Genomic DNA, 1,153,433 nt, shown 5'->3' with positions numbered 1-1,153,433 from the left:
ACCCAGGTATCTTCAAAACCCAGTGTTTTCCCTACAATTACTACTATAATAATTTTATGAGAGTTACAGAGAAATGAAAGTACATGGGGAAGTTCTCTGTGGACAGGGTGGGGCATTTCAGGTTCAAATCCTCTATCAGAGCTCAGAAAGTCGTCATCTGAGCTGCCAGGAGGACCAGGAAAAGAGGATCCTCCTAGCTAGAAATAAAAGTGGAAACGGAGGCAACCAGGAACTGAGACCAACTTAGTTAAACTGAGACCAACTAGCGGAGAAAGGGCTAGGGTCATATGAAGTAGGATTTGAAATCCTCAGAAAAAAAATTATTGAAGATGTGAAATCACTACTTCTGACTGGACCATGACACTGGGGCAATCTGAGTTCATAAACCATAAGTTGCACACCTCTTCTGAGGAATATGCTAGACTGCTCACCTGTTGGGGAGGAGTTCCCTAGCCTGAGACCTGAAAACGTGCATATTGCTGATGCCTGGTTATGCAGCGCTTAGAGGAAATGAAGGAGAGAACATGGTACAAAGAAGTCTCTCACTCCCGCCCAGTGATAGGTGAAGACAATGTAGGTGAATAAAGGCGAGGAAATTCTCTGATAAAGTCATACATAATCTTCTAAGGGGAACAGTAAGTCAGCATCCCAACATGGAAACAGCAAAGAGTGAACCAATGTTTTCTTCCCCCTTCACTGGGCTGTCTTTTACTCTCATCTCTCCTGTGCCTTTTTTCATTTGGGTTCTATACGAGAAAGGAATATATAGCAAGTTAATGTGAGGTACATTTTGGCTAGGGGTGGGTGGGAATCAAGAGAGAAATACCTTTCTAACCAAATGTTGGAAGTCGATTTTATCCATTTTTCTTCTATTGTACATTTTTTCCCTTGTTCTTCTTCCTTAGCCAGAATAAACAAAATCTGGACGCTAAAGATCTACGTGAGGCAGCATTTGAAAGAAACCCATTTATCATACACTATGAAAGCAAACAGGAAGAGGGCTCAAATGCAAGGCCTCAGCAGCTGTGAGTTACCCTGTCTCGCGATTTCCCTCCCAAAAAGAGTAGCTGCAGTGGTTCTCATCTCTCCTTTCCCTTGTGGCTGAGTAGCTCAATTCACCTGCCATCTTCCTTGACCTGTAAATGACCCAAATTCTCAACTGCAGAGCGCGGAGAGACTCTAAATAGGTAAAACACATGGAAAGCACTAAGCACAGGGCATGCAGTAAGCACTCAATAAATGCTCCCTGCTGCCACAGCCATGCTTGTCATCATCTCTGTTCTCCTCCTCATCATCCTCATCATCACCTCCAAACTGCAAGTGGACTGCTGGATCACAGTTTGTGTTTCAGTCTCGTTTTCAAAAATGAGTGAATAAATGTTAAATCTGGTAGGTCTTTCAAATATCTCTAGGGCCTGTGGTGAGTAGAATGAATTTGGGGAGTAGCTCATGGTTTACATCTAGAGTTCTCTCTGTTTTTCCCTATCTCTGTCTCCCTCTCCAACTTAACTAATGTTCTAGCAAGATAGAATGCACTGAATATTTTGAACCAATATATGACTATACAAAATTATACTTTTTTTTTGAGATGTAGTCTTGCTCTATCACCCAGGCTGGAGTGCAGTGGTGCAATCTCAGCTCACTGCAACTTTCACCTCCTGGGTTCAAGTGATTCTCCTGCCTCAGCCTCCTGAGTAGCTGGGATTACAGGTGTGTGTCACCATGCCCGGCTAATTTTTGTATTTTTAGTAGAGAGGGGGTTTCACCATGTTGGTCAGGTCGTGATCCGCCCACCTCAGCCTCCTAAAGTGCTGAGATTACAGGTATGGGCCACCGTGCCTGGCCAAAATTACCTATTTTTTTAGAGATAAATGTACAGTCTAATTTTATACACATATATTGTAATTATATATAATTGTATTATATATTTATATTATATATAATGAGAAATTATATTTATAATTTTACATATATAAATATATATGTAAAAGTTCTGCCAATTCTTTCTATATAAATATATATATTTGTTTTTCAATTATATATATAATTGAAAATGTATGTTTGGGTGACCTATTTTGACAAATAAATGTATTAATTTCCTTGCATTTAATACCTTTTGATATTATTATAACATTTTAATATTATACAGGTAATATGTAACTGCATTCTCCATTGCTTCTTGCAATTCCTTTCTCTCTTGTTGGAGTGTATTTCCTTATAATTTTTTTAGAGATCTATGAAGGGTTAAACTTTCTGTATTTGTTTTCTAAAAATATGTTTATTTTACTGCCCCTCTTGAAAGATAATTTAGCTAGGTAGAGACATCTAACTTTTATAAGTTAGGGATTGCATCTGGCTAAAGAATAGCAACCTGACCAAAGAGACTAGTGTGTGGGGCTAGTGTGATGCTTGACAAAAGAGAGGTTTTTTAAATTATTATTATTTAGTAAGAGGCTGGAGATTGGAATTCTTAGGCTGGTGCAATTGCTCAGAGAAGTAGTCAAAAACTCCTTCTATCTTACTATAGGCAAACCTTAAGATGTGGCTTTAGTTCTCGTTGTCACAAAGTGGTTTATGTATCTGTAATTACTAAGTCCACGTTCCAGAGAGGAAGAAGATAGGACGACGAGAAGGATAGTACACACAGGTCAGCTGTCTGTTCCTTTTTATTAGAAAAACAGAATTCCAGAGATCTCCACCCTGTAACTTTCTGCTTACATGTCTATGTCAGATGGAGAGTTCTAGTTACAAGGGAGTCTGGAGAAGTATTTTTAAGCAGATGTGTTACTACTTTAAGTAATACTGGAGTATTGTTAATTAGCGAGAAGCAAGAAAAAAAAGATAAAACTAGCAGTGTTGTCACTTAGATTCATAATTACTTCATTTCTGTATTCAAAATTACTCCATACTTTTACCTAGTATATTCTAGATGGGAAAACTGATGTTGGTCTCTTTCTTTAAATCCTATTCCAATTGTCCTACTCACTCTGAAGTCTTTGGGTAAGTTCTTCCATTTGCCGATGTTACTACTTCTCTTTCATAGTGTTGACTCCTCAAATAGTGGAGGCATCTCACTTGAGTGCCTGTTTCTGTAGTTGAGATTCGATTCCCTGTTATCTTTTTTTTGAGACAGCGTCTCGCTCTGTCACCCAGGCTGGAGTGCAGTGGTGTGATCACACCTCACTGCAGCCTCAACCTCCTGGGCCACCACATCCAGCTAGACAGGGTTTTACTGCTATTCTGTTGGCTACCTCTGTTGTGAGGCTAGTTTACTTACAGTTTCCAACATAATTCAGGGAGCAGCTGAGCCTGCTATAGTGCAGGACACCATAGCATTTAATGCTCCACGTGGTGCAATCCTTTACTTTCTGGGAGTGGCAAGCCAGCCAAAGCTCTTCAAATTCTCTTTCCTGAGGTCTCCTGGTCACTTTTCTTTCCTGAGTCAGAAGCATCTGCTACTGTTGCTTAGGGAGCAGGGAAAGCCAAGTGCAAGGATAAACCCACCTGGACCCTCCTCCTGTGGCATCACAACTAACCAGTCTCCTGGTGGTTCTTGCTCACCTTTTAGTCCCAGCTTCTACCATCTTCAGACAGGAGTTTGCTCAGGGCTTCTCCTGCCTTTATGTTGCAGCTGTCTCCTGGGCTTGTCCTGGCCTCCAGCTTCTGTTCCTGGCTGATGTTCCCTCTGTAGTTTTCAATTTGCATTCTTTTAAGATTTTTCATAGTTTCTGGTACCCTGATAGTTCTCTTCTTTCCAACTAAAATAATGCATATGCATTTATTTCCATGGATTTGATGTGAGAAGGGGGAGTCCACAGCCTGTGATTTTCCATCAACTAAATACTTTTTCAAATGTACTGTGAAACACATGTGCATCTCTTGGTTTCTGATATTATCTTTGTTATCCTAGAAAGTTGATTGTGCAGTTACTATGAGACTCAGTTAACTGATGGAGAAACTAAGAGAGTACAGTTAATTATGATAATTCCCTACGTTTAACATTTGGATTTGTTTGCTTTGTGTTTTTTTGGTGTTGTTTGTTTGTTTGTTGTTTGTTTTGAGATGGAGTCTCACTCTGTCACCCTGGCTGGAATGCAGTGGTACGATCTCGGCTCACTGCAACCTCTGCCTCCCGGGTTCAAGTGATTCTCCTGCCTCAGCCTCCTGAGTAGCTGGGATTACAGGCATGTGCCACCATGACCAGCTAATTATTTGTATTTTTTTGTAGAGACAGGGTTTCTCCATGTTGCCCAGGCTGGTCTTGAACTCCTGTACTCAAGTAATCCACCTGCCTTGGCCTTCCAAAGTGCTAGAATTACAGCCGTGAGCCACCATGCCTGGCCTAACATTTGGTATATATCCTTCTGATTATACTTTCACTCCTGAACTCTTCTTGTTACACCATTAAGGAAATTTGAAGGGCAGAGAATCAGTCCTCACTCTTGTGAGTTACAAAGCCTAGATGCCTACACACCATGCTAGAACATATGGTATACCAGCTCTAGTCTGTCTTTGAACTCTTCTCATGGGCCTGGTGTCTTCGTTTTTGCCTGGATATTTCTGCTTGTTCTTTGCAATGCCCTCCAAATCTTCTCAGTTCGTCTCTGCTGTGTAAAAGGCCAGGAAAATAAGCAGTCTTTGGACTTAGTGCTGGGAACTGGAGCTATAATAGCATGAATTCATATCCCTAATAGTCAGGGTAGGAGGAGTCAAGAGCAAATCGAATCCTGCCTTTCAGAAAGTTAGAAGGAAGAAATTCAGAGAAATAAATGTTTGTTGTTAATTCCAAGGGGAAAAAATATGGTGCTGGAAAATTAGAGTCAAAGAGTAAAAATCTGGTAGAATAAGAATTAGTATACCAAAGGTAAAAAGAAGAAGAGGAGGAGAAGGAGGAGAAAACCACCATGACCACGGTCAGCAAGGAAGGGTGATTTTTCTCAAATTGGGTTGAAGTTCATGGGGCTCTAACTTGTTGACTCCTGGTAGTCTGGTCTATGCAGATGTGAAGATGCAAGATAGGGTAAGCACCCCTCATCTTTTCTCTCAAGTTCATTCTCTCCATTAGGACAAAATGAGCTATTCTGATAAATTAAGGAGAGGATGAATATGCTATCATCTTTTAGGTAATATATTTAGAGCTAATTTGGAGTTCCTGTCCATACCTTCCTTAATTCACTAATGGAATTTGGAAGGCCTTATGAGAATGCTGGAGTAGGTCATTTGGAAGAGGTCATAAACAGACCATATTCTTTAGAAACTTGGAACTGTCTAATTGTGCAAGGTAAACCTTGCCAAGAACACAGCAATTATTTTCAACTACCCTAAGTCCCCCAAAATTGAGAAAAGATGAGGTGTGTTTTTGCCCACTTGATCATAAATACCTGTTTTAAAAATAGGGCAGCCAATACAGATGTGAAAATGATTAGTGGAGAGAGAAATGTTACCCCTTGTGCAGCCCTGATGCTCCTATGAAGTAGATATTGATAAGCAGAGTGTATTTTTCCAAGTTTCACTTTTCAGAGCTGTTTCATCTTAAATATTATAGACAAAAGTTTAATGAAGCTGAAGGGTCAAAGGCTGAACATAACATGCTGTGTTTACAGCATATTCTCTGCTCACAGTGCCCTACTTAAAAACCTTGCCATCTTTCTTGGTGCTCTTTTTCTTTCTACTAGACCCAGCAAGAAAGTTGACAACCTAAAAGCTTCCTTTTGCAGCTCCCAGATCTTGATATTTCTGTGGCATACTGAGCTGCTGAGAAAGCAAATGGAAATTAAGGTGACAAAAACAAACTCTAAACTAGAAAACTCTGCTCTCTGGATCCCTGCAAAATCTCCCAGCTGTGACCCAGAGAGATGCCCATTTTGCATATTTCTTCAGTAAACCCCCGCAGGTGTACCCTAGCACTACCAGCTTTAGTAATGAAATGATTCCCCCCTGCTCTTTTTTTTTCCTATGAGTTCCAGAGAAGAGAGCCTGAAATGACTCCAGGGATAGAATAATGGTTCCAGAAAGAACATTTAAAGGGATTACAGTTGCTCTGAGCTTATTTAAATTTTATCTTCTTTATAATGATTTCTCTGACTACCTACCTGAGGATGCTTTTCTAGTTCTCTGGACTGCCAACACCGTTGGAATATATTGCATATTCTGATTTTTAGCTTATATTCCTAAGTACCATTTTATGGTTGCTGTCTGTTTAGAACCTTGTCTTCCCCAGTGCAGCATCAGCTTTGCATGCTCAGAGATGGTTGCTCCAAGTTCTTGGAGGTACAGAGTATCTGGGACACTGGACACAGGGCAGGCAGAGACTTTGTAAGTACTGCTTCACTTAGCCTGAAATAAATGATCTAATTATTGTCCTCAAGCCAACACGTTTTTATTTAAAGAAAACGGCGCCATTTTTACTGTCCACAGAGTAATAATCGAAAGGAGTTTGGCATAAATTTAAGCAGGAGAGATTGTTTCAATCAGACCCAGAATATATGAAAAAACCTTCTACAGCTGTGGATAGTGTGATAGGTACACATCATTCCACAAGAGGGCTGGTGACAAATGGGATATTAGCTGAAAGTATCTGGGGTAGGTGGGGGCTGCTTTCTGACTCTGTTTGATATATACCTACATAATCACAAGGTAGTGGTAGGAGGTGGGCAATAAAATGTTTACCAGATACATCCAGTGCAAGAAAATATGTTTATAAAGCAATGTTGATAATGTTGCTTTTAAAATGAAATGGACATACAATAAAATGTGCCCATTTAAAGTGTATTCAATACTTTCAATAAGATTGGGCAAATATATACATTCATGTACCAAAGACCCCAATTAAGAAACAGAATATTTTTCAAAATTCCAGTAAGTTCCTATTGTTCCTTTGCCATCAGTCCCAACCCATTCCTGCCCCCAGCTCCAAGTAACAACTGATATGTTTTCTTACAGTATAGATTAGTCTGCCTTTTCTGGAGTTTCCTAGAAATTGAATCATATAGTATGTGTTTTGGGGCTGTGTGCCAGGCTTTTCTTATTCTCCATAATGTTTCTGAGATTCATCTGTATGAAACCAGCCCCATTGTCCTATAGAACTGATGCTTATGATTTCATTTAAATAAGCACAGAAAATGACCCTCCCAGTTTTAAAACTTGAGACAGTTACAATTGTCTTATCTGAGTTCCTTTCTTAGGAAACCAACTATTCGGCCTCCCAGACAGTATAGAGGAGCTGAAACTCACCAGATCACTGCATCTGGGCAATGAGATGCCACCAGACCTCTTACCCATCATGATGCCTAACCAACCACCTGCTTCCCATTGACAAACTTCTTTTCCTTACCTCTCCCTGATTCCTGTTTTTTACACATGGTTACATTCTTCCCTGCTATGTAAACTATAAATTTTAGTCAGCGAGATGGATTTGAAAGTGATCTCCATTTCCACAACTGCAGTAACCAATTAAAGCCTTCTTCCCTGGCAATACTCATTGTCTCAGTGATTGGCTTACTGTTTTGGTGAGCAGCAGGACCTAGACTGAATCCTTTAGTAACACATATTGTTGTATGTTACCAGTAGCTGGTTCCTTTTTAGAGCTGGGTAGTATACTACAGTATGAAAGTACTATATTTTGTCTCTCTATTCACAAATGGTGAGCATTTGAGCAGCTTAGTTTTTGTCTGTTAGGAATAAAGTTATAATGAACATTGTGTTCAAGTCTTTGTTTCATTTCCCCTGGATAAATACTGTACTCAGGAATGCAGTTGCTGGATATGTGAAAAGTATGCTGGTAAGTTTATAAGAAACTGTCAAACTGTTCTTCAAAAGTGTTAGACAATTTTAGATCCCCATCATCAATACAGGAGCATTCTAGTTGCTCTACATCCTTGCCAACATTTGGAATTGTCAGTCTAATTTTAGCCATTCTAGTGGGTCTATAGTGGTATCTCATTGTGCTTTTAATTTTTATTTACTGGTGACTAATAATATTGAGCATCTTTCATGAGTTTCTTGGCTATTCATTTATCTTATTTTGTGAAGTATCTGTTAAATCTTTGTTCATTTTTAAATTTGATAGTTTGTCTTGTTATTATTACATTAAACAAGTACTTTATATATTCTGAATATAAGATTTTTGTTGGATATAGGAACTGCAGATATCTTCTCTCAGTCTCTTGGTTCCATTCTCCCTGTCACTTTCAGGTACAGCAATCAAATGTAAATTTGATCTTTTCACATAGTCCCATATTTCTTGGAGGCTTTGTTCGTTCCTTTTCGTTTTTTTTTTTTCTCTAATCTTGTCTTCACGCTTTATTTCATTACGTTGATCTTCAATCTCTGATATCCTTTCTTCTGCTTGATTGATTTGGCTATTGATACTTGTGTATGCTTCACGAAGTTCCTGTATGCTCTATCAGGTTATTTATGTTCCTCTCTAAACTGGTTATTCTAGTTAGCATTTCCTCTAACTTTTTATCAAGGTTCTTAGCTTCCTCACATTGCATTAGAACATGCTCCTTTAGCTCAGAGGAGTTTGCTGTTACCCCCCTTCTGAAGCCTATTTCTGTCAATTCGTCAAACTCCTTCTTTGTCCAGTTTTGTTCGTTTGCTGGTGAGGAGTTGTGATCCTTTGAAGAAGAGGCATCCTGGTTTTTTGAATTTTCAGCCTTTTTGTGCTGGTTTTTCCTCATCTTTGTGGATTTATTTACCTTTAGTCTTTGCTGTTGGTGACCTTTGGATTGAGTTTTTGCATGGTTGTCCTTTTTGTTGATGTTGATGCTGCTGGTTCCTGTTTGTTAGTTTTCCTTCTAACAGTCAGGCTCCTTTTCGGCAGGTCTGCTGGAGTTTGCCAGGGTCCACTCCAGACCCTGTTTTCCTGGGTATTACCAGCAGAGGCTGCAGAACAGCAAAGAGTGCTGCCTGCTCCCTCCTCTGGAAGCTTCGTCCCAGAGGAGTACCCACCAGATGCCAGCCGGAGCTCTCCTGCATGAGGTGTCTGTCGACCCCTGCTGGGAGGTATCTCCCAGTCAGGAGGTACAGGGGTCAGGGACCCACTTGAGGAGGCAATTTGTCCCTTAGCAGAGCTTGAGTGCTCTGCTGGGAGATCCACTGCTCTCTTCAGAGCCAGCAGGCAGGAACATTTAAGTCTGCTGAAGCTGTGCCCACAACTGCCCCTTTCCCCATTTGCTCTGTCCCAGGGAGATGGGAGTTTTATCTATAAGCCCCTGACTGGGGCCGCTGCCTTTCTTTCAGAGATGTACCGCCCAGAGAGGAGGAATCTAGGGAGGCAGTCTGGCTACAGCATTTTTGCAAAGCTGCAGCGGGCTTCACCGAGTTCGAACTTCCTGGTGGTTTTGTGTACACTGTGAGGGGAAAACTGCCTACTCAAGCCTCAGTAATGGCAGACACCCCTACCCCAACCAAGCTCGAGTGTCCCAGGTTGACTTCAGAATGCTGTGCTGGCAGTGAAAGTTTCAGGCCAGTGGATCTTAGCTTGCTGGGCTCCATGGGGGTGGGATCCACTGAGCAAGACCACTTGGCTCCCTGGCTTCAGTCCCCTTTCCAGGGGAGTCAACGGTTCTATCTCGCTGATGTTCCAGTTGCCACTGGGGTATGAAAAAAAAACTTCTGTAGCTAGCTCGGTGTCTGCCCAAACAGTCGCCCAGTTTTGTGCTTGAAACCGAGGGTCCTTGTGGTATAGGCACCTGAGGGAATCTCTTGGTCTGTGGGTTGCGAAGACTGTGGGAAAAGCGTAGTATCTGGGCTGGAGTGCACCATTCCTCACGGCAGGGTCCCTATGGCTTCCCTTGGCTAGGGGAGCGAGTTCCCTGACCCCGTGCACGTTCCCGGTGAGGCGATGCCCCACCCTGCTTCAACTTGTCCTCCATGTGCCACACCCACTGTCTAACCAGTCTCAATGAGATGAGCTGGGTACCTCAGTTGGAAATGCAGAAATCACCCACTTTCTGCATTGGTCTCTCTAGGAGCTGCAGACTGGAGCCATTCCTATTTGACCATCTTGCTCAGGAATCTTTTTTTTTTTTTTTTGAGATGGAGTTTCACTTTTGTTCCCCAAGCTGGAGTACAATGGTGTGGTCCTGGCTCACTGCAACCTCTGCCTCCGAGGTTCAAGTGATTCTCCTTCCTAAGCCCCCTGAGTAGCTGGGATGACAGGCACCTGCCACCACACCTGGCTAATTTTTGTATTTTTAGTAGAGACGGTGTTTTGCCTTGTTGGCCAGGCTGGTCGCGAACTCCTGACTTTGTTACCCACCTGCCTCAGCCTCACAAAGTGCTGGGATTACAGGCGTGAGCCACCGTGTCTGGCCGATAATCAATGTTTTTGACTTTATGGGTCATATGGTCATTGTCATAGTATTCAACTCTGCTGTTGTAGCACAAATGCATCGCTGATAATACACAAACAAATCAGCATGGCCAAATCTGGCCAGTGGACCAGTTTGCCAATGCCTGTTTTTGCCTTATAGCTAGGTCTGTGAGTCACCTCCAGTTAGTTTTGAGTCTATGAGTCACCTACCCTTAGTTTTGGGGTATGGTGTCAGTAAAGGATTGAGATTCATCTTTTCACATTTTACCATGTAAAAATCCAGACTTTCCAGCAGCATTTGTTCAAAAGACTATTCTTTCCCTATTTAATGACCTCGGCATCTTTTACAAAATCAATTAACCATAAAAGGTGATTATTAGTTACTGTGGGTTTAAAGTCATTCTTGAACTCTAGAAGTGTGTGTTCTTCAACTTTGTTCTTTGTATTTTTTCAATATTATTCTATCTTATATAGATTCTTTGGTTTTCTAATATAAATATTAGAGCTTTTCAGCTGGGGTTTTTTAATTGATTACATTGAGTCTACTGGTTAAAATGGGGAGAACTGTCATCTTAAGAACATTAAATCTTCCAATTCATGAACATGGTATATATCATTTATTTAGGTTTTTTCTACTTTCTTTCAGTATTTGATCTGCAGGTCTTAAGCATATTTTATTAAATTTGTTTTCAAGTATTTCATTTTGGATACCATTATAATGGCATGTTTTTCATTTAAATTTCTAATTTTTCAATTCAATTGCTATTATATAGATATAAGTTAAATTTTTTAAATATCAAACTTATATTCTGTGAACATGCTAAATACACCTTATAATTCTACCATTTTTCGGTATATTTCTTCAGGTATTTCATACACAAAATCATGTTTTATATGAATTAAAACAGTCTGCTTATTCCATTTCATCCGGTCAAGTTTGTTTTTCCTCTTGCTTTATATTACTGGCTAGAATTTTTACTATAGTAAATATTCTATAGTTACTATAAAATATAGTAAATGTTCTATAGTTACTATAAAATACAGTAAATGTTCTATAGTTACTATAAAATCTAGTAAATATTCTACAAAAGTGGTGTGAGTAGTCATTCTTATCTTGCTCCTGATCTCGGGTGGAAAGCATTTAGGTTTTTCCATTAAGTATTATGTTAACTCTAGATTTTTCACAGAAGACTTTTATCAGTTTTGGAATTTGATTTCTATTTCTAATTTGCTGCAATGTTTTGCTCTTTTTAATCATGAATTGTTGTTAAGCTTTGTTAAATGCATCTTGCACATCTATTGAGATGCTAACATGGACTTCTTTTTTTTTTAAAAAAGCTTTACATGTGGTAAACTACTTCAATTGATTTTCAAATGTTAAATAAGCTTATATTCCTGGTGTAAATCCCACATAGTCATGGCATATTATCCTTTTAATATTGCTGGATTCTAGTTACTAATATTTCTTAAGGATTTTTGCATCTACATTTATTAGGGATATTGATCCATAGTTTTCATGTAATGTCATTGTTTATTTTTGATATTAGGGTAATTCTGTGCTCATGAAATAAGCTTTGAAAGGTTCCCTCCTCTGTTTTCTGAAGAATTTCTGTAGGATTGATATTATTTCTCTCTTAAATATTTCATCTGGGTCTGGATTTTATTTTGTGAAAAACTTTTCATTTTGATTTTAATTTATTTAATAGATATAAGGACATTCAGACTTTTCTATTTTATTACTTTTGGTCATTTGTATCATTCAAGGAACGTTTTTGTTTCACCTTGGTCAAGGGTTAGCAAACTTTTTCTATAATGGGACAGATATTAAATATTTTAGACTTTCTGGAACATCCAGTCTCTGTGACAATTAATCAACTCTGCCACTCAAACATGAAAGCAACCATAGACAATACAGTGAGCCCTCTGTATTGATAGATTCTGCACCCATGGATTCAACCAACTTGGATGAAAAATATTTGGGAAAAAATGGAATCTGTACTGAACATATACAGACTTTTGTCATTATTCCCTAAACGAAACAGTGTAACATCCATTTACATAGCATTTACATTGTATTAGCTATTATAAATAATCGAGAGATAATTTAAAGTACACAGGAAGATACGCATGAATTATATGCAAAATACCACATTTTATATCATAAATTTGAGCATCTGCAGATTTTGATATTTGTGGGAGGTCCTGGAACCAATCCCCACAAATACTAAAGGATGATTGTGCATGAACGAATCGTTATGGCTGTGTTCCAGCAAAACTTTTTAACTAGAACAGGCGGCAGGCCAGATTTGACACACTGCCATAGTTTTCCTGCCCAGGTCAAATTTTTGGGAAGAGCTGTTTGTAGTATTTCTTAGTTGTTATTTTAATGCCTGTAATATCTCGAGTGATATCCCCTTTTTCACTTATAATAATGATAATTTTCCTTTTGTCTTGATGAGTCGATATAGTGATTTTTTTTTTTTTTTCTAAGAACTATCTTTGGGTCTTATTTATTTTCTCCATTTTTGTTTTTGTTTTGCATTTTATTGACATATGCTCTTATCTTTAACATGTTATTCTTCATTTGCTTTGCATTTAATTTCCTCTTCTTTTTTCAGCATGTTATGATGGAAGCTTTAATAATAAATAACAATTGTTATTATTATTTTCTTTTGACAGGGTCTGATCTGTCACCCAAGCTGGAGTGTGGTGGTGAGATCTTGGCTCACTTGCAACCTCCATCTCCCAGGCTCAAGCCATCCTCTCACCTCAGTCTCCCAAGTGGCTAGGACTACAGGGGCACACCACCATGCCCAGCTAATTTTTTAGTTTTAGCAGAGATGGGGTTTCGCCACATGGCCCAGCCTGGTCTTGAACTCCTGAGCTCAAGCAGTCTGCCTGCCTTGGCCTCCCAAAGTGCTAGGATTATAGGCATAAGCCACCGTGCCTGGCACCTCCCACCCTTTTTTTAATACCAGCATTTAGAACTTTAAATCTTCTTCTAAATGTGGATTTAGTTGTATCTCACAATTATCTTATATTGTGTTTTTATTTTAAGCTCAATTAAAAATATTTTCTATCTTTCTTTGTAATTTCTTCAACTCATGAATTATTTAGAGTTTATTATTTAATTTCTAAATATTTGGAAATTTTTTAAGATTTTAAAAAAGATTCTTAATTTAATTCCAGTGAGGTCAAGAACATTCTCTACACGGTTTCAATTCTTTGAAATTTGACACATTTTATGGCCCAGACTTTAGCCAGTCATGGTCCATGTTCCACATGCACTTGAAAAAAAATGTGTATTATGCTGTCAGTGGGTGAAATGTGCTATATACATCAACTAGGTCAAGTTGGTTGGCAATGTTGTTTGAGTCTTCTATATCCTAACTTATTTTTTGTTTACTTGTTCTTGTACTTATTATTATTCTTTTTTATTATTAATTTTTGAGACAGAGTCTCACTCTGTTGCCGAGACTGGAGTGTGGTGCGATCTCGGCTCACTGCAACACCTGCCTCCCAGGTTCAACCAATCCTCCTTCCTCAGCCTCCTAAGTAGCTGGGATTACAGGTGCCCACCACCATGCCCAGCTGATATTTGCATTTTTAGTAGAGATGGGATTTCATAATGTTGGCCAGGCTGGTCTCAAACTCCTGAGCTCAGGTGATCTGCCCGCCTCGGCCTCCCAAAGTGGTAGGATTATAGGCATGAGCCACCGTGCCTGGCATTCTTGTACTTTTAATAGCAAAAACTCAATTACTTCTGCACCAGCCTAATATAAAGCAAGAACAGTAAAATCTTCAACTATACTTCTCAATTTGTTTTTCTTTTCAGTTCTGTTAGAATTTGCTTTATCTGTTTCAAAGCTCTATCATTAGATACATACAGAATTAAGAAGGCTATCTTTAAAAAACTTTTTATCATTATGAAATGTTACTCTTTATAACTGACAATATTCTTGGCTTTGAAGTTCATTTTGTCTAATATTAATGTATCTACTCCAGTTTTCTTTTGATTATTGTTTGCATAGGCTACCATTTTCTATGATTTCACATTTATCCACTTTAAAGTGAGTTTCTTGTAGACAGATTATATCTGTGCTTTGTTTTTTAATCCAGGCCAACAATCTCTGCCCTTTAATTCAAACTTGTAATACCATTTACCATTACACCATTTATAATTAATGTAATTTAATGTAAACAACTCTAGCCAGGTTGAAATCTACCATATTGCTACATAGTTTCTATTTATTATATTTGTTTTATTGTCCTTTTTCCTCTCTTCCTTAAATTTTTCATTACATCTCTACTATTAGCTTTTTAGCAATGTTTCATTTTATTTTTGTAATTCTTCTATATAACTGTATTCTCAGTCTACCTCGTGATAATATATCAGTTCACCTATTTTCTAAGAAACTTACAGTGTACTTCTATTTTTTACTTCCCTCCTTATGGTATTATTTCCTTACATTTTACTTCAACATATTTTATAAACCCTGTAATACATTGTGGCTTTTTAAAATTATTTTTAACTGATCAATCACCTTTTTGAATGACAGACCAGCATTGCATTCCTAGAATAAAATTCATCTCCTTGTAATATACTATGTTTTTCATATTATGTTACATTTAACTTTCTAAAATGATTAACACATCACTAGAAATTATCTTAAGTACAAGAGCATAATCAGAGTGTAATGACAGCATATCTAGGGGACGTGGATGAAATTAGTTGGTCAGGATATTACTCTCGGAGAAGATAACATATAAGCTGCAACCTACAAGATAAGAATGAAGCAGTTACAAATAAATTTGTTTCAACTCTATCATTCAATAATTCTGTGACACTAGTAGAAGGAGAAAACAGTCTAATTGAAATTTTAGAAATTTTAGGCCAAAATTTTTATTTTATAGGTGAGGATATAAAGCCCAGAGGGAGTGAAGGAGTGACGTGATTTGCCTGAAGTTTCTCAGTAACCTATCTGCAGATCTGGGACCAGTCTGCTACTCGTAACTATAGGCCAAGTGGTAGATCCGATACACATGTGCTCATATCACAAAAGCTGCTTTCAACTTACAGTGTCTGTGGTTTTAAGAAGGATATTGCACGAACACTTGGAATGGTCCAGGCTAGTTTGCCTCTAGACTCCAGAGATGACTTTAGCATTGAGGGGAGTTTTTAAAAACGTTAAAACTAGCGGCCAGGTGCAGTGGCTCACTGTAATCCCAGTACATTGGGAGGCAGAAGCAGGCGGATCACTTAAGGTCAGGAGTTCGAGACCAGCCTGGCAATATGGTGAAATCCCATCTCTACCAAAAATACAAAAATTAGCTGAGTGTGGTGGCTTGCGCCTGTAGTACCAGCTACCTGAAAGACTGAAGCAGGAGAAGCATTTGAACCTGGGAGGTGGAGGGTTGCAGTGAACTGAGATTGCACCACAGCACTACAGCCTGGATGACAGAGCAAGACTCTGTCTCAGAAGAAAAAGAAAAAAAAAAAAAAGAAATAGTGAGTTTGCAAAGCCTCTGAGTCCACAAAAAGGTGCAATTGCTACCGTCTCAACACTTGCTCTGAAAGCTGTCTCACAAATTTGGCCCTCATGCCAGCTTCTTCATATTCCTTACAGAGAAGTTGCCACATCCTACCATCTTATCATCAAGGACCCTTTGTTTCTCCTTGCTTGACCTTGAATCAGTCTTTTCTCTCAGAATAACCCTACCAGATTAGAATTTTCAAAGTCAATTATCAAAAGGACATTTAAAAGGAAGTTCAAAACCTTGAAATGTTCTCCAGGTGAGAAAGATCCTTCCCTAAACTGACCTCAAGATTCCTTCTTTAGGTCTTACCAACCTCTCCCACCCTTGTGAGAAGCTCTGCAAGTCCCGCCCTCTTCTGATCCCTAGCTTATTCTCCCTTCCCTATTGGTCGCTGGCCTGCACGTGGTGAAGTTAGGTTTCACTACGCCTGATTTCATTATTTCATAGGTTTCCCTACACCTGATTTTAGTGCTGCATTAGTATCAGCTCTTGGTGTCTATAATTTGGTCAACAAGATGCCAGATAAAGATATACCTTAAGAAACCCAGATGCCTGGCCATCTGCCCCAACTCAAACATTGATCCACAGGCTCTTTCCTCTGCCTTCCTCCTTCCTCTTTTTTTTTTTTTAGAGATGAGGTCTCACTCTGTTGCCCAGGCTGGAGTACAGTGGTGCAGTCATAGCTCACTGTAGCCTCCAACACCTGAGCTCATGTGATCCTTCTGCCTGAGCTTCCAGAGTAGCTGGGACTACAGGTGCAAGCCACTACACTTGCCTGACTTTTAACATTTTTGTAGAGACAGGGTCTTGCTGTGTTGCTCAGGCTGGTCTCAAACTCAGCCTCAAGCCATTCTCCTGCCTCTGCCTCCCGAAGTGATGAGATTACAGACATGACCCAGCATGCCTGGCCTGCCTAAGGTTTTCACTTGCTCAGACAATTAAGAAGATATTTGTTAAAGAAATCTGCAGTGTCTAGATTCAATTAAGAAGATATTTATTAAAGAGGTCTGCGGTATCTAGATTCAAGTTGCTTTCTAAACAATGGCTACTAAAATGAGTAGTTGTACTTGCTTGGATCTGATTGCACCACACATCTTCCATTCTTTTCATTCAGGGGTGGATCGTGTGTTTATTAAGGGAAGCACACCCCCTGCAGTGTGTTCATTTCATTAGTCCCATCTGAGAGTAAAGGAAACTGACAGTTTAAGTGGAAGGACATCACAGAAATCCCTACTACTTGCACTGCATCTTACCTTCTCACTGGCATGACCTCATTTGGTTTTCACAGAGACCCTGCTTGCTAGGTAAGTTACCTGCTATTCCCTCTTTCACAGCAGATTAGGAGACAGGGAAGGGTTCTGGGCTAAATGATTCACCCAAGGTCCCATGGAAGGTCAGTCATAGAACAGAAACCCAAATGCTGGCCTCTTGCCTCCTGGCTCAGCCCTCTCTCCACCCCTACATGCTCTTAAACTACAGTGAGTCAGTGGGATGGCAAAAGAGTTTGGACTGAAGACAAGGAGGCACTGACATCAGTGGAATGAAAAGAAGCCAAATTAAAGACACTTCTAATTGCCCAGAAGGGGATGAGGACAATCCTGAAGCCCTTCCTGACTGAAGGCACGTCTCTCACTGCAGAGGCACGGCTCGGGCTGCAGAAACGCAGATGGATCAGGGCCTAGAGCCTCAGCCTCAGGCTCCCCATTCACCAGAAGCCTAGGAGCTTCTCCGGCAGTAAAGCTGCTGTCTGTGACCGAACATCCTCCCTCCTGCTTCTCTCCTTCCTGCCTATTGAGTACACCTAGTGGAGCCCATCGTGAGAAGAACTCACTAGAATACAAAATAGCTTTGGACGAGTTGTTCCCTTTGGGAAAGAAATGCCTCTCTTGTTGCCTTTGTCCTGGGCTAGGTTTTTAGGCAGTGGTTGGTATCATTTGCTCAAAAGAAGAGAATAGAAGAAACAGCTGGATATTTATTTTTTGTTGTTTTTGGTGGGTTCTTATTTGTTTGTTAATGCATTTTTCAATCATTTACAGAAAACTATCTCTCTAGAGAGGGAGAAGGGTGATTATTAGTAGGAAAAAAGAGGTAATAGAGGGACAAGTTCAAACATGTCCTACAGGAATGTGGCTCAGTGTTTCCCCTTATTTGCACGAGTGAAAAGAGAATCCCGAAGATGGTTCTGAGGTCAGCAGCTGATCGCCCCCTTCTCCCCTGCTTTGAATGAGATTTTTGCAGTTCCACTTGTTTTTGGATCACAGCAAAATGAACGTTGACATTTAAAATGAACACGAAAGGAATAACATTGTGGGAGAGGCTCAGTTGATATTACAGTTTTAAGAATTAAGATACAAACAGCAAGAGGGTCCCAAAAGTAATAATAATATCTGTAAGGATAATTATTGTTAAAGTAGCCACTATGTACTAGGTTCCGTCATGTTGAAATACACATATATGTATATTGTTCACTACTCCTATTAAGACACAAATTGTAGATGTGAGTATTCCTCTTTTATAGATTAAAACAAAACCCCAAGACAATTTTTCAAGCTCAGCACAGTAAAATGACTTACCCATGCCTAAAGCAGAGGAACTACAGCTTGGGATTAAGTCCATCTAGCTCACCAAACCATAGTCTTTGGTAAATGTTTACATCCTTATTGCTGTGATGAAGTTGCTTATACCTCTAGTGTTGTAAGATCAGGGGACTGGTGTCCTGGACTGAAGCTCAGGTGGCTATTGTATTTCTAATGAGGTCTCCATATATTTCAAACTTTGAGAGTTCAAAAACCCAGCTTCATCCATTCACCCAAGGGTGACAAAGTGCTGGCAATTTGATTTGCAAAAGTCAGATTATTAAAAGCTTGTTTTTCATACCAGGATGCTGACTGCTTAGTTTTAGCAAGGTGACTTTCCCTTTCTGATCATTTTTAGATCAATTCGTTAGAAAATATTGATCTAGCTGTTGGAGGTAGGTAGGATTGGAACAAATAGGAGGGAAAGGTGCAGAGAGCAGTTTGGAATACAAGTAATGAGTACAAGAATTAGGATAACGGAGGTGGAAGTAGGAAAGACGTAGTGATACGAGACAGACCCTGCCAGCAAATCATCCACCTGACTCAGCAGCTGTCTGACCTCAGGGAGCGAAAGAAAGAGGAATCGAAAAGTTGAGATTTCCAGTTTGGTGATGAAGAGATGGGCGACTTCATTTTAGGGAAGTAACTACAACACAAGGTGAGTTGAGATTTGAGCATAGGGACTTTAAATTTCAAGTCCAAAAGCAACTGTCAATTTAGCACCTAAAGTTGTAGGACTGAGTAGGATAAACATATATTTGGGGGATTTTAAAGGACCATTGCAAATACACAGGGCATCTAGATTGAAATTTATTGAGGGCAGGAATGATGTCTCTTAGTTATTTGTATCCACCTATGACATATATCCCTCCTACTGTCCAGCCCCAGTGCCAACCCTATTCTCGGCATCTCAGATTCCTTGGTAACTTCATGTCGTGGAATTCTAACAAGTTTTGGCTGATGGATATAGCAAAACATAAGTACTGGGGGCCTTTTCTTCGCAGCTCTAGAGAAGCATTACTTGTCGCATTTAGGAACGTTGTCTTTCTTTTTGACAGGATGTTTCCTACTCAGTTTAGACACTGGGTTTTGCTGTGGAGCTCACCCATAGGTTTTTCTTTACCCCTGTGTGACCAAGAAAAGAAAACCTAGAAGAGGAAGATACAGCCAACTGATGTATTTATTTGATATTCAAAGGGATATAAATTTAGGCATAGCTGGGAGGAGAAAAGAGTTTCTAAATACCGTGGGAAGGGGTTCTGACTTCATTCTCACACAGGAGCTTCCAAACAACCTGAAAGTGTCCATAGTTCAGGCATTTTGCCATAGATAGCGTGACTCAGGTTCCCTGAGGCTCACAAGCCTTGTTTGGCCCATTATCCTTGCCAATCCACTTGAGATTCCTAAGAGTAAAATCTCACCACAGTGGGAAACAATCAGAACCCAGTAGGTGTTTCTAACTAGATGAAAACCAAGAAATCTTCATTCTTATGGTTGTAATTTTTAAAGACTATCACTTGGTCAGAAATGCTCCCTGGACCTCCAAGCCTATTCTTCTTCTTTGTAAAAGATTATGGTAATAATTAACAATAATGTCATTATCATATCTTACGTATAATAGTTATCTAAGAACAGCAACAGTTCACATTTATGATTGTGTATTAAATGCCAGACAGCGCCTCACACTCATCACATTCAACTTTCACAACACTTTTCCATAATTATTTTAATTTAGTATTTTTTATCCCCTTTTTGTTTGTTGTTTCACAATCCTAGACTCTCAGAAGAGAATATTTGGAGGTGATCCAGGCTAGACTCAGTCATGAAGTTGGCTGGCAATGTTATTGAAGAATAAGCCTGTCTGATTTCCACTTTTTCTAGCCTCCTAAACACTGACCTATTAGTACTATCTTGGATTCTTTACATCGTGGAGTGTCTGCCACAATTTTTACTTCCTCAACTGCTCAACAACACCTCATCCTGCATCCCAGAGTCCACACAAGACTCTGGGAGTCCTTTTTGCCCATGCAGAAAGCATTAAACCCATTTACCCCTTCTCTTATCCAGGGTGTACCAGGAACCATTTCTTTAATGTTTCTCAAGGAGCCAATGATTCTCCAAGATTGTTTTGAATTAAAAGCAACCTTGCATACCCATATGTGCACCCTCTTTTTCTCTACAACCCATGACAACACCAAAATTTCAGAAAAAGTGTATCTCTTACTCCATTAATCTCTCCCCAAAAAGAATCAATAGTAATCTAATCACTTGACAAATAGCAAATGATGACATTGAAAAGTATACCTACCACATAAAAGTAAAGCACTTGAACTCTACATTCAGAATCTCTTTCAAATTTCTGAGTATGCCATTAACATAAGAAAAAAAGAATTTGAAAATTTACATCACAAATGTGTGCTTAGAACAGATCTATGAATTTCGTAACACATATGGAGTTGGCAATTCTAGATTATAAGAGTGTATGTGATCCAGGTGCACTTCTACCTACAAACTCTTTGTCCATTGGCATCTTAGCTTATGAAACATGAAGAGGCAACCTGTGAAAATTGACTAATTCTCAGGTGACATTTTCAGCTGGCATGTCAGTTGGCCTCCCACCTCCACAGTGGGTGCCATTAAGGAAATACTCAAGATAGGACGCAATGAACAACCTCCATGAGCAGGAGCTATGTGCCTTCCCTTGCAAGTCAACACACAAAGAGGCTGTCGTGTCATGCTTTTGCTCCTCTCCTGAATCAAGAATGGCCATAACTCACACTGTCAGTGAATTTTCCTTTCTTGAGCACTAAATTCAAAGAATCCAATAGGCACTTCGTTTACCTCCCAAATTTCCTGCAATATTGGTCTGTTGAACCAAATTTTTTCTATTTAATATTCAGTTCTTTGTCTTCTTGACTGCTGAAACCTAGGGGAGAGGTAACTAAAGAATGCTGTGACTAATTTTATGTTGGTTTCTGGTGTATTTTAATTGAAGAAATATGAAGTCTTATTATAGATGGCATATTCTCTGCTCAGAAATCACAAAGGAATACACTAATATGCAAATCACAATGGCTAACTTTTGTGTCAAAAGCTCTGCAAACTGCAGGATGAGAAATGGCCAAGGGCCCAAGCCTGATTCCCCAAAAGGCACTAAGTCTTACTTCCCCAAAGACACAAAGGTTGGGAATCATGTTAAGAGCATCCAGCTTTCCAGAAAAACTAGTCCCCGTATTGAAACAAGATCCACCCACTCTTAGACTATTTACATCTGAGTTTTATTTTTTTCAAGAATCCCAGATTAAACCACTTTTAAGGGCATTATTCAAATATTTTTCAATCTACCGTGGTTTCCATGTTTTTAATCTCTACTTTGCCCATATTTTCCACTGCAGAACAAAGACAGGCTTGAAGGAAGACAGATGGGGCAAACGTGGAAGGTGGGGGCCACTTTAAACGACAGCTCCGCAACAGACAAAAACGGGCTCTCCTATTATGCTCATGAAACACCAAATATGAAGAAATCAAGCTGCTTTAGGACTGAGACCCTTATGGTAGCTCATATTGCATTGGGAAAAAATGTTAACATTAATAAGTTACATAAGAAAAGTGTCCAAGATCAACACGTTCAAAGCCATTATAAATACTAGTATATACATTCAGATATGCAATTACACCATCAGCATGAACACGTAGGAAAAGAAAATTCCAATTTGCATGGCTGTGAGGTTTCTTCTGCTTGCCAGCAATTTCCAGAGTGTATTGAAATTTTCAAATTAACTGAGGACATTTTACTCAATTTTATCTCTCAATGCTTTTGTGTCACGTTTTCTTCAAGGTCTGTGCATTTTGCTGATTGAAATGCTCAAACATTTATTCATTTCAAAGGCACAGATCATCATTATGACTTTTTTTTTTTTAAAGAATAGTGTCAGAACTTTCTAATGTTCTTTCCTGTCTTTTTTCTCCAAATACTTTCCCTCTTCATAACCCTATTTCTCCCCAGGGTACTTTCTATTACTTCTATAGGGAATTTTTTCAATGTCTGTTTTTTAAAAAGAATTCCTTTTTAATCCTAAAGCATTCTATGGAGAAATCAGTTTCCAGAAGTTAGAATAAAATTCCGTGTGCATGCCTGGGTCTGGGACAGGGTGCAGAAAAGAAGAAATGTTGGTATATAATCTTAAAATTCAAATGCTGTGCAGTAGTGCCATACCATCTGAACTAGCTGCAAACGGTAAATAAACCCAGCTTGTAACTCAATGATCCTTGTGTTTGTGTGTCTGTGAATACATTAAGAATTCTCAAATAAAAAAAATGTGGAACCATAAATAAAAGACAGCAGTGAATCACAGGCAGTCACACAGAAACAAGACACTATCCTCCCAATATGCCTGTGTGGATATTGATGTGGGTTCTTACCCTTTTGGTTTGCTGCGGCAGCATGAGACCCACTCTAGATGCTGTGGCACAGGGAGAGGTTTGATGGTCTTCATTACATATTGTCTGCCCTGCAAAAATCATCTGCTTTGCTTGGAATTGATTTCAAAACCAGATTCACGCGGTGCCTGCTATACCACGATAAACAAATACATTAGCTGCTGCGATATGGAAATTTACATGATTCAGTGTACTTAAAAACTGTTAACTGTGAACTTATTAATTGAAAACCACAGGACAATAATCAGCATGTCCTTCAGTAGAAAAACGAATCTCTTGTTAAAACGAATTTGTAAGGCAATAAAGATGTATTTTTTCAAATAAAGGTATGCCTCAAGCCGTTTGATGTGATATTTTTAACTTCAACTTTCAGTGGCTCGTGCTTTGTTTGTGGACTACATATTGATTTGTTTCCTGAAAACTTGTAGTATAACTCTACATTCCCACATGGGTTTTTTTCCACTGCACCATGCAGGTTATATTCATTCCAGTCAATCTTGTTTTTCTGCCTCCTGTCTAGAGAACTTTAATTAAAATGGTCTGCTAACACTTGAATCTCTTAAAGGGAGCACTTGGAATCCTAAACTGCGTTTCCATCACAGAACTTCCAGGGAACATACGCCTTCCCCTTCAAACATATGTTCTGAGGGGAATGTTTGTCTAGAAGCTACTAGGTTGCAGTGAGGACTGAAACATAAACTCTGAGAGGAAAATGACAATGAGTTTTATATTCAGGCAATGAACCAAGCACATTTCTGAAGTTTGGCCAGTTAGAGCTGGCCAATCCATAATCCGTTACCACCCATTTGATCTCAGAGAATAATTCAGTATGCAGTGAGGTTGTCTGTTCACTGCACCAACACACAGACCCCAGGCCCTCTGGAAGCTCGTCTTCTAAAACTGTCACACCAGCACCGACACTGCTATTAGACGTGGTGACTGTGCCCACTGTTTCCCTTGAGAGCAAGAATGCTAAATGGCGGTATCATGTGATGATTTTAAAAAAAAAAGTGAGCCCAGGCACCGTGGCTCATACCTGTAATCCCAGCACTTTGGGAAGCTGATGCAGGAGAATTGCTTGAGGACAGGAGTTCAAGACCAGCCTGGACAACATAGCAAGACCTTGTCTCTACAAATAAATAAAAAATTAGCGAGGCATGGTTGTGGCACACCTGTAGTCCCAGCTACTCTGGAAGCTGAGGAAGAAGGATTGCTTGAGCCCAGAGTTCGAGGCTGCAGTGAGCTATGATCTCACCACTGCACTTCAGCCTGGGCAACAGAGTAAGATCATGTCTCAAAAAAAAAAAAAAAAAAAAAAAAAAAAAACCTTTTTAATATGAAACCTGGCTAAAATTATTTAGATAAAAATTTAGTTTTAAGATTTGAAAACTGCCGTTGTTTTGTCAGGTAACCTTGCCAGTGCTACGGTTTCTTTTAAGTACGATATGGAAATCTCCCTGAGTCTTCCCCTGGATTTTGCTTTTCGAGTTCACTCACTGCTACCCCTGACGTGCGGAGGCTGCCTGTTGCTCTTGCTGTCTTACTTCCCACGAATCAATCCAGAGAGCTTGTGTGTCTTCGAGAGGCCTTAGGGCCATGAGCCCTCTGCAGTCTCGGGGCAGAGCAGGACATTTCCTCCACCTGGGGCAGCGCCTCCATTAACAGGAGCTTCTTCAACCTCAACAGCAACTGCACACAGGAGCAGATAAGGGCAGGATGTTCCAGGTTGAGAATATCACACGGTACTAGAGAATACTCAAACCATCCAGTACGATGCTTTTAAAAAATATCCTATTGATTGGCTGGGTATGGTGGCTCACACCTGTAATCCCAGCACTTTGGGAGGCTGAGGTGGGCAAATCACTTGAGGTCAGGAGTTTAAGACCAGCCCGGTCAACAAGGCCAAACCCTGTCTCTACTAAAAATACAAATACAAGAGCTAGACTGGAGTGGTGGCCTGCACATAATCCCAGCTACTCAGGAGGCTGAGGCAGGAGGATCACTTGAACCTCAGAGGCAGAGGTTGCAGTGAGCCTAGATCTCACCACTGCACTTCAGCCTGGTCAACAGTGAGACTCCATCTCAAAAAAACAAAAAACAAAAAACAAAAAAAACAAAAAACCAAACTAGCGATTTTCTTGCATGTGTGAAAGTATATTTATCTTTTTATGAGTTCTTTTTTAGCAGATTCTAATATTTGGTTTTTTTAGTTACTTGTAATGGCTATAATAAATTTAAAATATTATCATGTTACCAAATATTTATATTGTCTCACTGATCAAAGTGTCTAGTTCATAGAAATGCAAGTTACTTCCTTAAAGCCAGACTGAGTTTCTATATCACAGCCTTTTATTTAAAGACATTTAATTGAGATATAATTTTTTTTAAAACTGGACATGTTTTTTGTGTGAAATCTGATAAATTTGACATACGTGTACATCTGTGAAATCCTCACTGCAATGAAATTATGAGTTAATTAATCTGAAATGATTTTTTGGCCGTGTGCAGTGGCTCACACCTGTAATCCCAAAATTTTGGGAGGCTGAGGCGGGCAGATCACTTGAGTAGAGAATTCGAGACCAGCCTGGCCAACATGGTGAAACCCTGTCTTTACTAAAAATACAAAAATTAGCCAGATGTGGTGGTGATTCCTGTAATCCCAGCTACTCGGGAGGTTGAGGCATACGAATTGCTTAAACTCAGGAGGCAGATGTTGCAGTGGGTTGAGATTGCATCCTGCGCTCCAGCTTGGGTGACAGAGTGAGATTGTCTCAAAAAAATATATAAAATAATGTTTAATGTCCCTTAACAATCCCTCCCTCCTCCTCTCTCCAACTCTCCTTTTTCACCACTCTGAAATACGCTACTAATCTTTAATTGCATCTCCGAAATTGGCGCACTAAAAGAACAGCAACAAAAAAACTATATCTGGGTTGACATTACAAATATATAGCTCATACATGTGTTTCCTGTTGCTTTCCCTCCCTGAAAAAAACCTTGACAAAAATGTCTTCTCATGAGATTGAATAGAATTGGAAAGTTGTCAATCGCACATCAGCCAGATGTGATGTTTAAAAAATAAGGACCCCCAAATCCTTAGACACTACCTCCATGGAGAAGTGGGGTTCTGTTCCCCTTCCCCTTGTATCTGGGCAGGTTTGTATCGACTTCAACCAATAGAAGAAAACAATGCTTTGTAATTTCTGAGGCTAGGTCAGAAAAGGCTGTGCAGCTTCCCCCTTGGTTCTCTCGAAATATTCTCCTCTGGATGCTTCTTCGCAGACCCAGCTCCATGCTGCGGGAAGCCTGAGCTCCATGGAGATGCCACGTGTCAGGGCTCAGGTTGACAGCCCCAGCTGAGCCCAGCCTTTGAGTGATCCAGCCCGGGCGCCAGACATGCAAGTGAGGAAGCCTCCAGATGATTTCAGCCCCCAGCTTTTTGAGTCACCCTTGGCCATTCACATCTTCCCAGCTGAGACCCCAGACACTGTGGAGCAGACGCCAGCCACCCTGCTGCGCCCTGTCCAAATTCCTGACTCATCATCAGTGAGCATAAATAAAATGGTGGTTGTTTTCGGTCACTGCATTTACAGAAAACGAGAATATAAGAAATAATGGAGAGGAGGAAGGTGAGTTTCTAAAGAAAATAAAGGTGGCTTCATATATTCCAGCCAAAATGATTCAAAAGAATAAAAGATATTCAAAAGCCATTGCCACATCCTGGCTTTGTCCGATTCAATGGTAGGCACAGCCACTTAGAGGATGACAGAAAAGGTGGCTTTATAGGATCTGCAGCACACAGAAAATTTAGAAGGACAGAAAAATGTAGGATTATGGCACTAGCTCTATATAAGTTCTCATCAGAATGAAATCATGACAACATATAATCAGAATACATGTGCAATCTTTCATCCTGTTAAAAAAAATAAACTGAACAACGTGGTATGGGGAAAATGTAATTTAGTACCAGCAAAAGAGATAAAGGGTGTGTGTGTTGAGAATAAGCTTCATGTGGACCAGGAGCACAGGGAGGTTGCCTCGAAAAATAATATGGTACCAAACTGCATGAACAGAAAGGGAGAGCCCGGGTGTGGTGGCTCACGCCTGCAATCCCAGCACTCTGGGAGGCCGAGGCAGGTAGATCTCCTGAGGTCAGGAGTTCGAGACCAGCCTAGACAATATAGTGAAACCCCATCTCTACTAAAAAATACAAAAATTAGCCAGACATGGTGGCATGTGGCTGTTAACCCCAGCTACTCGGGAGGCTGAGGTAGGAGAATTGCTTGAACCCAGGAGGCAGAGGTTGCGGTGAGCCAAGATCGCGCCACTGCACTCCAGCCTGGGTGACAGAGCGAGACTCTGTCTAAAAAACAGTGAAGGGTGAGTAGCCAGAATAAGGAATTGGATGGGCCACCCAGTGATTCTCTTCTGCTCCCTGGAGTTGAGAGAGTATTCTTTTTCATTCTGCCCATTTCTCTGACACTACACACCATGGTAAAATGAGGATATGTGTGAAAACATCTCATGTGCGAAATGAATGGAAAACCTGGGGGATTACCTTAGAAAAGAGAAAGCACGTAAGTTTCATAACTCTTCGAAGGAGGCAAGTAAAGTGATAGAGGATGAGAACCCTTCTGAATAGCCTGAAGGAAAAGACTATGACCACTACGAGTAGACCCTGTACTCAATGTAGAGGAGCTACATTGTATCAACAGAAAAAAAGAACTTTACAGAGTCAAAGTCATCCAAATTTGGAACCAAGTGCCAAGCCCCATAGTGAATGTCTCAAAATGAAAGTTACTTGGCAGAGATGGCATCAAGAGGCATTAAAGAACAAAATAACTTCAATGGTCATTTAACCACTGGGATTCTCTGATTCTTTTGGAGATCATTTACAGTTCGATTGCTTGACTAGCATTTCATATATTTCCTTATTTGTCTATTTGTCTGCTAAATAATTATTGAGTGCCTATGCCTATGTAGGGGATTGGATGACTAAAACCTCAATCCTCTCCTTCAGAACCTTGTAGCATAGTGAATGGCTTGCTATTGAAGTTAAATATTGAAGTTAAAAGTAGAAGAGAAAAACCTGCAAAGGAAGGAGAGCCGAGTTGCTTTGAGTCACATGTAGAGTGCAGCGCAATGTTATTGAAATTTTTCACAGCTGCATTTTAATGGTTCGCTGAGATCGACACCGAGACGCACAGTCTAAATCTGAATTTCACATCACTATCTCATTTGCATCAGCTTCAAGCTCAATATTTGGATTCTGTTTGAGAAATATATAAAACCTATATTGACATTTTGTTTTAGAAGCATTCATTCAGAGCTCTCCCATTCCCATATTTTCTGATTTTGATTCTCAGAATAAAAAAATTAAAACCCTTTAGAAATAGGAGGTAGTAATGAATTGGGAAGGTTATTTACTGTGGTTAAGGAGAAATGAATAGAAAAGTAGGACAGTCCCCAGGGTGTTCCAACTAAACACAATGATTGCAATATTTACCACTAAACTAAAAATATGCCATTAATTTTAACTATCATCTTAACGATCATTATATTGGCTTGCTCAGGAGAACTCTCAATCTCATATAAATTTAAGGGACTTACTTAAGGTTAGTTTAGTTTCGAGCATATTGTCTGTTGTCTTATTGCAGCAGTGAAATTTTCTCTCTCCTGCTCGAAAGTGCAGGCTATGGGGTGTTCTGACAGTTGCCATCAGGGCCGTTCCCTGGCCAGCTGTCAGAGGTGTCTCTCCCCTGGAGGCGGCATGCGTCAAGAAGTGACACGACGTGCTGCTCCTGGCAGCGCAGCCACCAGGGTGGGCAGAGCGACGAGGCAGCAGCCCTGGCATCTCAGGCAACCAGCTTCAGACAGCACCTCAGCTCCACCTGGGAAAGCAGCACAAGGACAGAGAGGAACCGAGGTCCATCTTGGCTTCTGGTTTGAGAGAGTTTAGCGGTTGTCTAGTTCCTCTTCTCGTCCACAGCTGCAACCACACACTGCTGTCACGTGGCCGTTCCGACCAGAGGGAGGTCACTACTTTTTGAAGACTCCTCATTCTTTTTCTGAACATGCTGTCTGTATATCGAAATGAGACTGGACCCTGTAATAGCTCATCCCTGATGGCATCACAGCCCTGCCCTCTGCAGTTTGTCCCCCTGGCAGTGTTTAAACCATGTGGAAAGTAGCTAGCACGTCTACTTCTCTGCATCCAGTCCTCTCTATCCAGGCTAAACAACCCAGTTTCTTTGTTCATCCCTTTTTTTTTTTGAGACGCCATCTAAGAGGAAAGGAAATTTGAACACCATAGTCGCACATAATTTCACCAAGGAAGAAAAAGGAGGGAGGCAGTGTACAGAGAAATCTTTGCGGCTGCTTACATATTCTGTGATAAAATGGGATGTACAAACCATTCCCTCCAAAATAAGCCATATTCACATTCATAGTCTGTAACCTGAAGGAGATAACTATCTATGTTTTGAAGTCTTTGAAATCCAATGTCTATGCCTAACTGTGTTAAATATTAGCACAGTTTTAATGATACTTTTGCTTAATTCCAATGTCTCAGTCATATCTTGATCCTCAGTACAACCAAAATGTCTTAAATGGATTATTTTCTGAACCAGGAAATTGTCAGGAAGGAAAATCAAGAATTTATCAGGCCACATCATAATCATGACAGTGGTGAGATAATTTAATTTAATCATAATCACCTCCTGATGATGTAGGTATAATTATTCCCACTTAACAGATGAGTAAACTGAAGTCAGAAGGATAAATAGAAGTATAAGTTACTTGCATGAAGTCAGAGAGTTAGTCTGATGGAAATGTGTTCACCAAACCCACTTCCTCTTCTTTCTGGGATCAACCACATTTTCCAGGCTTCCTTGAAGTTCAAGCCAATGGAATAGGAATGGAAGCAATGCATGCCATTTTTAGGTCTGACCCATGTTTTAGAATGCCTCTCACCCAAACCCCTTCCTCTTTCTTCTTCCCCTTGTGCAATACAGATGAGCGCCTGACCCCGCAGGACAACTGTGGAATATGGCAGAGTTACAAGAATAAAAGATGTGACTTACTAAGCTGGAAGAAGGGCCTCCCAGTAATCAGAAACATACTTTTTGAACTTAACGTGTGTCAGAATGAACTTCTTTTTCTTAAACCACTGAAACTGAGATTTTTGTCTATTACGGCCACCAATGTTACTCTGATTAAGACACATAGGAATAGCAAACCCAGGTCTGTCTGAAATGAAAGTGCATGTTGAGTAACTGAACCATCCAAGCCTCAGGCTCCTCCTCTATAAAGTAGGAATAATGGTAATATCTGTTAATACCTCATAGGGTTGCCTTGACTGTTATATGAGATAATGCTGGTAAAGTGCATAGCAGGATGCCCAACAGTTATTGACTGAATAAACACACTGCAATGATCAACATTATTACTACATTGTGCTTCCACAAAACCATATCTGCCTCCAGAACTGCTTTATAATCGCTTTATACAATAGTGGCATTATCTGTGCTGCTTCCTTGGTTGAGCAGTCTATATTTTAACTGGCAAATTCTTTCTTATAATCTTTCCTTTACCTAGATGTTCTTCTCTGTAATTCCATCCTTAGGTTAATACAATGCTATGTAAAAGAATGAAAACTTTAAAAATTGATTACTAGTACATAATCCACTTTTTTCAGATAAAAAATACTCTTCCTTCTTTGTCATGATCTTGAAGCTCATATTACCAAATACAATGATATATTACCTAGGAGATAAAATTTGACTGATTAGCTGAAATTTTCAAGTAACTTTTTTTCAAATTCTGAAACAATCATTCCATTTAAGGTCTGAAATATTCTTCTAGAGCAATGTATCTCAAACTTTAATCTGCAGATTAATCACCTGGAGAGCTTGTTAAAGTGTAGATTCAGAATGAAAGCTGTGGCTCACGCCCGTAATCCCAGCACTTTGGGAAGCTGAGGCGGGTGGATCACTTGAGGTCATGAGTCCAGACCAACCTGGCCAATGTGGTGAAATCCCATCTCTACTAAAAACACGAAAAATTATCTGGACCTGGTGGTGCATGTCTGTAATCTCAGCTGCTCGGGGGGCTAAGGCAGGAGAATCTTTTGAACCAGGGAGGCAGAAGTTGGAGTGAGCAGAGATTGCACCACTGCGCCACTGCACTTGAACCTGGGTGACAAACCTGTCTCAAAAAACAACAACAACAACAAAATGCAGATTCAGTGGCGCCAGGGTGGAGACAGAGATTTTGCAGTCCCAGCCAGCTTCAAGTGATGCTGATGTTGCGGGCCTAGGACCACTTTTGGAGCAGGAAGACTCTAGAGTTGTAGAAAAAATATTCATCAGCCGCCTGTATGATTGTGTTTCATTTAATTCATGCCAGGTAATAAACTCATTCTATGCGAAAGCCAGCAAAAGAGAAAACTAAGCCATTCAACAAATAAGAAGAGAAATTAATAGGTCTTTTAGGGTACGAATAAGAAAAGTCACAAGAGAAAATAGAACTCCATTTTCAAAAGATTTAAAGAGAAATAATCTCATAGTCTTTTAACATATTAATAAGGAAATAAAGAAATACATTAGGAATGAGAAGGGTGAGAAGAAATGTTGTCTTTTATTAGAGCAGTAGTTCTCAAATTCTCAAATTTAGCATGCATCAGAATCATCTTAAAACACAGACAACGGGCCAGGCTTGGTGACTACGCCTGTAATCCCAGCACTTTGGGAGGCTGAGGCAGGCTGATCACCTGAGGTTGGGAGTTCGACATCAGCCTGACCAACATGGAGAAATCCCATCTCTACTAAAAATACAAAATTACCTGGGCGTGGTGGCACATGCCTGTAATCCCAGCTACTCAGGAGGTTAAGGCAGAAGAATCGCTTGAACCCGGGAGGCGGAGGTTGCAGTGAGCCAAGATCGTGCCATTGCACTCTAGCCTGGGCAACAAGAGTGAAATTCCGGCTAAAAAAAAAAAACACCACTGACAATGATTCTGTGGTCTGGGACAGCCTGATGATTTGCATTTCTTACAAGTTCCTAGGTAATGCTGTTGCCCCTGGGCAGGGAACAGAGCTTCTAGAAACTGCATTAAGAGATTGGGGAAACTGCATTCAGTTACTGACAGATGACACGAAAAAAATCACTACATTCTATCTCAGTATCTATATAAGACTGTGGGGCAGCCCTGTAATAGAAGAAAGAAAAATGAACCAAAATAAGAGAAACAGTTAAAATCCATTTGAGGTCCCAGCAACTTGAACTACATACATTTAAGAACATGTTCAGAGTAATTTCAGGATCATCAGCTATCATTTTCTAGATTTTTTGAAGGGTAAATGATTTGACCGAAGCAGGAATGGAACAACTTGGTTTCTTTTTCTAAATGGAAAAAGGAGTGACCCTGAAAAACCCTGGGCTTCTAAGTTTAACTTCGCTACATAGGAAGTTAGGGGGAAAAGACCGAGGAAATAATCACAAAATCTATTGTCAAGCCTTGAAAAGAACGGGGCACTGAGTAATAACAAGGATGGCTTTCCAAAGAAAACGTGCCTTCCTACCGTTTTAGATTTGAAAAGGATCTTAGAATCACATGATCCAGGCAGCTTATTTTAAAGATAAGAAAACTGATGTACAAAGAGATTTTTGTCCTCAAGGTCATACAGCTCGTTGGCAGCAAATATAGGCAAAGATCCAGTCTCTTGGGCCATTCACTGTCCTCACCATCCTGAAGCAGCTGTGGGTTCTGACGACTTCCACTGGTAGCCTCAGCTGCACCTAGGTCTTGAGCTAGTCTGATGAGGACAGGCCACATATTGGGAGTCCCTGGGTGCATCATGGCGAGGTCAGCTGAGGCCTGGCATCCAAAGAACTCATCACTAGCCTTATGCCATATGCCACAACAGCCATCCAGACTCTTTTGGTTATCTGGGACAGAGGTGGCAGAGAGGCAGCTGGCTGTCCTGGGAAAGGCGGCATCTAACTGTGCTGACTTTAACAAGACTGTTCACTCTGTTTGTATAATTGGCTCATCAGTACCCCAGGGAAAAATCACCTAAAGTGTACGTTCATTCAGCCCAAAAAAGTAAGTGCTTACTATGCCCAAGGAGGCACTGTAGTGAACAATGTGGAGCTTCAATTGGAAATAGATTTTTTTATCCCCAAATGCTCAGTGGGTACATGGCTTATCAGACTGAGGCAGGAGAATAGGGTCTGGAGCCAGGGAAACTAAGACCATTTCCCACTGACTTCCTGGAACTAAATTGAAAGGAAAACCCTAATTTTCCATGTCTAAGTAACATAAGGACCAGAGGCCACTCCCTTTGCAAACCCCCACCTTTTCTGTGTGGCAGATGGGAAATTGAAAGTACTTCTGATTGGTTGCTTTTTGCAAGCAATCAGATGTTTGCATAGGAGTGTAACTTTATAACTTTACTTCTGCCTCTGATTGGTTGGGGAAAGCAACCAATTGTGAGCCAAGTCTTCCTTTGCATAGAAGTGCAACTTTGTAACTTCACTTTAGCCTCTGATTGTTTGCTTTCCACAACTAATAAGACTGCTTGGCACCACTTCATTTACATGGGGTGAACATCAAATGGCCAATGGAAGACGTCTAAGAGGGTATTTAGACCTGAGAAGATTCTGTATCCTGGACCCTTGAATGACTGCTCGGCCCGCTCCCACCCTGTGGAGTGTACTTTCGTTTTCAATCTCTGCTTTTGTTGCTTCATTCTTTCCCTGCTTTGTTTATGCATTTTGTTCAAAACACCAAGAACCTGGACACCCTCTATGGGTAACAAGATGATTGTACATTGTTGTGTCATCAAATGGGCACTCCAGATTCATGGAACAGCATGAGTGTGTTCCATGCTTAGCATAGCACTTAGCATAGCCTTGGTAAACAGTGTACAACACAAAGAAAGTTACAGCCCTTCAAGGCTCATACCTTCAGTTTTCAGGTGTGGAAATTATAGTGCAGAGAGGCGAAACAGCTTGCATAAAGTAACAGCTCTTTGGTGAAGAGCTTGGACTGCACTCTGATGTTCTGGCTCATAACTCAGATTTTTCTACTTGACTGCATACTATGAAGACAGATCATATTAATATAAATTAAAGGCCTTCATATTACTTTCAAAGGGAAAGGAGAAAACGTTTGGAATATGTGTGTTGGTCTCTCTGTTCTGTGAATAACAGGAGTTCTTCATAGCAAACACAGTTTCTCAACCAGCACATTGGAATCACCCAGGAACCCTAAGATAACACCGATGCAAGGAATCCACCAAACAGATTTGAATTCAATTATTTTGGGGACAGCCTGAGCACCAGGGGTTTTAAAAGATTCCAGATGATTCTCATGTACAGTCAAAGTCGAGAGCCACTACTCTGCAGGAATTACCTTGAGTGCGTTTTGGCTTAATAGTGCCAGAGAGCTTCAGAGATTCTGGCAATGAGGCATCTTGCAAGGACAGCATAGATTGCGATAAGAAATGAAATTCCAAATCCTCTGGTTTCTCTCTCTCAAAGAATTTCTGGGCAAGGAGAAGGGAAGGCCGACCAAGGGGCCTCTATTTCCTTCCCTGCTTCTGTGTGTCGCTACCTCCTTAAGGGTCTTTTTTTTTTCTCTCTCTCAAGGCTCAGATCAAATTGTAGCCCTAAACCCCATTCCTTGGTTCCTGTTTGTGAGGCTGATAAAAGCTCTGACTTCCTCACATGCATTGTAAATATTACTGAAAATAAGAGGCTAGAAGCACAGAGAGTATCTGGTATATGATATCCTGGCTTGCAAAGTACAATATTCAGAGTCTACCATAGCTAGCTTGCTCTCTGAGATGTACAGACTCGGTTCCAGCTGTGAGTCTAGGAAAGAGGCCTCTTCCAAGGAAGCCTCCTCTCCATTCCCTTTTAATGTTTTGTCACTTCTTCCCAATTGAGGTCGAGCTCTATGTGCGGCTCTCCAGTAGAGCTTTCTGAGATGACAGAAATGTGCTATATCTGCTCTGTCCGATGCGGTAGTCGCCGGTCAATGCCAGCTGCATGTGGTGACTGAGCACTTGAAGTATGACTGGTGCAACTGATGAACTCAATTCTTATTTTATTTTAATTAAATTTAAATAGCCACATGTGGCTAGTGGTCAACATGTTGGGCAACAACACGACCATGCTGTCTAAAACATGCAATTATGTACTAGCTTACAAGAGCAGTCATGTAGAAATAAATTTTGCAGTACAGAAATGAGAAAAAAGATAGGGCTCTTTAGTGGAGTTTTATCAGAAAGAAGGGCAGCGAAATATAGTTGTGACCTCAATACAAGCTAGATAAAAGCCAGGTAAAAGTTAAAATGCAATGCTAGCTTCATCATTGACAAAAACCTCTCACAAATCAACAATTTAATTGAACCTAGGGAGCAAATTCAAGGAGAAATGCTGCAACAACCATCTTTTTCAACTGTTCCCAGGACTTCCTGATTTCTTTTGTATCAAATTACTCTGACCATCACATTCCTCTTATATTAGCACTTCCTGGTTCCGTAAGGACTAGAAATGGACATTCGGGATCCCCAAAAACAAACAAAGCAAAACACCAAGATTTTGTTTTTAGTAACTTAACCTTCTGAACCTCCTGTAGTGTTCATTCAAATGTGTGACAAGGGATGGAGTTAAATTCTCTGATAATCTGAAAGACAAGGGAAGCAGTATTTAATTCAGAGAGTTACAAAGAAAAAGATTATTTTAGATCTGCAATTAGCATCTGAACCTATTTAAGCCTCTAACAGTTGCCTTGGCCTGAATTGACTTGTTCCCAGTATTCCATTGCCTTCCCTATGTTTCCCTGCTGATAATCCTCAGAGAGTTTTGCCTGCCTTCTTCTCAGACTGGACCCTAGGCAGTGTGCAAAGTTCACAGCCTCTGGACTCAGATTGCCTGAAGCTGAAAACTCACTCCACCAATAACTGTGCCATCTTAGGCAAAGTACTTAACTTCTCTGGCTGCATTTGCCTCACATACTAATGGGGTTGTTAATAATTTCACGCATAAAGTTGTTTGGTAAAGAAATGAATTAGCCATGTGCAGTGGTACGTGCCTGCAGTCCTAGCTACTCTGGAGGCTGAGGTGAGAGGATTGCTTGAACCCATGAGTTCAAGGCTGCAGTGAGCCATGATCAGCCACTGCACTCCAGCCTGGGTGACAGAGCAAGACCCTGTCTCTAAAAAAAATAAATAAGAAAGAAATGAATTAAAGTTTGTTAAATGTGTAGTACATACGCGTTTTTTAATACACATGTACACTATTGCTATTAGTGAAATTAAATTTTTAGTCAGAGAGCCTGAATTCCTGTTCGGCAACCTACTAGTTGTATGCTCTTGGTCTAGTTACTTCTCTTCCCTGACTTGCAGTTTATACTCATTAAAAAATAAGACTATCATAATCATTCTCGAAGAGTTGCTGTGGAGATTGAATGAGAGTATCTGCAAAAGTGACATTAGATGAAATTCTATCTGCAGAACCAACCCAATCTGGTTCAACTTCGTGTAATAAAAGTGGTGAGTTGTATTTCAGTTGCCATGAACCTCAGGTTGCAAGTTACATGATATGAGCATGCCCAGACAAACCAAGTGTGCAACCACAGACAGAATCTAAGTGCTTGGACTGAGGAACAGGGACAGAATTAAGAAGGATCCAATCAGATCAAGCTCTGAAGTCACCCCATAGCAGGATCCAGTCAGATCATGACTCCCAGCATCACCTCATTGCAAGATCCAGTCAAATCATGCCTCATTACCCTCTGACTATAAAGTGCCCCAAACCCAGCTTGGGGAGACAGATTTGATCCTGATTCCTGTCTCTTTGCCTGGCTGCCTAGTGATAAACCTTTCTTGTTGCAAAAATCTGGTTCTTTGGTATTTGGCTTTCTGTTGCATGAGGGTAAATGGACCCAGTTTGGTTCAGAAACAAAAGTTCCTACCGTAAAAAGTTATGCTCCTGTATCCCCAGGGAAATGTCTACTGGGCGCTCAAGGAGCTTCAGGAGTATCAAGGCCTATGGTCTAACCCTCCACTTTGCAGACTCAGAAATCTGAGTTGTCAGCATGTGCATTAGTTTGTTCTCATGCTGCTAATAAAGACATACCTGACACTGGGTAATTTATAAAGGAAAGAGGCTTCACTGACTCACAGTTCAGCATGGCTGCGGAGGCCTCAAGAAACTTACAATCATGGCAGAAGAGGCAGCAAACACGTCCTTCTTCACATGGCAGCAGCAATGAGAAGTGCAGAGCAAAGGATGAGAAGCCCCTTATAAAACCATCAGATCTCTTGAGAACTCACTCACTATCATGAGAACAGTAGCATGGGGGTAACCACCTGCATGATTCTATTACCTCCCACTGGGTCCCTCCCATGACATGTAGGGATTATGGGAACTACAACTCAAGATGAGATTTGGGTGGTGATGCAGCCAGACCATATCAGCATGTGAGAATACACCCATCATGCAGGAGTGGACAGGCTTCAACGAAGCCATGAGACTGAAGAATGCAAGCTAAATGCCCATTTGCTCATTTTTCATGAGAAATATGCCACTATCTCAGGCAAAGGAGGTCAACCAGCAGAGTCTCGCTTTGTAGCCATTACAAATCATGTCAGATGTGAATCAGAGGCTTCTTTAAGAATGAGTACAAAGACAAAGGGGTTGGTTATGTAGTCCTGACATTTCATGGAACTGGGAGATAATCCCTGATGTGTCCCTCTGCAAAGAATGCCAAGCAAGGGGATCAAATTGGTTCCATTCTCAGGCCTGAGCATTGTCTCTCTTGTTCAGTGTATAAATAGTGCTATCAAAAATCTTGCACCATCCCTTTTCTGTTTCTGGAGTCCTGCACCAATTGCTGACCAGGGTATTCCTTCCATAGACACACAAATGCCCTTTTGGCATTTTTCTGGTCCTGCTGACCAGGAAGTCTTTTAGTGCCTTTTCACTTACCTCCATGAGCATCCATTAGATGTCGAAGTCATCATTTGAAGCTCAAAGAGTAATCTTTTGTTCTGGTTCCTAAGTCCATGTAACAAAAGGCAAAATATATATGTTATTGCTTTTATGTAACTAGTGATTTAAGGTTATAGTTACCTAATAAAATAGTTTAAAACAGTTTCTCCCCCAGGTTGCATTTGTTTGTTCACTTTGTGTGCTGGATGTCTTCTCTTTGACCCTCTGAATCCACCCTCACCACTCTCTATCCTCCCTCCTGCCTCAGAAGGTGGATGTCTATGGATTCCATCAATGAACTCCCCTACTCTTGGCTTCCAGTTGGGTTTATCCAGGTAATAGACTTGGCAGCAGATAAACGGGAGAGGAGACAGTACCTTCAGGTTATTTATTCTCTTTGGATCCCTTTCTGAGAGATTGCCTTGGGCTATTTGTGCTGCTCAACCAAATGTCACTGCTCGTCTTCAGAAGGTCCCCTTTATGAGACTCTAAAGAACTCCAGACACCACTCCCTTGTCCCTTCAGCCTTAGTCATGGTGACTATTCCACTGCTATTAACCTCAGATTACTGTAGCATCCTTTGTGCTTCCCACATTTTCATAAACAGTCTCTTTGTAAATAGCCCTTCCTCGATACCTCCTAAATTGTGTGAGCCATCTGCCCCTTGTTGGTATCCTTGATGAAACATTTTGTTTTGGGTTTTAATGTTTGTGATCATCTATGTAGATATATGTACTGTTAACATTTTGAATGAATGAATGCTGTGTGAATGAGCTCATGGCAGAAATACTGATGGCATGGGAAGCATGAACTCTGGGCTCCCTAGATCAACTCAGATGACACCATCCACTACCCAGAATCTCTACCCACAGCCTAGTGCCCCTGTCTTCTGCATGACCCAGCAGTGGCTGCCTGGTGAGGAAGTAGCAGGGATGTTGGGGGAAAGGTTCATCAATGTGTGAGGCCCTTTTACTGTCCAGAAAAAAACCAGTCAGGTCCATGAACAACAGCAGCAGTAGGAGAAATCACATCCAGTGCATTTTCACAAATTATTCACCGACCATTTTTAGACCTAGAAAGTTCTTTAAAGACCTGAACCCTTCATTTTCCATGTGAGGAAACAAGTGCAATGCTGTGAAGTCATGGAGATAAAACGTTTCAGAGAGTCTGATCAGGGATTTTCAGCGGATTCATTTCCAGTCCAGTGACTTCCAGAAGGCAGCTGCTGCACCGGAAGATTTAAGCAGCAAGAATTCCATCAGAGGTTTTTAAACATTTAAGACATTTTATTTGCTTAAGGCAAAGAACAATTTTCTTTCTTTTTCTTTTTCTCTTTTTTTTTTTTTTTTTTTTGAGACAAGGTCTCACTCTGTCACCCAGACTGCAGTGCAGTGCCGTGATCATAGCTCACTGCAGCCTCGACCTCCCAGGCTTGAGCAATCCTCCCACCTCAGCCTCCCGAGTAGCTAGAACTACAGGCACATATCACCATGCCCGACTAATTATTGTAATTTTTGTAGGACAAGGTTTCACCATGTTGCCCAGGTTGGTCTCAAATTTCTGGGCTCCAGTGATCCACCTGTCTGGGCTTCCCAAAGTTCTGGGATTGCAGGCATGAGCCACAATGCATGGCCTTAATGTAGAAATTGCATCAACTTGCTTCCCACTTAGACTTTCATTAAAATGCATTAAAAAAGCATAGAAATAAAAAACCTTTTTGTCTAGACCTCTGATCACTGAAAAAAAAATTTTTTTTTAAGTATGTATTCATTCAGGCCAGGTACAGTGGCTCACACCTATAATCCCAGCATTTTGGGAGGTCAAAGTGGCTGGATCACCTGAGGTTAGAAGTTCAAGACCAGTCTGGCCAACATAGCAAAACCCCATCTCTACTAAAAATACAAAAATTAGCCAGATGTGGTACCACATGCCTATAATCCCAACTTCCTTGAAGGCGGAGGCAGGAGAATCTCTTGAACCCAGGAGATGGAGGTTGCGTGAGCAGAGATTTTACCACTGCACTCCAGCCTAAGCAACAGAGCAAGACTGTGTCTCAAAAATATATATATATGTATATATTCATTTTTATTTATACATATGTATATGTATCATGTGTATACATAAGCATGTGTATATACATATGTGTGCATGTATGTGTGTATATATCTATGTGTGTATACATACACACACACACACACACACACAGTTTTTGCCTTACACTTCACTCTCATTAGTTTAGCTTGCTTGCTCTAACTCTGAGCATGTGCTTCTTTTCATGGGTGGTTTAGCATTAATACTTTGGGAATTTGGGAATTGTGACAGACTCTTTCAGACTGTGAGGAGGGAGCTCGATATTCAATAGAAAAATAACCTATCAAATCACATTTTTCCTGATGTGCATTAACTTACAAAAATGTAAGTAGAGTTATTTCTCAAACTTGCTATCTGAGGGTAAAAAGGAACCCAAGGCAATGCCAGAATACTGACATTTAGGCACAACAGAGAGGTTGGGGTTCACCAAAGCCTTGTTACATGCACTTTGACGTTTTAATCCAAATTCTAAATGGAGTGACTTTTATGCATTTGGAGTCCCTTCTTGTCACTTGAGAATATCACAAACTAACATTTTCTGTTTTGATATAGTTTTCCTATTTAGATAAAATCAAGTTTATTTTCTTATTTATTTTATTTTTTGTTTTTTTAGGCAGAGTTTTACTCTGTTGACCAGGTTGGAGTGCAATGACATGATCTCAGCTCACTGCAACCTCTGCCTCCTGGGCTCTAGCTATCCTCCCTCCTCAGCCTCCCTCCTCAGCCTCCCCAGTAGAGCAACTACAGGTGCATACCACCATGCCCAGCTAATTTTTGTGTTTGTCAAAACAGGCTTTGCCATGTGTGCCCAGGGTGGTCTCAAACTCCTAGTTTCAAGTGGTCTACCAACCTGGGGCTCCCAAAGTGCTGGGATTACAGGTATGAGCCACTGTGCATAGCCAAAATGAATATAGTCATAAAGCACATATGTCAAAATTAATATTGTCAGAAAGCATATTGTTTCTGCAAAAGATTTCTCTGCAAAAGCATATTTCGCTTAACAATCCAGGACTTTAGCTGACCCTAAGTCCAACCACCTAGGGACCCAAACCCTGGAAGCCAGGGAGTGGGAATTCCTTCTCAACTGTCTTTCCTCTCTGTTGACCTGGGAGACACAGTGCTGCAAGAAGATGACTGGCTCTTGGCTCAACAACACACATACAAAAGTAGCTCTTAAAGAAAAAATGGTGGAGGAGAACTCACTGGAAGGATGCTGAAGGCTCCCTGACCAGAGGGAGGCTGAAGGAGCCAAGTTGGAAGGAACCCAGTTAGCTGGAAAGGTCCAAGCAGTACCTCTGAGCAGAGACAGTCTAGAAAGCTGCCACCAGCACTGCACACCCTCTTGTTCTCACTATAGTTTCTATCCACCTTTTGTCATGAAACAGCCTTTGCAAAATTATGACTGAGACAGTGAAAGAGATCTAACTTAATCAACTCCATCTTGCTTCTAATCTTCAAGCTATCTTTGTTCATTCCTGGGCGTAGGCTGAACTAACTCTGGGAGAAACTTGGTTTATAGTTTAAAACAAAGACAATAACAGCCCTTTCCCAAAGCAGACCTCCTTCTTGCATGGGAACTAGATTGCCTTTGTAGGACTAATATTAGCCATAATGTTAGAAATTATGGCTTAGGAGTCATGCAGCTGAAAGCTATAAGATTCTGACCCTCTCTAAACTGCTCCTAAGATCAATGCTTGAGATATTTTGCAGACCCTGCGCTTGATGGATCAGCTGGCTCCGCCCAGATCAATAAACTGGCTCATCTGATCTTGTGGCCCCCACCCGGGAACTGACTCAGTGCAGGAAGACAGCTTCTAGTCCCTATGATTTCATCCCTAAACAATCAGCACTCCTGGCTCACTGACCTGGCTTCCCCCTACCCACCAAATTGTTCTTCAAAACTCTGCTCCCCAAATGCTCAGGGAAACTAATTTGAGTAATAATAAAATTCCAGTCTCCCACACAGCGGGCTCTGTATGAATTATTCTTTCTCTATTGCAGTGCCCGTGTGTTGATTACTCAGCTCTGTTGAGGCAATGGGCAAGGTGAACCCGCTGGGCAGTTAGTCATATGACACATAGACATAAGACACAAGCCTTATGTCAAGAACCCAGGCAGGAAATTCTAATGGCCAGACGAAGGCCACATGTTTAAGGCTTGGACTTCAGGGACAGGGAGCGAGAAGGTATACCATACCCACCTTCTTTTACTTTTTGGAGTACGAAAGGCACACTATCCCACCAAAAGTACAAAGAATGAAAGAGGCACCACAAATAGGCAGCATAGCTGGATACTGACCAACCAAAAAGCCTGAAAACATAAAACAAAACAACTGTCACTCGACTTTCTAAGGGAGTGGCACCAGGTTAAAGTGTCCTCCACCTGAGGCACAAGGGTATTCTTTTGTCTCTAAACTCAGGCGAGAACTCCCAACCCCTTCACACGCAGAACTGGAATCGGAGTGTGAGTAGATCTCCAACCCACATGGGAGACAGTCCTGAGAGTATGGGCTTTGAGCAAGCGGAATAGGGTTAGTCTGCTGGACTTGCAATGTATCAACCACATCACCATAAACAAGTCCTTTTACCTAACTGAACCCAGCTTCCTCCTCTGTTAAATGGAGCTGATAAATATTGTTCCCCTCTTGCACTGTTGTGAAGAGTCAATGAGATAATACATACCAAACGCTGTCCTTGGGACAGAGTTCACCTCAATCACTGCAGCTCTTTTCATTAACATGAGTCTCTCTGGTAGGGTATAAATGCAGTTCAGAATTCCCCCAAACACACTTTCATTTGGTTCATATTACCACTTCCCTAGAATTATGAGTTAAAAATTTCTGTGTTGTCATCCTGACGTGCTCACAGACATCACCCACTGATGCCACAATCAGCCTATCTCCTGTTCATTCGTCTCTCACTGTGCTACCCAAATAATTCCCCAGGAGAATACCTGGATATCACCTTCTTACAATGACCTCAGAATGGGTCCCAGGCTCCAATATATTTTATGCACTTTGCCTGAAACATATTTGAAACCAACATTTAAAATATCATCAGTTTATACAACAGGAATGTTTTTACTGATCTCTTTAATTCTAGAAAAGTTCTTCCCTTTCGGTTGAACATTAGCATGGTTTTGAGGCCTGGGAAAGAGCACTGCGGGGTATCTCAGTTGCTATCTGCTATTGCTGATATGCTGATGTGTATAAGGAGGAAAGCTCAAGTGTCTGGCTAAATGGAATGTGTAACTGCTGCCTGAAGAGGGGGAAAAATCAAGAAATCACCCAGTGACAGGGGCTGTCCAGTGAGCAAGTCAGCAAAGGGCAGAGACTGCAGAAAGTCAAGAGAGAGATCTATTATAATACCTAGGGCTTGTATCAATGATTCCAGAGCTGTTTCCAGCAGCTATTTCCTATGGATAAGCACTGGTGTCTTGGTTCATGGAAAGAAAGTGAAGCCTGACCCTGATGTGCAGTTTTCCAGCTTCCCTCCCAAAGCAGCAGTTGCTGGGCTGGAATCTCCAGGCCTGATTTCAGTGGGTAGAACGGCTCTAGAAGGGGACACCAAGACTCAGGCAGATGCAGTATCTGGGACATAGCTGCGACAGAAAGCGAGCTGGGCCATCCCAAAGGGGCATCTGTCTGCAGTGGCTGTTAGAGGCAGGTCCAGGTGCAAAGCTACAGGAAATTAAGGACACCCAAAGCATGAGTGAAAGATATTGTAATGAGGGCTGGGGTGGCATCTGGAGAGGCCACCTGAGCCACTGGGGCCCAGCAACAAGGATGTTTTATGAAGTGCTTAGGATGGGTTTGCTAAAACACCTTGCTGTGCAGAGACATAGAGGGCTTCGTGTTATAAAGCAGTTTTTCTTTGTCTGGCAAATTGTTCCTCCCTCAGCTGGACTTGGAAATCTACCTACTTAGAAAGCCAAACTAGGATCAAACAAATGCACAAAGGAGAGTCTGATGTCCTCTAGTACAACTGGTTGGCACAAGTTCAGGTGGCATCTGGAACACAAGAGTGACTTGAAGTCAGACCCTGGAGCAGCATCCGGGATGTGCCCTCAGCTTGTCCTGTGGAGCTCATACTCACTGAAAACTCCATCATCTTCTTGTGGGTTCAGGGACAGCCTGTCTCAACTGCAGAGGCCTCCAAATGCCGTAAAGAGTTAATATAAGCCAGATACACTCAAGCCTGTAATCCTAGCATTTTGGGAGGCTGAGGCAGGAGGGTCACTTGAGTCCAAGAGTTCAAGACCAGCCTGGGCAACATAGTGAGATCCTATATCTACAAAAAAATTTCTTTTTTAAGCCAGACATGGTGGTGGACACATGTAGTTCCAGCTAATCAGGAGGCTGAGTGGGAGTATGGCATGAGCCCAGGAGTTCAAGGCTGCCTTGAGCTGTGACTGTGCCACTGTACTCCCACCTGGACCAGAGAACAAATCCCTGTCTCTAAAATAAGTAAATGATAAAATAGAATTAATATGATTGTTAATTCTTAAAAATCCAGAGGGATCCTCCAGCTATGCTGGTAAGATCCTCCAGAATATACATCTGTGGGGGGTTTGGCAAAGAGACTCAGCATTGCAAACCACAGTGGAGAATCTCATGGCTCTGAGACAGTCACTGAGGGTCAAGGCTGTATTCTGCAGGTGCATTGGGGTATAGAAATGGATGCAAACACAGCTTTCATCAGTTGCATTCCTGACCTCATAGTTCCCTGACCTTTATCTCCCCTCCAGTCACATCCCCACATGGAACACTGAGACACCAACTGACCCTGAGGCACTGGGGACCGTCACACACATCAACACGTATAGACTCAGGTACCTATTCTTCAAAGCTGATCACGACCTGCTGTTGCTCATCTTCCTCTTCCCATTTTTATGTGTATTTATTTTGCAGCTGCCATAGTGTTTTGTTTACAATGCAGATAAACAAAGGGTCTATCTGTTTGAGAAGTGTGCTTCCTCTAAAATTATAAATTTTGAAAGAAGGCAAAAAAATAACAAGAGAATCAATTCAAGTAGAGCCACTCAAAGGCTAAGACCTGTGCCCTGGCTCTCAGGATGCCAGTTCTGTGATTGCACTCCATGTCTGTGCTAGAACCCTCTTGCATTCCAGGAAATTATGAGTTAGAAAACCAAACAGGCATGGAATAAAGGCAATGTCCCCCCTAACACTGGGAAGGCCCTCAGGAGGCACATTTAGCTTGAAAAACTTGCCCAACCACTCAACCAATGCATGCCAGAGACTTCAAAACCAGTCCTGATCATGTTTAGGGCTCAGCACCTCGACTAGGAAACAGTCCTCTCAATTTCCTAAGAAAACTGGTTGAGTATCAACGCCTCCTCCTCACTTACGTGCTGACATTTTTCCTTAAGACGTTGAACCCCTCATTGAACAGACCGGCAAGTAATCACCAAGAATTAGTTCAGGAACCCGTGTTTATTCATACACCTTCCTCTTTAGTTCGGAATGTTTTTAATCTTGTAAATCAGTAACCAACCAAGGTGATTGCTGCTGATTTTAAATACTTACGTTGTTTTTAATGCGTTTTACAGAGCTGGGATCTGATGAGTATACATGTAATAAAAACACATACTCTTATCTTTTTTTTTTTCTTAAACACATTTTCCTTGTACGATTTGGCAAAAAGACAGATAACTTATAGAGTAAGTTCTTTTGCTTTTTATATTTCTCCTGGCAGATTGCCAAACAGCATTTAGCAGCGTATTAATCAGGTAGAATGTGAGCTCCACAGACTACTGCATTTTCCTACTGCACCTGAGAACTCCAGTGGAAGTCTCAGAAACTCTTGTTGAGTCAGAAATCTATTTTCAATGGATAATGAATTCATGGATTGTATATTTTCACCTTCCACATCCAGGTAAAGGCTGAGACCACTAGCAGGACCTCCTAACCCTGGAAATGTGGCAAACAGAGAGCCATCGTGACTCTCTGGACACATTAGTGGGGAAATGTTGAATTCTCTCTTACTCATATTACATCTTAGAAACATCCACCAGCATTGCCTGTAGATTTGTAAGATGAGCAGAGTAATGAAAATGACATAATGTGATTCGTTATGTTCTCATTGGTGGTGACTTCTCACAGAGGTGGCAGGGCAAGTGAGGCAAATGAAGCTAAGCTGTTCAGGAAGGAAGGAAAAAAGGAAGGAAGGAAGGAAGGAAGGAAGGAAGGAAGGAAGGAAGGAAGGAAGGAAGCAAGGGGGAAGCAGGAAGGGAAGGAAGGAAGGAGGAAGGAAGGAAAAGAAGAAGGAAGGAAGGAAGGAAGGAAGGAAGGAAGGAAGGAAGGAAGGAAGGAAGGAAAGAAGAAAGGAAAGAAGGAAGGAAGGAAGGAAGGAAGGAAGGAAGGAAGGAAGGAAGGAAGGAAGGAAGGAAGGAAAATGGAATAAAATAATGACATGAATTTAGGATATTTCTGTGCAAGAAAATCCAAAAGGTCAATTTATTACATCTTTCATTATTAGATTTGATGCAGATCGGGAAATGCTATAAATTTAAAATAATCTTGCAGCTTTTCTCACTATGAGTATGTTAAGCTTTTAGGTCTTTCGAGGAGAGGGCTTATTCCTGCCTTGCCTGTTCTTCTTGGAGACTTTCTGTGTAATAAGCTAAACTTGTGAGTTACCAGACCTCAGTTACTCAAAAGGAAGGGAATGCTGATCCCCAAGGCACTGGGACCTGAAGCAATTGCTTCAAGGGCTGTGAAGTCATCAGCCTCACCTTCATGTAGGCACTAGTCTAGCACAACCTATGATATGCCCAGTTCGGGCAGGAATAACTCCAAAGAATATCCATCTTTTGATGGTCTTAAGACATCAGGAGAATTAGACTTCTCCACATGAGCAGTTTTTTTGTTTTTTGTTTTTTGGGTTTTTTTTTTTTGAGACGGAATCTCTGTCTCCCAGGTGGGAGTACAGTGGCGCAATCTCAGCTCACTGCAAGCTCCGCCTCCCGGGTTCATGCCATTCTCCTGCCTCAGCCTCCCAAGTAGCTGGGACTACAGGCGCCCGCCACCACGCCCGGCTAATTTTTTGTATTTTTAGTAGAGACAGGGTTTCACCGTGTTAGCCAGGATGGTCTCGATCTCCTGACCTCGTGATCCGCCCGCCTCGGCCTCCCAAAGTGCTGGGATTACAGGCATGAGCCACTGCACCCGACCCACATGAGCATTTTTAAAAATTGGACTCAGGGGCCCTACTTGCAAATTATGTGCATGTGTATGTGTGCATGCACAAGAATATGTTTCGAGGACATTTGAATGCAAACAAAACTATGCAATGAAAACTTGATTTGGGGCCCAGAGCGGTGGCTCATGCCCGTAAACCCAACACTTTGGGAAGCCAAGGCGGGCAGATCACTTGAAGCCGGGAGTTCGAGACCAGCCTGGCCAACACGGTGAAATCCTGTCTGTACTAAAAATACAGAAATTATCAGGTCACGGTGGTGCGCGCCTGTAGTCTCAGATACCTAGGGGGTTGGGGCAGGAGAATCACTTGAACCCAGAAGGCAGAGTTGCAGTGAACCAAGATCACACCACTGTACTCCAGCCTGGGTGACAGAGCAAGACTCTGTCTCAAAAAACAAACAAACAAAAAACCCAAAAACCTGGTTTGGTTTACAAACTGCCCCAAAACAAACTTCTGAGCATAATCTTCTCTTAAAGATATGTCTTGCATATAAGAAAGGCTCGTATATTTGTATATTTTTTCTGACTTTGTTTTATTCTCAGCAATCTGAGGAGTTTGTTCCCTGGAGCCTATTTATAATGATGCTTCAGGTTCTGCTGCGTGTCCCCTTTGGCTTTCCTCCTGAAGCAGAGAAGCATTTGCACAGAGCACACCAGGTGTTACTTTCATATTCTCAGACATACTAGAATATATTAACACAAACACTAAATCAAAACACAGCAAAATTAGTGATCATTGCCAGAGTATGTAGCCCAAACTCTTTATGACAGCTCAGAATCTTAGTGCCCTGAGTCTCTGTTCTCACTGTCTACATGATTGTACAATTTGATACTGATAGTAATTGACATTTTAACTATTAGTTGGTGTTCACATAAATTATAGACCAAAATTCATCTCACTTAGTCAGCATCATGTCGACCATTTCCTTTGGCTTGGTAGATAATGACATATCCAAAGACCAGGTTCTTGGGGTTTCATGTTGCTGGCTTGGACCCAAAGAAAACTCACTCCTCTGGCCTGAGACCCAATTTCATGCTTGGGAGCTAAAGCACATGACAGCCATTCATCATTTCCATTTCTTTTTCTTTTCCTTTTTTTCTTCCTATGATCTGGAAACCATTTCACCAAAGGAAACTGGTAGAAACTCTGGTAAAGCATTAAAGAAACTGAAATGTATGGGTGTAACTTTCCCAAAGAGGACAAAACTTCCGAAGGATACAGGGTTCCTGCACATTCTGTATGCCTTTTTAACTGGATCTAACCAACCTAGATATGGGCACAGTCCTCTCAGGGGTCAGCTACCATCCCATGCGCCAAAAGCAAAAGCATTCATCGCCTGTTACTTTTTGTTTCTTTTGTGAGACAGGATCTCACTCTGCCTCCCAGGCTGGAGTGCAGTGGCACAATCTTGGCTCACTGCAACCTCCACCTCCCAGGTTCAAGCAATTCTCTCACCTCAGCCTCCAGAGTAGCTGGGACTACAGGTGCATGCCACCACGCCTGGCTAATTTTTGTATTTTTAGTAGAGATGGGGTTTCACCATGTTGGCCAGGCTGTTCTTGAACTCCTGACCTCAAGTGATCTGCCCACTTCAGCCTCCCAAAGTGCTGGGATTATAGGCATGGGCCACCATGCCCGGCCCACCTGTTGCTTTTCTATCCTTTCATTAACTGTAGCATTCTCTCACAAGACACTAATGCAAATGTTTCAATGTAAAATACCATCTTGTTAATTATACTTTCTGAATTCAGGCATGGTAGCCAAGCAAAAGAGAATGTACACTTTTCTAAAATCTAGAGATCAGGAAAACAAAACTAAGACACCTTGACTCATCCAGCTCACAAATATCACAGAAGTAAACAGGGTTGGTTGCTATGAAGAGAAGAATACGAACTAATGAATCTCATTCAAAAATGTCACTAACAATGTTTTTCCTCCCTCGCAAAGGGATAGTCAGTTTTTCTCTTACAATGGCAGTTCAGGAGTGAGGAAGATTCTTCTGTTTATCCATTAGAAAAAATACTGTGAAAGAATTTGATCTATAGGATCCTTGGGAGACCACCTTTCTGAAATCCAGGTGCAGCTCTCTGTCCAAGATAAATCCAAATAACATTCCTAAGAAAGTCCCTGAAAGAACAGAAGCATGTATTGAATGATAGGTGAGCAAAGGAGATGGGGGGTTCCCAAAAGAAAACAGAAAGATTTATTTATCAACGGAGGAGGTGGATATTGCTAAAATTATTGAGTTAAAAGTTTGCCCTTTAGTTCACAAAGGAAGCTGGGGAGAGATATCAGAAACAGATGGCAATTTCCCAACTGGAAATGGAAGAAACCCTGGAAGAAATGGAAGAACAAATGCTCCAGTCTCACAGTCAGTCAAGGACTTAGACTTCTTAGGAGATGGTGCAAGTTCATTGACCTACAGAGCTCTAAATTCTAAAGTAGAAGGAGGATAAAATGAATATAATTAACCTATTTAAGCTTTAATATGTAACTAGAATTATTTTTTTGAGACTAGATCTTGCTCTGTCACCCAGGATGGAGTGCAGTGGTGTGATCATGGCTCGCTGCAGCCTCAACCACCACCCCCACCAAGGGGTTCAAGCAATCCTCCCACCTCAGCCTCCAGAGTAGATGGGACTACAGGCGTGTGCCACTACACACAGCTAATTTTTGATGTTTTGTAGAGACGAGGTCTCACTATGTTGTCTGAGCTGGTCTTGAACTCCTGGCCTCAAGTGATCCTCCCACGTTGGCCTCCCAAAGTGCTGGGATTACAGGCGTGAGCCACCACACTTAGCCTAATTATTATTATTAGATTGCAAAAACGTTTTGATGATCTGAATGGCAAGAATACATATAAACGAAAACAAAGCATTGATTACTCCTAGGTCAGTTAGTGGTGCTCATGTAGCAGTGCTGCCTCAACCTCCCAAATTCTCTTCCTCTGTTCAAGACCTACTTCCAGACACTACCCTGCAAAGGAGTTAATGTTTGGTTCTTTTTCTGGGTTCCTAGGATCAAACCCAAAGAGAGGATGCCTACAACAAACCTGCCTGCATCAGAAATTGCTGCAGGTGTTTCATTCTTACTCTTTTTCCATTGGATTCGCTTCCATTAAACCCACAAAGCATCTGGCAGGCACTCGGTGTGTGCTAAGCCCAGTGCAGGACACTGGACAGAAAAAGATGGACAGGACCAAGTTCTGTCCACAACATGCTCAGCATGTAGTTAGGGAGAGAGACAAAGAGACAATCCTAAGACAAGGTGATTGGTGCAGTTAGGTGATTAAAAGGAAGAGCAGAGAAAAGGTAGACTCTGGTTTTGTATGAGGGAATCAGGGAAGGCTTCCCAGAAGACACAAAAGATGTGACTCAGGCCAGGCACAGTGGCTCAGGCCTGTAATCCTAGCACTTTGGGAAGCTGAGGCAGGCAGATTGCTTGAGCCCAGGAGTTCAAGACCAGCCTGGGTAACATGGCAAATACCCTGTCTCTATAAAAAATACAAAAATTAGGCGGATGTGGTGGTGCACACCTGTGGTCCCAGCTACTTAGGAGGCTGAGGTGGGAGGATTGCTTGAGCCTGCGAGGCAAAGGTTGCAGTGAGCCGAGATCATGCCACTGCACTCCAGCCTGGGTGACAGAGCCAGATCTTGTTTCCCAAAAAAAAAAAAAAAGATGTGACTCAAAAAAGGTGCAGGAAGAACAAGGTAGAGAATGCAATCGAGAGAGAGGACAGCAGCATTGAAGGCACCAAAGAGGTATTAGCATGTGTCACGTTCTGGACACTAAGGCAGTTTGATGTGGGTAGATTTTTATATCTATGGAAGATGAGGGGAAAGATGAGATGACGGAGGCAGGCAGGGCCCAGATGGAGCCAGTCCTTCCATGGTGGACTGAGAAGTCTACATGTATCTATAGATGATAGGGCCATTAAGTGATGGTGAGCAGAGAAGCAGCACCGACAACTCTGACTTGAGGAAAGTACATCCCTGGTGCCATTGTAGTATCTGAAGGGGAATGAGGCAAAACCGGGGGTGGAGTGGATATATAGTTACTGTGATACTCCAGGTGCGACAGCAAAGCTTGAAGGTGGCAGATCACCAAGAGTCCTTCTGACGCCTCAAACACAACAGGCAGACATGAAGGAGTGGCCTGATGCCAGAGCCTGCTTTCCTTCTTCATGGGATGGTGCTGTGGTCCTCAGAACTGATAGGTGAGGTGAGCAGGTAAGGAACACCTGGCAACGTGGAAAGAGAATGATCTTATCTGGGCTGCAAATGATCCTTAAGAAAACCATGGAATCGGGTCTGTATTCATGGCACCTGCCACAAAGTTCCACTGTTGACAGCCCTGCTGGTGACCAGAGGTCTCCGCAGTCCTCCCCCAGAGATGGGCACTTTCGTGGCTCAGGTGCCTGGCTCCACATCCTGCAACAGCACCAGCCAGGGCAAAAGCCCCCAGGGCCACCTTCACAAGGGCAATATTTTGAGCACTGGCCAATTTAAATATATAATTCAACTAAAAAAGTGACAACAAAAATGTCGTAAAATTTTTCTTTTAATGTGATTTTCCCAAGGTTTAGAACCTCCTTACTTATCAACCCTACCACCTAAGTCAGGAAGTAAAACAACATAAACATCGTTGTTTTCCTGACTGCTTAAATAATGAGCAGTGGGATTTTCCCCCATCAGAATATTCTGCCTCTCCTATTCAACACTCAGAGCTTGAGTTCACTGATGTGACATAAATTAAGGCAGGTTTCATCAGTCAGTAAGTTCACAAATATTTATGGCATGCCTCCTGAGTCAAGATGCTTTCAGTGGCAGAAAATGAAGACCCAATAAAAAGTGGCTCAAACAATCATGGGAATGTATTATCTCACGTAAGAAGTTTGCAGATACAGTGGTTCCAAAATCGGTTCAGCGGCAGTTGCTCAGTGATGATGTCGAGGCCCCAGAGTCCCACCCGCTCCTACTCTGCCATCATTGTGGTGTTAACTTGTGCTTTTGAGCTGGCTCTCCTCATGATGCCAAGGTGGCTGCCACAGATACAGCTATCACATTGCTCTTTTCTAGGAGCAAAGACAAGTAAGTGTTACAAAAGCACAGAATATGCCCACTCTTAAACTAATCACTGGCAACAAGAATAGAAAAACCCAGAATTAATTTAGGTGGATTTCAATACACACGCTGGGCACAGAGGGGGCCCAGCCATGTGAAGTACATGGTTAAAAGATGCCAGACAAAATCAGGGTTATGCTGGCAAAGAAACAAGAGCAGCAGCTGATAGGCAACCAATATTGTCTACCAGCCACTATTCTGAGTACCAAGGACATGTCAGCACACAAGCCCCACAAGGTTCTGCTCTCAAGGAGCTTACCTTCTAGGACAGGCATGGGAATGTGGGTGGATAATGTAGGAGAGCAGAACTTACAAGGCAATCGGACTGGAGAAGCAAAGCAACATGACCTACACATCTTTCTGTGGGTGGGTTTTAGTGTCACCAGGTGTATCTTTAAGTACATTAAGTGGGAGTAGAATTGACTTGGCAATTGTGGGAGGTTATAACACTTTAGATGTGGGAATGAAATAAAGAGGATGTGAACCAATCAATTCCCATGTAATTTCTGAATTTTTACTGCATGCAAAGCGTTGTGCAGGACTTGGAAAAGCTATCAAATAGAGGCCTTGGCCCTGCGAACATCAGTATAGCTGGGTGATGATGCATTTGTGATAGACATGAAGCACAATGAGCCTTCAGAAGAGGATGAGAGGAGAGGCAACTAGGTTGTCCTGGAATGAATCTTGCCAACTTTATATTTTGAAAATAATTTAAAAGGAAAGAATATAAGGGTAGTATTTTTTAATTTTTTAAAATTGTTTAAATCTGAGGAGTAGCTAAGAAAGAAGACAACAAAATTAAAACTGGAGGAACTAAGAATAAAAGAGTAAGATTAAAAGTAATCCCAACCTCCCCCAAATAAATATGCCTTGGAAAAATAATAATGGTAATAATCCCAATGCATTTATAGTCCATCGATTTTTTTTTTTTTTTTTTTTTTTTTCCCGAGACGGAGTTTCGCTCTTGTTGCCCAAACTGGAGTGAGCGCAATGGTGTGATCTCAGCTCAACACAACCTCTGCCTCCTGATTCAAGCGATTCTCCTGCCTCAGCTTCCCCGAGTAGCTGGGATTACAGGTGCATACCACCATGCCTGGCTGATTTTTTTGTACTTTTAGTAGAGACTGGGTTTCACCATGTTAGCCAGGCTGGTCTCAAACTCCTGACCTCAGGTGATCTACCCGCCTCGGCCTCCCAAAGTGCTGGGATTACAGGCACAGCCACCATGCCTGGCCAGTCAATTGATTTTTTGACAAAGATTCCAAGAACACACATACAGAAGAATGAAATTTGACCCTCAACTTACACCATATACAGAAATCAACTCACAATAGATTAAACACTTAAATGTAAGACCTGAAACTGTCAAACTCCTTGATGAAAACATCTAGTTCTATGACACTAACCTGAAAAATGATTTTTTAAATGTGGTATCAAAAGCAGAGGCAACAAAGGCAAAAATAGACAAATGGGTTACAAGAAACTAAAAAGCTTCTGCACAGGAAAGAAAACAATCAACAGGGTAAAGAGACAACTTATGGGATGGAAGAATATATTTGCAAATCATACATCTGACAATGGGTTAATATCCAAAATATTAAATGTATAAGGAACTTAATAGCAAGAGAACAACCCAATTGAAAAATGGGCAAAGAACCTAAATAGACATTTCTCAAAAGAAGACATGCAGTTGGCCAACAGGTATATGAAAAAATGTTCAACATCACTAATTATCAGGCAAATGCAAAATAAAACCACAATGAGATATCACTCACGCTTGTTAGAATGGCTATTATCAAAAGACAAAAGATGAGGGTTGGTCAGGATGTGCAGAAGAGGGAACACTTGTGTGCCATTGGTGGAAAGGTAAACTATTGTAGACATTTTGGAAAAACAGCTTAGAGATTACTCAAAAAATTAAAAATAGAACTACTATATGAAATCAGCCTAAGTGTCCATCGACAGATAAATGAATAAGGAAAATGTGAGATAGATGAAAGATAGAATAGCTAGATAATAAATAGATAGATAGATAGACAGATAGATACATATATATAATGGAATACTATTCAGCCTTTAAAAGGAAGAAAATTCTGTCATTTACAATAACATACATGAACCTTGAGAACACTGTGCTAAGTGAAATAAGACAGGCACAGAAAGACAACAGTGTTTTGATTTTACTTATATGTGGAATTCAAAATAGTCACGTCCCATAGAAACAGAGGATAAAATGGTGGTTACCAGAGGCTAGGGGGTTGGGGGTAAAGAGATGTTGATCAAAAGAAAAAAATTTCTGTTAGTGGGAATAAGCCAAGAGATCTATTGTACATCACAGTGACTATAGTTAATAGCAATATATTGTATACTCGGAAATTGCAAAGAGAGTAAATTTTAAGTGTTCTCACCACAATGAAAACACAAGTATGTGAGGCAATACATATACTAAATACCTTGATTTAGCCTTTCCACAAGGTATGCATATATTATATCAAAACATCATGTCATACACCATAAATATATACAATTTCTGTCTATCTAAAAACTAAATAAAATAGTCCCAATGCATATTATTAACGAATGCAGCTAGGAAAATTAACTGTATAAAAATGTTTTGTGGACCACATGCAGTGGCTCACGCCTGTAATGTCCGCATTTTGGGAGGCCGAGTTGGGTGGATCACCTGAGGTCAGGAGTTCGAGACCAACCGGGCCAACATGGTGAAAACCTGCCTCTACTAAAAATACAAAAATTAGCCAGGTATGGTGGTGCACTCCTGTAGTCCCAGCTACTTGGGAGGCTGAGGTAAGAGAACCACTTGAATCCGGGAGGTGGAGGTTGCAGTGAGCCGAGATCACGCCATTGCACTCCAGCCTGAAAATGTCTTATGTATATCAAGCAACATTCATTTGAGAGGTAACTACTGGATAAGAAATACTGATGTAATACTATTAATAATAGCTTACATTGTATTCCACTTACCATGTAGCAGGGGCTATTCTAAGCACTTTACATATTAGCCCATGTAATCATTACTTCAATCCCAAGAAGACGGGTGCTTTTATCCTTATTTAATGGTGAGGAAAATTCAGGATTAGAGAGATTAAGTAATTAGCTCAAGGTCACACAAGCAACCCAGGCAGTTGGGCTCCCAGGTCTCCAGTTTTAACCACCATATTAGACAGAATGAAAACAAGGCACGAAACAGCATGGTTATTAAAGGAGGCAGAAAGCTCACCCGGCGGTTTCCTTCTCAAGATGGAGAGAGGTCGAAGTGAATTTGGAATATGATTCTTTGTATCTCTGGCCATCTATGTAAAAGCTGTTTTGGAAATGAGGTGCTCACAGAGGTGCTCCACTGCTGTCAGGGACTCGGGGAGAAAAATCCCTCTGAGTTATCCCACAGATTTAGCTAGACTAAGAGAAACAGCCCACTCAAGGCAGTCGCCACTGGGAGTTTCTGAATAAGGGTAAAAAGAACACCCACTTCCTAATAGAACATCAAGCCTGAAAGGATGTTACCTCCAACTCCCTCCTACAGAGAATCACAGAATGAAAAGCTAAATGATAATAGGGACCTGCAGTGTAGACAGCTTCAAGAGCGATCTAACTCAGACAGCGGGATGGGGCGGAGGCTGCGCAGTGGCTGACAACAGAGGCTCAGCCACCCCTCTCGTTGGGCTCACTCTCCGCTGGGTTGCCCCAGGCCTATTTTTTTGGCAACACTGTTGCCTATTTCCTGCTGTGATCATCTTGTCCTACATATCATGAAATGATTCCACTGAGCTCTTTCATAGAGGCTCTGCAGCTACTCTGTGAATGGGAATTGGGACACATTGGCCATCACACAGATGCTAAAAACACAAAAAAGAATGGATGCTTTCTCCAGCTGCACGTAGGTCCTTTATCCTAATCCACTTACAGATACCCTTGCAGAGTGAAAAGAATCCTGGATTAGGCTTCAGTAGGCCTGGTGCACAAACTCTCAAGGTGATTTCAGACCAATTACATAAATTACATAGCCTTTTTATGCCTCAGTTTCATCAACTGTAAAATGGCAATAAAATGCCCTAACTCCTGCAAAGGGCCATAAAGGTATTATGAGAACCAAATGAAATAACATGCATGAAAGCCATTTGGAAGGGACAGATGACTGTACAAGGGCAAGGGGTTATTATTTCTCTACACCTGTTACTACAGTGCCGCTGTAAGAAAACCCACATGCCTGCACAGGGGCCCAGCTTTGCAAACTAAGGATTGGAACAGTGAATTAGTCAGCTCTGGCTGCCACATGAGGTACCACAGATCTCACAGACTGTGTGGCTGAAAGAATAGGAATTTAATTTCTCACAGTTCTGAGGCTCGAAGTACAAGGTCAAGGTGCTATTAAGATTGGTTTCTGGTGAGGCCTCTCATCCTGGTTGGCAAACAGCCACCTTCTCACTGTGTCCTCACATGGCCTTTCCTCTGTGCTCATGCATCCTTCGTGTCTCTGCCTCTTTTTTACTTTTTTTTTGAGACAAGATCCCACTCTGTCACCCAGGCTGAAGTTCAGTGCAGGCTCAGTCACAGCTCACTGCAGCCTCGGCCACCTGGACTCAAACAATCCTCCTGCCTCAGCCTCCTGAGTAGCTGGGACTGCAGTTGCATGCCACCACACCCTGCTAATTATTTTTTGTTTTTTGTAGAAATGGGATCTCACTCTGCTGCCCAGGCTGATGTCGAACTCCTGGGCTCAGGTGATTCTCCTATCTTGGCCTCCCAAAGTGCTGGGATTAGAAATGTGAGCTACCAGATCCAGCCTCTGCCTCTTCTTATAAGAACAGCAGTCCCATGGAATTAGAGCCCCACCCACATAACCCCATTTAACTTTAATTACCTTTTTAAAGGCTCTGTCTCTAAATACAGTCACATTGGGTGTTAGGGCTTCAGCAGATGAAGTTTAGGGGGACACAACTTTGTCCCTACACAACAAACACCCAGAGGGAGGAGCCGTTCGGCTGCGTCTTTGCACAGTCAGATCGTCTCTGCCCTATAGGGTCTTCTGTTGTCTGTAACAAAGTGTCCTAGCCAAGTGCCAGGCTGAGATTTTTTTTAATTTTATTTTTTATTTTTATTTTTCTTAGGGACAGGGTCTCAATCTTGTCCCAGATTGGAGTACAATGGCGCCCTCAGAGCTCACTGCAGCCTCAAATTCCTGGGCTCAAGAAATCCTCCTGGTCAGCGTCCCACGTAGCTGGGACTACTAATGTGTGCCACCAAGGTCTGGCTAGTTTTTTTTATTTTTCATAGAGACAGGATCTCACTGTGTTGCCTAAGATAATCCTGAACTCCTGGGCTCAAGCAATCCTCCTGTCTCAGTCTCCCAAAGTGCTGGGATTACAGGCATGAGCCACCATGCTGGGCTGGGATTCTATTTTGACTGTTTCTGGAACTGGAGAACTGACTGTCACTTCAGGTCTCCATTTACATTAATTAACATGCAGGAGGGTGCTGTGCTTTAAAATTTTTTTTTTTTAATTTCTGTAGGTTTTGGGGGAACAGGTGGTATTTGGTTACATGAATAGGTTCTTTAGCGGTGATTTGTGAGATTTTGGTGCACCCATCACCCAAGCAGTATACACTTAACCCAATTTGTAGTCTTTTATCCCTCACCCCTTGCCCACCATTTCCACCTGAGTCCTCAAGGTCCACTGTGTCATTCTTAGGCCTTTGTGTCCTCATAGCTTAACTCCCACTTATGAGTGAGAACATACAATGTTTGGTTTTCCATTCCTGAGTTACTTCACATAGAATAATAGTCTCCAGTTCCATTCAGGTTGCTGCAAATACCATTAATTAATTCCTTTTTATGGCTGAGTAGTATTCCATCATATATATATATATATATATGTGTGTGTATATATGTGTGTATATATATGTGCATATATATGTGTGTGTATATATACACACACTATCATATACTGTATCATATATCATTATATGTTTTATATATATATATATAGAGAGAGAGAGAGAGGGAAAGAGAGGGCTTTTTTGGTTATCGTTGTTTCTTATTTGATTCGTACAGAACTGAGAACATGGTAGGATGTTATCTCCCCCAGGATAAACTTCATGGTTGGCTTGGAGCCTTGTGCAGGGAATGGTTAAAGGAGCAATCTACAGGTGGGTTTGGAACCCATTACTCCTGGTACTTCCTGGATCAGAAGTGTGGGCACCCTCAAAGATCAGCACCTCCAGCATGGGAAACTTTTAAGCATGAAGGCTTCTTACAGTGGGTTCATGACCACAGGATACAATCAAAGAAGAGATGAACAGAACAGGTATAGAGAAGTAACTGTTTAGATAGGTGAATGTCCCAGATTTCAAGGGATAAATGGGAGAGGAGGAGGAGGGACAGAGATCATCTTTACAAGGGCATGAGCAAGAATACTTAAATATCAATATTTATATGACTTGTCCCCACAAGCTGGTGAGGCATGGGGCAATCGGGTTGTTAAATGCTCATAATGTTAGATCTCAGGAAACAGATGGAAGAGGGGAAGGAAAAGAAGCAGAGAGGAGAAATTTCTGAAGGTGACTGGGGCTTATCTCCCCGGTCTAGGTAAAGATGAATCTTGCCCATATTGACAGACAGATTTGCGGTGGACTTTACTGGCCCCGTATATCCTGGGACCGGACACCTTAATCAACGGGCACTAAGGAATCTGCCAGTTCAAGGGTTGTAGCCCAATAAAGGATCCAGGATTTCAGGGCTCTCATCTCCCCTTAAACAAGGTCAACAGAGTCAGAACGCCTATTCTGATCTTGACCTTTTAAATCTGACCAGAGCAGTATATACTTGGTCTATGTCCTATACCAAGGGTGTACAGCACAAGCTGCCGTGCCTATGGCCCAAATAGACACCACAGGGTAGAGATACCCTTGAACTTTGCTAATGCCTTAATGAGGGTAATGGTTTCCTTGGATAACTCACCTGTTCATGCAAACACCACCTGAACAAAGCCCATAGGCTCAGCACAGAGGCTGAGTGGCAATAGCTGAGGAATCTAGGTGTTCACGACAGAGCCTCAGGAACACAACTGTCATAGGCTCAGCATCTCCCTGGGCATGGCTCTGTCACCAAAGGAGACAGCCTGAATGTGCAATGACTTAATTAGAATCCCGCACTCCAGCCAACAGGGGCAGGTGGGCGACACGTTTGGAAACTGGCCTTGGGAAATGCCAAGGAGAATAGCATCCATCTCCAGTCGGCTAGAAGATCTCAGGCAGGCAGGGAGGTTGGACCCTGAAGGAAGCTCATAATTTCAAAAGAAAAGAATCTTCATTAAGATCTCATGCTCACAATCTCTGAATGAGCTGAGTTTTATTTCAAGAACACATTTTCCCCCAGCCCTGAAATAAGTGTGAACCGAACTGTGAAAAACAGACCTTGACCATATTGTTGTCACTACCAATTCACAGCAACAGTCTTCAGTTGTGAATTATCACCCTCTATTTCTCTTTTGCATTGAAGGATTTGGAGATTACAAAAAAAAAAAAAAAAAAAAACTCTAGCCAAGATGACTCAAAAAATTTCCATTTAAAAAATCTTGATCATTCTCATCCCCGCCTGCGGATCTGCGGTGTGTCACATTCTCCCATCAGCAGTGCTCACCGGTACATGCCTAATGAGAGGAGGCCCTCCCCTGGGCTTCTGGAGAGGTCTCTACAACATAGCCGTGCCCTACATAATGAGAGAGAACTACCTGGGGAATTCCAGTCCTTAGCAAACCTCAAATACAAACCACGCTTGTTCTTTTCCATCATGTTCTAAGTCAATCTGAATGCATTACAAACCACAGAGTTGCAAATTGTATTTGATTATTTATAACCATAAAATAAATGGAATAATGTAGGTCTTGTGAATTTTTTTCAATGACGGATAAGGCAAGGAACAGAAAATTCCCCAGTGGGGCTAAATGATTAATGCATGATGAATTCATAACATCCTTGCATTTGACAATCTTTCTTGAAGGAGTTGAAACCAGTTTCCAAGGTACAATACGTACAATTTTCCAAAACTTTTAAGTTTTTCTAGCCCTGAGCTCTCACATAAACCACAGTAGTTCAGAGAAAGATATAAATTTTGAAGAAGAAGACATATTTCTTTACTCTGAACAGCTCATCTTCTCATGGCAAAGGTCACAAAATAGCATCCTTTCACCTGCTTCTAATTTGGTATAAAGGCAAAAAAAAAAAAAAATAATATGCCTAGGTATTTACTTCGAAAATCACGCTATAAGAATATTTTGAGATGAAAGCGAGTCTTATGAGTTACTATCTGTCATTGGCTTCCCATGATTAAAGGTAGGGTACCTATGCAACTGGACAGACCACATCAAAGACTTCATTAGGCCTGCAGGTACAGTGTCATGTGGTGCTCTGAAGTTAATATACTTTCATTTGATTAAAGTCCAGACTCCTGCCAAAATAGCAATATGGAGACGGCAATGCTGTTCTCTGTTCCCTCCCCTTGGATAGCTCTCTTTTTTGTGAAGCTTCTGATAACTGGACAACAAACTCTTTGTGGTGGTGGTGGTGGTGTCATTGTTATGGCCAGCTTGTGTTAACTATATGCTCCCCACTGTGCCCAAACTTTCATATATTTTATCTCATTTACTCATCACATTGAGACTATGAAATGGATTTTAATGAGAAGGAAGTAGGTGCATGTACCACTGAAAGGAAGGGACACAGCCAGGGGGTGGAGCATGGACTGTGGAGCCCAAGCTAGAAAGAAAGGCTAGAAAGAAAGGCTAGGCTGCCTCTTTTTTTTTTTTTTTTTTTAAGATGGAGTCTCACTCTTGTCACCCAGCCTAGAGTGCAATGGCACAATCTCGGCTCACTGCAACCTCCGCCTCCCAGGTTCAGGAGATTATCCTGCCTCAGCCTCCTGAGTAGCTGGGATTACAGGCGCCCACCACCACACTTGGTTAATTTTTGTATTTTTAGTAGAGACAGGATTTCACCATGTTTCCAGGCTGGTCTTGAACTCCTGACCTCAGGTGATCTGCCTGCCTCAGTCTCCCAAAGTGCTGGGATTACCAGCATAAGCCACTGCGCCCAGCCTAGACTGTCTTTCTATACCAACTTCCTACTGTCCACTTCAGCAAGCGGGGAAGAAACCCAGATCAGATTTGCCAGTAAGGTCATTCAAGTCCATGGCCTCAAAGGCCCTCTCCTCAGCACAGAGATATGCAAAATATATGTTGATCTGAGAAATGGTAGTTGCTATCATTTAGAGCGAAATCTAAGGGGAAAAAAATAGCTGGCTTGTTTCTTTCTGTTCCTAAACCTCAACATCCTGACAAAGCAGTCTAAAGGAGTTCAAGCCCTGCCCTACCCTGCTAAAGCATTCATAATCCTATCCTATTCCCCTAAGGGTTATGACAACCAAGATCTTACATTCTAGCAGAGGGGAAGAGGGAAACAGTACATACGAGAAGCCTCCTCCCCCACAGTGCAAGAACCCTTTTCAAGAACACCTGCACTTCCATGGGCGGACATGGAAGCTGTAAGTAATTGCCTATAAAGCAAACATTAAGGCTGTGAGCCCTGCCAACACTTCCCTCTCACATGTGCAAATGGGTTACACATAGGATGCACAAAGCTATTCCATCGAGAGAAATCTGTTCCATCAGCCATACGTGCAGAGCCCTGCACATCTTCTCCCCTGAGCAGGGTAAATGACAGTAACGACCCTCACCTCCAAACGAGAATGTGTTAGAAATCTAGGACCTCTATTATACCTAGAATTAGGAACAGAATATCCAATGGGCCTACACGAGCAGCTGTGCATTCTGAACTCAGACAGCAAATTGACATGAAGTTGCCGCTGAAACAAGCACGTTTGCCACAGTGCTGTGTGTACAATACCCTTTCTAAGTGGCAGCAAAACTCTGTGGTTTCACAATCAGATCAGCACCATTTGTACCCCATCTGTACGCTCCTGTTTTATGGCATTCTCTGACATTATCCAAAGTAAACTGTCCACATTTTAATGTATTTTCATATGCTTTATTTTCCAGAGTTGGGACAAGAAGAAGTAACTTTTGCCTAATCCAAAATTCAGTTGGCAGGTATCCAAACACCCAAGTACTTTCCTCTGGCGACATTTTGTGTGGTAGGAAGACAGAAAGGTATACAAAAAGCAGCCAGGAGGCTGCAGGGATGCTGATGTCTCTGAAATTTAGACTTTTTTTCTCCTTTATTGCTAACTTTCAGAAGTAATTAGGGCACTCATTTCTAAGCTAATGCCTTCTAATGGTCACTTAATTCTGGACAAACTGCAGAGTAGAATGCTTTTAAAACTAGAATTAATTGTTTAAAAGACATTATTGGGATTAGTCTGGTAAATGTAGAAAGAAAAAAAAACCTTTTACTGAGACATTAAAAATAATGAAGTTCCCTCCAGTCCCAAACCTAATACATTTTGTGGGTTTCTTTTTTTCTTTTTCTGTTCTTATTTTTTTCTTCCTGGAAGTAATGGGCCAGGGAATGAAGCAATACCGGAGATCTCTCCACCTGTGTATGGGCGTTCAGTGATGTTTCCTACCGTCATATCAGATCAGTCCTACTAAGAAAGAGAAGACACATAGCTAAGAGTGGCATGCTGCAATTATTTTTCTCTTTTATTTCAAAAACATCCATCTAATCACTGCTGTGCTGAGAGTTCTTGAGAAAGGTGTACAAGGTACAAAGGGCAGGAAGTGACTGTCCCCTGAGGCTCACAGTCTGTTGAAGGACAAAGGCATATAAATAGCAAGGAACTCCAAGGCATATGCTATAATAGAAGCATGGCTAAGATTCTATAAGAGTCAATAAAGTGAGGGAATTTTGAATGGAAAAAAAAAATTACAAAGGCTTAAAACCTTTAAGTGCATTTAGGCCCCCAGTAGTTCAGTAAAGAAAGGAAGGGACTATGCCAGGCACAAGGACAGCGAGAGCGACACCACAAACCTAGAAAAGTCAGCATGGAGCACAGGGTGTGGGAATGAGAGAGGGGCAGCATCGTGGAATACAAGGTTAGACTGTGGCCCTGCCAAAGAAAGTTTCAAATGCTACATAAAGAGTTGGGACATGCGACATGGGACTTGGGACATTGGTATATAGACAATGGTGAATGGTTTTGAGTAGGAAACTACCATGAAGTCATGAGTTGAAGTTGGTGTGTTGAGTTTCTTTCTTTGCCCTGGGAGTGACAAGGCAGATATAATTGAAGCGTGATGAGGAAAAGGGAGGAAGAACCACTGGGAGAAAAAGACAGAAAGGCAGAGCTAGGATCACCATTCACACACATTTCTCCTTTGCCATCTTGGTTGGAGCAAGCCTGTTCATTCTCCTTTATCTCTTTTCTTGTGTCCTCTTTACTGTTAAGTGTTGACTTTCTTGTCTCTTTAACATCGTTATAATATTTAAACATCACTTCAAAATTGAGTCACCAGACCTGACTTCCAACGTGAGCTTTCATCCCAAACTTTTGCATGCCTGCTTGACATGTGAAGAGGGATATTCTGTTGATCCTCAAACTCGACAACCAAATTGAATTGATCTTCAACTAGATCCCTGATTTTCTTCCATCTTCTCATCATTTAACACCACTTCAATCCCCCAAACCACCCAGAGTACAATTACAAAGTTATTTTAGACTGTGCCTTCTCTCAACTCATCAACATACAACATGTTGTCTAATCCTATTACAAAACCTCTTTTATTATCTATACACCTTCTGGCTCAATTCATCTCCTCTAGCATAGATTGATTTCAAGTCTACCTGCTTTATTTACCCCCTAGACTCTCAGAATAGTTTCTTACTTGGTTTCCTTGTCTCCAGTCTCTTCCCTCACCAATCTCTCTCGCGCGCTACACAGCCTGAAACACAGATCAGATGGTGTAAGGCTCTTCCTCACAAGCCTCGGATGTCTTCCCACAATGAAATCAACCACCTGAGTGAATAGCATCCAAGTCTTGAATGATTGGCCAAAGCCTCCAACCAATCTCTCCATGCTTTCTGTACCCCCATTCCCCAAACACACTGTTCAACTCAATGTCTTGCCTCCACCTACGTCTTTCACTCCAAGTCTGCCTACTGAAATTCTGTGTTTTTCAAGCCCTAGTTCAGATATTGCCTCTTCCACAAAACCTTTCTGTCTTCCCCAGTCCCAGATCAATCAATCACTACTTCCTCTTTGCATATACACAATTATCCAATAGTATTATTTCTGTCTGTTATTTACCATTTTATACGTGTTTTCTCTCCTCAATTATAAATTCCTTGAGTGCGGAAGACATGTCACATTCCTCAATATATTCCGTGCTAACTGGCAGAGCATTTTGCAAGTAATAGGCTCAAAAGAATAAATGCCAATTTGTTTATTTTTAAATTTGTTCCCAGGCCTTAAAATTTCTAGGATTGTAGGTTTCCTGATGGAGATTCAGATCATCTATCAAAAGGGAAAGTGTTTGCTAGTAATTTAAGCCTTAAATTTCCAATAGTTAATCAAATATATATGAGGTCCTAACTATTCGTTTCATTAATAGTTTATTTAGTTACTCACTAAAAATATTCACTAAACATTTACTTTGCTCCTAGTACTGTTCTAGATGCTACAGATAAGGTGATGAATAAGACTAGTGTGGTTCAACTTCCTCTAGTTTGCATTCTAATGAGAAAATTGATTTTTTAAAGTAATACCTTAAAACAAGTTTATATAGAAATACAAGGTGGAGGCTGGGCATGGTGGCTCATGCCTGTAATCCCAGCACTTTGGGAAGCCGAGGCAGGTGGATCACCTGAGGTCAGGAGTTCGAGACCAGCCTGGCCAACATGGTGAAAACGCGTCTCTACTAAAAATACAAAACTTTGCTGAGCATGGTAGTACACACCTGTAATCCTAGCTACTTGGAAGGCTGAGGCACGAGAATCGCCTAAACCCAGGAGGCGGAGGTTGCAGTAAGCTGAGATCACACCATCTTACTCCAGCCTGGGTGACAAGAGTCAAACTCCATCTCAAAAAAAAAAAAAAAAAAAGAAAGAAAGAAAGATAAAGAAAAGAAATACAATGTGGACAAAGAAGATAAAACAGAGTAATTGTACAGAGAGTTACTTGGGTGGTCAGGGAAAGGCTCTATAAGGAGATGACATTTCAACTGATTGATAGGTTATTCCATCATTCTATAAAGCCAGGTGCTTTTGAGTAATGCGGATATTGCATGATAGAACTAGTGACTCCCTAGTGATGGGCAACATGGGTCACATGGTCACCTGCTGTTTGTGATCAAGCTTTCAATGTGTACCAGATCCCAGGGATATCAGTCTTCTCCTCTTCCACCTCCTCTTCTTCTTTCTCTTCTTCATCCCCTTCTTCTTTGTCTCTAAGTGAGTACCTGGGTCACAAGCAGTGGTGTATGGTAGGCTATGATGATGCGACCCGCCCTTCTTCAAGATGGAAAGCCTGCCACCAGATTATTACTGTCTGCTCACATCCGCCCCAGGGATATAATACCATATCAAAATTTCAAGACTGCTCACTGCTGCTGATTAGGCTCTTGAGATGGCAGCATCCAGATAAACTTTACTGACTAAAAGTCCAAGTTGTTGAAGCTTTCCTCAGTCTCCATCTTTACCGTCATGCTTCCTTTGGTCAAGAGCTCATGAAGGACCCTGAAATATTTGGACAATGAGGTTAACTAATAACCACAGTGATGCTCTTCTCAACAACCTAACAACTGAGGCTATTTCTGTCATGGAAGCATTTTGGCAAGCATTCATATCAGGAGCAAATATCTCACTCTGGACCCGTTCCAATAAATCCATCTACACGTTTCCCTTCAAATTTCATTGTCAACAGTCCTCTAATATTTTTCCTTCCACATCTCCAACTATAGAGCCACACCATGAACCACTGCACATGCCCTGAAATAGATTCTTATCTCAGGCTCTCTCTTCTTCCTGACGGTGCAGTTACGAGATCTTCTACCCAAAGTTATTTGTACTGGAAAGATGTTCTTTTTCCACTCCCCTCAGGACCACCTGTGATAAATGCAGCTGTAATAACACAGCAGTCCATTTCCAGGGGGACCAGCACACTCATACTAAGCAGAGCATCTGTAGACCAGGCTTTAAAATTGTTCCTCTATAGCCATCTTTTCACAGGGACCTCCAGTGAGGTATTAAGGCAGATTAAAGAGGGGGTTGCAGTGAGACAGGAATAGCCATACTGCAAATGTGAGCTGTGTGCTTATGGAACTGACTTGTGCTTTCACAACCTGCTTGGTCTCTGTCTCATAAACCCTATTTTTGTATGATGAAGACACACTGGGCATATCAGATTTTATGGCAATGGCAATCCGACAATCCTTATTCATGTTGGACAACATGAGTCACATGGTCTCCTACTGTTTGCGATCAGGCATTCAATCTATACCAGATCCCAGCATTCAAAAAACAAAACAAAACAACAACAACAAAAAACAACTGTTTCTTAAAAGGAGCATGAGTCCTTCAGGCCATTATTAAGTAAAATAAGGATAAATATTTGTTAAAGAAGGTAAGATTTCCCTCCAAAATTCTTGTGATTTCCCTTTTGATGGTACCAGAATTTCATGTAGTATTCCCATTTTCCAAGACACTTAAAGCACCAGAATTCTGCTCAGCCATGAGGACTAAGTAATAAAATGGCTTGTGACCCAGATTCCATTGGCCAACCTCCTGCTCTAGTCCCTGCTCAAGACTTTCAGTTCACCTTGTAAGTGGGTAAGACTGGAACACACAAATGTTTCATGTACAGTAGACCCGCACTTATTTATGGTTTTGCTTTCTGTGGTTTCAGTTACTCACGGTCAACTATGGTCAGAAAATATTAAATGAAAAATTCCAGAAATAAGTAATTCGTGAGTTGTAGATTGTGTGCCATTCTAAGAGGCATGATGACATCTTGGGCTGTCCCGCTCCACCCAACCCAGGACACGAATCCTCCCTTCTCCCAGCATCTCCACGCTGTCTACACTACCCACCCGTGAGTCACTTAGAAGTCTTCTCGATTATCATATCAATTGTCGTGGTATCGCAGTGCTGTGTTCAAGTAATCCTTATTTTACTTAATAATGGCCCAAAGCACAAGAGTAGTAATGCTGGAAATTCAGATATGCCAAAGAGAAGCTATAAAGTGCTTCCCTTAAATGAAAACATGAAAGTTCTTGACTTGAGGAGGAAAGAAAGAAAATCGCACGCTGAGGTAGCTAAGATCTATAGTAAGAACAAGTCTTCTATCTGTGAAATTGTGAAGAAGGAAATAGAAATTTGTACTAGTTTTGCTGTCACACCTCGAACTGCAAAAGTTACAGTCACAGTGCATGAAAAGTGCTTAGTTAAGATGGAAAAGGTGTAAAATTTGTGGGTGGAAGACACGAACAGAAAGGCGTTCCACCTGATGGCAATCTGGTTCGGTACTATCCAGGGCTTCAGGCATCCACTGAGGGTCTTGGAATATATTTTTTATGGACAAGGGGAGACTGCTAAAATACCTCCAAAATCTGGAGAGACCACCTCTTAGTGGTATGGAGTGCAAAGGTATGCTGTTTTGTCAGGTGCAATCCCCATAATGTTACTAAGGTAGTTGTGCCCTATATTTTCATGGAATTTATGGTAGAGCCTCTGGCTTGTACGTGTCTTCTTGATGCATCTAGATCTGCTACTTTCACTGCAGCAAAACACGGCAAACTTACTGAACCAGCATGATGCTGTGTGGGGTGGAGAGAAGATCAATGTCACTGTCCCATATTGTGGCCCACAGTTAGAGGTAAAGTAATAACTTCTGACAAATCTGTAATCCTTTCCAGGTGAAAACAAATGAATTCTAGTATTCTTTGTTTAATGAGACTAAGAAAAAGTATTTTTTTTACTTCATACTGTACACCAGGTGCCAGGGATGCACTAATTTGCTTTAGTAAGGAAATCACATCTGAAACAGCTACTAAAATGAAAGTCACTATTTGATTAATCAAACAGTAATATATTACGCTCCAAGACCCATCAACAAGTCACAGTGGAACATGAAACTAGAATGTTATAAAAATCACCATGCCTGTGCATTTTCAAGTCTCTAATGATGCAAAGTCGCTTTTGTAATATTATTTTGGTAAAGTAAAGAGGTAAAGAGGGAGATATCCAGAGACATTCACTTGGTCTTGGTCTTCCCTTCACAGATCTGGGAGCTGGTGTGCATGGATTCTGTCCATTGTCAATGTTACCTATGTTTAGACTGGGGAAAACACAATGGGATAGGTCTAAGATTCCACTGGGTATAACAAGGCAGACTTGGGTCAAAACTCAATTTACACTCTCACCTGACTTACTGCTTTTTATCATCCTTTGATAGCTTCTTATTTTCCTTCAGCATCTCTGATTGTCAGAGTATGGAATCTATCAGGATTTTGGTTGGTGTTCATCCCCCCCCTTCTCTTTTCTTTTCTTTTTTGTTTTTTGTTTTGTTTTGTTTTTTTGACACAGAGTCTCATTCTGTCACCCAGGCTGGAGTGCAGGGGTGCAATCTTGGCTTACTGTAACCTCTGCCTCCTGGGTTCAAGCAATTCTCATGCCTCAGCCTCCTAAATAGCTGGGACTATAGGCGCATGCCACCACACCTGGCTAATTTTTGTATTTTTAGTAGAGACAGGATTTCACCATGTTGGCCAGCCTGGTCTCAAACTCCTGACCTCAGGTGATCTGCCCACCTCAGCCTCCCAAAGTCCTGGGATTACAGGCATGAGTCACTGTACCTGGCCCCCTCTTCTCTTTTCTATGTATACTTTCTTGTTAGGTTATCTTACCCAATCCATGACTCTCAGTAACATACATATATATATAAAATATACATATATAAAACATATATATAAATGTATATATCTCACATACACACCTGTATGTGGATATGTGTATATACCTACATACCTACATGCACATACACGCCTGAACTTCTCCTTGAGCTCATATATTCTCCTCGCTACTAATTATCTCAATTTGGATGTTAATAAGCATCTTAAACTAATAAAAGACAGCAGTTCATTTTTGTTCTCCACTCAGCAAACCTGTTCTTTCCCAAGCAAGACTTCCACCATCTACCTAGTATCTCAGACTAGAAATCTTGATTTTATCCTTTATTCCACTCCTGTGTTCACATTTAATTCATCTATAAGTTCTACAAATTCTACTACAAAGTGTACCCCAAATTTGATTACATTCCACAATCACCACTCCTGTGACATTTATCTATACCACCATCATCTCTTCTTCGACTAGCATCATAGGCTCATAAACAGTTTTCAGTTTTCACCAATTTTTGCATTACTCTACCCAGAATCAAAGGTAATTTTTCTAAACATAAATCAAATCATGTCACTCCTGTGCATAAAATTCTCAAATGACTTTTTACTTCAACCAGAATGAAATCCAAACTCTTTACTCTAGCTTATAAGATTCTCCTGGCTCCTGTATGATTCTGATATCAATTATTTCTGTTTCCACCATCTTCAATATACTGCAACCTACACTGGCCTCATTTTTCTCCCTGAAGACTAAGACACGTTTGTTTCATCTCAGGGTCCTGTTTTCTTTGTTTGGAACTCTCTTCCATGACTGTCTCTTCTTCATAATTTGGGCCACTGGATTCAGGACTCAGCAGCTGCCTTTAAGTCACTCTTCACTATGTTCCTTCTTTTGTCCGTTTTAGAGCATCTATTTGTCCTGAAAATAATTTGTTTGTTTATTTATTAACTCTCTACCCTACTATAAGCTTCACAAGTACTCCGTCTTGCTCACCAGTATATTTTCTGCATTTAGAACAATGCTTATCAGACAGTAGTTGGTCAATAAATATTCATCGGCTGAATTATTGACCCTCTACAATTTTTCCTTTTGCTTGGTGGACTGCAGTATTACTTGAAGCACCAGAAGTTAATGTTAGCTCAATCCAAGGTCTAATGACCAGTAGAATAGTTGGGTATTTCCATTGCTTCAGTGGATGGTTGCTCTAATGTAAAGTCTTGTGTTTCCTTGAGGAAAGCGAGAAGGATGTTTTATTGTCCCTACTTGTGATTGTATTGCAGGGTCTTCAAGGATTCTGCCTTTTCCCTTCACTTAAAGGTTTCCAGAATGAGCACAGTTCTGGGAATAGGATGAGGAGCTTTTACATCTCTCAATGTGGTTCAACAGGCCTCTTTCCATGAATCCTAAAGTTCTGTTTTCTACTTAACAGAAAGAGAATTTCTAATACAAAAGAGGACTTAAAGGAATCTCTGTCTTTCTCCTCTCCCACCTCAGTCTTAAGATCCATCCTCAATTAACGATGTTGCACATCCCAGGCAGGACCTATAGCCTATCATGCTCACCCTCCCCTCTTCGCCTCTGACCATTATCCATTGCTGGTTGGTCTCTTCCACTCTAGAATCCTTCTAGCCACACTGAAATGAGGGATGGTATTTTCACTTCAGGGCTCACAGAAGAGAGGCACTAGTATGTTTTTCAAAGATGATAGTACCATTTCAACAGCGTGTTTCTCAAGTCCTTAATGAATGAAGACTTTCTAGACACTCACAGAGGAGAAGAAAAGAATAAGACAAATCACAAGAATAAATTTACTCCAGCATTTCTAACTCTGAAGAATTTGAACTCCCCACTTTTTATTTTACCAATGTATATCCCTCTCAACTTCATTTAACATAGTCCCCTGTGGAATCTAATTGAGAAAGCAATTAAGTCACCACCAGTGCTTAAATTAACTCACTACAGAAAGCACAGTCTTACCTCTCACTAAGCTCATACAGTGGTGAGTGCTTACCCAAGTAGAAAGGGAGATTCAGATTCTAGGCAGGTACAAAATGACAAATATAAACTATGCAATTTTCGGATTTTATGTGAATTGCAATGAAAAGCTAATGGTATATTTTAAACAGCAATGAGGGAGAAAATATATACTATGTGGAAGATGGATTATTGAGGGAAAAGGGTAAAAGCAGGAAGCTAGTTGTGGGGGAAATGGCAGCTGTCGAGGTGAGAAAGGATGGTGGCTTGTCTAGGTGAGAAAGGATGGTGGCTTGGTCTAAGAAGATAGCCAATGAGGTAGTGAAAAGAGGTAAGACTATCAATGTATTTTGGTCATAGAGCTACCTGGACTTGTTCCCTTTGAAGAGAGGTAGGTAATAAAGAGAGAAAGATCAAGAATGATGCCTCAATTTTTGGCATAGTGCCAGGAATCAAGGCGGCAAACACTTGTGCATTATGGGAAGTGAAAAGAGCATTCCAACTTTGCCTTGAAGCTTCCAATCACCTCGTATCATATCTCTCAACAGACACACGTACACAGCTAACAAAACATGGTCAATTCCAAGTAGTGACTGAGGTCACCACAGATACAAAAGAAGAGTTATGGCTACGATCTGTTAGAGTGCGGAAGGGCTTCACAGAAGAGCTGGAACCAGGAGCGGAAAGGGCAGGACTTCAACGAGGAACGAAGGTGAGTATGTATCCAGCCTCAGGGAGGAGGCGACCTACACAGGGACAGTGCACCCAGCTGTGTACTGCACAACTCCACAGGGTGCCATTCCCATGAGCTGTGTGTGAGTTCAGGCCTGGAAAAAGCCAGGCACAATGTTGGGATGGTAAATAAACCAGAGTCGTCAAATCAAAAACAGAGTTAAAGAAGTTTGGCAGTGTTAGAAAGATCAATAATTCCAGAATACAACCATTACAGCATTCATTTTTAGGCATATTTGAAAGATCCTTACCCCACAGAATCCAACAAGCATGGGAAAGAGCAGGCGTTCTACGTTTCCCAATTGCCCTGTTAACTAATTATCAAATATTAGCTCATCCAAGCTCCAGTGGCAGAGGAGCCATAACATCTTTTATGAGAAACTTTTCTTTCATCCGTTAAGGTGAGACAGATGAACCCTCTAGTTCTTGTTCCAAGAAAGCACTTTAACTGCTGAGACTAGACTTGGTTTCATCAATAAATGAGCTGTTAAAATTGATTTCTCCTCATTGACAGGCACTTCATTCACAAATATACTCTGCCACATGGAGACCATTTTAGCCCACAATCTGGATTGTTCCAAACGGAGCTCTTTCATTGCAAGCATGCCTTTCAGAACGCTTATTGGTGTTGTCACTGTGTAAAATCCTATTTTTCCACATATTCACAGTACCTCCAACTTGAATGTCAGTCAGGATTTCAGGGCTTTTTCATCTTTAGAAACAATACTTTTGTATATAGACAGCATTTTATTCCTGTCACGCCCCCCAGTGAACTATTTGGAAAGGATAAATACTACTTAAGGAAAGCTGGCTTGTGATTGCCTTCTCTGAGTCTCACAGTAAAATTATTCCACGTGGTACATGGGCAAGGGAACATTTACTGTATCACTGCCATTTTCAGAGAAATTAAAACAACAACAACAACAAAACTCAACCAGAATACTGTTGGTCATATTTTTGGAAATCAGGAAATTGTACAAAAACATTGCTTTAGAAAAATATGTTGTGTGGAGAATTATATCTTCCTTGTTTGACAGACAAGCTATAACAAAAAATTAACAAGCTAGCATGGGGCTGGGAGACCTCTAGAGTGGGAGATGCCTTGTGGACAGTGCTTCTATGTCTCCATTTTTTCCTATTTATTTTGTTTCATTCAGAGGTTCAAAGAGGGAATATGTAACAATGCAGAAATTCAGTGGTGAGCACATTTAAAAAGATATCTGGGATCAATGCATTTTGAAATAAATATAATTGTGAATAGTGTTCTGAAACTCCCTGACAAGAATGACTTAAATTATGCAGTCAAGATCGTTAAAGCTTTTCCATGAGGGCAGGACCTCAGACTCTGCAAACTCCCTCCTGCCATAGCAAACAGTTCGAGCTGATGGTTCCCCTGAGAGTCAGAGGTGGTCACTCCCTTTGCTCTACTTCCACACGTGGAAAGCGTTCCCTATTTGTCTGTGGCGAGTTCCATATGTTTCTTGTGGCATCTGCTAGCATTTCCACTTAAAATAAAAAAGATTGTTTTAATTTCCAGCCATATCTGTTCCCATTTGGGGATGTAAGCCATTTTGCAATGCTTTGTCCTTGAAGATTGTGATTTGTTTTGGTTCCCTGTGCAATATCTTGTGTTTTTCTTTAATGCCTTTTTTGAAGAAATATTTGAAAACAATCAGGGGAGGAGGAGCAGCTGCAGCTCAAACACTGCGGTAGATGTTAGACAATGCAAGGCGCTTTTATTCTTCACCTTTTGCTTTCTGTCAAACTTTGCAATAAGGAAGGAAGGGCAGCTTTTGTTCCTTAGACAATCAGAAGAAAAGAAAAAATTGATTATTCCTTGCAGATTATGGGTGGTCAGCAATTATGTAGAAATAGGACAAACATTCAGATGGGCCAAACTATTCTATGAGCGCAGCTGCACAATGACAACCACGTGGTGTGGCCTGAGGGGTTAACTATCACATTGAAACTGACTCGCGTAGTTTATCTTCCTGGAAAACAACTCCATTTAGACTGATCAAGACCAGCATTAGGTGAACACCAATGGGTTAAGATTTTGCTTTACATCCCTCCAACTGCTTTTAGAACAATATCGTGGTTAAAACAATTAACGATTCAATCAGACCTAAATTCACATAGTAACCTTGTGCAAGTATCTTAATATCATGAGTTCTAGGTGGCTGTAAGGGATCAGAGAAAGTTTCAAGGCAGGAAACTGTCCATGAAAGGTTTCCATCTCCCTGCTGCACGGTGGTAGAGACACAGAGTCCTTGGTACATTAGACTAATGGTTCTCAATGGATGCAGGAGATTAACAGTTATCTAGACAGCTTTTTCAGATAACTACCAGGCTCCTGTACTTGCTGTCTTCAATGTCAATATGTCTTTTTGTATGATGAAGCTAATATATATGTGTGTGTCCAGACCAGCTTTATTTTTTTTCTCCAGAATTACAAAATACGTGGGTGGGCCCCCCAAAAAAGCAGCTTTTTTTCTCATCGATTGATTAACTGACTCATCCATTCATTGCATGATATAACTTCAGACATTGTTTTAGGTATTGGGATATAGTGGTAAGCAAGATATATAAAGGCACTAAATAAATGACATGTAGGTAGGTTTATCTTGAACCTAAGCTAGGACATCAAGAAGAATGGTAGCAATCTCTAAAATAATCAGTGTCATATGGAAATGGTAAAATGATGATCATGTTTATCATTAATAATAACACCTTATGCTTGGGTAGCAATTTAATGTTTATAAGATTTCAATTGTTTTGAACTATGATCATGGTATAGGCCGCCTGCCTACATTATGTGCGGGAGCATATAATGACTCACATGGCTAGTTCCTATATGTGTTTATGTGTGATATTCCTGTGGAAATTACCAATCTCATGAAGGCAGGTACTGTGCCCTTCAGTTTTTCATCTCTCCTAGTGATGTTCTCAGTTCAAAGCAAGTACTAAAATACTGCCCCTGGATATTGTTTGGTTATTTGTTCCCTCCAAATTGCATGTTGAAATTTGATCCCTCGTGTCGGAAGTGGGGCCTGGTGGGAGGTGTTTATGTCATGGGGTGGGTCACTCATGAATGGCTTGTTGCCATCTCTGCTTTATGAGTTCCCATGAGAATGTTAAAAAGGGCCTGGCACCTCCTCCTTTTTCTTTTTCTCCTCTCTTGCTGTGTGACACCTGCTCCCCCTTCACCTTCCACCATGATTAGAAGATCCGTGAGGCCCTCACCAGTAGCAGATGCTGGCACCATGCTTCTTGTACAGCCTGCAGAACTGTGAGCCAAACAAACCTCTTTTCTTTATAAGTTACCCAGCCTGAGATACTCTTTTATAGCAAGCTTATCTCACCCACAGCCACAGGCGGCCCAGAATGGCTTTGAATATGGCCCAACACAAATTTGTAAATTTTCTTAAAACATTATGAGATTTTTTTGTGATTTTGTTTTAAGCTCATCAGCTATTATTAATTTTAGTGTATTTTATGTATGGCCAAAGACAATTGTTCTTCCAGTGTAGCCCAGGGAAACCAAAAGATTGAACACCCCTGTTTTATACCAACACAAAACAGACTAAGACAGTCCCCATTTATATAGGACTTGATAGTTTTCAAATACTTTTTACAGACTATCTATTTTTATTTTTATATCTTGTTTGTGGATTTTTAGTTTTTTTCTTCTTTTTTATTTTTGTCTTTTCACATTTTTGTTTATGAATTTTAAAGATGAGAAACGAGAAACGCAAAGAAGATACATTATTTATTTACTTAAGATCATATAATTAGCTAGGAACAAAGCCCTATCTCTTTTTTATTTTTATTTATTTATTTTTGGTCTAATGTTTATTTTCATTGTTGTACACGTATATCAGATTTTTCAGGCATATGATATGTCAGATATATATAAAATATCTACTTATATACTGTGAGGAATAAACTCATTTTGGGGAATTAGGCATGAAAACAGAGAAAATGAGTTGGCTTGATGCATATATCAAGCTGTTTCTCATTGGGCAACCAAGATGGTTGACAATTACGGGAGAAGTGGCAGAGATCCGACTGCACAAGAGCTGCAAACACAACGCACTCAGGGTATCCTTAGAATAAGTCATAGGCACATGGAATTTAAATGGCAAGCAAGTTCCACCATCAAAGAATGCATTTTAGGGTGTGGCAGCAAATGGTGCTGTGGAAAATGATAACAGAGCCCAGGTGAAGAAGCTACCCCAGCCTGCAATCCAGCCATGCTCCTTATGCCTTCTCTGGTTTTTCCAAAAATGAAATGTCAATACCACTCTAGGGTTTTCCTCTTAATTCATGCTAGAAGCCCTCAAGGCTTGTCATAGAATATGTCAGTATATCTGCAGAACATGCAGTCTGGGTCTGATTATCAAGCAAGAGATGTAAAAACAGTTTAAGCTTCTACCAACTCAAGAACTCGCGATGGAAGATAGAACACAAACTGATTATGTTTCTACCATTTCTGAACAACCCAAAGTTCCAACTAGACTCAGCCTTAATTGTTGGCAAATGCACACATAGGAAATTACTCTGGGATTCATGTCTTGCTCTTCTACAATTTGACTGCAAGCATCAAACAGCAGCAACATCAGCCATGGGACATAACTTTTATGCCAATTTCAGCTATGCCCTATAAAGTTTTCTTTTTCTTTCAAATCCATAAGGTCACAAAGACCTTTTCAACTTCAATCGCATAGCTTAAATGTACAAATTAAAATTCCATTTCCTATATCCCTTCCATTCATAAGAAGCAATTAACATAGAGTATCTAATACACTCTATGATCCTGGCAAGGGCATTACTCTTCATATGCCTCAATGGGCTATGCCAAAATATCTTTTTCATTTATTAAAGCCATTTGTGATTGCCACTGACTTTGAGCTGAATGGCATCCCAAGGCCAAATTTGTTTATCCATCCACTTGTTTTTAAAAATGAAAACCACTAAAGGAGCCATTGATTGATTAACCTGTAGCGGTTCCCTACGTTAAGCATCTTTGTGTGTTGAAATAAACTATACAGCAAGCCTCTGTAGAATACACAAAGCTGTGCCAACAGTCACAGGGACATGATTCTGTGGTTTCAGCCTTCTGTTCAGATACCCAGGGTTTGACTGCCTATGGCCATGCAGCCTCAGAAATCATTGGATACTATCAAGCTGGGCTGCCTTGGAAGGAATAGGAACCCACTGCCCATCCTCCATGAGCTGCTTGTCTTTGCAGGCTAGGACACAGAGGACGCATCTATAATGAGATGGAGGCCCAGGGAAGGAGATTCATGGTTTTACTGTGCTGGAGGCAAGAAAATGTATACTGATTTTTCTATTTTGCAGGTCCTTTCTCTATCTCTCTCTCTCTCTCTCTCTCTCTCTCTCTCTCTCTCTCTCTCACACACACATACACACACACACACATATTTGGCAGGCCCTTTCATATATATATACACACACACACATATATATATACACACACATATATGTGTGTATATATATATATATATATATTTTTTAGACAAGGTCTCTCTTCACTGCCTGGGCTGGTGTACCATGGCACAATCTCGGCTCACTACAACCTCTGCCTCCCAAGTTCAAGCAATTTTCATGCCCCCGCCTCCAACGTAGCTGGGACTACAGGAACGTGCCACTACTCACAACTAATTTTTGTATTTTTAGTAGAGACAGGGTTTCACCATGTTGGCCAGGCTGGTCTCCAACTCCTGACCTCAGGTGATCCATCCGCCTCGGCCTCCCAAAGTGCTGGGATTACAGATGTGAGCCACCGCGCCTGGCTCCTTTCACATATATTATCGTACTATTTCCCATAACAACTGTGTAAAATATGTATTATTATTATTCTACTTTTCTGATGAAGAAACCAAGTCTCAGAAAGTAACTCGGCCTAAGTCATAAAGCTAGTAAGTTGTAAAATTGAAAAGACTGAAACCCAAGTCTAGCTTACTCCAGTCTCTTTCTACTCTAACAAGTTTCATTTAAATGCAATAGAACTCCTGAGTCATAGAAAGCATTTATATACATAGTACAAGAGCAACATCATACCTCTAAGATAGCACCTGCAAGCACAATGTAAAACATCAATAAAGTGGAGACATGTGTGTGGTCTTCCAATGTTGTCTAGGATAGTTAAGAGGAAAAAAAAATCATGTCATTGTATATTTCCTTAAGCTCTAAATGTCAGGAGATAATAAAAAACACTATATTTGAGAGATGTGTCACTCAGAGTCCTCTACTTTACAATGAGTCCCCAAAAACTTGCCTAAAGTGAAGGCCACTTGATAACTCAAGCAGAAACTGCCCAGCTTCTGAGAATCTTCAAAATGGGTCTAATGATAACTTTTTGAAAGTATTTTTTAATCAAAAATCCTTAAAATATTATTCATATAGGTTGGGTGCATGGGCTCACTATTGTAATCCTAGCACTTTGGGAAGCCAAGGCAGAAACATTGCTTAAGGCCAGAAGATCAAGATCTGCCTGGGCAACATGTAAGACCCTGCCTCTACAAAAAAAAAAAAAAAAAGCGTTTAAAATTAACTGGGCATGGTGACATGTGCCTGTGGTCATAGCTACTTGGAAGGCAGGGGCAGGAGGATTGTTTGAGCTCGGGAGTTGAGGTTGCAGTGACTGAGCTATGATTGTGCCACTATATTCCAGCCTGGGTGATAGAGTGAGACCTTGTCTCTAAAAATGAAAATTAAAAAATATTCATTATATAGGAAATCTACTAGATTTTATGTCTTAAGAAAAGTGATCACGTCTAATTTACCTTTAAATTTTCAATGTATCTTGGCGTATAGTGGGTGTTTTTTAAGTTGAGAGAAGGAATATTAGCCAAGAGAAACTTACCTTTGGAAAATTAATGTGGTATCAGCTGGCTTGACTGGCTCAGCCTCTACTGGAGGCCCACCAGCTAGGTAAATTGAGCACAAAATCACATAGCCCCACTCCACTATGGAAGAGGTTAACATTGTATCCTGGAAAGAGACATGTTTCTTAAAATGCACACTACATACCAAATACTCAGATTTCAAAAATGTGTAACTGAGTTCATTATACTTGAGGTATCTTCTTGGCTCACAATGATTCCTCCTTCTCAGGGAAATGATCAGGAAATGCCGAGATCTTTTCTTTGGAGAAAGCAGGCATGTCCCTATAATACACCCTGTCCCCTTGGCTGGAAATAATTCATGTAAGATTGAGCAATTGGGCAACTAAAACTAAATTGGGTCAATCAGATTCTTCTCTGCAGGAAATCAGAATTTTCAATCAAGTTTCTCATGGGGTAGGGGCTCTTGCAGCTGAATAATATTAGTAGCTATGCTCTAGAAAGATTTATGTTGTCTTGTTGCTGAACTCACTGGAGCTGCCCTTTTTCTTCCCTCTGAAATTCTGTTTGTTCAATTCTTTTTGGATCTTATGATGTATCCCACTGTCCTTCCAATATATTCCAGTTCTTGCTTGAGTTACTCAGAGTGGGTTTCCATTACTTGCAACGAAACAAAACTTAAATGATTCAGAAGTACAGATGAATGGCTCTAGGAATTGATGGAGCGAGAACTAAGCAAGTTGAATCGAGAAAGAAGACAAATGTGCGAAGCTGAGTGCATGAAAGAAGAAACATTTTTAAAGTACGACAGAGGAAAAGCATCCCAAAGTGGAGTAATGACCCAAGTAAAATGTAGAAAATTGGGACTCAGTGGGTCCATCAAGGATGGGGAGCAGAGCTCCCTGGCTGGAGAAACATAGGATCCATGCCAACACTCAGGAGAAGTTTCAATGATGGAGGAGGCTGGTCAGATGTTCTGGTTAAATTTAAGGGTGTCGTTTCAGAGTTTTGGGGTTTCTTTTTTGGCCTAGGGCTTTATGAAGTGACATTCCATTTCTATGGGTGGAGACCGCAGTAACTTTGTGCTGCAGTTTCACATCTCAGAACATGGCTGATCTTGCTATATGAAAGGGTATTTAACATAGAAAGTCTTGAGTAGAACTTTAAGTTCAACAGACTTTTAGGGATGAGTGTTCCCGGTGGTTGTCACTGGGCACCAGAACCCCACCTGCAGCACAATATGACCTGGTGCTCTGACAAGGTCTTCCATGACATAGCCTCGAATCTCCAGATCCTCTCTGGTGGCTGGGATGAGCCGAGGATTGGGTGGGGCTGTCATGGTCAAACTCAACACCTTCCTCAACAGGAGAAGAAGACTTAAGCCACACACAAGCAAAATTCTGAGAAATGACTCGATTTTTAGTTTTCTTCTGAAAGATGCAGACCATGCATTTTGTTTGTCCTGGGTGACAGATGGGTCCAGCCCATCTTGGTGTCAGGATGATGGTGTGACATCATGGTTACAGGAACCTTGACTCCAAGCCCATCAGGGATCTCATTTCTTCAGATCATCATCCATCCACTGCTGCAGCTTCTGGGTTCAGTTCTAGTGCCATCAGCTGGGAAGGCAGTAACAGGATTTTATTAATTGTACTGTTAAACTTAGTGGAAGCAAAGTTAGATATATTTCACATAAGAAAGCCTTAGTTTCAAGACCCAATTTTCACGAACCAGGTTAGTAAATATCACAAGCCCCACAAATTAGAATCCAGCATAGTTTTTATGCCATTTCCGATCACATCTTTTATTCCATAAAGTCTTCCAATGCATCCTTTGAACCCTCCCAGTAAACTTTCTTAAACTAAAGGGCTTGAAGTCAGAAGGTAATTTCAATTGTGGTGGCTGCATTTGGCCAGCTGAATTTTATGAAATTAAAAGTTGGGATTTTATGAAATTAAAAGTTTAGACTGATATAAAATATTGCACTCCACATTAAAAGAACTTAAATAAAAGGATAATGCATATTTTTAAGGTGATAAACAACCATTTTTTCCAGTGGGTTTCTAGGAATGTAACTTTCACCAAAGATTAAAATTTTGTTTTATAAATTTAAGGGCTAAATAAAACATATACCCCAAACTCCAGTGCAGTCTCCATTCTGGCCTGAAAGGATTTAACTAACACCTTTTTAATTGCATAACTTTATATTTTTTTCTTTTTGTTAGAGGCAGAAGTGGAGCACAGAAGCAGCCCCGGAAAGTCTACTCTCCTGATATTTACAAAATTTCTGACAGTCTCCCAACAGGGCATCAGATAAGTTCTATGAAATGTCCAGTGTACTGTGGGATACTTATCCTCACCCAAAACTTACTTTTTTAAAAAGGTTTATCTATTCCTAGTCTCAAGTTTTACACTGGATTTTTCCAATGACTGCAGAAATGTAGCAATAATCTTTGCCTAAACCTCTGAAGAAAATATTAAGCATCTAAAGCAGAATTATGAATAATAACAGCTCTTACACAACCAGTACATCTTAATAACACATCTTCCTTGCCGCCGGCTTTCCAAAACCACTCGTATTTGGAGTTTGTCTTTTGATATTACTGCTTTGAGAACCAAACTTTCTCTGAGCTCCCCTTGTAAGATTAATTAAAATATACATATCATCAAAGCACAGATAAGACTAGAATTTCTTTAATATAAATGCTTGTCATGGCAACATTTTCTATAATGTAACTGTGACACCTTGCTTTATTTCTTTAAATATTAAACAAACAAATAAGGGAAGCAAGCAGACTCTTACTGAAGAAAAGAAATGGTACCAGCTCCATTTTTTATGGCTAAGATATTAAGTGACCACTCTGTGGTGATATAAAAATGACACTAAATAGAAAAGACAATGGCCAGGCACAGTAGCTCATGCCTGTAATCCCAACACTGTGGGAGGCCAAGGTGGATGGATCGCTGGAGTCCAGGAGTTCAAGACCAGCCTGGGCAAATGGTGAAACCCCATCTCTACTAAAAATACAAAAGAATTAGCCAGGTATGGTAGTGCACACCTGTAGTTCCAGCTACTAGAGAGTTGAGGTGAGGGGATGGCTTGAGCCCAGGAGGCTGCAGTGAGCTGAGTTCGCACCACTGCACTCCAACTGGGGTGACAGAGTGAGACCTGTCTTAAATAAAAATTATAGGCAGCAGAGCAAGATGGCGGAATAGGAACAGCTCCAGTCTCCAACTCCCAGCGCGAGCAACACAGAAGACCGGTGATTTCTGCATTTTTAACTGAGGTACTGGGTTCATCTCGCTAGGGAGTGCCAGACAATTGGTGCTGGTCAGCTGCTGCAGCCCGACCAGCGAGAGCTGAAGCAGGGCGAGGCATCGCCTCACCTGGGAAGCGCAAGGGGAAAGGGAATCCCTTTTCCTAGCCAGGGGAACTGAGACACACAACACTTGGAAAATCGGGTAACTCCCACCCCAATACTGCGCTTTAAGCAAACAGGCACACCAGGAGATTATATCCCACACCTGGCCGGGAGGGTCCCACGCCCACGGAGCCTCCCTCATTGCTAACACAGCAGTCTGCGATCTAACCGCAAGGCAACAGCGAGGCTGGGGGAGGGGCGCCCGCCATTGCTGAGGCTTAAGTAGGTAAACAAAGCCGCTGGGAAGCTCGAACTGGGTGGAGCTCACAGCAGCTCAAGGAAACCTGCCTCTCTCTGTAGACTCCATCTCTGGGGACAAGGTACAGATAAACAAAAGCAGCAGAAATCTCTGCAGATGCAAACGACTCTGTCTGACAGCTTTGAAGAGAGCAGTGGATCTCCCAACACAGAGGTTGAGATCCGAGAAGGGGCAGACTGCCTGCTCAAGTGGGTCCCTGACCCCTGAGTAGCCTAACTGGGAGACATCCCCCACTAGGGGCAGTCTGACACCCCACACCTCAAAGGGTGGAGTACACCCCTGAGAGGAAGACTCTAAAGCAAGAATCAGACAGGTACACTCACTGTTCAGCAATATTCTATTGTCTGCAGCCTCTGCTGCTGACACCCAGGCAAACAGGGTCTGGAGTGGACCTCAAGCAATCTCCAACAGACCTACAGCTGAGAGTCCTGACTGTTAGAAGGAAAACTATCAAACAGGAAGGACACCTACACCAAAACCCCATCAGTACGTCACCATCATTATCAAAGACCAGAGGCAGATAAAACCACAAAGATGGGGAAAAAGCAGGGCAGAAAAGCTGGAAATTCAAAAAATAAGAGCACATCTCCCCCGGCAAAGGAGCGCAGCTCATTGCCAGTGATGGATCAAAGCTTGACGGAGAATGATTTTGACGAAATGAGAGAAGAAGGCTTCAGTCCATCAAACTTCTCAGAGCTAAAGGAGGAATTACGTACCCAGCACAAAGAAACTAAAAATCTTGAAAAAAAAGTGGAAGAATTGATGGCTAGAGTAATTAATGCAGAGAAGGTCATAAACGAAATGAAAGAGATGAAAACCATAACATGAGAAATACGTGACAAATGCACAAGCTTCAGTAACCGACTTGATCAACTGGAAGAAAGAGTATCAGCAATTGAGGATCAAATGAATGAAATGAAGCGAGAAGAGAAACCAAAAGAAAAAAGAAGAAAAAGAAATGAACAAAGCCTGCAAGAAGTATGGGATTATGTAAAAAGACCAAATCTACGTTTGATTGGGGTGCCTGAAAGTGAGGGGGAAAATGGAACCAAGTTGGAAAACACTCTTCAGGATATCATCCAGGAGAACTTCCCCAACCTAGTAGGGCAGGCCAACATTCAAATCCAGGAAATACAGAGAACGCCACAAAGATACTCCTCAAGAAGAGCAACTCCAAGACACATAATTGCCAGATTCACCAAAGTTGAAATGAAGGAAAAAATCTTAAGGGCAGCCAGAGAGAAAGGTCGGGTTACCCACAAAGGGAAGCCCATCAGACTAACAGCAGATCTCTCAGCAGAAACTCTACAAGCCAGAAGAGAGTGGGGGCCAATATTCAACATTCTTAAAGAAAAGAATTTTAAACCCAGAATTTTATATCCAGCCAAACTAAGTTTCATAAGTGAAGGAGAAATAAAATCCTTTACAGATAAGCAAATGCTTAGAGATTTTGTCACCACTAGGCCTGCCTTACAAGAGACCCTGAAGGAAGCACTAAACATGGAAAGGAACAACCGGTACCAGCCATTGCAAAAACATGCCAAAATGTAAAGACCATCGAGGCTAGGAAGAAACTGCATCAACTAACGAGCAAAATAACCAGTTAATATCAAAATGGCAGGATCAAGTTCACACATAACAATATTAACCTTAAATGTAAATGGACTAAATGCTCCAATTAAAAGACACAGACTGGCAAACTGGATAAAGAGTCAAGACCCTTCAGTCTGCTGTATTCAGGAGACCCATCTCACACGAAGAGACATACATAGGCTCAAAATAAAGGGATGGAGGAAGATTTACCAAGCAAATGGAGAACAAAAGAAGCAGGGGTTGCAATACTACTCTCTGATAAAACAGACTTTAAACCATCAAAGATCAAAAGAGACAAACAAGGCCATTACATAATGGTAAAGGGATCAATTCAACAGGAAGAGCTAACTATCCTAAATATATATGCACCCAATACAGGAGCACCCAGATTCATAAAGCAAGTCCTTAGAGACTTACAAAGAGACTTAGACTCCCATACAATAATAACAGGAGACTTCAACACTCCACTGTCAACATTAGACAGATCAACGAGACAGAAAGTTAACAAGGATATCCAGGAATTGAACTCATCTCTGCAGCAAGCAGACCTAATAGACATCTATAGAACTCTCCACCCCAAATCAACAGAATATACATTCTTCACAGCACCACATCGCACTTACTCCAAAATTGACCACATAATTGGAAGTAAAGCACTCCTCAGCAAATGTACAAGAACAGAAATTATAACAAACTGTCTCTCAGACCACAGTGCAATCAAACTAGAACTCAGGACTAAGAAACTCAATCAAAACCGCTCAACTACATGGAAACTGAACAACCTGCTCCTGAATGACTACTGGGTACATAACGAAATGAAGGCAGAAATAAAGATGTTCTTTGAAACCAATGAGAACAAAGATACAACATACCAGAATCTCTGGGACACATTTAAAGCAGTGTGTAGAGGGAAATTTATAGCACTAAATGCCCACAAGAGAAAGCAGGAAAGATCTAAAATTGACACTCTAACATCACAATTAAAAGAACTAGAGAAGCAAGAGCAAACACATTCAAAAGCTAGCAGAAGGCAAGAAATAACTAAGATCAGAGCAGAACTGAAGGAGATAGAGACACAAAAAACCCTCCAAAAAAATCAATGAATCCAGGAGTTGGTTTTTTGAAAAGATCAACAAAATTGACAGACCGCTAGCAAGACTAATAAAGAAGAAAAGAGAGAAGAATCAAATAGACGCAATAAAAAATGACAAAGGGGATATCACCACCGACCCCACAGAAATACAAACTATCATCAGCGAATACTACGCAAATAAACTAGAAAATCTAGAAGAAATGGATAATTTCCTGGACACTTACACTCTTCCAAGACTAAACCAGGAAGAAGTTGAATCCCTGAATAGACCAATAGCAGGCTCTGAAATTGAGGCAATAATTAATAGCCTACCAACCAAAAAAAGTCCAGGACCAGATGGATTCACAGCTGAATTCTACCAGAGGTACAAGGAGGAGCTAGTACCATTCCTTCTGAAACTATTCCAATCAATAGAAAAAGAGGGAATCCTCCCTAACTCATTTGATGAGGCCAACATCATCCTGATACCAAAGCCTGGCAGAGACACAACAAAAAAAGAGAATTTTAGACCAATATCCCTGACGAACATCGATGCAAAAATCCTCAATAAAATACTGGCAAACCGGATTCAGCAGCACATCAAAAAGCTTATCCACCATGATCAAGTGGGCTTCATCCCTGGGATGCAAGGCTGGTTCAACATTCGCAAATCAATAAACATAATCCAGCATATAAACAGAACCAAAGACAAGAACCACATCATTATCTCAATAGATGCAGAAAAGGCTTTTGACAAAATTCAACAGCCCTTCATGCTAAAAATGCTCAATAAATTCCGTATTGATGGAATGTACCTCAAAATAATAAGAGCTATTTATGACAAACCCACAGCCAATATCATACTGAATGGGCAAAAACTGAAAATATTCCCTTTGAAAACTGGCACAAGACAGGGATGCCCTCTCTCACCACTCCTATTCAACATAGTGTTGGAAGTTCTGGCTAGGGCAATCAGGCAAGAGAAAGAAATCAAGGGTATTCAATTAGGAAAAGAAGAAGTCAAATTGTCCCTCTTTGCAGATGACATGATTGTATATTTAGAAAACCCTATTGTCTCAGCCCAAAATCTCCTTAAGCTGATAAGCAACTTCAGCAAAATCTCAGATACAAAATTAATGTGCAAAAATCACAAGCATTCGTATACACCAGTAACAGACAAACAGAGAACCAAATCATGAATGAACTTCCATTTACAATTGCTTCAAAGAGAATAAAATATCTAGGAATCCAACTTCCAAGGGATGTAAAGGACCTCTTCAAGGAGAACTACAAACCACTGCTCAGTGAAATCAAAGAGGACACAAACAAATGGAAGAACATACCATGCTCATGGATAGGAAGAACCAATATCGTGAAAATGGCCATATTGCCCAAGGTAATTTGTAGATTCAATGCCATCCCCATCAAGCTACCAATGAGTTTCTTCACAGAATTGGAAAAAACTGCTTTAAAGTTCATATGGAACCAAAAAAGAGCCCGCATCTCCAAGACAATCCTAAGTCAAAAGAACAAAGCTGGAGGCATCACGCTACCTGACTTCAAACTATACTACAAGGCCACAGTAACCAAAACAGCATGGTACTGGTACCAAAACAGAGATATAGACCAATGGAACAGAACAGAGACCTCAGAAATAATACCACACATCTACAGCCATCTGATCTTTGACAAACCTGAGAGAAACAAGAAATGGGGAAAGGATTCCCTATTTAATAAATGGTGCTGGGAAAATTGGCTAGCCATAAGTAGAAAACTGAAACAGCATCCTTTCCTTACTCCTTAAATGAAAATTAATTCAAGATGGATTAGAGACTTAAATGTTAGACCTAATACCATAAAAACCCTAGAGGAAAACCTAGGTAGTACCATTCAGGACATAGGCATGGGCAAAGACTTCATGTCTAAAACACCAAAAGCAACGGCAGCAAAAGCCAAAATTGACAAATGGGATCTAATTAAACTAAAAAGTTCTGCACAGCAAAAGAAACTACCATCAGAGTGAACAGGCAACCTACAGAATGGGAGAACATTTTTGCAATCTACTCATCTGACAAAGGGCTAATATCCAGAACCTACAAAGAACTCAAACAAATTTACAAGAAAAAAACAAACAACCCCATCAAAAAGTGGGCAAAGGATATGAACAGACATTTCTCAAAAGAAGACATTCATACAGCCAACAGATACATGAAAAAATGCTCATCATCACTGGCCATCGGAGAAATGCAAATCAAAACCACAATGAGATACCATCTCACACCAGTTAGAATGGTGATCATTAAAAAGTCAGGAAACAACAGGTGCTGGAGAGGATGTGGAGAAATAGGAACACTTTTACACTGTTGGTGGGATTGTAAACTAGTTCAACCATTATGGAAAACAGTATGGCGATTCCTCAAGGATCTAGAACTAGAAGTACCATATGACCCAGCCATCCCATTACTGGGTATATACCCAAAGGATTATAAATCATGCTGCTATAAAGACACATGCACACGTATGTTTATTGCGGCACTATTCACAATAGCAAAGACTTGGAATCAACCCAAATGTCCATCAGTGACAGACTGGATTAAGAAAATGTGGCACATATACACCATGGAATACTATGCAGCCATAAAAAAGGATGAGTTTGTGTCCTTTGTAGGGACATGGATGCGGCTGGAAAACCATCATTCTTAGCAAACTATCACAAGAACAGAAAACCAAACACCGCATGTTCTCACTCATAGGTGGGAACTGAACAATGAGATCACTTAGACTCGGGAAGGGGGACATCACACACCGGGGCCTATCATGGGGAGGGGGGAGGGGGGAGGGATTGCACTGGGAGTTATACCTGATGTAAATTACCAGTTGATGGGTGCTGACGAGTTGATGGGTGCAGCACACCAACATGGCACAAGTATACATATGTAACAAACCTGCACATTATGCACATGTACCCTAGAACTTAAAGTATAATAATAATAAAAAATAAATTTAAAAAAATAAAATAAATAAAAATTATAAAAATAAAAGAAAAATATATATATACAAAATCGTTAAGTAAATGGTTGAATCTGTATGGTTTACTTATTCACTCTGATAAATGGGTCTTGCATTTTTCTTGAATGACTTCTCTATTTCTCTCTGACTTTCCATGTAATGTTTAAATTTGAATATCTCATTCTTTCCTTGTCTAAGCCTTTTCCAACTATCCTAATCTAAAGAAATAACTTCATCTTCAGAAATAACTTATTATATATCATGTATTTAATAATTAATATTGCCCATGTCAGTTCCTACTCCCCAGGTAAGGTATTCAAAGTGTTAACTTTGTCTTGCCCACAATGATTTGGCAATCATGGTCTTCAGAAAGTACCTCTTTCTGTATTGATTATTATTGGTGTACCTGGTTTACTAATGCCAGTCTTGTCATGTCTTTTTTTTTTTAAGACAGGGTCTCACTCTGTCACCCCAGTTGGAGTGCAGTGGTGCAACCATAGCTCACTGTAGCCTTGACCTTCCAGGCTCAAGCAACTCTCCCACCACAGCCTCCTGAATAGCTGAAACAGGTACATGCCATCTCACCCAGCTAATTTTGAAAATTTTTTTGTAGAGACAAGGTCTCACTATGTTGCCCAAGCTGGTCTTGAATTCCTGGGCTCAAACGACCCTCCCGCCTTGGGCTCCCAAAGTGCTGGGATTACAGGCATGAACCATCACACTTAGCCTTCAACAATTATATAAATGTCAGTTTCCTTCCACTAGTGAGCTAAGTGTGCAAAAATGAGGGCAGTCCTAGACCTCAAGTAGCTTTCAATCCAATAGTGGGAAACACACACACACAGAAAAAAAAATACAACAGAAAACAGAGGCACAGCTAGAGCATTAGAGAAGCACAGAGGAGTAGAAGGGTAAGTAAGGTTATTTTAGGCAGAGGGGGCCACATTGAAAAGGTATAGAGGTGTTAGAGAGCATGGTCCCGTCATGAACTCAAAGTAATGCCATCTTCCTGGTGCACAGGGCAGATCAAGAGAAATGAGGAACAGCTCCAATCACAAAGGCCTTGTACATCATGCTCAGGATATCAGACTTCACCCAATGGGCTATGTCGAAACACAAACAGATTTCGGAAAAGAAAAGGCTTGGTCATACTTCATGTTATACAGATGGCACTGGCAGCAGAATGAAGGCCTCAGGGTGGTTGCTCATTCTAAAGGTAGAGAAACTAGCTAGGAGACCTGAAGAGCAGTCAGGTCTCTACAAGGGTATTGACAGTGGGGTTGGAGAAGAAACGACAGACTCATGAGATATTTAATTGAAATAAAAAATGGCCAGACTTTAATGACTCACCTGAGAATATCTGTTGGAGGTTAGGGAAAGGTAGCATTCTAATATGACTGCGAAGTCTGTGGTTTGTATGATACACTAAACCAAATGTGGGAGTAAAGTATGGTGAACAACCAGTTTGAGGAGAAAAATCATGAGTTCAGGCTTGGAAACCCTGGGATGGGAGTGCCTGAGACGCCCCAATGGAGAAGTCTGGTGGAGTTGGAGCATGTCACTGGAATTCAGTGGGGCCTTCTCAGATGGAGATGTAGATTACAGAAATGGGCTCTGGGGCATTACATAGAGTTGTTATTATGGCTGAGATCATCCAGGAAATTGAAAGAGAGGATTGCTGAAGACAGGTTTTGTCAATATTAATCCTGGAACAGAGGATGCATTACATGAGAAACAAACTAAAAAGAAGCATTAGAGAAGTAGAAAGAAAACCAAGAGAGAACAATATCGTGAAATACAAGAGAAGAAAGCTTCTGAAATGACAGGATGGTCAACAGCCTAAAACCCTTTGGAGAAGCCAGGGTCTAAACGTGTGACATCTTAGAAAGTACCTGGTCTCACTCCTCCAATGCATTTATTAGGAAACGAAGACCAAGAGACGTGAAGGCGCCTGCCCACAATCACACCGTCAATCAAGAGGGAGCTGACTAGCAGGCAGATGCCCTGACGCCCTGCTGTGCAGCTTCAGCTTTATCCAGCTGCACTTTTGGTTTGATTGAACCCAGACTTCACAGAGGGAAGTAGTGGGAGATAAGCCTTAAAAAGGTAGGTTAGGGCCAGGCAGCAAAATTGCTAAACTAGGGGGTTAAATGTTATTCTGAGGAATGGGGTACTCACTAAAGAGCTTTGAGCAGGAAAGTTATTCTAATCACAGAGATATTTGGGGAAATTTTAGGTGGGAGTTTTCAAGGGTATTGTTAATATTTTGCTAAGATAAATCACAAATTAAGCAATTATGAGAACTCCTCCCCCCAAATAATTGTGCGTTGTAGTGAATAAAACTCCTTTATTATAAATTAATAAACAATAAATAAGAAAAACAATTAAAAATGAAGTCATCTATTGCTTAGGTGCATGAGACTATCTTAAAATGATCTAGAAATAAAAGGAAAAGTCCTGTGAGGTTTGGAACCATCCTAGGTATCATGTCCAGCTCTGGGGAGGGGGTGGGGGTGGACCTGAGTACACTGTAGCCTCGTGTATCCATGCTTTCATAACTCTATTAGGACCAATGATTAAGGCCATATGAGGATGTATTATTTTATGTGATTTATCCTTCTTCTCCTTTTTCCCCTGTACATATGCATTTGTCAAAAAGGTGACTAAAAAATGATCCCTGTACCTTTGGAAGAATGCCTTGGGAGAGATGCCCATGCCAGGGACCAGCTTTCTCTAACTGAGTTGCCAATCCTATTGCCAAAGGCCTTCGAACCAGAGTGACTCTATCTTGAGCAGGGCGCTAAATGAGGCTGAGATCTATTGAGGTGCATTCCGAGGAGGTTAGGCATTCTAAGTCATGGGAAGAGACAGAAGGTCGGCACAAGATACAGGTCACAAAGACCTTGCTGTAAAACAGGTTGCAATAAAGAAGTTGGTCAAAATCCACCAAAAACAAGATGGTGATGAAAGTGACCTCGGGTCGTCCTCATTGCTCATTATATGCTAATTATAATGTATTAGCTGCTAAAAGACACTCCCACCAGCACCATGACAGTTTACAAATGCCATAGCAACATCAAGAAGTTACCCTATACGGTCTGAAAACCGGAGGATCCCTCAGTTTCAAGGAAATCCCCACCCCTTTCTCAGAAATCTCATGAATGACCCACCCCTTGTTTAGCATATAATCAAGAAATAACCATAAAAATAGGCAACCAGTAGCCCTCAGGGTTACTCTGTTTATGGAGTAGCCATTCTTTTGTTTCTTTACTTCTCTAACAAACTTGCTTTCACTTTATTCTATAGACTCACCCCAAATTTTTCTTGCACAAGGTCCAAGAACCCTCTCTTGGGGTCTGGATCAGGATCCCCTTCCGGTAACACTATGACCTGGCTGCACACAGTCCCCCTGAAGCCACAGGTTGAGCTATGGCAGGACCCAAAGACACAGGGGCCCCAGCAACTTCATCCTCTCTCTCTCCCCTCGGAGTTTCACGACTTTGAGGTTCTCAGACGCCTAGATAATGGTTTGCTTCATAGGTGGCAGTACACTGGTAGGTAAAAATTGACCTGACCCCACTGAAACCCCAAGGTCCCATGATCCCTGAAGTCTGATTTGGTGGTTCATTGCAAAGACTAACATCAAGCGAGGGAACACAGAAAAATGTCACAAACAGTGCTTGAAATTGATTTGAGGGTCAGAGCAACCTGAACTTCTGACCCTGACTTTTAACCTCCTCACTTCTTGCTCTCCATCTCTGCTGTTACGTTGATAGTGCACACTCTGTGCAGAAAAGACGACTCCACTTTATATGTACCCAGGCAGAGTACTACAGTGGGACTGTTGCCGGGCAACCACAGCTAGAACACTTTGTTTGGGGATCATTTTGAGAATGATTACACTTGCAGGATTGGGTTGGGTTGGTTGGGTTTTATTATTATTATTATTATTATTATTATTATTATTATTATTATTTCTTTCTTTCCTGTGGTACCTATTCCTGGATGTTGTAAATATTCATCTGAGTTTTGCATAGATGAGGAGAAGACGTTATTTAAATGAGTTTGGGAGGGTAATTTGCTCGGGTGCCTCACTACCCTCTTTTATGTTTTGCAGGCAGTCTGCTGCAGAAGGAGAGAAAGCGCTTTTGTGACCATTATTGACTTAGATGACAATGCTATGCTCGCTTGTTTCAGTTACATAGAACAATGGGAGCAGAAAAAAGACAATTTAGCAAAGGCATTTAGCAAATTATTAGTAGATGGGGAAGATACAAAAGCCCCAGCTAAGTCATCAGGCACATTTCCTTGTAACGTGGCTGCAGTTACTCTCCTGGTCCCCTCTAAACCCCACTCAGAGAGGAATGCTTCCTCTTCCTCTTGTTAAGTGACATCAACACACTGAAATACAGCTCTTGGCTAAACTCCGGAGAGCTGACTTTGAAAGGTAATGGGAGGAAACATTTCCTTTCAAAGGGAATCTGGCAGCCTTTGAGCCTTTGAAACACACCCATTTCAGATGCGTCTGAGTTGGACAGGAATTGCAAATACTTCAAAAATCATCGGTGTCAATATTTCCCCAACCCCTGGAATATTAATATGTACACACACCCACGCACTCCCCTGGAGATGTGTTTATTTCACAATTCACAAATGGTGATGAGACCTTTTCTGAATTTTTTTCTTAAGGACTTGGGAAGCCAGCATGAAAATTGTGATTCTTCCAAATGCTTTCCCATATGCCTTAAATGCCCCATTAAAGTTAATTTTCTCAGTCCACACGTGTTCTCTGTGTCTTGGTGACCACCTCCCTGCCTCCCATAAGAGACCCTTTTCTTGAGGATTGCTATGTCCTGTCTTGGTTATGACTTGGTCAGGAGCCTGGGCACCATATGGCATAATTCAGGGCCCCAGCCAAATACAGCAGTTGTTTACAGGGCACAGTCAGTGAGGGACTTGATCTCTTCACTCTCAGGGAGATGTCTATGGATAGTAAATTCGCCTCTGGGCCATGGACACTTTGGGCCCCAAAGCTGTTGGGCTTTCAGTCCAGAGTGCATTTACGAAGGTCCCCTGTCTGAAGGATCCCCATCCTGGTGATACAGAAGTTCTGGGAAGAGAAGAGCGTGGTCCCTTTAAATGATACCGAAGTGGAAAGGGAAGTGCTGGGTAGCGGAGGGCGTGGTCCCTGGTTAGGGCTCCACCCCCAGGGATCTAGACCAGGACAGGAACTCCTGTCTTCCTGCCCAAATGTTGCATTTTCCAGGGCCACCCTGGCCCGTCATGCTCCCATCCTGGGCCTATAAAAACCTGATACCCTAGTGAGAGGTGACAATGTGCTAGCAGCCCTCACTCTCAGCGCCTCTTCCGCCTCGGAGTCCACTCTAGCAGGCTTGAGGAGCCCTTCAGCCCACCAAGCCACCGTGGGAGCCCCTCTCTGGGCTGGCTGAGGTTAGAGCTGCCTCCCTCTGCTTTGGGGGAGGTGAGGAGGGAGAGGCACCAGCAGCAACCAGGGGGCACTGGCTGGCCAGTGCGAGTTGCAACAGGTGCTGTCGCAGACTAGGCAGGCCTACACATGGAGGGGCCTGCAGGTGCTGCCGGCCTAGGGCAGTGAGGGGCTTAGCACCTGGGCCAGCAGCTACAGAGGTTGCACCGGGTCCCCCAACAGTGCCTGCCCACCAGCACTGGCGCTGCACTCAAATTCTTGTCAGGTTTAGCTGCCTCCCCATGAGGCAGGGCTTGGAACCTGCAGCCCACTATGTCTGAGCTCCCCAACTGCGGTGGGCTCCTGCGCTTGACCCAAGCCTCCCCAAGGGGCACCGCCCCTGCTCCGTGGAGCCTGGTCCCATCTACCACCCAAGGGCTAAGCAGTGCAGGCACGGCTGGGGACTGGCAGTCAGCTCTGCCTGCAGCCCTGGTGCAGGATCCACTAGGTGAAGCCAGCTGGGCTCCTGAGCCAGATGGGGACTTGGAGAACTTTTATATCCAGCCAGAGGATTGTATGTGCACCAATCAGCACTCTGTATCTAGCTAATCTGGGGGGGACTTGGAGAACTTTTATGTCTAGCTAGAGTATTGTAAATACACCAATCAGCACTCTGTGTCTAGCTCAAGATTTGTAAATACACCAATCAGTACTCCTGTGTCTAGCTCAAGGGTTGTAAACGCACCAATCAGCACTCTGTCAAAATGGACCAATCAGCTCTCTGTAAAATGGACCAATCAGTAGGATGTGGGTGGAGTCAGATAAGGAATAAAAGCAGGCTGCCCAAGCCAACCAGCGGCAACCTGGGTCACTTCCCACACTGTCTCTGTTTTTTTTGCTCTTTGAGTCCACACTGTCTTTCTGAGCTGTAACCCTCACCACGAAGGTCTGCAGTTTCACTCCTGAAACCAACGAGACTACGAACCCAGAAAGAACAAACAGCTCCAGACGAGCTGCCTTTAAGAGCTGTAACACCACGAAGGTCTGCAGCTTAACTTCTCACAGCGAGACCACTAACCCCCCAGAAGGAAAAAGCTCCAGACACATCTGAACGTCTGAACGACCAAACTGCGGACACACCATCTTTAAGAACTGTAACACTCACCGTGAGGGTCCACGGCTTCATTCTTGAAGTCAGTGAGACCAACCCACCAATTCCGGACACACTAGCAGGCAAACAAAAGCAGCTAGACATCGTGAGGAACACATCAGTGGAAGAAGACACAAGTGGCTGGACTTTGAGGGGGCATGTTGGCAGAAGAGCATATGCACAGACACCGGCAGGCCACTGACCAGCACAATTGAGAGGTGACAATGTGCCAACAGCTCTTGGCACCTCGTCGGCCTCAGCATTCTCTCTGGCCGCACTTGAGGAGCCCTTCAACCTGCCACTGCACTGTGGGAGCCCCTCTCTGGGCTGGCCGAGGCTGGAGCCGACTCCCTCTACTTGCAGGGAGGTGTGGAGGGAGAGGCCTGGGTGGGAACTGGGGCTGAATGTGGTGCTCGGGGGCCAGTGCGAGTTCTGGGTGGGCGTGGGCCCGGGCCCAGCAGGCCCCACACTCAGAGTGACAGGCCAGTGCTGCAGGCCCCAGGCAGTGAGGGGCTTAGCACCTGGGTCAGCAGCTGTGGAGGGTGTGCCGGGTCCCCCAGTAGTGCCAGCGCCAGGCGTGGGACTGACGAGCAGCTCTGCCCACGGCCCAGGCATGGTATCCACTAGGCAAAGCCAGCTGGGCTCCTGAGTTGAGTGAGAACTTGCAGAACTTATATGTCTAGCTGGAGGATGGTAAAGGCACCAATCAGCACCCTGTGTCTAGCTCAAGGTTTGTAAACACACCAATCAGTGCTCTGTGTCTAGCTAATCTAGTGGGGACTTGGAGAACTTTTGTGTCTAGCTAAAGGATTGTAAATGCAACAGTCAGCACTCTGTGTCTAGCTCAAGGTTTGCAAATGCACCAGTCAGCACACTGTGTCTAGCTCAAGGTTTGTAAATGCACCAATTAGTGCTCTGTATCTAGCTAATCTGGTGGGGACTTGGAGAACTTTTATGTCGAGCTAAAGGATTGTAAATGCACCAGTCAGCACTCTGTGTCTAGCTCAAGGTTTGTAAATGCACCAGTCAGCACCCTGTCAAAAAGGAACAATCAGCTCTCTGTAGAATGGACCAATCAGCTCTCTGTGAAATGGACCAATCATCAGGACGTGGGTGGGGTCAGATAAGGGAATAAAAGCAAGCTGCCCAAACCAGCAGCAGCAACCTGCTCTGGTAACCTTCCATGCTGTAGAAACTTCATTCTTTCACTCTGCAATAAATCTTGCCGCTGCTCATTCTTTGGGTCCGCACCACCTTTATGAGCTGTAACACTCACCGCAAAGGTCTGCAGCTTCACTCCTGAAGCCAGCGAGACTATGAACCCACCAGAAAGAATAAACTCCATACACATCTGCACAGCTGAAGGAATAAACTCCGGACACACCATCTTTAAGAACTGTAACACTGACGGCGAGGGTCTGCGGCTTCATTCTTGAAGTCAGTGAAACCAAGAACCCACAAATTCCAGACACACGATGCAGAGTTTGGCCTGAGTGGTTGGAGGAGAGTTAGGCTGTGGAGCAGCCCAACTCCAAGGAAAAAGCCATCTCCCTTCTGGCTTTCCCATCTGCAGAGAGCCACTTCCACTCAATAAAACCTTGCACTAATTCTCCAAGCCCAGGTGTGATCTGATTCTTCTGGTATACAAAGGCAAGAACCTGCAATACAGAAAGCCCTCTGTCTTTGCGACAAGGGAGAGGGTGTAATTGAGTTGGTTAACACAAGCCTATAAATGGAAAACTAAAAGTGCAAAATTAAAAGAGCACTCTGTATGTAACGCATGCCCACTGGGGCTTCAGGAGCTGTAAATATTCTCCCCAGAAGCTGTCATGGGGTCGGAGCCCCACAACCTGCCAACCTTATATGCTCCCCTAGAGGTTTGAGCAGCTGGGCATGGAAGAAGTGAGCTACTCCCCCTGTTGCACACTCTGTGCGGGGGACAAGGGGAGTTTTCCTGCTTCACTGGTCTTTCAAGATCCCCTGGTGAATGGTATAAGGCCCTCTGGCACATGAGGCAGCGTGTGGCACAGGATTCAGTAAAACTCTTCCCGGCTCCTGGTTTTACTCAGGAATATGAGTTAGATGTGCAGTTGCATTCTGCGGGGAAGACCACTTAATAATCCAGCTGGATAATTGGGATAGACCAGTAGAGAGAAGGAGGAGCAAAGACATACTGGAGAAGGAAGTCAGAAGGGAACTTAGTATCTTTCATCTTTGGAACTGGGACAAGCAGCAGTTCACTCAACTGAATACACCCTTCAAGATGGAATGGAAGGCCCAAACCTTCCATATTTCCATCAAACACCCTTCTGTTTATGGAGAACCAGTTGTATACAAGGCACTCTTATGCTACTGGAAAGGGGTCCAGATCCAGACCCATGAGAGGGTTCTTGGACCTCACCCAAGAAAGAATTCAAGGCAAGTCCGCAGAGTGAACTGAAAGCAAGTTTGTTAAGTAAATGAATAAAGAATGTCTACTCCATAGGCAGAGCAGCAGTGTGGACTGCTCGACTAATTATACTTTCACTTATTTTTTTATTGTATGCTAAACAAGGGGCGGATTATTAGTGTATTTTCTGAGAAGGGGTGGGCAATTCCCGGCAAAGGGTTCCTCCACTTTTCAAACCATATAGCGTAACTTCTTGATGTTGCCATGGCATTTGTAAACTGTCATGGTGCTGGGGGGAGTGTCTCTTATCATGTTACTGTATTACAATTAGCGTACAATGAGCAGTGAGGATGACCAGAGGTCACTTTCATGGCAATCTCAGTTTGGGTGGGTTTTGGCCAGCTTCTTTACCACAGTTGTTCTATCAGCAAGGTCTTTGTGACCTCTGCCTTGTGCCAACTTCCTATCTCATCCTGTGACTTAGAATGCTTAACCTCCTGAGACTACAGCCCAGTAGGTCTCACCCTTATTTTACCCAGCCCCTATTCAAGATGGGCTCGCTCTGGTTCAAACACCTCTGACACTAACAGGCCATAAAAAGGGTAAAATGGGCCAGGCGCAGTGGCTCACGCCTGTAATCCCAGCACTTTGGGAGGCCGAGGTGGGTGGATCACCTGTGGTCAGGAGTTCGAGACCAGCCCGGCCAACAAGGCGAAAGCCCGTCTCTACTAAGAATATAAAAATTAGCTGGGTGCAGTGTCATATGCCTGTGATCCCAGCTACTTAGGAGGCTGAGGTAGGAGAATCGCTTGAAACTGGGAGGTGAAGGTTGCAGTGAGCCATGACTGCGCCATTGCTCTCCAACCTCTCCAACCTGGGCGACAAGAGTGAAACTCCGTCTCAAAATAAAATAAAATAAAATAAAATAAAAAAATAAAAGGTGGAGGGCTGGTAAAAATGCAGGCTCTTTCCTCAAGATTGCATTTTGCAGGGATTCTCTTGGGTTAGAGAAAGAAAGTTGGCCTCAGGTGATTGTACCTGCACTCAGCCAAATACCGCAACGGTAACATCCCAGCCTCCATGATGAGAAAAGTCACTTCAACTCAGAGATCATCTGACTTCACTGAAAATACCCAGCCTCATTGGTGTCTGCGTTTTTTTGAAAAGTGCCCTATGTCTTTTGATTCAAGGTCTACATCCAGGAGCAACCCCTTTCTTTTGCTATACCTCTAGGCAAGGAGGCAATTACTCATGAAATCTGAACACTCCTGCAAATTAGTGTTAGGTTGCTTTCATTTCCCAATTAACTGCCCACCTGCCATTATAAGATTCAGGTTAGTCATCATCAGCCTTTTCCCACTTCAGCCTTTAGGAAGGCGGGGGGGAAAAGTACCCAACTTCTTTATGCAGAGAATAATTAAGGTGTGAAATGGTCTACCAAAGGCAGCAATTAAACAATGCAACTGTGAGGATATTCAAAGAAGAGCTAGACAAGGAAGAAAAAAATTCCACGATACCAACATTAGACAGACAGGTGGATGAGTTTGGATAGACCATATGGCCCCCTTCTGTCTTGAAATGTACCGTAAGATTTTATCTTGCAAAGTCCCATTAAGAACCACGTTGATTTCTAAACAGTAAATGATGGCAAAGAAAATGCTGATGACACCTCAGCTATGTCCATTATTCCAATGGCACGTTTGTATTTCTGGGGAGATGTTTTCAAGACCAAACTAACACACTCATCACACAGTAAATGAGATGGCAGAGGGCAAGGAGGAAATACAGGAGAGAAAAGTTTATTCTCATTCTCTTTTCTCAAGGAAAATAGATATGTACTTTCCAAATTCATAGCAGAGAAAAGTGCTGATTCCCCTCTGCAGCCTGTGGAAACAGCCAGGAGGATGTGAATCTAATGTATTGAGCTGAACAGCAGACATGAGATGCACCCGATCATGAAAAACAGTCTCATTTCTGCAAAACATTAAAGAATATTTTTCTCCCCCTTAGGAAGACAGAGCATATGATTCCCATTCTCACATTGTGACAGAAACGCTGCATGCACTATATGTGGAGGATTGCCACTTGAAATTCCAAGACACAAGGCGTGGTGGGGACCTCTGAACATGCTTCTTCAAGCCCGGTTTAATTGACAACCTGGTTGACAAGATAACGCAGTTTTGACAGCAATTCTGCACTAAAAGAGTTTCTCTCTGAATTTTCAAAGAGGAATTTTTGCTTTTAGCTTGAGAGACAAGAAATTCACAGTCTTTCGGGCCCATATATTCTGTGATACCATTCCAGCCTGGGAATAACAGTAGGCTCACTCTGCCATGACAAAATGCTATTGCTGTGTCCTGGCTCTCCTCTGACCCCCCATTACTGCAGAATGGCCAGTCCCCTCAAATTCTCATGTTCCACAAAGGAACATGAGAGATTATTTCTGAGGTGCTCGAGCTCTGTAAGTTACCGCGTGGCATCTCCCACTGTCTTTTTCTCTGGTTTTTGGTCAAGATGCCATCGGTGGCTGTGGACATGAAGGCTACAGTGATACCTGCCAGTGGGACTGCTCCTTCCACCAATGTCTAAAGGTGCTACTGCAACCACGATGCTTCTGAGAAGGTCTCAAAGATAGCAGTGGTCAGTGGAAATGCAGCTAAAGGAAAGCCCTCACAATGTGCTACTCATTGATGTAGCAAAGGTACCACAAGGGCACTTTTGCTGGAGCAGTTTCATATCCCAGTGATAAAGGGAGAAAGTGCCCACTGTCCACACCAGTGGCTGAGCTATCACCTAGGCAATGGCCACAATTCCTGGCATGTGATATAGTGGTGTTAGGAAAACAGCTCTTTCCTTTGTCACTCAGATCTTTACTATAGCTTCTTCCTTGGACTGCTGTGTGAGCCCTTGGGAACTTGGGTGAATGAAATTAGAGTGGCAGATATTATGGTGTCCTTGGAAATGTGCCCCCATGAGCTTCAAGCATGCTTTACTGAGACTGAGACCTAGCCTCTGCCTATCATATAAACAGACACCTACCGGGGTCACTTCAGGAACTCTTGGGATGTTGGGATGTGATCACCTCCAAGGCCAATTGAGATCTCATGTCACAGCTTTAAGAATTGAACAGAAGCCAGGTGCAGTGGCTCACACCTGCAATCCTAGCACTTTGGGAGGCCAAGGCAGGAGGAACACTTGAGCCCGTGAGTTTAAGAAATTAAAAAAAGAATAGTATTTTCATATTCCCTTGAGTTTTAGTTTTGTATAAGCCTATATTAAACATCCAATGAGAAAGTTAAGTAGGTGTTTTAGATGATCACACCACAAGCAAAAGCAGAATTCATGAATCTATAAAGTGGGATTATTTCACTTTTTCATCCTGTTGTGGATGAGACTATGGGAGAGAGTAGGGAGGTAACTCTTTCCTCCTGCACTTGGGAAAATCACTTTCTCTTCATTTGAGAGAAAAGAAAGTAAAATAACACTAAAAATAGAAAAAAAAAAACAGAAGGATAATCATCTAGTTTTCTCAATCTTTTGACTACTCTGGCCCTAAGACTAATTTGGACTATAGCTACAAGACATCATGAGAACCTGTTGACCAGCAAAATTTAGGTCATTTGACCAATCACTTTAGCTATATAAGGCCAAGCAATTGGTTTGATCCACTTTTTCCCCTATTAAAATGGCTGATTCATAGATTTGCTTGGTTGATTGGCATATAATAAACACACACTAACAGTAGACTCCAGAAGGAAGTCATCACTAGTCTCCGTTTAAAAATACCCTTTTGCTTTTTTAATGCATCAAATAACAATAAAAATAATTTTGTAGGTACTGTTATATGTTTTCTGTTTATTTAATCATACATTCCATATGGCTTAAGAAGTAGAAATGATGTTTATAACTTTCCAATGAAAATGATATTCTTCTAAGCTTATAAAATGGTAATGACTTAAAATCTGGGTGAAATACAATGCTTTTAAACTATCTTCCATTAAGAAAATGCAAACGTTAGGGACTTTGTTCTATTTTAGAGCTTAGAGTTAAACTGAAGCTACACGAGATGATTGCAATCAGTATTTGTTAGAATACCAACATAAGGAAGTTATCTTTCAGACCCTGAAAACCAAAAAGAGGTGCTTTCAAAAAGACTTATCTTTCAGACCCTAAAACCCACTTTTCAAAAAATCAAAACCTAAAGTATTACAGGGCAGGATACGTCTCAAGGCTAGAATCTGCCAATTTCAGAAGGAATAAGCACCTCTACTGAAGTATTGATAGACTCTTCAACATTTCCTTGTATCACTTTCAAAACAAAAACTATCAACCAATACAACCCCAGAAAGAATATCAATGTATTGCTTTCTTAGCTTCTTGTGACTTCTAGGCCATTAAAGATATAATTAGAACATTTTCATGCAAAGAAAGCCCAAACTGATGCAGCTTCCATCCATATGGCCTGTTACCTCGGAACCTATAATTACTCTGTTTAGCTCTGTGTATTAAATAACAATCACCTGTTATTTGGGGGCCATACTGTTTGGTGTATGTATAAAGAAGCACCTGGGTTAAACAATGCCTAGTTTTACAGAGTGGCAGCTCATCCTACACTAGAAAAAGATGACAGATCAGTACATTGCCATCTTGATGTTGTCCCAGGATGGGAGAGGTCCAGTGATTATAAAAACAGAAAACTCACACATTTTTATAAACTGCCTCAAGAGATCACAATAATTTAAATTCTCTTGACATACTAGCTCGTGGTCTAAAATATAAGCTCTTAGAAAACAGGGAGAGTTGAGAATAGCACAACTCTAAAAATAAGAGTATGGCAAGTCCCAAAAGATTGGGAATTTCTAGAATAAATCATTCATTAAAAAGTAAGAGTTTGGCTGGGTGCAGTGGCTCACACTTGTAATCCTAGCACTTTGGGAGGCCGAGGTGGGAGGATCACCTGAAGTCAGGAGTTCGAGGTCAGTCTGGCCAACATGGCAAAACCTCATCTCTACTAAAAATACAAAAATTAAGCTGGTGTGGTGCCACACACCTGTGATCCCAACTACTCAAGAGGCTGAGGCAGGAGAATCACTTGAACCCGGGAGGTGGAGGTTGCCATAAGCCGAGATTGCATTACTCTACTCCAACCTGGGCCACAGAGTGAGACTCCATCCCAAAAAAATCAAAACAAAACAAAAAAAGTAATAGCTTGATTTGGGAGGCCTGTACCAAACAGTGGCTTCTCAAATTTTCCATCATTGACAATTTCCTCTGAGATTTGGGGTACAGTGGGGTAGGAAACCTAGTTCTACTGTCTCAGCCTGGTGTCTGATGAAGTACAAAGCTTGTGGGGACGGATTTCAGATAAAGAGATCCCTCTGTATGCATCCGAAAAAAGCAAAGAAGGTGGAGAAGAAAGAAACTGTACAGGAATGCAAGCATTTACGTCCATCCACGCCCCTTAAAAACATTCAAAGTGCCAACCAAAGTGTTCATTTGTGCTAAAAACTGTGATCAACACTTGAGATGAAAAGCCTTCAAATGTGCATTACATCCACGGGCTGGCACGTATCCATTATTGGTTGAATCTTTCATTTCTCAGCTACTCTCTGATGCCTAAGTGTGAAAAAAGTCAGTATGCCTGAATTGAATTTTTAGATCGCTTTACGTCAATGCACATTTGTTTGTTTTCAAAATCAACAACAAATGCAACACTAAATACTTTTGGCTGCTCAGTTGTGCAGCCTTGTGCTGTAACAGCGTTCGCCCCCTTGTGCTCAGGCAGCTTCGGAATGAAGCCAATGGTACACGTAGAATCATAATTCAATGAAGCAAATAAAATGATGAACTATGCCTGCCCTCCATTTTCCCTGTAGGAAGAAGCACCGATGTTTGTGTGTGCTTCTGTGTGTTTAAATGTGTGTGCGTGTGTGTGCACATGTAGACAAGCATTTCCACATAGCTCAGAAACAGGTAACAAGACAATCATAAAGAAGGCTGGAAACAAAAGCAGTGTACACATTTTGTCCAGAGTGGCCAGATCAAATTGTAATCCAAAGTTTAGTCGTGATTTTGAGGTGAGATTGCAGTGTGTACTGTCCACCCACTGGAGAAAGCTCTAATCCCTCTGAAAAGCAGCATGTGAATTGATTGGATTAAATGTCAGAAATTTTGTTTCCAATGAGTTCCACAAATCCCATGGATATAGCCTGGAGTGGGAAAAAAAAAGAAGAAGAAAAAACTAGAAATATGCAAAAGCGAAAAAAATCCTTAACTTAATACATGTAAAATCCTTCATGACTTCTAAAAAGAATTTCTGCCTAACCAGTGAAAGAAGCAGCAGCTGTTCTTACGGAATGAGTGAGAGTTACTCTTCCTCTTCATATCCCTGACCGTGCAACCCACCAGGCACTTTCTCTTCCTGCTCTGTTGCCCTGAGAAGGACGTCAGCTTGAAAAGCTTCAGCAAATCAATTTAGAGTTTTATAGCCTCCATTCTCTTACTAACTTATTCGTTCATTCAACTCTATTTTAGCTCTCTCTTTCTTTTTTAATTAATTAATTAAATTTTTTTGTAGAGACCGGATTTCGCTGTGTTATCCAAGCTGGTCTCAAACTCCTGACCTCAAGCAATCCTCCCACCTCAGCCTCCCAAAGTGCTGGGATTATAGGCATAAGCCACCATGCCCAGCAGTTCTTTCTTTCTATATAGATGCCTCATAAGTACCATTTGCCCTACAAGTATGTGTAAAGAAAAAGACTTAAGAAACTTTATAGCATTTCCTTGAACTCAAGTCAAGGAACATGACTGTCTATGAATAGTGGAAGATGGCAAAAATTGAAAAACTAAAAGCAGAAATGGAAATGTATCCCAATTTCCTCCAGCTTCATTATGGCCAGAAAAATCTGACCCATAAGATTGAAGCCCTAATGTTTGACCATGGACTCCATCAGAGTACACAATGGTAGAACTGTGAGTGTATACTTAATGTGTTCCCTATGGGCTGGATGCCAGAAATTCCACTCTTGGCCAGGAGCGGTGGCTCACACCTGTAATCCCAGCACTTTGGGAGGCCGAGGTGGGTGGATCACCTGAGGTCGGGAGTTCGAGACCAGCTTGACCAACATGGAGAAACCCTGTCTCTACTAAAAATACAAAAATTACCCAGGTGTGGTGGCGTGCTACTGTTATCCCAGCTACTCGGAAGGCTGAAGCAGGAGAATCACTTGAATCCAGGAGGTGGAGATTGCAGTGAGCCGAGGTCATGCCACTGCACTCCAGCCTGGGACAGAGCGAGAGTCCATCTCAAAAAAAAAGAAAAAGAAAAGAAAAAAGAAAAATGTTCCACTCTTAGATAATCCAACCAGATAGGCTGCTTCTGACTACACACTGCTTCTGAGGCACTAGACTTTGTTGCATTTGTGTTACCTACACAATGGGTAGGTTCAGTCGTTTGGTGGGTGTCAGCCCAATGACCACAACCAAGGAGGATTTAGCCAGGGGATTTTATTACTTGAAACAAGTAAGGAGACTCCCAGGGATAATTCCCAAAGCAGTGCCTCCCTGAGCTGGGGGCTGGGTCAGGTTTTACAAGCATGGGGTAATGATGTGTGATCTGATTGGATATTGCGATGAGGTGATGCCAAGTGGCGTGATCTGACTGGATTTTGCTGTGAGGTGACACCAGGACTCCATCTGATTGGATCCTGGATCCTACCATGCTGTGTCCGCTTCTTAATTCAGTTCCCCACGCTCTCTCTGAGCACTTGGGTTCCCCCTGTGGTTGCACACTTGATTTATCTGGGCATGCTCAGGTTACGTGACTTGAGGGTCCATGGTAACTGAAAAACAGCTCACAACTTTGTTACGTAAAAGTTGAACCAGACAGGTTTCATGCAGCTACCCTCATATCCCAGTTTCTCCTGGGTTCAATATTGACCACCGCATTTAAGTTCTATGGGAAAAGACCACACTACACAGGTGTCATGATAGATAATCTGCCCTTGTCTATTTTATTATTACACGTAACTTCAATTTATATTGTAAGTTTTTCCACTGACCAGCTAAGGTTCTTCACCTGGGGAGCAAATGCCTCATTACTCAGAGGTCATTATGGTCTGAGAAAACCCGATTGCCTTTTTTTCTGAGCTTATTTTATCTGTGGTTCCCAGTGCTGGACCCTGAAGATACAGAAACTTGTGAGTTACAAGTAACTGAGGTGTGTGAACAGGACAGCAGATCACCTGCTGTAGATGGGTTCAGGATGTGGAAGGAGGTAAAGTTGTTGCTTGGATGGTGTGTTAGTTTCTGAAGGCTGCTGTAACAGATTACCATGAACTGGGTGGCTTACGTTAAGAGAAATTTATCGTATCACAATTCTGGAGTCTCAAAGTCCAAAATCAAAGTGTCAGCAGGACTGATTCCTTCTGGAGCCTATGCAGGAGAATCTGTCCCTTCTATCATCCCTTGGCTCATAGCTGCTTCACTCCAAACACTGTCTCTATAGCCACATGACAACTTCCCTCTGAGCAAGTGTCTTGGTATCTCTTCTAGTTTCTTACAAGGACACCAGCCATGTTGGATTAAAGGCCACCTGATGCCAGCATGACCTCATTTTAACTAATTGCATCTGCAAAGAACCAATTTCCCAATAAGGTCACTTACATGGGTATGGGGATTAGGACTTGAACATATATTTTTGGAGGATATATTTCTATCCACAAGAGGTGGCAAGTCAGACTGTCATAAAAGGATCTCTACATACCAAAATTAGGTACAGGCAGACCTCATTTTATTGCACTTCACCTTATTGCACTTTGCAGATATTTCTTTTTCCACAAATGGAAGGTTTATGGCAATTCCACATCAAGCAAGTCCGTAGGCACCATTTTTCCAACAGCATATGTTCACTTTGTTTCTCTGTGTCACATTTTGGTAATTTTTGCAACTCTTGAAATGCTTTTGTTATTAATATATCTGTTAGGGTAGTCTGTGATCAGTGATCTTTGATGTTACTATTGTAATTGTTTGGGGACAGCACAAATCATGCCCGTATAAGAACAGTCAATAAACAGCCTGAAGATGTGACAGAACACTTAATAAATGTTGTGTGTGTTCTGAATGCTCCACCAATTGGCCATTTTCCAGTCTCTCTCTCTCTCCTAGGGTCTTCCTACTCCACAAGACACAAAAATGCAGAAATTAGGCCAATTAATAACCTTGCAACAACTTCTAAGTATTCAGGTAAAAGAAAGAGTTGCATGTCTATCACTTTAAATAAATAAGAAATGATTAAGCTTAGTGAGGAAGGCACATCAAAAGCTGAGATAGGATGAAAGCTAGGCCTCTTGATCCAGTTAGCCAAGTTGTGAGTGTCAAGGAAAAGTTACTGAAGGAAATAAAAAACACTACTCCAGTGAACAGATAAGTGATAAAACAGCCTTACTACCAACACGGAGAAAGTTGTTTGAATGGTCTAGGTAGGAGATCAAACCAGCCATAACATTCCCTTAAGCCAATGCCTAATCCATAGCAAGGCTCTGCCTCATGCCATTCTATGAAGGCTGAGACAGATGAGGAAGCTGCAGAAGAAAAGTCAGAAGCTAGCAGAGGTTGGTGCATGAGGTTTAAGAAAAGAAACCATCTCCGCAATATGAAAGTGCAAGGTGAAGCAGCAAATGCTGGTGGAGAAGCTGCAGCAAGTTATCCAGAAGATCTAGCTAAGATCATGGATGAAGATAGCTTCACTAAACAACAGAATTTCAGTGTAGATGAAACAGCCTTCTGTGGGAGAATATGCCACCTAAGATTTTCATACCTAGAGAGAAGTCACTGCCTAGTGTCAAAGCTTCAAAGGACAGGTTGACTGTCTTAAGGGCTAATGCAACTGGTGACTTTAAGTTAAAGCCAATGTTTATTGACTGTTCTGAAAATCCTAGAGCCCTTAAGAATTATTCTGAATGTATTCAACCTGAGCTCTATACATGGAACCACAAAGCCTAGGTGACAGCACATCTGTTTACAGCATAACTTACTGAATATTTTAAGCCCACTGTTGAGACCTGCTGCTTAGACAAGAAAAGATTCCTTTGAAAATACTACCATTCATCGACAACGCACCTGGTGGTTACCCAAGAGCTCTGATGGAGATGTACAAGAAGATTAATGTTGTTTTCATGCCTGTTAACATCCATTCTGCAGCCCATGAATCAAGAAGAAATTTCGACTTTCAAGTCTTACTATTTAAGGAATATATTTTGTAAGGCTATAGCTTACATTGAAACCCTTCAGGAAACAATTCACCTTTCTAGATGCCATTAAGAACATTCATGATTCATAGGAGGAGGTCAAAATATCCATATTAACAGAAGTTTGGAAGAAGTTCATTCCAGCCCTCATGGATGACATTTTGGGGTCCAAGACATCAGTGGAGGGAGGAACTGCAGATGTAGTGGAAATGGCAAGGGAACTAGAATTAGAAATGGAGCCTGAAGATGTGACTGAATTGCTGCAATCTTATGATAAAACTTGAACAGTTGAGGAGTTGCTTCTTATGGATGAGCAAAGAAATTGCTTTCTGAAGATATGGAACCTACTTCTGGTGAAGGTGCTGTGAACATTGTTGTAATGACAACAAAAGATTTAGAATATTCCATAAACTTAGTTGATAACACAGTGGCAGGGTTTGAGAGGATTAACTTCAATTGTGAAAGGAGTTCTACTGTGGGTAAAATGCTATCAAATAGCATTGCATGCTACAGAGAAATCTTTCATGAAAGGAAGAGTCAATCAGTGCAACAAATTGCATTACTCTCTTATTCTAAAAAACGACCACTGCCACCCCAGTCTTCAGCAACCACCACCTTGATTAGTCAGCAGTCATCAATACTGAGACAAAACCCTCTACCAACAAAAGACGACAATTTATTAATTGAAGGCTCAGATAATCGTTAACGTTTTTAGCAATATTTTTACTTATTTATTTATACTATTTATTTATTTATTTATTTTTTGAGATGGAATCCCACTCTGTGGCCCGGGCTGGAGTGCTGTGATACAATCTTGGCTCAGTGCAACCCCCACCTCCCGGGTTCAAGCAATCCTCATGTATCTGCCTCTGGAGTAGCTGGGATTATGTGCATGCTACTCTGCCTGGCTAAGTTTTGTATTTTTAGTAGAGATGAGGTTTCGCCATGTTGGCCAGGCTGGTCTCGAACTCCTGGCCTCAAACAATCTGCCTGCCTTGGCCTCCCAAAGTGCTGGGATTATAGGCATGAGTCACCATGCCTGGCTGCAATATTTTTAAATTAAGGTGTTTACATAGGTTTTTAGACATAATGCCATTGCACACTTAAAAAACTACAGTGTCATGTGAATATAACTTATATGCACTGGAAAACAAAGACAATTGTGTTACTAACTTTATTGTGATAACTGTTTTATTGTGGTGGTCTGGAACCAAACCTGCAATATATTGGAAGTATGCCCGTATAATTTTAATATTATTTGATATTCAACGCAAGGGAGCTGGTAAAAGATGTGTGTGAGATAGAAAGAGAGAAGCAGGGGAACCTAGAGGCCCTTAGACAGGTATAGCGTGTGTGCTGGGGAACAGAGGCCACAGCTAGGATGCAGAATCTGATTCAGCCACAACTCCACTCCTGTTTGCCGCTCTGCAGACAAGAATTCTGTACAGAGCAAACATCAGTGGTGTGGGCCTCATAGCCTGCTCATCACACTTCCAAGACGTGCAAAGTTTGGACATTCTCAACTCTCCTCTCAGACATATAGTTTCACAGTCTGAGACACATGGAACTTAAAATCAGCTACATTTCTATAATGCACCACCTTAAAAGACACAGAAAAATAATAGAAATATTTTCAACTGATGAGGCAGGAACTTGATCCAACAAGTAATTCTAGAGTCTTAAAAAAAATGGACAGGAGTCCCCAGAGTTCAGAGGACCCTGCCTTGGGAAGAGGTGGGTGTGTGACTTCTCCAGGCCATCTTGGGCCATAGAAGGGTCTGGGGAGAGAGAGGGCCTATCCCACTGGGGAATCTTGTCATCTGGATCTGAAAGAGCAGTTACACCGGCAGACCTCAGCCTGGAGGGGACCTTGGCTTTTGCAGTAGGCAAGAGGGAATGGTATCCAGCCAGGGCCCTGGGAGGGTGGAGCTTCCACTGAAAATGAATGGACTTGCAGCTGGTGGCGAGGCCGGCGCACGGGATGCAGAGGTCTAGCAAGGCTGAAGCAGAAAAATTGGGAGAGTGGGCATTTTCTTCTCAAGGCCTCCTGTCTCCTCTGCTCTTCTCTGGGGCTGCATTTTATTTAGCATATGCTTCTCATCAATTTGCATGGATGGAAACCACCTAAGAAAGACATTTTTTAAAGTCAGGAAATTGCCCAAGACGGGAAAACTTCTAGAACTTGGTACTGGCTATCATTGTAGCATCCTGCTGGGGTCCGATTCAAGGGGTAGGGGCTGAGACTAACATCATTATTTGATAGAAGGAACCAAACAGGGCCAAGTGGCGAAATTTAAAACTGGGGCATGCTCTCTTCCCTGCAAATAATTTCCAGTAGATTCATTCTGCTCTCGCCTGGCCTCTCCCCACCAGCCAGAGATGGGATTCTCTGTTTCTATTTGTCTCTCATCATAAAGCTCATCTATTTGAATTTAAATTGTGTTAAATTTGACTCAGGTAATAGAATTCTGCAGGCCACTGACTTGTGAGAAAAGTAAGACAGCTGTTTTCATGTGTTAAAAAGAACTTGGATCAACAGTTAACATAATCTACTGTGAACACTTTATCCCACTGTGGGTAGATAAGTGTGTTTGGCTGGAGTTGTTAAATCTCTGAGTTTGCAGATATGTATTGATATGCAACAACCCACAGGGAACTAATTGTCCACAGAATAGCTTAACAGCTCAAGTTTGGTGTGGACATTTTTTCCCTGGGTCAATCACTTTTACAAGGAAAAATGAATCTTTATTTTTTCCCCCTAAGCCAGCAGGGACCACTCCTATGTTCTGTCGAGAAGATGTGGACAGACCCTGTCTGTAAGTGCTCACGTTAACCGAGCAGGGAGCTGATGTGCTTGTTCACCAGCGAGTACCACCATGATCTGGGGCAGCCAGATCCAGAGCTGAGAACTTTCTCCCCGCCAAGGGAGCCAGGTAAGCAGGCAGAATGTCAAACAGGCCTGTCAGAAGGAAACGCCTTCTGACAAGAGTAGGAAACGCTGGACGTGTTCTTTGAATTTTCAAAATGCCCAACGGGAGGGCAGAAACAGGAAAAATAAGCACAAGCTCAAGCCAAGATGAGAAGGATTTCAGCCTGATTCAGTCTATAATCAAGGACACAACAAACATTGGAACCACATGCCCTTGGAGCAACATTCCTGACAGCATGTATTGAGTACTTGCTGCGTGCCTCACTCTAGAGAGCTTTACTTTTCCCTTTTTAGATTGTATAAGTAATCAATAAATTCATAAGCAATCAATAATAACTATTATTTTAATGAAGTAATAAGTGAACTAATATAAAAAGTAATAAGACTGACTGGGCACAGTGGCTCATGCCTCTAGTCCCAGTACTTTGGGAGGCCAAGGAGGGTGGATCGCTTTGCTCAGGAGTTTGCCACCAGCCTGGGTAACATAGTGAGACCCTAGCTCTACAAAAATAAAATACAAAAATTAACCAGCTGCGGTGGCCTGCGCCTGTGGTCTCAGCTACTTGGGAGGCTGAGGTGAGAGGATTACTTGAGCCCAGGAGTTCAAGCCTGCAGTGAGATATGATGGCGCCATTGCACTCCAGCCTGGGTGACAGAATGAGACCTTGTCTCAGAAAAAAACAACAAGTAAATTAAAAGTAACAAATAGAATATATAAAAAATGGATAAATGCCAGTTATCTTCATTTTAAACATTACAAATACAGTTGAAGTACCTCAGACCACACTCTCTCCCACCACACCTAATTTTCCTTTCAAAAAGTGCACAACACACTAATCAATTTGCCGTGTGTTTTTCCAGATATTTTTCTTACATCCACACATGCACACACTTCCCCCATGAGTACATGTATCTGGTGGATAGCATTCTATTTATATATGATAGATGCTATCACACTATACATAATATTCTATACTTATTCTTTCATTCCAAAAATATTCATCTTGGTGATCTTTCTGTATCAGTGTATATTGATCTACTTTTTGTAAAGTATTCCATAATATGGCACAAAATAATTTATTCAACTATTCCCTTTTTGTTGATTCTTAGACTGTTTTAAATTTTTCCTATTACAGATAATGCTGAAAGTAGCAACTAATACCTACAGTGCCTTAGAGAATCCATTTCTTCCCATGCTTGCCAATACCTGATATTATCATGGGGATCTTTAAGAACAAGGGAGACAGCCTCATCTGTCCTGGGTGATTTGATCGTTTACTTACTGAAAGGCAAAAGAGAAAAGATCTCTCATGGTCCATAGCAATTCAATGACAATGGGTAAGAGGATTCTATGGGAGGTTTTACAGAAAGATTACCTGAAATGGAGTTTTATTTTATTTTAGTTTAGTTTAGTTTAGTTTAGTTTAGTTTAGTTTAGTTTAGTTTAGTTTAGTTTAGTTTAGTTTATTTTGAGATGGAATTTCACTCTTGTTACCAGGCTGGGTTTATAGGGTGTGTGCTTGGGAACAGTGGCTGATCTCAGCTCACTGCAGCCTCCACTTCCTGGGTTCAAGCAATTCTCCTGCCTCAGACTCCTGTGTAGCTGGGATTATAGGCATGCCACCACGCCCAGCAAATTTTTCTATTTTTACTAGAGACAGGGTTTCACCATGTTGGCCAAGCTGGTCTTGAACTCCTGATGACCTCAGGTGATCCACCCGTCTCGGCCTCCCAGAGTGGGATTACAGGCGTGAGCCACCACGCCCAGCCTGAAATGTACTTATTTTTTAAAATTATGTTCTTGCTTTAATTTTGACACCCATATTCACTGGAGGGAGCAGAACTGGCTGCAGGGATGAGTGACTTGGTTCATTTGTAAGTTAATCAAAATTAGTCGATGCAGGCCTCTTTCCAGGTTATTTTTTCCTAGTACAAATCTGAGTGTGATGAAAAAGATTTGTTATTTAAGGCCATTTCCCATGAGTTCACAATCACAGAGTGAGCGGGCCAAGTGCTGAGCTCTGAGGCTAGAGATAAAGGAGACACCGGGGATCCCTTCAGGGAGTCCACAGTCAGAATCCATTACCTTCCAACATAAACCACCGAGGAATGCACCGTGCATAGTGTCTGACTTGCTGCGGTGAAACAGTGCCTTCCATTGCAAGCTTTGAGTGCAACTGTAATTAACAAATGCCTGCATTTCTTATTACCATGGACGTTATGAATCACTTCACCCCCAAACGCATCTTTCTCCCAGTCTGCAGCTCTCTGGACCCTGTCCACCCGGATCCCGCATCAGATGCCATTTCAGAGCTGCTGTTTGGGAACAGACTGACAGCTGCTGGAGCAGGGACTCCCACCAGCCCTGAGAATGAGAATAATATAATAATTGAAAACAGAGAGGCTACATTGACTTGTGACCCACAGGAAACAGATGTATGCACAAAGTGACCAATGACCCTGGGTCACTGCCCTCCTTTAAACTTTAAACTAGCCTCAAGTAAGATAACCATTTTTTTTTCAACTTTGAAAAATCAAAAGAAAACCAACTCCCCCTCGTTATGGGGATAAATCACAGGCACCAACTTTATAAATAAGTAGATTACCTAAATTGCTACTTGCGTATGCCTCAATTAAATTCACAGGTGGTCAAATCTGGATGTGCTGGAAACAGAGCAATTTACCTATAGATGTTCGCATTTGGCCAAAAATAGAATACGGTGTCTTCTCCAGACGCACTTTCCACATTCATTCTTATTTTCCTAGAGATGAATTGCTTTATCCAGTAGACATTTGTTATCCTTCTCCCAGTCCTCCCCCTCATCCCGTTAAGAAGGACATTTGAGGGGTGAGTAGTTCACTGGGATATTCAGGAGCAGCTGGTGAACTGAATAAGAGAGACACAGTTGTCTGCATAAAGTTGACATCTCCAGCCAGCATCTCAATAGCTGCCATTGTTTCCTCTGCCCACTAGGAGCTCATTGTGGATGGATGGGCCTTCCTCCAGGGTCCATAATGAACTCTGGGCAGGTGGAGGTAAAATAAGCCCTGGATGGAACCTATTGCTGCCAAACTCACAGAGCCTTGTATCTGCCAATTGGGACGATACCCATTATAAATTGGAATTGTCCGTTATGGCAGTCTACCTTCGCCAAAGGAGACTGGCTACAAATCAGTAGCTCCTGGCATGGATGACTTTGAAAAACTGACCTAGGATCCAAATGTGGATTGTGAAAATGCTCATAATCTTTAACCTAGGCATTCTCCTACTAGACATCGTCCTAAGAAAGCGAGCTACTTAACTATCTATACAAAAACACATACAAACCTAAAGATAAATAAATATAAGATTGTCCATTAGGGTTATTTATTTATGCTAAATAAATTCTAAGTGGCATACCAATGGAATACTGTTAATATTAACTTTTGGATATCCAAAAGATAGTAATTCATTCAGTCCTCGAAAATGATATTTTGAGGCATAGTTAATATTATGGAAAATGCTTAAGATAAAAAATGTTGAATGGTAAAAGGTAGTTGTATAATTGTATATTTAATATATTTATGTAATTACTTTGTGTAGATGAATATGTATTCTCATGGCACTCCCCCAAAAATTGCGGTAGTAGAATTGTGAATACTTCTCTTAAAATATTTTTCTTGGCCGGGTGCAGTGGCTCACACCTGTAATCCCAGCAGTTTGGGAGGCCGAGGTGAGTAGATCACTTAAGGTCAGGAGTTTGAGACCAGCCTGGCCAACACGGTGAAACCCCGCCTCTACTAAAAATGCAAAAATTAGCCGGGTGTGTTGGCAGGTACTTGTAGTCCCAGCTACTCAGGAGGCTGAAGCAGGAGAACTGCTTGAACCTGGGAGGCAGAGGTTGCAGTGAGCCGAGATCGTACCATTGCACTCCAGCCTGGGCAACAGAGCAAGACTCTGTCTCAAAAAAAAAAAAAAAAAAGAAATTATTTATATTCTGTATTTTCCATTTTCCCAATGAACATATGTGACAATTAAAAAATAAATGTGGCCAGGCACGGTGGCTCATGCCTGTAATCACAGCACTTTGGGAGACTGAGGCAGGCAGATCACGAGGTCAACAGATCGAGACCGTCCTGGCTAACACCGTGAAACCCTGTCTCCACTGAAAATACAAAAATATTAGCAGGGCATGGTGGCAGGCGCCTGTAGTCCCAGCTACTCAAGGAGGCTGAGGCAAGAGAATGGCGTGAACCTGGGGGGCGGAGCCAGAGATTGTGCCACTGCACTCCAGCCTGGGCTAGAGAGAGACTCCATCTCAAAAAATAAATACATAAATAAATTAAAAATAAAATAAATAAATAAATATATGTGACCAGTTGCAGTGGCTGATGCCTGTAATCCCAGCACTTTGGGAGTGGATCACTTGAGGTCAGGAGTTTGAGACCAGCCTGGCCAATATGGTGAAATCTCCTGTCTACTAAAATACAAAAAATTAGCCAGGAGTGGTGGTGCATGCCTGTAATCCCAGCTACTTGGGAGACTGAGGCAGGAGAATCACTTGAACCTGGGAAGCAGAAGTTGCAGTGAGCCGAGATTGTGTACCTGCACTCCAGCCTAAGCGACAGACTCCATCTTAAAAGAATAAAATGAAGTAAAATAAAATAAATAAAGAGCATTTGAAAATAATTTAGTCTTACAGGTGAAGATTTGCTTTCATCACTCAGCATGCCCTGAAGACATTTACTCAACTCTTCATTGCATTATTTTAAAAGGTGCAAACCCTGATTGTCTCAAACTAGCCTAAGACTTTCATGACTCTATCTATAGATAATTCTAGATCTATGGAAGTTAAAATTTCAGTTTACTAGTCCCTTAATACTACCTTCAAAACATTTAGCAGTTTCAAATATTCCTCTACCTAGAAAGCTAGCAAATAAAAGCAATCTGGTTTCCCCAAGTTCAGATATTAAGTATAGCAATCTGGATGGGTAATAGTTTTTAAATGTTTTATTTATGTCCACTTATTTGTATTTCTCACAAAAATACATGCAAAGCCAGCAAGAGGCGCATTTCAAAGCATGAAGAGTTGCTTTAACACAAAATTTGTGGGAATTCCTCTGCAGATTTCTGCAAGAATACCCATGGACTGCAGATTTTATTTGCAACTATTAGGTGATGTTCAATTTAATAAATTAATGCATACTTTAAAACTGCCTCTTTCATGTATACCAGTAATTAATTATTTAATGAATACATAAATTGCAGGCCAATACAGGAAGAAAAATGTAAAAGAAAAAAAAATGCCTGCAATTTTGGAAAGAGAAAGCAAAGTTTTTAAATATATTACCCAAATATTACGTGGTTTCTGTTCCTTTTTCGTCTTCCAGTTTTTACCCCTTAAACCTCAGTGTTAAGTTCAGTACAGGGCCTAGGAGACAACATCTTCTGGATCAGGAAGCAAAGCTGGCCTCAATAGAATTAGGAAGAACACAAATTTCCTTCAGAATCCCTGGTCTATACTATCATTTTTCTGTCACTAATGCCTCTGACTCTGCTTCCTTCAGGCTTCTAGTGTCTCCACCACCTCTTTCTCTCAAACCCCATCAAAACACTGTTTTCAAAAACAGAAATAAAAGCAAACAAAGTCATGCAACAAATTCACTTCAAACACAATGGAGGAGAGTAAATTAAGTTCAAGAACCGAGAGACAACCAATGAATAGGAAAGTTTCAAGAGCCACGGGGAAGGGGAAGGATAGAAGGGATCAGGTGGGCAATGGCTGCCCTACCACTGCAATGCATGGGTAATTGCCAGTGGGTCCTTCCTGCCCACTGCACAGGCAAAATCAACTCACTGAGACCCCGGCATTGCAGTAGAGAAAGAGTTTAATTGATGCAAGTATGGCCCCTGTGAGAGAATTGGGGTTATCTCTCAAAACAGTCTTCCTAAAGGCTCAGAGGTCAGGGGTTTTCTGGACGATTTGGTGAGCAGGGGACTAGGAAATGGGTGCTGTTGATTGGTTGTGAATTAAATCACAGGGGTGTGGGGCTACAGGACCAGTTGAGTCATGAGTCATGAGCCTGGGTAGGGTCAGTCTGAGAAATATCTCCAAAAACCTGTCTTCAGTTTTACAACGGCAATGTTATCTATAGGCACAACTGGGGAAATCACAAACCTTGTGACTGCTGGCTATATGACTTCTGAGCAGTAAGGGATTATAGAAACTACGTTACATTTTAGCAGAGTTCATGCCCTTCCCATAATCCTATTCTCATGCTCTCTTATTAGACTCATGAAGGTGGTTTTCAATCCCTAAACAAGGAGAGCGTTAATTTTAGGGAGAGACTATTATCATCTTTGCCTTCAAGTTAAACTATAAACTAAACTTCTCCCAAAGTTAGCTTGGCCTATGCCCAGGAATGATCAAGGACAACTTGGAGGTCAGAAGCAAGATGGCGTCAGTTATGTCAGATTTCTCTTACTATCATAATCTGGCAAAGGTGGTTTCATGTGTGGACTGAGGGAGTACCAGTCCCAAGCAGTGAAATGAAACTGAAGGTGCTTGGGCTTCCACACCAGACAGCCCTGGTTTAAGTCTGTTGGGACCTTGGACCAATTAAGCAATTTGAGCCTCTGTTTCCTCATCTGTAAAATGGGAAGATTAAGTAGGATCCTGTCACTAAAGGCCCAGCCCAGGGTCTGACACATAAGTGATCAAAAAGGCCAGTGTCATGACAGACATGACAGTTATGTTCAAATTTGCAATAACAAAAGGAATAAAGGGTGATTTTCTCTATTCCACTTTCATGATGGAAAGTGAATTCCAAACCTGAGGCAAGTACTTTGAAAATGAAGAGAAAATAAATACTTCTGTGTCTGTAAATAATCCTTTCTTGCTACAAGAAAGCTGTATCTATCTATAAAATAAAAAGGGTGCATATCCTTTACTTTTTAAGGGAATGGCTCAAACGCCACCAATACTCAAAACAAAAATGCAAAATTAAAACAACAGGATCACGTTTGCTCAGTATCTGACACTCCTATCTAACCTTAGGTTTTTGAACACTTTGAACCACAACCATTGGTTTTCTATTACCATTTTTTTTTTTTTTTTAATCTCACAGGATGTGGACTTACTGTCTTCTGAAGACCCACAGCTTTCTTTGTGCATGAGTTATGACAATTGTCACATTCTGCCTTGACTTGAGAATAATATATCTTTGCATTTCTGCTTCTGACCCCTCATGCTGGCCACTTTTTTAAAAATTTTTAATTTTTGAGATGAGGTCTTGCTCTGTGGCCCAGGCTGGAGTGCAGTGGTGCAATCATGGCTCATTGCAGCCTCAAACTCCAGGGCTAAAGTGATCCTCCTGCCTCAGCCTCTTGAGTAGCTGGGACTACAGGTGTGTGCCACCATGACTGGCTATTTCTTTTTTTATTTGTATCTTATAGAGATGGGAGTATCATTCTGTTACCCAGGCTGGAATGCAGTGGTATGATCATGACTCACTGCACCCTCGACCTCCTGGGCTCAAGTGATCCTCTCACTTCAGTCTCCCAAGTAGTTGGGACTACAGGTCCACACCACCATGCCTTTTGGCTAATTTTTTTTTTTTTTTTAATTTTTGTAGAAACAAAGTCTTGCTATGTTACTGAGGCTGGTCTTAAACTCCTGGGCTCAAGTGATCCCCACCTGGCCACAGCCACCTTTCTGAGTAACATCCTCATCCACAACACCCCACCAGAGTCGGATTGCTTTTGTCCTTGGTCTATGACTTTAACCAGGTTTCAGTCCTAAAATCTTCCTTACCTGGGAGGGGTTTGATGCTCATTGAGAAGGGAAGGGAAGACAAAAGAAGTGTGAAGAGTGGATACCTGAGATCTAACATCTTTCCCAGTTATAAGTTTTTTAAATGTAAAAATAAAACACATTTAAGCTTTCTGATTGTTAGAGCTTTAAAAGATGACTTTGTTACTGACTGCCCTGAATTTCATTTACACCAGGTGATACTAGAACCTTCTGTTTCATTCCATTCCTTCCTTTACTCAGAACCTTTATGTAAAGGAAAAATCAAACTGTTTTTTCTCTCTGCTTTCACACTCAACATATAACACTTCTGCAACCAGATACGTGGTTTTGGTTTTTGTGTTTTTTTTTTTCAAATACACCAAGCAATTCTCCAGCAGACACCAACTAGGTGTCCTATAATTCAATTCAATTCTGTCACTGGGTCTGACACTACCTGGAACTACTGTCAGACCCGCAGATTGAGGGCTCAGCCCCACAAGGCTGCCCCCACTTCAGACACCAATGGCGAATCATGGGTTGCAGCTTGTGCTTTTGATTAACTGGCTATAAATCAGGGTCTTATGATTCCACCCCTTTGGATTGGATAATTTGCAGTGAGACGGAGCAGGGACCCCTCTTAGGCCTTCCAGGAGAAGTCTTGAGTCTCTATAAGGGAATTTCCAGGCACCTAGGCCCAGTGGTTAACACCTGTAATCTCAGCACTTTGGGAGGCCAAGGTGGGTGGATCACTTGAACCCAAGAGTTTACAGTCAGCCTGACCAACACGGTGGAACCCCATCTCTACAAAAAATACAAAAATTAATCACCGGGAGGCGGAGCTTGCAGTGAGCCGAGATCCGGCCACTGCACTCCAGCCTGGGCGACAGAGCGAGACTCCGTCTCAAAAAAAAAAAAAAAAAAAAATTAATCAGGCATGGTGGCATGTGCTTGTAATCCTGGCTACCAGCTACTCAGGAGGGTGAGCAGGGAGGATCACTTGAGCCCAGGAGTTGGAGGCTGCAGTGAGCTATGATTGCACCACTGCACTCTAGCCTGGCCAATGGAAAAAGACCCTGCGTCAAAAAAAAAAAAAAAAGGTAAATGAGCAGCCTGATAAGCAAGAAGATAGCAGCAGTAAACTCCCAAGCAAGCCAGAGCCACAAGGTGTTTGGGTTCCCTATAGAAATGGAAGGGTAACATCTTGACTTATGTACTTGCATTGTTTTTTTGGAAGCAACTCACATGATGTCACATGGATGTCACCTGAAGGGAAACTGAGGACTGACCTCTGACTGCCATTTGTTCTCTAAATTTCTTCCTGAGGGACCTGGAAGGAGTCACACCTCCACGCCAGACTAACGTTTAACCTCTATGTGTTGGTTTAAGATTTGACCTGCAACTTGTTTTCCTGAAACGTACCCCAGCCTTTAAAAAACCCTTGCCTGGCCAGATGCAGTGGCTCATGCCTGTAATCCCAACATTTTGGGAGGCCAAGGTGGTTGGATTTCCTGAGGTCAGGAGTTCAAGACCAGCCTGACCAACATGGTGAAGCCCTGTCTCTACTAAAAATACAAAAAATTAGCCAGGAGTGGTGGTGCATGCCTGTAATCCCAGCTACTTGGGAGGCTGAGGCAGGATAACTGCTTGAATCCAAGAGGCGGAGGTTACAGTGAGCTGAGATCACACCACTGCACTCCAGCCTGGGCAACAAGAGCAAAATTCCATCTCAAAAAACAAGCAAACAAATAAATATTAAAAACTCTTGCCTGTAAGTTATTGGGGAATTTGGATCTATTATCTGCCCATTCTCCTTGCAGGGTGCCATCCAATAAATGCTGTTTTTTCTCCAGCTGCAAACCTGGTTCTCAGTGTCTGACTTTACCGCATCAGGCGAGCACACCCCAGTTCAGTTCAGTAACACACTGATGGCTCACAGAACTCAAGGGAGCAGTTCCCTTACATTTACTGGTCTATTATAAAGGGTAGCTATGAACATCCAGATGGAAAGATGGAGAGGGTAAGGTACTGTTACCAGGGGGTCCTTGCTCCCAGAGCTCCCAAGATGGTGGCAGGCCACTTCCAAGATGGTGGCGAGCCTCGTGTTCTCTGACCTGGGGTTCTTGGCCTCACAGATTTCAAGGAATGGAATCTTAGGCCATGCGGTGAGTACTATAGCTCTATTAGAAGCCGTGGGTCTCGGAAGAGAATCGTGGAACCCAGTGACTAGTATTCAGCTCGATTAGGATGAACCCAGGCACTTAGCCGTGCAGGAACAATGGCAAGCCTTTAGCCCGATGGGGAAGGGCAATGGGCGCCTCACTGGATCAGGAGCACAGTGGACACCCTGCTGGATCCGGAGGGATGGAAGTCAGCGGCGGGTCTGCGAAGGCAGTAAACAGCACTGATGGATGGCCAGCGAAAGCTTAGCTTGAGCCATAACAAAACATAGACCATAAGGGTGCAGTTGCAAAATTTAGAGTGAAATAGAGTGAAAACAGAGCTCCCATATAAGGGGAGGGGACCCAAAGGGGGTTGCCATTGTCAGCTCAAATGCCTGGGTTTATATCCTGATCCTTGTCCCTCCTGCCATGCTCTCAGGCAATAGATGGTTGGCTATTTCTTTACCTCCTGTTTTTGCCTAATTAGCACTGTAGTGAGCTCTCTGATTGGTCGGGTGTGAGCTAAGTTGCAAGCCCATGTTTAAAGGTGGATGCGGTCACCTTCCCAGCTAGGCTTAGGGATTCTTAGTCGGCCTAGGAAATCCAGCTAGTACTCTCTCTCAGTATGGGGGTCGTGGAGCCTCCATGCCCTCTCCCACATACCACCCTCCTATTACCAGAAAGGGGTCCCTATCCAGACCCCAAGAGAGGGTTCTTGGATCTCATGCAAGAAAGAATTCAGGGCAAGTCCACAGAGTAAAGTGAATGTAAGTTTATTAGGAAAGTAAAGGAATAAAAGAATGGTTACTCCATAGGTCCACTGTCATGGACTGCTCAGCTGATTATACTTATAGTTATTTCTTGTTTATATGCCAAGCAAAGGGTGGATTATTCATGAGTTTTCCGGGAAAGGGGTGGGCAATTCCCATAACCAAGGGTTCTTCCCCTTTATAGACCATATAGGGTAACTTGTAGACTTTGCCATGGCATTTGTAAACTGTCATGGCACTGGTGGGAATGTTTGAGCATGCTAATGCATTATAATTAGCATATAATGAGCAGTGAGAGCCACCAGAGGTTATTCTTGTTGCCATCTTGGTTTTTGTGGGTTCTGGCCGGCTTCTTTACCACATGCTGTTTTATCACCAAGGTCTTTGTGACCTGTATCTTTTGCCAACCACCTATCTATCTTATCCTGTGACTTAGAATTCCCTAACCTCCCGGGAATGCAGCCCCGTAGGTCTCTGCCTTATTTCACCCAGCCCCTATTCAAGATGGAATGGCTCTGGCTCAAAAGCCTTTGACACTCCCAGCATCTCCACATGTTCAGCCACCCAGAAGCTCATCAAATCTTGACGGAGAGTTTCTATAGAAGTTGACCTCCAAGTTCCCCCAGCCTTTCAGAGGTTAGTGCGTGGGGCTGAAAATTCCAAACTTCTAGTGGCTTGGTCTTTCCTCAGCCCCAACCTGAGGCTATTTAGGGACCCCACCCTAAGTCACCTCATTAACATAAACTTAGGTGTGATCAAAAGGGGTTCATTATGAATAACAAAAGACATTCCTATCACTCAGGAAATTCCCAGGGTTTTAGGAACTCAGTATCAGGAACCAGGGACAAAGGCCAAATATATTTCACATTAAACCACTTTGGAAGCAAAGGAGAGATGTGTCCCTCCTGAAGGGAGGCCACCTTCCACTTATCTTTTATACAGGCTGAGAGGGTCTCAGCTCAAACAGTGCTTCCCAGAGTCAAGGACTCCTGAGCTCATGCCCTACAAGCAGTTTTCTCTGGGGTTAATACAGCATTAGTAGTCACTCAGGACATTACAATGGGCTGGAGGTCTTTGTATAAAACACCTTGTCATTTTTATTGTCTCTCTTTAAAGAAATATTTGCACAACAATTTTTATTTTATTAATAGGTATTTTTTCTTGCGGCAAGAAAGGATTATTTGCAGACACTAAAGTATTTACTTTTCCCATAACCTTGAAAGTATTGGCCTGGGGTTTGGAATTCACTTTCCCTATCAGGAAAGTGGAATAGTGAAAATTCCTCAAACGTGACCAGTGAAGATTAACAGGCCAATTTGGGAGCTTGCTTTTTAGCACCGCCAGTCACATTAACATTTTTGGCTTGCCAGAGCAAAAAGGGCACATTCTGACCTTTATACGTTATCGTCTCTCATTACCATGCTTCCCTTCGAAAGGAGCCAGGGAAGCCCACAGATGTGGAGAACCAGAGAGGAGGCAGAAAAGATTGCAGCTGAAAACATCTTGATGCAAAAAATAATGATAATAAGGCAAATCAAAAAGCATCAAAAGCCAAGCATGTTACTGTTAAATTAGACATTTGTTTGTTTATTTATTTATTTATTTATTTTGAGACAGAGTCTTGGTCTGTAGCCTAGGCTGGAGTGCAGTGGCGCAATCTTGGCTCTCTGCAACCTCCTCCTCTCAGGTTCAAGTGATTCTGTCTCAGCCTCCTGAGTAGCTGATATTACAGGCATCCACCACCACACCCGGCTAATTTTTGTATTTTTAGTGGAGATGAGGTTTCACCATGTTGGCCAGGCTGGTCTCGAACTTGTGACCTCAAGTGATTCACTACTTCCCACTCCTAAAGTGCTAGGATTACAGGCGTGAGCCACTACACCCGGCCTAAATGAGACTTTTAAATATGCTGTGGATATCAGAGGAATTTTAGTGCAATTGTCTCCTTAAATTTGTCAGGGAAATCATTAATCATTGGATGTTAAATTTATACAGATTGTTGAATAAATGAGCGGCACACGAAGACCACATGACGATAATCCAAAAGGCAAAAAGAGAAAGAGATGCGAGAAAGGAGAGAGGAGAGAAGGGGAAATTTCCTCTTTTTGTAGGCCAGTCAAAACACAAAGCCAGCCTCTGTGATTATTTCCAGTTTAATTCTTTGGAACCTTGCCTACCTAAATGGCAAGTCATTTTAAGAGCTTAAAAAAATCTTGCCAGGCACAAAGATAGAAACATACTATGGGTATGCAGCAGCTTTTAATAGAACAGATATGAACATTGCATAACTTCAGGCTTATGGTATCCACTTGGTTGTCATTTGCCTAGCTGTCAGGGTCCCCTTGTCATCACTGGGTACCTGCATGCACAGTCCGGCTGCAGAATCACATTCAGGACAAAGGGCAGTCCTGCCTTAATGGGGTTTCATGAGTATGACTTTACCATTTTCAATGCCAGGTAAAATCATTTTCCTCCTGCCTCCTGACAGCCATACCAGTCCAGGTTTAGAGATACCAAACTCCACTTTCTCTTGCTGTTCGCATAACGGTAGGGTAAGGAAAAGTCAGCCACCCAGAGACAACCAATCAGATCAAGTAACCCAGAGAGAGAGAAATCTGTCAGAGAAGAACATCCTTTGGAACATGCTGTTTTTACATATCTTTTACTCACTGGCCATCTTACGTAGTTAAAATTGTCAGTCATGTAAAACTTCAATACCAAAACCTGACTCAGCCATCCTGGACCTGCTTTGTCTTCTAATCCTATTGTTCAGATGTTCCCATGTCACTTAGTCAATTATCCACCAAATATCTGATTGAACATCTATGCACTCAGGTCAAAACACTGTATAAAAAAACTACAGGATGCTAGGCACAGTGGCTCATGCCTGTAATCCCAGCACTTTTGGAGGTGGAGGCAGACAGGCTGATCACTTGAGCCCAGGAGTTCAAGACCAGCTTGGGCAACATGGCAAGACCTCATCTCTACTAAAAATACAAAAAATTAGCTGGGCTTGGTGGCATGTGCCTGTGGTCCCAGCTACTCAGGAGGCTCTGATGGGAGGATTGCCTGAGCCCAGGAAGTCAAGGCTGCAGTGAACTGAGATCACACCACTGCACTCCAGCCTGGGCAAGAGAGAGAGATCCTATCTCAAAATAATAATAATAATAGAAATGAATGAGGTGTGGTCCCCTCCATCAAAGCCCATGTCTTTACCAAGCTTAATGTCTTTACACAAGAACACTTAAATCACTTCTCCCTCCAGTCAAAACAACCCATATTTTCTTAGGCAGTTTGAGACTCTTAGAGTCATCTCAGTCAACCTGAGTATGACCAACTTTCTTGAGGAACAAGTCCTTTTCTTACCCACCTACGACGCACTAGATGTGCTGCCCTTCCAGATCTCCAGGACATGTTCAAGCCAATACCCATTGCTTCAGTGGTGATGGCCTCCTCATGTGTCTCAGTCAATCATTCATTGTGTAAACATTCCAGCAGCATCACATCACCCTTCTGAAGAACTCACTGAGCTCACCACTGCCTGTAAAGTCAAATCTAGATTCATCTGTGGGCAAATTAGATTAGGGCCACATCAAGGAACTAACATAAAATTAAGAGATGTGGCATAACTTAAATAATTTAGCCAGTGAAGTTCCCAGCCAGGTCTGAACGTGTTAAGTAAGAATCACATAAGAACTGGCCTCACCTGCAGTATTTGGGGCTGCATTAATTTTTGTGAGTGGCAGCCCACCTTTGTGTATATAAATTGGGTAATTACACGAGTAAATTGGAATTTTTGCATTGAGAATCAGCACCTGTAAATAACAGAAGGACAGAGAAAGCAGGCCAATTGAAACTTTGGCCCTTCATATTTGAAAACAGCACTTTCTAGACAACTTGAAGACTGAGGTTTGAAGAGACCTAACAGGAAAGAAGGGGGGAAGAGCACCTAACCATTCTGTTTGTACATCATTTTCTATTTAAAGATAATAACGTGGTGTAGAAAAGTTGAAACACGAAAATTATATATTTGGTCGTCTCATCTCAACTTCCAGCACAGTAACAAATGTCACAAAATTACCATACTTGTGTTGGACATAATTTGTTAGAAGTTGACGGCCTGAAAGCTCACATCTACCCTGAGACCTGAGAAGCACTTGTCCCAGAGCGAATCATGCCCTCTGTGTTTCTGGAAAGGACATCGATGGCAAATAGGCTTTACTGAAGATTAACTTTGTCAATCAGTTACAATTTGTAAAATCCTGGCCACCGATATGTAGAAATATCTGATGTGTGCTGATCTGGAGCAACTCACTTAACGGCCAGAGGCCTCATTTCGGCCACGAGGGAATTGACTATGCAGGTAATGAAACTAACATTTTGGGATTGTCTACAATGTGCAAGGCAATTGACTTATGTTATCTCATTCGATCTTAACCATACTGCGAGCTATATATTATTGTCCCCATTTTACAAATGAGGAAACTAAGAGAGGCTTAATAACCTATCAAACTCCCTTAGCTGATGACTGGCATAACTAGGACTTAGAGCCTGTAGGTCTAGGTAGGTGATTCTTCTTTGTGCATGTGTGTGTGTATTTTTGAGATGGAGTCTCACTCTGTTGCCCAGACTGGAGTGCAGTGGCACGATCTTGGCTCACTGCAACCTTTGCCTCCCAGGTTCAAGCGATTCTCCTGCCTCAGCCTCCCCAGTAGCTGGGATTACAAACACTCGTCGCCACACCCGGCTAATTTTTCTATTTTTAGTAGAGAGGGGGTTTCACCATGTTGGCCAGGCTGGTCTCCAACTCCCGACCTCAAGTGATCCACCCACCTCGGCCTCCCAGAGTGCTGGAATTACAGGCGTGAGCCACTGTGCCAAGCCAGATAGGTGATTCCTAACTAGAGATGGAGGAGATTGAAGGAAGCTTGTTATCTCTTCAAACTACTCTCCCAGGTTGGATGCTTGCGGAGGGGCACGACAGCACAGTCACTGTTTCTATTAGAAACATGTCACCTTCCTCAACGATACTAACACACAAGCCAAGACTGGAAACCCTGGTCTACCCTCAAAACTCTGGCACTACTTCACACTGTCTCCCAGCCATATTTACAGTCTCTTCCAACAAGAAACCATTTCAAAATAATCAATGGCCACAAAGCTTCAGTCAACCCAGGACCTTTGGACTTGGTGTATGCAGCATTTGATCTCTAATGCTGTTTTCAAGGCCAACATAACATTTGAAGTTGTCATAGAGATGTCACAGGACTTGAGAGAGAGTAGAAATGACTTCCTCCAACAAGTCTCTCCTACTGATCTTGAAACCGGGTCTCTCTATGTTATTCTGTCTTTTATTTGAAGGCATCATGGACATTTGTTAAAATGTGACTTAAATCTGGGAACTTAACAGACTCAACCATTAGTGTTTTTCAAGACGATTTCTGCACTTATGCTGTTTTACACATACACATCATGCACACACACACACAGTCTACAGCAACTAGATTCAGTTTATCAGATTATTCCTAGCAGAGTGTAGAGGGACAGGCTGGAAAGTAGTCGGTTTTGATGGGAAAATGAAGTCAGAACAAATGCAGAGCACTTGTGCTTCCTGAGGGGGTCCTCAGAATGAGAGGAGGGGAGCCTGGAGTCAGGGGTCCTGCGAGGAGAGGGCAAACCTCTGAGGAAGCTCTGCCCCAACGTTCTGACTGAGGGATTTGGTGTTTGGAATCCACATACTACATACTACGTACTAGGTTGCTGCAAAAGTAATTGCGGTTTTCGCTATTGAAAGTTATGGCGGCTGGGCACGGTGGTTCATGCCTGTAATCCTAACACTTTGGGAGGCCAAGGCGGGCAGATCACCTGAGGTCAGGAGCTTCAGACCAGGCTGGCCAACATGGTGAAACCCTGTCTGTAACTACAAATACAAAAATTAGCTGGGTGTGGTGGCACGCGCCTATAATCCCACAGGAGGTGGAGATTGTAGTGAGCCAAGATAGCGCCACTGCACTCCAGCCTGGGCGACAGAGCAAGGCTCTGTCTCAAAAAACAAAAGTATGGCAAAAACTGCAATTACTTTTGCACCAACCTTTAGCTGTTCTTTCCCCCAGAAAGAAAGAAATGTGATCACTGCAGCGCCTGTGTGGGGTTATGATTCCTGCTGGCTTGCAATCCAGTCGCTCAAGAACGTTTACTTGGAGGCTCTCAAAGGAGCCTCCCACGTGTGATTGCGGCTAAGTGTGTTTATTCAAATATCAAAGTTTGACTTAACCACGGTTTATCAGTGAAATCCTCGTTAATAATATTGAAGAGCAAAATTTGGCTCAGACAAGGGACCCTTGACCAATTATTTGTTGGAACTGCCGATGCTATATATTAGACAAACAAGCAGCTGTTTGTAGCCTTTGAAGTTCTGTTTTATTTCAATAGCACCAGTTATGTTCTGTACAACACACACTCCCAAGGAAAATAAAGAGAGCCATAGGCCAGAGAGGGACTCCAGAGCTTCAGAAAATTACCAAAAGAGATGCCATAAATATAAATTGGTAGCCAAGTGAGACACTAACAAAAATTATAGTGATGACAGTGATAGCAGCAAACTCAGCCACAAATGTTCTATGCTGTGCACTCATTAGCTTTTTGAATCTTCCCAGCAGCAACGGGAGACAGGCACTAATATCATCCTCATCTTATTTATTTATTTATTTGTTTAGACCAAGTCTTGCTCTGCTGCCCAGGCTGGAGTTCAGTGACGCGATCTCAGCTCACTGCAGCCTCCGCCTCCCAGGTTCAAGTGATGCTCCTCCTTCAGCCTCCCAAGTAGCTGGGATTACAGGTGCCTGCCACCGCACCTAGCTAATTTTTGTATTTTTAGTAAAGATGGGGTTTTGTCACGTTGGCCAGGCTGGTCTTGAAGTCCTGACCTCAGGTGATCTGCCTGCCTCGGCCTCCCAAAGTGCTGGGATTACAGGCGTAAGCCACCGTGCCCAGCCCATCCTCATCTCATGAATGAAGAATCGCAGGTGCAGAAAGACTAACTTGGTTATCTCTGGTTGCACATGGAGGCAGAGGTGGAGCTTAGAGTTAAACCCCGGCAGCTAGCTCCACGTCCTTCCTGCCTTAGCATCAGAACAAGTATCACACACCTGGGTGCCATCATCTCTCTTAGGTACTTCACAATCCTACTATTCCACAGAGGTATTAAATGAGAAGACAATGCCAACACTCCCACGTCTGTGTGATTACATGCCCACTCTTCAACAAAGGTGTTGAAAATTTCTGGAAGATTGCCCACTTATTTGGTATTTTACAGTAAAGAGCTCTTAAATGCTGGGCTTATACATGATGGAAGCTCTATTTTTTCCTAAACAGCCTAAATAAATAAGAAAAAGCAACAAAAAATATAAAGACAAAAACTAATGACTAGTTTTAAGACCCTTCTCTGGGAACTAAATTTCAATAGACACAAGATTTCTGTTATCTCTGGCATAGTTTTGTAATAGTCAACAAGAGATCACCTTCTCCTTAGAAACTAAATGAGGACTGAAAATACCAGCTATTTCAGGAGATTTCGTAAGCTTCTATTTTCCTATAAAAATGAGCTTACCGTCACCTTAGAGAAGTAGTATTTTGATCCCTTAATGTCTATGAGAGGTTTTTGGAGTTGGATCACGTAGGTAGCCTCTCAATATGGATCTCAAAACACATTCATATAGAATAATGATAGGATATGAGTGTGGGAAGATAAAAAGAAGCTATTTGAAGACACAGGCCTAAATAGTATCTGAAAATGAATTTTAAATAATAAAAATACTATCTCCCTTTTCAATCATGTGGTAATGTTTTCTAAAGAGGTGTTGGGATAATGACCTTGCCTTTGAATCTGTCTATCTATCTATTATCTATCTATCTCTATATCTATCTATATCCACCTATGTGTTATCTCTATGTATATATTTATATCTATCAATATATATCCATATATATCTATATATATCTATATCCATCTATATATCTATGTCTATCTATATCTATGTATATCTCTATATCTATGTATATATCTATATCTATATATATCTCTCTATCTATCTATCTATCTATATTAAAGTTTATGCTAAAAATGACCATAGCATTTAGTAACTGTGCTACCACTAAATCAAATCCAGTTTTGACTATATCCATTACTGGCATAGTGGCGTTTCCACAAACCATTAATGTTGCCCCAGGCTCTGTGGCCTAAAAGGCATCATTTGTTCTCCGAAGTGTTGGCCCTTTGCCATTTTGCCTCTCTTCAGACTCCACATTCACATGTCTGTCTGGCGATGGTCTTTTCCATTTCCTTCCCATGGCTCTACATGGCTGTGTCTGTCCTATGGCAAAGTTTTTCTGTTTCACTCCCCACTGACTTTTAAGGTAGCACATGAAATGAGATCCTGAGGCTCTGTGTGTGACTCCTAACTCTTATAGCTCTATAAGCTTTTAAACAATCTGAGGCAGGGTGTGTGTGTGTGCGTGTGTGTGCACATGTGCGTTTGTGTGTGAAAACTGATTCAAGCATCACCCAGAGACCTTGTATTCCCCAGGCCCCCAGCAGCCTCAGGATATGTTTCCTATTAAGGATTAATTTTCCTCTAAGAAGTGATCTTTCTGGCCCTCGAAAGAGGTTCTATTCCCATTTAATGCCTGTTAGAAGCTCCCTGAGATTGGATTGAGCAGGTGGTCTCCGAATACAGGTTTCAATGCACATTATTCACAGGAAATAAGATCAGGGTTGAGAAAATCCACTTTTTGAGAGAGGTGAGAAGGAGTCCAGTTGTCATTCTTGTTTGATCTTGGGTAATTCACTTAACCCATGTCTCCACTTTCCATAGATAATACAGGGAAGCAGCTCCTTCTCCCTTCCTACCTCATTAGAGCATCCTGCGGGCAATTACATGATGCTTTTAGAGTCCTCTCTGTAGAGCACTTGCCTTGGAAATATAATAATTATTGGTATTGTCACGACTTGACACTCACCTAGTGGCCCTGTGTGCGATGGGCATTCTCTGGCTGCCACACACATAATAATGCATGCAATTTGTTGCAGCTGCACCAAGTCACAGCCTGTTGATAAATAGAAATCCGGAAGCCACATACAAACTGGTCTAAGCAAGGCATAGATCTCATCCCTATTTTTAGTGACTAGAGCTCTGCTGGAATGTGTCACTGAGTGTAGATCTCTCATAAACTTTCTCACCTGTGGCTCAGTCTTGATCGCATGAAGTACACATGCAGAGGTAGAAGGTCACATGGAGCCATGATAAGTTATAAAAGAGAGAGAGAGAGTCGGTGTGCTGTATCCGACGGCCATACAAATCCAAAAGGCATTGTCTCCCTCTGGGCAGTAATCTATCCAACTGTCTCCCTGGTGTTCCCACCAGGAGGCCTCAGCAGCTGCTCAAAGTTAACACAAAGGAGACTGAGCTCCCCCTTCTTTCTGCTAAGCACCCCACGTGCCCCCCTACCCTACACACTCAGTTTGAGGCAATTATTGGCAATTTCACTTTCTTCAGCAAATTGTCTCAATGTGGTTGTTTCGTCCTTCCTGCCACAGCCACGCTCCTGCCTATTGACTCTGATGTGCCTTTCACAGAATCTCATTTTCATCCCTGTCACCAGAGTCCAAATGCCAACATACTGATTATTCTTGCTGTGACAATACAGTGTCTCTCCAGCAGTCTCTTCAGGTCTCAGTCTCGTGACAATACAACTCCCTCCCTCTCCCAGCCTTTTCATAACATTGCACGCTAAGATCACCACCATCCCCGCTTTCAATTCCTTCACAAGCTCATCCTGGATATTTTTCATATCAGTTCTGAAACGGCATCTCCTCCGCAGTTCTGCTTCACCTGTTTCCTGCCTATCTGTGTGTCTCTGGAAGCCCCAGGTCACCAGGACAAATTCTTCTGCCCCTGTAAGCTATTGCCAAGCTTAATTTTAGCACCCGGCAAATTACAGGTAGGTCCTGCTCATCAGATCAAAGCGTTCATCCCTACATGCTAGCCAGACTTGTGGGACATAGAAAACAACCTCGAACATTTCGTATGAGTCAGCTAAGGAGCATTCAGGCATGCAAAATCATAGGACACGTCCACACATTCAGATATAACGACTTTCAGGCAGGATCATTTAACATGAAAGTGATGCTCATTCTCTGGCTGCCACATTGGGCCAGGCCGAAGGACAGGATTCTGCAGGAATATATTAAGGCAGAGTCAAGTATCTGGGAAGGACACCCACATAGTGGCATGTGGGAGAGCTGTAAAATCTCCTTGGGGAGTGCCATATTTAGGACATCCTAATGCACACCCATTGGGGAATGGTGGCCTTTGTTGTATTAGCCAATTTGATGTCAGTTTGATAACCAGCATCTCCAAAGCCCAGAAGTCAGTCCTGATGCCAATGATTACAGAAATTTCATTCTCAAGCTTCCAGATTGAAAAATAGACCATTGAATTTCTCCATAAATATTAGAACTCTTGCTGCTTTTTGTTTCATTCATTTATTTTTTAATTTTAATTTTTTTTTTTTAGAAGTAGTCTTACTTTGTCATCCAGGATAGAGTGCAGTGGTGCCATCATAGTTCTCTGCATCTTGGAATTCCTGGACTGAAGCGATTTTCCCACCTCAGTCTCTCGAGCAGATGAGACTACAGATGCACAAAACCACACCCAGCTAATTTTTTATTTTTTGAATTTTCCCCTCTGGTCTTTGATTCAGGATTTAAAAATTTTTGTAGAGACTGGGTCTTGCTATGATGCCCAGGCTGGTCTTGTGTTCCTGGCCTCGAGTGATCTTCCCACCTTGGCCTCCCAAAGCTTTGGTGTTACAAGCCTGAGCTACCAAGGCCAGCTGCTCTTTTCTATCTTAACTATGCCCACTAACCGGGCGTGATGGCTCATGCCTGTAATCCCAGCATTTTGAGAGGCTGAGGCTGGTGGATTGCTTGAGTTTAGGATTTTGAGGCCAGCCTGGGCATACACAGCAAAACTCCTTCTCAAAAAAAAAAAAAAAAAAAAATTAGCCAGGCGTGGTGGTGTACGCCTGTGGTCCCAGCTACTTGGGAGGCTGAGGTGGGAGCTCAGAAGGTGGAGGTTGCAGTGAGCTGTGATTGCACCACTGCACTCTAGCCTGGATAACAAAGCAAGACTGTCTCAAAAAGTAAAAAAATTAAATATGCCCACTGAACCCTTTAGCAAAGAAATGATTCCTGATTTATATCATCATTTTACTGATATGGCCTACTTTACCATAATAAGTGGTTGAGAAGAGCTCCCTTTGCCTCTTCCCAGTGTCCTTGGGGACAGTGGTGCAGACACACAGTCAATTCCAGTTTGCTTAGAGCATCTGCGCTATCCCAAGAATTTCAGTGCTAGCGATGTTGACAAGAAGGCTGACATTTCCCATCTGAAGTCTGGAAGGAGATCAGTCCTGTGAAATAGACAGGCTGATCTTGAAATAAAGTTCACTGGAGTACGATGAACAACTATTTTCAGAAGCCAACTGTTATCAGGTAACAGAGGTAATGGAAAGGCCCACTATGGACCATTAAAACATCAGAGAAGTTGGTTTTAGCTCTTTTTTTCCACCTTCTCTTGCTTCATGTGAAAATGTGAGAAAACAAATGATTTTCTCCTTATCTTTCCACCTTACCCCTTACTTATTTTATTTATTACCTCCCTGTATATTAATTTTTTTTGAGACACAGTTTCACTCTGTCACCCGAGCTGGAGTGCAGTGGCATGATCTCAGCTCACTGCAACCTCTGCCTCCCAGTTCAAGTGATTCTCATGCCTCAGCCTCCCGAGTAGCTGGGATTACAGGAAGGTGCCGTCATGCCCGGCTAATTTTTGTATTTTTAGTAGAGACGGGGTTTCATTATGTTGGCCAGGCTGCTCCCAAACTCTTGACCCCAAGTGATCTGCCCGCCTTAGCCTCCCAAGTGCTGGAATTATAGGTGTGAGCTACTGCACCCGGCTATATCTTCCTGTATATTAATTTTATGGCAGAAATATCATAAGGCTCCAAATTAATGAAAATTTGGTTAAAGTAATAACAATGATGAAATGCACAAGACTATAAAGTCCAAAAAGGCAAGGACCTCTGAGTTCCCAGCACTTTGACCCATGCTTGGCACACAGTAGGGCCTCACAAGATATTTGTTTAACAAAGAAATTGAAGAAATCTACTTCATTTAAGAATTAAATAAGGTAACTGTTTCTGGCACAGACTAGTTATTCAATACTTTCTCCTTCCTTTCCACACAAAACAGCTGGAGAAATCACCCTCTATTCCAGGCTTCCAGTAAGTGTTCACAGGTAGCAGGTCAAGAATTCTCCCAATTCATTATACCACCAGTTCACCCAAAACACCCAGGTCAGCAAGCCAGGCCCAAAATGTTCAGGAGTAGAGGCAGAACTCAGATTACAAAATCAAATATTGCTCCACATTGCCTTCGCTCAAGAACCCCACCCCCCACCCCTGTGAATGGTCTTAGTAATAACCTCCCTATAGAAAGGATATCTTCAAAAGAAGTCTCCCTCCTGAATAGCGAGTGGCCAAAGCTAACCCCAGCTTAGTGCCCCTGACCTTGACTGTCCTTGGTGGCCTTCACTGCCTCATGTTTCAGAAAAGAGTCTGAAGCAGAAGTCCAGTTCTGGTTTACGATGTCAGCAATGAAAGCCGAGCAAAAGAGAGATATTGGATCATTCCAGATTTCACTGTGCTTTTTATTTTAAGTGTAAAACAGCATCTTCATTTGAGTCTAACTTTTCCCAAAGACATGGCAACAAACTTCAGACTTCTGGAGTTCTTTCCATCCCTATAAATCTTTGAATAACTTTATTATTATTATTATTATTGTTGTTGTTGTTGTTATCATTTTGAGATAGAGTCTCTCTCTGTCGCCCAGGCTGGAGTGCAGTGGCGCCATCTCGGCTCACTGCAACCTCTGCCTCCCGGATTCAAGAGATTCTTCTGCCTCAGCCTCCTGAGTAGCTGGGATTACAGGCACCTGCCACCATGCCCAGCTAAATTTTGTACTTTTAGTAGACATGGTTTCACCATGTTGGCCAGCCTGGTCTTGAACTACTGACCTCAAGTGATCCGCCAGCCTCAGTCTCCCACAGTGCTGGGATTATGTGCATGAGCCACTGCACCCAGTGAACAACTTTTTTAAATGCTCACATATTGATCTAAAAGAAAAATGATACATGTGTGGAAGGGTCTACTTTATGCTTCCAGTGAGAAGCTTTCTCATTTGGTAGGACACAAAGTATTATCTAACATAGACTCTGACGAAAGGAAACCACAGTTGAATAAACTTTCCATATCGAACACAGAACAATTCCTACCAATCGTACTTAGAACATACCAATCATACTTAGACCAATTCCTACCAACCACTCATCATTTTCCTCAAATAAAATGGCGAAGCCAAACGTGAGTTTTATTTAAGAAAATATTTGGCAGCTCATTACAAAGTAAAAATGGAAGATCCTAATTTTCTAATGTAGCTTTGGATCAGTATTTGGGCTAAAGAATTAAAGAGAATGAAAGTATTGTGAAACTATTATGTAATGATATTTTTTCAGTTAAAGTTTCATTGACAGATTGTATGTATAATTCATACTTACACATTTTTTAATTTTTAATTTTTTTTATTTTTTGAGATGGAGTCTTGCTCTGTTGCCAGGCTGGAGTGCAGTGGTGCAATCTCAGCTCACTGCAACCTCTGCCTCCTGGTTTCAAGTGATCCTCATGTCTCAGCCTCCTGAGTAGCTGGGATTACAAGCATGTGCCACCGTGCCTGACTGATTTTTTTATATGTTTAGCAGAGACAGGGTTTTGCTATGTTGGCCAGATTGGTCTCGAACTCCTGGCCTCAAGTGATCTGCCCACCTCTGCCTCCCAAAGTGCTGGGATTACAGGTGTGAGCCACTGCGCTCAGCCATATTTACACATTTACATATGTAAATGGTGTATATACATATATATGTGCACATTATTTGAAATCAAAACTTTATCAAGTTCAAATATTATTATAAACTATTTTTTTTTGTTTGTTTTGTTTTTGTTTTGACATAGAGTGTGGCTATGTTGCCCAGGCTGGAGTGCAGTGGCACGATCTTGGCTCACTGCAACCTCTGCCTCCTGGATTCAAGTGCTTCAGCCTCCCAAAGTGCTGGGATTACAGGCATGAGCCACCTCACCCAGCCTATAAACTATTTGTAATGTTCCTCTGTAAGAGCCTGTTCTGACACCAATTGCTGTTATTGTAATTTAATTCTGGCACTAACTACTTGGAGTTAAGTGCAGATCCAAATGTTAAAGAGCATGGTACGCAGACTGCCCTTACTTCAGATGCCAGCCACAAACAGTGTCCCCAGGTCACCCAAACTTTTGTTTAACTGGCAACAAATCCAGGGAGTTCTCATGACCCCTCAAGTTTAATAATTCACTGGAACAACTCATAGAATTCAGGAAAGTGCTAGTTTTATGGTCAGTTTTATTGCAAAAAAGTACAAATCAGAATGAGCCACATGAAGAGACACATCAGACAAAGCCTAAAAGGGTCTTGAATACAGAACTTCCATGTTCTTTCCCTATGTTAGCCTGTTCTCATGCTGCTAATAAGAGATACCTGAGACTGGGTAATTTATAAAGGAAAGAAGTTTGATGGACTCACAGTTCCACATGGCTGGGGAGGCCTTATGATCATGGTGGAAGGCAAAGGAGGAGCAAAGCCACGTCTTACATGGTGGTAGGCAAGAGAGCTTGTGCAGCGGAACTCCCATCTATGAAACTATCAGATCTTATGAGACTTATTCACTATCATGAGAACAGCATGGAAAAAACCTGCCCCATGATTCAATTACCTCCCACTGGGTCCCTCCCACAACATATGGGAATTATAGGAGCTACAATTCAAGATGAGATTTGGGTGACACAGCCAAACCATATCACTCCCTGTGGAATTAGAGCTTGTCACTCTCTTGGCATATCCACGTATTCACTGACCAGGAGGCTCTACTGAATTTTGCCAGTGGTGTCCAGAGTTTTTTCTGGCATTTCATTACACAAGTATGATTGATAACTCAATCTCCAGCCTTCCTTCCTCCCTGGAGGTCAGGCTGTCTCAAAGCCCCAAACCTCTGATCACAAGATTGGTCTTTCTGGTAACCAACCCAGTTTCTGGGCCATCTCATTAGCAAAAACTCAGGCATTCAAATAACAACAATACTCCCTATTACTTTGTAAATTCCAAGGGTTTCAGAAGCTCCATGCCAGGAACCCTAGACAAAGACCAGTAAAATTCTTTATTATGCAATAGAGCCAATGGCAGAAAACCAAATGCAGTCAGGTAAAGCAATTCTAAATGGCCCACCTATCTTGGTCCAGGTCCATGGATTATCTTATGGTCTGGCTTAAAACAAGAGTCAATTTTAAAGTTAAAAGGATGAAATGGCCTACTTATCTTCCAAGCAGTCCTTCATAATCATTGATTCCCTCAGCTATATCTTCAAAATGTGTATTATCTAATTAAGACCCCTGAAAAACTGCATGCAAGGAGAAACCTGGCAGCTATTACCTTAACCAAGTAATTCGAGTTAACATCATCAATAATGGAACAAGAGACATCACCTGCTCCATTACACAATGCACTGAGAAGGATACAGCATTACTTCTGCAGTTTTATCACTAAAAATTTACAACTTGAACCTCCTCACAAGGAAACATCAGATAAACATACATCCAGGGATGTTTTACAAAGCAACTGGCCCACACGCTTCAAAAATGGCAAAGTCACAAAAAACAAATACAGATTAAGGAAGGGGTCTGGATGACAACAACTAAAGGAACAGGACAACTAAATGAATCTCATCACCCTACACTGGATCTGGGCTAGGAAAAAAAAAAGTCCTATAAAGGATATTACTGGGCAAATTGATGTAATTTGTATATGGACTGTGGATCAAATGATATTATTATGCCTATGTTTTGTTTCCTGGGTTTTTAAATTTTATTTTTATTTTATTTTCTATGTCACAAGTCATCAAGCAAGTTTTCTGGTTTTGATCATTGTTTTGTGTACAGAGATATACAAACGTAAGAGAATTTCCTTATTTTTTTTTAAAAACACCCTTATGTATTTAGGGTCACCATAATGTGACTGTATGTCACTCTCAACTAATACCCCTTAGAAGAGATAGAAGGGAAATAGTGGTAAATGATAAAACAGATTGGGTTAAAATGTAAGCAATAAGTAATGTTCTTGGAAAAGTGTATACAAAACTTATTGGAACCATATTTACAACTTTTCATTATGTTTAAAATTACATTAAATAGGCCAGGCATGGTGGTTCAATGCCTGTAATCCCAGCACTTTGGAAGGCTGAAGCAGGAGGATCACTTAAGGTCAGGAGTTTTTAAGACCAGCCTGGGCGACATAGTGAGACCATGTCTGAACAAAATTAAAATGAAAAAATTAGCTAGGCATGGTGGTGCATACCTGTAGTCCCAGCTACTCAGGAGGCTGAGACAGGGGGATTGCATGAACCCCAGAGGTCGAGGCTGTAGTGAGCCGAGATCATGACACTGTACTCCAGTCTGGGTGACAAACGGAGATCTCATCTCAAAAAAAAATTATATCAAATAAAAATCTAAAAACAAAGTCATACAAGCACATAAAATGTGTAATGTTGCAAGGAAAATCCATAACTGATCTAGAAGAAACACAGACAGAAGTGCTGTGATTTTGGTCGTCTGCTCCTTGTTCTAACTTTCGACACCTTGACAAAAGTGCTCTCATATATTATTTTCATTCTTAATATCTGTCTTCCTCATTCTCAATGAATGGAGGAACTTTTTATTTTTTTGCACTTAGCATGTACAGGGTCCTCTGCTGTGCATACAGAAAACAGCACTGACCAAAGCACATTTCCTACTCCATGAGCTTATAGCTTTGTGGAGCAGATAGGCTCTCTTCTCATATTTAACTTTTTACATGTGATGAAAACAGAAAACCTAAAAGTGACACAAGGTGCTATGAAAGCACATACGTCTGAGGTCCTACTGAATTTTGAAATGACAGGAATTGGCAAGGGGAGAAGAAAGTAGAAAGCCATCCAAAAGTGTTACTGGTGGAGGGTGTCCAGCATCTTGGCATTTTGAACAAAGAATTGGACAAGCACAAAGCAAAGAATGAAGTCACAAAAGCAGAGATTTATTGAATACTAAAGTACACTCTACAACTTGGAAGACAGTCGACCATAGGGGTTCAAGAGCCCAGTTCCAGTATTTTCTGGGGTTTAAATACCCTCCAGAGGTTTCCCATTGGCCACTCAGTGTACACCCTATGCAGAGGAAGTAGTGGCCCACAATCAATCTGATTGGTTGCGGGAAGCAACCAATCAGAGGCTGAAGTAAAGTTGCCCTATGCAATCTGATTGGCTATGGAAAGCAGCCAATCAGAGACACTTTCAATTTTCCATCTGCCTTGCAGAAAAAGGGGTGGGGGTTTGCAAAAGGAGTAGCCTCTGGTCTTTTTTTACTTTGGTGTGGAAAGTTGGGGTTTTCCTTTTGATTTAGTTCTAGAAAGTCAATCGGCCTTAGGTTCCCTGCCTCTAGGCCCTGTTCTTCTGCCTCAGAGGTATCTGTTCTTCCCTGTCCCACAGGCAAGGGGTGCCTGAGACAGCCTTAACACACCTTATCATTGCCCTTTACTACAAAGGAGTGTTCCACATCTTTTTCCTCAATCTTTATTTCAGAATCAGATGCTGGCAACCTGAAGTTGGAAAGAAGTTTCACTGTCCCCTGTGCCTTGGCAAGGGTAAATTCATGCCTAATGATTCAATCAATATTCAGTGGCAGGAATTAGAATTTAAGTTGGGCCTCTGATATACCTAGGCAACCCAATCCAGGTTTTGGTTTCACCAGAATCATAAGCAAAGATGAGTAAATCCTGGTGCAGGTAAGAATGAAGTGTTGTCAACAGTCTTTTGACATAATTGACAGAAGGCAATACTTGACTGGTTTGGTTGCAGAAATTTTCACACACTGAAAGTGGAATACCACCACCTGCTCTCTTTACTGTATCACAAAACAGAGACATTGGAAATAAACTGAGACATTAGAGACGGTCAAAATAATTCTTGATCCATAAGTTAATGCTACCAAAATCTGATCCATAGAAAAATGTTGCACTAATTATACCAAGTTTAGATAGAAGACTTCAAATGAATTCCTTCTAATTTGTAGCTCACAAATCCTAATCCTCACCCTTCCTCTCTTTTAGAAACTATAGATAAGCAATAAATGTCTGTTATACATCGTCCAATTCTAAAAACTTAAGAGCCCATATATTTTTCAATAGTAGGTGTGACTATTAGAAAGCATGGCTCCTGTATACGATTTTCCTACACCCATTGAACTACCACTGACCACCTGAAATTGATTACTTCAAAAACATGAAAGAGGCAACACCTCTATTTTGTCAACATGGACGAAATGAGGCTCCTTCTTGCTTTTGGTAACAAGACACAAAAGGAACCATTATAGCCTCACCATACATACTGTAGAAGGGTTTATGTCTGGAAATCATTCTTCTCTCCCTTGGGCAGGAACATTCGGCATTATTAACAAAAATGCTGTGACCAACTATTTCTTGGCCAGAATTCCTTATAATGCAATTGGTCTGGTCCAAAGAAGAAAAAGAAACTAATCTGGTTTCATTTTATATATACATATGTGTGTGTGTGTATGAATGTTTTGTATAGATGTATACACACAGAGAAAGAGAGAGAAAGAATATTTTTGTAATTTACCTCATGCATTTTGGCCTTTACATGTGCATTATTATATATTGTATTATCATATGCTTTGAGTAATTAAAAACAACAATTTCTCATCATAAATATTTGAAAAGGTCCCATTTAGTTCAGGGCACTTGTAAATTGTGTGATTATAACCACCAGAGAAAGACCTCTAAAGTTAATATCAGTGGTATGACTGTGTTTATTTGTAGTTAAGATGACCAGGAAAATTGAGGGGAGATATTAATCGCGTTGCTTTCAAGGCAAGGCAAATTCAGTTATGGCATGCTCAGACATTCATGAGATTAAGCCAGCTAGCTGTTAAGGCTAAGTATGTTCTATTTTGTGAAGGGCTTCCAAGGCTATTAATTACCTGTACTCTTCACTGGTTTGTGAGCACCCTTTGTACTGTCTTTACTTCCCCTTTCTTTCTCCATCTAAAGCCAAATTGAAAAGGGAGATAAAGAAAGCTAAGCACATGAACCAGAGTAGAGGCCCTGCAGACAGTGAAAGAAATGAAGCAAAAAATTCAGTGTATTTGGGCAAACTGGGGGAGCCCTCTAAATATATAAATTGAACTAAGAACTTGTACTTCTGGGCTTCTGTCCTTGCTTAAGGAATACCCACGCCACCATCAATTCCCTGTTCCCACTGGCCTTGAACTACATGGTTCATGTATCTCCCTAAGGTTGTCTCACCATCCCCCCAGCACTGAGGCCCCTCTTCCCATCACACTCAGTCTGATGAGTATTTCTCATTATTCCAGGCATTATCAGTTGATTTATTTGGGCTATCTTTCCTTCTGATTTAAGCGTTCTCTCTATCTCTCTTTTTGTATTTTCACCTCTTAATGCTTGACCTTCCCAAGACCCTGTATAAAAAGACGTATCACCTCTAATACATGAACCTTTTTAGGCTACTCCCCACAAGTCTCAATTTTCTTTTCTTGTCTTTTCCACTCTGCTTCCGCTGTAATTATTTACGTCAGTGTTGTCCTTCTCTGATATCTATTTTCCATTTCCTTTTTTTCTCCTCTGCTGTGACCTTTAATTCTGCAACTACATTGAACTATATATAACTACAATAAAAACCATGACACATTTGGGAAACAAATGTGTTGTATAAAAAGTATTGCATAAAAGAAAACTGTCTCACTGCGTTGTGAGATCTTCAGCTTTCATTTGTGTTTCTCAATGGGCAGGCTTGAAAGAGGCAACTCGTTTCTACCATTTTTTACCTGATGTGGTTAGCTTATTGTCAGTGCAAACCACACAGTAGGCTAGACACACAACAGAGGAAAGGAGCGACTTTATAAATTATTAGAGGGAAGCAAAAGCCAAGCATGGTGGCTCACACCTATAATCCCAGCACTTTGAGATGTTGAGACGAGAAGATTGCTTGAGGCCAGGAGTTCAAGACTAGCCTGGGCAGCATAGCAAGATCTTGTTACCACAAAAAATAAAAATAAATGATCCAGGCATGGTGGTGCACACCTGTAGTCCTAGCTACTCAGGAGGCTGAGTGAGGAGAATCCCTTGAGCCCAGGAGGTTCGAGTCTACAGTGAGTGTGCCACTACACTCCAGCCTGGGGGATACAGCAAGATCCTGCCTCAAAGAAAGAAAAAGAAAAAACATTTTAAGTGTGTGTGCTTTTTTTTAAAAAAAATCTTTTAAGAAACCTTTTTTATGGGTTTTTTTGGTTTTTCTTAACTACAAAGTTGTGAAAAACATAAATATGACTATAACAAACCTTAAACAAAAGAAGGGTAAAAATATGACTTCTTAAATTAGGCAAATTCGTGTAGCTTTTCCTGTTAAAATAACTCTTTGGGAGAAGGAACAGCAAAATGGAAAATAACTTTCTTTCTCTCACTCAGGCTGAGAACATCAAGAATGCATTTTTATTAGTGAGACGTGCTGCACGTCACTGCCAAAGGGAGAAAGTTTTTGGAAGTTTGTCATGGTAAATCAATGTGTTTGTCATGGGTTAAAGAATGGCAGAAGATACATGAAAACCTGATGCTGATCGCTTGGTTACAAATGACTTGCAGATGTTAAAATGTGTTTCCCAATAAAAAATAAGACAAAACGCCAGGCTGCCTGGCAAGAAGGGGCCAAGCACCTGCCTGAAAACAATGAGAACCAAAATCAGCAGCAACCACCCAGATACTCCTGCAACTTCCTTCCTAAAAGCTCACAAGAGCCTCCTCTAGGTTCTTTTTATTTCACACAAAGTACACATTCTTAGACTGAACCCATATGAGGTGGATCCTAGTAATTTCTTCTCAGTATATATGAGATGTGCCCACTTTTGCGACTTTGGTGACATTATGATTGCTTTCTTTTTTGATTGTTTGTTTATTTGAGACAGAGTCTTGCACTGTCACCTAGGCTGGAGTGCAGTGGTGTGATCTCAGCTCACTCCAAACTCTGCTTCCCAGGTTCACGCCGTTCTCCTGCCTCAGCCTCCCTAGTAGCTGGGACTACAGGCACCCACCACCACACCTGGCTAATTTTTTGTATTTTTAGTAGAGACCAAGTTTCACTGTGTTAGCCAGGCTGGTCTGGATCTCCTGACCTCGTGATCTGCCCACCTCGGCCTCCCGAAGTGCTGGGATTATAGGCATGAGCCACCTCGCCTGGCTGACATTGTGATTTCTATAAGGGCCTAGTTCTAATTCTTTTTTTTTTTTTTTTTTTGAGTTGGAGTCTCACCCTGTCGCCCAGGCTGGAGTGCAATTCACTGCAACCTCCACCTCCTGGGTTCAAATGATTCTCCTGCCTCAGTCACCCGAGTAGCTGGGATTACAGGTGCCCACCACCACACCCAGCTAATTTTTTTGTTGTTGTTGTATTTTTAGTAGAGATGCAGTTTCACCATGTTGTCCAGGCTGGTCTCGAACTCCTGACCTCATGATCCACCTGCCTTGGCCTCCCAAAGTGCTAGGATTACAGGTATAAGCCACGGCGCCCAGCTGCAGAACACGCCTTCAGAGAGGCTTCACAGGGCCTGGCACGGGGCTCCAAATGGCTTGCAGCTGCCGGCTTGCTCTTCAAGTTCATCATAGAGATTCAAGCAAATTAGCGTGATGTAACAAATGATATGAAAGAGACCCCCTGATTCTCTGACCAGTTCTAGCTAGAGATCAACCCTTAAGTAGGATCATTTCTCAAAAACAGACCAAGTGAATTCCTAGGAGGCCTCCAGCCAAGATGGAAGAGCTATAAGGTCACACACTGGAAAAAGCAAGTTTATTTCAGGTCAAGAGGCAAATGCCCAATTACCTTCTGGGATAATGAGACCTCACTGAGACCCAAGTTTCCTATTTAAGGCAACCTAGTGAATGGATTAGTCAAAAGATTTTCAGGCCCTGGGAGCCGATGCAAGAGAGAAAACGGGTTACAAAAGCCCATGAGGATTAATCAAACATCCTGAATTCTTACTTTACTGTGAATGTTGTAAGGACAGCATTGTGACCTGGTTCAGTATGCATGGCAGTTAGCCTGTGTAAATACATAGTTTTGACTTAAAGACAAAAACATGCAATCTCCTTAAAAGTGTAAACATAGGAAAATAATCAATGTCACTAAACCAACCAGAAGACAATAGTTAGGCATTACTGTTAAAAGAAATAGTCAACCCCCAAACCACCATCATCACCTTAAATAATGAGAATGTTTCTTTATTCATATGCATATATTTCATTTGTGCTTTGGGAGGATTTTAATTTCTAGTAGCAGTTGGTGTGGGGACTTTTGGAGTCTGGGTTTGTGTTTATTCTTGAAAGTTGTGTTTTGGTTAAATGTGAGTTAACTGCATTTAAACCTATTTAAAAGGTATAATTAAAATAGTTAAGATGTTAAGGCCAAACATTTTTAGTGTCTGTTGCTTTGTATTGCTTTGGCCGTTTAATTTTATGCAAACACACACACACACACACACACACACACACAATAAAGCTCACTTAAATGAACACCTGCTCAAAGAATAGCTTTGCAGAAAAGATCATATTTGAAATTAAATATAAGTTAAAAACCACTCCATAAAATGACACTCCATTATCCCTGGTCTTCTCATAATGAAATAATAAATATTTATACAATATAATGATGAAACTGAATATAGAGAACTACATGGTCATTTTTAACTTCCAGTCTCAATCGCAATCATTCTCATCAATTTCATTTGAAAATAAGCAGATACACAAACTGTTAAAATGAAGATATTCCTTATAAAGATATCAATAAATTTATTCATATTTTCACAGGGTACACAATACATTATTAAACTGCACCTACAGAAATCAAACCAGCAACTGAGAATTTTCTAGTTTTACCTTATTCAAATAATCTTCATTTACAATGAGAGGCTATTTTTTGTATGTCATGTCTGTGGAATGTTATCAATGTCACTTATAAATTCAAAAATTCAGATAAGATATGGCTTATCTGAGGTGTTAATTAGACACAGTTCCTCAAATCCCGTTCTCTAATAGCTAATCAAAACATTTTCACTTTAAGATTACCCTTTCTTTTTTTTTTTTTTTTTTTTTGCATAACAGAAGGCTATCATTATATCTAGCATTGTAGAATAAGGTAAAATTTCCCCTTCTCCTTATGATTAGACCACACTTAAAGATTTCTCAAAATAGCATCAAAATTCTTTACGCAGAGTCCATGCATGAAAATTGGTACCTATTTTGTTACAGAAATTTTTTTTTGATACAAAACATGAAAGTAAAACCACTGTTTTGTGACATTTGATTCTCTCTTCTGTTTTTAATTATTAGTAAAAGATTCCTGAGTTGGCATCTGATGATTAGATAATCCATCTACATCACACAAAAAATATGGAAGCATTCTGATCTCCATGTTTAGGAGTCCTATCAACTACGGTCTTTCTACAAGGAAACATTATTGGAAAATGTGCTCTTGGGACATGTTTACACTCTTAAAAAGCTGGCATGACTCCTAAGGTGGTTTAAACAGTTCATATCCCAATCTTACAAAAGAGGAAGTTTTGATAATATTTTTATATTAGAGAAATAAAGAGAAAAACAGACCATTCCTGTGATTAGTGCCATGAAAACATCTGACAATCTTATTTTTATTTATTTCATTTTATTAACAAAGACTTCATATACTTTCATTCCCCCTAGAAAAACCATGAGATTGATAAAACTTTCCATAGGTTTTATAAATATTGAAATTAAAGGGAATGTCTGGCCTAGGGAGTCCACTCACATTTAAAATATCCCCATAAACTAGAACTGCAACCCCAGAGATTCAAGCTGAACTAGCGTCACATTTTCACAGGCACATGCGAAGCAGAAGCCATGCTGTCTTCACAGGCTTAACAAGAATTCTGGACAGAAATGTAGTTACAATTAAGCATTAATCAGACTGCACTTTGACCCACTTCCAAAACCAAGTGGGTTAGTGGGTTTTGACCTACTAACCAAAAGTCACATAGCACTAGATACTGACCACTCACATGTCCATTGTTCTTATAGATGGAGTTTCTGAGGTTAGAATCGTAAGACCTTTGTTCAAGAACTGCTTAAGATGTTTTTCAGATCAGGAATTCCAGTGAAACATCTGACACCAACCAGTTTGAAGACTACCACAAAAGAATGGGATCAGCATGAGAACACAGTTTTTTGTTGTTGTTGTTGTTTTGTTTGTTTGTTTGTTTTTGAGACAGTCTTGCTTTGTTGCCCAGGCTGGAGTGCAGTGACACAATCTCAGCTCACTACAACCTCCGCCTCCCAGGTTCAAGTGATTTTCCTGTCTCAACCTCCCGAGTAGCTGGGATAACTAGCATGCATCACCACACCCGGCTAATTTTTGTATTTTTAGTAGAGACGGGGTTTCATCATGTTGGCCAGGCTGGTCTCGAACTCCCGACCTCAGGTGATCTGCCCGCCTCAGCCTCCAAAAGTGTTAGGATTACAGGTGCGAGCCATCGCGCCCGGCCAAGAACACAGTTTCTTCATCTCCCTGTCCCATGACTTCACCCTGCACTCTTTGACTAATCAACAATCTCCACACTTTGGCCCACTCCAAAATCCTTAAAAGCCATAGCCCCAGATTCCTGGGGGAAATGGATTTGAAGTCTCTCCCATCTCCTCCAGGAACCCTAATATGAAACCTCTTTCTTTGCTGCAACCTGGTGTCTCAGGCATATTGACTTACTGTGCGTGTGTGATCTGGGCAAGGGATCTGTTATGGTTATAGAAGTGTACTTTGATAGCCACAGGCAGCAGCTTCTGTAGTCCATGCAATTCCTTGCTGCCTGGAAGGAAGTAAATGCATTTAGAGAAGGGGCTGGTTCCTGCAAAGTGGAAGAGAAATAGGAGAAATCCAGAATCAGCAAACAGAAATGTCTTGCTTGGCTCTTGCTCCCGACTCTTGGTTCCATGATGCTGACATCTTCCAGCTGGTGAAGGTATTAACTGAGGCCCAAACATTGACATCTCTCAGACCCTTTAATAGAGGTCTCTGTGGACCCAATTGTAATCATAGCACAATGAATAAATTAATAATAGCAGTAACAATATGTGTTGAGTTGCTATCACCAGTCAGGCCCTTCACATACCATCTTGCTTAAACTTCGTAATAACTCTACTAAATAGAAATTGTCTTCAGATATTTGAATTAAGGTTCAGAGAGGTAAGGAATTTGCTCAAAGTCACACGAGTTCCTGGCTAATCTGGGATTTGGGATTAAGTAAATTGGAGGCCAAATCCAATGCTTATTCCACCTCACCACTCTGCTTAATGAGCTTTCAGATGATACCACAGAAGATGGAAGACACATTTTTAATAAAGGGGTCCTCTTAGTACATTTCTAATCCAATCACATAAGTCGCTTACTCTAAGGCCAAATATCTTATGTGTTGCTGAACCTGTTTTAGCATTGTTTTATCAAACCCAAGTACAATATATCAAACCATATGCAACCTAGATCATATTCTTGGATAAAACCAACTTTACAAATCACCACTAAATTAGGGTAGCAGTAAGTACTAGGCATAATTTTAGGCACCAGGGACAAAGAGAATGATGAAGATGACCTGGTCCTGCCCTGTGGCGTATTGTCTCCTATTCCTGACCGTTGGATGGTCCAGTTCTGCTACAGAGCATATGACCTACAACCCAGCATGATCAGTTCCCACTTGTCATAGGCATGGATGTGGGTTTAGATGCTGTGTACATTGATAAAAGGTTGACGGTTATTTCCAAACCTGCAAACTGCTATAGGAAGTAATTGTGGCCTGGCTATTCAGAAGGCACACTGTCTCATGAAGAATGCGGTTTCTCCTCGACATCTGTGCTTAGATGATTAAAGAACTTTCCTAATCTTGACAAATTGCCCTTTGGTCCAGGATATTCTTTCCATGGATTTGATAACATCTTTTTATCTGACAGTAGGGGGTCTTCTGACCCAGAATGGCTTCCATTCACATGGTGGACGATTGTCTCTGGAAAATGAAGAAAGGTGATCTGGTTGGTTTCCTTTGATGCTTTTGAACAAGATAAATGATTATCCAGGGTCCACTGACTTACATGTGTGGGAGGCCCTCTTTTGTAGTAAGTAGTTTCTTTCTTCCATGGTCTTCCCCTAAGGGATGTTTTATCATCTAGCTCCATCTCTGATTTGAAATCCCTTGTTAATGAATTGAATAAACCCATGCCTCTTGAACCGTATGATCCTCTTGGCTTCTTCAACATAGAAATTAATTCTTGGGTAAGATCTGTAAGATGACAATCTGCATTAATTCTGATCACATCTGAAATTCTTGTCTTGACTGTTCCTTAATCTAATTATTCTCATTTTTTCTTATTCCACCAAATACAAAGAGAAATGATATAGTGGATACAAAAGTTTGGATAGTAAGGATTTAGACTAGGTAAGTGATTTTGAAATGTCATCTCCCTTTTTCACAGCAAAATCCTTTCTTCCAATAATGTTATAAAGTGATATATAAAACATAACAGGATTGTTCTTACTGAGACAGAGGACAGAGGCTTTTTCCATTTTGTTCCTGCTCTCTTTTCCCCATCTAAGTTCCTTCCCATCGTGTAGAGCACCTAGAAGTAGACTTTGAAGATGACAAAACAGATTATTTGCTTCTGCAATCACTTCTAGCTCTAAAACCAACATCATGATTCTGAGGTCAGTTTTATTATAATCGTGCCTTTCCAATACTGATATTTCAAGATATGTATAATCTGAATTTTTGTGCAGATTATAATTACCATTCCCTTGGCAATGTTAGTTGTCACTAAATTGTGTAAGAGGTCCTATTCCCTGACCTTCCCCAGTAAGACTGAATCTTTCACAGAACCAAGCATAGAATTAGGCACAACATGCATTCCTCAGTTTGGAGATACTTGGCACCCTTCAGTTGAAATCCTTATAATGTGTACGAGGGCAGGAAGCATGTGTGTCTTCCTCATCTTTGAAGTCCTAATGGGACATAATAGGTGCTCAACAAATGTTCATTGAATGTATAAAGTTAATTTATATTAATTTACTAAAACTGTTCATTTCGTCTAGCTTTTCTAATTGGTGTTATTTATGCTTCATCTGCAAAATAATACCTATCCCACTGGGAGTATTGCACAGGTTAAATGAAGTAGAAACATAGTGTTTGGCATAAAGTAGGCATTTAGTAAATATTCACCAATAACTAAAGAACGTTACCCCCCCTCCTTTTTTTAAAAAAAAAAAAGGCTAAGCATTTGATTTTACTGAATTTGTCATTTGCTTTATTAATGAAATAGGGTTGTTTTGTTTTCTTCACCTAGAAACCAAAACTGTCAGAATGTAGTCATAAATTTGCCTTTTACATAACTCAGTGTTATGAGGATTTCTGTTTGGATAACTTTTATTCATTGAGTTTTACAGAGATTATAAAATAAAGTATTTTACAATGGTAAGAGCCTTTTTGAGTTAATTCACCAATAACTCAGAGGCAGCTGCAGGCAATCTTTTTCTTATGTTCCAAAAAGAAAAAAAAAATATGGCCTCAGAAGAAGCAAAGTTTAACTCCAGAGAATAATGTTTTGGAAAGTTCTAATTGAGTGAAACTTGGGGTTACAATAGAAATGTCTTACAAGCCTAAGTACGGCTTACACTACAGTGGATAACATAATAATATTGTGGTACCCAACTTAATTTACTCTGTAATTGTACCAGACAACAAACAGGATACAAACAAAAGGAACATTGACGCCTTCTAAAATGAAGAGCTGGTAAGAGAATATTGACAAAGGGTATTTTTCAGCAAAAAATTGAAGTAGGACCTATACATATCTAGTTCTTCCCTCTTTGCCTTTACAAGGTATTCATTTACAAGGAATTCACTATTCTCTCATGTAGTTTACTTGTCAGATGGTACAATGATAGTTATTTTGCAGAGTCAATTTTCTGTTACATAATCACATAGACTTGTATCTAATGCAACAGAAAATTGCCTGGGTGGAATAACTTTCAGGTGTTGGTTTGACTCTGGGGATTTCATGTTTGCTTTTTGGTCACAAAGTTTTATTTTTGTTCACGTCTCTCTGAGAATTCTTAGTCCCAACACCTCCTAGGAGAAACACTGTAGGTAGTTTTAAGAAAGAAGGTGCTAGAAGGCTGCGGAGAAACAGGAATGCTTTTACACTGTTGATGGGAATGTAAATTAGTTCAACCACCATGGAAGACAGCATGGAGATTCCTAAAGGATCTAGAACCGGAAATACCATTTGACCCAGCAACCCCATTTCTGGGTATGTACCCAAAGGAATATAAATCATTCTATTGTAAAGACACATGCACTTATATGTTTATTGCAGCACTATTCACAATAGCAAAGACTTCCATTGTGTAGAGCACCTAGAAGTAGACTTTGAAGATGACAAAACTAGATTATATGCTTCTGCAATCACTTCTAGCTCTAAAACCAATATCATGATTCTGAGGTCAGCCACAGTTTTATTATAATCATGTCTTTCCGAACTGATATTTCAAGATATGTATAATCTGAATTTTTGTGCAGATTATAATTACCAATTTGGGAACCAACCCAAATGCCCATCAATGATAGACTAGATAAAGAAAATGTGACACATATATTCCATGGAATACTAGGCAGCCATAAAAAGGAATGAGATCATGTCCTTTGCAGGGACATGGATGAAACTGGAAGCCGTCATCCTCAACAAAATAACACAGGGACAGAAAACCAAGCACCACATGTTCTCACTGGTAAGTGGGAGATGAACGATGAGAACACATGGACACAGGGAGGGGAACAACACACACTGGGGCCTGTTGGTGCGGCAGGGGGACGGAGAGCATCAGGACTAATAGCTAATGCATCTGTGGCTTAATACCTAGGTGATGGGTTGATAGGTGCAGCAAACCACCATGGCACGCATTTACCTATGTAATGAACCTGCTCATTCTCCACATGTATCCCTGAACTTAAAATAAAATTAGAAAAAGAAGGTGCTAGAATCAAGCAAAGCTGGTGTTGAATCCCAGCTCCGACACTTACCTATCATGTATTTGTGGATATCTCTTGTGTTGTGTAACCTGACCTCTTGGTGAGACAAAGCCGAGTTTATTGCTTACCACAGTGAAGAGGACTACTGCCACAGAGTTCAGATGGGGTCTTAGAGGAAAGAGGCAAAGCTGGTTCTTATGGAGAATTTTAAGTTTGACTTTAGGCAGGTTTTTCAAAGTTGATTTAGATTGCATAAGGATCATAACACAACAGTCTAGGGATTGTGGAAAGAGAGAGATGAGAATTTTAAGACCAAGGATTCCAAGAATTTTAGAACACAAATGTAACTGTAACAGGCCCTTTGCCTCATGCTCACAGCAAATCAATATGCCAAGACACCAGGTTGCAGCAAAGAAAGAAATTTAATCGCCAAATGAGGAGATGGGAGGAAAACTCAAATCCATCTCACCAAGGAGCTTGGGGCTATAGTTTTTAAAGGGTTTTGGAGTGGGCTGAGGTGTGGAGATTGTTGATAAGTTGGAGAGCGCAGGGCGAAGAAGTCATGGGGGATAAGATGTAATAGTCTAGAATTGGTGGAAACAGCTAGCAGAGGGTTTGAAGTGAAGAGTTTGAATGTTAATGTGAAGAAGCTGTGTTCTCAGGCTGATCCCATTCCTCTGTGGGGGTGTTCAAACTGGTAGCTGGAATTCAGGGTCTGAAAAACATCTTATGCAATCCTTAAGCAAAAGCTTTATGATTCTAAAGTCAGAGATCCTGTCTATAGGAACAAGGGGGATACAAATAGTCAGGATCTGGTGCTACCTGACTTTTAGCAACAAGGAAGTGGGCTGTAGCACAGCCTGATGAATGCTTAATTATAACTATGTTTCTGTCCAGAACCCGAAAGGCAATTCTTGTCAACCCTGTGGCAACGGTTTCACAAACTGTCCATACTTTTTCATTGAAGAGTTGATGGGTCTTTTGGTAAATTCCTGTAATGAACAAACTAACCATCTGCCTTGCAAGAGACTCTGGAAAAGTCGAGTATGCTAATAAAGACAGTGGAATAGCAAAGTCATACTAATGCAGACAGGAAGGTGTGGCTTCCAGTTCTCAGCATCTGAGCTGAGTGTGGTAGCAAAGGCCACAGGGAGCCTGTTTTCTCAACTGTGCCATGTTCTTGGAAGAACTAAAGGAATCAATAAAACATCATGGGTGCATAACAAGTAGCAAATGTGATTTTTTTTTTTTTTTTTTTTTTTTTTTTTTTTTTTTTTTTTTGAGAAGGAGTCTCGCTCTGCCGCCCAGGCTGGAGTGCAGTGGCCGGATCTCAGCTCACTGCAAGCTCCGCCTCCCGGGTTCACGCCATTCTCCTGCCTCAGCCTCCCGAGTAGCTGGGACTACAGGCGCCCACCACCGCGCCTGGCTAATTTTTTGTATTTTTAGTAGAGACGGGGTTTCACCGTGATAGCCAGGATGGTCTCGATCTCCTGACCTTGTAATCCGCCCGTCTCGGCCTCCCAAAGTGCTGGGATTACAGGCTTGAGCCACCGCGCCCAGCCTTTTTTTTTTTTTTTTTTTTTTGAGACGGAGTCTCGCTCTGTGGCCCAGGCTGGAGCACAGTGGTGCAATCTCGGCACACTGCAAGCTCCGCCTCCCGGGTTCAGGCCTTTCTCCTGCCTCACCCTCCCCAGTAGCTGAGACTACTGACGCCCGCCACCAAGCCTGGCTAATTTTTTTTATTTTTAGTAGAGACAGGGTTTCACTGTGTTAGCCAGGATGGTCTCAATCTCCTGACCCCGTGATCTGGCTGCCTCGGCCTCCCAAAGTGCTGGAATTACAGGCCTGAGACACCGCGCCTGGCCACAACTATGATTATTTTAATAGTGCATTTCAGGGTGAAGTAGTGTAAAAATAGTGTCGGGGGAATGAGGCGATGGAGAGACTGTGTATGTGTGGGCTAGCAGGTCAGATCATTCCGCAGTCCTGAGAGGATGTTCACCGGAATCCCTGGCATCTCCTATAGTGCTATTCCCGGAGGCAACCTGAGACCCCAAACCATGTTTCTTTACCCAGTTTGGGCACTGATGACCAAAACTACCTGCCCACCCACCCAGGTTACTGTCTATGTAAACACGACCTTGCAATTCCACTGTCTTCATGAGCATTACTTTACTATTCCTAGAAACTCTTGCTCAGGCAAATAATGTGATTGTTCATTAGCTAGACTTTCTGAAACATCAGCAACCCTTCAACAGGAAGCAGCAACCTGCCTTTTGTACCCTAAGACTCTTCATGCTACCAGCTGTGTTGGCTTTTCCCAAAAGATGGAATTCTTTCCTGTCTGGTGCCACAGAGTCAATCCACAGAACCAAAAGTGAGCATCAGGCAGTGGAGACTTCACTCAATGGCCAAGGAATGGAGAAGCAGGAGCACGGCTCACTTCAGCTTCCCATTCTGTGGGGGAAAATATACAGTTTTCCAGAAATACCATTTGACCCAGCAATCCAATTACTGGATATATACACAAAGGACTATAAATCATGCTATTATAAAGACACATGCACACATATGTTTATTGCAGCACTATTTACAATAGCAAAGACTTGGAAGCAACTCAAATGCCCATCAGTGATAGACTGGATAAAGAAAATGTGGTACATATACACCATGGAATACTATGCAGCCATAAAAAAGAATGAGTTCCTGTCCTTTGCAAGAACATGGATGAAGCTGGAAATCATCATTCTTGGCAAACTAACACAGGAACAGAAAAACCAACACCGCATGTTCTCACTCATAAGCGGAAGTTGAACAATGAGAACACATGGACACAGGGAGGGGAACATCACACACTGAGGCCTGTCAGGGAGTCGGGGGAAAGGGGAAGGAAAGCATTAGGACAAATGCTTAATGCATGCGGGCTTGAAACCTAGATGACAGGTTGATAGGTGCAGCAAACCACCGTGGCACGTGCGTACCTATGTTACAAACCTGCACATTCAGCGCATGTATCCAAAACTTAAAGTAAAATAAAGAAATGCTAAAAAAAAAAAAAAAAAAAAAAAAGAAAATATGTACAGTTTTCACTAATGAAGGGGTTGAGCATTAAAAGTGAGAGGAGAAATATTTGTGTCCTTTCTGGGAATGGGCAGTGAACTTCTCAGAACCAGAGTACCACATTCTTTTTGTCCCTTTAAGGTTTCTTCCTGTTGCTGTCATGGTGATTGTCAACTGTCATGGCACTGGTGGGAATGTCATTTAGCATGGAAATTAGATTATAATGAAGTCTGAGGTCTATTTGAGGTTGTTCAGTCAGTCATCTTGGTTCTAAATGGCTTTAGCTTGTTCTTTCTCTGAGGAAGAACTTCTGTCCACGTGCCTTCCTGTTCCTTAAAGACAAGCAGAGTTAGGGAGAGCTAGACATTCAGCTATGTCACGTAGGCATTATACTGGGTGACATTCAGATTCTTCACTTCAAAACCTCTGCTGGCTGTTTCCACCAATTCTAGACTATTGTATCCTGATCCTTACTCAATTCTAATCTAGCCCCTGCTTTGAAAGACCTACCTTATACCTGAAACCTCAATAAGATCCAACTTTGCCTTTCCTGCTCCAGGGCATGACCAGAGCTCCCTTATGGGTGTCCTTCCTTACTGTGATAAACACAGAACACAGCTTTGTTTTTTCAACAGACTGTATTGGTGATTGTGGGGGAACAAGCATTTGCAGGCTACAGAATTATACTGCATGCTGCTGTCACTCCTAAAATCTAATAGGTAACATTTGGAGGTCTGGGCGTATTTTGTTTGGAATCGATTTATAAACTCTAAGAAAACAGATACACACTTATCCCGCCCACAAGGGGTTTAAACCCCCCAAACTATGCCTCTTCATGTATTCAAGTTCAAAAATCATTTCCTTATCACTCTAGTTTGTCCTGAGTTTTATCTTCTGGCTTCCTCATTATTTCACTTCTTATAATGAATACTCTTCCATTGTTCCTTTCTCAAACATTTTAATGCCCAGTCTGGAAGTGGACTGCCCGAAGATGAGCCCAGCACGGCCACTTGCCATTAAGGAGTTCTTAATCTAACACGTGAAGGAGAATAAATGTTTCCACACTGTTATAAACTTCTTGAAAATAGGCATCACGCCTTTATAATGTTCTGTGTCATGGAACCAAACGCATGGCTTGAGCTCAAGCAGTAGCTGTGGATTAGAATGGGCTCCCCTCACCCCCACCAACCCCCCTTTCTTGCAGGCAGAGGGTGGAGCAGCAGCTTAGAAGATGCTGTGTTTCCAAGGACACAGTAGAGCTGTATCTGCTTGACATTTAAACAATTTAGTCAAATTCAATCTAAAATCAAGTCAGTCCAGATGTATTTAATTGGGAGACAATGCCTAAGCCTTCTACCAATATGGCTTTTGGGAAAAATGCCTTCAAGACTTGCTTTTCTGCCTTCAGTTTTCTGAAACAGTAGAAGGGTAGGGTGGGGGAATTCATTAACATTAGCATGGCACACAGGAGGCTTAGGTTTTCCTGCTCAGAAACAGACCTTACTATGGATCTTGGGAATTTCAGCAGGAGTGAAATTGACTGCCCATTAGACTCATTCACAAGAGACTTCTGTCATTGCCCATCCTTCCTGAAAGTCACATTTTTGACTTGGCTGTAGTATGAGCAGGATGGAGTCGTTCTCTTCATTAGAATCTCAAATGTCCTAGGAAAAGAAAAGAACTGTTGTGTCAGGCGCACACACCTTGGCACTATCTAGTCTGTTTATTTCTGCCTATTTGTTTCTCATGCTTTCTCTTTCTTTTTCTTTTTCTTTTTTCGTGTTAGTTCCCTTGGTATTATTCCAGCTCTTAAAAGCCTCCCTTCTGATGTTTTCTCAAACAAAGCATCCTTTGTGTCAACTGTCAAATACGTTGGATTTTTGCCATGTCATCTCCTCTTACATTGTGTTTTTTGGACAAATATGAAGAGGCTGTTTGAATTTTTTAAAATTCTCTTCATTATCTTAAAACAGCAATTAAGACAGCAACCAGAACTCTCTTGTGCTCTATTGGAAACAAACCCATCATACTCAGCCTTCCCTATAATTGAATTATTGAAGCTTGAGGTCATTTTGGTTTCTGTGCAGTACAACCCCTTAAGAGCAATTTCATCCTTTCTCAGGCCTGATAACCAGTCCTACTGCCAATTCTCTAAGGTACCTGAGATCGAATCTTACAAGGCCATAATTTCATTTTCTTTATCTGTGTTATATCATTTCTTGCCACGTAACTGCCCTTAACATTGTTTGTATTGTCTTTATTATATTTGTGAATGAAGTTACTAAAACTTTAGCCATTTAAAATACCTGGAAGATTTAAAAATCATTTGGGTAAAATAATTTTAGTGGAGTGGGCTTGACTCTTCCAAATAACATACTCTAATCATGCCATTCTAAGCATAATATCAATTTCTTTGTATTTTTCTTATCAGCTTAATTCTTATGATCAATTTTATTAATTGCTTTATATCATCCTGCCAAATCTAGGACTGTTGACAACTGTGTTCTTCGCATGTTTTCTGTTCTAATCCCATGTAATATCTTTCCGAGTTGAAAAATCAGTCTTTGTTTTCTTCTAGGTAGCCAATTTTCATTATAATGGCAAAATAATAATTATTTAAATTGTACTGTGCCTCTGGTGGAAGCACCAATCAGCAGCTCTGAAACTAGGCTGACCTTCTTGGCCGCACATTGAAATAACAGCCTTATTATTATGGGGAATAACAGAGTCCAGGCTATCATTTTAACTCAATGTAAAAGGCAGAAAAATGTTCTACAAATGATTGTCGCCGAATTGAAGATTGTCCTAGCCTGTCGCTAGTTTCCAGGAAGCCAGGATGCCCATCTCTTCCTCAAGGTTTGCTCTTCCACTGTTGCTGGGCACTGGTGAGTCCCTGGGAAGAGGACAGGGGCAGAGTCCTGTCATTATGCACAGGTCTTTCCTTCATCATCTGCCACACGATTAGAATTCAGAGGAGCAGATGGAGCAGCCAGTGGAGCTGTGGCAAATTATTTAATGAACTCTGCTAAACCCACAAGTGTTTCATGAATGCAATTCAGCCAATCTGTTGTGATCTGAGTTTGTGAGGGATGAGCTATATTCAGTCTTCAAACTAATTGTTTAATAGTAGAATTAATATCTTACAGAGCATTTCGTGCTTTACAAATCAAAGCACAGTAACTCCATCTCTATTTGGGATCTAATGAGGAGTTCTATGGCTTTCCATCAATACAGTCAACCTCCAATAGTTTTCAGTTATCACAAATTAACCTCCTTTACTTCAGGAAGAAATCTGTTTCAAGTATTTTCCAGAATTGTCTCTTGACCACAGGGAGTTTTTCTGTGATTTCCAGTAGGACAGTGCTATTCCAACTGAGTGGAAGCCTTTTATTATATAAGAAGAGGTTTCCTATCACTTTTTGAAATGCAGTGTCAGGTGCTGGCTCTCCAAATATCACCAGCACCATGTTGCTAAGACATTTTTAATGCTCCCACAGTGAAGTGGGGACACTATCTTCACAGACTTTTGGTAGCGTCTTGGATTGGGAAAGGCACATTTCGATTTTCTCAAGATTTTGAAGTTTGGTTTGCCAGGAAGGAAAAACTTTTCCTCCTTTCTCTTAGATTGATGACTGTGGAACTGCAAATTAAACTAACAAAAACCAGGCTGGGCACAGTGGCTCACACCTGTCATCCCAGCACTTTGGGAGGCTGAGGCGGGCAGATTGAGGTCAGGAGTTCAAGACCAGCCTGGCCAACAAGGTGAAACCCCATCTCTACTAAAAGTACAAAAATTAGCCAGGCATGATGGTGCATGCCTGTAATCCCAGCTACTCAGGAGGGTGAGGCATGAGAATCACTTGAACCCGGGATGCAGAGGTTGCAGTCAGCCAAGATTGCACCACTGCACCCCAGCCTGGGCAACAGAGGGAGACTCATCTTAAAAAAAAAAAAAAAAAAGATAAATAAATAAATGCACTCCGGGAGGCCAAGGCAGGCAGATTCCCTGAGGTCAGGAGTTTGAGACCAGACTGATCAACATGGAGAAACCCCATCTCTACTAAAAATACAAAATTAACCGGTCATGGTGGCACATGCCTGTAATCCAAGCTACTTGGGAGACTGAGGCAGGAGAATTGCTTGGACCCTGGAGGCTGAGGTTGTGGTGAGCTGAGATGGCACCAATGCACTCCAGTCTGGGCAACAAGAGCAAAACTCCATCTCAAAAAAAAAAAAATACATAAAGAAATAAAATAAAAAATAAATAAACTAACAAAAATCGGAATAGCAAGAGAAAAAGATTTTTATTAATCTACATATGCAAGAGTTCACACTGACTCAAAAAATGTGGTTAGCATTGGGGGTTTATATACAATCTTTTTTTTTTTTTTTTCTTTGAGACAGAGTTTCACTCTGTCACCCAGGCTAGAGTGCAGTGGTGTGATCTTGGCTCACTGCAAGCTCTGCCTCCTGGGATCACGCCATTCTCCTGCCTCAGCCTCCCAAGTAGCTGGGACTACAGGCACCCGTCACCACGCCCAGCTAATTTTTTGTATTTTTAGTAGAGATGGAGTTTCACTGTGTCAGCCAGAATGGTCTTGATCTCCTGACCTCGTGATCCACCTGCCTCGGCCTCCCAAAGTGCTGGGATTACAGGCATGAGCCACCGCGCCCGGCCTTATATACAATCTTAACAGGGGAGGGGGAAGGGAAGGAGGGGCACATATGGGAAAACAATTGAGTTTTAGGAAAGATACACAGGCCCTTAGGAGAAAAGATACGATCGTTTTGTGACAATGTCTTATCCCAGTGCTAACTTCTAGTCTCCACTGACAGGTGTCACTGTCTTCTGGTTGTGAAACTCCCAGGGAGGGGATTTATGGCGGTTGAAGTCTTTTGGGGAGGGAGGTTTTACTTTCACAGAGAAAAAGGAAGTTCAGGAAAAAAGACTTCACACAGTAGTATATTCTACATCCATTTGGGCTTAAGGTGGGTCTTTCAATGAGGGACAGTAGCAGGAGAGGCTGAGTTAGAAATGAGTAATGATCATGATGCAGTAGTTTAGGAATGGTGAAAAAAAAAGAGGAGGAATTTTAGGCAAAGGGGTTAAGTAGTCTCAATGTAAAAACTGTTTATGCTTCTACTGAAGAGCTGATAGCTCCTGTCCATTGTTCCCATAGTGAACAAACAAGTCGCTCACCGGGACAAGAGTCTCTTGAAATAGTAAAGTTATGCTACTGAAAACAATGGGACGAATATTAAACTCAAGCTAATGTGGACCACAGACTGCATGGGGGTAGGTGGTCTTTGTTCTCACCAGTCGGCACACTGAACTCCTGCTCTTTCTTTGGTTTATATATCCTTTACATCTGTCTGCCTTTAGCCAGAACGTTACAATCAGTAATTTCTTCTCAAAAAAAAAAAAAAAGGCAAACATTCCAGGCCATATAAAATGCCAGAGGAGTTAAAATAATCCAGATAAAGAATCAGCTCCCCTAATATAGTATACACCGGCCAGGAGCCTCAGCACAGAGACAGGCCTGTGTCTACCCTCACCCTGGGTTTCTTGTGGACCAGCCAATTGTTTGCAATCACAGTCTCTGGTGAACCCCAGAACTGTTCCACTCAGGAGAGGCCATACCCCACAGGAGTGCATAAAGGTGCCTGGCTGCCTCAGTGTGAGTTACAGAGAAGGAACCCCAAGCCCATCCCTGATACTTACACATGGTAATGATTAAGAGAATGGACTGGGCCGGACGTGGTGGCTTACACCTGTAATCCCAGAACTTTGGGAGGCTAAGGCAGGCAGATCACCTGAGGTCAGGAGTTTGAGACCAGACTGGCCAACATGAAGAAACCCTGTCTCTACTAAAAAATACAAAATTAGCCGAGTGTGGTGGTGCATGCCTGTGATCCCAGCTATTTAGAAGGCTGAGGCAGAAGAATTGCTTGAACCCAGGAGGCGGAGGTTGTGAGCCAAGATCATGCCATTGCACTCCAGCCTGGGCAACAAGAGTGAAACTCCATCTCAAAATAAAAAAGAATGGACTGTGCTGGCATTGATGGAAGCTGTCAAGGACCTGTAAAGGTCTCCCAAAGATACGAACACTGTCATTTTTAGTTATGTCTCCCCAACCTGTCTCATAGTAGGTACCCCAGAAAGAGTTTAATAATCTCCACTTCATAGACGTTTAAAGCCCAGGAGCTTTTCTCTTTCCTGTTTTTGGAACTTCTCACCTCTCCATATCAGCATGCCATCAAAAGAGCTCTAACGTAATGCAGTCCTTTAGATGGAGCTGAGGAGAACAAGCAGGGCGTGGCTGACTCACAGGGAGCCCAGCCGAATTCTGAAGGAAGAAAGTTTTATTCTGGCAAGTAAATATGTTCTTCGTCCTCCTTCTGATATGGACAGGAGGCAGGGAAATACTGGGTAGAAGAGGGTGGTTCCCTGGGAAAGGCCTCCCCGTCAAGCCTGGACATCAAAGTCCTAAATGAGAACAGTCATCCCTGTTTTCCAACCCAAATGTTACTTTTTTGGTCTGCTCCGCCCCTTCATCCTATGCCCATATAAACCCCAGACCTCAGCTGGCTGAGAGACAAGCAGTTGAACACCAAGAGGAGAAGAAGCAACTGAACACTGGAGACTATAGCTTGACAAGGCTGAACTTCAGCCGGCAAAACTTCAGAGAGGAGCCCACTGGAGATGTCCAGGCTTCAGGGAAAGATCACCTTCTTCCCACACTATCCCCTTTCCAGCTCCCCTTCTGCTGAGAGCCACTTCCACTGCTTAATAAAATTTTCCGCATTCATCATCTTTCAAACCATTTGTGTGGCCTGATTTTTCCTGGATGCCGAACAAGAACCCAGGTACCAAGAGGGCAGGGTGTAAAAGGCTGTCACCCTGACTCTCCACTGAGCTGGTTAACACTTATACATCCATGGACGGCAACTGCTACAAAAGCATTGATTGTAACACACCTGTAGACGCTGCTGTGGGGCCGGAGCGCCAAACCACTGGCCCAGCCGTGGCACTTGATCATCTGTATGTTCCGCCTCCCACAAGGAGTTTGAGTGTGGTGGCAGCTGAGTGAGTGAGCCACACCCCTGTCACTAGTCCCGCAAAAGGGTCAAGGGAACATAAATGGGTGTGCTGCCCCCTAGAGCTGTACAGCAACTGTGTCCCCTGCCACCTCTGGGTGGTCCCTCAAGCTGCAGAGTACAGATACCTCCAAGTAGGGCCAGCCTTAAATTCACTGTAAAGAGAACACATGCTTTGCTTTTCTGGTAATGATGCTAGATGCAAACTCATGAATCTCCATTTTCTTTATCACTTTAAAATTTAGCTGACTGGCTTTCAAGGTTCAGATTCGAAATCCTTGGCTGGCTTTCAAGGTTCAGATTTGAAATCCTCTGTAAGCAATGCTAGTGTGAGGGAGAAGAAAACTTTTTACCAATAATGGGTCCAGTGCAGTGGTTCATGCCTATAATTTCAGAACTTTGAGAAGCCGAGGTGGGCGGATCACTTGAGACCAGAAGTTCAAGACCAGCCTGGGTGACACAGTGAAACCACCATCCCCACAAACAAAATCAACAACAACAACAAATAGCAGAATGTGGTGGTACATGGCAATAGTCCCAGCTACTTAGGAGGCTGAGATGGGAGGATCACTTGAGCCCAGGAGTTGGAGGCTGCAGTGAGCCAAGATAATGCTACTACACTCTAGCCTGGGTAACAGAGCAAGACCCTGTCTCTGAAAAAAAATTTTTGTTAAGAAATCATAACATTTATCATGTTAATGTAAACCATTGTATCTTGAGCAATATAAATTGTGGGTTTGTAGGGATAAGATCCCTTAATTCAGGAGAGCTTTATCAGAATTCTAGGTAGGATGGGATATTCTAGGTAGGATGTAATTTCAAAGGGCTATAAAATAATTTGATATTTTGGAACAATTGTTTTTTGGTAATTGGAAAAGAACAAAGGTCAATAAAACCTTCTGATGGAAATGATTCTCAGGCAGGTGGGATACATTCCTTCAGTGAATGTGTTGGAAACCCCCACAGGAGAAGGGGGCAACTTCCCCTGCTTTTTGTTAGCAAAGCGGAGACGGTTACAAAGGAAGCACTCTAAACTACCCTATGTAAATTCACCTCCGGGAGGACTACAGTTCATATTTGCAAATGTGTCAGGATTCCATCAGAACACAGTAGTAAATAATAGTAACTCAAGTGGACTTGTAATCTGACAGATCCTAGTGTATATCTTTGACTCTGCCATTCTTTTGCTGTGTAATCCTAGACAAATTATTTAATCTCTTTGAGTCTCAGTTTTATCATTTATGAAATGTGATTCATTTGTTGTCGTTTCGCATATGAAAAACTAGTCCCAGAAAGCACTCAATAGATGGCAGCTATTATTGTTAATAACCATCCTGAACATTTAGAACCATCTTTTGATTTCATCAGTTACCCAAAATTTCTCTCCCATTCTTTTTTTTTTTTTTTTTTGAGATGGAGTCTCGCTCGGTTGCCTAGACTGGAGTGCAGTGGCAGGATCTCAGCTCACTGTAAGCTCCGCCTCCCAGGTTTACACCATTCTCCTGCCTCAGCCTCCCAAGTAGCTGGGACTACAGGTGCCTGCCACCTCGCCCGGCTAGTTTTTTGTATTTTTTAGTAGAGACAGGGTTTCACCGTGTTAGCCAGGATGGTTTTGATCTCCTGACCTCATGATCCGCCTCCCAAAGTGCTGAGACTACAGGCTTGAGCCACCACGCCCAGCCTCTCTCCCATTCTTAAAGAAATCAGAGATTCTGAATCTGTGTGTGTGTGTGTGTATGTGTGTGTGTGTGTTTTAAGTATTTTGGTTTGAAATGCAGGTGACATTTGCCTACATCCATTGTGAGAGAAAAGTCTCCAGTAGTTTTGCTTACCACCAAACTGGCCACAAGAGACAAATGGGAATTCCTGTGCCTCCAGGAAGTCCTCACAGTCTCTGGAAAGCAAGAGAGTCAATTTCCCTGAAAGACAAATTATGGAGAACTGTGTAATAACAGAGAACAATCACTGGGCAGAAAAACCAACAGGGCACAGATATGTTCATATTCAAGGCTGTTGCTTGCAGAACATAGGTTTGGCTCATTTTCCAAATTCAGATAAGGAAAATACTCAGTTACTCAGTCAGCTCAGGCTCCATCTATGTGACTCTAAACACCCCCCATATTCAAAGACAGACAAAAATCTGGGTGTTTTGACATCTGTATTAGTCTGTTCTCATGCTGCTAATAAAGATATACCTGAGACTGGGTAATTTATAAAGGAAAGAGGTTTAATGGACTTGCAGGTCCACATGGCTGGGGAATCATGCCTTCCATCATATCATGGTGGAAGGCAAATGTGGAGCAAAGTCACATCTTACATGGCGGCAGTCAAGAGAGCTTGTGCAAGGAAACTCTCCTTTATAAAACCATCAGATCTCATAACACTTCTTTACTACCACAAGAACAGTATGGGGGAAACTGCCCCCATGATTTGAATATCTCTACCTGCCCCCACCCTTGACACATGGGGATTATTACAATTCAAGGTGAGAGTTGGGTGGGGACACAGCCAAACCATATCAGCATCATATAGATAAAATACTCATTTATTTTTTTTATTTTATTTTATTATTTTATTTTTTGAGACAGGGTCTCACTTTGTCGCCCAGGCTGTAGTGCAGTGGTGAGATCCCCGTTCACCGCAATCTCCGCCTCCCAGATTCAAGTAATTTTCCTGTCTCAGCCTCCCAAGTAGCTGGAACTACAGGCACACACCATGTCACCTGGCTAATTTTTGTATTTTTTGGTAGAGATGGGGTTTCACTGTGTTGGCCAGACTGGTCTTGAACTCCTGGCTTCAAGTGATCCACCTGCCTCAATCTCCCAAAGTGCTGAGATTACAGGCATGAGCCATCACTCCTGGCCTATTTTTATTTTTTACAATGTAATGTAATTTATTTTTTGAGACAGGGTTTTGCTCTGTTGCCCAGGCTGGAGTGCAGTGGCAGGATCACAGTTCACTACAGCCTCAATTTGCTGGGCTCAAGTGATCTTCCTGCCTCAGTCTCCTGAGTTGCTGGGACTACAGGTATGCACCACCATGCCTGATTACTTTTTTATTTTTATTTTTTATAGAGATAGAGTCTCACTTTGTTGCCCAGGCTAGTCTTGAACTCCTGGACATATATATATATATATGTATTTGTGTGTGTGTGTGTGTGTGTGTGTATGTATATATATTTTTTTTTTTTTTTGAGAAGGAGTTTTGTTCTTGTCGCCCAGGCTGGAGTGCAATGGTACGATCTCGGCTCACTGCAACCTCTGCCTCCTGGTTTCAAGTGATTCTCCTGCCTCAGCCTCCCAAGTAGCTAGGACAATTACAGGCACCCACCACCAAGTCCAGCTAATTTTTGTATTTTTAGTAGAGATGGGGTTTTGCCATGTTGGCCTGGATGGTCTTGAACTCCTGACCTCAGGGGACCAACCAACTTGGCCTCATAAAGTGCTGGGATTACAGGAGTGAGCTGCCATGGCTGGCCTCAAGCCACCTTCTTACCTCAGGCTCCCAAGTAGCTAGGATCACAGGTGTGAACCACCACACCTGGCTAATTTTTGCATTTTGGGTAGAGATAGGGTTTTACCATGTTGCTGAGGCTCATCTTGAATTCATGGTCTCAAGAGATCCTCCCACCTCAGTCTCCTAAACTGCTGGGATTATTGGTGTGAGCCACCATGCCAAAATATTATTTTATTTAGATTCAGGGGGCACAGGTTTGTTACTTGGGTATGTTGTGTGATGCTGAGATTTGGGTTTCTAATGATCCTGTCTCCCAAGTAGGGAACGTGGAACCCAATAGGTAGTTTTTCAACTCTTGCCCTCTCCTCCCTCCCTTTTGGAATCCCCAGTATCAATTGTTCCCATCTTTGTGTCTGTGTACAGAACTTTTAGCTCCCACTTATAAGGGAGAACATGCAGAAAATACCCGTTTTAAAACTGAACATTTTACTTTTATTTGGATATTTAACAGCATGTATTTATTTATTTATGTATGCCCCCCTACTTCCCCAAAGGATTTGAGATGGCAACATCATAAAGACAGCCTTAAGTTATAATTTGCTCTAGAAAACCTCTAGCATAATGCCTTACAAAAACAGTGTTTGAAGGGGAGGAGTTACAGGCTTAAGTAAACACAGCACCATTAATTTAAGTAGTAAACTGAAATAACAAACAATATACTAGGCATAAAATTGAATCAGCAATTGTATCTTAAAGTACCAGTGTGAAAACATAATCATTTTAACTAGATGAGAGCACTCTTTATTATAACAAAATTAATCTGCAAAATCCATTTGCATTTGTCTATGTGCTTGACACCAACACAATTTCAGAAGCAAGCTTCCTAAAGGACTGAAGTTATTACCATAGCACTCTGGTCAAATTCGCCCAGAACAAAAAAATCACTTAGTCTTTAAGTGAGAAAAGAAAAAACACATTTTATGTCATAACAAGACTAAAGTTTTATTTCTTCACATCATTCATATAATATAGTCATAAAAGGAAATCATCAAATTCTAAATAGCAGCTACAACTGTAACAGCTACAATCCCTTGAGCAATTCCTATATGCTGAATGCTTTAAACACAAGAAATAGAATGGTATGGAATGAGGACCTGCCCCCTAGTTTGGGTTGGGTGTGTACCATCATTAGATCTTTATTGTCATCATTATATTTTATTAACAATAAAAACTAAGTGGTAAGGTGAATTTACCAATTATATAAGCATTAACATTTGGTTTGTAATCTAAGCAGGACTTTGCAAAGCCTGTGTTTTCTCAAGTTAAAATATAAAAATATGGGCTGGGCATGGTGACTCACACCTGTAATCCCAGCACTTTGGGAGGCCAAGGCAGGCAGATTGGTTGAGGTCAGGAGTTCAAGACCAGCCTTACCAACATGGTGAAACTCTGTCTCTACTAAAAATACAAAACTTAGCTGGGCATGGTGGCGCACACCTGTAGTCTCAGCTACTCAAGAGGCTGAGGCACAAGAATCACTTGAACCTGGGAGGCAGAGATTGCAGTGAGCCAAGATTTCACCACTGCACTCCAGCATGGGCAACACAGCAAGATTTTGTCTTTAAAAAAAAAAAGAAAAGAAAAGAAAAGAAAAACAACTACATATATATATATATATATATATATATATATATATATATATATACACACACACACACACACACTCTGAGTATGTATTTGTACACGGGGCAAACTAAGTGCAATTCCACCAGACACTATCCAGTCTCATGTATTTGTAGCTGCCTTTGTTGAATACTTTTCACTACACTCCAGGCACAAGTTGACCCCTTTTGGTCCTTACCACAAGCCTGGGAAGACAGCATTAGTGTGTTTGCCCACACTTGGAGAAACTGAGGCTAGGAAGGCACAGACCATAAGTAGTAGACTCTGAGTCCTATCTGCTTGGCAACAAAGATTATCATGACTGTTATCACCACATTCTCCCAAGTTTTCTTAACATTTTGTCTCACCTTTAATTTGTGTTATTTCTCCATGTGGCTTTTCTCTTAGTATCAGGAGTGCACAATTAAATAAAGCTCACTGACAGAGTTTATCTTCATTATTTGTCTTGTAAATAAAATTAAAACACCAACATCCTAGGTCTGCAGTTCAAATTCTCTGGTATACATTCCTTCCTGGAAGCGTGACCACATCTGAAGGAGGCTGATCTGGTCAGTACCCAAGCAACTGGGGAAAACGGTCTGATGGCTGCCATGCTGGCTTTAGATGCTGAATGTATTAGTTGGTTTTCATGCTGCTGATAAACACATATCTGAGACTGGGAAGAAAAGGAGGTTTAATAGACTGACAGTTCCACGTGGCTGAGGAGGCCTCACAATCATGGCAGAAGGCAAGGAGGAGCAAGCCACGTCTTACATGGATGGCAGAGGCAAAGAGAGAGCTTGTGCAGGAAAACTCCCATTTCTAAAACTGTCAGATCTCATGAGACTCATTCACTATCATGGGAAGAGCACAGGAAAGACTTGCCCCCGTAATTCAATCACCTCCCACCAAGTTCCTCCCACAGCATATGGGAATCATAGACATTACAATTTAAGATGAGATTTGGGTGGGGACAGAGCTGAACCATATATTCCCACCACTGGCCCCTCCAAAATCTTATGTTCTCACATTTCAAAACCAATCATGCCTTCCCAATAGTCCTCCAAAGTCTTAACTCATTTCAACATTAACTCAAAAGTCCACAGTTCAATGTTTCATCTGAGACAAGGTAGGTCCCTTCCACCTAAAAGCCTGTAAAATCAAAAGCAAGTTAGTTATTTCCTAGATACAATGTGGGTACAGGCATTGGGTAAATACAGCCATTCCAAATGAAAGAAATTGGCCAAAACAAAAGGCTACAGGCCCCATGCAAGTCCAAAATCAAGCAGAGCAGTCAAATCTTGAAGTTCCAAAATGATCTCCTTTGACTCCATGTCTCACATTCTGGTCACACTGTTATGAGAGGTGGGTTACCATGGTCTTGGGCAGCTCTGCCCCTGTGGCTTTGCAGGGTACAGCCTTCCTCCTGGCTACCTTCATGGGCTAGCATTGAGTGTCTGTGGCTTTTCCAGGCTCATGGTGCAAGCTGTTGGTGGATCTACCATTCTGGGGTCTCGAGGACAGTGGCCCTCTTCTCACAGTTCCACTAGATGGTGCCCCACTAGAGACTCTGTGTGGGGGCTCCAACCCCACATTTCCCTCCACACAGCCCTAGCAGAGGTTCTCCATGAGAGCCTTGCCCCTGCAGCAAACTTCTACCTGGACATCCAGGCATTTCCATATATTCTCTGAAATCTAGGTAGAGGTTCCCAAACCTCAGTTCTTGACTTCTGTGCACCAGAAAGCTCAACACCACATGGAAGTTGCCAAGGCTTGGGGCTTTTGCCCTCTGAAACCACAGCATGAGCTGTGCTTTGGCCCCTTTTAGCTATGACTGGAGTGGCTTGGACACAGGACACCAATTCCCTGGGCTACACACAGCACGGGGACCCTGGGCCTGACCCATGAAACCAATTTTTCCTCCTAAACCTCTGGGCCTGTGATGGGAGAGACTGCCACAAAGGTCTCTGACATGCCCTGGAGACATTTTCCTCATTGTCTTGGGGATTAACATTTGGCTCCTCAGTACTTAATGCAAGTTTCTGCAGCCATCTTGAATTTTTCCTCAGAAAAAATATGATTTTATTTTCTATTGCATTGTCATCCTGCAAATTTTCCAAACTTTTATGCTCTGCTTCCCTTTTAAAACTGAATGTCTTTAACAGCACCCAAGTCACTTCTTGAATGCTTTGCTGCTTAGAAATTTCTTCCACCAGATACGCTAAATCATCTCCCTCAAGTTCAAAGTTCCACAAATCTCTAGGCAGGGGCAAAATGCTGCCAGTCTCTTTGCTAAAACGTAACAAGAGTCACCTTTGCTCCAGTTACCAACAATTTCCTCATCTCCATCTGAGACCACCGCAGCCTGGATTTTATTGTGCATATCATTATCAGCATTTTGGTTAAAGCCATTCAACAAGTCTCTAGGAAGTTCCAAACTTTCCCACATTTTCCTGTCTTCTTCTGAGCCCTCCAAACTGTTCCATCCTCTGCCTCTTACCCAGTTCCAAAATCACTTCCATATTTTTGGGTATCTTTTCAGCAACGCCTCACTCTACTGGTACCAATTTACTGTGTTAGTCCATTTTCACACTGCTGATAAAGACCTACCTGAGACTGGGAAGACAAGGGGGTCTAACGAACTTACAGTTCCATGTGGCTGGGGAGGCCTCACAATTATGGTGGAAGGCAAGGAGGAGCAAGTCACATCTTATGTGGATGGTGGCAGGCAAAGAGAGAGCTTGTTCCTGGAAACTCCTGTTTTTAAAACCATCAGATCTTGTGAGACTCATTTGCTATCATGAGGACAGCACAGGAAACACTCACCCACCCCCCAATTCAATCACCTCCCACTGGGTTCCTCCCACAATACGTGGGAATTCTGGGAGTTATAATTCAAGATAAGATTTTGGTGGAGACACAACCAAACCATATCACCGAGAGCATAAATCTCCGTTTTACTCATAGGAACGGCATGTTTGGCTTCTCAAAGAGATTGTAAGTTAACACCGACAACAAGAACCGTGTCTTACATTGTAATTCTCCTGGCAGATGCTAAAATGTGCAGCACAGCCTTGTGCTTTGATATAGTAAGTGTATATTATTAGATAATAAATGTTCAATAAATGTGAGCTGAACTGACTCTAACTTGATTATACCAAAAACCGAGGGAATCTGCTTCCCATTCTGCCTCTCCATCTCAAGTCTGTTTAGTGCCTCATGAGATGGTGAGAGGAGAACAACAGACACAAGCCACATTGTGGTTATCCAAATTTAACCTCTACTCTGAAGTCCATTGTCATGATCAAACCCCATCTTTTTTAGTAATCACATAGAACTGCTTTAGCGCTAATCCACCTCCTAATCTTCCTATTATTTCTCTAAGTTCTCCCATCATAATGTAGTCAATCATTCAATGAAACTTTAAGGATTAGCTAACACTGGGCAAAGCAGCAGAGGGACAGGTGTGGAGGTGAAATATTACTGGGCCCACCTTCAGGGATTATGCCATCTAGTAGAGGAAGAGATTAGAATATCAATCACAAGGGACCAGTTGTCATGGGGGAAAGAAAGGCGTGCCTTCCTGAGAAAGTCAGTGTACCCCTTCTCCACCAGCCCCACTCTGGATCAGCTTAACCATTTTCCTCCTCCCCTCCCCATCCCATGATCTGTTAGTAAAGCCAAGGGGATTGGTGCCTCTCCACACTTAGAGCATCTCCATTGCCATCTGTCCACAGCTTTCCCAATGGCACTCCCAACCGTTGGTTCGACCTTCCCAATGACAGAAAAGAGAGGCCACCAGACACAAATACTTAAATTTCTTATATCCTGAAAATGTATCTGTCACCATATGCATTCTTCTTACTTCCTTCTTTAGAGTCTTCCTTTCACAAGCTAATTCCTCCAGTGAGCTTTGTGATAACATTCTCTCCTGCCTCCTCAGGGCACTGGCTGTATTAATAATCCTCCCTCCCAGTTACCCAAGCCAGAAATCAGTCTTTCAAAATCCTTGCTTTTACATCCTCCCATTGAATCAATTATAATATTTAATTTAACTAATCTCTTCCAACGACTTATCTTGACTACCCTTTGGAACCGTCCCTTCATCTCCAAAAGAACAATAGCATAAGTAACAGAAATCAGATTGTGTGACTTATCCTTAGCATATTCCAGTGACTCTCCATTGCTTTTGTAGATTGGCATTCAAGGTTTTTCATCATTTGACTCCTGCCTACCTACGTGGCCTTCTCTCTTGTCACTTCCTTTTTCAAAAACGAAGTTCCCCAAACCTCAAAACCAGTCATACCTACTTAGATACACCATGCTTATTTACATCCTCAAGGCTTTATTAAAAGTTTATCTTCTTAATTTATGCAAACCCCTCCCTCTTCTTTACTCTCATATACTCCTGGGCACCAAATTCTACTTATCTGATCTCTTAAATGGCTCTTCCCTATGACGCTTCTTGCCCAACAGCAGCAGAATGCAAATTCTTCTTAAGTGCACATGAAACATTCTCCAAGACAGATCATATGTTAGGCCACTGCAATGGTTTGAATGTGTCCCCTAGAAAGCATGCTTTGGAAACTTAACCCCCAATGCCATAGTGTTGGGAGGCAGAGCCTAATGAAAGTAATTAGGCCATGAGAACAGAGTGAATGGATTAATGTCCTTATCACAGGAGTGGGTTCTTTATAAAAGGGAGCGTTTGGTCCCCATTTACTCTCTGTCTCTCACCCTCTCTTGCCCTTCTGCCTTCCACCACAGGATGAAAAAAAGGCCTTCACCAGATGCCAGTACCTCTGTCTTGGACTTCCCAGCCTCCAGTATCATGAGCCAACAAATTTCTTTCCATTATAAATTACTCTGTCTCAGGTATTCTATCACAGCAGCACAAAATGAACCCAGACAGCTGCAAAATAAGTCTTGTTAAATTTCAGAAGATTAAAATCATATTAAGTATCTTTTCTGACCACATTAATATGAAACTAGAAATCAATAACAGGGAGAAAACTGGAACATTCACAAATTCATGAAAATTAAAAAATATGTTCCTGAACAACCAGTAGGAAAAACAATAAATGTAAAGGGAAATTTTAAAAAATATATTGAGATATACCAATATGGAAACACAATACACCAACATTTATGGGATGGAGCAAAACTCTTCTAAGAGAAAAGTTTATAGCAATAAATGCCAACATTAAAAAAGAAAAAAGATCTCAAATAAACAACCTAAAATTACACCTCAAGGAACTTGAAAAAGAACAAACTAAGCCCAAAGAAGAAAGGAAATAACAAAGAGCAGACATAAATAAAATAGAGGCTAGAAAAAAACAAAATGAAGTGTCAAGAAAACTAAGAATCTGTTTTTTGAAAAAGTAAACAAAATTGACACCCTTAAGCTAGACTAAGAAAGAGAGAATACTCAAATAAATAAAATTATAAGTGAAAGAAAAGACACTACAACTGATACCAGAGTAATACAAAGGATGATAAGAGTCTCCTATGAACAATTACATACCAACAAATTGGATAGCCTAGAAGAAATGGATAAATTCCTAGCAACATACAACCTACCAAGACTGAACCATGAAGAAACAGAAAATCTGAACAAACCATTAGCAAGCAAGGAGATTGAATCTATAATTTTAAAACTCTCCCATCAAAGAAAGCCCAGGAATTCTACCAAACATTTTTTAAATTAATACCAATCTTCTAAACATTATTTCAAAAAAAAAAAAAAGAAGAAGAAGAGAAACAGAGAACAGCAGTTGCCAGGAGCTAGGATGGGGAAGGGAGTCGGGAGATGTTTGTCAATAGGTACAGAGTTTCAGTTAGACAGGATGAATGAGTTCTGGAGATATATTGTACAACATGGTGACTAAAGTTAATTATATCATATCTTTGAAAATTGCTAAGAAGGAAGATCTTAAATGCTCTCACCACGTTAAAAAATGGTAAATATGTGAGATAAAATGATAAAAATAAATAAATATTGGTTAAATTGATTCTATCATTTATAATGTATCCATATATCTGCACATCATATTGTATGTCATGAATATATTCATCTTGTATTTGTCAAAGATATATATATATCTTTTATATATATATTATATATATATCTTTTATATATATATTATATATATATCTTTTATATATATATTATATATATCTTTTATATATATATTATATATATATCTTTTATATATATCTTTTATATATATATCTTTTATATATAAATATAAATATTTATATATTATATATAATATATATCTTTTAATAAAACTGAAAAGAATTCACCCCCCCACCAAAAGATATGGCATTTCTCTACCAGTGTAAATTCTTTTCACCTGCAAAATTTCTCTTTAAACATCTCCTCTCCTAGAACTCTTCCCTGGTACCCTCTCTTATAAAAGCTGACTTGGGTGCCTCCCCTTGGTGCTCCCTTTATTTCACAAGGGATATTTTCAGCATGGTCTTCTTGCAACCTTGTCAGGCTTCATGGTGGGGGTGGCCTTTCTTCTGTGCAATTTCAGTGCCTACTATGGTGTCTGGAACATAATAAACATTCAAATGGTTGCAGAGCAGGTGAGCAAGGTAGAATTCAGGAGAAACAATGGAAGAAAATGGGGAAGATTTTGTCCTTCTTACTTTCCACTACTGACTCACATTTGAGTTCTTATCTTCTATTCTCACTTAAGAGGTATAAAGGGTTTATATTTGCCTTGGGTTCCACCCAATCTTCTTTTGGCTTCTATAACAGTTTTTTCTGGCCCATCCAACCATTGCAATACTTCTTACCTCAAAGATATGAGTTGGGGGGCAGAAGGCAAACTATATATGATTGACAGATATTTAACACAGTTTCATGGATTTGGTGTGATAGTGGAAAAATAACTAAGCCATTTTGACCACCCAATGCCACTTGTCTAATATCCTCTAAGTCCTGGAGATTTTATCTGGCTCCTGACAAAATCTCTCCATTCAGGTAGAATTCTCCACCCCCTGTTTCCTCCACCCTGCAAACACGGTTACTCCAACTTTTATTTATTCTGCTCTCCTTTTGAGATTTTTATCACCTCCTGCCTTAACCTTACCCGGCTTTCATTTTGTGATTCCTTAAATTCCAACATCTTTCTACCATTTTTCTCACAGGCCCTGTAACTCAAGCCATACTCCTCTGCATTTTCCATTTGAGATCTTCCAAACACACATCTCCTTTTTGTGTGTGTATGTATGTATGTATGTATGTACGTATGTATTTGTTCATTTTTAAGACAGAGTCTCTCTCTGCTGCCCAGGCTGGAGCGCAGTGGTGTGAGCTCAGCTCACTGCAACCTCCACCTCCCGGGTTCAAGTGATTCTCCTGACTCAGCTAGATTAGCTGAGGATCCAGTAGCTGGGATTACAGGTGTGCATCACCATGCCCAGTTAATTTTTGTATTTTTAGTAGAGAGAGAGTTTCACCATGTTGGCCAGGCTGGTCTCGAATCCCTGACCTCAAGTGATCACCGCCCACCTCAGTCTTCCAAAGTACTGGGATTACAGGCATGAACCACTGCACCTGGCCTCATGTCTCCTTTTTAAACACAACTCAGAGTAATATTAGCTTCTTCTTTAAAAATGTTCATGCTCTACTATTTACATTTTAATTAAGATAATGATGTCTCAAGGAATACGGTACCACTTCTCATTTCAACCTACCTTTTAAGGAGTTGTTTTCATCACCTCCTCTTCACCCCATTGATGGAGGGGTTTTCCTGCACTACAGTTACAGTCACGGCCAAACACATGCCACCTGACACAGAAGAGGTGAGACTGATACAAGTTTCTCAGTCACGTATAAGCACAGCCTGGCTAGAAGGATGCAGCATGCCAACGGCAGCACAGGGAGGTTGCCCTGGGGACACGTGAAGAAGCAGGGGTCTGTGAGAGGCAGGCTTTGTGGTAGCAAGAGGGTGGGGTGACCCCTGTTCCCGGTGAGAGGATGGGATTGGCTTGTTTGGCTAATTTCTCAGGTTAGCAGAGAACTGAAACCCATTACTCAGGGATAAACAGGAGCTGTACATGGCCCCCTGACAAGGAGATTTATTTGGCCAGAGCCATTTGAGACCCCTCTGGTTTTCTGAGATGTCAACATACACATCATATTGGGCCTCAAATTTAGGCCTTGAACCGTAGGAATGACCATGTTACCTAAAGAGAACCAGAAGGTCTATTTTACCTGGACACAGTAGAATGTAATTATATATGAAGCATGAAAAGATAATTGAGGTCATTGTTCATAACGCACCAGGGGTGGAGGGTGGGTGCAGGGGATAGCTGCCTGGCCTGGAGAATTGAATCCAAGCATGCGAGGGCAGAGGCTCCGTCTCTCCAAGTCTGTTAAGATCTGGTGTTATCGGGGCCTGTTCTTCCTGACACGTGTGGGGCTGGCAATGCAATGGCCATGCTGACTGCCCGCCCCTGAGAGTGACAGGACGCTGTGAAACCATTGCCTGATGACACCCACATCTTTATGTCCAGAAGTACTATGAGAGTATGACCTGAGTGGCTCCTATGTGGGTCAAGCTGAAACATCTCACTGTGGCCAGTAATAACTATCACACCCTGTACAAGAGTGTATGCATTTAGGGAGACAATTTTTATCAAAATAGCCAAACAGAAATGGAAAGTTTGCAATATCTCATTCTATACCAAGCTTGTCCAACCCACAGCCTTAAGATGGCTTTTAATGCAGCCCAACATGAATTAATAAACTTTCTTAAAACGTTATGAGATTTCTTTGTGATATTTTTTGTTTATTGTTTGTTTGTTTGTTTTTGAAAGGGAGTCTTGCTCTGTCACCCAGGCTGGTGTGCAGTGGTACGATCTTGACTCATCGCAACCTCCACCTCCCAGGTTCAGGTGATTCTTCTGCCTCAGCCTCCTGAATAGCTCTACAGGTGTGTGCCACCACACCCAGCTAGTTTTTGCATTTTTAGTAGAGAAGGGGTTTCATCATGTTGCTCAGGCTTGTCTTGAACTCCTGACCTCAGGTGGTCCACCCACCTCAGCCTCCCAAAGTGCTGGGATTACAGGCATGAGCCACTGCGTCCAGCCCTTTGCGACTGTTTTTTAGCTCATCAGCTATCGTTAGTATTAGTGTATCTATGTCTGACCCAATACAATTCTTCTTTCTCTGATGTGGCCCAGGGAAGCCAAGAGATTGAACACCCCTGCTCTACACAGTTCATGTTGTTCCTCAAAGTATTCTGGAATTTAGAATTATTCTGCAATTTAGAATTATTCCAGAATTTAGAATTATTTTAGAATATGTTTTTCAGATATTTTTACTCCCTAGAAAACCCAAGGTCTTTAATATTAAGAGTGATTGGCCTCTTGGCATTTTGCCTTCTTGATATGCCAGTTTCACCCTTGCAACCAGAATATATAAATGTGAGCCACAGGCTACTGTATAAATGAGGAAGGAACAGTTGGTTCCACTTAAATGGGCTGATTTATGTTATTCTGTATGATAATACATACTTATTTTGCATTCAGGGACTTTTTTCCAGGCATTTGTTTTTTCCGCGAATTTTTATTTGAGACTCCTGAAAAGACAATGCAAGGCTGTTGCTAAACTGTGGGAACATGATAGATTATCCCATACAAACATATGCTATTTCCTTCCTCCCATTTTCTCCCCCTTCTAAAGAATGGGGATTTTTTTTTATTGTTGTTTTTGAACATGGTCTAAAGGGTTGCCCTGAAGTCACATTATGGTGGCCTCACAGCTGAAAGCTTACAGTAACCACTATTCTTATAGGCCATATCCTGCCATTGATTTTTACATAGAACTCCCCATTGACGGCCAAAGGGAGTTTTTGCCTGAGATCGATGGCAGGATATAGCCAGTGACATTAAGCATAGATAAAAGACCCTTGAGTTAACTGTCAACAGAACTAAAATTTAGATGTAAACTCATTTAACAAAAATTGGCTTTCAAAGGTTCATCAAAAAAGAAATCATTTCAAAATGACTTTCTTCTCCCTTAAGGTCAATGTAAATAAGATTTCTTCTTTCCAAATCACTGTTTTCTTAGATTTGTCTTTTTGTGTTGCATGTTTATTAAAATCATATTTTCATTAGTACTGCTAACAGATTTAAAGATTTGTTTAAAAGATGTGAGTTTTGCCCTCAAACAATATATAAAATCTAGTGGGGAGGAAAAATGGATACATGATATATCTAATGCAAAGTGAAAGGGAAAAAGGAAAGAGAACAGAAAAGGGAGACACTCTTTCAAACTCTGGGGTGTTAAAAAGAAATCTTTCTGCAGTACATATACAGGATCTCAAGTAAAGAAGTAAAAAATTAAAAATTTTACCATCCAAAATTTTTAATAGTATATAATGCCACACATCTAATGGCCCTATGCATGCAGATGTTGGCATTATGTATATTTCAAGCCAAGTTACCTGCTCACAGAATGGACTATTCATAGGGTTCTCTATTTTCCAGTATTCCTGGGAAATCCTAGTTTGTACCTGATGTCCTCCACGAGTTTACACTCTCAAAAATGATCCCATTTAGCTGATGAATTTCACAAACACACTATTAGTGATGCTGATGTCAAAATCTGCCTTAGTTGTGGCAAGTTAATGAGAAATGGGAAAGCAGAGTGTGGAGAACTCTGATGCACCAGTCCAGGGCCCAGAGCATTGGAGTGGCCAGGGCTCTAACTCCAATGCTAGGCTGGTGGGCAGCACTTGGCAGGGTGACGCCCAAGGCCATCTGAGTCTGTACAGATACATACTCTGCTACCCTCTAAGATATTTCATTCTTTCCTTTCCTTGATTTTTTCCCCCTTTTATCCAGCTCTCTCATTTTTTTCCCTTCTTCCTTCCATCCTAGAGTCACCAGTTACTGGGTAGTTTATTCCTAAGCAGCTGCTCTGTTGACCTACCCAAGAGCAACCCGAATGTCTTCCTGATGGTTAGAAAGTCATCCTTTCCAATCTACCAGCCAGTGAGTCAACAAATGTTTGTTGAACAACCACTTGAACCAGATGGAGCATACCTGGTTCAAGTATACTTAGTGGGGATTGCATACACCACTAGGTAGCAGGGATGCAATGATGAAAATAGAGCTGCAATCCTTTCTATATTTGGATATTTACATGGGTTCACCATGCAGAACAAATGCCACGTAACTGTGATTTCAAATTTGCTGACAAATTTGTGAATGTAATCACGTAAAATTGTCTTGAACTTTTCATTAGTGTGAACAGCTTAGGTTATTCAAACATTTTTCAAATTAGCAGGACATCAGTTGGGGTTGATTCATGTATATTTGAAACTGACATTCATCACATTGAAACATGTTGAATGATCAACCATTAAAATTTGATATAAGCAGTCTTTGCAAATATGTTCCTTTATTTTTTTTTTTTAGATGGAGTCTCGCTCTGTCACCCAGGCTGGAGTCCAGTGACACAATCTCGACTCACTGCAGCCTCTGCCTCCCGGGTTCGAGCAATTCCCCTGCTTCAGCCTCCCAAGTAGCTGGGACTACCGGCGTGTGCCACCACACCCAGCTAATTTTTGTACTTTTAGTAGAAACGTGGTTTCACCATGTTGGCCAGGATGGTCTTGATCTCTTAACCTCGTGATCTGCCCACCTTGACCTCCCAAAGTGCTGGGATTACAGGTGTGAACCACCACACCCAGCCAATGTTCCCTTTTTAACCAAAGAATTGTGTGGGTAAATGATACGTGCACTCAACTAGTTTCTGTTCATGGGTCATAGAAACATTTGACTGACAGATTAAAAAAAAAAGATTCTGGTGTTTCAAAATGATTTTTTAGTTTTATGCTGCTTCTTTATTTTTCCCCATCTTCATCAACCTAAGTAAGGAATCTCAGATTTTGCACAAGATAAGCTGCTCTTGTTGACATTCTGAAAGTAAAAGTTTGAATTTGAGGAAATGGCTAGGAACACAGGCAAATTCAGAGTTAATCCATTTCAGACATTTAACTTCCAGAACCTTCAGTTAGCAAAGGTAAGCTGATATAGCTTTTGAAGTTATTTTATAGGAAACTGAATTGTAGACGTCTTCCATTTCATTACTCTTGCCGTCTCTGCCCACGAATTCTCTTTCACTGCAGCCAGCAATTAAAAATAGGCCTGGATTTGGACAGTCAGATGTAAGCATGGCATTTAGATTTAGCATTATTTGTAAACAGCATGATTCACAAAAATCCATGTGAATACCCAAAGGAAGAGGACTGTTCTGTGTGAAGCCTTAATTAATAGGAAGCTAACCCGAGGAAGTGCAGACTGTCAATTTCTTCCTGGCTGCATGGGAGGCAGCGGCTGACGTGTCTGCCCTGATGCAAGAACAGTTTGCAATCTCAATAAAGCAATCATCATGCAAAAGATGGGTAGATCTGGGAAGATGTATTAAAAATGATCACTCTCTTCTTAAGGATTACCCTCTGGGTGAAGAGCGAAGAAATACACTCATTTCCCTGAAGTCCTCCCACGACAGATAAAATCATTACATAATATTAGAGTCCCAGAGGGTGGGAATTGCTTTCCTACCAGAAAACCCTTCTGTTTCTCACCACGCCACCATGCTTCCTGCTGGTGTCCTAAGCGGACAGCTGCCTTCCAGCCTCCTGGAGTAAGACAGTTCAATTCTGCTCGCCATCTCTCTAGCTTAGAAAGCTCTGCAGTGATGTCTAGAAGCTGTCCACAGCTCATTTTCAGGCCGACAGTGGGGTTCTTAGAACATAAATTAAACAGTTCTATTGTGGTTAAGTGCCTGGATACATAAGAGGTTTATTGGAGGGATGGGGATGGAGAAGGGCGTTGCTTTTTTGCTGTCCTTGGAGTTACCTGTTTCAACCTTAGCTCTTTACTGGTGTGTGCACACAGGCACCACTCACTCACTCACTTAGGAGAAATTAGAAAAGGCTGTCTGGAGTTCTGCCATCACCTCCACTGAATGTCCAGAGTTGCCGATCTGCATTATTTATACCTGTGAAAGTCATTAGTGCTATCTGGATTTTTCTTCTAAGGACTGTAGGATTGCAATAGCTTGCCCTCCTAAAGTGGGGTATGGCTCTGGGCAGTGAAGGAAGGGGTGTGCTGATGTACCCCTTTCAGGTGGAAGTGGCAAGAGTCAGAGTGAAACTTGTCACCCTCTCTTCTTTCCTTTGCCTCAATAACTGGCAATTTTTTATTTTTATTTTTATTTGTTTTTTTTTTTTTTTTTTTAGCTGGTGGTTGTTCTTTTATACTGGGTCCTGGAGAGAGGAAAATGCAGAAAAGAAAATTATCAAGGGCATGGACAGGAAATATGCCTTGTTTTTTTAAAGCTGACAGGCAGGAACTGCTCACCACTATTTTTTAACCTAGCCTTACGGCCGATAGGCTAACCTTGAATATCTAACGGACTTTTAAGAAATTCTTAGGTTTACGCAGACTATCACAGCCCCATAACACATAACACAGCTCCATAGGCCAACATGTCACCTACGTTCTGCTCATCAAATAACACTGATGGAGCTATCGGTCATGCTGGAGCCAGCGTGGACTCCTGCTGGCTTCCATATCAGCAAAATGCTTTGCAAAAGCTACCCAGTGCTTTGACATCAGACCTGGGTTGTGCACCTCTGCAAAGAAAAAAAAAAAAAAAAAAAAGAAGGTCACTTTAAAAGTCTATGCCTTTCGTTTCTGAAACCAGCTCTCGTTCTTTATCCGCTCCCTACCTGAACTTACTCTCTCATAAATCCAAACAAGATAACCAGCCCATCAGACATTAATAGAGATGTAGGGCAGCCTGTCCACTTAGGAAACACACACTTAGTCATCCATTTCTCCACCTAGCCATTCATCTGCCCCCACTTCCAGGAATGATTTCTGTTGAGAACAGCAGTTATTCATTCTCCGTCCCCCAATCTGCCTTGGCGGAACCATCTCTGAATTCATAACAGGCAATTTGAAATACAAACCGACTCAGGGAAGTGGGCTGTCTCTGATCACCAGTGTTGCTGCCTTGGTTTCTCCCACGTGTCCCTTGACTGGGGCCGCCCTGTCAGCAGCAGCAGCTGCTGGCTTAGGTTTCTCGCCTTCCATCAGCACACACACATAATAAGAATCAAATCTCAAAAGGCAGCTTTCTGCAAACTTTCAGTTTATTAACCTAAAGTTCCAGAAAAAGGTTCAGTTGGTGATATCAGAACCTACTGTCTCCCGGAGGCCTGAAAGAAAAGATATTTAAAATGTGGGGGTGGGGGGAACTAGTGACATTGAAATATTCAAATACGGGATTTACATGATAATGGGGAATAGAGTACTTTTCTCACCATTCTACCTGCAATGATTATAGAGCAGTACAATCATTTGCACAGCAAAAGCAAATCATATTTCGATTAAACCCAGAAGTTCAAAAGATTGAGGGAAATCTTCTGCTCATTTCCAAAACAAAGGCATCAAAGGATACTAGAATATACCCTAGATAACTGGTCTCTCTTTCCGACCTAAATGAGGGAGCTTTTCAGTCCATGTCAAAGGCCTCTCTTTGGAGACAATCTGTAGAGTGGATTGGAAGATGCCACGCTGTTCTGAAGACATTTCTGTTTAGGAAAAGCGATGCCTCCCTGCTGGCGAGGTGCCCATTTTACAAGCTTCCCAAAACATTCACTGAAACTATGTCTGTCTCTTGTCTACTGTTCACACCTCATGGGGACTTGTCTGACATTGTGCATTCCTTGAGGGCAGGGACTATGTCTGATTTTAACCATTGCACTCTTGGCAGCAAGCATCATGTCCGGCACAGAGCAGATACTCAATAAATATTGAATACTTAAGGCTTTTTCATGATGCCACTTTTGAGTATCTCAGACTCTTCTCATAGCCAAGACAGGAGTAGGGAGAGGCCTGGAGTCTTGGTACCCGAGCTCTCCTTACAGGAAGGAATTCATCCCAAAGAGGGGAAGTCGTTCCCATTGCTTGGGGTTCTCTCCTTTAGGGAAAAGTCAAGGGATGGCCTATCTGCTAATCATCCTAAAAGTCTGGAATTATATTTTAGATTTTCACGCCTTTGTCTTAAAACATTGAACTCCTTTCTCTTTTTTTATTTTCTCCAAGACCAAGTCTCACTCTGTCGCCCGGGCTGGAGTGCAGTGGTGCCATCTCGGCTCACTGCAACCTCTGCCTCAGCCTCCTGAGTAGCTGAGATTACAGGTGCGCACCACAACGCCTGGCTAATTTCTGTATTTTTAGTGGCAATGAGGTTTCACCATATTGGCCAGGCTGGTCTCAAACTCCTGGCCTCAAGTGATCTGCTCCCACGTCGGCCTCCCAAAGTGCTGGGATTTACCAGTGTGAGCTACCGCACCTGGCCTGAACTCCTTTTCTGTCTCTTTCCAGCACTCAAGACATCACAGCGAAGACACAGTGGCTCCTCCAGTGCAAAATTCTGGATTGCCCTAGGTCTTCTGATAGGAGCTGTGATCACCTGTGCTGACCACACAGGAGTCAAAAGTCTGTAGATCATTGCCATGAAGGGGCTCGCAGCTGGACAGACTTCCCGCTGCTAGTGTGAGTGACGTGGTGATGGTCACAGCCAAGAAAGGCAAAGCAGAGATCAGAAAGAAGGTATGTGTGGCATTGGTCATTTGACAACAAAAGTCACACCGGAGAAAACATAATATTTAAAAAAAATGTGAAGACAATGCAGGGTCATAGTTAAAAAAATAAAGGCAAGGGGAAAGATTCTGCCATTACAGGACCAGTTGCAAAGGAGTGTGCAGATCTGTGGCCCGGGTTGGTGTCCAATGCTGGCAGCGTTGCATGATTCTCCAGTATATTCGTAAAAAAGAAAAAAAAAAACATTGAAATGTTTTTACCCTCCCACAAAAGAAGGCTTGAACTCTTTATAAAAATATGTAAACAATTGATTCTGCATTTGACAGATTTGAATCTTAAATTCTCTCTCTCTCACGCACACACACACACCACTTACCTAAGTCTTCCCATCAGACTTTTAAAGACCTGAACTCTTCAGTTTAACCAACAAGGCCTTGGTAATCTGAGCCTTAGGGCCCACCTCTCTGAACTCCTCCCATCTTCTCCTTTCGTTACAGCCAGCCTTCTTTCTACTCTTGGCTCACACAAAGTAACTTCCCAACCCAAGGCCTTTACAATGTGATGTCACCTCTACCCTAGCATGCTTTCCCACTAGAACTTTGCGCGGCTCACTCCTTCACCAAATTTTTAGTGCTTTCTCAGACAGTCCTTTCCAAATCACCTGATCATTTCCCACTTTGTTTTTTGTTCATTTGTTTGTTTGCTTTTAGTTTGTTACTTTGTTTTTTTTTTTTGTTTTTTTGTTTTTTTGTTTTTTTTGAGACAGAATCTTGCTCTGTCACCCAGGCTGGAGTGCACTGGTGTGATCTCAGCTCACTGCAACCTCCTGCCTCAGCCTCCTGAGTAGCTGGGATTACAGGCATGCACCACTACGCCTGGTTAATTTTTATATTTTTAGTAGAGACAGGGTTTCACCATGTTGACCAGGCTGGTCTTGAACTCCTAACCACCCGCATCGGCCTCCCAATCCGCCTGCCTCGGCCTCCCAAAGTGCTGAGATTACAGTCGTGAGCTACCACACCTGGCAACACTTTGTTATTTTTCATCCCCTGTTAACTTTATTTTCTCCCTGATACAGAACACTATCTGCAACGACTCTCTCTTTCTTCCTTCCTTTCTTTCCTTCCTTCTCTTTTCTCTTTCCTTCCTTCCTTTCTTTTCCCTGTGTATTGTCTGTGTCTCCTACTATGAAACCCAGTAGGGGCCGGGACTCAATCTGAGCACTCAGGCATACTCAATGGACACCTGTTTTGTGAGTCAACACACTTGGGGCTCACAGGGTGAGTGACTAGCTCAGAGCCACAGCACCGGGATATTTTGACAGTTCTTCCCAGCGTCTGTCTCTAACACAAGGATGTAGGCAAATAGGAGGTTCAAATCACTTCCTCTTTAGTCCAAGAGAACCAATAGCCCTTTGTGAACCCTGTGCTACTTTTCTAGGACCGCCATAACGAAGTACCACAACTTGGTGACTTAAAACAACAGAAATGTACTCACAGTTCTGGAGGCCAGAAGTTCAAACGAAAGTGGCCACCATGCTGTGCTCCATCTGAATGCTCTAGGCGAGAATCCTTCCTTTCCCCTGCTAGCTTCTGGCAGTGTCCAGCAATCCTAGGTGCCCTTAGCTTGTATTCATGACTCTCATTCTGCCTCTGCCTTCACTTGGCCTTCTCTCCATGAGTGTCTGTGTTTCTCTTTTCCTCTTCATGTAAGGACACCAGTTATTCAGGTGCCCTCCCCAGCATAACCTCATACTAGCTACATTACATCTGCAAAGACTCTACTTCCAAGGAAGGTCACGTTCACAGACACTGAGGTTAAAAGTTCAACGTATCTTTTGGGCAAGACGATTCAACCCACAAGAGCTGACTGAGTTGGTCCCATGGAGAATATGCGAGCCGCTGTAAGAATAAACCAATTTTTCCAGACTGATCTTGAAGCCAGGCCACGCAGTGGCTCCTGGGACACAGGCACAGGAGTAGTGGCTCTCATCTGTAATCCCAGCTACTCAGGAGGCCAAGGTGGGAGAATCACCTGAGGCCAGGAGTTCAAGACTAGCCCAGGCAACATAGCAAGACTCCATCTCTAAAAAAAAGCTTTGAAGATTAGCTGGGTGTGGTGGTGCACTTGTAGTCCCAGCTACTTGGGAGGCTGAGGCTGGAGGGTCGCTTGTGCCCAGGAGTTTGAGGCTACAGTGAACTATGATCACACCACTGTACTCCAGCCTGGGTGACAGAGTGAGACCCTGTCTCTACAAAAAACAACAAAAAACAAAAAGAAGAAGGAAGCTCATCAACCTGAAACACATGGAATTTTGGAAGAAACTGCAGTAGAAAGAACCTCTAAAATATTTATTATATGCCAGGGACAGGGCTGGACAGAATACAAAGTAAGCATTTGATGATAAGATGTTGTCAACATTAGTAAGAAGGCAGAAACTCACCAGCATTTTTGAGAAAACTAGGATTTTAGAAAAGATATGGGTCCACATTAAGAAAGCAAGCAAATTTAGACTTTGCAGTAAAAATATATTTGCTGAATGCACGCATTTCTGGAGCAGAAATGTGAGAAATGACCCCAGAAACCCAAACAACAAGTGGCTATTCTCTGCACACAAAAAAACTAAAATTGCATCCCACTAATGCCAAAACCACCAGATGATAGCATAAAAATTCAGTAAACAGATACTCGTTCTATAGGATACCAAATGTCCAACTGTCATTTTTATTTCCCGCAGAACTAGCTGTCTGACCTAGTGTCATGTCGCTGCTATGAGAAGGTAGGGTTATAGCCATGACCTCCAGGCTATTCCACAGGGTGAACAGGGCCATCTTCTCCAGTACAGCTGGTCTTTGAAGTCCTACTTTGACCCAGCTGAGGACTGCAGAACCTTTCTGCTTTCCTTTCCTGCCATGACTGTCATAGGCGAGTCATACGAATAGTGCCGTGAAAACTGCTCCTTTACTAGGAGAACGGTAGGTTTCCTGAAAAATCAAACTCAGCAGAGGGCATTAAGTCAGTGATTGCTAACTATGAATGCATTCCATTCCTAAGCAAATTGACAGTGTGATTTGGAGCTCATGAGAAGTTCCCAAGGGAAGGCATGGTATCTAGCTCCAAGATTGTATAACTGGGAGACCTTAAAAAGAGAAATGCCTTTCATTTGGCTCAATAGTGCACTCTCCAAAAATAAAATACTTTCATGCATGGTAACTGGTGCCTGATTTTTGAAAATATACAAGCAGCAACTAACTAGGATACCATAAAATGAATTCCTACAAAATTGAGGGAGATAATCTCCCATGTTCCTTCCAGCTCTAAAAATTGTATAACTTTGAAGTTTTATTTCAGTCCCAGAAGATTTCAGATACACAGATATTTCAAGTTCATTGAAAGAGAGATCAGAAAAGTAGAACTTTATAAAAGATAGAGAAGGAATTTAATAATGAACACAGCATGCAAACAAGCAGCTGATCTTCCCAAGCAAATGTCTTAGGAGACAAAGAGCAGTTGTCTTCACTTTCAGAGGCTGACGGAAGGTTATGGAGCAAGGTCAGAGGGTGGCTCTAGGACCGCGTATCTGGCAAATCAAGTCTTCTTCCCTAAAAGACCCATAAGAAGCTGTACTTCCTTCAAAAGTTTATATTTGGGTGGGCATCGTTGCTCATGCCTGTAATCCCAAGGAAACCAAGGGAGGAGGATAACTTGAGCCCAGGAGTTTGAGACTAGACTGTACAACGTAGTGAGACCCCTATGTATACACAATTTAAAAATTAGCTGGGTGTAGTGGCATTCACCTGTAGTCCCAGCTACTCAGGAGGCTGAGGCAGGAGGATCGCTTGAGCTCAGGAGTTTGAGGCTGCAGTGAGCTATGACTGCACTACTGCACTCCAGCCTGGGTAACAGAGCAGGACCTTGTCTCTTAAAAAATAAATAAATAAAAATAAAAAAGAGTTTATAGTTTATAGCACTAGTTCTAAAATTGAGAAAGGGAGTGCCTGGGTGGGGTGGAGAGAGCATATTGGAACCAACCAGGAGTCTTTTCAGATAACATCCGCCCACTCTTGGAAGCTCAGATCTTTTGGTACAGTATGGGAAGGAGGGGGAAAAGATGGAGAGGGATGACTAGGAGGAGAGTTTGAAAAGACTTTTCAGGCAATTCTAATAGTCTTAGAATCACTTCACATGAAATAGAATAAAAAAGAATTTTCCTTCTTTCTATCTACCATTGTGAATGATTTTTCCTCCGAAGTTGGTTTTGCTTTTCATCCAGCCTGACTTTACTTATGCATCGTAGGCCGTTTCAGAAATTGCTGTAACAATTTGCTTAGTAAAATTGTCTTAGCCAAGAAAAAAGGATTTTTGTCCTCCAATTTCAAAAACTATTAATTTGTGGTGATAACAATCTTTTACATCTTGGGAGTTTGGAGAAAAAATTTAAAGTGATACAATTGCCAAAAATGTGGTAAATTCCCTTTTGGGTTGCTGCGCAAGTATTAGTTTATCCCAACCAGACCTCCCATGTTAAGGGACTTTCCTGAAACCCCCTGACTTTTCAAGATTATGAAACGTGCTCCGGGTACAGCTCCCTCAAGTCTCCACACCCTCCCACTCCATGAAAGAGACAGAACATCTGCTCCTCATCTCTGGGAAAGTATATTTAATTATTGGATGCTTTCCTTTTCAAAATGATGCTGGCTTATTGTGGGTTCTTTCTTTCTTTTTTTTTTTTTTAGCCTCCAGGGCACAAACAAAATAAAATCATCCCTTCGATGTTTAAATCAGATAATAGCATCTGCATCAACAAAAATAACAGCTAATAGCATAAAATTGTTTCTTTTATACTTACTGAGAAGCAAGAGTCAATAATAGGCAATGGTACTCTCAGCATCCATGCAATGAATTTACTAGAGGAAACTTCTAGAAGCAAGGCTGTGCCAAGTACAGGACAGGTAGGAGCAAAGGAAGATTACATCATCTCACAGGTTTAAGGACCCCACAAGGATCAGCTATTGTTTCTTGGTCCTAACAGAATCTATCGGAAAATTGTGTTTGTGCATAAGAGAAAGAGAGAAAAGAAAAAAAAAAAAAAAAAAAAAACCATTGGGGGAAGACAGGGAAATAAACCAAGCATGTGAGTCTTCTTACTGAGAAAATACAATGCCTTCCACATCTTGATATAAAAGATGGTTAAAATGAGAAGCAGAGATTTCACTGCAGTAAATATTTACAGAAAAACCCACAAAAGTTTAAGCAAGTGTGGTCCTGGTATCATTCACATTTGAGCACCAACCAAAGACCAATATGACCCATTTCTGTAAGAATTTTGGAGGAACAGCTTTGTCATTTTTCTAGTGTCTTATTTGTTTTAAATCCTGTTCTAAAAGCAAACAAGAACTAGCCAAAAGAAAATGTGTTGTTGTTTTAGAGCAGGAGAGGGAGAAAAAGATAGGAAACATTCACTAGTTTCAATTCAGTATAACTCAATGAATATTTCCTGAACCACTGCTAAGCCGGACAGAGTCTCTGTTCTCCAGGAGTGGATATCTACCCGGGAGACCTGCAATTAAAGACGTGTGTAGTGCAGTTTGGAGGCGAACTTAACTAAGACTTTGAGGGAGGGGCAGACCAAGGAAGGTTCCCAGAGAAGGGATATCTACACACGGTTCCCAAGCTTAGCTGCTTTTCAGAATTTCCAGGGAAGCCTTTGAAACTACATATTCCAGGATCTCTCTCTGCATCTTTTGAAATCAGAATCTCTAAGAGAGGACTGCACAATTATGAGTTTCCCCAGGCAGAACAAAAGTGGTGGTCTGATCCGGGCTGTGGGAGGAGAAGAAATATCAAGGATTCATAGGAGCCTGCAGGTGAGGACAGGCGCATCGGAGGAAGAACTGGAAGACAGTTGGATGTGACTGTGCCTGAGAGAGCAGTGCGGGGACAGTCAGCTGTGGAGAGAAGGGTAGCCACGTCATGAGGGCCTGCGCACAGTGGAGAGGAACTTGGCCTTCCTCTAAGGACAATGTTATTGGGTGAATGGGAGATGGCAGCCAGAAGGAACTGCTATCATGGGGGCTGCGTGAGAATACAGGGGAGCCACACCAAAACCAAGTCCTTCTCCAGGGGTTTTAAACAGCCAGGGGCCGGGCATGGTGGCTCATGCCTATAATCCCAGCACTTTGGAAGGCAGAGGTGGGAGGATCGCTTGAGCCCAGGAGGTGGAGGCTGGAGTGCAGCCATGATCACACAGCTGCGCTCCAGCCTGGGAGGGAGACCCTGTCTCAAAAAATAAAATAAAATAAATAAACAAACAAACAAACAAACAAACAAGAATCAGTTCCTTTGCCTTTGTTCTATTATTTACCACCCTGCCCCCTTCCCTTTTATCTATATGCCTTCCCATGGGGAAAGCAGATGAGGTGGAAATATACATGTTGATGAGGTGTAAATATACATGTTGTTTACAACCAGCTGGTATACCTTTGCTCTTTCACTTGAATTAGCAGATATGTACACAACTTCATGAAAGGAGAAAGGATGCAGCCCTAAGCCCTTTCCACCACCCCTCTGACAGGCTGCCTTGTATCACTTCTTCCTCTACCAACACTGCTTTTGATGCTCATTTTAGCTGATTTTGTTTGTCAGCCACTATCATGGTTTGTTTGCGCCCTCTCCCTCTGATGATGGGGCTGGACCCATGCCCCTGAGACACATGGTAGGATGGTATGCACACTGTCCACCCTGTCATATGACCGTATCCTCAGATTACAAATCTCCTTCCTGGCTTCATTAGGGAGTCCTAATGTTGTAATGTAAGAATCGGAGTGGACTGGGTACAACAATAAAGAACGGGTACATAACAGAGGAAAGGTAATCTTTCATCTTCATGATCCAGGCAGCCCTACCTCTCCTGCTAAGGTGCACTGATGCTAGCTTGACTTGTGAAACTGGAAATCAGGAAGATATGTCAGTGGGAAGATTTAGTAAAAACATTCAGCAGTAAGGGCAAGAGATAGATCTTTGAAAACCACAAATTTCTCCCCAAGCCTCTGTTTAAGTGAATACACTTGCACTAATAAGAAGTGAGGTTTCCTGAAGCAGAGGAAGTAGATAAGCAAGAGAAAACCAACTCCTTGATAACAACAGTTAATACCTTTACCAGTAACCACATATAAAATAAACTGTGCCGGGGGACAAATTAAAGACATCCCCTTCGTCCACCAGGTTTTCAAACAGGGACTGTTACTGAAAGAATCACCCAGCCTGGAGAATGTCAAGTTAAATGTAACTACAGATATTGGCCAACAGGTCACTCCAATCCTTACACAGCTTCTTGTAGCTCCATTTCTGGGGTTTCTAAGGATGAGGGGGAAAGTAATTAAAGAATGGCTAAGCTTGGCCGGGTGTGGTGGCTCACACCTGTAATCCCAGCATTTTGGGAGGCCGAGACAGGTGGATCATCTGAGGTCAGGAATTTGAGACCAGCTAGGCCAACATGGTCAAACTCTGTCTCTACTAAAAAATACAAAACATTAGCTGGGCATGGTGGTGGGCACCTACAATCCCAGCTACTCTGGGAGGCTGAGGCAGAAGAATAGCTTGAACCCGGGAGGCAAAGGTTGCAGTGAGCTGAGATCACACCACTGCACTCCAGCCTGGGCAATAAAGACAAAATTCCATTTCAAAGAAAAAAAAAAAAAAAAAAAGAAAGAAAGAAAGAAAGAAAGAAAGAAAGAAAGAAAGAAAGAAAGAAAGAAAGAAAGAAGGAAGGAAGGAAGGAAGGAAGGAAGGAAGGAAGGAAGGAAGGAAGGAAGGAAGGAAGGAAGGAAAGAAAAGAAAGAAAGAAAGAAAGAAAGAAAGAAAGAAAGAAAGAAAGAAAGAAAGAAAGAAAGAAAGAAAGAAAGAAAGAAAAAGAAAGAAAAGAAAGAAAGAAAGAAGAAAGAACGGCTAAGCTAAAACTTTGTTTTCTACTTTGGATTCAGTCCTAACTATTTGAACCCCAAGACGGAGAGTCTAGGGATTTTGGTTTCCCCTACTCAAAAGTATTTTCTCTTAAAGCTAGGCTAATAGGTTGGAAAGAGGACTCACAGCTTGAAAACACCTAATAAAGGTCATTTTGAAATGCAGACATTAATTTTGGTGAAAGAGAGCTTTCATACAACAAATCATACTGGGGAGTGTATAGCAGTGTCTTTCCATTGGATTCTTGTTTTAGGGGAAAAAAATCCTTCCATATGAATCGAGTTGTTATTCTAATGTTATAGTTTAAATTTGTTGAATAAAGCCAAGATTCAGATCAAAGGTAAAGTAATTTAAAATAAAAACCTAAGAGCTGAGCTCATAACTGAGCTCTGCTAAAACAGAGAAAACTTAACACAGTAAGAGTATCACAGTCTTGAGCTATTCTTCCCAGGAGATGGAAAGAAAAATGGAGCAATAAGCAGAAGCAGAGAAATGCAGGGGAGATAAGGAAGCCAGAATATTCTGTTATCCATGGGCAGGTAGCTTGTCTGTGTCTCGCTCTTCAACTGAACCCAAATTCTGAATGTATAAGTGAGGTGGAATAATAAGTCTTTCCTTTGGTGTTTGATATAGTCTGAAGCTTGTGAATATGGATTCAGAAACATCTGTCTTCCACATCATCTGACTATAGCTTGCCTTAGACTAAAATCTTGGGTGGAACTAATAGCTCCAGTCATGCGAGTTGATGTCTCCCGGGAAAGGAGGTGAGAACACAGAAATATTAATACAGCCATCAGAGAAATGACTTGAAGCCAGCAGCTGACGTTATTTAGTCTCATTGACTTCCAAGGACTGGGTAGTTTTGAAAGGGAGTTATGAACATGGTTAAGGGCTTGCTTGAAGAAAATGTTGGCAGGTATCAAAACCAGACCGTTTGTGACCACTTCTAAGATTTCAGTTGACGTGAATATGTGGTTGAGAAGTCAGGAGGATTTCTCTGGATCTAGAGTTCAGTGCCTCCTAGTCCAATGCCAAATCCAAACCGGGCTTGAAAGCCAATCTTTATAATAGAGTCAAAGACACCGACAGGATATAAACTTTCATAATCTGATTTCTACAACATGATTCTGGTTGGTTAAATTTCCATCGTGTTGAGGAAGCCGAATGGAAGGCACCAAAGGCAGGGGGCGAGTCTAGGCCTGCTTGGGGTCCAGGGATTAAAAAGTTTATACTGAGCAATTCCTTAGCCTTTAAGCATGAAAAATGCAATAATGAAATCAGGTTTGATCCTGAAGAGATAACCTGGGCACTGCGACATCAAGTCAAGAATCTTCCATTTTTCTGTTTCGGCTCTAAAAGCAAATTAAGTAAATGTGGCCAAAATCAAACATTTCAACTTTACTAGTGATCATCCCCAAAATAATATTTATGTTTGTATAAATGAACAAGGTATTATTTCTGAATCTGCATTTAAGACACGCTTAGAATTTGTACAATACTTTACATTTATTTTATTCTTAATTATTTAAAATCATTCAGAAAGGCACAGGATGATTTTTATGGCAATTTCATGGTCCTGACTTCAAAAGAAGTCACATTATTTTCCTAGGTGGGCGCAGTAGCACAGATCCCAAAGTCACAAGACTGCTTATTTTCAGTGCTCTGCTTGGCAGGTCATGTCTAGTCTCCAGATGGGTGGTTTAGTGACATAGAACTTCATTTTGAGATATGAGACCTAAGTAGAGGCCCAAGCTACTACCCCTGGGTCCAATGGTATTGGGCCAATTTGCAGTGATCTACATTTTTGACTTGGCTTCTATCTAGCACCTTTAAAACTGTATTCCCGACTGGGTGCAGTGGCTCACGCCTGTAATCCTAGCACTTTTGGAGGGTGAGGCAGGCAGATCACCTGAGGTCATGAGTTCAAGACCAACCTGGCCAACATAGCAAAACTCCATCTCTACTAAAACTACAAAAATTAGCTGGGCGTGATGGCAGGCACCTGTAATCCCAGCTACCAGGAGGCTGAGGCAGGAGAATTGCTTGAACCCAGGAGCCGGAGGAGGTTGCAGGGAGCCAAGATCTGGCCATTACACTCCAGCCTGGGCAACAAGTGCAAGACTCTGTCTCTCAAAACAACAACAACAACAACAACAAACTATATTCTCAAGTTCTGTTCCTAAGTTCTTTAACTTTTGTTATTAAATATTTTTATTGCATCTACTATAAAAATGCTTTTATGAAATACTGATATACTAAAGCATATAATTTCAAGCCATCTAACCATTGCATAAACATGACATGTGAAGTAGAATACTGTGTTTATTAACAACGTAGCCCTTGGGGTCAACTTCCTAGCTTTGTATCCCTAGCTTTAATGATACCTATTAGCTACGCAACCTTGAGCAAGTTTCTTAACTTGTCAGTATCTGAGGTTTTATAAGGTATCTACCTTTTAACTTTTTTTCTTCTCCATTCTTTTTTCATACTTAATTTTTAAAAAATTCACACATAGAAATCATACATCTTTATGAGATACATAGGGATATTTTGACGCATATATGTGTAGTGATCAGATCAGGGTAATTAGCATATCCATCATCTCAAACAATCAGCATTTCTTTACTGAGGAAAACAAGGCGCATACCTCGTACAATAATTATGTGAGAATTAAAAGCAATAATATATGTAAAGTTATTAAAAAGAGTGCCTAATGCATAGTATAGTGCTAGATGGTCTGTTTTATCAAATCAATACTTGTACATAATTTAAAAAGTAAAATAATACTGAGTGGGAGGAAGGCAGAGAGGGACTCTAACCACTCCATAAATGGAATTTCCAGCCTTTAGAGATAGCTTTTTGGCCAGTTCTTGAGCCTACCCCAGGTCCAGAGTCTGCGAAATACTAAAAGGCCTTTTCATTGTCATTTCTTGCTGAAGGCACATAGATTTCCAATGTCTAGTCCCCCTGTCTTACATCTTCTGAAACTTCTCGTTCACCATGTGTTCCCTCTTGTCCTTTGATCTTTGATCTTCAACCTTTTGAAATCATTTATCATCAGCTTTGAAGCAACTGGGATGGTGCAAGGCCGATGGTGTATGTTCAGTGCACCACAGTGTTTAATTATGTTAAATATTGTACTATTTAATATAATAATGTTCATATGGCTAAATACTTTATGTTAATTAAATAAATAATGTATTTTGTTATATGTTGTCATAATAATGTTAAATATTTTATTATTCTTGTTATTAACACACAATAACAGTATCAGCTGATATCACTATCATAATCATCACTGAGCATGTCTGTTCACTATGAATCTAAAAAGTTCAAACAAGGGGCTAGGCACGGTGGCTCAAGCCTGTAATCCCAGCACTTTGGGAGGCCGAGGTGGGCAGATTACCTGAGGTCAGGAGTTTGAGACCAGCCTGGCCAACAAGGCAAAACCCCCTCTCTACTAAAAACACAAAAATTTAGCCAGTCCTGGTGGTGCACACCTGTAGTCCCAGCTACTTGGGAGGCTGAGGCAGGAGAATCATTTGAACCCAGTAGGCAGAGGTTGCAGTGAGTTGAGATCGCGCCACCACTTTCCAGCCTTGGAGACACAGTAAGACTCCGTCTAAAAAAAAAAAAAAAATTCAAACAAGGAAGAGTTGGTGAAGACTCGGAGCCTGGGCAGGTTCTGTGTATCTCAGCCTGGCTCTGAATAGTTCAGCAGTGGAAAATCCTTTCTCCTCCCTCTCAACTAAATGACACCCCAATAGTGGCTTTGCTGAAACTTTCTGGTTTTCTCTCCTCCTGTAACATTTTAATAGGCCCCCTGACTAACCCTTGACCTCGCAGAGACCCTCGGTTCCCTGCAAGTCAGTCTCTCACAAACCCATCTTAGCATTTCCTTCACTTCTCCCTGTTTCCAGTTGCCCCTGGTTGGCTTTCTCCTTGTCGGGTCACCAGCAGGTCTCATTAATTCGGCTCACAGATCACTGACCCAGCAAGGCATAATTGAGTGTCAGATTAAGTCCTTTAATTGTGGCATGGGGTCCCGAGCTCCTCAGAGAAAAGGATTTTATGTGGGGGTGAAATAATAAGGGAAATAAGACCAAACGATTGCATCCCAGAATGTTTCCAACAATTTCACAAGCAGATAGTGAAGGGAAAATCAGTATATCAGAAAGAGGGGAGTGGGACTCCATTGTGTTCTATGACCTGGGATTGTAGAAAAGTTGGCAGCAGGGCTGACTGGCGATCAGCAGAGACCTCACATCTGCTCTGGATTGTGCACGTGGAGAGAAGCAAAGATGACCTTTCTTCCTTCTTCACTTGGAGTTGCGCGATGGAATGAGGCAAGAGGCTTTGTTTGCCTAGAATGTGAATTATTGGCCATCTTCCCTCAGGCCTTTAGATACAAGGACTCAAATTTGTGAAGCAAGCTTGAGTTTCCACTCCTGTCTCTTCCCGCCTTTCTGAGTACTGCGTAATCATTGTGCAGAGAGAATTGAGATTCTGGTTGCAACTGAAATCTCTGTTTTTCTGGAAGTTTCCCTTGACTTTGGGATTCTCCAATTAATTTTAGGTGAAGATGCTGTCCTGGGCTGAAAACTCCTGCGTTGTAATTGGTGGATAGAAAAGAAACATTGGCAAAATCTCAAGTGAGAAATCCTTGGTGTATTTAACTCTCCATTCCCACCATCCCTTAGCAAACCTCCCAGCAAGTTGAGGAGTCGTGCCAGTGGCATACAATGTTTTGGTTTAATAGAAGATTGTTTATCTTGGCTGCTCAAATTCCACATGTCATCTCCTACCTTCTCATGGGTTGAACGATACTGAATTCACAGAAGAGATAAGAAAACTTGCCCTTTGGAATAAAACAAAGGAAATACATTTTGATTTATCAGATAGTTCATAGAATAAATGAAGGCATACCTATTCTTTAAATATCCCTCCACCATCCATTATTTTCCCCACTTTTACTTTCCCAGGAATAGATATTAGCAAGACTGAACAATGATAATTTACACTAGCCTCAGACCATTCAGGATGTGACTTATTTTTTTAAATTAATTTTACATTTTTTAAAAAGACAATTTTTTAGCAACTTTAGGTTCACAGCAAAATTGTGCAGAAGGTATAAAGATTTCCCATATACTTCCCAACTCCATATGCATAACTTTCCTTATTATCAACCTTCCCCACGAGAGTGGTCTGAGACCTTTTTCAAACGAAAGCAGCCTCTCTGTCCAATCACAACACTGATTTAATTATAATACCCACCTTCATTCTCCAGCTTTAAATCAAGTAATTAAAAAAACAGAGTATCTTATCATAGAAGTGGCTTTTAAATAATCATTTCATCCAGATTCTTTTTGGTAAATACAGGATTTAATTTTCCTACAGTCTCTTCTGTAGGAAAATTAAAGTAGTTTATGGAAAAGAAAATGTGAGAGGTTTATTAAATTAGGGAAAACCATGGCCAACAGAGCAAAAAAGTGACAGGGGTGAGGGTGGTATTTAACCAACTAGCCCTACTGAAAAATACTAAGATGGCATAATGTTCTCTATCTTTCCGTAAGTGGTGATTTTAAATCAATATCATAATATGTGAAAGCTTGCACCTCACTCCCAAAGATGCAGCTGCTGTGCTGTTTTCTTTGGCACATTTAAGGATCCTCCATGGGTACTGAAGAAACCTGAGCCTTGAAACTCAGCAACTCTAGAACCAGACTGCTGAATGGTTCTCCGGAGAGTTCAAATATTTGAGTGAAAAGATGTCAAAAACTCACTTCTTGTTTGGATGCAAGGAAATATGGACATGAGACCAGGTGTGAAAACATGACGGAGCTTCTGTGAATGTGTTGGGTATGGCTGGTCTCACGGGAAGGTTGGAAACGATCCTTCCCAAGCTGTAGAATCTTGGCAGAAAATCTCAGCTTCCCTATTTGTACTAAAGAGACGTGTCCACCTCAGCTTTGTTGACCTGGTTTTCTTGGGGCTTTCAATTAGGAGCACATTCCTTTTCTCCCTTTACTGTTTTCAAGTTTAGTTCAGGTCAATAAGCACCTGAAGCTTTTTGGACAGCAAATAATAAGCTTAATCAGCCTCCTGATGAGTGAAAATGCTCTGAGAGTCTTACAGCACTTGAGCTCTTGGCATTTTCCTATTCAAGATAAGCCTAGCTAATATCTAAGATCAAATGTGGTTGATGAAGTTTGAAGTGCCCAAGCGCTTACTCCTTTTTTTTTTTTTTTTTTTTTAAAGAGAACTTAGCCCTATTCCACTCATAAAAGTAGACTATTAAGTGCCTGGTTTTCTCACCCCAAATCTTCCCTCTTTTGAAAAGTTTACTTTAAAGCCCAAATTTAAATGTGTCAAGAAATTTCTGCAACAAAGTTAGCTGCACATGGGATTCAAAGAGGCCAGGGAAGAGCTTGTTTCAAACTTGGAATACAGCTGAAATACACAATAGTCATGTCTGTAGAAGTTACTCAAGTCTGTTGAATTTGAGGAGGGTTGGTAGAAATGTAAATAGTGGCTTTATGGAAATCAATAATCCATAAGCAATTCATGGTGGCTTTTTCAGAAGCACACCTTTGGCTCGCTCTTTCTTTCTTTCTTTCTTTCTTTCTTTCTTTCTTTCTTTCTTTCTTTCTTTCTTTCTTTCACTCTTTCTTTCTTTCTTTCTTCTTTCTTTCTTCTTTCTCTTTCTTTCTTTTTCTTTCTTTGCCTCTTCCTCTTTCTTTCTTTCCTTCCTTCCTTCCTTCCTTCCTTTCTTTACTTTCTTTTTGTGTGTGTGTGTGTGTAGTGATGGGGATCTCACTATGTTGCCCAAGTTGGTCTTGAACTCTGAGCCTTAAGTGATCCTCCCACATTGGCCTCCCAAAGTGCTGAGATTACAGGCATGAACCAACACCCCTTCCCACCCCTGTGACTTTCTTTGGTAAATTAACTTAAATACTATTCATAAATGAAAGAATCAAGAAGGAATATCTGAGTCATCCTGTTAACAGGGGGAATTTGTTTCAGTAAACTTGGCACAGAGCTCATCTGCCCTAGGAAAAGCCCTCTCTGTGGCACCTGAGCTGCATGGTCCTTGCCTAGTTGCCCTTTTAATTTCTTCTTAACAGTTGAAAGCATGGCTTCCTTCCCTGTCAGTCTCCTCTGCTGCCTCTGATCTCCCAGGACCCCAGACCCAGACCCAAGGCCTGCTCTACACAAGACCAAGGCTTACCTGGCAGTATGCCGGAGAATGGCCACCTCATCACTACATCGTGATGATAATGAAAAGGCATGGCCATCTGTAGTGTATACTCACCCCAAAGTGAGCATCGTCTCTGCAATACAGCATGGGGAACCGAGGAATGACTCGTATTCTTGTCAAACTTCACCTACAGTGGACCTTGCAGGTAAATGTGAAGTGAGTTTTGGTTTTGGACAAAGCTAGGCAGTGCTAGTTTGAGATACAATGCAGGCTTTTTAGGTCTTGACCAAATACTCAAGTTTCAATTGAAATAAATTCAGCTTATTTAATTTCATGGTGTATTAGGCCATTCTTGCATTGCTATAATGAAATATCTAAGACCATGTAATTAATAAAGAAAAGAGGTTTCATTGGCTCACAGTTCTTCAGGCTGTCCAGGGAGCATGGCCCCAGCGTCTGTTCGGCTTCTGGTGAGGGCCTCAGGAAGCCTACAGTCATGGCGGAAGGTGAAGAAGGAGCAAGCTTGTCCCATGGCTACAGTGGGAGCAAGAGAAAGAAGGGGGAAGCTGCCACACCGTGTTAAACTACCAGATCTATTGAGAAATAATTCACTATCCTGAGGTCAGCACCAAGGGGATGACACTAAACCATTCATGAGGAATCTGCCCCCCGATCCAATCGCTCTCCCACAAGGCTCCACTTCTAACACTGGTATGAAAGGAAAATAAATCTTGGCACCCCCAAAATCACTAAGCTAAAGAGAAGGTCGAGCTGGGACCCGCTTAAGGCAAACCTGCCTCCCATTCTAGTCAGTTATCCCTCTGCTCACTGAGATAAATGCATATCTGATTGCCTCCTTTGGAGAGGCTAATCAGAATGCAACCATTTGTCTCTTATCTACCTATGACCTGGAAGCCCCTTCCCAGCTTCGAGTTGTCTCATATTTGCTTCCAGTTGTCCCGACCGAATCATTATTCATCTTACACATATTGATTGATGTCTCATGTCTTCCTACAATGTATAAAACCAAGCTGTGCCCCAACCACCTTGAGCACATGTCATCAGGACCTCCTGAGGCTGTGTCATGGGTGTGCATCCTTAACCTTGGCAAAATAAGCTTTCTAAATTTACCCTGTCTCAGATATTCAGGGTTCACACTGAGAATTACATTTCAACATGAGTTTTAGAGGGGACAATATTCAAACCATAGCATTTGTGTTATAGGAACCCAGAGGGAAACACTCACTCCTGATTAGAAACTTCAGAAGACAGCAATTATGAAGAAGATAGCACTTGAGAGAGACTGTGCAGAGGAAGCAGAAAGTGGATCCATCATGTGGAGGAGTGGGGAGAGGGAGTGTGCAATGGAAGCAGAGGTGGTGGGGCAAAAATGGGAGTTGACAGCAGGAGGAGAGGTAGGAGAGAAGCTGAAAAAGCAGCTTGAGGGTCCTACCCCAGTGAACTCTGACTTCTATGCCAAGATGTATTAGTCTGTTCTCACGCTGCTAATAAAGACATAACCAAGACTGGGTAATTTGTAAAAGAAAGAGGTTTAATTTACTCATACAGCATGGCTGGGCAGGTGTCAGGAAACATACAATCATGGCAGAAGGAATCTCTTCACAGGGTGGCAGGAGAGAGAATGGGAGCCAAGCAAAGGGGGAAAAGCCCCTTATAAAACCATCACTCCCATGGTTCAATTACCTCCCACTGGGTCCCTCTCATGACATGTGGGGATTATGGGAATTACAATTGAAAATGAGATTTGGGTGGAGATACACGCAAACCATATCACAAGGGATGTAGATTATTCTCTGGACAAAGGGGAGCCATTGAAGGTTCCTGAGAAGGAGAGTATCATAATCAGAGCAGATTTTTAGAAGGATGAATTTTACTGTACTAGTGGATTGGATTGGAGACAGGAAGGACAAGAAGCAGATATCAACTAGGAGGCCATTGAGTGATTCTCAAGTGAAATGAGGGTCTGGGTCACAGGTCACAGTGATACAGGAAGTCAGACACAGAAGGGAGACATGTAAGAAAGGAGGGATCAATGTGAGTTGGACCTGAAGGGAGATGGAAAAGGGAACTACAAGACTACCATTAGTTTCCAAACCAAAGTGACAATGGCCTCTAAGTTACCGAGGACTGGCAAAGGGAATCAATCTTAGATATGTATCCAAGTCTAGCCATAAAGTTCGAGGACAGCAGGACCGAAAAGAGCTAACAGCCAGAAATGCAGATTGGTGGTGCGGAAGGGTCTGCACAAAGTAGGACCCTGCTTAGTTAATTTTCTGCAGCCATAATGGAATAACTGGGACTGGGTAATTTATAAAGAATAGAAATTTATTTCTTACAGTTCTGGAAGCTGGGAAGTCCAAGGTCGAGGGGCCCATATCTGGTGAGGGCCTTCTTGCTGCATCATCCCATGGCAGGAGGTGGAAGGGCAAAAGAGCATGTGTATGCAAGAAAGGGAGGAAGCCATTGTTATTCTCCTTTCATCAGGAACCCATTCCCACAATAACTAACCTTCTCCTGCAGTAACTAACCCACTTCCAAGATAATGGCATTAATGCGTGCGTGAGGACTAAGCCCTCATGACCTAACCACCTTTTAAAAGTGCCATCTCTCAACACTGTTGCATGGGGGATTAAATTTCCAACACATGCTTTATGGGGAACATATCCAAACCATAAAAGACCCAAAGGCAGCTCGCACAGTGCTGCTTACTTAATACCTTTTCAATAAATGCAGGTGCTTCTCAACTTGCAATGGGGTCATGTCCCAATTTCAACCCATCCTAAGTTGAAAATAGCATAAGTTGAAGACACATTTAATACCCCAATAAACCCAGCACAAAGCCAAAAAATTGTAAGTTGAACCATTGTAAGTCCAGATGATCTTCAACTTATGATGGGGTTATGTCCTAATAAGCCCATTGTAAAACTGAAAAATTGTTTAGTCAAACCATCATAAGTCAGGGACAGTCTGAACTAATTAAATGAATAAGAGTGAAAAGGGGGAGGAAAATATGCATATATACACATTCATTAGACCCGCTTACAACAAAGATTGAATGCAATGAAATTCAGATACAAATAAAGGCTGGAAAGTATAAAAGACCTGATGAAGCAGGTGCTCTAAAAAGCTTAGTTAAATTGAAACCATTCCTGCCATCTAGAATTGACTTAATAAAATAGGCATAGCATGATGTAATTATGGCACAGCACATAACTTGCATTAATGAAGTATAACAACCACTCACAAAATCCAATAATATTTTTAAAGTATCAAGAGTACTGCTTTGCTCAGTAAATTATGTAATCAAAATGAATCTATGGCATCCTTCTAAAGTAATGGAATTTCTGAATCCAAGAATTCAGGCACTATACTGCCAGAAGTGGCTCGTTACATGGGATGTCAAGCATCTTGAATCTGAGTACATTCCATTCATCAACTGTTGTAAACAGTTTTGTTTTATTCTACTTTGTTTACCCTCCTGAAATTAGCAGCATATAATAACAGTAAAGTTATAGACAATGGTCACTTCTCCAAGCACCTGATTTTTTTCTCTCTCATTTTTTGGGAGTTTGGGTGCTAGTGGAAGATAAATGTGAACACTTGTCCAAGAAACTGTCAGTGGTGGGAAAGAAATGTGGTACGGTAATAATATTACCAATCTGTATTTATATAGCATCCTCACTTGAAAGAGCTTAGAATGGTTTTAGAAGTATTTCATTACATCAGTGTACGTGGAAAATATGATGGTATTCATATTATAGATTTTTTTAGCTTGGTCAATAAAACTTTCTGTACTCCACCAATAAAGAGTATTATTAAGATGTCAACTCTTAAATCCGAGTCCTCTTTTCATGAATGGCCAGTTCTTTCTAAATCTCCGTAGTGAATATATCATCTGAAATGGTTTTCACTAAAATTCCCTTAGCTGCAGAGCTAAGCAGGATTACTAATTTGAAGAATCATGGGCCTTCAATTTTCAAAGGAAATAATGTTACCACCTAAGTAATGGTGCAGGATGGAGGTAGAAAGAAAAGAGAGAGCTGGAAAAGTGGAGAAGAGAGCTGTGTAGGGAAACCTTCCGATGCAACGTGCACCTTTTAACTACCAATAAATAAGTAAATGATTAAAAGGATATTCCAACTCTGTCAATGGAGTCCAGAAATTTCCAAGTTACTTCTCACCTTCTTTCAAGCCAGCTGCCAAGGATAAGGTAAAATGAGTTCTAGCTAATGGAATTCATAAATCGTTTGTAAGCACCTGGGCAACTTTACACTTTAGCATTCTTTTGTGTGGTCCTCAAATGAATTGGCAGGTAAGGCATTTAAAATACCTCTCAGCCACTGTCCTTCTCTCACTGCCACAAACCCTCAAAGAAAGGCAGAGATGGTGAACTAGCAATTCTGCCTTCCAGCCCCACCAGTGATTTCCCCTCAGGCAGCTAGGAGCAGAGATTGTATCCATTCTGATTATGAAAACAGAGTCAGCAAAAATGGAAAAACATGGCTCGGCTGCCCTTCCATTTAGCCCTCAAATATTCGTGGAGGGGCTGCTGGGAGCTAGCCTTGTGAAGGATCCCAAAATAAACAAAACCCAGCTCCTGGTCTCAAAATCACTTATCAAGGGAGGAGCTAGGAAACTCCCCCTTGGTGCCACTGTTGGCGGGGGCTGGGCCAGCAAACCTTTGCACCCAGCCTCCTTGGGCTATTTGCAAACCCTTCTAATATGTCCTCTTTTAGCCTAGAGGAAGTGGCAGGGCAAAACTATGAATTATTTAACTTGTTGTGGCTCCCTCTGGTTCTATCCATCCACTTCTCTTTTCTCCACGATGCTGCTTCCTGTCCTCCATCCCTGGCCCATCTCAGAAACATCATTTGGTTCACATCTTCCTCACTCTCTCAGGAAAGGGTCTGAAGTCTGTTATTGAAAAGGAACTGGTGTATATTTTCTCTTGTGATTAGAACACAGCAAAGCATCTTGAACAAGAGACAGTTACTAAAGTAAGGAGGTAGATTTTTCTTGCACAGCTTATGGAATGTTTATCTCCATCTTCGCAGGAATGTCTCTTGGACAGTGCTGCTCCAAACCAATATTCAAACCATAGCTGAGGATCACTTTTAGATGGGAAGATCATACAACAGCAATTTAACCATTTATATAAAAAAATCAGGCACAATTGAAAAAAATGAAAGCTATAGTTAGCTGTGCAAAACAATTTATTGTCTTGCAACATAATACGATCAGAGACATTTTTTATTATATACCTAAGAAAGAACACAACAAAAACTTCCCAGGCTCCAGTGATCCTCCCACCTCAGCCTCCCAAGTAGCTGGGACTACAGACACGTGCCACTACACCCAGCTATTTTTTTTTTTTTGCAGGGGGCAGGGGGGTGGGTCTCTAGTATGTTGCCCAAGCTGTTCTCGAACTCCTGGGCTCAAGTTATCCTCCTGCCTTGGCACCCCAAAGCACTGAGATTATAGGCATGAGCCACCGCACCCAGCAGTGTTCTTTTTCTTGATGGCAGCAGAAGTATTGGCTTTTCCAGACCTGGCTCTCTCTTGGCCCATTGCTGCCACTCTGTGGGCCTGGTCTGCAGCGTGCCAGTGGCTTCATCAGTGTGGGACAGTAGAGCAGTGAAGGTGACACAGCCAGACAGAGCTGTGAACTGCATGCTGGTAAGATTTTAAGAATGGCCATTTTGGTGGCTGAACTTCAGGGAAGAAACAGGTTTCCATCCTCGAGTCCCTTCACAACAAGATCAGACTGGGTCTCTGGGTCTCTACTCCCCGCCACGCCCCCATCACTTAATAGAATGACAAAATACAGAAGGACATAAAGGGGGACAGAGAGCTTGAGGTCTGCAGGTCTTCCCTGCCTCCTTCCACCTGCACAAAATTCGGTCTTCACCCGATTGTGAAAAGCGAATTCCCCATCCCCAGGGTGGCTTACCCGGAGGGCAGCTTATCACACACAGACTCACAGAATCAGCTTCTCTCTTCTGAATATGAGCCAACATACATCTCGAAGGTCCCTGTTCTGCACCACCTGCATTCCCACATCGTGCTGGCTCTCCTGGTGGCCTGAGACCTGAAGAGCAGCCATTCAAAATCCTATTATCAATCGACACATACTTAGCGGTACCCACTATGGATCTGAGCGCCTTGCCTTCATGGAGTTTCCAGATGGAAGCATTCTCCTCTGTTGACATGCAAATAACTGAGACTGGAGAGTGACACAGAGTCACAGAAAGCCCAAGCCACTGACAACTAACTAAAGCCTGTCAACTGCTGGGGGATGGGGAATGGAGGGGGAGTGGGTGGGGCTGGAGAAGCACATGGCGGCCATACTTGAGTGTGAACCTCCAACAGTATCAGAAAAATGAAGAGGAGAGAAGGAAGGACCTGGAAGCACAGCCATGGGCTCCAGCCTTCATTTCACCATCAGGAAGTTTTGGGGGATTAACTAGAAGGACTTTTTCCTTCCTTTGTCTAATGCCTAGTTTTGTTCATTTTTTTACCCCTAAACAATTATGCGTGTTTCTACCAAAAGAGTAACACTTGGAATATCTGTTAATTATCTGAAATTCACATTAAAAAAATATTATTTTTTTTCTTTGTAGAGAAACGTCTTGCTATGTTGCCCAGGCTGGTTGCAAATACCTGGCCTTGCCAGGCATGGTGGCTCACACCTGTATTCACAGAATTTTAGGAGACCAAGGTGGGAGGATCACTTGATTCCAGGAGCTTAAGAGCAGCCTGGGCAAAATAGTGTGATCCTGTCTCTACAAAAATATATATATATATATATATATATATATATATATATATATATTTTTTTTTTTTTTTTTTTTTTTTTTTTGAGACGGAGTTTTGCTCTTGTTGCCCAGGCTGGAGTGCAATGGCGCGACCTTGGCTCACTGCAACCTCTGCCTCCCAGGTTCAAACGATTCTCCTGCCTCAGCCTCCAGAGTAGCTGGGATTACAGGCATGTGCAACCATGCCCGGCTAATTTTGTATTTATTAGTAGAGACAGGATTTCTCCATGTTGGTCAGGCTGGTTTCGAATTCCCGACTTCAGGTGATCCACCCACCTCGGCCTCCCAAAGTGCTGGGATTACAGGTGTGAGCCACTGCTCCCGGTACTCCTCCCCCCAACCAAAAAAAAATTAATTAGCTGGGTGTGTGTGCTCTAGTCCCAGCTACTCAGGAGACTGAGGCAGGAGGATCACTTGTGCCCAGGAGGTTGGTCAAGGCTTCAGTGTGCCACGATCACACCACTGCACTCCAACCTGGGTAACAGAACAAGAACCTGTCTCAGAAAAAAAAAAAAAAGAAGAAGAAGAAGAAGAAGAAGAAGAACTCCTGGCCTTAAGCAGTCCTCCCTCCTCAGCCTCCCAAAGCACTGGGATTACAGGCATGAGACACCACAGCTGACCTGATATTCACACATTAACATGCAATCCTAAAACAATAAATCTTCCTCTTTCTCGTACTCTCCTCTTGAATGTAAACAATGCATCCTCGGTGACAGTGGTGTTCTCATGCTCTTTGGGAGAGGTGTCAGGGCAAAGTCAAAAGGCTGGGAGTTAACAAGCAAGCACTCCCTCGTCTCCTGGGCTAGGTGGTAACAGTGCATTGAAAGAGATAAACAGGATGGAGCATGTTTCAAAGCTTGCAAGGAAAAGTAGGTAGGCTCAGCTACTGAGCTGCCCTGTGACTCCACCAGGATGACAGTTTTAATTGCACTCACTGGACGAGCTAATTACAGTCAGGGAAAGTTAACACTGGGGTTGCAATGAGGGACACATTTTTTCTGGGAAATGCAGCACACAGGTGACATCCTTATGCAATTCAAGTGCTTCTTCAAAGGTTTGGAAAGACATTTAAACCAAACGAGATCAAGATAAAGGGGAGGGAAAAAAGTATCTCTGTGGAACTCTGAAGGTTGAGTGGTGAGCAGGAAGTGGAGTTCAAAAGAGGTAGAATAATAGCTCGCAAAAGGCAGCAATAAGTAGGAAAGAGCAATTAATTGGATCAGTCTGTTAAGGCTCAAAACAGTCCGATGGAAAGACGACGTAATATCCTGATCCCTGAGTGAGGATCCCAAATATTCCATATGACTAATAATTAAAGCCAGCTCTTGGAAAATGCATTCTTTAATTTGTGTATTTGAGAGGGGGAGTGCAGTTAGCCCTTTGACCTTACTCCAAATTTTCTTTTGGAAGGTAAATTCCTTAAGATCCTCAGAAGAAAAATAAATAAATAAATATTTGGAAGCATTCAATTTAACCATGACAAATTTGAGGTCCTAATGAAAGAACCAGGAAACAACCTTCACTTCCAAATGCTCAACCACATCTCACACAATCCTCAAAGTTTGCTTTTAACACTCAATCACTCGCTCCTGCAAGTCCTTCATTCAGGGAGTTTTATTAAGGATGTTGTGTTTTACTATTTCTTTCTCCATATTCTCATATATATATATATATATATATATATATATATATATATATTTTTTTTTTTTTTTTGAGACAGAGTCTCGCTCTGTTGCCCAGGCTGGAGTGCAGTGGCATGATCTCGGCTCACTACAACCTCCATCTCCTGGGTTCAAGCGATTCTCCTGTCTCAGCCTCCTGAGTAGCTGGGACTGCAGGTGTGCACCACCACACCTGGCTCAGTTTTGTATTTTTAGTAGATATGGGGTTTTGCCATGTTAGCCAGGCTGGTCTCAAACTCCTGACCTCAGACAATCCACCTGCCTCGGCCTCCCAAAGTGCTGGGATTATAGGCGTGAGCCACTGCGCCTGGCCATTACCCAACTTTTATACTCACAGGCACACACACACACACACACACACACACACACACACACACACACACACAAAATCTCCACCAGGAATTTTGGCAGAAGCAGAACAGCTAGTAACACTACAGTGAGCAGAGGTTGAAAACAGACCAGTTACTTAGAATCTCAGAATAGAAAACAGAGACATGCATTCAGCCAGTTGCCCCCCAACGGCTGTCATTCCAGGAGAACCCCAGACTACCATCTGGCCTTTGTCTGTAGTTAGAAAAGGCAAGGCGCAGTGACTCATGCTTGTAATCCAAGCACTTTGGGAGGCTGAGGTGAGAGGGAGGATCATTTAAGCCCAGAAGTTCGAGACCAGCCTGGGGAACATAGTGAGACCCCACTTTCTACCAAAAAAATTTGAAAATTAGCCAGGTCTGGTGGCATGTGCCTGTGCTCCTAGCAACTTGTGAGGCCGAGGTGGGAGGATCATTTGGTCCCAGTATGTCAAGGCTGCAGTGAGCCATGATCACACCAGTGTACTCCAGACTGGGTGATAGAGTAAGACCCTGTCTCAAGAAAAAAAAGAAAAAGAAAAGACAAGCGTGGGTAACAGAGTGAGATCCCATCTCTAAAATAATAAAATAGTTACTAGACCAACCATGTTGAATATTGAAGGTTGCTTGATTTTTGTTTCATGCAGGTTTTAGATTAGATAATAGATCCATCTTCACCTCTGGGAAGGTGAGTAATTCAAGTTTTGAGACTAAGAATAAAATGAGTGAGAAATAGCCAAGGAAGTTCATGGTATCGGCTGTTGAGAAATGAAAAGATTATAAAAGGTGTTTTTTTCCTTTTTTGAAGGAGGACTTTAGTCTCCACTTCCAGCAATAATCACCAGTTCTTCTCCCCCTTCAACAGGAAGAAAGGAAACGTAAAATGGCCCTGACGTTAGGAAGAAACAATGGAAGATGCGTTGTACTGTTGATGGGTTAAGGAAAATGCAGCAGCTGAAGGGAAACAGCTGACTGCATCTCCAGGGACAATAACCAAGGACAGCTGAGAGCAAGGCACCTGGCAGAGGCCAACAACAAACCCCTGAAGAGCCCAGGGGGCAGAAGAAAGCCTCAGGTCACTGCTTCACACCCATCCCGATCGTCGTTACCATGCATGGGGGTCAGGGGCCAGGCCTCACACTCCAGAGACTGATTCGGTAGATCCGGTGGGGCCGAAGGGACTTATTCACTATCACGCGAACAGCACGGGAAGGACCCACCCCCATGAATCAATGACCTCCCACTGGGTCCCTCACACGACAGGTGGAAATTGTGGGAGCTTCAATTCAAGATGAGATTTCGGTGGGGACACAGCCAAACCATATTGCTCCTGCTACTGGTACTGTGGGTGACACATTTCACATTTCTCCAAGAGCCCCTGGTTAATATTCAAGAGAATGGACTTTTACGGGGAATTTAGTCTCCATTTTCCTTCACTGGCAGTACAATCGCATCATCTGTCAGGCCTCTTAGTAGAAGATGGGGCTGGCCCCCTTGCAGGTGAGGAGAATGTGACTGTCCCATGGGGCCTATGTTCTCAAGAATCAGGAGAGGAGACCCATTTGCTGAGTGTTGGTTCTTTGTGACAGAATCATCTCTGCCAAGGGGCACATTAGGAAAATTTGGGGACATGCTACATATATATATATATATAGCCCTTTGAACCCTTCTCTACAGTAAGAAAAACGTTTGTTATTCTGTTATTCCACTTTTTCATATTCTCAGTCGGTAAGACACAACTCCAGATACCCCTTATTAGTCTCTTATCACGCTGCTAATAAAGACATATCTGAGACTGGGTGATTAATAAAGGAAAGAGGTGTAATGGATTCACAGTTCCACATGGCGGGGGAGGCCTCACAATCATGGTAGAAGGCAAGGAGGAACAAGTCACATCTTACATGGATGATGGCAGGCAAAGAGAGAGAGCTTGTGCAGGGAAACTCCTCCTTATAAAACCATCAGGTCTTCTGAGACTTATTCACTGTCATGAGAAAAGCACGGGAAAGACCTGAACCCATGATTCAGTGAACTCCTACTTGGTCCCTCCCATGACACGTGGAAATTGTGGAAGCTACAATTCAGGATGAGATTTGGGTGAGGACACAGCCAAACCGTATCACTCCTGCATATTATACGAGGACTTTATTCCTCCTCTTCTTCACAAGCAGTGGTTTATCTCCAGGCTTATTAAAAGTCCTTACAGACTTTTGAACACCTGTTCAGAGAACTGAGAATCACACCAGTCTGGAAGGAAAACTGAGATTGTCAGACACAATGGCTTTTTTTGGTGTTGAACTTGATTTGGTGATGATAGGCTCAGGTGCTCCCAAAGGGAAATTGCAAGGATATACACAATGCTTTTAACTGAAAAACTCAGTGACTCTCAGGCAGGTTTATGGTGTTCAGCCACCTTAAAGTTGTGTCCCCAGGTGATCTGAGCAAGGCAACCACTTTAACCATTGGTTGAAAAGCCTCGCTTCCACTGCGAAATCATTTCAGCACTTGTTCATTAAATTTGAAACATCAAAGAGGATTTGCAAATCTGGAAAACATTTATGAAAAATTTAAGTGGGGTGTCACTTTGGCAGTGTAAGTGCCATGAACTGTTTGATTTTCAACTATTTACAGATGTTTCTGACTCTGGAATTAACACGTATATTTTCCAGGAGAAATTTTGTATGCAAAGTTTTGACCAAATTTGCCTGAGAGAGGAAAATTAGTTTAAGTCTATATAATGTGGAACCATTCCCCTGTGCATCGTACATTTGTCTGTCTGGGTGCATATGAGAAAAGAGAAACTTTTCTTTTTCCCTAAATGTGTATTGTATTATATAGCTCTTGATATCAGAATTTCTGCATGAGAAGATTTTAAAACTTAATGTTCTATCCTCATTTTTGTTTGGAATTCATGAGTTCCAAATTTAACAAATCCTTTCTTTCCTGGTTCAAATTTATGCCTGGGAACTTTCTTTAAATATCTGTTTGGAAACTGGTCACATAAGACAATGTGAACTGAGAACATATTTGGCCCTCTGCAAGTCTAGAAGTTTTCTCAAATATTGTTTTCCTGCCTTGGAGTCCAGTAAATGAAACTTTCCGTGACTCGGAGCTTCAACCCTTGGGAAAAGAAGGGAGAAAGTTCAGGGTTTTGCCTGGAATATTTTGAAATATCAAGCATTTTCTGTAGTTCACATTTTAGTTATTATTTATGTCACTTTTTACTCCTAAAATGACTTGATGTGATTTACAAAAGTGCATACAATACTTTAAAAAGCAAGCCAAAAAATGGGGGAAAAGAAAAAATAATTGCCATATGTATATTTCACTACAGGTTGGCTGCATTTTGGGACCTGAATTTTCTTACAGCCAACCCAGAAAAGAAAATACTCTTTTTGAAACTATTAGAAATGAAGAAAATCAATCGTTCAAGAGAAGTGAGACTAGTCCTGGGACTAATACCTAAGTAAAATTTTTTACACGGGTCAACTTACTCTACAATATTCTCAACAACTTTCTTACATAGTATAATAATGAGTCTTAATTTCTATTTATCAATATATATTTTAGAGATATAGATATATATTTTAGAACCTCTAATATATATGTAATAGATATCTATTACATATATAAATCTATATTATATACAACATATATAATATTATATATTACATATAATATATAAAATATAGATCTATATATAATAGTTAATCTATATATAGTTGTATTATAAGTTATATATAGATTTATATATTATATATAATATGTCATATATAATTATAGTATATATAATTATATATAGATTATTGCCTATATAGATCTATATTTTAAATATAATATAGAGCTATATTAGATATAGATCTATATTAGATATACATCTATGTTAGATATACATCTATAATATATAATAGATATCTGTTACATATAGATATATATTATAAATAAATAGATAATAGATATCTATCACATACATAGTGTTACATATACACACAGATATATATTACATATATATGTATATGTATCTCTAAGATATATATATTTTAGAAACCCATCTCTACTAGAGATATATATGTATACATATTTCACCGTATTGCCCAGGCTGGTCTTGATTGGATCACAGGGGTAGACTCATTAGAGATATATATCTAGAGATATATTTTGTATATATAAAAATATATATTAGAGATATATTTCATATATAAAAGATATCTATATCTAGAGATATATATATTAAAGATGGGGTTTCTAAAATATATGCTATACATATATATACACACTGAATATACACACACGTATTTCACCATGTTGCCCAGGCTAGTCTTGATTGGATCACAGGAGCAGATTTATTAGAGATATATATCTAGAGATATTATATATATATGATATATATATACACACATATATATATATTAGAGATAGCATTTCTAAAATATATACTATATATACATATTTCACCATGTTGCCAAGGCTGGTCTTGACTGGATCACAGGGGCAGATTTATCATGACTGGTTTAGCGCCATCCCCTTGGTGCTGTCCTCATGATGGTGAATGATTTTTTGCATTCTCAATCCTCCAACCTCAACCTCCCAAGATGCTGAGATTACAGGCATGAGCCATCCAGCATGCCTGGTCAATAATGAATTTTAAAAGACTGAGTTCTATACACCTCTCAACAAAGCCCAGTGTCTCAACCCCCAAAAAGAGCTCTGTCGAACATTGCAATGAAGGGGCAGAATGGTACATTCCAGGAAATCAGCTGTACCCTAAGTTGATCTAACCCAAGAAGAAAATTTTGTGTATGTAGCAAAATAGATAGACTGCATATCCTTCAGGCAATCCTTCGTACATATTATTATTTTGAAACCAAGCCTTTGAAAAATGTTGAACAATGTCCCACAGTCCTCCTCCTGCATATCGCTTGGGGACCTGTTTAAAAATGCATCACCCCAGGTCTAACATATCAGAATTTCTGAGTGAACATCCTAGTATCTGTAAAGTCCCTTTGGGCAGCTAGAGTTGGTTACCATCGTTGTTAAGCATTTGACCTGTTAGTTTATCATTTATGTGCTTCCTCCCCTGCCTTCTGTGACTCTGACCCCTCTTGGCTTGTTTCTTTACTTCTCTCAAAGGTACTTCTCAGATTCTGCCCCTTATTCTTATGCCCTAAATAGTTGTGACATTTTCTTAGATTTTCTCTTCATTTTCACACTCAGTGACATAAACAGGTATATACAGTTGATAGAGTTTGGATATTTGTCCTCGCCCAAATCTCCTGTTGAAATGTGATTCTCAGTGTTGGAGGTAGAGCCTGGTGGGAGGTGATTGGATCACTTGGGCAGATTTATCATGAATGGTTTAGCGCCGTCCCCTTGGTGCTGTTTCTGTGATAGTGAATGGTTTCTCACAAGATCTACTTGCTTAAAATTGTGTGGCACCTTCTCCCTTTCTCCTGCTCTGGCTGTGGGACAATCCCGTTCCACCTTTGCTTTCCACCATGATTGTAAATTTCCTACCAGAAGCCAAGCAGATGCTGGAGCCACGCTTCCTATACAGCCTGCAGAACCATGAAAGCCAATGAAACCTCTTTTCTTTATCAATTACCCAGTCTCAGGTATTTCTTTTCTCTTCTTTCTTTCTTTCTTTTTTTTTTTTTTTTTTTTTTTGAGGGGGAATCTCACTGTCACCCAGGCTGGAGTGCAGTGGCATGATCATGGCTCACTGCAACCTCTGCCTCCCGGGTTCCAGTGATTCTCTTGCCTCAGCCTCCCAAGTAGCTGGAATTACAGGCATGCACCACCACACCTGGCTAATTTTTCTATTTTTAGTAGAGACATGGTTTTGCCATGTTGACCAGGCTGGTCTTGAACTCCAAACCTCAGATGATCTACCAACCTCAGCCTCCCAAAGTGCTGGGGTTACAGGCATGAGCCACTGTACCCAGCCCAGGTATTTCTTTATAGCAAAGCAAGAGCAGTCTAATACAACATTTAACCAGCCCACCAAAAATTTTTATCTTTAAAGCTGCCTTTCCCTAGCCCCAGTATATTTTCACTTGCCTGGCAGACATCATCACATGAATCTCCTATGAGTCTTTTAAACCCATACCCATGGGTCTACCCATGTCTCTTTAAAAGAAGTTCTCTTTTCTAGTTAATCAGCTTCATAATCACCAATATCCTTCCAGTTATGCAAATTTGTTCTTGTTTTTGGTTTTTAGAGACAGAGCCTCTCTCTGTTGCCCAAGCTGCAGTGCAGTGGTGCCATCACAGCTCACTGCAGCCTTGAATTCCTGGGCTCAAGCGATCTTCCCACCTCAGCCTCCAGAGTAGTTCTGCAAATTTGAAACCTCAGAGTCAGTGTTCTCACTCTCTTGGCCTTACCACTGTTTTCAGTCAACTGCCAAGTGCTCCTAATGGCATTGTTTTTTTGTTTTTTTTTTTGAGACGAAGTCTTGCTCTGTCGCCCAGGCTAGAGTGCAGTGGTGTAATCTCGGCTCACTGCAAGTGCCGCCTCCTGGGTTCACACCATTCTCGTGCCTCAGCCTCCCGAGTAACTGGGACTACAGGTGGCTGCCACCACGCCTGGCTAATTTTTTTGTATTTTTAGTAGAGATGGGGTTTCACCGTGTTAGCCAGGAAAGTCTCAATCTCCTGACCTCGTGATCTGCCTGCCTTGGCCTCCCAAAGTGCTGGGATTACAGGCTTGAGCCACCGCGCCCGGCCTCCTAATGGCATTTCTAAAATCAATTTCATATCTTGGTCTTCACTGTCTTCTCTCAGCTACTGGCCTATGTTGGGTCATCAGCATGTCACCTGGAATTATTGGACTCTGTAATATCCTCTTGGTCTAGACAAATTGAAAAGAGTTGGAATAGTTTGGATAGAATTAAGTTCTAGATTCCTGAGGCACACCTCTAACCTTAAAATTCTTCTTTTCTTTTACTTGTCAGAATAAGTGCTATACCTTTGGAGCTCTCTATGGCTTCACAAACATCCTTGCCCCCTACAGTTTCTGAACTTTCCCATCTCTTTGCCAATGTGCATATTGTCTCCTCCTGTGGAAATATCTCTCTGCTCCCCCACAAAATGAAGTCCAAATCCCACCTATTCTTCAGGGCCAGTCAAATATGTATTCCATACACTAATTAAAATAATGTCATTTCCAAAGTTGGAATTCAATTAGTGTTGAATGAATGAGTGAAAAGATGAATGAATATTTATTTCAGAATTTTCTCTTGGCTGCAACCTCCAGAGAAGTAAGACTTTTTTTTTTTTTTTTTTGTTAGTTCTCATGTATTTGACTCAGTCTTTTTTGGCGGGGTCAGGGAAGTCTTTTTGGCCTGATTTGGCACTTCTTTATCACCAAAGAGAAAAAGCAACCCTTCTCAGGAAGCAGAAAACCTTTCAAGTGAGCCCCATGTCGTGTCCTCTTAACGAGACCTTGTTTCACACCATGAATTAGAGTCTCTGTGAGGGGCAAGCCGAGGCATGACACGGGGAAATGCACAGCATAGGAATTTGCTCAGGATCATGGGCTGCACGAGAGCAATAGCTCAGTTAGGAAAGAAGCACCAGGACTTGGGAACGTGCCTTGCTCTTCACCTGCCTGCTATTATGGGTGCAATGACACCATGGACACTGTGATTTATCAGAGAAAAATCACCTGGCAATAGGAGTAGAACTAGCCCTCATTAAGATGAAACAGTGTCTGATATCCTTGAGTCAGACAAAAGAGAATATGAAATTGATGTGGTCAGCATTACTGCAAGGCTGCATTTGAAAAGAATCAAACCAAGTGGCAATTGACAGCACTTCAGGAGGAAAAAGACACACAAATGAAACAGAAGCATGTTGAATGTAAACTTCTAGTTTTAAATGCATTAAAATACAACTTTACATTTTATTTCCTTCCACTGTGAGATTATTCAGAACCAATCTATAAAAGGAACAAGGTGTATACATATAATATGCTCTTGCCGAAGCCCTACAGCAAAGGCTGGTGGTAAGATTAATTTAATTACCAAACTGTCAACCTCTTGAAATAAGTATGGACATGTTTCTAGTGCTGGAAAGACCAAAAGTGCTTCATGAAAGGGGTCTAGGCATGGAGAGTGGGATCAGCTGGTGACAATTGACTTGGAGAATATCACTGTCCCTGGTCAAAGCCCTCCAAGGTTTTTAACTATTAAATAAAGGAGTTCTGAGTGCTCTGATGTTAATTTGCTTCTTGCTAACTCCTAAAACTGTAGGTAAGGTGAAGACAATTGTTTAGAATGCCTCTTAGCTAGTGAGCCAGGCTGTCTGTAAATAGGAAAGTTTCCATGCACAGGGAAGTCTGCTTTATCAAGTTGCTTTTAAGAACAGGGTCAACACGCTTGTGTTGGAAAAGCAAGTGGTAGCCTTTTGAAACCAGCCCAATTGTCCCACAGAACTGATGTTTCAGTCTTATTAAATGAATATAGAAATTGACCCTCCTGGTCTTAAAGCTTGAAACTTGCACTCATCTTATGTGTGCCTGCCACCACACCTGGCTAATTTTTGTATTTTTAGTAGAGATGAGTTTTTGCCATGTTGGCCAAGCTGGTCTCCAACTCCTGGCCTCAAGTTATCTGCCCACCTTGGCTTTCCAAAGTGCTGGGACTGCACCGGGTCCCTCACGATTTTCTTATCCCTCTGTAATTCCTGTTTACCTGTATATCGTTACATTTCATCCCTGCTATATAAACTCCTACTTGTAGTTGGTCAAGGAGATGGACTTGAGACTGAGCTCCCAGCTCCTCAGCTGCAGCAGCTGATTAAAGCCTTATTCCCTGGCAGTCCTCATTGTCTCAGTGATTGGCTTCCTGTGCAACCAGCAGCAAGACCTAGACCAAACTCCTGGTGTGTCAGTAACACTTTCACTCCATGTCAGATTTGGCATTGCTTGTTATGGTTTATGTATTGTTTAACAGAAGAAAACTTGGTGATCACTTATTTTATTCAACAAAAAAATCTCTATTCATGCCTTCCATTCACATCCTCCAAAGGCACTATCCCTCTTCTCCTACCCAGAAGTCCATCTCCAACCTTTCATCCCTCAGTCTTTGATCTCCTTCCCCGCCCTCATCACATTCTCAAAACAACCAAAGGGAAGCTTTGAGCTAAGGAAGAAGCTTCTAAGGCCTTGGAAATGCAGCAGAGGTCAAATCTATTCTGGGGCCCTTACCTTGAGGGCCTGGCATGGGAGAGAGGAAGTTTCCACTGCTTCCTCCTGGCTGCGATGCCCTTTCTCCCTTCTCTTAGGGGTTAATCACTTTTAAAGTGAGAAACTTCTAGAATTGAAATAATATGGGGCCATATTTTAAAAAGCATTAGCACAGTCAATGTCTTAATTTTAAAAACTTCAAGCAAGATACACGTATATGTGGTAGAGATGACATTGTTTAAATATAAACTTCTTGTTGGACGATTTTGCTAGAGCGGAATGCTGTATGGAACAAATCTTTGGAGAGCATCCTCTAATTGGACAGACAGCTCTTCTTCAGCCAACTATGACAGTAATAATAAAGGGTGCAGTTCTGTGCTGTGGGAAAAGGCAAAGTAAATAAAAAAGTGCAATATGTTCTTTACAGAGCTTTGCTTTGAAACATGACCCATCATCATTGCAAAGGAGGGCAATAATTTCCCACCCTTCTTCAGAAACCTCCCTCATTTGAACTTAAAACTAGGAAACAATGAGCTTTTCTCATTTTAATTTTACTTTTCCAAGTACATACATTCATCCAACAGGGCAAAGGGACGACGTGATTACAAACAAAACTACATTGAACTGGCCATGCCAAGTCTCAGGACTCCATGAGTCAGCTCTTAAAGTTTTATGATCCAGCTTTCCTTACCTGCAAGCTGAGATTCCAAAAGCTGACGTCCCATACATTGAGAAAAACTCTCCAATAACAACCAAAAGAAAGTTTCTGAACTTTGTGAATACATAGTTCAAATTACGTTTGTACTACTTTGAGGAACTTTCTTAAGAGACTCATGTTTTTAGCTTTGGCCCTTCTGCTAAATTTTTTCTAAGAAGAATTGCAACAAAAGACAACAGGATTAAAAAACAAAACATTTTCCAGATCCTGGAGCCAACATAAATATGGTGTGTGTGATGTGTGGCAGGATGAGAGGACAAAAAGAAGGTCATTTGGACCTGCTCCAGACCCCTTGGCCAACCTAGAAGGCTATTTTACCATTTGAGGGGAAATGGCAGAGTTTACCCCAGAATCGATACTGGGGTCAGAAACAAAAAGCACTGCAAAAAAATAATAATAATAACCCTTTAATTTTTGCTGTGAAAAATGAACATTTTTTCTCTATATTTAGCATACAGCAAAAAGTAATTTGTTAATGAATTATATGTTTATGAATTAAAAGGAGTTTTTGTATGTGATTTAGGAAAAAAGATGTGAAAAATCACAAACAGAAGAACCATCATTTCACTTAATGTAATTCCCTTTCCCACCCATTTCTCACAATCATGTACTCTTGATATATTTAATCTTTTGCAATGGTTCCCATGGCAACTCCTCCTGGTAGTGGCAGAGCTGAAGGCTACTGTGGTCTTGAAACCCGGCCCTGCCCTGAGCGGGTTTTTTTTTCTTTTCTCTCTCTTTTCACTTATTTGTTTATATTAAACCTTGGGTATCTTAGAACTCTCCTTGCATTGACCATCAGAATCATTCCAGAGATGAGAACATGAGAATTTTTTAAGGACAAAAGATGTGTTGCTTTTGTTTTGTTTTTGTTTTTTACGGTTTTCAAAGCAGAGGCCCTGATTCATTTAAATCTGTCCTCTCCATCACCACTTAAAACCTCCTGAACAGCGTGTATGAACATGAGGAGGTGCACTTTAAGGAGTATTAATTAAAATGTGTCCCTAAAGACTGAAAACATCACCTCAGGAACACAAGATACTGGAAATCCCCCGTGTAAAAATTCGTGGGTGGCACATGCGGGGTCTGCCATGGCAGCTTTGAGGTGGTGTAATGCTTAAGAATTCGAATGGTAGGACATACTTCTCATTTCCTTCCTGCAATTTGTTTCTCTGCCCCCAGATAATACCAGCCCTGAGAAGTGGGCTCAGGGACTAGAAAATCAAATATTATTATTAATCACCGTAATTACTTTTCTTGGCCCAACTGTGGAGCTGGGAAGCAAACCAAATTCTCTTGAGTGCAGTCTTAACTAAAACATGTTGCTGGGTCACTATTACCTCATTCTTAGTCATCTTAAACTGGGAAGCATATTACTGCAAATTATTTTTTCTGAAATATAATTGTGGTTGTTTATTTACGTACATTCCACTCTTAAAAGACAAGGTTTAAGGCATTTCTCCCTAAAGACCAAGAAAAACCTCATCTTTAATTCTCAAACGTACAAAAAACTTCAACATAAACAAAATTACTTCAGAAGTTATCCCTAGACCCAGGCATGGTGGCAGTGTGCCTGTAATACCAGCTACTCAGGAGGCTGAGACAGGAGGATCTCTTCAGCCCAGTAGTTTGACACTATAATGTCCTATGATGGTGACTGTGATAGCTGCTCCCCGGGCAAGATAGCCAGATCCTGTCTCTGAAATTTAAAAGAAAAAAAATCCTCAAGAAACTAAAAATAGAGCTACCATGTGATCCAGCAATCCCATTGCTGGGTATATACCCAAAAGAAAGGAAATTAGTCTATCAAAGAGATACCTGCACTCCCACGTTTGTTGCAGCACTGTTCACAACAGCCAAGATTTGGAAGCAACCTAATTGTTTACGGACATTTAGAAACAACAATTAGAAAGGCAGTTTGAATTTGAAGTGTGGATGGACTCTTAGGTTGCTTCCAAATCTCAGCTATTATGAATGGATAAAGAAAATGTGGTACATATACACAATGGAGTACTATTCAGCCATAAAAAAGAATGAGAGCCTGTCATTTGCAACAACAGGGATGGAACTGGAGATCGTTACGTGAAGTGAAATAAGCCAGACACAGAAAGACAAACATTCCATGTTCTCACTTATTAGTGGGATCTAAAAATCAAACAATTGAACTCATGGACATAGAGAATAGAAGGCTGGTTATCAAAGGCTGGGAAGGGTAGTGGGGATGAGGGCGGGGGGGTGGGTGATGGTTAATGGGTACAAAAATAATTAGAAAGAATGAATAACACCTACTACTTGATAGCACAACAGGGTAACTATAGTCAATAATAATTAAATTGTACATTTTAAAACAACTAAAAGAATGTAATTGGATTGTTTGTTACACAAAGGATAAATGCTTGAGGGGACAGATAGAGACCCCATTCTCCATGATGTGACTATTTCACATTGCACGCCTGTATCAAAATATCTCATGTACTCCACAAATATATACACCTACTATTTACCCACAAAAATTAAAAATAAAAAAAGTTTTAAAAGGAAAAACACAAACTTAGTTACATACATTGGTATGAGAATACACTTCTGTTTACCAGTTGAAGAAGATTAAAGTTTCAAAGTTAAAGATACTTAAGCGTCGCATTTGAAATCATTTAGAGCAATTATACTTCTAATAAATTGATGGCACATTTTATTTTCTAATAAATGTACGTCTAAGATCTTTAGCACTGTAAAACTCCATAGGGTGCCATTTGCATTGATGAAATCATAGATTTGTGTATTTATTAAGACCATTCTGCAGCAGATAGAATTAAAGTGGTTTTATCTTAAACAAACCAAAAACATCATATTATGAGATTTTTCTGAGAGCTTGGAAAGTAAAGTATCCTGAGCAATTTGTGCCATTTTTTATTAAATAAATTAAATGCATTTCATTTAAAGCCATCAGTATGGACTATAGAATATACCAAAACATTCTCACTAGCATTTATAGTCAGATAGAAAATGTGGATTATTTTGTGCTACACTCAACAACAATTAGAAAGCCTGTTGGAATTTTTTAACCAATGAATTTACTGTCAGGCAGTAAACTTTGAGACTACAGGGACTCGACATTATTGACCATTTATTAAAATGTCACTGTGACTTAGCTTAATGGGTGGCAGAAAACCAAAGCTTTCATTTTCATGAGCTAGTTTAGACACACGGCATTCCTATATGGTTTGGGGCACATCGGTTTACCCCCATCCAGTCCATTTTCTTCACCTAAAAAAATTGTAGAATCCCTACGATCTCTTTGATTGTATATTTCATCACATGACAAATTTTATCCACCTATACTTTCAGGAATATATCATTGCATTGCATTCAAAGACACACATCCTGAAAAATTCTTGATATTTTGTGGGTTAAATGACAGCAATTGAAATAGTTGTAGTCCTCTTTTCTTTTTTAAAATGTGACATACAATAAGCAACACATAAAATGTGTAATTTGGTAAGTTTGATTTATATAAATGCTCATCACCATAATCAAGATAATGAACATTTCCATCACCCAGATAAATTCCTCATGTCCCTCAGTAGTCCTTCTTTCTTGCCTCTCCCCTCCCCAAATCCCACTCGCCAGGAAACCACTGATATGTTTTGTTTTGCCATAGATTATTTGTATTTCCTAGAATGTTATATAAACAGAAGCATATATATAATTTTTTTTTGTCTGGCTCCATTCACCCAGTATAGTTACTTTGAGATTCATCCATGCTATTGTGAATATTGATCACTTATTCCTTTTGATTGTTGAATGGTATTCCCCTTTATGAAGATCCCAGAGTTTTTTTATCCAGTCACCTGTTGATGGACATCAAGATGGTTTCCAGTTGGGTGTTGTTACAAATAAAGCCGCTACAAATGTTTGTGTATAAATCTTTGTAGAGACATAGGTTTGTGTTCTAGGAGTATAGAAACTGGGTCATACTGTAGGTATATCTTTACATTGAGAACCCGACAGACTCTTCTCCAAAGAAGTTGCAGCCTTGTACATTACCTCCAGCAGGGTATGAGAGTTCCAGTTGCTTTACATCCTTGCCAACATTGGTATCACAAGTGTGTGTGTGTGTTTGTTTGTTTAGATGTTGTAACCAATGTATAGTGATATGTCATTGTATTTGTCTGTTTTCACACTGCTGACAAAGACCTTCCCCAGACTGGGTAATTTATAAAGAAAAAGAGGTTTAATGGACTCACAGTTCCACGTGACTGAAGAGGCCTCACAATCATGGTGGAAAGCGAAAGGAACGTCTTACATGGTGACAAACAAGAGAGAATAAGAATCAAGCAAAACGGAATTCCCCTTATAAAACCATCAGATCTCATGAGACTTATTCACTACCACAAGAAGAGTATGGGGGAAACTGTCCCTATGATTCGGTTATTTCCCACCAGGTTGCTCCCACAACACATGGGAATTATGGGAGCTAGAATTCAGTATGAGAATCGGCGGGGCACACAGTCAAATTGTGTTAGTCATTGTGGGTTCAGTTTGCATTTCCTTAGTGGTTAATGATGTTCAGCATTTTTTCATGTGCTTATCTGCCATGCATATATATCCTTCAGAGAAATGTGTATTCAAGTCTTTTGCCCATTTTGGTTTTGGCTGTTTGTCTTCTTATAAGTGAGCCTTGGAAATATCTTTATATATTCTGAATACAAGTTCCTTAGCTGATATGTGATTTGTAAACATTTTCTCCCTGTCGGTGGCTGTCTTTTCATTCTCTTTACAGTGTCTTTCAAAGAGCACAGTTCTTCATCATAATGAAATCTAATTTGTCAGACTTTTTTCTTCTATGGATCGATCATGCTTTTGGTGCTTATGTAAAAAATCTTAGCCCAATCAAACATTGCAAAGATTTGCTCCTATGTTTTCTTTGACAAGTTGTACAGTTTTATGTTTTCTATTTAAGTCTATAATTCACTGTGAGTTCATATTTGTATGTGGTGCAAGGTGGGGGTCGGTGTTCATTTTTGCATCTGTAGTTATCCAATTGTTCCAGTACAATTTATTGAAAAAAACTACTCTTTTCCCACAAAACTGCCTTTGCAACTTTGTCAAAAATTCACTTACATATGTGTGTGAATCCATTTATGGACACTGTATTCTAGGTTTGTCTATTTATCCTTGAAATTCTACCAGTTTCTGCTGCCTGTATTTTGGACTCTGTTATTTAGGTATATTAACATTTACAGTGGTTGTTTTCTATAATGAATTGACCCTTTTATCATTACGAAATGACCTTCTTTATCACTGCTAATATCCTTTGCTCTGAAAACTGCTTTGTATGATATTAATATAACCACTGTAGCTTACTTATGATTAGTGTTAGCGTGATGTATCATTTTCCATACTTTTAACCTAATTGTGTCTTTACAGTTAAATTGTATTTCTTGCAGGCAACAGAGAGTGGCTCTTGATTTTATTTTCTTCTGACAACTTCTGCCTTTGAATTTGGGTGTTCGGCCATTGTGATTTAATGTAATTACATAAATGATTAAATTATATCTCCTATTCCCTTTTTCCATTTTCTTTGCCTTTTTGGGGTTGGGTATTTTAAAAATTCATTCAGTTATTTAAGAAGTATTTGTCAGGCATGGTGGTAGACACTGGAAATACAACAGTGGGTAAAACAGGTAAGATACCTGCCTTGTAAGATTTAAATTCTAGTTGAAGAGATTAATAAGGGGGCCAGTAACACTGGAGTAAGGTGCTCAAGGAGAAGAACGGACAAAACTCAAGTAAGAAGTTCAGTTGAGGGACTCACCTGGCAAATTTTTTGTTTCTTACTGCCTTTTCTATTTCTGTAATTTCTATTTGGTTCTTTTTGATTACCTATGTCTTTGTTGAGATTTACTATTCTTTTCATTCCTTTTATGAGAATTAGTAATACCTTGTTGAGTCATTTTTATGATGGCTGCTTTAAAATCTTGGTTCTTGATGTGCAGGTGATGTCCTGGACGTTTTGGCTTTGGTATTAGGAGATCTTGGGCCCTATTTAGATCTATGATGACAGCAGACAGTCAGCCTATTTAGATTTAGCACAGCCGTTCTGACCTAATGTTGTGGGCTGTGGTTCTAGTGACAACTTCATTTTCAGAGCCATTTTCAGAGCTGTTTTGACTGCTTGCTTTCTCTAGTGCCACCGGGGCTCCCACTAGCCCCTGCTAGTACTGCTTGCCGTGGTGGAGGATAGTTTCTCTAAGCCAGGCTGTGTCGTGCCTCCTAGGAGGAGAAAGGAAATCTCTGACCCAAGGGGACAAATAGGCTTCCTGGACCAGGTCCTTGTAGTTGGGGGATCCCCCTACTTAGTGCTGCCTGGCCACGCGGTGTCTCTGGGTGGAGGATGGGAGTCTCAAGCCTGGCAAGAAATCATAGTGCTTTCTGGGCTAGGGGCTTACTGCAGTGGGTCTCCCTTCCCAGTGCCTGTTGGTGCTTGGGTTGGGGATGAGCGTCTTAGCCCTAGTGGGGAAGGAGAGCACTTAACCTAGACGCTTACTCTTAGCAGGGCCCTCAATCAATCTGTCTTGCGGGAGCTGCCGAACTTGTTTGTCCTTGCTGGTAGAGTTTGTTTGTTTGTTTGTTTGTTTGTTTGTTTATCTCCATTGCTGCTGCACAAGTTAATGGCAGGGTTGTTGTTCACTCCAAGGAAGAAATGAGCTGATCTGAGCCCCTTTTAGTGGATAGGCCCAGAATCAGAAAATGCCAGGCCTAAGTCCCTTTCTTGTGTTGGATGGGGGGAATGTAAGACACAATGCTGCTGGACCCCCCCGCGTCCGCCTTCCTCTTTCCATCATGTATAGTTCTCCTTCGATTGCCTCTCACATTATTTCCAGGGTTTATAGTTGTACTTAACAGGGAGTTAAGTGCAATTTAACTGGAAATGGACTTATACCCCATTTCATCTGGATCAGAAATCCCTGGATTGAGTGTATTTTTAATGATTCATTGACCACTGTGTTTTCTTATTAGCGTTAACTCTGTGTGACATTGTTTCAATAATTGTTTTAGGGTTTATATTGTACATCTTTACCTTATTAGAAACTACCTTCAAATATTATTTTATATATATATTTTTTTTTTTTTTCTTTTTTTTTTTTCTTGAGGCAGACTTCTGCTCGTCGCCCAGGCTGGAGTGCAATAGTGCGATCTTGGCTCACCACAACCTCCGCCTCCTGGGTTCAAGCGATTCTGCTGCCTCAGCCTCCCAAGTAGCTGGGATTACAGGCATATGCCACCATGCCCAGTTAATTTTGTATTTTTTTTAGTAGAGACAGGGTTTCTCCATGTTGGTCAGGCTGGTCTTGAAATCCCAACCTCAGGCAATCCACCCGCCTCAGCCCCCCAAAATGCTGGGATTACAGGCGTGAGCCACTGTGCCTGGTCAAATGTTATTATATTTCATATATAGTACAAGGACCTTACAACGGTATACTTCCATTTCCCCTCCCAGCCCTCTGCTATTTTTGCCATATATTTTATTTCATATATAGTACAAATAATATATACTCTACAATGCATTGTTATTGCTTTAAGCAGTTAATTATCTTTTCAAGGGATTTAAATAAGAAAAAACTCTTAAATTATCCACATAGTTATCATTTCCTAGGCTCCTTGTCACTCTGTGTAGATATACTTTTCCATCTGGAATTATTTTCTTCTGCCTGAAGGACTTTTTTTTTTTAACATTTCTTATAGCGCAGATGTGTTATCTATAAATTTTTTCAGTTTTGTTTGTCTAAGACTTTATTTTGTCTTCGTCTTTGAAAGGTGATGTTTTTCCTGATAAAGAATCCAAGTTGACAGCTTTTGTGTTTGAGAACTTTCTCACTTGCCTTAATTCTGAGGAGAAAGCTACTCTACTTTTGTTCCACTGTATCCTTTGACACATGTGTCCTTTGCCTCTGACTGTTTTCAATATTCTCTGTATTGCTGGTTTTAAACGATTTGATTATGATGTGTCTTGATGCAGTTTTCTTCATGATACTTCTCTTGGATTTGTTTAAGCTTTTTAGATCTGTTGGTTTCAGATTTCATAAATTTTGGAAATACTTCAGCCATTATTTCTTCAAACCATTTTTCTATCCTACCCAAATTATGTATATACTAGGCCTCTTAAAAGTTGCTTCATAGCTTACAGATGCTCTTCTTTTTTTTTGGTCTGTTTTCTTTCTGTTTCATTTTGGATAGTTTCTATTGCTATGTCTTCAAGCTCACTAATCTTTTCTTCTGCAACGTCTAATCTGCTATTAACCACAGAGATTTTTCATCTTAGACATCGTAGGCTTCATCTCTCGAAATTTGACTTTCTTTTTTTATATTTTCTATGTCTCTACTTAGGCCATTTTATCTTTCATCTAGCTTTTTGATCTGCAAAAACAGTTATAATGACTATTTTAATGTCTTTACCTATTAATTTTTTCAACTGCATCAATTCTGAGTCAGTTTTGATTAATTGATGTTTATCCTTATTCTGTATTGTACTTTTCTGCCTTTTTTTTTCATGAACTAGACATTGTGATTCTTACATTGCTGACTGCTGAATATTTTTGTATTCCTGTCCACTTTGTTTTTTGTTTTGTTTTCTGGTATATGATCAAATTACTTCAAAATACTTCTATTCTCTTTGATCTTGCTCTTAAGCATTGTTAGACAGGACCAGCGGAGCATTAAGTTCAGGGAAAATTTTCTTCCCTACTGAGGCAAAACCCTTCTGAGTATCCTACTTGATAAACCATAAATTGTGAGGTTTCCCACTGTGACTGCTGAGAAAATGGGCATTATTGTAGATCCTGATTGAGGTTTGGGTTTATTTCCCACTAATTCCTTTGAGTGGTTATTTCTAAAGCATGAGTAGTCTCCTCACCAACATTCATTAACCAGTATTCAGCCAAATACTTGCAGAGGACACCTAGCAGATTTCCCAAGTTTTCTCTCTTTGCAGCTCTCTCCTTTCAGGTATTTCACCATATGAAATCTAACTACTTTGATCTCCCTGCTCCCCTTTCCTTAATTCAAAGAGACTCCCAGACTCCATGCGGCTTCTTCTCCCTGCATCATGGCCTGGAAACTGTCCACATGATAGTCAATCATAGGACTCACCTGATTTGTTTCCTTGTCTCAGTTATCCTTACTCTTCATGACCCAGTGGCCTTATATCCAATATCTTGTGAACTTTTTTTTCCCATTTATTTTAGATTCAGTGAGTACATGTGCAGGTTCATGCGTATATTGTGTGATGCTGAGATTTGGAGTACAAATGGTCTCATCACCCAGGTACTGAAAATATACCCAATAGGTCATTTTCAACCCTTGCTCCCTCCCCTCTGGTAGTTGCCAGTGTCTATTGTTGCCATCTTTATGTCCACGAGTACTCAATGTTTAGTTCACACTTATAAGTGAGAACATGTGGTTTTCTGTTTCTGTGTTAATTTGCTTGGGATAATAATCTCCAGCTGCATCCATGTTGCTGCAAAGAACATGATTTCAGGCTGGGCTCAGTGATTGACACCTGTAATCCTAGCACTTTGGGAGGCCTAGGAGGACAGATCACTTGAGGTCCGGAGTTCAAAACCAGCCTTGCCAACACAGTGAAATCCTGTCTCTACTGAAAATACAAAAGTTAGCCAGGTGTGGTGGCAGGTGCCTGTAATCCCAGCTACTCAGGAGGCTGAGGCAGGAGATTTGCTTGAACCCGGGAGGCAGTGGTTACAGTGAGCAGAGATCACAAACTGCCCTCCCGAGCGAAACTCTGTCTCAAAAAGGAAAACAAAAGCATGACTTCATTCCTTTCTATTCCTTTTCATGACTGCATAGCATTTCCTGGTGTACATATTCCACATTTTCTTTATCCAATCTACCATTGATGAGCACGTAGATTGGTGCCATGTCTTTGCTATTATGAATAGTGCTGTAATGAATATGTGAGTCCAGTTTTCTTTTTGATAGAAAGATTTATTTTCTTTTCTTTTAGATACATACCCAGTAATGGGATTGCTGGGTAAACCAGTAGTTCTGTTTTAAGTTCTTTTTTTTTTTTTTTTTTTTTTTTTTTTTTTTTTTTTTTTTTGAGACAGGGTCTTGCTCTATCACCTAGCCTGGAGTGCAAAGGTGTGATCCGCTCACAGCAACCTCCGCCTCCTGGGTTCAAGCAAGTCTTCTGCCTCAGCCTCTCGAGTAGCTGGGATTACAGGCACACACCACCACACCCGGTTAATTTTTTGTGTTTTTAGTAGAGACAGGGTTTCCACCATTTTGGCCAGGCTGGTCTCAAACTCCTGACCTCATGATGATCTGCCCACCTCAGCCTCTCAAAGTGCTGGGATTACAGGCTTGAACCACCACACCCGGCCTTCTGTTTTAAGTTCTTTGAGGAATCTTCAAACTGCTTTCCACAGTTGCTGAACGAATTTACATTCCCGTCAGTGGTGTATAAGCATTCCCTTTTCTCACCAGCGTCCATTGTTTTTACTTTTTAATAATAGTCATCCTGACTAGTGTGAGATGGTATCTCATTGTGGTTTTGATGATCATTTCTCTGACAATTACTGGTGGTGAGCATTTTTTCATACGTGTGTTGGCTGCTTGCATGTCTTCTTTTGAGAAGTGTCTGTTCATGTCTTTTACCTGTATGTTGTTGTTGTTTTTTGTTTTATTTAATTTTATTTTTATTTTAAGTTCTAGGTCCGTGTGCAGGATGTGCAGTTTTGTTACATAGGTAAACATGTGCCATGGTGGTTTGCTGCACCTTTCAACCTATCGCCTAGGTATTAAGCCCAGCATGTATTCGCTACTTTTCCTAATGCTCTCCTTTCCCTGACCCACCAAAAGGCCCTAGTGTGTGTTATTCTCCTCACTGTGTCCATGTGTTCTCATTGTTCAGTTCCCACTTGTAAGTGAGAACATGTGGTGTTTGGTTTTCTGTTCCTGCATTAGTTTGCTGAGGATAATGGCTTCCAGCTCCATCCATGTCCCTGCAAATGACATGATCTCATTCCTTTTTATGGCTTCATAGTATTCCATGGTGTATCTGTATCACCACAATTTCTTTATCTAGTCTATCATTGAGAAACTATTAACAGAGTAAAGAGACAACCTACAGAATGGGAGAAAAAATTCACAAACTCTGCAGCCGACAAAGGTCTAATATCCAGCATCTTTAAGAAACTTAAACAATTGAACAAGCAAAAGACAAATACTCCCTTTTGTAATTAATGCATTTGCATCCAGGTAAGACTAAGAAGGAGCAATAGAGATGGACAGAACTGGATAGATTTTAGAGATATTTGGGAGGTAGGATCAACAGCAGTTGGTGACCGAAGGATTGTGCAGGAGGAGGGGCAGAGGAGGGGGAAAGAGGGGTTGACATGTGCTGCCGGATCATGCTGACACTACTCCCTGACATGGCAAACCTCATTGTTTAAGTTTCTTAAAGATTATGAATATTAGACCTTTGTCAGATACCTAGTTTGTGAATATATTCCCCCCTTCTGTAGGTTATCTGTTTACCCCATTGATAGTTTCTTTTGCTGTGCAGAAGCCCTTTAGTTTATGTCCCACTTGACAGTTTTTGTTTTTGTTGCAACTGCTTTTGAGGACATAGTCATGAACTCTTTCCCAAGGCCAATGTCTGGAATGACGTTTCCTAGGTTTCTTTTAGGATTCGTATAGTTTGAAGTCTTACATTTAAATCTTTAATCCATCTTAAATTAATTTTTGTATATAGTGAAAGTTAGAGGTCTAATTTCATTCTTCTGCATATGGCCAGTCAGCTATCCCAGCACCATATATTGAACAGGAAGTCCTTTTCCCATTGCTTATTTTTGTTGACTTTGTCAAAGATCAGATGGGTGTAGGTGTGTGATTTTTATTTATTTCTGGGTTCTCTATTCTGTTCCATTGGTCTATGTGTCTGTTTTTGTACTAGTACCATGCTGTTTTAGTTACTGTAGCCTTATAGTATAATATGAAGTCAGGGAATGTGATGCCTCCAACTGTTCTTTTTGGTTAGAATTGCTTTGACCATTAGGAATCTTTTTTGATTCCATATGAATTTAGGAATGCATTTTTTCTAGTTCTGCAAAAAATGACATTGGTAGTTTGATAGGAATAGTATTAAATCTGTATGTTGCTTTGGGCAGTATGATCATTTTAATGATATTGTTTCTTCCAATCCTTGAGCATAGAATGTTTTCCCATTTGTTTGTGCCATCTATGATTCTTTCAGCAGTGGTTTGTAGTTGCAGAGATCTTTCACCTCTGTGGTTTGTAGTTGTAGAGATCTTTCACCTCTGTGGCTAGATGTGTTCCTAGGTTATTGTGGGGGATTTTTTGGTAGCTATTGTAAATGGGATTGCATTCTTGATTTGGCTCTCAGCTTGAATCCTACTGGTGTAGAGAAATGCTACTGATTCTTCTGCATTGATTTTTGTATCCTGAAAATTTACTGATGTTGTTTATCAGTTCCAGGAGCCTTTTGGCAGAAGAGAACTCTTGTTTTATATATATTTTTCTAGTCTTTCAGTTTTACAAGTGAGAGGATGTATCTAGTACCTGTTAATTTCTTTTGGCCTGAAATGGAAATTTGACTCTTATATCCTTTTTATAGAAAAGTGACCTGGAAAGACAGGTGTAAACATGGAGGATCCAGTTGGGCTTTGCATTTGCATCCCGGTAAGAGGAGGAAGGAGCAGTAGAGATGGAGAGAAGTGGATAGATTTAATAGGTATTTGGGAGGTAGGATCAATAGTAGCTAGTGACCAGTGGATTGTGCAGGAGAAGGGGCAAGGGAGGGAGAAAAAAAGTTTTGCTGGGTGCATGGTGACATTACTCCCTGACATAGCAAATTCTGAAAGGGAAGCTGCTGTGCGGTGAGATGAGATCAAGTTGGGATATGTCCACCTTGATTTTGAAGGATCAAGTGTTTACGGAGTGACAGAGACTTATTAAAAGGTAATCTTGAAGATGAAATAGTAAGAAAAAACATAGGTTGTAAAGAATAGAAAAAGAAAAAAGCTGTGATCACGCTTTTTTATGGTAGTTAGGGATCATTGCTGCTCTCTTTTGTTAGAGATATTTATTTTATTTGACACTTAGAAACGTGAATGTTTCACTGAACACTACTGACTGCTTTTGATATGTCAATAAAAAATTAAAATGGCCTCAACATCTGACTTAGAATTAGGAATGTTCAAGATTTTTATTACTGGGGGAAATGTTTCATAATGAATATCCTATGAGTCACCATCTTTACGCATTTAAAAATTCTTGATTTGCACCGTCAGGCTTTTATGTCACAAGCTGTCACATCTTATCAAGAAGACACTACTGCTAATGTAGATGGCAGAACTGTATCAGTGGTCTTCAGCCTTTTTGGCATCAGGGACTGCTTTACTAGAAGATGGTTTTGCCGTGGATTGGGGTGGGGTGATGGTATCAGGATGATTCAAGCTTATTACATTTATTGTGCACTTTATTTCTGTTATTATTATATTGTAATATATCATGAATCAATTATACAACTCATCATAACGTAGAACCAGTGGAAGCCTTGAGCTTGTTTCCCTGCAACTAGACTGTCCCGTCTGGGGGTGATGGAAGACAATGACAGATCCTCAGACGTTAGATTCTCATAAGGAGCAGGGAACCTAGCTCCCTCGCATGCACAGTTCACAATAGGGTTTGCACTCCGATGAGAATCTAATGCCTCTGCTGGTCTGACAGGAGGTGGAGCTCAGATGGTAATACTAGTGACAGGGAGTGGCTGTAACTACAGATGAAGTTTCACTTGCTCACAGGCTACTCACCTCCTGCTGTGCTACCCAGTTCCTAACAGGCCACGGACAGCTACCAATTCGTGGCTGAGGGCTGGGGACCCCTGAAGTATATTCAGAGAAGTCAAAGCATTCAGCCAGATTAACAAAGCAAGGTATAAGAATTCACTTTTGGGGCTGAGCATGGTGGCTCACGTCTGTAATCCCAGCACTTTGGGAGGTTGAGGCAGGTGGATCACTTGAGGTCAGGAGTTTCAGACCAGCCTGGCCAACATGGTGAAACCCCATCTCTACTAAAAATACAAAAATTAGCTGGGTATGGTGGTGGCCGCCTGTAATCCCGCTACTCGAGAAGCTGAGCCAGAAGAATAGCTTGAAGCAGGGAGGCAGAGGTTGCAGTGAGCCTAGATCATGCCACTGCACTCCAGCCTGGGCGACAGAGCCAGACTCCATCTCAAAAAAATAAATAAATAAATAAATAAAATAAATAAATAAAAATAAAAATAAAAAATAAAAAAATAAAGAATTTACTTCAGCATTCAGAGAAGATGGTGAGCTTGGACATAACACAATCAAAGAGAAAATAAAAGCCTCATGGCATAAACTGAGAATTTTTAAATATGAAAAATAACTATGTGCAAGAAAGTTATTATAAAATATTTATTCCATTAGTAATCATAATAATAACTTTGAAATTCCTAATTCTAAATACAGCGGTTGAAACCATTTTTATTTTCTATTGACATGTTAAAAGCAGACGAAATTGTTTCAGGCTGAGTCTAAATGATCTGATTATGAGCCAACATCAAAAGTGTAGACAGTGTTAAGCAGGAATGGCAGACACCTGCTGAACTCACCGTCATGTTTAATCCTGTGCTGAATTTTGAGATACAAGATCACAGTTTAAATATTTGTCTAACAAAAGAGCATCAGGTTTATGACATTGACCTTTATTTGTCTAAAACACACAGAACGCTCTCTCCTGTCAATAAGCATAGCTGTCAGATGCTCTGTGCACAGCTACTAAACACTCTCAAGATTGCAAGTTGAAGCATGGGCATCAAGTATACTTTTAATCAGCTACGGAAGGTGAGAAGGTGCATTACACTAACTAATTTCACTAGTAACTCTAACGTGCTCTTATTTATATTTGGTGTCTGGTAGATTCATTTAGTCACTGATTGCAAGGCATAGTGGCAAATATGGAGCAGGTTTGCCTCTCTTTAAAGATAGTGCACATTTTAAAAATAAATCTATATTTCCAAAGTATGTTGTTGAGAGTGTTAATTGGGGGAACGTCTTTGGAGGACAATTTGGCAATACCTATTAAAATGGAAATGTATATTTCCTTGAACCCAGAAATTGAGTCTAATATTTTATCCTATAGAAAGTCTTACATGTGTGCACAAAAACATATGGACAGAGATAGTCATCACAGAATGGAGGATCAGAGTAAAATATTGAAAATGACTTAAATATTTATCAATAAGGAACTGGTTGAATAAATTTTGATATCCCCACACAATTGAATAAGGTACAGCTATGAAAATAAGAAAACACCACTTCTACATATACTGATGTGGAATATTTTCTGAGATGTGTAGATATAGGGAGAAAACAAAACACAGAACATTGTATATTATTTTACTATTTGTGTAAAAGATGAAGGATGAGTGTAGATGCTATATGTATATGTTTTTCTCTGAAAGGGTATAAAATAAATGCATAATCGGATGGTTGCAGTGACTCATGCCTATCATCTCAACACTTTGGGAGGCCAAGGTGGGAGAATCACTAGAGGCCAGGAGTTTGAGGCCAGCCTGGGCAACATAGCAAGACCCTGTCTAAAAAAAAAAAAAAAGGAAAAAAAAAAAAACCCAGGCATGGTAGCATGCACTGTGCACCGGTAGTCCCAGCTATTCAGGAGGCTAAGGCAGGAGGATCGCTTGAGCCTGGGAGCTGAAGGCTGCAATGATCTATGATCATGCCACTGCACTCCAGCCTGGGTGACACGCTGACACCCCGTGTCAAAAAAAAAAAAATTCATAATCATGGTCATCTCTGGAAAGGAGAATTAGAAATGGAAAACCAAGGGGTAAAGGATGGGGGAAAGGTTTACTTTTCATATATATCCTTTATTTCCTTTGAATATTTTACTATGCAATATATAATCTATTCAAAAATTAAAAATTCATCAAATATTAAAATTATATCAAACTCTATTATAAATTTTGACATCGCTTCAAGAAAAAATATTTGACTAGAAGACAGAATAGAGGTACTTAAGAATGTACCAAACCATGTTAAAATTCCATATTTAAAGGAAATTAGAAGTTTCTGATAAAACTAACGATCATCAGAAAGAAGTCAGAAATATAGAAATAAAGGCGTTAGGATGCTTTCCTTGCTTGGCACATTATTTCACATTCTAAGAGAAAAATAATGACAGCTTTCCTGAACAGAACACAAGCCTGAAAAGTCACTTAGTTCCTAGCAGTCCCTCCTCTTTCTCTTTGGTTGTTCAGAAGCTGCAGTTACCCAGCACTTACTAGGCTTTTATAAATAAACAGGTTGGTCTGGCCAACGGGGGAGGAAGAATCAGGAAAATGGGAAAAGAAACCTTTTCAAATGAAATTGTACATGAACAAAGGAGCATGTTTATGGGGATTTGCATCTAAAACCACTTCCTTTTAACATTCTGGAACAAAAATATTTTGGCAAACTTTTATATAATGAATTGTAAATATCTATCAAGAATGACCTTCATTGTACATTCCTTGCAAGTTTATAGAAGAACATAGAGCATAAACAAGTGCATACAATAACGTAGATCACAGGTAGTCACCACCTGAGCCTCCCTGCAATGCTTGGTAACCCAGGGAAAGAACATCTAGGTCATAGTGAATATCTCTTCGTAAATTGTGTTTGAAGATATAAAATCTAAAATTATAGCCAGTGTTTTGCATCTATAAATGTCAGCAACTTTGTTAACACTTCATTTTCTATCCTAAGAAGTACTTTTTAATGGTCCTGGTTCAAAACCTTCATGTATACAGGCAGAATTTCTTTTTTTATTAGACACAAAGAACTCATGTTTTGTTTTCCCTTTCTGGCTTAAAAATGTTTTAACATCCCAGCCCTTTGGGTGGCTGAAGTTGGGGAAATAGCTCAAAGCCAGGAGTTTGAGACCAGCCTGGGCAACATAGTGAGAATTTTATCTGTACAAAGAATTTAAACATTACCAAGGGTACCTGTAGTACCAGCTACTCAGGAAGCTAAGGCAGGAGAATCACTTGAGCCCAGGAGGTCAAGGCTGCAGTGAGCCGTGACAGTGCCACTGCACTCCAGCCTGAGCAACAAAGCAAGACCCTGTCTCAAAAAAAAAAAGAAAGAAAGAAAGAAAAATTGTTTTAACAACAATAAGCTGGTAGGTTAAAGGGCACTCATGAAGACAGTAGCCTTCAGTTAAAGAAGCAAATCACCAGGTTGAGGATATACTTCAAATATCAAATTAGCCTGGTTATGAATTGTCTATGAGAAAAGTCACTTTTTAGGTGAATGATTGGGTTCATCAAAGTTTAATCATATTCCACAAGTTGTTCAATGTTTTCTTGGGCAGATTCCACTCTTGCAGAACTGTACTGACTCTAAATACAACTTATGAGAAGATTAAAAGCATATGCTCTCTCACACTCACAGGTGGTCGCATTTTAAAGAACTGAACCGATGCCACATACAGACAGCAATTTTTATGGGAGAGACAAAAAGAGAGAAGAAAAGGAAAACCAGAAGACAATAAAAAGACGGGATACATCAGAGGATAAAAGGAGCTCATTTCCTGTAGAGGCACAAACTCCTTTCCTGTCTTCCTATCTTACTCCCCCAACTAGGACAGCTCCTCTATCTACAGCAGACCCTAAGTCACACCTCCATTGACCTAATAAAAACTGGTTCCTATCACTTATCTCTCCATTTGACTGCATCTCTGGCATTTGACCCTATCTTGAACAATTTTTTCATCCACCTTGTAATCATTTATTGAATGCCTCCATAGGCTGTAAGACAGAAGATGAGTCAAGGATGGTTTATCATCAAGGTCACAATTGATTTAATGTTTTATACCTCTTGACTTTGAAGCTTGAGCCTAACAAGGCATACCAGACTTCAACATCTTCCACCTTCACACAAACTTCCTACTGAAACAGGGCATTTACCTTGACCGCTTTGTGGGACTTGTGAAGTGGGTGGCTTGTTTACTTATCCCGCAGCTCTCAACCCCTCACGGGAAGGGGACCATGCAGGTGCCTGGGTGCAGGGGCCAGGATGAGTGCTTCTGGGTGCCAGCAAGAGCAGAACTCTGTGCGGCCCTGCAGCAGCATCTGGGGGGTACCTGTGACCCCTGGACCCCCAAAGGGTGTGTGTTACAGTGTGCTCTTTTAGCTTTGCCATCCGTGGACAGCTTAAGTGTTTAGTAGCTCAGTGTGACTACCCTCTGTATCCTGAGCTCTTGTTCGGGGTCCAGGAAGAATCGGGTCACACAAATGAGATGAAGATGGTAAATTCAGGAGATTTTATTGCTGATGAAAGTGGCTCTTAGTGGGATGGAGAGCTGGAAAGGGAATGGAGTGGGAAGGTGGTCTTCCCCTGGAGTCTGGTTGTCCCCAGTTGAACTCTCTCCGAGGTTCCGCCGTCAAGCTGTCCCTCTGAAGTCAAGCCACTTCTCAATGATGTTAAGCTGCTGCTTCTCTTCTCTCCTTCTCTGCTGCTCTGCTTCCAGTGGAGCCTGGGATTTCTATGGGTACAGAATGGGGAGTGGGGTGGGCCAGGATCATTTTGGAAAAGACAACATTCGAGCAGGAAAACAGGAATGCATATTCTTGCTTTGGGCCACTGGTCCAGGCTTGAGGGTGAGGCTCTGCCAGGGACCCCTCCCTCTTCCACCCAGTATCTCCCTGCCTCCTGCCCATATCACCATCTATTTAATAACTAGATATTAGACTGATCGTTGAACTGAACTATTTCCTCCAACTGTGGTTATTATTATTTCTGTTCACAAGATTTTCTGCACTGGACATCAAGTATTTGTATTGCTTCCTAGCATTCAATGAGGAAATGGTTTGTCTGCGACATGGAGAGTTAGAAATATTCTCTCAAAACTGTGTCAGCCCTTGGGTAATATGAATCTGTGGATCAGGTCACCAAAATTCAGAATGGGGCCTTAGTGACTTAATCATTTGTTGATTCTATGCCTTTTTTTTTTTTCTTTCACTATTGCTGATTTATTAGAAAGGATACCAGAAAGGAGGCAAATGAAGAGCCAAATGAAGAGATGCATAGGACAAGCTATAGGAGAAGGCATCCAGTGCTTCCATGTGCTCTATGGTGCAATGCCCTCCCATCACCTCCTTGTGTTCAGCAACCTGGAAACTCTCCCAGCCCAGTCCTTTGGGGTATTATGGAGGCTTTATTACATAGGCATGATGGATTAAGTCATTGGCCATTGGTGATCAACTCAGCCTTCAGCCTCTTTCTATTCCCAGAAATACAGGGGAGGGAACTGAATACTCCAGCCCTCTCATCACAAGGTTGGTTTCCAGGCAACCAGATGCCTATCCTGAGGCTACCCGGGATCCCCCAGCCATCAGTCATCTTATTAGCATACAAAATGGCACTTGTCACCTTGGAGAGGCCAAGTGTTTTAGGAGCTATGTGGGAGGAAACAGGAATTAAGACCAAATGTATTCTTTCTTATTATAAATCCCAATAACACAGTTGACCTCTGGTCTTAGAACAGGATCCCTTACAGCAAAAGGATCATAAAAGTCAACAGACACTGGCACATTCTAGAATCCCATTCAGTCATTAATCATTAGTCTAGTCCATTTTATGTTATATGAAAATGTTTCCCAGGGAAAGGCCATTCAGGTTTGCAGGCTTTCATTCTCAGTAAACATAGCTTCACGGTTTTGGGCACCTGGTGTAATGGAGCTAGGAGACAGTATCATGTCTTGCTCTGAATCTCTCTTGAGACATTAGCATAAAGGATGCTGATAGAAAACACAAGATTCCTGGGTCAGAGACAAAGGACTTTGTTACTCACAGCACAGTGTGTCTGTTCATTACCGCACCCACACTTAATTCCTATGGGTATGAAGCAATGTGGGCCCAAGTGGAGACTGTGCACACAGTGGGATTGAGGAGAGGAGGTTCTTCACAGCTGAGGAACACTATGCTTGGAGAACCCACTCCTTTTACACAATAGGCAAGCCTGTTCATTGTGTGGTGAGAGATGTGACCTGAGGTCTAAAGATTGCTGGCTTCAAACACAACCCTGAGAACTGGCCTAGATAAAGAGTCACCTGGGCCTTGCACCCCGCATACACCCTGCAAGATTCATAGAAGCATGACTGACAGTCTTTCTCATAGAAGGCACATATTTCACATCTGGGGAAGGGGAACATGAAAATAATTTTATGGCCGGGCGCAGTGGCTCAAGCCTGTAATCCCAGCACTTTGGGAGGCCAAGGCGGGTGGATCATGAGGTCAGGAGATTGAGACTATCCTGGCTAACATGGTGAAACCCCATCTCTACTAAAAATACAAAAAACTAGCCGGGCGTGGTGGCGGGCGCCTGTAGTCCCAGCTACTCGGAGGCTGAGGCAGGAGAATGGCATGAACCCGGGAAGCAGAGCTTGCAGTGAGCTAAGATCGCGCCACTGCACTCCAGCCTGAGTGATACAGCGAGACTCCGTCTCAAAAAAAAAAAAAAAAGAAGAAAAAGAAAATAATTTTATAACCGTAATATGTTTGTTGCCCAAAACATATGGCAAGTTAATACACAGAGACACTGGGTTGCAGCAGAGAAAGAGATTTAATCATAGTGTCACCAAATGAGGAAATGGGAAAAAACCTCAAATCTGTTCTACTCACAGAGTTTGGGGCTAAGGTTTTTAAGGGTTTTGGAGTGAGCCAAAGTGTGGACATTATTGATTGACCAAAGAGTGCAGGGTGAAGTCATGGGACAGGGAGATAAACAAGCTGTACTCTCATGTTGATTTGCTTTCTCTGGAGAGAATCTTCAAATTGGTTGGTGTCAGCTGTTCCACTAGAATTCAGGATCTGAAAAACATCATAACCAATTCTTAAACAAACGCCTTGTGATTCTAAGGCCAGAAATCCTATCTATAAGAACAATGGGGGTTGGGCACAGTGACTCATGCCTGTAATCCCAGCACTTTGGGAGGCTGAGGCAGGTGGATCACTTGACATCAGGAGTTTGAGACCAGCCTGGCCAACATGGTGAAGCCCCTTTTCTACTAAAAATACAAAAAAATTAGCCAGGTATGGTGGCACACACCTGTAATCCCAGCTACTCAGGAGACTGAGGCAGGAGAATCACTCAAACCTGGGAGGCAGAGATTGCAGTGATCTGACATCGTGCTATTGCATTCCAGCCTGGGCAACAAGAGTAAAAGTCCATCTCAAAACATAACAGAAAAAACAAACAAAAAAACAAACAATCGGGATGTGAATGTATCCAGTGCAGCACGACTTTGTGTTACAAGGAATGCAACCTGATTTATGCTTCATTCTAACTATATTTCCATCCAGAATTCTCATTAACCCTGTGAGGATAGCTTCAATTAAATTAATCTTAGTATTTTGGAATTTTGTTATGCATTTCCTTATGTACCTAGTATCCTCCTCTCCTCAATGACAAGCTACATTAGAGACTGAGGCTGCATCAAGCTCTTACTATTCCCAGCACTGTGCTAGAGCTTTACATGAAACATCCATTTAATCTTTGCAACTCCATGAGGTAGGTACTATTTATTAGTATCAGCATTTTGTGGATGTTGTAAATGAGATACAGAAAAGTTAAAACTAAAGTCACTCACATGGCAAAACTGGATTTTTAATGCAGATCTGATTGACTTTAGAGTCCATTCATTGTTAGGAAACTTCTCAAATACCAAATTACTAATCAAGCCTTGCAAGCATATGTTTATGGCCCTATCAATTTAAACACATTTCATGCTCTAAATAACATCTCCTTTCTTGGGTAGCCAAGATAGTCCTGGAAATATCCCTGGGTTTGCCACACAAGAATGCAAGCCACATTGTCATGTCGAGAGCTCTGGGGAAGTAAAATGGGTAAAGATTCTTGGAATGAAGAGGTGAGAGCCAAGAGCAGGTAGGAAAAGAGCAGGGAGGGTTCTGCCTCATCGTCCCCTCAGTTAAGAATGAACATTGTTAGGTTCCTCAAAAAACTAAAAATAGAGCTACCATGTGATCCAGCAATCCCACTTCTGGGTATATACCCAGAAGACAAGAAATCAGTCTATCAAAGAGATATCTGCACTCCCATGTTTGTTGCAGCATTGTCTACAATATCCAAAATTTGGAAGCAACCTATGTGTCCATAAACAGATGAATGTGATATGGTTTGGCTGTGTCTCCCCCTAAATCTTATCTTGAATTGTAACTCCCATAATTCCCATGTGTTGTGGGAGGGACCCGAGAGGAGATAATTGAATCATGGGGGTGGTTTCCCGCATACTGTGCTCGTGGTAGAGAATAAGTCTCGTGAGATCTGATGGCTTTATAACGGGAAACCCCTTTTACTTGGCTCTCATTCTCTCTTGCCTGCCACCATGTACTTGCTTCTGCCATGCTTCTGCCATGACTGTGAGGTCTCCCTAGCCATGTGAAACTGCGAGTCCATTAAACCTCTTTTTCTTTATAAATTACCCAGTCTCAGGTATGTCTTTATCGGCAGCATGAAAATGGACTAATACAGAACGGATAAAGAAAACGTGGTACATACACATGATGGAGTACTATTCGGCCTGAGACCTTGTCATCTGCAGCAACATGGATGAAACTGGAGATCATTATGTCTAGTGAAATAAGCCAGGCACAGAAAGACAGACATTGCATGTTCTCACTTATCTGTGGGATCTAAGTTAAAACAATTGAACTCATGGAGATAGACAGTAGAAAAATGGTTACTAGAGGTTAGGACGGGTAGTGGGGGAGGGGCACAATGGTGAAGCGGAGGTGGGGATAGTTAATGAGTACCAAAAAATCAGTTAGAAAAAAATGACTAAAACCTAGTATTTGATATTGGCTATAGTCAACCATAATTTAATTATACATTTTAAAATAACTGAAAGTATAATTGGATTGTTTTTAACACAAAGGATAAGTGCTTGAGGGGAGGGACACCCATAATGTGACTATTTCACATTGCATGCCTGTATCAAAACATCTCATGTACTCCAAAAACATATACATCTACTATGTACTCACAAACAAATTTTTTTTAATGAACGTTGTTAGAGTCTAAATTCAAAAAAGTAATTGAGTACCTAGATATCTCACAGTAAGGATGTGTGGAGACCAGAGCATGACTCAGCTGTTCAGGTCTACCTGTGAGTGGGGCCTGCCTGAGACTCTGGGCTTCTCATCAGGACAGTTCACAGATAAGGGTGTTTCTACCACTGTGAGACAGATGGCGTTCCTCGAAGGATTGTCCATAGAATCACCTAGGATGGGAATTAGAATTGTTATCAGAAAATGGGATTGGTGTTAAAATAGGAAAGGAACAGCTTGGTGCTTGACACTGGGAAGGTAAAGTGGGGCATTGTAACAGGAGCTCGGGGGCACCAACGAAGAGTGGGACAGGGTCAGATGTGTCAGGATGGGGGAAGGGTGATGTCCTGAAGTGCTGGGCGTCTATCCATGGAGTCCTTCAAGGGCCAAGGTCCCCTCTCTCCATGCCCAATCTACAGACTTGTCATTACAAATATCTTGGTTTAATAAAATTCAGTACTCCTACATATTTTTAGGGGGATATACAGGTATGTGGGGTAGAGGGGATGACAAATGCTGCCCATATACCTCGAAGTGTTTCGAGAGGCTACACTCAGCAATAAGTGATAGGGACAGGAGGCTGGGAAATTCTAGGCAAAGAGGGCAGGTCTCCAGTGAGGCCCAAGCCTCAAGCCTGGAACCATGGCTTAAAGTGAGAACATACATTCCTGTTTTCCTACTCCAATGTTGCCTTTTTCAAAACCACCCATGGCCCACCCCACCCTGCATCCTGTGCCCATAAAAACCCAAAGCTCTGGCAGCAGAAAAGCGAAGAGGAGAAGCAGCTGGATGTCAGAGACTACAGTCCAGGAGAAGCGGCTTGACTTCAGAAGGACAGCTTGATGGTGTAGCTCCGGGGGTAGAATACCTTCCCGCTCCATCCCCTTTCCAGTTCTTCTTCCCACTGAGAGTCACTATTATCAGCAAAAAAATCCTCCACATTCACCACCTTTCAATTGATTCATGTGACTTGATTTTTCCTGGACACTGAACAAGAGCTCAGGTACCACAGGTGCGGGTGCAAAAGGCTGTCACACCGAGCTGTTAATACTTAAACCATCTGCGGATGGAAGAGCTAAAAGAGCTCTGTAATACATGCCCTCAGGGACTTGAGGCATTGTGGGAACCCCCTTAGATGCTGTTGCAGGGGTGGTATGAAGTCCATTTCTGCCATTATCCAAAAGCACTTGCCCTGGCTCCTGCACCCACTCACTTGTGTGCTCCCTCCCAGGAGGGTTGAGCACAGTGGGTTCGAGGGAATGAAGTTTGCCCCTGAAGGCGCCAAAGTGGCTGGCTAGTACAGCACCTACACTGCAGTTCCTGCCCAAGAAGGGGTCAGGGAAAATTTCCTGCTTCACAAGGATATTGTTCAAACTAAAGATTTGGCTTCTCAAGGAAGAGTGCAACTAAAACAAAGCTTACTTGAGTATGCACACACCTGTTAAGCATTGAGACACACAAAGGTAAAAAATGACACACACATATCAATTCAGTTCCAATCATGTGAAGTATCTAGAAAGAACTTCCCGCTCTCAGGTGAACTCACCATGCTGTCCTATCCCTTGTTCATCATTCCACTATAATTGTGGGACACTTCTTGTGTGGATGCTTGCTCCAATCTGCTTTCTAGATTTCTGATTTCCTAGGCAGAGGACATTGACAATATACAATCACTTTATTTTATTTTTATTTTTATTTTTATTGTACTGTATTTTAGAGACAGGGTTTCACTGTGTTGCCCAGGCAAGAGTGCAGTGGTGTGATCGTAGCTTACTGCAATCTCAAACTCCTGGGCTCAAGTGATCCTCCCACCTCAGCCCTGCCCCTCACCATCACCCCCCAGTAGCTGAGACTACAGGTGTGCAGCATCATGTCCAGCTATTTATTTATTTATTTATTTATTTATTTATTTATTTTTAGAGATGGAATGTTGCTATATTGCCCAGGCTGGTCTTGAACTCCTAGCCTCCAGCCATCCTCCCACCTCAGTCTCCTAAAGTGTTGGGATTACAGATGTGAGCCACCACACTCAGCCTTACAATCACTTTAGAAGTTGTATTTTAATGTCACAGCAAGTAAAGCTGGAATATAAAGCCATATAGATCTTTGGGGACATTTTTAGTTGCTTTCCATTCTTTCTTTTTACATTGTATGACATGAGAAACAGATTCAGTTCTTAGTTTCAAGTGCTCAGGACCAAAATAGAAGATACGTACCTTTCCCCACCTTTATTTGGACTCACTGACATTAGTGGATAGCACTTTAGGGTTAATAATTGATAAATTACATCATTAATCATGAGAAAAGCTCATTTATGTTTGAGAGGAGTCTCCATATCCGGAACACTAAATTTTTTTAGATGGAGTCTTGCTCTGTCACCCAGACTGGAGTACAGTGGTGCAATCTCAGCTCACTGCAGCCTCCACCTCCTGTGTTCAAGCAATTCTCCTGCCTCAGCCCCCTTAGTACCTGGGATTACAGGTACCGCCACCACACCCGGCTAATTTTTGTATTTTTTAGTAGAGATGGGGTTTCACCATGTTGCCCAGGCTGGCCTTGAACTCCTGACCTCAGGTGATCCGCCCACCTTGGCTTCCCAGAGTGCTGGGATTACAGGCATGAACCACTGCACCCAGCCCAGAACACCAAATTTTTTTAGCACTCTATTCACACATGCACATGTCAATGAAAAAAAAAAATGAGTCAGTAACATACCACAGGACAGCTCAAGGGCAGATTGTAAACACTAACAGAAGCACAGGAATTTACAACCAGAGGCTATCACCTTATTACTAGTCATACCCATTGCCTGCCATAGGATCTGCTTAAAATACTTTATTGCAAATTCCAAATTATAATTACAAATTATTTATTGCCTCATTCAGGGATTATAGATTTTAAAAAACTTTGAATGATTAAATAATGCCTAGAAAACCTGTCTCAAAATTTTACTCTTTATTATTTAAAAAAAGAAAGAGAAGCACCTTAATTTATGAAGGGAGAAAACCCAAAAGATGTAGATGACTGTAGCTTCCAAGTCAAATCACTTAATTTGGTGTTATGTGCTATGTTAATTTCAGTTTTCCTACAGAAGAGTAAGTCTAATTGAAGGTTTATCTGACATTTCTTCTCTCAGTGCTGTGAATTCTATCCCTTGCCATTTTTCTCTGGCAAATTGATGCACACCATTACTCTCGGAGCACACATGGAGGCAGCTGCTACAGCAGAAGTTACCTTTTCCCGAATTCCACAGATTGAACCAGCTATCCATTAGAGAAGACAGCTTTGGCCTGGAATCCAGTAGATGGGCGTCTAGTCTCAGCATCTCCACCAGCCTGCTGTGTGACCTTGAAGAAGTCATCACCCCTCTGGGACCAGATTCTTCCCATCTAATTTTAGAGGGTTGCAGGAGATGGTCTCTGGGGTACCCTCCAGCCCTAATCTGATGGTCTGTGGTTATGGGAGAGAAATGTAGCCATGGTGAGAATAGAAAAAAAAAAAAAATGAGTTGCCTGAAAGGAAACTGGTTCAAGCTAAAAATTCAGGCCAGCAGTGGGATCCAAAAAAATGGCAGGTGGCAGGATTTCCAGTGCCTGCCTTTTGGTTTCATAGTTCTCATCTCAAGTCTTGGAAAACCAACATCTCCAGACAGTCTCTTCTCTATTTTGGCATCCTCTGACTCCCAGTCAGCCCTGAGACCAAACATTTGCTCCTAGTGCCCTAGTAAGGGGCTCCCCATAGTCCGCACCTCCTCTTTCTTCCCATTTCCCTCTCTCTCATGTTGACATACCCATAGCATGAAGAATGAAAAGGCTAAAGGCACAGAAACACTAACTTCACATTTTCTCACTCATTCATGAAATCTAAACATTAAAACAATTGAACTCATGGAGATAGAGAATAGAATGATGATTACCAGAGGCTGAGAAAGGTAAGGGGTGCAAGGGGAGTGGGGATGGTTAATAGGTACTAAAATATAGTTAAGAGAATGAATAAGATCCAGTATTTTATAGCACAAACAGGGTGACTGCAGCCAACAATAATTTATTGTACACTTTAAAACAAGTAAAAGAGTATAAGTGGAATGTTTGTAACACAGAGAAATGATAAATGCTTGAGGTGATGGATAGCCCATTTACCCTGATGTGATTATTATGCATTGGGTGCCTGTATCAAAATATCTCATGTACCCCATAAATAGATACACCTACTGTGTACTTATAATAAACTAAAAATTAAAAGAATGACGAGGCAGAGGAAAAGTAAAGAGAATTTATGAATATGTAGCAACAAAATAAGGAAGACGAAGGACAACTCACTTCACAAAGGAATCCTAAGCAGAACTTACCAAAAGGATGACTGAAGAGAGATTTAAGATGCCCCACATCTAGCTGATGAATAATCTTGGAAAATACGGAAAGCGGAAGTTAGGGTCCCATAAGCAGAGGGCTGGCTTGGCCATTCTCAGGAAGGATTGAATAAATCAAGAAATGGGGGTAAAAAAAAAAAATGCTGAAACCAGGAAGACACTATGTTATCAACTCTCACAGGAAGAAGCCACAGACCTGTGCTGGCATCATTCAAATCCGACGAGTTGGGGCATCAGAAAGCCATTCCAGAGGGAACACCCCCCAGGCTCAGATGACTGGGCCCGCCCGCATGACTTAACACATCCTTCCTTCCTAGTCTATTTTGGTGTGTGGGTGGAAGCCGCAGCAGCTACGGCCCAAGGACTCCAAGAACAGGAATCATATGGGTGAAATTACTCCAGTTGATAGTAGTTGGACATCAGTTTACAGGAATAGCATCATAAATTGCTAATTTTGGCAAACAGTGTAGTGGGATACGGTGCGTTTTCCACATGGACACCCAAGGTTTTCATTGCCGTGAAAGCAAAAGCCACTTTGCAGTAAGCACACATTTCATAACGTAGGGCTCCTCGTGGGATTTTCAGGTGTGTGAAGAGGCAGGTGTGGGGAAGGGGGCATTTTGTATTCCATCCATCAAGCTAAACAGAAGAATGTAACAGAAATGTTCTGACCTAGCTAGCATGAGGAGTATATTCCAACCAAGACCCCAGCTGCTTCCACAGGCCTCTCCAGTCCAACTGGAGGGGGTGACAGACTGCAGTTGGAGCAGCCTGGTCCCCTTCATGGCAAACAGTTCCTGGGAGTGTCCTGCTGAGAAGAGGACACTGGTAGGTACCAAAGAACAACGATGCTTACTGGAGCCCCTCCAAATGTATTCCTGTTTCTTCCAGCGGACAGTACCCTGTCACCCAGGATAGTCACTTCTTTTAGAGGAGAAGACCTCCCATTGTGATGTAAAACAGATTTGCAAGCGATTTCTGCTCCAAAACTGCAGCACCAAAGAAAATAGCGACCAAAGTTAAACTATGCAGGCAGCAATGCGGTTTCAGGTCGCCCACTCAGGTCAATCCACTTCATTGGACTCCTGAAATGGATTCCTCATTCCTGAAATGAATTTTTCTATTGCTGCTGTGAAGCAAGTCAGTGCCTAGCTAACAAGAATTCAGGATTCATTTTCTCTGCAGTTTCTAAGCAAGCTCTACCTGATGGAGTTCCGAAATTCCAACAACCTTTTCTACAAGAATAGGGTGTCCTCCAGGATAAAACTTGACCTCCTTCTTAAACAGCTTAGATCCTAATCAAAGATTATATAGAGGCTATAAAAGAATAAGGTTCCCTCCCTAAAAATCCAAACTTGTGGCCCGGTAATAACATTTTTTAAAAAATCAGTGACTATTTAAAGTTAGTCCTGGGTTCATTAGAGTTTCAATACCATACCTACTACTGAGCTGATGACAGGCAGGGATTTTACAGAAATCAGTGGATTCAATTAGCACCAGGGGTCCACAAGTCAAGCACTTCCAGGCTACAAATTATTGGTGACATTTCTAAGCACAGATTGACAGCTGAATCCAGGACAGCTTTCTCTATACCTTTGAAGCATTATTAGGGAGCAAATACCCTACCCAAGTTTTCTAATCTACTATATTAAAAAGAGAACTTCCTAAGAATTTTATTGTCACACCAGTCCATATTGCTCAGGTGACTGGTATATGCTTACTTTAATGAAACCAAAACAGGCTTGTTAGTGATGTTTACATTTTATACTTTTAGGAACAGATATCTGCAGGCAACTAGATTGTGTAAAATTCATTATTGTGATAAGATTATAAAGTTGTTGGTTAGTAATTGAGTAGATTCTCCTGTCCCCATAAAATTTCAGAGCCCTGTCTTGCAATAAAGGAGCTAGAGTCCATTTCTGTTTTAAACTTGTTATTCTCAAACTGTTCCCATAAAACAATAGTGCTCCATAAGCCGTGTCAAAATATCCTGCAAATAAAATCCAAGGATGTCAGACACAAACAAGTCCTAGGAAGAATATTGAGTTAATGACCGTCAAGCTGGTTTTCCAACATATATTTTTCTTACACCCTTGGTGTTTGCTCCCACGTGTCTGTTAGAATACCACTGGAAGATGACAAAATAAAAGAACAAATAGCAAATGATCAGATGAAAACTCAGTAACTGAGGATCCCGCTGGTTCACCAGCCTGTTTCTTTTCTCATGTATATGTGTGTTCATGGCTGTGGTTTTATATCATAAATATAGAGCATGCTCCCATTAAGTTTTGCAATTTTTAGAAGAGGAGGGGTGTCTCGCGCACAGCTCAGCTGACTCTTTAAAAATATGTGTCTACCTCAAGAGAGGAAAAATAGCACATGCGTATTCTAAACACTGTTCAGGGACTTTTAACTCATTGCCTTTTAACTCATTGCCTTTAACTCATTGCCTCTTAACTCATTGCCTCTCAGTAGTAAGTGAAGGTCAGTTGAGAAAAACAAGGCTGAACGATATGTAGTTTATCCCCTTCTCAGTCATCTAAAGCAGGAGTAAATTTTATCTGTAAAGACCAGATAGTAAAAACTTTAGCCTTTGTGGACCACGTGGTTTCTGCCTCACCTGTTTAACTCTGCTGTTGTAGCAAAAATGCAGGCGTAGACATTAAAATAAAAGAATGTGATGTATGCCAACAAAACTTTACTTACAGACAACAGAAATTTGAATTTTATATAATTCTCATACATCATGAAATATTCTTTTTTTACACCACTTATTTTTTAAAAAATGATATTTAACTCACAGGCTATAGTTTGCCAGCCCCTATCCTAAATTCTAGATGCTTTAAAATGCATCCTTGGTGTCTCAGTTTTCTGTTGCTTATAAGAGAATATCTGAAACTGGTAACTTATTTTAAAAAGGAATTTATTTCTTATAGTTATGAAGATTGAGAAGTCTGGTGTTGAGGGACTGAGTCTGGTGGGGGCCTTCTTGCTGATGCAGACTCTCTGCAGAGTCTCCAAGCAGCACAGGTGAGGGTGTTGGCTCACGTTCCTCTTCCTTCTTTTTATGAAGCCACCAGTTCCCCTCCCTTGAAAACCCATTAATCTATTAACCCATTAATCCATTAATCAATTAATCAGAACCTTCATGACCCAATCACCTGTTAAAGTCTCCACCTCTCTACTGCCATACTGGGGACTAAATTTCAACATGAGTTTGGGAGGGGACAAACATTCAAACCATAACATGACTTTTGGAGAACTGAGCACCTGGACTTTCTCATTTTGGCCCTTCACCAAGTTACAGTTGCTGAATTGGCTTTGCCACAGTACCATCAAATTGCACAAAGGGAGGTATATGAAGCAGCAAATGAACCTCATGATTGGGTTTACTGTGAAGATGCCACCAGAGCATCATACGATGTGTTTCAGGGTGGACAATTTCTCTCAGGTCGTGATCACAGGAATGGTTGTTCTCCTGGGAAAATGGCTTATCGAAAAGAATCAAAACACTGATCACTCTCCCTCTTTTCACCTGCTAGAAAGTTCACAGGCCAATTCACTCAGGTCTAGCAAGCATATGGAATTGCATGTGTTCTGTGTAAATATAGCCCACCTTTAACTTAGTTTTCCAGCCTAATTTTTTCTTTTATAGTGCATTCTTCACTTTTTAAATATTATTGTATTGCATGAATTTCAGTAATTAGCTTAATAAGGTAGGATACAAATAAAAGAATACAAGTAAGATATATACATTATGCTCATGTTTCTGTACTTAAGACTGTTGGCAACTTTTTAATGAAAGGTGATTTGCCATAGTGTTCCCAAACAGAGCATGACGACTCCCAGGTGTGGAAAGAATAAGACCAGTGGATTGAATTTTTCTTTCTTTCTTTTCTTTCTTTCCTTCCTTCCTTCCTTCCTTCCTTCCTTCCTTCCTTCCTTCCTTCCTTCCTTCCTTTCCTTCCTTCCTTCCTTCCTTCCTTCCTTCCTTCCTTCCTTCCTTCCTTCCTTCCTTCCTTCCTTCCTTCTTTCCTTTCTTCCTTTCGTCCTTTCTTTCTTTCTGACAGAGTTTCACCGTTGTTGCCCAGGCTGGAGTGCAGTGGCACAATCTCAGCTCACTACAACCTCTGCCTCCTAGATTCAAGCGACTCTCCTGCCTCAGCCTCCCAAGTTGCTGGGATTACAGGCATGTGCCACCATTAGCACAGGCATGTGCTAATTTTGTATATTTTCAGTAAAGACAGAGTTTCACCATGTTGGTCAGGCTATTCTCAGACTCCTGACCTCAAGTGATCCACCCACTTCGGCCTCCCAAAGTGCTGGGGTTACAGGCATGAGCCACCGTGCCCAGCCAGACCAGTGGATTTCTGACTCATGGAGGCTGAATAGCCTTCTCCTTAAAGGGAATCTTGGGCAGAAACCTAACAACGCAACACACAAAATGGAGTGGCTCTGAGTGAAGTGGAACTGAGAAGTGGGTACAAAGGCCACCTGAAGACACTGAAGACCACTGGGAGTGCTCATTAAAATGACAGGTTTCCAGGCTCTGTATCTACTTCTCTCTAGCATTGAGCATGGGAATCTGCATTTTAAATGAAATCCTTGGGGTATTCTTTGAAACTGTATTCAAGAGCCCTGCTAAGGAACAATTTGATAAACACTGCTTCAGGCAATAGCACTCAGTACTGGGGAATTTGGAGAGGGTGGGGCTTTGTTGGGTTCTTGGTGTAAAGGCAGAGGCACATGGTGATGAACACAGGCTCCCTGGATTCCTGGGTTTGAATCCTGGTTCCATTGGTTAGTAGCTATGGAAACGAGCAAGTCACTGAAGCTTCCTCTAAGTACCTTTGTCAGAGGCATGTGAACCAGAGCAACTCCATCTGGAGTAGGGGCTGGGTAAAATGAGGCTGAGACCTACTGGGCTGCATCCCCAGATGGTTAAGGCGTTCTAAGTCACAGGATGAGATAGGAGGTCAGAACAAGATAGAGGTCACAAAGACCTTGCTGATAAAATAGGCTGCAGTAATGGTCATGAGAGTGACCTCTGGTCATCCTCACTGCTACACTCCCATCAGTGCGATGACAGTTTATAGATGCCATGGCAACATCAGGAAGTTACCCAAATGGTTTAAAAAGGGGAGGCATGAATAATACACTCCTTGTTTAGCATATCATCAAGAAGTAACCATAAAAATGGGCAACCAGCAGCCCTCAGGGCTGCTCTGTCTATGGAGTAGCCATTCTTTTATTCTTTTACTTTCTTAATAAACTTGCTTTCACTTACTGTATGGACTCACCCTGAATTCTTTCTTGCATGAGATCCAAGAACCCTCTCTTGGGGTCTGAATTTGGGTGCCTTTCCTGTAACACCTTCTTCATTATCTCTGTCCCCCATTGTAAAAGGAGGATGTTGATCAGCAAAGGTTTTGGGGAAAGATGTTGTGAATCATAGAACAATCCCCAGACCACAGTGAAACTCTTCTTCCTCTTCCCATCCACCCACCTCTCATCAGACACTTCATGATGCCTTTCCTAGTGTCTCCTCCTATTTTTTCTTCTCTTTTTCCTCACTTTCTCTATCACCTTTTTTATTCCTTTTTTTTTTTTTTGTATTTGCCCTCTTTGATAACAAAACTCAAAGTTGCAGAAGTGAAGTGGAAAAAGAGAAACTGCATCTTTATAGTTGAAGGTGTCGGGATCAAGCTGAAAAGTTTAGGTGGAGGGTAGAGAAGGAGAAAAATCTTTTTACCTTGAAGCCATGGTGAAAACCCTACAAAATAGAGTACAGTGTGCACATTACACTTAGCTGAAGTCACTTTCACTTCCACAGTGGATACAGTTAAATTCTGATGATTCACTGTAGGCCAAGAACTGATGTCCAGCTTGGGTCCAACTATATCCTCACTCCCTCATCAGCCCAGCAGCTGCAGGGTTGACATTACCAGCAGGAGATGCACATACAACATGTGAACCTTAATCGCAACTTATTTTCATGCAAAACATTGAAAGTATATTGCAATCACATTGTGGTTTTGATTTGCATTTCCCTGATCATTAGTGATGTTGAGCATTTTTTCATGTTTGTTGGCCATTTGTAAACCACAATGAGACACCCCCTTACTCTTGCAAAAATGATCATAATCAAAAAATTTTTAAAAAATCGATGTTGCTGTGGATATGCTGAAAAGGGAACACTTCTACACTGCTGGTGGGAATGTAAACTAGTACAACCACTCTGGAAAACAGTGTGGAGGTTCCTTAAAGAACTAAAAGTAGAACAACCACTTTATCTGGCAATCCTACTACTGGGTATCTACCCAGAGGAAAAGAAGTCATTATATGGAAAAGATAATTGCACACGCATGTTTATAGCAGCACAATTCACAATTGCAAAAATATGGAACCAGCCCAAATACCCGTCAATCAACAAGTGGATAAAGAAATTGTGAGATACACACACACACACACACACACACACACAATGGACCACTCAGCCATAAAAAGGAACAAATTAATGGCATTCACAGCAACCTGGTTGGAACTGGAGACTATTATTCTAAGTGAAGTAACTCAGGAATGGAAAACCAAATAGCGTATGTTCTCACTCATAAGTGGGAGTTGAACTATGAGGACACAAAGGCTTAAGAATGATATAATGGACTTTGGGGACATGCGGGAAAGGGTGGGAGTGGGGTGACAAATAAAAGACTACAAATTAGGTTCGGTGTATACTGCTCGGGTGATGGGTGCACCAAAATCTCACAACTCATTGAACTAAAGATCTTACTCATGTAACCAAATACGGTTTGTTCCCCAAAGACCTATAGAAATAAATTTTTTTTAAAAAAGTACATTGCAATCAGTAGCCAATTATTTCAAAAGGCTTCAGTCACATGTAGTGTATTAAGGAAATAAAATGTAATATTTACTTGGTAGTAGAGTGTTTCATATGCATATTTTAGTGCATGCATTTAAAGTTGGGGTGCACTATCACCCCAGAGGAATGAAAAATGGTTCCTGGGAGGCAAAAAAAAAAAATCTTGGCTATTATGATTTGTGGCTACATGGAGCACCACGTCACACAAACAGATACACAGTATGTCTGTGGTATTAAAATTTCATGGAAAGGGGAACAGTTGGGGTAAAAAAGTAATTTAAAAAGGTACCAATGGGGTGGAGGATTAATAATGAAAAAAAGATTGAGAAATAACATTTTAGTGGAATACATTGGTGCAAATATGGTGGTAGAAAAATTCTAGAATGATCAGAATAATCAGATTTTAAGCTCTAGCCATTAAAATAATTCTGATGCCCTGTAAGGATTTCAGAGGGGCCTCAGAGCTGCTGGAAGACATCATGATTGGCAGAAGTGTTAAGATTTCCTGTAGGACGGGTTTACATTAAATCAATGTATAGTAAAGGATACTACCTTGTGTTCTTAGATCATGGTCTGATTCTAAAAAGCCTTATTGGAAACTGAGAAATCATTTGTTAGAGAGAGAAATCTATTCTGTATTCTTGAATTAAAAATTATGCCCCAGGAATTCTAAACTGTGACAATAGCTACTATAAAATGATTGAGATGCTCAGATTCATCTCATCTCACATTCTGTCTGGCCCGTTCAAGCACACACACTGCACAAAATAATGAGCTGCGGCCTTTCTTCTCTCTGCTCTCTGTACATAGGAAGGGACGTAGGAAAGATTGTGATCAAGTTCTCTCATAAACACTCACATAGACACAAAATGAAGATTGTGTTCTAGAGAGAAGATCAGTTTAAAATTTGGTTTATTAAGACAAGGTAAAACCCCAAAGTTGAAAAGAGCAGTATTAATATTCTGTTCAAATCATCCCTTAATTTCTGTTTCAAAGGGGACCGTAAGACAGCTTGATTTTTATTACAGTGAAGAAAAAGAAAATGACTCCTTTCCATTAATCAGAAAGAACCATAAAAATAGGTTTCACTAAAAGCTAACACTGCCAATTCCAAATGGAAAGTTTGATTTTGTCAAAAGATAAAGAATATCTTTAGAAATATTGTAATCAATTCTGAAAAACCTAATTTTTTTTCTTCCTTAGCTTTTCAGCTATTGTGATCTTCAATCCCAAGTGCTTCTTTGAGCAATTTTATTCTATCCCACGGAAGAAAATGAACTATTTAGCTCCACACTTAATGGTAAACTCCATTTCAGCATACACATTAAGCCCAGACTCCAGCAGGCTCTGATCAATACATTTGGTTATGAACCAGAGCCCCTTCACACAGTCAAAGATCCTCACTGGTGATAAAAGACTGGGAGCTGTCAATGATTGATGCCCTCTCAGCAGTGCACTGACAAGCCAGGCCCCAGGAAACAGAGAAGAAAACCATATGAAAGTCCTTAGGGAGACGCTGACCGGCATGGACCAGAGATCACATCTAAAAGTCAACAGAACTGAGATCTGGTGTAGCACAGGGTAGTTAAGGTGAAATCTGGACTCTGTCTACAAATTCTGCACCAAAGAGGTTCTATGAACACAGGGACTCTCCTGGACTCAGACTGGGGAACCTGCTTCAAGGAGAGGGTCATGGAAATGCTAATTGAGTAGAGTGCTGTCACCACACCTCTGCCATCACACTCTGTGGCTGGCTGTGACTAGTGGCTGTGATTGGACTGGTTACTACAACTACGTTCTCCCTAGTATTTGCACTTAGCCTAACATAGCCTACAGATCAGACGTCTAGAAAGGCAAGTGGTGATAGAGAATTGGTGGTGGCTAAGTTCTTATCACAGACAGGTCTCCAATGTGACAGCTCTCCTGATTAAGATTCGGATTTATTTCACTAGACAGGTATGTAGCAATATAGACAGCATTCTTTTTTCTGAATGACCTGCCAAATACTATGCAATTTTGCTGGAGAACTTTGAAGCACATTAAAAGTTTTGAGGGCTGGGTGCAGTGGCTCACGCTTATAATCCCAGCATTTTGGGAGGCCGAGGCAGGCAGATCACAAGGTCAGGAGTTTGAGACCTGCCTGGCCAACATAGTGAAATCCCGTCTCCACTGAAAATATACAAAAAGTTAGCTGGGAATGGTCGTGGGCCCCTATAATCCCAGCTACTTGGGAGGCTGAGGCAGGAGAATACCTTGAACCTAGGAGGCGGAGGTTGCAGTGAGTTGAGATTGTGGCACTGCACTCCAGCCCAGGCAACAGAGTGATACTCTCTCAAAAGAAAAAAAAAAGAAGTTTTAAGAGTAGCGATGGTAATTCAACCAGACACACAGCAAGCGGTAGTAAAATGTTAGAGAAAAGCAGCCACCACAGACATTTTAGCAGCTAGCCATGGATGGCTCACACAGTGAGAGGAGTGACAGGAACCTGGGTTCCTGAACTCTACACCTCATCTGAAGTGAAACCACCAATAGTCAAAAAAAAAAAAAAAAAAAAATTCTGCCAATATGTGCACTACTTCATAGAGAGGATTGGAAGAGAAAAGTCAAACAGTCAAAAATGTTTAAATTAATGCCTGGCTGTTAAACTGAAAAAAATAAATAAGTAAAGAGGGAAAACGTGTTTCAAGAAAGAGCTGACATGAAAGCTGACATTTGATTTCCAAAGGTTATCGGGGTAAGCATGCCCTTGGAGCCTAGGAGATGAAATGATTATTCCCCGCTCTCTAACGCGTCTGCCCGTCAGTTACTAATGGAAGAACAGAATACCCCTATGTTTCACTCAGCAACTTCATACAGTTTGAATTCCCAGAAAAAATAATTACTGTTGAAATCAGATAACCCAAATGAGAGTGTCTTGCACACAGTAGGCCTCTGATAAGAGCTAGTTTTCTTCCTAATGTTTGATAGGTCAAGTTGCTTTTTTTTTTTTTTTTAGCACAGACACAGGCACGGCTATAGGAAAAGATGGCCAATAGTAAATATGCACAAATTCTCTCTCAGAAGACCTGAATATATTCCAGCACAGTGGCCTACACAGCACTCCTCCAGTTTTGAGGTGAATTTTGATGCACATTATTCATTTGTTGCTATTCCAGGAAATCCATTTGAGATGATATTTCGCTGTGATTTTTTTCCCCTGCTCTTCTTTCTTTTTGATTTTGTTTTTAAATAACAACAGCTGTGCTCTGAATTTGCTTCTTTTTGTTCCTTTTAAAGTGGCTGGAATCTGGGAGGTTTGAAAGCTGCTTCTCCATACCATTGATCAAAGATTCTTTTCCCTGAGAACTGGTTCACTCCCTAGCTATACATTAATCAAATCCTCCCCTTTTTCTCAAGCTCCCAAAGTGTTTTCTTTCCCTCCCTCTAGCTGTGAGTCTGATTCCACATTAGGAAAGTTGATGAAGTAGCTCTGTTATGAGAGAGACCCAGAGGGGCTTTCATCTCAAAGGCCACGGGTTCCATCTCGTTCAGTCAGACCTGTTTGCTAAACCATCAGGCCACATCTTATCTGACCCCTCGCAGCCCCCTTCGTCGTGGGGTTTGAAGGCAGCACCTGAGAACTGGCACTGACCAATCTTGCGTGTTTGTGAAGTGCCGACCTACAAGGACAGCCTCCTGTGGGCCATGACCCTGGAGCACACATCCCAGATCCTCTTCCAAAGGACAACTCTTTCCTTTCTTCCCTGTCAGCCTCTCTGCCATTCATCTCGGGTCATTCATTTTTCTTTTCACAGTAAATTTTTGTTGATCATCTATAATTCCATTAGAACTGAAGCTCTCTAATTAGGAATCATCTTGGTCACACCCAGTCCCCTTTTGTCTGAGTAGCATTGGGGAACCATCATTTCATCCCACAGAGTAAATGCCTTATGGCGTGCCCAACTTTTGACTTCCTAATCATATTCTAATTGACTGCATTTGTGCTTTTTCTGGCTTAGCCAGTCTTATTCTGAGACCAGTCATTCTAATTCACAATGAATAAGTCAATAAATAGATAGTATTTGCAAAACCAAAACATTGCACCAGGCCTTTAAGAAATGAGGAGAACAGGGCTTAGAAATCTGTTGCCTAGCAACATGGTACTAACTTTGCCTTCCATTTTCCAAACCAGTTGATAGCCTCCTGTTGGTTTGTCAGCATTCCAATGCAAAACTTTTCCCCCTTTTAAATTAGAAATGAAATTTTGTTTTTTGCTTTTGGGTTTGTTTTAGTTTTCAGGGAATTGACTTCAGCCATCATCACGTTTTTCTGCATTTCACAGTAATCCTGTTTCCCTGGTTCCCAGTCAATCCCGGTTTGTCTTCCTTCCCTGATAAAAACTACTTCTATCTTCCAATTAAGTACTATATTCTAAGAACGATTTGCATATTTCTCAGAAAAGGACACAAGCCTCACATGGAAGTTTAATTGATTTTAATTAATAATAATAACACCAGGCAATTAAATGGCAGTTTATCCTTTGTACCATCCTTTCATATCTGCTTATTCATTTAATTAAAATTTTAGATGCTTCTCCAAACTTCTTTGGTTTATGATACCATTTTCCAAGGTTTTCTGAACCGTGGTAAAGGGTGGCACTTTTTCTTGCTTTGCTTTAAATTAGAAGACAGTACCCTGCCACTGGGTTTTCACATGGTAATTTGGCATTTCAACCCAAGTCTCGTCAGAAATCTAGGAGAATATCAAAATCAAATCTTTTCATCTGCTTCTTTTTCTTTTCTTCAATGCTGAACTCCTCTGTATAGGTGATAAGCCATGGTGGTGGTAGGGGCGGAGGTTAAACAGTGCCAAGTCCCATTTCCATCTCTTCCTGCAGCACCAGCCCCTGTGGGTCTTTGACTGACAGTGTCACTGAGACACAAGGAGAGCTGTGTATCTGCAGAGGCTCCTGTGTTCACAGTTATCTTGATGCCATTTTCTTGCTATTCAAGGTCTTTGAAAACTTCTCCAGACAGAAGATGAAGAGTCTCTGACAAAGCATTTCCTTATATTTCAGAACACGATTGCTTTCAAGGTCACTACATGAACACATCAGCTGTGTCAAATTGGTTCACAAGGGTTACTTTTGACGCTGGCCTTCCTCACTGAACATTGGCTTCCATGTTGACTCAAATCATGGACTTGCATTAGATGTCGCCAACGTGGCAAGCACAGTGATTTCTATTCTTTGCAAATTCATGTCAGGAAGCAATTTCCTGGTAAAACAAAATAAATCACCAAGTTGATTAAAATCACCCACATCTTTTCTCTTCAGTGAAAATCCTCGACAGGGGTCTTGATCTTTGCTTTTGGAGGTTGGAAACAAAGCTTCAGCATAAGTCGTCATAAAAATCAACCAGATAGTCAATGTAAAGATGTGAATAAATTAAGTTAGGCGAGGGAATTTTCACTTCAAAGGTCTGTGTTTAGACATCAACAAAATGTAAGAGAAACAAATGTGTCCTAAAATATCCAAATCCTTTGGCAGCTGTATTATTTGGTTTGTGTTTCAGGATATGTGAATATGTATATTTTAAGGCTCCAAACATGTAAAGTAGAGAAGGAATATAGTTAAATAGTCATGCCGACTTCCCACAATGCTTTCATTGACCAAGTAAACCTTAGTGAAAGGATGTTTCTTTCATTGTTTTTTTATTCTTTCACACCAGAAAAAGGATTTCGCAAGAGTCTCTTCCATTTTACCCCCTCATCCTCCCCACAGCAGGCAGCTGGCCTAGCCATCCCCTTCAAGTGGTTCATCTCTTTGAAAAGCAGGGGGAAAACATGCCTGCACTTGTATGTAGAACAGGAATATGCCACTGAATGAATGCCCTCTGGTCTGGACCAGTTACATAATTTTTGAATCCAAACCAAAATGAAAATGCCGGCCCCTACTTCAAAACTTACTAAGAATAGTTAGGTGTATTTAGGTGACAATAGGAGAGGATTCAACCAAGCCCAGACTCTTTGAAGCAGGTCTCATGTCCTGGAAACCTGCACAAGTCTCATGCCCTGGAAACCCGCACAGGTGTCATATGCCATGCCTCTGGCACAGGGAGCCCCTCCCAAATGGGGCTGGACCCTCCAGAAACACACAAACAAAACAGCCAAGGAGAGGATCTTCAGCAGGAGCAGGACAGAGAAAAGTGACATCATTGGTGTTTTCCCTCAGCCTCCATGTGTTCTCTTCTTTGTTACTAGGAGAGGCAGCTTGGGGTGAAAAGGAAAAAAAAAGAGCATTGATCAGTGTCAGTCATTACACAGATGGTCGTATTTAATACCTAGGATTGCATTTGAACCCTAGAACAACATTCTGAGGAAGATATGCCAATTTAACAAATGAAAGAAACTCAAAGAATGTTAGCAATGAACGTTCCCAAATTTTACAATTTTCCAGTGAGAGAGGTTGTATTTGAATATTTGAATATTTGGTCAGGCTTCTGTCAAAGCTTGCCCCACTGTCTGTAAATGCAGGAAAGTTTATCCATTTTTAATTTTTTTTTAATTTTATTGATACAAATATCTGTAGGTGCTTACGGGTAGATGTGATATTTTGTTGCATGCATGGACTGTGAATGATGAAGTGGGGGCATTTGGAACATTCATCACCTTGAGTATCTATCATTTCTCTGTGTTGGAAATATTTCATGTCTTCTCTTCTAGCTGTTTTGAAATATACAATGTATTATTGTTAACTATGTTCACTCTACTCTGTAATTGAATAGTAGAACTTATTCCTTAGGCCCAGAAGGGTGGCTCATGCCTATAATCTCAGCACTTTGGGATACCAAGGCAAGAGGATCACTTGAGGCCAGGAGTTTGAGACCACTCTGGGCAACACAGCAAGATCCCATCTCTACAAAAATTTTAAAAATTAGCTGAGTTTGGTGGTGAGCACCTGTAGTCCCAGCTATTCCAGAGGCCAGGATGGGAGGATCGTTTGAGCCCAGGAGTCTGATGCTGCGGTGAGTGAGCTCTGATCATGCCACTGCACTCCAGTCTGGGTGACAGAGTGAGATCCTGTCTCTATTTTTCAAAAAAGACAAACTTATTCCTTTATCTAACTGTACATTTGTAACCATTAACCTACCTGCCATCATTTCCCTCCCTACATCCCCTTCCCAGCCTCTGGTATCTTTCATTCCACTCCCTACCTCCATGAGATCAACTTTCTTAGCTCCCATATATAAAAGGGAATGTGGCATTTTTTTTCTGTGCCCAAGGAAAAGGTTATTCTTAGCAATTCTTCTTTGCCATGGGACAAGCCTATTACATACAGTGAAAGAGGAAAACCAATGAGGCGGTAAAGATGTTCTTCAAACAGCATCACTGTGCTCCCCTAACCTGGTGCCTGCTCCCTCCAATTGCACCACACCCTTTGCCTGATCGCTCACAGCTTTCCCAGCCAAACCCTGGGCCTTTCCCAAACTTTCCTCCCATCAAAATGTTCCTATCTTCTGACCCTTTCATGCAAAGAGTAAAAAGAAAGTAAAAAGAGAGTAAAACTTTAGGACTTTCTAGATTTATTATGCCAAGGGGAAAAGTCAAGCCCTGGAAACTGAGTCACATAATATAGTTGTTTTTCTTCTTTGGGGTATGACTGTGGCTTCCTGACCGTTGTGTTGAGTGAGATGTTATACAGCAGGGGTGTCCAATCTTTTGGCTTCCCTGGGCCACATTGGAAGAAGAAGAATTGTCTTGGGCCACACATAAAATACACTAATACTAACAATAGTTGATAAGCTGAAAAAAAAAAAAAGCAAAATAAAATCTCACAATGTTTTAAGAAAGTTTACAAATTTGTTTTGGGCTGCACTGAAAGTCGTCCTGGGCCACAAGGTTGAACAAACTTGTTACAGATGAACCAGGCTCTCTGTTCCTCATTCAAACCTAGCCTCAATAATGTTGGCGATAGAGACCCTTGTGACTGGTACCTCTCTATAACAGAGGGTTAAGCAACTCCCTTAGAGTGTAATCAATTGTAGCCAATCACATCCTGTATCTATATGTTAGCCTTTGTATGGAAAATGTTGTAATTCTGTCAGCACCTCAATTTTTGTCTATATAAACGATCTTCATTTTCCCCACATGAGTAGCACTAGTCCATTCTTTAATGTCAATGTGTCTGGGACAGCTGCCCTCACATTTTGAGCGTGAATATACCCTTTTAAGTGGATCCTGGGCCTTTTGATTATTTTAGGTTGACAAAGGGAAGGCTATCACCAGCGTTAACTGATCAGATTAATATGATCATGAGTCAACGCCTTAACTCGACCCCAAAACGTGAATAATGTGTGACTTTTAAGGCTTTATAGGGAGACCAATGAAGTGAGCCTTCTTTTTTCCTCTGAGGGATGCTTTTCCGTATCCCTCAAATTATACCTCCTGGTTACCTTAGGCCTCTTGTGTCAACAACATTTTTATCCATATAAAACAAAATAAGTGATTTAGCCATGATGATCAGATTTATAGGTGAGGTTGCAGGAAATAGCTTCGGGTAACACCGAGCTTTCCTAGCGAGCAGCAATAAAATCCTTTCCTTCTGATCTGTAATATCCTGTACCCTGTTAGTGCCAGCCCTGCAGTGGACAAAATTGTCACTTCTGCCAAATTTCATGGTCAGTGATTCTGCGATTATGGAGAGATGTCCAGGATGGATTAAAATGAAATCATCAACAACCTTACATTGATGACCTGTGACAGACTTGGACCCACTCTCCCAAAAGCACATTCATACGTCAAACCACTACACTATGGAGTCCACTAAAACAATGTGAAAATATGTGGTGAAGCATTTGTATAAAAGCGGACTGAGAATACTCATTGCCTTGGCTGGGCATGATGGCTCATGCCTGTAATCCCACCACTTTGGGAGGCCGAGGCAGGAGAATTTCTTGAGATCAGGAGTTTGAGACTAGCCTGGGCAATATGGCAAAACCCGGTCTCTACTAAAATTACAAAAATTAGCTGGGTGTGGTGGCCCACGCCTTTAATCTCAGCTACTTGGGAGCTGAGGCACAAGAATCACTTGAACCCAGGAGGCAGAGGTTGCAGTGAGCTGAGATCATGCCACTGCACTCCAGCCTGGGCATAAGAATGAGATTCTGTCTCAAAAAAGGAAAAAAAAAGAATGATACTCATCATGTCAATATTGCTGTTACTAGAGATAATAGACTTTTATCTCTCAAGGTTCCCTGATTTTAATATTCAAATATTTGTATTTGATGAGAAGTCATATTGTTATCAAGCCTGGTACATGCACAAGTTTCAAACACACAGAAAAGAATACTCCATTTATATCTGGCTTTGGAATTTGATCTGACCTTTGAGTGTGTACATGGTTATGTGTGATATTCTAAGAAATGACTTCTAATGAGATTAATAAGTCACACTATGCAGATCTGATCCAGAAGAATTTCCTAATCTTGTTCCTTCTGCTCATTCTCTGCAACAATTGCCATTATTTGACTTCTTTTGTAACTCTTTTCTTGACTTCCTGAACAATGATTAATCTTTTCCTCTCTTAGTCTCTTTCTTCTTTGAGGTTCCTTCTCCTTTCCTCTGTCCTCCAAAGGCGATTGTGGTTCTCTCCTCATTCCTTCTTTCTCACTACATCAGCTATTTATCATAGCTACTTGTCACAATGTCAACTCATCACCTCGACTCCAAACCCCTGTCTCCAACTCTCTACCGACATGAAATCCTGCATTTCCAATCATCTGTATTGCCTCTTTTCACCATGAGTTCTAGAAATCTCAAACAAAACTCTGAAGGCTGAACACTGTTTAAGGAGAAAAAAACATCCCTTTCGTGGTTTTATCTAAGCTTGGGCTAAATGCTCCCTTGGCAAGGTGAGGTAAAGAGGATCTCAACACTGGAAGTGAGATTGGACTGAGGAGCTTTGGTTAAGGTCCCATAAATAAGGAAACAGGGAGAGAGGGAGAGGGGAGAAGGGAGAAGAGGTAGAGATTGGTTCACCTGGAGAGAGCACAGAGCTGGGTCTCAGAAAGTGAATAGGATTTTTTTCAAATGAAAGGAAGGCTGTTACAGGTAGAGTGGCTGACACATCTAAGGCCTGAGAGAACAAGAGAATGTTTTAATATGTACCTTCTAAATCACCCAAGATTAAATAATGCTTAATGTAATTGTAACATTGAATATGTTGCATTTTAATTATTTAGAATTTTTAAATATTATAAGGAGTGGTATTCCCAGAAAACAAAGGGGGGGTACATTTTTCACTGTTTTATTTTTTGAACCAGAAAGTGCTGGCAGTTTTCTATGAAGACATCAATTCAGCAATGAAGCGTATCTTCTTTGACCTGGCAAGTCACCAGAATGACCCCTGCTTACTCAGATTTAGAGAAGGGCTAAGATTGGTGGAAAGATGTCCTTGTGCCCCAGAGAAGAGACATTGTGTATGAGTTAGCTGAAAGATCACTGACAGTGGGGATGTTAGGGGGCGATGCTGACTTTGCATGGAGAACCCTGGCTGCGCTTGAGACTGGGAAGAAACAATGACTGTGGCGTTAGTCACTCTGAATACTGCTGCAAAGAACATACTTTGGTTCAATATACCAAGTCCAATCAATTCAGTGGTCCAATCCATTCAGTGCTCCCAAAGACTGAATATGTAAAAGATGGAAGCAAATCTTTCCAGGAAAGAAATCTGGCAACGTGTATCAGAAACTTTAAAAAAAAAAAAGATTTATTTCCTTTGGCCCAATAATCCAACTTCTAGATCCAAAATGATTCAAAATGTGGCCAAAGAAGGCAACAGAAATATTATTAATGAATTCATTATCATAACAAAGCAATCTAAAAACAATGGGAAGCAACCGTATGGCCTGACATTTTGGTTATGGTTGTGTAAATTATGAAACATCCCTAAAATAAAGCATTCTGATGCAGTCATCTGAAGTAGTGCTTATGAAGAGCTTGTTGAAACGATAGAAGATTTTCATGATATTATGTTAAATTAAGAAAAAAATCTGTTCATGACTGTGTATACAGTATGATCTCAATTAGCCTGTGATGCCTCCTGTTGCCTTTGCTATCTCTTCCTCCTCTCCCTGTATATCAAACCACTTGACAGCAACTTCTACCTGTGCAGAAATCTTGTCTGTGTGTTGGTGATGAACACAGTGACTCACACAGAGGAAGCACTAGATAAGTACCTTTTGATGAATAAATTAACTTTGTAAACAATACATACTTACTCTTTGCTAAGCCCTTAATATTTGGATAAACTGAAGGTCTAGCCCATTAAAAGAAAAGCCTGATTATTAGTTTTTCAGGCACATAGTAGAGCTCAAAGAATGCCAGAGAATCACCACTTCCAAGTTTTTATGGAGAATTCCTAGAGGCAAAGAATATGAACACAAGCCAGGCCTCCTCCTCTTCTCTCATATGCCCCGTTACTCCCTAGATCACTCACCTCTTCACTATTTCCCAGATTCCGTTTTCCACTTGGGTTTTCTCTTTCCTAATCAAATCGTGGGGTGAGACATTTACAAGAAAAAAAAAGACTTCTGTTACAAAGTGGAGTTATGCTAAAAGATAATCATCTTTTAGCATAACTCTACTATACTAAAGGAGTCACTACTTTATTTTCCTCGCCTTACCAAACACCTCTTTTTGTTCTGTAACGTGTCACTTGTTTGGGTCAGCATTTTCATCAGTGCTAGCAAGGACTGAATATGTAAAAGAAAGAAAGAAACCCTTCATTGTCATGAATTTAAATGCCTTGTGAAACTGGGAGGAGATTTATATACCAAAATAGCAGGAGTGCTTTCCTCTGGGCAGTAAGATTCCAAATAATTGTTAATTGTATTTATACATACACACTTTTGTTTCCATTTCCTACAATTGGTATATAAAAATATTTTTTAAAAAATAAACATCCTACAGCTATTGACAACATTTGCCAACAACGTTCAACATCGTTCTCTGTTAGCCCACAAATGCATTAGAAGAAACCATAATATAGAGAACAAAATTAAGTGGCCGTTAAGACTCCCCTACAGAACAGTGTTTTCTTTGAACCAAACCTGAACGGAATCTCACATCACCTTCTTTACGTGCTCCAATTAGATCATACCTCCTAAATTATTTTAAGGCAACACACAACTTGTACAGTGTATTAGTCTGTTCTCATGCTGCTAATAAAGACATACCCAAGACTGGGTAATTTATAAAGAAAAGAGGTTTAATGGACTCACAGTTCCATATGGCTGGGGAGGCCTCACGATCATGGCAGAAGATGAAGGAAGAACAAACAGACGTCTTACATGGTGCAAGCAAGGGAACATGTGCAAGGGAACTCCCCTTTATAAAACCATCAGATCTGGTGAGGGTTATTTACTATCACGAGAAGAGCATGGGAAAGACCCACTCCCATGATTCAATTACCTCCCACCAGGTCCCTCCCATGACATGTGGGAATTATGGGAGCTACAATTCAAGATGAGTTTTGGGTAGGGACACAGACAAAGCATATCACACAGTTTCTCAAAAGTTTGCTTTGCAAAGATTCTTCCCAATCTCCTTTGATGTCCTGCAATTCAAATGCAGTGGAGCAGTGGGTCTGAAGCACTCTATACCCCTTCTCCTTAAGACTCTAGTTCAGTATTTATTAGGAGATTTGCACCCCTACACAAGGCAGGGAAATCTGAATCTCAGCCTTGTTGATGAAAGTGATAATTACTATGGGAAGCCAGTCTAGATTTTATGCATTTTGCTGGCCTTACTAGTCATTGAATATACACCACTTTGGAAAAGAGCAAACCTTAGGAGGCATTCATGACAGTTATCATTGATATGTAATTTATTTTGTTAAATACAAGTCAGTTAAGTTTCAACCATGTTGTTGATCATTATGAGAGAACCAACAAATAAATGCAAAAAGAGTGAATGTATATTTTGTCAGCATGTGGCTCTTTTTTTTATCCCATGTGCAGCCATGGTACATTGTCTGTCAATTGCAACCATCTTCCTTAGAGACTCCCACATCTTCAAAATGTGCACTTTGCCACAATACCCACATTCTCTGGCCTCTGAAAACAGACTAATTGAGAGGGCGTGCTGTATCACAAAGCATGATTTGCCTAAAAAAAAAAGATTGCCATCTCGCTCATTAATTTTACATTACCATACTGTGCTTCTATTGATGTTATCACAATGCTTTCTACAGCTACTTACTGCGATTGCAAAAATACACAGATTGTTCTGTCATTAAGAAGAGTAAATGATTTTTCGAGTGATGCAAGGAAAGGAAAAAGTTTTATGATCATTCTCTCTGGCTATGGTAAGCTGTTCTTTGATTACAGTATGTGTTTATGTGTAAATAGTTGTGTGTAATATACATCGTGGTAGAACTACTTCACTGCTCTGGTGTAATTGAACCATTTTAAGATGTCTTGCTCGCCTGCAGAATGTTAGTTTTATGGCACATAAACGAAAGAGGGTATTGACATTGTTATAAAGATGTGACTCCATCACAATTTTTCCTGTTACTCCTAAATCATTGAAAAATGAATGAGAAAGGATGGCCACAGGGGAACTACCAGAGTAGCTGTCATCATGCAGGCAAGTCAATAGACCAAAAACACCACCACCATTGAAAACACTTTGGAAACAAAAATAGTATTTTGTTATGGTTAAAATTAAAAAAAAAAAAAGCACTGGACTGGGAATCAGAAAATGGATTTGAGATCCCAATCTGTCACTTACTTATGGAACACTATGGATAAGTGCAGCATGTCCCTTCCCTGAGAGCCTGGGCTTTATAAGTAAGACAGAGCTCCATCACTTACATCAATGGGTGACTTGAGCAAAGAACTCCATGCGCCTCAGTTTTCTTCATCTAGGAAAGTGGGATAATAATAATACCCAAACCATGAAGTTGTAAATATTACATGCAATAATGCATGCAAAGTGCTTAGCACAGCATCTGCTAGACAACGAACAGCCAATAAATAATAGATATCATTATTGCTATTAAGACATGATATCTGGGCTTTAAATTCTTCAGCTCTGTAAGATAACTAGATGAGACAAGATCTAAGGGCTCATCCAGGTATAGTAGTCTGTGACTGAACTAGAGAATGATTATATTTTATTCATTTACTTATGCATGTATTTATTTGTTTGAGATAGGGTCTTGCTCTGTCCCCCATGCTGGAGTACAGTGGTGTGATTGTAGCTCACTACAGCCTTTCTCTTGGACTTAAAGGGCCTCCCACCTCAGCCTCCAGAGCAGCTATGACTATAGGTGCATGCCACCACACCTGGCTAATTTTTATTTTTATTTATTTATTTAATTATTTTTTCCAGAGACAAGATCTTGCTATGTTGCCCAGGCTGGTCTCAAACTCCTGGCCTCAAGCAATCTTCTTGCTTCAACCTCTCAAAGTGATGGGATTACAGGCGTGAGCCACTGCATCTGGCCCTGATTATACTTTACAAAAGAATTTCTCGCAAAAAGATTCAAATAAAAATCATATGTCATTTTATTCATAAAACATATTAATCAGGCCAGGTACAGAGGCTCACCTGTAATCCCAGCACTTTGGGAGGCTGAGGTGGGCAGATCACTTGGGGTCCGAAGTTTGAGACCAGCCTGGCCAACATGGCAAAACCCCATCTCTACTAAAAAAAAAAATACAAAAATTAGCCAGGAATCATGGTACACACCTGTAATTCCAGCTACTAGGGAGACTGAGGCAGGAAAATTGCTTGAACCCGGGAGGCAGAGGTTGCAGTGAGCCAAGATTGCATCATTGCATGCCAACCTGGGTAACAGAGCAAGGCCCTGTCTCAAAAAATAATAATAATAATCTATATTTTCGAAAATGTATGTGTGGTAAAGACCTAAAACTAGCGAAAGTGTGGGGATTGAGATTGTGTTTCTCTGTGTTTGTTTATCTTTCAGAGTAGACAAAGTTTTTGCAGACAGGGATTATGTCTTATTTGTCTTGAGAATCCTAATGTTCAGCTCATTGAAGGATTTTTTTAAAAAATGTAAATGAATAAATGATTTAGGGTTAGAAACAAGAAGCCTAAAATCTCTGCCTTTACAGAGAATACTGTTGAGTAATAGGTACTTTAAAGAAAAATAAAGACATTTTAAAAATCCTTCATGAGTTGTGAAGTTTTCAATAGCGTGTTTTAGAGTTAGGGGAGGAGAGCAGAGGCCCTCAAGAACTCGTAAGACCAGGAATTCTGTTGAAGTTTCAGCCTCAATCCCACATTCTCATTTCAAAGTAAAGACTAGAATTAATGTATCTCAAATGTATATGCCTTTGAGAGTTGAAGCTCCATCCATTCATCCAACCACCTGTCCACCATATTCTCCCTGTTCCTTTTGGCTTCATTTGAAGAAGGGAGCTGAGAAGAGTTTAGCTTACATCTATGCGACATAACTAGGCCACGATTCCTAGTAGTCTATAACTTAAGATTTCTTAAAGGACTGTGACCAAAAATCTGTCTCTCTTGCTATCTGCCATTTCCGAAGGCTAATATTATGCCAATCACATGCGATTCTGCTGGGTCAAGCCACTGTTCCCTGCTATTAAGTAAGTTTTCCTATCATGAAAAAGATAAGTATAAAAGGGACTAAAAAAAAAAAAAAAATCCTTGGACTGAAATTTGCAATTTAGTGAGAACGGCCAAAGAAGGCCTCACTGAAGATGCAACATTTGAGTACAGACAGGAATGTGAGGGAGTGAACCACTTTGATATCTGGAGGAAGAACATTCCAGATGGAGGGGGAACACCAGATGTAGGGGAAGCAGGTGCAAAGGCTCTGATGGGAGAGTCTGATTCACGTGCTGAAGAAACAGGAAGAAACTGGTGTGGCTGAGATGGAGGGAGCACAGCAGCAGATGCAGTCAGAGAAGGAAAGGGGAGGAGGCCCAGGTCCTACAGGGCCTTTCAAAGGATTGCCTTTTACTTTGACTGAAAAGAAACTTCTTGCTTGAGGCCAAGAGTTCAAGACCATCCTGCACAACATAGCAAGATCTTGACTCTACAAAAAAATTTCAAAATTTTCGGCCAGACACGGTGGCCTATGAGTGTAATCCCAGCACTTTGGGAGGCCAAGGTGGGTGGATCACAAGGTCAGGAGATCAAGACCATCCTGGCCAACATGGTCAAACCCCATCTCTGCTAAAAATACAAAAATTAGCTGGGCGTGGTGGCGCGTGCCTGTTATCCCAGCTACTCGGGAGACGGAGGCAGGAGAATCGTTGAACCGAGATCACGCCACTGTACTCCAGCCTGGCAACACAGTGAGACCCTGTCTCAAAAAAAAAAAAAAAAAAAAAAAATTACAGGTGTGGTAGCATGCACTTGTAGTCCTAGCTGCTCCAGATACTGAGGTGGGAGGATCTTTGAGCCCAGGGGAGAGGCTGCAGTGAGCTAGGATCACATCACTGTACTCCAGCATGGAGGGCAGAGCAAAACCCTATCTCAGTGAAAACTGTTTTACTTTGAATGAACAGAAAACTCTGTCGCCCAGGCTGGAGTGCAGTAGCATGATCATACCTCACTAAAATGTTGAACTCATAGGTTCAAGCGCTCCTTCTGTCTCAGCCTCCCAAGTGACTGGGAGTGTGAGTGGAGTCTTACTATGTTGCCCAAGCTGGTCTCAAACTCCTGGCCTCAAGTGGCCCTCCTGCCTCAACCTCCCAAAGCACTAGGATTACAGGTGTAAGCCAACAAGCCTGGCCAGATTTTGGAGTCTGAAGAGAGAGGCAACATGACTTGAGCTGTTCAAAGTGGATTCCTTTGGCTGCTGCACTAAAGATGGTCGGAGAAAGGGGAAGAGGAATAAATGACATCACTTAGGAAGCTGTTGCTTCTTGGATAGAGAAGCGATCATGGTGACTTGGAGCATCATAGTAGAACTGATGACAACGAGTTACATCCAGGATAAATGGTGAAAGTAGAGCTATAGGATTTTCTCACAGATGAAATTTAGGATAAGAGACAAGGAGAGGAATCAAAGACAAGCAACTAGAAGGAAACCAGTTCCATTGGCTTAGATGCTAAGACTGTGGGAAAAACAGGTTTAAAGGGAAATATTAGAAGCTCAGCCTTTTACTTGTTTGGTTTGAGGTATGCAGGAGCAGGCATCTGAGCAGAAAGCTAAATAGACAGAGAGTCTGAAGCTCAGGGTCTGAAGTTATAGCTGAAGGCTTAAGTCAGCAAATACCAGTGAGTAGATGGTATTTAAAGCTATCAAACTGAATGAGATGACACAGGCAAAGTGGATAGATAGAAGAGGATGGTCCAAACATTCAGCGTGAGAATACTGTTTTGAATGGGTACCTCAAGAAAAACCAGCAAGAGTCCAAGGACTGGCTAGTGAGGAAGGAGGAAAACCAGGAACATGTGGATCTTGGAAGTCAAGTCAAGAGTATACCAAGGAAGATCCTGGGGACCAGTGGGTCTAATGCCGTTTGTAGGTCCAGTCAGAAGACGAAAGAGAATTGACCATTTGCAACATGCAGGTCAACCTATGAAGTGATCATGGAAGTTCTAGTGGTGTCAGCAAAAGCCTGATGGAGAGAATGTAGCAGAGAATGGGTGGAGGAAAATTGTAGAGAACATGTATGGTAAAATCCCAATTTGTTTCTATTAAAAAGAAAAGGAGAGAATTGGGGTGATAGCAATAGGGAAGTGGTCTCTAGAGATGGGTTTTTTGGTTTGTTTTGTTTCTTCTAAGATGAGAGAAATAGTCACATATTTGAGTGCTGATGGGAAAAACCCACTGGAGCGAAAAATGTGACAATGTAGGACAAAGAGGAAAATTGTGAGGAAAATTGCCTGGTTTGAGAGAGGAAACTATCTACTGAACAAGTTGGGCAGTTGGTTTTAGCTAAAGATCAGGGACAGTTCCTTCATAATCTTCAGCAATGAAGATGAAGAAGAAATGGGCAAGTTTATGTGGTTCTTTATTTTCATTCTTTTCTAAAGATGAAAATAGATGGACTTTTTTCTTAAGTTCGCATCTGATTAACAGAACAGCCCTGGAGTTATTATTCTAACATTGCAGATGTTATGGAAATCATTTTAATTCAGCAAACAGCACTTTAACTTGACTTTTCAGGAATGCATCTGTTGCCTGACATAAATTACTCCTAAACAATCTAGCTCATTTCTGGCATCAGCCATGGCACACTGGTTTTTGGGAATAGACTTTTAAATATAAGTTTACCATACAGCATATGCTCTCTTTATAACAGAAATATGTAATAATATCTCATGTCTGAATTATCTTTCTATAGTATGATGCAATAACCTTTAAAATTCCCTTTGATTACTCCCCATCTTCTCAGTATAACAATAGCCCCTATCACGTATGTCATTTGTTCAACACTTCATCAACTAGAACCTTGTATTGTTGTCTATTTCCTGTGTGTATGATATAGGCATGTGTACATACCTATCCATGAATACATTATGACTAACTATAGAATATGTTCCACTTTTGCTTGTATTTCTGCATTACTGATGATGACTGAAGCAGCGACCTAAAAAACAAGCAAAACCAGGAAATTCCTGGAGAAGCAGTCACTGTCATACAGTCATAAATGTAGAGGTAGAAAACAAATAGAAGCATGAGTTCATGGGGAAATAAGTCTCCTGAACTACAGGGCTTGACACAAATGTAGAGCCTAAATGCATTCCTAAAAAGATGAGATAACTTCCCAAGACTAACATCAGATCATTTTTATTTTTATTTTATTTTATTATTTTTTTTTTTGAGACAGAGTCTTGCTCTGTTGGCCAGGCTGGAGTGCAGTGGTGCAGTCTTGGTTCATTGCAACCTCCGCCTCCCAGGTTCAAGTGATTCTCCTACTTCAGCCTCTCAAGTAGCTGGGATTACAGGTACCCTCCACCACATCTGGGTAATTTTTGTATTTTTAGTGGAGATGGGGTTTCACCATGTTGGCCAGGCTAGTCTCAAACTCCTGACCTCAGATGATCTACCCATCTCAGCCTCCCAAAGTGCTGGGATCACAGGCATGAGACACCATGCCCGGTCATCAGATCTTTTTTTAAAACAATTTTTTTCTTTTAAAAATTAGGTTAAAAAATGTATCCTAAGGAAGAGATCGCCTGAAAATAAAATTCTTAGGACATAGATCTTCCAGTATCAACCTCATATAGGGAAGTTGAATGACATATATGCAGAATATGAAAAGTCAAATGTCCTCCTTCATTGCGATTTGAAATCATAAGGATTTTCACCCTTGTACCATGTCAGGTATAACTTGTACCAGCTCTTCTTTCCCACATAAGATTGGTTCTCCTCTAGGCCTCACAGTAGGACTTGTCTTCTCACTGTAGGTTTCTTGAAGAAAAGTCTTATATTATGGTAGCAGGCACATAATAGCACAGGAAATATATTTGTTAAATTAAATGTTCACAGAGGGATCTTCCAGTGATAACAAACATTTTTATGGATTGCAATTTTTAGTTACTGGGTAGTACATGTTAAACCAAAATTGTGGCAAACATTATTTGCAGTAATGAACTAGAAAGTGCAAATTACTATGCTAATCAATAGCTTCTTACTGAAAATGATACATTTTAACATTTATTAGACTTAAGTGTTGACAAAAGTTACAATCATTATATTTTCTGCATTTTCTGAGAAATGCAAAAAAACACAAAAAAGAAACTTAAATCATCCGAATTCATTGTTAACAGTTTATTATTCACTGGGATAAATATTTTTCTGTATAGTTGGCATTTTATAATACCTGTTTTATAACATCATTTTTGACATAACTAATAATATGTGAATAGTTTTCTATGTCATTAGTTTTCTAAAACATCTTTTCTGATGGCTGCGTTAATATATAGATACACTATAATTTATTTAACAAATTATTTATTGTGGTCATTAATATTATTCCTAATTTTTTTTAGTATCATAAATGATACTAAAATAAATTTTTCAATGAATCAATTGCCTAAAATTTATATCTATTTCTTTAGGTTAAATTCATCAAAGTGCAATTATTTAATCAAAGAGTGAGCATTATCAGGGTTTTGAATGCTTGCTGCCAAATGGTTTTACAGAGAAACTAAGTTACGTTCATTACAGAGAAAAATACTATTTTCTCTATGATTTGATACTAGTCTGGGCAAGTTTCCTCCTTCTTTAAAAAGAGAGTATTATCAATTTTGAAAAATCTGACTGATGAAAAAATATCTCATTTTAATTTGCATTCCTTTGAATGCTGGTAAGTTGGATTATTTTCAAATTTTCGGATTGTTTATAGTTCATATTTTGCAAATTCTATTTATGTTTTTGCTTTGGTACGGTTCTCTTACATTGGTGTGCTCTTCTGCTTTCCATTTGTATATTTGTATATCAAGAACATTAGCTATTTGCTCTCACACATCATAAATATGTTTGTTTTTAATTGTTTTTAATTTAATTTTAATTGTTGTTTTTGACCTACAGAATTTTCTTAATGGTCAAATCTATTGATTTTTAGGTAGCAAGTATTTGTATTTTGGCTTCCTGCATCCATTTCCAGTTTCCTTTCTCCACTCTCTTTTAGGCACAGCCTAGGGGAACAGTAATTAGAAGCCCCACCCTGCTTTGGCCACAGGGTGAATATGTGATCAAAATTAGGCCCACAGGACATTTAAATTTTAACTGAGGAACAAAGAAAATGAAAAAGGTTAGAATTCACCTAATTCCTGCGGAAGTGTGCTGACCAGACTGTTTCCTGCTGTAGAATTATTTCTACAGTTTCAATTTCCTAGACTGCCAGGTTTTTATGGGAACCACCATTCCCATTCCCCCAAGCCTTCCCATTTCTAAGCATTTCCATCCATTCTGTGAGCTCTTGATATTAGTCCGAAGACTACCTTTTTCTTTAATGAATCAGTTGGTATAAGCAAGACTATGCCAAGGTAACAACAACAACAACAAAAATCCAGAAACCTCAGCCAAGTTCATTTCTCACTCAAGTTCTGTGTTGGCAGGAAGGTTTTCTTCCTTATGGTCACTGAGGACTCTAGCCAACGGAACTTTAATATTAATACATGCTGCCATGATTACAGGGACAGGGAAAAAAGCAGGTTAAATGTCTGAAGTGTTCCGCTCAAAAATGAAACACCATCACTTTTGCTTACTTTTCATCAGTCAAAACATGTCACATGGCCCAGCAGGATGCTACAGAGGAAGAAAAGTATAACCCTTCTCTGAAGAGAGGCAGTAAATATTTGGACATATTATTGGCATCTACTATCCTTTTTTTAAATTTTATTTTTCCATAGGTTATTGGGGTACAGGTGGTGTTTGCTTACATGAGTAAGTTCTTTAGTAGTGGATTTGTGAGATCCTGATGCACCCATCACCTGAGCAATATACACTGCACCCTATTTGTAGCCTTTTATCCCTCACCCCTTCCATCCTTCCCCACAAGTCCCCAAAGTCTATTGTGTCATTCTTATGCCTTTGTGTCCTCACAGCTTAGTGCCCACATATCAGTGAGAACATACAATGTTTGGTTTTCCATTCCTGAGTTACTTCACTTAGAATAATAACCTCCAGTCTCATCCAGGTCACTGCAAATGCTGTTAATTCATTCCTTTTTATAGCTGAGTAGTATTCCATTGCATACATACACCACAGTTTCTTTATCCATTCGTTGATTGATGGGCATTTGGGTTGGCTCCACGATTTTGTGATTGTGATTGTGCTGCTATAAACATGCATGTGTAAGTATCTTTTTCGTATAATGACTTCTTTTCCTCTGCGTAGATACCCAATAGTGGGATTGCTGGATCAAATGGTAGTTCTACTTTTAGTTCTTTAATGAATCTCTACACTGCTTTCCATAGTGGTTGTACTAGTTTACATTCCCACCAGCAGTGTAGAAGTGTCCCCTGATCACCGCATCTACGCCAACATCTACTGTTTTTTTTTTATTTTTTATTTTTTTAATGTTCATTCTTGCAGGAGTAAGGTGGTATTGCATTGTTGTTTTGATTTGCACTTCCCTAATTATTAGTGATGTTGAGCATTTCTTCATATGTCTATTGGCCATTTGTATGTCTTCTTTTGAGAACTGTCTATTCATATCGTTAGCCCACTTTTTGATGGGATTGGTTTTTTTTTGTTTTTTTCCTTGCTGATTTGTTTGAGTTCGTTGTGGAGAATCTACTATCCTTAATCAGAGGGTTTTCCAGTTTGCTTATAACCAAAGAACCTTAACGGTACAATTTTTCTTTTGGAGTTCTTTCTTTGATATGTTTAGAAAGATCTTCCCAAGAAGAATTATAAAAATATTTCTTGAAATTGTCCTCTAGCTTGTTTAGAGCTTTTAATCTAAACTTCCCAAATTGGTGTTATACTTTGATTGCATTATAATAGTTTGTGAATTCACAAGGCACATTACCATTATTTTTAGAATTTTTGCAGTGAAGAAACCAGTATAGTATAATTTGGAATTTCACAGACTTCGCCATAGAACTATTTTTTCATGTTAACCCTATTAATAGATCACATGTTAGTGTTCCTTCAAACACATTTAGAAAATGCTATTTTCTCAATTGGAATTTATTTTGTTTGCCAAGAGGTAGAGGTCTACATTTTTAATCCAAAGAGGGAACCAATTGTCCTGACACCATAGATTAAATAAATTTTACTTTACCTAGTAGTTTGATATGTGATTTTTATCAGAAGCCAAATTTTTATCTGTACTCAGGGTTGATTCTGATATTTATGTTTCATTGCTCTTTCTTTCAGTTCTGGCGTAAGCAATACATTGTTTTAATCATTATGGTTTATCATGTTTATTTATCCATTACTGCAGGTCTTTTGCTCCTTATTTATTATTATTATTATTATTATTATTATTATTTTGAGACGGAGTTTCACTCTCACCAGGCTGGAATAAGGTGGTGCCATCTCAGCTCACTGGAACCTCCATCCCCCGCCCAGTTGAAGGGATTCTCCTGCCTCAGCCTTCCAAGTAGCTGGGATTACAGGCATGCACCACCATGCCCAGCTAATTTTTGTATTTTTAGTAGAGACAGGGTTTCGCCATGTTGGCCAGGCTTGACCTCGAACTCCTGATCTCAGATGATTCACCCGCCATAGCCTCCCAAAGTGCTGGGATTACAGGCATGAGCCACCACGCCCGGCCTTTAGCAACTCTTTACCTGTTTATTCATTTCTGTATTTCCATTCAATATTTTACAAAACTAGGGTACCTACTAATGCAGGGATTTGTGATAGGCAAATCACCTGAGAGGCATTAGTAAGACAAGAGTCTCTGCATACATGCAACTTACATTCCAGTGCATGTATAGTTATTAAACAGTTAATTACACAAGTTTATTACCATTTTTATACATTATATCTTCATACAATGTGGGGCCATAAACTTAAGAGGAAATATAGTTAAGTCCTCCTTGATATATGTGACCTTGAACTAGTTCTTAAAGGACAGGAAAGAAGTAACCAGGACAAAAGGAAGAGAAAGAGAAATTAAAGCATGAAAAATAGTAAAGGTCTTGAGATGCAAACATACTAAGCATTCAGGAAACTGAAGTCATCGTGCCCAGGGCATGGAACAGGTCAGGAAAAGAAGCCCAGGATGTGCCAGGTGAGGGCAGGGGGAGCCATGTGATCCAGAACCTTGGAAACTGTAAGGAGAATTTAGCTTTGATTTTAACAATAAGAGGAAGCTATGAAAGGACTTTAAGCAGTGGGGTTACAAGATCAGATATTCCCCTTATTATTGTTGTTTAAAAAAAACTAAATAAATTGAGGCTGCCGTGGACAGGAGTTGAAAAAGAAGAAAGCAGTTAGGGCAGCGGTCCCCAACCTGTTTGGCAGTAAGGACTGGTTTGGTAAAAGATAATTTTTTCATGGACTGAGTAGGGGAGATGGTTTCAGAATGACTCCAGCTCATTACATTTATTGTGCACTTTGTTTCTATTATTATTACATTGTAATATATAATGAAGTAATTATACAACTCACTATAATGTAGAATCAGTGGGAGCCCTGAGCTTGTTTTCCTGCAACTAGATGGTCCCATCAATATTTGAGTGTCTTCTCCATATATTTCCTGTAAGGCTAAATTTTAGGAGTTGTGTTTTCTTGTTGCTATTTTGAATTATAATCTTTTTGTTTTTCTTTTGAGACAGTCTTTCTCTATTGCCCAGGCTAGAATGCAGTGACATGATCCCAGCTCACTGCAACTTCCACCTCCCGGGTTCAAGTAATTCTCCTGCCTCAGCTCTCCAAGTAGCTGGGATTATAGGCATGTGCCACCATGCCTGACTAAGTTTTGTATTTTTAGTAGAGATTGGGTTTCACCATGTTGAATTATAATTTTTTTAATGTATTTTTCCCCTTTGCCACTTTCTCTGATATGAAAGAAAGCTTTTGGCTTTGGTAATAATAATAACATTCATTATTATGTCTAAATTTTTTGCAGTTTATTCTTTTGGGTTTTCAGCAAATAATAATCACTTAATTTCTCTCTCTCTCTCTTTTTTTTTTTTTTTTTTTTTTTTGAGACACAGTCTTGCTCTCTTGTCCAGCCTGAAGTGCAGTGGCCCAGTTTTGGCTCACCACAACCTCTGCCTCCCAGGTCCAAGCAATTCTCATGCCTCAGCCTCCCGAGTAGCTGGGACTACAGGCGTGTGCCACGATGTCTGGCTAATTTTTTATATTTTTAGTAGAGGCAGGGTTTCACCATGTTGGCCAAGCTGATCTCAAAATCCTGACCTCAGGTGATCTGCCCACCTCCACCTCCCAAAGTGCTGGGATTACAGGCGTGAGCCACCACACCCAGCCACTTAATTTCTCTTTTCAAGGGGCTCTACCTCCATCCATCAACTTCCTTTGCCACCTTACTGCATTAGCAGTAAGTTCTAGAGATGATAGCAAGTATTCTTGTCTTATTCCTGGTTTTAAGTAGAACATCAAAGTGCAGTACTTTCAAAGTACGTTTTATACCCATCTAACAGAGTTACACAAACAAAAGATTCCAGGGTCTAATGAGTTTGGGAAACACCAGCTTGATTAAGGCAAAACCGATTTCTTCAATACATTTGCTCTCTCAGAATCCTTCTTCATCTGTTTGTCCTGAATATCCAAAAAATAATCTAGTATACACCATTTGCCAAATTTATTTGAACATACAAGTATACCACAGAGCTATTGTAGGTTCAGTTCCAGATCACCATGATAAAGTAAATACAGCAATAACGCAAGTTACACACAATTTTTGGTTTCCCAGTGCATATAAAAATTTATGTTTCCATCATACTACAGTCTATTAAGTATGCAATAGCATTATGTCTAATAAGCAATGTACATACCATAATTGAAAAAATTTTATTGCTAAAAACATGCCAATGATCATCTGAGCCTCTATGTTGATGGCTACTGACTGATCAGGGTGGTGGTTGCTGAAGGCTGGAGTGGCTGTTGCAATTTCTTAAAATAAGACAGTAATGAAGTTGGCTGCATCCATTGGCTCTTCCTTTCACAAAAGATTTCTCTGTAGTAGGTGATGCTGTTTGACAGCATTTCGCCCACAGTAGAACTGCTTTCACAACTGGAGTCAGTCCTCTCAAACCCTGCTGCTAAGTTTGTGGAATATTCTAAATCTTTTGTTGTCATTTCAACAATGTACACAGCATTTTCACCAGGAGTAAGTTCTATCTTGAGAAAGCAATTTCTTTACTCATCCATAAGAAGCAACTCCTCATCCATTCAAGTTTTCTCATGAGATGGAGGTAATTCCATCCCATCTTCAGGCTCCGTTTCTACTTCCAGTTCTCTTGCTGTTTCTACCACATCTGCAGGTACTTCTTCCACTGAAGTATTGAACTCCTCAAAGTCATCCGTGAGGGCTGGGATCAACTTCTTCCAAACTCCTGTTAATATGGGTATTTTGACCTCCTCCCGTGAATTACAAATATTCTTAATGGTATCTAGAATGGCGAATTGTTTCCAGAAAGTTTTCAATTTACTTTGCCTAAATCCATCAGAGGAATCACCCCCTATGGTTACTATAGCCTCACAAAATCTATTTCTTAAATAGCAAGACTTGAATGTTGACATTTCCTTGATCCATGGGCTGCAGAATGCATGTTGTGTTGACAGGCATGAAAACAACATTAATCTCCCTGTTCATCTTCATCAGAGCTCTTGGGTGACCAGGTGTACTGTCTATAAGCAGTGATATTTTGAAAGGAATCATTTTTTACTGAGAAGTAGGAATCTTTTTGTATCAACAATGGGCTTAAATATTCAGTAAGCCATGCTGTAAACAGATGTGCTTTCATCCAGACTTTGTTATTCCATTTCTAGAGCACAGGCAAAGTCGATTTAACATAACTCTTAAGGACCCTAAGATTTTTGAAATAGTCAATGAGCATTGGCTTCAACTTAAAGTCATCAGCTGCATTAACCCCTAACAAGAGAGTCAGCCTGTCCTTTGAAGCTTTGAAGCCAGACATTGACTTCTCCCTAGCTATGAAAGACGTGGATGGCATTTTCTTCCAACAGAAAGCTGTTTCATCTACATTGAAAATCTTCTGTTTGGGGTAGCCACCTTCATCAGTGATATTAGCGAGGTCTGGGTAACTTATTGCAGCTTCTCCATCAGCACTTGCTGCTTCACTTTGCACTTTTTTGGTAAGGAAAGATGGCTTCTTTCCTTAAACATCATGATCCAACTTCTGCTAGCTTCCAACTTTCCTTCTGCGGCTTCCTCACCTCTCTCAACCCTCATAAAATTGAAGAGAGTTAGGAATTTACTCCAGATTAGGTTTTGGCTTACGGAAATGTGGTGTGGCTGATCTGATATCAGCAAAAAGGCTGTTTCACTTTCTCATCACTGTTCACTGGAGTAGCACCTTTTTTTTTTTTTTTTTTTTTCAAGATGGAATCTCGCTCTGTTGCCCAGGCTGGAGTGCAGTGGTGCGATCTCTGCTCACTGCAAGCTCCACCTCCCAGGTTCACGTCATTCTCCTGCCTCAGCTAGGACAACAGGCACCCGCCACCACGCCCAGCTAATTCTTTGTATTTTTAGTAGAGACGAGGTTTCACTGTGTTAGCTAGGATGGTCTTGATCTCCTGATCTCGTGATCCACCTGCCTCGGCCTCCCAAAGTGCTAGGATTACAGGCGTGAGCCACCGCGCCCCGCCTGGAGTAGCACTTTTGATTTCCTTAAAGAAACTTTTCTTTTGCCTTCAGAACTTGGCTGTTTGGCCCAAGAGGCCTAGTGTCCTGTCTTTGCTTTCCAAATGCTTTCCTCACTAAAGCTTAATCATTTCCAGCTCTTGATTTTAACCAAAGGATGTGTGACTCTTCCTTTCACTTGAACACTTGGGGGCCATTGTAGGGTTATTAATCGGCCTAATTTCAATACCGTTGTGTCCCTGGGAATAGAGAGACCTATTCTCCAAAGAGAAAAGAGGGAGAGAGACCGAAGATTGGCCCGTCAGTGGAGCAGTCAGAACACAGGCAAAATTCGGTGGGGTATGGTGGCTCATGCCTGCAATCCCAGCACTTTGGAGGCCAAGGCGGACAGATTACTTGAAGTCAGAAGTTCCAGACCAGCTGGCCAACATGGTGGAACCACATCTCTACTAAAACTACAAAAATTAGCCAGGCATGGTGGCTTGTGCCTATAATCCCAGCTACTCAGGAGGCTGAGGCAGGATAATGGCTTGAACCTGGGAGTCGGAGGTTCCAGTGAGCTGAGATCGCGCTGTTGCACTCCAGCCTGGGTGACAGAGTGAGACTCTGTCTCAGAAACAAAAGAACACATGCACAATTTCTCAATTAACTTGACAATTAAAATAGTAACGTCTACTCTCACTGATCACAGATCACCATCGCAGGTATAATGATAATGAAAATGTTTGAACGAATTACCAAACTGTGATCCAGAGACACAACGTGAGCACACATTATTGGAAAAAATGGCACTGACAGATGTGCTCCAGACAGAGTGGTCACAAACCTTCAAGTCGTGAAATAAACAAAGTGCAGTAAAATGAGGTATGCCCATCTTTACCCCCACTTTTCTGTCCTCCTCAGTATCTTTTAGGTTTCATATTTTGTGAGCCAAAAATTGGACAATGCTGCCCACCTGTTCCACCATTGTTCTTCTCTTTGGTTGTAAGAAAAGATAGATCATCTAATTTTCCTAGTCTCAGTCCTACAGTCCTGGGAGAGGGAACCTACTTGCCCAGCTAGGGCCAGGGATTCTCCCCACCCTCAGGACTGAACAAATTCTACACTCAGGTTCCCTAAGGGCTCACCCCAAGGGTAAGAAGAAACAATTCTCAGTTCTGTAAATTCTACAAAGTCAGGCCACCAGGCAAAACCAGCCCCAGCCTCCCACTGTGATTTTATGAGTTACTCAAAAGATGCCTAGAAAGATCTCTAATGAATTGCCTCATTTGTGTCTGGATAACGCCAAACAACTGGACTCAATTTAAAACGAAGGATTAAGGCCAGGTGTGGAGGCCCATAATCCCAGCACTTTGGGAGGCTGCGATGGGAGGAGCACTTGAGGCCAAGAGTTCAAGACCAGCCTGGGCAACATAGCGAGAGCTCATCTCCACAAAATAGTTCTTTTTTTAATTAGCCAGGTGTGGTGGTGCACACCTGTTATTCCAGTTATTTGGGAGGCTGGGAGGCTGAGGTGGGAGGATCACTTCAGCCCAGGAGTTTAAGGCTGAAGTGAGCTGAGATCATGTGTTTACACTCCAGTCTAGGAGATAGAGCAAGATCCTACCTCTGGGAACGAAAAACAACAACAACAACAACAACAACAAAGAACACTAAGGATTAAGTGATTTATCCTCCATTTTACCCACTGAGCTATGCCTCTGGCACTGTCTGGCCACCTGATATAAGACTAGGGCCTAGTGAAGATTGCAAAGGTGAGAATAACTGATATTATTCTTCCTAGCGATGACCTAGTTCCAGTGACCTCCTTGTTTATATATGACAATTCCTCCCAAATTCAACCTACTCTTTCAGAATTAAATAAAAATACATTATCCTTCTTCATTTAACTTTTTCTAAATCACACATCAGAGTAATCAGTTCACAGTACAAAGTGTAACATAAGATGAATGGATGTGTTAGGAGCAAAATACGCACCTCCACCTTTGCCTGATGAGGAAGCCTACAGGTGCGTTGTCTGGACTGGCACCCCAGTGCCTCAAAAATATAACCTTAATGCACAGAGGAGTGCGCCTCCTAAGGCATTAACCATCTGTAGCAGTGGTGTAACAGCAGCCCCAATCTTCTTTTCCCAGTGACTTCTTCATGGCACGTGGTCCTGCAATAATACTCAGAACTCAAATTGTTTCACATCCAGAAAACCACAAACTATAATATATATATAAGCTATACCAATAAACGGAGCCATTGCTTGAATAAAGATATTTTTATTGCCACTCATTAAATTACTATGTTTGAAATGTCTTAAACAAATGCTTTGGAACAGTATCATGCCAAACATACACACACATACAGAAAGGCAATTCGCCTTCAAAAACAACGTGCTCACAGCCACCATGCTCTGATTGGAGCCACATGGTGCTCTGGGCTTCCATGTGTCGGCTTTTCCACCAAAACTAACTCGGAACATTTCCTCCAAGGACCTCCTTTCCCATTTCCTCCCCTCTTCTGATTTCGGACACATTTGAAGAAACTTGAATGTTCTTTATCCTTTACCCAAGGATAAAAGAAAACACAAAATGATCGTGATCAAATGTTTATTTAACATCCATGGAGAGCCCAGATATATATGGTTGATACCTTTCCACTCTGGCACAGTAAGGGATTTATTCATCCACTCAAAGGTGCGTTCAAACACATAGATATGTTTCAAACATGTATCTATGTTTTTTAATCCCTGAGCTATCAAGACTACATTTTACCCGTTCAAATAAAGACTAACCCACCTCCCAGCCATAATCAGTCTCCAGTTAATTTTTAGGAGGATGATAAGAGGATGATGTACCCACCTGAGTGGCTGCCTGGAGCCTGGGGCATGGAGTTGCAGTGCTTGGTGTGATTACCTGGGCAGAGCCAAGGTGCTTCATGAAGCTGTGGAGGGGGAGAAACCCTGGGATTCTTCTCACCTGAAACACAGATTGGTAAAGCACAGCCCCAGCTCGTGGGAGAAGAGATGAAATGATGAAAGTTCACTTTACATAGGAAGAAGCTGAGATGTGAAGTTGATTCTGCTTGTCCAAGATCCCACAGTTCCTGAGAAGTGGAAGAAAGAGTAAGATTGAGGTCTAACAGGCTTCAAAACCCAAACCGTTCCTGCCCCATCATTTAGAATCCAAAGAAATCTGATTTCACTTTAGCATAAGAAAAGAGTACATTTCAACCACAAAACAATAAAATATTCATTTCATTGAATGTCAGATGTTCAATAGTTAGTACTGTTTAAAAGCAGAATTTGGTCAGATGTGGTGGCTCATGCCTGTAATCCCAGCATTTTGGGAGGCTGAGGCCGGTGCAGCACCTGAGGTCAGAGGTTCAAGAGCAGCCTGGGCAACATGGTGAAACCTTGTCTCTACTAAAAATACAAAACATTAGCTGGGCGTGGTGGCACACATCTGTAGTCCCAGCTACTCAGGAGGCTGAGGCAGGGGAATCACTTAAACCTGGGAGGAGGAGGTTGCAGTGAGCAGAGATTACACCACTGCACTACAGTCTAGACTACAGAGCGAGATTCCATCTCAAAAAAAGAAAAAGAAAAAAAAAGCAGAGTTTTACTAAAATAACAAGAAAAACCTTTGCCTTTAACTTGACTTGAACAGAGCATCAGTGTTTGTTTCATTACAGTAGTGCTTCCTATTGTGGACCATGTAATAGATGTAATAAATGAAAATGCTATCTGATGATGAGCAGGACACTCATTTAAATGACCAGTGGCTTGGCAATATTTGCTGCAAATGAGCATCCTGTAAAGATGGCGCCCTGCTCCAGCTGCACAAGAATGTAGACAAAAAGCTCTGAGATGCAATAAACTAGAGCCATATACTGAGCATTCTCACAGGAGCAAGAATTACATTTGCACCTCAATTCTCACCATATTGCCTCTTTGCCCCTTGGCCTACCGTAAATGCCTGTACCTTTCTTGAACTTCAAGAGAAGTTAGAACTTGATCATCTGCTACAAAAGAGAACTCAAGGATAACTACTCTATGCCAAGAAAACAGATGGTTTAATTTCCTGGAAGAAAGGATGGAAGGAAAGGGTTCAAAGGGTGCTCGATTTATTTTTGGAGAGAAAAGGTATTGAACAAGGGAGTGAGTTGACTAAACTGTTTTAAAGAATAATTTAAAAAGACAGGTGTGCTAGACCAGGTGTACTGTTTCCTGAAATCAGATCACATAAAAAAAAAAAAAATCTTAGAAAGGAAATGTGTGTCAATGTGTCATCCCCTTGACATTGGAAGCAATAAGGTTAACCATTCACCCCACCACCCTGTTTTCACCACCTGTCTCTAGGTCCCACTGCTACAGCCAGGCAGAATGCAAGACAGTGGTCTACAGAATGAATGATGCCTCTTTCCATTGGTTGATACCTTTCTGCTCTGACCCAATAAAGGATTTATTCATCCACTCAAAGGTGCTTTCAAAGCTCCCCTATACCGAAGCATAATGTAAAACCACAGAAGTTGTGGGCAAATACCTACAGAGTGCTCACAGAGAACGTGAAAGCCGCAGGACCTAGCAAATAAGGAAGTTGTTCCCAGGCCATAGTCACTGATGGTAGGGGACACGCAGAGTGCATAGGGAAACAAAGCCTCCCTGAGTGTCTTTTTGCAGATTCGGTCCTCACTGTGAACTAGGAGCAAGAGCAGAAGTGGAGGATGAGGATTTCCCCCAGCTGCTTTGTAGGGCCTGGCTCTATGGACTCAAAGGACACATGCCAGGGCCAAGGGCAGAATTGCACAAGACCCACAGAAGAACAAAGAGGTGGTCTCATAGAAGGAGAAATATGGCCCAGATTTTAACAGAACCTCTTCTACTCAAACTAAGCTCAACATTCTCACCAATTCCAACTAAGAAGAGATTGAATCAATCTTTCTTTTTTCTCTTTCTTCTTTCTTTCTTTTTCTTCCTCTTCTTCTTTCTTTCTCCCTTTCTTTCTTTCCTTCTCTTTCTTTCTTTCTTTCTTTCTTTCTTTCTTTCTTTCTTTCTTTCTTTCTTTCTCTCTCTCTCTCTCTCTCCCCCCCCCCCCCCCCCTCCCTCCCTTCCTTCCTTTCACCAAAATCCTGATAAATAGTGGTACCAGGATTGGAACACAGATAAATTCATTTGTTGCCTAGATGAAATTTTAACTGTATGGAAACGACATGCAATTCTCATTGTATTCGTGGGTTCCATCTTTTGTTCATTGCTGGCTGCAGTTAAGATGGTTTCCTTATTTGTAGGGGTTGACTCTCACTATCAAAGTTCTATGACCCCCAGAGGGAGAGCAGGTGGGTAGCCCTGCTGATGAACAGCCCAAGTTGAGCTCAATCTGCATGCCCCATGCCTCACATCCAGGCACATGGGAAATGTGCACTGTTGATAGCTCAGTTATACTTCTACTGCATTCCAAAACACGGCCTGAGTGCATGGCCTTTCAGCCATGGCTGTGACACCACAAGGGCCTAAAGTCCTTTCCTTGTGACTATCACCTTCCAAGCATAGCCCTTCTTGGAGAAAGACCTCACTGGATTCAGGAACCATGACTTACTCGTCTTCATAGTTCACACCCTTCTGCCAAGTCACTCCCCCAATTCCCAGAACAGTGGCTTCTACACAACCCGCACTCGATAAATATTTATTGAAGTCAATCTGCTGTAGCCTTCTTCATGCTAGCACTTCGATGGTGCTGAACATCCACGCCAGTCATCTTGAGAATAACAAAGACTGCTTTCCTAAGTAGAAAGCATATTTTCCAATGACACTTGTGAGTTCTTTCTGATTACAAAAGTAATGCATTTTTATTATAGAAATTTGGAAAATTCAGAAAAGCATAAATAAAAAATACAATAATTAATAATCCCATATTCTACAAGAGAACCGCCATTAACTTTTTGCTGCTTATTCTTCCTGGTTTCTATGTGTTCCTCTACATATGTAAATTATAAAATTGGGATCACAGTGATTACTATTTTTAATCTTTTTAAACATAACTGATTAGCTTTGTCATACAAGCCCTTAAATATTCTTGAAGTACATGATTTCTAATGGTTGCAATGTGTTCTACCATATGGATGTTCTAGTATCCTGTAATTTAACCAATTTCCTTTGTTGGGCATTTTGGTTATTTTCAATTTTCTACTGTTACAAATAAGGATTCAGTGAACATCCTAGTCCATAAATCTTTGCACCCATTTTAATTATTTCCATACGCAAAATTCCTAGAAATGGAATTACGCAAAGACTAAAAAGCAAGTCTATTTTGAAGATGAAAAATGGTGTGCAGGCCAGAATCTAACTTTATCTATTTGAGGAGATAAAAACCAGATAATGATCTGTTGACTCCAAGGCATAACCTTTTGAACTCTGACTTTCAGTTCATGGACCTGTCATCTGCCCAGTCTAGGAGAAGACCATCCTCTGTTGAGAGTCAATGCCTCATGAAGAACAGAGACTTGGGCCAGGTGCAGTGGCTCACACTTGTAATCTCAACACTTTGGGAGGCCGAGGTGGGAGGATCACCTGAGGTCAGGAGTTCAAGACCAGCCTGGGCAACATGGCAAAAAGCCATCTCTAGTAAAAATACAAAAATTAGCTGTGTGTGGTGGTGCACATCTGTAGTCTCAGCTACTTGGGAGGCGGAGGCATGAGACTGGCTTGAACCCAGGAGGCAGAGGCTGCAGCGAGTTGTGACTATACAACTGCCCTCCAACCTGGGCGAAAGGGTGAGACTCTGTCAAAAAAAAAAAAAAAAAAAAAAAAGAACAGCAACTTGGCTCTAAAGTCTTACAGGTTTGTGTTCTAATCCTGACATGTCCACTTAATGCCCATGTGCCCTGAGCTAATGTATAATGTATTAAGCCCTACTATCTACAAATATCGAATTGAAAGTAAGACTATTGTGTAGAGAATGACAACTACCCAAAATTAGTTCTCCCTTCTTCTTTACTACCATATAGGAAGGTACTATACCTGGTCAATTCATGACAAAGCTTGTTTCCCTTGCAGCTGGAAGTGGCCTTCTGTATTAGAACTTAATCATAAGATGTCAGGAAAGATTGTTATGGAACTTCTGGAAAGACTTAAAAGCAGGGATAGTTGGAGAAAATCCCTCTTGTACTCCCTCCTGACATGGTTTGGACCTGTCACACCATGGTGTCCCCACCAGATCTCATGTCAAATTGGAATCCCCAGTGTTGGAAGTGGGGCCTGGTGGGAGGTGACTGGATCATGGGGCGGGTTTCTCATGAATGGTTTAGCACCAACCCCCTTGGTACTGCCCTCACGATTAGTGAGTGCATTCTCATGAGATCTGGTCATTTCGAAGCGTGTGGCACCTCCCCCCTCACTCTCTCTTGCTCCTGCTTGCCCTATATGAATTTCCTGCTCCCACTTTGCCTTCCGTCATGAGTAAAAGTTCCCTGAGGCACCCTCAGAAGCAGGTGCCACCGTGCTTCCTACACAGTCTGCAGAACCATGAGCCAACCCCTTTTCTTTTACATTACCCAGTCTCAGGTATTTCTTTATACCAATGTGAGAATGGCTTAATACATCTCCTTCCTGATGTTTGGAATGCAGATGTGATGGCTGGAGCTCCAGCAGTCATCTTGGGATCTTGAAATGAAGTCATACTCTGAAAATATCAGTAAAGAAAGGCTGGTACCTGGGACCCTTGTGATAGCATGGAACTGTCACATCTGCCTGGGACTGACTCATTCACACTGCTTTAGCTGACAGAATAAACCCTGTGTAATGAAGTCAGCATTATTTTGAGTTTTCTCTTATAGGCAGTCAAACCTAATCCTAACTGATGAGAATACACATACATACATACATACATACATATATAGTCATTGTAAGGATGAAACAATCTATTAATATGCCTGGAACATAGCAGGTTAGCAGTACAGATTGGGTCTTTTTTTAATGTAATTGTATCTTTTTTTATTACCAGAGCATGCCAACCTTCTGCTGATTCTGTCTCTCTTTTCCAGCAATATGAAGCCACAAAGGACCTCCTGCTCTGATGCCCAGTTAAGGATTTCTTCCTAAAAATCTCAGCAGTTTTTCTTCCAACACAAATTTCTCCTTCTCTCACTACTTTCTGCTTCCACCTTGAAACCTGGGTTTTCGTTGATTTCCTAAGATTTCTGGACCCACGCACCTCTCTTAGGGACACCAAAACCAAATCTAATTTTTTTCAATAATGAACTTAAAAATTTACTCCTAATATTTATCATCAATACATAATCATTAATCACACATTACTCCAGATAGCTATTACATACTCAGACGTATTTGTGCCTTAAGTTCTAATTTACAGCTTAGATTACCTCACTGACCAGATCTGGCAGATTTCCTGGACTTCAGCAGGAAAAAAAAAAAAAAAAAAAAAACCTTTTATTGTCAATTTGGAAATAAGAAAAATACCTAATTGCTCCTTCTGAAGTACTGAGGACATGTCAGTCAGATATATCTCTGTACCACTTTCTCTTAGTGGACCGAGAATCTGTAACTAGGGCAGATTCTAATTCTTGAATGCTTGAAATTAAATTAATAACTGGTCACAAAATAATTAGACTCAATTTGATCAGTTGTTAAATAAAAAAAACAAAGCTATTGTTTGAATTCAAAAAGTGCCTTCAAATTTGTTTGCAAATACGCATGCAATTATAAATGAGAGTAAATTACATTTAACAGTAAAAAATTGGAAGCAACTTAAATGTGGCAGAGGGTACACACACATTATGTTGCAAACATATATATAACTATCAGTTATAAAAGTAATGTTTATAAAATAGATAATAATGAAAACATTTCTTTTTTTTTTTTTTTTTTTTTTTTTTTTGAGACGGAGTCTTGCTCTGTGCCCCAGGCTGGAGTGCGGTGGCGCGATCTCGGCTCACTGCAAGCTCCGCCCCCCCCCCCCCCCCACCCCGGGTTCACGCCATTCTCCTGCCTCAGCCTCCTGAGTAGCTGGGACTACAGGCGCCCGCCACCGCGCCCGGCTAATTTTCTTGTATTTTTAGTAGAGACGGGGTTTCACCGTGTTGGCCAGGATGGTCTCGATCTCCTGACCTCGTGATCCGCCTGTCTCGGCCTCCCAAAGTGCTGGGATTACAGGCTTGAGCCTTTTATTATATTATTATTATTATTATTTTGGAGATGGAATTTTGCTCTTGTCCCCCAGGCTGGAGTACAGTGGCACGATCTTGGCTCACTGCAACCTCCACCTCCTGGGTTGAAGAAATTCTCCTGTCTCAGCCTCCTTAGTAGCTGGGATTGCAGGTATCTGCCACCATGCCTGGCTAATTTTTGTATTTTTAGTAGAGATGGGGTTTTACCACGTTGGCCAGATCTCGAACTCCTGACCTCAAGTGATCCACCCACCCCAGCCTCCCAGAGTGCTGGGGTCACAGGTGTGAGCCACCGTGCCCGGCCAAGGAAAACATCTGTCATATTAGGAGAAATTAAATAGATAAATGGCATAAACAACATGACTATTCTATCCTTTCTAGTCTTCGTTATCTGCTAATTTTTTCAGTGATTCCCACACATTAGTGGAGCATTTTGGCACTTGAGTGAACACATTTCTCTCCACCCTACTTCTACTCAGTGTTCCTGGGTGGGATAATTGTCCTAAGGCAAGACGCGTCTGCTAACCTGGTCTGTGGATCTCTGCTTTCGGGAATGCCGATGATACGCCTTTCTATGTAGCAGCCTACTTCTAAAATCGCTCTGGTTCTTACTAATCAGGATTTTTCTCTCTTATAAACCTTAAAATCCAGTATCCCATTTGCTAAGTGAATTATTATGGTTCTCCTCCATTCTTACACCCCATACACCATTCTTTAAACTTATTTCAACCACCAGTCCCTTAATCACTCCCTGTTACCCCCTAACCAATTCCTTTCCTTCCTCACGTTTTCCCTCTTCAAGCAGTACACTCTGCATTCTCCATGCTCCTTTGGTTTTCTCTTGACCTCCTTCCCTCCTGTTCTGTGAAACATCACCCTTGCACTGACCCAAACACCAGAGTTCTCTGATTCTACTTTTGGGCTGCTGAAGAGATGGACCCAGCCACACACACTGGTATCAAGTCATGATTTCCAGTCTCAGCTGAGCCCAGTGCTCCCTACTCACATTCTGAGATGTTCCAATTCCTAACTATTTCAGGAAAAAAAAAAAAAAAGGCCACACCCTTCTATTTATCAATATTCTCCTTCTTGCTTCCTTGCTGACTGATCATAAGCAGAGTCCTTCTTCTGTCTCAAATTCATCCCTCATTTTTGAGGCCCTCATGTCCCACTCCCCAGGATGCTTCTCCATCAATCACTATGAACCCATGTACCTTCAATCTTTTTTGTCAGCATCAGAACCACTCAATTGCTCTCATCTCAAAAAGGATGTGTTTGCCTCATGTCCATTCCAGCTGCCAGTCTTTACTTTTCCTTCCAGAGTCAAGCTACCTAAAATAATAACCAACACGTGGTCCCAGTTTTTAACCTCTTTTTCATTCATCAATGTATCAAGTCCAAACTTTCTCCCCCAAAACTGCTATCCAAGATTACCAAGTGAACACTTTGTTACTCAGCTCAATGGATAAACTTCAGTCTTCATTGCATTAACTATTCCGTAGACGTGGATATACTTTCTTTTGTTGGGTTGGGGTTTTTGTTTTTGTTTTGGGAAACAGATTTATTGAGATAAAATTTACATACCACAAACTGATCCATTGAAAGTGTCCAATTCAGTGTTTGTTTTAGTATACTCAGAGTTACGCAATCATCACCACAGTCAATTTTAGAACATTTTCATCCCTCCCAAAAAAAGCCTAAACCCTTTAGCATTCACCCTCATTCCCTTCATGTCCCTCTTCAGCCCTAAGCAATTATGAATCTACTTTCTATCTGTACAGTTTTACCTATTCATGTTTCATATAAATGGAATAATAAATCATACAATGTGTGTGTTTTCTGCGACTTCTTTTTACTTAGCACAATGTTTTCAAGGTTCATCCATATTGTGCTAAGGCTCACCACTTCATTTTTTTCACAGACAAATAACATTCTGTTGTATGAATATACCACATATTATTTCTCCATTCTTCAATTGAACAATATTTGGATTATTTCCACCTTTTGGCTATTATGAATAATGCTGCTGTAAACATTTGTCACAGAGATTTTTCTGTGGACACACGTTTTATTTTATGTTGAGTATATACCTAGTAGTGGAATTGCTGGGTCACATAGTAACTCAATATTCAAACTTTTTAAAGAACCGCCAGACTATTTTCCAAAGGGATTGCACCATTACATGTTCTGACCAGCAACATATGAGGTTTCCAATTTCTCTACGTCTTCATCAACACTTGTTATTATTTTTTATTATGGCCAGGTGAGAATAACGTAGTATCTCATAGTGGTTTTAATTTTCATTTTCCTGATGACTAATGATATTGAACAACTTTTTAAGTCTTTTTAAATTAATTTATGAGATCCTTTATGTATTTTTGATGTAATTTATTGTCAAATAAAGAATTTGCGAATTTTCCCTCCTATTCTATGGGTTCTAGTTTCACTTCCTCAATGATGACCTTTTAAGAACAAAAATGTTTGATTTTGATTAGTCTAATTTATCTATTTTCTCTTTTATTATTTGTGCTTTGGTATTATAGCTAAAAAACACCATCTAATCTGAGGTTATGAAGATTTTCCTCTAATTTTTCTCATAAGAGTGTTATATTTAAAAAACTATAGTTTTAGTTATAGTTATAACACCTTCATAAGTCTTATAGTTATAAAACAATAACACTTTCATAAGAAAAAGTAGGGGAAATTTTTCACTACCTCAAATTACATTGCTCTTACATTTAAGGCAATAATCCATTATGAGCTAAATTTTGCATATGGTGTGAGGTAAAGGTTGACCTTAATATTCTTGATACTTGAAACTCTGCTTTCTTGGTCTTCAAGACTAGATTTCCCTAGTTTTCATCCTGTCTCACTTTACAGCCATTTAGTTTCTATAAAAAGTGCTTGTTTCTTCTGCAATGTCATTGGACCCCAGGTTTCTACAGTAATTATAGATTCAATTTTAACTTCCTCATTTAATTGTAAGATTGAGAACAGAAACTTCCTTATTTGACTTTGTGTTCACCCAAGCCTCTGACAAAGACTGAAATTCTGTGGGTGTGATAGATATTTATATTAAAAACAAAACTGGCATCAGAACAAACACCTAAAGGTAAAATAGAGAAAGTGTATGTATGTGTGTATATGCATTATACATACACACAGATATATAGGTATAAGTCTTGCCTTTTTTCTATTCCTCATGCTTTCTATAATAAAAATACTTGAAAATAAAACAATTATATGTTTTAAAATAATTAAAATAGTGTAATTGGATTATTTGTAACATAAAGGATAAATGCTTGAGGGGATGGATACCCCATTCTCCATTATGTGCTTATTTCACATTGTATGCCTGTATCAAAACATCTCAGGAACCCCATAAATATATGCACCTACTATGTACTCACAAAATACGTTAAAAATACATTTTTTTAATTGAAAAAAAGATACTTGGAAACAATAAGGAAAACATCTGTATTTAAGGAAAAGAAACTAAAACTTTTAACAAGAAGAATAAATTACTGCACTAACCACCCCACTGGATTGTGAGATTAAATGAAATCATGTAACTGAAAGCACCTTTTAATAGAAGCACTACACAAATATAAGGTAAAGCTCTAAACAAACCCCAGATATTGACACCCTTGTCATCACCTGGTAAATTCCTTTAGAGCAGGACCCATTTTATGTATTCCCGGCACAATGCCTGGTCATAGCACATCATAATTCTTTTATCTAGTCAACCAATGTGTCTGGAGGGGCTACCGTGTGCCAGAAACCACGCAACATGCTGGAGAATCCAGAAGCCAGAAGAACATTGTTCTTGACATCATGCTCTACTATGCAGTTGAAATAGGAATAAATATTTACTGAGAAACATTAAATCAGCCTGTGTTCCTGACATGTTATCTTTTTAGAAATGCAATTATAATGACAATATTATATATTTCCAACAATTTTTTAGAAAGCTGTGGGAAAAAAATTAAGAAAGTATTAGCAAAATGAAAACCTGTTCAGCATTTACAGAGTGGCTGCTCCACATGAAACACTGTCCTAGAATCTCTGAGGAATGAAGAGATGAGTGAGACCTGGCTCCCACCCTATGAAAGTGCAAAGGCTCAGGGAAAGGACAGGTAGACAGACATCTACAAATACAACTCTAATCCAAAGCAAGTTATGCGAAATGCTATAATGAAGGTTTAAACAAAATGTGGAGAGAGTTCAGGGGCAGGCAGGATTCTGAGAAGAGCCTAGTGTTATCTTAGGGAGGTTTCTGCTCATGCCTGTCTATCTGGCAACTTAGACAGTAATAGCTTTACAAGCAGATTCAAGTATCCGTGCTCCCATGAAGCATTTCCACCTCCCTGCCCACACAGATAGGATGATGGTGGCTCTAAGAGTAATAGGGAATGCTGGGCTTCTGTGAATGTCCAGGACAAGACCTAGGTATGGATGAGTTTTCCATTTCTCCTGAAATATATGGGATCAGCACCGTAGGACAGGAAGGGAACCCAGAGATAATCTATTCCAACCTCCCACGTGGTATATTACTGTTTATTTGAGGCTATGTCCGTTTTCGAGAACGAATATCCTTTAGCGTTCACCCTCCAGCAGACTATTGGATTTTTGGAGTTACCCACACTTAAAGAAAAAGTAGAAGAAATGAACATTCAGTTAAATATAATTCAAACAATCTGTTTTATCAAAGCAAGTTGACCATAAATCAGAAGAAAAGGTGGGGTTTACATCACATAAATGAGGCAGGAACTTGGCAATGTCCCATCTTGGCAAGCTGTCATGCCAGGTCTACACAAGGTCAATATGGTCATTCATTTCCCGAAATTACTTAATTTTGCTGTCTGTAACCAAACAGTTATTTATCTTCTCATACAGGAGCATGTCACTTCAAGGTAAAATTGATATTTGGCAATCCAAGTTTACAGGCGAGTAAATTGTTACTATACCACAGGACTTGACTCTTTTACAGAGGAACACTTATTAAACACACTAAAACAGGATTCTGTTACAGATTTTTAAAAAATCTTTTTACACTATCTTTTCTGTCACATAGTAATTGCATAGAACTGAATGTTTTTCTACAAAAAAGACTTCCCACTACGGTCAGCAGATAATGTTGGTGCTAAGGCAAGTTCCAAAATGTTGAGTGGTAAATGTCTTTCTCCTGCCAAGCCAGATTGCGAGAGATCAATTTTAACTTCTTTTCAAATTATAGTAATTAATAACAGCTTTTTTTTCCTGTTACTGACCCAAGCATAAATGTAGGCTTGAAAAATAGCCAAAACAGATCTACACGATGCTCTAAAAGAAAGTTCTCTCTACGGCATCAGTGCAAGCCTTATTCCAGATTTCTGGCAAAGCTCTTCTCAGTTGCCTTTCTCCAGCAAAGTGGGCCTACGCACACTGTAAAATAAACTCGGAGAATGTTCAGCAATCTGCTGGTGGAGGTGCTTGCTAAGTGAGCATCTCTCCCCTCCGTAAGCTGAAGTGTGATCATTTCTCTGTTCACCTCATTTGCATGATCTAATGAAAAATGCACAACCTTGGATTCTATCTGAAGCTATGAATTTATTAGATCTTTACAATGAGAAGTCAGGCTCATGTGGATAGCTTCACTGCATATATGTGTATGTTTTGTTTTATTTTTCCCAAGACAGAGTCTTACTGTCACCCAGACTGGAGTGCAGTGGCACAGTCATAGCTCACTGAATGAAACCTCAAATTCCCAGGCTGAAGGAACCCCTCCCTCCTCAGCCTGGGTAAGACCACAGGCACACACCACCATGCCTAGCTACTTTTTATTATTTATTTGTTATTATTATTATTTTGTAGAGATACGGTCTTCCTATGCTTCCCAGGTGCACCTTGAACTCCTGGCCTCAAGTGATCCTCCCACTTCTGCCTCCCAAAACGCTGGGATTACAGATGGGACCCACCACTCCTGGCCTCACTGCATACATACTAAATCAAATAGGATGGCATATGCATTATTTGAAGATGTTGCTGAAATGCTTTACCTCTTTATAAAAGTCCAAGCATTTATTCAATAAACATTTCACAATCTATAAAAAAGCAGGGTAAGAAGCTTACAGTTCAGTAGAAAGAGATAAACATGAGGTAGAATGGAAGGCTGGATATGTTCTAAGAGAAATGGGTGGGTCCCTGGGAGAGAAGTTGATTCTATCTTGGGCCAGAGGATGCAAACGCAGTATATTTCATGTAAAAAGTTGGGAGAAGAATCAAACCAGGTGATTCTACAAGCATCGTGCCTTCCTTACTCCAACATGAAAGCTTTCAAGTAATGATATCTTTAGCAGAGATACAAATATGTTTTTATTTTCCTAAAGTTGAAAGTGTATTTGGAATAAGTCAGGGGATGATGGCAATGAAAACTCTTTCTTCCAGAAAAAATTGTTATTTTATGCAGATGCGACTGCATCAGCTAGACTTTCTTACTGTCTGCACAATGCTCACCTTTCTAAGTTAGATGCTGCAGGTAAGCTGATGATACTTTCCCTCCTTTCTTTTGAAGATGAAAATGACAGCTGTGCCTAACACAAGGCTTTGCCATCTGTATGCATTAGACAAGCCAATTTAACTTTTAGGGTAATAGGACTTTCCAAGCCTTCAAAGCTAAAGGCAAAGGAAAAAAATAAAGGACAGCTTAGGCTTACTCAGATTCTGGAAGTGATTTTTCTCTCTTCGGTAAACTGAGATAATGGAAACTAGCAATACCGCCACATTTACTCCATGAGATCCTGTTCAGTAACTGTACTTGAATACATATTACAACAAAGGAATAACAAAAGGTCAAGTGGGATGATGTGTCCGTGTTGGAGCTTGAGAGAACATACACATCGGTGCAGATGGGGTTCTGTGTGGAGCGCTTGTGAATGTCAGAACACATCAGGGGCATCAGAAGGAGTCAGCGATTTCAACATGTTGCGAATCTGGGACATCGTTCTGTGTTTCCTATAGAAAGGCACAAGCAGAATCAATCAAATTGGGTTTTAATTAGAACACGAGTCAATCAGGAGACTAAATTCCAAGGCTAATTCTAACACTGTCCAAAAACCAAAACAACAACAAAAAAAGAGCTCAATTAGACATTGTCTTCTCGTTCCCAGCTAAAACGGAAGCATCTGCCTAATTAGAAAAAGACATCATTCATCCAACACAAATTAGGAGGCTCTTCCATGAAGGTTGCATGCAAAATTATATGAGGATGGGTAAGAATTTCTATAACTCCCAAGAACATGTTTACAGAATTATACAGCCTTTGATGAAATTCTCGCTGCATCCTGCTCTCAGGGTTGCGTGAAGGGAGTTATCCTTATCTTTAAATGAACAAATGCCAAGAATATCCTACCCAATAGCCTCTCTCAGCAGAGCAAGAAAAACGTGTAAGTTTTTTTTTTGACTGAATGCACATTAGCTTCCCTTTTTCTGTACTGATTATATTTTCCAAACTCATTTCTATTGAATTGGCCTAGCTGAAAATTTAATTGACTTCTTTTAAGACAAAAATAGGTTTTATAACAGTTGTACTGATTTTTTAATGCAAAATAGAAAAATAAAATAATGCAAGTGTGTTATTTATTCAAGGGTGCCAATCTCATCCCACATTCCCATGTGAGTGATTCAATCCAGACCCCACACCAGTCATCTTATGATGCTCAGAAAATTATTATACTTGTGACCACATAAAGCAACTTATCACTTGATTGAGAGGGAGTAAAAATTACACATATTACAACTCTGCATTTTAATATAGAGAAAGTAAGTCCATTCAGTCACACATTTAGTGAGAGCTCCTCACCAAAGAACACCTATTAACAATCCGCCTGCACATATGGCTCTATAGAGTACAAAACAAAGCTCACCTGTTTCTGAGGAAACCGAAATGTCAGTGCCTGCAAATAATATACTGTGCAAAGATCATATTTTGTTCATGTGGAATTCAGTTTTCATGTGCAGAGTAAATTTTTAATGAAATATTTTTCTTCTCTCTACCTAAATATCATTCCCGGAATATTCTTCAGAGACAAAAAGACATATAATCTTCAAACTCAAATCCTTGTTTTTTCTAGTTCAAGTTACACTCAGATTAAGATCTACGGGTTTTATATATTAATAAACTGACTGTGTATGTAATAATGCCTCTAGTTCCCTGTGGCAAGTTGGTTAATGCTTTAGTACTTCTTCATTAGGAAAGATTTTTCCTGATTTCGGAGCAAGTCAGGGAGCCAGGGTGAAACACAGCTCCAATCTAGAGAAAGACCCACCAGGTAAAAGGTCATGGAGATGACTCAAGTCTCAGTACCAAGGAAAAGGATTAAAATGGTCCACCTGTGAAAATCCCTTCCATCCCTTTCTCAATCTCCTGCAGAGAATGCAGCCTCAAGCCTTGAGATACTGAGAGGGAAACATACTCTCTCTCCAATATTTTTATGGAAGACTGTTGTAAGGCAAGAAAAAACCACCGGCTCTTATGGGAATTCATGGCAAAGAATTCAGTATATACCAAATTATCCATGTGCACTGCAAAAAAGAAGTGGACAAAAATGTACATCCCTTTGCTCCTGGTCTCCAAGCCCCTTTCTTGCTCCAAATACATCTCCTTTCTTGACCTCTAAAACGTGCCTTAAGTACTCAGGCAACTTTCCAACATTTGCTCCTTTCATAACAATATTCTAAGGCCTGTGTTCTCTCAGTTCTTTGTTTTGTTGAATACATCACGCATCCACACAGAACTGAACAGGGTGGAGGTATCATTGGAGCCCATCACAGCTAACTCCTACGTGCAGCTCCCTTCCGGCCTCCACTCCCACTCAGTAGCACAGCTCTCAAGCTGTGCTTTGCCTGGGAACAGCCATTGTTAGGACAGACAGAGACGTACCACAGGCAGTCCAGCCAGGGCCCAGGTTTGTGCCATGTGTAGCACTGACCAACCGGGTCAGTAGTAAATTGCTAACCGAAGTGGCTTTCTCGGAATTCAAAATGGGCATACAGAGAATGGTCAGTTTGTATCCACAGTAGAATAGAGCAAAACAAGGAGATACATCATAACAAAGAAACTGCATTGATCTGAAGAGGGCAGAGAGAGTCATCAGATCCTTAATCTATCTCCAAGTTCAGGGCTCCAATTCTAGTCGGCATCTGTCTTGAGTGAGTCTTTAGGTTAAAACAGAAAATGCCTAAATAAGTACTAAACCATCCATTTTCTCTCCAATTTTACCTCCTTTTCCCCTCCCTCCAACACCCAAGGATCCCAACACCATTCTTCACGACTCTAGAATCTTCTGCCTCCCTCTACCCCTGCTCCTTTGGCAAATGTATCTCCCCCATCCCAATCATGGAGGTTGTTAGAGACAGCTAAGGCAATAGTCTTATACCGTCTGTTGAATGCAGAAGAAATGTTCTAAAACCACTTTAGTTAAAAAGCATTGGCTAGTATGTAAGAACAGTTGGAAGAAAAATGTCTGAAATGTAGAGGGGAAGCAAATTTTTGGAGACTATATCCAGGAAGGCAACAGAGACCAGAACAAGTGAACATGTGTTAGCATCACCAGTTTCAGAAAGCAGTTTAAGCAAACGACGAAGACTGGGGGTAAGAACCAACAATTAAAATATGGTTCAAAGCTGTTTTTGGAGGCCTGTGGAAAATGGGAATGAGAATCCAAGTAGCCTTTTTGGAAATGTGATATGTAAGTGAAGATGGCTTTAAATGATGACAATTTTCGCATCACTGAGGGTAACTGGCAGATTTTTTTTCCTCTGTGAAACTTTATTTTTATGTTTATTCCTGGTTCCTGACATCTGATAAAGAGCAATGAAATCAACCCATCTTAGATCACGTAAGTAGCATTTAGCATTTTGCTAGTCTGCAATTTGGGATGGGGGCCATCTTTACCACACCAGTGACAGAAATCCAGCTTGCTTTGCCATACCACTGCAGTGTAGTCCATTTTGTAAAGGGTAGAGCCAGTAATTACCTCAAAGAGGGAATGAAACTTGTGTTTTATAGTAAAATAAATGCCTTTTAAGCTTTTTAAGCCAAAAAGGGTCATTCTCAAAACCCATTTAATTTGATTTCAACTCTGAAAAATCATCCCATAATCACCGCATTTTCTCCTTGCCCCTGGAAGATGGTACTTTTATCTAAAAGTCAAAGTAGGCACTTTGATTCCTCAACCCAAGTGCTTATACCCTGTGTTTCAGCCAGCACACAGTCCATGCACCATGCGATGAGGGTGTCTCTTCATCGCTTTCCCAGCCACAGTATATGTCATCGTCAGCAAAATTCCTGGATACCAGGAAGATCCCACAGATTAAAATTTTATTCTCTATAGAATGCAAGTATTTGAATTAAAGGGAACTACACAAAGTGGGTTTGGCATTAAAATCATCACGAAGGAGAAAAACATCTCCTGATGTTTACTTTGTGGTAGAAAATGGTCCTTAAAAATCAAACAACAAAAACTTCTTGATGAAGCACGAACTAAAAAAAAGATATCATTGGCTCCACTTTAGTTTTCTAATAGTCTCAGATTTCTCAGGACAAATTTAATTTTAATTTGTGTGTGTGTGTGTGTGTGTGTGTGTGTACATGTACAGGTTTCAAAAAGCACCTACAGAAAAACAGATCCATGAAAAACATGATGAAGCCAAATAATATTAGACACAAAATGATTGGAAACACTGGACTAGACAATGTACACAAAATTTTCCTTTACTTTTTAAACAAAATGCCACTCTATCCACATAATACCCAGTTCTCGTCTTTCTCCAGTTCTCACACAACCACCTCATGCTTAGCAGAGTACAGCGCCAATATGAACTAGAGAAAAACCAGATATGGACCATTCATCCTGGGTCTCTTTGAAGATGTCCAAAAGCCACAGGACTTGGGGGGAAGTGCCTGGCCAAGAGGGACAGGTCTTCTCAGGCTCAGACATCAGGTCACAGCGGGTGGCCCTGCTGCCTTCCTGGCCACTTGACAATCCCTCTGAAATAGAGTTATCCTGGAGAGTGACAAATTACCAACCCTGGAGGCTACAGCCCAGTGCTGCCAAGGCCAGAACTGTGCAAAAGGAAGAAAAGCCACAGCACCTAATCCATGACCCAGAGATGGCCCTTCAGGGAAATGGAGCTGCCAAATTTCAATTGGGTCAATATTTGGTCTTTGTTCTCAAAGTTGCCCTCGAGCTACAACTGTTTTCCTTTTGTGTGGGTTTTGGTGGAATAAGAAGCAGTCTGTTTCCTGCAAAGGTGTTTAAAATGAGAGACAGTTTCCGACCATCTCAGTTAATGTCAATTGAATAAATATTTCTCTGGTAAGAAACTTTTGTCTTCCTGTTTGTACCATGAGTTGTATTTGTCACTTTAGGACGTCATCTCTTCTAAGGAATACAGTCTCTGTTCTTGGCCCTAATTACCAGGCAGAAACAGAAGATGTTAGTAAGAGTATTTTGTCCTTCTCAGAACTCATGTTTCTGAGTTTCTTAAGTATGAAATGTTCTGATATCTGATACCTTATAAAGATGATTTATAAGGAGGTCCCAATCTGGCCCCTGGATACAGGTAATGAGACAAGAGAGTTACCTGGCCTCCCTCACAGGGTATGTGACAGGGGTCCAGCTCTCTGTTCAACTGCTGGGAGCCCAAACCCCTTGCGGGAGGGGGAGTGCAGGAGCTGGGGTGAGCACTTTAGGCTCCACCCCTACAGTAGTGTCTAGGGGTGGGTGCCTGCAACCCCAGTGTTACGATGCTCTTTGAGCTCTGCCATCCACAGATGACTTAAGTGTTAACCAGCTCAGTGCCCCCTCTGCCTTTGCAGAATCAGGTCACACACAAACTTGAAGGATGAATGTGGGGTTTTATTGAGTGGTGGAAGTGGCTCTCAATGGGATAGATGGGGAGCTGGAAGGCAGGATGGAGTGGGAAGATGATCTTCCCCTGGAGTTTGGCTGATGCTTGGTCAAGCTCCTCTCCAACTATCCCCAGCCAAACTCCTTTCTGCATTTAGAAGTTCCTTCTCTTCTCTCTTTCTCTGCCACATTGTTTGCCTGCTTGTCTCCTCATCTGCTCGTCCGCTTCTGAAGCCTGGGGTTCAGGGTTATATGGGTACAGGATTGGGGCATGGCAGGCTAAAAGGCAACTTTTTGGGTGTGAAAACAGGAATGCCTGTCCCCATTTAGGGCTGTGGGCCTCCAGGCTTGAGGGTGGGGCCTTTGCCAGGGAACCACCCTCTTCCACCCAGTATTTTTCTGTCTCCTCTCCGTATCAGTAACATGTACAAAATTAGGTGACTTTATCAGCTATTTTCATCAAAGATGAACAGCTCTCCCAGTGGGCCTTCCTCTCTGGTCTGGTTATCTGGCAACTGACTTACGAACACTCCCAACATTAACATCTTGCCTTCAACATAAAAGACAAAGCAAGCCTGTCTCTTCTAATTCTCATGATGAAAATGTCTAAGTGTCTAAAAATGCCTTTCAAAATACCCACATAAAGAATCTTCCCACTTAGACCCTATTACGTTAAAAAACAAAAATCAAATTTTGGCAGCGAATGTTTACCTGCGCTTAGCTATGTGAATCACTAAGGCATGACATCATACATTATTCATCCATTTCATGCAACTTGGGAAGGGCCTAAGTGACACAAAGACAGATTGTTAATGTTGTTTAGAAGAAAAAAAGTGGTACACTACCTAAATATTTAGGACATAAATACTTTACAAAATGGTGCTTTGTAACTTATTTCTGTCCTGATTTTACCAGGTAAACTTGATTTACTAAGTACGGAATACCCCCTAGTTCCTTCCACTACAATGGGTACACAGGTCTAGAGACAATTAAGTATTTTGTGGTTTTCAAGTCTTACACATTTTGGCAAATGGATCACTAAAAAAACCTGATTCATGCCATTTCGCAAAAAGCTAATAGGCTTTCTATATTCAATATAGATTGATTTGTGGTTCTTTAAACATGCAGTGTATGGCAAAATAATACTGGTTATTTTATTCTTGATATTAATCAATCTACATTTTTTAAAACCTTTGGGAATGTATTATATGTTAGGCTTTTGAGAATTAGATTATCAGATTAATTGTTTGTTTTATAAATATGAAGGACCTACCACCTTATCACCTTACCACTAAGCACTAAGTGAGAATAAAAGAAGAAAGGCTATAGTCTTGGCATAGTAGAGTTTCCATACTGCAAACGGCTAAGGACTAACACTTCACTTTTCCAAAGTTCGGGTGGCTAAGCTGGGGTCCTATTAGGAAAGGAAATTTTAAAAGTGACAGAACATGGGCACTGCCAGGGAGAGTATTTGACCACCTACTATTTCATGCACTATCACTGAACTAAAAAGAGAAGAAGAGAGGGGAAAAAAAGAAATCAACACCTTTGAATGAAATGAGTCACTTTCAATATGTCAGACAAACATAATGCATTTTGTTCACACCTTTCCTCGTAACAGGTTTCTTTCAAATGCAAGGTACATTTTTACACTAGCAATTCTTTTAAGATCAGCAAATGCTGAGTTAAAAAAAAATCTGCAAAGTGCCTAATTCACATATGGACATTTTAGGAGGCGATAGAGCTGGTTAGACCTAGAAGATATTCAGCATTTTCTAAATGCATACCAGTTCATCACTTTCCTCAGGAGGAAAGGCAAAAGCTGGCTTGCATTTTCCCTCGCTGTAAACATCGGTGTATTCATTTTCTGATCATAAAATAATAATGATTTATAATAGCAGCCCCTCCTGGTCTAAAATCTATTGGCTAGAATCATGTTACTAATGGAATTTAAGCTATTTTCACTTATTATTCATGGTAATACTCAGGTTCAGCTCTGGGCAAAATTGATCTTTGGTGTCTTATTTCTCAGTACAAATTTCCCCTCATGGAGAAATCTAGACCTAGACTCCTACTTACTAAGGTGTTTATAGTTAATGCAGCAAAAGATTCAGTATTAACTCTTCCAGGGGTATTTGCACATTAATAAGGGATGCTTAACATCCCAGGAAAAGAAAAGAGATTCTCTGATTTTCAGATGCCTGGTCCTGACGGCCATCTAGAATGGTGTGAGGGCCACGAGAACTCTGCGCAGCACCTTCACTGTCTTCCATGTGTATCTCCACCGACTCTGCTAATGTGGAAGCTGACTCTTAGAAAATCAGGAAACCACTAAATGTTAAGCAGAAATGTATCTACTAGTTAGAAGTATATATTAAAATAAGCACTTCAATTTAACGTAGAATTGCACTTTATAATCTATGATGTAGAATTTCTGTTTCCTGTGCTTTTTCAAAGTACAGAGAGCAAGACAAGATACATTTTGTTTTTTGTTTACCTAAAGGAAATTTCCATGAACTAAGGGAAAGAGGAAACTGCAGACTGTAGGCGAGCTCATTGGTCTCCATCTCTCCATCTCTACCTCATCTACAGACATTTTTCTTTTTTTTTCTTTTTTCTTTTCTTTTTCTTTTTTTTTTTTTTGAGATAGAGCCTTGCTCTGTTGCCCAGGCAGGAGTGTAATGGCACGATCTCAGCTCACTGCAACCTCTGCCTCCCAGGTTCAAGCAATTCCCCTGCCTCAGCCTCCCAAGTCACTGGGATTACAGGCATGCGCCACCACACCGGCTAATTTTTGTATTTTTAGTAGAGACGGGGTTTCACCATGTTGTTCAGGCTGGTCTCAAACTCTTGACCTCGTGATCTGCCTGCCTAGGCCTCCCAATTTTTTTCTTTTTTCTTTTCTTTTCTTCTTTTTTTTTCTTTCTTTCTTTTTTTTTTTTTTTTTTTTTTTTTTTTGAGACTGGGTCTCATTCTGTTGCCCCAGCTGGAGTACTGTGATGCCATCATAACTCACTGCAGCCTTGACCTCCCAGGCTCAGGCAATCCTCCCACCTCAGCCTCCTGAGTGGCTGGGACTTTAAGTACATGCCGCCATGCCTGGGTAATTTTATTATTATTATTATTTGTAGAGATGGAGTCTTGCTATGTTGCCCAGGCTGGTCTTGAACTCCTGGGCTCAAGCAGTCCTCCCATCTTCGCCTCTCAAAGTGCTGGGATTACAGGTGTGAGTCACCAAACCCAGCCTATATCTTATTGATGAGAAAGAACAACAGAATTTCCATGAACCTCATTGCCGTAGCAACACTCTGTTTTCAGAATCATTCCTGGGTAAAGAGAAGAGCAGAATGGAACGAATTTTGGACAGAGAACCAAAGTTCAAGTCGTGGACTTGCCATTGTGAGACCTTGAGCAAATTGCATCTTCCTGAACTGCAGATTCTTCTCTATTTTGAGAACTAGTCGTCAAAAGTCCCTGCCGGCATAAAAAACGTCTTGAATTTAACAACACAGTAATAGGCAAACATGAATAATGGTCCAGCTGAAGCCCCAACTAGGAGTGATAAAGTATCATTTTAAATATTTGAATTACTAGAAATAATGAATGCCATTCTTATTTCCTCTTCCACATCCATTTTCACACTTGCACCTATTACAGCCTTCCAATTATGATTCATTAAGAAGGAAGAAATCTTTCTTCCTGATTTAGTGAAAGGCCCATTTTTAATGTAATTCAGGTCAAAGTTGCCTTTTCTGTTTCGAGTAAAATTACGTAACTACAGAAATAGGATTACAGAATTGGTAAGATAATAGCATTTCCAATAACTAATGAGTCTGATTGTCTGGTCTACGCAGCTGATGTTTCATACGGATCTGTATTTATCCTCTAGTCAATCACAGGCCAAAATGAGAGGGGTAGCTGAATGCCAGTTTTTGGTTTGTGCAATCATTGTAAAGGGAAAGCCCTGTCGATTGCCCTGCTTCACCGTATTTTGAGAAATTGAATTTTCCTTACCTCTCCTCAGGCAGGAACCAAACACAGGAGAAGGTCTAAATATGGTAAACAGAACTTTCTTCCATACGATTTCCTGAAGCTGAATGAGGATCATAGGCTGGATCGGTGCCTTTATTTTCATTCAATGCCATTGTCAGATGAACATTTTTTAATAATAGACTACTCTCGGAGTCTCTGATTTAAGTAGTGACTATTGATTGACTAGTTAGAACTTCCGCGCTTTATGAATTGTTCTCTAGAGGTGATGAAATGAGGAAATCAATGCTCTTATTTGCGTTTATAGTCAGTCTACAGAGTGAATTGGATTTTCAAACAGCAGAGACAAAGGGATATTTTAGAATGCCATTAGTTAAGGGATAAAATTAAAGAGGGCTAATCATATCAAGGCAAATATTGCTAAAGATATTGCTAAACACTCTGAAATCAGTGATTCATATAAAAGAGTCACACGACATATGGCGTTCCTTTTTTTTTTTTTTTTTGAGATGGAGTCTCACTCTGTCACCCAGGCTGGAATACAGTGGCACGATCTCGACTCACTGCAACCTCCGCCTCTCGAGTTCAAGCGATTCTCCGGCCTCAACCTCCTGCATAACTGGGATTACAGGCATGCATCACCACACCCAACTGATTTTTGTATTTTTAGTAGAGACAGGGTTTCACCACGTTGGTCAGGCTGGTCTTGAACTCCTGACCTCATGATCCACCACCTCAGCCTCCCAAAATGGTGGGATTACAGGTATGAGCCACTGCGTCCTGACAGGCTTTCTTTAAAAGAGACATTGTTGGCCAGGCACGGTGGCTCGTGCCTGTAATCCCAGCACTATGGGAGGCCAAGGCGGGTGGATCACGAGGTCAGGAGATGAAGACCATCCTGGCTAACACAGTGAATACTAAAAATACAAAAATTAGCTGGCCGTGCTGATGGGCGCCTGTAGTCCCAGCTACTCGGGAGGCTGAGGCAGGAGAATGGTAGGAACCCGGAAGGCAGAGCTTGCAGTGAACCAAAGTCGTGCCACTGCACTCCAGCCCGGGCGACAGAGCGAGACTCTATCTCAAAAAAAAAAAAAAAAAAAAAGACATTGTCGCATTCATCACCATTTCCTTGCTACCTAGTACATACAAAGCCATCTGATGAGCTTGGAGTCAGGGTTCCCTCTGGCTGCATGGTCTTTAGCAGGGTGCTTAGTTTACATCTGAATCTGAGTTCCTTTTCCTATAAAATGGGCTAACAATAGTTCTTCCTCCTAGGATTGTAAGAAAGAATAAATGAGAAAAACTTGATATGGTGTCTGGCTTATGAAAAGCAAATGGTAAGCATCATTTTACTCATATTATTGCTATTATTATCACTAGTACATGTTGATGGAGTAAACTTTGGAAACAAGTTTTCAGAAGTCTGTCACTCCTTGACCTGCCCCGTGTCCCATCCTCACTCCCACTATTTTAGCTTCAAGTGTCCTAAAACGTAGTAGTCCAAACCAAGACCTGTGACTACCATTTGGACCTTTGCCTTTGGGTGTTAGTTAACTGAGTATGCTCCTGTACTGACAAGATGCAGCCTCCTGAGCCCTTCTCCATCCCCATCCCGTATAACTAACACTTCTCAGCTGGTCTCATTTCTGTAATCATTGACCCCCTCTGTGTAAACTTTACTGTGATGGGACTCCTTTTGTGCTTATTATCCTAACTGTGCTCAGCCTGCAGCCTCTGTAGGCCCACTACTTTGCCCACACCGGCTGAGACCTGGGACCCTCTTCCGTATTTGGCCATCCAGCTCATGTTCCTTTCTTCTGTTCCTCCACCAAGGCCAGTGACAACTCCTTGCAGTTCTTCAACATTTTCAACCCTGGAAATATTTATCTGTACTTCATTATTCCGATTAGAACCACGTCAACACTCTGAACCACTCTGGTTTCTGTAAGTCCCAAGTCACGGAACTCCTGTGCCTTCCTGTCCTCCCATTCACTTCACTTCTAAAGGGACACTACAGCCATTCTTTACTGACGGACACTAGTGTCCAGGTTCTTCCTCTTTTCTTCCAGACCAGATGCCTCTCCTAACCTCGCTTTCCCACATCTCGTTTTCCCACCTCCCTCGTGTGTTTTATAGAATCGTCCACTCCGTCATTCACTCACCTTTCTGTCTACTTATGTTCTGCATTCCTAACCCTAGGCAGGCCCCGTAAATGCTGACTGCTATTGGAGATCAGAGGAATCTTCTGTGTGATTCATTGAAAATGCATATAATTACCCCTTATTTGGTACTATTGCTTTGCTTGGCAATGTCTTTATTCATCTTTACTATTTTAAATTTTACTTTAAATTCTGGGATACATGTGCTGAATGTGCAGGTTTGTTACATAAGTATACATGTGCCATGGTGGTTTGCTGCATCTATCAACCCATCATCTAGGTTTCAAACCCGTTATGCATTAGGTATTTGTCCCCCACCCTTCCTTCCCCTTACCCCTTGCCCCCCACCTTCCCCTTCCCCTTGCCCCCCACCCTCCAACAAGCCCCAGTGTGTGATGTTCCCTTCCCTGTGTTCATGTGTTCTCATTGTTCACCTCCTACTTACGAGTGAGAACATGCGGTGTTTGGTTTTCTGTCCCTGTGTTAGTTTGCTGAGAATGAGTTTCTAGTTTCATCCATGCCCCTGCAAAGGACATGAACTCATTCTTTTTTATGACTGCATAGTATTCCATAGTGTATACATGCCACATTTTCTTTATCCAGTCTATCATTGATGGGCATTTGGGTTGGTTCCAAGTCTTTGCTATTGTAAATAGTGCTGCACTAAACACACGTGTGCATGTGTCTTCATGGTAGAATGATTTATAATCCTTTTTATTTTTTATAACCTTTCCCAAAGTCACTATTCAACTCCCTTTTCTTGGCCTCAAGCCATGGCCCTGGTCCTAACTTCCTTAGAAATGCTTAGGCCTCCACTTTACACACACACACACACACACACACATGCACACACACATATGCACACACAAACACACAATCGTGCCCCCTCCATCCCATATCCTCTCTCCTTTACCCACATTTTCTTCAATACTTATAATTTCAAAAGAAGTATCTCTTCTCTTTATAGAACTAATCCCAATTCTCATATCCCTAACCAATCTTTTCTGCTTTTTTTACCTTCTACCTAAACTCATTATTTTCTTTCCTTTTTCTATAATTTATTTCCCTTGCCTGAATCAATTTCCCCACTATCCAGTAAACATTCTCAAATCTGCCTGCTCATTGATTTAAAAAACTTGTATTTCTTAAGGGGAAGGAGAAATGAAGGGAGAAAAAAGAATATAATGTATTTATTACCACTGAACTGTACACTTAAAATGATAAAGATAATAAATTATATACATATATTTTATCTCAATAAAAATAAAATCTGTGTGTCTTCATTTGACTACTTTATTTATCTACCACCATTCCCAACAAAATTTGTGAAAGAGTAATCTCCATCTGCCAATCACTCATTCCTCTGCTCTTTCTAAACTGACTATACCTACCCCTGTTACTGAACCGAACATAGATCCACCTGCCCAAAGCACCAAAGTCAAACACTGACTTTGGGATTGCAGAGAGACAAGGTGAGGCATTGATTGCAGGACTCCAAGCAAGGAGAATCAGGCAGCTCACGCTCCAGACCCGAATTCCCTGATGGCTCACAGGTAAGGGTTTGTAAAGGCGGATGTATGTATGTATGTTGGTTTGACCTAAAACGGTAAGACATCTCAAAAACAGGTTCACAGGTTATGGGAGATGCAAAGGCAGAAAATTTCTGACTTGTGATTGGTTAAGGAGATGAAGCTTTGCCTAAATATTTGGGGTCAGCAGAAAAAAAAATGTTATGTCTGGTTTGTGGGCATGACATCCTCCAGGCCCCTCAGGAAAAATTTAGAAAAACAAAACCGGTGGTCAGAGTTCAAGTCCTCAGTCCCCACTTATCTGAAGTCTATGTACCAGCAGATCCATTTAGTGAGGTTTTGGGGTCCTGAAAAACAACTTATGAACATATGCTAAGATGTTATCTTTAGTTTCTCTAGAGAACAAAACATCTCCTGACTCTAACTTCCTTTGCTATTGTTTTCAGCTAGTATCACTTTCTTGCTTATCAAGTTGCCTATTTATTTCTCAGGACTAGGGAGGTGCCTGAAATTTTTCTTGAAGGAACTCAAGCTTTTCCTTAATTTCATAGGGGGAAAGGGAATGTTGTCCCTTAAGAGAGGTCCCTGCTCCATCTCACATCCTCCCAAAAGCATCTCTTGACTCAAAGATAACCAATGACCCATGAGTACTCTAGTTTTCTAATTCCTGTCCCCTTGATTTTTCTGCATCATTATAAAATAGTTACCCCTCCACCATGAAACATGCTCTGTCCCTTCTTTTCTCTCTACATTCTTCTCTGGGCACATTTAAGTTACTTTTATTCTCTGGCAAGCTCCCAAAATTTTCATCTTGCTTATCTTATCTCCCTTATACTTCCCTTTTGGCCATTTTATCTACTTCCATGGCATATATGAGGATAATTACTAAATATATGTCTCGACATCAAACCCAAGCTTCTGACCATAGGGTATATCCATGAGTGTTCCAAAGCCTTCTCATCCACAACATGTCAAACAGCTTTATCGTTACATCTATACATCTGTCTATATCTATCCGTTTATCCATCTATTCATCCATTCATCTATCTATTCATCCATCCATCCATCTATCCATCCATCTATCCAATCTATCTATCCATCCATCTATCCAATCTATCTATCCACCCATCTATCCATCTGTCATTCATGCATCTTTCAATCTATCTATCCATTTATCTATTCAATTATCTATCCTTCCATCCATCTGTCCTTTTCTCCATCTATCTATTCATCCATCTAACTATCTATCCATTTATCTGTCTATCCATCCATCCATCCATTCATCTATCTATCCATCCATCTATCTATGAAATCTATCTATGAAAGCTGCCCAAAAAAGCCCAGGTGCTCTTCTTTTGGTCCTGGAGGGAAGTTCAAACCATAGGTAAACAACCCTTTCTCTTGCTCAACTCCCTAACCACCATAAAAACTCCAAGCCACTCTTCTTCCCTGTTCTCTCAAGCCAATTTTAGACTTGCTTGGGAGCCACTCTACTCTCCCCTAGAAAGCCTCATTATGTGAGTAAAAAAACTTTCTCATACCTTCTTAGTGTATGTGTGGCATCATCAGTCTCAACATCCAAGTCAAATTTTGGCTAAGATTCATCCTGGTTCTGTAGGGTGATTACAACATGTACTTTGTTAATAGTCTATGCCTTACTGCAAATGTCAAAATACTCTGCCCAGCCTAGTTGCCTCATTAAATCCATTTGCCAATTTTCATGAAGCTTAGATTCATTTATTTTACTCTGAAGAATAACATTCCACAATAAAGAAGAATATTCCACTCTTCTCTCTCAAATAAACGTTTGACCTAGCATTCAAAATTTTCCATGACCAAAATCTCAACCAAAATTTCTATACTTGTTTTCTATTCTCATTCATGTACCCTAAAATTTCACTAAATTGTTGCTATCCACCTACCCTCAGCAGGCCTTGCATTTTCTTCTCTCTCTCTCTCTCTCTCTCTCTTTAAGGAGGGTGGCTGTTGCCAGGGCAACCAGCTAGGCTTGGATTTTGTTGAGAATTCCGCCCTGCATTTTCTACACTTGGCACTTTAGGTTATGGTCTATTGCCTTAGATTGAACTGTCTTTGCCCCATTGCTTGCTGTCCAAACCACACCTGAATGGATCATCTAGGATTTGTGGTTGGAAGAGATGTAAAATTCATCCCAGATTAGAAAAATAATAAAAGATATCTCATTGACTCATATAATTTAAAAAGTCAAGAGTAGTTCAGGCTTCAGCTGAGGCTTGATACAGGGGCTCATATAATGTCCTCAGGATCTAGTTTCTCTCTTCAACTTGAAGTTCTGCAAGATTTCCACTCACCTCTCTTCATAGTTCCAAAGCCAGTGGAGAGGTGGAGGTTCTTTTTCTATGATTCCTGAAAAACTCCTGTATTAACTCTGAGTCATCCTAGGTGATACGTTACCCTGAAGCCAATCATAGCTAAGAGGATGCAAAGCAATGAATGACTTGGGCTCCAAAGGAAAATGGAGTAATTTTAATGTGTATATTACTAACAAAGGAGTTTTGCTGAAGGTTTTCAAATGACAGCGGCTACAAATATACTTTTAAACATTTTCCAGGTTAGCTGGGCATGCTGGCATGTGCCTGTAGTCCCAGCTGCTCAAGAGATTGAGACAGGAGGATCACTTGATCCAAGGAGTTCAAGGCCAGCCTGGGCAGCATAGTGAGACCTCATCTCAAAAAAAAAGAAATGCTCCAAGTCATCTTCCGGTCTTAGAGTAAAAAACAACAGAGTGTCAAAGAGAAGTTACCTATGTAATGCTCTTGTAGAAAAAATTTCTTCCTGGGAACAAAGTCTCTCCCATACTCCAGGACTACTCGCAAGCCAAGGAAAGAAGTTCCAAAGGCAAGGCTGCAGGAAAAGACTCAGGGATCACCTAGTAACTGAGGCTACATGTGCTGGCTCCCAAATTTGCTATTGCTCCTTCTTCAGTCAATGGACAATGTGTTCCAAATGGGTAGGACAATGGGAATTACAATGGAGAACATGCCGGGGGTGTGGAAGAGAGAAGGCCGGAGGAGACAAGCTTGCATAACTAAAGTTGTCTTCTTGAGTTATAACTAAAGGTGTAAAACATGCCAAATTAAATTGCAAAATTTCTAAAAGTTCTGGGAAATAATCGGCCTAGCTCCCCAAAATCCAATGCCAGTGACTTTTAATTTTTCTCTTTAAAATAAACATCATTACTTGAATTGGGAAGTCATTATGTTAAGTGAAATATGCCCAGCACAGAAAAACAAATATCACGTGCTCTCACTTGCATATGGGAGCTACAAATGTTGATTCTCATGGAGGTAGAGAGTAGAATGATAAATACCAGAGGTTGGGAAGGATGGGAGGTAGGGGGGATAAAGAGAGGTTGATTAATGGGTGCAAACAAAAATTTAGAAGGAATAAGATTTGTTTGTTTTTTGTTTTTGTTTTTTTGAGACAGAGTCTCACTCTGTCACTCAGGCTAAAATGCAATGGCACGATCTTGGGTCACTGCAGCCTCTGCCTCCTGAGTTCAAGTGGTTCTCCTGCCTCAGCCTCCCCAGTAGCTGGGATTACAGGAGTGCGCCACCATGCCTGGCTAATTTTTGTATTTTTAGTAGAGATGGGGTTTCACCACGTTGGCCAGGCTGGTCTCAAACTCCTGACCTCAGGTGATCCACTAACCTCAGCCTCCCAAAGTGCTGGGATTACAGGCGTGGGCCACCGTGCCTGACCAGGAATAAGTTACAATGTTTGGTAGTAGAGTCGAGTGACTACAGTTAACAACAATATATTGTATATTTTAAAATAGTTAGAAAAGAGGACTTGAAATATTCCTGATATATAGAAATGATAGATAAACACCCTGATTTGATCATTACACATTCTACGCATATAACAAAATGCCACATGTACCCTATAAATCTGTACAAACATTATGTAGCAATAAAAAATATAAATGAATAACCTTTTTGACCGGGCACAGTGGCTCTCCTACTGTAATCCCAGCACTTTGGGAGGTGGCAGTGAGAGGATTGCTTGAGCCCTGTAGGTCTAGACCAGCCTAGGCAACGTAGTAAGACCTCATTTCTACAAGAAATAAACAAAATTAGCCAGGTGTGGTGGTGTTATACACCTGTAGTCCCAGGTACTTGAGAAGCTGAGGTGGTGGGAGGATCATTTGAGTCCCAGTTACTTGAGAGGCTGAGGTGGGAGGATCATTTGAGTCCCAGTTATTTGAGAGGCTGAGGTGGGAGGATCACTTGAGCCTGGGAGGTTGAAGTTGCAGGGAGCTGTGATCATGCCACTGTGCTTCAGCCTTGATGACATAGCAAGACCCTGTCTCAAAAATATATTTTTAAAAAATCATTACTATGTTCATTGATAGCATCTTTTGAATGGTTAAATTTTGCTCTTGGGGGTACCTGTTTTTTCATTCCATCTTGCCTTACAATAATTTGAGTAGAGTAACAATCACTCTAAAGAAAAGTTTGAGTTGACTTATTCGGCCATTAACACACTCTAACACATTTCCTAAGCTTCATGATGAATCATTGCAAAAATTGTGAATAACTTCCCTCCATAAGTGAAATTTCTGTACTTGGTTTCTTCAGTCCTTTCCTTACAGTTGCTGGCCTGGGAGCTAGCTATGAGCAGTGTGCACAATAAATAAATCAAAATGTAGAAGTTACTGTTTGGGCATCATCATGACAATTTGTGTTAATGTAGGTTACCACAATGTGTCTTGCACATCTCTGAAATGATATTTTTATCCTCTATTAACTTTTTCAGCATTGTAAATGCTATCAGGCCAAATGACTAAATAAGTTCCAGTGAAGAGAGGAGAGAATGAGAATTTTGTGGTGTTATTTTTAAAAATTATATTCAAGGCTAGCAAAATATATGCTCAATGTTTTGATTTCAATCAGAAATGGAAGTTTCCTCCCGTCACTGCACGTCAATATTTCTTAGTGCAGCCAGTTTTACAGAATTTCATTCCATTTAAAATCATCTTATCTTACAAGTAAAAGTGACAGCTCTGAGTGAAATAAAGACACTCTCTTGAGTCGAAGCAGTAATTATTTCCATTTTTCATTAAAGCAACCCATTCAGTAGTTAGGATCAGAGAATAATTTAAATGAAGAAATAAAATTGCCATTAAAACAGAAATGAGCTAATGGGAAAAATAGGTAAACAAGATGAACATGAATACTTTTAAAAATTTAAAAAAAAAAACAAGTAATGATCAACACTAATAACAAAGACTTTGCATTTCTAAACCTTATATCTAAAAACCCTAAGAATCAAAGGCAAACAAACAAATAATTATAATGCGTAAAAAGAAAGGCAAAGAAGGTAGCATTCCCTGTAACCCAAGCAAAGGAAAATAGAAATCCAAAAGGAAAATAAAAATGCAAGAACTTTTTTTCTGCCTCACTCTTCACTCTTTAACATTCTTCTGAGAACTGACTTTTCTTTGAAGATATTTTTCTCTCAGTGGGTTTTGTAGACTCTGGGAGCTTCCTTGGATCACAGAGCAAGATATGCTTGGTGTGCGGGGGCCAGGAGGGTCATGTGTATTTTGGAAGGATACACTCCTTTCCCCCTCTGCTTCATTTTTCCCCCTGCTATGGTGTTCTGAGTTAAAGGCAAAAACAGAATGGCAAGGCAGGGACTAAAATCCCTCCGATTCAGTGATGTGTCTTCTAGAAACCTCCTGGGACTTACACTCATGCCAAGCTCATCTGAATATATATATCCAGGAGACCCGGAACCCACAGCGTTCATTGGTAGCACTCATTGTGCCACGTGGTAGCTCTACAAGAACTCAGTCTGTGTATTTTCTCTGCCTAAACCAAGACATACCTTCTGTGACTGTATGTGTCCCTACACACTAGAAATTCCAGAAGAATCTTAATTCCAGCTTAATTAAAAGAAATGTGGGGTTTCTTGTAAATCTCAAAATCCTCACCAAGATTGTAGAAATTTTATCTGTTCTTCCGGGTGCCTACACTTTCAAAGAAAAATATTGCATTAGTCTGTTTTCAGGCTGCTGATAAAGACATACCCTAAGCTGGGTAATTTATAAAGAAAAAGGTTTAATGGACTCACAGTTCCACGTGGCTGGGGAAGCCTTACAATCATGCAGAAGGTGAAAGGCACGTCTTACATGGCAGCAGGCAAAGAGAGAATGAGAACCAAGTGAAAGGGGATTCCCCTTGTAAAACCATCAGCTCTTGTGAGACTTACTCGCTACTGCGAGAACAGTCTGGGGAACCCGCGCCCAAGATTGCATTATCTCCCACTGGGTCCCTCCCACAACACATGGGAATTATGGAAGGCACAATTTAAGATGAGATTTGCATGGGGACACAGCCAAACCATATCAAATATATTAAGGAAAACAGGTATGAGAACCAAAGGAATGCTGTATTTGACATTCTGCCCACATCAATGCATGTATGCTGTCACCATCACAGTAGTGTCTGCTCCCTCAGCCCAGTGGGACAGACCTGATGCTGTCTCCGACGCAAGAGTCAGATTTCTGATAGCCAGGACTGGAAGTCACTTAACTTCTACAGGCCTCAGTTTCCTCATCTGTAAAATGGGAATTCAGTTAGATCGTGTGGCCTGCCACATAATCTGTGCTCAATAGCCATTCCATATTAATTATTAATTTTAGCCAGTGATGATTAAGAAACATGGGGGGTGGCCAGGTGCGGTGGCTCACACCTGTAATCCCAGCACTTTGGGAGGCTGAGGTGGGCAGATCACAAGGTCAGGAAATTGAGACCATCCGGCTAACATGGTGAAACCCTGTCTCTACTAAAAATACGAAAAAATTAGCCAGGCATGGTGTCGGGCACCTGTAGTCCCAGCTACTCAGGAGACTGAGGCAGGAGGATGGCATGAACCCAGGAGGCGGAGGCGGAGCTTGCAGTCAGCCAAGATCGCGCCACTGCACTCCAGCCTGGGTGACACAGTGAGACTCTGAGACAGACGGACGGACGGACGGAAGGAAGGAAGGAAGGAAGGAAGGAAGGAAGGAAGGAAGGGAAAGAAAGGAAGAAAGGAAGAAAGAAAGAAAAGGAAAGAAGGAAGGAAGGAAGGAAGGAAGGAAGGAAGGAAGGAAGGAAGGAAGGAAGGAAGGAAGGAAGGAAGGAAAGGGAAGGGGAAAAGAAAAGGAAGGAAAGAAACATGGAGGGAAAAGAGGTATATTAGTAACAAAGAGGCAAGTCTGTTTTAGAAACAATTTTTACCGTGTTTAAATTTTATAATGAGCAGGTAATATACCTCAGCTGATGGGGGATGAAGGTAATCATTCTACTGCAGTATCTGGTAGAGGGATATGGGGATAAGGAACAGGCTAGAATACTTTCCTGACTTCACTATACGTATTTCCCAGATTCTCATAAACCTATTAGCCGATCCCTTGTATTCCTCCAAAACCTATGAAAGGTTATGTTGAGAAGGAACATTAGTGCTTCCATACAAAAAAGATACCTGTGATGGTTAATTTTATGTGTCAATTTGACTGGACTAAGAGATGCCCAGATTGCTGGTAGAATATTATTTCTGAGCGTGTCTGTGAGGGTGTTTCTGGAAGAAATTAGCACTGGAATTGGTAGACTGAGTGAAAATCACCCTGACCGCTGTGAGCAGCCATCATGGGATCCATGGAGAGCCTGAACAGAGCGAAAAAGCGGAGGAATGACGGATGCATGCTCTCTGCTTAGGCTGGGATGACCATCTTCTGATACCAGTGCTCCTGGCTCTCAGTCCTTCACACTCAGGACGGGATCTACACCACTAGCTCCCAGTTCTTGGGCCACAGGGTTTGGACAGAAACCACACCCCCGCTTTTCCTTGGCTGCTGGCTTTCGGACCGCAGACTGTGGGACTTCTCAGCCTCCATCATTGCATGTGCTAATCTCTCCTAATAAATCCCTTTCTATCTATCTCTATACATCTGCTGGGGTCTGAATGTTTGTGACCTCCAGAAGTCATACGTTGAAATCCTATTCCCCAAGATGACAGCACTAGAAGGAGGGAGCTTTGGGAGGTGATTAGGTCATGAGGTGCAGCCATTGTGAATGGGATTAGTGATTGTATAATAGAGACCCCAGAGAGCTCTCTTGCCCCTTCCATCATGTGAGTGTTACCGCAGGTGGTTCCTTATGGGTCTGCAGCAACCTCAGTTCTTGCCTCCACAGAAGAAAGAATTTGACTGAGGGGCATAAGGCAGAAGGAGATACTGAGGCAAGTTTTAGAGCAGGAGAGAAAGTTTATTAAAACGCTATAGAGCAGGCCTGGCACAGTGGTACGCACCTGTAATCCCAGCACTTTGGGAGACCAAGGCAGGTGAATCGCTTGAGTTCAGGAGTTTGAGACCAGCCTGGGCAACATGGCGAAACTCTGTCTCTATTAAAAAATAAAATAAAATAAATATTGGTCACGTGTATGTGGTGGGGCATGCCTGTAGTCCCAGCTACTCCTGAAGCTGAGGTGGGAGGATAGCTTGAGCCTCGGAGGAAGAGGTTGCAGTGAGCAGATATTGTGCCACTGCACTTTAGCCTAGATGACAGGACAAGACTCTGTCAAAGAATTAAAAAAAAAAAAAAAAAAAAAAAGCTTTAGAGCAGGAATGAAAGGGAGTAAAACACACTTGGAAAAGGGCCAAGCAGGCGACTTGGGAGATCAAGTGCGCTGTTCGACCTTTGACTTGGAGTTTTATCCATTGGCATGCTTGGGCGGAATGGGCGGATGGGGTGGCCGCGGTCGTGTTTGTGTCCCTTTTTCTCTGATTCTTCCCTTGGGGTGGGCTGTCCACATGCGCAGTGGCCTGCCAGCATTTGGGAGAGGCTGCATGCGGAGCATGTTTTCCAAAACCGTGCACATGTGGACTTGAGACGTTCTTCCCTTACCAGGCTGCCATTTTGCCTCTTAGTGCGCATGCTTGAGCCCACTCGCCCAACTCCTGAGATCCTATTGGGAAGCCAATCACCAGTTTCAGGGGTTTCTATCTATTGGGAGGCTGCCTTTTCCTGGCATCAGCTGTGACCAATTACTATTTTAGAGAGACGTCTTAACAACTGCCTGACGGTTGCCTGACATCCCTGGTGGTGGGGTGGCGGGGGCGGGGTGGGGGGTCCCTCTGGCCTTGCTCATGTCTCAATCTCTACTGTAACAGGAGGACCCAGGGAAATGAGGCCATCAGCGAACTAGGAAGTGGGCCCTTACTAGACACCAAATCTGTCAGTACCACGATCTTGAACTTCCCAGGCTCCAGAACCGCGGGAAACAAATGTTTGTTGCTTATAAGTCACCCAGCTGGCAATAGTTTTGTTTTAGCAGCCCAAATGGACTAAGGCAATAGCCTCTTGGTTCTGTTTCTCTGGAGAATCCTGACTAATACAGTGCTGTAAGAGAAACCTACTGAGAAAAAAAACAAGGACTACGTGGCCTCAACCACTCCTGCCTCCCACAGAGCTGTGTGACCTTGAGCATATCACTTTGTTTTTTTGAAACTCTCACTCTGTCACCCAGGCTACAGTACAGTGGCGCCATCTCGGTTCACTGCAACCTCTGCTGCCTGGGTTCAAGTGATTCTCCTGCCCCAGCTTCCCCAGTAGCTGGGATTACAGGCACCTATCACCATGCCATGCTAATTTTTGTGGTTTTAGTAGAGCCAGGGTTTCACCATCTTGGTCAGGCTGGTCTTGAACTCCTGACCTCGTGATCCACCCGCCTCGGCCTCCCAAAGTGCTGGGATCACAGGCGTGAGCCACTGCACCTGGCCGGGTATATCACTTAATCCTTTTAAGCAAGGCTCTGCTTCATCATCTGTAAATGGTAATTTTATTTTTTATTTATTTTTTATTTTTATTTTTTGAGACAGAGACTTGCTTGTTGCCCAGGCTGGAATGCAGTGGCTCAATCTTGGCTCACTGCAACCTCTGTCTCTCAGGTTCAAGAGATTCTACTGCCTCAGCCTCCTGAGTAGCTGGAATTACAGGCGCCTGCCAACACGCCCAGCTAATTTTTTGTATTTTTAGTAGAGACAGGGTTTCACCATGTTGGCCACGCTGGTCTCCAACTCCTGACCTCAAGTGATCTACCTGCTGCGACCTCCCAAAGTGCTGAAATTACAGGCGTGAGCCACTGCGCCCAGCCTAAATGGTGATTTTAGCAGGATCTTCTTCACCGGTTGAATGGTTCACTCCTCTAATGCTTGGCCAATGATGGACTTTCAGTAAATGTTACCTTTTATTTATTAATATTATTGCTTCTCTCCCAAATTCCAAAAGTTAGATAGTAAGCATTTAGATGATATTTCCATAATGAGGTCAGTTTAAAGATGTTACTCTTGGCCTCGTGCCTACCTAGTCCAGTACCTACAATAGCAAGTTCCCAACAGTGGAGCAACTATAGTTCAATGAAAGAGATTAATTGCCTGCTCTGAAATCCAAACAGGAAGTAAGTGCCTAGTGTTTGGTTATGAAAACAGAACTACCCTGTTCATCTGAATCCCCCTCTCACCCCCCCCAGCCGATCCTTCCCCTCTCTTGTTTGCAGTGACTGGGATGTCCTGGTGACTGGTAATATCTAGACTCACCATCACTTCAAAGTGCTGAGACAGGAGCTGCATCTGGAAGCTACATTATCTTTTAGCAGATGACTATACAGTCCAGAGGCAGTAATCATTTCAAACTAGCCAGGAGAGGGAGAAGCAGAGAACTATAATAATGTGAGTCAGGTAGCATTTTCTACCTTATCAGCTCCAGCAGATGCAAACATGCACTGACAAATACTACACCAGAGGGCAGGATAAAAGTGGAATTAGAAAATAACTACCTTCAGGAGATACTGGGCGTCCAAATTCGATATGCAATTGTAATATAGATAACATGGAGAAACAGATAATAAATACAGCTTTTAATTCAAACATGACCTTCAAAGAGCTTTTTCTTTAGAAACACAATTGAAAAGCCCCAATCTTTTGAAAGGAAAGATCCAAACAATGAGCTTTCTTCCTCATCCCCCTAGCCCTGATTACAGGGCACATCGGAGACCATTCTCCTCAATAATGGCCTTGCAGCATGTTTTTATCACATTTTATCGCATATTCTAAAGTTCTTTATCACATTGGAAAGATATGCTTCCCTTACCACGGTTTATCTGATCTGAGAAAGTATCTTATCAATATTCCCTGGGCAAGCGTATGAGTATTTCTAAATGACAGTACAGAATAGTATATGATAAACGGGAACATTGCTGCCTCCCTGATCAGTGGGTGAGATAAAGAGAATGTAGCCAGCTGGAAAAATCAACTGGGCTTGGCTGAAATGTCAGGATCATCTAGAATGTGACAGGGAATGATTCATCACTGAGCACAGGGACCCTCCTAAAGTTGTAGGGACCCAAGTAGCACAAGGTCGGAATGCCCAAAGTTCCTTGCGGAAGTCGCTCCCAACACAGCCAAGTGAATGCCATCCATTGTCCTTGAGAGGCAAGGGCGGCTTTGCATTAAACTGTTCTCTCCTGGAGCCATATTTTATGGATGCCAGAACCAAAGCACTTTAATTGAGCTCAACTACGTGCATGGGCCTCTTAAGGACCAAGCAGGCTCCTTTCCACGGTGACATTGAGACAGGGACTGGTTCTGCTGCTTAACAGTTTGTAAATCACATAGAACATCTTGCAAGGTCAGAGACCCCTGTCCTTGCTCCCTTTTCCACTTCCCATATCTTTGGTCTCCTTTCTGACGTGGGCCATTTGTGTCATGTATAGAAAGACTGTTTTCATGGGATAAGAGGGTGTAGGAGCCGAGGGAAAACTTCCACTTTACCTTCCGAAGGTTCACGGAAAATTAACTGTAAAAGGCAGATTAATAGGAGAAAAGGCATGCAAATTTATTCATGTGCATGGAGGGGAAAATCATGGAGTGATCACCACATCATGCAATGGGGTACCGATGGTTCTATACCCTTTTTCTTAGGAGAAAGGGAGATGGGGAAGAGTGGGTGATTTTTGAGGGATAATAAAGGATTTTTAGGGAATTAAATGGGCTTGAAGAACACACAGTGGCCTGGGACAAAGACTATTGGGCCCACAGAGCAGATAATGATTGTGACAAAAGTCTGTCCAGGTGTGTTGTTAGACTTTCGTCTTTCTTCCTGCCATGAGTTCAGTTCATGAAAACTCAGGGAAGGGACTAGAGGTGATTGTTTTCTTCCTTGGAAGTCCGGACTTCAAGCAGATAAGAGAACTTCCGAGAACAGCTTCATCCTGTGCTTTCAGAGAGACAGAGAAATGAGAGGCCGGAGGAGGAGGAAGGTCTGAGAAACCACAAGCCTTCTTCAGTTCATCACATCAAAGGGCCACATTTTGGGGTATCAGTTTCTGAGCCCCAACAGGGGTAAACATAAAGCTTCCTCTCTCAAACAAGCATTCCAACATCCAACAGCTCTATTATTTTCCAAGAGTACTATAAAATATATCTTTTCAACAAAATTATGTAAAAGGTCTAGTTAAGAAAGACTGTTTAAAATAAGCACATAATATGCTTATAGTACTATTTACACAAAGGAGTTAAATTCTACCAAATGTAACAAGATGCACACACTCTCATTTCTAAGGTAAGATCTGAAAGTATTCTCTGATTAATGAAATTAAAAAGGCACAAATTCTATCCATAATAAGTAATAGGAATGCAATCCTAACAATTAATATATTAACTAATTCCAAAAGTAGATCAAAAGATACAGTTCAGAAATCATCCTAATCTTATCAGTCATGTGCCTGTCAACCAGGTGCAAAACCAGCCAAAAAGTTATGATGTTACAGATGACCTCTGAGGCAGGTCAGTGACCCCAATAGACACCACGATCCCTTTTGCTGGACAGAGGAACTGCAATTCACAGGCAATTGGGCGGAAATTATTTCCTCTCTGGGGCAGTTGAACTAGCATAACAAAATCACGAATGCTGTGACTGGGTTAGCTTAGCTGTTTCAAAAACAATGCTAATGATGTCAGGGTTGCCGGGTCAACCCCCATATGGGCTCATTGTCTTTGGAGAGGGACACATAGTATTCTCTGGCCTGGGTCACTTTAGGAGCAAATGTCTCTGGTCAAACAGGGACCTGGCACCAGGACTTCACCAAAACCCATCAGCAGTTTAGGACAAGTTATCTCCATCTAATTATACCCAATAAGTATGATCCTTGAAAGAAAGACACAGGTTATAATAGAATCTTGTCAGCCCAGAGTACAAACAGATAGGGAAATGGTCTGACTTTTATCTTATGTCGCCAAGCAGTCACAGAAGAGACAGCTAGGAAATCAGGAACGGAAGCATAATTGCTTTAGGGAGAGAAGGTCTCTCAAAAATAAAGATTGATCGAACAATTGCAAATGACTTCAATGGGAAGAACAAGGAGAACAAGGTAAGAAGGCATAGAGAGCTCCAAAGATAAGAGGGTCTCTCATGGCAGCTCCCAACCTCTAACACTCCCACCCTTCCTCCAACTCCAAAACCTTAACACAGTCTCCCCACTGTACCCTGGAACCGTGCCCCGCTGTTGCAGGGGAAAGCAGTTGTAGGAGACATGGCTCTTTCCTCTCTGCTGCTCTGCATTCTAAGTATAAGGCACATTCAACACACGACTGGACATTCATGAATAAGCACTAAGTTTTATTTTGTTTTGTTTTGTTTTTTGTTGAGATGGAGTCTCGCTCTGTTGTCCAGGCTGGAGTGCAGTGGCGCGATCTTGGCTCACTGTAACCCCCACCTCCCAGGTTCAAGAGATCCTCTCACTTCAGCCTCTTGAGTAGCTGGGATTACAGGTGAGTGCTACCATGCCAGGCTAATTTTTGTATTTTTAGTACAGCTGGGGTTTCACCGTGTTGGTCAGACTGGTCACCAACTCCTGGCCTCAAGGGATCTGCCTGCCTCAGCTTCCCAAAGTGCCAGGATTATAGGTGTGAGCCACCACACCAAGTCACACTAAGTTTTGAAGTAACTTATTTATCATATTTTTCGCTTTTTTTTTTTTTTTCCAGACAGGGTCTGGCTCTGTCGCGCAGGCTGGACTGCAGTGGCACAGTAACGGCTCACTGCAGCCTCACCCTCCCAGGAACAAGCAACCCTCCCACCACAGCCTCCCAAGTAGCTGGGACTACAGACATGCACCACCACACCTGGCTAATATTTTTTAATTTTTGGTAGAGGCAGGATCTCTCTATGTTGCCCAGGCTGGTCTTGAACTCCTGGGCTCAAGTGGTATCCTCCTGCCTTGGTCTCCCAAAATATTGGGATTGCAGGCATGAGCCACAGCAGCTGGCCATAGTTTTCACATTTTTGTTTTTGTATTACTACCAATTAAAGATTCCAATGGAACACAACAGAGGCCTCAGAAATAATGCCACACATCTACAACCATCTGATCTTTGACAAACCTGACAAAAACAAACAATGGGGAAAGGATTCCCTATTTAATAAATGGTGTTGGGAAAACTGGCTAGCCATATGCAGAAAACTGAAACTGGACCCCTTCCTTACACCTTTTTCAAAAATTAACTCAAGATGGGTTAAAGCTTTAAATGTAAAGCCTAAAACCATAAAAACCCTAAAAGAAAACCTAGGCAATACCATTCAGGACATAGGCATGGGCAAAGACTTCATAACTAAAACACCCAAAGCAATGGCAACAGAAGCCAAAATTGACAAATGGGATCTAATTAAACTAAAGAGCTTCTGCACAGCAAAAGAAACTACCATCAGAGTGAACAGGCAACCTACAGTATGGGAGAAAATTTTTGCAATCTAGCCATCTGACAAAGGGCTAATATTCAGAATCTACAAAGAACTTAAACAAATTTACAAGAAAAAAACAAACAATTCCATTGAAAAGTGAGCGAAGGATATGAACAGACACTTCTTAAAAGAAGACATTTATGTGGCCAACAACCATATGAAAAAAAGCTCATCATCACTGGTCATTAGAGAAATGCAAATCAAAACCACAATGAGATACCATCTCACACCAGTTAGAATGACAATCATTAAAAAGTCAGGAAACAACAGATGCTGGAGAGGATGTGGAGAAACAGGAAGGCTTTTACACTGTTGGTGGGAATGCAAATTAGTTCAACCATTGTGCAAGACAGTGTGGTGATTCCTCAAGGATCTAAAACTAGAAATACCATTTGACCCAGCAATCCCATTACTGGGTATTTACCTAAAGGATTATAAATCATTCTACTATAAAGACACATGCACACATATGTTTATTGCAGCACTGTTCACAATAGCAAAGACTTGGAACCAACCCAAATGTCCATCAATGTTAGACGGGATAAAGAAAATGTGGCACATATACAACATGTATACAACATGTACAGCCATAAAATGTGGCGCATATATGCCACGTATACACCATGTACAGCCATAAAAAAGGGTGAGTTGATGTCCTTTGCAGGGACATGGATGAAGCTGGAAACCATCATTCTCAGTAAACTAACACAGGAACAGAAAACCAAACACTGCATGTTCTCACTCATAAGTGGGAGTTGAACAATGAGAACACACGAACACAGGGAGGGGAACATCACACACCAGGGCCTGTCAGGGGATGGGGGGCTAGGGAAGGGATAGCATTAGGAGAAATACCTAATATAGATGACAGATTGATGGGTGCCGCAAACCACCATGGCACGTGTATACCTATGTAACAAAGCTGCACGTTCTGCACATGTACCCCAGAACTTAAAGTATAATAAAATAATAATTACCACTTAAAGTATAATAAAAGATTAACTACCACTTCTAAAGAGGAATTTGGTAAGTCAGCACCTGGAAAACAAATTATTTAGACGGCAGCAGCATCAAAGAGCTGGCCAATAAGAGTTGTTCACCAGTTCAGACTCCAGCCCTTTCCTACAAATGTGTTTAGATCCTGCCTTTCTGCCAGGCTGCCGTATGTGCTGAATACAATTCTCAATTTCATTTTTAAAAAGAGAAGATGGAAAAGGGTGAGTTGATTGATTAACATAGCTGACCCATCATTAAAAGAAAAAAAAAAGATTGGATCCTGAATTCTAGCATTTCTCTAATCCAACACTTACCAACAGATGGCATTCCTGAAAATGTAAGATACAACTGGTAGAGATGTCAGAAAAAGAGGCAGTGACTACAAAGGATTTGATGGCTGAGCCTGAGAAATATGTTCATCATGTCTATGAAGGAGTCAATAATTAAAACCTCAATTTCCCTAAAGGATTACCCTTATCTTCAGACCTCCAGATAAATGCTCTGGTATTTTTCATAGCTTTTTTAATCAAGGTATATGACCTTGGGAAACAAACACAATTGCTTCTCTTAATCCCAGACCATTTAACTCATCACAGTCAGAAACAGGCTTAGGGGAACACTGCTTCCAAGTTATGCAAACTTTTAAGTCGTTGTCCTGGAAAGAAAAATCAACAGGAAAGTCCAGGCACGTCTATACTCTTGTAAATTAAAACTATGATTTGAGGAAGACTCTTTAAATGGTTTTCCTTGAGAAATATATTTCTAGCTCTAACTAACTGATGAGGGGAAAGTAGGAGAGAAAAGGTCAACAGCCAAGAAGATAGTATCAACATGTTAGAGGATTCAAATAATCAGCTTAAAAAAAAAAAAAACTAGAGTTAATAAAAAAATGAGAAATGTAATAAGCTTTTTTGCTCCATTATAAACAGAAGAGTGATTTACTTTCTTAGCATCTTAATGGCTACCTGCTGCACACATTGACAGAGTGGAGCTTTTCACAAAGGAATCAACCTGTGAAACCTGGTTGTGCCTTCTGAACCATCTTTTCCATCAATCCTTTCTTCTGATGCATTGTGTCACATCTGAATTCTATCTCAGCATTACTCCACCCCTTCCTGGGAATTTGTGATTGTTTAATTGATGTTCAGGGAAAACAGATAAGAAGAAGGAGGGTTGATTCTATTACTGACATCCTACACAATGAAGTCTTGTAATAATGTTCAAGCCTTTTGCATGCCAAACCCAGAGTAACTGCTCTCTTCACTTCCTCCCTATATGCTCCCATCTCTAACATCCACTTAGTGAAATCACCTTTGCAAAAATTACAACAGTAGGAAAATTATGGCAGTGAAAGAGATCTGATTTAACCCACCCCACCATCTTGCCTTTCCCTCAATCGCTCCTGGGCTTAGGCTAGGCTAACTTTGAAAGACATTTAGATTATACCTATTTTTTTTTTTTTTTTTTTTTTTTTTGAGACAGAGTTTCACTCTCACCCAGGCTGGAGTGCAGTGGTGCAATCTCGGATCACTGCAACCTCTACCCCCTGGGTTCAAGTGATTCTCTTGCCTCAGCTTCCCAAGTAGCTGGGATTACAGGTACACACCACCACACCTGCTGATTTTTGCATTTTTAGTAGAGACAGCGTTTTTGATATGTTAGCCAGGCTGGTCTTGAACTCCTGACCTCAAGTGATCCATCCACCTCAGCCTCCCAAAGTGCTGGGATTACAGGTGTGAGTCACTGCACCCAGACTTGGTTTATACCTTTTTTTTTTTTTTTTTTTTTTTTGAGTCAGAGTTTTGCCCTTGTTGCCCAGGCTGGAGTGCAATGATGCGATCTCAGCTCGCTGCAACCTCCACCTCCCAGATTCAAGCGATTGTCTTCCTCAGCCTCTCAAGTAGCTGGGACTACAGGCGCATGCCCCCACACTTGGCTAATTTTTTTTTTATATTTTTGGTAGAGATGGGGTTTCACCATGTTGGCCAAGCTGGTCTCTAACTCTTTACCTCAGGTGATCCACCCACCTTGGCCTCCCAAAATGCTGGAATTACAGACATGAGCTACTGCGCCCAGCCTTTAGTTTATACTTTAAATGATCATAGCCCTTCTCCTAAATTCAACCTCCTGTGTGAAGCTAATGAAAGGCAATCAGGCTAGGGTGATGGAGAGGAATGGGAAAATATGCAACACCACCATTGCAGGTTGGAATTTGAGGTATCTTTTCAGGCTTTTTGCATATCTGACACCCATGGCTCCACCTGGCCCCAAGGACCCCCTCACATCCTATGGCCCCACCCAGAAGCAACTCAGCTTTAGAGGACAGCATTGACCCCTATGATTTCATCTCTGCCCCAACCAATCAGCATCAAGCACCCATTACTTGGCCATCCCCAGCCCTTCCCCCAAACTGCCTTTGAAAAATCCCTACCTAAGATCCTTGAATGAGATTGACTTGAATACTAACTCCATCTCCTATGTGGCATGGTTAATGTCATGTCTATTCAGTTCTTTCTTTACTGCAATGCCATGGTCTTCCTTTGTGCAGCAGGCAGGAAGAACCACTCAGGCAGTTACATTAGTACTTACCCTACACCGTAGTTAGTTGTCTGTTTATGTGTACTATTCATGCTTTCAGAGTAGATGGTCATGTAAATGACACAGGAGCCATTAAGTGAGATAATGAAAGTGATTAATGTCATATATTTCTATAAATTTCTCACACCATATAGCACAATAGATTGTATAGTCATCAATTAATATTTGTTAAATACATGTATGTTTTTAGAAGTATTTTGTTAAATAGGCTGAACTTCATTACTCAACTGCAAAATGAGAGATTAAGATTAGGTGACCTTTAAATTTCTTTTGAGTTTTACTAGTCTATGATTCTCATCATCAATTTGCAATCAAATGTTACATTGACAATTATCTTTGCACAATCTATAAGAAAAAAGTTCTGACAGACTAACAAAAAATGTTTTAATGAAGGCTTTTTGTTATTGTTTTTGCACTTCAGGTGCAGATAGTTGATTCAGATTGGTAATTATAAATCCTTTCTATGCATTCATTTTGATAACATTTTTTCTTTGGTACTTGTTTTCTTCTTCTTTTTTTTTTTTTTTGAGACAGAATCTTGCTCTGTTGCCAGGCTGGAGTGCAGCGGCATGATCTCAGCTCACTGAAACCTCTGCTTCTGGGGTTCAAGCAATTCTCCTGCCTCAGCCTCCCAAGTAGCTGGGATTACAGGCGCCCACGACCACGCCTGGCTAATTTTTGTATTTTTTTAGTAGAGACAAGGTTTTGCCATGTTAGCCAGGCTTGTCTTAAACTCCTGATGTCACGTGATCCACCCACCTTGGCCTCCCAAAGTGCTGAGATTACAGGCGTGAGCCACCGTGCCTGGCCCTACATTATTTTCTTTTCCTTTTTTTTCTTTTTTTGAGACAGTCTCACTCTGTCACACAGGCTGGAGTGCAGTGGTGTGATCTCAGCTCACTGCAATCTCTGCCTCCCAGGTTCAAGCAATTCTCCTGCCTCAACCTCCCAAGTAGCTGGGATTCCAAGTAGCTGGGATTACAGGGGCACGCCACCACACTCACCTAATTTTTGTATTCTTAGTAGAGATGGGGTTTCACCACATTGGCCAGGTTGGTCTCGAACTCCTGACCTCACGTGATCTGTCCACCTTGGCCTCCCAAAGTGCTTGGATTACAGACATGAGCCACTGGGCCCAGCCCCTACATTGTTTTCTTTGATACTAGAAAACACTAAAACTGTATTTCTTTCAAGTATCATCTATGATCTATGATTCTGTGTCTTGATTTTCCTGAAACTAATTTCACCCCACCTAATTAGTGCCTGACTTTGGCACTGATTTGTTTCTCCAAGATCCACAACATTTGAAAAACTTTGCAAGGTATAAAATGTCTAAACTGTTCTATTGCATTGGCTTTTCAAGTCACCATCTACCTAAGACTTGCCAAATATAATAGCTAATTTATAATCAATTCAATAAATGTTTACTAAGAGACTATTATATTTCGGGCAATAAAAAGTTATAAACTAGATTTTTTAAAATTATAAATTAGATTATAGTTCATGAGAGGTAGACAGGAGCAACTATAACTACAGCAACGGTGGCACAATGGAGAAGAGCAGAAGGCTTTCTGGGCCTCAGGAAGATTTCCCAAAAGAAGAGCTGACCCAGAGGAAAGCTGAAGGAGTAGTAGTATCTACATCTTTCAAGAAATGAGACAGCTATGTCAAGGAACACATTCTAGGCAGAAGGAACTGGCCATATAGAAATGAGAAGGCAGCCTGGCACAGTGGTTCATGCCTATAATCCCAGGACTTTGGGAGGCCAAGGCAGGTGGATCACTTGAGATCAGGCGTTCGAGACCAGCCTGACCAACATGGTGAAACCCTGTCTCTAAGAAAAATACAAAATTTAGCCAGGTGTTGTGGTGGGTGCCTATAATCCCAGCTACTCGGGAGGCTGAGGCAGGAGAACCGCTTGAAACCAGGAGGCAGAGGTTGCAGTGAGCTGAGATCACATCACTGCGCTCTAGCCTGGGCGACAAAGGGAGACTCCGCCTCAAAAACAAAAATGAGAAGGCAGAAAGAACATGTCAGAGGAGCAATTTTAAGCTGATCTAGACTGCAAGGATATGGAGTAGGGAGATAGATGGGGAGAGAGAGAGAGAGAGAAAGAAAAAGAAAAAAAGAAAGAGAAAGAGAAAGAAAGAAAGAAAGAAAAGAAAGAAAAGAAAGAAAGAAAGAAAGAAAGAAAGAAAGAAAGAAAGAAAGAAAGAAAGAAAGAAAGAGAAAGAGAGAGAGAAGAAAGAAAGAAAGAAAGAAAGAAAGAAAGAAAGAAAGAAAGAAAGAAAGAAAGAAAGAAAGGAAGGAAGGAAGGAAGGAAGGAAGGAAGGAAGGAAGGAAGGAAGGAAGGAAGGAAGGAAGGAAGGAAAGAAAGAGAGAGAGAGAAGGTAGGGAGGGAGGAAGGGACGGGAAAGGAAGGAAGGAAGGAAGGAAGGAAGGAAGGAAGGAAGGAAGGAAGGAAGGAAGGAAGGAAGGAGAAAGGAAGGAAGGGGAAGGAAGAGAGGCAGAGGGATGAGTTGGCAAGATCTTGTGTGAAATACTAAGTTTAGGGCTGGATTTGGTGGCTCACACCTATAATCCCAACATTTTGGGAGGCTGAGCTGGGAGTATCACTTGAGACCAGGAGTTCAAGACCAGCCTGGGTAAAACAGTGAGACCCTGTCTCTAGAAAAAAATCAAAAAAATTATCCAGGCATGGTGGCACACTCCTGTAGTCTCAGTTCCTTGGGAGACTGAGGCAGGAGGATTGCTTGAATCAGGGAGGTAGAGGTTGCAGTGAGCCGAGATTGCATCACTGAACTTCAGACTAGGTGACAGAGCAAGACCCTGTTTCAAAAAAAAAAAAAAAAATTGAACTTTATCTTCTGAGTGATGAGACAACTCATTGATGTTTTCTAAGATATAGGAGTAAAATAACAAGATGGTATGAAGCTGTAGTGCAAAGAATAAATGGAAAGTGGCCCAGACTTGGCATGAAGATAGCAGTTAGGAGGATGAGGAGATGGTGACCTGTGTCAGGGCAGTTACTAGGTCAATAGAGAAGTGCTCAGTCATCCCAGACACTGAGGAAGCATCTGCAGGAATCTGTGGCTGGCTGATTACAGGAGTGTGCAGTGGAGAAGTCGAGGATGCTGCCCAGGGTTCTGCCTGAGTCACATCATTCACTGCAACCGAGAACAGACTGTCAGTAGTTTTATGGGTGCAGTAACAGGGAGAGTGGGGAGGGCAAGGAGGTGTGAAGTCGAGTTTGTGTGGTGTTGAATGCCTTGTGAAATATCCACTTGGAGATGTCTGAATGACTACATGGGTCTACAGGTCAGACAAGAGCTCTAACTTGGAGATAGGATCCCATCAATAAACACATAGCGATTGATGTCATTGGAAGACAGAAACAGAAAATTAAGAGGAAAAGAGAACAGGGACAAAAAAACTAATTAGTACTAATATTTAACAGTGGTTAGAGGCAGAAGCTTGAGAAGTAGAAAAACTAGCTGAGTGTGGACTCATAAAAGGCAAAGGAAGAGGGTGTTTGAAGAAGGAAGAAGAGATAAATGGTGCCAAGTCCTACTAAACCAACTTTTTCATCAATCCCTTCTTCTGACACACTGTGCCACATCTGAATTCTATCTCAGCATTGAAATAGAAGTGGAGGTGAAGACACAGCCATTGGAGTTAGGGACAAATTAGTCATTGGTGGTATACACCAAAAATAAAATTCTAAGCCCTCCACCTGACCAAATGGACCCCTCTTCTTGGCTAAGGGCACTCCAAAACAAACCCAAAAAACTAGTTCAGGCCATCATGGGAAGTGGGGGTTGGACAGGTCTCCTTACACCCTCCTTCCTTTGAAGTTCAGGCCCAACTGACCAACATGAACATTAAAACAGAGATCTGGAGACTGACAAAACAGACTCTTTGTAGCAATAAGATACCAAATTCCAATCAGACTGTAGTATAGCATCACGTGGCAGAGGAGCAGGCCCTGAAAAAAATCAAAGTATTTTACCCTGAAATATATTTCTTTGACATATTTTTAAATGGCCTTGCAAAGCTGTCTCTTGTGGGGAAAATATACATTCTTTAGAGAATCCTCTTGCATTTCCAGGTCTTTGCCTGGTCCATGAGAGATTAACTAAGAGTCTGGCATTTTTAGGGTCTGATAAGAGACATTTGCGGTCTACTCTCTCTGAAGCTTGCTACCTGGAGACTTCATCTACATAATAAGAAACTCGGCTTCCATAACCTCCCTTATCTTAACTACAAACATTTCTTTCTGCTGACTTCAACTCTTCAGGCATAGCTTAACTCTTATTGACCAGTTGCAATCAGGAAATCTTTGAATTCACCTTTGAACCCACAGGTTCATAACCTGGAAGCTCCCACTTTGATGTGTCCTGCCTTTCTGGACAGAACCCATGTACATCTTATGTGTATTGATTTATGCCTCTGCCTATAAAATAAAATGTCCCCATAAAATGTATAAAATCAAGCTGTAATTGGGCACATGTTCTCAGTGCCTCCTGAGGCTGCATCACAGGTCATGGTCCTAATATTTGGCTCAGAATAAGCCTCTTCAAATATTTTACAGTTCGACTCTTTTTCATTGACAAAGGCCTGGTTGAGAAAAATTTAGTAAAGTGATTATTAAAAGCCACATTAGGCAGGACGTGGTGGCTCATGCCTGTAATCCCAATACTTTGTGGGGGCTGAGGAGGGTGGATCACCAGAGGTCAGGAGTTCAAGACCAGCTTGTCCAAAATGGCAAAACCCCATCTCTACTAAAAATACAAAAATTAGCTGGATGTGATGGTGGGCATCTGTAATCCCAGCTACTCAGGAAGCTGAGGCAGGAGAATCACTTGAACCTGGGAGGCGGAGGTTGCAGTGAACTGAGATCATGCCATTGCACTCCAGACTGGGTGACAAGAGCTGAACTCTGTCTCAAAAAAAAAAAGGCCACATTGTAGAACTCACCTCACAGACCTCTCAGCAATACTGGACACAGGTGCCCACTGTCCCTTCCCTTCAACTCCACTGACCTCTGGGTTCCTGCACTCTAGGTTCTCTCTTGTCCATCCTTGACGTGTTTCTTCCTGTTGGTATCCACTGAGCATAAACGCACTCTAAGGCTTACCCCAGACTCCCTGCTCCTCTCCCCACACTCCCCTCACCTCCCAACCTTGAGAACCATCTTCCGGCCTACATCACTTCCCTGGCCAGAGCCCTGCTCCTACAGCGGCCTCCTAAGAGTACATCTGCCTCTGCCTCCCTCTTTCTATGTGTCTCTCCCTCTGCCTCCGTCTCTTTCTCTCCCTCTCTCTGCCTTTTTGCTCTCTCTCTCTCTCTGTCTCTCTGTTTTTATCTCTCTCTGTCTCTGTGTCTCTCTGGATCTCTGCCGCTCTCTTCCTTCTATTCCTTTGTCCTCTCTCTCTTTCCCTTCTTTCTTCTCCTTCTGTCTTCCTCTCTCTTTCTTTGTCTCTCTCCCTCCTTTCCTCCTTTTCTCTCTCCCTCTCTGTTTCTTTCTGTCTCTCTCTATCTCTGCTTCTCTGTTTCTCTGCCTTTGTTTCTCTTTTCCTCTTTCTCTCTCTCTCTCTCCTTCTCTGTTCTCTCTCTCTGTCTCTCTCTCCCTCCCTTCCTTCCTCTCCTTCTTTCTCTTCCTCTGATAGTGACTTCTGTCCCTTGCACCAGAACTATTCTGTTACCTGTGCACTTTGCTTCTGTAATCCCTTCAACTAAAAGCATCTTAAACTCAGGATAACCCAACTGAATACTTTACCACCTCTCCCTTTCCACCTCCCAGTCCCGTTTCCCCATTCTAAAACAAGGGGAGAATTTTTCTCTTCTCTTTTGGTCCCTGCATCCAATCTGTTGAGAAGTCACATTCACCCTATCTCCCCAATATTACTCACATTTTCCCTGCCTTCTGTTATGCATTTGCCATTCTAGTCTAGGCCAGCCGTACTCTTTCTCAACATGAAACCCAGTTCCTCATCAGTCTTTTTACATCCAGCCCTTGCTGATATAAAAAGACCCAGCCCCAATCACCTGCTTAGAAGTTTCAAGCCTTCTGCTGCCAATTGAATTAAGTGCAAACCTCTCCAGTGTGCCTTCAGAGCCCTCCATAACCTGACATGTTATATCCTACCTTCTCAGGGCATTGTTCCTCTACTTGCACACCATGTCCCAAGCAAACCAGACCACTCACCCTTCAACAAATTCAGCTGCTTTTCTTTTAAGAGATGAGGCCTTGCTTGGTTGCTTAGGCTGGATTACAATGGCACAGTCATAACTCACCACAGCCTTGACCTTCTGGGCTCAATGGATCCTCCCATCTCAGCTTCCCAAGTAGCTAGGACTACAGGTGTGGTCCACCCTGCCTGGCTAATTTTTTTATTTTGAGAGACAGGGTCTCACTTTGTTGTCCAGGCTGGTCTCAAACTCCTGGCCTCAAGTGATCCTCCTGCCTCAGCCTCCCAAAATGCTAGGATTGCAGGTGTGAGCCACTGTGCCTGGCCTCAACCCCCATTTTGCATCTGGTTTCTGCCTATTGTGTTTGATCTCTAGAAATCCTTCCATCCCATAATGCCCATCTCCAATGCAATTCTTACGAACTACCAACCCCTCCCCACCAACAACGGTCTCCCTGCCCCGCCCCCCCAAAAATCCTCAAGCATTTTTATGATACTTCTCTTGTGGCACTTAATGTTTCTACTTAATTACAATCATTTGTGTCCTGGAATTATCACCCTCTGCTACAACCCAGGATCCTGTAGACCATACGTGTGTCTGCTCACCTGGGGCTTTTGGTGGGCAGTAATTGTCTGTCGGACTGAAGTCATGTGATTCCACTACACCAATGTGAGCATTTGTTCATAAGAGTTAATTTTCCCTTTACTAATGGCACCTAGAACAGCGGTTCCAAATTGGCAGCTGGAGGCTGAATCTGGCCCACAGATGTGTTTTGTTGAATCCACAGTTATTTTTCTAATTGAGTCAACATTTTTAAATGGAATATTTTACACAATATGTCAGATTTTCAGCTTCTCTATAAAAGTAGACTGTTCTGGCAACACTCAAGCCCATACTCGCTTCTGGCAGAAAATGCTTGAAGCTGGGGCCGCCCAACCCCTGTGGATGAGACGTGTGTGCCTCAGTTCCCCTCTCTGCAGCCTCGGGGTACCTTTGCATTCCTGGTCCCCTTCCTCACTGATGTTAAGGATGGGTCTCCCGTAGGTGTTAGAGTTTGTAGCCTCTGGTCTAGGGTCCTCATAAGGGCAGTCTGTAGATCCTATGTCGACCCCTGTTTCTACCTGGGTCTGCTCCTGGAATCAAATTTGAGGGGTATGCTGGGCATGGTGGCTCATGTCTGTAATCCCAGCACTCTAGGAGGCCAAGGTGGAGAACTGCTTGAGTTCAAGAGTTTGAGACCAGCCTGGGCAACACAATGAGACCCTATCTCTACAAGAAAGAAAGAAAGAAAGAAAGAAAGAAAGAAAGAAAGAAAGAAAGAAAGAAAGAAAGAAAGAAAGAAAGAAAGAAAGAAAGAAAGAAAGAAAGAAAGAGAGAGAGAGGAAGGAAGGAAGGAAGGAAGGAAGGAAGGAAGGAAGGAAGGAAGGAAGGAAGGAAGGAAGGAAGGAAATTAGCCAGGCATGGTGGTACATATCTGTGGTCCCAGCTACTTGGGAGGCAGAGGTTGCAGTGAGCCAAGATCAAATCACTATACTCCAGTCTGGGCAACAGAGCAAGACCCTATCTCAAAAAAAAAATGTGAGGGTTGAATGAATTGGATCGTGGCCTTCCTTGTCTTCCTTTCATAACAGCCCTCACCCTCACTTTTACCCTACAATGCCCTCATGGCTCTGCTGAAAAATCCTTTCATGTGATGTGCCCTGCTCTTGTCTCACCAAAATGCACCTGCCTTCTAATGCAAGCTGGGTGATTAATATGTGTTCAAATGTTAATGAATTAATAATGATAATATTTCCTGCATGGGTGTAGTATAACAAATCTGTGTCAAGAAAGATGCTGTGTGCACACACATACACTCACACATCACAGCAGACATCACAAATTAGTCACCATTCTCTTTCCAGCTAGGTCCAAATAGATGTCAATACAGCACTTCAGGAAGCCACAGCCAGTGGCTTGGAGCTGGCATTGCAGCAGGTGCCCACACCCTCCACAGTGCACCGGTGGCACCCAGATCTCACCTCTGGAGTCTCGCTGCCAGAAAGGGTGGTGGACAGAAGCGGGATGACCATTACCATTTTGAAGATGAGAAAACAGATTCTGAAATATTTGTCCCTAGCGAACGTCAAGGAAGATAAAGGTATTTGAGGTACATTTAAAATCCTGCCCTGGGTAGTAGCAGGGGAGGGTGTCAGTAGTAGCTGCTCCCCTACGAGGAGGGAGAGGGGTGACTTAAATAACAGCTCACCAGGAAAGGACTTACGGCTTTAGTTGATCTTAACTAAAAAGGAATAAAAATATGACGTGCCTCTTGTGTCTATCTGGAGGTGTGAGGCTGCCGCTCTCCTCTGTGCCTCTCAGGGCATCTATGGTGGGAACTGGGAACATTCCAGTTGCTTCCATTTAAAAGAAATAAACACATGGGGGAACCAGTAGCAAAGCGCGAGAAGGAAAGTTGAAGGGATCGAGGGGGCCTCCGTTAGAAAAGAGAAGAGGTGGGAATCTCATGGAAGACACCAGAAAGCTGACTTGGGTTCAAGAAAGCAAGGACGTTAAAATGAATATGGTGCTCACTTTGCAAGCCCTGTTATTGCAAACATTCCTCTGGGTAAGGAGAATCACAATGTGGGTCTAAGATTCTTTTCATCTCTAATATTCTAGGCTTTCATAGAAGGGCCGCTTAGCTGGGAAGGCCTGAAGCCAAATTTGCTGACACCTGCTCTGACACATGGCCCCGTTCTCTAAGTCCTCTCAGATGATGTATTTGCATTTTAACACAGAACATCAATGCCTTAGAGCAAAGGAATGCATAATGTGGTGAATTTCAGCAACCTGACTGCTGGAGCCATTCCGTTTCTATTTTTATTGTATAGGGTGAATTATCCCCAACACTCATATTATTCCGCAGAGCATTGCCTTCTTAACCTATATATAAGCTCAATCCTACCAACAAAACTCTATAAAATGTCCAGGGATATTTTCTTCTGGAAAAAAAAGAAAGAGTCTGGGTGCAGTGGCTCATGCCTGTAATCTCAGCACTTTGGGAGGCCAAGGAAGGTGAATCATCTGAAGTCAGGAGTTTAAGACCAGCCTGATGAAGATGGTGAAACCCAATCTCTACTGAAAACACAAAAATTAGCCAGTCGTGGTGGTGGGCGCCTGTAATTCCAGCTACTTGGGAGGCTGAGGCAGGAGAATCGCTTGAACACAGGAGGTGGAGGTTGCAGTGAGCTAAGATCATGCCATTGCACTTCAGCCTGGGCAACAAGAATAAATATATATATATATGTGTGTGTGTATATATATATATATGTGTGTGTGTGTGTGTATATATATATATATATATAGGCAAATCTATGTAACCATCTGCATGAACTGTACCTTTTTGGATCTTGAGTTATTTGCTGAGTTTTGTGTCAATAAATAACCCACCTGCAGGAGCTCTGCTCTTCCTCTGTGGCACCTGGAGCTTGGAGGAGTGGAATCCAGTAACTAGGGGGTGCTGTGTATGGGGAGGAGTGAATCAGAAAATAGACAGTTACAGAGAAGGGGTCCTCTAGACTGTGAAGCCAGCCAAGGCCTCTCACCAGACAGACAGCAAGACCTGGGTCTAATAAGAGGTGACCCAGAAGGCACGCAAGAAGCAGGTGACCAAAGGTACCAACAACAGCGCACAACGGCTTGAGGGGTTAAGATACAGTGGCCAGGGATGGTTAATGAGGACAAAAGAAAGGAGTTAGAAAGAATGAATGAGACCCACGCTTTGAGAGGACAGCAGGATAACTGTTGTCAATAATAGCTTAATTGTACAGTTTAAAATAACTTGGCAGGGGTGTTCAATCGTTTGGCTTCCCTGGGCCACATTGGAAGAGGAATTGTCTTGGACCACACATAAAATCCATGAACACTAATGATCACTGATGAGCTAAAAAAAAAAAAAATCCTAAAACAATCTCATAATGTTTTAAGACACTTTATGAATTTGTGTTGGGCAGCATTCAAAGCCATTCCGGGCCACGTGTGGCCCTGGGTCGGACAAGCTTGACTTGAGTGTGATTGGATTGTTTGTAACTCAAAGGATAAATGCTTGAGAGGATGGATACTCCATTCTCCATGACGTGCTTATTTCACACTGCGTGCTTGTATCAAAACATCTCATGTACCTCAGAAATGTCTACGTCTACTATGTACCCATAAAAATTAAACATAATGAAATAATAAAAATTTTTTTAAGATATAGCAGTGAGTCCAGACAGCAGACAGACCTGACCGCCACCGTGAGGCCCAGCGCCCAGAGGATGCAGAGATGATCTGCATCTGGAGGAAAGTCCTGAGTCATCCAGGAACTTCAGCTATGCTTCCTGCTAGGTCACAGGCCCAACCCACAGCAGTGGTAGCCCAAAGTTCAAAACTGGGAACGGTTAGAGAAGAGAATATACCTACAGGGAAAGGAGAGGACGTGGACATTCAAGAACAAGCGTGATCCATCGTAATGGAAACCATCCCCCAGATTCAGAGACCTGCTTTGCAGATTCATGGCCACGCGTCATGTTGTCTAAAATCTGCAGAGCTTAATGAGGAGTATGGCAGATAATCACTTGGTAAATTTCCAGAGCTGAGAAGTAATAAGTACATCATGGCTGGTGTATACGCACAGGCTCAGGTAAGTTGCCATGCACACACACACACAGACACATATCCATATACACACATTTTTACTTACTGGTATCCTAAGTCAAAATATGACTCAGTTATGTAGCTTGACAAGAACACAAATGGGGAACATGGAAACAGAATATTCCTGCATGTCACTATCTGGCAATGCTAATCTTACTCCAGTCTACCTTTCCAGTGGAGTATAAGCTTCACCTTCTGCTAGATTTTCAAAAGTAGTAAAACAAAATATACATTCCCAGAGAGCAAATACTTCTCTGCCTCCTAAGTGGCTGTGTTGTACAAAGCACTGTTCACAGGTGGCTGCCCATTAAATGCCTTTTAATGATTCTGGTGCAATATCAGGGCTCACCCAACCAATGCAGAGAGAGCAGGTTTCTTAGCCTGTGTTCTAAGATGCGCTGAATTCCCTTAGCACCCTAGGCTACATCTGTGGGAGAGAGAGGGCTAATAGCATCTCCTTTCACTCAAATAGTTTTTCACACCAAATAGCTTTGCTCCAAGGCAAACTATAAAAAAAAAATGTTTCCTGTTGAAAACATTCTAAAAATAATGATTAATGGGTATACTTAACAGGGTACTGCTGGCATTCATCTCTGTCGTGACGTTGTCTTGAAAGCTTTTGGAGACCTTTATCAGTGTTAATTTCGAAAGAGATGATCGTGAGAAGTGGGTTTCTGGACATCACCTTTTATTTCTTAGGACTGGGTGGTAGACTCTCCAGCCTGGGCAATATAGTGAGACCCCATGCTTAATGAGGGTTCAGTGCCATTGAGATACAAGGGACTGGAAAACATTGCCTGCCTTTCTCTAAACAGAAAATGCCACTATTTTTCCAAGTGCCATGTTCAGGGGCAGGATCAATGTCTATTTCTAAGAGTCAGGCTTGGGTAATAACTCAATATTAAATGCTTAACTGAACAGGGTTCTTTCTAATCAATTGTAGTATACAATCTAAATCCCATTTCTAGGAGTGCAGAGGTAGGAAAAAAAAGAACAAGGTCTCAAATAATCATACGCTGTTTAAGGAAACAATATGAGATCTCTGTCAATAAATAGGATTGGATAGCTCAGTATGATCCCACAACCATGTAACTCTAAGGAAACTCTGTCAGAACTTGGGGGAACTGCTACTAGGTGACAGAGAGTCTTACTTACGGAAGCTGGAAATCTTGATTTTTCTTTCCAAATGCCTTCTAAAGTAATGGAGAGTTTTCTAAACCACAATTCAATTTCTCATATATAAGTGATTTTATCGAATAAAATGTTTAATTAATTGGCCCACTTACCATCTATAAGAAAGTTACACCAAATAAGATGCAATTTATTTATTTATAAATTTATTTATTTATTTATTTATTTATCTATTTATTTATTTATTTTAGTGCTGGGGTTTCATTATATTGCCCAGGCTGGAGTGCAGTGGGACAAGCATTGCTCCCTGCAGCTTTGAAATTCTGGGCTCAAGCAGTCCTGCCACCTCAGCCTCCCAAGTAGCTGGGACTACAAGCAAGTGCAACCACACCCAGCCAATTTTATCTATTTATTTGTTTGTTTTTGGAGACAGGGTCTCGCTGTGTTGCCCAGGCTGGTCTCCAACTCTTGGCATCAGCAATCCTCCTGTCTCAGCCTCCCAAGTAGTTGGGATTACAGGTGCAAGCCACCATGCCCAAGATACCATTGTAAAAAGAAAAGAAACAGCTAAGCATGCCTGATACCTTCCTAATACTTGGCTTTAGCATCTGCTTCCATTGCACTCTGTGCCTCATTGATGGGACTTCCGGGCCTTGAAAAATGGCTCCCCATCCACACCCACCACATTGGTCCTACAGTGACATTCACCAGGCTGCTCAAGCCAGATTCCTGGGTCATAATCTAAGGGTGGCTTTAGAGAAACAGAAACAGATTCTCTCCACGAATGGGACATTCAGACAACGGTGGCACTTTCCATCTGAACTGCAATAGCCATTATACAAATCTTGATTTTACTTGGATAACATGAGTTATCTTTTTACTGTTGATTTGCAGATTCGGGCCTCTTAGGACATTTTCTCAATGAGTGATCTAATCTGCTTTTAGTGGTTCATTTTAGATGTCAACTTGACTGGGCTATGGGGGTCCCCAGATATTTGGGTGGACATTATTCTGGGTGTGTCTGTGAGGGAGTTTCTGGATGAGATTGACATTTGAATCAATAGACTAAGTAAAGCATCTAATATGGATGGGCCTCATCCAGTCAGTTGAAGGCCTGAATAGAACAAAATGCTGAACAAGAGAGAATTCACTGTCTCTGCCTGAAGATCTTAAGCTGAGTCGTTGGTCTTCTCCTGCCCTCAAGCTTGGACTAGAACCTACATCATTGACTCTCCTGGTTCTCAAGCCTTCATACTTGGACTAGAATTTATACCACCAGCTCTCCTCTTGCAAGCCTTTGGACTCACACTGAAATTCCCACCCTGGTTCTCAGGACTTCAGATTGCTGGTCTTGGGACTTCTCAGCCTTCATAACTACATGAGGCAACTCCTTATAATAAATCTGTCTATCTATCTACCTATCTACCTATCCATCCATCCGTCCCTCTATCCTATTGGTTCTGTTTCTCTGGGGAACCCTGACTTATACACACCTGATGCTCAGGTATGGCTGTATGTTGTTCCCCTCATCACAAGCAAGTAGCACTATGAAATGATTTCTTTCTTTAAATTTTAAGTTCAGGGGTACATGTGCAGACTGTGCAGGTTTATTCTGTAGGTTTGAAAAAAGAAAAGTGTGCCATAGTGCTTTGCTGCATAGATCAACCCATCACCTAGGTATTAAGCCCAGCATCCCCTAGCTATTCTTCCTGATGTGCTCCCTCTCCACAATACCCCACTGACAGGCCCCAGTGTGTGATGTTCCCCACCATGTGTCCATGTGTCCTCATCATTCAGCTCCCACTTATGAGTGAGAACATGTGGTGTTTGGTTTTCTGTTCCCATGTTAGTTTGCTGAAGAGAATGGCTTCCAGCTCCACTCATGTCCTGGCAAAGGACATGATCTTGTGCCTTTTTATGGCTTCATAGTATTCCATGATGTATATGTACCACGTTTTCTCGATCTAGTCTATCATTGATGGGCATTTGGGTTGATTCCATGTCTTTGCATAGCTTTACCTATGAAAAAACTAGGCTCAGAAGTATTAAAGTAACGTATCTAATGCCCGGGGACGAGTAAGTGGCTGCACTGGAATTCAAACTCAGGTCTACAGAACTACAAAGCTCAGGGTCCTTCCATACGATACTCATGACATTTCACCTGGTTCACCCCAACTTGTTCTCTCTGAATGAAGAAAGGGCTGACAAAAGAGAACTACGCAGCAATAGGTTCCGAAACTAAACAAGCCAGTAACATTCAAGATGGAAGTAACAAAATTCAGGTCAAGGCAAGAAACTCAGAGTCTAAGTGAAGGCTGTCAGGGATTGCAGCAGCAGAGCAAAGAAGGCCAGAAAGAAGCTGATGGTGTCAGCAGCCGGCACCCTAGAAGGGAGGGCAAGGACGAGGCTGGCAGCATAGGGAGTGACATCACTCTGATGTCGAGACAAGGGACTTTCCCAAGACCAGAGGCTTTTATTCTCTTCTCACCTTGGTTGCGCCAGTCCTTGGTGAGCCTGGCCTAAAGCCCTGCAGGTGAGGAAAATGAGAAACAGATGATGGGCCAGTGTGTGTGTGGAAGCAGGGAGCAGACCCTCTTCTCTGGCAAAGGCATTCCCCTGACAGGTGGCATGAGGAGAGACTGTTCCCGATCAAACAGAGTTGGATGGGAATAGCTAAGATGAAACAAACTCTATGCCATCTCTTCACAATCCCCATATGCGGTGGGACGGTTGCAGATCTGGACCTCGGTAGGAGACAGAGAGGGGTCTTCCTGGCTGAGAATTGACATAGAAAGGTCTGTGGCCAGATCCCTGAAGGCAGCAGAGTCCTGAATCCAGATGCAATTCTAACTCACAGGAGTCATGGTAACAAGAACAAGAACACTTAAGAAAACTCTTCACAGCCAAAGACTTGTCACGCATGTCCTCATCTTATCTTACCAAGAAGCCTGGAATTCTCCCATTTTACAGGTGAGGAGAGGGTGTTCAGAATGGCTAAGTGACTCACTCCCCTTAAGGAAGAGCATGCACTCTTGTCAAAGAATGTCCCAAAGTTGAACAGAAGGTCAGAGTCAAAAGCTTGTGCTCCTCCTACTGCAGCCTGTGGAGGTCTTTTTCCCTAGTCAAGACATTGGAATGTGGGGGACAAGGGAGAGGAAATGGACTCGGCATGCTGTCTATTCCTTGGGAAAGGTTGTATAACACATATATGTATAACACATATGCACGTGCACACACACACACACACGCATTCACACGCTCTCTCTCTCTCTCTCTCTCTTCTTATATCAAACTTTGCAGGCTTCAAAGTCATTCCAAAATCTTTCTTATTCTTTTTTAATTCAAGCCTGCATGCCCAGGCTTGAATGCAGTGGTGCAATCTCGGCTCACTGCAACCTCCCTTTCCCAAGTTCAGTGATTCTCCTGCCTCAGCCTCCTGAGTAGCTGGGATTATAGGTGCCTCCCAACACGCCTGGCTAATTTTTGTATTTTAAGTAGAGACAGGGTTTCACCATGTTGGCCAGGGTGGTCTCAAACTCTTGACCTCAAGTGATCCACTGGCCTTGGTCTCCCAAAGTGCTGAGATTACAGGTGTGAGCCACCCAGTCCAGCCCTGGATCTTTCTATTTTAAATGTGTGTGTTTAAAATGACCACACACATCGCTTTTTCTCCCAGAAGACATATCTTAAAACCCATTTAAATGGGCTTATGGTTTTTAAACAGGAATATGAAGTCATTTCTTCACATTTTTCTTAAAGGCAGGTTGCTTCATGATCATTGCCCAGAACTAAACTTTTTTTCAAGATGGATTTTGTTTTACTTAAAAGAATTATAACTCCATTTTTAAAATTTAGACAATATGATATAAATTAGTTATATCACATAAGTTATGCAACGCAGTCTTCATCCAGTATTCCTTAGTGATCTAGCTGAATTCTACCATAGTTAAGGGACTTGGATGAATTCCATAGAAATAGTCTCAGCTAGCATATTTAATCCTCTGATTTTAGGTAGGGAATTGTGGAATCTACCTGTCAAAATGTAAGTTATTTCTGCACACACACACTCACAAAAACGTAAAGACTTTTTCCCCACACCGTTAAGTAAAATGTAGACTATTTAGCATTTTTGCCTATCAGTGGGACAAGAATTAGAGGGTGTCACACACACACACACACACACACACACACACACACACAGAAAATGTATTTCACTAGTTCATCTCAAAGCTTCATGTTTAATCTTAAACAGACTTCATCTTTTAAAAATCAGTGCAGTGAAGCTGGTTTTAGGGCCCATACACATTACTAGTCAGTTGTTCTTATCTGCAATTTTACTAATAATACCAGACAGACCCTTCAAAGAAACTCCCAGGGCCTGTCACTCCTAGAAGTTCATCTATTCAACTGCACTGTTCTTGTTCCCAAATGGGTTCTCCCTAACAAGCACAGAAGCTGAAAACACAACCGGAAAAAATACCCTGGAAAATGGTTCCCAGCATTCTAATGGGTTACAGATGGGCTGCGAATCTTCCTGCCATTTTTTATTGTTAGCTAGCTTCCTTTCTTCTGTCTCAGGTTTTATTGCTTGTTTTCCTGGTTAGCCTCCTGGATGCTTGAATTAACCCACTGATTCTTTCCTTTGCCATGAAGGTCTCCAGATCACTGAGAGGGTTCTGAGGCTTTCGATTATGTTAATATTTCTACACTGTCTGTGACAGGAGCTGTTCCTCTTAGCCAAGCCCGGCGAGATGGTTCAAAAGTATATTTCTGGAAAGATATTAAACTTACTTTAACAGAATTTTTTTTTGAAGTCCCCACAGTTAAAATGATGTCCTTAGAGACCAGGGAAGCTTATCCAGATCAGCCTTATTAGGTCGACTATCAATCAGTGAAGTCAGGCTGCCAAAGGATTATGTTGTTGGGAAAGAAAGTCAGCATGTTAATGGCTCTGCCTGTTTGCAGTGTTAACTGGTTCACAAGACGGAGAAGGATTATGCACTGACACTTGTGTATCCTTGCTGAACTTGGAATGCGACAGCTCAGATCCAACCAAAATTAACTGCATCAGATGTCACTGATGTGAAAATAAAAATCAACTAAGCCAAACAGCAGAAGAAAAGCTGGATGGAGGAAGGGTATTGTGTTGGGAAGCGAAAGTCTTAAATTCAGTCCTCAGTGGCGCCCCCTTCCCCCAGGTCCCTAAGAGAAACTTCCCTGGGTGTTTGTCCAGCCTTCCTTCTCCTGCTGCTTCTGGGAAATGCTCTTCCTTCTCACTCCGCTGCATGCTTCTAGTGGCTGCTGTCAATCACAGTGCTCAGCCTGCATGTGACCCAAGCCAACCAATCAGAGCCCTGCCCTGGGAATTTTTGACTTTGAGCTAAGAAATGAATCACTATGGTGTGTACTGCAGTCTGAGAGCTGCTGACAAGCATGTTCCTGCCACTTTTAGAAGAAGCAGGCCTATAGTACCAAAAAGGATGCTAGCCCTGAGAACCACAGAAATAAGCAAACCAGAAAATCCCATGATTGCCCAGGTCCAATTCCATCATTCCTGAGACCCAGATCCAAATTTGCCCTTCCATAGTTTGGGAATCACTACATTCCCCTCGACTTGAGTTTCTCTCACTTGCAACAGAAAAGCGCTGGTGGGTGAAAATGCTATAAATTAATCTCTCTAAGTAACCGTGTCTTTGAAGAAACTTTTAAAAGCCTTGTATTACTTGGGATGTCAGTTTCTCTGCTGTCAAAGAAACCTGAAATAACACTGCCTGAGAGTAAGGCATGTAACATTTCAAAGCGAGTTTGCCTCTGCTCTGTGAATGTGTCAAGGACTCAAGCCCCTTCAGGAACTACCAGAGTGCTTTCCAAAGAAATAACTGCATGACCAGGTACCTGTTGCCATTTCTTCCTGGCAGAATTTTATCATTGTTGTGCATCAATTGCTATTGTATGTTTCCCATTCTTCCCTTTTTTGAATGGGAGTGTTTATTGGTCATTAACCTAACCCTGCACTACCTTTATGTGTTTAGTATAAGGAGGAAACAGATGACTTGTTTATACTGTGTAGAGGAAACTCATGTAGACATGACGGAGATGACTGTACATCACCCAGAGGTCCTAGGCTTGGAGCTGGGTGCAGTAACTCCCTGGGACTTCAGGATGGTCTCCCTTGGGGAGGGGCTGGCTGTGGTCTATAAAGGAAGAAGAATATGCATGTGGATGTTTGAGCAGCCAAAATGGGGTACTGTGATGGAGACCGCCAATTGTCCCCCGGTATCTCCTCCTTTACCTAAGAGAATGCCCATTTTTTGACTGCATGGACCATTGTAGAATGAAGAGTACATTTCCCAGCCTCCTGGCAGCTCGGAGTGACCATGTGACTAAGTCCTGTTTAATGTGATATGACAGAAGTGACTAATTCTCCTACAGGATCATGCCATAAAAGGGACAGGCATGCCCTCCTCTTTCTCTTTCCACCCCTCCTGAGAGCTGATATGCAGACTGGGTGGTCAACCATCTTGGACAGTACAAATAAGAATGATGCGGGGGCGGAGCAAGATGGCCGAATAGGAACAGCTCCAGTCTCCAACTCCCAGCGTGAGCGACACAGAAGACCGGTGATTTCTGCATTTTCAACTGAGGTACTGGGTTCATCTCACTGGGGAGTGCCAGATGATCGGTGCTGGTCAGCTGCTGCAGCCCGACCAGCGAGAGCTGAAGCAGGGCGAGGCATTGCCTCACCTGGGAAGCGCAAGGGGGAAGGGAATCCCTTTTCCTAGACAGGGGAACTGAGACACACAACACCTGGAAAATCGGGTAACTCCCACCCCAATACAGCGCTTTAAGCAAACAGGCACACCAGGAGATCATATCCCACACCTGGCCGGGAGGGTCCCACACCCACGGAGCCTCCCTCATTGCTAGCACAGCAGTCTGTGATCTACCGGCAAGGCAGCAGCCAGGCTGGGGGAGGGGCGCCCGCCATTGCTGAGGCTTAAGTAGGTAAACAAAGCTGCTGGGAAGCTCGAACTGGGTGGAGCTCACAGCAGCTCAAGGAAACCTGCCTGTCTCTGTAGACTCCACCTCTGGGGACAGGGCACAGTAAACAATAACAAAGGAAGCAGAAAGCTCTGCAGACGCAAAGGACTCTGTCTGACAGCTTTGAAGAGAGCAGTGGATCTCCCAACACGGAGGTTGAGATCTGAGAAGGGACAGACTCCCTGCTCAAGTGGGTCCCTGACCCCTGAGTAGCCTAACTGGGAGACATCCCCCACTAGGGGCAGTCTGACACCCCACACCTCACAGGGTGGAGTACACCCCTGAGAGGAAGACTCTAAAGCAAGAATCAGACAGGTACACTCACTGTTCAGCAATATTCTATCTTCTGCAGCCTCTGCTGCTGATACCCAGGCAAACAGGGTCTGGAGTGGACCTCAAGCAATCTCCAACAGACCTACAGCTGAGGGTCCTGACTGTTAGAAGGAAAACTATCAAACAGGAAGGACACCTACACCAAAACCCCATCAGTACATCACCAGCATCAAAGACCAGAGGCAGATAAAACCACAAAGATGGGGAAAAACCAGGGCAGAAAAGCTGGAAATTCAAAAAATAAGAGCGCATCTCCCCTGGCAAAGGAGCGCAGCTCATCACCAGCAACGGATCAAAGCTGGACGGAGAATGACTTCGACGAGATGAGAGAAGAAGGCTTCAGTCCATCAAATTTCTTAGAGCTAAAGGAGGAATTATGTACCCAGCGCAAAGAAACTAAAAATCTTGAAAAAAAAGTGGAAGAATTGATGGCTAGAGTAATTAATGCAGAGAAGGTCATAAACGAAATGAAAGAGACGAAAACCATGACACGAGAAATACGTGACAGATGCACAAGCTTCAGTAACCGACTCGATCAACTGGAAGAAAGAATGTCAGCGATGGAGGATCAAATGAATGAAATGAAGCGAGAAGAGAAACCAAAAGAAAAAAGAAGAAAAAGAAATGAACAAAGCCTGCAAGAAGTATGGGATTATGTAAAAAGACCAAATCTACGTCTGATTGGGGTGCCTGAAAGTCAGGGGGAAAATGGAACCAAGTTGGAAAACACTCTTCAGGATATCATCCAGGAGAACTTCCCCAACCTAGTAGGGCAGGCCAACATTCAAATCCAGGAAATACAGAGAATGCCACAAAGATACTCCTCGAGAAGAGCAACTCCAAGACACATAATTGCCAGATTCACCAAAGTTGAAATGAAGGAAAAAATCTTAAGGGCAGCCAGAGAGAAAGGTCGGGTTACCCACAAAGGGAAGTCCATCAGACTAACAGCAGATCTCTCGGCAGAAACTCTTCAAGCCAGAAGAGAGTGGGGGCCAATATTCAACATTCTTAAAGAAAAGAATTTTAAACCCAGAATTTTATATCCAGCCAAACTAAGTTTCATAAGTGAAGGAGAAATAAAATCCTTTACAGATAAGCAAATGCTTAGAGATTTTGTCACCACTAGGCCTGCCTTACAAGAGACCCTGAAGGAAGCACTAAACATGGAAAGGAACAACCGGTACCAGCCATTGCAAAAACATGCCAAAATGTAAAGACCATCAAGGCTAGGAAGAAACTGCATCAACTAACGAGCAAAATAACCAGTTAATATCATAATGGCAGGATCAAGTTCACACATAACAATCTTAACCTTAAATGTAAATAGACTAAATGCTCCAATTAAAAGACACAGACTGGCAAACTGGATAAAGAGTCAAGACCTATCAGTCTGCTGTATTCAGGAGACCCATCTCACACACAGAGACATACATAGGCTCAAAATAAAGGGATGGAGGAAGATTTACCAAGCAAATGGAGAACAAAAAAAAGTGGGGGTTGCAATCCTAGTCTCTGATAAAACAGACTTTAAACCATCAAAGATCAAAAGAGAAAAAGAAGGCCATTACATAATGGTAAAGGGATCAATTCAACAGGAAGAGCTAACTATCCTAAATATATATGCACCCAATACAGGAGCACCCAGATTCATAAAGCAAGTCCTTAGAGACTTACAAAGAGACTTAGACTCCCATACAATAATAATGGGAGACTTCAACACTCCACTGTCAACATTAGACAGATCAACGAGACAGAAAGTTAACAAGGATATCCAGGAATTGAACTCATCTCTGCAGCAAGCAGACCTAATAGACATCTATAGAACTCTCCACCCCAAATCAACAGAATATACATTCTTCTCAGCACCACATCGTACTTACTCCAAAATTGACCACGTAATCGGAAGTAAAGCACTCCTCAGCAAATGTACAAGAACAGAAATTATAACAAACTGTCTTTCAGACCACAGTGCAATCAAACTAGAACTCAGGACTAAGAAACTCAATCAAAACCGCTCAACTACATGGAAACTGAACAACCTACTCCTGAATGACTACTGGGTACATAACGAAATGAAGGCAGAAATAAAGATGTTCTTTGAAACCAATGAGAACAAAGATACAACATACCAGAATCTCTGGGACACATTTAAAGCAGTGTGTAGAGGGAAATTTATAGCACTAAATGCCCACAAGAGAAAGCAGGAAAGATCTAAAATTGACACTCTAACATCGCAATTAAAAGAACTAGAGAAGCAAGAGCAAACACATTAGAAAGCTAGCAGAAGGCAAGAAATAACTAAGATCAGAGCAGAACTGAAGGAGATAGAGACACAAAAAACCCTCCAAAAAATCAATGAATCCAGGAGTTGGTTTTTTTGAAAAGATCAACAAAATTGACAGACCACTAGCAAGACTAATAAAGAAGAAAAGAGAGAAGAATCAAATTGACACAATTAAAAATGATAAAGGGGATATCACCACTGACCCCACAGAAATACAAACTACCATCAGAGAATACTATAAACACCTCTATGCAAATAAACTGGAAAATCTAGAAGAAATGGATAATTTCCTGGACACTTACACTCTTCCAAGACTAAACCAGGAAGAAGTTGAATCCCTGAATAGACCAATAGCAGGCTCTGAAATTGAGGCAATAATTAATAGCCTACCAACCAAAAAAAGTCCAGGACCAGATGGATTCACAGCTGAATTCTACCAGAGGTACAAGGAGGAGTTGGTACCATTCCTTCTGAAACTATTCCAATCAATAGAAAAAGAGGGAATCCTCCCTAACTCATTTTATGAGGCCAACATCATCCTGATACCAAAGCCTGGCAGAGACACAACAAAAAAAGAGAATTTTAGACCAATATCCCTGATGAACATCGATGCAAAAATCCTCAATAAAATACTGGCAAACTGGATTCAGCAACACATCAAAAAGCTTATCCACCATGATCAAGTGGGCTTCATCCCTGGGATGCAAGGCTGGTTCAACATTCGCAAATCAATAAACATAATCCAGCATATAAACAGAACCAAAGACAAGAACCACATGATTATCTCAATAGATGCAGAAAAGGCTTTTGACAAAATTCAACAGCCCTTCATGCTAAAAACGCTCAATAAATTCGGTATTGATGGAACGTACCTCAAAATAATAAGAGCTATTTATGACAAACCCACAGCCAATATCATACTGAATGGGCAAAAACTGGAAAAATTCCCTTTGAAAACTGGCACAAGACAGGGATGCCCTCTCTCACCACTCCTATTCAACATAGTGTTGGAAGTTCTGGCTAGGGCAATCAGGCAAGAGAAAGAAATCAAGGGGATTCAGTTAGGAAAAGAAGAAGTCAAATTGTCCCTGTTTGCAGATGACATGATTGTATATTTAGAAAACCCCATTGTCTCAGCCCAAAATCTCCTTAAGCTGATAAGCAACTTCAGCAAAGTCTCAGGATACAAAATTAATGTGCAAAAATCACAAGCATTCTTATACACCAGTAACAGACAAACAGAGAGCCAAATCAGGAATGAACTTCCATTCACAATTGCTTCAAAGAGAATAAAATACCTAGGAATCCAACTTACAAGGGATGTAAAGGACCTCTTCAAGGAGAACTACAAACCACTGCTCAGTGAAATAAAAGAGGACACAAACAAATGGAAGAACATACCATGCTCATGGATAGGAAGAATCAATATCGTGAAAATGGCCATACTGCCCAAGGTAATTTATAGATTCAATGCCATCCCCATCAAGCTACCAACGAGCTTCTTCACAGAATTGAAAAAAACTGCTTTAAAGTTCATATGGAACCAAAAAAGAGCCCGCATCTCCAAGACAATCCTAAGTCAAAAGAACAAAGCTGGAGGCATCACGCTACCTGACTTCAAACTATACTACAAGGCTACAGTAACCAAAACAGCATGGTACTGGTACCAAAACAGAGATATAGACCAATGGAACAGAACAGAGTCCTCAGAAATAATACCACACATCTACAGCCATCTGATCTTTGACAAACCTGAGAGAAACCAGAAATGGGGAAAGGATTCCCTATTTAATAAATGGTGCTGGGAAAATTGGCTAGCCATAAGTAGAAAGCTGAAACTGGATCCTTTCCTTACTCCTTATACGAAAATTAATTCAAGATGGATTAGAGACTTAAATGTTAGACCTAATACCATAAAAATCCTAGAGGAAAACCTAGGTAGTACCATTCAGGACATAGGCATGGGCAAAGACTTCATGTCTAAAACACCAAAAGCAACGGCAGCAAAAGCCAAAATTGACAAATGGGATCTCATTAAACTAAAGAGCTTCTGAACAGCAAAAGAAACTACCATCAGAGTGAACAGGCAACCTACAGAATGGGAGAACATTTTTGCAATCTACTCATCTGACAAAGGGCTAATATCCAGAACCTACAAAGAACTCAAACAAATTTACAAGAAAAAAACAAACAACCCCATCCAAAAGTGGGCAAAGGATATGAACAGACATTTCTCAAAAGAAGACATTCATACAGCCAACAGACACATGAAAAAATGCTCATCATCACTGGCCATCAGAGAAATGCAAATCAAAACCACAATGAGATACCATCTCACACCAGTTAGAATGGCGATCATTCAAAAGTCAGGAAACAACAGGTGCTGGAGAGGATGTGGAGAAATAGGAACACTTTTACACTGTTGGTGGGATTGTAAACTACTAGTTCAACCATTATGGAAAACAGTATGGCGATTCCTCAAGGATCTAGAACTAGATGTAACATATGACCCAGCCATCCCATTACTGGGTATATACCCAAAGGATTATAAATTATACTGCTATAAAGACACATGCACACATATGTTTATTGCAGCACTATTCACAATAGCAAAGACTTGGAATCAACCCAAATGTCCATCAGTGACAGATTGGATTAAGCAAATGTGGCACATATACACCATGGAATACTATGCAGCCATAAAAAAGGATGAGTTTGTGTCCTTTGTAGGGACATGGATGCAGCTGGAAACCATCATTCTTAGCAAACTATCACAAGAACAGAAAACCAAACACCGCATGTTCTCACTCATAGGTGGGAACTGAACAATGAGATCACTTGGACTCGGGAAGGGGAACATCACACACCGGGGCCTATCATGGGGAGGGGGGAGAGGGGAGGGATTGCATTGGGAGTTATACCTGATGTAAATGACGAGTTGATGGGTGCAGCACACCAACATGGCACAAGTGTACATATGTAACAAACCTGCACGTTGTGCACATGTACCCTACAACTTAAAGTATAATAATAATAAATAAATTTAAAAAAAAAAAAAAAAAGAATGATGCATACTTTAGGGATGGCAGAGTCCCTAGACAGGAAGATCCTGGGTCCTCAATGTGGCCACCCTATCAGCCCTGGACATGACATGGAGAAATAAACTTCTCTCTTATTTAATCTACTATTTATTTATTTATTTATTTATTTATTTATTTATTTATTTTAGATAAAGGGTCTTGCTCTGTGACCCAGGCTGGAGTACAGGGACACTACCATGGCTCATCACAGCCTTCAACTCCTAGGCTCAAGTGATCTTCCTACCTCAGCCTCCCAAGTACCTGGGATTATGAGCGTGAACCACAGCACCCCACTCTAGTCTACTTTATATTGGTGGCAGTTAGGGCAGCTGGATATTATTTCCTACTATTGCAAGCACTATGTAAATGCATACCCTGGTAGGTACTCGACTCAGAACTGAAGTTCCTAGAAGTCAAAGACTAGAAGCACTCAGTTTCTGGCGTGAATGTGAAAAGTGTAGTAAACACTGGAGAAAGAGTTGAAGGTGTTTCTGGCAACTGGCAGTGCCTCTGTCCGGCCCTCCTTCCCCACCTCATGGGGCAGCTGGTACCTGCCTTCCTCCTGGAAGCAGGCCTCTGCCCAGGGCCACCTCATTTTTGCCAGGGGATAAAAGGCACTGGCTGCCTTGGTATCACCAAGGCTGTGCTCAATCGAAATGAGCTTCCTCTTGGAGAGCTTATTTTTTTTACTTTTTTATTTTTTTGAGATGGATTCTCACTCTGTTGCACAGACTGGAGTGCAGTGGTGCAATCTCGGCTCACTGCAACCTCCACTTCCTGGGTTCAAGTGATTCTCCTGACTTAGCCTCCCAGGTAGCTGGGGTTACAGGCACGCACCACCACACCCTGTTAAATTTTTTTGTACTTTTAGTGAAAATGGGATTTCACCAGGTTGGCCAGGCTGGTCTCAAACTCCTGACCTCAAATGATCCACCCACCTCCACCTCCCAAAGTGCTGGGATTACAGGCATGAGCCACCGTGCCTGGCTGAGAGCTGGTATTATTATATAAGGCACAGGTGCGGCTGCTAGGACACAGCAGAATTATCAGGCCTTCGTGCCACTCGTGCCAGGCATGAGTGTGGGCAGTCCTAACAGCAGGACTAACACTTATACCCCAGTACCCCTCACCTTGCCCCTTACCCCCAGTGTCCAGCAATTAAAAGGTTAGCATATAACTTCTGGCTAGCAAAGCTCCCTGGGAATTTGATTTGAGGCTAAATCTAGTGTCCATTCTTATGTATTGGGCTGTAAGTATGTGAATAATGAAATATTCCAAGTCATCTTTGGCTGTAGGTGCCGGACGATATTTTCCCACCCACCTTCAAAATCAGGCCACCTGAATTGTTACAACCATGTGTCCTCTCTGTTTCCTGCCTGTTATTCTGTGTTTCTATTGGAACTGGAGCCCCGTCCAATCTGGCCTGACATCCTATACCACATTCTTGCAAACTATCTTTCTTGCTCATTGGGCCCTGCCACAAATGAAAACAATTCCTAATTCCATTCCCCTACCTGCCGACTTGACACATACAGCCATGCACAGCCCATCCAATGAGAGAGCCTTGACTGACACCTGCCATAACCGCACTCAGGCATGCTCTGTGGATTGCAGTTTGAGCTGTGGATTGCAATTTGAGTCAGAAGACTTGGGCTCAAATCCTACTTCCATCAGGTAAAGTAATGAATGTGACCTTGGGAAAATTAACTTTTTTTTTTTTTTTTTTTTTTTTTTTTGAGACAGAGTCTCGCTCTATCACCCAGGCAGGAATGCAATGGCGTGATCTTGACTCACTGCGACCTCCAGCTCCCAGGTTCAAGCAATTGTTCCACCTCAGCTTCTTGAGGAGCTGGGATTACAGGCACCTGCCATGAGACCCAGCTAAATCTTGTATTTTTATAATTTGGTATGTTTCACCACATTGACCAGGCTGGTCTTGAACTCCTGACCTCAGGTGATCCACCTGCCTTGGCCTCCCAAAGTGCTGGGATTACAGGCGTAAGCCACCGTGCCCGGCCGGGAAAATTAACCTTTCTAAGGCTCAGTAGCTTCATCTTCAAAATGAAGAGAATAACAATCACCTTATAGAGTTGTTCTGAGAGTTGAATGGCATGTAGTAAGTATGTAAGAAATTATGGCTGCGTGCAGCGGTGCATGCCTGTAATCTCAGCTCCCCGGGAGGCTGAGGTGGGTGGATCACTTAAGAACAGGAGTTTGAAGCCAGCCAGGCAACGTAATGAAATCCAGTCTCAAAAAAAAGAAAAAAAAGAAAGGCCAGGTGTGGTGTGCATATGTGTAGTCTCACTATGGAAGCTGAGATGAGAGGATCACTTGAGCCTGGGAGGTTGAGGCTGCAGTGAGCTGTGATCACGCCACCACACACCAGCCTGGGCAACAGAGTGAGGCCCTGTCTCTAGGAAAAAGAGAAAGAAGAAATTATTTGTTTTGTGGAGCATATATTCAAATGGGGGAAAGATACACATTTTAAAGTGTTTTTTCAAGATACTGGCAAAGAAAAAACTTTTTTTTTTTTTTTAAAGAAAGTGTATCTGACCTGAACCCCCCTCCACCTGGCCACCACTCCATAGTCACCGAGCTGCTTCTCAGCAGTCAGGCAACCTCCACGACTGACATCTCCTTCTCCTCCAGCCATCTGGTCCTGGCCTCTGTCCCTGGTCTACCTGACAGTGATGCCAACCCCCCACGTGAGTGTGCCCAGTGCCACCCACACCACGATGACCTTATTCATGGAAGACCTTCAGTATGTGTTTAAGGAAACAGTGAACGAGAGAATGAATCAAGTGCAGGGCTGGTATCCAGCATTTTCAAAGATGCACCAAATATCATTTCAAAGCAAAAACCCATCCTGATTGCTGCAGGGAGGGCGCAAAGCTGGTAAGCATGGTGGCCTTCACCAAGGGGTTCTCCATCCTCTGTCCCTCAGTGTCATTGTCAGAAAGGACAGTGTGAGTCAGTGGGCGCATCATCTCTTCCTCACCGCACTCCCAGTCACATCCCGGGCCTACCAGGAGGGAAGGTCACGTTTGCTTCTGAGTTCCTGGGGTTGACCTGATGCTAACACTCTGGTGGCCTCTGCAGTAGGCGTGAGTCAGTCGAAGCAATCTGTGCTCTGCTCCCCAGGTAGGACTGCCTCCCTCCATCACCCTATGGTGGCCTGTCCCGCCCAGGGGCCAGCCAGCAGGAGAGGAAGGAGGGAACAAGGATGTGCGTGCCACCGTGAGTCCCCTGCTAGGAAGGAATTCCCAGGCCCTGGCGCAGAAGCTGGCAGCAGCTGTTCCTGCCCTGGAAGCAGCCTGGCCTCTGAGAGCAGAGAAAACTGAGAAAATAGCAGGAGTGGGAAACTTACAACATAGCACCTGCTCCATGGAATGAGACAGGGCCCCACTCGGCCACCACAGTCTGTCAGCCCTCCACACCGCCCTATGGTTTAGAACAAAGACAGGTGTTCAGGTGGCTTTGCTCCAATTATCATCTCAACCTTGCCTTGGGGAGCTGTATAAATAGCTGAAAACATTTCTTCTCTCTTTTAATTTTTTTAGAGAGAGAGGGTCTCGCTCTGTTGCCCACACAGGAGTGCAGTGGTGCAATCACGGCTCACTGCAGCCTTGACCTCCCAGGCTCAAGTGATCCTCCCCTCTCAGCCTCCCAAGTAGCTGGGACCACAGGTGAGTGCAACCATGCCCGGTTAATATTTTTTACTTTTCTGTAGAGACAAGATCTCATTAGAGCAGGCCAGGCTGATCTCGAACTCCTGGGCTCAAGTAATCCTCCTGCCTTGGCCTCCCAAAGTGCTGAGATCACAGGTGTGACCACTGTGCCTGGCCTGTTTTCCCCTTGCTGTTCTATATTCTCAAGTGTAAATGTCAAGTCCTGAAAAGAATTCTCATCATTTTACAAAGAGATGATAGCTGGGTGTGCTTATAGTCCCAGCTACTTGGGAGGCTGAGGTGGGAGGATCACGTGAGCTCAGGAGCTCAAAGCTGCAGTGAGCTATGATGGCACCACTGCACTCCAGCCTGCACAACAGAGCAAGACCCTGTCTCTAAAAAAAATTAAAAATTAAAAAAAAATTTTTAACATATTACAAAAGAAAGGGGGGTAGGAATGAAAATGATGTTAGCAAGGTGCAGAGACCCAGGAAAAGTACGCAACGTGGTGAGAGAAGGCTGAAGATCGAGATAGATGGAGCAAAGGGAAGAATTAATTCTGGAAGAACAGTTGATGGTTTTACATAACCAGACACACACAGACCAACAACACCCTGTAGGGCTCACGGGTGCCATAACCCGTCGGCATCTAGCCCTGCTTGTGGCGTCTACAAGAGACACAGATGATTGAACTTAAAGTCTGAGTGCATCATGGCAGGGTCAGAAATGTTGTCAGAATAGTTCACAATGATTTTTCTCCCATCGTCTTTCCTAGTTCATCCGTGGCTCTAAGGACAAGCAAGTGTCCCTGGAGAGGTTCAGACCCATCAGGTGTGTGTCCCTGAGCTGCAGGATTCCCCCATGGATGCTTACTCTCTTCTTGTTACATCTCCATCTGCCCAGCTTTGCTCCTAGCAGAGGGAATGTTCCTGTAGGACTGTGTCCAGCAACCAGGCCCTGGCAATCTGGCCTAGAGGGCAGGCATGGCTGGAGGGCAAACAGGAGATTAGTGTGGCTCTGGAATTGGGGTCTCCCGTGGGCTCTGCTCCCCTTAAGCCCAGCCTGCATTGCAGAATATTCCACAGGCCACACAAGTGATAGACCAGAGAAGAAAGGGCCATTTATTTCAGTACTTAACTTTCTTCACAGGAGCAGTTGATTAATTGCTAGTGCATATTAGTCTTTTTCTCTGCATTGTGTTACACAGACTCTTTAAGGATAAGGTGCTCATCCAAGTCATGGTGACTTTTGCACAGTGCAGAGCAGGGTGCCAGGGATATACTGGGATTTAGAGTTTGAGGGTGGATGCATGGGCTTTGAGTCTCTGTTTTTGAGCCTCGTTCCCCATCCTAACCATCCTCTATCTATGAAAATGCGACTTCCATCTGTGGCAAAGGAGCATGAAAGTTTGCCAAAATTTTCCCTGCTGCAGAGCTTCTCTCTGGCCAAATATGACTCAATCAGGTCTTAAGCAAAAGGCCTGGAACGTCTGTCACTTCCAGAGGCCTCATGCCAAGCACAGGATGTGAAAGCTCACTTCTTCCTTCTACTGCCCACTTACACTGCACAAGAGAGATCTCGCCTCCACTCTCGGCTGACCTTCCTCTCAGAAGCACAAAGGCATTAGCTCACTTTGGGCTCAACATTGCCAGCAGTCACAGATTTCTGCACCATGGTGTCTCCTCTCTTTCCCTGGAGGGAATCCCAAACTTGCTCTCACCTTGGAATATTTTTGGGGCCCTGTGAACTGGATAGGAATGGCAAAAGGACTCAAAGTAGCTGGGCTTCCTGCATTTCCTTCTGAACCTCCTTGCTACCTCTAACTTACACTGGAACGGTAGACATAGAGCCAGGGCAGTGTCTAGCACGTAGAAGATGCATAAATGGTTGTTGAAAGTTTTGGTGCAAAGACATAAACTGTCATGGATTATCAAGTGCTCATGAAAGATTGTTAGAGAGCCTTCCCTGCAGGATACCTCCTGGAATCCTGTTAATTGGATTATTCTTGAAGCATGGATAACAACACAGTAAGTATCTTATACTTATTACTTATACTTATATATCCGTATAGACAAACAACCATTAAAGAATTACTATCTCATCATTTCCATTAAACTCAACTAATGTCAATTATATGACTTCTCTACGCAAACCTCTATGCCAGCTGCAAGACCAGAATGAGAAGGACAGAGCATCTGTTTTCAGGAAGCACAACTGTATGCAAGGATGAGTTTACCAGGCCAACAGCTTCCTGCTTAGTTAACAGGTCTCAATGCATCTTCATTATGATGAAGATGATGAAGATCACTGGCTCCAAAGTATGGCACCAGCCTCAGTGTTGGCCTGAGGCTGGCTCTATACTTTGAGTTTCAAGGTAACAAACTGTAACCTAACTTAGTAAGTAAACAAACAAAAACCTAGTTTAGGAATATCTTTCTGTTACAAACAGCCAAGCTTCAGCCAATCGTAAGCAGCCAACTGATCACCCCATGCCCAAACATGGTAAATGCCTAGCTGTAGCCAATTAGATGATTTCTCTACTTTGCTTCTATGTTCACCCTACAAAAGCTTGCTGGTCATGCTGCTGAGTGGAGCTCTCTTCTGGTTCTGAATGCTGCCTGATTCCTGAATTGTTCTTCACTCTGTTAAATTTAATTGTCTACACTGAGCACAGTGGCTCATGCCCACAACTGCAGTGCTTTGGGAGGTTGAGGCAGGAGGATGACTTGAGACCAGAAGTTCAAGACCAGCCTGGGCAACATATCAAGATCCTGTCTCTACAAAATAAATACATAAAAATAAAGACATTTAATTGTCTAATTTTTGTTTAACAGACCTAAGTCCTATAACACCCACTAGCATGATTGCTCCTGGAAGTGGGGATGGTGGAGGGAGGCAGGGGCAAGGTTGATTTAGGAAGTGATGTTGCCCTGGGTTCTGAGTGAGGGCTAAGGTTTTCCTAGATACCAGGTATGTATGGTGGGGGTGGGGGTTGCGGGAAGCAGGGCTAAGTGAGAGTGCAGAAGAACAGAACTTTCTAGCAGGGGAGATCGTGAGCACAGCCACAGAAGAGTGAAGACATGTGAGTTCTTTAGGAGCAGTGACTAACCTCACGTGCCTGCCTTCAGTGAGAGGTGTGTAGGGGATGAGGAGTGGCCACAGGGGTTGGAATGACGCAATGGGCCTCATTAGAAATGGCATTACGTGCCATGCTTGGGAGGTGTCCTAGAAGCAGGTAGGGTTCCCCACCCAACAATTTTATTTTATTTCATTTGTTTGTTTGTTTTTGATTTTTGAAATAAGGTCTCACTCTATCGCCCAGGCTGGAGTGCAGTGGTGTGATTATAGCTCACTGCAGCCCCCAACTCCTGGGCTCAAGGGATTCTCCTGTCCAAGCCTCTGGAGTAGCTGGGACTGCAGGTGTGCACCCTATGCCTGGCTAATTTATTTTTTGCTATATTGCCCAGGCTGGTCTCAAACTCCTGGCCTCAAGCAATCCTCTTGCCTTGGCCTTCCAAATTTCTGGGATTATTAGGTGTGAGCCAGCAGGTCTGACCAAGATTTCATTTTAGAAATTATGTGATTGTATCTGTGTTTCAGAAAAGCCAGCTCTAGCAGAGGCATTTATTTCACCCATTTTAAAACTACAAGAGATTAAGTATCTGCTCTCTTACCTCCTGTGCCAATATATTGATATTGATACAAAAATGGCATCATTACAAGGAAAAATAAGATGCCATCAAGGTTATCAGGTTTTATTAACATGTCTACTTCTTACACACATAAAATACAAAATTCTTGAGATTCATCAAACACTTTCCTATGGGCTTTTAAACGTATCAAAGTCACCAGAGCACAGATATTGATAGAGTAGGAGCTATTAGTAAATCCATCCAAATCTGAATGAATGCAGTTGTATTTCACCCAGATACAGCTTCACAGTCCTTATTATGGTCATTGAGCCACCTGGCTAGTTCCTCCCCCATGGTGTCACTAAGTAATTATGCTCAGAAAATATTTTAGATCACCTTTCTAAAATAGGAACTCAGGATAGATAATTTACTTCACCCCTCATCTCTAAATCTTAATCCAGTCTAAGTATATTCATATCTCTTTTAAATAGTCTCTTTAGTCTCCTTAAGTTTTCTTTTTTTTTTTTTTTTTTTTTTTTTTTGAGACAGAGTCTCACTCTGTCGCCCAGGCTAGAGTCTAGTGGCGCGATCTCGGCTCACTGCAAGCTCCGCCTCCCAGGTTCACGCCATTCTCCTGCCTCAGCCTCCCGAGTACCTGGGGCTACAGGCGCCCGCCACCATGCCTGGCTAATTTTTTGTATTTTTAGTAGAGATGGGGTTTCACTGTGTTGGCCAGGATGGTCTTGATCTCCTGACCTCATGATCCACCTGCCTCAGCCTCCCAAAGTGCTGGGATTACAGGCATGAGCCACTATACCCGGCCTTGTCTCCTTAAGCTTTCTGATCTCTTTTTTCAAAAAAAATTGCTCAGCTCTGAAAAATGTCTCTCCTGGCAGCATACCTGGTCTTGTGAATTCTGTCCTGGATTCCTTCCAACTGTGGAGGTTCCACCACCTGGAAACCACAGGATAAGGTAACGCCACCAGGAGCTTGACGTCTTCCATGTCCCTGAGATACCGAGCCTGTTGGCAGAATCTCCAGGGTGCCGTAACACTGGTCTCGCATTCTATTTTACCCACTGGTGTAAGGGTGTCGGAAGGTTTTATTTCTGTCGTACTACCTGACATGGTCTAAAATGTTTGAACAGGATCACCGTAAGTGTGGTCCACCCAGAGATTCCCAATGACACAAAAACTGTGCTATTTCAAGATGCACTCACAGCATGATTGGGACAACTTTTTCTTCATTTTTAGCCAAATCTTAACCTTGGATCTTCACTAAGTCCAGAAAGGACTTTTCTAGGAGTCATCAGAAGCCGGTGAAAGAGGCTATTGGAGATTCTTGCCCTGCATTTATTTTCCTAGACCTAATATGTGTATTTTTGAAGACATATTATTCCACCCAGTCATCCAATCTAGGTTTTTTTTCTGGTGGTCAGAAGATAATGGTTTGGGAAAGATGCCCTTGACTTGGGTTCCATTCATTTCTCTCAAATCTCAAAGGATTATTATTATTATTATTATTATTATTATTTTAGTATGCTTGTCACCTTACAGTGGTTTTTGCAAAATTATACATAAGTGGAATCATGGTAACAGGTAGCAGGTCCCTTAATCCCTTCAAAACACTATATATGCCAGAGTGAGTGGGTGCCTGTGTGTGTATGTGTGTGTGTGCATATTTACAATTTCTTTTTAATTTCTTTTTTTTTTTTTTTTTTTGAGACACAGTCTTACTTTATCACCCAGGCTGGAGTGCAGTGGTACAATCTCAGCTCACTGCAACCTCTGTCTCCAAGGTTCAAGCGATTCTCCTGCCTCAGCCTCCTAAGTAGCTGGGACTACAGGTGTGCACCACCATACCTGTGTAATTTTTGTATTTTTAATAAAGACAGGGTTTTGCCATGTTGGCCAGGCTGGTCTTGAACTTCTGACCTCAGGTGATCTATCCACCTCAGCCTCCCAAAGTGCTGGGATTACAGACGTGAGCCACGGCACCCAGTCACAATTTTTTTTTTTTTGATACAAGGTCTCACTCTGTGGCCCAGGCTGGAATAATGTAACCACAGCTCATGGAAGCCTTGACCTCCCAACTCAAGGGATGCTCTCACCTCAGCCTCCCAAGTAGCTGGGACTACAGGTGCACACCACCATGCCCAGCTAAATTTTTTAATTTGTTTTGTAGAGACAAGATCTCACTATGTTGCCAGGCTAGTCTCAAACCCCTAGGCTCAAGTGATCCTCCTACCTGAGCCTCCTAAAGTGCTGGCATTATAGACATGAAACACCATGCTCAGCTGCAATTTTTTTTTTTTTTTTTTTTTTTTTGAGATGCAGTTTCGCTCTTGTTGCCCAAGCCGGGGTGCAATGGCGTGATCTCGGCTCACTGCAACCTCCACCTCGCAGGTTCAAGTGATTCTCCTGTCTCAGCCTCCTAAGTAGCTGGGACTACAAGCACATGCCACCACGCCCAGCTAATTTTGTATTTTTAATAGAGAAGGGGTTCCACAATGTTGGCCAGGCTGGTCTAGAACTCCTGACCTCAGGTGATCCACCAGCCTCAGCCTCCCAAAGTGCTGGGGTTACAGGTGTGAGTCACTGCACCAAACCTGCAATTTTTTAAACCTAAAATCTTGCCATTAATAAATCACCCACTTGGAATTAAATGTGTGTGTGTCTGTGTGTGTGTGTCTGTGTGTGTGTGTGTCTGTGTGTGTGTGTGTCTGTGTGTGTGTGATTTTTGAAGAGTTTTATTTTTAGGTATACCTGTAATAGGCCTACCTGATTAAGTCATTCTTTCTCCAAGTATCAGAACCTCCTGGACTATTCTTTAAAACTGCAGCTTTCTGGGCCTTTCCCCAAGTCTCCTAAATCAGAAGCTTTGGTGGCAAAGGCCAAACATCTGTGTTTTTAATAAATGCTCTAAGTGATTCTTAAGAACCCTAAAGTCTGACAACCACTGGATTAAATAGTAAGAGTGGCTATCATTATTCTAGCATATGAAGTCTCTCCACAAAATAAATTAATTAATTAAAAAAAAAACTAAAAAGAAAACCAAAAAACACCATGATCTATCAAGACTTGGTCTTTCTGTCAACTTGAATTCAAAGAAATAGTCTGTTTCCAGAATCATCCACGAAGAAATTATTTTAGAATAGATTCCATGACAATGACAGGGCGTGATTTTTAAAGAATAATTTATACCAAAAAGATTCCTAATAATCTTTTACAAGCATCTCTCCTGCTTCTCCAATCAATTTCTGTTTTTTGTTTGTTTGTTTGTTTGTTTGTTTTTTAGACAGAGTCTCTTTCTGTCACCAGGCTGGAGTTCAGTGGCATGATCTCGGCTCACTGCAACTTCTACCTCTCAGGTTCAAGTGATTCTCCTGCCTCAGCCTCCCGAGTAGCTGGGACTACAGGCACGCACCACCACACCCAGCTAATTTTTGTATTTTTAGTAGAGGCGGGGTTTCACCATTTTGGCCAGGCTGGTCCCCAACTCCTGACCTCAAGTAGTCTGCCTGCCTTGGCCTCCCAAAGTGCTGGGATTACAGGCACGAGCCACCACGACCAGCCCCAGTTTTTCTACTTTCAAGGAAAGAAAAAAAGCTATTACAAATCTTTCCTTCTTATGCACTGAAAAACAAAAGTAAAAAAAAAAAACAAAAAACTTTGGGTATTTGAAGCAATGTGAATGGAGCTATATATTAAATATTATAGCTAGGTGCAATCATAATGGTGTGGTGATATACGTGAATGTCCTTGGTCTTAGGAACTACATGAGCCAAAGTATTTAGGCGTGAAGTGTCATGACATCTTCAACTTACTTTCAAATAGCTCAGCAAAAAAGCATATATATGTGTACGTTTTTACAGATATGCATATATAGACACATATACATATAAGTATATGTATACATGCATATGTATGTGTGTGAGAGAGAGAGAAAGCAAACCTGGCTATGGCCAGGTATGCTGGCTCGTGCCTGTAGTCCCAAGACATTGGGAGGCTGAGTGAGGAGGATCGCTTGAGGCCAGGAGTTTGAGACCAGCCTGGGCAACATAGCAAGACCCTGTTTCTACCAAAAAAAAAAAAAAAAAATAGCAGGGTGTGGTGGAGTACACCTATATAGTCCCAGCTACTCAGGAGGCTGATGTGGAAGAATCACCTTAAGCCCAGGAGTTCCACTGCACTCCAGCCTGGGCAACACAGCAAGACCCCATCTTACAAAAAAAAAAATTAGCAGGGTGTGGTGGTACATGCCTGTAGTCCCAGCTACTTGGGAAGCTGAGGTGGGAGGATTCCTTGAGCCCAGGAGTTCAAGGCTGCAGTGAGCTATGGTCACACCACTGCACTCCAGCCTGTGCGACAGAGTGAGACCCTATCTCTAAAAAAAATAATAATAATAACTAAATGATGATTGGTAACACTAGGGTATTTGCTCTGCTTTTTCATCTTTTCTGTAGATTAAATTTTTTTCAATAAAAAGTTGGGGAAAAACAAATCTCTCTGTTTTCCTTGCTGCTCTCTCCCCTACCTCCCTGTCCATTCCCACATCCCCCACCTTCCACCTGGGGGTGACCACTGCCTGCTTGACTATGTCAGACTCTTTGCCACCACTGGGGGACCCAAGGGTGATGTACTTCCCAGGTTTCCCTTGCAAGCCACAGAAGCAAGCAGATGTCTCCCCTGCCGCATCTCCTCCCGGAATCTAATTTTCTTTTTTCTTTTTTTCTTTTTTTTTGAGACGGAGTCTTGCTCTGTCACCCAGGCTGGAGTGCAGAGGTACTCTCTCGGCCCACTGCAACCTCCACTTCCCAGGTTCCAAGGATTCTCCTGCTTCAGCCTCCCAAATAGCTGGGATTACAGTCATGCACCACCACACCCGGCTAATTTTTGTATTTTTAGTGGAGACGGCGTTTGGACATGTTGGCCAGGCTGTTTTGGTCTCAAATTCCTGACCTCGTGATCCACTCGCCTCGGCTTCCCAAAGTGCTGGGATGACAGGCGTGAGCCACCACGCCTGGCCTGACTAATTTTCTTTCAAGAAATCCTAGCAACTCTGACATTCTCCACCTTGCAAAACATGGGGTGTGCTACTCCATGAGTTTCCAACTCACAGTTGACTGAAAAACTCCAGAGTGTTTAGCAATCTCAAGGGCCTAGAGACATGTAATTCTTCAGACAGCCCAGGACACGCTCGGATCCAATTCCATTTTTAGGTGAAGGGAGCATTGGTATGGTATTTTTGGCCTCCAAGGGCCATGAGAATGTGCAAGAACAAATATCTTTTATTTGCCACTAAGCCTCCTCATCACTGAAATTCCTTCTCCTCCAACCGCTGTTCTATAGTCAAGTATTAGTTCTGGATTCGTTCACACCATCCTCAGCATGAGACTGTTATACAAAAACATGCTTGATCAGCCAGAGAGGAGAGCTTTGACGATGTTCTGGTAAGCGTCTTGGCGCTGGCATCTGCCAAGAGGAGTCCCCAGTCTCCTTCCATTTGCAGCTCTTCAGAGAGCTCATGTGCAATAGGCCCTGAGCCCTCAAAGTCAAGTAGGAAGGTAAGATGCAGCATCCAGCAGCCATTCTGGGGTATGAAGTAAAGCAGGCAGCTGGAATTTTGTAGAGTTTATTTATGCTAAGCAAAGCCTCATTAGCAATTCCATGATAAATGTCACTGGAGTTAAATGCCCTCTGATTATGTGTGAAGTATCAAAAAGCAACACCTCAACACAGAACCATGTTGAAGGAGGTGGGTAAGGGGAGGAGGAGGAGGGTGGGAATCCCCCAACAAAGAGAGGAAGCAATCGATGAAACACAGAACTTAGAATAGTCACTGGATCTGAAAAAGACAGACACTCATCTCTTAGCCATACTTTGCAGACAGCATTTCCTATTCCTTAGTTGAAGTGAGAAATCAGAAACTAACCACGGCAAGTCAAATAACTGCCACCCAAAGGTGCGCAGTCTTACTCCGCAGAAGCTGGGACTATTACCTGGCAAAAAGGACTTTGAAGATGTGATCGAATGAAGGCTCTTGAAATGGGGAGATGATCCTACACTGTCGGATGGACTCTGGAATCACAAGCATCCTTTAAGAGGGAGGTAAGGAAGTCAAAAGAGAAAGAAAACCATGTGGTGATAGAAGTGGATTAGAGTGATGCAGCCACGCAGCAGGGAATGCCGGGAGTCTTTAAAACCCGGAAATAGGCCAGGCACGGTGGCTCACACCTGTAATCCCAGCACTTTGGGAAGCCAAAGAGGGCGGATCACCTGAGGGCAGGAGTTTGAGATCAGCCTGGCCAACATGGTGAAACCCTATCTCTACTAAAAATACAAAAATGAGGCCAGTGTGTGGCAGGCGCCTATAATCCCAGCTACTTGGAAGGCTGAGGCAGAGAATTGCTTGAACCTGGGAGACAGAGGTTGCAATGAGCCGAGATCATGCCACTGCACTCCAGCCGGGACAAGAGCAAAACTCCATCAAAGAAGGAAGGAAGGAAGGGAGGAAGGAAGGAAGGAAGGAAGGAAGGAGGGAAGGAGGGAAGGAGGGAAGGAGGGAAGGAGGGAAGGAGGGAAGGAGGGAAGGAGGGAAGGAGGGAAGGAAGGAAGGAAGGAAGGAAGGAAGGAAGGAAGGAAGGAAGGAAGAGGGTTCTCTCCTGGAATTTTCAGAAGGCAATAGCCCTGCAGACACCTGGATTTTAGAAGTCTGACCTCCAGATCTGTAAGAGAAAGGATTTGTGTTGTTGTGAGCCACTAAATTTGTGGTCATTTGTCCTAGCAGCAACAGGAAGCTAAGCCAGCAACCATGTCCATGTCTATTGCATATGGTCTATTGCATAAGGGCTATGCTAAAGTTAGCTGGCTGGGCGTGGGGATTCATGCTTGTAATCCCAGGGCTCTGAGGGGCTGAAGCAGGATCATCCCTTGAGCCCAGGAGGTTGAGATCAGCCTGGGCAACACAGTGAGACCCTGTTTCTACAAAAACATTTTTAAAAATTAGGCTGGAGTAGTGGCACACACCTCTAGTCCCAGCTACTTGGGAAGCTGAGGTGGAAGGATTGCTTGAGCCTAGGTAGTTGAGGCTGCAGTGAGCCGTGATTGTGCCGCTACACTCCAGCCGGGGCAACAGAGTGAGACCTCATCTTAAAAAAAAAAAAAAAAAAAAGGCAACTTATAGCAAACTGCAGCTCTCATTTCTCAGTGTAAGTTCAGTATTTCTCATTAAGCCCCATATTTTGTGTCTTCATAAAATTTTGCATTAATGGATTCTTTCAAGAATTGATGTCAGCTATAGAAGGGTTATCTGGAGGTTGTCAGCCCTGCCCACCATAGCAATCCAGGCAGGCTCCAATGGTGAGAACAGGGGAGGACTACGTCAGTGATCTCTAATGCAGGCATCGCCATCTTGACTGCAGAGCCCAGTCTTGGGATCTAAGAACTGGGGGGAAACTTGGAGGTGGCTTAATGGGGTGCCAAGGAGGCCAGTAGAAGGCAGTCTGATGTAGCAGAAACACAGCACTCATGCATTTACATCTCAGCTCTGCAATTACCAAGTATAAATTCTGAGCTTCTGTTTAATCTAAAAATCAGAAATAGGCTGGGGGTGGTGGCTCACACCTGTAATCCCAGCACTTTGAGAGGCCAAAGTGGGCAGATCACTTGAGGCCAGGAGTTCAAGACCAGACTGGCCAACATGGCAAAACCCTGTCTCTACTAAAAATACAAAAATTAGCTAGGCATGGTGGTGGGCACCTGTAATCCCAGCTACTCGGGAGGCTGAGACATGAGAATCACTTGAACCAGGGAGGCGGAGGTTGCAGTGAGCCGAGATCGTACCACTGCACTCCAGCCTGGGTGACAGAGCAAGACTCAGTCTCAAAAAAATAAAATAATAAAACAAGAAAATAAAAATCAGAAATAATAATACTTACTGACCAAGCGCAGTGCCTCACACCTGTAATCTCAGTACTTTGGGAGGCCAAGGTGGGCAGATTGCTTGAGTTCAGGAGTTCAAGACCAGCTTGGGCAACATGGCAAAATCCTGTCTCTACAAAGAAATACAAAAATCAAGCAGACATGGTGGTGTGTGCCTGTGGTCCCAGCTACTTGGGAGGCTGAGGTAGGAGGATCACCTGGGCCTGGCGAGGTTGAGGCTGCAGTGAGCCATGATCACACCACTGCCCTCCAGCCTGGGTTACAGAGTGAGAACCTATGTCAAAAATAATAACAATAGTAATAATAATACTGACCACCTTTCTTGAGTGGATGAAATTAGATTATGGAAGCAAAATTCCTAACATGGTAACTATCACAGTTATTGTTTGTCAGTAATGGTAAATGGCTTTCCGAAGTCCATACAGAGTGTTTTTGTCCAGAAGAGGATGTTGTCTCTGGTGTTCCTCCACAACACAGTGCATTCTAGGACGCCAAACATGACACCATTTCAGGGTTCTCCAGGCTGCCTTCGACTACCTCAGAGCTCCTGTTCCCCTGGCTTTCTGTCGATTCCATCCTTTCTCTGGCCGCCCACGGCTGCTGCCTCCACTGCCCTTAGTTCATTGAGTCAAACATTTGCATGATGCATGCTGAGAGATCTGTGCTGAGAGATTCGAGGGGGTCGGGAGGGACTTGGATGAACAAAACAATGCCCCTCCCTCAAGGAAATGATATTTTAGTGGGTCTAGAGAAGAACAAAACAGACATTTGTGATGTAGAATGAGTGAGGAGCCATCCGGGGCAGAGTGAGGTGTCATGACCATGCACTGGCAGATGAAAGGCTCCCCAAAGAGAGTGCTGAATGAAGTAGAGACCCCCGAGACCCCCAGGACCATGACAGATGGTAGAAGGACAAGGAGTGTGTTATATGAGCAAGGAGCAGCGACATCTGGGGCCTGCCTGGACAAGGGCATGCTGTCTGCGTGGGTGGAATTTAGGGAGACTCTGGACACACTTCCATCCACTCCACTGGGAGTGTGAACAACCCGTCTCAGTCACAACAGTTCTGCTCCATTCTTTATGGCCAAAACAGAGCACTGAGAAGGGCGGGGTTTACCTGATGCTCAGACACTTCTCTCTTCCTCGACATAGCCAACAAGTAAATACAGAGCTGATTTTCTTTTTTCTTTGTTTTAAAATTGTTGTTAGAAATGGAGTCTTGTGCTGTTGCCCTGGCTGGAGTGCAGTGGCACCATCACAGCTCACTGCAGCCTTGAACTCCTGGGTGCAAGTAGTGATTCTCCTGCCTTCACCTTCCAAGTAGCCAGGACTACAGGTGCACACCACCACGCCCAGCTAATTGTGTTTTTGATTTTTTGTAGAGACGGGGTCTCACTATGTTGCCCAGGCTGGTTTCAAACTCCTGGTCTCAAGCGATCCTCCTGCCTCAGCCTCCCAAAGTGCTGAGGTTACAGGTGTGAGTCACCGCACCCTGCCCAGAGTTGACTTTCACTCTTAGGAAAAGAATAGCTTGAGCTGCTTCTCTTAGTGAAATGATGTAGAGCCAGCAGGTTCCCACTGGTGTGAGGAAAACGCAGAAGAGACATGTTGGTGGCTGGAGGAAGATCCCCAGAAGCCCCTTGGCATATAGAGTTCTGCAGAGCGGGTGTTCCAGTGGCCAGGGGGAGCCTAGCCCCTTGCCGTCCAATTCAGAAAATCTGATAAACTGGCTGGCACAAGCCAGGGGAGGGACCCTGACTGTGGTCTGTGGCTGGAAAAGACCCCGAGGATCCCAACAGGATATTTACAAGAGAGAAAAGGGAGCCAAGCACAGTGGCTCATGTAATCCCAGCACTCTGGGAGGCCGAAGCAGAAGGATTGCCTGAGGTCAGGAGTTTGAGACCAGCCTGGCCAACACGGCGAAACCCCGTCTCTACTAAAATACAAAAAATTAATCAGATATGGTGGCGGGCGCCTGTAATCCCAGCTATTCAAGAGGCTGAGGTGCGAGAATTGCTTGAACCCATGAGGCAGGAGTTATAGTGAGAAGAGATCGCGCCACTGCACTGCAGCCTGGGCAACAGAGTGGGACTCCATCCCAAAAACAAAACAAAACAAGACAAAAAAAGAGGGAAAGGGGAAGGTCTGTGCTGAGAACTGGTTCTCAGCGGGGGCCAGGCCAGCACGGAGCAGCATTTTGGAGCAAATGCCTGGGAATGTGGGCATGAACGAAAGGGGTGGGATTCCTGAAGCCCAGTAAACATGGGACATACAACCGAGACACACTCAGGGGATCCAGGCCAGGCTGTCAAGCAGAAGAGAGCTGTCTGCCAGGCATCATTGCAGGATCACTCTGCCCAGCAACAACTACCTCATTCTGGGCACAGAAGCATCTGTGCTAAACAACCAATCAGGCTCTCAGTTCTTTCTCTGCCTGCTGTTTGGAAGCAGAGCCAAACTTTTTAAAATTTTCATTTTATTTTAAGTTTACATACGTGCAGGACATGCAGGTTCGTTACATAGGTAAACCTGTGCCATGGTGGTTTGCCGCACCCATCACCTAGGTATTAAGCCCCACATGCATTAGCTATTTATCTTGATGCTCTCCCTCCTCACCCTGCCAACAGGACCCAGTGTCTGTTATTCCCCCTGGGTCCATGTGTTCTCATTGTTCAGCTCCCACTTATAAGTGAGAACATGCGGTGTTTGGTTTTCTGTTGCTGTGTTAGTTTGCTGAGGATAATGGCTCCCAGCTTCATCCATGTCCCTGCAAAGGACATAATCTCGTTCCTTTTTATAGCTGTGTAGTACTTTTTGTAGCTGCATAGTATTCCATGGTGTATATGTACCACATTTTCTTTATCCAGTCTATCATTGATGGGCATTTGTGTTGATTCATGTCTTTGCTATTGTGAATAGTGCTGCAATGAACATACATGTGCATGTATCTTTATAACAGAATGATTTATATTCCTTTGGGTATACACCTAATAATGAGATTGCTGGGTAAAATGGCATTTCTGGTTTTAGATCTTTGAGGAATCACCACACTGTATTCCACAGTGGTTGAACTAATTTACACTCCCACCAACAGTGTAAAAAGCATTCCAATTTCTCCACAGCCTTACCAGCATCTGCTGTTTCTTGACTTTTTAATCATCTCCATTCTGACTGGTGTGAGATGGTATCTCATTGTGGTTATCTCATTTTGATTTGCATTTCTCTAACGATCAGTGATATTGAGCCTTTTTCATATGTTTGTTGAGCCAGACTCTTAAGACTCCCAGAACCCCCAAGATCCCTCAACGTTGAAGGTGATGGGAGTGTCTCAAGGAGAAAAACTTAGGCTAAAAGTAGTGGTGAGTTACGCAACTATATGGAGAAATAGAAGAGTGTTTATCACACAAGTATCAGCTGACCAGAAAGATCCTGCCATTCCCATAGGTACTGGTTATGTGAGTGGAGGTTGCAGCCAGGCTGACATTTACATGTACACCTGCACTGGTGTCATCACTGTGACATGGTGACTTCCTAAGGGACTCTGGGTGTCAAGCATGCATGTTCAGCACGAAAGTGACAGCCACCCCAGCTCCGAAATGCTTTCAGAGGAGAATATTGGCGAACAAGCACTTGTTAAACATCTTCAGAATCTTTCCTATAACAGGATCTACGTGGATTCTATTAAATGCCCGGGTAACACCCTCGTCCATTTGTCTCATTTGTATTCAGTCCTAGATAGAGATCTCCTTCTTCCACGGCTTGTCACATATTATTTTTTAATCAGATACTTTAACATCCAAAACTTCACTGGTGTGGAAGAAAGCAGAGAAATTAAAGGAGACCAGACTAATACCAGTTGGTCTTCTAAAGTTCAAGCCTGAGCGCTGAACTGAGCATCTGGCTACATTCTTTGGTGTCTCAAATTCACTGAGGTCAATAACTATCCTTTCTCATGAGCACTCCTCATTTCCAATCTGTCTCCCCAACTGCACAACTTGATGGCTCCTCAGACCGACCCTCAGAGAAAGATAAGATCAGGCCCACAGGGAGGCCAGCCCTGTGTTCCTTCCACCTTGATGGTCACTGTCAGAGGATGTACAGGGAGTGTGGTGACAATGGCCCAAGGCTACTGACCTAGGGGTCCATGTCTTCCATTTTGCGAGGGAGACACAGGCAGACAGCTGCTCCCGGCGTGTTTGTGTGTATGTAAATATCCACACACTCACTCTGAACTCTGAGAGCTGTCTGGCCATCTGCCACAAATGCAGCATGCGTCCCGATGATGCAGCCCTGTGTCACAGATGGAGATGGGGCAAGCACCATGCACCTCCACCCGGGTCTTAGACCTGGGCACACAGACAATCCCAGAACTGAATTTCAGAGTCTTTGAGGTTTTCCCTTCACATTATTACAATAAATCAAAACCACAATTCGAATTAAGTCTTGTCTTATGGTTCCATTGTTCTAAATAAGCAGGGAGACCCCAAAGCGTTATTAACAAGACAAGGTTGAAAATGCCCAGACAATAGGGTGTCCAGACACCCTTTCTCTCCCTTATCCAAAGCTGTTCTCCAAACACAACCAATAACTCTCGCTCTCACATCCAAATCAACAGTCCATTGAAAAAGTTCCTACTTCAGATCCCAGAGACAAAAGTGAATAGCCAAGAAGAGTCCCAAATAAATCCTATTCTTCTTTCTCCCACCCTCCCTCTCTTCTTTCGACCTCAAAGCTTTGCAGTATTAGCTTTTCCATCTTTCACTGGATTCTCAGCACTGCTGCCTTGTTTCCATAGAATCACAGAAGTCAAAGCTAAAAAAGACTTTGCGCATTTCCCTTCACACAAACCCCCAAGGGCAAAATGTTACCAAACTCCTACTCTTAGATCCACAACAGACTTTTCTGCTGGGAGCCAGGCGTAAACATGGAGTCACGCGTGATTATTGAGTACTGTCATCCACACGAGAAAACAGCAGTGGCAGGAGAAGGCGGCTGCGGGAACACTTTCTCCTTCCAAAAGAGCTTTCATCACTCTACTTAACTTTCCTTTCTGGCTCAAGCTTAGAAGCCTGCAGTTCAGTGTATTTCTAGGCAGTCTTGTGGTCCACTCTATCACCAATAATGCAGCACCTACACAAAGCCAAGGAACACTCAGAGACACAGCTGGGGCAGAAGACAGAGAGACAGGAAATCTCCATGCAACTCAGTCTTGTCTGTGCCACCATGGGACCTTGGGCTCGAGTTGAAGTGCTCACACCCATGGCAAGTAAGCAGGAAGGCGGTTGTTCAGGAGGTGGCGGCGATCATTCAGAGCATCTACCTTGGAACATCATTTAGTTTTGTTCAGCACCATTCACAGTCCCGCTACGTACATGAAGAGATGTAAAGCCACATAATGTTCCATGAAGTGCTTTTGTTGAATGCCTATGTTATCACCCACCTTTCAGGGTGTGGCTTCTACCCACCTGAACAGCTGGGAGGTCTGAGTGGCCCCAAAGTCCAAGTTTCTCTGTGTTAGTTTCAAATGCCTTACAAGCCATACCCCCAGCTATCACCAAGAATAAGCCCACAGAAACCTCACTGAGAAAAGGGAGGCTTTTCTCAGTGGAAAGTAGCTTATCTTTGTCTATTTCAAAGTTGGTGCTAATTGTAATTGTTGACTGTTTTTGTCCTCTTATCGGGGGAAGACAAAGTGCAGTTACCAGCTCTCCCTTCCCTCTCCCAGACCAAAGCGTGCTTACCTCCTGTGCCATTTTGGGAGGGTCTGCTTGGCTAGTTAAGGTGACCAATTAACTGATAAAGCAGTAGTAATAAAGTATGAAGATTTTTGATGTGCCCCACTGTCAATTTAACACCTTCAGTATCTTGATATTAAAAGTGCTGCCTAATGATAGAAACATAGGGCATTGAAAGCTAACCAGTGAGATAAATATTGAAGAACCCAGTATAATGATGGTAGATGACCATCGACTACTCGGTGGGGTCCTGTGTTTAGCCTTAAACAATAGAATTGCAATATCAAGTTGATTTTCCCCAAGTCATCACATGACATCAGTTTCACGTCACAAATGGGAATGGTAGGGCTCTAGGTGGTGCACCAGATAGACAGAAAATAGGGACATGATAATGGCCCCAGACCTTTCAACCTATCAGTCAGGCAATGGTGGGCATGTCACATGGCCAAGGACAAATCTTTTCTGTTGGACCAGCTCACTGGGGCAGCTTGATCCATTGCCCCTGTCAATCAACAGAGTGCGGGTTCACACACAAAGAACAGGTAGTTCATCATGAGCTGTCCAATTTCAAAACGATAGTCATTTTCTCTCCACACCAGTCTGAAAACCAGCCCCATTAAGGATCATGATCAGACCATATTGATCACTTCTCTAAGCATCTCTTCAAGGGATTCTCTAGACACACTTGACTGAGCTGGATTTAATTTAAGCACTTTGCTGTCTGCAAATTCTATCAGTTTAGCCTTGTGAAAATTAGGACATTACGGCTCCAGCTTCCCTAAGGAACTCTGAGCACTGATGTTCTCGATGCCCTGCACTTCCCTTGCTTGGGAATGACCACCCCTCCTTGCAAGGAGACTCTGAGTTGCTGGCACCTTCTCATCCATCAAGCACACTGTCTTGCTACCCAGATTTCTCTCCTGAAAAGCAATGGCCTACAGAGTGAAAACTAAGGCCACATGCCCAACACTCTTAACACATCCCGTCCAACTCTGAGAAGCAAATTTGCCATTTACAAGGGGAGAAGAATGAAGCCACTTGAAAGAGCCATATCCCCTTCTCATCTAGTTTTTAAAAAATCATTTTGCACAAAGAAATGACAAATGCTTGAAGTGATAGATACCCCAATTACTCTGATGTGATTATTATGCATTCTATGCCTGTCTCAAAATATCACATGTACTCCATAAATATATCCATCTGCTATGTACCCATAAAAATTAAAAATTAAAAAAAAAATCATCTTTGATGCCTCCAGAGAAGGTCATTCTGGCCATGTCTGCTGGCCTGATTCTGTGAATCATTGACAGCGGGGCAGATGGGAACTAGGGATATGCAGAGGATATAGATTTTCAGTCCCTTTACTTTCTTGAAACTATTTCCTCTCGTCGTGTGAATGGAATTTTTAAAACGATATCTAAAGCACAGTAGGAAAATAATGTAAATCAAGTGCTAGGAAATTCTTCCCTCCAGGCACCATTCAAAAACCAAATTCATTTGAGAGAGGTGCCAGGGGTTCGGAACAGTTGAGAGGCGGATTGCTTTAGCCTTGCTGGATGACATCAAGGCAAGAGATGAGAGTGTGTGGGGGATCAGCACGGAGGTCCTGAGCTCAGAGCAGGAACTGTGAGTCAGGCTTGGAGATGCCCACTGCAAACAAGCATTCAGGCTTGAGATGATTTCTGGAGGCGTGTGTAGGTGGATCTCGTGTTTCAGATGCTTTCAGCGTATTTTGTCATCTCATTTGTTCCATTAAGGTTTGTTTAAAAGAAAAAAATCCAGGAAGCTAACGTCAACAACTAAGAGAATTTTGTAAATATCATTCCTCCCACTTCAAGCGACATTGCCCACATCAACGCTCACCCATACGTTAGTAATGCTTTTGAAAGGAATTATGTGAAGAGAACAGTCTAAAGTTCCTATTATTGCAGAAAGCTTTTACCAAATATCTACTTTCATTTTACACTTCTGAACACAAGCAACCAGGACCATGCTTTTAGGTGTAAGCCCTGTTCTGAAATGGATGAGTAACGTTGCCAAGAAACCAAGAAGCTGGTGGGCAGCAAAGCAGAAACGTGATGTGGAATAATGACTTCTGTGCAGTTCCTCACACTTACATAACATATGTCCCTGCATCTATGGGGGGCAAGCATGGATGCTTAAATAGTCCACCCAAAAGGGGTAGAAAACTCTTAAACAACAATAAGAGCAGAGCGTTCCTCTAAGGAAGGTATAGTTGTAGTGAGACATCAAGGAACAGTCAGAGGCTGGGCATGGTGGCTTACGCCTGTAATCCCAGCATTTTGGGAGTCCGAGGCAGGTGGATCATGAGGTCAAGAGTTCGAGACCAGCCTGGCCAAAATGGTGAAACCCTGTCTCTACTAAAAATACAGAAAATGAAAATAAAAATTAGCTTGGCATGGTGGCAGACACCTGTAATCCCTGCTACTTGGGTGGCTGAAGCAGGAGAATTGCTTAAACTCAGGAGGTGGAGTTTACAGTGAGCTAAGATCTCACCATTGCACTCTAGCCTGGGTGACAAGAGTGAAACTCCATCTCAAAAAAAAAAAAAAAAAAAAAGAAAGAAAGAAAGAAAGAAAAGAAAGAAACAGCCAGAGAAAATGAAGAGGCTGAGTGAAATGGTAGTCTTTTAGGCAACACTTGGATTGAAAAGGAGCTATGGTTTTTGTGTGTTTCTCACTTAAAACCAGGGTGTTCTTATTCTTCACCATTGCATCAGCAGGAAGCATTGAAGGTTGTGAAAGTTCTTTTGGTTGGTTGATTGGTTGGTGGTTGAGTGGTTGGTTGGTTGGTTGCTTGGTTGTTGGATTTGGGATACAGAAGCAAAGAAAAGGGAGGAGTAAAAAGAGCAGTCAAAATGCAGTTGCTGAACAGTATGCAGCTAGGAAGGAAACCTCGGCTCCTGGTGCTCCATTCAGAGAAAATAGAGGGTGCTATTTCACCAGGACCACAGCAAGAGCATCACAATGTGGTACAGAAGTTTCTGTCCCATCCTAAGGATGAGGTTGCAGCCAGCTCAAGTTTGGGACTGATTCAAACTAACTGAGATAATCTTTCCAACTAAGAAAAGACTTGTACTCCAAATTATAAAATGTGATGTGGCCCTTCCTCTTCCTTCCCTTACCTGAACTATACAGTCTTAGAGCTATCAGGTGGGGTAGGGAAAGGGTTGGAGTGAGGGAGCTGCAGCAGTCCAGAGTGATGAAGAGGCCCAAAAGGATGAGGAGGACATCTGCTCAGAAGGGTCACCTGCAAAGAGCATTAGAGCCCAAGCAGGGAAGGAGGGTGTCCTCCCTTGGGGGGCAGCAGTAGGGGAATCAGTAGGGGATCGCTGTGTTCAGAAGTGTAAAATCAAAGTAGATGTTTGGTAAAAGGCTTTCTGCAATAGGAACTGTTGACTGTTGTATTCACGTAATTCCTTTCAAAAGCATTACTAATGTATGGGTGAGCATTGATGTAGGGGTGAGCCTGGGTAGGGTGAGGGGATCTCTGTGTGAGGATGGCTTCAGTAAGCACTGGAAACATATGGAAGAAATGAGCAAATAAGCAAACAGGAAAACCAAGAACAAGAACAATTGAGCAAATAAGCAAACAAGCAAACAAAAAATAAGAACAATGGGATTCAGGTTTTTCGCTGTCAAAAGAAGGAAGTTATAAATATGTAAAGAGAGGAATTGGAACTGAAAGTATTAATATGATTCCTTGGGATTTTCAAAATAGATGGATAGGTAAATTAAATAGACTCTGATATAGATGTAGACTTGAATATAAAGGTAAATGTATATATATATGCACATGTGTTTATATGTACATACACTGATCCCCTACAAACATATATACCCTGTCACTCTTTGTCCACTGACCGCGTAACATTGCAATAGTAATGGGCACATCCAGCACCCAGAAGTTGGCCTCTAAATACCCTCCTCTACTGAAAGGAACCAGGGCTCCTTGGGGAAATAGATGATTCCATGGCCAAGGTAGGAAAAGTAAGAATGAGTTGAAACATCTGATTGTTCCAGAAAAGAAGGAAGTGTTCAAATAATAACTAGGGACAATGAGTCACAGAAGCCAAACCTAGGGCATTTAGAGAATCAAAATAATGTTAAAAATGGGTCATAACTGATATGGTTTGGATCTGTGTCCCACCCACATCTCATCTTCAATTATAATCCCCAGTGTTGGAGGTGGGGCCTGGTGGGAGGCAACTGAATTTTAGGGGCAGATTCTCATGAATGGTTTAGCACCATCCTCTTGTTGCTGTTCTTGCCATAGTGAGTGAGTTCTCATGAGATCTGGTTGTTTAACAGTGTGTAGCACCTCCCCACTCTCTTGCTCCTTCTCCTGCCACGTAAGATGCTTACTCCTGCTCTGGCTTCTGCCGTGATTGGAAGCTTCCTGAGGCTTCCCCAGAAGCAGAAGCCACTATGCTTCCTGTACAGCCTGTGGAACCATGAGCCAATTCAACATCTTTTCTTTGTAAATTTCTCAGTCTCAGGTATTTTTTATAGCAGTGCAAGAACAGACTAAACAGACTGATACAATAACTTAATAAGTAAAAAAAGAAAAACAGGAATCCATATTGATATAAATAGGAATGGATTGAAAGTTTATGGAGCAACAGGATACTGACATAATTCCTAATTCCTCTACTCAAAATGCATATTAATTATAAAGGGTAAAAGAATAAATGTAATGTGGAGGAGTCTGATAGATGCCATAACCAAGTATCGAAGTCAGCCTCACCATTAACAGGACAAATTGGCTGAAGTTGTGTACCTCCTGGTAGGATGCATTGAGAAGAACACAGTATCATCTCGGTGATATTTCTGCCAAAAATACATGATCAAAATCAAATCATGAAAATGCATCAGACAAGGGTCATTCTACATTCGTCTGGCCTGTAGTCTTCAAAAATGTCAAGGTCCTAAAGTCAAGCTAAAACTGAAAAACTGCTCCAGACTGCAAGACTACAGTGACCTGACAACTGAACACAATGCCTGACTCAAGATTCTGTCCTTTTGCTGTCCACACTCTTATTGGGACGACTGGTAAAACTGGAATGAGGTCAGAGGATTCGATTGTAGAAATGTATCTTTTTAAATTTATTTTATTTTGTTTAATCATACTTTAAGTTCTAGGGTACATGTGAACAACGTGCAGGCTTGTTACATATGTATACATGTGCCATGTTGGTGTGCTATACCCATTAACTCATCATTTACATTAGGTATTTCTCCTAATGCTATCCCTCCCCCTTCCCCCAACCCCAGGATAGGCCCTGGTGTGTGATGTTCCCTGCCCTGTGTCCAAGTGTTCTCATTGTTCAATTCCCACCTATGAGTGAGAACATGGGGTGTCTGGTTTTCTGTCCTTGCGATAGTTTGCTCAGAATGATGGTTTCCAGCTTCATCCATGTCGCTACAAAGGACATGATCTCATCCTTTTTTATGGCTGTATAGTATTCCATGGTGTATATGTGCCACATTTTCTTAATCCAGTCTATCATTGATGGACATTTGGGTTGGTTCCAAGTCTTTGCTATTGTGAATAGTGCCACAATAAACATACGTGTGCGTGTGTCTTTATAGTAGCATGATTTATAATCCTTTGGGTATATACACAGTAATGGGATCGCTGAGTCAAATAGTAAGAAATGTATCATTTTTAACATCACTACTTTGATGGTTGCATTATGATTATATAGTAGAATGCCCCTGTTTGTAGAAAATACATACTCAAGAATTCAGAAATCAGGTGGGCATGGTGGCTCACGTCTATAATCCCAACACTTTGGGAGGCTAAGGAGGGAGGATTGTTGGAGCCCAGGAGTTTGAGAACACCCTAGGCAACATTGGGAGGCCCCAGCTCTACACAAAAATTAAAAATTAGCCAGGCTTGGTGATGGGTGCCTGTAGTCCCAGGTACTTGGGAGGCTGAGGCAAAAGGATCGCTTGAACCCAGGAGGTCGAAGCTGCAGTGAACTATGATCGCACCATTGCACTCCAGCCTGGGTGACAGAGCAAGACCCTGTCTCTAACAATAATAATAATAATAGAGAAATCATGGGGCCTTTGGTCAACAACTTAATCTCAAATGGTTCCAGAAAAAAAAAAGTACTGTGTTTGCAACTTTTCTGTAATTTCGAGATTGTTTCAAAATTTCTTTTAAAAGAACATTGTAAGGAAAGTGAACTCTACAGGGATTTTGCATAAATCAACACAGCAGTGGGGCTTTCTGGATAGTGATTGTAACCCAACAAGCCTAACAGAATTGTCTTGGGAATTTTTTAAAACACCTGATACACAGGAAGAATCATCCGAGTTTAACTGCTTTACTAGCTGAGTGTGCTCTAGTAAGGAAGCTTTGGCGCGGGGTCACAGTGCTGGCCCATGGCTATGTGTGCCTCTTGTTACAAGGCAAGGGAAGTTTCTAAAGAAAGCTGGGTGAATGCCAAGAAACATTTGCCATCTCTCCTCCTATTGATATGGTACCACATAAAGCTGATAACTCCCTTTGTAACCTACATGGTTAACTCTAAAAGTTTCGGTCAGAGTAACAGCAGGTACTCAGTCAATAGCAGCCATTGTCATCACTGCAGGCCAGAAGCCCTAACAGTGCTGTCCCAAATCCTCACAATGACACTGCAAGCTATGTATGAAGGGAGTTCTAATGACCCACTAAGTGATGAGAACCTGCCCACCTGAGACTCAGAGAGGCTGAGGCTCTTGCTCAAGATCACACAGCCAGGGGGACAGGTTCAGTGGTCCATGCCTGTAATCTCAACACTTTGGGAGGCCAAAACAGGAGAGTCACTTGAGGCCAGGAGTTCAAGACCAGCCTGGGCAACATAGTGAGACTCCCTCTCTACAAAAAAAAATTAGCCAAGTATGGTGGCATGACTGGGGAGGCGGAGGTGAGAGGATCGCTTGGGCCCAGGAGTTTGAGATTGCAGTGAGCTGTAACTGTGCCACTGCACTCCAGACTTGGTGACAGAGTAAGACCCGATCTCGATCAAGATTAAAAATAAAAAAAGTAACAGCTAGGAATGTTGTTACTCCTTTCTCTTCCTGACTCTGTATGGAGGCTGCATCTCCCTCCCCCCAGGCACTCTTCACTCAACTGAACAAGACCCCTCACCCCTTTGATGGTAAAGACCTAGAGGGAAAAAATGGAAAGATTTTTAGTGTTTCAAGGATCAGGAAAAAAAATCCCTTCTCTCACCACAGCACCTCTGAATAGGGCAAAGCGACTGCAGTGTCAACACTGTGTCACTCTCCCAACCTGGGAAGGAGACTGGGGGTTGACCCTTCCCTTCCCTGCTAAAGGGATCACCCACTTTCTCTGTTAAGGATGTGACTGGTAAGAGCAGCTCAACAAAGAAGACTCCAGCACACTGGGAACAAGAGTCCTCCTGCTGTCCCGACCATGTGCAGTGGGAAGAGATGCACGCACCCGTCCCCACCCACCGGTGCCAGATGTCCTCTACCTTCTCCCTAACTCTCATAACCACCCTCATCATCACAGCAAACGAGATTAGGTAACTTTTGTTTGGTTGGTTTTTAGAGAGAGGATCTCACTCCATGGCTCAGGCTGGAGTGCAGTGGCACAGTCAGAGCTCACTACAGCCTTGAATGCCTGGGCTCAAACAATTCTCCCACCTCAGCCTCCCAAGTAGCTGTGACCACAGGCATGCACCACCTGCCCTGGCTAATTTTTTAAATCTTTTTATAGAGATAGGGCCTTGCCTTGCTGCCCAGGCTGGTCTTGCACTTTTGGCCTCAAGCAATCCTCCCATCTTGGCCTCCCAAAGTGCTGAGATTACAGGTGTGAGCCACCACACCCAGCCTATCCTAGAAATTCTAATGCCTGGACATGCAAGGTCTTTATATAGCCCCTGAGCAGTGCAGAACAGCTATGTTAAATTGTTTGCAATTTTGTGAGATACACTACATTTATATGAACTCTTAGCAAATTTTCATATGAAAATGTTTATAATTCCTACTGAAATGTATATGAACTGAACGCAACTGGATTTCAACCTCTGTCCTCGTGTCTTAATTTGATAAACAAGCAATTACTCTTAGCACAAACAATAGCACTTTGATCAGCTTGAGTGTGGGAAAACTTCCTCAAGTTAGTAAGGGAAACTGATATATGGACATTGTAGGCGATATAAAATGGGCAGAAACGCACAGATTAAGTGGTGGAAAATAGATTCTATTTCAACAGTTACCTCCAAGAGGTGAATGGACCTCCAGTCCATTCACACATTTCACAATTATTTAGCAAGAATCTGCTACGTATTGGGCACTGGCCTTTCCTCTGAGTATACAGAGATGAACATGACAAGTTGGGGACCGGTGGAGTCCCTTCCTCAAAGAAGACCAGCTTGGATGAGGAGTCAGGGAAGTCCAGCCAGTTTGTACCAGCGGAGACTCAATTGCTCAGTCAGTCACTCTGAAAACAGTTATGGCTCACACAGTGTTCAAAGCTGGGGTAGATGGCTCATTTCTGGCTCTTCCAGCCCCAGTGCCATTCAGCTACTTAGGTTTTTAGGCGACGTGGCCACACACGAGCACGTCCTTTGGCATATGTAAAAGAGAAGGGTGTGAAACTCTCATCTTTCTTTCAGTCAACAATACAGAAGTCAGGAGCTGACGATTACAAATTCTATCTCAAAGAAGGGCATGGTGTTGCCAGACACCAGCCATGGAAGCTTTGGAGCTGTACAGGGTCACTAATTGAAAATCAGGCAGTCTCGTTTACTCTATAGCAAGCTTGTCCAACCCGTGGCCCACGGGCCGCATGCAGCCCAGGATGGCTTTGTCTGCTGCCCAACACAAATTCATAAACTTTCTTAAAACATTATGAGACTTTTTTTGCAATTTTTCTTTAGCTCATCAGCTATCGCTAGTGTTAGTATATTTTATGTGTGGCCCAAGACACTTTTTCTTCTTCCAATGTGGCCCAGGGAATCCAAATGATTGGACACTCCTCCTCTATAGGAAAATGCACATCGCCTAAACAGACAGCTTTAAAAAATAGCCTGGAAAGGAAAACTAAGAGTGACCCCCCTTCCGCAGTCTGAAGAGAGTGAAAACCCGCCACCAGCTGGTTCCCAGGGCCAATTAGCTGGCCAGCTTGTACCCTGTCTGAGTGCAATGAGGCAGCCTTCAATGAATTCCACTATTTTTATGGCAAAGACAAACTTCTGGAGTTGTCTGGGATTTATTTCAGGCCCTCTTTATGATGGGAAAGTAAAGCCTCCCTATTTGTACAAGCCACTGCGTGTTTACAGAGAGATTCTAAACAGACTGCCAACCGGAGAGCACAGGGCTGGCCTAGTTTTAAAGAGAATCTTAATTAGTAACACCAGCAAAAATCCCATTTGGACCAAAATTTCATGTTCTAAAAGTTTTCATCTCAACTCCCCTAAGGCTTATGGCTGACTCTTTATTTCTGGAACAGTCTAGTGAAGAGGGAGGAAGAGAATCCAAGATCATATATTTATCTCATTATATCAAAGGAAAAATTTCAGAAGACTCCAAAGTCACAAGTTGGAACATGAGAATGCAACCGTATAAACACTGTTAAGGCCGGGCCTTCCATTTCCTTGAGAAATCTGTCTGTGTTAGGAACAAGTTCACCAAGAGCCTTTCTCCGCTTTCCTGGCCAGGCCACAGTCGGGCCTTCAAATTTGGTGCAGGGAAGAGTATTTTCATTTAGAAAACACATGTGTTGGCCAGGCATAGTGGCTCATGCCTGTAATCCCCTCACTTTGGAAGGCTGAGGCAGGTGGATCACTTGAGGTCAGGAGTTCAAGACCAGCCTGGCCAACATGGTGAAACCCCAACTCTACTAAAAATACAAAAATTAGCAGGGTGCGGTGGTGCATGCCTGTAATCCCAGCTATTCGGGAGGTTGAGGTGGGAGAATCACTTGAACCCAGGAGGTAAGCATTGCAGTGAGCTGAGATCACGCCACCGCACTCCAGCCTGGGTGACAGAACAAGACTCCATCTAAAAAAAAGAAAGAAAGAAAAAAGAAAATGCATCTGTTTTCTTGGTCAGCTTTTCTCTAACATGAGGGTGTATGAAGCACCAGGGGATCTTGTTAAAACTCAGGTTTTGATTCAGGAGATCTGGGGTGTATTCTGAGAAGTTGCACTCTTAAGAAGCCCCAAGGTGATGGCTGATAGTCTGGTCCACGGACCACACTTTGAGTAGCGAGGTTCCAGATGATGATTGTGAGGGTGAAAACTCAACCACATTGCTCAGAAGTGATTCCCAAATAAAATCAGGAGGAGAATGCGATGCTGGAGAACAGTGATTGGGCTGAGCCGCCTGGAGAGGAAGGCACTCTGGCTCCCAGAGACCTCAGCCTATGCACGGCCTCTGTCAGCCTCTCGTGGGAGACGAGACCCAACAAGATGCCACCTGATGCCCAGCAGAACCACTTCCAAAGGCTTGTCCCTATACTTGTTCAGTGTTGCCCAAATCTTATGCTGCCAAAGGACACAGAATCCCAGGTGCACTTTAGATTTACTAGTTAGAGTCTTGTTTTTGGGACTTTCCTCACTCTTACAAGTTGGCAGACTTGCCTGACCCCCTTTCTGAGCTGAGCTTTTTTTTTTTTTTTTTTTTTTTTTTGAGGCAGGGTCTCACTTTGTTGCCCAGGCTGGAGTGCAGTGGTGCAATCTCGGCTCACTGCTTCCCCTGCCTCCCAAGTTCAAGCATTTCTCCTACCTCAATCTCCCGAGTAGTTGGGACTACAGGTGCCTGCCACCATACTCTGCTAATTTTTGTGTTTTTAGTAGAAACAGGGTTTCACCATGTTGGTCAGGCTGGACTCAAACTCCTGACCTCAGGTGATCCACTTGTCTTGGCCTTCCAAAGTGCTGGGATGACAGGCGTGAGTCACTAAGCCCACCACTGAGCTGATCTTGGACAAAGGGACTCAGCCTGTCACCAGTTTAGCAGGGCTTGTTATGAAGAGTCCTCACCTAGGACTTGGGGCTGCTGGGCTCTGTGGTTCTGAGAAGACTTCTGGTATCTTCTTTGTCCCCCACACATCAGTGATTAGTGGGTTGCTACCTGATGAAGCTTTTTGAACAAATATGTTTTCTTAGAGGAAGCAAGCAGTAAGATGGAGGAGGTTAATTAAAATATAACCTGGGGACGGGAGGAACAAGAAAAATGACAACAACCATTCATGAGTATGGTTTTTTGTTTGTTTGTTTGGTTTTGTTTTCAAAGAAACAGGGTCTTGCTATGTGGCCCAGGCTGGCCTCTAACTCCTGGGCTCAAGTGATCCTCTCGCCTCAGCCTTCCAAAGTGCTAGGATCACGGGTATGAGCCACTGCACCTGGCCATCATCAGTATGTTTGATGAAAGAGTAGAGTGTGAAACTGCCAGCTGAGATTGGCTTGGTGTCCTGTTTCTACAGGGTGCCATGCAGCCTTCTGCTCTTCTCATACTTTTGGGCTCCCAAAAGATAATCCCAGTTGTGAGAGGGTGGGCCTGCCGTGCAGCTGAAGCTCTTCATTGCCTTGCCAATGCAGATGGCTCCTCTCTTGACATCCCAGTTCTTACTTAAATCCAAAAACATTCTCCATGTGTGGGAAGGCTTGGTGTGGGGACAAAGGCAGATCCAGGTTTAATGTGAAATGTTCTGAGCACTACAGAACCTGGCTTCTCAAAGTGTGGTCTGAGGACCAGCAGCATTGGAATCACTTGAGAACTTGCTGGAAAAGCAGAATCTCTGGCCCCACCTCCAATCTACTGAATCAGAACCTGCATTTTAGCAAATCATCACGAGACTTTCAAGGGCATTCATCTTTGAGAAACATTGCTGTAGAGTTCCAACGTTTATGGAATCTAACATTTTGGCAACTCTCATTTGAGGCCAATTTGTTTGCTCAAGGAACCAGTCCTGAAATTAAAATGAACTGGCCACATCGCTTGCAATTCCATCCCATAATCTCTAGTCTGGAAAATAAAACTCAAGTGCCCTTCTTTCAGATAGATTCTTCTAAAGAAAATGAGGGGGATATGTTTGAACATGAATGGAATTCTCAGTTGTCTTTAAAACATTTTCTAGGACAGACTGAAAAAGGTCCACAAATTCTGCTACATGGACCATAGCTGATGGATTGTATTTTACACCACCTCGTGTTACATTTGTGGTATTATACCCAAGTCGCTTAAAGAGTCAAAGCATGGACTTCGTTCTGTGTCACGAGTAACAAGAGTAAGTAGACTTCCTCTTCTGCATGGCCGTCTCTAGTCTCTTACTACAATGATCTTTCTTTCCTGCTAACCGTTACAGAAGTATTTCTTCTATTAGTCATTATCCTGCTCCAAATTATAAATAGAAGCGATTTTCTATTTAGGGGAATGATAAGACAGTTATTTTAAACCAATCATTCTGCTGATAACAATAAAAATTTTCTGACTAAAATAAACAAACTACCTTCTTAAGGATATAAGATGTAAAGGAATCCATAGCCCTGGGAGGTACACAGGGACAGAGCACTTTTGCCTTGAGAACACTAGCTAATTTGGGGAAATAGGAATTTCATTCTGATCAGTTTGTGATGAAAGAGGGCACAGATCATAGTCCAGAGTTCACAAAGGGTAAAGTGGCTCCAAATAAACTGGCACACAAAAGAGGTATACTCTTAGAATAAGAGCAAACCAAAAGTAACAAATCCTTCTTAAAGATTTGCATCCAGACTCATGTTATCTCAAGTTTTACACTTGGTTTAAGTGCCTGAGACTGGAAGTAACCCCAAGCACTTTGCAGAAGCAAACATAAACCCTCTGCAGAGGAAGGGACTTTCTAGACCTCAAATTATTCCTAAACATAATTTTCAAGTACAATGACCGGCACTCAGTCAAAGATAATGAGGCAAACAGAGAGGCCAGACACCATAAGCAGGAACTAACAGAAGCAAGAGCTTTTGATATTAGAGTTGTCAGACAATAATTATGAGCACAGGTGTTCATTATATTAAAAATGGGAAAATGTTATCTAGAATGCAACCTGGGGAGACAAAAAGATAGAAAATATAGAAATAAGATTAAGAGGTATAGAAAACAAACTGAAATATCTGATATACATTTTATTTGATGTCCCAAAAGGAGAAGGAAAAGAAGAGGGCAGAACAAGTATTAGAAGAAATAATAATTTTAAAATGTTAAGAATAATTAAAGATACTAAACTACAGATTTAAGGGGTACAGTAAATCTCAAGTAGAGTAAATAAAAAGATTCACACATCCAAAATAGGAATGCTTTTAGACTGTTGGTGGGAGTGTAAATTAGTTCAACCATTGTGGAAGACAGTGTGGCGATTCCTCAAAGGTCTAGAACCACAAATACAATTTGACCCAGCAACCCCATTACTGGGTATATACCCAAGGATTATAAATCTTTCTATGATAAAGACACATGCACACTTATGTTTACTGTGGCACTATTCACAATAGCAAAGACTTGGAACCAACCCAAATGCCCATCAACGACAGGGTGGATAAAGAAAACGTGGCACATATACACCATGGAATACTATGCAGACATAAAAAAGGATGAGTTCACATCCTTTGCAGGGACATGGATGAAGTTGGAAACCATCATTCTTAGCAAACTAACACAAGAATAGAAAACCAAACACCACATGTTCTTACTCATAAGTGGGAGGTGGACAATGAGAACACATGGACACAGGGAGGGGAACATCACACACTGGGGCCTGTTGGGGGGTGGTGGGCTAGGGGAGGGATAGCATTAAGAGAAATACCTAATGTAGATGACGGGTTGAAGAGCGTAGCAAACCACCATGGGACGTGTATACCTATGTAACAAACCTGCACATTCTACACATGTACCCCAGAACTTGAAGTATTAAAAAAAAAAAAAAAACTCACACATCCATACATCATAGTGAAACTATGGAAAACTAAAGGCAAAGAGAAAAATCTAAAACAATAAGAGAACAAAAGACTGACTGCTGATTTCTCAAAAGTAACACTAAAAGCTGAAAGCCAATGGAAAAACATCTTTCACGTACTGAAAAAAATTACCTTTGATGTAGAATTCTACAGCTACTACAATAATCTTCCAAAAATATGGGTAAAGGAAAAAATAAAAATGTGTCAACAGCATACTAGGAGAAGGACTAGGTTTTGTGGGATTTATATTTTTTTGAATTTCTGATCTGTTATAGACTTGAATTTTTAGTTTATACCTTGTTCAGCAAGTCAAGTAAACTGATTGTGCACCTGAATATTGCAGCAATGTTAAATTGGTATGCAAATTAGACTCTCATTTTCTGCACTTGTGGTGAACTGGTAACAGTTTGCAAACTGACGACCATTCCATGGACCACACTTTCAGTAAAAAATTTTAAAGGATGCCCTTTAGACAAAAGGAAAGTGATCCCATATGAGTGAGCTGAGATACAAGAAAGAATAAAGAGCCAAGGAAGTGATTGATCTTGTTGAGTTCACACAGGGACAATATCACAGTTCCTTTTAAATAAAGTAAAGCTTGGTTAGCTGAGGTGCCTCATTATAGAAGTTTTATAACCCACCTTTTTACTTGTGGAAGAAAAGAGTTAATCTCATTGCAAAGAGAGAGAGAGAGAGAGAGAAGTTTCCTACTCATTTTAATATTAATACATTGTGTAATGATACACACACAAACCATTAGGGCTTATTACATTTCCATGATGATATAGGTAACTGTAAAAAACCGCTTAAGAAAATTGCCCCAGAAAAACCTGCTAAAACAAATTTTTAGATCAACTATATTTTCTCTTCGACATGATCATGAATAGCAAGCTGAAACAAACTATGGCTAGAGTGACATAAGTTATAGAGTTCTCAGGATGAGATCCAATAGAATATGGCAGGATCAGGAGCAGTGCTTCTATTTTGATTGCTTTCATAAACAATAATGGGACAGTATAAAAGAAACATTTACTACCCAAGTCTAGTATTCTTCAAAACAAGGAGGGCTTAAAAATAAGGTTCTCACTGCTGACTGCAGAGGAACTGATCCTACCAACTAAATCAGAAACTGGCACTCCACTATTTCATGTTCATTATATAAGAGTAACAAAAACATATGTATTTGAATCTTGTCATTTCCTCTCCCTGTCTGAACTTATTAATTTATTTTCTTTTATCCTCATACATCATTTTCATTCCCTATTCCTCATTAAAACGCATGATATTGTGTGTAATGTGTATACAGTCTCACAAAATACATATTGTTGTTTGGTGCACTGGTATTTTTATGATATATAAATGGTGTTGTATTGTACATTTTACAAGTCCAGTGGCACCTTATTTTATCAACTCAAAGTTTCACAGAAGTTAAATTGACTTTTGAAGTCAAATCCATCCCTCCTCCCAGGATGGCTTTTCCCTACATCATGTATGATGTCTAGGCTGGATACCTGGTCTGGCTTTAACACTTGAGTAGTAGGAATCACAGCTTTGTAAGGGGACCAATTCCATAATGAAAAAGTCAAAACTATGAGAGGTCTGATATAGTTTGGCTGTGTCCCCACCCAAACCACATCTTGACTTGTAGCTCCCACAATTCCCACGTGTTGTGGGAGGGACTCCATAGGAAGTAATTGAATCATGGGGGTGGTTCTATCATACTGTTCTCATCATAGCAAATTAGTGTCACACAATCTGATGGTTTGTATAAGGGGTTTCCCTTTCTGCTTGGCTGTCATTCTCTCTTGCCCTCCACCATGTAAGATGTGGCTTTCACCTTCTGCCATGATTGTGAGGCCTCCCCAGCCACATGGAGTTGTGAGTCCATGAAACCCTATTTCTTTAAGGTTTCTCATGAAACCTTTCTTTTCTTTATAAGTTACCAAGTCTTGAGTATGTCTTTATCAGCAGCATGAAAACAGACTAATATATGGTCTCTTCCTTCCCTGGGGGCGAATGGGCTACCCAAAATGCCACCCATGGTGATGATTCTGCACCAGGACCTGCTGCAGCATTGTGGCACAGCAGACATCTCACCAGGTGTCATTCTGCCACCTAGTTTTCTGGGCTGAGATTTAGGATTGGGTTTTTCAAGACTTACTACCTGGCCTGATCGTTATCAGAGACCAGGATTGCAACCCCTGCTTTATTTTTTGCTTTCCGTTTGCTTGGTAGATCTTCCTCCATCCCTTTAGTTTGAGCCTATGTGCGTCTTTGAACGTGAGATGGATCTCCTGAATACAGCACACTGATGGGTCTTGATTCTTCATCCAATTTCCCAGTCTGTGTCTTTTAATTGGGGCATTTAGCCTATTTACATTTAAGGCTAATATTGTTATATGTGAATTTGATCCTGTCATTATGATGCTAGCTGGTTATTTTGCCTGTTAATTGATGCAGTTTCTTCATAGGATCAATGGTCTTTACAATTTGGCATGTTTTTGCAGTGGTTGGTACTGGTTTTCGTTTCCATGTTTAGTGCTTACTTCAGGAGCTCTTGTAAGGCAGGCCTGGTGGTGACAAAATCCCTCAGCATTTGCTTGTCTGTAAAGGATTTCATTTCTCCTTCATTTATGAAGCTTAGTTTGGCTGGATATGAAATGCTTATAAATAAATAAAATAAAGGGACGGAGGAAGATCTACCAAGAAAATGGAAAGCAAAAAAAAAAAAAAAAAAAAAAAAAAGCAGGGGTTGCAATCCTGGTCTCTGATAAAACAGACTTTAAACCAACAAAGATCAAAAGAGATAAGGCCATTACATAATGGCAAAGGGATCAATTCAACAAGAAGAGTTAACTATCCTAAGTATATATGCACCCAACATAAGAGCACCCAGATTCATAAAGCAAGTTCTTAGAGACCTACAAAGAGACTTACACTCACACACAATAATAATGGAAGACTTTAACACCCCACTGTCAATATTAGAAAGATGAATGAGATAGAATATTAACAAGGATACCCAGGACTAGAACTCAGATCTGGACCAAGCGACCTAATAGACATCTACAGAACTCTCCACCCCAAATCAGCAGAATATACATTCTTCTCAGCACCACATCACACTTATCCTAAAATTGACTCCATAATTGGAAGTAAAACACTCCTCAGCACATGTAAAAGAACAAAAATCAAAACAAACAGTCTCTCAGACCACAGTGCAATCAAATTAGAACTCAGGATTAAGAAACTCACTCAAAACCACACAACTACATGGAAACTAAACAACCTGCTCCTGAATGACTACTGGGTAAATAACAAAAAGAAGGAAGAAATAAAGGTGTTCTTCGAAACCAATGAGAAAAAAGACAAAATGTACCAGAATCTCTGGGACACATTTAAAGCATTGTGCAGAGGGAAATTTATAGCACCAAATGCCCACAAGAGAAAACAGGAAAGATCCAAAATCGACACCCTAACATCACAATTAAAAGAACTAGAGAAACAAGAGCAAACAAATTTAAAAGCTAGCATAAGGCAAGAAAAAAGTAAGATCAGAGCAGAACTGAAGGAGATAGAGACATAAAAAAACCCTTCAAAAAATCAATGAATCCAGGAGCTGGATTTTTGAAGAGATCAACAAAATAGACCACTAACAAGACTAATACAGAAGAAAAGAGAGAAGAATCAAATAGAAACAATAAAAAATAATAAAGGGGATATCACCACCGATCCCACAGAAATACAAACTACCATCAGAGAATACTATAAACACCTCTATGCAAATAAACTAGAAAATCCAGAAGAAATGGATAAATTCCTGGACACATACACCCTCCCAAGACTAAACCAGCAAGAAGCTGAATCTCTGAATAGACCAATAACAGGTTCTGAAATTGAGGCAATAATTAACAGCCTACCAACCAAAAAGAGTCCAGGACCAGACAGATTCACAGTCGAATTCTACCAGAGGTACAAAGAGAAGCTGGTACCATTCCTTCTGAAATTATTCCAATAATAGAAAAAGAGGGACTCCTCCCTAACTCATTTTATCAGGCCAGCGTCATCCTGATACCAAAGCCTGGCAGACACAACAAAAAAAGAGAATTTTAGGCCAATATCCCTGATGAACATCAAGGTGAAAATCCTCAATAAAATACTGGCAAACTGAATCCAGCAGCACATCAAAAAGTTTATCCACCACAATCAAGTCAGCTTCATCTCTGGGATGCAAGACTGGTTCAACATACACAAATCAATAAGTGTAATCCATCACATAACAGAACCAATGACAAAAACCACTTGATTATCTCAATAGATGCAGAAAAGGCCTTCAACAAAATTCAGCAGCCTTTCATGCTAAAAATTCTCAATAAACTAGGTATCGATGGAATGGATCTCAAAACAATAAGAGCTATTTGTGACAAACCCATAGCCAATATAATACTGAATGGGCAAAAACTGGAAGCATTCCCTTTGAAAATTGGCAGAAGACAAGGATGCCCTCTCTCACCACTCCTATTCAACATAGTATTGGAAGTTCTGGCCAGGGCAATCCGGCAAGAGAAAATAATAAAGGTATTCAAATAGGAAGATAGGAAGTCAAATTGTCTCTGTTTGCAGATGACATGATTGTATATTTAGAAAACCCCATCATCTCAGTCAAAAATCTCCTTAAGCTGATAAGCAACTTCAGCAAAGTCTCGGGATACAAAATCAATGTGCAAAAATCGCAAGCATTCCTATACACCAATAACAGACAGAGAGCCAAGTCATGAGTGAACTCCTATTCACAATTGCTACAAAGAGGATAAAATACCTAGGAATACAATTTACAAGGGATGTGAAGGACCTCTTGAAGGAGAACTACAAACCACTGCTCAAGGAAATAAGACAGGACACAAACAAATGAAAAAACATTCCATGCTCATGGATAGGAAGAATCAATATCATGAAAATGGCCTTACTGCCCAAAGTAATTTATAGATTCACTGACTTTCTTCACAGAATTGGAAAAAATTACTTTAAACTTCATATAGAACCAAAAAAGAGCCCACATATCCAAGACAATCCTGGGTAAGAAGAACAAAGCTGGAGGCATCATGCTACATGATTTCAAACTTTACTACAAGGCTACAGTTAACCAAAATAGAATGGTACTCGTATCAAACAGATATATAGACCAATGGAATAGAACAGAGGACTCAGAAGTAACACCACACATCTACCACCATCTGATCTTTGACAAACCTGACACACACAAGCAATGGGGACAAAATTCCCTATTTAATAAATGGTGTTGGGAAAACTGGCTAGCCATATGCAGAAAACTGAAACTGGACCCCTTCCTTACACCTTATACAAAAATCAACTGAAGATCAATCAAAGACTGAAATGTAAGACCTAGGACCATAAAAATCCTAGAAGAAAACCTGGGTAATACCATTCAGGACATAGGCATGGCCAAAGACTTCATGTCCAAAACACCAAAAGCAATGGCAACAAAAGCCAAAATTGACAAATGGGATCTAATTAAACTAAAGAGCTTCTGCACAGTAAAAGAAACTATCATCAGAGTGAACAGGCAACCTACAGAACGGGAGAAAATTTTTGCAATCTATCCATCTGACAAAGGGCTAATATCCAGAATCTACAAAGAACTTAAATTTACAAAAAAAAACCAAAAAAACAAAAAAACATCAAAAAATGGGCAAAGGATATGAACAGATACTTCTCAAAAGAAGACATTTACACAGCCAACAGATATACGAAAAAATGCCCATCATCACTGGTCATCGAATGCAAAGCAAAACCACAATGAGATACCATCTCACGCCAGTTAGAATGGCGATCATTTAAAAAGTCAGGAAACAACAGATGTTGGAGAAGTTGTGGAGAAATAGTAATGCTTTTACACTGTTGGTGGGAGTGCAAATTAGTTCAACCATTGTGGAAGACAGTATGACGATTCCTCAAGGATGTAGAACTGGAAATACCATTTGACCCAGCAATCTCATTACTGGGCATATACCCAAAGGATTATAAATCATTCTATGATAAAGACACATGCACATGTATGTTTATTGTGGCACTATTCACAATAGCAAAGACTTGGAACCAACCCAAATGTCCATCAATGATAGACTGAATAAAGAAAATGTGGCACATATACACCATGGAATACTATGCAGTCAAAAAAAGGATGAAGGGACATGGATGAAGCTGGAAACCATCATTCTCAACAAACTATCACAAGATCAGAAAACCAAACACTGCATATTCTCATTCATAAGTGGGAGTTGAACAATAAGAACACATGAACACAGGGAGGGGAACATCACACACTGGGGCCTGTGGGAGGTAGGGAGCTAGGGGAGGGATAACATTAGGAGAAATACCTAATGTAGGTGACGGGTTGATGGGTGCAGCAAACCACCACGGCACGTGTATACCTATGTAACAAAACTGCACGTTCTACACATGTAACCCAGAATTTAAAGTATAATAATAATAATAATAAAATTAACTTATTCTCAGCTGGCTCATTGCTGCAATCCCAGTACTTTTGGGAGGCTTAGGCAGGTAGATCACTTGAGCCCGGGAGTTCAAGACCAGCCTGGGCATCATGGGGAAACTCTGTCTCTACAAAAAAATACCAAAATTATCCAGCTATGGTGGCATGCACCTGTAGTCACAGCTACTCAGGAGGCTGAGGTAGGAGGATCACCTGAGCCTGGAAAGTTAAGGCTGCAGTGAGCCATGATTGTGTCACAGCACCCCAGCCTAGGTGACAGAATAAGATGAAAGAAAAAAAGATGAAAGAAAGAAAAGGAAAGAAGGAAGGAAGGAAGGAAGGAAGGAAGGAAGGAAGGAAGGAAGGAAGGAAGGAAGGAAGGAAGGAGAGAAACAAAGAGAGAAAGAAAGAAAAAGAAAGAAGAAGAAAAGAAAGAAAGAAAGAGAAAGAAAGAAAGAAAGAAAGAAAGAAAGAAGCAAAGAAAAAAGAAAGAAGAAAGAAGAAAGAAAGAAAGAAAGAAAGAAAGAAAGAAAGAAAGAAAGAAAGAAAGAAAGAAGAAGAAGAAGAAGAAGGAAGGAAGGAAGGAAGGAAGGAAGGAAGGAAGGAAGGAAGGAAGGAAGGAAGGAAGGAAGGAAGGAAGGAAGGAAGGAGGGAGGGAGGGAGGGAGGGAAGGAAGGAAGGAAGGAAGGAGGGAAAGAAAGAAAAAAGAAAATTAATTCATTCTTTTTGAGGCAGGGCCATATTTCCCAGCCCAATGATGTAATACACGACTTGGCAAACTTGTAAAAACAATCTCAATTCTCTCAAAAAAGGAAGGCAAAATATTATAAATATGTGATGAATCTTAAAGGAGAAATATCTGCAGCTTGGTGGAAACAGGGCTGCAGCTCCTGCTTCTCTCGTGGTGAAAGATACAAGGTCAGGTTGTGAAAGGTGTCAAGAAACACGGAGAGATGTGATCACAAAGATGTTTCTTTCATCAGTTTTCTTTCCTAGCTTTACTGTGTGAAGATCTTTTTTCATTTCCGAACCCTTGCATGATTCTTTCCAAGGGCCTAAACAGTGACGACCCACTTGCCGTTTCTAATGAGGTCAAGCAAGGCCATCCTGTGTGGAGTTAAATGTCACTCTCACAAGTATAACCAGAAATATATCCCACCGCTGTCTGTACATTGTTGTCATCAGAGATGCTTCCAGCTCTGTCTTGGTCAAACAGCTTGGGGGGCAGCCCAGTGAGCTATTGTTGGAGAGGTAGCTTAGGAGGGGAGCAGGCCCTGGAACTAGGTCTTTTCACACAAGTGGAGCAGGCTCAGGGACACCTCACCAGCTGGACAGGTGGGGAGGAAGGAAGGCAGGCTAGCGCAAGGCTGAGTTCACAGCAAGGTGGCTCTCCAGCCAGCCACCAGCATCATTCTCAGCAGATGAGAAGAGCAAGATGTCACAGAGACTGCTGGGTACTTAGCCAGTATCCAGTCTTCCCTGCTTCCTCCGTGACTGCAACATGCCATTCAGTGTGGCCATGCGCCCAGGAGAAAGCCTGCACTTCTCCCTGCTCCTGCAAATAGGAGTGGGCAATGAGATGTATGTGCAAATCGTTGAATGGGATGTCTAAGAAAGCTCCTCTACGGCTACTATTCCCTTTTTTCTTGTGTGGAATATGGACCTCATAGCTGCAGTTCCTGCAGCCATCATACTGAAGATACCAGAAACATCCTAGAGATAAGAGGAGCTGGGGTCCTCAATGACTCTGTGAAATCAACATGGCTATACTGGACGGCTCACCTTCAAGCTTTCTTTAATGGGAGCAAATGAACACTTCCTCTGTTTATGCCATGTATTTGGGTCTCTGTGAGCCCAGCAATCCTCACTCACACTATGGACAAAAAGAGGCACAGGAACAGGATATTCAGAGGCCCAGGCAGGGAAGCAGCTGCAGATGCTGGAGAGGAAGGCCAGTAAAGAGTGAGGTTTGAACCACCACCCCACGTGCAAGTCAGGGCTCTCCCTCCAGCCTCCCAGGGACCTGGGCTGCTGGTCATGTTGTCCAGATGGAACTTTGTCCAGGGAAATGATGACATCCAGGTTCCAAAGTGTGTACACAAAACCAGGACCGAGTTCCAGGAACAAATAAAAGCACAATTATGAGGACCAGCTAGGGCCTGATGGCAAAGCTGCATGAGCAGCAAAAGGGATTTGGTGCCAAGTTCTTAAACCCCTCCAGCCTGGAGTCAGGACGGGTGTAGAGAGCCGGGTGGGGGTCAGCATATGGGCGGATGTCTCTTGGCTTCAGTTGTGGCCAAGGGTGAGGAAAATGCTGAGGAATGGCAAGGCCACAAGAGTAGGCTCCCTCCCTCCCCTCTGGGATGGTGAGGAGCCAGGTCCTCCCAGAGGGGTGAGCCCACAGTGTCTCCTCCCATGAGAAGCTCCATCAACCTCTGTCCCCATCAGATTCCATGCCTCAAACAGGGCTGAGACAAAGGAGGGAGACAGCAAGGAGCTCCCTATTGCTCAGGAAGAGTCAGAAGGAGGTCCTGGGGTCAGGAAAGCTGCTGACTATACCAGCTCCTGCTCTTGGGGGCACCCATGGAGAATTCTCCATCAGTGGCCCTCCTGTAGTTGACTGTTGTGGGGATGGGTCCTCCTGAGGGCAGCTGAACGTTTCCTCTGTGTGTGAATTGAGAAGCTGCAGCTGCTCATGATACTAGTCTCTATTAAAATGGTACTAGAGACCTAGCTCAGTGGATCCTGCCTGTAGTTCCCAACCCTTTGGGAGGCCAAGGTAGGAGGATCCCTTGAGGCTAGGAGTTCGAGACCAGCCTGGGCAATGTAGTGAGACCCCCATCTGTACAAAAATGTTTTTAAAAATTAGCCAGATGCAGTGGTGTGCACGTATATAGTCCCAGCTACTCAAGAGGCTGAGGTGGGAGGATTGCTTAAGCCCAGGAAGTCAAGGCTGCAGTGAGCCATGATTGCACCACTGCACTCTAGCCTGGGCGACAGAGCAAGACTCTGTCTCTAAAAATAAATAAATAATAAAATAAAATGGTGCTATAAACTGTGCTTGTTCCCCCTAAAATTCATACGTTAAATCCTAATCCCCAATATCATGGTATTAGAGGTGGAGGCTTGGGAGGTGATTAGGTCATGAGGGTGGAGCCTTTGTGAATGGGATTAGTGGCCTTATAACAGAGGCCTCAGAGAGCTCCCTTACCCCTCACACCACTTGAGGACACAGAAATGGCCATCTATGAACCAGGAAGCCTGCCCTCACCAGACGCCACATCTGCAGGCGCCTTGATCTTGGACTTCCCAGTTTCCAGAACTGTGAGAACTAAATTTCTGTGTGTTGTATAAGCCACCTAGTCCATGGTATTTTTGTTATATCAACCTAGACTTAGAATAGACAAAGACAAACAGCTTAAAGGTGAAGGACATTTATTATTTCCCTTAGCAAGAGGCCTAGAGATAGTTTATTTCAGGTTTGGTTAATTTAACAGGACAATAAGTCATCCATCGCATCCATGCTTAGTTTACTGACCTCACCCTTCTGCTTTCTCCAAACTGTCCCAAATGGCTGCCACAGTCTATAGTGCCATATCTATATTAAAGAGGAAAGCCTTTCTTGTACTTTCTCTTGTATCTAATTGGCCCAAATTGAGTCATATGACCACTGCAGGAGGGAATGCCAAAATAAATAGGCAGGGCATGTTTTCAAGTCTTTGTGAGAAGTGGCTTCTGCCAGCAAAGAAGCAGGTTGGAAATGGATGTTAACAGACAATGAGGGGTGCCTACCATTGGGGTTGGCAGGCATTGTTCTGCAAGAGCAGCCTACACTGAGGTCTTGGGAACTGCCTAGAGCCTTATGTCACGAGAATTTATCTACATACTTAACAAAGATGGCATCGAAATAATTGTTTTTCTTCACCCAATCTTGAAGGAACTTCCAGTCGAGGTGTGCTAAACTATCATCAGCCAAGGGGTGGGCCTGTGGTCTTGGCACTAAGAAGGGATGTCAAGTGTCACAAGCCACTCAAAACTCTTGCATCTGGTTGGGCGCGGTGGCTCATGTCTGTAATCCCAGCACTTTGGGAGGCCAAGGCGGGCAGATTGCTCAAGTTCAGGAGTTTAAGACCAGCCTGGATGACATAGCAAAACCCTGTCTCTACTAAAAACACAAAAATTAGCTGGGCATGGTGGCACACACCTGTAGTCCCAGCTACTTGGGAGGCTGAGGTGGGAGGATCACTTGAGCCCGGGAGGCAGAGGTTGCAGTGAGCCAAGATCATGCCACTGCACTCCAGCCTGGGTGACACAGTGAGACCCTGTCTTTAAAAAAAAAAAAAAGAAAGAAAAAATTTCCATCATCCCCCTTCCACGTTTTGCCATTGCCCATTCTGACCAAATTGCTTCCATAAGTCCCTTTTACATAAAAATCGTAGAGCTGCAATTATAGTAATTGAATGAATTCCTTTCTCCTGATATTTGAATCTCAAAGTAATAAAAATAGAGGAAATGATGAAAGATACAGTATTCAGACTCAGCTGTCCTTTAGGATCCCTTGTACACATCCTTCCAGATCCCTGGTTGTGCAATTTTTTTTTCTTTCTTTTTTAGATACGTGAGCCACCCAATATCATTTAAATAACTCCTTTCAAATTAGGGGAAGCAGTGTGGCTGTTGCTTGCAATCAAAGAGCCCTGGCCACTGCAGGTGGAATACAACCTGTGGCACGTGTTTGCAAGGAGGCAGAGGGGGGTATAACTCCCGTCTTGTAAAAACACAACTGTAATTCTATCCACTAAAAGATTTTTAAAAGCCAATTTTTGAACTGCTTTTCTTTTACTCAGGCCACACTTTTAACACTGAAATCAGCCCCTCAAGGTGAAAAACAAAACATCTACTTGAGGTCTTATACTAATCGACAGCAGCCTCAACTCAACCTATGCTTACATCTGATTCCTCAGCAAATAGATATGAACCCAATCTTGCAGCTACATGCTAGAAAATTGCCTAGCAAACAATGCATGAACCTTCTCTGTCTCTAAAGTAAAAGAACACATTAATTTTATCAGGGCATTCGGAGCTGGGATTATGTGCCTGCCTCTCTCAATCGCCCCCTAGAGATTTAGCCAAACAATGTCTCTTAGTTGTGAAAAGCAAAATAGAAAGCAATTACTATTAGGAATATTAAACTTTACTCTTAGCTTTTAAAATGACACTATAGTCCTTTCTCCAAAGAGTTCTTCAATCAGGTATTCGCTCTGTACTGCAAAAGAAACCAAGGATGCCTCTGTTAAACAGGGATTATGAGATAAGATCCGTAATAGACATCCAGCCCTATTGAAGTAACAATATTTCATTACCCTGCATCAAACTAATGCACCATTATAATGATCTGATCATTAGAATAGTGGTTCATTCAGACTAATAGCCCACAAAATATCAGCCTATAAAACAAAGCTGAGCTTGGTTATAGGCACAGATAACCCACTGTAGGGCCATATCACAGACTGGGGAGAGAGAATCTTGTGTCTGCAACCACAAATCAATGCCTCCACACCCTGTGAGGAAAATCTGGAAAGACACTTGTGTATTATGACTTGCCTGTTGTGAGAAGTGGCCTGATTGTCACTTGGGCGCTGTGCTATTCTCTTGACATCTGCATGGTATATTATCGTACTATAGCCACTCGACCCAATGTTCAATTAAAAGAGGGTTTCTTAGCAACCAAAACAATATTATTGTGCTGTCAGAGGAAAAACACCAGATTAGCAGAAAATCCCGATTCCAAGTTCTGAATCAGAACTTCCGGCCAAACACATGCTCTGCCCTTGACTCAAAGAGGCCTCCACAGCCAACACTCCCACGGGGTTCTCCTCCTCAGCCACAACAGCATCGCTGGCACCGCGTGGTGCGTGGGTGCCAAGTGAGGCCCCAGCCCCAGTGCTGGGCCTATAAGTGACCAGGTGGGGGTGTGGGAGGCCCAGAAGGAGCCATCCCAGAAGCACCCGCGGTACATTCACTGCTGCGGTGCAATCTGCGAGGCCCAACTTGTCCCGGCACCAACCCCGGCCACCCTGTACGCTCCCTCTTTTGGAGGCACCTCCCTCCTGTGCTGCTCCACATCATTTCAGGGGGTATCACAGGATGTCCTTGGAGCTCTGCTCTTTAAATAGCTTGGATTCCTCCCGTAAGAGCTGGCAGCCTTCCTTAACCCAGGAGAAAGTTGCTGGAGCTACATTTGGGAATGACTCTGTCTGGAAGGACAGACATTGCAGAACCGGGTTCTGTGCACGAGGGGCCTGTGGAAGCTCGGGGTGGCCTCTGAGGGGAGGGAACGACTGAGTTGAGTCCCCATTTCCCTTCCCCCATCTGCCACTCTTAGCTCAGGGTGTGGGGTGCAGAATGAGACAGATGCCTTCGCTCTAGGACTCTTCCCTGAACCCCAAGTTTGGTAAGACGTCCCTCCCAAATGCTGTCACAACCTGTGTGTATTCTTGTGACTTTCATTCACTGTAGTAGTAGTAGCACAGACCATGTTATATATTAAAAATGCCCAGAATTTCTGCTTTGTGGGGACGAGACTTTGCTTTATTCACTGCTTAACTCTTACGTGTAACACAATGCCTAACGGGGGTGGAGGGAACATTCAATTCGCTTCACACACAGCACAGGAAGAGTGTGCTGCAGGGGCCACAGTGGTGCCCTTGGCCTCTGAGAGTTTAGAATCTAGGAGAAAATGAGGATGAAAGTGCGGAATCTAGGGCTGCAGGGGCTGTCGGAGAAGTTCAGCAGGCGGTTGCATGAGCTCACAAGCTGGGGAAGGGACCAAAGCCTCCAAGTGAGGACCCCTTCCCAGGCAGCGCCTCTCCCACCCACCAAGCCCCAGTGTCGGATGTTGGAGGAAACAAAATGTCTTGCTCTCTTCCCTTAAGAGGAGCCCTATAAATGCTGGCTGCTTACATTTTCACCTCTGATGTTTTACATCTCTCTCTGTTAGACTGCCTTTTAAAATCCCAACTCAAAACGTAAAACTTAGCCAGACCTGATGGCACATGCCTATAATCCCAGCTACTTGGGAGGCAGAGGCAGGAGAATCATTTGAACCAGGGAAGCAGAGGTTGCAGTGAGCAGACCTTGCAGTGAAGGGAAGTCCTTAAATGATCACATTTTAAGTAACACAGTCCCTCTTCTCAGCCAGGTCACATTGGACTATATGTGGACAACTGATTCACAGGCAAGCCAGTCTCTCTACTGATCAATGGCACCGGCACGGAAAAATATAAGATGTGCTAATCAGATTCTCTTTGTGAGAAATCTGAACTGTGAAACTGAATCAAGTGAGCATCAAGAATTGCATCTGAAAGGGTGTAAAGAAAATGCTCCCAGAACACAGAAAGCGCTGCATGTTTATCGAAGGGATGAAAGGCGCTCTGAGGTAGAGTCATGACCAGCCCATGTTCCAAAGAAGCAGGAACTAAAAGGTACAGACCAGGTGGACAACATGGCGGCCCCCTTCCAAACAGCAGCTTGAAACACGCCATATTCTTGATACATGATGCTGCCATTGCCAAGGCTAGTCTTCAAGGTCTTGCTTCCACGCAAGCAGTGGGTTTCGTTAGGAAGACCCACATGTGGCCTATTTTCCTTCAAGGGTGGATTTGCTTTTATCCTGGAGTTATTTATAGCCAAGTCTTAAGCTTCCTGTTTGTGAAACAACCAGCTAAAGAATATAAGGAAGCCTGTCCCTGGGATTGAGCATGCAGATCTGGAGATCAGGGGTTTGGACAAGGACATCACTGTGGTCTTCTCAAGAGCCACCATGGGACATTCTGCCACTGTGATTCCCACCAATCCCTTCCCTTCCGCACCGTGTCTAGATATGAAGAAATACAGGAAAATTTCCCAGGAGGATGAGACCCCATAGAAGGCAGATGTTGGGAAACTTGATGAAAAGCTTAATAAAATTTAGAAAATGATGCTTATTGGCAGCAACATCAGCAGGACTATGTCATCCCTTGACATCCCTGCACCCACCTCCATGTTCTGGTCTTGACCCCTGGATTGCAGGCCGTCTTTCTGTTACAGTCCTGATTCTTCCTCCAAGGGATGGTTGAGTTACTTTCCCAAACATCTCCAACCTGGGCTTGGGAACCACATGCCAAATTTCAAAAGGAACCCTCACCCTGGGAATATGTGATTGCAAACATCGACTTTCCATTTTCTGATTTTTCTGATTTTCTCTGTTAGCAGATTTCCCACTAAGCCTCATCTCTGGAGACACATAGGTGCAAACACAAGAGCACAAATTGAACCGTAATTCCCCTAGAAGAAGAAAGCCAGGGAACTGTGGACAGAATACCAAAGACAGCAATACAAGCTGCTTTGGGTGGTTGTGAATAGAGGAAGTGGAACACAGTTTGAGGTTCAGCGCCTGAAAAACTGCAGCCCTGCCAAGTGGCAAACCCAGCCACTGTCTCTTCTGGACAGATGCATCCGGCACTGCAGCGTTTCTTCATCTTCCCTGGTGTTCGCTGCTCCTGATATTTGGGTCTGAGGCTGAGGGTTGGGATTCAACAGAATAAACACCCCTGTTTTGCAGGCATGTCATGGATACACGGTTACTCTCTCCATCACCACATTTTCAGATGCCTATAGAGAGTGTCAGGAAACATTAGGTGGAAAAGGTTCTGAAGTGAAGGCTGGTCAAAGGGAAATGGCAGGAGAGAGGCTTTATTTGCCTGTCTGGTCTCCTGGCCACTGAAGTCTGATGGTACCGTTGGATTCAGGACAAAGCGAGGGTCTGGCGAGGCTAAAGGAGAAAATGCATGCCAGGCAGGCTCTGGGACATCGTGTGAGCTGTTTTCTGCAATCCTCCTCCCTGCCAGATGCACGCATTTGAGAAGGATTTGGGTCCCGTGAGGTGGATGGAATTCAAATCTCTCGTGGGAAAAAATGATAAAGGAGCAATGTCTATAGTTCACCGCCTTCCCAGGAAGAATTGTTCAACAAAAGCTGCAATCTGGGCTCCACGCTAGAAGACCGTATCGTCACCAGAGGTCTCAGTGTGGCCTCACAGCACAAGCTACCACTGAGGCTGCTCTTATTCTAAACTTGTCCAAATGGAGCTGAAAGAAAAGCAGGTGACCTGGTGGCCCCAGAAGTGGAGGATGTTGGGAGCTTCTGTAACTGAATGACCAAGTCTCTGAGCTCTCAGAACCTTGACTTCCTTCACTCTCAGTGTCAGATTTAAAAGATACACCTTCTATGAGGATGTGGAACTGGAACTCTCATACACTGCTGGTGGTGATGTAAAGTGGCACAACTGCTTTGGAAACAGCTTGGCAGTTTCTTAAAAAGGTAAACATACACCGACTGTGAGACTCAGCTGTTCTACTCCTAGATATTTACCCAAAGGAAAGAAAGTTCCTTCCATACAAAGGCTTGTACATGAATGTTCGTAGCAGCTTTATTTGTAATAGCCCAAACCTGGAAATCTCCCAGAGGTCCACCAACAGTAGATAAAAATAAATTACGGGGCTGGGCGGGGTGGCTTATGCCTGCAATCCCAGCACTTTGGGAGGCCAACGTGGGCCAATCACCTGACGTCAGAAGTTCAAGACCAGCCTGGCCGACATGATGAATAACCCTGTCTTTATTAAAAATAGAAAAATTAGCCAGGTGTGGTGGCATGTGCCTGTAATCCCAGCTACTTGGGAGGCTGAGGTAGGAAAATCGCTTGGACCAGGGAGGAGGAGGTTGCAGCGAGCCAATATTGAGCCACTGCACTCCAGCCTGGGTGACAGAGTGAGACTCTGTCTCAAAAAAATAATGAATAAATAAATTATGGTATATCCATGCAGCGGAATAACAGTTAAGGAAGGAAAGAGCCATTGATATGATATGGAAGAATCTCAAAATAATTATGCTGAATGGAAAAAGCCAGATCCCCCAAAAAAGAGCATACTATATACTTTTGCTTATGTAAAGTACTAGGAATTGGGCTGGGCGTGGTGGCTCATGCCTACAATGCCAGCACTTTAGGGGACTGAGGCTGGAGGATTGCTTGAGGCCAGGAGTTCAAGACCAGCCTGGGCAATAGCAAGATCCCATCTCTTTAAACAAAAATACTTAATTAAATTTAAAAATAAAGTTCTTAACATGGACACAGGGAAGGGAACATCATACACTGGAGGCCTGTTGGGGGTTGGGAGGCAAGGGGAGGGAAAGCATTAGGACAAATGCCTAATGCATGTGGGGTTTAAAACCTAGATGATGAGTTGATGGGTGCAGCAAACCACCATGGCACATGTATACCTATGTAACAAAGCTGCATGTTCTGCACATGTACCCCAGAACTTAAAGCATAACAAAAAATAAAAAATAAAATAAAATACAAGTTGAAATTAAAAAAAAAAAAAAGTTCTAGAAGGTGAAGGCTAATCTATATTGACAGAGCGCTTACCAGTGGATGCCTGGGGATGGAGTGAATGTCAAAGAAGCGTTACAAAGGAGCACAAGGAAACTCTGGTGGTGAGGGGTGTGTTCATTTTCTTTACTGTGATGGTGATTTCACAGGTGCATACATGTCACAACTTACCAATTACAGCCTTCAAACCTGTGCAGTTTATTATACGTTAGTTGTACCTCAGTAAAGCTGTTTTTAAACATATGCGTCTTTCACACTCTTCCTGGAACTGCCTCCTGTTTATCCTTAAGACTCAACTTCAGCATCTGTCACCTTCCCAAGGAAGGGTTCTTGGCCACGGCTCCTTCTCTCTCTCACGTGTTCACTCTGCTTAGGCCTCCTCTACGCTTGCCTGTTTCTCTGTAATAACATTTACTAGAGTGTTCTCTAATGATTGATTGGCGTGATAAAGATGAAGGACAGGGCTTCATCTTTTAGATGCATCCTTGGAACCACCATGGGGCGAGGCATATAGATGCTCAGCGAGTATTTGTTGAATGAATGAATAAATAAAACAATTTTATAATGCAAGAACAGAAAACCAAACACTGCATGTTCTCACATATTAGTGGGAGTTAAATGGTATGAACTTATGAACACAAAGAAGGAAAGAACAGACACTAGGGTCCACTGGAGGCAGGGGGTTGGGAGGAGGGAGAGGAGCAGAAAAGATAACTATTCCATACTGGGCTTAATACCTGGGTGACAAAATAATCTGTATAACAAATCCCCGTGACACAAGTTTGCCTGCATAACAAACCTTCACATGTACCCCCAAACTTAAAATAAAAGTTAAAAAGAAGAATTTCAAAGTATTTAGTTTGAATCTTCTAAAACACTAGACACTTCCTTTGGGATAAAATATATGCTTAACATTCAATAAACAATGGATGGATGGATGGATGGATGGATGGATGGATGGATGGATGGATGGATAAATGGATGGTTAAAAGGATGGAATGATGGATGGATGGATGGATGGATGGATGGATGGATGGATGCATGAATAGTTGGGGATCTAACAGCCTAACCATACCTCAGCCTGAACCATCTGAGGCCAGGAGTTCAAGACCAGGCTCTATTTCCCTATGACCTAGAGTTAGCTTCTGAAATCTCCTCTTGAACCCTTCCCAATAACCACAGTGCCCCCAGGCCAGCAACCCAGATGCCCTGCTTCCTCCACATCAGGCATCCCTAGGCTCAGTCCACTCCAGAGTCCTGGCTCAACCTGTTGTGACATCAGGACTTTTGACAGGCCTTTCCACATCAATATTTCACCTTTAGGATGTTCTACTTTGTCATGGTGCTGAGTGGGGGAAAATGGAATAATTTATTCCAGTCGGATGCTTTCTTTTCTTTCTAATAAACCCCAATTTCCCAAATTATAATTAAAAGAAAAATATTAGAGCACAAATAGCATTATGACATTGAATTGTTGTATTTGGTGGACTTTTCTCTCTAAATCCACATCAATAGGCAATTTAACAATAGGAGAAATCTCAATGGGAGTTCAGCAGATGAAATTAACACAGTGCACAGCTCTGGACTGAAATATTTCTTTGCCCATGTAATTGCTTGCAGCCACCCTTGTGTAAAAGCCCCCATCAGATTACAGGATTTGTTGTATGTAAATTGAAGACTAAATGGTTGGTAGCACCTTTCAGCTCTGCAATGCTGGAAATGAGTTTTTTAATAGGAAATTAGATTAGTAATATTTTAGTCAACAAAAATGTGGAAAAATTCTGCATAAAGATGAGAAAATTATTCATGCAAAGAGACTTTTAGAATCGAGAGTGAACAACTGTTGAAATTCACGAATGGTTACTCAAAAGAATTTCTCTACCCTTCTCCTGGTCAAAGTCCAGAGCAAGAAAAAGAATGATTTTCTTCATACCTTTATCACAGGATTCCACCACAATTAATAGTGCGGATAATGACAGCACAGTCCCTTTTTCTACAGCTCCCTACGGTTTGTGTTTAATCTGGAAGTTTAAATCAGTTGCAGGGTAATTACTTTGCCTTCTGCAGCCTAATGCACTGGTGTGGGCAGGGATGCTTCCTTAGAAAGTTGGTATGTTCTGGAAGCCTGGAAGGTGGGAGGTGGAGGCTATGGGGAGGGCATGGGTTGGGGCAGACAGAGTAGAATCTGGGTGTCTGACCTTCCTTTTTCTAGCCAATGCACCTGGCTGGGTTCTAGGAACCAGGGCTAGGCAGGCCTTACTGTGATTCTAGGCCAAAAGTAACATAGAACTGGATCTTTCTCTCTCACCCCAGGAAAGCTAGGCTTGGGAACCCAGTACAGGGCACAGTCCCAGACAGAGCAGTACTTACGGGCCAGGTCACAGAGGCCTCACGTGCCATACTAAGGGGGCTCACCGGAGGGTTCTTTTTCAGGGACAGCACTCAGAAGAATCCCTTGAGTAAGGATCATGGTTAATGGAGTGTGAAACTTGTACAGTTAGGGGATGGCTCTTTAGGAAAGGAGTATAAAATTATGAATACATGGCCAGGCACAGTGGCTCACGCCTGTAATCCCAGCACTTTGGGAGGCGGAGGCAGGCGGATCACTTGAGGTCAGGAGTTTGAGACCAGCCTGGCCAACATAGTAAAACCCTGTCTCTACTAAAAATACAAAATTAGCCAGATGTGGTGGCGCACGCCTGTAGTCCCAGCTACTTGGGAGGCTGGGACGGGAGAATCACTTGAACCCAGGAGGCAGAGGTTGCAGTGAGCTGAGATTGTGCCATTGCACTCCAGCCTGGGCAACAAAGTGAGACTCTGAAAAATACAAAAAAGAAAAGAAAAGGAAATGAAAAGAAAAGAAAAGAAAAAAGAAAATTATGAATACTCCATTAGGCACAAGGTCTTGGAAGGGGCTCTGGAACTTAAGCTTCCTGAGTTACCCTGTGAATCCACCTCTGCCCACGAGACAAACTGCAAAGAGGCCGGGAACATTGTATAAAGCTGCGACCCAGGCCTGGGGAGAAAATTACGCCAAGAGGTGGGTGGTTTTGCTTCCCCGAGGTTGGATAATGTGGAGAAAGCAGGCAGTGCGCCGGTGTCTGGGGCTGGTCCCCGGAAAGGAACCTAAAACGGGCTGGAGATGGCCCATTAAGCCCTCCTCCACCAGAAGCAGGGACGATGTTGTGTGCACCGCCCATAGGTGCGGGCCTTCTAAGAACCGAGCTGCTCCTTCAAAATGGACACTCAGAGACCTGTGATGGCTGGAATCAAGTGCCCAGGGAACTCCGACACGGGGCTTCTGGCTCCCTCCTGCTTCACTGGGGCAGCTCTCCAGGGATGGCTCTGTCCTGTGCCTAAGGCTGGAGTGCCTGAAAGAGAGGGAGAAGGGCCTGGGGAAGCAGCTCAGGTGAGAGGGAAATTTAGCAACCAGAGCCATTGAGAAGTTGTGGCAGCCACTCCACACAGCCAGTCGTCAGATTGCCCCGGTTCTGTGTCTTTCTTGTCACAGTGGAGAGTATTGACTCTAGGAAGAGCCAGGCTGCCTAGGCTGGAATCCTGGCTCAACCACTCATTGGCTGTGTGACTTCGGACAAATAACAGGCCTCTCTGTGCTTGGTTTTCACATCTGTAACCTGGGTACTGTATTAGCATCTACCTCCTAGGGTTGTTGTGCATTAATGTCCATAAAGCATTTAGGACAGGGTCATCATAAATAGAAGCAATTACTGTTCTTATCTGTTCCCTTTTAAATGACGATTATGCAGACCAGTGGATCTCCAGTGTGGTGTATCGTAGCATCACCCGGCAACACTTTTTAAAGTAAACCTTTTTTGAAAGAGCAAATGGGAAAAAAAATATACAAATCATAACTTTGCAGCTTAACACATTTTCTCAAAGGTACCTACCATCCATGACCAGAACACGGCTGCACATGAAGTGCTTTCATAAACGCAGATTATCCTGCCTCTTTCTAGAATTTCTGATGATGGAAAATGGTCTTAGAATTCCCAGCACCAGGCCGAGCATGGTGGCTCATGCCTGTAATCCCAGCACTTTGGGAGGCCAAGGTGGGTGGATCACTTGAGGTCAGGAGTTCAAGACCAGCCTGGCCAACATGGAGAAACTCCATCTCTACCAAAAATGCAAACAATTAGCCAGGTGTGGTGGTATGTGCCGGTGGTCCCAGCTACTTGGGAGGCTGAGGTGGGAGGATTGCTTGAGCCTGGGAGGTGGAGGTTGCAGTGAGCTGAGATCGTGCCACTGCACTCCAGCCTGGGCGACAGATTGAGGCTCCATCTCAAAAAAAAACAACAACAAAAAAAGAATTCCTTGCACCAGGAGGCATGATGGGGAGGCATTTAGAAGCAGCCTAGAGCAGGTGTCTTTCCTAAGTTGAACACTTCTTCCCTTCTAAGCCACATTCTAGAGGAAGAGAGGGGTGAGTCCTGGGTACCTGGAGACTGCACCAGGTCAGGTGCCCTCCCTCCCAGCTCAGTCTGCCACCTGGGGGTCCTGCTGGCCAGGTGATGGACAAAGCACAGTGCTAGGCACTGCCTTTGCAGTGGGCAATTTACTTAACCTGTCTTAGAGACTCAGCCTCTGCCATATGAAGATAAAGTACACCTTGCAGGTGCTGTGAGTAGCAAGTGCGTTGGCATCTGCATCACACCTAGTCAATAACTAGTACTCAATTTCATTTCCATCACCCCATGATTTGAGATATCTCTTGACCCTCTGCAAGAAAGCATCATCCATCCTGGCCTCTTCCCTAAAAATTTCTGGCTCTTCCAGGTCCCCGTCACCCCCTGAGACTTCTTCTTTTTTTTTTTTTTCTTGAGAGGGAGTCTCGCTCTGCCGCCCAGGCTGGAGTGCAGTGGCACGATCTCAGCTCACTGCAAGCTCCACCTCCCGGGTTTACGCCATTCTCCTGCCTCAGCCTCCTGAGTAGCTGGGACTACAGGCGCCGGCCACCACGCCTGGCTAATTTTTCGTGTTTTTAGTAGAGACGGGGTTTCACCATGTTAGCCAGGATGGTCTTGATATCCTGACCTCATGATCTTCCTGCCTCGGCCTCCCAAAGTGCTGGGATTACAGGCGTGAGCCACAGCACCCGGCCTGAGACTCTTCTTTGTGGCTTTCCTCTCTGATCTCTCTTTCATCTTGGAACCCACTACTCACTACCTTTCCCCATCTAACTCTGGAGTCCAGTCAATTTAGCACTTTAATGAATATGGTCTTTTATTTTTGGCTAACTTTTTCCTAATTCTTTCATGTTGCAAATGAATTCTCCTCCTAAACAGTTGGCTGTTTGAAGGTAGGGGCTGTGCCCAATATTTTTTTTTCTTTTTCATATTTGGCACTGTGTTTATCCCATGGTACCTGCTCAACACTTGCTGAGTTGATTTTAATTAGTTCTCATCCCTTGATCAGAAGGAAATTGATTGGATCATGTTGTCTTTCTGTGCCACTGTTAGGCAGGACTTGCGGGATTGACAAGTTGACAGGTTCCCAAAGACTCTGGACTGGCTTTAAATTAATTCGTGAGTCAAGAACATTTCAAGGAAGCCTGCATGTGGGAAGCACTGAGGGGTAGATGAAGAAAGAAAGTGCGGTCTTCGTCCCTCAGAAGTTGACATTTATTAGTGAGCCCAATAAAGCATGAACACACAAAAGAGTTTCCAATGAAGAACCAAACACGAGTGCTCCATGGGAAGCTGGACATGTCACCAAAGAGCCCTGTGTGTCAAGAAACCATGATCCTGGAGCAGCCAGGGAGAGTTTTATAGAAAGGAAATAGAAATTTAGGATGGCATGGTGTCTCATGCCTATAATCCCAGCACTTGGGGAGGCCGAGGCAGGCAGATCACCTGAGGTCAGTTGTTTAAGAAATTGGGTTGGGGTCAGGCGCGGTGGTTCACGCCTGTAATCCCAGCACTTTGGGAAGCTGAGGCAGGTGGATCACGAGGTCAGGAGATCGAAACCATCTTAGCTAACACAGTGAAACCCCTCTCTACTAAAAATACAAAAAATTAGCCAGGTATGGTGGCACGCCCCTGAAGTCCCGGCTACTTGGGAGGCTGAGGCAGGAGAATCGCTTGAACATGGGAGGCGGAGGTTGCAGTGAGCCTGAGCCGAGATTGCACCACTGCACTCCAGCCTGGGCGACAGAGAGAGACTCCGTCGCAAAAAAAAAAAAAGAAAGAAAGAAAGAAAAAAGAAATTGGGTTGGACATTGAGGGGTGAGTAGCATTCAGGCAAGCAAAATGGCTAGAGATGGGGAGACATTTCAGTCCGGAGTAATAACGTGGACCCAGGAATCAGGCAGAAACGCAGGATGTGATTTGACAGATGGGGAAATTCAGGAACGAGACACGATGAGAGAAAAGGCTGGGATGGTTAAGTCTGGCTCATAGAGAGCCTTAAAGCCAAGCTAAGGAAGTTGGATATTTCACCATAGACCATGAAAATCAATGAGACTCTGGGGCTGCAGAATGACTTGATAATGTCAATTCTGAGAAAGGTGGGTCTGGCTTCAGGGTATAGCCCAAACTGGAAACTCCAAGTATAGCTGGCCCCGAATCATTTAGAAAGTTATCCCATGGCCACAGGACAGCCTGGTCCTGCCCACTAGGGACTTTTCAGTGCTGTGTCCTTCATTTTTCCTGTGTCCACCCACACATGGACACTTGTCACTCACTCACGTCTGGATATTCCTTCTACCTGCTGGCCTGTCTTTCAGGAAGGCAGCCCCTCTTATTGCAAAATAAACAAAAACAAAGCAACAAAGAGCCATTTGAGAATTCTTGCAACATCTGTGCAAGCTGGGTAATCAACAAATATTCTCTTATCTGGGACTGTATCCTCACTGAGCTGCAAAACCAGGAAAATTAAACAACGAATTGATTTAATAGGTTTTTTTTAGTATGTACCCCCAGACAGTACCCAAGTGTTCCCCACAGTGTAGAATTAAGTTATTCCAAAGTACAATGGCTTCCTGAGAAATCCGATAATCTTAATAATTTAAGGAATTTAGGAAAAATAATAAGCTTAAAAAACAAATTATGATTTTGAAGTTATTTATGTAACTTCCATAGAAACACGTTGGGGAATTCGCTCCGAAGCACAATGAACCTAAAAAGCTATCAAAGTAAACATCCCGAATGCATCTGCCTCATCCTCAGGAAGCAATGGCGTTATCACACACAGCAGGCCACAGGATGACCTGTTCTCTTGGGAACAGGAATGGTGGTCTCTGCTCATGGAGGAAGAGTCAAATCCATAAATCTGGAAAAATTGTTGGGAAGGGGGTCCCAGCCTTGGAGTAGGAGGCTCTGATCGAGTGACGAGAAAGCAAAGCATCCCATGGTTAGTTTATACAAAAGGCTTCAAGCGGAGGAGATGAGGGAACGAGGAAAAGGGGACCGTGGATGGGCAAGGGACAATATAGCGATGGTCTGTCTGGGACATAGATTTTTGTACATCCCTGTAAACTCCCTAAACTCCCTTCTAAGCCCCACGGACAGAGAGTGAATGCCAACAAAAACTTAGGGAATACTTTCCCAAAGGAATCTGTGAAGAGTGTACGAATCTACGTTCTTTTTTTTTTTTTTTTTTTTTGAGACAGAGTCTCGCTCTGTTGCCCAGGCTAGAGTGCACTTGTGCAATCTCGGCTCACTGCAAGCTCCACCTCCTGGATTCAAGCGATTCTCCCGTCTCAGCCTCCCAAATAGCTGGGATTACAGACACCTGCCACCACACCCTGCTAATTTTTATATTTTTAGTAGAGACGGGGTTTCGTCATGTTGGCCAAGCTGGTTTGGAACCCCTGACCTCAGGTGATCCACCCACCTTGGCCTCCCAAAATGCTGGGATAACGGGCGTGAGCCACTGCACTCGGCCAGAATCTACATTCTGAGGATGGAACTAGGCAGTTGCATTACCAGTTAATCCTCCTAACAACCCCATGAGGTAGGAATTATTACTGTCCCCACTTGATGGTTGCAGACACTGAGGCTTGGAGGAGTTAAATGACTCGCCCAAGATTAGCTGGTAAGTGGCAAAACTGGGATTCAAAGCCCGGTCAGCCGACTGTGAAGCCCACGCCCTTAGACTCTGCACTAAATTGTGTCACAAGCAAGGCTGAGAACAATACTACGCACAATGGAGGAGATGAGAGGGAGATGGGGTGCCCCTATTGGGGCAACCTGGGCTCCAGGACACCAGGGCCTTGAGCAGAGGCATTGCTGAATCCACAGAGGGCACCTGCAGTGGAGGCAGTGGCTTCTTGGGTGGCAGATGGGAGCAAGGCAGGCCAGAGTGAACACCATGAGAGAACCAAGGGGCTCCAGAGACACTGCAGGCTGAACATCTTCAACATGCAGATGGTATGGAAGAGACTGGTCGGGAAAGGGACAGAAGAGAAGAGGCCATGGCACTGATCCTAGAGGAACACCAATACTTCAGAGATGAATGAAGGGGAGGGATCTCAAAATCAAACCCAGGAAGGAGAGGGTCAGGATTCCATCAACTCGACTTTATTAAAAGATGTGGAATTTCATCAGGGGTAACTAACTCCCCAATGCTCTCAAGAGCACAGGAGTATTTGCCTTCTTAAGTTTCTCTACTTCAGATTCACACCAACATCTCTTTCCCCATAAGATCTCCTCCTCTATTATCATTTACAGGAACATTCCATATTTGCCTTAAGCACAAAAAGGAAAATGAGGAAGACTCTACAGCAAAAGAAAGAAAAGTATTCCTTTAAAGCTTCATGAAAAGAATTCATTCCACAAATATTTATTGAGTGCCTACTATGAGAAAAAACCCAGGAGGTGCCAGATTAATTTCACAGTCAATTAATTTTATGAAGTTAACCTATCAGAAGTGATGGATGTTAGTGCCCCAGGTGCCATCTGGGGATGGCAGAGTGTGATCCAAAACTGGAGTGCACTTGAAGAGATACAGCTGAGCTGTTTGGTCAAACCAAAGAATACTGGAGCACTGGTAACCAAAGAAAGACTTGCTTAGGGTAGAAGTAAAACCAAAGCCAGAAATAAACCTAAACCACAAGACTGGGATTAGATGAATCCTTGAGGTTAGCTGAGTGAAAAGATCCATATGGGGGGATGCAGGCAGTGGAATCCTGCCTGCCAGCTAGGCTGAGAGGAAGGACACAGGGTACACGGGGGATATCAAAGGGCTCCAGCTATTTTAAAAAACAATAATCCAAAGTTTTATCTGGATTTAAATGGATCTGAGCCCTATGGCATGTAGGAAAATCACTTTATAAGGTTTTGCAATACCCCTTTGGAAATCTTACCTTCAGATTCACCAAAATAGAATGTAACGTGTGTCTCTAAAAATCCTGGTAGCAGTGGGGCTGTTTTCCCCCCAGCTGATGATTCCATTTTCACAGGAAGACCATAGATCTTAGCAAAGAAAACTCTATAAAGAAAATTGTCTCAGAGAAGATGCACAACGATTAAGTCAGGGTAGAGGAGAGGAGACAACATCTGAAAGGAAAAGAGAACAATAAAGGATCCATTAAAGTTACGCTGTGGCAACGATCAGAAAGTACATTCTGGCAACAGATACTCCTTAATGTAGAGATTTCTTTAATGTAGGCTATTAACCATGCCGCCCACCTTAGGCCTTTGTTCTCCTTTGTAAGAGACTTTTAATCAGAGAGGGAATAGCATTTCCTCCCCTTCAAGGGTGATCAATACTCACACCTGTGCCAAGAGGCCATCTGCCGATGCCAGCCTTTTTGCCAGTCTCTCCTGGACTCAAAAGGAAAGTTGGCTGTCCTGAGCAGAACATGAATCTTAGGTGGTCTCCTAATGGCCAACATTATTAAATAGTAACCATGTGGCTCTAGACGCCTCAGCCTCCTGTCGGCTCAGGATTCAAAGGGAAGCATAAGCCCCAGGCTCCCATCCCTTGTCCCATCTCCTCATCCTTCCAAGAATAAGCTGAAAAACTTGCTTCCTCAATTCCCAGGATGTGATATGAATTCTCTGTATGTCTGGCTCACTGTCAATTTGAGCTCCAGGGAAAAAATAATCATCTCAGGAACACATTCTGGAAAAGTGGCGGTTTGGCCACAAATGAGAGGAGAGAACTCTCAGGAGGTCCACCCTGTCGAGAATGTCTGCATTCCACAGAAAGCTTGGGTCCTCTTCCTCCACTAGAGTCTCGCTCTCCATCCTGGATATCAATCAGCAGACATTGTGAAGGTCCTTATTTCTGGTATTTGTAAAAATTGAGCTCTTAAGCAATTCTTTTTCTGATTAAACTTTAAAATCTTTCAACAAAGGCCAGTCAGAAAAGATCAGACCAAGAGTTCATCAATGCAAGAGAACTCTCACTTGGTCTAGCCACTGAATTATGCAGAAGAAAGGGGGTGATCAGAATGTAAGGCTGTGGTTTGAGAGCAGTCCTGTCCACCTAGGGACCTAGAGAGAGACACGCCCATCTGTGCTTCCACAGGCAGGCTAGCCAAATTTGGCACTACAGCCATAGAATTCAGTTCCAGCCCCTCTCAGCTGTGGTCTGAGGGCAGTCCTGCCTGCCCAGGGACTCGCCAGGAAACATACCTGTCCATGACTCAGAGGCAGGCCTGCAGACCTTGGTCTCAGCTGTAGACCCCAAAGCAGCCTGTGACTCAAGCCCAGTCCCTCTCAGCCATGGTCCAAAGCAAGTACTTTCTGCCTAGGGGCCCACCCAGTGGCTCAGAGAAAGCCCTCCTAGAGACCCAGAGGAAGCCACACCTGTCTGTGCAACTGGTAGGAGGCCCACTTTCTGCAGAAGCAGACTGTCATTCCAGCACTAGCCTTACTAACCAAGGAACTGGAGGTAGTCCAGTCTACCCAGAAACCAGATAGAATCCACACCCACTAGAGCCCCTGGTAAGAGGCCCACCAGCCTTGGACCTCACTGAAGACTCAACAGCAGCCCCATGACCAGGCTCCAGGCCCACTTGACTGCAAACCTGGAGGCAATCTTCTCATCCTGGGTACACAAGACAAAGACTTTACCTATCAAAACCAGACTGTAAAGACTTGAAAAGGTGTGGCTCCTTCAGATTCACAGAAACCAATGTAAGGCTACACAGATAACAATCAAGTTAACATAATACCACCAATGGAAACTAATAAAGCTCTAATATCTGACACCAAAGAAATGGATATCACTAAATTGCCTGAAAAATAATTCAAAATAATCATATTAAAGAAGCACAGTGAGATCCAAGAAAATGCAGATAGATTGTTAAATGAAATTAGAAAAACAATGAGTGAACAAAATGAAAAGTTTAATAAGGAAATAGAAACCATAAAAAGGAATCAAACAAATCCTGGAGCTGAAGAATATAGTGACAGATCTGAGAACTTCAACAGAGAGCTTCAAGAGCAGATACAATCATGCAAAAGAAAAAATTAGCAAACTCGAATATAGGTCACTTGAAATTAGCCAATTAGAGGAATGAAAAAGACAAATATGGAAAAAGAGCAAAAAAAAAAAAAAAAGAGAAAGCATAAGGGACCTGTGGGACACTATCAAGCATATGAATATATAAATTATGGCAGTCCTAGGAGGAGAAGAGAGATAGAAAGGAAAAGAAATCTTATTTTAAAGTATACTGTCTGAAAACAAATGAAATTTTAAGAAAGATATGGACATTCAGATGCATGAATCTCAAAGGATCCCAAATAAGATAAACCCAAAAAAGAACACTCTGAAACACATTATAATCAAATTGTCAAAAGCCAAAGACAAATAGGAAATCTTGAAAACAACAAGAGAAAAAACTCATCATGCATACAGGAACCCCCATAAGGTAGACTTCTTGCCAGAAACCTTGAAAGTCAGAAGGGAATGGGATGAGATATTTAAAGTATTGAAAGAAAAAAAATGCCACCTAAGAATCATATGCCCAGCAAAACTGTCCTTCAGAAAAAACATAAGGATATTCCCAGACAAATAAAAGCTGAGGGAGCTCATTACCATGAGACCTGCTTTACAAGAAACGCTAAAGGTAGTTCTTCAAGTTGAAATGAAAGAATGATCAGTCACAATATGAAAACATATGAAAGTATAAAACTACTAGAAAAGATAAACACATAGTCACATTCAGAATAATACTGTAATGGTGGTGTGTAAATCACTTTTCACGTTAGTATAAAAGTTAAAAGACAAAAGTATTACAAATAATTATAGCTAGAATAATTTGTTAATAGATACACAACATAAAAAGATGTAAAATGTGACATCAGTGGCATAAAATGTAGTGGGGAGTAATCAATGTGTAGAGTTTTTGTATGTAATTGAAATTAAGTTGTTAGCAGCCTTAATTAGAATGTTATAAGATGTTTTATACAAGCCCCATGGTAACCATAGAGGAAAAAAACCTCTAGTAGATATGCAAAACATAAAGACAAAGTAACCAAAGTATGCCATATAAAGATTTAACAAATCACAAAGGAAGACAGCAAATAGGAAGAAAGAAACAATGGAACTAAAGAACAGTCAGTAAACAATAACAAAATGGCAATAGTATTTTCTTACCTCTTAATAATTACATTAACTAGAAATGGATTAAATTTTCTAACCAAAAGTAACAGAATAGCTAAATTGATTTAAAAAACAAGATCCAACAATATACTGCTTACCAGAGACTTACATTAGCCTTTAAGACACACACAGGCTGAAAGTGAGAAATAAAAAAACATATTCCATGTAAAGGGAAACCAAAATAGAGCAGGAGTGGCTATCCTTATATCAGACAAAATATACTGTCAATCAAAATCTGTCTAAAGAGACAAAGAGAGTCACCATATGATGATAAAGAGGTCAATTCATCAAGAGAATATAACAATTAGAAATATATATGTATCCAACATTAGATCACTTAAATATATAAAGCAATTTTTAACAGAAGTGAAGAAAGAGACAACAACACAGTAATAAGGGACTTCAATATCCTACTTTCAACAATGGCTAGATCATCCAGACAGAGAAACCATAAGGAAACAGCTACTTGAATAACACTATGGACCAAGAGGATCTAATTAATGTATACAGAACATTCCATCCATTAGTAGTATAATACACATTCTTTTCAAGTGCACATGCAACATTCTCCAGGTTGGATCTTTTATTGAGCCATAAAACAAGTCTTAACAAATTTAAGGAGATTAAAAATCATCCCAATCATTTTTTTTTCTCACCACAATAATATAAATGAGAAGTCAAGAACTGGAAAAATTTTGGAAAATTCACAAGTATGTGGAAATTAAACAACACAGTCCTGAACAACAAATGGGTCAAACAAAAAAATCAAAGAGGAAATAAAAAATTATCTTGAGACCAAGAAAAACAGAGACACAAAATACCAAAACTTATGGGAGGCAGCAAAAGCAATGGTAAGAAAGTTTTAGCAATTAATGTCTACTTTAAGAAAAAAGAAAACAAAGAAACAACCTAACTTCACACCTCAAGAAAACAAAGACCAAGTCAGCAGAAGAAAGAAAAAAGATTAGAACAGAAATAAATGAAAGAGAATAGAAAGACAAAAGATCAGCAAAACCAAGAGTTGTTTTTTGAAAAGATAGACAAAATCAATACAACTAGCTAGACTACCAAGAAAAAAAGAGAAGACTCAAATAAATAAAATTATAAATTAAAAAGAAGACATTGTAACAATAGCAAATAAATACAAAGAATCATGAGAGACTAATAAGAAGAGGTATATGCTATATATATATATATATGGGGATATATTCAGAGAAATGTGTTAGGCAATTTTGTCATTGTGTAAGCATCATAGAGTGTATTTACACAATCCTGGATGGAAGAGCCTGCTATACACCAAGGCTATATAATATAGACTAAAACCTGTACATCTTATTACCATACTGAATACTATAGGCCGGTGTAGCATAATGGTATTTGCATACTTAAAGAAAAGGCGATAAATTGCACTACAGTGTCACAATGGCTATGAGGTCACTAGGCAATAGGAGTTTTTCAGCTCCATTATAATCTTATGGGATTACAGTCATATATGGAGTTCATCATTGATTACTACATTGTTACGTGGCACACAACTGTCTTGAATAACTTAGAAGAAATTGAAACATTCCTAAAAACAGACAACCAATCAAGACGAAATTACAAAAAATAGAATATCTGAACAGATCAGTAACAACTAAGGAGATAGAATCAATAATCAAAAGCTTTCCAACAAAGTAAAGCCCAGAACCAGATGGCTTCATTGGTGAATTTTACCAAGAGTTTAAAGAAGAATTGATGCCAATCCTTCTCAAACTCTTCCAAAAAACCTAAGGAAGAGGAACACTTCCAAACTCATTTTACAAGGCCAGTATGATCCTCATACCAAAACTAAGTAAGAATGCTACAAGAAAACAAAATTACAGGCTAATATTCCTGATGAACCTAGATGCAAAAAATCCTCAATAAAATACTAGCAAACCAAATTCAACCGCACATGAAAAGGATCATACACCACGTTCATGCATGATTTATCCTTGAGATGCAAGGATGGTTTAACATACACAAATCAATAAATCATATACACCATATTGACAGAAGAAAAAGATAAAAATCATATGATCATCTCAATGCATGCAGAAAAAGCTTTTGCCAAAATGAAATGCATTTTCAAGAGTAAAAACTCTCAACAAAATAGACATAGAAGGGATGTAACTCAACATAATAAAAGCCACATATGACAAGTCTGCTGCTAACAGCTCTTCCTCTAAGACTGTTATCAGGAAGTGAGGGAATCCTCGGTTCTTGCCTAACCTGGAAGAAAACATTCAGCCAAGAGATGCACAGCAAGGGTTAAGCAGCAGAGTTTATTGAAGGAAGATAAAGTACATGCCTAGAGACCAGTGGAAAAAGTTCCAGGCTGGTCCAGCTGGAAAAGTCATAGTAGCATAGTAGCATAGTAGCATAGTAGCAGTGTTTATTTAAAGAGGCAGTAAGCTCTGAAAGATGAGAGAGCAGGCAGCACAAAAGAATGAGCCAGCAGCCACTAGTGCTGGGGAAATGCCCTTCATGAAACTCTTACACGATTATTCAAAAAGGGGCATGAGGGGGTGTCACTTACAATCCTGTTTCAGGAGGTCCTTTGGACGCACATGCTCTGTGGTTGTACATTCCAGTACACACATCGTGTGTCTCAGTAGCATTTAAAATCTCCATCCAGGGGTGTGCTTTTTACTATTACAATGAGCATATTCTAGAGTGAGTTTTTGGAGGAGTGCACATGCTCGTCAATGGAGAGTCCCTAGCATGGTTATCTCCGGCTAGGGCTTCATAAATCCCCTTCAGGTCTGAAGGAGCCCCAACGACAAGACCAGATGTGATCTTGTCCTTTTTGCTGACTGCCAGTGGGCAGCATCTCCAGGACTTCTTTTACCAGGGGCTCCCCTGCTGCTCATTTCTGGCTATCTGCTACTCTAACAAGATCAGGAACAAGACACAGGTGCCCACTCTTGACACTTGTATCCAGCATAGTACTAGAAGACCTAGCCAGAGCAATTAGGCAAGAAAAAATAAAAGCATCCATATAGGAAATGAGGAAATTAAATTGCCTCTGATTTGTAGATGACATGATTGGATCCTGGCTCCTGCCACGTGGTGTTTGCATCTTAATTCAGTCCCCACTCCTCCATCTGAACACTTAAGTTCTGCGTGAGGTTGCGTGCTAGGGTCGTTGGGCCATGCTCAGGTTCTATGACCTTTAACCTGAGGGTGTCCATGGCAGCTGAAAAACAATTCAGCTTTGCTACATAATCCAAACACTCGGTGATAAGTTGTTAATATTGGGGTTATTTCTTCCTTTTCTGTACACACACACACATATGCACACATATGTATCTATGCACACATATTTACACATATACATACATATATATGTGGCCATGATGAAGGCACAATTTGATATTCTAGTATCTTTTATTGAACATTATATTGTGATTATATTTCTATATTGGTGGAATTTATTCATAAACATTCATTTTAATAGATATAACATACTACTACATTCTATGCCATAATTTCCTTAGCCATTTCCCTAGTTTGGGATGTTTACATCCAATTTTTCTGGCCTATAAACAATATTTTTTAACAGCTTTGGGCATAAATCTCTGTCTACCTTTTGAGTTTCATCAGTTATATTCTAGAAAATGAAACCTCGGGGTCACAGGGGATCGAGTTTTTGGGATCTTGATATATTGCCAAATTCTTGTTAGATGTTCAAATCCTTCAGGACTCAGTTTACAAATCACTCCTCACAAACTTTCACTGCCTCTCTTTTTTTTTTTCTTTCGAGACAGGGTCTTGTCTGCCACACTGGCTGGAGTGCAGTGGCACAATCATGGCTTGCTGCAGCCTCAACTTCCTGGGCTCAAGGGATTCTCTTGCCTCAGCCCCCTAAATAGCTAAGACTACAGGCACACATGACCACACCTAACTAATTTTTGAATTTTTTGTAGAGATGAGGTCTCCCTATGTTGCCCAGGCTAAGTAATCCTCTGGCCTTGGCCTCCCAGAATGCTAGGATTATAGGCGTGAGCCACGGCACCTGGCCCCCATCTTAATTATGACTCCTTTCCCTATTATTCCACCACAGCAACTCTGTTTTCACTGCTCTTGTCACAACTTAGTGCACTCTATCTAGTAGTGTGTTTACTTAATTAATGTTTGCCCCTGCCTCTGGACTGTCATTTTAATGAGAACATCAAGGTCTCTTCATTGTTGCTATAGTTGTGGAGATGGGGTTTTGCCGTGTTGCCCAGGCTGGTCTCAAACTCTGAGCTCAAGTGATCCACCCACCTCAGCCTCCAAAGTGCTAGAATGAAAGGTGTCAGCCACTGCGCCCAGCCCAGGGTGGCTTTAGTTCACCACTGAATGCCCAGTGATGGAGACATTGTCTGGTATATTGTAGGCCCTGAATGAATGAATAAATGAATGAATGCATGAATGAGTGGTGTCTATCATCAAGACACAGACACACAGCAGGGAAGCGGGATTGGGAACTGGGACTGCTGTGATGGGTGGAGCTATGACACCCGCCTCTAGGCACAACGCCCACATGCTCCCAGTGAATCCTGCCTCAGTTCCTAGGGCTGGGCAGTGTTTAGAGCTGAGCGTCTGCCTCCCTCAGAGACCCCACAACACACCCTGCTCCACACCCCTTTCTGCTTCAGATGTCAGAAGGAAGCCCAAGACCTCTAGGTCCCATCTTTAGGTGGTCTCACCTCCCTCAGGGATTGTGCAGCCCCACCCTATTCTTGCCCTCACTGGTGCCACCTTCCCAGTGGTGGCTTCTGGAGGCTCCCCCCGCACATATTTGGGGGTTGGAAATGGGACATGTGTCTTTCTTACTCCCATTGACACTTCCAGGTAGTTGTTCTTCCTTTCTCAGGAATGCCTCCCCTCCTCCCTCGAAGCTTATAATTAGACCATGCGTTATTTCACTCCTTCTCACTATCTCCCATGGGCTTACACTCTATGAAGTTTCGGGAATGCCTCCCCTCCTCCCTCGAACCTTGTAATTAGACCATGCGTTATTTAACTCCTTCTCACCGTCTCCCATAGGCTTGCACTCTGTGAAGGTTTTAGCATTGGACTCGCTGTCTTGTAACCGTATTTGTTGTTGATGATGATTTTGGTGTCCTCCAGCACACTGGTCTCCCTGCTCCTTGACTGCCTCACTCCCTATCTCGCCTTCTGCCTTGTGTCCACCACCGTGTCCCGGGTCACTCTTACCAATGTCACTTCTGCCAGTATTCCCTCCAGAGTCTCTACTGAAAGCACCCTAGTCTCATACAACACAGATCCCCCAACTCCAACCCGTCTGCTCCTTCTCACTTCCTAGTCCTGAATCCTGCTTTATTTTCTCTGTGCCAAGCATCACTCTCTGAATGTTACACAGCCTGGCTATTCCCCGTTCGCGTAAGACTGGGTTATTCCCTAGTGAGTTTCCAGCGTCTACATGGCACCTGGCCTACAGCAGGAGCCATGAATGAATGAATGAATGAATGAGTAAATGAATATGAGATAATTATTTTCCCTAAACTGACTGCATATTCTATGTAGTAAATTTCAGGCCACATAAAGTGGCATCTTAAAAAAAATCAATATTGGCTTCTTTGTGGCCTTACAATTACCTTGAACAAATCACACACACAGGATATCTCTGAGTTTCAATTAGTCCAGAGGGAACCACTAAAAGGACTTAGGATACAGAGCAGAAGATATCAGCGTAGTCTGCAGAGTAACCAGTCCGAGATTAGAAGTCCCTGATGAGCCATCCCCGAATGAATGGAGAGAACATTTCCTGGCTTACGGGAAGGAGAACCGAAGCCAAGGGAAGTGCCTCGTTCAGCTGGATTAGTTATTGGAAACTCGTTTCCCTAGGCCAGCCAGTCCTTCCAGACGCTGAGAGTCTGTGGCTGTCTAGTCTCTTCTCCAGGGGCGTGGGATCACGGGAGATGGGCCTGCTGCATCAGCTCCTGGCTCCTGCCTCCCGGCCCCCGCAGTCCATTTGAAGGCGCAATGGAAGAGAAGCGCCCGTGCTCTCAGGGCCAAAGCCGCAAGCCAGTCCTAGAGAGCTTCCAGAGAGAGGCCCTCCAGTCCTAGCCGGCTTCCCCAACTCTGCCTCCATGCTCTGAAACTGACCCAGAAAAGCAGGCACGTTAGCAACTGGCAGTGTTTCTCTCTCAGATACGGGAACTGTGTGTGCTTGATTAGGATCTTGAGTGAAATAAGCCATCGTTTCATTGGGAATGTCTCAGAGCTCAAAGTTTCTTTCTATGTATGCATAATTAATATTCTACCTCTTTGAAGATAAATGTTATCTATCCAACTCTGTAAATGGATCATTTCCTCTTGGCTATTACTATGTCGTCTCCTTTCCCAAAATAAAATAAAATACAAAGACAAAATGGTATGTTAAAAAAAAAATCCTCGCTAAAAATGATTTACATTTTTATTCCCAACATGAAAAGCTCAAGAATGTTTTTAATGCCTGTCCAGCTTGAAACCCGCTGCAAATGTCTTACAACATTTTGTAACAGGCTTTTCCCATCTGTGCTGAAAGCAGCTGATGATTTAATGCAAATTGTTATTGTTTCGCAATCTCCCAGCGATCTTTGCTATTTTGGATTAGCATCCGAGGCCTTTTTTTTGCATCTGCTACAGAAGCCTGACTGTGAGGAACTGGCGTTTCGTCGAGGCCCTTCTGTGTTCTGCTGCGCCCTGCTTTCCTCGTGTTTCAGATCCTCCTCAGTTTCCAACATTATCACTTAACTCTTCCTTTTCTCAACCTTGAAACCTGGCTTAGAAATGAACCCCTTCTGGTCTGAGGGTCTTAAACACTGAAGCAGACAAGGCAGAGCATGAAACCGTGGTCACCAGCAAGGGAGCCTAGGAGGCTCTGCACATCCACATGGAAGCCTGGCTAAAACATCTATTTCAGTAGACTTTTCAAATTTATGACACCCAGTGCCTGAAGTGTAAATGAACCATTATATGTATATGTGTATAATGCATTTGCATACATATATATGTAATTTTATAATATAAATAGGATTATGATTCACAAAATATTTTAAATTAAAAAAAAATTTTTTAGATGGATTCTCATTCTGTTGCCCAGGCTGGAATGCAGGGGCGTGATCTTGGGTCACTGCAACCTCTACCTCCTGGGTTCAGGCGATTCTCTTGCCTCAGCCTCCCTAGTAGGTGGGATTACAGGTATGCACCACCACACCCAGCTAATTTGTTTTTGTTTTTTGTATTTTTAGTAGCGACGGGGTTTCATCGTGTTAACCAGGCTGGTTTCAAACTCCTGACCTCAAGTGATCCACCTGCCTCGGCCTCCCAAAGTGCTGGGATTACAGGTGTGAACCACCGTGCCTGGCTTTAAATTAAAAAAAAAAAAATGTTAAAGACGTGGTCTTGCTCTGTTGCCCAGGCTAGAGTGCAATGGTGTGATCATAGCTCACTGCGGCCTTGAACTCCAGGGCTCAACCAAACCTCCCATCTCATCCTCCCAAGTAGTTAGGCCTATAGGTGCATGCTGCCATGCCCGGCTAATGTTTTTTTTTTAACTTTATAAAGAGATGGGGGTCTTGCTATGTTGCCCAGGCTGGTCTCAAACTCTTGGCCTCCCGCTTGACCTCCCAAAGTGCTGGGATTAAAGGCTTGAACCTTTCATCATACCCATAAAATTTATTTTCAAAGGATTACTAATTTTGCAATTGTTTATACTTTATGTTGTGCTTATTTTCCTCATCAACGAAAAGTACAATGACCATCAAGTAAGGAATTTAAAATTGCCTAAAGTAAAATATTTTTATTTGATAAAAATGTTGCATCACAAATAGGGGTCACAGTTGGGACAATACATTTTGGGTTCTCATTGAGCCACTCATCACCTGGCAAGTCTCAAATTCTCAGTTTCTCAGTCTCCTCATGTGTAAAATTGAACTATCATTTCTCTAGCCTGCTTCCCAGGGTTTGGGGACTCAAGAAGAAAAGATGGGAATGTTTTGCAAATTGTAAAGTGCTACGCAAATAAATCCACCAAAACAAGTGAGAAGCCAGGAGTGGACTTTGCAGGTTCATGTTTTGCGGGAATGCTTTGGTTGTTGGGACCGGAATGGGAGCCCCTTGGGCCTGGATAGAAGTCAAGCCAAGCAGATAAAATTAAAGCAAGTTTGGAAATGGAGCTCCAAGTCAGGGCATGTGCATAGCAAATTCACTTTGAGGCTTTATGAGTTCAAAGGTTTGCTGTATTCCAAAACATCCCACGTTCTTTGGCGAGCCCTAATTTGACCCATCTCAGTGTTGTCAGCCAACGTTTTTACCTATTTCATCCCACCGTAAACAACTGCAATGCATACGTTGCTGCTGACAACTCGAGCTGGGTAAACTCAAGTCAGATACGAACTGAACCCTGAAACCAAATCATTAGCCCGGGTCACGACTGGTTTAGAAGTTTGTGTTGTTTTCCTTCCGTCACTTGCCAGCAATCTATGGCACTTTCCCCCTCATAGTTTGCAGTCAGCTGGGCCCAGAGCCATGCGAAGCTGTTTTTAATGGCAAAACCTTCAAAGTTGTACTTAAAATATTTGCATCATAAAATCCCTCATGGAAGCCAAACCTCGGTTTCAGAAGGAACCTTCTCGCAAGAGGGGAGACTGCCTCCAGCGAGCGAAGAAGGGCCCCTGCTCACGCTCCCTCCTCCCGCAGACGATCTGCTGAGGCTGCCGACACCCTGTGGGATCAGATCATCGAGAGGCATCCACAGCGTCTAGGAACAAACTCGAAATGGCTTTTCTAAGCCAGCAACGGTGTGAGGTGACTCAGCAGTTCACCGTGCAATTCACAAAAAAAGGTGTTTTCACACATTTAATTGATCCTGTGAGCAAGTAAGTGCTAAGCAGGAAAGATGAGGAATTGTTCAGCTTCACAGTAGGAGGACTCAGTTCCTTGCCTCCCGCCCTCTTCTCCCGTGTCCAGCGTTAAACAGACCCATCCGGAGTGGGGCAGGCCAGCACAGATACAATGTGCTTAAAAAACATACAAATCAGGAAATAAAAACTGATGATTTAAATCGGAGCTCAGAAAGGGGAAAAAAAATAATGAGAAAAAGCGGTTATCTTCTTCAGGAAAGGATTTTTGATCTTAGGGGATCCATAATGGAATTCTTTTTTTTTTTTTTTTTTTTGAGACGGAGTCTTGCTCTGTTGCCCGGGCTGGAGTGCAGTGGCCGGATCTCAGCTCACTGCAAGCTCCGCCTCCCGGGTTTACGCCATTCTCCTGCCTCAGCCTCGCGAGTAGCGGGGACTACAGGCGCCGGCCACCTCGCCCGGCTAGTTTTTTGTGTTTTTAGTAGAGACGGGGTTTCACTGTGTTAGCCAGGATGGTCTCGATCTCCTGACCTCGTGATCTGCCCGTCTCGGCCTCCCAAAGTGCTGGGATTACAGGCTTGAGCCACCGCGCCCGGCCCATAATGGAATTCTTTAAAGGTGAAATTCCCTATCACGTCTCAGCCTTTTTTGGCTAAGATCAAGTGTGAAAGTGAAATTCCCTGTGATGGGGCTTATGATGGGACTTAACTGAAGGCAACTAAATTTATGGACAGAGGACATCCATAGGCTTTTACTTTGCTGAATGGAATATGAAAGCTTAGGAGAGGAGAGGGATGCCTGCTGGCGAGAAAGATGCTAAATTCTGGAGACAAGAACCCATCTAGCTGGGTGTGATGGCTCACCCCTGTAATCTCAGCACTTTGGGAGGCTGAGGCAGGGGGATTGCCTGGGGTCAGGAGTTCGAGACCAGTCTGGCCAACATGGTGAAACCCCGTCTCTACTAAAAATAACAAAAATCAGCCAGGCGTGGTGGTTCACACATAATCCCAGCTACTTGGGAGGCTGAGGCAGGAGAATCACTTGATCCTAAGAGGCTGAGGTTGCAGTGAGCTGAGATTGCACCACTGCACTCCAGCCTGGGCAAGAAAGCAAGACTCTGTCTCAAGGGGGAAAAAAATCCTTCTATATGGGATGCAATGAGAATCTTCCCTTTTCCCCATAAGCACCAAAGCAGAATATCAGTTTCTTGTTTTAAAAAAAAATTCTTTAAAGCTTATGTTCAGAATTACAACTCTCATCCCTGACACATTAAAAAAAAGTCAATTTTATTCCACCAGCTTTTGTGATCTAATCATTACTCAGAACTGAAGGTGGTTTTCCATTAAAGCATCTCCGTCACTCTCACTTTCTGACCTGTGAATGTTCTTATTAGCTGCCTTATTAAGATGATATCCTGTCTCTGAAGAAAAGATTATCTCCTTACCTGACATGTCATTATCCAAGTAATCTTTGTTCCCTCCTCCCCACCCCAGAAGAAGAAAAAAGCTGACTGTTAACTAGACATTTAAATGTATGGTACACTGTGCTATTGGAAGGAAGACGTTTCTAATGGAATGTACCTGGAGGTGGGTAGTTGAACCTCATGACTTACTCTTCCATGACTAGCAAACAAAGCCAGAAAGTAAGAAGTACCTGCCTCATCCTAGATTGGTTTCAGAAACACCCGAGCTTTAAGGACTCATCATATGAAATAAGAAACCCATTAAAATACCAAAGATAGAATGACATATGCAAAACTACATATACCTGTTACGTAAATATGCAAATGTGTGCACTTTCTAATAAAAATACTGGAGCCGGGCAGCATTCTTGACGACTGCCGTATGTGGGTGAAACAAGGGTAATGGCGTGGACAGAGAAGTCACTGGGATGCCTGGTCTCCCACTCGCTGTCTCCTCATTGTGATACTTCTTGTGGCCAATGATCACAAAGAAGATACCCGACAAAGTGGTTTGCTTATTTTCCACCACTTTTCAAAATGGGTTTGAAATAAAACTAACTATCCCAACTCCATGAAACAGAAAATTCATTGGGTTTACCCTCTCTCATTGGATCTATTGGACTTCATTGGTAGAAACACAGAGAAGTTGGGGTCCTACTCTCCGCCCTGTTCTGGGATAGCCCTGTTAATTGTGGGGTGCTTTTGTAACCCAGGGTCCTCGGGTTTTCTGGGAACCTGTGGAAAAGTGCCCACTGGTAACTGTTGCACCCTGAGTTCTCCTTATTTCACAAAAGTCCCAGGAAGCAGCCCAGACCCAGCAAAATAAAAACTAGTTGGATCCAGAGGTGCCTGAGTTGGAGGGAACTTTGGTGAACTCTTCTCCTTACTGCACTAAACACCCCACCCAGGAAGGAACTTATTTGCCATTTTCTACCCATGCGAAGGATGTAGAGCATGATCAATGACTGTCCCTGCACCATCCTTACTCCACCTCACAGGGGTGTCCAATCTTTTGGCTTCCCTGGGCCATGTTGGAAGAAGAATTGTCTTGGACCACACATAAAATACACTAACATTAACTAACAATAGCTGATGAGCTAAAAAAAAATTTTTTTAAATCGCGAAAAAAATCTCCTAACATTTTCAGAAGGTTTATAAATTTGTGTTGGGCTGCATTCAAAGCCATCTTGAGCCACATGTGGCCCTTGGGCTGCGGATTGGACAAGCTTGACATACGATGACTCAGCTCACCAGCCCAATAAAAGCTGTTTTCACCTCCATTCAGGGAGGTACTGCTTTTGGGAACTATCTCTTGTGTCCTCCTCACGTATTGCCAGTAATAAAACCCTTGGTGAAATCCTCCCTGGCTGTGGTCATTGGACCATGAACCGCCAAGTGATTGAACCCTAACACTTTGACCTTTGAGCTGTCCTCGGTCTAACCACAGAAAGAGAAGGTGGATGGCAGGGCTTCAATTACATATAATATAGATATGCTATGCAGTATTTTTATAATTTCTAATACAAATGACTATATACTGTCTTCATGGACTAATGGTGGAAATGATGCCATAGTGGAGACCATCTTTTCCAAAGGACAGGTGAGTTCCCCCACCTCCATCCTCATCCGAGAGTCGGCTCCAGGGTCTCCCTTGCTTTCCTTTCATGCAATTGCGGCTTCTGAGGGAACTGGGCAGATCCCAGTGCCCATCTCGACAGCACCTGGGCCGGCTCCTCCTTGGGACACGCCCTCCCAGGGGATACCCTTGAGTCTTAGCAAAAGGTCCTGAGGCCAGGAGCCTGGTCGACTGAGTCAAGATTGCTTCCTAGAGCCTATTTTGACTTCTCTGTGGACCATTCCTACTTCTCTTCCCAGTGCTGCTCAAACTGTCAGTTTCAACCCACAGGTCCCTTTGTGCCTTGGGTCCCCACCGTGTGATTATTGCCTCTCCTACTCTGCTGTCCACTGTCAGTTGAGACAAATAAGCCATGTGTTTTGGTATTGGCAATGGGCCTCCTGCTCAGGGAGGAAATGAACAAACCTGTCCATCTTCCCTTTTCACTCCACACCTGGAATGCTTGAAAGAACCAAGGAGGTGGTATTGCCTTGGCTTGCCATGTACCCCTCATTCCTAATCTTGAGGTGACAGAATTTGGATGTAGTGACAGGATGAGGGTTGCTATGACAACCCACTGAGGCTAGGTGCTCCGTAAGAGGGCATTTTTGACAGGTCCTCGCAAAGCCTGCCATTTGCGTGGGGACCAAATCTCCTATATTTGTGCACAAGACATACCTAGGGACATAGCACCCTTTATGCCTTCGAAACACCACATGCGTATTTGTGGGCATCCCTCTCAAAGAAATAGCAAAACCTTACTTTGTAATTTGGGAAATAAGAACTAGGTTTGTACTGGAAGTGGACTCAAATCTGGACCTTTCTCTGGGCTCACACGACTCAAGGCCAGGACTCAATCAAAACATCTGGCTTGCTAGGATGATTCCAAGGGTGCAAAGGGCAATCATGGGAATATCATGTCACTTTCTGCATAATTTTTCGATTTAGTTCGAGCTGTACTGGCTCCTTCAATTCAGAACTCCTCAGGCTTCTTTAGGCAGCCTGGGCCTTGCAGTGGACTCTTGAAGGTTCTTCTGTCTCCCCTTCCCCTCTCTCCTCAGGTGCTCAAATATGCAATCAACCACCAGTTCCTGTGTTTGCAAACTTCCCAGTTTGAGACTTCCAACTGTAAGGCTGTATATTGTCTTAATGGACTAAGAGTGAGAATGATGTCACAATGGGGACCATCTTTTCCAAGGGACAGGTGAGTCCCCCCTCTCCATCCTCATCCAAGAGTTCGCCCCAGGGTTCTCCTGCCCCGTTTCATGCACATTTTCCTCAGATGTGAGGAAACTTCCAACTTTCTCTAAATATATTTTTAAAAAATCACATCTGTTAATATACCTTTTAAAAAACCCCAGCTAGGCAAGGTTGCCCAGGAACATCAGAGACACCAAAAGAACAGGAAGAAATATGCCTTTTATTAGGAGTCGCGTATGTACAGAGAAAGCTGTTTCTCACAGCTCAGGGGAGGCTGTGAGAAAGAGCCACTGTCATCCAAGGTCACTGCGCGTACACTGGTAACACCACTTAGACACCGCCGCACATTATTAAGAAACAGAACCATGACACAGAAGTGCAGAAGAGACACAGGTATGTGTGTGGACACATCATTTCTAAAAACAAGTCAACACAAAAATACAATGTGCCAATAAAAAAAAAATAGGCATATCCATACATGTCTTTTTTTCTGTTTTTAAAGTGAATACATGGTATACTGAGCTTTCACCTCCAGCTTTTTCCACATCGGAATTCACAGGCACTTTGGCAACCCAGCCACGGTTTACAATACAGGATGTTCAGAACGATGAAGGACGATGGGAGCCACCGAGGTCCCTGAGACCCACACACACACTCAAACACTGACGCGAGAGTGAGCTTCCTGCCACCGCCGCTGTGGGACCCGAAAATGTTCTCTGTGTGATGTGTAACGGCTTTTCCTTTGTCTTTCATGTTTCATGGCAGAATTACTTAGGAGCGTGGCATCGCCAGTCAGATATGCAGTGTGTGGATGCATTAGACAAGCATCAATTGCCTCTGACTTGAAAAACCGTAGAGAGCAGATCAAAATGACCGTCTGGTTTATCTCTGTCCCATTCTGTGCCCTTCCTGACAAGCTGTCAGAACGAAAACTAATGAAAATAATTACTGGGATGTACTGGGCCATGAGCTCTTCCTAGGAGAATTTCTTTCTTAGCTCTCTCCTCCTGATAGACACATGGCCAATGGCATGCCCAGCTTCTCCCGGCAGGAGCCACTCCCGTCTCCCACGTTCCCCACACAGAGCTGTGGTGGCTCAACCCACGCGTCAGGAACAGGACCGAACAAGCCTATGTATAAACGCAGACTATGATCATCGCTTTATTGGTAATGTTGAGTTATAAGGCAGTTACAAAAGGACCCCCATGGTAACCAAACAATGTTGGACTATGGCTTAGCTTCTGTAATAGGATGACCGACTCTCCCGTCACAAGGAGCTGAGAAAGGAAAGAGAAAACCACACTGATGACAAAGTATGACAAATGGCTGTGCTGTGAAGTACCAGAAAGCCCCAATTTTTGGTGTATGTCGCCCACTTTTCCTCCTCCAGAGACTGAGATGTCATCTCACAGCTCAGAGAACTTAGAGGGAGAAACAGGGCCGCGCGTCATCCTCCGCGTCAGGTGAATTTGTCTCGCACGTGGTGCAGGGACGCTATAACCAAGCTGCGGACAGCGCATGAGTCGGACCGAGACTCCCGGCACTGTGGAGAGGCGCACAGCATGTGAACGCCTCGAACAGATGATTGTCACGGGTGGGAAATCCTTCCATGAAACAGACATTTGAGACATCGTGGCAAAGACATTAAGGCCTTCCATTTCTTTGCCTATACCGCTTAAAGGCACTGATACCAACAACAGAAATACTCCATAGTACCATCGAGGTTTTAAAAAAACTCCCAAAATACAAGTCTTCATAGGAAAATGTCTTTTATTGCGTGACATGAAGCATCCGTTCTTTGCGCGCTCAGGAGTAGAAGGGCCTCCCTTTCTCAGGAGTCTGAAGTCTGTTCAGCCTCGCAACCTGAGAAGGGGAGGGCGGCACATCTTGCCGGAAGGGCCCCTTGGGAGGGGCGTAACTAGGGTCCTGGACTTTCTTATAGGAGTCATAGTTGCTCGGCCCCTCGGAAGGAGGCTGCTTCTTCATCTGCTGCTCCTTCCGCCTCTGCTCCTGGCGAAGGAGCTCCTGAGTTTCCAGCATGACCCTGGCGTTGAAGCCGTGTCCTCCCAGGTAGCCGTTCCTGGAGCCTTGGTAGCTGGAGTACCTGGGGTTCTCTTTGGCACTCTGGAAGCCTTCCCCGGGGGAGTAGTTCTGCTCCCAAGAGTCCTGGGAGACCGAGCTGGCGTTTTTCCTGCTTTGCCTAGAAAGCAAAACCAAAGGTTAGTGTGAGGGTAGGAAGGAGGAGGGAGAGGGAGGAAAGGGGGCAGGATGGGATGGAATATGCATTTTCATGTTTCAATAAATATTCCTGTTCTCTCATCACATGCCAGACACTGTGATAGGGGCGGCTGGAGAATTCAAAAGTGACTGTCCTCAGCAAGCGCATAGTCTTAGACAACTAAACTAACAACGAGTAAACAGGAGAGAGAACTCGACTGTGCAGCTACTTAAAAAGAGAGTCATCTTCCTGTGTCTGAGCAGGTTGTGTCTGTTCCGCTTAGGGTACCAATATCTCCTGCAGTTTAGACACACTGGCAAAGCAGAGAAGTATTAGAGGTTTGGCAGCTTCCATGGTAGGAATAACTGCTCGCTTTAGAACATTACAATTCAATTCTAAACAAGCACAGCAAATATTTTACACAGCTGCCACCATAATGCCAGAAGCGCTAGCTAATATGAAGTACATGTAATGGATTACAATGTGGGTTTGGTTATGAAAGATTTAAGTCTAGACTCCTTTATGATAAAAAATGCAACAGGCAGTCCCTTAAAGCTCTGGCTTTCGAGTTGTGTATGTCAGCAACTTACACTCTCCGGGATACCTGCTCATCAAGACTGGAGGGAGAGTCCGGAAGTCTGTAGAGTAAGCACTATTTTCTTATACATTTACCTTCACCAAAGGCCAGGGTAACCTACTTAACTTGCTTTCTGTCGCCCCAGGATAGGGAAGTAAATCAGAGTCATATGGAAATTTCAAATTCTTACCACTTCTGCAACAGGGTTGCGCATGATTTCCAGGAAACTTTATTGTTTTGAAACATCTTTAATTTACTATCAAGTCTCTAGATGGTTTTATGAATTTACAGTAAGATTGGCTATGATGAAGTAAAACAATTCTGTGCCAGAAAGGAAGACATGCCCTAATTTTTTTGCCTTGAAAATGGAAGAGGGGAAGAGACAATTGAGTAATAAAACAAAATATATTGCTCCATTTATCAATAAGAAAATCATTTGGCGACAGTATGTATTGCTCAGCCCTTTCCATCAACATACACAACACGGCTGAATGTTCACAAAGACACTCATGGAAGGAAAAGAAGGTCCGGGAAGTCACTGCATCTCCCGCAGGAATGATGCAATTTGCATTTTTGAACATTCAGAATTGCATCAATATGGTTTGGAGGGAAATCCACCCATTTTCCATATGGCCTAAAATGTAGTCGGAAACATTTTCAGTAAGGAAAATGACTGTAATGTCCAGCATCGCCTCTGGCTATGATGATGACTGCATGAGCATTCCATAGCACGTCTGTCTGGGTCTCTTTTAAGGGAAGACTGAACCATTTGTACAGTCAGCCCAGGCAAGAATCCTTAGATGTGATGGAATAGTTTATTTGCCTAAAGCACTGATTACCTTCACTTAAAAAGTCATAAATTAATCTGCCCAGAGACAAGGCTGTTGGAAAATGCTGGTATGAAACCAGGGATTTGACATTAATCATGAAACTTTAATTAAAACAAGGAACTTGTGACTGATATTACAGCAACAAAAATGGGATTCCTTTATGAGTTATCAGTTTGAAGATAATCAGAAATAGGCTGCAGACATTTCACCTCTTTTTCATCCCTGGCCTGCTAAGATCCATCAACCCCCTTCCTCCCCAGCTCCATGGAGCCCCAGGTTTCGCGCTATGGCGGTTGTGCACCCTAAGTGGATTCTCTATCATCCCCGGAAGACAGTCTTTCTAGATTTAAACAGGGAGAATTCACTAAAGGTTTGTTAGGGATGGAAATTACAACAATGTGGGAAAATGGTTTTTTTGCAGCTAAAATTTTCTTCAAATTAATCAGTAAAGAGAGAAGGAAGCAGACTGCCCTGAGGTCTGAAGTAAGATATGTGGGTAAAATGCACGTAAGACACACACACACACACACTCTTCTTTGGTAAGGAAGTTAGCAGTATCTATATGCTCTTGATTAAGGGTAGAATGAGAAATGGGCCAATTGTAGAGACCAAGGGAAGGAAACGGACAATAAGAGTTTCCTGCACTAGGAAACCAGGCATCCAGGCAGCAGGGCGAGGTGGGAGAGTGACTTAGGCTCAGAGCAACGTAGATTCAAATCCTGAGCCTGCCTCTGTCTGGCTGTGTGACACTGGGAGACTTATGCTCACTGGGCTCAAGTTACCTTACCTGTGAAACAGGCATAGTCTCTAACCTTGAAAGGCTGTGGGGAGAAAGAAATGAAATAACACATGTAAAGTGCTTAGAAAAGTGACTTGCACTCAGTAACTGATTGACTAACAGGTCCCAGAGGAGTAGTTTGAAGACAAAGTCACACTGCCTTCAAAGATTAGGCTCTGAGCCTGGGTGTGGTGGCTCAGGCCTGTAATCTCAGAACTTTAGGAGGATAAGGTGGGAGGACTGTTTGAGGCCAGGAGTTTGAGATCAGCCTGGGTAACATAGCAAGACCCCACCACTACAAAAAATGTTTTGAAAAAATCAGCCAGGTGTGGTGGTGGGTGCCTGTACCCAGCTACTTGGGAGGCTGAGGTGGGAGAAGTGCTTGAGCCCAGGAGGTTGAGGCTGCAGTGAGCCATGATTGCTCCACTGCACTGCAGCCTGGGTGACAAAGTGAGACCCCATCTCTAAAATAGGAAAAAAAGAAAAAAAGGCTCTGGATTTAGAGAGGCATCTTTTTGAGCAAAGAAGAAAATTGTTTTTATTTTAATTATTTTGTTTTTGAGACAGAGCCTCACTCTTTTGCCCAGGGTGGAGTATAGTGGTGCAATCTTGGCTCACTGCAACTTCTACCTCCTGGGTTCAAGGGATTCACCTGCCTCAGCCTCCTGGGTATCTGGGATTACAGGAGCGCACCACCACACCTGGCTAATTTTTGTATTAGTAGAGATGGGATTTCACCACGTTGGACCAGGCTGGTCTTGAACTCCTGAACGCAAGGGATCCGCCCACCTCAGCCTCCCATAGTCCTCGGATTACAGGCATGAGCCACTCTGCCTGGACAAAAATTGTTTTTTAAAGTTAGCTTTCCCTTCCTTGGTTGGAGGGATTGAGTAGAGATGCCAAGACACAGAAACACAGCAGAAGAGAAAGGAGCCCTTGCTAATTGAGGGCAACTCAGCAACTGCTGCAGACATCAGAGGGAAGCCCGCGTTCTTCCCACTGTACTGTGAGCCCTTGGCTAAGGTCATGGATAACAACAGCAACAAAACATCAATCTCCTTTCGCTGCATTTCTTTATAACCAGCACATAGGACTGTCTGGTCCCGCATGCAATGAGCCCCCTGGACATTCTGAATCCACTCAAAGCACACAGCGCAGTTTGGCAATAACTATCACCTAAAGATTACAACCACCTCCAACATGGCCTGGAGACCATCAGCACGGAGAGGACTCAAACCAAAAATCTGATGCCTAAGGAAAGCCATTAAGCCACCAGGGTGACAGGGACACAGACAGATGGAGGAAGACAGAAGGAGCGAGGCTAAGAAGTTGGGAAGTAGATTGGAGACATAATAAATGGGGCTCGTGGAGAGAACGCAGGAGGGTGCAGAGACACACACAGCTTGGAGGGTGAGGTATACAAGGCTTTCGAGGAAGTCAGACCATGGCAGACAGGGAGCCGAGGGAGGGGAGAACAAGAAATGGAGAGGCAGGAAAAGAAAATGAAGGGAAACACCAAACCAAGAACCTTACGTCTCTCTACCAGTGCCTGTGACTGCGCACGCCTCTATTCCATTTGGGGGCTGCCTTTTGGATACTAAGGAAAGAAACTGATTTAGGAATTAAAGAAAGATGATGTCACAGGGTACAGATCAGTGACAGAGGAGCAATTTTTCTGTTTGTTCTACTGCACAGCATGGTAGGTATAGTTAATAACAGAGTATTGTACATTTCACAATGCTGAGAGAGTAAATATTGGAGGTGATGGATATGTTAGCTAACTTGGTTAAGCTTAATCAATTATTTTATGTTGTATACATAAATCATAACATCATTTTGTGCCCCACAAATTATACAAACTGTCAATTTATAATTTTTTTTTTTTTAGATGGAGTCTTGCTCTGTTGCCCAGGCTGGAGTGCAGTGGCACGATCTCGGCTCACTGCAAGCTCCGCCTCCCGGGTTCACGCCATTCTCCTGCCTCAGCCTCCCAAGTAGCTGGGACTACAGGCGCCCGCCACCACGCCCAGCTAATGTTTTGTATTTTTAGTAGAGACGGGGTTTCACCGGGTTAGCCAGGATGGTCTCGATCTCCTGACCTCGTGATCCACCCGTCTCGGCCTCCCAAAGTGCTGGGATTACAGGCGTGAGCCACTGCGCCCGGCCTATAATTTATAATAAAAAATACATTATTTTAGAAAAATAAAAAAACAAACAAAAATCCTACTCTGATTGAGAACTGAGTGTGGGGCCACCACACGGGTCCTTTTTCCTGCCAACTAGTGTTACCACCTGGCCAGTGTTTCTCACTGATATTCCAAAATGTAACTTGAATTCTGTCTGTAGTTTCTTACTTACAGTTACAATTTACAAACCACTGTTTCTCATATACGTCTCTAATTCAAACCACCTTATCTAACGCAACTGATACAAAGCCCAGACCATTTGTTTTATTTTATGCTCTACTTTGTAACTATACTTTTTTTATGTGTGTAATCTTTTTGGTTTCTAATGCCATACCAACTTGTTTAGACAAAACTCTGTTAATTGTCAACATCTGAAAAGCAGAGGTCAAGTGTCTTTGAAGAATATCACATGTCAGAAACTTGGACTGGACTCAAGCTCATGGAGGTGGCTGCAGTCCCCTCGACCTCCTGTTTGCTTTCTTTCCCTTGCTTCAGATCTCTGCACACAGCCTGCCGCAGAGTGCGGCTGCTTTTCGAGGCATCAAGCTGGGCGCAGGGTTCTACGTTCCTAATCTCCCCCACAAACAGGAAGATTCCCATTGATAAATTATTCTCTAAAGGAAGACAAGAAGATACTGCAGAAGCCTACCAGCCTCTGCTGCCCAAACTTACATAACTCTTTGAGGATGTCTGCTTTTCTCATATCTAAATAGGATAAAATGACTAAAAATAGGGAGCTACAATTAACCCAGAGGGAAAGCTGTAGTTATTTAGGGCAACACTAAATAACAGCGGAGGCACTAGCGGTAGCGGCTGCAACCCTCCTCTGCGTGTAAATATAGATACTTCTACCAGGCGCTTCCGCAGGGAGAGGCGGAGAAGGGAAGAGATGTCAGGGCTGAGAGTAAAGAAGGGAGAGGAATGGGAAGGCAAGGACGAAAGGTTCGGCTGGGAATGCATGAGCTACTTTGGAATGCAACCAGGAGAAATTCAGTGGAAGCACCTGCCTCTCTCTTTTGCCTCTTCTGAGGACTGGGACCCAAGCGCCCCTTCTCCCTCCCAATTGCCCTGCCTTCCCGGCCGCCCACCGCTGTCTCTCTCACCTCCCTTTCTCAGCCCTTGGCAGCTCCCACGTCACTGCTTTCATTATACACACTTTGCTATGTTTCTCCTTCAATCCTCAGAGACACTCTCAGGCATGGCCAAAATTTATGAAGCCAAACAATTGACCAATAAAAATAAGAACACAGCCCCTGCCCTGACAACACCATCCACACAAGCTATGAAGTGCCCTGGCCCACCCGTGTGGTCGTGCAGGCAGGGCCGTGCCAGGTGGGCCAATGGGTCCACGCTGTCAGTTCACCCTTCCGATGGAATGCAGCCACACAGACTGGCTGGGCCGCGGCGGGTGAGGGGGCCAGTGTGGCGGGGAGGGTGGGTTTTACACAGACAAACCTTCATGTCTAATTCAAGTGCCTAGGCATTTGATTCACTGGGTTGATTCACACAGTGACCTCCTTCTAAATGCTAAGGGCAGGAGAGCATTGAGGGGAACTTTGTACCTGTTAATATCCCAAATTTGGGGCCAGGCATGGTGGCTCACACCTGTAATCCCAGCACTTTGAGGGGCTAAGGTGAGCAGATCACTTGAGGCCAGAGGTTCGAAACCAGCCTGGACAACATGGCAAACCCCTTCTCTACTAAAGATACAAAAATTAGCCAGGTGAGGTGGCGCACGCCTGTAATCCCAGCTACTTGGGAGGCTAAGGCATGAGAATTGCTTGAGTCTGGGAGGCGGAGGTTGAAGTGAGCCAAGGTCATGCCACTGCACTCCTGCCTGGCCAACAGAACAAGACTCTGTCCCAAAAAAATTGGGAACAGAAGCCCTTGATAGCAATAGGCCTTATCAAATCATAGCTTAGGACATGGGCAGGTTCAGGTTTGAATGCTGGCAAAATGACTTACGAGCTGTGTGAGCTGGGGGAAATTTACCTACTCTGAGCTCTTTCCTTACAAGATAAGATTATATCAAAGGTCCTATAAAGACCAAAACTCTAATGACTCTTACCTAGAGCAGGCTAAAGAAACTGGCAATTTTCCTTTGTAAAGGAAAAAATAATTTAGTACTCAAAGGGGTTATACATAGCCTTATGGATTGAAACAGAACAACTGAATGAATAAATTGCTTCAACAGATGGCACACATGCCCATGGAGACTCATCCACTCCATGTCCCCTTGGCTGACCTGTGTCCATGTGGTGAAGTCCCTTGTGGTTGTTACAGTGGTTATTAACATATAAAGAAATTCGTCTTTTTGAGACAGGGTCTTGCTCTGTCACCCACGCTGGAGTGCAGTGGTGTGATCTCGACTCACTGTAACCTCCGCTTCCCAGGCTCAAGTGATCCTCCCATCTCAGCCTCTCACGGAACTGAGAGTACAGGCATGTGCCACCATGCCTGGCTAATTTTTGTATTTTTTATGGAGACAGCATTTTGCCATATTGCCCAGGCTGGTCTCGAACTCCTGGGCTCAAATGATCTGCCTGCCTTAGCCTCCCAAAGTGCTGGGATTACAGACCAGAGCCACCATGCCTGGCCAGGACTCATCTTTATTAGAAACTGATCAAGATCAATCTACATTGGTCAGTCAAAATAAGCATTTGTCTCCTAACTCCCCAAAACTGTTTTGCTCAAAGTCAAAAGTCTACCTGATACCAACATGGCAAATGAATCTTTTCCTACTTAAAATATTTTTGTCCTTGGTTTTGAAATACAGCAACAAATGCCTATAAGAATTGTGGCTACTGGAGTCACTTGTTTTGGGAAGTTTAAAAAGCTGAATGTTTTTCAATATTTTTATTCTTCACTATGCCTGGAAGAAATACTTTGATGGAAAAATAGTTACTATTTCAATGTACTGGCACTCAGTCACCTGAGATCCTTTGTCGGAGAACTGGGTCAAGGCCTCTCCCCTGGGGAGCAGGCAGGTACGGGTTGCTTGCTTGGTTCCCAGCTAACAAGCTCAGCATCTCTGAGACCCTCTAAAGTTAAACACGGGTGACAACAGTGATGATGGGACAGTAAGAGAGTGAGGTTTGGATCCCACACAACCACGGCATATCCCAATCCTTTTATGGAGCTCTGGATTTATGAAGTATCATTGATTCTAATTACCCTATGTGCTAAGCCAAATAAGGGTTATCTTCTCATTTTTCAGATGAAGATACTGTCTTGTCCACACGGGAAGCAGGAGAGCCAATACTAAGAAGCCAGTACACCAGTTGCTTCACTTTTTTAGGGAGCTTGTGGTTCAATACTGGCATCTCCTGCAATAGGCATTTCCGCTGGCCTCGCAGTAAGACAGCCCCCCACGCTAAGGAACAGTAGCCACCAGACATTTATTGGTTCCTCTGTTGCTACCAGGGGCAAGCTGGAGAGGCCCCAGCGATTTGGGAAGGAGCGCGTTCCTAAAGGGCCGGGGGATCTTAAAGGGCCGAGGCAGGGGCGTGGATCTGGAGGCTCGGCCAGGCGTCCTCATACCGAGGCAGAGAGCTGTACTGGCGCTGGGCCTGCTGGGAGCTTTCGCGCTCCTCCTGCCGCTGCCGCTGCATCTGCACCTCCACGGACACCGAGTGCCGCCCGCTCTGCGCCGCTGGCCGTGCGTTCGGCTGGAAGAGGAAAATGCAAGCACATCGTTAACCAGAAAGATTCGCACAGATCACACAACTGGTTGACTCCGTTTCGATTCTTACCAATTGACTTTGAAAATTTTGAAAATTCTGTGATTTGTTTTTCAAAATCGTTTCTTTGAGAAAAGTGGCATATATATAATTTTTCTTATGAGCCCACAAACACTCAATTTTCTTAAACTGTGATTTTGGCTTTGGCATATGCTTTAAATTAAAGAGATCAAACTTTCTACTCTTCTTTAACTTTTTTTAGAGATGGGATCTCACTCTGTCACCCAAGCAGGAGTGCACAGTAGTACAATCATGGCTCACTGCAGCCTTGAACTCCTGTCCTCCCATCTCAGTCTCTGGGGTAACTAGGACTACAGGCACAGGCCATCATGCCTGGCTAATTTTTTTTTTGGTAGAGATGGGGTCTCCCTATGTTGTCCTGGCCTCAAGCAATCCTGCCTCAGCTTCCTGAAGTGCTGAGATTACAGGCTTAAGCCACTATACCCAGCATCTAGTCTTTTTAATGAGACTTGGTAAATGCTGACATAAGATGCCATTTACCTCTCTTGAGAATACACAGAGCAGATACAATGAGAGGGAGGCTCTTCCAAAAACTAGAAGATGTTAATACTAAAAAATAAATAAATAAATAAATAAAGAAAGAAAGATAAAAATTTGCTACAACTCTCAAAAGTGGGAAAGTCCAGGAGTGCACACTTGCGAGTTGGCCATGCTGAATTTTGGGGGGTAGGTATATATTTTAGTTTTAAAGCAGGAAACAGTATAGCTGATTCCCCTTTTACTACAGGATGACAGTGAAATTTTAAGCCAAGATTAGTTTAAACTAGGTACTGACAGGCCTCCTGCAATCCACAGATGGCAGCCAAACAGGGAACAGAAATGCCTATCAAAAGAACAAATCCAAAAGCTAATCGCTACTTAAATTGGTTATTAGGTAATGCATTTTACCTTAGTTATTAGGAAATGGCAATTTAACCCAGGTTGATCATCCCCTATAGAGAAAGCTTCAACCCTCCTAACGAAATACTTTGGTTAGCACTCCATTTCAGGAGTTCAAGACCAGCCTGGGCACCACAGTGAGACTCTGTCTCTACGAAAAAATTTTAAAAATTAGTCAGGTGCAGTGGCACATGTCTGTGATCCCAGCTACTTGGGAAATTGAGACAGGAGGACCACTTGAGCCTAGGAGATTGAGGCTGCAGTGAGCCATGACCATGCCACTGCACTCCAGCCTGGGTGATGGTGCAAGACACTGTCTCAAAAAAAGAAAAGAAAAAAAGGAAAAACGAAAAGAAAGAAAAGAAAACCATACTTTGGTCAGCAAGTCATCTGGTGATTGGCGCTTCTCACTGAAATCAGATTACTGAACGTGTATACTGCACTGTATAGATCAGGTTTCTGGGATGCTTCAACTTCTCACTGATGATGGTTAGCTTACCTTCTAGATCTGGCCTTCTGAAATAAAAGCAGCTGTGCTCAAAATAGACAATGATGCCTCTACATTTACAAAACATCTCAATGGTTTGTCACAGCATCAGCAGGAGGCCCCTTAAGTGATCCTTTTCAGTACTGGCCACCCTGAGTTCCCCCTCTGTTATGCGATGTTGTGTATCAGGCATAGTCTGAGAGGAATGTCTGTTAGAAACAAGTTATTGATTTTCTTTTAGAGTTGAAAGCTAATGGTAGACTTTGCCCTGATAATGATTTTCTAGAACAACAGAGTCTTAGCATTGATTTGGCGAGCTGTAAGATAACAGGTAGCCTTGTTACCAAAAGAATGGCCTCTATGGTTGGCTTTGGCCAGGACAGAAAGAAATCAAGCATCATCTATTGTTCTCTTTCTGCAAAGCCAGCACAACCTTACTTGTTGATAAGCAGTAATGAAGCAATATACAGGACAAACATTTCAAAGCATATGGGCTTAGTTAGTGAGCATATTAAAAATATCCCGATACAAAAATAATGTGTGAGGAGATTAGGCTTTACAATACCCCAGTCTCTACTAGGGGATGTTTATAACCACACTCACTGGAACAAATGTGTGTTCAGAGACCCGCTTCACGACACCGTTCAAATAACACATCAGTGAGGCTTTCGGCAAGAAAAACACTTCTCTGAGCGAGTTCTGCTTATGCAAACAATTGTTCATCAGCTGCATTAAAAGAGACAGACATTTTCTTCCATTACACTTGATGAGGCTGGCCAAAAAGGAAACTGAGCTGTTTTCTTGTCACGGTGAGCAATGGGAAGCTTGAGATAAACCACTGGACAGAGAGAAAACACTACACCATTTCCTTTACACCCTCAAAAGAACCACATTTTCCTTTCCTTTTCACTCAGTGTAAGCTCTATGCATGTGTCAAACAGTCTTGAAAGATCTGGCATTCTGCAGCAGGATTTAGTAACCAGCTTTTTAAGCTCGTGCTGTTCTATGACAAGCTGCTTGTGGAGATGTGAAGGGAAATTGCAAGGTCTTGTAGAAGTTTCAGGTATGTTTTTAAGTTGTTTCTCCCATAGGCCTGAAAATGTGTTTCTGACAGAGAAAAAAGAAGTTGAAGGACTTGTTTTCTCTGCTATGTGTTTTCTGACACTGTTCACCTCAGACTTTATCAGCTACAAGTATCTAGTTGGATCTGGATACATTCCAATGATGACATTATCAGCATATGGGCTCTGAAAACTTAAAAGGAAGGAATGAGTTTGGGATCAGCAAACTGACATATTTCATACTATCATAATCACCAGGAGGAAACATAAACATTGGCTTCACCATTAATATTTTACTCCATTTCTCTTTTCAGAGCTTGCAAAAGGGTGAGTTACTAAAGAGAATCACTCTTATTTTTTTTTTTTTTTTTTTTTTGGAGACGGAGTCTCGCTTTGTCGCCCAGGCTGGAGTGCAGTGGCCAGATCTCAGCTCACTGCAAGCTCCGCCTCCCAGGTTCACGCCATTCTCCTGCCTCAGCCTCCCAAGTAGCTGGGACTACAGGCGCCCGCCACCTCGCCCGGCTAATTTTTTGTATTTTTTAGTAAAGACGGGGTTTCACCATGTTAGCCAGGATGGTCTCGATCTCCTGACCTCGCGATCCGCCCGTCTCGGCCTCCCAAAGTGCTGGGATCACTCTTATTTTTAAGATAAAACTCTAACAGGCCACATATTTCAAGGAAGATTGTATACATGACCGGCTCAGAGCAACAACTAATTAAGTTCATCCTGGCAAGTTTGACACTTGGCCTGAATAAAAAATTACCCCTCTAATTCACAATTTAAATGAAGACCTCTTAAAAACAAAAACTGGATGAACAGTATTACAATGGCAATCTCGAATTTTACACACTGTGGCTTCAATCCCTATGGCAGGAAAAAATAATGTATCCGAGTCCAAGCACAAAATTAAAGTGAAGAAAAGAGGTAATTTGTAACCTCACAGAGAAGTGTATGTTTTCAAATAAAATATCATCAACAACTGCAATGACAAAGTAACACCCATATAGGGAAATACCTGCGTAGGCATAATTGTAATAACTCTGGAGATTCACCAGAGAACAAGGCGAAGCTCTGTTTTAACAGTGCTAATTACAAATAACCCTGTGATGAAATTGGTTACAAGCAATGACCTTTTAAATAAAAAAGCCACCACGGTTGCCAGGGCCATAATAACAATAGAGACTGTAAGATGGAAATAAACACACGAGTATATATGACACAGGACGCTGGAGAGCCACGATATGTGAATCTCTTCATGGCCTATGTTTAAAACCACTAGTGAAAAATATGTATGCTGTTTTTGTAAGTGGACTACGAAGTACATGTCTTTCTCATAGATTATAAAGGGATAATAGTTCAAGCTTGAGGAAGCAATACAATGTTGGTATCACTTAGTAAGGTAAAATATAAAAAATATTTTCCACATTTTTTAAAAACGTTTTTTGTTTTTCTTTTAGAGTCAGAATCTTGCTCTGTTGCCAAGACTGGAGTGCAGTGGCGCAAGCATAGCTCACCACAGCCTCAAACTCCGGGGCTCAAACTGTCCTCCTAGGTAGCCAGGACTACAGGTATGCAGCACCATGCCTGGTTAATTGTTTTTCTTTTTAATTTTTGTAGAGGCAGGGTCTTGCTATGTTGCCCAGGCTGATCTTGAACTCCTGATCTCAAGTGATCCTCCCACCTTCGCCTCCCAAAGTGCTGGAGATTACATGCTTGTAATGGTCTCATACGGTGTTTTATGAATGAAGTCGTTAAGCATTTCTCTTAATTAAATAAAATCATTGCTTCAAAATAAAAATAGAAAAAAATGAAAATACCAAACAAAATATTTAATAGACAGTTTAGAGTAAAGAACAAACATGAATATCCACAGTACGAAGTTTCAGTACTAATTAGAACTAGGTAATACTGTAAGACTTTGACAGCTTAATATGCAAGTGTGCTACCACTTATAAAATAAAATCATTGTTATATTAACATTTATATAGAATATTCAATAATTTCAAATAATCTATCATTTTTCTTCCTATAGATAAGGAAAATAGTGTGTATGTGTGGGTGTGCACGTGTGTGTGTATATATATCCACACACGTAATATTTTTATAAAGGATCATTTTGAGATTTTCTCCTTAAATTATGAATGATAAAAATCTGCAAAATTTCATATGTCCAAGGGCACATACAGAAAACAAAAAATAAAATACAAAACATTCAAGCACTTCGGATGAAAACCTGTGATGAAGATGATGGTGAGAATGATGCTGATGACAAAAAGACCAATGGCATTCCCTTGAGATTCACAATGCTTACTTTAGCAATTCATATGAGCTGTGACCCTAATATGAATTCCATATTCTGATAAGAGTAGCAATTTAAAGATTAAACAGAAATCATTTTTATGCCATGAAATCATGTAAAGAGTGTCAACTGTTGACTCTGTTGAAAAGTGGCCAGTGCTAATATTAGTAATTATTTTCTTCAGTAGACTTATGTACAGCTTTTAATCAAAACAAAGTTAACTTTTATCTATCCATCTTGCCTTCCCAGCCTTCTGCACCCACCTGCACCCCCCATAATTAATATAACTATTGACTGAACTCTTGTGGGTCTTGAATGCTGAAAAGCTTAATTGCTACTAAGGATGTGAGTAATGGCTGAAAAGACTGCAAAGCACACCCATTTCCCTCATGAAGTTTTTGGAAATGAACGTTTTGGTCTTAATTGTATTTGTCTTCACCTCACCTTTCCCACCAGTGCTTAGATCTTTTATCCTCGCCCCCATCTTAAGCAATAGGAACACGGAAAATAAAAAGCTTGCTCTACAAAACAAGCCAGGCACTTTAGTATCTGGGCTAATGGCAACCTAAGGTGGCTTCAGGAGTTTCCACCACCCAAAGCTTCTGAGCATAGCACGGCCATGAGTCACAGAGCCTTTGGCTCAGGGACAGGTCACAGGGCAGAAGAAAGCGCTGACTTTGTGACAGTACAGAGGCTCTCTCTATGTGCGACGGGCACCTCTCTACAGATGGCTTTCTCCAGGTCTATTTCTTTCCTTTTCTTTTTTTTTTTTTGAGACGGAGTCTTGCTCTTGTCGCCAGGTTAGACTGCAATGGAGCAATCTCGGCTCACTGCAACCTTTGCCTCCCGGGTTCAAGCGATTCTCCTGCCTCAGCCACCTGAGTAGCTGGGATTACAGGCGCCTGCCACCATGCCCAGCTAATTTTTGTATTTTTAATAGAGATGGGGTTTCACCATGTTGGCCAGGCTGGTCTCGAACTCCTGACCTTGTGATCCACCTACCTTGGCCTCCCAAAGTGCTGGGATTATAGGCATGAGCCACTGTGCCTGGCCCTCCAGGTCTATTTCTATGGGAGGTGATTTCGACCCAACTAGAGCTAGGGTTATACTCATTTCAAGGCTGTCAACTAAGGCAACATTTTTTGAGTCAAGGCATGGAGGCTGCTATGAGAAAATGACAGCAGATACTTTTTAAGTCTTAAAAAAGATGGAAACAAAAGGAAAACCACCATTTTCTGAAATTCCCCAGGCACAGGGAGGCAATCTAGTGGTGCAGAGTGGCAGAGTGGCTGTGTGCTGTGATTGCCTTGCCAATTAAAGCAGGCAGAGCCCTAAGAGGGCAGGGAGAGCTATTAAAGTCTGAAACAGGAAAAGGGAGAAAAGGACAGATTTTGTTATTCGTTGAAAGATGGACAGCTAGGAAACAAGCAAGCTTGAGGGAGAAGAGGATATTCACACTGCAGAGTATCAATTTTCTACCTGAAGGACTAAAACTACTTTCAGTCACTCCCAACCTTGGATGGAAAGGATTTAGCAATACAGCTATTATTAAAGGCTCCATTATCCCATCTATCAATCGTCTCAGCCAGCAAGTCTCCTTGTGGGCAGCACTCAGGTATCTGCAAAGTTTTTACGGCATACTGTACTTATGTCTGCAGCCTGCAATTTAGTTCTTTTAAAAGCAGCACTAAGTCCTGTCCATATCGAAGCTCTGTGATAATAACCCTAACCTCACCTATTGTTCCATTATCCTAAGAAAGATTTAAAGCAACTTGCGGCTTTATTTATGTTGCACCTGGCACTACGTGAGGAAGAAGTTGCTTTTTCTTCTTCTCTTGCTCAACTTGGGAGAGAATTCACTTCAATTATGTAGCTAAGGAAATTTTCTGGGCCTCTGCTCATCTAAAGACCTTTTGTGCCACAAATCAGCTCCCTCAGGCCCAGACATTATTTTGAACAAAGGCCCAGGAACAGGTGCATTTCGTACTGCTAGAGCTTACAGAGAACATTTTCAAAATAGGTGGATTGAAAGGGCTACTTGGATGAGTTTTCTGCAGCATCCTGCTCTGTATGTAAAGTAATTGGCTTACATATGTTTCTATATGACACATCTGGCTGCACTTTGTGTGTGGCATTTCTAACAAGCATGACAATTTCAACTAATACGGGCTCAGTTGTACACACAGCTTGAAGGTGAGTCTGTGGTTCCTTAAAACTAAAATGATTATAAACCATTCCAATGAATGAGATCATGGTTCTATCCCTTCCAAATACAGTGACCCTTCAAGGTCAGAATACATAAGAGAAGAGAAGGATTCCAAGATGCAAAAAGCTCATTTTGTAAAACAGATAATTAAAACCATAGACCAAGCTACATTTTAAACAACTGAGCAGCTCTTCCTAAGGTAACCATAAGCATTGGTATGAAAATTAATGCACTAAGTAGAATTACAGTCACTTTAAGCTCATTTACATGATCAGTAAAATGGAGCAAGATCTTAGTTGCTTGAAAATGAAAAAATAAAAAATAAAAAGAAAAGAAAAGGTCAACTTGTGACCCATAATTTAGGAAATTATTCCATTTCTAAGGTAATCAGCCTGTCATCCAAATAATTCCCTGCTCACTCATTACAGGAAACGTTAATACAAGCCAAGTTGTCTATCTGAAGTTGCTATGGCATTTTGATATACAATAATTTGGCCCATGACCTTCAGTAGTTGAGTTTCCAAATGTACAAGATTTTTTCAAACATTTTCCCTAACATGATTGTTCATATTAAATAGATCACATAGAAATGCATTCCAGCCTATTCACTGTTCCCAAAGTTAAAATCTTATAAAGAAACCAAAATAAATTTCAAATCATTTTCACTTTTCCAAATGAAAAACATCTAGAACTAACAAGTAGGAAACACTCATTTAGCCTCAAAGAAACCTGGAGGTCTCGCATGTGGATACAATGTCAGAAACCAGAAATAAACTCATCAATCTGAGTTCTCAAAGACATATGTCTGCTTCTCTGTTATATATTTAAAATATATTCCAGCTTCAAAGAGGGGTTCTTTCAAGCCTTTCCTCACCACTGCGCACTGATGTGGTCCTCACCGCTCCATGGTTCTCACCCCATGCACACCCCTAGCCTACCTCTGCTATATGGTACCAAGTATTCCTTTATTATGATTATTTTTTATCAGTTCCACTGGAGAGTTCTGAGGGCATTTTTTCTTTTCGATCTTTGTTCTCCTGTACCAACCACAATGCCTGGGACATGGTAAGAACTCATTGAATTTGATGAATTAAATAATTAGTTAAAGAGTAAATGTCAAGATGCTAGTTTGGAATCCACATTCCCAGGCAAAGTCAAATGGCAAACACTGCTCCTAATGGCATGGTATGGAGAATGATAGGCTCAGGCAGGGCTGTGCCAGGTTGGAACTGTGTGCATGTGTGTTAACTATTTCCATATTCAGCTGCTATTTTCTTCTTCAGCTTGACACCATGCTCATTACTCTTTTCAGCCCTTTTGTGTAAATATACATAGTTAAGAATGTATTTATCACACATCACAAAAGAATTCTGCTTCAAGAAATGTAGTAGGAATGGATTGAGTCAATTATGCCAGACAATATAAGCAGATTAACATAATTCTGTCATGTTGCTACATGGGAATGACCCAATTTACGTGATCATCTAGGAAAATGAACTAAATACCTTAGAAAATGTCATTAATAGTAATATTGTTGCAGAAGACAATTAGAGATTTTCTAGGGAACTTGTTTTATAACCTCCCAGAGTTAGGCAAGAATTGATTTCCTGAGGAGCTTTTACACCTGTATGCTGATCCCCCGGTGCCAGTTGCCCCATCTTCCTCACCTGAACTAAGTTAAAGCCCTTCAAACTACACTTGACCCCTGAACACCACGAGTTTGAACTTTGAGAGTCCACTGATACACAGAGTTTCTTCCACCTCTGCCACCCTGAGACAAGACTTACCCCCGCTCCTTTCTCCTCCTCCCCTGCCTACTCAATCTGAAGACAATGGAGAAGATCTTTATGATGATCCACTTCTATTTAATGAAAGGGAAATGTATGTTCTCTTCTTTACGATTTTCTTAATAACATTTTCCTTCTAGTTTATATTACTGCAAGAACAGAGCCTATAATACATATAATGTACAGAGTATGTGTTAACCAACTGTCTATGTTATTGGTAAGGTTTCTGTTCAACAGTGGGATATTAGTGCAGAAGTTCTGGGGCATTCAGAAGCTGCATGGGGATTTCTGATTGAGTGTGTAAGGAGGAAGGGGGATGGTCCTCCAACCCCCATGTGGTTTAAGGGCCAACGGTAGTACTGCTTCTTCCATTTCTTCCTCTTTGCCTTTCCTCCACAAAATTAGTCTTCCTCAAACTCTAATTTGGTTACTAAATCCCTTAATGAGCAGCATTTATAGGTTTCTTGCTTTATGTAGAATAATATACTGTGAGTATTGGGTTTCAGGACCAAACAGGACCTCAGAGATTGTCTAGACTTTAGAACAGTGATTCTCAAAGTTGAACTTGTTTCAGAATGAATTGGAAGGCTTGTTAAAATACAGATTCCTAGGCCCCACCCATAGAGGTTTAGATCTAGTAGGGTTAACGCAGGGCCCAAGAATATGTATTTCTAACAAGTTTCTAGGTGATGCTAAAGGTGCTCTTCTGTGATCTTTGAGAAGCTCTGATCTTCAGCAGTAGCTAACAGGATCCAGCCTCTATAGTTAACCAGAGAGGTTCTACTTGCATCTGCTTTACATTTAGCTTCTTCTTAAACTTCCATTTCATCAAATGGTAACTGACATCCAATGATTTATTCCTTTTTTTTTTTTTGATGTAGAGTCTCATTCTGTCGCCCAGGCTGGAGGGCAGTGGTGCGATCTCGGCTCACTGCAACCTCTGCCTCCTGGGTTCAAGCAATTCTCCTGCCTCAGTCTCCCGAGTAGCCTGGATTACAGGCATGTGCCACCAGGACTGGATAATTTTTGTATTTTTAGTAGAGATGGGGTTTCATCATGTTGCCCAGGCTGGTCTCAAACACCTGGCCTCAAGTGATTCACCAACCTTGGCCTCCCAAAGTGCTGGGATTACAGGCGTAAGCCATTGTGCCTGGCCTGCAATCATTTATTCTAATCTTGGTTGAGACATAAGAAAACTGAGGCCAGGAGAGCCGGGCCACCTGGCTACTGGGCCAGTGTTCTTTCCTAGCACAATTTCTCTTCAAACTTTCGATCTAGCATTGAAGCCTCTTCCTACATTTCTACCTTTAATCTCCTCTTCCCTTCAACATAACCAACCTCTCAGTTCCACATCAGCTGGGTAGTTTACTTTTCCTCAAATAAAATGTTCCTTTTTTTTTTTTTTTTTTTTGAGACAGAGTCTCACTGCAGTCCTAACCTCCCAGGTTCAAGCAATCCTCTCAACTCAGCCTCCTGAGTAGCTGAGACCACAGGCATGTGCCACCATATCTGGGTAATTAAAGACAATTTTTTTTTTTTTTTTTTTTTTTTTTTTTTTTTTTTTTGGTAGAGATGGGGTCTTCCTACGTTGCCCAGCTGGTCTCAAACTCCTGGGCTCAAGCAATGCTCCTGCCTTCGCCTCCCAAAGTGTTGGGGTGATGGTATGAGCCACCATGCCTGGCCTCCAGCCTTTTATAACACCATTCTTCCTTCTGTCCTACTCTTCCAAGTATCTAGTAAATTATATTCCCAACACTTTGTCTGAACTGAACTCGTCAACTTTATGGACACTAATCTCTGCTTTACTTCTGTAACTTACATGCAAAGATGGTGTGCCTTAGACCTCAACATCGTCTGAACTATCACCTCTACTTCCAAGATCCTAGAGTCCAAAACATATACTGTTTTGACCACAACCTCTTAGGCTTGAGAACCCCTAGATCCTGAGCCCTCTTGCACACTGCTAGGCTGTGAGGCTAATCTTTCCTTGAGCTATACTTGCTACCCCACCTGGACCACACGATGCTTCCCCAGTGTCCTTGCTAGGACTCCGACACCTGCCCTGGCTTTCTGCCATGTCTATCTTCCAACCCCCACTATAGAATGAATCCACAAATTTATTCCTTCTATTCCCAGTCCTCTAAGCATTGCTGGTTAGCTCAAATTACCATGCTAACTGGACTTCCTAATAACCCATGCTAGAGTGTCCTAACTTAAGCAGCTTATTTATTCACCTCTAACAGACTCACTCTCAACTCTCCCAAAGAGATTCTTCAAACTCCCCTTCATCTCAAAAAATCTGCCCCGACACCTCCACTCTCAGAAGTGCTGTCATCTCTAGGGTGAAACACAGGATCAGAACACAGTTCTGGCATTGGGAAAGCCATTTGAAGTTGTTTCACTCTGGTGGCTATGTGGAGGATGAACTGGAATAAGATGGATTCAACAAATACACAAGGGGGATGCAAGAGATTAGAGTACTAGATCTGGCAGAGTGGCTCACACCTGTAATCCTGACACTTTGGGAGGCTGAGGAACCAGGATCACTTGAGCCTAGGAGTTGAGACCAGCCTGGGCAACATAGTGAGACCTGGTCTCTACAAAAAGCTAAAAAATTAACCAAGTGTGGTGGCACTTGCCTGTAGTCCAGCTACTCTGGTGGCTGAGGTAGGAGGACTGCCTAAGCCTAGGAGTTCGGGGCTGCAGTGAGCTATGATCACACCACTGCACTCCAGCCTGTGTGACAAAGCAAGACCTCATCTCTTAAAAAAAAAAAATGACTCAACACTGTACTTTGTACATTATAGGCACAATGGAGAAGTGTTGAACAAATTAATTTTGGCTCTGATTCTGAGAATATGTATCTATAGAAAAATAGTTACTAAATTTTAAAAAATGCTCAGTTGAGAGTGAGAATACTTTTGTTATGTCTTGTCATAAGGCTAGTGAAACCTATTATGCAACGGACAGATGGTGGAACAAGATATAAAATGAAATTAGCAATGATGAAACCCATATGGAAATGAGGAAAAGGTCAATATGTTAAAGGCCAAAGGAATTTGACTCCATCTTGTCTCATTTCATAGAGCATTGAGGTCATAGTTTACTGGCCTTTGCTGTAGGGAAGTTGTAGGATCATTCACTGTGCTGAAAAACCAATTACTTACCCAGGGTTGCTCAAAGCTGTAGGTCCGTCGACGATCTTCTACATCTTCATCCTGCTTTGCTTGCTGAAATTCTTGCCTCAGACGCTGTATCCGATCATGATTGCTAGGAGTTGATCTGTTACTGAAAGAAAGATGAGGCAGCAGTGAATACCCTTCAGAAATATTATCTGTGAACTGCAGTTGCTAGCAAAACATGGCAACTTGCTATGAAATAATGCCATTTAAGAGAAAGTGAATTTTTAAAACAATATGTGGGCATTTAAAATATGTTTTCATTTTGGTTTTAGGATTAAGGCTTATTGAGGTATTTTAGATATTCAAGAGGGTAAGCAGTATTTTTAGATATTCTTTTTTTTCACTGTTCTTTAAAAGCTTCATTTCCTTTCTGTAATCTAGCAAGGTGTTGGCAGGGAAGTTTTTTTTGGAAAGGACGTTGCATTAAAAGTCAGAAACAACAGGGTCTGGTCCTAGTTTCTGTACCTTCTTAGACTAACGTACTTAATGTTTCTAAGCTGAAGTTTTTTAAATATATGAAGTACAGATAATAATTTTACTCTAAATATCTGAGTTGTAATAATCAAGTGATAGGACACCATGAAATATAGCTGCAGAAATGTACAGCAATATTTTCATAATATGAGGTTCCTATTTACAAGTTATCAGAGATCTATAAATAAATGCAATCCTCACAGCAAAAATGAACAGCATTTTATTTTATTTATTTTATTTTTTTATTTTTGGATAGCTTTCTATTTTTTTTTCTTTTATTATACTTTAAGTTCTAGGGTACATGTGGATAACGTGCAGGTTTGTTACATATGTATACTTGTGCCATGTTGGTGTGCTGCACCCATCGACTTGTCAGCACCCATCAACTCGTCATTTACATCAGGTATAACTCCCAATGCAATCCCTCCCCCCTCCCCCCTCCCCATGATAGGCCCCAGTGTATGATGTTCCCCTTCCCGAGTCCAAGTGATCTCATTGATGAACAGCATTTTAAAAATAAGTTCAAGTGGTAGTTTGATTTAACCAGTTAGTTAATAACAATATGGGCTTCTTTTTGTATAGTATTGAATTTTGTTTTATTCTCAGAAAGACCTTAAAAGATCGGTGCAGAAGGTAGTATTTCATACACCTACCCACCCACCCACCTACACACACATTTACAAATGTAGTAACTGACATTTAAAGAAGATAAGTGGTTTGTTTGGGGATCTCCCAGCTGGCCAGTGGGGAAAGTGAGACCAAATTCCAGATTTTCTGGCTCTCAGTCCAACACTCATTTCACTATGCCATGCATATCACTTTTTAAAACATGTATCAGGCTCCAAAGCTCTTCATGTGTAAAATACAAATTTTAAAAAGAGTGTTTTCACAAGAGTAACAGAGATTGATGACCAAAATTAAATCCATCATAAATCTCACAGCACTTTTGGTCTATGCCATTCACTAAAGCAGTAAGTTTCATCCTATCAGTGATATGAACGGGAGACAGGGAAGTACTGGGTGGGAGAGGGTGGTTCCTTGGCAAAGGTCCCACCCTCAAAAGTCTGGAAACCCATAACCCTAAATGGGAACAGGTATTCCTGTTTTTGCACCCAAAAGTTGCCTTTTTGGCCCACCATGCCCCCCTATCCTGTACCCATATCCTGTACCTGCAAAGCCCAGGCTCCATGAACAGACAAACAGAAGGGTAGAAGAGTGGCAGAACGGTGCAAGGAGAAGGAGAGATGAGAAGGAACATCTAAACGTCAAGAGGAGTTTGGCTGGGGATGGCTGGAAAGGAGATTGGGCCACTGGATGGCCAAACTCCAGTTGAAGATCATCTTCCCACCCCATCCCCTTTCCAGCTTCCCATCCATCCCACTGAGAGCCACCTCCATCACCCAATAAAATCCCCACATTTGCCATCTTTCAAGACCGTGTGTGACCTGATTCTTCCTAGATGCCGGACAAGGGCCTGGCTACCAAGGGGGGCACTGAGCTGGTTAACACTTAAGCCATCTGCAGATGGGGGAGCTAAATGAGCACTGTAACACGCCCACTGGAGCTTCAGGAGTTGCAGGCACCCACACCTAGACATTACCGTGGGGATGGAGCCCCAGCTCCGGTACCTGCGCATCTGCGTGCTCCCCCTCCCCTAAGGGGTCTGGGCACGCACAGCAGTCGAATAGACGAGCCTCTGTTGCATGTCCTGTGAGGGGAATCAGGGAACTCTCTTGTTTCATCAGGAAAACTATTCAAGCCCATCAGGCATCTATGTCTCCACAACAGAACGTCAGACTTCTTGAGGACAAGAACCACATCTTCTCCTTATCATATATACCCTCCAAGCTGCTAGCAGAATGGAAAGCTGCAAAGCTATTAGGAAGACCAGGTCTCTTCACAAAAGCATGTTGCCCTGGTTACTCAGTGTGTGCCAGGGTTCTGTTGGCTGCACCCCTCCTGGATGATATGATTTGCGAGAGGTAGCTTGGAAAGAGAAATTCTGTCACAGTAGACTACATAAAATTCTCAAACGGACGTAAGTCTACGTGTAATACCACATATTTTGAAGAATCTCAGAGGTTCAAGAATTTCAGATTGAACATGTTCATGTACAGGCTCATCATGTTAACATCTCCTAAAAATATGGAATAGCCTTGCATCATTTAACATATCGGGAGGGGTCCCTGTACCTTCATGTATCAATTTCACTAGCGTGTCTAGAATATACTGTCAATACATTCAATGTGATTATTTTCTCAGTCAATAAAAGCTTGTCTTTCTTTGCTTTTCTTCTAACAAATCTGAACTGATTGGCCTGGAACATTAAAGGTGAACAGGTCTGTAAATTGGGCTGTCTGATGATATGAGGCTTCAGTCCACGTCACTTCAAAATGTCCCTCCGCACTTTTGAGACAGGCAGGTTGTTATTCCCACTGGCTTAAAAAAATATATATATATCCTATATTGTTGAACTGTCTAATCTAAAAAACACTCTGCTCTCTATGTGAAACCACAATAGTGTAGGCATGAATGAGGATGGTTACCTTCATAACACAAAAGAGATAGGAAAGTGGGCATTCCTGAATCTCACTGCCATTTTTCCACCTGTGCTTTTTTGTTTCTGGCATACTTTATAGCTTTTATGGGAGGATTATAGAAGGTTTGACTGACAAAGTATTTTACAAATCTAACCAGAAGTATTCTTCTATTATTTTCATGCAGCATAGAGAGTTTTAAGTCCATAATTATTAGGATCATGAAGTCCAAACCATTGATAAAAACTGATCTCCTACTATTTGCAATTAACTGAAAGTCTGTTTTCCCGACAAAGGGAGTTGACCCAATATCCTCAATGTTAAATTCTGCTGACACTGGTGTTTTTCACAGCAAAAGATAAGTTCTGGAAGTCACCTCTGCCTTTGTTTCCAAATCTGGGGAGCTAGGCAGACCTTTGGTTTCACCCTCTTTTCCTCTGCTCTTTCTCTTCCAATACTCTAGAGAAAGCTGGCTGACTTGTCTAAGACTAGCAAAACCACTTTAATGTCTGAAGTTGGAAAACAGGCTGCGATGGTTTTCATGACTGATGATGATTTCCAAAGACTGGAAGACCGTCAAGCCCCCTTGGGGAACAACAATTGGCAGTCTGAAGGTGAAATTCTGGCTTTGAGAGATGAAACCACTGCAACTGCTCAGTTCTGTCTCTCAGGCCAGTCTATAATGAGCCAATAATTCCAATTTGGACTTTTAAAGTTCTTGGTGAGCTCTTCTGCCAAGAAAGCTAAAGGAAATTTGAAATATTCATTAGCAATAGTGACTCATCGCTACACATCCTAATCAACTTATATTTAGGTTCAGTGCCAACTTAAAGTTGGTCATTATTTTTTTGTGTGAGAAATATAATAAAAATACTATCCGAGTTGATCAGATGGGTGAGACAATAAAACCCTTAATGAAGAGTCAGAAATCATAGTTTACAGATAGTCCACATGAGTGGCATCTACACCGGGATGCTGAGAGGAACAGAGAGATACTTTCTGTATAAAACATCCACACAGACAGCTATAAGACAGTTTTAGTCCAATACCAACACTCAGCCTCCGCCAACACATTGGCTTTGTACCTAACTGGAACTTACTTTCATGTTTTAACTAAATGAAGAGGGTTTGCTTTTGGTTCAGTAATGATCTGGGCTTTGGTTTTTGTTGTTTTTTCCTGACAGGTTTAAGGAAGGTACGGTACCTGGGATCACACACTACAGAGATTCCTAGCCCAGCGTGCACAGAACAATGTGACCCTGAATTATATGCAAGATCCATAATTACTATGGGGATTGCAGTCTTTGATGTCAGAGGCAGACCATGCGGCATACAAGGCTTTTACATCTTCAGATTGGATACTACCATGTGCTTCCTGAATGTGGCTAAGGATACCCATTCAGGCTAAAAGGAGCAATGAGCCTATCTGCAGGGAAGCACTGAAGCCTGCCCTGCACCTGTGCCCCACAGGCATGCCAACTCAACCATTTCCTTAGGTACGATGAGAGGGAACAGAAACCTCACAACAGCGGTTCTCATCTACATGCACTGTGTAGATGAGAACCATTCAGAGAGCCGGTTAAAAAATACTGATGGCCAAGGCTTGCCTTGAGAAATTCTGAGTCAGTCTAGTGCAGGGTCCAATCATTTATACGTATACAAATTCAGAACGTACTATAGGTATACAGACAGCACTCTGAAGATAATGCCCACAGTTAGTAGACTGCTGCCATGAAGGGATGCTGGCCTGGTGTTGCTTCTTTAAGAGAAGCTGGAAAGACAGTTTTCTCTCCCAAATTTAAAATGTTCACTTACTTTACTTTTTAAATTCTAGGTAAGCCAAATAACGATTTTGTCCATTGGTGGCTAGCCTGTAACCACTGGTTCACATTCTGCAGACATTGCCTGTTTTATGTGTTGCTTCTGCAGGCTATTTACTTTCATTGCACCAAAATAATAAGGCAGGTGGTCCTCTAGTAACAGTCCCCCAAAATACTGATAACCAGGCACTGTCCAGATAGTCTTGTTTCTCCTAAACTGTCCCCACTTTCTGAGCTGCCTAAGCCTGAACCTGGATATCCTTCCTTGCAGGCCTGAAGTCTCACCTATCTATTCAGAGGAGTATACGCTGAGAGAGAGGAGTTTGTGATGTGACTGATTAATTCTTTATGGATTAAAAATACTTTAACATTTGCATTTTTAATTATGCAAAAGAAATCTGAAAACCTGGGAGAGAGATTAGTTTTAAGATCCAGAATTCAATGGAAGGGAGAAGTAACCACTCTTTTTTTTAAAGTAAGGTAGTCTCGGTATACACTATCCTTCCCATAGCAGGGGGGAAAAAAAGGAAGAGAGAAGGTAGACAGGAGGAGGAAATAAATTGTGGCAGGCTCTCCACATTGTTCAGAAGGCAGAGATGATTATAAACTCTGGTACAGGAGAAGAAAAGCTGCCAAAGAAGAGAGGAAGATACAGTTGCTCATGTTTTTCTTTCTTTAATACCGTCTTCTTTCCCTTCCATCTTTCCAAATTCTACCAGTAAGTCTAAGACATCAATCCACTTCCTTGCAGCCTTTCCTCACTACTCCAGCCCACATTCATCTCTTCCTTTCAGTTCACCTGTAATTGTCCCTCTGACCCAAATACTGACTTAGAGTTTATCAGAATGGGCATGTGTATGGGATTGTCTCTCTTAGGTTTGTGCCTTCATCACAGCCATTCAACATGTACATATCTTGTACGTCACTTCCCTGTGGCAGAACAAATTGATCAGCAAATATTTGTGATGGATGGATTTAAGGTGGCCCTAATGGCCACACCTTCTGGGGTTCACACCTTTATGCACTCCTCTACCCTTAAATGTGAACAGAACCCACACTTGCTTTTTTTAAGATTTAATTTGATTTTAAGTGCCAGGATACATGTGCAGGATGTGCAGGTTTGTTACAGAGGTAAACGTGTGCCATGGTGGTTTGCTGTGCACTTGCTTCTAACCAATGCGAAATGCAGCAGTGATCATGCCATGTTTGTGGTTACAACTGTGGTGTCCCTCTTGCTTGCCTCTGTCTCTCTCCTTGCTGGTACTGAAGCCGCAAGGAGCCAAGAATCCCACAGCTGCACAGAACAGAATGCTGTCAACAATGATGGAAGCAGGGAAGCTGGTATTTCCCAAGTAGAAGCCTCTATGTGAGAACCCAGTCTGGCTGACTCCTTGATTGCACCCTGAGGGAGACGCTGGGCAGAGGATCCAGCTCAGTCATGCTGGAACTCCAGGCCCACAGACACTGTGATATAATCAATGTGTGTTGTTTTAAGCTGCAAAGTTTGTGTTACATTGTTTTGTAGCAAAAGAAAACGAATACCCCATTGATGTTGGCCTTGGCCATGTGACTTGTTTTGACCAACAGGATGTCTGTGGATGTGACACAAAAGGAGTTTGAAACTGATTGTATGCTGGGTGTACTCTTTGTGCTCCTGACTTCTACTGTAACAAGAACATGCCCACAGTCTAAGAGACATGGAGTGAATATGAATCTAACCTGCAGCTTAAAGTCAAGCCCAGTAGCCTCTCCGTAGATGTCTGAGCAAAAGGTAAATGCTTGTTATTAGAGGCCAGCCACTATGTTAGGAAATTTGCTATGTGACAGCACTGCAGCAATAAACTCTCTAGACCTCCCTCCTCGGACCGCCCCCACACAAATACTGCCACCCCATCACTTTAAACAGCAATATGGGGGCTGTACATTCTTGTTAAATTCAAGGAAATAAAGTATGGACGGATTTAAGGTGGCCCTAATGTCCTAGAAACACATAGGCCCTCCCCACAAGTGGAACCAAACAAATGCTGCTTGTTGCAAAAGTATGTTGCTAGAAGAGTGGAATAAAAGACAGGCATCACATTTTACAAGTGAGTTTTACCATGATCATTCATAGAATAAGTCACTGAAAAGTTCTGGTCTCTGGGAAAAATTACACAAAGTAAACACTACTGCAGAAGATGTAACTGAAAAATGCTCACTGCCAGATCTTAATACATGAAACCAATCAAATGTGCTTTCCAGTGAATACCAGTCTATAGTCAAGAATGTCCCATGGAAATCTATTCAATTGCTTAGGGTGATATCTTTTGTCAACCTCCCCACTACTGCACGCAAAACACCTCGCTAGGGCTCTGTGATCTCTGAAAGTCAGCCTCCTGAGAGACCAAGGCAAGAATGTGAGTGCTTTCCTGGAGTCCGGGGAAATATACCTGCCAACCAGGTGATTCGGTAAAACTGAACTCAGGGGCTCATTGCTGGTTTCTCTTTCTGGCAGAGATTGATGACCTGCTGGGATCTGGGTCAAACACACAACTCACAAAGAGATAATCCCCGTTAGCATTTGATTTACTTAGTTTGCCAAGAGCTCAGGACTTAAAAGATGCCCTTCAAATCCACTACTTACAAAAGCATAGGTACATGGTACAGATTTTTTGTTAACCATATCAGCTTATATCATTTGGCCATTTTCTTTTTGCTATCTACTTCTCAGCCCTAGCAATTTACTTTTTGGCCTATGTACAAAATTCTATTCCAAATGCTAGCGAATTTCACACCTGCACTTGGCATCCAATTACTGCAGATGAAAAAGGGACATTATTCTTTTCCCAATTAAAAATAATTTAAAAATTCAAGAAGTTAATTTCCAAATTGTGTCAGCAATCCTGGAAATAATGCAATACCACACTCAAAAAAAAGCTTTTTCCTACTGATACATTTCTATCACTCTGACAGTTTTCCCAGGTACACATCACAGGGGAAAACATATTCTATAGTTCTGCTAACTGCCAAGCTCTCCACTTAAGAAAATCTTTTCTCTTTCACCAGCCAGCATTCAAAGTCCTGCAACTTAAGAAACATCATCATGGTCTGCTTCTCAGCACACACAGAAGGGAGAAGATAGTAGGTTAAAGCTTCTAAGACTCAATTCATTTATACTTGAAGGTCCTGTTTGATTGAACCCTGACTTTTCCAAGCCTTGACGATGTCTTTGGGTAACAACTCAATCTTCACAGGAGGTTCTTGCATTGTAGTCTCCTCACTTAAGAAAAATGTATCGCTTTACTGACTTCCTTCATAGTTCCACAAATGGAAGGACTCAAGATCCAGCACATTAGTAAAATACCCACTTTCTAAGAATATTGTTTCATCTTCACTGGAGAAAAATGAGAGCACTTTTTCCTTCCTTGCCCAATAACTAATTCTTCTCGTATCCTGGGAAAGAAAATACTCTGGGTTATTTTACTCGTACTAATGGTTAGGTCCAAACTTCAGCTATTTCACGGATGTCATTTAAAGCAGACACCAGGACCAGAGTAGGCAAAAAGTGACTCTGGGAGAAGCAGATGTAGGGCAGACCTGTCACGAAGCCTTAGTAACAGGCAGCCAGCAGTGACCACCAGCGTCTCAGATCATTAAGCGATGTCTTACTGTGATGTCATGCATGGATGTACAGAGTTGTAATCTTTTCAAAACAGACAGACTGTCAGCATGACAAAGTGGATACAAACAAGTTCTTGAACTGGGATGACTAAAGCATTGGGGGGATAAATGTCACTGAACTAAAAAGGGATCCTATGAAACAGAACTACCAGATAATGACACTATGCAGAGAGGCAGGCAAACAACCTGCTTCCCACTTAGATATTTTTCTATACTGATGAGCAATTCCATAAAATATTCCTCATCTCTAGGTAAATAGTTCTAATCTGCAGATGTCAGAACTGAGTTCTTAATTGCTGTAAATTAGTGAGCAAACACAGGTTTCTCATTAAACCCATTACGCCCTGTATGTTAAAATGGAACACTTGTCATTTGCTTTTGTTTTTTGTTATTTTAGAATATTTTTCTCCTGGTTCTCAAATCAGGAGCATTCTTGGTAAAATCCTAGGTATAAACAGTGAAGCAGAGAGACATGGTCAGGAGACGTGCAGCAGGTTCCTGCCCCTTGAAGTGTTTATTCTTGGAGAGAAAACTTTAAATGGCCATGGATTTGTCTAAATTTTAACAATGAGCAGTATTGTGCCTTTATCTTTGCTTTCTTAAGAAAGAGTAAACTGATGTCACCCCCTGTGAAAGCGTTTGCACTTTCTCCCACAGTACGTGTTCAAAGCACACGGTGGGCCTCCTGTCGCCTGTATCACCTGTACAGTTTGTGAAGAAGTATTAATTGCTAAATTAAGAGAGAAGGGAAAGAACAGACTAAAATGCCACAGAAAAGCAAACTGTGAATTTTCAAATTAGTTAAGCATGAGACCAAGCTGGCTGAGAAGACTGGGGCTTTTCACTATGGCTCTGTCTCAGGCTGGAAGACTTATGAGGAATGGAGGAAGGGTGGGAGGGTTAAACCAAGAAATGTATCAATTATTAAACTACAAATAAAAATAGCTCCTCTGCACAAGCTTCATTAAGTTTTATCAGCAAGTATCTTGGGGTTTTACACTCAAATCACAGGTCATAAATTCACAGTAAATCCCCCATATGTTCACCAAACACCTGAATTCAATTTCTCTTCTGGTTGTGAAGTAGGAATGTGGTGCCCACATTAATTATGCATGCAAAGTTAGTTTCTAACAAGGGCTGCTTCTTTTGTGATGCTTAAGGGTATTTATAACATCTGAAATTTTGGGATAGATCCTTCTTTAATCTTACCACTTGTATACTAGTATGTAAGTCTAAACTCTCTTCTCCAAATTTGAACATTGAAAAAAATCATAGTTCGTAAATATCTTGTTATAGTCTTTGCATTTTTCTATGATAATCCCAGACATTTACGATATTGCACAAATGGTCTTGATACTGACTTTGAGGTTTTTAGACAAATATTTCTGTGGTTATGTACAAATCACCCTGAATTACAGAGAAAGTCTAAACTGAGGCTAAGTGGCTATATTTATATGTGTCTATGTATACATGTGAAATTAACTACTTAGGAAATATCATGTCAGTTTCAGTTTATTTTCACAGTTTTACTCATCATCTGTAATATAAAAAGAATTATGAGAAACTCATGCAAATCCCAAAGGTACTCACTTTGCTCAGCTGATAAAATTCATTTCCAGATTCTGACACCCATGATTTGTTGTCCATTTCACACCAATTTCGGTGTAATAAATCACAACAAATTAAAAACATACAGCTATGTTCTCTGGGTTAAAAAGGTGGTCTTCAAAGCTGTTAATCCTGCATTTGCTTCTGATGTGATAGTTCCAGTTCTCCGGATGCTTTATGGATCACAGGGAGGTCGTCTCTCCATTGGAGAGCCTCAGGACTAGATCTTACTCCAAGTCCCTCTGTGGTCTCTGGGTAACAGGGCTATCATTTCATAAGCAACAAAACCTCAGGAATGTACCCCTCGCCCTATTTTATTACTTTCATCACTCTTCCTTATTAGCTTGTCATTGGTCTCAGGCAGGAGTGAGAAAAATTTAGTTTTACTTTTTGAGGGGAAGTCCTGCAGCAACAAAGCACACACACACACATGCACAGACATCCATAACTTCAGGACCCAACAATAAATACCCACAAGAAAGCCCTCGGTAGCTGATCTTACCCAGTGTCACAAAAATGATTCAAGCTGGTTTCTACTCAAAAGGACAGCTGAATCTATCACAGCCATACCTCCAATGGGGCATCTGCTGAAAACTCAGCACGAAAGTAACACTGCTTAGCAAGGTTTTAGAAACTATCATTGTCAAACTAATTATCAAGATTTTGGTTTAAGAAACCATATTCGAATGAGAGTGACTATTGTGAGAGTGTGTGTTAGAGCATTAAAGGTTGGCTTCCTCAGGACCCTGTGAGGTATGTGGACAAAGGGCACGGGCTGAGGTCTGGGCCTCTCAAGTCTCTTGACTCTCTAGCAGGCAATCTTAACATAGATTTAGGCAAGTAATGAATGAGAGAAAATTTTTCAGGGTATACCTATGAATTTAAATGCATTTTAGAAAATAAAATGTTGGCTGGGTGGGCGGGCTTATCCCTGTAATCCCAACACTTTGGGTGGCCAAGATGGGAGCGTTGCTCTAGCTAGTAGTTTGAGACAAGCCTGGACAACATCATAAGACTCCATCTCTAAAAAAAAATTAGCTGGGTGTGGTGGTACGTGTAGGCCCTGCTATTTGGAAGGCTGAAGCAGGAGAACTGCTTGAGCCCAGTAGTCTGAGGCTGCAGTGAGCCATGACTGCACCACTGCACTCTAGCCTGGGTGAAAGAGCGAGACTCTGTCAAAGAAAAAGAAAGAAACAAAGAAAAGAAACAAGGGAAAGGAAAGACAGCGGGGTGGGGGTGGGGAGGAAGGGAGGGAGGAAAGAAGGAAAGATGGATGGATGGAAGGAAGGAAGGCAGGCAAGCAGGCAGGCATCAATTTTCTTCACACAATGCAAGAAAGCAGTTATGATGGTTAATGCCCAAAGTGCACTTACTTTTCATTGTGTGATTTTCTTCAATTCTCTAATAAATGGCAAGGATGTGTAAGGGATTCTAACAGGTTAGAGAACTGAAGAAATTTTATGGATTATATTATTCATTCAATAAAACCACTGGGGATACAAAGTTTAGCCAGTTGTGACCCACAGTTGAAGTCTGTGCCTCAAACTAAAATATACATTTAGGTGTCTGATTATAGAGCAAATGAAATTCAATGTTACAGGTGAAAAATCTTGACAAACTAAAAAGAGTGAAAAACAGGATTATAAAAATTTGAAATAAAGCCTGGGTGCAGTGGCTCACGCCTGTAATCCCAGCACTTTGGGAGGTTGAGGCAGGTGGATTCCGAGGTCAAGAGATCGAGACCATCCTGGCCAACATGGTGAAACCCTGTCTCTACTAAAAATACAAAAATTAGCTGGGTGTGGTGGTGCATGCCTGTAGTTCCAGCTACTTTGGAGGCTGAGGCAGGAAAATCGCTTGAACCCTGGAGGCGGAGGTTGCAGTGAGCTGCAACTGCGCCACCGCACCCCAGTCTGGCAACAGAGCAAGACTTTGTCTCAAAACAACAACAACAACAACAACAACAACAACAACAACAACACTGAAATAAAAAGGCAATGGAAATTAAATTACAAAACCCTGATGGGTTTTGATGACACAATAAAATGATTATCATGTTCTCCTTCATATTAGAAAGGTTTTATCATACAGGCATGGAAACTAATTATAGAACCATTATTTTAATTCTTTAATCGTGAAATGATTACAAAGAATTCAAGGCGAACATTTTCTTTGTTTTTGCTTTCTGTCTTTAATGATAGCATAATTGCAAAACAGTATACGAAACTAAACTATCTTTTTCTAAAAGAAAAAATTCCAGTGCAATGCAGTACTTAATTCTAAATCATGTCATAATTCTAAATCATGGCTAAATTCTACAGGCTTTCTTGAAATGACTCAGAATATTAAATAATGTAACAGGAGATATATCACCTGTAAGTTTCATAAGAGGCTAACTCTGAAACTTCTTTGAGAATCAGAATAAAATTAGTGAAACATACATCTAATAACCAGTTTTCTAAAAAGAAACCATTAATGAAGAGTTTGTATTACTGTTTTTTAAACATTTTAAAGATCATTAAAATATTCTTCTTGATTGATTTTTTGACTTCTATTTATGCCCTTGAACTTCATAATTATTCATTAATAATTTTCTGAGCTTTTTTTCTATTTACAACTTGGCCATTATTTATCTGGAGAGAGGGAATAAATGACATAGAAATGTTAATTAATTTAACTTCTCATGTCGGATTTAGTTAAATTATTATATTAGGAAAACAAAAATAGTCTGACCATATTGGTTTGGAGTTACTGATAGATTTTGAAAACTGGAGTTATTGACAGATTTTGGAGTTATTGATAGATTGTGAAATGGCCTGCAACATTCTTTTGTTGATTACATTTTTTTCAAAGTAATACTACATGAGTATAGTTTATATTTTAAAATGCTAAAAGCCTTAAAAGAAACTTATCCTTCATCACATCTTGTCTCTGACCACCCAATCCCATGAAAGACTTTTAAAAGCTTTCAGCTGTTTTCTACGATATTTCTTTTTTAACTCAACCTGAGATACTCAGAATGAATCAATCATAATTCCTGGTTTGTGATACACTGTTGCTAGTGATGGTTTCATTGCTTACTTTCATTTAGTTATGATTTTCAGTGCCATGCTCAATATTATTAAATGTAAGTTGTCAATATGAATCTATCACACAAAGCAAAAGCTAGGGATTTAATAATAATCCACGTCTAACCAAATTCCTCTGGTATTTAGATATTTCTGAGTAATATATTTATATCAGTATCTCCTGATTTATTAGTTAAACACACCTATTGACTTCCTATGAAGGTAGATGAAGTATTAGCTCTCCTAAACTCAAATCCAAATTCTAACTCCAAATTCCCATCTTTCACATCTTCTCAATATAATTATAGCAACATTTATATGAAAATGATTTTTCAAACTAATTTTTCAGATTTCCAGGAGAACACATCTATCATGGCTTATTAAGCCCAATTTTTTTTTTTCCTGGAGCCCTCTAACCTTGAAAGCTTCCACAGCATACTCCAATCTGGGCTGCCTGCTCCCTGGTTTTCTGCACCACAGAAGTCCTGGGGCTTGTTAAAGCACACATTCTGTAGCTGCCTAAAAAGGTATCAGAAGTAAAATATTTTGTGTTTGTATCCTTTAAATATATGTATTCTATATTTCTACCACTCACTGACAGTTTGGCTAGGTAAGGAATTTCAGGTAATAAAACATTACCCTTCAATATTTGACTGTGTTGCTCTACCATCTTCTAGCTTACAAGGCTGATGTGAAGAAATCTGATTGTATTCTGATTCCCAACTCTTTACTCTGTGTGTGTGTGTGTGTGTGTGTGTGTGTGTGTGTGTGTGTATTTTTTTTTACAGGATCTTCTCTTTCCGGTATTCCAAAACTTCACAATGCTACCCTTTTTGGAAAAATGCATTTTACTTAGCACTAGGTGATTCTTTAATCTGGACTCTTACGTTCTCCCGTTCTGGAAAAGATTCTTGTGTTATTTCTCTAATAATCTCTCATTATCTCTATTCTCTCTTTCTAGAAATTGTTTTCTTTAAACGCTGGACCTCCCAGAATGAACTTTTGACTTCCTTTCTTTCTCACTATGCTGCTCTTTGTCCTACATCTCATGTTTTCCTTTATGGGAAACTTCTCAACCTCATCTATCAAGCCTTCTATGGTGTTTCTTAATACTGATATTGTATTTATTATTTTCTAAGAGTTCTTTCACGTTTACTCAATAATCCTTTCCATAGCCTCCCGTTCATCTTTGATGGTTTTAATATCATTTCTATTTCACACAATTACTGTTTATAATTCTCTAATATTTTTCTTTTCTCTTAATTTTATGTTTCCTCCAAGTTCTCAAAAAATAAAAAAAGCAAAACAAAACCAAACTTTGTTGTTTTGGACTCTGTCTTCCACAATTAAGCCTTTTCTGAAATGTTTCACATGTTTTTCTGCCCTTTTACATTTAAGAGTGAAGCACTGAAAAGCAGATTAGTCACTGTGTGCTTCAGGGGGGTTTATGAAGTGGTGGACGGGAAGGCTGGGCAGAACATTACTTTTTTGGTTGGGAATTCTCATGACAGTGTATGCGGACTCCGTTTCCAGGGCAATTCCATGTCTTCTGAAGAGAAACTAACAATCTTTGGTGCAGGGTGCGTAAGCTTGATTCTTGACATTCCAGTGTGATTCTGTCATTCTATATTATAATAACTATGCCCATTTTCACAAAAATAGAGTTACTATTTCTATATCTCATTCTGTTTGTTGTCTTGGAGTGATTTCCAAAAGGAAAAGAGGAAGAAATAGCTTTACTCTCTAATGTTAGACTTTCTAATTTCTGTTATTCTTAATTCTCAATTATTTTCAAATAGCTCAAATATCTTTTCAAGAATAAAACTGGTATATGGATGCTTATATATTTTTTTAAGTAGATGAAAGGCATGGATGTAAATGTTCCAAAATGGTAACAGCTATTGGTTATAATTACAGGATTATGTCCACCACTTCCTAACACATTTTACGAATAATTTCTGTATTACTTATTTACAATATTTATGGTTAACTTAGGGAGTAAATTTTTAAAACATTGAATTTGTAATCTACAAAGCTCCAAATACAAATACTCTCTTAAAGATTTAATCAAGTCCTTCAAACTTTTTCTCCCAAGCACATGATCTGGTGCTATACTCAAGCTATTTTTCCTTTCTTTGACATGTGATGAAAATCAGTTTGGCTTTAGTTTTTGCCCACATTTACTCCTGCTGGTCAATGTGGTGACTGTGACATACAATTTTTAATCCTCCGTTTCAATCTTTGCTGGTCTTCATTCTTCAATCTCCTGCTAAAGAGTGACCAGCTCCTATTCTGATCTCTCAAGAGTATCCCACTGATGCTGGTGATAAAGAACGCTTCCCACTTTTCCCACTGCATGCTCCTGTCACCAGTATGGAAGCGCATGCCTCGAGAATTCAATTTCAGGCTCCAGCACATCCGCGCCGGTAGATATTGTAGTTTTGTGGCTAAGACATGCAAATTGAACCTGATATAAGTTCCTGAAAATCACAGTCTTAGAAGAACCAAGTGGTAAGCTGATTAGCCAAAGATTTACTGAAAGCCTTTTTTGTTTGTTTCAATCCTTGTGTTTGAAAGTGCTTCTAGAAAGCAATAAAGGTCTCGTCCATCTTGAAAAGAAGGAATAATGGATATTTAACTTAAAAAAAACACTTTTGAGATTTTCACGACTGATCGTTGAGTACTTTGTAGAAAATAAGGAGGAAGTTGAGTTCTTTTGCTTTCTCACTATTTTTCTGACAGACCCCCACCTCGCCCCAATAACAGCACTTTTATAGGTATCAACCTCTTGCTTCTAAAAGTGTAATTTGCAAACATATTGGCTAACTGTGGGTTTGCTTGGTTTCTAGCTAATTGAGACTTCATTGTGTTGTTGCTTAATACATGATTTTAAAATTATACTGCAGCTGATTAAAATGAGAAAAATACATCTTTACTATTGTGGAAGTTTTTGCTTTTTTTTCTCTAGTTCGACTTTTTTTTTTCTCTCAATTTCAGGGATTTTCAAATTTCTAAAACAAAAACAAATCAATATTTAATTCCTGACTCAAATGCTTAATATGTGGATAAAAAATCTTTTGATCTTCATAAGTTTATTTATATAGTAAAATTTTCCCTTTACAATGTCTAAATTTATCTCCACATAATAAAATTTGTCTCACAATGATATCTACTTTAATTTGATACTTTACTAACTTTGTTTTGGAAAAAAATCCCAACTTAATATGATTATAGATTTAAAAAATATTTTTCTGTTTATATATAAATATAATATTTTCTTTAATCTTTCAGCTCCTATGAAAGGGCTGGGAAAACAGAGTACCAGTATTACCCAGCCGAGGTGCTACCAGAACATGAGCACAAGGGCCAAAGGTCACAGGAATTCAGGTGCACATTTCAAAACCACCTGGTGCCTCAAGGCTCAGTAAGGAAGGGGCAGTGCCAGCTTCTACCTGAGGACAGAGGAGAAAAGAATGGAGCAAAGCATCTGTTAGAACTCAGCATGATCCTTCCCAAGCAGACTGGAACACTGCCTTGCCTGTATTTTATACTTCCGACTGATATCCAAGTACTGGTGTGTAGGGAAACTAAGCCAAGACCAAATGGGACTAATGATGTGTTTGGAAGCATTAGAAGCCCAGAATGAATAGACAGAGATACTGACAAACACACTGATATACATACGGACACAGGCATAGATTTAGATATCAATATCAGCAATTGTCTAACCCAGCCACTTATACTAAAGAACCCCTTTGGGATTTCTTCTCTTGAGTTGGAAAAGAAAAGACTTAGAAAATACATACTGAAATATTAGCCACGTTTGACATGAAGCTAGGTTAAGCCTCAGAAGTCACAGGCCTCCACAGACACCGTTTTGTTTTGTCTTTTCTCATATTGTAATGTCTCTGCAGACTGGCGCTGATATGGTTTCATTTTGATATCATAATAGTGTCTCCATGGATTTTGGCTGACATTTTGTTTTGACATTATGTTACAACAGACCTCCACTGACATTTCATTTTGTCACCACAACATTGTTTCTATAGGTTTCTGCTACATTATTTGCTTTGACATTAAAATGCCATCTCTGTGGTCTCAGTGCAACATTGTCTAGAGAACTTTTGGAGAAGGTATAGGGGTGCATGAAATAGGTAAGTAAAATGGCACCATGCAGAAATTTAATGAAGTTGAAGATGTTTTCCCTAGAGATAAATTTATCTGATACCTAATATTTGCAATATTGTTTCCAAGTCCTAGGGTTTATTACAATATAGATTCACTTAAGGTGTTAATTCTGTCTTTCCAATAAAAGGAGATCCCACAATCTCTTTTACATGTCAAAACCTTCAAAGAATTAATCCTCTATCCCTCTGTTGCCAGAACCAAGTTTTTTTTTTTTTTAATGAATATGGCCTGAATTTTGTGCTGCAGAACTGTAGGAAGTATTTATGAAGTAAACAACTATAACCCTTTTAATTGTTGAGTTTAAGAAACCATTGATCATGACACATTTTATAAATGTCTAAGAAGACAGAAAATGCTGTCAATTAAAATGCCATGGATTATAATAAAGTATCTTGATATCAGGGATTTTAAATTGTGAAAAGCTGAATCTTATAATTGATTAAAAATGGTGATGGTATGTATTAATAAAATTAGCATTACCAGAAACAGCAATAGAAAAATTGATGACCATTTGAGTATTTTTAAATAAACAATAGGATAAAAACATGAGTCTTAAGCTGATTTTGCAGTTTTACGTAGAAATCATCTAGTGATTATCCTGAGAGAGGTTTGAAACAGACTTCCCCCTTTCCTGGTAGTCTCCTCTTTCTTCTTGTATTCACAAAATTCTCTATGAACATTTTACTATTTGTAATAAGACCAAGCATACTGACCTCTAAAGCTGCATATTTCTAAATTCTATTAACTTAAATCCCAGGAAAACATCTTTACAATGTAATGATATATCTTCAGCTTTGACCAAAAGCCAATATGACAAATGGTCATAACGGGAACATTTCTGTGTCTTTGCAAGCCTATATTAAAAAAAAAGTTATTTGATTTGTTATATATTTTTTCTTCTATAATAAATATAGACTTCACAGTGAAATTATATAGTACAGTTTAATGCCAGAGAAGGTGTTGCTACAGATGATCTCACATTTATCAAAGAATTGAGCACAAAAAAATTCATGAATCTCAAACAAGTCTTCATTTGAAAATGCTTATTCTGTTTCACAATTTCTCTATTACAAGTATGTATGTTAAAAATACTCCTAGAATTCAGCACTAGTGAAATTATTCTCTACATGAACTAATATATTTCCTCTGATTGCAGATTAAGGAGTTGATGTTGTTCTTTCTGCCTTGGCTGCCAGGAAACTCTGAGATAAAATTGATGTACAATTATAATTAGTCATTCATTCCAATTAGGTAGTCATATCAATTTTGTAATGTTCTTTTTATCACTTTTGTGTCCCTGTAAACTTCATTTGAATAGCTATTTTAAGAAGCTGCTTCAAATAATTTTTTGGAAATAAGGTGGTCTTAACTCATAGAGGGTCACAATGACCAATTTGTTAAGTATGAAATATAAAGCACAGAGTTTCTTGTCCTATTTTGAATAATTTCTTCTGATACTCCTTATAGAAATAATAGTATTGGCTTCAAGTATATGTGAATAATATGAGATGAGATACAAGTAAACATCTAATCCAGTGTTGAACACAGAAAAGGCACTTCATAAATATTCAATACAATGAAGAAAAATGACATCTAGGCAGAGACATAGAGTGGGTCATTAGAAATCCACGCCTGCAGCTCAGGAGAGAAGTGAAACTGAAGATTTAGCTTTGGCAGTCATCGACATATACACAACTGTAATGTAAGTCATGGAAGTGGACGAAATCACAGTGACAGAGTATGGAGAAGAGGGCCGGAGAGATATGATAAACCCAATCAACAACATTCTTAGAAAATAACAATTTTTACTTTCCGTAGTAGTTGAGTCACAGCAAGAGAGAAGCAAAAAAGAAGCCTGGCTTGCTCATGAAGTCGGGATGTCGTGGGATGTTACAATGTGCTGGCTTTGAGAGCAGAGTGTGAGGGGATGTGCAGGACTCCGCTGCAAAACACTCATTGTAGGGAGCAGGTGGGAGACTTGACTCTCGCTGCTCCCTGCTGCTGGGCCTCAGGCTTGGGGATACTTGGGCTGCAGCAGGTGAATCTGCTTTGCTGGTGAAAAGAAGAGTTTTCTCGGGGGCTGCCAATCCAATTACTTCCATGAGTGCTAAGGTTTCCCTAGTTACAAAAAACTCTAAAGTAAATTAAAAATTTGTTTAAATTAATAAAATATGGCAGCTCTAATGTATTGTTATCTTATTATCCTCTCCAAGTCCATCTCTAAGATTTGACCTTCCTACTTCCTCGATGTGAGATGAATACCTGTTTTCAAATACATGTTTTGTCCCTTCTATAGTTTGGCTAGATCTTCTCATGAAAAGAGGAAAAGAAATCGTACACATTGAATCCTTCTCTTGAGCAAGTTCACCATATCTTCAGGATTTCTTTGCAGATGAACTATTTAGGTAATGCAGTTTCCAAGGCCCAGTGAATAGTATTGTGAAAGAGATCTTTCAAAGAAAGCTGATTGGACATCTTCGATATACACCAATACTTTCCAAACGAGCAAACAAAAACTTTATAAGTTTCTTTTCTTTTTTTTTTTTTTCCCTTATAACTTAGGGACGATGATTCTGTCCAGGATTTAGAAGTAATTATTAAGTTAAAGATTTAAAGATTTCACCAAGAAATGTAGTCTGATTAATGACAAAAAGGACCCAAAAGGACAATAAGCTTTCTGACGTTTTGAGAGAAAAGCCAGGATTTGTTATCAATAACTGTGGCTTTAGTCGATGTTTGGAAGTTCAAGATGTTTGACCCTGCAGAGAAGACAGTTTTTTTTTTTAATGACAATTGTAATAAAATCCTTATTCTAAAAACATGAGTGTATATATGTACAGTTCCAAATTTTCCAATTAAAGCTTCAGTTTGATGTATACATTTTTTTGTCCATTTTGTATGCATTAGGGAAAAGGCCGTGAGACCACACTCAAATTCAATCCATAAACGACACATTGTTCACATCTTGCCAAGTCATAACTGATGTTATAAAGGTTGAAAAGCTTCAATTTTAAAAAATACAGGCATCCTCTCCTTTTCACCACAATATGTTCTTAGAAACCACATCATAAAGTGGATCAGATTGTCCCATAGGAGCAATGATATAATTGGAGGTTATGTTTCTGACCAAGGAGTTGGCTCCATGATATAGTAACAATGGATCACACAGGCAAAGATATAATATCTCTAAATCTTTATAGTAATTTTAATAGTAAAAGTAGATTGCAAGTACCATAAGACAGCTTTAAATATATTCTGTTACTTATTCAAGAGACCTCAAGATTCTATAAAATATACATATACAGTATTAAGGAATTTTTAGAACTTTGGCAAAGGAACATGCTAATAACTAAATATTATAATACTTTTGCCTTTTCTTAAAAGACCTAAAATGGCTCTGCAGAGGACTTAGATCCGAGTTCTTGAAGAGGAATAAGGATGTCTTCTGGTTAAATCCTTTAATTTTACCCCAGAGACCCAATGTGTTTCTTATGTGATTTTTCACAAGATCTTTCTCTTACTTTGGAAAAATTTCCCTGTAGCTAGCAGAGACTTAAAAAAAAAAAAAATTCCATCAACCGTAGAACTACAGTCATCCATTTACAACGCAGCTCCATTCTGAGAAAGGGTTGTTAGGCAATACCGTCGTGTGAATATGGTAGAGTTACTCACATGAACACAGATGATGTGGTCTACTACACAGCTAGGCTGTGTGGTGGAGCCTATTGCTCCTAGGCTGTCAACCTGTACAGCATGTGACTGCACTGAAGACTGCAGTCAACTGGAACACAATGGTATTTGTATATCTAAATATATGTACATTCGAAAAGGTACAGTACCAATGTGGTATTATAATCTTATGGAACCACTGTGATATGTGCAGTCTGTCATTGACTGACATGTGGTTATATGGCACAGAATCGTATTCCAAAATGCCAGAGCCAGGAGGTCACACATTGCTCCATTAAGTACTTCAGTGTGTGCTGATCTCTATTATGGCATCTGATACTTTACGTTTTTTTCAAAAGGACTATTCAATCATATCCAAGATAACTGATAGAACTGGCATAGAACAATATCCAGTCTGTACTTGGATTGTTTGCTTTCCTGTTTTTCCGTTCAGACATTGGCTATACACAGCACTGAGTGGAAGGTTAAAGGCAGAGAAAAGTAAGATGTAGGTGTTAATTACATGTTGTGGAATGAGTGACAGAATTAAAGAGCATTCTGATGACAAGATAGCTTTGTGATTATCAGGACCAACCTTTTCACTTTACTGATGAGGAAACTGAGGCCCAGAGAGACCCAGTGACATGACAAAGCTAATAAACTAGGCAGATGGCTGACTTGGAGCAATGCAGAGATGTAGATCCCTGCCCAGGGCTACTTCAGCTTGGCTAATATTCTAACACTCAACTGCTAAAGTCTTCCTGATTCATAGAAATTTGGAGAAAACTTTTTTTTTGAAACAGAGTTTCCCTCTATCACCCTGGCTGAAGTACACTGATGCAATCAAAGCTCATTGCAGCCTTAAACTCCTGGGATCAGGCAATCCCACCTCAGCCTCCTGAGAGGCCTCAAGTGATCCTCCCAACTTGGTCTCTTAAAGTGCTGGAATTACAGGTGTGAGATACTGCACCTGTCCAGGAGCCATTTTAATCTGTGTTGTATTTGAATTAGGGGAGAGCTCTCCCTCACACACACACATACATACTCGTGTGCGCGCGCGCACACACACACACACACACATAATAACAGACTTTTAATCCATAATATGATATAAAGTAAACCTGATACCACTTCTTATTTCACATGGGACCAGCCAACTGAGGTCCTTAATGTACAGTATTACTAGATTAGTACATTGAGTTATAATAAACAACAACAACAACAAAAAAAACCCATCCTTTGGTCATTTAAATTCAGATCCCCTCAGAGCAAGCCAAATTTACATAATTCCATTGTCCACACTGTATCTTTTATCAGTAGTCAGTTTAATTCAAAAGTCTTGTAGAAAAGATGAATTAAATATTCATCAAAGTCCAGAGAATTTTAAGCATCTCTTCCATTATCTTAAATGGAACTGCAGACAAACCACCAAAGCAAACCTCTTTTTTCCCCCCTTACCCTTCAACATAAATCAGCCTCTTAGTGTTTCCCCTTATGTGTAACTCATACCAAATGATGACACTATTTACAGTATCTTCTTTAAAAGGGCATAGCTCCTATGCTTATTTCAACTAAAGCTCTTGTGCAATTATGCTTTCAAGAAACAATTAACAGAGGAAAAAACCATTTCCCTCACTCCAGCCTTTTTAGAATTGGGAAGTGAGGACCCTTTCTTACCACTGGTGGCATTGAAGTAATTATTTAATGTTAAGGTTCAATTCCTTGGGTGTAAATTTTGGTTTTAGTTGACACTAAAAAGAAACATCAATTTATTAGGAGATAAAACTCGTTCTCCAGTAATGGAGCAGCTGCATCCATAAATTTATTGCAGTTTAATGTTCTCACACATAAAGCAATTAGAGTTTTCTGACGAACAGACTTTGCCACTAAACGATCATGTGTATCGTGGTGAGGACGGCCTGTGAGATGGGAAAGTAGAGTGTGAGGCTTCCATGAAAAAAACTGCAGAAATGTAAAACAACACTACTACTAATAATACATGTTGGGCAAATACAAGTGAGACCCGCTCCTGTATCCATGAGTTTGAATGAAAAGCAATGCTGCAAATTTAGTGGTCATGGTGAACCCCCACACTGCAGCTTTCCGGGCAACAGACTCACTTAAGGATGTCTGGAATGAAGCCTGCTTGGATCCTGAGGCTTCAGGGGAGGATACAAACACCTTATCTTTAAGATAAGCATCACCTGATTTTCCTCACAACAAGGCACAACAGTAAACAGGTGAGCAGTCAAAAGTAATTCCAATTGTTGAATATCTAGGTCATACTTGCCCTGTGGAAGACTAAAGTGCATTCACAGAAGATTCTGTTTCTCCCCAGACAATGCCCTCATCTTTCACATACCACCTCTCATGTTTTGAGACAGAGACAGAGAGAGAGAGAGGGAGAGAGAGAAAGAGATTTATTTCTTTGCATCCATCCCTTCCCCTCCCCTGCAACACTATTCTGCCAATGTAGTAACTACCTCCAGGTGTTGAAACTCATGGGTTGTGCCTGAGCATGTTTCTTTCTCGGTTAATTTGGGAAGACTGATTGAGACTTAGAACTACTATAAACATATTTTTGTAATTTGTAGTGACAATTACTATCGTTATTTACTAAGCACCCATTAAATACAGGCATTATGTAAATTGTTGAGAATACAGAGGTGTGACAATGGCTCCTATACTCAACGGTCAGGTAACAATAATAGACAAGACATTAAGTGATAAAGTTAACGTATGTTTTTGGGGAAAATAATAGAAGGGAGTGATCATTTCTTAAGGAAATGGTAGGGACCAGGCCAGATGCATTTCCATAGGTTCCCTAAATTTGGGCTGGGTTTGGAGTGAGGAATAGAAGTCAGGTTAAGTGATCAGCCCATGTGAAGGGAAGGCAAGTTTAAGAAGTACCAAGTGGTCCCAGGGGTCTCTGGACCAGGGACTGATTATTCTTTAAAAAGAGGCTGCTGAGATGTCCAAATAAACAAGACAGATCAAACACATCTATGCAGCCTCGACGCTCTTCTAAAACCCTACCAAAATGCCAATGAACATACGAAAAGTCTTTAAATCACTCAGATAACAAGAATAACAACAGAGGAGACTATAGCAAATGAAAGATAACATTTTAGGAGCTGTAAGGCTAATGGATGGGGCTGAGCATAATGGAAAATGTAGAACCCTAAGCTTACATGAAGGGATACAGTAAACAGCTAAGTGTTGGCTCAGCAGAACCCAAGAAAGGCTTGGGAATTGGAGGTACTGGGTACCTCTGAAGACGGGTGATGGGTCAGGGCAGAAGATGAACCTTTGGATATTTTTGCTTTTCACAGCTGTGTTTTTTTTTCCTTTTGTCATCTTCAGAAACCACAAGTCCTCTAAAAATGTGTGTGTGTGTGTGTGCGCGTGTGTTTGTGTAGTATATATATTTACATGAATTCTATTTTGCTCTCGTGGCAGCAACAACAGGATCAATGAAAGGAGCACAGTGGAGCAGTGCTGACCATGGGGGTCATGCAGATGCTCTGTGAATGGAGCATCTAATGCTGGGACCACCGTATTCAGAGGCAGGAGGCAGATGCAATATGGTTCACTCACAATGTACATCCTGTGGCTTGAGTTGACTTACAAAAGCAGTACAACAAACACAGCTATTTAGCAAAGTCCGAGGGCCCACAGCTCCCACCTGATCTGGAGGCTGCTCCCACTCTGATAATTTTAAGATAGTACTTTCAGCAGGAAGTGGGAAGCCTATGCAAGGCACGTGACCTCAAGGCTACAGATAAGTATTACATTGGATGACTGATTCTCACATTTTTCTGATTATTATTGTTTTTAGAGACAGAATCTCACTGTCACCCAGGGTGGAGTGCAGTGGTGCAATCATAGCTCACGGTAACCTCCAACTCCTGCACTCAAGCAATCGTCCTGCCTCGGCCTCCCAAGTAGCTCGGACTACAGGTATAAGCCACTAATTTTTTCATATTTTTAGACATGGAGGTCTTGTTATGTTGTCCAAGCAGGTCTCAGACTCCAGGGCTCCAGTGATCCTCCTTCCTTGGCCTCCCAAAGTGCTAGAATTATAGGTGTGAGTCACCATGCCTGGCCATGAATCTCATATTTTTATAAAGCAGCCATGTGTTCTACATTTTGCTGAACATCACAATTTCCAATATTCTAATGCTCATAAAGAGACTGCTCATGGTCAAACTATAGGTATAATTTTTAAGTTTTTTTAGTTGGAATAAAATGATCAATAGGAGGCAAGAACTTAAAAGGAAAGGGTTTGTTTGCAAACGCTCCCACAAGAAAACTCAGAAGCAATGAACAAGAGTCACCATTTCACTTGCATGAGAAAGTTCCTCGTTGTACCCCCAAGTCAAGCCCTCACTAGCAGCGCGGCTGCTGGCACTGGCCGGCCCCACTTTGAGGAGCAGCCTCCCAGAGGCCACCCAGGCCCCTGCAGCTTCCACGCTGTTCTCATTAGACCAAATCACTGCCCAGACACTTAGTAAATTCCTTGTATCTTTGGTTTATATGAAAGGAAAGAACTTCTGCACATTTCATCTTACTATAAATACCCAAGTGAAGATAAAAGGTAACTATGAGGGCTCATCCCACTCAATTTATTCCTGTTGGCATTCTTTCAGTGGAAAAAAGGAGGGAAAAAAAACCCAGCCCTTGAGTAGGAATGCAACATGTAAAAACCTAGGCTGAATCATGAACATGATAATTGTATGAGAAGATTCAAACTCAATTATAAAAACTTCATTTTATAGTTGCTTAAAAACCCTGAGAATAGTTGTACATTGATCTCAGCAAACGTACAAAAGAAAACGCATTATCAAGGTCAGAGATTTGCAAGGTTGGTAGGGAAGACAAGGGTGATGCGGAGGCAGAAGATCCTGGCTTGGACAAGGCAAGGTTCCAAGGATGAAAATATCCTTCTGCTGGCTGAGTCAGATGCATCCACACATCTGAGTGCCCTCTGTGCTCAGCTGTCTTAGATTCCTGCTGCGTTGTAGCTGTTTGTTTACTGGACTTGCCTCTCTCTGGAATTAAGAAGTCAGATTTTGAGGGCAGGGAGCCAGTCATACTCATCTTTGTTTCCTTAGCCCTGATGCCAGCGTCAGATGAGTAAGCGCCCCATGAACTCGAATAAATAAGGACCTCTGATCTGCACTCTCCAGCCATGTGTACCTTTTTCTCCCATTTTTTCTTCTTTTACAAGTATTTATATTCTCTGTCTGCACCTAACACAGATCATTATGAGTCCATGTACAATAATTTTCCCCATAAAACTAACCAGAAAGGATTCCCTATTCCCAAATCTACAAATTTCACAATAAAACTGTTTTGTGTGTGATTCTTCTACTAAACTTGTGGCTCATATTTAAAATCTGAAACCATCGTCTGCTTCCTACAGAGGGTTCCCTATTCCTAATGACACACACCCAAATGAAGCACTTGTTTTTCATGGTTCTGATACACATAAAAGGGTGACATAAAACATATGACAAAGCAAGTATAACACTGTTATGGAAAGAGATGTTAGGAAATTAGAAAAAGAATTCTGTTTATTGTGTTAACTACAATTCTAACCCAGTATTTTTCAAACTTTGACCACAACCTACAATAAAAGTGACATTTCATGTAGCAACCAGTATAAATGTACATAAATACAAAAGTGAAACAGACTATGAAATAAAACCATTTATATTTCCAACATACTCAAACATTTTCTACTCCTTCTACCTCATTCTCTTTAAACATTGCTGATGTCAGCCTACTCAGACAATTTCAAAGCCTGACAATGCAAGGTAACTCATGCCTGTAATCCCAGCACTTTGGGAGGCTGAGGCAGGAGGATCTCTTGAAGCCCAGAGTTTGAAACCAGCCTGGACAATGAAGCAAGACTTCATCTCTCCAAATAAAAAACAAACAAACAAAAAAACACAAAAGAGAGAGAGAGAGAAAAGACCAACTAGAGTCATCAAGACCCATGAGGTAGGAGACAACTTTTATGGGAGGCACTAAAGAACCTAGAATCTTCTGAAGTCATCTCTCTCCATTTCTTGTCTCTTTGGCATCTCCACTCCTGTGGTTTTCTTGGATAGCTTCTGTGTGTTTGATTCATGATTCTTTTCCATTTCATGTTACCCATGTGGTTAAGGCCAGGGTGAAAGCTAAGCAAGACACAGGGTGGTACCCATGGAGACCTAAAGAAGCGATTGCTGCCCGGGCCTGACTCGGTTAGTGCAGCTTCATTCCGAAAGGCAAGAGGAAGATTTCCAGCCCACCTGTAAGAAACCGGGTCCCAAGCCCTAGCTAATGAGAAAGAGTGTGTATGTGGCAACTGCCTCTGTGATGATCCTCCTAGAACGCTGTCCAACACAATGTCTGCCATGACGGAGGTGTTCCACATCACTAGTTACTATGGTTGCCACTAGCTACAAGTGGCTATTAAGCACTTGATGTGTGACTAATTCAACAAAGGAATGAATTCTTAAATTTATTTAATTTTAATTAATTGAAAGGTAAAGAGCCATATGTGGCTGTGGCTTCCATAGTGGACAGACATAGCCCTTGAACCTATCAAAGATGGGTAAGAGAAGTGAGGTTGAAAGGCTTTGGGACAAGTGAGAATTTGAAGACATTGATGCTGGCCATATCTTTCCATCAGATATTTCCAAGGATGAAGACTGAATTGCAGCATTTTGCATTCTCAAATCTTGAAAAAGAAACAAGAAGTTATAGAACCAAACAACCACAGAGATTCAACTATGAAATGTGTTCACTGGTAATAAACAATTCCTTTCAACTAGAACTGTAGTGAGAGGTGCTGTACAAACAGTTGCATGGTCTTTTAAGAGGAGGGGAGGCAAGAATCTAGTTCATTCTGAAGTTTTGGAAAGACCTAGGTTTTAGATTCTGCATTGTCACTAATTTGCTGAAGACTTGGAGGAGGTTATACGTGTTCTTTTTAGCTTCTACAGCTACTCATGGGCTGTTGAGTAGTAGATGAGTTGGTGTAAGCAGGGAAAGCACTGAACGCTGTGGTTTATGGTGGTTATTCACAACAGTCAATAGTGTGTGCACTCAGGCGGATGTGCAAATAACTCACTCTGCCCTAGAATAACTACCCATTAAATCACATAGGTAGAAAGAAGGCTAAGTTTATTCATTTCACATCCCTGTAACTCCCAGGAAATGATGAGGTAATCAGAAAATTGCGGGAGATAGGATAATCTGAATAGCAAATGTTCCAACTTCTTACATCTAGGTAACCAGTCAGTCCTGAAAGCTGGAATATGGCTGGTCAAAATCAGAAGTTCTCTGAACTGAAAGACAGTTTCAACAGGATCCTTATCCATTAGTGTATCTACAACAAACAAAGCTAATGTAGCTATTTAGCACTTTCTATATACGAGGCTCTGTTCTAGGCACTTGGGCCTTACAACAATTCTAGTAGGTGAGTACTATTATGCCCATTTTATAGATGAGATTAAGAGAGAGAAATTGAAAGCTTAAGTAACTTGCCCAAGATAAACAGCTAGTAGGAAGCAGAGCTGGAATTAAATAGAGTGCATACTTTTCATTGCTGCACAAATCTGCTTTGATATGAGGAGTGGACTCTATGAGGAGGGCAGTTATCTTAGGAACTTGTGTTTAAAATAAACATGTTAATAGCATCAAGGGTGCATTGGTAGAACTGAAAAATCATAGAGGACTAGAGAGAAAGTAGATAGAATATTATCAAAAGAGACTAAAGTATTTCAACACTTTGGAGTTATTTAATATAGGGGCAATCAGTTCCTTATGTCTTATTAACTCAACAAAATAATCAATGCAACAATGCAAATAGATGGCCTAGAACCATAACATAAGGTTCAGTTATTATTTGAATGCGCTGTTAAGAAGGCAGGAAATCATAAAATCGTACATATAATATAGGGAAAAACTTTGATTCGTAAAATTAGTAAGTTTTGGTTATTTGGATGATTCACTGTATTGAGCACATTGCACACTCTTGCAGAACTAATAAGGCTTCAGTTAATGAAGCAGATTGATCTCAATGTTCTCTAAGCACTTATACTCAAGAGACAGTATACAGCTTTGTACAATCAGTAGGCACCAACACATCAGCCTTCAAGAGAACTTCAGTTTCAACACTGCTGTTGATTACATTTTTAAAAAATGTGCTAAAATAATGGGCAATTGAAACATTCTGAAATTAGATCTAACACAGTGAATAATTGCTGTGCAAGTCACACTACATTTTACAGACTGTGTTCTTGCACTAAACAAGATGCAGAGATTGCCTTTAAAAGGTATAATCTTCTATAATTTTTTTTTTTTTTTTTGGTGTTCAAAGCAATTGCTTTCCAATGGAAAAATAAAGCAAGAGAACAACGGCACACATCCCCAGACTTCTTACCAACATGTAAACTTTGACTGTTTACAGTATGCAGTTATTGACAGCTGGACTAAAGGACAGTGCTGCCATTAACTTACCACAATCTCATTTCGAAAGGAGTGAAGTGCCTTTGGAACCTGTTTCTAGTACCTAGGTCTAACTGAGGGAGCATGTAGAGGAAGATTTAATCATCCCATGTGAGGTTAAGTTGTAGACTAGTGCCAACTAGGAAGAAGTAATATAGTTAGAAGAGAGACTCAAGGCCAGGTGTGGTGGCTCATGCCTGTAATCCCAGCACTTTGAGGGACTGCTTGAGCCCAGAAGTTTGAGACCAGCCTGGGCAATATAGTGAGATCTCATCTTTACAAAAAAAAAAAAATTTAAAAATTAGCCAGGCATGGTGGTGCACACCTATAGTTCCAGCTACTTGGGAGGCTGAGATGGGAGGATAACTTGAGCCCAGGAGGCTGAGACTGCAGTGAGCCAAGACTGCCACTCCACTCCAGGCTGGGCAACAGAGTAAGACCCTGTCAAAAAAAAAAAAAAAAAAAAAAGAGAGAGAGAATCAAGTTAGAATCAGTATGAAATGGGGAGGAGAGTGAGTGGGGAGGGAGTGCTCAACTGAAATTCAATGCCAAGAGAGTAAAGAATGGATTAATTCAGCTGTTTTAACAGTGTACAGTAAATATTACACTGTCACCCAGTGTAATGCCTACATGACCTAGCTAAATTTCTACCTGCTTTACTTTAGGAAACAGGATGCCTGAAGTCAAATCTCCTGCATAACCAAACTGGCTAAGACTGGTGGAAATCCAAAGATGCTGGCTCACTTGACCTCTGAAGAACCTCTAACTTCATTATAATCTAATTTCCATGCTAAATGACACTTCCACCAGCACCATGACAGTTGATAATCACTATGACAATAACTGGAAAAAAACATAAAAGAACAAAAAGGAAAGTGGCAACTCTGGTTTCAAGATGTTTGTCATTCATTTCAAGACATGAATATTCCTCCCTTTGCTTTTAATGCCCAACCCATTCATTAAAGATGCCCTATATCTGTGACTTCCTGGCTCTCATAGGCTGGTAAGCTGATCTGTGATCCAAGCTCCCGCTCAATTCCATGGCCATCAAATTAAAGCCTGCACTGCTTGACACTCACTTTCAGTTTTGTGTACTAGCTTTGAAGCACCAAACAGGGAAAGAGCCCATTTTGGTGGGACCAGCTTTGTCAGTAATATTAGTGTTATGCCTACAGGAAATACAAATATGAATGAAATATAATCATTGTAGTTGCAAATGCATGACATATATGTACATTATGATAGAGGCAGGAGGCAGAGAACTCTTCTAGGCAGATAGGGGAGGGTCCCAGAAGAATCTCTGACCCACCCCACCAGTGTTTATACCACATGTTTTGTGCAGATAAGGCAACCTGCACAGGGAGTTTGCCTGAACAAGCGCAGAACAGACTAAGGGACCATACGCACACTGGGGGGAAGGGGTGGAGCCACAAGGAATTCACACCTTTTACAAATAGGGAACCCAGCGCCATCAGCTTGGATATACAAAAGCCCTCATATTCAACTGGGAAGGGGGGCAACTGGCAACCTGCTTTCAGGACCCCTCTTTTTGCTAAGAGCTTTCCTTTTCATTTAATAAATTCTATTCCACTCACTCTTCGATGTCCACATACCTAATTTTTCCTGGTCATGAGACAAGAACCTGGATCTAGCTGAGTGAAAGAGTTTTAAAAAATCCTGCATCACATACACATGTGAGTATGTATATACACACACTCATGTTACTATATGCATTTTGGCAGTGCCTACTATGCTATGTGTTATGCATAAGGTGATCACTAGAAGAGGTATGTTTCCTGTCCTTACAGAACAACTGTGCTAATAATAAATCAACTAGAATTGTCTTATATGCTGGGAAGGAGAAGAAGAGAGTGTAACTTGATTGAGCTAAGCTTGCTACATTCACCTGAATTCTGATTTTGTGAACTCAATGGAAATGACTAGTAAGGAAACTCCACAAAAATCTGACCTGATAGGCTAGAAGGGCCCCAGAAGGAAGGAAAGTGTCCTCTAATGGGCAGTTAAAGGAACCAGCCTGGCCACACACTTCCAATAGGACTGTGAGAATTCAGACCCACTCCCTCAACTCCTGGAGGAGCTGCCCAGATAGATGCCACCACCACACAGGAATCTGACACCACATCATTTCAGGGCTGGGCATAGTTCAAAAATCAGCAAGTAGGGTTCTGAGTGAATGCTCTACACACATAGGTAGATTATTACATTATATTACATGATTACATAAAAAGTGATTACCTAATTACACTAGGTAATTATTTTTGACTTCAGAAACAAACGACTTGTCACCACTACACGAAAGATAATGGCATTTAAGTCCAATATCCTTGGCAGGCCTTAGAGTGGCCACCACTCCGGGGAGGGAGTTGAGTCTCCACCTAGGAAGTTAAGTCTTGGGGAGGAGGCTTATGTTCCTGGCCACTCCACAGCCTGGGAGAGGAAACACCCACAAGATGTGGGAGAAAACAATTAGACTATGATTAGAGCCATCCATGCTGGAGGAACCAGATACAGCTTCTTGGGTGAGGCAGCATATATGCTGGTTCTTAAAAGAGAAGCAGAATTTGAAAAGATGAAGAAAGGGCATGAGATGAAAAGATAGCATAGGCAAGATGCTGTAGTTAAATAGAAAGGAATGTCGGTTTGGCTGGGACACAGAATACTCAACCACGGAAAAAGTTAGAAAAGAGTGGAGATCACACTAGAAAGACACAGGGACAAAATCCTTTACAGCGGAACTGGGAACAACTAGCAAACTACTTCCATAAGGCCCTAATAATAAATATTTTTGGCCTTGTGGGCCAGTCTGTTGCAACTACTCAACTCTGCCATTATACTGCAAAAGTCGCCACAGGCAATGCATAAACAAATAGCCCTGAGGATCTGGTCTGTGGGCATAGTTTGCAAACCCTTCTGTCAGAGAGATGTGATCTGCTCACATGAGAATCCAGGATGTTTTGCAGCAAGGATCTACTGGAGGAAGGAAGGAGTCCAATGAGTAACATTAATACACTGAAATAATGAATTCTTGTTATTCACATCAAATGGCTACAGGAACAATAAACACCTGAGGGAATGAGGTAACAAGGAGTAAAGTAACTAAACTGGATTAATATTCCATTTGTTAGTTTAAGCAATTGTTATTATTTTCTTAATATGTCAAAAGTAAACATGCACAAAATATGGTTAATTAAAACACCACACTCATAGGTCTTGTGAAAGACAGCGAGTAGTAAATCACTAATACAGACATTGCGCAAAGCAGAAAAATAAACAGCTACTATGGGAATTCAAAACAAAGAGCCACTAACTAAGGAAGAAAAGGCCATTAAAAAAAACCTTCTTCTGTTTTTGCATCAACTTTGAAAGATGAATAGGAAAGTTTCTGTTTATTTCCAAGGTGAACATTAATCAATGAACTGTTAACATCATTAAATACACTGAAGCATGCGCATCTACTTCTGCAAAGGGCAACCATGTGCAACTTCTGAATGCAACTGCTCTCATCATTCTTGTAATCTCCAGGAATTAATCAAAAATGGCAAATTTCAGGTCATTTGATATGATAAGAACATATTTATAACAAATACATTTTGTCGCATCTCTAAATATTCCAGAAAGGAAAATTCTAAAGCTTTCAATGAAGAGTAGTATTTGTTGAACTATTCTCAGCAGAATATGACAATGTAAGACAACAGAATTGTGATCACAAGTAGCGGTCTGAATGAACCAGAGACCAGTCATTTCTTTTTCTGCTTTGAGAAACATTTAAGCAAATTCCAGTGGCAACTTTTGCGAATGTGTTTTACAGTTACAGCAGAAGATGACACGCAGTTTTCCTGTGCAGAAACAATCTAAAACTGAATTGTAAGTAAACTTGTTCTTTTTTCAAAAATCAGAACGTACTACTTGTAGTTTCCCTCCTAGCTGGACACACACACACACACAATGATTTTCAGTCATTTTTGGGGATTAGCGAAAACAAGCAATAGCATATTTGCTTGTCTGAAGCGCACTGACTAAATGTATTCACGATAGTAATCAAGTCATTTACTGAAAAGGTTCTCAAGAAATCACCTGGCCTTGACCCGTCACTTCAGCCAACTGCATGTAAGATAATTTAACATGGATACTAGACTCTCCTTTTTTTTCTCTTAAAGACGCTTTGTGGCCCCTGTTAGAGGACCACCCTAACATTTCATTATCTTCTAAGATACAGAACAAAAAAAAAAAAAAAAAAAAAAAGGTTCCTTTAATTTCAACTCATTTCTCTTTATTTGGGTCTCTAGAGAAACGGGGAAACTTGTTGGACTCATCCTTATAAAACCCTCTGCATCTCTGAGAATATGAACCAAGTCTCACCCAGTTTTCTCTTTTCTGAGCTGAACTGATCTCAATTTTAACTTACATGGAGCCCTACATCCGTCCCTTCAGTAGTGTTTGCTGAGCTGGTCAGCTTCTTCACTTCCCTTTTGAATGAGGAGATTAAAATTTTTACTGTGGCCTGCCATCACTATCTCTAGCATGCCAGAACATTCTTATATTAAAATCAGGAAACTTCGGAATTTTAAGAGCCAGAACCATGTGTTTACTGGAATTTTCCTTAATGTCTAGCATTTTGCAAGGTGCCATTGGGAGACAAACCTCCTCGTGCCCCAAGAGGAAAAACCACTTTGTTCTTGTACAAGGCTAATGTACAGAGCCAGTTCCACCCCTCTCTGCCTTCTCGACACCCAACAATTTGGCCTTAAGCTCTCACTGCATTCTCAAATGATGTTCTAACAGCTTAATAGAGTGGCCTGGTTTTGGTTTTCATATTTCTTGCAAAACTTAACCCTGCTGGCTCTCCTCTATTGACTAAAACGTTAATTCTCCATATTTGTTGAGGAGTTACCCAAATTACTGCTCATCTTTTACATCCCTTTGTTTGGTCCATTCTCATTCATCGGCTGGTATACCCCATATCAATCGCCATTTTCATGCAGTGAAATCTACCTCATCTAAAAAACACATCCATTATTCTAATTGCCTGGTGAGTGTTTCACCTGAATATGCTGACAGCATTTGGAAATATATATATACAAGAAAGAACTACCTTTCTCTCTAACCTTCCTCTATTTCTATTATCCCTTTATCAGTTAATGCTATCACTATTCTGTTTTAACATCAGTCACTTGTTTCTTTCCCTAAAGCTTCCCTCAAATCCACTGAGCTGGACTTACAGATATGAAGTACTTTATTGCTGATAAAACATGAAGCTTTGAAAAAGTTGTTCTATTGGAAAAAAAATTAATTAGAAAACAAAATTAAATTTAGCAATAGGGCTTGGTGTGTTCCAAAGCATAGACTGTGCTTTCTTAAGTCTTGATGGATGTTAATTCTTTCCCTGAGTCTGAAGGCAAAATTCCATTTGACCCTGACATAAGCAAACACCAAAAATCTCACTTGCATTGAAAAGAGCTCAGGCCTTTGGCCAGGCGCGGTGGCTCACGCCTGTAATCCCAGCACTTTGGGAGGCTGAGGTGGGCGGATCACCTGAGGTTGGGAGTTTGAGACCAGCCTGGCCAACATGGAGAAATCCCGTCTCTATTAAAAATACAAAATTAGCCGGGCACGGTGGCACATGCCTGTAATCCCAGCTACTCAGGTGGCTGAGGCAGGAGAACTGCTTGAGCCCGGGAGGCGGAGGTTGCGGTGAGCCAAGTTTGTGCCATTGCACTCCAGCCTGGGCAACAAGAGTGAAACTCCGACTCAGAAAAACAAAACAAAAAAAACCTCAGGCCTGGGCGATGTGGCTCACACTTGTAATCCGAGCTCTATGGGAAGCCAAGGTAAGGAGACTGCTTGACACCAGGAGTTCAAGACTAGCCTGGGTAACACAGTGAGATCATGTCTCTACAAAAAATATGTACTTTTTAATTAGCCAGGGGATGGTGGTGCGCCTATAGTCCCAACTACTCAGGAGGCTAAGGTGGTGGAGCGCAATTGCTTGAGTCCAGGAGTTTGAGCCTACAGTGAACTATGACCATGCCGCTTCACTCCAGCCTGGGTAACAGAGTAAGATCCTGTCTAAACAAAAACAAACAAACAAACAAACAAAAAAGAGCTCAGAAAGGACTCTACATCCACGTACCCTGGCTGGGACTGCCCGAGGCCCCTTCCTTCCTCCAGGATGAGTGTACACTCACAAAACACCAAGCAAGCACCCCCACCACACACACAATAGCCAACCTATAATTCTCCTCAAATCCTTCTTTTTTAAGAACACCAACCAAATGTGAACCTTAAAGATTGTTGTAAGGTGTGTTTTTTCCTCCATTCCTCCTTAAGGAAAGGTGGCTGGCACGATTCAGCATCAACATTCCGAATATTCTATCTGAATCTATACACTCTGTTGGAGTCACTATTTGCAAAACAAAACTATCACACTAGTGAAGGGAGTGATTTGTGAGAACAAATTAAAGACGCATGACCAATTTGTCTGGGCAGTCATGACGTCAACCTGCTGTACCACTAAAGATTTACACCTGCTGCAGCGTCGGGCTTGGATTTTCTGCTGTCTAAATCTGCTGCTTATGGGCCTGGGTCTGTGTGTCTGAGGCAATAACCCGTCAAGGAAATCTCCCAATTATCCACAATGACCAATTATATGTTTTTCACTAATAAGTATTCATATAGACCTTACCTCCAAAAAGTTGGACTATAATAAAGTATCCTTAGCTCAAAATGACACAGAACCACCTCAGGGTCACTGTGAACACCAACCATCGTCGCACAAGTCTGCCAGCACGTGCGTTTTGTTGTGTGATGGGTTACTGTGCTAGACTGCAAGCTACGTCATGCACAATGAGCCTGCCAGTAATGCTTTTTCACTTTAACGGTCTACACTAGGAACAGCACTGCGTGGTTTTCGTGAAAAGGTGCTCCACAAATGACAAGACTTTTTCCTTCTCTGAAGAAATATGAAACATAAAAAAAAACCCAAAAGCCCCAAGAACCCTCAAGTCCTGAAGTTACTTCCGTGGTTAGCAGTAGAAAATGGCAAAAGGTAATATTTAGGTATATGTAAGGAAGAACACCTGAAATGAAAAAAACAATGAGAAAGCATATGAAAAGCAGAACCGAATAAAATAGAAAAATGTTTTGCTTAAGGGTAGTTTCTTCTTTGATATATGCTAAGCTTATTCTACCAACTTCAGGCAGAATAACTTGCTTATGTTTCAACATGTCTCTACTCTAGGAATGGAAGGTCATTTTATAAGATGTAATTTGTAATTTGTTTTCTAATTTAATTATTTTGATAGCTCCTTAATTGTGTCCTTTGATACAATAATTACCTCTTGATACTAACTGAAATATCCACTGACCCTATGTCCCCAAATCATGTACTACCATGAACAAAACGAAGGGTGACCTCTGACCTTCATGTTCCCAGGGGTGCAAGAGTGTTATGTTGAAACACGGGTTTTTTTTGAGCAAAGGTCGTGTCACTAGTAATGGCTTGATATGGTTTTTTTTCTTTTTTCCTTAACGAAAAGGCTGAATATTTGATAGAACTGTAACATTCATTTTATAGCTTTGGTATCTGTTGCTGAAATAGTGTTCTGAGATGTGAAGCTTAAATATTTTATGAAAAATACCTCCTCCAACAGAAATGTTAATAATATATGATAAACTACACATGAAGTTTCAGAAAGTTATTTAGTGGTAGTTTTATATTTGATATGAAAGCCTAGTAGATCACTCCCTTGCTGCATACTTTGATTTAAAATGGCAGTTTTTCTGCAAAATTATCTTAGTATAGAACATGTCATAGTAAACACTAATTTTAAAATGACTTTCTGATTCTTTATTTTATTTTTTGCCTTTAATCCAGAGAACTGAGAGCTTGTTGATGAGCGATGCCAACATGTCTTGCCAAAGCATGATTTTGATGTTAAATATTCAAGGCCACACATTGCTATGTGGTTCCATTTAGCCAATACTTCCTAAGACACTGGTGGGCCTCTCTAGGGCAGGCGTGTGATTCGGTAAGTCATCGGGAGGGCGAGGAGCTGCGCTCTGATGTGTCCTGACAGGCTCTCCCCACACAGGATTCACTGGCTCCGAGGTAGTTACTGAAAGGAGCAGCTATAATCAACAGCTGTGTCCTGATGTTTTGCCAATCTGTGCTCATAAAACATGATGTTTGGTAACATATTTCCAACACAGTTTTCCTTTGTCTTTTCAACACGAAAATTCCCACTTCTGTATTTTCTTTCATCTAAGAATTTCTAAATAGTTTGAGGGCATTAATTATGCCATACAAAATCCTCTCACAGTAATTATTGATGTTCCTGTTTCCTAATTATGTGTAATACCAACAAATCCACTTTCTATACTGGATTGCACTAACACTACCTAGAAATATCTGCTGCCTTGTTGACAAATAAAGGGCTCTCAAATGTAGAGTAGAGAATCTGCTCTGCTCTGCATCTTGCTTTTGCACATTAGATTTTGGTGCTGAGCTTCTCTATGTAAAATGCCTCTTCTGTATATAGTACACACTTTCCCCTTTGAGTAGGAACTAAGTTTGCCAGCTACATTTCTTGATCAATTTCAGACAAACTAGGGCTAGGTATGTCAAACACAGGAACAGCTATTAGGAAATTCAATTTCTATGTGCTGTGCATTGCAGGAAATACAAAGATCTGTGCAATTTTCACTCTCAAGATGCTTACAATTGCACAAGAAGATAAAATATAAAGCACAGTGAACGAATAAGTTCCTTATTCCATGATGGTGACAAAAGGAAACAGAAAATAGCCTGGGAGAAGACACGCAGGAGCGCAGGAGATGACAAAAGAAGCTGGATATTCTGGTGATAAACTTGGAGTTGAAAGTTCATACCTTAGTTTTACTGACAAATATAATGAGAAACTTGAAAACCCTAAGGGGATGATACATGAGCCAGGGGATGGACAGAGAAGAAAACTTTGAGGTGGTCAGCTGTTCCTCCTCACTACTAGGGACCAAATAGAGAAAAATGGGCATGTGGGGATTTAGACGAGAGAAAAAGAATACCTTTCTGACAGAAAGACTTATTAAACACCCAATGGAACAGGTTAGAGAAGGAAACGATGAAGATGTCATCTGTGAAAGTCTTTAAAACTGGGATATAGTTTCAACAACCTAAAGAACAGAGTGAAGGATGGCACGTATAGACTCGTGGAAACCACAGTTAAGGCATTACGGCATTAAGTTCTGACAACTGAATGAAGGTTCCCTGGATACCTCTGCCTGGGGTTCTCTAAGAAAGATGGCCATAGTGGGCCACCAGCTTCTTTTACACAGCCTCCCCTGCCCTGCAGGATGTATCTGCAGGGTGCCCAGCAAAGAGGAACCCGGACTGTAACCAGAGAAGCAAGGCTCAGCTTCTGCGTGACATGAACTGACAACACTAGGTTCACTTACAGAATCCTCAACATATACTCAATCCACAAACTCAATTTTGACATTATTAGACGTTTATAGCTTTTCAGAGCTAATTTAGGATACTTTTATTGTTGCTATTTTTAAAGACAGGGTCTGTTGCCCAGGTTGGAGTCCAGTGGTACCATCATAGTCCACTGCAGCCTCCAACCTCTGGGCTCAAGAGATCCTCCTACCTCAGCCTCCCAAGTAGCTGGGACTGCAGTTGCACACCACCACGCCCAGCTAATTTTAAAATTTCTTGTAGAGACTGGTCTTGCTATGCTGCCCAGGCTGGTCTAGAACTCTGGTATCAAGCAATCCTCCCACCTCAGTCTCCCAAAGTATTGGTATTACAGGTGTAAGCCACCATGCCTGGCCCTTAGGATACTTTTTCAGTCATGGGTCTATCAATTCAATAACTTCATTGAGTGCGAGTTAGGTGGTAGACACAGAGAAGCACAGGACAGTGACTACCCTGGGGAAGACTGGCATGTAAACAGTTATTTATATACCACTGTGACAAACATTAGGATAGAGGTAAGCACAGAGTGTGTGGGAAGCTCAGATTGTAGACACCAACCCTACACAGAGAGGCCCAGGGAAGGACCACAGACAGACACTGGGCTGATCCTAGAAGGAAAGAGGCAGCTGATGGAGGAGGAGAAAAGCCTTCTTTCTAGATAAAGGGCATGGCATGCTTAAAGACATTCCATGTCACAACAAAAGAGGAGTATGAGAAAGCCTACAGCAAGAGGGAAACTGGCAAAAACACCATCTAGACTAGAGTTCTATTTGCCTTCTACTGCCAAGGTTGCTTTTTAAAATATTTAAGTAAGACCTTCAGCCTTGATTAGTGCATCTGTCATATGAATATGTATTTGCTGGCTCCCTGGAATAATGTGCTAGACGCAGAATTCAAATGCTCTTTCATTTACCAATGGCTACTCAGAGCTGTAATCAAGCCAGGTTGTCTTATCTAAACAAACTCACTAAATTTAGGGATAGATGTCTAAATAGAAAACATGATTAATTTGATCATTGTTTTCCTCCACCATAAACACTCACTCTTTATTCATGACGTATATTCTCATATGTAAACACACGTTAATACACGCTATCCATCCATCAAAAAAAGACAGTATCCATACAATCATTTAATGTATAATTTGACAAGCTAAAACTCAAGCTTTACTGAAAGGCAAAAAGAAGGTTAATAGATCTTTTACATTCCCTGGTTATACATCAGCTCAAACTGAAACACTCAAAAAAGATAATGAAGGTTGCCTTTTTCAGTTCATCACACACTGAGACTTTTGCAGCATCATGTTCAGCAATTTTTCCTCTCACCTTTTGTCAACATTGCTAAGAGGTTGGCTAAGACTAAATATGGACAAGATTTCTGCAGGAGCCCAAAACCAAAAATTCCATAAAGTGATATTAATTTAACTGGTAGAAGTAAGGGAAAGAAATATTAATGTATGTTTAGTAAAAATATGGATTTTGACAATGTTGCAGGAACTGTGTGTCCACTGTTTCAACACATGAGACTACATGGCCCTCCTACCCCTCCTGTCCTCCCTCAGATGTATAGAAAAGAAGTTATTCACAAATACAATCTGCACAGTCCTGCATCAAGATTCAGAGTCCTCAGGCCGGGTGTGGTGGCTCACACCTGTAATCCTAGCACTTTGGGAGGCCGAGGCAGGGTGGATCACCTGAGGTCAGGAGTTCAAGACCAGCCCGGCCAACATGGTGTAAGCCCGTTTCTATTAAAAAGATAAAAATAAGCCAGGTATGGTGGCGCATGCCTGTAATCCCAGCTACTCAGGAGGCTGAGGCAAGAGAATCACTTGAACCTAGGAGGTGGAGGTTGCAGTGAGCCAAGACTGAGCCACTGCATACCAGCCTGGGTGACAGAGATGAGACTCCATCTCACAAAAAAAAAAAAAAAAAAAGTTCAGAGTTCTAAACCCAACCCCCAACTTCTCAGGGTCTCTTCAGTGACTTCTTCCCATTTCTCTTTTACCCAATCTCTCTACACTTATGAAAGATTTACTAAAAAGAGATTTTTTTGGACAGGCAATTGCTGTTGTAACACAACCTTCTCAAGGGTTAAGTGTAAATGAATCAGAAACATGTGGCTTAAATGTCCCACAAAATTGAATTCATATGGGCTTAGATATAAAAGGGAAAAATAAGTGTTTTCCAAAACATGACTGAGTTTTGAAAAACTCCAAGTGCTGGGAAAAGTTTAGGTATTCACCAAACTTTTAACTATGGTCAGAATCACTCATCCATAGTACTATAAAACTTCATTCTACTAAATAATGTGTCATGCTCAGAGAAAATTGCATCTGTAGAGATTAAACACCCACCTTCACAATTCTGTAAAAAGCTCCAACATAACAGGATGAGAATGGAATACTAAATGCTTAATGCAAATACCTGAGACGAGTGATTTCTACCATGTAATGTGCACGTGTGCTATTTAGGGATCTTTTAAAAATGCAAATTCTGATTCAGCAGGTCTGGGGTGGGGTGTGAGAGTCTGTGATGCCGAGACTGCTGTGCATGGACCACATTTTGAGTAGCAAGGACTCAGATCCCCCATGCTGTAAGTCACAACTCACTGCGCAAGCCAGTTTATGTTCTGTTACAAATCTTCTGAGATTCATCATTTGGTGACCAAAAAAAATAAAAAAAGACCAACCAAGCAAAATGACATAAATGGGAATTAAAATATCCTGCTAAAAAGGTACAGATAATTGCTGTGAAATTTACATAACAATATTCACTGATTAGAAGTAATGAGTAATGTATTCATTATTACATATGAACAATGAGAAAACAAATAAGAAACAGTAAATATTCATCACTACCAGCTCTGCTACTACTTTATATCCTACTCCATCGGGAAATCCTTTTATGAAATCTTCCAAATCACTTCAGACATCAGAGATACTGCCTGTTTTGAATTCAAGCACTTCTTTGTTTACCACATGACTAATTAGTCAGGAATCGGCTAGCCCTGTTGCAGGCACTAATTTTGCACATATGGATGTCTTATTTTCACAACTACATCTGAATCTCTGTGCGGGTGTGGGCTGTGTCTTCCTCCTTCCTAAAAACCCCGAAGTCTTGCAACATGGCCTCCTGGTTGACTGTGAAAGAAACTGTATATCCTGTATAACCAGACAGAGTACTGGCAAACCTCAGCTCATAATATTTCAAGGCCATGCAATAAGCAAACCCATGTCCACAGTACCAGGATTTGTGGTGCTCAGGTTGTAATAAATGCAGTTCTGTTTGTCAATGGGGATCAAGGGTTGAGGGCAGGAATGAACTTTGGGAGGTGCATACAGAAACATCCAATGATCTGAGAACACATTTAATACGTATCCACAGGCTCGATGTAAATATTGTAACTTTTTCCTCCCCTTGGCCCGTTTTTCATGCATGCAACTTTACAGGGATCTTGTTAAGATGAAGAATGCTATAATTTTCCTCTTGAGTAAATTGAAGTATAGAAGAAACTAACTTTTACATATCCCACACCTGTATACCACAATGGCAAAGCTGGGAAAAGTGTTTGTCAAAAGCTCCAACACTCCAGTCATCACTCACACTTTTCTAAGAGGAAGACACTGATTTGACTGCCTCTCCAAGGGCAGGTCATCACCAGCTTCTAGAAAACCAGATTAAACACTCTGCTACTGAATGAGCCACCCAGCCACTGCCCTTAATTTCCACATCAGAGCACCTGGGCGAGCCAAACACCCAAGGCAAATGAAGTTTAACTGGTGAATGTGGACCCAGGAATTCTAGCTATCATCTCCTATCTCTGTTTTGAGTTTTTCTGCAGTCAAATCCCAAGGCCCTAGGTCCCTATCATCAAGGAAGCTGTACCTAGACACTGCTGCACCCCCAAGGCAATAACTGATACGATTTCCTCATATCAGCATGTTACATGGTTGGTCATGAAAGCCATATGTGCTGGCTGATGGATGGACCATTAGACCTCCGTGTCAGGGATGTCACCAAGCATAACGATGCTTCATTAGGAAAATGTACTTCAGCATACACGCGGCCAACTAGAAACAAACTTAAGTGCCCTATTCTAGTGGGGCTGCTCAAAACAGATTTTTGGAAAAATACTAACATTGTAAATTCATCTGTCGAGAATTAACAACTATATGCATGAGTACTGTGCTAGGTTGAGCTTGAGAAGAGTGCAAATTTTTTTCCCTTACTGACACTTGCAATCTAGATGGGAAGATAAGATGTACACACATAAGCAGGTAAGTAGTTTACAGAGCCAGGGATCCTAATGCAAGAGATATTATGAAACTGTATTCACTACAGAAAAGAAATGCTTGTGTTACACCTTGAAGGTCAGGAAAAATGTGTAAGAAAGAGGGGACGAGCATTCAAGGTTGGGGGCATGGAGTTCTGAAACCCTGGTACTTAGAGCACAGTGAGGCCACCTGTCTGGCTGGCATAAAAGGGACAGTTATCAGGCAAAAATTTAGGTTGTGGATGAAGTGAGGAAGTCATCAAAGAGCTTGGGTTCTATGCAGAAGATGACAATTTTTCAAATAGCATTTCTCAGAATTCTATGAGTCTACAGAGGTGCCTCAACATTCTCAAAGATTGATATTAAGAATAAACAAATGTGGTGACTTTGACCTTAAAATAAATTTATACTAGTAAAATAAAATTGTTTTGATTGTTCTTCCATATTATGGTTCCACATATGATTTTACTGGAAAAAAAAGAATGACACTGATAATGGGAAAGTATCTTTTTAGTTATCACAGGAAAAACAGTATCTGTTAAAGTATTTTATTTATAATACAATTCACTTCAAAATTAATTTAAGATTCATTGTTTTTTTTTCTTCTCAAGGCCAATTCATTGTATTTTAAAAATGATATACATGCTTATTTTGACATCTGGAATTCCGGGTATCTAGAATGGGGAAGTTTTTACTAACATCATTATTAATTATATCAATCTGGCTGCATCCCGTTATGAGAACTAATTAAATCGGAGCATGTACCATTATGGGATTTAACCACACATGGTAAAAAAGAATCATTTGCCTTTGTATGCACAAAACCCACATGAACTTCATGGAGAGCTAAGCATCGAGCAGGGCTGGCAGATGATGTGCTTTTGTCCTTGAAGACTCTAAAGATAGATATTAATTTCAGTTCTGCAACTCATTCAGAAAATTGTCTGGATAAGTTGGGAAAGCCCTGTTTATGCTCTCTGCTAGTGTGTGTGTATGTGTTTGTGCTTATGCCTGTGTCAGAACCCAAAGAAACCCTGCCAGCCATAAAGGAAATTAAAAATAAACTTAGATATGCTTCCATATGCCAATGCAGGGGCCCCAGAGACTGGATCATAAACTTCCACATTTAAATTGTCTACATGAATTTTTGATTCAAAAAGTATACTAAGCAATTTTATCATCACAGTCACATAAAGTAAAATACATTTTCACCTGGGGAAAAATATTCCTTAGGCAAGCAATGGGATATTTTATTTAGACATTCAAGTATCAGACAATTTATAATAAATGAATGTTCTGGATTTTAAAGAGGCTAATAAAGCCACTACTTTCCCCTGTATTAGAAGAAAATACAAAGTGAATATTATAGGATATAGGAAAGGGAGTTTAAAACAATCAGTTTTATGGGATGTCTGAGAATTTTGAAGTAAAATTATATGAACAATTTAAGTGTTAAATCCCCACATGTCAGTTTATTCAAACCCCCTTTTATTGCTAAACAGAACAGGTGTTTACGTTCCTAAGCTACCTGTATCATACTCATAACAATCTCTTCTCTTCTTACTGAATTAAGACAATTTTCAAATGGTGACTTCAGTCACTGAGCATTCTTCACACACTGAGAACAATCCACAAATAGATAAATTAGTAGGTAATTAGTTTAGGAAATATGTTTCTCTAAAACTTTATTTCATATTTTTCAACTAAAAGTGATCTAATTTGATATGATTTTACCATAAGGTGTCATTATAAAAAAAGGAGGCTATGATCATGTTGCTAAAATTACTAGGTTTTGCATGCATTTGGGCTCCCTTCTTTGACATATTAGAGCCAAGGAAATGAAGAGTTAAATCAATTTAATTTTAATTTCAATTTCAAAAATTGTCCTACAATAAAATGGCAGTCACCAACTTCTAAGCCAAGAGGATGCAAAAGGAGAGACTTTAAGTCTAATATGTAACATTATTAAGAAAAACTGGAACGAGTATAAATAAAACAGGGACAGGGCAGAAAAGCACAGGAGATTAAAGTTGTAGACAGATGTGCTTGTTAGCAGAAAATCTACTTGTTTATTGAGAGACAACCTCAATTAGCTGATGGTGGAAGTAGATAATGTGTTTATTGTTTCCACTTTGAGGAATGGTTTTCTTACGCATTTCCAACCAAAATAATGGCCCCAGTGGTGCTGACTTTCTCTCTGGGGCAACTCCTGCCACCTGTACCATTCCCCATAATCTCCACTCCCAGATCTCAGGCTTGCCAATCATTCTCTCCAGCACCATTACAAAGAGGCCTGGACTTCTGGGGTAAGAGACTTAGGTTTTGGAAAGGCTGGTGCAATCAGATCAGAAAATGACTAACACTTAAAAACAAACAAAAATGACAGCTTGCAAAGGAGTAAGCAAGGCTGCGCTGTGGAGATGAAAGTCAGACAATGGTAAAACCCTAAATGACAAAGCCACTGAATTCCCAGGGCTTTCCTTGGTTATAAAATTGTCAATGGAAAGTGATTTGTAATTGTGCACAATCAAGAGTGTTTTTCTCTTTAAATTCCTTCCTTAGGAGAAGCCGGTGTGTGTGTGTGTGTGTGTGTGTGTGTGTTGGGGTGTGGTGTGGTGTACATGTGTGTGTGTTTGTCGGTGTGGGGTCTGTTTTTGTGTTGGTTTGGATGGGATGATTTACCCTCTCATTTCATGAAGGAACCTATACTATTATTTTGCTTTTATTATAAATGTCTTGGTCTTACAATTTAAGGCTAACGTATACAGGTATGCTGAAGGCAAGAAAGAGCAAAAGGATATATAATATTCAAAAAATATGAAATATTTCAAATTTCACCATAGCCCAGCAGATGTGGAAGATAGTAGCAAAAGATAACCCATGTGCTATGTACCGCTTTGACCCCATGACTTTTCCAGCCCCTCCTCGTCTCCCTGTGCAGCTCCTGTGCTATTATTTTTTTCCATTGGGAGCAAACCTCTTTCAGAGCTTTGATTTTCATTCATGATCTGATGGAATAAGATAAAAGATTTGACAAATACCGCCCAAATCAGTTTGACAAGTATTCATCAACCAGATTTCAAAATGTTTAAGAAGGAAACCCTCTACCTTAGACAAAGTAATTAAGAAGAAGAAGAAAAAAAGTCATTCTTCGTTCTCTCTGATTTGGTCTGCTCACTGGGTTGCCAGCTTTCAAGTCTGACCTTTCCTTGATATCCACTTATTGTCCCCAAACCTCAACCCACTGGGCAATTAGGACGCAAGACTCGCTTCCCAGGGCTGCCTCGTTTTAGTAGAATGAATGATCAAGGAGTTCCCTTGAAAGGGCAGGAAGCCCACGCCAGTCAAGAGAACATCACAGGCGCTTTAAAGACTGGTGCCTGCGAACCGCTCATATCCGCCCTTCCAGTTACCAGAGAGACACCAGAAAGTGGGGGTCCTCGCTTTCCTTGGCCCTTTCCCCTTAATCTGTTGCACTTGTGTTTCTCTTCCCTGCTGAGGACTTCTGGCCCTCAGCCGTTCTAATTTCTTCAAGTGCTTCTCGCCTTACAAAGTTATTGACACAAATTACTATCACTTGTCCTGAGACATTATTGTACGAAAACATAACCTAAAATATACATATCAATATCTGCATAAGTATTTTCTACTAACTTAGCTGTAAAAAAATAACATATATATAGGAAAGGTTTATGTTTGACAAAAGTGACTTAATTGGAATAACACACTTTTGGCTGCAAATCTCTGAAAATCATGCATTTATTAGAGACAAGGGGATAAAAGATGCATTGTGAATAAGCTAAGCCTTCTCTAATAAAATGAACACTGACATTGATGATCTTGCCTCTGACACAATTACCTAAAGCAAAGTTGGGTTCTTTTATTCATAAATCCCACTTCAGCAAACGGAAATCCTAAAATTTCAGCAACAAAAGAAAAGATGAATTTAGGTCAAGACATTCCAGGGATCAAGTCAGCTTGGTCAACAGTCCACAGACCACTTTGCACCAGACCACAAAGACGGGGGCACCAACATTTTTTTAATCTTTTCAAGGCAAGATAATGACTTTTAATGTCCCCAGGCAAAAAAGAAATGCAGGAGGGATAGCATGTTTCACAAACATTGACACTTAGCATAAGAATTTCTCCCAAGGAAAAACAGGGATAAGAAAGTAAACCTCCAGGATCCACCTCAAAGTCTGCAATCACCACGGAGAACAGACTGGTCCTGCCTCCATTAAATTTGTCACAGAGATGCTAAACCTTTAGGCACAGGGTTTGGGACCTACAAAGGAGTAGACATTTGCCAACTCCAAGAAAGCAAGCAAGCTCTGTGGTAGAATGAAAATACAATTTGGTGATAATGGATATAATAATTTTAACTTCCCATAATTTGCATAGTGGTCACCTAACAGAATGCTTTCATAACTTTAACAAGGACCCAGTATATTATCATAACTGCCTTACCAGTGATGGAATTGAGGTTCCAAGAAGATAAATGTCTTGGTTAGGATGTGACAGGAAACAAGAATTAGTGTCAGGACTTGATGCTGAGTCATGACTGATGGCCTCTGCAAGTTCACCCAGACCACCAAGAAAACACACTGACCCTGCCCCAAATGCCTCACCTCCCAGGGGACCTGAGGAAGGGAGAGAAGCAAGGGAAAATACCAAAATAGGGAGAAAAGATGTCAGTATTTCTCCCTGTCCTTCTAACACAGAAATAGCAAATAGGGAATTTGTTTATATCGCGCGCGCGCGCGCGCACACACACACACACACACACACACACACAAAGTTTAGAGACTGTATTTTTTAATTTATTGCCAGTCACAGAGGCCCTAAGTGGAGGTATCTATAACTAGCAAGGGGCTCTGGAAGGATAGCCCTCTAGTGGAACATTTCTGCTGTGTGAATGCTGCTCCTTCTCCAAATACCCGTGGATAAACTGCCAGTCTTCAATTGGGAAAGCAAGAAGCAGAGAATGGTTTCTGTCATCATGGTAATATGAGATACCTGAGTGTTTCAAGTGGAGGAAAAGCAAAACTTCATATAAATCAACTCAAAATGTAAACACACCACTTAAGTATTAATCAAGGTAATTATAGAAAAATAGTCCAGAAAATCACTGTAACAATCCAAGATAAATAAATGTCCCTTCGCTAAAAAGAAACTCAGAACTCAGTTGTTCATAACCTAACTTGACTTTCCTCGCATAACTCATACCAAATACCATATGCTTGGCTGTATCTGTTTGAAATGAAATTATCCAATTTGAATCCAGCAAAGCTACACAACATGCATATTCAGGTTTATGAAAGTAGAAGACTGAGTCCAAGGTAAAAAGCAAATAAAATAATCACAATATATACCAAACTGAACCACATTATATTTTAATAGAGCAGGTTTCTCAACTATGTCCTTTAGGAAAAAGCAAAAGAGGAGAAAGGGCACATGTGCAGGTAGCAGGCATGCTTTAGGTGGGACTGTGGTTAAAATGCCTTATTTTTTTAATTTTTAATTTTTGTGGGAGTATAGTAGGGGTATATATTTATGGGGTACATGAGCTGTTTTGATACAGGTATGCAATGTGACATAAGCACATCATGAAGAGTGGGTTATCCATCCCTTCAAGCATTTTTTTCGTTTTTGAGATGGAGTCTCACTCTGTCACCAGGCTAGAGTGCAGTGGCACCATCTTGACTCACTGCAACCTCCACCTCCTCCTCCCAGGTTCAAGCGATTCTCCTGCCTCAGCCACCTGAGAGGTGGGATTATAGGTACCAGCCACCACACCCGGCTAATTTTGTGTTTTTCAGTAGAGATAGGGTTTCACCACGTTGGCCAAGATGGTCTCGGTCTCCTCACCTCATGATCCGCCTGCCTTGGCCTCCCAAAGTGTTGGGATTACAGGCATGAGCCAATGTGCCTGGACCCCTTCAAGCATTTTCCATTGAGTTGTAAACAATCCAAATTATACTCTTTATAAAACTCCTTATTAATACAGAATAGCAATAATGGAGGCAGAGAGATTACAGAGGTTGGTTCTAGGTAACTGCAGGAAGGAGAGTCTCTCTTGAGTGGTTTGAGGCATCATTTAGCTGAGACAGCGTGGTCATAACTGGAGAAGAATGTAAAAATGATTTAACACATGAAAAATTATTTAACCACTTCATTTGACTTATACTGTTGTAGAAACATAAATGTGTGAACATAAAAACCTCAAAAATTCACATACCATTAATTCCTACAACTTGGAAAGAGCTGGACTACTGAAATTGGCTTTTCTACTAATTTATAAAGTTTTGTGCAAATTTGTAGAAAATCTAAATCAATGGGAATCAAAGGAAACAACTGCCCTCGTATCTTGCTGGGAGGAGGAGTCTAAGTGCTGGCCTGCTTGAGCTCTCTAAAGAGAGGGGAGTTCTGAAAGAGAGGGGAGTTCTGAGAGTGTTCTGAGGTGAGCTACTTTACCTCTCTGAGCCTTAATGTAACATGGGGCTAATTACTACCATCTTGATAGACTGTTGTGCTCACATACAACTGACATACTATACCTGTGCAACATTATTGCTAACACAATACAAATACTCATGGCTTATACCCGTATCTTTTAAGGAGAACATTCTGTAGTGGATTTTGTTTTAACAGGTCATTAACTTCTTGAGGTACTTCAAACTAAAGTGCAAAGACCAATAACAACACCAGACCAATTATAAACACTGATCAGCCAGCTCTGAAGCCTTAACTCAGTGGGAAGCTATGATCCAGTTAACAAAAGTTGGATTTGTAAATCACTGTTCAAAAATACGTATCTATATAATGACCAGTTTGCAAGTTGAAAAACATTCACATGTAAAAACTCAGAGGGATGATGGTATTGATTTTTAGTCTCAGAATTTCCCCGCTAAGCCATGTAAAGTGCTGTCGAAGAAATGAGTGAGAAAACATAAAGGATGCTTTCAGAAGACAGATACGACCCAAAGTACCACATCACCACAATCTGTCATTGTTTCCCAATATGTGTTTAGTAGATACATACAGTTTTCTACTCTTAATATTTACAAATTTCCTCTATTTCCTCTGAAATTAGTTAACACTAGAAGTCTCCTGCTTGTAACAGCAACAGGTAGCCAGTGATCTTTATGGAACCTGCTGACATCTGGTGACATGAGATTCCTCTGAAACTTCATCATTCAGGAAGTTCCTGCAGGAAACATTGTGTTTGACCTCTATGCAAATGACTCTCTGGACTTTCAGAAATCACTACCAACAGTGCATCTGACGCCTCCAATAAAGACATACTTCCAAATTTTAACATCAAGATTCTTCCAAGGACAGGGCAAGGATAGAGGGAAAAGGTGCACAGTTGGAAACAGGACTCATCCTCAGAGACTGGCCCAGTTTATCACATTAGGGTAAACTGAATGTGTCAGATAAGAATTTGTTGAATTTACTTTGGCTAACACTGCTCTCTTTCTGAGTCTATACGGCTGATGAAAAGCCAGATGTTTTCAATCTGGAAAGCTTAACACTACCATACAACAAAACCAGCTGGCAGCAGCCCGAGAGAAAGTGCATGTCTTTCTGGGAGGAAGAGTCCAAGCGCTGGCTTGATTGTCCACAGAGCAGACAGAGCTCCCCTGCCCCAGGCCACGCCTACCTTGCTGCTCTGACAGGCAGCTCCAGCAAGGACTGGCCTCGTTAGCATCATCTCTCCTAAAGTTCAAAATACTTGAAGAAAAATATTGACACTTCTTTACATATAGATTGCTCTATGTATACTAGTTAACTTGAAAGTAACATAAAAATGATTTAACAAAAAATGATGCATTTCATCTGACTTACACTGTAGTAGAGATGTATGTGCGTGAACATAAAAACATCTCAAGAATTCATATGCCATTCATTCCTACTATTTAGAAAGAGCTAGAGTAAACTTGGCTTTTCTACTAATTTATAAAGGGATATTGTGCAAATTTCTTGAATTTTTGGGACATCTAAAAGAATGGGAATCAATTTTGGAAAACACCTGCTATATCCAACTTCTGAGGATCCGAAAAGTAGCCTATCTGTTCCACTGTGATATCAGTCAAAAGATCACGAACAAATTTTATCTATTCAGTAAATGCAAACTCCCTCAGTACCACCAATAAGTGGCACTTTGTTGGTTTAGCTTCAAACTACATTTCTTTAAAAAAAAAAAAAAAGTCATGAATACCAACAGTCCTTTAATCTAACAGGCCCAATTTAGTGAGATGTAACTATTGGTGTAAATGGGTTCTCTTATGCCAGGTCATTACTCTCCTCTGTGCATAGTGTCTTTCTCATCAGAAATTCAAATATATACAGCAATGTTTACTCATAAATTACATCAACATTGCAAAAACATTTCAATAATCCTAACATCTATGTCAGATGAGCAGACTGAGGAAACAAAAATACATGATAGAGAATAAAGAAAGTATTACTGAGCCACTAGACCAAGAGCAGGGAATTGCTTTTCTCATTATATATGAGCCTTTGGGGGGATAACTCCCATGTCTAACAGGGAGCAAGAACTCAAAAACTCCTATCTGCCAAATTTAGTAGTGACTGAGTGAATAAGTCAATGCATGAATGAATCTCTGAACTATTAAAACAGCAACAGAAATACTGATTTCTAGTATGGTCCAGCTGCTGCATATCTTTCTGAGACAGGGTCTTGCTCTGTCGCCCAGGCTAGAGTGCAGTGGTGTGATCACAGCTCACCACAGCCTCTACCTCCCCAGGCTCAGGTGATCCTCCTAATACAGCAGTTATTAAGAAACAATTTTTAGGCAGATAGAGAGGGTAAAAGGACTTCATAGTAAGGGTTTTTATTTCAATAAAAGCAACCTCCAAACCATTTCTTTTCTAACAGAAAGGTAGCTTGAAGAGCCAGGCTGGCAAGCTTTAATACGCAAATGCGGGCGAGTAGAAACTGGGTCTACCCAACATGGCCAACATGGTGATTCCTTCCCTCTTCTCCTCACCAGGTGTACCAAGTGTCATGGTCACCTGCAGATAATACTATGTGTTCAAAACATCATGGCGCTCTGCATTTGCATATTAAAAGTCTAAGGTGGGAGGGCCAGGTTTTTGTGAGGCTACGTAAATAACACATCTGGTCAAACCAATCCCCTGGGCCCTATGCAAATCAGACACCATCTCCTCCAGCATCCCAATATAAGCAACCACTTTTCTGCCGCACACTGAGTTTCTCTTTGTTCCAAGCCCCCTTCCTTGTCTCTGTATGGGGGAGCTGTTCTCTTCTTTCTTGCTTGCCTATTAAATTTTTCACTCCTTAAAACCACTCCATATATGTACGTGTCAGTAATCCTACCGGCACGAAACCAAGAACCCTGGTGTTCCTCTAGTCATCGGAGCCGTATCACTCCAACCTCAGCCTCCTGGGTAGCTGAGACTATAGGTGTGCGCCGCCACAGCTGGCTAATTTTTGTATTTTTTTGTACAGACAGGGTTTCTGCTGTGTTGCCCAGGCTAGTCTCTAACCCCTAGGCTCAAGCAATCCACATGCCTCGGCCTCCCAAAGTGCTAGGATTACAGGTGTGAGCCACTATGCTCAGTCTGCACATCCTTTTATACTGGGAATAGTGAACTGAATCCAGACCTTCACGCTGAGGTTTCCGACCAAGCATAAGCTGAGCTTTGAAAACGAAGAGGCGAGGCCGGGCGCAGTGGCTCAAGCCTGTAATCCCAGCACTTTGGGAGGCCGAGATGGGCGGATCACGAGGTCAGGAGATCGAGACCATCTTGGCTAACACGTTGAAACCCTGTCTCTACTAAAAAAAAATACAAAAAAACTAGCCAGGTGACGTGGCGGGCGCCTGTAGTCCCAGCTACTCAGGAGGCTGAGGCAGGAGAATGGCCTAAGCCCGGGAGGTGGAGCTTGCAGTGAGCTGAGATCCGGCCACTGCACTCCAGCAGGGGTGACAGAGCGAGACTCCGTTTCAAAAAAAAAAAAAAAAGAAAATGAAGAGGCGGCGAACAACAGGAGAGAAACTGAATTGTTAGTTGATAGCCTTCACCCATGGTTATAATATCAAGGTTTGTTTCCCACACAGTCTGATCAACATTCCACCTTGGTTGTTTCTCATAAAAATTCCACTCAACGTCTTCACCTCCCAAGCTCGCAGTGTTCTCTAACTTGCATATCCACTCTGTCAAGAATCACTGGCCCTCCTTCATGATTACTTACTGATGGCACCCCCTGGCTCATACAGGGTTTAGAGAATTAATTAATGTTTGCAAAGTGCTTGTAGATCCACAAGCGGGGGGCGGGGGGGAGGAGTATTATATAAATGCAAATTATTAGCATTATTCTGTTTTCCAATGGGGCAGACTGCCCAGAGCATTTATTCATGCCTTATAAGAAGACTAAAGTCTCTTTAACTAGGTCTTCCTCTGTTCAAGGGATTGTCAATTTACAACCCCAGCTCACCAACGCCTGCACACCATCCTGTGTTCCAGGCCTTTGGGGCTTTTTTTTTTTTTCCCTCAAGGAGCTATTTTTATGCCCTTGGTTCTTATGCTCAAAGCCTGCAAAAGAGATCAGAATCTACCATGAAAAACACATCCCATCTCCAGAAAGGAGCTTCACATCTCACTTTCTCATCTTTTGGAGGAGATAAGACAGAGGTCTTGACTTTTAGAAAGTTCACTGTATCCCTTGGTGGGACCCTGGGAGGCCCTGGCCAAATTCTACTTTGAGTGATGACATTCTGCTCACCCCAAGCTCTGTGCTGCTTCAGTTGCACAGAGGAGTATTTATTGCTACTTCCTGCCCTTGAATGTTTTGCAGACTTTCTCTATTCTGTTTAAACAAATGCTGTGTTTCACCTGTCAGAGCCCCATCCCCTGGAATAAAGGAGGCCCAGAAATCTAACACCACAGCTATCACTTTTAGGGTAGACCCCTGGTTTATTTTGTTACGTAGATTGGATGAGCTATTAATGTATCAGGTTTACATGTGTAGTTTCTGTATTTATCTCTGTTATTTGCACTTCAAACCTGGGAAAACAGTTGAGAGGTTATGTAAGCATTGTCCTGGGTCCTGATCTGCAAATTTCTTTGCCAATTTTTATTGGTCTTTGAAAATTGCATTCCTTTGTCCTAAAGAATGTTGTCTTTCATATCCTGTCATTAGTATTACACAATGTTAGGAGTCAATTTGTCATATAGATCTCCAAACATACTTAAAAAGAGAAAAGGGTTTAAATTAGTCTTCACGTATATTAAAAACAGAAAAACACAAAAGGAAAAGACTGAAATCTTTTAAAGTAATTCCTTCATTTACTGGATTTTTTTTCCTTTTTTCTATTCATGGGCTCATATCTGAACAGTTACTGGATATTTACTGAATTACTGTATGCAACACAGACACGGCATTTAAGATATTTTTTGCCTCTCATGTTTTAGCTCCAAGACATCTAAGTCACTTCAGTAGAAAGAAGCCAGGGCAGGCAGTGCCCACATCTCCTACTCGAGGCTTCATCTCTAAACTAGAGCAGTTACAGAGAACATCGCAGGACCCTGAGCAGGCAGCCAGGTACGATAATAAAACTGAACAAAATAACATCTTCTATATTATATTAGTATATGAATATCCATATTACACATTATATTGCAGAGTTGTACAGTTTAAAAAGTGTTTTAAAATGTGCATCCTTTAATTCTCACAACCCCAGGGGTTATGTATCATCTTCAACTTACAGAGAGAAAACCTTTGCTTCCAAGGAGTTGAGTGGCATGTGTAAGATTGCAGGGCCAGTCAAGGTGCTCGGCCTGAACTTGGGCCCAGGGAGCAGTTAGGACTTGGAGAAGGTTCTCTCTCTCTATCACCCTGTAACCCAAACAATAAGCAGGGGGGAGGCATTGCATGGGGGAGGAGATGCAGGAGGAACAGGAAGAAAAGAAAAGTTCAGGCCACGATGACACAACTTCCTCAAAACCCAGCCCTAAGGCTGGGTGCGGTGGCTCACGACTGCAATCTCAGCGCTCTGGAAGGCCGAGGTGGAGAGATGGCTTGAGTCCAGGAGTTCAAGGCTGTAGTGGGCTATGATAGCACCACTGCACTCCAGCCTGGGTGACAGAATGAGACTCTCTAAAAAAAAAAAAAAAAACCAAAACCAAAACAAAACAAAAAAAAACCCAGCCTGCCTCCAGGATGCTCCCCAGTGAGAGTCCCAAACACTGGGATTTTCAGGTGCAGGCTGGAACACTGTCCCCTAATGGTTCTGACCCTCAATCTCACCTCACTGTTGGACTAACAGAGCCATTCTGGCAGAAGTCATCACCAGGACCACAATCAGTTACAGACTTTATGTCTCACAGTTTCTTGGTTTCCTTCTGATGAGCCCAGAGTGAGCTACTGTTCCCAGGGAAGAATGAGGGGAGCAGTTGGGGAACAGAAGGAGGAGGACATAAGCAGTGGCAACCTCAAAGGGCCATGTCAGATGCCATTCTGTGACCCATCAGCCTCTCTTTCCTCTTCCCTGGGCACCAAGGGCTCAGCCATCTGTCTCTGCCCACAGACCTTCTGGTGTCAGCCCCTCTCTCCTGTATTCCTAACGGCTGAGGTCTCCCCTCTCCACTTCAACCCTTCCCAACAGGACTGTGACTTCCTAAAGGCAAAAGCAGGGCTTCATGTTTCTTGGTCTTCCCTGTAGAGCTAGCTTCAAGCCAGGCATTCCAAAAATGCCTACTGAATTAGCTCCTGAAAAATCTCAAGTCAAAACCTCCCTTTCCTCTCTCCCGCTGTTTAACTGATAGTATGAACTCACAATTCAGTGCTTAAGAGCATTACCTTCTGGAGACCCAACACTGGACCAGCTGTGAACAATGAGTGGTGTTTCAGTTTATTGCTACGTGAAGTCTTGGGTCCAAGTTTTGGGGGTCCCAGGGGTACAAGGCGGTAGGGAGTGGAGACATTAAAGAACTGCCCTTGAAAGCTGCCAAATGCCTTCACGTTTTATCATTTAGAGATGCTTTAATAGCAGCAAGAGAGAGAGAGTACCGGGCAAGAAGTGTAACAGAGCATCTCAGTGCTATTGAAGGGGCTCCACCATGACAATGCAGGGAACTGTCATTTAAAAATTCCATCTGTTGTAATCATGTCTAAAAGTCCCAGGCCAGAGCCCACACATTCCTGTACCCACCACAAGTACAACAAAAACAGATGCTTGGAAGCTCCACTTTGAACAAAGGCAGGCTCATTCCTAGTGGTGATTAATTTCTTCTGCATCTCCTCTCACAGGGGGGAAAAATCAAACCACAATATTCATCAAGACATTGTCTAAAAGGGTAAAACAACAAATTCCATACTAGAAAGCCTTAGCACAAGGAAGTCACAAAGCATCTTAACAACAGTTTAGGGGAGTGATATAAATTTAGCCCCTAAAATATTTTACACCTCAACCTCCTTTTTGTGATTCAGATCTCCTCATGTTTTATGGCTAAATTGACTTACATGACATTCACTATCCACATTGGCAAACTGTTTTCCAACTAAATGGAGATCAGTAACATGTTCCTTCTTTTTCCCGGGCAGTGTTAATTATGCTCTCCAAAAGAAAGCAGCAATGCTTTGATTTTAAGGTATTCCACTAAATTACTTTAAATCAACATAGTCAATCTAAGATGCACGATATATTATCTCTCTACCGTGGTGATGAAAAACTTCCTGTTTGACTCTTTCTAGGATGGGACAACTAGCTGTCTGGGTAAATATGGCTGCAGAGGAACGTGGAGCTGCAGATAATTAAAGTGCTTTAGAACACTCGCCAATTGATTTTCCTCTTGTAAAGGTAGCTCAATTGAAATGTTCAGCATAAATCATGTGTTAGAATTATCTTCTGAACTAAGAGCTGAGAGCATATTGATTAATAATTATTTGCACTAACAGACTCAACTAAGGCAATATCATCAATTACCTCAAAAAATTGGCTCAGATCAATCACAATGGAATCGCCGGAGTTGGAAGATTCGTTGTCTTTTGTTTGGTATTTAAAGAGATCAACAAAGAGGCAAGGAGGCTCTTGAACAGAGTCCTAAGTAAGCACTGCTGGGTTGGTTAGAATCACTTGCCATTACTTCTGAATATTATATTGATCTAGACCTTTTAACTCAGGAATGTGTCTCCCACGCTTCCACTGAGTGGGAGGTCTTTAGGGTAAACAAATGTTTTTTACATACGATCCAGGATAATATGTAGAGTCTAAGGAATGAACTTCTGATGACAAAACACAAAGACAACCTGGGCCAGAAAGGAGTCGCCCGGGATACCCACCAGCCAACAGTACACGCACATATAAGCATACATAAAGTACGTACGGAAAGTGCACCAACACATGTGCATGCACACCCAAATTCATTCACAGAATAGAAATAATACTATTCTGAAATAATATCAGAAAATACTTCAACCTAGTTTCACACAATTTAATGTGATTTGGAATGAAAACACCACTCCAAAAGGTTTAAGAATTTGGGGCTTACATAATCATTCTATATTCATATGGCAACTTTAAAAAATTGCTATTTTTTTTTCCAGCAATGATCTCCAGTTCCAATTTTCCAACTCCCCAGAAGATGCTCCACTCTTTTACCACCGTGGTCACGCTAAGAAACAAATCTGACCACAGCACTTCTCCCCTCACACCCTTCCCAACACAGCATGGACTCTGCAACCTGAGATGAGGGGCTTCTGCTTCACTCCCATCAGTCCCATGGGCCCCAAAGTGTGGTCTATGGACTCCTAGGGGTTTTATAAAGTCAAAAGTATCTGATAAAAATACTAAGATATTTCTTGGCTGGGCGCCATGGTTCATGTCTGTAATCTCAGTACTTTGGGAGGCTGAGGTGGGAGGGCTGCCCGAGGCCAAGAGTTCAAGACAAGCCGGGGCAATGTAGAGAGACCCTATCTCTACAAAAATAAAAATAAAAATAATAAATAGCCTAGGCATGGTACCCAGCTACTTGTGAGGCTGAGATGAGGGGAGGAGCCCTTGAGCCCAGGAGCTGGAGGATGCAGTGAGCCATGATAGTGCCACTGCACTGCAGCCTGGGTAATAGAGCAAGACTCTGCATTACAAAAATAAAAATAAATGTAAAAAATACTGCTAAGACATTTCTTTCCTTCTTTATGGGGTTAACACTTTGTTGGTGGTGCAAAGGCCGTAGCGGAGGGGGGAAAACAGCTGGCAACTTGGCATAGATCAAGGCAGCCAGTGACACCAAACAATACTAGTGGTCACTGCATCTGTCCCTCTGAGCACTTGAAGGAAAATCAATGCCAGTGTCACTTAGGCATGCCCTGGATGAAGTGGTAAGTATTAATTTGGTAAATCTTGATCTGAGTAAGTATCTTTTAAACAGTCTGTTATGAGAAGGCAAGTACAGGTTTCCATGACCTACTGATGTATGATGTTTGTCTCAAGGAAAAGCACCCGTGCAATTGAGTTGCGAGCTGAACTACCCACCTGCTTCACAGAACTTTTTCCGAAAAAGGACAACTGACAAAAACCTGTGATTCAGACTTAGGCATTTAAAAAGCCATTTTCTTGAAAAAGAGCAAAATGAGCCTGTCCCTTTGAGGAAAACCGACAGTATTTGTCGTCAATGATAAAATTTGAGCTTTCAAGTGAAAATCAGAACTTCGGAAAACTTGTGTCTACCACCATGACTTTGATGGCTGCCTAATAAAGATTTCTTTTGTCTTTTCTTATTGTATGACAGAGTGTACCATCTGTTGAAGGATTTGCATAACTCAGTGGTCTCATATTTTCCAAGTCACCAATGCATGATAGAAGTAAAACATTCATGGGCAAAAGGGCCATCTGAAGTGCAAGAAAGATGAGCGGTTTTAACGAAGCAGTAAGGAAAGTTCCCTCAGGTTTTAGGTTTCCCATTACAGTAACTAGTAAGAAACTACCACTTGTCAAGTTTTGATCCAGAAAAACATCTGCAATTAGAATGTATTGTCTTTACAGACATTAAAAAACACAATGAACCAGACTGACTAAAGGAGCAAATAGGAGAATCTAGTTGTCTTCCCTTCATAAGCCAGACACAAAGAAATTTCTAAAAATCTGAGACAATGCCACTGGTCTTACAATTTTTTATTCTGCACAGTTATTTATATAAAATGTATTTTATAATACTACTTAATAAGTTCATTATTGTTGATTTTGAAGGAACAAATTAGTTTTAAATTTCCCAGTTTACGTTTCAGTGGGAAATATCAACAGATGTTTACCCAAATAATAAACTAAACGCCCTTTGAGGTTCTCAACAGTTTTTAAGAGTGTAAAGGGATCCTGGGGCCACAAAGTTTGAGAAACACTGCCCTAGTCTTATCTCTGGGCACCTTCTCACCCAACACAATTTCTGCCCTTGGGAGCTCATGGCCTAAATGGGAGATACACCAGGAAACAACCTTTACAGTACTGCATGATGAATGCTGTAACCAGAGGCCCAGAATGCCACAAAAGAGAGCGTGACAAATTCAGCCTGGGAGGGTGAGAAAAGAAAAAACTCTCTGAGGAGGAGGAGGAAAGTGAGGAGGAGTTTTCCAGGCCAACTTGGAGGATGCCGGTGAGGAGGAGCAGAGAAAACAGCATATGCAAAGGCACGGAAATATAAATGGCAGCATGGCATCTCTTGGGTCCTGTAGTTCAACTAGGCTGGTGCGTGGAGTGCGGGGAGGAGAGGAGACATTTGAATGCAATGTTAGATAGAGCCCAGATCCCTTAAGACAGGAAACAAGTTAACAAGGGATCATCAGAAAGCCTTTAATCAGGAAATGTTATGCAAGATTTGTGTTGTGAGAAAAAGCTGTTTCATCAACAGTGTGAAGAAAGGAGTGAAGAAGTGTGCGATGAGATGGGAGAGCAGCTAGGAGGCTACTGCATAAACTTAGGTAAGAAATAAAAATGGCCTAATGATAGCATTGGCAATTTGCAAGGAGAAGAGGGCTGATAACAGCATCATTAACCGGGAGGGATTTAGAGTGGAGAATAAGCCACTACAGAGGAAAGTTATTGAGCTGAATTTGGAATATGACGACTATGGTGAATGTGGGATATCCAGGAAGTGGGCGGTAGATGTAGTCTGTGCTATAACTAGAGGACTCACTAATCCAACCAGTCATTGGCTGAGAGGCAGCCACTGAAAGTATCAAGGAATCAGAGAGGGAGAGGAGCTCTAATTGACTGGAAGGCATCAGGCCCAAGTCCCATAGGAGAAAAACCTCCTGGCCCAAGGAGGAAACACCAACTGTGACCCTTCTGATTCAACCTAAGTGGACTTGCTGGATATTTGGAAACAGATGTCACCAGCCAGAAGATGCTTTTCAATTAACAGTCCTGGATGGTTTGGTCTGTGCTTCAGCCTTGGGGGTGGGGGTAAGGATGGGGTCTGGGAACCTAGGGGGAGGGAGGATGAAAGAAGTCTGGCATTGATTCAGAAGGATTCCTGGCCCTGCTGAAGAGACAGAGCAGATCCAACTCCCCAGTGAAGAAGAACAGTCTCAGTGTCATTTTCTAATTCCTCAGCTCAGACATAGACAGGAACTTCAGATGAGGGAACCTGAGTCTAAGAGAGAATTTGTACACTGCACATGATCAAAACTTAATGAATGACTTCTCATCTGTGAGGCCAGAAAATAGAGACTATAGGCTTACGGGCTAAAACACGGGCTCAGCTGAAATAGGAGGAATATGTGATCTGGTAGAAAGCAGTAACTCTCACTAAAAGAAGTGGAACTCAGTGGAACACTTCAAAATCAGGCATTCTAAAAACTAGCAAAAGCCACTTTCCTGCTTTTTTTCTTTTTTTTTTCCTTTTTGAGACCGGGTCTGGCTCTGTCATCCTGGCTTCAGTGCAGCAGTACCATCACGGCTCATTGCAACCTCTGCCTCCTGGGCTCAAGTGATCCTCCCACCTCAGCCTCTGGAGTAGCTGGGACTACAGGCATGTGTCACCATGCCCAGCTAATTCTTGTTTGTGGGGTGTTTTTGTTTGTTTGCTTTGTTTTGTTTTGTTTTGGATAGAGAGACAGGGTTTTGCCATGTTGCCTGGGCTGGTCTCAAACTCCTGGGCTCAAGAGACTCTTCCACCTTGGCCTCCCAAAGTGCTGTGATTATAGGCCTGAGCCACCATCCCCAGCCCTGCTTGTTTTTCTATCTGCCTTTCGATTGTTGTGTCTGAGACAGAAACAGCACCAACCTTAGAAGATGGTTTCTGTCTTCTCCACACAGATCTTACATTTCTCCAATACTTTGCTTGTTGCTTAATGCTTTGCAAAAATTTTTTTCATCTGCTTAGACAAAAGGCTTCTAAATTGAGACCAAATTCCTTTCCTCCTCTTCTGTCCCTGGCAGAGCTGGAGGTTGGACTGGACTCACATGGCTCCAAAGAGTAAAGGTGACCTCCTAGACGTCAGAGTGTGGTGGGGCTGCTGATGGCGCAGGTCGGCATCCTTCCTGTCTTGCTCCTAAAATGTCCTTAAGATCCAGGGATAACCAGATGGCTGTGATCTGTGTATCTCCAGGCTTTCTAAGAACCCAAGAAATCCAAGTACCACGTGGGATTTCTATGAATGGGACAGAAATAGTGATCCACACATCCACCCACTCTCACTCTCAAATTATCATGCCCGCCTCTCTAAGTCTGTTTTTGAGGTAAAGGCATTAAAACTAGAATTTATTTTTATGGCATTCCAATTCTTAGCTTAAACCCAATTTTAAAGTTTAACTGAACCAGGGCAAGCTCCTAAAACTGATTTTTGGAGCTTTGAAGGAAATGGGAGTACCACTAAGGACAAGCTTCTCAGAATTATACAAAACACCTTTTGAATTAAACAAGTAAATTCTTTCCACTGAAGTATCTAATTTGAATTTAAACATTTCTTTACATGCTACCTTAATTAGATGCACGTTTCTCTCAGCATCTTAATTTTATGCATTTTACACTTCTAAGCAGCTTGCTAGTGAGGATTGCTTATTTGCATTCATTTACATACAATTTGCAAGAAATGTTGAAAAACCTAGAAAGGGAGAGATAGTAAATTCATGGATTTTTCCCTAAATAAAAATGTCAGTTCTATGAAGAAACAAACAATGCATTTTTTCCCCTTGCTTACCTATAGTACTTTCAAAACTACTTTTAATATTTGTATACACAAAGAGATCCATTTAATGAATATTGGAGTAGGAAGATTTTCCCCTGCAAGTTAATAACAACGATGAAAAAGGCTCCAAACTTCTAACGGCCTTCTTAATAAGAAGATGAAACGTCCTCAAGCAGATGATGCCTGCTGACAAATATTATTTGCAAAGTACATCTTCTCATACAATAAGGACATATTTGATCAATTCTGCTCTAAAGATTCATTCAATTTAAAACCTATTTCTTTTAGCAATGGGTAGTTTATTCTGTATGACTTTCACTTCAGTTAATTGGATTTTCTGCACTTCCCTTTCTTCTCTTCAGCTCGAATTTATATTCACAATAATTCCTGCACATCCTTATAAGAGCGCTAAGTGAAGCTGGAGGACCAGTGTGGACCACCCTTTATGAGAGAAAATTCAGTTGGCTGTTTTTCAGAGATGGAGGCTGTTGATACTTCCCTGGTTTTCAATGCCCTGAATTTTCTACTAACATCACAAACTATGGGGTGCTCCTCCTCCTGTGACCCTGGGCATGGGCTTGGAAAGGGCTCTGGAAATATATTTCCTGTAGCAGCAGCTTCTGCAAGGACTGCAGAAGGAGCAAAATGGTAGAAAAGTCTCCAACATTAAAATTTTATCTCTCCGATTTCACTGGAACATGGCAGGGAGCTCCCCCACCCAAGCTTCATAAATAACCACTGCACTTCCAGAAGGCTCTCCCTCTACATACTGAGAGTAATTTTAGGTTACTGCTCTGAGCTTCACAGAAGAAAGCTGCTTCTCCAAAATAAGACATACTAAGCAAAATTTGAGTTGCGACATTCTTCTAGCTGCAAAATAGTGTTATCTGGCAGATGGAGTTTATCCCTGAGAAACAGTTGAAAAGGCAGACGTGGAAGCTGCCCACCCAGAGCAGTAACAGGAGGCACACCCACCACTGTTTCAGAAAGCTCCTGACACAGCACACAGCAGGTTCAGGAGCTGCCTGTGTGGCCCGAGCCGGTCTTCTATGTCCCTGTGCCTCACTCCTCCTAATGTAAAACCAAGATCTCACAGAGAAAGCAAAAAACAGATGCTGCACTTGAGATGATCTCTCTAAAGTAAACAAATTAGGGAATTTATGCATCAACTGTGGTTTCTGGAAATCAGTTGGAACTGTTTCCTAAAATAACTCAAGAAATCACTACGAATACCCTGGAATATGCCAAAGCTTTTTTTTTTTTTTCTTCCTTAAATTAACACATTTTTCCCCTTCCATGTTCAAGGCAGTGTTAGGTGGATAATGGGGAGCTGGACTGAAAATGAAATGTGTAAGTTATTATTCACAGTCCCTGAAGGGGATCAATGAAATCTCTGTGCTTAAAAATACTTAGAGTTTCTTAGATAGTTATAGTTTGTTAAATACTTATAGTTTATAGAATGGCGTAAACCTGGGAGGCGGAGCTTGCAGTGAGCTGAGATCCGGCCACTGCACTCCAGCCCGGGTGACAGAGCGAGACTCCGTCTCAAAAAAAAAAAAAAAAAAAAAAAAGAATATTACTGGTTTACTGTCATTAAATACTTAAACTATATAGCTGAAGTGATTACATGTATTAGAGAAAGTAAAATTTGATGAACTTTATCTAAGATAAAATTTCAGCTACTATTTATTTATAAAACAGATGTGCCACATTTGGCCTGGCAGAGTAAGCCTGTCCTGATTCTGTACCTTCCTGTTTCAACATATACCAATGTAATTTCTCTATGTAAAGTTAACAGGAGAATCCAAATTGCTTTTTCACAAATAAATATGCCAAACAATGTCTCTTAAGGAAAAGAGCAACCAATAATTAATGGAGTAGCTGCAAAATAAGTTGCAAAAAATTGAACACAATTAATTCAATGTTTATGCTTTCTTAAATATTCATCTTTTCTAATCCTAACTTCAAGATAAACTTAATTATTTTTACATGTCCATTTTCAGACTTGTAATAGGATCCTCAGTGCTGACAGGCGGTTTTCTTCACCACACTGAGCAAAGTGTCTGCTCTTTTCTTTGTTGTCCTAGTAGTGCCTGGCACTTAGAACTGGCATTCTGTGCATATAAGGAATAAAATGCACATGCACAGAATGCCTGCTACAAATACACACACACACACACACACACAAACACACAAATAAGTATTAACTGACAACGCACAGCAACATGCTAGGTGCTTATCAGAGAAAAATCCTTTAAATAGACATAATCAAAAGAAATACATCAAAGGCAAACACTTCTAGAGTGCTTATGTATTGGACAGGAAACACATTCTCCATCCTCAATAAATCAGCTCCACTTTAAGAGACAAGATGTTTACATAACTAAGAATATAAGGCATCATATGTTCCGAGGAGAATGAGAAGGGACAGAAGGTGACATAGAGTCAACACTGAAAAAATGTATTTAGAGTCATGTGGATGTGCACAAACATCCCAGTCCAAATTTTAGGAAGAGGTATGTGACGTCATCAAATAGCACAGGACAGGGTGGATCACTGCAAACCTGAAAATCTTGCCACTTGCTAGCTATGAAGATGAGGCCAAGCTCCTTACCACTACCTCAAACCTGAGTTTCCTGGTACAGTACATGTGGATAACAGTGGAAACTCACAGTGTTGCTGTGAAAGTGAGATGTTGTGAAAACTAAACCCACATAAAGGGTTTATGCAGTGCCTGGGACACAGAATATGCATTCAAGAAATATTAGCTATAATAGAATTGCTTTACTTTAAACTTACTTCACCCTTTCTTAGCCCAATTATTCATACTTATGCCATTTAATTTGCTCTCATCATGACTCTTCCTATCCCTTTAATCAATTCCATTGCTGGCCTGTGAGCTCCTTTGTCTATAGCTTTCTAGAAATAAGTGGCCCAGAAGGAGTTCTGTATTCCTGTGCTCTGCAGGGTTACGTGGCGCACAATGACCACATCTCCACTTTGTGACATAATACATAATACCTTTGAATAGAGTGCATTAAGCTCCGCTTGTTAATACCCCATCAACTCTAGTTAAAGAGCACTCTCATTTGAGAATCACTTTAAAAAAATCACCTTTATTCTTAATATCCTGGAATCTCCTTATATTGCACTGGTTCTTATGTTGACGACAATTTTTGATACCATACAGGATGGTCCCAGCTCCCATCTTAAATTGAACAATGCTTGAGAGAAATGATTTTCACAACAGTGGCATTTCTTGTTACTTACTTTTGACTGTATTGTCTCCTGAGTTACAAATACTTTGTGCCCTTTTCTGTTCTGATTGCTAATGCAGGTAAGAGGGAGACCAGCCCTAAGGCCTGTGTCTGGGTGACAGCCCACACGGTGCCTCCCATGCTAATTCTTTTGATACTGACGTTACTATGCACCGCGAGCTTTGTCCGTCCACCTGCGTCGTGAAATGGTTGGTGGTGTATGGAGGCATTATGCTTTGCCACCCTGTGCCTTCCCGACTGCACCCACTACATGAACAAATGTTCAGCTCAAAACCAAGTTAAATTAATTTGAAGAGTGCAGGGTCTTCAAAAACTGTGTTCTCCTCCCAATTTAAAGTGTGTATATGTACACACACTTAGCTCATAATCTTAAATGATTTTATCACAGTGACCAAATACCTTCTATTTTTAGGAAAAATGCTTGCTTGTTTCTCAAGATTGAGTTGGCTTCTGAGTATTCACAGATGCTCTCCATGCGTTAAACTACTCAATCTGAGGGGACTGATTGGACCAGGCCTGGAATGAAACCTTCCCCCTCCTGGTTTTTGTCCACGAACTCCTAGTTCAGAACGAACACTTAGGACTACACGTTCTCCTCTAAAGAAACACAGACCACCTGCCCATTCCCACCGAACAAACCTCCTCAGAAATCAACCTCCAAGCTTCCAGCAAGTGTTCCTTTGTCAAACCTTCAACAATGTAAACATCATTAGTTTGCATTTAATGACTTCGGGACATAAAAAATTGTTCTATCCCTTCTCTCTTACTTAGACCAGGTGTATGCTGAGTGAGCTAGTAAACTCAGGCCTCCAGGTTACCTTACAGTAATTTTAACACAAGTTAACTAGGTCTTCGTTTGAATTCTCCACTGTATTTTGCTGGGTAACCTTTGCTCCTACTGCAGGAGGTGAATCTGCTGTTATTTATTTATTTATTTATTTATTTTGAGACAGAGTCTCACTCTGTCGCCAGGCTGGAGTGCAGTGGCGTGATCTCAGCTCACTGCAACCTCTGCCTCCTGGGTTCAAGTGATTATCCCGCCCCAGCTTCCCAAGCAGCTGGGACTATAGGCACACGCCACCGTGCCCAGCTAATTTCTGTATTTTTAGTAGAGACAGGGTTTCACCATGTTGACCAGGATGGTCTTGATCTCTTGACCTCGTGATACACCTTCCTTGGCCTCCCAAAGTGTAAGCGTGAGCCATTGCGCCCGGCCGAATCTGCTGTTTTTTAATGAGAAGCTAAAAGTGAAAAATGGTTTTTGGACCTTGGCATTCACACTGTAGCTTCTAACATTAACAATGATAACAGCAAGATTCAGAAATTAAAGTTGTAAAAAATTCAATAAGCCAAGCAAATAGATACTTTCCAGCCAATTTTAAAATCACTTCATTTTTTGATCTTAAGGAACCATATTAATATTAAATTCAGGATAATGCAGCTATTTCAAAAAGAAGATAAAAATCACACATAACACTGGTGACTATGAGTTTCACATTTTTGTCTTTTTTTCTGTAAACAGTCAACATTCACTTAGTGACTCAGCAAAAGACAGATTTATCATATTTCACTAAGTTCCAACCTGGGTACCAATTTTAACTAAAGTTAATTAAAAATCCAGAAGAATGCCTATTTGAAATCACTAATTGCTGTGTGTGTGTGTGTGTGTGTGTGCGCGCCTGTGTGTGAAGAGGTAACTGGAAGGATAATCCTAGAAGATGTCAGTGGGAAGTGGGTCATTGTTATTTTTTCTTTATATTTTTCTGCATTTTAGAATATTTATAATGAATGCTGTTCCCTTATTTTAAAAGTTAAAATTATTCTATTTTGATAGAAAATTTTCACTAGCTGTCATTTTGTTTTACAACAGTCAACTGAACTGCACCTTGATGTCCTTTACAGATTGTGAAAAATGCCCGAAACAGTGAACTCCTTAGAAGGGTGTCAGAAAACAGGCAAATGCAGAGGGAAAGTCAAACAGTGAGATTGAACCCCAGGCCTCCCATGTATCTGGGACTGTGACACAATGGGTGATCATTAATGCTCAGGAGCCCTGCTCCATTGTGGAACAGCTATAACAACGTCAGACCAATCGGGTTCAACTTTTATGTAACCAAGCTGTGAGTTGCTTTTCAGTTGCCATGGACTCTCAGGTTAAAGGTCACAAGACCTGAGCATCCCTAGATGATCCAAGCATGCAACCATGGGCAGAACCTAAGCACTGGGACCAAGGAATGGGACTGAATTAAGAAGTGGACATTACATGGCAGGATCCAGAATCCAATAAGACTGAGCTCTGGCAGCACTCCATGGCAGGATCCAAAGAGATCATGCCTCCCAGCATCACCTCATCTCAAAATCCAATCAGATCGGATCTCATTATCCTATGCTCATAAAATGCAACCCAGGCCCCAGCTTCGGGAGATAGATTTGAGCGTATTTTCCCGTCTCCTTGTCAGTCGATTCACAATTAACCTTGCTTGCCGTAAAAACCTAGTGCTTTGGTGTTTGGCTTTCTGTTGTGAACAGGCAAATGGACCCAGTTTGGTTCAGTGACAGGGCTTAGCCTGGAGAAGCCACAGACATCTCACACATGGAGCTGGTGTGAGGACTAAGGAGTAATTGCCCTAAGCTGACAATCCCCAGTGGCTGGTCAGTGAAGGCAGAGCTCAGAGTTAACGAGGTCATGGCCATGGTTTCATGAGGGTGACCAGGGAGCTTTGTTCTGCCCTACAGCCATGGGTGGCACCCCCAACCCCGGTTACCTTCAGCAAAGCCTAGCCTGCTGTGTTAAGGAAATCTGAAAAATCTGAATAAAAGCATGAATAGGGTTTTAAAAAATAGGAGTATCAAACATTTACTTCCTACTAGGTGTGGAGCAAGACCACCTCCTTCCTACTTTCAAGAATAAAGGATGCAAGCTTTCCCTTCTGAGCGAGTGATTAATGAGAACTGGACAATCAGTAACTGGACCATAAAACGAGGCAAGTTCCTCGTTAGAGCAATTTCTACCTGGCTTCTCCTAGGTTCTTTAGCAACAAAGACTATTTGAATGTGTTACAACTGCCCAATGCAAAAAAAGCAGAATACCACGTCCATGAAAAACGGTTTAGTGATTCCAGGATATTGTGTTATTATTCTGAATTTGGTAATGTAGAGGAAATCATCTAGACAGCCATGGAACATGATTGGTAAGTGAAGGTCATGGTGAAAGAAGGTGGATTTTTATAAAGGAACTATCTTTGTGAGCTATGATCATGCGGATCTTGGTTATAAATAACAATCATAATCACAATTGATCTCTAGCTATGTTAGGTGGCTTCATATTCATTATCTCAGTTAATCCTGAAAACCACCTTGTAAGACAGGGAGTTTTATAATTCTTCTTTCATGGAAGAATATAGCTAATAGAGTTTAAGTAACTGGTATAATGTCACCTAGCTAATTAAAGGCAGGAAGAACAAGACTCGAGACTGCTGACTTCCAACACCTCTTAAGCAATAACAGAAAAAAAAAAAAATCTTCGTTTTCCTGCAGAGAGTAAACTTATTAGGGGATGGCTGATATTTGTGGTTGCTGCCCAGTGGAACTTTTGCCAAAGACTGAAGAGTTAACAAACCCTCAGGAGAGGCAAGAAATGCAAGTCAGGAAATGAATCTGCGGCAGCAGATGGGGTCTATCTGCCTCCTTGCCTCATCTCTTAGTTAAGGAGTCTTAGTCTGTAGCAGAAAGAGGAAACTGTTGCCAGCCCTCTGCCCATCCGTCACACGGCTTAGTACTTATTGAACCCTGATAAGGCATCAACAGCACATCAGTGAGGGTCCAGCCACTCACTAGATGGGACAATAAAAAATAGAGGACTAGCTGCAGACACAGAATCGTGACAGCAGGAAAAGGAGGGGACAAAGCATTAGTTACTAGGCTACTGGCTCTCTCCACTCTAGGGATATTGCTGCATTATGGAACAAAAGCTCACGTGCAGACGCCAGAGCTACAAGAGCAGATGGTTTTTCAGCTGGTTGCAGTGGTCGACACAGGCATCTCAATGAATGTGGCTGTTCCTGCATCAGCTTCTGCTATTTCAGAAACAGGGCAGACACTGAACAAACACTCTGGCAGCTCCTTGGCAACACTCTTCCCTTCACTGCCCACCTTTCCTCCCCCCAGTGTACGTGTGAGTGCCTGTGTATACAAGCAGACACACACCCCTGCCAAATTACCTTTATAAACTGTATCTGTTTACAGGGAGGCCTCTTGGAATAGGAAAGGCATCGGATTTAGAGACAGAGATAACTGGGTTCCAATCCCATCTCTGTCACCATGTACTATGGGCCACTCTAGAGTCTTTAAATTCTCATCTGTCAAAGAAAGATGCAGTCCTATACTTTGGGGGAGCTCTGAGGATAAAGGGAACCAAGGCAGGTTACTGAGCTAGCAGTGTGGCATACCGCACTCAATGAATGCTGTTCACTAATACTTCTGTTCGTCACTGCTTCAAGAAATGCTGAGAAATCATTTTATTTCCACTGAAAAACTTATTGGAAGAAAACAGGTATTCTCCCATTATTTAAAAGCAGTATTTTATAACAAAGGTAGATCCTTATCTCAGCATAAAAAGTTTATTTAAATAAATCATGAAGAAATCAAAGAGAACTATAAATAGAAGAAAATGAAAAGCCATCTACACTAAGAGACATAGAATGCTTTGGAAAGAGAAGTTTCAGCTGCTGGTTCATCTCCTCAGAGTGCTGAAAGTGACTCTTTCAAAAGGGGAGCCATGTTTTAAAATTTTATCTTTAAATTAACATACAGTAAAATGGACTTTTTTGTGGTATGCAGTTCTCTGTGTTAAAATTCATAGAGTTATTCACCCAAAAAAGCAACTCTAGGGTATGTTTAAAAATAAAATGAATTTTAACACATCAAGAGATTCATGTACTCACCACACCATCAGGATACAGAGCTTCCATTATCGTAAGAACTGAAGGGAAGAAACGTGGTGCTGTTTCGCAAACATTCATTGAGCACTCACTTCTGCGGACCCTTGTGCTGGATACTAGTGAGGAAACGCTGAACGACAGGATCCCCACCCCAGTGCACCATTGCTCTTGGAGAGAAGGATCAGGAGGCTTGCAAAGTATCTTTTTTTGTTTTTATTTTTACTATTTTTAGCCAGTCAGATTTTAGCAGTGGGGTGTATACACCGACTTTTGTGACACTAATAAGTTCTGATAACCTACTACCATCGAACCAGCCTATTTTTATTTTTTTAGAGATAGGGTCTCTCTTTGTTGCTCAGGCAAGAGTGCAGTGGTGTGATCACAGCTCACTGCAGCCTCGACCTCCCAGGGCCAAGCAATCCTCCCGCCTCAGCCTCCTGAGTAGCTGGAATTACAGGCACATACCACAATATCCGGCTATTTTTTTTTTTTCTTTTGAGACAGTCTCGCTCTGTTACCCAGGGTGGAGAGCAGTGGCGCAATCTTGGCTCACTGCAAGCTTTGCCTCCCGGGTTCACGCCATTCTCCTGCCTGAGCCTCCTGAGTAGCTGGGACTACAGGCGCCCACCACCACGCCTGGCTACCTTTTGTATTTTTAGTAGAGACGGGGTTTCACCATGTTGGCCAGGAATTTTTTAAATCTGTTACAAAGATGGGATCTCACTATGTTGTCCAGGTTGGTCTTGAACTCCTGGCTTGAAGCAATCCTCCAGCCTTGGCCTCCCAAAGTGCTGGGATTATAGGCGTGAGGCACTGCATTTGGTGAAAATATTTTAAAGACTTCTGAATATATTCATTATATATATCTTCAACTTTTTACAGCTAAGAAGTGTGAAAGAGCCCACTGAGATTGAGAGCCAGTCTTTAGAAGAGGAAAGCATCATTTCTAGTCCAAATGTCACATTGCATAAATGACACAGGCATGTTAACAGAGGTACAGAAAGCTAAGTGTCTTCACCACATCACACAGATGATCAAGAACCAGACAAGAGACTAAAACTTTGCTTAACATATCTGAGAACTCAATAAAACAAACATTCTCTTCCTTTTACTCCCTGTTGCTTTTGCAAAGAGTGGTATTTCTTTTATGCATCAATATAGACAAATTGCATTCTAGAATCTATTCTTTATACGAGTTTATATCCAATTTAATAACAGAAGGAAAAAGAAGGGTCTAAGTATGTGCTTAATATGTTACTTTCCTGGCAATATTTGAGGCACAATACATGAATCTGTTGCCCTTACTGTGACACACAAATGGCTTAGATTCAGAAAAAAAACACAACCCTCTCAGTGACAATGGTTGTACTGAGCTGGCTGTGACTGAGAAGCAACCACAATGTCTGGCATCCTGAGAGGCTAGAACTTCAATTCACTAAGGTCTGCACTTGAGTACAACCAAATGGGCACAGTTACCTCTTGCTAACGCCCCCACTCCACCACCCAGGCCCCACTGCCAGCTGCAGCCCCAGTGCATACGTCCCCAGTTTCTCGCTTTGCCTGTGCCAAGAAAATATGATGGTTTAATTTTGAAGGTCGTTTTATGGCACTTTGGAGTGTGGGTACACTGCAAGAGAGAGACAGCTCTGTTTCTAGTTGCCTCTGCCAATAGATAGAAAAGCAAAACACTTCAATCTATACGCCAAACCACTGAAGAATGGAGGCAAAATGGATTAATCACCCATAGCTCATACAGAGAAATTCTCATTCTAGACACAGATCAAATGAATGGCTGTTCTGAGGTTAGTAAAGCTCCCACTGACTCCTAGCCTTCTGCATTCAGCTGCAAAGCTTCTGAAGCTTTCCAAATACAGTTGTCCCTTGGTATCCACGGGGGATCAGTTCCAGGACACCCCGTGGATGCCAAAATCCACGCATGCACAAGTCTATTATATAAATTGGTGTAGTATTTGCATATGACCTACCCACAGCCTCCTGTATAGTTTAAATCATCCCTAGATTATCTATGATACCTAATAAAATGCAAATGCTATGTAAATAGTTGTTATACTGTGTTGTTTAGGGAATAACAAGGAAAAAATGTCTGAACACGTTCAGTATGGATGCAATCATTCATTCATTTTTCCCAGATATTTATGATCTGTGGTTGGTCAAATTCATCGATGCAGAACCCTTGAATGCAGAGGGCTGACTGTATATTCAGAGACAAGTACCATCAGGAATCCACACACCTGAGTTCTATGGATCTGTCAATGCCTGGTTTTGCAACAGCAGAAGATATACTCAAATTATAGAATAGGGATATTGTGAAGACATTTTGTTCACGTGCAAGGGAAGTTTGGGAGATATCTAATATCTTTCAAAGAAGGTTCTAAATGCCTCAAAGATGCCTCTCATGTTATGATTAAAACTCAGTGGCAGCTAGATTGTAGTTAGAATTTTCATAGGAGTTCTATCACTTGATTAGAGGTTTCTGAATAGTAAATGTGTTGACTAAGCCTAGATCTCACTTAGCAAATGGAAGGTATGTAGAAAGCTAAGCACATCAACATTTACTGATAGTGTTGACAGTACTGATGTTAATGATAGCATATTCCCTTTTCAAAGAAAGTTGCAAGTACTGTGTGGAACCTCTATTAACCTCAGTAGGGAAGGCACCAAGTTCAAGAGGCTGAAGGAGAGACCCAGAGGGAGCAAATGACACATGGGGTTTTATTAGGGGCTTACATACAGGAAAGAGAGTCCAATGGCAATGGGCTGGACAAGACATCCGCCTTACATATGGTCCAGTGGTGGCAGGCTGGACAGCATAACCTCACAGGACAGTGTTGGCAGGCTGGGTAGGAAAACCACAGCCACTTGCAAACAGCATGCAGTTTATACAGCATTTTCACTTAACACCCTCCCCTTAACGACCTCCACCTCGCAACCTTCATTTAACCCAAAACTCAGGGCCTCAATCCCCCATACAGCTTGTGTTCAACAGAACAGGATGGGGGCGCACATGTTCCTCACAGACAAGGAACAAATCTCTGGGTTGGCTACTCCTGGATGCCCTACCTTGAAACACACATTCAGATGCATCTGCCATACAGGATCATCCTAAGGGTGTGCTTATGTTATTGCTATCAGATACCTTCCCCCTACAATAAGAGGATCTGAATTCCTTTTCAAATTATCTTTCTTGATGTAAACATGAGCCAGAATAAGATTTTGAACTCGTGGTATATTATGGCCTCATAAGCAGAAATGTGTAACCTCGTAAGTAGAACACTTGTTTATTTGGCAAACTTTGGATGTGCTTCTCTTATACCTAATTACAAGTCCATTAATTTTTATAATCATATTAAAGAACTCCAATAAAACTTTCAATGACTCCAGGGAAAGGTAGTTTTAGACAGTCAACCGTAATTAAGCCAAACGATTGTACCTGCATCATTATAGCAACTATAGGGAGTAATTTGAGTCTGGGGATGATTATCGTCAAAAAAGTTGGAAAACAACACACTGTAAACCTTTGCATCATAAGCACATTTCACCAACATCAGCCTCAGGGCTCTAGTGAAATCAGTTAGGTGTGTTATACACTTACTGGAAAAAAATCTTTGATTTTGTATTTCTCAATTAAGAGACATCTGATGCTGAAGTCACTGGGACTTTCAGGTGAGAATCAGCAGGAAATGAGATCTTTAACACCTGTTTGTTGAACTTGCCTAATCTGACTATATTTAGCCCGTTATGCTGACATCTGAACTCAATTGATATATTCCTATGCTGGCTCATATTCCTATGCTGGCCTAAATTCTCTTCACATGCTAGATAGGCCAGGTGAAATGAAAAATGTTTTCATGCATTAGAAAACAAATTAATAAAGCATTCAAATCCGTCTGCAGAGTTTTTAAAAAATGATTTTAAGAAAAACATTCTCCTCTGTTCACTTTATCCGTTTTCAGAAGTCAAATCCACAAACCTTAATCCCATATGAGTGCAGTGAAGTGTCAGATGCAAAGGCAAGCAGAGGGGCTTGAAGTTTGAAGGAAGAATGCCAGGCTCTGCGAAGAGGAAGTGGGCAGCCAGGAAGAGGGTGCGTGGTGAAAGCCTGGGAGCTGGAAAGGAAGAGGATGGGTAGCAGAGGCTGAGTCTGAAAACGAGCAAGGACTCACCTCCTGCGATTCCTCTTGCCCCTTCACTTTCCTAACTTCCTCTGGGGTTGAGAAAAAGCCACATATCTCAGGATTTTGACTTGTTTCTGCTGTGGCTATTGTGCGGGCGGCAGGCAGAACACCTCAGCATATGCTCCGGATAGAGTGCCCCCACCCCCTGGGGCTGGGCATCTGAGGGCTGCTGCTACTAAACCACAGCAGCTCATGGCTGAGGACGCATGCTGATGCTGGGAGAAGGGGCAGCACCCGTGGCGGTGGGGGCCGCGTGGATCATTTAAAAACACCTTTCACATGTATAAATCACAACAGTGAAGCGTAATTTGACCGCCTCTTCACTTGAGTCCCATGGAAGGGAGGAGAGGCATGGTGGGAGGTCCCAGTGCAGGTGTGGAAGGTGGCTGCTGGGCCAGGCGGAACAAGAACAGGGCAGTCAGTGGCACAGGCTGCTTGCTGGTCCAGGGCTCTAGCACCCCTGGCTATTCACTGCACCTCTTCAGCACATTGGGGTATGAAACCAGACTACAGGTCTCAGATGTCATTCGCTACGGTGACAGTTTCAGCAAATCCAGCACGGGGCGGGGGGGAGGGGTGGGTGGAAATAGGAAATGGGCAGCGTTTGCCTGGAGTGAGCCCCTTTTATGGCCTTCCTTCTGCTACTAAGATTTGTCAGCTCCTACTGATGCAGGGCAGGCAAGCCCCAAAACTGGGGCTTAGCCCAGGAAGGCTCTTGGCAACACTTGGGCAAGAACTCCAGAGCCAGTCAGTGATAGAAGAAAACAGCTTTATTGAGGACGTAGTGTTCAATCTCCCTGACTGCTCCTGCAGAGCAGAGCTACCCCCTGGGCAGTGGGTGGAGAGAAGCAGCTCGGGGCAGTTCTGCAGTCATGTTTATACCCACTTTTAACTACATGCAAATTAAGGGTTGGGTTATTTAGAAATTTCTAGAAGAAGGGTGGTAACTTCCAGGTTGCTGCCATGGAAAGCAGTGGAAACTTCCAGGTTGCCATAGCAATGGTAAAGTGACATGGCACTGGTGGGTGTGTCTTATGGAGAGGTGCTCTCACCACTTCTGTTTCAACCAGTCTTCAATCTGGTCTGGAGTAAAGTCTCGCCTCCTACCTTACTACTAGATCAAGGTCTTGTCCCATACAGTCAGAGAAAAGCAGTATCACCTACAATTCCACAGGATCAATCCTGGACTCTAGCTTACACAGCTTCATCAACCGACAAGCACCCTAGCTGTCACGTTCTGTGTGCCCAGCTTTAAGCCACTATCCGCCATGGTGTGTGCTGGTACACAGGTGTGCTCACCTGGGTGTGTGGTTCGGGTGGCTGAGAGCTCTCTGCTTACAGTTTAACTAGGAAAACAAGACTTATCAAGCCTGCATCAGCAATTCACGCCTCAAATACTTCCTCCTTTATCTCACACAGGGGCTCATGATTAGTTAAGATTCAGTATTCTGATTATCTCCCATTCAAATGGTTGGTTTTTTGTCATTCTTGGGTGGGGACAAAAAGGTAACCAAATATGTTTTTAAAATAAGCACAGCAGCAAGTGTTTTCAATAAGGAACCCTCACCCTAACTGCTGAGAGATGGAGCTGATTTCCTACATCTCTCAGCATTAAATTAAATGTAAACAAGTCAGGACACAGAAAAAGTGAAACCCCAGCCGTGGGGTTCTGGCAAAAGCATTTCTGATGGTGGAAGTGGAACAACTGTCCCTGGTCCTCAGATGGAGTGTCAGAGGTCACTGCAGGCTGGGACACCATAGATCAAGTTTCACTCGCTTCAGGACAAAGCACGTTACACAAATAAGGCATAGAATCATTCAAGGATTAAATTTGTACACTACCTTTTCTTTTACCAAGATGATATTTTCACCCTTTTTACAAATCCCCAAAACCGCACACTAATGAAGAGATACTATAAACTTTATGGACATTCCCAATTGATATTTACCAAGAGTTTTGTTTCAAATCTCTTAATCCCTATTTTAAATAGAAATAACCAGCATGAATCTAGTTTTTAAGGTGACACAATTTTCTTTAGAATGAACAACATTGAGGCTTTATTAGAAAACCCAAAATTACTGATTTTGACAAGAATTCCTCCTGTCCTTTGTCAGAAAATTAGACATTTTTTCTGTCAAAAGAGGCTGTTATCTAACTTTCTGTAAAACAGAAAAAAGTAATGAGTTCTCTCCAGAAAATATATGCCTGAGCTTCTCATGCAAAGAACATACCTTTCTATTTCTCAAAACTTGAATACTGTCTGCGGTGTAAAACAATGGTAAGTGCCTTTGCTAATTAATAGGCTGCTTTAGCTACAAATCAGCAGAACTGCATTTTTTCGAGACATAACCATGAACACATGATTTACTGTTTTTCTTATGCATCTTTGAAAAAATAAAAGTCTCTGTCGTGGACACAAGTCAAATCAGGTATCATGAACTACTCTCCAAAGTGCAAATAATAACATTCATTAAAGAAGAAGTATTTCAGCGAAGAAAAGTAATTGACAATAAGGATGGTGCCTAAGTGAAGACTGTCTGCAGGTGGCCTGAATGTGGGCAGCAGAACCAAATTATAGAGGCTTTGCATAACTAGTTATCCAGTTGTTCAATAAGAGAACAGCAATATTAGTGACTTCTCACCTAACGTTACCAACACGTCTCTTCTATCTTCCATCTTATGAATCCTTGCCAGGACCACTAGGGGAATGCCAGCCTTTCAGTACGTTTTTAACAAGGCTGTTTACTAATAGATCACACCTCATGGCACAGGCATCTATAGTTGATTTCTTGTGAAATCATTTTGCAGAGGGTTAAGGATGCAGAGGAGAGAGGTAGGCAAAGATGGCTACAGAAATGTGTTAGGCATGACCCAACAGTTCCCTAGAACTGCTCACGCAGGGCAAGCGTTCAGGAGACAGGAGTGGTACCACCCAGTGATCAGTCTTGTGAACCTCAAGAAGCTGAGGGCCATCAGAATCCTCGGCAGCCAGGTAGCTATCAGCATGGTGTGGGGCAAGCGCTCTGAGGTCCTTTCAGACATTTAATGGTCGAGGGTTTTGATATCATTGAACAAATTAAAAAGGGAGCCCACAGTTCTTCAATGAATATTAAATGTTTGAAACCTCTACAAACAGATATGTTAGAATTACTCCAAGAATTTAAATACCTCAAGTTCTTTAAGCTTTCAGAAATATACTTGTCCAATAGATACATGATGGTGAAAAGTTAAAGTAATAGTATTTGAGAATGACCATTTTAATGCAAACTAAAATTTCACATATAATATTCTGACTAGGAATAAAAAAAGTAAGGCAAAGTAAACTTTAACTAGAGGGAAGAAGATGACTTCAGATTTTGTTTCTACTTGGGTGACCTAGAATCCCTTCTTCTTTTAATTCTAATTCTTGGGTCAAGAGATGAACAGCGCTTTCGCTGACAAATGAACTGGTTGTTTGAATGAGAAACAAACTTCGTTTCACAGGAAATTTCTCATCCAAAATCTAGCGGAATATTTAGTTGGAGGGTTATTTGGTTATCAGGAGCAGGAGCCCCAAGGATTCTTTTAATGTCATGCTATTAAATATTCTCGACATGAACAAGGCAGAGCTGATGTGGAGATGTCATCGGGGCAGTATCGGAGTTTCAGCGATGAAGAGAACTGCTTCAAGAAGTCAGGTGTAGTCAATTCTGTCTTCTGTGAGATGAATTATATTAAAATTAATGTTAGTGTGTTGTGGGGGGCAGTCAAAAATTAACATCTTTTATAAATGGAGAAAAATATTCCTCAATTCAGTTTTCCTAACCAAAAGCAAAGAAACGGGTCAGAGAGACAGGGGTTCAAATCTTGGTTCCCACCAATTACTAGCGATGGGGTCTTGGCTGAGTCACTTCTCTAAGTTTCTACACATTCTGTGTGCTGTAGTGTGGTTTTTTAAAAAAGTGCTCACCTCACAGGGATGCTACAGAAACCAAATGAGAAAACACATGCAAATTCTTGGGAGAGAAAGCATTTAGTAAATGTTAGCTATTATTAGTTATCACTAACATTATTATTTTAATCACAAAGCTGTTATAATGATAAAACTGTATCAGGTAAGACGTTATGGACAGAAACCCAAAATAAGTCACCACTTTAATATTTATATGTCAAGTTCATCCTCAGTTACCAAAAATCTTACCTAGTGGAGATGAGACTCATTGAATTTCTAACATTTATTTTATATATTGTAAATTTATAAAATTAGCCACATATTACAAGGCTAGGAAGAGTTTTAGAATTCATACCAAAATGTGAACATGTGAGTGTTTATGAAATGTGCTCAATGCGAGGCCAGAACTAAGGACTTCCCAACATACAACATATAAACACCTATCTTCTCTGTTATCATCAATGCAAAAACAGGTCATGTGGGTACTCAAACATGTATTGTGCATGTATGCATGTGTGTGTGTGGTGCAGGTGGAGGACAGAAGAGGAACTGGAAGAGTATAAGGAATATCTGAGTTTTCTTTATCAGTAAGCTTGTGGTTTAATTCCTCTGTGACATGTTAACATAAATCAGAACCACTCTTTCACGGGTGAATTGCCCCACATACTTTGCGTGTGGATGTTGGCTGAAGCATTTAGTGGGCTGAGTGGCAATGGGGAGTATTTCTTTTAGACACCACCTTCTGCACTGGAGCCGGCTGGCCTGAGGAGTATATGCAACAGCTCAAGGTGTTATGACTTTTCTACATACAAGGAGGAGAGATACATCCAGTGGTACAAAGTGGAAATAATTGATCATTCTCTTCTGACTGACACAGTAGATATTAACGATCAAAAACTTGATATGTGGGAAGGTGCTCAGACTATTCAACAAGAGTGACTCTAACTCTGTGGTCTCCTAGAGGAAGTTCACCACGTCACTGTCATCACAGCCATGGCCTGGACTTGATTCTCAGGAAATAGGGTGTCTGGGATGATTTCAACCATGGAACTTCTAGGAAAACTAGAACTCAGTGCACAATAGTCATTTAGGAATACAGACAATTTCTTCCTGACTTTTCTTTTTTTTCTTTTTCTTTCTTTTTTTTTGAGACACAGTCTCACTCTGTCGCCCAGGCTGGAGTGCATCGCGGCTCACTGCAAGCTCCGTCTCCTGGGTTAGCGCCATCCTCCTGCCTCAGACTCCAGAGTAGCTGGGACTACAAGTGCCCACCACCGCACCTGGCTAATTTTGTGTATTTTTCGTAGAGACGGGGTTTCACCGTGTGAACCAGGATGATCTCGATCTCCTGACCTTGTGATCCGCCCGCCTCGGCCTCCCAAAGTGCTGGGATTACAGGCGTGGACCACCACGCCCGGCCCCGACTTTTCAACACAGTGTGGTGGCAATGGGTTGGCTGCACACTCTCCTATGACCCTGTGTCCCCAATATTAAAGGAACGTACTGTTTTTCACTGTTCAGGTGACACTTACCAATCATAAGGGAGGAGAGGTGACATGTTTATGGGCTTAGGAGGAGGGAGGAACTGTGTTTGCATGTGTTATCTCATTAACACGGATTAACAGAATCTACTTCACAGGTTGATGTGAGAAATGAGAACAGATACACAGCTCTTCGGCCTGTGACGGGCTCACGAAAAGCACCAATAAACATTTGCTTTCTTCCCTGGACCCTCCATTCTTGCATTTCTGTGAGGGCCAGTGAAATCACCTCCAACCAAGAGATGTGGAAATGTGTCTAGGGTCTTAAAGATAAAAAGGGGGCTGCATAAGGATTTGGGCCCAGTTCTGGCCCATCTGACCCCATAGCCCAGGTAGGCCCTTGCCTCTGCCAAGTCACCTCCTACAAAGTGTGTGTTTCCTCTTTCAGATCACAGTTATGCCAGTGGGAAGGGAATGAGGAAACACTTACAAATGCTCAGGACTGAGTGGGGCGTATGCAGAGAGGAGGCAGAAGAAAAAGGGAAAGCAGGAAACGACAGAGGAAGGGAGCAAACTTCTAGTTAGAAAATGGAGGCTGGGCATGATGGCTCACGCCTGTAATCTCAGCACTCTGGGAGGCTGAGGCAGGTGGATCACTCCAAGTCAGAAGTTCGAGACCAGCCTGGCCAACATGGTGAAACCCCATCTCTTCTAAAAATACAAAAATTAGCTGAGCATGGTGGTGGGCGCCTGTAATCCCAGCTACTGGGGAGGCTGAGGCAGGAGAATCACTTGAACCCAGGAGGCGGAGGTTGCAGTGAGCCACAATGGCACCACTGTACTCTAGCCTGGGTGACAGAGCGAGACTCCATCTCAAAAAAAAAAAAAAAAAAAAAAAAAAAGAAAAGAAAAAGAAAAAGGAGTAGAGATGCCTGTCCCTCTCCCAGGAGTCTCACTATCTGTGAGCATATCAGTATCTCCAGCTTCCCTGGGGTTATCCCAAAACATCTTCCCAAGGCTCTTGGTGGTATTTGGGGACACTGCACTTCCTTCTTTCCATCAAGAGAAAAGGCCACTTTTTGGTATATCACATAAGATGTTACTTCTTTGGAATCTCAGAGTGCTCTAAGCTTTTTTTTTGGCTCCCATATATTTCTACTCTATTTTGCTTCCATGTATATTTCTGCCCTTTCCTCCCATTCTTGCATCTACTAACTTAAGTATGCTCAAATCACTATTATCCTAACTTAACTGAAGATGCTATCAGGTGATCCACGCTGGGGAAATCAACACTTACCATCATGACTCCTCCGCCCACGCCCCCACCCCCCCCGCCCATGACTTTATTCCCCTGTGTTCCTACAACTTCTCCAGTAGAGATTTCTGAAACATCTCTAATAAAATCATGTCAGAACTTGAAGTCCTGTTATCTAGGTCATTCTTCCAGATCTAGTGGTTGTCAACACCTCTCTAAGCAGGCTTCAGTTTTTCTCATCTTTCCAGCCCAACCCCTGACAGCAACGTCTGCTAGCTCACATTGGCATTGTTATTTAGTTTTCTGCTCTTTTCCCACAGCTTTGTTTCAATCATCCAAAGGTCTGAATACTCTGCAAGGCTATGAGGGCACGGATATATTCAAAAAAGGGCCTCACTTAGGGCAATAACTCCCAATGTGTCACCATAAAATGTTAAAAATACAAGGCAGATAAGACCAGAACTGTCCCCGGTGCACCCTACAGCCCCTGATGGAGTCGGGAACAATGGGAAGGTCAGTGCGGGGAGGGCGGATTCTGAGGGGCAAAGCTTGCAGAGGTGGATGGAGTTCTGTGGAGCAGCTTGAAAGGCCATTAATAAATCAGGAGTTCAACCTGGTCAGAAAACCCTTACATTGAGGATGAACTGGAAAAAAAGAAACTCATGATTAAAAACCAGTTCAGAGGCCTTGCAAACATCCAGGAGAGTCTAACTTATCTTCACCAATACTGCCACCAAACCTCAGGCTCAGAGGCATCATCAGGACATTCTCCTCAAAGCCCCTTCATCTTGCTTCATCTATTTCCCTCTTCAAATCAGCTTAAGTCATCCTAAAAATTCACTGGCTTGTCTTTGCCCTCCACACTATCTTAGGCCTTTCCAAAGCTTGCCCAAGTGTTTTATCATATTATCTTAATCTGTTTTGTGTTATTATCACAGAATACCTAAGACCATGTAATTTACAAAGAAAAGAGTTTCACTTGGCCCACAATTCTGGTGGCTAGAAGGTTCAAGATTGGGCAGCTGCATCTGGCAAGGGTCTCAGCCTGTTTCAACTCATGGCAGAAAGGGAAAGGGGTGTGTGTGTGCAAAGAGACCACATGGCAAGAGAGAAAGCAAGAAAGAGAAACTGAGGAAGCCGGATTCCTTTAACAATCTGCATCCACTCACACCAGAGCAAGAACTCACCCCTACGGGAGGACATTAATCTATTCATGAGGATCTGCCCCAATGACCCAAGCCCACCACGCCCCACCTCCCAGCACCACCACACTGGGGGTCAAATGTCAATATGAGCTTTGGTGGGGATGAACTATTTCCTAACCAGAGCGCAGCTGAAGCCAACCTTTACTTCACTCTCACTTCTTACACTCCACTCAGGCCTGGAAAGCCTAGTGGTCTAACTTGACTCAATTGATGATGAAATAAATGTTTACAGACAATTCTAAGGGTTTGGTTTCCTATTTAGTTGTGTGGGAGGTGTAAAGATAAAAGACAGAGGCCTTCAAAGGGCTCTCAATCCTATAGCAGAGATAAGATGGCTACATAACACCAGGGATAAAGGTGAGGAGAAATCACCACCTGGCAGCAGAGGACGGGAGGCGATGTGGGCAGTGCTGCTCCACGATTCATGAATGTTTTGTGTGATAATGACAAATGACTGACTTTTTTCTGTTATACATTTTTCAACTTATTTTGATTTTTTGCAGGGTGTCTTTTTATATTCATTCTTTTTTTTCTTTATTTTTTAGAGACGGGGTCTTGCTCTGTTGCCCAGGTTGGAGAGCAGTTACAGTGGTGTAATCATAGTTCACTGTAGCCTTGAACTTCTGGGCTCAGGCAATCCTCCCACCTTAGCCTCCTGAGTAGCTGGAATGACAGGTGTGCCCCACCACGCCCAGCTAATTAAAAACATATTTTTTTTGTAGAGACGGGGTTTCACTATGTTGACGAGACTGGTCTTGAACTCCTAGCCTCAAGTGATACTCCCGCCTCAGGTTCCCAAGCACGGGGATTACAGGTGTGAGCCACCGTGCCGGCCTTATATTAATTCTCATGTGTGGATGCTTTTGATTAAGTAGAGTACCTAAATTTATAGCTCTTCAGGGTCCGCAAATTGGAGATGGTGGGTGTTGTGATTTCAGAAAGTCCTAATAACATTATTGCCATTATTAGTCTGGCTATACATGTGATTCTTATCAAAAAATTCAATAATTCTTCCTTGCAATCATCAATGATAAGCTAAACTGACCACAAAGGCCTTTATGGTTTTGAGCAACATAAGCAACATGGGGTGGTGATGCCTGTTTCTGGGCACAGGGGAGAGAAAAGCAGCTGAGGAGCTCCCTTTGGCTCTTCCTTGCAGACACCACTACCACTATATGAATGAAGTGGCTCGTGCCTCTAATTCTACCACTTTGGGAGCTCAGGCAAGAGGACTGCTTGAGGCCAAAAGTTTAAGACCAGCCTGTGCAATGTAGCAAGACTCTGTCTCTACAAAAAATTTCAAAAAAATTATTTTAAAGTGTGGTTGTTTACATTGGGTTAATCATTGTATAATGGATACCTCAAAGTATCATACAGAGAGGACCCTCTTTCTCAGGAGAAGCATAACATCAGAAGTGATTTTGAAGATAACTAAAAATTTACAAAGTCAAGATATTTCAGGAAAGACTATGAGAGGAATCCTCAGTACTTCGAAGAGGCTAGGCCCCTTGAAAAAAAATCTAAAATGATCAGGCCTGGTTTCCTTTAAGGGTGAGACGCAGTCAGGAATGTGACATGCTAGTTTTGTTAAGGGTTCTCAGACCAACATTAATTGCAATGGCCCATTTTGCTGATTAGGGCCCTCTCACCTATTGGCATTCCGGGCACCTTGCATCAATTCTGCAATAAAACCAATTAAAATCTCATTAAAAGATAAAACCTAAAACTTTGCCAATAAATGCTAAATACACTTTAAATACATGCATTTTGCCTCATTCTTGGAAGGTATAAAATGGAAAAGAATAGTGTGAATGTTGCAAAGACTTATTGAGGACAGTACCAGTCTCAGGAGGTCAGCCTGGAAAATACAATTAAGTTAGTAAAATATGCCTAGACTTGTCAAATTTCCAGGTCTGGTTTCTATCAGTACTGTATTTGAGGGATTTCCTAAGTTTTTATGCGAAACTCTGTTTCTACCTGTAATAAAAAGAAAGGGAGATATTTCTGAGATAAATATGTATTGAAAAATACATAAAATGTCATGATAGGAAAGCTGAAATGTCACTTTCAAAACTGTATCCTTTAATCCAATTCATAGCACATATGTTTCACCAGAAAGCGTGGAATTTGCTCTGTGAACATCTTTTACAGAAATAAGAAGTTACATTTTAAGCATGAAACTTAAGGACAACTTTCATGAACAGAGCTGACCCACCAAGAATTCTGAAGAGTTCCAACTCCATGGATTATAAAAATGCCTTTTAGTTACACTCTTCAGAAGTCTAAAAACATAGGCTTAACTTCTATCCTTTCTATAATGTTTGTAGGACTGTAAGAGGTAAGAATCTTCTAAGGAAAGCCGTATTTCCTTTAATCAAAAAAGATAGCAAATTATACTGACAGTTAAATGAGTGCTTAGCAAAGAAGTGTGTGTGTCACACGCAGGCACGGGTGGATGGAGGAGGGTGTATTTAAAAATAATATCTAAAATACTGCTAGCATCCAAAAATTCAAAATAATTATCACTGGGTGGTGACATTTGTGGTTTGCAGTTGCTTTTCTGTATTGTATACACTTTTTGCATTAAATATGCAGTAGTATTTAGAAAAATAATTGCTCTATGAAAACAAATAAAAATTAGAAATACAAAGAGAGTAGCTGACTGAATCTACTTGATTGGTCCCAGAGAAAAGAAAATACCCAAGTCAGATGGTTGACATTTATTTCTTACATCAACTGCATTCCCTCATTTGGGCACAGCTGATGGTCTAAGATGGTGCCACAACATTCCTGATGTCCTGCTACCCAGTTCAATATTTGTATGCAAATACTTAAGAAACATGCACGAAATTGAGCAAGTGGGATATACCACTTTACCAATAAGCGTTCATAATGCTATTTGTGCGACTACCTGCAGAGAATAACACTGGATGGTCTCCTTGGAAATTTTATAAATGGAACACTGTCAAATTTGTAAGCAACATTTTAGACAGCAAATATGTTGCCTGGATTTTCGCCGTCTTAAACACTGCAAGCGGCTTAACCTTATCTCCTAGTGCCACTGCCTTCCTGGAGTAATTGATGCTTGGAGTCCCCAATTTCACATAAACCAGGACACTGTGTTATTGTATACAGCAATCTGACTGCTGGCAGAGACAGGAAACTGCACTGAACCCAGATCAATAGACATGTCAACAGTAAGCTGCTTAATCTAATTCAGCCTATCTCATCTCAGGGCACAGAGTTTGCAATTCTGCTGTTGGGTCCCTCTGGCAGGAAATGGTTTGGAAAGTTTAGTCTTAAGAAGTTTAAGTGATATGCTTATCCTTCAGGCTCTTGAATGTTTATTCAGCAGAATAGCTGCTTTAAATGTTTTATAAATGGCAGTAATGTAAACAAGGCATGTCTGACTTCCCTCACATGTGAAAACTATAATGGTGATTTCCCTGACTATGGACATAAAGATTAACACTACAGCCAATTACACTTTAGAGGAAATTGCTTGGGTCCCCATTTTTAGCTAATGCCATCTTTAAACTCTGTCCCCATCCCCATCCTCATTGAATGGCATTCTTCCGAGAAAAAGAAATGCTTTGATTTATATAAATATTTGTCTCTTTAACTATATTAGACAAATGACTCCTGTGGTTATGAAATCTCAAACAATTATCCATCAGAGCATCATTCTTCTTCCTTGGAATAGTGTGATAGTGTGGGTGACAGAAAATGGTGGGTTGGTACAGAAGACACAGTGTGAAATCCAGTAACTCTAGTCTACCTTAGACATTACCATCTTGGTGGGAGGATGTCTACCTCACTGCTTCCCTGTCCCTGGGTGCTCTCACTTGCTTGTTCCTGTGCTGTCTCTGTCTCTCTCCAGGAAGGGAGAACTAGATCGTACACGTCATCACTTGGAAGATAGAGAGGGTTAAATACCTGATACTGCTCACAGCTTTGGTGCAAATTGTCCTTGAATTATCTAAAAAGGAAGGGTACATATCATCTTCTACCCTTGTAAAAACACTCCCTTTGTACAAGTCTCAATACTTGTACGTATAAGGATAAGCCTTTGGAAAGGCTAATTCATTATCACTGTCATCCTTAAAATGACAGTTACAGAGGTGTAACAGGTGTGCGATCCCACTTCATGGGTAAGGAAACGGAGGGCTGGTCTGTCAAGTGCCACACCTTGGAGCAGACAGCAGATTACAGGGATAGATGGGCATAGAACCATGCTCATGGCGTGCACTGAGACAAGGCAGTGCATGAGGAGAAGCTTTGTAATCATGAAGTTCAAAGGCAGTCATGCATGACTGTGGCCCAAGGGTGAGATGCTTTTGGATTTTGAATCCCGGGGTATTTATTCAGCTCATATTTACTGAATTCCTATCGCAGGTCAGGCTTTGTTCGAGGTACTAGGAACATAATGTTGAACAAGACAGGCAGGGTTCCTCCCTCTGTGACTCTAAAGAGGAAGGCAGACACCAAAAGGTACATAAATAAGTAATATAGTTTCAGATATTGATGGATACCTTAAAAAATATAATGAAGTCATGAAGAGTGACGGTGGGAACTGGACACACTGGGGGGCAGGAGCTGGCCTCTGAAGACATGATATCGGGGCCCATGTTTGCAACTGATGCCAGAATACTACCTCCCTTCCACAGGCATCCCTGCACGCCCCTACATCCCTGAAACATCACTCACAAAGGAGATTCAAGACAAGGAAGGAACACCACGCACACCTGACTGCTGGTCTTTTAACCTTCAAATGCTTGTAGTTTCCAAATTATGCTCTGAATCTCAGGACTTCTGAACCCATTAGACTTTATTCTGGAAAATTCTATGGAAGGCACACGACATCTTTTCATTCTTAGCATAGGAGTTGGAGGAGTTGGCAAACAGGACCACACTTGGTGCTCCGTCATTGTTTGCTGAATGAATAAATTAATAAATAGGACCAGAAAAATCTCATAAGCAACTTCTGTTAACTAACCATCATGAAAAAATAAGGTACAGATGATCACCCTGAAGATGTAGGTCAAAACAGTATCTCTAAGTACCATTTAAAGCAGACTAGCTTCTAACCACTCCGTCCCCACCCAGCCCTCCACAAACCTACTCAATTTTGAGATGTGCCCAAGTAACAGACTACTTAGCAAATCACTGGTAAAACTGGGAAGGGCAGGAAATACTTTGCCAATCGGGGCACTTCAAGGGAAAAAAAAAAAAAAAATTTAAAGGTTTCAAACTTATTAACAATGAAGAAGTTGGAAGAGGAAGAAAAAAAAGAATCAGCTATGAATGGAAAGATGGATTGGAGAGAACATGGAGGACAGGAGATGGAGAGGGCATGGGAAACGGGGAATGGGAGATGGCTTGTGGGAGGAGGGATGTCGTGGGGGGTGGGCGGGTGGGGATGCAGAACCAGAAAGAGGAAGAGAAAGGGTGAAAACCTGACTATTCTGTAATCAGAGGCACCTAAAAATAATAGACCATAAAGGTATTTTAAGGTCAGATCGGTATTCCAAGTCCATCAACCAACACCGAATAAATAGTTCAAATCATCACAGGATTTCAGGACGGGCCAAAAGTAGTCATAGTATTTAAAGGCCTAGAGCAGGAAGAACTCACTTTAAATGTTCATGCTAAAAAGTGAAAATCCATTAAAAGTCTAGGAATTATTAGCTCACTTTTTCAGCTGTGCCTGCCTACTTTATGTCAAAATCAAAATGAAAAAATCTAGTAACCCATTTTCTGGATTTCTCAATAATCTCAGCCTCCCTCTTTTTTCAAGGTCAATCATACAAGGCAGTCTTAGGAGGCTGATTTCCCAACTGCAGCAGAGGGGCCCGGCAGTAGGAAGAGTTGGAGAGAATGCCTGAAACACTGAGAAACAAAATACTGATGAACTTCATTAGCAGAAAGAACATAACTCCAAGAAAAAAAAATGGTTCCATTTATTACGGTACAGATTTTTTAATTAAAGATGAGGAAGAACCCCCACAAAAGATGCCATTAGCTTTTCCACTTTTGCTGGGGTATGCACCCCCCTCTTAATTATGAAACAAAGCACACCTTCACGCACTTGGTGATTTTCTATGCAATGACGTAGTAGAATGTTCAACAGGGATTGTTTTAATAGGGCTGGTAATGAGATCTGGGTGAAAAATCTCTCTGTTAATTTAGCAGGCCTCCTGAGATGTAAAAATTCTAGTTTGCAGGTGTTTTGAAGTTCCTTGCTGAGTCTAACCTCAGCCTGCCCCCTAGTTTTGACGTTAGGATTTACATATCACCTGTAAATCTCTTAGTTATTTTGTCCCCATCAAAAATCACTTATAGTCTCTTCTTGCCTCTCCACTAGTGTGAGTCTATTTTGATTTGCCTGGTACTAACTAACATGCTACTAAATTTGGCACTGTACTAATCTATACATTTAAGCCTCTACAGAGTTTAAACCCTAAGATCTTTCCAATCCAAGGCAAGGCGACCTCAAATGGCCAGGATCGAATCGAGCAGCTGCTGTCGTTTCGTGACCTTTTTGTTTTACGAACACATCAGTCCCTGTAAGCCTACTTAGATAAATGACTTGCAAATTAAAAGAAACATTTTTATGATTCACTGCAGTAGCTTGCTTTTTGGGATACAAGGTTGAAAGTGAACAGTAAACCTTTTAAGGTTATTGAAACTAAATTATTAACACTGGGTTTCACCTTCCTTTTGTCCTCTTTATGGCATTCTTCCTAATTACTCACTGCAACTCCACTCCTACAAGTTGTAAATCAAATGAAAAAATCTTTAAAGCACAGAAACACCTGATTAAAATATTCAGCCACAAGGGAACCACAGAGACGATGGGGAGTGACATCCCGCATTTTTAAAAAATATGAAGCTTCTGATAGCTTTTGAAAAAGTATGTTGTGAAAATTGCACTTTCATCTCCGGAAGTAACCAAAAGAACAGTCCCACGTTTGAAATCCATTTGTAACCTTCAAAATAATGAGCACTTTCCTCTGCTTGGATCGCACCTGGTGCCTCACACCCAGAGTGCATTTCACCTGTGCGATTTTGTGCTCAAACGAGAGCTGTTTCAAAGAGGGCTGGTGACTCTTGGCAGAGAATGAAGTTTTCCTTCAGCCCTCTGAATAGGGTGATTGACAAAGCTCTGAAACTAGAATACAGGCACCCGAAATGGAATGGAGGAATGCCTAATTCCGCCTTACCTACTTGGGGCCTCCATTTCCTAAGCTGTGAAATGGGGGTGATGGCACCTTCTGCTTAGGTCCTAGCCTAGCTGGGAAGATTGCGTGCACTTCTCAGCACATAGTTGGTTCAATAACATATTCACAGTGGGGACTAATGTGCTACATATTTTGTAAAAGTATGGGTCTATGATTCCCCAAACAGTTTGAATTAGTTAAATGGATTCTAATAAAGCCTACCCAATCCCACCTCTTGGTACCGACGCATTCATTACATCTGGGATAGCCGCAGGAGAGAGCTAATGAATGTGAGGAAAGGGCTAGAATGCGAGTGGGGCCACCTTTGGGAGACGGACTGGCCACTTCAAATGGTCTGATTTAAGGGGCTCCCAAAAGCAGTGCCGTCCCCAATATCTTCCCTGCCTGCAGGGCTGGGTGAAACATCTGCTCTGAGCAGGACCTCCTCCGTGGGTATGCAACCCTGACAGGCACACAGAGCCCATGCGTGGAGGGGCTCTGCTGTTCCCATCTTGCCACTTTCACTAATTTACCTTTGAACTTGTGTAAGTGAAGTCTGATGGGTTAAGGGCACACGTGCGTGGTGCATGGGAGAGGCCATCTGGCGATGTGCACGTCCACCGCATTCCTTGTTGCCCCATGAGTGCAAGCTTCCCATGGACCCGGGAAGCTTGGGAGTTCCGCGGAGGTGCTGAGAGCCTCAGGAGGCCACTCTTTCCATTCAAACCAGGACTTGCCTCTTTTTTTTTTTTTTTTTAAATAAGTAAAAATTGTAGATATTTATGGTGTACAATATGATGTTTTGATATATGTATAGGTGGTGGAATGGCTAAATCTAATCAATTAGCATATGCATGACCTCACATACTTATTTTTTTGTGGTGAGAATACTTAAAATCTACTTTCTTGGTAATCAGAACTTGCTCTGAATGCAGAAAGAAGGCAATGGCATTTTATAAAACATGAATGACCAGGGAGCCCTATCCGTTCTTTTCTTAACAAGTGTGTTATATTTCTGTTAGTCAACCACTTACACCAAAGATGACATAGAAAGAAAAAGATCAGGCAACCTATAGTGTCCTTCCTTTTAGTCCCTCCTTACTCATCAGTAAGCCAAAAGTCAAGGGTGTGGGTACACTGTCCGTGTGTAAAGAAATGAGATACAAACCGCTGAGTTAGTTTTGTGTAGTGTTTCACCATTCAACCGACAATGCGATACACATCCATGTATAAGCTATGAAATACGAGTGACGTCATTTCAGTGATTCTACATACCGGCTAAACATTCTTACATTTGCTTTAAAACTGGCATTCATCACAACAATGTGAATACACTTAATGTTACTGAACTGTACCCTTAAAAATGGTCAAGATGGTAAATTTTATTAAAAAAAAACCAAAAACCTCTAGCATTGCACTATATAAAGAAGAATGGTAAAATTCATGCTAATGATTTTAAATTTTAATTTTTTTTCTTGGAGTAACATTCAATAGCAAATTAAAAACATCACGACAAGTCAGGAAGGAGACCACAGAAGAGAGAAACAAGTCTTTTATTTTAATATCTTTAAAGGGATTTTTTTCTTGTGCTCTGAATAAGGGGCCCAGCATTTTCATTTTGCATAGGACCTCACAAAGCATGTACTAACAGCTAGCACTGACCAGGAGCCAGTTATTTGAGTCAGTCTTTGTCCCTGGAGTGGCAAAAGGACAACTGAGGCTTGCCCAGGAAGGATTGGGACTTTCCCTTTGCCCTGCAGAAAGCAGTCCCTCCTACTAGGGACCGACAGCATAAGGCCCCAAATGGGAGACCCCTTCAAGATCTAGGAACCTTCTATGTACGTACCTAGCTGCTCTTGAAATAAATGTGAAAACACAAACAGCAGCAACAGCAGAAGCTTTCTGGCATAACCAGGTTAGTAATAAATGGAGAGAGAGAGATCCATCTGGTGGTGAAGGGAGAGTGTGGTTCTCACCTACATGAAGGTACCCCAGGTCTGTGAGCGTCCCCAAGGTCCAGAAAGCACTTGCCAGATGCTCAGAACTGGACCAGTACTTTACTTAATTTCTACCTTCAAAGGGAGGTTTTCTGCTCTATCAACCCTGCTGAATCTGCTGCCTCAGTTTAGAGTCGCATTGCTCCTCTGTATTCCAAATCACCGCACAATAAATCCAAGAAAGGAAAACAAAAACAAAACCACTCTCTTAAGCATTTGCTAGCTTTGACCACACTCAGGACACTCTGCTCCCATCCTCGCCTGGCCCACCCGGCTCTCCTCTCACCTCTCTGGGCAGCACTCCTGTGCCTATTCAGCTGCTGAAAACCTTTCGCCGTTGTACTGCGTGCCCGGAATTGTCCAGGCCTTCCCCTCAGTCATCTCACTGGGAACTCACAGTAACCCTCTGTGTTCTGTAAGTCCCATAGTTGGAAGAGAAGCAGGTTCTGAGAGATGAAGCTGGACATGTGGAGTCTGAGAGCAGGGGCGCAGCAGGAAACACACCGGGCCTGCAGACCACACTTTACCATCACCTCACGGGGCTCGCAGGGCAGGAGGAAGCCACCAGGCAGGGTCGGAGGACAGGATGTTACACAAGACAACTGGCCCAGATTCTGCCAAAATGCCACCATCAAGAGGGACATAAAAAGGGGAAGGGTGGGAGAATGAACGTTCCAGGTGAGAAGAAACTGAAAAAGACATGACAGCCAAATGCAATGCATACAATTTAGCTGGATCCCAGATCAAAAACAAACTATACCAATGAAGGAACTTGAAAACAGGTTATATATCAGACACTATGGAATCGGTGTGTTTATTCATTGTTGGGTGAGTTTCTAAAAACAAACAAGGGACACAGACCCATCTCAGGAGACTGCTTAGCTCTTTACATGGGGGAAGGTGAACAGGGTTAGAGATAAATTTGACCACATCCATAATGTGTGGTTTATGTAATAAGAACTCTAAAGGATAAAAAACAATCAAGAGATACCATATGAGCCACAGACTGCTATGGAGAAACTGTATGGGCTTAGCATAATCAAGTTCATGTCAGCACTGAAATAGTTGAAAACAGTAATAATGACAGCCACCTATTAATAACTTCTTATGCACAAGGTCGGTCCACCCAGCCGCTGTATATTTCCTCGTTAACCTTTGTAACATCTCTGTGAGACAGGTGTGAACACTGCTTGTATAGAATGGGAAACTGGGGCTCAGAGACCATGTCACAGACTCAAGGACACACAGCCAGCAGGTGGCAGCCCCGGGATTCTAACCCAGGTCTTCGTGGCTCTAAATCCCAGCCTAATCACTTTTCTTAACGACATGTTTTAAACTACATCAGAGGTGAGACAATAAAGGTGGATATTTTAAAAGCTTGTTCTTAAACCTTGAGCGTGTACTTGATCCTTACAGTTTGATGTGTTTCAAACTCCTGAGCAGGTCAGCCTCAGGAGGGAGAAGTCGCCTCATTCTGACAGCCTAAGCCAGTTCCTATAATCATCAACACCCTTATATTCCTGTCTCAAAACAACAAACTTCAAGAGATTGACCTAAAAGCTTTTCATAAGACATAGTTAAGAAGATCAATATCTGAATACATTGCTCAGTGAATCCTGCTTAAGTTGACAATATGGAAAGATAATTAGCTAGATTGGGGAAAATCTCACAAGATTTTGCAGAGGTACATGGGGGAATGAGAGCAATATTTCTTCTTCTTTCATCAATCTTTTAAGCATATTGAAACTCCCCCTCAGGGGAACAGGCCAGGTGTCACTCGAGTGTGCATGTGTCTTCCACAGGGCACAGGGCACAGAGCTTTATACACTCTAAATCCTCAGTAAATATCTGTGGAGAAAGGAGACTAGATTCTCTCTCACCTGAATATGCAGAGATATAAATAAACTCCAATGCAGCACATTTAAGATAACTCTCTAAGGCACTGGTGGTTGTCACACCTGTGAAGTAGGAAAACTTAGGTGCCGTAACAGGAAGTGCACAGAGCAGGCAGAGGGACAAGGGCCCATCTCTGCAATCAACAGGGAGCCATGAAACCCTCTGCCGAACAAAGCACAGAATGACTGGGAGTAAACAGCAGAGGTGGAGCTGGTCGCGTGTCTGCTGTCATCTGAGGGTTTCCAGGTTTTCTTAGACATGCTATTTCATTAGGCCTGGAGCACTTATCCATCATCCTGTTCAAGTCCCATCAAATCAGTGTCCCTTTTTATATGTCTATCTCAAAAAGCTACAAAGCAGGTCTACTGAGTATTGTCAGCTAGAATGATTTATTCCTTTTCCTGAACAAGCTGGTTCCCTGGCTCTATTCTCATTGTTGTTGTTGTTTCAAATGCTTGAGTGTTTTAAATTTTGAAAGAGAGACAGAAAAAAAGGAGACCAAGATTTTCAAGGTTTAGAGATGTTCATATTTAATCAAATTTAACCAAAAATATTTTGGGTCCTACTATGTTTCAGCCACTGAGAATACCAAGATGAATAAGCTCATATTCCAGGAGGGAACACAGACTTTTACACATCATGACAATACTGGATTTCATATTCAACAACAGACAAATGTACACAGAGATAAGCAGGAGGAAGTTGTATCACAGTGGAGAAGAGATGACATGGAAAGTACCACAGAGGGCTTCAATATCCAAGATGGGTTCCAGAGGACAAATGGAAGTTCACCAGGCAGACTGGCCTTTTTTTATTTTTTTAGGATAGAGTTTCAATCTTGTCACCCAGGCTGGAGTACAGTGGTGCAATCTCGGCTCACTGCAACCTCCACCTCCTGGGTTCAAGTGATTCCCCTGCCTCAGTCTCCGACATAGCTAGGACTACAGGCACGTGCCACTACACCCAGCTAATTTTTGTATTTTTAGTAGAGATGAGGTTTCACCATGTTGGCCGGGCTGGTCTTGAACTCCTGTCCTCAGGTGATCCACCCACCCTGGCCTCCTAAAGTGCTGGTTTTAAAGGTGTGAGCCACCATGCCCAGCCAGACTGGTCTATTGTAATTATCGGTTAAAACATACACATGTGAGCAAGATAACTTGAGTTTCTTACCTCATCTCATATACAAAAATTATCTCAAAATGGACCGCAGGCCTGTATATAAGAGCTAAAACTGCAAAACTTCTGGAAGAAAACATAAAAGAAAAATCCTCATGGTTCTGGGACAGAGAAAGAGTTCTTAGACATGACACCAAAAGCACGATCAAGGAAAATAAATTTGATAAATTGGATTCATCAAAATGAAAAATTTTTATACTTCAAAAGACAACAGTAAGTAAATTAAGAAACAAGCTACATTGTTGTAGCGTTGGGCCTTGAAAAAAATAAAAAAATAAAAAATACATAAACAAGTCCCAGACTGGGCGAAACACTGGCAAATCATGTATCTATTACAAGACTAGTACCCAGATCTATAAATGACTCTTACAATTCAGTCAGAAGATAAGCAATCTTATAAAAACAGAGGCAAAGATATGAATAGTTTACCAAAAAAGAAATAAAATGGGCTATTATTAATCAAATAAAAAGATGTTCAACATCATTAGAAAAATGCAAATTAAAATTAAACCACTTCACACTCACTCACAAGGATGGCTATAATAAAAAGGACAGGCAATAGGCTGGGCATGGTGGCTCACGCCTGTAATTCCAACACTTTGGGAGGCTGAGGCGGCTGGATCACTTAAGGTCAGGAGTTCGAGACTAGCCTGACCAACACGGCGAAAACCCATCTCTACTGAAAAAACAAAAAGTAGCTGGATGTGTTGGCACATGCCTGTAATTCCAGCTATTTGAGAGGCTGAGGCAGGAGAACTGCTTGAACCCGGGAGGCAGAGGTTGCAGTGAGCCAAGATCGCACCATCGCACTCCAGCCTGGGTGAAAGAGCGAAACTTTGTCTCAAAAAAAAAAAACCAGACAGACAATAAGTAGTATTGGTGGAGATGTGACTATATTAGAACTCTCAAACATTGCTGGTGGGAATGTAAAATGATCCTGTCACTTTGAAAACCAGTGTGGCAATTTATTAAAAAGTTAAACACAAACTTAGTATATAACTCAGCAATCTCGCCCCTGGGAAATAAAATGTTTCCACACAAAAACTTCTATGCACAAGTTCATAACAGTATGATTCATAGTAGCCCCAAACTGAAAAGTCCAAATATTCATCTACTGTTGAATGAATTTAAAAAAGTAGTATATCTTATAATGGAATACTATGAAGCAAAATAAAGGAAGGAACTATTGATATATACAACAGCATGGATGAATGCTAAGTTAAAGAATCCACATGCATGGCACAGATTTCACAAAGACTCAAAAGCAACTGCAACACAAACAAAAATTGACAAATGGGGCCTAATTAAACTAAAGAGCTTCTGCACAACAAAAGAAATTATCAACAGAGTAAACACACAACCTACAGAACGGGAAAAAGTATTTGCAAACCATGCGTCCAACGAAGATCTAATATCGGGCCGGGCACGGTGGCTCAAGCCTGTAATCCCAGCACTTTGGGAGGCCGAGACGGGCGGATCACGAGGTCAGGAGATCGAGACCATCCTGGCTAACACGGTGAAACCCCGTCTCTACTAAAAAAATACAAAAATTAGCCGGGCGCGGTGGCGGGCACCTGTAGTCCCAGCTACTCAGGAGGCTGAGGCAGGAGAATGGCGTGAACCCGGGAGGCAGAGCTTGCAGTGAGCTGAGATCCGGCCACTGCACTCCGGCCTGGGGGACAGAGCGAGACTCCGTCTCAAAAAAAAAAAAAAAAAGAAAAAGATCTAATATCTGGAATCTCTAAGAAATTTAAATCAACATGCAAAAAACAAACAGCTCCATTAAGAAATGGGCAAAGGACATGAACAGACATTTCCCAAAAGAAGACATACATGTGGCCAACAAGTATATGAAAAAAGAGCTCAATCAATATCACTAATCATTAGAGAAATACAAATCAAAACCACAATGATACCATCTCACACCAGTCAGAATGACTATTACTAAAAAGTCAAGGCTGGGTGCAGTGGCTCACACCTGTAATCTCAGCACTTTGGGAGGCCGAGGTGGGTGGATCAGCTGAGGTTGGGAGTTCGACACCAGCCTGACCAACATGGAAAAACCCCATCTCTACTAAAAATACAAAAAAATTAGCTGGGCATGGTGGTACATGCCTATAATCCCAGCTACTAGGGAGGTTGAGGCAGAAGCAGCGTTTGAACCCAGGAGGCAGAGGTTGCAGTGAGCTGAGATTGCACCACTGCACTCCAGCATGGGCAACAAGAGTGAAACACTGTCTCTAAATAAATAAATAAATAAATAAATAAAAAATAACAGGCCAGGCGCGGTGGCTCACGTCTGTGATCCCAGCACTTTGGGAGGCTGAGGCGGGTGGATCACGAGGTCGGGAGATCGAGGCCATCCTGGCTAACATGGTGAAACCCTGTCTCTACTAAAAATACAAAAAAATTAGTCGGCTTGGTGGCGGGCGCCTGTAGTCCCAGCTACTCGGGAGGTTGAGGCAGGAGAATGGCGTGAACCCGGGAGGCAGAGCTTGCAGCGAGCCGAGATTGCAGCACTCTACTCCAGACTGGGCGACAGAGTAAGACTCCATCTCAAAACAAACAAACAAACAAACAAACAAAAAACAGATGTTGGTGAGGTTGTGGAGAAAAGCGAATGTTTACAAACTGCTGGAAGGAATGTAAATTATTTCAGCCACTAGTGGAAAGCAGTTTGGAGATTTCTCAAAGAATTTACAACTACCATTCAACTCAGCAATCCCATTACAGCAATCCTTTGAGTATATATTATTTATATACCCAAAGGAATATAAATCATTCTACCATAAAGACACATGCACGCCTATGTTTATCACAGCACTATCTACAATAGCAAAGATAATGGAACCCGCCTAGATGCCCACCAATGGTGGACTGAATAAAGAAAATGTGGCATATATACACCATGGAATACCAGGCAGCCACAAAAAGGAATGAGATCCTGTCCTTTGCAGCAACACAGATGGAGCTGGGGGCCATTATCCTAAGGAAATGAATGTGAGAACAGAAAATCAAATACTGTACATTCTCAATTACAAGTGGGAGCTAAACATTGAGTACACATGGACACAAAGAGGGAACAACAGACACCGGGGCTTACTGGAGGGAGGAAGTTAAGGACTGAAAAACTACCTAACCACTACTATGCTCACTATTCGGATGACAAAATAATGTGTACACCAAGCCCCCACCACATGCAATTTGCCCATGTAACAAACCTGCACGTGTACCCCCAAACCAAAAAATAAAAGCTGGAAGAAAAATAAAAACGAATCCACATGTAAAAAATTATACATATTAATAGTTCCACGTATATGAAATGTCTAGAAGAAGTAAATCCACAGAAGCAGATATGGCGGGGTGAGAACAGTGCTGGATTTTTTGTGGATAGAAATGTTAAAAGACTAGATTGTGGTGACAGTTGCACAGCTCTATGAATTTACTAAAAATTATAGACTTGTACACTTTAAACAGGTGAATTACGTGATATGAACATTATACTTCAATAAAGCTGGTATAAAGCATCAGTAAGGATGAAAATGGCGGGGGAAGATACGGGATTTTAGGCTGCACAGAAGCTGAACTGTGTTCAACAAAATTGCTTAAATGAAAAAACGGACACCGTGCTCCCAAAAGCAAGCTGAGACATCCCCTCCACCATGTGAAACTCTCTGCACCTGTCCCTTTATTATGCACGTGTGTTTCTGAGGCAGGTAACTCTGGGATTATATTGAATCCTCTCTCTTTTTTGCTTTTTATTACTATAGTCACTATATCTCGTCTGAGATCACACTTCTTTCCTCTTTATATCCAAGTTACTCCATGGCCCTGGTCTCTGTTTCTCCTGAGTGGAGGGCTGATGAGGACATCATAACAGAGCTTCCTTATCATTTCCTTCAGCCTCCAAACCTCCAGCAACTGGCTCCCTTGTCCCTTTGACTCAATCCTCACAACAGCCACACACCGAGCCAGTGGACTCACCAAGCCCAGCTTCTCAGCATCAGCTATATGATTGCTTCTGCATGAGATGCCTCTCCTCCAAATACAGCTTAAAACTTTCCTCCTCCTTTTTATTTTATTTAGAGACAGAAATTTGCTCTGTCACCCAGGCTGGAGTACAGTGTTTGTGTGTGTGTGTGTGTGTGTGTGTTTTGTTGTTGTTTGTTTTGTTTGTTTTTGAGATGCAGTCTTGCTCTGTCACCCAGGCTGGAGTGCAGTGGCGTGATCTTGGCTCACTTCAAGCTCCGCCTCCCAGGTTCACACCATTCTCCTGCCTCAGCCTCCAGAGTAGCTCGAACTACAGGTGCCCACCACCATGCTGGGCTAACTTTTTGTATTTTTAGTAGAGGCGGGTTTCACCATGTTAGCCAGGATGGTCTCGATCTCCCGACCTCGTGATTCGCCCGCCTTGGCCTCCAAAAGTGCTGAGATTACAGGCATGAGCCACAGTGCCCAGCTTGGTGTACGGTGTTATGACCATAGCTCACTGCAGCCTTGAACTCCTGGGCTCAAGCAATTCTCCCACCTTGACCTCCTAAGTAAGCTGGGACTACAGGTGTGTACCACTATGCTCAGCTAATTTTAGAATTTTAGAATTTTTACCGTAGTGTAGAATTGTATTGTAGTGATAGGGTCTCGCTATGTGGCCCAGGCTGGTCTCTGAAATCCTCACTTTGAGTGATTCTCCTACCCTGACCTCCCAAAGTGCTAGGATTACAGGTGTGAGCCACATCTGGCCCAAACTCTTCTTTTTAAACACATTCCACAACTATTAAGCCTAAGTATGCCTCTTTAATACTATCATTTTGCTCTTATTCATACATCCCTTGGTAATTCTTCTCTAGCTGAGGTGTGTGTATGTGTGTATGGGTTCAACCTGCTCAAAAACTCGAGGTCACAAACTCTGTTCTGCCCCATATTTCTTATGTTTTCGGCACACCTAATCAATTTTTGTTGTTTTCGTTGCTGGACAATGAATGAACAAGCAAACAAATAACCAAAAGAGAGAAGGAGTGAAGTGCTGATGCAACAAAGAAACACTTCTTTCATTTTATTCATCAATTTGTGCATTTTAGTACCTTTTGTTACATAAAAGTCTTAAGTAAGAATTATTCATCTAGCTTTTGTCATGTGGCTCTCAAACGAATTCCTATTTGCATTTGGACAGCTTAAAAACACTGAAGCTTTAGTTCATATTTATACACTTGGGCAGCAATGAGGTGCGACAGAAAAGGCAAACACATTAGTGTCAAATATAAATAACTTTTCCTTGCCCAGCTCTGGGGAGGCCCCGAGCTGAGGAAACAATGTGGCCTTCTGTTTCTATTTAATACATTGAGCAACCACAAATCAAAGACTGTAACCAATAAATAAATACATACCACAGAACATAAACCAACCCGGCCACAGAAACCAGGAAAGCCTCAACATGTGGATTTCCTGAGCAGGGAGAAACACACCAGGGCTTGGTGCACCCTGCAGCAGCGGGGACTACCTGGAAGAGCTGTGTGCCTCTTCCATCATCCCCTTCTACCTCTACCCCAGGCCTCTGTATGAAGACAGATTCTGTTCTAAATGCACATTGGTAAAGCTAAGTATTTTGTTTATCTTTGCCAAAAAGCAGTGTACAAAGACATCTCAATACAGCCAATATCTAGAGAAGAAATAGACTGAAAGTTTTCCATACCTAGCAACTCCCACTAGTCACCTGAATATAGATCTGGACTGGTTCTATCTCCTCCAAATTATTTTTCCTTTAGTCAACAGAATACTGAGGATGTCTTGTCCTATTTTGGCCTTTTCCTTCTCAACGCAAACCAACCACCAGGAAAACTAGAAACTCTTTTTCTTTTCATTCTAAAATGACAAGTTTAGAGGGTAGAGAGGAAACTGTAGACTGGCAACTTAAAAAAAAAAATAGGGGCTGGGACTGGTGGCTCACGCCCATAATCCCAGTGCTTTGGGAGGCTAGGGTGGGAGGTGCACTTGAGGTCAGGAGTTTGAGAACAGCCTGGGCAACACAGTGAGACCTCATCTTTATCAAAAAAATTAAAAATAGCTGGGCATTGGGGTGGGGATACAGTCCCAGCTGCTTGGAAGACTGAGGTGGGAAGATCTCTTGAGTGTAGGAGTTCAAGGCTGCAGTGAGCTATAATCGCAACACTAGCATTCCAGCCTGGGTGACACAGCGAGACCCTGTATCATAAAAAAGTAAACCCTATTCAAACTCAAAACCAAAACAATTTCTTCTAAGGTTGCTTTTCGTTCTTAAGTTACTCCAGTTGTATCCAAAAGTGGAGGTTTCTCCTAGCCACAAAAATTTCTGTTTGTCATATTTGCTTTAGACATCCACATATATATACACATGTTCAACAAAATTTCTTAAAATAGCTTTATATACTCTATTCTTACAGGAAAAAATATATGCATGAGATATTTTTTCCTTTTGACATACACTAGTGTTATTAATATAATCTTAGAAAAAAAACCAAAAAACTTGTTCATGAACTATTTGCTGCAAAGAATCAACTTTTGGTTCCTGAACTATATTACTTCCAGAAGTTACACTACCAGAAATATATTAGTTACTTCTGAAGGTCACAAAATTTCAATCAATTTTAGAATGTCAGGGCTGTCTATGGCATATTCCAAACCTCAGCATTCAAAGTGGCAGCTGTGGCTTACAGATGATCATCTTTCAGGTCCCTCCCCAACTGACACAATTTCCACAGGGCAGAGATGTGCAGAAAACTTGTATGAGGCAAATGTCTTCTCTTGAATGTCTCTACCACTCTCCCTAAACAGCCACCCATTGTTCTCTGACATGGACAGATTTGCTTTAAACCTTCATCTTTTTTTTTTTTTTCCTCTTGAAGCTCTCTTGCTCGTTAACGCCCCGACCTTGGCATCTGTGCTCAGATGACAGCTAATGTGATCTGCTCCAATAATGCCGACTATTGGCAAGGAACATAAGCATGCTCAGTGATGTCACTGAACTCATTAGGGATATATTTGACATTCTGGCCCAAGAGAACATACTTATTAAACACAACCTTAGTGAACAGCAGTGTGGCCTGTTGATAAGTAAAGTAAAACAACACATGTTTTGTCCTCCTATAAAAATAGCACTTTGACCAAGAAATAGGCTTTCTGTTCTTATCTCCTTAATTACAACAGCAAAGCAAACTAAGAGATAACTTACATATCAAGAGATAATAGGCCGAAACACTCAGTGCTATGTTAGGCACTTTATAGAACTCGAACAAAGGTCCAAATATTAATCAATCATGAAGCAAATACTTCATTTTCCCAATCCTGGTTTGAGAGCAGAGTCAGAGGTTAATGCTGCTGAGATAATATTACCAGATAACATGTCTTACAGGTATTCAAATAGCAATATCTAAATTATACTATTAGTCCAGATATGAGGTATTTGGGGACTGATAAAACTCACAAAATGTTTCTTCCAAGGACTCCAATCAATTGCAATTTTATGACCCTATCTATTCAGTAAAGATGACTTGACCTGGATATGACAGACAGGAAGGGGAGCTTGAAAAGGTTACGGTAACATTTCTGATCTTTCGAGTCACAGCATACACCTAAATGGTTTAGGAAACCTGCTAAAACGCTGCCACGTGGCCTTCTCTTTAGACCTCATGAGAGGCAAACCTTTAATCAGGACTTAAAATCCCAACAACTTACATCTTCTGAGATTTTTCAAACAAGATGACTTCTAGACACGTGGAGGAAATTTTCCTCATTTATAGAACAGTATGATGGAAGAAAGTTCAAAACGAAAATCATAAAGTAATGAATATTGTACAATACAAACAAGAACTTGGTCACCAAATTACAGTACAGAGAAAGTAATTGGGAAGGGTAGGTAGGATATAGTCAAATGTTTTTCTTTTTTCTTTTAGAGACAAAGTCTTGCTGTATTGCCCAAGCGGGAGTGCAATGGTGTGATCATAGCTCACTATAACTTTGAACTGCTGGGCTCATGCGATTCTCCCATCTCAGCCCCACAAGTAACCAGGACTACAGTCACACACCATCATGCGTGGCTGATTTTTTAATTTTTTGTATCGATGAGGTCTCACTATGTTGCCCAGGCTGGTCTGAAACTCCTGACCTCCAGCAATCCTCCAGTCTCAGCCTCCCAAAGCTGTGGGATTACATGTCTGAGCCACCGTGCCTGGCCCATCCTCAAATGTTAACACTTTTTTTTTTTTTTGCCTAGCTCCAAGTAGGGCCCTGAACTGAGGAAACAATTTGGCCTTTATATTCCCTTGGACTCTCTGCGTCAGAATGGAGTGCCCTTGCCTCCTGTAAACTCTTCAGCCTTCTACCCCATCAGGCATGTAGCCAGATATCCTCATGTGGCTAAATACATGGACATCATTTGGTCACATCTTAAGCATCTCTTCACTCCGCTAGAAACAATGGACCACTGCCTCCTTCCTGTCTTGGTTTCTAGAGGACCGCACCCTCTTGATTTCTATTGTTCTTGCTACCCCATCTCAGTTTCCTTTGCTCCTTCTCGCTTCTGTACTGATCTCTCAACACAGGAGATCCCAAGGGCTCAGAACTAGCCCGTCTCTCTCTTCCATTCTCCCCCTAGATGATATCATCCATTTCCATGGTTTTAAATACCATCTGCATGTTGATTTCCACATCCATATCTCCAGCCTACATGTCTTCTCTGTCTACCATACTCACATATCTAACCATTTGCTTGACATCTCAAGCTTAGTATGTTCTAAACTCAACACCGACAATGCTCTAAGCCTGTTTCTCTTGCTTTCTCTATCTCATAAAGCAGTGCCCCAGATATTTAGTTGTTCAAGTCAGAATCTTGCCAGTAATTTTTTATTTCCTACCCAATAAGTATCAGGTCCTATAGGCTCTAGGTTTAAAATCTCTCTCAAGTCTATTTATTTCTATCCCATCCCACCTCCTAGTGCAAGCCTCCATGATTCTGTCCCAGGACTGCAGCAGCAGCTCGCTCACACAGGCTTCCCTGTCTCAAGGCTGCCCACCATGCTTGGTATTCACCTACTGTCTCTGAGCTCCAAGGTGGCCCTTTCCACTCTGCACTGTGATGTGGGAGCTGCCTTCTGCAGTTATTATCTACAGTTACCCCTGTGTTGTCTTTTTCTTCTACTTCCAACACCTGGGTAACCAAGCCCCTATACTAAATCTCATCTGTATGAAGTAAGTAGTGCAATTTCTGATATAACCACTGATACATAACTACTTTGTAATCAATTTCTGATATAACTACTGAAATATAGCTACTTTGTAATCAATTTCTGATATCACTACTGATGTAACTACTTTGGCTGATACAACTACATTGTAATCAATTTCCCTCACAAAAGCCACTGGGATGTTTCAAAATTATGAATCAGACTATGCCCACAATCTAAAGAACACTATATGGCTCCCCAAGACATCCTGAATAAAATTTCATATTTTAGCTTTGCCTCGGTAGGTTCATCCGCCACATACCTCTCTGATTTCATCCCATACCACTCAACGCACTATAGCCACACTTGACTACCTTCTAGTTTCTGGCCCATGCTAAACATCTCCCTGCCTTTCGCTTTGTCCGCATAGCTCCCTTCTGCCTGGGTGCCTCTTTCCTCCCTTCTCTGCATGAATGACTTCTTTGCCTCCTTCAGTACTGAGCCAAATGTCATCTTCCCAAAGAAATTATTCAGCACCTTGAATATGCTCTTATCATAAAGTATTACTAAATATTTATTCATTTGTTTTATTTTTTAGTTAACTCCCATCCCCCATGCTAGAAAAGGCAAGGACTTTATTGAACTCACCACTATGTACCCTGCACATATATATATATTTGCTCAATGAACCTCCAATATATATTTGCTCAATGAATGAATGAATAAATGGATAGCATTCTTATGTTTTTGTAAATGAATGACTTTTAAATATCACAAATAATTGGTAAAAACAGAAATAGCTCTCTTTCTTATAAAAATGATTTTGCAAGGCAAATTGATAACATACATGCACTTTAGGGAGAAAATAACTTAAAAATACTAGTCCATGGTGGATTCTTTAGAAATTGCTTTATTTACCAAGTTTCGTGCTATTTGTAAACTTTCCTTATCTATTTGCCAAAGCAATTTCTCCAAGGAACTCCATGAATCTGACAGTACTTAAGTTACTATTAATTTTTTAAAAAGATTCTATAATTCAGATTACTAATTTAGTTAGGTCTTTCTACTGCTTAATGTGAATGTATTAAGTTTTGCCATATTTTCTTCATTCATTTTTTAAAGGTAAAATTATTACGTTATAGAACTAAAACAATTTCTTAAATTACTAGGTTGAAATTCCTAACAAATCTTCCTGGAACTATAAAAGCTAATGTCAGGGCTGAAGCATCTGAGAGATCTGCAGGCAGCCCAGTTCTGCTGCTAAACATGACAATGACTTGGGTGAGAATCAGCTCAGGGGTTGGTAAGATTCTAGGCATGCTTCCAGAGTCGACCACATTGACTTTTTGTATAACCTCATTCAAATTGTTTGCCCTTGTCATGTTCTCTCCTACTCACAGATATTTTTGTGATGGATATTGCATTATTTGCAATTGGTGGCTATTTGTGGATACTTTGCTTTTTTCCCCCCAATTCATCTTATGTGTTTATAAAACGCCACATTAACTACCCCTGACGTTTAGTTACTGAGTTCTAATGACTGACATAAACAAACAAATGTGTGTGTGAATGTGACTGGCATGAAATTGGATCTTGCCAAGTTCTGACTAATGATATCCACTTGTGGTCTTACTGGTCTGAATGTGAGTCAGGGATGCATATGTACGAAGAAGGAAGGTTGCAATAATTGTTCTGGCTTTTGCATGTCTTTTATATTTTACATTGTACTAAATGATTTTCATTTGTTCTCAGAAAATGTCTGACAACTTCCAGTTCAATGCATTTTCCAGTTGAAATGTTTCCAAACACAGTATTTCTCTCTAAAAATATCCAACCATATAAGTACATTCAAACACTTTTAAACGTATTTGAATTAACAGAGATACTAAGAAAACTGCACAACTAAAAGGGTGTCACAATGTCATCTTCTCTATAGTTGGTGAATGCCAAATGCTGGAATCAGAGTTTTAAAAGACCTTCGAGATGACACCTAATCCGACCATCTATTGAAGTACAAGGCTAGTTCTGGGGTATGTGATGGCTATAATATGGGTAACCTACAGCTTATGATCTAAGGAAACGGGGAGAGAGAGCACTTACTGGAGGGCTGATGACTAAATTTCACAACCTACACAGCCTACTGTCTGTCCAGTGATATAATATCCATCAAAGAAAACTGCATCTGTAGTAGTAGACACCATTTACTGGACTAAACACAGATATTGAAGCTTATTTTTTTACTTCCCACTCTTATTGCATTTATTTCAGTTTCCAGGGCTGCCTGCCCAGGACTACTTTAATATCACCTTTACTAAAGTTTTCCACAACTATAATAAAGAACAGGTAACACATTTGTGTCAATACAGGACTAAAGATAACAACATTTTCCAATAATGAGTATATGACAAATAACTAAAAGCTTTAATTATGAAAATATTCTTTTCCTTTTAGCAAGGTAGAAACCTTTTGTTGCGCTATTGTTGTTTTTCCTGTTTGGTATTATGGAAAAATTGTCTTGCAACCCTGAGTGCCTTCCTACAACTAGTTTACAGGGAGGAACAGACCTAGACCTGTGCTAGTGCCCAAGATGGAAAATGTTAACAGATGTCCAAATCTCTTAAACCAATGTGAAATTTTCAAAAGTTTTAGTGGGATTCAATAAGAAATAAGGTGAGGCTAAAGACCTTCACAATTCTCTTAGCACCAATCAAGTCTATTCTCCAATAAGTCTGGATGACTGCAACTCTTTTCATCAAGGGAGTGTAGGGATAGAGTGAGAATTAGGGTTCTTAAAAGGATTGGGAAACTAAGAATAATTTAGCTCTTGGAAAATATTATTCCCAGTATTTATCAAAGTTGACGTTAAAATAACATAAAATTAGATCCTCTACAAAAAGAGTGTTTAAATTTCTCTGAATAACAGAGAAGCTGTAACTGACAGATGCTGAGGTCAAGACATCTAGCCTTTTACAGCTAATACAAAACCTATTACAGCCCTCAGTACACATTGCTGGGTTGTGAGAATGAGCATGTGTCTGTAAACTCTTAACCACAGATTAGAGGCTTGCTTCCTGAGGGTTTTTAGTTTCTTTTAAACAGATGGTCCAAAGTGAGGATGAAGGAAGCTGTTTTGATCCATTGTGTAGGTACAGAATGTTATCTTTGTTTTGTTTAAGCACTACACTGCCTAGAGTTAAATAATTGGGTGAAAATTCCCAGCTTTAACTTTGAAGCTAGAGCACATGGAGACAAAGTGTTTGATAATTTTCCTTAGTGTATTTGCACAAATGTTTACTCTCCTGCAAATATGAATATAAATACAAGTATTCTTATTTATTTAGTTAAGGGTTAGGTGTACTTCTGTATACACTGTATATATATATATATATATATATATATATATATATATATTTTAACAACCATGATAGTTTTTTGTAGAAATAGGAGAAATGCTGCTGTTTAACAAGTTGAATTAAGGATGGGGGAAACAGTCATGTGTAAATTTCCATACAATATCTCAAACAGCTTTCAAAAGGCAGAAAGTAAATCTTCCTGACACATCTTTTGATTATATAAACTATGAACATATACAAGTCAATATAACTCTGAAATTTTGATTTACTCAGGGACACTTGATTAGGACATTATTCTGATATATGTTATAATCCCACATTACATTGTTAAAATAATAAAGCTCAAAGTAGTACTTCTCCATGTATGTAGGATTGGGAATGAAGCATGCTGTCTTTTTACACTTAGCATTTGAATGCAGTATTTTACATGCCTCTCCTGGCTTGGCTTCACACTGGTAAATGGTGTTGCATCAGGCCAAATGATGGGAAGGGTGGTCCATGAATTTAGTTTATGAACACTGACATATTTCAACCCACAAATAGGAATATAACATTGCATCAAAATGGAGCAAAAAGAGAAAAAAGCAGCAGCCAATAGGAAAATCTAGATGAACTAAACAAAGGCACTTAATTTAATAATGAAAACCACTTCAACTTACAATGTACTGTATTCCACCTCTAGCCATTGAATTATTAAAATAAATGCATATTCAGATGTTTCCCAAAGATGCTTTCCTTCTCTTTCAGATTCAAAAGAACGCCTCTCTAATCCAATACAATTCTTTTCACTCTGCATTTCAGCAGCTGTCTTTCCTGATTTCTAATCAAAGCTGATGATAACTGGCTTTGGCAACAGACTGTAGTATCCCAAATGAGTAATTAAGGCTATAAATGTGCTCACTTCTTCCCCAAAACCCAGGGTGCATTTCATAGCCTAACAGATTCAGGCTCAACAAGGCTCTGCTGGCTGTTTTAATTTGGTCAGAATTTTTAATACATTAATAAAAGAATAGCTGAGGTTTTGTGTTAGCATTTTTCAATAGCTAGTTCCACTTAAACAATACAAATGTCAGTAGGGCTAACAAACTCCCCCAGTCCCAAACATCTCCCACACATAGGGGTCCCAGACAAAGAAGCTGGTAGCCAACAATTAGTTTTGACTAAGAAAGAGAAATACAGGAAAATAAAAAGCATGCTATTAAAAAAAAAAAAAAAAGGCTAACAAAATATGTTCAAAATCACAGAAAATGCTTTTTAAAAAACCATGCAGTGCTGAACACTTTAAAATCTTCTCAGAGAAACAGTGGTGATGGGAATAGACACTCACTTGGAAGATGACTCTAACTGGAAGGAATATGTGTCTCAGCTAACTCACTCCATCTCCTACAAGAAAGATTCTGAGTAACTCATGAAAAGGAGGAAAAACCTAATAAACCTTTTCACTGTGTCAACCTGATTAAAAATAAGCAGCATTTTTTCCAGCTCTTAATAACTGCACTGTACAACCATGAATATACATGATTTTAAATATACATAACTTCAGAATAGAAATTTAACACGGACATATTTTATTTTAAACTTTTTTTTCTTCCTCAGGCCACCTAGTTTAAGAGCATTGACATATTTTATAAGGAGAATAGACCTTCACTAGAAATAGAGACGGGTATTTTAAGAAAATAATCTAAAATAAGAGAAACAGTTTGCCATTTTGGAATTTGTTTGCTTACATGCTTGACATGATTTATTTTAAATTAAATCGAACGTTTTATTTAAGGTCATGTGAATTCTTAAAGAATATTGCTGAATTACTAAACTCTGACAGGTCATTTCTTTAATCTAACACCATCCTGAGGCTGGAAGCCCACTGAGTGCTGAGAGGATGAGCAGAAAGAGAATCTGGAGAATAGCTCTAGGCACGGTGACGATGGCAAGGTGCTCTCTGGCTTCTTTCTGAAACAGGCTGGTGGAAATCAGTACCAAAAGCAGAGCCTCAGCCTTAAGCAGAGGGCTCAGTGGCAGTGTCAAGACAGAGGTGGACACAGCCTGAGAGAAGTGGGCTGAAGTCTACTTTCAGATGGAATCCTGGCTTCCCTAAGATCTTTCTGCTAAAACCAAAGTTTTTAAAAATTGGTGTTTGTGGGCCTGGTATGGTGGCTCACGCCTGTAATCCCAGCACTTTGGGAGGCCGAGGCAGGTGGATCACTTGAGGTCAGGAGTTCGAGACCAGCCTGGTCAACCTGGTAAAACTTCGTCTCTACTAAAAATACAAAAAATTAGCTGGGCATGGTGACGTGTGCCTGTGATCCCAGCTACTCAGGAGACTGCGATAGGAGAGTCACTTGAACCCAGGAGGTGGAGTTTGCGGTGAGCCAATAATGCACCACTGCATTTCAGCCTGGGCGACGGAGTGACACTCTATCTCAAAAAACAAAAAACAAAAAACAAAAAAAAACTGGTGTTTGCCTTAAGTAGAAATACCCTACCATCTTTTGATAATATTATTTGAAAATAAAAAATATGAATACTTTTAGACTTTAAAAATATTTTATTGGCAGGAAATAGGACAGATCATAGACATCAATCATAGTTCATTTTAAGTTGTTACAAGGTAGTAGGAAATTGGATAAACAGAAACAGCAGCTAATAATCACTGAGCACATCCTATGTGGCAGGAACATTCTCAGCGCTTTAGTGTACGACCCCCGTCTAATTCCTTTAGGTTATTTAAGGCACAATTATGATTCCCTTTTACAGACCAAGAAACCGAGGCTTAGAGGTTAAGCAACTTGACCGAGAAAAATCCATAAAAGGAAACATCATGTAGCCACTTAAAAAATGTTCTCGTAAGAGAACACTGAGTGGTCTGGAAAGATGTTTGTGACATATTAGGTAAGAGGGCATATTACTAAAGAGTTATGTAGAGTATGATTTTATTTTGAGTTCTGAATAAGTACAGATGTGCAAATAACTGTATGTGTCTAAGAATATACTCTAAAATATTAAAAATTACTGTTTTGGGGACTGGATGTTCTTTTCCCTTTTCTGTGTTTTGTAAGTTTTATACAAAAAAGTATCAATTTCATATTCAGAGAATTTTAAGCTTTAGTCAAAGGGATAATTCTATTTTTGTATTCAATGATAACAATTTTCAGGAGTTTTAGTTTCTCAGAAGGCGTGTGAAATTTTGAATAGCAAAATCTTTGACACACAGGCTTTTAATTACAGCTGCCTTGAGGTAAGGTGGGATTTTTGGATTTGGTGAAAAGAAGTTGCTTTAAAAACAAGAAACAGGGCCGGGCGCGGTGGCTCAAGCCTGTAATCCCAGCACTTAGGGAGGCCGAGACGGGTGGATCACGAGGTCAGGAGATCGAGACCATCCTGGCTAACACGGTGAAACCCCGTCTCTACTAAAAATACAAAAAACTAGCCGGGCGAGGTGGCGGGCGCCTGTAGTCCCAGCTACTCCGGAGGCTGAGGCAGGAGAATGGCGTGAACCCGGGAGGCGGAGCTTGCAGTGAGCTGAGATCCGGCCACTGCACTCCAGCCCGGGCTACAGAGCAAGACTCCGTCTCAAAAAAAAAAAAAAAAAAAAACAAGAAACAGGAAGCGCCATAAAGAGAGGACTTCTTTTGCTTCCTGGTGGAGACTGTCCTCTCGGTGGCACATCCAGGAGTCAGCCTCCTTTTCCCCAACCGCCCCCTTCCTGTCTCCAGAGCAAGATTTTCTGAGAGCTAAGCACTCCCTCCCACCAAGCAGAGTTCAAAACTATAGACAGAAGGACCTAGAGAAGACAACACAGACAGAAACTGCCTGAGCGTGCACCACCAAAGAAACGCTCAGGGCTGTGGAGCCCACACCCTGCACACACACATCCGTGAAACCAGTGTCAACTGAGCAGCCACTGTCTGCCAGCCGCTGTTTCGGAGCTTGCAGACACACAGCTTTACAAGACAGATGGGGTCTCTGCTCTCCTAGAGTTACACTTAAGAGGGCAGAATCAGAAATAGAAAAACACAGGAATGAACAGGGCAATGTGAGATATGGATCTACGTATAAAAAGCATTCAAGAGGGACCATGTGCTTGAGAGGATGTGTATGTGGTGGGGCCCGGCTTGTGCTTCAGACAGGACATCAGGGAGACCATACTAAAGAGGAAACTCTTAAGTTGAGCCTGGATAACAGGAAGACTCCAGTCATTTCAAGATCCAGAGCAGGACACCCAGCAGATGAAATGGCAAGGGCAGGGGCATGAGCAGCCTAGGACTCTGCATTTGGCCTAGTCAAGGAGTGCAAGGAGGCCAGCGTGGCTGGACAGTGAACCCTGGGGAGCACGGGCGGTGGGAGACCCAGTGGTCCTGGCGGGCCTCAGCAGTGGGAGGGCACAGGGTGTCTGGTGTTCACAGAAGTGAAAAGGCAAAGACAGGTCCATAAAGAGAGGAAAAAGGAAAAGCACAGAACAGAGGAGTGGAAAGCAGCACTGGAGGAGGCAAAAGAAGAAGGAAGCAGGGAAACAGTGAGCACTCAACACACACAGCAGGGCAACACATCTTCATCACAGCTGCAATGAAGGGCCATCAAGATGTTTCAGAAGAACCTGAACGAACTGCGCAATGGCCACAGGTGCACTCCAGGGTACTACCACCACCTGAGCCTACGGGAGTAATAGGGAAGACGTGGAATTCAGGAGGGAGCAAGGTCTCAGTGCCAACGCCAGAAGAAATGGACCCAGATGTCCCAGACCACGGCATTCTTACCAGGTTCTAAAGAGGCGTGATCAGTACTTCAACATTCAAATCACATTTGTCTGGCTTACTCACAAACAGCTGTATCTGTTTAACTCTCAAGTCAACATAGTTATAACTACCTGTATTGTGCATATTGAGTCTCTTTTTTTAAAAAAAATCTCTTCTCAGTCCAAGTAAGACCCTTAACTAGGTATCATTTAAACAGAAATACCTAAATCCAGGTATATTTACGATCACCAGCTGGCATGGTCAAGTGTACTCTACTTTCCAAAGTTGCTATCATATACATCTTTGCATTTGAATTCACTCCTGGAGCTCATGGGAGAGGTCAGTATACAGGGGTCATTATAATCACAGTAGAACATAACACACTGGTACAGTTTTACGTTTTTATGCATGCTTTCATATACGTAATTTACTTGATCAGTGTATCTTCTTTTTTTAATCGGAAAACTAGGTATGATCATGCCTGTTTATGAATTTAATAAAAGGCTACTGATAATCAGGTGACCTTGACCAAGGCAGCACTCCTATTTAAGGACAGTGGCCCCTCTAGCCTGCAGGTGTCCAAATCCACATCAGGTGTGAGAGGTGTGAGAGGGCATCCATAAAAGGAAAGACGATGGTAAGAGGCGACTACGTTCATCTGCACCCTTCATCCCCAGCGCCACACCCCCAGACCAGTTCAACTTCCATAAAATGAGGGTTGTTAAATCACGCTCCTTCCAGCTCTAAAATGGCAGAAATCTATGATTCTAAAAGTTTTATTTTCAACATGAAGTTTAATGAAAACCAATATTTCACCACGAACAAAAGTAGCATGTCAAAACATCACTACCTCTCCATGAGAAATGATGACCACTGTAAAGACCCCGTAAAAAGTACTTACATTAAAAATAATTTAAACATTTTGAAAGGTGGAGGCAGGCAGATCATCTGAGGTCAGGAGTTTGAGACCAGTCTGACCAACATGGTGAAACTCTGCCTCTACTAAAAATACAAAAAATTAGTGGGGCGTGGTGGTGCACTCCTGTAATCCCAACTACTCGGGAGGCTGAGGCAGGAGAATCACTTCAATTTGGGAGGCGGAGGTTGCAGTGAGCCGAGATCCCACCACTGCACTCCAGCCTGGGCAACAGACAAGACTCCATCTCAATACGGAACCAATTCTCCATTTGTAGCCACAGTTTAAGAAACAGGAACATCCATTTGCATTTCTACGTTGTTAGTATCTGTGTTATGCTGGTGTTAACTAATAACATAAAATATTTAAAATTTGTGTTACACATAGAACCAATTTTAATTACCTAGTGAGAAAACAATTTTATATTGGGAATCTAAAAATAATCTATTTTACCACTGCAACAGATCACACACATTATGAAATAATACTGCCAATTAATGTTACGGTGGTTCATGTACTGACAGTTCAAGTTTGAAATGCTTTCATCCCACCTGATGCCCATATTCAAAACACGGGACCCGGAAAACACTAGATAGATGCAAATCATCCTTATGCATATGTAACATATATTAAGTACACTGCCCAGTATGTCACATTCAGAGATTATTTCATTTTGTTTGCTCCATAGATGGCCCACAGTTTTTACAGATTAATTTCCATTTAAAATAAACTCCAAGGTGTTGTCCAATATTCTATGATGTGCTAAAATGAAATGCTTCTTCAAGTAACTGAGCTACTCATTGAAGTCTGAAGATCTACTTACTGGAAGGACTTTTTAAAAATCATAATACGGCCGGGCGCGGTGGCTCACACCTGTAATCCCAGAACTTCGGGAGGCCGAGGTGGATGGATCACGAGGTCAGGAGTTCGAGACCAGCCTGGCTAACATGGTGAAGCCCCGTCTCTACTAAAAATACAAAAATCAGCTGGGCGTGGTGGTGCGCGCTGAGGCAGGAGAATTGCTTGAACCTGGGAGACAGAGGTTACGGTGAGCCGAGATCGTGCCACTGCACCCCAGCCTGGGTGACAGAGCAAGATTCTGTCTCAAAAAAACAACAAAATATATATATATATGTGTATGTATATATATGTCTATATATATGTATATGTGTGTGTGTATATGTATATATGTGTATATATATAGAGTCATCAAATTTGACCTGTGCCATAATTAAATATGTGTATAATACTGCAAGCAGTCACTATGCCAAACGTTTTAGCTAGGTTAGATCATTCCTCCAGCACAACAACCCTACAAGATAGTGATTATAATTATTTATTTATATACAGTTATCTAATTTTACAGATAAGAAGAGAAAGGTGTTAAGCTTCCCAAATTCTCAGTGCTTAAGTTTGAGAAAAGAAAAATTCCTTGTCAGTATTAGTTTTTCTATGTGGCTGATCAGTTAAAGAATACCAATAAATTGATAAATGTGGTAATAAGCTTAATATTTGTTTCTATTGCATTTCAACTTCAATATTGCAGTACAGTAACAGGATGTTACTTCAGACAATGTCTAATTACCAGTACTTTTGCTTAGAATTTGAAACTAATTGAAGTAAGATTTTGTTTAGTATAAACAGACATCTCAAAAGAGGCTGATTAAGGGATAATATATTTCTTACTCAGGAAACATTTAAAGGAAATCAGCAAAATGTTGCGTCTAGTTAAACATAGTGCCCAGTCTTGCCTGAATAACTGCACAGGAAGAAAATACAGATGGGCAGAGATACTGAAGGGCCTCAAAATAACCTACACACTTTGTTGCCTTTTGATACCTGTTCTTGAATCCAGCAGTATCAGGAGGATAATATATCATGATCACTGGCTTAAGAAAGTCACCAAGAAAAACATGCAATGTTAACAATTCTAAATTACGGTTATTTTTGAGGAAAGAAGTCCTAGCAAAAAATCACAGTGTAATAATAGATTTGTAAAGTGATATATTCTGTCCCATGTCATTGATATGTTACTAAAAATCTTATACAATCTAATTTTAAAAACTGAATCATTTTTACATGCTGAGTTCATATGCTATATAAAGGAATCTTCTTAAATAAATGAATCGAGTCATTAAGTAACTTGAAGTCATCGTTTTTCACTAATTCATCTTACATATTGCCTTTAAATTCTCCAAAAATGTACAAATGCATTTGGAGGGGATAAGGGTGAATTAAGGCATGGTCCTTATCCTTATCTCCTTAAGATAAGTTATTCCTCACAGGAGAGCTTGTCTTGTACACAGTGATCCCACAGCCCTATGCATGAGACTGTTTTCTAGCAGCAGTGTGAGTCCTAAAAACAGATCTCAGGAAATGCCTTAATGACTTCCCAACATCACCAAAGAAGATGTCCAGAGAACACGGGAAAAGTACAAACTGTGCAAAAAGTGGAGGGGATACAGATAGCTTTTAACAATCCTGTTGAAACACCCAAGGAAGTCTTAGCAGACATACAAACTCTTTCAGATCTGAGGATGGGAAGAGGTTCATTCCAACTAAAAGCACTAAATTTGCAGAAAAGGTGGCATTGGAGAATTAGCAGAGGGCTACAGCAGGGCATTCCACACTGTTGAGAAGGCATATGTAATGGGGGTAGGAAAATGCTTGATGCAATCTGGGAGGGGAAAGAGCCCTAGGTGACTAGTTTCGAAGAGGATAAATACTGGGGATGGAGTCAGCAATGCTCCCCTAGAATGAGAATGCCACACCAAGTCAGTTGGACTTGATTCTGCCATTGTTCTTTGGAGAGGGTGAGTGAGATGACCCAGGTTAGAATTTAGAAAGGTAACAGACAGGACTAAGAGGGATCACAGGGGGCTGAGAGGGGTGTGGACACGGAAATTCTGTGACTTCATTATGTCAGACAAGGGGTAATACATCCCTGAAACAAACAAACAGACAAACAAAAGGAATGGGTGGGGAAGAACTGATCTGAGAAAAAGTACAGGAATAGAATCAATAGCACTCCAGAACCAGGTATGAGGGCTAAGGATGGAGAAGCAAGAAGAGCACAGGACATGCGCAGGATGCTGGTAAAAAGAGCAGAGAGAGGGGACAGAGTGGCAGCCACAGTCTGGATAATAAAGACCCCACCAGATCTGTCCCCATTGAGTTTGTGATGTAGTCAGGATGCCCAGAGACATGTGTGTGGAGCCAGGCCTGGTGTGTGGCACAGAGTGGTGCTACTGCAGTGACTCTGGAAATCACACCAGTGACAGCTGAAGATGTGATAGGGAGAAACCTAGACAAGGGAGTAGGCACATGAGAATCACAACAGGGACAAATGAACCTCCCAAAAGGTGGGGATGAGCAGTGAAGACACACAAGAGCGCTAGAGACCAAGGAAGAAGGGTCAAATGAGGACACATTTTTATGATATGGCCTCCAGATTTGGCAATTTTGTCACCTGAAAAGAATCTTCTTTAGTAGAGAGGGGCTGAAACCCATTTTAAGGGGTTTAAGTGTAAGAATGAGGTAAGGAGATGGCAGAAGCCTTTGGTAGAACAATTGTTCAAATATATTTTAAGGGATTTCCACTTCCAGCAATAAGAAGATACAGCAGTCTAGAATTAACTTCCTACTACAAGCAACTAGAAAACTAGACAAAATACAGGAAACAACTATTTTCAGCAGGAATTGGGGGCCAAGATGGATAAAACTGTAACCCCTGAGAAAAGGAAATAAAGAAGGGGTACCCTACCACCACCTCAGCTTGCTGGGCACTGCAGTGCAGAGAGTGAAACCAAACCACACTGCAGCCACCCTGAGCTGAGGGGGCAGAATTATGAATTTGGGGAGGCTAAGGTGGTCAGTATCTTTAGACAGATGACCTGAGAGGAGAGAGCTACACAGAGAAAGAGCTCCAGAAATGGGCACGGGCCCTCTTCAGTCTTTGATTCCCAATCTGGGCATGAGGAAGGGAAAATCCTGTAAGCCCAGACAAGAACAACTTCTGTGAAAAGAATACCAGGCGGCCATAAGATGAACAACTGCAGGCACCGTGACAGTACCCACAAAGAGGAAGAGACTGCATTGATCATGCTGGCTGAATATCCTGGGTACTCAGTCAAGCAGGGCTACGCCTTGGAAATGGGGCTAAATTAGGCCTTAGAATGAAGGTTACTCTGAAACTGGTCTAAAAGCAATTAAAAGGCAATTTAAAAATAAAGGATTAGCATGTAACTTAACTGCCTTCTGGGAAAGATCCAACACACACAAAACACAATGAAGCCAGGTGTGGTGGTGCATGCCTGCAGTCCCAGCTACTCAGGAGGCCGCGGTGGGAGGACTGCTGGAGCCCAGGAGTGTGAGGCTGCAGTGAGCCACCACACTCCAACTTGGGTATCAGAGCAAGAGCCTCCTTTCAAAGAAAAAAAAAAATGAAACCCAAGCCCCCAGTAATACAAAACGTATAATGCCTGATATCCGATAAAAAACTATTAGACATAGAAAGGAAGAGGGAAATGTGGCCCACAATCAGGAGAAAGATCAATCAATAGAAACAGACAGGATGGACACAGTGGTTCACACTTGTAATCCCAGCACTTTGGGAGGCCAAGGTGGGTGGATCACCTGAGGTCAGGAGTTCAAGACCAGCCTGGCCAACATGGTGAACTGTCATCTCTACTAAAAATACAAAAATTATCTGGGCATGGTGGCGGGCACCTGTAATCCCAACTACTTAGGAGACTGAGGCAGGAGATTCGCTTGAACCTGGGAGGTGGAGGTGGCAATGAGTCGAGATCATGCCACTGCACTCCAACCTGGGCCACATAGCGACTCTGTCTGAAAGAAACAAAACAAAACAAAACAAAAAACACAAAAACAGACCCAGAAAGGACAGTGATGATAGAATCAGAGGAAAAATAACTTTTAAAAAGATGCTTCAAATACATGCTAAAGAACATAAAGAAAAACAGGAACATAAAGAGGAGAGAAATGAAAAATACAAATATTTTGATGGTACCAAGGAGGCCTGGGATGGAATGAATACTTAATTCATTGATTAGACTGAAAGACAACTAATACTGGTTACATTGTTTCATTGCTAGATACAGAAATTGGTGGCATTCTGACTCAGAATGATGTGTGCATTGGACCTTTTGTAAGAATGGGAAAAGTACAGTCATCCTTCTTTAAACTTTAACTGTTTTTTTTAAAAAGTTACAATTAAGTACTACTATACTCCCATTTTTTACATTCAAGTATTACAACATCATTCAAAATAATGTAACCTGTACGTTGTACTGATAAGTAACCAATTTACAGTAGTCCTACACATTTTTAGGCATCCCAAACCACACTATGTACATTCCTTTTTAGATCATTCCAAAAAGTTGCCTGCAGTTCTTTGATGCGACAAAATTCAATGACTGATGAAAGATAATCTGCACTTTATCCCTTAAGATGGGTGTTTGTATCACCAAGAGCTTGGAAAATGGATCAATTCAAGATAAAACATTTTGCTAACAACTTTCATGGTTCACTGGCAAAGAAAAGAAGGCTTATTAGCTTGGCACTCCAGATATGGCCTTGTCCATATGGTAAAAAAAAATACCAGATTTTTCAAAAGTCAATCAAACCATTCTGGCTTAGCTATTAAAATAAACAGCATGGTCAATAAAACTGGTGGTGTTATTTAAGTCCGTCTGTTATCCTCCCAAAAGACTGGAGGAACATTACTATCAGAAATTGAATCTGTATTTCTCTTTCAGCCCCAATAGCTTCTAACACAGATCATGATGCATGGCAAGAACATATTCTCCAAATATAAAAATCAGGACACAGCTGACATATGGTCTAACAATAGGACAAAAAAATGGAAATACAGATGAATATAATGAGGCTCACAGAGGTCAAATAACTTGCCCAACATCCAAGTAAGTGGCAGAGCCAGGATCTGAATCCAATGCCTCATGGGTCTACCTACAATAGCACCTCCCGGCACCAGCACACACCTATACACACAGGTAGAACAATGGCTGTGAAGCCACAAAGGCAGGCTGAGGTCACAAAGTTAAGGCCCAATGAAGAGACAGTCTATACTGAAAACTTCTTCTAGAATCCTGAAGATCATCATAAGCAAAGAATAGTATTAAAACTCATACACAAAGCAATTCATGTTAACTGTAACACACACATACACACACATACACACACACACACACAGTGTATTAGAAAGCACTATCAATAAATATTCCAAAGGAAAGCAAAATGTGAAGAGTAGCCTTGGTTAACCAGGGATTGATAATTTTAAATGGTGGCTAAAATCTCATAACACATAAGAGTTCTTCTAATTTTCCATCAGTAGATATTTACAATGGTGGCTTGTTAATTTTTTAGACTTGTGTTTGAAACAGAAATCTAGGATGTAAGGGAGACCAGCATTATGTTTTATGGAAAGTATCAATAAGTTAATAAAAGGTCTAGTCCAATGAATATACTTACACTACTGAATAAATCTACATCTACCAAATTTTTTCATTATTTCTAATTTTAAAAAATTTAAGAGATAGGCATCTCATTATGTTGCCCAGGCTGGTCTTAAACTCCTGGCTTCAAGCGATCCTCCCACCTCAGCCTCCCAAAGTGCTGGGATTACAGGCATAAGCCAGCATGCTCGGCCTGAATTTACCAAGATTTTAAGGACACAAATTTATTCCTTAACATTTAGCAATTTTTACTCAGCATCAAAACTGGCACAGCTAGTGAAAGTTAATAATATGCACTTTATACAAACCATTTAACATGGTTATAAAAGACAGACATGCAGCATTTCATAATCTGGAAGAAATGAAAAATACCTAATTACATATTTATTTATTTTCTGTTCTCATTGCCACCATCAGCCGGTCAGAATTCCAGTCTATGCTGGGTATATTTTTATGTTTTAGATTAGCTACTCCCCCCAAAAATCCTAAGACATAACTGTGTTTAAAGACAGGTGCCTGGAATTTTGGCTTTTAAGAAGTTCCAACCAGATGTCCCCCACCCTGGATGGTCTGTCTCTGGCTCTGATCTGATCATTCATATAAAGTCAAGGTACAGTTTAAGAAGAAGAATGGCTCTTTTCTGCACAAGCGTCCTATTAATCTGAGGGCCCATCTCTCAACTTCTCTGCCTCAGAGTCATACTCCCTAGGTGGCAGCACAGATGCCCGGGATAGCAGCCACTACCTGAGTCCACCAGGCACGCTGCGCATCCGAGGCCACGGGCTAGGCTGCATCTAAAGCAACTAGAGCAATATTTTGAAAATAAGGTAAATGCATGGATAGCGATCTTATCTGGTGAGCATGCCACACATGAGATGCTTTGTTCTTTCTAATTGATGGCATAGTCTAAGAATGTGGCCAAACTATGTACTTCCTGCCTGCTGCATATGATAAATCCATCTTAACTCTCAGAACACATGAAATAGAAAATTTACACATTATTATCAGCTGTTTAAAGAATTAAAGAAAACTGCCTAAATACACATACACACACACACACACACACACACACACACACACACACACTTTCCACAGCCTAGAACTCTTAACTTTAAGTACAGTTAAAAAAAGAGAAAAAAAGTTGGATCAATTAGCAGCCTTCTGAATGTTGGAAACATCTTAACAGTGTCTCAGAGATGAAAGAGCATAATACAGAACAAGAAAAAGAGAGAAAGTTAAATTATGTCTGCAGTCATAATGAATCAAAGCCCAGAAGGAGGTCTACAAATCAGCAGGTTCTAATGAAATATTAAGGTAAGTGATTATTGATGAAAAATGAATAAGGCTTTTTGATTTCAGCAACCTTTAAATCACACCTAGCTAATTAAAGCAACTCAAATGCATTCATTTATTCCTTGACGGGCATTTAGCTATCCTTGGGTATAGAGAGACTTCATTTTAGGAGGTATGTATGTAGTTGACCCCAGGTAAGTGGAAAAAATGTGCCAGAAAAAGACATACTCAGTAATAAAAGAAAAAAAAGTAAGCCCCTTTTCAGATTTAGTTTATCATTTCCAAGCTGGAAAAAAAAAAAAAAAATCACTCAGGATATTTCTTGTTTACCATAAAGCAAACATCAATAATAGTACACTACATATTTATTAACATAGAACTTATTTTAATTAATTATCATATACTGATACAAGGCATTTCTAATACTACTATGCAATTCTATGGCAGATTTTATTTAAATATATCATAGAGCTATTGAAGATGGCTTTATCATTCCCCTCCATACTTCCAGGAGGAAAGCAGTTCTCTCTTAAGAGTGAGAATTATTCAGGTTGCATCACAAGCTCTGGGAGAGTCTGACTCCAGGCCTGAGGCCTGCACAATCTTCAATCACATCCTCTAATATCACAAACCTCTTTTACCTTAGTCTCCTGTTATGGAAATTAATCTTTAGCTATTCAAGTGAAATACTATACCAAATTACTAAAGATTAAGATGCTTCCTAATTACAGAAAATAATCAAATGTCCATAACCATGCCCATTTTAGCAGCAGTATGTAAGGTAAAGAGGTACAGACATCAGTTGTATCATAAAATACAAAGGTGAGAAATCTAACTTAAGTGTTTACATATAAAAGATGCTAAAAATAAGATACAGAATCCAGTATCACACCCATGCAAAAACAATCTCTGTGGCAAACCTTTTAGCTTTGAAATGCCCTTAGAACTCAAGAATAAAGACGATGGTGATGGTAGTGGTGGTATCATACTAATAATAGCAACTAACACTTATGGGACTGCTCTGTGTGCCAGGCAGTGTTCAAAGTGTCTTACATGTAGTCATTCATGTCATGCTCAAAAAAAACCGTGAGGTGTTATTATCCCCATTTTACAGATACAAGAAGTAAGGCACAGAAGGTTAAATGGCAGAGCTGGGATGTGAACTTAAGCTGGCTTCAGAGCTTGTGCTCTTAAAAACACCTACATCACATCTTACCTTATCATCTTATGGTATGGTGTTGTATCAAATCCTCTTTTTCTCTTCCCCCTCTCTCTCTCAAAGCTATACAAGTTCTATGAAACCTATAAGAATTATAAGTTTAACATACAATAAGCAAAAGGGACTTTAACAGTTAAAATGTTTAACTACATTTTGCCGACAGAAATTCCAGGTTTCTTTTCTAGAAACAGGCCCTCTCTGCTCCTACACAGCTTACGGTCTTATCACACATACATCCCATCAACTGTTTCTGCTGTGCTGATACGGAGTTTGGTTTATCCATTCCTTAATTGATCGAACATATTTGAATGTCTACGTGGTAGAACTTGGAATATAGCAGTGAATGAAACAGACAACACCCCCTTCCCCGCTCTAAAAAGAACTTCATTCTAGCTGGAGGAGACGGATGATAACATTTTTAAAGTGCATTAATGCCGTATCATAATGCCATAAGGACTAGTAAGAAAAGAAGGCAGGGAAGGGAGTCAGGGTGTGCTGGGGAGGGGGAGGGGAAAGCTGCACTTTTAAATTACCTGCGTGTTGTCACGTCAACTAACTCCAGTCACTGCGTGGTGGTGTTGCCTGCCTGCCCCCAGCTGCTGTGCTGTGGGGACAGAGCCAGGCCCCTTAGAGGCAGCTGAGGTCCCTACAGGTGTGTGCTCCTGAGAGCGTGACATTCCATGCAGAAGCACCTGTGACTCACTCCCTCCTAAGGACTGAGGCTCCTGTGACATCCCAAAATTTGCCTGGGCTGCCAACCAACTTGTTATCTCCTGGCCCTTCCTCTCCCTTCCCAGCTGCTCTCCCTGGAAGCCACGCAGGCAAACTTAACTGTGGTGGCCATGGGCAAGTGCTGGCAGAGTCCACAGAGGGGTCAGGAGAGACAGTTCATGGAAAAGGGTGCTTCCTGTCTGCACACACGTCTCTACAGTGATGGGGAAATGGCAAAAGCCCTTGCTGATCTGTGTCTCAGCCCTGGATCATCCCGAAACAGTGGAGTTTATCACCAGTGCCTGCAGGAAACATCATTGTTTATTCTACCGTTATTCTGAGAACACAACCTTTGTGAATATATATGTCTATGTGTGTGTATATGTATGACTTTTATATATGTGTGTGCATATGTCTATATATATATATATATATAGGCATAGTCGTTTGTTACACATTTTCAAGAACGGACTAGATACAAAAGTGGGGAAATGGTGCTCTCACGCCCTTGCTGTAAGGGAAGTCATAGTGAACGATCAGAAGACCACCTGCACTTTTAAAAATCAACTGACATACCATTTCAGTTATAAATGGGTAGGATGTTGGAAACTATGAACCTGTTGGTCTGCAACAGTGGTCAGCAAGGATAATGCTACATTTACATCCAGTTTGCCTTGGTCTGGTATAAAAGCTGGAAATCTTATCAAAAAACCAAGACAATTCAAAGATGTGCTGGTCTTTACAAGAAACTGTGGGAGTAGGTTTTAGATTTGTCTGTTACAGAGACTAATGGAACTCTCCCAGATGCAAATAAAATTCCTTACAAATAAGTATCAGAAGGAAGGTGTGGACTCAATCATGACTTTATGACATTTGTCTGTGTATCTGAAATGGCCTAGTAAGGTAGTTTGGGTCAAGTAGGTGCTCAACAGATACTGTCCCTGACTCACATTAGTTCTTTCGCCCCTGATGCTCCAGCAAAGCCTATAGGCTCTAGCAATACTGTAAATCATGTGCCATTCACAGTCATGAATGGCCAAACCAAGAACGTTAAATTCCTCACATGCTGAAACTATATCAAAGACATCGATATTCTGACAGACATACTCTGGAACTGATCCATACTGTCACATTCACCACCCACAGTGATGAGCCATGGCACCTGAGGCCTAGAAGCCATCTGGTTGCTACCTTGGAGGGTCTGCAGTATCTCTTCATGGCCTGGCTCTCCCTCATCATCCCGCAGGTCTTAAGGTCTCAGCTACCTGAGGTTTCAGGACAACATGAGTGTAGAGGCTAAGCAACCTTTCATTGCTGAAACATCACAGAAAGTTTCAAGGAATCAGGCCACTTAGACAAGACACAGCAGTCTGCCAGTGGCTTTTCAGGGTAAGAGGTATCTAGGAACTTTCATAGTAAAGTGCTCATCATATTTAATATATACCAGGAAGACAGAAATCCAGTACCTTAACTAGGTCCCCTGTCTATCAAAACTAGGTCAGCATGTTGTAACTCCTAAGTGGGACCTTAATAATGTGGACACATGGAAGTAGAGTGTGGCATCATGGGCAGCAGAGACTTGGAGGCGTGGGAGTGGGAGGGGCTGGATGATGAGAAGTTGCTTGGTGTGTACAGAATGCACATTGCCCCAGTGATAGGTGCACTGAAGGCCCTGACTTCCCACAATATAATATACCAGTATAGCAACACTGCACTTGTACCTAATTAATATAAACAAATTAAAACATTTTTAAGGCTGGGCACGGTGGCTCATGCCTGTAATTCCAGCACTTTGGGAGGCCGAGGTGGGCGGATCACAACATCAGGAGTTTGAGACCAGCCGGCCAACATGGCGAAACCCCATCTCTACTAAAAATACAAAAGGTAGCCAGGCGTAGTGGCACATGACTGTAGTCCCAGCTACTCGGGAGGTGAGGCAGGAGAATGGCATGAACCCAGGAGTCAGAGCTTGCAGTGAGCCGAGATGGTGCCACAGCCTCGGCAACAGAGCCAGACTCCATCTCAAAAAAAAAAAAAAAAAAATTAAGATAAAGTTACATTTGTTATAACATCTATGATCTCTCTTTTTGTCATTGTAATTGTGTAATCAACATTTATAAACAGTGATGAAAAGTGAGTATTAACATCGAGGTATGTATACGTGTGTGTGTTTGTGTGTGTATAAATTTAGCTCTTTCTCATTTAGGAATTCAGGATGCAGCTCAAGCACACCACCCCATAGAAGCCCATCCTTCCTCAACCCGAGTCAGTCTCCTTAGCATCCTATTTAATTCTTATCACTCTGTACACAATATATTGAGTGTGGTCTGCTATGTGATACCAGAGGGGGTGACCTTGAGGGGTGAATAGGTCTTACTCCTTTCTACCCTAGGCACCTACCACAATTCTTGGCCCACAGTCACCACCAAATTATGGGGAAGTGAGTAATCAGTCACAAAGGCTGCCAGATACACTGACAGACAGATGTGCACAAGAACTTTGGGCTTATGCAAAGACTTTAAACCCTTGACTATTTCACAGGGCTGAAATATACAGACCAAAGGAAAGAAAGAAAAGGAAAATAATAATTAGAAGTCTTTATCCTCAATCAGCTTTAGTTTTTGTTACAAAGCAGGTATTTTTTAAATTATGCTAACAGCTTGCAAAACCCCCAAAACTCTCCCCCACAAATTCTGTTGTATCCAAATTCTAATAATTTACGATTTAAATCATTTTTAGGTCTCCCTCCTTTCCGCCACAGACCACACAGTGACTCTGTGAAATATAGAGAAAACCCTCATTCCTCAAGACACTTGGCTGCCAACTGCCAGAAAAAAAAATCACCGGAAGTGTTCCAATCCACGCTGTAGTTTCATAGCACCCCTTGGAGTTGTATTGTCTGTACCTTGCTCAACTGGTCCTCTACATCCCCAGCACACCCCAATTCCATTTGCATCCTGCCCTTCCCCCTTCTTTAAAAATCCCAGGTAATAATAGAATTAAAAACAAACTTGGAATTAAATTTTTATTTTACCACTGCACCGCCTTCTAAGTACCTGATGCAGGTTCAGTGTATGATATAACTTTCAAAAGAATAAAAAATTATTGCTTTTCAAACTTTCTGTCTCGTAATGAATGACCTGTTAAGTAATCAAAGCAGAGGCCAGAGAAAAGAGGAAAAAGATATCTGTTCTGTGATTGTCATGCAGATTTATCTGGAGGGAACTGTTTTCGGGTCATCATAATCAGTAAGTTCTGAAATGGAAAACTTTTTTCCTTTTAAATAACATTTTTCTTCATGCAAGATGACATACTCTTATTTTTAAAACAGATTTTCACAATTCCAGAATTATATGAAGTCAACATGAAACTATAGCAGTATTTTTCACAGAGATGATTTCTAATTATTCTACATGCCACTATTTGTAGCTTTTGAAAATTTATAAAGAAACTTACTCTTCCACTATTAAGTACATTTTTCCATATAAATTTATAGTATAAATAAGATTTTACGGGGATTCATTTGAGGGGAACTTAGAATAACTACTTTCTATTCTAATGCTGTTGGAATCAACACATGAATCACATCAAAACAAAGTTTAAGCAAATCTGATTTCAAAATTGGAATTAAAAACAATCTATAGTAGAGTTTAAAAAATAAAGATTTACTAACTGAAGCAGTGTAATCCTTTCATCTGAGCTGCTGGATACACTTTAAAGTTCAGAATATCATATCTCTGAACATATTCACTAATTATTCACTAATTCAGACTTTATATTATTTTGTCCACTTAGACGGACATTATCAATCAATTCCAAGTAGTGAAGCTTTTGTCCGAATTTGTGCACATCCAGGAAATCCTCTAGCCTCATGAACTTGGTATTCACCATTTCCTCTGGATAGTCCGCAGCTTTGCTCATGAACTGGGCTCCATGGGCTTCTGCTCTTTCGTTTGCTCCACACTCGGTCAGGCCCCAAACCCCGGCAAGGTCACCATAGCCGGAGCAGGGCCAGGCTGGCCTCTCTTGGAGGCAATCAGGACTTTCAGTTAAAACAAAGGTGATAAGGAAGTGCAGTCTCAGGCTAAGATCAGTTCCTTGCCTGTAAGTAATATTTAATTTACATTTATAGTCTGTAAAAACAGTTAAGCTGCAAGAGACATCCACCTACTTCACCAAAAGGAATCACCTTGGAGACAACTACCTGGTCCCAAAGCATTTTGTTTTAGGAACAAATATTTTCAAATCCTTGTATTCTTAAAGAGTCAACACAAGACCCCCTATATAGTCTATGGAATAGAACTAGTGATGAAAGGCATAAACTGATACAGAAAACTCAGTTTAAAAATATCTGTGAGTTTTACAGAAATGTATATATACACGAATCTACATTAATTCACTCTAACATTGGAGTCCATTTTATGCAATGTCAAATGCAATTCAAATAGTTATTACATAGCCATAGAACAAACGAATTATCTAGTTACTTTCTGTTCTGTAACGATACAGAAAGTTTATAATTTTTACATTTCTATGTACACAACTGTTTTAATGAAAAATGCTAAGGATATCTCAACTTCCTTGATTGGAAAAGAAAACAGGTATCTTCTAAAATCAACCACTGCATCTTCTTTAGTTACACAAAATCAACCAATGGGGAAAAAAATGGAAGAAGAAATGAAACAACAAGAGAAAGTAATCAAATAATTATTTACACCAAGGACTTAGGGTACCCAAGGAAAAGCTCTAGAACATCTGGGAAGTTAATTTAAAACTGGATTGTGGATTTAGGGCTCGATAAAGTCTCCTAAGAAGTTGAAAATGCATCTCACAATGGGACTCCACATAAATCCTCATGAATTTTTATTAATAGTTGATTGATATTCCATCCTTATGCAGGAGCAAGGAAGAAAATAACACGAACTTAAGATCACAAAATACCAACAAGATTGGTACTTGAAGCCATGGGTTTGGACTATCTAAAGGACAGGAGAACCAAGCGATTAGGTCGAAATAGAAAGATGAGCTATCGTGCCAAACTGCACATGAAGCAGAATCTTGGAGCTTTTGTTAGAAGGCTACAATCAAAAGAAATTCCAGGCAGCTCAAGGAGATTTTGATCATGGAACGGCCTAAAATATCTTTAAAGACCTAAAAGTTCAGTGGCCTACGAAGGGAAAGACATTAAAACAAAAATGCAGATACTCTGCTGGAGGATTATTTGCCTGCTAACGACCAAAGTCTAAAACAGTTTTCACTTATCCCCATATTTCTGCAGAATATTTACACTTCCTCTAAGGCTAAAATAAATATATAAATAACCCCCATTACACATTACTTCTACAAACAAATTGTGGTTTCGGGCAATGTTAATCAACAAAAAGAATTAAACAAGAAGTCTTTAAAATTAGCCATGACCTTATTTATGGCTTCATTACTTTTAAGATTTCATTTGTTGGGTGGTTTATGTCACCTCAGCCTTTAATTTCATTGCTGCATCTCTAACTATATTAGAATAGCTTAATGGATGGTGATTGCTTGTTTTTAACTCACCAAAATTTAACATTTGCAAAATGTATAACACCAAGGAGCCACGTAATTCACCCATGTATTAGATGCAATTGGATTTATCCTTTTAAACTGATCCTCTAGTATGATGTGAACCAATATGACACAGTCTGATACAATTAGCCGGAGACTGGACGTCTTACAGCCCATAAACACCATACTGAGGGCTTAGACTGCATCTTGGAGACAATAAGTCACAAAATTATTTTAAGCAAGGGAATGACATGGTCATATTTTGTTGCAGGTACAAAACTCCAGGTACTGGGTGAAATATGGACTTGTGGAGAACAAGACTGGAGATGGGAGAGGGGTCAGGAGATGACCATCAGTATCCATGGGCTGCACGACAGAAGGAGAGAAGGATGTAGAATTACTTATAATGGCTTTGTCTCTGACTGTCATGGGGGGAGCAGGCTACAAAAGAAAGGCTCTGGCTTGAGATGTGTGGGTTGTGATTGCATTTGCTGAGATTAGGCAGATGAAACTAGAGGAGGTTTAGAATGAAGAATGATGAATTCTGTTTTAGATCGGTTGGGATCAGGTGACTGATAGGCACAGGAAATGTGCATTCCCAGCTGGTGGTGCTGGAGAAATCTGGGGCTTGTAAAGAGAAAACTGGGCTAGTGAGATCATGCCTAATGGTAGTTAAAACACTAACCAAGAAAAACATACAGTAAATAGCAGAGGTCCAGAGCTATTTCCCTAGGGAATCCAAAATCTAAGAGGAAAAAGTGAAATAGAACCTCTGAAGAGACAACTAAAGAACAGTTCAAAAGGGCACAGTGGCTCACACCTATAACCTCAGTGCTTTCGGAGGCCAAGGTGGGAGGATCGCTTAACCCAGGAGTTTAAGGCAGTATAGCAAGACCCTATGTCTACAAAAAATTTTAAAAATTAGCTGTGCATGGTGGCACATGCCTGTAGTCCCAGCTACTCAAGAGGCTGAGGTGGGAGAAGCGCTTGGGCCCAGGAATTTGAGGTTGCAGTGAGCTATGATTGTACCACTGGCTCCAGCTTGGGTGACAGAGCAAGACTATCTCTTAAAAAAAAAAAAAAAAAGGATAGTTTCAAAGGAAGGAGAAAGCAGTGTCACAAAAACAAAGAGAACAGAGTTTCAGGAATGCCACCGAGTAATCTAGAATGCAAAGGACTCAAGTTTCATTGAATCAGGCTTCTAGGAAGCCATTAGGAAATAAATACATGATGGATACTGCAACAAATCACCACAAGTGTATTGCCTTGAGACAACACACATTTATTATATTATAGTTCTGGTGGTCAGAAGTCTGAAATGGGTTTCACTGGGTGAAAATCAGGGCCAAGTTCCTTCTGGAGGCTTGAGGGAAGAATCTGCTTCCTTGCTTTTTTCCAGCTACTGGAAGCCATCTGCATCCCTTGGCTCGTGGTCCTTTCCTCTGACTTCAAAGTCAATAGGGCAGCATCTTGAGTTCCTTTCTGACTCTGCCCCTTCTGACTCCCTTTTTCACTGATAAAACCTTGTGATTACACTGGGCCCAAAAGGATAATCCAGGAAAACCTCCCCATTTGAAGGTCCTTTTCGCCTTTTAACATTCACAAGTTCCAGAAATTAGGGTGTGGGCATCTTTGGGGAAGCATTATCATGCCCATCATACAATGAGAGGAATGAACCAGAGATGTGGGAAAGAAGATCCGGCAGTCTACGTCAAATGTACTAATAATCTTTCAAGAAGTTTGAATTAGAAGTGAAGGAGAAAAACAGGGAAGCAAATAGCTAGATGGTAAAAAGGGAATTTTTCTTTTTATCTTTTTGAGAGACAGAATCTCATTTATCGCCCAGGTTGCAGTGCAGGGTCTCATTCTGTTGCCTAGGCTGGAGTACGTCGGTATGACAATCATAGCTCACTGAAGCTTCGAACTCCTGGACTCAAGTGATCCTCCTGCCTCAGCCTCCCAAGTAGCTGAGACTACAGGTAAGTGCCACCATGCCCAACTAATTTTATTTTTTGTAGAGACGGGGTCTCACTGTGTTGCCCAGGCTGATTTCGAACTCCTGGGCTCAAGCGATCCTCCCATGTCAGCCTTCCAAGTAGCTGAGACTACAGGTAGGTACCATCATGCCCAGCTAATTGTTAACTTTTTTGTAAAAATGGGTTTTCGCCATGTTACCCGAAGTGGTCTCAAACTCCTGGGCTCCAGCAATCCTCCAGACTCACCCTCCCAAAGTGTTGGGATTACAGGCGTGAGCTGCCACACCTGGCCAATTTTTTTCTTTTTAAACAGTAAGGTAGACATTAACATGTTTACGTGGAAGTTCTAGTAGAGAGGCAGAGGCTGAAAACGGGCTCAGAGGGAGACACTAACGGAGCAGATGCCTTGAAGGAGTGGGGCTGGGATCTGGAAGACTGTTTAGAGAGCTGGCCTGGAAGGAAGAAAGGTGATCTTCAGCTATTAAGGAGAGGCAAGTGGCCCAGGTACACATGTGGATGGGCTAGAGGTCTGGAGCTGAGTTGTGTTGAAGGGAGCAACAAAGTTGGGAAGAGTTGTTAGCACGAATGGAGAAGGAGCTACCCAAGGCCAGAGATATTAGTAGACAGCCAAGGACACTGAGATCAGGTCCAGGTTGGATGGAGCACATTAATTAGCAAAGGCACCAACTTACAGAACTCACATTACAATGAGATTGACTACCTTTGAGAATTTCTTTCTCATGTTTCAAGAAAAGCAGAGGTAAGTAATACTAAACAAACATAAGTAGTATTTGACTTTTTGAGTAGCAAATGCAACTTTGTTATATGACCCAACACTTCTAAAAGAGCACATGCTTAATAAGTGCCTATATCTAAGAAAATTAGTTTTGTTCCGTGTTTGCCAGGCTTCCTTTTGACACAACCAGATTCTGATTTTAACAGTAGGGGAAAACAAGTTCACAAAGGTCTTTTCTTTTAAAATCGACATTTTTCTCTTTAGTGGTAAAATGCATGCAAAAAGCATGTGATTATGGTATTTATGTTTCCATTAAGGTGTCCTCAGCAAACAGGGGGAGTCTAGCCTACTATTTTCTTGCTATTTAGATTTATAGTGACACAGTTCCTATTTTATTCCCATTATATTTGAGGACAGTGCACTCCTGGTGACAAATGATTGCATAGTGACAGTCAGCAAATGTCCATTAAAGCTGTCTTTCTGTAGAATATTTAACTACAGATTCTGATCTCTGGATATAAAAATACAAATTGCATGGTGTCCTCAAGCAAATAAAAAAAACATTATTGACCAGGATTTTATCATTTCTTTGTTAAGAATTTAAAGTGTATTAAACTTTCCAAATTAGAATTGTGTAACCTATAGGAAAAGAAACTTTCTGGTGTCAAGAAACACTGAACAGGGACCGGGCATGGTGGCTCATGCCTGTAATCCCAGCACTTTGGGAGGTCGAGGTGCGTGGATCACTTGAGGTCAGGAGTTCGAGACCAGCCTGGCCAACATGGTGAAACCCTGTCTCTACTAAAAATATAAAAATTAGCCAAGCGTGATGGCACGTGCCTGTAATCCCAGCTACTCAAGAGGCTGAAGCAGGAGAATTGCTTGAACCCAGGAGGCGGAGGCTGCAATGAGCCAAGATCACACCACTGCACTCCAGCCTAGGCAACAGAGTGAGACTCTGTCTCAAAGAAAAACAAAACAAAACAAAAACACTAGACAGAATGAAGTTTAGGAATATGATACCTGCAAGATGACCTTTTAAACAAAATGATTATTTGATCATAGATGAACAATGGTCATTATAAATGCCAGTATAAAGCTATGTCTAACAGAAATGATAAATTATTTCACAGCTTCACTGTTAACAGTAACAAACTAACTCATACTGGAGTTCCAAATTGTTTTTTTGTTAGCCCAAGAGTAATATTTTCCAAAGAACGGCTGCATCAGAGTCACCTGGGGTACTTGTTTAAAATGTGGGTTTGTAGTCAACTATATCTACTGAATCAAAATATCTATGAGGGGAGGTCAAGATCTGTGAGAAGTGCTCCAGGGTCTTTCTACATATGCTAAAATTAGAAAAACCACTGTTTTTTCTAATTTTACATTTTTTTTTTTTTTTAAATGTTTTTACTTTTTAGAGACGACGTCTCACTCTGTCACTGATTCTGGAGTACGGTGCTATGATCATGGCCCACTGCAGCCTCCAACTCCTGGGCTCAAGCAACCCTTCCACCTCAGCCTCCTGAGTAGCTGGGACTATAGGTGTGTGACCACCATGCTTGGATAATTTTAGTGTTTTTTTAGAGACAGCATCTCACTGTGTTGTCTAAGATGGTCTTGAACTCCTGGCCTCAAGTGATCCTCCCACCTCTGCTTCTCAAAATGCTGGGATTATAGATGTGAGCCACTGTGTCTAGCCTTTATAGTTCTTAAAATCATGATTCAGGCTTGCCTGTCCCTCTAAGAGAAAACTTGATATAAACAGAAATACCAACACTTTAGACAAGGTTTGAGACATTCAAGCCTCCCTATTTCCATGGAGTATTGCAAACTCAGACTCAGTAAGAATTTCATGAAAGCAAAACATGAGAAACTTCAAAGAATTTCATGCAAGTACAAAATAAAACCTTCAAATTACCAAACGAAAGGCTGGAATTGATCAAGACTCGGTCAAATCCTTATACCATGACCCGTCTGTCACTCTCAAATAAGACGTTTCATGTTACCCAACATTTACTTTTAATCTAAATATTTATATTATAGAAGCCATCTGGAGTGCCTTATCCTGAATTCAGTAACTCCTAATTTAAAGAGAAACAGTTCATGATGTGATGTAATTTATGGAGAATACTTAGGAGACCAAGCTATTTAATGAAGGAAGTGGCATCAGCAGAACTGTATTCCCACACTCCTATATCTATGTTAAGTATGAAGAATCAAACCTGTCTTTATTGATTTCAGTTTTATTCCTTGCTTGTTTCTGCATCTATGTGGCGATGCTGAAAGCATATGTGCTTTCCTGAGAGTAAAAGCCCATTTCCTAAGTAACAGTTGCAACAGCACACAAATAGTGCTGATTACAGACCATGCTCAGTGTGAAGTGCTTTATATGTCAATGACACAGTTAATCCTGGGAAAATCTAATGAGGTAAGTACCATTATTATCCCCATTTTATAGATGAGGAAAGTGAAGCAGAGACTTTACACAGCTGATGGCAGAAGAGCCCAGAAGGAAGAGCACGGTGTGGCTCACGCCTGTAATCCCAGCACTACAGGAGGCTGAGGCAGGTGCATCACTTGAGCCCAGGAGTTTGAGACCAGCCTGGGCAACACAGTGAGACCCCATCTCTACAAAAAATAAATAAAAATAGTTGGGCGTCATGTCATATGCCTGTAGTCCCAGCTACTCAGGAAGCTGAGGTGGGAGGACTGCTTAAGCCCAGGAGGTTGAGGCTGTAGTGAGTCCGAATCATACTCCAGCCAGCCTAGGTGACAGAGTGAGATCCTGTCTCAAAGAAAAAAGAAGAGCCCAGGATCAAACTCAAGCATTCTGGCTCCATAGTTCATTCTCTTGTACATTACACTCAACTGCTTCTTACTGTATAGCAGAATTGTTGGTGGAAGTAGGAGTTATCAGAGGATAGCAGCGTCTTAAAGAATTAAGAATAGCTGCTGGCGGACATTTGATTGGTAACATTTCTTTAACTAGATGTATAACAAAATGAAAGGCAGAAGAGCTAATTGAGCACCACTGGAGAATACTGCTCATTACTTAATTTCACAAAATATTGTGGAAATTATTTGACCAGCATCTAGTACTCCAAAATGTACACAATCTTGATCAAAAGACAATGATTCCCTCTGGGCTCTTCTGTGCACAATTCATTATACAGATGGTCCTGGACTTGCTACGATTCAGCTTAAGATTTTTCAACTTTAGATAGTGCAAAAGTGCTAACTATTCAGTAGAAACCATACCTTAAGTACCCACACAACCAATCTGTTTTTCACTTTTAGTACAGTACTCAATAAATTCTACAAGATATCCAACACTTTGTTATAAAATAGGTTTTGTGTTAGAATAGAGGATTTTGTCCAACTGTAGGCTGAGGTAAGTGTTCTGAGCATGTTTAAGATAGGCTAGGCTAACCCCTGATGTTTGGTAGGTGAGGTGTATTCAATGCATTTCCAACATGTTATTTTCAACTTATAATGAGTTTATCAGGACAGAACACCATTGAAAGTTGAGGAGCATCTGTATTCAGAATGGTTTTTGGCTTCATGAAATAGAAACCTGATTGCAGGTAACTTAAACAGGTAACAAATTCACTTTTCACAGGTGACGAGAACTAGAAGAGCTGTTCACAGGACCAGACTGCTACCCTCTTCCTTCATGTAGCCTATACCTTTAGAATCAGGGAAAATGGCAAAGGACAAAAGGAGTCAGTCCCATTGCACTCAGGAAAAGACTAGCTTTATAGAAAGTCCCCAGTCTAGGTCTGTTCCTCACTTAGGAGTCAGAACTATGTCACATGGTCACCTCTTAATGCAAGGGAGCCTGGGAAACTTTTAGCTAGGCATTCTGCTAGCCAGAAAAAAACTAAGATTTTTTTTTTTTTAGAGACAGAATCTTGTTCTGTCGCCCAGACTGGAGTGCAGCAGTACAATCATAGCTCACTGTAGCCTCAGATTCCTAGGTTCAAGTGATCCTCCTGCCCTGGCCTCCTGAGTAGCTGAGACTATAGATGCACGCCACCACGCCTGGCTAATTTATTTTTATTTTTGTAGAGACGAGGTCTCACTTTGTTGCCTAGGCTGGTCTCAGATGTTGGGCTTCAAGCAATCCTCTTGCCTTCGCTTCCCAAAGTGCTGGGATTACAGGTGTAAGCCACTGGGCCCGGCCTACGCCAACATTTTTGTGAGTTTTAAGCCTTGTTATTCATATCAAACACAAGGATAGGATCTGTTTCTCTTTAGCATCAATCCAACGTGAAAAATCAAAATGTTACCCACGACACTAACAAATAGTAGTAACAATGACACTGTGACTACAGCCTACAGTTCATGTGGTAATACAATTAAACAGACATGGGACTATTTCTAGACATAGCATGATGCTATCTTATAAGAAACATTTTATAAGTAACACGTGGAAATCGAGAAAATGTCCCATTTTGACACCAAATTCACTGCATTTAATAAATCATCCCTGGCTGTTTCCATGTGGGGCTACCAGATCCACATTTCTGACTATAAGATCAATTAAAATGACTAAGCAGTGAAATGTAGAATACTGCTTCCTCACCAAACAATGAAAATCCCAGAACAGATGCAGGCTACGCATCAGACTGTCAACTGCTTGCATTCCCATGAAATCCAAAAATTTGAATAGTAAAGGTCATTGGACATCAATTGCAAACTTTGGTGGAATTTAGTCAGTTGACAGGAGTTTCTCTATTGTGTATATTCTTCATTCAGGAAATAATATCTGCAGAGTTTCAAGTTGCATGTTTCCACTTGAATAATTACTCTTCAAAAACGTTAGTATAAGCATATTCCAGATCTTCTTACAGGCATGTTATTTCACTGTCTGAATTTGGGGTTACACACATGAAGGCACCATGGAATGTTATTTTCACTGTCTCTGGTTAATGACAACAGAAGTGGGCTGAACTTCATGCACACATGATGTCCCTGCGGGAGGTGCAGGCCAAAGGCTGCTGAACAGGAACATACAAGAGAACTGCAGAAATTTAACAGAGAAAAGGGATGGGCAAGACTATGGGGGTCGGCAAACAAACCCAGATGAACCTGCCATAGAGCAGCCACCACCATATTCATGATTTGTGCAAGAGTTTAGATTTAAGAAACATTACTGGCCACATTAAGTTAATGTTGTTCATTTGAATGTAATGGCTTTGCCATTTCATTTGTATTTAATTTGTAAAGATGTTTGGCTTTATGGTTGTATAATGGTTGTCAACAGAAGGAGTTTAGTCCTATTTTATTTTTATACATATTTAAGTAACATTATAATCAAAACAATTTAGTTCAATACTGCAGTAGCAAGAGATTGTCTTTCCTTTAAAAAAAAAAAAAAAAAAAAAAAAAAAAAAAAAAAAAAAGAATTCCTATACTCCTCAAGTCTGAGAAGCACTTTTCTATAGCTTTCTCTGTGACAGGAACAGACAATGGAGGTGACACCATGACATCGAAGCCAAATTCACATTCTGTTAAAGGTAGGTGAAGAAGTGCTTTACAGGTACGATCATTCCCAGCTTTTTGGATTAGTGACATCAATCACTGTTTAATGGACATCTTACTCTCTGCAAAAATAATAATTACAAAAAACTGAAGTTTCCACAGTCCTTTTTCTTAAAAGTATAAATTAAGTCTCTCCTGAGTTGGAAGCATCTTACAAATTATCTAGTCTAATCACCCTTCTGGGGCACAAATGCGTAAAAGCATAAGAGGTCTGACAGCTGCTGAGGCTGTGCTTGAGTTAGGCTGAGAGGGGCTTTTGAATACAGCAATGTCTAAGATGTGATTCTGAGTTACTTATTGTTTGGTGTAACTCGTCCTCACGACTAAAGTCTCCTTCAGAATGTTTCGCTGAGTGGATTTTGGCAGAAATTAGGAGGCTGAGTTTCAGTTTGGGGTTAGCACAGTGCAGGGTAGACACTCCAGGTGGGGATGCTGGAGTCCAGATACAGAGGCTATTCTAAGCATGTAAGTGCGACTGAAAATTTGCAGACATTTACATGCAAGATTTAGACTCTTGTAGGGCATATGATTTAAACTGGGGTTTAAAGCAAACACTTCTGGGCCCCAGGAGCTGGGAAGACAGAAGCCATCGGACTCCTGCCTCTGATGTCATGTGGGACTTCTGAGCTGTGTAGAAAACGGCTACGAGAAGTCTACTATTTTTCAGGTTTTCAAACTGGTTGTGGAAGGTGCTGAAAATGATGAGTGTTTTTATCAATGATCAATAATATGTCGACTAATTTTTTTTTCACGTCTTCCAAAAGTTACTAACTGACAACACCAGTGTTCTGGTGTCCTTTCTCCCAAGAAAAAAATTCCAATGGGACATTCATGACCTTCAAATGCTGTGTGACCTTTTATAAGCAGCATTCACAAGTATGGCAGAAACCAAGTAAAAGCTTTTAAAGAAAATGTCACTGTCACTGATAATAATTTTATTCTTTGGATCCTGACATATCTGTGGTTAGATAATAAGCAAGTGAACCTTCTAGGTGATCACACCAAAGGGGTCTAAATAAACCATATACCTCCTATGTTAACTTATGTTATTCAGTCATTATAGTCAGTATCAAACAGATTTACAGATTTTCATAAGACCATAAGGAAAAGCTAAAACCCAACAAAAGGAAAACAAAACAAAAAACAAACAAACAAAATACTCTGGCCATAGCATTTCACCTTAAGATCTGGCTTCGCATTTGCTATTTTTAAAAATACTTCCTCCTGGGTTTGCCTGAGAGTTACCTGCTGCATCTGCAAACCTCTATTAAAAACAGCTGAAAGTAGCTAAAATAGAAACTGGGTGTAAAACACAGCAACCAATAACACATGGATACTATGGATGAAGTAATTCCAGTACGTCTCTAGCCTTGTGAGGGTTCTTACAGTGCCATCCCCAGGACCAACGGTACCAGCATCAAACCTGGACTTGTGTAAGAAATGAAAATTCTTGGGCTCAACCTCAGACCTACTGAATCAAAATTTGCGGAGAGTCCATCAATGCGCATTTTAAGAAGCCCTCCAGGAGATTCTGACACACGCTAAAGCTAAAGCACTAAAGCTTGAGAGCCCCTGGTTTTAATGAAACCTGATACTCATAATGTTCAAAGTCCAGTTCCTAAATAGAGCAACACTTATTAGAAATCATTATAAGAGACGCGCTGAGTATATCATTTATGACAACAACATGCATATATATGTCTGATATAAAAAAATTATTTGTGAACTAAATTCATGGTGCTTGAACATACAAACAAAAGAGCGGGAAAAGATCTATTTAAAATTGCTTCAGTTAAAATTTCAAATAAATATATAGCCATTAAAACACAATTAACAGATAAATAAATACTCAAGATGAGGGATACCCCAAACGCCCTGACATGATCGTTACGCATTCTATGCATGTAAATACTACATGTATCCCATCAACATGTAAAATACTATGTGTCAATTAAAGAATACAGTTAACATTGCACTCCTGTGTGCTACGCTGATATACATAATTCAGACCTGTGGTCTGTGGCTGTTAATAAGTAATCTGTTATACTACACTATTCTTCTCATTTACCAATTCTTTCATAATATAAAGTTATGCCGCCTAAAAAAAAGTGATCCATCTAAATCATAATTGGAACAAATCATGTCATTCCTCATCTGCTTAACTGCCACACCTAGAGGCTCTCCTAGCCATAAAAGGACGTATCACTTAAGTACAAGAGTCATAATTTTAAGTTGGGCTTTTTATTTGAGTTATAAACTAGAGGTTGGTTCTCAGGTATAAAACCATCTTAGGAACAAAATGAAATATGTTGGAATCATTAGAAAAGCCATCAAAACCTCTGCTGATCCTTCCATTAGGTTTCAATTTGTGTAAACTCAATACTTTTAGACACAACAGCTTTTTAAAGGCCATTAATAAAAGGCAATTCTGGTTTGAGGATTGATGAACGGTCTACTCCCTTGTCAGAAGCTATATAAAAGTTGATTTGGAAGCAATACCATGATTGCCCCTGGCGCCTACCTGTCTACAGGTGAGGGTTTGGAATTCCGCGGCTTCTTGACTTGGGCATACAAAGCATCCATCATGTGCCCTTCTCGTGGGCTCTGAGGTCTAGCGTTGAGAGCCATGGAACCTTCATAAGAAGAAACTCCCCCATACATCAACTCATCATCACAGCCAAACGTCCGATGAAAATCTTGGATTTCAGCATAGTCACGCTCTCGAGCTTGTCGTTCCCTAAATTCTCGAGTTTTGGCTTGAATCCTATGAAATCAGAACAAAGCTGAAATAAGAGAAACCTTTCCTTTTCGAGGAACTGCATATAGAAACATTTATTAAAATATGTTGTAAAATGTATTTTATTTCATGCAGCTATAGAAGATCAGTGGTGTAAATGATAGGTCATACACATTGTAGATTGCTAAGTAATGCTATGGATGCTCAAAAAGAATAATTTTAGATACCCTTTGTTCATGTCAACAAGATTGCAGTCATAATTTAAATCTTCTTTTTGTTTTTGAGACAGAGTCTCACTCTGTTCCCCAGGCTGGAGTGCAGCGGCCTGAGATCTTGGCTCACTGCAACCTCCGCCTCCCACGTTCAAGCGATTCTTGTGCCCTAGCCTGCCAAGTAGCAGGGATTACAGGTGTGCACCACCATGCCTGGCTAATTTTTGTATTTTCAGTAGAGATGGGGTTTCACCATGTTGGCCAGGCTGGTCTCAAACTCCTGATCTCAAGTGATCCTCCGTGCCTGGCCATAATTTGAATCTTAAGTTTAAATTTTCACTTATTAACTAGCTTTAAAAACTCACAAGGGGCCAGGCACGGTGGCTCATGACTGTAATCCCAGCACTTTGGGAGGCCTAGACGGGCGGATCACAAGGTCAGGGGATCAAGACCATCCTGGCTAACACAGTGAAACCCTGTCTCTACTAAAAATACAAAAAATTAGCCAGGCGTAGTGGTGGGCGCCTGTAGTCCCAGCTACTCGGGAGGCTGAGGCAGGAGAATGGCGTGAACCCGGGAGGCGGAGCTTGCAGTGAGCCAAGATCGCGCCACTGCACTCCAGCCTGGGAGACAGAGCGAGACTCCATCTCATAAAAAAAAAAAAAAAAAAAAAAAAAAACCTCACAAGGAACAGATCATTTCTGGCATCTACTTGGATATTACTCATGAATTTGTTTAAGGCAAGAAATAATTTTTTAAAAGTTACATACACTTTGTATATGAAAATGTTTATATGTAATATATATATATCTTACTCATTATTAATACACCATAAACATTCAACATACTACAAAGCTTAAACATGAATCTACACTATAACTCTTCATTACTGGCAAAAGAGGATCTCAGCTTAATGACATCGACTCTGTCATTTTATGGGATGCATACAGAAATGGGGAATCCTTAAATTAAGGAGTAGAAGGCATGTATCCAATCGAATTCTGAAGTAAAACTTGCCTACATTACAACTAAGAAACAAACCTAAATGTTCACCTTTACTGAAGCTACATTTAGTTTACTATGATTTTACTAAACTATTTGGTACAACGTCCTTTTCAACTTATAATATATTGACATTATTTATACCCTAAGTCAATCTTAGTTACCTGGAAATAATTTTTAAACCCTCAATAGAATTTTAATGGAAAAAAATCTCCTTTATATACTTACAAATTTAAATATACATCTAAATGCAGTAAAATCTTACTTCTACAAAGCAATACTTTAGACTGAGTTTAATCTTTTATTGCAGTTATTTCTTTTCATGTTTGAATTAGACCTCTGTTAGCATAAACAATACATAAATACATATTCAAAAAAAATCCAGAAAAGATACCAAAATCAGATAAAGACAGCAGCAAAAAAAAGGAAGAAAGAAAAGAAAGCTATAGACCAATATTCCTCATGAATATGAAAGCAAAAACCCTTAATGAAATATTAGTAAATGAAATTCAGCAATATACAAAAGAAATTATACACCATGACCAAATAGTGTTTACTGCAGAAATTCAAGCCTGGTTCAATACTCAAAAATCAATTACTACAATCCATCATATTAAAGAAGAAATGTTACATGATTATATCAATTGATGCAGAAGAAGCATTTGACAAAATTCAACACCCATCATGTGAGAAAACCTTCAGAAAACTAGAAATAAAGTGAAACTTCCTAAACTTAAGAGCATCTCCCAGAAGCTGACAGGTTGCATCACACATAATGGGGAAGACTGAATGCTTTCCCTATGATAAACTGAGGATGTGTGCTCCTACCACTGTAATTCCACATAGTGTTGGAAGTTCTAGGCAATGCAATAAGCCTAGAAAAGGAAATAAAAGTACACAGATTGAAAAGTAAGAAATAAAATGCTTCTTACTTGCAAATGACATGATGATCTACATAGAAAATTCCAAAGAATCTACAAAAATCTCCCAGAACTAAAAAGCAAGTTCAACAAAGTCAGACGATACAAGATTAACATATAAAAATCCATTGTATTTTCCATATGCTGGCAATGAACACATAGTCACTGAAATTAAAAATGCAATGCTATTTCTAAACCCTAACAAAACACAACACATAGATACACATCTATAAGCCAAACTTTAGTTTATGTAGATCTGTGTAAGATATATACGTTGAAAACTACACAATGCTGCATCAAAAACAATTCAATGTAATAAAATAGTTTTTTCAACCAGTGGTGCAGGAGCCATGAGATAGCCATAGGCAAAAAGAAAAGGAAAAATAAATGTCATACCTTACTAAAAAACTAACTCAAAATGGATCACAGGTTTAAATGTAAATGTAAAAGTATAAAATTTAAGAAAAAATGTAAGGAATTCTTTAGGAACTAGTACGTGGTGAAGGGTTTTTAGGACTAATACCAAAATCATTATCCATTAAATTTTAAAAGTATATAAATTGGACATCATCAACATAAAAAAACTTTTCCTCTGTGAAAAGCTCTAATTAGAAGATGAAAAAATAAGTACAGACTTGAAAAAAATATTTGCAAGACACGTATCTGACAAAGGACTCATATCCAGGAAATATTTTTTAAAATACTCAGTCCCTTTCACTCGGCTCATACCTGTAATCCCAGCACTTTAGGATGCTGATGGGGGCGTGCTGCTTGAGCCCAGGAGTTCGGGACCAGCCTAGGCAACACAGTAAAACCCTGTCTCTACAAGAAATGCAAAAATTAGCTGGGCATGGTGGTGCACGCCTGTAATCCCAGCTACTCAGCTGAGGTGAGAGGATTGCCTGGGACCTGGAGGCCGAGACTGCAGTGAACCATGATTGTGCCACTGCACTCCAGCCCATGTGACAGAGCAAGATCCTGACTCAAAAAAAACAAACAAAAAACAAACAAACAAAAACCTTGAAACCTCAACAATGAGAAAACAATCCAATTAGAAAATGGCAAAAGACACAAAGAGACGTTTCACTGAAGAGGAAATATGGATGACAAGCATGTGAAAAGATGTTCAATACCACCAGCTATTAGGGAAATGCAAGTAAGACCATGATGAGCTATTACTACACACCTGATTGGTTAAAATAAAAAACAGTGACAATACCAAATGCAGCCATGGATGTAGGGAAACTGGGCTTCTCATACATCGCAGTTGGAAATTTAAAATGGTACTGTCACCCTGGAAAACAGCCTGGTAGTATGTTTAAAAATTAAACATACACTTATCATACTGTCCAGCAATTGTGCCTCCAGGTACTTATTCCAAAGGTGTGAAAACTTATGTCAAAGCAAAAATCTGTATGCAATTGTTCATTGACAAATATTACCTTATTTGTAATATTTAAATATTGGAAACACCCAAAATAGCCCACAATAGGGGAATAGTTATAAAAAAAAAAACTGGGGTGTGTTCATATCACAGAATATTACTCAGCCATATGAATAAACAAACTAGTGATACATATAGCAACTTGAATCTGTCTCAAGGCATTATGTGACGTGAAAAAAAGTCCAGCCAATCTCACAGGTCGTATATGATTTCACTTATATAACATTCTCAAAATGACAAAAGTATGGAGTTGGTGAACAGGTTAGTGATGGCTAGGGGTTAGCTACAGAGGAAGTCCTCTGTGATGAAATAGTTCTGTTTCTTCACTGTAGGAGTGGATACACTAACGTGCACAGGTGCTGACAGAACTACACACACCCTATACCAATGCGAATTTCCTGGTTTTGATGCTGTACTACAGTTATCTAACTTAACCATTGGGGGAAACTGGATGAAGGGTACATAGGACCTCTCTGTACTATATTCATAACTTCCTATGAATCTAAAATTATTACAAACTTAAAAGTTTTTTTAAAGACAGAAAATTGTCACATAGCATTATAAGCAAACTTTGCATTTTCCTTGTTTCTTTCTTGTATCTAGTGTATCACCATCACCCCACTCTTGTTTTCCAATTTTGAATACAGGAAATCAAATTTGTCTGATTTTTCTTCTTTCCCAGCTATAAAAAGTACATAAATTCACCTAGCTCAGTGTTTCTCAACAGGACCCAATGACATTTGAGAAGGGGCTATTTGTCATCACGCAGGACTTTTACCAGAACTGGTCACAGCCACATGTAATCCAGCAGTGTCCCCTAGCCACTAGGGCAACCAAAACTGCTTCTCATGTTCCCTAAAACACCCTAGGAGAACCTTATTTCCTGAGGTGACAATCAATGACTTTCTTACCTCATAAGCGAATATTAGAAAGTTAGAAACTTTTATCAGGACTGTTCTAGATTCTAACAACTCTGAGACTGTAAGTTCTACAGACAGAATACTGACAGGAGAAATGGCAACTCAAATTCTAATGTCAAATTTAGCTAAAATTCTACTAGACATTTTTTAAAGTTTTACTCCATTTATCCATTTAAGAGCAATTAAGGATGCTATTTAATTATGCTATTTAACAATGACAGTTAAGGACGCTATTATAAAAGCTGGTTACCACTAAATACTAGCTACCCATAATGGAAAGTTGATAGGAGTTAGGAGATAATTTTATTATTTGCACCATAATATCTTTTTGACTATGGATTTGGCCAGAAATCACTAGCAGAAAGAAGAAAATGAGTTCTTTCTTACATTCAATGGGATATTAGTTTTAAACTCAATTATGTTCGCTTATCTGACAACCCACTATACCATGATATTTGGTCACCATTCGTCAATCACTTAATCATAGGTAATATCCAGGGTGACTAGGCATTCACTTAAGTCTTGAAGTTCGGCAAACTGAAGAAATTTGAAGGAATACAACAGACCTAAGTATAATTATATAAATATAAAGCTGAAATTTCTGAATTTGAAGAACCTTCAAAAATCAAAGAGAATGACTCAGACTGATTTATTAATGACTAAACTCTATGATACATGAAGCTCAATTCATTAAAAGTGAAAAATCCAGCTTACCTATGTCAGAAAATGCATCCCTCTTAAGAACGAAAGCTATCAGAAAGAGAATAGGAACACACTCTTTTCAAGGGAGGCATAAACCTAAATAATCTCCCCAAACTTCTTGTACATCAGTTTCATTATATTACTGATGGGTCCTGGATTTGAATGTTCTTTTGTTCCAAAAGACACAAAACAATATTAATTAGTGGTCAATTTCTAACAAGTCAGTCTCTCAAAAGAAGTGCTCAGCAGCATGAAGTACTATTTATAAAGCCCAGATCTCAACTGCCATCTTTTACTCAAATTTGTACATTATGACTAATCACTACCAGTCATTGAGTCTAATAAATGTTAAAGCACCATCTGTAATACCTTCCAGAAGCACTGATTTTTTTCCTCAAGGCTCTAATAATGAAGGAATTGTATTTGTATTGCTTATCTTGTCATTACCAATAATGTCATCCCCAAAGTTCTAAAACCTGCATCACTGCTTTCCAATGGGTCAGCTTACACTGGTGACGAAAACCTTAGAATAAAAGTATAGCATACATGTGGTCCACCAGGTAGAACTACTGCCGCAAAAGGCTAACGGATCTGGTCAGTAGCCTGAACTAATGTGCATTCTCAAGTTCATTCTAGAAATTAATGCTAATAAGGCTTGCTGTACAAATAGCACTTTAGAGTAGACTTTTGAAACTAGGCATGCACTGTGATTTTCATAAATTTTAGTGGCGATTCACAAGCAAAATTAACAAAAGACACAACTGAATTTATTATATTCTTTGATATTTGAATGTCTTGTTACAAAGTGAGAAAATGAACTTTCTAACACAACCAAAAGGTTATATTTGCATGTTATGTATTTCCACTCTGTGGAGAAATGTATTCCAGTAAGAAAATATTTGGCTCAGGAAAAAAAAACATGTTTGGTGTCCTCATAAAAATAACATGACTTCTTAAGGAAACTTTGAAAAGACAGTGAGTATCTTGCAGTTGCGCCCTTAATGGATCCAGATGGCCAGGGCTATAAAAGCATACCCCCTCTACTCTTTTATTGTGACCCTGAGGTCACAAATTATCTCCAAGATGTAAGAGTCACTCATTTTTCTCAACAGTCAGATTGTTGTTCAGCATTCTCTATCCCATTTATCTCAGGCCAAACCTCAACAATGACAGAAGCAACTGATTAGTCCAAAACCCAGCAAAAGACATAAATGTCTTCTGCTTTAAACATTTCAGTGAGTCCTTCCTAGTTCTAAAAAGAACTATTCTGAGGTTCAGATTATCACAGGCAGTTGTACCACCTGACATTGATGGACAACATTTATACTGTTTCCTATCCTTGAAAATTGAAAAAAAAAAAAATCAAACAATTAAAATCTTTTATCAAGACATTTTTAACTTAATAAAGAACTTATCACTTCAACTTATGTTCAATCATAAATATATCTTTCCTTTTCGTAAAAAAAAAAAGTCTTCCATTATGATAATGAAATTGCCTTGAACCTGCATAGAGAATAATACACAAAATAATGTAATATACTAAATAAAGTAATAAGGTTAATTTCTTTCCTGCTGTCACTAATATTCATGCTAACAGTCTCTCTTCAGCTTGACATCAATTAATGATTTTAATTCCAGGCTCTTGTCACAGTGTTCACTCCCCTTTTCTCTAATTAAAATGGATGACGCTCGATGCAGATAAAACACACAAGGCTTCTGTTTTTGTAACATTTCTATTCATTAGTATTTTTGCTTTTACAATCAATGGCTTTTAGCACTAATTGCAGTAGAATAAGATGAAAGGAACTTTTTATGAACATAAAGTATAGTCTTTATATATCCAGAAAAGGTACCAGGTATGGGAATCACCACCGAAGTGACCAAACTCCTTAGGATGGAAAACCACTGGTGTCCTTAAACCTGCCAGTTACATACCAAATACCTCTATTTCCAAAGCTATGATGCTTCAAGACATCTCTTTTTTCATGGTGTATTTTTTTTAAAAGACTACAAGAAATAGAAACTTTTAATGATTTTTAATAAAAAAAGTTGTTAATGTCTACAGAAGATAGAATATACTAATATTAGTTTAACAGAAAAAATGTTTTTAATAAATTTCAGATTGCTACATATCAGATAGTTGTTGACTATCTTCAAAACAATGTTCAGGATCTTGGAATCAACTCTTTTGGGAAACATTTTACCCCCAACTTACTGCACTGCCATCCAGAAGCCTCATTCTGGGAACAACAGTTCATGGATCTTTTCCCAACAGTATTTCTTCTCTCAAAAAGTCATTATTATAGAAAGTGATCAAATAAAGAAAACCCAAATTCATGGCAAAAGGAAATTTATGCTACAAAACAACTGGAAGGAACAGTTTGTGGCGAAAGCAGTTATAGTCCACTGATGGAAGGCTTTATTTGGCCCTCAGAGTACTTAGCAGATGGCAGACTTCAAAAATACTGCAGCTCAACTCATGCATCTTTTGGGTGATCCTCCCCCTGCCAGATGAATCTAACAACTGCCCCCTAACAGTAGGTAACTTGCCAGTTTGGTGCCAATGCTGAATTCCCAAAAGAGAGAAACTAATCCACTAAATTTCTTACTCTGATAACAGTTCCAATTTTAAGTGGGATTTTAATATCTTTGTCATATTTGGGTAAAAGCTGATTGAGAAGAAAGGACTTCCATATCCCAAATGGGTCCCCAAAAAAATTTTCTTGAGTGAAAACAACTGTTTTAAAGGTACACTTCCAATTCCAGAGGAGAATTGGAATTCCAGGAAGAATTCAGCAAGTTGCTGAAATACACAGTGGTTCCCTAGAACAGGTGGGAGGGAAAATTAACTTGCATCCCTCAATGCTAAAATGAGATGAAACCGGTTTTAAAATACAAAATGGTTAGAAGTTGAAAAAGATAAAAGAAAGCATTAACAGGGAGACTACTAACCATTAACACAATCACAACTTGTGAAGAATCCAGGCAGTTAAAAGACTGTCCACCTTCCATAAGCTTTGTGCTTAGGGGGAGGGAGACTGAACGTGAGGGTAGAATTTTTCTAGTTTGCTAAATTATACATATTCTTGGGAACAAGACCTAGCTCCCAAACTGCCATCTCTATGAAGCAATCACTACTAACTCCAGCCCCACTGATCGTTCCCCTTCCCAAAGCTCTGTAATCATCTATTTTAACAATTGATTATATGATCTTTTCCCCCCTGCCCAGAGACAGGGGTCTTACTCTGTTGCCTAGGCCAGAGTGCTCCCTTCATCACTGAACTCCTGGGCTCAAGCCATCCTCCCATACGAGCCTCCTGAGTATCTGGGACTACAGGTGCACACCCCCATGCCCCACTAATTAAAAAAATTTTTTTTAGAGATAGAGTCTTGCTATGTTGCCCAGGCTGATCTCGAACTCCTGGCCTCAAGTGATCCTCCCACCTCAGCCTTCTGATATAAAAAAAATCAGCTTTACATCAATTTTTTAATGTTAATGCGTTTAAATCTTTTTCTCTTAACAAAGGTAAGGGATCCCTGAGAGAGGAAACAACATTATTAAAATAATAATTTTAAAAAGACATACTATCTGATATGGGTTGGCTGTGTCCCCACCCAAATCTCATCGTGAATTGTAGTTCCCATAATCCCCACGTGTCATGGGAGGGACTAGGTGGAGATAATGGAATCATGGGGGCAGTTTCGCCTCCTGTTCCTTGTGATAGTGAGTTAGTTCTTACAAAATCTGATGGTTTTATAAGGGGCTTCCCCCTTTGCTGGGCTCTCATTCTTCTCTTTCCTGCCACCATGTGAAGAAGGACGTGTTTGCTTCCTCTTCTGCCATGCTTTTAAGTTTCCTGAGACCTCCCTAGCCCTGTGGAACTGTGAGTCAATTAGACCTCTTTCCTTTATAAATTACCCAGTCTCGAGTCTCAAGTATGTCCTTATAGCAGCATGAGAATAGACTAATATACTGTCTGATACACTTAATATATTGTGAAACAACAAGAACCATTGTCTTATACTGACTAATAAAACATTAGAATAGTATTTCCCTAACCAACAGACACAAAGACATCTCAATAGATACTCAAGTCATGTTCAGGCTTTCATGGGTATTAAAGCACCTACAATTATTGCCAATGCAGAGAGATGCTCTTAAGCCAAATACATCTAGGACAGCTCTCATCAGAAATCAAACTGCATTTTCCTACTTCATTTGCAGTATCTGTCAATAAAATCAGTTTCAAATATGCCTAAGGCTTAATTTACTTAATACAGTATGCCTAAGGCTTAATTTTCCTCAAGTATTCATCTATATTTTTTCCTTATTTATTTATTTACTTTTTTTTAGAGACAGGCTCTCACTCTGTCGCACAAGCTGGAGTGCAGTGGCACAACCACAGCAGCTCACTGCAGCCTCGAACTCCTGGGCTGAAGTGATGCTCTTGCCACAGTGTTAGGATTACAAAGTGTTAGGATTACAGGTGTGAGCCAACACACCCAGTCAAGTATTTATCTAAGTAGTTACGTTCTACAAAGCAGGTTAACAGATTCTTAAAAATTCTTATTTACCTGTGCAATAAAAATTAAAAAAAAAAAAAAACTTGAAAGTATAGATTAGAATTGACTTTTCTAAAGGATTCACGAGGTCAAAAAAACATGAAAAATGATGCTACAGGATAGAAAAAATGTTTCCCATAAAAGGTTAATTTTTAAAAGGCAATCTTTGCATGACAACAAGTGATCTAAATGCAAAGATTCTTGTTAGGAAAACAAACATGTATCCTCTGCTGAAAAGGATCCTACCAACCGAGATGACAAAAAACGTCTGTCAAAAGTTCAAGTAATTACTTGAAGCAGGTATTACTGAGAGCAGTTGGTAAAATCAAAAAGAGAGGAAATGGCATGCAGAAAATCCACATAAACTCGCAAAATGACACACCAAGAATGGGGAGTATCCCACTGAAGGACACAGAGAGTTCAATGGTCTAGTACTGAAAACACAAGGCTTGGAAAGATGATTAGAACACTGAATAATGGAAAGTTTCAGATCATCTGTTTCCTAAGGAGATTTATAAATATTCCTTCTATACTAGGAGGATTTCATAAGAAATTAATTAACTTTTACATATTTCCACTAGAAGCATTCAGTATCCCTGGAAATGTTCCCAAGCACAACTTACTATGTAGATATAGATAATAATATTGTAATAGCTTTCAATGGCTGAATAACTACAAAATACAAGCCAGCTAACATTATAAACCTCATTTAATAGAATGAATAACATGAGGAGAATATTATTTGAGAGTTTGGAAATTTGGCCAGATATCACAACTAATATTTTATGTTTCAGAACATCTTTCCTTCTTTCTGTCCTTCTTTCCCATTTGTCTTTTCACACAGACCTGACCGCGATCCAGAAAACATTTAACATGATTTCCTAAGAACGCATAAAAATGCAAAATAAAAATGAAAATAGATGTCAACTTCTTAAAAGTATGTACGTGTGGAAAAAGTGTACTTTATAGGAAAAAAATGATTAGAATGGCACAGACCAGTATGTTAACAGTGTGTTAATACAGATAATTTTTTTTTTGTTGATTGTAATTTTATGGGTTTCTCCCAAATTTTTCTGTAGTTTTCAGTGTTAGAATAAACTTAGAACTAGAGTTTCAAAAGGTAAATGTTTTAAACAAGTGAGAAAGGTGGGAAAGAGAAAACTGAAAAAGAAGGAGCAGCGGTAAGCACATACTTTCATAAGTCCACAAAACAGAAGCCAGAAAGTAGAGACAGGTTACAACACTGCTTTAAACTTGCTCGCAGGTCTATAAAACAATCAACTCTGGTTTCTACAGCCAGTTAGAGGAGTAAGCTGGACACGGCTGAGCCAGGAGTCAACGGTCTTCACTTGCCCTCGGTGTTTCCCCAGTGACTCAGAATGTTGTGGGATGTCAGTATTCCAGGAAAAGCAAAAAGTGAGGGGTTGAGAGGATGTTTTGAGAAGAAATAAGTTTAGAGAATGGTGACTCTCTGTTCCTATCTTGGTGACTCATAATGTACATGAACTTGGTAGAATTTTGAGAAATAACAGAGTAGAAAAATATGCATACACTGGTTTAAACAAGTGTTTCTCAAACATACTTGTAAATAGAACACATTCTCTGCTGCTGAACACTGGGCAATCCTGTACCACACAGTATATATACTACCATTTAAAAATACATGGAGGTATCACTGGAGCAAAAACAACAGAAAGCCAACATGTTATTTGTGATGCTTGGTCAACAGAGAAATCTACCACTGGGCTTTGTACGGGAGGCTAAATAGACCTGAAATTACACAGATCACTTAATTGGAGTGTGTTCTGTTTTGAGTTTGGCGCCTAAACCTTTCATGTGGTGGAAATGAATCAGTAGAGGTGCTGTCCCTAGGCATGCCTGAAACACAAGTCAGAGGGACGAAGCACTGAATTCACATTTTTGCTTAGTTTTCCAGTCTATCTCCAATGCAGCCAACAGCGTCTCTGAAAAGATAGGGTACTTAGGTTCAGTGCTCCAGAATGAAAAGTCAAAAACAGCATGTCAGAAAACCCGTTACCTTCCTCCTTGGCATCATGCCCAGACTCCCCACTTCTGAAGAAGACTGTACTCATGGAGGCTCTAGTCTGAGGCAGGGCAGGGCTAGTAGAGCAGAGCACAGATCCATACAGTGATCTTCCTAGTCCATTTCTCCCACATGGATGGCATTTACTCAAGACCCAACCTCACAGTGTTGGTAGCGAGTGACGGAAAGGAAAGGAGGTCAGCAAGAATGAAGTCAAACTTCATCTTGGACCCTGCTCAGAACAATCTAGTTTATTGTCACCATCTAAATAGATCTTAACATTGAAAAAAAAACATTTAAAATTATATTGTAGCCCTTTTAGTTTTTCAGTATTTATATCTTGAGCAATATTCAGGATTCACAGATGTATACAGGCAAAAAAAGTTTTGGTTTGTGGACAATCATAACTCATGGGGGAATGTTGAGTTTTCTATTTTTATATAGAACTAGCCAAAATAATTTTTAGAATTCAAATAGCTACAGTGGTAAATAATATCCCAGGAGATATTTCACTACTAGTCAGCAGTGAGGGAAAGGTTGTGAGGAGAATATAAGTTGTGGTTTATTTATTTTTATTGATTCCTCCAGTCAAAATTTTTTCAACGAAGCTGCAGTTTCCATTCTCAGAAAGAACACTGCCAATACTACAGGCAGAACAGAAAGGAGGACATATAGAAGAAGGCTTGCCCTATTAAAACACAAGCGCCAAACCTACTCCACTTCGTAGTTCAGTCTGTTTCTTGCATTCACTTGCTCTATTACAAAATCCATGAGTTTAAATAAAACATACTTGCAAAAAGTTGTTATTGAAATACAAAGTCAAAGTATAATAATTTTCTTAAATTATGAGCCTAATTGATTTTTTTAATGGACCATTCACTTGTTCCTTGACCCTGAAAGATTTTTATTTTAGGCCTCCTGTACATTGTAAATTCATTTTGATCAACCTAGTTCCCAGAAGTATTGCATCATTAGAGGTACAGAGATGGAAATTAAAAGCAAAACTGAGAAGTGAACTGTGCCTTAGGCAAATTAATAATACAAGTGAAACCATTATGTAAAAATCATTGTTTGGCTGGAAATATCTGACTAAGCATCATAAAAGTATTTTGGAAAACGTTGATAGAATTCTGCATGGAAACAGAGCAGTCACCTTAAACTGCAAAGAATATTTAGAAGATGAAAAATAGTACAGGATTAATGAAGCTATCTATCCCCTGTGGCAGGTATCAAGATATAGGGGGAGGTATAATGTTTCTGTCACTGAGATTACTCTCTAAGTAAATTACATATCTGCCTGTGGATGAATCTGAGTTCATACATTTACCTGGTATAGTCTCCTCCTTTAGGGGAGAAGAAACTCTTCTAGGACAGAAGTTTATAATTCTGAGTCACTAAATGCTATGGCACGTACACTAAGGAACACTATGCACCCAAACCCCAAAATAGTGAGTTCACTAATAAGTTTGGGAATCCCAAAATTGATGAAAAAATAGAGTCCTATAAAGCAAGGTGAAATGATTTTTTAAAAATAAAAATTGAGGAAGAACCAGCACACTTGCTTCATAAATTTAAAATCTGTATTTTTCCCTCATACATTTTCTACCCTGAAAAGCTATGCAGACTCAGAGTAACCATTCTACTCAAAAAAACCCTTAGAGGTATTAGAACGATGAATGAAAAAATACATAAACACTAATCTCTTTTAAATAAAACTGTTGTAGGATACCATTTTCAGTTCTTTCATTCATTAAGAATTAGAGTAAAAGCATCCTAGCTTTAGAATTATGGTAGGAATACTGGACTTAATCTTAAAGATGCTGGGCTACAGTCCTTTATGGACAGTACTTAGCTTTATAACCTTCATGAAGGTACCAGAAACTCACTGAAATCCCAGATTACTCAAAGTAAAACAGACATAGTACCTCTCACTCTGGCTGCTTAGAAAATGAAATGTGATGACAGAGAGAAGCTCACTATGAGTCTGTAAACTCTAATAACAAAAGTGTGAGATGGCTTTCTCACCCCCTGGAATTATAATGAGAAAAATTCTAATCACTTAGAAAAATGGTTTTCGAGCGCCTGCTTAGAGTAACTCTTTTCATTCGTTTCATTGGTCTTTAAGTTCTCAACATGGAAATGATTCAACAATAGGTAACAATCTATCTGGAAGACATGGAAAACTTAAGTGGAAAATGTCACAAAATGTGAAGATGGTGAAATAGAAGGAGAATCAAGAAGTAAGTGTCAGGTTTGAAAGAAAAACAACATAATGAATAACAACCTCCTGAATTCTTATTATACTTAAAGTGTGACATAAAAATTTGAAGAGTTTTATTTCCAGAAGAGTATTTCTTTAAAATTATTATAGTATAGTAAATATCCACATATCAGTGAGACAGGATTTTAAGTACTTTTTGTGTTATTTTAAAAAAATCATAAATTCAGTATTAATGTTTATTTATTCATCTAATATGCTGTTCTATTTCCTATGCAAAAGATCTTAACTAAAGCAATTAAAATCCACTTTGATGTCACAAATACATATAAGTTTTTTTTTTTTTTAATCTCTCTTTACAGTATATTCACTCACAACCATCAGTATTTGGGTTGATACAGGAAATATAAAGAGTAATTAAATGCAAAATCTTTACATTAAAAAAGAAGAAAGTAGAAAGAAAAAAAAAAGAACCTCTTTCTAAGGAAGTTTAATCAAGTAACTGAGGTCTACCTCTCCTGTTCCTGCTTCATTCGCATCCTCTCCTCTTCTGACGTAAAGGATTCCTGTATTTTTATTTTACCCGTTTTCTCAATCTTGTCATCTTTTCGATGTTTGCCAAACCTGTTAATAACAAAAAATTCTAACTTGTCAATATATACAAAATGAGCTTTCTTTTGTTTGTGGTAATGACATGTACCCAGTGAAATGAGTGTTAGCTTCTTCAAAACAGGGACCGGGTGTCTTCTGTAGTCAGTAGTTTGGGTCAGGACTAGTATTTTGAATCAGATTATTTTAGTCGTTTTTAATTAGAACTTCCCAGAGAAAACTCTCAAGGAAAATGATCTCAATAGCCGTTTTTCTTTTAGTAAAACAAAAACAAACAACAACAAGAGTTGTGGTTTACCCTTATTAAATGATTAATATATCGGTAGGACTCAGTGCTGAATACTTCAGATGCTAGAGGAAGAAAGATCTGCATTGGAGTGGGTTTTTCTTAGGACTAAAAAATGATAATCCACAATCATCTAGTTAATAATCTCTCCATAAACAACTATTCTTTATTTTCACAGCCAGGCTTATTGGAAACATTCATCATAGTTTAAAAACTGACAAAGAAGGCCATGTTTGCAAGGTTTAAAGTACAACGGATAATTTACACTGCACTTTAATTAAATTGAAAGGTTTGAGGTATTCTCATCAAATACTCTCCTAAATGTGATAAAAGCAATCACTGAATGTGGCATCTATGACTTACAAATCCACATCTGATCAAAAACAAACACATGGAACAAACCCATGATTCAAAAACAGTTCACAAAAACTTCTGCAGATGAGTGGTGAGCTCTTTAAGAAAACATTAATATTATTCTCTTCTGGCATCCAAAATATCTCAGTTTGATACTCAAACTTGGTATCAATTCCTTTCCCTGCTCTGTTATTTTTCTCTGTAAGAGACCATATTGCCTGGAATGCATGCACTCTATATCCGTAAGCAATCTTCATCTGTAATGCACTGGTCACCAGATGTTTCAAAAAAGAAATATTTTATAGACAGTCACACGACTAAGCATTCAGAAATAATTAAAGTATATTTAGTATTTCTTTCTGAAGAATAACAGGAATCTGGCTTACTGTGATAATTTCATATCAAAAAAGAGGGTCAGGCCCAGTGGTTCACGCCTGTAATCCTAGCATTCTGGGAGGCTGAGGCGTTGGGAGGCTGAGGCAGAAGGGCTGCTTGAGCCTTGGAGTTCAAGACCAGCCTGGGCAACATAGCGAGACCTCGTCTCTACTAAATGTCAAAACAATCAGCCAGCCAGTTGTGGTGGTGTGCACCTGTAACCCCAGCTACTCCAGAGGCTGAGGCAGAAGGATCGCTTGAGCCTGGGAGTTCGAAGCTGTGTGAACCATGATGGCGCCACTGGGTTTCAGCCTGGGAAAGAGGGAGACCCTGTTTCTAAAAAGAAAGAAAGAAACAGAGAAGAGGAAAGGGTCCCAAAGTTGACATAAAAGAGAAAAAATTATTTCTATTAATGGTTTGGTTGATAGTATAGTTTTTTTATTAACACAAATCTGATTTCAAATACTTGTCTACATATGAATTAAAGTGTATGTCGGCACACCTCATATGTTGATTAAAGTAACACTATGTTTGAAAGGGGTCTATAAATACAGAAAGGAAAGTATTCTGAAAATGTTAAAACAGAAGAAAGGTAAAACACCACCACCACTACTTTAAAAATTACATACATTATTATACAGCAATCAAAACTGGCTGTAAATTAACTTTATAAGGCAAATCTATCCTTAAAATTAAATTTTTGATCACTGCGATTGCAAAAAAGAAAAAGAGAAAATTCTCCAGAACTGAAATCCAGAATCTGACCATGTTTCACAAGGTATAAAATACATGCGATGCATTTAAAACTAATAAATATAAAACATTAAAAATAAAAGACTTCACATTATTTTTGTCAAAATATCAATTATGCATAATGATGGGCTTTACAGAATGAATGAATAAATGAAAGAAAATATATTAAAAACTGATACATCTCAGGAGAAGTCAACATTTAAAACATCACACTCATTCATCAGACAAAAACGTACCGAGCATCTACCATGCAGTCAGGGCTTATTTGAGACACTCAGGCTATAAACAGTAAACAGAGCACATTAGGTCATTTCAACTGCCATAGAGCTTCGACTGCTTATACTCAGGTAACGAATTCGCATATAACACATCAGAGTGCACAGTGTTAAGAGGGAAAGCAAAGCAAGTAAGGAGACCAGGAGTGATGGGGAGGGGGATGGCCTCTCTCCTAAGTCGACATGTGAGCAGAGATCTGAGCTAGAGGGAGCCAACCTCATTGGCATGAGTCAGCAAGGCAGAAGAGCAGGCAAGTGCCAAGGCCCTCAGACACAGGCAGGCTGAGTGTCTCTGAGGAATGGCAAGGGCAGTGATAGGGCTAGAATGGGAGAGAAAAAGAGAAGGCAGCAGGAAATGAAGAAGAGCAGCATCAGGGGCCAGACCATATGGGTTCTTGCCCACCACACAGGATTTTGGATTTTACTGGGATGACCTGAAAAGCCACTGAAGGATATGGAACAGAGGAGCAGCATTGGTGACATTTTAATGACCCTGGATGTAGTGTGAAGAACTGCAGGTGAAAAGCTGAAACCAGGGAGAACGGTCAGGAGGCTATGGTGATGAACCAGCTGGTAGGAGGAGAGTGAGAGAAGTGCTTAGTTTCTGGACATATTTTGATAGCAGCACCAATAAAATTTGCTGATGGGGAGGTCATGGACGTTAGGGAAAGATAGTCACTGATGATTCCAGGGTTTTAGCCAAGCAACTGGAAGAAAGGAGTTACTGTCCAGCAAGATACGCAGGGCCAGGGAAGGAAAAGGTTTGGAGGACTTGGGAGTGAAGATGTCATAATAACAAAAATCCAAGGGACAGCATAGGGCTGGATGGATTAATCTGAGTGTCAGCAGACAGCATTTAAAGCCAGGGCATTCACTTCGTCCTGGAAGTTCTGCAACACTGAGGCATCTCAAAGTATAAAAATGTACAAATCCTAACTTTCAGAAAAGTGTAAGTTCAAATTTTAACACATCCTTTTACTTATAATGAGGTATTCCTAAAGGTAAATCATTTTATCCATTCAGTGTTTCTGTTCATAAGTCTTTCAAATGATACAATGTTGCCATGCTGACTTACTGATTTTTAAGACACTGTGCTGGTTCATATTCCTACATGCCAAATGATAGAAATACAACTCTACACCATAATTGAGAAACACCATGCAGTGACACCGAGAACAAACTATTCTCTATCTGTACCAAAAGGTACAGTTTAGTCTTTAAGAAATAGTGTACATATGCTCCTTAAGTTAGTAATTGTGAGCAAAGACTTAGATTGATTTTGCATGTTTTAAAACAGATTAGATACTTTCAGCCAAAACGTAATGTTGAGTTAATTAGCTATGTTAAAATCTTTGTAGAAAATGGTATTGTTCCTATATTGTAAAGAAGGTTTCAGTTTGCCCACATAGTCTCATACATATATGAACTCAGTCAATCAACCTTCACCATTTTTTTTTTTAGACAGAGTCTCGTTCTGTCACCCGGGCTAGAGTACAGTGGCACAATCTTGGCTCACCGCAAGCTCTGCCTCCCGGGTTCACGCCATTCTCCTGCCTCAGCCTCCCGAGTAGCTGAGACTACAGGCGCCCATCACCACGCCCGGCTAATTTTTATTTTATTTTATTTTTAGTAGAGGCGGGGTTTCACTGTGTTAACCAGGATGGTCTCGATCTCCTGACCTCGTGATCTGCCAGCCTCAGATTCCCAAAGTGCTGGGATTACAGACATGAGCCACCGCGCCCAGCCCAACCTTCACCTTTTTCTCATAAGTATATATGACATTTTTTAAAGAGTAGAATCCTGATTCATACTTAAGGATTCCATATTTTCCCACTGTGTTTGGTATGAAAATATTAGTTAGGTTCCTAGACCACCCCCTAATCACTGGAATAACTATTTTATTATTTGTAAATGTATTACCAAACTGTTATAAAGCACTTTCCTTTTTTAAGAGTATAGATTTGGCCAGGTGCAGCGGCTCATGCCTCTAATCCCAGCACTTTGGGAGGTCGAGGTGGACAGATCACTTAAGGTCAGGAGTTCAAGACCAGCCTGGGCAACATGATGAAACCCCGTCTTTACTAACAATATAAAAAGTAGCTGTGTGTGATGGTGCATGCCTGTAGTCTCAGCTACTCAAGGGACTGAGGTATAAGAACTGTTTGAGCCTGGGAGGTTGAGGCTGCAGTGATCCATGATTGTGCCACTGTACTCCAGCCTGGGTGACAGAGTAAGACCCTGTCTCAAAAAATAATACAGATTCAAGATTAACGTATGAAAATTAAAGAAGCCATAGGTAAAATGTTAATAGGTCAGTATTGGACATTTCTTTTAGTAATTGCTATAGTTTATAAATCATGTGATTTCTTTAAGGTATACTATAAAATCACAGCATATTACTTTATAATTGGGGCAAAAATGGATCACTCACAGCTGTAATTTTTTGACAAATGAAATAAACTGTAAATAAAAAATACACCAACCATTCTAAAATGTAAAAAAAGAGAAAAAAGCATCTATACCCATATTCACCCTAATAGCCAATATCATTGTACTTCTTATTTTATAGTTGCTTAATTCCTGAAAAGGGGAGGCAGTCATTGAAAAATTTCACCTATACATATACTCGCAAAGATAGTTTCAGAGCTGAAATTGGCAATTAAACTATGAAGACAATCACTTAACAGTAAAATGCTCAAAAACCTGGAAGGTATCAATTATTTGCACGTTATCATCTTTTAAAAGCCATGGATGAATGTCAGATGAGTCACTTTCCAAGAAACAGCATAGCTGAAGAAATACTGTGGTAATGGTTTCTCCAGGACCAAAACCATTCTCAGCACAGAATCAGAGTTCTGCAATCTGCTCTGACTCACACAAATGTTCAAAGAAAACTCTACTACCCAGCAGGTGTCACACTGAAAGGTAAAGTGGCCACCTACACTGGTACCTCAGGAAGAATCTGCTAGTCATGTCTTAAGTCATATCAACATAGATGAATGACCGTCTTTTTTGGAGACAGTGTCTCACTCTGTCAGTCAGGCTAGAGTGCAGCGGTGCAATCCAATCTCAGCTCACTGCAACCTCCTGGGCTCATGCCTTCTTCCCACCTCAGCCTCCTGAGTAGCTGGGACTACAGGTGCATAGTACCTACCATGCTCAGCTTATTTTTGTATTTTTGTTGGTAGAGATGGGGTTTCCCATATTGCCCAGGCAGGTCTTTTTTTTTTTTTTTTTTTTTTTTTTTTGAGAACATAGGCTTGCTCTGTTGCCCAGGCTAGACTGCAGTGGCGAGATCTCAGCTTGCTGCAACCTCCGCCTCCCAGGTTCAAGTGATTTTCCTGCCTCAGCCTCCCAAGAAGCTAGGACTACAGTCGTGTGCCACCACACCTGGCTAATTTTTGCATTTTTAGTAGAGGTGGGGTTTCGTCATGTTGGCCAGACTGGTCTCAAACTCCTGGTCTCAAGTGATCCACCCGCACCAGACTCCCAGAGTGCTGGGACTACAAGCGTGAGCTACTGCATCTGGCCAGATCTTAATAATTAATAATAATAATAAAAGCAGAGGGATAAAAAGAAAATACCTTTAAAAAGTTGAGAGAAATGAAAAATTGCTTAGTTGCTTAGAGGCAGTGCTGCATTAGGAGTGAAGGTACACTTTTAAAAATGCCACACTCCACCAGAAACTCCTTCACAGAAAGATGCAGTGAGTGAACCCTGTCTTATTCAGAGCAGAATTGATTGTAACCCATCTTCAGTGTACGGTTTTCTTCATAAAGGACACAGCAATGTCTTCGTTCAGCTGAAGGAATCTCAAACTAATCTGCTAAATGGGTTTTACAATGACGCGTTACAAATGAGATCACTGCAATCTGCCAGATCAGCCATGTGTACCATTACCGTCAACAATGATGGCCAAAACCTGAACTTGATGATGAATGGGGAAAGCAAAAAGCAAACAAAATGACAACTAGGGATGGCAACAAATTCTATTGTTTTTATAATGAAATAAAAGTCATTGAAAAGTAACTACTGCTAAGAGTTTCCTTGCTATTAAAACCATCGTTTGGGTTTTCAGCAAAGTCACCTAATTCTCTCTGTAGTATAAATACTACGGAAATATTTTACTATTTAAATAGTAATATTTCTGCTGCTACCAAAATTAGAGGTCTTTAGAAAAAAATTACATGCAGTAACAATGCATAGCATCCTGCGATAAATAAAAATACAATTAATTTTGCAATGAACGTGTTTTTCCTAATACCATACTTTGAAACATGATACAATGTTTTAAAAAAAGTCTTAAAAATCTGCTGCCATATTTAAAAATAGATGAACAGAATATCCGGAACCAATTATCTTGTAAGGTTTAGGAATAGTCTTTAAAATAAGTTTTTCTTCAAAACACCCCACTGAAATGTCACTTAGAAATCTGGTATTTCTCACTGCTAATTACCCAGGTCTTCATGTCTAAGAAGTCTTTGCTACACCGCATGTCTATTTACCCAAAGAAATTTGTAGGTTATGTGATACTGCTTGGCTGGGGAAGATAATTTAAAATGAATCAAATACGAATTCAGTCTCAGCTACCAGAAGTCACATATCCTCTGCAAATGCCCGACTCCTGTCCTGGAATGGTCAATATAGTCACTAGTTCAATAATCTGCCTTGTGTCTGCCCCTTATTTCTACATATTTGCACTATCACATGATCCATTCTGTCCTTTTCTTCAGGAATTCATTTTCTCTTTCTGGAACCTTCCTGTTATTTTTGAAGACCGTCTGTTTGTACAGCCATTGTATAACCTGTCTTCGACCATGGCCAGCTGTGGTAATGCTGTCATTTGTCCTAAAGATCCTTGAGAGATACCAGCCGCCCACTGAGCTGGCCTCAAGATCCTGTACAGCAAAAGCACACTCCCTGTCCTGTGTCATTCCTGTGTCTCAATCCAGTTCTCTGCATAGTCCAGAGCTCATTATTCACTCAAATCAAAACAAACCCATGAACTTTCTATCATTCTTCTATTCCTCTGAGTCATACATCACCTAAATGGTTTTTGATCCAGGTTTCTCTGGAAAACCTTTTAATTGATTCTTGTACTTTATCCACATTCTTGGTGTAGAACTAACTTCCCTCAACCAATTACCCTGGTCTCTAACACAATAACAAACTTATTTTTGCTTAAAGTCTCAACAGGTAATTACTCTAGATTTTATCCAAAGGAAAAAAAAATCTAGCCATATATCTTTGCAGATTGTCCTACTGCACTCTTGTCCATATGCACTGAGATGTATGTCCACATGTTTCTGAAAATCAAAGAAGATTAAAAAGCCCACTGCAAGCTAGGACAAGGGTTCAGTTCAGCTTGTAGCTAGTTTAAAAGGTCTTAATTGGTCTTAACTTGGATACACCTAAGAGAAAATGAAATTCCAAGACCTATGAAGTTCATTTTGTGTAATTCCTAAGTGAGACATAATTTGGCACTTGTTGAATGTTCTTTTGATTATTTAATTACACTTAGCTAGAACTAACTGAATTCTTTTATGTGCTTTCATCTCATTGATTCCTGCAACCAGCATGCAAGACAGGTGTTATCATCCTCATGCTTAGGGGAAACCTCAGTAAGCACAGGGGCTTGAAGGATTTGTTAGGTCATATAGTGAGTGAGTAGCAAAGCCAGAATTCATACCAGAGACACTTTTTACCACACCCAGGCACCTCCTAAGCTTTAGGAAGCAAAGACAGTGACTGTGTGCTCTCACACTGAAAGCGGCTCGTTAATAAATCTATGTTTAAATAAATGAGATAGGACTGGGTGCAGTCGTTCACATCTGTAATCCCAACACTTTGCGAGGCCAAGGCAGGAGGATCACTTGAAGCCAGGGATTCGAGACCAGCTTGGGCAACAGAGCTAGGCAACTCTCTCCACAATCAATCAATGAGTAAATCTTGCATTGCCAGTGGAAATTAGGTCTAAAGGACATTGTTCCTGAATAGAACTTATCTCTGAAGGCCAGGGATTTGAAGGCAAGGTCAGGAACTGCTCGTAACCATTGCAAAGGATCAGAAAAACTGCCCACATAACCATTCACAGGATGTTGCCAACCTTTCTAAATGCAGTGACACTCCAAATGTCAAAATCATCTGTGCTGGCATATGCAAATACTGTCAGGCAACAGCAGAAGCACGTCAAACTGCCCAAACCCATTCAGAGGGTAAAATAACAAGGAATTCACTGCATGCAGTTATCATTTGTAATTACATGCTCATGGATTCTGGCCACATTTTTTGTACCTCAGCCTCCATTTTACAAATGGGAAAAAGAAAAAGAAAATAAGTCACTTCTAATATGTCCTTCCTGTACAGGATCTTACATATTTTAGTGTCATTTTAAGAAATCACTACCATGAAAGACTACTGATTTGCTCAGCAGTAGATTGTGGCAATGCTGGATGAATCAGGGAAGAGGAGGTTGATTATGAAAAGCAGAAAGCTCCTATTTAGGCAAAAAAGCATCTTGGTAATCAACAATGATGAGAGAGGAGCCTTAGAAAGGGTACATGACAACTTGATAGCGCTTTTGTAAGACGGGATGCAGTTTTAAGTTGGTGGAGTTTGGCAGAGGTTCTCTTTAAAACGAAATTCACAACCTTGAAAATAATTATTTGATTGTGTACTTTTCATCAGTGCCAGTCTGATTAGATTCAATAAAATAAACTTAGATTGCTTGGCATCTTGGGAAAAAGAGGTAACTTTATTATTATTTTCAAAGAAAAAGCAGCTTCTACTTAACCAAGCTAGAACAACCTTTAAATGTGCAATGCAAACTTAATGAATAACATATCCCTTTCAGGACTCCTATTAAATGTCCTCATAAGTGCACTCCTACTCCAGCATAGCCTGTGTTAGCTAATCAAGGATGCACTGATATGCCTCGTAACCTGACACTTCAGAAATCCTGGAAGGATATGGAACAAGGAAATATTAAAGCAATAGTTGAGGAATTGGAAATGGGGGGGACAAAGGGAACCCAGCACAAAATCAATTTTGACTTTACAAGAATCGCCACAAACTCCACAGATCTAAAAATCAAACAAATAAACAAAAAACTGTGGGACTCAAACATAAAGATTTATTGCTTCAAAACACAAGATAAATACACAAATCACTGAAATAATATATATAGTCTATACTTAAAGCCATTCTAGTAAAATGAAAGAAGATGAGTGAAAGCATATTTTAATTAAGATGCTGAAGCTTTTTGGACATTGACTAGCTCATAGACAAAAAAGACATAATTTCTGTGGCAAAACATTCCCTCTTTGCAAAAGATGTACCTTTGCTTGATGCACTTTATTTTTTTCAAATTATACCCACCCAGGTAATCAAACCACACTAACCCCATAACCCCAAATACCCAAATGCAAATAATAATCAAATTATATTTCTGTTTCCCCCCAACTAAATTGACTTTATTATAAAATATATACAAACATACATACATATATACTTTAAATATAGTAAAAGCACAGAATTCTGATTTTTCTAAATGCTTAATTTGGCATTGAAATCAGTCATGTCTACTTAAAATGATTTTGAGAGTGCCTTTCACACAACTACTTCTGTGGATCCTTTCTTTTATGACTATACTCCTAATTCTTGCACTGTTCATTTTAATGCATTATTGTTTCATAATACAATACTACAAATTGCAAATTACATTGGGCGCAAGGAGTGATTATGAAAAATACTATCACTGCTGCCTTTGCTCGAATAACTCTGATAATAATGAGAGATTGATTGAGCTTTAAGCAGCCCAAGTGATGAGAAGGGTCAATTTGAACATTTCTATTAAGCTTCTTTTGTTAAACCCAACACTTCGCCAGGTCAGAGGCAAATAATCATACCCTACATCTGGTTACCATGGTTTTCCTTTTCCTAAAGCAAGGGAACAATTTAGTAAGTGGTGCTGCCCTGAAGGCAGTCCCCATAAGAAATGCTAATGAGACCTAAGTCACAAAAACACATACATTTAAAAGGCACTTGAAGGAAGAAAAAGGAAAAGGTGGAATGATATTTCACTACACACCTTTCTCTAGGATGACAAAGAGCAGGAGGTATTCAGTAACAAAGATAATAATTCAGGTTGCCATCTGCCTAGCTAATCAAATGGCTATCCAGGTTGTAAATGCTTATGAGGTAGTACAAACACACACACAAGGTAAGGATATCTTCTTTGAGTTATAAACATCCACCCTCAATTAAATAAGCATTGTGATTCAAATTCTATGTTTCAGCTACTGATAGGAAGTGATACATGTACATACGTTACAGCAACGGAAACACCCTCCAATATTTTCTTACCCTTGTATGTTCATAGAGCAGACTAAAGTCACAAAGACAGATAAATAATGTGATCATTAAAGGTTTGGGATTGGTGGTGGGGGAGCCCCAGGCTCTTTGCATAGCTTCTGGAAACTTTGAAAGATTAAAGCTTCCCTAAAGATCTCATTATCTGTAAAGTCAAGGTGTCTGTCAGCACTTTTTTCTGTAGATTATAGGAAACAATTTCTTTTGATTCACATTTCTTAGCGAATGCTCTCTACAGAGTAAATTAAGAGGTGCAGATTTTCTTTTTTATAATCTTTAAGTTAATTCGCATATTCAGATTCTACATTAGGGAGTTGACATGTTTATAAGACCCCAAAAAGGGCTCTGTGGACAAACTGCTAAGAATTGGAGACTACACCTAATTCTTAGCACAGGAAGGAAAAGATTCCCACAGATGGAGCAGGTTCAAGTCAAGAGGCAAACACCCACCATCTACCTGTGTCACAATGCCCTTTTGAAGAACAAGGGACTAGAGGTCACATATTTGCTTAAAGTCACCATCTGTGCAGCATGCCTGTATCCTGGAAAGTTTAACACACAGAGAAAGCTGGGCATGGTAGACCACGCCTATAATACCAGCACTTTGGGAGACAGGGGCAGGAGGATCCCTTAGGACAGTAGTTCAAGACCAGCATGGGCAACATAGTGACATCCCACCTCCAAAATCTCAAAAATTTAAAAACACGTACAGAAAATGGTGAGACACCAAAAAATGTCAATGGCTGTCTTCCAGAAAAGATCCTTCACTCTTTGTGCTGTGGTTTCTCTCTACCAGGATATACAGCACTAATCATTTACAACTCAACTGTGGTTAAGAAACCAGCTGGAACTAGGATCTGGAATCCTGGGGTGGTTTCAGGGATGGAGCGGCAAGGGGTCAGAATATGAAGATGTGTTGTCTCATCTCCAATCTGAATGCTGCTCATGTGAAAGGAACATGAAATTCAACAAATGTCAAACCACCACATTCTTCCTTATTTGACCAAATAGTTCAACAAGCGTCCAAATATACAACTTGTTGATTTGTGCACTGGCCTGGAATTCCTCTCATCCCATTTCCATCTTCTCAGAACTGTCACGTCTGCACTGCCTGCTGTGTGGTCTCAGTCCCTAGATGGGCTCGCTGGCCATCACAAGCAAGGGTGAAGTTCTGGGGGAAGTAGATCCTGTTTATCCAAGACGGCATCCTGGAACTGAACGCAATGCTTCATCATTGCCTTCAGTCTCATTATCTGAGGCTCCTCCAGTCAGAGCTGCTTTTGCAGGATATCATTATGTTGCTTTTCCCTGGCTGCAGGTGGAAACTATCTTGTCTAAACTAGTGTGTATACTCACGACCTATTAGCAAAACTTACTTCACAGGGGACAGTATACACACAAACCTCAGAGGGTAGAAATAACCTGGATACCTTTTTTTAGCAAAGGAGTTCAGAGACTCTATTGAGGAAATAATTCAGGCATAATTAAGCTAAGGGCAGAAAACCCTGTGAAAAGGAACTTAGCGAACAACATGAGCAGACAGATGTACCCCACCCTAAAATTTCAAAAGCCTTCCATACCCATTCTTTCATTTAGTTCTTAAAATTAAATGTGAAGAACGTGGAAAGAAGGAAAACTGAGGCTGATATGTTTAAATGCCAGAGGCGGTGGGGCAGGACGGGGCTGAGCTAGCTGGGTTGGGCAGGAAAGGCTAGAAAGTCTAAATCCCAAATTCTCTCTACTACAGTATACTCATCTCTCTCTGATTTACCTCCACTGCTTTCAATGACTAGGTTCTTCATTTAGTTTCACACATTAAGAGTTCATGAAGTAAACTCTATTATATTTTAAAATAAGTTATTGACTACCCAACTATTAGCCTTTGCACAAAGAACACGTTGGACTAGAGACAGGGTCTTGCTCTGTCACCCAGGCTGGAGTGCACTGGTGCAATCATAGCTCACTGCAGCATCAAACTCCTGGGCTCAAGAATTCTGCCGCCTCAGCCTCCCAAGTAGCTGGGACTATAAGCACGTACTACCACACCCAGTGAATTTTTAAATTTTTTGTCGAGACAAGGTCTTGCTATGTTGCCCAGGCTGGTCTCAAATTCCTGGGCTCAAGCAATCCCTGTCTCGGCCTCCCAAAGTGCTTGGATTACAAGCATGAGCCCTCATACCTGACCAATTCATTATTATTACACTAAAATTATATTAAAATAAACTTTATAAAGATCACTATGTAAGAATCTTTAACTAGACTGTAAAATACTTGGATGTTGGAAACGTAACCTGGACTCTTAAACGTCTACCAAAATGCATGATGTGGTATTTCTCAATACAGAGTAACAATCAGTACATGCTAATGGTGGATGGGCTTGAAAGTATCAGACATAAAAGTATTAAAGCATTCCATCTAAGTCCCAGAAGACAAGATCTAACATGCTAGAAAAAGAATACTTTGGGGGATATTTTCAAAGTAATCACAGAAGAGCTAGGCACAAAGGCATGGTCCTGTAATCCCAGCTACTTGGGAGGCTGAGGTCAAATGAGTTTGAGAACAGCCCGGGCAACAGAGCAAAACCATCTCTTAAAATCAAACAAACCAACTGACCAACAAACAAGACCTACAAGACTAAAAAGACACCGAGGTCAGTACAAGCAACATTAAAACAGCATGCTAAACAGCCTCACTCAGCCTGGGCACTGTGGCTCATAACTGGAATTCCAGCACTTAGGGAAGCCAAGGTGAGAGGATTGCTTGAGCACAGAAGTTCAAGACCAGCCTGACAACAGAGTGAGACCCCGTCTCTAGAAAAAATACAAAAATTAGCTGGGTATGGTGGCGCACGACTGTCATCCTAGTTACTCAGGAGGCTTAGGTGGGAAGATTGCTTGAGCCCAAGAGTTTGAGGCTGTGGTGAGTTATGATCACGCCACTGCACTTCAGTCTCAGTGACAAAGCAAGACCCTGTCTCTAAAAAAATAAATAATAAATAAGAGCTTAATTCCCAAATCAGAAAGACATGGAGTATTTGATGTGTGGTAACTGGCACTATTAAATTATAACAAAAATACTGTATAAAAAATAGCAAAGATACAATGCAATCATTTTTTAAAATACATAGCATTTGCTGCCAGAAATCATCACTGAATATGTAATAGACACAATTTCCTAACAAGAGTATCTAAACATTCATCTCCTCCTCTATTTCCAGGTAGCCACTCTAGTATACCTCAGTTTGGAAGCCTATGACCATCTCAGTGGTAGCATTTTCCATCACTTGTGGCCTATTGTGTGTCTTTTTGATTAAATGAAAATGACCTGACCAGTGGTGGTTAGTCTTGGCCACCACAATAAAGTAAGGGTGGACAGCAGCCCAGAGTTACAAAGCAGCTGCACTTTCAGAGGCCCAAGGCCACCTGGCTTCAGAGCAGTGAGCTGGAAAGGCAGGTGCTACGAGCTGCTCACCCAACATCCATTCTCTTCTTTCTCCTTACTACTAAAACCCGGATGTGGCTGGGAGAGGAAATGTACCTATTTGGGATCAAACTACATTCCCCAGCTTCCCTTGAAAACAGGAGCTGAAGATAAAAGACAGCAGTTAAGAGCATGGCCTCTGGAGCCAGAATCCCAGGTTCAAATTCCAGCTCTGCCTCTTCCTAGCACTATGCTGTGAACTGGCTGTGAGGGGCAACTCATTTAACCTCTTTAAACCTCAATTTCCTCTTTGGTAAAATGCAACCATCCTCACAGATGTACTGCGAAGATGAAATGAATTATTCAGCCTGGTGTGTTGGCACATAAAAACACTAAATAAATATGAGCTATTTTATTATCATTGCTATCCTTAATTTCTGGTGCATAGAAACTGAGTGGCACTTCTGGAAAAGCTCCTAAGAAGCTGACTTAGCTAGAGTTGTAACCCTGAGGTGACAGTGAGGATAGAAATGCATGTTAAGACACTCGTGTTCACAGCAGCCTTATTACAACAGCTAGTGTGCACAGAGGGATGAGTGGACAAACAAAATGACGTATGTACATACAGTAAAATACTCAGCTTCAAAAGGAAGGAAATCCTGACACACACTACAACACAGATAAACCTTGAGGACATTATACTAAGTGAAGTCAATCAACGGCAAGGAGATAAATACTGATTCAGCTCATATGAGGTAGCTCGAGTAGTCAAACTCATAGAGACAGAGTGAAGTGGTGGTTTCCAGGGGCGGGGGAGAGGGAATTGGGGAGATGGTGGCTGATGGGTACAGAGTTTCAGTTTTGCAAGATGAAAGGAGTTCTGCAAATTCATGGTGGTGGTGTAGTGCACAACAATGTGAGCACACTTACTGCTGCTGAACTAGATGGCTTAAAAATGGTTATGGTGGTAAATATTAGGTATATTTAGCCACAACTTAAAATGATAACAATAATAAAATACAGACTAAGGATGGTGGAATAAAAAGGAGGTGGTGGCGCTGATAACACTCTGAGGCGACCATATAATCTTTGGGCTTCCAATCTCCAGACTTAATGAGAGAAAATAAAACTCTGGCTTGTTTAAGCCACAGGTATTTGACTCTGGGCTCCAACCAAGACAGTTTTTTACAGATCGAGGCATGGAGATAAGCAAGCAAGGAGTGTCTGCTTTCATCTATTTGGCTTCCCAGTGAGAGAAAAGAAAATATCCTTTGTAACATCTTTGGAAATGTTCCCATCTTCAGATCAATACCTAACTTGTTCAGTCTTAGTCCCCAACAACTGATTCTGTCAGGATGGTACCCTCAAAGTCAACCCACAGTGGTCAACACAGTGCAGGGAGGAGCCCAGTGCCTCCCAAAAGGCTAAGAGCAGGACTAATTGAGACAACTGCAAATAAACACCAATAGATATTCAGGCCAAAGCTGCTATTCCAGCTGATAAAGACTGTCAGTACTGAAAACAAAAGGAAAACAACAATCCATGAGTCAGAACTGATTTTCATTTTCTCCTCATTGTTTCTGATGCTATTTGGGTACTCTCCAGTTGGTGATGGCTTCACGCACTTTCTATTATGTTGGCTGTTAATAAGTGCTTTCTCTCTAGTCAGATGGCTGTCCACCAGCTGTGTGTATAGACATCGGTGGAAGACACTTCTGAAGGGAGAGGTCCTTTTCCTTTGCTGACCAGACTAAATGGAAACAGAATAAAAATTCCGCTTTCATGACTCAGAGAATGTCCATCTTACAAGATAAATAATGTTTAAAGAAATTCTGTCAAATAGACAGGAGTGTAGCCAAAGAGTAAAGCATAGAACTTGGAGAATAAAATATAATAAGAATTGCATGGATAAAACTAATTTGAGTGTGGGACCTTCTCAAAAAGGAGTTCCACAGGAAAAATGCTATATAAATTTTTGTTTGTTCATTAAAATTAAGAAAGATAAAATCTTAGTGGTAGCCCACTTACAGACTGTAATGGCATCTAACTATCACCAAAATGACGAAACAACAGCTAACTGGTTACATGGTCTACCTTTTTAAAAATAATAATTAGTTCATAAAACTTTATTACTGAAAATATAAAAAAAAATCAAAATTGTGTCACAGTACGAAATACACGTAAGTCTACATTTTCCTGGGAAATACACTTTCAGAAATAATTCCAGTTAAAATGTTTCTGAATGCAATAAACGGAGAGTACATAATACACAGACTGACTCACAAAATTAAAAATGCATGTACAAATAAAAAGTTTGCATTAATAGTTTGAACATACCAAAGACTTTATGTCCCTTTGGATAGACATGAAAGATGGACACTGTTGCCCTGAAAAACAAAGATATCTGCAAATTATAGTATATTACAATTTTTTTTTGGAAGTCATGGGAATAGAAGCATTCATGAATCTTGGAAAAACAAACCCTGGGAAAACACAATCCGGAAATGTATCCAAGTACATAGTGGGGGCTCCTGATTATGTGTTACAATGGTTACATGACACAATATTTTAAAACAATACTGGAAAAAGAAAGCTTTCTAAAAAGATAATTTTGGCCAGGCGTGGTAGCTGAGACCTGTAATCCCAACACTCTGGGAGGCCAAGATGGGAGGATCACTTAAGGTCAGGAGTTCAAGACCACCCTGGATAACAAAGTGAGAAACTATCTCTACAAATAAATGAATGAATGAATGTGCATGCCTGTGGTCCCAGCTACATGGGAGGCTGAGGCAGGAGGCTGCAGAGAGCCGTGCTTGCTCTACTGCACTCTAGGCTGTCCAAACTGGGTGACAGAGCAAGGGTGACAGAGCAAGGCTTTGTTTAAAAAAAAAAAAAATGGCGAGGTTGGGGGCAATTTTAAAGCTTGGACTTTGACAAAACAATTTACTGACTATAAGTACTTTTTTTGTTCTGTAAACATGAGAGAAGACTGGAACTAGGCAGCTAATTTAGCGTAGCTGATACTATGAAGATCCTTAACCCACAGATATCTCTAGGAAGGTCGTATGCAGCAGGACAACTCCCAACACACAAGAGAAAGGCAGAGACAGTGAATGACAGTCTCTCACCACGGAGAGTAAGAAGCGATCCTACAGGCAGCAAAATCAATCACCAAATTTATTTTTCCTGCAACTTTTGTATGTTAAGTATTTACTTACAAATTAATTCCTTATATCCTAAAAGCTACAATCCTTTGTGAAAATCTGCAATTAGGATTCATATATCACCTAAATTGTCATTTCTATTGCTCAAAAACTATGGAAATCTGGCACAGGTATTGTGCCTGTGTTTGTATCACAGTGTCAGGAAAAAAGCTCTGCTTCTTAAAACAGGGATATGTGATATTCTTAACTTGAACAAGCATTAGCCTCGGCGATGCTAGCCACACCTGCATCATATAGAAATGATTCAAGTATATCACAGAGTGCTGGGTAACCCTTCAAAATAGGCCCAGTTGACACTCATTGACTAAACACTCCATGTAGCCAAGACCAGGAGGACTTTCTGACCTCTCAGCAGGAACGATGTTGACCACATCATTCTAATTAATTAAAAACACATCCTTGCTTTACTGGCTTTGACCGCACTCTTTTGCTTTTCCTCCTCTCTCTGCAGTGGCCTCTTCTCAGTTACCAACAGCTCCTTCCTCTGCCCCACTCCTGCCCTGAGCTCCAGTGATATTCGAAGGGGCCTTAGAACCCTCTCCGGCCACCTTCTATTACTCCTTCCCTCTACATGCACTTTCCAGACCATCCGTTCACTCACACTGCCATGGTTTCAAGTACTATCTGGCATGTCTTTGATTTCCAAACCTCTACAGTGCCAGCCCTTCCCCCTCTTCCACCCTCCTGTTACCTCCAGGTAGACCTTTCACAGGCATATCAGATGCAACATGTCACATGTCCTCCAAACAGGATCCTCTTCCAGTATTTACTGGTGTGTGACTATCCACCCAGCTGATCAGGCTAAAACTGTGGCTGTGGCAATTCTTTCTTATTGTTCTTTCTCCTTTCTTTTCTTTTCTTTTTTTTTAAACATCAAACCAAATAAGCAAGTCCCCTGGAGTCTACCTGAGAAATACATCTATATGTCTCTGTCCCTACGGCTACCTCCATCTCTGGCCATGATTTTTACAAAAGCTGCCTCACGGTTCCTGGTATCACTCTGGTCTAGCCCTTCAGTTCACTCTACACATTGTGGTTAAAGGAATCTAATTTTCTAAACACTGTAAACTTTATCAAGCTATTCTCTTGAATGGTTACCCACTATCTTTAGGAGCAGAGCCAAGCCATATCAAGAGTCATTTATGAGAGGCCACCTGCCTCTCCAATGCCTCCAGGCTCCTCATCCCACCCTTGCAAACTGAGAGGATTTCCACCATTTAAATGGTGTTCTTCAAATTCTGTTGTGGAACTCACTGAAGACTTGAAATTGATTTAGTGGCACTTACTTACCATTTTAAAAAAATGAATTGCAGACTACTGGTACCAACAGCAGCAGCTAATACCCACAAAGTACTTACTTTGTACCAGGAGGAGTTCTAAAATGCTTTGTATCTATTAATTCACATTAGCTTCAAAACAACCCTGTGAGGCAGGTACCATTATTATCCACACTTCACAACTGAAAAAGTAAAACACAAAGAGGTTAATTAACTGGTCCCACATACAAGGCTGCTGAGCACACAGCTGGGATTTGAACACAGGACATCAAACTTTAGAGTTTAGGTTCTTAGCCACTACTCTACGCTGTTGCTCAATAAAATATATCACACTGCATTACACTGAGAAGGGCAGGTATCTTTTGTTTTGTGAAATGCTTATTTTAGCTATTTGTGCCCATACCTGTACACAAGATTGCAAAGTAGGATGTATTTCTTCTCACAGATGATACCAAAAAGTTTAAATCCCACTGATGCAAAACACTCCTTTCTCCCCTTTGAGTTCAGAGAAAGAAGTCAAAACCTCTTTCACACCTCAGTTTTAATGTCATTTTTCAGAAGAAGGCAGATGGCTTCTAGTCTGAGCCAGGCCCATTTGTGGCAAGTTCCCACAATTTCCCCATCTCCCTTTCATGAGGTCCTGGAGCAGGACCTACTTACTCAGCGACTGTCCTCTCTCCTGTATCCACCACTAAATCCCCAACACCTCTAACAGTGCCAAGGATGTAGTAGGCATTCCAGTAAATATTTGTTGAACGTATGAAACAAATGGTTTTACCTCTCAATTACTAAAAACATCACACCTGCTCCACAACCAAATTAAAAAAATCCACCTGCTCATCATTAGAAATCATTTTTGCCAGGTGAGCAATAAAACGCTCAGAATTTATTTTACTGCCCAGGTGATTTTTTTTTTTTTCCCAACGCAGGTAAAAATTTATGTGAATGTGTTCTGCCTAAGTGATTATCAATGCTTTGCCACTGTGCTCAAAGTAACATCAGGCAACTGGCTGTTGCTACAGCCTAGAAAGAACATCAGAGGAAAATTTCCATCCTGTTAAGAGTGCCTACTTGCAGTTGATCTAATCTTTACTTTCTCAAAATTGTTCCAGAATCAAGATATCCTGAGATAAATTAAACAGATGTCATCACTTTCTCAATTAAGAAAATGATTTTGGGAGGGATTGCATTGGGAGTTATACCTGATGTAAATGACGAGTTGATGGGTGCAGCACACCAACATGGCACAAGTATACATATGTAGCAAACCTGCACGTTGTGCACATGTACCCTACAACTTGAAGTTTAATAATAATAAATAAATTAAAAAAAAAAAAAAGAAAGAAAATGATTTTATTCTTGACACTGAGCTTAAGACATCCACTCCAGAAAAAAAAAAAATCTTTTTACTACTATAAAAGGAGATAAAATTTTTAAAAAGGAAAGAAATCTGAAATTCTGGGAATTCGAAAGTTCAATTTGGGATGTTTTCCTAATAGATAAAATCAACTATAAAAGCAGGAATTCGATAAATTTTTTTTTCCCCCTACAATCTTCAGTTAGTGGAAATTTACAAAGGTCAGGTTGGAGGACCCCAGACAGATGTGAGTCAGGTGACGCTGAGCTTGAATAACTCCGCCAAGGAGCAAAGCCCTGAGAGGTGGGCCTGTACCCACCAAGGATCAGCCAATTGTGATCTGGGCGGCACTGACAGGGCATGGTTGAGGTGGAGAGGAAGACAAGGAAACAGAGGAAAGAGCAGAGGATGCAAAAACTGCTAACACATTCTGTGGAAAAGAAGAATGACCTCATGATTGTTTTGATAGGGAAAAACAAGAGGCAGCAATGGTGGAGCAAGATGGAGGCACAAGGCGGCATGCAGTAAGGAAAGGGGAAAATGAGGATGGGAACAGGAAGAGGCAGAGAATGTGCAGGACAGAGCCACCTGGAAGGAAGAGAGCCGGAGGAAAGAGGGCATTGTTTTAAAATCATCCTCGTTCGTGTTCTGGAGCAGGGACAGCTGCCATTGCATCTATACAGACAGGTTTGAGGGTCTGTGAAGAGGGAGAGGAATGGGACAGCAGGTAAGTTTTTCATTAGCAGTAAAAATCCTTCAGAATTATTTTGGTGCCGGGCACTGTGTTCCATGCCTGTAATCCCAGCACTTTGGGAGGCCGAGGTGGGAGAATCACTCGAAGCCAGGAGTGTGAGACCAGCCAGGGCAACAAAGTGAGTCCCCATGTCTACAAAATTAAATATATATATATTATTTTGGGAAGAGAAGAGACCATAGACACAGAAAACTATAGAAATCAAGTAGGAACAAGCTGTGAAGGTCAGGTTCAAAAAATACTAACTTCTGCATTTCCAAGCTAGTAACAGACATCTTTTTTCCATAGTACTCACAAGAGCAATGCCATGTCGCATAGCAATCTTGGCTCCCACACAGGTTTTGGGGGTGCCAAAACCTACCCAGAAGGGCAAAGAAGGCTCAGATGGTGCAGAAGAGTGTTAGGAACATGGCCTTTGAGGTTGACCATTGTTCAAATTTGTGACTCAATTACCTTGTGACCTTGGTAAGTTAGTTCTTCTCCAAACCTTTATGTTTTAGTTTCTTCATTCATAAAACAGGGCTAAAATTAGTACCTTATAGGGTTATTATGAGGCGTAAAGGGGTTATTGAAACCAATGCTCTCTGCAGTGTCTGCCAGTATCAACATGCAACGAATGCTGACTGCTAGCCACAGTATTGGCTATATAAGAAATAGCTTATTGTTTGCCTTAAAAAGTCAGAATGACTAACATACCACCTAACAAAATCAGAAATGTAATAAAACTGATAATAGATAATCCTCTAAAGTAGCCAGGAGGGGGGAAATTGAGAAACCTTAATACAGCCAGTTAGAAAAATTCTGTAGTTGGTTTCCATCATTTCAAAGTATCTGTTCCTTTGTATGAGCACAGACTGTAAAGTTCTTCCTTTATTTCCTTTTTTAAAAAAAGATACATTACTAGATAATATTATCATTATAAAAGAAAGGGAAGGCACAGTATAAATATTATAAATGTCATGGGAGAAGAAACTAAGAAGGTGAGGTAGTCATCAGTCTGTGAAGGCATACCTCAGATCCAGGTCCCAGGTGTGGGCTGGGCCCTGGTGCCTCTGGAGAAATGTGTGGATACCAAGCAGCGGTAGTGAAAGCGAAAGCCCAAGAGCGCCTCCAGTGGGCGAGGCAGAGGTTGTAAGTGGCCCATGGCTGGGGCCTTCAGAAGGGAGGCCTTCCACCCGCTCATTTGCTCTGCAGCAGCTGCCCACAAAGCTTGTAAGGAGTAAAACCAGTTTTGACTTCTTTAGAAACAGAATCTTATACATCTCCCGGACCCTGATGTTTTGAGGCATAAGCAGATATGAAAGGACAATTTTAACACAAACTCTTCGCTTAAATCTATCACCACTCAACTATACAATCCTCAGCCTGAAAACAGGGAATTGCCCAACATGGAATATTTAATCTGGTAATCATAATTATCTTTCCTGACAGCCTTATGTAGAGAATACTTAAATCATGGCTAGGCATGGTGGTGCATGCCTGCAATCCTAGTAGTCTGGGAGGCCAGGCAGGAGGACCACTTGAGGCCAGGAGTTTGAAAATGCCCTGGGCAACAAAGTGAGACCCTATCTCTACAAAAAGTAAAAAAAAAAAAAAAAAAAAAAAAATAGCTGGGCATGGTGACATGCATCTATAGTCCCAGCTACTCAGGAGACCAAGGCAGGAGAATCACCCAGGAGTTCAAGGTTGCAAGGACCACATTACTGCATACCATCCAGCCTGAGTGACAGAGCAAGATCCTGTCTCTAAAAAAAAATTTTTTTATTAAAAAAATTCAAAATTAAGCCAGGCATGGTAGCTCACGCCTGTAATCCCAGCACTTTGAGAGGCCCAGGTGGGCGGATCATCTGAGGTCCGGAGTTTAAGACCAGCCTGGCATACATAGTGAAATCTTGTCTCTGCGAAATTAGGTGGGTATGGTGGTGGCTCATGCCCATAATCGCAGCTACTTGGGAGGCTTGAGGGAGAACTGATTGAACCCAGGAGGCGGAGGTTGCAGTGGGCTGGGATCGCACCAGTGCACACCAGCCTGGGTGACAGAGCAAGAATGTAAAAAAAAAAAAAAAAAAAAAGAACAAAATTAATTTTTTTTTAATTTACAAAAATCATCTATGGCTATTTTTAGCAGAACAAAAGAACTTCAATAATAAACCTGGCTGGCCGTGGTGGCTCACACCTGTAATCCCAGCATTTTAGGAGGCCGAGGTGGGTGGATCACAAGGTCAGGAGTTTGAGACCAGGCTGATGAAACCCCATCTCTACTAAAATTACAAAATTAGCCGGGTGTGGTGGTGCATGCCTGTAATCCCAGCTACTTGGGAGGCTGAGGCAGGAGAATCACTTGAACCTGGGAGGTGGAGGTTGCAATGAGCCAAAATTGTGCCACTGCACTCAAGCCTGGGCAACAAGAGTGAAACTCCATCTCAAAATAATAATAATAATAATAATAATAATAATAAACAACCAAATACCATGATGTAGATCCATGGAGCATGAAAGGCTGCTCTTTGGGGACTGTCTGTGCAGTCACAGGTATGTACATATACAAAGGCAGAGACGACAGTGACATTGCCTTCCAAAGACGGGAACGCCAGCACTGTCCTGGTATGAAGACTTGTCATAAATTGCAAAATTACCCCCAACAGAAGTTTCCAGCATATGCTATTTACCACTGATTCCAAAAGTTTTATTTATTCATTCACTTAACACTGTTTTAGTCTGGATTTCATCACAAGCAGACCCTGGGACAAGGATTCAGGACAGTGGTTTAAGGGAAGAAACACTTGGGAGGGAAGTGGAGACGTCATAGTGGGGAGGAGAGGCTGTCACAAAGGAGTGTTACTGAGCCTGTGACACTGTGGGTAAGTGGAACACAACCCCACAGGCAAACTCTGGAAGCGGGGTAGGGGCTGCTGCCTCTTGACCTGAAATGTGCACAGGAATCTCCAGGGTTGTTAAGCTGCACATTCTAACGTCAGCAGATGTGGGAAGGGCCTGGGATTCCGCATTTCCGACAAGCTCCTGGTCTGAGGGTGAAGGGTGCAGACCTTATGACTCAGTGCTATAAACCCAAGGCCCATGGGGACTAGGGTACATTTACACTGGGATGAAGGCTGCTTCAAGGTGTTATTCCTGGACACATCCAGCAGGCCCAGATGGAAACACAGAGCTGCCTTCCTAGGCTTCGGAGAGGCCTCGGGCACAGAGGCAGAGAATGGCCACTAAAGGGGTTTGGCAATGGGCATCTGTTACACTTACTAGGCACTGATGATGGACGCACCATGCAGTCTGCCAGGGATACAGCAGGGGAAAAATCGGTTAACATTCTCTGTCAATGTCAATGTATATTTATATCAAATGAGTGGGATCTATCATATCTCAGGTAGCAATGCAAATGCGAAAAATGATGCCAAAAAGTGGGTTAGAAAGCATCAGGGTGGAAGGGAGTGGAGTTTGAAAATTTGACTAGACCCTCTACAAAGCTGACTCTTGAATAAAGATGTTAAAGGTGCAAGAGTGAACCTAGGAATACCTGAGAAAAGGCTATTCCAGGTAGAGGGAGGAGCAAGGGAAAAGGCTCTAGTGCACCCGGCAGGTTCAGGGAAGAGTAAAGTTACTGAACAAAAGAGCGGCAGGGACAAGGTCAGAGAGGTTGGGGTGGGGGACCAAGTTCTGCAGGACCCTAAGGATTTGGCTTTTGCTCTGTGTGGCGCTGAGGGCTACTGGGGCGTTGAACAGAGGAGGGAAAAGTGACTTCTCGCTGTGGTGGTGAGAACATACTGCAGGAAGCCGGGGTTGAGGCAGGGAGCACAGTGAGAGGGTTACTGCCTAAGCCCGGAAGAGAGCACACAGAGCTTGGACCACTGGAGCACAGTAGCAGCAGTGGGGGAGCTGAAAAGTAGGATGGCAGATGTGTACCAGAAACAGAGCTGATGGACTTCTGCTTTTACACATTCATAAACTGCTTGTGGGGCAGAAGGGAAAATCAGGTGTCAAGGATCACTCCAAAGCCTTGGATCTAACCTATTGAGAAGACAGAATTGCCATTATCTAAGAAAGGGAAGGCTCACGGGAGCAGTTTGTGGGGAGGGGGAATCCAGCAGTGAGGTGGGAGCCTGTGAAGTTTCAAGTGTCTGGTTGATCTCCAAGTGAATGTGTCAAGAAGACGGTTGAGACTACAAATGAAGAGTTCCAAGAAAATGTCCAGGCAGGAGAGGTGAATTTGAGAGTCATTTGCCTATAGGCTGTATTTAGATCACAAAGGCTCTGTTTCCCGAGAATATCAAAACTCTGTGTCACCAAAAAGAGAAAAAAAAAGGATTTTGGACTGCTGAGCCCTGGGGCACAACGAGACCTGGAGGATAGAGTATGGCACAGAATTAGCAAAGGAGACAAGACAGGGTAGGCCGAGGAGGAGGAGGGAAAGCTGGTAAAGGTGATCACAAAGGAGAGCCAAGATCAACATGCTGGGTACTGCTGGCGGACCATGATGAGGAATGAAAATGGACCCAGACTTCCCAAGGAAGTGGGAACCGGTGACCTAGATGAGAACAGGATTTGTTGAGCAGAAGGGGTGAAGGATTCATTGAAGCAAGTTCAAGAGAGAATGGGAAAAAAAAGACAGCAAATAAATCAAAGGGTCTGCTGTGATGGGCACAAGAGGACATGAGATCGTAGTTGGAGAGTAAGTAGGGCTAAGAGAGAATTTTCTCTAAGATGGAGGAGGTGACAGCATGGTGCAAAACAATGTGAATGACCCTGTAAAGAGAAGAGCAATGCCAGGGGTAGTGGCTCATGCCTCATCTCAGCATGCTGGGAGGCAGAGGCCAGAGGATTGCTTGAGGCCAGAAGTTTGAGACCAACCTGGTCAAGAAAGTGAGATCCCACCTCTATATAAAATGTAAAAAGTAGTAGGCACAGTGGTGCATGTCTGTAGTCCCAGCTACTGGGAAGGCTGAGGTGGGAGCATCACTTGAGCCCAGCAGTTCAAGGTGCAGTGAGGCATGATTGCACCACTGTACTGCTGCTGGGCAACAGAGCAAGACCCTGTCTCCAAAAAAAAAAAAAAAAAAAAAAAGGGGGCGGGCAGTCACAGAGGGATCACATCGATTTAGAAGAGAGAAGAAAGAATTAAAAATTGTTGGGGCAATGTCCTGCAAGAGGCAAGAGAGGACCAGAATGGTTTTTTGGGAGCTTGGCCTTGGCTTACAGCATGGGATGGAGGTGGGGACAGAGGTTCAACCATCCCCTGCCATAAAAAAAGAGTAGTCATGGATGATGCAGAAAGGATTGAGAATTGCCTGCCTCAGAGGACCACAATGGTTTGGCTCTTGGCTTAAAGCATAAGATGCAAGTGGGCAAAAGGGTCAACCATCAAAAAAAAAAATTGCAAGCAGAAAGGTTAATAGGAGACCTGGTTATTTCACTATGATCCAAAATTTAATCTGATTTTAGTCTTTTGCTTCTAAATTGGCTATTATTAAACAAAGGTCAGAAGAAAACCATTCGACACTCAATTAGGAAAGAGGTCCCCCAGTGAATTATTTAAAAGATTGTCAGGATAAAACAATTACCTTTATACACTAATTTGTGGCTTGATAAAAATACATTTAGGAATAACACGTACTTGATCTATTATATTTAATGTAAACAATATGGAGACTTAATGGTAACAAGCATTCAGAAGGAATATTTCCAACATATGTTGTGAATGTCATTAGCTGAGCTTGTCTTCTAAGTGCATTTTTCAATGGTGTGATAGTATTTATTTACCCTATGTTATTAGAAAGTGAATAGTCACTAGCCTTCAATTTTCACATCAATTGCAGAAAAAAGATTCTATTTTCCACACAGCCTGGAATTGAAATTGACTTAGCATCTCAGAACTGTCAAGAATTTCTTTTGCGAAAAGGTTTGCTTTACAGAGACTATAAAGTAGGTGTCATCCTTGACACTTGCATTCTATATTCACGCCACAGGTCTATGGAAAAGAAACGTTAAAGAACGTCAGAAAAGGTCTGAGAGAGGCCCGGCCGTCATGCTTTGTGCCTCCTCAGCTTCCTCTGCATTCAGCCTGGGCGCTGTGGATGTCAGAGGTTCTCTATTTAAAACTGCTAACCAGGAAAAGAAGAATACTTGAAGAATATGATATCAGCTACCTTAGAACTTGTCTTTGCTAGCAGGTCAGTTGGACATTTATTTTCCTGTGTTAAAAATGGGAACCTCTGCTTCAATTCAAATTAACAGACGCATACGTTAAGTCCTTGGGATTTACAAATTCAGAACTCCTTCCAAGGAAACCTCTCAGCATGTATAATTACAAACCACAGCTGTTCTTTGTCCAGGTGACAAACAAGAAAGCAAATAAAATTATGTAAAATCTCACTGTGTTTCACTTGGAGAAGCATTGCTTTCTATATGCATACTTTAACTGCATTCCTTAAATCATCAGCAGATGGCACAGGATGCCACTTGATGTACCAGTGTGAAACTGGTTACATTAATCCCCATTGCAATTAGGGCCCAAGTCATCAAAAACTAGCATGACCAAATAAACCCTCTTCTGTGTGTCTCCTTACTAGAACTGAGGGCTTTCACTTGGGCGGGGGTGAGGGTAGGACTGCAAACTGCTCTCACGTCAGAGCAGAGGTCAAGCCTTCTCACAGGCACTCAACCCAATCCACAATACCCTTTATCAGATGGTTTTCAAGACTTCAGTTATTTATTTTTATTTTTTATTTTCAAATTTTTGTTAATAGAGACAAGGGCTTACTGTGTGGCCCACGCTTGTCTCAAACTCCTGTGCCTGGAATTACAGGTGTCAGCCAATGCACCCAACCCATGTTTATTTTCAGTAAGAATGCAATACTAACATTTTTCAGGAAAAAGAGCTAACTAAATAAATAGTCTCTGTCTCAAATTCTGGGAAGCCATGAATACTGAAACTGTGAATTAAGGTTTCTTACAAGAGAGAAGGCTTCAATCCAAAGTAAGGACCATTGGAGATCCACCTGCACTAGCATTGGATCTGTGGTTGAAATGGTTGGTTGGGCAGAGTCTTTGCAGAAACATTTATGAAAGAATGTGTGCTCTCTCGACACGTGGTCTCAGCAAACCTTGGGATTACTATGTGCCAAAGTAGCTCTGCTTTTTTCACATAGGAAGAACCTGCTGGTTCAGCCATCTAAGCACAGAAATTTATTTTCCTAGGCCACCAGCCCCGCAACCGTCCATTTTTGGTCTAAACTCTGTAATCCACAAAGGGACTGAAACCTTTGCCAAAACTGGTCCATCTGGCCATGAATCTATCCGCTGCATCTCATCCCCGATGGGTGACTGTACCAGCCCACAGACCTCTTTGCCTCTGCCCTGCATCACCTGTGACATCTGCCTGTGTCCCAAGTCATTGGTGGTTACACAACACAACCAAATGGGTGGTGGCCCTTAACAGAATCTTGAAAACTCTGATTCTAACATGCAATGGGTGTGTGCTGATGATTTCTGAATACGCCAGCAGTGAGAGGACTATGGTTTTCCACTATGAAAAGGGGCCAATAAAGAAAGGAAAGAGAAACAAACATATCTCTGCCTTTTCAAGCAGTAATTTAAACCCCAAGCTTGAAATTAAGATCAAAAAGTTCCAAATGGATTAATAAGGAAATTACTAAACCATCAAACTGCTGATGTCGTAAACAAAATTCGTCAACAGCCACTAAGAATTCATTAAAAGTAAATTTATTGTTTGTTTAAAAAAAAACAACAACTGTGCAATATGTGCTGCTCAAGACATGTTTTGAATCGCTTTGTTGTTCATCTCTTCTCGGGCTTCAGTTTGGCAAGGCTAAATGAGAGACATGGTACAGACACACAGTTAGTACAGGTGAGGAAAGCAACAAGAATCTGTGTTCTTTTCTCAAACGCCTAGGATGTATAATCCAAACTACAACATTCAGTTTTAAAACCTGATCATGTTCATTGTGTTCTGAAAATGATCATATTCTAAAAAGGAAAAGAGAGCAATATATCTGATTTCAACCAAACAAGGTTACAAACTAAATTATCTATTTCCTCTTCAGAACTGAATAAAACAATGCTTCGGGGACTCAGGTAATCATTTTAAATGTAATTGGAGGATTCAATTTTAATGGTAATATTGCAACATTACTTTTGCTTTAGCTTTCTGCAGTGATAGGCTCTCAGCTATCACTATGGACAACAGCTAGAAATAAATCTGAGACGTACAATAAGATCGCGTGGAAGAACCTTCAATTTTAGAGTACATACAATTTTATGATATTCAAACGATAACAGTTCCAATTTCGTAGCAAAGCAATATCAAATTACACTTACTCTAGGGCTCACAAAAAGGGAGCACATGATTTTAATTTCTTAATATCTGAAAATACAGTATTTTAGTATCTTGCTGGTTATTTCAGTTTGGAGATTAAAAGCTAAGGCAAAACCATGTTGCTTAAGAAGGCTGCTTTCCTTTAAAAACGAACACATTTAAAACATTAAAAAACATCTCTCCCTTCTCCTAAAGAACATACTCAATTTCCTCTTTCATGACAATTTCATATAATTGAAGAATTCTCAGCAATATCCTCCAGCATTAAATTTGAATAGCTGAGTGTCTGAGAATCAAACATACACAGACTCAAACTTTGTGCTCCCCACTCTGCTCTGCACTCTGCACACAGAATGATTACATTTACAAGTCATGTTTACCTGTTTTGTAAGCACACTCAGGTTTCTCAGATACAAAGCATTTTAATTAAGGTGACAGAAGCTCCTTGTGTGCAAAAGATGTAGTATGTACGAGGAGAAATTAATACAAACAGGAAAAACCTTGCATTTGTTATTTGATTCCTTATAGATTTAAATTTCTCATTTAAGACTTGCATTAAGGCGGCTTTTGTAGTTCATATACTCCATAATCTATAAACAGAAGAGTGATTCATATGACTCACAACATTCTTTCCTAGAGCTGTTTATCAATAATTAAAGCATCTTTGTGACTACCATTCAACGTGTGAAACAGAAAACCATGCTATCTGTATATACCAATGACTAAAAATTATCTACTCATTTCCTCTGGTACAGTATTTAAAACAAGGTCTAGCTATTTGACCCTCATCATATTTAACCAAGCATCATAGACAACCTGCTGGGGTAGGAATAGTGTATGAGTGGGGGTTGCGGGGAGGCAACAGGATGATGAGGGTAGGACAGGATGGTAGAGGGAGGAGAGTCTGTGAGCCTGTTTCTAAAAGAAAATGTATTACTTCCTCAAGCAGACTAAAGAGAATAAGCTCATAGGCTGCTATATTTACCTACAAATCTAGACTCCCAATACCGAATGTCCCTTAGCCTTTTGTTTTCTGAACTACAAGATAGAAAGAAAAGCATCACAGACGCACCCCTGCTTTATACTTCAGACCTGCATGATCCTCCATACATGAACCCTCTTGCAAACCATACTAAGAAATATATATATGCACATGCATGTTCTGATTAAGCTGTTTAAAAGCAGCACTGCTAAGGAAACCACATCCTAGTTTCCTTAAAAGAACAAAGAGAAAGGAATAGACCAATTTTAAAATCTTACTGTAGTCCCCTATGTTGTTAGGAGAAAGAAAAAAGAAGGAAACATAAAATAATCAACCTGAGAGTATATTCACCTCAAACAATCAGATCCAGTAGGTATGGAAGGAAGGTAGTTTAAGAGAATGTTTCAAAAAATCTAACAATGCTTTAAGAGTCTTCTCAAAGACTAATGACTACCATCATCGTGTGAAGGAAGGATCAAGAGCCAACATTCAGTAACAAAAAAGCTATTTCCTGTTTAATATATTATTCTGAACTCATATTCAAGGGGCAATATGTGGCAATCCACTGGGAAAGGGCTGGCGCAGCGGTTTGCAATCTGATAGAACCCAGCCATGCCCAGGGGCACTAGACAAGATGCTGCCACTCTGGTCAAAGGTATTTACATTCACTGTGGGGTAATCTGTTGCTCTGCTGGGAGAAGAGCTCTGTTTTGTGGAATTCCATAGACTTCCTGGTGTAAACACTGCACCATGGCAAATTTTCAGCTATCAGCATGATGTCACTAAACACAGGGCTAGGAAAGCTGCACAGTCATCATTATATAGTATTAGCCCTATGTCCATGCCATAAATGCAAATAATGTCAAAAGTAGAGATCATAGTATAGCAAAATTAATTAGGAAGTCATGTATTTTGAGTATTAATTACCTTTGCTTTTTAGATAATGTATTTAATTTTTAATAATGGCTATGTTTGACAACCAGCTTGCAAAGTTTCTAAAAATTGATCAATTGGCTCTTGCCAGCCAAAGCGGGCCTGACTCCCATATACCACTGATACCACATACCTAAAAAAGTATGACTGTCTGTTATTTTCTTACTAGTCATTCTTAAACACTGGGAGACTATCAGTCTAATTTTTAGTGGGGGGGGGGACCTTCAGCCCCTGCACCTGCATATAGAATTTTATTTTCAAGAATATGCACGGTCAACTTCTTTATCATAAAGCTGGCTTTCATTATAGGTTATGGGTACAGGCTATAGATACTGATCTAGAGAAAGCATCATGTAATGCTTGACAGGACTTCTAGAAGAGAGTTGTGTGGTGGTGTTCTTCAAGGTCCCTTAGAAACAATACACATTTCTCCCACACTCTGCTCCTCTGGCCCCAGATAGAAAGCTCTACCACAGGCCTTTCTTCTGGAGTTGCAAGCTACAGAAAAAGATCACTTATAATTAAAGTAATTCTAAGATACTAGAAGTATATTTTTTTATTCCATAACCAGAACAGAGCACTTTATCAGACAAATGTTGGCCAATGAATGAAAACTAACGAGCCGTTAGCTTTCAGTAAGATGTCAGGAGAGCCCCTGGAAGTGAGAATGTGCCACGAGTCTCAGGGGAAGGTTTCTCCCATCTCTAACCCTATAATTTGAAGAAGACAGTAGTATAAATTCCTTCCATGTTAATTGACGGGCAGCAGCCTTATTTCTGTGCACTGTGGAGGTGCCAGTTTATGAGCTGTCAGTCTGCACATACTGAACAAAAAGGCCCTTCGCTAACACAGAAACTGAAATAAAGTGGCAGTTAGAGCAATTTCTTCCTATGTGATTCTTGGACACAGAGTATAATGAAGAAACATGATCTGACTGAAAAAGGATTCGAGGGGGAGCCCTATATAAACTAGAAAAACTCTAATGAAAAACCATGAAAATCTCACAGTTCTGAAGCACTGAGAGACAAAAATCTAATCATATTGAAATAAAGTACTGCTCATAGACTAGGCTTTGTGTTAATGTAAGTCTAGAGTTAAATCTCCTTCTTCTATGCACTTAATCAGACATCTACAGAACACATCTGTTGAGCTATGTAGCCTTTAGGCTGGGCCACGGTTCCTCAACTTTCCAGGTCTGACTATCTATAACTCCCTGAGTTATGGAGGTCAATTTCAGGATTGTAAATCAACAAATTCTATGAAAATGAAAACTGTTGTTTGCATTTTGCAATTTTAAAAACAGTTTTTTAAAAGGAGGGGATCCATAATGCAGGATAACTACTTTTGGAAAAGTCAAATGGCTGTGCTGTATGTTTTCAATTTTAAACCACCATCTTGATATGTTTAGGGGTTTAATTTATGGAACAATCAAGCAATCTTTATATTTAACATTAAATGCCCGAATATTATAAATCATCTTAGATGAACGTTTATGGGAGAGTTGCAGTGCAACTTCTGAACAACTTGTCACTTTTATTGTATGGCAATGATTTGTAAAAAATGATATGCTAAGTAATCCTAGAGTATAATTTAGGGGCACAAAAACAACTGTCAAGAAACAGCCAGAGACCACATTTAATGAAATCTTTACAGACTGAAGTAATAAGTATTAAATTAATCAACACAGCTTAATTGAAGCTCTATTTGTAACATTTTTTATTAGACTTGTTATTAATGAACCTTTAAATGCTACCACTAACTTTAGTTCTATGTTTAAATTTAAATAATGAACCATTGTTCACACACAAAAAAAGAACAAACACTGCTTTAATAGCCCTTTGTCTCAATGGGACTTTCACTCTTATGCATAACTAAGATACAGACATGTCCCTCCTACCTCTCAACAATTATTTACATGGTTTGGGAAGATATAATCATTTAGGCTGCTAAAATAGTCTGAAAATACCTAACATGAAATCCATAACAAAGTAAAAATGAGGTAGGAAAAGATTATACAAGAATTTTGGTTGATCTCAAAGATAATGTTTTCAAATCTGTGTTTTCAGTGCTTTTAATTTTTTTTTTTTTTTTTTTAGAGCATGGAATGATCTGTTGCCCAGGCTGGATCTGGAATCCTGGGCTCAAGCATTCCTCCCAGCTCAGCCTCCTAAGTAGCTGGGATTACAGTTGTGCACTACTGTGTCCAGTTTTTAGTACTTTTTGCTAAGTTTACACTCCTGTACGTTTAAGGAGATTCAGGTTTGGGATTCTGGGTAAAGACTTACCTGAACATGTCTCCCAAGCCCTTCAGCATTCCCTTCTTGGCTTTCATTTTATCCTTCTCCTTATCTCTATCTTTCTTCTTTTCTTTTCCAGTTTTATCCTTTTTTCTATCAGTCTTATCACCTTTCTCTTGGTTTCCATTCATTTGTCTCTCCAGAGAGTGGGAAGGCTGATCACTGGCTGTGGATACAGACTCTCTCCCTGATCTTGAACTTTCTTCTGTGTCTTCTTCCACTTGGAAGGAAAGAAAAAAAAATAGGCACACAGTGAACCAATGCAACAAAAATAATAAAGCTAAAATATATTCAAGGACTTTACTTTCCCATACTTTTACTGCAGTATGGCCCTGCCAACAACATGGACTGCGATGTTGTTTGAGTAGAATTAAAATGGAATATGTGATGTGGATGCCTCCTATGTGAAGATCGTGTGCCAAGTCAGTAGTAGCAGAGAAGCAGCTTCCTGGTGGGATGCTGATGCACCCACAGAAACACCCTCTAAGAATCAGATTGTACACTACTAGGGGGCCCAGCAAGACCTTGTTATACAGCGCACACATCTAAGGGTCCCGTGTACTATATTTGCAAGATGAAAAGAGAGAAAACAAGCAGCCCTTCCCAAAATGCTTCCTTTCTTCTTGGGTAAGAATAATGCAGATATACTCTGGCCCCTCACTAATTTGCTGGACTACACCATTCAATGTCAGCACAATGACTTCTTTCCTCAGGCTCCCAACATATCCTGCTGACACAGAAGAGCAGATTATCTACAACAGATCTGCACAGCCTCTGTAACTTTTCTTTGCATAAGGCCAACATCAGAAGTAAATGCTACCATATATTCTAACCCTAAACAATCTTGCATGCCTATCTGCATCATGGCAGCTGAACAGAGGTAGAGGGAGCCATGAAAATGAGTAAATCAATAAGCTCACTTCTCTGGACTTTGCAGATAAAAGATCTACTTAGTGATAACAACATTCCATTCCTTGATCCAACACTTCGTAAGCACATGGTCCAAGGGCACTTCAATACCCCAAACTTTTTGCAGTTGAAAGAATGACAAGTAACTGAAGTAGGTCTCCACCTATCAAAAGAGCTTTAAACATTTCTCCATTAAATAAGGAGCAGAAAGGCACATATGAACAGCCACTCTCAGAAATCTTCTTTCGGGACTGGTCAGCTAAAGTTCTCCTCCAAATACAGTAAGAATTATAGGGGCCATAAGGTTAATTACTCCGTGCATTCCGAAGTCATTTTTCTTTTTCCAGCATCAACAGAGAAAGTATAGATCAGTATTTCTAAGTTTCTTGTAACAAAGAGCCAAAGAGAATGGTTCAGCCTCTTCCCAAACTTTTGCAAAGAACTGACCTCCAAATCAGGTTAATATATCCTCAGTAAAATTCAGTCCTTCCTCTCCACCAGTAAGGAGCACTTTCATTAGCAATACACAATTATCATGGGTATAATAAGACCAGCTAAAAGGATCCCAATATCTTAGATTTCTGCTATTAAACCCTCACAAATCTGAAAAGAGACTATCAAATTATGGTACAGTTATGCCCAAGTAACACAGTTGTGTTTTTGTTGTTGTTGTTGTTAAAAAGCCAGCTATTTGTCATAATGCAAAAACCAAAGCTCAGAATTTTTTTTATATTTATTTTTTATTTTTTTGAGACAGAGTCTCGCTCTGTCATCCAGGCTAGAGTGCAATGATGTGATCTCAACTCACTGCAACCTCCGCCTCCTGGGTTCAAGCCATTCTCCGACCTCAGCCTCCTGGGTAGCTGGGATTACAGGTGCCCACCACCATGCCCAGCTAATTTTTTGTATTTTTAGTAGTAGAATTCCACTATGTTGGCCAGGCTGGTCTTGAACTCCTGACCTCGTGATCCGCCCACCTCGGCCTCCCAAAGTGCTGGGATTACAGGAGTGAACCACTGCACCCAGACTTTTTATTTTTTTTTCTTGAGACGGAGTTTCACTCTGTCACCAGGCTGGAGTGCAGTGGCATGATCTTGGCTCACTGCAATCGCCACCTCTCCAGTTCAAGTGATTCTTTTGCCTCAGCCTCCCAAGTAGCTGGGACTACAGGCATGCGCCACCACACCCAGCTAATTTTTGTACTTTTAGTAGAGACGGGATTTTGCCATGTTGGCCAGGATGGTCTTGATTTCTTGACCTAATGATCCACCAGCCTCGGCCTCCCAAAGGGCTGGGATTACAGGTGTGAGTCACTGCGCCCAGCCCAAGCATATAAATGACTTCAGAAAGGTTAGCCTTCCTCTGTACTGTGAGTTATCTCATTGTAAGCCATTGTCTTCCTCCAAAGGACATGGAAGCTTTTAAGAAAATTTGTTCCTTTTCCTCTCTATTAAGATATAAATAGTAATTGTGCAGGTTTATTAGAAGCAGCCAGTTACAACTAGAAGGACATAGTGAAAATCCATAATCTTGCAAATAATACTGAGTTCAGGCTATAATTTTTTGTGGTGTACACAGAGCAGGGAAAGAATATCCTGGCAACTGGCTCATGGGCTTGCTAATTATGTGTAGCCTTTTCAAACGAGAGCTCCCCCAAAGACTGTAAATATAGCTCAAGCAGGGTTGTAGTGTGTTGCTTAATGCCCTTGAACATGGCTGTGTTCTATCTACTTGTGAACCACTACTTCAACTCTTTGAGATATGGGCATGGCCACAAATGTGAGATAATTGACCAAATAATTACTGAACAATTCCCAAAAGTTCTCTGGAGCTATGAAAACCTAGGTACCTTGGTACACTCAAGCTAGATAAATGGATGCTAGTGAATTTTGTATAATTCCTGTATGGAAACCTCCTTTCACCTATACTTCCAAAGCCCTTTCTTTGTACAATCTTTTATTATTGCACTTCTCCTATGATATCATGTACATGTCTCCCTCCCATTCTCTAAGCTCTTCAAATGAAGACTGTGGGGCAAACAGCAGCTGCTCACAAATGGCTGTGTAAATGAAAGACTTTTGGTAAAAACTGACTTGTGACTTTATCCTGACCAAACTTCATTTAATTGCCAGGTATCACCATTCCTCTAGCTTTAGAAAAATGCCTACTGTTCTCTCATCAAGCCTGACAAGACTAGCCACAATCTGACTACAGTAACACGAGGTAGGAATGCTCATAGTATTTGGTTTAGCTCTAATTGGTTTCTGGTATATTTTCATGCTATTATTTTTAGTGCTATATGCATCATTTAATAGATTTTGCGACCCTCTACAATGTCTGAAACTATAAACAGAAAAATGAGCTCAATAAATGTAAATGATTTAGTCTTCCACAGCAACCATTATCATAAATCATGAATGGAACGATCAGTAGTGATTCTGTTAGTTTTCTGCCTAATAGTTTTGGCAGAAGTTCAAGGGGCATATGTCGGCTCTTGGCTTGGGAACAGAATAATGGCAGTGCCTTCACAACTCACTATATGCTGAAGTCATGTTTGTTGCCAATTCTTTTCATATTCAAAATAATTTTCTGGTGTATGTAACGCAACTTATTTTCTAAGTATGTTAAATAAAGTTAGTATGAAATCATTTATTAGCTTCAGGTTTTGTAACCTCATTTTATAAAATTAAAACTCCTACCACTGTTTCCTGGCCCAAGCCAGTGGACTCTTTAAAATGATACTTGCACATTGGAGGATTCTTTATACTTGTTCTGAACATTCTAGTTTAGATAATACATTATCACAGAAACTCTTCTGGGGGTGTACTGATTTAACTAATCCCTTTGAATGCCAACTAATTAAAAATATTTAGCAATATGTAGCTTCATATGTATAAACATAAGATGTTCTTTTAAAGTACTGAATTATATACACTTCAAATTCTGAAATTATTTGATAGAGAAAAATCTTTATCCTGCTCCTATGCAGAAATATTGTAGTTTTAAAAGCTCAAATAAATTGGTTACACATGCTTAATTTTTGAAAAAAATATACATATTTAAAGTCACTGATATACTAGTCAGATTTTAGGTTTTAAAATAAATCTGTACATTCAATACTAGCTTTATAATTAGGTACATAAAATGTCTTTATTCCCTTAAACTAAGAAAACATATGCATATAAACAATTTTTCAAGTAAGAAAAGTACTAGTAATATATCAGCAATAAATGGCTTGATCTATTGTGTTCAGACAGCAAATTACAAGGTAAGAACTAATCATAAATCTACATTTAGATAATGTACTATTTTAAGTGCTATATACATTTCTTGATTTTTTCTCTTTAATTTTGCTCACTTTGACAGATTATTTGCTTTCCTTTTGCAGAAAGCCCGCACAAAGAGAGATGATTATCTCCTTCCAAACAAACAGAACTTTCTATTTTTGACAACACTTCTGCCTGTTTGAACCTGCTCTATGTACTGAACTACCAGCTACATTTCCATGTGGTCACCTATAAAGACGGGCACTTTCGAGTTTCTTTTTTTTAAAGAAGGTAGAGCATGAAGCTGCTTATTTCTCTTTAATGTGGCACAGTCATTCTGCAATTAAGACATACCTAATTACCATGTTTTCAACAGATGCAAATGTAGCTCAATTAAAATTCTAGTCCACGCTACAAATTAAGTCACTCAACTCTGAAAGGTATCATGTTAGGACTGGATCACCAAGAAGTTTGGAAAAGATCAGGCATTTACGTGTTAATGATGATGGAGAAAATGGCTTTGGGTTTTCATTGAAGCACAAAGTTCTGCAGCTTCTGCCATAAATAATCTATTTCTATCTAAACTTTACAAACATTTTACGGTCAAGGTTGATTCAAAGCCTTAAGGTCATTAGAGTTTATTTTTTTCCTCCATTGAGAAGTGATGCTACTGTTGATACTGTAATGATTTCTGTTGGCTGCTTATCCAAAATCCATTTCTCCCTTTCTTCTTCCTAATAGAACTAAGTCCAGGAATGCAACCTAGCTCCAAGGGGTGAATTCATTATTAAATTTATGGATGCCATACCCCTGCAGATTTGCCAGTCCAAGGTTATCAGACCAAGAATGGCCCCATTGGACTCAATGGACATATTCCATGCTCAGGGAGAGGGCTCATTCCCTTCTGTTGGACAGGAGTAAGACAGTAAAAGGCCTCTGAGTCCTAAAATTACCCTATGGATAGCTGAATTATGGAATTATTTTGTGCGTAGCTAACTCATGGATAGCGGAGCAGAAGGGGCAGAAAAATGTTGGGTCTTTGGAGAAATCTCCCTGAAGCTACCCAACTCTAGAACTCAAGTTATGCAGGAAAATGTATTTCCTTATTGTTTGAGTTGTTCTGAGTTGCACTTTCTATTACATACAGCTGAAAGCATCTTAAGAGGTATACCGCATAAAGCAAGTGTTAGAGAAGCTGTGGAATATCTATTGTGTCATTTGTCCTAAGTGTATAATTTAGCAATAAATATCATTTTAGGTAGCTTTGGCAATTTTACTGGATTTAAATAATTTGTTTAGATTTGCTACTAGATTAAAATGAATTGTTCAATAGGTAAAAATAGAGATATACAAAATGAAAATAACCTAGTATTACTTTTTATTTAAAACTCAACAATACTCTCCTCTGAGGGAGAGGCCCCAGGTAGCATCATTAAGTACTCACTGAGCAATTAAATGAAGGACTGAATAAGCAGCCAACAATATGAAGAACTGCCCTTTGTTGCACCTGATTAACTACAAACTACCCTAGTATTAGGAATACTTAATAATAGGAACACAGATTCTTGAGTAATTTACAATTTATATTGAAAGATAAAGGATGAAATGTAAAAATTCTACACAGAATGACTCAGTCTTCACAAGCTATATTCTTAAAACAAAACTTTTAAGTTAAAATGAGACATTCAAACAGAAAATTTCACTGGATTTAGTAAATCCACTGACCACTACCAATTTCTATTAGTGTTAGGTAAAAAGGTAACAAAACTAAATGAGGACTGGACTTTCAGTCACTGAAAACTGCTGCATAGGAATCAAGAACGCTGGGGACATAAATATTGTTTTTATTTCTTATTTTGGTGGAATACTTTGACTTTGGAAGAGAAAGAAAGATGTAGGAAATGAACAGCTAGTGATACACAGATGGTGTCGAATAACAGGATCTGCTGTTCTGGACTCTGACTTTTAACATTAGAATGATGAGTTCTTGGCAGCAGAAAAACTTAGCTTTTTCTGAAAACCAAAAAAAATAAAATAAAACCACACACACACAAAGCTGGCATGAAACAGGAAGACTTTAGAGCTTTTAGACTAATACATGGGATGAGAATAATAACTGATATGATGCAGACTGTGAGAAGGTAAAAAGCTATGAAGGAATCAGGTGACATTTATTAGTGATATTGTAGAGTGGTTTCAGCAACTGGGAGAAAGTTCAAACAGATGACTCCTCAGACACTCTACTCTAAAAATAGCTTTATTTCATTTTTAAGAAACCTTTCAATATATGTGGGTGAAAGAAGAAAAACAATAGAATCACTCTTTTAAAGAGTTATTACCAAAAACCTTTCTTCACTTTTACTTGACATTCTAAACTTCTCTTTAACCCACTCCCACCCCAAAGGAAGCAGGTAAAATGCTCCCACAGATAATGGTAGAACGTCACCTCCATTATCCCTCCCTTCCCAAGACAATGTTGCAGCGCAGTCACAATGAGGGTCACACCCTCAATTTTCTGAACCTTTGCAAATTCGCTTTTAGTGTCCAATTGATTTTAACATTCAAATGATGGCCCACAGTAGATGCTGTTTTCTGTCCATGTGGACAATTTAAAATGAAGCCGAAGGCTTTTTAAAAACCAATTCTGGGCCGGGCGCGGTGGCTCACGCCTGTAATCCCAGCACTTTGGGAGGCCGAGGCGGGCGGATCACAAGGTCAGGAGATCGAGACCATGGTGAAACCCCGTCTCTACTAAAAATAGAAAAAAAAAAATTAGCCGGGCGCAGTGGCGGGCGCCTGTAGTCCCAGCTACTCGGGAGGCTGAGGGAGGAGAATGGCGTGAACCCGGGAGGCGGAGCTTGCAGTGAGCCGAGATTGCGCCACTGCACTGCAGCCTGGGCGACAGAGCGAGACTCCGTCTCAAAAAAAAAAAAAAAAAAAAAAACCAATTCTGACCGAAAGGGCTGGCTACACAATCGAAATGACAGCATTCCTAACCCTACATTTGGAATTGCCACTAAGAATTTTATTTTAATCAAGGAGTGAGCTTAACGTACACAACATCTGTTTGAACAACATGCAAACTATTATTTATGGTCAAAGAAAGAGATTTCAGGCCACTGCTCAGACTCTTTTAAGTGAAACACAAAAATTAACAGCATAAAAATGTTTAGAGATTATAAAATAGTGAATGGCTGGCAATGCTTTATTTTGCTTTTGTGTGTGTGAGCAATCAGAATGCTTGCTCCCCAAAAGCGAGTGTTCTTAACTACCATGAAACATAATCTATATTGAGTGATCCACAAAAATTTCCTGATGTTAAAAAAATACTTTATACTAAAAAGTCTCGGATGCACTGTGTAGAATCAGCTGGATCTTGAGAAAAACCAGATTGTCAGGGAAAAGTTTCTTGAAGAAGGAAGATGACAGTACAATATACACACATTAGAGGGTTGGGGGAGAAAGAAGATACACCTCATGAAGCGTGCACCGCATGGCATGGGCAACAGTAAGCACGGACACTTGAGGGGCTATGAGAGTCAGAAGGTAACTGCAGAGCTCACTGGGCACATCTAGAGACAGGTGGCCCAGTTGGGAGACACTAATAATACCTTCTGATATTAAATAATGAGGGTTGGGCCTGGAGTGGAAGTAAGGGGTGAAGATTAGACTACATGTGGAAAGATTAAGAAAGCTTGGTAATGGAGTGGTGACACAGTGAGATGATGAATCCAAGTTTCTGAGTCTGGAAGTGCTAATGAGAGAAATCACATAATCATCATCCATCTTTGTGTGCGAGACACTAAGCCCGTAAACAGTTTCTTCCTTTGCTCTGGTACTGCCAAGCATCATCACTCACCTGGATTATTGTTGTACTGTCACAGAAATGAGCTCCTTGCCCTGACGTTGCTACTTATCCCATCCCGATAAGCCACCCTCTACCCCAGAGTCCCAACAATCATATTATTTTATTTGAAATGCTAGTAATTTTAAATAATCTGTGATCTGTTCTCTGTCCACATCTTTTTCTTTCTTTTTTTTTTTTTTTTTGAGATGGAGTTTTGCTTTGTCGCCCAAACTGGAGTGTAATGGCATAATCTTGGCTCACTGCAACCTCCACCTCCCAGGTTCAAGCAATTCTCATGCCTCAACCTCCAAAGTGGCTGGAATTACAGGCATGCACCACCACGCCTGGCTAATCTTTGTATTTTCAGTAGAGATGGGGTCTCACCATGTTGGCCAGGCTGGTCTCAAACACCTGATCTCAAATGATCCACCTGCCTCAACCTCCCAAAGCGCTCGTATGACAGGAACCTACATCTTAAACCTCACTCCTCACTATGCTCTCACCTGCCCCATACGCACCAACCTAACAGAACTACTGCAGCCCAGAGATGGCTCCCCATTCCCTATGTTCCATATTTCTCCGTGCATCCAGTTGAAGACTCTCAATCTATAACTCTCAACTCAGCCAATACCTCTCTTCTGGAAATCTCCTCCTCTACTTTCCTCTCCTCCCTAATTCCACATCAGCTGGGCAACCCTACACCACCCCCTCCCCAGGGTCACACTAACCTACACTCTACCATGGAACTGAACCACACTCCTTATCAAGTGCTCATTTTTCCACTGGGTTGAATCATCCCTCAACCCCAAGCCCTTAGGAACTAATAGCCTAAATATCAGACTTTAGGTATATACTTCAATACTTTGCAGTAGTTTTAGCGCAATGGGCTTTCCTGTTTGGAAGTGTGTTTCATATTCTAGAAAAACCACAGGGCTGAGAACTAGAAGACATGTATTCTAAGATTCAGTTCCTCAGTGTAATCTTAGTCAAATATATAAATATTATTTCCTCTAAAAAAATGGGGCCTGGTGCGGTGGCTCAGGTCTGTAATCCCAGCACTTTGGGAGGCCAAGGTGGGCAGATCACGAGGTCAGGAGTTCAAGACTAGCCTGGCCAACATGGTGAAACCCTGTCTTTACTAAAAATACAAAAATTAGCTGGGCATGGTGGCATATTCCTGTAATTCCAGTTATTTGGGAGGCTGAGGTAGAAGAATTGCTTGAACCAGGACCTGGGAGTTGGAGGTTGCAATGAGCCAAGACTGTGCCACTGCCATTCCAGCCTGGGCTACAGAGAGAGACTCTTTCTTTAAAAAAAAAAAAAAAAAAAAAAAAAAAAAAAAGGTTATAAATGAGGAGTGTATCATTCAAACACTTTACTTCAGATGTGAATATTCATTGCACTTTCTGCTAAGTTACATTTTATCTAGAAAAAGAAATGTAAGGAATACTTTCAGTTATTTCACAACCATACACCCACACTATGATCAGAAACCTCCTAAAAATGAATCAAAGCTCCTTTTCTTAAACTGCAGGTTAAGTATATGTATTATTTTATTAGCATAAAATGATGTGATAGGTTATTCTTAGCATTTCAGAACAAGTATTTTTATAGATCAACATCCAATTATCCACTAAAACAGATTAACAAATAGGAAATAGACTTAGTTTGCATTATTTTTGCTGAAATAGGTGGTGATGAAAGGTGGCTAGAAGTGAGCAGCATGCTGAGAGTAGAAAATCTGAGATATCAAATGCAATATGTTATTTCATAGCTAATAAAACAATAACGAAATTCCCCTGGAAACTTTCGTATTAGTTGATTTAATAACGTAAATTCAGTTTCTTCAAATTTCATACTGAAAACCTAAATTACGTGTATTTTGGAGCAGTGCTTTTCTCCTATCTCCTAATAAGAGCTCTACAGGAAAGTATGCAAGCTACCATCTTCATGTTTGAAGATAATGCCTTCATGTTTGCAAGGCACAAAGTTTGTCACATTTAAAATTCTGAAGTTGAATGTATCTTAAAATCAATAGGTACAATTAGTAGGAGATATTTAGTTTTGCCGTTTTACTTCCTCAACCTTATCAAAGAGCTGTTTCAAAACTGAGTGCAAGGCTTACAATTTCTGGTAACTTCTAATTATGAAAAAGTAGAATTAATGTATTTTTTAAAAGAAAACAAAGCAATCTTACTGCATGCATTTTCTTGGTAGCAATAGAAACTGATTTATCACGGGGAAAGTAGAAGTCACTTGCTGAGAGCCAGGCTGGGTATGTAATTTGCATAGAAGAGGGAGCAGATTGTCAGTGCCCTGACCTGTCAAACACAGGTAGGGCCTCGGAGATAATGGGTCCCAGAATACAAAGCTCCATCTTGATCCAGACAGACGCACACAACATGGAGATGCCAGATGGATTACATGAGAGACAAAAATGCTGGCTTCTGCCATCTCCACAGGAACAATGCAAGTGCTGCAGAAGATGACAGTTACCAGATACCACATGGATCCCACCCCAGTCTCTTGGCCCCATTGCTGTGCCCATGCCATGATTTCCACACTGCTGAGAAGAGGCCAGCCTGTTCAGTGCCATGAATACAGTCACTGGGGAGGGGCTCGACCCAACTGACAAGAGCAATCAGCCATGCCTACGCCTACGTGTCTTACTTGTAAAGAGGAAAAGTGCCACATGATGGTAGAAACCAGAGCCTGCAGCATGGTGGAAGGAGCTCTCTGTTCCTGCTGACCTCCATAACTAGCTTTTACACAATGGCTTGTTCTCTAGCCACACATTTCCAGGGTGCACTGCATCCTCAGGAAATGTCCCGTGTGACAAAAAGACCGTCTGCCTAGACAATGGTCCTCTTTTCAGATCCAGGTTCAAGGGGGATGTGGCTTTTTAATTTCTATGGGCAGCTGTAACTGAGTCAGACCATCGGGACAAGAAAGAACCCACTTCCCCTGAGGCCCACTTAGCACAGACAATGGAGGATGTTGGACATGCAGCCAGGGGACACATAGCTAAGGGACAAGCCCAGAAAGGCAAAAATGCAGGAGCACAGCCACAGAGACAGCAAGTCCAGAGACCTGGCTGTGCAAGTCCACAGGCCAGATCCTGAAAATGGTGTGGTTAGGAAACCGAAGGAGGGCTCACTAAGCCGGCCTTCTTTCCAAAGCTGGAGGCAGAAAGTGCCTTTGCATCTTCAGTTTTACATAAGCTGATAGCCTAATGACTACCAGCAGTAACACCACGTTTGATAGACATTTTTTTTTAAAGAAAAACAAAGAGCTTGCTGAGGTATTGAAGATCTAGTAGATACAAGGTCCAGTGTGGGATACCTCACTCACCCACTCATCGATTTGGCCGACATTCATTGAATTCTATGATTTGCCAAGCTTTGTGTTTGGTAAAGCAAGATGAAAACAGATAGGGTGTTTTCCACGTAGGCCTCGCAGAAGGTGAGGGGGTTAGCACGCCAGATGTAGGGCAGTGAGGGGGTACATAGAATCATGGAATGTTAAACTAGGAGGGACTCTGGGAACCATCTAAACCATCTAAGCCAGAACTTTTACAACTTTTTCCTAAATACTCAAAAACACTCTTTTTAAAAACTAAAATTTACGAAGGATCCCCATGTACAGAAGTGATTAAAACAACTGTCAAGGTTGGTGGGGGGCGGGAGAGGGCAGGGGAAGGAGACGCTGGTGGCCTTTCCCACTCTCCAAATCCACCGAGGTACTGCTCCTGACCAGAGATCACAACACACCAATTGAAAGTCAATGATCTAGTCCAAATCTTCAGTTTTACAAATGAAGAAATTAAAGCTCAAGCAGTTGAAGTTTGGACTAAAATCCCAAATTACTTAGAAGAATGTAGATAAGTACGCAAGTCACCTGAATTCCACTTCCGTGCTCATTCCACCCTATAAACACAATTTCAACGACCAAAATTGGAAAAGTTTGGAATTTACAATAGTTGCCTTTCATTTGCCATAGGAAAAGTTCATAAAACTGTTATGCAAAAAATAATAAAAACAGGACTTTTGAAGAATACGACATTTGGTGGTTGTAGGTGCAGTGTGTTTTAGGGCACCTGCCACACGTATATTTCCCAGGTCTTGTCCAGAACTTTATATTTGGTTTGCAAATTGTAATTTGTCTATCCATGTGTTTCATTTCACTTTTTTTCTCTAAAGGACAGATATATGAACGAACTTTAATATATGTTATTTCTCATTTTAAGAAAAATAAGTTTACATAGGGACAAAATCAGATGTCCACATTGGTGGGACACTCTGAAGGCTATCTCTACAGAATTAAAAATATACCTTATATTCATATGTATTCTATCCCATTACATTTGATATGAGTGACATATTGTAAGAGCAAACTGCATTTTTTAAGGAAAATTAAATAACATTTTAACCAGAACAAGAAAAAAGTTCAAAAGCATCACAAATTGTAGATACTTAAAAAATATATATCGAGGGGCCAAAGCATAGTAATTTTTGATTAAATATACATCCAAGATAGAAGCAAGCACTATAATTGTCAAGTAATATTGATTAGGATGGCAAGGAACCATTATTACAAAGGGAAAAAACTCAATAGACTCGAAAGCTCATATGACTCAGGATCTTGGAGACCAGGTTTGGCAGCAAAAATAGGAAATATGCTCTTCATCCTGCAAGAATGGGCTGCATATATTTGTAATCACTGGCTGATCATAGTGAAAAAACTGTCTGGATTTAGATGGAGAATCAGGCGGAGGTGGAGAGAAGTGTAGCCAATCCTCAAAGTTATGCTTTGCATATTACGTTATGACAGAAATATTCATCTTCTCAAATGCATTATATGTATAAGCAAAATACGTAAGTTTTTCCTTATTCTCAAAATGTGGTATTTGTTACTTAAAACTCTTCTTCCCACAAAAGAATTTCTTAGGTATATGTGATAGAAGTGGTCCACTCAAATGTTGAATTGCAAGTAATTTACAATCCACACACATTATCTCTGGTCTCTGCTTTAGCTTTATTCTGTGGTCCCTCCAACTATTCTTACAATAGTTTGATGGGTGAGTCACATTTGAGGTTAAAACACTAAAAGGTAAATTAGTAGTTATGAACAATATAAGATAATCAACAATTTTCACTGTTAGCTCTCCTAAGCCATTTTGCTTCTTAGTAAATATATGAGTAGAGTTTTTCCATTATTTTTTAATAGAATGGTTACTTTAATATAATAAATGTTTAATTCTCTGGAAGGATATATTTGTACCTATCTATAAATTTATTTTTTCTTCAATAAAGCATGGAAAATATTCATATTAACCTTTGACTTTTAATAATCTTGGTTTTAAATATTTTGCAATTTCAAAATATACGCACACAAATATAGCTTGCTAGTTATAGGAAAGCAAGAGTAATTCCTGAAAGCAAAACAAAAACGTGTTTTTAAGATCACAGATTATTACAGATATTCAATGGAGACATCACATTAGGGATACTACAAAGCAGTGGTTTTCAAATATTTTGCTCTCATGATGACTTTATACCCCCAAAAATTATTAAGCACTCTAAATAACCTTTTTGTATGTGGATTATATCTAGCAACATGTACTGAATGAAAACTGGGAAAGTTTGAAAATATTACTTTTTAAAAACAAGCAGCTTCGTGTTAACAAAAATTACATTTTTACCAAAAAATACATATATTCCAAAAGAAGTGAGAACAATGGCACTGTTAAATATTTTTTCAAAATTTTTAGTTTAATATTGGCCTATAAGACAGATTCTCATATCTGCTTCTGCATTCAGTCTAACGTAGTATCACATGACATGTGGCCTCCAGAAAACCCCGATGTATACTTATAAAAGAATGTGAGTAAAGGGCAAATAATATCATCTTCTTATTATGAAATAAGAGATTATTAGACCTCCGAGATCTCAAGAGATTCCCCTGAAGAGTCTTAGGAAACCCCCAGGGCTCCCTGGAGCTCACTTGAAGAAATAGAGTCATTTTAATTGTTACTCTTTCAGCCATTATAAACTTACAGGTCTCCATGCCTTCATCATCATCATCTACCACGGGTTTATCATAAGATTTGTCGATGGCAGCTCTGAAGCTCTCATTGCATCCCCTGCCTCTGATTATCCGTGGCCGTGGGCGATGGAAAGGAATATCCCCATTCAAAGTCACCTCGGCAACTGCAGTCTGCAGACTCTCTAATGAGCTTGACTTTTTCAGACCCAGGGAAGGACCCACATCTCTGCTGGGAGAACCTGGGAGGTTTACAGAAAAAAGTGTTAGTGTGAATTAGTGAAAATTATGTACCTGAATATGCACTGTGGAAAACTTCAGGTACATAACAATTATTTGCTCAATGATGAGTTCTGGAATGTGGATGGAAAAGACAAAGAATAAATGAAGCAATAGTTGCTAATTTTTATTTTTCCCAAATTTATATTAGACTTGGTCTATTTTCTCTCTTTGCATTAGGAAAACCTCTAAGTCATTACTTTTTAAAAAACATTTCAACAGGTGAAACTGTTGTCAAATCGTTTTGCTCCAGTAATAGAAATAATCTAAAAGAACCAGAATAATTAGGAAGCTCCTTTGAAAAGCAAGGGAAGATGAGAAGAAGGATAAGGTAAACAACCAAGAATAAGTTTTGCACTTAATTAAAACCTTTTTTTGGCAATTTAAAATTACTTAAAACAGAAGTTAGACATGGACATCAATGTGCTCTGTCAAGTCTCTTCCTTGCTAAAGTGCAGACTCACAACACTGCATAAGGAGTAAGACCACGGGGGCCGACATGTCACCAAAACAATTAGGGCAACCTGGCAGCAGGTTGGGAAATATGGATATTCCATAGAAAGAGTAACACAAGCTTTGACCAGAAACAGATTATGTAAGGGCTCTCTCCCAGAGGGAAATAAAAAAGGAGAGACTGGATATGAGTACTTCTAGCTCTAGACCTGGGAATAATACGTTTGAAAAACAGGTGATGGAAAGAAGACAGACAACTTAGCAATTAACAAGAACATTTCATGAGGATGACAGGGACAAATTCCGGCAATTAAAAATTTGGCTCTATTTCCTGAGGATCTAGGGCAGAAGGACCCGAAATAATACCAATAGTGCCAAGCTGTGGAAGGCAATCAAAACTGATTTCTTTAACTAGGTAAGACAGCCTCATCTATCACTGCCTGACCTGACACTCAAAGGTAGACTAATTTAGCTTCTGGATGACTGAAATGCCAGCTCTGCACCACCACTTGGGCAATCCAGGTTATAGAACTGGTTCTTCATGTATACTATTAAAAAGACAGGTGAAAAAAATAGAGGGTAGGAGAAACAAAATAGTTTATCTCTGTATGGGGTCATCAGCCCATATGTTGATCACGTTATTACCCAGAAGACAAGTAGTTGTGACACAGGCTTTTCACAGCTCAGAAAATAAAACAGAATTAAAATTACACTGAAAGACTCAAAACAAAAATTAACTTTTTAAGATTCATTGAGGTTAAATGAAGCTGTTTTAGGTAAGAATAGATATGTTTAAAAATGTTGCACAAACAGGAAGGCAAACACATGATTCTAAGGAAGAAATAATACTCCACAAATTGTTGTGCTGGAAATAAAAAGATGTCATATTTAGCTTTCTCAATGCGGGTTTGTCTACATTTCTTTATTTTATGACAAAAGTTCATGAGATTTATTTCTTTCAATGAGATCAATCTTACTTTTTCTCTGGGTAGCACTACAATTTTTGATAACTACATTTTCTAAATTACTCATAAAAGTCATGTCACGGGAAGGAAAATGAATTTTGTTCCAAAAACCTATATAATAAGAAATCAAGGTATCAAAAAGAATGGGAAAAGATCATTCCTGGGCAGGGATATTTACCTTTATAGTTCCTAGAATTTGCACTGGAAAGATCTTTTTGTGAATAAATGCCTATCAGTTTTCATAATTTACCAGCTATATTTGGGTTCTATAAACACGTATTAGGCAAATATTTGGTGCTTTCTTGGGTTTATTAAGGATATGTGTATGTGTGTATGTATTTGTATGGGAGTATATATCATGAATAAAGATTTCATGCTTCCAGAAAGAATTCTCATAAAAACACCATTTATATATATTAAGCTTTTCTTTATGTAAAGTTAGTTGAGATTTTACTTAGTGTACTGAGAGCAATACAAACTTAAATAATGAATTTCAGGAATGGCATTAGTGTTCATTAAAATTGAGTGTCCCTACAGGCAAACTAGGAAAGAAAAACAATGGTCAAAGTATAATTCAATAAATGATAATTGTGTAAGTTCTATTCAGCGCTTACCTACCTATTCATTTCCCTAAATTGAAAACATTCTGAAATAACCTTTTGGCAAAATGTTGATCATTGTGGATGGTGGGCCCTGAGTTTGTGGAAGGTCAATCAACTACTCTCTGTATATTTACGTAGAGATGAAAACTTTTATAATTAAAAAAATATACAAAATGTCAATTATCTAGAACTTCTGAATCTGTAACACAGATCAGCAAACCGAGAGTCAAATGTGGAAAATTTTACTGGAACACAGCCATGCCCATGTATTTACATATTGTCTATGGCTACTTTCATTCAACAATGGTAGAATGTAAAAGCTGCAACAGAGACCTAAAATATTTACCATCTGTTCCTTTACAGAAAGAGCTTGCTAACTTTCGATTTATAACATGAGCAACGTACATTTTAGTACTATATTTGACCAAGAAACTATAACAAAGATTTTGAATGATATGTTAGGATTTCTCAATGAAGTTATTAAAATCCCTAATACATTGATTCAGTCAAGTGCCTTTAGAAAAAAATTAGAAGGATTCCCTAACAATACAAACTTAGCATTTTACTAGTAATGAAAATTGAAAAAGTCTTTCTGTATGTAAAATACATGCAAAAGATTGTCTTTACACCATAAAAATCAGTATCTTTTGTCTTAATTTTAAAACAGTATTTTAAGCTCTTACTTTACACAAATCTTTTAGGTCATTAGCATACTTTGCTAATCTTTATATTTCAAGAATGAAACCATTAGAAATACAATTCTCTTATACCTGTTCTCCCTTGTTATAATTTGGGGAGAAATATTTATCCCCAAAATATGATACAAGATTCCTAAATCTGGAAGAAAAAAAAAAAAAAGAGGGAAATCATAGTCATACTATTTTCCTAGATCTGGTTTTTATTCCTACTTAGTAATATCCCTATTGCCGGGAGAGGGAGAGGGAGAGGGAGAGAGAGGAAGGAAGGGAGGGAGGGAGGTCTTTTGCAAGGGGCAGAGGGAAATGTAATTCAATTTTCATTATGAAAGGCTTATGGCTAGGTTAGACAGATGCTCAATGCTAAGATGCCACTATGATTCTCCCAAAAACCTTTGGACTAATCTATAAAATCATAATCTTTCTTGAAAACTCAAGTCAAGTGAAGTGACGAAAGAAAGATAAGTGAAAATATTTTCACCATCTAATATTAGAGGACAGGGACATAATAAAATACTTAAGGTATTTTATTCATTTAGATGTAAAATCAACAGACCAAGTATTTTGATATCTTTGTAACAACTTTTTGCCCCAAGATTTTCTAATTTAATTTGGTAGAATAGACTGCACAAAGTGCAAAAAAAAAAAAAAAAAAAAAAAAAATCTTTTTCTCTAGAATCTAATACTTTAAAACACAAAAGCAGTCTGATTTTTGATTAGACTATACAATCTGCCTTGAAACTTATGTAATGACTTTCCATGAAAGTTATCTAATGCATTGAGTTATAACTTGTATATCATTATGTTGTAGATCACAATAAACTGTCCTTTTCCTTATAGTAGCTGTGAGTTGGTTAAATTAGGTATTTTTCTTATTTTACCTAACTGACATTGTATATGAAGTCAGGTCCTTTAACCTGAGCAGTTCAATTTGGTTTTTATGACTATTTACTCGGATCGGGGTTGTTGCTTGAAAAGTACGAAATACTGCTAACTCTAAAAACTACTATTTCACATATGTGAACTATCCCATAACATTTCTCTTTAGCTCTGATTCAATAAACTTTAGGTTTCATAAGAACAACAAACAACTCAGTAAGGGCTAAGGCTACAATTAATTGCCTCGCAATACAGTTAATCTTATGATTTATTAGATGTATTTTTTACGCCTTCTCTTATACTCCACAGAATATAACTCCAACCATGTCCACAATAATTTTTACATATATATGTGGGATATACATTTTTTAAGCACGCTAAAACTAATTTACTACTGCAGGTTAAAAAGGCAAATTGAAGCTAATTAGTGCTAAGTAGTGTAACTACATCATACTGGATACAGATTAAAACACTATTCCAAACTTATGTCATAAATGGTCAATTATACAAAGCACGTTAACTACACTTAAAAGACTTTCCTGTGATTACTGTCATACAATAATAACATAAAAAGCAAAATCGATGACTATAATACAATCCCAATTCAATATAATCCATTGTTTCTATGGAACAATTTAACAATATTTTAGAAGTAATGAATTTAGAACAAGCTCACAAAGTTAAGAAATGAAACCATATGCATTATATAGTCTAATACAATGTCAGGTTAACTATAAGCTAATTCCAGCATCAATAAAAAGAATAAGCCTTTCTGAATGACTAATGATAGCAATACCGGACGTTGTCCTACAATGAAAAATATTTATATTGGCACTACTATCTTTCAAATCAAAATCACCACTCTGAGAATCACTTTTTGGATGTTAACCTAGACATCACATAGATGACTTAAAACCTAGGAGTCTACCATAACAGATCATGTTTGCAGGATTTTGACTTTTTAAAAATTGGGATAAAACATCTTTACATGAATATAATTAAGAAAATCTAGGTTGTTTCTAGCCTTTTTGAAGCAGTAAATTATATTCCTATTTAGTAAGTACACCATTGATAAATTTCTACTAACAGAAAATATTTCTTATGTAATTTGATTTCTCACAACGAAAACATCTGTGTAAGACTGGAATATGTATGTTTACATGGCATATGATTGGCAGCTCTATAATTGTGATAAGCTCTATAGGCCATGGTTTCTATGGCAACAGTCTAACTGTCCATTCTTACCTGCTTTCTGGTCATCCACTGTATTGAGTTTAGTCTCGTCAGCTACTGTTAAAAGGTAAATGTATAATGGTTAGCCCAGTTAGTTCCCATAGCCCATCATGCTTCCACCATTCCCAGATCTTTTCAGTTAGGTGACGATCCTCAGCTAACATGTCATGCAAATACTATGAAACATCAAGCAAACATTCATAATCAAAAAAGGAGGAAAAAAAAGCAGTGTCTCCATGCAATATGCCAGTCATTTCATTTCACAGACATGTGTGTTATATGTTAGCATATCATAATTAGCCAAGGCAATGCATCATCAAATTTTTCTTTATGCATATGATAAATTAATGCTTTTAGTCTTGGAATACAAACAGCCACCAGAGAACAGCATAAGTTACAGTTGATTAACAAAGGTTTTAAATCATTCAGTGTATAGATATAATTATTTTACTTTTTTTTTTGGTGGATTTGGATTTAAAGAGACACACCTGATTGGTGTTTGAACAACTATGATTATTTTCCTCCTCTCATTTGCTCTTAAATACTTTCTATAAGAAATACTCTCAAATTACTACTTTGATTAAATGCCTTAATTATCAAAACATGAAAGTTTCCAATAAATAAACCTTAAAGAACAGCAATGAAAGGAAGACATCATGAAGTAACCAAATTCCAGACATGGATTGAGATAATGGTTTCTCTCCAAAATTTTCTCTTCTAGTTGAAAAATCCCACCACCAACCTAATACAATTTCAATGAAACTGGTTTTAAATAGCCAAAGTGTTAAAACATTTCATTGTGTAAAATAAAGATACATGGACATAGTATGATATGCACATGTGTTTGTTTCCATTCTCTTAAGAAAACATATATATTAACATATTGCATACTATGTAAACATGCCACTTATGAGTAATATCGTTATCTCAAACCGGGAGAAAAACTAATTTTTGCCAAATTGCCACATTTCACATTTATTTTCTCAAAGTAAACAGACATCTGTTTGGGACCATCAATTTTATCCTGAAAGCATTTAAACCTTATTTAGATAAAGATTCATGGAGATTGTACTCACTACCTAAATCCATGCTTTTTGATTTTCGTGTTTTAACGAAATCCAATTGACTGGCATCTGAAAATTGCTTTGTGCGTTTTTCTGACATACTCTGACGTCCAAATCCTTCTCGTTGAAAAGCAAGAACTGGATCAACATCTGGACTCAAAGAGCTGGAGTGAAGAAAAATATAAACATAAAAATATTTACTAAAAATAGCAGACATCCATTTTAGGGAGGTTCATACATACCTGCAAATGTGAATATACATAGGTATATTCCTCAAGAAAAATTGAAATAAATAACACAAATACAGTCCATTAAAAAAGAACTGCGGCTGTATAGAAGGTGATAGAAAAATACAAAATTAATTTAAATTTAGAGTAACTCTTCCTCCATGTGAATATCCTCCTTCTCTACTTTCCTGCTTCTTCACTCTGACAATACAGAATTATTTCAAGGTGACTATAAAAAATGAGCCTGATATTGGAACGATTGAATTTTTCAGGAAACCTGTCATATATTATATACAAATACTAGCAGCGAACAAGTGACCATATAAGTTGTAATTAAATAGAAGTTTCAAAAAGAGTATATTCTAGCCTTCTTATGTATCTTTTATGTTGTGTTTTAAGGAAAGAAAAAATGTCATTATGGCATGCCATTTCATAAGGCTGCAGTTTCTCTGAAATATTAAATCAACAAATCAATTCAACAAACATTGATTAGAACCTATTCTGATTGAGGGACTGTTATTTGTACCAGACATAGGTCCAAATAACAGATAAGAAAGATCCCTGTACTCTATGAGCTCACAAGAAAAATACTATAGCAGAAGCATGAAACAGAGGCTGAGGATGCACGGATGAATGAAAAAACAGTATATGAGAGTCAGGAAGAACATGACTAAGTTTAGATGACATTTGATTTTGGTGACACCAACACAGTGGCTCAAGTGGGGATGATAAGGAAGCATATGGCAAATCCCTGGTAACGGGATGCCTTCTGAAGTGTTCCTCCAATGCAAGATGTCCCAGAATCACTCCTGTTTGTAAAAATCTGTGAACACATTCTAAAGTGCTATAAGGTGTTCTAGCCACAGTTCATAATATGAAAAAGGTTTTCTCTGTGCTGGGTACATTGGGTAAGTAAGTATACTAGCTCTACTATATCAGGTCTAGCCACCTTACCTATCTGGTCAGGTGAGAGAACATCCCTCTACAGCTGACTGAGCACACTAAAAATGCCCAGGGCTCCTTCCACTGTCAGCTGAACTTATGATAGTCTTCCTCATGTTTCTGATGGAAGCAAGCTTTTGTAACCCTTTATGGCCTTATAAGAATTATCATCCATACTAGTAAAAAGACAGTCAACCTTTGGATGTACATCAGAAATTTAGCTGCAATTTACTGTGCATGAAATGAGAGTTGGCTCTTAAAGAACTATGCTAAAAGTGTGAAAAGTAAGATAGCAGGCAAAAGCCACGCCACTGGGTAGGGTGACTTGAAATGTTTTCAGCTCATTATGTATTAATATATTCAATAAGAAGAATAGTTGTCTCACCCACTTAAAAAGCTAATGAGAGAATGCAGCAACCTAAGGTGAAAGCCCCATGTAAATTGCTAACTACTAAACAAGTCAGTCATCACCCAATGAAGACTATCTCAAAGTAATACAAATTATGATGACAGACACCTACCCTCAGATGCCTCTTCATATACTACTATGCTTTGGTGTAAATGGTTTATAAAGATGAGAGCACATGAACCCAAGTGAAAAAAAACACACTTCTAGAAGTAAAAAATTAAAACCCATATGATAATATGACACAATCTTGCAGCAGCAAACTCTAAATAATACATTTCCAATAATTCTTTTATATATTGTCAGTGGATCTCTTCAGTCACTCTGTACATGCTGACCAATTATTTTTACCTTTTCTGGAATAATTTAAAATCTGAACTCCAATACTGCACCAAACTTGCGAACAGAACGCATTTGAACTACAGTGTTAGTAGAAATCGTTGGTAAAAGATTTTTCAAAGAAATACAAATTGTCACTGCCAATCTTGCCTGAAAACCACGTATTGGTGCATCTTTAATTTTATAACCTCTAAAATTATGCTGCCATTAAGATTAGAACTTGCTGTTATTTCCTTTCCCCCAGAAACACATTATTAATGTTCTTTCAATCAATTAATGGATTGAAAACAGTATATTCTATAAACAAACAAATAAGTTTAACCATTTGACATAGCCTTCAACAACTGTGCAGTGAACTACAGATACAATTTAAAATGTCAAATGAGTTTGTACATTAGTAAGAGTTTTAAAATAACTAAATACTCTTAAATTATGACAAAATTAATTCTTCCCTATCAATATTCCCATTAAACTAATTTCAGACACAATAAACAGTACACTGGAATATTTAACAAGTTAGATTGCAGGAATGACAGCTGATTCTTTAAAGAATGTAACCATATCTTGACCCCTAATGTTATTAAAATTCCAGTTATTAATCCTGTCTTATTGGCCTTTTGTTTTCATAACATTTTCATCAAGGATTAGGGAAGATATTGTCAGGCTGGAAATGCCTGCATTTTCTGCTGTGATTCAGAACAGCTGCCATTCTTGTTTGGATAACCCTTCATTCATATTATTTTCTTTGTCCCACATTCCCCACAGCAAAATTATACAAGTCCTCACCATTTTGCAAATCCCCCTTAGGGAAATTAATGCCACAGTCTATCCCTTCTAGTTATTTATCTATTTTTACTAATATACTGCTTTATAAGGCCCCAAAGACTATGACCACCTCCACAATTTCTCATCATGGTAGAGATTTAAAGGCTTTTGTCCCTAAGATGAATACTGCGTCTATCTAATCCTTGCTTTCTCTGTTGTTACTTTCATTTTCAGAAAGAGATATGAGACACAGCAGTCAATGTAACACCATTTGCAGATTTCAAATGGGTTTTTACTTTATATTGTAGTCGTCCCTTCTATGTTTAACCAAAAACCTCATTCAAAGATGGGCCATTATCATGCAGGTTTGAGTGTAGTTCTATTTTTAAATCCTGTGCTTTCAAAAAGAGAATTAAAAAAGAAAGAAATGAAAAGCTAGAGATGAACTTTTCAAGGTCCCAAATAAGAGGTGTGATTTATTCCAAGAGAACATCTTCATAATTAACAGATAAATGAACTGTATTTTGTGTGTTCATGTGGAGAGCCAGGGAAGAGGACGGGGGGGAGTGGTTCACTTTGTTAAGATCATTACTAAAAATGTTAACGCAAATAAATGCCAGGCCCCCAGACACCTCCTATCTAATATTAATGTTGACACAAGCCAGAAAAACAGTAGGAAGCAGGAATGGCTAAGTGGTGAAGAAACAACACCATAACATTTAAATATGATTTTGCTGATATATTCATAAAAGACCCCAGAGAAAGGGCAATGAGAAAATTCTGGTACAATACTTCACATGGTTTGTGTTAATTATCACTACAACCTTGTGAGGTCGTCCCCAAGAGGAGCTTTGCTTTTGCTTATTGATGTATATAATTACTAGGCATAAACACTAAGACACACATCTGCATTCATGAGCCACACATTGGCTCAGTAGTATCAAATGCTTTCTTCTATTTTGAAAGACACAGGAAAAAAAAAATTAGCAGGGAGTGCCCCAGAAGTCACTATGTTAAAAGCAATTACAAAGCATTTTAAACAGTATGGTTATAGCACTCTGGAAAAAAACAAAAACAAAAAACACACACTTAAAAAAAAGCCTCCTCCCACTCTTAGAACACATCAACTGTTAGTTTTGCAAAGTTATCTAATTGTTGGAATTGATTTAGGGAGATGACAAGAATTTAATTGAAAAACAATGCATCAAATTAACACAGATGTGAAATAAACCATAAATAGTGAAACTGAAAAACAAATGAGCATGGTTTTTTGATTGGTAGTAGTTCTGTTGTTGTTTTGGTTACATTACTAACTGTAGATCTTGAAGGCTAAAACAATTAAATTTACAGGGTTGGGGCAAAATCTTTTATTAAAAGAGTGATAATTAAGTATATAAAAACCATTAAGACAGAGCATGGCTATTAAAAAAATGATTAACTGTATTTAGTGGTAAGCCACTTAAACATAAGATGTGACTGTAATTAATTCATGTTTTCCAAACCTGGACGATGAGCTTACCAGTCGGCTGAATCACTGATTGCAGCCTTGGCCCAAGTACCAGCATCTGCCGTCACGAACCCCACATCATCATGCGAGCTGGAAGAGGACTGGTCAGAGAGATGTGGAGGAAGCACTGGCAACCTGTCATCTTCTATAATGACAGTGTCATCTTGGGGCATATTCACTGTAGGGGACAGCTGGTATTTACCTGTCCAGTGAAAAAAGAAGAGAAATTCTAGACATCGATCAAAGTGTTACATCTATTAATTTTAATACTTTGCTATATTAGTAAATGTCTAACTTTCCATATATCTGCTCAACCTGGTAGAACAAAACAGAATTTAGCACATTTATTTTTCATAAATGATTGTCAAACAGAGACCTTGAGTCTATACCTCTGACGCGACAACTGTATAGCTCAGGGCAATGCATGCAATTTTTCTGGTTTTAAGTTTCCTAAAGCCAAAGATACTCTCTCAAATGTCTTCTAATGTGAAAATGCTACGTGCATTCTAAACTATGAATGTCTTTTGAAAAATTTTACCAGGAAATTTACGAAGAAGCCCCACTAACTTGCATTGTTCATTCATTCATTCATTCATTGAGCAACTGCCGCAGAGCATGTACTGTAAGACACAGTCTCTGTCCTTAAAGGGCGTATGCCCTAGTGAAGGAGAAAGAATTACAAGCACTGATAATTGTATGGTGGTGTGAGAGATGAGCCCAAAGCCATTCACTTGTGTTGTAATTGTCTGGGTCACTGCGGGTGGAAAGTGCTGGAAATCTTGGCAAAATTAACATCAGAATTAGGTTTTAAATGGTCAATATTATCTTTTCTGCCAGAAGAAATGATGACATTTATTTTAGATATCAGCAACATCAGTATTAAATGCATGATGGAGAAAAGTCCATGGTGCAGTCAGGTGACACTTAAAAGATGAGTATCACCAGAAACAAAGCCTAGAGAGATACCTGGAGTGATCTTGATGCAAAAAATTAGGAGCTGAGTGGCCAGAGGTTTTCAGGCCCTGACTGAGGATGTTGGGATGGCATATACAAGCTTGAAGGATTTTTAAAAGTCTGTATTGTATTGTTCCAGACATTTCAGCAAAGGAACAGAATTTATTTAAATTGCTACATCTTTTCAGGATAACTCACAAAAAGTAAACTTGCTGGAGATTTCAACTGCATTCCTCATTTAACATCAACTTCACTATTGTAGTAATACTGTAAGTTCACTGAAACCTCTTCTCGGCATGTTACCAAGAAAAACTTTCTACTTTGATTTCAAATGCACCCATTTTGACAAACTATGAAAATTAACAGCTTTATATAAATGCTAATGATAAAAATGTAAATCAAATGTAATACTTTGCCATTTCCCTTACCTGAATTCAAATTACTCATTTATTTCTAATACAGTGTTAGAATATTAGGATAGAAACCTGTTCAGCAAAAGTAATATTCATCAATAAGACAGGACTTTCTAGCACTATTAGCCAAAGAAATGTTTCCTTCTCAAGACATACTTTTTTCTTCAAAGCATATAGAATTGTAAAACCAGTTACCCCAATGGACAACTCACCACTGAGGAGGCATGTCACAATATTAAATACCAAGTCCCCACACGGGCATAATTTTTTAAAGGAAATATTACAGTATAATCATAGTGCATTCATTTTTAAACACAAAACTAAAACTCCTGGTTTTACACAATATATTCTGAGAGATGGCCTAATAAGCAATATGGAACACTGAAAGGTGCATATGATTTTTCTTTTTGTAATCTGTTGTTCTGAGAAGAAATATTGTACCTTAACTGTTGTGATACAATATTGTATACACAAATAAATGGCTAGAAATCTTCCTCATAGTAAGAAAATAATTTAGCATTTTTTTTCTCACCCATGATTTGAAAGGCTAACATTTCACAAGATTTGAAAATTTCTATTTTCTGCTTCTTAACATGCTTGCCAGGAATATAGTTTTGGGTTATGGCTCCAAGATTATATCAGGGTAACGGACAGCTAAAAAACTTAACTACATATTCTACTAAGCTCCACCAAGACAATACAACGATCCCTTAATTATGTTTGCTAGTAGTTGGCACATGATAAATGTGAAACCTTCTATGACTTCAGAAGGCTTCAATTTATTTTTGATAGGTAAATTTTCCTCTTTCTTCAACTAGTTAACTAGTGACCTACAAACTAAGTAAACTAGTCAGTGTCTTGTAAAGGAGTGAAACAAGGAAATACAAAATGTTTGTTCACTAAACATTTATTCATTGGCAAATTTACATAGAAGGTAACACCACATATGATACTAGAAGAAAACCGTGCCAGTGACATGACTCACAATAAAAACATTAATGTTCCATTTTTCTATGTCAAATTGCTAACAAGATAAAAATGTTCTAAATATAACGTCTTCTTAAACTCACCACATATATATGAATATACAAACTACTGAGATAAATTCTAAAACGGATACAACAGATTTCAGTTTTGTTTTAAAAAGAAAAATTATTCAGCTAAAAAAGTTGAGAAAAAGTTAAAGTCCCAGGCTTACAAATGACAACGTGTGATGTCTTGTATGAAATGGATGTGCTGGTTAAATTAGTTATGCCGATCATCCTTGTTGCTGTTTTTTGTTTAGTTTGGTTTTGTTTTTTTGAGATGGAGTCTCACTCTGTTGCCCAGGCTGGAGTGCTGTGGTGCGATTTCAGCTCAATGCAAACTCTGCCTCCCGGGTTTAAGCGATTCTCCTGCCTCAGCCTCCCCAGTAGGTGGGACTATAGGTGTATACCACCACATCCAGCTAATTTTTGTATTTTTTGTAGAGACAGGGTTTCATATGTTGGCCAGGCTAGTCTTGAACTCCTGACCTCAGGTGATCCACCTGCCTGGGCCTCCCAAAGTTTTGGGATTACAGGCATAAGCCACTGTGCCCAGCTGCCTTGTTGCTGTTTTTGATTGTTAGTTAAGAGAGACCAACCATTAGAAAAATTAAGGCTTTTCAAAGGAAGAATCCTATGCAGGCAGGCCCACTACAGATTACTTTCTGATAAATGTTCAGGACTATTAGAAAATCCATGATAGTGGGAATTCTGTCAAAAGAGATGACACAGAAATCTTGCCTTTGGTTACAATCCTGGCTGACCCCAATAAAAGCTAAGGAAATCCTAATCAGGTGTGACTCATGACAAAGAAAAGCATGCATCCAAATTTTGGTTCAGAAGTACAGAAAGTGTGCAGCTTCTGTTAAGTTACTTAATTTATTTGCTCCATAACTCCCCGACATATAAGGTAAGTCGGTTGGAGTACGTGGTTTGAAGGCTGTTTTCAAAGATTTAACGTCTTTGATGTTTTTAGTCACCGTAGGTGCCAGGATAGAACAAGATATGGAGACTTTCGAATATCTGCTTACAGATATAGATAATTATAAATTGATACTAATAAAGAATGAAGATCTCAGCATTCCCTAGAGAAGGCTATTTTTAGAAAAAGGAAATAGCCAAAAACAAAGTAAAACAAAAAACATCCTGGGATATCAGGACTTAGTTCCTTCATCTGTTAAGTGGGAAAGTGTGACTGATGGCATCTGACATCCTTCCAACTCTAGAAGCTCTTCCTTTTGGGGTATAGCTTTTAAAAGCCTTTCTCCAGGGATGTGTTCACAAAGGAATGCATCACAAAGCCTCAAAGCTCCCTGCAGCCTAGAGTCCTACACAGGCGATTATTCCGTATGAAAATTCAACCTGTTAACACAAAATTAATAACTCCCTAAGGTAAAGAGCCAGAATTTCAATACAAAGTTCTTTTTGTATCATAGCAGATCATGAAGTAAATACCTTCACCTCCACTAATGTCTACATAGGAGTGATTCCAAACATTTAGAAGACAATTATTAACCAAACAGTCTGAGGAATTTCCACATGCCTAGATAATGTGCAGTTCAATAAATACTGTTGTTATTGGTTTAGATGAATGGAAATTCAATGTTCTAATGTCTTTGGAACTACGGAATTCATGGCTCAGAAAAACATACATCCAAATTTTGGTTCAGAAACTGTGATTTGTCAAGTTTCTTAAATTTTGTGCCCCATAGCTCTCCTAATGCCCTGTTTGGGCGTTCTGTTGCAAGGTAACATCTTGAACAGGATTTCTAACTTTAAGTGGTAACTATATCACAAATCGCATTTGATTATTATGGCCAATGATATTAGAATAAGGACTGACGAAGAGTGAGGAATTTTCAGATTTGCAAAACACAAGATGAATCAAAATACGCATATACACTTGTCAGGGTAAAACTATTTAGAATCCCTAGTTTCTGGTACAAATTGTAAAAAATTATCTTAAGAAAATATCCAAATCACAAAAACATCAACTTAGCCTACCCTTAAATAGTAATGCATTTGTCACCCCCAGCCCAAAATGGTAAAAGGGCATACACATTACAAAACAGAGAACTGGGAGAGAAGTTACTGCCCTAAGGAGGCATCTGGAGTATTAAGAGTTCATTACATATCTAGCAGAAGGAAGAGGAAACAATGTCAACTATAATGCAAACCGAAGAGGACTAATAAAGCTGTAGCTAACAAAATCAGGGCAACAGACTAGGAAGAAAATGAATGACTCTTCAACTCATATATACAGCATTTCAAAAGGTTACTAGCTGAATTTAGGGATTTTTTTTTGGTTTGAGTTTTAGTTTTAGTTTTTCGCCTTCCTCTGAAGCATCAGGGATTGGAGGCAGGACGCAGGTTACAGGAACTGGTGGACCAATGGTCTGATTCAGTATGGCAAGTCCTATGTTCCTATAATAAAGGGGAAATTACAGCATATCACTTTGTGTGCACACATTATCTAGGGATACATGCACACTCTTTCTCTCTAAAGGGGACTGAAATTTCATCAATAAAAAAATAATTTAACAAAGATGAAGTTTTATACCAAAGCCAAGAAAGTACGGAAAAACCAACAGCAGTGAAGAGAGTGGTAAGTAATAAGCAAAGATTTAAAAGTGAGAAACTATGTACAAAGCCTTTCACCTACAGGTGTTCAACCCAACAGGTGTGGCACTCTTCCCTGATGTTCACTTATGCCAAGCAGGTAAAAAGAAAAATGTTGACAAAGTAAAACCAGAAAGCTGGCTTGTCTAAGTTCCACAAGTAACAAGACAAGAAATTACATATTCAGCAATTTTTCTAAATTAGAAAGCTAGAGAGATTAGAGGAAGAAAAACAGACAATTCTACTAGACATGTTTATGTATGTTTTTGATGATGCCCAGTAGATAGTTCTTTGAAGGCAGAGATTGCTTCTTACTCATCTTTGTATCTATAGCAAAAGTATATACACAATGTCTTGCCAATAGCAGACTTTCCATAAACACCCACTGATGAATAAATTACTGTTTCAATGAGGCTCCATAATGGAAACTTGAATTATACCAAATCTGCATTAAATGTACTCGAAATAGAGTTAAATTTAGGGTTTTACTTTAAATGAAAGCCTTGTAAAATATACCAGTAATAAAAGTGCTTTATGTCAGGTGTTACTTTAATCAAAATGACTTCTTGTGTTTTAAATTTGAAAACTCTCACAAGCTAATCCCAAGATGAGCAACTCAGTAAATCCAACCACTCCTGTGGCAAAGCAAGTCTTTATTAACTGGATCTGTTAGTAGAAAGCTGAACTGCTGCAAAGCAAGTGCTAATAACCTCATTACCCACTGGGGGCCATGCAGATAGGATGGTACTGAATCCAAACAAAGGATGCAGAAGACTAGTTTCGGGATTTTAAAACTAAGGCTTCAGAAAAGTAAAATACAATTAAAATACAGTAACATCCTATTAAATACAAATCAAATACATGTGAATATTTTACATATGTGTGCGTATATCTATATATACATATTTTTTCTCCCCCTCCAGGCAGTACCATTGTGAATGATATGTAACTTTTGAATCCTTCTTGCCATAAGCCATTAAATTTTTATTTCTTTTTAAACATAGCTTCACTTATTATTTCAAGTAAGTAAAGAATATCTTGATCACTGGAAAACATTTCCATATGATCCCTTTCTTTTTGGTTCTTTCCTCATGTTACAGGATCTACAAGTCACTTAAATCAATGGGTTGATTTACCTCTTCACATGAACACTTCCTGAATGATTTTAATAAACCTGTTCTCCTTTGTCTTGAAAACATTATATTTTTATTTACATTAATATTACACTAATAACCTCTCAGTAAACCAATGAAAGCATCAAAGTAAGATGTGATAAACAGAGTTTTACCTGACTCACCCATTATCCTACTGAGAGCAGCATTTCTGCTAGGCGATTCATCAAGCCCCTCAATCCCACTGTAGAGGGAATGGGAAATTCTTCGTTCTCTATCATCCAACGCTGTTTCAACGGGCAGCTCAGGTCCAGGGGGGCTCCCAGGTGACTTTAGCTACAGAGTAAGGGGGGTGGGGGCAAAGAAAAATCAGTACCTGGAGGCCCATGAGCAGCATGGGGGAATTATAACAACTTGCCCAAGGCCTGTATCCAACAGGGTACCAAATGAACTAGAACTTTTCACCCTGTACCAAAATAATTTGTGATGACAGCTCTGCCTAATGACCACCTTTCTGTGCCACTTTATACCATGCCTCCCATGAAGTTCTGTCAGATTTCAACCACTGAGGGAAAAATATGTATATTTAAGGCTTTTTAAAAATCAGAGCTCGCTGTTTATTTTTCGAATTTGACTGTTAGTGTCTGTTTAAGTCAATTTAAGTTACAGTGTAATTCAGAATTCTTTACTAGATGTTACTCTATAAAAGGTGTGCTTTATCAGAATGGAAGCTGCAATTTAGCTACAGATCTTATACTTATGGTATGTAAATACATCTAACAATTAGCACACATTTTTCCATGTGTGCTGGTGGAATTATTACCTACTCTACAAGACCTAAAGACTCTATTTATCAGCTCACGTGTCTTGAACAACACACTGATTTTAAATTCCTCCTGCTAGAAATTAAGAATAATCATGGTATTATCTTACTGTAATGTTTAAGACAGCAGCTGCAATAATCACTTTAGTAGTATGCAGAACAATATGAAAATCGGGACCAAATATTCTAATAAAGCACACAAAGAGGATTTCAAAAACATATACAATCTAATAAATAAGCAATGAATGTATGTCAATTTCAATGACAATAAATTAAAATGGTATGGGGCATTTCTTTAAACAGTTAGCTGTGTCTGATAAGTCATATTTTACATATAATTAATATAGTAAGAAATTCACGTTTGTAAGGCCTTCAAAAAAATCTGTTTTAAGGAAGAACAAAGTACATTTAACTACAATCTTCACGACGCAGGCTCTGAGGTTCGCCACAAGGATGGTATGATGCTTTGGTGTTAGCCAGTCAGGGAGGGCCAATGTGGGGGAGTAGGCAGGAGGGCAGCACCACACAGCACAGCAAGAGAGAAAGTGCTCATCTCACACATGAAATCACAACTGTCGCACTTCCTTCAGCTGAACAAATTATTATTTCTGTTAGAAGCTATCATCTGTTTAATATAAATGAGATATTTAATGAAGTTCCGAATTGTAGACTTATCTCTCCCAGTTTGATAAGCACTGGGGAGATTTAATGCATTGAAGGGTCAACACAATTACAATTGGAGGCACGTCAAACTGCAGGAGAATAATAAACTTGCAGCTCTAGTGAATTAGACTCAATAAGGTTTAAATTGTGAAATGAGGATTTGTTTTATTAGGTTTTTTTTTTTTTTAAATTGTAGATTACAACTGACAGCTTTACTGAAAAGTAAATTAAATATTCAAGGTCTCTGATGTAAAGAAATAAAAGAACAGTTTCTAAAAGAATGTAATGCCTAAATTCCATGAGACTCTGGAGAAGTTTAAAAAAAAAAAAAAAAAGCTAATAAAACGAATACCCTATACCATTAAGAACAAGTATAGCTTTTCAATGAATACACACACTAAAAAGTATACCTACATAAAGACTTGCTATATAAGACTCTAAAACAATTTATCAAAAACATATCTTGAAGCTTGCCTGAAAAATGTATTTAATTGAACTGTATAATGCTGCAATGTTCTACATGATAAAACCTTTATAAAACTTCTTGAGAAATCCCTAAATATCCCAAAAGGCTATTTTAAAATTTTATAAAGCCAAATAAAAATTCTGTTAAAAAGTAGTACACGCATGTTTTCTAGAGAAAAGACGCCTGTTCAGAAAAAAACCAAGCACTTGAACATTTTCATGGGAAAGATTCTCCACCTCCCCTACCTCTCTACCCATGTTTAATTTGCATCTCAAAAGACAGATTTAAATGAAGACATCAATAGTTGACTACATAAATATTTAACAGAAGATACAATGGCTTTTAATTTCTTTTAAAAAAAACTGATTGGGGTTACAGTTTTGTTTTAAATCTTTTGGTGATTTTTTGCTGTTGCAAGAACACCAGTTTAGGAAATGTTGGAGGGGGCACCAGTGGCACTGAGGAAGAGAGGCAACCCCAGTGGTCCTGGGAGAATGGCTGGCCTCTGCTCCCCTGACTGCTCTCACGCTCTTGCAGGTTCCTTATATTGAAACCTCATTAAAATTAAGATTCAGTTGGGTGCAGTGGTTCACGCCTGTAATCCCAGCACTTTGGGAGGCTGAGGCAGGTGGATCACGAGGTCAGAAGTTCAAGATCAGCCTGACCAACATGGTAAAACACCATCTCTACTAAAAATACAAAAATTAGCCAGGTGTGGTGGTGGGCACCCGTAATTCTAGCTACTTGGGAGGCTGAGGCAGAGAATTGCTTGAACCCAGGAGGCAGAGGTTGCAGTGAGCCGAGATCGCGCCACTGCGCTCCAGCCTGGGCAACAGAGACAGACTCCATCTCAGGGGGGAAAAAGTTAAGCTTCATTATTAGAAACCGAAGTAAGTACAACTGCAATTTTCATTTTGTTGTCTATTTGTGGTTTAACATGCAAAAATTTTCTTGACTCCAGCTAAATACAGTACCCTATAGCAGTGGCTATTTGGCCCCTCAGTTCCATCCCAAGGAAAGTCTTTCTACCTATTAAAGAACAAAAATAGCTTTAGGTTGCAGCAAGATAACCCACACTCGTAGGAGTGTAAAGTGATAGCGTTTTTTGCTACAGTAACTTGGAAATATATTACCACAGGTAAAAAAAATCTTATTTTTAACTCTTTGAACAGGCCTTTATTTCATGTTGTTGTCACTATCCCAAAGGAAATAATAAGCTAAGTGAATAATGAAAATTCATGTGAATTTATCTGCGGGGCTTAATAAAATCTCCGTTTGTTGTAAGTATGCATCAGCAAGTCAAATAGTGTCCTTCACCTAAAGAAAACGTATCCCACCATCTCCACTAGAAACACTGAAAGTTCGTATTGGAATGGTCTTAACCCCCTTCAGCAAACCTAAAACTGGATTCTCACTGGTGATTGGCAAGATCATATTATTCAATATTTCAAGGTTTTTTTTAGCATGTTGTATTTATCCCCAATGCCTAGCGTAGAGCAGGCACTGGCAGAATAGATTAATAAATTCATTCCTAAAAGTGAGTGAGTCATATTTTCCTTAAAACACACTACATTATGTGGAAACAGGCTGTTAAAACTGAGGACACAGCATGATGTTGAAATTAAAAGACATTTAACCTAGATTACAAATATACATTCTGGAAAATACTAACTTCCAGAGGACAGGTGAACACAAAGCAACTAATGAAAAGACAGATTTTTAGTTTTCGAGGAGAGTGAAGGAAGATTTAGGGTACAGTTTCACATTCTCTTTTCAAGCAGGACCACATTTATTTTCCTTCACATCCCCATGAGGGCAATGGCAATAATCAGAAATGTGAGGTGAGCTCCTCAAGTCAGCACATGGCAGAACCAGAATTTCACTGATTACATCAGATTGTAAAGCCCATGCTTTTATCGTACACTACTTCCCAACGCAACTGGGATATAAAGTGCCTGAACAACACAATCACAGTCAATTAGATCCACTCACTTGTGTAAGAGAAACAGACATTTTGCTTCTAAATTACTTTGCCACCTATGTTGGCCTTGCAGCCATTAAAGCAAATCATTTGACCTCTTTGCATTTATTTCTTAATACAGAAAATGAAGAGATTCATTAATGATACCTTTGGCCCCTTTCCTATTCTAACATACCTTTCCCATTCTAAAAGGATTAAGCCTAGAGAAAGAATTCATTTTAAAGTCCTTGATGACTAATCCCCCAATATGAGGTCTAAGACAGAAAGCTCACCTGGCGATATTCTCTACTGGCACTAAGAAAAAGCTTTATATAAAATCACTTCTAACATGGATATAATAAAATGCCTGGAAGTTATGTTAAATTACAGTAATTTCTACAAATATTAATTTCCTTAAAATATTTAAAAATCAGCATAATTTTCATATAGAGGCTATTTTCAACACTCAAGGAATGATGCCTGGTATTTACTTGCATTCCCCTCCAGCCTTGTTTAAAAGTCTTCAACAAATGTGTCCTTTGGAGTAAGTGAAAACAATTTTTCTCTTCTTGCTTTGTATATTCCAAAACTGAAACAATGGAAAAGAATGCCAGGACTCAGTTTTTCTCTAAAAAAGTGAAACAATCCTTTAAGGGATTTAAACAATGGGAAGCCATCTCTTTTTCTTTGAAGAAAGGAAAAAGAAAACAAACAATGATTGCTTATACAATGTTTTTAAGTGTAGTTAGGTGAGACCATTAGATCTATGGAAAGAAGGAAAGCAAGGGAAATAAGAATTACTGCCTCCAAATTCATCTTGTTTGCCTTGTCTGAGGGTGACTTTGGAATTTCAGTTTCTAACACTAACAAGTGTTAGTAACACTCTTTTTCTTTAAAAAAAAAAAAAAAAAAAAAAACAACGCCAGATGGTGGTGGGTGCCTGTAGTCCCAGGTGCTTGGGAGGCTGAGGCAGGAGAATGGTGTGAACCCGGGAGGCAGAGCTTATGGTGAGCCAAGATGGCGCCACTGCACTCCAGCCTGGGTGACAGAGCGAGATTCCATCTCAAAAAAGAATTTTAAAAAGCCAGACTCTCCAGGGTTGCTCTTCATCATTCAGCCTGTGCTGATAGGTCAGGCCTGGGTTGGATACCAGCAATGGATACATAGGAAAGTGGTAGATGGATCAAGTCCTGGCAGTCTCAGAATCCACAATTCCAGCAAAAGAAAATCAAAGAGGAAACCACGATAGTGTGACAGCTGCTGGGTGGGGGCGGTATATGAGGCTATGAAAATACTTTGGAAGAGAAAATGGAAAATGAAAGACTGTGTAAGCCTTTGCTAGGATGAGGGGCAGATGGACGCAAGTGGAAGACCTAGAGGTGTGAAAGAGCATCCCATGTCTGAGAAATTACCAGAAACACTGAGTAGCTGGAGCAGAGGTGCTGCAGGGGCTGTAGGGCACCGATGACAATCAGGCATGTCCCAGTGGACCCCACGAATGGAGACTGGTTGATCCTGGAGACGTGGAAAGCTCCCAAAGGGGTTTCAGCAGGGACTGACATGATCAATGTGTTTTGTAGAAAAATTTGCTTGACTGCAGTGCAGAGAATGGAATGAGGGAGAAAGCCTGATTGCAGAGAAACCCCTCAGGGAGCTGCAGCAATGAGCCTGGTGAGAGGATGAGGTCTGAACTCAGGCAGTGGCAGAGGGGAGAGACGGGAGCAGCTGAGGAAAAAGAGATTTTAGGCCAGGCGCAGTGGCTCACAGACGTAATTTCAGCACTTTGGGAAGCTGAGGCCAAAGGAGTACTTGAGCCCAGGAGTTGAAAATCATCCTGGGCAACACAGTGAGATCCCATCTTTAAAGAAAAAATTAGTTGAGTACGGTGGTGCATGCCTGTGGTCCCAGCTACTAGGGAGACAGGTGGCCTCATTGCTGGAGCATGGGAAGTCGAAGCTACAGTGAGCTGAGACTGCACCACTGCACTCTAGCCTAGGCAACAGAGCGAGACGTTGAGATTCTGTCTCCAAAAAAGAAAAGAGGGAAATTCTAGAGGTAGAGGCAACAGGCAACAGGCAACAGGCATATTGACAGCATTGAGAGGGTCATTTGGGTGACCCCAGATCTCTGCCTTCTACAACAGAAAGAAGGTGATCCCTTGTGAATTAGGTGCCCATAAGACAGAGCAGGAAATATTTCCCTAGGCAGGTGAACAGAGGGATCTGGTGCCAGAGTGGAGTTGTGAGCTGGAAAGAGGATGATGGTATCCATCCTAACAAGTGGTTTCAGAGGACCAGGGAGTGGAGATCAGGTAGGGAGTATGAGCAGAGTTAAAAACAAAGAGACCTGGAAGGGCGCAGTGACTCACGCCTGTAATCCCAGCACTTTGGGAGGCTGAGGTGGGCAGATCACGAGGTCGGGAGTTTGAGACCAGCCTGACCAACATGGTGAAACCCCATCTCTACTAAAAACACAAAAAATTAGCTGGGTATGGCGCACGTCTGTAATCCCAGCTGCTCAGGAGGCTGAAGCTGGAGAATCACTTGAACCCAGGAGGCAGAGGTTGTAGTGAGTTAAGATCGCGCCACTGCACTCCAGCCTGGGTGACAGAGTGAGACTCTGTCTCCAAAAAAAAAAAAAAAAACACACACACACACACAACCAAAAAAACAGACAACAGACCCAGAGGAACTTTGAGCGACAGGAACAATGAAAGAACAGGCAGAAAAGAGGAAACCTTAGAGAAGACCCAGAGTATGGTAGCAGAAAACTAGAGACAGTAGATAGGAGACACTTTGAGAATGAGATAGTGCCTGCAGATTTCTGAAAGGCCAAGCAAAATAGGCTAAGAAATAGCTCCCGGAGAATGTCTCCGATGTGTCTTGTCAGGACTAATGTTAGGGAAATACAGGGCTTTAACATAATAACTGGTGAAGGGAGCTGACAAATAAATTCAAAGAAAACATATTGGACCAGGTGAGGTGGCTCATGCCTGAAATCTCGGCACTTTGGCAGGCTGAGGCCAGGAGTTGGTGAACAGACTGGACAACATAGCAAGACCCTGTCTCTACAAAAATGAAAAATAAAGAAGACATATTAATACACAGCACTTCCATGTATAAGAGAAAGAAAAATGTGACAAAGAACAAAAGATTTTCTTTTACACATTCTTACCTTCCCTAACTTGAAATGAAATATGCAAATCTTGGATTTAAAGATGAGATAGCAAAATACAGTTTTCTGATTGGCAAAGACTGGACTATACGGCTGATTAAAAGACCTAGAAAGAAAACTCAGCACATTATTCTGGCTTGAGATTTGTTCAGGACAGCATGATGCCCTATGCTTATATCAATATTTACTGTAAAATAATTTACACATACCCTCCCAGTGTGCAAAGGAGAAGGTTTTCCAAAGGTAATACATAAGTACAACAGCAGAAAAATCATGTCTTATGCCTTATGGGAAGCTGAATTGAGATCTTCTGTCTTCGTGTAATTCTTTAGTTAAACCCTATCAGTACAAAAGGCTTCTTGCTAGTATTACAAAGATACCACAGTACTCATAAGATTTTTTTTTTATATAATTGCTTTATAAGCTTATGCTGTCCTAAGAAATAGTAATAACCAGCAATGTATGAAAATGATACCAAAAGGAATATTGAATATTAAAGTCTATCACTGTCTATTGCAGCTGTTTCCTTACTTAAATCATATTCATTCACACAAATTAATATGGAGAAGTGAATAAGACAGAGAGATATTTCAGGGGGATTCCAATTTCATGTCTCTTACAGGACAAGAGAGAATAAAATCAGTGCTTTTATCAAAACATTTTCAGGCCGGTACAGGTTTACTTTGTCACTGCTTGGGGGGAACAACAGGGATAATCTGAATCAGATAAAAGTAGGACACTGATCTTCAGTCCATTTCTGCATTTTAAGTCCTCCTACAGCATTCAATGTTTTCTGTGAAGGAAAACGTTGCGCAGGTGTTAAAAATTTTAGTTGGTCTCTAAAAGACGAAGGTGATACGTCGTCCAGTAGAATGCATGCCATCTGTCTTTTTCATTGCTATGTCCCCAGGATCTAACACATTTTCTGATATACATAAGATGCTCAATAAATATCTATGGAATGAAAACTGTCCTGTGGAATGGGAAAGTATTCAGGTGGTCAAAAGAAAATAGAGAATGATATGTTTTGTAAACTTAAGCTGAGACGTTTTCATATAGTGCTTTGTGGGACTTAAGTTAAAGGATCAGCTAATGATTTTGCAATGAGTAAAAACTATTATTCCATTAGTCCAGGAGGGAGGGAAGAGAGGAAAATATCAGTCCAGTATCCTACTGTGAGGGATTAGCTTTTATATTTATCTTACACAAATGAATGTTTTTATGTCCCACTCTTCTCCATTCTGAGATTTTTTAGTTAAGGTTATGTTGTTCTCTTGATATGGAAATTAATTTGTTGATTACTGCTAACTCATTCTACATTTGGCAAATACAAATAACAAAATAATTCAATGGTCAGTGATCTTTCAGAATACGTCACCTCTATATTGACTACCAGCTGAGCTCAAGAGTACATTTTCTTTGTAAAATATGCTTGTATCATAGGTTCAGATGAGTGGACACTGCAACCTGAAAAGTTTGCTTTATATGTTTAGTAAACAGAAGTTTAAAAATTAAGAAAAATACTTAAAAAATTTAGGTATAATTTCAGTTTGTATTATTTGTTAATCATTTTATCTTAGTTGATCTTAAAATGTGGGAATCTGAACACTGATTAAGAAAAACTTCACATTTTCAACAGCTCATTTTGCACACGGGCTAGTCTGACCTATTTTCTACAGATGGCACATAATTTATAATGGATCCATGAAAATTAGTTTTTTTCAAGCTCCAATATTATCAAGTCTACATATAATTTATTTTTAACTTTCAAATGTCCTATTATACAACAAATATGTTTTTCCATATTTGGGAAAATAGATGATCCTATCCTTCAAAAGAGGATGCTCTGTGTTCTCCTCACTCCTAATTCCAAACTGCAACATACATTTAGAACAAGCCAAGTATAATGCAATACAGATTACTGAAAAAGGAGGCATTCAAAGAGAACAGACTCAATCCCATAGAGAAAGAGAAAATGGGGACTGAAGAAAGAGAGGGAGGTATACGCTATTGATAATCTCACAAGAGAACACCATCATCTAAGAAAGTCAGACTATGGGCCATATGCTATGGCGCATGCCTGTAATCCCAGGACTTTGGCAGACTGAGGCAGGAGGATCAATTGAGCCCAGAAGATGGAGGCTGCATTGAGTTGTGACCACAACACTGAACTGCAGCGTGGTCAACACAGTGAGATCCTGTCTTAAAAAAAAAAAAAAAAAAAAGAAAGGATGGGAGAAAGAAAGACTGTTCCCTACTAGGGACTTTGTAAGAGGCATCCCATTTTAGATAAACAAATGAATAAGCAACTGTTTCTCTGCATGATTCACCTCCCAGGTATAACTCTGCCAACTAGAAGAGAAACTGTTGGCTCTGAGAAGGAAGATGTGACCCTGATTTCAAGAAAAAATTCAGCTAAAGGGGCTTTTGAGATCCCAGTGTTTCCTGCTGAGTTGGCAATAGAAGTATTAATATCCACTTAGGAATATGTTGATCACAAGAATTAGGAACACAAATCACAATCTACCTACAAAATAACAAAACCACAACCACCAAAGATAATTTATGGTCTTTTGAGGTAAGGTCCTGGAACCTAACACCCTTTGTCCAAAATTAGGACAGAAATGTAGTTTTATTACAATTTCAGATGCTAGCACTTTTTTGCAATTTTTACCTCACTGCACTTGCTTATTCTCCTTGCAACAATAAGCTGGATCATTCCTCGTTTATTGCCTTCAGTAGACATAGACCTTCTTAGGGTTTCCATGGCATCTTGGTTTGTCTTGCCCAACAGGGATTCTCCATTTACTGCTATCAGTTGATCATTCACCCGAAGCCTTCCATCCTGGGAAGAAAACAGGTAAAAATAAATGCTATTAAATAGACTGCTATAAAAGAAGTAGCTTTTCCTTTAGTTAATAAATAAAATAAAAAACAAAGCAAAAAAAAAAAAAAGTGGAGAGCTTTAATCCTAATGGATTATGCCCAATTGAACACTGGCATAATAACGTCTAAGCAGCTATTGTAGCCTGTGTCTATTTCAATCATTTATACATTTGTAAATCAAGTCATTATCATAATCTGTTTACCAAAATAGCATACTAATTCAAAGGACACAAAGTGATTACTTTCTTGCTTCCAGAAACACCCGTAGAGGTTATTTAGAAACCAAGACATGTAAAAGCTCAAGGCTATTAGACAGTTGCAGAGAACTGTCCCCTTAACAAATGGCCAGGAAATTTTCTCTAGGCTGAGAAATAGAGTAAGTGACCCACAAACAAGGGAGGGGAGGGGAAAGATTAATGTCTACTATATGCCCATTCTGTGTTAGGACCTATGCCAAGTCTTTGCATAGATTAACTTCATTTAACTAGCATGTCTATGGGTTGTATGTTCTGTGAGAGAAAAAAATGAAGAGTTGAAGTTATGGACTCCATCCCCACGTGACACATCACTGAGACATCTCCTAGTTGTTTGATTGTGAATGTCAGTACCATGAAGAAATGAGAAAACTTCTGTTAACTGCATATGTTTTCAAAATAGGAACAGGGTTGAAATTAAAAGTTTCAATAGGAATATGTTTTCAAAATAGGAACAATGTTGAAATTAAAAGGCATACGCATGGTAAAGTTGACACTCACTTTAGATGCTGCTCCTCCATTAATAATGGACTTGACAAAGATTCCCAAATCTGCGTGGTTCTCTTTTGACCGGTTACCTTTGACACTGACACCAAGGCCAGCAGATCCCGAATCATTAAGTGGGACTTCAAACGTCAGAAATTCTCTGGTGCCATCAGGTGTGAGAACAATATCCTCATCTTCTGCTTTCTAATAGGGAAAAAAATTGCACAGCACATTATATTCCAATGTTTCTTTCTCAAAGTTATTTTTAAAGACTGCTAATGAGCAGCTCCTTAATCATAAGAGGCAAAATATTTCCACCAAGTTTCCATAGCAAGAACCATGAAAACAGTACATCTGCACCCACTCCAGAAGATTTCTGGAACCAGCTGTTAATATTTGTATGTAGCAATTATTCAATATTGAACCAAACCTAAACCAGATTTGAGAAAGTTAGGGGGAAAATGTAGTGGAAGGACTAAAGACTAGTAGAGTTCTAGAGTTCGGGATTTTTTTGGTCTCATTATATACTCTAAACGACAAGAAAAACAGTAACAACAGGAGTAAAAATAAATAAATATAATTCACTTGTCTCCCTTTTTATAAGGAAATTCTGAAGTTATCAATACATTTAATGTTCACTAATGGTGTTTATTCACAAAAAAAAAACAAATCCTGATCATACAAAATCAGCAGAAAACGGTATCTGGGTTCAGACAGCCTCTAACTAATTGCAACGTCAACATCTGTGAGACCAAGTAGAGATATATAACATCACAGAAAACTTTTCCACAACATTGTAGCGTACATAATAGAGCTGGTAAATATTATTCAGGTAATCTTGTTTAATTAATTAGTTATATATCAGATTTAATTTCATAGTCACCAAGTACAGAAGACAAGGAAGACTTTTAAAATAAAAAAACATTTAGGATATACGAATTCTTGTTCACCTCCCTTAAAACAGAGGAAGAAATGAAAGCTTAATGTATAACTGAATAAACTGCATTAAGACGACAGTCTATCATTAAGAAAGGCTACACTCCCGAAGAGGAAGCACCCAGCCTTCTGAGGTCCTCCTCCCCAGCAGTCCCACTCATGGCAAAGATTTCCACCATCTCTATACTGGTCATGTCCAAATCAGTAAGGCCAGGATGCTTGTTTAAGCACAAATTCTTGCTCCAACCACATAACAGACATGTGGCACAGGCTCTTCAAGTAAAAACTGAATGGTTCATCTAGTTCTAAAACCTATTTCTCCTCCTCTTTTCCCACTTTTGAAATATTTATCCAGCAACTGTTTAATCACTCAAGCTTGACTTATCAAATTATAATTAAAGAATAAGAAATATAATGGTACACAGATATGTAGGAATATACACTTTAAACAGATAGTGCTTTTACAGAATGTTCAAGAACATGAAAAAAGTAGGTGACTGCATCCTACCAAATTTTTGAAATGTCCTAATAAGAATAAAAATCAACCCAAGGAATTTGGAATTCAAGAAAATTTGGAATACAAGGAATTTGGGGCATAAACATGCAATCTCAGATGTCTCAATTAGATAAAATACATTTTGAGAGTACACTATTCATCTGTAAGTGAATTTTTTAGATCATCATAAAACAAGCAAAATGCTATTTATAAATCGTTAGACCCATAGTAATGTGATATGTAAAGTGATGTTTCTAATTTACAAATATGTAAAGTTAACATTTTATGGTAGGACATCTTTGTGCTATCTCAAAGGATGGCCTCATAGTTTTTAAAGGACAAGTAACACTTCAATTACAATAAACTTGCTAATGGGTTAAAAAAAATTAAAACTTATATAATGAAGAACTCAAAATAAGAACCTGAAAAAATACAGGGTAATAGCCATGTTAACTATGCAAAGTAAGTACATTTTACAATCAAAGTCCAAATAAAGCCTTAAGCCTGCTCATTATAAAAACCAGATTTAAAATATTCCCAGAGAACAATTATAGCTCAAATAAAAACAATGTATTGTGAGCAAAAAAAGATGAAATATATCAAACACTTTGATACAAAAGTATTTTTATATACATGCTTTGCTCTATAAACATGAATATTCAACACACTTTTTATTTTGGTCCATGTGGCTCAAGGGTCTCACTCTGTCACCGAGGCTAGAATGCAGTGGTCAATCAACACTCACTACACCTTTGACCTCCCCAGGCTAAGGTGATCCTCCCACTGCAGCTTCTAGAGTAGCTGGGACTACAGGTGCATGCCATCAAACAGGGCGAATTTTTGTATTTCTTTAGAGATGGGGTTTCACCATGTTGGCCAGGCTGGTTTCAGACTCCTGGGCTCAAGCGATCTGCCTGCTTTGGCCTCCCAAAGTGTTGGGCTTACGTGCCCAGCCCCTTGAAACATTAACAGAGTACTAAATAATGACTGTGTGTAAATGAACTGCACTACCTCAATATAAAATCGGTTACAGAAATATAAAGTATGGTAAATTTTGATGTTTAAAATACAAAACAGCATCAATATACACCATAGTTCTCCCTTGCCTTTAAATCTGGAGGTCATTCAAATAAAATATTACTCTGTCAATCAGTACTGCCCGGAAAAGCTACATTTGAAAAAATGGAAAACAAGAATAGTCTTTCTATGGACACATCTAAGTCTCATCATTCACTATGCTTACTTGCTTCAACTCTGGAAGGTTCTTAATTGTTACTTTCTGATTTGAATCTTCAGTTGCTTTTTTAGTGTTTACTGAGTTTTACATTTCCATAACATTTTACCAAGGCTTACAATTCTCATATTTTTCCTACTTGAAGGATCAGGTAAGGAGCTGGCTGCACATATAATGAAAAATTTTAATCAAGTTGGAATATTTTCTGACTGCCGATCTCTGAACCTGTTTTAAAAAAGAGCATATTCTCCAGGGGACAGTTTCATTTATTATAACAACTGCAGAATGGGAATAATCTTTTTCAGCTTTCTTATCAAGTCTTATTATTATCATTAAGAACACTGATGTGAAACATTGTATGTTTCATGTGATATTCCATTATTAATCCATTTGGCTTTTGACATAGACAGAAATTAATGCCAGCTTTTAGAACTTAGTTCTCTGGCAGAAAAGTGTTTTTAAAAAATTTTGCTCTTCAAAAATCATTTGAAATGCTGTATTACTGAGAACGTTCATAAAGTCAGATAGTATAGGAATCTCCATCTTCTGATGTAAAGTAGAAACTTTCTATCACCTTGTTATTCCACCCAGATTCTGCACCTTATCAATTGTTTCTTGAATTAAGATCTTTCTACAGAAATGTAAAAAATATTTTCTTTAACTCGCTCCTGTCATCTGTGCACAGTCATGTCACTCAAGCACACCTTTCTCATGCACATACATGTGTGTATACCTCAGTGATTGTTTTCATCAATAAAGCCTGTCAGTTCTTCCTTTGCCCATTTCTCCATTACCATTTGTTGTCTTCAAATGCCCAGAACAAAAGGGCACCTTTGCTAAGCAACCTGCTGAGTGGGTATTGTGAAAACTACTTCCTATCCCACCCTCCTGAGAACAGCAGAAAAGATGTACATTTCTATCTGTAGTGAGACAGAGAAAGAGTCACAAGTGGTCATCACCACGGCCCCTTTTTCCTTCTTCCCCAAATATCAGTCCAAAAAACTGAGAATAGAGCTGGCCTATAGGCCCAATTCCACAGTTAATCTACAGCACAGGTGTTATCTATAAAAAAGGAAATAAGAGTTGATTGTACTAAGCAGCAGAAAAACAATCATGGGAAGGGTAATCTCTAAGCCACAACAAATGAAAATTTGGATGAGAATGTATAAAATATTGTGAAGAGAGGCAAAAGAAACATGGTCTGTGCACAAATGAGAGAAGGCCATAAAATTATAGGAGTGAGCTCAATAGCCAATTTTCGACTTTGTAACAAAATATGTGACTCAGCAAAAGTTTTATCACTCCACTATAAATCATTAATTTCTCTCTCTCAAGATCTGCCCTTATCTAGAGAACTATCTTTTTTTTTAGACAGGGTCTTGCTCTGTTGTCCAGGCTGGAGTGTAGTGGCGTGATCATAGCTCCCCATAACCTTGAACTCCTGGACTCAAGTGATTCTCCTGCCCTCAGCCTCCCAAGTAGCTGGGATCCCAGGGCACACCACCAAGCCTGACTAACTTCTTCTTTTTTTTGTAGAGACAGGGTCTTGCTATGTTGCCCATGCTGGTCTCAAATTCCTGGGCTCAAGCAATCCTCCCACCTCAGTTTCCCAATGTGCTGGGATTATAGGCAAGAGCCACCATGCCCAGCTGAGTTATTATCTTTAATGCACAAATCCCTAGTAAATTAATAACAAAAAGATAAGCAGTCTGCATCAAACAAGAAAGGGATATAAACAAGCCATTCACTAAAGAAAGATGAGAGAACCAATAAATAAACCTCCAACTACAAGGTTCAATCTTACTTGCAAATCAATCAAAGGTTATCAAATTGCTCCATACATTTTCTTTAATGATATCCAACAAATATTGCTATGCCATAGAACATTAAAAAAATAAAAGTAATGATATTTAATACTGTGGAAGGTGTGGTGAAATGGGCATGTTCTTGCACTGCTGGTGAATGTAAAAAATGGTACAATAATTATGGAAACCAACTTGGCAATGCTTATCTAAACCTTCTACAGTTTGCCTTTTTCTTAAGCTAGAAATATTACTTTTAGTAATATGGCCTACAAAAATAGTTGTGATCATGTACAAAGATTTAACTGTGAGGGTATTGTTTTAATTACGATAGCTAAAAACTGACATGTATGACAGTAAGTTAGGAAAATTAAGATATAGCTACACAATGGGGATGCCATTCAGCTAATAAAGTGTCTTATCAAAATATTATGTAAGACAAGAAAGTATTTGTGACTAAGAAATTGAGTTTTACCCTTTGGGCTTTCATAACTTCCAGTACGCCAATCAAAAACCTCCACAACATATTTTTATGAATTAATGTCTGCCTTCAAAGATCACTAGAAGCTTCAGAAGCTAGGAATTTATGTCAGTCTTCACTCATGCCTGGGGCATGACATTTATTAACAATAATAGGATATGTGGCTGGGACATGATACATATTAAATAGGTAGACAAGAACATCTTTTTATTTATTTATTTTTTGTGAGATGGAGTCTCGCTCTGTTGCCCAGGCTGAAGTGCAGTGGTATGATCTCAACTCACTGCAATCTTGCTTTCCGGGTTCAAGCAATTGTCTTGCCTCAGTCTCCAAAGCAGTTGGCACTAAAGACGTATGCCACTACGCCTGGCTAATTTTTGTATTTTTAGTAGAGACAGGGTTTTGCCATGTTGGTTAGGCTGGTCTCAAACTCCTGACCTCAGGTGACCCACCCATCTTGGCCTCCCAAAGTCTGGGATGACAGACATGAGCCACCACACAAGACCAAGAAAATCATTTTAAAAATATATATTATCTTTGGCTAGGCTCACAGACAGAAATATGTATATAAAAAAAATACATCAAAATGACGATAAGTCACAGAATTACAAGTGATTTTAATTTTCTTCTACATGTAACTGAATTTTCTACAGTTGATATGCATTATTTTTACAATACAAAAAATTCCATTTTATATCATTTCTTTAATTCTGCTTCCTCAAAAAAAAACACTGCATGGAGGAGGAGAAATTGGTAGAGGGTTATACAGATGGTCCACAACTTACAATGTTTCAACATAACGATTTTTCAACTTTTGATGGTGCCCATGAAACCATTCTATTGCTCACTTTCAGTATAGCATCCCACAAATTAGATAAGATATTCAACACTTTACTGTAAAATAACTTTGTCTTAATTATTTTGCCCAATTGAAGGCTAAGGTAAACGTTCCGAGCACATGAGGTAGGCTAGGCTGGGTTACAGTATCGTAGGTTAAGTGTATAAATGCATTTTCACCATAACAATATTTTCAACACACAGTGGGTTTACTGACAAACTTACAGGGAAGTAACCCCATCATAAATTGAGGGGCACCTGTATATGATGGGCAGGGGCTGCTGCTGGGGACAAAGATGGGCTATGAATGAGCACCTTAGGACAGTTCTAAAAAAACAACCATGCCATGACAGCAGACCATCACAGCGTCACGCACAACAGAACTTTTCATAGACATAAGAGAGAATATACTTATTCAATAAACAGACATTAAATAATATGCAGGTAGGTATCTGAGACAATATGAACAACCATTTATATTTTTAAGAGAAGGATTTTTTAAATGGAGAAATTATCATGGTTCTTAAATTTTTCTTAAATTCTTCTTAAATTTAAGAACCATGATAAACCTCTTAATAAAAGAATAACCCTCCAATCAAACTTCAAAATTTCCTTAAGTTCCCCATTTTAATTTATCCCATATGTGAGATGAACATTTCTGTATGTTATTTGTACTGATATTATAAAGTTCATTATTCTTGTTAGTAAAGTTCAAAGTCATATCTGGCTTTATTACGCTGTTTTCTAATTCGAATGGTAGATGCCAAACACATTTTGGAACACTTTTAAACTTTTTGCTTGGTAAAATAATGCTGAGGAAAAAATGTTTTGCACAATTATTAATCTCTAATGTTAACCCCCAAAATTCTCACCCAATCAAAGAAACATCAGACAAACTCAAATTGAGGGATATTCTCAAAGTAATCTGCCCCTTCAAAAATTAAAAATTTGCTTGGAGTAATTTGTTCTTGAGAAAATATTAACAAATATAATAGGTTAAAGGAGATTAAAAAGCCATAAGAACTAAGTGCCATGCATGATCCTGAATTGGAAACAGGACCAAATTCTATTCTTACTTGTAATTCGTTCTCTCATTTATTTATGATATAAAGAACATTAACTGGGGCAACTGATAATACAATCAATTTAATCATTTTCATAACTATAATGCAGTTACATAAGAAAATGTCCTCCTTCTGGCCGGGCACGGTGGCTCACGCCTATAATCCCAGCACTTTCGGAGGCCGAGGCAGGCAGATTGCAAGGTCAGGAGATCAAGACCATCCTGGCCAACACGGTGAAACCCCATCTCTACTAAAAACACAAAAATTAGCCGGGCATGGTGGCAGGCACCTGTAATCCAAGCTACATGGGAGGCTGAGGTGGGAGAATTGCTTGAACCCAGGAGACGGAGGTTGTAGTAAGCTGAGATCGTACCACTATACTCCAGGTTGGGCAACAGAATAACACTCTCAAAAAAAAAAAAAAAAAAATTATATGGGGGAGGGAAAAGGGAAGAATAGGTAGAGGAAGGAAGAAAGGGAGGAGGGAGGAAAATTATGTAGCAAACGTGGTAAAATATTAACAACTGGGGAATGTGCATAAATAATTCTTAGTAGAGTTCTTTGTACTATTCTTGAAACTTTTCTAAAAGTCTTAACAGTTCAGAATAAAAATTACATACAGTAATTAAGTCACAATAGTTTTGCTATATCTAAAAACCATCTTTATTGTAACTTAAGATTTCAACAGCAAAAAGGTAATATAATAAATCACAAAGATATTATCAATTTTATCACTATGTTGCAAAAGGGCTACAGTTAAACAAAAACCAAGATGTATTCCTGAAACAAAAACACACCCAACATTAAAAAAATCATTATCTTATTATAATAATAGTAAGCCATCTCAAATGAATTCCGTAAAATCTGCTGCAGGTATTCACTATCCATAACCATTACCGTTTCTGTAAGACCACGAAAATATTACTGAATTCCAATTTTGGAATAAGGTTGTTTTAAAATAAGTCTGAATCAACATTTAAGGCACTAGAAGTACACACGTTATAAAATTTGGTTGTCACAATAGCAACACTTGCTGCTAAAAATCAAACTACTGAGGTCAACATACGATTACTGTATGTCAGCATAAATCTTCCACAAAAATCTAGAGTTGTGTACACTTTCATGTATATTCTCAAGAATATTAAAATTAATTTGCATTATAGGCCTAAAGAAGTATTTGACGATGATTTTATCTCCAAGAGTCTAAACACTTTTGGATTAAGAGGTAATGGCTCGCAGATTCACTCCTCTTTGAGGTTCCTCTCCACTTTGTCTGACTCAACTGTTTTCTCAACTTACAGTGGAGCAATATGGCAGCCTAGGCAGGGCGAGGTGGCTCATGTCTATAATCCCAGCACTTTGGGAGGCCAAGGTAGACAGATCACTTGAGTCAAAAGTTCAAGACCAGCCTGGCCAACATGGTGAAACCCTCTCTCTACATATATATATTTCTATCTCTACATATATATACATATATATCTCTACATATACTCATATATACTCATAGTATATATATACTCATATATACTCATAGTATATATATACTCATAGTGTATATATATACTCATATATACTCATAGTGTACATATATACTCATAACCCTATCTCTACATATATTTATTTATATATATATAAAAGCCAGGCATGGTCAGGGGCACCTGTATTGCCAGCTACTTGGGAGGCTGAGGCAGGAGAATTGCTTGAGCCTGGGCGGAAGGGCTGCAGTGAGCCAAGATCGAGCCACTGCACTCCAGCCCGGGCAACAGAGTCAGACTCAGTCACACACACACCACCACACATATACATACACACAATACGGCAGCCTACACTTGACCTATTAATAACTGTTAGTAAAATAAACCTAATAAGGCCCATGCTTAATTCCTAGCTCATTAAATTTCTAAGTTGAGACTATAACCTTTCTGAAGTTAGCCTATCAAGATGGCTTCTGACCTTCAAAAAAGTTCCTAAAGAATCCCCAACGTATCCCTGTGGTTTCTGTAGGGAAAGCCCACTAACATGTTCTAGAATGCATTTTGAATTCTTGAAAGTTAAGCATGTGGCTAGGTGCGGTGGCTCACGCCTATAGTCTCAGCACTTTGGAAGGCCATGGTGGGCGGATCACTGAAAGTCAGGAGTTTGAGACCAGCCTGACCAACAGAGTAAAACTCCGTTCTACTAAAAACACAAACAATTAGCCGGGCTTAGTGGCGCATGCCTGTAATCCCAACTATTCAAAAGGCTGAGGCAAAAGAATCGCATGAACCCAGGAGGCGGAGGCTCCAGTGAGCCAAGATCAGTGAATTTTATTAATAAAGCAAGACAAATGCATTCTACAAATACAAACAAACAAAGACAAAGATGACAAAGAACTACAAATGGGAGAGAACATTAGTTCCGGTTAGGGTAAGCCTCATGAGACGGGTAGAGGTCAGCAGGATTAGAAGCTGGCGTCCATATGGACAGGCAAAGAAGGTGAGAGCAGCCCAAGTCAGGAGAAAGTATTTGCAAAATTGGTCACTGGGCTGGGAAAGGACAGACGTGTCCATGCAGCAGTTAATGGAAATCAATGGTACTAAACACGTGTTCTAGGAAAGCCTATGTATCAATCCATGAGCAATATAAACAACAACAAAAAAATCAACAAGATCTCTTCCCACTATCTTGACTAATGAGATGGCATCTAACCCTAGATTTCTTTATTGCTTATTTATTTTAATAAAATTCAATCACAGTTTATCAACCTCCAACATGGAACTTATACTGTATTACCTGAAACTATATATGTAGCTTAGCTTTTTTATATTCCCCTTAACATACCAAGCCATATTAAGGAGATATAAAAACTGCCCTGCAGATTCTGGTGTCAGACAACCTGAGTATATTCTGGACTCTAAGATTTGGAGCGTCCTAAGGTTAATTCTTTGTTCTTCCCCTTTCAATAGGATAATATCACCAACTAAGTAAAGTTTGTCCAACCTGAGACCTGTGGGCCGCATGTAGTCCAGGCTGACTTTGAATGTGGCCCAACACAAATTCCTACCTAAACTTTCTTAACATATTATGAAATTTTTGCGATTTATTTATTTATTTATTTGTTGGCTTATCTGCTCTCATTAGTGTTAGTGTATTTTACGTGTGGCCCAAGACAATTCTTTCAATGTGGGCCAGGGAAGCCAAAATATTGGACATGCCTGAACCAAGTCATGAACATTTTAAAGATTAAATAAGATAATCCACATAAAGAGTTTCACACAATAACTGATGAATAAATGTCAGTCATAGATAGGACTGCAATGTTATAAGCAATGTTAAGCATTAGAGGTAAAAAAAACTGTCTTCTATTTTTTGTGAGCCTGCATAAATCACATATAGTTCCTGACAGAAGTAATGTATCTCCTTCAGGAAAAGAAAAAGAATCATACTGTACGCACAGGTACCATTCCTGTGGCTTAAAGTGGATACAAGATGGTTTGCTCCAAAATCAACCCTGAGAAAGCCCAAAATGAAAGTGGGCATTGGACTTGGATTTGTGGTGAGATCATTACTGCTCCTCTCCTCCCCATTTCTAGGCACTGACAAAATAGGCAAAGATTTCACAGACCTAGAACCTTAGAAAAGTCATTAAGAAACACTAATAAAAACAGCAAAAGCCTATCATGGAGTTTTCCTTGAGCAATACTATGTGACAAGAACTAGCAATATTCAAAAAGCCTAAAACAGATCCTTGGCCATCAAAAGGTAGAAAGGCAGAGACTGTGCCCCATTAATTTCTTAAATTATCATGTTAATATTAAGCCTTTTACAACTCAAAATGATACTGCATAACTGGAGCACAAAGAGAGGCACAGATGTGAGAGCACTCATAAAAAATTAATAAACAATATTTTAAACTAAACTATGCTTTTAACTTAGTTTGGGAAACTCATATTAGAAAAAAAGTCCAAGTATAACCAGTAGTCAGACACATGTAAAAGTATATATGACTTCCTTTCCTTTTTTTTTTTCTTGGAGACAGTGTCTCACTCTGTCACCCAGGCTGGAGTGCAGTGGCACAATCTCGGCTCACTGCATGCTCCGCCTCTTGGATTCACGCCACTCTCCTGCCTCAGCCTCCCAAGTAGCTGAGACTACAGGCGTCTGCCACCATGCCCAGCTAATTTTTGTACTTTTAGTAGACACGGGGTTTCACCTTGTTAGCCAGGATGGTCTCAATCTCCTGACATCGTGATCCACCCACCTCGGCCTCCCAAAGTGCTGGGATTACAGGTGTGAGCCACCGTGCCCAGCATGACTTCCTTTTTTAAGGTGACTCCCAGTTGCCACGTCATGCTACCGTAAACACACAGCTTGTGAACTGAAATGCACCTTGCATTTCTTAACAGAATACCACATCAAAAGATGCTTCTTTACCTCTGGTGACTGAGAAGTTCACAGCCAATCATCGGTTTCCTCAACAGGACTGACTACATGTTTTTTGTGGTTTATTTTTAACTTTTTGGTAGAGATGAGGTCTTGCTATGTTGCCCAGGCTGGTCTTAATCTCCTCGGCTCAGGTGATCCTCCCAAAGTGCTAGTATAACAGGTGTGAGCCACTGCACCTGGCACTGACTACATGTTTTGAAAGAACATCCCTATCTTTACTACTTAAAGCATCATTTTCCAACTCAGATTGTCTTAGACATTAATAGATTAGTCTGTGTGCAAAGTCATTGTGTTTTCCAAAATATTCTGATATTTATCCTAAACCATAAAGGAATAGCTCTTCCCCTGAGGATCACATTGTAAATACTTCCTCCTTTTGCATTTATCCTATAACTATTTCATGGTACAGATACCAAAGGGGTGTGTGTGTGTGTGTGTGTGTGTGTGTGTGTGTAAATGACTGCGGATCTATTTTGTTTTATAGATCTTTTCTATCTATTTTGACATATGGTGCCCATTTACTTTTGTAAGTAAATGGGCAATTGTTATAAACACTATGTAAATTATCCTTTTAAAGCTACTAATTTGAAGTACCTTCTTTAACATACATGCACATACCTATACACATATCTGTTTCTGTAACCCTTAATCTGTTTAAATGATCTATTTGTTTACCACTATAACAATGCCATGCTGTTTTAGGTATTGTAGCTTTACATTATACTCTGCCACAATTACTGCCTTTTCAAAGAGTAGTATAAATTGCTATTGTACCCCATTTATTATTTAGAATCAATTTGTCCAATTTCTCCTTGTCTAATCTACCAACAACACATAAATATCAGTCTGATTTTGATTAGATATAATTGCCCTATTTATATTGTAAACCAAAAATTAAAGCTAGGAATTGTCTACAACACACGCTTATTAATGCAGAATATTCTCAAGGTTGTTTACTGATTTTCCTCCAAGATGTAATTTGTCATCCATTTTCAGAATTGTGGAATATTTATAGGAGGATCACTTGAGCTCAGGAGGTCAAGGCTGCAGTGAGCTGTGAAACATGGTGAGATTCTAGACTCAAAAAAAAAAAAGAAGGAATATTTGAAAAATAACATTTTGTTTATTAGTTCAAAGTTTTCTGTTTATAAAACTGTACAGAAAATGAAAACTGTTTATTATGTTATTTCAATTCTTTATATTCTTACTTTTTTTAGTCGACAATGTAAAAATTTTTGGAAAGGGACATATCAACATTACCTACTATGGAAACGACTTTGCTAAAATTTCCATTTACAATAGTTTGAGAATGAATGTTTTTGTGCTATGTTGTTTGATGAAAAAAGGAAACAAGATCCTGACTGTTAGAATTTCTACCATGTCAATATAAAATGCCCTTTTTACTCCCATGTAGTGCATCATCACAGAGACTGATAGAGCAAACCTTCCTTTTACTGTGTTAGTTCTGCCTGCTGGAACTAAGCTTACTCTTTTATCCCCAGTCTGTCTCAGGACTTGTTTTCTTAACAGGATGCAACTATGTTTGCATTTTAATGTGAGCTGTGAGGCCTTAACTTTTGGTAAGAGAAATTATCTCTTTTATTTCTAACAACTATGCTTAGCCTAATACTGACACGTCACTTTAATTTTCCTGGGTATACTTTTTTTACTGTATTCTCTTAGCTCTCCCTTTTTTTCTATGACTGAATCAAGTTTTTTAACTTTTCTTTCCATTTTGTGGCCACTTATAATTGAGCATTTCATAAGTCATGAAATACTCTGCATATATGTAACACTACTAAGCTTTGGTCCTCATTATGCAAGTGAATAGGAAATCCCTCTCTTTTTTGTGTCTGTCTGATCAAAATTAATCACAAAATATACTCCATTTGGGGTGGTAACAATAAGTCACCTTAAAATAAGACCACTTTGGCATTTAATAAACCCATGTATTAAATATTATGAGCCAGGAAAAGGCAGGACAAGTAACTTCATATTAAATTAGTAAGAAGTTAGTTCCATGTATCTTTCCAACATCTCTGCATCCTTCAAAAGACAAAGCTCTTACCGTTTCTTTTGGAATCTGCATCTGGCTTGGCTCTGCATTCTAGAAGAATTGAAGAAAAACATAAATACAGACTGACCAAAGCCATCTTCAACACATAGGGACACAATGATTTATTTTAAAGAAAATTTTGTTGATTCTTAAAATCCACAAAATGTATCAAGGGTAATTATATGATGGCTGATGTAATGCTCTGTCTTCCAACCTTTTGCTGGTGTGTGTGTTTATGTGTATGTTTTAAGAAATTTTTCTAGATATACATCTTTACTTGCTCATTCACAGTACATCATGAATTTATTATTTGGAGGAAAAGAAGTCTCACCAAACTGCTTTCCTAATCATGGCACTGTTTCTAATTTTGCTTTTAAATTTTCCCAATCAACAAAGTTTTAAGGTATAGAATCATTTGATAGCTAGACTAGATAATAACAGTTTTAACTACAGTCTGAACTACCAGCTTTATACTTTAAAATGTTGCACAGGAAATAAATGTGATTTTTTTTTTCATATAATGTTGACTTGCCCTAATTACGTAGGAACTTACAAGGATGATTTATAAAAAAGGCACAGATTGATAAATGTATTTAGATTTAGACAGAGAATTTAAACACAGACCCCCCAAACAGAGGAAAATAGTTATGTCTACTAGATTCAAAGATTATTTTTAAATGCCCCCTCCCTTTAAGTTTTCAGGATTTTATTCTTTTAAATTTTGAAAAGCAGCTGCAACATGCATAATAGATTGACGGCCTACTGGCGTACTCCTTAATGAAAAGCTCACAAGCAATAAATTACATAACCAAGAAAAAAAACAGTAGGTAGCAGAAGGGAAAAACAGAAGCCTGGAAGATCAAAATTGGACAAGAAGAACCTGAATAACCTTAAGCTGGCTATATGCTGGCACTAACTCTGGAAAAGGCTGCTTAAGAGCAGTGTCTAAGCTTTGGCAACCTAATAATGCTAACTAGTGCACTCTGAGACACTGAGGAAGAATTAAAGCTTCAGCAAATCACATGGAAAGCTAGTTGTTTTTTTTTAAGTGCTCATTTACAATTTAATAGAGACATCTCCAGATTTAGGATCAGGTGGCATTTTAAGCTCAAAATTGGATAACAGTGGGGGGAAAACGAAAAACTGAATTTAAATTGAGAAATAATGCATTAAACATTTTTAAATATAAAGAAGTTTTCATAATTTATTCAAAATCTACTTAAAATAAAAGTGTTCACTTTTCAACCCTATCACAGTCTGAAATTTCCACAAAATCCACATTAAGTTTTAAGACAAGTGTGTAACCAGGGGATGAGATATTATGACTAAAATTTACTTTGATTTATAATATTTATAGAAATATATAGTTTATATAGAGAATAAAATATAGTTATTGTATTTATAAATAAAATATACATTTTATCATAACACATCCATACTTGAAGATAGAACTTAAGGGAATTTGGGCTATATGATAAATTTGGAAACCTCATTCCTAAAACCTTGTCACTCTAGATTATACAAATTAATTTTTGTTTAGAGCTAAGAGCTAGATGAAAAGGATGTATTCCAAAAGGATCCAAGTAGAATCTGTTTTGAAATATTTAAAATACCACTTGTACTTGAAATAAAACAACTTTCTTACCACATTAAAAGACAAAGGCAACTCCTCCAATTATGTCATTTTTATATATAAATGAAACCTAGCACTTTTGCAGAAAAACACTCAGAACATGTACATCTAAGACATTTATTTCATTCACACCAATACCACGTAAATCTTCAGATGTATTAATGTATGTATGGAAAGTGAAGGAGATAGGTTGCAAAAGTTGTAAATGCCTTTTCACTTCCTTCATTTATGTCATCCTAAATAACATGACCTATATTTGTATAATTAATAGCCATGAGGCTTATTGCCACTTAGGTCTTTTTATTTTTAATATTTTTTTAAAAGGTATTCCTTTTCACACAACAGGAAGCAAGCATCTATTTGGCTTACTGACATGTACTATGAAAATTTGAAATATGAAAATTTGTCATATGTAGTGTGGAAGATGGCAAGCTTTCAGCGACAGTCTGTGGAGTGACAGTTCTGAAATAATCAGCGTTTCTGTATTCAGTCAGTCCATCTGAGGGTGTACAGTGATGAACATTTGATGCCCTTGAAAATATCCCTACAGTCTGATGTTTAAATACCCCTCCATTTATTACTGAGGATATCCATTTCTGAAACTAAGGAAGTATTAGAGAAAAGAATGTCTGTATTCAGTGAGGGCTGAAAGATATGTAAGATCTAGAAACTCCTTGGAAAATGTCTCAATAAACATTTGCCATCAGGCAACTAACCCAGACCCCTAGCTGCTGCATATCAGAAATCTTTCATCTACTCTAAATTTACACACCAGTTCCCTTGGGTGGAAGGCGTCTTCCTGGCGAAAGACCAGAAGGCTCACAGTTCCTTCCATCTTGGTGCTTCTCAACAGGGAAACAACTTCCTCTTGGGATTTGCCTGCTAAATCTACTCCATTTACCTAAAACAAAACAAAACAAAAGTTTTCAGCTGTAATCCTGTGGAAACAACAGGAAAAAAACACACACACACACTGTAGGACTAGCCATATCTGCTATGGAACATAACTCATTTCACACACAATTCTGCCATGATCTGGGAACCACTAAGATTTTGTGACTAATAAAGAAACTAAGACCAGATATCTGGAAGTAAGAAAGGAAGTGGTCAATCTTTTAGTGTTTGTCATTAAACCCAAAGTGACAATCACCAGGGCACTGACAAGTAACAAGTAATAAATAATTCAAAAATGTCAAGTTAACACAAAACTTACTAGCTTAGAACTGAGATATTTTGATAGCCTTGTGCATCATAGATTTTCTTATACCAAAATAAAAAGGTGTTGCTCTTATAAAGATTAATAAAAACACACCAAAAATATTTTGGTACAGTATTTTCACTTTCAATGAAATTTTGCTGATAAATATAATAAAACGTTTACCTCTAAAAGGTAAACATTAAAGAAACACAGCTACAAAACAATATTTTTTAGTAGGGAAGTAATATTTCTCATGAAATTTTTTCAATGTTATGAGAGAACTCAAGCAGGAAAAAAATTTAAAACAACTTGTTCTTAGGGAATCTTTTATCTAATAGGAAGTATAACATCATTATCAGAAAGCACTATATATTCCACAGAAATGAGAGCATATGTTTCCTTTAAAAGGTGTTCTACATTTTTTTCTTTAGACAAAAATGACATTTTGTCCAAGGCAAATAAGTTTATAACTTAAATTGCAGTATTAAAATTTTCCTGTAGTTAAAATATATTTCAGAACATTTCCCCTTCTAAAAAAAATCAACCTCATATAGCTCAAGGTACTACTATTAAGGAATTGCAGACAGGAGGACAGAATTCAATTCCCAGCGGAGACTTACAAAATAAAACAAGCTACGACTGCACACATGGGCTAATGTACCACTCAATTTACACCCCCAGGACAAGCGGCCTTTTCAGGAAGCAGGACCCTATACATAATTTGTACTCAAACAAAAGAAAGTGAAAAAAAATCTAGATGATTAAGTCACTTGATACTTTTTTCTCTATATGATTCTAATTATCTGGACACTCTGAGAAAATGCACGTAAGTATCAATAGTGTATAGCTGCAACTGTAGATACTAAAAGGTTGGGCTTAAAACATGCAAAAATGAAGTTTCCATTTTAAGACAAAGATGACAGCTATGGAAATAAAGCCTAACTCTAAAGACGTACAGGTTGCAGGTCTTTCTCATTGTTTTAAAATAAAAAGGTTTTTCTGATATGTTGAAAGTAAAGCAATTATGTAATAAAAGAAAAAAGTGACTCAATAATAAAGCAATTATCTTTAGAAAGAAAGACTGAGAGAGCCAGAAAATACAGACATATTTTTTTGGACTTAGAAGACAGGAGGACTGAATTCAAGTCCCAGTGAAGACTCTTAAAAATAAAACAAGCTACGACTGCAGGCATGGGCTAATGTACCACTCAATTTATACCCCCAGGACAAGTGACTTTTTCAAGAAGCAGGACCCTAAACATAATTTGTACTCAAACATCTGTTACTTCATTTCTAACAGTGCCTATTTAACACACATTGTCACATGCACAGGACCAAAACAGTGGGAATAAAATGGAAAGGACCAGGCCCCAAATGTAGACATGGAAAAAAATATGGATGGTATCCCTCTCCTCCCCTACTTTACAAAAATTCTTTAGGAAAACTCAATCTGGAGAAATAGAAACCATATATGAAACTATAAGAAAAAAGGACAGTGTGGTAAAAGTTTACCTTAGCATTAATATTTGAATACTAGTTAATTAGGAAATTCAGTATCTGCTAATAAAAATACAGACTGTATTTTCTGGGAAAAAAACTAAGAAAAATGGTTAAAAATATATTTTTCAATTTTCGTTTTCTCTTTTATATGCAAATCATCAAACACAAATTATGTATGTTAATGTATTTCCAAGGCAGCTTCAAATACCAATGAACCCAAACTCATAAGACATAGAAAAAAATTTCAAAAATGATTTTTTTCTTTCCTGACATTTGACTCTTATGTCTCAATTTATTCTTCATGCTGCCATTTCAAGATTTTCTTGCTCCTCTTATCAAGACACACTGTTTTCATTTATTTCATCTGTCTCTGTTCCGAATACAAAGTGGATAACGTTTCCATATTGCCAGATATAAATATAAAGTCATCTAGAAATGTAACCTTATAGACATTTTATATGACAAAATGTTACTCATAAACCAAATGTCTGAGTAACTAAAAATTTATAACTAAACTAAATGGGGCTGGGCATGGTGGCCGATGCCTGTAATCCCAGCATTTTGGGAGGCCAAGGCAGGAGTTCAAGGCCAGCCTTGCCAATGTGGTGAGACCCTGTCTCTATGAAAAATACAAAAATTAGCCAGGCATGGCAGTGCACACCTGTAGTCCCAGCTACCAGGGAGGCTGAGGCAGGAGAATCACTTGAACCCAGAAGGCAGAGGCTGCAGTAAGCCGAGATGGTGCCACTGCACTCCAGCCTGGGTGACAGAGTTAGACTCCATCTCATTAAAAAAAAAAAAAAATTAAATGGAAAGTTAATTTCTCATCAGATAACATGGAAAAAAGACCTGGGCACAATGGCTCACACCTGTAATTCAAGCACACTGGGAGGTAGGAGGATCACTTGAGGCGAGCAATTCAAGCAATTCAAGACCAGCTGGGGCAACATAACAAGACTCTGTCTCTACAAAAAATTTTAACAATTAAAAAATATACATATATAAAAGATAACATGGAAAATTTAAACGTAAAACAGAAACACATTTTGTGACGCATACTTCCACTAAAATGTGTATCGTTTAATTTCATATTGTATGAAAATGTTTTTAAAAGTTGGCTCCTGGAAATGGAACATTTCCAGAATTAGGGAATATCCTGCTTAGGGATATCACTTACCTCTATAAGTCTGTCTCCTGCCTTAAGTCGGCCATCCTGAATGGCCGCCCCCCGGGGGAGGATGTTCTTCACATAGATTGGAGCTGAGCCACCTATTGTTACATCTCTGGAAGTGATGCTGAATCCCAAACCTTCTGTACCTAGGTACGTGAAGGGGAAGAAAAGTAAATAAAATGAGATATCTTGAATTTTACAAGTGTATTGCACTAGTATACTCAACCTCAACTTGACATTTTGTAACTTTCACAATGGTCCACATTTCTTTTAATACTTTAAAAGTTGTAATGAAATTGTTCAAAATAGACTAAATTGTGGAAGATTTAAATGGTTTGCATATCAGCAGTTATTAATCTAAGAAGAAACAGCAATCTTCTCAAAGACAAATACGACTGCTAAAATGTAATCAATGTAAATCTTTGAATAGGAAATTCACTACATGAAGAAAGAAAAAAACTTCTGTTAAGACCCACAGTACCTCAAAACTCAAATATTATTGTGCAATAATGACATCTAAATTTCAAGGGTAGGAGGTATGAGCAAGGGAGACGAAAATGTCCAGGAAGATGGAAAGGAATAGTGAAATGAGAGATCTCTCTACATAGAGGTAATGGAACCTCCCCAAATCATAATTATTCAAAGCAATTTACTAAGAGAATAAACCATGAACCATATTATCTTTGCCTAGTTCACTTCTAATTCACCTAAATCTTATCATGTATATTTCCTTCCCCATCCCCCACTCCCAAAAAAGGCAAATTACTCAGTGAAGACTCCATCTCAGATCATGGCTACCAAATCTGGGGATCATCATATATGTTTAAAGGTACTAAATGAATGATGCATTTATAAATTACTCTGATGATTCACAGAATTTAAATTCTCATTTCTTTGGCAGCTTTCTTGACAGGCAGTCTTATATGCTCAATACAACGCAGAAAAGCATTTATTTGTCACTTGAATCAACATGCAATAAGCCAACATGTGCCCAGGAAAAACTGGGAAGATAATGATACATTTCCAATGAATCACAAAATCTTTACAATCATGATTTCTACCTAAGCTTTTTTTAAAAAGTTACTTCTTAAGTTATTAATTTCCATTTCAGTTAAAATATTGTTAAGTCAAATGCTTGCTCATTATGGGAAGAATAAAGAGATCTGTAAAGGTGAAAAATCTAGAAAAGAGCATATTAATCTGATACCTCACTCAGTATAAAACTGTAATGAAAAGTATAAAATACAACTGAACAAAAAAATGGGTGAATACAAATGTAGATTAAAGAAACATTAAAGGAGAAATAAAGAAAACACTCCATAATTATTCCTGTAGCAAAACTTACCATAGTTATTCTCAACATCAAACAAAGCATTCATTTACTTCTAGTCTGAAGTCACTTTAGGGTGCCTGGGCTATTAATATTTCTAACGTCTTCCATGCTGAACACCTGAATGGCATATTGTCTATATGAAATGTTTGTAATTGCTCTGCGGAGATTTTTCCATATGTCTCTGCTTTCACGAAACTCTAATGACTTGCAATAACATTTATTAAGAAAGAATTCTTAATTACTCTCCTTTTTCAATACTAATTTCTCTGAACTATGAATGCTGACTGTTGTAGGAACCTCAATACTATTAAAATATCAGCAATAACCCCTAAATCTGTAAGCTAAAAGTCCAGGCAATGACCTTTCAAGGAAAGATAAGTAGATATCAATTTTCATTTAACAAAGCCAACAAAACGCTCTGCACTGACTGAAACAGATTACTGACCTTCTCCTCTGACTTTATTAAAAAGCTAATTTCTACAAAAGAGCAGGGTATTTGAGAATACCAAAATGGCAATAAATATTAAGAAATCATAATTATGGAAGCAAGTACACTGAGGCTATTCTGTTGTCATGTTATATAATACAGATCCAAAATTAGGCCAAAGAATCATTATACTGACATCTTTTTTTGTACTAAGAGTTGATCCCAGTTTTTGAAGAATTGCTGCCACTCAAAGCACATTAGCTCGCTTTGAACTGAATCTCAAGTTTAACACTGACACACCCTATGTTTTTAATGTACTTCACTAATAAATGTAGTAACTGGTAAGAACAAATCTGCTAGCTACAAGGAAAGCCTGTTCAATTCTCCTACAATCATTATTATTAAAATATATGCATTTAATCCTAATCAAAGATAATCTGCATTCTTCCCCACATTTATACTAAACACAATTTTTATATAAAATATTTGTAAGTACTGGCGGCATGCACAAGCAGCATGTGTTTTTTGTCATACACTCTCACAGTTGGTAAATTAAAATCAAGATAGATCTATGGGACTCTATATCATTAAGATTATTCAAGGTCTGAAAAACACTTAAAACCATTGTTTCTCCTTACAGTGATTAAGCACAATCTTTCTAAATTAGCTTGTGTAAATGCAATCATATTTTTCATTAAATGCTATTAAAATAAAATCTGTATTCAAAACAATGGTACTTTTAGTGGCAAATCACCTCATTTAAAAAGTTCACGTTATATCATGATTTGTCAAATATCCTAATTTTTGAAAAACTGTAATTAACTAAATGAATACTGCTGTATCAGTATAAAAAGGAAAAGATATTTATGAACCAATATCTTTATGACAGTGGTGAAGCAAAATACTATACCTTTTAGAGATCTCAAGCAGAATTTTATTTTTTATACAACTCTATTTGTGGTTCTTGATATGTTTTTGGTTAAAAACAAGGGCCTGTCATTTAAGTAGAGCAAAAGGAGGAAAGAGGATGTGATATTTCTCTCATTTAGGAAGTGACAGAGCCAAAGGGGTTTCTGTTGATATGCCTCTGTGTTTGCAAGGAGGCAAGCTGTCAACTTCTGATCATGTCAATCCAGTATTTAGAGCTTAAAAGCCAGTAACCAGAAAAAGAAACTTGAGGTTCACATAAAGTTCAATGAAAGAATATGATTTAGAAAGGAAACAGCAGTCTCAGTGTTTACAACCTTGTAAATGCTACCCCAAATGGAAAGAAGAATGGTCTGAATATCTGGATATGGAAAACATTCTAGTAAGAATCTGTGGCCAACAGCCACATGACCTGAGGAAATAATGAACCTCTCTTGGAATCATTTCCATCCAACTATAAGAGTTGATGGTTGAGCCTATAAAAATAAATATTCTTTATAATAATACCATTTTGAAAGACATGATTTAAAAATATATAAAAATGATCAGCTAAAATGGATCATGAACAGTAAAAGTGTATCTTGGTGCCTGGAGCAAACACTGGGTGAAAATCATAAAGTAAAGTCCAATAGTTTGCACTCAACTTTGAAGGAGGCAAACTGCAAGAACATGCTCTCTATACACAGAGATCCACTGTATACAAGAAGGGTACTAAAATACATAAACGGCTGAAAGATGCATGAAGAATCGGTAATCGCCATCATGACTTCCACATCACCATAAGAAAGAGAAGCAGGCCTGGACATGGTGGCTCACTCCATAATCCCAGCACTTTGGGAATCCGAGGTAGAAGGACTACTTGAGGCCAGGAGTTCCAGATCAACCTGGGCAACATGGCAAGACTCCCTCACTACAAAAAATTTTTAAATGAGATGGGCATGGCGGCACATGCCTCTTGTCCCAGTACTTGGAAGGCTGACGTGCGGTGCTGTGGGCTACAGTGAGCTATGATTGTGCCACTGCACTGTAGCCTGGGCAACAAAGCAAGGCCCTGTCTCAAAAAAAAAAAAAAAAAAAAAAAAAGAGAAAAGAAAAAGGAGAGAAAAGGAAAAGAAAAGAAAAAAAAAGAAAGGGAAATAATGCAATAATTCAAGAAAACAAAAGACAAGAGCCAATGGCCTGGCTTCTCAGCAACCTACTATCAACTCCTGGCAGCCTCAAACAAATCAGTTCCTCCCCACACCAAATACTGGGATTGATGTGCACTACCTCTCAAGTCCTCTTTGAGGGCTGGACTTAGACAGCAAATGGGGCAGTCAAAATGGTCAAATCCTTACTATTGTTCTGTGTTTGATATTAATGTCCTGAAGCCATTTTCATTCACAATCAAAAATTTTACTGCAGTAGTAGCTGCTATCTTCTTCTCATAGACATATTTTAAAGTCTTATTCTCTGCACTTTTACATTTTAATTTCTACAGAGCAAAATAAACCTGAGACATATAAGAAATACAATTTTAAACGTGTTAAAAGGTAAGTAGCTTTTAAAAATCTATCAGTTCTTTCACAAAATAATGAGATAAGACTTAGGGTGCTTTGGGTTAGTAGGTTGATTTTTAAAATAAATTCCATTTCAACCCTTGTGTGTTGCTACTAAGAAAAGAAATTCCACAAAACAAAAACAAGATAGGTTATACCTTTCTTAAGCTGGATATTAAGCCTCTTGCCTATTTTTTTGGTGTTATAACCACTGCTTACAGTAGCACTAAATACATTCTGAGGTGCCGAGGCTGGAGCGGATGGCGGTTTTCCCGAGGGGTGAGCGCTATGAGGTAGTCGTGAGTGAGAGTCTATCTGCTCAGGCGGGTGGTTCAGTCGGGGTGCTCTCTGCACCGTGTGAAGCCCTGCACTGTTCACACTCCTGTTGTCAATATACTGGCTGTCAGGGCTAAAACGGCTTGAATAGTAATTGTTCTTCTCACTTTGAGATAGTTGTTCATACTGTTCTTTATTTGCTGCAGGAACCACATGGAACCAAATGATGGGTGTACGCATGGCTTGGCGAAACATATGTTGTGCTCTGGGTTTGAGAAAGGATAGAAAATTAGCAAATTAAGACTGGCAGACTAGAAGATATTATGAGCTTAATTAAGTATACTAATTAAGCAATAAGAACTGACAGGCTGTTGAAATTGAAAAGCAAAATTCTAATAACCCATTTATCAATCAAGTTTGTAGCTCTGATCTACGAATAGCTGTTTCTCCAAATATAAATTTCTCATTCTCTCAATAAAAATAAAAAAATTATCTACAACTACAGAAAAAATTCTGTTCTCTCAATTGTAAATCATTAAACATGTTTTAAGTACAACAGAGGTATTATAATTTCAATAATAGAAACCAAATGGAACCTTCTCTTTACAACATTGTCTAATACAACTTGTAGACATTACAAAATATTTCCATTTAAGTTTTCAAAGAAAGAGCTTTATAATTATATATAGAATCTTGGATTGGCTTAGATGTGTATTTAAAATTTTTAAAACACACACACGCACACTTAGAAGGCTACCAACCACACTAAGTTGGTATATGCAAAAATATCAAGAACAGCAATCCAGGCTCAATAATTCAAAATGCTGACAGCTGTGGTCACAGTGCAACCATATGACCAGCCTGGGAAGCAGCTCTTTCTCATGCTGGTTCCCTGGTCAGGACCTCAAGTTCTTAAGAGTTCTGTTTGCTCCTGCCTTGTTTTGTAAGAACTGGCCAACTTTTATGTTTTTCATTGACTAAGGGCCTGAATCAAGATAAAGTATATCTGAATACAACCCAATATTGAGATGCAAACGAGCTTTATCTGCCTGTTTGTATCTAGAGAAATTGTGTGCAGCAAAGGTGGATGGGTGAATTAAAGTATGATAAAAATGGGCACACTGTCAATTTTCCAAAAGGGGAGGAACCAGCAAAACCGTAAAGCTGAAACGGGGGCTATGCTACTTAAGAAGAGCTATATCCATCAGAGGACATTCTGACATATAGTCTAATGGTATTAATTACTTTGAGTATGATTAAATTTTTAAAAGCTAATGGCAGAAAATATTCCTGTCTAGTATACAGACTGAGATCACAAATATGTTGTTTGAAGCATTTCAACTGACTGCACTCTGTCATGCCTAATGCAAGTAAGAAGAGAAATGCAGCGAGCACACACTTACTGTTCAAATCTTCTATTTCGAAGGTCGCCATCATTAATCCTGACAATGCAATCATTCTCATGAAAAAGATTTTCATGTTCAGCTTTACCACCTTTCTCCAATCGTTTTACTAATAACCCCAGGGTTCTGGAACATTAAGAATGCAAATGATTACACATGTAATATCTCCACCATGCACACTGCCCTACCACTTTAATGCTGGTATTATATTTACAAAGACTTCCTTACAAAGAAGCATGTCAAAATCACTATTCATACATTTTTAAACAACGGACAAAAATCACAACAGTTTAAATGATATGTAAAAATGCATCCCTTCCAAAAACGTGAAAAATCATTTTCTGGCTGGTCAGTATTATGTTTCGAGAACAAGCTATAACACTCTCTCTGTTTACAAATGCCCCAAACAGAGCCCGCCTAATGGTTGAGTGGGTATTGCAGTGTGGAGCATGGATAAGCATGTATTTTTGAATGACTTGGGCAATTTTCTGTTTTAAGCCAGCTGGTATGCTAGCTTAAAAAACGACTGCAACCCCCATCTTTCTGTGAAAGTAAAGGTAATGAGGAAAAGCTAACCTCATTGCACTGCAGGTTTGAGAATGATAATAGGAAAGATTTCAGAAATAAAAGAGTTTCCGTGCTTTGCATTTGAATTTGATAGTGCTTAGTATTGTGAATTTCAAAACCTGTTAGGTCTCCTAAAAGTAAGTCATTTATTGTCAATATTCCCATGTGGAAAAACAAATGACCAAACAGAAAAACAGCAGTGAGAGGTTCAAATAATGCCAATCGCCATTCATCTCTTTCATATATGTACTCACTCAGGTTGAAAAGAAAAGTGTGAATGACCTTTGAGAGACTCCCTACTTGCTCTAGAACACTAACTTCATAACTGACAGGACATTCTATACAGACTGGGACAAATAGGAAATACTTCTTTAAATCACAGTATAAGCAACAGGGGTCTTAACCTAGCTCGGATTGTTATTTTTATTTTTTTACTCTTACTTTTTTTTTAAATGGAGTTTCATTCTTGTCGTCCAGGCTGTAGTGCAATGGCATGGTCTTGGCTCACTGCAACCTCCACCTCCTGGGTTCAAGTGATTCTCCTGCCTCAGCCTCCCAAGTAGCTGGGATCATAGGCATAGGCATACGCCACCACGTCCAGCTAATTTTTTTGTATTTTTAGTAGAGCCGGGGTTTCACCATGTTGGCCAGGCTGGTCTCAAACTCCTGACCTCAGGTAATCCACCCACCTCAGCCTCCCAAAGTGCTGGGATTACAGGCATGAGGCACTGCATCCGGCCTGACTGCTGTTAATTACTTGGTGGCTGGCATAAATTTTGTATCATGATATTAAAATTTTTATATGAACTTATTTTTTGTACTTCCAAAATTTGTATTTTCCTTCATAATCCTAATAAAGAGACAAAAATGCCTAGACAGGCACTAAAATTGAGAATCCTGCATAAATTAAAATTGAAGACATCCTATTTTCAAATAACGTCTATATGATTTCCAAGAGAATTACAACTTGCAGTCATCTGTGTATGTTTTCCAGTAGAAATACACCAAAATAGATAGCTGCTGCTTCTATACTTTTCCAGTAATTGTTGTATCTGTTCCATGGGCATTTATCATATTCTTCTGTTATATACATACCTTATCTCTATTAGCGCATTGTAAGCTCCTAGCAGAGAACATAAGATTCAGCAGTTCAAGCACTGAACTAGTAGTAAGGTCTTGATAAATGACAACTGAACGAAGGCATGATTGAGTTTAGCTGAGGCAAACAAGTCTATTTCTAACAAGCTTTTGCAAAACAAAATACAAGTGAACAGAATTTAGATTCAGACAATTTCTTCATGAAAGTATCATTTCTACTAAAGATATGACAAAACTGAAATAAATGAAACACAGGCAAAAGTCCTATTTCACTTGTTATTTTGTAGTTTAACATTTTTACAAATATTTATAAGGTCATAATTTCATTCTAATTTTTATTAATAAATATGAGGTGGCATTATACTAGAGTCAAGCCTATCAGCTTGCAAGAACTGTAATTTTAACAGTTGAGAATCAGCACCTACTAGTGTAAGAGTCTCAAAATATTAGTGACTAGCAAAAACAATATTATGTAGGTAATATTTAGTTACTTTACTTTATATAGTTGCAGCTATATAAAGACATAAAAGTACCTCAACTCAAAGGTAAGAATAAAGTACACTGATTTACTTTCAGGAGCAACTTAACTCTCAGTTCACATTTGGGAGAAAGAGATTCCATAATATGCCAAACCAAAATTTAAGTTATTGTTTAAATGTGATCATGTCCATAATTTATCTCCCTAGGATTCCCTATTGTTTGTTTCTATCTGCAACTGAACAAAGTGTTCCATCACAGGAATCAAAGGCATTATAGGCCGGCGCAGTGGTTCACGCCTGTAATCCCAGCACTTTGAGAAGCCGAGGTGGGCAGATCACCTGAGGTCGGGAGTTTGAAATCAGCCTGATGAATATGGAGAAAGCCCGTCTCTACTAAAAGCACAAAATTAGCTTCGCGTGATGGTGGGCACCTGTAATCCCAGCTACTTGGGAGGCTGAGATAGGAGAATCGCTTGAACCCGGGAGGTGGAGGTTGCAGTGAGCCGAGATCGCGCCACTGCACTCCAGCCTGGCCAACAAGAGCGAAATTCCATCTCAAAAAAAAAAAAAAAGGAATTAATAACTATGATTCCGATGAATGAGGAAGATTAGTACAAATTAAATCACAGTTATCGATACCACCTAGAACAAGCAGAAGATAATCTGAGCACTTCACTTTCAAAGAACATCTTGAAGGGAACAATGTTGCAGTCACCCACCGGTAATCATAACAGAACCACATGTGAGGTGCCACAGCTGTAGTTAAAAGCCACCACTATAAACCAAACACATTCTTGGAATGTGTATGCTTTCAGTCATTGCAATAAAAATATGCCCTACCAAGACTCACTCCAGTTAATGAGTTTTTAATTGGTGAAATCCTAAGCGATTTCTCAATATGACTACATATTACTGTAATATGTGACTAATAATTAGTATGTTTTTATGTATTTTGAAATATTTTGTGTAATCTAAAATATTCCATAAAAAATTTTTAAGAAAAAATACATATAAACTGTCTTTAATGGAAATTAGCAGTTAATTAGCACTGATCATTTATTTAAATTTATAAAATTATCTTGGATACATGTATTTATGATAACTTAAGATAGTGTAACTTATAAATACTTTCACTTTAATTTTTTTGAGACAGGATCTTGGTCTGTCACCCAGGCTGGAGGTATACTGGGCTCAATCACAGCTCCCTGCAAGCTCAAACCCCTGGGCTCAAGCAGTCCTCCTGTGTCAGCCTCCTGAGTAGCTGGGATTAGAGGTGTATGCCATGACCCCTGGCTAGTTTGTTTGTTTGTTTGTCTTGTAGAATTGGGTTCTTACTATGTAAACCAGGCTGGTCTCGAACTCCTGGACTTGACCTCCCAAAAGTATTGGGATTACAGGCTTGAGCCACTGTGCCCAGCTGAAATCTGCTCTTTAATTCTACAAGTAACATCAATAATTTTTTTCAGATAAGTAGATGAACAGATTTATATTCATCTCATAATTTTTCTGTTTTAAACCTATGTGTTTTTTTCTGGTAATCATCTAGACTAATAATCCAAAGTAAAAAAGCATACCATGCTTCATTTCTTGAATGGTTGTCTTTCTAAATAAGTCAATGGCCAAATGCATCAGTAATCCTAACATACAGTACAAATTCTACAAATCATAAATACACCATGTAGTCAGAGAAAATATAATGGAAATTTATTAACTGAGGCTTTAGCAACCAACATTGTTATAAGTCATGAAAATCTCAGATTCCTTTTACTCAGTACTAGAGACCTGATGGGGGGCTGGGAGTTAGAGAGAGGAAGAAGATTGCAGAAGAGAAAGAACTTCACCCTGACAGACACAGCAAGAGATCAGGGAATCAAGGGAACAGACTGAATTAAGGTGAAGTTAGTAGCCTGCTGATTTCTAAGTACTTAACCACACTATTAGAATCATTCTCTCAAAAAGAACGGATTAATTTAAAAGGGAAGTGGTACAATCCGCAAAATTATCTCATTTACTCCACTAGGTGAAAATGATTACAAAGGAATGGGAATGAACTATCAAAAGAAAAAAAAAATCACAAGAAAATTGAACTGATAACAGCTACACTGAAAATGAAAAGAACCTCTGAAGGAAATCAAAAGTAGTAAGAAGAGACACTTTCCTGAAAAATGTGTGCTCGCAAGCAGATGTATTTCCATAGTCCCCATTTTCAACTTAAAGCTATATCAAACAATATAATTAAAAACAAATTTTAGGGATATATTTTGTAAACTCAACTAGAAATCAGAATTTGTTCTAAAGTAATAAAGAACCAACTGCCTACGGTATGGCTGCTTCAACAGTTTTATTAGAGAAAGGAATCAAAGCAAATGAAGTTCTAAACATTTTGGCATGTCAGTGTGCTGGCAGAGAGAACAGTGTTCCTTCTTGGCAGCTAATGCCAGAATTCCTTATTGGGGCAAACATGTTCCATCCTAAGAAACCACTTTGCAAAAAATAAAAAAGGTAGGTGTCAGGAAAGGAGGAATTGGAGTAAGCTCTGTTTGGGGAATTGTTCTGGGAGCAGAACAAACCCAGATTGGTTATGCTAGGAGAAAAGATGTAAGAGAAAAGACTTGGGCATTTATTAGTGGGATAGCGCAGATTTAAGAAGAAATGACTACAGGGTTTAGGGTTATGTGAAACAGAACCTCCTCTACCTTCCTTATGAATCTAAGGTAAACCCTACTTGGCTCTATGCTTTTAAAGCAAATGGACTTTTCCTGATGGATCTGAAACATCCCCAGATCTATTCCTCTTCTGGTTTCCTATATTTTCTTCAAAATTTGAAAAGAAGAAAACACTACATCCGCTGCATACAAATTTCACTTCTGAATAATTTTCCTAATACAAAAGTATGTTACACACATATTTCTTTCAAGACTTCGTTTTTGAACAATGTTTCTTTAAAAAAAAAAGACAAGCAAGGGTACAGTAGCACAAAGCGAGCCATTGAAATGCTGCATCTTTGTACATGATTTTGGAGCACAATTAGAAATTTAACTACTTAGATTATATTAAGGATTGCAGCACTACATTTTTACAAGGTTCATTAGCCTAATTATACACTTAATTAAAACAAACGCAGTCACACATGTTAACATTTTCAATTCTAACTATAAATTACAACCAATGATAAAACTGAAAATAAGTAACAAATGTTTTATTGACATCCAAATTGGCTGAGTAAGTCTGAGTTTTGCGTTGATAATGTAAACTACCACAACTGCCACCCAGCTGTATGGAAATGATTATAATTCATCTTAATAAAGGCTGACACAGTATAAACATCACAACGGTAGGGAAGGCAGAATATAAGTGGGCAGAGTAGGGTCTCATCAACAAGAACAGCTCAGCTCCCTGAATACAGCCCATGGGGGGCCAGCAACCACCTACATGAGCACAGAAAGTACTACCACTGAAAGCATGAAAGTCAAAAGGGGAAAGTTTAAAGGAACGCCAAGTTAAAACTTTAAATCTTAATTTTTTTTTAGAAAAACTTCAACGAACGAGATAAATCAGGCCAAAAAGGTAAATAAACAAAGAGAATTCCTTTAGATTAGAGCAGAAATCACAGATGTCATATTGCTATGTTTAAAGAACATGATTCATGTAAGTGTAAACTGCAACTTTTCTAAAACCAATGCATATGTTATAGTTCTTCATTATAACAAACGAGTCTGCAGCTGAGAATGCACAATTGAAAACTTTCAGACAAAAGACTATTGATTCAGCAAATAAAGTTAAATTGCGTTTTTTTCAAAAGTAATTAAATTAAAATTGACTCAAAGTTCAAGAGCATATTTATTCTCAGCTAGTCCCGTGAAGTTCAAATTGACTGTAATTCTTCATTAGCATATGTACCCAATTAACTAAACAAATGTGCATTGGGATTCTCAATTTTATGATATAATAGTAAATTTTCTCCCAGATTCATGCTATAAGAAGAAAATGATCACTTTCTCTGATTGGGTAGACTAATCACTACCTATCTAGACAACCAGAATACCAAACACCACTGGAGGGAATTTCAAGGCACATAACAAAAGATAAATTGAGTTTAAAATCTCTTCTAATGATTTGATCATTCTTATTAGCTGCCACTGCCAAGGACCTTGCTAAATGATTTACATTTATTTTCTTATGTAAACCATACAAAAGTCGTGATTCCTATCCTTCATAGGTAAGGAGTAGGGCTAAGTGAGGCTAACTTGCCCAAGGCCGCACTACGTAAAAAATACTGAGCGAGGTATCCTCATCCAGTCCTGACAATCCCCCTGCCAATAAAACGAGGACAACATAAGGTCAAGTCAGTCACTGACTGACACAGAGAGGTAATACAAAATTCCCGACTTCAAATCTCGGGGAAATTTTGTGTTTTCAATACATAATAGAGCAAAAAATGATAAAGTATATCTTAGATGAACAAAAGGGTATAACAATGTAATTATAATCCTGTAAATCTTAGTTGAGGGGACAGTGAAGCTCAGATTCTGCTGAATTAAATGGATGAGTACGATATACCTCAAGACCACCCAAAGATGTTTGCCTACTAGTCTTATAAACAGAGAAATATCAGTTTATATTTGAGGGAGAAATTACTCAAGACATGAATGCAGGATGTAAAAAACAAATTTTTATATTTCAGTGATTTCCTGGATATAGATTAATTACAAAATACAATCTGCATATAGATGATTTTAATCACCTTCTAATTAATCTATATTCAGGTTTAAATAGAATGCAAATAATAATACTTATGAAATACATATTTTTCAACAGGGTCACTTTTATTTCAACTCAAAAATGCAAAATATTAAAAATATTCTCTTAGTGGCCAGGTATGATGGCTCACACCTGTAATCCCAGCACTTTGGGAGGCCGAGGTGGGTGAATCACTTGAGTTCAGGAGTTCCAGGATCGGCCTAGGAAACACGGAGAAACCCTGCCTTTACCAAAAATACAGAAAATTAGCCAGGCATAGTGGTGTGTGCCTGTGGTCCCAGCTACTAGGGAGGCTGAGGTGGGAGGATCACTTGAGCCTGAAGATCCTGCCACTGTACTCCAGCCTGGGTGACAGAGTGAGTCTCTGTCTCAAAAAATATAAAGAAAGAAAGTTAAAAAAAGAATAAATAACATTTTAAAAATAAAAAATATTCTCTTAGAGATGTGATTTCATTTTTCAGCTTAGATGATGGAATTTATGGACAATAATGTAACTAAGCAAATAAAGAGGGGAAAAGTCATAAAAATAAACTTAACACAAAAATTGAAAAAGCTTTTTACAAAGGATGTTGACACTTCACCTGATATTCTGAATATTACATTGAAGATAAACAGATGAAAAAAATTATTTGGGATAAAAATCAAAGTTAATCAGACAAATCAAATGATGGCAAATCGGTAAAAATTTTAGAATAAATTAATAAATAAGATACCTGCCAACATGAGTCAGTAGCGGAAAGCCAGCCCCACACCCAGAGCTCCTTCATTTCCCTCACCATCATCTTCACAGGGCCTGATTTGCTAACTGTGAAACTTCAGATTTTTCCTTAAGTCTTACGATTGATAAGCAGATGTTAAGAAGGATTGTTCTGTGAGTACATACTACTAATGAGAGTACGGTAAATGGGTTTGTATGGTTTTTTCAACGTCCCTTCTTTCTGAGAATCAAGGGCCTGCACTTCTGGGAATTAATATGTAGTTACAATAAAAGAGGATTTCTTATCAAACAGTAAGTGGAAATGAAAATCCTACATATGTATACTTGTGCCATGTTGGTGTGCTGCACCCATCAACTCGTCATTTACATCAGGTATAACTCCCAATGCAATCCCTCCCCCCTCCCCCCTCCCCATGATAGGCCCCAGTGTGTGATGTTCCCCTTCCCGAGTCCAAGTGATCTCATTGTTCAGTTCCCACCTACGAGTGAGAACATGCGGTGTTTGGTTTTCTGTTCTTGTGATAGTTTGCTAAGAATGATGGTTTCCAGCTGCATCCATGTCCCTACACGTTGCGCACATGTACCCTACAACTTGAAGTTTAATAATAATAAATAAATTAAAAAAAAAAAAAAAAAAAAAAAAAAAAAGAAAATCCTGTACACTCTTGTCCCCCAAAGATATGAATAGAAAACAGAGGTGAAGGAGTTTTAGACATGAAAAATACTAGAATGTAAAACCATCATGGCAGCCATTTTTATTTGTTTGGTTCCCTAGGGCAAGGGCTGACAACTGCAGCCTATGAGTCCATTCAGCCAGCAATCTGTTTTTGTAAATGAAGCTTTGTTTATATCTTGTCAATGGTTGATTTCATGCTACAACGGCAGATTTTCAGGGCCATGATGCTAAAATACTGATTATCTGACCCTTTACAGAAAGTCTGCCAATCTTTGATCTGAGATATCAAAGGCACCAAAAATGCTAACTAATAGATACTAGATCTAAAATAAATAAATAAATAAAAGTTTATATAAACACCAACATACAATTACTATTTTCACAAGGAAAAGTAATGTGAAACAAATTTAAGTGCAACAAACTTAAGAATAAAGGTAGATGTAAATAAGTGAGAAATGTCCATTTTAGAAAAGATCCGGGCCAGGCAAGGTGGCTCGTGCCCATACTCCATGCACTTTGGGAGGACAAAGCTGGCAGAACACTTGAGCCGAAGAGTTTGAGACTAGACTGGGCAACACAGGGAAACTCCATGTCTACAAAAAAATATAAAAAATTAGCTGGGCATGGAGGCACTTGCCTATAGTCCCAACTGCCTGGGAGGTTGAGGTGGAAAATTCACCTAAGCCCGGCAGGTTAAGGCTGCAGTGAGTCACTACTCTCCAGCAACAGAGTGAGACCCTGTCTCAAAAGGAAAAAAAAGATGCAGAGAAGAAAACTTTAGGCCGGGTGCAGTCACTCACACCTGTAATCCCAGTACTGTGGGAAGCCAGGGTAGCAGGATCACTTGAGGCCAGGGGTTTCAGACCAGCCTAGGCAACAAAGCAAGACCCAGTTTCTACTTAATTAATTAATTTAAAATGTTTTAGCCATAATTATTTTCTATAGGGGAAAAGATTTAGAGTATCTACTTTAAGTTAGACTATGAATCCCAAGTAAGAACACTAGTAATTTTTTTTTTTTTTTAGACAGAGTCTCACTCTGTCACCCAGGCAAGAATGCAGTGGCGCAATCTTGGCTCACTGCAACCTCCACCTCCTGGGTTCAAGCGATTCTCCTGCCTCAGCCTTCTGAGTGGCTGGGATTATAGGTGTGCATCACCACGCCCAGGTAATTTTTGTATTTTTAGTAGAGACGGGGCTTCACCATGTTGGCCAGGATGGCCTCGATCGCTTGACTTCATGATCCACCCACCTCAGCCTCCCAAAGTGCTGGGATTACAGTTGTGAACCACCACACCTGGCCCATCCCTCAGCCTCTAGAGTAGGTGGGACTACAGGCACCCATCACCACATCTGGCTAGTGTTTGTATTTTTAGTATACATAGGGTGGTTTTACCACGTTGGCCGGCTGGTCTTGCAATCCTGACCTCAAGTGATCTGCCCACCTTGGCCTCCCAAAGGTCTGGGATTACAGGCATAAGCCATCATGCCCGACCTTATTTTATTTTTGTTTGTTTAAGACAGGCTCTCACTTTGCCATGCAATATGGAGTACAGAGGCATGATCACGGCTCACTGCAGCCTCAAACTCCCAGATTCAAGTGACTCTCCCACCTACACCTAAGCCTCTCAATTGCTGAGACCATTGGTGTGTGCCACCACACTCGGCTAACTTTTGTATTCTTTGTGAAGACAAAGTTTTGCCATGTTGCCAAGACTGGACTTGAACTCCTGGCTTCAAGTGATCCTTCCACTTCAGCTTCCAAAAGTACTGGGATTACATGCATGAGCCATCATGTCCGGCCTCAAACACAAAATCTTATCATTTCATAGGTCCAGTCCCTATTTTAGCATACAATTTTATATGTTGCTTTTTATATACTTAACCTTATATCATAATCAAATTTATATTTCATGAGAAAGTGTGAGAAATACTTCTTAACCACCATCCAGGCCAGGAAGTATCATTACCGTTTATTTGTTAATATAGTAACACCATATCTAATATGGATAGTCAAGGGTTCATTTGCTCCTGCACTGATTACGCTTTACTAAGCAATACCTATGGTCCTGTAGACCAATACCTACAACCAGGTTCTAGAAATACTAAAAAAAAAAAAAAAAAAAAAAAAAAAGCAAGGTTCTTCTGCCAAAGGTAATCACAATTACTTGGCATAACCTGCCTGAAAATAGTGGCATTTGTGGTTTAAATAAAGAGATTATGTTTCCTATTTGTTTTTGAGACAGAGTCTCACTTTGTCACCTAGGCTGGAGTGCAGTGGCATTACCTCAGCTCACTGCAACCTCAATCTCCTGGGTTCAAGTGATTCTCATGCCTCAGCCTCCCATGTAGCTGGGATTACAGGCACCTGCCACAATGCCCGGCTAACTTTTGTATTTTTCGTAGAGACAGGGTTTCATCATGTTGACCAGGTTGTTCTTGAACTCTTGACGTGAAGTGCTCCACCCACCTAGACCTCCCAAAGTGTTGGGATTACGGGCATGAGCCACCGCGCCCAGTCGATGTTTCCCATGTAAATCAAGAGGAAATGAAATGATATAGGTGAAATAAAAATTGATTCCAAGGTAACGAAACATTTCAGGTAAATGTTTGTCTACTAAGAAAATAATTTAAAAAAAGGAATCACCGAAGTAATGAAACTGTGAATGAATAGTTCTAGTGAGGATCAGTTAATTTTATTTTTGGGTAACATACAAGAAAATAACTCAAGAGAAACATCATCATGGGGAAGATAATATTGTCTCTCTACCTATTTGTCTCCATTTCTAAATATCAGCAGGTAGTCAACTAAGGCAGGGGTTGGAGGATGAGCTAATTGTCATTAATGCCCCTGATTGAAAAACAACATTCAACCTAGTCTAGAAAATAGTTTTGAAAGTAGGCAGTGCAAAATTCTTATTTTAAAAAACTTAAGCCAGGCATGGTGGCTCACGCCTGTAATCCCAGCACTTTGGGAGGCTGAGGCGGGCAGATCACTTGACATCAAGTGTTCCAGACCAACCTGGCCAATGTGGTGAAATCCGGTCTCTGCTAAAAATTCAAAAACTAGCCAGGCATGGTAGCACACACCTCTAGTCCCAGCTTTTAGGAAGGCTGATGCAAGAGAATTGCTTGAACCCAGGAAGCGGAGGTTGCAGTGAGCCAGGATCTCCAACCTGTGCGACAGAGTGAGACTCCACCTCAAAAAAACAAAAAACAAACAAAAAAATCCAACAACAACAAAAATTTCATCATACATCAGGACATAATAAGATCTAAATGGCTGTAAAAATCTCGCTAACATTAACTTCACAAGCTTACATTACTATTTTCCTTAATGACATTTGATATTTGAGGTGGTCTGGGTTGTGTTCCTTCTCTTCAAAATATACAATTGGGATTCTGCATTATTCCTTAGACTCTTTGACTTTGAAAATCTAAATGAGAAAGCAATACTGACATGTATTTGTCACTTTTATAAAAGTAAGTATTCAGTAAGTGTTATTCAATTAGTTATCCTCCAAAATTGAGAAGGCCCAAGAATGACTGGAATTTTGTATAAGGGAAGTTATCTTGGAAATTTCTACTTACATATCATGAATATATATTATTGTATTCCTACTAGATATATCTGAAATTTCTTAATTTCACTTAATTTCTTCCTTTCTGCTATACTACATTGCTTAATTTACTCTTCCACAAGCTACCATGGAGCTGACACAGCTACCTTTACAAGCTATCATCACATTTAAAATCATCTTCCACAACAAGCCACTTTCAGTTACCTAATTCAGACCATTCTTCCCCTATCCGTTCACAGAACACCTATTATAGAACTATATCAACATTTATCACATAATTATAATTGTGTGATTTCTTGGCTATGACTCCATCTAGGCTGCAAATCTCTGGAGGAAGAACATATTCCATTCATCTTCGTTTCCTAGCACCTAACACAGGGATTATCACAAGAGAAATGCCTGGAAAGGTTTCTTATGAAATAACAGGAATCCATTTCTGAGCATTTCTGAGAATGAGGAAGGTGGGTATCTCTGGGCTCTTGTAGATTTGTATCTGTCAATCTGAGCAGACCACCTACTTTTTCTCTCCCATTGTTAATCCAACTGTGAGGAACCATGACTATCAATTCCACAAGGAAGCTTAACTATGTAACACAGGTGTTGGAGAATCACAAACTATTTCTGTTCTGTTTCCATATGAAAATTGGTGATGCCTAAAAAGAGATTATAACCAATCTGTTTTTCTTAAATCTCTCTGTCTCTTTGAAAATCTCTGTGCACGACTTTCTTCATTAAGTGCCAAACTAACAGGGCTTAAAAATGACTCAGCTATAAAAGAACTTCTAGTTCTGCAAAGACATACTTGTTTTCTTGAATCTGTTTGGTGTATCAAAATTAAATGCCATGGCAACCAGAAACTGTGGTGGATTTTGTGAAATGCCTTCCTTTGACTTAATCTAGATACTAAGTTTATTTTTCCATCTTACTCTCCTTTTGCTTTAGGCTTTTCATCTGTTCACTTTACCCTGATATCATTTCACAGTGAGGTAGAAAATACACAATAAATGACAGAAAATATAATAACATGTAATTGCAATGCTGGCTCAAAGCTGGTACAAACACAATTAAATCTCATTTGTGATGAGTTATGTTTCACAGGCATTTTAAAGCATATGCATATTGGGAAGCTATAATCCATGCATTTTACCTTATCTTTTTTTTCCTACTCAGGAAAGACATGAAAACAACATTGAACTTTTGAGGTAATTTAGAACTTGATTTCTTACATGAAATAAAGGCAAGTCCATGTTGAAAATAATATTGTTTAACTATAAGTTATTTGAAGAAATGTTAATGCTTCTCCAAAGTTAAAAAAAAAAAGAATTTTAAAGAGAATTTAAAAAGTAAAAGCAGCTACAACTATGAATATAACACCACTCGAAAATTCAAGGTGAATTTTATACCTTGTTATGTAACACTACCATTCAAGCCTCGTTCATATTCCAGCAGAGTTCTAAGTCAAGTTTCAGTTTTAGAATACTGGATGAACCATGAGAGATGAAATCTGAACTCACCACAGTTACTTACATGTAACAAGAAGGTACCACATTGCTCAAATACTCATTTTAAAAAATAAAATGCATGGTTTAATCCCACACATCTATCTTTTACAACACCCTAGATGCCTGTAATTACTTGACAACAGTTTAAACTAAGTTCTACGGTCTCAGTCACTGCTGTAAGTCTACCCTCCACCTTCCCCACTTTTTCTCACCATGTAAAGAAAGTTAAAAGAAAAAGAAAAAAAAAAGGTGATAACAATACAAGAAATAAGTTAAAAATTAAAAAGCCAAAACAGTTCACAAATATATTTTCCCAGGTAATCATCAGAGAGTAAGTAAGAGAAGATGCAATTAAATTAAACAAGTTAAACATGCACAAGTTCAGACTCATGGGGAAGGATGCGGTGCACCTCACTTGTCTATGACAGAGGTCTGCCAAGCCTTTGTTGGAAAATCAACTCATACTATCTGAACTCATACTACATTAAGACCAAAAATATCACAACAGTTCTATCACACACAAAAAGGAACAGAATCAAGGAAACTGATATAACATTTGCAGTTTTTAAGGATGCATGTTCTGTGAAGTAATGAAGTTGAGATTAACAAACAGTACAACATTTTTAGACTCTGAATGCTCAGAAATCTATGGCTTGCCTGATTTTTAAAAATTTCATATTAAAGGTTTTTAGCAATTAAAAAAATGATAAAAATGAAGAACTAAATAAACACAAATTTAAAGCTTAAATCAAATTAAGTCATCCAGATAATTTTTATTGCATTAAGCTTTCCCAAAAAACTGCTTTTATGCTCTCCTTAACATTGCAAATCCATCTGGAGTTCTGACTTGAAAGGGTCCATCATTAATTTATAGCAAAGTAAAATGTTTGCTTGAGTGTGATGAACAATAAATTTATTAGGATAATTCAAATGCCATTTCTTCATGTTCCTGCAAAACCTCTCCTCATTGGGCTAAGTGCTTTCTGTGATTATGACATATATATAGGAATGAAGGAGCAGTTGCTTCCAAATGAGAATGTTTCCTATCAAGCATATGCTAAGTCAACACCACTCTCCATCTGAGCATAAATGAAGATAAAACACTCTACATTATGATTCAATTAAAAACCTCCAAGATACGTTACCTGCCGCCTCGAGCACTGAAAGGCACTACATGGATTCCCAGAGGCCCTCCATCGTTGGGGACTTCTACGAGCTTTACCATATCACTGTGAGACAATGATGAATGAGGGAGCATGAACGTGTACTGTAAACAAACCAAAACCAAAAAGCAAAACGAAAAACTGCAACAACACAGACACATAATAAACAACGAAAGAGAACAGAACAAAAATCCCACCAAGCGCATAGGCATATATATACATATTCTGGAATATAAGCATGGTGATGAAGGCAACATTAAACACTACATACCTGAACACTAGTCTGATGGCATGGAGGGAGAGCAATCATCAGAGGTAACTACATTAAAATGACACAGAACATTTCTCTTGGATCGACCCTATTCTTCTGTGTAATACAAGTTTATGTGTTTCAAGTCAAATCTTTAGACTTACACTGAAATTCTTCTATCCCAACACCTATGTCAAGGACTCTAAAGATTAAGTGAATAAAGATGTTGCAGCTACAGAACACTTTCTAATTTACAAAGTGCTCTTTTATATGTCACATCATTAATCCTTCCAATAATCCAATGAGATCCAAGTTTTCACTACTGTAAGTGACAGTCCAAGGGAGATCACCATTGTCCTTACTACTCACTACTTCATGACAAGTCAGTCACTATTTCCTAAACTGCTATAAGACAGCTGCAAGTGCAGCTTATAAAACCTTTCTCAAAGCCAATAGGCATCTACTACAAATCAAATAATTTTCATAAAATTGCTCATAATCAATTTTCTTTTTAGAAAGGGAGTCTTGCTATGTTGCTCAGGCTGGCCTAGAACTCTTGGGCTCAAGCAACCTTCTTGCTCAGTATTCTGAGGAGCTGGGATTACAGTTATGAAGCTATTTATATTATATGACATAACATGAAGTTACTTCTATTATAAAACTATTCTGTAGAAGGAACATAACCTTACATATCGTATGGATTTGTCAAGTCTCTTCTATGAATCTTTACTATTAATACAATAAAGCCTGAGTTTAATGAAAATTGGTAGAGACAATGTAATTTTCTAAACTATTTAAACGAGATTCTGCTTTCTTTGTAGATTTTTTTCATATATACATATTACATCAGAGGTCTATTCAGTATTTACCTAACAACCAATATTTGGAAACAGTACTTCAATTAAATATCTATTTCAAGCCAGCTGGAAAACAATCAATTATTACCAATGAATTTCACAAAGATCACAATATAGATTTTATGTGATGGAAAATGCCAATTTTTCAATTATGTTTCTAATATAAAAACCTGAGGTTATCCTATATACTATGAATGTCCTACATAAAGACAGGAATATCAAACAAATCAAAATTTAAAACATGTGCACAGATTTAATCACATGTACTAATTAAGACAACATAAAAATTCTTCCATACTGCCAAATGGTTAAATGGATTTTTTATTACTTTTATTTTTTTACCAAATTTCATAAAATTCTATTTTGGATACTGATTATCCCATTTGAACACCTATCTAATCATTGGTTTGTAAGCTAAGAATAGTATAACTTCAATAAACTGATTTTATCCCACATTCTAAAGAGAACTATGGCATGGCAAGTACTTTACTAAATGTAAATACTCAGTTTGCTGACTGCCATACATTCAAACAGCATCTGATCCTAGTGCCTGCTTAATCTCACTTCTCTTGGAAGACCAAGAGAAGACAGAATTAAGTACATACATGTCAATGCCTATATCCCCAACTTTTACCCAAAGTCAAAGAAAAAAATCCAAAATGACTGTCCTCCCTGCTCTAAGCTACCAAGGAAAGAAGTCCTGAGAATGCCTACCATTTACACATGTCAATACGTAAAATAATCAGAACATTGTGGAACAAATAGGAGATTTTTCTTTGTCCTTTTATATTTAAAATTGTTTTCAAGGTCCCTAATCTAGGACCTCCAATTTTTCATTAAATATCTAGAGAGATTCTATTTCTTCAAACTACAATAAATACATATATATATACACACATACACTATAATAATTAATGCGAACATGATCTAACTAGTTTTTCAAGTATGTCTGCAAATTTTTTTAATTTAGCAAAGTGAAGAACAAACACATGATCAAAATATTGACACACAAAGCAATCTGAAAAGAGTTATGGTGTTTACAGTGTTGTTAACATGACAAACATCTTCAATCAAATACTATTTTATATTATAATTTAATAGTATTTGCCAGGGCATGAAACTCAGGACAGGTAGACATGAACTTCCATGCTATACTGCTTACATTACATAATTAACTCAAGACATAAAAGATGTTCTTTATAAAAACAAATCAATGCACGGCATGTTTTTAACTAAGCACAAACATTCCTCATGCCATATGTTTTCAGAATACTTGCTGCAATTAATGACGCTACATGTACATTGCAAAGTTAGTTGAAACCATCAGTAACTTACTCCAGAGAAAAGTTGGGTATATTCTCCAAACCCGTGTCAGCATGTCCAACAGGTTCAACACGACTGTTATCCTCTTCTGTCCCATCCTCATCCTAGAGGCAGCCAACACAAAGAACAGTACAATCTGTGTTAGGTTTCTTGCTGTAATGTGAAAGGAAACTGGATAAAACGGGAATCTAATAGGCAGTATGATTATGGTAACTGTTTCCTTGAAGAAGGATGACCTTTAATGACAGGATGAGTGTGTGTTGTAAAGAGCTAAAACTGAAAACAAGAGTCTCGTGAGATAGTGTATCCCAGAAAGTGAATAAGATATACTACTGGGATAAGGAAAGAAAACAAACATACAAAGAAAAAAACTTATCTTCATGCTAATTTTATTATCTGGTCATTTTTCACTGCTTTTCATGTACATTTTAGGAAGTTATTATATATTACTCCATTGTTACGATATATTGATAAACAAATATACATGACATTGGAAATGCATGTTTGAAAACAGCTTCCTACTCAAAACAGTTAAATCAATTACAAACCATAACCATTACCAAAAGCTTCAAAGTCATATTTCTCAGTTCTTGATTCCTACTAACATAGCTCGTCAAAAGGAGCATGCAGTGGCATAGTTCCAGACTTTACAGCCTTCATCCCATACAATTTCACATAAAATTAACCTAAGCCAATCGACTGATTATTTAGAGGTGTCTGTAAAGGCATTAAGGTCTTAGCCATAATGGACCACTTTTGTTTACTTCTGTGCATGAAGGACCAAACAAAAGGACAAGCAAAAGAAACAAAGTACTCAGCCCTCATCCTCCTATGCTTCCTTTGACAAGGCAATATTTTGTACAAATTGTTCCAATGTGTTGCAGAAATCCAATAAGTTTGCTGGTGTTTATATATGTCAGTTTATTGAAGTTATATTATTCTTAGCTTACAAACTAATGATTAGATAGGTGTTCAGATGAGATAATCCGTACTCAAAAAGGTGCCTGTGGAATAAATGTGGTAGGTCACAAAAATAAAAGTCACCCAAGAATATACCTTCATTTATAATCTCGGCCACTGTCTTTTCATTAAAGAGTTCACTATTATTAATAGTTAAAAGTTGGCTTTCCAAAATCATTTGAATAATGATAAAGATACCTAACTGAGATCAATGGACTTACTAGCCAGATTAGAACAGTTAAGAGATCCTCAGATTCTCCAAACACGATGATGGAGACATACTCTCTGGCACCTAGTAGAAGCTCTGTAAATGTTTTGCTAATTAAAGTAAAATCATGCCTAGGAATCTCTGTGGTAATATGTTCCCCAAATGCAACTGAGTAAAATGTATTTAATCCATTTCTTAGAAGTTTATATGTATAATTTATGTATACATATAATTTGTTAGGTTTATCTTTTCTATTACATAAATTTGACAATGGTGATTTTATTGTGAACTTTTTCAACATAATTCATAGGTGCACATATTGGGAACTTATTAAGCCATCTATATTAGGACAGGAAGTCCAACACTGGAGAAAAATTTTATATTTTCAATCATGCTATTTGAGAGACTCAGTGGAAATGTGCATGCCATCAACAGGAACAACAATCAACAAAATGATAAGCAAGAGTTACACATTCAAGATACAATGTCCAACAATATATTAAATCATTGAAGAGATACTAAGAGAAGGCAAAGCAGGCAGTAAGGCCCAACTGACACTTCCCTTTCAAATCTATGAAAAGTAGAAACTAAGGGCATCAAGCTTTTCTATGAGTCATAGCTGTGCTCTGTGCTTTCTGGATGGTGGAGCTCTGCATGAAGCCAGGCTATTTGATTGATGATGCTGTGACTTGAGAGGCTCTAATATGTACTTCTCAGTCATCTATCTCCTTTAAGCACCAGCACATAATACATTTCAAAGGTTAACCAGCATCTTGAACCTGCCTGAGAATTGCACGTGGAATGTAAACACGAACTTCCAAAATTATGCTTTTCCAATGGGAGTGGGGACAGGAAGGAGAGCAAATGTGATTTGTTTATGAACCAGATGTAGCACATAAAAATAATCTTACACATTACAGATCTGTTTTTCAGGATTCATTAATAATTTAAGGACTACTGAAATTCCACCAAGATGTATCACCACTTGAAACACCTATGTTGCACTATGAAACAGCCACATAAATGAAATGCCCCAAACTACAATGATAAAACAGTCACTGATAATTCACACATTGTTCCCACAGTGGCCATTATCAGGCACCCAAGAGCATGGAGAATATTATTTCATGAAGCTACACACGGTGTCCAGTTTGGATGGCAACATTCACTGCCCTGAGGCTGAGCTGCAGTTGCTGTGGAACCTCAACTTAGATTTTCCCAACATTAGGACGTGTAAATTATCAGCTCCTATATGATTTTATTCTGTTGTCTGGTACTTTTTTTTTTAAGCTGTGACTAAATGTAGTTACTTTTAGCAAGAACTATACACTGAATTCCATTATAACTACAGTAAACAAAGCTGTTATTATGTATGTCAAATCAATATTTAAGAACTATACAGTACTGGCCAGGTGAAGTGGCTCATGCCTGTAATCCCAGTACTTTCAGAGGCCGAGGTGGGAGGACCACTTGAACCCAGGATTTCAAGACCAGCGTGGGCACCATGGTGAGACCCTACCTCTATTTTTTTTTAAGTAAGAAAAAAATAGAACTATATAGTATTAATTTAAACTAAACAGTGCCAAAGAACTTTCAGATGATACAATCCAGCCACTTGTTTTTTTTTTCTTTTTCTTTTTCCTTTCCCTACTCTCCATTTCATAGCAGAGTACAGACATTAAGAGCTTGGGTTCAAGCATTAAACAGACCTGGGCGTGAACAGCAATTCTATCATCTGCCAATTTTATAACCTTATACAAGTTATGTACCTTTCCATGTTTCTATCCCTTCTTCTGTAAAATATGAACAACATAAACATTTTCCTTGGCTGGGTTTAGTGGCTCACACCTGTAACCCCAGCACTTTAGAAGGCTGAGACAGACAATGGCTTAACACCAGGAGTTCAAGATCAGCCTGGGCAGCGTAGCAAGACTCAGTCTCTACAAAAAACCAGGTGAGATAGTGTGTACCTGTAGTCCCAACTACTGGGAAGGCTGAAGCAAGAAGAAAGCTTGAGCCCAGGAGTTCAAGGCTGCAGTGAGCTATGACCATGCCACTGCACTCCAGCCTGGGTGACAGAGTTAGACCCCCGTCTCTCTCTCTCTGACACACACACACACACACACACACACACACACTTTAAAAACTCTTCCTCAGGCCGGGTGCGGTGGCTCACGCCTGTAATCCCAGCACTTTAGGAGGCTGAGACAGGCAGATCACGAGGTCAGGAGATCGAGACTATCCTGGCTAACACGGTGAATCCCCGTCTCTATGAAAAATATTAAAAAATTAGCCGGGTGTGGTGGCGGGCGCCTGTAGTCCCAGCTACTCGGGAGGCTGAGGCAGGAGAATGGCGTGAACCCAGGGGGTGGAGCTTGCAGTGAGCCGAGATCAAGCCACTGCACTCCAGCCTGGGTGACAGAGCAAGACTCCATCTCAAAAAAAAAAAAAAGAAAAAAAAAACTCTTCCTCTTAGGACTACTGAGAGAATTAGTAAGAAAATCCTCCATATCACAAGCATTACATGGTGCCTGACACATAGTAATTACCCAACAAATGGTAATTTGTAAACATTATTGAAGACAGAAATAGATAATATGTATATAATATAGAAAACATACCTTGATAAATCTTTTGGGGCAATTATGTACAAATATAAAACATTTTAAGGGTATATACATGTATTCATCTATTCATACACTGTACCTTGCAAAACAATTTAATATGAAACATATTACCCACTCAATCAAATAAAAAACATATTATTTATAATTTAGAAACTTGCTGACACCTGGTATTTACTGCGCTTTGCTATATACAAAATATTTTCATTGTAAAATGTCTTCAGGACAAGTAAAGAAACCAAGAAAAAGATAACTAAATGCTACATACAATCAAGTACATGGCAACAAGAAGAAAACTCTATGGGGTGGTGGTTGAAGACATTTTCAGAAAGAAAGTAGATGTAAAAAAGGTAGGAGGGGTCTAGGATTTTTAACCTACCTGAAAGCAACAGTTTCATCAATGCTGGCAGAAGGCAGAAGATTCCTGGGTCACAGACAAAGAACTATTCACAACTCACAGCCACACCGTTAGCCAGAATATGGCCCTTTTATGTAGTGGTTCCTCAGCTAAGATTCTCACAAGGTGATGTGAAGAGGATCCAGGGACACTGGCACACAAAGAAGAACTCTAGGCTCAGGAAACCCGAATCTTTTATATAGACAGGTAGTATCCTTGCTTGCTGCTGTCAGATGACATCCTATGCCTAGATAGCTCTACAAACATCCTTGAAAAGACTGTCCACCTTGAAGGCATCTGTTCTGTTGTTTTTTTTTTTTTTTTCCTAATACCTCCTCCTCTTAGATGAGGCATCTGTACAAAATGCAAGAGAATTACGAGGAGTTATCTCAAAACTGCAGAGTTTAATCGAAGGATTGACAAATGATAGCATGTGGATGATTGCTAGGAGACTAAAACTAGGAATATTATTAACAAATGATTATGATAAAAATGCCTTCTGAATAGTGATATTAAATTCTACTAAAAGTCGTATCTTCTATACTGAAAAAAATTCAGTGTAGAACTACATGCTTAAAAAGACCAAGCATGAAAGATAAAAGAAACTTTGAGACATGCAAAGAAGATCTTTACTTCCTTCGCATGAACACTTTATTATAAAGCTCTTTTTGGATGTGCTCCAGCAAAATCCAGAAAACACAGTAAGAAATCAGTCAGAACCCAAGGAAAGTCCTAGAATATGGGAGAAAGGGCAGTTTAGGGAAGCAAGCAGAAACCAGTTCAGATAACAGCAGGAGGATGGAGAGGTCTAGTAAGTACATCTCCATGAGAAAAAAAGAAACTAGTAATTGGTCTGATATTATTCTAAAAGTTCTTTCATTCCCCTTTAGTTTTTCTCTTTTTTGACATGGGGCCTTGCTATGTTGTCCAGTTCTAACCTCAGACTCCTAGGCTCAAACAATCCTCCAGTCTAGGCCTCCCAAATAGCTGCGACTACAAGTTTGTACCTCCTCCCTGGGCTCAGGTCTGATACTTTTGAGTATTTGAAAAATAAAAGGCATCTTGCCAGACCTGACACAGAATCCAGGGGGAAAATCAAAAATATATACACAGAAAAGAAAGCAACATAAAAAAACTTGCTCCAGGAGAAAAAAAATCTATAGAAGAGGAAGTATAATCAGAGTATCCACTTGCTTATGCGGTGAGCAACTGTCACATTGCCATGTGCTGTGACACAGGCTATTGACTGAACTTAGACATTGGATGTAACAGCACTGAGAGGATGGGAGCGAGAAACTGGAAGCAGTATAAAAGGAACAACTCTCATCTTCCATATGGCAAGTCAACAGATGTCAGTAACTGGTAATCAGGAAAGAGCAACATAAATATATTATTTAGAAACATGGAAGTAAATATCAGAGCAGACATTTAGGGACAAAGACGGGAACAGTGGCGCAGAGAAGCTGTTCATTTTTATGATAAGTCTTTTAGCATTACGTCTTTATTTTTATTCTGAAATGCCTGCCAAGGGGGTGGAGGGGCTTCTCAGGTCTAACAAACATGCAGACTCTCAAGGTCCCCACAGACCGCCTGGCATTGGATTGACTGTGCAGGGTGTAAGGCAGGAGACTCCACTTGCCAGCAAGGTTGCATCATGCCTTGTTTACCAGAGGAGTGTGCACCCAGCAGTCCCAGCAGTCCTCACAGCTGTGCAGGAGCCACTCTCTTGGGGTCCCCAGCAGGCAGCTCAAGCGTGGTGACTCACATCAGGAGGTTGCAAGAGTTAGCACGGATGAAAAGCCTCATGCCCCAGAGAAGCCAGTGTCTCTTGGAACAATGCCACAGATGTAAACTGCTTCTCAGATATTTATAGTTTTTCAAGTCTTGATGTGATTTACCAATCAGTGGTTACTTTTGCCATAAAAAGGCAGTTGACATACTACCTTTATTAGGATTCCACAAAGCGGGGGGGACCAAAAAATAACTGAAGTTTAACTTCTCATGCAGAAATTGGAAAAGAGCCAGGCACGGTAGTGTGCGCCTGTAGTCTCAGCTACTTGGGAGACTGAGGCAGGAGGATCACTTGAGCCCAGGGAGTTCAAGGCTGCAGTAAGTTATGTTCATACCACTGCACTCCAGGCTGGGCAACAGAGTGAGTCCTTATGTCTAAAAAAAAGGAAAAAAATCCAAAAACTTAAGTGATCTTACCACAAAAAAGTACAGGACTCGTAACTAGAACACTTGAGACTAGAATCCTGCCTCCATCTCTCACCATAGAAAACAGGAACACAAACCGTACTGTCTAATTCAGAGGAATACTATAAAATTTAATCTAGAAACCAGTCATCTGCATATCTACATTCAAATTCTGAGGTCCAAGAAGTAAATATTTTGGATATTTATCACTTGAAAGAAAAGCCTATATGTATCATTTAAAAACTGTTTTATAAAAATTAAAGTTATACTTCTCTACTTAAATTTCCTACATATTATCTTTGATTTTGATGTTTAGAAAGCACAAGAAAATGAAAATTCTCATGGTACAATTTACAATATTTTCTGTCAAATGTTTTTTAAAAAATTACTCATAACAGTAAAATATTTTAATCAGTTCAAATATATTGCTAAAAACCACTCAACTAAATGTTCTTTTTCATACTTTTTAGAATCCCTCCAAGATTTTCCTAACTTAATGAGAGACATGTTAACTATTAGTGAGCTATGGTATCCTAGAGAAAATATTTATTAGGATGTTGACAGAGTGAATTAAAGCACTTTTTCTTTGGATTACATTTGGTGAAAAATAATTCCAAAGGGAATCTGTTTCCAAGTCTCCTAGGTATCACAAATAGGATTCCAGAAGGCGTTCGTGTTAATGTCCCAACTACTTGATTAACTGGCCGAATTGCCAGGAAAAAGTAATTTCCCATCATATATGGAAAACAATTGAAAACATCTGTGGGAGAAAGGTCTTCACAATTTAAAATGATAAATCTATAGCAACCTTCCAAAGAAATAAAATCAGGAAATGTGTAATACAACTTTAATTCATGATCATTATATTCTGTCAGAACAAAAACATTCATGAAAAAGTGCAAATACTTTTTAGAAAAGACAATATTAGGTAAGATATAATAATATAACAATATATAGCAAAAATAAGATATTTTACAATTAAAAATATTCCCTTGTAGAGGGAAATTCTACTTGTTATACTTTTAGACAAAGTCCAGTTCCTTATAATATAAACTATGCTCTACTAAACAAAGCTCAACATCAAATTATTTAGGAGTCTATGAAGAATTATTCAGCGCCTGTGATGTAATTACTGTATATGAGTGTCATCCCCTCACCTAGATTCCTACTATTCTTATCTCAAGCTAGTATTGATCAAATGTAGTATGTAACACAGTCCATGAAATTTCCATTTCCCAGAGAAATGAAATGCCTCCTGTCTTGATACGTACACAACATGACTCCACACAACCAAAAGCAAAAGAAGAACAGATGGTGCTGATTTATGAAAGCTATCTAACCACAGAGAACAAAAAGTATGCATCTTTGCACCAGTTCCATGCATAATGGAATCTTAAAATTCAGTTCCAATATGTAAGTCTTCTCATTGATTATTAGGATTCCAGAACATGAAGGAATCTTCTTGGAAGATATTTGATCCAGCATCCAAAAGTACAGTGCAATTTGTCTTCACATTCTTCTTCCATTTTGCCTGTCATCAATGATTCACATAGGAAGATTTACATACTGATGCTTAATAAGAATCACTGAATCTAATAACTAGTCCCAGCACCTCACCTGCCGTCATCTGCCACATTCCCATACATATTTATCCCAGATGACCACTCAAGCAGATACTACCATGTCAGGAACACCGGCACCGCTTGTTTTGCAAGAAGTGTGTCTGCACTGTTCAGGGTTCTCCCACCACACACTAGTGACCAAGTGGCCACCCTCTAGTTGACATGATTTTATTCAGACTAATCAATCTCTTTTCAGAAGTGGCTTGCTTACCAGAGTAACACTTTTCTTTTGAAAATAAAACTCATTAGCTATGTATTTATTGCATTGTCCTTAATTCCCAGTATATGATACAAATGTGAAACAAAAAATAAGATATTAAACAAATACAATAATTTAAAGTATTACACATGTTGTATTTGATATGGCAGCTGAGCACAGTAACAAAAAAAAGTGGATTTTGCATGCAGAATCATTTTGACAAGTTATTTAACTTCTCTGTGCCTCAGTTTACTCATTTACAAATTGTGGAAAGTAATAGCATCTATCTCAGAGTTTCCATAAAAATCAAATGAGCTAATTGAAGTACTCAGAAAACTGTCTTGTAACTATTAAGGGCTAACTAGGTGCTAACACCACCCTCTAGATACATTTAAAAAAGAAAATGGGAATTTGATAACATATTTGTTTTAAAAAATAAGTGTCCTTTATCTTCTGTGGCACAAAACTTCAGTTAGAGTGATTAAAGAACACCAGGCTCTCCAGGACACTGTTGTACTGATGTGAGATGATTTCTGTCTTTTTTTCCTCTTACCTTTGGTGTTTACTTCCAGTTTTTTGAGATCATATAGGTTTTTCTTTTCTTACATAGTAATAATATAAATATTGCAATCATTAAACAATTTTTAATGATTCAATATTCTATCAGGTAAATATATCATCATTTCACATTTCACTCATCAAAGAACATTTCAACTCCAGTAACTGACAGATTTCTAAATAAAAACATTTCAATATTTAGGATTCACTTCTTTGAAGGAAGTCTATAACATAATGTTTCAAATGGCATGATCGTTTTAAGGTAGCCAGTATCAAACTACTTTCAAAAATGACCAAGCCAACTGATATCATTACCAGTCTCTTATTAAACTGTTCATTTCACAACTTTTATTTTCTGTGTTAAGAGACAATTCTCCATTTGTCTCTTAAAAATCTGCATGTCTTGCAAACAGAGGCACTGATTGCTTTTGTTCTGGACTTGCTTTTCAAAGATATCTGTACAGAGATAAGCCGTGGGAGACAGACATAGTGTCTCCCTCCAGGGCCAAGGGCAGTGAGTCTTGCTTACGGCCATTATAAAAGATTCCTCACCTCAGAGTCCTCTCCTGTAACATTACCCATAGAGCATGCAGGCATCCATCTGGGCCCAAGGGCATCACTTCCATAGGTCAAGGGAATAGGGAGAACTGAACCAAATATGCTGATGCTTATGTTGCATGCTGTGCTAAGAGTAATACAATTTCTCATCTCTGACCTAGGAGCCTCATGTCTTCTGTCAGCAACCATGAAACCAAGGTAGGCTAACCTGTTAGCCCACAAGTAGGATAATATCTTAGACCCTTCTCGGTTCTTAGACAGCTGCTCTAATAGACAGAGATGGGGGAGGAGGGAGATAAGGAGATAGACAAAAAGACACACATACCCCTTTTTCCCTTTAATCTATCAGCAAAAAGTCTTGCTGCTATTCTAGCTGGAATTTAAGATTGCAAGTGAGATTGAAGATATCATAGTGAAAGTTAAGTTTATATGTCAACTTGACTGGGTCCCATGACACCCAGACATTTGGCCCAACATTATTCTGGATGTATCTGCCAAGGTGTTTCTGAAAGAGATTAACATTTAAATCAGTAAACTGAGAAAAGTCCAGTGTCCTCCCTAATGTGGATGAGCATCATCCAATCATTTGGAGACCTGAATAGAACAAAAAGGCTGAGGAAGAGGAGACACTGGTCTTTTCTTGCCTTTGGACTGAAGTATCAGATCTTCTGGGGGACTAGAGCTGCAGGCATTTGGGCTGATCCTTACACCACTGGTTCTCCTGGGGGTCCTGCTTGGTGACTGCAGGTCTTGGGACTTTTCAGACTTCATAATCACATGAGCCAATTCCTTATAGTAAACGTTATATGTGTGTATATATCTGTATATATCTAAAGACATACATATCTATATATATAGATAGGTAAATATAATCTCCATTTTACCAGTTCTGTTTCTCTGAAAAACCGTAATACAATCACATTTGTGGAATGATTACATATACTATTTTGCAAGTTTATGTATCAAGAGTTTTCTTCTAAGTATTTTAACAAAACCTTTATAAGCTAATCATGTGTGTGTGTGTGTGTGTGTGTGTGTGTGTGTGTGTATGCTGTGTATGCGTGTGTATATTTCCTCCTTTTTTAAGAGACAGGGTCTCATTATTCTGTCACCTAGGCTGGAGTGCAGTGGTATAATCATAGCTTACTGCAGCCTCAAACTCCTGGGCTCAAGCAATCCTCCTGCCTTAGCCTCCTGAGTGGCTAGGACTAAAGATGTGCACCATCACACCTGGCCAATTTTTACAATGTTTGTACAATCTGGGTCTCAGTATGTTGCCCATTTTGGTCTCTAAGTCCTGGCCTCAAGCGATCTTCCCACCTTGGCCTCTCAAAGTGCTAGGAATACAGGCATGAACCCCGGCACCAGCCAAACTAGCCATTAATCCCTTAGATATCATATAGATTTTACCAAGCAATGGCATGTTTTCATTTTATGTAAAATGAAGATGCTGATACAAGAGAATAACACTTTTTAAAAAGCAATGTAGTGTCTTCATTCCTTTCCCTTGGCTTTCATAAGGACCTACACATCACCTCCTGCTCCACCTTCCTTTTCTCCCAGCCCCAGCAGACATCCACTATCTGCATTAAGGTGTAACCTTTAGAAATATTTCTAACCAGAAATGGTCTTGAGAAAAGAACTGTTTAAAAGTGGTGACAGCACAGAACGTCCATTTCAATAAACGTATTTATTACTAAAATATCTTGAATCAGAGAAATGAATTAAATGCTGGGAAATCATTTCATTAGATTTAATAACCATATCATTTGCTTTTGATTACACAATTTGGCCCAATTATGTTAGTAGTTTTGGTTTCCTCAGGTTCTTCCCTTGGGATTTAATTAAATCTGGACTCATATTTACAAATGGACTAAAAGAACTTCAGCTCATTTTATATGAAACATTTTCATATCAATATTTACCAGAAAGAGATGCCTTCAGAGAAAGAGACATTATAATTTTTAGAAAAATGATTAAACAAATGATACATAGGACAAATAAGAAATAGAAAATAAAGAAGATACTACTTTCACTTACAAAAATAAAAGATTCGAAATATTTGTTTAGGTCATACTGGGGGATCAGAACTGTTTTACTCTTGAAACGTTTACTCTTAAAATGTTCAGATAAAAGAGCATCAAGATGACTGCTTATTTGTTCTCCAAATAATAGACTAGGGTGAACTGGGTTACTAGCAACAGAAATTTTCTCTCTTGAAAAAAAGTTTATTAGGCAGCCCTTCAGATCTATAATATAAATTAATTAGACTTTGTAACTGATAAGAAACTAAAGTCAATTTTAAAATATCGGACTGTAGGTATATTTTTAAAAACCTTAACACCTATGCATTAACACCTGACTCTAGAGCATGGATGTATTTAATTGTGTGTAGGAACAATGGGCAGTACAGTCACACAAAGACAAAGACAAGGAAAGTGGGTTCAGAAGCCGTTCACACTTTCCTGGAAAGTCAGCTCAGTCTTTTGTTTTTCAGATTAGCGTTTCAAGGGCCAGCTCTACCCTTCTTTTTCTTTTTTATTTTTTCCCCCACTTATTCGAGAAACCTTTTGAATACCAGATACTATTTCCTATTCAAAACCCTGAATCTGTCATTAGTCAATTTCTAAAATAAGTCTCACAGCTCTTTTGTCCAGATTCTTCTTTATCTCTAAGGGTCCCGAGTTGCCTGCCTCACAGGTCTGTATCACCACGCTGAGTTTCACGGACTTAGGTCTGTGCCTTGAACATTAAGTAGGAAACCCACTCCTTATGTGGCCAAACCATTTTGGCTCTGTTCTCTGTCATTCTGAAAATCACCCCTATATATGAGGATTTTTTTTAAAAAATTGCAATTGCAAGGGAAAGGGGGAGCAAGTTGATGACTATAAATATTCTTTAGAGTAGCAAGTCAGATATTAGTAAAATTCTACCCTAAAAGAATCATTAAACCTCGAGAAAACGTGTGATACTAGTAATAATATTGCAAATGTCAAAGTAGTTGAGTTAAACAATTGACAAGGTCAACGAGATTAATAGTTAACGATATCATTTCTTCTGACAGTTTAAAAGAAACCCCATCTAGCCTGGGCAACCCAGTGAGACCTTGTCTTTACAACAAAGAAACACACACACAAAAACTGGCTGGGGGTGGTAAAACGTGCCTATAGTCCCAGCTACTCAGGAGGCTAAGGTGGAAGGATCACTTGAGCCCCAAAGGTCTACACTGCAGTGAGCTATAATCATGCCACTGCAGTCCAGCTTGGGTGACAGAGCGACTCCAGCCTGGGTGACAGAGCAAGACCCTCGCTCTTAAAAAAAAAAAAGGTGGGGGGGTGCGGGGAAGAGAAATAAATATCATCAAGGTACAGAGTACAAATCATATTTAAAAAATAGAAGCATGTCTACTGTACCCACATGCCCAAGAAGAGCACCGCTATGGCTCAGCTGTCTTCTCAAGGCACTTAAAACCCCATGATGTTGCTGGCCATAAAATATCCTAAAGGAACACTCAGTCGGCCTTGCAACTCCGATAGGACTGAGAAGTTGGAAAGGATCAGTTTTAAATCACATCCTCAGGTCAAAACCCTAGGGTTTCTATAAAAGCTGAAACTAATGACCACAGTTAACAACAATCTGGCTGGGCGTGGGCTCACATCTGTAATCTCAGCACTTGGGAGGCCAAGATGGGCTGATTGCTTGAGCTCAGGAGTTCAAAACCAGCCTGGGCAACACAGCGAGACCCAGTCTCTAAAAAAAAAAAAAATTAAAAGAACAAATAAATAATCTATTGCATATTTCAAAATAGAAAGTAGAGAGGACTTGAAACATACCCAGAGAAATGGTAAATACTCAAGGTGATGGACATGCCCAGTACTCTGATCATTATACCTTCTACGGATATAACAAAATATTGCATGCATGCGTATTATATATTTAGAAAAAAATTAAAAAAAAATTTAAAGCAACATCACTAAGTACTGGGAAAAGGAAACTGAAAAGACCTCCCCAAGTGCCTCCATATCACAACTCTTCCAGGGACTCATGGGGAGAGGAATGGGGGTGGGCAGGCCAGACAAGCAGATGCAGACATGCAGATTCATTTGCAGTAACCAGAAGTTTGATTTTACAGGTGAAAGACAAAAATCTATGCAAGAAACAGACTGTTAAAGCCATGACCAGGAGGAAGAACCACCAACTTCTGGAGGAATAACCACCAAAGCATAGGAACTGGTATGAAGAACTGAGAGAACCAGGAGCGTGCTAATAAACATCTAATAGAATCTCCAAAAAAAAAAAAAAAAAAAAAAGGAGGGGGGGAGCCCTATATGTAGTGTTTGTTGATACCTGCGGCACAAACACACCCACCCTGGCAACCAATATAGTGTCACTGAACACAGACTTGGGAAGACACATGCACAGTCGGCTCAGGAGAAGGGAGAAGCCAGCCAAGTGAATGAAGTGGTACTTGAGTACCATTAGAAAGAAAAGAAAGAGTTCCTAGATCAATAAATAAGCAAAACCAATAATATAAAGTATCAACACTCTGAATCATACTCATAGTTGGCCAGATTATTGCTTTTATATGTATTGTTTTGCATTCTAGAAAGCCTATTCATATATCACGTTTAAATGTTACTTGAACCAACAAATGAAATGCTATCAACCAATGAATTTAAAACAAACCAGTCAAACAGCAAAGAACAATTCTTATCTAAAAAGGAACCTGAATTGCATAAAAGACCAGTAGAAAGGGATTAAACAGCACAGTGCCTCTGCTCACAGTTATGGCACCTCAGTGGGATTAAGGAGACACTTGGAGGGGACACAGTTTGGGGTGGCATTGCACCCCAAAATCTACCCATCAGCAAAGTGGTCCTGAACACAGAATTGCTATTTGGTGTTTTACAAGTATACCTGTTAAGTGCATACACACTGTCTGGAGAAAACAGTTTATCTTATGGATATTACACTTAAATACTAAAAACAACTTTACATGGAGGGTACCCTCAGAGGGTAAAGATGGGTAGGAGGACAGAAGGCATTAACTGAGTGGTCACAGATTTAAAAGCCTTCATGAATCCGCCAGGCACTATACACATGCTGTTCCTATTCTAGGAACAGAGAACTGCAGCTCAGAGTAGTTAGGTAATCCATCTCCTGTCTGTACTATCAATCCACGAAGTCAGCTGTCTTCGTGTATGTAGTTCTACCCTCCTCAAAAGAGAGCTACTTAAGAATAGGACACACCACTTGCAAAGAGAGTGCAAAATACACATTGCCAAAATCACAAGATGTAAATAGGAAATAGAGTTTACTGGGGAAGGTGTCACAGGTAGGGAAGGAGCAGAGGGAGTCCCACAACAACCCAAATTTTGTCATGTCACAGTCAGCTATGCTTTGAGCAGATATAACTAGACTAGATGCACTCTTAAAAGAGGTCCAGGAGAGTGGCCCGTTTCAGTGACACTTGACACCAATATAAGGAGGGCAGGGGGGACTTTGCAGACAACATCACTAACAACAAACAACATGAGTTTCCTGATCAAAATGAGACCATGTCAGAAAAAGGCAGCCTGCAGAGATGAGAGGTTCTATATTAACAGCGAGCAAACAGCTCTTCATTAAGCACCTATCAGGGCCAGGCCTCCCTCAGGCATCTTTGCACCTACAGCATCTAGCTCAGTTCCTGACTCTAGTGTTCAGTTGTCCAGAATGCATTGGATTACTAAGGGAACAACCTAATGCAAAATGAAAATGAAAACCTAGCCACACACTGCCCAGTATTAACATTGACATCCATTTGCTAGAGAGGGAATATGGAAGGTGAGACTATGAACGAACAGAGGTGGCTGCAAATAAAATAGTGTATGAATTTTGTGACTTTAAATACCTTTAAAAAAAAGATGGTATTATATGATGAATTACAATGGCCAGATTGAAATGTCTTTGCAAAATTATAACAGTAGGAATCTGACATACTTGACTTCATCTTGCTTCTGACCTCCAAACTGTCCTTGGTCATTCCTGGCCATAGGCCAAGCTAACTTTGGGAGGAATTTAGTTTATAGTTTAACTTTAAAGCAAGGATGATAACAGGGGACCCTTTACTCATAACTCAATAGATCCTGTGGTCCCACCCAGAGGCATTAGGAATGGTTCCCCTACCCCTATGATTTCATCCCCAACCAATAAGCAGCACCCATTCCCCAGCCCTCTGCCCACCAAATTGTTCATAAAAACCCTAAGCTTCAAGCCTTCCAGGAGATTGACTTAAGTTATAACTCCAGTTCTTCAGCATGAACCAGCATTGTGTCAATTAAACTTTCTCTACTGTAATGCTGTGGTCTCAGTGGACTGATTTTGTCTGTGCAGCGGGAACGAAGAACCCATCAGGCGATTACAGTATTCTGGTAAGAATAAATTCACTTTGCAGTTTTAAAAAGTCACAGAAAAGAACATGGTTTACACTGAATTTCCTATGCTCAAAATTTTTATTTGGGAAAACTTCAAACCTCAAGGAAATTGAAAGAATACACTCAACATCATACCCCCCTCACCTATGAACCACCAACATTGTGTCTCTTCTCTAATGATTTTTTTTCTTATTTTTGAATCATTATGTTTAAGTTGCAACAGAAATTCTTAAAGGTGATTTGAAGGTAATGGATTAATTATTTTCAAAATAAAGAAAATGTAATTTCGATTGTTTGGATTTATTTTGAACTTGAGGAAATTTTTGAAAGGAAATAAAGAGTGCATTTGTCTTAATGGTTTTCAATTACCAACTGCATTTATTACTGTTCAGCTTTTCTGACTTTTCACCACAAAAAGCAGAAAATAGGCTGACCCTAAATTCCACAGGTACTTTTCAATGTGGTACAAATAGAAATATCCTTCCTTAACCAAGTTACCAATGTGATTTTATAAAAAATTTCAACAGAGGAAACATGACCAATGACCCATCCAGAAAAAATAAAGTTCTTCTTTCAGAGTCTGGAGAAAGTAGCAAGACAAGTCTAAAATAAAACTTTAGAAATTAAATATACAACATCTTTTTTCAGTAAAAGCATTATTTATTAAAACTTAAATTCATAAAAATAAATCTATTTCACAGCTATTCATTTTCAACAATTTGTCCTAACTCTGAAAAGAGTATAATTCTACACTCTAAAAGCAAGAATAGTAAACTTCAAAATTTAAAAAGTAAATTTTAAGTGTCTATCATTTAACTTTTCAAGACAGTAAAGTGCCATGGATGATTATATTATATATTCTTTATTTTTAGATATTTACTATTTGAGACAAGGTCCTGTTTCATCGCCAGACTGGAGTGCAGTGGCTTGATCTTAGCTCAATGCATACTACACCTCCTGGGCTCAAGTGATCCTCCCACCTCAGCCGCCTGAGTAGCTGGAAGTGTAGGCACTCACCACCACGCCTGGCTAATTCTTATATTTTTGTAGAGATGAGGTTTCACCATGTTGCTCAGACCAGTCTTGAACTCCTAGGCTCAAGCGATCTGCCCACGTAGGCCTCCCAAAGTGTTGGGACTACAGGTGTGAGCCACCACACCCAGCATATATTCTTTATTTTGCACATTAACCACATTTCCAATGGGAATGTGAAATAACTGTTAATCTGCAAGCCTTAATCTTATATCTCACAAACATGAGCAAATAAAATACAGGTCTACTTAAATATTCACGATTATTAATCTTTAGAAAATTACCTAAATCTGTTTCAGAAATGTTTAACTCACTAGTCTTTATCGAGTGACTAACTTCAAATCATTGTAGCTGACATAAAAACATTTGTCTAGTGTGTTCCATTTTCAGAGGGCAAGTAACTCCAACCTTGTCCCCTGAGAGAGCTTTAGAATTTCTGTATTTTCTGGAGACAGTGTCTTTCTCTGTCACTCAGACTGGAGTGCAGTGGCATAATCACAGCTCATTGCAGCCTCCACCTCTTGGGCTCAAGCAATCTTCCTGCCTCTGCCTCCTGAACAGCTGGAACTACAGGCACATGTCACCATAACTGGCTAATTTTTGTATTTTTTTGCATAGACAAGGTCTCACTTTGTTGCCCAGCCCAGGCAGGTCTCGAACTCCTGGGTTCAAGCAATCCAACTACCTAAGCCTCCCAAAGTGCTGGGACTACAGGCATGAGACACTGCACCTAGCCTATAATTTTTAATAGAAGACATGTGTTCATAAAATTAAATTTAAATACCACAATAACTGTTGAATATTAAAATCTTAAAATTTGTCATCAAGTAAATTATAATTAAGAGTAAAGGTTCAGTGTTGAGGGGAGAATGGATAAGAAGTAATGCAAAGAAACAGGCTGGGTGCAGTGGGTCATGCCTGTAATCCCAGCACTTTGGTAAGCCGAGGCAGGCAGATCACCTGAGATCAGGAGTTCAAGACCAGCCTGACCAATATGGTGAAACCCTGCCTCTACTAAAAACACAAAACTTAGCCAGACATGGTGGCATATGCCTGTAGTCCCAGCTACTTGGGAGGCTGAGACAGGAAAACTGCTTGATCCCAGCAGGCGGAGGTTTCAGTGAGCTGAGATTACGCCACTGCACTCCAGCCCAGTGACAGAGTGAGACTTCGTCTCAAAAACAAAACAAAAAAGAAAAAAGAAAAGAAGTAATGTGCAAAGAAACATTATTTAAGGCACGGAAAACCAATCCATTTCAGTTTGGAGTGTATGTAGGTCTATTTAGAAAATGTTTTAAATATTAAGGAGTTACTAGGTAGTATTCTGCCATTATTAAGTAGTTTCATAAAATATTTAATTAGTGGTAAAATATGTAAAATACAATATTTCACCCTACATTTCTATTCTAACTCTCCCTTCAGAAAGAATTAACCATCATTACAATTTGGAAAACAATTCTCTATTGTTTTATATATAGGACATACCCATATACTCAAGTGCAACTTTTCACAAGAATTAAAACATACAAATTATGTAAAACTTGTTCTTTTTACTTAACAACATGCCTTGCAAATATTTCAATACCTATGAATTTATTTTTACCTCAACCGTATTGAATGATTGATTGAGACAGATTCTTGCTTTGCTCTGTCAGCCAGGCTGGAGTGCAATGGCACAATCTTGGCATACTGCAGCTTCTGTCTTTTGGGCTCAAGTGATTCCTCTACCTTAGCCTCCAGAGTAGCTAGTACTACAGATGCATGCCACCACACTCGTCTGGTATTTTTAAAATTTTTATAGACATAAAGGCTCACTATATTGCCCAGGCAAAATCAACTGTTTTAATAGCTGCAGAGTATCCTCACAGTGCAAATATAAAATCATTGATTTAGTCACTCCTCCATTAATGGACACTTAAGCCTGTTTCTAGCACCTTGTCTTTACTGCTACAATTAGCAACCTTATTCACATGCAAATATTCCTGTAGATACCTGAAGAGGGATTTCTTTATTCCTACTTGTTTTAGTAAATTATTCACTCTGATCAAGAGCATTCAAACTTTTAACAATCAGTTTATATATGGGAGACAGATGCCCAAGATAAGGGTGTATGATCTTAAAGAGGATGAAACAGTTAAACAAATGACTCAGAGATCATGATCCTGGAATTCTTTGGGCCTCACTATGTTTGCATCCACACAAGGATTCCTGCTTTTAAGTTTACTGAATATGTAGCATTACAGGCAACTATTTAAATGACTGACAACAGGAGTCGTCTCTCGATGGTTACTGCCTAATCAACTCTGTTACATATTTTACATGTACATGTACAATGATTCTTGAAGAAATTAATAAAAACACATCAATTGCATGCACAAATAGAAGACAAAGACTACCATGGCAATTTGTACTGTGTATTTATAACAAATATGTAAGCATTAAATCCCACAGTTTGGTTTCTTGTCTTAAATGGTGACATTCAAAAATATATGCATGTTAACATGTTCAGAACAAATTTTAATAGTCTTCAATCTGTAATTTTAAACTGCAAAACAGGCCAGGAGTAGTGGCTCATGTCTGTAATCCCAACACTTTGGGAGGCCAAGGTGTGGGGGATTGCTTGAGCCCAGGAGTTTGAGACCAGCCCAGGCAACATCGCAAGGCCTCATCTCTACAAATTAAAAAAAAAAAAATCAGCCAAGCGTGGTGGTGGGCACCCACGGTCCCAACTACTTGGGAGGCTGAGGTGAAACTGCTTGAGCCTGGGTGGTCAAGGCTGCAGTGAGCTGTGATCATGCCACTGCACTCCAGCCTGGGCAACAAAGCAAGATCCCGTCTCAAAACAAAACAAAAATGAAATGCAAAGCATAATTTATCTTTCCAAAACGATCCCAAGGAAAACTGCAAACTGAACTAGCATTTACTAGTTATTAATGTGTATTATACAAGTTATTGTACTGGTTATTAATAATTGTTATAATTATTTAAGTAAATTATAATATTTAAAGTAAGTATAAAATATAAAATTATTTAAATAAAATAATTATAATTAGTAATGATTAGTTATATTAGTTATTAATAATTATACTAGTTATTAATGTAGATTATGTGACTCACATACAACTGAAAATGAGCATCCATTTTTTTTTTTTTTCATTCAACTTAAAAGCATAGGGATCACTACGGCTTGAAGTAAACTTTGGGTCTGGTCTGTTAAAGTGAAAATCGCTAAAAAGCCATGAACTCTTTTCCTAGATGCAAGCTCATTAAACAATATATCTTATTTATGAATTCAGAGAGAATTCTCACCCTGAATCATTCACTTATTTATTCAATTACTGAAAGCCTATGATATGCTAAGGGCCATCCCAGGTGCTTAGAACAGATGAGTGAAGAAAACAGAAAAGATTTCTGCCCTTCTGAAACTCATATTTCAATAGGCAGGGAAAGAAAATATACAATAAATGTAAAGAACTGTATGTATGCTAGTGCTATTAAAAATGAGTAAGGTAAGGAGACCCGGGAATACAGAATTTTGAAGAGGTGAGGACATTGCAGAGCCAGCAAGATAAAGTTGTAAACAGAGGTCAGAGAAGGTCTCAGTGAGGAGGTGAAATTCAAGTAAAGACTTGAAGGATTCAGGAGAATTAAGCAAGGGGATAGCTGGGTAAAGCAATTTCCAGGCAGAGGACCAGACCAAGGCCCTAAGGAAGGAACAGATTTCACAGACTTCCCACAGCACATCCAGGGACACCCACTCTCACCCCTGGGAATCTCGGTTTATGAATAATCCACCTTTGTCTATGCAGTTATAATTTAGTAGATAACATTATGGATTTTAAAGTTAGAAAGGCTGAGATTTAAAGCCAAGGTATATTTACTGTGTGATCTTTAGTAAATAATACGGTGTTCATACCTCAAGTTCCTCATCCAGAAAACTGATGTAATAATCCTAACATCTACCCCACAGGATCTGTTTAAGAACAATGTACATAAAGAACTTAGCGGGGTAAAATTCAAGACATGCTAGTTCTTGTCAGATATGAACCCAAAGCACAGGTAACAAAAGTAAAAATACACAAACAAGATTGCATCAAACTAAACTAAAAAGCTTCTGTATAGCTAAGGAAACAATCAACAGAGTAAAAAGACAATATATGGAACAGAAGAAATACTGGGAAATTATCTCTCTCATAAGAGATTAATATCCAAAATAAATACAAAAAAAAACCTCAAGCAACTTGACAAAAAGAAAACAAATAACTCAATTTAAAAATGGGCAAAGAATCTGAATAGACATTTCTCAAAAGAAGACATATGAATAGCCAACAGGTATATGAAAAATGCTTAACATTTCTAATCATCAGGGAATTGCAAATTAAAACCAGAATGACATATCACCTTCCACCTGTTAGAATGGCTATTATCAAAAAGATGAATGATAACAAGTACTAAAGAGGATGTGGACAAAGGGAACCCTTGCATTCGGTTGGTGGGAATATAAATTAGTACAGCCATTATGAAAAAGGGTATAGAGGTTCTTCAAAAAGTTAAAAACAGTGCTATTATACAACCTAGCAATCCAACCACTGGGCATGTATCCAAAGAAAATGCAATCAGTATGTTGAAGAGATAGCTGCACTCACATGTTTATTGCAGCACTATTTACATTAGCCAAGATATGGAATCAACCTATCTTGTTGTTTATCAACAGTGTTTATCAATAGACCCTGAATAAGAAAAATGTGTAATACACAGATACATACATACACAAACACACACACACACAACAAAATACTGTTCTGCCTTTAAAAAGAAAGAAATCTATCACTGTGGCAACATGAATGATAGTGGAGGACATTATGTTAAGTGAAATAGGACAGGGACAGAAAGACAAATACTGTATGATCTCACTTATTGTGGAATCTAAAAACACTGAACTCATCAAATTTGGTAGAGAGTGGAACTGTGGTTACCTGGGGTTAGGGGGATGGTGGGTGGGTGGGGATGTGTTGGTAAAAGTATACAAAATTTCCATTAGGAGGAATAAGTTCAAGAGATCTACTGTATAACACAGTGACTATAGTTATTAACAATATACTGCATACTTGAAAACTGCTAAGAAAACAGATTTTAGGTGTTCTCGCCACACAAAATAAATGAAGTATGTGAGGTATTACATGTCTTAATTAGCTCAACTTAGCCATTTCATAATATATATACATAAATATATATGTATTTCAAATCAAGTCGTGCATAATAGATACATTTTTGTCAATTAAAATGTTTTATAAAATTTGAAAAGGAATAATTCTTGCAATTACTGTTATTAACCAAAAAGTACCCTAAATATAGCACAATGATTCACATATACACAAATACATACACAATTGAATTTGGGTGTATTTTTTAAAAAGCTAGTAATGTTATTACTATTATCAAAATTGTTTTTATGAGAACCAGAGTTTCAAGTAGTTAAGTCAAATTATGCAACAACTACCTAGGTTTTCCAGACCACCTTAAAATCATAGTGGTGTTTTTTAACTCACAGAACCGTTATTAAAGTTCAAATATTAACAATCTGGCAAATTTATAATCACATGGGGAATTGAAAAGAAATCATGAAACTCTGGTCCAATTTTTATCTACTTATTCATAGGAAGTCCCCAAGCAATATTATTCCAGCAAAAGCAACTCACCACAGACTAAAGATTAACCCTTAAATTCCCTTTTATTTTTAAGGTCATATATATTTCTACATTTGCAACTGCTGTTATTGTATATTAACATCTTACCTAATATAATACAAACCTAACAGAAAAGTCAAAGAGCAGCTAAAAATTGATGAACACTTCCATTCTTTTCTTACATACAGCAATGCATGCAGGGGATAAAAAATAAAATTACCAGTCATATTTTCTCTAACAAACAAACATAAAGAGTTTCTCAGCATGAAGAGAGATTTTAGTAGCAGAATCCCCAGGGATAAGAATCAAGACCAATGTTATTTAATACATTCAACAAGATGTATTCCAGTAACAGAAAACCATTTAGGTAAGTAGAAACCAAGGGTCTTTGAAAGACTCCAGAAGGAACAAATCAAATATGAAGCATGATGAAATCTGGCTTAGTAATTCAAGTAATCAAGATTCTAACATTCATTCATTCATTCATTCATTCATTCATTCATTCATTTGAGACAGAGTCTTGCTCTGTCACCCAGGGTGGAGTGCAATAGCATGGTCTCAGTTCACTGCAACCTCCGTCTCCTGGGTTCAAGCGATTCTCATTCCTCAGCCTCAGCGGTAGCTGGGACTACAGGTGCACACCACCACACTGGGCTAATTTTTGTATTTTTAATAGAGACGGGGTTTCATCATGTTGCCCAGGCTGGTCTCAAACTCCTGACCTCAGGTGATCCACCCACCTCAGCCTCCCAAAGTGCTGGGATTACAGGGGTGAGCCAGAGTGCCTGGCCTAACTTTAGATTTTGAGCAAAAAGTCCTATGACATGAGTAATAACTCTTTCCTATCAGCAGTCAACTGGGCAGAAGTCTCCTTTACTATTTAAAAAATTAAAGAAGCGTCCTCTATTTCTCTTAGCATTCCACATTTCATGCCTCCCATTTTCTTCATAGCCTCCTAGAAACCTGGGGCGTGTCCCTCCATTCTACTGACATTGCTGTGAGCCATTTTTAATGTCTCAATCATACAAAAATCACATCTTAATGATTACCAAGACCATTTTTTTTATTCTACCTCCTACTATCTCCCATTTTTTTCTCTCTCTACTGGAATAGCCTGCTCGCCCTCCTCACTAAGTGTGCTCTCTTTTGTCTCTCTCTTCTCAAATCCATTTTCATTATACTTTAACGAATGAAACATTCATTAGGAAGCAATGTGACACTCTAGACCCCTTCTTTCACCAACAGTGCCTCTTAATGTTATACATCTGGATACTTTCACAACCAGAACCCAATCTAAGTTCTATGCACCCTGGCCACTGACAAACAACTCTCAACACATCAGATTACTCACAAACAAAAATTCCACCAATTTTCTTTTATTTTCTTTTTTGGAGACAGGGTCTCGCTCTGTGGCACAATCATAGCTCACTGCAGCCTCGAACTCCTGGGCTCAAGGGATCCTCTCACTTCAGCCTTCCTAGCAGCTGGGACTACAGGTGTGCACCACTATGTCCAGCTAACTTTTTACTCTTTGTAGAGATGGGGGTCTCCCTATGTTGCCCAGGCTGGTCTTAAACTCCTGGGCTCAAATGATCCTGCTGCCTTGGCCTCCCAAAGTGCTGGGATTACAGGGGCATGTCACTGTGAAAATAGGTGGGGCTGGGCATGGTGGCATGCTACTGTAATCCATAAACTCTGACTCTTTGTCAAGGATTTTAACTCCCTTCTAGTTTAACTCTTACTGGTGCTTCAAGGCCTAAAGTCAATACTATTTGTTCACACAAAGCAGCTTTAGTGTTTTGGGCAGAGTACCCAAATCTCTGTTCAACTGTCAAAGCCACTGAAACGTTCCAAGATGCTTTATATCCACCTATATTACTTCATCATAAACACAACAATGATTCCAATCTTCTGTGGACCCAATACTCTTGTCAGGTATCTGAGAACAGAGTTGAACTTTTTAAAATCAATACTGAACACCAAAGCCTAGAGTCAATACTAAAGAAATATTTAAGCAAAAACAAAATGGCAAGTTTAGTATTATGTTTTCAACTGTACAAGAAATAGGTTTGAAAACCAGAATCAGCTGGTTTTTAAATTGTATCTCTATCATTTACTAGGTAGGTAACATACAAACAGTTTAGTAAAAGGATGAGTTTTCTCATTTTTAAACAGGAATAGTAATGCCTGCTTTACTTACAAGATCATGAACACTGATATTTAGCACAAACCCTGGTACATGGTGGACATTCAACAAACTGAGTTTCCTTGTTACTTGTAGCATTTTCGACATAAATGTTAAACAACTAAAAACACAGTAAACAGAACCCATCCACTTTTTGCATGTGCTTGGTGGCTTACTTTACACTAAAATGTCCTTTTGGAGAATGCTATTCTTTTGTAGAAAAGAGATAAGGAAAAGAGAACCAAAATAGTTACAGTGCTATAGAATCCACTTCTATAATTAAAAAAATAAGACAGGGCAACTTAAGAATCAATAATTACATGGTTATTCCAAAAACTTTACTTGTTAAAATATTTCTAAATAACAGTAGCATAACGGCTTAAGTTTAAGACTAAAATTTAGTGGCAAATATTTGTTCAAATGAATGACCTTTTTCCTCACAAGTACCTCAGTGTTAAAAATGTAGGAGACCCTCAATAAGTTACAGTTAAAAGATGAGTCACAACCAGAAAAGGAAGTAGAAGAGCAATCCCAGGCATGTGGAGGCGACAAAGGGGTAGGGGGAAGTGGCAACTACATAGCACAGACACGGAGACACAAACACCCCATATCACCATGTAGAGGAATGGGGAAGCTGGGCAGTGAGGTGGAATATGTGATGGCAATGGGCAAATGCTACCTGAGAGAGAAGGCAGGTAGACCAAGGCTCCTGCAAGGTGAGCAACTCCCGAGAAACGACATCATCCCACAACAAACATCCAGCACTTCCTCCATCTTCAAAATAGGACAACTAATTGAGGAAGAATCTCTCCCGATCAACAAACCTCCAGCACTTCCCCAGTCTTCAAGATAGAACAACTAATTGAAGAAGAATCTCTCCCTATTCCCCTGACCCCAGTGATAATGAAAATTTTAAAGCAGTATGACTTAGAGGATTCTTATGAATAAGCCAGTTGTAAGAGACAATGCAAAGAGTCCAGCATAACTAAAAGCTCTTCATCTACTCACAAATACCTATGATTGCTTTATTGCTAAAAATGTCTTAAGCCAGGTATGGTGGCGTGTGTTTGCAGTTGCAGCTATTTGTGAGGCTGAGGTAGCAAGATCATTTGAGCCCAGAAATTCAAACCCAGTCTGGGCCTCATAGTGAGATCCCATTTCTAAAAGAAAAAAAAAAAAAAAAAGGCCTAAAATTCTATAAATTGTCTTTATTTCAAACATTTAAATTTAGAAAACTCACTTACATTAGTGCACAAATTAATTCTTCAAAATACAGTTGAAAATGATGAAGCCCCCTTCACTGTTCGGAAAGAAGAAGAGAATAGCTGTGTTTTCTCTGGAGTAAAGAGGTCAGAGTCCTGCCAATGGGACAAAAGGGCCAGGAAGGCATACAAAGCCAGTGGTTTTGCTATTTCAAATCACTGGTGGGGTGAGAGACGGTAAGAACTATTTTTTTCCTACGTTATAAACTAAGGGAAATCATGAAGAACTATTTTTTTCCTACGTTATAAACTAAGGGAAATCATGAAAAAACACTAACGCTAAATTTTATGTAAGCTTGCACAAACACACAAATATATATGCACAACCAAAATAAAAGTACGAATCAGTCAAGGAAAATTTGTTAGCAATGCAAAATGGCACACCAAAGAAAGAACTCTTGCCCAGACTGGAGGTAGTAAAGGAAAGAATAAACAATAAACAATTATTTTAAAAACCACAGTATGCATATGGAAATTTTTTTAGAAGTCATAGTCAGAGTAGAATGCTTATAAATTCAGGTTGTAAATGAATTCACACTGAAAACATCAAACAAATTAATTCATTTTATATTTTAAAGCCAAAAGTAGGTACAGTGCAGAACTTGAAAAAGACTTAGGTTCTATGAGAAGAAAAAGAAGTACAATCTCAGAAACTGTGAAAATGAATTTTTATATCTAATGTATGCTGGATAAAATATTCATGAAATGAAATATTTCATTTTTTATATATATATATAAAACATAGTCATGAATGAAGGTTTTAGTTACAAAGTTACTTCTGTCTAGACACCTCTTTGAATTTAAGCAAAGATTAACCTAGATGAGAAGCATTAGAACCACAAGTAAATAAAAATCTTTTTTTTTTTTTTTTCCTTTTTTTGAGACAGGGTCTCACTGTGTCACCCAGGCTGGAGTACAAGTGGCACGATAATAGGTTACTACAGCCTCCACTTCCTGGGCTCAAGCGATCATCCTGTCTCAGCCTTCTGGGTAGCTACAGCCTCCACTTCCTGGGCTCAAGCGATCATCCTGTCTCAGCCTTCTGGGTAGCTACTGCCTCCACTCCCTGGGCTCAAGCGATCATCCTGTCTCAGCCTTCTGGGTAGCTACTGCCTCCACTCCCTGGGCTCAAGCGATCATCCTGCCTCAGCCTTCTGGGTAGCTACTGCCTCCACTCCCTGGGCTCAAGCGATCATCCTGCCTCAGCCTTCTGGGTAGCTACTGCCTCCACTCCCTGGGCTCAAGGGATCATCCTGCCTCAGCATTCTGGGTAGCTAAGACTACAGCCCCACTCTAATCTAGTTATTTTTAAATTTTTTTGTAGAGATGGATTCTCATCATGCTGCCCAGGCTGATCTCGAACTCCTAGGCCCAAGCAATCCTCCTGATTTGGTCTCCCAAAGTGCTAAGATTATAGGAACGACTCACTGCGCCTGGCTATAAAAATCTGTTTTATTTATAAAAAGCAGCTTAGCCACAATGCTAGTACTTCTTAGTCAGATATTAAGAAATACCTTATTGAAAGCGTCTACCATTCGAGTACAATCTGAGAATATGCCAACTGGCATGTTCTTGAATTATTGGCTACATGGTATTTTTTCTTTTGTTATCAAAGGATTTTAACCATATGTATGACTATACGAAAAATACAACCATCTAATGCATGTGAGAAATATAAAGATAACACTGATCATACACTACAAATTTGTTCTAAATTTTAAAAATCCTAACCTAGAATATCTTATAATAGAATAGACTGTTGTATTTAATTTACTTATATTATTCTATCTAATAAGGCTTTCCATTTTAAGCAGCAAGTTGACTTCCTAATGATAGAATATGACTATCAAAAATTTGTAGCAATCACTAGGATTGGATAAGCAGTGAGAAGAAAAACAAATTTTATAATAAGCTTGAATGAACTAGCATATGGTAACTCAAATAACATTCATTAATACTGAACTATATTATTTTATGTTATCCTTACTGAAGTCCATGAAATTGGTTCTATCATCTACCATTTTACAAATAAGAAAACTAAATCAGGAAACAATCAATATTGCCAAGGTCACATAAGTAAAAGAAACAGAAATTTTAGCTTTTTCTGGGTCAAGAGCTATGCCGTCCACTGTGGTATAATCATTAAAGCTTTTGAACAACTGCATCAGGAAGAAAGAGGCAATTTCCCCAATTATCCAGATAAGGGAATGGAGGCTCACAGGGGTCAGGCTAATGAACGTCTCAGAAAGTCAAATCGAGGCCATCTGATTGTGGGCATATTACACCACTTCCTCACAGGGTATGACACAGAGGGAGCACCACAACACCTTTTACTCCACAGAAATGAAGAGGAACACGTAGGTCATGTGACAAAAACTGATTGGCGTTTTCTAAGCAGATCATTAACTGAAATAAATGATTTGGATTTCCACAAAACTGTACCACACACTTTCTTTTTTGGATATCAGTTTTCATTAGGTGACCATTTTAGCCCAAGTTGAGGCCCCTCAAGAAAACTACAGATTAAGAAGCTTACTCCAGATTCCAGTTAACAAGCATGATGCTGAGATCCATCTTGGGTCTGTGCATGAATAACACCCCGATCCTACCCCTTTATTTTCAAGCAGAGTGTCGTCTTAGTGTGAGCATCAATACACATGTGATCAAAGACAGAATTAAGTAATGAATGACACAATGCTGATTCAAAAAGTGGGGGGTGTCTAGCATTGTAGGAATATCTGAAGTCAGAAGGAACAGAATTGATTTTAAAGGAAGGCACAGCAGTCCACCAGAGCACAAAATATGCATGAGATCATGGTAAGAGACGATGCCTTAAAAAGTTAAATAGAAATTTGGGCCAAGTGTGGTAGCTCAGGCTGGGCACAAGGGTCTCATGCCTGTAATCACAGCACTTTGGGGGGCCAAGGCAGGTGGACCACCTGAGGTCAGGAGTTGAAGACCAGCCTGGCCAACATGGTGAAACCCCATCTCTACTAAAAATACAAAATTAGCTAGGCGCAGTGGTGCATGCCTGTGATCCCAGCTACTTGGGAAGCTGAGGCAAGAGAATTGCTTGAACCTGGGAGGCAGAGGTTGCAGTGAGCCAAGATCACACCACTGCACTCCAGCTTGGGTGACAGGAACAAAACTCTGTCTCCAAAAAAAAAGAAAAAGAAAAAAAGGATTGCAGAGAACCCAGAATATCAAGATAATAAATTTGATTTAACTTAAATCAAAATACAGAAGGGAGTTTTCTGCATGCTTTTAAACTTGCAGGTGAGGCAATCCCAGTGGCAATTTGGAAGACTAAGCAAATAGGAAAACGCAGAACTTATTTTAAAAAGGAACAGATGGAGAGGGAGACAAATATTACATAGGTCTAGTCAAAAGGAATATGGCTGAAACAAGAACAGGTGCTGTGAAAATAGAAAGATACACATGTCCACACACACACACATACACATACAGAGGAGTAAAGGTATAATATATAGTACCTGGCCCTAGGTAAGACATGAAAAATTAGAGAAGATAAGAAGAAAGTAAGTTTGAAGCCTGGGAGACACAAGCAAAATTAAAAGAAACAAGAAAAGAATGGCCAATCATAGAATTTTTCTGGGTGTAGGAAATACTAGAAATTAACTACTCATGATTTCACAGGTGGTAAGGTAATTCTGCACATAGAGGTTGCTATATATGGCCCAGATCCATGGACAGTGAGGTTCAGAACTGGCAGTTTCAAGTCACATTGCCCTTTTTACTAGGGACCACTTCCCAACTCGGGGAAAACATAAAGATGGTTTACCTTCACCCATGTTGAATCTGAGTGATCAAAAAGACATCTAGACAGTAGTGACCAGCTAGTCCTTGCAGGTAAGCACAAGTATGAAGGAAGAGGAAGAGAAACTAAAGTAACAAATAAGTTCACCAAGGAAGAGCATGTAAAAACCCATACAGAGAAATGACCAGCATTCACGGAGGTAGAGCAAAAAGAAGAAATTTCTATAAATAATATGAATGAACTTAGAAACAGAATGTCAGAAGAGTGAAGAGGGAAGCTTCTCCACGGTGTCATGGATCCAAAGTGCTATTTCAGTCATTTACTAACAGCAGGGGGAAAACTGCACATGTACCTTAAAGAAAGCACCTAAAAGTACATTTAAAGTACCTTAAATAAAATGCTTAACTTCAATAAAAAATTCTCTGCGTATTTTACCATTTCAAATATATTTAAGAAAGTAAGACACAGGATTCTACCTTTTATTAAAATCTACAACCAAAGGAATAAGAGTTAACCGTTCAGTAATAATGTGTAATCTAACATAACTTACTCCCAAGTCAAAAGCAAAAACTTAAAAATTCAAATAGTCATTATACTGAGCCACAGAAAATACACCAAGTCACTGCCTAAGTCATGTCCAATATTAGACAACTAAATTACCAAAAAGTTTCACAGATTGTTCAATGGAAAAATCTCTTAAAAATAACAAATACATTATTTTATTTGAATCAAGACCTATTTTTCTTGGCCAACCTACAAAAATATGTTTCTCTTTCTAAGAGTTCAGGACATTAATACCAAAGTCTCAGCCAAAAGTTTATAAAAGTATTACTGAACTGGGTCTGTTTATGATTATAATACAAAGTTCTCAGGAAAATTAGTCCCCCAAGGGACTTAAAATATGAGTAATTCAAAAAGCATAGATTTCTGTTGATATAATCAAACTAACATTCCCTGCCCTCCCCTCAAACTTTCTCCAATTTAATCTAGAAGAGATTCTTGAAAAGTTAAACATTCAATGTAAGAAAATATATACTATCTATGGAATAAGATATTTTTTATCAAAATGGTTACTGTAAAAATGTTTTCAGAGAAGAACATTTCCAGATATACAAATTACAAGCAGAAAGCCCTTTACAATAACAAATGTATCCAATAAAAGCATGGTTACACTAGGCTGCAAATGTATGTGACAGAGACCCAATGCCTCCACAGGTTGAGTCATGCCTCCCTCGAAAACAAAACAAATTAAAAATGCAGAGGAACACATATGGGTCCCTCCCTCTTTAAAAAGACATAATTAAAATGAAATTTGAGAAGTACAAGGATGGGGAAAGAATAAGACACTATTATGTGTGCCTCCCATTGGTTTTGGCAGGGATGGGGTGTGGCTAAGAATAATGAGCTGAAGGAGGCAGGTGGCAGGAGATCAGAACAGCAGATCCTAGGCAGGAAAAAGGGAAGAGTTGGCCAGCATGTTCAAAGGCCCAGAGATGCAAGAACAGCATAGATCTGGGGACTAGAGTGAGTTCAGCAGGGCTGCCTAACCTGGGAATGCACCCTGGAAGCAGCTGCGATATGCATGGTGAAGGAACATGAGGAAGACTCAAAAAGGACAAAAACACCAATATCAACCCTCACACTTACAGAGTATTTCATGTGTTTTAGCTACTGTCTTAAGAGCTTTCCATGACTCATCTCATCTCATCCTCACAATCCTCTGAAATATATCACAATAGATTATGAAGCTTGCTCTGACACTTAGAAAGTTCAGGAGCTTACTCAGCATAAGACATGCTGTACAATTTTAATCCAGGTTGCTGCAACTTCAAGCAGCTGTTAACCACTTCACCCACAGTGTTCCTGGGTATGGTCAGAGCCCCAAAGTGTGTTAAGCAGTGCTCCTGACCACACATCAGTCTAGCCACAGTGGACAAGGAGATGTAAACACGGAGGAGGGCTGCAATGTTGTGTAGTGACCCAGGAGAGCTGTTGACAGCTTGGACTTTGGAAGTAGTAATGAAGATGCAGAGGGACGAATGAATTTAAAAAGACAATTACCAAGATTAGAGGCATACAGAAAAGAGGAAAAAGCAAAGAACACCCTAAATATCACTTGCTGATAAAAGGTGCAGCATCAGTATCCTGGACTGTCTTTTCCTCGGCGAAAATAGCCTCAAAATAACATCATAACTACCACATTCACACACCAGCACATATTCACATTCACATGAGGTTTTGCTGTGAGCTGCACAAATTCTGTATTTATTTTGATCAAGCATAAAATTAATTTAATTAATTAGAACAAGTTGACATATAAGAGACAGAAAACCAAAATAAATAAAGTTATCAGGGAATGGTAAAAGATATTTAAACATTCTGTCATTCTAAACACTTACATGCAATTTTAGAAATTCCACATTTGATATCTATTATTAATTTAATAATTATTTATCCTGTGTATATGTGTGCATAGCTGTTTCCGGTTTACATTTTGATATTACAGATAACAGAAAAAAAATTCAGAAGGAAGTCACTGCATTTGTGGCTATCTCTGATACTTTCTGTTGTAATTGCAGATGGCAACACTTCATCATCGCAACTTCTTAAACATCAGAAAGGGAAATGTTTGGAAACATCAAGAACAATCTAAAATCAGTTGCTTCCCAGAGTCAACTAAACAGTATATCCAAAGACACAGAATTCTTACCAGTCAGGACTTCCAAATACTCATTTAAGCCAATAAATGATGGAATCATGAAAGAAAGAGAAAGACTACCAGATCCGAATAGGTAGTAAAATAATGAGAATACAAATTGCCAACAACCTTTCATGGAATGAGAAAGGTTACAAACGAGACACTAGTATCTGCTGACTAAGCCCCTAAATAGACCAATCCCATCAACAGAAATCTTGTATCTCAAGAAGGCGTGCTTTCTTCAGTGAACCCAAGCAATCAAGAAAAACACAGTATGTTTAAGTTTGGCAAGAAGACTACATTCATTCACAAAAGTTTCAATATTTCACATAGGTGGCTTCTATACTGTTATAGAACATACAGTCTAAAACATAACAGGAAAAAAGTTAACACAGAAGTAAATTACAAAGCACCCCACTTTGGGACATACTAAGGGAAGAAAACACTATTGATTCTGTTCAGACAGAATTTATAGGCTAAAGTTACTGATGAGAACACAGTATAAAACTCTTACTTTTCAACAATCACTTAGTGAACTACCCATCTTAAAAAAAGAAAATCTTGTCCTTTTTCTGACCCATTATTCTACTCATTTTCATTCTAGCAAAGTATGCAAAAACAACAACTATCAAATAGGAGATAGGAATGGTCACGGGTAATAACTGAATTCCAGTTAACATAAAAATATGGGCCGGGCGCGGTGGCTCAAGCCTGTAATCCCAGCATTTTGGGAGGCCGAGACGGGTGGATCACGAGGTCAGGAGATCGAGACCATCTTGGCTAACACGGTGAAACCCCGTCTCTACTAAAAAAATACAAAGAACTAGCCGGGCGAGGTGGCGGGCGCCTGTAGTCCCAGCTACTCGGGAGGCTGAGGCAGGAGAATGGCGTGAACCTGGGAGGCAGAGCTTGCAGTGAGCTGGGATCGCGCCACTGCACTTCAGCCTGGGTGACAGAGCAAGACTCCATCTCAAAAAAAAAAAAAAAAAACCATAAAAATATGAATCAAATACGAGATTTAAAATATGAAAAGAATACACAAGTTATGCCAAAGGTAAGAACTTTCAGAAAGTCTCATTTGATTTATGTGAATTTTATGTACTTAACATTTCTAAACACATTATTTAAAAGATTCAAAGTTAGTCAACTGAAGGAAAACATTTCTTAAACCTATACTTACCAATGTTTTTCCATAAGATTATTCAGGCAAATTTACTAAATATATTGCACTTGAATTAAAAAACAATAACTTTAATGAAAGCTGGTCACTTAAAAATGGATTTTTTGCAGTGTCTGAAGGCTTCCCTTTACTCAAACTCCGATAATGTCCACCAAGAAATTAAGGAAGGAAGGAAAACACTGAGACAAGAAAAAAGGGAATCCAAGGCATTTCAGAGTGATTGACATCTGAGCAAATGCCGAAGAACTGAACATGCTCTAACAGAGCAACAAGAACTCAACTCCCTCCCCAAGACGTCCTTTTCCTGAACTGTTGTTTATTTGTTGGAGGAAAGGGGAAGGTTTTGAATGGTCTGTACTCCTAAACAGTATAGGAAGCCCACTTGCAGCCTATATGTTGGCCAACTGCATCAACAGCCTTCCGCTTTAGAGAATGTGTAAAGGGCGATATTTTAAAGGTATAACTGATCAAGTCAGTTTAACAGACTGCATACAACATCATGTCACAATGTGAGATGATAGAGTGAACAGGGTCTCTTGGGCATTGCTAGTGGAGTGCAACATGGTACAATGTCTATTGAGGTCAGGTGATAACATCTATCAAAGTTACAAATGTATATAATATTCCTGTACAATGTGTAAACATACACTTTCATTTTTAGGCATGTATCTGCGAGAAACTCAATACAAAATGACTTATGTATAACGAGTTATTTACTACAGTATACTTATGCAATAGTAAAGCACAGTAAATAAACTTAACGCCTATCAATAAACATTGGCCCAGCTATACAAAGGAAAATTATCAAAGTGTTTCAAAAATGGACACCTTTTATGTGTCTGTCTGTAAGGATTGCCACCCTATGTTAAGAAAAAAAAAATCAAAGCACAGGATATTGTATTAGTATTTACATAAAAAGGTGAAAAGAGAATATGTTTTCATATTTGCTCATAAAAGCGTAGTACCATGTGAAAGGAGCCACAGGAAACAAATAACTGTGGCTGCATACAGGGAGGACAGCTGGCTAAGAGACAGCTGGGGGAGAGAGACTACTATTTTGCATATGCATGTATAATGTTTGATTTTGGAACTATGAATATATTACCTTTGCAAAATTCAAATAAATATTTTAAAAATTAAAAAAGAAATAATGTTATCAAATTAATCCCCTATAGTCTGAAGAGTTATACTGTATCCCATGGGAACAGGGACGATTCGAATCCTGTGTCTCATACAGATGTTGAATGAACGCTAATGATAATAAGGAATAGGGACAACTATCATCACCAACTTGAAAAAACAAAAAATCCTCTACAGCCTGCATGGGGTATCCTCACACCAGGATACACTCCACTGACGAAGAAACGTTTTATGTAATACCATAATGAAGAATATTTCCTCTGTATTTGAAAATGATTTCCAAAACTCAAAATAATTCTTGCATCAAATATCAATTTGTACCAAATATCCATGTAAAAAAAAAGCTTTATTCAGAGAACTGAGGAAAATACTCCCCAAAAGCTATATACTAGATATTACATATTAATAGATGAGAATTTGTAACATCCATATTTCATATATTGAACATGTAAGCAAATATCCATTATTCCTAGAATAAGAAAAAATTCATCTCCAAGAAAAAAATTGTGCCAGTTTGGGGTCCTAAATTAACAGTATAATTTATTTTCATTTGAATAAATATGAAAAACCCCTGGACTCTCTTCCCCTGGAAGAAAAATAATTTAAACAGATAAAATCAGCTCACAAACAAATAAGACATGTAATATTTTATGGAGGGAATATTTAACTATGTTATGTTCAAGTCAATTGCTTATAAATTATTCAATATAATCAAATGGTTCGTTCAAATATTGTTTTTCCAATTTAACAAAATTTATGTCACTTTAATTATATAAATATGAAGTTATTTAATATTTCCAGATAATTAAACATCTTAAATATTTAATTAAATATTTTTAGAGCCAATGGAGTTGACAACTATCTTGGGACTCTAAGAACACTTTTTTGGCTTTTCCTTTTGTCCCACAAAAGTCTCACATAAGTAGCTCACAGCAGCTCTTACCCTCTGCCCCCTCACTGCCTCAGCAAAGCCTCTGGAGAGGCAGGTGGCTTTCCCAACGCTACTGTGATCAACGGTGATAGAGCAGACACCACTGGACACAGGCCAGCAGGGACAGACTGAGCGTGCTCATCTTCTAATACTTGAATACATACTCAACTACAAGACATTCTTGAAGAAAGTTCACAAACAATTAAACTTAAGCACAAGAAAGGCTGTGCTCTCCATATATCAAGATTTTAAAAAATAGGAACATTGCATTACTTTGAGAGAACTTACATTTCCCCCCATTTCTTGGTCTTTTGGTTTATAATCATTTTTTTCTTTTTGTCATATGCAGATGCTAAGTGACAAGCAATAATGTCATCAAAATAGTACAATTATTTATGAGGTTTACAAATGTACATGTCTTCAGCAAGTTTTCATTTATTTACCTATAATCTACAGTTTATAGCTCATAATTAATGAAAATCACAAGATCACATTATATGGCATTATAAAAGAGTCAATATAGTTCACCCAACAAAGATCCACTCATACAAGATATCAGAAAAAGTAAGGATATTATGAACTTTTTCCTTTCAGTTTATTGAAAGACTTATTTACGCAAAAGTATATGAGGGTTCACTAGGAGCTACAGTAAACAAGACAATGCCTGGGCCATTTTAGGACACCAAAATAGACAGAAACAAAGAGAAAAAAATAAGAAAGAAACAAAAGACAAATTTAGATTCATAAATATCACAGAGAAAAGGATGGTGAGCAAAGAGACAATAATGGAAGGCTCCAGGGATATCACCTGCCATTAAATGGGGGATGGAGGAAGGTCCCTGAGGGGAAGATAGGTGACTGCATGAAAGCTAAGAGGGAACAAAGTGTGTGAACTGTGAAGGAGTGCAAGCCAGGCTGGTGCCACAATGAGACAGATGTTTGCCAAGGAGGATTGGGGTTGGTTGAGTCTATATGCTGATAGGAAAGTTCTAGCAGAGCGGGAGAAAAACAAGAGACATTCATGACTGCGTAGACATGCGATTACATGCATGACTCCGCAGGCAGGAGATTAATACAAAAGCAATATCCTAATACTGGGAAGGGTTGGGAGACAGGATGAGAGTGAAAACTTTGACATTTGAGAGGTCAGGGAAGCTTCTGCATATGAGGAAGGGCAGGGCTGTAAAAATGGTGGTGGGAATCACAGTTTCATTTTTTCAATGGAATAAAAAGCTAGGTCATAGGTAGGAAAAGAGGTGGTGCTTCTCAAAGGGTTAAACTTAATTCCAACACATATCAAGATTGCAATTCCATCTTACAATTTGGAAATGACAGTAACTTACAAAAAGAAAAAAGCTCAGTCTTCCAACCTTGCGAAGTTATGTATTAAAAATAAAAACATTTTTTAACTTTTTTTTGAGACAGAGTCTCACTCTGTTGCCCAGGCTGGAGTGTAGTGTTGCAATCTTGGCTTACTGCAACCTCTGCCTCCTGGGTTCAAATGATTAGCCTGCCTCAACCATCTGAGTAGTTGGGATTACAGGCGTGTGTCACCACACCCAGCTAATTTTTGTATTTTTAGTAGAGACAGGGTTTCATCATGTTGGCAAGGCTGGTCTCAAACTCCTGATCTTAAGTAATCCACCTGCCTCAGCCTCCCAAAGTGTTGAGATTACTAAAAATAATAACATGTCAAAAGTATTACATGCCTACTATAAAGGACAGTAATAATGTTGACATATGAAATGAAACCCAAAAGCCTACACTAACCCTACCCCAATACCATACTTTAATTTCTTTATAATTTGTTCAGCTATTTAAAAAGATAATCTACAGTCTCCTACTGACATTAGAGCACAGGGAAAAAAATTAAAAAATAAAGGAAAAACATGGTTCATATATCTACAGAAGTCACAAAAATACTATAGAGCACGTATACCCAGGCCTCAGTGGTGGAAAGAAAACATAAAACCACTGGGCAAAATGTCTGAAATTTTTTGGGCCATTTCAAGACCATGTTGAAGGTAACTGGAAAAATCCTGGATAGAAATAGATTAAAAAGTCTATATAGCTAGATCATAAAATTCCAAAATTAAAAAATGACTTATAAAAGTGATTCAATTTCTACAAGCAGGCTTGTAGGATACAGGCAGTGAAAACAACACATTGTAGGCTGAAAATGTTAATGCAATTTCATAACCAGTATTTTTTAAAGAAACACAGTTGCACAGCTCATGGAACGTAGATGGAATGTAGAAATAAAGAACAAAATTTCAAAAGCAAATGACATACAGATGGGTGGGAATAAAAAGAGTTATAGTACAAAGCATGTATTCCTTCCATTGTCATATTTAATCACACAGCTCACAACAAAAATCTTTAAGACTGCCTGCAATGAAAATATGCAAAGGCACCTGAAGGTCAAAGTTAAAAATGAAAATGTATCTTTATCTGTACTGCAAGCTCTAAATGTCCAGTTCTAGCAGCAGTATTCACAGGTAAGAAAACCATCCGCTCCTAACAGATTTCCACTGAAGGTTTATCCACACACCACCAAAGATTTTTCACTCAGTAAAATTTCTAACTTACTTCCCCGCTGCTTGTAGGCTTTTAGCTCCATAGGCCAAAGTAGCAATAAATAAAGACAGTTGTAAAATTTGTTTTAAAGGATAAATTGATGAGTACCTCATTCAACTGCATACCCCAGATCCAAAAGCAAATGAGTGATGCTGTGGCCTCCAAACTCCATTCATATCACAAAGGGACCCAGATGCTTAGCAAGTGGCCAAGCAGAAGCCCTCATAAGATACTTAGCATTCTTAATGGTATCCTTACATTTAATCTTATTAAAACTACACACGCTCGCCAAAAACAAAAGGGAATATAGGAAATGGAAGCAGACATAGAGATTAACACTGATGTCATTTTTGTGTCAGATTATGTTGTTCAGAAAAGAACCAGAGATGATTTTAAAAGATTAAATTTTATTCTAATTCTGATAAGATGCCACCGAAGTAAAAATCAAATTGTGAAATGACAATGGGGGCATTAGAAATACACCAGGGGTGAAAATAAATCTCCCCAGGATACCAAATGGTACTTCCAATACGGGAGGAGAAAAATAAAATTTAAGAAAATGAGATACCCAATACATGAGGTAGTTGTTGAGGTGTAACCAATAAACCTAATGTTACCTAAAAAGATAGGAAAGAAAACATCTTATGAGTGTCTTCATATACAAGAAACTGAGTCTGCACTGAAATGTGTGCTACATCACTTCAGCTTTGCCTACAAAGTTAACATCTGCCAAATGGGTATGATCTTCTCTATTTTGTATACAATGAAAATGAAGTCCGCATGGTTTATCCATCTTTGATTCTTTCCATACAACCAGTCTTAGGGGTCAGAAAACAGGATACACTCATTGGACGGGCAGGTTTCAAACCCTGAAACATGCTTCCCAGACTCACTATGTCTTGTGTTGTTAAATATATGGAAAAGTAAAATGCCATCTGGTATTCCTAAAAGTAACCCTGCACATGACTGGAAGCTCCCCAGAAAATGCGTGTGTCCTTCTAAGAAGAATGTGCACCAGAGCTCCACACTCCGGTCCTGTGCTTCCACTGCAGTTTCTAGTCCAGAATTCTTGGATAATAAAAGCAGAAAATATGTAGGAATCATGGAAAATAATGTGTCCCATACATATAGGGTATTTTCATCATTGTTTAAAAAAAAAATTTTTTTTTAACACGTGTTAGAATAGCAGGCATTCTATTATCAAAGCACAACAAAATAATCTGCTATTGTCATTAATATATCCAGGTAACAAGTCTCTTAAAAGGTTGTTCTGGTTTTATTTTGGGTGTTATTGTGAACATGACAGATTTCTCCTATAAAATAAAAGCTCTGGTATTTTATAACGAAAACGAAGTTTAATTTTAAAATAATCTTGATGTTTTTAGTTTCTACATTTGGTGTTGCTAGAGACAAACACAATTATTTTGCTTCTCTACAAATTTTATGAAGGTTTGCCAACTGGTAAATAATATTTAAAAATCCCCTTCCTTTTCACAGAACTTTCAGAATTTGGAGGCAACGGGCTTATTTTTAACCAAATAATATGAACAGTCATTTGGATCCTCACTGACTACAGGCTACAGAATTAACAACCTTCCAAAAAACACATTTTAATTACTATCTGGCAGCATCAGAATCTATCCTTAAGTCTCACCAATGATGGCAGATAACATGAAGCCCTATCTATTCCTGTATCAGAATTTCTATAGCTCTTCCATGGTTTAATGCTGTGACCCCTCAGTCATTTCCCTGACCGATCTGAAGCTATTGTAATCAGACTGCTGAATAAACCACCTCCTACTGTAATTAAGAAAACACAGGCACTGGGGGAAGCCTCGGTGGCTCAGGCCGGTTATCCTGGCGCATAAGCAGGCAAGGCTACGCGTTCGAGGCCAATCTGGGCAACGTTTAAAAAGCCTCACATCTGTCAAAAAAAAAAAAAAAAAGAAAGAAAGAAAAGAAAGAAAATACAGGCATCGTGGCTCGCACCTGTAATCCCAGTACTTTGGGAGGCCAAAGCAGGAGAATCATTTGAAGCCAGGAGTTTGAGACCAGTTTAGGAAACATAGTGGGACCCCACCTGTACAAAAAAAATTTTTTTTAATTAGTCAGGTGTGATGGTGCACATCAGTAGTCCCAGCTACTCAGAAGGCTAAAGCAGGACGATTGCTTGAGCACAGAAGTTTGAGGCTTTAGTGAGCTATGACTGCACCACTGCACTCCAGTCTGGGCAACAGAGCAAGAACCCTGCCTCTTAAAGATTAAAACAGAAAAAAGATAAGAAAACATTATCATTTCATACTCCAGAAAACATCTTCTTTATGTCAGCTAGATAGTTCTAGATCTCAGGGAAATTAGAACTTTTTTCCCCCCCACTTAGAAAAGGCTAGTAAGCACTTGGGCAAGGAAGGGGATTTTCCTCTATGTAGGCAGATCAGTGGGAAAAAAAAACAACTCTGGTAAGTCGTGTGGACACAGGAACCACAGGTTGATCATCCCAGACACCCACCATTTTATAAGAACAAGCTAAAACCTAAGCAAAACTTACTTCCACAATTACATTGACTAGCCTGGAGAAAAACACATTTTTTAAAAACTGCCTCCATAAAACCTGGATATGCTGAAAAATTTTTTTCACTATTTTTAAATTTACTTTTGCCCTCAATCTTCAAGAATTTGGCTGTAAATTATAATGAAAACAAAAAATTAAACTCATAGAAACTTACCTTTTCAAATAATTTGTGAATATAACTTATAGATTGTGTATTATATTAGTCTGTTCTCATGCTGCTGATAAACACATACCCAAGACTGGGCAATTTACAAAAGGAAGAGGTTTAATGGAAATACAGTTCCACGTGGCTAGGGAGGCCTCACAATCAAGGCAGAAGACAGGGAAGAGCAAGTCATGTCTTCCATGGATAGCGGCAGGCAAAGAGCTCGTGCAGGGAAACTCCCATTTTTAAAACCATTACAGTTCATGAGACTTACTATCACGAGAACAGCATGGGAAAGACCTGCCCCCATGATTCAATTACCTCCCACCAGGTCCCTCCCACAATATGTGGAAACTGTGGGAGTTGCAATTCAAGATGAGATTTGGGTGGGGACACAGCCAAAGCATACCATGTATCATGTGAATACTGTTTATAATGCATAAATATTCTCAAAAGTATAAAGAAAAAGCATCACAGCTCCAGAAAGTGACAAAAGTATATAAAATAAAAAGGAAAAAAGGCATCATCATTGCTCCCAAAACGCTGGCCTCTGAGACTTGACACCAGATGGTGGGATTCCTTCGTGGCTGCCAAAGGTACAAAAGTGAGGTACACATTGGCATTGTGTCTTCATCAATAAACATTTAAGTTAGTTTTCCCTCCAGTTTGCCTCAGTTTGTATAATCTCCAACTAAATGATGTTTTTCTTGATGGAGAGAGCCCTAAAACATGAATTTTGCTCTAAAGGTCAGGGCAGTCATTCCCCTATAACAGAGCTTAAGCAGCGGCTGGAACGTGCCTTGTGCCTCCTTGCTGTTTCTGCTAATTGGGCTCAGGCCTATTCATCAAGAGAAGGTTGTGAAAATGGCAGGCTCCCAATTAGCTTATGTTTTCCTTAAGGTCCCTCTACCTTCTGGTCCTAAATTCTTCCAATCGTGTATCACAAAGTTCCTGCTGCCTCTTCTGTGGAATTTATTAGTTGCAATAAAGTGTGGGGATATAAGAACAAAGTCAGCTTATGACCTATTATCTGCCAATATCAAACTATATTCTATGCTGAGTCAGGGAAACAGTTACCATTAAAACAGAATTTGAACTTCTTAAAATACTGTCAAACATCAAAACTAAAAGTGTTGTTTTTTTGTTTGTTTGTTTGTTTCTTGAGTGTCAGAGTCAAAATTTCAGAAGCATAAAAATGTGTTCAAAGTAAGACAACTACAAACCATTTAGTTTTCAAATCTTTTGCTTTTTCTGAGATCTCCCCTCCTATGTCAAGATTGACATAAAAGGATGCTTAAGAGATAAACAGTCCTCTACCTTGTGAGATGACTCTGATGTAGGATTCAGCTATGGGCTACTCCGAACAAGGTGATTAGTCACTGAAAACCCCGACTACTCTTTTTGGAAATCATATTGTGCTTGCTGCTACAGACTTCTAATAAGATATATAACCTATCTTTTCTTACTGAAGTGAAACTAAACAATATTCTTATAGAAAGAAGATTCACTATCCCCATAAGTAGAATCAATACCATCCAAAGAATAAGACACTCCAGACTTCTAGAGGGGCTGGCTAGCTTAGCACTTTAAAGCACTCTTTTGCCTTTCCACTCCTTCTGCTTGTTCCCACTGGCAAAGCTGATAAGGTCATAACTGCCTTCAGAAACAGATAATGAGAGATAAGTACTAAGTAGAAAACAGAGCAAAAACAAAACCACTGGAGGCACATAAAATCTAGAACTCTGCTGACCTCGCTCCAGACCACACAATTTAAGGAAGATGGCCATCAGTTCTACCCTGACGTTCCCAAATTGGAAAGGCAGAGGGTTTTGTTTTTTTTTAAGCATACAAAATATTTTTTCATCTACATGATGCAATCCTCTTTATTATGTTTAATAGCAAAAACTAAAGAGAAAAAGAAAGCCTCAGAAGAGACATCAGGTCATTAAAGTCAGATGACTTCTGGGAATGGTTAACAGAATAAATCCATAATTAAATGGGAATAGCTGGAATAGATTTTTAGTGTATAAAGCATAACCTAAGACTCCTCTTCTACACAAACAATAGTGCTTACTTCTGAAAAAATTTGAGAGGGAGTTTTGTTTTGTTTCTGTGGTTCTTGTCCTCTTCAATAGATTTTACTTTAATTAATTATTCTGCTGGATGTGAAAACATCAATGGCTTCTACTCTTCTAGTATACAGTCTCACTCAAATCAAACTGCAGGAATGGAACATCTTTTTTTTTACACTTAAGCCAAAGATGATGTTTTTAGACTTAGGTACCCTCTCAGTCTACCTAGACAACTAACTCAAATAACTTCAACAGAAGCAAATCAATGCTCAGTCTTTGCTGTGTGTGGCTTCTCGATGCCATTCCTTTTGCTCAAAAAAGAAACTATTTTATAACAAAATTACAAAGAATATACTACTTCCTTAAAAATAGGTCTACAATGACAATAGAAAAATAAAAGTTATATCTTTACAATATAATTAAGTTGTATCATATTTTAGAAACTCTGGGCTACCAATCTTTTTCTACCAATTTTGGAGTTAAAAAAACAAACAAAAAAAAGGTCCTATTTAGCACATTCATATTCAGCCAACTTCTGGTTGTCACTCCCTACCCCTGCCCACACATCCCTTGCTTAACAGATGAGACTGTGTGCAGTGATGGGCAACTGTGTTTCAGGGAAGATAAACAAGTGGGCTCCCCCACCACAGCCCCAGCGGTCAAGCTCTATCCATCGAAACCTGTACTGGTGCTTTTATTCCCTTTGATTTTGACATGGGCAGAAGAGTAGGGCAATTCCAGCCAACAAACACAATCAGGGATCTGTCAGGAGGTTATTAGGAAAAATGTATTTGCTTTTAAAAAGAGCCACAAAAAGAAGACAAAGGCCCTGTTCCCCTTCCTTTGTGCAAGGATGTGGCTCTGAAAGAAAAGGACAAGCTAGAGCACAGAGCTAAGGTGGCCTTCAGGAAGGCTCCCTGAAAAAATGTGAGTGAAGTTGCTAAGCTACAGACTTAACCCCCACATCTTCCCTAGCTCCAGACTTCCTGCTACATATATGCCAAACATTTCCTCATTCTAGATTCCAGGTTATCTGCCACCGGTCCTATTATATTAATACATTGAGTATTTCTAGGTACCAGGCCTGATTCTAAGCCTTTGGCGGGTATTGTATCACTTTACATAGCAATCCCTGAGACAAGGTCTACAAGTATCCCTATTTGCTGGATGAGTAAACTGATGTATGGACAAGTAGAGTAATGTGCCCAATCTCATATATGGTAAACAGCTAGTAACCAGTCAGTCTGACTCCTGGGCCCATGAGAAACTACCTAAATCTTAAAAACATTCATTTCAAAGTAATAATAAGATACCAATATCAATTAGTTTAAAAATCTGTATCATGTTGAGAAAATTATGTTTCCTTCAAGGAACTGCCATGGTTGTTTTATTATTTAAAATTATTTCCATCACACAATGTTTGTGTGCTAACACTTAATATATGATAAAATTAGGACATTTCCTGTGCCATCTGGGTGGGCAAGGCAAGCTGTCCCTTTTTATTATTTCATATTTGAATACCCTACATCCACAAAGTTATTTTAGGATCTTTATACCATAAAACATAGGTTGAGATGAAATATGTAAAACATTTATGATTTTATTCTATAGCTATCATTAATCTAAATTGAAAAACAATTTATTCCAGTATTTAGTCAACAAAATTACTAATAATTTTTTTTTTTTTTTTTTGAGACGGAGTCTTGCTCTGTCACCCAGGCTGGAGTGCAGTGACCGGATCTCAGCTCACTGCAAGCTCCGCCTCCCGGGTTCACGCCATTCTCCTGCCTCAGCCTCCCGAGTAGCTGGGACTACAGGCGCCGCCACCTCGCCCGGCTAGTTTTTTGTATTTTTAGTAGAGACGGGGTTTCACCGTGTTTGCCAGGATGGTCTCGATCTCCTGACCTCGTGATCCGCCCATCTCGGCCTCCCAAAGTGCTGGGATTAGAGGCTTGAGCCACCGCGCCCGGCCATAATTTTTAAAATTACTAAAGTAACTAAACTTTCTTTGAGCACTCACCTTGTTTTCCATCCACATAAACTTTTTAAAGAAAATAAGTTGGCTGGGTGCAGTGGCTCAGACCTGTAATCCCAGCACTTTGGGAGGCCGAGGCAGGTGGATCGCCTGAGGTCAGGAGTTCGAGACCAGCCTGGCCAACATGGTGAAACCCTGTCTCTACTAAAAATACAAAAATGAGCTGGGCATGGTTTTTGTACAGGCATGTGCCTATAATCCCAGCTACTCGGGAGGCTGAGGCAGGAGAATCACTTGAACCGGGGAGGTGGAAGTTGCAGTGAGCCACAATCGTGCCACTGCACTCCAGCCTGGGCAACAGAGTGAGTCTCCGTCTCAAAAAAGAAAAAAAACGAAAAAGAAAATAAGTGACCAACTAAACAAACATGTGGCTTTTTATCAAAAGCACTGAAAAATGCTTGATATCACTCATCACCAGGGAAATGTAAATCAAAAGCAAAGTAGGACATCACCTCATACTGTTAGGATGGCTGTTATCACAACACCAAAATATGGCCAGGTACAGTGACTCACGCCTGAATTCAGCACTTTGGGAGGCGGAGGCGGGTGTCTCACTTGAGGTCAGCAGTTTGAGGCCACCCTGGCCAACATGGTGAAACCCCATCTGTACTAAAAATACAAAAAATTAACTGGGCATGGTGGTGTGTGCCTGTAATCCCAGTTACTTTGGAGACTGAGACAGGAGAACTGCTTGAACCCAGGAGGTAGAAGTTGCAGTGAGCCGAGATTGCGCCACTGCACTCCAGCCTGGGCAACAGAGCAAGACTCTGTTCCAAAAAAAAAAAAGGCCGGGCACCGTGGCTCATGCCTGTAATCCCAGCACTTTGAGAGGCCGAGGTGGGCAGATCACGAGGTCAACAGATCGAGACCAGTTTAAGCCACATGGTGAAACCCCGTCTCTACTAAAAATACAAAAAAATTTAGCCAGGCGTGGTGGTGGGCACCTGTAATCCCAGCTACCCAGGAGGCTGAGGCAGAAGAATTGCTTGAACCCAGGAGGCAGAGGCTGTGATGAACCGAGATCGTACCACCGCACTCAAGTCTGGGCGACAGAGCAAGACTCCATCTCAAAAAAATAGAAAAAAGAAAGAAGAAAAGAAAAAAAAAAAGTCAAAATATAGTGATAGCAAGGATGCGAAGAGAAGGAAACCCTGGTATACTGCTGGTGGTAATGTAAATTGGGACAGCCTCTATGAAACAGTATGAAGTCTCCTCAAAAATAGAACTACCATATGATCCAGCAATTCCGCTTCTGCATATATATCCATAATAAATAAAATCACTATATCAAAGACATATTTGCAATTCCATGTACACGGAAACATAAATTCACAACAGCCAAGATATGGAAACAACCTAAGTGACCTACAACAGATGAATGGATTAAAAAAAATGTGATATACACTGTGTGTGTGTGTGTCTGTGTGCACATAAATGTATAAAATGGAATATTATTCAGCCTTTCATAAAGAAGGACATTCTGACATTTGTGACAACATGGATGAACCTAAAGGGCATTATGCTAAGAGAAATAAGCCAAACACAGAAAGACAAAATCTGTATGATTTTACTTATAAGTGGAATCTTGGAGGAGAAAGAAAATGAACTTATGCTAATAGAGTAGAATGGCAGTTACCACAGGGAGTGGGGTGTGAAAAAAGGAAAAATATTGGCCATAGGGTAAAAACTTTCAATTGTAAGATGAATGAATTCTGGAGACCTAACATATAGCATGGTGAGTCTAATTAACATATTTTATACTTGAAATTTGCTAAGAGGCTAGGCACAGTGGCTCATGCCTATAACTATGACACTTTGGGAGGCCAAGACAGTAGGACTGCTTGAGGCCAGGAGTTCAAGACCAGCCTGGGTAGCAAAGTGAGACCCTGTCTCCACAAAAAAAAAAAAAAAAAAAAAAAAAAAAAAATTTAATTAGCTGGGCATGGTGGTGTATACCTATAGTCCTAGCTACCAGGGAGGATGAGGTAGGAGGAACACTTGAGCCTAGAAGTTCAAGGCTACAGTGAGCTATGATTGCACCACTGCACTCCAGCCTGGGTGACAGAGCAAGACCCTATCTCAAAAAAATTAAATTAAATTAAATTTTTAAAAATTTGCTAACAGAGTAGATCTCAAGTGTTTTCACCACATATACACACAAAATTATATCTATGTAATGTGATGGATAAATTATCTTGATTGTGTCAATCATTTTACTAATATATACATATATCAAAACCTCACACTGTACTCTTTAAATATATACTATTTTTACTTGTCAATTATACTTCAATAAAGCTGGGAGAAAGCACAATTAAAATTATAAAACACTGGGATTCCCTTCCACCAAAAAAACCCATTGTGAGTCAGTAACAAACAACTAAGGCATTAAAAAAAAAACACTGAAAGAATTAACTCATCAGATACATTCTGAGTCGTCATATGAAAGGAGGACTTTTCTAACAGTGATGCAACAACTTTGTAAACAGTCATTCTTTCCAAGGCAGAAAACAATTATTTCTGAGTGGTAAACAATTCTGATTTCATGAATTGTAGGTGGATGCACTGCACAGTGAAACAGATAACTCTAAAGACTGATAAACCTAAAATAGGTCCTTGAAATTTATGAAGGGATAAGTGCCCAAACATGACAAAATACAGTAATCTAAATTCTAAAACAACACCATAGGATATATTTCTCTTGTACAGTGAAGTTAGATAAAACAGAAAGTTTCAATTTGCATCTTCAGATCCTTTGAATTATTGCCTATCAAAGAAAAGAAGAGTCTTGAAAGTCTACTCACTCACAGCACGATTCACTGCCAAACATCTGCACCTCTGCATTACAAACTCTAAAGCCCTGAACCTTCAGAAACTACTGCAAATATTCATAACTGCTCACAATAAATCTGTGATCAGAGACCAACCAGAAATATCCTGCATTTATGTTAAACTCTGACATAGAGACTGGTACTTAACTAAAATTTGTTAAAATAATTTACTTTTAATCATCACCAATGATTGAGATGGGAGAAATATCTTTGGGGTATGGGACAGGATGTTACAGCAATGACGCACATATAAGGATTTGTCATGTTACCTGTTCTTGTTTCTCCAGCCACTTGCCCACCATTGGGTGACTGGCACTCAGAGACGAGCGAGCATTGTCTCTCTGAAATTGGTTAGACCAGTTACTAGTATCCCGTGGGAGGCTTCTGTAGTTTTCATCTTTCTATTCAAAAAGAAACAAAAAGGCGTCTTGTAAAAAACCAGACCTTGCAAATCAGTAATGCACCTGGTTTTTCAAAAGTAGCAGAAAAATGATTCTACATATTTAAAACATCTTTCCAATCCTATACAAAATAGCTGATTGAGAACATTCCACCCAGATTAGACCTTGGAATTATAACCATGTGCCGAGGACAGGCAAGTCTAATAATTACAGCAGGAAGGGCACACACGGCACACAACAGACACAACACTACACTTTGCACTCCTACCCAAATCAATCACCTAAACCAAGTACGTGCACCGAAAAGTGAACTTCTATATGAGACTTTCAGTCTTTCTCAACTGGAGCATTTTCTCTTCTTTCCAGTCTCATAACTAAATTATGAGGTACCATCTTAATTCATTAGAAATGCTAAAAATAAGGAAGACAATAAATTTGCCCTTTCTTCAAAGCCTTATGGTTTTGTGATTTTTGGATAAGAGATTTAGATTATCCAGGTTGTTTCTATTATCTACTTCACAAGTTAGTAGTCAGCATTAATTCAAGTATCAGGGGAAAAAACTGGCCTTTCACAATTATTTGTTACATAATAGATACATAATTGTTCACTGTGACATGAATATGACAAGTGATGTCTTTACATAAATAAATATTTATCAACTAAGTTTTTAATACTCCCCAGAACAACCAAATGCTACTTGATATTTATTTCAAATAAAAAATTATAGTAACTTCCTTTGGCTTATGAGCTGTAAAACTTCCTTTCAATGTTCTAAAAAGAAATGAGAAACCTAGGATAAACTAGGAGAGTCATACTTTTTAGTTCAATGACTAAATCTAAATCATCTCCTACAAGAACAAAGTAAAATATTACTGTTAGTTGGATCCACTTAGCTCAGTACACCAAGTTAGAAGAAGTACTAACATATTGTTCTTAGTAACACTGTTAAGAGTAATCTGGCTATAAGTATTACATGTGGGATTGATACTTACTCTTCATGTGCTAAACTATATGAACACTCAATACAAACACAGAAACAAAAAAGTGCAATAGAATAGGTTTGCAGTGTGTATAACTTAGTTATAGATCAGGATACTATTTGCTCTTCCTTCATGAGTTCTATCAGGGAATAAAACTTAAAAATGAATTGATAGTCTTGGGTTTATGTCAATATTGGGACATATGTTCAAACAAAAAGAAACTGATAAACATTTACCAACATAAACTTTGACATGAAACTATAAACTTTAAGAATTAACCTGCAAGAAATAAAATCTTTAAAAACTCACTAGCGAGACAGAACTTTAGCAGCAAGTTTTTTGTTTGTTTGTTTGTTTGTTTTTTAATAGAAATGGCAAGGAGAAGACATGGACAAAAAACTAACTAAGGAAGCAAACTAGAAACTAAAGTTCACCGTATCTCATGATACTAAGAGTCTCTCCTTAAAACTTAAGCTTCAGAAAAAAAGAAATACTGTTTCATATGATAGTCCATAGATACACTGATAAGCTTATTCTGATAAGAATTTTTTATAAATCATAGAAATTCAGATAAGTCATAAAGGGTAAACTTACTAATGACAGAACCTTATTTATTAGTGACAGAACCTTATGTGTCTACAAAGAGGAGGACGATTTAAAGTACACTGAAATGCAAGTATAATTTTTATGTCAAAAATAAAAATTGAGGCTATCATTGACTAGGGACCAGGCTTTCATACTCATTACCCACCATTTGAGGTGATTATTACACCAACTGCTTACTTAGAAAATGAATAATTAAACCAAAAGTATTTTTAAAAATCTACCCTCTCTTTTCAGTAAGAACTGTATTTCAGAGACATCAACAGTACCAGCTGATGAGGGGAAACTTATCTTTTCAGAAGAATGCCAAATAATAGAAATAGAACTAACAACAGAATTAGAAACATGACCATTTTCAATTCCTAATGAAATAATTCAGGCAAAGATAACCATACTAAAACCATTATTTTAAGAGTTGATAGATAACTGGATATTTGCACAGTGACAAAATACCACTTGAAAAGAAAACGAGTCTACTTTCGAAATGAAGAGATCAGGCTCCACACAATTGTCACCTTTTGGTGTCTGGAATCCAGTATGCTACTGGTACCCACCCCTCTGCTCCTTCCTGAATCTATGCCACTTTTCCTCTTCCCGTAAATGGTCTTGTTAGCTCTATGAACTGCTGAGTATTACCTCTCTGGACAAGCTCAAAAACCGCACAATTTCACCACATCCCACCCTGACAACTTTTAGGCATAAGTCACGAAAAAGAAACTGTTTCCTGAATTCATGATCTCAGTTTCCAACAAGAGGTCCCAAAGATACCTCGAAAATGAGCTCCCTATTTTGCTCAGGCACCATTCCCTAAAATATTTAGAATTAGTTTTACTCTCTTTCCTCCATCTTTGATCTCCACAGCTTCTAGGTCTTATTGATCCAACATTTTTGCTGATTTTGGTCCTCGGCCATAAACCTAGTTCAGGATCAGCTTGTCTCTGACCTGACATTTTAACAGTGGCCTTCTAACTGGACACAGGCTCTAGTCGCAGCCTCTCTAATAATGCTCCGCACCACTTTCTGGCAGAGGAGTTTCCTGAAACGTATGTTGGGTCACATCAAACCTCCAGCAAACACTGTAGGTAGACCAGAGGGAATTTCAGACAATGGTGCTTGCTGTGCCACACAAATTTCTTCACCTTCATTCTTGCTTTCTTTGACACCTGGACTTCCCATATCATTTCTCCTATAGAAATACTGAATATTCTTCAAAGCCCAGTTCAAATGCTACTTTCTAAGAAGTAGTCCCTGATTCTCAATAGAACTAATCATGCCATGCTTTCTGTTACCACTCTGTTCTAATTTTACTTTAATTATGGTTCTAACTTATAATTTAGTTAACTTTAAAAGCTGCTATTTCTATTCTTACAGGGAAGCCTGGGAAAATCATCATTCACCTTTAAACCCAAGCACTTAGCACAGTGGCTTACACCAACCTGGGTGACTTTTTCATGAATATTTTTTATGTTGCCTATTTCACATGGTTTCAGAATCCTGGAATTTTAAAAGAATATTTTGATAAGTTGTTTTAAAAATTGTTTAGGGAATACTTCGAAGAGGTATTAAGATAAACTTTAGTAAAATGTATTTTCGGTGAAATGTAATGACTGTATTTTTAGATTTATACTAAAAGATGTATACCACTGTTATATGCCTATTTCAACTTCATGTCACACCTACAGCATATGATGTCTCTGGCAAATGTGATTATTTCCAATTGCATAGAAAAAATAGTACACTGTTTCTCCATGTAAGTCAATTATGACATGCAGTACCTGCAGCACAGCAACATACAATAATCAGATTAAGAGACAGAATGGCTGAAGATGGCAAGGTCTGCGATTTTCCACTACACTTGAAGAATTCCACAATTTTATAATTGTGGAATCAACTTTGAGTTCATGGATAATAAAACTAAAACTGGCGTTCACTCTCATAACAAAGCAATTTTCCTAATTCATGTAAAATCAATAATGAATCCATATATTGACTTATGTATAATGTATGAAAACTGCAGTTACTTACAGCAATCTTGAATGATCAATCAATTGAATAATTTTTAAAATACACTATTAATTCCTATCAACATACTTGTTATATTTCTGACAGCATCATGCAGGTCCTACTAGCATTTCAGTCATGTTCCTTCCTCCCAATCCTGAAATCTGGCCACAAATCTAGTTCACCATCTACTGCATACAATGTGTATCAAGTGCATACAAGGACTGTAGGCCTGTAAAGCTGTGTGTCTGTATTTATGATAAACATCGCAGCATACAATGTATTAAATATTTTCTACAACACAATTTATACTAGATACCACTGTCCATTGAAATATACATCATGCACTCTATTTTCAATTTGAAAATATTTGCTTTAGTGTAAATAACTGTTAAAATATGGCAGTCGTAACTAGTCTATTCAAGACTATATACACTCACTTATGAATCAAATTATAACTATAAACCAAAAATTTTAAATTAAATATACACAATTCTAATGATTATAAAACTTACTGTCAAATTTATTTGTTAGAGTTATTACTTTATCTAAAAGATTATACAAGAAAAATACCATAAGAAATTATTCTCCCTTTTTTAAATTATAACTTTAATCCTCCACTTATGAGGCTGCCCCAAATAGCTGCTCAGCTTTGAGCTAGGTGGGAAATTTTCCTTCTTGCCAGAAAAAAACAGATGTTCCTGCTGTGATCAGGGATTTTCCTTATCATCTAAATGTACTGCCACAGCATCAGGTGTCAAAAAGCCACTCCGGCTGGGAAATGCATATTAATTTGCTGCTCCCTGGTAGTGGTATCCCGGCTATGGAGAAAATCTCTTTCAGGGTAGGGAAAGTAATGTCTTCTCCCACCTCAGCCCTCCCCAAGCTTATTACAATTCAGTAAAATCATGTAGAACCCACCCAATGCCTTGAGATAGAAGCTCATTCCCGGCATACTAAGCTGCAACTCCAAGGCTTTATCTCCCAGAAACAGCTATTTAGCTGATGGTCAGATTTCTTGGCAAGACTATATCCCTATGTTGCAGAAGTCAGAACTGGGGTTTCATGAACATTACAGAAGTAATAAACATTTCTATGTTGGCATAGGAAACCCAACTATGTTTCTACTTCACTTCAGTGCAAAAATTTCAATTTTTTTAAAGAATTATGAGAAATCATACCATATTTTGAAATACAAAATACTCAATACATATACATTTCATTCAGAACCTCTATGTATCATATGGTTTCAAATATGCCCGTGAGATGTTAAGATTTTACATTTCACATTTTTCAACACTGTAATTACAGTAAAAGAAAATCCAATGTTTTACTTAATTATTTCTCCAGGAAACGATACACAAAAAACGAAGGGAACTATTTTCAGGATATCTAATCTGAAATTAGGAGACTGACGTAAAATTAATAATAATGGCTTATAATTTTTTTTGAGATGGAGTCTCGCTCTATTGCTGAGGCTGGAGTGCAGTGGCGCAATCTCGGCTCACTGCAAACTCCGCCTCCTGGGTTTATGCCATTCTCCTGCCTCAACCTCCCGAGTAGGTGGGACTACAGACGCCCGCCACCCACGTCCAGCTAATTTTTTGCATTTTTAGTAGAGACAGGGTTTCACCATGTTAGCCAGGATGGTCTTGATTTCCTGACCTTGTGATCCACCCGCCTGGGCCTCCCAAAGTGCTGGGATTATAGGTGTGAGGCACCGCGCCCGGCCAGAATAATTTTAATTACATGAAGCTTGCTAAAATTATCAGCAATCATATTACTGATTTAATGTAGCAGACTCCTTACTGCCTTTGTGGCAGGAGTTTATTTTTTGTACCTCCTTATGGATACACCAGAGTATGACCTTGGGGAAGCAATGCCATAGCTAAAGTGAGAAGATAACAACGAGAAGGTGATCTATAAATATGATCTGTACTTTCTGACCTTCATTCATTCATCTTCTAAAAAATAAATAAAAATAGAAAAAAAAGAGAGACAGATAAGGGTGAAATAAAATGACTCACACACACAAAAAGCAGGTTTAATCACCAACTTGTAAATGAAGGCAGAAAATTTGGCAGTTGCTATTAGTTTAAATAAACTAAATGCCTATTAAGACTCTTCTTTAAATAAGGAAATCTAGGCTTTTATTCCAAACACAGTATTCGTTATCATTTACTCTAGGTACACGTCTATTCCTAAGTATAATGAACTAACTAAAAAGTAATATTTGAAATCCATGCAAAGCAACTTCCTACATGTAATGCCTAATGTTGTAGAACTGAGGCCAAGCAATCTGTTCCTATATTATCTGTAATTCCTAAGCCAGTATCCAGCACATAAATCAGCACTGATACATGTGTACATCTTACTTTTCCTTTTTGCTAATATGTTTTCCCCACATTCTTAATAACTATTAATGAGAGGTGTGGAAAAGACAAAGGAAAGAGTATGTGTTTATAAAGCTGTTATAACAGAACTATGGCAAGACAAAGAGGAAACTCAAACATCCATACATTTGTTGTCAAAACAACCACATTGGGATCATTAGTGATAATAAATAGTTTGCTAAACTATGGTGGAGCCTGCAACCAGAAACACTGGTCAGAATCCAGAGATTTTGAATGCCAAAAGACATACTGTAGCACCAATTTAGCTCAAATTTCTTAAGTAATATTTCATTTTTAAATGTCAACTTTCTTTTTATTCTTTTTATTCTTTTTTTTTTTTTTTTTTGAGACGAAGTTTTACTCTTGTGGCCCAGGCTGGAGTGCAGTGGCTCAATCTCGGCTCACCACAATCTCCGTCTCCAGGGTTCAAGCAATTCTCCTGCCTCAGCCTCCCAAGTATACGGGATTACAGGCACCCGCCATCACGCCTGGCTAATTTTTTGTATTTTTAGTAGAGACAGGCTTTCGCCCTGTTCAGCAGACTGGTCTCGAACTTCTGACCTCAGGTGATCCACTCGCCTCGGCCTCCCAAAGTGCTGGGATTACAGGCGTGAGCCACCATGCCCAGCCAATTTTCAACTGAGTTAATGTTTTGAACAGGAATAAGTAAAACAATTTGAAAATAATTTATCCAAGCAAATTAACTATCCAACAAATTAATAATATACAAAATAAAATATCCTAACACACACATCAAATTTTTACTAAGATTTTTCCTTTGAAATGTTAAAAGTATTATCCATAGTTCTTAAAACTCATTCTGACCTGAAAAATGAACTATATCATTCTCCACTTTTTTTTTTTTTTTTTTTTTTTTTTTTTTTTTTTGAGACGGAGTCTCGCTCTGAGGCCCAGGCTAGAGTGCAGTGGCCAGATCTCAGCTCACTGCAAGCTCCGCCAACCGGGTTCACGCCATTCTCCTGCCTCAGCCTCCCGAGTAGCTGGGACTACAGGCGCCTGCCACCTCGCCCGGCTAGTTTTTTGTATTTTTTAGTAGAGACGGGGTTTCACCGTGTCAGCCAGGAAGGTCTCGATCTCCTGACCTCGTGATCCACCCGTCTCGGCCTCCCAAAGTGCTGGGATTACAGGCTTGAGCCACCGCGCCCGGCCCATTCTCCACATTTGATAATGCCTTTTCCAGTCATTCTGATACATACTCAGTATCTTCTAGATAATAAAATTCATTTAATTTGGTGAGAAACTCAAGAATGCTGAATATGCCAAAAAATTTTCGTGGTGGAATTCTAATATAGAAAAATTTCTATATTAGAAAGAATCTGAAAATTAGAATTAAGTTTCCAAATACAATTCCTGTCACGGCAGCAAACCCTTCAAGTTGATACACTGGCAAAATCAGAAGCATGACATTTATGTTTTAAGTCATAACCTATAACTGGCCAGTATCTTGTTAACGATCTTTATAAATCAAACAAGAAAAATAATCGCAGGAGTATGGATCTGTATCAGACTATGAACATAAAGGGATCCAATATGAAAAAGGATTGCTCAAAAATCTCTCCTGGAGACGCAGGTCTGATCAAACTAAAAGGGGCACAGATTTCTCTGAAGCCACCGAATCTGTCCAGAGAGCCAACCACGGAATCCAAGGAGAAGAGAAAGATTAGCAAAACTCAAGCACATCCAGGGTGCTTGTTTGAACCAATTTTCTCAGCTGTTCCTAATCCACTTTGACAGAGAAGGAAGCCATGAAAAATTCTGGATACAGCATTTTAATGCTGGAAGGAACAAGCTAGAGACAACAGCCAGGTTAACCTCTTACTGACTGAAAGAAGAAACAGGTATCTGCAGAAGTGGTAACAAATAAATTGTGGAGATGAGGATGGCAACCCATTCTCATGGTTACACCTACCCACCTCAATGCCCAAATTCTACTCACTCAATTTCCTTTTTCTTTTTTTGAGACAGGGTCTCACTCTGTCATCCAGGCTGGAGAGCAATGGCACAATCTTGGCTAACTGCAACCTCCACTGCCCGGGCTCAAGTGATCCTCCCACCTCAGACTCCCAAGTACCTAAGACTACAGATGCAAGCCAACACACTCAGCTAATTTTTTAACTTTTTGGAGAGACAAGGTCTCACTATATTGCCAAGGTTGGTCTTAAACTCCTGGGTTCAAATGATCCTCCTGCCTAAGCCTCCCAAAGTATGGAATTACAGGTGTGCACCACCAGCCTAGCCTCCACTCAATCATGAGTAATAAAATTTCCAACTTCTCATTCTTAATCTAACATGGAACCATAGTTTAGGCACGTAATGACAATAATTTCTGATATGTAGTCACTGCTACACAAGGATCCCATCACATGGGAAGGCATTTCTTGAATTCAAAACGATGATATAATCTTTGATCACAAATTATATTTTCATAGAGATGGTTGGTTCATTAAGAAATACTATACAGTGTTAAGAATGATCATACATAAAATGTTGGCTTTAAAATTGTCTCATTTCATTCTTAAAATAATATGTTAATTTTGTTTTAAGTTTTCTTTATTATTTTGTGGGAGACAAGGCCTCGCTCTGTCACCCAGGCTGGAGTGCAGAGGCATAATCATAGCTCCCTGAAGCCTCAACCTGCCCAGCTCAAGTGATCCACCCACCTCAGCCTTCCGAGTAGCTGAGACTACAGGCACACATCACCACACGTGGCTGATTTTTTTTATTTTTTGTAGAGACTGAATCTTACTATGTTGCTCATAATCTGGTCTCAAGCTCCTGGCCTCAAGAAATCCTCCCATCTTGGCCTCCCAAAGTGCTGAGATTATAGGTGTGAGGCACTGTGCCCAGCCTAAAATTGTTTTACAATACAAAGATCTGATTAATTCCAGGAGCTTGAGACTGTAGTGAGCAACAGTTGGACTACTGCAATCCAGTCTGGGCAACAGAGAGAGATCCTGTCTCAAAAAAAAAAAAAGAAAATCTCTTTCCAGGTATTACTTAGATTATCTTCTTTATCCTAAGAAAACATGCAGAAAGAGGTGAGAAGGAGATAGATGGGGGGAGTTTAACATTTATAAAAAATTACAAAAATGTTGTCCACTCTTGGACTCTAAGGAACTGAAGGATGCAGCCTAAAGGAAAGCTGCACTAACCACAGCCTCCACTTGCTTTCCTGCACAGTATTTCATAAGGGCCAGCATGGTCCCAGAATTCCCCTAGAACCACCAGCATTCCACTATCAGCAGTGGGCAGGAATGGAGAATACGGGACCACCATTTTTGACCTATACTCCTTAAAACAAGAAAGGTGAGTGTGTGAAAGAATAAATAAATAAATATTTCAGGTCCATTTAAATTTTGAAGTTCTTGACTCACTTTCTTACACTACACTAAACATGAGGAGCAACATTTGACTAAAGTTGCTCTGAAAAACAAATTTATATCTGAAATAATTTAAAAACATTTTAGAAAGTGCTTAACTTTGAAGGCAAGAAATACCCAACATTTCATTTTCTTTCAAAAATGCTCAACTCTAAATATGTACGCTCCAAAACTAAAATTATAAGTAACAGTAGCATTTTGCATCAAGAGTACTATGCACAATACAAGAAAAACGGAACAGATGCTAGAGAGAGGGAGAGAGATAGTAAAATACTTATAGCGGTTGCCTAATTCCAAAATACCTACAGTCTTATACATTATTTAGATGTGCATCATAAATATTTTATATTTATCTAAATATTTTTCATCTGAATTTAAAAACATATATATACACATATATATTTAAATAAATTACTACAATTTGAAAATGAAGAGATTTACATCACATATAACTAGCCTGACAATGTAAGATAATTACCACTTCCTTCCACTTTTCAGCCCACAATCCAAACTCCAATGGACTGGATGGATGAGCAGAAGAACTGGGTAATTTCTGTGAAAGTCCATAGGTACAGTCTACCTTAGCTTTCCCCTTAATTGTGAAAGTGCCTCCTCAGGTACACTATCTCCACAGATACTTCTTTTCTTAATGTAGAAAGTGTTTACTTTCATTTATCATAATCTTATCCTACATATTGTTTCTCATACAGTAATGACTTTTGTGAAGAATTACACTGCCACATGGGAAGCATTGAGAGTAAAGAAATGGATGGCACAAACTTCTAAAGACCTGAGTTCCTCTCTACAACCTCATTAGCAGAAAAAGCATGTTCTATAAACAGGATATTAATATTCAAGGAAACTATTTCTGTCCTCCATTTATGGCTAAAAACTACAATTTTAGAAAATGTGATTCAGGGAATTTGAATAATGCTATTGAAACCTTACTCTCCCCTCCCCCCACAAAAAAACATAAAGTGCAAATAAAACAGCTATTGCAACAAGATGCCACAATAAAAAGTAAAAACAAAAGTGCAAGTATCCAGCCACGATAACTCAGCACATTTATATCATAACTTTATCATTTAACAGCTGGTTGAATTATTAGGTGAGTTATTTAAACTCTCTAGGGCTCTACTTGCTCACCAATAAAATGGGTACAGCAACAGTGCCTATACTTCTGGCATAGGTATAATTAAATTATACATAACATGTAACATACCAAGCATGGCATAATGCCTAGGAATAGCAAGTATTCAAAAACAACTTGGTTATCATTACTGAAAATATTAAAACCACAAAAACAGATATGGCTTATAGGTAAAATAAATGGAAACCATTTCTACTACCAAATTTCGAGAAATGTTGACTGGAACACATTTCTCCAAAGGCAGCCCAGATGATAACAGTAGCAGGAATATATGCAAAATTAAAAGAAAGGATGCTTAAAGCCAGAGCCCTCAGAATGCAAACAGGTGCTCCAGTTGCAGCAATCCATCTGATACTCTACTTGTTAATAACAGGACTTGAAGGGACTAGATCTAACTTCACAACTGAAAATACTTAGGTTTATAAGCTAAATTATAAAAAATTAAAAATAGAAACTAGCTTAAAAAGATGAAGCCAGGCACGGTGGCTGATGCCTGTAATCCCAGCACTTTGGGAGACCAAGGCGGGTAGATCACCTGAGGTCAGGAGGTCAAGATCAGCCTGGCCAATACGGTGAAAACCTGTCTCTACTAAAAATACAAAAACTTAGCCAGGCGTGGTAGTGAGCGCCTGTAATCCCAGCTACTGGGGAGGCTGAGGCAAGAGTATCGCTTGAACCCGGGAGGCAGACGTTGCAGTGAGCTGAGATCACGCCATTGCATTCCGGCCTGGGCAACAGAGTGAGACTCCATCTCAAGAAAAAAAATAAATAAAAAGATGAAATGAGATCAAATGAGATTAAAATATTTTTCAATGTATATAGACTACACAAAATTTTGTTCCATATAATTTAACCAATGATACTTCCTGGTCCTCTCCCCTAAGTCAAGACAATCGGGTATAACATATTCATTTCTCTCTGTGATATATGCAAGTTTGGGGGCACACAAGGCGGCTTCTGATTTTATTTGGGATTTATACTCCCATAGTAGTTTGTGAACTCTAAAAATATTGCATCCTGTAGTAGTTTGTGAACTCTAAAAATATCACAACCAGGCTCCAAAATTTTATCAATAACACCTTAGGATTTTATCACTTTGAACACAAAATATTTAAAGCATATGAAGGCAGACTGTATTCCTAATGTAGCATAGAAATAGAGTAGACGAGGTTATCAATAACTCAGTGAGCCCTGCCTATTGTAGAAATAATTATAACCATAACTGAAAGTCCAAAAATGTGCTGTATTCAAATTAAGATATTTTAATATGCAAAATAGAAGGGTAAAATTTATAGATATAGAGACTGCTAATAGGAAATACAAATGTTGCAGCAGAATAGTTTAAAGTCTACTCTCAGCTGGATCTCCCTTGAAACTAATGCCGCAGAAAATTAAAGAGAGCTACAGGTCTGTCACGGAGGACTTGTGATGCTAAAGAACTATCTCATCTCATCCTTTAAGCTTTTGGATGGTTACCATAATGCTGGAAGCTATGCTTGGCTCACAAATAACCAAACGATAAACAACTTCTTCTCAGCAGCCAACTGGTCAAGTGTATTTTGTGTTTTAAAATAATCTTCTTCAAATCCAACAGAGCATAAAGGCAAAAAAATAAATAAACTTTTAAAAACGTAGTTTAGAAATAAAATAGTGCTTTCAAATTTACTAATATGACAGTTGGCCTTATAAATTAGAAAGAATAAATGAGAAGCAGAAATCAAGAAGTCAAACTGGGGCAGGCGCAGTGGCTCAGGCCTGTAATCCAAACACATTGGGAGGCCAAGATGGGAGGATCACTTGAGCCCAGGAGTTCAAGACCAGCCTGGGCAACATAGTGAGACCCCATCTCTTAAAAAAAAAAAATAGCTGGGTGGGGTGGTCCTTGCTTATAGTTCAAGCTACTCCATGGGCTGAGATGGGAGGATCACTTGAACCCACAAGGCTGAAACTGCAGTAAGCCATGCACTGAACTCCAGACTGGGCAATAGAGCAGAGCCAGACAGTAGCAAAAGAAAAGAAAAGAAGAGGAGAGGAGAGCAGAGGAGAGGAGGAGGAGAGGAGGAGGAGAGGAAAAAAAGGAAAAAGGAACAGGAAGAGGAAGGGAAAGGGGGGAGGGGAAGCAGGAGGGGAGAGGGGAGGGAAGGGGAGGGGAGGGTAAAGGGAAGGGAAAGGGGAAGGAAAAGGGGAAAGGGAGGGAAGGGGAAGGGGAGGAAAGGGAAGGGGGATGGGAAGGAGGAGGGGAAGGGGGATGGGAAGGAGCAGGGGAAGGGGGATGGGAAGGGGAAGGTGAAGGGGGAGGGGAAGGGGAAGGGAAGAGAAAGGGAAAGGGAAAGGAATGGGAAGGGAAGGGAAGGGGAAGGGAAAGATGAAGGGGAGGGAGGAAAAGGGAATGGGAAGGGGAAGGGAAAGAAAGGGGAAGGGGAGGGGAAGGGAAAGGGAAGGGGTAAAAAGGGGAAGGGGAAGGGAAGGGGAACAAAGGGGAAGGGGAAGGGAAGAAAAGTGGAAAGGATGGGTAAGAGGAAGCGGAAGAGGAAGGGGAAGGGAACAGAACGAGAAAGGAGAGGGGAAAGGGAAAGGAATAGGAATGGGAAAGGAATGGGAAAGGGAAGGGGAAGGGAAGGAGAAGGGGAAAAGGAAGGGAAGGAAAAGAAGAAACAAAGGGGTTTTGAAAGGAATGAAGGAACACACAGAAAGAAACAGTAGACAGAAACATTGTTTTTATTAAGGGTTCAATCTGGAAAAATATTTCCAGTTCTATTTTTGCATTGATAGTCAACATTCAATATTCAATGAGTTGTAGGACTTTTAAAAGACTCTAATTTAATTTTCATTTGAAAATGATACATTTGTGCAATCTAAGTATGAGAGGAAGTGAAATGTCACAAACCCAAATACAGCAAATGTACTAGATTCTATTCTATTATAGAAAAATTAGCTTAAAGAGAAGATATCTCAAAAAAAAAATACAGTCATGCACCCCATAATAACGTTCTTATAAACAATGGACCACATATACAATGGTGATCACATAAGATTAAAATCCTGTATTTTTACTGTACTTCTTCTATGTTTAGATATATTGGATATACAAATATCTAAATATGAATGCATTGTGTCCCCGCTGCCTATTCAGTATAGTTGCATGCTGTATAGGTTTGCAGCCTAGAAGAACAGGATATACCATGTAACCTAGGTGTGTTGTCGGCTACACCATCGAGGTTTGTGTAAGTGCACTCTATGATGTTCACACAAGGATGAAATCACCCAACAATGCAATTCTCAGGATGTATCTCTGTCATTAAGCGAGGCATGACTATACTTCTATTTCCTCTCCCTTAAAATGTAACCACACTTTCTGTTTTCAGCTAGACCCGAGGTTCTGGGGCAAAAAAAAAAAAAAAAAAAAAAAAAAAAGACTGAGCCCTGAAAACCACAGAAGAGCTTTAAGGAAACCCACAAATTTTCTGGAGTGGGTAAAGGAATCTGTTGGTGTGAGTAATGCCTGTGTTTCATCTCTTGGAAGTCTACAGGTAATTCTGATGCACATTCATGTAGAACCCTTAAGCCATCTAGTGAGAGAGTAAGTTCTGGAACTCAGGAATAGTACCAGCTGCTTGTTTCCTTCACCACCACCCCCAACCTCACTCCTATCCTATCTAGGACTTCTCAGAGCATTTTATACATCCTAACTACTTCATACTTTATTAGTCTGGAATTTATGTGAAACAATTACCAATAGTTTTAAAAATGTTCAACTCCTTACCACATAAGTCTACTTGAGGAATCTAGTCAAAGAAAATAATCAGAGATGCCAACATAAATTGATATACAAGGACATTCTCTGAAGGGTACTTCTAAAGGTTACTTATAAAAGCAAACAAAATTGACAAAAATATAAATGTCATATGACAGAAAAAAACCATCAAATAGAGTTAAACATTAACTATAAAAAATCAGCACATAATATAACATTATGCAAACTAGACATATTTATGAGGCATAGGAAAATTCTCAATATAGCAGAAATTGGGAAAAACTGCAGGAAATTAAACTATACCTGGATGTTCCCCCTGGTAGTAAGAATAGCCAACATCTGTATAGAGCCATGCTCCACAGAAGTCCTAAAGTTAATACATCAAAATGTCATTACTAGTCATCTTCAAAATTTCCAATTACAATCATCCCTCAGTATCCTTGGGGGACTGGTTCCAGGACCCCTCGCAGATACCAAAATCCACAGATGCTAAAGACCCTTACATGAAATGGTGGAGTACTGCACATAACCTATGCACATGCTCCCATATAGTTTAAATGATCTCTAGATGATTTACATGACCTAATACAAAGAAAATGCTTTGTGTAAATAGGTGTTACACTGTGTTATTTAGGAAATGAGGACGAAGGAAAGTTTCTATGTGTTCAGACACAACGATTCTTCTTTTGTTGTTGTTCCAAATATTTTCAATCTAATCTTCATTGAATCCATGGATGCAGAACCCATGGACACAGAAGCCTGATGGCATTTCCCTGCTTCTGTATACCCTTCATTACTGTATATATGCAAAGAGCAAGCTGTATTACTATCAGCGGGAAAAAGGAGGTTGGGGAACCTTGAAATATACTTCAAAAATGTTTATAAAAGTAATTTCCTAAACTTAAGACAAAACATCTCACCTTTCCAATAGAAAGAAAAGTGAGACGACAAAGACATAACTAAGAAAGCATCTCTTACAAGAGGTTGTGTGTATCAGGGGTATTGGAAAGATACCAAACATGCCAAGCAACTAAACCAAATAGAAATAAGAAATAATAAACCCAGCAGGTAAGAAACAGTTCAAGGTCTCCCTTTAAAAAAATCAAAAGAAAAGGAAGCTAATTATGCCAATGCAATAGGTTCCCTTTATTACCTTCTTCCCCTTTCCCTAATCAGGTAAGAATCTCTTTTGGAAACTTGTCCACAACTGGTTTTATACTAAGTCTACCTATGTTAATTGTTTAGGAGGAAATATAATTTACAAAAACAATGCCACTCATTATTTACAGGGACAGAACAATGGCTTGTAGCAACTGCACAGTGAAATAGTCCATAGTCCTTATCCCTAGAACTGCATGGTAGGCTGATTCTTCTAAGAGCTCATTACATCTTTCTTGATGGGATGAATCACACGCTCTCCACAGACTAGCTGGCCTCTATATTCACAGCAACACTGACTTAATAAGGAAGACCAAAGAGGTGGCAAAGATGATTAAAGTATTCACACCGATTGAAATACTCTCCTGCAGGATAAAATATTAACATGTTTACTTTCAAATGAAAATACAGCCTCTAGCAAGAAACTTCCCACACCAAGTGTGAGCAAAATGTTCCCTAAAACAGTTGGAAAAGGTAGTCAGCCACAAAATACTGGACACAAAGGTGAGTATGTCAAATAACTTTGAAAAAAGCCACAGCTCCCTTACCCTCTCCATCTCACTTCCGAATAAAAGCGTTAAAATTTTTCAGAAATCCAGAAGCCCATGGGACCCTTGGACTCTTCAGGCTCTCAGGCAATAGAGTATCATCATCATCTGTACACCCTGCCCACTAAGCCTAATAGTGGAATGAGATTATGACCACTATTTCAACAAGGAAGACTCCACCTCTCATTTGTGGTTTTGAACCAAAGGAGAGAGTTTGACCTGATGGTGCTCTAACGTATCAGAATACAACTTTCCTGCTTAGAAACAAGAGATTTTAATTTAATGTTATTCTAAAATAATTTACTCTATTCATTTAACTTGCAGGAATATAAACCACTTAACTATGAAGATGAGTTATTTAAAAATGTTAACTGTTTTTAACCACTAGAGATCACTAAATCAGAGGGCTATGAATGCACAACTAATTTATTTCCACAATTTTACACAGAAAACCTGAACCACAACACACTCATAAGAATTTATAACATCTTGAAGCATGACAGCATAGGTAAGTTCTCATGGGCTTCACAGAAATAAAGAAATTGAATGCTTTGTACCTAAGCAGCAAGTATGCTTTCCTTCCATCTGAATACTGAAAAGATGAGAAGGCTTTTTATAACTGAAAATAAAATACCATTTAATCATATTTATATATGAGCTCTCAGACTAAAATACAAACAGTATAAAATGCAGACAGCAAGATTAGTATTTGAAGAGTAAAGCCAAAGAAAATTCAAAAGACTAATTCATTACACATTACTATTCAAGTATATTGTATGCAAATATCACTTCATCTAGAAATATATATGTAGATCAAGGCTTTTCCTATGGGAAAATATGGGCATCTGGCTACATTAAATAATGTTCCATGTAAGCAAAAAGATGGCTGAATATGTAACAATTTTTAAGATAAATATTATAATGTGAAAAAAAGAGAAAGAGCATGAATGTCCAAAATTGACAGAAGACAATACAACCTACAATGAAATGTTTTACACTCATTAAAATAGTTACAATAAAATTCACACCAGGGAAAATTCCTATTGTATGAAAAATAATGTTGAAATAATCAGGATACGAATACATGAACATAGCATGACTCCAACGTGTGTGTGTGTGAATACTGGTTGTTGCTGGGTTCTGGAGTTATGAATAATTTTATTTTGTTCTATTCTATGAGTTTGCCAAATTTTCTACAATGATAGAAGCATGTTATTTAAAACATGTCAGGCTGGATATGGTGGCTCATGTCCGTAATTCCAGCCTTTGGGAGGCTGAGATGGAAGGATCACCCAAGTCCAAAAGTTTGAGACCAGCCTGGGCAACATAGCAAGACCCCATCTCTACAAAAAATTAAACAATCAGCCAGGTGTGATGGCTAGTGCCTGTAGACCCAGCTACTCGGGAGGCTGAGGCAGGAGAATGCTTGAACCTGGGAGATAGAAGTTGCAGTGAGCTGAGGCTGTGCCACTGCTCTCCAGCCTGGGTGACAAAGCAAGACCCTGTCTCTAAATAAATAAATAAATAAATATTTAAAAATGAAACTGCGTCAACAAGGTGGATGTTGTTAATTGGCAACAAGGGTCTCAGTGGTCTCCTAACATGTGTTCCTGTGCTGCAGAGGTTTTAAGGCTAATGCTCTATTTCCCAGGCTCTTCTGCAGATAAGGGTCTAGATACAAACTGTACTCCACCCACTCAGATTCACTAGCATGAGATTTTAATAGTGGTGTGAAACAGATTTTCCTGGGCTGTTATGACTGGCAGCACTTCTAGGGTGGGTCTCCAGCTTGACAAATGACAGAAGCAAGGTGAGTACACCTGGAGGCAGGGCGGTGTGTAGTGTGAAGAAGGCAGGCTCCGATGGGAGGAGTTCAGGTCCCTGGATTGCAGCACCTCTTTCACCACGAAAGCAGAGAGGGTAGCTCCACAGGCAAGCCACATGTTTGTTACTGCATAGCTTTAAAGGTTCTCCAGGACCATCCTAGGATCTGCTCTGCAAACCCTTCCAGTGATTTTGTGAGAAAAAAAATTCTAAGTGATAAATCCCTTTTGTTCAAAAATGTTTATGATACAAACACGTTCTGTCTGCTGCAACTGAAACGGACTCACACATCCAAGATACTGAATAACTTGAAAAGAAACTTCAGTATGCTTCAAACAGTTGAAAACCTAGTTAAAAAATTTCTTTTAACTGCCAACTTGACTTGTTTGCACATCTGTGAATATCCAGGTAAATTAAATTAGGTCTATTCTAAAAGAGAATTAACTGGCACGAGACCCACTGATAAACTGGATTCTGGTTCTTTGGATAGTCTACTGCAAGATAAAGTCCTCAAAAATTTCAAGCTAATCTTAATGAAAAGATCTTCCAATGTGGCTCCTCAACACAGCTATAAAAACAAAGTATTTCAGGAGACTAAACCTAAAAGTTAAGTTCATAATTCAAAAAAATCAGAAACTAAATATACTTTTTTTCCAAGCAGACTCTTCTCAGTTTAAACCTGTGTTTTCCATGCACTTTTTTTTCCACTTGAACTACTACAGAAAGGAGTGTGCTGAAATGCAAAACAAAGTTGAAATATTTAAAACAGGTATTTTTATACCTATGCAAAGAATAAATCAAGCAAATATCAAGCTACATCCTTTTTAATCTTATGTGATTAGTATTACTTCAACATTCCTCAATATATACTGTGCTAAATTACTGGCTGCACTGAAAAAATGTTTACTAATTCATTCAACAGAAGTTTACTGAGCATCTACAGATTCAAAAGTGAAAATGACAGATTCAGCAAAATGCACATTAAATAAGAGGTGAGAAGTGTGATGAAAAGGAACAATAAGGGTTCTGACAAAGAGCATCAACATGCTTTTTGTTGTTGTTGAGATGGAGTCTCACTCTGTTGCCCAGCCTAAAGTGCAGTGGCGCAACCTCGGCTCACTGCAACCTCCGCCTCCTGGGTTCAAGCAATTATTGTGCCTCAGCATCCTGAGTAGTTGGGATTACAGGTGCATGCCAGCACACCTGGTTAATTTTTGTATTTTTAGTAGAGATGAGGTTTTGCCATGTTAACCAGGGTGGCCTTGAACTCCTGGCCAGGAGTTCCACCCACCCTGGCCTCCCAAAGCGCTGAGATTATAGGTGGGAGCCACCATGCCCGGCCAACAAATTTTTTAAAACAGACAAAACAGGTTAAAATAAAGTTTTTTCATTCAGATTAAATAAATTAGGTCAAGGACTAAAATAAATCAGGTCAAGGAATAAAATATTATGAAGACTAGACAACAAACTTCCATTTACAAGGAGACTTAGGATAAAATGATCAACTGAGTAGTCAAACTAAATTACCATGAAGTCCACTTTCATCCTTAAAAGTTCATAATGTTCTAAGTTCCTTAATGTACCTCATGAACCAATATAAATATTTGCTTATACATGTGTCAAATATCCCTGTAAGAACATAGAAAAAGCAAATAAAGAGGCTGCCTGTGAGGAGAAATGGGAGAGGAGACCAGGAGAGACAGCAAGAAAGGGACTTTATATGGTACACATATTGTGCCAAATTGTTTTCATTTTTAATGACATGAAATGGAATCTATTCAAAAAATGGATATATTAATAAGTGCATACGATACATGGCACTGATTTTCATCAGAAATTTCAAGTGTGATATAAAATAGGAGAGTATCTGAACTTTGATATGAAAGTTGGTACCATGCTCACAAAAGGCCATCGTGAAGATGCCCTGGAAACCAATGGTTTACCCAAGACACAACACTCATCATGGACACCAAGAAGTCAGGAGGGGCAAGGGATGGCAGCAAACAAGCAGAGGTGGTTACCTTCCTGTCGCAGGTTTTAGGACTCCCAGCAGTGTTCTGCTTTAGGAAGCCAGCTGTTGTTGACCAGCGTGTGGGATTTTTCCTTGAAGGCTCTTCAGAGGAAAAATTATGATCACTGACAGAAGTGGAGATGCCAATTAGAGCTGGGTCACTACTGCGTCGAACATGAAGAGGCATATCTGTAAACACAAAAGCACTACGCTGAAAAATAAGATACTAATGTTGGTAAACTATATGTTAGGAGAACACAGGGAAATCCTAAAGATTAAGGAACAGAATTTCACTTTCGTAAAAGGAGACAATGGGTCAGTATTCTAAATACAAATTCCTTTAGGTCCTTTAAAATACTACATGGTGAAAGAGATGCGGTCAAGTGTCAGCTCTGAGCAAAACTGCCCAAGTTTGTATTTGGACTTCACTCCTTGTTATCTATGTGGCCCTGGCCAGGGTGCCTAACTGTTCTCTCTGCCTCTAGTTCCTTCCAACTCAAATGAAAATAAAACAGTACATCTTTGATCAGGGTAATGTGAGTACTAAATAATATAAAGGGGTAAAGCAGTGCTTGACATATAGTGTGTACTCAGTAGAGAGTAATATAATAACCAATACTGTGATCATTGCCCCAATATTTCTAAATAATCATCACATATATCATTCAAAAAATAATGATTCTAAGCAAGTAAACAAATTTCACCTACCTTTTAATCGTATCTACTGGAATAAAAATACGGAATCTACATAGTTGACAAATAACTTATTGTATATTTCAAAGTAGCTAGAAGAGAGGATCTGAAATGTTTCCAACACAAAAAATGATAAATCATTGAGGTGCGAATATCCTAATTACCTTGATTTGACCATTACACCTGGTATGCATGTACCAAAACATCACATATTCTCCATAAATATGTAAAATTATGTATCAATTTTTTAAAATCTATAGAATCTAGACATTTGGCTGCTCTACTGAAAAATTTTGTTGAATAAAATGTTTCTTTTGTTCAATAAAGTATTACCAGAAAATATATTATTTCTACTTAAGAAAGAAAATACTTGGCCGGGCGCGGTGGCTCAAGCCTGTAATCCCAGCACTTTGGGAGGCCGAGATGGGCGGATCACGAGGTCAGGAGATCGAGACCATCCTGGCGAACACGGTGAAACCCCGTCTCTACTAAAAAAAAAATACAAAAAACTAGCTGGGCGAGGTGGCGGGCGCCTGTAGTCCCAGCTACTCGGGAGGCTGAGGCAGGAGAATGGCATAAACCCGGGAGGTGGAGCTTGCAGTGAGCTGAGATCCGGCCACTGCACTCCAGCCTGGGTGACAGAGCGAGACTCCGTCTCAAAAAAAAAAAAAAAAAAAAAGAAAATACTCAAAGTAATACGTTAATCCGCAGGTAGTTTCTGTCATATACTCACATATACAATTACACGAAAGGTAGTATTTTAGCAAATATATTTGCATAGAAGAGCTTGCTTGCAATTGCTGTAACAACATCAATACTAAACTCAGGTGAACACTTGATCATTATCAGTAACACTGACAACAGCCTGGCAAACATGATCACCGTCACAGCAAATAAGAAACAGAATTAAAAATGCAAAGCGAAGAAGAAAAGAGTCTGCAACAGCTGGAATCAGAACTAAAAGTTCCACTCAGCAACTGAGTGAAATCACTCAAAAACATAAGACAAAATTTAAATTATGTTTAGAGTACTCTGTTTTTAAAAACTAGGATGTATTTGTTTTAAAGCCTCTAATAATACAGCTTGATTGATTGATTGATTGATTGATTGATTGATTGAGACAGAGTCTGGCTCTGTCACCCAAGCTGGAATGCAGTGGCACGATCTCGGCTCACAGCAACCTCCGCCTCCTGGGTTCAAGCAATTCTCCTGCCTCAGCCTCCTGAGTAGCTACAGGCTACTACAAGTGTGCACCACCATGACAAGCTAGTTTTCGTGTTTTTAGTAGAGACGGGGTTTCACCATGTTAGCCAGGCTGGTCTTGAACTCCTGACCTCAGGTTACCCACCCGCCTCAGCCCCAAAAAGTACTAGGATTACAGGTGTGAGCCACCACGTCTGGTCTAATGACATAGCTTTAACCATGAAGCAGTAAACTCATCATTTATTCTAGGAGGGATATTTCTGAAACATTAGTGCACTGGTCAATGGTAAAGATATGGAAACCTTGAGGATACCAAACTAAAGACAGGCTATTTATATACAGTGAAGGCTATATTTAAACCACTGTCAATCCAATAGTCTCCAATGAAAGCAAATTAGAACTTATCAGAGCAAACAGAAGCATATGAAACATAATAATATCAAATTTAACACTGATTTCTACATCAGGAGGATTCGATAATAATAACACAGTCTGAGCAACATTACCAGAGCAAAAATTTAGTCAACTCCGAATTTAATACTGTTGGTGGCTATCTTAATTTGCTGAGAGAAACATAAACATGAAGATTTTAATAATTTCTAGATTTTAGTGTGTATAAACACTCATGACAGCCTTTACTGCTTATTAATATACACCCCCAAAAATAAACACCAATAAGAACTATATAGTCACTCTCAGAACAAGGTCGCAAAAATACACATCTAAAAATCGATGTGCATTAATATTACAATGCCCTTACTATAAGAAAAGTTCTCTACCAAGAGGAAGCAAAATTTCCAGAATCATCACATTAAAAACTATAAGCAAAACAGCAACAAAATGGGGAGGGATGGGTAGGAAAAGACCAAATACTTTTAGACAATGTTGTTACTTAGACACAGGTTCTGTTGCTTTCCAATTACAGGGTTAATTATTCAGTTGTTAAGTACCTCTGTACACCTCAACTTCTCTCCCTCTTCCTGTCACCCATCTGTGTGTAAGTCTACAAGAAGCACTATTAACTCAGAAGAGAAGGCCTTTAAAAAATAGCACAGACATAGGACCAAAAGCAGTACCCAATATCTACAGTAAAATAATCAAATAAAAGTATATTCCAACCTCTCAGTAAATTCAGGGACGATATACTGAACTTGCTTGGTCACAATAAAACCGCTCACCCTATTGCGTTTGAAATTTTCCTCAGGAGAATACATTGCATACATGATTTCAATTAAATAATTAAGACCATCTTCTTCAGACTAGACACAAACACTGTGTTAATGTGTTAGTCTGCAACAGACAGACAAAAATAATTAGTATTTATCTCTATATACCTGTAGCTTTTGAATAAAATGTGGACTAGGGGAAAGAGGGGATTTGAGAAGAGGCAGATAACAGAGGGAGCTCCAGACCCTGTGGGATGTCTCTTATAGTAGGTGATGGAGCTCATGGATAAGGTGGTGTTTGCATAAACTGCATTGTGAAGGATGCTACAGAGAATGCTCTGTCATGCAGCCCTTCTTGTGAGTTCTTCCAACATTAAACTTTTTGTTTGCATTTCAGTGATATTGATAAAATAAATTAAATTAAATTAAATATGGTCTGGATCTCCTATTTGCACTACCTCATCACGGAGTGCTCCCATACAATTTCAGGCACCATGTTTACATTTGTGTCCACTGTCAAATTCAGGAAGGTGTCCTAGATTTGATTACCACACTGATGAGAAAGAACAAAACCCAATAAAAGAAGTCAACAAGGCCAGGTGCAATGGTTCACACCTATAATCCCAGCAGTTTGGGAGGCCAAGGTGGGAGAAATGCTTGAGGACAGGAGTTCAAGACCAACTTGGGCAACACAGTGAGATCCTGTCTCTACAAAAAATAAAATTAAAAAATCAGGCAACTGTATTAGAACTTTGCTGTAGTCCTAGGGCAGGAAGCAGGACTTGACTGCAGAGGCAGGGCTTGGACACCAGACCAAACTGTTTTAGAGGACTAGCTAAAACAGGGCTGGGACAGAAAAAGTTTTCAATCAAACACACTCACCAGCTGTCATGTCAGTTTACTATTGCCATGGCAACACCTAGGTGTTACCTACCGTTTGCATGGTAATAACCTAATGTCCCAGTTACTACTCCTTTCCTAAAAATGTCTGTATAAACTTCCCTTTAATCTGCATGTAATTAAAAGTGAGTATAAATATGATTGGAAAACTGTCCTGGGCTGCCACTCTCTGCCCATAGAGTATCCCAGCTCTGCAGAAGCAATCAGAGCTGCGGCACTGTTGCTTCAATAAAGCTGTTTTTTTCTAGCCCCAGCTTGCCCTTGAATTCTTTCCTGGGCAAAGACAAGGACCCTTATGGGCTAAGGCCCACTGTGGGGCTCACATGTCCTGCATCAGTCTCAGCTACTCAGGAGTCTTAGGTGGGAAGACCACTTGAGCCCAGGAGTTCAAGGCTGCAGTGAGCCGTGATTGTACTACTGCACTCCAACCTGGGCAACAGAGCAAGGCCCTGTCAGTCAGTCAGTCACTTAACAGCATGTTCTCATAAAAGGATGGCCAAACGACATCATAATGATGTTGAAATCAAGGTTTTCTTATGGTTGGAAGCGCTGTAAGACCTGAGTCATCATAGTACATAAAGGCACCATAACCAAGGTCCAAATAAAAAGACCCCATGCCACCCCGGGGCAGGTCTAGGTTCATACAGCATACGATTTAGACTCAGCAAGGCATCTTTATCTCTCACAGTGATATGTATCTATCTGATGGATATCTGTTACACATCTGGATGTGTATTGGTTTATGATTTCTTCTTGGTTTTATGATTGCATGAAAATTATAAGGCATTTTTATGGAGTTTTCACACACACATACACACGCATGCACATACAGTGTAGTAACATTGTACTAGAACCCACCACTTAAATGGAGGGATCTGAAATTTTTTTATTTAAATAAGGCACTACATTAGACACATAGAAAAACATGTAATGCACGTCACAGATGAGTAAGCTGAGGCTTAGAGAGATGACATGAAAAGTTTTCCAACTAAGACTTCAGGCTCCTGAGCCAGTGCTCAATCACCAAACACAAATTATGAAATCAGATCTATTAAGTTCCATTTCTAGCTACCTGAGGATATAAATGTTAGTTTCAGTTTTTTAAAAGAGAATTTTGGGCCGGGCGCGGTGGCTCACGCCTGTAATCCCAGCACTTTGGGAGGCCGAGGCGGGCGGATCACGAGATCAGGAGATGGAGACCATCCTGGCGAACACAGTGAAACCCCGTCTCTACTAAAAATACAAAAAAAAAAAAGAAAAAAAAAAAAATTAGGTGGGCGTGGTGGTGGGCACCTGTAGTCCCAGCTGCTCAGGAGGCTGAGGCAGGAGAATGGCGTGAGCCTGGGAGGCGGAGGTTGCAGTGAGCCGAGATTGTGCCACTGCACTCCAGCCTCGATGACAGAACGAGACTCCGTCTCAAAAAAAAAAGAGAAGAATTTTGTTGTTTTCCTAGTAGAATTATGCTCTGAGAAATCATATCCTGATTTTAATTCACAGCATGATTTCATTTTGGGAAGAGGAAGAAACGTTACATTAGCCATAAACATATATTGTAACAACAGGCACCCAAATTTCAGAAATGTTAAGATAGGAAAAGGAAAAAATCTATCGTTAAATGGAGGAAGTACTACGTATAAAATAGGAAAGCATGCCTGCAAGGAAACAGGACTAGATTCAGTGGTTCCCAAACTCTGATTTCAGGGCCCTTTCATACTCTAAAAATTGACGGTCTCAAAGAGTTTTGTTTATGTGAGGGCAGAGCTAGTGGTATTTACCATTTTAGGACTGAATGAGAACAACTTTAAAATATGTACTAATTTACTTTAATAATAATAAAACCCATCACATGTTAACACAACTCAATTTTATGAAAATTGTATTTTATAAAACAAAGCACATTTAGTGGAAAGAGCAGCAATGTTTTACATTTTGCTTAACAGAAGACATCTGGATTCTCATATCTGCTTCTGCATTCTCAGCTGCCATATGAAAAAGTATATAAAGGAAAAAAAGAACTTCACAAATATGCAGCTGGAAGAGGGAATAATATCTTAATAGCTTTTCCAGAAATTTTTAGATTTTCTTCTCTGATACCACACCATAACTCGACCAGTAGTGGTTTCTCAAAGGTCAGTTGCAATATGAATGTGAAGCTTTCTTTCTTTGTTACATTAAAATCTATTTGTCTGTCTCACATTTTGAATGAAACTTCTACCCACAAAAAATTCCATAACATTAGTCATTTGGAAAATATTAGTTACTGAGTTAAGCCAATCTTCCAAATGTTGATACATTTCTTTATTACAGAAAATCACATGTTAATATCTCTGCCAATTTAATCAGAAATATCTTTACGTATTGGGAAGCAGTCATGCTCACAGTGGGACATAAGTTTTCCAAAATCTAATTTTCACTAGAAAGTTTGAATTTTATCTTTAGCAACAAATACTGCCCATTTTTTGCCTTGTAGTGACAGGTTTGCGTCACTCATTCTTAAGAAACTCTCTGCCAGACACTCAAGTCTGAATAACCACAGTTTTTCTGTCCGTATTTCAAAGGAAAATGCTGTTCCATGAAAAAACCTCCCATGTAAATCAAGCTTTCGCATAAAAGTATTTCTCAAGACAACCACTGAGAAGCTGAGCACAGTGGCTCACAAATCTAACACTAGCTACTCAGGGAGGCTGAAGCAGACAGATCACTTGAGCCCAGGAGTTGGAGGCCAACCTGGGCAACACAGTGAGACCATACCTCAACAAAAATAAAATAAAATTTAAATTTAAAAAGGAACCACTGAGCTTCCATATGTTGGAGAAGTGTTTTATGCCTACATCATCACATGAAATGTTAAATTGTATATTAAAGGATCAGATTTTAAGTAATTACTTTTGTTTCTTAATCAAAAACAGTGTGTGAACATGGCTTTAAAAAAAACTGTGAGTGTGTGGGGTAAAGAATACACTTGGTGCCACTGCCTCGATTTGTGTCAAGTGATCTACATTTTTGCCCCTCAGGGCCTGGGCACCACTGATGTAGATGTCAACCCAGTGAACAACACAAAATCGGTTTTCATAACACTCTGAAAACAGTATCGCACCCAAGGCCTTCCTGAAATGATCTTAATGATCCCTTAGGGCCCAGAGACCACACACTAAGAACCACTGGCCTAGACCTGTGATCATGGCACATCAGTCACCTCTCTGGGCCTCCATCCCTAATGTATAAATTCAGAGGTGGCATTACTGGGTTTAGAAGTTTCCTTTAATACCAGAAAGGTAACAGTCCACGTATGTTCATACACCCCCAACCAGGGATCATCCACCAAACCTCATCCTTGCAGAATAACAATTTATGAAAAAAAAGTATTATAAAAAACATAAAAGCACTGCAAAGCAGTCTCAGCAGCCATTCTCAGGGTAGCTCCCAACAGGTCAAAGTATGACAAGCAACACAGAGTTCTAGAGAATGGTGCAGTAGTAGCCACAAATGGCATGAGGTCCTTTCACAAGTTTCACCTTATTTTAAGGAAAGAAAGACATTCGTATAAACATCTGGTCTTATCAACAAAATGAATCACGAAACACAACTTCCTCATTCATCTAAAAGTTCACCCTAGAAGGATTCCCAACTCTAACTGTCCTGGCTAAATACAATTTGGCATAAAGAAGGTAATTTTGCATTGGCCTCAGATGAATAAAACATAATCTTCTCACCTATGATTTGCTACGTTTCTGGGACCCATGGCCTATTTCAGCATTATTAATAATCTGATGTAATTGTGTTCATTTCAGTAATTAGAAATAATAGGAGCTTCTCATTTAATGTAATTTGGTCACTATTATAGCCATTCCTTATCTCAAATTTTAGCAAAACTGATGCATTTTAAAATATGATAAAACTTTCTAATTCCATAATCTTCTGATTTATTTAATATATAGATTTTCAAAGTATATCCCCTGAAATATTAAAAAGAAAATTCAAAGACAAGGATCTTCAATAATTAAGCTGCTGCACGAAGCACAGAGCGAATGGTGCGATGTCACTGGGTCCAGAATGATGGTGAAGACTGTTTGATGTGTACACTGCTTTGAAGAGGGGATAAAACAGCAATAAACCCTCATCACAAGATCTGAAATTCTCCATGGCACTAATGCACTGTAAATATTGATGTCTCTCTCTAGGTAAGGTGCCTTTTAAATAAGTGGAAGGAATGGTGATCTAATTATGAATTAGAGCAAATACCAAAGGGCAGACATATACATTTTAACTGTTAAATATCCCACTCTTTCTTCTCATCAACTTGCCCAAATGCTCTCTTCCTTCATTCTTCAAGTTGTTTTTCAATTATTTAACCACTTAAGGCAACAAATAAACCTCTGCCAAGAAGACAGGCATAAATCATCAAGGTATTTAATCGAATCTAAAATAATATGCAGTTACATGTGTGCTTTTAGAACTTATGATGCAAACAGCAAAATTACTCTTCATGTAAAATGAAAATTATCTCTCTCCCATCTTCAGGGCAATTATACATTTCCTAAAGAGACACCTGACCATGGGAAGAAGCAAGTTATTATTACATGTTGTGGGGATACAAACCTGTTATCACGATTGCAAACCCCACCTTCAGATATGTGTTACTCCTTTTCATAAAGGTATTTATCCATATTTCACTTATTTCCTAGAATCTTTGGAAGAAATTTATGCAAGGCAAAGCAAGAAATAAGCTTTGAAAAACAACAAACGACTGAGAGAGAAGGATATTAAAATGAGTTTTATCACCTCGTTATTAAATATTTTTTCTATATAAGCAATAAATACAGGACACTATGGTTGGAAGATGTTTAGTGATAAACTGAAATAATATATTTTACAGATAAGTGCAATGAGCACCACATACATAGTTTAAGGGCCAGGTCAAAGGTCGCTATGCTCCAAGGAGACACAGCTGCATCTGGAGTACTTGGTAATCAACTCCCTGTCCTGTGCAATTCAGATCTGATCACATCGCTATCCAGACAAAAATAAGACATATGAAAAGTACAAGATGCCTATATTGCACTTGAAACAACAGGTGATTTCTTGGTAAGTTTAAGATACATTACTGTAGATAACAGGATGTTTTCAATGGTTGCAATGAATCCAACAAACATAACGAGGGAAAACAAAGTCAAGGGGAAAAAATATATGCAATTTTCTTTCAAGACAGAGTTTCACTCTAGTTGCCCAGGCTGGAGTGCAATGGTGCGATCTCGGCTCACCGCAACCTCCGCCTCCCGGGTTTAAGTGATTCTCCTGCCTCAGCCTCCCAAGTAGCTGGGATTACAGGCATGCACCACCAAGCCCGGCTAATTTTGTATTTTTAGTAGAGACGGGTTTTCTCCATGTTGGTCAGGCTGGTCTTGAATTCCCGACCTCGGGTGATCCGCCCACTTCAGCTTCCCAAAGTGCTGGGATTACAGGTGAGAATATATGCAATTTTCTAATGACATATTAATGTCTCCACCCAAAAGCCAAGCATTTTTCCGTGGCATATTAAATTTATACCATTATGATTCTCACTCTGAAACTGACAATATAACCACTCTGATCAAAAATCCTCTACTCACTCACCTGAGAACAAGTGAGGAAATCTGAATAAGATTGTATACATTTTATATAAAGACTGTATATTAACGCTGTATAAATGTTAATGTTGTGGTTATGACAGAACAGGAACTTTTCTCAAAATCTTAACCATTGAAATGAATCTCTCTGTATCATTTCTCATAACTGCATGAGATTCTATAATTAGCCCAAATTTAAATTTTTTTTAAAGCACAAAGAGTTAAACAAAATCCCAGGTACAAATTCTCAATGTCAAGGCCTGCCACAATTGAGACTTAGGGTACCTTCCTAACATTATTTCCCCTAATACTCTGCTTATCACCCAATGTTTAGCCCCTACAGCCACTGCCAGTGCTCTGTAGCCTGTCCACACAGACAGCTCCCTGAACATGCACCACAGTAGACAACCACATGGCTCACCAGTGCTGCAACTACCGTTACCAGGAACCTTTGCCCGCCTCTCCACCCACTTCAGTGTGTCCTATACCCTAGAAGTCCTCCTCAAATGACAGCATCTCCTCCAACCCATCAGATCTAGTATTTGTGTCCTGGCAGCAAGTGTTTGGCAAACTCAGAGAGGGGTCTTTGAGGACAGTTTAGCGGAAAGACTGTTTCTAACATATGGCAGGATTAAGGAATGACAGCAAAGGGTATAGTGCCCTCTGCTCACCTGAGGCAAGGGGAGCTGTGACATTCCCCAGAGGGCCACAGCTACACAAAAGCCACAGCCAGGAAGGCTGACTCCCTCTTTCCACTTCCGTCAATGCCCTGCTGCCGCAGTCCTAGCATGGAAAAGGGGCAGAGGGCACAGAGCCTGGACAGTCAGTGTGAGAGGCTGGCCTCTTGACACATGCAGCAGAGCAGACAGGTGTGGAGGATCAAAGGAAACGATCCAGCTCAGACGTACTAGTAAAATTCCTCTGCCTCTTTCTCCCACTGCACCTTGCTTCTCCTTTTTTTTAAGAGACAAGGTCTTGCTCTGTCATCCAGGCTGGAGTGCAGTGCAAGATCACAGCTCACTGCAGCCTTGAACCACTGGGCTTAGTGCTCCTCCAGCCTCAGCTGCACCAGTAAGTGAGACTATAGGTAGACGCCACTACTCTCGGCTAATTAATTTTTTGTAAAAATAGGATTTCACAGTGTGGCCCAGGCTGATCACAAACTCCTGACCTCAAAGTGAACTTCCCATCTCAGTCTCCAAAAGCCTTGAGATTACCAGCATGAACCACTGCGCTCAACCTGTTTCTACTTTTAATAGCACTGGTCAGTTATTCAGCAAGAGGACAAGTATTTACTCTCTTCATTTTTACAACCCATCCACTCTAGACACACACCCCAACAAAGTAGGAACAAAATGTTTTAAAGTTGGCTAAGATACATCAGTCAGAAACAAAAATACTTCCCAATTCATTTTTTAAATAGATGTATTCCAATATTTTATTTTTATTTTAAACTTTTATTTTAGCTGCAGGGATAGAGAGGCAGGTTTCTTTTTCTTTTCTTTTCTTTTTTTTTTTTTTTTTTTTTGAGACAGAGTCTTGCTCTGTCACCAGCCTGGAGTGCAGTGGCGCGATCTCAGCTCACTGCAACTTCCGCCTCCCGGTTCAAGCTCTTCTCCTGCCTCAGCCGCCCAAGTAGCTGGGATTACAGGTGCCTGCTACCACACCTGGCTAATTTTTCTAATTTTAGTAGAGATGGGGTTTCACTGTGTTGGCCAGGCTGCTCTTGAACTCCTCATCTCAAGTGATCCACCCACCTCAGTCTCCCAAAGTGCTGGGGTTACAGGTGTAAGCCACTGCGCCCAGTCCCTGTAGGTTTCTAATACAGGTAAATTTTGTGTCACAGGTTTGGTGTACAGATTATTTCGCCACCCAAGTAATAAGCATAGTATCCAATAGTTGTTTTTATTTATTTATTTTATCATGACCTCCTCCCTCTCCTTCTCCCTCTCCCTGTCTCCACGCTCATGTAGGCCCAGTGTGTGTTCAGGCACTCCTTTCCTTTCATCCCCAGGGTAGAACAGAGTGGTTAAGGGGCATAAGAAATGGACATCAGAGGTGAAAAGCCTTTGACTTCTCTCTTCCCGCCTCCCAGGGGAGAGTGAAGGACCTGGCCCGAGGCAATGATGTAAATGACCAGCTACTTATCAAAACAGGCACTGGCTACTGAATCCTCTGCACAAAAACATAGTATCCTCAGGTCCTTTGCTAAGCCATTACAGTTTAGGGGAAAAGTTAGTTGAGCCCCTGCCAGATACATCACGGCGTGATCTGGCCACCCAGAGAGCAAACAGAACGCAGTAGTTCACAACAATGACTTTTTCTCTATTATATATATTTTGGTGTCCCTATTTTGCTATGGTTGAGATACTGTCTGGCTACTTCAACCAATAAATATTTGATTAGCATCTAACCAGACATCATTATCCTAGTGATTTTAAAAACTAATAAATATGGAAGCAAGATGTTGAGAGTCCTTTACTGTAGGAAAAAAAAATCGCTCTAAATTGAATCCCATTCTGCCCATTCATTCATTCATTTATTTGAGACAGGGTCTTGCTCTGTCTCCCAAATGGGAGTAGAGTGGTACAATCATAGCTCACTGCAGCCTTAACTCCTGGGCTCAAGCGATCCTCCTGTCACAGCCTCCCAAGGAACAGAGACTACAGGCACACTCCACCGTGCCCTGATAATTTTTCTTCTCTTTTTTTTGAAACAGCATCTTACTCTGCCTCCCAGGCTGGACTGCAGTGGCACTATCATTGCTCACTGCATCCTCAAGCTCCTGAGCTCAGGGAATCCTCCTGCCTCAGCATCCCATGTAGCGGGACCACAGGTGCCCCCCACCATGCCCAGCTAATTTTTTTATTTTCTGTAGAGACAGGGTCTCACTATGTTGTCTAAGCTGGTCTTGAACTCCTGGCCTCAAGCTATCCTCCCACCTCAGCCTACCAAAGTGCTGGTACAGGCATGAGTCATCATGCCCGACCTGGCTAATGTTTTTATTTTTTAAATTAATGGGTCTCGCTATATTACCAAGGCTGGTCTCAAACTCCTGGCCTCAAGCAGTCCTGCTGTCTTGGTCTCCCAAAGCACTGGGATTACAAGGTGTGAGCCCCTACACCAGGCCTCTGACCATTCAAAAAGGAACAATTCCTCTAACAGATTGCTACTCCCTCCCCAGCGACTGGCTCAGGACAGGTAAAAGGCAAATGTTAGTAAGTGTCCAACAGGGACAGTTAGAAGAGTACTAAATACGATGAGAAGTCCAGATAAAAATAACCAAGGGTAATTACACAACTGGTACCAGAGACTTTCATTGCGACAATATTATGAAATTATTTTTCTGGATTGTCTTTGTACTTTCAGAAACATACCTTAATGGGCAATGAGGACACTGAAGCTGAGACTAGGGGAATGTAAGGTGGAAAGAAATTGAGGAAAAAAAAAAAAGAAGCAAGTTAGAGGGAGGATAGATGGGCGTATGAGCAGGCAAGAGTGAGCAATTTTACTAAAAATTTTTTTAAAATGCAAGGTGCTGTGGCTCACGCCTGTAATCCCAGCACTTTGCGAGGCCGAGGCGGGTGGATCACCTGAGGTTGGGAGTTCGAGACCATCCTGACCAACATGGAGAAACCCAGACTCTACTAAAAATACAAAAAGAATTAGCCAGGTGTGGTGATGCATGCCTGTAATCCCAGCTATTCAGGAGGCTGAGGCAGGAGAACAGCCTGAACCCGGGAGGCGGATGTTGCGGTGAGCCGAGATCACGCCATTGCACCTCAGCCTGGGCAAGAAGAGCGAAACTCCATCTCAGAAAAGAAACAAACAAAAATGTGTTTCTCTTACAGATAAACAAAAATGAATAAAACATGAGAAAATAAAACAAACTCCTGGGCTTAGGTGGATCACTTGAGCCCAGGAGTTTGAGACCTACCTGACCAACATAGTGAGACCTCGTCTCTACAAAAAATACAAACATTAGCTAGGCACAGTGGCACGCATCTGTGGTTCTAGCTATTCTGGAAGATGAGGCAGGAGAATCGCTTGAGCCTGGGAGGTCATGGCTGCTGTGAGCCCATTTCATGCCACTGCACTCAAGCCTGGACAACACAGTGAGACTGTGTCACAAAAAAATCAAAATAGAAATGAGAGAGAGAGAAAACAGAAAAAAGGGGGGAGGCTTATGTTATTGTTATTTATAACATTGTTTTTCTTCATATATGTGCTAAGCAGGAGATATGCTACCTTTCTATTTCCATATGGCCAACAGCCCCAGTTAGAATGTAGGACCCACAAGGGGATAGAACATACCTTTCTTCCTCACTGTCTCACCCTCAGTGCCCAAAACAGTGCCTGGAAAACTAAATACGGTTGATTCTAGTTTTACACAATAGTTATGTTATATAAAGTAACTGTAAACACTGAATGAGCAAATACTCAACCATTGTTCCTAGGAGAACTACAAGGTTAGGTAGAGCCTCTGATCACAATCCCGTTGTTCACCATTCAATACAGAGCCTTGCCTTAGGTGTGATCTGTATAAAGACATCTTACTTAATATATATTGTTGATTAAACTCACAGCCAACAGGACTATAACTCATACCTGAACGAAGCTTACCTAATACATACACTTTCTCTGGAAGGTGTATCATAGACTAACTGTGCTGAGGAATACTAGACAGCATTTTGGTATTATGCTTGGGCACCACTTTAACAGCAAAATCACCAGCAAAAAAGCACAAAAAAGAAGGCGACAAATAGCCCATGAAAAGGACACTTTTTTACAATATGAAAACCAGAGCAAGAAGGTAGTTTCCCATTCTTCAACCTCAACTGGAAACATAGTCAAGTCACTCAAACTGTCTGCCATCCAACACACGTTCATGAATGAGCACAAAGGTGCCCCGAGTATTAATTCAGGAGTTACAAATAAATTTTAGCAAATAGCTAAAATCACAAATATGGACTTCACAAATCATGAGAATTTTAGGTATTTACTAAATGAATGACTCTTATAAATCTTTAAAGGAACTATACCATTCCCTCTGTCAGATTCCATTCCAGATACTGCTCTTATGCTTTTGTCCCCACAGGCAATCTTTTGACAGGAGGGTGCTGTTTCATTGCTCCTCTCCAGTACTCAACTAACATAGTTTTTGCTGTTGTTATTGTTGCTGCTGTTGTTGTTTCTTGTTGTTGTTGCTGTTTTGCCAAGAGTGCCATAAACGTCTTTCCCTTTATCAACCCGTATTTTTGAGCCCCATATCCCTAGGATTTCATAGTACACAACATAGACCTGGTCTCTGCCCTCGTGAAGTTTTCAGTGCCCTGGAGAAGGTAGACATGATCCAGCCCTTCAGTGTGATCCTGCTGCTTCATAAGTACACAGCACTACAGGAACGTCTAAGAAAGGCACTGTCTTTAAGAGCTTTAGCAAAGACTTCAAGTGAAAAAGAACAGCTAAACTTTACCTATGAACCTTTTGTATTCTTCTGCAGGCCACCTCTTGTGGAAAGCCTCTGATCACGCCTCCAAAAGCTCTTTTCACGGCTGCCAGATCGTATCATTGTGTTTGCCACATTGCCCTGCTAGGTTTTAGGACCTTCCTCCTCACTGGCAACCCACTCCTAGACAACCCCATCATGCCTTTCACTGTCATATCCACAGAGCCAAGGCCCTTAAAAGTATCTGAGACAAGTCTCAATCAATTTAGAAGTTTAGGCAGGGCACAGTGGCACATATCTGTAATCCCAACACTTCGGGAGGTCAATGCAGGTGGATCACCTGAGGTCAGGAGTTCGAGACCAGTCTGATCAACATGGTGCAACCCCGTCTCTACTAGAAATACAAAAATAAGACAGGCGTGGTGGTGTGCACCTGTGACCCCAGCTACTTGGCAGGCTGAGGCACAATAATCCTTTGAACCTGGGAGGCACAGATGGCAGTGAGCCAAGATCATGCCACTGCACTACGGCCTGGGAGACAGAGCAAGACTCTGTCTCAAAACATAAAAATAAAATTTAAAAAAGTTTATTTTTGCCAAGGTTAAAGACATGCCCCAACACAGCCACAGGAGATCCTGAGAACAACTGCCCAAGGTGATTTGTTACAGCTTGATTTTATACATTTTAGAGGACAGAAGTTATAAGCACACATCAATCAATACATGTAAGGTGTACACTGGTTTAGTCTGGAAAGGTAGGACAATGAAGCAAGGGATTCCAGGTTATAGATTCAAAGATATTTTGACTGTCAATTGGCTGAAAGAGTTAAGTTATTATCTAAAGATCTGGAATAAACAGAAAGAAGTGTCTGGTTAATATAAGGGGTTGTGGAGTCCAAGGTTCTTACTATGCAGATGAAACATCCAGGTAGCAGGCTTCAGGGAGAATAGATGGCAAATGATTTTTAATCAGACTTAAAAAGGTGCCAGACTCTTTATGAGAGAGATTTGTGAGGTCATTTCAAAACACATCAAAGAAATATATTTTGGGGTAAAACACTTTGATTTCTTTAAGGACCAGCTACCTGGCATTTTGTTATATACTTTATCACTACCAAGAGACTATAAGGTGGCTGTTTTAATGTTTTGGTTTTTTGTTTGTTTTTTTTTTTTTTTTGAGACAGGGTTTTACTTTGTCACCCAGGCTGGAGAGCAGTGGCATGATCATAGATCACTGCATCCTTGAACTCCCAGGCTCACGTGATCCTCCTGCCTCAGCTTACCAAGTAGCTGGGACTACAGGTGCACACCATGATGACTGGCTAATTTTCTTATTTTTGTAGAGACAGTGTCATGCTGTCCAGGCTGGTCTCAAAATTCTGGGCTCGAGTGATCCTCCTGCCATGGCCTCCCAAAGTGTTGGGATTAGAGGCACCAGCCAGCCTGTTTTAATGTTAATGCTGGTCAGTAACACCTGAATTCCAAAGGGATGAGGGTATAAAAAGGTATATCCAATCCCCTTTCCCATCATGGCCTGAACTAGTTTTCAGGTTTACTTTGGTATATCCTTGGTCAAGAATGGGTCCATTCAGTTGGTTAGGGGTCTCAGAATTTCATTTTTTGTTTGCAGTCTATTTTGGTTTTGTTTCAGGGCAATGGTGGTGGTGCCTGGCCAGAAGAATGGGGCAGAAGGAAGAGAATAAATGAGCAGAGAAAACCGCAGGTGCAAAAGCCAGACAGTGAAATTCAAGCGACACCAATCAGATGTAGATTTAGTCTTTTCACATAGTCCCATATTAGTTGGAGGCTTTGTTCGTTTCTTTTTACTCTTTTTTTTCTCTAAACTTCTCTTCTCGCTTCATTTCATTCACTTGATCTTCAATCACTGATAACCTTTCTTCCAATTGAATGCATCGGTTACTGAAGCTTGTGTATTTGTCACGTAGTTTTCCTGCCATTGTTTTCAGCTCTATCAGGTCATTTAAGGACATCTCTACATTGGTTATTCTAGTTAGCCATTCGTCCAATTTTTATTCAAGGTTTTAAGCTCTACGTCTGATTGGTGTACCTGAAAGTGATAGGAGAATGGAATCAAGTTGGAAAACACTCCGCAGGATATTATCCAGGACAACTTCCCCAACCTAGCAAGGCAGGCCAACATTCAAATTCAGGAAATACAGAGAACACAAAAAAGATACTCCTCGAGAAGACCAACTCCAAGACACATAATTGTCAGATTCACCAAAGTTGAAATGAAGGAAAAAAATGTTAAGGGCAGCCAGAAAGAAAGGTCAGGTTACCCACAAAGGGAAACACATCAGACTAACAGCGGATCTCTCGGAAGGAACTCTACAAGCCAGGAGAGAGTGGGAGCCAGCATTCAACATTCTTAAAGAAAAGAATTTTCAACCCATAATTTCATATAAAGCCAAACTAAGTTTCATAAGTGAAGGAGAAATAAAATCCTTTACAGACAAGCAAATGCTTAGAGATTTTGTCACCACCAGGCCTGCCCTACAAGAGATCCTGAAGGAAACACTAAACATGGAAAGGAACAATCAGTATCAGCCACTGAAAAAACATGCCAAAATGTAAAGACCATCGATGCTAGGAAGAAATTGCATCAACTAACGAGCACGAGCAAAATAACCAGCTAACATCATAATGACAGGATCAAATTCACACACAAAAATATTAACCTTTAATGTAAATGGGCTAAATGCTCCAATTAAAAGACACACACTGGCAAATTGGATAGAGTCAAGACCCATCTGTGTGATGTATTTGGGAGACCCATCTCACGTGCAGAGACATACATAGGCTCAAAATAAAGGGATGGAGGCAGATCTACCAAGCAAATGGAAAACAAAAAAAGGCAGGGGTTGCAATCTCAGTCTCTGATAAAACAGACTTTAAACTAACAAAGATCAAAAGAGACAAAAAAGGCTATTACATAATGGTAAAGGGATCAATTCAACAGGAAGAGCTAACTATCCTAAATATATATGCAACCAATACAGGAGCACCCAGATTCAAAAAGCAAGTCCTTAGAGACTTACAAAGAGACTTAGACTCCCACACAATAATAATGGGAGACTTTAACACTCCACTGTCAATATTAGACAGATCAACAAGACAGAAAGTTAACAAAGATATCCAGGAATTGAACTCAGCTCTGCACCAAGCGGACCTAATACACATTTACAGAACTTTCCACCCCAAATCAACAGAATATACATTCTTCTCAGCACCACATCACACTTATTCCAAAATGGACCACATAATTGGAAGTAAAGTACTCTTCAGCAAATGTAAAATAACAGAAATTATAACAAACTGTCTCTCAGACCACAGTGCAATCAAACTAGAACTCAGGAATAAGAAACTCACTCAAAACCGCTCAACTACATGGAAATTGAAAACCTGCTCCTGAATGACTACTAGGTACATAACGAAATGAAGGCAGAAATAAAGATGTTCTTTGAAACCAATGAGAACAAAGACACAACATACCAGAATCTCTGGGACACATTTAAAGCAGTGTGTAGAGGGAAATTTATAGCACTAAATGCCCACAAGAGAAAGCTGGAAAGGTCTAAAACTGACACCCTAACATCACAATTAAAAGAACAAGAGAAGCAAGAGCAAACACATTCAAAAGCTAGCAGAAGGCAAGAAATAACTAAGAACAGAGCAGAACTGAAGGAGATAGAGACACAAAAAACCCTCCAAAAAAATCAATGAATCCAGGAGTTGGTTTTTTGAAAAGATCAGCAAAACTGATACACCACTAATACAGAAGAAAAGAGAGATGAATCAAATGGATGCAATAAAAAATGATAAAGGGGATATCACCACCAACCCCACAGAAATACAAACAACCATCAGAGAATACTATAAACACCTCTATGCAAATAAACTAGAAAACCTAGAAGAAATGGATAAATTCCTGGACACATACACTCTCCCAAGACTAAACCAGGAAGAAGCTGAATCCCTGAATAGACCAATAGCAGACTCTGAAATTGAGGAAATAATTAATAGCCTACCAACCGAAAAAGTGCAGGACTAGATGGACTCACAGCCGAATTCTACCAGAGATACAAGGAGGAACTGGTACCATTCCTTCTGAAACTATTCTAATCAATAGAAAAAGAGGGAATCCTCCCTAACTCATTTTATGAGGGCAACATCATCCTGATACCAAAGCCTGGCAGAGACACAACAAAAGAAGAGAATTTTAGACCAATACCCCTGATGAACATCGATGCAAAAATCCTCAATAAAATACTGGAAAACCAAATCCAGCAGCACATCAAAAAGCCTATCCACCATGATCAAGCTGGCTTCATCCCTGGGATGCAAGGCTGGTCAAATATACACAAATCAATAAACGTAATCCAGCATATAAACAGAACCAAAGACAAAAACCACATGATTATCTCAAGAGATGCAGAAAAGGCCTTTGACAAAATTCAACAGCCCTTCATGCTAAAAACTCTCAATAAATTTGGTATTGATGGGACATATCTCAAAATAATAAGAGCTATTTATGACAAACCCACAGCCAATATCGTACTGAATAGGCAAAAACTGGAAGCATTCCCTTTGAAAACAGGTACAAGACAGGGGTGCCCTCTCTCATCACTCCTATTCAACATAGTGTTGGAAGTTCTGGCCAGGGCCATCAGGCAGGAGAAAGAAATCAAGGGTATTCAGTTAGGAAAAGAAGAAGTCAAATTGCCCCTGTTTGCAGATGACATGATTGTATATTTAGAAAATCCCATCATCTCAGCCAAAATCTCCTCAAGCTGATAAGCAACTTCAGCAAAGTCTCAGGATACAAAATCAATGTGCAAAAATCATAAGCATTCTTACATACAAATAACAGAGAGTCAAATCATGAGTGAACCCCCATTCACAATAGCTTCAAATAGAATAAAATACCTAGGAATCCAACTTACAAGGGATGTGAAGGACCTCTTCAAGGAGAACTACAAACCACTGCTCAACGAAATAAAAGAGGACACAAACAAATGGAAGAATATTCCATGCTCATGGATAGGAAGAACCAATATCATGAAAATGGCCATACTACTCAAGGTAATTTATAGATTCAATGCCATCTCCATTAAGCTACCAATGACTTTCTTCACAGAATTGGAAAAAACTACTTTAAAGTTCATATGGAACCAAAAAAGAGCCCGCATTGCCAAGACAATCCTAAGCCAAAAGAACAAAGTTGGAGGCATCACGCTACCTGACTTCAAGGCTACAGTAACCAAAACAGCATGGTACTGGTACCAAAACAGAGATATAGACCAATGGAACAGAACAGAGTCCTCAGAAATAATACCACACATCTACAACCATCTGATCTTTGACAAACCTGACAAAAACAAGAAATGGGGAAAGGATTCCCTATTTAATAAATGGTGCTGGGAAAACTGGCTAGCCATATGTAGAAGGCTGAAACTGGATCCCTTCCTTACACCTTATACAAAAATTAATTCAAGATGAACTTGACTTAAATGTTAGACCTAAAACCATAAAAACTCTAGAAGAAAACCTAGGCAATACCATTCAGGACATAGGCATTGGCAACGACTTCATGCCTAAAACACCAAAAGCAACGGCAACAAAATCCAAAATTGACAAATGGCATCTAATTAAACTAAAGAGCTTCTGCACAGCAAAAGAAACTACCATCAGAGCAAACAGGCAACCTACAGAATGGGAGAACATTTTTGCAATCTACTCATCTGACAAAGGGCTAATATCCAGAACCTATAAGGAACTCAAATAAATTTACAAGAAAAAAACAACCCCATCAAAAAGTGGGTGAAGGATATGAACAGACCCTTCTCAAAAGACATTTATGCAGCCAACAGACACATGAAAAAATGCTCATCATCAGTGGCCATCAGAGAAATGCAAATCAAAACCACAATGAGATACCATCTCACACCAGTTAGAATGGTGATCATTTAAAAAGTCAGGAAACAACAACTGCTGGAGAGGATGTGGAGAAATAGAACACTTTTACACTGTTGGTGGGACTGTAAACTAGTTCAACCATTGTGGAAGACAGTGTGGCGACTCCTCAAGGATCTAGAACTAGAAATACCATTTGACCCAGCCATCCCATTACAGGGTATATACCCAAAGGATTATAAATCATGCTGCTATAAAGACACATGCACATGTGTGTTTACTGCGGCACTATTCACAATAGCAAAGACTTGGAACCAACCCAAATGTCCATCAGTGACAGACTGGATTAAGAAAATGTGGCACATATACACCATGGAATACTATGCAACCATAAAAAAGGATGAGTTCACGTCCTTTGTAGGGACATAGATGCAGCTGGAAGCCATCATTCTCAGCAAACTATCGCAAGAACAGAAAACTGAACACCGCATGTTCTCACTCACAGGTGGGAAATGAACAATGAGAACACTTGGACACAGGAAAGGGAACATCACACACCGGGGCCTGTCGTGGGGTGGGGGAAGCGGGGGAGGGATAGCATTAGGAGATATACCTAATGTAAATGACGAGTTAATGGGTGCAGCACACCAACATAGCACATGTATACATATGTAATAAACCTGCATGTTGTACACATGTACCCTAGAACTTAAAGTATAATTTAAATATATAAATAAATAAATAAATAAATAAGAAATTTGGTATGGGTGTAGCAGATGTGATTGGAAACAAAGTGATTGGAAGGTGATAAAGCAAGCAAGGTAGGCTGGGATGAGGCAACTCAGTGTCTTCCAAGACAGAGACTGTCAAAAGTTGATGTGCACAGAAACCACCTAGGAATCTTGTTAAAGAACTTCAGTAGGTCTGGAGTGGGTAGGATCTGAAATTCTGCATTTCAGTGTCCTGGTGACATCAGTGCTGCTGGTCTGAGTGATCATCACCCTTCTGTGACTCTGAGCAGCAGGGCTATGTCATGCTATATACATGTAATTGCTATATATATAAAATAAATATTATATATATACACACACACACATATTTAGTTCAGCTGTGATTATTTTAAAATGTGAACTTCATACTGGCAGTCACAGATCTTCATCATTTCTCAGCTTGATTTATTCTATCCCTTCAGGCTTGGCCATCTCCAAGTCATCCTCTACAAAGCACTCATGATACCTTTTCTAAACCACAAATCAGATGTCATAACTCAGAATCTTCGGTCTGCTTGGGCACAATACCATTAGAGTACCCTCTGTGAGCTGAACAACGTCTCTGCACCCTGACACTCAACTGGAACACTCTCTGTAGAAGGTCACAGAGGCTTTCCAGTTCTCTCCCCGGGCCCTCTTCTCACCCACTCTCTTCTCTAAGGTCGGCTGGGCAGGCATTGCCATCTCTGAGAAGTTTAACAGGTTTCTACAGCCTAAGTGAAATCATGTTTGATTTCACTTGTTAGATCTGATACTTTCTCATCTGTCCGCCTCATTAAATTTTGTGATTCTACCCCTAGTGTTTAGTCCAGCAAAGGACACTGAGAAAATGTTTGTTAAAGTGTTACTGTATAAATAAATTAAGAAAATGAATGATTTCCATCTACAGATACAGGACTTCCATCTATCTCTGTCATTTTCACATTGATTGTCTCAAGTATTGAAAGGGCAATCTCTGTAGCAAAGAAACAATTACAGATGTTGGAAGGCCCCAGAGAACAAAAAAAAGGTTTTCTACCAGGAAAGGGACAAAGAATTGCTGCTTCAAATACTGGTGATAAACTCCCTGGTTGGAAATCCCATCCAGGTTTTACTTCTTTTTTTTTTTTTTAATTATTAATTTTGCACTATGGTCCTTCATGAAGTGCTGACTCCCTTATGAGAATATCTGAGTGGGAGTCAATCTAAATTAATTCTTCACATATAATTTTATGTGTATATCTGCACGAAATTCCTCATATCACTTCCCCTTTACCAATTTAGTTCAACAATCATGTAATTAAATTTTAAAATTATAACTTCATCTAACAAGTAATTTGTCTTTCAAAAATTGACATTGACTATTGATTGCATTGAAGATACTCTCTAAATGCTCAATGCCCTCTCCTTTGACATTTGTCTTGTATTATTTTATTAAGAATTCAAGTACAGCAGTAACTGTCAAGTTAACTTTCGATGAGCATTATTTCCCCTATTTCTTTATTATTATAACCTTTACTCCACAATACTGTATAAAAGCGTAATCTTCTTCTCTTACCTGGGGACTAGCAATTTGCCAATTTCATTTGCCAGTTTTCTGTCACCTCAGGATGTGCGTTTGAAGCTCCTGCATTTTACGAGATTTTATAATTATCCCAGTGTATGTTGACCATCAACAATTACTTCACAGCAGCAGGCCTCTCTACAACTATGAGGTGTTAAACTTCCACTCTAATCTCCATACTTCATTTTTGTCAGAGCTAGGCTTTTCATCTTGCATATGAATTTTTTATTTTTTATTATTTTTTATTTTTTTATTTTTTATTTTTGAGACGGCGTGTAGCACTGTCACCCAGGCTGGAGTGCAGCGGTGTAATCTGGGCTCACTGCAGCCTCAACCTCCCAGGCTGAAGGGATCCTCCCACCCCTGCCTCCTAAGCAGCTGGGACCACAGGCTCTCCACCACACTGGGATGCACATGAATCTTCATGGTACTAAAACCATTTTTTCTTTTCTTTTTGCCCCTGACATCTAAATCTAAATCTCTTTTACTGGTGGAAGTGGGCCTCTCACAGACAGGCAGAGTGCCCTCTGTGCACAGCTTGCTCATGGGCACTGCTTCCTGCATCTGTGGGCTTCCTAACAGCTGGATGTATAGGGCGTCAAGGGTGTCATCCGCCTGGAAGCCCAGCAGAGCTGTGGCCGGGGCTGTGGCCGCGCACTTTGGATGGTGAAGCCACACTCGCCCAGCGTCTTGCCAACATCCAAGAGCTGGTCATCCTTGTACAGCTGCTGAGGATGCCCTCGACGATGCATTTCAACTCAAACACCATGCTAGACACCTTGGTATCTGTGAAGATGGTGATGTAGTGGCACTGGATCATGAGGAACATGCTATCTCTGTGGCCACCTCTCCCTTCAGCACACATGCGCGGCCACGTTTCGCCGGGTTCCCAGCAGCCAGCGCCCACAGCCCAGCATGCCACATGCATGGCCCTGTCCCTTGCCTGCCCCACTAAAAGCTTTCTAAGGAGGTTTAAAAAGTCATTCTGTCAAAGACAAACATCTACAGTGGGCCACAATGGTTCAAGCCTGTAATCTCAGCACTTTGGGATGTTGAGGTGGGCAGATCATGTGATGTCAGGAGTTCTAGACCAGCCTGGCCAACATGGTGAAACCCTGTCTCCACTAAAAATACAAAAATTAGTTGGGCATGGTGGTGTGTGCCCATAGTCTCAGGGGAGGCTGAGGCAGAGGGCAGAAGAATCATTTGAACCTGGAAGGCCAATAATCCCTCCAGAATGCTCCATTCTGGTGAGGAGAGGACAAAGAATACACATGTGAGCATAGCCTATGCCATGAGGAGATCAGTGCTAGGAACGAAAACGAAGTAAAGGATCAGATGCTGCCGGAAGTTGAAAAGCTTTATTTTCTACAGGGGGAGTATGACAGAAGCACTTTAAAAACTTTCAAATTGCTCATTATCCACTTCTCTGTCTTAACTGTTCCAGTTTCAAATTAATTCCTTACCACACAACCCTGTACACACTGGCAATTAATAAGGCCATTTGGCACCAACTGGTTGCTCCAAGGCGGCAATAAGACTTCATGGCTCTGAAACATATGGCTGCGTGTCTGTTTGTATTACCTTCAAAGTGCACAGATCTTTCATAGCTAATCCAAACCATTCATTCTCCTCCTTAAGGAAAGAGTAATGTAAAAGTAAACATGCCCTGATCATTTATAATAAGCCAATTAAGTCTGTAATCACTAACATTTGTTGAGCATTTACTATGGGTTATGTATATGCTAAGAACCTTAATGTCATAACTGATCAAATCCTCAGAACAAGGCCATAAAATAGGTTCTATTATTATTCCCATCTTACAGGTATGAAGACTTGGTGTTACAGAGATCAGATATCCTGGCAAAAGTTTTAATCCAACAATAATTAGTAGAAATAAAAATCTAAGCCTCAGTAGTCAAGCCATAAGAAACATGCTCCTATCCAGTATGCATGAAATCCAGGAACACCAAGAACTGAAAGAAAGAGACTCTGGCTAATTTGCACCTTTCTCACCTACATCTACCATCAATGCCATCACACGGTAGGAGTGCAGTAAATGCACATAAGCTGAACTCAACCACACTGCAAGTCAGAGCTGGAAGAAAAGACACTGTTCTTTCGACAATGACTCATCTCATGCTTGGATCTTGTAATCGTTCTTCACAGGGAAAAAGAAAGACCATGAAAAAAAATTTTAAGAATGAAATAAGTTCCCTTTAGCTAAGACGAGCAAACAAATAAGGCTTTTAAATTCATCGCAATTTATTTTATTACTAGGGGATTTGAGAGAAGAAATGGGGAGTGGTACAGACGGAAGGGCACATTACAGAGAGAGAGAGTGTGTGTGTACACAAAACAAAATGCTCGTGCTTCTTATCTATGTCAAGAACATTTATTTGGATTAACAGAGATGTGTTGGGTGCCCTTAATCTATACATTCACAAAGTACGTCATTAACGTCTTTGCCTCCCCAAAGTTCTGGGAGTACAGGCATGAGTCACCATGCCCAGTCTGTCAATACAGTCTTGTATATTTTTACCAAAAGAGTCTTCTCAGTCAAATGTTTAGTCAAGTTAAGATAATATACTTAGCACTCCGTACAGACTTTCTTTTTTTTTTTTTTTTCCAAGACGGAGTCTTGCTCTGTTGCCCAGGCTGCAGTGCAGTGATGCGATCTCGGCTCACTGCAACCTCCGCCTCCAAGGTTCATGCCATTCTCCTGCCTCAGTCTCCCGAGTAACTGGGACTACAGGTCCCGGCCGACACACCCAGGTAATTTTTTTTTTTTTTTTAAGAATGGAGTTTCACCGTGTTAGCCAGGATGCTCTCAATCTCCCGACCTCATGATCCGCCCACCTCGACCTCCCAAAGTGCTGGGATTACAGGCTTGAGCCACTGCTCCTGGCCTGGACTCTTTCTTACACACACCACTCCTATATTAACTTCAACAAAAAAGTGGAAAATCCAGGGCAGTGCTTAAGACCTCCCCATCCGAAGGCCACACTTGTTTGTATACTCTGAGTTATATATGTGGTTCTAACACTTCACCAGTCATTAAAATGATGTGGGAATACTCGGTAAAATGCTGGTTCCAAGATCTCCATAAGAAATACTGAAAATCTGGCCTATGATGAAGCCAAAGAATTACTTTCACAAACTCTTCAGGTCATTGTAACGTGCAGCCAAGACTGCTCTAGAAGAGAATTATTGCTCTAGAAGAGACAGCATTGCATATCAGCCCTAAGGGACCTCATGAAAAACACAGATTCTGAATGAATAGGTCCAGATGCGGCCGAAGACTCTGTATTTCCATCAAGTCCCCAGATGATGGAGTCACTAGCCACAATGGCTATTTAGATTCAGCTCCTCAGTTACCCTTGCCTCATTTCAAGGGCTCTACAGCTTCATGGAGCTAGTGGTCACAGGATCATCCAAAAACACATCTCTCTAAAATTTTTTTAGTATTAAGCAATGTTATAGGACACTGAATTTAGCTAGAGAAAAGTATAATTAAATAACCATTAATTATATACTCTCAGTTCTATTAACTTTTAATCACTCAGAAAAGATCTGAGGGATTTCCACTACACTTCTAACTTCAATTTGAAAAAGTTATATAGAAATAATTGTTTTTCTAATAATCTGCATTTTCTAACACCTCTTTGAATTTTTTCATGAAATATGTTTATGTTTGTCCCTCTTGAGAATGATAATACACGCACATGACTCCCTAAGGAAGTAAACAAATTTACAGAAGCATTTTTTTATTAAAGTGCTATCTTTAGAACTAGCTCACTGTGACAATTCAAATCCTATTGCAAATTTGTATACAAAACAGGAAATTTCAATAATAATCAAGGAAAACAATAATTCTCTATTTAGCATTTTAAGAAAACCAAACAAATGCTTGGCTGCTTTTTAATTGAGGAGATAAAGCACTTTAATATTGATAAAACATTTCTAGTATTTAAGTAGCACTTTTACAATTCTAAAGCCAAGAACTTTATCCATAACTCTACTAGTCTGTCAGACAACCAGGCAAACAGAATTCAATCCAGTGGTGGTTTCCTAGGCAACAAGCACAGATAGAACCACTGGGAAAAAAGAAAAAAAAATGAAAACAAGAAAAAGCATCGCAGCATTTCCAGTAGGCTTAAGAAATGCATTTTAATTGTCAAAATGTCACAGACAACAATATTGAAAATCATTTCCTTGGAAATCATTCAAAGCAGAATGCCATTTTCATTACAGCAAACGAGGTGTGGAAAAATAGAAAAATTAGATTCCCTTCCTTTGCTCTAAATTAAGTAGGGATGGTGATCAATCTTATTTGATTTTACAAAATGTATCTACATTAGTACGGATTTCTAATACGCCTCCTTAGTCTTCTCTGCAAATATTACCATACATTTATTCAACATAAAAAGAAGAGTCGTCCAGGACGACGGGCTAGCATAAGATGAAGCATGTGGCTGAAGATCATCTGCTGCAAAGACAGGCTCGTACCTGCTCATGTCTTAATTCACATGGTAAACCACACACTTCAACACACAGACTCAAACAGAACAAGGCTGTTCATATTCACGCACGGCTCTCGTTTCCTCATCTATAACAAAAACGGCTTACCTTCTATCTTAAAAACTTCTCTGGCCCTACCAGCTTTTGATTTTTAGAAATAAAATACAGAAGGGCTGTTTTGTCTAGAAAGACTGCTTACAAAGTAAATACTATATTCTAAGGCATTTTAAAACTTTTTCTTTATAGAACCTAAATATTGACAGTTAACCTTTAGAAAATAATATTTGAAATGTCCTACTACATGGCTATTAAAATGTCTAAATCTTGTACCAGCTTTTGTAACCCTGATGGCATTTACTCTTATAACCTTGTCAGAAACATTTACTTGGATTAACAGAAATGTGTTGGGTGCCCTTAATCTACACTTTCAAACAATATGTCACTATCATCTTGTGAAATCATCTGTATTTTCTTCCGAAGAATCTTTTCAGTCAAACGCTTAGTCAATTTAGAAACTTAGGTCGAATTGATTAAGGAATTCAGTCAAAACTACCAATTCAGTAGCTGCAGGCAAATATCACTAAAGCGTTTTTCTGATAATTCACCTCTCAATGATTGGTAAATGAGGGAATGAATAGCAAAATGGAAATTCCAAGAAAGCAAATGTTTACCATTTTTTCTGTCTACCTTATATATTTACAAAGATTAATGTATTATATAATTCATTTTTCCAAGCCAACCACCTGCCACTGAGCTTCATTAGATCAATGTTAATGCCTTAGTCAATCAGTTGCACCACTGGCGTGGCCTTGAGTATATGGCTGCATTTGCGCATATTTCCCTTTGTGATATATACTTCTCCTCATTTAAAAGCTAGTATAATGCAAGACATGTAAGCTATAAAAGAATAAGTTGATAATGCAAAGCAAAGTAAATGCCAACAAATGACAGCACAGGCATACATTACCTTATTCCAATGTCTTCAATCAATTCAAAAAAATGTGACCTGTGTGTGGCACAGCGGATCTCTACTCCTGGCTCACACTATTGCATGAGAGAGAATTATTAAATTTTCAGGACTTTTTGAGAGTTGATGGTTAAATAAAATTATTAAAAATTATAATACAGGCCAGGCACGGTGGCTCATGTCTGTAATCTCAGCATTTTGGGAGGCCAAGGCAGGCAGATCACCTGAGGTCAGGAGTTCCAGACCAGCCTGGCTAACATGGTAAAACCCCATTTCTACTAAAAATACAAAAATCAGCTGAGTGTGGTGGCAGGCACCTGTAATCCCAGCTACTCAGGAGACTGAGGCAGGAGAATCACTTGAACCCGGGAGGTGGAGACTGCAGTGATCCGAGATAATGCCATTGCATTCTAACCTGGGCAACAAAAGTTAAACTTGGTCTCAAAAAAGAAAGCAAGAGAGAGAGAGAAAGAGAGAAAGACAGAGAGAGAGAGAGAAAGAGAAAGAGAGAAAGAGAGGGAAGGGAAGGGGAAGGGGATGGGAAGAAGGAAGGAAGGACAGGGAGAGAAAGAAAGAAAAGAAAAAAAATTATAGTACATAAACTTCCAACTAAATTATATTAAAACAAAGATAATACTCAAAACTATTCATGTTCTAATTATTTTACTATATTTTATTAGTATCTACACACATGATGCATCTTCTCCGTCTGTTACCATATTACTGTTTGCCACCATGCATCTCATCCCAACTCAACATTCAGTGACATCAACTTGGTAGCCTGAATCTGGACATGATACTCGTATTTACACCATGGAAATGGGAAAATGTGACAAAGCCAGGTTTCTGTGGTTTTCAGAGAGCCGGATCTTAACATTTCCCAACACAGCGGTGAATCTAGAGAACCCACACAAATTCCCTACTCTCCGGTACTCACCAAAAATACAAGGCGCTACAGGATTATGTAGCAACTCTATGGAATCCGGAAATACCTACTGAAGAAACTATGACTTGACCAGACTCCTATGGCATAAGTAAGGTTAGACAGGAGAGCACCAAAGAGAAATTTTACCAGGCAAAGGGAAAAGCAAGTGCCTAGAGTTAAGTAGGAAGAAGCCTCATCCAAGAAATTCAGAAGCCCTGCGTGCTAGTCATGAGGTAGAAGAGGTAAGGCTGCAAAGACACGGAACAATTCTTATACACTTGAACAAAACATACCAGTATTCTTAACTGTACTGGGAAGCTACTGAAGGTTTTTAAGCATGGGGGTAGAAGGAAGAGAGATGTGAATTATTAAACGATCACGCTTGACTAAAGTGGAGAATGGATCAAAAGACTGCCCAAGAAAAGATGTAGAAAAAGTAACCAGAAAGCGGGTCCAGTGCCTCCAAACTTTCCTGATAACATAGCCCTGTTAGGAAAATCTTTCTGAGCATGCAGCTGTATAGGACTTTTATTTAATGATCATTTAAATGCTCAATTCCACTAATATAAATATTATTAAACATATACAAGAAATAGGAAATTTTACCATGTGAGATAATAAAATACGAATATGTTAAGTCCTGATACTCTTTTTAAAATAATTGTTGTTCCCCTAATCCCCATGTTGATCAAAGGTCCCCATATTCGTTTTCCATGCCTCAATGGTTCCACATCACACTTCACAGATCACTGATGAAGCCAGCTTTGGGAGATGAAATGTTGGATGCACAGGTAACAGGATTGATAAGGTCTGCAGAGCTGGAGCCAATTCCACTGTCAGGGAAGACCAAGCTCATGCTCAGACATTCCACACTAAGAAAAACCTCTTCAAAACTTAGCACCATGACTGTGACCAAGTTCCAGCCCCTGACCCCAATTTGCCTACTGAAGACAACACAATCGTTGAGCCCAATTTCCTGGCACTCAATTTCACCAGGGGCAAACAGAAAATGTTAAACTCATTGAGATGCCATTGCTTCCTAACTATTTGTACTCATAAACAAAAAAAGCAAAAACAAAATCCCACAACTCAACACAAGTACAGTGGTCACTGTGTTCTGGCATCCTACTGCAGACAAGCAGATCTGCCCATCAATGCTTCTGACACCTGCCAAGTAAGACCTCATCCAACACACAGTCACAGTGCCCACAGAAACATCAGTCTGCAGTTCTGTAAGAAGTTCATCAGAGGCCAAATAAAGGAAAATCTGAATTGGCAAGGAGAACCCACGTTTATTCGTACCCTTGGAAAGATTCATCACTCGGATAATCAAGGGTAGAATCACTACATTTTCAGGCATTGCTGTGAAAACTGAATTTGAGCCAGGGTGCTCTTGATGTTAACTTACTTTTCAGGATTTGCAAAATAAAAGCAATGATTCCAAATAGTAATCTGTTAATACCCTTGCCCATTAATAGGGGCAAGGCTACTTTGAGAAATGACTGATTATAGGTATGGGGCAGAAAATACATTAGAAGAGCATGGAACACAGTCACAGCAGAAACTAAGGATGCTGTTACCAACAGCTCTCAGGAGTCAGCTTAGAAGGGCCTGGTTATTCAAATGTGGGGCAACTGGAGCATCAGTAAGAAGCATAATGCAACCGGCTGCAATAATAACTATGTTGATATTTGTGAGTTCTTGATATCTTTTATTTAAAAAAAAAAAAAAAAAAAAGGGAAACATGAACCATGAGGATGTGGCCCTAGAAAACTAACTTATTTTTTCTAAAACCAATAAAGGAAGAGGCCAGCCATGGTGGCTCATGCCTGTAATACCAACACTTTGGGAAGCTAAGGTGGGTGGATCACTTGAGATCAGGAGTTTGAGACCCGCCTGGGCAACATGGCAAAACCCTGTCTCTATAAAAATATAAAAATTAGCTGGCATGGTGGTGTGCGTCTATAGTCCCAGCTACCTGGCAGGTTAAGGTAGGAGGATTGCTTGAGCCCAGGAGGACTTGGCAGCAAGCCAAGATTGCATCATCGCACTGGGTGTCCAGCCTAAGTGACAAAGCAAGACCTTGTCTCAAAAGGGAAGAAAAAGAAAAAGAAACAAAAACAAAACTGATTAAGAAAGAGATGAAATGAAGCATTTGGCCTACATTTTCCGTATGAACAGTATACCTCAGACTAACTGGCAATAATAGCTGACAAGGAAAAGTTTCTGTTTATAGAAATATTCCCCTAATAAATAAAGGAATGAGAGTAATAACAGGTAAACAGATAAAAGATCCAGGTAATAATTACCAGGGGCTGCTCACAAAATGATGAACAACCACATATCCCCCATCTGCTGATGGAACCACACAACAATACCTGGAGATAATATTATTACAAATTCAAATCAGAGTTATGTTAAGAGTCTACATCCGACTCTCAGTTATAAAAAACACAGAGGTTATAGAACATGGTAGATACCACAGGGATGGATTCAGCGAAGTCAAGACAGGAGGAAGCTGCAGGAGAAAACAAGCCCAACTTCAATGAAGAAACTGAAACACATGCACAGGGGTCAGGAGGAGGAACAACCTGTAGACTAAAAGAATCTGAAGAGCTGGGCTGGGCGCGGTGGCTCAAGCCTGCAATCCCAGCACTTTGGGAGGCCGAGACGGGTGGATCACGAGGTCAGGAGATCGAGACCATCCTGGCTAACATGGTGAAACCCCGTCTCTACTAAAAAATACAAAAAACTAGCCGGGCGAGGTGGCAGGCGCCTGTAGTCCCAGCTACTCGGGAAGCTGAGGCAGGAGAATGGTGTGAACCCGGGAGGCGGAGCTTGCAGTGAGCTGAGATCCGGCCACTGCACTCCAGCCTGGGCAAGACAGCCAGACTCCGCCTCAAAAAAAAGAAAGAATCTGAAGAGCTATATCAATCAAATGTAAGGCGTGGATTTTGTGTGGACTCTAAACAAGCCAAGTATAAAGCGACATTTACAAAACAATCAGAAATGTTAATAACCCTATTACATACAGCATTAAGTATTTTTGTTATTAAACAGTACTATTTTTAATATTTCATGTTTTGAAAATGTATACTAAAACATTTTCAGACGAAGTGACATGAGGTCTGAAAATGTTTCAAAATAATCCTGTTTGGATGAGTTTGTAGGAATATAGATGCAGCAAGATTAGCCATAAATTAATAATTGTTAGAGCTGATAGCTGAGCTGTATGTTTAAACTTTTCTGTAATAAAAAACTTAACGAAATAATGTGATCCAGCAATGCAGAATATTATAAAGACTAGTGAAAAATATCCAATGTAGTAATACTTAATACCATTGGTCTTCTTATCTGTTGGTTCCACATCCATGGATTCAAACTGAATGCACGGATTGAATCTCAACAGATTGAAAATACTTGAAAAAGAAAATAGAAATAACAAATAATGCAAAAATTAAAAATAATGCAAATAAAAACAATAGAGTATAACAACTATTTATACAGCATTTACATTGTGTTAGGCCTTATAAGTAATCTGGAGATGATTTAAAGTGTACAAGAGGATGTGTGCAGGTTATATGCAAACTAGTACACGATTTTAAATAAGAAACTAAGCATCTTCAGATTTTGGTAGCTGTAGGAGCTCCTGGAACCAATCCCCAAGTGATATTGAGGGATGACAGTGAGAGCTTTTCCCCATAATTAAGGCTATATTTTTTGAAAGAAAAGCTGCCTAAAGTCACATCTTCACCATGATAATTTCTATAATATTTTCTGCATTACAGTGTCATAAATCTCTTTAGAATAGGTTGTGCTGACTTTATACAACAGTCATTGAGAAGAGGTATGGTTTTACTGAAAAGAATTGCTAAATCAAGCCTCCTAAAATGCTGTTCCTCCCACGTTAAATGAGCTAGGAAGCAACATGAAATTTAACAAGATGATCAGTGGGTCAAGATGTGGCCTCAAGTGCTTTGACTATGAAAAGAAGTAACAAATACTATTGTAGTGTGATTTCTTCCATCTTTAAAAAAGATGAAACACATTTAATTATAATAAAGTTACAAATGCAAAGCAGTTGCATTTTACCCACACATACTTAGATCTTGTAAAATAATTCAAGGGGCAATGGAGCAATATACAAAAACAGTGGTGAAGAAATGTAAAGAAGTGCTTTTATTTCCCTCTCCTAGCTCCTCAAAGAACTTCTTATACTATTTTGATTTCCATAAGGTATATTACTATAAGATGTTCAAAAAGATTATATTTACCAGTAAGATTGTAGGTAAGTAGGCAGAAAAAAAAACCAAAAATGTCAAATACGAGTAGCATAGAATTGAGAAGCTTGAAACCCATAGGAACTGACAGCGAATTATAAGAAGCAGTCAGATGTAGACAGAGACACTTCAGTATTTCTCAGCTTCATTTGATTAATAATTCCTTTAAAAGTCTGAGGGAGATGCACAAATGTGGTACGTAGGTATTCATTTCAAAGACAGTGTTTAGGAAAATAAATCTAGAAAATAATCCATGGAATACAACATTTATTTAAGACATATTAGTCACTGTCTCGTGAGTTTTATACACATCATTCTAATTTCACACATGCCATTTATGTCACGCTTTATTCTTGCTACGAATACTTGAAGTAAAAAGGCCACTATCCCCTGGGCACAGTGTTGCTCACACCTGTAATTCCAGCACTTTGGGAGGCCAAGGCGGGAGGACTGGATGAGGCCAGGAGTTCGACACCAGCCTGGCCAACATGGTCAAACCCTGTCTCTACTAAAAACACAAAAATTAGCCAGCTATGGTGGTGCACATCTGTAAACCCAGCTACCTGGGGGGCTGAGACACAAAACCTCTTGAACCCAGGAGGCGGAGGTTACAGTGAGCTGAGATTGCACCACTGCACTCCAGCCTGAGCAAAAGAGCAAAACTCTGTCTCAGAAAGAAATTAAAAATGAACAAAAATTTAAAAGCCTACATCAATACTCAATTTTCAGCCAATAAATAAGGATAATCACTTACGTGTGAACATAGAAAAATAAAGGTAATGAATCATTGCAACACATACACACACACTCACTCCTACCTTTTTTAGACACTTAGAATAGCACTGAAGTAATAGCCCTGACTCTTGCATAAGAAAGTATAACACACATACGACCATTTCATTACCAATAGATGGTGAAACATCATTTACTGTAGATGAGTCCAGAGGAAGACATACAGCTGCCAAGTTCCTGAGAATAAAAGTATGCCCCCAATGGTTACTCAATTTGTTTAGCGCAAGCCTTTTTTCTCTAAGGACATGCTTTGTTTTGTTTTTTTTTATGTTGATAAGGAATAATATAACTACAAGATTATAGCTAAATCATCCTCTTAAGCAATAAAGCTTTGTTCTTAGATTTTAACAAAATGCAGCGATCTACAATCCTTTAATAAAAAGAGTATATGAAGATGGATGATAAATTAAAAACCAAAGAGTTATCATTTCAGATGTGCTTTCTGTAACTATGTTTTCTAATCAAGGGTGTCTCCATTTTCTACGATGATAGACTATTGCACTGGACACTCAGCAAGCATATACCAGGTGAGGAAATAGACACAAAAAGTTATCTGTGAGGTTTCCATATAAAATTACAATCTTGGTGAATGTATACAAATTGAAACAGGTTTTAGTGGAAAATAGTGTGAAATATTTCCTCAGTGTAAAAAAAAAAAAAAAAAAAAAACCCCATTAAAGGAATCTGCTAACTAAAATATGAAGTACACATATGAACGTGGATCTGTTGAAATTTTATATTTATAACATATGAATAGTCTTTTATCATGCTGCATTATCTAGAACCTGAAATGAATTAAGCATACTCTCTATTTCTCTAAGCCAACTCTGCCCAAGACCATGTGGCCCTTCCTTTTGATGTCACTGCCAGTTTGACAGGGCTGAGAAGAAAGGGGAGTCCAGCCATCTCTCAGTGTCTGTGGGAGATTGGTCCCAGATGCCTGAGAATGCTCAAGTCCCGGATATGACATAGCATAGTATTTGCATACAACCTACACATATCGTCCAGGACACATTAAATCATCTCTACGTTATTTATAATACCTAATACAATGTAACTGCTATGTAAATAGTTTTTATACTGTATGGTTTAGGGAACACTGACAAGAAAAAAAGTCTGTACAAGTTCAGTACAGATGCAATTTTTTTCAAACATTTTCAATTCATGTTGGTTGAAGCCATGGATATACAACACAAAGGCACGGAGGGCTGACTACACATTTCTTGAATGCAAAGCATCAAACCCATGCTACACACACTCACAGGGATGATGAAGATGTGATTCTGACTTTATAAAACCTTATGTGCTACAGAGGCCTGGAAGTAGCTACCAAATAAAGCAGAATGTAGGACACACACAAAACTAGAAAAGGGTGCTATGCTTAAGAAAATTTTAACTCTCTAAAAGATTAGCAAATGCCCAAGAATGCACTTTTTCACAATCGAAAGAAGAAAGTAAGTTGTAAAACAAAAATGGCCTTTAGGTCAGTGTGCATAAGAAGACTCATTAGAATCAATCTTCCATCATTTTTAAAGCATCTGTTCAAAACAGAATTATTGAAAACGTCTACAATAGGCCAGGCACAGTGGCTCACACCTGTAACCCCAGCACTTTGGGAGGTCAAGGCAGGCAGATCACCTGGGGTCAGGAGTTTGAGACCAGCCTGGCCAACAAGGCAAAACCTCATCTCTACAAAAATACAAAAATTAGCTGGGTGTGGTGGCTCATGCCTGTAATCCCAGCTACTCAGGAGGCTGAGGTGGGAGAACAGCTTGAACCTGGGATTGGAGGCTGCAGTGAGCCAACATCACACCACTGCACTCCAGCCTGTTATGTTCCAATAACAAAAGTTACATAAAATAACAAATTGTAATAACAGAAAATGAATACAGTAACATAACTTGTGTTACAATAACTTAATGCTTGAAAGTAAAATAAGTCATACAGAAGGGAGGAGGAGAGCTTGAACAAGAGAGTACCAGTGAAAGAATGAAACTTCCCAACATGCGCAATATTCACAACCTGTACATAATTTTTCTCATCAAAATTTCACATCTATAGCACTAAAAAATTACTATAAAAATTACTTTTAATTGTGCAAAAGAGCTAAAAATAACCAATTTTGTTACCACAGATTTTTGTTTTTTATCAAGCAACCACAATTATGTAATGGCTAGAGTTTTATTTGTACAAATATTGCCCCATAGGGCTCACCTAAATAAAAAATGGTCTCAAAGAAATACACACTAATATAGTTTGGATACTTGCCCCCTGCCCAAATCTCATGTTGAACTGTAATCCCCAATGCTGGAGGTGGGGCCTGGTGGGAGGTGGCTGAATCCTGGGGACGGATCCTTCACGGTTTGGTGCTGTCTTCATGACAGTGGGTTCTCAGGAGAGCCGATAATTTAAATGTGTGTGTGTGGCACCCCCCTCCGCCTGACTTGCTCCTGCTTTCGTCACGTGATGTGCCTGCTCCCTCTTCAACTTTCACCATGATTGTAAGCTACTAGAGGCTTCCCTAGATGCCAAGCAGATGCCAGTGCCATGCCTCCTAGAAAGCCTGCAGAACGGTGAGTCAATGAAAGTTACCCCAGTCCCAGGTATTTCAGAATGGGCTAATACACTCACTAGATCATTACTGTTCATTACTTTCCTTCCCAAAATACTGAAATCAAAATGATCAGCCCATTAATATCACTGGATCAGATGCTCATTTCATATTATCATGGAAGACGATGCATTTGTAAAGTGCATTATTTTCACACTACTGTAAATATTTAAATGTATGTAAAATGTGGTAGGCAAAATAATGTCCCTCACCACCCACCCCTGCCAAAAAAAAAAAAAAAAAAGATGTCCACATCTTATTCCCTAGAACCTGCCATGTTACCTTACATCACACATGTGATTAAGGTAAAGACTTGACATCAGGACATTAACCTAGTGGTATGGAATGAATGTTGCATCCACCAAAACTCAGGAGTGGACATCCTAACCCCCAAGGTGATGGTATAGGATGTGAGGCCTTGTGGGAGGATGTGTCCTCATAACTTGGATTAGTGCCCTTATTAAAATGACCCAATGGAGCTTGTTTGCTCCTCCCACCATGTAAGGACATAGTGAGAAGTACAGATCTATGAGAAGGCAAGCCTTCACTAGACACCAAAACTGCTGGCACCTTGATCTTGCACTCCCAGCCTGTAGGACATGAGAAATGTGGTTTGGTTGTTTATAAGCCACCCAGTCTAAGGTATTCTGTTGAAGCAGCCTGAATGGACTAAGACAGTGGTCTCATTTGTAGCGATATAGACGCACATACACACACACACACACACACATGCAGAACTACATATACCCTGCTTTCCAAAATTGGAGAAAATAAACTATGCCTTAGATTTGGCTAGGTATGGTGGTGACTACCTATAGTCCCAGCTACTGCGGAGGCTCAGAGAGAGGATTACTTGAGCATAGGCCACACAGCAGGATCCCATCTCAAAAAAAAAAAAAAAACTTTGATTAAACTAATTTCACACTTTTGAAGAAAAGAGAAGGACAGATCTTAGACAAGGGGGAAAAGTGAGGAAGGCAGAGCTGGTGACTTCTCTTCTGGCAGAAGCACAGACGCAGGCCCATGCATATCCCTGCCCAGCTGGCTTTCCTCCCCCTCCTCATAAGGGATCCAACTGAACCATGGATCACAGACCCATACTGTGCAGTTTTGGGCGTCAGTGTCCTTGTTTCTGCCTCCCATTCCCAACTCCCTTATTCTGGTTATTAAAAAAAAAATTGGCTATTATCGAATATTAGTAGATACTCATGTACTACTTAGACAAACTGATCACCAGCTGGTTTCTCTTGTTCTAAGCCACAAATCGTTAGGCTATAACATCTCTGCCAAGCAATACAATATTCTTTTCCAATTCATTAACACAAATTCTGTATTTAAAATAAATACTTCTCAAGCTGTTTTAAATAACAAATTAACGAATGAATCGGCCATGGCTCAAAATGACATTTTAATTAAATGTGATGATAGGTTGAGTACCCGAGCAGCTCGCTAAAATGCCCTTTCCTTACACTTTTTCCGTATTATGGCTGGGCAAGGCATGCCTAACTGATCTAACTGTAATTTTCCATCTTAAACACAGGATCTATCTTTTAAAAATAATTTATTTTTCTTAAATTACATGCTATTCCTATAGTCCTTCCATATATAACCTCACTAAATATCAGCTCAGTGTGTGCATACATATATATGTATTTGTACATACAGACATTACATACTGTTTAAAAAAATTACTACCACAGCACTGCTAAAGAGACAAGAAAAAGAAGCTTTGTGTGATGTGGTAGAAACACAACTGCAGGAGAGACAACAGGCTGCTGTGATGGCTATTACATATTTACCCGTTCCTCTGTGAGGAAGAGTGGGAAAGTGATTTATAGTGGCTGTTTAATCCCTAGGGTAGAAAATTTAGGGTGCAGAAAACTTTCTCCAGTTTTAGAGAGAACATAGATAGAAAGGCATTCTATGCTGGGAATACACAGTGTGCCAGTACACAAGAATAAACAGGTTGATGGTTTGGATTTATGAGAACAAGAGGGAGAAATAGTAGATGATGTCATAATGCTCCTTTTATGGAGTTATGAAAATCATTCATTTTATATATGGTTAACTGTTTTCAAACGCCAGAGAGAAAAGCAGTTAAAGCAGGGATCAGTTCTGAGACATAGAGATTTTATAAAAATGAGCTTTACTCTGGGAAAGTGCCATCATCAACCCATTCTTGAGCAAAACTATGCTCACTGCACTTCCACATTCACAAGCCATGCAGTGCACACACTGGAGTCCCCAGATTTTTTAAAGAGATGGAGTCTCACTCTGCCACCTAGGCTAGAATGCAGTAGTATGATCACAGTTCACTGCAGCCCAAACTCCTTGGTTCAAACAAGCCACTTGCCTCAGCCTCCTAAGTAGCTGAGACTACAGGTGTGAGCCACCAGGTACAGCTATTTTTATTTTTTACTCTTTTTGCAGAGACAGGATCTTACTATGCTGCCCATGCTGGTCTTGAACTCCTGGCCTCAAGTAGTGAACCTCCCACCTCTGCCTCCCAAAGTGCTGAGATTATGGACTGAGCCAATGTGCTCGGCCCCAAGATTATTTAAAAAAAAAAAAAAAAAAAGTATTTGCTGATATGTAGGCAATAAATTGACAAATAACAGTTTGTAAATTACTAATTTACCAATCAATAGAAATAAATAAACACAAAATAACACCATGAATTAATAAACTGATTTAGACTTCTTTTTTTCCTTTAAAATGTAGCACAGAGAGAAACTACTAGCTGTCCATTCCACGGAAAAGTTAGAGGTGAGAATCTCAGAGGCACACTTATCAGCACCTTGCGGGCTCGTGGGCAGCTTTCTCTTAGTCCTTCACTGGTTGGGAATGACTCTGAAATTCTGAGATACGAGGCACCTCTCTAGCTTTGTAGAGGAGCCAGGCAGGAGCAAACAGAACTGGGGACACAAAGCCATTGCTGACACTAAAGGCAACGAACAAATAAAAAAGCAAACATATTCTCAAGAAGTAAAGAAGAGATCTGTATCAAGTGCAGCAAGAAGAGGGGAAAGGATTTTATCTGCCAGACTTTCATGTTGACAAAATAATCCACAATATGGGTCTCTATGTGACATGCACCAACAGAAAAAAGAACCCAAATACCTGGTTGGATTGAAAGAGAAAAACAAAAAACAAACAAACAAAAAAAAACTCTTGTTTATTGACCAGTGTACAGTCTAATCTTGGCAATTGAAACAAACTCTTTCATACCATTATTTTCTTCTTCTAACACACGTCTTATTACCATTTGGAAATGGGATTTCTTGCTTTGATTTAAACAGGCTTTCATATTCACAGCTACATTCCCATTACAAATTTTCGAGTGTAAGTAACTATTTCTGCTTCCAATAAACAGGTAACAAAATTAGGCAAATAAGGCTTATTCCCATGCAAAGGTAAGAATACCAGGCAAGACCTCAGAGTCAAGTCAAATATAATAGTCAAGGGCAAAGAGAAGTGAAGAGGGAAGAATTGGGCAGTAGGGGAATCTTTTGTGTGGAAAAGAATGAATGTGTAAACCTGTCCTTCCCTAAGATTTCATCAGGTTTTGAATGATACAGAGAGTTTTGTGTACAGGGGGTGCAGTAGCACATGGTTTGGGTCTAGTTTCAAAGGCAAATTCTGTGACTCACACCATCCTAATAGGTCACATGTCAAGGCTCTGTGGATATCCAACAGACAGCCCTGTGGACCCCCAACAGGCAAGCCTTTCCAGATGAAGGCCAGGCCAATGTCTACATCTGATGACATGGGGCAGAATATCTCTAAAAAATGGGGCCAGTGGACTGTGCCAGTTACTATTATAAAGTGTAAAATATTATATTACATACATGTGAAGATTTTTAATTTCAGGGCTTCACAGAGATGCAATTAAATATATGGGCCAAATATTTATTCTGCTTAAAGATAACTTAGAAATACTGATGTCAGGCTGCATATGGTGGCTCACGCTTATAATCCCAGCACTTCGGGAAGCTGAGGCAGGTGGATCACTTGAGGTCAGGAGGTCGAAGCCAGCCTAGCCAACATCATGAAAGTCCATCACTACTAAAAATACAAAAATTACCAGGAATTCTGGCAGATGCCTGTAATCCCAGCTACTCGAGAGGTTGAGGCAGGAGAATCACTTGAACCCAGGAGGTGGAAGTTGCAGTGAGCCGAGATGGCACTACTGCACTCCAGCCTAGGCAACAGAGAGAGACTCCATCAAAAAGAAAAGAAAAAAAAAAAAAAAGGAAAAGAAATACTGATGACATGACAGATAGGAACTGCAAAGATTCTTGGGACCCACCAAAGTCAGGTGTTTGGAAATGCCACAGATCTTGAGGGATAATAAATGCTCATACATTTTCAGCAATACCTCTGCTTGTCTTGAATTTGGAGACCTGAGCTTCAGTTATGCCATGAGTACAGAATGCTATCATTTTACATCGAGCCTCAATTTCCAAATGGTAAACATCAGGAAGGTGAACTGGGAAGTTTCCTAAGGAGCTGTTATACCCAACAGATTCATGAAAATCTTTTCCAAATGTCTCCTATACAATATATTGATGGCCTCAATGGGGAGAAACCATACACGTATCTCAATTTTCATGCACCCAATGGGAGCAAAGAATTCCTGGGTAACGTAAGCAGATATAAATGACGTGATACACTGAAAAGAGTATAATGTTACCTAACTCTGCTCCAATGTCAACTCCACAGATGAAATGTTTCAGTCCACCAAGGTGATCACTTTTATGTTATTAATGTATTAGAAAACCTAATATTACTTATGTCGCTATGTATGGAAAATATATCTTGTTCATGTTTTATGGATGAAAAATGTCAACAAATTTAAAAAAATAATTTTGCAACAAAAATCACCATATGTTAAAGGCCATTTAATTGTAAATCTGAAGGATAAAATACATTTCATTGTGATTGCAAATACTAGTGAAAAAGATTTTATTTGTGTTATTTAAATATAGTTCTCTGAACACACAAGTTGGTTCACAGTGTGCCTGCTGCTGTCTTATCTGCCACCGCCTGACAGCCTGTCTTATCTGCCGAATTGCTCATTAGGTTTGGCAATTTTCACCTGCACCTCCAGTTTATATTTCAGCAGCAAATACACATCAGCCTGCTTTTACCATCTTCTGCAGTGAGCTTCCAACACTCCCATCGTAGCTCGGTGTCCCTGATCTGCACCCCTCCAAACACATCTTGCATATACACCATTATTTTTAAATGCCAATACAGCTCCCAGTTTTCTAACCAAAACTACAGAATGTACAAAGTAAGCCCTGTATTACAAATACTAAGATGACCAATAATTTACTTAATTTTTTAATGCAAAAAAGAACACATAAACCATATAAACTTAATTTCTTAAATGCTCATTTTAGAGAGTATTTCTGAGTGGGGCGCAGGGGACAAGAGACCTGAAGATCCTCTTCCAATTGGCTCTGACCCCTCCAACCTTTGTTACAGGTTGGAAAAAAGAGTACTCCAATTTATAAATAAACAATAGAGGTAACGTGGCAACGGGAACAAAGAGGTAGCTGAGAGTACCACTCAGCTCTCTGCCTGTGCCTGATTTTGCCGATCCCTGCCAATGAGCACTGTGACATTCAGATCGATTTAAAAAAAACAAAAACAACAACAACAACAAAAAAAACAAAAACAAAAAAGGAGATACTTTGTGGGCAAAAAGCACCAAAGATATAAAACAAAATGTCTGAAACCCCATAAAACAACTTCTGATGGAATACTGTTTTTCATTTTGCAGAAGTAAAATATTCACCACCAACCCTGCAATTAGCTAGAAAATTACAATAATTACAGCAATTTTGTATCCCATCTCCAATCCAATTAATAGATATATGACCTTGTCAACATGTAATAATCAGATTGCATCTACAACAAAACTGGATGGGTTTTATATGCTGAATAGAACTTGCACAGTAAGAAGGTAATTATTTGAAATACTGAGAATACCATTTGTATGCCATGCTCCACTTCACAAGTTAAAAGGAAATACAATAGGAATATTATTTCTATTTGCAATATGTATTTAAATCAGATCCAGAAAATAGTACTCTGATACCAGCAAATGTTAGGAGGACAGATCTCCATACCAAAAGTCTTGGATATTTTAGAAAGACAAAATCAATCTGTATATTCTTGCTAAGAAAAAAAATTAAGAAATCAAGAAGTGGGAGGGGACAATATTTCTTTAAGATCTAAAAGTTAGGAAGACAGTAAAATCTTATCAGTTAATTAAATACCATCATTTCAGACAAATTTCCCAAGTAATGGATAAAAATTAACTAAAATTAACATAGCTTGTAAAAGGTTAAAAATGACAAAAGACTTAAAAGGCAGCAAAAAAAGAAATGTAATAAATCAGATACTTTGTTTCCCCATATTTTTATAGCAATACTATTTCCAAAAATTTCACCATTCCTCGGGCTTACATCATTTTCAAAGGAAACTTCGTTCTTCAGTCTAGATCTTCCAGAGGAGATATTTAAAAATTTGAATTGTGAGGTAAAAGGAATCCAGCCATGATCTAAACCTGGGCTACCCTCAAATATCTGACTTCTACAAAAAATCCTTGGAAATTGAAGAAGAAAAAAAAATCATAGAGTGAAAAAGTCATACATAAAATATCACCAGTCTTGGAGTCAATGATTTGCATCTGAACTGTGTGACCCTGAAAGCTTTAGATCTAAGTCTGATTTGTTAATATTGAAAATAAAGACAGCTAAATGTATATCACAGACATGGTTCCAATTTGACTCTGCAAAAGTTTCACTCCATCTACCTAAGGGGCCAGTAGTGTTCCATTCCAGAATGCATGTCCTAGTTACTTGGGCTCAGTAGCATCTCAACCCCTTTATACATCCCCAGGAAGCGGATCTGCCCTCAGGAGACATGATCGTCTACACCATTCCACAACCATCCATTAGTTTAGTGCTTCTCCTGTGTCACGGGCTGCATGAGAACTTTGAACATTATCTCATTACTATACAACACCATCCTGAGGCAGGTACTCAGAGAGGTGACCAGTGTAATTACCTACTAACCTTGCCCAGTGTCCAAGATGGTGCGACTCTCTTTCCCGTACTCTTTCTGAAATGTAAACACTCTATATTACAAAGGAGCATCGGCATAACAAGCTCATGTTGAAAGCATAAAGTAGAATATACTCCCATAAAGTATAATATACACTCAAACTTATCAAAATCTGAGTGGGGGAAAAGACCCCAACAGTTACATAGAGTATCTAGTAACCAGTTTCCTTTAGAGCAGAACATGCATCTGCCTGGGAGCATGCAAAGACCTTCTGAGAGATACATTTTAAGTTATCCCATGTCAAGTTCTTCGTGTTCAATATGCATCATTCCCTAAAATGGTTCTACAAGCCTGAAAACAAGGGGGTCAAGGTGTAATGCTATTTCTTCCCACCCAATTCTCCATGGTCAACAGCCCCAAAGCCAATACATCCACGAGGCAGTGTCCAGGGCCACAATAAGTTTAGAAGCCCAGGAGTGTTTTATTTTCCTTTAAAATCAAAAGAGAAAAACAAATTTTTAGAGTCAAAGAAAATGTTTTCACTTTTTTCTCACATCAGAAGAAAATGATTCTCTTAGGGACCATGAAAATCGATTCAATGTTGCATAAAATGGAAAAAGTACAATACTGAAATATTTAAAGTTAAATAAAATATAATTTTATGACTGACATTAATATGGTGAGGGTGGCCCATGATGGCCAAAGTGCCCAGAGTCCAGGAAAGTCATGATGGTGTCCTAAATAGCTCTTCTGCTTTGCAAAAACAAACAACAAACACGTACATTGAAAAAAATGACAAAACAACAAAAAAAATAAGCATCACCTGTCCTGAATCTTAACAACTGATATACAACTGTGCATAAAAACTTCCAGGATGACAAAGCACACTTTAATACAACAGTCTTGAGGCTGAGAACATAAATGCCTCTGGATAACAAACGCTTTTGCCACTCAACTAGTTTCTAGATCTCTGAACAAAAAAGAAGGATATCATAAGCCAGTTTTTAGCTCATTGATATATCTATAAAAATAATTTCTGACAAAGGATCACTAATTGGTGTTTAGCATTTAACTTGGAGGGAGTTAGAAGAATTGAGTAACACTGATGTAACAGAACTGCACTTACTCCCTAATTTCTGACTCTCCTTCCAACGTAGGGATAACCAGAGAACACCAAATATGAAATTCTAAACAATCACACCATATATGCCCCTCTTCTAGGTAGCCCACCTGCAGTTACCTCATGCCAGCAGTTTCCAGTCAGAGCACACCCAAGTCTTCCTATTTCTCCATGCAAAAGCATTCACTCCTCAGCCTGCCTGGGAGCCTCCGCCAAAGGCAAGCCATGATAGCTGCCCCCTTACTACAGCAAGCTCTGAATAAATACCCTTCACCTGTTCTCATTTGGATGGCCTTCACTTATTTCCACATTAAAAAGCAAAACATATTACATATTTGTATATATGTGCTATTTTGATCAATTATTTTCTAATAACAACACAGTACTATATTTAAATTTTTAATGTATTTTGTTTGTGGCAAAGAAATAAGATGACCAATAAAAATATTCAAGCCTAAAAAAGATTAGGTTAAAATTCGGTGCTATATGGAATGGAGGAAAAAAGTTCAAAGAGAAAAGTAATTAAATAAACCTTCAAACTACTAAGAAGTGCCTTGTGTTTCCTTTATTAAAAAAAAAAAAAAGTACCTTTGTTAAGGATAATTTTGAACCAACATATAAAAGTAGACAGAATGGTATACTAAATCTCTATGTAACCCATCCCCTAGCCTGTACTATTCTGAAGCAAATTCTAGAGATATTATTTTAATCATAAATAATTCATTACATGCCACTAAAAGGTAAAGGTTCTTTTAAAAATAATTTCAATAACGTTATTGCATCTAAATAATTCCTTACTATTAAATGCCCAACTTGTGTTTTATTCATCAGCATACATATGTCATTCTTTCTATTAAGCTTCATTTAAATCAGGATTTAAATAAGATCCAGACATTATGATTGGATGTTACATCTCTTAAAAGTTTCTATTAACTTATAAATTCCCTCTCCATCTCTTTCTGCCCATGCAGTTGATTTTATTGAAGAACGTGGGCCATTTGTCTTACACAGTTTCCCACCATCTTGACTAGGCTGACTGCACCCCTATCGTGTTCACATGCTTCTCAGGGTTCTGTATTTCCTGTAAATAGGCACTTGGATTTAGATGTATGATCAGATTCATGATTAATTTCTTTTGTCAAGACTACCTCATAGGAGGTGTTGTGTTTTTTTCATCAGAAGGCATACAATGCTTGGTTGTCTCTCATTATTTTTTAATAGTGACTGTCTTAGTTCATTTTGTCCTGCTCTAACAAGGTACCTGACACTGATAATTTATAAAGAACAGCAAGGTACTCTCTCACAGTTCTGGAGCCCAGGAAGCCCAAGATCAAGGGGCTGGCATCTGGAGAGGACCTTCTTACTGCATCCTCACATGTAGGAAGGTAGAAGGGAAAGAGAATGAATGCAGCGTCCTCACATGACAAAGCAACAGAGTAACCCTAATACTTCAAGCTCTTTTTATACTAAGTTATTTTCATACTAAACTCTTTTTATACTAAGAAGTAATTTTTAATACATATATACAAAGTGATTTCCTCTTCATCTACTATTTGGTTATACAGTGATACCACTCACATGAGGGACATGCGGAATAGATCATTTCTTTTTTTCTTTGTGACAGAGTCTCCCTCTGTCACTCAGTCTGGTGTGCAGTGGACAATCACAGCTCACTGTAGCCTTGATCTCCCAGGCTCAAGAAATCCTCTCGCCTCAGCGTCCCGAGCCACAGCGAGTGCAGTCACACACCACCATGTTCACCTAATATTTTGATTTTTAATACAGATGAGGTCCTTTATAAATTACCAGCCTGGGCTGTTAATTTTATCTTTCTTTGAACAGTTTTCCAAATCATAAGCAACTTTATGACCTGAACACTTCCCATTAGGCTACACCTCCCAACACTGTTGTATCAGGGATTACATTTCCAACATGTAAATTTGGGGGACACATCAAGACCCTAGCAATGATCAGTACCTAGATCCACTATTTCATCAGAAGTTGCAGAATAGCAATATTCCAATGCCATCATTATGTCTTCATTTATTAGCTGAAATACTTACATAAAAAGCAAGTATTTGAATATCCAGTGAAACCACACTACAAGAAAACATAGACTAGATGAATTATTGCTGCTTTCCTTTATAAGGTTTCCAAATAATAAGATGGTTCACTGGTAGCTTTCTCCTTGCTTGCTGGTTTCATTATCATTATACATTCATGCATGTATTGCTGTTGCTATCTTTATTGAGGCTCCCACTGTCCCGTCTTTGGCCAGGAGGAGCATCGTGTCGCCTCCTAGGCCCTCTGGCCCACCCAAGTAATCTTTCAAAATTGCTCTATTTTCTGATGACAGGATGACTCCATACATTTCCTGTACAGACTTGCATTCAGGCATTTCTCTAAGAAGCTCTGATCCCCTCAAATGAAAAAATGCTATTTCCAGAGCATAGTCTGGACTGAGAAATGCTGAGTTACTGGGTTGGTCATTGATTCTAGACCTTTCCTATGAATATACATGGCAGTTTTTCTTCCCTCTTCCTTTTTTAAAAACTAAAACATATCAGGAATTAATTTTGACATGTCTAAACTGAGAACTATCCAAATTTTGTTCATTCTCCTTTAACTTGTATCTGTACACTTTTTCGTCTATACTAAGAATACTGGGTACTCAATGACACCAGGAATGACAGAATTAGAGTATTATAATTTCTCATCTCTTTCATCCTGTAATACCCACCCAAAACTCTAAAATTAACAATACCAACAACAAACAGTTTCAGGGTCCCTGTTGTTAGGCAGTTCTTTTTTTCCTTAGGATACATCTCCCTTTGTTTGTACAAATTGCTTAAAGTTAATTGAAATAGTTACTCTTGTTACATTTAGGCTACCGACTAAAAATATATTTAAGGTCAGATATTTCATATTCATTTTTTCCTTTTAAAATTGAAATTTATTAAATGTATGAATATTAATATTCCTTTGAAATGTTTACTGTAAAAATTAAAAATTGATCATTTTATAATTATGTAAAAGATGATATAGTTCCAACCTCAAATATACAGAAGGAAGGAAGTAGTATGCATCTAGTTTCTATTTTACTTTCTCCATCCTATGCTCTCCCTTCACCATAGGTATGTAGGTAGATAGGTAGGTAGGTAGGTTTGGAGCCAGAGTCTCATTCTGTCGCCCAGGGTGGAATGCAAGGCTGTGATCTCGGCTCATTGCAACCTCCACCTCCCAGGTTCAAGAGATTCTCCATGCCTCAGCCTCCCGAATACCTGGGACTACAGGCGTGTGCCACCATACCCAGGTATTTTTTTTGTATTTTTAGTGGAGATGGGGTTTCACCATGTTGGCCAGGCTGGTCTCAAACTCCTGACGTCATGATTCGCCTGCCTTGGCATCCCAAAGTGCTGGGATTACAGGCGTGAGCCACCGCGCCCAGCCTGGATTATCTTACTTAACTTTCTCTTTTCTTACATTTTTATTAACTAGTAATCACATGTTTGTCTTCTAGCTTAAGGGTGTTATTCAGGATATTGAACAATATCCTGAATAAATAAAATATTTCTCAAGTTTTAAGTTAACTGCTATTTTGACTACACAAACAATGACGTAAATTTAATTCAGGATTTCTAACCATGGCACTACTGACATCTGGGCTGCAGAGTTCTCTGATGTGGGACTGTCCTGTGCTTGTAAGGCGTGTATTAGTGTCCTTGACCTCTACTCAATGCCCAACTCCACCAGTTGTCACAACCAAAACTATCACCAGACACTGATAAATGGTCCTTGGAGAAAAAACACTCCTGTGGTTGAGGAGCAATGATTTAACTAAATCAGCGATCTCTCTGTATTTTCTACAAAAAAAGCTCAAGGCTAAATTAAAGGCAGCTTCTAGGGAAACATAAAAAGACCTCAAGATGAGAATTCTATCTATGAAAACCATCTAGGCTTTATCTTAATACCCAAACTTCATATCCATTTTTCTACGGGAAAAAAAAAAATACATACTCTATATATTTTTCTCAATTTCCACCAATTCTTTATGGAACAGAGGAGATGAGTGAATTCATTCATTGGAAAACATAGGAAAGTGACCACTCCTTCTTTAAGGCAAAAATTAGAAATTTATTTATCTAAAAGCCTTTATCAGTCATGTACCCAATTAGTGTCGATTATCCTTCAGTTAAGCAAATCTCTACATATTGTTGGCTTCTTTCTTTTCATATCTGTAAACAGTTATACTACTAACTATTTACTACTAACTATAGCTCCTTGATAGCAAGCGCTAGGCCTTATTAACTCAACCCTGGACTCACCACCTAGCACAAAGCATGGCCAGTACAGACAAACTCATGTTCCATGTCTGAATGAATGTCATTAATGCAGTATGCAAAATCACCTTGACAGGTGACTCATGTGTGATGCATTACGTTCACACAGTTATGGACCTGCGTATAGTAGATGCTTAACCCAATGCCTGCCAAGACCTGAAAATCTAAACCTTAGCATACCAAAATGAGAACAAGAAAATAAGATTTGCATATTCTCCCACTGGTGGCTGCAAGACAACACATATGTTTCAAATGTAACTTCTTTTTCTCAATAAAAACAAGATAAAAAGAGATATTTGTTTAAATGGTTTAAAACACCATTTAAATTTTAACACATATGTGGATGGTTATGTGTTAGAAATTTTGTTGAGTCCAGGGCAGTCAAAAGGTAAAAACTGATGGAAAGTATGTCAATCAAATTCATAAATCAACATAAAGGAATTAACCTTTGTTCTAATATTTTTATGGTTCAGCTATATTAAAGCTACATATTGCTTTAGAAAAGATACACTACAACAATAACACAACAGAAAGTTCTGTATTTAAGTACATACATTACAGTGTTATTACTCAAATAAAGACACTATTTTCCAAACTTCTGGTATCTGAAGACCTGAACTACTATTTAATTAAAATTTTCCAAGAGTCAAATTTAGGCAGTCAACATTGTATACACAGGATCATTCCAAGCAGATATCCACTAAGTCGTAGGTTTAATGAGCTAGTAAAAAATCAACCAGGGTAACTAGTGTACCACCTACACATCATTTTGTATACCCTTTACGGTACATGCCTCACCTTTTGAAAAACACTGCCCAAAGCAAATCCAATGTAAGACTTTTTAAACAGTATATCCTAGTAAACAAAATTATTTTCACAAAATTAGTTTCTTGCATATGTGCATAAATAAACCTAAATCTCTTGCATATAAAAAATATTCAACTAAAACAACTTATAGGTTCTCTTCCACCCCAAGCATCCTTGGAAACACGTCATTGTATCTGAGTCCGATCTTGTCTGGATGATAGAAAGCAACTGTAGTAAGTGGATAGCACTGGTCTGCAGCTGCATGCAATCCTCTAGAGCATCACTTACATATCCCATCTTAAACGATACCTTCTAAATTCTCTACACCTCTGTATGGCACACTTGTCCTGTGGGTTCTGATGGGCTAACAGACCTCTAACTGTTAAACTGCTCTTCTTTCCTTGTTCTCTTTATATATATCTTCAAGGGACAACAGAAGCAGAAGTAGTTTGTAAACATCTAGAAGCAAACTGTCAAATTACTACAGATTGCTATCAATGCAAAAAACGGGAATTAGGATGAATTTTTAGAAGAATAAATTATACATTCTAAATATTATCTACCGATATTCTATATCCTAAATATATATATAATTAACATATATTATTACTCATCTATTTATAAAGATCTACTGAAGACTACCAATCACTTAATACACGTAAGACCCAAATTTTCTACCTGAAAAAACTGAAGTGTTTCCAAATAGATGTACCTAAAAAATAAATAATCCTTTTTTTTCCCCTCACTCTGTTGCCCAGGCTGGAGTGCAGTGGCACAATCTCAGTTCACTGCAACCTCCACCTCCATCCTCCAATCGTTCAAGCAATTCTCTTGTCTCAGTCTCCCAAGTAGCTGGGATTACAGGCATCCGCCACCATGCCTGGCTAATTTTTGTATTTTTAGTAGAGACAGGATTTCACCATGTTGGCCAGGCTGGTCTCAAACTCCTGACCTCAGGTGATCCACCCACCTCGGCCTCCCAAAGTGCTGGGATTATAGGCATAAGCCACCTCGCCTAGACAAAAAATCTTTTAAGCTTATACATTTATTGAAAGTGATCTTCTAACTCTTAACAACTGCTCAATTACAAGATTATACAACTAAAAACACTAAATACTTGTAGTAAAAATACCTGACTTTTATGAGCACCTTCCAAGAATGGCTAACAGAACTCTTCAGGCAAGTATCCTAGATCTGGAATACCAAGGGTCCTAGGATTCCTCATATAGGACTCACTATGTCCATATTCCCCTTCCCTAAAGAGGTATTCTGCTCTCCCAAATCTCTGAAGATAACTTTGACAGGGAGGTCTCTTCTTCCCCAGCTCTTCAGATAAAGTTCAAATAATATAAATGATGGTTGTAACAGAGTTGACTATAATGAATGATGCCATGTTTTGTTTCAATGCAAAGCTCTTTGGTCACTTCTACTTGTTCTAGCATTCAGATAAATATATGGAAAGGAAAATCCAAATAATTTAACTTGAACTATTGTCCTTATTTACAGTTAGTGAGTCACGGAAAGTCTACTAGTCGTAAGTAAAGTAAGCCTAATCTATTACAATGTAAAGAACTGCCTACTTCTCGTGCAAAGGACATTTGCCTGGGTCCTAAACTTAATTTTTGGGAAAAAAAATATATATATATAATTCCATTTACAGGGGCATGGATGAATAACAAAAGTTGGTATTCCCGTAAATTAAGATGAAATGTGAAGAGAAGAAAGAGCTTTCACTTACTTGCTCGAAGGACTGAAGGTGTGACCTCAATTTCACTTGTTGCTTGGTAAGGATGAAAGGCTGAGACACTGTTGGTACCAAGCTCACTACCAAATATCTCTGGGCTCTGGGTACCCGTTGAACTGGCACTGGTGCCATCACCTCCATGATGTGGATCCTGCTCATCAAACACTGCTACCAGCTAGAAATGAAAGGTAAATGTGCACTTAAAAATAAAGGCACTTAATTTACTATCAAAATTTTGTACTATTTCGACATAATTCTATAGTGCAAAACTACTGATAAAAATGACCCTAGAATGGTAAGTTTTAGGAAGAAAAACCTCAAAGAAACAGTCTTTCCCTAAATTTTGATGCTTTACTTGTATAATTCTAAGTCGTACATTTCATATTCAAAAGTCTATGGGTAAAAAATAATAAAATTCTTTGCTATCACAGCATGCTGAGTCAGGGACAGACACAAATCTTTAAAATATAGGATATATATTTAAATGGAAAAGAAAAATGCAGAAGAGTGTGTGTGTATATATATATGAGTATACACATATATCTGTGTGTGTGTGTATATGTGTATACACACATGGTATGAACTACTATTCACATAAAAAGGGGATATTAAAAACTAAACATGTATCTTCTCATTTGTGCATAAGACACACGCTAAAGACAAACTGTTGTACAAATATTTATTCTAGTTAGTAAATTTGTTTCTCTTTAGCAATTCTCTATTACACCCACACACACACAAACACACACCAAGAATGAACAAAAGAGTGCAAATATTTTTGATAATGAAAGCAGATGTTTTCACAGAAACAGAAGTTACAGAGAAGAAAAAGCTAGAATAAACTGGTGTTCAGAATGGAATCCAGGACATCAGTATGAGCTCAGTTTTTGTTTGTTTGTTTTGTTTTGAGATGGAGACTCGCTGAGGCGCCCAGGCTGGAATGCAACCGCATGATTTTGGCTCACTGCAACCGCCACTTCCTGGGTTCAAGTGATTCTTCTGCCTCAGCCTCCCAAGTAGCTGGGATTACAGGCGTATGCCACCACACCTGGATAATTTTTGTATTTTTGGTAGAGACAGGGTTTCAACATATTGGCCAGGCCAGTCTCAAACTTCTGACCTCAACCGATCTGCCCATCTCAGCCTCCCAAAGTGCTAGGATTACAGGCATGAGCCACTGCTCCCGGCCAAACTCACAGTTTTTATAAGTACATAGTTAGGTAAACACACAGACAAATGGGTAAGTATACCAACAACTGTTAATGAATGTCTGAGTATACAGAGTTCCCAGCTCTGTCCACACAGAGATCCTAGAAACAGTGGCATCCCCAGTGCCACTGAGCACACCTAGTATCCCGATCATGGTTTCTAATACCATTCTCCAGTTAATGAACAAGGGCTCCTTGACAAACGGTTGATTTCAAGGCTGTGGTCAGGGAAACACATGGTAAGCCTGGAATACCTTGTGATGTCAAAAAGTAAGGGGTACTCAAAAATGATGAAGGCACATCAAAGGGAAGCAGGTATCAACCTGAAGGGGCTCCCAATGGACAAAGCTGGGACAACTTACAAACTAAAGAAATCATACTGGCATTGGATCATTATCCAAAGAATAAACTAAAATCCATGTGTCCATAATATAAATATTTGAACAAATAAATGGTAGAGAATAAACAGCTGTTCTCTGCTATAGCATTCCAAATAATACACAGAAGGAATGATGGCAACAGAAATCATCATTAGGTAATCCCACAGTAAAAATTGTTCAGGTAAAATCTACTAATGGATGCTAACATTAATGGGTGTGAATATGATGATAAATGGCATATTTGCATAGCTCAGAATGTCTCCCCAGAAGAGTCATTTTGACTAAAAAGCAAAACAGCAATATCGTTGAAGTGGAGAAACTTGGCAGCCACTGCTGTACCCAGGTTAACATCATTCATAGTAAGATGTAGCAATACCACGTACCATCTGATAAAATGCACTGGGAAGTATATAACATTACTTTTGTGGTACTCTTGCCAAAAATGTATAACTTCCATCTAATCGTGAGGAAACATCAGACAAACACAAATTGAGGGATATTCTGAAACACAAATAAGGCTCTCCAAAAGTATCAAGGGTCATGAAAGTAAAAGAAAGAATGAGGAGAATAAGGAAATTGTGCAAACTGGAGGAGTCTGAGAAAGAATGAGAACTACATGCAGTGGGAGGATAGAAAAAGGGCATTAGTGAAAAAATAGGCACAATTCTAATGAGCTCTGATTAGTTGACAGTACTGACTCAGTGTGAGTTTCTTACTTTTGATAATTGTTCTATGATTATGTAAAATGTTAACATTAGGGATAGATGAAGCGTATATGGAAATACTCTTTCCATAAAACCAACTTTTCTGAAGTATAAAATTATTTCAAATTAAGTTTTAAATGTTATATTTTAAAAAGCTATAAAAATAAAAAAATAACTCTATGTCTTCTTATAACTAATACAGTTCTTAGGATGCTAATATACTTCTTCTTATAAGTCCCAAAGAGTAGGGAAGCACCGTGGCTCACGGCTATAATCCCAGCACTTTGGGAGGCTGAAGCAGGTGGATCACTTGAGGTCAGGAGTTCAAGACCAGCCTAGCCAACATGATGAAATCCAGTCTCTACCAAAAACATAAAAAATTAGCCAGGTGTGGTGGCACACATCTGTAATCCCAGCTACTCAGGAGACTGAGGCAGGAGAACTGCTTGAACCCAGAAGGCGGAGGTTGCAGTGAGCCAAGATCCTGCCACTGTACTCCAGCCTGGGAAACAGAGCAAGACTCCATCTCAAAAAAATAAATAAAATAGAAAATATACCCCAAAGAGTAAAAAACTTTTAAGGATCCACAATGGCTGTCACCTTGGAGAGTCACCCTTCAATCCCACACCTAGCAACTCAGCTTAGCCTTCCAAGAAAAGAACCATGACTGGAACCAAAACAAACCCCTCCCCTGCCTCCAGTTCAAGCTTTTTCAAGGTCAATACTTGTCTCAGGTAAAAAACAGAAATGTGAATATACAGAATATGAGTAGGACTCATAATTACAGTCCTCCTTTTATAAATGGCTTTGTCATTTTGAACAAATGCCATTTCCATGAACATTTATATATCATCGATCCATTTACGACACAACAAAGAAAATCATTGTACAGTCACAAAGACAGACAGGAAGCTCAGAAATCTGCTGATGTATAGATAGAATCAGCTGATTAAACAATCTGGAAGAACCATAGCAGGGTTCATACCGTACCAGCGTAACTGGTATGAAGAAATCACAGTAGGATGAATAATTGGGCTACTCAACCTTATAATGAACAACATAAATGGGAAAAGAAGTCCTTAATATTTACAAAAAAATGGAAAGGTATGCATATGTATACACCAAATTATCCATATATAGTAAAATCAGTTTGTTTATCTGACAGTGACTGGCAGGTGTCTGCCTGTACTAGAGGAGGCACAGACATGCCACTAGATTAGGGGTCAATTGGCCAATTTTTCCTGAAAAGAATAAGACAGTAAATATTTTTGGAGCTGTGGTCCATACTGTCTCTTTCATAACAACTCTACTCACCAATTATAGTATGAACGAGTACCAGTAGACAATACAAAAACAAATGACTGTGACTACATTTAAATAAAACTTTATTTATAAAATAAACAGGCCAAATTCAGCCCATGGTCCCTAGTCTGACAACCCAGTTCAAGTATAATGCCCATCTTTCTAGTAACATGCAATTTTAGTTTCAGTTTGAACAATGAAACTAAAAGTCAAGGTACCTTTGTAGCCCCAAAAAAGTAAAAATACTCATTTCAAGCTCTGCATGAGGATTTTGGATTGCTACACTTGATTTTCATATCATCATACTTTTCATAAGGTGTGTGGCTTAATATGCATTTTCAAGATATTAAGTTTTGACATTTTGGTACTTAATTGGAAGCAAATGAAATTCATGTTTTGTTATTAACTTTTCACAATGATGTGTTTGTTCTCTCAAGAATCGAGTCCTTTCTGCAAACTGAAAATGGAGATTGAAAATTACAAAGAACAAGTCTTTAAATGCCACACATGATGGAAGAGCTTATACATATATATTAGTTTCAATAATTATCTCCAGCATTTTTAGAAAACATTATAGAATCACAATTGGTGCCAATAACATACAATTCTACAGCTTTCTTTTAAACCAAACTTTAAGTGCCAGGTCCCCAGATGAAATAATTTTGTGTTAAATTGAGAAAGATATATAATTTTAGAAAAGCTACTCTAAAAGAATACATATAGTAACACAGCGCAAAAAAAAAAAAAAAAAAAAAAAAAAAAAAAAATCACAGGGGAACCTTCACAAAAAAGCACTGCATATTAAAAATCTCTATCATGCCCTTCAAAAAGTAAAGGAAAACTCTTTTAAATTTGTGAAATGTTACTCAAATTCTAATTTAACAGATGGAATCTTCACTGCTGTCCACAAAGTAGATCACTTTGAAAGTTTATTTTTTCCTTGCAATAATTATTAATCTCTCTTCTGTCCCATTCATCTATCAAGTCTCTATGAGAAAAGACAGGCAGAATTTGGATAACACCTACAATAGCCCAAGTATAAAAAAACTCTAAACATTGTCACCCACTTTCCCCTACCTCAGGACAAGTCACTTTAACTATGAAACATCAGAACCCCCCAACAGAAAACCTGTTATAGAAACATCACACAGAAATGCTTATAAAACCCTTAAATCTAGGGAATCCCTTTAATAGGTAAAATTAAGGCCTGAAAGCCCACAACTGCATGTAGCAAAGTGGCTAACAGCAATAGAGAATCAGAGAAAGCTACATTCAAAGTCAGCTCTGACCTTATTTTTGGGGTAGCTGTCGGTAAATCCAGTGGCCTCTCTAACATCTCCAAACCTTACTCTCATTTGGAAAACAGGATGGTGGTTGTGGGTAGACAGAATAATGGTCTCCCCAAAGTTATCCATGCCCAAACTCCTGGAACCAGTGAATGTTACCTTCTGTGGCAAAAGGGACTTTGCAGACCAATGGAGTTTAAGAACCTTAAAATGGAAAGGTTATCCTTCATTATCCAGGTAGAGCCCCATCTAATTACATAAGTCTGGAAAAATGGAGAGCCAGGCCCGGCTGTGGCCAGAGAGAGACGTGATGATGGCCAGAGAAATACTACACTGCCCACCTTGAAGATGAACAAAGGGAGTCATGAGCCAAGGAATGTGAGCAGCATTTAGAAGACAAGGACAGGGATTCTCCCCTACAGCCTCGAGAAAGGAGCATGGTTAACACGTTGATTTTACAGCATTCTGACCCATGTCAGCCTTTTACCAAGCAGAACTGTCAGGTAATGAATTTGCATTGTTTTCAGCCACTTATTCCTGCTCTGCCAGATGTGGGACAAATAGAGAGATAAGGTATACAACTCCCAGAACACAATATGCACGTTTACTATGAGCTTTTATTAAATTATGTTGTGATGGTTGATAAATACATTCTACTTTTGTGAATATGAGAATCAGTTTCAAGAGTAAAGAAGACTGATGCAAAGCTCAATCGCTGTGTCTTGGATCTACACGGGAATAGTAAGGGAAAAAAGAACAAGGAAAGAAGACGACATGCTAGAAAATGCACGTTCAACATAGATATGGCCACAAAATGAAGAGCTTCCACAGACGCTCTACATCCTCCTCTAGAGGGCCCCACAGAAATACAAAGACGTTTTTGTTATTTCACTTAACAGGAAGCAAAGCTGAGGCTCAGAGAGATGAATCTGACTACCATATAAATAAATACAGAATAAATTTGAGACAGGAAATCAAGTCAAAGATCCTATTTTCTCCAAATCTTCCTGCTCTGGAGCATCTAACATATTCACAGCACAGGCAGTCTACAAACTAAGATCATCTGAAGGCCTCTGAATAGGATTCTGTTCATTTTTGATTAACCAAAGGTAATAACCTGCCTTTACCAAATTAATGCAATTTTGATGACACCACTTAAAATTTTTCTGAACGTATCTGAGGGTAACAAAGATCATCACAGACAATTCCATGCTGCTGATGCCATCACTCAGTCTTAAACAGAGGGCTTAAAAGGATCAGAACTTGCAGATTCTACCCTCATACAGGAAAATGAAAGCTGATTTAAGCCAAGTCTAAGTGAAATCTCAAAGACCTCTAGGTTCAAACTCCACACACCCTGAGAAGCCGTTTTATTGTGACACCCTGTGAGCAATCTCTCACTTTCCATTGCTTTCTTCATGTATAAGCTAAACATATCCAGGGGAAGTCAATTATGATGGGTGTCATTGGATACTCAATATCAATATATAGAATTGTTTCACTATGAAATAAAGACTTTTAATTCTTTTAAAAAGGCATCATATTTTGGCCCTGGATAAAGCACAAAACATGTTGGAGAATACTAGAAACAAGAATAAACCTGAAGATGCCTCCATGACTCTCTCTTCACCTAAGAAACATGAGCAGCCTCCATGAGTCAAGTCAGATCCAGCGGCTTAATCGACAAGAAGCACAACACCGAAAGTGCGTGTATGAGAGACAGTAGGCAGATGTCATGGGCAGATGTGCCTATAAAGAAGAAATATGACAGAATAAAACAAAGAAAATTCAGCAGATATGGGAGAACTAGAGCACAATGCAATAAATTTCAAAAAATTAAAAATAAAACTAAAGGAGTTGGAGATACACACATTTTTTAAGTTTGAAGCAAGGCTGTTCCATGATGTATAATTCTAAACTATCACTAATTCAAAAATCACTTTTCCTGTCCATAGTTTATTAAATTATAGATTTCTATAATTAGGATCGTACCTACCAATACATTTAAATTCTTCTTCTGTCCTTTCACTCAAGGATGTCCAAAAAATTTATAAATTAGATCAAGTATTTGAGCTTCTGAATTCCCCTTTATCTATTGCTTTTTTTTTTTTTAAGATTTCATTTACACTTGTCTCCCATAAAGCACACTTGATAACCTGTGGCACTTACATAAAAGAAAAACTAACCAAACACTAACATGCTTGTGTAGATTATCATAGTATATTATCCAGCATAAGAAGGGAGCTAAATAAGATCAATCTTTAATAGAGCCATTTATAAGATCAATCTTTAATAGAGCCATTTCCGACAAAATATCACGCAGGAGAGGGCAAGACATTCCCGCTGCTTCCTGAACAAGTCAGGAAGCCACCACCATCATAAGCTTCTATCTGTCAATCGCCAAAGGGAGACCTGCCCCACAAGAGCTAATGCCATCCTTTGAGAAGAAAGTATTTCTTGAACACTCATGCCTAATAGAGATATTCCACTCCATCTGGAAACCACAGAGAAAGATATTCACCTATGATACTCCCTAGCCCTGATGCTTACATTTCGGAACTGAAATTTAATTCTGTTGTCCCTCAGGGTGACACAGTCTATCACCCACTGAGCATTCAGACTAATTAGATTCCCAATTTAGGACTTATGTTCAACTAATAGCCTTGATGAAAATATGCAAATAACCACAATGAAAATATGCAAATCTGTATAGTCATCAGCTAGCTGACCCACCTGCCAAATATAATATAAATCCCTCTTGCTCTACTCTCTATCACAAGTGCCACTGTTACACTGGTACCCACCCATGAGGTTGCAACTACATTACACTACTGCTTAAGTAGCAATAAAAAGTAGGATAGCACAGTAAGACAGAACAAAATAATTCTGAAATGCACTAATCACATACAGATAGGTTGACTCCAAACTGGAGGAAGTAGCATGAGTTGTGATTTTATCATGAACACATGCAGTTTTCCCTCAAAGAGAACATGGTAAGACTGGCAAATGGGCAAGATGAATAATCTCAGAAGCAAATGCAATGATGTAGTAACTAATTATTATGTAGACACAACAAAAAAGGAAACTAAAAATCAATTTGTAAGCTTTCTGATGACTGAATTTACTTTAATGACACAGAGACAATACTAAATCCTTAATCATTCTCTGAGCCTTGCTTGCTGGTATGGTTCATTAAAAACTCATTTAAATAGAGCTAGTGTTTAACTGGATGAGTAAGCAAAAGGATATATTTGGACCAATGATGTTTTGTAATCATAGTAATACAAACTATACCAATAAAAACTCACTACAGAACAAGAATCTCAAGCTTGCCATTAGAAAACTTTAAATCTTATGTATGCAAGATTAACTCTGTGCTTCATCAGCATTTTAAGAAGTGTATATACTGTCTGATGAAAAAGACCCAAAACTTACGAAGGCACTCTAAAATACCATTAGCACATTAAAGACTAGCGAATGTTCCTACCGGCTAAGCCAAGAACCGCCAAGTGTGGGTAGAAACCTGTCTCAGGCTCTAGCCCCATGGTTTGCGATATTAGAGCAGTTTCTCACCTATGGGTGTATGTTCCAGTCTTGCCATTCTGCCAATCTTCCAACATATCTAAGAGGGAGTAACATGGAAACAGGGGTCAACAGCATGGTGTTCTAATCTGTGAACAATTTGGCTTGACAACTCATATGTTTACGTGTATCCAGAAATGCCTGCATTAACAAATGATGAATAAGAGAATCCCTCAATAGTAACTCTTTAAATTAACAACATAGTCTGGATACTAGGGATTTTGCTTAAAAGAAAAGAAAAAAAAAAAGGATTTTTGGTTTTCTTTTTTTTTGTTTTTTGTTTTTTGTTTTTTTGAGACGAAGTCTCGCTCTGTTGCCTAGACTGGAGTGCAGTGGTGCGATTGCTACTCATTGCAACCTCTGCCTCCTGGGTTCAAACAACTCTCCTGCTTCAGCTTCCTGAGTAGCTGGGATTACAGGCGCTTGCCACCACACCTAAATAATTTTTGTATTTTTAGTAGCGACAAGGTTTCACCATGTTAGTCAGGATGGTCTCGAACTCCTGACCTCAACTGATCTGCCCTCCTTGGCCTCTCAAAGTGCTGGGATTACAGGCGTGAGCCTCTGCACCCAGCCAAAAGATTTTTATTAATCAAAAGTCTGCCAGGCATGGTGGGTCATGCCTGTAATTCCAGCACTTTGTGAGGCAGAGGCGGGTAGATCATGAAGTAAAGAGATGGAGACCATCCTGGCCAACATGGTGAAACCTTGTCTCTACTAAAAATACAAAAATTAGCCAGGCATGGTAGCATGCACCTGTAGTCCCAGCTACTCAGGAGGCTGAGGCAGGAGAATCGCTTGAACCTGGGAGGTGAAGGTTGCAATGGGCCGAGATCATGCCACTGCACTTCAGCCTGGTGGCAGAGCGAGACTCCATCTAAATTAAAAAAAAAAAAAAAAAATCCAACATCATGTAGGAAATAGACAGTTCTCAATGAGATAAATCAAAATCTCTCTCTCTTTCTCTCATACACAGACACACACACAGCCTCTCTAAACTGTAATTAAAAGATAACGACCACCAAAACCCACAGCACCAATCAAAATGTTAAACATTACTGAGCTAGTAAGTGGGGGTGAAATACTTTCCACCTTCTTCCTACTCTCCACAAGCCACCACTCCCTTCACTCCCAGGCATAAGTTACATCCTGAAGTCTCCCAAGTCCCTAAGCTGTAATAGTCCCAGGGCATGAAAAGCTGCCAATGTGAATGCACATCCCAGAAACACAGCAGGACAGTTACCACCAGGCAGGAGCATGCCCTGCTCTCCTGCTCCTCTGAATGTCTGCCTCCATTGGTGAGTCCATGAAAACAGAACTGAGATCCTTAGTTAGGAAGGCCCTTTCTTTCTAGGCTTTCCTCTTCAGCTAGCTGGATATAGTAAACCAGGGCCTGGTTCCATGGATGGGAAGACCTTGTCTCCACACCCATACACCACCCGCAAACCCTCCTCCAGCAGTGCCACCAGCAAGTTACGAATGTCTAGCTGCAAGGAAAGTAAGAGTCCCACTTAAGCCACAACCGTCTCCTACCAACTTATACCATTGAGCTCCCTGTTACAGTTCATATCCAGTGTCGCCAGAAACAAGGGTAATTCAATCTCTCTCTATCATCAAGTAACACCATCTCACAGAACCAAGACATTCCCTCGCTGGGCTTCCTCAACCCATCACTCATTCCATTGTTGAACTAGCAAAAAAATGACTCATCACTAAAATGTCTTGCCATTCAAATCTGGTAAACTTTATACTTTATTGTTTGGCAATCAGTAGTGGAAAACTTTTCATTCTAAAATAGAAACTTGAAGGATCACTTCCTTAGTCCTAAATTTTGCAAATTATATTTAAAATAAGAAGCACTAGAATAGAAAACTTGGCTGTGGCTTTGGCCAATCAATCAGAACTGGGAAGCAGTTAAGCAATTTGCACAAAGTCACGGAAAACTTCTCCGCACAATATTAGGTCTAGAGATGATGCAGCAGGGGTCAGCACATTACCAGCCCTGGCATTTAAAGACAAGATGGTATTTCCAACTCTAAGAACTAGCCTTGTTTCCAAGGCAACCTGCCCTTTGTATAGGGGACTCACTTGGGAGTTTGTAATCCCTTTACCTGCTGACTTCACAATTTGAACAAGACCCTCAGCGATAACTTAGCTTCCATCTAAAAGCATCACAAGAAAAACTGAGAGCAGTTTAACTACTTTAAAGGAATAAAGGAATTCAGATGATTCTATTAAGACATGGGCTGGAGTGGGGAGGGTAGAGAAGAAAAAAGTGATTCAGAAAAAAAAGAAGAAAGTAGAACTAGGAGTTGCTGCTTAACAGTGATTTATTTTCAAATTAAGATATATCAAACCCACTATTTCTGTTCATTTCAAGTTCTGAATGAAAGTCCAGGTGAAAATGACACACAATGAAAACCTCGAATTCATTCTGACACCACAAGCCAATATTAGCAAAAGATCAAAGTTTAATAAATTTGTTTTGTAAAATGTAAGGCTAATGTTACAGTACAAAATGACTTTCAGTTTAATTTGCATGCAAAAAGGAAGGGTGTGATTTTTAAATATCCACCCAGGGGCACAGATGAAAAACTTCATTTTCTGACTCCTTTTTTGCTACTCTCATTATTTCAACACCTTCTACAAAGGAGAGATAACGGTGTCCTTGACATTAGCCTAAATTATCTTCAGTATGCAACATAATACTGATTAAATTAGGCTCAATTTAATCAACTGGCAGGTTTATTCAAAAACTAACTAAATAATAAAATTATTTTTATCAACTCTTCATTAGTATAACCTGTTTAGCAATATTTTTTAAAAACTGAACACAGAATAAATACTAATTGTGTGCCGATCTTTTCACCCCCATATTTGACAGGTAAAAGAAATAACTTGCAAGTTAAACATTTCCCCCAATCCACAAATTGCTTTAATACTGAAATTTAATGCCAATCTTCTGGAAGGTAAATACTAGTGCCATCTAATGGACTTAGTCAAGCACAAAGAGTTTAGAAATTTTAAGTTGTAAAGAAAATCTATTCTGAGGAAAGCCAAAGCCTCTACTTGCCTTCAGTTGCTTCCCAAGACAACATCTACACAAGTGAACCCAGAATAATGGAGATGGAGACACTTTATCCTGCGGATTGCCAGGAACTCCACTCATTCTACTACCATGAGGTTGCTAATCATGAATGAGCTCTCTAGGATGAGTCAGCCTCAAAGAAACAACTCACCAGCTGCATGGCCCTAGGTAACTTCTTCATTTCTCTGGGTTCAGTAGTGATAGGGTTTTTTTGGATTTTTTTTTTTTTTTGTCCCATAAATTTCATTTGATTATGACAAAGTGCTTAGGATGTTTCCTGTAAGTAGCAAGTTTTTAAGAAATGTTATTAATATTTGAGAAAGTTTCAAGAGACTAAGGTAATCAAGAGGGGAAGAGGAAAGACAACTGAGCTAAGCCATATAGACTTTATGGTGAAAACTGTGGGGTGTCATTAACACACAGCAGTTTAATTTGCATTCATTCTGCACAAGGTTTCAAGGGGTATAGAGAAGGACTAGGAGGGTAAACAATGGTAGCTCATCACTCCAATAATGAAGAAGTCATGAGGGCCGAGGCTAATGGAAAGGTGGTGAAAAGACAATCAGGATGTACAATTATTCAAACGCACAATGGAGACTTATTTAAAAGGACTTGGTATGTGGTGGATGGGTGCCATTATGAAGGAAGAGGACAGATTTTAGGTGTCTAGGTTTGTGATTTGGGTGGTTGAGCAGAGGACAGGCACAAGGACAAACAAAGACAAAAGATGATGCACGTAGTTAGAAGGAAAACTATTACATGCTCTCACCCAATTCCTGGGACACAACTGGAGATGGGATCCATGGTACAAAAAAGAGTTCAAGGCTAACTACTTGTAGCTGGGTGCCGTCCACATGTAGGTACAATTGACACCACAGGTTTTATCCAATCTGAATGTGGATCACGCATGGAAATCAGAACCAAAACCTGGGTAACTGCTAAGATTGCAGGTTCCTCTTCCCTTCCTCCAAACCACTTTCAAAGGATTTTGAGAACTGACTAAATATAAATAAAATCAAGGAAACAGGGTTTCACAAAACTAGAAAGAAAAGTAGCATGGAATAGTTGGATCGGCAGTACTCAACACCACAAGGTGGCCCATGAGCTCTTTCTCTAACAAGCACACATGTGCACTATCACCCCAGCGCTACTAAACAGGTGACCCCTGAACAATGCAGGAGTTGGATCCGCAGTACGCAACACCACCAGGAGGCCCATGTGCTCTTTCTCTAACAAGGACACGTGCATTAGCACCCCAGTGTTACTAAACAAGTGACCTTAGAACAATGCAGAGACGCAAACCGCCACACAGTCAAAATCTGAGTATAATTTCTGACTCCCCAAGAACTTAACTACCAAAGCCTAGTGTTGACTGGAAGCCTAACCACTATCATGAAACAGTTAACACCTATTTTATATGTTATATGTATTCCACACCGAATTATTACAATAAAGTAAACCTAGAGCAATGAAAATGTTATTAAGAAAATCATAAGGAAAAGTATACTACATTTTTTACTATCCTTTTTTTTTTTTTTTTTTTTGAGATGGAGTCTCATTCTGTCACGCAGGCTAGAGTGCAGTGGTGTAATCTTGGCTCACTACAACTTCCACCTCCCAGGTTCAAGCCAATTCCCCTGCCTCAGCCTCCTGAGAAGCTGGGATTACAGGTGTGCACAACCAAGCCCAGCTAACTTTTGTATTTTTAGTAGAGACAGGGTTTTGCCATGTTGACCAGGCTGGTCTCAAACTCCTGACCTCAAGTGATCCTCCTGCCTCAGCCTCCCAAAGTGCTGGGATTACAGGCCTAACCCACCATGCCTGGCAGAAAATATATTTAATAATCATTAAGTGGAAGTGGACCATCATAAAGGTCTTCATCGTCATCATCTTCACAAGGAAGAAGAGGAGGGGTTGGTCTTGCTGTCTCAGGGGTGGCAGAGGCAGAAGAGGTAGAGAAGGTGAAAAGGGAGGCAGGAGAGACAGGCACCTCTGTGTAACTTTACAGCAATACATCACAATTTCTGACTTGTGTTTTTATTTCTCTAAAAATATTTCTATACAATACCAACCCTTCTTCCACTGTTCCATTTAATTACAATGTACATATCAAAGACGTGTCCATGTTATAAAAGAAGTCAAAAATAGTCTTGAATAATCAGAACCCTTCTGTCAGATGGTGTAATTTCAGTTTTCTGGCACTGCTTCGTCTCTGTCTTCTTCCTCATGATCAGGCACTGGTTCAGAAATACTCATCTCCATCAGGTTATTTTCTATTAACTCCTAAGCGGTGGTATCTATGAACCCCTGAATTTATCTGAGCCTGATATCTTGAAGTCCTTCATCCCCCATTTTCTTGGCCATTTCCACAATCTCTTTAATGATTTCCTTGACTGCCTTTGTTGTCAATTTTGTGAAGTCATTCACAATATCTGGACACAGTTGTCTCCAGCAAGAATTTGTTATTTGTGGTTTACTGGCTTTCACGGTATTTCTATCACAAGGAAAGCATCTTCATTGGTAATTCTTCCAGACTACCAGTGTTCTATCAGTGTTCATAATAATGTTCTATCAGTGTTCCCCTCCTTAGTAATGACCATCCTTTCCAAGGGTACTGTGTGTAATGAGCCTTACGGGTCCAAATTAGAGCCGTTGTGTTTGAGGCAACTAGACTACTTCGACACCTTGAACTCCTGGGGTTCTGGGTAGCCAGGGGCATTGGTCAATATCAAAAGAACTTTAAAAGGCAACAGTCCCTTACTGGCAAGGTACTTCCTGTCTTCAGGAACAAAGTATCAATAGAACAATCTGGAAGAGTGTTCCCAGTGTCCAGGCCTTTATGCTGTGCAATCAAAAGATTGGCAGCTGGTGTTTATCTTTTTCTTTCAAGGCTCAGGGGTCAGCAGCTTTGTAGATGAGGGCAGTCCTGTCTGCTCAATAAAATTGGGTTAGCCTATCTCTTCTGGACTTAAATCCTAGTGCTTGATCCTTTTCCCTACTAATAAATATCTTTTTTTGGTATTTTTTCCAGCACTTTTGTCTGCATTAAAATCGTGTTTACGCAGACACTCTTTCTCCTCAATGATTTCGCATCTGGAAACTCATCTGCTGCCTCTTGGTTGGCAGAAGTTATTATATACTTCTGTTAGCTGAACATTTTTTTAAGCCAAGCCTCTTTTAAAAAGTATCAAACCATCCTTTGCTGGCATTAAATTCTCCAGCTTTAAATCCTTCACCTTCTTGTTGCTTTAACTTGCCATATAATGACATTACTTTTTCTCAAATCATATTAGTCAATAGGTGCTTTTCCTTTAACCATCCTGCATCCACATAAAAGCCACATTTTCAACATGAGATAAAAAAGTATTTCACAAAAGTACAAGGTTTTCGTGCCTGCTGGCATACCTGCAGCAACGGCTTCATGAATTTCCCTTCTTGTTTTTCATAATGGTCCCTACACTGGATTCATTTATCTTGACATGGTGGGCAACTGTAGCAGCTGCAGACTTCAATCTATGGTACATATCAACTCTTTGTTGTAATGTCATGACTTTTCTCTTCTTTTTTGGGAGCATTTCCAGCATCACCAGTGGCACTTCATATGGGTCCCCTGGTGTTACTCAAGGTTTACAGTTTCATATTAAACATGATGGAAAATGCATGAGAACCAAGAGCAATTACTTTTTATTGTGATATACAATTTCCTGGAAAGACAAGTTGCTCACAAGTAGATGATGAGCACCACACTGCACCTTAAGCAGACAAGCGCAACACTCAAGCTCATCGCAAGTAACAACAGGAGGGAGGCTATGATATTACTACAGTAGTGCAGTCTGTGCTACAGTTAATTTTATGCAGTTACGATTTAATACTTTATCTTTATGGTTACTTACATTTCTCTCAACTGCTAGTGGCACCATGTAAGCTCTGTGTATGTGTACGTTTTGATAAATTTTAACTTCTTATAAGAGATTTTTGTATATTTTATAGAAATGACAGGATAGCTATATTTTACACATTCATGACATATATTTTTACATTTTTTCCTTATCTTGCTACATAGTTCATCTAAAAGTTTTAATATGCCAAATCTCCAAAAAATTTTCCAATATGCTTAGTGAAAAAGATCCATTTATATGTACACACGAGCAGTTCAAACACAAGTTGTTCAAGGGTCAACTATACTTTTGTAACTATTATTTCTGAGTAGACAACTTTGCACCAGCTTATAAGGCTAGGCTCATCATGTGTTTTATTTATATTTATTCTTTTGTTCACACCATGTGCCCGCTATGTGCCACATGGTGTGAACTGTGTGAAGTGCTGCTTTAGAACATTTTGTTAATCTAATAAAGCTACAAATGAACTTTCTCCATAAAAACACGCACAGAGGTGTTTCGTTCTGGATATACTTTTGGCAGATTCATAGTTCCTTGCTCTATGAGAAATTAAAAGAAAAAATACATTTTCTAACATTCACTTAAATATCAATGAGCATTTCCTCAATTCTATTATATCACTCTGACACTACAAAGTTACATATCAGCAGAGTGTGAATTTCTTTTGAATATCTTCTAACTCTATTTTTACACTGAAATATCTCTTCCAGTTGTTCTACTCCATTTTTCTACTTTATGATACAGTCGTGTTACTTAACGACAGGGATGTGTTCTGAGCAATAAATGGTTAGGTGATTTCATTGTTGTGTGAACATCATAGAGTATATTACATAAACCTGAAAGTATAGCCTATTACACACCTAAGCTATTATGTTACAGCCTATTTGCTCCTAGGATACAAACTTGTACAAGATGTCACTGTACTGAATGCCCTATGCAACTGAAACATAGTGGTAAGTATTTGTATATCTAATCCTATCTAACCAAAGAAAAAGTACAATAAGAACATGGGATTATAATCTTATGGGACCATCATCCTATATGCAATGCAATACTGACCAAAATACTGTTATTCAGTGAATGACTGTATAAATGTTCAAAGGCAGAACCTAAAAATAAGCAATGTTTTAAGTACAGCTGGACATAAAGATGGGAGCAATAGACACTGAACACTACTAGAAGAGGGAAGAAGAGAAAAGGGCATGTACTGAAAAACTACCTATTGGGTACTATGCTCACTACCTGGGTGGTGGCACCATCCATATGCCAAACCTCAACATAACACAATATACCCATTTAACAAACCTGCACATGCATCTCCTGAATGCAGAATAAAAGTTGAAAATATGTTTTTTAAAAAGCAATATTCAATCACTCTATATCAACTATAAAAGAATTATAACATGAGAATATAAAAAATTTGATTGCAACAGGGCGCAGTGGCTCACATCTATAATCCCAGAACTTTGGGGGGCCAAGGCGGGCAGATCGCTTGAGCTCAGGAGTTTGTGACCAGCCTGGCCAACATGGTGGAACCCCGTCTCTACTAAAAAATAAAAAAATTAGCCAGGCGTGGTGATGCATGCCTGTACTCCCAGCTACTCGGGAGGATGAGAGGAGAGTCACTTGAACCTGGGAGGTGGAGGTTATAGTGAGCTGAGATCGCGCCACTGCACTCCAGCCTGGGCGACAGAGCAAGACTCCATCTCAAAAAAAATAAAAATAAAAAATAAATATATATGTATATCTATATGTATACATACATATATGTATAGCTATATGTCTATGTACATATATATATGATTGCAGCAACAGTAGCAATCATAGTGATATTAACGGTACTAGCTAGCATTTTTTACCAATACTGTGACTTTGGCCTTTTATATATTATTTCTTTTCATCCATAAAATATAAAGACTGCTAATATCATACCCATTTCAAGCCCAAGGAAACTGAAAATCTAGAGGGTTTAGTTACTTGGCTATGGTCTGCCTTCATTTCTAAGAGTCAGAACTCTCCAGGCACACCTGAAGCAAACAGTTTTGAGCAGACCCTGGCAGTGTCCAGCACTCACCCACATCAGAGCCAACAAGCAGAGGGGTCATTCAAGGATGGTCACATCAAGGAAAAAGAGAGCCCCAAGTTTCCATGTAAAGCAAGACGACAAAGAGAACTACTGTCAAGAGAGACTACTGGTCAGGCGTGGTGGCTCACACCTCTAATCCCAGCATTTTCGGAGGCCGAGGTGGGTGAATTACTTGAGGTCAGGAATTCAAGATCAGCCCGGGCAACATGGTGAAACTCCATCTCTACTAAAAATACAAAAATTAGCCAGGTGTGATGGTACACACCTGCAATCTGTAATCCCAGCTACTCGGGAGGCGGAGGTTGCGGTGAGCCGAGATCGCACCACAGCACTGCAGCCTGGGTGACAGTGAGACTCCACCTCAAAAAAAAAAAAAGAAAAAAACACAACCAGACTACTGAGCCAAAAGTACAGTTACTCCTTGGATTAACACCGTTTGCTCTAAACATCTACATCCACTAGAAATGGCAAAACAGTCCTTTGTAATTCTATTTTTGGCACAAATATTTCAGCTCTAGAAAGCATTCAGTAGGTTGGTAGCAGATAATAAACACCCCCATTTCCACGAAAGGCTGCACTTCAATTTCCACATAGCCAACAGGTTAACTTTCGGAGGCAGACCTACTTGTAAGGCAATGAGTATCAGTGTGAGGAGATCTTAAGACCCAGAAGGAATGTGAATGCTGTGGAAATGCAGACAGGAGTCCGTCTGGGTCAAGTCAATGGAAAGAATTGAGTTCCACTCCAAAGGATGGGTGTGCCTCTCAGGCTGAAGAGCAGCAGGAGAAATTTGAGGGGGCAGCCCTAGAGGTCAGAAGACAAACATTCAAATCCACACATTTTCACTGACTAGTGGGTGACACTGAATGGGTCATATGAGCTCTCAGTGCCTCAGTTTCTGTTCGTCTAATAAATGAAGAGGGCTACAATGCCAACCACAGGAAGTTGCCATAAACTTCCGAGGTCATTATGAGCAAATGTGCCTGTATATGCAGACAGTAAACAAAATCACAGGCACAAAAGCAAGTGAGCCCAAGGTCCAGTGGCTGGAGAACAGTGGGGGCAGCAGTTGATGTTACTGTTGCTATCATTAGAATCATCCTATTTTAGGGCCAAGCATGGTGGCTCACACCTGTAATCCTAGCACTTTGGGAGGCCGAGGCTGGGGGATCACTTGAGGTCAGGAATTCAAGACTAGTCTGGCCAATATGGCAAAACCATGTCTCTATTAAAAAATACAAAAATTAGCCAAGCAGGGTGGTGCATGCCTGTAATCCCAGCTTCTCCGGAGGCTGAGGCAGGGGAATTGCTTGAACCTGGGAGGCAGAGGTTGCAGTGAGCCAAGATCACGCCACTGCACTCCAGCCTGGGCAACAAAGCAAGACCTTGTCTCAAAAAATACGAATCATCCTATTTTATCATGCAGACAAATTGTAGTCCTGAGCAGGATACCCAGGGCTTAAGAATAATATTAAGAGCAACAAAAAAAAATATGTAACAATCTACATAAAATTCTGTATAAGCAGCTGCTCTGAATATTCCTACGTTTTAATCCCAATAGGTCTTGAGGAAGTATATTGGCATGGTAGAAGCAGGAAGAGATTAGGAGAATGGAAAGAAAAAATTCTTCTAACACATTAGCAAAAAATGTTAAGTACTGGGGAAAAGATCAAAGGGCTTATCGCCATCAGAGAATGCTGTCTTGGTGTGCCTGAAAATCCCCCATTCTAAGACACAAAGGGAAACAGGGAAATTGAAACGGATACCAGACAGTTCATGCAATGGGACGAGAATATTCTAGCATCTTCCATGACCAAGAAGAGTAACACAAATTAAAACAGAGCAATATTAAAGTAAGACAGGTTTGGGGGTTTTGTTTCATTTTGTTTTGTTTTGTTTTGTTTTTAGAGTCTCACTCTGTTGCCCAGGCTGGAGTGCAGCGGCGCAATCTCGGCTCACTGCAACCTCTGTCTCCCAGGCTCAAGTGATTCTCCTGACTCAGCCTCCTGAGTAGCTGGGATTACAGGCATGCACCACTAACACCTAGCTAATTTTTGTATTTTTAGTAGAGACAGGGTTTCACCATGTTAGCCAGGCTGGTCTTGAACTCCTGACATCAGGTGGTCCACCAGCCTCAGCCTCCCAAAGTGCTGTGATTATAGGCGTGAGCCACCCTGCCTGGCCAATACAGTTTTAAATTAATGTTTAACCTGTAATTTTATATTTATTTATTTATTTATTTATTTATTTATTTATTTATTTTCAGGCTTTAAAAAACCAAATCTGATTATACCTCCATGTCAATGCTCAACATTTTGTTGGTACAAAAAATGCTTTTCCTTCAAAGACAGTAAACCTACTGGACAAACACCCAAGTTAGTTTTTAGTAACAAATCTAGTCAGTACTGTTATTAATAGTGTTGTTAAAAAATTGAGAATGAGAGTGTATTCTGTCCATCAAGAGCTGATAAAACATTCCAAAAATAATCCCAAGTTCTTCACCACTGATTCATCCCCAATTCAAAACTCTTGTTGAAAGACTTTGGTGTCTCTCTCACCATTCACCTTGACCTCTACTTAACACCTAACACTCCCACATATTGGAGCCACTGGTAGGACTTCAGTATAACAAAAAAATAGTTAAAATATTCTAAGAGTTTTACTCACTCCCTCAAATATACATATAAAAAGTACTTAAATCATTTAATGTTGTTATATCTTCAAATCTACAGTGACTACAGTGACTTCACCGAACAGGAGAAAATTTGGAGAAAAACTAAGGCTCCATTAATAATCACCCCAAACATCTATGAAAGAAGTAACACAGTGCTAGCAGTACCGCTTTACAACACCAACACGTTCCAAAGACATGTCAAGTATCCAAGTGGGAAAAAAGCCTAAGCTCTTTCTTTTATCTTTAATCTCTCAGTCTTCTAAAAACACTATTTAAAACCTATATAAAGATGTTACAAGGAAATACAGTACTGAATCATTATTTCCCAATAACCATCACGTTTTCTTTTAGAAGGTCCTGAAAACATCTCACAATCTTTAATGTGGACAGTGTCCACACCAGAATACAATCACCAGTGTGAAATCTTGAATTATGGTTCTCCCCATTCTTGGTTGAACCTTTGCAATGATACCTCCTGTCCCTCTGACTTGGCACAGTGGCCTTGACTCATTACCCTGCTCTTCTAGGCAGAAGTCAATACAGTCAACACCTTGGATGAGACATAATTCATTTAAAACATAACCGTATTCATGACCAAAAGACTGAAAGACAAAGTGATAAAGCCCCTAGGTGGGTAACTGAGCAAAAGAAGAATTAGGGCTTCAGTGATAAACTTAATTGGGGTCAAAGTTAGAAATAAAACAGGAAGTAACTTCTAAGTTTTGTTTTTCTGTTAAGAGACAAGGTCTTCTTCTGTCGTCCTGGCTGGAGTGCAGTGGGTGTAATTAAGCTCACAGCAACCTCAAACTCCTGGACTCAAACGATCCTCCCACCTCAGCCTCCAGCGCAGCTTTGACTACAGGTGCATGTCACCACACCTGGCTTCTGTTTTAGTTTTCTGTAGAGACAGCGTCTCACTGTATTGACTAGGCTGGTCTCAAATTCCTGGCCTCAGGTGATCCTCCCACCTTGGCCTCCCAAAGCACTGGGATGAGCCACCACATCTGGCCTGTATTCTAACTTTTTGATTCCTTCTCTTGAAGACCTGGTCAATTCTGAATTGAGTTATATTCTGGGTAAAGAAAATAAAGAAAAAAATGAAAAAAACAATTTCTGGTGAAGAATGAGAGAGCCAATGACATAGAAAGAAGTAAGAGCAGTACAAGAAGAAGAGCAACCAGGATGCATCTGCCAAAGCCAAGGAGATACTGGGTGTTCACAGATTCGAAGTCCAACCAACCCAGACCTTGACTACACCGGGGTCCACACTTCCCACTAACAACTTTATCTCTGCAATCACAGAAATTACTGGAAATGTCTTAATGTCCCAGGAACTGGAAGCCACTCTGACAATAAAGTCAGTTTCATACACGAGTCCCCACAGACCATGGCAATAAGGAGACATGACAGCAAATACAAAGAAAAGTCATGCTTAAACATCTAAAATCAGTTTTTATGTCTTTCAATACCAGTCCAAAAGAAACAGAAACTCAAACACTGACCAAATTAGTGTTTATTGTGAAACACAACTCTGATTAGACAATTAACATCCAGGCTGCCTAAAAATAAAAGCAAGCTTCATGTAAACAAACCACTAATAAGCTGTTGCTTCTTCTTTGGAAAGAGAAGGTTATTTATAAATTGCTGCCACCTAAAAACTGACCTGATTCAGTACCGTCAGACGGCAAAGTACACTTAGGCAAGTGGCAAATAACAAGGGGAAAAAATCACCTCACAAAGTGTGACACCTCATCCTAAGTGTAATAAATGAACAAAACAGAATACTACACAACAAGACTATGAATTGTTTAGACGAGATGTGCCACTGTACTCCAGTCTGGGCAACAAGAGCGAGACTCCGTCTCAAAAATAAATAAATAGCTAAAATGTAATGTTTATAGTTTCCCACTCATAAAAAGTAATACTAAAGAAAAACCTCTGAATTTGTTAAGTTAGGGTTCCTACCATCAAGTATTCCATGTGGGATCTTAAAAACAACAGGAACATCAAGAAATCAGAGCACCTAGCACAGACGACCACTCTGGGAGACACTGGCTCAATTGCCTCTGTCCTCTACTGCAAATCCACCAGTGGAAATCCTTCAGAGATACATTCACTTATAAACAGGCTACAACAGGTATAGAAAGATGTGGGTAACGACTGACCAGATTGTAACCTGTCTGAATCATAGAATTGAAAGAAAATAAGCTTTGCCAAGACACAGAAGCCAAGATTCCAAGCACTTTGGGACATGCAGTTCCACTGCTGGGATGTTTATTCAGAGGTGGCTGTAAGTTTCTTTTTTTTTTTTTTTTGAGACAGAGTCTCGCTGTGTCACCCAGGCTGGAGTGCAGTGGCGCGATCTCGGCTCACTGCAAGCTCCGCCTCCCGGGTTTACGCCATTCTCCTGCCTCAGCCTCCGAGTAGCTGGGACTACAGGCGCCCGCCACCACGCCCGGCTAGTTTTTTGTATTTTTAGTAGAGACGGGGTTTCACCATGTTAGCCAGGATGGTCTCGATCTCCTGACCTTGTGATCCGCCCGCCTCGGCCTCCCAAAGTGCTGGGATTACAGGCTTGAGCCACCGCGCCCGGCCGTAAGTTTCACTTCACCCTTTCAAGTATGTGCTCGGGGGCTGCACACCAACCGAGGAGGTGAAAAGAAAAATCAGATCAATCTGGCATGAAGCACTGGGCAAGGAGTGGAGGCCAGACAAGCTGGGCAGAAAGAAGAAGTACAGGAAGAGTCGTGAAGGGTGGAAGAGTTACCAGGACAGGAGCCTTCTATGAAGAAGAGGCTGCAGAAACACAGGGGCGAGGTGCCACTCTGGCAGGGCACCAATGATCCAAGTAGGAGATCATGCTGAGTTTCTTCTCCTTCTCATTGTGAGAAAGCAAACACACAGGTTCTTCTAGACCTGGAACACCAACCTTGACTTGCACACACAATGACACAGATTCATAATGTCTTGTCCACAATTCCAAAATCAACTGACTCTGAAAATGAAATATTTTTTCATAAGTTTGTTAGAAGTACATTTGGTGGCAAAAGCAACCCTGAACCAATCCAAGATTATTTACAGTATTTACTCACTTGGTGAATATTCATATTTTGCTACAGAAATACCAAAATTTTGACTACAGCGTCCTGCCTCAGACATCACAGGAGGTGTTACATCTTATGACACATATTCCATATTACCTGCCTAAAATCTGAGCAACTCAGTATTCTAACATCCAGCCATAATGATTTTAAGTAAAGTATTGTGGTGCTCCCAGATGCTGGAGCCAGTGAAGACTGGCTCATAAGGACTCTTAAGTTTTCAGGAATTTTGCAAGCCAGTTATTACCACATTCATCATTTAAAAATTAAGATATATAAACTTACAGTTAAATAAATTAAAAGCAAAGTAATAAATATGTAAAACTCAGCCAGGCACAGTGGCTCATGCCTGTATTCCCAGCACTTTGGGAAGCCAAGGTGGGCAGATCACCTGAGGTTAGGAGTTTGAGACCAGCCTGGCCAACATGGCAAAACGCCCTCTCTACTAAAAATACAAAAATTAGCCAGGCATGCTGGCGGGCACCTATAATCCCAGCTACTCTGGAGGCTGAGACAGGGAGAATCACTTGAACCCAGGAGGCAGAGGTTGCAGTGAGCCGAGATCGCGCCATTGCACTCCAGTTTCAGTGACACAGCGAGACTCCATCTCAAAAAAAACAAAAAAAAAGGTAAAACTTCCTATCATCGGTGTTGCATTTTACTATTCTGTGTGGCCTTGGATTGTCCTAGGTCTGTTGTATCTGCATGGTGGAAACTCTATGTAAAAGTGTATGATGGTGTGTTTTCCAACTCCACACTCAGGGACAGCCCATTGGCTTCCTGAAATAGGCCAGGGAGGGAGTATGTACACCACAGAAATTGGCAAACACTACAAATTAGTCCTCACTCCTTCAGCCTCAGCTGAGAGTGGGTGTGAAACATTTTACTAACACACTATCACTATAAGCTCTCTTGAAACCATACGCGACTACCTTCCAGATCTTCCTATTTAGAAAAGGAGTTCCAGAAAACCACACTGTGTGTGGAGGGCAGAATGGGGAGGCAGAGTCCCCAGAACAGAAGTCTCAGGAACCACAGTGTCCTTTCCCATGGTCGTGCCCTCAGCTGCAGACAGCTGTAAGGCTTCTTCACGCTGCCTGCCTCCTGCTTCCCAGGACATTCAGTTACAGGTTATGCTGTCAAACAACAGCATGCATTAGAGCAGACTGCTCTGCTGCATCCCCAGGACCTAGAACAGTGTCTTGCACATAGGAGGTACAGAGTAAATATCTATTGAGGGAATGAACAAATCCTCCAAAGCACCCTGTGGTTCACAACATACTATATTAAAAAAAAAAAAAATGCTAAACATACTATCTGCTAAACCTCGTCTTCTAGCATGAGAATTCATGGAAGGAAGGAAGGTGGATGGGGAGAGAGACTACTCCAGTATAAATACACAGATATAAGTATATAACGTTTCCTTTACTTGGCCAGGCATTGTGGCTCACACCTGTAATCCCAGGAATTCAGGAGGCTGAGCTGCCTGCTCAGCAGATGGCTTGGGCTTGGGAGTTCGAGACCAGCCTGAACAATATAGCAAGATGTTGTCTCTACCAAAAAAAAAAGAAAAAGAAAAATTAGCCAGGCGTGGTGGCCATTTGCCTGTAGTCCCAACTATTCGAAAGGCTGAGGTGGGAAGATCACCTAAGCCTGGGAAGCTTGAGGCTACAGTGAGCCATGACCATGCCACTGTGTTCCAGACTGGGCAACAGAGTGAGATCCTGTCTCAGAGGGGACCAGGGATGTAATTTTTTTACTTTCTGATTTAAATAAGTTATTTTTATTGACTCTGGAATCTATTACTTGCAATATTATTTCCCTGAAAAAGTAAAGTTCCAAATAACCGATTTTACAATGAAGTTTTAGAAGACACATTTCTGAATTGGAGACATCAAGCTTAAGTATATAGTCACCATAGCAACTTTTTCAAGATTCAACATTCTTAATTTAAGATATAAGTAAAATTTTAAAGCAAAAACAAAAAGCCATTCAAAAATTTACATAATCAGGCCAGGCATGGTGGCTCATGCCTGTAATCCCTGTACTTTGAGAGGCCGAGGGGGGCGGATCATAAGGTCAGGAGATCAAGACCATTCTGGTTAACACAGTGAAACCCCGTCTCTACTAAAAATACAAAAAAAAAGTTAGCCGGACGTGGTAGTGAGCGCCTGTAGTCCCAGTTACTCGGAAGGCTGAGGCAGGAGAATGGCGTGAACCCAAGAGGCAGAGTTTGCAGTGAGCCGAGATCACGCCACTGCACTACAGCCTGGATGACAGACCAAGACTCCATCTCAAAAAAAAAAAAAAAAAAAAAAAAAAAACACTGAATAATCAAAATATTCCATAAAGCCATACTGTGAATAACAATATAGAAAATTGTGACTGATTTTTAGAAGACAAAGCCACATTTCTTCTCCAATCTTAACCAAGTATTTAATGAGGCACGTGGAGGATGGTTTATTTATTTCCTAGGGAGAAACCTTCATCCTGTCCATAACTGCAGTATAACTGATATTTTACACATGGTATCTGTATAAGAAACACAAATGCAAAGAGAAGGGAAGGACTTCCAGTGTGCTTAAGAAACGAAAACTATAAATGTTTCCTTTAGAGAAATGAAAATTCAAATCTCTCGACTCTGCAGTATGAGATATATAAAGCCATCTGCCCCAAGATAGAATCTATATTCCTGAAGGGACAACAAAACTCTCTCATTCTATATGAATCTTCTGCATAGGGATTCTGAATTCATAGGCAGTCTTCCATCTCAACCTTGTACAAAACCCTGAAGTCCAAGAAGGCACAACCTTTTCATGCTAACAGCACAACCTTTGTCTCTTGCTCTCGTTTAGACCACACCTCAGAGGATCTGCCTTGTGTGTGATGTGTCAGATTATAGGGAGGAGGCCCCTGGGAAGTGCTGGTGCCTAAACTGCAGCAATTTTTAAGTGTCCACAAATGCAGTGTCCACATCCAAGGAAAACAACATTTATTTAACAACTTTCATTAAAATTAAGCCAATATTATATGTATTCATCACTACACATCCCATCCACAGAGAACCCAGAATAAGCAGTGTTCTTCAATCTTAGTACGCCTCGCTTTAAGAAAACCCACATAAAGTCAAAACAGTTCATCTTTACTCCACGTAAGTTTTTTGGGTGGGAAGGTGGGACAGGGTCTCGCTCTGTGGCCCAGGCTGGAGTGCAGTGGCATGATCATGGCTCCCTGCAGCCTTGAAGTCCTGGGCTCAAGCAATCCTCCAGCCACAGCCTCCCAAGTAGCTGAGACACAGGTGAGCAACACCGCCCCTGGCCTATGTACATTTTAAAGTGAACACTGTTATAGGAACCACTTTATTCAGAAAAGTATCCTCAAAAACATTTTTAAAGAAAATGATATGGAATGAATAGAATGGAACAAAATAAAATAGAAAATATCAATGTACACTTTAAGTAGTAAGGTTGTTTGGTGTGTGTGTGCACGCACACACATGTTTGCATTTAGCCACTGGACTGCCAAGTGAAATGTATTTTTTACTCTAGGGTAGTGATTCTCAATGAGGGGCAATTTTGCCCCCAGGGGACACTGGTACTGTGTGAGACCTATTTGGTTGTCACAACTGGGGTCAATATTATTGATCTCTAAACAGTATAGGTCAGGGAAACTACAAAACATCCTCAATGCACTGGACAGCCCCACACAACAAAGAATAATCCAGTCCAAAATGTCATTTGTGCAAAGGCTGAGAAACCCCATTATAGGAGACAACCGAAAAGTTAAAGGCCACTAACTGACCCTACACTTCATCCTATCTGCTGATCACTCCTGTAGAACATATATGGATTTATATGTACATGCCTGAGGCAAAGTCTGATAATATTTACAAAGTAAATGTAACAGTAGCCTCTTAATGGACATTGTTAAAACATGGTTACAAATATTTTTCTTCTGATTATAAAATATCGTAAGTGCTCACTGCAGAGAACCGTAAAACTAAAAAAAAACCATAAAGCATTGTGTCACATAATTTTAAAAAGATAGAACAAGGCATCATTATTTATACATCATTTACCAGAAAGTGATACATTCCTGTGATATATATATTGTGAATAAACTCACTATTTTTCAGAATTTTTGTTTAAACTTCACTGTTTTCACCCAAGAACTTTAAATAAGACAATTCTCATTCAGGTCATCAGAACATGCTAAAGAGTTAGATGTTAGGGTTGACTAAAAAAATTCTAAGATGACAGGCAAGTGTACAAAGAACTCAACATTTACTTGCATCCATGAACTTGGTTTGGATTCATAAGGAATATTCTGACTTCCTTTTTTAAAAGGCTTTTTTTCAAATTTAGAAAGAAAAAAAAATTAGCCAGACATGAGGGTCCCAGCTACTCAGGAGGCTGAGGTGGGAGGAACCGTGGAGCCTAGAAGGTCGAGGCTGCTATGAGCCATGATCACACCACTGCACTCCAGCCTAGACAGCAGAGCAAAACCGTGTCTCCAAAAAACAAAAATTAAAAAATAAAGGATTTTCTCATGTTTCTACTTAATATAAATAAAAGAATAACAGTTTGTAAAATCCTAAAACATAACCTAATAAATGAGAAGAGGACTGAAAACTGAAAAGAAAAGAAGAAAAGACTAAACCATGAAAAGACAGAAATCTACTTGCTGTTCACCATGCATACTTATATAAACCAAAAACGCAACTTAAAGCTCTTGTTGAACTTTTCTTGTGCAACCTGTTCCAGGCAAGGCCAGTATAATGGAAAACCAGAGAGTGTGAAGAATGGAACATAAGCTCCTCTTTGCTTTTCAGACTATGGAAGACGTGCAACTATACAACATAAGAACAAACTATAAAGTGTTAAGTTAAAGGTTTGTCAAAAATATTTTTTTATTCACAGTCTAAATTTTAGCCATTGTATTTAAAAGAACCCTAATTGCATTCCAAAGAAAAGTGGGTAAGTGCACTGTCACTAATGAGCTCTCAGGGCATGTGAATAATTTCAGGAGCAGCAGCGAGTATCCTAGGATGCCTTTTTTCATCATTTGCATTAAGTTGAAATTTTATCAGAAGGCCAATTAATAGTCAATGTAATAGCTTTGTGGAAAGAGCACTAAATTAAGTATGTCAACACCATATATTCAGTACCTGCTCCTGTCTGGCACTCATCAAGAAAATTACATGAGTGAAGCTTAATTCTCACAGATGATGGCAGATCATTGGCAACTCACAACAAGACTTGGTTGACAATTCGAGTTATCTTCAACATGTGGTAAAAATCATGATGTTAAAAGGAGTTTGGTTTCTGCAGATCTTTCACAGGAAGCTATAAAATAAATTTAAAAGGCTCCTAGCCTTAACTTTTCTTTTTGAATTCTGCATCTATTAACACTTAAAATTTGGGGGGGGGGGGGGGGGGGGGGGGGGAACATGTTTAAGTGAATAAAATTCACTAAAACATAAGTAGTGTCCACATTCAAGGAAAACATTTATTTAACAATTTTCATTAAAATTAAGCCAATATTATAGGTATACACTTAGGTGCTATCAAAGTCCTCAAAAATCTAAATCATTCTATTTCTGAATTAACTAGGTCATTCTAGCTCTAAATTTCCTTAATAATCAAAAAAAATTCAAATTTAACTGCTTGGGGCATACGGCACTATATAATATCAAGTTTGCCCATCTTAAATGTTATTTACTCAGGGGGTTTAAAAAGAAAGGGTTATATAATTTACTGGCTCAAAATAACACCTGTCTTTATAATACATTAACCCAGAGTTTCTCAAAATGTGGTCCCTCCCAGTAGCACCAGCATCACCTGGGAACTGTTAGAAAGGTAAATATTCAGGCCCCATCAGTCCTGCTGAATCAGAAACTCTGAGGCTGGAGCCCAGAAATCTGTAATGCCACCTCAAGTTTGGGAAACTCTGTTCTAACCTTAGAGAGATGCCAATTTGAGAATAAAGGACAAGAACAAAGAAAAACTTGAGTATTTATGAAGACTTGCTGTACCAAGCGACATCCATAAATTCATTTTGTGTAATTCTTACAGTAATGTTAGGATGTAGTAACTATTATTCTCATCTACACTGGAGCAACTCTGGCTTAGTGAAGTTAAGCCATGAAGCAGAGACACTAAGAGACAGTATAAAGCCCACCATTAACCACTACTACAAGCCACAGGCAAGAACAATTTCTCACACTTTCTGCTCTCATAGTACCTGTACTGAGTTCATGCACTCAATAAATTGCCAAAGAATTTAAGAAAAGGGGTTCTGTCAAGACGTAATTTCAGTCTTCTATCACATGAGCTTCAAAACCCAACACACCCAACGCTGTTCCCTCTTCAAAAAATAGGAACGGTGTTAATGGCTATTTGATTCTTCTTTCATCAGATTTTTATTTAATTACCCGACTGAACAATAACCTACATAGCCCACCTTACCTAATCTTTGCAACCTGATCACCTGTTCCGGAATCAAGCAAATTTCCACAACTGGTTCATCTCAAACCAAAACTTCAACATTCCAAATCTAAAGGGCAAGGTTGGAGGGTAAGAACTTAACAGATAACCTGGGAGTAGAGTTTTCAAAATAACATCTCTCTCAAACTCAACTGTTAGGGCCAAACACCAGCACTGCCCCCAAAGCACTCATCAACAGACACAAACATTTGGACACGGTGCCAGGAAGAAATCTGTTGACATGGACATTGACAGAAAAAAATATTATAATTGCCTTACAAGAAAATCATTTAAAACACCCTTAAACATACAGAAGAGGAGACTAATTAAACAAATCACTTTATATCCTTTTTTTGAGATGGAGTCTTGCTCTGTCGCCCAGGCTGGAGTGCAGTGACGTGATCTCGGCTCACTGCAATCTCCACCTCCCTGGTTCAAGCCATTCCCCTGCCTCAGCCTCTTGAGTAACTGGGATTACAGGTGCCCACCACCACGCCCAGCTAATTTTTTTGTATTTTTAGTAGAGACGGGGTTTCACCATGTTGGCCAGACTGGTCTCGAACTCCTGACCTCAGGCAATCCGCCCGCCTCGGCCTCCTGAAGTGCTGGCATTACAGGCGTGAGCCACTGCACCTGGCCTTTATATCCATTTTAATTAAAACCTATGTAGTTATTAAAATATATATCCATAGGCAAAGAAAGGCAAAACTATGCCCCAAAATATTAACATGTGGTGTGACATACTTAACATTGTAGAATTACAAGGGATTTATTTTCTGCTTGGCACTTTATCAGTTGCTTGTACTATAAGCACATCTTTAATGGAAAAGTATATTTATAATAAAATGAAATAAATACAATAAATAAAATATATGTTCTATACTTTTAGAACCTAACAAATTACCAACATATAGTAGCTGTTAATATTTTTTAAATGATGAAAAGTTGTTTTGCATTTTGAAGTTAACACTTTACATAAAGAGTTAAAATGTGGCAAATTTTAGGCCGGGCACAGTGGCTCTCACCTGTAATCCCAGCACTTTGTTAGGCCAAGGCGGGTGAACCACAAGGTCAGGAGTTCAAGACCAGCCTGTCCAAGATAGTGAAACCCCCGTCTCTACTAAAAATACAAAAAATTAGCCAGGCATGGTGGCGGGCGCCTGTAAGCCTAGCTACTTAGGAGGCTGAAGTAGGAGAATCACTTGAACCTGAGAGGTGGAGGTTGCAGTGAGCCGAGACTACACCACTGCACGCCAGCCCAGGTGATATGAGAGACTCTGCCTCAAAAAAGAAAAAAAAAAAAAAAAAAAGGCGGCAATTTCTTTTTTTTTTTTTGGGACCGAGTCTCGCTCTGTCACCCGGGCTGGCCTTGCAAATTTTAAATAAAATAACTACTGCAAAATACTAAATGTACTAGATGAATATACTCCTATACAAAGAAAAAATAAGCACTCTGCAGATCATACCAATTATCAACATCCACCTCATCAATAAGTTCCAGGGTTTCACTGGGAATAAATATATAGCTTTAATTTTCATTAGAATTAACAGAGCTGGCTTTCCTATTATTTCATTTTTTTTTTTAAAGCTATTTAATGTATTGTTTAGGCTAAACACAATGAATGAGCACATTAGAATTTAGGACCATTCCAGAAGAACCCCTGACAGCCAGATAAAACACAGTTCTTACTGTCAGAACACAAATGAAATAATCTGAAAAGGCAAGGAATTATTTAGCCCATCAAACACACAAAAGCAAGAAATACTTTTTAAATGTTTAGCTCACTCTAACAAGTTACTTTTTATAAAATTTAGCTACTCAATATTTGATAATAAGAACACAGAAATTTGCCTAGACCACGGCCGATGAAACTTAAACCTTCATGTAAAGTTATGGATTGCCTGACATTACTGAAACAGTTCATCAAAAAGCTAGAGGGACACTCCCTTTGTCAGCCTGTGCCCATTAGCAGGTCAATTCAATGGACATTAACAATTAACAGTAATTTACAAGAGGAAATATTTAAAAACTGGATTACTTACTGCGCTTAGTTTCTTATAGTCATACAAGCATTTAAAAATAGAACACTGGGGTTTCAAAGTCACATGCATAGCATTTTTTACAATACATTTTGAACGTAAACAGTATAAACAATCTGCCAGAATTATGCCATATCATTTTTCCCTTTGGGAAGGCTATAAATGTTACATATAACATATGTATTAAATAATTATGACTAGAGATAATCATAGCACACATAAAATATAGGCATCATTGCCAAGAACTTGTTGAGATTTATTACATTGAGATATACAGCTTCTATGCTCTGCAAGGAAATCACATGTTTAACATTACACAGAAAAGATCACTGCAGGCAGGGGAGGGGAGGGTAAGTACTTGGGTGAGTTCCCAATTGGATAGGCTATCACTGAACGTGCTTTTCTCTTCTTCCCATGCCATGACCTGACATCTATTGATCAATGGTGACTCCAATTAAAATGCTATTGCTTAATGATGAGAAAAAATGCATTATGCAGACGGAAGAAAAACCAAAAAAAACCATATCTCAGGCAATGATGATGCTTAAAAAATTTAAGCATTAAATTAACCAGCAAATTCTGGTCCTAGGTGTTGATAACTACTGAAAAAAATGGCCTACATTATGAAGTGTTAACATAAAAAATTCCCCATGATGTCATAAATATTGTTGTACATCAGTGGGCTCTAAAAGCTAACCAGATGGTGACAAGCAAATTATACAAAGGTATGGACACCTTCAGGCCACTCAGCTTCTACTGATCAAGCACACAGTCTTTCCATTTGATATTTTTAAGTTAGAGCAGTTAGGCTATACTTCAAACATTGTAAGCAATAACATTAATTAATCCAGGAAACTCCATTTTCTGTAGGTCATAGGCAGGCTCTTTATGTCTTCATTTGTCCATCTCATTTCCTACAGAAGTTTCCCCACTGTTTAAAATAGTAAGGGTGGGCGGACATGGTGGCTCATGCCTGTAATCCCAACACATTGGGAGGCTGAGGCAGGTGAATCACTTGAAGCCAGGAGTTGGAGACCAGCCTGGGCAATGTGGCAAAACCCTAACTCTACTTAAAAAAAAAAAAAAAAAAAACAGCCAGGCATGGTGGTACGTGACTATAGTCCCAGCTACTCAGGAGGTCAAGGCACAAGAATCACTTCAACCCAGGTGGTGGAGGTTGCAGTGAGCCAAGATCGCACCACTGCACTGCAGCCTGGGCAACAGAGCAAGACTCTGTCTCGAAATAAAATAAACTAATAAATAAAATAGCGTGGTCATGTATGAAGGATATTTTAAGATAACAGAAAAAAATAAAATAGCATGAAATTAACTACCATCTGGCATTAAAATTTCACCCTAAACACAGCAGTCCTCAATGAATGTGGTTTATGAACAATCTTCCTCGACATTCCAGTCTCTTCTGTGGGGAGACTTACCATTCTTTTCTCTGATTCCAAGGAAAAGGCCAGGAACTAAAAAAAAATGGGGCCACAGAGGAGGCAGCCTTTTACTGGCTTTAGTTTTGCAAATACTTTGAACAAAAATGACAGTCACTTGCTACAAGTCTTTCTTTGGTCTCTATCAAGTTCCAAATCCAATTCCTGTTCAGCACTCTCAAAAACAGTCCACTTTCAACTACTCGGACAGGAATAATCCAGGTCTATCCATTCTTAGACCTTACGTCAGGCAGAGTCAAAACAAATCGAACAGTGGCTGCGCCAGCATTTCCAGAGAGTGGGCTGCAGCCGGAAAACAAAACTGCAACCAACGGGTAACTCAGAGCCCGACAGTTGCATTTCTTTTTGTTTGTAGCCGATATTTTTGCAAACAGTACAAATCTTGATCCTATATGTTTTTCATACAACTGTGATAACATAGATAATTCAGTATTCTGGAAACTGCTAGCAATAGAACTTGTTCCCATGAGAAATCCTCTGAATGAGGAGCTCTGTGGGGATTATGGGGATGTGTTTCAACAGAACTTGGGTGGTTGCCTTTAACTTAGAGTACCTCACAGTACAGTCTTATTTAATTAATATACGAAACTCTATTTTAAATAATTTTTTCCTTTGAAGGTCTTAGATTTTGATGGACCTCATAGTCCAACATCAAAAGTATGTAAAAGCATTCTCTTATCCATAGTCCGTTTTCACTTTTCAGAGATGAGATTCTCTTCTCTTCTGAAGTCCTACAAAGTAGCCCACAATTCACCAACACAAGGTAAGAATGGGATCTGGTTTTTGTTTCTTTGTTTTGGCTGCTGATTCCACTGAGATTCTGTATTTTGTCAAAACTTAGCCAGTCCCTGCAGCCCCACCCCATCCATGCAGTTGTATTTTTTCATGACATTGATTACCGGTTTAGTGACAAAACATTTACAACATACCCTAAAATACACTCAATTACACAGTGGTTAGAGTTGTATTTGGAGGGGTTTTGCCACTATCTTTAAAATTTTCATCCTACTATCCTCAAACAGGAATAAACTTCATTGAAACTTTATTTCAAAATGTAAAGTCACCATGTCTGTCTTTCAATGAGGCATACTCTCCCACTGTCTCCTTTTGTGGCTGAGGTGGGCTGTGTACCTCTGAGCACACAGAAAGTAAGAAGGTTCTGATGACAGCACAAGCATCCAAGCCCTTCAAAATTTCCACTTCTCTTCCACGACCACACCCAGAAAGCTGCACAAGCAGGAACCATCCAGCATACAAATGTAAGCTCCAGCCAAAAAGAATCATGCTGCTTTAATCACCGAGAGCCTTGCTGGACCTTCTCATATCCTGGCTGAATACATTAAAAGAAAATCTCACAGGCTGCATGAGGTGAATCACGGTCCACTGGTTGATTTTTTCACAAACATCTGGAGCACACGAATGTGCGAGGTAGGGCTGGATGCACATATGCATGGTGAGGAGGACACCATCCTTGCACATCACCACAGACAGGTGGGTCACTGCCATGTGCCCTGCACCTTTTATCTTTGAGACAAGATCTCACTCTGTCACCCAGGCTGGAGTGCAGTGGCAGGATCACTGCCTCAAAGTCCTGGGTTCCAGCGATCCTCCCTGCTCTGCCTCCCAGGTAGTTGGGACTATAGGCATGTACCACCATACCCAGCTAATTTTTACATCTTTAGTAGAGACAGGGTCTTGCCAAGCTGCCCAGGCTAGTGTCGAACTCCTAAGCCCAAGTGATCAGCCCGGCTAGGCCTCCCAAAAAGTGCTTGGATTACAGGCATGAGCCACCTCACCTGGCCTGCCAGCCACCTTTAATGTACTGGAATCTATACCGCCTGGAAAGAAAAACACCTTCCTTTTGAAAAAAAAATTAGAATGCAAAATAAAAATTTTCAAGGAAATCATTGCTCACAGAAGCTTAAGAAAAACAAATGTCCCTCTCCTCAGGGCTCACTTATTTTACAGTCACTCCATATTTGCAGATAATTAGGATTTCCTTGCAACCTAGAAAAAAATAAATCGTTGTGCTCTTTTAACTATTAGTTTAAAAATAAAACAGCAGGAGTACAATATTAAAAGACTTCACTTCAAAAACAGAATGTTTTTCATTATTTTAATAATCTACTCATTTTTCACCTATGCATTATTTTAAAAAACATGCCTGCACAATCCCAATCTAAAACATCACAGATACAGTGTTTTGTATTACATATGCCCTTCACTTTCAAGCATGAGCAAGAGCTCCACCTATGCAGGGCATTTTAATGCCATAAGTAGTAAGAGAAATTCTCTCACATTTACCCAGGTCTCCTGAGTCCAGTTACAAAAATATAATACATTTTGCATATACAAAATTAGACCAAAAAAGACTAACCCAAAGCAACTGAAATGATCAATGAAACCTCATATGAATTACAGGACACATTGCTTGACTATGAATGCTTGGATATGAAAGTTCAAAGTCACAAAATTTTGCACATCCACCTGTCAAAGGGGTAAGAAGGAAATGCTCATATCCCGAAGCAGTGCCCTGTTCAGTTCCTCCAGGAAGCAGGGTGGGATGCAGCAGGCCCAGTCACCAGCATCACCAGCTCTACCTGTGGACTCAGTGAATTTTAGCCAACATCACTGCACAACTAATCCATCAAAATGTCCTAAAGTCATATACAACATACAGAGTCACTTCTTAACCCACTGTATCCATCCACTCACTCAAATGAACACAAATAACAGACTCTAACAGGCCGCCTCAGGGTCAAAGAGCCTAGGAATTCACTGACCCCACCTTTGATTCCAATTGCAACAGCCCTTGGGCTGGAGGTTTGTGGAGAGGGCTGAGAAATTGCCCTCAGCAGAGAGCCTCCTGCACCCCTGACTCCTGCCTGGGACCAAAACTAAGAGAGAAGAATGGTGGCTCATGCCTGTAATCCTAACACTTTGGGAGGCCAAAGTGGGTGGATCACCTCAGGTCAGGAGTTCAAGACCAGCCTGGCCAACATGGTGAAACCCCATCTCTACTAAAAATACAAAAAGAAAAATTAGCCACGCATGGTGGTGCATGCTTGTAATCTCAGCTACTCAGGAGGCTGAGGAAGGAGAACTGGTTAAACCTGGGAGACAGAGGTTGCAGTGAGCTGAGACCTCACCATTGCACTCCAGCCTGGGCAACAGGAACAAAACTCTGTTAAAAAAAAAAAAAAAAAAAAAAAAAATCTTACTTTTCAGGAATCTAATTTTTAACTATTGCCTACGACCATGACTAATTTTAAGTCTGAAGAGACCTTTAACAAATGGACTGAAAAAACACTTAAAATATCAAAATTAATATCAAAATGCATTGGTGCAAAAGAAATGACAGTTTTTAATGGCAAAAACCATAATTACTTCTGCACCAACCTCATATAACAGTAACACCTACTGAAACTACATCAATGCCAACTTGAAGTGACTTTGTCCTTAGACGAGGCAGCCACTTCGAATACTCAAATGCCCTATAAAATGATGCTACATAATGAACTAAACAACGTACTATGTGACTGTACTTAAAGTAGACAGGCCCATCCTGTGTGACCTCCTGGCAAAGACTTAGCAGAACGGAGGTATATCGCCATTGATCCACCAAGCCTGGGAAACGGTCTCGCCCAGTCAGCAGCCAGGTTCAGAGTGGTGGAAATGACCGGAAATGACTACCTGAGTGCTGTGGTGGTTGCCAAACATGATTCCTAGGTCAGAACCATGGAAGGGGCTGGTTAAAGGAGAGCTTCCTCCCCAATCTCTGAATCTGAGTGCACAGAGCAGAACCCAAGAAGCCATACAAAAATATGTCCTGGGTACTGTGATTGCCAGCAATGTTTTGGATTCAGAGAAATTAAGGCCTTTGAAAGTCTTTTATTAATAACAAACAATAGAATTTCCATGACCAAGTGGAGGAATAACTGTAAAATTGGGGTATGGGATAAATAAATGGCAAATTCTCAGCAAAACCACAAAGAGGGAAAAGGGGATAAACAGATGAGAAAACTGTCTTGCACAGCACAGCACACGCAAGATACTGGCATGTTGGGTTCTCATGAAACATGCTAAGGAGAGCAAATCACCACTAAAGACAACTTAGGATGAAAACAGAAGCACAAAACAAAAAGGAAGTGTGAGATAACAAAGGCTTACATGAATTGAATGTTGGGGTTTTAGGAGAATGGTTTGGGTTTTTATTTTATTAACCCCCCTGGATCAAATGAGCTCAACACATATATATGCAATGTTTTTGTTCAAAAGAGGTCTAAGACACTTACCCCAACACTTACAACACTAAAAAGGATGCTATGGAATTCTCCTGAGCAGATCCAGTGGCTGGCATCTTGAGGCTCTGATAAGGTAAATACTACAACCGCCTACTGCTGTTTTATGAATTTTACTGCTAGACTAGCAATGCATTTAATGCACAAATGCCAGCAATTCCAGGCCAGGATACAAAAATTTATTGTGGATGTGCTTTAAGTTAATGTTGATTCCAACAGTTTACATTCCACCAGCTATTCCAGTGCCAATTAGCACCTTAAAAATTGTGTGTAAATATTCGAAAAACATGTTAGCAATTAAAAGGAGGAAATATTCCACATTAAAATCAGGAAGAGACTTTAGGTTAAATGCTAAAAGGCAACTGTATTCTCAAAACATCAAGTTTTCACAGCATAACGCAAAATGTTATATGCACTCTAAAACGAAAATGTAACATGTAGATCCTGTTTAAAATTCAGTAAATGCCAATTATTATTTACTGTTTTCAAAGCTAATAGGTTCTCTAATTGAATATAAGGTTTTAAACTTTTTGCATCATTAACTTATATTCCATGCTAGTAATGAAGTGTTGACAAATGCTTTCAGCGTACTAAGAATGTGAAAGATTCTGAATGAGAGTAGCTTAAGATCTTTCTTTGTACCAACTTTTAATGAAGGCCTTTTTTAAACAACAGGAAAAATTAAAATGTCTAGCACATGGTTTTAATGCAAGCTTTATTCTTAAGAAATTTAAAAGGGAGGATATAGATTTCTCATAACTCAAAGACTTTAAATTCTATGGAAAATAAATCTAACAGTCAGAAATAAGTAATAGAAACACAAAGAAACTTAATACTAGTTAGAATTAAGGCCAATGACAACTCAGCGGCCTATCGTTAGGAATCAGAATCTCACAGTATTAGTGCCCATTTTTTAAAAAATTATCAAGCTTTAAAATTGGAACAAAAATTATTAATATGAGGAATGGATATATTTATATTAAAATCAAATTAACTTTTCACAATGAGACAAACAGCCAAAGGCACTCATTCATGAAGAAACATCTAGACATCGAATACTAAAATACTGAGATGACAGAGTCTAGTATTTCAGAATGTATTACTTAATTGAGGGTAGGTAGATAGTCTTTTAGGTACAGAAATTCAACGGGATGGAGGGATGAATGCACAGAACACAGAAGATTTTAGGACAGTGAAACCATATTGGATGAGACTACAATGGTGTCATTATAAATTTGTCCAAACCCACTGAATGTACAACACCAAAAGTGAACCCTCGTGTAAACCATGGTCTCTGGGTGATGACGATGTGTCCATGTAGGTTCATCAACTGTAGCAAATGTTCCACTGTAGTGGGGGATGTTGTTAATGAGGAGGGTATGCAAGTTTGTGGCAGACGGGGATATAAGGACATTTCTGTACCTTGCACTCGATTTTGCTGTAAACCTAACATTGCTCTAAAAAATAAAGTCCTTTTTTCTTTAAGGCACTTTGAATGTTATCTTTAAACACACGAACTGTGGTCCCATTCCATCTCAACAGAATCATACAATCAGTTTTTTACTTGAAAATGATGGGAAGTTTTTCTTCTGTTTTGGAATTCACTTAGAATACAAAATCTTTTATGCTGCCTGCATGGGAAAATGGTCTCCTAAGAAAATTTTGTATCAGAAATAACTGAGGAACAAAACAAAACAAAAAAAGTACAGGATCATAGAGTAAGTGATACTTCAACTTTTGCTTTAAATATTAGGAAACATTAAACTAAGCTGAATCATGAGCTGTGTGCTTATCTTTTACATCATTATTTAAGTGTCCTGATTTTTCCGACACCCTCAATATGTATTAGTCTTTTCTAATCCTATGTATCTTACAAGGTACCAGTTTATCCAAGCTCTGGTGGTACCCCTCCAGTCTCTGGGAAATACCACCACCCACCCACACCCCCACCTACCTACCCCCCATCCAAAGGAGTGAGCCCTGGGGAGGCACAGGTGTCCTGGATGACTCCACCCAATCACCCACAGCCACAGGCACCTTCACTATCATCACCCTGCAACACCTCCTTCTAGCCACTGCTGAAGAGATCAGGGTTGGACCCTTTGATCTAAGTGGAACCAACTAGATTATCTCTCCACGGAACTTGGAGGTAGGACAGAGAGAGACATCTCTACTTGTGGCTAGAACTATCAGAAAGAAAACTCAGCAACATGAATCAGACAAACTGTAACAAGGAAATAGGTAAATAAAGCAACTCAAGGGAAACAGGAATAAAGCAGAAGCCCAGAAGAAAGCAGAAATCAGAGACTGAGTGGAGGTACTGCTGGAGTTCTCAATGTCTTTCTAGTTCTTTTTTCCCTTAACTTGCGATGCTGGTTGAGGTTATGAAGAACCCCGGTAGTACCGTTACAACAATGTTTTTCTTTTCTACTAAAGCTAAATTAATCTGGCTTTTGTTATGTGAAACATCAAGAAACTCAATTGAATATAGTCTAACATCCTATGTGCAAGAAGAATTTAAGACACAACTGTGCTACCTCCAATTCCTTTGCTTAAAGAATTTAGATGAGCGAAGTTAGTGTTTATTATTTTTTCTGTCCATGTCTGTTCCAGCCATGAACTTCAAGAGTTACCTAACCCTCCCACATAAAACCACACAAACCGTTTCCCTTCCCCTAGTCCACTGTCCTGTACTGGGCTATGTTCTACACCCTAATTATGTATAAAGGGATACTCCTGTTCACAGATTTTATATTATTATACAAAACCTCTCTAGACACATAGATATACCTGTTTCTATCCTACTCCCAAGTCAAGCCAGGTGAGATGTCCTGTCCTTTAAATCCTAACAGGTGGTAAAGGAAGGTATAACTGCTGGAGTTACATGTTCTTCCTCAGCCAATAGCTCAGCAATGTTCAACAACCCAGGGGTCCACCCTGCAGAGAGGAATGCCCACCGTGTAGCTGACTTTCTGCCAGAAAACACTGACTCCATGATCTCTTCGTCTTTACTCTTGCCAAAGTAGGCCACTCTTCCTGCTAGAATGTGTGCTTATCTCCAAGTACGTTGGTTTTAGGGAGAAAAATAGGTTATAACCAACCAAACGACTTGACAAGAGGGAGTGTGCTCTATTCACTTTTGTATCATCAGTACCCAACACATCATACAGAATAAGGTATATGCCTAGAAAACAGTTATCAAACAGAATAACTAGAAAATACAAAAGAGCCAGGGTCGGTAAAATCCCAGCATTTTGGGAGGCCAAGGCAATAGGATCACCTGAGCCCAGCAGTCTGAGACCAGCCTGGGCAATACAGAGAGAGTCCCATCCATACTGGTTTGTTTTTTGTTTTTTTGAGATGGAGTTTCACTCTTGTTGCCCAGGCTGGAGTGCAAGGGTGCAATCTCGGCTCACTGTAACCTCCGCCTCCCAGGTTCAAGCAATTCTCCTGTCTCAGCCTCCTAAGTAGCTGGGATTACAGGTGCCTGCCACCATGTCCGGCTAAGAGACAGGGTTTCACCATGTCGGCCTGGCTACTCTCAAACTCCTGACCTCAAGCAATCCACCTGCCTCGGCCTCCCAAAGTGCTGGGATTACAGGCATGAGCCACTGCACCCAGCCTCCCATCTCTATTGTAAAAAAATAAAAGAAAATAAAATTAGCTAGGTGTGGTGGTGTGCATCTATAGTCCCGGCTACTTGGGAGGCTAAGGTGGGAGGACTGCTTGAGTCCAGGAGGTTGAAACTTCAGTGAGCTATGATCAATGCCACTGCACTCTAGCCAGCCTGGGTAACAGAGTGAGACCCAGACAAAAAAAAAAAAAAAGGAAGAAAGGAAGGAAGGGAGGGAGGGAGTACAAAAGGTATCACAAAACTGTTACTATTCTTGTTACGATTTTGCCAGGGCTATTTTTCAATCAAAAGATGATGACGACTTTGGTGTTGTTGGCTGTATGTGCTAAGTATGGCTCCCCACACTCCTCTGCAGAATACACTGAACGTTTCTTACCGTGTTCTCACTTTGCATGTGGATTGCACATCTTTTTGCCAAAAAAAAAAGTTGAATAACTAATTATAGTCCACATTGCAGCACCCCAAATGAATCTACTACTGCTATTTCAGAGGTTTATGTATGATCTGCTTATTCAAAAACCAATTTGAGTGGATGCTGTTACAAAGTTGTCAGTAGCTACAGTTCTTAATAGGACTTCTGCTTCACTGTATTAGTCATATGGGATTATAAGCAAGAATCATAGACTAAACTATCATATTGCTTTGATCTTCAGGATAATTGATAAAATACTTATCATTCCTGCTACCTCATTTCCTCAAAGTGTTAAGTCAACCATGATTGGGGAATGAGTTCTATCTCCTTTCTGACAGTCCCCTTGACTCTAATTATACTAAATCTGCAAGAGGCTGAAGCTATATTATTCCAGAGAAAGTGTGCCTCAGCTTCCATTGCTGAATATTCCCTTCCCAGAAAATGTACACATTTACCTTTACTCCAATTATTAATTACATAAATGCACACTGCCGGCCAGGTGCAGTGGTTCATGCCTGTAATCCCAGCACTTTGGGAGGCTGAGGTGGGCAGATCACTTGAGGTCAGGAATTCGAGGCCAGCCTGGCCAACATGGTGAAACCCCACAGATCTCAAACCCCGTCTCTACTAAAAATATAAAAATTAGCTGGGCTTCGTGGCATATGCCTATAATCCCAGCTACTCGGGAGGCTGAGGCGGGAGAATTACTTAAACCTGGGAGGCAGAGGTTGCAGTGAGCCGAGATTGAGCCACTGCACTCTAGCCTGGGCAACAGAGTAAGACTCGGTCTCATGAGCAAATAAGTAAACAAACAAACAAACAAATAAATAAATGCTGCCTTCAAATCCATAAATTTTTCTAGAAGAATCTTCTTCATTAGAATTGAAAACTCTTGGCCGGGCGCGGTGGCTCAAGCCTGTAATCCCAGCACTTTGGGAGGCCGAGACGGGCGGATCACAAGGTCAGGAGATCGAGACCATCCTGGCTAACCCGGTGAAACCCCGTCTCTACTAAAAAATACAAAAAACTAGCCGGGCAAAGTGGCGGGCGCCTGTAGTCCCAGCTACTCGGGAGGCTGAGGCAGGAGAATGGCGTGAATCCAGGAGGCGGAGCTTGCAGTGAGCTGAGATCCAGCCACTGCACTCCAGCCTGGGCAAGAGAGCCAGACTCCGCCTCAAAAAAAAAAAAAAAAAAAGAATTGAAAACTCTTTTTTTTTTTTTTTCCCAGAGTAAGCCTCTAAGGCCACCTCCTTTTGCACTTTCTGGAGCCCCTATGTCAAAGCACTGTTACTTTCTCATTCACCTGGACTTCCACAAGTCTCTAACTTAGGCACCATACTCGGCCTTATATCTTAGTTAATTGCGGACGTGTCTCACAAGAGCTCAATTTAACTGAATTGATCTTATTGGCAAAGAAGTATTTTTCATTGATCCAAGATTCAAAGGCTTGTAGGCTAATTGATACAAAACTGTTATGATTTTCTAAAACCCATGACTTCGGTGGAATGTCTTGGCTTATTTGTAACTGTTAAGTACCTAGAATTAGCCATGCATTTTTAGGCAGGGGTCATAAACAAACACTGGAGAAGTGATCAGAGATGTTTTTCATTTTTTTCCTGAAAAGAAAAGAAACTGCAAGCCACCAGGCCTTTCATAGTATTTTCTAAAGGAGAACCTAAACACTGAGATGTGAATTCTACCTGAGTTGCATTAGCAGTCAGAAGAATAGACATACCAACAAAAGAGAAAACAAGATTGCTACCTTTTTAACATCCTAACACATCAAGATTCTCGAAGTGAATACCCACTCATCAATGCTACAATTTCCTCTATAAATCATTATTCCAGAGTTTAATAAATGGAGTTACTCACCCAACAAAGAGACACACAATAAGTGATGAAAAGGATGACTCCCAGGACAGCGATATAATTTGACCTTACCTACTTGATGAGAATAGAAGTGACTGTTAACAACAAAAACACACTTCTGAGGCTTTGGCTGTTACCACTCATCAAAAAGGAGAAGGGCACAACGTGTGTTAGTTAAAATGATCCTGGGAGATGAACTGAGATCATTCACATTATATAGGGCATTCAAAATGAGTCAGTGAAGAGAGAAGCTTGAGAGTTCTTTTTTTAAGAAAAACATTTTAAAAGTTTGGATTCAGGGTTAAATAGGACATACAATTACTTATCTGCATCATAAAAACCAGTAAGTCTGATTGCACATACAATTTCAGAATAATGGAAAATACTGGTAAATCTTTGGCTTCCAAGGAAATAGAAATTATTTCTAAGACTCACATAAGAAACCACAGCCAACCATAATTCCTAAGGAAGGTACTAATGCCAAAAACAATTATTTTGTGGGAATCTTCCTTGACCTTCAGTTTCCAATGTTACTTTACTCTGAATATTTTTTTTTCAATAGGTACTATACAGGGGTGCTGGCGCATATCAATCATATTTCTCAAACCCAAAACAGCTGTTGTTCAGAACACTGCCACGCAGAAAAAGTTAACAATACTTAACTTTGTAAAAGACAGATACTTGTCTAAGCAGATATTTGTATATACATCAATTCTCGTTCTAATATTTGACGAGTTCAGGGGGTTGTTACATGTGAAGGACTTGATGATGAAAAGAGGACACAAGCCCAATACAGACAATGTCACAAAAAACCAAAACAATCTACTAAGTGAAAACACATTTGATTTTTGGTTCTTCTATGAGACGCATTTTCACAATTATTTTAATAAATGTCTGTAATATTAACAACAATTTCTACATTTGAAAGTTAATGTCAACCGATGCAAGAATTTTGTTTTTAAAATTCCAGAGAGACAAAGCCTGTTCAAGAATGGAGGCCTGTCTCCTGTAATTTGGGGAGATGGGGTGGTTCCGGAACAGCAGAAAGCATGGCGTGTCCACTGCGATCATTTTAAGTCTTTTTCTTTCGAGACAATGGTGTTAAATAAATTATGATCACGTTTTCATGAGGTGCAAAGGACAGCTAGGGGAATAAGTGTCAGCACCACATCTGAATCTGGTGAGGTATCTGGAACTCAACATTTTCATGCAAAAATGTCAGAACTGTATTTCAAACTGTTCTCAGACCTTCCCTCTGGGTATGTGCGCAGGTGAGGGCTCCCTCAAACCACTATTTGGGATAAGCTTTTAAAGCAAAAAGAAATCCTGGTGGTAAAAATAAGCAGCCCTGCTACTCAGCGTCAAGAATGCAGTTGCTGACATTCTAATCCTGAGAAGGGGAGAAGGGCCTAGGAAATATTATTCTGAATATTCCAAACGTGTGATGCAAATTATACTGACTCTAATCTTGAGGGGTGTGAGGTGGGAGGAGGAATAAGAAAATCAAAAGGTCTCTGAAATCCTTTGGCCACCATCCCCCAACCTTTTTCTTCTCCAGGGAATTAAATGACTCCAGCCTTAAAACACAGTTTTCATCATGACAATTGTAAAGGTGAATCAATTGCTTTGAATTTTTCCTCTCAATCCCAAACCAGTATTTCATTTGTCAGTTCCAGTTTCCATTTATCTTTATACAAAGTCATAGTCATTAAAACTGGGTACAGTAGGAAAGTCACGTTAAAATGTTGTTTTCCACAACAGATGTCTTAGGAAGCTGTAACGCACATTTAAAACTATCAACGCTCAGCCCAGTATGGTGGCTCACACCTGTAAGCCTAGCACTTTGGAAGGCCAAGGTGTGCGGATCACTTGAGGTCAGGGGTTCAAGACCAGCCTGGCCAACATGGTGAAACCCCATCTCTACTAAAAATACAAAAAAATTAGCTGGGTGTGGTGGAGGGCACCTGTAGTTCCAGCTACTTGGAATGCTGAGGGAGGAGAATCACTTGAACTTGGGAGGTGGGGGCTGCACCAAGATCACGCCACTTATACTCCAGCCTGGGTGACAGAGCCCGACTGTCTCAAAAAAAAAAAAAAAGGCTGCGGGGTGGCTCATGCCTGTAATCCCAGCACTTTGGGAGACTGAGGCGGGCAGATCACCTGAGGTCAGGAGTTCGAGACCAGCCTGGCCAATATGGTGAAACACCATCTCTACTTAAAAAAAAAACAAAAATCAGCAGGGCATGGTGGCATGTGCCTCTAATCCCAGCTACTCGGGAGGCTGAGGCAGAAGAATCGCTTGAAGCAGGGAGTCGGAGGTTGCAGTGAGCCAAGATCACACCACTGCACTCCAACTCTGTCTCAAAAACAAAAAAGAAACAAACAAAAAAACTATCAGCTCAGCTCCCATCTACCACATTTCCCCATCGAGCGGCATCAGCAGCACCAAGCTCACATGCAGGGCTACTCTACGGGCCCAATCTGCTTTTCCATCTTCCAAGCTGCACATCAGAAATTTCATGGGACAATTCCCATTTTTATTTTTTTAGTCTATCATTTATATAAATGTTAAAATCTTTTTTCTTTTAAACCAAGCAGAACATAGTGTCAGCCAAATGATACACCATCATTATCTGGAGAGAGGAGAGGAACAGAGAAATATGGTCTTTTTAACTTATTAAAACTAATTATTTTAATTTTTTTTTTAAGCACAGTGTCTCGCTCTGTCACCTGGGCTGGAATACAGCAGCTCCATCGCAGATTACTGCAGCCTCAAACTCCTGGCCTCAAACCATCTTCCCACAACAGCCTCCCAAGTAGCTGGGACTACAGGCATGTGTCACCACGCCTAATTTTCATTTTTTGTAGTGACAGGGGTCTACCTTTGTTGCCCAGACTGCTCTCAAACTCCTGCCTTTAAGCAATCCTTCAACCTTGCTCTCCCAAAGTGCTGGGATTACAAGCATGAGCCACCACACCTGACCTTATTTATTGATTTCTAAAAACAAATCCATTTTTCTAATTCCATGAACATCAGTTAACTCTATACTAACCATGACACTACAATCATTTTTCTACATACAACCATATTTTGTATCATCATTTTTTCAGTTACTTGGATTATAAATGTAATATTTTGAATATGGGCAAAAATGAATGCTTTTTTTGATTATTTAAAAGCCTGAAAATGAGGTTGAAGTCACAGGCCGAGTAGAAGTATATACATATCACTGCATAAGAGCTAATGAAACATGTCATAAATCCTATATCCCATGTTTGTTTGTTTGTCTGTCTGTTTTGAGGCAGAGTCTCGCACTCTCACCAGGCTGGAGTGCAGTGGCACGATCTCGGCTCACTGCAACCTCCACCTCCCAGGTTCAAGCGATTCTCCTGCCTCAGCCTCCCGAGTAGCTGGGACTACAGGCGTGTGCCACTAGGCCCAGCTATTTTTTTTTTTTTTTTTTTTTTTGAGACAGAGTCTCGCTATGTCGCCCAGGCTGGAGTGCAGTGGTATGATCTTGGCTCACTGCAACCTCTGTCTCCCGGGTTCAAGTGATTCTTCTGCCTTAGCCTACTAGCTGGGATTACAGGCTTGTGCCACCAAGCCCGGCTAATTTTTGTATTTTTAGTAGAGATGAGGTTTCACTAAGTTGGCCAGGATGGTCTCTTGACCTCATGATCCACCTGCCCTGGCCTCCCAAAGTGCTGGGATTACAGGCATAAGCCACCACACCCAGCCCATATATATTTAAAAAGAGCTAGTTCATTTTGAAAAATTTTGCTAGTATGACGATATAAAACACCGTGTCTTGTATATATAATCTTTTCATAGATAAAATTCATATCTCTTTTCAAAAATAACTAGGGTAAATCAGTGTTGATGATAAAATAAGATTAATGGTACATCTAATATCCTGACACTTAATGCAAATGAAAAACTACATGTCACGATGGGAAAAGCATAAATCTTTGGAGGATCACATACCTGCTAGCAGTTACTTGTTCTAGCACCTTGGGTTACTGACCTTCTCTATGCATGAAATAAAGTTAATTTCAACTTCAAAGCATTCCTTTACGAGAAAAATGTTACACATGTATATGAATTTATGTTTCATAAAATATCAATTAACCATCTCCTGACAGAGAAGTAGTGTGTACTCCAATATTAGCCTTTTAATTTATACATGAATATTGTTTATACATAAAAGTATATAATGCAACAAGACAAGGTTGGCTAACTCACTATCCATCCAACCTTCCTTCTTCACTAACAGAACCCTGATTTTCTCAGTGGTCTACTTTTCTCTGGTTGACCAGGTAACTCACAGTAAATTTCATTCCATTTCAGGATTTGCTTAGAAAAAGGCAACAGACACAGGTCTTGCTCACGAGTCATCAGCAATCTTCTGAGGGTTTTAGGGATAGGTTTCCAGCTCAGGTAGCTAGAATATGTGTGATGGAGCTGCTGTAGCCTCTGTGATTCAGAAAAGAGCTAGCCGAGAGGCCGAGAGGAAAGAGAAAGAGTTGGGTCCTTGCTAACATTACTGCATTATGCACTTAATACAATTTCACAGTCAACTTATTTTGTGGTTATGCAACATACAGATCCTTTATTGTCTGAATCTCTTTTGGATGGATTTTCTGTTACTTGCATACAGGTTGAATGAGTAGACATTTAGGATGTTCTTGTTTTGTGAAAATATGTAACCACATTTGATGATCTGTCTACAACTGTAAGCCATCAATATAATTTTAATGTAGGTATGAAATACAATAATCAACACATCCCAAATGTTCATGCAACTCATTTAATTCTCATAGCAACTCTGCAATGTAGGTACATCTCTTATCTTCCCAGAAAAGCCAAGAAACTTGCCCAAGTGCACAGAACTAATTAACTTCTGGAGCCAAGATCAGGCAGACAGGCTCTCAAGCCCACACTCACTATGTTGAGCAATACTGCCTATAAAACAAATAGCATTAAAATAACTTTAGACCATCAGTGATATTAATTGCTGGCCAGAAATCTAAGATCATCTAGTAGCCAAGTATACTTCATCATGAAAGCTAGTTTAATTATATCAAGACAGTTCTTCATCTGGCCACTACAGAAGAGATACGGTCAGATAAAAGACAAGGAGTAAGGCTCCTTTTTTTTTTTTTTTTTTTTTTTGAGACAGTCTCGCTCCGTCGCCCAGGCTGGAGTGCAGTGGTGCAATCTCAGCTCACTGCAGTCTCTGCCTCCTGGGTTCAAGTGATTCTCTTGCCTCGGCCTCTCGAGTAGCTGAGATTACAGGTGAGACACCATGACCAGTTAACTCTGTATTTTTAGTAGAGACGGGGTTTCGCCATGTTGGCCATACTGGTCTCAAACTCCTGACCTCAGGTGATCTGCCCGCCTCGGCCTCCCAAAGTGCTGGGATTACAGATGTGAGCCACCGTGCCCAGCCAGGACACTCTTCTTAACTCTGTAAATAACTTGCTCTTTAACAACTTTGTGGTCCCGGTTCTTAAAATCTTTGTTCTAAAGAAGCGATTTTGATGCACAGTGTGCCTGGCACCACGGCTTTAGATAAGCCGTTTTATCTTTATGGCATTCACTTTTCAGATGTGGAACTGACAGTGGCCCCTTCCCTTAAGATCCTGTGGAAACTGACAACACTAATCAGATCACCAGGGTTTTTTGAGGGGAGGAAAGCTTCAAAAAATGTTGAATTCAAATGATGGTGATAATTGGCTCTTCATAGTTTGTTCCATTTTTCAAATTCAAGGAACAAAAAGTCATGATTCAACTGATTTTCCATTGTGTCAAAAAGAAAATACACATCTTCATTTTTCAATGATTAAATACAGTCCAGTGAACTGGCACTGATAATCCAACTCAATACATTCCATCGATCCTGGAGCTACCCAGTGATAACGCAGGAGGACGGCTGTTCTTACTACATGAGCTCTGGGGTTGAGTCAACAATGCTTTGGGATGGGAATGAGGAATAATGTCCGACGCTGTTACCACTGCAACCAACAAATGACATTTTCTATTCTGCAAAAAGTATTGAGCTATTTTGTTTTTCTCAGAGATGGACAAACAGGGGGCTTGTGTATTCCTGAAAAGGATGTGAAAACAATAGGAAGCACCTCTGTGGGACATTTCTATACAGGTCATTCAAAGCACCTGCAAAGAGGAAAGCCTTGTAGCCTTTCACAGGCTTAATCTTTCAGCAAAACATAGATTTTTACTAATTCCAAAAACAGATTAAAACCCTTAAAAATGAGATCACATTCATAACGTGGTCTTTTCTGACCTGCAAGTGCGAAGATACCCTGGGGGGAAACCAGCTGGAGGCTCAGAGGTACAATGACTAAAATGCGTGGTAAATACATTATCCCGGAAATGCAGCCAGAACAGCTGGCCAAAAATGGTAAGAAGGTGGTGCAAAACAAATCAAAATAAAAATTTTACCTGTGTATTATCTCCACCCTCCCCAAAAAAGCAGGTTTTAAATATGTGAGTTTTTTCTCTTACCTAAATGCACGAGAAATGTGTTCTTTTGCTTTTACAACAAAAAATATTACACAAAAGTCCTATCATAGTCGTTGTATATAGTTCTACCTAGATGTTGACTACACAAATTAACCAAAGTTTTTTTTACAATTGGCACTATCCATTCCCGTATCAGGCCAAATAAAGCACAAGACACTGATGTGACTGCTGTTGAAGCCAATATTGCTTGAAGATAAGAATATATCTTACGTGTTATTATTAACACTCTTTTTTGAATGTACTATTTTAAAGAGTAAACATGACAAGAATATTTCTAAAATGTTTCAGATATTTCCAGGATTTTTTTTTAAGTATATTTTAAGATACCATTTAACTTCTTTAACTGTAGTCATTTCCTCTACAAAGACTTGGAAATAAAGAGGAGTATTGACTAGTTAAGAAAGACTGCCACATAGGAAACAGATAACAGGAAATGCAATTTATAGCTGTTAGGATAGTGTACCACTCAAAGAAAACACGAGGTTAATGAGATCTTGTTGAGCCAACCATTCCTAAAAGGAGGATTGCTAGGTGATGTGCAACAGAGAAAATGATACTAAACAAAGTACTGATATCAACATTTATATTTGTATTATGTGATGTACTGATTCTACATACGTTCTAAAAATAAAAGCTAATCCACTATACAATTTTTTAAAAACAATGTCAACATAAATGTTCACTTCAAAAATAATGGTAAAGAATGGAGACTAACGAGACTATTTTACGTTAAAATATTAAAATACATACATATGCATGTGTGCTTAACATACTGTGATTATCAATATTATAAAGAATTTAAACCGCCAAGTCATTTCTGAAATAGTTTTAAACCTTAAGAAAAGTTGAGTCCTTTGGCGGCATTTTCTTTTTACATAGGTTTGACTTAGCATCAAACAAGTAGTCTAGTCAGAATTTCAAACATTCAGAGGTTAAACTCATCCACAGCACTTCCTACAAATCCTTAATTAACACAAGGACAGAGAGATACAAACATCAGTTATGCACTTTGACAATTTAATCTAATTTAAATTTTTCAGTGGCTTTTAAAGTAGAAATGACATTATTCATTTAAACAATAAGATAAAAATAGGAAGATCTGAAACCAGCAGCTACAGCTGGACGTGAAGCTATCAATATTGCACCAAGAAGCTTTGCACAATAGATGTGACATGAACAATTTCAAAATTATCCTCCAGCCATCTGTCCTCAGAATCGTGAGTTGTAATTGTTGTAGGCTCTAGCTAGCAAGCATGATTAGTTCACTACGAGGCACATGTTACCGAGCCCTATATCCAACAAAAGAGAATCTAGTTTTGTCAATGGGATAATGACTGCTCATGGGCAGGTTAAGGAACAAAATCAACCGTCTTCCATTCACTAGGCAGCTCTCTTCCTGTGGGGTAATCGAATATTCTGCTGTCTCACCTCTGCCTCCCAGTGTCCATCTGCAACCACCCTGAACTGCATTTGAGTCTGTTATCTATGGTTCTTAGTGAAGAGGGAATGGGTTTTAGGAACAGCCTTCCAAAAATTGCATTTTATGCTGCTGGAAATGTCACTGACCATAAAGGTAAATCAAAATTTACCCTGCTAAAGTTAGTATTACAAGTGTGGTTGAAGTTTGCCACCATGATGATCACAGGTTTATATTCAACAAGTCATATGGTGATGTTTCCATTATTGGCAAATGAGATATCCTTTAAGAGGCCTTAATTCATTCGGATTTGAAATACTTCTGTTTTGAATCAAAATCTTGTTCATTTTGAAAGTTTCTAGACAACAAGAAAGAAAACTGGTCTCTGGCAATTTTACCAAAGAACCGCTACACATTTTATTTCATGGAATTTACAGAAATAAGATATAAAAATCATAGGGATTTAATTTTTTACAAAGACTACAGAGATTACATTCATTTCCATAAGTAACAAAATTCTGGGTCTTAAGAATGATGATTTACACAGTCTCGCAGCTGTGGGGTGGCAGAACATGTGGAGTGACCTCTCCTGTTCTCAGATGCAGCCATTTCCAAGCTAAAGAACAGAGACACTGCAGTCAAAGAAGAGCTAAAGTTCTGCTCCAGAACGTGCTGGCTGTTTAACTTCAGGGCAAATTAACCTCTCTGAACTTCAATTTCCTCAACTGTAAAAAAGATGCTGTCAAATGTTAATTGCTCAATTCCTACTCTTCTCATTTTTTCTAATAATACTGAATATGAAACACTTCAACTGGTAAAGATGTAATTACATTTTCAGTATATATTATCATCTCCAAATAAAAATGTTAATAAAATCATCTAAAAATAAACACTAAGGTTATTGATATTCAAATATAAACTCATCAAATTTTCTAAAGTCCTGTTCATACTAAGTAAAAGTTAAAAAGTGTTTAATGCCAGATGAACTGTATTTTACAAATAATAATCTAAGGAATAACTTTATTGTCCTTCAGAAGCAAACCACTGTGGCACTCTCTCGAGTAAGCAAAGACAGCAGACATTAGCCAAATGCAACATGAGAAAAATTTTATTGCATTAAGGTTTAAACATCAACATACAGAAATTGTAGAGAAATGCAAAATCATTCAACAGAATAATGAGGGTTTGGGGAGGAGTTGTTCATATTACCACAGGGCATTTACCGTAGGATAATTTACACTATTTAATTTGGGTTTGATTTTTAAATATTTTTAAATTATGAGGGAGAAATTATTCACAAAGTAAATTTGCAATGCTTAAATATAACACTCTGTTACACGTGACTATTTTTTTTTTTTTTTAAAGACAGAGTCTGGCTCTGTCACCCAGGCAGTGGCAGGATCTCAGCTCACTGCAAGCTCCGCCCTCTGGATTCACATCATTCTCCTGCCTCAGTCTCCCGAGTAGCTGGGACTACAGGCGCCCACCACCACACCCGGCTAATTTTTTGTGTTTTTAGTAGAGACAGGGTTTCACCGTGTTAGCCAGGATGGTCTCGATCTCCTGACCTGATGATCCGCCCGCCTCAGCCTCCCAAAGTGCTGGGACTACCACGCCCGGCCCCTACACGTGACTAATGTTATTAAAAAGTAGATACAAGTCAGCATGACTAAAGGATATCAAAACTTACTTTTAAAAAAATCTAACCTCAGGAAAAAATGCTAAAATCATTCACAATGAAGATTAAATGACTATTAGTTATGCAAGCCTTTTCTTCCTACTCAAGCAAAAAGAAACAGATTAGATTATAAATATTCTTCATTTTGTTATTAAAAGCTTTATATCTTGCCAAAATAAAGAATAGGTGATTCCAATGTTATAAGACTTTTTTATTCCCTCAAACAGAGACAAATATTAGGCTCAGACAAAATTTTCTCAAAATAGAAAAATGAATAGAGTACATCTACCCCCCCTATAATAAGTAAAGAAGTTTTGGTTTTGAATTCTAAAAGTTGTTTACTCTCCCAGTTCTGGCCAAAATACTCAAATACATATATTTCAATTTCTACCCATTGTTGGAGTTATTTTATCAACACAATACAGCAAACTATGTGGTTTTCCAACTGTGCTTGGCAATGTTTGTCTTCTTACTGGTGAAGGTTGGTGTCCAAGGACTTTTCAGGAAAAATCAAGATGTACAGACTGTTTTTGTGTCCGCTGAGAATTCTAATAATTATTGAGTTCCAAATTGTGAGAGGCACACCAATATATTCTTACTAAATGAAGTTAAATTACAATTGCCACTCCCCTTTAGATATTAAACTGTTCAATTCTGGTAGCCTATGAAAGATAACACAGAATAGACTTTTCAAAATTTTTTACCCTAATGCTGCAGTGAGCCAACTGAGTTGCCAAACTCAAACTGCCAGGTGGGACTTCGGAGCTGTGGCCTGCCCCCCTCCAATTTAGACCAAAGTTTCAATGTCTTAGGAATCTGGATGCTGTTAAAAACCACGAAGAACTCCAGAGAGCTTTTGTTCATGTGGGTGAAATCCATGAATACGACATATCAGAAACCGAAATAGAAAATTTTCAGAGAACAACAGAAAAGCGCATATTGTCACAAACATACTGTCAGACAGATGACACCCCAGTACATGAAGAAGCTACAAGGAAAATGCACTGTACACTTTAGAGGGAATGGGAGTTAAAAGATAAATGACAGCATTATTATGAAAATACTTGTGACCTCAGTAAATCTTAAAAGGGTCCTGAGGATCCCAGGTGTCCCTAGACCACATTCTTGTAAGTATCAAGTGTTCTGATGATCAGGTATATAAAACTACACTCCTGCAACAACAGGTAGAAGGGGCAGAACTACACATATAAAGCACCTACAGTCCTATCTACAGAAATGTTTCAACTGGGCACAATAGCTCATGCCTGGAATCCCAACACTTTGGGAGGCTGAGGAGGGAAGGACTGCTTGAGGCCAGGAGTTCAAGGCCAGCCTGGGCAACATAGCAAGACCCTATCTCTACAAAAAAATTTAAAAATTAGCTGGGTGTGGTAGTGCACACACCTATAGTCTTAGCTACTCAGGAGGCTGAGGCTGGAGGATTACTTGAGCCCAGGAAGTCACAACTGTGGGAAGCTATGATCATGTCACTGCACTCCAGCCTAAGTGACAGAGGAAGATCCTGTCTTAAAAACAACAAAACAGAAAAAGTATCTTAATTGATAACATTTTGGCAAAGATTTTATATTTAGAATAAATTTCTTCTTCAATTATAAAGATAATATTAATGCTGCTGCTGATATTAACAGGATGATGATAAGAGCAGCTAACATTTTGATGCATTGTTCTATGTCTGTTACACGCATCACTCATTTGGGCTTTACAATCCTGTGAGGAGGATTAACCACTGCAAATCAGATACTATAAAACATAAAGTCACAAGGCTTCCTCTTCAGCATGATGTAGCAAAACTAGCAATAATTCTAACTGTAAAAAATCTTATATATTTGGGAAATAAAGCAAACGACACACCAAAGAATTACAAACCAAAGAACAGATGGAATGGAAACTTTTGTTGAAGAAAGCAATGACTGATTCAATTAAGAATGCTAATATACTTAGTAAGGTTGAACCAACAATTCAAGTTTTGGGAACACTGGGTAGTGAAATTACTCTTTTATTTAAATGCAAGTATTAATATCTGTCCCAATTTGATGTGCACCACTTCTACAAGGTTAGCTATTCAGGTAAACAAAAATATTTGTTTTTTGAAAAAAAGTTACCTAACAAGCAAAAATAATGCTGGACTCTAAATTTAGTGGGAGAACACAAATATGATTATGCTCTATCTGGTAAGAAATTATTTGCCTTTGCATTACCCAAGCAACTAGAATTTCTACAAAAAAAAAAAATTCAAATTGTGATAAATATGAACATTTGGAACTATGAATTACTAGATCAAGCAAGTATTAACTCTAAATACCTTCTACAAATTCTTTTGTATCTTGAAAATATTACTGATGCTACAAGGAAGGAAAAGATTTGTTTCACTAACAAAACTAACCAAGACAGAAATTATTCCAAGTAAGACTGTGACTTGAAAAAAGCACAGCGAGGCTGGAGGAGTGGTTCACACCTGAAATCCCAACACTTTAGGAGGTTGACATGGGGGGATCACTTCAGCTTAGGAGTCTGAGACCAGTACAAGCAACACAGTGAGACCCTGTCTCACTGAAACCTAAAGAGGTGCAAACACGGTGGCTCACATCTGTAATCCCAGGACTTTGGGAGACCAAGGCAAGCAGATCACTTGAGGTCAGGAGTTTAAGACCAGCCTGGCCAACATGGTAAAACGCTGTCTCTATTAAAAATACAAAAATTAGCCAGGCGTGATGGGCGTGCCTGCAGTCCCAGCTACTCGGGAGGCTGAGAGGGAAAATTGCTTGAACCTGGGAGGCAGCAGTTGCAGTAAGCTGAGATCATATCACTACACTCCAGCCTGGGTGACAGAGTGAGACCCTATCTCAAAAACAAACAAACAAACAAACAAACAAACAAACAAAGAGTTTGAAAAAGCACACTGAGCTCAGATGAACCATTAAGTACTGACTAACTCAATTTTCAACTGATCAGCATCAAAACTAATGGGGGTTTTGTTGCTCTTCATCTGTCATCTCTTATGCAGGCCTTATGGACTGTTTTTTTTTTTTCTTTCTAAAGATACAGATAAAACGTAACAACTAGTTGTGGTATTAAAAGTGATAATGCAATTGTGAAACCTAATAATGAATTTTAACATAAAATCCATTTCAGTGGCAGAATTTTTAAAATAATATCTTATTTTCTATTTGTATCCTAAAAAGGTCTCAATGTTGTCTACCTTACATATTTTCTAGGGGACACTGCACACACAGATACTTCAAATTTTCAAGATTTAAAATAGCATCTGTACTTAACATCAAGAAATTCAAGGATAAGCCAGGTGATGGCTCACACCTGTAAACCCAGCACTTTGGGAGGCCAAAGAGGGAGGATCTCTTGAGCAGGAGTTCAAGACCAGCCTGGGCCACACAGCGAGAGGCCCCATCTCTACAAAAAAGTTCAAAAATTGGCCAGGTATGATGGCACATGTCTGTAGTCCCAGCTACTCAAGAGGCTGAGGTTGGAGGATCACCTGGGCCCAGGAGGTTGAGGCTGTAGTGCGCTATGATCACACCACTGCATTCCAGCCTAGGCAACAAAGTAAGACCTTGTCTCTTAAAAACAAGTAAGAATTTCAAGAATGTGTGTATTACAGTCTTCACTACATAAGAATACAGAGAATTGAGAAGGTGCAGTGGCTCACGCCTGTAATTCTAGCACTTTAGGAGGCCGAAGCAGGCGGATTGCCTGAGCTCCGGAGTTCGAGACCAGCCTGGGCAACACAGTGAAACACCGTCTCCACTAAAACACACACACACAAAAAAATTAGCCAGGCATGGCAGCGTGCACCTATAGTCCCAGCTACTAAGGAGGCTGAGGCAGGAGAACTGCTTGAACCCAAGAGGTGGAGGTTGCAGTAAGCCGAGATCGCACCACTGCATTCCAGCCTGGACAAGAGAACGAGACTCCGTACCTCAAAAAAAAAAAAAACAACACAGAATCAGCCTCCACGTACTGAACTATACTTGCTTCATGCACACACTCTTCATACAAGGCCACCGTGAAGTATTCAACTAGGAGTTTGTCAAGAGGAGCTCTGCCACCCGGTGGAAGGTGTTTTGACATTGTGAAAGCATTTGTTTCCAGTTTAGTCATGTTTGAGCATTTACATATTGGATTGATATTTTTATTATAAGTTACACCCTTTGTATTTATCTTTTGAGAGCTTACTAATTAGACTATAATACAATACATCCTATAATGTTAATATTATAAATTAATATAGTACATTCTATAAGAATTCAGGTACTTTATTTTTTCTATTTACCTATTATTCATTTATTTATATTTTCAGTTAGGTTATATTTTCTACGAATTTTATTTTAGGATACCAAATGATTTACAAAATATTGATTATAAAAAGGGGCACTGGATCTATGGGTTAAAAATCACTACTGTAAACAATCAAAAGCAAATGATTTTAATTATCTTAATTGTGCCAATCCTTCCTAAACTCCTCCCTTGAATTCAGTTTCACTGACAGACATAGCTAGTCTCTCAGCATTCTGATCTGACCATCACCAGATTTAGACACTTGTCTGTAATTCCTGTGTCCTCCAGGCCTCTGAATAAGCAATACAGCAGGATTCACTCTTCAGTGCTCCTACTACCAAGAGGAGCATGGAAATCCTCTGCATTCACCAGGAATCAAAGACACATGCAAAATCCAAAGTTACATGACTCAAAAATAGTGACCCGCCCCAGTGCATATGCCTGAAAATCACCAAAAACGGCTTTCAGGCCTCACTCATGCAGTTTAGTTCCCTCAAATGAAAAATGAGGGAGTTAAACCCAATTCGCTCTTCTATGGGCTTCATTAAACTATGACTCAAGTGTTTATGGCAGTGTTCCCTTTAGACAGAGAACCACGGAACCAAGATATAGGAGCTCCTTCTCCCTGTCCCTCAAAACACTCTCTTGGGAAAGAACAATCACAAGCCTGGAGGACCTCTAAGTACTTTGGAATAAGAAACATTTTCAAAATTGTCAGCAAAAACTAAGTTCCTAGGCAGCCATGCAGAAATATCTGCTATTCTGGCACCACTTGCACTAATAATTTTAACCAGAACAGTTTCCACAAGAGTCCTTATTATGAACACATTCATAAAGTGAAAAAGATTACTGAAATGGTTCCCCCCTCCACGCCCCCCCCCCCCCGCCCACTTAAAGAGTCAGGGTCCTACTCCGTCACCCAGGCTGGACGGCAGTGGCCCAATCCTAGCTCACTCCTGGGCTCAGGCAATCCTCCTGCCTCAGCCTCCCAAAGGGCTGGGATTACAAGCATAAGCCATCATGCCTGGCCTTAAACATATTGTTTCTTAATGAAAGTAAAACAAAATTCTGAGAATGCACAAATTCTTTTTTTTTTTTTTTTTTTTTTTTTTTTTTTTTTTTTTGAGACAGAGTCTCGCTCTGTGCCCCAGGCTGGAGTGCAGTGGCGCGATCTCGGCTCACTGCAAGCTCCGCCTCCCGGGTTTACGCCATTCTCCTGCCTCAGCCTCCCGGGTAGCTGGGACTACAGGCGCCCGCCACCTCGCCCGGCTAGTTTTCTTGTATTTTTAGTAGAGACGGGGTTTCACTGTGTTAGCCAGGATGGTCTCGATCTCCTGACCTCGTGATCCGCCCGCCTCGGCCTCCCAAAGTGCTGGGATTACAGGCTTGAGCCACCGCGCCCGGCCACAATTCTTAACAAACCAGATTCAACATCCCAGAACATTTTATCTCATTAGATCTTATGTGAGGCTTAATATTATACAATAATGCATTATTCATAATTAAGACCAGTAATCATTAATTTTTAAGTCATCTTATTTAAAGGAAATTGAGATTTCAACACCAAATTTTGATTCAATTTTAAACTCTTGGGACATAATCATGAGGGAGCAGGCTTTATCTATTTTCCTCAAATTGGAAAAATTTGGTAGACTCAGAAATAATTTGGATCCTATCTCCTATTTCTGTATACAAACAGCACACCCCTTAGGATAGGGTTAGCTTCTGTGTAATATGAAACCCCAGGCCTGACACAGGAACTCATATTTCATATCTCCTAAGTTACAGAACCAGCGCTTTCCAGTGACACTTGTAGAAAATCAGGTATTTGGCCGGGCATGGTGGCTCATGCCTGTAATCCCAGCACTTTGGGAGGCCAAGGCAGGCAGATCACCTAAGGTCAGAAGTTTGAGACCAGCCTGGCCAACATGGTGAAACCCCGTCTCTACGAAAAACACAAAAGTTAGCTGGGCATGGTGGCGGGTGCCTGTAATCCCAGCTACTCAGAAGGCTGAGGCAGGAGAATTGCTTGAACCTGGAAGGCAGAGGTTGCAGTGAGTCGCCTAGGTGTCAAGAGTGAAACTCTGTCATAAAAGAAAGAAGGAAAGAAGAAAGAAGGAAAGGAAGGAAAGGAAGGAAGGAGAGAGAGAGAAAGAAAATCAGATATTTGAGCCCTTCTCTGTAGGTTCTGACTGAGATGCACCAGGCATGGGCTGAGCCATTTTTCTTTTCTACTGACTCACAAGAACAAGTCAGGGAAACGTGCATTGCTTCTTCAAGCTCTGCAGGTGATGGTTATGTGCAGTCTTGAATGAATAAGCAGCAGAATCACTGATGTTTGACAGAGAAGTAGAGGGTAAGCCCTCCCCCCCAAAGTCTCAATCTATTACTTTCAATGGGAGTCCTTGATAAAGTATAACAAAAGACACTATACTTAAATATACACGTGTACTTAGGTGCCGTGGAGGACAAAATCCTAAACAACATAATACAGTTCGCTTGCCTCTGGCCTCTCTTCCTCACCCCAATTCTCCCCATCCCGACCTTCCAGAGGGGCTCTGTCTGCTTGCTTGTGCATTCTCTCATCAGCAATGTTTCTGTTTGTTTCACCTTTTAAACGCTGTTAATAGCCAAATCAAGAAATCTTTAAAAACAAATACAAGTCAAATTAAATCACCCATAGAACCACAGAAACACACTGCACTCTTTTCTTTACATGTTAAAGCAAGAAATCTTTGAAGAAGATGATCTGAAAAGAACAGGGAAAAAAGAAAAAAAAAAAGACAAAAGCTTTTTATGGACCATATAAAATTATAGGTAAGCAGATGACAGCTGGTTTCCATTTCTCCCCTCTGTCCACTCCTAATTTAGTGTGTCACCCCCTGACTGCACTAATCAGAACTCTATTGAAGGAGATGGCTGTGTGAATTTACCGGGAACTAAAGAAATCACTACAGAAACAGTCTCCAGCCAAAGATAATCCTGTAAGCTGACCAGTGTCAAGATCTGAATACTAAAACATACAAAACCAAATTTAGATACCTCTATGATATTTTTAGTTACAGTGGAATGAACATGTCACTGTACAGCTTCTCTGCATCTAATGCATAAAAATGAAAGGAAATCTAGTTTCCAACATCACACTTCCACTAAAACAACTTGCAATCAATTAACGTCATCAGCAGCAAAACTCAATTTTCTCCCCTGCGTGTGGGGGTGAACATACAGAACAGATTGATAATTCCCGTTGAGAGTGTGCCTAAGTGTTTCTAAGCAACCTTGCTCCATCATCTTCTCTGACAAAAACAAGGGAAAGGGTTTGAACTGCAGGCTGATGGAGCTCTGAATACTAATGACTAGGCAAAGAGGAATGGTTCATTATTGACTTTAGGCAGAAAAACACAGGAGCAGCTTCGAGCTGTAAATAAATTCTAATTAAAACTTAGCCTGCATTTCATATAACTGAACTCAAGCCTACATATGAAGTTCCCTCAGTGACTGTCCGTTCGTTCATGTGAGATGAACTCATTAATACACCTGCAGAGTTTTAGCAAATGATGCATGTGTGTTTGCTGAAATTGCTTAGGGGGAAAAAAACCTTCCAAACATGTCCATTTATATGCTGTGGAATTTGCTTAATCCTCTTAGGAACATTCAAACCGACAACATTCTTAAATTAGCATCTCTGCCCAAGAGACCTTGCACCAAGACACAAGCACTGAGCTGCATGATGGCCCCGAATCAAAATTGACAAATGTTTCAAACCGCTGGCCACTCGAATGAAGGCAACACAGCATAGCAGAATGAATCCGATTTGAAGGAGAATCGGTAATGTGCCTCCGTTCACACACCTTTCCTTCTGTCTGAATCCATCATTCTATCACTGTTGTAAAATGAGCACCGTATGGCTCATCTCCTCTGTCTGTAAAATGGGGATGAAAACAAATGTTATCACTAACTCCAGAGGACTACTAGAATATGTGTGGGAGTGTGTGCAAGCGCAGCACATGCACACACGTGGGTACGTAGATGGATGCATTTCTTTAATTTTAAAATGAGGGCTTTATGCTGACCAGGCATAGAAGTTCTTTATTTAATGTGTTTGTCAATGCTAGAATAAACTTTTTTTTTTTTCCCCCCCCAAACAGACACGGGTCTCACTCTGTCAACCAAGCTGGAGGGCAGTGGCACAATCATAGCTCATTGCAGCCTCGAACTCCTGGGCTCATGCAATCTTCCTGCCTTGGCCTCCTGAGGAGCTGGGAGTATAGGCACATGCCAGCACACCTCGCCACATCAGTCTATGTTTTTTGTTTTCTGTTGCTTTTTCTTTTTTTTTCTTTTGTAGAGACAGTGTCTCAGTATGAACTCCTGGCCTCAAGCAATACTGCTGCTTCAGCCTCCCCAAAGTGCTGAGATTAGAGGCTAAGATATGCTTTTTTAAAATGTGATACCTCCTCATAGTATTCCAACCAAAACACAGCAAAACTTTATGCTGAAAAAAATTTTTTTAAGTTTTTTAGCTGAATCATCACATACTGCCATCCTTAAGCCCATCCATGCCTGGTGTTCCATTATTGGAACACCAAGCATGTGGGCGTTGTTTATATCCTACTGCTCAGTCATTGTCAAGGTCTGATTTTCAAAATTCAAAAACTTGCAACCTCAGGCATAAATGGGTTAGAACGTGCCATTTTTCTTAAGAAAGTATTCCCATACCAATGAGCAACAGAATTATCGAAGAGTAAGTTTTAAAACAGCAAGAGCGACTAACGTTTATTGAGAACATAGTACATGCCAAGCACCATGGTTGTAATTTCCACACATTAGCTCATTTTAACCTGACAACTCAGAGGTGAGTTCTATTAGCCCATTTTACATATGAAGAAACTGAAGCTCTAGGTGGTCGCATATCAAGTACTTTGTGGAGCGAGAATTCAAACCCAAGCTCCATTCTACAGAGGCCTCTGCACTCTTACCAAGCCATATTCAGTGTTTCCAACTTCTCAAATACACTCAATCGCTGAGGGAACACATTACCTACATGTCTAAGAGTGAGTTAACTACCAGTCCTTGAATTATACATACTAACCACACTTATATGTGGTTGCAATTTTTAATTTCTTCTTTTATAGTTAGTTCAGGTTGAATTTATACCACTTATAGGTAGAGGTGCTGAGGAAGACGGAGGGGAGCTAGATAGCCTAAGCATATACATTTTCAAGAGATCTACGTAATCAAAGAGAAAATTATAAGGCTGGGCGCAGTAGCTCATGCCTGTAATCCCAGCACTTTGGGAGACCAAGGTGGGTGGATCACAAGGTCAGAAGTTCAAAACCAGCTTGACCAACATGGTGAAACCCCATCTGTACTAAAAATACAAAACTTAGCCGGGCATGGTGGCACACGCCTGTAATCCCAGCTATTCAAGAGGCTGAGGCAGGAGAATTGTTTTAACCCAGGAGGCAGAGTTTGCAGTGAGCCGAGATCGCGCCACCGCACTCCAGCCTGGGCAACAGAGTGAGACTGATCTCAAAAAAAAAAAGAAAGAAGAAAGAAGAAAGAAGAAAGAAGAAGAAGAAAAGAAAGAAAATAAAATTATTAAACCAATGTAGCAGCATCCTTTTCAATAAACCCCAGCGTGTCTAAGCACTACTTTGTATGAGGATGTGCACCTCTGGCTCTGCTGTCAGGTGAGCCCTTCTGTAACTCCCCTTCCCCCTCCCAGGTGCCCTAGATGACCTTAGTTTCCTCACTTGTGAATGGGCATTTGGTTAAAAATTCAATGAAAAAAAAAATGTATGTAAGAAATCTAGTTCATTGTCAGACAACGTGAGCTAAATAAATAAGAGCTACCATTTTCTCTGTGTGTGGGGGTGGGTTGTTTTGGTTTTGGGTGTTTTGTTTTGTTTTGTTTTTGACACATAGTTTCACTCTGTCTCCCAGGCTGGAGTGCAGTGGCATGATTTCGGCTCACTGCAACCTCCACTTCCCGTGTTCAAGCAATTCTCCTGCCTCAGCCTCCTGAGTGGCTGGGATTACAAATGTGCGCCACTATGCCTGGCTAACTGTTGTATTCTTGAGACTGGGTTTCACCATGTTGGTCGGACTGTCCTCAATCTCCTGACCTCAATTTCTACCCGCTCTTGAACTCCTGACCTCATGATCCGCTCCCCTCGGCCTCCCAAAGTGCTGGGATTACAGGCATAAGCCACCGCGCCCAGCCTAGAGCTACCACTTTCACTACAGAAAAAAAAAACTTTTTTTGAGATGAAGTCTCACTCTGTCACCCAGGCTGGAGTGCAGTGGTGCAATCTCAGCTCACTGCAACATCCGCCTCCTGAGTTCAAGCGATTCTCCTGTCTCAGCCTCCTGCGTAACTGGGATTACAGGTGTGCACCACCATGCTCGGATAATATTTTGTATTTTTAGTAGAGATGAGGTTTCACCATGTTGACCAGGCTGGTCTCAAACTCCTCAGGTGATCCACCAACCTCGGCCTCCCAAAGTGCTGAGATTATAAACGTGAGCCACCATGCCCAGCAGAGAAGCATTTTAAATTTTCCAATTACAGCACGCTTGGCCAGGTGCAGTGGTTCATGCCTGTAATCCCAGCACTTTGGGAGGCCAAAGTAGGTAGATCACTTGAGACCAGCCTGGGCAACATGACGAATCCCCGTCTCCGGGCGGGGGGAAAAAAAAGTAAATACAAAAATTAGCCAGGCAAGGTGGCATGTGCCTGTGGTCCCAGCTACTTGGGAGGCTGAAGTGGGAGGGTCACTGGAGCCTGGGAAGTCGAGGTTGCAGTGAGCTGTAATCTCACCATTGTAGTCTAGCTGGGTGACAGAGTGAAATTCTGTCATTCACTCATTCATAAACAAATACATCAAGCTTGATTTAATCCCAAAGAGCATTTTAATATGTTCCGAGAAAACTGTAAATTATCTATTCACCATACTTTTTACTAATCCTGGCTGTGGGCCATAAAACATTTGCCAAAAATTTAGTATCATCTCCCACATTTAAATTTTTAAGCTTGAAACTATGATCAAGCTTGAGCATATAAAGATTTCCACCATAACTTAAAGAGTAACCACAGATTACAATAGCAGGGCCACTTAGAGACACAACGTACTATTCACCACAACTTTCAAAACTTCAGAACAATGATAGCTGCTCACAAAAGGAAGCATGTACTATTTGAACTGGCATGAGTTTTAGCTGACTCATAAGGTATGTCCTTCAGTCCTCCTTGTCTGACTTACGTGGTCTAACACATTAATCATTGAATGTCTAAAAGAAAATATAAAACATGATCAGTGTGTGAAGTGATATTGTTTTGTTTCCGTTTGTCTTTCCCCCAACAAAATACAGGTATCACGCTAAAAATTAGCTTAAGTACTTGAACTTATCGTAAATAGCCAATGTTAAACATATCTTGATTTAGATTCCTTTTAAAGCTCATAATTATTGCATTGTTTAAACTAAATACAGCATTTTTAAATATAAATTAATATTTATTTGGGATTCTTGGGAAATTTGTTCTAGAAATTTATTTAGGTTATTTTTTAAAGATTTTTGTTAAATCCATTGCACAGAGTTATAGAATTTTGGAAGTTAAAGGAAACAGTATCTTAAGTCCTTGTTCGAAATGTGAGGATACTAAAGCCTCAAGAGACACATCTGTTTGCCTGACTCCCACACTGCAAATCTAGAACCAAAATCCAGGTCTTTGAGAACCCAGGACTTGTCCTCTCTTGGTGTAGAGTTGAACCACAGTGCTGGAGGGGCTGTGAGAGGCAGTCTGGGAAAGAAAGGATTTCATTCGTTGTGGATGAGAAACAGAATCTCACAACAACGATATTATGGGCAATCCCTCTTGTGTCTAAAAACTACTATTTAACATGCTTGACAACTGAAACACGCATGAGTTGATTCATTGGCTAACTAAAGGCATTCTTTACAACACAGCAAGCTGTTTTCACATTAGCTCTACAACTAAAGGAATGTTAAGAATAGAAAGCTGATATCAACTATTTAAAAATTTACGCCAAGAACCAAAGAATTCCCCGGCAGAAATATAAAGACTTGCTGGAAGTTTCATTATGTGAATTGATTGCCAATTCAGTCATCTTAAAAGTTGTGCTATAAAACATATTGTCCTTTGCTGTTCCAAATAACATTTGAAATAAATAATAACTTTCTTAACAGTGTTTCTGGAATTTTCTTCCATTCTCTAAAGTCAATTATTAGACCCTTAAAGAAATGGTGAGCTGGCATTTTGCCCATCATTCTCTAGGCAATTACTGGTTCCAGTAAAGAATAAAGGGGAAAAGAATTCACACAGAAAACTATTCTAGCACCACACTGCTTGCATTTCCTCCTGAAGACTTTAGAGATAATGTGAAAATTAAAGACAGTACAGAAATCCAGTGTTAAGATAACTGGTTAGAAAATGACTCATGGGAACAAATATGCTCACCAATATCCTCTTAGAGCCACTTGTCCACAAATTACTTCAGGTGTCGCTTTCATTGGTCTAAATGAACAAAGCAGTTCCTCTAACATACGTATCACTCCACAGAGAATAATTGGTCACAAAATCATAACTATTATAAACCAATTAGTACAGCCCCCAAAGCCACGAACTGGTTGAACTGAAGCACCCTCACTACTGATGTGTTATGTGCTATATGTGACACAGACTGAGTGATGCCTACACCAGCATCCACTGTTCTATTCATCCTTCATAAGGAAATTGTGTTGAGCTAGGCAGTCACGTGCTTACCTTGCAGTAAGCTGCTTTCGCATGAGCTCTAACATCTTTAAGATGTTAAAGACAAGAATGCTAACTGGTACCTCACAAAAGCATCCTAAAACGGAAACCAGGTGCCCTTCTTCTTTCTTCCTTTCTGCTGCCTGGAATGTCAGCCTGATGGCTGAAGCTCAGGCAGCTACCCTGGACCATGAGGTGATTTGCTAAGAATGATACTTCAGGGAGACAAGTGTCTGGTTATCTGACACTGGGGCTGTCAATACATACCAGACCTGGACTGCCAACTGCTTGACTTCTTTCACGTAAGAGAGAAACAAACTCTTAGCATGTTTAAGCGTTATTATTGTGAGGACTTGGGATTAAAAGTGGGGGTATATAACCTCAACTAATAAAGTAAAAAATTTACTAAAATTCACCTACAAATACTGAATAAATATAACAAATGACACGATATAACCATCTAAGTTTTCGGTTTAATGCCATGAAATTTAAATCAAATTTAAATATACGCCAGTAAAACAACAAAACACTGGGAAGAAAAAACAAAGTTGTCCTTAAAAAATGGACATCTAAGTGTTCTAGTCACAAAAATAGACTGTCAATAAAGCTGCTACTCTAAGTGTTAGGATCAGAGAGACACATGTGCTCCCTGCTTTTATTAGTATCTCTGGGTTTTAATTTTTGTCTTTTTAAATTTTTTTTATTTTTGCCTTTGGAAAAATAAGTGAGATTGCTAGTCAAACCATTTCAAGCGTCACTTTTATTTTTAGAATCTCTATTCCTTATTTTCCTCTGCCTTCCTCAATGTTTCATCAATCAGTCCAGCCTTCTAAATTGAGGAAATGAAGCCCAATCAATCTGCCTCTACACAGAGTTAAGAAACAGACATTTAAAAACATAATGAAGAAACCTTATCTTCCAGAGGTTACTGCACAGATGAAATATGAGAATATACGTGAATCCACTCTGTAAACACTAAACTACAATATAAATGACATTAGTATTGATCTTATGTTAAAATAAGAAAACAGACCATTTTCACTACTGGAAGCAGAATGTTCTTTACAATTTTCTATCAATTTAATGTTCCAATTTTTTTCCCTACAAAATTGAAGATTAAAAAAAAAAATCCATGCAAATTAGGAACGAATTTTAATTACTTCATTTCCACCTATTTAATTTATATCTATGATGATACCAATTCTAGATATTTTATATATTAGAGCTTTTGGTACACATAAATCATCATTTATTAGAACATAACAAATTTTTAGTATCACTCAGCTTATACATGATACACAAATTTGAAGATATGAGGATGCCTGGCATGCCCTACTGATTTTTCAAGCTATTGTTTTTCAAACTATTATTTCTTCCTAGCCTAAACTAGATATGCATTTGTTGACATGAGACTCTTTAACAAAAGGGCAACCCACCATTATTGCTTTAAAGACTGAAACCTTACCTTTCTCTTTGCATATGCAGACCTATCCCTTACTGCTTCCTAAAATGAAGAATGAATCACTGATGTTGTCTCAGAATATTACAACACAAAAGTCTTTCTAGTGTAGTAAGGAAGAAAGAGTTATGCACTTGGCGGAAAGACCTAGGACTTTCAGTTCCACTTTGGCCATGGATTCTCTGTAAGGCATTTGGTAAGATACTGCAACAACTCTAAGGCTAAGCCAAAATACATGTAAAACAGAAAAAATGCCTTTAGTAAAGTGCATTCAGATGCTAGTTTGTTGGCCCCATTTCATCTCTTCTCAAGCTCCTGTGTACAGTACCTTGAGGAAGAGAGGTACATGGTGTCCAACTAATCGAGCGGAGTTTCCTAATAATTCACATGAAAACAAATGTCACCTCACTCAAACAATTTTTACGTGTCTCTCTGATGTTTGTCTATTATTTTTCAGTTGAGAGACAAAACTTTTATTGAAAACTTCCATTACAGAAGAAGTTCTTGGTTTGCCCAATCATGATGCCATCTAATGATGGCTGCCAATTAAGCTAATTGGGCAGACAAAAAAATTGGCTAGTCACCCAACATTACTGTTTGATATGTTTTCATTATATGGAATAAAACACTTTAGGCTCATTAGGTTTTCCCTTCTCTTGATCCCAGGGATTTATCCATCCCCAGAAACATTAGTTAGTTTTTTGCAAAGACATCTTTTTCATCTTTTGCCGTTTTACTAAACTTGCATGTTTGACCCTACTGCTTCATTCTCAGTAACACTCATAAAAAACAAAAAGAACACACCTCGTTCACTATCATCTGTAGATTTAATATATTGCTTAGCTAATTCTTCTAGATCATTAAAGAAAAGATACACATTATCCTGTGGTTCTCTTCAACTTGCCACTAATTCTTGGTTATTACACATTTGACATTTCTTTATCTAATTCGGTTAGTTTGGTGAATAAGATTTCAAAAATATCACTTACTCAAAAATCATGACATTTAACATCTATAGCCTTTTTAAAATTAAGTAATTCCATAGAGCTATCAAGGAAAGCAATCAGGTTTTTGCATGATTACTACTTTAAATTCTTTAGTCCCGCACCCATTATGTTACAGATGTTTACAAAGTCTTGCTAATGTTTATTTCATCAATCTATTAGGAATTGAAATTAAACTAACTGAATGTTAATTTAAAAAAAAAAATCTGCTAAACTTCACCTGCTAATTCTTTACTATTTCTAGTACTAAGGCTCACCACTTTTTCTAATTTTTTTTTTTTCTTCTTTCTTTTCTTTTGGGGGGACGGCAAAACTCTGGAAGCTTACATATAGTACCATCTCTGTGTGCAGAAAGTGAAAACTGTGGTGTGCGAGTGTGATTTCAGAGGTTACTTAGCATACTTCCTATCATTCAAATCACTCTGTCTGCACTGCTTCTAGTCTTGAAGGCTTCTGCCTTTTGTAAAAATCCCATAACATTAGTTTATACACTTTTGCTAAAGGCTTAGAAAACTGAAAATTATGTAAAATGAGAGGAAGGTGTATCTGCATTTGCTTATATAAGCACAAACTATCTCTAGAAGAACACACACAACAGACACACACACTAACAATACTGCCTCCTGAGAAGGAAACTGAATGGCTCGGATATGGTGTCGTCAATTACATATTTTGAATTTTAAACCATGTGAATGCACCACTTACTCAAAAAATGTAGGTTATTCCAGACCTGAGAATCAGAATCCTCCACAAGATTTTTACCAGTAATTTTTAAAAATTACCTTCCCAAATCCCATAACATTCAAATATTCATGAGAAAAAAAAAGATAAATCATATCAAGTAACAACTGCTACTTTAATGCAGATTAGTTTTCGGTCCCAACTGATGGATATAGAAATCCCTGAAAATAGGCCGGGCGCGGTGGCTCAAGCCTGTAATCCCAGCACTTTGGGAGGCTGAGACGGGCGGATCACGAGGTCAGGAGATCAAGACCATCCTGGCTAACACGGTGAAACCCTGTCTCTACTAAAAAAATACAAAAAACTAGCTGGGCGCGGTGGCGGGCGCCTGTAGTCCCAACTACTCGGGAGGCTGAGGCAGGAGAATGGCGTGAACCCGGGAGGCGGAGCTTGCAGTGAGCTGAGATCCAGCCACTGCACTCCAGCCTGGGTGACAGAGCGGGACTCCGTCTCAAAAAAAAAAAAAAAAAAAAAAGAAATCCCTGAAAATAAAGATATGGGTGAAAAAGGTAAAAAGAACCAAGAATATAAAAGAAGTAATGACCCTATGGAAACCGAATCATGTTCTTTGAAATTATTACTTGATTAAAGGAATTCAGGATCAAGAATTTGAAAAAGCACCAAGAGGCAATCTAGTAGGATAAGTAGGAATAGACCTCAGACCATTTTCATCATACCTCGAGTTTGTTAAGTGAAAAACATTTCCATGACTTCCATAAGGGAACCTGCACAGCTCCCATAATGTAAAGGGAGGGGAAGGGACAGCGAAATGGAGACAGGTCTGAAGATGTATGACTGAGCACATCAGTGTCTGTGTTTTTTATACAGATCAATTGACAAATCCACCTTATTCATCACTGAGCCATAAGAACACCATGGGGGGGGAAAAGATACTTTGACAGTCTTTGGCACTGAAAAATGCAAAATGATTAAAGAAGATTTTGCCTCTAGTCATATTTGAAAAATATTTGCTAGATGATTCTAAGCATTAAGGCACTATGACCACGCGCAGTGGCTCACGCCTGTAATCCCAACACTTTGGGAGGCCGAGGCGAATGGATCACCAGAGGTCGGGAGTTTGAGACCAGCCTGACCAACAGGGAGAAACTGTCTCTACTGAAACTCAGTCTCAAAAAAAAAAAAGAAGGCACCCATATAGGGGTGATATGGGATAACCTCATTTTTCTAGTCCAGTCAACTGGGACCACAGCCCCAAAACTGACATCCTAATGCCCAGCATGGGTAGACATGGTAAATTAAGCAGAATGAAAATATAAGCCACCGAGGCTAATGTTTTTTTTTTTTTATTGTGCTTTTTTGAGACAGAGTCTCCCTCTGTCACCCAGGCTGGAGGGCAGTGACATAATCTTGACTCACTACAACCTCCGCCTCCCAAGTTCAAGCTCTTCTCGTGTCTCAGCCTCCTGTGTGGCTCGGATTACAGGCGCCTGCCAGCACACCTGGCTAATTTTTACATTTTTAGTAGAGATGGGGTTTCACCATCTTGGCCAGGCTGGTCTCTAACTCCTTGACCTCCCAAAATGCTAGGATTACAGGTGTGAGCCACCGTGCACGGCCTAACTCACGCATTTTATAGCCTTGTATTATGATGATGATGATGACTGTTCCCCTCTGAAAAATGCATGAATGTTGCTCCCAGAGTTAAATACCACCATTAAAAAGCAGGCACTGTGCTACCTCAAGGACAAAGGAGAATCACCATCATTGGGCAGAGGAATTCATGTGTCATACCCTAGATTCCTTCGAAACTTTGCAAAAGAAGGGCAAGTTATATATTATAATCACTGTGGTGTTGGTGGTGATATTCTGTGTTTTAGGCACCAAGATATCTACAGTGTCAGGAGCAACTTGCTTTAGCTATGCCTCCTGCATGCTTATGCTCCTCCATGCTCTGGGTTTTGTGTAAATACTATGTAAAACCATGACTAGTTAGAAGTATAAGGATTTTATCACTGGCCAATAAAAGCCATCATCTTACAAATCATTACGGATAAGTGCCCTGAGATAATTTCCATCAGCACTCCGACATAGCTCAGGGCTGGCTCCGTGGGTGGTATCACCTGTACACTCACACAGGGGCCACAGTAGGTGTCTTGCTCTGCAGTGACCAGTTCATACTTCTGAGTCACTTTTGAACTACGGACCCGCATTTTCATTCTGCATTACTAAGATGAAGCAGGGACCCCTCTTAGGGACCTAACCCCTACCCCCACCAGGCATGGAAATAAAGAAAAAGCTTGAGTTCATATGAGGGAAATTCCAGGCACCTCACTGGCCCTGAGAAGTAAATGAGCAATTTGATGAGAAGGTAACAGTTGCGTAAAACAGTAACCAACAAAGTTAGAGTCATGAGATGGTTTGTTCTCAACAGAAATATAAGATAACATCTTAGCATATGTTCCTGTTTTTCAGAAACCTGGACCCCTACTAAACAGACGTGCTAGCATGTAGAGCTCAGGTGACAGAAAACTGAGGGTAGGCCTCTGACAGCTCTTCTTGTTCTTTGCTGTAAAGTCCGTCTGAGGTGACACAAGCCATAGCTAACATCCTTTTCTGCTGACCTCAAATATTTAAACAAAGCTTCTCTTCCTTAACCAACTGCAAATCTGAAAATTTTTAAATCTACCTATCACGTTTAATCACCTGGCGCTTCAAGAAAGCCCGCCTCTATAGGTCAAAACCAAGTACAACCTCCATGTATGAATTTATTACCGTACTTGTGACCTCTGCCTTCCTGCCTTTAAAAATCCCTACCTGTAAGCCATCGGGGAGTTGGGGTTTTAAACATGGGCTGCCTGATTCTCCTTGCTTGGGGCCATGCAATAAATGTCTCACTTTCTCTTGCTGCAATCTCCTCAGTGTTTGGCTTTGCTACACTGAGTGGTTCTGTAACACTGAACCTGCAAATTGTGCGGCCACTCCTAGCTCTATTCCTCAAGCTATGGTCTGAGGGCTGGCAACATTAGTATCAACTGGAGAACAAGCTAGAAATGCAGGATCTCAAGTTCCACCCAAGACCTACTGAATCAAGACCTGCAGGACATTAATATAACCTCAAAGTCTGAGGGGTACTGCTTTATTTTACATGAAAATACAAAGTAGCACAGGCTCCCTGGCTCATGCCTATAATCTCAGTACTTTGGGAGGCTGAGACAGAAGGTTCATTTGGTCAAGCCTGGACAGCATAGTGATACCCTGTCTCTCTCTCTCTACTATGTATACATAGAGAGAGAGACATAGGAGATATGTGGAAGATACATGACAAATGGTCCAAAACTCAACCGACCTGTGAGATTACATAGTAATGAGTGGAAGTGAAATATTTTGCTCTATAAAAATCAATGTAAGAACTTGGTTAAACAGAGCCAGCGTATACCCTTAAGTTCATTTATCAAGAGCTCCCCACAATCACTTTAAAAAGTGTAGTATTATTATAGGTTGAACTGTATCCCCTAGAAAGTCATGTTAAAGTCCTAACCCCCAGTACATCAGAATATGACTGTAATTGGAAATAGTCTTTAGAAAAGAAATTAAGTTAAAATGAGGTCATTAGATTGGGCCCTAATCCAATATGACTGGCATCCTTAGAAGAAGAAAAAATTTGGACACAGATGCACACAGCAGGAGAACTCCATGTGAACATGAAAATAGCCATCTGCCAACACCTTGATCTTGGACTTCCAGCCTCCAGAGCTGTGAGAAAATAAATTTCTGTTGTTTAAGCCACCTAGTCTGAGGCACTTTGTTATGGCATCCCAGCAAACTAATATAAGTACATGTCAAAAAAAAAAAAAAAAAAAAAGTGTGTCCAAACACAGTTTCTTCCTCTTTTGGACAACATCCATGAACTCATTGTATCTTGTTAATCCTGAATTCACAGTTTTACTGGGGGGTGGGATAATCAAGTGTTGCATTTTTAGAATTCTCCAAAAGGCCTTACATCAGAATACTCAAGTGATTCCACCTACAGGAATCATATGTATCAGTAACAGACAGTATTTACTCATAATTTCTACTGCTATGCACACTAGAACTTGCATGCTAACAGGAAGCAGAGAATGACATGGACATCATCTGTAGTGACCCAAAACCTCCATTTTTGTTATTTATACAAAGATGGTGAACATTACCAATCCAGGATCATCTCATACACTTATGTCCATGAAATGCCAATTGCCAGTCTCACTCCGGGTCTTCCTAAAAGGGTATAATTATACCTACTACGAAAAACCATCTCAGCACGACGTCCTTCTCAAGGCTCTTCTCTTTAGCTGCAGTTGGCCAGTGGAGGGCTGTTCACCAACCACTCTTCAAATCTAATTTAAAATTAGTGCTAAAGGAGGGGCAGGACTTACAACATCCCCCTGATGCCCTGCCGGCCAGCCCACGCCAACGTCCACTCAAAGGATCCTAAAAATTATAACAAATCAAATGTGACTTGCGTCTAATTGCTTTCAAGAATGTATGAGGAATTGTTGCTTGAATGCCTTCTCCTTTTGTTCTCCCCTACTTCCCAACTTTTCCCTTGGAGGGAAAGGAGAAAGAAAAGACATAAGCATTCATTGAAAACTGTAATACTGTATAATCCATAGTTGATTGCATTTTCATTGATTCGTAGTAAAATTGTTACTATTTTAAAACTGGGAGTGGGCAGAGTAATTGGAAATGCGGCTAAAGAACAGCAAGGGAAACACCAGCTTTTGAATTTTGTGTTAACCAAAGGAGAGGTCACCTTCAAAGGTGCCTGCCACCCTGTTCTCGCTGTCAGCTAAGGATCCCTGTCAAACAATGATCACATTAGGGCATCCTTCCTGGTGTATAAAGAATCCTTCCTGAAACGGTTTCTAAAAGAAGAACTGGAGATGGGCATGCTCAGAGTCTACATCTGTCTTTTAGGACTTCTCCTATGGAAATTCTGATTCTTTAAAATGCACAAGAGAAACCTCATAAACGCTGTGTCCACAAGCAGCTGCATGAGACAGGCACTGCAGGCAAAGCACCCAGATGCTGGAAAACATCTCTTTCCGTCCTTACTATGGCCATTTATTAACTCTCCGCCTTTCCTTCCTCAGCCACTACCGACCCCACTAACACCTTGAAATGCCTCCTTCTGGCGCAGATAGGAGTCTGCAATGGCAGGACTACCAAGAAACAGAGCGGGAAGTTAACAGGGGAAAACACACCTGCACGCCATTCTGTCCCAACCCAGAGGGCCCCAGCCCCAGTCACGAAACCAGCTTGTTCCCAGACTCCCCCACCCCATCACCCCCTCCCCACCCTGCTTCACATCATTCATTCACCCCTGGTAATAGAATACCAATTGGTGAGCCTGGACCTTCTTGCCAATAATAAATAAATATTACTTTATCTCTATGTGTGGCCAAACAAAGGGTCTCCATTACCCAGCTCTCAGCAAGTGTTTATAATTAGTAAATATAGTCTCTCTGTTTTCCTATTACATTTAAGTGGGTCTGGGCAGGGAAAACAGATACAGGAAATGAGGCCGAGGTGTCTTTACCCATTCATTCTCTCATTCAACCAACATTTGAGTTTCTACCACATGTTGAACATTCTAAACACTAGCTACAGCAGTGAGCCAGACAAAGACCCTACTCACATGAGCTCACATTACACTAATAAGGTAACATCATATAGTAAATAAATAATTAAAATAGGAGGATGTGATGGAGCATGACTTGTCGATCAGGGGAGACTTTTCTGAGCATCAAGACTGAAGACAAACCCAAGACAAAGAGGAGCTCACCTAAAATCGGGGGATGAGAATTCCCAGTGGAGAGAAAGAATGCAAGGCCTTAATCCAGAAATGAAGTTGCTGGTCTCAAGGAGCGAAAAGAAACTCCATATGACCATAGTGTTGGTGGGTACGGTACAACTGGTACAAGCAAAGCCAGGGGAGTTTCGGTCAAGGTTAGGAGTTTCTGCATTCATTGTTACTACACTTAAAACCTGAACATGCCTGCTTCAGGGATGAGCCAACACAATCATGATTACCACGCCCTGTCCTCTATGCAGTCGCAGGCCTAAGGTACAATGAATGGTAACAGCAGAAAGCTACAAGGGAAATTAGCAACACTTTGGAACACAGACTAGAACACACTCCAGTAAGCGCCACCATCCCAAAGTTCTTCACTCCTAGATTCCAAAATTTCTTACCTCAACCTTCAGTCCTGACACAGACCCAAACTTTAGGTGCTCCTAACCACCAACTTTAATTACTTATCCTTAATTCAGGCTTCCATAATGTAGGCACAACTTTCTTTTCTGGACTCATGATGCAGAACTCCCAGTGAAGTATATCACACTATTTCTTCATAACACTTCGAACTTGCCTGTAACATGTATTGATGTAACAAATTCTATTAGAACAGGTGAAACCTCCCTACTTTGAATCACCTGGGACGTTCATTTTTTTCCTCTGTGAGTGGTAACTGATACAAAGATACAGGTGAGGACAAGGACTGAAGAACTGACATGTCCCTTCTCCTAGAATGTAATCTTAGAATGCATTCTATCCTATTAGCATTCTATTGGAAGGCTCCACATAGCACCTCATACAGAACACTGCCGTCAAAAAGAGGACTGGCTGGGCATGGTGGCTCACACCTGTAATCCCAGCACTTTGGGAGGCCAAGGTGGACAGATCACCAGAGGTCAGGAGTTCAATACCAGCCTGGCCAACACGGTGAAACCCTGTCTCTACTAAAAATACAAAAATTAGCTGAGTGTGGTGGTACACACGTGCAGTCCCAGTTACTCGGGAGGCTAAGGCAGGAGAATTGCTTGAACCCAGGAAGTGGAGGTTACAGTGAGCAGGGATCACACCAGCATGGGCAACAGAGCAATACTCTGTCTCAAATAGTATATAATAATAATAATAATGCATATTTCACAGAGAAGGAACCAAGCCTCAAGAGATGAAACGACTGCTCCAAGATGACATAAAAGAGGCAGAGTCCTTTCAACTAGACCTCCCGAGGATCTTGGAACCATGTTTTTTTCCTTCTTCCCTTCCCATATTCACTCAATACATGGTTACTGCATGTCTACCTGGGCTAGACACTTCTCAGACCCTACAGATGCAGAAAGGAATGAAATGAAAGACAAATGGATGCTGCACCCATTGTTAAGCTGTAACATTGTAAAGGAAGAGGGTAGTGAGAAAGAGGGAAGTACATCATGAACGTGGGTTTGAGGCAGAAATGTTACAGAGCAGAGTTAGATACTGGGAAGTGATAAAGGAGTTGTAAGGAGAAAAACAATGGATGAGAAAACTAGTATTGCACAACAGAGGCACATCGTGTAACTAATCAAATCAGATAAATTCTGCACCTGCTTGAAAATAAAACATTAGAATTAAATATATACATCTATGATTCCATGCCTACATATATATGCATATACATTTAAAGGATTTTTAAAATTCAACAAATATTTCTCAGTTGAGCACAAATTTATACCAGGTGTATAAAGCAATGAGTGAGTTGAATGACAGACACAAATAAACCATACCAATATTCACCAGTCACAGCGTTAACATTTTTATGATACAGAATGTGCATCATTTCTAATCACCTATTTAGATTAACTAGGATGAGCTCACACACACAGAGAGAAACACAAATGCACCTCCTAGCATTCAAACCTATAAATCAGTGAATATCTCAGGGCTATTAGAAAACATTAATTCAATTCCTCAAGCTAAATTACATTTCACAATTTCCATCAATGGACTTGAATAGAACCTTGAGATGATTAATGTTTTATCAGAGATTATCCAGACAGGGGAACAGAGAGCCTGCCATTTCAAATTTAGAATCTTAGTTCAGTACCACCCGCACAGGGAAGACCTGAGCTACCATTTATATGAGCATTATTATTTAAATTTGGTAAAAACTTTAAAAAGTTCAACTTATTTAGGAATTCATTTCTGTCATCTAAGACCCGATATTGTTCTCTTGTTAGAAATCAAGAGACCGGAGATTTCTGAGAAGCCTTAGAAATTCCACTGTTAAAAAAGATGGATAATTCTTCTATGATCTGTGCTCCAGAGAGGAATACTGGGGCACGGTTTTGCAAAACTCTGCAACTCAGCTGTTTGAAGCTAACCCATTTTTCATGGATTTACATTTATTACAGCCTACAATTATGACTTATGCCTCTCCCAAGCACTCAGACTGTAGCTTCCTTTTGCACCTCAGAGAAAGCAATGGTTTATTACTGTAATAGTCAATCATATGCCCTGAGGACAATACAGAGCACAGGGCACGTGTTCTGTTAGTAAGACTTTCTGTTCAATCTAAGCATGCTCTTGGAAAGACCTAGTATGTGTGTAATCAATTTGTAAAAACAATGTCTTTGAAATGACCCACAGTTTCCACTTAATTTAATGACTATTACTTCTAAACTCATATTTCCAACTACCAGAGAGCCTTAAGGAAAGTGTATACAGCCACTGCTGTTATAAAGAAGTGAACTAAATGGGCTTCTCCAGTATTTTTATTAACTGTGTGACCCACTTACACCAGTATACATATCCATGAAGCCTATATAAAAAGCTTTTCAACTCAGCTCTCACCTGGCTATGCAAGAGACCAGAAAACCTCAAGAATAGAGTAAGCGATGCCAGGAATTACAAGGACAGGATTAAACTATCTGAAAAGTCCTGAAGGTAGAGGAGGATGACAAAAAGAAAATGGGCTTCAAAATAAGTCACCCAGCCTGTGCAACATCGTGAGACCTCAACTCTACAAAACATACAAAAATTAGCCAGGTGTGATGGCTCATGCCTGTAGTCTCAGCTTCTTGAGAGGGTGAGGTGAGAAGATCACCTGAGCCCAGGGAGGTCAAGGCTGTAGCGAACATCATAGCACTGCACTCCAGGCTAGGCAAAAGTGTGAGACAATGTCTCAAAAAAAATAATAATAAAAATAAATAAAATAAATCAGATCAGGGCTTTTAACCCAGTTTTGGCATTTCCAGTGTGGTACATCTTGGCCACATGACTCTCTTTAGTTTCTCCACGTAGCACCTTGGAGTTGTTCTCCTTCTAAATACGGTAATGTCTAAAACACACAGGACAGAGCCCAGCTACAGTAGACATGTAGCAAAGGACTGTTATAATGATTATTCTTAATTTACTTGCCAAACAACTAAACTTGAGATTGGAGTTCCGCAGTTCAAAAACATGAATACTTTTTAAGGCTTAAAAGCCAAAACATTCTCTAAGAATATCAGGATGTCAAGTTCAGACTAAATTTTGTGAAATTCTGTCTCCATTCTTCTGTACTAGCTTTAAAGAAGTCAAATTTGCCTCTCATTGAATGTTTAAGTCTTTCTTGTGGGATGGGGTAAGGGCCAAAGATTAATAAACTGAAAATACTAAATTTTATATACTATAATAGAAATTTCCATTGCAAAACAGTAATGGCCTAATATTTACAGAGTATTCATTCAGAGTTTTTGTTAAAAGTCCTTTGAAACACTAAAAATTAAAAATATATATATTTTTACTGAAAACTAGAACTTAAGTCTACTATAAAATGTGACTACATTTCATAAAGCACCTTACAAGGCAGAATACCATCAATTTGGTTAAGTTTCAAGTTGATTTCACTACATGTTCTTATCCTAACGAGTACCCAGTGACACTCTACATGCTAATTACAGTGATTCTTTTCAGTCCTTCCCATCTAAAGTATTTCAAGGAAGAAGGGTGTCTGGTACCATAACCTTCTAGGAAAAAGAATAAAGTTTCTGTATGCTGTAGTGGAATAAAATAAGCTTTTACACTGAAGCAGACACAAAATTTTATTTTCACCTAGTTTTTTCAAATATAAGGAATTCATTATGTAGGTTAAAAAAAAAAACTGTGTCTGATTTAACACATTAGAATTTCCTTGGTTTTCTTTTTTCCTATTCTGCCTCAAATATTGAATAAATGAAGCCAGGTGCAGTGACTCACACCTGTAATCCAGTAGTTTGGGAGGCTGAGGTGACAGGATTGCTTAAGCCTAGGAGTTCGAGACCAGCCTTCCCAACACTGAGAGACCCTGTCTCTGTAAAAATAAATAAATAAATAAATAAGATAAAAGCTTAATATTACCTTTGTGTTGCATACTAACTTTTCCCCTGAAAAACAATGGAAGTGGGGAAGTGGATACTATATTACTTTTTAAGAATCAAACTTTGTTCAAATTATTGCTTTTGTGCCCAAGCTCTAATTCAAGTTAAATGCAAGAGTCACTATAGATCAGATGAGATTCAGCATGCCTGTGGAAATAACCTTGGGAGCATTCAAGTTTGTAAGCAATATCCATCAAATCCAAATTTTTACTTTTTTTTTTTTTAAGGAAATGTGTTCACTTAGTTGACCATAACTGCACGTGGAATTTCCTTCTATCACAAACACATAAATGTTCAAAGCCCTTGTATTAGTCTGATCTCACACTGCTATGAAGAAATACCTGAGACTGGGTAACTTATAAAGAAAAGACTCACAATTCCACATGGCTAGGGAGAACTCAGCAAACTTACAATCATGGTGGAAGGCACCTCTTCACAAGACAGCAGGAGAGAGAATTAGTGCAGAGCAAAGAGGGGAAAGCCCCTTATAAAACCATCAGATCTTGCGAGAACGAACTCACTATCACAAGAACAGCACAGGGGAACTTCCCCATGATCTAATCACCCTCCAGGAGTTCCCTTCCCCAACACACAGGGATGACAATTTGGATTACAAACTCAAGATGAGATTTGGGTGCGAACACAGAACCAGATCCTATCAGCCCTGTAGAAAATGCCAACACACACCATAGGTGCTAACCCAATTCCAGGCACTGGGAGGATGAGACAGGGAAGGGTTAGTGATTCCTTAGTGCAGCAATCTCAGAGAGTGGCAGAGGTTTGCACTCACAATTTGTAATATATTACCTAAATCTTAACTCTCAAGAGAGACTGCTAAGGAGAGTGGGGATTTAACTAGCTTTAGGCACATCAATAAGAAATTGCTCCCAGCTGTAGGCTTAAATATAGGGAGTGGAAATTTTACACCCCCCTGTGCCAAAGACATTCCAAGAATTTGCCTCATCAAAGAAACACTGAAAACAACAGAAGGTTCTAGGCTCCTATCAGAATGGTCAAGGAAAAGATTCTGGGTGTCATGCTGGAGCAGGGAAAACATTAGTACTGAAAGGCATTATCAAGAATATATTAGAGGAAGAATAGTTGGGAAGGGTTTGGTGTTGTCAGTCGCCTTGGATTTGTGGTGACGGCAGGACCGGCAGGGCAGCTGCTGCTCAGAGCACCTGACCTCCAAGAAGCATTACTACACCTCCTCTTCTAGTATAGTTTTAGTGATTTTTTTTGTTTTTGTTTATATTTATATAAAGTATAATATTGATATATTATACTGCTTGTGTGTTTTTATAATATATTTTTCAGTTTCAGTCATCACCAATAAGTTTTACTGGCATCAATATCTTATTTTTTTAACTTTTAAAATTTTTATTTATTTATTATTATTATTTTTGAGACAGGGTCTCACTGTGTCACCCAGGCTGGAGTAGGAGTATCACAATAACAACCCCAACTCCTGGGCTCAAGTGATCCTCCCATCTCAGCCTCCCAAGTAGCTGGGACTGCAGGCGTAAGCCACCACATCCAGCCAATATCGTGTTTAGAAAAACAATTTTCACTTTGCCATATTAAAAACATTGTTTCCAATAAAAACAATTCTTAGAATTATTCTAATTTTCTGTGCATAAGGAAGATGAAGTTGGGGTGAGCTGGGGTACACATGTGGAGATCAGAAGAGAAGATGAAGTCTCTGGGTATAGGGACCACACCTTGGCCCTGCCTGATTGTCCAATGAGCTGGGCTGGGGGCATCACTGTCTCCAGAAGAGGGCAAGCTGCACTTTCAGTCAGCAATTAAGCCTTAAATACTTGCTCTTGAAAGAAAAGGGGAGTCTGATTTTTGCCACCGGGTGTCAATTACTATTTGTTAAGATTCTGAAGTAGTGGTTTTCTCACAGGCCCTATACCTATCTCTACAAGAAACTACCAAGAACTCTGAAACCTTTTGTCTTTGAAAATTCAGACATTTATCTACTTTTAAAATGAGCTCATAAGTAACAACCATTACCCGTTAAGTGTCCATCTGTAAGAGCTGAAAAGTATTCCTGAGCAGAACTACAAAACGTAGTTAATTATGCACATTCATATCATCTACTTAGAACACTGAAGAAGAGAAGGAATTCTAATATGTTCTGAGAACAAGGGATCTCTGAAGGTGCCTGCAGAATGAAAGTGAGCCTAATAACACCTATTGAAAGGAAGAACACAAAGACACAATTACAAAAAAAAAAAAAAATGACATTACAAATATAGGGAAGGTGGAATTTTAAATATAAATAAAATACTGAAACATAAAACTGGCAGCAGATGTCAGTTTGAAATTAAACTTTCAGCTTTATGACAAGGAATTGTCCACCCTTGATTTATATATCTTAGTATGCAAAGGCAAAAATAAATAGAATATTCAATTAATGTTACACTGTAACTTTTCAGAGCACTCTCTTGACAATAAGAGAATGAAAAAAGAATATTTTTTTAAATCAAGGGAAGAGTGAATGTCTGTAAACGAGGCTCTTTTTCCAAAACATTTATTAAGCTGAACTATTATTATGCATGCTTCAGTTTAAACCAGGAATTCATTAATGAATAGGGTTACACCCCATTACCAAATACATTTGAAAACTGGGGAAAACAAGGGCAGGGGTTCGAGAGCCATCAGTAAGGCCTGGGGGTACCAGCAGTAAAGAGTTATGAAGAGCCTCTAACACAGGAGACAATGCTACTGCCATAGATCTGCAATTACAAATCTGAACACTCAGATTTGGCAAATCTTGGCAAAGCATCCCCAAGACTGAAAGCCCAAGCCCCTCAGCACCATGGAGAATGGCCTTCCAGAGTCCAGCCCACCCTGCCCTTGATGGTCCAGAACTCCACACACACAACCCTGCCCCAGTCTCTGCCAGCATGGATACCTCTCCCTACACCAGGAATATCCCTGTGCCTTCCCCTGCAGCTAAACTGACCCAATTAACACAAGGGTCATGCCTGAAAGCGTTCCCCACTCTCTGCAACCATCACCCCTCTCTTCCCCCACTCCCCCAAACAAAACAAAACCCACATGCAACCGCACCCCACTTCTGTCGTCAGCACATTCCAAAGATGACTCCATCATAACTCTTAGCATAAGCACGGCTTGGAATTTTCATTGCTGTCACCTAATCCCTTCACATAAACACTAAAACTCATCTTACTCAGCACCAGATAGATGAGGGTTAAACAAATGATAGCTAACCCTCACTTCAGCCGGACCCGATTCCACGGCTCACTCCACCATCCAAAATGATTAAATCACTCGGCTTTAAATACAGACATAAATCAATAAAACGTATATGAACAGTTCAATTCCACTCATTGGAAGATTATGACAGAACAGGCATTTATAATTAGAATTCAGACTGCCGGCATGGAACTGAAAAACCTAACCCCTACTAAATCTTACTTAAGAGACAACTCAGACTAGGAATGTTGTTATCTTCAAGTATTTGAATGAACCAACTCTACATAAAATTTGACTTCAAAATTTTACTTTATGACCTCATTCAAATTAATGTCAGGAAAAAAATAGCCAACAACTGAAGAGATTCTCTCATTTTACTTTCATAATTCGAATGACCTTACGTGGGCTTACTTGGTTACTCTGCAAGTTCAGAAGTCCAGATCACAGATAGTAAGACCCACATTCAACCTGAGGTCTAGAAGACAGCAATGCCCTTTCTTTCTACTACATGTTCATGAAATCATATTAAAGCCATGTTTTAAATTTACTATGGCATAACTAAATTTTCCTTTTAATAAAAGGCCTTCTTGGAACTTCTTTAATCTGATAAATGGTATCTACAAAGAAGTCTACATTTGTCAAACTGGAACCTTTCCTCTAGGCTCATGAACAAGACAAAGCGAGACATGCTACTGTCACCATATCTGACACTGTGATGAGATCCTAGCCAGAGCAACAAGGCATAAAAAGGAAATAAAGGGCCAGGCTCAGTGGCTCATGGCTGTAATCCTAGCACTTTGGCCGAGTCAGGTGGATGGCTTGAGCTCAGGAATTCGAGACCAGCCTGGGCTGAACATGTTAAAACTATGTCTCTACCAAAAATTAAAAATTAAAAAAAAAAAAATTAACCAAACTTGGTGTCACAAGCCAGTAGTCCTAGCTACTCAGAAGGTTAAGGTGAAGGATTGTCTGAGTCTGGGAGGTAGAGGCTACAGTGAGCCAAGATTGTACCACTGCACTCCAGCCTGGGCAACCCCAGGCTGGGCAACCCCAGGCTCGCGAAAGAGCGAGACCCCATTTCAAAAATTAATTAATTAATTAATTAATTAAAACAAAACGTATGAAGATCGGAAAGGAAGAGAATACTGCTGTTATTTACAGTACACATGCAGAATGTCTAAAACGAGAAAAAAAAAATCAGTAATATCCAGTGTTAGGGAGGATATGAAAAAACAGCACCCATGTGTCCACCAGAATATCTGCACATGAATATTGAAAGGAGGCATATTCAGAGCAGGACCTTAAGTCAAGGAAAGCAAGGCAAGTCAAAGGAAGGCAAGGGGACTGACCCAGATACAGGCACTAAGGAACAGACTGAAAATCTGAAAACAATTAGTCTAAAAATTAGTCTTGTTTTTATGATCACCACGTACTAGCAATTTCAAACAATGTCACAGATGAAAGACTCCTCCCCAGACAGTATCATTCTATTCGTCTAAGTTCTAAATACTTGGTAGGTCTACCATCAAGTTTTGTTTTTGTTTTAATTTTTTGAGACAGATTCTTGCTCTGTTGCTCAGACTGGAGTGCAGTGCCACCATCATGGCTTACTACAGGCTCGACCTTCCAAGCTCAAGTGGTAATTCCCACCTCAGCCTCCCAAGTAGCTGAGACCACAAGTACGTGCCACCATGCCCACTCATTTTTTTTAATTTTTTTTTTTTTGGTAGAAACGGAGTCTCACTATGTTGCCCAGGCTGGTCTCAAACTCCTGAACTCAAGCAATCCTCCTGCATCAGTCTCCCAAAGTGCTGGGATTACGGGCGTGAGCCATTGTGCCAAGCCTAAATTTCAATTTCAATTTAAAATTCAAGGCCAGGCACAGTGGCTCACCCTTGTAATCCTAATGCTTTGGGAGGCCAAGGCAAGAGGAGGATCACGCCTGAGGGCCAGGAGTTTGAGACCAGCCTGGGCAACACAGCAAGCCTCTTATCTCTACAAAAAAAGAGCAAAAATTAGCCCCAAGTATGGCTGCAGGGGCCTGTGGTCCTAGCTACTCAGAAGGTTGAGGCAGGAAGATCTTGAGTCCATGAGTTCAAGGCTGCAGTAAGCTATGATGGTGCCACTATACTCTACCTTGGGTGACAAAATGAGACCCCTGTCATTCATTCATTCATGAATAAATAAGTAAATAAAATTCAAATTAGCATATTAGGTTACATGACACGGATATAGCCATGTTATTTATGCTTTAGCAAACATTGTTTTTCACATGGAAGTTAATTCAGAAAACTCATTATAGAGTAGCGCACCCCAGAGGTATTGAGTCACAGAATCATTTCAAGTGAGTTCCTAAGAGCTGAGAATCATTCGAGCTTGCCCTAAGCACAGCTTGTTTCTCCAATCCCTGTGGCACTATGGAATCCTTCAGTTTTACACTACATTTGAAATTCATTAAAAATCATTAAAAAATGATAGCAACATTTATTGCAATGATAAAGAAATACAACTTATTTCCATTCTGTCATTCTACATGGGCCCTTGGACTTTTTATATGTGCTTAAAATTTTCAACTATGGAGACATCATTTGAAACTCACTAGTTTAATCCCCAGAAGGGGAAAAAATTGCAATTCCTGGAATTTACTGTGACATGAGATGTTTATGAAACTCAGGCAAAATTATCTTTTATCGGTAAGACGTTTCCTAATTACTTGTATAGAGGTTGTTCCTTTATGTGAAAGAAATTTTTCAAGATTAAAATTATAAAAAAAGAAGCGTACTTTGTCGAACTATAAGCAACAAAGATACTGACAAACCTCACTATACTGTCTTACTGAACACGAATATATGGCAGAGATAAATTCTGACAAAGTCACTGATAAATTTGCAGAAGACTCAAAAGAGAAACGGCAACGCTGTTATTCATTACTGGACAGATCAATATATGTTTACATTTTTCACTTTTCAAAACAAATTTCAATGCTACTAAAAAACTTCTTTAGTAGTTCATTTCTTTTTTTCCTTCTTTGTATAGTCATATTTATTTTTAACTGATAGTATTAACTAGTGTAGATTCACTAGTGGAAAACTCACTGAATTTCTCTTCTGGTGATTATTATATGTTTCCTGCTCTAATTATTAATGAAAATGATTTTGTTGTATACTAGGGTGGTGTGAAAATAATCCATACTGGATGTCAACTACACGAGGTAGGCCACTGATCTGAAACAGCCCCAAAATGGAAATACTCTTAAATGTCCATCAGCACTAGAATGGAGTGAAAAAGGAAAATTGTGGAAAAATCATACGACAAAACACTGCACAAGATGGACTACTGTTACACCCAACACCACAGATGAATCTCACAGATATGAGAAAAGCAGCCAGCGACAAGAGAATGTATAATGTACGTATGTATAATCTATGGTGTGAACATCGGGCAGGATATTGACTGGGAAGGCCACAGGCGAGCCTTCTGGGCACAGAAAGTGTTCTGTATCTTCATCTGCGTGAAAGTTACATGGGTTCATAGACATGTAAAAACTTCACAAGCCTTCACTATATATCCTCTTGAATTTTTTTTAAAGGCCTCTACTGCCCACATAGGCACACAATTAACAGAAAGCAAAACTGAGGTCCAAAAATTGTCAGATGTGTATATGACATCATTAGTACTTAAAAGTTATTAGAGATAGTTAAGAATAGTTGACAAATAATAGTGCTGTGGTTTTGAAATTTCAAAATGTAATTATGTTCTATCCTTTGGAGTAGTAGTCTGGTGGAGAGAGATTCAGGGAAAGAAGAAAGTACAGTCAAGTCCTGGAGCAGCGAACGGCTGTCAAAATTAACAGACATGAGGGAGCATACCAGAAAAATAAATGTGGTGCTTAGAAAATTACCCCTAGCTGGCAGGTTGTCAAAATGTCCCAGAATGAAGCAATCGTGCCTTGGAGGGCTGCAAGTTTAAATTAGAAAAGACCACCTGCCTGGTGCTCCGCAGCTCTGGTGTTAAGTTGCATCCTTGCGTCCCTTAAGAGCTCATCTCTGTCCCTGACGGCATCCACCCTTGGCAGAGAAGACTTGATACATTCCAAGAGCCCCAGGGGTTAATGTTCTTTGCCCAATGACATTATTAACTTGCCTAGTTTCAATCTGCAAAGATTGTCTCTTCTGCCTAATTTGCTTCAAAAGAGGAAGACAAATAGTCAAGGAACATATTGAACAGGAGACGCTGAGTTCAGGATGGAACATTTCACCTTTTGTTTGGGCAAAGGGGCTTCCAAGTCAATCAGAGTTCAACATGCAGAACAGAACTTTGATTAGCAAACTAATTAGCAAAGAGGAACTCCAAACAACTCATGTCTTTGCCATGATCTTTAGAACCAGAGGCATGTAATAGTATGTGAGGCCATAATATTCATCCCAGCATATTAAACAGAGAGTAGAAGGATCAGAGGAGGCAGAAAATGAGCACAGAATGAAAACAGAAAAACTGTACCAGAAAACATTAAATCTGCATGTGGTACTCACAACAAAAAGAAAAAGATGGGCAGGCGCTAAGCTGGTTTAGGCCACTACCCTGAGCTCAATGACAGACAGCAACCAAGGGCACAGTACACAGAGAAAACTGTCTGACACGCAGCCAATCCCTCCATAACCAAATCCTGGAGTGAGGCGGTGACGGTAAAAGGTGTCTTTAGTCCCAGGTGCTTCCAGGAACAAGACATTTAAAAACCATCCAGCTTTCCCCCCAAACCCTGCTACCTTAAAATCCTCTTAACAAGGGAGTAAATCCCCTCAGGCCACAAAACAGGGACCAAAAGCAAAGGCAAATGTACAAGTGAAATAAACTGCAACTCATCTGTCAACAAGCGCAACTGATTTCTTGTTAGACTTCCCAGTTTTCCAAGGAGAAGGAAACTGGGTATGTGATGGTTAATACTGAGTGTCAACTTGATTGGATTGAGGGATGGGAAGTATGAATCCTGGGTGTGTCTGTGTGAGTGTTGCCAAAAGAGATAAACATTTGACTCAGTGGGTTGGGGAAGGCAGATCCACCCTTAACATGGTAGGCACCATCTAGTCAGCTTCCAACAAATATAAAGCAGGCAGAAAAATATGAAAAGGAGAGACAGGCCTAGCCTCCCAGCCTACATCTTTCTCGCATGCTGGATGCTTCCTGACCTCAAATATCGGACCCAAGATCTTCCGTTTTGGGGCTCAGACTGGCTCTCCTTGTTCCTCAGCTTGCAGACAGCCTATTATGGGACTTCGTGATTATGTAAGTTAATATTTAATAAACTCCCCTTTATTCATATATATATAAAGATATATACAATATATAAAGATATAAGATATAAAATATAGAGAGAGGTGCTATTAGTTCTATATTACATATTTTCAAGATTAAAATTATAAAAAACAGAAGTGTACTTTGTTGAACTATAAGCATCAAAGATATTGACAAATCTCGCTATACTGTCTACTGAATGTGAATATATGGCAGAGACAAATTCTGACAAAGTCACTGATAAATTTGCAGAAGACTCAAGAGAAACTGCAACGCTGTTATTCATTACTGGGCAGATCAATATATGTTTACATTTTTCACTTTTCAAAACAAATTTCAATGCTACTAAAAAACTTCTTTAGTAGTTCATTTCTTTTTTTCCTTCTTTGTATAGTCATATTTATTTTTAACTGATAGTATTAACTAGTGTAGATCCACTAGTGGAAAACTCACTGAATTTCTCTTCTGGTGATTATTATATGTTTCCTGCTCTAATTATTAATGAAAATGATTTTGTTGTATACTAGGGTGGTGTAAAAATAATCCATACTGAATGTCAACTACACGAGGTAGGCCACTGATCTGAAACAGCCCCAAAACGAAATATGAGGATAAACTCCCCTTTATATAGATAGATATATCCTATTAGTTCTTTCTCTCTCTATATATATATAGAACTACATATATTATATACCTATACATATACACAAAGGGAAATGTGTGTGTGTGTGCATGTGTGTGTGTGTATTAGTTCTGTCCCTTTAACAGAACCCTGACTAAAAGACCGTATGTCTACAGATGTGTGCAGGTGTGCATAGGCAGTATGGGCACCACAGGCAGTATGGGCACCGCAAACTGAGGCAGAGTCACCAAGAGGAGAAAAATGAGGCCGGAGGTGAGTGGAAAAATCATGCCTGCCAGATCCAGTACCCCTCCTCAAATTCGCATGCTGTGGAGCATGATTTTCGAAGATTTCTTTTGGTTGGTTGGTTTTTCCTGGGACTTGGAAAATAAAGAAGCTACATTTGGAGTATCAGCCTGGCATGGTGGCTCAAGGCTATAATTCCAGCCTTTTGGGAGGCTGGGACAGGAGGATCACTTGAGGCCAGGAGTTCAAGACCAGCCTGGGCAACATAGTGAGATCCCATGTCTTTAAAAAAAAAGAAAGTCTGTCTATCAGTAAGACAGCTTGAGCTGGGCATGGTGGCTCACGCCTGTAATCCCACCACTTTGGGAGGCCAAGGCAGGCGGATCACAAGGTCAAGAGATCGAGACCATCCTGGCCAACATTGTGAAACCCCATCTCTACTAAAAATACAAAAATTAGCTGGGCATGGAGGTGCACGCCTGCAGTCCCAGCTACTCATGAGGCTGAGGCAGGAGAATCGCTTGAACCCAGGAGGTGGAGGCTGCAGTGAGCCAAGATCACGCCACTGCATCCCAGCCTGGCAACAGAGGTAGACTCTGTCTCAAAAAAAAAAAAAAAAAAAAAAAGCCAAACACAGCTGGACCATGAGCATGTAAGTAGCTGTCCAGATTTGTAGATAGATGCATAAGATGAGAGGCCTCATTGAGAAATGTGTTTCAGCATAAATCTTAATCTTTGGGGGCCCATCTAAGTTCCTAGAAAACTAGTACCAAGTTTTCTTCACTTTACAGATTTCAAAACTGAGACAGCTTCACTCTCCCACCCACGAAGTCATTACTCAAGACCCATTAAAAGTGTAAGAAATTCCAGCATTTTACAGATAAATGCACAACACAGGTGATATGTATTTGCAAACAACCCTGCAGGGTACACACAAATGTGCTTAAAAAAAAAAAAAAAAAAAACACAGTATTTCACAGACATATCAGAAATAAGATGACAACCTCCCCAAGATGAGGCTTAAGTGATGGATTTTGTGCCAACAATGGGAATTCTTAATGCATTACAGCTAGAAGAGCCACTGAATAATTAAGTAACTTCCTGGGATAGTGGGAGGGAAAAGAGTGCAAACGGAGAATGAACGGTTTAAAAAAAAAAAAAAAAAGGATATTCTGTGTTTCATACAAATTCTAATAATTATATGAATTCCAAATGACAGCTACCCTAGGTGATATCTGTTCACATGATCCTTTTTCTGTTGCAAATGTGTTGGTAAAAGGCAGGAAAAGGTAAGTCCCTCCTTTGGCACCTATCAGACACTTCTGTTTGCATCACAGACACACTCCTGTGAGCTCAGTCTGCAGTCTGTGGGAGGACAAAGGAAAACTTTAAAGATCTAGAATGTTTAGGGCTAAGTCAACTCCCACGCCATTCTGTTGTCTCACATTAGAATTAAGAACCAAAGCTTTGTGAGAAACATTTAGGTGCTTTTCTTTCACCTAATGTCAGAGCAGAGCAGGCTTTGTGGATACCATCCACCCTGGCATCAGCACAGATCTCCCATGGTTTGTTTTTTTTTTTTTTTTTAAGTTCTGTTGTTAAAGTCTTGAAATTCTTAATTTTTGAACAAAGTGCCCTACACTTTCATTCTGGACTGTGTCCTGCAACTCATGCAGCCAGCCCTGAGTAATCCTGAGTAAGTCTTGTTTGTTCTTAGGGGTTCACTCCTCTTGCTGGCTGCTATCCAAACTCTTCCACATACTGACATGTGTCAAGCCTCTCGATGCTGCACGGTCCCAGCACAGGATGCTGCAGCAATCAGAGCAGGGGACTTCAAGCTCTTCTGAATTCCATGCTGGTAAAACATACCAGAATTAAAAGAGACTGACAGCCACCCACAACCGTTTCTCCATGATTTTTGGCTGGCTCTTCCACAATTACTACCCGCACCCATAGATTCCTGACAATGTATACAGCGTAAAAGATAATACAAAAGCTGGGAAAGATGGAAATCATTGTCTTCTCCATTACATATTTTTAAAAAAGGACAAAAAACCCTCCTAGAGCCATCTAGTTCTCAGGCAGCACCACGATCAGCTCTCTGTATCCACGCATTCTCAGATTGAAAATCTCCAGAACAAAACAATACAGTAAAAAAGAATACTTTTTTTCTTTTTGAGACGGAGTCTCACTCTGTCACCCAGACTGGAGTGCAATGGCACAATCTTGGCTCACTGCAACCTCTGCCTCCCAGGTTCAAGCAATGCTCCTGCCTCAGCCTCCTGAGTAGCTGGGATTACAGGTGCCTGCCAACACCCCTGGCTAATTTTGTATTTTTAATAGAGATGGGCTTTCTCCATGTTGGCCAGGCTGGTCTCAAACTCCTAACCTCAGGTGATCCATCCACCTTGGCCTCCCAAAGTGTGGGCAGTAAAGGCGTGAGCCACCGCCCCCAGCCTACAAATTTTTAAAACAGAGTATAGCAACAATTTAAATGGTGTTTACATTGTATTAGGCATTACAAAGTAATCTAGAGATCATCTACAGTCTACAGGAGGGTAGAAAGAGGTGATATGCTAATACTGCCCCATCCGATATGAGGACCTTGGGCATCTTCAGATTTTCTCTGAACTAACTAGATAACCCCTATTAACAGGTGCATCAAAAGGCCTAGAACATTTAAAAAACCTTTACAATCCTGAGATTCCATGTGGATAAGTCATTCATAGTTCGACTAATTTTGGACTCAAGTCAGTATTTCCTCTAAAGCAATGGCATAAACATCTTTAAAACTAACAAATGTATTTAAAATTTAGAATCCCCAGGTACATTTTCAACTCAGTTACTTTTGGTCAATTAAAGAGTCTAAAATTAATTAATAGTCACACAACATTAAAACAAGATTCCTCTGCCAAAAGCAGGTCAAAATTATCACCAGTAGATAAAGATAAGCTCCAAGAATTTAGTATAGGAAAGTCTGTAGGGCAGGTTTTGTAAAAACAGAAAATTCAAACAATGCAAGGCAAACACCACCAATGGCAATACTGTCAAGACTGTGTGGATACTGAAACCTGCTCTTAGAAGTATACCATACTCCTGAGATACTGAGCCAGTTGGTTAAGGAGCATAAGAAGAGATCAAGGTCTCGAGTACTTACTTCCCTCTTTTTGTTTGTTTAGATACAGGGTCTTCCTTTGTCACCCAGGCTGGAGTGCAGGGGCACAATCATAGCTCACTGTATTCCTGAACTCCTGGACTCCAGTGATCCTCCTATCTCAGCCTCCATAGTAGCTAGGACCATCTAGCCACCACGTCCTATTATTTTTATTTTTTGTTTTGCCGAGACAAAACAAAAAACCTGTTTTGCAGGCTGGTTTCAAACTACTGGCCTCAAGCAATTCTCCCACTTCAACCTCCCAAAGTGTTGGGATTATAAGTGTGAGCCACCGCGCCTGGCCTCTCACTTCACTCTCTTGATCGTGTTTTTAAAAGCACAAGAAGTTAACAGAATGTTACAAAGTGCTAGGCAATAAACTATGAGACGAGAAAAATAATTTGACATTATCAACAGAAAAGCTGGGAAACCTTCTGCAGAATTATTATTTTTATTAAGAGCAGTGAAATTTCTAGCTAGTGGAAACATACCAAAACTTATGCAGAGGCCAATTGTTTCAAAGTTCAGAATTTTATACCGAAGGGGCCTTTTATTGAAGCTCTGGTTATTTGTGATAGACTCATCCACATCTACTCTGATCTCTGGTAGTATATTCCTACACTATTTAATGTGCATTCTATTGGCAATGACTGGAAGTAATATTAAATATATCGGCTAGGGAATGTGGCAAGAAGGATGAGAGGCATTAAACTATCCTGAAGTTCCAATCAATAATCCAGGTACCTAGCAAGCCATTCAGGGAACGTGAAAGTTGCTGAATGCTCTTGATTAGGTGGCCACTGATACAGCTATTGTCACAAGAAATGCTCTGATACATACAAAGAGAAACTGTCACTACATTCTGTCACTGTTAAAAAAATTAAAAAATGGCAGTACTCATCAAGAATTCGTCAGACATTATGGGAACAGAACACTCTTCAAACAACTGAATCATATGGGTAATATTAAACAGAAATCTAGCCTTAGAGGACAGCAAGGAAGATGACCAAGTAACCCAAAAAGGGTTACGTGTGGACCTGAGTTAATGAAAGAAGGAAAAATAAGCATGCCTGTAACCAAGAATGAGTGTGAGGAAAATTCTCCAGAGCCAGTACAATCGTGGGTGAACCATGGAGTTCCTAGAATACGCTAGACATATTAGGAGTTTCCTTTTTTGAAATATATATAATGTGGTTGCTGATAGCATTTTGTTTTATTTCAGTTCATAATCTTTATTGTTTCAGAGCAAAATTAAACTGCTAATCATTGTGTATGTATGATTAACTAGTAGGTACACTCTAAGTTTTATGAAGTTTGGCATACAACAAAACAATCAGAAGTACCCATAGCTTTTGATTACTGAAAATATACAAGACCTGTTTATGTCTGTAAAGTGTGTGTGTGTGTGGTGGCAGGGAGAGGGTTGAAATTTTCAGCTCTTAATGATTTTAGAAAGTAAGCAGCTCCCAGGGAAATGCATTCATGCAATGACAGAAAAAGTAGGTAGCTTTCTTTTCCTTTTTTAAAAAATACCTAGTTGCTGAAAATATTCTAGTCTTTGAACAGTTTAGCAGAGCTGAAACCGGTCTATGTTAATGATGCACCCCAAACTCAGTTCCAAAAATAGAAGAAAATCATGCACCTTGAGTGAGGCAGAATAAGGGCCAGTTTATTCCTACATGTATTAATGCTTCAGTGCTCAGATAAAGGAAAACTGTGATGGCTGGTAAAATTAATTATAGCTTTCAAAGGTATTCTGTGTTTACCAGCTACTTCTACAACATAAGGTAATATACACATAAATAAATGTTTTCCATCACAACTTTGTACCTTTAGTATGACATCTGAGAAACATGCTATCTGAGTGAGTTTACTAATCCTTGGTTAGGCATTACCTAACCACGCACTGTCCAAACCGGAAGGCAGAACAGATCAAAAACAAACCACCAAAAGGAATGCAGAGCATACACCAAGAAAGGCAAGGAAAAGACACTCGTAGGAGCAATTTCGGGATTTTCGGATGCCTTTTAAATTTAATTTCAAATATGACCAGAAAAATTAACTGGGCAAATTACAATATTCATACTATTTTAGAATCCCTCTCTTCTGGACTTCTCATAAGTCAAATCACAATACAATTATAGGCCGTCTAGGAAAAAATCTGGATCTCAAACCAACCACAAAAATCCCGTTGACTCCTGAGGCCCTGTACACAATTTTCCATAATGAAATGGGGGCGGGGGGGAGCTAAAAACTGCTGAATTTATTTTAATCCACATACATGAAGATGGGAAATAAATGCAATACATTTCTAATAAAGACAATGAAATGTAGTATGCATCTACTCGCACAGTGTATAACCTATACAGGAACAAAACCATAGGCTAGAAATTTAAATATTTAATTGTATGTTTATGCCCAAGTGTTTGACAGCTGTGTTTAATATGAAAAATAGTAATAATAAAAATTAAAAACAATTTTAACACATCCTATTCCAAATATACCACCAAAATATTGAAATATACACATATTTTCCCTATCAGAGAGAAACTATTCCTTAGCAAGAGGACAACCATTTTGTTTTTAAAGCCTAATACAATGGAAAGTTAAAAAACACTTAGGGAAAAGAAAAAATAAAAAGTTGCTCTTTACCTACTTTATCCAAAGGATTGACATGGACCTGTAAGATGACAATCGTGTGAGAGGCACAATGTCTGGTGCACTACAAGCACAGTCCTAGCTCAGCTCCTTAGGAATTTCACCCAGCTTTGGCAAAGCCATGTGAACCTTGATGATTAATTTCCTTATCTGGAAAACTGGGGCAACAATTCCTGCCCTAGACGGCTATAGTGAGGTTTTATGAGCTAATGGCTGCAGAAAGCTTCTTAATGTTGGCATATAGTACCAAACACAAGGAATAAAAACCATTATTGCTAGTCATCATAGCAATGCTGCAAGATGGATATCGTTATTCTCATTTTGGGAAAATATGAAGGTATAACTTATTTGCCTGTGAAATAATTGAGCAATTGTGGACTGGAAAACAGCTGAAGAGGTGATAAAGTAGTTGAATAGCCAATCAAATAAATAATGCTAGTTATTGTTTCTCTGAATCTTTAATAAAAATCTTTTAAGAAGTTAACATATATAATTATTCACATAGTATACAAAACCTAAACCTACATAGGTGACCATAAATCAACCAAAGCTACAAACAGTATAAATATTAATAAATATTTCTACCTAAAGTCCAACATACAAACTAACCCTTTTTTCCTGAATTTAAAGGCATGCTCAGAACCAGCCTACAATTGCTTGATCATTTCAAGTTATTTTAAAGCATTAAAATAAGTGTATCTTTGTACTTTTATAAAAATACATTTAAAACATAGCAAAGTGAACAATAAATCAAAAAAGCAAATTCCCCTCCTGATTAACATGTGTGCACATACACATACACTGACCACCTCCTTTGATTCAGCTTTTAGGATCACCTTTCTTAGGGCTTGTTAGTGAACTGCAAAGATATATAAATTCTTATTTTCATTAGAAAGCAGCCCCAAAACACTTTTACGGCTTGAAATTTGAGCTCAACAACATCTGTGCAACTACAAAGTATATCTTGCAGGAATAATAGAGCTATGTATCACAAATACATACCAGTAGCCCAATGTTAAAATCGTTAACTCTTACTTAATTACTACCCACTCTCTGAAATGCACATGGTCCAGCTTACAATTAATAATAATTATTCACCTCACAGCATAGCCCCACACAGCATTCAGAGGATTAGAGAATGTGTGGCCTTCTTATTCATTCTGCCTATTACAAGAACAGAAAGAAAATTCAGACACGATGGCACTACAGGAAAAACGGCAAACAAATTCATTTCCTGTAGAATTAAAAAAAGGTTTAAAACATAGTTTTCTCCTCCACATTCTCTGGAGATCAGCTTCCAAGATTCTCAGTTTATGGGGGAAACCAATTAGGGTGAATGTGCAGAAACCATTTTGCATCTTTTTCTAATAACTTTGTTAATTTTTAAATTTGCTTTTTAAAATGATGTTGCATCACAAGCTATGAATTCATCATCTACTGTCAGCAAATCCTTTCCTGAACTAACTTATTCAAGATATAAAGCTATAGTAATCATTAAGAATGTACTACCTAGGCTATCCTTATAGGAAAAGTTTATAAACAAAGAAACATGAGAACATGTATACTCATACACACATGTGTTTGTATGCTTGATCTAGCTTTCAAAGGCAAACAGCTAAATTCAAGGAAAGAAAAAAAAGTTTTCCTACTGTAAAAAGGTATTCCTTCTTGAGAAAAGTAATAATATTAAGTCGACCAACATAAAAAAGTAATGAGAGTCAATGACCTCTCTCCTTTTGCTCCGCTACATGGGCTGAAGGACTAAATCTCTCAGAGGAAGGACCAGGAACCTGGGAAATTATTTCAGAGTTGGCTCTAAAAAAACAGCTAACCAGAGCAGAAGCTCTGGAAACTAAATTTGAAAATATCAAGTTCTCTAACAATGAGTAGTCAGAAGATTAAGGGGAAAAAAGAAATAAAAACCATAAATTTAAAAGAAACCAAGTCAGACCTTTGAAATAAGTGTCCTATTCTAGGGTAACAAGGCTGACTATGAATGATAAACAGTTTATTAACAAGTTATCTCATTGGACCCGGATCATTTCTTTCTTTAAATCATGCTGACATAGACACAATTAAACATAGACATGTATTTTTAAATGTTTTAAATAAAAATGTCTAGATATATTTAAAACATTTTAGAGATGTCTAAATGTCTAACATATTTAAAACATTTTTAATTCTGGTTGGTATTCTTGCTTAACTTTCTAAATAAAAATTAAGTACATTTCATATTACCCAAATTGATCTACAGATTCAACGCATCCTTATCTAGACATTGCCAAGGACATTCTTCACAGAAATGGAAAAAGCAATCCTAAACTTTATATGAAACCGCAAAAGACCTCAAATAGCCAAAGTGACACTAAGCAAAATAAACAAAGCTAGAAGCAGCATCCCACTACCTGGCTTTAAAAAACACAAAGCAGGGCAGGCACGGTGGCTCACGCCTGTAATCTCAGCACTTTGGGAGGCCGAGACGGGCGGATCACGAGGTCAGGAGATCAAGACCATCCTGGCTAACATGGTGAAACCCCGTCTCTACTAAAAATACAAAAAAAATTAGCCGGGTGTGGTGGCAGGTGCCTGTAGTCGGGAGGCTGAGGCAGGAGAATGGCGTCAACCCGGGAGGCAGAGCTTGCACTGAGCCGAGATGGTGCCACTGCACTCCAGCCTGGGCAACAGAGCTAGACTCCGTCTATTTATAAAATAAAAATTTAAAAAACCAAAGCTACAGTAACCAAAACAGCATCAGCATGGGAGTGACATAAAAACAGACACATGGACCAATGGAACAGAAACAAATCTACATACATGTAGCCAACTGATTTTCAACAAAGGCAAAAAGAACACACATACAGTCTCTTCAACAAACACTGCTGAGGAAACAGTGTAACCATATGCAACAGACTGGAAGCAGACCCGTATGTCTCTCAATATATACAAATCAACTCTAATGGGTTAAAGACTTAAATGTAAGGCCAAAACTATGAAACTACTAGAAACGAACAGAGGAAAAATGCTTCCCGGCATTGGTCTGGGCAAAGATTTTATGGCTAAGACCTCAGTCAACAAAAGCAAAAATAGACAAAATTATATCAGACTAAAAAAATTATATCAGACTAAAAGCTTCTGCACAGCAACAGAAGCAATGAAAAAAGTGAAGAGACAACTACAGAATGGGAGAAAATATGTGCAAACCATTCATCCAACAACGGAGTCAAATGTACACTACATAGTTTTTCAACAGACAAAACTATATCTGTTTTGGTTTTGTCAACAGACAAAAACCAAATAATACAACTTAAAAATGAGAAATGACCTAGAGATTTCTCAAAAGACGACATACAAATGGCCAAGAAATATATGAAAATATGTTCAACATCATTATTCATAAGAAAAATGCAAATCAAAACCACACTGTGATGTCATCTCACCCCAGTTGGAATGGCTATTATCAAAAAGATAAAAAATAACAGATGCTAGTGAGGATGCAATGAAAGGAGAACTCTTCTTGTGCACCATTGGTGGGAATGCAAATTTGTATAGCAATTATAGAAAACAGAATAAAGTTTTTTCAAAAAATAAAAAGCCTGTAACTCTAGCACTTTGGGGGGCCGAGGCGGGTGGATCATCTGAGGCCAGGAGTTCGAGACCAGTCTGACCAACATGGTAAAACCTGTCTCTACTAAAAATACAAAAATTAGCCAAGAGTGGTAGTGCACACCTGTACTCCCAGCTACTTGGGAGACTGTGGTACAAGAATTGTTTGAACCCAGGAGGTGGACTTTGCAGTGAGCTAAGATCACGCTACTGCACTCCAGCCTGGGTGACAGAGCGAGACTCTGCCTCAAAAACTAAAAATTGAAAAAAAAAAAGCAGAACAACCATACATCCAGCAACCCTACTGCTGCATATACACCCAGTGGAAAAGAAATCAGCACATCAATGAGATATCTGCGCTCCCATGTTCACTGTAGCCTTATTCACAATAGATAAAATATTAGAACCAACCTAAGTGTGCAGCAACTGATGAACGGGTAAAGCAAAAGTGGTCTATACACACAACTGAATACTATTCAGGCAACATGAATGACCCTAGAGGACATTATGTTAAGTGAAAATAAGTTAGGTACAGAAGATAAATACAGCATGTTCTCACTTGTATGTGGAAGCTAAAAAAGTTGATCTGGCTGGCTGCGGTGGCTCATGCCTGTAATCCCAGCACTTTTTGGGAGACCGAGGAGGGAGGATAGCTTCAGCCCAGAAGTTTGGGACCAACCTGGGCAACACAGGGAGAACCATCTCTACCAAAAAAAACAAAAGCCAGGCATGGTGGCATGGGCCTATGGTCCCAGCTACTCAGGAGGCTGAGGTAGAAGAAACATTTGAGCATGGGACGTCGAGGCTGCAGTGAACCAAGATCACATCACTGCACTCCAGCATGGGCAACAGAGCACCTGTCTCAAAAAAAAAAAAAAAAAAAAAAAAAACAAAAAAAAAACTAAATTAAAAAGTTGATCTCCGCCAGGGGCAGTGGCTCACACATATAATTATAGCACTTTGGGAGGCCGAGATGGGGATTTCTTGAGGTCAGGAGTTCAAAACCAGCCCGACCAACAAGGTGAAAACCCATCTCTACTAAAAATACAAAAAAAAATTAGCAGGCGTGGGGCCACACACCTGTAATCCCAGCTACGCAGGAGGCTGAGGCAGGAGAATCACTTGAGCCCAGGAGGTGGAGGCTGCAGTGAGCCAAGATTGCGCCATTGCACTCCAGCCTGGGCAACACAGCAAGACTCTGTCTCAAAAAATAAATAAATAAATAAAATAAAATAAGTTGATCTCATAGAGGTAGAGAGTAAACCAGTGCTTACCAGAGACTGAGAAGGGAAAGGTAGGAAGAGGTTGGTTAACAGACACAAAATTACAGCTATATAGGAAGAACAAGTTCTAGTGGTCGAAGGCACTGTAGGGTGAAAACAAATACTAATGTATTGTATATTTTCAAATGACTGGAAGAGAAAATTTCTAATGTTCCCAATACAAAGAAATGAAAAATGTTTGAAGTGACTGATATACTACTTACCCTAATTTGACCACTACACATCACTTAAATATCACACTGTATGCCAAAAATATGTATAATTTTTGCCAATTAAAAATAATAAAATAATGTTTAAAGTACATTTCTATTTGTCTATAGGTAACACAGTATTTGATCCACAAGACCACAAACAAGTGATTATTTCTCAAATTAAAAACAAAGCACACCAGAATGAAGGCAAGGGAGACACGAGTAGGCAGCTTTCATGGGACTGGCTTCATCAATTTAAACTCACAAAAGGGACGGCTCCTTCAAGGAATAAAGGGCTACACTCTAGGGACTCAGCCTAGAGAGATCAAAATTACACTTTTTTTTTTTTTTTTCAATTTCTCAGATTGGGTTAAAATTGTGAGAGAGAAAATTTTGTTTTGAAATTTTAAAAGTAAAACATTTTAAAGCATTAGCTATAGCTTCTCTACACATTCTGGCACTCAACTTTATTCTGATGGAAAAATTATTTTCTTTTAATAGAAGACCCTCAAAACTATGACCTTTCTAAACTATAACCACAGGGTTGTTTAAAAAATTAAAAATAAAGCACAAATCCTCTACCAGTTCCTCTGAAATTTGGGCTTCCTAATCTATATTTAAATTTTTAAGAACTTTAAACAAACTACTATTTATTATGTCCAACAATTTCCCATTAACAATGACCTACACTCAGTGAATGAATCCAAATAAAGTCTTTTAACCTAAGACCTCCCAATATCAGAAGACATGCAAGTTTCTAAGCTCTTTAGAAATTCTTAGTTTGCTTCAAAATAGTGACTCCCGCAAACACTGAAATAGATTCCTTTTCCAGCATACTTAAAACAGCTTTTCTTAACTCTTGGCGACATCAAGTGACATCTTGTAATGTGAAGTCAGCATGTAAGAACGCTTCCACAACAGTGACAAAGTAAGTCACAATTCAGGTAAAAATGAGAAAATGACATCTCCAAATTAGAGGTAATAGCACTCTGGTAAACATGGCTATCAATTCATTTTAAAAGAATTGATATTTAAAATTCCACTTGTATGTGAGTGGACCCAAAAAATAATAGACCCAAACTGAACCAACGGTATGTATCAATCAGGAAATAGATGAGCCACTTTCAAAACTTTGAATGTCTTCTTAGCTAGGACATCCTTCCTGATTGACTGTTTCCAATGAGATTTCCAAAATATCACACTCTACACATCTAAGATCACACCGCTTTCCACCCGCTCCACATTTCTGTCTGGCAGAGGCACTGGCTTTTTCTAACCCGCTGGAGTCATGCACACCTCCTCCTCTCTCCTGAGTTACACAGGTGACTCCTCAACACTAAGGTAACATTTAAGGTCAACCACATATGGTCGTAGTCTCCTTTCTGATTTCACTTGGTGCCACTTCCCTAAAGTTTCCTCATTGTCCTCAGAGCGCACCTCATGATTCCTAGAACTTAGCTTTCACTCACCCCACAGCCCCTCACTGGAAGCTCAAGGGTTCACCAATATAGTCCCATAAAGTCTTTTTTGCTTTTTGTTTGTTTGTTTGTTTGAGACAGAGTCTCACTCTATTGCCCAGGTTAGAGTACAGTGGTGTGATCTTGGTTCACTGCAACTTCCACCTCTCAGGTTCAAGCGATTCTTGTGCCTCAGCCTCCCAAGTAGCTGAAATCACAGGCATGCACCACCACGCCTGGCTAAATTTTGTATTTTTGATAGAGACGGGGTTTCACGTGTTGGCCAAGCTGGTCTCAAACTGCGGACCTCAAGTGATCTGCCCGTCTCAGCCTCCCAAAGTGCTGGGATTACAGGTGTGAGCCACCACACCCGGCCCACAGTCCCACAAAGTCTTTATGATGTAGCTCAACTCCACCTTCTCTTAAAAAATTGTGTTGTTCTCTCTTCAACTACAATGACGACCCTGACACCTATGAAGTTAATTGGCATTCAAATATTTATTGAATGAATAAATGGCTTCAATATCCTGCATTTTATTGTATGGAATTACAATCTTTTATTTGCCAACTTTTTTTTTTTTAATTTTTATTTTACCACCACCACCTTCATGAAGGTTCATCCCTTCATGCATTCATTCAACAAATACCCTGAGGCCAGGCACCTGGGATATAAAGAACACACACACCACCACCACCTCCTCAGAGACCCCACGCTCACAGAGTTAAAAATAAGCAGAAAATATAGACATTGTTCAAATAATCACCCTTGCCATATATGTCCAGCTCATCAACCACTGGCATGCAGTATAATCTCACCTCCCCTTGGTCATTCTGGGTTCTTGCTCCCAAATGCCACCAATTTATTACAGAAAACATCACCCACCTCCCTGACAACCAAGATATGACTCCTACTCCTCCACTGGTAGCCAAAGCAGCGAAACCCATGTGCATTTGTGATCCCAGATCCCATCTGTAAGGTCCAAATTCACCATTCCTGGAAACCAAGAGGTTTTTTGTGATGTAGGAAGTCTCTCTCTTCCTCATTCCCCCATCTGAAACAGGTGGACCCATTTTGCAAACAAAACATTTCACAGAACCCTAACACACAAAAGAGATAACGTCAATATTAGGATAAATTTATCTTCTAATTTGGAATGCATGCCCATTTCTTATTAAAAAGACAATCAAAGGAAACAACGAGGCTGTTTGATGAACAAAACAGTAACTGGAAATTGGGATGGAGCATTACATCAACCTTGAAATCCCATTTGTTTCTGCATTTCTGTTCTACTTACAAAGCATCAGCTTAAACCTCTCACAGATAAACAGATAAAAAGTTCACCTGGCAATTTCAGGATGCTCTTTAATTAAACAGATTGAAAAGCTTGAAAAAGAAGTAGGAAATTTCTTAGTCAAAAAGATGAATCACTAACAATAAACTAGTCTCTTTTTTTATGAAAACTGCAGGAGAAACAAGCACCCATTCCTTAGAATAGGCCAATAAAGAAAAAAGGAAAACTACATATGCACAAAAAAATACATCTTGCCACATCTTGCTACATGTGTTCTTTAATTATTACACAAGTGGAGCACCTAAAACTTCCCTGGCACTTAACTAAGCCTGGTGTACAAGTGCAATTGCGATACACAAAAATGGTACACATTTACCAGAGAAGGCCAGGGTGAAAACCCAACCTCCCCCAGTAATAGTACACTGGAGAAACCTTCAAACAGAGACAGCAGGAGACGTCAGCTGTAATCTAAGGTTTGCGTGGAAAAAGATTTCATCTGGCAGGACACATGAAAGAATCAGTAGTTTCCACTTCTCTTTGTTGTTTGTTTTTGTTTTTTCTTGGGGGGGAGGGGTTGTCTTTTGGTTTTTTTTGGGGGGCGGGGCAAGTCTCTGTCGCCCAGACTCACTGCAACTCCACCTCTCAGGTTTAAGCGGCTCTCGTGTTTCAGCCTCCTGATTAGCTGGGATTACAGGGTATGTGCCACCACACCCGGCTAATTTTTGTATTTTCAGTAGAGACGGAGTTTTGCCACCTTGGCCAGACTGGTCTCGAACTCCTGACCTCAAGTGATCCACCCACGCACGGCCTCCCAAGGTGCCAGTTCTACAGGCATGAGCCACCACGCCCAGCCTAGTTTCCAACTTTTAACACTGGAACATGACGTATTTGTACATTCCTAGCATTTCAAGAACACTCTTGGAAACTCCTAAGACAGAACCCAAACCCCACAGTTTATGGCACAAACTGAAAGAAAGAACACTGCTACCTTAACACCTTTTACAAAAATCACTACACTGATTATTTTACACACTACACTGTCTACAGGAGCATGGATATTGTTATTGTTCTCTACAAGTTTTTATGACAAACTACTTCAATAAACACAAATGCAATTACATTATGTGCAGATTTTAGAATTTTTTTAATGTCAGATTTTTTCTTATTAAATCAACTTCATAGTACCAAAACTGAAAAAAGATTGTGTATCCAAACATTATTTCACGTAAAATGCATTTTGAAAAAGTAAGTTCCCGAACCATGGTGCTTAGAGGTTATAACAGTCCATGTAGGCTGAAGAAAAAGAGTTATCAATCAATACATGACTATCAATCATTTATTTAATCATTATTTAGTTTTCATATGTCTTAAAATTCAGGAGAAGAACCAGCACTCATATTATTTTACTTAAATCAAGCTTATATTACATCTGACAACATTCTTGTTAAAACAAAGAATAGAATTCCTTAAACAGGGCAATATTACACATCTATTAGAAATATACAGAAAAAAGCAAATCAAAGAACTCAATTTGGAAAACATTCCAGGAACATAAGTCTAAGATCATCATTTATTCTGAAGAAATGACTTTGTTCAGATTTATACATTTTGCATGAATTTGATATAAATATTAATTCTGAATTTTCAGACTGAAGCTGGTTTAAATTAAAACACAAAGCCTCAAAATACCATGAATTAACATACAAAGGGACATGAGATAAGCAAATTATTTGTTTCCTTCTCTGAAATTTCTAAAAATAATATATCAGAACTTTCATCTAAAAAGCTGGCCATTTCAATTGTTAGAAAAGCACAAGTTCGAAAATACTTGTCACAAGAGAAGTTATTCCTTCTTTGATGGTTGGGGGAGAAAGTCATTTTACTGATAAAAATGAGTTTGTATTTGTAAGCAAGACTATCAATTCCAGTTAGGCCCCATCAGACTACATGGAAACACTGAATAAATTACAGTTGAATGAATTTCTTGGACAAACTTAGTTGTTTTCAGTTTCTTCACAAAAACAAGAAGCTTTTGGGAAAACAAGATGATTTTGTTAGGAGAAAAATCTAAGGCCAAACAGTAATACAGGTGTCCACAGGAATCAAACTGTTCAATGACTTACATTGTCTGAGTTGGTTTTCTTTTTTTTTTTTTTTTCCCAGTACAGAGGGCATATTCCATATTAATATTATTTCTTATAATCCTCCTGAAATAATCACTAAAGTGTAAAGTGAGCCTTCTCAGGACCTTTTTCCCACGTATTTTCTTTTTTCCTGACAGACTGTGGTGTTTTCCTCTCCTGGCCCCTCAGCCATGTACAAGAGGTGTAAGAGTGTACAGGTCACATGTGAAACCTCAGTGTTTCTGGCCTCTGAAGGCAGAGTAAGAAAAGTGATGAAATTACAAAAATCCACCCTGAGAGCGCTCTACAAAGACACACAAAAGCATATGGGAATATAAGTTGAGCTTCGACAGCCGAAAGTGAAAAATGATACTTTCATGGCTGTGTCGTTAACACATACAGGAGAAGCCCAGGAACACCACCGAAGGCTGTTCCTGCCCATGAAGGACCCGCACTTCTCCACGTCTGACATCTATTTATAGTAGATGTGATTTCTGCAGACAATGATTATTTATGCACATTAGATATGCATTATTTAACGTACTCCTACACCAAAATGGGAATTTTCTACGCATCTTTGAATAGGCCCTCAAACTCTCCTTCCCTTCAATAATTACGTTGTTTTAAACAACTTAAATCTTCAACTTTAATTGAAAACAAAGCATCTCTATTTAAAACCTCTGGATCAGAGTGTTTCACTGTCTTAACAAAACAAGTGGCTGAAAGGAAGACTAAGAGAGACACTTCCTATAGTTAACCAAAAGGAGTTGGAAAGGCTTTAACTGGGTACATCTCAGTAAAAGTAATAAACCAATTCACTCTTGAACCCCCTAAACCCCAGCTCCACTCACTCCAGACAGGCCTGTTTAACAATGTCAGTGCATGGCCAGGTACAGTGGCTCACGCCTGTAATCCCAGTACTTTGGGAGGCCAAGGTGGGGCAGATCACAAGGTCAGGAGATCGAAACCATCCTGGCTAACACCGTGAAACCCTGCCTCTACTAAAAATACCAAAAATTAGCTGGGCACGGTGGTATGCGCCTGTAGTCCCAGCTACTCAGGAGGCTGAGGCAGGAGAATCACTTGAATCTGGGAGGCAGAGGTTGCAGTGCGCCAAGATCCACCACTGCACTCCAGCCTGGGCCACAGAGCAAGACTCTGTCTCAAAAAAAAAAAAATGTCAGCACACATGCAGCCGTCCTTGCTCTGCCGGTCCCAGGCACCAGCTGCCACATGGCTCCCATTCCACATGGCTGTTTGTTGTTTCCCATCATCTGCCAAAAGACTCTAGAATCCTTCAGTGAAGAACTGCGTTTCATGACTGCATGCATCTCCCATGCTAATGTTTGTGACCTTGTTCTAGGCAGGAAAAGGTAACAATTTAAACGCCCCTTTCTGCTGGGAAGGTAGAAGTTGGAATAGAAGCAGCAGCTTTGAACTATCAAGCATGATGTTTTGACCCTCATCCCACAGCTGTGAGGAAAGAACTTTTTGAAAAAAAACTAGGTAAAAAAACACAACGAAAAGGATCTGTTGTGACTAAGGGCAGAGTCTTCTCAGACAAATCGATTTCTGCTCAAGGCCACAGAATCAGAATAAACAGTCACTGCTCATGTACCCAGAGCAGAAACACAGTGAGCCGTGTCACTTCAGGGTCGAGTGAGGCCTCTGAGATGTCACAGATCCCTGGTGCACTCAGCGGCTGATGTAGCCAGTGGGACTCAATGTCAGGCACTGAGCCCAAAAGTGACCAGGAGGAGAAAAGGCCTTCATTCAACTGGCTCCTCTGGGCCTCCTCGCAGACAGGAGGATGATGGTGGAGAGGACAAGAGGCTGACACTGTACACTGCACAGGCCTCTCTGCAATGTAGATCCCCAAGAAACCCCACTGTGCCAGCTGCTCAGCCCGCTCTGATGTCAGACAGGTGAGGGCTGTTGGGGCTGCATCCTTCAGGGCCCACATCCCGCTGCAGCAAGACAAGGACCCAGCCAAGCTTTGAGAAAGCCTCCCATGCAACCCAGGCCATGCTGCTGGGGAACCAGCTTCTCAGGGCGCAGGCCAGGGGTATGGGTCACCAGACCTCAACAAGCACATGTCAACAGCTCTGAGCCCTTGGCTGCAAAGACATACAAGAGCTAAGAAAGGTGACCTCTCAAGGAGCCCTCAGCCCCGGATGAGCTCAACCGTTCGGCTTCCACAGGGACCTTCCTCCATGTAACTGATTTGGGTGCCTAAGAACCATGTTAATAGTCCCCAATCTTGTCAAGGGTCTACAACAGAGAGTCAAAAACTGAGTGTGCCTGTAGATTCTGAGGCCACAGCCTATTCTCCTTTCAGGTTCTGATTACAGCAGGAAAAGCTTTAAAATGCGCTTTCTAAGCAAGTAAGACTTTACAGTTCTCAGGGAGGCTCCTGGCTCTTATGAGTACAGCCAGCAGCAATTACTTTGTGAAATCAGAGAGGAGCTTAAACAACACATTTACTGAGCACCAACTATGTACCTGGCAAATTTCTTGGTGTAAATCTAGGCTGCTAGTGAGACCCAACTCAGGGAAAGCCCATCTCCAGGTGCAGACACACAGCAGGTGTCTGCGCTGGCAGTGGGCCTGGGAACTCCAAACACAGGCCGTTTTGGTCCATGCACTCAAGTTGACACAACATAGCTAGAAAAGCACAAGCTCAGTCATTTCCTGGTAATGAGGACTGCATGGAGGGTTTTCGACTTTTGAAAACAAAGGACTTGAAGGGATTCAAAGGAAGATGAAAAGTCAACTTCAAGGCTGGGCATGGTGGCTCACGCCTGTAATCCTAGCACTTTGGGAGGCCGAGGCGGGTGGATCACCTGAGGTTGGGAGTTTGAGACAAGCCTGACTAACATGGAGAAACCCTGTCTCTACTAAAAATAAAAATTAGCCAGCTGTGGTGGTGCTTGCCTGTAATCCCAGGCACTCAGGAGGCTGAGGCAGGAGAATCGCTTAAACCGGGGAGGCGGAGGTTGCAGTGAGCTGAGATCACGCCATTGCACTCCAGCCTGGGCAAGAAGAGCAAAACTCTATCTAAAAAAAAAAAAAAAAAAAAAAAATGTCACCTTCACCAGATCCCCATCTTAATGTGGGGACAGGTTCTTAAGTCTACCTCATAAGAGATGCCAAGACCTTGCCTAATCAATATTCTATCTTAAAGTATCTTCAAACTGCCTAGTAGTAAACAGATTGCTATCGTTTTGGTCGCCTCAAACATGAAGTAGCTCGCTTGTGTTCAAGAGTCATAAAAGACCACTCCCTCTTCCCCAAAAAGAAAGGAGGACCTGTAAACATTGGAATTACATTCAGTGCAGCAAGATGCTGACCCTGGACAGTCAAGAGTTGGGACCAAGGGAAAAGCAGACTCACACCTCCATTTAATGTTCATTCTCTCATGCATTCACGGAGTGGAATGGCAGGTGCATTAGCAGCCCTTTTCAAGTCACTTGCTGTCCCTGTGTATGTACACTTCCTCTCTTCCCACTCCTCTCTGTGTGTGAGGTGTCCTATCTGTTTCTCCCTCTCTCTTTCTTTCTTTCTGACTCTCATCCCCTCTCTGTGTGAGAATACAGCTTGTTCTTTTTCACTTCTCTTTCTTTTGGGGGAGGGCAAGGGATGGAAAGGAAGACAAAGAGAACAAACAATGTAATTGGACATTATTCTGTGATTAACTCATAACTCTACATTTTGGCATTACATAATTTCTGAAACCACTCACAGAGCATATATTATATCTGTTATGACTAAAATGTAAAATAAAGAAGAAAACGCTGACTGCTTTGAGAGCCCTAACTCATATTTGGATGCAAACATCTGAAAATTAGCCAAGGAACTGACAAAACACACAAGAAGAACATGGCTATGACACTCAACTCTAACATAGTTGCGCATACTATAATTTCAGGGCAAGCTTTCAAAAAACACTCCCTTCCTTCTAACCACAGCCAAAGATATGAGTGATGGAATGTGCACATCCAAAGTGAAATGTCATAACCACCACGACCCACACCTAGGCCCATGCATAAGTCCAGGTGATTGTGTTCCAGACTTTCTAGACTCAGAGGATGACATGTCATCTTCGCCTGGTTATATTTTTATAAGACACCACTTTCAAAGCCAAATATTCTTTTGAATTATATTGATTTGAGATACCCACCCTTTTTTCTTTCTTTTTTCTTTTTTTTTTTGGAGATGGGGTCTTATTCTGTCACGAAGGTTAGAGTGCAGTGGCACAAACACAGCTCATTGCAGCCTTGATCTCCTGGGCTCAGGGGATCCTCTGCCTTAGCCTTCCAGGCAGCTAGGACCACGAGCATGTGCCACCACAAACAGATAATTTTCAATTTTTGTTTTAAGTAGAGATGGGATCTCACTTTGTTGCCCAGGCTGCTCTTGAACTCCTGAGCTCAAGCAATTCTCCTGCCATGGCCTCTCAAAGTGCTGGGATTACAGGCAAGAGCCACCGTGCCCCGCTGCCCATCTATTATGAATTGAATTGTGTTCCCCTCCCCCGACAAAAAAATATGTGAAGTCCTAAACCCCAGTATGTCAGAATGTGACCTTATTTGGAGATGGGATCTTTATAGGAGTAATTAAGTTAAAATGAGGTCATTAGGGTGGGTCCTAATCCAAGATGACTAACGTCCTTATAAAAAAGGGAAGTGTGAACACAGAGACAGACAGACGTAAAGGGAAGATGCTGTGCAGACACACAGAGAAAAGGCCAGGTGAAGGTGCAGGGCTGGACTGATGCAACCGCAAGGCCAGGAACACCTGGGATCCTGAGGCCAGGAAGAGGCACGGAGCAGGTTCTTCTCTAGAGCCTTTGGGGAGGGGGCTGTGACCCTGCCAAAGCCTTGATGCCAGACTTCCAGCCTCCAGAACTGTGAGACAATGAGTTTCTGTGCGTTAAGCCATCCAGTTGTTGGTACTTTGTTATGATGTCCCTACAGAACTAATGGACCATACATAAGCCCTCTGACTGAAATAGTTTAAAGGGTTATGTGGGAAGATCACTGATTCCAGGAAGAAATGATAGGCAGAAGTAGGTACACACAGGTTGCCTCATCAGCCTCATGAAGAGTCCAAAGTCGCTGCAAGCCCTCTTGGTGGACAGAGTCTGCTTTCTGCTCTAAAGCCCAGGCAGAAGAGGTGCCGAGTTTACACGCTGTGCCCTCATCTGCCCTCTCTCCTGGGATTTGCACAGCCATGATGAGGGAACCAATTCACAACGAATGCAGGATGTTCACCCATGCTACGTGGGAATACTTTCCAAACTCTGGCAACTTCTCTCCCCAGTTCTTCCTTTTTCCTGTTGAGAGATACTGCACAGGAGCTTAGACAAGATTTTCATTTAATAAGAACGGGATGAGATGATCCATCCACAAGAAATAAGCTCAAGCACATACTCTGCTGTGTCTTTACTACAGGGTATTCAAGTAGTCAAACGCCAGGGACCAGTGATTCTGTGTGCATATTAAGTAAAACCTGATGGGGAAACCTGTAATAGATCAATTCAGTCAACATTTATTGAATTCCTGCTACAATTTAGGTAAAGGCTCAGCACACGCTTCCTGTAAAGGGCCAGACAGTATGGATTTTAGGCTTTGCAGGCCACATATCCTCTGTCCCAAGAATCGCCAGTGCTCAATGCTGTCCCAGTGAGAAGCAGCTGCAGTCAGTACAGAAATGAGTGGGTGTGGCTGTGCTCCAATAACGGAGCTGCACTTGGCCTTAGCGGTTGGGGAGACAAGGCAGCCCTGCCCTGGAGTGAGTGGCTTCATTACGCCTGAGAGACAGAGGCCAGAAAGCAAAGAGCTTTGACAGCCACACTGCACAGCACTGATGGGCCTGACCAGGACGGACACAGAGGTGGCTACATCTGTGTCTGGAGCAAATACAATTTTAGAGAGGGAGGCAGTGAAAAACTGGAAAACAACCAAAAATTTAAAAAAAAATGAAAAAAGAAAGTGGAAAGAAAAACGAAGAACAAGAAACAAAAATTCCACGCATTACAGATAGGAGTGGTTCACAAGACACCAACCAATGTTGCAGGTAACATGAAAATTCCCTACATCCTTCAAATACGATTTTTAAAAATCCCTGTGAAAAGTCAAATGGCCTATAAATGGGTAAAAGAATAGGTCTTTAAGCCCTCCCCCAAAATGGGGAGAGAGGGGTGTTAAATTCTTCCTTCACCACCATCTCTACCAGTCATCTAATATTGCAGAGTTATGAGGTGAGAATAATGTACCCAATTGGTGCAGTAATGAAAAGTCCCTGGGCAGAAACACAGGCTCCATCCGCCCATACACTGTGGACATCTATTTTAACAAGCCTGTGTGTGATTTACTGCCCCGGACTCTCATATTAAACATTTTCAATATCTTTTAGCAGTTCGATAAAACCTGTTAAAATTAAATTCCAACCACAACTCACTCATCTACACCTTAGGAGGCAAAGGTTATACTAATGTGATCTCTCTTTATAGCCCTTGACAAGAAACAAAAGGAAGTCTTTCCGTCTACATGTACAAAAGTAGTGATCCAAAGGCACAAAGGGGGTTATTTTCTCAATTTACACATGTGTATGTGTGCGCATGTGCGCGCGCACACACACACACACACACACGTTAAGGTCAATGAATCCAAATTTGGGAACAGGTTTTGCTGCTCAGAGTGTGGCTAACTGCAAAGTCAAGAAAGATCACTTCCAATCTGCTAGATGAAAACCTACAAAGAGGGCCTCAGTTGTACATGTCATATGTATGTACACAGATTGATCGAAATTAATATTGCATTGCATTATCTGAGATCCATTAAAAAGAGACCACCCAGTGGCTAAAATGTTTGAGATAAAACACTTCATCTGGTTGTCATAACCCTTTGTTTAGTGACTCATTTAAAACAACAAACACTAAAATAGTCAAGACTCGCAGCTTTTATTAGGAGATTTTAAGACTATTTTGGGGATAATCTGTCATTTTCTGTAGGTCAGTGGTCCACAATGTTAATTTATTCAATAAGCAAATATTACAGATAGAATATGCATGGATATTAAATATATTTCATATATGTAGATATTTATCTAAGTATCTAATGCATTACAAAATAAAACACACAAAGAATACACGCAGCTGTCCCCAACTGTGGTCAGCAAAACATGGCCGGTATTACTCATGAAAACGTGCAGCCCCTACACAGGCTGCCTAAACTTATGGCCCATCAAACTAGAAGAGGGAGGGAGGGAGAGAGGAGATGGAAAAAGTGATCTAAAATCACTGACATGGCAATGACACTCCTGGAGTTAAGAAATGCAAAGCATTTCAACTCCTTGTGAGCCTGCACTTACTCAGCATGGAGTTGGACCCTTGATCACCAAAACTGGAAAAACAGATTCCCTTCTGTATCTATGACCAGGCCTTGCCTGATTTCAAAGAGGTTTAAACGATGGTCAAAACACCCTGCCCAGATCTGGCAGAGACTCCTCCTGCAGGAACGCAGCTTTTCACATCCAGGTTCCCAATCTCCAAATACCCATGACCAACTATGGCCACAAGTCTAGACCAGAGCATCCCAGTCCACCCTTATCCTCCCCTTTTTTTTTTTTTTTTTTTGAGACAGAGTCTTGCTCTGTCACACAGGCTGGAGTGCAGTGGCACAATTTCAGCTCACTGCAACCTCTGCCTCCTGGGCTCAAATGATCCTCCCACCTCAACCTCCTGAGTAACTGAGGACTACATGCACAAGCCACCATGCCCGGCTAGTTTTTGTATTTTTTGTGGAGACAGCATTTCACCATGTTGCCCAGGCTAGTCCTGAACTCCTGAGCTCAAGCGATCCTCCCACCTTGGCCCTCCAAAGAGCTGGGATTACAGGCATGAGCCACTGTACCTGGTCTTTTATCCTCTCTCTCTAAGGCTGTGCCAAGAGGAGCAAACACATAGTGATTTCTGTAAACAGACTGATTGATGGTCTGATTGACTGAATGATTGATTTTCAGAGACAAGGGGTCTCTGGGCTGGAGTGCAGTGGTGCAATCATAGTTCACTATAGCCTCAAATTCCTGGGCTTCTGGGCTCATGCAATCCTGCCGCTTCAGCTTCCCAACTGGCTAGGACTACAGGTGCACGCCACCATGCCTGGATAATTGTTTAATGTTTTCGTAGAGATGGGTCTTGCTATGTTGCCCAGGCTGCTCTCAAACTCCAGGCCCCAAGTGATCCTCCTACATCAGTCTCCCCAAGTGGTGGGATTACAGGCATGAGCTACTGTCCCCAGCTTAGATTTTTCTTTTCCAGCATCCCAAATCCACAAGTCATCATAATTAGCAGAAGTGATCACTGAGGCAAAATGCCCATGTGATTACCTTTCCAGGTGTACCCACTCAGACCTACCTCTCCTGCTCTCTAACCATCAACCCAACATTTTCCCCTCAAAATGTGGTACAAAAACACAATCACATATGGCCTGAAAAGGTACATGACGTCAAGGCAAGTACTTTGATTGGAGTAACGTAAGAGTGAAAGGGTGGGTGTAGCAAAAACATTCTCAAGGCCAAGTCATCAGCCCTTACCCTTAGCAGCAGGCAGTGGTTAAGAGGTAGTATGAGAGCCTCGTTTTTCATTTCTGTAAGTGCCAGTAAAGGCACTTTATATAGACCTGACCCCTTCCTACTACCTGCCCAGATAACTGATGCCTACAGCATCACAGGAATTACCAAGATGCAGAAAACAAATCCTAAATTGCTCTAATTTCACACCATAAAGGCTGGTATTTGGCTTGAAATAATCATGCAAATATATAAAGTTCTGTCACCCAGGCAGAAGTGCAGTGGCACAATCTTGGCTTACTATAGCCTCAACCTCCTACACTCAAGCAATCCTCCAACCTCCTGAGTAGCTGGTACTATATGCACATGCCATTATACCTGGTTAAATTTTTTTATTTTCTGTAGAAATGAGGTCTTACCATGTTGCCCAAGCTGGTCTCAAACTCCTCGCCTCAAGTGATCCACCTGCCTTGGCCTCCCAAAGTACTGGGATTACAGGTGTGAGCCACCATGTCCAGCAGCTGAGGTCTTAATAGATGGATGTTTGGTTTTGTTTTTTTTTTAAGTGACAACATTGCCAAATTTTAGGTCTCTCATATTGATGTTTAATTAGAAATATTAGCCTGAGGCCAGGCAGAGTGGCTCACGCCTGTAATTCCAGCACTTTGGAAGGGGGAAGCTTTGGAGATCAGCCTGGCCAACATGGTGAAAATCCATCTCTACTGAAAACACAAAAATTAGCCAGGTGTGGTGGCAGACACCTGTAATCCCAGCTACTTGAGCGGCTGAGGCACCAGAATTGCTTGGACCCAAGAGGCGGAGATTGCAGTGAGCCAAGATTGCGCCACTACACTCCATCCTGGGCAACAGAGCAAGACCCTGTCTCAAAAAGAGGACCTCAGCAGTGGGCTACCTGCCGACTTTAGCGATTCCATTTCCTAGATCACCCCCATCCCTAATCCTGAGAACCACTCCCAGAATCCAGCCCCATCCTCTGCGCTAAGGAGACCACCACAACCTTCACACGCCGCTAGCCAGGGGACAATGGGGGATAACTTTTCTCCGAAGTGAATCAGGCCAATGTAGAACAAAGGAATGAGCTTTGGTTTTAAGGGGCTGGCAAAAGACAGACCAGAGAAGAACAGTACCTAAGAAGAGAGTATGAACTGTTCAACATAGGTAAACAGATAATGCTGCCAACACCAGCTCCTCTGGCATCTGTACCAGGTAGATACAAATCAGAAATGCAGCTTTTGAGAGAAATTAGAAAAGGGGTAGCTAAAAATGTATATTTTGAAAATGAGAATCTTATGCAGTCAAAAGCTTATTATACTGATTATACATAAACACAAAGCATTACTAGCATACAGCTCTAGAGGATAAACCCACCAAGTCTTAACTTCATCAAAGCATCTGTAACACTCGAATAGATTCAAGCAGAAGGAATCAATTATCATCCTGACTGTGATTTTTCTAATGCACGGTTGGAGTGTTTTTACTTCCTGTTGGCTTAACAGAGCTCCAGTGGCCACAGGTGGCTCAGGGAGGAAGTGAGGAGGCTATGCAGAGGCTAAGAAGGGAGGCCAACTTGCAGGCCAAACAACGGAGCAGGGCTTTCATCCCCAGAGGCTGCCCTGACTTGGAGGCTCAGGATTTGAGATTTCTTAAATTTCTCTTTTTATATTGACAAGTTATCATTGTATATATTTATGAGGTACAAAAGTGATGTTATCGTTTAATATGATGTGGAATGAATAAATCAAGTTAACTAACATTTCCATCCCCTCAAATATTCAACATTTTTTATGATGAGAACATTTGAAATTTACTCTCAGCAGTATTAAAACGTACAGAACTCAATTATTAGCTATATTCACTACACCATGCCACAGAGCTCCAAAAAAAAGAATAAGAAAAAAAATCAAACCTATGCCTCCTATCTAACCCAGGCTTTGTACGCTTTGGTTATGATCTCCCCAACCCCCTCCCAACCGCTAACTTCCCAACCTCTAACCCCCATTCCTCTCTGCTTCTGTGAATTTAGTGGTTTCAGATTCTGTGTATCAGTGAAAACATGCAGTATTTGTCTTTCTGTGTTTGGCTTATTTCACCTAACACAATGTTCTCTAGTTCCATACACACTGTCACAGATGACAGAAGTTCTTCCTATTTTATGACTGACTAGTACTGCACTGTGTATACATACCATTTATCCATCCATCCAATGTAGGCTGGTGCCGTATCTTAGCTACAGTGAACGGCGCTGCAACAAACATGGGTGTGGAGACATCTCTTCGACATATTGATTTCAAGTCTTTCAGGTAAACATCCAGAAGTAGGACTGCTGGATCATATGGTAAGTTCTATTTTTAGGTTTTTGAAGAACTTTCATGCTGTTTTCTATAATGTCTGTATTAATTTACATTCCTACCAACAGTGTATGAGGGTTCCTTTTCCTCCACATCCTCACAACACTTGCCATTTTGGGATCTTTTAGATAATAGCCATTCTAACAAGAGGGAGGTGACATTTCACTGTGGCTTCACTTTGCCTTTCTCAAGTTTGGAGAGTTTTAAGTAGAAGGCCATTACTGTCTATTTTAACCCCTATTCCACACTCAACTACATTGACCTGTCTAGTTCCAGCCTGAGTCCTCTGACCTGCCCCTTTTTTATTCAAAAGGGAATTAGTAACAGACCCCAGAAGCTACACAATGGCAGGAGTAGATGACACTAGAAGCAGCAGCTCCCTCCTAAAGGAAGCAGAACCAGAAGAGCACTATTTGGGGAGAACCCTGGGAATAGATCCAAGGCGGCCTGTTTGGAAACCCAGAAAAAATAGGGGAGTTGCGAGAAATTATCCCCTAATTACTAAGGAGCTGTTAACAGATGAAGTCAATCTACATTTGGTGATGCGGAAACATATCCAAGATATATTGGCAGAACAGTATGTATAGCAGGAAACCATTTGTGCGTGTGGGTGTGCTTAAAATGCTCATATATGTGCAGAAAATTTCTGGAAGGATGTGGGGGAAAAAGATAATTGTGTTTTCCCTCCAGGGGAGGGAAGGCATGTGGTATCCAGGGTATTTTTATTTATTTTCCAGTTTACACACTTCTCCATTTTCTTTCCCATTAGCATGTACTACTGCTGTTAAAACTAAACAAGAAATACTCAGGCTTTAAAGAAACAGAAGGAACTGAAAGCAAGACAGGTACAAGGTTTTAAAGAATTGTTGTGTTCAGTAGGAAGAAAAGAAACAAATACAGGGCAAAAAGCGCTCTTACATGCAAAAAGAAACAACTGAAAACAAAAGTACCTTCAAATGAAACATGGAGACAGCTTTGGTTTTTTGCTAAGACCCTAAAGTTGGTGCTTTCAAACGTATTACAGACAGAATGAAAGCTGCAAAGTACCATTTCCAAAACTGGGAGCTTTTTCAGTTTGTTGGGCGATTTCGAGTTAAGATTGAAGCTGGAGTGCTGGGAACAAAAGGCATCAAAAAGCAAAGAGGGGACATCCGAACGTGAATGAGGTGAGGGGACAGCCACGATGGCATCACCACAGGTGAAGCAGGAGTCCAGGGCAGAGTGGTGCTTAATGTCTAGAGGCCCCCTGAAGAACGGTGGCTTCCACTAGGTCTCCAGATAGTCACTGAGTTCCAGAGCACACCCAGATGGCATCACGATGCTCAAAACAGGAGATTTACTTCTAACATGTGGTTATAGAAAAATATATATTTAACACATTTTTAAAGGAAGAGGAGAACTGGAGAAATGTAGCAACGTGCTCAAGCTCCATGGACGAATTCAAGGTTTCTCCCCGTGGGTGCTCTCAGCCCACCATATTGCCTGTCCTCTGATTCTATTTGCAGAGAAATGTAAAGGTATAGGATTTTAAACAGGCGTAGCCAGCAAGTATTAGGCAGTAAGTCAGCTCGTGGCTACCTGTCTGAATGAGAGGTGCCGGGCAAAAGGCTAAGGGCTTGGGCCCTAGAGCCAGACAGTGTGTATTTGGGCCTCAGCTCCTTTTCCCCACATGGGAAAGTTTCTTAACTTTCCTGCCTGTCCTGAGGGACCTCTGGAGTAAGACAATGATGGCAGTGGTAAGTGGTCTCAATGTGACAGGGTTGTTACAGAACTAAGGGAGGTAGTAAAGCACTCAGAACAGCACCCAGTACGACTCAGTTATATGCCTATGACTCTGAACACACCAACCAAGTCTGCTAAATGGTCCGTTCCTAGAGGTTAGTCAACTGGCATGTAGAAAACACTCAATGAGATACGTTTTAATTTTTCTTCTCTGCTACTCATTCGATCTTAAAGGATGATGTAGGAAAAGAAAAGAACAAGTGAGCACCTACTGATATGTCCCAGAACTGAGCTGGACTTCTATAAATACAGTAGAACTTTCTTTGCACATTTGCTGTGTGAGTTGATATTTACCAGATTAATAGACAAAGTCCGGGAAGGTTCTGGAACTACTCAACGCTGACAGTGGTGGGTAGACTGAGCCTTCAAAACCCCAGGTCAATGAGAACAGAGCCTGGACACCTCCCACCCCAATTCCTCCACAGAACTTTTTTTATGACAAGGATAACTTTTCTTAAGTAACTTTCATTCTAAAAAACAAACAAGAAGAAGAAGAAGAAGAAAAAGAAGAAAAAGAAGGAGAAGATGGAGAAAAAGAAGCCAAAACTCTTCAACAGTTTTTTATCCCTTGCCTGAAGGAGAGATTGATGCCTTTGCATGTGCCCAAGGCCCTCATCAGTTTAAGCCAAACCAGCGCCTGCACTCCCTGCACACCTGCAGACAAACCCTCCCCTGCAATCCAGGGAGACCCACCCTGTTTCCACGCTCTTCTTCCCAAATCTCTACTTTCCCTCCATCATCCAAACCCACACAGCCGCCTCTCCCATCCTGTGGGCTTGGGGCTAACGCTCCTTTGCTCGCTGGCCCTTCTGAGGCCAGACCACCCTCTGGCGTTAATTCACTGCTGGCCGCCTGCCCAATCCCTCCACCCCACCTCAAAGGCCGCGGGTGAGAGGCTTTGGAAGCACAGGACACATGAACCCAGACAGTTACCACACAGGTGCTTCTGCGGGGCGGGGGCATGGAAAACAAAAATCAGACTGCACCTAAGTCACCTCACGAAGAGTCAAAGTAACCATGATGCTGACGATGATGTGCTAGTTCCCGTCAAGCCTAATGTTGTCACCCAATTAGTATAAATTGGTTTCCTTCATAATGGGCTCTGTCTCCGCGTTAATTTGACTGCATGCGCTCTAGGGGAGGATTCGTGCCTGGAGAAAAGGTGGGGCAGGGTGAGGAGGCCCACAGGAAAGACCCGATGCCGTGACGGGCAGCAGGAGGGTGCACGGTTGCACACGACAACAATGCATGGCTTATAAAGAATAAGTAAGCACAAAACAGGAAAACCAAGAAGGGCAAAGGAATAGTGCAGTTGCTCCTAGCATCAAAACCTATTAGGCAAATGCCTGCCAAGCCTTATCCATTCACAGCTCTGTTAGGGAGCAAGAAAGTTGAGAATAAGGCATGAACTTAAAAGAAAGGAACTTAAAATCAAGATGACTGCCCAAGACATGTTGCACAACTGATATAAAAACAAATCTGAAAGTACAATTATACCCTACTGCAAGGATTTAAACAGTTAAGTGGTCCAGTTTACTGCCTGCTTTATTTCCAGAAATCAATAAGTAAAATAAACCTGTTAGCCAGGACTCCATCAGGTGCTATGAGCCCAGTTTTGTGCAAGATGGATAAAATAATCCATATGCCTTTATTTGCAAGTATTTTCCATTCTTTTCAAAAACAACGACAAAGCCAGCATGCAAGCTTTTTCCCAACTAACTCCTCTTATTTCCACGTCTAATAACTATTCAAGGGGTAAAAGAAAAAAGGTTCTTTATCAAAGGCCTGCCACATATTTTGAATGTTGTACAATGAGAAACGTCCATTAACGTGCGAGCTCGCCCCCATCCACAAGTGTTAGTTTTAATTACAAGTGATCCTGTGTATCAGGCCCTGTTGGGGAGACCAGTCGTGGTGGCTCCGAGAATTTCCCAGATCGTGCATTTGAATTCACTACAATGCTTTGTCGCTAGGGGTTTCAGCGTTCAGTAATAATGTGCTTTGTTCTCAAAAATGCCCCCCACACCTGCCAACTGAAAAGAAAGCCAAGACCCTTGCAGGGTGGTGTGCAATCCCGCTGCCCCCCAGTGGGCACTGCCGGTACAGCAGCCCTGAAGAAGGGCAGAGCAAATAGGGAATCAGCACCTCCGCATCAGGCAGGCAGTTTGGAAAGCGCCTGACACCAGTGAGTCCAAGGAGCAAGAAAAACTAAAACAGAAGTGCACCTAAGTGAAAAACCAAGTGATCTCTTCTAAAACTTCCACGCACATCAAATAATCAAGTTTGCAGGCGTAAAATATATTCAAAAGCCAGGTATACAAGCATGTCTACACAGTACTTAAAACTTTTACATAAGAAAAGCTGAGGCAAAAATACCTCTGTATCTGCAAGTGTACACATAAACAAGACACACACACAGATGGTGCACCTGCCATTCTTACAGTGGAGAAAACTGACAATTCAGTCCACAGAACATAATGGCTGTGCCAGTCTGGTAGACAAAGGAATAACCAAAAGATAATTTGGACATTGTGGGGAGGAGGAAACGTGGAGAGTGGACTAAAGGAGGCTGTGTGATTCTCCACTTCAAATGCAATCATTTCCCAGGATTCAGAGCAGGGAAAGAAATACCTGAGATTTCAGAAAATTAAAAATTCACAGTAAGTCATGAAGCCACCAATAAGAAACTGCCATGCTTTCTTCTTGGTTACACATCAAAAATTAAACATTTCCCCTAAATTCATACGTAATGAGATTTCCTCTATATAACTCAAATCCAATTCAAGGAGGACGGGCAAAGTAGGGATCCAGCCACGTGTGAGTAACAGTCCCCAATTAGCTAAACTATGCTAAGTAGGGAACTGTAAAATGTTCCGTACATCTACGTAGCAGCAAACAGCAATATCTTCTGCGACACCTTACAAATGCTATTATGACACCTATAATAACTTTCATGACAACATTCTAAAATAAAATGTAACTATTTCCACATCACACTCAGACCCATTTCCTCTGGGAAGTGCAGGCGCGGGCTCACCCAGCTGCCAGCAAGAACGCTCACTCACAAACAGGCAGTGCCCTCTGCTGGAGAGTCTATGAATCACACCCAAAGAAGAAAAGTATTGTTTTCCATTTCCGGGTATTTTGAAATAAAAACACCACAAAACAGCTCAACTATTTATCCTTAATATAGTCCCTTCAACCTGTTTGGCAAAACCACGTAAAAATCTTATGCTTTCAGCAGGCTTGCTCTAATGTGTAAATCAGTTCTAAATTGAGCTCAATCCTCCACAAACATTCTTTGTCTTTGTTACTATGTATGTATGATTTATAGTTCTCCCTCTGGGGAAACAAAATTAAGTTCTTTCACAATTCTTAGAAGAGAAATATGAAATATGGCTCTATGAAGTTATTTCAAAGATGATTTCCAACTAGGCCTAGGATCCTCATGCCATTAGCATAATATCTAAAATTTCCTCTGTTCTCAAATTCATTCTAATCTATGAAAGAAGATATTATTATGCATGAAGATGATAACAAATTACAGCCGGGTGCCGTGGCCCACGCCTGTAATCCCAGCATTTTGGGAGGCTGAGACAGGTGGACCACCTGAGGTCAGCAGTTCAAGACCAGCCTGACCAACATGGTGAAACCCCGTCTCTACTAAAAAACACAAAAATTAGCTGACTGTGGTGGCACATGCCTGTAGTCCCGGCTACTTGGGAGGCTGAGGTGGAAGGATTGCTTGAGGCCAGGAGACCAAGGCTGCAGTGAGCTGTAATTGCAACACTGCACTCCAGCCTCAGTAACAGAGAAAGACCCTGACAGACACATACACACACACACACACACACACACACACATACAGAGTGAAAGAGCAGCTACCTCGCAGAGTGTTATGAGAATCCATTCATGTGAAGCACCTAGCACATGGATTATACTCACTAAACAGTATGTCACATACAAACATATAGATAAAAGACATTCCCTTAATTTCTCTCCATAAAACCTTCCAAGATTCTATATTCAGGACAGAAGAAAATACCAGTCCCTCTGACTACCAGTCTCAGTCTTCCTGTTGTACAACTGAAGAAAGAACAAATGAGGCTACAGCAATGAAGGTGGAGTGCACCATGACACAGTGAGGCCCACAGCAACTGCACAGCACACCTGTCCCATCCTCGGGGCCCGGAGGCTGCAGCCATGAAACCTACTAAAGCAAAGGGTCTGGGCACCCTGCAAGGTTCTTTAAAATATTCTAATGCTCAGTGAAGCTGGAACTGAAAATCATCCACACCTTTTAAAAGGCATTTCTGGCTAGGCGCGGTGGCTCACACCTGTAACACCAGCAATGTGGGAGGCCGAGGCGGGCAGATCACCTGAGGTCAGGAGTTTGAAACCAGCCTGTCCAACATGGTGAAACCCCATCTCTACTAAAAATACAAAAATTAGCTAGGTGTGGTGGCATGCGCCTGTAATCCCAGCTACTCAGCAGGCTGAGGCACGAGAATCGCTTGAACCCAGGAGGTGGAGGTTGTAGTGAGCCAAGATCGCACCACTGCACTCCAGCCCAGGCAAAAGAGTAAGACTCCATCTCAAAAAAAAAAAAAAAAAAAAAAAAAAAAAAAAAAAAAAAAAAAAAAAAAAAGGCACTTTTAAGGAGGACAATTTGACACCACCTATTCAGATTTGAAATGCACACTCCCTTTGACCCAGCAATGCCATCGCCAGCTATATATTCTGTGGGATGTATTCAAACAAATTCACTGCAGTGTTGTGTTTTATGGGGGAAACAAGGGACAGGATGGAGGGAATGTGATATATTAATAAACATGTAATAATTTTCATCAAAAAAGGGTGGAATGGGTTTAGCACGTGCTCATCAAGAAACAAACTCAAATTATAAGCTAAATTTTCAAAGGAAAATTTCAGAAGAGTATACCTTAGTAGGTTTGTTTATACATTTACGATTTCCAGAACAATAAACACACAAAAGTATTTGTGATTAATTCTGGGGAGGGGGTGGGGGGGAGATGAAAAGCACTTCCAGTCTCTTCCCTACAGCCTTCTGTGATGTGACCTCCTTACCACGAACACACTTTATTTTATAATTAAAAGAACTCCGATAATGAACTCTTGCTTGAATTAAACACACATCCAAGGAGGCCAACAAGGAAATCACAGAGGCCAAAAATGCAAGCCAATTAAAATTAACCAGGTTCTCCCTCTCGGCACCTGCCTGCACCCTGAGCCGCCGGGGAAGCCTCAAGGAGGCTGGATGGGGGACTGGGGCTTGGCCTAGCTTTGCTTCTTCAGTAGAAAGGCACAGTCCCACCTGGGCTAACGTCTGCAAAGGGAGAACCTGAAAGTATCTGAGCCCTGCATTCTGGTGTTTGACTGAACAGTGGTCTTTACTGGCAGATTACATAATAGTAACAGGCACTGCGTGAAAAGTCTCAGGGCCTGGAGGAAGCCTCGGGGTGTGAATAAGAAACAGGAAGGCCATTCTGCACATGGCCCCAGTCCATCCAAGTCCTCGTGGCCCAGCACCCCCTCACCGATGGCCTCCGCAGTGAGGCCACACAGTTCTCCACACGGTGGAGCACACGGCTGGGTGAGCTGTGCCGCAGTTCATCAGCCCTGAGCCTGCCCCCATCTGTGAAACGGGCTGATGACCCACTGGCTGGGAGGCATGCGCCTCGTGGGAACAGCTCAGTAGGTGATGGCTGACAGACCATGGAACCCTGTCCTGCACGTTAAATACAGGTGCATGAGGTATCCAGAAGGGAGGGTGGAGGGGAGGGTACAAGGGTGGAGGTGGCAGAGAAGAAGGAGCACGGGGCCTCCCCACCAGCTGTGCCTGACTAGAAACTCCCTGGCTGTGAACAAGACTAAACTGTAATGAACACCTAAGGTCCCAGGGCTGAGGGGCAGCACTGGGATACTGTGCCCAGCGCCCACTGGGGGCACATCAGCCCCTGCGGACAGCACCCACTCACCTGGGGCCCCTTGCCCTGTAAGTACGGCCCCCGTCCACCCTGGGCCCACACCTGGGTACATGGGATCCCCACCCACCCAAAGCTCGTGGCCCCCATGCACAGTCCCTGCCTTCCTGAGCCTCCTGTCCTGCCTCGTACCCTCTGTCATCCCTTGCTGCTTCTGTACTCTCCACCTCCCTCACTCCACTCAATCCTTCCAACCACGTCAAAGGGCCCAAGCTGTCAGGAATCTTTCTAAAAACATTCTTTTGCTTTCTACACCCTCTCAAATGAAAGCCCGCCCTTGACCCTCTTCCCTGATCCCCAGCCCCGTCTGGCCCTGCCTCTCAGGGCCCAACTCCTCGCCTTCCACTCACTCTGCACCCCCACACCCTGGCTCTGCCCCGCCAGCCTGCTCTCCCTGAGACCCTGAGTCACTCCACCTGGCAGAGAACTTCCAGGTCCATTTCTCCTCCTCAGGCCTCTCCCGAGCCCCTAGTTTGATTACCTGCACAAATTGCAATTTGAATGCCACATGGCACCCCCACTCAGCATGCCCCAAATTTGCTTAGTGAATGCCCAAATGTCTTCCCCTTCTCTGTGGTACCCGTGATAAACCCTGAGGACAGCTACCTGGACAGCCCCCTCCCAATGATCCCCATGAGAGCCCTTCCAATCCACCTCCCTAAATAGCATCTCTCAAATCTGGCCACCTTGCCCTCCTTCCACTGCTGGTCAGCTACCCACACCTCCTGCCTAGACTACAGGGGCCTCTTACCTGGCTCCATCATCTACAGTGCAGCCAGATGACCTTATTAACGCTCAAGCCTGATCACTCTACAGCAGACTCCCTGCTCTGTGGCTTCCCATTGTCCTGATAACTGACTCGGAAAACTTCATATGCCCAGAAGGGCCTTTGCTGAAATGCTCCTCCAGAGAAAGCCGAAGACCCTACTCCACACATCCAGTGCTCTGTCCTGCCCTGCAGACTCTGTCACACTGATCTCCACCTGCGCCGGCACCATCAATCCCCCCACAACATAAAAATCACAAGCACAGAAGGCAGCTTGCTCAGGAACCTGGAATCAAATGGGTCCTGTGGTCACTCGGCGTCTGCTGGCTGGAGGGACAGAAGGCCCCATGGCTCTCACTGCCTCACCTGGAGCCTCCTCGCCTTGTGTCTAACTCTCCCTTTACGTGCTCTGTGGTACAACTTCAGCTCCTAACTGTGCGTCCTCGCTGCCTCAAGTTTACAGTGTGAGTGCCATCAGAGCAGGGCCTCTGTGTCCTCTGCCTCACGTCTCCTGCCACAGCACGTGAAAAGAACCGGCTCAACAAACCTCTGTCCAGTGAAAGTCAGACTATGTGCATTATAATAGTGCCTCTATGGCCAAAATACATCAAAGCATCAATTACAGAAACATAAAACAAATAACAGAATTGGCATCAAGGCCTTCTGTAATTCTGTTAGTGCTTTGTTATGTATAAATGTATTATCATAGGGAATTCCTTTAATTGAGAGCATTACACTTTAAAACAGCATCACTTCTCATGTAAATCTAACATAAAATTATAGGTCAGTTGTGGTAGCTCACACCTATCATCTAAGCAGTTTAAGAGGCAGAACTGGGGAGGACCATCTGAGACCAGGAGTTAAAGGTTGACCTGGGCAACACAGCAAGACTCCACCTCTAAAAAAATTAGAAAATTAACTGGGCATGGTGGTGTGCACCTGTAGTCCCAGCTACTTGGGACGCTGAGGTGGGAGAACTGCTTGAGCCCAGCAGGTGGAGGCTGCACTGAGCTATGACTGCACCACTGCACTCCACCCTGGGCAACAGAGCAAGACCCTGTCTCTAACTAAATAAATAAAAATAAAGAGAATTACAGAGCACACAAGAGTGGAAGATTCCATGGAGGGATGTGCATGTGCCTTCATGTGCACACACGTGTATGTGTGTGTTTTTCAGATTTTTAATTTACTGCTTGCATAAATTTTTCAGGCTGCAAAATACTACAAAGCTGTCCACCGTGACTGGATACTGAACTCTGAAACCAATACAACACAGAAGAGACAAGAAACAGAATTCAAAACCATCTATCCCTGCCTGCCCTTTGGGGCTTCTAGAGTCAAATCTGCCAGCAACACATCTTAGTGCCTAAGACTGCAACCCAGGGGAGACATCTGCCCTGCAGCTGGAAACCGATAAAACATACAGACGGACCCAAAGGGAACAAAGTCTTTACCCAGCTCAGTGGGACCTTTCCAAGCTTAATATTTTAAAACTGCTTCATACAAGCAGCAGCTAAATCCCAAGGGCCAGCCCCATGCTCCAACAGTTCTCTGAAATGCTGTGACATTAAGTGCAGGCTTATTCTCTGGTGCCACAGCACGGCTGGTGCTGGCTGACATGGCCCAGGGCAGCTGCAGAAGGGATTTGTGCTCAAGGTTTCAGGCACGTTAAACCCTTCAACCACTGCCAGTGCAGAGGGAACCCCAAAATTCTGAACTAGTGGCTTATTTCAAGAACAAATCTAGGGAATAAGGACAAAAGATATACCTTGACAGTCTGACTCTCATTTCTCAGGGTCATCACTTAAGGGATATAACAACTATGAAAAGCCTTTATGTTTGGGCACATCTTAGTGACTAATGGAGATTAGACCTCAATTTAGCACACACAGGTCTGCTAGGACAAAAGCATTCTCAGTAACAAAAACAGTGGAATTCAATTTCTCGTATAGTTTATGAGTTGTATGGAATTTAATTGCTGAATAACTAGTGGTAAAATTACATGTTTTATTTACTTATTTTAGAAATAGGGTCTTATTCTGTCGCCCAGGCTGGAGTACGATGATGCGATCCTAGCCCACTGCAGCCTTGAACTCCTGGGCTCAAGCAATCCTTCTGCATCCGCCTCCTGAATAGCTGGGACTACAGGCAACTGCCACCACACCCAGCTATTTTTTTATATTTTGTAGTGATGGGGGTCTCACTATGTTGCCCAGGCTGGTCTCAAACTCCTGGCCTCAAATTATCCTCTCGCCTTGGCCTTCCAAAGTGCTGGAATTACAGGTGTGAGTCATCGCACCCACCCAAGACTTATTTTACTTTATCTTTTTAATTTTTTTTTTTTTTTTTTTTTTTGAGACATAGTTTCACTCTGTCACTCAGACTAGAATGCAGTGACGTGATCTCGGCTCACTGCAACCTCTACCTCCTAGGTTCAAGAGATTCTCATGCCTCAGCCTCCCCAGTAGCTGGAATTACAGGCGCGTGCCACCACACCCAGCTAATTTTTGTATTATTAGTAGAGACCGGGTTTCATCATGTTGACCAGGCTGGTCTCGAACTCCTGACGTCAAGTGAGCCACCCGCCTCGGCCTCCCAAAGTGCTGGGATTACAAGTGTGAGCCACTGCACCCAGCCAAGACAACATATTTTAAATGAGCAAAATAAAGCCTGTACATTATGCTAAATTTACTTGTGGCACTGGATTATTTACCTAATTTTCCAAAACAGACATCTCTTACCATCTGACCAGCAGGCAGTATGGCTTAAAGAAAACAACATGAAATAAACCAAGATACGCAGATTCTAGAAGTCACTTTGGGGCTGTGGCTGGAAGCAACTAAGTATCTCTGTAGGTGCCTGTTCTCCCTGGGATATTAGGAAACCAAGTGTTTTAAAAAGTAGACATGTGAATGGAAAGGTTATCAGTTGATAAGCAGATTTTTAGAGCAAATTATTAAAACGTGTTACTATATCTGACATGTTCTAATTCTTCCCTGTTTTATTTTTAGATATCATTTTACTACTAAGAGTAAAACTCCAGGCTAAAATCCAAAATGGAAAAGAAAATCTCTTTAACTGATTAGCTCTTGGGAGAATCACCAGGACAACATAGAACCAGGATAAGAGTATACGTTGTAAGAACTAGGCCAGAACCCCCAAAACACAGCGAGACGCAGGAAACAGTCACAAAATAGCGCTCTTCACAAAACAGGCAAGTTAGAAATGACTGAATATATGGTTATCCTATCTAACTGCTCACAGTCAAAAAATACATTGTTTTACCTAAATAAAAACCATCGGTAGTGCCTCATTTTTGTTTTTGGATTAGTACAGATGAATGACTACAATTAGCTAAGCATTTTTTCGTAATCGTAATTAAGTCCAGGTACATGAAAAACAAACTCAACTCCCTGATGAATAATTTAGAAAACAATATACTTTATTACTGAAATTTTGCCCTAAAGCTTTCTCTGCTGTCCAAATAATTTCCCAACTGCATTTCAAATTAAAATCCTAAGTTTTCACCTCTCTCCCCTAGGGTGTTTTTCTGCATTACAACATATTTTAATATGTTTAAATGATAGCAATGCTATAAAGTGTTATTTCTCACTGAAAACAGATTAATATCACTTCATACCTCAGAGAACATAATAGTAATAAGGTAATAAAACAAAGCAGGATCATCACCACTAATAACCTGAGAGGGAAGTCCTGCTAGGACTTCATCTCTATCACGGAATATTCTGGTCCTTACTTAGATGGGAGCGTTTCCTGTATCACATCTCTAATAATTGCTCTTCGTGTGTGTGAGACAGGATCTCGCTCTGTCGCCCAGGCTGGAGTCCAATGGCACCATCACAGCTCACTGCAGCCACCACTTTCCTGCCCCAAGTGATTCTCCTTAGTAATTCTACCTTAGCCTCCCGTGTAGCTGGGCCCCACAGGTATATACCACCGCCCGCAGCTATTATTTTTCATTATCTTTCTTTCTTTTTTTTTTTTTTTTTTTGTAGGCTGACAGGGTCTCCCTATATTGCCCAGGCTTGCATGTACTTTTATATACTTACTGTCTTGCTCCCCAAATTTCCATATACCTCTGATGGTCTCATAACATGTCTGACATCAGAACCATACAACTCCCACTTGGGTATTTATTTTTTGGAAATGTGAACATATTTGCTTGTATTTCAGCAAAGAGCTTTATCAACTACTCATTCATTCTGACTGCATAGTATGCTTAAAAAGGGAGGGAGGGAGGGAGGGAGGGAGGGAGGGATGGACGGATAAAATAAGGAAGAAGGTTTTTTACACCTGGAACTTCAGCTTGTCTGTAGTTAACCAGAATCATGTTTTGAAGATCCATCCATTACTCATCCCTTCCTGTGAATAACCTCACAATGTTCACTGTTTATTATAAACCACAAGTCATCAGCTGGAGTCTAAGCCCATGAGGGCAGGGGCTTTGTCTCCATTCGCTACGCAGCCCAGCATCTGGAAGAGCACATCGCACACAGTACTACGCCCTCACTGAAGGGAGGAGTGGATGAGTTAAACAAGGTCACTTCGAAGTGTCTGTTTTGCACGGGTTTAGCAAAGCCAGCAGTCCTACTGATAAGACTCCACAAATTTAAAGTTGTTCTGTATTCTAACACATAAATAGTACCAGGGCAGTAACAATGAAAACGTTAAAGACTTTTCAAGCCCACAGAAATTACAAAAAATCTGTCAGAGTTTATATTCCAAAAAGTTCTTTTTTTCTATTTTTTTCTCTTTTAAGCTTTCTTGGGCTTTTGACTGCACTTTTCTTGACACAGTCAATGCACCACACTTAACATGTAGCTCTTTTTTGCTATTATGTGCATCATAACTTCAATTGTAGTTCTAATTATCTTTTAGCTAAAATGCAAGCAAACATAAAGCTTCCCTTTCTATCTTCTAATCCATATTAGTAGTTGCTAAGTCCTATTTGAGAGAAATCGTAGGGTAAATAGGATAAGTCAGTTTTTGCAAATATTCAACCAAGAAATGATAAATATATTTGGAAGCCTAGCTTTGTACTGTTTGAAGCTAGCAGCTGGGAGTAGGGATATTTAAGTGCTGCTTCCTGGGCCTAAATTAAAACCTCAGAGAATGGGATCAAAGAGGAGAGTGCAGTGAGACCCCCGACGTTTCATTATTCTTCTCTGTACATGTGGATATGTACCAATTCTAGACAGGAGTTCAACATACAAATAATATCTGAAGTACTCAGGAATCGGTTTATAAATAGAAATATCTTCTTCATCCCGGGATCGCCATGTGGCCTGCACATGAGTCTGAGGACTGCATTTGATTTATACCAACAGACTCAACCCTTAAAATGTGTATGTGAACCCCAGATGAAAACCTGCAACACCCAGTTGAGCTGCAGAGCAACTGTAATAAATGCAATAATGTTAAGTCAGCTTCAAAGACATTCTTCAAAGAAACTCCAAAAACGTTCATGAATGTTTTATGGTTATTTTTAATATTGATGTATTTCATCTTAAAACCAATGCCAAGAGCTGCCGTGAATGGCTCATCTTTTCATGCTGGTGTTTTGCTTGGAGTCTCTGAGAAGACCAAACATTACTTCACAACACTGCAAGATCTAAACCAGTGGCCCCCAACTTTTTTCTGACAACAAGGACCAGTTTCACTTAAGACAATTTTTCCACGAATGGGGGCCTGGGAGGATGGTTTCAGGATGAAACCATTTGGCCTCTGCCTCAGATCATTAGGCATTAGTTAGATTCTCAGAAGGGGCGTGCAACCTAGATCCCTCACACACAGTTCCGCTAACACCGATGCTGACCTGACAGGCGGCGGAGCTCAGTCGGTAATGCTCGCTCCCCCTGCTCACCTCCTGCTGTGTGGCCTGGTTCCTAACAGGCCATGGACCAGTACCAGACAGTGGTCTGCGGGTTGGGGATCCCTGATCTAAACAATACTACACAATGTGAAACTCTATGTCCTTGTATGTGACACTTTTAAGGAAGCCCAGCAATCTCAGAGAGCCAGTCACTTCACACGTCCTAGATGAACCAGGAGTCCTGCTGTTCTCTGGGGAATGGCCAGGATAAACTCACTATGGTCACTTACAAATGAATCCTCCAAACACGGGACACCATCATCATCAGTTTTAAATACAGCTGTGGAGCTACGTCTGCTGAGCATTAAATGAACCAAGTTTGGGAGATTCCTGAACTTTGATGGATTTATAGCCCCAAAAGTCACAGCTAACAGACGACTGCACAAGTAGCCTGTAAAGGCCAGGCATGACAGGAGCATACAGAGACATGCATCGGTAATGCCAGGGGCACACTCATTCTGAGAAATGCATGGCCTGGGTGAAGGGCTCACATCTGTAATCTCAGCACTTCGCAAGCCAAGGAAGGAGGATTATTTCAGCTCAGGAGTTTGAGATTGGCCTGGGCAACACAGCAAGGCCTTATCTCCATAATTAATTAAGGTAAAAGAGAAATGTGTGATTCAGGGATTTCATAGTTGTGCCATCATGCTAGAGTGCACTTACACAGACCTAGAGGGTAGAGCCTCCCACACATCTAGGCTACGTGGGATAGCCTCTTGCTCCCAGGCTACAAACCTGTACAACATGTTATTGTCCTGAATACTGTAGGCAACTGGAACACAACGGTAAGTACTTGTGCAACCAAACACAGACACAGTACAGTAAAACATACGGTATAAAGGGTGAATGATAGTATGCCCATACAGGGCACTCACCATGAATGGAGCTTGCGGGACTGGAAGTTGCCCTGGGTGGGTGAGTGGGTGGTGAGTGAGTGTCGAGGCCTAGGGCATGAGTGTACGCCACTGTAGTCTTTAGAAACACGGCAGCTTAGGCTACACTACATTTTCTAAAAATTCTTTCTTCCACAATAAATTAACCTTAGATTACTGTAACTTTTTTGCTTTATAAACTTAATTTTTTCAACTTTTTGACTCATAACATTTGGCTTACACACACATTGGAAACTGTACACAAATATTTCCTTTCTATCCTTATCCTATAAATTCTTTTCTATTTTTAAATTATGGTTTTTCACTTTTTAAACATTGTTGTGAAAAACTAAAACACACACACACACACACACACATTAGCCTAGGCCTACACAGGGTCAGGATCATCAACATCACTGTCTTCCACCAGCACCTCTGTCCCACTGGAAGGGCTTCAGAGGTGACAGCACATGTGGAGTTGCCGTCTTCTGGAGACCTTGTGAAGGCCCTGCCTGAAGCTGTTTCACAACGGGCTTTTTTTTAAAGAAGGACAACTCTCTAAAATAACAATTAAAAGTATAGTAAATACATAAGCCAGTAACAGAGTCAGTCACAGATTGTCATGATCAAGTACTAGGCACTGTGCATAACTGTATGTGCTAGACGTTTATACAACCACAGCACAGTAGGTTTGTTCACAGCAGCAGCATCACCACAGACACCTGAGGAATGTGCTGCACTTCCATGCTACGACGTCACTAGGCGATAGGAATTTCTCAGTTCCATTATAACCTGATGGGACCATCGTGGTTTACGCAGTCCATCACTGACTGACATGCTTTTATGCCGCACGTGACTGTATTTGTATTTGCATGTGAACTGCTAAGCCAAAGAGAGCACGTGCATCTTGTGGGGTGATGAACAGTGTGTGCAGTGAGACCTGTGTGCCTGGGCAGGAGGAGAACTCTAAAGAGGAAGGGGATTTTTTTTTTTTTAAGTTGCTTCGATGAATAGAGAAAGCCAGACAAAAACTGAGTCTTGAGGATTGCTCTCAGAAACTGTCTTCATAACCAATTCACGCATTAAGGTACATGTTGCCAGCACTTAGGTCAGAAAGCACAAAAGAACACTAAAATGAAAAACCAAAAAGTGCAAAAAGCAGCACACCGAAGCTGGGCATGGTGGCGCACACCTGTAATCCCGCACTTTGGGAGGCCAAGGTGGCCGGATCACCTGAGGTCAGGAGTTCAAGACCAGCCTGACCAACATGGAGAAATCTCGTCAATACGAAAAATACAAAATTAGCTGGGCATGGTGGCACATAGCTGTAATCTCAGCTACTTGGGAGGCTGAGGCAGGAGAATCACTTGAACCCGGGAGACAGAGGTTGCGGTGAGCCAAGATTGTGCCATTGCACTCCGGCCTGGGCAATGAGAACAACACTCTGTCTCAAAAAAAAGAAGAAAAAAAAAAAAAGCACACTCGCTCACACTCTGGATGCACTCGACCTTATGGTGGCAAAGGAAGCACAGTCGCACACAGCCGAGGGTGTGAGGAATTATGTGTTCCCAGCCTCACTTTCACAAAATTACACGGTCCCAGCATCACTTTCACAAAAATTAGATTTTTGCTCCAAATGGCAAAGATCAATATAGTCAAAGACTTTCCACATCTTCTTTTGTTGTTCTAAGAATGACACACACATCCTCTTAAGACTAGTCTTTCTCTCACATACTGAGCACTCACAATCTCTTGATACTCCCCTCTAAAGGGCATGTCACCAGCTTTCTCTGTGCAGAGGAAGAAGCCTGTATATAAAGAAGAGAAAGTGGGAAAGAGACTTACACCAGGAATTGGTGAAGCCCCTTCCCTGCCCACCAGCCAGACGTGGGTGTTCCCTAGACAGAGACTACTGCTCTGGGCAGAAAGTGTGGACGATGAAGCCAAGGACTGCATTTTCTATAGCCAACCGCGGTCCCTGAAGAGGGGCCTGCAGCGAAGATGAAAACCACAAGCATTGCTGACAGATCCACAAAGGCCAGGCCGTGCTGGTTGTTTTTTCATAAACGACGACAATATTGTACACTGGTAAGAGACCCGGGCTTTGCAAAAACTGCATCATATTAGTTACTTAGACCCTTTCATCATGGATAACAAGGAATTTTCTTTTTTTCGTAGAACAAAGTGGACAAATCTGGCCACTTCTGCTCATGCTTTAGATTTCGACACAATTATTTTTTCCTAAGAAAGCTGTAAGTGAAATTCCCTTATTCCAGTTGCACCATACAATCACCCTCCTGGTAAATTTCATACTTTGGAGTGCAGTCACTTCATTGATTAATGACTGGCCCCTAAGAAGTTCCAAGAAGCAGGCACAGTATCTGTTCTCGCTTAACAAGCAATCCCCACTGTCAGTCGCAGCGTCTGACCCACACGGCCAGCATTTTTCCCTCTGGGTTCTCATTGAGCTCCCAAGCAAGCTGGCTGCAAGTTACTGTTGTTAGAGACATGGTCTCACTATGCTTCCCATGCTACATTTGAACTCCTGGGCTCAAGTGATTTTCCCACCTCAACCTTCTGAGCAGATGGGACAAGAAGCATGCGCCACTGCACCACGCTTGCTGGCTGAAACTGTGTAAACAGTAGCCTCTCTCTGTGTGTGATTTTGGGACAGGTGGACTACTTTGCTGGTCCACTACCAGCCATCAAGAAGTATGTCAAGGAGCAAGGATAGAGGCTATTGGCTAAGATGAAAAGAATAATGGCCCAAGAAGCTTTCACATATGGGTGTGATAGGGAGGGGGTCTTACTTTCTTAGGCAAGTCAAATTTCACTTTCTTCCCAAGGTAACCACCAGAACCCAGAAGACAGGGAATGCGCCTAGTTTGAGAAGTTTGCTGAAGGACCACACGGATGGTGAAGTCAGCAGGGTAGAGACATGATAGAAATGAGACTCCAAGACAATCAATATTCTTCAAGTAACAGACAATAGCATAGATATGGGTGGATCAGCCTCACATAAAAACAGTGCCCTACTGAAATGCACGCTGTTTGGGGAAGGGATGGTATCTCACTCACACTTAACAAGATGACTGCCCTCTCACAGTGTGCTGATGATTTCCCTAGAAGATTCCATATGGAAAAAACAGGCAGGCACATATATTCTAGAAAATAAAAATACATTAGTGCAAGGCAGACTGCAACCATAACTAACAACTATGTGAATTCTTTAGTTATAAGAAGGAGCTTATATATAAAGTTAACAGTGCGTAGTGGGTTAGGTTTTGGCTGTTATATAAAAAGTTGCATTTCAAATAAACAATGAGTACCTAAGGCAAATGGACCGATGAGCCCGGGGGACATTTAAACAGAAGTGCTCATTTTAATGACAAAACTTAGAGTTCTAAAGGAAGTGAGGGGGCACAGACCAGCCAAAAAAAATCACAAGCTTAAGAGAAGAAAGTGTGACATGTGTTAGCATGGATCACTTTTAAGGATGGGAAAGGTTTGGAGGGTCTTATATAAGTGATAGTAATCAGAAAAATTGTATTTTGGGCTATTTCAAGGACTGTATTCTTTAGAGGGAAGCAAATTATGTTCAAACATTTTAAAAAAAGATAATATTTGAGAGTAGAACCCACTGAGGAAAAAAAGCCCGTTTCCGATACTAAAATGTGCAACATATGATGTCCTTCTAGAGCCCTTCACCCACATCATGCTCTCTTAGCCACCAAGGAAGAATCCCACTGGCTTCTTCCCTCACATCCAATAATACTCTTTCCTCAGTCCCTCAACAGAAACAGGTTAGTCATGTTTAAGGACTGAAAAGTCACACATCTTCACCTTTGCCCTTGTTTTGACAAACTTTCTCTTCTCTAAAGAAAAATGAAGGCCGGGCGCGGTGGCTCAAGCCTGTAATCCCAGCACTTTGGGAGGCCAAGACGGGCGGATCACGAGGTCAGGAGATCAAGACCATCCTGGCTAACACGGTGAAACCCCGTCTCTTCTAAAAAATACAAAAAACTACCCGGGCGAGGTGGCGGGCGCCTGTAGTCCCAGCTACTCCAGAGGCTGAGGCAGGAGAATGGCGTAAACCCGGGAGGCGGAGCTTGCAGTGAGCTGAGATCTGGCCACTGCACTCCAGCCCGGGTGACAAAGCGAGACTCCATCTCAAAAAAAAAAAAAAGAAAAAAGAAAAAAGAAAAAAATGCTCCCACAAGGAACACAAGAACAGCATGTATAGCACGAGATACTACACGAGCCATGATGAAGAATCCAGGTTTGGAAGGTAAAGAGGAAAAGACTCAGACCAACATCACAATTTTATATAAAAATGCATTTGAAACTGCCAGGTGTGGTGGTGCACCTGTGGTTCCAGCTACACAAGAGGATGAGGCAGGAGGATCACCTGAGCCCAGGAGCTCAAGGATGCAGTGAGCTATGATCACACTTGTGAACAGCCACTGCACTCTAGCCTGGGCAACATAGCAAGACCTCATCTCCAAAAAAAAAAAAAAAAAAGAAAAAAATGCATACAAAGATGGGATTTCTGGCTTTGATCATTCCAGAAGACCCAGAGATAGCCTCAGCATGTCCACTGGCTTAGATTTTGCTCTTTTTGACTTAGATTACTTGGAGATGTGATTACAGGGCCGAAAGAGAAATTTTTGTACAGACACAAAATGTACAGACACACACACCCAATCATGGTAAGATGCATGCTTATACAGTGCTTCACATTAAGACAGAGACAAGTTAACAGAGCAATTCACACCTTGTCTTTATTAATTGCTTGAATATTAAACTGACAACCTTTATACAAATATGAATGTAATCCCATGGCTCTAATGGGGACTAGGTAGATAAACACATTTGGTGCCAGTAAAATTGCAAAAAAAAAAAAAGGTTCAAAGAACTATCGTAAACATTATTCCACTACTGGCTCCGGGGAAAGAATTTGCAAATACAAAAAATGGCAAGATTAATAGCTAACATGTATAAGGTGTTATCATATAACAAACAATGCTTTCACCATCACAACATCCCATGCAATTGGTACAACTGTTATCATGATTTTACAGATGTGCTAAAAGGTTAAGTAACTTGCCCAAGGTCACACAGCCAATAAACAGCAGGGCTGAACTTTAAACTGAAGCCAACAGAATCCAAACTCTCTGCTCTAGAATCCAAGCTGCACTGCCTGCCTTTCTATGGAAAAATATCTATAACTCTACGGAATAGCAGAAGTTCAACTGATGAAAAACAGAGTTCCAGTTTCCACAAAAACTCCTGCATTGCTAAGCTATATCAAATTACACACAAAAACCAATCACAATCTACTTCTTACTTCTCCATTTCCTACAACCCATTTGCCCTGCGATCACAAGATGCTCCAAGTTCACCTCTAATGTGGAGCTTGCAAGATCTTCCATTCTACAGTTCTTCCCACTGCACCATTCCACATGCACACTTTCCTTAATTCCGATCGATGCCCAAAACAATTCTGACCCCACCTTTTCTAACATTGCCATCGGTCCGTGACTGCACACACCTGTTACCAACTTTCCTCATCAACACTCCCACTGCCTTACAGTAAGAACCATTAAATTAGCACTTAAAAATTACCTTGTATTCTTGTCATGAAAGCAGACGGGCCCAGGACAAATCCTTTTTCTGAGCCCAACATTTCCACCCACCATTTGTTAAGCACATCAACAACTTTTATAGTAATACTTGCAATTCGAACCTTCTAAGGAAACAGCTACTCCCTTTATATAATATCATATGACTTTTATGTGCCTTAACATACTTGCTCTGCAATCTTACTTGTGTTATACTGACAATTTGAAGACGAGGTCTGTTCAAAGGAAAAATAAACTTAACACCCTATCAAACCATTACAAAATGGCGATCAAATTGTATGCAACATAAAGTTACATGTGAGTTTCTCTTCTAGGGCCCCCTATTTAGTGTTTTTCACAATGCATCTGTTTGTCTATAAATTGTTCTAGAATACTAGTTCACATTGATTTGTGTGTTTTATCTGTAACACACAATAGGCACTGCCCTAGCCTGTATTTCTCCTGATCATACAGGACTGTGGGTGTGTGTGAGAGGGAGAGATGTTCATGACATCACAACCAACCCTCGAGAAAAGGGCAGAATGCGGAGGAGCGTAAATTACTAGTGCATGATTCATACTCCAAAACTCAACTCTGATGTCTGGCTTTCAAGACCTTCCATTTTATGGCTCTTCCCAAGCTATTCTCTACCAACCCTGCAGAAGAGGGCAAAATGCAGAGGAGAGTAAAATAAGGGGATGAGAACACTGACGAATATAGCCATCGTGCCTTCTTCAAGAGCAGAAATAAAGTTACCTTACAAACTGTTTAACCAAGAGCCTGAAGGATGACAATACAAAGACTAGACACAAGGGGGAGCCAGTGGGTCCATCTTAAAAGTAACTGGAGACTAGGAAATTGGGCTTTTAAGAATTTTAAATTCCACAGACAAGCCACAAAATGGGAATGAATGAAGTCTAAGAGGAACAACAGATGCCATGAAGGAAAGCAGCAAAGAGCAGGAGACACGGAGATTTCTTGTTTTTAAATTCAGTTCTGAACTGAATTAAAAAACCAAAAGACTTGTAATCGTGTTCTTCAATGTGAACTTAAAAACAAATAACATTTGAGAAGGATGGCTTGGGAATGGCTCACTCACATATTAGCAAAATGTCAAAACTTTTTATGGTATACAAATTTGATGTTGAAGAAAAAAAAAAGCAAAGAGTAATTTTTAAAATTCCCTGCCTTTGTTAAATTTATTTAACACCACTGCCCCCATAAACCACAAAAATCGTAATGTTAATGGGCTCCTCTTAGCTTCTCCTGTATTGTATTCTATTTGTAACCTTCAAGATTAAAAAAAAACTTTCTGAAATGCATGTCGGTTCCAGATAAACTGACCTTAATTTCAGGAAGTGTTCTATGATAAATATATTGTCGGTAAAGGTTTTAAATATTGCTACTGAAGATGTAATTATAGATGCTCAAGTTTTCGTACTATTGAAGTACATTAATTAAAACTTGGCACAGTTGAAGGAAATCAGAGAACTTATGAAAAGAGGGTGACGTGCATTCATATCGAGGATAGCATAATTATTACTTTTGATAAAGATGTTCGGAAGAAGGCAAGAGCGCTGTGCCTGTAATAACTTTAATCATCGTTCAATACAAAAGAACCAATCCATCAAAATCCAAAGGGATTTGCTTATTGTTATGCTTTTAGAAAGCTCATCAGGTATTTCCAAATGCTTCCTAATGACAATAATTAAACATCTGGTAATGGTGACCTACTTGTGGCTGCTGAACTTCCTTGGATAGTCTTTTGCATTAATTATGTACATGCTGGGAACTGAGAGAGAATTTACATTATGAATAATAACTCAGGACCACAAGAGAAGTCAGAAACCAACAGGGGCAGCTCCCTGCTGTCCTCACTGCTATCTGTATTAAGGCCTTGTTAGCGCTCTTGTATTTGGGAACAGATGCTACATAAAAATTGCAAAAGCACCAAGCTAAGGCATGCATGCATCTTGATGTAAACATGTTGTGAGGAAACAGCCTTCTAATAAACATTCAACACTGTGCCTAAGGGGGGAAGAGGCAAGCTGTCACATTTTCTAAATTTTCTCTGTGTGGAATTATGACCTGATACAAAGTTTGACCCTAAACTTATCAGATAAGGCCCAGGTCTGTTGGCAATAGCATAAATAAGAAAAGCCAGATCACAGCTGGGCACGATGTCTGTAATTCCAGCACCTCTGGGAGGGCTGATTCATAAGTTTGAGATCAGTCTGGGCAACAGAGGAGACCCCACCTCTACAAAAAAAAAAAAAAAAAAGTCAGAAAAGCCAGATTGAGAACATGCACACTTTCAAACATTTCACAGTTCCTTAAATTTTGGGGTGAAATGGGAGAGAAAGGTAGGAACTGAGACAATGAAGTTTTTATTGGCCTGAAATTCATTTGGTGATAAAATAATTATTGTCAAAAAAAAAAAAAAAAAATGTCTACTTGGATCATTTGACAATCACCTGATAACCATTTAGTCTCATGATTTTAGTAATTAACACATCACTGCTACCTTTCTGCTTCTTGGCATTTTTTTTTTTGTTCCTTTTTGTTTTTTCTGTTTGTTTGTTTCTGTATTTGTTTTTGAGATGGAGTCTTGTTCTGTTGCCCAGACTGGAGTACAGTGGCACGATCTCGGCTCACTGTAACCTCCGCCTCAAGGGATTCTTGGTTCAAGTGATTCTCCTGTCTCAGCCTCCCGAGTAGCTGGGATTACAGGCACACACCACTACGCCTGGCTAATTTTTGTATTTTTAGTAGAGACATGGTTTTGCCATGTTGGCCAAGCTGGTCTCAAACTCTTGACCTCAAGTGATCCGCCTGCCTCGGCCTCCCAAAGTGCTGGGATTACAGGTGTGAGCCACCACGCCCGGCTGCTTCTCAGCTTTTTAAGAGACCAACAACATGAGTGGATTTATTCAAATGTTTTTTTAAAAATGTGTTTTATACCTTTTGGTAAAGATGTAAAAATAAGTACTAGTACTAATAACTAGATACTATTTTAAATTACAGTATTCCTTAGAATAAATTCAATTACCTGAATTCTGAATATCATTTAAAAAATGCCAAAAATAAGGTCAGGATCCAGTAAGGAAAACAAATCACAAAACAAATCCTTAATATAAGGAAGAAGGTAAACAGGTAACTGCAGCACACCTACCACCTACGGAGCTGAGAAAATTCAGTAATGAGAACTTACAAGCTTGAAAGTGGCACCAGGGGCAGATGGTACCCATCCTCTGAGGAGAAGACGCTGGGTGCTGAGGCTGAGGCTGAGGCATGAGGAGCTTAGCAGGACCTCCTGAAGCTGGGACCCTGCCCCACGTGGGCTGGTGCTGATTCCGTCAAGGGGGCCTAAAGATGTGGACAGGCGGGGGAAAAATCTGAAAACTAGAAGGAACTGCCAATTAATGACTACTGCTGGGCAATGCAGACAGGAACAGGAAGCAAATAGGGGACATGTCCCCCCTCCTACCTGCCAGGCTCCAGCTCCCTCTAAAGCTCCAGGAAGTAGCTGGCAAAGGAAACGTCTCCTCAAAAAGCAGAGCACAAATGGCTGAACTGCAGCTGGGAAATAACAACTTAATCCCGGTGCATTCTCACTGAGCCTCAATTTCCTCACCTATAAAATGGATAAAATACCACAGCCCATTCACAGAGTTCATCACATGTGTTAAAGTAAGTGCAGCACTTGGAACTGTGCATGTCACACAAGACATGCTAAATTTATATATATTATTTTCAAAGTGTTTTAGTGTCTACAATTTCACTGCTTAGAATTTACCTACAAATTCCATGTTCTTAGTGAAGAGAAACACAGTGCAAGAGCACACACAGCACTGGCTTGGTGCACACCCTCGGGAATCGGATCCTGAAAGGCAGACCCAGCACAAAGTGAGGAACCAGGAGACCTGCACCTCCCAAGAGGCTCTGCCTCCAACGAGCCTTGATACACAGGGAAAACCAACACCTGTCATCTGCCCTGAGTTTCTTCCACTAAATAACAGAGCAAGAGAAAACTATGTCTAAGGGGTTTTTTCCCCCAGTATTTAAAAATACATTACAAAAACTCTTTTCAGTTTTTTAATGATCTAATTTGCCAAACTTGCAAAAAAGTAGAGAGGATAATTTAATGAACTCCTATGTATCACTCACTCGGCTGCAGTAATTATTAATCTTCGCCAAAACTGTTTCATTGCTTCATTTTTTTAATTTTTGGCTGGAGTATTTTAAAGGAAGTGCCACTCACGTTGTAGCACCCAGAGGCCATTTCTTAATGGTTCATAGGATTATGCTAGATGATACATAATAACATGTAAATGAAGACATAATAGCATACAGGAATAAAGGTGTATTAATTCTTTTCCTTAAGGTATACATCTGGATCACTTTTTATTTTCCCCCCACTGTGAATCAATTTACATTTTTAATGTAAAAGGATGGTGAAAATGACTCCACTGAAAAAGCCACCAAGCTCCACTCAGGATAACGCTATCAATTTCTAATTCATACCACCTGACTCAATAAAGCCTTACTTCTCTTCTTCCTGTAGTGCAAGTTATTAGCTAGTTAGAACCTGTTTTACTAAGCCATGCCCTCTAGGTTATAAAACACAAACCCAAGGGCCTTCAATGATAGGTACTTTTATTTAAATTAGCACTATTGTTGCTTCCGAACATGCGTTTTCTTCCCTAGAAATAATCTATTCAAGGGTTATTTACATTAGCCACAAACTAGAATTAGCATCTTCATTTTCATAAAATGAATTTACGAAAAAGTACTCAGAAATCTCTCAGAATTTATTTAACTTTGTGGAAGGTAGAAAACCTATTAATTTAAAATGCGTATGTTTCCGCCAAATTTTCCCCTCTATTGTTGAAATAACCCATAACATCAATAACTCTAAGAAAACACAATGTAAACTGTAACCTAAAATACTAGCCAAACATAGCTACATATTACATGCAATTTTCCCCCCCCGCCTCTCCTTCCATTGCGTGTATTTCTCTCCCAACTCAAATTATTGGGAAGATAATTCTATAATTTGAAACTAATTTCTAAATATTTCCTTGATTTTAACTAAGGCTTATCATAGGACAGAAGTTTAGGTAACCACAAATAATATCTCGATAAATACTTACATTATCTATGTTTATTTTTCTCTAAACAGGGGCAATTTGAAAGTTAGAATAAAATTTTAGTACATAAAGAACATCTTTAACACAGGGGTATTTTCAAAGGAGCTTACACAAATATATGTCACTGTGCGCAGGGCTGCTGCACACACCTGGGTTTAAGGGAGCCTCGGAGGGCATGGCCATGTACACGGCAGCCCTCATCACACGGATGCTGAAATGCACAGCAAAACCGGGCAAATGGAGATGCATCTGAGAATAAAGTGTATGTGTCATCCGCTCACTGACCCGAATGCACACTAATGCACGTGTGAATAGACAACTCTCAGGGTTAGAAAGTAAGTTCAGCAACCACTAGGCATCCCTTGGCTGAAGCTGCCAATACCAGATTCCATCAGCACCAAACAGGATAGCAATTCCTGCACAGCAAGAATGCAAGGAACTAAGGCACAAAACAGAAGCTATGCTTGGCTGTTTCCAGACAAGGAAAAACTGGCTGTTTCCAGACAGTCAATTTTAAAAAATTTAATTATTTTAAAACATGACATGGAAATACTGTGTTTCATTACAATTTTTTAAATTTTTTTTTGGTTGTGTGCCAATTTATTCCTAATACTCAACACTACCACTGAGGAGCTGAAACTACTGACATAATGAAATAGTAACGTAAATAAGTGTTACTCTTTAAAAAAATTGAATTGACAACATTCGTTTCTTTTGCACATTAAATTCGCTTTTTACATGAGGCAGAAACACTCAGATTATGACTAATGGAACTGGTAGAGATAGTTTGAGGATTCTGTGTAACACAGAGGTTTTCAGCTTTTGACATAAGATAGCCCTTCAGAGCATCGTGGGAATCTCAGATAAAAACTCATTTTTAATTGAAGCTATAATCACTCTACTTGAGAAACAAGGAACAAAAAGATACATTTCTTATACCCAAGGTACTGACAAAGCTAACTCATCTATAATTAATAAAGGAACAGTTTATTATGAAACTAATACAGTTTCAAATATGCTAAAAGAAATGTACAAATAAAGTACCTCGGGACATTTACACAGTGCAAATGTCAAACTTTTGTATTGATCATGCCTGATTAGGGTCCCTTTTTTCCCCCAAATTTGATGAAAGAACATGAATTGGCTAACCACCGCTCTGATGGCCTGATGGAGTTAATCAATGCGAAGCAACTTGGTAGGAGAAAAACAGGGGCAAATCTATTTTCTACGGAGGTTAGAAAAAGCAAGTGAGAGCTATTAGTAGAGCCGAATGTTTCATTGCATAGAATAAAGGGGAAAGAAGCAAGAATGAACATGACCTATTTATTCATCTGCAGCAAAAACTGGGCCTGGCTATGGTTCATCCATCATCTGGCCTTCATCCAGATTCAATGGTCTACAATTAAAGAATCACAGAGATCAGAATTATTATCAAATCTTGGGCAAAACAGCTGTCAAAGGAGGGACCGCCCAGACAGTAAATGAGATAACAGAGAAAAGAGGCTCTGGCTTTCAGACAAGTCAGTGTAGAAGGTAGGGCATTTTATCCAATCAATGTTAGATAAAGGTTCCCAATCATGGAGTAGTGCAGCAGTCCAAGAAAGAGGCAGATTTCTAACCTGCAAGTCCCACTGGAAAGAAGATCCTGCAGCCAGATCCTGCACATAAGCAGCCTGGGGAGAGGGTCAAATTCTGTTCCTTTGACCTGCAGGCCTAACCGTGAGGGCTACTACCAGGCAGGGAGCTACTTAAGACAATTGCTCAGCTGACATCTCAGAGTTCCTAAAATGAACTTCTCATCCTTTCATCAATATTCCTCATTCTCAAAATGTTCCCTTTCCCCAACATCACTGATCATCAGAAAAATGCAAATCAAAACTATAATGAGATATCATCTCACCACAGTTAAAATGGCTTTTACCCAAAAGACAGGTAATAACAAATGCTAGCAAGGATGTGGAGAAAAAGGAAACTTCATACACTGTTGGTAGGAATGTAAATTAGTACAACCACAATAGAAAACAGTTTGGAGGTTCCTTAAAAACTAAAACTAGAGCTATCACATGATCCAGCAATCACACTGCTGGGTATATACTCCAAATAAAGGAAATCAGTACATCAAAGAGAGATCTGCACGCCTGTGTTCATTGCAGCACTATTCACAATAGCCAAGATTTGGAAGCAACCTAAGTTTCTGTCAATAGATGAATGAACTTCATACATATAGAAGAAACTTCATATATAATAAAGAAAATCCGGTACACACACACAATGGAGTTACTATTCAGCCATAAAAAAGAGTGAGATCAGCCAGGTGCGGTGGCTCGCACCTGTAATCCCAGCACTTTGGGAGGCAGAGGCAAGAGGATCACTTGAAGCCAGGAGTTCGAGACCAGCCAGGGCAACATGGTGAAACCCCATCTCTACTGAAAATACAAAAATTAGCCCAGTGTGGTAGTAGGTGCCTGTAATTCCAGCTACTCGGGAGGCTGAGGCAGGAGAATCCTTTGAATCTGGGAGGCCGAGGTTGCAGTGAGGCGAGATAGTGCCACTGCACTCCAGCCTGGGTGACAGTGAGAAACTGTCTCAGGACAAAAAAAAAAAAAAAATCAAACTGAAGATCATTATGTTAAGTGAAACAAGCCAGGCACAGAAAGACAAACATCGCATGTTCTCATTCATTTGTGGGAGCTAAAAATTAAAACAACTGAATTCATGGAAATAGAGAGTAGATGATAGTTAGCAGAGGCTGAGAAGGGTGTGGGGCTACGAGCAGGGGAGTGGAGTTAAAGAATACAAAAATATAGTTAGAAAGAATGAATAAGAACTAGTATTTGCTACCAGAGCAGGGTGACTATAGTCAACAATAATTTCATTGTACATTTAAAATAACTAAAAGAGGCCAGGTGCAGTGGCTCACGCCTATAATCCTAGCACTTTGGGAGGGCCGAGGCGGGCAGACTGTCTGAGCTCAGGAGTTCGCGACCAGCCTGGGCAACATGGCAAAGCCCCGTCTCTACTAAAAATACAAAAAAATAGCCAGGCGTAGTGGTGCATGCCTGTCATCTTGGCTACTCAGGAGGCTGAGACAGGAGAATTGCTTGAACTCGGGAGGTGGAGGTTGCAGTGAGTTGAGATCGCACCATTGCACTCCAGCCTGGGCAACAGAGCTTTGTAACACGAAGGATAAATGCTTGGGGCAGATAACCCATTTACTTTCATGTGATTATTAGCCATCACATGTCTGTACCAAAATATCTCTTATGTCCCATAAATATACACACCTAATATGTATCCACAAAAATTAAAAAATTTTTTTAAAAAGTTCCTTCTCTACTTCCAAGCATCTGATTTTAGACGAAGATGGAGTTGACAGGCCCACTGAACACAGGGGGATGGTGACCTATTTGTGCTTCAGAGGTTCCAGAAGTGTCAAACATTTTAAAGAAGCTGTGTCATTCTTCCATTCATCCACAAAACTTTTCATTTCCCCCTCAGTTTTTGTTATTCCCAAAGAATTCTTTAAAAGAAAAAACCAGAACATGTATTCCGTGACCAATTACTGAAATTCTGAAGACAAGCTGGAGGCTACAGTAGCTGGCCCTTGGGACTGGGTGCTGTCCTCCATGAAGCCCAGGCCTGAATCTGCAGTGTACAATGTTTAGGCGCCTCATTCGACCAGCCCTGGTGTTGCTTCATCTTTTTGCCTTGGTACTCCAGTTCTGCCTTCTCTTGGCTTAGTAGGCTGGGGCCTCAGGGCCACAGCAGCACAGGGAGTGTGTCCAGCTGCAATGCTTCCTTAAGGATGACACTCCCTTCCTCACCTCGCTTCTGCTGCCAAGACCAAAGAGACCAGAGGTGAAAGTTATTCTTTTTAATACATTTGGTTATGTCACTGTCTGAATCGATAGCAAAGGCAATCGGAAACCTTTTTCTTTTTTCTTTTTTTTTTTTGAGACAGAGTCTCACTCTGTTGCCCAGGCTGGAGTGCAGTAGCATGATCTCGGCTCACTGCAACCTCCGCCTCCCGGGTTCAAGCGATTCTCCCGCCTCAGCCTCCTGAGAAGCTGGGATTACGGGCGTGCACCGCCAGGCCCAGCTAATTTTTGTATTTTTAGTAGAGGCGGGGTTTCGCCATGTTGGTCAGGCTGGTCTCAAAATCCTGACCTTGTGATTCGTCCACCTCGGCCTCCCAAAGTGCTGGGATTACAGGTGTGAGCCACTGCGACTGTCTTTTTTTTTTTTTTTTTTTGACAGTGTCTCCCTCTGTTGCCCAGGCTGGAGCGCAGTGGTATGATCTCAGCTCACAGCATCCTTTGCCTCCCGGGTAGCTGGGATTACAGGCACGCACCACCACATCCAGCTAATTTTTATATTTTTAGTAGAGACGGGGTTTCACCATGTTGGCCAGGCTGGTCTTGAACTCCTGACCTTAGGTAATCCGCCCACCTTGGCCTCCCAAAGTGCTGAGATTACAGGCATGAGCCACTGTGCCTGGCCCAGAAAACTTTTTCTTAGTCAAATTGGCAATTGCTACAGTCTGTCATTTCAGAAAAGGCTGTGAAGAGGTGTGTGCCAGGCAGGTCTTAGTGTGGAGAACACTGAATCCCCTCCTCTGATTCACTTCTCTTCTATGATGGCTTACAGAGAATTGGCAGACAGTACAGAACTGCTTCCTGGTGGGTGGGTGTGGTATGCGTGTGAAAAGAGAGGGAGAGACAGGGAGGGAAAGAGAGGGTGAGAGGGAAGGGGATCCTACTGAATAGAGGCAACATAAGTAAAATCACAATTACAAATTTTTTTTTAAATAATAAAAAAAAAAAAATCTGCCTAACTTTTCGTGCCTAATACACTCAGTTCAAGTTAATAATAAAGATTTCCAGAATGTGTTTATTAAAATAGCAATTCAAATAAGGGGATAATCATACTAAAAAAGAAATTCTAAGGCCGGGCACAGTAGCTCATGCCTGTAATCCCAGCACTTTGGGAGGCCAAGGTGGGCAGATCACCTGAGGTCAGGAGTTCGAGACCAGCCTGACCAACACGGAGAAGCCACGTACCTACTGAAAAAAACAAACAAAAAAAGCCGGGAGTGGTGGCGCATGCCTGTAATCCCAGCTCCTCAGGAGGCTGAGGCAGGAGAATCACTTGAACCCGGGAGGTAGAGGTTGCAGTGAGCTGAGACTGTGCCATTGCACTCCAGCCTGGGCAACAAGAGTGAAACTACATCTCAAAAAAACAAAAATAAAAAAGAAATGATGGGCCTGGCACAGTGGCTCACACCTGTAATACCAACAGTTTGGGAGGGCAAGGCAGGCAGATCACGAGGTCAGGAGTTCAAGACCAGCCTGGCCAATATGGTGAAACCCCGTCTCTATTAAAAATACGAAAAGTAGCCTGGCATTGTGGCACACTCCTGTTGTTCCAGCTACTCAGAAGCCTGAAGCAGAAGAATCACTTGAACCCGGGAGGCAGAGGTTGCAGTGAGCTGAGATGGTGCCACTGCACTCCAGTCTGGGCTTTTTGAGACTTCATCTCAGAAAAGAAAAAGAAAAGAAAAATTCTAGGCTGGGTGTTCACACCTATAATTCCAGCACCATGGGAGGCCAAGGCAAGAGGATTACTTGAAGCCAGGATTTGAGATCAGTCTGACAACCAAGTGAGACCCTGACTCTCCAAAAAAAAAATTAAATTAGCCAGGCATGGTGGCATATGCCTGTAGTCCCAACTACTTGGAAGGCTGAAGGCTAACGCGGGAGGATAGCTGAGCCCAGGAGGCTACAGTAAGCCAGGATTATACCAGTGCACTCTAGCCTGGATGACAGAGCAAGATCTTGTCCAAAAAAAAAAAAAAAAAAAAAAAGAAGAAGAAGATAAAAAAAATTCCCATGTTTTCATGAACCACTGATTTCTTTATCCTTAAATAGAAGCCGATTCTCAAAAAAAGAAAAATCCCCATTTAAGTACAGAAGGTACATTACTGAACTCTGGCATGTATATATTCATACCATGCTGACTAATTACATGGCTGATCAAACAGCCAGAAACTGATCCTGATTCCAATTACTATTGAGTCTCTTCATGATACAGAACAAAAATGTATGAGAATCTCAAGTTCTCCATGCTCCTTGACAAAGCTTAGAAGTTAATTCAGTATTACCATTAGACTCTAGGTGGCACTCGAGGAATTGCTCAAGAAAACTCCGAGCACACTGCCAGATACTTAGGTCCATCCTTACTAACCTCCAGGAGTCCATAAAAGGATTCCTCAAGTGTTGTGCTTCTGCTTCTGGACTCCTTCACCTCACCCTCAGCCCTCCAGGCAGGAAGAGAGGGACAGGGCAGGCACATCTAACATGGGATTGACAGTTCCAAAACCTGAAGCCTTCAGTTTTCAATCAGACCTTGTTTGGAGGACCTAATTTGGAAACCAGACCTTGATTTGCATACAGAACCTTCCACCTCACCTACCCCTGCCCCTCAAAAAAAAAAAAAAAAAAAAAAAAAAAAAAATTCAGATCTTTCAGAATATTTCAGAAATATTCTAAGCTTGGCTGGGTGCAGTGAGTCACACCTGTAATCCCAGCATTTTGGGAGGCCGAGGCGGGTGGATCACCTGAGGAGAGGAGTTTGAGACCAGCCTGCCAACATGGTGAAACCCTGTCTCTACTAAAAATACAAAACTTAGCTGATGTGGTGGCACACGCCTGTAATCCAGCTACTCAGTAGGCTGAGACACGAGAATCGCTTGAACCTAGGAGGCGACCCGGGAGGCAGAGGGTGCAGTGAGCTGAGATCACACCACCACACTCCAGCCTGGGCAACACAGAACAGATAGTGTATAACAAGATTATTGATATGTATGTTAAGAAATAGGTTTGAAAATCCAAGAACAAAATTCAAACATTAAAATGAACAAATCATCTGCAGCAAATCTAGATAGCTGGTAGGAGTGATATTTCTGCTAAAAAAATGCCAATAGGTCAAAAATAAAAGTTTCATTTCTAAAGAAAGAACAGACTAAACCCTTCCCACAGGGTTTCACAAAGCACATTTATCAATGTCTAAAGCATCCCGGAGGCAGTGGTGGGAAGATCAATGGTGCCTTTCTCTGCAGTGGCACTTACCATGGTGTTACTGATAGTAGTGCAGGAATTTAAGGCTACAAAACTGTCACCTATTCATCACTGAACCATAAAAACACAATGGGGGAAAAGAAGATATTTGATAGTCTTTGGCACTGAAAAATGCCAAATGATTTAAGATGATTTTGTTTCTAGCCACATTTGAAAAGTATTTGCTAGATGATTCTAAGCATTAAGGCATTCATATAGGGGTGATATCGGACAAACTCATCTTTCTAGTCCAGTCCAGTAAGACCAGCCCCAAAATTGACAGCCAGCTTGAATAGGCATGGTAAACTAAGCAGAATATAAACATGAGCCACTGAGGCTAATGTTTTTTTTTTCAATTCCACAAGAAACAAATAATATTGTGATGATATTATTATCAACAGGGTAATACATCATGCTAAGCTCCATTCTCCTCCGTGGGGCCTGACGGAGAAGTCACCTGCTGCTTTAATGTTCCAACGTCACATAAAAGGGAATGAGAAGGAGGGATGTTCTGAAACCAGAGGAGGAGGAGGTGCAGTACACTCATGGTGCACGTCTCCTGCTCAGCCTTTAACTTCCTTCATGGAGTGAGGATGGATATGGATTGTCTTCAAGCGGCCTGAAATGGTCAAGGTGGAAAAATAAGCAAGAGAGTAACTACTATGGGTTCACAAATGCAAGAAAAAAAAACAGCTCAGCAAGAAACAATTTCTCATCTACAACAACTACAAACGAAAACCATGAAGACTCCAGGACTGTGTGCCAAGACAAGCCTCTTTTCCGGCAAATGTCTTGACCTTATCAAAAAAGTTCTGTGGTTACTAGCACAAAAATACATTTCTATAGAGAACCCTTCTCTTTTCATTACAGTATTGTCTATCATGGGATTTTGTGGGTGCTCTCTGCCTGATATAACCTGCTCAGTGTAACTGACATTGTTACTGCATCATATCAAAGATCTGAACTAGGAGTGTTATCTATCACAGTTCACATCCACGTGAGTAGCTTCAAGAGAGTTCAAAATCCAGGAAGAGCAGAGAGAAGATGATGAAAGACAGACACCTCTCCTCCTCCAAATCTGGCTCTATAGCATTCATTATTGTGACTCCCACAATACATATATTCAAACACAGGAAGAAGAGAACACTCCGAAGCCTTTTATCTTCCAAGTTATATCTTATGGTACATATTTAATCTTCATTGATAAGCAAAAGAAGAAAAACATGGCCAGGCCCAGTGGCTCATGCCTGTAATCCCAGTACTTTTGGATGCTGCAGTGGGAGGATCGCCTGAGCCCAGGAGTTCAAGACCAGGCTGGGCAACATACCAAAACCCCATCTCTACTAAAATTTTTTTAAAGTTTGATTTTTTTAAAAAAAGAGAAACTTATTTGCATAATAGGACCTTCTCAAGGCAAAGATAGATTGTGTATTAGTTCATTTCCATTCCATTCATTCATTCATTCATTCAACAAATGTTTACTGAATGCTTATGAACATTGTTCTAGGACATGGGGATATAGCAGTGAACAGAACAGATTAAAACAGGTGGGAATGTAAATTAGTACAATCTCTATGAAAAACAACATGGAGATTTCCCAAAGAACTAAAACTGCAACTACCATTTGATCCAGCAATCTCACTACCAGGTATCTACCCAAAGGAAAAGAAATCATTACATCAAAAAGATACCTGCACTCATATATGTATCTCAGCACTAGAAACAATAGCAAAGATAGGGAATCGACCTAAGTGTCCAACAACAGATGACTGGATAAAGAAAGTGTGGTATATAGACACAAGTGAATATTATTCAGCCATAAAAAAGAATGAAATCATGTCTTTTGCAGCAATACTGATGGAACTGGAGGCCATTATTCAAAGTGAAACAACTCAGAAAGTCAAATATCACATGTTCTCACTTATAAATGGAAGCTAAATAATGTATACACATGGACACAGAGTGTGGAATGATAGATGGTGGGGACTCAGGAGGGTGGGAGGATGGGAGGGGGTGAGGGATGAGAAAGTACTTCATGGGTACAACAACATACATTATTTCAGTGATGGTTAAAAGCCAAGAATTCACCACCACACAACATATCCATGTAACAAAACTGCATTTGTATTCCTTACATTTACACAATTTTTAGAACATCTTATTAAAAAAAAAAAAAACACAGAAAAAAATTACCATACCTACTAACAAAATTATGCACTGTAAGAGAGAAGGAGGTGATAATTTGCTTGCAACAAATGAAAAGGAACAGGACCCTTCATAAAATACTTATTTTCACATAATTTAATGATTTGATGTTCTGAGTATCTGCATCAACATGTGATTTAAAAAAAAAAAAAAATGTATCTAAGGTATCTGACACCTCGCGTGGTCCTCAAACATAGGTACAAAAAAAAAATTCCAAAAGCATTTGTTTAAAATTTGGCTTTCGATCCTATGAAAAAAGTAAAATTCTACTAGGAAGAATAAAAATACAGTACTCTTTGACAAAGCTACTTGCGTGTCTAAAAGATTTATAGTGAAAGGTCATTCAACGAAACATAACCAGAAAATGGCTAACAAGAATAAAGTCATAGTTTACGTTAACAGGGCTGAGTGATTCTTATTAGTCACCAGGTTAGAGACTTGTATATTGACTTTTTAATTTTGATCCCAAAGCAGGTGGCTTATCCGTACTGTTACCACTGATAAAGACCATCTCTCTGGCCTGGGAATCTGAGCAGCAGTTGGTGGCTAGCCTCCCATCTCCACGCACAGGCACCTCTGCGAAGCTGCAGGTGCTTCCTCAGAACTTGAGAAGCCTCAAAACACAAGGGACGCCTTCATGAAAGCTGACGCTAATACCAGTCAGCACGTGCACACCGGCTCACCAGGCCACCGCTGGCTCTCAGGCAGGTGCAGGCAGGTGATCTGCACCACTATGCTTATGATTTCTTACTGGGGTGAGCACAGAGCATATGCTCAAATGCCACGGCTTCTTTCTCAAATCTGTCGCTAAACAGTTCTATTATCTTCATATCGCCTGGCCACTCTAGACTTCAGTTTCTTCACCTGGCAGTGTTTAGGTCAGATTCACTTTGGGACCTTTGAGGGAGGGAGTGAGGGTACCTGACTAGCCCCAGCCCCATCCCACTACCACTGGAGATTCTGATTCAGCGAGTCCTAAGTGGTTTCTGGGCATCTATGGGGTGGGATGTGTGAATGTGTGCATGTTTTAGAATATCTATAAGCCCCTAGTGAAAGAAATCCTAGACTAAGAAATCCTAGACTAAATGACAAAGCCAAAGCAAGCTATAAGAATTCAGGGTCCGATCCAATTCCATCTGTGAACAGTCGTAATCCCTTCCCTTGATCAAAGAACTTTGTTGTTGGTTTTGTTTATGCTTTCAATCTTGTTTTTAAGACACAAACAGGGAAGGAACTTGGATCGTCATTAACCTGAAGCTGTGTGTAACTGGACCTCCCAGAAAAGACAAGAATGCATTTCTACCTCCTCATTTTACAACTGATTACTTTAGTAACACATCAGCAGCCATCAAGCTTTACTAAATTGAGATCAGACCAACTCCAGAGTCATCCGACAGAGGCAGATGAGGTAGCATCTGGCTAGAGAGATGGTGGGCACCTGTCAATGGCTGCTCTTGCAAAAGTTACTGAGACTCACAGTAAGAATTACAGCCTTCAAATCAAAAGAAATAAGCGTTTAGGCTGCAACACATAGCATAAGACAGTTGCTGTGGAACTTTGCCTGTGAATATAATTTCTGTTGCAATGTCATGGCTCCAATGGAAGTGGAGAAACATTATAAGGAAATAGTTAACTGCTTTCTGCTTTTAAGAAATAGGTTTGAGTCAGGTAACCCAAACATATTGATAGATATTCTAACACTATAAAATGATTTTGTTAGGGAAAAATAAAGTGATGCATGCAAGTCAAACTTTCACATTAAATAGGATGAATTTAAAACCTCCTTCCTCAAGTAATACATTCGTCTAGGCCTCAATATTGAAATCTTAATTTTAAAAAAACTTTAAAATTTTTTGGTATTTCATATTAAACTATAGTGGTAAAAAACTAAGAAATCTTATACGCATCACAGCAATGAATACAATCTTTCAAACTGCAGAAGAAAACTAAAATCAAGAAAAATACCAAGGAGTTCCTATCACCATACAAGGCCACAAGATAAATTTAAACATCAGGAAAAGTAGAAACTGAAAGGGGTAAAATGCTTGCCAAAATAAGATTATATGTATTTTCACATCAGGGAGAACTGATTCTTTTCAGAGTTAATGTAAGTTGTTCTATCTTTTGCAAAGATCAGCATTAACTGTACAATCAATCTGTACTTCTGCAAGAATTCAGAAGTAGCACTCCTAAGGAAAAAAAGAAGTAGGTCATGAATTACAAAAACATGCTTTACAGTTCTAAAGATTTAACTCTAAGATTTAAATATCACAAATAACTGGGCTTAGTTACATATGACTTTTATTCAAAAGGATAACCTTGGAGGCCAAGGTGTGAGGATTGCTGGAGGACAGGCATTCACGACCAGCCTGGGCAACACAGGGAACCCCATCTGTACAAAAAGTAAAAAATTAGCCAGGTATGATGGTGCATGCCTGTCAGCTACTGGGAGGCTGAGGCAGAAGGATCACCTGAGCCCAGGAGTTCGAGGCTGGAGTGAGCCATGATCACGCCACTACACTCCAGCCTGGGTGACAGAGGAGGATTCTCTTTTTTCCCAAAAAGAATAACCTCTCTCCCTTTCATGACTGCCATTAGTATTTATGCATAATTTGTATCTTTCTCACCCACACTTAAGATCGAGTACAACCCTGAAGACTTTTAAAGCACAAATTAACATAAATTACAGTGCAGTTAGTTCACAACCTAAAAAGGTAAACAAAAAATTTACCACCAGCTGAGCACCCACTCATTCTAACCAAGCAGCTACAGGTTCCCAGGCAGTATGCTCCATTCATTCTGATCTTACAGAAACAGCTCCTCGCTGTGATCATATAATCAAATAACTAACAGTTCTCAGTATGTACCCTGTTTCCTAACTTTAACTGCATTATATCCACTTGGTATTATTAAACACACGAATGGCCCACTGCACTGGCTCATGCCTGTAATCCTAGCACTTTGACAGGCCAAGGCAGGAGGATTGCTTGAGGTCAGGAGTTTGAGGCTACAGTGAGCTATGATCACACTACTGCACCGTAGCCTGGGTAACAGAGCAAGGCCCTATTTCTAAAAACATATAACAAGTATGTTCCTTGTAGAAGAACTGTTGCCTTTCGGGAAATATGTATTAATCCTCTAACTAAATGATCTACGTTTTTTTTCTTCAAAATAAGCAATGGTTCCATGTTGATCCTCCTGTACGTTGACATCTGCTGCCTGCTTGATTAGCATTATGAAGTGGCAAAAATTCTATCTGGAATAAGGGACGTGGAATAAGGGTAAAGCTTAAAGACCTTGACTTGCCTGATTCTTTCTTGACTGAACTGTATTCAGCAATCTTTTTTGTTGTTAATACCTCTAGGATGATAAATTCCATCCTCTCTCTCACCTACGTGTACTTCATTTCTCTTTAACATCTAGGGCTTCAGTGATCTAAAATATCATATTCTTAAATCCAACGTTATCTCAGAATAGTTTAAACTTGGCTTCCATTTCCGGGAAGAAAAAAAAAATCTTAACGGAGAACCAGGAAGCACCGGAAGAATTAATGCTCAACACACTGCATAATATTTCCTTAAAAATAATGTTCAACACACTGCATAATATTTCCTTAAAAATAACTAAGGAGAACCTGCTTCAAACCAAATCAGGAATCTCTCTATCTGGGGAGAGCATGCTTTTGGAAGAAAGCTTATTTGCCACAGATTAAACTAAACATAGCAAAAACTTAAAGTGTTTTGTTTTTTTTTTTTTTCATTTTAAACTAATATCTTGAGTACTGTGGTATGCACATTTTTACCTAGTTACATAAAGCTAAACTTAATTATTTCAAAAATTATAAGCTATCCTAGAAAATATGAATTATATTTAAGTTGTGGAACCTCTCATTACTTGTGGTTGGTAAAGGAAGCCAGAACACACAATTTGCACAACACAAGAGTAACAAGAAATCAAGTTTCAGAATATTTTCATATTTACACAGGAAAGCAATGTCACAAACTTAGCAAAAACACATTACTCAGGCCAGGCATGGTGGCTCATGCCTGTAATCCCAGCACTTTGGGAGGCCGAGGCAGGCGGATCATGAGGTCAGGAGATCGAGACCATCCTGGCTAACACGGTGAAACCCCGCCTCTACTAAAAATACAAAAAATTAGCTGGGCATGGTGGTGGGCGCCTGTAATCCCAGCTACTTGGGAGGCTGAGGCAGGAGAACAGTGTGAACCCAGGAGGCAGAGCTTGTAGTGAGCCGAGATAGTGCCACTGCACAGCCTGGGCGACAGTGCAAAACTCCCTCTCAAAAAAAAAGAACACATTACTCCTTTAGGGCTGGGGTGACAACGGTAGCGAACACCACCTTTTCTGCTATGATTAGGAAATTAGTAACGAAGACAATAAACACACTACAAGTATCCACACACATATATTCTGTTTTCTATTTAGGAATCAAAGTTATTCTCTCCACTACAAACAAGAGACAGAGAAGAGAAGAGATCGAGACAGGAAATTGAGACCAGCCTGGGCAACACGGTGAAACCCCATCTCTACTAAAAACACAAAAATTAGCCAGGCGTAGTCACGCATGCTTTTTATCCCAACTATGTGGGAGGCTGAAGACTCATTTGAACCCAGGAGGAAGAGGCTGCAGTGAGCCAAGATTGTGCCACTGCACTCCAGCGTGGAAGACAGAGTGAGACTCTGCATCAAAAAAAAAAAAACAAAAAAACAAAAAAAAAAAAACCCCACAGGAGGAGAGTTCTAATTCCCAACTTGTTACATATTCTTAACAAGTAGCTTTCTTTCTAGCACAGCACTTAGCCAGAACATAGGTATGTTTTAATATTTTTTTGATGAACAGTTTTGTACTTAAAATTATCCTGGTTATCTCACTAACAAGAAGTAACACTGTCTATTGTAAAAAGAACGACTGTATAAAAAGCACCTCTCCACAAGACATCCCCACCAGCTCCTTGACAGTTTAACACTGCCACAGCCACACCTGAAAGTCACCCCCTTTTTTCTAGAAATATCTGAATAATCTGTCCCTTAATTTGCATTAATTAAAAGTGGGTATAAAAATGACTGTAGAACTGCCCCTGAGCTGTCACCCTGCATGCACTGCCTAGCGGGTAGCTCTGCTCTGCGGGAGCAGTCACAGAGCTGTAACACTACAGCCTCAATAAAGCTGTTTTCTTCTACCAACCTGCACACTCTTGATTTTTTTTTTTTTTTTTTTTTTTTGAGATAAAGTTTTACTCTGTTGCCCAGGCTGGAGTGCAGTGGTGCAATCTCGGCTGACTGCAACCTCCATCTCCTGGGTTCAAGCAATTCTCCTGCCTCAGCCTCCTGAGTAGCTGGGATTACAGGCGCCCGCCACCACGACCAGCTAATTTTTGTATTTTTAGTAGAGACGGGGTTTCACCATGTTGGCCAGGCTGGTCTTGAACTCCTGACCTAAGGTGATCCACCTGCCTCAGCCTCCCAAAGTGCTGGGATTACAGGCGTGAGCCACAGTGCCCGGCCCTCACTCTTGAATTCTTTCCTGAGCAAAGCCAAGAACCTTCCCAGTCTAAGCCCGATTTTGAGGCTTACCTGCCCGGCATCAATTTAACTATAATTCTACTGCAAGCCAATTTGAGTAGAACATAGAAAACTATAAAACAACACACCTTACTATGTTGTCTTCACACATGTATATGCACATAATAGCTATTATAAATCTCTAGATTGCTTAAATACAAAATCCACCCAATTTGCTTTGCTTCTTACCTTTTCTAGCAAGGGAATTCACAATTACCTTAAGGCCTTACAAGATCAAGGCAGAGTTATTTTGAGTTGTGTCTTCTATTAATACCTCTTTGAAAAGGAAGTCTTTTTAACAGGTAAGCTATAATCTATAAATCTCTAATTAACAGCTTTTAAAGCTTTTTCGTTAAATTTTTTTAAATCATCTAACTTTCTGAGTTAGCATCATTGTTTTTCTGCTATTAAACAACTTTGTCAGATTGTATCATTCTGATGACTTCTACATCTTGGTTGTTATTTTCTATATAATCAAAACCTAGAAGTCAGTATACAGATTCAGATGTACAGATAATCATAACATAGGTGTTAAAGAAGATGACTGAAGTCCATGAACCCAGTCATGCAGACATCTGGATGCATGAATTTCAACCATTTACTTCAAAAACCATGTTCTGCTTTTGCTGAGGCAGAAATTACAATCGTCTATGCTATAAACTGAACCTCTCACCCCGTGAGCTCAGAAAGCTCCCCCAATATATGATATTTTAGCTGCTGCTTCTCTTTTTTTAATTCCATTTTATACAACATCCCAACCTTTTTTTTTTTTTTTTGAGGAATGTGAGCCAAAGTTTTATTTGTTCATTTCTTGCATTTAAAGTGCTCTTCAATGACATCCTTGGCCTGAGATTCCTTGTAACTGCCACAGTCCTTAAGTACTAAACAACTGCAACCAGCCACTCTGCAGGGTCTTCCCTCTGTCAGTATTACAGAGGCCTACCCATTCCCTAGTTTCTTGTTTTCGTCAACTTTAATTAGGCTAATCTGGTATTCAGCACATGGGCCTCCACCAACTTCACACACACAAACGCTCATCACAGTTGGATACAGGCACACAAAGATGGGCTTGGTGCTTGTCTAAGGCACTGGTGGCTCCGGAAATCCCACGTGCTGGGCCGTCATGGACGAGAGTGGTCTTCAGCACCCCTTGTAAAGCAGTGTTAACATCCATCACACTGCCAGCAGCAATGCCCTCCTCAGCCACCAAGACAGGCCACAGGCAATGAGTGAAGCCCCATCTTGAACACACCCAAGGCTCTGCCTCCATAACTCAACAGCAGCAGGGAAAAAGCATGGTCTCAATTCTCTTGATAAATCTCAGAGGTATTATACTCTTATTCCAATTACATCTCCCTCCCCCAAGAAACACACACAAAACAATTTCAAAATTTACGTTTTCTATGGCAACCTCACCTCAAACAAAGTAATGCACAAAACTGAAAATATACGGCTGCTTAAATGTCACATCCTGGCTCCTAGCAGAGAAACAAAATGCTCTGAAGAGGGGATGGTTCCTGCTTGAGGGGGAAAAAGTCTGTCTTTCTTATCAGTGCTCCATCCCACAATAAACAAATGATCTAGGAATTTTGTACAAGAAGTCTACATGATTTTTCATCTACCCGCAATGTCCCCCTCCACACACATCCTCCAAAAGGCCACATCTCATCAATAAGATGAAAAGTAATTCCATTTTACCTGCCAGCTTAGAACTTAATAATTTAAAGGCATGTTTACAAAGGCAGAACATCATCATTATCATCACTACCACTGGAACAACACGCAATTAGAAGTCATTTAGGGAAGGAAGTTAGAAATGCTCGGCAGAATTTAATTAGACAAATTGAGTTTTGGCAGAGATCTCTAGGTCAACACCCTACTTCTATAAACAATGTCATGGAATTCTTAATAACAATACAAGGCACTCATTCTTAAATTCTCAATTGGCAAATACCAACACTTAGGCCACCACCCTCAGGTTCAAGCAGTTTTAAACTCTATGATTCTTCAAAAGGGAAGAGAAAAAGATTCTGCCAACTGAATCAGCAACAATACTTTCAGGCAGTCTCTGAATTTCCTCATTCATTTCTGGTATTACTTTCTGCATAGTCTATACAGGAGGTTTAAAGTCATAAAAACAGGTTTTATTCTGTGTCTTTACTCAAATTAATTAATTTGAAGAAAATATCATCACAATGAAGAAAATCAGGTTTGCTGAAAATTCTTTACCAACAAACATCCAATATGGTGGCAGTTTCTGCTGAAGGAAGTAAGTTATATATAAAATAATTAAGAGATTTGGAATGTCTTGGACTTGATTTATTTTCAGTATTTCAGTGTTGTCCATGATAATAATGAAAATATAAGAAAGATGATTAAACTGACCAGGCACAGTGGCTCACATGTATAATCCCAGAACTTTGAGAGGCTGAGGCAGGAGGATTGCTTGAGACCATGAGTTTGCAACCAGCCTAGGCAACATAGTGAGACCCCCATATCTACAAAAAAAATAAAATTAACAGGGTGTGGTAGCACATGCCTGTGGTCTCAGCTACTTGTGAGGCTGAGGGGGGAGGATTGCTTCAACCCAGGAGATTGAGACTACCAAGAGCTGTGGTCATGCCACTGCACTCCAGGCTGGGCAACAGATCTAGACTCTGTCTCAAAAAAAAAAAAAAAAAGATGAAACTAAAACAATAAGATTTAGCAGACATACGAGGACCAAAGTAAGTGTAGAACTGATGACACATTAATTTTAAGTGTCCAATCTATAAACCATTAAAAGATATTCCCAAAACACACATCATTCATCAACTGGCCAGAATCAATATCACACATTTGAACTGAATTTGTACTAAGAGGGAAACAGTTCTGAGGCACCTATCCGTAATGCTGCAGTGCACCATTCTTCCCCAGGCAGGGGGACACAGATATCATGACTAAAACTCTCAATGGTTTCACAGCTTGAAAATCACCATTCTAATGAAAGACCACTGGAGGGCACACATAACCCATGGCACTCATCCAAAAGTAAAAATAAAAAAGCATATTTTATGTGCAGGGTAATCTTTACTTTATACCTGTTATTGTTGTTTGGTAATTACAAACTAGTTCCAAAAACATCAACATTAAGAAAAGCAATCTTTATAACACTGTTAAAAGATCCACTATGTATTGTATAGCCTAAACTTATACCATCATATATCCAATAGCTTCAAAGAACTCTTTTTAAAAAATGTTTTTTTAATTTTTTTTTTTTATTTTTACTTTTTTGAGAGAGGGTCTCACTCTGTCACCAAGGCTGGAATGCAGTGGTGCAATCTCGGCTCACTGCAGCCTCAACCTCCCCAGGCTCAGGTGATTCTCCCACCTCAGCCTCCCGAGTAGCTGGGCCTATAGGCATGCACCACCATGCCTGGCTATGTTTCTATTGTTTGTAGAGACGTGGTTTCACCATGATGCCCAGGCTGGTCTCGAACTTCTAGGTTCAAGTGATCCACCTCCTTCGGCCATCCAAAGTGCTGGGATTACAAGCACATACCACCATGCCTGGCCCAAAGTATTCTTCAGAAAAAATATTTTTAATTCTGAACAATCTACAGAACTGTGAAATTACAGAAACACTAATTTGCTTTTATTCTATTATTTTGTTATACATAAAAATCAACGAATCCCTTTTAGTGAGATGTTTTTGTAAAAACAGGGTCTTCACTAAAAACATGTTTTAGTAAAAGATTCCATATGAGTAATAAGGATCTGCTAACATCACAACTTGTTAGTATTGCGGCATATAGTAATTTAAACCCTTGCAATAAATGAATAAACATAAACACTAATAAATAATAAGCATTCACAAATGAATTGATAGCACAGAAAATATCAGTATGATTTTAAAAACAGAAAAATCATCAAAAATTAATCAGGAAACTTTTTAAGGAATAAACACAAAGAGTAAGCATGACTTTCAATTCTCCCCAACCAAAAAAAAATTAAAGGAGTGTTTAGAGGAAGTTTCTGTACCAACCTGCCTTTTGCTGACTTCTGAAGTGGCTCTCTTGAGGTTCAATGACCTTGAAAACCTTAGCGCCTTCACCGAATCCTTCCGAGGGGTCCCAGAAAAGGAGTAATACCTCTTTGCAGGTTTCTCCTTCGCTCTGTCTGCCATCTCAATCCATTAGGAAGGCAAAATCCTCAATGGCATAGACTTCAAAACTAACTACAGAATAAAATGATCCCCCAAAACACAGTCCACCCAAAACATAAATAAACAATCTGTTTTGCTGAGTCCTCAAGGAAAGGGCAAAACCTCAAGTAAAGGGTAAAAAAATGGAAAGCAGGTGGAAAATAGGGGAACAGATTCCACCACCTAAGTAACCCCTCAATGGACAGCACAGACGGCATTCAGCAGTGTGGACTCCAGGTTCACCAGGGAAACCAGGCACAGCTCAACTGCACCAAATTACAACTGCACCAGTCAAACAGGCCAGAGGTAGTTTGTCAAGAGTAAAACAGGGTGTAGCAAAACACCTTGGAGTCAGCAGCGTGTGAGCGCACACATCGGGTTCAAAGAAGTCTCTCAAGGCATTCCCTGCCAAAATAGACAGAGGGCTACAGGATAGGATCAAATCACCACTCCTACTTCAAACCAGGAGCCCTCAGAGCGTGACTTTTTTGTTAAGCTCTTTGAGCACTCTCTTCTTCCAATGAATGAGAAATGTAGTGATCGGATGCTCAAATACACACTTTACTCAGAGAAATACAGAACAAAATAGTCGCAAGCATTACGAATTAGGAGTCTGGAACACCGCCTGCCATGTCACAGAAAGAGGAGGAATCAAAAGGCAACAGGAATATCTTTCCTTCGTTTTATCTCAGGTCTCACTGAACTGAAGTTGAGCGCAAGAACAGGTCATGAAAATAAGACAAGTCGTCTGTGCAGGAACAGGGATGGAACTAGGGTCCATTATCCTACGCGAATCACCAAATCAGACACTGCATGTTCCACTTACAAGTGGAAGCCAAAGAGTGGGTACATGCAGATACACAGAGTGAATAACAGACACTGGAGACTCCAAAAGGTGGGAGGGTGGGAGGGTGGGAGGGGTGAGGACAGAAAATTACCTTCTGTGTACAATGTTCACTATTCAAGTGATGGATGCACTAAAAGCCCAGACTCCACCACTAACCAATATAAGCATGTAAGAAACCTGCACTTGTACTATCCAAATATATTTTTAAAAAATTTTTTTAAAGAAAGAAAATAAAATATAAGAAAATGGAGAAATAGGTCTCTAGAGAAAGTACTGAATGCTAGGAATATCTGGAATACAATTAGACTTATAATACTATTAACACTAGACACCCACAAAACTCAATGCTTTAGGACACGTACAAGCCTAACCCAAGGACTGAAAGATACAGTACATTCAGGCTGGTGTGGTAGCTCATGCCTGTAATCCCAGCACTTTGGGAGGCCGAGGCGGGCTGATCAACTGAGGTCAGGAGTTCAAGATCAGCCTGCAAAACATGGTGAAACTCCATCTCCACTAAAAAATTAAAAAATTAGGCCAGGCGCGGGGGCTCACGCCTGTAATCTCAGCACTTTGGGAGGCCGAGGCAGGCGGATCATGAGGTCAGGAGATCGAGACCACCCTGGCTAACACGGTGAAACCCCGTCTCTACTAAAAAATACAAAAAATTAGCCAGGCGTGGTGGCGGGTGCCTGTAGTCCCAGCTACTCGGGAGGCTGAGGCTGGAGAATGGCTTGAACCTGGGAGGCGGAGCTTGCAGTGAGCCAAGATCGTGCCACTGCACTCCAGTCTGGGCGACAGAGTGAGACTCCATCTCAAAAAATAAATAAATAAAATTTAAAAATGAGCCGGGTGTGGTGGTGGGCGCGTGTAATCCCAGCTACTCTGGAGGATGAGGTAGGAGAATCACTTGAACCCAGGAGGTGGAGGTTGCAGTGAACCAATATCGCACCACTGTACTCCAGCCTGGGCGACAGAGCAAGACTCCGTCTCAAAAAAAAAAAAAAAAGAAAGAAAGAAAGGGAAGGGGGAAGGGGGAGGAGGGGAGAGGAGGGGAGAGGAGGGGAGGGGAGGGGAGGGGAGAGGAGGGGAGGGGGAAACAGAAAGAAAGAAAATGTTCAAGGTAACAAGAGGCATGGATTATTTTTAAAAACACATACCAATCATTAAAGAAACTATATAACCAAACAGCCTACACCAGAAAGACACAGCTGATGAATAATATAAACACAGAAAATTTAAGGACAATTGTATTTAACAGTGTTATACAATGCAATATACTCAAAGTGTGGTCCCAGTCTGCATAAAGTACAGAAACAGAGTAAGCTTTTGAGAACATAGCAACTTGACTGAGTAATTTTATATCTGTTAACTCTAATAATAGCTAAAATAAAGGCCCATAAAACACAAGCCACTAGTAATTTATTTGCATTGTGTTTTAAAAGTATTATTCTGCCACAGGTTGGAGGAAAAAAAACAAAAAACAAAAAACAAATCTAGTCCTACATAGCGACAGTTTGAGAAGTAATTAGTTGTGTTAACTAAAGGTAGAAAGAATATTCAAGACTGCCTTTTTGGAGAGGGAGGGAAAGTTAGAACCAGCCCATCTGGAGGCTGACCTGAACACTCCTCCTAATTTACCTAGCCTGAATATTCTCACCTACATATGGGGCTTTTCTTGCTTTAAAAGGATGTGGAATGCAGCTATACTGAGAAAAAAAGGATACAAAACTTCATATACTTTATAGAACATGGAACACCACAGTTGTAGCTGCAAATATTTTGCTAGCATTTTTTTATTATATATAATACATATCAAATATATGGCAATATATGTTATATATAATCTACATGTATATAGTTTTTTATGATATATATACATATATACGTGTGTATATATATACACATGTGTGTGTGTGTGTGTGTGTGTGTGTATATATATATATATATATTTTTTTTTTTAAGTAAGACAAGGTCTCACTATGTTGCCCAGGCTGCCCTCAAACTCCTGGGCTCAAGCAGATCTCCCACTTCAGCCTCCCAAAGTGTTGAGATTATAGGCATGAGCTACCAGCACCCCACCAACATTTTCATCTCCCAATTTTACAACAGATCCCTAAGGACAAGTGTTCTCTATTCACTTCAATCTCTCAAATCCTGCCTAGAATGGAACAGATGCTCAACAAATATGTGAGGGCTAGATGAAAGAAAATGATGCTACTACAGAAATGCAACTGCAGTGTCATCCCAACCTCAAGTTCCCAGCAGCCAGGAGATCCCTGTTGATACTACTCACAAGTGCTGACAACAAAATGCCTAAGAGCGGACGGTCATCATTCGACTGCGCCCTTGAAAAGAAATATCTCTTGACAATCTTTTGTAAGAAATTAAGTCAAGCAGTATACCACACATTCAGACACACAAGGAACTTCAGAATTCTGAAAGACAGGGTACAGATTCTCTAATTCTCTCATTCCAGGAGAATCTCTGATTTTACACTGTGCACCTTTATTTCACATTAAATAAGCTCTTTGCTGAATGGCAGTCAAATGCCATCAAATATGAAATGGTTATAGATGTTGAATTTCTAGCAGCTTTCTGAATCTGATTTCAGAACATATTTTAGAAACCATATGACAATTTGTCTCATGTCTGCAGAGTCATTTCCCTTTGTAGTATTTCAAATTCAGCGGGTTATTTTTTTCCCAAAATCCAAATTTTATGTTCCTCTCACCCAGATGTTTAGACGCAGGAGAATTTGCAGAGTTCCCCATCCACATCCGAGACTCTATTTCTTAATTTAAATTTACTGGTATTTTCCTTGGCTGAGCATGGTGGCTCACGATTGTAATCCCAACACTTTGGGAGGCCAAGGTGGGTGGATCACTTGAGGTCAGGAGTCCAAGACCAGTCTGGCCAACATGGTAAAACTCTGTCTCTACTAAAATACAAAAAAATTAGCCGGGCATGGTGGTGCATGCCTGTAATCCCAGCTACTCAGGAGGCTGGGGCAGAAGAACTGCTTGAACCTGGGAGACAGAGGTTGCAGTGAACCAAGATGGTGCCACTGCAATCCAGCCTGAGTGACAGAGAGAGGCTCTGTCTCAAAAAAATAAAAATAAATAAAATAAATTTATTGGTATTTTCCATCATAGTCAAAGGCTGGTATTAGGCAAAGGGTATGCACCATCAGAAGAATCAATAAACCCTTTGAGAGGCCAAGACTGGTGGATAACCTAAGGTTGCCAGTTCGAGACCAGCCTGGCCAACATGGTGAAACCTCATCTCTACTTCAGATACAAAAATAGCTGTGCGTGGTGGCAGGCGCCTGTAATCCCAGCTACTTGGAAGGCTAAGGCACGAGAATTGCTTGAACCCCGGAGGCAGAGGTTGCAGTGAGCTGAGATCATGCCACTGCACTCCAGGCTGGGCAACAGAGCAAGACTCTGTTTCAAAAAAATAAAAAATAATAAAAGAACCACCAATAAAGGTTATCAGGCTGGAAGAATTCACATTTCTGCCCTGCGGAAATATTTGCTGCATGCCTTTAAATACTATCTGTTCTATACAGATGTGACTTCCAAATTCCTATATCCAACTCTCTCCCTTGAGCTTCAGACATACGTCCAATACCTGACATCTGTGCTGGAACCTCATGGGCATTTCACATTCAGCTCAATGTGCCGTGGAAGACTTGCCTTGTCCCTGTGTCCTACTTCCCTCCTTGAGCCTTCTATATCCCAGTAAGGGAGCCTCCATATCCCTCTTCCATTTGCTCCAAAACTCATCCTTAATTCCTTGCTTGCCCTCATTCCTCACAGCCTGAAATTCTGGAAATTTTAATTCTGAAACATATCTGAACTCTATACATTTTCTCCCAATGCCACTGTAGTTTCAGCCACCATCCCCTCTTCCCTGGATGGCTGGCTGCCTTCTCATTGGTCTTTCCCCATCTCTTGCCCATCTACAATGCACTCTTCCCACAGCAATCTTCTAAAAATATAGACCTGATTATGTCACTCCACAGTGTGACAGTTTGGTGACTTTTTATGGCATTTCATGTCAAATCTTAAAAATCCCTTAACACAGTCTTTAATGTCATCCCTAATCTCAACCCTACCTTCCTCTCCAACCCCATATCATTCTCCTCTCCTGATTGCTTGCTGCATCCTAGCCACGCTAATTCCCTTTTGATTCATAAACACTTCCACCTTTTTTCCACTTCACATGTTTGTACATGCTATCTCCATCTAGACTGCTCTGCCCCCAACGGATCCCAGAAATGTTTCTTTATCATCCAAAGTCCAGCCCACCTGTCTCCTCTGGAGAGCTGTCCTTTCCAACAACCTCAAGGGGCCACCCACACCCTCTACTGTCTATCACATCCACACTCACCTCCTTTACTCTGTATTCCTCACTGTAAGCAGCTCTGTGAACCAGAAACTCACCTCCTGCTCACTGACGCATCCTCAGCACCTCTGGCTGTTTCTCAAACATATTAGGAACTGAACAAGTATTTCTAAATGAATGCAGAAAGGACAGGATGAATGAATCTGCAAGACATACTTAACCTTTGCTCAAACAAATGCTATCATTTTAGTTGGACATATGAACAATGGGCATCAATAAACACGAACTGTGGTAGAATTATACGCAACACTAAACTCCTGACCTCTTAACAAATAATCATATTAGAAGACATAGAAGAAAAAGAAAACACAGAAATCTGACAAAATGGAGACAGGTGTGGTGGCTCGCACCAACAACACAGGAAGATGGCTTGAGCCCAGGAGTTTAAGATCAACCTGAACAACACAGTGAGACCTGCCCCCATCTCAAAAAAACCTTTAAGCTAATTTCCCTGTCACTCAAGAAAATTTTTTTTGTTTAATTAGCCAAGCATGTGGTGGCACACACATGTAGTCTCAGCTACGTGGGAGGCTGAGGCAGGAGGATCACCTGATCCCAGACGTTTGAGGCTGCAGTGAGCTATGACTGCACCACTGCACTCCAGCCTGGGTGACAGAGACCTTGTCAAAGAAAGGAAATAAAGAAGAAAATAAAATGAAAGAGGATATAGGAAAAAAAGAGAGAAAGAGAAAAAGGGCGAGGGAGAAAGGGAGATGGATCTGAGAAAATGAAATAGAGTTACAATCCACATTTTCACTAACCAAACTGGCTTCCTTCTCCAACTGCAATCAATAATCAAAGTATTAGTTATGTGGGGCCAGGGAGAAGCCCAAGTAAGTGGAAAGAGATCCGTAAATATGGGAGGCATATTCGATCTCTCTCTTTTTAAAAATGGGGACACCACCATGTACCTTGCAGGGCTGATGTAAAATGTGACTAAATCCTACTACAATGTGTAGCACACAAGGTGGAAAAAGATTTCTTAGTTATAATAGTTGACTTATTCTGCAGTGACAGGATCAAAGGGTACAGGCTCTGCCTGTTTTCTTCTTTTCCTATAAAATCCAGAAGGAAAAAAAAATGGTCCTGCTATTTTCTATATGATTCCTATCCTTTTTTATGAATGAATGGCATGATGTTGTTTAGCATTTAAAATGACTTCTCCAAAATTATTCAGAAGCTGTTAATGAAGAAGAAGCAACCAAGAGTCATCTGCCTTCCTCCTCTTTTTGGTTTTTTATTTTTTGGGAGGGTTTCTAGGGGGAAGAGCTAATAGATACAGTCCTTATTTGATTACCAAATACTGAAAATATAAACTGAGATCTTTGCTACTTTTCTGTTTCAGAAGAACATATATTTTAATAGTGTACTGAGAATCCTCAAATTCTAAGATACGGAAAATGAACAATGTATTTCTTACAACAACTATCTCTGGGCACCAATTATACACCATGCTCTCCATAAATTCATAGAAATAAAAAATAAGTGAAGCTGATTACCTATAGAAAGTCATTTCATAATACAAATATCTAGGATAGCCTGGTTTGTTTGCTCGCTTGTTTTTAAATCCTCAATCCAGGTGCAGTGACTCACACCTGTAATCTAAGCACTTTTGGGAGGCTGAGGCAGGAGGATCATTTAAGCCCAGATGCTAGAGGCTGCAGTGAGCTAGATCAGGTCACTGCACTCCAGCCTGGGTGACAGACCAAGACCCATCTTAAATAAACAAACAAAAAGCCACGCATGGTGATGCACATCTGTGGTCCAAGCTACTCAGGCGGCTGAAGTGCGAGTCCAGGAGATAGAGGTTGCAGAGATTGCATCACTGCACTCCAGCCTGGGTGACAGAGCGAGGGCCTGTCTCGAAGAAAAACAAAACAAAACAAAACAAAAAACCTTAGAAGTTGTTATTAAAAGAATGAAGAGCCTAATTTGACAATGGTGGTGGTGGTAATGGTGGCCGACAATGGCAACCACAATTAACATTTCCTGGGACCTTATTTTTGCCAAGCACAAAACCTTAATGTGAATTCTAAGGCTTAATCTTAAACTTAACCTCACAATGAAATCATGTCCTTTGCAGCCACATAGATGGAGCTGGAAGCCAATACCCTAAGTGAAATAACTCTGACACAGAAAGGTGAGTACCACATATTCTCATTCATAAGTGGAAGCTAAACAATGGGCACACATGGTCATAAAGATGGAAACCATGGACACTGGCGACTCCAAAAGTGGGAAGGCATGGAAGGAAGCAAGGCTTGCAAAACTATTTACCAGGTACTACATTCACAGTTTAGGTGATGAGTTCACCGATGCTCAAATCCCATCATCACCCAATATACCTATGTAATATAACTACACATGTATCTCCTGAATCTGAAATTTAAAAACAAACAAACCAACAAAAAACTCGTAAGATAGGTACTATGATTATACCCCATTTACAGATGGGAAAACTGAGGTAAGAGAAGTCATGTAAAGACAGCGTGAAGCCGGAATTCAAATGCAGGCAGTGTGGCTCCACAACCCACCATACGAGATGCCTAGCACTTCCAAAGCAACAGAAAAGCACAGTGTGGCACACCAAGTTATCAAACCCCAGCATGGGTTTGGTGTAACTGAAAGAGAGCCTCTGTCCCCTGACTCACTGGGTGGCCCCAGATAAGCAAAGTCTTGAGGGCTTTCGCTAAAAGGACTGAGGCCCAGGCCATCTTGTGCAGGCTGACCCCAAAGCTCCTACTGCTCATGAAGACCCTCACTTCTCATGCAGGAGGCCTGACCCCCTCCCAACTCCCTTTCACTAACACCTCACTGCTCTACCTGTACCATATCTGGGCCCTGTGCTCCCACAAACTGATGAACTGTGGTCAAACCAGTGGCCACAAAACACTTAAACGCTGGGAAGTAATCCTTCTGAATTAATTAACCATTTGGTGCTCTGCTTGGCAGCAAATTTAAATATTTGCTTCTTTACACTCTAAAATAAGTTTACTTAGAAGGAAATGAACAAAGTCATCTAGTTAATGAAGTCAATTTATACAAGTTATTTCATTTCCAGGTTATCAAAATCTTTAAATCATTCAGTTCCTAGGCCAATTCATACTAAAGGTCAAAAAAAAGATGTTTCTATTCTAAGCTATATTTATAACTAAATCTAATGCTTCTTTCTTACTGGAATTAAGTAGAAGCAGAATATGGAGCGGACAGTGAAAACAAAAACAAAACAGTGAACCACGCACACTGTCCTCAGAGATGACCAGTACTGACACTTTTTGGTCTACTCCTCAAACTTTTTCCAATGTACATAATTATTTGCACTAAAATTAGACCATACTTGGTACACTGTTTTAAACTGATTTTTAACAAATTTATATTGGATTCACAAATTTATCTATGGTTAGTCACAAATATCCAGCTGTCTAACTAACAGCTCCTAGACACTCAAACTCACAGAAGGCAACACTGAACCTAATCTCCCATCCCCAGTCTGGCAACCTTGCAGCAGTCCCTACCTTGGTGAATGCCCCACCATCTCCACCCAGCCCAATCGCCATCAATTTCGACCTCCATCCACAAAACCTGCAGGAGCCACACACTGCCTGCATTCGAATCCTGGTTCCACAAAACCTGCTGTCTGGCCTCTGCCTTTCATGCTGCCTCCTCATTCATTCTTCACACAGCCATCTGGGGGATATTTCTCAAATGTAAACCAGATCACTTAACACCCACTGGTCTTTCACTTACATATCTACAAGACTTTGCCTTGCTCATAGATATATATACACACACACATACATACATGTATATATACACATACATATACACACACACACGCATATATACACACACATTGTATAGTAGCATTAAGCTCAATGCCTGGTACACAATAGGTGCTCAGTAAACTGAATTACCTAAAAATATTAGTCTGATTTTCTTGCAAAGGAAATTATTCCATATGCTGTCTTTTAAATTATTCAAGCACTCTGGTTTGAAAAACTTCTCTTATTAACTTTTGAGAACGGGAGGGAGGCCACTTAGCTTTGATTCAACATTGAAACTAGGTTTTCATTTATCCCATTTAATCTTAATCTCAAGTATTCATCAAAAGACAGTAGTGTATGTAGTTATGAATAAGTAAATTATTCCTTTTGATTAAGACAACAGAAAACACATTTCATAAGTTTTTCATTATACTGTTTTCTGTAAGTAGGATTTATGATAAGGTATGCCTTCAGAAATCACTGCTTCTTTAAAACGTGTATTTCCCCAAGATGGAAAGATTAAGATGCCTGCATTAAAAGCACGTTCTCCTGGGCTACATCCACTTCACCTGAGGGAAGACAAGGAATAGAGATTCAACAACTCACCTACCTGATCAGCAAAAAACAGTACGCTGGTCACCATGTAACACCCTAGGCAGACATCATAATTCATGTTAACTTATGGAAGTTAAGCCACAGTGTGCACAAAGGAAAAAACTCCCAGAGTAAACCGGTGGCTGAAATATCCTAAGGGAGTTAACAACTTAATGCACGATTCCCGCAATCATTTTATTTATTTATTTTTATTTTTATTTTTGAGACAGAGTCTCACTTTGTCGCCCAGGCTAGAGCACAGTGGGGCAATCTTGGCTCACTGTAACCTCCGCCTCCTGGCCCTACATGATTCTCATGCCTCAGCCTCTCAAGTAACTGGGACGACAGGCATGCATGACCAAACCCGGCTAATTTTTGTATTTTTAGTAGAGGCGGGGTTTCAGCATGTTGGCCAGGCTGGTCTTGAACTCCCGATCTCAGGTGATTTGTCCACCTCAGCCTCCCAAAGTGCGGGGATTACAGGCGTGAACCACTGTGCCCAGCCCATAATATTTTAATAATTTGGCAAAATGTCAATTGAGAAAACTGAGACTGAGATGCTAAGAGTAAACAGGACATCACTGTTCCCTTACTGGAAAGCAGAAACACAAAGAAAGGACAAACAAAACAAAGTACCATTTTACACTCAAAGTAGATCTAGAGTATTCTACACCTTAGAAAATCAAACCTACTCCAAGGGGCCAGGGCAATCTATAATAGCACCATTTGAACAAATTTGGGTAAATCCTGGAAATGAGAACTGTATGGGCACTAACAGAAAACTTCCTCAGTGCTGTGCCCTGAACGCTAATAATTAAAGGATAATGAGGAAAATCAGGGGTAATAAGTACTTGACTTTAATTTTCTTTTGCTATCATTTAAAATATTGTCTCTTCCCCTCCATAAAAAACAAAGTTTTTAACAATGTTACAAATTCACAATGACCAAGTATAAAATTTGCATCTTCGAGAGCATCTTCCCTACTACAGAGGCACAGCCATTACAGTTGTGGTTTCATAACTTAGTGAGCCTAAACACCAGCAGGAGGGGGACTGTTAAAATGCACATGCCCAGGCCCCTTCACAGAGAGCCTACTTCCCAGACTAGGTATCTACATTTTGAACATGCATCCGGGGATATTCACAAAACAGGACATTTTTTTAGATAAATGTTATTTAAGACAGGTATAATGCTCGTTCTTTTTTCCTTAAACCAAAAAGCAAAACAAGTGTCAAAATCCTCACTCGGAGTAGCTGACAAAAATAGCTGAAAACACTCCAAGATGATTAAATCAGGATTGAACATCAGAGCCACGGAAAAGAGCCGGGCGAACGACTGCATCATGCAATCTCTCAGTCTGAATGATGCATCCAGCCATGCCTGTGAATCTGGGTGTTGTGAGTCTAAGCTACTAATCATATTTCTTACAGTTTCAACTTACAATGGGCACTTAATCTAGGAATGTCACTCAACAATATTTACATCAATTATGCATATATTTTAAAGTATTTCTGAACAAATAAAAAACAGCTTTAAAAGCTACTCTATGGTATAATGTGCTCCAGCATGTTTCTGTTTGGAAACTGATTTCAATCAACATGATATAGAATTGTTTAAAGCGTTATTTCACCTATTGATGTTTAAAATATTTTTCTCAGGTTAAAGGACATTTTAATTTGTACAGGAAACATGATAAAAGACTCTAGGAAATATATATTTTTATCATCAAATTCACAGAAGGATACAAAATCTAAAATCTAAAATGTCATTTATTAAGATTATATGATTTTAATATGCCACTATTTAAAAATATCAAGCATAGTTTGCCTTTTGCTTGGTTTTGTGTATAATCTAACAGTTAATTGTGTTGAAACAAGAGTGCATGACTTTCAGTTGCTGAATAACACATTATTCACTAAAGATCCAAACTAACATCATCCACCTTAACCTCACTGATTTTTACATTTTATTTTTATTTATTTATTTATGAGACGGAGTCATGCTATGTCACCCAGGCTGGAGTGCAGTGGGATGATCTCAGCTCACTGCAACCTCTGTTCCCTGGGTTCAAGCAATTCTCCTGCCTCAGCCTCCCAAGTAGCTGGGATTACATGCATGTGCCACCACACCCAGCTAATTTTTGTATTTTTAGTAGAGATGGGGTTTCACCATGTTGGCCAGGCTTGTCCTGAACTCCTGACCTCACGTGATCTGCCCACCTCAGCCTCCCAAAGTGCTGGGATTAAAGGTGTGAGCCAGCATGCCTGCATGGCCTCACTGATTTTTATAACAGCCCAATGACTGCAGAATACATTATTTTCAAGTACCCATAAAATGTCCACCAAAAAGGCCATACGCTGGACCAAAAAATAAGTCTCCATACATTTCAAAAGACTTTGCAAAAATCATCGTGCTGAACATCTACATCATGATGCTCTACTGGCTCAACACATAAACTCTGAGGGCATCTAATGTCGGCTGGAGTGCAGGGGGATGAATGGAAACAGTAATTGGTACTGCATAACCCTTCAGGCCTTACTACATTGTGCTACACATAAATGAGTCCATTGAGTTCAGTATTCTCAGAAGCACTGAGATCATATAGCCCCATAAATCCTACTTGTGCAACAACCAAACTTCCACAACAGGTTATTCCAAGCCACACGCCAAAGCCAAGCATATCCCAGAAAACATGTTATAAGCCACGCCTCACTTGCTCTATGGAAAAGCACAAAGTCAAAGTGTAAAGCAGGATGGCACCACCCTGAGGGAAAGCTTGCATCTGTAAAAATAAAAAGGAAATGTGGTGAAGAAACAGGCGTGCTCATCCCAGCTGTTCAGAGAACAGAGAGTACCAAAGGGACAAGTGTACAAGTGAGCACAGCAGCTGGCTCCATAGTCACCTAAGTGTTCACAGCAAGTACAGTGAGACTGTACATGAATCCATACATCAAAACACAGCCAGGAGCAGTGGCTCATGCCTGCAGTCCCAGCACTTTGGGAGGCAAAGGCAGGAGGAGCGCTTGAGCCCACGAGTTTGATACAAGCCTTGGCAATATAGTGAGATCCTGTCTCTACAAAAATGTTTAAATAAATTAGCCAGGCATTGTCCAGTATGCCTATAGTCCCAACTACTCAACAGGCTGAGGTGGCACCCAAATAGGAAGAGAGGAAGTCAAACTATCCCTGTTTGCAGATGATATGGTAAACCCCACAGTCTCCGCCCAAAAGCTCCTGGATCTGATAAACAACTTCAGCAAAGTTTCAGGATGCAAAACCAATGTATAAAAATCAGTAGCATTCCTACACACCAACATCTGAACTAAGAGCCAAATCAAAAACACATTCCCATTCACAACAGCCACAAAAAGAGTAACATGCCTAGGAATACAGCTAACCAAAGACAAGATATCTACAATGAGAATTTAAAAACACTGCTCAAAGAAACCAGATATGATACAAACAAATGGAAAAATGTTCCATGCTCTTGGATTGAAACAACAAATATTGTTAACATGGCCACACTGCCCAAAGAAATTTACAGATTCAATGCTACCCCTATCAAACTACCAATGATATTCTTCACAGAATTAGAAAAAAAAAAAAAAATTAATTCACATGGAACTGAAAAAGAGCCTGAATAGCCAAGCCAATCCTAAGCAAAAAGAACAAAGCTGGAGGCATCACATTACCCAACTTTAAACTACAGTACAAGGCTACAGTAACCAAAACAGCATGGTACTGGTACAAAAACAGACACACAGACCCATGGAACAGAACAGAGAGCCCAGATATAATGCCACACACCTACAACCATCTGATCTTTGACAAAGCTGACAAAAACAAGCAACGGGGAAAGGACACCCCATTCAATAAATGGTGTTGGGATAACTGGCTAGCCATATGCTGAATATTGACACTGAACCCTTTCCTTACACCACACATAAAAATCAATTCAAAGGGCTGGGCACAGTGGCTCACGCCTGTAATCCCAGCACCTCAGGAGGCCAAGGCAGGCTCAGGATCGCTTGAGGTCAGGAGTTCGAGACCAGCATGGCCACCATGGTGAAATCCCATCTCTACTAAGAATACAAAAATTAGCCAGGCATGGTGATGCGTGCCTGTAATCCCAGCTACTCGGGAGGCTGAGGCAGGAGAATCACTTGAACCTGGGAGGCAGAGGTTGCAGTGAGCTGAGATCGCACCTTTGCACTCCAGCCTGGGTGATAAGAGCGAGACTTCACCTCAAAAAAAAAAAAAAAAAAAAAATCAATTCAAGATAGATTAAAGAATTAAACATAAAATCTAAAACTATAAAAACCCTGGAAGATAACCTAGGAAATACCATTCTGACTACAGGTCCTGGACAAGACTTCATGATGAAAACAGAAAAAATTTACAACAAAAACAAAAATTGACAAATGGGACCTAATTAAACTAAAAACCTTCTGCAGAGCAAAAGAAACTATCAACAGAGTAAACAGACAACCTACAGAATGGGAGAAAATATTAGCAAATTATGCATCCAACAAAGGGTGAATATCCAGCATCTATAAAGAACTTAAGCAAACTAACAAGCATAAAACAACCCCATTAAAAAGTGGGCAAAGAGGCCAGGCGTGGTGGCTTACGCCTGTAATCCTAGCACTTTGGGAGGCCCAAGGTGGGTGGATCACGTGATGTCAGGAGTTTGAGACCAGCCTGGCCAACATGGCAAAAACCTGTATCTAATAAAAATACAAAAATTAGCTGGGCATGGTGGTGGGCACCTGTAATCCCAGCTACTCGGGAGGCTGAGGCCAGAGAATCACTTAAACCCAGGGAACGGAGGTTGCAATGAGCTGAGATCGTACCACTTCACTCCAGTTTGGGCGAAAGAGCGAGATTCCATCTCAAAAAAAAAAGGGTGGGGGGGGGGCAAAGAACAAGAACAGACATTTTTCAAAAGAATACATACACATGGCCAATAAGTTTATGAAAAAAAGTTCAACATTACTATCAGAGAAACGCAAGTCAAAACCACAATGAGACATCACCTACACCAGTCAGAGTGGCTATTATTAAGTCAAACAATACATCCGTGTGGTGTGAGAAATCTGAAGGAAAAAAAATAAAAGTCAAAAATAACAGGTGCTGGCAAGGGTGAAGAGAAAAGGGAATGTTTATACATTGCTGGTGGGAATGTAAATTAGTTCAGCCATCGTGGAATGCAGTGTGGCAATTTCTCAATGAATTTAAACAGAGTTATCATTCAACCCAGCAATCCCATTACTATGTATATATCCAAAGAAATTGTTCTGCCATAAAGATACATGCACACATATGTTCATCACAACACTATTCACAATAGCAAAGACATAGAATCAACCTAAATACATGTAAGTGGTAGACTGGATAAAGAAAAAATGGTACAAACATATCATGGAATACCAGGCAGCCATAAAAAAGAACAAGGTTATGTTTTTTGCAACAACATGAATGGAGCTGGAGGCTATTATTCCTAAGTGAACTAACATGGGAAGAGAAAATCAAACAATGCATGATCTCACATGAACATAAAGAGGAAAACAACAGACAGCAGGGCCTACTTGAAGAGGGAAAGGATCAAAAAATTAGTCTACTGGGTACTATGTTTATTACCTGGGTGACAAAATAATCTGTATACCAAACCCCCATGACACTCAGTTTACCTATATAACAAACCTGCACATGTGCCCCTGAATCTAGAATACAACTCTTTCTAAAATAAAAGGCTGAGGCAGGAAAATCACTTGAGCCTGGGAGGTTGAGGCTGCAGTGAGCTATGATTATGCCACTGCACTCCAGCCTGGGTGACAGCTTGGGTCTCTAAATCAGTAAATTAAATTTAAACAAAAGACTACACAGCCATGTTGGCATAGCTACGGTTCATGGTCACAGAAATATATATATGCTAACCTCAAAAAAAAAAAAAAAAACTACTATTCAAGTTTCTTTGTTTAAAAGAAAAAGACTGTGTCTCTATCTATCTGAAGAAAGGGAAGAGTCAGGATGAAAACCTCAAACAACAGTGATGAGCTCTCAGCAACAGCAGGATGGCAGGCGATTAGTTTCTTTGTATGTTTCTGCATTTTCCAATTTTTCCTCACACGGAGTTGTGCTATTTTTACATAGGAAGTAACAACGAGAGAGGGACCGAGAAAGAGAGGGAGGAGAGAAGACCAAAAAAAAAAAAAAAAAAAGAAGGAAGAAGGGAGAAGAGGAAGACATTGAAAGATTGATACATTAATTCATCCCTTTCTAACATTCTGGCGGAAAAAGAGCACCTGTTTAAATTCTTCATAAATCTCTGTAGTTGCCTTAAATGTTGGAATTGAGCCACACAACAAATGAAAGATGGTACTCTTCAAGTGGACTGCAGGAAAGGATTTCAGAGTTACCCTAAGCCTGGCTCACTCAAAAGCCCAAGAAGGAGAAATGACACCAAGAAAAATAGCATCAGAACATAAGTCGGCAGAAAACTTCTGCATTTTTTGATACAATGTATTCCTGGCCCACAGGAGCCACATGGGACAAATTCCACAGTGACAGGTGCAACAGTGAATCTAATCTTCCAAATTTACACAATATTTGGTATTTGATGTTTTTTTGTCTTACTTGAAATTGTAGGCCGGGCGCGGTGGCTCAAGCCTGTAATCCCAGCACTTTGGGAGGCCGAGACAGGCGGATCACAAGGTCAGAAGATCGAGACCATCCTGGCTAATACGGTGAAACCCCGTCTCTACTTAAAAAAATACAAAAAAAACTAGGTGGGCGAGGTGGCGGGCGCCTGTAGTCCCAGCTACTCGGGAGGCTGAGGCAGGAGAATGGCATGAACACGGGAGGCGGAGCTTGCAGTGAGCTGAGATCTGGCCACTGCACTCCAGCCTGGGCGACAGAGCGAGACTCCGTCTCAAAAAAAAAAAAAAAAATTTAAGATATGCATCAACTCTCAGCCAGGCATGATGCTGTCAGGAATATAGCTGTGAGCAAGACACAACAGCTGTGTGCACCCAGCTCATGGCTGAGGGAAAGAAAAGCAGGCTGACAGGGAGAGGGCCAGCAACCAGAGGGAGCCCCAGTAGGAAGCAGAGTGAGTATCTGGGTGATCTTACCATCTTCTGACCTCGTGATGTAACCTAGCTGGTTGAATATCCTGTGCTACTGCCATGAGGTTTTAGGAGACAGTCAACCAGGTCGCTGCCTCCATACAACCATGCTGATGTAACTACGTATGTGGCTATGAGCCCTTCTGCAATTCCTTATAAGCCAAATACAAAAGCAGTGGCCAGGGCTGGGTGCGGTGGCTCAGGTGGCCAAACCAGGTGGATCATGAGGTCAGGAGTTTGAGACCAGCCTGACCAACACAGTGAAACCATGTCTCTACTAAAAATACAAAAATTAGCCGGGCGTGGTAGCGCACACCTATAATCCCAGCTATTCAAGAGGCTGAGACAGGAGAATCGCTTGAACCCAGGAGGCAGAGGTTGCAGTGAGCTGAGCTCATGCCACTGCATTACAGTCTGGGCAACAGAGCGAGACTCCGTCTCAAAAAAAAAAAAAAGAGCCACACATCCTGTCAGGCATTCTCAAAACGATGAACGTTCCTCCTCCCCCTCCTCTTACTCTTCCTCATTCCTCTCAAGAGTACAGAAAAAAAGTGGGGTAGTGGGAGGGAACACAGAAGAGCAGTAGGTGGAAACGTCCAGGAGCCGAACTCACATACCACAGTAAAGACCGGGGAAGCACACACAGAGCATCAGAGCACTGACAGAGAAAAGGCTGAGCTTCCTGAGACCCAGGCCCTGCATGGGAGAGGCTGCCCAGGACACAAATGGCCCATCACACAGCAAGGCCGAGCTTCCTAAGGGCCAGGCCCCACACAGGGGAGGCTGCCTGGGACACACTCGCCCATCGCATAGTAACACGGTGCACCGCACAGGCCACTGTTGGGATCGATCTTCTCTGGGCCAACACTGGGACCAGAATGCAGAATGGCTGTACACTGTATATACGGAGATGATGAGGACAGGCCCGAGTTGTGAAGAAAGATGTTATGTTTGGTTAAATTAAGGTGGAATATGGCATAATCTTTTTGTGATATTTCCATTGTAAAAGTTGTAGTTTTAAAACCCCAAAATCTAGTGTTAAGTCCCAGGTATCAAGAAACTCATTATACCTTGGTATTCAAGACAGTGAAGATTCATGACACTTATTACAAAAGAAAATATACTAGAGTGGGTGGCCCAAACATAATTTAAAGTATGTGTCTAAAACAGAAAGGAAAAGAATCGCACCCGGTACCCAGATCTGAAAAGAAAAAAAAAAAAAAATGCATTCAAAAAGGTTCCCCAGGACTTGAACTCACTCTGTCTTTATCGTCTGCTACATCACAGAGAATGTCATCAAGGTCTAGTATTCCTCCATCTCCATGTTCCAAGCGATGCACTTGTATCCAGTAGTTTGGGTCCTATACGAAAGAACAGAAATATTGAATATAGCAAGTTAGCATTACCAAAAGGGAATTAGACATTTCAAACCATGATAACTTCCTGCCCATAAAAAGGAATCAACCCCATATCAACAATACTGCAATTGATTAAAAATTCAGGCAGCACCCTAAGTTTGGTATTGAGTCACTGCTCCTTTTATGGAGTGACTCATACACACTCTTCCCTTTGGCTCTGATGCTGATACTCTATTATAATAGAACTGCACAAACCAGCAATATGTGCTGCAGAAGTAATATTGATTTCTCTAAAGCATACTACATTTCCTATTGCCCAATATATGAAATACTTATCATACTTATTAATCCCCCCAGTGCAATCTACAGAAATATTCTAATAAGCAAACAGCACATATTATGTGTCTGAAGAATTCGTATTTTTGCTTATCTGCATAAAGTAGTTTGCACAACTTGGTGGCTCAAAGTGTTTCTTACAAACAGGTCTAAAGATAGGGACACAGAAGGATGCTGACAAGACCAAAGTGAACAAAGCACAACCTGTGTGGTTTGAGTTTCTTTATACAGAGACAAAATCTCACACACACACACACATCAAAATGCCTAAACACACACACACACACACACACACACACAAATTTGCAGTGGTTATCCTGCAGTGTGATTGGGGAGAATGAAAAAAAAAAGGACATATTTTAAATTTTATACACTTTTATATGGTGTATGCATATTTTAAAATCCTTAAAACTCTGCTTTCAAATTATCTGAAGAAGGAATACTGTTGTGTGTTTCTGAACTTCTACATCACTCTCACATACATGTTCAAATGAAAATATACTAAATTGTATGTTTCACCATTCCCTACTGCGTTTGCTACCCAAAAGTTCAAGTTAATCCTCCATTCTTCAAACCGAAAAGGTGATGTTTGGTACAGTTCTTTCCTGAAGCAAAGATTGCAAGAAGGAGGCAAACGATTAATGAGACTTCAAATACAGATTCCTGGACCCTACTACAGATCTACTGACCAAGACCCTGGAGAAGGGGTGCAGGGAGAATCCATACTCTTAAGAAGTTCTCCAAGTCCATCTCTAACAAAGCATGCCTAAGAATCACTAAAATGGAATGCTTATTTTAAAAATGCAGAATGATCAATCCTTGTCACTTTTTAACCAGCACAGCAAGTAACTCAGACCTTAATCCTCAAAGTTAGTAAGCATTACCATTAAAACCATTATGCAAGTAACAGAGTTCCTCCGAACCCTCATTTATCTGGACCTCTATAAAAGGAATCATTTATATAGAACGCTGACAGTTAAGTTTGTAAAACACACACACACACACACACACACACACACACACACACACACACACACACCCCTTGGCATCCTCTTCATTTGTGGGGCCTATTCTGACTGCACATGAATCCCAATTACAATATCATCCAAGAGTCCTTGGGACACCTGCCACTGAGACAGCTCCAGAATTTGTCATGTCCAGATGTGTTGAGTCCCCAAAGAATGAAGTCCCAAAACCATTTACTAATGGTAAATGGTATTTCCTCTTCAAGGAAAATTGGAAATAATGTCCTGGGGGTGAATAAGGAAGAGGTGCCCCCTGGCCACTTAGAATAGCCACATCCTGCCCACCTCTTCCCACCAAGCAAGTTTAAGGGTGAACCAATCAACTTAAATATCAACTTTCATTTCTAAAATACTTCCACACACACAAGCACACCGACCTCCAAAATGTGGCTTACGAAACCATTCTTTAAGCTTCCTGATCCTGTTCACTCCCTCCAGATGAGATCATTATCTGCAGCCTTTATATAATATTTGTAGCCACCCCTTGGAAATAAATCCCCACTTAAGGACTTTCTCAACCTCCTAACTTCATCCCTCAGAACCTGCTACATTTCCACCTTTTCCCCAGCATCTTCCCTTTCACAGCCTGTTAGGCCCTGCACAACTTCCCCCCAACTCCGTGTCCAAGGCCTCCGATGCCTAGACCCCACCTTACCCTCCAGGCCAGCCCTGTCCGTTCATCAAGACTTCTCAGGCATCCTCTTCTCCAAGAGCTTTTCCTGACCATCACACCCCCAAAGCAGATCAGCAGTCGAACTCCAGTCCACTGTTTCCTTTTGTTTATAGACAGAGTCTTGCTCTGTCATCCAAGCTGGAGTACAATGGTGCAATCATAGCTCACTGCAGCCTCCAACTCCTGGGCTCAAGCAATCCTCCCACCTCAGTCTCCCAAAGTGCTGGGATGATTAGGCATGAGCCACAGAGCCTAGCCTGTCCCACTGTTAATGTTCCTAAAAACCACAATCGTATGGAAGATAGCAGTCAGGTGTCAAGCTCCAGCCTTTAAAGGCTGTGAATTATTTTTATACATGCCGCACAAAACCTTTCGTTGACACTACTTTGCCTTCCAGTTATTATACCAATTCTCTGATGATCTTCACAGCAAAATTTTTTAAAGAATTGTCCATACTTGCTTCAAGCGTGTTTCCTCCCATAACCCCATTCCAATCAGGCTTCCTCTTCCATCACATCCACAACAGCCTCCACAATGCTTAACACAAAAGTCTGTTGTCTGTCCTCATCTTATTTGGTCTATCAGCAGAATTTGTTACCCCCTCTTTGAAATACTCTATAAACTTGACTTACAATCCTCCAACCAACTGATCAAGGCTTTTCTAATTTTGAGAGTCAACAGTTGACTCCTGCCTCTGGAGGGGTCCTGACTCAACAGTCAGCTATGCCAAGCAGTCATGATAACATTATGCCAAGGCAAATATCAGGCTGCCACTTACTAAATGCCACTCCACAAAAATGTGCTGAATGGATATGACTTTTTGAAAAGAACTGAGCAGGAGATCAACAGTAACCCCAACAGAGCATGCTGCATTGGGGAAAAAAAAAAAAAAACATGTAACATTGACCTCCTCCCACAAGAGTTTAAAAACCAGGAAGGATATTTTTGCCACCAAGAAATACAACTCCTTAGAACAGTGGTCTCTTGGGAGATTTTAACTGGCAGCTTTCATAACATAATTCTCTTTCAATGAACAGAGGACTTGCTTTATTTTTAAGGGAAGAGTCCAGTATCCAATAGAGAAAAAGTTAGAGCATACTTACTGATTTGACTTTGTAGTAGTTTGCATTAAAAGTTTAAAATAATAACGGTAGGAATCTTTGCTGTCCAGTCCATAGACACTTAGAAAAGTAGCTGAGCAAAAAATTGTGATAAGGTCTGGCATGATGGCTCATCCCTGTAATCCCAGAACTTTAGAAGGCCAAGGCATAGTGACCCACACCTGCAGTCCCAGCTAAGTGGGAGACTGAGGCAGGGGGATCCCTTGAGTACAAGAGTTCAAGGCTGCAGTGAGCTGTGAATACACCACTGCACTCCAGCCTGGGCAACAGAGTGAGGCCCCATCTCTTAGGGGGAAGATAAAAGTTATGATAAGCCACTTTTCATACTACCAATAAACTCTAATTCTACAATAATTGCATCAGTCATTGGGTGAATAAACAAACATAACACAACATTCAATTAAAAAAGAAGAAGGTTTCTCATTCAGGATATGTCCAATTAAAATAACAAAAGACTTTAACAATAATTGTGTATTATGACAACCAAAACTCCATCATACACAGCAATAAATGAGGAGCAGAGTTCATCCATCAAATACATGATCAAGCAGTAAATGTCCCCATGGGGCAAGGCTTGCAAGGATAGGTCCAAACCCACAGAAGAAACCTGGAGACAAAACCACATGAAGAATCACTGCTCTTATTCAGATAAAGAACATGACCTTCACCTGGCCTAGTGCTAGAGAGAACATTTCCGAAAACTAAGTTGGAATGTAAGCAGAGGTAACCCTACAAGATGCAAGTTGCAAGGAATGCTGAGGCCCACTCTACTCCAGGATGTGGTAAGAGAGAACAGCTCAAAGTCTTAAGGAGAGATTACTTCCTAACCTACCTTCAGGAAATCTCTCAGATTCTATAAAAAGCATCGTTATCCTATGCAACAAGTTAATGAGCTTTCGTGAGTTATGACATGTATAATGCATAGGCTTCACATATTACCTGCACGTGCAAATTTCAAGAAAAGTATCTGCAACTAGAAATAGCATCCTACTTTTGCATTAACCATGGCATACAGCAATCGTCAATATCCTGTCTAACTTAAGACCAGAAAAAGATCACTGAAAAAAATTTACGTTGATAAAAAAATTTTTGAGTATTTACTACATGCAAAGCATTGCATGAAGGCAAAGAAACAATCACCACCCATCATCAGAAATTAAAATGTATCTGACAGGCCAGGCACAGTGGCTCACACCTATAATTCCAGCGCTTTGGGAGGCCAAGGCAGGCGGGTCACCTGAGGTCAGGAGTTAGAGACCAACCCGGTCAACACGAGGAAACCCTGTCTCTACAAAAATCACAAAAATTAGCCAGGCATGGTGGTGTGCGCCTGTAGTCCCAGCTCCTCCTTCTCCTGTAGTCCCAGGAGAATCACTTGAACCTGGGAGGCGGAGGTTGCAGTGAGCTGAGATCACACCACTGCACTCCAGCCTGAACAACAGAGCGAGACTCCATCTCAAAAATAAAATAAAATTGACCTGACAAAACATAAACAAGTCATAAAAAAGAGGTAGACTATGAGTTCAAAGAAAACTACACCAAAAAAAAAAAAAAAAGTTTTGTGAACTCAGGAAGGAAAGATCACTCTCACTTGGAAAGGTCAGTTTATGGGGAGGTTTTAGCAGAGTCGGCTCTTAACAAATGAGTAGACCAGAGGGACAGGGCACAAGAGGAGGACCCTGAGCGGGGGAAGGGTGTGAGCAGCAGGGAAGAGAGGCAGAGGTGATTCAGAACACTGTGAACACAAAGATAAAAATGAAAGGGTAAAAACATCATCTCAAAAAGACACACTTTTATTTTTATTTCCTCCTGAAAGCCCACTGAAACCACAATACACATGTGGGGATTTTGTTGTTGTCGTTTGTTTTTTCCAAGCATAATCCCACAAAAACAAAGAGAACAGAGGGAAATGAGGGAAACAGTTTTTGGAAGCTGAGAAGCAGATGGCCCAGAGACAACACATTTTGCAGAACTAAGAAATGGAACCCCAAGGTAACTGTGGGGAAAGCCAGGAAGCAGCAAGACTCCCCCCCACAGAGCCGTACCGGAGGCTCTGGAATGGGGAGAACCAAGAAAGTCAGAACACAGGAACAGAGATGGGAAAAGGCTAGGCATGGTACTTTATGCCTGTACTCCCAGCACTTTGGGAGGCAGGGGCAGGAGGACCACTCAAGCCCAGGAGTTCCAGACCAGTTTAGGGAACATAGTGAGGCCCCATCTCTACAAAAAACTGGAAAAATCACTGAGGTGTGGTGGTGTGCGCCTGTGCCTACAGTCCAGCTACTTGGGAGGCTAAGGTGGAGGATCTCTTGAGCCCAGGGGTTCGAGGCTGCAGTGTGCTTGTCTCTAAAATATAATAATAAAACAATTTTGGCTGGGTGTGGTGGCTCATGCCTGTAATCCTAGCACTTTGGGAGGCCAAGGTGGGTGGATCACTTGAGGTCAAAAGTTCGAAACCAGCCTGGCCAACATGGTGAAACTCTGTCTCTACCAAAAATACAAAAAATTTAGCTGGGCATGGTGGCGGGTGCCTGTAATCCCAGTTACTCAGGAGGCTGAGGCAGGAGAATCGCTTGAACCCAAGAGGTGGAGGTTGCAGTGAGCCGAGATCGTGCCACTGCACTCCAGCCTGGGCAACAGGGCAACACTCCATCTCAAAATAACAATAATAATAATATTTCAATATTTAAAAAAAGGAGCCAGGCATGACAGTACATACCTGTAGTCCCAGCCACCTAGGAAGCTGAGGTGGGAGGATCACCTGACCCTGGGGAATTTGAGGATGCAGTGAGCCATGACTGCGTCACTGCATTCCAGCTGGGTACAGAAAGACCGTGTCTCAGAAAAAATAATAATAATAAATTAAAATAATAATAAATTTAAAAGATGGGAGGAAAAATAAGAAAATTGTCTGAAAGTCTGTAGTAATTAAAGCCCCAGCTTCCCAGTGCTTCCAGAGAGCACAGTGGCTGCCCCTCCCAGCCCCTGGCAGTTCACTGCAGCCTCAGATAGCAGGTCTGGGCTGAGAAACTAGAGGAGGAACAATTGTAGAGGTGCCTTGTTAAAAATGAGAGGAGCTAAGTGAATATTTATGATTGTAGAAAAATCCAGCCCTCTGCTTCCACTTGCTCTCAGAATGCCAGCCAGGGCTTATTCCTGTCAGGCTAAAGGTGGGAAGATCTTTCCCTGGGCCTCTGTCCATCTAAAGAGAAAAGGCAGGCGGGGAATCTGGCCCAGTCCAGGGACCCGCCCCAGTGAAGCTCACTCACAGTGTATGCCCTTGCCTGAACTCAGTGTTCTCCAGTTACCATTAGTGCCTTAAGTCAGAGCCAACCATGGAGAGACAGACTTTTTTTTTCTTTTTTTTTTCTTTTTTTGAGACGGAGTCTTGCTCAGTCGCCCAGGCTGGAGTGCGGTGGCGTGATCTCGGCTCACTGCAAGCTCCGCTTCCCGGGTTCTCACCATTCTCCTGCCTCAGCCTCCCGAGTAGCTGGGACTACAGGCGCCCGCCACCTCGCCCGGCTAGTTTTTTGTATTTTTAGTAGAGACGGGGTTTCACTGTGTTAGCCAGGATGGTCTTGATCTCCTGACCTCGTGATCCTCCCGCCTCGGCCTCCCAAAGTGCTGGGATTACAGGCGTGAGCCACCGCGCCCGGCCAGAGACAGACTTTTAAGAACATCCCAAGTGGAAGAGAGAACAAAACAAATAGTAAACACAACTTGAAAGAACCAGAGACTGTATAAAAAGATGCTATCAAAAATCCATCACTGATATTCTAAGAGAGGTCAGATGATGGTATATCTAGGTTGCAGAGGAAGATGAGAAGGGAGGAAAGCAAGAAAGGAAGAAACGTGCTGAGGGATAATTTAAAAAAAAAAAAAAAAAAAAGTATTTTGGAATTAAAATATGAAAAACAGGCCAGGCACAGTGGTTCATCCCTGTACTCCCAGTGCTTTGGAGGCCAAGGCATGTGAACCGCTTGAGGCCAGGAGCTCAAGGCCAGTCCAGGCAACACAGCAAGATCCCATCCATACAAAAATAAAATAAAATAAAAAAATAAAAATAAGCCAGGTGTGGTAGCATGCACCTACAGTCCCAGCTACTCAGGAGGCTGAGGCAGAAAGATTGCTTGAGCCCAGGAGTTCAAGGCTATGGTGAGCTATGACTGGGCCACTGCACTCTAGCCTGTGTGACAGACACTCTGTCTAAAAAACTAAACAAATAAAATACTAAAAATGAAGAGCTCAATAAGAAAATTGAGAGAAGTTCAAAATATCTCCCCTAGGAAGTTGGAAAAAAAAAAAGAAGAAGATAAAAAAGGCTAATAAAATTAGACCAGTCAAGTAAGTCAAGCAACTGAATAACAGGAGTCCTAGAAAAAGAGAACTGGGAAAACAGAGAAATAACCAAAAACAATTTCAAGTTAATTCCCCAAAATCACATATATTTCCACATTAAAAGTTCCATAGAGATCCCAACACAATGTATAAAAGCAGACATACACCAAGGCACATCAGAACACAGAAGAAAAACAGAAGACTGGTGGCAGGTAGGGAAGGAGAACGTCCAGAAAATAAAGCACAGGCCACAGTGAGGGATAAGGAGTCACAGCAATACCGGCATCTAGATAATAATCTACCAGTGACTTCAAAATTCCTACAAGAAATAGTTCCCTATCCTAGAATTCCATTTCTTGCCCCAATACCAGTAAAGTACGAAGGTAGAAAAAAGACAATTTTTAGAAATGCAACGTTTCCAAAAACATTACCCCCTTTGTAACTGGAAGGTGTGTTCCAACAAAATAAGGCAATAAACCATGAATGAGAAAGACACAACATATGAAAACGGGAGACATAACACAGAAGACAGCTCCCGGGACGATGGTGAAGGTGGAGTGAAGGTGGATGCCAGATTCCAGGACATCAGCTGCAAACCTGGAGCAGAGTGACCAGTCCAGACACCCCAAATGTGGCCTCTTCAAGATAGCACTGAAAGAGTACCCAGTGCAACTAAACACAGCAAGACACAATTTTAACAACTGGCTAAAGCTGATGCTCATTAGTTATAAATATACAGAAGACCAACCAAAGGAAAAAACATTCTTCATTCAGGAAAAACCCAAAAGTTGTGAAGGAAAGAAAAGGTGATCAAGGTATCATACATGGTTCAGCTATAAGCAGCTTTAATAGTAAAAATAATGTGAGCCTAGAATATGTAATCAAATTTGTAACAAAGCGGTCTAAAAAGTCTGTGAGAGAGAGGAGAAACGTAGACACAAACACCCACAAAGAGACAGAGATCCTAGAAGTCGCTACCTGTGAGTGGGGACATAGCACACATAGGGTAGTGAAATAGGGTTAAACCTTCCATGTTAATTCAACAAATGATGACAAACCAAAAGAAAAAAGAAAGAGATAAGCAATTTACATAAAAATATAAAAGTAAACATCAAAAGAACCAGGAGCAAGAGTTGGAAAAGGCAACCTCTCCCAAAGAAGGCTCTGCTCTTTTTCATAATAGTCCTAATAGTGCTATCAGATCATGTGCACATATGTCATGCTGAGAAACAAAAAGATGAAACAAGTTTGAAAAGTCCTTTAAATAATAACCATGGCACACAGTACAGTGTAGCATCCACCAACCAGATTAGCCACATGACAGTTGCGTTACCAAGACAAATAAAGTCCTACTGGTGATATAACAAATAGAAAACATTTCATTTTTTTGTTTTGTTTTTAAAAATGTCCCTCAGACTTCAAAAACACTTCATTTTAAAAAGTCAACAAAAGAGTGCGACCAGCAGGAACTATGCTTCTCTCTAGATTCTCTGGGCAAGTAACTCTCCAATATACTTAAGCCAAAAACAAACATTTTTAGAATACATTCTGAAGTTCTGTTCTTTAAAAAAAAAAAAAAAAAAAAAAAAAAGAATCATTAGCACTTCAAGACAGATATCACACATGCAGTTCTGACTTTTCCTCATGTAATCAGCTTCATTTTTTAAAATGCTGATTGGCCAGGTGCAGTAGCTCACGCCTATAATCCCAACACTTTGAGAGGCGGAGGCAGGTGGATTGCTTGAGCCCAGGAGTTCGAGACCAGCCTGGCCAAGGTAGGGGGACTCCATCTCTACAAATCAGTTTTTTCTTGTTGTTAATTTTGGTTTTTTAATTAGCTGGGCATGGTGCTGTGTGCCTGTAGTCCCAGCTACTGGGGAGGCTAAAGCAGGAGGATCACTTGAGCCCAGAAAGTAGAGGATACAGTGAGCTATGATCGTACCACTACACTCCAGCCTGAGCAACAGGTTGAGACCCTGTCTCAGGGGGGAAAAAAAAAAGCCAATCTTTCCCTATAAACTGAAACATAGGACCCATTTTCAATCTTGTTACAGGAACACTGCTAAACATTATACAAATGTTTTTGTTGCCTTCTCAATACAGGGAGAAGACATAGTCAGATGTCACAGCTGATGTTCAACAACAAAATAATGACCTGTATCACCACAAGGGAGGGCCTAATATCTCATGCTAAGTACACTGCTCAGCCCCCATTCTCCACTCCAAACCACACCCAATACCAATGCCAAAGCCTCAGCAACACAACACAAGACAGCAAACCACAAACCTGTTGCCTCCCTTGACAGGTGGGGACAGCTTCATTTATCACATCAATCAAAAGTGAAAATGGAGGCATGAAACCAGGTGAAGTCCAACCTCAAGGAAATAACTTTCTGGCATTTAGTTTTATTACAACTAGCACATAATCTCTCACAGGGTCACACATTATTCAATAATATGGGAAATCAGCCCATCGATAACCTCCGAACTCTGACGTGACTTTCGTGCCAACACAGTGTCATGGAAATCCCTCAACTCCTCCACTATTCTACAGAAACGGAGGGAATGGCCTCAGACTACAGCGCTGGCACAGGACAGAGCCAAGGCAAGAATGAGACAGCAGTAACCACCAGTTAGATCTGCACTGTGTTTTACAATTTTAAAAAATGCATTCATGTGCATTATCTCATGTGGAAAGAGGGCTTATAATTCCTATTTTCAGATGAGAGAACTGAGACTCAGAGAGCATAAATTGCCGGCAAGAGGTCACAATTCATAAATGCTGTCAGCCAGGACTCCAGCCCAGGTCTGCTGATTCATTCCCAAGTCCTTTCTCAGACTAACACTGACAGTTTCCAATCTGAAGCATCAGGGTTGCCTCTCTTCTTTCCATAGCCCCTCCTGCCAGCCTCTTCTTTGACAGCTTCATGTGTTAATATAGTACATAAACAGAAGGTCCAGGCCAGGCGTGGTGGCCCACACCTGTAATCCCAGCACTCTGGGAGGCCATGGCAGATTGCTTGAGTTCAGGAGTCCTAGACCAGCCTGGGCAATATGGCAAGATCCTGTCTCTACAAAATACAAAAATCAAAACAAAACAAAAAACTTAGCTGGGCGTGGTGGCAGGCACCGGTAGTCCCAGCTACTCAGGAGGCTAAGACATGAGGATCACTTGAGCCTGGGAGGTTGAGGCTACTGTGAGTCATGATTGTACCACTGCACTCCAGCTGGGGTAACAAAGCGAGACCTTGTACCAAAAATTAATTAAAATTAATTAATTAAAATTAAAAGATGAGGTCCATAAAATGTTTATTTTAATAAAAAGGACCAGGTGTTGTGGCTCATGCCTCTAATCCCAGCACTTTGGGAGGACGGGGCAGGAGGATCATTTGAGCCCAGGACTTAGCAACCAGCCTAGGCAACACAGTGAGATACTGTCTCCACAAAAAATTTGGGTTGGGCGCAGTGGCTCACACCTGTACTCCCAGCACTTTGGGAGGCCGAGGTGGGCAGATCACTTGAGGTCAGGAGTTTGAGACCAGCCTGGCCAACATGATGAAACCCCATCTATACTAAAAATACAAAAATTAGCCAGCTGTGGTGGTGAGCACCTGTGGTCCAAACCACTTGGGGAGGCTGAGGTGGGATGATTGCTTCAGCTCAGGAGGTCAAGGCTGCAGTAAGCAGTGATAATAAGCAGTGATTGCGCCACTGCACTCCAACCTGGGTGACAGAGTGAGATCCTGTTTCAAAAAAATAAAATAAAATAAAATAAGATAAAAAAGGTGTGTGTTGTTAAAACCAAGTCTGAAAAGCCACTCCGTTAAAAATTCTATTACATGCTCTAATCACATCATGATTTAAAGTGGTGGTTCTCCAAGTGGGAGTCCAGGCCAGCATCACCTGATAATACGCTGGAAATTCCAATCCCAAGCTGGATACACCACCAAAAAAAGTGTCTCTGGAGGCAGGACCCAGCCATCTGTTAATACATTTCAACTAGCCCTTCAGGTGTTTCTGATGCACACTGAAGTTTGAGAACCAGTGATTCAGAATAAGGGGCAAGAAGAGATCAGAGAGGAAGCTGAAACACCTTGGGCCTCTTCCATACACTACGTTTTAGACCATCAACTCGTGGGTTTAGCGCTTCTACCCAAATTTTTGAAATCAAATAGATGTTAGCTATGACATCTTTAAAATGGTTACCACGAACACACATACATATTTGTCTCCTATAAGCATACAGATTATCTTAGTATTCACTGCCAGAGTCTCTTTCTCAGTGTTATTTCAACTCCAGGCTCTGTGCAGAGGATTGCTGAAGCCACATCTTTAGACCAGAACCCTCCCAGCACTCCCACTTCAAACATCCACCTCTCACTGCACCTCACCCTGGGAACAGTCTGAATCCTCCAAGAAGCCTGTTTTAAAAGTCTGCCAGGAAATTTTTACGCAACAAACAAAAGAATACCCATTTGGGAATTACTTATGACTGGACAATGTTTTTATGGAGTCCTACTTTACTTCAAATAGATTAAGCTTATATTCCTTATCTTCCCTGTAACACCAACTTTCTTGCCTTCTTCATTCCTGCTGATAGCAGCATCCTCCTGATTTAACCTAATCAAAACATAACCTAACTTCTTCTTTACAGGAAATACAGGGGAGAGAGAACCAAAGTAAATGATACCATAAGGAAACAATCAGACAAATCTAGAATGTGCGTTTTTTTGTTTTGTTTGTCTTTACAACGCAATTGCACTGATCTTTAAAGGAAAAAAAAAAAGTCCACTTCATCTGATATCTAAGTGTAATGTGTGATCCTGGAGTGGATACTGCATCTGGAAAGAAAAAGTACTATGAAAAAGGAAAGGACGACTGAAGAAATTTGTCAGATTAAGTTAGGTAACAGAATCATACATTGGTAAGTTTTCAGAATGTGATCATTGTACTATAGTTATATAAAGAATAGTCATGTTTTGAGGAAATGTATGCTTAAGTAATAAGGGTGAGAAGTGTTATCTGTAGTTTAGTCTCAAATGGTTCAGCACAAAAAAAATGCATACTATTACTAATGTGTATCTGTGTGTTTATAGAGATGGAATAACAATGTAGCAAATGTAAACAATTGGTGAATCTAGCTAAAGTATCAGTGGTGCATTTCACTAAAGTGTACATTAGAAATGTTTCAAGAGAAAATGTTAAAAATAGGTCATTAAAAAAATAACCTGGGGACTTTTCTAGACCAAAAAGATTAAGGAGGAATACCCAAATTCAAGGTGTGAGTCGTGTTTGGGTCCTTGCTGGGGTTAAAAAGGAAGTCACTGTAGAAGACATATTGGGAACAATGAGGAAAATTTTAATATGGGCTCAATACGAGACAATATTAGGAAATGATTCTTAATTGTCCACGTGATAATAGCTTTGTGGATATTTAAGGAAAAACCCTCGTTCTAAGGAGTTGTGTTCTGAAGTATTCAAAGATAGAGAGCCATGTCTGCAAATAGTGCAAAAAAATATATATATACACACATACACATATACATACATGTACACATGTACATATACATATACACATACAGGTGAGAACCCCTTAACTCAAATGTTTGGGACCAGAGGTGTTTCGCATTTCCAATTTTTTCAGATTTTGGGAAATGAGATTTCTCGAAGATGGGACCCAAAATTAAACAAAAAAGTCATTTATGTTTCAAATATGCCTTATACACATAAACCGAAGGTAATTTTGTACAATATTTTAAATAATTTTTTACACGAAACCAAGTTTGTATTAAGTCCAAGTTTGTGTTAAGTACTTATGTGTGTAATTTTCCACTTGTGGTATCATGTCAGGGCTCAAAAAGTTCCAATTTGGGAGCATTTCAGATTTTTGGATGACAGATGCTCCACCTGTACACACACACGCAGGAATAAATATGTATTATTAGGAGTGCGAACAGGAAAATGCAAATCATCTCAAGTATTTTAAAGAGAGGGAAGTTAATACAGGGAACTGGTACAAAGATTTGTAAGAAGAGTTGTGACTCTAAACCAGGATGGCGGTGGAGGTGGGGGCCACCCACAGGTTAGCAGTAGCAGGAAGCTATGACTACCCCTGAGCTGAGGGGATAAGGGAAGGTAGCACCAGAGAGCAGGGCTGCAGTGCCTCAGCGGAAGTGGGAGCCATGGAGGACTCAGGGGCAGGAACTGGAATGTGGGGAGAGACTTGCTTGCTGCAGAGACAGCCCAAAACAGAGAGGGAGCAGGGACCTACTTTGGGGCTATCTCATCACGGGGCCTCCTATCTCCCACCAAACCTCCCACTGGCCAAACCTAACCAGAGGTCAACTGACACAGCTGTGCTTTGTATGATTCTCTCAGCTACTATTTGAGTTTTTCATAACAAATTGGGAAACCAGATTAATTTTAAACAAATTTAATGACCCAGGGTTCATGAGAATACAGGAAGCCGGCATTCTCACATACTGCTTCTGAGTATTTTGCACACATTTTTGGAGAGGCAGGGGGACAGAGAGGTAGAATTTGGTACCATGCATCAAAATGCTTAAAACAAAATATACCCATTGATCCAGAAATTTAAAATGTGGAGAAAGATACATGGTCAAGATGCATATATATATAATATATAACAATAGAGAATGGGAAACTAGCTATACATGCAAAAATAGGAAACAGGGTGAACACATCCAATCAATGAAACACAACAGAGCAATTCACAACGTTGTTCACAAACTGTTACACAAGACGTTGTTTCATCCCTAGTTTGGAGAATGTACTATCTATAGCCATAGACAAAAGAACTGCTATATACAACTAGCAGTGCTTGTTTATATTTCCTGGCATTCCATAATAAATATATATGTGCAGTTTTAAATTTTTATCGTCTTAAATAACTAGTGAATACATTTCTTTCTTTCCCATCCCCCCTTCCTCTCCTGTTCCCAATAAAATAATGACTGTCCAGTTCGCTTCTAGACCCCATCTCTTCAATCCTGTCCCACATCTTGCTACATTTATCTTCGCAAAATATTTCTTTTATCATGTCACTGTCCTGTAATATGAGTTATTTCCAATGACTCACTACTTTCTAAAAGTCAAAATCCGGTGTCCTTGGCCAAGCTCTCAAAGCTCATCCCAAGCCGGTTTGCGCCCAGACTCAGCGTTGCCTCACCATATTTGGATGTTCAATTGTTCTGTTCACTGATAAACCCCAAGCACCCAAAACAGTGTCTGAGACAGAGAAGATGCTCAAGAAATACTGGTCGAGTGAAGAGACTCTTATATTTTTGTTTATTCTCTTCCACATATCTGGAAAGCTTTCATCCCCAGAGTTCCCACTATCCAAATTGTACATCTTCTCAAATCCAGTTTAAAAACCATCCCCTTGGCTGGACACAGTGGCTCGCACCCATAACCTCAGCACTCCAGGAAACCAAGGCAGGAGGATCACTCGATGCCAGGAATTCAAGACCAGCCTGGTCAACATAGCAAGACTCCATCTCTACAAAACAAATTAAAAATTAGCCAGGTATCAGGGTGCACACCTATAGTCCCAGGTATTCTGGAGACTGAGGCAGGAGGATCACTTGAGCCCAAAAATTCAAGGCAAAAGATGAACTAAGATTGCATCGCCACACTCCAGCCTGGGTAACAGACCCAAACCCCATGTCTAAATAAAGAAAAAACAAGAACTCCCCCTCTATGAAATGTGCTCCAACTCTAAAGTATTTACCTAAGCCAGGTGCAGTGGCTCACACCTATAATCCCAGCACTTTGGGAGGCCGAGACGGGTGTATCACTTGAGGTCAGGAGTTTGATACCAGCCTGGCTAACATGGTGAAACCCCATCTCTACTAAAAATACAAAAAACTAGCTGGGCTTGGTGGTGGGCGTCTGTAATCCCAGCTACTCGGAAGGTTGAGGCAGAAGAATCACTTGAACCCAGGAGGTGAAGGCTGCAATGAGCTGAGACGGTGCCACTGCACTCCAGCCTGGGCACAGGGCGAGATTGGCTCAAAATAAATAAATATTTACCTAGAACACATTTGTCACTTAATAGCTTATTTCCTGTATATGCATGGTACTTTATCTCTAGATAAGGTCTCCAAAGGCAGGGGACATCTTCAGCTTTTTTTGCATAAAACAAAGAACAAAGCACTGTGTTGCATAACTAGTGTGTCCTAGAAAAAAATAAAAATAATACCCCTATTGGGTATAGAAGACCTTACACAAGAGTTTCTAGGATAATATGATCAACAAACACAGGCCTGTGCTCTCCTAGCTGCCAAAAGAAATGCCTGGACATGCCAGGCCAAGTCAGGATCATCGCCCCCATTCACCCTTTATCCTGTCCCTCAGAGCTGGCTCAAGAAATGCTGTGTGATTATTCTAGTTTACATTCCAGAGAATATTTCAGATGTGGGGAAAGAAGACATCCAGATACTCTTCTTCCCTTGCAATGAAAATGAACCCAAACTGCAATATGAATACCTTCATCCTCACCTGCAGAGGTGGGTCCCCAGCGTGACTGCCAGGAATCTTGGGTAGAAGAAGTGAGTTTAAGCCCCGATAAATATCTTACTCATACCCCAGAAAAAAGAGGGCAAGCCAAAACTCACCTTGGCCAACCCAGTTCTCCCCACTCTAGTCCTAATGGATCTAAGAGTGTGGAAGGGTATGAACAGTGAGTAGTATTGTTACCTGATGAACTGGTAGACAGAAAACAGAAGGCTTTACTGAGGGCAGGTAGTGAATATGGACTAATCCAAGCCTAAGTCCCTAAACCACAGTGTGGACCTACAGGATATTCTGCTCCAGAACTTGAATCTGTATCTGCAAGCTTCACAACCATCAGCACCATGAAAGCAGGCACCTGGTGCTGCGCCCACCTCCTAATCCATTCCATTCCTTCACCCTCACTGTGATTACAGAGCACTTCTGACATGATGCTTGCTTTCCCGTGTGGCAATCCTGCAAGATCAATGTTTTCAGCTGTATTTTTTTGAAGAAGAGACTAAGGAATAGGACACTCGACTTGCCTGAGATCAACACCACGTAATGTCGCAGTCGAGCACAGCTTAGGCTCAGGCGCTGACCTGGAAATCCATATTTTCCCTTTAGAACGCACTGACTCTTCCAAGAAGTTTACCAGGGGACACATCAGGAAGGGAGAGACTGTCGCAACACCCACGATAAAAAACTTTTTTCAAGGGGGTACACATGGACATAAAGATGGCAACAATAAACACTGGGGACTACAAGAAGGAGAAGGGAGGCTGGGGAAACGGTTGAAAAGCTATTGGGTACTATGCTCACTACCTGGGTGATGGAATCAATTGTACCCCAAGCCTCAGCATCAAGCAATACACCCATTAACAAACCTGCACGAGTATCCCTGAATCTAAAATAAAAGCTGAGGCCGGGTGCAGTGGCTCATGCCTGTAATCATAGCACTTTGAGAGGCCAAGGCAGGCAGATTGCTTTAAGTCAGGATTTCAAGACCAGCCTGGCCAACATCGTGAAACCCTGTCTATTAAAAAAAACAAAAAAAAAAATTAGCCAGGCGTGTGGCAGGCACCTGTAATCCCAACTACTCGGGAGGCTAAGTGCAGGAGAATCACTTGAACCCAGGAGGCGGAGGTTGTGGTGAGCTGAGATCACACCACTGCACTCCAGGCTGGGCAACAGAGTGAGACTCCGTCTCAAAAATAAATTAATTAAAAGTGGAAATTCTTTTTAAAAATAAAATAAATTTTAAAATAAAAACCTTTTCTTCTTAGAACAGAAAAAAAACGGAATAGTGAAAGCTGTATTATCTACCAGGTAATATACTAGACTAACTTCACTATGAAGAAGTCACGCTTTGCACCACATTGCCTATCACAGATAAACAATCTAAGACGCATTCCATTCCATGCTCCAGGCAGTGCTAGATTCAAAGCTGCAGAAAAAACAACCAGACCAGGTGTGGTGGCTCACACCTGTAATCCCAGAACACTTTGGGAGGCCAAGGCAGGCAAGTGTTTTGAGGCCAGGAGTTCAAAACCAGCCTGGGCAACAAAGCGAAATCCCATCTCTCCAAAAATTTTAAAAATAAAATTAGTCAGGCGTGGTGTTCTGCACCTATAGTCCCAGCTGCTCGGAAGGCTGAGGCGGGAGAATCGCTTGAGCCCAGTCAAGGCTCCAGTAAGCTATTATCACGTCACTGCACTCCAGCCTGGGTGACAAGAGAGACCCTGTCTCAAAAAAGGAAAAGAAAAAAGAAACAAAGACAATCCATAAACATAAAATAGGGTCACGGACATCTCCAGGCAGAGATCTGCCCTGAGGCCTCTGAGGCCCAGTAACTATTGTACTGGGTGATATTTTTAAAAATTAACTAAAGTGTTGAATATTTCTCTCCTATTTATAAAAGAAATAATCCAAAACAACCAACCTGGGAGAACTTTAAGGTTACTCATCCAGCCTAAGAGAAGAAATATACCTACTCTCTCCTGTTTACTTCTCCCTAGCAAACAAGAGATGTTGACTCAGAGCAAAAGGAATTTTTCTGACCTGGAAAGAGAAACCTCACTGAAACATGATAAATTCGAAATGGCTCTGAATCCTAAAACCAACAAGCAAAAACCTGACCCCGAAGTAGCTCCCCACTTCCCTGTCACATTACTTAATCCAAAAATGACCTGATTTTTCATAAAGAAAGGCTCCCAAATGACTTCAACATACAAGATTAATTCCTCACACCTGGCTATATGAAACCCAACTGCATCAGAAGAAATATTCCTACATGAATATAACAGAGTGGACTATTATTAGGAAAAAATGAACCCATGAAGCCTCGCACCTACCTCTGATTTCCTCTTTGGAGCTACGGACAAACAGTTATCCAACTGCACCTCGTGGCCTCTGTACTTAAATCCAGCACACCCCACACTGCATGGGGTCCAAGTTAAAGTGCCACAGCACCCCAACATCCTAAGTGTGGCCCCAAGGGGTGGACGCCAGACCACGGCACAGCTTAGATCACAGCCACCTGTGAGGACGGAGGGGCCTGTTCCTAATGTCTCCTCAGGATTGCTGATGTCTGAGGTGGAGTTCCTGTCTCCTTACAGGATACTCCTACTCTTAGCCAAGGGAGGGATCTATGATGGTATCTTCAAAAGATTTCCATAAGATCACAGGGTGCTCCTGAGTCTCATTACATCTTTGTAAGCAAAGAACACACATCAACTTTTTTTTTTTTTTTTTTTTTTTTTTTTTTTTGAGATGGAGTCTCACTCTGTCGCCCAGGCTGGAGTGCAGTGGCGAATTCCTGGCTCACTGCAACCTCCGCCTCCCGGGTTCAAGTGATTCTCCTGCCTCAGCCTCCTGAATAGCTGGGACTATAAGCACGCGCCACCATGGCCAGCTAATTTTGTATTTTTTGTAGAGACGGTGTTTCACCATGCTGGCCAGGATGGTTTCGATCTCTTGACTTCATGATACACCCGCCTCGGCCTCCTAAAGTGCTGGGATCACAGGCGTAAGCCACCACGCCCAGCCTTTTTTTTTTTTTTTTTTTTTTTTTTTTTTTTTTTTTTTAAAAAAGAGACAGGGTCTCACTCTGTCACCCAGGCTGGAGCACAGTGGTGCTATGATAGCTCACTGTAGCCTCAAACTCCTGGCCTCAAGCAATCCACCTGCCTCAGCCTTCCAAGTAGCTGAGACTACAGGTACACGCCACCATGCCCAGCCCATCTTTAAATTTTTTGTAGAGACGAGGTCTTACTGTAATGCCCAGGCTGGCCTCCAACTCCTGGGCTCAAGTGATCCTCCTGCCTCGGCCTTCCAAAGTGCTGAGGACTGCACCCGGCCCTATGCATCAACTTTGAGGAAAGAATATGAGCACAGACTGAGCCATACACACAGGGGATGTAAATGTACCTTCATATATAACAAGATACAAGCCATGAAGTCCACGGAATCTCCCTGTTGCTCAAACCTGTTATCTGCTTGTCTGTACCTCCTAGAAAGCCATCCCTATCTCTTCCCTTGCTGAAATCTTACCCACATTTCAGTTCCTGGCTGAAATGTATCTCTGCAAGACAACCATCTTCAATCCTACTTTTATCTTATGCCCAGTCTCCCCAAAGCACTTAAAATGATGTCTTGAATATGTGCGTGTTTTACAATTTATCACCATGGTGAATCCCACAGGCCACAGTATTCATTCATTCTGCAAATATTCATGAAGCATCTACCACGTGGCAGGCACGGAACTAGATGCAGGGTCATCACAATGAATGGGCCCCACCCTCCCAGAATCTGTGTTCTAGCATATGAAGCAACTAGAGTGCCCTCTTAAACACAGCCCCCACACCACAAAACATTCACTGAAGTCTGTTACTGGTTATCTCAAGCCAAAGATCAATTTGTATTCCCTTGCTAACCTATTTTGTTTCCAAATCTATTGGCACTTAGATTTTTCTGAAAGGCCCTAATATTATGACTCAAGACTTTATCTAGGCCATCTGGACAGTTTCAAATACAGGCATCCATTTAAAATAGGAGAATTTTAAAGTACGGGCTCCAAGACACCATATAAAATACACATAAAAGACATTTTATAAATTAATTCCATAAAATTCATAATTCCTTACATACATGGTTAGTTATCTGTTCCTATAAAGTATTTCCTTAGGAGACTTTTGAAATGTAATGTCTCTGCCTTCAGTTTATTTATTTTAAGAAATTATGGTACATGGTGTCTCAGAAAAAGGAAGTTTAACAAAACGCATTAAAACAGAGAATACATCAAGCACAAATACAACTAGTCTGCACTGGTAATATTCCATAGGATACTTGAAAGTTTCTGATAAAATCCTGCATGGAAGCATGGAAACAAATTAGCTGTATGGGAACTCAGGCAAAACATAATTACACAACTAGTAATTAAAGTGTGAAATGGACTACCTCAAACAACAATAAAACTTGTAACTATAAACTTATCAGATGGGAGGAGGGGACAAAGGAGCAAAGTAGGCTGTGAAGCTCGAAAGCAAGCCTGTCCAACCCGCGGCCCCATGGGCTACGTGTGGCCCAGGATGGCTTTTTCTTCTGAGATGGAGTTTCGCTCTTGTTGCCCAGGCTGGAGTGCAATGGCCCAATCTAGGCTCACCATAACCTCTGCCTCTCGGGTTCAAGCAATTCTCCTGCCTCAGCCTCCTGAGTAGCTGGGATTACAGGCATGCGCCACCACCCCCAGCTAATTTTCTATTTTTAGTAGAGACAGGGTTTCTCCATGTTGGTCAGGCTTGGCCTCAAACTCCCAACCTCAGGTGATCCACCCACCTTGGCCTCCTAAAGTGCTGAAATTACAGACATGAGCCACTGCGCCTGGCCTCAGGATGGCTTTGACTATGGTCCAACACACATTCATAAACTTCCTCAAAACAATATCGGATTTTTTTTTGGTGCAATTTTTGTTTTAGCTCATCAGATATTGTTAGTGTATTTTATGTGTGGTCCAAGATAACACTTCTTCCAATGTGGCCCAGGGATGCCAAAAGATTGGACGCCACTGCTTTAAAGACATACAGATAGATTGTGCGCAGCAAGAGACCTGGGCCTTGATGACAAGGGCATCTAGTGAGTGCAAGTCTTACCTATCAATAGCCACAAAAAGGACAATACAATGACTCTGTGGTTAAGAGGCCTGAAAGTGCACAAGTCATTTCCTCTTTGTGGGCACCCAAGTCCTTCTGTACAGAAATGAGGGAGTTGGATGGTCTCTGGGGTTCCTATATTGCTCTACCAGTCTATGACGCTATATCAGAAAAATTAAACACACTCCAGGCAGCCTTTTTTCCACAAGTAAAAATAAAACAGCCATTCCTACCAACACATAATTAGATCTTGAAAACAACTCATAATACAAAATTAAAAGTACCTAATCTCCTCTACAACATTCTGTGTTAAACATGCATTTATAAGCATGTTCCCCTGCAGTCGCAGAGTTCAAAGCTCTGTAGACACCATTCACCCAGAACAGCTCTCCAAACCCTGAGAGTCTGGTGGAAGTGCTGGAAACACTATGAGCAAGCAAGGTCATGGTCCCATGAAGATTACTGGAAAAGCCTCCTAAGAGCAAGAAAAGTCAAATATGGAGAAGAGCATCCACGTGGCTAATACTACTGACTGGACACATTTCTTTTTTTTTTTTTTTTTTTTTTTTTTTCAGTTGCAAGATTTAATAGAGTGAAAACAGAGCTCCCATACAAAGGGAGGGGACCCAAAGAGGGTAGACGAATGCCTGAGTTCATAGTCCGATCACTGTCCCTCCCACTGTGCTCTCAGGCAATAGATAACTGGCTATTTCTTTACCTCCTGCTTTTGTCTAATTAGCATTTTAGTGAGCTCTCTTTACTACCTGATTGGTTGGGTGTGAGCTAAGTTGCAAGCCCCATGTTTAAAGGTGGATGCAGTCACCTTCCCAGCTAGGCTTAGGGATTCTTAGTCGGCCTAGGAAATCCAGTTAGTCCTCTCTCTCAGTCCCCACTCTCAACAGGAAAACCCAAGTGTGTTGCTGGGGAGGTTGGCCGACGACCGCTCTAACTGCTTCCTGCTGAACTGGGGCATAGTAGGGGTTGTGCAGTTGAGATTTCCTCAGGAGGGGTGCCTTCAATGTCATTAACATCAGACCATGGGCTAGCAGGCAGGTGACCGGACACATTTCTGTATTTACCATGTACTCTGACAGCAGGTGGGGATAGCAAGATGGCATGTTGCACACCACCAGTGAATTAAGAACCAAACACCCAGTCTGAAAATAATTGTGTTATGGAATAACAGTGGTATAGCCAAATCTATAATAAAACCCCTGTTCTACAATACTTAAATATCAACTGCGGGGCCAAGCGCGGTGGCTCACGACTGTAATCCCAGCACTCTGGGAGGCCAAGACAGGTGGATTATCTGAGCTCACGAGTTCGAAATCACCCTGGGAAACATGGTAAAGCCCCATGTCCACCAAAATACAAAAAATTAGTTGGGCATGGTGGCACACACCTGTAAATCCAGCTACTTGGGAGGCTGAGACAGAACTGCTTCAGCCCAGGAGATGGAGGTTGCAGTGAGCCAAGATGGCGCCACCACACTTCAGCCTGGGTGACAGAGTGAAACTCTGTCTCAAAAAAAAAAAAAAAAAAAAAAAAAATCAATTACGGGAGGCAATCCATAGGTATATGAAAAGGTCATTAACAATACTCAATTATGGAAATTAAGTGCCAACCAAGCAGTACAGGAATTGAGAAAATACAGAAAACACCAAAGACAAAGAACACTTCATGAAGAAACTGTCATTTATTTTCAATCAGGAGAAATCCTAGGACAAAGGTGAGGAGGTCAAAACATGCACAGTGAGGTCGGACACGGTGGGTCACACCTGTAATCCCAGCACTGTGGGAGGCCAAGGCCAGAGGATTGCTTGAACCCAGGAGTTCGAGACCAGCTTGGGCAACAAAGTGAGACCACATCTCCGCAAAAGGCAAAATAATCAGCGAGGCATAGTGGTGCATGCCTGTAGTCACAGCTACCGAGAGGTGGAGGCTATAGGATTGCTTGAGCCTAGGAGACCAAGGATGCAGTGAGCTGTGATCATACCACTATACTCCAGCCTGGGCAACATGACAGACTCTATCTCAAAAACAAAAATAAATTGGCCAGGCACGGTGTCTCAAGCCTGTAATCCCAGTACTTTGGGAACTCCTGAGGTCAGGAGTTCGAGACCAGCCTGGCCAACATGGTGAAACCCTGTGTCTACAAAAAAATACAAAAATTACCCGGGCGTGGTGGCAGATGCCTTAATCCCAGCTACTTAGGAGGCAGAGGCAGGAGAATCATTTGAAACCAGATGGTGGAGGTTGCAGAGAGCCAAGACTGAGCTATTGCACTCAAGCGTGGGGGACAAGTGAGACTTCTCTCAAAAAAAAATAAATAAATAAAAATTGTAAAAAATGCATGGTGTATTGGAACCAGGGGAAAAGCCTGGAAATAATACACTCCTTCAGAACTTGTGGTTTTGTCCTTATTCATCCTTTCTCCCCGCAAGATACTGATACGTTGAGTTGAGCCAGGCACATATAAGATCTCTGCTAGCGGTAGACTTGGGCACAGCTCTTTTTAGACCTTTATGGAAAAAGCTAGTGCTCGAAACCTAACCTTCATGTCATCATTAATTGTGATGTTTGTTCTAAAAACCTAAAGCAACGTAATACACCACCAGCGGAAACAAATGTAAATCCAGAATTAGAGGTTTCAAGAGAAAAAAAGCATTTCAAAAAGCCCCAAATAAATTTTAATTCTAAAATTTTTTCTTTTTTTTTTTGAGAGGGAATCTCGCTCTGTCGCCCAGGCTGTAGTGCAGTGGCCGGATCTCAGCTCACTGCAAGCTCCACCTCCTGGGTTTACACCATTCTCCCGCCTCAGCCTCCCGAGTAGCTGGGACTACAGGCACCTGCCACCTCGCCCGGCTAGTTTTTTGTATTTTTTAGTAGAGACGGGGTTTCACCGTGTTAGGCAGGATGGTCTCAATCTCCTGACCTCGTGGTCCGCCCGTCTCGGCCTCCCAAAGTGCTGGGATTACAGGCTTGAGCCACCACGCCCGGCCTTAATTCTAAAATTTTAAGGATTATTTCATTTTCTTATATTCCCCCTCTACTTTTTTTAAGTTAAATCCCTTCTCATCCCTCCCATCTTGTTTAATACTAATAGTTACTTACTACATTCCTGACTGCAGTGCAGCAACACTTCCTGTTTATCAAAAGACTAAAACAAATAGCAGGTCAACAAGACTAGACAAGGAAAACACAAAACTCGTTTGACAACTGGGGCCAGAAACATGTTCGTATGTGTGCGAGAGAAACCGCCACCTACCTTTTTAGTTGGACCTGTTCGACATCGTACAGCAAGCAGATTATTTCAATATAACCTTCAATCCATGCTCCTCTTGCCTTCTCCCCTCCAAAAAGACATTTAAAGCCAACCAGAGATTTGAGCAATGAATTTATGAACTTTTAAGTTTAAGACTTTCAACTTCATATGATAATGTAGTGATGAATATTACCAACGTGATTTGATTAACAAAATGAGCACCTCCTCATATGTGACATACGGTACTAAAGCCCATTCTTGCTGAAAATCTAGGATGACAAACAACTCACAGGGCAAACCCCATGTGGTTAGGCGGGTGTCTGTTTTGATGCGAAGCTTCCAGTTTTGTTCCTGTCTAGGCCTGTCCCACAGCCATCTGACATTCCTGCAAAAACTTGTCTTTATTTTGGATGGACACACAAGCAACGGAACTGGCACTGAAATTTCAGCTTATGGTGCAGGGAATGTTAGGATACAATTTACCCCTCAAGTAAATACTGAAACACTGACATAGGGGGTTATTTTGCTTTCTTACTTTTAAAATTTTGAAACCGGGCATGGTGGCTCATGCCTGTAATCCCAGTACTTTGGGAGGCCCAGGTGGGTGGATCGCCTGAGCGTCAGGCGTTCGAGACCATCCTGGTCAACATGGCAAAACCCTGTCTCTATTAAAAATACAAAAAATTAGCCAGGTATGGTGGCAGGTGCCTGTAATCCCAGCTACTTGGGAGGAAAACTGCTTGATCTCTGAGGCAGGAGAATTGCTTGAACCCAGGAGGCAGAGGTTGCAATGAGCTGAGATCACACCACTGCACTACAGCCTGGGCAACAGAGCAAGGCTCTGTCTCCAAAAAAAAAAAAAAAAAAAAACGCCTTGGAAATAATGCCACTGTGTGCTATGTCAAGAATTCTAGCCAGGTGCAGTGGCTCAGGCCTATAATCCCAGCACTTTGGGAGGCTGAGGCAGGCGGATCACCTGAGGTCGGGAGTTCGAGACCAGTCTGACCAACATGGAGAAATCTTGTCTCTACTAAAAATACAAAATTAGCCAGGCATGGTAGCGCATGCCTGTAATCCCAGCTACTTGGGACACTGAGGCAGGAGAATCACTTGAACTCGGGAGGCTGAGGTTGCGGTGAGCCCAGATCGCACCACTGCACTCCAGCCTAAGCGACAAGAGCGAAACTCTGTCTCGGGGGAAAAAAAAAAAAAAAAAAATTCTGAACCCACCTAAAATAAGACATGATAAAGACCTAAAATAAGTCATGATAAAGACATCTGCCAGATGTCTCAATTAAAAGGCCCAATGTTATGATGAAGTAAAAGAAAACACTTTTCAGGCTGATTAGAGGACACCTGACAGAACGATGAGCTGCATTATTCCAGAAAGGCAATAGAAATATCCTGAGAATGGTGACCCATTTGTTCTAAATCTATTATCAACTATTCAAAGTAACTTTGAAAAAGCTTACCTAAAGTAATACAATACAGAGGCAGAAACTGACTCGGTTATATATAAATCTTAAGCAATGTCACGCTCCTTACAAAGACCAAGGGCAACCAAAAGAAATCAATTCCAGAACTGAAGAGACTGCATTCTAAAATTAACAGAATTTTAATCTTCAAATTAAGTTATTTCCTTCCTGTACCTCCATCCTGTCTTTGAAAAGAGTCAAACAATTGTGGAGCGAACAGGGCGTAAAGTAAGCCATGTGTAAAGAAGAAAAACCACAGAGACCAATGCCACAGGAATGCTGAAGCTGCACACACAGGGTGTGCCTGGGCAGCCGCCAAGTTGAGGGCAGGGAAGGAGTCTGACCCTCTCCTCCAACCCCATCGCCAGTGAAAAGGTGATACCCTGAGAGGGGCTCGAGAGCACTCCCCAAGAGTGCCTGGCATCCACAGTGATAAGCTGAGTGAGTGACCAGGGGGCTCAATTACTTGCAGGATTCCCAGAGCAGCGAGACCCTGCTCTTTCACATTGCGAATCACACACAATTCCTATACAGGCAGCTCCTGGAGCTGTAAGATTCCCAGCTCTCACCAATGACGATAAAAATAAAGATTCAGTTATCTGCTGGCAGATATAACTGAAACATTAAATACCACTGCTAATCTGGGTTATGTGAAAAATACATATTTTGGGGTTACACCAATACCTTCAATTAAGCATGTACTAAATTATAACATATAATCTCTAACACTAGACAAACAATGGCTTTAATATTGTCTAAACAGGCCGGGTGCAGTGTCTCACACCTATAATCCTAGAGCTTTGGAAGGCCAAGCCAGCCAGATCGCTTGAATCCAGGAGTTCAAGGCCAGCCTAGGCAACATGGTGAAACCCCATCTCTTAAAAAAAATAATAAAAAATACAAAAATTAGCCAGGTATGGCGCCATGCACCTGTAGTCCCAGCTACTCCAGAGGCTAAGGTAAGAGGACCACCTGAGTCCAGGGAGTTCAAGGCTGCAGTGAGCCATGATGGTGCCACTGCACTCCAGCCTGGTGATAAAGTGAGATCCTGTCTCAAAATATATATTTTTTGAGACATATATATATATACACACACACACTATTGTTTTATGTGTATATATATAGACTGTTTGACTATCTGTCTATATACAGATTGTCTAAACAGAAACAAGTAAGATTTGCCCGTCACTAGACTGTCATTTACTCTTGCTATCTCCAGTGGTTATAACCTGCACAGAAAACAAATTATAGTTTACCTAGTCCAAGTTTTAATAATAAACTGGCTCAATGCTTCTGCACAAGGTCACTATAAACTATAATCATAGAAAACATCCATGTATGTGTTTTGAGAAATGAGGACTGAAGAACCAGCCTGGCCACTTAATCTCCTGTGACAGCAGGGTAAGGTCAGGCTTGATGTTCAGCATGGTGCTCCCTGGGATCGTTCTGTCTCACTCTCCAGGGTAGGACACTTTGGGCCTCACATTTTCTGTGCACACTTGCCCCACAATCTTCTTGCCTATGCTATGAAAGCTGTTGACAGCCTTCATCTCAAAAACATTTAACTTCATATTTTTTGCCTCAGCATTTAGAATATCACAAAGCATTTTGTAAGCCACCCTTCAAAACACAGTATCTTCTTTAAAAAGTGAGGCAGAAGGCAGGATATTAGTTTAATATTCCTTTTTGCCAAATACATATATTGAACATAATGATATATTTACCAGTGTAACTGTCTGATATCTAAGATTTATTTCAAAATGATGGAATGGAAATAGTGTGAGGGTATAGAAGAAACAAGATCGGCCAAAAATGTGAATTGCTGATGTTGGGTGACAGGTACATGGAGGTATGTTATTCTCTTAACTATAGCCGTATATTTGAAATTTTCCCTAATGAAAATAGATTTTTACAAAAATACATATATTAGCCAGGCACAGTGGCTTACACCTTTAATCCCAGCAGTTTGGGAGGCTGAGGTGGGCAGATCACCTGAGCTCAGGAGTTCAAGACCAGCCTGGCCAACATGGCAAAACTCTGTCTCTACTAAAAATACAAAAATTTGCCAAGCATGGTGGCACACGACTGTAATCCCAGCTACTTAGGAGGCAGAGGCAGGAGAACCTAGGAGGCCTGGGCAACAGAGCAAGACTCTGTCTGGAAAAAAAAGAAAGAAAGAAAGAAATCATATATTGACTTGAAAGGGCAGAGGATGCCTTTGATTTACATGTATCCAATAAAGCCATACAAGAAAAAGGTCATCAGTGATGGCTGAAACAGCCAGAGAGACACAAAGAAGCAAAGTCACTATGCTTATTATGCATTTCTGGTTGCTTTTTTCCTTAAAGAAGCATAGTGCCTTTGACTTCCATTACCGACTCCCCAAATTTTAAGGTCAGTGCTCACCTCTGATAAGATCATAAACTTCTTTTAGCTCACATCACCGATTACTACAAACTCTGTTTGAAACACTAAAACAGATTAGGTATCAATCAGATCATAGTAATTCATCTCGGCTTTATGTCATAAGACTTTTAAACTTCCCATTTTCCACAGCTAGTTCCCTGCTTGGGGAAAAAACCCAACCACTTCATAAATCTGGCATCATCCTAGTACACTGTGTTTTAAAATATGCTCACGTATTGATCACGGTGATGCAGCAGAGGAACTGCGGGCTTGACCACACCACAGGGATGCAGGGCCAGGGATGGGGTGGCTTCTTTAGGGGCCATCTGTAATCACACTCTGGGCTCACAATGGAGGGGTGCCGCAGGCTGGGAGCCGGGCTCCTTTTACTTTTCAGTTCGAGTTCCCTTGTCTACACTTCACTGGTGGATCTGTTACTGATATTAAAACCCAAAGCCGCCAGCAGAGAGCACTCAACGAGCACAAGCTCAGTCATTCCTGCTCACTGCAGAGGGAAACCGGAGTACACATCATTAAGGAAAGAACACATGCTTAATGGAAACTTCATATGGAGCAGAGAGGCCAGTATAATCCAAAATTCAAATAAACTCAAGTGTTCGTCAGAAAATAAGCCTGCAATCCTAAAGATTCTATGAGATGTATCCCATATTGTTTAATTATTTTCCTACATAATACTCTTAGGGTATTTTTTTTAAGTCAATGCAGTATGGTTGGAAACTGCATTGTGATCTATGGCTTTCTCCATGTAATTAAAATAGCCTTGCAAGTCATGCCCATTTTTGAAAGCTTATACAAGCACCTACTCTATTGCAATGGTGAAGATAGCACTGTTATTTCCCTTCAGTTCTCTTACATAATTGAAGAGTTTTTTGTTTTGTTTATAAGCTCATACATTGGCTAGAAAAAATTATAAATTTGCTGGTACATTTCTAAACTTGCTAGTAAAAAAAATAAGCTATATATAAGAGGCTGCCCTGTTCAAATCCCAATAAAGGGTTTTAAATAATTTTATTATGATCACAGTAAACATAGCACATAGAACTAAAGGAAATACTATAGTGAATATATATAAGCTAAACTGGCTAGTTCTCATTAAACCCAGGAACTAGAAAACTGACCATGAAATATTTTTGTTTTTCTGCTTACTGTTATGTTGTATTATTAACTCAAGACAAAGGCAGGGGTGTAGGGGTGAAGAAGAGCTCTGGGGATAGGTAAGTCAGCCGGGCTGTGCTACCACAGGCAGCAGGAGTCTGCAGGAAGAGCCCTGCACATCACACAGTCTACTGGATGCTGTAACCCAAGTGACGACGACAGAACTGCGGAGCAAATGCTGGAGCAGTAGAAATGCCAGAGCTTCTAAAATCAGCTCCGTGAGCTGATGAGTCACAAATATGAAGGAAGCATCAGCTCATTCAGTACAAGCAATGGAGCTTAGGGATTAAGAGTGAAGACTGGACATAGCTGGAGCAAATGACTTAACCTCTCTCTGCCCCAGTTTCCCTCATCTGAGAAATGTGAGGAACAGGAGTCCCTTACTCATAGAATTGTTAAAAGGATTGAATGAGTCAAAACTTTGTCTTTTTTTTTTTTTGAGATGGAGTCTCACTCTATCGCCCAGGCGGGAGTGCAGTGGCGTGATCTTGGCTCACTGCAACCTCCAACTCCCAGGTTCAAGCGATTCTCCTGCCGCCTCAGTCAGCCTCCTGAGTAGCTGGGGTTACAGGCGCCTGCCACCACACCCGGCTAATTTTTGTATTTTCAGTTGAGACGGGGTTTCACCACGTTGGACCAGGCTGGTCTCGAACTCCTGGCCTCTGGTGATCCACCTGCCTCGGCCTCCCACAGTGCTGGGATTCCAGGTGTGAGCCACCATGTCCAGCCGAGTCAAAACTTTTCAAGCTCTCCAAATAGCTCAAGGCATTCAGTCACTGCTCAGTAAGTATTTGTTGTCATTCTGATAAGCCAGGATTTTCACAACAGTTCCTACTTCCTCAACTGTGCAGACTAGTGTTATACATCACTAAAATCTACCCTTGTGGGGCACAATATCTAGTGTCAATCTATCTCAAAAGGGAATGAGGGAATACATGGTGGTTCTCAATCCTGGCTACATCAGGAACACATGCGAGCTTTACTAACTACACAACACCCCAACCAAGACCAAGTGAATTAGAAACAAACTCAGATGACACAACGTCCAGCCAGCTTGGGGAGCTAACACCAGATTGCAACCGAACAACAAAAGTTACTTTGCAAAAAGGCAGATACTTTACTACACCTAAAACGTTATTTGCTTGCTGTGGACTAGTTCTACTGTCTTAAGTGGAGGCATTTGTGTGTTGTTGTTTTTTAAGTCCCACGTTCTCAGTCACATAACATATAACTGCAGTATCTAAGCATACATGTCTTTACAATGTCATTTGGTTAAAGTTCTTTCCAGCCTTAAGGGAGTGTAAAGGTAATCGATTAAATTAGCACCACAAGGATTTCTGCCTAACATGTCTTTTAACCATCAACAGATGTCATATAACTTCCTAAAGCTCTTGGTTATAACTATTTTTATACTTAGAACAAATCAAGTTAATGTTTTACTAAAACAAAAGCTTTGGCCGGGCACAGTGGTTCATGCCTGTAACCCCAGCACTTTGGGAGGTGGGCGAATCACCTAAGGTCAGTAGTTCGAGACCAGCCTGGTCAACATGGTGAAACTGTGTCTCTATTAAAAACACAAAAAATTAGCTGGGCACAGTGGCTCATGCCTGTAATCCCAGCATTTGGGAGGCCGAGGCGGGTGGATCACCTGAGGTCAGGAGTTTGAGACGAGCCTCGGCAACATGGTGAAACCCCATTTCTACTAAAAATACAAAAATTAGCCAGGCGTGGTGGTGCACACCCATAATCCCAGCTACTCAGGAGGCTGAGACAAGAGAATCGCTTGAGCCCGGAAGGCAGAGTTTGCAGTGAGCCAAGATCGTGCCACTGAACTCCAGCCTAGGCGACATAGTGAGACCCTGTCTCAAAACACACACACACACAAATTAGCCGGGTGTGGTGGCGGGCACCTGTAGTCCCAGCTACTCAGGGGGCTGAGGCTGAGCAGAATCGCTTGAACCTGGGAGGTGGAGGCTGCAGTGAGCTGAGATCACGCCACCGCACTCCAGCCTGGGCGGCAAGAGTGAAACTCCATCTCAAAAAAAATGGGCGGAGGGGGGTCTTTTCTGTGTCATATGTACAGGAAAGGCCAGCATTACATCTTTAAACTTTCTCCTCTCTGAATACAGACTTTTGAACTTCTTCTCTGACCACAGAGCCCTCTACATTCGGCAACTTTCCACCCTTTTCTGTGGACAGGGAATCAAGTCCAGTCTCTGCTTTACTAATAACCAGCTGGGTGAGCTCAGACAAATAAAACTCTGCCCATTCCCCAACCTGTAAAATAAAAGGGAAGTACAGGATCTACAGACACCACTGCTCTTACCATTACACTATACAAAGAGCCCACAAAGCATCCATGCCCTCTGCACCCTGTGTGGTGGGGGATTCCATCCTTCCAATATGTTTAAAGACTGTGGCCCAAGAGTCACAAGCTCGTGAGCCTATAGGAGCCAAGTGGGTAAATGAGGGGCAGGATGAGTGGGTGCCTACAAGCCTGAAAGCATGAACCCTATCTAAGGAACAGCTGCCACCAGCAGCATACAAGCTTGCTCTGGCCCAGGCTCCCCAGGTCTCAGGAAGCACTGTACGTTCCCACATTTTATGCAGCATCTTCTCAATTTCTCAGGCTGGCCATGACAGACACTATTAAAGCAATGTGCTCCAGCCTCCTCCCTGCTGGCAAGGCAAGCCTCATAGGACCCAAAGTCCATCAGTCCTTTCAGACTGCTGACACCTCAAAGCACAGAGAACTACCACCTTGTACTCTGTAGTCAAAATTTATTTAACTAAAGCAAGTCTGAGCACAGCAACAAGAGAGACTGCTGTGTTTATTTTTTTGAACAACAACAACAAAAAAAAACCAGTCCGAGTTTATATACATAATGATGTATAGGCACTTTGAAGCCTTTAAGGTTTTCTTTCTGCTCCCCATCTCTCCTCTCTCCATTCCCAATAATATACACTGTTGCCAGAATAACATTCCTCCAGCCCTGTTATGAAACCCACACCTGTTGGAGAATGAAAAGCAGGTTTCCCTTCTGCAGGTGACACAAGTATGCGACCCCCTCCCTCCATCACACACACACACATACACACACACTACTTCCATCCAACCCCTCCAGACTCAGCCATTACCACATACTGGGCACAGCCCTTTTCAGCACCCAGTATCTGACAAGCAATGTTCAACAACGTCAACCCGGAAACACTACAAGATCCTTGCAATGCATTCTGGACCAACAAGTAGGTATATTAAGTCTAATTTATTAGACTCCAGGCATTTTGAGGCTTCACAGTATGTATGATGAATCTGTAGGCAAGAAAAACACAGAGTAAAAGCCCTTTACTCTCTATTTTCCTATCTAGTTAAGAATTTACCAAATTTACCATAAGTAATAAAACACAGTTTTTAGAAAACACTCAAATTTAGGTTCTTGAATATTTGACAAAATTATATACTGCTTGAAATACATACAAATACACTTCAGGAAGCCTATACATTAAATAGCAAATAAAATATCTAAAGGATTCTGACACTAAATGTCATTTCTGAACATTTTTGTAATTTAGAAAAATAGTCACATTAGCAGCCAGCTAGTCCCACATCTTGAATACTTTCACTGAATTGCAATGACGTAGCAGCACTTCAGGCAAAAAAAGTACCAAACCTCTCTTCAACCCTGAAATGTGCCCTAACAGATGAATAATAAAAATGGAAAATATGCACCTCAAAGTACTCTCCACTTTAAACTGACACACTTGTGTTTGTCCTAATGCTGCTAACCAGTTTAGAGTAAATATGTCACATTGTTGTCTATTTCAAAGTGCTCCCAATTTGGATGAAGTCATCCCAAGCAGCAGTAAAAGGCTTTTATTGCCCAGCAGAATACAACCGTTTCTGTACTTGTCTTTTGTTTCTCATTACCTAGATGTAGCAATCAAAAAGTCCAAATTTACAGGAGGTACATTAGTTTTTAAAATGGTTTCTCATATTTAATGTAATATTCTAGGTTTTGTATCTGGCAAAATTCTCAAGTTATCCTCATGTAGCCATGCACTGCATAACATTTCAGTCAACAACGGACTGTGGTCCCATAAGACTGTGATAAGACTGTAATGCCGTATTTCTACTGTACCTTTTCTAGGTTCCGATATGTTTGGAAACAACTATGGACCACTCTGTTCTAATTGCCTGCAGTATTCAGGACAGTAACATACTGTACAGGTTTGCAGTCCAGGAGCAACAGGTTAGACCACACAGCCTAAGTGTGCAGTAGGCTCTGTAACCTAGATTTGTGTAAGTTCACCCTATGATGCTCGCACAACAAAACTGCCTAACAACTCATTTCACAGAATGAATCCTCCTTAAGCGGTGCGTGACTATGAATATAAATCCTTAAAATGCTCAATGCAGCCTACACTTTTAAAGATATGACGCTACGGGCCGGGCGTGGTGGCTCACGCCTATAATCCTAGCACTTTGGGAGATTGAGGTGGGCGGATCACTTGAGGTCAGGAGTTCAAAACCAGCCTGGCCAACATGGTGAAACCCAGTCTCTACTAAAAATAAAAAATTAGCGAGGCATAGTGGCGGGTGCCTGTAATCCCAGCTACTCGGGAGGCTAAGGCAAGAGAATCACTTGAACCCAGTAGGCGGAGGCTGCAGTGAGCTGACATCACGCCACTGCACTCCAGCCAGGACGACAGGGCGAGACTCTGTCTCCAAAAAAAAAAAAAAAAAAAAAAAGATAAGATATGATGCTATAAAAAAGGATTGTTGTAAGATTTTGAAGGATTCTACATGTAAAATGGAAGCTAAACATCTATAAATATGTTTAGCTTAATTTGATTTAATATACAAGGGTCTCCTACAATAAACGAACCTGACAAGTAAGGGCCCCAAAAGTTTCCATTTAATTAAAACTCCACTAAGGAAGTTACACACACAAATTAACTTTATTATGCAGCGAGCAGTCTCCTGGAGGAGCCGGAAAAGTAATCTGACCGCGGTCCAAGGAGTTCCTTGTACTTCACTCCTGGCTGTTGTGTATCCATCTGTGATCCATCCCCAGGGAGAGATTAAATTTAAATGCATTGGAGAGAGAAGGAAAGATCCTTCCTTCCGATAAAAACACATCCAGCGTCACCTCCCTCCCCTAGAAATCAGGGGCTTTCAACATGTGCTTTGGAGAATTTTAACAGGTTTTATAGCCTGAACCAGAGCTAAAGAGCAATTCATTAAGAATTTTAGTGTTTCTTAAAATACTCAATAAAATAAAATACTGTCTCAGGGCTATATCCTGACCTACAATATTTTATAAAGGCCAGAATAAACCTGATACCAAAATCAGATAAATATGTATATATCTTCTCCCTCATGAACTAAGGTACAAAAATCAGCAACAATATATCACCAATTAATTCCAACAACATATAAAAAGAAGTGGATGGAATACAAAAGCAACCCATATACAAATCTCAACTCTCTCTCTCCAAAATCCAATTTTTTTTTCCTAAAGGATAAATTAACCAGACCTGGAAATTAATGAGTTTGCAGACTGAAAAGTTTTCACCAACTTTATACTGCACTGTACAGCTATAAATTTACATAATGCAGGACTACTTTTTAACAATAATATAGAAATCAGAGGAAATCAATTATTAAAAAACAAGATGAAGCCAAAAGCAGTATTCAAAATATACTCCATGGCCAGGAGCTCACGCCTGTAATCCCAACACTTTGGGAGGCCCAGGAGGGAGGATGGCTTGAGCCCAGGAGTTCGAGACTAGCCTGGCCAATATGGCAAGCCATCATCTCTACAAAAAAATTTAAAAATTAGCCAAGTGTGATGGTGCATGCCTGTAGTCCTACCTACACCAGATAGGCTGAGATGGGAGGCTCACTTGGGCACAGGAGTACAAGGTTGCAGTGAGCTATGACTGCACCACTGCACTCAGCCAAGGTGACTCTGTCTCCAAAATAAAATAAAATTGAAATTAATAAAAATTTAAATTTAAAAAACGTACTCCATTAGACCCTGCAAAGCGAGTAGATGCTGTGAGGATTCCAGCAGCCTTAATGAGCGTATACACACAAGGAAAGAACCACAACTATTCATTTCTCTTGTGAAATTCTTAAACCAGCCCACAATTTGCCCAGTTACATAGCTCTGTTAGTTTAAGTACACAACTTTGTGCCCCAAACTTAAGAATTTCACAGTTACAAATTTCTACAGGCAGGGTTTCCGTATGATAGATATTTGTGTATACTTGATTAAGTCATCATTATAAACATCTGCGAATATGCTTTGAGCAATTTATTTATGCTGTGTTCTCTCACCTTTATAATCTTCCAAATCAGAAAAAAACATCAAAATATAAAATTAAGACATCATCTTTTAGGAATTCTTCTATAGAGCAGGCCTGAGTTTCAACATGCATGGCAGAAAATGTATGCAAAGAAAATGTATTCTGGTATAAGACCCTCCACAGACTTCAATCAACTAACTTATTTGGAGAGTTGTTCGTTCCCTCTTAGTCTTTTCAAGTCTTATTAGTCTACACACAATCCACTGACATGGACAGCTGTAAAAGTTACACTTGCTGCTCTAGCGCTGACTAGACAAATTTGTAGTGATTATCACATTACCTGAACTATTGTTGCAAGTTTGTCTGAAAGCAACACAAAAACCTATAGCTACATGTCCTATAAATTAAGGTTCCTCATAAAATGACCATACTCTTGAGGTCATAAAATAATAAAAGTACTTATTTGCCATCAAAATCACAGAACTTTAAGAGATTGCAAAGACTCTAGAGATCATCAACTGAGAAAAGTTGAAGTTCAAAAATCAAAAAGTAATTTTTTTTACAATCAAATAGTAGTTAATAGCAAAATCCAACATTCGAATCCATCTCCTAACTCCTTGTTTCATAGTCTCCTAGTTTTTCATCATGCCATACACAGCTTACCAAAATCTTTATTTTTAATTTAAATCACAGGAAAGGCAAATGCTTTAATGAATCTGCAAATATTTACAAGAGTGAAGAAGTAAGCCCACTAAATTCAGTGAGACAAGTATAATGAGAAAGAATCCCAAGGCTCATTTTTCTCAGTTTTTCAGAATTGACAGGATAACAACAAAAGGAAGGGAAGAAATTTTGCAAGACTAACTCTCAAAAAGAATAGCTATTTGCAGAATGAATCACAACTATTAATCTTTTCTTGAAAAATATATGACAGCAGGGTGTTTTCCCTGTCTCTAACTATAAAAGGCCAGCTGCCAAAGGGCTATTCAATGAAAACATTACATACCATCATTAAGATATGCACTCTTTCAACCTGAGAAGGCTTATTGAAAGGTAAGGAAAAAAGATGTGCAATCTTCTGAAAACGTTAAACTACAAGACAGTCAGGTTAACAAAAGTACAGCTAAGCCCAACAATGCAGGTCACATTATCTTCTCAACTATATGCAAAAGTAGTAAAATGGAGACACTCTAGGGTAGGAGGCCTGAAGTAAACTGCACTAACCCCTTTGTCCACCCCCACCCATACAAAATGTCTTTGAAGTATTTTGTGGGGTATCTTGATTTTATTTTTAAAATACATACAGGCCAGGCACAATGGCTGACACTTATAATGGCATAGTGGGAGGACAGCTTGAGGCCAGAAGTGTGAGATCAGCTGGGCAACACAGCAAGGCTCCATTTCTACAAAAAAAAATTTCTTTTAATTAGCCGGGCATGGTGGCATGTACCTGTAGTTCCAGCTATTTGGGAGGCTGAGACAGGAGGATTGCTTGAACCCAGGAGTTTGGGCCTACAGTGAGCTATGATCATACCACTGCACTCCAGCCTGGAGGACAGAGCATGACAATCAATCAATCATAATAAATAATTAGTAATTAATTGGTGACAAATAGGTAAATACTGAGTTAAAATTCATGTAAAATTTACGTTACGCCATAACATCTGTCTTCACAATACGAAAGCCAAGCCTTCAGATAAACGAAAAACTGCCCCTGATAAACCCATACCTCCCCCAGCAATACTCACACCTAGTGTGAGGAACATACTGGAAGGCCACTACAAATAGCAACGTGAGAGACAGACAGCCATCAGGTACCAGGCAGACAAGGGACCCACGAAGGAGCTCCTCTACGAAGACCCCAGTCTAGTGTCTCTTCCTCACCTCCCACCCTCTCTTTGAGCTCCCTCTCTCTTCTGCCCTCTACAGGAAATGAGCTGATACTACAATAAAGGGGTCTGAGACAAGGCAACAGGAAGTTCACCTCTATCAATGGAAAACATAAAAGTCTCACTACTACAATGAAATATTTGCCTGCCTCTATTTAGACTTTATCCCAAAGTTCAAAGTTAACACCATTAATCACCATGCACAAAAGCATGACTAACCAAGTCATGATTAACTAGTCATTTCCTGATTGCAAATGGAAGTAGAATTTTCCCAGTATCATTGACAGTGACTATTAGAATGTGTTGAAAATTCCTTACAATCACTGTTCCAAAGATGTTTTAAGACAAAATTTAAAGTAAAATAAAAATTTTATTCACTAACATTTGTCTAAGATTCTAATATAAACATAATTCTATGTTGATTAAAAAGAAAAATTATTCAGCTAAAAAAAAACAACTAGTGACAAACGTGTTTAGAGTTTTGTTCATTTTGAGATTGAGTCTCGCTCTGTCATCCAGGTTGAAGTGCAGTGGTACCATCTCGGTTCACCATAAACTCCTCCTCCTGGGTTCAAGCAATTCTCCTGCCTCAGCCTCCCAAGCAGCTGGGATTACAGGCGTGTGCCACCACACCCAAGTAATTTTTGTACTTTTAGTAGGGACGGGGTTTGAGATCTGTGGGGTTTCACCATGTTGGCCAAGCTGGTCTCGAACTCCTGACCTTAGGTGATTCACTCGCCTTGGCCTCTCAAAGTGCTGGAATTGTGAGCCACTGCACCCCGCCATGGTTAGAGTTTTTATCAGGTATTTGTTCTGGTAAGCAGACTCAAAATTAATATAAACCATCTTTCTCAAAATTCCTAATATAAAGCTAACGCCAATTCACAAGAGAGTAAATTATGCTTCTGCAAAAGTAAAATCAAAGCTGTTTTTTTGTTTTACTATAAGCAGTCATAGAAAGAAACAAAGCTGTTTTATACTTATTTTCCGTTGACAAAATTAGCCCCATACTTAACAATCACTTATTCAGGAAAAAAAGTGTAAAGAGTATATAAGCAAGCCATATGGTTTTAAAGTTTCCTAATCTCCTAATTTATTATTTAGAATGTTAAAACTTATTTCTCGGGTTCAAAAAAAATCCTTTAAAAATCTTTTACCGTAATGCCTTATCAGTATTACCCAACCATCAAAAAGTAAACTCATATTATGTCAACACGGTACTTTAAAAAGGCAAGTGAGTGACATACTTCTGCACTTGAAAATCGGTCAAATTCCCATCACTGAAGATTACACATGTAAGAAATAGATGGGCCATTTTTAAAACAAAACAGAAAACAAAAAACTTCACATGCTGTGTTGAAACAACTGGCTTTCCTATTGGAGGGGTGTGGGGAAGAAATCAGGTCACTACCCTACCAAATACAAAATCCCATATGAATTCAAGATTAGATTCTAAATGCTTGCTTTCATTAATTTTAAACTATTAGGTATAAAAAGAGACTATTTTTGCAATTTAAGGTGAGACCTTCTTACGCAAGACACTAGATGCTAATACCCAAAAGCCAGAAAGTTTAACATTTCTGTACAAAATATGGTATACACCATTTTAAAAAGTTAAACAGCAGACAAAATACAGAAAATATATTTTCAATGTGTCCTGCACTTAAAGTTACTATTACAAAGGGCTTATGGGGAAGGAAAAAAAAAAAAAAAAAAACCCAAGAGCAAAATGGGTAAGTTAATACGAAATTCTAAGAAAAGGATGTAAACATGTGAGAAAACAGTAAAATTCCCTGGTGCTAAAGGAAATTAAGGCAATGATGATGTAGCACTTTTTGAGTATATCCAAATGGACAAGAGAAAATAATAAGTAGATAACCCAGTATTCACAAGAGAGAGATAAATTATCTTTTTTTAGGGCAATTTGTAAACAATAAAACACAGGTTGTACACATTTCTTTTGTTCTAAGCTACTCATAGCTTCCATACACAAGAATAGAGCTCTAGAGAAGCTACAGCACTAGTTATTTACAGCAGAAAATTTGAGAAAATATTCTTTTCATTAAAGGAATAAAGTTATGATAGTTTCATATGATATTATGGAACATGCAATAATGATTACAGGACTTCTCACTAGTTGCAAATTGAAATTCTGACTCAATCTGACACTGAACCCCAAAACAACTAGCCACATTCAAAGTTCCGTCCCCACTCCTTGAATGATCTGTTATAACACAACAGACATGCTGCCAGCCCTAAAATCTGGCTTATATTAAGCATTCCATCTCCCTGACTTCATCAGCAATGAATATCAAAATGGGCTAACTAACCCAAATGGGCTTCCAAATTTTCCCGTAAGAAAATAAAGTAGATATACGCAATGATTCATTTGAGAACATTCTCATCAGACCCTCTGCAGTATAAAAGGAAAAAAAATTGAAACAATTAGTCTCATTTTTTATTCCTTTTAAAGTAAGTGGCAGATATCAATAAGTACACTTTGTCTGTAATCATTTCAGCAATGCAGTATATGTGCTGTAGTATAATCCCATTTTTAACAGAAATATTTTTTTATATATGTGGTATATGCTCCACTTGCATAATGACACTTTTCTTGGAGTAATAAAAAAGAGTCTCGCTCTGTTGCCCAGACTGGTCTCAAACTCCTGGGCTCAAGTCATCAATCCTTCTGCCTCAGCCTCCCAAATTGTTGGGATTACAGGCATGAGACACTACACCGAATTTGGTTTTTGCTGTTGTTGTCGTTGTTGTTCTGGAGATAGGGTCTTGCTCTGTCGCCCAGGTTGGAGTGCAGTGGCATGATCACAGCTCACTGCAGCTCAAACTCCTGTGCTCCAGTGATCCTCCCACCTCAGCCTCCTGAATAGCTGGGAACACAGATACATGCCACCACAACCAGCTAAAAAATTTTTTTCATCAGCAGACAAAGCTATAAATGAGACAAAAATAGATCGCTTGAATCGGCACCACTGTGTTCATAAAGGAAGTGACAACTAACTATACAGAAGAGTTATTTCAAAATACTGGAAATAGGTTACTTTATTTATTTATTCATTCATTTGTTCATCCATTCATTCATTTATTGAGACAGAGTCTCGCTCTATTGCCCTGGCTGGAGTGCAGTGGTGCAATCTGGGCTCACTGCAACCCCCACCTCCCAGGTTCAAGCAGTTCTCCTGCCTCAGCCTCCCAAGTAGCTGGGATTACAGGCATGCGCGGCCACGTCCAGCTAATATTTATATTTTTAGTAGAAATAGGGTTTCACCACATTGGCCAGGCTGGTCTCGAACTCCTGACCTCAAGTGATCTGCCCACCTCTGCCTCCCAAAGTGCTGGAATTACAGGCATGAGCCATCATGCCCAGCCAAAATAGGTTACTTTAGACATCCCAAAAGGTCAGAGGCAACAATCTCATTTCTCCCTCCCCTTTTACTGTTGATGCTCCACAATCCCAATTGGGGACGGAGAGAAGCAGGGGTCTGCAGTACTGAACTGGTCCCAAGAACCCAGGGTGTTTATTTAGGTGGCTGAGCAAACAGTTGGGTGAGGTCAAAGGTATCTCGTGCGTACAATGTGCCTTTCACTTTTTAACAGGAGCCACAGGTTATTCTGTGACTATGTAGTCAGGCAAGGAGGATTTCCTACTTCTGCACTAACAACAGTCGGAAGCCGCAATCTCCGCTCAGGTGCTTGGCTACATTTTGCCTTAAAGGACAGGTGAAGTTGTGCGGTTACCTCAGCCCCACCAAGGACTGAGAAAGACGTTTGCCCCATATTATGGAGCAGATTTCACCACAGAGGTGAAAATCCTACCCCCTCTCACAACAAACATTCTATTTGGGGGAGGCCAAACCACAGTGCTCTGGTTTGAACATTTGTGTCCCCTCCACAATTCATGCTGACACTTAATCCTCAATGCAACAGTAGAGAGAGGAGGGGCCTTTAAAGGAGATTAGCCTTGGAAAAGGGCCCTCTGCCCCCCACCACGTGAGGGTTTAGCTGCAAGGCACCAAACTAGCAGCAGAAACCAGGCCCACACCAGACACCAGCACCTAGTTTGGACTTCCCAGCCTTCAGAATTGTGAGAAATAAATCTGTTGTTTTATAAATCACCCAACTTCAGGTATTTTCGCAACAGGAATGAACTAAGACACACAGCAAACCAGCATGAAAACATCCAGGAAAGTAAGAACACAAGAACACAGCACACCATGCTAGGGACGCCTGGGTCCGCGGGTGGTTCTCAGAACCGGCATTGAGACAAAACACCCAGAGCCAAGGACCCATTAGGCAAAGGCCCAGGAGGAAGAAGGCAACAGCAGATGGGGGCGTCTTGCTGAAAAAGCTGAGACTCTGGACTGCCTCATACAGGATATGGGTCTTACTACAGGCAATGCCCTCGAATATTTTCTACTCTACTCTTTCTCTGTCTTTAAAGCCAATTTTAACCTACAAAGAAATACAACCTCCTCTTCTCCCAGTCTTGCCCCACCATCAAACACAAACACACATATTCTAGACTAACCATCCTACATGATACATGCATGTATGATTTTAAGGAAAACACTTCTAATAAGATAGCTGGAGGGAATGATCAGGCTTTTATAAGCACCACTAGTCCTGGGAAAGCTGATATTAGATCCATTTAGTCAGACAGAAAGAATCCCATTTTTGTTTTTATTTTATTTTAGAGATGGTGTCTCACTATATTGCCCAGGCTGGTCTGGAACTCTTGGCCTCAAGGGATCCTCCTGTCTACGGGTCCCCGCAAAGTGCTGGGATTACAGGTGTGAGCCACCTCACATGGCCTCAGAATCCCATTTTTAATAAGCTCCACATCACATCACTTTACCTCATTAAAATACCTCATTAACATGGAAGAAAAGTCTGGCAACACAGGAAGACCCCATCTCTACACAATTTAAAAATTAACCAGGCACAGTGGCACTCATCTGTGGCTCCAGCTACCGGAGAGGCTGAAGTGAGAGGATCGCCTAAGCCCAGAAGGTCCAGGCTGCAGTGAGTGAGCTGTGTTCGCACCCCTGCACTGCACTCCAGCCTGGGTGACAGAGTGAGACCCTGTCTCAAAACAGGGGGCAGAAGAGGTCAGGGCGAGGATGGGTGACAGAGTAAGACCCTGTCTCAAAATAATGGGGTAGAAGGGGTCAAAGAGAGGAAGCCAATTGCCACTTCAGACAAAGGACTGCTAATTTTATAAGTAAAATGTTTAGAGCACACTGTAGCATAAAACATAAAACCAGAACAAGTACAAATGGGGGTGCTCATTAAATAGTAATGATTGATATATCTGAACAAAAATTTACAAATGGATGTCAAGTAACACTTCAGCTAGCAAGAAGTAACTCACTTTCTTTCTTTTGTTTAAGGGATCACCTCCTTAAACAAAATTACCGACTACTGAAATGTAGGTAAAGTTTGTATTACATAAAATGAAGTTGACAACTAAGTGCAATTAGCCCTCTGGACTGGATCCTAGAATAGAAAGAGGACACTAATTGAAAAACTGGTGAACAGCAAATAAAGTCTGAAGTTTAGTTAAAGTCAACGTTGGTTCATTTTGACAAACGCATCACAGTGATGTTAGCAAAGAGGATGAGTGAGGGGTACACTCTCTGTACTATCTTTGCAGTTTTTGATAAATCTAAAGTTATTTTAAAATAAAAAGTTTACGTTAAAGAATGACTGAACCAGAGAGCTGTTCAACAAATGAGGAAGGGATCAACCATATCAAGTACTACTGAGGAATCTAGCAAGATAAGCATCCACCTGATTTATATTAATTAAAATGTTGAAATCCCAGGAGTACTGGGAGAGAAGGGAGTGCAGGTAATCACAGGAACTTTGTTGCAGAGCTGCAGAAGGCCTCAGTGCTTCCCTCTGTCCCAGAGGTCCTGTGATATCCCCTCCTCTTGCCCTACAAGTATCACAGTCCTATTGCCATCAACCACCTTGTGCAACCTCAGTGGTGCTTCAGAATGTTCTAGAATAAATCAGAAGATCCCCACAGTTTTCCCTAAACTTAGGAATGCACCCTAAACTACTGAGTTCAGTATGATATTCAATAAAGTGGGAGCAGGGGACAGAAAACACCCCATGCACTGTACTCTTAAATCCTATGCAAGATTCTACACATAAAGGATCTCTCTGTACATACCACATGGAATATTTTTTTAAGCTTGCTGGAAAATATTCCCTATCTCTGTCAAAGAAATGGGGAAAGGATAAGTCAGGAGGAGAGCAGAACCAAAGTTGGCAGGCAAGGACAGCTGCTAGTGTTCACCCTCCTACACACTGACCCGCCAGCGACTCCGTGCAAGTTCATGGAGAAGGGAAGGGAAGAGAAGAAAGGTGTCAGCTGACTTGAGCTGGAGAGAAAGAAAAACACAAAGGCGACAGCTGGTGAGAGCCTCCCGCCCCCACCCCAAGAGGAGAAAGGGAGGAAACCTGAAACCACTTCAAGAGGAAAAAGAGGCAATCCCATTGCAGCTGGCTGCCTCCCCGGGGTTCCAGCAAAGGCAGCAGGCTGGGAGGCAGCCCCAGCCTGCTGGGAAAACCCCTGGGAGCTGAGCTGCAGGAGAGGGCTCCCAGAGCTCTCCTGGGTTCTGAGACAGCAGTGAATTCAAGGAGACAAGGATGCTCTGAAGGCAAAAGGATAAAAAAATGGATCAGTGCATCTGGTCTCCCTGTCAACAAACGTATCCTTCTGATGCCACCTCTTTCATGACCCAAGAATCTTTTGAATCCGTGGCAGTAGCACAAGACAACTTCCTTGACAATCACTGTGCCCGTTCCAACAAAATGCAGTTTTCTAGCATCAGTGAGTGACAGGACTGTAAAAAGCATGTTCGGTGCTGAGCTGTTCTTCTGACTCCTGCCCCCATCTCCCACTCCCACTCCTCCTACCTGTCAGCTCCCAGGGCAGCCCAACTTTCACACCAAGCTGTTCTGAGGCTTCCAAAGGCCTCCCTCAGCAGCCTCTTCTATATCATGTGAAGAACAAATCACGTTCCCTCCCCTCTTTTCCTACTGATTCAGACAGAATGTTCATTCTGAACAACAAAAAATTGACATATATCTTTTGAGATCTAGACTTCACAAGATAAGACAATTGATAAAGCCTACTAATTATACCCAGTAGGGTAAACAGTGGTTAAATTTTTTTTAATGTGAAGCTCGACTAAAGTCTACTTAACACAAAACTATCACTATATCAACAATACGTTAGGCAGGTAATGTTGGTGTCTCAACTAACTCGAGTTCAACTTTTAACAGAAGTACAAAAGCAAAGAATTTGTTTACACTAGACTTTTTCCCCCTAAAATAAATATTATAGCATATTGGAACTGACCTATTTGTGAGTGAGCAGACCAACAGGCTAACAGACTATACTCAATACTACATCTCTAAAGGCAGTAAAATGCCAAACCTACAAATTGCCTATGGAAAAGTCAACTGCTGTGTTTCCACAAGCCAATTTTTTCCCCCCCGAGAGAGAGAGAGAGAGAGAGAGAGACTCTGTTGGCCAAGCTGGAGTGCAGTGGTGCGATCGCAACCGACTACAGCTTCAACTTCCTGGGCTCAAGTAATCCTCCCACCTCAGCCTCCCTAGGAGCTGGGACTACAGGCATGCACCACCACACATCTGGCTAAGTTCTTTTATTTCTTGTAGTGGTAGAGTCTCACTATGTTGCCCAGGCTGGTCTTGAACTCCTGAGCTCAAGCAATCCTCCTGCCTCAGCCTCCCAAAGTGCTGGGATTACAGGCATGAGCCACTGCACCCGGCCTATTTTTATTTATAAAAAAATTCTGGGTAAGGAAGAAAGGGAATATCTAATTCTCATTTGTGTGGGGTTTTAAAGACCCCAATACACGCAGAAGCGACAGTCCCTGTGCAGAGGAGTGTAGCCATCTACAAATGGACCACAGAACAAACAGAATGCCCTGCTGTCGGCACAAAAACTCTTCCCATGCTGGTCGGTGCCACTGTGATACCCGCTTCCATGGAGCAGAAGATCCTGGGATCATATTGTCCCTCATCATGTATGGATTCAGTAGACACTACTGAGAAATCTCTTATAGTTTAACAGAAGTTAATGAAGCACATACAACACAGAAAAATGAACAAAAGTTAATAAAATACTTCAAAAAGACCATTACTGGTTTTTGTAAACTCACAGGATGACTCCAGATTTTGCAAGCATTAGAACATAAAATACTTCAAAATTTCTTAAAACGTACAATATAACAACAAGGTAAATTCATAACAAGTAAGTTCAGTGACAATACTTAGAAGCAATAGACAATCCCATCCCATTGCCTGGCACAGGAACTGCCTATTTAGTTTTCAAGGTGTTTGTACTTCTTTTGTCTCAATCTCCCCAGAACGACCTTGGGTGGATGAAAATTCACATGATACCTGCATGCTACTGATATACAGAGAGAGGAATCTTGGTTCTTCCAAGTTTCCTCCACTCAATTAAACTTCCAAATTACTTGCCTTTGATAACTATTTTTAAAGACAAGCTACAAACAATCATAGAGTTTACAAGGGCCAGAACTGGGGTGAGATCAGAGGCACTTGCCTCTGACACTAAATGCCAAGGGGGGACCAAAATCTCAGTAGTCACAATAAATACTATAATGCAATAATTCAACAAAACAGATTGTTCAGAGAGAGATCAACAGATTAACAGACTGATTAATAGGGATTAATCCAATCCACTGCCACAACAGATCTCCAGGTTTGCAGTCCTTGACTGGATGGCCTCTACACAACATGGCTCCCATAGGTGGTCTCCGTCTCACAGACCCTACAGGCCAAGTTCTTTACTTTTCAGTTTCCGTGTTCATTAAATGTCCTGGAAGCAGAACTGCATCATAAGATGAATGGCGATTACTCTGACCTAAAAAACAGAGAATCTCATAGATGATCTAATGCACCACATCCCAACCAACCAATCCTGGGTTGATCTACCCACATCCTGTACTGTGTGGAGGCTTTTTAATACCAGTCACTACTAGGGAGTAAAGCGTCAAGAAGAGATTGCATTCCTTAATTCTGCATTGCTTGCAATTATCTGTAAAAACTAATTTTTCAAAAGAAGAAGGGAAACAATGCAGGCAGGCCTCTCCATGTTGATAGTGAAGAATCTACAATCACCAACAAGGCACAGCAGGCTACAACATCTGAAACTGTGAACCCTACGTTCCTATCACACGCTCCTTCGCTGAAAGCAGGAGCTTCGGAGTCACACAGTCTTGGGTGCCAAGTACCACTCGGCCATTTATTAATACTGCCAAGCCTCAATGTCCTTTCGTATGAAAGGAACATAATATCTAATTCACTGGATTATAAATTCATATGTTGAAGGCCTAATAGTATGCACTGGACTTAGCAAATATTCAATTAAATCTTATCATCATCTTCTCATTATTATTTTTCCATTGTATCCTTCCCCAAACCAGAAAATCTCTAGGTTCCATGAAAACATGTTCACAGAAAAAACCAAAGGCATGGCAGAGCTCCATGCTAGGCCACAGTACTCTTCTGCTGCCGTCTTCAACACCGGGTGAGTGGTTTCCTAAGGAACTAGACACACAACTTGTCAACAGTGTTCATCTTCTTACTCGCACTGCTCCCAACCAACGACCCAACACAGCTTTGTCATCTTGGGAGAGAAGGTGGTGGTACACCTTCAGATCAGCTTCTTTGATTCACCTAAGAAACATATAACTGAATGTGGGATGCATCTATCCTAATAAGACTCCAACATAAATCAGCACCTGTCACACAGAAGACCACACCTCAATCTCACACTTATCTTTCTGAATAAATTGAAATCTACACTAAATTTCAGGACCAAAAATCCCATGCCAATTAACATAGAGCACAGAATCACAAACACAAGTAGCCAAACTCTCCCGTATCTAAAAATCTCCTTTCTCGAGCCACAAAGATATCCTAACTAGCCTTGACAGATTGTACATACAGCACTGCCGGTGATGGGCATCTGAACTTGAAGTCACTGTTCCATTTCATATGAAGATTGAACCTGCACATCGGCTGTCTAGAATCAATGCCAAGGTTGGAGGAGGGAGAGGAAAAACAGGGTTGGTCTGGGAGCACATGGAAGCTGTGTGACTGCCCCCACAATCACGCCTGGCTGCAGCCCCCAGATAAGGGCATGGTGGGTCCTCCCCTGCCACCCTTCTCTGCCATATATAGCAGTGCTGGGCACCTGGCACAGACTCCCTTTGCACTCATGGCTGCCTGGAGAATTGCTCAGAGTAACAGCATGTCTCGGCTAGTTAAAAAGATCTCCAGACACTCTGAGCCTGTGAAAGAAGCAACAAACAGTCAGTTCCAAGCCAATCCAGATGACTGCTGGAGCAGCAAAAATCTCAGCTGTGCCAACTAGATCAGTCACCATGCTCCTCACCGCCTATCTCCCCCTGGACACATGGCTCTCCATGGTGTCCCTTAGAAATAACAATAAATAGCACAACAACTTAATTTTATAGTTAAAATGTAACAAGCCAGACAGTACATTAGCCATTATCCATGCAAATCTTGAAATATTTTCCATGCAAAATCCCAGTTTTAATACACAGCCACCATGAAGATATTCAACGGTAAGGATACTACATTTACTATCTCAAAAATAAAAAAAATTGTTGTAAGTTAATCCAATATTTGGTCATTTATGATTTACTTTCCAAGATTAAAAAACCGAAAGGCTTCTTTTGTCCCCAAGGGGAGAGACTGACAGCAGCTTTGAGGTCTGCCTTCCAGCTGTTTTTGTCAGGTTTTTACAACTGCTATTGCCCAGCAACTAAGTGAGCATAAACAGGCATCGCTTACCAGCGCATCATTGGAATCTCTTGATTAAACTTCCAAATTACTTGGCTTTGATATCTATTTTTAATGACAAACTACAAGGAATCATAGTGTTTACAAGGGCTGGAACAGGGGTGAGTTATAGGCACTTGCCTCTGACACAAAATTTAAAGGAGGACCAAAATCTCAGTAGTCAAGAGAAACAGTTTAATGTGATAATTGAACAAAGAAACTGCTGCATAAAAATCCAAGATAAGCAAAATGCCAAAATTTTAAATAAAAACGGATTCATCTGAGTGTCCTGTCTGATAAGAGGGAAGATGAGAAACCTTTTCTCCAGATGGTCATCACAATCGCAGGGGACCCGAAGAGCTTTGGTGGACTGCAGGAAGTGGGTGCACACCCAGGAGCTCGGGCACCTAGGACCCTCTGCATCCTCCAACACCCCGTGGACCCTATGGTCCTCCCCAGAACCCAGTCTCTGGCCTGACTCCAGAAAAATGAACAGCAATAACCTAGCAACCAACCTCATCGTTTTACAAATAAAAACAAGGCTGGTTGTGGTGGCTCATACCTGTAATCTCAGTGCTTTGGGAGGACTAGGCAGGAGGATCACTTGAGGTCAGGAGTTTGAGACCAGCTTGGGCAACAAAGCAAGATCTCGTCTCTACAAAAAATGTTAAAAATTAGCCAGGCTTGGTAGCATGAGCCTATAGTCCCAGATATTTGGAGGCTGAGGCAGGAGGATCTCTAGAGCCCGAGAGTTGGAGGATGCAGTGTACTACGATCATGCCACTGCACTCCAGCTTGGATGACAGAGCAAGACCCTGTATCCACAAAAGAAAGAAAAGAAAGGAAGTAAAAGGAAGGAAAGGGAGGGAGGGAAAGAGAGAGTGAAAGAGAGAGCAAGCGGGAAGGAGAGAGAGAGAAAGAGGGAGAAGAAAGGGAAGAAAGAAACGAATACACACACTCTGGGGTGTCGACTATTGGAGGAAACGCTAGGACAAGAACCTAAGCCTCCCTCCCCAGCACTTCAGGCATTCCTGGCAATCCTCAGATGAACCATCACCCCAGGAAGACTCGGCAATGCAGACAGGCCTTCTATTGCTTAAAAAATTTTAGCTGGGCACAGCAGCTCACGCCTGTAATCCCAGCACTTTGGGATTACAACTGATTTCAGGAGTTCAATGCTGCAGTGAGCCCTGAGCCATGATCATGCCACTACACTCCATACTATGTAAAGGAAATGGCGCAGTAATTCTTAGAAAATAATTTAAGAAACAGCTGGGCGCGGTGGCTCATGCCTGTAATCCCAGCACTTTGGTAGGCCAAGGTGGGTGGATCACGAGGTCAGGAGATCGAGACCATCCTGGCTAACACGGTGAAATCCCACCTCTACTAAAAAAGTACAAAAATTAGCCAGGCGTGGTGGCAGCGCCTATAGTCCCAGCTACTCGGGAGGCTGAGGCAGGCAAATGGCGTGAACCCAGGAGGCGGAGCTTGCAGTGAGCCGAGATTACGCCACTGCACTCCAGCCTGGGCGACAGAGCGAGACTCCGTCTCAAAAAAAAAAGAAAAAGAAAAAGAAAAACAAATAATTAGGAAACACAGAAACCACTAAACAATAACTCTATTATCAAAAATAATTTCTTAACTGGGAACGGTGACTCATACCTGTAATCGCAGCAGGAGGATCACTTGAGGCCAGGAGTTCAGGAACAGCCTGGCCAAAAAAGCAAGATTCTGTTCTATGAAATTTTAAAGAAAAAAAAAAAAAAATTAGCCGGGCATGGCAGCAGAAACCTAGAGTCACCACTACTTGGCAGGCTGAGGCAGGAGGATTGTCTGAGCCCAGGAGATCAAGTTTATAGTGAGCCATGATCACCCAGCTGCACTCAACCTGGGCAATAGAGTAAGATCTCATCTCTAAATATAATAATAATTTCTTAATACTATTTTAAAATAGTAACATAACTTACTTATTAATGCTATGGAAGTCAAATGTCTCAAATTTAAGATTCTAAGTACTTTTGCAAATATGTCCATAAGTAGCCCAAACTTGTAGCCAGTTTCGTATCAGGTAGAAATAATCACAAGCATCTGTAATGAAAATTGTCGACTTCACTGATTTCACTCTTTTTTAAAAGATAAAAAATTATGAAAGACGCTCAAAAGAGTAGCTATGTACATACCCAATTTCCTTTCTGTGTTAAGTTTCTAGGTTTCCAGGAATCTCCCCTGAGAAACAGGAATTTATTTCTACTAATGAATCAATTGGAAATAACATAAAACATAAATTTTGCTGACATTTTTACTAAAAGGGAGCCGTATCTCCCTCCAGACAGCTGGAGAATAATCTTTCAGCCATGCCCAGGCCAGACATTCTGACTGCTGCAGTGGACACCCAGGCTGTTGGGGTTCAGGGTCACATTTCTGCTCCTCAGTCCTTCACTGCGGGGATTAGAAGGCAGAGAAAGCAGCATTGCTTCCTGCTCTCATATGTGGTTTTCTGGAAACCCTGCTTATCACGGAAACCAAATATCTTCAATTAAAGATATTTGCTTCTGCTGAGATACCGGCTTCTGCTAAGATTATAAAGAACAGAAATTTGTACATTGGAAATCAATGTAAAAATCTAATGTACGTTTTCTGACTGGTTTGCTGTTTTGGCTTTTTTTTCTTTTCCCTTTAGCTTTAGGAATTAGGAATATCATTCCAGTCACGATTCTAAGGCAACTGGAGTGGCAGTGGCTGCAGACAGCTACTCTAGAGACAGACAGCCATCTCTGGAGAAGACTAACGTGGCAATTCGTTTCCCACGTGGAAATTTTTCTTGAGGGATCTAAGCACCAGCCCAAATCAGGCAAGGTTTTGTATTTCAATAAAGAGGCCATTTCTAAATGTTCAAAACATATTCTCCTACTTTAAAAAAAGAAAAGCAAAAATGGATCGTTAAATGCAAAATCAAATCCTCATAGCGGTAACTTTTACTGCCATCTTATCTCAACTAAAAATGAAAAGTTCTCATTTTCAACTACTCTTTGCCAATACCCTCTTCACTGAGCTTCAAGGGGCTTCCACGACACCCAGCCCGGCTCCCTCCATCTGAGTCTCTGAGAGCTGGTGTCGTGGTATGCCCATTGTGCCAGGTTCCCTCAGAAGAGTTCATCTAATCAAAGCTTCCATGACTAACAACGATTTAGAAGCCACTTGTGAAAGATGTTGAAACATGTTCACATACAATGAATAAAGTTTGAAAATGGCTTTTATAGGATGGTTCTGGGGCAGACACTGCAATTGGCTGACTCAGCATCCACTCCTAAGGCCCTCTCTCCCTGCCTTTCTTTGCCTACGGTGGCTGGAAAAGTAAAACTCTTGTCCTCACTGGTCCAGGCTCCCATTGTAGCTGGGCATGATCACACGACAGTTTCCTAACCAAGGAAACCTAAACCCAGGTAGCCATGGAGCAGAGAGGGAGTGCAGGAATGAACGTGGGAGTTACCACCGTGACAAGCCTCTTTCCTGTCCAGAACATCACGGAAAAAGTAGAAAATGTGGGAGGAGGTGTCTAGGTCAGCCAGCCATCAAGGGCTGCAATCCACATCTCAGCCACTGGAACCCCTCCATGCTGCATCACTTAGAAAGCTCTGCTCTTGGCCAGGTGTGGTGGCTTACACCTGTAATCCCAGCACTTTGGGAGGGTGAGGCGGGCAGATCACTTGAGGTCAGGAGTTCAAGATCAGCCTGTCCAACACGGCGAAACCCTGTCTCTACTAAAAATACCAAAATTAGCTGGATGTGGTGGCGTGCGCCTGTAATCCCAGCTACTCGGGAGGCTACTACTACTACCACCGAGTAGTAGCACTACTGAGGCACAAGAATCACTTGAGCCCGGGAGGCGGAGGTTGCAGGTTGCAGTGAGCCAGATTGTGCCACTGTACTCCAGCCTGAGCGACAGAGCAAGACTTTGTCTCAAAAAAAGAAAAAGGAAAGGAAGCTTTGTTCTCAGTCACCTCCACATCCTCCCCTCTCACCCCTCGCTCCTCTGTAAGCACTCCACACCTCAGATAGAACAGATGTGCCCTAAACTCTGGAATCAGACCCCCTGTAGCAAACTCTTCAAGTAGCAGCATCCCCCTCTGCTCCCACTCTCTCTACCAGCAAAAACCTGGCTCACCTCCTCCACAACACTGGCCAAGAACCACAAGGAACAGTGAAGCGGCTTCATTCATTCATGAAGACAGACTTCAGCACCTACTCCACGCCAAGGGCCATTCTAGGTGCAGGAACTGCAGCAGTAGAGGTAGGTGACGGTGCCTTCTAATAAAATCCTATGACACTATAACTCAGGACACAACATTCGGGCTTCCACTGCACTAATCAGTAAGGATGTTCCCCTCATTTGTACTCATCAACACGCAGAGTGCCCCTGGGCCACAGGCCCTTCACAGTGGATGTTATCTTCCTTATCTTTGTAGCACCTGTCAGACCGGATGCACAACTGGCTGTTAAATACTAACGGCATGCAGCATAACCCATCAACCTGGGGACTGACTTCAATTTCCTCCCACTAGATTTGTCCATTATGTACATTACAAATTCTAGTCCTATTCTCTTACCTCACCTCATATACTTTTGCTTTTATTTTCCCTTTATCTGTTTCCAAAATTATAAATATAGCAGTCACATGTTCTTATGGTAGACCTTGATGTCCTGACACCAAAAATCATTACGATGAAGTCTAGCATGTAGTTAGATGCTTCCTAACACCATGATTATTTCACATTACTCTGGAAATGCTACCCAGTGCAATTAAACAGAGAAATAAATGTTTGCTACAAATACAGAAAGGGGGGTAACGTTATTATTTGCACATAATAAAACTGTATACCCGGAAAACCCAAGAAAAGAACTTGAATTAATATACAACTAAGAGGATTCTTAGTTTTGAAGGTTATAAAAATGAAGTTTATAAAAAATATATAATAAAATAATAAACTATATATAAACTATAACCAGTTTAAAAGATACAATAAGAAAAAACTGAAAATAGCAATGTAAAGTTTAAATCCCTGGGAAATACTTAGCAAACATATAGAACTTATATGACGCATAGAGAACTTTAAAAAGTGACAAAAAAGAAGACAAGTGGAACAGCATTTAATATGTATGCTGGATATATGTATTTCTTGGATAGTTAGAAGTAACTACTTGAAAGATGTCAATTCCCTCCTAAAATAATATATAAGGCCAGGCACAGTGGGGCTCACACCTGTAATCTCAGCACTTTGAGAGGCAGGAGGGCAGATCACTTGAATTCAGGAGTTTCAGACCAGCCTGGGCAACATGGTGAAACCCCCTATCTACTAAAAACACAAAAAGTTAGCCAGACGTGGTGGTGTGTGCCTGTGGTCCCAGCTACTCAGGAGGCTGAGGTGGGAGGATCCCTTGAGCCCAAGAGGCGAAGGTTGCAATAAGCCGAGATGGCACTGCTGCACTCCAGCCTCGGCGACAGAATGAGACCCCCTCTGAAAAAAAGTACACACACACACACACACAGTCTCAATTTAAAAATTAACAGAATTTGTGTTGTTTTCATGGGATGGGTCCCCTTTGGCAAAATGAGTCAAAGTCATAAGCTTGGAAAATAAAAGCAGAAAATTCACAAAAATTATGAGAACAAAAAACAATATGAAAGTACCTTTTTAGAATTAAAAACAGCTTGGGATTGAAAACAGAAAAAGAGAAAAAACAAATAAAACAGCATATATAATTCAAAAAAGTCAAACATATATTAATCTATGGAAAATAGGACATTTCAAGCAAAAGCAGAAAAGAATGATTATTTTTAAAATAAAATGATGAAGAAATTCCATTTCTAGAAAGCTACACACTTGTAGTACCAACATTACAGTTACATCCTCTTTCTCTCTTTCAACCTCTCTCTCACACACACACACACATACACACACACACACACACACACACACACATGCACACACCCTAAGATTAGAGAGTACAGGAAAGCTACACAGAAGGCATAATTCACATGTTTACATTTACAGCAGAGGAGTGAGGAGTTAGGGGCACGGAGCCTTATTTCTTCTCTGAACTAATTTTTATAAATGTTAAAGCATTTTAATGTTAATTTGGATTATTCTTGGTAGTGACATAATGTTTATTTTTATTTTACTTTAATTTATTTTTGAGACAGAGTCTCACTCTGTTGCTCAGGCTGCAGTGCAGTGGCACCACCTTGGCTCACTGCAACCTCCGCCTCCTGGGTTCAAGAGATTCTCCTGCCTCGGCCTCCTGAGTAGCTGGGATTACAGGCACACACCACCACTCTCAGCTAGTTTTTGTATTTTTAGTAGAGACGGGTTTTTGCCATGTTGGCCAGGCTGGTTTAGAACTCCTGACCTCAAGCGATCTGCCCGCCTCACCCTCCCAAAGTGCTGGGATTACAGGCGTGAGCCACCACGCCCAGAGGACATAAGAATATTTCTTATTTATACTCTCTTGTACTGTATATTAGGAGTGGGAGGCATAGAGATCAGTTCAGGTTTTGCCAACAGATAGAACCAGATTCACACGCGTCACTTCCACACATTGTTCATATGTCTCAGGGAAGCTGCTTATCTCCCATTAAGTCCATCCATTCAGCTGCAAAATAGGGATAATACCCTCAACTGAGTTGTTATAAGTATTAAATGTAATAAAAAAAATAGTCTCATACTTGGTACATAATTACCTAATAAATGGAATTGGTTGCTGTGCTGATGATTTGGGTCAAAATAACAATTACCTTGACACTCTGTGCTTATAAGACAGAGAGGTGCAGTGGCCAAAGCAACTCCATCTTGGATATTAATCCACCATGCTGACTTCCGATTAACCCCAGTTCTGGGAAGGCCTCTAAGATTTCCCGTTTATCTACCGCAAGAGCTGGCACTGCCCAGAGGTCAAACAAACTTGACATTATAGTACTTTAATTGTCCTACACATCCCTTCAGAGTCACCCTTTCCCCACAGCGTATCAGCCCTGGGTCTGGGGGTAGTGCGGAGACACAGGCATGGCTTCTGTTCCTAAGTCCCAATTAATGTTTCTCTCTTTTCTTGAGATGGCGTCTCGCTCTATGACCCAGGCTAGAGTGTTGTGGGGCCATCACACCTCACTGCAGCCTCGACTTCCCAGGCTCAAGCAATCCTCCCACCTCAGCCCCCCAAGTAGCTGGGACCACATGTGTATGTCACCATGCCCATCTCGTTTTTTTGTTTTGTTTTATTTTTGTTTTTTAATAGAGATGAGGTCTTGCTATGCTGCCCTGGCTGGTCTCAAACTCCTGGCCTCAAGTGATCCTCCAGCCTTGGCCTCCCAAAGTGCTGGGATTACCAACCTAGGCCACCTCACCTTAACCTAAACATTTCTTTATGAGAAACTGGAATTGTGAGCCTCTTTCTTTGGCCTCTCAGCTTCCTCAGACTTTGAGAGTAGGTTTGTATAGGCCTGCCCACCAGAGAACAGGGAATAAAGCTGGTTGTACATCTAAGACATGGTTTTCCTAATTTGTTAACCTAACGCTTTTCTCAGTACATGATAATTTAGTCATATTGTCTTATAGAATAACAATGTATTTCTGTGGGAGGGTTTTCTGTGAGATGAGAAAAACCCAGCTGCTAAGGCTGCTGCAAAACCATCACATACTGGTGGGTCAAGCTCACCAGGGAACGACTCATTTTCTAATCACATTAAACTAAGCATGTGCGTTCTTTTTGCCTTTAGCTAAAAAAAGAGTAAGATAAAAATTAAAAACAAGTGTGTGATAAAAGCTATCTCTGTCCCATCCCCAGTTCAAACCTTAATGAGACAACTTGAAAACAACTTATTCAAGTCAGCATGTCGTGCAGACATCACCACCAATTCGGCATTATGCACGGACTACTGCACTACTGACACAGTCAGCCTTTTATATTATTTATAAGCTTTTAAGACATTTAAATACTCCTGAAGCCACAGCAACAGCTAACATTCTTGTGGGGGGCAGGGAGGAAGCGAAGTCAAGAGCTGACTGCTACAAAGACCAGCCATGGCACTGTGAAGTGTTTTGTGTGATCAAGTGTAATCATTACATCAAATACTTGCTGCCTCTCAATTCAATGGAATCTCTTTGCAAAATATTCAAGCAAAATGCAAGTGCATTTTGCAGTGCATGTTGCATGCTATGACTCATATCAGAAGGGAGACACTATTCCCAGCCACACAACTGAAAATGGAAAGATGGGAATTTGGTAATTACCAGAAGACAGTCCTTTGGTGTGGGGTTATGATCTCCACATGCAGAGGCAGGTGCTGTCTGTGAATACCTCAGCTAAAGGCTAGTGTTTCAAGAAAGCCTATCCTTACCCTACCAAAACAATGACAGAGATTGGTCTCAAAGTCAGAGTGGGAATTCTTTTTCTTTTTCTAACACTATCTGTTTTTCCAAATGCTCCATTCATGAGATGTTTTCTAATGGAAGAAAACAGCCAGGGCAGCAGGCGAAAGTCTCCTCCTTAATGCACTTCAGTCACCTCCGCCTGTTGTTTCAGTTCCAAGGACAGGGCCTCAGGATTGGTCTGAAAAGCACCTCGATTCTCCAGCTCCAGCAGGGGTCCTGACTGCTGTGTGTACAAACGAAGTCTCTCTTCTTTATACATGCCCCCATGAGGAGCCAAATGGGATGACACTCTATCCACGCCCCAGGGGCATTTGGACTGACAAATGGAAAAGCAAACTAAGAGCTGCGGACACCCCTGGAGAAGCTGGCAAATAAGCTCCAGGCAAACCTCGAAGAACAGGCAGATGACTGGTGCCAGCCCTGAGCCCTGTGTGCCACATCTGACTATTGGAAGACACCAATTCATTTCGTCCTTACTATCGTCCTACAGAAGACTAGACCACCACAAATGAAGCCTTGGGATACAGCCATTTAACGTGGCAAAGGCCCACACAAATATTTCTAAAGACCTTGCCACACGGATAACACAGAAAGTAGCTCATGCTCTGGTGAATAATGCAATTTTGTATTTTGCTGATGCCTGTGAAACCACCCAGTGGGATAAAAATAAATATTTAGCCTACTTATTGATAAAAAATATCCTCCCAGTAGCCCAATCCTGGAGGGCATGGCAGAGGGCTGTGTGAATTCTGGACAGGCAGATGTTTGATTAATAAAATCCAAGAGGATATTGGTTTCAAAACTTCTTATATCTCTAGACTAGCAAATCCAGGCATAGAGAGAAGCAGAGAATCAGAGACAGGAAGAGCATGCCACACAAAAGCCGGGGCTGCAGAGGCCATCTCAAAGTATGCAGGGAGTCAGGGAAAGGACAAGGGAGAAAACACAACCTTAAAACAAAAAGGAGCACACAGATCTCATCTAGGATACTTTTAAAGTGACTTCCCCTGAATAACTGTTTTTTATGATAATGTAGAAAAAACAAAAATAGTCATCGTAGATCAGACGACATATGGAATTTTGGTTTTATTTTTCTTAGAGACGTCGTCTCCTTGACGCCCAGGCTGGAGTGCACTGATGCAGTCATAGCTCACTGAAGCCTCAGCCTCCTGGATCAAGTGATTCTCTTGTCTCAACCTCCTGAATAGCTGGGACTATAGGCACCTGCCACCATATTTGGCTAATTTTATTTTTTGTAGAGATGGGATCTTGCTATGTTATCCAGGCTGGATTTGAACTCCTGACCTCAAGCAATCCTCTTGCCTCAGCCTCCCGAAGTGCTGGGATTACAGGCATGAACCACCATGCCTGGCCTGGAATTTTTTATCCTGCTAGATTAATTTATTGAGAAACATATAAGCATCTATTTACCTTACCAATAAAAACACTTTCAAGTCATAAGTAGCTCTTTCTACAACCCCTGTCTTAGGAAACATCATGTGTCTTATCCTGTACTTCCCCAAATAAGCAAGTTCTTTAAAAGCAAGAATCACATTTTACATTTACCTATCATGTACACACCCATATGGCTACACAGGACATACTCAAATACTTTATTAATAGAGGGTCTTTTTTGCAACAAATCTCTCCTTTTCATATATCATAGATACAATTGTTAAAAGCTACTAATTTTTACATCAGGCAGATTTTTTCTTTCTTTTACTAATGTGTACAAATTCTAGGCTTCTCTGAACAAATTGGACAGGGTGAAATGAAACTATGCCAACCTCCAAAAACTATTTCACACTGTGTTGGATTACAGACAATCCCCTGACTTAAACTACACACATACAAATACCTCATCAGAAATAATTCTCAGAATAACCTTCCTCCTGTTAATAAATGACATTTATGAGTAACTAATAACAGAAAGAGACACTTCACCTAAAGCCATGATGTCAACAGTGATGAGAACATGAGATGGGGCTTATAAGCAGAGACCTACATCCTTGACCACAAGGACGCAAGACTAAGTGTAAGAAGTCCTTAAAACTCACGAGCAAATGCAACGTTTTGGTCAATGTGAGACTGTCATTTTTCCAAGGTCCTTAAAACAGGCAGAATGAGCCAAAAAACAACATTTTCACTGAGGCAAAGGATGACGGACAGCTTCAGGAAGAATGGCGGGGCCGAGGCTGGGTGTGGTGGCTCACACTTGTGATCCCAGGATTTTGGGAGGCTGAGGCGGGCAGATCACTTGAGGTCAGGAGCTCAAAACCAGTCTGGCCAACATGGTGAAACCCTGTCTCTACTAAAAATTGAAAAAAAAAAAAAAAATAGCTGGGCGTGGTGGCATGTGCCCGTAATCCAACCCTGTCTTGAAAAAAATAACAGAAAAAGAATTGCTGGGCTGATCACAAGAGCCCAGGTGCAAGGGTACGCCCTCCCACAGCAAATCCTCCCTTCATGAGGCTCAACCAGCAACTTGGGAGGTCATAACTTGGTGACGTTCTATGCTCAGTGCTACTAGGATCTGGATCTGCTTGTAGTTAACAGATAACCTAAACTGGCCTCTGATGTTGGCATCTGATCTGCTTCTCAGCAGTTTTCTCATCAAGTGATTTCCAAGAACAGTCAGAACAGTCTCTCCTCAAGGATATGGACACTCAAAGATTTAGCATTAAACTGGGAGTTGAGATGAGGAATGGGAAAAAGAAAACATTCCATCCTAAGCGTATATAACATGCTTTTTGGCCATTTTTCCCTTTCTGTCTCAATCAACCAATTACAAAACTAAAATGATAATGACAAATCAACAAGATAGGCATTAATATTAAGGCCCAAAGACAGGCTGTGCTTACCTGCTTCAAAGGCCACCGTATCTGAGAATTATACTTACTGGTGCCACTTGCTCTAGTCCTGGGAACTAAGAGCTTCCCCACAATCATGGAGATGTCCCTGGTCCTTTACTCTGGGCTCAAACAGGAGCACCAAACTCACAATAAGATGTTAAACAAAACCAGCAAAGGGACTAGGATGCAAATCTGGGTTGATATCACCGTACAGGTAGGCAGTACCCCTCACACTCCCCCCATCTCCTGCTGGCAAAAAAATGTACCCTTTTTTAAAAAAAAAACAAAAAAACAAAAAACAACAAAAAAAAAGTCAGCTCTGTTGCCTAGGCTGTGGTGTAGTGGTAGCCTTGAACGCCTGAGCTCAAGTGATCTTCCTGCCTCAGCCTCGAGTAGCTAGGACTACAGGCATGCACCATCACACTTGACTAGTTTTTTTTACTTTTTATAGAGATGGGGTCTCACTATGTTGCCCAAGCTGGCCTCAAACTGCTGGCATCAAGCAATCTTTCCACCTCAGCCTCCTTAAGTGCTGGGATTACAGGTGTGAACTGCCGCACCTAATCAGAGCCATTCATCATTTTAAAGACAATTTCTGCCCTTTGAACCAATAAAATAATCACAGCGCAAAGCTCCAAGTTCCTGGTGAACAGGCTGAAAAGACAAAAGGGAACACTGCTAACAGATTCTCAACCACTGCTTTCTTCTCTGAAAATTTTCCTTTACTTTTCTGCATGAATCTTAGTTTCAACTTTTAGACTCAAATCACCAAAAAATACTGTCATTCCCCTAAAAGAAAGGTTCTAAAGTTCTAAACGAGATAAATAACATAATGTCTTGAATATTTGTGGGAAAAAATTTCTCCTTGATTCCTCTGGTAGGTGCAATGTTTTTTATCCAAATCTATTTTCGATGTCTATGACAGCATTTTGCATCTTTTTCTTTACTTTGAGCCTTCATTTGTATTAGAACTTCCTCACATCTAAAATATGTATTTCCAAAATATCTGCACAGGAGGTTCAAACCCAGTGATCATGACTGAAAGTTATAATTAATTATTAGTCAGCACTAAAAAAAAAAAAAAAATTAAGCTCTCACTCTCATCTAACACTGTATCTGGTTAACAGAAAGTTGCAAATAACTGTGAGGTGTGACATGCTACACCCTGTCCTTCATCTACCTGTCTTTCCTTTTCCTGATTCTTAAATTGTCTTTAAGAAAACACGTCCTGGCCGGGTGCAGGGGCTCATGCCTGTAATCCCAACATTTTTGGAGGCCAAGGCAGGCAGATCACTTGAGGGCAGGAGTTCAAGACCAGCCTGGCCAACCAACATGGCAAAACCATGTCTCTACTAAAAATACAAAAAAATTACCCAAACACAGTGGCTCACACCTGTAATCCCAGCTACTTGGGAGGCTCAGGTGGGAAAATCACTTGAACCACGGAGGCAGAGGTTGCAGTGAGCCAAGATAGTGCCACTGCACTTCAACCTAGGCAACAGAGCGAGACCCTGTCTGCAAGAAAAAGAAAAGAAAAGAAAAAAAGAAAACACATCCTGAAAACAATTGCAAATTCTACTCATGCCAGCTAGGACCATGCCCAGGATTCTGGTCCCCAGTTAACCTCATCAGTGACACGTTTTTCTGCCACCGGTCATAAAATTCAGAGTAAACAATGCCTCATTTTGTCCTTGAACTGGAGGGGCTCTGCTGATGATGCTTCAGTATACTATTCCAAAATTATCCTCTCGTCTAGATAAACCCACAATTGTAGACATAAAATGTTTAGGCATAAAATTTAATTTCCTAAACCAGCTTCCTTATTGGCAGACTTTGATATTTACTCCTAAAAATGCATCTGTTCCTGACCCTTTTGCAAGCACTCAAAGTATTCACTCTGTAATCCAATATCGGCCTAAACTATTAAATGCTAGAAAATGCTACAATTATCTACATGGGCCACTTTACGAAAACCTCATGCAATCAGGGCGTAGTACTGACATGAGAAAAGCTAGGATAAACATTAGCTGAGTAAAGAAAAAGTTTTAAAATCACATCAACTTTTTTGGAGTACCCAACAATTTCCACATGCCATTGCTATATGTTATTTTATAAATTCTTTTTAACAAATCCCTTCAAGAAAGGTAGTATGCTCCCCATTTTACAGATAAGGAAACCAAGGTTCAGGGAGAGGTAAGCAATTTTTCCAGATAACACAGCTAGAAAGTGGCAGAGCATTATTCCAAAGTCTTTCCACTCCACCACACTATGTCTCAAAGCCATCTGCAGAAGAGCAGCTTTGGAATGAAAGATATTAGGAGAGGCAAGTGAACTGTCACTGGGAAGTCACTGTGTTGCCCTCAATTTCCTTCTTCCTCTATCACGTCACACTCTCTACAGAAGGACACCTCATGATGAGTCATTTTCTAGTTGGGGCACTCAAGCATAAGGCCCTTCAACTTACAGATAGTGTAATACGGAAATGTGTTTTAATCCTGGAAGCACTGAGTTTGGATTAATTTCACTTTACTCATTCACAGAAGAAAAAAATTCCTAAGAACAGCTCCCACCTAAAATGCAAGAACTAGAAAAGTCAAAGCCCACCCTGTGAAAGGGCACACCTGGAAGCTCCTTAAGTTGGTGACGGGTGACAAGCAAGGTTTAATAGCACAGGAAATTCCCTCATGGTATAAATTATAATGGGTGTGACCGAAACGGCTAAATTGGGTCATGATAGATAGTTGTGTCAGACAGAACAGGTTATGCAAACAAAGGCTATGACATGGAGGATGATTTCTGCTGCACAAGAAGAACAGAAAGAGGCGGGAGGAAAAAGCTACAGAATCATAGGAACTGAAGACAAATGAAAACTAAAATAAATTAAGACAAAATTAAATGGCTTCCAGTAATCAAAACTCAATACTGAAACTTTTTTAAAAGACCAAAAAAAAACAAAAAAAACTCAATACTGACAATAGATACAAATCAATGAGCACTGGATATGAAGCACTTTTTTTTTTCTTTTTTTTTTTTTCTAATAGGAACCAAAGAATGTACTATGGCATAGAAAACTGGGTCAGAATAGGTTTTGCAATGGATTTTATTCACACTTGTAAATCTTTAAACTTAGGTCCTAAACGGTCCTATCACATTAGAAGAAAAACAATGTACATAATACTTAATCAATGAGTAAGCACCTACTAGATACACTGTGCTCTTGAGAACGGTTTCACAAGTGGCCTTGCTAAAGTAGAATATCACATTTTAGCTGGAACCACCCAGAGTATTTCCAAAAGTGACTAACATCTACTCAACGCATCAGCAAAAGGGAAAAAGAAGCTTCTAGGACTTTCCATCTCAAACATTTTACTGAAGGATGACACACGCAGCAATCAAACATTACGATTTTAAACAAGTGAAAGAGAGCAAAGAAAAAGTATTCATATAAAACAGGAAATGAGACGGACAATTTGAGGCAGCCAATTTAGTCACCCACCACGGCATTTTACAAGTCACTTTATTCTACATGTGGAATAAGAGAGAGAAACTGCCTTATGGCTTAACTTTTAATATCATGTGAAAAGCTCTGCATAGGCCGGGCGCGGTGGCTCAAGCCTGTAATCCCAGCACTATGGGAGGCCGAGACGGGCGGATCACGAGGTCAGCAGATCGAGACCATCCTGGCTAACACGGTGAAACCCCATCTCTACTAAAAAAATACAAAAAACTAGCCAGGCGAGGTGGCGGGCGCCTGTAGTCCCAGCTACTCGGGAGGCTGAGGCAGGAGAATGGCGTGAACCCGGGAGGCGGAGCTTGCAGTGAGCTGAGATCCGGCCACTGCACTCCCAGCCTGGGCGAAAGAGCGAGACTCCGTCTCAAAAAAAAAAAAAAAAAAAAAAAGCTCTGCATATACTACTGCACTTTCTGATTTCTGTCTACTTTAAATATTAGCTGAGAACACTTATGAATCTAAAAATACTCCGTTTTTGGGGAGTGGAATTTCTTTATTCATATTTGCACAATACTTTACCTGTCAAAATCTTTCACACTGCCATCAGGTATACAGGTTTCAATGAGTTTAGTATAAAGTTAGCCAACTTCCAATAACTTATAAACTTCCAATCTTAGCCAACTATATTGTATAAGTAAACTCAATGTGGGAGGCAGCCTCTAAAATGATCTCCCTATCTTCTGGCTTTCATGTCTGTGTAAACCCTCCCCAATCTACCTTTTTTTTTTTTTTTTGGCAGGCGCAGGGGTAGAAACAGTATTCATTATGTTGCCCAAGCTGGTCTCCAACTCCTGGACTCCAGTGAGCCTCCCACCTTGGCCTCCCAAAGTGCTGAGATTACAGGCATGAGCCATTATGCCTGGTCCCAATCTACTACTTTTTGTGTTTGTTTTGAGACAGGGTCTCACTGTGTCACCCAGGCTGGAGTGCAGTGGTAGGATCTCTGCTCACTGTAACCTCCACCTCCTAGGTTCAAGTGATTCTTGTACCTCAGCCTCCTGAGTAGCTGGGACTACAGGCACCTACACCGTATCTGGCTCATTTTTGTATTTTTAGTAGAGATGTTTCACCTTGTTGGCCAGGCTTTCCAGAACGCCTGACCTCAAGTGATCTGCCCGCCTCAGCCTCCCAAAGTGCTGGGATTACAGGCATGTGCATTGTGCCCAGCCCCAATCTACTTCTAATGAATAGAATATAGCAGAAGTGACAGGATGTCGCTTCCAAATTAGTTTATAAAGAGCGTGTGCCTTCTGTTTTAGGCACTCACTGGCTCTCTCTCAGATTACGAGCTGCATGTGGTGAGGAGCTGACACCTCCGGTCAACAACCACCTGAATCAGCTTGGAAGCAGAATGCCCAGCCCTGCTCCAGCCTTCGGATGATGGTAACCCAGAGAGACAGCAGTGGAGATCCAACTAACACACACCTGAAGTTCTGGCCCACAGAAACTATGTGTCAGTAAATGTCTGTTTTTTAAACCACTAAGTTTGGGGATAATGTGTTATACTGCAATAAATAAATTAAATTAATTAGATAAATTGGGTAATTAATATATTTCTTTATATATGATCCTGTCACAGAACATACAATATTATTTGGACATAAAGTTCAACCAAAAAAAAAAGGTGGGGTGGAATACAAATATATTCAAGTACCTAGCCTTAAAAAACAAAAGGGGTCAGGCACAGTGACTTAAGCCTTATTATCCCAGCACTTTGGGAGGCTGAGGCAGGCAAATCACTTGAGGTCAGGAGTTTGAGACCAGCCTGGCCAACATGATGAACATCCATCTCTACTAAATATACAAAACTTAGCCAGGTGTGGTTGCGTGTACCTGTAGTCCCAGCTACTCAGGAGGCTGAGGTAGGAGACTCACTTGAACCCAGGAGGCTGAGGTGGCAGTGAGCCACAATCACACCACGGCACTCCAGCCTGGGTAACACAGCGAGACTCTCTCAGAAAATAAAAGGAATCCCCATTTGGATTTATTATCTTTCAAACATAAAAAAAAAATTATACACATATTCTGGTATCTAGGCTAGTTTAAAACAAAACAAATTAGATTGATTATTTTTCAGTCCTAAGAAGTAATTAGTGAAACATTTTAGAAATATAGCAAGTTATAAAATTCCTGGGAGATTTCCAGAGGCAAATAATGGCCTATTTCTTCTACGAACTCACATAAAATGATTCTAGCATTCCTCCCTTGATGATTAAAATGAGCAGATTACCCTGGAGAATCAATGTTAAGCAAAGACAAATGCCTGCCTTCCATTATCTTTTTGTAGTATTTTATGTTCTGTAGTGCACTGCTCTTCTACAAAGAAAGGGCTATGGCTTTTTACTTAAGAAAATGACGAGTCCAAAAGGAACAAAGTACAGCCACCAAAATAATTATGTATGTCATGATAAACGAACCAGGAAGGAAGACGTGTCAAGGATGGGATTTGAAAAAGTGCTTCCACACATATAACACAGACATAAATACAAATACATATATATTAAATACAAATACAGGTATATGTGATATGAACACACTCACAAAAGAACATTCAATTTTACTCTATGAAGCTACTTTGATGTCCTAGTTTACACCCATACTTTTACTGACATTGAAATAAGCTGGTCTTTAAAAAAGAAAATCATATAAATAGAAACTCTAATGCTATTTCCAAACCTGAAAGTCACCCAGGTCACTCCTACAACAGGTTCAGGTTCTAAAATAAAACCCTAAAACATTTATCAACCCACTTTACTAAACAGTTTACTTTTTTTTGTGAGAAAGAGAGAGAGAGGGAGGGAGGGAGGGAAGGAGAGAGAGGGGGGAGAGGGGGAGAAGGGAAAAAGGCGGGGGGAGAGAGAGAGAGAGAGAGAAGAGAGAGATGGGGTCTCACTCTGTCGCCCAGGCTGGAGTACAGCTCAACTCACTGAAGACTCAACCTCCCAGGCTCAAGTGATCCCACTTCAGTCGTCCAACTGGTCGGGAACACGGGCACATGCCACCATGCCTGACTTTTTTTTTTTTTTTTTTTTTTTTTGGTAGAGATGGGGTCCTGCTAGGTTGCCCGGGCTGGTCTTGAACTCCTGGACTCAAGCAATCCTCCATCCTCAGCCTCCCAAAGTGCTAGGATGAAAGGTGTGAACCACCGGGCCGACCAAAAGTTTACTTTTTAAAAGTAACGTCTATCTATATGACGTTAAATACTTGACAAAAACCCTTAAGTTCCACAAAATAGTCTTGATGTGTTGGAGACTGGGAGTCAGGGAAAATGACTGTTGCTGAAGAAACTCTAGCCATTTGTGCTGGGCTGGCAGGGCTCTGCACTCACAGTGAGGATGAGCCACAGATGTGACTTCTAGAGTTCCCACATCCAGCTACCAGCAAACCTACCGGCTACCACTGGAAGCACTAAATTTACTTTGCAAATACAATACACACCTGGGTATGTCTTAAGAATAAGAAACATTGTACATCAGACCATCAATATTATCACATGATTCAAATCAACACTCCATACGCTGAGAATTTTCTCACCGGTGGGGGCACTGAGGGACAGATTCCATCAGAAGGCATATTTGTTCCCCATCTTAGTAGCTCTTAAAGAGGCAGAACCACTGCCCAGAGGGCATTCTGGAAATTTTGTTGTCACAATGACTGGAGGTCACTGCTGGCATTTAGTGGCAGAGGTCAGGCACCTCTAAACATTCTGCAATGTGTGGGACAGTCCCACAAAAGGAAGAAACTGTCTTCAGTATCTAAAGGTCCCACCAGACACTCAAGTCAGAAATTTGTATATAATTGTCTGAGCCTTGAACACATAAACACAAAGTATTTTTGCCCAGTGTTGATAGTGCATGGGTACTGCATTCCTGAAATAGTAACTTTCTAAGGAAAGGTCACTATTTTCGAAGAGCTGAGGGCTGCAGCAAGGCTGTCTGTAATACTGAGTGGCAATGCCACCCACCTGCATCAGCTTGCCATCCTGTGTCCTCTGGGGGAAGCTGGGAGAAGGATACAGGGTCATTCTCTGTATCATTGCAACTTCCTGTGAATCTGTAATTATTTCAAAATTAAAAGAAAAAATAGAGATGTTGAGTCATATGGGGCTGAGAAGCACCACCATGAACTTATCAGGATAAATGTCACCACTCCACCCGACCAAAGCCAAAGCAATCTTCATCTCATCTCTAATCTCATCTCTAATTTACAGCCCATCTCTAATCCATCACCTACAAACCAGACACCTGCAGCTGTGTCTAGCCCAAGGCTGCCTGGGTACTCAGGAGAGATGGCATGTGGGTATTAGAACCCACATCTCCTAGCTTCCAAATCAATGCTTTTGCTGCAACACAGATTATGTGATTTTCTGCCACCATGTATACTGGGTAAAAATATTCCCAAATACTATAATAATTTTTAGGCAGCACTTTTTTTCAGAATTAAAATAAATTCAAATGACTTAATCTCCTCCCAGCCACATACTACTAAGATCCAAATACGTCGACGAAGTCACTGGATTTTCAATTAGTTTGCCAATAAATAGGCACTGGTTCCCAAGCCTTTATACTCCATGGCATTAAAAAAAAAAAATGGAATTTGTACAACACCACGGGACTACACATACCTGGCCTCCTCAAGGACTAAGGTGCATCACCATCCTGCATGCTGGTTGGGAAGCTGACCCAGGCACTGGTCATATATTATTGCAGATTTACAATTCTCAAGAAACCCAGTAGAAATTTATTTATCAACAGGAGTTTGTCTGCAAGACCTTAAGGAAAATGGGCAACCTAGGCTTTCTTCGAAATTTCTGAAGGAAGGCATTCTAAATGCAGGGTGCTCATTAAATATACGATCTCCTAATTATACACTCACCTGACATGTTATGGCCAGCCTACGTACTTCAGTCAATGAATGCAATGTCCTTGAATAAAAAATGGTGGTTGGAAAATACAGTTTAAAATAGAATTCCTTAAGAGTCCTTCCTCATCTTTGAGTGATACACATAGAAGAATATATAGGAAAAATGACATATTTTTGGGGATTTGCTCTGACCTAATCCAGCAGGTACTGGAGGAAGTGGGGAAGGGAGTTACAAATAAATAAGACCAGCCATGTGTTTGTGCCAGCAGCTGCTGGAGCTGAGTGGTGGGTGCCTGAGTGCTCATTATTCTGCTCTCTGCTTACTTTGAAAATTTTCATAATGAAAGATTACAAAAAATAAAAAAAATAAAAAATAAAAAAATAGCTCGGTGTGTGTTATGAGTAGTGTGTTAAGAGGTAAACGGTGGGAACTGCTGACTGGAAAGAAAATGAAGGCAACACTGAGCCCAGGAGTGGGAGCAGGGTTTCCCTCTCATATTGGCTCCGAACCACCCTTTTCTGAGACAGCTTTTCTAGATAAGCACCTGTCTGTCTTGTGTTTCTCATTAGCCCAGCACACAGCACTCAAAGTACTGTAAGATGAAAACATTTATCTTAATAGCCTGCACTGTCCATAATCTATGTACTTCACCTTCCCATAAGTTGAAAAGTTTAGGAAGTTAGGGTTAGGTCTCATCCTTCTCAGTGCCACCCACAGGAAGAAACTCGCCTATTTGCCAATTATTAGACTTTAGCATCCTCCCTTCCTTTTGGTATAGGAGAGCTAAAAGTATACACAGTATTGACAGAAAGACACACCTCCCCTCCCCCAACCCACTCCCCAAAAAAAAGATACAGTTCAAATTCAACGCACTGGTTTTCTGGTACCTTTATCCAATACCTCCATCCCCAAAGAAAAATACAAAGTTTAAGGGTGAAAGCTCAAATCTAAGCAAGATGTCCAAAAACCTACACTTCCAAACTAAAGCATTCCATCCACACTATTTGTGTCCCAGGTAACAGCTAGTGCAAACCCCAGCTCAGGAGAAAGAAAGCCATACTACGTAAACCAGGCATGGTTTTGAGTAGAGCATTTCTTCTTAAGATTTGGGCTTCCTCGGCCAGGTGCAGTGGGTCACACCTGTAATCCCAGCACTTTGGGAGGCTGAGGCGGGTGGATCACCTGAGGTCAGGAATTTGAGACCAGCCTGGCCAACATGGTGAAACCCCGTCCCTACTAAAAATACAAAAATTAGCCAGGCGTGGTGGTGCATGCCTGTAATCCCAGCTACTCAGGAGGCTGAGACAGGAGAATCACTTGAACCTAGGAGGCAGAAATTGCAGTCAGCTGAGATCGCACCACAGCACTCCAGCCCGAGCAACAGAGTAAGACTCAAAAAAAAAAAAAAAAAAAAAAAAAAAAGATTTGGGCTTCTTCCGGTCTTTGTACTAAAAACAGGAGCAGTGATAGCGTTTAGCACTTATTTCTCAGAGGAGAAAAAGAGACTTTAATGATAGTATTACAGTGGCTAACATCTCTGCAGGGATTGTGAGGCAGGCAACATTCTCAACACTTTTCATTTATTAACTCATGTGATCCTCGTTCAATCCTAAAAGTACTATTATTACACACACACACCCCACTCCACAGATGAGGAAACTGAGGTACTGCAACGTTAGGTAATTTGCCTAAAGATTACACAGAGCTGAATTTCAAATCCAGACAGCCTACCTACAGTCTGTGCTCTGAGCTACCCCAATAGGGAATCTGAAGAATCAAACTATATTTTATTGAAATTACTCCTTCTAGTGTTATGAATCAACAGTCCATGTTAACTGTGCATTTATTAATGATTCACTGGTTACCAAGTCAATCAACACATTGTACTTGCATCAGAATAAAGCATCATGGATTAACCAATATTATGTTTTACTACTTGTATTTTACCAGACTTCTTAGTAAGGATCTGTGTAATCCTGTATGGGGGATGCGGGGGGATCACCCAAAGCTGACACTAGCAGGTCAGAAATGGGTATTTGCCAAGGGAAACACTTCAAGGTACAAGAGCAGATTTAAAATACTCTGATTCAACACAGACATCTGCTCTGCCAGAAGCTACCATCTGCTTCATATCCCAGACAGCAAAACATTTCAATAAGGAAGTGTCAAATCTGACTCCTAATCAGGAAACAATTATCTACATTTGCTACTAGCCCCAAAGCTGATTCGAAACTCCTGGGGCAAAAGTTAATGGAAAAACCACAGTACAGGTACACATTCTAATGAGACTAGACATCAGCCAAGATTCCTACCAGCTCTAATATTTTAAAAATACTTAATTGACCAAAAAAAAAAAAAAACCCCAAGATCTAACATGAGAGCTGTTGAGAAAATTTTCAGAGGAGGAAGAAAAGCAGGGGTATAGAAAACAAAGGCCTTTGAGGAAAAAATTCAAGGGACTCCCTGACTCAAAGGGACCTACCGCCAGACAACTATGCACACAATTACAATGCAGGAGCACCATGTAAGCATCTTTAAGATAATTACAATGACTTTCAGAGGCTCAAACAGGCAAGCACTAGAGCCTGTTAGGATGTTAGGAAAGGTTCTGTGGAAGAAACCAGCAATTGAGTTAGGTCCTAAAGAATCCCCAAGTCCTCAGACCCAGAATCAGCAAGGAAGGAGGCATTCCAGGGAGAAGAGGTCCCACAAGCAGCACATCCCTAACCAGGAGCTGCAGCGCCAGGGACCCCCTGCGGTGTCATTCATAAAGATGGCCTGAGACAGCGGCTTGGGGCAAACTGGAGACAGAGGCTACAGAAACCCTCTGGAGTTCATGCAATGAACATATAAATCAGCACCTACTATGGGCCCAAGGCTGGGGATTCAGCATGAACTAGAAAGACAAAGTGCTTGTTATAACAGAGCTGGGATTCTATGCAACGAGACAAAGTCAAACACGTAAGATAGTAAGAAACACGCTTGAAGAAAATAAAACAAGATCATGAGATAGAGAGGGGCAGGTGGAGTGCCACCTGATGGCACAGCAGCTGGGAAGCATCGCTGCCTGAGAACTCACCATGTTCCTCTGAAAAGTCTGCTCAGGGCAGGGAAGAGGGGAACACAGCTCAGGAGGTGCACATCCTATTGATTGGCCCTCACAGAGTGCTCAGAACCACCCAGCAGCCCGACGACTCTGTGACTTTTTAATTCAACCTCATTAATTGAGCTAATGAGAGGTTACTTCCAAAATGACTTTGGTATGCTCGTGAGACTATACAATTACAGCCTTTCTTCTGTTTGTTTGTTTGTTTGTTTTTTGAGATGGAGTCTTGCTCTGTCAACCAGACTGGAGAGCAGTGGTGTGATCTTGGCTCACTGCAGCCTCCGCCTCCTGGGTTCATGTGATTCTCCTGCCTCAGCCTCCTGAGTAGCTGCGATTACAGGCGCACACCACCACACTGGGCTAATATTTTTGTATTTTTAGTAGAGACGGTAAAATACAAAAATATTATCCGGACATGGTGACGCACCCTTGTAATCCCAGCTACTCGGGAGACTGTGGTTGCAGTGGGCAGATATTGCGCCACTGCACCCCAACCTGGGTAACAGTGAGACTCTGTCTCCAAAAAAAAAAAAAGAGATTTTTAAAGGGATAAAAATATGAAATGTTAAGTGATGAGATTTTAATCTATGAGAAGCATAAATTTGTTTTCAAAAACATGTGCAACTTTTTCTTCTTTGAAACTCTTTTCCAACATCTCCTTATGTTGTCTGTCCATCACTTAACTAGACGTAAGTGCTCCAAGGATATTCTACAGTCCAAGTTCTCCATACATGAGCCTGTGAACCCCAAAAATCTGAGACAGGTCTCGGTTAATTTAGGAAGTTTATTTTGCGAAAGTTAAGGATGCACGCCCATGACACAGCCTTGGGAGGTCCTGATGACAAGTGCCCAAGGTGGTTAGGGTACAACTTGGTTTAATACATTTTAGGGAGACATGAGACATCAATCAACATATGTAAGATGAACATTGGTTCGGTCTGGAAAGGTGGGACAACTCGAAGCAAAGGCAGGACAACTGGAAGTGGGGAGGGGCTTCCAGGTCATAGGTAGGTAAGAGACAAATGGTTGCATTCTTCTGAGTTTCTGATTCGCCTCTCCAAAGGGGGCAATCAGATAAGCATTTATCTCCGTGAGCAGAGGGGTGACTCTGAATACTATGGGAGGCAGGTTTGCCCCGAGCAGTTGTCAGCTTGCCTTTTCCCTGCTTAGTGATTTTGGGCCCCCAAGATTTATTTTCCTTTCACAAGCCCTATTACTCAACACTCTGAGGGTGTCACAGCAGCGTGAAAAGAGAAGGGAAAACTTACTTGGCCCTGGCCCACTTTTCTTCTCTGCACTCTGGATGGTGGAGCCAGGCAAATGGCTTGGTCCTTGGCTGCCAGCCCTGGCTGAAGCCCTGCACACATGCCACTCCCTGCTGAGCGCACTCAGGGTGCGGCTCCACCCCAGGCATGGTGACAGAGCTCTGATGGGAGGTGAATATCCAGTTCCCATCACCGAACTCCAGTTCATGTCACCCTCGGTGCCCAAACTTTACCGCTCAGCCCACCTAAGAATACTCTGCTCATTACCTGCCCTTTCAAGGCTCAGATCAATAAACTCCCTTGACTTCTGCCTCCTGCCAAAACTGAATGAATTCCATTATCCCACTGTCTCTCAATCTCAAGCTGGTGTCACTGTCAGCAAACCTTCACTCTCCACATAAACAAGGTGGCCCCTTCTGCTCCAAGTCATGCTTTGCAGCTGTCTGCACAGGGCTGATGGCACAGCCGACCCCCAGAGCTTCCAGGATGCTGGCAGGCCTCCACGGATACTGAGCACCACTGGTACGGCCACCACCAGGGCTAGGGCTGCCTACCAACATCCTGACCAAATCAGTCACAAGGTTATCTGCCCACCCCTATAGCCACATTCTCACTTAAAATACTGCCTCCAAACAGCTTAACAGAAGGCCTCTGAAAACTGAACACCAAATCAGCACTGCCAGAAACGCAGTCAGCCCTGAATTTATCCCACCTCCTCCCATTTATCCTATCCAGGCGAAAATCATTACTGTAAAATTTTTTCTTTGTCTAAAACCATACTTCCCAGCACATGAGGCAGGTGGATCACTTGAGTCCAGGAGTCTGACACCAGCCTGGGCAACACGGCAAAACCCTGTCTCCATAAAAAATACAAAAATTAGCTGGGCTCACAGTGGCACGTGCCTGTAGTCACAGCTACTCAGGAGGCTGAAGTGGGAGGATCGCTTGAGCCCAGGAGGTCAAGGCTTCAGTGACCATGATCACGCCACTGCACACCAGCCTGGGCAACAGAGAGAGAGACCATGTCTTAAAAAAAAAAAAACAAGAAAACCATACCTAGTGTTCTTCAGTTATACTTTTCTCAAATTCACACACACACACACACACACACACACACAATTATAACCATTTCATACTTACAAGGGATCCCTTCCTAAGTGACATTAATTCAGAATGTGGGGGTTCCCTTCTCTAGTACACCCTTACCATCAAACCAGCTCCACCTGGTTAAAATACAGACCCAAACAATTTCCCTGCTCAAAAATTTTCACTAGCTCCCAATGACTTCCTCAGTATCAGCTGATGGCCCTTCATCCAAGACCCTCCATGACAGTCATTTCCCAGCCTTATCTTCTGCTCTCAGTCCACATCACCCAGCCAAATGTTTCCTGCTCCTTAGACACAAGTCATCCCTTCATGCTGTTCCAGTCACCATGCCCACACATCTGTCCTTCTATGAAGATCTAGTCAATGCCATCTCCTCCCAAAAGTCTTTCCTGGTTATGGTCAATCCATGATCAACTCTCACACCTTTGAACTGCAAAAGCACTTTCTACTGCTGATTAAAACTATCACTTTTTGCCTGGTATTCTAAGCATTCTTAAATGGATATGACACCTCGAGCCCTCAGCTAGACTGGAAATGCCTTGAGGGCAGCGCCTCCAACCAAACACCCTGCACATAAAAGGGTTATCTGGATGTGATGAAGTCACTTGCACCCAGACTTTTCATCCCAGAGGTCCTGAGGGTCAGGAAGAACTGTGTGTAAGTGAAAGGGAGCCATGGGCATTTCTAAGCAGAAGACCCTTGCACTGGACCTGCATTCTGAGAAAATCAAGGTGTCCCAGCAGAGCAGAAAACACTAGCCTTGCAGTCAAGACTCACCTGCCACTTAATGAGGTATGTGGCCTTGGACAGATGACACTCCCACCACAGACCACAGGAACCTAATCAAGAACTTGTGCTTTGAGAGTAAATCAGGAAAGGCAGATAAATTGTATCATAAGTTCCAGTTTCCTAGGGGTATCACCTGCAATGATGTAGAGATTCCAAGACTCCAGACAGGGATGTGCCCCGTTCTCAGTCTCCACCATAGACCCGAAAGCTGGACAGCAAAGTGAGGCCATGGACTTGCCAGCCCTGGGCCCTGTGGTCTTTAAGGTCTGACATCATTGGATTTGGGGAGGCTATGAGATGCTCCTTCTGGGAACTCAAAACCCTAAAAGTCTATGGGGTTGTTTGGCAATGGAGCTGCAGAACTCCCTGTGACGGAAGAGAGAAAGGGAAAGAGGGAGAGACGGAGGGAAGGAAGAATACTAACCTAGTATTAAAATTTGTCATTTGAAAACATGCAAGCCCTTGTGATTTTCATCAGGAAACTGTACAAAAAGTAAATTCATAATGTCTTTTAAAAGTTTACATTCCCCTGATTAAAATGTCCTGGCTTTTGAAAGCAAACATGTTCAAAGAGCTGGTGATGCCAAATGCGCTGGGCACAGTGGTTACAGAAGGAAGACGGTGCAGCTCAGAACATGGCTCTGCCTGTCCCTGTGGTTTGACTCAACATTGCTCAGCCTCCCTACTTCATCTGAGGTAACAGCAACAACCATGCCCCCGACACAGGATCACTGTGAGATTAAAGGGGTCCCACGTGTAGCATAGTGCCTGGAATATGGGGAGTGAAGAGTGAAGGCAGGCAGGCTACGGTTATCATCACCATCAAGATCATGACTCTGTCATTAGCAGCATATTTCTTTTTTTTTTTTTTTTTTTTTTTTTTTTTTTTTTTGAGACGGAGTCTCCCTCTGTCGCCCAGGCTGGAGTGCAGTGGCCGGATCTCAGCTCACTGCAAGCTCTGCCTCCTGGATTCACGCCATTCTCCTGCCTCAGCCTCCGGAGCAGCTGGGACTACAGGCGCCCGCCACCTCGCCCGGCTAGTTTTTTTTTGTATTTTTTAGTAGAGACGGGGTTTCACCAGGTTAGCCAGGATGGTCTCGATCTCCTGACCTCGTGATCCGCCCGCCTCGGCCTCCCAAAGTGCTGGGATTACAGGCTTGAGCCACCGCGCCCGTCCTAGCAGCATATTTCTATCTGCATGTTAATGCGAAACAGTTTTTTAAAACAGAAAAGTTACACAAAATTGAGGAAGAAAAATAAAGTCAGTCAGCCCGACCTAGTCTTACAAAATTACTTGCTGGCTTTTCTTTGGTGTCTGGTTTTGATGCCAGCCAAGGAACAGTTGTCACTAACTCTTTTCAATTTGGTGGTGTATCTTATGAAGCAATAGGTGCTTAGACAAAGACACACACATGTTCAGGCTGGCATACAGAAAAGAACTGATGTGATAGAAATGAACATCCTGTGCTTTTAGGTAGAAACAAAGGAGTTTTTCAACAGAGTGAGCTCAGACCTTGTTTTCTGGAGCTTCAGAGGAATACAGCAAGTTAAAATGACACTTTTTCCTAACAGCTCACCAGGATAAGCCAATGAAGATGGGTCACACCTGGAAACAACTTCCATCAACCCCTGGCAGGGGTATCATTCGTGGATCCCTTTCACAAAGGTAAATACCAAGGAAGTTCTGCAGTCTGGAAGGTAGAGCAGCCTACATTCATCTCACCCGAGAAGCAGAATGCAAGATGCACCCCTCCACGGATTTCTGTTTTCACTCACAAATCCAGAATGCCCTGGTCAGTTCTATAGCAGAAAACCCAAGCTCACCAGGCACGGTGGCTCACGCCTATAATCCCAGCACTTTGGGAGGACAAGGCGGGCAGATCACCTGAGGTCAGAAGTTCAAGACCAGCCTGACCGACATGGTGAAACCCCCGTCTCTACTAAGAATAGAAAAAAATTAGCTGGACATGGTGGTGCATACCTATAATCCCAGCTACTCGGGAGGCTGAAGCAGGAGAATTGCTTGAACCCAGGAGGCGGAGGTTGCAGTGAGCTGAGACTGTGCCACTGCACTCCAGCCTGGGGTACAAGGGCGAAAATTTGTCAAAAAAAAAAAGAGAAGAAGAGAAGAGAGGAGAGGAGAGGAGAAGAGAGGAGAGCAAAGAGAAAGACAAGGAGAGGAGAAAGGAGAGGAGAAGAGGGAAAAGAAAACCCAAGGTCAACTCACACTGGATTATAATGTCTAGCACAAAATAAGACACTCAAGCCCATTGAAATTGACTGAACAAACCAACTAAGTACAGCTGGATATAAACACAAGCCCTGTATATAAAAGTCTTGCACAGGCCACATTAGCAGGTTTGAAGCCCACCCTCTCAAGTCAGCTAATCTCTCTGAAACCCTACCCGTCATGGCAAAATCTCCCACATCTGCTACTGAAGCATTTGCTAAAGGAGCTGGCAGGCAAAGGCAGTGCAGTCTGGGCTCATCACAGCTGTCAATGCTAAGGGAACCAGGGTGCAAGGAGTATTTTCACTAAAACAACTGACATACATATTATGTATATGGCTTTGCTGTTGCTGCTGTGAAGGGTTCATGGCATGCAACTTGAGCAAGTAACTACTTAAAACAGCCAAGACAAATAGACCCACACTACATCTTTGAACAAAGGAAATTTTACTTAACTTGGCAAAAGTGGTGCCCTGACTCAATTATATTAAAAATGTGAATGGAAAATAATCCAGGTGATTATTTTAACAGAGCTTAAAAATGTTAGATTTAATATTCAGAAATGGACCTAACAACTCCACACATTGAGGATATAGTTTGAGTTTCAACACACACATCCTTAAGAATTCTTAATAAAAGGCAGGAATCAATAAGCTCAATCAGGCCAGCCTTTGGAAGGTAGTCTACCAATACTTTTATTTTTATGTATTTATTTTTTTGAGATAGAGTTCCACTCTGTCACCCAGGCTGGAGTACAGTGGCACAATCACAACTCACTGCAGTCTCGACCTCCCAGGCTCAAGCAGTCCTCCCGTCTCACCCTCCCAAGTAGCTGCGACTTCATGTGTGCATCGCCACACCTGACTAATTTTTATTTACTTATTTTTGGTGGGCAAGGGGTGAAGATAGGGTTTCACCATGTTGCCCAGGCTGATCTCAAACTCCTTCACTCGAGCGATCCATTCACCTCAGCCTCCAAAAGTGCTGGGATTACAGGCATGAGCCACCATGCCCAGCCTACAAAATACTTTTTAAAATACATAAAGTACCTTAAGTGTTAGTAATAAAGCAATAAACAGGGTGAAATGTTCCAAAAAGCACAGACAACACAATGAGAATGAATGTTGAAAAGCAGACTAACGTAACGCTTACTTGACCTGTTTTTTTAATTGATTTTTCCATATTCCCTTTATTTGAAATGCATATTTACAGATCCTTCTCTAAAAGAGATATATAACCAGGAGGCAACCTCCCAAAGAAAGGAAAATTTCATTCTCTGCCCACAATTACCTTCTGAAGCAGCTTCAACTACTTTTGTTTCAAATCAGTTGGCACTAAATGTGATAGATACACATTTATATTTTAAATTTCACTAATCCATTCCAAAATGTTTTGCAGAATATTTTATTTTACTGTGTTTTCATGATTCAAAACAAAAGGAAGGCATTTTTTGGAAGCTATTAAAATAAACCTCGCTAATTTTCTATAAACTACTCTGAATTATATACTCTTGCCAAAAGTCATTTGGAAACACACTGTATTTTGCAGCTAGTATTAAATTGTGTGGGTTTCTTTAACATTAAAAAGTACACAACACTATTCAAATGTCAAGTTTATTCTAATAAGGTGTTTTCAAAAACAATATTTCTATAATGCAAGCTCAAGAAAGGGGAAAGAGTACTCTTTTTGATGTTTCAGCAATAGGGAAAGCAAAGAGCAAACAAAATCTGCTCTCACAGCTATATTAACATAACGCTAAAAACCAGGTACACTGAAGTTCCTTCCCCACAGTAATTAATTTCAAAGTCTGTAATTTAAGTAGAAGTTACCTTCTGCAGAGTTCCCTACTCCTGGTCCTTAACAGTCCAGAGGCATCAGCATCCCTGGGAACTTGTCTGAAATGTAGACTCTTAGGCCTCACCCCAGGTCTCCTGAATCAGAATCTGCGTAATTACAGGATCCCCCAGGGACATGTGTTTGAGAAGCATGACTGTAGAAAAGTATGGCATTAAAAACAAAACCTTTCCAAAAAATATCAAGAGTAAACCAGTTAAAACCAGGCCTCTCAAATGCAGCAGTGATAAAAACCCAACATTACCTTACTGTAATATCCAAATGACAAATTTTGCACACTAAAACTACGAATGTATGGGGCCTGAAAGTATCCCCTGACTTCAAATCAGGGCTGTTCCAAAAAAATAATAAGATGTGATTATCATAAAGGAGATCATTCTAATACTTCGAAGTTTCAGGAAAGTTCCAGGTTAACTCCACAGTTTAGATAAGCAAATTCATGTGCAAGTTACAAAGATGATCGCTGAGCTATAATGTTGAGTTATTAATGAGTGAGAGAAATGGAGAAAAGATTCTTATTAGATGACAGATCTGCCTTCCTCACTGTACTGTGATTTTTCAGTCACCTGTAATTCTTGACTGTTTAACATCTTTAAGGTTTTTGTGTCCTTTTCTCAGGAAAGAAAGGAAAAGAAACAAAGAATGGGAAATGCTAGTGATGAGAAAAACAGAACTCAGCTCAAAGGGTAGCTGAAGATTGGCACAAAAGTTCTCTACCATGAATAACATCCAAACCTTTCTAAAAGAAGACATTTGTATAGTAAAATCCTCCCTGAACCCCCATACCTTGCCAGACGACCTCCAATCTTTACACTATTTCCTTTCTCCCTTCTTGCACCAGCCCAAAAAGAAATGTTTAAGCCTGTCACTGTTCCTCTTACCGTTCTTCTGCCTGCCTCCAGTCTAAACTGCATTTTTGCCTCCTCCTTCTCAAAGAAGCATCCACGTCTCTTGCATGTGCCCTTTTGAGTCCCACTAGCATCTTTGTTCAGACGCTCATCACTTCACTACCTATGCCATGCAAACGTACTTCTATTCAGCACTGCAGACAGCTTGCCTGTCTCCCACCTCTCCAAATTAAATCCATCCTGCAGATCCCTGCCAGCATCGTCATCTTAAAATATCTTCCTAAAATATCATCAGAAATGTCATCTGTTGATGACATTTCTTAGAGAACACGGGAGCCAGGTGCAAGGACTCACACCTGTTATCACAGGGCTTTGGGAAGCCAAGGTGGTAGGACCACTTGAGGCCTGGAGTTTGAGATCAGCCTGAACAACATAGTGAGAACCTTCATTTCTCAAAAAAAAAAAAAAAAAAGTTTTTTAAATTAGCCACGTGTGGTGGCATGCACCCACAGTCCTGGCTACTTGGGAGGCTGAGGCAGGAGGATTGCTTGTTGCTCCCAGGAGTTCAAGCATGCAGTGTGTTATACTGAGACACTGCACTCCAACCTGGGCAACAGAGTGAGATCATGTCCCAAAAAAGAGAAAGAGAATAAGGGAGCATTTCTAAATGTGCATGTGACATCAGCCTCACAACCTCTCCTACCTGCCTTTCCATGACTCCCAACACCTCCCCTCTGAGGCACTCGCAAACTGTAGTTCACTGGAATCTGCATATTCGAGGTTGCTCAAGCTTGTTGTCTGACCTGCAGTTTGTTACCCAAAGAGAGTCCAATCTTCAAGACCAAGGCCTGCTTCCTCCAGGGAACCTCCCTTGAGCATACAAAGCCACAGGGCTCTCCATGTCCCAAAACTCCTGGAAGAATTAATGTTCGCTGACATTCACTCAGCTTTCTTCTCTTGTACTACTAGGGAGCCAGCATAGGTTCCGTCAGGGTAATGACTATGTTTTGAAACCTTTTATAACAGCAAACCCAGGAGGGGATCAACAAATACAACAGGGCGTAAGTAATGGCTGGCGAAGCCTGCAACAAAAGGAATGTCTTCTGAGTTGGTGCTAACACACCCACCCAAATATAAGGAAATTATTTCTTTTCTGGATGAAAAAGGAAAATGAGATCCCTCAACACAATTTTTTCTACCAAATGTTATATTTGCAAAACAAGTATAACTCTCACAAATTTCCAAAACTTAGGGCTATGCCAATTATTTTATTCCAAAAGCAGAGATGAATCTTACTTCCTAAAACAGCCTCTAAAATATGTAAGTGCTGGGACACCATGTATCTGTAAGGGTCTCACAAAGTACCTGGGATGTAGTAAGTGACCAACAAATATTTGTTGAATAAATGGATGGCGGTTTCCTTTTGCTTTGATCCATTTCTCATACAAAGAGACTCCAGTAAGCATAGAACTAAAGTTCCCAAATGAAAATGGAAGAGTTGCAGAAACTCAGTAAAGAATCAGCTCTAAGCAGAATTTACCTCCTCACCCATTTCTTTTTCCCATTTCCCAAAAAGCAAATTTCATTTACTTATGAGGTTCTTTAGAAGATGCAAATTTAAATGAAAAAGCATCACTCTACTGTGAATGACCAGTATGCCTTTGGACTCTTGCCATAAGCACACACTTGCCATGAAGCATAACATAATCCATAACACTTGCCATAAAGCACACATATTAAATGCAAACAAAAATGCAGAAAATTCACTACCAAAAACATGTGATCTTAGTTACTTAATGAGGAATAGGTATCTCTGAAAGAGGTGTACACGTAGGAAATAAAGCAAACTCTACACACTTTTTAAAAGCATACATCAATACATACTTGTGTATATGATACACAATTATACACTGTCAACCTCAAAGCAAGAACTAGAGCAAAATTAATGTAAGTCGAGAGTTTATTTGAGCCAAGCTTGAGGATTGCAACCCAGAAGCATAGATTCAAGCTGCCCTGAAAAATACTCCAAGAAGCAGCAGTTACAAGTGGATTTTTAGGCCAGGCAAGGTGGCTCACACCTGTAAACCCAGCATTCAGGAGGCCGAGGCAGGCAGATTGCTTGAGTCCAAGAGTTCAAGACCAGCCTGGGCAATATGGTAAAACACAGTCTCTACAAAAAAATACAAAAACTAGCCAAGCATGGTGGTGCATCCCTGTAGTCCCAGCAACTCAGAAGGCTGAGGTAGGAGGATTGCTTGAGCCTGGAGGCAGAGGTTGCACTAAGCCAAGATGACGCCAGCCTGGATGACAGTGAGATGCTGTCTCAAAAAAAAAAAAAAAAAAAAGTGGATTTTTAAAGGTAAAAGAGGGGGACAGACAGTGGACTGACACACAGTTGTGAAGAATTTTCACTAGTTTACAGAAATAACATAGATTAGTGATTTTCCATACACTACAGCTACAGGATGTGGGTTATAGTGTCATTAAAAGATTAATTTATACCTACTTGTGGCAATAGCAAGCAGTTTCAAAAGACAAATATGTAAGCCATGCATGGTGGCACATGCCTGTAGTCACAGCTACTCAGGGAGTCCAGGCGAGAGGATAGCCTGAGCCCAGGTGTTCAAGGCTGCAGTGAGCTATATGATCTGATCATGCCACAGCACTCCAATCTGGGTGACAAGAGGAAGACCCTGTCTCAAAAAATTAGTAAATAAAAGATGACTACATAGCTAAAGTGGGAAGTAAGGTGTTACTGCTCTCATTTTAATGTCTCTCTGGGCCTGATCATCAAAAAGACTTGAAGCCGGTTACAGTGGCTCACGCCTGTAATCCTAGCACTTTGGGAGGATGAGGCAGGTGGATCACTTGAGCTCAGGAGTTTGAGACCAGCCTGGCCAACATAGCGAAAGCCCGTCTCTACTAAAAATACAAAAAATTAGCAAGGCATGGTGGCGGCCGCCTGTAATCCCAGCTACTCAGGAGGTTGAGGCAGGAGAAAATCACTTGAACCGAGATGGCACCACTGCACTTCAGCCTGGGCGACAGAACGAGACTCCATCTCAAAAATAAATAAAAAATAAAAGGACTTGCATTCCTCAAATAAAAGTTATTTTCTTGTTATCAATTGTAAACCTGTTTTTAAATGTCGATATCAACTGACAATATCAAACATTAAGACAGTACCTTTGAAATCAAAGTAAATAAAAATGATCCGAAGCTTTAAAATGAGGAATATAGGCCAGGTGCAGAGACTCACACCTGTAATCCCAGCACTTTGGGAGGCTGAGGTGGGCGGACCACTTGAGCTAAGGAGTTCGAGACCAGCCTGGCCAAGATGGAGAAACCCCATCTCTGCTAAAAATAGAAAAAAATTAGCCAGGTGTGGTAGTGGGCACCTGTAATTCCAGCTACTCAGGAGACTGAGGCAGGAGAATTGCTTGAACCCGAGAGGCAGAGGTTGCAGTGAGCCGAGATCGCGCCACTGCACTCCAACCTGGGTGACACAGCAAGACTCCATCTCAAAAAAAAAAAAAAAAAAAACTATTTCTACATAGTTCTATAGCTTGTATTCTCAATGGAGCAAGAAAGCCTGTAATAAATACCTTTGCAAATACAGAACACTCAGCAGATGGAATCTGAACTTTAAAATATGGCCTTAACATGTTACTTTACCAAAATTACTTCTCATTCATACCCAGGCATCTTGGAAAGCTACATCCATTTACACAGCAAATAAGCAGTTTGTAGAACCACGCGGCACACCAAAAACAGCTGACACATCTCCTTGGATTTAAAACAAAGTCATCCCAGCATCTCATTTTCATCCTACCATAGCCTTATCTAATTCTTTAATGTTCTCTTTACTTTGATGAGGAATTTAATTATAAACCAAAAAAAAAAAATACATCTATAAACACCCCACAACTAATAACACTTAGGTATGATGTTAGTTGTAACATGTTTAACCTTGTTCTCATCAGTGTTCATTTAATGTTTTACCTTTTTTCACTTGGCCTAGTATAACCATGCTTCACTCTGCTATATAGTCTCTATAGCCATTAAATGGCTGCATGTTGTTTCTTCTAATGAATAACCCCTAATGAATAATGGTGAAGTGGCTGACTGCACCATTTTCCTGTTGTTGAACTTCTGAAGTTATTCTAATGGCTTCCGAAATTAAATAATGTGGGACTGAATATCTTTACCCATAATTTCAATTCCCTAGGGATAACTAGTATTACAGAGGACTGCAAGGGCATGAACATTTTTGTAGATCTTGATAATCATGCCAAATTGCTGTTCTGAGAAGATGCAGTCTTTTACACAAAATCACCAACATCCAAATGCACCAGGCCACTGGGACTTTGCAGTGTCAGGTATGTTAATCGTTTTTGGTTTTGCCAATTTAACAGGATATAGGATAATATTTTAAATTTTGAGCAAAGCACTGAAGACTAGGTTTATTCAGTGCTTTTCTGCAGCTTTTTACCAGTTAATTCCCTCCTTTGTGAATTGCCCACTTGGTTCCTTTGGGCAAACATCCACTGGGCACTTAACGTTCTTCTCATAAATTTGATGGAGTCAAAGTGCCTCATAAGTGCTTTGCATGTTCAATTAGAAGCTTTCATAATACGAAAGAATAATAGAGACTTAATTCCATCACTGATCAGTTGGATAAATGTTCAGAAGTAAACCAACATATCACTACCCCCAAGGACTCCCACCTCTGGGAAATAAAATGTGCTTTACTTTAAGCCAGTGGCTCTCCAAGTTACTAAACACAGTCCACATTTCTCACCCATCACTACTTTCCACTAGAACAAACTCAGTGATAAAAAGGAACTATCACCACATAAACAAGAGGGGAGAAAATACACACCTATTTAGAAACAGTCACAAATGATTCATATTTTAACAGCAAAACATACCTGACTTCAATTCTCATTATTAGGAAATTATAACTCCAAAGCACTGTTGATGCTAAAAACACAGTACTACATCCTGTAGAGCTGGCCAAAGAACTCACAACAAACTGCATGGAGTCACCTTTTAGGCAAGGCTTGGCTTCTAAAATCAAGGCTAAGGTTAAGACAAAATTATCCTTGAAAATTACTTAAATAGCACACACAGTAAGCACATGTGGTTTTCTGAGAGCTGCATTACCTTTTACAAAGCCTAACCCTGGCAATTTTCCTGCAGCGTTGGAAGAGACTGCTGTTTCTACGGTTGAATACCAGAAGAAATGCACCTCTGTATTTAAGGAGATGTTGCATGAAAAAAACATATATTGCTAATTATTTTTAAGCAAACATTTAGACTTGAATTAGTATAAGTTAAATGCAAATGATACAATGCAACTGTAAACTGATGATAAAGACAAATAAACTAATTTATAATTTAAAACCAAAACAAAAACAGCAATTGAAAACCACAACCAACTCAACACTACACTGATCTTATACCGATAAAATATCCTCCGCACAATCGGCTTGAATTAGAACTACCTGCATGCACATATGTCATTGCTTTGCAATCCTGCCAAGTACTAAGTGACATCCAGACTTTAGAATACTGAACTGAAATCATCAATGAAATCTAGCAATTTCACTGGTATCTGTATTTGATATACTTTTTCATTTACAGACACTAAATTTCAGTGACTCCTGGAAGTTTACCTAGTTATGAAGATGTACGGAATAGTAGAACCCAGTGGAGGATTAACATCAACACTCAAGGTTTCTCAATTATGCTCTGAAAGTCACTGCTTTGAAAACAAGTGCCAAACAGAGGAAACAAAAAACATCAGCAAAAGTGGAGATTTTTTAAAGTCACAAATCCTTTCAATTTGGAGACTTACACAACATAGAAGCAGCATAGAACCCAACATTACAAGTTCATATAACAGAGCAGCTGCTCAAAATACAGCAGCACTCTAAATTTATGTGCTATTGAACCAAGATTGACCACCAAAAAGAACAAATCAGCCAGGCATGGTGGCTCACACCTGTAATCCCAACAGTTTGGGAGGCTGAAGCAGGAGGATTGCTCGAGGTCAGGAGTTGAGACCAGCCTGGGCAACAAAGCAGGACCTCATCTCCACAGAAAAACTAGCCAGGTATCGTGGTGTGTGCCGGTAGTCCCATCTTTGGAGGCTGAGACAGGAGGATGGCTTTAGCCCAGGAGTTTGAGGCTGCAGTGAGCTGTGATGCACGACTGCACTCCAGCCTGGACATCAGAGCAAGACCCTATCTCAAAACACAAACAAAAAGAAAGGACAAGTCTCCTTACAGGACCGAGCCTGGGCAAGCAAGCAAGGCCGCCAGTTCAAGGTGCCCTTCGTCCAAACAATCTACCACAAGAGATATATGTGTGAGAGAATGAAGGAATTTGGGTGCAAATATAAAGGAAAGCAAAGTAGATGAAGTATTGCTATGAGAGTTTGTCACTTACTGTCTAGAGAAACCAAAGAAGTGGAGGGAACTCTCTCAGTTTTTAACCACACAAATTTGTACAGAATCAAGATGTAAACAAAAATCTGTAGGTATTATTCTAGAATTTAAAAGACATATCATAAGAACTCTTGACCCATATCTCAAGAAGCAATAAGCAAAGCTATCATCCTCACCACCTTCGTGCTTTTCAATTAATAACTTTGTTCATTTTCCAAAGTGATACATGACCAGGCATGGTGGCTTACACCTGTAATCCCAGAACTTTGAGAGGCCAAGGCAGAAGGATCAATTGAGCTCAGGAGTTTGAGATCAGCCTGAGCAACACAGCAAGACCTCGTCTCTACTAAAAATTTATATATACAATACTATAGGCTCACGGTTGAAATTTTGGAAAAGCATGAAGCCAAAAAAATTCATCCATAACTCTGAAGAAAAAAGAATTGATCAGTTAGGCAGCCAAGAACCCTGGAAGAAAGTGAGAATACAATTTTGGAACTAGTAATAAGAAGACAAGGGAACAATAAACCCAGCAGGACACCATCTCTAAGCTCTAGAGAACTAATTTTGACAAGTCCAAGAAAAATATACCTCAGACACCTACAAGAAGATTACTGTTTATGTGGCACAGGAGACACTAACATATGACAATCTGAGAAGGACAGAATGGCATGATCTGAAACAATAAATCTGACTGGCTGTGGAGCTCAGTTTTGAAAACAGCAGATCTATACGCTTTAGGGGCCAGCACATGGCCAAGAAGGAAACAAAAATGTGGTATGAACCACAGGGAACTTTGTCAGAAGACAAATTCAGAATTAGCTGAAGTTCTTGAACAATTTTTTTTTCTTTTTTTTTTCTCGTAAGCAGAGGAAGGAGAGCAAGGTTTTAAGCTATATTTGGGGCCAGGAAGAGATAAGCTACAGATAGAATACAGCTCCTATTAACTAATCATATGTTTTCTTGGTCTTTCACAAAAGAAGAATCTTCAAACTACTGAAGGAACAACATTGTGAGCAAAAAATTAGAAGCCTCCTCCCATCTGAATTCCACCATTGGTGGGAAAAAAAAAATTAAGGAGACTATTTCCAAGTATTTTCAGTAGTCTTTTTTTTTTTTTGAGGCGGAGTCTCGCCCTGTCACCCAGGCTAGAGTGTAATGGCGCAATCTCGGCTCACTGCAACCTCCACCTCCAAGATTCAAGAGATTCTCCTGCCTCAGCCTCCTGAGTAGCTGGGATGACAGGCACATGTCACCACACCTGGTTATTTTTTTTTTTTTTTTTTTTTGTATCTTTGTGGAGACGGAGTTTCACCATGTTGGCCAGGCTGGTCTCAAACTTCTGACCTCGTGATCCACCCGCTTTGGCCTCCCAAAGTTCTGGGATTACAGGCGTGAGCCACGGCGCCTGGCCTTCAGTAGTCTTATGTCATTTCCCTGCTTTGGAACCTTCGAAGACCCCTGCCTGCTCACAAAGCGGGGACATTTTCCTGTGTGACAAAGGACTCTGTACTCAGTCCTTCAAGCCTCTTCCCTCCACCTTCCTCTTCCCCTAGTGGACTCAGCCAGATCTGCCTCAGATGTCCATTTCCCTGGCTGGTCTCTAACTCACCGTCAGGCTGAGAGGAGTTCAGACAGCCTTCCCTGCAGCCCCATGTCCTCACATATGTGTCTCCTACTCCATGTCCACCTTTGCGAACATTTTAAACAACAGCTCTCTCCCTGGACAGGGGGCTCTTAGAGGGCATCCTCACAGCGCAGCACCAGGTATACAGTAGATGCTCATTAGACATTTGGATAATTTTTATTTTTTAGAGACAGGGTCTCACTCTGTCACCCAGGCTGGAATACAGTGGTGCAATCACTGCAGTCTCAAACTCCCAAGCTCAAGCAATCCTCCCACCTCAGCCTCCTGAGCAGCTGGAACTATACGCATGCACTACAATGGTCAGCTAATTTTTTTTTTTTTTTTTTTTTTTTTTTTTTTTGGTAGAGATGGGGGTTTTGCTTTGTCGCCCAGGCTGGTCTTGAACTCCTGGGCTCAAATGATCCTCCTGCCTCAGCCTCCCAAAGTGTTGGGATTACAGGTGTGAGCCACCTCACCCAGGCAATCATTTGTTAATTAATCAACTGATTTCCTGAGGAAAGATGGTGAATCTAGGAAAGAAACCAGAAAATTAAGATGAGCACTGCCCTCCCTCCTGCAAGGAGGCCTTTGGGAAAGAGACTGCTGCTGAGTTACCACCACATCCATGGCTCTTGAGTTAGAGCTTTATCCTCCAACAGCCTTCAGAGGTACCACTGTCCCTCCATGTCCGGGAGGGATTCGTTACAGGACCCCTGCAGGTACCAAAATCCAAGGATGCTTAAGTCCCTGATAAGAAATGGCACAGCATTTGCATATAACCTCTTCTATACTCTAAATCAGCTCTAAATCACTTATAATACCTAATACAAAACTCACTAAGCTCCAAGCCAATGTGTGTGGCTTTAGGCAAGACATTTAAGGTTGTGGTATCTCGAGGTGCTCATCTGTAAATGGACAGGGGAGATAGGGAGGAAGGTTGCAAGAGGAGGGTTGCAGTCTGCTGGATTCTAAATCCCTCAGGCCAAGGACAGAAATGAGCAAGGACAGAAACCAGCAAAGCCTGGTTCAAATCCACTTGTCTGGCAAGTAGTCGGCAATTTCACTGTGCTGCCTTAATCATCAGGTTCTCCGCTTTAAGAACTGAGCATCATGAATGAAGGGGAACAGACTTGGCCTGTGTTGCTAAATGGCAAATATGAATTAACAAGGGGGAAAACGCAGCAACAATCAGGCCAACAGAGCATTTTTCAATAAGAAATGTTATCCCTTAGAATTGGCTGCCTTGAAAGGCGCCAAGTGCATGGCCACAGACAATATCCTTCAGCAGAGACATGGTGGAGGAAAATTTCTACCCTATTTAGAAGGTCTACACATTTAGAAGGGACCTCTTAAGTTCCTTTCGACTCTAAATTCTGTTTTACGAATTATATGACTAAGAAATATACTACATGTATGCTGAAAATATGTAAATGACAACTTATGTTTTAAATCACATTAAGAGCTTGCCAAAAAAAAGAGCTTGCTGTTTAAAATACCTGGTATGATTAAATAAATCTCATTTCACCTATCGTTTCCTCAACATGAGGTAGACTAGTATTTTTGTTCACAAAGGACTGACAAGCAGCAGCTAATTGAGAAAGTTGTCAGATTCCAACTCAGAAAAATCTAGCATCCTTCAGCATACATAGTATATTTAGTCGTTCAGTATTAATATGTTGAAAGTTACAGTCACCATCCAAATAAACTAAAGCAGGCCAGGCACAGTGACTCATTCGTGTAATCCCAGCACTTTGGGAGGCTGAGGTGGGCAAATCACTTGGGGTCAGGAGCTTAAGAGCAGCCTGGCCAACATGGCGAAACCCTGTCTCCACTAAAACTACAAAAAAATCAGCCAAGTGGTGCACACCTGTAATCCCAGCTACTCAGGAGGCTGAGGCAGAAGAATTGCTTGAACCCAGGAGGCAAAGGCTGCAGTGAACCAAGATCATGCCACTGCACTCCGGCCTGGCCGAAAGAGCTAGACTCCATCTCAAAAAAAATAAAATAAAATAAAATAAAGCAGCTATGCAGATATCACCAGCTTTTAAATTTTCTTCAAGAAACCCTCTGGATTCAGTCCTTCTGTGAAAAAAGATGCATTACCTGACACACACAGGCAGGCAGTGGAAGACATTCATTAGCTGGAACATTTCAATAGCATAGCATGCAAAACTGCAAATGCCATCGAGACAAGATCCATGCCTGGAGACATCCAACATGGCACTTTCAAGGAGACATGCCCATTTCAAAGTCCTACACACAGGCGAACTCCTTGGTGATTTTCTTGGGTCTGTCTTCTCTGAGTCCCTTCTAGCTCTAGATCTAAATGCTAAGAAGTAAACAATGACAGTAATGCCACCGAGTGGCAACTGAAGTCAACTGTGACTCTCTACCATTCCCCATCCTATTCTACTTCCCTCCATCATTTTCTTTCCCTGGAAGATACATTACACCTGCCGGTAATCCCCATGGAAACTACTGTGAATTTCATTTTAACTCTGATTCTTTTGTATGAATGGTTTTAAAATTGCTAAGACTTACTGTATTAAAAAAATTAATTGCTCTTGACACAACTAACCTCACAAACTAATCACCAAACACCTTCCTGGTTTTCCATTTCTACCTCTTGACCTGAATGTTCTTTACCATGGAGATGTGGATAGCACTGGCTGTAAGTCCAAGTACTGGTTTATGGTAGATGTCTTGGAGATTTATCTCAATAGCCCTCTCAAAACACGTTTGTAATGATGTTGAATATAAAATAACAATCTACATAATAAGATGCAGAAGCACGTCCTTTGCACTATTAATAAATTTTTGTTGGCAATATTTTCTAGGGATAAACATCTAATTATTACAAGCCCATAATCAGCAAAATGTCTTATAAGCGTGACATTCAGGAATTATTTCTTGGAGGTCATCAGGAGTCACAATAGGAGGAAATCGTGCCCTGCTGTTAAAACTCTACCGGAATTCATTAATAAAAGCACTGCTTGGTAGAAATGTCGTCTTTGGTCTTCTATTTTATCCCCAGGGACAATAGTATGCCCTTTCTTTTCTCTTGCCACAGTTTTTTACAGAGGCTGTACTTTTTGTCATAAAAGGGGGGGGAGCTGCCATTCAAAATTGCTGTTATTTTCCTATTCTGTTTCTCTGGATAAAACAAGACTTCTAAACTAACAAAGGACAATAATCAGCGCGGAGGCAAGATACGCTGAAATAAGGAAATGCTGAAAACCAACATTCACCATGCCACACATAAAAAGCAGCTGAAACTCAACGTGAAAGCTAAACCTCAAGATATGACTTCACACAGCTATAACGGGAAACATAAAAGCAACTTGGGATTTCCTCTATTTGAAGGGATGCATTTCCGTTTACTTTGTACTTTCCTTGAACTTGAGGCAGGACATCACTCTCTCATCCCACGCTTCTCAGCTCAGGCTCGGTATCCAGAGAAAGCTCTGTGCCTCTGGGGACCTGGGGCACCCCTCCCCACTCCAGCCCACCGGAGCACCAACATGTGCAGAGGCTCACACGAGCATAAATCAAGGCATAAATCAAGGGACGTGGCTGACATTAAGGCTGAGAGCCTGCGCAGCTGCAGACGCTGCTCATGAGGTAAAAGAGAGATTCCTCTGCAGGAGGCAGCTGTGGTATTTCACTTGCCCCTCTGACCAGGACCCATGCAGTCCTTGGAAGAGCTGGGTGCTCCCTAGGGCAACTGGTATTTCCTGTCTGCTCTTTGGTCACTTCCCATTCTTTTTTACTGGTTTCTGGTGGTTTCTACATTTGGACAAATAGAGCAGAATAAAGAGGTCCACGATTTCAGCTTGCTTTCACAGCTGAGGCTTGGTTTAAAACAAAAATGAACAAAAGAAAACTTACAAAACCAACAGCCTGACAGTACTCTTAGGAAAAGGTTAGTATGGTTCTGTATGAATGGTAGGTGACAGTTGGATCTGATTCTCTAAATACACCAGGCCTTTTCCTACAAGACTTTATAGTAAATTATTTGTTCTTAAATTCAGGTGGGGCCTCTGGGAGGAAAAGGTGAGGGCAGGAATTAATTAACAATTTCCAACTGTACCATGCTCAGCACTATACACAGAGTATAAAAGACACAAAATATTGCCCCCGACCTAGAATGCACAGCTCTGTGGGGTGAGACAGACAAATGCCTGAACCAATGAGAGAACATTGCGCTCTATCAGATAATCCAGAACTGAACTGAATGGTCCAAATAATCACAAACATGCAGACAGCAGTGGAAATGTTCTTGAACGTTTTAGACAAACAGAACTGTATAATTAATAGATTTTTTTCCCTTCACAGAACATAAACATTCTGAAAGGTAGTACCTAATTCTGGCACCTACTGAGAAATGGTGACACAGCTGCAATGATTTTTTAGATACTTTTAACTCATAAAGAGAACAGAGTAAGGAAGTGCACTTTGACCCAATTTTAACCATCTGTAATTTTTTTTCTTCCAATCACCCTAACTGGCTTCTAGACCCAAGCGCTAATATGACTGCAAAAGGAAAGTTGCCAACCAATTATGGAGGCCTGATTTAAGGACAGCATGTAACCTAAACACATTGCAGTCAAGCAGTGTGTATGAAGAGAGCTATGCCTGTAAGGAAAGACTGAAGTTCTAAGACAGCAGAGGCAGAATCCAGCCTCCTCCACTGGGCGCTGGAGCAAAGTTTTAAAAAGGTTACCCAGGGAATCTTGACAGGAGACTGCAACATGCTCAGAGGCAGCCAGAGGTGCTCAAGCAACCTTAGGGCACATCAAAAAAATCTCCATGAGAACTCTCCACCCTTCATAATCCCAAAATGTTAAAATCAACTCCACATCCATTCCTTTTAAATAACTTTAATCCTCACAATGACATCAAAACATGTTAAGCACTAACCACTCCACTTTTGGCTGATCGAAAGACTTAACAGTAGGCATTATTTCCTCTACACATAAAACACCGTTACCTCTACCCAGCAACTTACAGGGATTAATGTATTTTTCCTCCCATACTCACTCTACACCAACTTTATTCCAAGAAGGACTTAAAGTCAGAATATACAAACATTAGGAAAGTTTTTTTTTTTTGAGACTGAGTCTTGTTCTGTTACCCAGGCTGGAGTACAGTGGCATGATCTTGGCTCACTGCAGCCTCCCCCTCCCAGGTTCCAGCAATTCTCCTGCCCCAGCCTCCCGGGTAGCTGGGATTACAGGCATGCACCACCACACCCAGCTAATTTCTGTATTTTTAGTACAGACGGGTTTCACCATGTTGGCCAGGATGGTCTTGAACTCCTGACCTCAGATGATCCACCTGCCTCGACCTCCCAAAGTGCTAGGATTAGAGGCATGAGCCACCGTGCCTGGCCAAGGTTTTAAATCTTATTTACTGTAAAACATTTTAAGACGTGTTTGTCAGAGTGTCAAACCCTAAGATTTAGTTGAGTCAAGTTGAATGTATTTTAATCCAAGGGACAATAGGTAAAAAGCATTAATTTGGGAGTATAACACACTGAATGACGCCACTCTCATCTAGAAACTGGGTTTCTAAATATGCTCTCTAAAATACACTTATTTGAATTTCTAAATATTTCTGATTGGCCTCCATTTTTATTTGGAATAGTTTTGCCTCAGGATATATTTTAATTTTTTAAGAATATTAGTCCTCTTGCATGTTTATAATAAAAACAAGTGATTATACAGTTTTATCACAAAAATATAATCAACCACATCATAAAAACTTTAGAAAGAAAAACAGGGAGAACAACCCATAATCCCATTACTCCAAAGCAAATACTATTACTGGCTTTAGTACATTGCCAAATCACTTAGTGCATTTTTTTTTTCTAACTATTTGGAAGCAGACTATATATGTAACAGCAACTCATTAAGAGGTTTTTCAAACTTTCACAGTTTTTATAACTATCATTCTATCATTTAAAATCAGTATTCTAGGCCAGGTACAGTGTCTCATGGCTGTAGTCCCAGTACTTGAAAAGGCTGAGGCAGGAGAATCATTTGAGCCCAAGAGTTTGAGATCCGCCTGGGCAACATAAAGAGACCACATCTCTACAAAAAACTTTTTAAAAATTAGCCAGGCATGGTGGTGCATGCCTGTAGTCCCAGCTACTTGGGAGGCTGAGGCAGGAGGATTGCTTGAGCTGCAGTGGTGGAAGCTGCAGTGAGCTATGACCATACCACTGTACTCCATCCTGGGTGATAGAGAGACCTTGTCTCAAAAAATAAAATAAAAAATCAGTATTCTAAAAAGTTAATAGTATTCCAAATATTAAACTGATTACTTAATATATGTGCTGCAGAAAAATTCTATACATGTACTACTAGACAAAGAGTTCTAAGGACTGTTACAGGGAAAATAATTGCTAATGCCTCACGCAGCAATGTCATCAATCTTTCAGTCTATGCAAAGCTATCTGAGATGTTGTTATACTTTTGTTTAAACACACAAATGAGATATAACTTTATCTTTTAAAAAATAAATGGTTTTTCAGCCGGGCACGGTGGCTCAAGCCTGTAATCTCAGCACTTTGGGAGGCCGAGATGGGCGGATCACGAGGTCAGGAGATCGAGACCATCCTGGCTAACACGGTGAAACCCCGTCTCTACTAAAAAATACAAAAAACTAGCCGGGTGAGGTTGCGGACGCCTGTAGTCCCAGCTACTCGGGAGGCTGAGGCAGGAGAATGGCATAAACCCGGGAGGCAGAGCTTGCAGTGAGCTGAGATCCCACCATTGCACTCCAGCCTGGGCGACAGAGCAAGACTCCGTCTCAAAAATAAATAAATAAATAAATAAATAAATAAATAAATAAATAAATGGTTTTTCAAATCTCAAAAAACCTCAATATCCAAAAACCTGCACATGTATCACACATTTAGAAACCCCAGAAATATAAAGCCACAATTTTATATCCTTAATTTTGCATTTTGCAATTTATACTCTTGAAGTACAGAATAACCTTCTTGAAGCAAAAGCATTTTTTGCTTTTTTTTTTTTTTTAGAAAGAGAAAGAGGCCAGGCACAGTGGCTCATATCTGTAATCCCAGCACTTTGGGAGACTGAGGCAGGCAGATTGCTTGAGCCCAAGAGTTAGAGACCAGCCTGGGCAACACAGCGAGACCATGTCTACAAAAAAAATCAGCCAGGCATGGTGGTGCACGCCTGTAGTACCAGCCATTCAAGAGGCTGAGGTGGGAGGATTGCCTGAGCCCAAGCATTCAAAGCTACAGTGAGCCGAGATCACGTCACTAACGTGCATTTATAAGGCACAAATGGGACAGGCTCATGTGACGGCCTTATAAGACACGGGTGGACCGTGTGGACAGAGAAGAATTTATCTAGACATTAGGAAACTTCTGAATTTCACTCCACGTAACATTCCAGAGAAGAAAAAAAAAATTAACATTATACATTGCTCTTCAAACTATTTTATACAGAACCCTAGTTCAAAGAAGCACTTTGTACGTCCCCTGAAAGCGTAGGACCAGTTGATGTAGTTATGTGTCATCTCCTGGGTGACAGAGTGAGACCCTGTCTCAAAAAAAGGAACAATGTCTTCTCTGCATTCCTCCCCACCCTGCACATCTTCCTCTTCTTCACTCGTGTGTGTGGTAAAGCTGATAATCAGCGAAGTAATATCAACACACAGAGGCAGACATACAAACGAAATCACATATGAAATACAGAACTCTGACAATTTACTTTTTCCCATACAAAGGCCGAGTCAATAAAAGCTCACCCAGCTAACTCACCTCTTTAGGCTTCGTCCATGAGGCTCTATGGAAGCTCCACCTTGTAAATATTCTCAGCTGATGAGCCCACTGCCAATACCCCATCGCAAGGTCAGAGTTTCCACTACATGTTATTTATTCTCATGATGACTCTTCCTATCAACTATTTTGTGTTCTGGCCAAAGCTTTGACCCATAACTGTTGACTGAAAGTGGTCAACAGATGATGAAGGACTAGCCCAAAGAAACAAAGAAATATATCCCACTAGATGTTAAAATACACATTTTACAGCATCTAGGCCCCATAAGAGAAATAACAAGGAGGCTCTTAGGGATGGCAGAAGTCCGCTGACATTTTGAACAGCCTTATAAACAACAGTGCCACCTGGGAGGACCGACCAGCAATTTTATGAATGGCAAATGCAAGTAACCACAGTCCCAGGCATCTTATTACATCTGGGGATTAGAAAGAAGTGTAATGTGTCTGCCAGCATATGACAGGGACAGATCTCCATGAGATCCACACAATATCCAATTAATGTTTCTATTTAAGTACTCTGTAAAGAGCCACTTAAAATTTATCCACTCCTAACACTTACTGCTTAGTAGGGGCCTTTTAAAAACTGAAAAATGAGTTTTAGGATCCTACATATATCTCTTTTCCTATATATATATAGATTTGGTTTCTGGAAGGCCAAAAATGGCATGCAGAGTTCAAAGCGATCATTATTTTAGGTAGATCAAACAAAAAAACTGATAGATAGACAGTTGTAATGCTCTAAACACATATTATCTAAAATGACTAGTCTAAAAATTAGCACCAGCTCAAAAGTCATGTAACCAGAAAACTGCTAGATCTTTTACATCTTTTGTCAATCCTTGGAGACTTAGCAAAAATCCCTATGAATCTACTACACACCAAGAATACAAAGATGGGCTGGGCGCAGTGGCTTACGCCCGTAATCCCAGCACTTTGGGAGGCCGAGGCGGGCAGATTACGAGATCAGGAGTTGGAGACCAGCTTATCAACATGGTGAAACCCCAACTCTACTAAAAATACAGAAATTAGCTGGGTGTGGTGACATGCACCTGTAATCCCAGCTACTGAGGAGGCTGAGGCAGGAGAATCGCTTGAACCCAGGAGGCAGAGGTTTCAGTGAGCCGAGATCGCGCCACTGCACTCCAGCCTGAGCAACAGAGCAAGACTCCATCTCAAAAATAATAATGATTCCAAAATGGCAGAATCTTGAGGAAAGACAAAGTACTAATCAGATAACCAGATGAAGTTACCAACATCCATAAGAAGGTGAGCAGCCAAGCAAGACTTGTCAAGGAAACTGCTAAGAGCAGATGCTCTTCACAGCTGGTCTCAGTAAGGCTGGAGAGCATTTGAGCAGCAGCACAGACAATGCTGCAGAGAGGTACTCAGCATTTTTATATCTCATTAAAGATGGAAGCAATCCCTGAAGACTGAAAAAGCAAATTACACGTGTAAGTCTTGAAGGGGAGAAAAGATAACCGTCATGGTCATAATCCAGTCAGGCTAGCAGAAAAGATATGAAAAATGTCCACACCCAAGGCACAGAGCAAATGGGCAACCAATGTGTTTTTTTGTTTGTTTGTTTGTTTTACTTTTGAGACAGGGTGTCACTCTGTTGCCCACGCTGGTGTACAGTGGTGCAATCAGATCTCTCTGCAGCCTCGAACTCCTGGGCTTAAGCAATTCTCCCACCTCAGCCTCCTGAGTAGCTGGGACTACAGGCGCCTGCCACCGCGCCTGGCTAATTTTTTGTATTTTTAGTAGAGACAGGGTTTCACCGTGGTCTCGATCTCCTGACCTTGTGATCCGCCCGCCTCGGCCTCCCAAAGTGCTGGGATTACAGGCGTGAGCCACCGCGCCCGGCCAGGTCTGGTTCTTTACATATGTATCTCTCATACAATCTTCAAGAAGAGGGTATTACAGCTCCACTAACATATGATCAAAATGAGACTGGAGACAGCAGTCCTGGGCCCAGCCACTCAACAGCGGCTGCAAAACAGTGGCAGCACTGTCACCTACTGACCCAAGAGGTCTCCCTCCTTGGCAGAGGCAGAGAGCACTCTCCCATGCAGGCCAGGTGTACACTGGCAAACCCCATCTGGAAAGCAAGCTGGCCAAGGGCATAAACTGAGGGCCTTGAAATGTTCATAATTTCCTATCCAATAATTATACTTCAGAAAAATTTAAGTCAATAATATACACTAAGATTATTACAGTATTTTTAAATGGTGAAAAGTGAGAAAATTAACTTCCCAACAATAAATAGGTTAATACTTATATATCCACATAATGAAGTGCTACATGACCTTTAAAAAGTATTATGAGCTGGGCACAGTGGCTCATGCCTATAATCCCAGTACTATTAGAGGCCAAGGCAGGAAAATGGCTGGAGCCCAGGAGGTCAAGGCCGCAGTGAGCCATGAAGAATTATGCCACAGCACTCCAGCCTGGGCGACAGAGACCTTGTCTCAAAAAGAAAAAAATTATCAAAATTTTTGCAAGACATGGGAAGACACTGAAAAATTAAGTAAAATCAGTAGGAACAACTGTGTATGCATTATGATTTCAACTATCAATATTTTTAAAAGCATTTGGTTAGGGGCCATGACTCACACCTGTAATGGAAACACTTTGGCTGGCCAAGACAGGAGGATCGTCTGAGGCCAGGAGTCCAAGATCAGCCTGGGCAGCCTAGTGTGACCCTCTCTCTACAAAAAAAATACAACAAATTAGCCAGGCATGGTGGCATGTGTCTGTAGTGCCAGTTACTCAGTAGGCTGAGGCAGGAGGATCACTGGAGCCCAGGAGGTCAAGTCCACCACAAGCTGTGATTGCACCACTGCACTCTAACCTGGGCAACAGAGCAAGATCCTGTCTGTTGCCAAAAAAAAAAAAAAAAGCATTTGTATTATATATACACAAACAGAAAGACTGCAAAGAAAGGAAAGAAATGCTCTTTTGTAGATTATTCTGGGTGGCAAGAATATGGGTGTTTACCATCTTCTTTAAAACCATCTGTACTTCCCACATTTCCTACAGTAAGTATGAATTTATTTTATTATAAACAAAGCTTAACATTTTTCAAGAGAACATCTTGTCTCAAAAAGACACTGATAAATTAAGTAAAATAATCTCTTTTCAAGAAAACATATGCTTGCTCAAACCAGTGTCTCCATGGCAGAATCCTGAGCTCTGGGATGCTGAGCCAGAAACTATACAGACAATTCAGTGGCAGGAGCAGACTGTTTGAATAATGGAAAAGCTTTGAGTTGGGATAAAACTTGTCATACTCTGGGTTAATTATTGATGAATCTGGAAATTGCCCCATTTATTAAAGACTTATGTGCTTTCGAAGGTGGAGGCGTGGTGAGCAAGCAGTTTCTAGACTGTAATGAGATTACTTACAGTGTTCTCAAAGGGCAAAATCCAATAAAATAAATTGTAGAGTGTATTTGTTTAAATAAAACACGCTCACACATTGTCTTCTACTTCTTCTGCTGGCACTAATTTACCAATCAGTCTGATCCTCAGGGAAGCATGCACAGTAATGACGCTGATGCAGAAACAAGAGGAAGAAATACACTAAAATTATTTCACTGAGAACAGCACTGAGCAGCCACGGCAGAGTAACTGAAAGTGACAGAGAATGGAATCTTAGCAACTCTGCTTTCTCTATGATAAGGCTAGCAAGCCGAGACTGAAATCCTCCTATCCTTGGGACACTTCTGTTAGGGCCAGAACTGCTGAAAAACCAGCATTCATGCAATGCAGAGGCTGCAAGCAAATGAGAAGCTGAAGTACCAGGAAAGAGGAAAAAAAGAATGAGTATTCCCTTTAAAACAAAGCAAAAAAGAAAGAAATAAGTTAGGGCTGAGTTGATAAAAAAATTCAAAAGATGAAAAGTTTTATTGTAAGATTTGTGTAAATATTCCAGCAAATGTATCCTAAGTAGGGATTTTTCCTTAAGATTTACTAAGTCATACAAAAACGGACTGCATTTCTTTATCTGTGAAGTTACATAAAAAAATCATTTAGCGCTTAAAAGAAACCAGAAAAATGGCCGGTGACCCAAAAATAAATTATAAGCCTTTCCTGGAAATTCCAACAGTCAGTCATGGTCATCCCTTCCATCCCAGCTTCCTACACGCATGCACGGCGATGCACACACATGACACGCGCATGGGCGCACACACAGACACACATATTGATCATTTGAGAGTATCAAAAAATACAAAATAACTCACTTGGAAGAAAAGACATGGGCAGCCCAACTGTATTCTCAACTGCTTACTCCCCCATTCAGTTAGACAACAGGAAATATGACTGTTTCCAGTAAGAGCATTCAAAACCTGGCTAGAAGTAAACTATCACTGTGTAACATTCTACACTGCCCTGAGTGAGAGGCACTGACGCCTGCACCGTCACCAACTAGCAGCAGCTCCATAGGAAGCCAGCAGCCAACGCAAGCAACCCTGACAGTCCCAGGCAGAAGCCGCTGGCCTGAGTCTCATCACCTACCTCCCTCTTGATGCTCCGCCACGCTGCTGGCAGCCGCAAAACCAAGGCTCCAAAGCTCCCCAGCATCCCACTGTGGGCAGCATCATCACCAAGCCCGGGACCAGGCTGGGGTCTCCTCCCCAGGAAGCCAGCTAGAAGACAACACTGAGCCCTGGATAAAGAGGACGAGCTCCTGAGCTCCTCCAAAGCATGGCTTCAGCCCTCACGTGAAGAGACAAGATCCGAGGACACATGGCAAAGAAGGACAGTGAAAGAGCCAGATCCCCACAGCCTCAAACCATCAGAACCAGGCGTGGTGGTGAGCACCTGGAGTGCCAGTGCCTTGGGAGGCCCAGCCGTGACACTTGCCTGAGGCCAGGGGTTCAAAACCCCATCTCTAGAAAAAAAAAAATTAAAAAATTAGTCACTGTAGTCCTAGCACTTCGAGTGGCGTAAGCAGGAGGACCACTGGAGCCCAGGAGGTCAAGGCTACAGTGAGTTGTGATGGCACCACTGCACCCTAGCTAGGGAGACAGAGCCAGACCCTGCCTCCTTTAAAAAAAAGGAAAAAAAAAAAAAATCAGGTAACTGCCAGAGACCCTTCCCAGGGAGCCAAAATTGTGGCTGTCACCTCCTCTGACACAAGGGTCTACAAACTGAATGCTCTGTTACCCACGGACTTCCCTCTCTGCTTCCTGCTTTTTCAACCCCACTCCAACCTCTCCTGAGTCTCCCTCGGCCACCTCCCAGGACGCATCACGTGCTCGCCTCGTGACGTGCGCCCACGTGCTTGCCCAGACATGTGCCTCATTCCTCCTCACGATGTGCACCCACGTGCTTGCGTTGGACCTGCACACCACTAGCTCGCCTGGGACGTGCACCCACGTGCTCTTTGCGGAACTCTCTGGCTCTGCCCAGCGCTGGTTGAGAGAAGACCTGTGGAGACAGAATAGAGTCTACAGGCTCTTCCCTGTAGAAAGAAAGGTACAAGGTCTGGCTATGTTGCCCAGGCAGGTCTCACACTCCTGGCCTCAAGCCACGTGCCTGCCTCAGCCTCCCAAGGCACTGGGACTGCAGGCACAGGCACCACGCCCAGCACCAGCTCCCTGTTTTTCCTTACTATAGCAGCACCCATTCTCCCATTATCAACACGTCACAAACTCTACTCAGCAGAGTACAGCAAATGCTAAAATATACCTCAATGTTCACTTATGTTTAATCATAAAAGATCAAAAACACTCAGCGCCACAAAGCCAGGAGTATTTCTTAATAACAGCATTAGTCGTGGCTGCCCTGCAGTTCTCAAGTACACTGTTTTCCCACAAGGATGCATGTCCCCCAGTTCTGTCTACCTAGGAACAAGTCGCCACCCCCTAGAGCTGCACCTGCACCCAGGAACTCTACAGTGACCTGTGCAGAAGCAAATTCGGCAGGAGGAAGCAGAGGACTCCAGGCACTGCTCATGCCTACAGGCTGCTGGGTGAACACCCTCCCCAAAGAAGGAGACTGCAGAAATCCTCCTTGATGGTATCAGCTCAGTCTCTCTTAAATGTTCATCCACTTTTAATTATTTACAACTAATAAAACATGTAATAACACAGTCAAAATTATCGGGGTAACTTACTTTCAAAAAGCACATGTTTGTACAGTGATTATTTATATACCTTGAACTCGACATAATCTACTTTTGCATCTCCTTGGGTTGTGGGTGGAGAATCTGTGAAGGCACAGTCTGGGCAGTGCCTGGGGCTGCAGCAGGGACTGCAGGCGTGGGCTCCAACAGTGGCACTCGGTGTGGCACTGAGAAGCCCAGGGTGGCGCAGACAGGCTTGAGCCCACCTGGGGAGCTGGGGGGCCATCCCAGAGGCCACAAGGAGCTTTCTGAACAAAAAGCACAGCTCTGGCAGCAGTGCAGATGAAAAAATGGGAGAGCCAAGAGGAGAGGGAAAAGGAGGGACAGAGTATCCCAGGCCAGAGACAACACACGAACACAAGGGAGCTGGAGGGTGGTAGGACTCCAGGGCAGCAGTCAGTTGTGCCATGATCAGGGAGAGGGAAGGAAGGGGTCGTGGCAGTGGATAAAGGGAAAATGGCAGTCTGGGGTCAGTTTTCAGACTGATACATTTGAATTCTACTTGGAAAACCACACAGAACCCATGGAGTTCTCTGTACTAGTCAGGGATATAAAAGCCATCCTTAGAAAGTTTACTCTGGGGAGGCCGGGCACGGTGCCTCACGCCTGTAATCCCAGCACTTTGGGAGACCAAGGCAGTCAGATCACCTGAGGTCAGGAGTTTGAGACTAGCCTGACCAACAAGGAGAAACTCCGTCTCTACTAAAAATGCAAAATTAGCTGGGCTTGGTGGCATACGCCTGTAATCCCAGCTACTTGGGAGACTGAGGCAGGAGAATCACTTGAACCTGGGAGGTGGAGGTTGCAGTGAGCCAAGATTATGCCATTGCACTCCAGCCTGGGCAACAAGAGCAAAACTGTCTCAAAAAAAATAGAAAAAAATTTACTCTGGGGAAACGTGAAGGGTGGATCATTTGGATCATTTCACATAAGACTGCAATATTCATGAACCAGGAGATAATCCATAACAAATGGTGGCTGAAAAACTGTTTAGTCCCAAAGCCTGATACCATCAATTAGATGTAAAGTACCTCATTTTAAGCTAGACAGAATGAATTTAGGTAATACCACATTTACAGTGGACTTGCATCTTATTCAAAGGATAAGCTCTAAAGAGCAGAGGTAAGCAAACTCAACATATGGTTGAATTATACTTGAAAACTCCATTTAATTTCCCGTAAGTACAAAGAGATGCTCCCATAACCAGCGGGGCGGCTGATTCACAGAAGTTCTATCAGTAAACAGATCACTACAAAAACTGCCCTCTGAATGCTGTTCGTTAGTAGAATGATGAAATTACTGCATTCCCACCTCTGCGTATGAACTTGGGGGTACTATGGCTTATGGACTTCACAGTATATTCCCATAAAGAAATGAGTGGAACCACCACTTTGAACCTCTTAGAAGACGTCACATAAACCTAAGATGTTATTATCATTATCTCTTTCTACCACATAGCCTAGGAAAAATGTTAGATCTTTGGGCCCAAGAACTATGAACACAAACTACTTCTTAAGTGTGTCAGCTTCAAAAGTTCAGGACATACATTTTATTGCCCTTGCCCAGATCAAGAAAAAGATGACTTTGAAATATGACACATAACAACTAAAAAAAAATGTTTGATGTTATATGTGATACACAAGCATATGCACACACACATATCTACGGCAGAATAAAGATGACCACAAGGCCTTGGACACTCCTCACACTGACAAGTGGAGTCTGCGCGCCCTGCCCTGAATCTAGGCAGGCTTATTGACTAATTTGGCAAATAGAATACAGGGACAATAAAGTTGTGCTGTCTTCCAGGTCTATAACTTGAAAGAGTGACAGCTGCTTCTTCCTGACTCTTGGGACACTGTCTAGGAGCCCCGAGCCACAGTACAAGAAGTCCAACCATCCAGAGGCCTCTATGCTGGAGACACCACATGCAGGTGCTCCAGTCAACAAGTCCCAGCTGAGGGTTGCATACCCTGGAGGACACTGGCTGTGGGACTGACTATGGCTTTGGCAAGATTAAAATCATGGCAGGTCCGGAAGGTGATGCCCAATTCCAGTTCACTGGTAGTAAAAAGTATTTCAGGCTGAGCATGGTAGTTCATGCCTATAATCCCAGCACTTTGAGAGGCCAAGGGAGGAGCCTCACTTAAGCCCAGGAATTCGTGACCAGCCTGGGCAACATAGTATGACCCTGTCTCTACATAAATTTAAAAATTAGCCAGGCATGGTGGCACACATCTGTAGTCCCTGCTACTCGGGAGGCTGAGAGGTGGGAGAAATCACTTGAGCCCAGCATTTTGAAGCTGTAGTGAGCTGACTGCACCACTGTACTCCAGCCTGAGCAACAAAGCAAGACCCTGTCTCAAAAAATAAATAAGTCAACTCTCATACTCACACAGGTTGGATGAATTGACATACAGAAACATGGCTTTCATGATATTACACTTCAAGTTAAGGTCTTTAAAAACTCCAGCTGTGAAAGTAGTATACATGGGTTCTAAACTGCGCCTCATCTGTTAAATTCCCACGCTAACCCAAGTTCCACGGAAAAGCTAATGTCAACTCATCATGTGATAATTCAATTTGTACAATAAACTATAAACCTGAAAACAAAACAAAACAAAACAAAAAAGTCCCAGCTGAGCCCAACATTCTAGTTAGTTACCCCCACCAAACACCAGACATATGAATGGAGCCATCTACGACTTTCCAGGCCAGGTCACCATCTGCCAAGTAAACACATGCAAGTAACCCCAAGTGGTGCAGAAGAATAACCCAGCTGAGCCCTGCCCAAATTCATGGCCCACAAAATCATGAGATATAATTAAATCGTTATTTAAGCCATTAAGTTTTGGGTTGGTTATGCAGCAACACCTAAATATAAACTAGTGTTCAAAAAACAGTTTTACTATCAACTTGGGGTTAAGTGCTATTTGAAACTGTTGAATATTATTTTTAAAATTCTTACATGGACATTAATATCAGACACATTATTTAGAGTAATTTCTATCAGGTCTATAAAATTCAGTACTAGTCAGTTCCCATAGTTGCAGTAGATTTGAAGAAAATATTTTAAAATAGTATTTCAAAGAGCTGTCCTGAAAGTACCCTTGAAGAAATTATTTCCTGGCCAGATGCAGTGTTTCACGCTTGTAATCCCAGCACGTTGGGAGGCCGAGGCAAGTGGATCATCTGAGATTAGGAGTTCAAGGCCAGCCTGGCCAAAATGGCAAAACCCCGTCTCTACTAAAAATACAAAAATTAGCCAGGTGTGGTGATGCATGCCTGTAATCCCAGCTACTCGGGAGGCTAAGGCAGGAGAATCGCTTGAACCCAGGAGATGGAGGTTGCCATGAGCTGAGATCGTGCCACTGCACTCCAGCCTGGCTAGCAGGGCGAGATTCCATCTCAAAAAAATAAAATAAATAAAATAAAATAATTCCATGGACATACAAATTGTCAGACCCATGGTTAGGTTCATGAGGCAGCACAGCCAGGAGCTTATATTTGCCAACAACACCCAGGCCACCGGCAATCTGGTATCATCAGGGGACTTGTTCAGTGGGACTGTTCAAGGAGCTGAGTAAGTGGTTGACAAGGTCTTCCTCTGTCACCCAGGCTGGAGTGCAGGGGCACAACCATAACTGACTGCATCCTTGAACTCTTGGGCTCAAGCAAGTCTCCCACCTCAGCCTCCCAAGTAGCTAAGACTACAGGTGCATGCCATCCTGCCTGGCTAATTTATGTTTATTCTTTGTAAAAAACAGGGTCTCATTATGTTGCCCAGGCTGGTCTCAACTCCTGGCCTCAAGCAATCCTCCCAACTCAGTCTCCCAGTGTGCTGGGATTACAGGCGTGAGCCACCGCACCTGGCCAAAGTAAAGTATAAACATGTAGAAAAGGAATCCCCTACCTACTGTGTGAAAGTGTGCCAACAGTCTTCTCTAATACTGCTGTTCCACGCAACAAAAATGGATGCATATCCACAAACAAGCTTGAAAAACAACTCTTGCAAGAGAAGTATTCTGTCCGCTACTCAGAAGCCCTCATCTCTGCTTTACCCAAAACCAAAACCGGAGTTGACCTGTTTCTTTATATACAAACACCCAGAGGACATAACCTGGCTCATAGGATAACTCATATGTTTTACTCAAGCTGGCCTTTCCTTCTCCATCTCATTACAACTCCCCTGTGTTGTCTCTCACTGCCCTTCCTTAACCCATTTCTGTTTAGTAGAAGTGGCTATTGGACTAGACATCATTTAGAGTCAGCAACTAAAACCTAAGGATGATGTTGCACGTGTGTTGTCTGCTGTTTCTACAAATAAAACTCAACAAAATTAACAGGGAGGAGAATTGAATGACTTCAAAAGTCAAAAATGAAAACATATGCAGCCTGGGCAACAGCTCAAGACTCAGTCTCAAAAAAGAAAACAAAGACACAAAGAAATTATACAGACTGGGTATAGTAGCTCACCCCTGTAACCCCAGCGCTATGGGAGGCTGAGGCAAGAGGATTACTTGAGACCAAAAGTTCAAGAACAGACTGGGCAACATAGCAAGAGCCCATCTCTACAAAAAGAAAAAAAAATGCTTAATGAGCTGGGCATGGTAGCATGTACCTGTAGTCCTAGCTACTCAGGAGGCTGAGGCAGGAGGATCACTTAAGCCCAGCAGTTTGAGGCTGCAGTGAGCTACTGATGGCACCACTGTACTCCAACCTGGAGAACACAGCAAGCACAAAACCCTGTCCCATGAAGAAGGAGGAGTAGGAGAAGGAGAAGGGAGAAGAAGAAATGAGAAGAAAGGAGGAGGAGAAGAAGAAAGAAAAAAAAAAACACTGGGCACAGTGGCTCACAACTGTAATTCCAGCACTTTGGGAGGCTGAGGCAGGTGGATCACCTGAGGTCAGGAGTTCAAGACCACCCTGACCAACACGGTGAAACCCCATCTCTACTAAAAAAAAAAAAAATTAGCCAGACGTGCTGGTGGGTGCCTGTAATCCCAGCTACTCGGGAAATTGAGGCAGGAGAATCACTAGAACCCAGGAGGCAGAGGTTGCAGTGAGCCAAGATGGCACCAATGCGCTACAGACTGGGGAACAGAATGAGACTCCATCTACAAACACACACACACACACACACACACACACACACACAGAGGCTGATCCACTGTCACACCAGTGACCAACCCTTGGGCATGCTGGCTGATCCTCTCAATTTGTGTTTTGGAAATTTCCATGTACAGTCCAAAGGCGAGCAGGGCTGCAAATCACATAAGGCAACAACTCCAAAGGGTCTGGAGGTTGGCCTGGGTCAGGAGTCCTCCACCCTTGCTGCACAGACAACCACCTGAAGAGCTTTACAGAAACACCAATCTCCAACCCTGACCCAGAGACCTCACCCCCTTGGTTTATATGGAGCTCAGGTATCAGCGTTCTAACAGTTTTGTTGCCAAGGTTAAGAGCAGCTGCTCTAGCGCCAACTGGGGATGTCACTCAGGCTGAAGTGCAGTGGCGTGATCTCAGCTCACTGCAACCTCCACCTCCCAGGATCAAGCGATTCTCCTGCCTCAGCCTCCCAAGTAGCTGGGATTACAGGCGCCCGCCACCACACCCGGCTAATTTTTGTATTTTTAGTAGAGATGGGGTTTCACCATGTTGGCCAGACTGATCTCGAACTCCTGACCTCAGGTGATCCACCCGCCTCAGCCTCCCAAAGTGCTGGAATTACAAGCGGGAGCCACCATGCCCGGCCTCAATACAGATTCCTATACAGAGGTGTGTAGAATGGGCCCCAAGATTATACATTTCCAGCAAGTTCCCAAGAGATGCCAATGCCACTGGCCCATAGACCATGAGCCTTTTTTACCCTCACCAGCCTGAAGGTGATCCCAAAGGTGTACTTCTTCCCTGAACCCATAAGCCATTCAAGCATACCCAAGTCAGGAAAAAATTCTGTTCTTCTCCCGCAGGATCACTTACTCTTTCTTATAGAATTGCAGCATCCTAAAATGCACATCAGTTTGTCATGGTATAGCGATTCACTGTGCAGGCTCTGAAGTTAAGAGTCTGCCAAAGGCGGCCAAGCCGGCTGGGTGTGGTAGCTGACACTTGCGATCCCAGCACTTTGGGCAGCCAAAGTGGAAGGGTCACTTGAGCCCAGGAGTTCAAGATCAGCTTGTGCAGAAAGGTAAAACCTCATCTCTACAGAAAAAAGAAATAAGTTAGTCAAGTGTGGTGGCACATGCCTGTAGTCGCAGCTACTTGTGAAGCTGAGGCAGGAATATCACTTGAGCCCAGAAGTTCAAGACCAGCCTGGGCAATACAGTGAGACTCCATCCCTACAAACAAAAATAAATTAACTAGGCATAGGTGGTACACACCTGTAGTCCCAGCTACTCGGGAAGCTGAGGCAGGAAGAATGCTCGAGCCCAGGAGGTTGAGGCTGCAGTGAGCCATGCTCATGCCACTGCACTCCAGTCTGGGTGACAGAGCAAGACCCTCAGTTGTGCAACCTCCCCCCCAAAAAAAAAAAGTTTCTTATCCTCTCTAGCCCAAGCTTACTCATCTGTAAACTCTGGATTACACCAATATCCAACTCCATGAGATTAACATACACACATAAAGCACTGAGCCCAGCACATAGGACCTGATACAACATGTGCTATGAGTGCTTACCGTTACTCTTGATAATAATGGTAATACTGGCCAGACACGGTGGCTCACGCCTGAAAATCCCAGCACTTTGGGAGGCCAAGGCAGGCAAATCACCTGAGGTCAGGAGTTCAAGACTAGCCTGGCCAACATGGTGAAACCCCATCTCTACTAAAAATACAAAAAATTAGCCAGGCGTGGTGGTGGGCACCTGTAATCCCAGCTACTCAGGAGGCTGAGGCAGGAGAATTGCTTGAACCTGGAAGACGGAGGTTGCAGTGAGCCAAGACTGTGCCACTGCACTCCATCCTGGGTGACAGAGCGAGATTCCACCTCAAAAAAAAAATAATAATAATGGTAATACTACCATTTTCTGACACCACTGTCTCCTGAATCTCCTCCTTGCTGTCTGAAACTCCTTCACAGTAAGTTAGGACTGAAAAAAAGTGACAGGTTTCACTGTTGTTAAAATGGAACCTTCCCAACAACTTCCCCAACTAATAGGCAGATAAATAATGCCCCTGATAAAAGCACCTCTTATGCAAGAGCTTTCGATCTTGAGTCCTGACCTAGAAAGCTTTCTAACACCAAAAGCAGAGACTGAGCGGAAAATACCATCCCCCAGAATCTATAAAGAAAGCAGCTTCACTTCTTATGGGTAAAGAAACAATGCAGGGCCAAAACTCTTCTGCCTCGGACTAAAATTCCCCCCTACTAAAACACACTAAGATCTGTCGAAAATTCTCCCAATTATTTCTCTGCAATTTTGTTATAAAACACTCGAGTATTCTGGAAAGTTTTTGAAAGCACCATTCATCACTTTCATTAGCAAAGCACAAAAACAAAGGGAAAGTGTGAAGGCAAGAGACAAACGCACATAAATACGTTCCCATCTCCCATGCTGCTGGGTCTTTTTCACGTCCTGTAGGAAAGTAAAACTTGGAATTTCAAACGCACTCACGTGAAAAAACGTTTACAAATAAATACAGGAAGGGATCAGAGTCAAAATAAGAGTGCTATGCCACTAGATAAGCTTTATTACTTCAATCACTGCTTAGCGACTTCCTTAAATACATATGGGGAGAGGAAAGAAGCATTACTTTAATTAATGAGATGTTTAAGGTCTTCAAAGAGGAAAACAACTTTCAATACTGTGGTATGAAAAAGATGGATGAGAGGAGGTAGTCCTCTTGAATACAAAGCCAGGGTGTTGATAACTGCAAGTCTGACTTCATCGCACTGCCTGCCAAGCCCAGAATGTGAATGAGCCTTCAAGACGCCACTCCCTATTTAGTATGATAAATAGGTCAACTCCTGGGTGAAGTCTTCAGGTGATTGGCAGTGGGTACCTTCAGCTGAACTAAAGTATTAAAAGTTGCATCAATCTGTCAACCCTTACAACTACCAACCTAAGCAAAAGATGTTCTGTGTTCCTTTATTGCTGATTTAGCTGCCCGAAATCACCATCTTCAGATACCCAAAATCACATCTTAAAAAGTGTTATGGACACATGAATTATAGAGGCCTATATAATAAGGATTAGAGAAGTCACAAAAATGTCAACTTTCCTACTTATTTTATAACACAGATTATCTCTTTGAGCTCCAGGGTATTCTCAGAACTACTACTAGTTAATAAACACTAAAGGCCTTTAAAACATCTCTGTATTTTATTAATACAAACAGTATTTACATTTTATACTTTTATCCTTTCCAAATTTTAAAAGTATTTTTAATGAAAAATGTGTAAGTGATGGCTTTTAACATAAATACAGCAAATAAACTTTATGTAATTTCCTTTGAAGTAGCAGTGTTGCAGCTGCAATTATTTTAGGAAGTAACAAGTAGAAAGTCCTACACCGCTAAGACAGCTAGACAAACACAATTCTCCTTGGCCTGTAAAAGAATCACCTTAAACTGCTAGGTGATCTTTAGATCTTCATTGTTAGCTAAATGATGCATACATACTAACACTGGAATTTCTAAAGCACTTTTAGAAAAATAAAAAAAGCCCTTTAACAGATAACCTGGAAAAACAACACTTGTTATCATAAATAAGAATCAAGCTGATTTTGTGAAATAGCCATTAAAATTTTGCCTAATCTATGTTTGAAACTAGAAGAGAAAGAAAAAGATCTAATACTGACAGAATCTATTACATGACGGGGCATTGTCTACAGTGAATCACTTAATCTCCATGACACCCTACAAAGATGACAATCCCAAATTACAGACAGGAAAACAGACTTACAGAGCTTGTATTATGTGTCAAAGTTTTGGTCTGGGGGGCCCAAACCAAAACCTGGAAAAGCTCTTCCATTATGGACATATTTGGAGCATCCAAATCAATGTCACTGGGATTTTATTTCTTAAATTGCAGAAGGAGGTTTTGTTGGTGACTTTTTTTTAAAGGGAGATAGTTTTGCCACATGATTTCCCACATGTAGTGAAGTTCTAATGAGGACGACATAAAACAATTTAGAAAAACTTATTCTAGTGAGCCTTAATCACTGGCAAACACTCCTGGTAAAAACAAAGGGACAGTACAGCTAACAAGTAGTCCACCTGGCCTCCCTACAATACCTTTTCACGTTCTCTCTTTGAACCCAGACAACAACCCCGTAAGGCAGGTGGTATCAAAAGGCAGGACTCCTGACCAAGCACGGTGACTCAGGCCTGCAATCCCAGTACTTTGGGAAGCTGAGGCGGGTGGATCACTTGAGGTCAGGAGTTTGAGACCAGTCTGGCCAACAAGGTAAAACCCCATCTCTACTAAAAATGCAAAAAAAAAGAAAAGAAAAGAAATTAGCTGGGTGCGGTGGTGCATGCCTGTAATCCCAGCTATTTGGGAGGCTGAAATGAGAGAATCAGTTGAACCCAGGAGGTGGAGGCTGCAGTGAGCCGAGATCACCCCACTGCTCTCCAGCCTGGGCAACAGAGTGAGACTCGGTCTCAAAAAAAAAAAAAAAATAGAAGGCAGGAATCCCGTGCTGACAAAGGTACTGCTCTTAACTCTCCATAAACGTCTGGGAGAGATTCCTTTTCAGAATCCTGATCCATGGTGTGTCGCTCTGATGTTTTTGCCTCCTAGAAGCAAAATACTCACCACCAAACTTTCCACTTTCAGCTAATGGTGTTTTTGCAAACACCTGTGTGAGTCATAAAATGTAGAAGATAAAACTGACCCCACCATGGAAAGTTCAGGAGTCGGCCAGGCACAGTGGCTCACGCCTGTCATCCCAGCACTTTGGGAGGCCGAGGCGGGCAGATCACGTTAGGTCAGGAGTTCAAGACTCCATCAAGACCAGCCTGGCGAACATGGTGAAACCCCATCTCTACTAAAAATACAAAAATTTAGCCAGGCGGGGTGGCAGAAACCTGTAAGCCCAGCTACTTGGGAGGCTGATGTTGTAGAATTGCTTGAACCCAGGAGGCAGAGCTTGCAGTCAGCCAAGATCACGTCACTGTACTCCAGCCTGGGTGACAGAGTGAGACTCCATCTCAGAAAAACAAAAAATAAAAACAAAAAATAATAATAAAGTTCAGGAGTTTATTAGTATTGCAAGTTTCCCTGGAAAAAATATTCCTGATAGGATGTGTCTTCATAATTTAAAATATACTTATTTCATATTCCTCAACAGTACAACTGCTAAAATGCCACCACCTTCCAGATGCAGTAAAAAATAGTTATCAATCCAAATGATGCACTTAGAGATCTACTTGATCTGTTTTTGTTTTTTTGAGATGGAGTCTTGCTCGATCGCCGAGGCTGGAGTGCAGTGGCACAATCTCAGCTCACTGCAACCTCTGCCTCCCGGGTTCAAGCGATTCTCACTACTCAGACTGCCAAGTTGCTGGCATTACAGGCGCCTGCCATCACACTCAGCTAAATGTTTTTGTATTTTTAGTAGAGACGGGGTTTCGCCATGTTGGACACGCTGGTCTTGAACTCCTGGTCTCAAGTGATCTGCCCGCCTTGGCCTCCCAAAGTGCTGGGAGTACAGGCACGGGCCACTGCACCCGGCCAAGATCAACCTGATTTGTCTAGATTTTTTTTCCAGATCTCTAACAAAATGGTAAAGGTACCAAATCCTGTGTTCAACATTAATGAATTTAGTGATTAGTTATATGTTGTGTGTACTCCTCCTTCTGCAGGTACTGGTCTGTAATAAAATAAATTCAAGTTTAGAGTATAACTCTGCTGGGCAGGAATCTGGCTAACCATTATTCACATACGGCTTTGCACACCGGGTTTCAGCATTATAAATGACACATTTTAAATGCATTTGTGTGATATATTCCCTGAAAAGTTGTTTTCTTTTTTCCTTTGTCCCTCAGACTTCTAAAGAGTTTATTTTTTAATTTTGGACTTAACATTGGACTTGGAGAAGAAAATTAAAACACAGACAGAAAAACTTTTTTCCAAATTGTATTGTCTACGTAAAAGAAATTGAACAAAAAAACCTAGTCTCATATATACCACCTACACAAAAACAACACTCCTTTATTTGTGTGTTTTTAATATTAATACGCATATTTTGATTGGTTAGCAATTTTAGGTTTTTGAGACATATATCAAGTTGTTTTCTTACGTGCTGAAGAAGGAAACACTGATTTTTAGTGCAGTCTATCTCAAAGAGGCTTTTTCAAACATATAAACACCATAATATAGATTAGTTTTCTAATCAAAAAGGGAAAGGCCGGGCGCGATAGCTCACACCTGTAATCCCAGCACTTTTCGAGGTCGAGGCAGGCGGATCATGAGGTTAGGAGTTTCAGACCAGCCTGGCCAACATGGTGAAACCCCAACTCTACTAAAAATACAAAAAATCAGCCAGGTGTGTTGGCAGGTGCCTGTAAACCCAGCTACTCAGGAGGCTGAGACATGAGAATCGCTTGAATCAAGGAGGCAAAGGTTGCACTGAGCCGAGACTGTGCCACTGCACTCCAACCTGGGCAACAGAGTGAGACTCCATCTCAAAAAAAAGAAGGGAAAAGCCAGACACTAGAAAAATATACATCTGAGTTCCAAAAACTTAAATCTTACAGTGTCTGAATAGTTAAAAACACCAAGATTGGGAAAATGTTGACTGTCATCTCTAAAATGACTTAAATTTATGCCACCATAAAACATCAACCCCAGAAATACACACGTATGTGCACAAATATGTATATTGTACAGTTCGTATCATGAAATATCATACCTCTATAATTCACAAGGGGAATTGTCTTAGTCACTTCTGAGCATGATGTGATTTACATTAAAAGATACTTATCTTGAGACAATAAGAAATTCTGAAAGACACCCTAGACAAAAATTTTTTTTTTTTCTGTTAGAGACAGAGTCTCACTGTGTCACCCAAGCTGGAGTGCAGTGACACCACCATAGTTCACTGCAATCTTAAACTCCTGAGCTCAAGCAATCCTCCCACATCAGCCTCCTGAGCAACTGGGACTAAAGATGCACACAACCATACCTGGCAATTTTTTTTGTTTTGTTTTTTTTTGACACAAATCTCCCCATCGCCCAGGCTGGAGTGCAGTGTCGTGATCTCGGCTCACTACAACCTCTGCCTCACAGGTTCAAGTGATTCTCTTGCCTCAGCCTCCCGAGTAGCTGTGATTATAGACGTGCACCGCCATGCCCAGCTATTTTTTGTACTCTTAGGAGAGATGGGATTTCACCACTTTGCCCAGGCTGGTCTCAAACTCCTGACCTTGTGATCCGCCCACCTCAGCCTCCCAAAGTGCTGGGTTTACAGGCGTGAGCCACCACACCTGGCCTATGCCTGGCTAATTTTTTAAAAAAGAGACGTGGTCTCACTATGTAGCACAGGCTGGGTCTTGAACTCCTGGCCTCAAGCAATCCTCCCACCTCAGCTTCCCAAAGCACTGGGATTACAGGCATAAGCCTTCTCACCCAGCCATCCCTAGGCAAAATTTACCTTAACTCTCAAAAGCATCCATTTGACCTGGAGAGCAAGCCCCGTCATTTCAAAGTTGGGGGCGTGGGGGGATAGGCAAAATACTCAATTCACAGCATGGGTGGGAGGAGTAAGAGGTCCTGGACCCTGTATAACCCTCTGAAAAGCTACTGCACATCACTTATGGTGCTATGAGCACCAACACTAACCATGCAGAGCAGGAGTGCCTGCACAGCTCAGGGAACTGGCAGTGGGAGTCCAGCCCCGCACCTCTGAATATGAGAACATGGGGAAACAGAGGCTCACAGAGCTTGTAAGATTTGCCAAAGCTCAAAACTTCTGGGAGCCAAAGCCAAATGCTGGAAAGGCTGATCCATTACGTGCATACTTGGGGAATTCTCAACCTCCAATGCACAAAGGTGCTGGCGAGCTGGGCAGAAAGGAGTCCCTGGCTGAAGAACAATTGGTGAAGCCCTTAGAGGGGTAAGGGTTAGCATAGAGAGACCAAGGGACCTGAAGGCTCAGCAGCCAGGGGCTTACCAGACAATAAACAGGACACACTGCACAGGTCTGAGAAAGCAGTATCTGTATGGAAAACTAAAAACAGCCAGTTTTCATTTGAAGTGTTTTGAGCATCTCTGATACACATATATATGTCATTTTATGAAATGCTCAGAACTATAAAATACCTAAAAATGGAGCATTGTTCATAGTGGCTTATAGAGCCTATTTTTCTAACATCTTTATTGACATATAATCACATAACCAAAAAATCCATCCATTGAAAGTATACACTTGAATAGAATTGTGCAATCATCACCATGATCTTAGAATATTTTCATCATCCCAAAAAGAAACCTCATACCCATTCACAGTCTTCATTACCCCAAATTCCCAGTCCTAGTGAGACACCACTCTGCTGTCTCTACAGAGCTACCCACTCTGGTCATTTTATAGGAACAGAATTATACAATATGTGGGCTTGCTGCTAACTGATGTGCAGTTTTTGTATAGACACACATTTTCATTTCTCTTGTGTGTTTGTGTGTGTATATATATATTAAGAGTATACATAAAATAGATACAGAAGAGAGTACAGAGAGTACACACAAAATACACTCTGTTTAAGTGAAAAATAAATAAATACTTGATATTTAAAGTCACTTGGATGTGGAGCTTGAAATCTTATTTGCAGGGACCAATACGAGTTGATGGAGAAGAAAAGGAATACACAAAAGTAACATTTAAATGGCAAAAACCATGGAAAAGATAGCAGGCCAGCTGCAAGAAGGCACAGACCTACACAGGAAAGTTATTTTAATTTATTTACTAAAATTTTTACTTGTTTACTAAATAAGTTAAAACAAAGTTATTTTTACTTATTTGCTAAAATTTAGGCCAGGCATGGTGGCTCATGCCTGTAATCCCGGCACTCTAGGGGACCAAGGCAGGTGGATAGCTTAAGCTTAGGTGTTTGATATCAGCCTAGCCAACATGGAGAAATGCTATCTCTACAAAAACTACAAAAATCAGCCAGGCATGGTGGCACACAACTGTAGTCCCAGCTACTTGGGGGGCTAAAGCAGGAGGATCATTTGAGCCTGGGAGGTAGAGGCTGCAGTGAGCAGAGATCACGCACTTCACTCCAGCATGGGTGACAAAGTAAGACCCAGAAGGAGAAGGTAGGGGAGGGGAGGAGAGGGGAGGAGAGGGGAGGGGAGGGGAGGGGAGGGGAGAAGGAAAGAAGGAAGGAAGGAACTTTTAAATCATGACTAAAAGACAAAATCAGTCACCTTTCTACTTTATCCACTGAACTCAGCACTTATTTTGATAAAGATTTGTTTTTGTACAGAAAAGGTACCCAAAACAGGTAAAACTGTACGCATTTACTGATGTCCAGCTCTACTGCCATTGACCTTGGTCCCAGCCAGGAATGCTGAGCGAGTGGCCAAGCAGGATGAAAGCATGCTGTGTGGGCTTAGCATGCCATCTCCCCGGATGGAAAATTACCTATAGAAAGCACCTTCTGGCCCAATCTTACATGTTTATTTCTATTGAAAAAAGTACAGAGGGTTCTAATCATCTACAGAGAGCTCAACATCACCAACTTGCACCCAACTCTGTGGGGAGGTAGAACCTCCCAGGACAGATGGAGGATCAGTCTGTGGGTTTGCATCCAAGTGAGACTTTAAATACTCCCTCCACAACCAATTCATCCATGTCTACCATAAGCCAAGAAGCGCTTCACATCCGCCAGATTCTCTCTGAGAATCTCAGATCCTAAACATTCCTACTTAGTCCTGGCACTCAGCCAAGCATCTCAACTGACGGAATCAGAGGCGCCAGACCAAGCATAGGTGTGTTCCAGGGCCAGATTCTCACACAGCCCTGGCCACCTGCCTTGAACCTCGCCCAACGCGAACCCCAGGAGGGTCCTCTGCTTGATCTGAAAAACAAACTGAACTCCCTCAAGACAGCTGATACAAAAGAATAACTTCTAGGTACTCCAAACCTCACTAAATCTTAGTTTCCATTACAAGCTGTTTGTGCAGTATGTTAAACACACCAAACCTTAAAGTCCTTTAAATCCCCAAGTGCTGATGATAGTCCTCTCAGCGGAAGTGTATTTTTTGTGTGAGACCAGTTTAACACGTTGATTCTCAACTTTGTATTTACTCAACATTCTGACTGCAATGTGACAGACATGGGCTATTCACTAAGACTGAAGCTCAGCGACCCGCTTCAAGCATTTCACCCGGAGGGAGGAGGGGCACACGGATACACTTGAAAACCACACAGCACAGCCCAAGCATCTGAGTCGGTGTAGAAGCTACACCCAGGACGTCCCCAGGAGAGGCAGCAGGCAGGGAGAAAGATCCTCTAGCAGCTTGGGACGGACAGCCAGCCTCCCAGAGACGGCTGGTATGGGCTGAGACTCACGAATGAGTGCAAGGAGGGAGCAAACGTTCCAGGCAGAAGAAACAGAAAATGCCAGAACAGAGGCAGCGAAGTGTCTGTGAGTCTCGGGGGTGGAGCGGCTGCAGAGGGAGTGGCTGGGAGGCAAAAGGGGTCCCTACAGGGACAGGCTGTGCTCAGAAGGCAGGACTTGGAGAATGCGGGACAAAGGCGCTTCAGCACCAGAGGACAATGTGACTTGAATTCTAGAAAGATCAGCCTTTCAAAAATGTTTGGTTTCTTTTTCCTCTTTGAGAAGGCAGAAAATGTTAAAAATAATAATAAAGCTGCTTTCATTTCACTATTTTTATGCTCGCCTCTATTTTCTTTCAATCTCTGCAACAGTACAACTATTTTCCTAAAAGTTTCAATACGCTTGTAAATGAATAACATGCAGTCATACACATTTTCACAGAAAAATTCCATACCAACCACAAGATTTTTCATAAAAACCATGACTGTCATTATGTTACTAATCAATAGTCTCCCGCCACTAAAAAAGCACATTTTCAAAAGTTTCTGTCTATGGACTCAACTTTTTAAAAAACACAGGTCAAGCATCCCTAATTGAAAAATCCAAAATCCAAATACTCCAAAATCTGAAACTTTTTGAGCACCCACATGACGCCACAACTGGAAAATTCCACATATAAGTACTTAACACAGACTTCAAGCACAAAAAGACTGCATAAAATTACCTTCAGGCTATGTGTATAAAGGTACATAGGAAACATACATAAATTCTAACAATACATTAGACTTGGGTTCCATCTTCAACCTATCTCATTAGATATACAAAAATATCCCAAAGTCCAGAAAAATCCAAAACACTTCTGTGGTCCCAAGTATTTTGGATAAGGGATGCTCAACCTGTAATAACAACAGGTTGCCATTAAATCACTAAAGTGATGTGCTTGGGGACAGAAGCCAGAGGCCCCAATAATCAACCTGTAATCAAGCCAACACCCGCAGCTTTTACTTCCTCAGCCCAAACACACATGCAACACACAATTTTGTTCTCCTGATTGTGGTGCTGCACATCATTCAATCTAACATTCTTACCCATCCTTCAGTGAAATTACATGCTGCCTTTTTCAGTAAAGGGGAAAAATCCAAGCAGCAATAGTAGGACACTTGGGAAAGTTCCCAGGGTGTAAAACTGCTTGGTGGATAAAACATATTGGTGATTCCATTCATCTTTACGGAGCAGCTAGTATGGGCCGAGCTCAGGACTTCAGAGTTTCCCTCTCATCATCCTGTTCAATACTTACATTAACCCTGCCAGGGAATATTCCACTTGAGATAATGGGGCTCTATAGGGTTGGTGTACCCAAGGTTAAATGACTTGTAAACCTAGGTCACCAAACCCGATCCAAAGCTCCCCTGCAGGCTGAGAGGAGGGCTATAAGGGAGGTGGAAGCAGACGGCAAAGGGGTTCCAGCACCTCCTCGCCCTCACTTTTGTCCTTCACTCTCTCCTTCCCCTTTTGGTCACTCAGCAACATTTATTTAGACTGAAATGCTAAGAAATTATCCATACAAACCTCAGTTGCTCAGGTCATCCTCCTAGAACTACTTGTCACCCTGACTCTTAGCTAAACGTCACAGTCCTTCCTACTGCACGAAGTCCCAGGGTCTTGCCCTGGCATTCAGTCCTCCTCAGTTTGATCCTGACCCCCTGGGCTGAATGCCTGAATTGCCTTTGTCCATGCTGCCTTCCTGGAATGCCCTCCCTTTCACTGCTCAGAATCGTAGCAGACATTCTGCAGATTCACACACCTAGACCCCAACTGCAGACCTACAGATCCAGAGCCCATCTACCCCTGCAGGCAGGTGCCTTACCCAGTTAGCAAGCACTGCCTATATCAAGGTCAGCCTTCCCACCAACCAAGCCCAGTTCAAATCCTAGTGACTAAATGAGACTCCCACGCACACCCCATAATGATAGCACCCACCTCCAAAATTCAGAAGCGATTACTGACTGTATCACACTGGTGCCAATAATGCTACCACCTACTGTTATTTACACTGCTATATATTCTTCCTGTCTCCTAGATTATACTTTTTTTTGAAAAGTGCACGAATTCAATCTTATATTTTTTTCATACAGCATGACTTTTTATACACAGCAGCCCTTCAACCAACCCCACACTTAGCGCTGCAGCTCAGCACCGTAATCACGGGTATCAGGTCGCAAGCACAGAAGAACAGATGCAGACACAGTCCATCCTCCCATCCTACACCCCCATGAGAATGGTCCATGTAACGTTGGTTCCCAATGTCTAGCACCGCACTGTCCTCAGCAAGGCTCCTAATGCAGATGGGTGGATGAGGATGAAGAGCTATTCCCACTCATCAGTGATCACAATCACAAAAACATCTTTCATGAAAGGAAAAAAGAAATGTCACACATGACTAAGTGTAAGCCTTCAAATATCTACTCACTGAGGACATGTCTAGTATTAAATCATGACATTTCACTATCCAGAAAAATTGATTTGTGTAACCTGAAGAGAAAACAGCCCAGATGCAATGCCAGAAAATTAGCCCCACCACACCAGAAAATGTTTACTGCAGAGAAAGTCTTGGTGATTTGAGAGTTGGGATCTTTCTCTTTTCCTATTTTTGGCTTGGTTGGTTATTATACAAAGCCATAAACATGATCTGCCCACATTTTTCCCCACCAGATGGGAGTTCATCACACCACATGTCACCTAGCAACCTAAACACCACTCCACAACTATCCAGCCACCCAATTCTTCATACAGAATTTCTCTTGTTCTATTAGGCAATACCGGTAAGGAACAGAGAATAAAAGTTAAAACAGTGTTAAATACATATCACTTCCTCATCACTTAATATAGAATGGGAAAAGTAGTAAGAAAGACTGAAAATTAATCTCAATCATTGTCTAGCAATTTCAGAATAAAAACGAGAAAAAGGAGACCTAGAAGACACTCAAGCTCTGGCAACATGAGGGTCAACAGTCTTGGGATCCAATGATTGAACGTGGTATACTGCAAAGCCCCCGTTAAAATTCACCTACTGAACTCTAAGTTGTACTTAAAGAGCATGTAAGTGTTGGAACCCCTGACCCATCTCTGACCCTCCCTCTCATCTCCAACTCCCATGTCACTATCACCCTCCCTTCCTTCAGCTCACAGGCCCCCTTTTCTCTTTGTGACACCTTTCCAGACACCCGTAAGAAAACTGCACTCCCTTTTCTATGCCCTGTGAAACAACCGCTGCTAATTGTTAATAACAAGGACCAAGTCTGTGACCAAGGCCCTGCGCTTTAGCCACCCAGCATCCCAGAGGCCCCTCTTCTCCCCATGTCACCACCAGCCCCTTCACCTGAAGGACTGCGCAGCCTCTTGCTCAGCCTCTCACAGCCAGTGGGTCCCCTAGATGTCCAGCACCCAGAACAGTGCTGTGGACACAGTCAAAGCTTCAAAATTTCTGTGGAATGAACGCCTCAAACAACATTTGAACTACTGTCAAATAGGCAGTTCAACCTATGTCTGTTTTGTGCACGATGAAACATGGGACACAGTAGGTAAAACAATTTTAATCACATAAAATTAATAAAGTGAAAGAAAATGTCGATCACTCTCTCCCTATTCAGGAGCCTAGACATACTGCAGAGTGCATATTACTTTATTTCTCTTTCCTTGCACAAAGTATTTTGTTGGTTTCCAGAGTGCCTGAACAATTTGAGTACTCTTTCGGAACACTTAAAGCATAAACTGTCACACATAAACAACACTTAAAAAAGGTAAATGCCCATTGAGATGGTTTTCTTTCCCTTTGTCAGCTTTGCAAGATAAACAGGTGCCCAATTCCCACTAATTTTATTTGATTTTCAATAAAAGAGTTCAACCAACTGTAAGGAACATAACAGAGCTATTAAAGCCAATGTCTTCCATCCTTGTGCCGGGTTCCTAAACGTCCCCAAAAATTATCTTTAAAAGCCCAAATTTATGCTATTTTTTTCCAGTGTATACTAAAAGCAAAACAGCAGTCTAAAAAGCTTTTTATTTTTAATTTCTGAGAGAACTGAAGAGGCCACCGGAGTACCCTGTGTACGCTAAATAGGGCTGACCAAGCCACTTTCCAACGTCATCTGCAGCCCCCAAGCCCACAGGGGCCAGGCCACTGTCGGGAACAAATGGGAAATACTGCACCGAAGTGAATGCACTCCCCACCAAAGAGGACTCTACTACAAAGGAAATATCCCCGGGTGCTTGGGAGAAACTTCAGCGTGGGCTGTTGTCAAACACAGACACAGTCGGTAAAACAATTTAACAAAATGCTTTTTCACTTCTGACACATAGTAGAGGAATGCTGTGAAGTAGAGACAATGTTATCACTACAGCAAGAAAAAGGGAAATCCACTCAACTCTGAAGTCAGGCCCGGCTCCGCAGCCCAGCCTCATGGAAGCAGCCCAGGATAGGTAGGAGCTGAGGTCCTCGCAGGAAAACTTTTCTTTCCGCGACCATTTCAAGGTTGTGCTTTCCAGAGCCCAGCAAGGGGGATCAGCTCAGTAAATGCCCGCAAGCGAGTGCTGAGTGCCAGCGGTGGCCCTCCCGGGAACGCCTCCCCGATCCCAAGCCGGCTACTCCCCAAACCCTGCAGCCCCCGGACGCGCGCCCCGGCCCGCCCCTGCCCGCGAGGGACGTGGAGGAAAAGACCCCCCGCCGCGGTCCCGCCCCCGCCCGAGGAAGGGAGAGGAGACAGAAGGCTCGCAGCCCGCCTCCGTCGGGAGGGCAGTCACGAAACTCTCCTCACACCAAAAAAGTTCCCAGTCCCCGGCCTGTGCCCGCGGGGCCTGGGAGCCGGGAGAGGCCTAGGGCTGGATTTCCCGGCCCGCGCCCCTGCGCGCCGGCTCGGGGCTTGGCTGGCTCTACAGACTCCGGGGAAGCGCCCAGGGCCAGCCTGTGCGCCGCTGCCCGGCTCGCCCCGCGCTCCTGAGGCCGGAGTTCCCGGGGAGGGGGGGATGGGGAAGGGGAGGGCGGGGGCCGCGGGACCCGGCTGGGTGCCCCCGAGGCTGCGCCCCGGTCAGCGCTGAGAACTTTGGCGCCCGCAGCCCGGGGCGGGGGGCGCCCGCGAGGCCGGCCCGGCCGCACTTTCCCTTTCCCCGCCTCCCTGCGCCTCTCCTCCCCCTTCCAGGAAGCGCCATATTGATCCCGGCGCCGTCCCCGCCGCCGCCCCCTCCCCGCCCGCGCCCCCGGCCCCTCACCTTGGCGATGGCCTTCCGGTAGCGGGTCACCGCCTGCTGGATGAGGCTGAAAACTTTCATGTGGCCGTCCCCGCACGGCACGACCACCCGGGTCCGTCCGAAGCACACGGTCACTTTCATGCCGCCGCCGCCGGCGGGCGGGCCCGCGCCCCTCGCCGAGCGCAGCCGGAGCAGCCGGGGCCGGGGCCGGGACCAGGGACGCTGGGCGCGGAGGAGCCGCGGGGGACTCGGACGCGCGGGCGGCTAGGGGCGAGGGCAGGCGGCGGCGACGCCGGGGGGCCGCTCAGCTCGCATGCCCGGTCCGGCCCGGCCACCCTCGCCTCGCCCGGGGCTCGCCTCGCCTCTCCCCGCCGCGGCGCCCGCAGCCTCCGGCCACCTGTTCGGCGTCTCGGCGCGCTCGCCGGCTGCGGCCCGGGGCTGTGTGGCGCTGGCGCTCGCTCGGGGCCGCTGGGGGAGGGGACGGCGCGAGGGGAGGGGAGGGGGAGGAGCAGGGCCGGGCACACAACACCGCGCACATGCGGCAGGGGGAGGCGCGGCCGGCTACCCGCGCGGGGCGGAGCGCAAGACCGCAGCCCGCGCCCCCGCCACCGCCCTCCCGGGCCGGCCTCCCTCCGTCCCTCCCTCCCTCCCTCCGGAGGCTCGGGACCCCTGGTCCTACCGCCAACCCGGGCAGGCGGCCATCTGCCCCCACCAACCGTGGGCCAGGCGCCCCCCAGCCCCCTTCACCCCGCCCGCCCAGCACCCTGCAGGGCTGCGCTCGCCCCTCCTCGGGGACGCCCCTTCCACGCCTCCAGAGGTCTCCACGGAGCCCCCCCCTTCCCTTTCCTTTGTCACTTTTAATCCCCTTCCTTGGACTGGAGGGTTTCGGGTGCAGGCGCTCCCGGGGAAGGCAGTTTTTGCTCAGCGCGGCGAGTCCCCTCCTCATCGCCCCGGAGGCTCCAGCCCGAGCCTCTCTGCCCTCGGGGACTCGAGCCTGCGGCTTGCTCCGCTGGGTTTCTGCCCTGCCCGCTCCCTAGCTCGGCTGCAGGGTCGGGCAGCGGCAATTCTGCCTGAAACGCAAGAATTAATAGTCTGCTCTAGGGAGGCAGTGGGGAAGCTGTGAGCGACCAGGCGTTTTACAGAGGTCACTGTTTACCTTGAAGTTTCCGGTTGACCCTCCGCGGACCCACCCACTTAAATAGATTAGACCTTAAACATCGCAATTCTGATACATTTATTTCTTTCAAGTTCTGCAGCATAAGCAATCCTAACGCGAATCCGTGAACAGCCTATTCTGACGCCGCGGAGAAATCTCACGCGGGAATCCCCACGGTGTGCCCGCGCTTAACGCAGACGCCTGAACCCCGAGGAAGGCTCCGACTCCGACATGCGGGCTTGAGAAGTTCTGAAGGAACGTGATCCGAGTTAGGGAACGTAACTGAAGCTCATTTTGTCTTAGTTATGGACTATGATTCCTTAATAAACGTATGTCATTGTGTTTAAAGAACGACAAATGTCAGCAAAGAGTGGTCCCTGTCCCAAGCCCGTTCCAGATTATGTGAAATTCTTTTTTGCCAGTTATTTCCAAGGGACGTGAAAGCAATCAAGCTGCCCTGGGTTGGCGCAGAACTTGAGCACTTAGAGCTGGAAGAGCTGGCGATTGACCATCCATCCCACTCCACCTCCAATCTTAAAACAAGGAAACAAGACACGAGGTTCGTCCGCTTGCCACACTCCCTGCGCTTTGCAGCACCACAGCTGCCCCAGCATAGTGCAGTTTCTCCTAGGAAACATTGCCCTTCCTCTCCTCTCCCAGCCCTGGACCACCACTTTCCACCACCTGTCCCAGCAAATCAGTGCAGTGGTGCTAGCCCCATCTTACTCCAGGACATTGACCAAGGGCCAAAGTCACTTGCCCAAGGCGGCAGAGAAAGCTCAAGGCAGACCCAGAAATAGTCTAGGTTTCCCTCCTTCCACTCAGTCATGGGAAAGGCTCCTCCTACTGCTGTTTGGCTGCAGCACTAGACATTTCTACCCACTAATTAAGTTTCTGACAACGATGACAACTGTTGCTGTGGGCTTTTTGCTTCTTACATAGATACTTGGATCCACAACAACAATTACTGATAATTATAGGTGTTGTTTCTGTTTTTATGCATTGGAGGAGTATACTACTAGTTTAGAATGTGTACTAGTTTATTTTATTTTGTTTTGTTTTAATTTATTTATGTATTTTTATTTTATTTATTTATTTTGAGACCAAGTCTCGCTCTGTTGCCCAGACTGGGAGTCTGAGGCAGCAGTGAGCTAAGATTGTGGCAGTGATCTTGGCTCACTGCAACCTCCGCCTTCTGGGTTCAAACGGTTCTCCTGTCTCCGCCTACCAAGTAACTGGGATTATAGGTGCCCTCCACCACGCGCAGCTAATTTTTGTATTTTCAGTAGAGACAAGTTCTCACCGTGCTGGCCAGGCTGGTAGATCCGCCCACCTCAGCCTCCCAAAGTGCTGAGATTACAGCGCAAGCCACTGCGTGGCAGAGAGTGTATACTAGTTTACATGCTATACTAGTTCAGAGGGGTATACTAGCTTGAGTATAATAAATTAGAGTGGGGCTTTCTCAAAATAATTCTAATCGAAAGTCATTTTTCAGTAATAACCAGAGTACATAGGACATCATACAGATCTAGATTCAGATCCATATTCGGCCATTTACTAGTGCCTTAGACACAACTCTCACTCTTCCTCCAGCCTGTCTTATTAGCTGAAAAGTAGAGAAGTAGAGCTTATTATATCCATATCCATCTCATAGATCTCATAGATTATGAGTCAGTCTTTCTTTCTTTTTTTCTTTTTTTCTTTTTTTTTTTTTTTTTTTTTTTTTTTTTTTGAGATACAGTCTTACTCTGTTGTCCGGGCTGAAGGGCAGTGGCACAATCTTAGCTCACTGCTGCCTCAGACTCCCAGACTCAAGCAATCCTTCCTCAGCCTGGAGAGCAGCTAAGACTACAGACAAATACCACTATGCCCAGCTAATTATTAAATTGTTTGTAGAGATAAGGGCTCACTATGTGGCCCAGGCTGGTCTTGAACTCCTGTCCTCAAGCGATTCTTCTGCTTCAGCCTGCCATAGTGCTGGGATTACAGGTGTGAGCTACAGCACCCAGTCAAGTTATGAACATTAAATAAAATAATGTGTCTGGAAACAGTATGGCCAGGCACAGTGGCTCACGCCTGTAATCCCACCACTTTGGGAGGCCGAGGTGGGCAGATCACCTGAGGTCGGGAGTTTAAGACCAGCCTAACCAACATGGAGAAACTCCATCTCTACTAAAAATACAAAATTAGCCAGGCATGGTGGCACATGCCTGTAATCCCAGCCACTCGGGAGGCTGAGGCAGGAGAATCACTTGAACCCGGGAGGTGGAGGTTGTAGTGAGCGACATGGCGCCATTGCACTTCAGCCTGGGCAACAAGAGCAAAACTCCGTCACAAAAGAAAATAAAAAAAACAAAACAGTACATGCTGCCACACTGCCACATGGGAATGTATAGCATAGTACGGTGCAGTTACCGTAAAGAAGGCAGAGGGTAACAAAGTCCAGGACAGGATAGCAAATGATGACAGTGGAGGAAGCAGGAGAGATAAGGGGGAGAGGAGAAGACCAAGGCTCAAAGAAATGACTAGCCAGGTAATACAACTTTCCAGTGACTGGGCCAGGACTACAACCAAAAACTCCAGCTCTGACTCTCAGGCCTGCACTCAATTCACTTAAATTGGATTCCACATTCAGTTAGTAAAGACCTTCCTTGCAGGAAGCACTGGCTAAATATTACAGAATTATAAAGGTGAGTAAAAGAAGGACAATCTAGAGGTCAGAATAAGATAGCTATTCCAATAACTATAATTCAAGACATTAAATATTCAGTGCCAGCAAAGCGTTAATGGCAGTACTAGAGTGGGGGGAAGCTTTCATAACAGAGATGACATCAGGACATGTGGGTACCGTTTTATGTACATCAATTCCTTTAACTATTCAATACTTAATAAGGGTATAGATGGTTTTTTAAAAATATGATCCAGAGAATCAATAACACTGATTCCACCAACCAGATAAAGCCTTAGAGCTGTATTTAAATCTACCTAGTTTATCTAGATGCAGTGATTTCCTTTATATTAATAATTGACGAAAAACTAGTACTGTATAGTTCTAGATGCCAGAGCCTTTGGTGTCTTGAGTCAAAATTCATGAAAATTTTTTTTAATTCATAAAATTTCATGACACATTGGGAATACATATCCAAGTCCTCACCTACCCAAATAGAGCCCCCTTCAAAATATTCCAGAGTTGCCCTCAACCAGTCCATCAGCAACCATCACCAAAGTATCCACTGCCTTTTTTTTTTTTTTTTTTTTTTGAAACAGAGTCTCGCTCTGCTGCCCAGGCTGGAGTGCAGTGGCCAGATCTCAGCTCACTGCAAGCTCCACCTCCTGGGTTTACGCCATTCTCCTGCCTCAGCCTCCCGAGTAGCTGGGACTACAGGCGCCCGCCACCTAGCCCAGCTAGCTTTTTGTATTTTTTAGTAGAGATGGGGTTTCACTGTGTTAGCCAGGATGGTCTTGATCTCCTGACCTCGTGATCCGCCCGCCTCCCAAAGTGCTGGGATTACAGGCTTGAGCCACCGCGCCCAGCTCCACTGCCTTTTTTTTTTTTTTTTTTTTTTTTTTTTTTTTTTTTTTGAGATGGAGTCTCACTGTTGCCCAGGGTGGAGTACAGTAGCACAATCTCAGCTCACTGCAACCTCTGCCTTCCAGGTTTAAGGGATTCTCTCGCCTCAGCCTCCCAAGTAACTGGGATTACAGGCGTGCACCACCACGCCTAGCTAATTTTTGTCCTTTTAGTAGAGACAGGGTCTCACCATGTTGGCCAAGCTGGTCTCAAACTCCTGACCTCAAATGATCCACCCACCTCGGCCTCCCAAAGTGCTGGGATTACAGGTGTGAGCCACCATCCCTGGCCCTTCTCTGCATTTTCATTCTCCTGTTCCGGTTCCCAGACACTGCTGGAAGGTATGTCAGCACTGCCCTGCTCAGACAGCCCACCTTGCAAAACTTGAGTCCCAGCTGAGATCACCACTTCTAGAAGCCCTGGTGTCACCCAGCCTCACAATGCTGGAAAAGGCCCAGGTTCCCTGCAGAAAGCAAGCACCCATGTTTGCCATGACCCACTGCTCACAGCCCAAGTCCCCGGTCAAATATCTCCCTCCTTTCCAGGTCCCAGAGCTGAAGAATGAGGGAGCTGCTTGGTGAAGTCCATGAAAGTTGGCAGAACAAGGTGTAGGCTAGCAGAGCTGGTGATGTTAACATTCAACTCTGTTAAAGACAAATCTGCAGCAAAGTGGAATAAAACCACCTAAGCCACTCACTTTCTGGAGGTCCAGCTTGACTGGAGGCAGGATTTGAAGAGTCCAGTGATATGAAGAGGTGCTTCCTGGTGATACTTTATAAATTCCAGTTCTAGCTGAGTGTGGTGGCTCATGCCTGTAATTGCAGACTTTGGGAGGCCGAGGTGGGAGGATCACTTGAGCCCAGGAGTTTGAGACCAGCCTGGGTAACATAGTGAAACTCCATCTATATGAAAGTTAAAAACTAGCTGGGTATAGTGGCACACACCTGTGGTTTCAGCTACTCAGGCAGCTGACGCTGAAGGATCACATGAACCCAAGAGTTTGAAGCTGCAGTGAGCCATGATCATGCCCCTTCGCTCCAGTCTGGGCAACAGAGTGACACACTGTCTCAAAAAATAGAATAGGGCTGGGCACAGTGGCTCACGCCTGTAATCCCAGCTGTGGGGAAAAGAAAGAAAGATCAGACTGTTACCGTGTCTATATAGAAAGAAGTAGACATAAGAGACTCCATTTTGTTCTGTATTTGAAATGCTGTTAATCTGTGACCCTACCCCCAACCTTGTCCTTGCAAGAGACATGTGATTCATATGTCTTACTGCTGACCTTCTCCCTGTGATGATCCTATTATCCTGTCACTTCCCTTTTTCTAAGATGGTAAACCTAATTATCAATAAATACTAAGGGAACTCAGAGACCGGTGCTGGCGTGGGTCCTCTGTATGCTGAGCGCCGGTCCCCTGGGCCCACTTTTTCTTTCTCTATACTTCGTCTCTGTGTTTCATTTCTTTTTTCAAGTCTCTCGTTCCACCTAACGAGAAATGCCCACAGGTGTGGAGGGGCAGGCCACCCCTTCACCAGCATTTTGGGAGGCCGATGCCGGTGGATCACCTGAGGTCAGGAATTCAAGACTCGCCTGGCCAACATGGTGAAACCTCGTCTCTACTAAAAATATTAAAAAATTAGCCGGGCATTGTGGCGGACACCTGTAATCCCAGCTACTGGTGAGACTGAGGCAGGAGAATTGCTTGAACCCAGGAGGTGGAGGTTGCAGTGAACTGAGATCACACCATTGCACTCCAGCCTGGGCAACAAGAGTGAAACTCCATCTCAAAATAAATAAATAAATAAAATAAAATATAAATATAAATGCCAGTTATTCCAGCCTAATCTTCGAGAGTGAAGTTCAGAGTCAAGTTCTTTGGTGAAGCTTAGAGTCCTGGCCTTCTAGGTTGCTGGGGGAAACCAAAGGTGCAGGTAGTAAGATTGCTGCTATTTGGGGGAATTTCAGCACTTGAACCAGGATTCTCTGGTGGGTAAAATCCATCCTGCCTTCCCTCTGAGGCAGGCATGGCTTTATCAGAAACATAAGGTACTGAAAAGTTAACTGGATGTGGTGGCTCACACCTATAATCGCAGCTACATGGGAGGCAGAGATGGGAGGATCACTTGAGCCTGGAAGTTCAAGGCCTACCTGGGCAACATAGTGAGACCACATCTCTACAAAAAGTTAAAAATTTAGCCAAGCATGGTGGTGCATGCCTGTAGTACCTGAAAGGCCAAGATGGGAGAATCACTTGAGCCCAGGAGCTGGAAGTTGCAGTGAGCTATGATTGCACTGCTGGACTCCAGCTTGAGAGACAAAGTGAGACCCTATCTCTATAAAAAGACCAAAAAAAAAAAAAAAAATCTACCAAAAGTTTGTTGTTGTTGTTGTTGTTGTTTCTCTCTCTCTCTCTCTCTCTCTCTCTTTCTCTCTCTCTCCTTTAAATATCTTTGAGAATGGCTGGGTGTGGTGGCTCATGCCTGTAATCCCAACACTTTGGGAGGCTGAGGCAGGTAGATCACCTGAGATCAGGAGTTAGAGACCAGCCTGGCCAACATGGCAAAACCCCGTCTCTACTAAAAACACAAAAAGCATCCAGGCATGGTTACAGGCTCCTGTAATCCCAGCTACTCGGAAGGCTGAGGCAGGGAGAATCCCTTAAACCCGGGAGGTGGAGGTTGCAGTGAACTGAGATCACACCATTGCACTCCAGCCTGGGCAACAGAGCGAGACTTTGTCTCAAAAAAAATAATTTAAAAAAAATTAAATGGCTCAAATTCTCAAATCCTGAAACAATCTGGATGGGGTGAAAGAAATACTTTAGCTGGAGCCTATAATCCCAGCTACTGGAGAAGCTGAGGCAGGAGGATCATTTGAGTCCAGGAGTCCAAGGTTGCAGTGAGTTATGATGGCACATTGCAGTGTAGCCTGGGCAACAGAGTGAGACCCATCTCTAAAAAAATAAGAAAGAACAAAAGAAAGAAAGACAGAGAGAGAGAGGGAGGGAGGGAGGGAGGGAGGAAGGAAGGAAGGAGGGAAGGAAGGAAGGAAGGAAGGAAGGAAGGAAGGAAGGAAGGAAGGAAGGAAGGAGAAAGAGAGAGAAAAAAAGAAAGAGAAAGAAAGAGAAAGAAGGAAAGAAAAAGAAGGGAGGAAGGGAGGGAGGGCGGAAGGAAGGAAGGAAGGAGAAAGAAAGAAAGAAGAAAGAAAGAAAGAAAAAGAAAGAAAGAAAGAAAGAAAGAAAGAAAGAAAGAAAGAAAGAAAGAAAGAAAGAAAGAAAGAAAGAAGAAAAAGGAGGGAGGGAGGGAGGGAGGGAGGGAGGAAGGAAGGAATGCTTTAACTGGAGTCAGTGTGTGGTAGAAAGAAATTAGGTCTAGGACTGATGGCCCTATCTGGGTTTCCAGCCTTGAACCTCTCCAGCACTGCCTCCAACCTACCTGAAGCAGGAAAGTTCTCTTCCCAATAGGTTCTCCAGAGCCATACCTACAGGTGTCAGAGGAGGTGAGTGGCTTTGAGGCTGCTTCAGATGAGGCCCAGGGCCTGGGGCCCCCGACATTCTGTGTAATAATTCTGGTATGCTGTACGAGTGCACATCCAGCCCCAGTAATCCCCTGTACCTGATTTTAAATGGCTGACTCATCCCTTCCTCCTCTGTCAAGTTACTCTGTTAAGCCGGGAGTTCAATTTCAAAAACTCTCTGTGGTGTTTTGGAATTTCATTCGCTCAGTGTCGTGGCAGAGGCAACATGCTTGTTCCAGCTGGGGAGGTTTACTTGGATGGAACACAAGGCAGTGAATCTGCAGTGGTAGATCCGGAACCCACAGAAATCTTTCTTTGTTATCGTTGTTATTGTTGTTTTTGCAGGCATGCTCTGTACCCCAAGCTAGAGTGCAGCGTCGCAATCATAGCTCACTGCAGCCTTGAACTCCTGGCTTCAAGCAATCCTCCTGCCTCAGCCTCCCAAGAAGCTAGGACTTCAGGTGTGTTCCACCATGCACGGATAATTTTTAAAAATTTTATTTTGTAGAGATACGGTCTTCCTATGTTGTCCTGGCTGGTTGTGAAGTGGTCCTCCTGCCTCAACCTCCCAAAGTGCTGGAATTACAGGTATGAGGCACTGCATCCAGCCTTTCTTTTTATTTATTTATTTATTTATTTATTTTAAAGACGGGGATCTAGGCCAGGTGAGGTGGCTCACGCCTATAATCTCAGCATTTTGGGAGGCTGAGACAGGTGGATCATAAAGTCAAGAGATCGAGACCATCCTGGCCAACATGGTGAAACCCCGTCTCTACTAAAAATACAAAAAAATTAGCTGGGCGTGGTGGCACGCCTGTAGTTCCAGCAACTCAGGAGGCTGACGCATGAGAATCACTTGAACCCGGGAGGCAGAAGTTGCAGTGAGCCGAGATCACACTACTGCACTCCAACCTGGTGACAGAGGCAGACTCCGTCTCAAAAAAAAAAAAAAAAAAAACAGAAAAAAGAAAAAGAGGAGGATCTCACTATGTTACCTTTCTGGTCTTGAACTCTTGGCCTCAAGCCATCATCCTGCCATGGCTTCCCAAAATGCTGTGATTACAAACATGAGCCATCGTGCCTGGCCTGGTCATCTATATTTTAGGATGATCTCCTGGTTACTCTAATGCAGAGTGAAATTTGAGAGCCACTGCTTGTCTCAAACTTGTCTACCAGTTAGAGCCAAGGTATTATAATATATTCAATGTGAGACGCTAGAAATCAGTACATAAATTTTTTCTTTGAGATGGAGTTTCACTCTTATTGCCTAGGCTGGAGTGCAATGGTGCCATCTTGGCTCACTGCAACCTCCACCTCCCGGGTTCAAATGATTCTCCTGCCTCAGCCTCCCAAGTAGCTGAGATTACAGGCGTGCACCACCACGCCCTGCTAATTTTGTATTTTTAGTAGAGACAGGGTTTCTCCATGTTAGTCAGGCTGGTCTCAAACTCCTGACCTCAGGTGATTCGCCCACCTCAGCCTCCCAAAGTGCTGGCGTGAGCCACCTCACCCGGCCCATGAAAAGTTCTTAATTCATGGGTTGAATAAATTATGTAATGGATGATTGAACTTTCCATCATTCCTAGTGTGATGTGGGGTCTAGAATACTGGCAAGTGAATTACATGGTCCCTTCTAGTTTTATGTAATTGAAATCAGGTTAAAATGAATGTCAAGAGAACATTTAGTGCAGAGGAAAGTATCTCAAAAGCTTTAAAGTGAACACTGAATGCAATGTGTGAGATGGCCATGAAAGTGGAGAGTGTGGGCCTCTGCTTTGGATACGCTAGTGTCTGCACGTGTCTGTGTATATGTGAGTGCACACGTGTGTGTGTGTGTGTGCATGTGTGCCTGCCAGCACAACCTCCCTTTGCTGCTGTGGATCCTCATGAGCCCAGCAATGGTGTGGAGCTGAGAACAATAGCCTTTCTTCCCTGCATCCTGAGGCTGGTGCTGAGGGTAATTCAGGCAGGGTGTCCCAAGGAGCAAGTGCAGGAAGCAGGAACAGGAGCACTGGTGACCAACAAGCTTTGTGGAATTGGAGGATTCTTGGAAGTGAGTGGCCGGAGGAAAAGGGTGAAAAGCATACTACGGGGCAAGGCACGGTGCTTATGCCTGTCATCCCAGCACCTTGGGAGGCTGAGGTGGGCAGATGACTTGAGCCCAGGAGTTTGAGACCAGCCTGGCCAACATGGTGAAACCCAGTCTCTACTTAAAAAATACAAAAATTAGTCGGGTGTGCTGGCGCATGCCTGTAATCCAGCTACTCGGAGGGCTGAGGCATGAGAATTACTTGAACCCTTGGGGCAGAGATTGCAGTGAGCCCCAATCTGGGCACAGAGTGAGATTCTGTCTCAAAAAAAAAAAAAAAAAAAAAAAAATGTATCTGGGAACCTGATAGTGGTGGGCCTTTTGTGCACAAATTACTCTGTTTATTCAGATAGGGGTCTTTGAAGGATTTGGAATACAAGACTGGGACCGTGAAAGTGCCTTGGAAAAGATTCACATCAGCTAAAGTGGCATCCAATTCACCATCCTGGCAGAATAGTAACAAGCAGACTTTCTGAGGTGGGGAGTGCCCCGCCCCCTGCAGCTAAAGCTGGAGATATCAGGGCTCCCCCTGAATGGACAGCTGCTCCCCTGCCCGAGCTGCTAGGGCCTCCAGCTCACTCTGCTGCCCTCTTTGGCATGGCCACTGCCACATTCTCTGCTGCGTTGCTGTGGCGTATCCCTCCTGCCCCAAGCTGGGACATCCTTCTGCTCCCCAAGCTCCAGGGTGAACCCCAAGCTTTTCACCCACCTCACTGGCCACAGTTAGAGACCAGGGCGCCATGTTTCCTCCTAAGTAAATTTTCCCAGGGTCCTAAAGCCGCCCAGAGTCAGAAATAAGTTGGGGTCTGTAAGCTGTGGCCCTGAGGCCACACTTCCCCTCTCTCTGAATACCTGGGTCCTAACCCTGGATCCTGGTGCTTTCAAGCCTGTTTTCCACTGCAGCACGACCCCTGATTTCACATGCCTCCAAGGCATCCTTGTAGATCTTCCGGTCTTCTGCAGAAAATTCATTGATTCATTCAACTTTTACTGGGCAATTAGTATTTTGTCAAGCACTATGTTAACTAATGGTGATAAAAAGATAAGATTTAGTGTCTGCCCTCAAGGATGTTCTCTTCCTGCAAGGAGGGGCCTGGAGATTGATATACATAGGCCACTGTAATACAATATGTAGTTTATTATGGGAACAAAGACTAGAAACCTCTGTGGGGCAGGGTGGAAATGGATTACCAACAGATTGAGGAGTTCCTCTAAGAAAGAATCAAAAAGACTGCAGGCTGGGCATGGTTGCTCACACCTGTAATCCCAGCACTTCAGAAGGCCAAGGCAGGAGGATTGCATGCGCTCAGGAGTTAGAAACCAGCCTGGGCAACATGGCAAAACCCCATCTCTACAAAAAATACAAAAATTAACCGGGTGTGGTGGCATGCGCCTATAGTCCCAGTACTCAGGAGGCTGAGGTGGGAGGGTCACCTGAGCTCATTAGGTCGAGGCTGCAGTGAGTTGAGATAGCTCCGCTACACTCCAGCCTAGGCGACAGAGCAAGAACCTGCCTCAAAAAAATAAATAAATAAAAATTTAAAAATGAAACTGCGTCAACAAGGGGGATGTGGTTAATTGGCAACGAGGGTCTCAGTGCTCTCCTAACGTGTTCCTGTGCTGCAGAGGCTGGAAGGCTAATGCTCTATTTCCCAGGCTCTTCTGCAGATAAGGGTCTAGATACAAACTGGACTCCACCTCTTCAGGTTCAGTAGCATGAGATGTTAACGGTGGTGTGACTGGGCTGTTGTGACTGGCCACATTTCTAGGGTGAGTGTCCAGCTTCACAGGTGACCAGAAGCAAGGTGAGTATACCCGGAGGCAGGGCGTAGTGTGCAGTAGGCAGGCTCGGGTGGGAGAAGTTCAGGTCCCTGGACTGCAGCGCCTCCTTCACCACTACAGCAGAGATCAAGCCACTGCATGCTAGCCTGCGTGGCAGAGTGAAACTGTCTCAAAAAACAACACACACACACACACACAACTGTAAAATGACCAGATATAGAATAAAAAGGAAGAAGAGAGCAAAGATAACTAAAGTTTAATACTGTGATAACAGGAAAATTATAGGGTCGTTGGCAGGTATGGAACTCAGTAGGAGTATCAGGTTTTTTGTTTGTTTGTTCGTTTTTGTTTTTTTTTTTTTTTAGATGAAGTCTTGCTCTATTGCCCAGGCTGGAGTGCATGCAGTGGCATGATCTCAGCTCACTGCAACCTTCGCCTCTTGGGTTCAAGTGATTCTCATGCCTCAGCCTCCAGAGTAATTGGAATTACAGATGCACGCCACCACGCCTGGCTAATTTTTGTATTTTTAGTAGAGACGGGTTTTCACCATGTTGGCCAGGCTGGCCTCGAACTTGTGACCTCAGGTGATCCACCCGCCTCGACTTCCCTAAGTGCTAGGATTACAGGCATGAGCCACCACACCTGTTTTAGGAGTAGCAGTTTTAAGATGAGGAAAACGGTGTTAAATATGTAAAGATTCCACAGTTTAGAGGGGAATGTGGAATATAGTTCAGAAGAACACTGTTATTGCAGACTGTAATGGTATGGCTTTATTACATCATGTGCACTAGGGAATGTTGTGCATCCATTGAGAGTGGGCTGGGAGAACATTTTCTGGCAAATAAATATCATTGTAGAACAGCACTCTGTATTGTGAAATGGAAAGAATACGAGATTTAAACCCAGAAGACCTGAATTTGAGCC

At 40.8% G+C, this 1,153,433-nt stretch overlaps 1 protein-coding gene and 2 long non-coding RNA genes across 24 annotated transcripts; all 3 read right to left on the bottom strand.

Annotated features, from left to right (window-relative positions):
* Positions 1 to 72,812: 72,812 nt before the first annotated feature.
* Positions 72,813 to 91,916, bottom strand: LOC119620005 (uncharacterized). Its single transcript, XR_005236409.1, has 3 exons — positions 91,419 to 91,916; positions 78,772 to 80,370; positions 72,813 to 73,681 (listed from the first exon to the last, which is right to left on the bottom strand). It is a non-coding gene; the product is annotated as an uncharacterized lncRNA (long non-coding RNA).
* A 143,903-nt stretch (positions 91,917 to 235,819) lies between these two features.
* LOC103238105 (uncharacterized) lies at positions 235,820 to 242,946 on the bottom strand. Its single transcript, XR_499090.3, has 4 exons — positions 242,691 to 242,946; positions 241,577 to 241,792; positions 239,889 to 239,984; positions 235,820 to 236,086 (listed from the first exon to the last, which is right to left on the bottom strand). It is a non-coding gene; the product is annotated as an uncharacterized lncRNA (long non-coding RNA).
* A 183,606-nt stretch (positions 242,947 to 426,552) lies between these two features.
* Positions 426,553 to 1,140,878, bottom strand: PARD3 (par-3 family cell polarity regulator). Of its 22 annotated transcripts, none has more exons than XM_037986591.2 (25): positions 1,140,416 to 1,140,878; positions 1,018,105 to 1,018,206; positions 839,226 to 839,406; positions 786,795 to 786,973; positions 766,829 to 766,960; positions 718,709 to 718,800; positions 716,249 to 716,332; positions 701,723 to 701,848; positions 700,202 to 700,584; positions 695,825 to 695,964; positions 692,722 to 692,850; positions 690,329 to 690,367; positions 677,001 to 677,189; positions 676,034 to 676,204; positions 666,450 to 666,609; positions 660,163 to 660,352; positions 655,977 to 656,128; positions 654,913 to 654,957; positions 649,809 to 650,036; positions 635,719 to 635,950; positions 602,631 to 602,741; positions 587,877 to 588,119; positions 448,590 to 448,710; positions 436,482 to 436,609; positions 426,553 to 428,552 (listed from the first exon to the last, which is right to left on the bottom strand). In XM_037986591.2, exons 1-25 carry the CDS (start codon positions 1,140,533 to 1,140,535, stop codon positions 428,159 to 428,161), a joined length of 4,071 nt encoding a protein of 1,356 aa, XP_037842519.1. In that variant the 5' UTR covers positions 1,140,536 to 1,140,878; the 3' UTR covers positions 426,553 to 428,158. The 22 variants fall into 22 exon arrangements, with proteins under 22 accessions (XP_037842519.1, XP_037842520.1, XP_037842528.1 ...); XM_037986592.2 differs by having other exon boundaries at positions 655,980 to 656,128; XM_037986600.2 differs by having other exon boundaries at positions 656,067 to 656,128.
* Positions 1,140,879 to 1,153,433: the final 12,555 nt, after the last annotated feature.

The sequence above is a fragment of the Chlorocebus sabaeus genome, chromosome 9 (genome assembly GCF_047675955.1).
Source record: "Chlorocebus sabaeus isolate Y175 chromosome 9, mChlSab1.0.hap1, whole genome shotgun sequence".
Taxonomy (NCBI): Eukaryota; Metazoa; Chordata; class Mammalia; order Primates; family Cercopithecidae; genus Chlorocebus; species Chlorocebus sabaeus.
This window is presented reverse-complemented; position numbering and strand designations above follow the sequence as displayed.

Coding starts and splice junctions, on each gene's coding strand:
- PARD3 (XM_037986591.2), bottom strand. CDS start 1,140,535: ATGAAAGTGACCGTGTGCTTCGGACGGACCCGGGTGGTCGTGCCGTGC. Junction 701,849..716,248: donor TTCAGTGCTCGAGGCGGCAG/GTAACGTATCTT, acceptor TTAATGTTCCAG/AACCCTGGGGTTATTAGTAA. Junction 660,353..666,449: donor TAGGATAATGGGTGAGTCAG/GTAAAACTCTGT, acceptor TTCACTGGACAG/GTAAATACCAGCTGTCCCCT.